The 886,050-nt window shown below is 48.7% G+C and overlaps 3 protein-coding genes and 1 long non-coding RNA gene across 17 annotated transcripts in view; 2 read left to right on the top strand and 2 right to left on the bottom strand.

Moving 5' to 3' along the window:
• Positions 1-2,079, bottom strand: part of LOC119977574 (zinc finger protein DZIP1-like) — a 374,976-nt gene extending 372,897 nt beyond the window's left edge. For 2 of the 10 annotated variants that reach the window (XM_038818669.1, XM_038818674.1), the window contains exon 1: positions 1,845-2,077. The gene's annotated coding sequence lies outside the window, so the exon portion shown is untranslated. Of the gene's footprint in view, positions 1-252; positions 319-1,356; positions 1,456-1,844 lie in introns of those variants that run through there. The other 8 variants (XM_038818665.1, XM_038818672.1, XR_005463223.1 and 5 more) reach the window with 7 other exon arrangements.
• An 81,586-nt stretch (positions 2,080-83,665) lies between these two features.
• On the top strand, positions 83,666-209,746 carry dnajc3a (DnaJ (Hsp40) homolog, subfamily C, member 3a). The gene is made up of 12 exons (XM_038817693.1): positions 83,666-83,992; positions 112,178-112,288; positions 122,568-122,692; positions 122,816-122,890; positions 130,857-131,009; positions 134,328-134,509; positions 155,942-156,061; positions 163,613-163,718; positions 168,180-168,300; positions 171,515-171,647; positions 182,526-182,674; positions 208,796-209,746. Exons 1-12 carry the CDS (start codon positions 83,911-83,913, stop codon positions 208,951-208,953), a joined length of 1,515 nt encoding a protein of 504 aa, XP_038673621.1. The 5' UTR covers positions 83,666-83,910; the 3' UTR covers positions 208,954-209,746.
• A 23,458-nt stretch (positions 209,747-233,204) lies between these two features.
• uggt2 (UDP-glucose glycoprotein glucosyltransferase 2) lies at positions 233,205-858,467 on the bottom strand. 5 transcript variants are annotated; one of them, XM_038817830.1, is made up of 41 exons: positions 858,322-858,467; positions 847,994-848,199; positions 829,854-829,984; positions 759,913-759,992; positions 740,186-740,316; positions 717,771-717,883; positions 682,178-682,352; positions 665,172-665,268; positions 652,231-652,303; positions 620,056-620,156; positions 607,887-607,986; positions 574,750-574,810; positions 574,265-574,356; positions 560,674-560,824; positions 544,147-544,266; positions 503,868-503,953; positions 493,550-493,685; positions 477,420-477,551; positions 447,930-448,094; positions 444,626-444,749; positions 444,436-444,534; positions 411,970-412,064; positions 398,252-398,458; positions 382,207-382,338; positions 375,912-376,042; positions 373,783-373,878; positions 373,585-373,684; positions 363,734-363,813; positions 356,996-357,185; positions 324,716-324,874; positions 315,119-315,204; positions 302,741-302,825; positions 300,731-300,816; positions 285,840-285,941; positions 278,800-278,884; positions 263,255-263,437; positions 255,035-255,195; positions 252,374-252,488; positions 245,337-245,453; positions 242,086-242,239; positions 233,205-233,912 (listed from the first exon to the last, which is right to left on the bottom strand). In XM_038817830.1, exons 3-41 carry the CDS (start codon positions 829,973-829,975, stop codon positions 233,890-233,892), a joined length of 4,545 nt encoding a protein of 1,514 aa, XP_038673758.1. In that variant the 5' UTR covers positions 829,976-829,984; positions 847,994-848,199; positions 858,322-858,467; the 3' UTR covers positions 233,205-233,889. The 5 variants fall into 5 exon arrangements, with proteins under 5 accessions (XP_038673758.1, XP_038673760.1, XP_038673757.1 ...); XM_038817832.1 differs by lacking the exon at positions 759,913-759,992; XM_038817829.1 differs by lacking the exon at positions 847,994-848,199 and having other exon boundaries at positions 858,322-858,447.
• A 7-nt stretch (positions 858,468-858,474) lies between these two features.
• Positions 858,475-868,308, top strand: LOC119977170. Its single transcript, XR_005463130.1, has 3 exons — positions 858,475-858,588; positions 859,245-859,828; positions 867,269-868,308. It is a non-coding gene; the product is annotated as an uncharacterized LOC119977170 (long non-coding RNA).
• The last annotated feature ends 17,742 nt before the right edge of the window (positions 868,309-886,050 follow it).

Genomic DNA, 886,050 nt, shown 5'->3' with positions numbered 1-886,050 from the left:
ATCACTAAAATTATAATTTTTAAATGAATCCTGGAAGCAACTACCACAATGCAATAAAAGCAGAAAAATGTTGGAAATACTCAGCAGCTCTGACAGCATCTGACGAAAGAGAAACAGAATAATATTTCTAGTTGTGACCTTACATCAATCCTGCTGGACAGTCCCAGCATTTTCAGTTTTAATTTCAGATGTTCACTCCTTCAATATTTAATGCATTCAGCAGTCTGTAAACACAGCTATAGCGGAACTTACTGTATGGGAAAATGGTTCCACAATTTCACATTGTGGCTGATTACATCTGTTAATATCCAGATTCTTCTCCCACTCTAACCAGTTGAAAATGAAATGAATGAATGAAATGAAAATCGCTTATTGTCATAAGTAAGCTTCAAAAGAAGTTCCTGTGAAAAGCCCCTAGATGCCACATTCCAGCGTCTTTTTGGGGAGGCTGGTAGGGGAATTGAACCCGCGCTGCTGACCTTGTTCTGCTTTACAAGCCAACTGTTTAGCCCACTGTGCTAAACCAGCCCCTCAATTAAACCTTTCTCACCCTCCTCACTCTAACTGGGTGACTCCATCAAAATGGTTACTCTCCTTCTCCCTCCTCTAGCCAGTTAACTTGGTCAAATTGGTTAATCTCTCACTCCCTCCTCTGCTTTAACTGGTTAACCAGCTCAAATTTGTTAAACTGTCTCCCCCTTCCCCACTCTAATTGGTTAACCTGATTGGTCAATCTCCAACCCCCACTTTAACAAGGTAACTCGGCAAAATTGGTCAATCCCTCCCAATCCTTCACCCACTCTAACGAGTTTAACTCAGTTAAACTGGTTAATTACACTCTCCTTCCCCCCATTCTAACTGCCTAACCCTTAATCATGTTTTCACTCCACACTCTAACCAGTTAACTTTATCAAACTGGTTAACTCTCGACCTCGCCCACTCAGTTTAACGGGGTCAAACAGGTTACTCTCTCCCTCCTTTGCCCACTCTTTATCAGTTGAATCGGCAAAACTGGTTCTCTCCTGCCCCCTACTCAAACATGTAAACCCATTCAAACTAGTTAATCTCTCCCCCTCCACATTCAACCTGTTAACCTAGTCAAACTGGTTATCTCTCTCCCCCCACCTCATTCTAACCTGTTAACCCAGTCAAACTGGTTAATCTCTCGCCCCCACCTCATTCTAACCTGTTAATTCGGTCAAACTGGTTGATCTTCCCCACCCAATAACCTGTTAACCCGGTCAAACTGGTTGATCTTCCCCACCCAATAACCTGTTAACCCGGTCAAACTGGTTGATCTTCCCCACCCAATAACCTGTTAACCCGGTCAAACTGGTTAATCTCCCCCACTCTAACCTGTTAACTCGTTTTGTTCACCAACCGCCTGTGGCGCACGTGGGGCCACCTCCGCAATTATTCCGTTGCTTAGCAACCGAGCTGATTGTCCGGTTATGGCGGCCCCGCTGTCACCGATTACAATTTAATTTACTTTAGTCTGTCTTTTTCAACAACAAAGTCCAGCTGATTAAAAACAAAAGGGGAACAAAGGACCCGACTCAATCGGAGTCGGTCAGTCGGAACACCGGGTTCGGGAGGAAGGAGCGGAGCGCGGGCGGCCATTAGCCTGGGCCGCTGGGCTGAGGAGGTACAAACACCTCAACCACAGGCCCTCCTATCTCGGTCTCTCCATTCCCAAACCTCTTTGGTTTGCCACAACATTTCGCAAATTGTGACAGGAAATTAGAATTAGATATTCCGCCCATGTTTGCACTGATATTTTTACCTATCCAACTTCACGACCATAATCACACTTGTCATTGAAATTATTCGATTTTGATTTTTACCTTCGCAATTGGACAAAATAAACGATGTGGTTCCGTCTTTCCTAGAAGCGTCCTGCTTGCTATCCTGAGTTAGAAATCTTCTGCACCAAGCAAGAGATCAGGATTTCCAGTCAGAGTGGGAGGTGTGGCAAATTGGAAACAGGTTTGTCAGAGGACACAAATAAGAACTTGGCAGCTATGTGGGAAATTGAAAGAAATTAGAAAATAATGTTTTAGTAACAAAGAGTGCACATCAGAAGTAGTTGCATTTGTTGTGCTGATACACAGCAATAAAGGTAGCAAATAATGCTATTAAAAAGGAAAGCAGAATCCTTCATCTTTTGGACTGAATGTTAGAATCCGAAGGAGAGGAGGTAATGTTGAATGTGCACAAAACTTTAGTTAGGCTTCTGACTATTGTCAGAATTATTATCTGACAATAATAGTTGTTAACCCGGTCAGACTGGTTAATTTCCTCTCCCCCCCCCCCCCCCCCCCCCCCCCCAAAATCTATTAACCCGGTCAAACGGGTTAATCTCTCTCTTCCCCCCCACCCCACTCTAACCTGTTAACTCATTTTGTTCACTAACCTGTGCTGTGCTGTACTGTTCTAAAAAAAAACCAAATGAACAATTGTTGAACTATTATCTTCAATTTTGGGTACCCTGATATCGGAACAATGTAATACAATGAAAAATAATTTCATGTTAATCCACTGGAATGTTATTAGGTTTACAGTTATGAGGAAAGACTTTCCCCCTGGAGCGGAGACAGTTGAAGACAAGATTAGACATACTGTTCTATGTCTATGTCTATTAGTAGCGATTGGTAGTTTCCTCTGGTCAGGGAGGTGATAATAAGATATAATATAATAAGAATGAAGGCAGAGGTGGGAATAAAATTATTTACAGAGTTTGTCCAGTTTTCTGTCTCTTCCTATTTATATGATTCTATGATTCTGTTTATATGGTCTTACCTCTGATGTCCCCCATGGATTTAGATCCTTGCCTTTGTGATTCCTAAACTGCCTTACACCAGTACTCTCCTGGCTGGTCTCCCACCTTTCATCTTCTACCCAGGATAAACTTAAGGTCATCCATATCCTAAGACACAGCGAGTATCCTTCCCCCATCACCCCTTTGTTTGCTGATGAACCTTATGTTCATATAATCCATAGAATCCCGATAGTGCAGAAGGATGCCATTTGGCCCATTGAGTCTGCACCAACCCTCCAAAAAAGCACACTACCTACGCGCCCTCCCCTGCCCTATTCCCGTAGCCCAGGGCACTGATTATAGAACATCTTTGAACTGTGGAGAAAACACTGGAGCACTGGAGGAAATCCACGCAGTCACACGGAAAATGCGCAAACACGACATGCTCGAATCAAATCTGGGTTCCTAGCGCTGTAAGGCAGCAGTGCTAACAACTGTGCCACCATACGTGTCCTCGTTAAACAATGCCTTAATTTTAAAATTATCATCTTGGTTTCCAGGTTACCCATGGCCTCAGCCTTCCCTATTTCCAGAATCGCCTCCAGCCCTAAAATTCTCTGAGTGATCTACTATGACTCCATGGGCTGGATTCTCCGATTTGCAGATTAAGTGCTGATGCCGGAGTGGGAACAGTAGCGCTTTATGACACAAAAGACGGCGCAAAAGCTGTACCGATCCTCCGTTTCGGTGGGGCGGGGGGGGGGGGACAAGCAGCCACGCAGCGTAAAGCCCCCGGCTTTATCTGCGGATACAGCCGGAGAATGGTGGGTCCGTGGCAGTGCATGTGCACAGCGATGGCCTGCAGTGGGCCACGCCGTACAACATGGCGCCGGTCTTGCATGACCCGGCCTGCCAGATACTGTCCCCCAGTAAACCCCCTCGCATCCCAGAGCACCCCCCCCACCAGCGCCCAGCCCCCGCCAAAGACTTCCTACCCGTGGCGTGGCTCCCACCCAACTGTGTTGGTGCTGGACTCAATCCGCAGCCACCACGCTGGGTTCACGAAAAAAAATAGTATGAGTGACCAATGCCGAAGGGAACTCGGTGCATCGGGGAGGGCCTCAGGTGGCGTCCTCAGGAGGCTGTCCATACGGCATGTGCCGTACTCCTCGAGTACGCCGTTTTTGAGGGGGCAGAGCATCGCAAACACAGTGCCACGCGCAATTTTGCCGCAAACGAGGATTCTCCGGCCGATTGCCGAACGCAAATCGTCTAACCTTGAAAATTCCAGCATTTTGGTTTTCTATCGAAAAATCTGTATGGATCTCAGAGTCAAATTTGTTTTATAACACTTTTGTGAAACACCTTCGAAGTTTTATTATTGTTTAAATAATATTTTATTCAGGCATTTTCATAAAAAACAAACCAAGGGCAGAAGCACAATTATACAACATGATAAATAACCAACACCTGTTTCCCCCGTGCTCCCCACTCACCCTCTCCTTCAATCCAGCCTTCCCCATTTTAACTCCCTTAGCCCCTCCCCTCCCTCTGCTGACTCCTCAATCCTGCTTAAACAAGTCAACGAACAGATTCCACCTCCAAGCGAACCCATCAACCGACACCTCGGTCCATACGTCCGCAAACCCCTGTAAGAACCCCTTCAGGTTCGGACATGTCCAAAACATGTGGATGTGATTCACGGGCCCTCAGTGCACCGCCCACACCTCTCCTCTGCCCCCCCCCTCCCCCCCAAAACCTACTCATCCGCTCTACCATCATGTGTGCCCTGTGATGTACTTTAAACTGGATGAGGATTAGCCTCATGCATTCACCCTCCGCAGGGCCTCAGCCCACATCTCAGCCTCCTTCTCTCCACCCACCTCCTCCTCAACTTCTTCTTTATATCCACCAGACCCCCCATCAGCTCCTTGAGGACCTCAGCCACCTTCCCCTCTCCTATCTCCTCCTTTGACAGCACTTTGTCCTGCAACCCCAAGGGTGGTAGCCCAGGGAAGGACAGTATTTCTCTCTTCATAAAATCCTGAATCTGCAGATACCTGAAGCCGTTCCCCCAGGGCAGCTCATACTCTTCCTCCAGATCCTCCAATTTTGCAAAACAACTGCAGAGGTGCTGTTGGCAATGCCCTTAAGCTACAAGAAGCTGCCTCCATGCCAACCCCTCCCCCACTACTCATTTTCCAACCATGGTGATGTTTTCCGCCCAGTAGTAGTTCATTATATTCGGCAAGGCCAGCTCCCCACCTTTTCGTCCCCACTCCATAAAAGCCCTTTTGACCCACGAGGTCTTCCCCGTCCATACAAACCCAGGGATCAGCGCGTTGACCTTTTCAAAGAACAACTTCGGGACAAAGATCAGGAGGTTCTGAAATATGAACTGAAACCCTGGCAGCACCGTCATCTTTACAGTCTGCACCCGACCCGCCAATGACAGTGGCAACACATCCCACCTCTTGAAGTCCCCCTACATTCCTGCTCCATAGCGAGTTCAAATTTAACTTGTGCAACTGCACCCAACCACCCTTCCCATACCTTGAACGGCAACTCCCATAACCTCCTCTCTTGCCCTCTCGCCTCAATCGGGAAATACCTCGGTCTTTCCCAAGTTCAAATTATACCAGAGAACTGGCCAAAGTCCTCCAAATTCCTTCCTCATAATGTCCCCAATGCACCACCACACCGGCGTCCGAAATATATAACATCAGGTCAATCCGCATACAGCGAAACCCCTGTTTGCTCAACGCCCCCTCACCCCCCCCCCCCCCCCCCCCCCCCCCCCCCCCCCCCCCCCCCCCCCCCCCCCCCCCCCACCCCCCCCCCCCCCCCCCCCCCCCCCACCTCCTGCCCCATCCCTTTCCACAATCTCTTGACACTCTGAGCGCCTTTGTCAGTGGTTCAATAGCCAAGGCAAAAAGCAACGGGGAGAGCGGCACCCCTGCCTTGTCCCACGATGCAGCCCGAAATATCCCGCACTCACCCAGTTCGTCTGCACGCTTGCAGCCGGTACCTTGTACAGCAGCCAGACTCAGTCCACAAACCCCTGCCTGAACCCAAACTGTCCCAGCACATTCCATAAATATTCCCACTCCACCCAGTCGAAAACTGTCTCCGCATCCATCGCCACCACCTACACCACCAGAGGCATCATAATCACGTTGAGCAGCCTCCTCACATTTGCCGTCAACTGTCTCCCTTTCACAAACCCCATTTGGTCCTTGCCTATCACCCCCGGGAAACAGTCCTCAATTCGCGAAGTCAATACCTTTGCCAGTAACTTGTCGTCTACATTCATAGCGATATCAGATGGTACGTTCCACACTACTCTGGACCTTGTCCTTTTTCAATAGCAAAGAGATGGATGCCTGCAACAGTGTAGGGGGAGTTCCCCTTTCTCCTTAGCCTCATTGTATGCCCTCACCAGCAGTGCCCCAGATGCCCCCCCCCCCCCAAACCTTCTACAAAACTCCACTGGGAACCCACCCAGACTCAATCCTTGCACCAATTCCTCATCCACCCTGGAAAACTCCAAGCCATCCAGGAACTGTCCCCCCCTCCCCCCCCCCCCCCCCCCCCCCCCCCCCCCAGGCGTATGGGGGGGCCGACTCATACAATCCCCTGTAAAAAGACTCGGAACACCCCATTCACCCCCACCGGGTCCAACATCACCCTTTGATGCACGATCAATTGCACAAAGACGAGAGTTGAATACAACAGAGGGCTTTATTGCTCTAAGATGTATGGCCTCCCACAGCAGCTGGCGAAATGGCTGCAGCATCGAGGACACACCCATTTATACTCTGCCTACTGGGCGGAGCCAGCAGGCAGGGACTACCGACGTACCTGTAGTACAGGTCCTACCATACATCACCTAATATAGGTGCAACAATGGTTTACCACACCCTTCCCATCCCGTACTTCACTCTGCCAATCTCCCTTGCTTCCTCAGCTGGTGGACTAGCATCCTACTCGCCTTCTCACCATACTGCTATACTGCCCCTCTGGCCCTCCGTACCTGTCGCACTGCCTTCCCCATGGACACTAATCCGAACTCCATCTAGAGCCTCAGCCTCTCCTTCAGCAGCCCTACCTCCAGGGCTCCGAATACCTCCTGTCCACCCTCAGAATTTCTTCCACCAGCCTTGCCATCTCTGCCTCTTCCACCTTCTCCCTGTGTGTCTGAATTGAAATAAACTCCCCCCAAATCACGCCTTGAGTGCCTCGCACAGCATGGCAGCCATGACCTCCCCTGTGTGATTGAGCTCCACATACCCCTGGATGGCTGCCCTTACCCGCTCACAGACTTCCTCATCCGAATTATCCAAATGATGATACTAAATTTTGCAGTCCAGAGGTAATCAGCAGCCGTACACCAGATAACTTCAAAGAGCCGTTTCTATTCACCGCGGGGCTGCAACACAGCTGTAACTCAAGTGAAAAAGCAAACTTCTCTTACAAAACCCATCAAGCTTTCAATCATTAGTGATACAATTAGCTCATTACGCCCCTCCTTTAAGTAATTATTTTCTTCCCAGGATTAGTAATACAGTTAGTTTCATAGCATGGCAATTCTTATCAAAAAGTCCTGAGGAGTGAATCTTCCCCTGGCTGTGTCTCGTTCCCACCACAGATTCTCACAGACGGTCAAGGTCAAGGGGCTGGTTTAGCTCACAAGGCTAAATCGCTGGCTTATAAAGCAGACCAAGCAGGCCAGCAGCACGGTTCGATTCCCGTACCAGCCTCCCCGGACAGGCGCCGGAATGTGGCGACTAGGGGCTTTTCACAGTAACTTCATTGAAGCCTACTCGTGACAATAAGCGATTTTCATTTCATTTCATGATAATGCCTTCTCACAAGAACAATTCATTTAACAAGGCACTTTCACATGGCTGTTTAACTTGACATTCCATTTCCCGTCAAGCTCTGATTTAACTTCACCAAACTCTCATTCCATTTCCATCATGCTCTGATTCTAACTTGAGCCAAACTCTCATTCCCCCCTTTTATCATTTCGTGATAACATCTAATCCATAGCCACTTGCCTCAGTCTTTCCCATTCTAACTGCACTTCTATCATTTTCCTCCTTCCCTCTGCATCTTCTTTCTCATCTATTAGGCTCATTTCATGTTGCCGTATTAACTGTTGGGGAATTACTCCTTCACTGACACTTTTACACAAGCATTTCATTAGGAAGCTAAGCATGGTTATTACCAGTATTACCACTCCCAGGATCACTAATCCATGCACCAGGTAAGACCCCCATGATCCGCCCAGATACGTGTTTACATGTAATTCCCTTTTCTGCCTTTCGTTTACGTTATGCCTTGTCCTTTGAAGGGTTAATGTTTGATCCCTTTCACTTTCCTGCCTATAAGGGTTGTTCTTCACTAACACATCTCTCCCTTTATACTTTGTCCTGGCGGTACTATGCCTGTTTTTGCAACTATAGTCCCAACTACATCCAATCCGATGGCAGGGCAAACTTCCTTTAGTTCTTCCATCAAGGAGCAGGGTTTGGTGTGGTCGTCACACGTAGGCCGAACATCCGTCCACCGGGGTCATATTCCAGGATCCTCCTTCCTCAGGGTCATTGTTGATGCAGCGTAAAGTGTCGTCCCGACACAGGTGATGGACTCGTTTTCCGCTGCCTCCACAGGTTCTTTGCTTGGCCTCCCCATTTGTCTCCAAGAGTCCATCAGGATCATGTTGATAAGTAGGTACTTCATCCTACAGGCTGGGTGGAACTGTAATCTAGGGCTTGGAAACAAAAAGGTTACTTTTCATTTTACTTTAAGGCCTTACAATAATGGATGTGGGTTCAGGCATTCCCCAGTCCTTTCCTAATCCAATTACGAATCAGGACATACTCTCCCGGATTAATAGTGACAGAAGGGAGGTATTTCTTCATAAGCGGCTCGCACCCGTGAATGGAGGCCTTTCAACACCTTAGTTAAGGTTATCACATAGTTGGCCATTTCAGTAGTCATTGTTTTCTTGATCCCAGGGGGTGCGAAAGGGTCTGCCGTATAGAATTCCGGCGGGACTCAGTCGTGTCTTTCCGGACGGGTTTGCACGCATCTGGAAGAGGGCAATAGGCAATAATTTGAGCCAAGTGGCTCCAGTCTCTAGTCTCTGCCTGTAGTTTTGCCAGTTTCGTTTTTAATGTTTTAAAGGCAGCACGGTAGCATGGTGGTTAGCATAAATGCTTCACAGCTCCAGGGTCCCAGGTTCGATTCCCGGCTGGGTCACTGTCTGTGCGGAGTCTGCACATCCTCCCCGTGTGTGCGTGGGTTTCCTCGGGTGCTCCGGTTTCCTCCCACAGTCCAAAGATGTGCGGGTTAGGTGGATTGGCCAGGCTAAATTGCCCTTAGTGTCCTAAAAAATAAGGTTAATGGGGGTTGTTGGGTTACTGGATAGGTATACGTGGGCTCTGAGTAGGGTGATCATTGCTCGGCACAACATCGAGGGCCGAAGGGCCTGTTCTGTGCTGTACTATTCTAATTCTAAAAAATGTCTGATTAGTTCTTTCTACCATTCTCGCTGTCTGGGGTTGGTACGCATAATGTAATTATTGTTTTATTCCCAGCTGAGTACAAAATCCTTATTGATCTGTCCCACAAAATGAGGTCCATTATCAGAGCTTAATCGATGTGGAATCCCAAATCTAGGAACAATTTCTGCATCAAAACTTTTACCACGTGGAAGCTTTGTATCCACAGTGGGTAAGCTTCTATCCACTTACTAAATACATCAACAATAACCAATACATGTTATAACATTGGCATCTTTCCAACTCAATGTAATCCATCTGGAGTGTCTCAAAGGGACCCTCTGGCAATGGGGTTTTACCCATTTCACAGGGTATTGCTTTCCTAGGGTTATATCGCTGACATACCAGTCAGCGATGCTATATGTTTTGTGCTATTTCCTGCAGTCTTGGATGCCACCAAGTCTTCAGTAATATATCACCCATAGCTCGTGCACCACAATGAGTTGCAAAGTGAACACATTCTGTGACCCAGGCTGCCAAGGCGTCGGTCATACAAGTTTGTCCTGCCGGGGTGACCCACAACTTAGTTATGTGATCATAATGACACCCCAAATCTTCCCACAACTCTTTCATACTTTTAGGAGCGTCCTGCAACTTAAACGAGTAATAGTTGGCCTTGGCTTTTCCGAGGGAGACGGCTTGGTGAGCTTTTAGTCTGACTCATAATTCTTGGCACCACAATCTCCTTCCACTGGGAGGCTTCTTTGGTTTGGTGGTCTGCCTGTGTCTTTCCTAGATCTGTTGGGGGTTTTACCCGATGTATGGGCAATGCCTTTTTATAACCGCCATTTGTTTGGGCAGCATCAGGGCAAGTGAGAAACTAATGCCTTGTGTGAAATTTGTTTGCCGGCGGATGGTCAAAATTTCTCTATTTTTCCATAATTAGCCAACGTCATGCGTGACTCCAAAGGCATATCTAGAGTCTGTCTAAATATTCACCCTTAAATCCCTTCCGAGGACACAGGTGCGAATTAGGGCAAATAACTCGGCTTGTTGGGCTGAGAACGGGGTTTCAAAGGCTGCTGCCTCCAAGGTTTGCCCGTCCGATTTACTGTCGCATATCCTGATAAACCGCTCACCCCTTTCACAGACGGAAGCACTTCCATCTCTTGAACATGGTCAGGTCCGGGTCGTTAAGAGGGGCAGGTCCTCCCTGACAGGTGAATCTTCCTTTATAAGTGACATGCAATCGTGTCCAGGGTTGTTCCTTGCTCAAGGGTGGATTGGCGAGAAACTTTTGCAGGATAATAGTGGTGCAATGGTGGAATGGAGCTTGGATGTTCAAGAGATAAAATCTCATACTTGTTCTGTCAAGCCATGGTGAGATGCTGAGTTGGGAGCTGGCCTAGTAAGGCGGTGACTGAATGAGAGCCCAGGCTGGGAATAGCTTGTTTTAGCGGACTACTGCCTCGTACATACCCATGCTTGGGTCTCATAAGACAGTTTACAGGAAATGTGGCTTGTTCAGCTATTTTGTGGTCATTAATATCTAAGTTATTCTATCTTCGCATTAACCCTTTGCATGTCTAGTGAATTTACCATAGAAGTTTTCCTGTCTAAATCAAGTCACGCATTATTGATTATACCCTCTTCTAACCCTGTGTCCGTCGTCATGCCCCTCAAAATCTAATGGCACCCATGTCATGGCAGCCTGCTTCATAAGTGGATTGTGGATAGCACAATCGCTTCACAGCTCCAGGGTCCCAGGTTCGATTCGGCTTGGGCACTGTCTGTGCGGAGTCTGCACATCCTCCCTGTGTGTGCGTGGGTTTCCTCGGGTGCTCCGGTTTCACTTCCACAGTCCAAAGATGTGCAGGTTAGGTGGATTGGCCATGATAAATTACCTCAGTGTCCAAAATTGCCCTTAGTGTTGGGTGGGGTTACTGGGTTATGGGGATAGTATGGAGTGTTGACCTTGGGTAGGGTGCTCTTCCAGGAGCCGGCTGCAGACTCGATGGGCTGAAGGCTCCTTCTGCACTGTAAATTCTACTGAAATAACAACCTTACTTAAAACACTGTACATATTTAATTCATATTATGAACAATACCGAAACGCACAAGAAGCAGACACAAGTTGTATACGCATCCGATGTCTTTCCCCGAATGTAGCTGTAGTCAAGCATTAAAATAAGCTATGTCCTTGGTCCAGTCCCTGACTGCTGGGATGTATATCTCATCAATAAAATTATCTAAAGCGCCAGAGTTCATAGGCAACACTGCATCCTGTGTACATGAAGTCAATAAGTCCATGCTGTTCAAGCGCCTTGAAGTGCTTGTAGTGTTCTGAGATCTCAAGAGTCATCACACGTCTCCACAGGTGCTGCTGTCATGCCAGCCTTTCCTGAATGTTTAACCTAACAAATTGAAAGGAAAAGTGTCCTGGTCGTCACCAGGTGTAAATGTTGCCCGTATGAAACTTTTCCTGTATGGGCTCCGAACACTTGTGTTATGCAGGGGTAGTTGTCCCTTTATATATATATATATGCCACAACCTTTCATATCCATTTTATAATAACTCCAAATGTCTCAAATTCCTGAAGCTTCTGCAAATATTCGTGGCACCTATAGTTACTTGTAATTATCTGCACTAAACGTCCTATGTTCTAACACCAAAGGTCCATTCTGCATGGGACAGAGTGGCTTAATTAATCTGAAAAATCTGAAAATTCAAAATTTAAGATTGTAAATTCCAATTAAAATGCATCTCAGCTGTGTGGACTTTTCAAACTTTATCAGAATTAAAAAGGCCAGAGCTCACAGGCAAACCCAGCATGGGAGTGTCAAGACATCTTCTGGATTATAAACAAAAGCTTGTTGAAACGGTAATTTCTTGCAGAGACAAAAGGGGCGTATAGTGGGTGGCTAAATTGGAATGATGCCATTCGCATCTCTAAATGTTTTTTTTTTTATATTTTTCACTCAAATGGATGGGAGTAAAAGTTGGATTGCTGCCAAATTCCCGTTATCCAAATCTCCTAGAACGATATGTTCTGTTCTCTCTCTGGAGGTGCTTTAATCAGAGTTACTTTTCTGAAGTTTTCATTTCCAAGCTAATTTTGAACAACTATTTTAAAATATCAAACACAATATGTTATTGAATCTCTGACTGAACCAATTTTGCGCAAGTATCGTGGTTCTTTCCAGACGAACAGGTCATGGACATATTTTATTTACACATCTGCTTATTTTATACTTAATTCTGCAATCTCATAATCAAAACATCTGCGTTGTGAGACAGGTTAGTTTTACCCTACTGATGATTATTTGTGTCAGGGAAGTTTTAACCCTGAACAATGAAACACCGGCTTAATCATATGTCATATGAATTGCACTTGTCATCTGTATTTCAATTATCCTAACTTCCACTGAACACCATAAAACTATATTTTTTTATCTACATACGTGATTTTGCACCCTGATTAAATTCGCTTGTGTAAAGTCAAAGTCGAAAATGAAATATGAATTCTTTCCCTCTCGTTAAATTAAACACTAGGAAAATTAAATATGAATTCTTATTCCCTCTCTCTTCTGTCTATCTCTCTCCCTCTCTATGTAACTCTGTCTGTCTTTATGTTTTTCTAAATTCACCTATAGTTTTTCGAATTCCCTTTATACCAAAGAACCTTAAGGGCCAATATTCTAAAACGGCGAACAGGGAACTCCCTCCCTGACTCCAGTCAGGCCTCTGTGAGTGCTAATCGGTGTCAAACTCTCCTTTCAAGTTATCCCCCGGTATAACTCATACCTTCACTGAAGAATTTTACTACTTACCCCTTAATGGCATTGATGTCCCGGGTCCTGCGTTCTTACAAGGAAGTGAAGTAAGCTAATAACCACTTTTTCAGGTTAAATTATTTATTATTAAATACTCTTTTTTATCTCATTAAATTAAAAAACATTATTTACTTTTTGATGTTGTCTGGTTGGTTGGTGAGGCCTTAAGACCTCTCTCTCTCTTCTTTCACTTTCAAGCCTCCTGGGTCAATCTCTCCTGGTGCAGTTTTCTCTTTTTCTCCTCTTCTGTCTTCAGTGGTGCTGCTCCTGCTGCTGGGCCGTCTTCCTTCTGGTCTGGTCATGGTCTGCCGTTGGGCCGCTCTCTCCTGGGCCTTACCCTCTCCTGGGCCTCTGCTCCTGCTGTCCTTCTTCCTTCTTCGGGTGCCGCTGGTGGTTCTGCTGCTGGTGTCTTTGTTCCTCTCTTCTTGCCTCGTGGGGAGAGAGGAGGAGTCTGAAGCACCGCGCTGGTTTCTTTGTTTCAGCTGTTTCTGATCGGGACCTCTGATAAGGATCGGACTTCGGGTCCTTAAAGGGGCAGTCCATCGCAATTTTCCAACAACACAAAGAGATTTTTTTAAAACTTTTTCTTCTGCCTTTCTCCTGCTGCAGGTCGTAATAACCATTTTTGATAGACTGAAATTGCTGCCCACAGTTTCTGTGCCCTTCAGCTGCCCCCAACCCTCTTGTGGGATCTTTCCCTGCACTCTCCCCGATCAGATGTTGGCAGACCCTATGTTTCAATGAACATTCTGTATTTTCCAGAACAAACTCTTGTCGCTCTTTATCTTTAATCTGCCTACCTCTCTGTCTCTGTCTCTCCCTGACTCGCTCTCTTTCGCTCTCCTCAACAAACTCCGCGTGTGGCTGCGTGCCTGCCAGCTCCGCCCCCCTCTGTGACACGTCATCTGTCTCGTGTTGTCCATGGAGGCAAGCCATCTTCAACTCTCACACAACACGTGTGACTCACGGGGGCCGCCATCTTGGCTGCCGTGCCCCACGCGGCCACCACGTGTGACTCATGGGGGCCGCCATCTTGAATGCCATCTTCCTCACCGCCCGACATGTGCGACTGACAGGGGCCGCCATCTGACCGGCATCTGCAACGCCACCCGACCATATGCGACCGACGGATGGCAGCCACTGTTGCGGACCACCCCCATCACCTTCGCATCACGCCAGCTAACCGGCAACTCGGCGCGGTCATCCTCGACCAGTCCACAGCCAAAACACCTCCAGAAGTCCATGATGACCGTCCGGGTCAATGGACACGAAAACGCCTTGCCCGTTTGACTCCGGGAGCATGGAGAAGCTTTATTCACCCAGACACGGTAAGGCGCTGTTTGATCCAAATCTTTCTCGCACTTCAAACAATCTCCCTCGCTTCCAGATCGCACTCAGTGCAGATCTGGGGGTAGACTGTCGGAAACATCGCGATACAGGGCGCCGGGTACGCCGATTTTAAACGTATGTACTCCCCAATCTCTGCGCGTCCTCTCCTGTTGGATTGGACTTCCAGTGTAACCTCAGGAGCCTAACGCTGAAGTTCGGCGGGCCCCTACCCCCCACTCACCGTATGTAGAGATGTCTGACCGGGGGTTTCACTGTCCAGTTATAATTTGATATTCTAATTTGTTTCTAACCCGTAAAGTTTCCTCCGGGTTCTGTCATTTAATTCCCTCAAATTTGTAGCCAATTATATCATTAGTTTCCCCCCAATCCTGTCGAACAGATTCTTCTCTGGAGTGTAGTTCTCTTCCTTCTTGCGAACTGGTTGTTATTAATTTTTCCACCTGAAAAAGCAAATGAACAGATCAAGGGGTGGAGAGGGCCCTATTCTTAATTCGGATTATCCCAGAAGTGCCCTCTCCAGGACTTCCGGATTCCTTTTGCCATCATTTCTTTTTGAACTGGTTTATATTCCATATCCTTGATGTAGTCAAGCCTCCTTCTGTCATTGCACCCCTGAGTGAGATTCGAAGAATCTCAAACTCCTCTGATGTTCACTGGGTCGTGTGTTTCAAGCGTGACACAATTTCTTTTGCTCCAGACACCATGCTTCTCTAATTCAATTGTATGTGTACCCAGAATCTGAACAATCTTGTCTTTACATTTTACCGTCCCTCGCGAATGATTTTCCCCCGCAGTCTTAGTTGGTAACTTCACCCAAACTTCGTCTCCTACTTGATAATTCCCAGATTCACTTGGGTCTCCTTGTCCCTGGGGGACAGAGGTTCCAAGGTTGCTATTAAGATCAAATACTGACTTCCGGTTGCGGCTATGACTAGCTAAGCCGCACATTGGAAGCTCCTGCAACAAAGGTGTTTTTGGGCCCAATTGGAGGGCCCCAACGGCGCTGAAAAACGAATCCCGGTGGGGGAAGGTCCCCTGAGGAGAACTAGACCGATTTTATGGTCGGTACCCGGAGTGGAGCGGCAAGAAAAACGGCAGCAGCTCCCCAAAAAAAGCGGGGGACGAAAATCAAAATGGCGGCCGGCGGTGCACCGGAGGAGTGGAAGAAATGGGCGGAGGAGCAGCAGGCCGCTCTCCTCCGTTTTTTCACGGAGATGAAAGTGGAACTCTTAGAGTCCATGAACGCGACGGGCCACCAGGTTGGTGGGAGCCCAGGCGATCCAAGAGGCGTCGATTAAAGATCTGCAGCAGGAGATGGCCGCGAGGGAGGAGGAGGCACCAGTCATCGGGGCAAAGGTGGAGGCGCACGAGGCACTCCACATGAAGTGGCAGAGCCGCTTCGAGGAGCTGGACACTCGGATGAGGAGGAAAAATTTGAGGATCCTGGGCCTGGAAGAAGGCCTGGAGGGGTCGGATCTCCCGGGATATGTGGCGGAGATGTTGAGCTCCCTGATGGGGGAAGGGGCCGGTCCGGCGCCCTGGAATTGGAAGAGGCATACCGGGTCATGGCCAGGAGGCCTAGGGCAAACGAGCCCCCGAGGGTGGTGCTGGTGCGGTTCAGCGGCTAAGTGATCGAGAGAAAGTCCTGAGGTGGGCTAAAAGGGAGAAAGCAGCAAGTGGCAGAACTCGACGGTAAGGGTGTACCAGGACGGAGTGCGGGAGGTGGCAAAGCGGCGGGCCCGGTACAACGGACAAAGGCGGTGCTGCACGCGAAAAAGATCAAATTTGGAATGTTGCAACCGGCGCGCTTGTGGGTCACCTACAAGGACCAACATCATTATTCGAGTCCCCAGAGGAGGCCTGGACCTTTGTACAAGAGGAAAAGTTGGACACGAACTAAAACCTGGGAGCACCGGCGGTCGTAGCCGCCGGGGGACTCTTGATTGTGCAAGTGGCCCTTTTCTTTTTCAGGCCAGGTCGGAACTGGGTAACAGTTTCGTGGAGTGTTTGGGGTGTTTTTCCTCGAACGGTTGACTTTTCTGAATATTTTGAAGGTTTCGAGTTGTTGGGTGTTTCTGTATATTTGTACTGTTGAAATCTCTATTGTGGGTCGTTGGCTTCTTATGGGGTGTTTTTTTCCCGTTTCCAATTTCCCTTAGTTATTTACCTCTCTTACCCTTTTTCTTTGGGTGCTGGGGGGTTTTTGGTTCCTTTTTTTCTTTTCGGGTTATGGTTATCTGCGGTTATGTATACTGTTTGATGGAGGGTGATGGTTGGGCACGCGGTTAGTTGATAGTTAGTTAATTATTTGTTATTTAAGTATGTAGTTAAGTATTTATGTATTTAGTTGCCATTGGGTATTTGTATTTATATCGTTAAGTTGGGGAGACGGGACGGGGGGGAGCGGGTTGATATGCGGGTCTTTCTCGGGGGTTTTAAGGGGATCTTTCACGGGCGCAGATGGGGTGAACCGGAGGAGTCGGAATGTGGCAGGAGCAGCCGGGTCAGCGGAGACCAGCTGACTCTCGGGAGTACGATGTGGGGTACATCGCGGCTAGGAGGGGTCCTAGCCAGGGGGGGGGGGGGGGGGGGGGGAAGGGGGGGGGGACTGGGGGGGGGACACCGGTTGCTGCTAGAAAGACCAGGGACGAGAAGGGGAGAGCCGGGGGGGGGGGTGGGGGGGGGGGGCCATCGCTATGGGAAGCGGGTCAGAAAAGAAGGGATGACCCGGGGCGAGCAAGGGACAAGACATGGCTAATCGACAGGGAGTAGGGACGGGTCGCTCTGCGACCCGATTGATCACGTGGAACCGTAAGGGGGCTGAATGGGCCGGTCAAAGATCAAGGGTCTTCTCACACCTGAAGGGACTGAAGGCTGATTGTAGCAATGCTGCAGGAGACTCATTTGAGGGTAGCAGATCAGGTCCGCCTGAGAAGGGGTGGGGTGGGACAGGTGTTCCACTCAGGCTTGGATATCCAGAACCGGGGGGGTGGCGATTTTGGTGGGAAAGAGAGTGTCGTTTGTGGCGGCCAGAGGTGGTGGCAGACAAGGAGGGCAGGTACGTGATGGTGAGGGGTAGGCTGCAGGGAGAGAGTGTGGTACTGGTAAATGTGTATGCCCCGAACTGGGACGACGCGGGTTTTATGAGGCGCCTGCTGGGCCTCATCCCGGGACTGAGGCAGGGGGCCTGATCATGGGAGGGGACTTTAATACGGTGTTAAGACCCTGGGCTGGATAGATCGAGTTCCAGGACGAATAGGAGGCCGGCAGCGGCAGAGGTGTAAGGGGGTTCATGGAGCAGATGGGAGGGGTAGACCCATGGAGATTTGGTAGGCCTAGGGCGAGGGAGGTATTCTTTTTTCTCCCACGTCCACAGAGTGTACTCTAGGATCGATTTTTTCGTATTGAACAGGGGGCTGATACCGAGAGTGCAGGACACGGAGTACTCGGCCATTGCGATATCGGACCATGCACCCATGGGTGGACGTGGACATGGGGGAGGCGCGGGGACCAACGCCCGTTGTGGCGCCTGGATGTAGGGCTGTTGGCGGACGAAGAGGTGTGCAGAAGGGTGGAGAACGGGCATTGAGAAACTATCTGGGTACGAATGACACAGGTGAGGTGCAGGTGGGGACGGTCTGGGAGGCCTTGAAAGCAGTGATTAGAGGAGAGCTGATCTCCATAAGGGCGCACAGAGAGAGGAAGGAGAGGCAGGAAAGGGAGAGGCTGGTGGGGGAGCTCCTAGAAGTAGATAGGAAATATGCGGCGGCGCCAGAGGAGGGGCTATTAAGGGAGCGGCGTAGCTTGCAGGCCAGGTCGACCTACTGACCACTAGGAAGGCGGAAATGCAGTGGAGAAGGGCGCAGGGTGGCGACGTATGAGTACGGGGGAAAAGGCGAGCAGGATGCTGGCACACCAGCTTCGTAAGCGAGATGCAGCCAGAGAGATTGGGGGAGTGAGAGAGAGGGGTGGGGATGTAGTGCAGAAGGGGCAAGAGGTGAATAGGGTCTTTAGGGACTTCTATAGGGAATTGTATAGGTCTGAACCGCCGAAGAGGAGAGGGGGGAATGAAGAACTTTCTCGACAAATTGGGGTTCCCAAAGGTACAGGAGGAGCTGGTGGAAGGGTTGGGGGCGCCGATAGAGCTGCAGGAGCTAATTAAAGGGATAGGCCAGATGCAGGCGGGGAAGGCGCCGGGGCCGGAGGTTCCCGGTGGAGTTTTACAGGAAATTTGTGGACTTGGTGGGTCCAGTGCTGGTGCGAGCCTTCAATGAGGCGCGCGAGGGGGGGGCTCTGCCTCCACAATGTCGCAGGCCCTGATCTCCTTGATTTGAAGCGGGACAAGGACCCGGTCCAGTGCGGGTCCTACAGGCCTATCTCCCTCTTAAATGTAGATGCCAAGCTGTTAGCAAAGGTCCTGGCAACCAGGATAGAGGACTGTGGGCCAGGGGTAGTCCATGAAGACCAGACGGGGTTCGTGAAGGGACGCCACTTAACACAAATGTTCGGAGATTGTTAAATGTGATTATGATGCCAGCAGTGGAAGGGGAGGCGGAGATAGTGGTAGCGCTGGACGCGGAGAAGGCATTTGACAGGGTGGAGTGGGAATACTTGTGGGGACGTTGGAAAGGTTTGGGTTTGGGGAGGGATTTATCAAGTGGGTAAAACTGCTCTATTCAGCTCCGATGGCAAGTGTGGTAACAAACGGGAGGAGGTCAGAATATTTTGGGCTGCATCGAGGTACTAGGCAGGGATGTCCCCTATCTCCCTTACTCTTTGCATTAGCGATTGAGCCATTGGCGATGGCACTGAGGGTTCAGGGGGGTGGAGAGGACTGACAAGGGGAGGGGAGGAACATCGGGTCTCGCTATATGCGGATGATTTGTTGTTGTATGTGGCAGACCCGGAGGGGGGAATGCCGGAGGTAATGGGGATACTAGCGGAGTTCGGGGACTTTCGGGATATAATTAAATCTGGGGAAAAGTGAGGTCTTTGTAATACACCCGGGAGACCAAGGGGAGGGAATTGGGAGGCTCCCCCTTCAAAAGAGCAGTTAAAGTTTTAGGTAATTTGGGGGTGCAGGTGGCAAAGAACCTGGGGGACCCTACACCAGTTGAACTTTTCCAGACTGGTGGAGCAGATGGAGGAGGAGTTTAAGAGGTGGGACATGGTGCCGCTGTCGCTAGCAGGGAGGGTGCAGTCAGTTAAAATGACGGTCCTCCCGAGGTTCTTGTTTTTGTTCCAGTGTCTGCCCATCTTCCTCCCCAGGGCCTTTTTCAAGAAGGTAACGAGTAGTATCATGGGGTATGTGTGGGCACATGGCACCCCGAGAGTTAGAAGGGTCTTTTTGGAGCGGAGTAGGGGATAGTGGAGGGCTGGCGTTACCCAACCTTTCCGGATCTTACTGGCGGCAAATGCATCGATGGTACGAAAGTGGATGATGGAAGGGGAAGGGGGGCAGCCTGGAAGCGCATGGATGAGGGCGTCCTGCGGCAACATAAGCTTAGGGGCCACTGGTAACGGCACCATGGCCGCTCCCTCCCACGAGGTATACCACGAGCCGGTGGTGGCGGCCACCCTCAAGATCTGGGGCAGTGGAGGCGACCACAGGGGGGAAGTGGGAGGTCTGATAGGGGCACCACTAAGAGGGAACCACAGATTTGCGCCGGGAAACACAGGAGGGGATTCCAGAGCTGGCAGAGGGCGGGTATTAGACAACTGAGGGACTTGTTTATAGAGGGGAGGTTTGCGAGCCTGGGAGAGCTGGAGGAGAAATTTGGGCTCCCCCCGGGGAACACGTCAGGTACTCCAAGTGAAGGCATTTGCCAGACGACAGGTAGCGGGGTTCCCCGCGCTCCCCGACAGGGGGGGTGAGTGATAGGGTGCTATCAGGGTCTGGGTCGGGGAGGGGAAGATCTCGGACATCTATAAGATTATGCAGGAGGTGGAGGATGGTACCAGTAGAGGAGCTGAAGATAAGTGGGAGTTAGAGCTGGGGGAACAGATAGAGGACGGGACATGGGCAGACGCCCTAGAGAGGGTCAACTCGTCGTCGTCATGTGCGAGACTGAGTCTCATTCAATTTAAGGTACTGCATAGAGCCCACATGACGGGGACAAGGATGACGTCGGTTTTTTCGGGTGGTTGAAGACAGGTGTATTAGATGTTCGGGAAGCCCTGCGAATCATGCACATATGTTTTGGGCATGTCCGGCACTGGAGGAGTTCTGGAAGGGGGTGGCAGGGACGGTGTCGAGAGTGGTGGGGTCCAGGGTCAAGCCAGGATGGGGACTTGCGATCTTCGGGGTTGGGGTGGAAACCGGGGGTACAGGAGGCGAGGGAGGCTGGAATATAGCCTTTGCGTCCTTGGTGGCTCGGAGGAGGATCCTGATTCAGTGGAGGGACGAAAGGCCTTCCGAGTGTTAACACCTGGTTAAACGACATGGCAAACTTCATCCAATTGGAAAGGATCAAGTTCGCCCTGAGAGGGTCGGGTGCAGGGTTTTCCAGGCGATGGCAACCCTTCCTAGACCTCTGGATCAGAGATAGAAACTGAGGGCCATGACAGCAGCAACCCGGGAGGGGAGGGGAAGGGCGGGAGGGAGGGAGGGGGGGGGGGGGAGGGGGAAACACGACGAAGGAAGTACCGGGTAGCGGCGGTGGCACGGGCAAGGCCTGCCCGAGGACGCTGCTAGAAACGATAAGTTGGTCTGACTGTCGGTTCGCCGGCGGGGGGGGGGGGGGGAGCGACATGCCCGGCGGTAGGGGGGGGGGGGGGATTCTTTTTCTTCTTCTTGTTAAGTAGGGGGGTTTGACTTTGTTTTGTTATAATTTAAATGTAAATGTAGGGGGGGTTAAAATGTTTGTATTTTGAAAAATTCAATAAAATTATTTAAAAAAAAAAAAAGATCAAATACTATTCTTTCAATGGTCTTTATCCCAGCCTTTATTATTCTGATTCTTTATGATCCAACCTTTACTTTCTTACGACCTCTCAGCCATTCCATTACTCTCAGGTGCATATTTCACGGCCCAATTGATTGTTATTCTCGCAAGCACAAAAGTTAATAACAGTATTGTTTCTAAAGTGTGGCGCGTTGTCCATTCGGATCGATTCTGGTCTACCCTGGAGGTCATCATTTCTGCCAATACCCTTTTGGTTGTGGCTCCATTTGCTTTGCTGGTTGCTCTAAGGTCAATTTCTCCCGTGCAGCTATCAGCATTGACTAAAAAATACAATTACCTTGCTGCTTCTGGGAAAAAGTGGTCCTGCATAATCTAATGACCATTCCTGCATTGGTTTTCTCGTTTTTATGCTCCCATATGTTTATTTCCTCTCTGTCCTCCACAGGCCATACATCTCTCACATTTTCTCCTTACTGCAGTTAAATGTTGTCTCCAATAGGCTATTTTAAGTCCCAACTTCTTCAACTCCCTTGCGACTACAACAGACCCCCATGTCCTGTGGCTTCATGTACTTGCTTAATTATCACTTGATGGCGGCTGCTGAGTTCCCACGAGTCCCCAAGATTATTGTCCTAAGTCTGGCTAATTCATCCACTTCCTGATTCCCCTTACACAGTTCCCCAATTCCTTTTTTGGTGTGCTTTTTGATGAATGTCTGGATCTCCATATCGGCTAAAATTTTAGCTATCTCTTCCCACTGTTCTTTCTGTTCCAGTAGTTTATTTCTACCGTTGTCCAACCGTTTAGTTTCCAAAACTCCAAATCTTTCTCCAATCCTTGCTGCACGAAAAAGCTATCGGTTACAACGGTAACTTCCTGCAGCTTTCGCTGGTGACACTCCTTTAACCCTTGCAATACTCCTCTACCTCAGCTGTCTGGCTGATCCAATGATTATTCCCTGTTCCTCCACTACTATGTTTCCTGAATTTTTAAAATGAATGCCCATCTGGCTTGTTCTTCGTCCTTCTTGACTGTTACTACCATCAGTATATAATACCCAAGCATTCACCAACTCCGTTTTACTAACTGGCTCATCAAGTTTCTGTCCCCTTTTGAATGTTATGAACAACATTAAGTCAGGGTTTAGAAGAATGGTTTTCCCATCTTTCCCATCGAGCTGTATTCGCGCCTTGCTGGCAAATCTGTCTCTTGGTTAGCTCCTTTAACTCCAAAAAACTCAGTTGTGACATAAATTTTCTTACCACCCCGACAAGTTTCTATCTCTGCTATTCTCTTTGTTATAGCTGCTAGACATTTCTCGATGTTTGAAAACTTTTGTTCAGCTCTCGACCGTTTCCTGTCAGATGTTGATAGGTGTCTGATTGCTAAGATTAGCAAGTACCATACCATATCCATTTTTATATATGTCTAATTTAATGCTTAAGTCATCCTCTTCTTGTCTCCCAACTATGACCCCGATATCGCAATTGCTGCCTTTAACTGATCTACCCTCTCTGGGCCCTCGCTGGTCCAAATAAAATCCCCCTTCAAGGTTTGATAAATGGCTTTAGCATAGAGGACTGAAGTCCTTCACTACTGGCCTTAGATATCCCAACATTCCCATTATTTTTTGAAAACCCCTCTTTTTTCGAAACCGGGCAAGTAATTTCAAGCTATCTTCTTCCTCATTTCAATACTTGGCCCTCTCCTCTACCCTCCTTCGATACTGAATAACCCAAATAGTTGACTTCGGCTATCTCCCAATTTGACATTTCTTTAGCCCTATTTAAAGCCTGCTCACCAAGTGTCTTAATGATCCCTGGCCACTCTTTCCACATGTTGTCCTGATCGTCATCTCCAATTAATATATCATCGATATATACTAAGGCCAAATCATCTTGAATCAGCTCCCTGATTATGCCTGAAAGTGATTTGGAGAATTAACATATCCCTGTGGAAGTCTACAATATACATAATGCTTAGTTCCAAAGGTGAATGCTGTTTTCTCCCTGCTGTCTGGGTCTAATGGAACACCTCCAGAATCCATTCGCCAAATCTATACTAGTTAAGTAAGTTTTTCCCGCGACTTGCTCTAAGGTAGCTTGTGGATTTATTAAATATCTCTTGTCCTTCTTTGTGACTTTATTTAAAGCTTTGTAATTGTTACCATTCTAAATGTACCATCTGGTTTTCTTACTACCTGAAGTGGACTATTTGTTGAGGCATATGTGACCCCTTGAATAATCCCCTGCTGCTCCAATTCCTTGATTATTATCTCCAGCTCGCTCTTAGCTCCTCTAGGCAAAGGATACTGTTTTTGAGGTCCTGTGTTGTCACCCGTGAATTGTGTGTTGAAATTGCTGGCTAAGCAACTCTGTGTCATTCTTACCTATCGCTAGGTTGCTCCCATCAGTACTTCTTCCATCTTCTTCCAAGCTTCGTCATTTAAAATACTTTCTTCTTTTCTGTTTCCTTATTTCCTCCATGTTATCAATTGGTTTTAATATCCTTATTTTCCAGTATCTATTTTTATTAAATCTTTCCCTGCCATCAGATTATCAGTTCCTGATATTGCCAGTTAATTCTCCCAATCTAACTTCTGGCCTAATATCCTTATTCCCTAATGCTCCTTCTACTATGTATTTCTTTCCTGTCGGATTTCCAGCTTCTTCTCCTATCATTGATATCTCAGCCCCTGTGCCCACTATAAATCTTACCCCCTTGTACACTACTACTAATTCTCCTTTGTCTGTTTCTGTGGTAGATTTTGTATAGCCTGTTTAAGGGGAGAAGCCGAATCCTGTCAATATATACCGGCTGGGCCTCCTCTGCCTCTTCCTCGGGATCCCCCTTGCGAGCGTCCCGGATACCCTTCTGGTGGTTGATATCTACCTTGCTCAATCCTCCCCTGACCAGCTGCTCTTCTTCTCCTATCCTCAATGAATCTGTCTCTTTCCTCCTGGCTGAGGGCTAGGAATTGTTCCCTTGGTAAATATCTAGATTTTGTGGTGGAGGTGGCCCTTGTGACCGCAAATTATACCCATGTGTGGCATTGCTGGTTGTGCTGGATTTTGTTCCGATTTGTCAGGTATCTGCCGGTTTGGTGGTCTAATCTGAGCATTTTGTGTGAAACATTATTTTGGGGCAGCTGCTCTTTTTTGTTCCCCTTTTGTGTGCTTATCCTTAAATGCTTTGCTGCCAAATCAAATTTAACCAGTTCTCTTCCTATTTCTCTTCCAGAGGTCGTTAACAGATTATTGAGAGGCTTTTTCTCCTGGAATCTTGGTCTAATTCCCCTCAGGAATCTGACTACAATCGACCCCTCTTCCTTATTAACCTCATATATTCGGTCGATATATTGGTGTGAGGTGTTCCCCTGCATATGCTGCCTCTGTCATCTCTTTCATTAATTAGCTCTCTCATTTCCCAAATCTAACTCACTTATTAAATTGATGAGACTTCGCCTGTAACTATTTCTCCCACTGTATGTAAATCATCAATTTGGTGGATTCTCCTGATGCCCCCATTTTCTTCGCTAACTGTTTTAACCTCTGTGAATACTCAATTTACTCTCACCATGTTTCTTTGGGCCTGCTGTCTCATTACGGCTGCTACTATTTATAACGGTACCATGCCTCCATGTCCTTCCTCTGGACCTGGTGTAAATGACTGAACTATTTTCTCACTTCTGGGGCATGGTGTTCTCAAAGGGGCACCTCTATCTGGGTCCCTATATTCGGAGAAATGTATCCGTCGTCGTACCGGTTCTTCCTCAAAATAGGGGGTACTATGTTGTGCAAACTCTTCCACCGATTCTATATATTCTTCAAACCTTGCACTTGGTACCTGGCTATCTCGTGGAGCATAACTTGCCCTATCCATTGGAGTAGGAGCAGTTTTTTTGGGGTCTTGGACGATTCTGTATCCTTTCCTGTGGTCTTAGTGCTGCTATTATCTGGCCTTGTGTTTCTGTGCTGTTCCTTACCCTACTCATGGCTCTTCCGAAACTGTCATACCCTTTGCTCATTTGCCAAATTTTAGCTTTGGGGGTAACGTTTGGTAATTCCAGTAATTTCGTAGAATCATTTGTTGACTTTCCGCCTAATATTTCTCCTATTTTAAGTCCCCTAGCTGTAACCTCTCTTTCCCATCCTTCCTGATCTCATGGTGTACCATTTCTGCTTCTGGATTATAAATATAATACGGTACATCCTTATTTACTGGTTGATAAGTGGAAGGTTGTTGGTGTTTCCAGTGATCGCTATAATCCCCTATTTCCTAATGGTTTAGAATTTTTCTATTCCCTATTCCTCTTCTTTGGTTTGACTATTTCCTCATTCTCGGATGAGGATGATAATTCCTTCCTGTCCCATCACAGGAGGCGCCTAATCCCAACTATGCCTTGTTCCTCTTCACTTTCTTGTGGTTCACGAAATGATCGATAAACGCTTCTTTCTTATGTGTGGCAGATTGCTGAGGCCAATTTTCTTCCTGAAACAGACTTGGCTCTGGGTATGGAAAATTGTATCCGTTGGGAAATTTTCACAGGAGTCCGAATTCTCTCGGCTATCTGATTCTAGGCCTGATTCCTCGTCACTTTCCATTTCTAATGGTTCATTTTTCTGCAGTTGTTTTTATATATTTGCTACCACTTCAGAGTTTAATTTTGTGTTACTATGGATCTGTATTATTTCTGTCCTGTTTACTCCGTCAATGATTTTAATCAGTTTGGAACACACTTTGCCCACTTGAGCAGCTGCATGCTTCTGTCTGTGTCCAAACACGATTAGTGATTCAGCTCGCTTTTCAAATGCAAAATGACAAAGTGCTTTAAGGACCCTGACTGAATCTGTATATTGCAGGGCTTTTGGCACTCTAACAAAGAGGGAGATATCTCCGTCTGGATACATATCGCTTGTCCAGGATTTCTTTTGCTCTTTTAATTTCTTCCATTCCCTTTTCATTTCTACATTTCTCTTGACCGTATCCCAGGGCCTGAGAATACCCTAATTGCCATTTTCGGATTTTTAGTTCTGTTCCTGGTTGTCCCTTTCAGGTGCACTCTGAAATTAAGGATGAGTACCCTTTCTGGGCCCTATCCAAGGCTGACCAAGGCACTATTCTTCCTGCTCTAGTTAAGGGTCGATTTGATTATTGGTTTCTGAATATAAGCGTCCCTATTTTCCAGAAAATGTCGCACAATCCGCCTTACTCTGAGGATGATTTATCTTTAGCCCCTTTTACCAGTGATGGATGCAAGATTTTAGTGCTATCACCAAAATGTCTTGCAGACTTTTTCTCAGGGTCAGTATCTTCTAGTCTAATGATTTTCACACCCAACCTGAGCTTCAGTCCCTCGATCCACAGAATATCCTTACAAAAGCCAATCACACCTGACTTTCCAAACTAAACTCGGCAGGTAAAGTTTGACTCACACATAGACTAGAAACTTCTAATATTCTAGCCTTTTTTGGCCGGTTAGAAACTTCTAATATTCCACCCGTTTTCTTGGGAACTAGAAACTTCAAATATTCTAGCCCTACTCTGCTAACTAGAAACTTTACTATTCTAGCCTCGCTTTACCTAGAAACTTCTAATATTCTAGGCTTTTCTTGGGAACTAGAAACTTCTACTATTCTAGCCCCTACTCTGCTTAAACTAGAAACTTCTAATATTCTAGCCTCGCCTTTACCTAGAAACTTCTAATATTCTAGGCCTTTCTTGGGAACTAGAAACTTCTAATATTCTAGCCCCTACTCTGCTTAACTAGAAACTTCTAATATCTAGCCTCGCTTTACCTAGAAACTTCTAATATTCTAGGGCCTCCACGCTGGGCGCCATGTTTTTCTAAATTCACCTATATGTTTTAGAATTCCCTTTATACCAAAGAACCTTAAGGGCCAATATTCTAAAAACGGCGAACAGGGAACTCCCTCCCTGACTCCCAGTACAGGCCTCTGTGAGTGCTAATCGGGTCAAACTCTCCTTTCAAGTTATCCCCCGGTATAACTCATACCTTCACTGAAGAATTTTACTTACTTACCCCTTAATGGCATTGATGTCCCGGGTCCTGCGTTCTTAAGGAAGTGAAGTAAGCTAATAACCACTTTTTCAGGTTAAATTATTTTATTATTAACATACTCGTTTTTATCTCATTAAATTAAAAACATTATTTACTTTTTGATGTTGTCTGGTTGGTTGTGAGGCCTTCAGACTCTCTCTCTCTCTCTTTCACTTTCAAGCCTCCTGGTCATCTCTCCTGGTGCAGTTTTCTCTTTTTCTCCTCTTCTGTCTTCAGTGGCTGCTGCTCCTGCTGCTGGGCCGTCTTCCTTCTGGTCTGGTCTGGTCTGCCGTTGGGCCGCTTCTCTCCTGGGCCTTCCCTCTCCTGGGCCTCTGCTCCTGCTGTCCTTCTTCCTTCTTCGTGGTGCCGCTGGTGTTCTGCTGCTGGTGTCTTTGTTCCTCTCTTCTTGCCTCGTGGGGAGAGAGGAGGAGTCTGAAGCCCCGCGGGTTTCTTTGTTTCAGCTGTTCTGATCGGGACCTCTGATAAGGATCGGACTTCGGGTCTTAAAGGGGCAGTCCATCGCAATTTTTCCAACAACACAAAGAGATTTTTAAAAACTTTTTTCTTCTGCCTTTCTCCTGCTGCAGGTCGTAATAACCATTTTGATTGACTGAAATTGCTGCCCCAGTTTCTGTGCCCTTCAGCTGCCACCAACCTCTTGTGGGATCTTTCCCTGCACTCTCCCCCGATCAGATGTTGGCAGACCTCTATGTTTCAAATGACACATCTGTATTTTCCAGAACAAAACTCTTGTCGCTCTTTATCTTTATCTGCCTACCTCTCTGTCTCTGTCCTCTCCCTGACTCGCTCTCTTTCGCTCTCTCAACAAACTCCGCAGTGTGGCTGCGTGCCTGCCAGCTCCGCCCCCCCTCTGGACACGTCATCTGTCTCGTGTTGTCCATGGATGGCAGCCATCTTCAACTCTCCACAACACGTGTGACTCACGGGGGCCGCCATCTTGGCTGCCGTGCCCCACGCGGCCCACCACGTGTGACTCATGGGGGCCGCCATCTTGAATGCCATCTTCCTCACCGCCCGACATGTGCGACTGACAGGGGCCGCCATCTTGACCGGCATCTGCAACCACGACATATGCGACCGACGGAGGCAGCCATCGTGGGACCACCCCATCACCTCCGATCACGCCAGCTACCGGCAACTCGGGCGGTCATCCTCGACCAGTCACAGCCAAAACACCTCCAGAAGTCCATGATGACCGTCCGGGTCAATGGACACGAAACGCCTTGCCCGTTTGACTCCGGGAGCATGGAGAGCTTTATTCACCCAGACACGGTAAGGCGCTGTTTGATCCAAATCTTTCTCGCACTTCAAACAATCTCCCTCGCTTCCAGATCGCACTCAGTGCAGATCTGGGGGTAGACTGTCGGAAACATCGCGATACAGGGCGCCGGGTACGCCGATTTTAAACGGTATGTACTCCCCAATCTCTGCGCTCCTCTCCTGTTGGGATTGGACTTCCAGTGTAACCTCAGGAGCCTAACGCTGAAGTTCGGCGGGCCCCTACCCCACTCACCGTATGTAGAGATGTCTGACCGGGGGTTTCACTGTCCAGTTATAATTTGATATTCTAATTTGTTTCTAACCCGTAAAGTTTTCCTCCGGGTTCTGTCATTTAATTCCCTCAAATTTGTAGCCAATTATATCATTAGTTTCCCCCAATCCTGTCGAACAGATTCTTCTCTGGAGTGTAGTTCTCTTCCTTCTTGCGAACTGGTTTGTTATTAATTTTTTCCACCTGAAAAAGCAATGAACAGATCAAGGGTGGAGAGGGCCCTATTCTTTAATTCGGATTATCCCAGAAGTGCCCCTCCAGGACTTCCGGATTCCTTTTGCCATCATTTCTTTTTGAACTGGTTTATATTCCATATCCTTGATGTAGTCAAGCCTCCTTCTGTCATTGCACCCCTGAGTGAGATTCGAAAGAATCTCAAACTCTGATGTTCACTGGGTCGTGTGTTTCAAGCGTGACACAATTTCTTTTGCTCCAGACACCATGCTTCTCTAATTCAATTGTATGTGTACCAGAATCTGAACAATCTTGTCTTACATTTTACAGTCTCGCGAATGATTTTCCCGCAGTCTTAGTTGGTAACTTCACCCAAACTTCGTCTCCTACTTGATAATTCCCAGATTCACTTGGGTCTCCTTGTCCCTGGGGGACAGAGGTTCCAAGGTTGCTATTAAGATCAAATACTATTCTTTCAATGTCTTTATCCCAGCCTTTATTATTCTGATTCTTTATGATCCAATCCTTTACTTTCTTACAGACCTCTCAGCCATTCCATTACTCTCAGGTGCATATTTCACGGCCCAATTGATTGTTATTCCTCTGTCAGCACAAAAGTTAATAACAGTATTGTTTCTAAAGTGTGGCGCGTTGTCCATTCGGATCGATTTGGTCTACCTCTGGAGGTCATCATTTCTGCCAATACCTTTTGGTTGTGGCTCCATTTGCTTTGCTGGTTGCTCTAAGGTCAATTTTCCCGTGCAGCTATCAGCATTGACTAAAAAATACAAATTACCTTTGCTGCTTCGGGAAAAAGGGTCCTGCATAATTAATGACCATTCCTGCATTGGTTTCTCAGTTGTATGCTCCCATATGTTATTTCCTCTCTGTCCTCACAGGCATACATCTCTCACATTTTCTCCTACTGCAGTTAAATGTTGTCTCCAATAGGCTATTTTAAGTCCCAACTTCTTCAACTCCCTTGCGACTACAACATGACCCCCATGTCCTGTGGCTTCATGTACTTGCTTAATTATCACTTGATGGTCGGCTGCTGAGTTCCCAAGAGTCCCCAAGATTATTGTCCTAAGTCTGGCTAATTCATCCACTTCCTGATTCCCTTACACAGTTCCCAATTCCTTTTGTGTGTGCTTTTTGATGAATTGTCTGGATCTCCATATCGGCTAAAATTTATCTATCTCTTCCCACTGTTCTTTCTGTTCCAGTAGTTTATTCTACGTTCGTCCAACGTTTAGTTTCCAAAACTCCAAATCTTTCTCCAATCCTTGCTGCACGAAAAAGCTATCGGTTACAACGGTAACTTCCTGCAGCTTTCGCTGGTGACACTCCTTTAACCCTTGCAATACTCCCTCTACCTCAGCTGTCTGAGCTGATCCAATGATTATTCCCTGTTCCTCCACTACTATGTTTCCTGAATTTTTTAAAATGAATGCCCATCTGGCTTGTTCTTCGTCCTTCTTGACTTTACTACCATCAGTATATAATACCCAAGCATTCACCAACTCCGTTTTACTAACTGGCTCATCAAGTTTCTGTCCCTTTTGAATGTTATGAACAAACATTAAGTCAGGGTTTAGAAGAATGGTTTCCCATCTTTCCCATCGAGCTGTATTCGCGCCTTGCTGGCAAATCTGTCTCTTGGTTAGCTCCTTTAACTCCAAAAACTCAGTTGTGACATAAATTTTCTTACCACCCGACAAGTTTTCTATCTCTGCTATTCTCTTTGTTATAGCTGCTAGACATTTCTCGATGTTTGAAAACTTTTGTTCAGCTCTCGACCAGTTTCCTGTCAGATGTTTGATAGGTGTCTGATTGCTAAGATTAGCAAGTACCATACCATATCCATTTTATATATGTCTAATTTAATGCTTAATCATCCTCTTCTTGTCTCCCAACTAATGACCCCGATATCGCAATTGCTGCCTTTAACTGATCTAACCCTCTCTGGGCCTCGCTGGTCCAAATAAAATCCCCTTCAAGGTTTGATAAATGGCTTTAGCATAGAGACTGAAGTCCTTCACTACTGGCCTTAGATATCCCAACATTCCCATTATTTTTTGAACCCCTTTTTTCGAAACCGGCGCAGTAATTTCAGCTATCTTCTTCCTCATTTCAATACTGGCCTCTCTACCTTCCTTCGATACTGAATAACCCAAATAGTTGACTTCGCTTCTCCCAATTTGACATTTCTTTAGCCCTATTTTAAAGCCTGCTTCACCAAGTGTCTTAATGATCCTGGCCACTCTTTCCACATGTTTGTCCTGATCGTCATCTCCAATTAATATCATCGATATATAAAGGCCAAATCATCTTGAATCAGCTCCCTGATTATTGCCTGAAAGTGATTTGGAGAATTAACATATCCCTGTGGAAGTCTACAATATACATAATGCTTAGTTCCAAAGGTGAATGCTGTTTTCTCCCTGCTGTCTGGGTCTAATGGAACACTCCAGAATCCATTCGCCAAATCTATACTAGTTAAGTAAGTTTTTCCCGCGACTTGCTCTAAGGTAGCTTGTGGATTTATTAAATATCTCTTGTCCTTCTTTGTGACTTTATTTAAAGCTTTGTAATTTGTTACCATTCTAAATGTACCATCTGGTTTTCTTACTACCTGAAGTGGACTATTTGTTGAGGCATATGTGACCCCTTGAATAATCCCCTGCTGCTCCAATTCCTTGATTATTATCTCCAGCTCGCTCTTAGCTCCTCTAGGCAAAGGATACTGTTTTTGAGGTCTGTGTTGTCCCCCGTGAATTGTGTGTTGAAATTGCTGGCTAAGCAAACCTGTGTCATTCTTACCTATCGCTAGGTTTGCTCCCATCAGTACTTCTTCCATCTTCTTCCAAGCTTCGTCATTTAAAATACTTTTCTCTTTCTGTTTCCTTATTTCCTCCATGTTATCAATTGGTTTTAATATCCTTATTTTTCCAGTATCTATTTTATTAAATCTTTCCCTGCCATCAGATTATCAGTTCCTGATATTGCCAGTAATTCTCCCAATCTAACTTCTGGCCTAATATCCTTATTCCCTAATGCTCCTTCTACTATGTATTTCTTTCCTGTCGGATTTCCAGCTTCTTCCCTTATCATTGATATCTCAGCCCCTGTGTCCACTAAATCTTACCCCCTTGTACTACTACTAATTCTCCTTTGTCTGTTTCTGTGGTTAGATTTTGTATAGCCTGTTTAAGGGGAGAAGCCGAATCCTGTCATATATACCGGGGCCTCCTCTGCCTCTTCCTCGGATCCCCCTCGAGCGTCCCGGATACCCTTCTGGTGGTTGATATCTACCTTGCTCAATCCTCCCCTGACCAGCTGCTCTTCTTCTCCTATCCTCAATGAATCTGTCTCTTTCCTCCTGGCTGAGGGCTAGGAATTGTTCCCTTGGTAAATAATCTAGATTTTGTGGTGGAGGTGGCCCTTGTGACCGCAAATTATACCCATGTTGTGGCATTGCTGGTTGTGCTGGATTTTGTTCCGATTTGTCAGGTATCTGCCGGTTTGGTGGTCTAATCTGAGCATTTTGTGTTGAAACATTATTTTGGGCAGCTGCTCTTTTTGTTCCCCTTTTGTGTGCTTATCCTTAAATGCTTTGCCTGCCAAATCAAATTTAACCAGTTCTCTTCCTATTTCTCTTCAGAGGTCGTTAACAGTATTATTGAGAGGCTTTTTCCTCCTGGAATCTTGGGTCCTAATTCCCTCAGGAATCTGACTACATCGACCCCCTCTTCCTTATTAACCTCATATATTCGGTCGATATATGGTGTGAGGTGTTCCCCTGCATATGCTGCCTCTGTCATCTCTTTCATTAAATTAGCTCTCTCATTTCCCAAATCTAACTCACTTATTAAATCTGAGACTTCGCCTGTAACTATTTCTCCCACTGTATGTAAATCAATCAATTTGGTGGATTCTCCTGATGCCCCCATTTTCTTCGCTAACTGTTTTAACCTCTGTGAATACTCAATTTTACTCTCCCCATGTTTCTTTGGGCCTGCTGTCTTCATTACGGCTGCTACTATTTTATACGGTACCATGCCTCCCTGTCCTTCCTCTGGACCTGGTGTAAATGACTGAACTATTTTCTCACTTCTGGGGCATGGTGTTCTCAAAGGGGCACCTCTATCTGGGTCCCTATATTCGGAGAAATGTATCCGTCGTCGTACCGGTTCTTCCTCAAAATAGGGGGTACTATGTTGTGCAAACTCTTCCACCGATTCTATATATTCTTCAAACCTTGCACTTGGTACCTGGCTATCTCGTGGAGCATAACTTGCCCTATCCATTGGAGTAGGAGCAGTTTTTTGGGGTCTTGGACGATTCTGTATCCTTTCCTGTGGTCTTAGTGCTGCTATTATCTGGCCTTGTGTTTCTGTGCTGTTCCTTACCCTACTCATGGCTCTTCCGAAACTGTCATACCCTTTGCTCATTTGCCAAATTTTAGCTTTGGGGGTAACGTTTGGTAATTCCAGTAATTTCGTAGAATCAATTTGTTGACTTCCGCCTAATATTTCTCCTATTTTAAGTCCCCTAGCTGTAACCTCTCTTTCCCATCCTTCCTGATCTCTATGGTGTACCATTTCTGCTTCTGGATTATAAATATAATACGGTACATCCTTATTTACTGGTTGATAAGTGGAAGGTTGTTGGTGTTTCCAGTGATCGCTATAATCCCCTATTTCTAATGGTTTAGAATTTTTTTCTATTCCCTATTCCTCTCTTTGGTTTGACTATTTCCTCATTCTCGGATGAGGATGATAATTCTTCCTGTCCCATCACAGGAGGCGCCATAATCCCAACTATGCCTTGTTCCTCTTCACTTTCTTGTGGTTCAACGAAATGATCGATAAACGCTTCTTTCTTATGTGTGGCAGATTGCTGAGGCCAATTTTCTTCCTGAAACAGACTTGGATCTGGGTATGGAAAATTGTATCCCGTTGGGAAATTTTCACAGGAGTCCGAATTCTCTCGGCTATCTGATTCTAGGCCTGATTCCTCGTCACTTTCCATTTCTAATGGTTCATTTTTCTGCAGTTGTTTTATATATTTGCCTACCACTTCAGAGTTAATTTTGTGTTTACTATGGATCTGTATTATTTCTGTCCTGTTTACTCCGTCAATGATTTTAATCAGTTTGGAACACACTTTGCCCACTTGAGCAGCTGCATGCTTCTGTCTGTGTCCAAACACGATTAGTGATTCAGCTCGCTTTTCAAATGCAAATGACAAAGTGCTTTAAGGACCCTGACTGAATCTGTATATTGCAGGGCTTTTGGCACTCTAACAAAGAGGGAGATATCTCCGTCTGGATACATATCGCTTGTCCAGGATTTCTTTTGCTCTTTTAATTTCTTCCATTCCCTTTTCATTTCTACATTTCTCTTGACCGTATCCCAGGGCATGAGAATTACCCTAATTGCCATTTTCGGATTTTTAGTTCTGTTCCTGGTTGTCCCTTTCAGGTGCACTCTGAAATTAAGGATAAGTACCCTTTCTGGGCCCTATCCAAGGCTGACCAAGGCACTATCTTCCTGCTCTAGTTAAGGGTCGATTGATTATTGGTTTCTGAATATAAGCGTCCCTATTTTCCAGAAAATGTCCGCACAATCCGCCTTACTCTGAGGATGATTTATTCTTTAGCCCCTTTTACCAGTGATGGATGCAAGATTTTAGTGCTATCACCAAAATGTCTTGCAGACTTTTTCTCAGGGTCAGTATCTTCTAGTCTACTGATTTTCACACCCAACCTGAGCTTCAGTCCCCTCGATCCACAGAATATCCTTACAAAAGCCAATCACACCTGACTTTCCAAACTAAACTCGGCAGGTAAAGTTTGACTCACACATAGACTAGAAACTTCTAATATTCTAGCCTTTTTGCCGGTTAGAAACTTCTAATATTCCACCCGTTTCTTGGGAACTAGAAACTTCTAATATTCTAGCCCCTACTCTGCTTAACTAGAAACTTCTAATATTCTAGCCTCGCTTTACCTAGAAACTTCTAATATTCTAGGCTTTTCTTGGGAACTAGAAACTTCTAATATTCTAGCCCCTACTCTGCTTAACTAGAAACTTCTAATATTCTAGCCTCGCTTTACCTAGAAACTTCTAATATTCTAGGCCTTTCTTGGGAACTAGAAACTTCTAATATTCTAGCCCCTACTCTGCTTAACTAGAAACTTCTAATATTCTAGCCTCGCTTTACCTAGAAACTTCTAATATTCTAGGCCTCCACGCTGGGCGCCATGTTTTTCTAAATTCACCTATATGTTTTAGAATTCCCTTTATACCAAAGAACCTTAAGGGCCAATATTCTAAAAACGGCGAACAGGGAACTCCCTCCCTGACTCCAGTACAGGCCTCTGTGAGTGCTAATCGGGTCAAACTCTCCTTTCAAGTTATCCCCCGGTATAACTCTACCTTCACTGAAGAATTTTACTTACTTACCCCTTAATGGCATTGATGTCCCGGGTCCTGCGTTCTTAAGGAAGTGAAGTAAGCTAATAACCACTTTTTCAGGTTAAATTATTTTATTATTAACATACTCTTTTTATCTCATTAAATTAAAAACATTATTTACTTTTTGATGTTGTCGTTGGTTGGTGAGGCCTTCAGACTCTCTCCTCTCTCTTTCACTTTCAAGCCTCCTGGTCATCTCTCCTGGTGCAGTTTTCTCTTTTTCTCCTCTTCTGTCTTCAGTGGCTGCTGCTCCTGCTGCTGGCCGTCTTCCTTCTGGTCTGGTCTGGTCTGCCGTTGGGCCGCTTCTTCCTGGGCCTTCCCTCTCCTGGGCCTCTGTCCTGCTGTCCTTCTTCCTTCTTCGGGTGCCGCTGGTGTTCTGCTGCTGGTGTCTTTGTTCTTCTTCTTGCCTCGTGGGGGGAGAGAGGAGGAGTCTGAAGCCCGCGCTGGTTTCTTTGTTTCAGCTGTTCTGATCGGGACCTCTGATAAGGATCGGACTTCGGGTCTTAAAGGGGCAGTCCATCGCAATTTTCCAACAACACAAAGAGATTTTTAAAACTTTTTTCTTCTGCCTTTCTCCTGCTGCAGGTCGTAATAACCATTTTGATAGACTGAAATTGCTGCCCACAGTTTCTGTGCCCTTCAGCTGCCACCAACCTCTTGTGGGATCTTTCCCTGCACTCTCCCCGATCAGATGTTGGCAGACCTCTATGTTTCAAATGACACATTCTGTATTTTCCAGAACAAACTCTTGTCGCTCTTTATCTTTATCTGCCTACCTCTCTGTCTCTGTCTCTCCCTGACTCGCTCTCTTTCGCTCTCTCAACAAACTCCGCAGTGTGGCTGCGTGCCTGCCAGCTCCGCCCCCCTCTGGACACGTCATCTGTCTCGTGTTGTCCATGGAGGCAGCCATCTTCAACTCTCCACAACACGTGTGACTCACGGGGGCCGCCATCTTGGCTGCCGTGCCCCACGCGGCCCACCACGTGTGACTCATGGGGGCCGCCATCTTGAATGCCATCTTCCTCACCGCCCGACATGTGCGACTGACAGGGGCCGCCATCTTGACCGGCATCTGCAACGCCACCCGACATATGCGACCGACGGAGGCAGCCATCGTGGGACCACCCCATCACCTCCGATCACGCCAGCTACCGGCAACTCGGCGCGGTCATCCTCGACCAGTCACAGCCAAAACACCTCCAGAAGTCCATGATGACCGTCCGGGTCAATGGACACGAAACGCCTTGCCCGTTTGACTCCGGGAGCATGGAGAGCTTTATTCACCCAGACACGGTAAGGCGCTGTTTGATCCAAATCTTTCTCGCACTTCAAACAATCTCCCTCGCTTCCAGATCGCACTCAGTGCAGATCTGGGGGTAGACTGTCGGAAACATCGCGATACAGGGCGCCGGGTACGCCGATTTTAAACGGTATGTACTCCCCATCTCTGCGCTCCTCTCCTGTTGGGATTGGACTTCCAGTGTAACCTCAGGAGCCTAACGCTGAAGTTCGGCGGGCCCCTACCCCCACTCACCGTATGTAGCCTCGCGACCCTGAAGGTTGACCCTCCACGCTCTTCGCAAATCTCACCGCCGACTGTAAGCCAGTCGCCGCCGCAGCAGCGGTACAGTATCCAGGACAGGACTTTTATCAGGTCTGAGGTCCAGCGACACTTGCGGGAGGAGATCATCAAAGCCAGTAATAGCCCCTCAGGTGGTGGTCGTCAGGACCGGGGTAAAGAACCGGATGGTTGTAGACTACAGCCAAACCATAAACCGGTACATGCACCTCGATGCGTACCCCCTCCCCGGATAGCGGACATGGTTAATCAGATCGCACACTACCGAGTCTTCTCCACGGTGGATCTGAAGTCCGCATACCACCAGCTCCCAATCCGCCCGGGGGACCACCACTACACGGCCTTTGAGGCAGACGGACGCCTCTTCCACTTCCTCAGGGTTGCCTTCGGTGTCACAAACCTGGTCTCGGTCTTTCAAAGAACTATGGACCGATTGGTGGACCAATACGGGCTGCTGGCCACATTCCCATACTTGGACAACGTCACCATCTGTGGCCACAACCAGCAGGACCACGCCGCCAACTTCCAGAAATTTCTCCAAACCGCCCAAGCCTTCAACCTCACTTATAACAAGGAGAAATGCATTTTCTGCACAACCAGACTAGCCATCCTCGGCTACATCGTGGAAAACGGAGTTCTAGGTCCCGACCCCGACCGTTTGCGCCCGCTCCTGCAACTCCCTCTTCCCCACTGCCCCAAGGCCCTGAAAAGGTGCCTCGGTTTTTTTCCTATTACGCCCAGTGGGTCCCCAACTATGCGGACGAAGCTACCATCTTCCCTCTGGCGCTGAGGCCCGCCAGGCCTTCAGCCGCATCAAGGCAGATATTGCCAAAGCCGCGATGCGCGCGGTGGATGAGTCTGTCCCCTTCCAGGTGGAGAGCGACGCATCAGAGGTCGCCCTCGCCGCCATCTTCAATCAGGCGGGCAGGCCAGTAGTATTTTTCTCCCGTACCCTCAACGCTTCCAAAATTCGACACTCCTCAGTCAAAAAAGAAGCCCAAGCCATCATGGAAGCTGTACGACATTGGAGGCACTACATCGCTGGTAGGAGGTTCACCCTCGTCACCGACCAACGGTCGGTAGCCTTCATGTTCGATAATACACAGCGGGGCGAGATCAAGAACGACAAGATCTTGAGGTGGAGAATCGAACTCTCACACCTATAATTACGATATAGTGTATAGTCCTGAGAAGCTCAACAATTGTCCTGCTGAATGTGAATGCACTCAACTGGGACAACACGGATTTCATTAAGAAGACCATTGCGGAAATCCCCGACATTGACACACACTGACTGATCATGGGGGGACTTTAACTGCTTAAAGGACCCATTGATCCACCTATCAAACCCCAGAATGGAATAAAAGTCAGGCACGGCTAGGGAACTGGGAACGTTCATGGAGCACATGGGGGCAGTGTACCCATGGTGGTTCCTGCATCCAGACGAGAAGGAATTCTCATTCTTCTCACCCATATACCCATAGCGACTTCTTTGCAGTGGGAAAATCGGTGCCTCCAGAAATAGTAAGAGCGGAATACTCTGTGAGTGACATCTCCAACCACTTTCCACATTATATAAAAGCAAATTACTGCGGATGCTAGAATCTGAAACCAAAGAGAAGAGCTTTGACAAAGGGTCATCTGGACTCGAAACGTTAGCTCTTTTCTCTCCCTACAGATGCTGCCAAACCTGCTGAAATTTTCCAGCATTTTCTCTTTGGTTTCACTTTCCACATTACATAGGTGTGAGGTTTGAGACGGGCCATTCCCAATGCTCCTCATGGAGGTTGGTCATGGAGCTTGGCCGACAAGGTCTTCTGCCAGAAAACATCACAGACGACTTCCGGTGGTTACCATGGTGTGAGTGGACACACACAGGGAGCTCCTGTTTGAAGCACAAAAAAGAGCTCTTTTTATCCGATACTGGGCGGGATTTTAATGAAAAGGCATCAATGAATGTTGGAGGAGTAGTTTCCCCGGCAGTGGTATGTCTGTTGGTTATCAAACCCGGCAGAAAACAGTGAGAGATTTGGTTGAAAAGTTGGACCAGGCCTGTGCTGCTCAGCAGCCACTGTTAACATGCAGGCAGGGGAAGGGTTGATACAAGCTGGAAGCAGTGGCTGACTGGGTCTAAAAATATTGGTTGCCAGGAGACAAAGGGGGCCCACCCACAACTACAAGCTATCATTTAATTTTCATAACGAATAAATGAAATTTTCAAAAAATACATATGGAAAAAAGGGTACAATTAAAATTTTTGTGGAAATAATGTGTATTTCTTAGTAATTACAGTGTACATGTACTGTACATATTACTGGCAGTAGATATCAAATGTAATTACAGAATGTTATAATTGAATTTTTATTTATTTTTAAAAATATTAGTAATTGGTTGATTTTTAAATAGTTTACTGCACAATTTACACATTAACAGATAGTTCAAAAGCACAATAGAGCATTGCATGCAGTCCACTATATTAAGAGCAATCGTTGTGTTCGCTAGTTGATTGTGCGAATCTGCCAATAATTGCTTCTGCATCCAATTCATCTAACAATTCCTTTTCAATGGATAGCAACATGTATAATTCCAAATTCTCCTCAGACAGCAAATTTCTTAACCTTGTCTTTATGATCTTTAGCTTTGAAAATGCCCTCTCACATTGGACTTGAGTAACTGATAGCGTGCCGATGACTTTAAAAGTTCATAAAGGTTATCATATACCTTGTCATGAAGTCTGTTGGATGCCAGAATTTTTAGTACACACGATGGGCAAGTGCTGCAAATTTTACAATTGTTGCAACTGGAATCCATATTCTCACCATCATTAAGCAATAGCTTTAATACATCAAAGTTTGAAGCAAAAGAAAACAATTCCAATATTATCCAGCAGAGGGCAGCAGAGCAGAGCTTCTGATTGGCTGTTCCGGGGAGATTTGCATACGTGCAGTGCGGTCAGCGTAAGTTGAAGGTGCACCTGCATCAGTGACCCGAGAAGTTCGACGGAAGGTGAGCATCCAGCAGAGGGCAGCAGAGCAGAGCTTCTGATTGGCTGTTCCGGGGAGATTTGCATACGTGCAGTGCGGTCAGCGTAAGTTGAAGGTGGTTTGTGAAGGGGCTGTTCTCGAGTGACAGCTTTACCCGAAACACTACTTACGTAGTGTCTCCCACCCATCCTCCTCCTCTAACCAAAAAAAAAGCTCTGTCCGTTGGATTGCTAAACTAACAAGCTTTTTATTTTTTTATTTTTCAGTTGCTGGGAAGTTAGTCCAGTGGGAATGGAGGCTAGGGCAGTTGAATGTTCCTCCTGCAGAATGTGGGAGGAAAAGGTCACCTCTAGTATCCCTTCTGACTACATCTGCGGGAAGTGCACCCAACTCCAGCTCCTCGAGAGCCGCATTAGGGACCTGGAGCTGGAGCTGGATGAACTTTGGATCATTCGGGAGGCGGAGGAGGTTATTGAGAGGAGTTATAGGGAGGTAGTCACACCTCAGGTAAAAGAAGAAAGTAGATGGGTTACCGTCAGGGGAGGGAAAGGGAACCGGCAGGCAGTGCAGGGATCCCCTGTGGTCGTTCCCCTCTATAACAAGTATACCGTTTTGGATACTGTTGCGGGGGACGACTTACCAGGGGTAAGCAATAGGGCGCAGGTCTCTGGCACAGAGTCTGTCCCTGTTGCTCAGACGGGAAGGGAGAAGAGGAACAGAGCACTTGTCATTGGGGACTCCATAGTTAGAGGAACAGACAGGAGGTTCTGTGGGAACGAAAGAGACTCACGGTTGGTATGTTGCCTCCCAGGTGCCAGGGTTCGTGATGTCTCTGATCGTGTTTTTGGGATCCTTAAGGGGGAGGGGGAGCAGCCCCAAGTCGTGGTCCACATAGGTACCAACGACATAGGTAGGAAGAGAGATGGGGATTTGAGACAGAAATTCAGGGAGCTAGGGTGGAAGCTGAGAGCTAGAACAAACAGAGTTGTTATCTCTGGGTTGTTACCCGTGCCACGTGCTAGCGAAGTGACAAATAAGGAGAGAGAGGAGTTGATGAACACGTGGCTACAGGGATGGTGCAGGAGGGAGGGTTTTGGTTTCCTGGATAATTGGGGCTCATTCTGGGGTAGGTGGGACCTCTACAAACAGGATGGTCTTCACCTGAACCAGAGGGGTACAAATATCCTGGGGGGAGATTTGCTAGTGCTCTTCGGGGGGTTTAAACTAATTCAGGGGGATGGGAACCTAAATTGTAGTCCCAGTGTACAGGATGTTGAGAGTAGTGAGGTCAGGGATAGGGTTAAAAGTTCGAAAGAGGGCACCGGCAAGCAGGACGCTGGTTTGAAGTGTGTCTACTTCAACGCCAGGAGCATCCGGAATAAGGTGGGTGAGCTTGCAGCATGGGTTGGTACCTGGGATCTCGATGTTGTGGCGATTTTGGAGAACATGGGTAGAGCAGGGACAGGAATGGTTGTTGCAGGTTCCAGGATTTAGATGTTTCTGTAAGAACAGAGAAGATGGTAAAAGAGGGGGGGGGTGGGGCATTGTTAATGAAGGAAAGTATTACGGCGGTAGAAAGGACGCTTGAGGACTCGTCTACTGAGGCAGTATGGGCGGGGGTTAGGAACAGTAGAGGAGGGGTCACCCTGTTGGGGGTTGTCTATAGACCTCCGAATAGTCCCAGAGATGTCGAGGAAAGGATTGCAAGATGATTCTTGACAGGAGCGAGAGTAACAGGGTAGTTGTTATGGGGGACTTTAACTTTCCAAATATTGACTGGAAATACTATAGTTCGAGTACTATAGATGGGTCAGTTTTTCTGCAGTGTGTGCAGGAGGGTTTTCTGACACAGTATGTAGACAGACCAACAAGGGGCGAGGCCACATTGGATTTGGTACTGGGTAATGAACCCGGCCAGGTGTTAGATTTAGATGTAGGTGAGCACTTTGGTGATAGTGATCACAACTCGGTTATGTTTACTTTAGCAATGGGCAGGGATAGGTATATACCGCAAGGCAAGAATTATAGCTGGGGGAAAGGCAATTATGATGCTATTCGGCAAGATTTAGGAGGTATAGGATGGGGAAGGAAACTGCAGGGGATGGGTACAATCGAAATGTGGAGCTTTTTCAAGGAACAGCTACTGCGTGTCCTTGATAAGTATGTACCTGTCAGGCAGGGAGGAAGTTGTCGAGCAAGGGAGCCGTGGTTTACTAAGGAAGTTGAAGCACTTGTCAAGAGGAAGAAGAAGGCTTATGTTCGGATGAGACATGAAGGCTCAGTTAGGGCACTTGAGAGTTACAAGTTAGCCAGGAAGGACCTAAAGGGAGAGTTAAGAAGAGCGAGGAGAGGACACGAAACGTCGTTGGCGGATAGGATCAAGGAAAACCCTAAGGCTTTCTATAGGTATATCAGGAACAAAAGAATGACTCGAGTAAGATTAGGGCCAATCAAGGATAGTAGTGGAAAGTTGTGTGTGGAATCAGAGGAGATAGGGGAAGCATTAAATGGATATTTTTCGTCGGTGTTTACACTGGAGAAAGACAATGTTGTCGAGGAGAACACTCAGGTTCAGTCGACCAGGCTAGATGGAATTGAGGTTCAAAAGGAGGAGGTGTTAGCAATTTTTAGAAAATGTCAAAATAGATAAGTCCCCTGGCCAGATGGGATTTATCCTAGGATTCTCTGGGAAGCCAGGGAGGAGATTGCAGAGCCTTTGTCCTTGATATTTATGTCGTCTTTGTCGACAGGAATAGTGCCGGAAGACTGGAGGATAGCAATGTTGTCCCCTTGTTCAGAAGGGGAGTAGAGACAACCCTGGTAATTATAGACCTGTGAGCCTTACTTCGGTTGTGGGTAAAATTTTGGAAAAGGTTATAAGAGATAGGGTTTATAATCATCTTGAAAAGAACAAGTTGATTAGCGATACTCAACACGGTTTTGTGAAGGGTAGGTCATGTCTCACAAACTTATTGAGTTTTTTGAGAAGGTGACCAACAGTTGGATGAGGGTAAAGCGGTTGATGTGGTGTATATGGATTTCAGTAAGGCGTTTGATAAGGTTCCCCACGGTAGGCTATTGCAGAAAATAAGGAAGTATGGAATTGAAGGTGATTAGCGGTTTGGATCAGTAATTGGCTAGCTGAAAGAAGACAGAGGGTGGTGGTTGATGGCAAATGTTCATCCTGGAGTTCAGTTACTAGTGGTGTACCGCAAGGATCTGTTTTGGGGCCACTGCTGTTTGTCATTTTTATAAATGACCTGGAAGAGGGTGTAGAAGGATGGGTTAGTAAATTTGCAGATGACACGAAGGTTGGTGGAGTTGTGGATAGTGCTGAAGGATGTTATAGGATACAGAGGGACATAGATAAGCTGCAGAGCTGGGCTGAGAGGTGGCAGATGGAGTTTAATGCGGAAAAGTGTGAGGTGGTTCACTTTGGAAGGAGTAACAGGAATGCAGAGTACTGGGCTAATGGCAAGATTCTTGGTAGTGTAGATGAACAGAGAGATCTCGGCATCCAGGTACATAAATCCCTGAAAGTTGCCACCCAGGTTAATAGGGCTGTTAAGAAGGCATATGGTGTGCTAGCCTTTATAAGCAGGGGGATTGAGTTTCGGAACCACAGGGTCATGCTGCAGCTGTACATAACTCTGGTGCGGCCACACCTGGAGTACTGCGTGCAGTTCTGGTCACCACATTATAGGAGGATGTGGAAGCTTTGGAAAGGGTTCAGAGGAGATTTACTAGGATGTTGCCTGGTATGGAGGGAAGGTCTTACGAGGAAAGGCTCAGGGAATTGAGGTTGTTTTCGTTAGAGAGGAGAAGGCTGAGAGGTGACTTAATAGAGACATATAAGATAGTCAGAGGGTTAGATAGGGTGGACAGTGAGAGTCTTTTTCCTCGGATGGTGATGACCAACACGAGGGGACATAGCTTTAAATTGAGGGGTGAGAGATATAGGACAGATGTCAGAGGCAGTTTCTTTACTCAGAGAGTAGTAGGGGTGTGGAACGCCATTGCCTGCAACAGTAGTAGACTCGCCAACTTTAAGGGCATTTAAGTGGTCACTGGATAGACATATGGATGAAAATGGAATAGTGTAGGTCAGATAGGCTTCAGATGGTTTCACAGGTCGGCGCAACATCGAGGGCCGAAGGGCCCGTACTGCGCTGTAGTGTTCTATGTTCTATGTTCTATTACTTGATCTTTGCTGATTTGTGGAAACAGCTTAATAATACCTTCCAATGCTTCATCTTCAAGGCCCTTCTCTGCAATAGTTTTAAACTTTGCTGGGTCCAAGCAGGATAAATCTTTATACAACTGTTTGTGTTGTACAAAGCGTGATTCTAGTGACTGGACAATGCGATCCATTATTAGGTTAAACACATTTACTCGAAAATCAGCTAGAGAATCTGAGGAATTTCTTTCATCATCAATAAGCTCATCTGCCATTCTTTTCTTCTTCCTCTGCCTCTTAACTGGCAATGCTGTTTCCAACGCATCAATTTCCAATGTTTGATTTTCATCCATATTCATCTGTGAAATCCTGTCATTACATTTATTACAAATTCCAAAGCCTTGCTGTGAACGTTATCAAATGTTCTTGTCTGTTCCTTCAACTTTGTTGTAGCTGAATCTACCAAACTCCATGCAGTAAACATATCTAAACCACTTGTCTGTAGATAACTTGATAACGGGGTTGTAGTTTCAAATATATACAAGTAAGTAAATGCTGTCAATATGGTTTCAAACTTTAGAAGACTTTGAAGTAAACATTTGCGTCATGTTTTGTTTTTGCATCAAACTTTTCTGAATCTTGTATCATTGATAAGCATGTCAATAGATTTATGAAAGTACTGGCAGCGGCATCATCAAAACGTCCAAATATAGTTGTTGCTGCATTGGATTTTCCTGACCATCTGGTCTCACCAATTAGCTTTAATCGTTTCATTTTTTCTTGTCCTAGATGTTTCCAACAACTTCTATCCATACAGCCATTCTCTTGTATGATGCTTTCACAAAAGTTGCTATATTCTGGAGCAAATTGAAAAAAGAAACTGCAGGCACACAACATTTTGTTGTTTCAGTTATCACCAAATTCAAGACATGGGCATAGCACCATATATGAACATGTTGATCAGCCACATCAGCAATTTTACTTTGTAAACTAGTATACTGGCCATGGTAGCTTACAGCGCCATCTGTGCTATCAGATAAACATTTTTGGGGGTCAATTTTAAGATGCTGTAATGTTTCAATCATAGATCAAAAAGTCCCTGTCCTATACCATCATTACTTGGCACAACCTGAAAGTAGTCGCTCACACCTTTAAGCACATACCGAATAATAATGCTAAACTGATCGATGGATGAATTTCTTGTGTTGAATCAACCTGAATAGAATAATATTTGCTGAGAAACTTCATGACTAATTCTTTCTTGTATCAATATTCTTCATAATTTTGATTAACATGTTTATAGTTGTTTTACTCAGGTATGTAATAAGTCCACCCACGGCCTTTACTTTGAGCCTTTTCCTTGTTGCTCTAATCGTTTGATTCTTTGTTTAGACTTGTTTTGCACTGCAGAAACATGAGCTGCCATAATGGGGTCATATTTTGTCATCAACTGCACTGTAGCTAAAAAATTGCCATGATTCAGAACCTCATTATCTGGAGTGTAGGCCAATTCATTTCTGTGGACCTCGAAAAGGAAGTGCTTGTTTGCCTAACATCTTTATGATGTCTATAATCCTCATGACAATACTTCTCTGCTTCAATACTTCTTCTTTCCTTTTAATTAGTGATGCTGCAAAAACATTATCTAAGGTGACATCATTAACCACACTGATATATTGCTGAGCATTTCTGACATGTGTTGTTGTTGATTCATGTAAAGTCAAGCTCTGGCTAATACACCTGTAGTCACTAAAGCCACGTACAAGGTGATGGATTAAAAGTGTTGGGAAACTCAAAGGCTAAGCAGTATGAACAATATAAGCATCTATTTTCTTTGTTATATGTTAGCCATTTTCTTGGGACTGAGTCATTCATAATTTTCCTCTCATACAAACGAGCATCAAATGGCAGATCATCAAGTGGCTGAAGTGGATGTTCTGCAAAAAACTGTTTTAGCTTTGCTCGTGATGGATATTGGAAGATTCCAGTAATTGATCTTTCATTTCTTGCGTAGGTTGATTTACAGGAAGTGCTTCAGAAACCATGCTTGAAGGAATATCTGATTCCCTGTCACTAGTTGAAGCTATGTGTTCAGATGTTGCAACTACAGGCAGTACAGATACCGGAACAAGGAAGCCAGAAGAAATATTGGGCCTGGGTTGATTAGTAATGGATGCACTTGTATTTGTCTCTACATTCAAAATAGCTCTTCTCTGTTCTTGTAACTCGCTGTCATTGCATCATCACCATGAGCATTGTTTCTTGCTTCTTGATTATTTGTTGCAGAACTGGATATTGATGTGGATTGGCTTGTGGTATTATAAACTCTGTAACAGGCTTGCATCGCTTGGCTGATTCCTTCCTTTCTGCTTCTTTTTGTTCTTTGCATTTTAGTGACCCAGATTTATGCTTTTTCTTTTCCATGCTGGTAGGGGTAATATTCCTGAAATAAAAACTTAATTAAAAATAGCCCACATTGGTAAAAATGAATGATTTTCATTGCATCAAATGCATTGATGATTGCAAGAATAACTTGAAGGAATGCCAGATAAACTCCTACTTGATAGAAAATATAAAATAACTTACTTACACTTCAATAGGCTATGTTCATTAGTTGAATAAGTGTAGGTTAGATGGCCTTTAGTTTTTGACTTCCCATGTCGGTGCAACATCGTAGGCCGAAGGGCCTGTACTGCGCTGTATCGTTCTATGTACTACTGTGGCCTTTGCAGCTTCAGAAGAGGAGACAATCCACTGTCCAGTGTTCACACCAGCAAGCAACTGAGACAACTGTTGAAACTTAGAAGTTTGGTCCGACTATAGTAAGACATTAAGAATGGTCCCACAACCAAAGTTACATGTCCAGTTTGATACCAGTGTAGTGTTACAAGTCGCAACCCTTTGAGTTTACTGATCATGGCTTATCACTTCAATATCTTTGACCTCATGATTCACGGTCAAAGGTACCGCTTCTCCTTTTCGGTGACCTCACGACCCTATGTACTGCTTGATATCCTTTCAAGTTGCCGACCATCTCAAATCACGAACTGTAACTTTATCTTTAAATTCACACACTCTTGCTGAAAACGTGGATTTCCAACTATGTCCGACCCAGGTGAACCAGCCTCCCCCCCTCCCCCTCACTCCTTTTCACATCCGTTTAACACTGCTTCGTTCCTTCATACACTAAGTGATTATTTGTTTGTTTCTTTATTGCATTTTATTTGGTATTGTTCTTTTTAAAAATATTTTATTAAGTTAGAATACAAATCTCAGGAAAGAAGTTGGAGATTTATTTATCTAATTAATTATAATTTTTAAGGGCCCTTCAGAGATTCACGGGCCCCTTCTTGGCTCTCCGGCCCCGGACCGATGTACCGGGCTGAACCAAGACTACTGCTTGATATCCTTTGAAATTGCCCACCATCTCAAATCATGAATTGTAACTTTATCTTTAAATTCACACTTCTTGTAAATTTCTTGCTGAAAACATGGAATTTCCTTAATTATGCCCGACCCGGGCCCCCCTATTCCACATCCTTCCACTACCTCCCCTGCTTCGTTCCTTTTCATGCACTGCTTATTTGTGTCCTGTTCTCTTTTTTTTCTTATTCCTTTTTATTACTTAAACAGTTGTCTGTGTTTGTTTCTTTATAGCATTTTTATTTGATATAGGGGGCCCACTTCATCAGGGGCCCACTTTCCATTGGGCAAGCTGACACCCTGGCCAGTCCGCCACTGGCTGGAAGGCTCTAGCTGTAATTGATGGCTTTTTTGAAGGCGGAATTCCAGCAATGGAGGAAAGAAATGCGGGCGGATCGCTCAAAGGAGAGGAGGAGAATACTTCAGAAGGCAGAACCTGCGAATAGTGGGCCTGCCTGAAGGAGTGGAAGGTGTGAGTGCCACGAGGTATGTCTCAAAGATGCTGGCATGGCTGGTAGCTTAAATAAGGCGCCTGAAGTGGACCCAGTGCATAGGTCCCTGAGGCAGAAGCCTAGAGCTGAGGAGCCGCCGTGGGCTGTGATCGTGAGACTCCACAAATTTGTGGAGGCAGAGAAGATTTTGCGATGGGCCAGGGAGAAGTGTACCTGCAACTGAGAGGGAAATAAGGTCCGAAGTTATCAAGATATCGGAGCCTAGTTGGCGAAGCGACGGGCAAGCTTCGACAAGACCAAGGCGGTGCAGTACCGGCGACAGATCAGGTTTGGGGCGCTCTACCCGGCGAAGTTATGAGTGACGTTCGGAGGCCGGAGTATTATTGTGAGACCCCAGAAGCGGCCGAAGACCTTCATTAAGGAGCATAAACTGGGGGAGAACTGAGTGGACTATGCTTGTGAACCGGGGTGCTGGCACTTTGTAATGGTTGGGAGCATGTTTGAAGTGGGGATAGGGATTAGGAGATTCTTTTGTCTTTTTTTGGAGTGGGGTTTGCTGTTCACTGTTAGGATTGTAAGGGGTTCTGGTGTGAAAGGTTTAGGTGGGGATGGATGTTCCCGTTTCTCCCTCTCCTGTTTTATGGGACTGTTTGTGTTTAACAGTTGTCCGTTTTGGAGAAGGCGGTCTGGAGTTCAGAAGAAGTCTTTGTTTGGGTGGGGGAGGGTAAGGTCAGCAGGGAGCTTTCCTCCTTGAGCTGAGGAGTGGGGGGCGGGGAGAGAGAAGGGGAAGTCATTGGGATGTGCCTTTGGGCAGGTGCTGCGTGCTAGCAGGTGATGCTGGTGAACAAAAGTGAGGTGGTGGAAGAGAAGGCCGAGCGGAATGGATGGGGGAGTGAGGGGGGGGGGTGCGGTTGGAGGTTTTTGTGATAAGGTGTGGGCGGCGATTAAGGAGTGTGAAGTTGAATCAGAACAGGGAGATGTCGGCAGCCATTTTTGGAGAAGGACCGAAGGCAGTGGTCCGGGGGAAATTATTTTGTTTATGGCTCGTGCAGATGAGGAAAGGAGGAGAAAGGTTGGAACATGACCATCTGGTGAGCGAGATCATGAAGGTGGATAGCGAATATTCGAGGAGGCCCACCATGGAGGGATTGGCGAGGAGGAAAACTTTGCCGGGGAAGTTTGACAGGCTGACAATGGGGAGGGCGGTCGGACAACTGCGTAGGGCAAGAGGGGTACGAGTATGGGGAGAAGGCGAGCTGCATGCTGGCGCACCAGAGGGAGGTATTGCAGGTACGGACTGGGGCTAGGAATATGGTGTCGGAGCAAGGAATACGTTTAGGGAGTACGACCAGGGACTTTACGAGGCGGACTCGGTGGGGGGTAGGGGGAGAGGAGGGGGTCATGGGGCGGTTTCTGGATGAGCTGGAATTTCCCCGGGTGGAGGAGGAGCGCCAGGACTGAGGGAGGTGCTGGCTATTATAGGGGTATGAAGTCAGGGAAGGCCCCTGTGCCAGATGGGTACCGGCGGAATTTTATAAGGAATTTCTGATGGACCTGGACCTGATGGATCTGTTGGGGGCGTTTAATGAAGCACTGGAGAAGGGGGAGTTTTCGGAGAGGATGACGCAGGCAGTAATTGTTATATTACCTTACGTAATATATATATTACTCTTTGAAACAGCCGAGTTGATGAAATGAACAATAGCCTTCCTGTAAAGATGAACTAATTCATTGAGTAATATAAGTAATACTTGTGAGTCCTTTGTATTTAATACTCAACTCGTAAAATAAATAAAATACAACAAAGATAATTAACTAACTACACAATGTAATAATGAAGTAGCTTATAACTTCTCTCTCTCCAGCTATTCTATGTCTTATAGACTCATAGAACAGTACAGCACAGAACAGGCCCTTCGGCCCTCAATGTTGTGCCGAGCCATGATCACCCTACTCAAACCCACGTATCCACCCTATACCCGTAACCCAACAGCCCCCCCCCCTTAACCTTACATTTATTAGGACACTACGGGCAATTTAGCATGGCCAATCTACCTAACCCGCACATCTTTGGACTGTGGGAGGAAACCGGAGCACCCGGAGGAAACCCACGCACACAGGGGGAGGATGTGCAGACTCCACACAGACAGTGACCCAGCCGGGAATCAAACCTGGGACCCTGGAGCTGTGAAGCATTTATGCTAACCACCATGCTACCCTGCTGTTCACTCTCCTGAAGCACACTCTCAGAAAGAGCGGGAAAGTCTTTCTTACCCATCTGATAGTGAGACATCTCCTGTTGAATTGACTGTACTAGTTTTAGAAACATTGATCATGTATGTTGATATACAGAGATCACTACATCCCCCTTTTTTAACATTTTCTTGCAAATATTTAAAAAAAAATTTACATATAAAATTCAGCATATACAATGTACAGCAATCACTAGAATCATGGAAAAGTTCGCAGTGTGGGGTGTCGGCCTCTTTGTTATCCCGTTCGCATCACGCATGCGTGGGGCCCCGGGAAAAGCGCACAAAATGGCCGCTTTCATCAATGCTGAGGTGGTGCATCCGGGAGATGGCCTGCACACTCTCTGCCTCGTGGGATGCAAGTTTCACATTTTCAGCCAATTTGTACTTGGCATAGCTATTTTTGCCGTGCTCATGCACTGTGCATGTTCCAATCGCTACTGGCAGGGTCATATGCTTGATTTTAAGTAGCTGCTCTCTCAGAGGATCAGAGTGAGCTCCAAAAATGATTTGGTCTCTGATCATGGAGTCAGCAATATCACCAAAGTTGCAGAATAGCGTAGCAGGCGGAGGTTAATTAAGGAGTTGTAAGATTCATCTTTACCTTGTAGACGCTGTTTGAATATGTATCGCTCGAAGATTTCATTGGTGTCTACATCACAGTAACTGTCAAACCTATCCAAGATGGTCTGAAAGTTTGTCTTGTCCTGGCCTTCGGTGAAGTGGAAAGAGTTGAAGAGTTCGATGGCTTGATCACCCGCTTTTGAGAGGAGAAGCGCGATCTTCCTTACACCAGATGCATCCATGTGCTTCGATGTACAGCAGAATCTTTTGCTTGAATGTCCGCCAATTGGCACTGAGATTGCTGGAGGTCCTCAGCTGGTAAGGAGCCTGAACTCACCCTGACTCACTCTGTAGATGTTCATCAGTGAAAGAGGCGAAGTGTGAGTGCCTCGTGCCTTTTATAGTGAGATGCCACCCCTGAGTGTCCTGCCTGCTCATTGGTCATGACCTGTTCTCTGTGTTCATCAGCTGCCTGTCTCTGCCTGTCTGTATATCATTATCTGCATGTCTGCATATCATGACAAGGGGTAACCCCAGTTAAAGAGGTGTGAATTGTCTCAAGCCAAGACAGTTGTAGGATTTCGCAAGCCCAGGCCAGATGGTGGGGATGAATGTAATGTGACATGAATCCAAGGTCCCTGTTGAGGCCGTACTTATGTGTGCAGAACTTGGCGATAGGTTTCTGCTCGGCGAGTTTGCGTTGTCGCGCGTCCTGAAGACCGCCTTGGAGAACGCTTACCCGGAGATTAGAGGCTGAATGCCCTTGAATGGAAGGGAACATCCCTGCCTGGCAATTGGTCGCGCGATGTCCGTTCATCCGTTGTCGCAGTGTCTGCATGGTCTCACCAATATACCACGTTTCGGGACATCCTTTCCTGCAGCGTATGAGGTAGACAAGGTTGGCCGAGTCGTACGAGTATGTACCGCGTACCTGGTGGGTGGTGTTCTCACGTGTAATGGTGGTACCCATGCCGATGATCTGGCATGGACAGATCTGACACAATCTGAAATTGTGTTCGCAGTCTTATCATAGATCATAGAATTTACAGTGCAGAAGGAGGCCATTCAGCCCATCGAGTCTGCATCGGCTCTTGGAAAGAGCACCCTACCCAAGGTCAACAAATCCATCCCATAACCCAGTAACCCCACCCAACACTAAGGTCAATTGTGGACACTAAGGGCAATTTATCATGGCCAATCCACCTAACCTGCACATCTTTGGACTGTGGGAGGAAACCGGAGCACCCGGAGGAAACCCACGCACACACGGGGAGAATGTGCAGACTCCGCACAGACAGTGACCCAAGCCGGAATCGAACCTGGGACCCTGGAGCTGTGAAGCAATTGTGCTATCCACAATGCTACCGTGCTGCCCACGGTATGATGGAGTTCATTTTTAAAAGTGAATTTTGACATGGGCTTTTGTATTTACATTAAAATGGCAAAATCAATTACCCTTTTACCTATCTGAAATAGCTGGTTCCCTTCAGTCCTCCCTTTTGATAAATCAAAAGATTAAGTGAGATGTATCACAATAAAAAGGAGAAATGCGATAGGATAGGTAAAAGTGCAAAGAGGAACTCATTCACATTGTCTTGATGGTTTCCTTCTTTGAAAACAATCTTCAACAATAGAGCGGGCAAGCTTTGCATTTCAAGCGTTACAGCAAAAATTCTTAAATTCTTAAAGAATTATTATTATACAATAACAATGAATCAATTAATTGAATTTCATTCTACTGATTCAGTATTAATCTTTTAGCAATACATTAGTGATACAGTCAAATAATTGATAGGTTAGTAACGGTTCAATAATAGTATTTTAGTTCAATTTCATTGTATAGTGGTGCAGTGGGATTCGTATGAATCATTCTGATTGGTGGGCCCCTGCCTTTATGAATAGTTGGCTAACGCATTTGATCACCAGGAATGTCATGTAGATGATGAATCCTGCTACACGAAAGAAAAAGATTGTCTGTATTTTGGTCCCAATCACCGCAAAGTTTCTCCCAGATAGAGATATCTGAGGGTGTGTCAAGCTTTCTGACTTCTTTTTGAATATGTGCTGCCAGATCTTTAATTTCTTTTGAATATCTGGAATAAAAGTGCAACACTCTGCACCAATCAGGGTGCAGGTGCCACCTTTTTCGACTCGCACATAATCGAGTGCTATTAGATTTTGTAATGCCACAGTTCGAATTGCTCGCATTTCGTCAGAGATTTTATTTAGGGCATCGGCAGTATAGTCAGCTACATTTTGTACGATGGTTGTTATTTTATTTTATTTGTTGGCTTCCCTTGTTCCCAATAAAAAGGAATAATTTTAGCATAGATTGCATCTTGTAATGCGATAGCACGTTTATTTCTTCGAGTGATTGGTTCTGATAGATAAGGGAGATGAGGAAGATGACGGATAGCAGGTACTACATATCCTAAAAAGCAAGATCCTGACCAAAACTTTGGAAGCCAGGAGTATGCTATGTCATTACAGATAAAATATGTTCCATTATAAGCCGAATATTGTTAAATATCTTTTAAGTACCAATGGTCTACTTATTACTTCTGATATTGTGTATACCTTTTATTGTTGAGGATCGATCAGCTCTGTATGATAAATTATTGGTACATTTATAAGCTGTGTTAACATTAAAATAATTAGTACAAATACTATGGCCCATCTTCATCCCTCTGGGGTCATTAAGACCATAAGACCATAAGACATAGGAGTGGAAGTAAGGCCATTTGGCCCATCGAGTCCACTCCGCCATTCAATCATGGCTGATGGGCATTTCAACTCCACCTACCAGCATTCTCCCCGTAGCCCTTAATTCCTCGCGACATCAAGAATTTATCTATCTCTGCCTTGAAGCCATTTAGCGTCCCGGCCTCCACTGCACTCCGCGGCAATGAATTCCACAGGCCCACCACTCTCTGGCTGAAGAAATGTCTCCGCATTTCTGTTCTGAATTTACCCCCTCTAATTCTAAGGCTGTGCCCACAGGTCCTCGTCTCCTCGCCTAACGGAAACAGTTTCTTTGCGTCCACCCTTTCTAAGCCATGTATTATCTTGTAAGTTTCTATTAGATCTCCCCTTAACCTTCTAAACTTTGAGAGGTTGGTCATGAGACACATAAACTCCATGCTTGCAGAATGAGTTGGAGTGCTGCATTCACAGCAAGAGGATGTTATGATCTCTCTGCAATCTAAAGAATGTCGCCAAATCACTTGATGATTTACAAAGTAATACCTGTTTCTGTCGAGAATTTAAACCTGCTGTCTTTATTTTAAAAGAGTTTAACTTATGGATGTTCTTTGTGAAGTTATTAAGGGTTATCTACAGAGTACTGTATCTTTTGGTGGGTGACCAACCCGGCAGTTGAAAAACTGTTCACTGTGTGTTTATAAAATGTTAACTGGATTCAGAGTAAAGATTGCTTTTGTTTAAAAATACTTTAAGTTCTCTGTTGCATCACACCTGTAAAGTGGGCACTTTTGCTCCCCATAACCAAAATCTATTAAAAGTTGTGGGTCAGGTGAACTCCATGATATACTTTGGGGTTCTTTAAACAAAATTGGCCCGTAATATGTGGACCAATTGTGGTGGTCTGTGAATTGCAGTAGATCAAGGCACACACTGCAGCTGCCAGCTCAAATCGAAAGTAGAAACCAGACAGACAGCCTAGCTCCACCCACACACTACATTCACTGCAGCTATTTGATAAACACTCATTTCTTAAAGGTACATCCACCTGACAGAGCTTTCTCCCTGGCCCTACATTCATCCCTGGAGCATCTTGACAACAAGAACTCCTATTCATTGACCACAGCTCTGCCTTCAACACCATAATCCCAGCCAAGCTCATATCCAAACTCCAAAATCCAGGACTTGGCTCTTCCCTCTGTAACTGAATCCTCTACGTCCTGACCCATAGACCACAATCAGTAAGGATAAACAACCCTTCCATGAAATCCTCAATCGCTTGATGATTTCAAAGTAATACCTGTTTCTGTCGAGAATTTAAACCTGCTGTCTTTATTTCAAAAGAGTTTAACTTATGGATGTTATTTGGGAAGTTATTAAGGGTTATCTACAGAGTACTGTATCTTTTGGTGGGTAAAGATACCTGGGTCCAGCAAGGTTGCGTACTTAGCCTCCTACTATACCCCATATACACGTACGACTGTGTGGCAAAACCCAGCTCCAACTCCATCTACAAGTTGGCTGATGACTTGACCGTACTGGGTCGGATCTCAAACAAGGATGAGTCAGAATGCAAGAGGAAGATAGAGAACTCAGTGACATGGTGCAAGAATAACAATCTCTCCCTCAATGTCAGGAAAACTAAGGAGCTGGTCATCAACATCAACTTCAGGAAGCAAAGTTTTGTACACACCCTTGTCTGTATCAATGGTGCCGAGGTAGAGATGGTTGGCAGCTTCAAATTCCTGGGTCTGCACATCACCAACAATCTGTCCAGGCCCACCCCTGTCGACGCTACAACCAGGAAAGCACAACAGCGCCTATACTTCCTCAGGAAACTAAGGTGGCTGGATTCTCCATTCCTAAGATGAAGCGTTGATGCTGGGGCAAAACTAGCGCTGCACCTGGACCAATTCAGTGACTGTTAAGGGGCTCGAACCAGCGCCACGTGGAACATAATCAATTCCAATGAGAACTATGCAATATTCACCAGGTTTGTGATTGACACTCAGGAGACTGACAAGCTGCAGTCACATGTAGCCACTCTCACCTCGTGATAGTGAGACGAGGAATAGGGAGAGAGAGCAATTAAACACGTGGCTACAGGGATGGTGCAGGCGGGAGGGATTCAGATTTCTGGATAACTGGGGCTCTTTCTGGGGAAGGTGGGACCTCTATAGACAGGATGGTCTACATCTGAACCTAAGGGGCACCAATATCCTGGGGGGGAGATTTGTTAGTACTCTTTGGGAGGGTTTAAACTAATTCAGCAGGGGCATGGGAACCTGGATTGTAGTTTTGGGGTGCGAGAGATTGAGAGTAGAGAGGTCAGGAGCACAGATTTGACTTCGCAGGAGGGTGCCAGTGTTCAGGTAGGTGGTTTGAAGTGTGTCTATTTCAATGCCAGGAGTATACGAAATAAGGTAGGGGAACTGGTAGCATGGGTTGGTACCTGGGACTTCGATGTTGTGGCCATTTCAGAGACATGGATAGAGCAGGGACAGGAATGGTTGTTGCAGGTTCCGGGGTTTAGGTGCTTTAGTAAAGTCAGAGAAGGGGGCAAAAGAGGGGGAGGTGTGGCGCTGCTAGTCAAGGACAGTATTACGGTGGCAGAAAGGGTGCAAGATGGGGACTTTTCTTCCGAGGTAGTATGGGCTGAGGTTAGAAACAGGAAAGGAGAGGTCACTCTGCTGGGAGTTTTCTATAGGCCACCTAATAGTTCTAGAGATGTAGAGGAAAGGATGGCGAAGATGATTCTGGAAAAGAGCGAAAGTAACAGGGTAGTTGTTATGGGAGACTTTAACTTTCCAAATATTGACTGGAAAAGATATAGTTCGAGTACATTGGATGGGTCGTTCTTTGTACAATGTGTGCAGGAGGGTTTTCTGACACAATATGTTGACAGGCCAACAAGAGGTGAGGCCACTTTGGATTTGGTTTTGGGTAATGAACCAGGCCAGGTGTTAGATCTGGAGGTAAGTGAACACTTTGGAGACAGTGACCACAATTCGGTGACCTTTACATTAGTGATGGAACGGGATAAGTATACCCCGCAGGGCAAGAGTTATAGCTGGTGGTGCCAGGCATCCTTCACGTGACCTGAGATACCCACCAGTTGGTAGTAGGACGTAGGAGAGGATAGTGGCAGTTAGAGTAGTTCATACAGTGGTGCTTGTCTGTACATTAACCTGATAGTTATCTCTCCATGTGTGTTTTTAATAAATCACCTTTTAGTTATTTATAGGTGGCATCCGCGGTGGGGGCATTGGGGACGAGGGTTTTACCTTTGGATCAGCATGTCGAATGCCTGGGGTATTCTGTGCAGGCACTGGCTGAGGCTCAGGGCAGGGTTGCCCTGTCACAGGCAGCTATGTGCCAGAGCCACCTGGACATTGTAGCGGCGCTTCTGAGTGTGACCCAGTCACAGCGGGCCATGGTTGAGAACTTCAGCGGCATTGTCCAGATGCTGTCTGATGTGGCGCAAACACAGAAGCAGATGGCCCAGTCCCAGAGGCAGATGGCACAGTCTCCGGATGATGTGTCACACACTCATAAGAACAAAAGAACTAGGAGCAGGAGTAAGCCATCTGGCCCCTCGAGCCTGCTCCGCCATTCAATTAGATCATGGCTGATCTTTTGTGGACTCAGCTCCACTTTCCGGCCCGAACACCATAACCCTTAATCCCTTTATTCTTCAAAAAACTATCTATCTTTACCTTAAAAACATGTAATGAAGGAGCCTCAACTGCTTCACTGGGCAAGGAATTCCATAGATTCACAACCCTTTGGGTGGCCACAGTCAACAGGTGATGTTGCGCCATCCCAGACAGAGATGGTCCACCCCCTGTGCTCTATAGCCACGAGCATGCAGACCCTGGTCGAGACCAGTGCGGGCCTCCAGGACTGGCAGTGCCAGGTGGCCGGGGTGCCTCAGGGGATAGTTCCACTCGTAACCCCTTCCCATGGAGTAGCCATCAGGCACCCAGAGGGAGAAGGAGCTGATGGGGCCTTTGCTGGTAACTTCCCCATGGGAGGTGCTGGAACACCGCAGCACCTCCCCCCCCACCCCCCACAACTCCTGTCCCTGGCATGGTGAGCAGCGGGCAGAACAAGGCTGCACCATGCCCCCTGGGACACCCGGGCAGCAGCTGGGCCCATCCAGAAGATGGCCGCCAATGGAGACCCAGGTCACAGGGCTGGAATCATAGTGAGCTGTCTCCACTCCTGCTGTACCATCTGGGGTACCACCTAGACGTAGCATTGGGGCCCGTAAGGACAGGAAGTTAGACACCAGTTAAGATGGTGCAGGTGCAGGGCACAGTTTAGTTATCGGAGCTATATTTGTGCACATTAAATACCGGTTCACACAGTTGCAACCTGCCTCGCTGCTCTGTCAGATGGGTTTCAGGGGTGGGCTGGTTTGAGCGGGGGCGTGGTGGGGGGAGTTGGGGGGAATGTGTGAACATCACGGGTGGGCTGGGCTCCTCCCCCTACCGACTGTTCCCACCACCGCCACTCCAGGATCCGATAGCACGCTGTGATGAAATGGCCAGCTGACATGCAGGGATCATCCAGGTGGATGATGAAAAGTGCTACCATGGGCAGCAGTCAGACATTGTCAAACAATGTGGAGCACCAGAGCTCTTTGCTGAATGGGTTATCATTATTCTGCATCCCTGGACCAGACCTGCTGTGACTGCCAATCCAGGGCCCACACTCCCATCATGCGGAAGGTGTGTATCATGGAGGGGGTTGTGCAGAAGGGATGGGGGTGGGCTGGGGAGTTGGATGCAGTGTTCGTGCCCTGGGCTAGTCAGTCTCTCCAGCCATTGCTTGTACGGGAGGAGCGAACATTTACAGTGATATGTGGTGTTCTGGTTTCCTCCCACAGTCATTTTTTTAGAACAGTACAGCACAGAACAGGCCCTTCGGCCCTCGATGTTGTGCCGAACAATGATCACCCTATTTAAACCCACGTAACCCGTATCCCAACAATCCCCTCATTAACCTTACACTACGGGCAATTTAGCATGGCCAATCCACCTAACCCGCACATCTTTGGACTGTGGGAGGAAACCGGAGCACCCGGAGGAAACCCACGCACGCACGGGGAGGTCGTGCAGACTCCACACAGACAGTGACCCAGCCGGGAATGGAACCTGGGACCCTGGACCCTACCCCAGATGAGTCCAAAGACGTTAGGTGGATTGGCCATGCTAAAATTGCCCCTTAGTGTCGAAAAGGTTAGGATTACTGCGTTACGGGAATAGGGTGGTGCCATAATATGCAAACGTGTAGCTAATGGACACGACCAATGAGCAGTCAGGACACTCAGCGGTGGTATCTCATTCTAAAAGGGATGAGGCACTCACACCCCTCCTCTTTCCACAGACCAACATCTACAGAGTGAGACAGGGTGTATCCTCAGCATCACACCCCAGCATGTGGCTTAGAGCAAGGCTGGTTCAGTTATACTGAGTTACTACATTTAGATTAGCAGAGTCAAACTCATTGAGAACTGTGCTAATAGTTCAATAATTGAACTCACTTCAAAGTCTGGAGCATCTTTTACTCAGACATGCTTAAAGTGGCAGCTTTTGTTATTCCAAATTACATAACACAACAGGTGGAGGCATGGGAGTAAGCAGGGTGCTCTTTCCAAGGGCCGGTGCAGACTCAAGGGCAGAATAGCCTCCTTCTGATTAGGATTAAGTAGATTAGGATTGTTTTCGTTGGAAAGACGGAGGTTGAGGGGGGACCTGATTGAGGTCTACAAAATTATGAGAGGTATGGACAGGGTGAATAGCAACAAGCTTTTTCCAAGAGTGGGGGTGTCAATTACAAGGGGTCACGATTTCAAGGTGAGAGGGGGAAAGTTTAAGGGAGATGTGCGTGGGAAGTTTTTTACGCAGAGGGTGGTGGGTGCCTGGAACGCTTTGCCAGTGGAGGTGGTAGAGGCGGGCACGATAGCATCATTTAAGATGCATCTGGACAGATATATGAATGGGCGGGGAACAGAGGGAAGTAGATCCTTGGAAAATAGACAACAGGTTTAGATAAAGGATCTGGATCGGCTCAGGCTGGGAGGGCCGAAGGGCCTGTTCCTGTGCTGTAATTTTCTTTGTTCTTCTTTGTTCTGCACTGTAGGGATTCTATGATCTGCAAGCCTTTCATAGAACATAGAACAGTACAGCACAGAACAGGCCCTTCGGCCTTCGATGTTGTGCCAAGCTTTGTCCGAACCAAGATCAAGCTATCCCACTCCCTGTCATTCTGGTGTGCTCCATGTGCTTATCCAGTAACCGCTTGAAAGTTCCTAAAGTGTCCGACTCCACTATCACAGCAGGCAGTCCATTCCACACCCTAACCACTCTCTGAGTAAAGAACCTACCTCGGGCATCCCTCCTGTATCTTCCACTCTGAACCTTATAGTTATGCCCCCTTGTAACAGCTTCATCCACCCGAGGAAATAGTCTCTGAACGTCCACTCTATCCCCCTCATCATCTTATAAACCTCTATTAAGTCGCCTCTCATCCTACTCTGTGAAATTGCTTTCACTAGCATGTGATTGACAGCTTCCACACACACAGAGTTGTCTGCATTGTTTCATTTAACTCCCTTCAGGCTTGAGTGGCTTTTAACTACCCAGCTGTGAAACGTACACAATGCTTATAAACATCTAGCTGTGGTTGACACATTAAAGACAGTTAAGTGTTTTCTGCAGAGAAAAAGAGGAAGTGAGAGCACTTAAACCACTGGACTGGTTAGTTTTACATTTTTTCCTCACGTTTTCATATCTAATTTAGTAACTGTTAAATTTGCTCCTTTTAGAACATAAAATAGATTTGGGTTGGGGAAAGGAACCCTCAAAGCAAGGGATCCTTTTTTCGAATAACTTTGTTTTGACCAACGGAGGGAATTCAATAAAGAATTTTTACGGTAGAATGCTGGGGTGTAGATTAATTTGTTCTTAATCTAGGACAAATGTTCGGCACAACATTGTGGGCCGAAGGGCCTGTTCTGTGCTGTTTTTTCTATGATCTATGTTCTAAAGAAGGTGAGCTAGTTCATCCACTCTCGCCCGAGAACATAATTTGGAGTATCTCATTCAAAAGCACAACAAATTAGGGAACCTTGCTCAGTGAACGATTGTAACATGATATACTTATCAAATGTATAATGTGCAGGATTTTATGAATGGCTTATGGGCTGTTAAATAAGTTAAGAGCCCATGGTGTTAAGGGTAAGATCCTGGCATGGATGGAGGATTGGCTGACTGGCAGAAGGCAGAGAATCGGGATAAATGGGGTCTTTTTCAGGATGACAGCCGGTGACTAGTGGTGTGCCTCAGGGGTCACTACTGGAACCACAGCTTTTCACAATATACATTAATGATCTGGAAGAAGGAACTGAACGCACTGTTGCTAAGTTTGCAGAATATACAAGTATCTGTAGAGAGGTAGTATTGAGGAATCAGGGGGGCTGCAGAAGGAAGGCTAGGAGAATGGGCAAATAAGTGGCAGATGGAATACAATGTGGACAAGTGTGAGGTTACTCATTTTGGAAGGAGGAATGGAGGCACGGACTATTTTCTAAATGGGGAAATGCTTAGGAAATCAGAAGCACAAAGGGACTTGGGGAGTCTTTGTTCACAATTCTCTTAAGCTTAACGTGCAGGTTCAGTCGGCAGTTAGAAAGGCAAATGCAAAGTTAGCATTCATGTCGAGAGGGCTAGAATGCAAGACCAGGGATGTGCTCCTGAGACTGTATAAGGCTCTGGTCAGAGCCCATTTGGATTATTGTGAGCAGTTTTGGGCCCCGTATCTAAGGAAAGATGTTCTTGATGTATTGGGCAGGCTGGGTCGATGTGGACTGCACTTGATGCAGTGTCGCGAGAGACAGACGTCTAACAGTTGATGAGATGCAACACGATTTTATTTAACATCTAAACTATTATACATGTTCAACTGTGGGTTGACACTATGCTGACTTGAACGGAGACCTGATGCTAGCCTGACCAGACTTACTAGCTACCACATGGTGTTTGCGCTGGCTATGCTCATGAGCTCTGACTGTCTCAGGGGCTGGGTCCCAAGAGAGCGGGAAAACTGGTGCCCTCTGGCTTTATAGTGGTCGTGTCCTGTCTGATGATTGGCTGCTCTGTTCTGTGTGCTTACTGGTCATCCTGTGTGTCAATCACTGCCTGTCTGCACTCCATTGTATACATAGATGTATATTATGACATCTTTCCCCCCCTTTTTTTACATTGTTTGTGTTCGGATAATAAATAGTAAGGTGCATGTGCGTGTGGACGTGTATATGTGCGTGACTATATACAGAATGTGCTGAAATGAGCTTATATACATAGAAAAGTGTCGCTTGTGCAGATATAGGTCAGGCAGATGAAACGGTAAAAACAATATTTAAAGAGGTCAAAACGATAAGGCAACAAAATTGTGCAAAAAGTTCAGTCTATAAGTTTAGTCTTTGTGGCGAGCGACGAATTCTGGTTGACCGCCTCAAGGGTGGATCAGGGGCCGACTGTACTTGGATAGGCGGGACTGCCACCAATGTGGTGGTTGCAGAGGTCGGCACAATTTGTGGTAGATCGGTGGCCTTCTGGTAGGGCACGTCCAGAGGAAGCATTGAGGGAGGCGGGACATCACGGTTGGGTAGTGGGAGTGGAACTCTGCGCAGCGCCCGTCTGTTGCGTCGTAGGAAGGATCCAGCAGCCATGCGGACGAGGAACGATCTCGGAGCCACTTGCTTGAACACCACAGCTGTAGCGGACCAGCCACTATCAGGCAACTGCACACAAACACGATCAGTTGGGACCAGCTCGGGGAGATCCGTGGCATGAGCATCATATGCTAATTTCTGTTGGGCCCGAGACTGCTGCATCTTTTGTATGACCGTGAGGTGGTCATGGTCTTGAACCGTGGTTCGCAGAGTGCGATTCATGAGCATCTGTGTTGGAGACAACCCAGTGGACAGCGGGGTTGCTCTGTATGCCAGCAGCGCCAGGTTGAAGTCGGAGCCTGAGTCTGCAGCCTTGCATCTTGACGATATGGACCCCTTTCTCGGCCTTCTCCTTTGACTGCGGGTAGTGGGGCTGGAGGTGACGTGACAAAAGATGTATAGCCGGGCAAACTCAGACCACTCCTGGCTGTAAAAACAGGGACCGTTGTCACTCACCACCGTGAGCGGTATCCCATGCCTGGCATGCTTTAATCACCGCCTTCGACATGAGGTCGGACACTTTCACCACTTCGGGGTAATTGGAGAAGTAGTCACGCCCCTTGGCGTGGAAAAGGTCGACACCGACTTTGGACCATGGGGAGGTCACTGTCTCATGTTGCTGCAGTTTCTTTGGGTTGAGCTGGCTGAAATTTCTGACATGTAGGGCAGTTGAGGACTGTGTTTTTTTTTATAAATAATTTTTATTGAAATTTTTACAAAATACAAAATATAAACATCTCAACTCTATTAACGTACAACCGCGGTAACACCCCATAAACAATGCCCCCCAGCTTCAAGAGCAACTTCAAACAAAAGGAAGAAACAAAAACAAAGAAAAAGAGAAAAGAAAAAAAAACAAAGGAGAGAGATAGCACCCTCCACAAACCCTTGTGCACAGTTCTCCCTCCCCCCAATCCTTACCCCCCCCCCCCTCCCCCCCCCCCCCCTCCCCCCCCCCCCCCCCCGGGTTGCTGCTGCTGTCGGCCTGTTTCCCTACCTTTCCGCCAGGAAGTCCAGAAAGGGCTGCCACCGCCTGAAAAACCCTTGTACTGACCCCCTCAGGGCAAATTTCACCCTCTCCAATTTAATGAACGCCGCCATATCCGAGATCCAGGCCTCCACGCTTGGGGGCCTCGCATCCTTCCCTTGGAGCAAGATCCTCCGCCGGGCTACTAGGGACGCAAAGGCCAGGACCCCGGCCTCTATCGCCTCCTGCACTCCCGGCTCCACTGCAACCCCAAAAATTGCGAGTCCCCAGCCTGGCTCGACCCTGGATCCCACCACCCTCGACACCGTCTTTGCTACCCCCTTCCAAAACTCCCCCAACGCTGGGCACGCCCAAAACATATGGGCGTGGTTCGCTGGGCTCCCCGAGCACCTAGCACACCTGTCCTCGCCCCCGAAAAACCTACTCATCCTTGTCCCAGTCATGTGGGCCCTATGCAGCACCTTGAACTGTATGAGGCTAAGCCTCGCACAGGAAGAGGAGGAATTCACTCTCTCCAGGGCATCCGCCCACGTCCCCTCCTCAATCTCCTCCCCCAGCTCCTCTTCCCACTTCCCCTTCAGTTCCTCCACCGAGGCCTCGTCTACCTCCTGCATTACCCGGTATATGTCCGAGATCCTCCCTCCTCCGACCCACACCCCCGAGAGCACCCTATCCCGCACTCCTCATGGGGGCAGCAAGGGGAACCCCTCCACCTGCTGCCTGGCAAACGCCCTCACCTGGATGTACCTAAACATGTTCCCCGGGTGGAGCCCAAACATCCCCTCTAACTCCCCCAAGCTCGCGAACCTCCCCTCCGCAAACAGGTCCCTCAACCTCCTAACCCCTGCCCTGTGCCAGCCCAGAAATCCGCTATCATTGCTCCCTGGGGCGAACCGATGGTTCCCCCGTACCGGGGCCTCCACCGAGCCACCCATTTCTCCCCTGTGCCGTCTCTATTGCCCCCAAATTTTGAGGGTAGCCGCCACCACCGGGCTCGTGGTATACCTTGTTGGAGGGAGCGGCAACGGCGCCGTTACTAGCGCTTCCAGGCTCGTGCCCACACAAGATGTCGCCTCCATCCTCTTCCACGCTGCCCCCTCCTCGTCCATTACCCACTTCCGCACCATTGCTGCGTTGGCCGCCCAGTAGTACCCACAGAGGTTGGGCAACGCCAGCCCCCCCCTATCCCTGCCTCGTTCCAGGAACACTCTTCGAACCCTTGGAGTCCCATGCGCCCACACAAAACCCGTGAGGATCAGGATCAAGGAAATCAGCGCCCGCGACATAGTTGGGGGCAAAGTCCCCCCCTTCCATGCCTCGTTAAAGGTCCAAACCAACAGGGGGCCCAACAGGTCCAAATACTTTTTATACAATTCCGCCGGAAACCCGTCCGGCCCTGGCGCCTTCCCCGACTGCATGCTCCCTATCCCTTTGACAACCTCCTCCAACTCGATCGGTGCCCCTAGTCCCTCCACCCGCTCCTATTCCACCCTCGGGAAATGCAACCTGTCCAGGAAGCGCCCCATTCCACTCTCCTCCACCGGGGGCTCCGACCGGTACAGTTTCCCATAAAAGTCCCTGAAGACCCCATTGACCTCTACCCCCCTCCGCACCACCTTCCCAGCGCTATCCCTCACTCCCCCAATCTCCCTGGCCGCGTCTCGCTTCCGGAGCTGCTGCGCCAGCATCTTGCTCGCCTTCTCCCCGTGTTCATACACCGCCCCCTGTGCTTTCCTCCACTGGGCTTCCGCCTTTCTGGTCGTCAGTAGGTCAAATCTGGCCTGTAGGCTACGCCTCTCCCCCAGCAATCCCTCCTCTGCATATCTCCTATCCACCTGCACCATCTCCCCTATCAGTCTTTCCCTTTCCCTCTGCTCCCCCCTCTCCCTATGGGCTCGGATGGAGATCAATTCCCCCCTCATCACCGCCTTCAATGCCTCCCAGACCGTCCCCACCCTAACCTCCCCGTTATCATTGGCCTCGAGGTATCTCTCAATACACCCCCGGACCCTCCCGGCCACCTCCTCCTCTGCCAGCAGCCCCACCTCCATGCGCCAGAGCGGACGTTGGTCCCTCTCTTCCCCCAGCCCGAGGTCCATCCAGTGCGGGGCATGGTCCGAAATGGCAATGGCGGAGTATTCCACTTCCTCCACCCTCAGCACCAGCCCCCTGCTCAGGACAAAAAAGTCAATCCTCGAGTAGGCCTTATGTACATGAGAGAAAAACGAGTATTCCCTGGCCCTTGGCCTCTCAAACCTCCAAGGGTCCACCCCCCCCATCTGGTCCATAAATCCCCTCAGCACCTTAGCCGCCGCCGACCTCCTACCCGTCCGGGACTTGGATCGATCCAATGGGGGATCCAGCACAGTGTTAAAGTCTCCCCCCATGATCAGGCCCCCCACCTCCAGGTCCGGAATGCGGCCCAGCATACGCCGCATGAACCCCGCATCGTCCCAATTTGGGGCATAAACATTCACCAACACTACCCGCTCCCCCTGCAGCTTGCCACTCACCATCACGTACCTCCCGCCACTGTCAGCCACCACCTTCAACGCCTCAAATGACACCTTCTTCCCCACCAGGATCGCCACCCCTTTACTCTTCTCGTCCAGCCCTGAGTGGAATACCTGGCCCACCCACCCCTTTCTCAGTCGGACCTGGTCCACCACTCTCAGGTGTGTCTCCTGGAGCATGGCCACATCCGCCTTCAGTCCCTTCAGGTGCGCAACTACTCGGGCTCTTTTGACCGGCCCATTCAGCCCCCTCACATTCCAGGTTATCAGCCGGATCCGAGGGCTCCTGCCCCCTTCCCCTGCCGATTAGCCATACCCCATCCCTTGCCCACCCCCGGCCAGCGTCCCACGCTCTACCAGTTTCCCACGACGGCACCTCCCCCCCTCCAGCACTCCCTGCGTCCTCCACCTCCTTCCTGACCGTTTCAGCAGCAACCCGGTAACCCCCCCCCCCCCCCCCCCCCCCAGGCTAGGACCCCTCTGTGATGATCAGAATACCTTGCCCCTTTAAGAGGCTTGTGATGATCGGAATACATTGCCCCTTTAAGAGGCTTGGAACCCTGGGGGACTCCGCCTCTGGCTACGTCCCCTGGGAAACAGTACTTAAGATGAGACTCCATTTTGCGAGCACACTTCTCATGGTGGCTGCCATTGTTCACTGCTTATTAAAGCCTTTGATTACTGACCTAACTTTCGTGTCGTAATTGAGAGTGCCTCACCCTCCTAGCCGCACACCCCCCCTCTACAGCACTCCCGTGAGCCAGCTATCTTCTGCTGACCCCGGCGGCTCCCGCCCTACTTTCGGCTCCTCCCAACGTGGGACTGCCCCTCCCCCATAGTGCCCATCAACCAGTCCACCCTCCCCCGCTCCTGCGCGGGAAAAGAAAACCCCGCCCCCTCCCTCTCCCAGCGCTGGGACCCCGCAGAAAGCCCGCGCTTTCGCCCTGCCGGGCCCCGCCTCCTCCAGGGCCACTCCCATTGTCAGTCCTCCCCCACCAGCTCCCCAAACACCCCGTTTACCCCTCAGTCCAAACCCGTCCACCCAACTCCTGCTAGAAAACCCATAAAGAAAACACCCGTACGGCATCACCCAACCCACCCTACGGCTACCCCACATCATACCCTAAACCCCGCAGATACACATACAGTATAAATAAATACAGCATTCCACAGCATCCCCCATCCGGGGGACCCTCAGTTTGTGTCCAGTTTCTCGGCTTGCACGAAGGCCCACGCCTCCTCCGGGGACTCAAAATAGTGGTGCCGATCCTGGTAGGTGACCCACAGACGCGCCGGCTGCAGCATTCCAAACTTCACCTTCCGACTGTGGAGCACCGCCTTCGTCCGGTTAAACCCGGCCCTCCGCCTCGCCACCTCCACACTCCAGTCCTGGACGATCCGCACCTCCGTGTTCTCCCATTTGCTGCTCCGCTCCTTCTTGGCCCACCGGAGCACACACTCACGATCCACAAACCGGTGGAACCTTACCAACACCGCCCGTGGCGGCTCGTTCGGCTTGGGCCTCCTAGCCAGAATTCTGTGGGCCTCCTCCAACTCCAGGGGCCCCTGGAAGGACCCAGTCCCCATCAGCGTGTTCAGCATCATCACCACATAGGCCGCTAGGTCCGACCCCTCCAGCCCCTCCGTGAGGCCCAGGATCCGTAAATTCTTCCTCCTCGACCGGTTGTCCAACTCCTCGAACCGCTCCTGCCATCTTTTATGGAGCGCCTCGTGCACCTCCACCTTCCCCACCACGGCCATGACCTCGTCCTCCCTCTCGGCGGCTTGCTGCTGCAGCTCCGGGATCGCAGCCCCCTGGGCTGTCTGGGTCTCCATCAATTCCCTGTTGGTTACCTTGATGGACTCCAGCAGCTCCACTTACATATCCTGGAAGAGGCTCAGCAGAGTCGTCGGGACCCACTTCTTCAGTTCTTCAAAACTTTCGCCGGCCGCCATTTTGTCCTGCGGGTCCCGATTTTTTTCAAAAGTTTTTCCTCCCAATTCTCTCCCTGCTCCGCTCCTGGTCTGCACCATGGGACCTCTGGGGAAACTCCTGGCCTCTTCCCCCGTCGGGATTTGCCTCTTAAGCTCCGTTGGGGGCCTTTAAAAAAGCCCCGAAGTCCGTTTTTTTTGGGAGCCTCCGAACGTGCGGTTCAGCTGATCATTGCCGCTACCGGAAGTCCAGTTGGGGACCGTGTTGGCAACATCCTGGCTGATGCCCGGCCAGTAGACTGCCTCCCGAGCTCTGCGTTGACATTTCTCGACCCCCAGGTGACCTTCATGGATTTGGCCGAGCACCATAGCTCGCATGCTCTGCGGAATCACGATTCTATCAAGCTTCATGAGGATGCTGTCCACCACCATCAGGTCGTCCTTGACGTTGTAAAACTGGGGACACTGTCCCTTCTGCCAGCCATTCGTGAGGTGCTGCATCACACGCTGTAGCAGAGGATCCTTGGCCATTTCCTCACGAATTTGAATGACCCTCTCATCAGAGGTTGGAAGGTTGGAGGCACACAATTGCACCGGTTCCCGACGTGGGAAGGTGTCTGCAGCGGATCCCCAGTGGTCTATGGTCTTGACCAGGAGCGGGGCCAGCAGAATAGCGGTGGCAGCGCCTAAGAAAAAGCGGGGGAAGAGAATCAAGATGGCGGCCGGCGGAGGCCTGGAGGAATGGAGGCAGTGGGCGCAGGTGCAGCAGGAGACTCTCCAGTGGTGTTTCCAGGAGCTCAAAGTGGAGCTGCTGGACTCGCTGAAGGCGAATACGGACAAGCTGATGGCGATGCAGACAGCCCAGGGGGTGGAGATCCGAGAGCTCCGACAACAAGCCTCCGAAAGAGAGGATGAGGCCGCGGCCATCGTGGTAAAGGTGGAGATGCACGAGGCGCTCCACAAGAAGTGGCAGGAGCGGTTCGAGGAGATGGAGAACCGGTCGAGGCGGAAAAATTTGCGGATCCTGGGCGTCACGGAGGGGCTGGAAGGGTCAGACCTGGGGGCCTACGTGGTCGTTTTGTTGAACTCGCTGATGGGAGCTGGGTCCTTCCAGGGGCCCCTGGAGCTGGAGGGGGCCCACAGAATACTGGCCAGGAGGCCCAAACCGAATGAGCCGCCACGGGCGGTGCTGGTGCGGTTCCACCGATTCGTTGACCGAGAGTGCGTGCTTAGGTGGGCCAAGAAGGAGCGGAGCAGCAAGTGGGAGAACACGGTAGTGCGGATCTACCAGGACTGGAGTGCGGAGGTGGCCAAGCGGAGGGCCGGGTACAACCGGACGAAGGCGGTGCAACACAGAAAGAGTGTGAAGTTTGGCATGTTACAGCCGGCACGTTTGTGGGTCACCTACAAGGATCTGCACTTTTATTTTGAGTCCCCGGAGGAGGCATGGGCCTTTGTGCAGGCCGAGAAGTTGGACTCTGACTGAGGGTCGGGGGTTTGTAAAGAACTGTGTTAACTTTTGGTGGGAAGGGTCTCTGTTTTATGCTGTTTCATGCTGTTTTAAGCTGGTTGTGTGTTGTTTCTAGGGTGAGTGGGGTGCAGTCTTTTTTTCCGGGGGCGGGGTCGGGCAGAGGGAAAGCGTGGGCTTTTCTTCTGTTTCCCGCGCTGAGGGTGGATGGGGGCGGGGTCGGAGCTGAGAAGCACGGGCTTTTTTCCCACGCAAGAGCGGGAGGGGGAGGAGGAGGGTCTGCTGATGGGTCTGCGGGGTACCGGGTTGCTGCTGAAATGGCCGGGAAGGAGCTGGAGTCTGCAGGAGGGGCCAGGGTGGGGGTTTGCCGCCGTGGAGAAGGGGCCGAGCGAGGGGCGCTGGCCTGGGGTGGGCAGGGGACGGGTTATGGCTAGTCGGCAGGGGAGGGGGGCAGGGAGCCCTCAGATCCGGCTGATAATTTGGAATGTGAAGGGGCTGAATGGGCCGGTCAAACGGGCCCGGGTGTTTCCGCACCTGAAGGGGCTGAAGGCGGACGTGGCTATGCTCCAGGAGACGCACCTGAAGGTGGCGGACTGGGTTAGACTGAGGAAGGGCTGGGTAGGCCAGGTGTTTCATTCGGGGCTGGATGCAAAAAATCGGGGGGTGGCGATTCTGTTGGGAAAAAGGGTGTCGTTTGAGGCATCAAAGGTGGTGGATGACAGTGGAGGGAGGTATGTGATGGTGAGCGGCAAGTTGCAAGGGGAGCGGGTGGTGTTGGTGAATGTCTATGCCCCAAATTGGGACGATGCGGGTTTTATGCGGCGTATGCTGGGCCGCATTCCGGATCTAGAGATGGGGGGGCTTGATACCGGGGGGGACTTTAACACGGTGCTGGATCCCCCATTGGATCGATCCATGTCCAGGACGGGCAGGAGGCCCGCGGCGGCTAAGGTGTTGAGGGGGTTTATGGACCAGATGGGAGGGGTGGATCCGTGGAGGTTCGCGAGGCCGAGGGCCAGGGAGTATTCATTTTTTTCCCACATGCATAAAGCCTATTCCCAGATCGATTTTTTTGTCCTGAGCAGGGGGCTGATTTTGAGGGTGGAGGATGCCGAGTATTCGGCCATAGTCATTTCGGACCACGCCCCAAACTGGGTAGACCTTGGGCTGGGGGAGGAGAGGGACCAGCGCCCACTCTGGCACCTGGAGGTGGGACTGCTGGTGGATGAGAAGGTGGGCGGGCGGGTTCGGGGGTGTATCAAGAGGTACTTAGAGGCCAGTGATAATGGGGAGGTCCGGGTGGGGACGGTTTGGGAAGCATTGAAGGCGGTGGTTAGAGGGGAGTTGATTTCCATCCGAGTCCGTAGAGAGAGGGGAGAGCAAAGAGAGAGGGAGAGGTTGGTGGGGGAGATGGTCAGGGTGGACAGGAGATACGCGGAGGCTCCGGAGGAGGGACTGTTGAGGGAGCGACGTAACCTTCAGGCCAGGTTTGACTTGCTGACCACCGGAAAGCCGGAAGCTCAGTGGAGGAAGGCACAGGGAGCGGTGTACGAAAATGGGGAGAAGGCGAGTAGGATGCTGGCGCATCAGCTTCATAAGCGTAGGTCAGGGAGATTGGTGGAGTGACGGATAGGGGAGACAATGTGTTGCGAAGGGGGGGTGGACATTAATGGGGTCTTCAGGGACTTTTTTGGGGAATTGTACCGGTCCGAGCCCCCGGTGGAGGCGGGGGGAATGGGGCGCTTTTTGGACAGGCTGAGATTTCCGAAGGTGGAGGAGGGACAGGTGGAGGGGCTGGGGGCGGCGATTGAGCTGGAGGAACTGATCAAAGGGATAGGTAGCATGCAGTCGGGGAAGGCGCCGGGGTCGGATGGGTTTCCGGTCGAATTTTACAAAATGTATGCAGACCTGCTGGCCCCCTGTTGGTTAGGACCTTTAACGAGGCAAGGGAGGGGGGAGGGGTGGGGGCTTTGCCCCCGACTATGTCACGGGCGCTGATTTCCTTGATCCTTAAACGGGACAAGGACCCCCTGCAGTGTGGATCATATAGGCCGATCTCATTATTAAATGTGGATGCCAAGCTGTTGGCGAAGATCTTGGCCACAAGGATAGAGGACTGTGTGCCGGGGGTCATTCATGAGGACCAGACGGGGTTTGTCAAGGGAAGGCAGCTGAATACCAATATACGTAGGCTTCTGAATGTTATCATGATGCCGGCGGTAGAAGGGGAGGCGGAGATAGTGGTAGCATTAGATGCGAAGAAGGCCTTTGAGGGGGTACTTGTGGGAGGTGCTGGAAAGGTTTGGGTTCGGGGAGGGGTTTGTCAGTTGGGTGAGGCTGTTATATGAGGCCCCGATGACGAGCGTAGCCACGAATAGGAGGAGATCGGAATACTTTCGGTTGTACCGGGGGACGAGACAGGGGTATCCCCTGTCCCCCTTGCTCTTTGCATTGCCAATTGAGCCCCTGGCCATGGCGTTGAGGGAGTTGAGGAATTGGAGGGATCTGGTGCTGGGTGGGGAGGAGCACCGAGTGTCATTATACGCAGATGACTTGTTGCTTTATGTGGCGGACCCAGTGGGGGGAATGCCGGAGGTGATGACGATCCTTAGGGGATTTGGGGGCTTTTCTGGGTACCAGCTCAACCTGGGTAAGAGTGAGCTGTTCGTCGTGCACCCAGGGGATCAAGAGGAGGGGATTGGTAGGCTCCCACTCAAAAGGGCAGGGAGGAGCTTTCGCTACCTGGGAGTCCAGGTGGCTAGGAGCTGGGGGCCCTTCACATACTTAACCTCACTAGGCTGGTGGAGCAAATGGAGGAGGAGTTTAAAAGATGGGACATGTTGCCACTGTCGCTGGCGGTCAGGGTGCAGTCCGTCAAGATAACGGTGCTCCCGAGGTTTTTGTTCCTGTTCCAGTGCCTCCCCATCCTTATCCCGAAGGCCTTTTTTAGGAGGGTCAATAGGAGTATTACGGGATTTGTATGGGCGCATGGGACTCCGAGGGTGAGAAGGGTGTTTTTGGAACAGGGCAGGGATAGGGGGGGGGGCTGGTGTTGCCCAACCTCTGTGGGTACTACTGGGCTGCCAATGCAGCGATGGTGCATAAATGGGTAATGGACGGGGCAGGGGCAGCATGGAAGAGGATGGAGATGGCGTCCTGCGTGGACACGAGTCTGGAGGCGCTGGTAACGGCGCCGTTGCCGCTCCCTCCAACGAGGTATACCACGAGCCCAGTGGTGGGAGGGAGAAAAGTGTATATGTGTTTATTGAACATGCCGGGTTCTTATCTATTTCTTCTTTTTGTAGTTACTTGTGGGAGGGGGTTTGGTTTTGGGGGTTATTGTGTTATTTCTTTTTGTTGTTGTTAATACGGTTTTCTTGCTGTTATTTTATGTTTTTGATATGTTTTTGAAAACCTTAATAAAAATTATTTTTTTTTAAATAAAAAAATTGCCATTTCTGCCGCCCTGATGTGGGAGTACCGATTGTTAGCATGTTCGTGGAGAACGCACGTTTCGATGGTGACGGTGATAGTGAGCTGCTTGACTTTCAGGAGCTGCTGGCGAAGAGAATCGGAGTGGACCCCGAAAACGACCTGATCCCAGATCATGGAATCAGTTGTCGAGTCATAGTTACACGAGCAAGGGAACCGTGGTTTACTAAGGAAGTTGAAGCACTTGTCAAGAGGAAGAAGAAGGCTTATGTTAGGATGAGACATGAAGGCTCAGTTAGGGCACTTGAGAGTTACAAGTTAGCCAGGAAGGACCTAAAGGGAGAGTTAAGAAGAGCGAGGAGAGGACACGAAAAGTCGTTGGCGGATAGGATCAAGGAAAACCCTAAGGCTTTCTATTGGTATATCAGGAACAAAAGAATGACTAGAGTAAGATTAGGGCCAATCAAGGATAGTAGTGGAAAGTTGTGTGTGGAATCAGAGGAGATAGGGGAAGCGTTAAATGGATATTTTTCATCAGTGTTTACACTGGAGAAAGACAATGTTGTCGAGGAGAATACTCAGGTTCAGTCGACCAGGCTAGATGGAATTGAGGTTCAAAAGGAGGAGGTGTTATCAATTTTGGAAAATGTCAAAATAGATAAGTCCCCTGGGCCAAATGGGATTTATCCTAGGATTCTCTGGGAAGCCAGGGAGGAGATTGCAGAGCCTTTGTCCTTGATCTTTATGTCGTCTTTGTCGACAGGAATAGTGCCGGAAGACTGGGGGATAGCAAATGTTGTCCCCTTGTTCAAGAAGGGGAGTAGAGACAACCCTGGTAATTATAGACCTGTGAGCCTTACTTCGGTTGTGGGTAAAATGTTGGAAAAGGTTATAAGAGATAGGGTTTATAATCATCTTGAAAAGAACAAGTTGATTAGCGATACTCAACACGGTTTTGTGAAGGGTAGGTCATGCCTCACAAACCTTATTGAGTTTTTTGAGAAGGTGACCAAACAGGTGGATGAGGGTAAAGCGGTTGATGTGGTGTATATGGATTTCAGTAAGGCGTTTGATAAGGTTCCCCACGGTAGGCTATTGCAGAAAATAAGGAAGTATGGGATTGAAGGTGATTTAGCGGTTTGGATCAGTAATTGGCTAGCTGAAAGAAGACAGAGGGTGGTGGCTGATGGCAAATGTTCATCCTGGAGTTCAGTTACTAGTGGTGTACCGCAAGGATCTGTTTTGGGGCCACTGCTATTTGTCATTTTTATAAATGACCTGGAAGAGGGTGTAGAAGGATGGGTTAGTAAATTTGCAGATGACACGAAGGTCGGTGGAGTTGTGGATAGTGCTGAAGGATGTTATAGGATACAGAGGGACATAGATAAGCTGCAGAGCTGGGCTGAGAGGTGGCAGATGGAGTTTAATGTGGAAAAGTGTGAGGTGGTTCACTTTGGAAGGAGTAACAGGAATGCAGAGTACTGGGCTAATGGCAAGATTCTTGGGAGTGTAGATGAACAGAGAGATCTCGGCATCCAGGTACATAAATCCCTGAAAGTTGCCACCCAGGTTAATAGGGCTGTTAAGAAGGCATATGGTGTGCTAGCCTTTATCAGTAGGGGGATTGAGTTTCGGAGCCACAAGGTCATGCTGCAGCTGTACATAACTCTGGTGCGGCCGCTCCTGGAGTACTGCGTGCAGTTCTGGTCACCACATTATAGGAAGGATGTGGAAGCTTTGTAAAGGGTTCAGAGTAGATTTGCTAGGATGTTGCCTGGTATGGAGGGAAGGTCTTACGAGGAAAGGCTCAGGGACTTGAGGTTGTTTTCATTAGAGAGGAGAAGGCTGAGAGGTGACTTAATAGAGACATATAAGATAGTCAGAGGGTTAGATAGGGTGGACAGTGAGAGTCTTTTTCCTCGGATTGTGATGACCAACAGAAGGGGACATAGCTTTAAATTGAGGGGTGGTAGATATAGGACAGATGTCAGAGGCAGTTTCTTTACTCAGAGAGTAGTAGGGGTGTGGAACACCCTGCCTGCAACAGTCGTAGACTCGCTAACTTTAAGGGCATTTAAGTGGTCACTGGATAGACATATGGATGAAAATGGAATACTGTAGGTCAGATAGGCTTCAGATGGTTTCACAGGTCGGCGCAACATCGAGGGCCGAAGGGCCCGTACTGCGCTGTAATGTTCTATGTTCTATGTTCTATGACTGCGCGAGGATGCGGAGATGGGTCAAAAAGGATTGAAAAGGTTCATCCTTACCCTGAAGCCTCTGCTGGAAAACGTACCGTTCAAAGCTCTCATTCACCTCAATGTCGCAGTGGCTGTCGAACTTCAGCAGGACTGTTTTAAATTTCATCTTGTCTTCGCCTTCAGCGAATTTAAGGGAGTTGTAGATGTGGATGGCGTGGTCCCCGGCTGTGGAGAGGAATAGTGCGATCTTCCTGGTGTCCGATGCAGCCTCGAGATCGGTGGCTTTGAGATAGAGTTGGAACTTTTGTTTGAAGATCTTCCAATTTGCAGCGAAGTTGCCGGCGATGCGGAGCTGCGGAGGAGGGCGGACGTTTTCCATGTCACCGGATGGCTGTTTGCTGGTCAACACTGATTCACTCAAGGGAGGTCCGTCAATTTTCAGCATCACTACCTGGTACCATGATGTGTTGGGCAGCCTGGGTCGATGTGGACTGCACTGGATGGAGTGTGGTGAGAGACAAACTTCCAACATTTGATGAGATGCAACATGATTTTATTTAACCTCTAAACTTATTATACATGTTCAACTGTGGGTTGACACTATGCTGACTTGAACGGAGACCTGATGCTATCCTGACCAGACTTACTAGCTATCACATGGTGTTTGCACTGGCTAGCTCACGAACTCTGACTGTCTCAGAGGCTGGGTCCCGAGAGAGCGGGAAAACTGGTGGCCTCTGGCTTATAGTGGTCATGTCCTGTCTGGTGATTGGCTGCTCTGTTCTGTGTGCTTACTGGTCATCCTGTGTGTCAATTGCTGCCTTTCTGCACTCCATTATATACATCGATGAATATTATGACAGTTCTGGCCTTGGAAAGGGCCCAGGGGAGGTTCACAAGAATGATCCCTGGAATGAACAGTGTGTCATATGTGGAATGGTTGAGGATTCTGGGCCTGTACTCGTTGGAGTTCAGAAGGCTGAGGGGGGGATCTTATTGAAACTTACAGGATTCTGCGAGACCTGGATAGAGTGGATATGGAGAGGATGTTTCCACTTGTCAGAAAAACTAGAGCCAGAGGACACAATCTCAGATGAAAGGGACAATCCTTTAAAACTTGGGGATTCTGGGAGTTAGGAGATAAGACTTAGGAGTTAGAAGAGTGTCAGGCACAGGAACATTGTACTTGAGAAAGTATGTAGTTAGAAATAGCACAGTTTAACATACTAATCACAAGAATGATCCCTGGAATGAACAGCATGTCATATGTGGAATGGTTGAGGACTCTGGGTCTGTACTCGTTGGAGTTCAGAAGGCTGAGGGGGGCTTCTTATTGAAACTGACAGGATTCTGCGAGGCCTGGATAGAGTGGACATGGAGAGGATGTTTCCACTTGTCGGAAAAACTAGAGCCAGAGGACACAATCTCAGACAAAAGGGACAATCCTTTAAAACAGAGATGAGGAAGAATTTCTTCAGCCAGAGGGTGGTGAATCTGTGGAACTCTGCCGCAGAAGGCTGTGGAGGCCAAATCACTGGGTGTCTTTGAGACAGAGATGTGGTGAATGTAATATATGTGTATAGATGATAATTCACACTGTTTTTGTAAAGCGCTGTGGCGCTATCCTACCACTAGGGGGAGTAGCTCTGGGAGTACTCAGGAACTTGTACTGGGCTCCACCCTTGGCTCCGCCCATGACTCCTCCCCCTAGTGCCGCTGTATAAATACCCTTGTCCAGAGTCAGCCTGAGTTCACTACGAGTTCATCAACGGGTAACAGGCTGGCTCTGAAATAAGTCGATTAAAGCCTAGATTCATATCGGAAACACGTGTCTGGTGAATTGATGGTTCATAGAACATAGAACAGTACAGCACAGAACAGGCCCTTCGGCCCTCGATGTTGTGCCGAGCAATGATCACCCTACTTAAACCCACGTAACCCATATACCCGTAACCCAACAATCCCCCCATTAACCTTACACTACGGGCAATTTAGCATGGCCAATCCACCTAACCCGCACATCTTTGTACTGTGGGAGGAAACCGGAGCACCCAGAGGAAACCCATGCACACACGGGGAGGACGTGCAGACTCCACACAGACAGTGACCCAGCCAGGAATCGAACCTGGGACCCTGGAGCTGTGAAGCATTGATGCTAACCACCATGCTACCATGAGGCCCCGTCAATTCCATCAATTTAATCGACTTAAGAACAGTAAAGTTCGATTATGGAATCGGCCCTCAAGCCTGGACGCCTGGAACTCGACCCGCAGGAAGCAGAGGCTAAAGAAATCTTCTCCCACTGGATCCGGTGCTTCAAGGCCTACCTGGCTGAAGCGAGCACAGCCGAAACGACAGAGGATCAGAAGCTAAGTCTACTGCACGTGAGGGTGAGCCACAGAATCTCTACGCAACTAAACTCGGCCAGTTCATATACAGCGGCTCTAGCAGTTCTCGATAAAATTTATGTAAGGCCTATTAATGAAGTTTACGCTCGCCATGTGTTCACGACTCGCCGCCAGCAGCCTACAGAATCACTCGCCGAATTTCTAAGGGAACTCAATAATTTGTCCAATGACTGTAATTACCAAGCGGTTACCGTGGCTGAACACAGGGAATTCGCGGTACGCGATGTTTTTGTAGCGGACCTCAGGTCTAACTATGTGCGCCAACGTCTGCTGGAAAAGGGGGCCCAGGACTTAGAAACGACTGTGGAAGCTGCTACCACGATGGAGGTCTCCTTCCGCAGCCTTAAGTCGTTCCCCGCGGATCCCGCGACCCAATCATGGGCCCCCGACCAGCGACTCCCCCAGGTCTGTGCTACGCGGCCGCCCAGCCGCCATGCTGCCCCAGCCAGCCACTATGCTGCTCCAGCCAGCCACTATGCCGCTCCAGCCTGCCATTTCTGCGGCCAGAACCAGCACCCGCGGCAGCACTGCCCGGCCCGCAACGCGACCTGCAGCAGCTGTGGGTGAAAAGGCCATTACGCAAGAGTGTGCCTCGCTAAAAGGGCCCCAGCTTCCAACTCCCCAGCGACTCAAAGTAATCGCTCCCCTCACTCGCAGGCCCGCGGGGCCCAAAACGCTGCGGCCTATGCCCCGACTCCGCCCCGTCCAGCCACGTGCGATCCATGGGGGCTGCCATCTTGGAAAACCTCCACCACATGGCCAGCCACGTGCGACTCATGGGGGCCGCCATCTTGGTCGCCATCTTCCTCGTCGCCCGCCACGTGCGATCCACGGGCCCGATCAGCATCTCCGCGCTCGGACAACTCTGCGAAAGAATTTGAATTCGACTATGAACTCAGAGGGCAGTCATCACGGGACCACTTGCTGTGTACTTGAGAAGGTATGTAGTTAGAAATAGCACAGTTTAACATACTAATCTTCTATTTTAGGAATGTGATCAAATTTTAGTGAGTAGTGTAATAAATTTATAATTTGTTTTGTTAACAAAGCTTTGCATTCTTTATTCAACACTACGCATTCAAGCCATCCAGGTGAAGCAAAATAGAGAACACAACAGGGGCAAGGGGGCGGAGGTTGCCGAATTTGATAAATCACTATTGGGCTGCAAATCCTGCGATGGTGAGGAAATGGGCTGTGGAAGAGAGATCAGTTTGGGGATGGGTGAAGGCAGCATCTTGTAGGGGGACGTGCTTGAGGCTTTGCTGTTGGTGCCTCTGCCATTCTCGCTGGCCAGGTGTTCCATTAGTCAAATGGTAGTGTTGGTTCTGAAGGTGTGGGGGCAACGCTTGGGGTTTGAGGGCATGTCATTGTGAGTGTCTATTTGCGAAAACCATAGGTTTGTGCCGGCGGACTTGATGCGAGGTTCCAGGGATGGCGGCAGTCGGGGATTGAGTACTTCAGGGATCTGTTTATAGGGGGCAAATCTGCTGGGCTGGATGAGGTGGTGGACGGGAAAGAAGAGGGGAAGGTTTTGGATATTTACAAGAAACTGATGGAGCAGGAGGGTGCCCGGGTGGCGGGTGTTATGTCCAAGTGGGTGGAGAAATTAATTGGAAGTAGATCTGGGGGCTGGGCCATCTGCTGAGGCTTTGTGGTGGGTGAATGTGTCCTCGTTGTGTGCAAGATTAAGCCTCATCCAATTTACAATGGTGCATAGGGCCCATATGAAGATGGCGACGATGAGCAGGTCTTTTGAGGTGGTGGAGGATAGGTGTGGGCGGTACACGGAGGGGCCCCGCGAATCACATCCACATGTTTTGGGCGTGTCCAAAACTGTGGAGTTCTGGCAGGGGTTCTCAGATGTTATGTCCGAGGTCCTGGAGGTGAGGGTGGCCCCGAGACCAGAGGTGGCGATATTTGGGGTGTCGGAAGACCTGGGAGTACAGGGGGAGGGGAGAGATGCCTTTGCCTCCTTGATAGCTCAGAGATGGATTTTGTTATGTTGGAGGAACTCGGAGCCACCGAAGGAAGGAGTGTGGGTGAGTGACCTGGCAGTATTTCTGCGGTTAGAGAAGATCAAGTGCCCTCTGAGGGGGTTGGTAGAAGGGTTCGCCTGGAGGTGGAAACTTCTCATCGATTTGTTCAAGAAGGATTGAGGGGGGGTGGCCTTTTAGGGAGGTTAAAAAAGGGGACGTGGTAGAGGGTCTCTGTCAGAAGGGCTGGAGGGTTGGGGTTGTTGTTTGCGTTGTTGTGATGGTCTTTTGTTGCTTTTTGGTTATTCTTTTTATATTTTGTATATTTATATTTTGTTGAAAAACCTTGAATAATAATTTTTTTTTTAAAAGCCCGCAGACGTTCTGATTATTTTGTTGCCTGTTATTTACAGAGAAATTCTGAATTGTAATAATTGTTTTTTGGAATGTGCTGTGTTATGTACTCTGGGATAACACAAGCTGCAACTAGATGCAGCTTTGACCAAAAGATACTCCCGACTTTGAAGTAAGTTCAATGTCATTTATTGAACCATTAGCACAGTTCTGTATGAGTTTGACTCTCCTGCTAATCTTGTTATAGTAACTCAGTCTAACTAACCAGTCTGCTCTAAGCCACGTGGTGGGTGCGATGCTTCTGATCTGCCCCTGTCCTACTCTCTAAGTGTCGCCTGTGGAAAGAGACAGAGCATGTGTGCCTTGTCCTTATATATGGGTTGTGTAATGCCCCCTTGTGGTAGTGTCACCTCTGGGTGTCTTGACTGTGCATTGGTCGTGTCCTATTCTATGTATTCATTAGCTGTATGTCTGCATGTCATAACGTCTCTGGTGCTCCCTCTAGTGTTTACTTAGTCTTAGTGTATTTACATCAACCCCTTGTGTATTTACAGTGATGCATATCACCACATCCCCCTTTTTTTGAGTTACATATTTTCTGTACAGTGTTAAAGAAAAATTGAACAAAAACAGTTAAATAAGTGATTTTTAAAATTTTTTAAAAAATAAATTTAGATTACCCAATTATTTTTTCCAATTAAGGGACAATTTAGTGTGGCCAATCCACCTACCCTGCACATTTTTTTGGGTTGTGGGGGCTAAACCCACGCAGACACGGGGAGAATGTGCAAACTCCACACGGACAGTGACCCAGAGCCGGGATCGAACCTGGGACCTCAGCGCCGTGAGGCGGTTGTGCTAACCACTAGGCCACCGTGCTGCCCGTTAAATAAGTGATGACGTACAAGTTTTGATGACTGTGATTATGATACAAGATCAAAGAATAGTTATGATGACATTGAGGATTATACAATACCAAATAATAGTTATATGGGTCCAACGTTCATGAATTTACACGATCGAGTGGCTTTCTTGTGCTGGAAGTGTCGATGTTGATGTTGTCATTCCCTTTTTTTTTTAAATACTTTTTATTGAAGAAATTTTTCAGAGTACAAACATTTTAACACCCCCTACATTTGAATTATATCAAAACAAAGTCAAACCCCCCTACTTAACAAGAATCCCCCCCACCCCCTACCCGCGCGCCCCCCCCCCGCCTCCCCCCCCCCCGCCGACGAACCGGCCGCCAGACCATCTTGTCGTTTCTGGCAGTGTCCTCGGGCAGGCCTTGCCCGTGACACCACCGATACCGTGTTTCCTTCGTTGTTATCCCCCCTCCACCCCCCCCCTCCCCTCCCCCACACCCTCCCCCCCCCCCCTCCCCTCCCGCCCTCCCCTCCCCTCCCGGGTTGCTGCTGTCACAACCTCAGTTTCTATCTCTGATCTAAGAGGTCCAGGAAGGGTTGCCATCGCCTGAAAAACCCCTGCACCGACCCTCTCAGGGCGAATTTGATTCTTTCCAATTGGATGAAGTTTGCCATGTCGTTTAACCAGGTGTTAACACTTGGAGGCCTTGCGTCCCTCCACTGAAGCAAGATCCTCCTCCGAGCCACCAAGGACGCAAAGGCTAATATTCCAGCCTCCCTCGCCTCCTGTACCCCCGGCTCCCCCCCAACCCCGAAGATCGCAAGTCCCCATCCTGGCTTGACCCTGGACCCCACCACTCTCGACACCGTCCCTGCCACCCCCTTCCAGAACTCCTCCAGTGCCGGACATGCCCAAAACATGTGTGCATGATTCGCAGGGCTTCCCGAACATCTGACACACCTGTCTTCACCCCCGAAAAACCGACTCATCCTTGTCCCCGTCATGTGGGCTCTATGCAGTACCTTAAATTGAATGAGACTCAGTCTCGCACATGACGACGACGAGTTGACCCTCTCTAGGGCGTCTGCCCATGTCCCATCCTCTATCTGTTCCCCCAGCTCTACCTCCCACTTGTCTTTCAACTCCACTACTGGTACCTCCTCCACCTCCTGCATAATCTTATAAATGTCCGAGATCTTCCCCTCCCCGACCCAGACCCCCGATAGCACCCTATCACTCGCCCCCCTGTCGGGAAGCACGGGAAACCCCTCTACCTGTCGTCTGGCAAATGCCTTCACTTGGAGGTACCTGAACGTGTTCCCCGGGGGGAGCCCGAATTTCTCCTCCAGCTCTCCCAAGCTCGCAAACCTCCCCTCTATAACAAGTCCTTCAGTTGCCTAATGCCCACCCTCTGCCAGCTCAGAAATCCCCCTCCTGTATTTCCCGGTGCAAATCTGTGGTTCCCTCTTAGCGGTGCCCTTATCAAACCCCCCACTTCCCCCCTGTGTCGCCTCCACTGCCCCCAGATCTTGAGGGTGGCCGCCACCACCGGGCTCGTGGTATACCTCGTGGGAGGGAGCGGCCATGGTGCCGTTACCAGTGCCCCTAAGCTTATGTTGCCACAGGACGCCCTCTCCATACGCTTCCAAGCTGCCCCCTCCCCTTCCATCATCCACTTTCGTACCATCGATGCATTTGCCGCCCAGTAATATCCTGAAAGATTGGGTAACGCCAGCCCTCCACTATCCCTACTCCGCTCCAAAAAGACCCTTCTAACTCTAGGGGTGCCATGTGCCCACACGTACCCCATGATACTACTCGTTACCTTCTTGAAAAAGGCCCTAGGGAGGAAGATGGGCAGACACTGGAACAAAAACAAGAACCTCGGGAGGACCGTCATTTTAACTGACTGCACCCTCCCTGCCAGCGACAGCGGCACCATGTCCCACCTCTTAAACTCCTCCTCCATCTGTTCCACCAGCCTAGAAAAGTTCAGCTTGTGGAGGGTCCCCCAGTTCTTTGCCACCTGCACCCCCAAGTACCTGAAACTTTTTACTGCTCTTTTGAAGGGGAGCCTCCCAATTCCCTCCCCCTGGTCTCCCGAGTGTATTACAAAGACCTCACTTTTCCCCAGATTTAATTTATATCCCGAAAAGTCCCCGAACTCCGCTAGTATTTCCATAACCTCCGGCATTCCCCCCTCCGGGTCTGCCACATACAGCAACAGGTCATCCGCATAGAGCGAGACCCGATGTTCCTCCCCTCCCCTTGTCAGTCCCCTCCACCCCCCTGAACCCCTCAGTGCCATCGCTAACGGTTCAATCGCTAATGCAAAGAGTAAGGGGGATAGGGGAAATCCCTGCCTAGTACCTCGATGGAGCCCAAAATATTCTGACCTCCTCCCGTTTGTTACCACACTCGCCATCGGGGCCGAATAGAGCAGCTTTACCCACTTGATAAATCCCTCCCCAAACCCAAACCTTTCCAACGTCTCCCACAAGTATTCCCACTCCACCCTATCGAATGCCTTCTCCGCGTCTAGCGCTACCACTATCTCCGCCTCCAACTGTAACAACCCACCTGGTTCAGTAATTCCCATTAGGGGAGGAAGGCCACCAACGTGACTCTGCATGAGACTGCAGACCAGAACAATATGGGTTGACTGTTCATTGCCCTCTGAAATGGCCTAGCAAACCCCCAGTTCAGAGGAAATAGTGATGAGCAGCAAATGTTGGTTTTGCCAGTGACACCATTATTTCCTAAAGGATTAAAGTGATATTTTAAAAAATGATTCATTATGCAACCTGAGAGATATTTGTGTCATTCTGGAAAATACATTCCTGTTGATAGTATCAGTTGCAAAGAGAGTTGTGAGGCAGCTTCTGTAGCTGTGCCTTTAAGAGAGTGAGGAGTCCGGCAGCAGCCTGAGCTCCACGTAGTGAGGCCGCCACCCAATCAGAGTGGTGGTAGGTGGGTGTGACCTCGTCCCCAGCTGCCCAATCAGAACAGACCACGATTGATCGGTGCTGGTTGAGTGCGGCCTGGAGCAGCTGCTGCGTGTTTGTGGGCGAGCAGCAGCGGGAGCGCGGGGACTGCAGCCCGTTCCCACAGCCGACAGCTTGGAGCACGGCCGTTGAGCGCGTGCACAGCTCCAGGAGGCGGAGGCCGAGCGGCGGTGGCGGCGGCAGGGGGGAGTCTCGTGTTCTGTCGCACGCTCCGGCATTTTGAACGGGCTCCGGTCCGTTACCGGGTCCGGGATGGTGGCGCCACGAGCCTGTTTGGCTAAAGTGTTGTCATATTTCCCCTTCCTGCTTGTCCTCATTGATCTTCAGTGTGAAGGTAGGAGGGAGCGTCGGGGGAGAGGTGGTCTCGTATTAATGATCGGGTTAATTCGTTTCAATTGCTCAAACTTATAATTCCATTCACAACTTAACCTTCCCCCTCCATCCGGGGGTGAATCCGCCATGTGTGTATTCATCAGTACTGGGCCAGGGGAATGTCATCAGTAATGGGCCATGGGAATGTCATCCGTAATGGGCCAGGGGAATGTCATCAGTAATGGGCCAGGGGAATGTCATCAGTAATGGGCCATGGGAATGTCATCAGTAATGGGCCAGGGGAATCTCATCAGTGGCACTGTAATGGGAGGGGTGGGTGGGTGGGGTGGGGTGGGGGGGGGGGGAGAGAGAGAATTGGCACTGTGATGGGGGCAGTGGCACTGTGATGGGGCATTGGCACTGGGGGCAGTGGCACTGTGATGGGGCAGTGGCACTGATGGGGGCAGTGGCACTGATGGGGGCAGTGGCACTGTGATGGGGGCAGTGGCACTGTGATGGGGCAGTGGCACTGTGATGGGGCAGTGGCACTGTGATGGGGCAGTGGCACTGTGATGGGGCAGTGGCACTGATGGGGCAGTGGCACTGTGATGGGGCAGTGGCACTGATGGGGCAGTGGCACTGATGGGGCAGTGGCACTGATGGGGCAGTGGCACTGATGGGGCAGTGGCACTGATGGGGCAGTGGCACTGTGATGGGGCAGTGGCACTGTGATGGGGCAGTGGCACTGATGGGGCAGTGGCACTGATGGGGCAGTGGCACTGTGATGGGGCAGTGGCACTGTGATGGGGCAGTGGCACTGTGATGGGGCAGTGGCACTGTGATGGGGCAGTGGCACTGTGGGGCAGTGGCACTGATGGGGCAGTGGCACTGTGATGGGGGCAGTGGCACTGTGATGGGGGCAGTGGCACTGTGATGGGGCAGTGGCACTGTGATGGGGGCAGTGGCACTGTGATGGGGGCAGTGGCACTGTGATGGGGGCAGTGGCACTGTGACGGGGGCAGTGGCACTGTGACGGGGGCAGTGGCACTGTGACGGGGGCAGTGGCACTGTGACGGGGGCAGTGGCACTGACGGGGGCAGTGGCACTGTGACGGGGGCGGGGGCACTGTGACGGGGGCGGGGGCAGTGGCGCTGTGTCGGGGGCGGGGGCAGTGGCGCTGTGACGGGGGCGGGGGCCAGTGGCGCTGTGACGGGGGCGGGGGCCAGTGGCGCTGTGACGGGGGCGGGGGCCAGTGGCGCTGTGACGGGGGCGGGGGCCAGTGGCGCTGGGACGGGGGCGGGGGCCAGTGGCGCTGTGACGGGGGCGGGGGCCAGTGGCGCTGTGACGGGGGCGGGGGCCAGTGGCGCTGTGACTGGGGCGGGGGCCAGTGGCGCTGTGACTGGGGCGGGGGCCAGTGGCGCTGGGACGGGGCGGGGGCCAGTGGCGCTGGGACGGGGCGGGGGCCAGTGGCGCTGGGGCGGGGCGGGGGCCAGTGGCGCTGGGGCGGGGCGGGGGCCAGTGGCGCTGGGGCGGGGCGGGGGCCAGTGGCGCTGGGGCGGGGCGGGGGCCAGTGGCGCTGGGGCGGGGCGGGGGCCAGTGGCGCTGGGGCGGGGCGGGGGCCAGTGGCGCTGGGGCGGGGCGGGGGCCAGTGGCGCTGGGGCGGGGCGGGGGCCAGTGGCGCTGGGGCGGGGCGGGGGCCAGTGGCGCTGGGACGGGGCGGGGGCCAGTGGCGCTGGGACGGGGCGGGGGCCAGTGGCGCTGGGACGGGGCGGGGGCCAGTGGCGCTGGGACGGGGCGGGGGCCAGTGGCGCTGGGACGGGGCGGGGGCCAGTGGCGCTGGGACGGGGCGGGGGCCAGTGGCGCTGGGACGGGGCGGGGGCCAGTGGCGCTGGGACGGGGCGGGGGCCAGTGGCGCCAGGGACGCTGTGACACAGTGACACTGTAAGACAATGTTGTCGAGGAGAATACTTGGGTACAGTCGACCAGGCTAGATGGGATTGAAGTTCACAAGGAGGAGGTGTTAGCAGTTTTGTAAAGTGTAAAAATAGATAAGTCCCCAGGGCCAGATGGGATTTATCCTAGGATTCTCTGGGAAGCCAGGGAGGAGATTGCAGAGCCTTTGTCCTTGATCTTTATGTCGTCTTTGTCGACAGGAATAGTGCCGGAAGACTGGAGGATAGCAAATGTTGTCCCCTTGTTCAAGAAGCGGAGTAGAGACAACCCTGGTAATTATAGACCTGTGAGCCTTACTTCGGTTGTGGGTAAAATGTTGGAAAAGGTTATAAGAGATAGGGTTTATAATCATCTTGAAAAGAACAAGTTGATTAGCGATACTCAACACGGTTTTGTGAAGGGTAGGTCATGTCTCACAAACCTTATTGAGTTTTTTGAGAAGGTGACCAAACAGGTGGATGAGGGTAAAGCGGTTGATGTGGTGTATATGGATTTCAGTAAGGCGTTGATAAGGTTGCCCACGGTAGGCTATTGCAGAAAATAAGGAAGTATGGGATTGAAGGTGATTTAGCGGTTTGGATCAGTAATTGGCTAGCTGAAAGAAGACAGAGGGTGGTGGTTGATGGCAAATGTTCATCCTGGAGTTCAGTTACTAGTGGTGTAGCGCAAGGATCTGTTTTGGGGCCACTGCTGTTTGTCATTTTTATAAATGACCTGGAAGAGGGTGTAGAAGGATGGGTTAGTAAATTTGCAGATGACACGAAGGTCGCTGGAGTTGTGGATAGTGCTGAAGGATGTTGTAGGATACAGAGGGACATAGATAAGCTGCAGAGCTGGGCTGAGAGGTGGCAGATGGAGTTTAATGCGGAAAAGTGTGAGGTGGTTCACTTTGGAAGGAGTAACAGGAATGCAGAGTACTGGGCTAATGGCAAGATTCTTGGTAGTGTAGATGAACAGAGAGATCTCGGCATCCAGGTACATAAATCCCTGAAAGTTGCCACCCAGGTTAATAGGGCTGTTAAGAAGGCTTATGGTGTGCTAGCCTTTATCAGTAGGGGGATTGAGTTTCGGAGCCACAAGGTCATGCTGCAGCTGTACATAACTCTGGTGTGGCCTCTCCTGGAGTATTGCTTGCAGTTGTGGTCACCACATTATAGAAAGGATGTGGAAGCTTTGGAAAGGGTTCAGAGGAGATTTACTAGGATGTTGCCAGGTATGGAGGGAAGGTCTTGCGAGGGAAGGCCCAGGGACTTGAGGTTGTTTTTTCGTGAGAGAGGAGAAGGCTGAGAGGTGACTTAATAGAGACATATAAGATAGTCAGAGGGTTAGATAGGGTGGACAGTGAGTGTCTTTTTCCTCGGATTGTGATGACCAACAGAAGGGGACATAGCTTTAAATTGAGGGGTGGTAGATATAGGACAGATGTCAGAGGCAGTTTCTTTACTCAGAAAGTAGCAGGGGTGTGGAACGCCCTGCCTGCAACAGCAGTAGACTCGCCAACTTTAAGGGCATTTAAGTGGTCACTGGATAGACATATGGATGAAAATGGAATTGTGTAGGTCAAATAGGCTTCAGATGGTTTCACAGGACAGGTCGGCGCAACATCGAGGGCCGAAGGGCCCGTACTGCGCTGTTATGTTCTATGTAATTTGGGGGGGGGGGGAGATGCCCCCTCCCTGGCCAGTGGCGCTGTGATGGGGGGGCCCTCTGTAGTTGTGAAGTGCTGAGACATCCCCCAACTCTGAAGGACGCTTTAGATCGATCCACCAATTAGTTGTGTTTGGTTGTTGAAATCCAGCCTTTGTCATCTGTGTAACTAAGGTTAATTAGTTGTGGGTGGAACTGAAATAAGACACTGGAGGTAAAATGCTGGTATTCCATGACACTATTATTTGCAATAAGTGAATGACTCACCAAGTTAACAAAATCGTTATCTCCCCAAGTGGGGTACTGTAAGAATACTAAGAGGGGCAGCATGGTTAGCATTGCTGCCCCACAGTACCAGGGACCTGGGTTGAATTCCGGCCTTGGGTGACTGTGTGAATATCCCCCAGGTGAGAGAAAGAGAAATACAGCACAGAACAGGCCCTTCGGCCCACGATGTTGTGCCGAACTTTTATCCTAGGTTAATCATAGAATTGTGGACACTAAGGGCAATTTATCATGGCCAATCCACCCAACCTGCACATCTTTGGACTGTGGGAGGAAACCGGAGCACCCGGAGGAAACCCACGCGCACACACAGGGAGGATGTGCAGACTCCGCACAGACAGTGACCCAAGTCGAAATCGAATTTGGGACCCTGGAGCTGTGAAGCAATTGTGCTATCCACAATGCTACCATGCGGCCCTTAAGAAGAAACTAATCTACACTCCATTTTTCTACCCTAATCCATGTACCTATCCAATAGCCGCTTGAAGGTCCCTAACTTTTCCGACTCAACTACTTCCACAGGCAGTGCATTCCATGCCCCCACTACTCTCTGGGTAAAGAACCTACCTCTGACATCCCCTCTATATCTTCCACCATTTATCTTAAATTGATGTCCCCTTGTAATGGTGTGTTCCACCCGGGGAAAAAGGTCTCTGACTGTCTACTCTATCTATTCCCCTGATCATCTTTTAAACCTCTATCAAGTCGCCCCTCATCCTTCTCCGTTCTAATGAGAAAAGGCCTAGCACCCTCAACCTTTCCTCGTAGGACCTACTCTCCATTCCAGGCAACATCCTGGTAAATCTCCTTTGCACCCTTTCCAAAGCTTCCACATCCTTCCTAAAATGAGGTGACCAGAACTGCACACAGTACTCCAAATGTGGCCTGATCATGGTTTTGTACAGCTGCATCATCACCTCACGACTCTTAAATTCAATCCCTCTGCTGACGAACGCTAGCACACCATAGGCCTTCACAGCTCTATCCACTTGAGTGGCAACTTTCAAAGATCTATGAACATAGACCCCAAGATCTCTCTGCTCCTCCACATTGCCAAGAACCCTACCGTTGACCCTGTATTCCGCATTCATATTTGTCCTTCCAAAATGGACAACCTCACACTTGTCAGGGTTAAACTCCATCTGCCACTTCTCAGCCCAGCTCTGCATCCTATCTATGTCTCTGAAGCCGACAACAGCCCTCCTCACTATCCACAACTCAACCAATCTTCGTGTCATCTGCAAATTTACTGACCCACCCTTCAACTCCCTCGTCCAAGTCGTTAATGAAAATCACAAACAGCAGAGGACCCAGAACTGATCCCTGTGGTATGCCACTGGTAACTGGGCTCCAGGCTGAATATTTGCCATCCACCACCACTCTCTGACTTCTATCGGTTAGCCAGTTCGTTATCCAACTGGCCAAATTTCCCACTATCCCATGCCTCCTTACTTTCTGCATAAGCCTACCATGGGGAGCCTTATCAAATGCCTTACTAAAATCCATGTACACCACATCCACTGCTTTACCTTCATCCACATGCTTGGTCACCTCCTCAAAGAAGTCAATAAGACTTGTAAAGCAAGACCTACCCCTCACAAATCCGTGCTGACTATCCCTAATCAAGCAGTGTCTTTCCAGATGCTCAGAAATACTATCCTTCAGTACCCTTTCCATTACTTTGCCTACCACCGAAGTAAGACTAACTGGCCTGTAATTCCCAGGGTTATCCCGATTCCCTTTTTTGAACAGGGGCACGACATTCGCCACTCTCCAATCCTCTGGTACCACCCCTGTTGACAGCGAGGATGAAAAGATCATTGCCAACGGCTCTGCAATTTCATTTCTTGCCTCCCATAGAATCCTTGGATATATCCCGTCAGACCCAGGGGACTTGTCTATCCTCAAGTTTTTCAAAATGCCCAACGCACCTTCCTTCCTAACAAGTATCTCCTTGAGCTTACCAGTCTGTTTCACACTGTCCTCTCCAACAATATGGCCCCTCTCGTTTGTAAATACTGAAGAAAAATACTTGTTCAAGACCTCTCCTATCTCTTCAGACTCAATACACAACCTCCCGCTACTGTCCTTGATCGGACCTACCCTCGCTCTAGTCATTCTCATATTTTTCACATATGTGTAAAAGGCCTTGGGGTTTTCCTTGATCCTACCTGCCAAAGATTTTTCATGCCTTCTCTTAGCTCTCCTAATCCCTTTTTTCAGTTCCCTCCTGGCTATCTTGTAACCCTCCAGCGCCCTGTCTGAACCTTGTTTCCTCAGCCTTACATAACATAGCTCCCCGTGTGTGCGTGGGTTTCCTCCGGGTGCTCCGGTTTCCTCCCACAGTCCAAAGATGTGCGGGTTAGGTGGATTGGCCATGCTAAATTGCCCGTAGTGTAAGGTTAATGGGGGGGATTGTTGGGTTACGGGTATACGGGTTACGTGGGTTTAAGTAGGGTGATCATTGCTCGGCACAACATCGAGGGCCGAAGGGCCTGTTCTGTGCTGTACTGTTCTGTGTTCTATGTTCTATAGAACAGAACAGGCCCTTCAGCCCTCGATGTTGTGCCGAACAATGATCACCCCACCCTACCCAAACCCACACCTATACCCATACCCAACAACTCCCCCCCCCCCTTAACCTTACTATTAGGACACTACGGGCAATTTAGCATTTTCCAATCCACCTAACCTTCTTCCTAAAGTCTCCTTCTTCCTCTTAACAAGACATTCAACCTCTCTTGTCAACCATGGTTCCCTCACTCGACCATCTCTTCCCTGCCTGACAGGGACATACATATCAAAGACACGCAGTACCTGTTCCTTGAGCAAGTTCCACATTTCACTTGTGTCCTTCCCTGACAGCCTATGTTCCCAACTTATGCACTTCAGTTCTTGTCTGACAGCATTGTATTTACCCTTCCCCCAATTGTAAACCTTGCCCTGTTGCACACCTATCCCTCTCCATTACTCAAGTGAAAGTCACAGAATTGTGGTCACTACCTCCAAAATGCTCCCCCACTAACAAATCTATCACCTGCCCTGGTTCATTACCAAGTACCAAATCCAATATGGCCTCCCCTCTGGTCGGACAATCTACATACAGTACTGTGTTAGAAAAGCTTCCTGGACACACTGCACAAACACTACCCCATCCAAACTATTTGATCTAAAGAGTTTCCACTCCATGTTTGGGAAGTTGAAGTCACCCATGACTACTACCCTGTGACTTCTGCACCTTTCCAAAATCTGTTTCCCAATCTGTTCCTCCACATCTCTGCTGCTATTGGGGGCCTATAGAAAACTCCCAATAAGGTGACTGCTAGAGAGAAACAAGGTGACTGCTAGGGTGCTCTGGTTTCCTCCTATGGTCCAGAGATGTGTAGGTTAGGTGGATTGGCCTTGCTGAATTGCCTCCGTGTCTACCAATTTGGTGAGGTTACGGCTCTAGGGTGGGGGTGAGGGCTGAGATGGACTAGGTAGAGTGCTCTTTCGGCAGATTGGTGCAGACCTGATGGGCTGAATGGCCTCCTACACTGTAGGGATTCTAAATTTAGATATATAGACATTGATCAAAAGGTCGGATTTATTGACTATTGCTGGAGGAGCAAAGAGGAGTTTGAGGTGGAAATTCCAGTGCTTGGGCCTTGATGGATGGCATAAGCACTAGTGATGGGTTTCAGCAGATGAGCTGAGACGAGGATGGATTTGGATGATGTTATGGAAGTGGAAATAAGTGATGTATGGTTGGAAGCTCATCCTTGGGTCAAACAATACCATGATTACAGGGGTTTGGTTCAGACTCTGGACAGAGAACATAGAACAGTACAGCACAGAACAGGCCCTTTGGCTCTCGATGTTGTGCCGAGCCTTGTTCAAAACCAAGATCAAGCTGCCTCACTCCCTGTCAAAACCAAACTATCTGTGGTTTTAATTCTTCTAACTTTTCCTGGATAACTATTCTGAGAAGTAAGTCAAAACCATCCAATATTCCAACTTTAAAATTAGAGTTTCCATAAATTCTTGATGCAGGATCATTGCCCATTGGATTAGTGGAAATTATAAATAATGATGCACATTCCGGGGAAAGGTAAGATTCGTGAACAGACTCAGCTACAAACACAATGGGTTTTTAAAAAAACTCGTGTGAAGGTTTTGTTCATTTACGGGGTGTGGGTTTCGCTGGTTCGGGCCAGCATTTACTTAGTCCTTAGTTGCCTTTCAGAAGGTGGCAGCGAGCTGCCGCTGCAACAATGGGTTTAAATTATTTTAATCTGTTCACACACGCATCAACATCAGCCCAGCCATTACAGTTGCTAGGGCGAGGGGTGGAATCATTGGCTTGGGAGCTGAGTGTTGGGGAGACTAGATAATTGGTTTAGTCGCCTTTAATGGTTGGAGGAAATATTTGCCCATCAGTACTGGATGTTGGACAAGTAGTAGGATAATTTAAATTTGGTGGAGCAATTGAGAAGTGATTGAGGTGATCTGGGGTGGCACAATGATTAGTTACCTCACAGTGCCAGGGAGTTGGTTGGGTTCAATTTTGGTCTTGGATTAGGTGTTTGCTCGTTCTCCCAGTGTCTGCGTGGATTTCCTTTGGGTGCTCCAGTTTCCTCCCACAGTCCAAAGATGTGCAGCTTGGCCATGATCAGCGGATAGGATGGGGAGTGTGCCTAGGTAGAGTTGCTCTTTCAGAGGGTTTGTGCAGATTCATTGGACTGAATGGCTACCTCCTGCACTGTCGGTATCCTATGAATAGAGCAGGGTCTCATTCCCATTGTGTTATCCAGTGGCAGCCTGTTGATGAAAGATTTAGGGGCACAGAGGTGTGGTATGAAAAGCACATTGATTCTACAGTTATGATCGGATAGGTGAGGCTATAAGAGGGATATATCATCCAGCAGGTTGATGATGTAATGTGGGTGGCATGGTAGCACAGTGGTTAGCACTGTTGCTTCACAGCGCCAGGTTTGATTCCCGGCTTGGGTCACTGTGCGCAATCTGCACATTCGCCCCATGTCTGCATGGGTTTCCTCCGAGTGCTCCGGTTTCCTCCCACAGTCCAAAGATGTGCAGGTTCGATGGATTGGCCATGCTAAATTGCCTTTAGGTTAGGTGGGGTTACTGGTTTACGGGGATAGGGTGGAGGTGTGGGTTTAAGTGGGGTGCTCTTTCCAAGAGCTGGTGCAGACTCTGTGGGCCGAATGGTCTCCTCCTGCACTGTAAATTCTATGATTGTGCAAGCAGCCATCTCAAAGAGCAAGGAAGCATTGTCTTTGTCTCTGCCTTGTTAATTCTTGAGTGACATTTTTTTACTGGCAGATACAAGAACATGATTGGAGGGATTCGAACATGGTGTTCCAGGAAAGATTGGCACAGATAGGGCGTCACAGTGTGTTCCAAGAGAGGGAGGGAGGTTGCAGCATGTTCCAAGCAAGAGAGGGAGTGGTGGATTCTAAGGACAGAGGTCAAAAGTTGTTGATGGTAGACTTGATGGAGACCAGTAAAGTACCTGAGGGAATGAACTGTTAATAAAATGAGCAAACATGGGAAGTAGGAAGTGCTATCAGCAGTTTAATGGAAATCGAGTTGAGGGCGGGAGAGGTGAATTTCATGGACAAGGTGATCTCGGCTGGGGTTTGACGCAATTTGGGAAGGTAAGAGCACTTTGGAGATAGTGACCGCAATTCGGTGTCTTTCACTATTGCAACGGAGAGGGATAGGGCCATACGGCAGGGCAAGGTTTATAATTGGGGGAGGGTAATTATGATGTGATTAGGCAATAATTAGGGAGCATAAGATGGGAACAGAAACTGTCAGGGAAAGGCACAAATGAAAAGTGGAGCTTGTCAAGGAACAAATACTGCGTGTCCTTGATAGGTATGTCCCTGTCAGGCAGAGAGGAAATGGCCGTGTGAGGGAACCATGGTTTACAAAAGAGGTTGACTGTCTTGTCAAGAGGAAAAAGGAAGCGTATGTAAAGTTGAGAAAAAGGTTCAGTTGGGTCACTTGAGGGTTACAAGGTAGCAAGGAATGAGCTGAAAAAAAAGCGCTTTGGAGAGCGAGGAGGGGGCATGAGAAGTCCTTGGAGGGTCGGATCAAGGAAAATCCTAAGGCTTTTTACTCTTTTATGTGAGAAATAAAAGAATGACCAGGGTGAGGTTAGGGCCGGTCAAGAACAGTAGTGGGAACTTGTGCATGGAGTCAGAAGAAATAGGAGAGGCATTGAATGAATACTTTTCTTCAGCTTTCACCAAGGAGAGGGGCCATGTTTTTGAGGATGAGAGTGTGATACAGACAGCTAGACTGGAGTCATAGAATTTACAGTACAGAAGGAGGCCATTCGGCCCATTGAGTCTGCACCGGCTCCTGGAAAGAGCACTCTACCCAAGGTTAACACCTCCACCCTATCCCCATAACCCAGTAACCCCACCCAATACTAAGGGCAATTTTGGACACTAAGGGCAATTTTGGACACTAAGGGCAATTTTGGACACTAAGGGCAATTTATCATGACCAATCCACCTAACCTGCACATCTTTGGACTGTGGGAGGAAACCGGAGGAAACCCACGCACACACGGGGAGGATGTGCAGACTCCGCACAGACAGTGACCCAAGCCGGAATCGAACCTGGGACCCATGAGCTGTGAAGCAATTGGGCTATCCACAATGCTACCGTGCTGCCCTGTTCTGAGGAAGGATGTATTAGAAATTTTGAAAAACCGGAGGGTCGACAAGTCCCCTGGGAAGGATTCTTTGGGAGGCAAGGGATGAGATTGCAGGGCCTTTGCCTTTGATCTTTGGGTCCTCACTGTCCACGGGGATAGTGCCAGAGAACTGAAAGTGGCAAATGTTGTTCTTGGATGGATTGGATTGGATTTGTTTATTGTCAAGTGTACCGAGGTACAGTGAAAAGTATTTTTCTGCGAGCAGCTCAACAGATCATTAAGTACATGGGAAGAAAAGGGTATAATAGAAAATAAATAATAGGTCAACACAAGATATACAATGTAACTACATAAGCACTGGCATGGGATGAAGCATACAGGGTGTAGTGTTAATGAGGTCAGTCCATAAGACGGTCATTTAGGAATCTGGTGAGAGTGGGGAAGAAGCTGTTTTTGAGTCTGTTCGTACGTGTTCTCAGACTTCTGTATCCTCTGCCTGATGGAAGTAGTTTGAAGAGTGAGTAAGCCGGGTGGGAGGGATCTTTGATTATGCTGCCTGCTTTCTCCAGGCAGCGGGAGGTGTAGATGAAGTCAATGGATGGGAGGCAAGTTTGTGTGATGGTCTGGTCGGTATTTACGACTCTCTGAAGTTTCTTGCGGTCCTGGGCCGAGCAGTTACCATACCAGGCTGTGATGCAGCCCGATAGGATGCTTTCTATGGTGCATCTGTAAAAGTTAGTAAAGGTTAATGTGGACATGCCGAGTTTCCTTAGTTTCCTGAGGAAGTATAGGCGCGGTTTTTGGAGATGTGCACCCCTAGGAATTTGAAACTGCTAAACATCTCCACCTCGGCCCTGTTGATGCTGACAGGGGTGTGTACAGTACTTTGCTTCCTGAAGTTAATGACCAGCTCTTTAGTTTTGCTGGCATTGAGGGAGAGATTGTTAGAACATAGAACAGTACAGCACAGAACAGGCCCTTCGGCCCTCAATGTTGTGCCGAGCCATGATCACCCTACTCAAACCCACGTATCCACCCTATACCCGTAACCCAACAACCCCCCCCATTAACCTTACTTTTTTTAGGACACTACGGGCAATTTAGCATGGCCAATCCACCTAACCCGCACATCTTTGGACTGTGGGAGGAAACCGGAGCACCCGGAGGAAACCCACGCACGCGGGGAGGACGTGCAGACTCCACACAGACAGTGACCCAGCCGGGAATCGAACCTGGGACCCTGGAGCTGTGAAGCATTTATGCTAACCACCATGCTACCCTGCTGCCCCACATGAGAGGGTTGTCGCTACACCATTCCACTAGGTTCTCTATCTCCTTCCTGTATTCTGACTCTTTGTTATTTGAGATCCGGCCCACTATTGTCGTATCGTCAGCAAACTTGTAGATGGATTGGAACCAAGTTTTGCCACGCAGTCGTGTGCGTACAGGGAGTAGAGTACGCAGCCTTGCAGGGCCCCGGTATTGAGGACTATTGTGGAGGAGGTGGTGTTGTTCATTCTTACCGATTGTGGTCTGTTGGTCAGAAAATCGAGGATCCAGTTGCAGAGTGGAGAGCCAAGTCCTAGGTTTTGGAGCTTTGATATGAGCTTGGCTGGGATTATGGTGTTGAAGGCGGAACTGTAGTCAAGAAATAGGAGTCTGATGTAGGAGTCCTTGTTTTCGAGATGCTCTAGGGATGAGTGTAGGGCCAAGGAAATGGCGTCAGATGTGGACCGGTTGCAACGGTATGCGAATTGCAGTGGATCAAGGCGTTCAGGGAGTATGGAGGTGATGCGCTTCATGATCAACCTCTCGAAGCACTTCATTACGACCTCTGTTCAAGAAAGAGAATAGGAATGACCCTGGTAATTATAGGCCGGTTAGTCTTACTTCGGTGGTCGGTAAGTTAATGGAAAAGGTGCTGAAGGATAGGATTTATGACCATTTGGAAAGATGCAGCTTAATCCGGGATAGTCAACACGGATTTGTAAAGGGTAAGTCTTGCATCACAAATTTGATTGAATTCTTTGAGGAGGTAACTAAGTGTGTAGATGAAGGTAGAGCAGTTGATGTTGTATACATGGATTTTAGTAAGGCGTTTGATAAGGTTCCCCATGGTCAGCTTATGAAGAAAGTAAGGAGGTGTGGGATAGAAATTTGGCCAATTGGATAAGTAACTGGCTATCATATAGAAGACAGGGTGGTGGTGGATGGAAAATTTTCAGACTGGAGACCAGTTACCAGCGGTGTACCACAGGAATCAGTGCTGGGTACCACAGGAATCAGTGCTGGGTCCTCTCCTATTTGTGATTTTTATCAATTACTTGGAGGAGGGGGCTGAAGGGTGGGTCAGTAAAGATTGGTGGAGTAGTGGATGAGGTGGAGGGCTGTTATAGGCTGCAAAGAAACATTGATCGGATGCAGAGCTGAGCCGAAAAATGGCAGATGGAGTTTAACCCTGATAAGTGCGAGGTGATTCATTTTGGTAGAAAAAATTTGAATGCGGATTACAAGGTCAATGGCGTGGTTCTGAGGAATGTGGAGGAACAGAGAGATCTTGGGGTTCATGTTCACAGATCTCTGAAGGTTGCCACTCAAGTGGATAGAGCCGTGAAGAAGGCCTATAGTGTGTTGGCGTTTATTAACAGGGGGCTTGAGTTTAAGAGCCGTGGGGTTATGCTGCAACTGTACATGACCCTGGTGAGACCACATTTGGAGTATTGTGTGCAGTTCTGGTCACCTCACTATAGGAAGGATGTGGAAGCATTGGAAAGGGTGCAAAGGAGATTTACCAGGATGCTGCCTGGTTTGCAGGATAGGTCTTATGAGGAAAGGTTGAGGGAACTAGGGCTTTTCTCTTTGGAGTGGAGGAGGATAAAAGGCGTCTTAATAGAGGTTTATAAGATGATGAGGGGATAGATAGAGTGGACATTCGGAGACTATTTCCTCGGATGGATGTAGCTGTTACAAGGGGGCACAACTATAAGATTCAGGGTGGGAGATGTAGGAGGGATGTCCGAGGTAGGTTCTTTACTCAGAGAGTGGCTAGGGTGTGGAATGGACTGCCTGCTGTGATAATGGAGTCGGACACTTTCGGAACTTTGAAGCGGTTATTGTGCACATGGAGCACACCAGAATGACAGGGAGTGGGATAGCTTGATCTTGGTTTCGGGCAATGGTCGGCACAACATCGAGGGCTGAAGGGCCTGTTCTGTGCTGTACTGTTCTATTTTCTATGTAATTAGAGAAAGATGAGTCCAGAGCAAGTGAAGATATTGGAAATTTCTTTAATTTGACTGAGAGAAGGGAGGGAAAAGGCAGATGTTTAGGTAGTCTCAATTTTGGTGACCAAGGAATCTGAGCTCCTCCTGTTTGTTGAAGTGAAGGTCAGACCACATTTAGGATTGTTAGTAGTAGGAAAACAATCTTTACATTGAAGGATGACCCTGAAATAGGAACACTTGGCAATAGCAGGAGCCAATGATGCTTTGTACTCTGACTTGATCCGGCAGTGAATGGAGAAGCCACCTGTCTGCCACAGATGATTGAGTTGGGAACCAAGTGTGTGTCAAAGTGTGCAGAGGCACAATGTCTGCAGAGGGATACAGAGAGTTTAAGTGAGTGGGCAAGGGTCTGGCAGATGGGAGTACAATGTTGCTAAATGTGAGGTCATCCATTTTGACAGGAACAACAGCAAAATGGACTATAAATGGTAAAAATGCAGCATGCTGCTGGTCTCCTTGTGCATGCATAGTAAAATGTTGGTTTGCTGGTGCAGCAGGTAATTAAGACGGCAAATGGAATTCTGTCCTTAATTACTAGAGGGATGGTGTTTAATGGAAGTTATGTTGCAGCTGTATAAGGTGCTGGTGAGGCAACACCTGGACTACTGTGTAGAGTTTTGGTTTCCTGACTTGAGAAAAGGTGTCTTCCGGTTGCGGCTATGCCTAGGTAGGTCGCACGGTCGGCAGCTCCAGCCGATAACGGACTTTTGGGCCCTTTTATGGAGCTCCAGCGGTACTTTGACGACGATTCCCGGGAAGGAAACAGTGAGGGTTCCCCAGCGCTGTATGGAGTGGACCAGGAGAAGAGAGGAGAATGGGCGCGAAAAAACAAGGTGGCGGCGGGCGGAGATCAAGCAGAGTGGGCCCAATGGTCACAGGAGCAGCAGGAGTTTTTAAGAACCTGCTTTGCGGATTTAAAGGCGGAGATGATGGCCCCTATGAAGGCGTCGATTAAAAGGCTGGTTGAGACCCAGAAGATGCAGGGGACGGCGATCAAGGAGATGCAGCAGAAGGTTTCTGACAACGAGGACGAGATCCTGGGCCTGGCGGCTAGAGTGGAGGCGCACGAGGCTCTGCACAAAAAATGGCAGGAGAAGCTACAGGACCTTGACAATAGGTCAAGGAGGCAGAACCTGTGGATTCTGGGTCTCTCTGATGCGTGGAGGGGTCAGATGCTGGGGCGAATGTGACCACGATGCTGAGCATGCTGATGGGTGCGGGGGCTTTCCCGCACCCCCTGGAGCTGGATGGAGCGCACAGAGTCCTGGCAAGGAGGCGGAGGGCGAATGAGCCGCCGAGAGCTATGGTGGTAAGGTTCCACCGCTTCACCGACAAGGAGCGTGTCCTGTGATGGGCGAAGCAGGAGCGGAGCAGCAGGTGGGAGAACACCGAGATCCGTATTTATCAGGACTGGAGTGCAGAGCTGGCCAAGAAGCGTGCTGGATTCAACCGGGCCAAGGTGGTCCTCCACGAAAAGGGGGTGAAAAGGGACTGTTACAACCGGCGAGGCTGTGGGTTACATATCGGGACCGGCACCACTATTTCGACACGCCGGATGAGGCGTGGACTTTCATTAAGAATGAGAAGCTGGACTTGAGTTAAAGGACTGCAGTATGTTATGGGGGTTGCTTGGGGGGGGGGGGGGGGGGGGGGGAGGGAGCGATGTTACGTTGGGGTTTTCCCCGTGTTTTCTTGTGCTTTTGTGGCCCCTTTGCCCTAGACCCTCGAGGCTCTGGGCAAGGTCGCAGTTGGGAAGAGCTGCGTCACAGGAGGTGGGGTCGACCCAGATAGGGAGCGTGGTTTACCCACAAAATGGTGGGGGTGGCACCTGGAGCTGGGGGTTTTGAGTGTCCGGTACTTTTTGTTTTTCTCTCTCTGTTCACACTGGGTGTAAGGGAGGGGGGGCTTTCTCTACCCCACTGGGGTGGGGAGGGATGGAGACTTGTAAGGGGAATCAACAGGGGGATTGGAGGTGGAGGCCGGAGCATGAGTCAGCTAACCTACGGGAGTGCAATGGGGGATTAAGGGGGATTAAGCGGATGCTTGTTTTGGGGAGGGGGGGTTAAGAGTAGGGGCTGGGATGCTGCTGTGCTGACTGAGGGGGAACTGATGTTAAAGGGGAGAGTCGGGGTGGGGAGCCTCCGCCTGGGGGGCTGGAAGGTGAGGGAGGTGCGGGCACGTGGCTGGCCTAAAAAAGGAGATGGCTAGTCAGCGGGATGGGGGGGGGATGGGTAGCCCCCCGACCAGGCTGATCACATGGAATGTGAGAGGCCTGAATGGGCCGGTCAAGAGGGCCCGTGTGTCCTCGCACTTAAAGGGGCTAAAGGCAGACGTACCATGCTACAAGAAACACACCTGAAGATCGCGGATCAAACCAGGCTGAGGAAAGGATGGGTGGGGCAGGTTTTCCACTCTGGGCTGGATGCGAGGAATGGGGGTCGCAATTTTGGTGAGCAAGCGGGTGGCATTTGAGGCGGTGAGTCTTGTGGCGGATAAAGGGGGTCGATATGTTATCGTGAGTGGCAGGTTGCAGGGGGTCCAGGTGGTGCTAGTGAATGTGTATACTCCGAACTGGGACGATGCAGGGTTCATGAAGCAGATGTTGAGTAGGATTTCAGATCTGGAGTCATGCAGTTTGGTAATGGGGGGGGGGGGGACTTTAATCCGGCACTGGATCGGTCTAAGTCGAGATCGGCTAAGAGGCCAGCAGCGGCCAAGGTCCTAAGGGGGTTCATGGACCAGATGGGTGGAGTGGATCCGTGGAGATTTGCCAGGCCAAGGGCGAAGGAGTTTTCCTTCTCCCACGTGCACAAGGCGTACTCGTGGATTGACTTTTTCGTGGTAAGAAGGGCGCTCATTCCGAGTGTGGAGGGGGTGGAGTATTTGGCCGTTGCCATCTCGGACGATGCCCCGCATTGGGTGGAGTTGGGGCTGAGGGAGGAGAGAGGCCAACGCCCTCTGTGGAGAAGGGACGTGGGACTACTGGCGGACGAGGCCGTCTATGGGGGGGTCCGGAGGTGTATCCAAAGCTATGTGGAGACCAATGATAATGGGGAGGTTCCGGTGAGTGTGGTCTGGGAGGCAGTTGTCAGAGGGAAGCTAATCTCGGTCAGGGCCCACAGAGATAAAAGGGATAGGATGGAGAGGGAGAGATTGGTGGGGGAGATACTCAGGGTGGGCAGGAGGTGTGCGGAGTCCCCTGAGGAGGGGTTGCTGAAGGAGCGCTGGAGCCTGCAGGCGGAGTTTGACTTGCTTACCACAGGGAAGGCTGAGGCTCAGTTGAGGAAGGTACAGGGAGCAGTGTACGAGTATGGGGAGAAGGCAAGTAGGATGCTGGCGCACCAGCTGCGGAAGAGAGAGGCGGCCAAGGAGATTGGGGAATTAGAGACGGGGGGGGGGGGGGGGGGGGGAGAGAAACGGTGCTGAGCTCGGCAAGGTTTAACAAAGTCTTCAAGGACTTTTATGGCAAACTGTACGAGTCAGAGCCCCTGGGGGGATGAGGCAGTTCCTGGACCAACTGAGGTTTCCACAGGTGGAGGAGGGACGAGTAGAGGGATTGGGGGCCCCGATCGAGATGGAGGAACTGGTTAAGGTGCTAGAGGGCATGCAGGCGGGTAAGGACCTGGGTCCGGATGGGTATCCCGTAGAGCTTTTTATAGGAAATTCTCAAGAGCTGCTGGGTCCGCTGTTGTTGAGGACTTTCAATGAGGCTAGGGGAAAGGGAACCCTTCCCCCGACGATATCGCAGGCTCTGATCTTGCTTATCCTCAAGCGAGATAAGGACCGTTGCAACATGGCTCCTGTAGGCCGATTTTTCTCCTTAATGTGGATGCCAAGATTTTGGCCACTAGGATTGAGGACGGGAGTGATTAATGAGGTTCAGACAGGGTTTGTGAAGGGCAGGCAGTTGAATACGAATGTGCGGAGGCTCCTGAATGTGATCATGATGCCCTCTGAGGGGGGGGGAGATGCAGAAGTGGTAGCGGCAATGGACGTGGAGAAAGCCTTCAATCGGGTGGGGTCGGAATACCTGTGGGAAGTGTTAGGCAGATTTGGGTTTGGAGAGGAATTTATAGAATGGGTCAAATTGTTGTATCGGGCCCCGGTAGCGAGCGTGTCGACGAACCGGCTGCGGTCGGGGTACTTCAGATTACATCGAGGGACGAGGCAGGGGTCCCCCCTGTCCCCCCTGCTGTTTGCCCTGGCAATTGAGCCACTGGCCATGGCGTTGAAGGAGTCCAGAAACTGGAAGGGGCTGGTTTGGGGGGGGGGGGGGGGGGGGGGGTGGAGGAGCATCGTGTTTCACTGTATGCGGATGACCTGCTCCTGTTTATTGCGGATCCGGTGGAGGGGCTGGGGGAGGTCATGCAGATTTTTAGGGATTTTGGAGACTTTTCGGGGTATAAGGTGAATGTTGGAAAAAGCGAGCTCTTTGTGATACAGGCGAGGGGCCAGGAAAAGAGACTGGAAGAGTTACCGCTTAAGATGGTGGAGAGTAGCATTCTCTACTTGGGCATTCAGGTGGCTAAGAGTTGGGGTGCCCTGCACAAGCTCAATTTAGCGCGGCTGGTGGGTCAGATGGAGGGGGACTTTAAGAAGTGGGACATGCTACCGCTTTCCCTGGCGGGCAGGGTGCAGTCCGTAAAGATGACGGTCCTCCCCAAGTTCTTGTTTGTCTTTCAGTGCCTTCCCATCCTCATCTCCAAGTCCTTTTTCAAGCGGGTAAATAGGATTATTGCGGGATTTGTGTGAGCAAATAAGACCCCACGTGTTAAGAGACTGTTCTTGGAGCGGAGTCGGGGGGGGAGGGTGAGTTGGCGCTGCCGAACCTTTGCAGCTATTACTGGGCAGCGAATATCCCGGGAGTGCAGGAGTCGAAAGAGGCTGGAGTTCTGGCCTTTGCCTCCTTGGTAGCCTTGTTAATGTGGAGGGACGCGAAACTCCCAAGTGTTAGAGGCTTGGGTCAGTGATATGGCGGGATTTCTCCGGTTAGAGAGGATAACGTTTGCCTTGGGAGGGTCCTTGCAGTGGTTCTCCAGGCGGTGGCAACCGTTCCTTGACTTTCTCGCAGAATGTTAGGTGGAGATCAGCAGCAGCAGCTAACTGGGGGTGGGGGGAGGGGGGTGGGTGGCTTGGGCGGTGGATAGAATTCATTTGTCAGGGGCAAATACCCCACATTTAAAAAAAATTGTTGAACTGTTAAACGGTTAAGTTGTTTTCTGTTTTACTGTTATGTTTTCTTATTGTAGTGGCTTGTAAAAATTATTGAAAAATTTTGAATAAAAACAAATTTTAAAAAAAGAAAAGAAAAGCTGTATTAGCACTGGAGGGAGTTCAGAGGAGATTCACTCGCTGGGTTGATTGTGGAATTGAGGATTAACTTATGAGGGGAGACTGAGTGGACTGGGACTATATGCATGGAATTTAGAAGATTATGGGGAGGTCTTTATAGAAACATATAAAATTTATGAAGCGAATAGATATGATAGAATCAGGGTGAAAATAGAACCAGGAAGCATAGCCTGAGATAAGGGGAGCAGATTTAGGACTGAGTTGAGGAGGCACTTCTTCCCAAAGGGTTGTGATCTCTGGAATTCCCTGCCAAGTGAAACATTTTGATGTTTTTAAGGCAAAGATAGATACTTTTGAAAAATGTTTTGAACAGTAAAACATCAGGGTAATGGTGAGCCAGTGGATAAGTGGAGTAGAGTCCACCAGATCAGCTATGATCTTTTTGAGTGCCGGAGCAGACTCATGGGGCCAGATGGCCTACTCCTGCTCTTAGTTCTTAAAATTCTTCTGTTTATTCAGGTCTGTGTCCCTTGAATATAAGGGGCCATGAGGAAATGATCACAGTGAGAAGGAGACAGTGGTTTTAAGTGGAGATTTGTGCATCATTGGTGAAAGTAGGTTCAGTAGATTGGTGGTTCAAGACTGTCATGGTGTGTGGGAATAAAAGGCCAGACAATTAGAAATATAAGTGAACCAAGGGGGATGGGACAATTGGGCGCGGCCGTTTTGGCGCAGCCGTTTGGGCGCCATGGGACAATTGGGCGCAGCCAATTTGGCGCGGCCGTTTGGGCGCAGACGACAGAAAACCTTAAATTAGTTCATTTAGTTTAGTTCATTTGGTGATTATGAGCAAGGCTCCTCAAGTACTCAAATTTTCAAATTTAAGAACACTTTCATGTATTCTTTTATCTTTATTGTAAATTAAAAACCTTAAATTAGTTCATTTAGTTAAAAACCTTAAATTAGTTAATTTAGTTAACCTTAAATTAGTTCATTTAGTTAAAAACTAAAGTTAAAAAACCTTTAGTTTAGTTCATTTGGTAATTATGAGCAAGGCTCCTCAAGTACTCGATAGCATCCATGTTTTCAAATTTAAGAACAGTTTCATGTATTCGTTTATCTGCATCTCTATACTTTTTAAGTTTTTGTGGCGGTTCATGGCCGGCTAGTAACCTTTCATAATATGCATCTCTACCTTTCTGTACTTTACGCAGGCCATCAATTAGTTTCCATATGGTGGGATGATGCATGCCAAGTTCATATTTCAATCGACGGTGGGCTGCCTCCGCATTATTGTTTGTGCGGTCTTCCCCGTTTAATGTTCTCTGATAAAGGTTCCAAATCTCAGGGCGAAATAAAGGTGTTCGTCTACCATTTCCTCGTCTGTTCAGACGACCAACATATGTATCTTCAAACCAGTTCAGTAAATCTTGAAGTTCTTGCGGCAGTTGGGTCGCTAAAGCATCCAGATATTCATCGATTTTGTTCAAAGGGACAAAGGCAATGGCAATAATCATTTTAGCTTTTAACGCGAAATCTGGATCAGTGTTATACAAACTACGGAACCCCATACTAGCTAGATGTTTTTGCATATTTTGAGCTAAATGAAAAAAACATCCTTTTATTTGAACATCAGAGAATATGTCTTTCATAGCACTGTGCGCAGCTTGTTCATAATCACAGACGATTGAACTGGGTTTCAAGTTGGGTTCGATTTCTTTCAATAATGCGAACATTCTCGTATATGTGGTGCGTTGCTTGTTGGGCAAAAGAGCATAAACCGTAGGAGTAACTCCTCTGTGTTTTTTTACCATAATTACATATATCTGAGAAAAGAGGCTGGGAGCAATACTGAATGTGCCATCTGCAAACCACATATCAGATGTCAATAAGTGCTGTAGCCAGCTCTGTCTTCCGAAGATTAATATCCGGTCGTGACCTGGTCCGCTATCACAAAGTAAAAATTTTTCTTCCATTCCTGGTTGAGGGACATATATCCTGTAGCATTCTGGCACAATCAATTGTTGTAAATCATTTGGATTGGTGGGGGCGTTCAATACATAATTACGCTTTCTGCTTATCATTCTCCTCAAAGCAGATATATTAGGAATGGCTGGTAGACTAGCTTGGGATATGTCTGTCAAACATTCATTAACAACTACAGTCGGTGCCTCAAGGGTTTCCTGTGCTCTCTTTTTTATTTTAGTTTTCACGAGTGCAACCTCTACTTGTGCAGCAGAAGCATCATGCGAATGGCTGTTCAGCTGCCTCACCACGTTTGCAGCTTTAGTATGGAGACGTGCTTTGCACCGGTTTTTTTGCTCACAACGCCAAAATTTCACTTCGCTGTCACCTTTGCTTGTTTTGTCAAAGACGTAAAGGAATCCGTTATGAACAAATTTTTCTTTACCACGTTTCGTTGATACTGCCTCAGCCATCATATGGGTATGCGAATTGGTTTAGTTACAAAATATATAAAAAGATGGTGATAGAACGCACCAGCACCCAACTCAACGCACCCGCACCAGCAGCCAACTCAACTGAGGCTAATTCACAAATAAAGAAATGTTATTTTGGTGCCAAAACGTCAATAATGCCAATATATAACGCCAATATATAAACAGATGGTGATAGAACGCACCAGCACCCAACTCAATGCACCCGCACCAGCCAACTCACCTGAGGCTAATAATAAAGAAATGTTATTTTGGCGCCAAAACGGCCGGCGCCAAAACGGTTGGCGCCAAAACGGCCGCGCCCAAATGGCTGCGCCAAAAAGTACCTAACCCTGAACCAAGGGCTTTTCAGGGCCTGGAATAGCAATGTGATGCAAGGTGAAGAATATGGATTGGAAGTTTGAGAAGGTGACCGGTGGAGGCTGCATAGAAAATAGAAGTCGGAGGAGGACTTCAGTCTTTCAAGCTGCTGAGTTTCCCCCTCCCCTGCCCCATATTCATTGATCCCTTTAGCACCAAGAGCTATATCTAATTCCTTCTTCAAATTACACTGTCTTGGCCTCAACTACTTTCTGTGGCAGTGAATTCCACAGATTCACCACTCTGGATAAATTTCTCCTCACCTTGGCCTTATCCTCAACCAATGACCCCTAGTTCTGGACTCCCCCACCATCGGGAACTTCTTTCTGAATCTACTAGGTCTCTGAGATCCCTTCTCGCTCTTCTAAACGCTGATGAATATAATCTTCACCAACTTCCTGACATCCCAGCAATCAGCCTGGTACACCTTCTCTGCTCTCCTTCCATCGGAAGAACCTGTCCTCCGATAACGACACCAGAACTGCACACGCTACTCCAGGTGTGTCCTCGCCCTACATCCTGCACAATTGCAGTAAAACATCCCTATTCCTTTCCTCTAATCTTCTTGCTACCGTTTGTCTTATTTACTGCCTGCTTTCAGAAACTGGTGCATGAGAACACTCAAGGTCTCAATGAAACCTCTGACTCAATTTGCACTCATTAAAATAATCTGCCTTCCTATTTCTGCTACCCTCACATTTATCCACATTATACTGATTCTGCCATACATATACTGTTATGGGCCAGGGTTTAGAGAACCCCAAAGTGTATTATGGAGTTCACCTGACCCACACCTTTTAATAGATTGTGGTATGGGGAGCACATGGTCCATTCTACAAGGTGTGGTACAGCAGAAATGGAGAAACATTTTTGAAAACAAAACAACATTTATTCTATGATCTCATTAACCTTTTTCAAGCATACAGTGAACATCTTAGCAACCATTAATTCAAATACAACCCCCAAAGAATACAACACTAAGTAATCCTTTTAAGTTTTTCATTTAACATCCAGAAGACTTTTTTTAAAAAAAAAGAAAAAAATCTTTTAAACAGAAGCACATCAGGTTAAAGTGACTACTGGGAGCAGTTATTAGTTTTAAATCACCAAAAGATCGATTTACAGTTTTTAGATTAGAGAGAGACTCGTACACCTTCTGGCTGTGACTGCAGCTATCCACTCTAAAAACGAAACTAAAACACACCCTGCAGAAAACAGCCTAAAACTAAGTAAAAAGCTGACAGCCCAGCTCCACTCACTGACATCACTGCAGTAATACACACCCATTTCTTAAAGGTACACTCATTACACCCCCCCCCCCCAAAGAAAAAATAAACATCAACTTCAAGATGGTTTAATTTTTCACCTTTTCACTATCCTTTAAGAAATGCACACAGTAAATATACTTTTTCGTTTTAAAACAACTATACGTGCAAACAGGTATGATCATGTAGTCCTTTTTTTTCCTCTGGAAGGTAACTCAACAATTTACAACAAAAATGAGGGAACATAATTTTAAGGTGATTGGAGGAAGGTACAGGGGAGATGTCAGAGGTAGGTTCTTTACACAGAGTGGTGGGTGTGTGGAATGCACTGCCAGCAGAGGTGGTGGAGTCGGAGTAATTAGGGACATTTAAGCGACTCTTAGACAGGCACATGGACAGCAGTAAATTGAAGGGGTGTAGGTTAGGTTGATCTTAGATTAGGATAAATGGTCGGCACAACATCATGGGCTGAAGGGCCTGGACTGCTGTACTGTTCGATGTTCTATGTTTTGAAGTAGAAATCCCTCTAGTTGTCACACAACTTTGCTGGGTACACACCAAACCTCGTGCCATTGCTGTACAGTGCTGTCTTCACCGTCTGAAGGCCACCTGCCTCCTCGCCATTTCACTGTCAAATCTTGTATATTTAAATACCAATGCCTTCCCACAAGAGTAGGTCCATGATCTGTACATTTTTCTGCCTCGACCGGTCCTCCACCTTGGCTCTGAGCCCTTTGTTAGCTTCTGCAGCACTTCACCCATCGAGGTGAACTGGTCACTGTGCTGTGACAAGAGCCTCCTCTACCCCCTTCAACTTCTCTCCTTGTTCCCATATCTTGACCAATGTCTTCAGCACTGCCGTTTTCACTGGGGCAATCGCCTCCTCCGCCCACTCCTTCATCGCAGCCACTATCTCCGTCCGCAGTACCTCCACATGCTTGGCGAACTGCCTCAAACTCTCCGCCATCACCTTAGTCAGAGTTTCCACTAAGGGGAGTGGCCCCACCCAGCAATACAGCCTTCTCCATCTTTATTCCTGCTGGAGTCGCCTGCTCACTCGACCGCGGACCTTCGTTACCCCTTTCTTTCCAGTGCCCTTCTGGGTCCTCGACATCTCCTCACTTTCCTGTATCAGCTCATTCAAAAACTGTCCCTGTAACCTGGCGTGAAAGTCCAAAAACCAGAGCCTTGAGCAGGAACCACCCAACATGCGAGCTCCACCTACATACTGCCACCAAGTCCCATTTCCTCCTTGTTTAAAAGATGGCAGTGACTGCCGTTCTCAAAATATCTTACACCAGGTTAAAGTCCAACAGGTTTGTTTCAATTCACTAGCTTTCGGAGCACTGATCCTTCCTCAGGTGAATGAAGAGGTGGGTTCGAGAAAGATATATAAACAGACAAAGTCAAAGATGCAAGTCGATACTTTAAATGGGAGTCTTTGCAGGTAAGAGGTCCAGACAGAGCAACTGGAGAGAGGATAATCACAGGTTAAAGAGGTGTGAATTGTCTCAACCCAGGACAATTGGTAGGATTTTGCAAGCCTAGGCCAGATGGTGGGGGGGTGAATGTAATGCAACATGAATCCAAGGTCCTGGTTGAGGCCGTACTCATGTGTGCGGAACCCGGCTATAAGATTCTGCTCGGCGATTCTGTGTTGTCGATCCCAAAGGCCGCCTTGGAGAACGCTTACCCGACAGATACAGTTTTGCACACTTGAGTACAGTCTCAACCGGGACTGTGGAAACGCCAACATCTCCACATCATTCTCAAAAATGCCAGTAGTGGCTGTTGGGCACTTTTCCCGCATTTGGGGGTGACTGATCGCTCCCTGGTTCACAACCCACACTTTGAAAAACTAAAAGAGTTACAGTCTCTGGGTATGGGGTAAGCCATTTGGGACGGATCTGATGAGAACGTAGGGCATACAAAGTACAATGCAGAAGGAGGGCATTCGGCCCATCGAGTCTGCACTGACCCACTCAAGCCCTCACTTCCACCCTGTCCCAGTAACTCAATAACCCCTCCTAGCCTTTTTGGAGGGCAGTTTATCATGACCAATCCACCTAACCTGCATACGAGAGGAAAGATTTCTTCACAAATGTAAATTCTATGAAAACAAGGCAATGAAGCTGTGGAATTCTGTACTAAAGGCTTTGGAAGCCGAGTCACTGAATATATTTAGAAGGAAATAGAGAGATTTCTAAACTCAGTAGGAGATCATGGATTAGCCGTGATAATGATGTATGATGGGAGGGGCCAAATTACCTCCTGTTTTGAATCCAATAGCAGTCCCACTACATTTGACTGGATGCAGTCAAGCTGATAGAACTCCATACAGTTTATTCTTTTTAAAATGTATTTTATAACAAATATGTATCAAAACAGGTTACAGCGAAGAAATACCCCGGGAAGTGTAACTTCCAGAAGCACCCTGGGAAACGTAACTTCCCAATAATCAGCTATACAGTCTGTACATATTTTCCCCATTTTTTTTTTCACCCCTGTCCTTCCCCCACAAAGAGCATCCCCTCAAACCATGCTGAAGAGCCACTTAACTCATACTTTATCTTCTCTAATCGCAGGAAGTCATACTGGTCACCCAACCAAGCCGCCACCCGGTGCTCCATATAGTTTATTCACAGCACTTATTGTTTTCCCTTTGCCCCAAGTTCATTTAGCTCTATGGTACTCCATGACAAAGAGCTGGTGACAATGTTTAACATTATTGTCAGAGAGCAATGACATCCTCCAATTTGATTCTCTTCTTGTTTGAAACTCCCTACCACTATAGCTCCCACCCCAACCTGAACTCTGTTGTAAAATTTCCTTTTTGTTATGCCACTGGGGCTACCTATGCTCTGCTAAAACTCTGCTGATTTCGAAAAAGAACAATACAGCCCAGGAACAGGCCCATCAGCCCTCCAAGCCTGTATGGTCATGATGCCACCCTTGGCCAAAACCCTCAGCGCTTTCTAGTGCCGTAACCCTACACCCATCTTATCCAGATTTTGCCCAGATGCCTTTTGGACGGCGTTAATGTAGCTGATTCCACAACTGCCCCTGGTAATGCGTTGTAAATCTTGCACATCTCCTCTAAACTTTGCACCACGGATCTCAAACCTAAGCTGCCTAGTGACTGACCCCTCCACCCTCCACACTGGGGAAAGTGTGCCTACCCATCCTCTCTATCCATGCCCCTTATAATCTTGCAGACCTCTAATCAGGTCAACCCTCAACCTCCATCGTTCTAATGAAAACAGTGCGAGTCTATTCAGTCTGTCCACATAGCTAACACCCTCCAGACCAGGTAACATCCTAGTAAACCTCCTCTGCACCGGCTCTAAAGCCTCCACATCAGTCACCAGAGGGTGTTGAATCTGTGGAACTCTTTGCTGCAGAAGGCTGTGGAGGCCAAATCACTAGGTGTCTTCAAGACAGAGATAGGGTCTTGCTCCGAGGTTTATGGGGAGACTCGATGGACCGAGTAGCCGAATTCTGCTCCTATGCCTTGTGGTAGTGTGGCGACCAGAATTGGGTGCAATATTCCAAGTGCGGCCATACTAAGGTTCTATACAATGTAGCATGACTTGCCAGTTTTTATACTCTATACGCTGTCCAATGTAGGCAAGCATTCCACTTGTGTTGCCACTTTCAAAGATCTGTAGACCTATGTGCCCAGATCTATCTGACTTTCTATATTTCTGAATTTGCCATTTACAGTATATCCCCTCTGTTAGACCTACCGAAAATGCATTACCGTACATTTGTCTGGATTAAACTCCATTTGCCATTTCTCTGCCCAAGTATCCAACCTATCTATGTCCTGCTGTATCCTCTGACAATCCTCAACACTATCTGTCACTCCACGAATCTTGGTTTCGTCCGCGAACTTACTAATCAAGATGGGGGGGGGGGGGGGGGGGGTGTGTGGGGAAAGCCAGGGATACATCTCTGGAAAAGCCAGGAATACATTTTTGGACTGTGGGAGGATACCGGAGTCCGGCGCCTAGAGGAAACCCACACAAACACTGGGAGAATTTGTAAACTCCACCCAGGCAGTTATCCATGGTTGGAATTGAACCCGTCTCCCTGGAGTTGAGGCAGTAGTACTTTTAAATATATATATTTTTATTGACGTTTTCCAGTTTTGCAGAATAACAACTTAACTTGTAGTGCATCTCATATTTACATGTTGTGACGTTTCTTATTTGACGTTTCTTATTTGTATATTTTTACTTGCATTCTCTCCATCTGCCCACCCCTTGTTGGTAGTCTGGCTCTTCCCTGGTACCAACTTTTGCCCTGGAGTGTGCTGTGCTCCTCTCTTCTGCATCTTTTGTTATTGTCCTTGTGGATTTGGGGTGTGAGTGGTGGGATAACTTTCTACCGCTCCTCTCCCTTTTTCCCCCCATGGTTCTCTCTACAACTTCCTTGCGTTCGCTCCACACTTTTTCTCCCCTTCCGCCTCTGCACCTCTCCATTTTCTGTGTTCTTATCTGCGCTCCTCCTTACCCCTGCCCACTATTGGGTTTGAACAGACTGAATAGCCCCCACGCTTTGTGGAAGCTCTCGTCCGACCCTTGGATGGTGTACTTCATCTTCTCAAGATGGAACAATTCTGACCAATCTGCCAGCTAGTCTGCAGCTGGGTGGTGCTGCTGATCGCCAGCCAAGCATGATTCTCCAGCATGTGATTGAGGGAAGCAAAAGCCAGGGCGTCAGCTCCTTCCCCATATGTAGTACTGGCTGGTGTGAAAACTGCCACTCAAGCACGGCTCCACCCTCACAACCTTTTGACATCACCTCAAAGAAGGTTGTCCAGAACCCGACCAGACTGGGGCAGCCCAGAATGTGTGTGGGGTTGGCCGGGCCTTCCTGGCACTGTTCACAATTATCCACCACCTCCAGGAAGAGATCCAAATCAATGTACTTTTTATTGATCTCATTTTATTCTCCAATTTTTAAATATTTGTTGTTTTCTTTTTACAGGAATAGAAGGTGGTATAAATGCGGAAGTTGATAAGCATCTTGAAATGGGGAAGAAACTGCTGGCTGCAGGACAGTTAGCAGATGCATTGTCTCATTTTCATGCTGCTGTAGGTACGTACTGGGTTAGAAATGTGCCATTTTTGTGACTTCTCTATAACAGAATTTGGTATGGGTACTACTTAGTGCAGGGTTTTTCAAACTGCGGGTCACAACCCGCGGGTGGATGTCAAAAGGGTGGCACATCAACCTAGAATGCAGTTTCTGAATGGCAGCATTCCAAAGTTTTTTTTCCGTTCGGGACATTGCTGTCGCAGGCTGCGCCAGCATTTATTGCCCGTCCCTAATTGCCCTTGAGGGTCAGTTGAGTGTGTGAGACGTATTCGATGCTGTGGTATGAAGAGGCAAAAGTTCTGCTCCTTTTTCATCAAACCACTTTTATTTGTTCCAACTGACTCTGCACAGAACTCTGCACATCACCTGCTCCAGAGGCCACCTGAAGCCCCTTTACATATCAGTGTCAATCATTGAACACTTAACATAAATGAGACAATCATTGAACACTTAACATAAATGAGACAACTAATTGCAATGTCTCTTAACCCATTACTTAACAGAGTGAACCATATTGCTGTGGGTCTGGAGTCATATATAGGCCAGGCCAGATAAGGATAGCAGATTTCCTTCCCAAAAGGACGTTAGTGAACCAGATGGGTTTTTACAACAGTTGACAATGGTTTCATGGTCATCACTAGACTTTTAATTCCAGATTTTTATTGAATTTAAATTTCACCATCTGCAGAGGTGGGATTTGAACCTGGGACGCCAGAATACTCTGGGTCTCTGGATTACTAGTCCAGTGACCAATACCACTACGCCATCGTCTCTTGCCTCCGGGTAAATCCTGCATTAAATGTTGATGTCCTTTTGCAGTGGTTCCCAATCATGGGAAGCTTGAAAATGTCCCCAGTCTGCTGCTGGAATGTTTTGGTGAGTGCAGGACTGGCAGCAGAGGGCGGGAAAGTGGGAACTTGTGGGAAGTGTCCAAAATTGCCCTTAGTGTTGTGTTGGGTGGGGTTACTGGGTTATGGGGATAGGGTGGAGGTGTTGACCTTGGGTAGGGTGCTCTTTCCAAGAGCCAGTGCAGACCCGATGGGCCGAATGGCCTCCTTCTGCACTATAAATTCTATGATGAGAACATCTGCCAGACACACTCATTTGTGTATTTCAGGGATTTTTTAAAAAATGAGCAGCATTTATGTGGTAACCTTCAATCTTGCTAACATCATTGAAACTAATAAAGAAATTACTGATGCAAGTAAGTCAAATTGACTTTGGTTGAAAGTTTTTATTTGGAACTTGCTCAGCCAGTTTGGTTGTTCTGTGGATCACAACAGATTTAAAGTTTGTGCTAACATTGTATTTACAGCTTTGAAGGGTGAACCAAGCTATTTGAACACTGCATTATTAATAGAATAGCTGAAGAGATTTTCTCATGCTAACGTGTTGTGGTCTCTGTACTTGGCAGCATTAGGCCATGAGTCACACTGTTGTGGAGATGGTGCCATTTGCAGTTGAATGAAATGCAAATTCTCCTTTGTTTGGAGTAGTAGATGATTAGGGCAGTTTAGGAGGATCCCTACAACAGCTGAGATTTTCATCAATGTTTAGTGCAGAATTGTTTGAGAAATAGGATGAACCTCAACAAATAGCCATGATGTGGAGATGCCGGTGTTGGACTGGGTTGAGCACAGTAAGAAGTCTTACAACACCAGGTTAAAGTCCAACAGGTTTGTTTCAAACACGAGCTTTCGGAGCACTGCTCCTTCCTCAGGGAATCAGGGAAGGAGCAGTGTCACCTGAGGAAAGAGCAGTGCTCCGAAAGCTCGTGTTTGAAACAAACCTGTTGGACTTTAACCTGGCGTTGTAAGACTTCTTACTGTGCTCAACAAATAGGAGGACATACCCGAACATGCGCCGGAGTGTGGCGACTAGGGGATTTTCACAGTAACTTCTTTGCATTTTTAATGTAAGCCTACCTGTGACACTAAAAAAGATTATATGAAAGAAGATATGGGAGCTATGGGAACTTTAATGATGACCAGAACAAGTCGGTGTAGGTCTTTGTTTAATGCCATCCAAAGGATAGCCCCAGTGAACAGTTTCATTGTCTTGGTGTCAAACTTGATTTGTGTTCCGATTCATCAGTTTTGGGTGAATACTCCATAGTAATGCAACGCGCATTCCAGAGGAGTTGTCCTTTTGAAATGTGAAACCAAGATCCTGTCGGCTTTTCTTTGTTGTATGAACATTTAAAGATCTCCATAAGACATCGGAGCAGAATTAGGCCACTTGGCCCATCGTGCCTGCTCTGACATTCAATCATGGCTGATCTTTTTCTCATCCCCATTCTCCTGTCTTCTCCCCATAACCCCTGATGCTCTTATTAATCAAGAACCTATCCTGTCTTAAAGACATTCAGTGATTTTGGCTTCCACAGCCTTTTACGTCAGAGTTCCACAGATTCACCACCCTCTGGCTAAAGAAATTCCTCCTCATCTCTGTTTGTCCCTTTAGTCTGAGGCTGTGCCTTCTGTTCTAGTTTTTCCTATGAGTGGAAACATCCTTTCCACATCCACTCAATCAACGTTGTATCCCGTAAATTTCAATAGGATTCCCCCCTCCTTCCGAACTCCCAACAAGTACAGGCCCAGAGTTCTCAACCATTCCTCATATGACCAGCTCTTCATTCGAGGGATCATTCTTGTGAACCTCCTCTGGACCCTTTCCATGGGCGACAATCCTTGGATACAGGGCCCAAAACTGATCACAATGCTCTACCATGCTTGAGCAGCATGGTAGCACAGGTGGCTAGCACTGTGGCTTCACAGCGCCAGGGTCCCAGGTTCGATTCCCCACTGCACGTTCTCCCTGTGTCTGCATGGGTTTCCTCCGGGTGCTCCGGTTTCCTCCCACAGTCCAAAGACGTGCAGGATAGATGGATTGGCCATGCTAAAATTGCCCTTAGTGTCCAAAAGATTGAGGGGTTATTGGGTTACGGGGATAGGGTGGCGGTGAGGGCTTAAGTGGGTCGGTGCAGACTCGATGGGCCGAATGGCCTCCTGTTTCTTCCCCGTTAACTTTGATTTACTAATTCTTCATAGAACAGAACCCTTCTTTCTCCCCCCCCCCCCCGGACATGGTAGCACAGTGGTTAGCACTATTGTTTCACAGCGCCAGGGTCTCAGGTTTGATTCCCGCCGGCCACTGTCTGTGTGGAGTCTGCACGTTTGACCTGTGTCTGCGTGGGTTTCCTCTGGGTGCCCCAGTTTCTTCCCATAAATCGTGCTGTTGGTAATTTGGACATTCTGATTCTCCCTCCGTGTACCCGAACCGGTGCTGGAATGTGGCAACTAGGAGCTTTTCACAATAACTTCATTGCAGTTATTAGATACATAGGGGATGGGAGCAAAAGGAGGCCTTTGGCCCTTCGAGCCTGCTCTGCCTTATCACGATCATGGGTGACCATCCAATTCAATAGCCTAATCCTGCTTTCTCCCGTAACCTTTGATCCCATTCGTCCGAGTCCTATATCTAACTGCCTCTTACATTCAATTTTTTAGCATCAACTACCTCGTGTAGTAATGAATTCCACATGCTCACCTGTTTGGGTGAAGTAATGTCTCGTCGTCTCTGTCCGATGGTTTATCCTAAATCCTCAAGACGGTGATCCCAGGTTCTGGACACACCCACCATCGGGAAAATCTACCCTGTCTAGTCCTGTTAGAATTGTATAAGTCTCTGAGATTCCCTCCCCCTCATTCTTCTGAACTCCAGTGAGAACAATCCTAACCTAGTCAATCTCTCCTCATGTGACAGTCCCACCGTCCCTGGAATCAGTCTGGTAAACATTCGCTGCATTCCCTCGAGAGCTAGAACATCCTTCCTCCGAAAAGGAGACCAAAACTCTGCACAATATTCAAGATGTGGCCTCACCAAAGCCCCGTACAATTGCAAAAGCACAATCCTGCTTCTGTACTTGCAATGATGGCCAACCTACTATTAACCTCTACCGCCTGCTGCACCTGCATGCTTATTCAGTGACTGGTGCACAAGGACACTCGGGTCCCGCTGCACACTCCCCTCTCCCAATTTACAATCATTCAGGTAGTAATCTGCTTCCTGTTTTTGCTACCAAGTGAATAACCTCGCTGATCCAAATTATGCTGCATCTGCCATTGATTTGCCCACTCGCCCAACCTATCCAGATCATGCTGTAGGATCTCTGCATCCTCGTCACAGTTTTTGAGTACCCAATTAATTTTTTCCAATCTACTTACCCTGCACATCTTTGGGTTGTGGGGGTGAAACTCGTGCAAACATGGGGTGAATGTGCAAACTGCACATGGTCAGTGACCTAGGACCCCTAACCTGGGACCTTGACGCTGTGTCACCATGCTGTCCAATCCTTGTCACAGTTAACCCTCCCATCCAACTTAGTCTCATTTGCAAATGTTGAGATGTCAGCCTACTTGTGACGAGAACGATTATTATATTATTATACTTTAAAGCCCCATCTGCAGACCTAGTTAATAGATTTGCAGGACTCTGGTCCCAGCATGAATCTGATGAAGACCGTCCCATCTTCCCTGTACTGGTGCCAAATGAATTCAAACCCATTCCTCCCACACCAATCTTTGAGCCATGCATTTACCTCAATCTTATTGACGCTATGCCAATTAGCTCGAGCCTCGGGTAGTAATCCAAACATTATTTCCTTTTTGGTTCTGCTTTTTTATTTAGCTCCTAGCTGTTCATACTTGCTTATCAGAATGATTGTACCTATGGGCAGCACGGTAGCATTGTGGATAGCACAATTGCTTCACAGCTCTAGGGTCCCAGGTTCGATTCCGGCTTTGGTCACTGTCTGTGCGGAGTCTGCACATCCTCCCCGTGTGTGCGAGGGTTTCCTCCGGGTGCTCTGGTTTCCTCCCATAGTCCAAAGATGTGCAGGTTAGGTGGATTGGCCATGATAAATAGCCCTTCGTGTCCAAAATTACCCTTAGTGTTGGGTGGGGTTACTGGGTTATGGGGATAGGGTGGAGGTGTTGACCTTGAAATGAAATGAAAATCGCTCATTGTCACAAGTAGGCTTCAAATGAAGTTATTGTGAAAAGCCCCTAGTCGCCACATTCCGGCGTCTGTTCAGGGAGGCTGTTACGGGAATCGAACCGTGCTGCTGGCCTGCCTTGGCCTGCTTTCAAAGCCAGCGATTTAGCCCTGTGCTAAACAGCCCCAACCTTGGGTCGGGTGCTCTTTTCAAGAGCCGGTGCAGACTCGATGGGACGAATGGCCGCCTCCTGCACTGTAAATTCTATGATAATGTATGATGTTGTTGGTACCTACATGGACCACGGCAACTGGATCTTTACCCTCCCACTCCCAAGTTCCCCTGCAGCCCAGATGAGATATCCTGAACCCAAGCACCAGGCAGGCAACAGAACCTTTTGGGATTCTGGATCCTAGTCGTAGAACAGTGTCAATGTCCCTAATTATACTATCCCCAATTATGACTACATTGCTTTTGTCTCTTCTCTCCCCCCCCCCCCCAACTTGAACAACTCCCTGTACCATGGTGCTGTGGTCAGCTTGTTCAACCTCCCCAGCAGTTCCAGTCCACACGGAGTAATAATAATCTTTATTGTCACAAGTAGGCTTACATTAAGACTGCAATGAAGTTGCTGTTAAAAGCCTCTAGTTACATTTCGGCACCTGTTTGGGTGCACTGAGGACTCATTCAGAATGTCCAAATTACCTAACAGCACATCTTTTGGGACTTGTGGGAGGCAACCGGAGGAAACCCGTGCAGACACGGGGAGAATGTGCACATTCCCCACAGCCAGTGACCGAAGCCGGAAACCAAACCTGGGATCCTGGCGCTGTGAAGCTACAGTGCTAACCACTGTGCTACCATGCCAGCTATAATCTCAAACCTGCTGGACAAGCTCAAGGGCTGAGGCTCCTATAACCCTATCGACTGAAAACCTCTACCTGCCTCACTTGCAGCCATACCCTCCTTTCCCTGATCACTGGCCGAATTCAAGGTATTTAATCTCTGGTGTGACTGCCTCCTTAAACACAAGTGTCCAGGTACCTCTCCCTGATGTGTTGCAGTGTCTGAAGCTCAGAATCTAGCTCTGAGCCGGAGTTCCTCAAGTAACCAACACTTTCGACAGTTGTGGCCACTGGGAACCACAATGGGGTCCACTAGCTCCCACATCATGCAGGAACAATACATCACCTCAGTGTGAAAGCAGTTTATCACAAGTAATTTAATAGGTTTTCAAATTTAACACAGTGTTAGCCAGTCAAGTCATAGCTTTAATGCAATGGTATTTTTCAGTAGCAAGTGTGTTTTTTTTGTTTTGATTGTGAAGACACTGACGCAGTTATATGCTGGAGGCCTGAGATAGTCGTGGTGCACCTTCAAAGGCTGTTCCTGTGTAAGTAATTGCTGGATGTACGGCGTAGTCATAGTCAGGACTGCTCTTAGAGCTGTGAATAGCACTGTACAAGATATATAGGGTTAGAGCACCAAAACAGGTAAAAGGTGCCGATCAGTCACAATGTAATGTTGAGTTTATCTAATATTCTCTTTATTTTAGATTCCAGTATCCGCAGTATTTCTTGCACAGCTTATCTGGTTTCCACATCTATTTTAATGGTACTTTTTACTAGGTGTTAGATTTGGTTGTGGAAGAGCACTTTGGAGATAGTGACCACAATTCGGTGACTTTCACTATAGCAATGGAGAGGGATAGGAACATACGGCAGGGCAAGTTTTATAACTGGGGGAATGCTAATTACGATGCGATTAAGCAAGAATTGGGGAGCATAAGATGGAAACAGGAAATGTCAGGGATAGGCACAATTGATGTGGAGCTTTGATATTTATGTCCCTATCAGGCAGAGAGGAAATGGTCGAGTGAGGGAACCATGGTTTACAAAAGAGGTTGAGTCTTGTCAAGAGGAAGAAGGGGGCTTATGTAAGGATGAGAAAACAAGGTTCAGTTAGGGCACTTGAGGGATACAAGATAGCTAGGAAGGAGCTCAAAGGGGTTAGGAGGGGGCATGAGAAGTCCTTGGCGGGTAGGATCAAGGAAAACACCAAGGCTTTTTCCACTTATGTGAGGAATAAAAGAATGACCAATGTGAAGTTAGGGCCAGTCAGGGACAGTAGTGGGAACTTGTGCATGGAGTCTGAAGATATAGGAGAGGCCCTAAATGAATACTTTTCTTCAGTGTTCACAAAGGAGAGGGGCCATATTGTTGAGGAGGATAGTGCAATAGAGGCTGGTAGGCTGGAGGAGGTAGATATTCGGAAGGAAGATGTCAGAAATTTTGAGAAGCCTGAGGATAGATAAGTCCCCTGGGCCTGATGGGATATATCCTAAGAATCTTTGGGAGGCGTGTGATGGGATTGCAGAGCCTTTGGCTTTGATCTTTATGTCCTCACTGTAAAGGAAGACTGGAGAGAGGCGAATGTTGTCCACTTGTTCAAGAAAGGGAATAGGTATAACCCTGGGACTAGGTAGGCCGGTTAGTCTCTTCGGTCATAGGTAAATTATTGGAAAGGGTCCTGAGGGATCCAGGCAGCATCCTGGTAGATCTCCTTTGCACCCTTTCCAATGCTTCCACATCCTTCCTATAATGAGGTGACCAGAACTGCACACAATACTCCAAATGTGGTGGGTCTTGAATGCACTGCCTGGGAGGGTGGTAAACTGGTTGCCTCACATCCTTTTTAAAAAGTACATGGATGAGTACTAGGCACGTCATAACATTCAAGTCTCTGGGCCAAGTGCTGGGAAATGGGATTAGGTACACAGATCATGCGTTTTCTTTGTTGCCGCAGACTCACTGGGCCGAAGGTCCTCTTGTGTCCTGTCTTCTGTCATTCTGATTCTTAGTGAGGTGTCATTTCAGTGATGGATTTTGGAATAGTTTTTATGCAGGAAGCTAATAAAAGGATTGATCAGTTTTTCAGGCAACCATTTAAAAAGGTGGAACCATGATTAATCTTTACTTTTCTTGATGCTGTTTTCCTAACACGCCAATATTTACTTACCAAAAACCTGTTTTAGGTCAAAAGCAACATACTGCTGATGCTGTGCATCTGACTTGTTTTTAGAAAACTCATGTCAGACAGCATCTATGCAGTGAGAAACGTTTGTTTCTGGTTTGGGATCTTTTGTTTATATTTATTTTAATTGGTCATCCTGCTGTGTTTAAAATGAGTGCAGCTTTTAGGGCAGCACGGTGGCGCAGTGGTTAGCATTGCTGCCTACGGCGCTGAGGACCCGGGTTCGAATCCCGGCCCTGGGTCACTGTCCGTGTGGAGTTTGCACATTCTCCCCGTGTCTGCGTGGGTTTCACCCCCACAACCCAAAAGATGTGCAGGATAGGTAGATTGGCCACTCTAAATTGCCCCTTAATTGGAAAACATAATTGGGTACTCTAAATTTTTTTTTTTTTTAAATGAGTGCAGCTTTGCCTACACAATTCTCTACTCGATTGTGAACATATTGGCTAAATCTTGTGTGTCAGAAGAAGACCAACACTAGCTACTCCAGTCTCATCTGGGCAGGGTGGTGCCCTGGGTGTGTTTTTTTTTTGTGAGCCTCTGAGATCGGGACACCATTTAAAAATGGCGCCCAATCTCTCACTACGATGGGGAGTTCCGGCAAGCAGAGCTCCCCGTTGTAAAAAAAAAATGGGGTTGTAAAAAACGGAACCTGCCGCGTGTTCCCCGTTTAGGCCCCTTATTCAACACGGGTAGCATTGAATAACCACGTGTTTCTCGGCACTGTTCCCTTTTGGGGACTTTGTTCCCTTTTGGAAAGATCGCACCCACGTCTCTTTCCATCCTTCCCAAATGTATCACTTTGCATTAAATTTAATCTTTCCACATCTTCCTGATCATCATGTGTTATTAAGTTTATCATCTGCCACTTTATTTGGGTGCATTAAGCATTATTTTACAGATTATTAATGTATATCAAACATTCAGGGCAAGATCGAGTGGAAAGGTTTCCAAGTAGGCGGCATGGGTTTTAAGGGGAACTACAAAAGGGACCAGAGGGGCAATTTTTTCACACAGGGTGGTGAGTATCTGCAAAGAGCTGCCAGAGGCAGCAGTAGAGGCAGGTACAATTTTGTCTTTTACAAAAGCATTTAGACAGTTATATGGGCCAAATGCAGGCAATTAGGACTAGCTCAGTGGTTTAAAAACTGGGCGGCGAGGCCAAATTGGGCCGAATGGCCCGTTTCCATGCTGTAAACCTCTATACTTACAAGTACGATAGCGAGCGGGAGTTGCCAGGTGCTTCCCGATGGCCGACCAGGTGAGATCTCCACCGGTATCTAATGCCAATTAGGACCGGTAATGATGCCCATGGACTTCACATTGGAAATGACTGTCCATCTAGCTGATTCACCTGGACTGTGGCCAGCGGCTGCCCGCTAACTAGGGGAAGCAGCAGCAAACCGCAGACAGCATCCAGCCATGCCACCGTGCAGGCCTGCTCCATGATTCGGAGATGCCGACCTAGTAAGACTATTGAACACAGTGGAGCCCAGATGGGATATCCGAGGGGGTCAGAGCATCAGCCACAGGGCAGCATCCATTGTGCTCGCTCACGTTTTTAAAAAGTGTGCTGAAGAGCACCCGCATGACCACTTGCTGGGGACCCAATTGGATCACGGGAGGTCATTCGTTAGGGAGTCCTTCCCAATAATGAGATGGTAATTGGTCACATTGGATTCTTGCCAAATCATGGCGAGATCCAGATCTCGCCGGTTGGATCTGAAACCAATTAGCGCCCAGTGCAGTTTCCGATTTCGGCCGGCTGATCTAGCCGGCTGGCCAGATTCCTACCTGGTGTGACGTGGCCATTAGATTGCGCCCACTGTCTGAAGAACTGTTCCCAGTACTCTCTGCTTTCTGTCCTTTAGGCAATTTTGTATCCCATGGTGCTTCTATTCTTTTATCCCATGAGCTTTCCCAGTCTATTATGTGAAACATAACAATATTTTTGATAGCTTCTGTACACCAGTATTAACTGCACTACGCTCATTATTTCAGTTTGTTTCATTTCATAGCATGTAGTGCATTCAACTGTTTCAGCCGCACATGTAAAGTTTTTTTTATACTGACCCAAATTATTTGCTTTCTATTCAAAGTTTATTTGTTTTCAGTGGCAACGCTTTGTATGCAGTGGCAATGCTCAAACCATTTCAACAGACACGGCTTTTCTTTTTACTAAGAGCTTCAGAGTCTAGCTGTTTAAAACAAGACTATCATTAATTCCATTATGCTAACTTGTGTTTTCAGATGGGGACCCAGATAACTATATTGCATATTATAGACGAGCCACCGTCTATCTGGCTATGGGTAAATCGAAGTCTGCTCTCCCAGACCTAAGTAAGGTCATTGAGTTGAAACCAGACTTCACATCTGTAAGTAATGCCCTCTACTGTTTTTAGTTGAAAAAGAAGAAATTTTGCTGATTGTTATATTGCATGAAAAAAATGCAGGGCCATATTTGTTTTTGGTATAACTAATGGACCTTTATTATTTAGGCTAGGTTACAGAGAGGAAACCTGCTGCTAAAACAAGGGAAGTTAGATGAAGCAGAGGACGACTTTAAGAAAGTGGTAAGTTTATACATGTGCAGAGCAGTGGAATTCTGATGTTTCACCAACTATATGTCTATTGACGAATCATAGTACTGGTATCGGGGCTACCAGGAATTACTGACGGCGAGGGTCACTTGTGATTGGTTTTAAAGTATCAGGAAACGGACACAGGTTTTAAAATATCAGGAAATGGACACAGTGGGAGGGAGCGGGCAGAGGTAGGTCATATTCCTCGAGCTGCGACTGTGGGTTGCCATTCCTGCTGCTGGCCTGGCTGAATTGGGGGATTGGAAAGTTCAGTGGAGCAGAAATTCTCACTTGGCCTCTACCCATGTTTTTTTCAGGTTATCCAAGTATCTTCGGGTGTTACCTTAGCATTTGACCATTAATAGAACTGCATGTTTTTAACTTGCCAGGGTGTGGCTATTTCATTTATGGTATAAATTCTAGGGGTAACTTGCCAGGGTGTCATTATTTTATCTATGGTATGTGTTGGCACAGATAGAAGATTGACTGGCCAACAGGAAGCAGAAGGCATAAATGGATCTTTAGGTTGGCAAAGTGTGCCATGGGGATCAGTGCTGAAACCTCAACTGTCTACAATTCATATACATTACTTGAATGATGGGATGGTTGGAAAGTAAGTTGTGAAGTGGACATAAAGATATAGATATAGTATGCTGCCAAACCATACATACTGCCTCAAGCACACCTCTGTGCTGCTTGAGCAAAAGCCTCTTGGACGACATGGACACTTGCCACCTACAAATATTTACATGTCTGCTTACTGCATAAAATTATCTCAGCCTTAAATTCATTGATCATAACTTGAATTCCAAAAAGTCATAGCATTCTGAATTGAAGAACTCCTTTAGCCTAAATGGCTGGTTTTGCTCAGTGGGCGCGACATCTGGTTTGTAATGCAAAACAAGGCCAGTAGTGCAGGTTCAATTCCCGTACCAGCTGAGTGTGTACCTGAGCAGGTGCTGGAATGTGATGACTAGGGGTTTTCACAGTAACTTCATTGCAGTGTTAATGTAAGCCCACTTGTGACAATGAAAGATTATTGATTTAAATTGTCAACCTTTTTATCCCAATATCCCCCATATTGTAAATCCCATAGCTGGGGGAAATAACAGCTTTGACTAAGTCGTCCAGACTTAAAACATTAGCATCCTTCTCTCTTTAGAGCTGTCAGACCTGCTGAGATGAAATGAAATGAAAATCGCTTATTGTCACGAGTAGGCTTCAATGAAATTACTGTGAAAAGCCCCTAGTCGCCACATTCCGGCGCCTGTCCGGGGAGGCTGGTGCGGGAATCGAACCGTGCTGCTGGCCTGCTTGGTCTGCTTTAAAAGCCAGCGATTTTAGCTCAGTGAGGCTACACAATGTAACTATGTAAACACCGGCATCGGGTGAAGCATACAGGGGTGGAAGTGTTAACCATGTCAGTCCATAAGAGGGTCGTTTAGGAGTCTGGTAACAGCGGGGAAGAAGCTGTTTTTGAGTCTGTTCGTGCGTGTTCTCAGACTTTTGTATCTCCTGCCCAATGGAAGATGTTGGAAGAGTGAGCAAGCCGGGTGGGAGGGGTCTTTGATTATGCTGCGTGCTTTCCCCAGGCAGTGGGAAGTGTGAATGGATGGGAGGCAGGTTTGTGTGATGGACTGGGCTGTGTTCACAATTCTCTGAAGTTTCTTGCCATCTTGGGCCAAGCAGTTGCCATACCAGGCTGTGATGCAGCCATCTTCCTGTGCTCCCCTCAGTCCAAAACCGGCATCTCCACATCATGGCTACCATCGACACCGCCAACTGCCGGCTCAAAGTGGAGAGGATCTCCAAGAAGATCACGCATATAGACACTGACATTAAGTTTCTACAAAGATGGAAGGAAGCAGACGAGATCCTGAAAGGGCTACAGATCACAAACCCATCAAGTCGACCTATAAACACAGACTACGCTGAGAGACTCTGCCGTCGCACCTTCTCTCACTCCTAAACCACCTCGCACACCAGCTCTACAGCAGACGACGCAACCTGGAAACCAGCCAGAGGCCATTTTCTCAACTTGCACTCAGGACGCAGCAGACCAGCTGCGGAACACCGCCAAACAGATGAGAAAACGATACTACACCTATATGCACACCAAGAACAGGAAGCTTGAGAAACTCTGCATCACTACCAGCAGCAACCAAGCCTCCCCCGGTACCACAGTAGAAAACAATACAGGGAAATCTATTGTCAACTTGTCAGACGAAATCGAAGTCCTCAGCAGAGGGCTCAATTTCTTCACCACCACCAAAATAGACCCCATCAGTCTCACGGCAGACACGGAGGAATTCATCAGGCGAATGAGGCTCCGGGAGTTCTTCCACAAACCACAAGAGGGCGACAACAAACCCAATGAGTCAACCAATGAACCAGAACAGCAGACCGAGAGATCTGTGGTGCGGCAACCGAAGAGGAAAGTGTTGAATGGCACAGCTCCGGAAGGCCGCTGCCCAAGACTCTCCATGTATGCTCAAGCCGTCGGGAGTCGCGTTAATGACAGATTAATCTGTCGCATTCACAAGACAGCCCCGAACGTCGCCCAAGCACAACGCAACGCCATCCACGCTCTCGAGACCAACCGCAACATCGTCATCGAGCCAGCAGACAAAGGAGGGGCCACCATGATACTGAACAGAACGGACTACTGCAAAGAGGTGTACCGACAACTCAACAACCAGGAACACTACAGATAGTTACCTGCAGATCCAACCAAGGAACACACCCGCCAACTCAACAGACTCGCCAAGACCTTGGATCCAGACCTTCAGAACACCCTATGTGCTCTCATCCCACGTACTCTGGTGTTGGAGACCTCTACTGCCTTCCGAAAAAACACACGGCCAACGCACCAGGCCGTCCTATCGTATCAGGCAATGGGACTCTGTAGCCAGAGAGGTTCTCACACATCGAGGGCATCTTGAAACCAATCGGACAAGGAACGCCCAGCTTCTGTCACGACACGACAGACTTTCAACTCACCCATGGACCAGTTGAACCTGGAACATTCCTCGTCACAATGGACGTCTCGGCGCAATGGACGTCTCGGCACTCTACACCAGCATGCTCCATGACGACGGCATTGCTGCAACAGACTCCGTACCCCACACAACCGCCAATCTCCAGATGCAACTTTGCAACTCATCCACTTTGTCCTGGATTACAAAGTCTTCACCTTTGACAACAAGTTCTTCATCCAGACGCACTGAACAGCCATGAAGACCAATTTTGCACCTCAATATGCCAACATCTTCATGCACAAGTTTGAACAAGACCTCACCACACAGGACCTTCAACCGACGTGATACATCAATGACATTTTTTTCCTTTTGGACCCACGACGACGAATCATTTGTCAGACTCCCATGGACTACTCTTCAAAATCGGTTGCATTCTTGGACATGCTCATCTCCATCAAGGACGGTCACCTCATTACTTTCTTTACCGCAAGCCCACGGATAACCTCACGATGCTCCACTTCTCTAGCTTCCACCCTAAACAACATTAAAGAAGTCATCCCCTATGGACAAGCCGTCCGTATACACAGGATCTGCTCAGACGAGGAGGAGCGTAAACAACATCTACAGACGCTGAAAGATGCCCTCGTACGAACGGGATATGGTACTCGACATATGGATCGACAGTTCCAATGCACCACAGCAAAAAACCGCATCGACCTCCTCCGGAAGACAAACACGGGACACAACCGACAGAGTACCCTTCGTCGTCCAGTACTTCCCCGGAGCGGAGAAACTACGACATCATCTTCGCAGTCTTCAACACGTCATCGATGAAGATGAACATCTTGTCAAGGTCATCCCCACACCCCCACTACTTGCCTTCAAATAACCGTGCAACCTCAAACAAACCATTGTTTGCAAAAAACTACCCAGCCTTCAGAACAGCAACCACGACACCTTCAGAAAAGCAACCCTGCCATGGCAATCTCTGCAAGACGTGCCAGATCATCGACATGGGTACCACCATTACACGTGAGAACACCACCCACCAGGTACGCGGTACATACTCGTGCAACTCGGCCAACGTTGTCTACCTTGTACGCTGCAGGAAAGGATGTCCCGAAGCATGGTACACTGGCGGGACCATGCAGACGCTGCAACAACAGATGAACGGTCATCTCACGACAATCGCCAGGAAGGAATGTTCCCTTCCAGTCGGGGAACACTTCAGCAGTCAAGGGCATTCAGCCTCTGATCCCCGGGTAAGCGTTCTCCAAGGCGGCCTTCAGGACGCACAACAATGCAAAATTGCCGAGCAGAAACGTATAGCCAAATTCCGCACACATGCGTACGACCTAGAACATAGAACATAGAACACTACAGCGCAGTACGGGCCCTTCGGCCCTCGATGTTGCGCCGACCTGTGAAACCATCTGAAGCCTATCTGACCTACAATATTCCATTTTCATCCATTTGTCTATCCAGTGACCACTTAAATGCCCTTAAAGTTGGCGAGTCTACTACAATTGCAGGCAGGGCGTTCCACACTCCTACTACTCTCTGAGTAAAGAAACTGCCTCTGACATCTGTCCTATATCTATCACCCCTCAATTTAAAGCTATGTCCCCTCGTGTTGGTCATCACCATCCGAGGAAAAAGACTCTCACTGTCCACCCTATCTAACCCTCTGACTATCTTATATGTCTCTATTAAGTCACCTCTCAGCCTTCTCCTCTCTAACGAAAACAACCTCAATTCCCTGAGCCTTTCCTCGTAAGACCTTCCCTCCATACCAGGCAACATCCTAGTAAATCTCCTCTGAACCCTTTCCAAAGCTTCCACATCCTTCCTATAATGTGGTGACCAGAACTGCACGCAGTACTCCAGGTGCGGCCGCACCAGAGTTATGTACAGCTGCAGCATGATCTTGTGGTTCCGAAACTCAATCCCCCTGCTTATAAAGGCTAGCACACCATATGCCTTCTTAACAGCCCTATTAACCTGGGTGGCAACTTTCAGGGATTTATGTACCTGGATGCCGAGATCTCTCTGTTCATCTACACTACCAAGAATCTTGCCATTAGCCCAGTACTCTGCATTCCTGTTACTCCTTCCAAAGTGAACCACCTCACACTTTTCCGCATTAAACTCCATCTGCCACCTCTCAGCCCAGCTCTGCAGCTTATCTATGTCCCTCTGTATCCTATAACATCCTTCAGCACTATCCACAACTCCACCGACCTTCGTGTCATCTGCAAATTTACTAACCCATCCTTCTACACCCTCTTCCAGGTCATTTATAAAAATGACAAACAGCAGTGGCCCCAAAACAGATCCTTGCGGTACACCACTAGTAACTGAACTCCAGGATGAACATTTGCCATCAACCATCACCCTCTGTCTTCTTTCAGCTAGCCAATTACTGATCCAAACCGCTAAATCACCTTCAATTCCATACTTCCTTATTTTCTGCAATAGCCTACCGTGGGGAACCTTATCAAACGCCTTACTGAAATCCATATACACCACATCAACAGCTTTACCCTGATCCACCTGTTTGGTCACCTTCTCAAAAAACTCAATAAGGTTTGTGAGACATGACCTACCCTTCACAAAACCGTGTTGAGTATCGCTAATCAACTTGTTCTTTTCAAGATGATTATAAACCCTATCTCTTATAACCTTTTCCAACATTTTACCCACAACCGAAGTAAGGCTCACAGGTCTATAATTACCAGGGTTGTCTCTACTCCCCTTCTTGAACAAGGGGACAACATTTGCTATCCTCCAGTCTTCCGGCACTATTCCTGTCGACAAAGACAACATAAAGATCAAGGACAACGGCTCTGCAATCTCCTCCCTGGCTTCCCAGAGAATCCTAGGATAAATCCCATCTGGCCCAGGGGACTTATCTATTTTGACATTTTCTAAAATTGCTAACACCTCCTCCTTTTGAACCTCAATTCCATCTAGCCTGGTCGACTGAACCTGAGTGTTCTCCTTGACAACATTGTCTTTCTCCAGTGTAAACACTGACGAAAAATATCCATTTAATGCTTCCCCTATCTCCTCTGATTCCACACACAACTTTCCACTACTATCCTTGATTGGCCCTAATCTTATTCTAGTCATTCTTTTGTTCCTGATATACCTATAGAAAGCCTTAGGGTTTTCCTTGATCCTATCCGCCAACGACTTTTCGTGTCCTCTCCTCGCTCTTCTTAACTCTCCCTTTAGGTCCTTCCTGGCTAACTTGTAACTCTCAAGTGCCCTAACTGAGCCTTCATGTCTCATTCTAACATAAGCCTTCTTCTTCCTCTTGACAAGTGCTTCAACTTCCTTAGTAAACCACGGTTCCCTTGCTCGACAACTTCCTCCCTGCTTGACAGGTACATACTTATCAAGGACACGCAGTAGCTGTTCCTTGAAAAAGCTCCACACGGAAAAAAACCTCAACTGGGACCTTGGATTTATGCTGCATGACATTCATTCCCCCACCATCTGGCCTGGGCTTGCGAAATCCTACCAACTGTCCTGGGTTGAGACAATTCACACCCCTTCTTTATTTTTTTAACCTGGGGTTACCCCTATCTCTGGATCTGTAAAGACTTAATTACCTGCAAATTTTCGCATTCAAAGCATTGTCTTGCACCTTTGACTTTATGTATATATTATATGTATGTATGTTTCTGGAACATACCTCTTCATTCACCTGAGGAAGGAGCAGTGCTCCGAAAGCTAGGGATTTGAAACAAACCTTGTGTTGTAAGACTTCTTACTGTGCTTACCCAGTGCAACGCCGGCATCTCCATGTTAAGAAAAACCCATTATCCTTGAGAGATGGAACGAAGGAAGAGGACTTTGCAGTTTATTGTTTAAGGAAGAATGACCTGAAGGCAGCAGAATTTGTGCCAATGTTCTTTTTCTCTGGACGCAATTGCTGGTGTCTTGAAGTGAAGCTTGAACTGTATGGTGGTTTATATTGCAGAAAAATTTGGAATTGGTTCTGCCCTCTAGTCTTGATAAATTTTGCCACCGGTGGAGGAAATTGCAGTGGGTAACCCTTGAATGGAATGTACGTTGATATATATTATCTGTCATTTAAATTGTGTTGGGCACAATGGGTGAGCACATTCTTAATTGTCCGTAAAGGTCTTGTCTGCAGCTCTCATCACATGTTGATCTTGGGGGGAATAGGTGGTCGGAGTCGGAAGGTGGGAATTTGCTGTAAAGATTTAAAACATGTAGCAAATAAAATAGGGAAAGTGGTGATATGGAATTAGAACATTACAGCGCAGCACAGGCCCCTCGGCCCTCGATGTTGCGCCGACCTGTGAAACCACTCTAAAGCCCATCTACACTATTCCCTTATTATCCATATGTCTATCCAATGACCATTTGAATGCCCTTAGTGTTGGTGGGCCCACTGTTGCAGGCAGGGCATTCCACACCCTTACTACTCTCTGTAACAAACCTACCTCTGACATCTGTCCTATATCTATCTATCTCCCCTCAATTTAAAGCTATGTCCCCTCCTGCTATGGTCAGAGTCTGGTAATTTTATTAAGATCTGTGATCTTGGGTGTTTGAGAGAAGAATCATGTCTATTGATAGGGAAATTTATGTAGGTTAAGAGATTGAGGAACTTGGACGATTGTTATAATAATAATCACTTATTTTCACAAGTAGGCTTCAAATGAAGTTAACTGTGAAAAGTCCCTAGTCGCCACATACTGGCACCTCTTCGAGGAGACCGGTACGTGAATTGAACCTGCGCTGCTGCTTTGTTCTGCATTACAAGCAGCTGTTAGTCCACTGTGCTAAACCAGCCCCTGTATCAACCCAAATATATGGTTTGGCTGTATATATGGAGGTTGGCAGTTGCAGTGTTCTTTTTTAAAACTTGGTTTAAATGTAGCGACAGATGAAGTCAACAGAAGTATGTGCATTTAACTTTGAATCTGTCCTTTTTTTTTCAGCTAAAATCTAACCCCAATGAGAAAGAAGAAAATGAAGCAAAGTCTCAATTAAGTAAAGCAGATGAATTACAACGAATCGTTATACAGGCACGAACTGCATTCGAACATCAGGATTACACAGCAGCAATTGAATTACTTGACACACTTATTGAGGCAAGCTTTAGCTTGTTACAAGAATGATATACCATAAGCCTTTTTAAAAATTGGAATGGGAGACTTGTGTTCTTGGATTTTATTTTTACCCTTGTCACCCTGTATAACTGCAGTCTACCTATTTGCATAGAGCTTTCTCCCCTTTAACCCTTCCAGCCCAGACTTTTAAAAATCATGTTCTATAATCCATTTACAACACCAGCTGTTCACATATGATTTGGATGTGGGGACCAAATGTAATTTTCAAAGTTTGCAAGTGATGCAAAGCTAGGTGTGAATGTCTTTTGTGAGGAAGATGCAAAGTAGCTTTGGATAGACTTAGTGAATGGGCACGAACATGATTGATGGAATGTAATGTGGAGAAATGAGAGGTTATCCACTTCGGTAGGAGGAAAGAAAGAATGTGCAAAGTATTTCTTAAATGATAAGGTATTAGAAAGTGTTCATTTACAAGTCACTGAAAACTATTGTATATAGCAATTGTTGCTTCAATTGTATTAAACTTTGGTTGAACCCCACCTGGAGCACTGTGCGCAATTTTGGACCCCGTAGGAAGGATAGTATTGCCACAGAGGGAGTACAATAAAGGTTCACCAGACTTGTTCTCAGGATGACACTGCTACCCTTGAAGATAGATTGGAGAAACCGGGCCTGTAATTACATGTTTCAAAGAATAAGAGGTGATCTACAAAATACACCTGAGGAAGGAGCAGTGCTCCGAAAACGAGTGTTTGAAACAAACATGTTTGACTTTAACCTGGTGTTGTAAGACTTCTTACTGTGCTCGTCCCAGTCCAATGCCAGCATCTCCACATCAATCCTATTGAATGTCAGAGCTCGCTTGATGAGCTGAATGGCCAACTCCTGTGTCTTATTTCCTTTCGGTTGACGTATTTCATGGTTGTAATTCTATTTAATGTTGGAAGTCACATTCTTTTACTTTCAAAGGATCCTCATTTTACACAATATATTAAAGCACCTTGCGAATATTGCATTATATTTCTTTCATCAGTGCACCTGCCCTTTATTTTCATTTCTGGGCATCAAATGTTTGACTCCTGTGTTTGTTTGCAAGTTCAAGTATGTTTTTAATGTAGGTGTGGGTGCCACAAATCTGAAAACTACACTTGCTAATTTTATTGAGACTAAAGGAATCCTCAAGATCCCCATGAACGAGCCTTGTGGATAGCACAATCACTTCACAGCTCCAGGGTTCTAGGTTCGATTCCGGCTTGGGTCACTGTCTGTGCGGAGTCTGCACATCCTCCCCGTGTGTGCGTGGGTTTCCTCCGGGTGCTCCGGTTTCCTCCCACAGTCCAAAGATGTGCGGGTTAGGTGGATTGGCCATGATAAATTACCCTTAGTGTCCAAAATTGCCCTTAGTGTTGGGTGGGGTTACTGGGTAATGGGGATAGGGTGGAGGTGTTGCCCTTGGGTAAGGTGCTCTTTCCAAGAGCCGGTGCAGACTCGATGGGCCGAATGGCCTCCTTCTGCATTGTAAATTCTATGCAAATTCTATGTAATCATATGGCCCATATTAGATGGCGAGATGGAAACATCGGTAGAAATTGCTTCTTGTTGACTTATCAGCTCAATTTACAGATTATCCACAAAGACAAATGTACACTTGTCCAGGCAACCTAACCACTGTTAAATGCGAATTTGAGCAGCATTTCTGGGTTGGTATGGTCAGGGGAAATGTTCTAAATTTTATGGAACCAGTATACCTTTTATTGCTGTGACTTGCCTCAAAATGGGTCTTAACCTCTTGCTAATTTTGATGCAGCTGGTGCCAGTGGGTATTTTGCCGGTTATGGATGGTTAACTCACTTCATTTTGCATATCCCAGGATCCTGATTGCCATTTTAAGTTAAACATGATTGGCCATGGATGATGGAGGAGAAAAATCCCAGCCAACTAAAATTGATATTAATTTTTGAAGCCTGGAGGAACTGAATCCTGAGACCCTACAAAAATAATTTGGCCTCCTGCCTTGACTGCTCCTTGTCCGTTCCCTGATCCTTGTCTGTCTATACTACTGTGAACTAGAAAGGCTCAATATTGTTTTGGCCTCGAAGCAAGCCTGCATAGTGGCATCTGGTGGAGGTACTTCATAGTTTGCCGGTCTGATAAATCAACAGAAATAATTGCCATCTATGTAGAGCCTTTAATGGAGTAAAGGACTCGTAGGGTTTTTTTAACCTGAGTATTGTCAAACAAATTTTGACACTGTGTCACATGTATTGGACAAGAAAGCGGTCAGTATCGAGGAAAGTCTTTAGGGCTAGAGACAGGGCTAGAGAGATGAACATAATACCACAAGAAGTAGTAGCACGTGTAGACCATATGACCCATTGAGCCTGCTGCATTCTTCGTGTCCACTCCTCATATCTATAAATTCCCTGGGACCCCTAAGTGGAGAGGCTTTGGGAATAAATTGCCTAACTAAGTGCCTGTGCTTGGATATGACTGTCATTGGTTGAGCAGTTATAGCCTGGGTGGTGCAAGAGGCAAGAATCGGAGGAGCATTGATATTTAAGGGTTGTAAAGCTACAGAGGTTTAAGAGCAATGCTGAGCAGTCTGCAGCCCAGGGGCCACATATGGCTATCGGGGTTCTGAGTGCAGTCCCATGAGACTTTTTGTTGGCCATTGTCCATGCGCAGGGTTGCCAGATTCTACTGGTTTCCGCCCATGTCTCTTCCTTTCTGCCCTATAGGACCTGAAGTGATGTATGCAAAGCTAAGTGACGTGTGTGCTGATTGCACACAATACTGACAGAGCCATGTGCTCCCTCTGCGTCCAATCAAAACATTGTGGTTTTTATTTACTGTTCCTGTTTTGTATTGTGTTTTGTTCTTTACCATTCTGAGCTTGATAGTTCTATGAATATCATAACCCCACAAATATTGAATACATGTTATGATTCTCCCCTGCCACCATAACCCCCCCTCCACCCACAACATACTAGACGCATAATGGTCCGCCCCACCTCAATCTTTCGCTCAATTTTTCACTTCACAAATCGATGTTTTACACTCTCACTTCACAAATAGATGTTTTACTTACACCCAATAAAGGATCAAGCAGATGATACATCTTGTATGTGGATGTTCAAGATACATCCACACTGAACAGACTTCATATGGTGACCACCCAAACCACCAGTTCACTTTTTATACTTTACATATAGGTAGGTCTACTCCTGTATTTGGAAGAATATTTGAGTCTTCAAAGGTAGACTTAAATGGCAACATCTATGATAAATTTAAGTTATTGTATTAAGTTTTGAGATTTGTCTGTCCTTTGCTTTACATCAGACCTGTGTTTGGGATTCTGAGTTGAGAGAACTCCGGGCAGAATGCTACATACAGATTGATGAAAGTGGAAAAGCAATAAGTGACTTGAAAGCGGCATCGAAACTTAAACATGACAACACTGAAGCATTCTACAAAGTCAGTATAATCTATTACCAGCTTGGAGACCATGAAATGTCTCTTAGGCAAGTATCTTCATTTCTTTGAGTAATCTTCTGCGATTGTTGAACTACAAATTAATATCCTTTGCAGGTTGTTCACTTGAGTCTTTTTGGTCAACTGCTTTTTGTTAGCCATTCCATCAACAGTGGTTGGATGTGTTTGATGTAAAATATTTTGTAGGATGAATTTTTAATGTCAGAGAAATCTAGAATTTAAGTTGCTATTGTAGCGAGCAAATAATTGTAGCAGTATTTGGCACATACGTTTGCTCAAATTTGTACACATGGGCTCATAAATCTGAGATGGTGCTGTATCAGTGTGGCTCCAGTTCTCTGCATCTGCTTTGCACTGAAAACTTGCAAACATAGAACATAGAATTTACAATACAAAAGGAGGCCATTCCGCCCATCGTGTCTGCACCGACCCTTGGAAAGACCACCCCACCTAAGCCCACACCATCCTGGTAACTCAGTAACCACTCCAACCTTTTTTTGGATACTTAAGGGCAATTTAACATGGCCAATCCATCTAACCTGCACATCTCTGGACTGTGGGAGGAAACTGGAGCACCCGGAGGAAACCCACACACACACATGGGGAGAACGTGCAGACAGTGGCCCAAGCCGGTAATCGAACCTGGGACCCTGGAGCTGTGAAGCCAGTGTTAACAACTGTGCTACCGTGCCGCCCAACTATGCTACCATGAGCTTTCTCATGGTAAGGTTAAGGTTAAAAGTAAGGTTAAGAGGGGGGGTTGTTGGGTTACGGGTATAGGGTGGATACGTGGGTTTGAGTAGGGTGATCATGGCTCGGCACAACATTGAGGGCCGAAGGGCCTGTTCTGTGCTGTACTGTTCTATGTTCTATGTTCTCTGCCATTCTGCACCATTAAGTATGACCATGGTTAATCATGGACTTTCCAACTTCGCTCCCTGGCTGATCCCCATCTCCCTGGAGAGATCGAATATATTTAAGACAGATTTTTGATGATCCATGACCTCTGGAGTATAGAATTCCAAAGATTCACAACCCTTTAAATGAAGAAATTGAACCAAGAACAAAAAGTACAGCACAGGAACAAGCCCTTCAGCTCTTCAAGCCTGTCCAAATCATGGTGCCCTAACTTTAAAAAAAACATTCTGCCCTTACCCGGTCCGTATACCTCTCTTTCCTTCCTATTTGTGTATCCACCCAGATGCCTCTTAAATGTTGCTAATGTGCTTGCTTCCACCACATCCTCTGGCAGTGCGTTCCAGGCACCCACCATTCTCTGCATGAAAAAATTACCCAGCACATCTCCCTTAAACTTTCCCCTCTCGTATTGAACCTGTGCCCCATTGTAATCGACACTTCCACTCTTGGAAAAAGCCTCTGACTATCCACCCTGTCTGTGCCTTTCATAATTTTGTAGACCTCTATCCGGTCTCCCCTCAGCCTCTGTCTTTCTAGTGAAAACAATCCTAGTTTATTCAACCTCTCCACATAGCCAACATCCTGGTGAACCTTCTTTGCACTCTCTCCAAAGCTTTCACTTCCTTCTGATAATGTGGTGACCAGAACTGCACGCAATACTCCAAATGTGGCTTAACCAAGGTTTTTTACAGCTGCAACATAATTTTGATTCCTGGCTTGGATCACTGTGCGGAGTCTGCACATTCTCCCCATGTCTGTGTGGGTTTCCTCCGGGTACTACGGTTTCCTCCCACAGTCCAAATATGTGCAGGTTGGCTGAATTATTATGCTAAATTGCCCCTAAGTGTCCAAAAGATTAGGTTTGGTACTGGGTGATGGCGGTAGTGTGGGGGCCCAGGTAGGGTGTTCTTTCAAAGGGTTGGTGCAGACTCGATGGGCTGAATGCACTATAGGGATTCTATGATTCTAGATTTCATCTTCCCAAATGCATCATCTTTCATTTGTCCGGATTAAACTCCATCTGCCATTTCTGTGCCCGAGACTCCAATCTATCTATATCCTGTTGTATCTGATAATCCTTGGCACTATCAGCAACTCCGCCAATCTTTGTGTCGCCTGCAAACTCACTAATCATAACACCCATGTTTTCATCCAAATCATTTGTATATACTACAAGCAACAGAGGTCCCAGCACTGATCCCTGCAGAACACTCTAGCTACAGATCTCCTTTCTGAAAAACACCCTCTGTGTTCTGCAACCAAGCCAGTTCTGTATCCATCTAGCCAGCCCAATCTGAGCCCCATGTGATTTTAGTTTTTGTACCAGTGTGCCATGTGGGACCTTGTCAAACGTTTTACCAAAATAACGGTGTTCAAAAGGCATCTTGACAAACACATGGATAGGGTGGGTATAGAGGGATACGGCACAAGGAAGTGCTGAGGATTTTGGCCAAAGGTTGGTATTATGACTGGTACAGGAGGGAGGGCCAAAGGGCCTGTTCCTGTGCTGTTTTGTTCTTCGTTCTACATCCACAGCCCTTCCCTCATCAATTTTCTTGTCACCTCTTTCAAAAAAAACTCAATCAAGTTGGTGAGAGGTGACTTTCCCCATACAAAACCATGCTACCTGTCACGAACTAGTCCATTTTCTTCCAAATATGCACATATCATGTCTCTCAGTAATTTTTCCAAAAGCTTCCCGACAACTGATGTCAGGCTCACTGGCCTATAATTTGCTGAATTATTCCTCTTCGTTCCTTAAACAAGGGAACAAAAATTACTATTCTCCAGTCCTTGAGTCTGGAAAAGGGTGTGTAAATAGCCTAGGTCACATTGAGATCCAAAAAGACGAGGTGTTGGGCATCTTGAAAAATATTAAGGTAGATAAGTCCCCAGGGCCTGATGGGATCTACCCCAGAATACTGAAGGAGGCTAGAGAGGAAATTGCTGAGGCCTTGACAGGAATCCCCCACTGTCTTCAGGTGATGTCCCGGAGGACAGGAGAATAGCCAATGTTGTTCCTTTGTTTAAGAAGGGTAGCAAGGATAATCCAGGGAACTACAGGCCTTACGTCGGTGGTAGGGAAATTACTGGAGAGAATTCTTCAAGACAGGATTTACTCCCACTTGGAAGCAAATGGATGTAATACCGAGAGGCAGCACGGTATTGTGAAGGGGAGGTCATGTCTCGCTAAATTGATAGAGTTTTTCGAGGAGGTCACAAAGATGATTGATACAGGTAGGGCAGTGGATGTTATCCATATGGACTTCAGTAAGGCCTTTGACAAGGTCCCTCATGGCAGACTGGTACAAAAGGTGAAGTCACACGGGATCACGGATGAGTTGGCAATATGGATACAGAACTGGCTAGGTCATAGAGGCAGAGAGTAGCAATGGAAGGGTGCTTTTCTGATTGGAGGGCTGTGACTAGTGGTGTTCCGCAGGGATCAGTGCTGCGACCATTGCTGTTCGTAGAATATATAAATGATTTGGAGGAAAATGTAACTGGTCTGATTAGTATGTTTGCAGACGACACAAAGGTTCATGGAATTACGGATAGTGATGAGGACTGTCAGAGGATACAGCAGGATTTAGATCATTTGGAGACTTGGGTGGAGAGATGGCAGATGAGTTCAATCCGGACAAAAGTGAGGTAATGCATTTTGGAAGGTCTAATGAAGGTAGGGAATATACAGTGAATGATAGAACCCTCAAGAGTATTGAAAGTCAGAGAGATCGAGGTGTACAGGTCCACAGGTCGCTGAAAGGGGCAACACAAGTGGAGAAGGTAGTCAAGAAGGCATATGGCATGCTTGCCTTCATTGGCCGGGGCACTGAGTATAAGAATTGGCAAGTCATGTTGCAGCTGTATAGAACCTTAGTTAGACCACACTTGGAGTATAGTTTTCAATTCTGGTCGCCACATTACCAGAAGGATGTGGAGGCTTTAGAGAGGGTGCAGAAAAGATTTACCAGGATGTTGCCTGGTATGGAGGGCATTAGCTATGAGGAGCGGTTGAATAAACTTGGTTTGTTCTCACTGGGGCGACGGAGGTTGAGGGGTGACCTGATGGAGGTCTACAAAATTATGAGGGGTATAGTCAGAGGCTTTTTCCCAGGGTAAAGGGGTCAATTACTAGGGGTATAGGTTAAAGGTGCGAGGGGCAAAGTTTAGAGGAGTTTTTTTTTACCCAGAGGGTAGTGGGTGCCTGGAACTTGCTGCTGGAGGAGGTGGTGGAAGCAGGGACGATAGTGATGTTTAAGGGGCAAATTGACAAATACATGAATAGAATGGGAATAGAGGGATATGGATCCTGGAAGTGCAGAAGATTTTAGTTTCGACAGGCAGCATGGTCAGCACAGGCTTGGAGGGCCGAAGGGCCTGTTCCTGCGCTGTACTTTTCTTTGTTCTTTGTTCCTTGTTCTCTGGAACCTTACCTGTGGTCAAAGAGGATGTGAATATATCTGTTAAGGCCCCAGCTATTTCTTAACGCAGTTTAAGATACTCTACACTTCCTCCTTTGACATATTGATGTTCTCGAGGTTCACACACATATCCCTGACCTCCACATCGTCATGTCCTGGTGAATACCGATGCATAGTACTCATGAAGGATTTCACCCACTTCCTGTTCCACCCATAACTCCATTGTCCTTGAGTGGGCGTACTCTTTCTCTTGCTCCTAATATATGCATAAAAAGCCTTGGGATTCTCCTTCACCATGTTTGCAAAAGACATTTCATGACCCCTTTTAGCCCTCCTAATTCCACGCTAGATTTCCTTCTTACTTCACTGTACTCAAGAGCGTCATCAGTTTTTAGATGCTTAGAGCTATTGTGTGCTTCGTTTTTCTTTTGATTCCCGAATCCTGCCATTTCTATCCTTTATTTTTGCAGGGACGTGTGTGCCCTGCACTTCAATCAACTGGCCTTTGAAAAGCCTCCCACATGTCAGACGTGGATTTGCCCTCAAATAGCCGCTCCCAATCCACATTACCCAGTTCCTGTTTAATTTGGATTGCTCCTTATCCTAAACTGTGCTCCCTCCTTCTAGATTCCCTGCTCCCTCCTTCTAGATTCCCCAGTCAGGGGAAACAAGATCTCAGTATCTGTCCTGTCTAACCCTTCAAGCCGATCATGATGTGGAAAATGAGATTTCCTGTCATTCTTTACTCTGAGAATTTGGACCAAATGCACTCAGCCTCTCCAACCTTTATCCAAGGGACCAACCAAGTGAGCCCTCACTATCTCTACAGAGGGGATAGACAATCCATTGCTGGAATGGTGATGGAAACAGTAGTAACTTCAAAAATGGGATTAAAACACTGCTGTCCTGGTCAGGTGACCTTTCCCACAAACTACTGTTTCTGTGGCATTTCTCTGTGAGTTGTAAGATCTGTTGCCCTACAGCAATAGAATTGTTAACAACAATTTGCATTTACAATAGTGGGTCCTCAAGTTGTAACAAAAACTGGGCAATCTCAAAGTTTGACAGTATCCTGGAAAGTGAAACAATTGAGCAAATCAGATTTTCTCACTAACCAATGTAAAAGCTGTAGTTAGGCTCTGTAGTTCCTTCGTTATCCAATAAAAATCCAGATATTAAAATACTTGCATGCTAAATTGTTAAATAATTTATTAAAAAATTACATATTAAAGAAATAGGCTAACTTTTCCCTGTTGCCCCTCCTCGCACAATCCTGCTCATTGACTCTCTGGGTTGCATTGGGCCCTTCCTCCTATTGATCATGTGACCTGGCCCATTGAGTTGCTCCTGACTCACTGATTCACGGACTCTTGCTGATTCCTTGACCTGATTGCTCTTCTCTCGCCAAACCTCATGCTCACTGCTTCCCACTCCTAAATGTTCGCTGTGAGCGATTCACACTGAGGGGCAGAAAGAGCAGCTTAAACTTGCAGGAGGCAAGCTGCGAGATAGAGACGCAGTGAGGGGGAAGGGTCAGGGAGTTGCAGCAGTTTCAAGCTGGAGGGTTGGCAGTGAGGAGGGGCAGGAAATATAGGCTGCTCCAAATTGGCCCTAATCTACATCAGAACTAGCGTAAAACAACTTTGAAACTAAACCTGCAATGCTAAACGCACATGTGGCTCAAATGGACCAACTGGGACTTGCATCCAGCACTTTTTTGTTTGACATTTTTCACCAACAGTACCCCCCACCCCCTCCCCGAACAGCAACCTGGTCTCCAAAATGTAAAATGAGCAACATCCATCTCTGGTGAACCCCTCATCTGCCCTTGTCAGAGCAAACTCAGTGGGTCCCCCAGCCACACCGAGGCACTGGGGTGAGAAGCTGTCTTGTACCCCAAAAAGACCCACCTGTGAGCAATCAATGAGACAAAGGCTAACCTGTCTCCCCTTCCCCCCCCCCCCCCCCCCCCCCCCCGTTCCCGTCTATATCTAGTAGCTCTGACACCCCAAATATGGCCTCTAGGGGACCCGATTCCAATTCCATATGCAGAACCTCAGACATGGTGCTGAAAAATGACCCCCAAATATTTCTCCAACTTTGGGCAGGACCAGAACATATGAACATTGTTGGCTGGGCCCCTCCCACACTGCTCGCAGCTCTCCTCTGCCCCCTCAAATAGCCAGCTCATTCTTGCCTTTGTTAAATGTGCCCCATTCACCCCAGCCCAGCCTCGCAGGTCGAGGCATTGACATTTCGCACCATAATCCTCCTTCCATCCGAGCACTTCATCCCACTTGACCATAAACCCTTCCATAGACTCCTTATATTCCTCCATAATCCTACTCTAGATTGCTGAAATGCCCCCCCCCCCCCCCCCCCCCCCCCCCCCCCCAATATCCACAGCACCAACAACAAGGAGGCCTTCCCAACAATGAGGAGGACAGTGCCACCGGAAAGCTCGGGAAAGTCTTTCTTGTGAATTCCGTACCTGCTTATACCTGAAGCCCTCTTCGCGCTACAGTCCACACTTCACCCCCAACTCCTCCAAACTTGCGAATATCCCCTCCTTAAACAGATCCTTTATTTATTTTACCCCTTTCTCCTCCCATCCTTGGAACCTCTCATCCATCCTCTCTGGCTCAAACCCATGATTCCCTCTTATCGGCATCGCCCTCGGTACTGCCCTCGACTTGGGGAAGTGCAGTTGGAATTGCCCCAAAATCTTCAGTGTGGCTACCACTACCGGATTTCTGGACTACTTCCCTGGGTGAGTGGCAGCAGCGCCACCCACAGCCAGACCCCTTGCAAGATCCCACCTCCGTCAGCACCTGCAAAGCCTTTACCTCTTTACTCGTGTTTCTTACTGCTCTTTCATGTTCTCCTCAATTTCCACCCAGCTGGACTGCAGCAAATTTGGAAGAGCCAAGTCCCCCCGACTGCTGCCACCTTTGGAGCACCGCCTCCTTCTCCTCGCAACCTTTCCTGCCCCCAAACGACCAGACCAGCCGATCCAAGCCTGGGAAAAATGCTTTTGGCAAAAAGACCAGTAGACATGAGAACAAAAGCAGACGCCGCGACAAATATTAATTTTGACTGCCTGCACCCAGCCAGCCAACGACAAAGGGAGACTGAGATGGAATTGGAACCGGGTCCCCTGGAGGCCATATTCGGGGTGTCAGACCTACCAGATATAGATGGGAGCAGGGGCAGACAGGGTTAGCCTTTGTCTCATAGCTTCTCACCCCAGTGCCACCTTCCCAAATCCTCCTTCACCCTCCACACCAGGCCTGTGAAATTTAGCTTACGGAATTGAGCATCGAGCCTAGTCCCGTGCCACCTGCAAAGTGAAATTGTTGCTACCCGGAATGACAACCCTTCCACTCCTGGCCCTGCACCTGAAGAAGACACAACAAAATACTCTTCCCTAATTTCAATTTGCACCCCAAAAACATCCAAATTTCCCCAACAACCCCATGTGTCCCTCAGCGATGGGTCCGGAAATGTACAACATCCAATCATCTGCGTGCAAAGACACGCTGTGCTCTCTTGCGCGCTCTCTTTCTCTCGCTTCCCCCCCCCCCCCAACCCATCAGCGCAATTGCCGAAGTGAACAATTGTAGGAAGTACTCCAATTACATCTCATTCATCTACACACGAGCTGTCGGATCCTTGTATAGCAATATTACCCAAGCCACAAACTTGGACCCCAATCCCAAACTTCTCCAGTACTCCAAACAAATAACTCCACTCTGTCAAATGCTTTCTCCACATCTAATGCCACCACCACTTCTAACTCCCTCCTCCGGAGATAGCTCCACATTCAGCAGCTGCCCCATGTTCGACGACAGCTTTCTGCCCTTAACGGCCCCTGTCTAATCCTCCCTCCCCCACCACCTTCGGGAGACACTCCTCCAGCTTCATTGCCAGCACCTTCACCAATATCTTGGCATCCACACTCAATAGAGAAATGGGCCGATAGGACTCGCACTCCACTGAATCCTTCGACTTTTTCAGTAATGTACTCGAGTGGTACTCGATGGGCCGAATGGCCTTACTTCCGCTCCTATGTCTTATAATGAAATAGATGCCTGCTTTATTGTCTCTGGCAGCCTTCCCTATTGCCATCACATCCTTAAACATTTCTGCCATCAGTGGTGCCAACTTGTCCTTCAACCTTTCTTAGATTGCTACTGGGAATCCATCTGGCCCTGATGCCTTACCCGAGTACATTTTTCCTAACGTTGCCTTCACTTCCTCCAACCCTACTGGCTCCTGTAACCTGGCCATTCCATTCACTCCAGAAACTCCCCTCATCTCCGATTCATCCTCCGGCGGCTCGGACTTGTATAAACCCTTAACGTCCTCAAATACCTTATTCACCTGCTCCGGAGCCACCGCCACCCCTCCTGTTCCACCCTGATTTGCGCAATCTCCCTGTCCGCTGCCTGCTGACTGATCTAGCGCACCAGCAATCGATGAGCTAGCCCACCAGCAATCGACTGGCCTTCTCGCCATTCTCATCCACAACCACTCTGCGCTCACCTCAACTGCTGAACCCTCCTGCCCGTAGACAGGAGGTCAAACCAAAGCTCTGGTTCCTCTGCATATCTTCCACCCACCCATCCATCTCCCAGGTCTCCCCTTGAGATATTGCCACTCCTCCCGCACCTCCCTCTCTACCTTTACCTTGAACACCCCTCACTACCCCTTTAATGCCTCCTAAAACACTGACTGCATTTCAGTTGAACTCCACATATGCCTCCACCCGCCCATCTTAATGCAAAAACTTGGATCTGCCAACAAGCCTCCACGTCAGCCTCTGGAGCAGACCACTCTCCGTCTGCAAGACCACATCCATCCAGTGTGGCTTGCCCAAAGGGACCAGCAAGCATGGCCGATCAACTGAGTATCCCGGTCCAGTATGGCTGCTAAAACCTTCCTCCCACACCCAACATCATCCCAGTTTGGATGTACATGCAGACCAACAGCACTAACCTCTCCTCCAACACACCCATCACTGTCACATAGCTGCCCCCCTGGTCCGCTACCACCTTCTGGAACCTCACCCGTTTACCCACCCCGATGCCCTATCATCGAAGCCAGAACTTGTCTCACCCAGCTCTTCCTCAACCTGATCTGGTCCTCAGATGGGTCTCCACCACGTCCGCTTTCAGGCCTGTTTAAATGCAAGAACACCCGCATGCTTTTCACCGCCCCACCCCAAACCCTCATATATGTTCCACGTCACCACTCTGACCAGGGGTCTCTTCCCCCCCGCCCCCCCGCATTGCCCTTCCTAACTGCCATAGCCATCACCCCACGCATCGCAGAGGCAGGACCCACCCCTGATGCGCCCCCCCCCCCCCCACCACAACACCTTCCTAGCAACCCCTCTATCACTTCCTTCCTTCCCAGTATCGTCGGCATTGTCTCTTCTCTCCCCCGTCCCCCCCTCCTCCCCCAGCACCTTTCACACCTCCCAGGCCCATCAAAGCCTGCCCATACAGGTTCCAATGCCCCTTGCTCCCGTTCTCTAGCCAATGATATGTTTGCTAGCATGGCGGCCTCCTGCCAGAGCCTCATCCCCACATCGAAAACGGAACCACACCATCCCCAACGCTACCCGTACCTACATCCCGGCCCAACCCCCATTACGAGTTATCCATAACACTCATGCACGAAACCAACAAAAGAAACAAAGAAAAATTCAGTCAATAGTCTAAATTCCGTCCAATCCCAGGCCTTCTGTCTTCACAATTTCCTCTGCTGCCATGTCAAAGTAATAGTCTCTGCTGTTGTGCATAATCGGCAGCTTCACTGGGTAGACCACACCAAATAGTCTGCTGTTGTGCCGATACAGTGCCGCCTTGGCCCATCCAACGGCTGCCCGCCTCCTTGACAGCTGTCGCCAAGTCCTGGTATATGCGTATAGCCTTGCCCAGAAATTATGGAAACAGATGATTACCGCCCTCAGTGGCTACCCTTTGTTTCGGTCAAAGCGACTGGTGGGCCCCTAACCAACTTGTATTTGGGGTGGGGAGGGGTCCCATCCCTCCCTCCCTCATCAACTTCGCTAGCATACAGGCGAAGTAGCATTCTATAGGCCTCTGGCCCTCCACCCCTTCAGGCACACTCATGACCTCACGACCTGTTCAAGTCTTCTACCGTGACTCTCAGCACTCTGTTAATCTCGGCCACCCTCCGCAGCTTCTCATCCATCGAGGTGAACTGGCCACTGTCACGACAAGGCCTCCTTCATCCATTTCATTTTCTCTCCCTGCTCCCACACCATCGTCGAAGTTCTTACCAACTCCTTTCTCGCCAGGGCAAGGGTCTCACCCACCCTGCCTTAAACGAGGCCATCATCATCATCTAATGCATTTTGAAATTCTTTGAAAACGCCTGTTCATCTCTCCAGCCATCATCTCCTTCATCTTCTCCATAGTGATGGGTGTGGCCCCACCCAACTGGGGGGGGTTCCTACTGCCACCTTTCCTTCTGCCACACCCCTCTCCACGCTCGGCCGTGCACTTTTGCTCACTGCCTTCTCCCTTGGCTTCTTCCTGCCAGTTTTTGACATTCTATAAATGCCCAGTAACTTCCCACGACTCCTCACTGACAAATTTCTTCATCAAAAACTGTGCTAGAGGGACCAAAAAAGACTTTTCTGGCAGGAGCCACCAAACATGCGACCTCCCCATTTAACAAAGAACAATACAGCACAGGAACAGGCCCTCCAAGCCTGTGGTGATCATGTATCCTATCTGGACCAACCGCCTGTAACCTATAACCCGTATGTTCATTTGCCTATCCAGATGAGTCTTAAAGGTCGCTATCGTATCTGCCTCAACCACCTCACTTGGCAGTGCATTCCAGGGCACCGCCACCCTCTGTGGCACATCTCCACTGAACCTTTCCCCCCTCACCTTGAACTTGTGCCCCCTTGCATTTCCACCCTGGGAAAAAGCCTCCAACTGTTCACCCTATCTATACCCCATATAATTTAATAAAGTTCTATCAGGTCAGCCCTCAGCCTCTGTCTCTCTCTCGGGAGAGCAATCCCAGTTTATTCAATCTCTCCTTGTAACTAATACCCTCCATACCAGGCAACATCCTGGTAAACCTTTTCTGTATTCTCCTTCTGGTATTGCGGTGACCAGAATTGGACACAGTATTCCAAATGTGGCCGAACCAACATTCTAACATAATTTCCGAACTTATATACTTGATAGCCTGTCCTGTGAAGGCAAGCATGCCATATGCTTTCTTCACCACCATTTCCACCTGTGCTGCCACTTTTAAGGATTTGTGGATCTGCACGCCCAGATCTCTCTGTCTCTATGCTCCTGATGCTTCTGCCATTTATTTTATAGCTCCCACCTGAATTGGATCTACCAAAATGCATCACCTCTCATTTGTCCGGATTAAATTCCATCTGCCATTTCTCTGCCCAAGCCTATCTATATCCTGTGGTATTCTCTGACAATCTTCATCACTATCTGCAACTCCTGCAAGCACGGTAGCATAAGGGCAGGACGGTAGCATGGTGGTTAGCATAAATGCTTCACAGCTCCAGGGTCCCAGGTTCGGTTCCCGGCTGGGTCACTGTCTGTGCGGAGTCTGCACATCCTCCCCGTGTGTGCGTGGGTTTCCTCCGGGTGCGTTTCCTCCCACAGTCCAAAGATGTGCGGGTTAGGTGGATTGGCCATGCTAAATTGCCCGTAGTGTCCTAAAAAGTAAGGTTAAGGGGGAGTTGTTTGGGTTACGGGTATAGGGTGGATACGTGGGTTTGAGTAGGGTGATCATTGCTCGGCACAACATCGAGGGCCGAAGGGCCTGTTCTGTGCTGTACTGTTCTATTATCATAATAATCGCTTATTGTCACAAGTAGGCTTCAATGAAGTTACTGTGAAAAGCCCCTAGTCGCCACATTCTGGCGCCTTTCGGAGAGGCCGTACCGGGAATTGAAACCGCACTGTTGGTCTTGTTCTGTCTTCTATGACCAAACCAATTCTGGATCCATCCAGCTAGTTCACTCATGACCCCATGTGATCTAACCTTTTGCATCAGCCTCCCATTATCTTTTTTTAACAAACAATTTTATTGAGGTAGTTTTTTGGCATTGTAAACAGTTACAAACATCAACAGAAAGAAAGCAAAAAAGGCAAAAATGTGCAAACATCCACGTACATTCAATACTTCAGTCGTAACATACTGCACAAGCCCGCTCCTCTCCCACCGGTACTACCCGCCAATTTATCCCTCCTACTCTAGCCCCCCCCCCACCTCCCTGCTGACGCTCACTCTCCCGCAAAGAAGTCAATGAATGGTTGCCACCTTCGCGCGAACCCCTGTACAGATCCCCTTAAGGCGAACTTAATTTTTTCCATACCCAGGAAACTTGACATGTCCGTAAACCACAACTTAGTCTTCGGGGGCTTTGAGTCTCTCCATGCCAATAATATTCGTCGCCGGGCTATGAGGGAAGCAAAGGCCAAAACATCGGCCTCTTTCTCACCCTGGACTCCCGGGTCTTCCGAAACCCCAAAATTTGCCACCCCTGGACCCATCGCCACCCTTGTTTTTAGTACCCAGGACATGATCCCCGCAAATCCCTCCCAGTATCCCCTAAGCATCGGACATGCCCAAAGCATGTGTACGTGGTTCGCTGGTCCTCCTGCGCACCTAGCGCATTTGTCCTCTACCCCAAAGAATTTGCTCATCCGAGCCACCGTCATGTGGGCCCGGTGAATGACCTTAAATTAAATCAGGCCGAGCTTGGCACATGTTGTGGTCGAATTTATCCTACTCAGGGCTTCTTCCCACAGCCCGTCCTCCATTTCCCCGCCTAGCTCCTCCTCCCATTTGAGTTTCAATTCCTCCGTCAGGGACCCTTCCTCCTTCATGAGCACCTTATAAATATCAGAGACTCTGCCCTCCCCTCCTTCCCCCACTAGAGACTATTCTGTCCTGGATCCCCAATGGCGGGAGGAGTGGGAAGGATGGGACCTGTCTATGGACAAAGTCCCGCAACTGTAGGTACCTAAAATCATTTCCCCTTACCAGACCAAATTTCTCCTCCAAGCTCCTCAAACTCGCAAAACTCGCTTCCAGGAACATGTCGCCCACCCTTCCCACCCCCGCCCGCCGCCATGCCCGAAACCCCCCATCCATACTCCCGGGGGCAAACCGATGGTTGTCGCAGATTGGCGCCCAGACAGACGCCCCCATCTCCCCTACATGCCTCCTCCACTGGCTCCATATCTGCAGGGTCGCCACCACTACCGGGCTGGTGGAGTACCTGGCCGGCGGCAGTGGTAGAGGAGCCGTGACCAGGGCTGCCAAGCTGGAGCCACTGCACGAAGCCGCCTCCACCCGCTCCCAGATAGACCCCGTACCCACCATCCACTTCCTTATCATAGCGATGTTGGCCGCCCAGTAATAATTAATCAGACTCTGCAAAGCCAGCCCTCCCTATGCGGTTCCTCTCAAGCATCGCCTTCTTCACCCGCGGGGATTTTCCCGCCCAGACAAAGCTCATGATCATCTTGTTAACCCTTTTGAAGAAGGACTGTGGGACAAAGATCGGGAGGCACTGAAAAACAAACAGAAATCTAGGGAGGATTGTCATCTTTACAGTCTGCACACTCCCTGCCAGCGACAGCGGGAGTCCATCCCATCTCCGAAACTCTTCCTTCATTTGCTCCACCACCCTGGCCAAATGTAACTTGTGCAGCCTGCCCCAGTCTCGCGCTACCTGGATCCCCAAGTACCGGAAATTTTCCTCAACCAGCCAAAATGGTAGCCCTCTCAATCTGTTCCCCTGGCCTCTTGCCTGTACCACAAACATTTGACTTTTGGCCATATTTAATTTGTATCCTGAGAACTGGCCGAACTTCCTCAACATTTCCAGTATACATCCCATCCCGGCCACTGGGTCCGACACGTACAGGAGCAGGTCGTACACATAAAGAGAGACCCTATGTTCTACCCCGCCCCTCACCATCCCCTTCCATCCCTTCGCAGCTCTCAGCGCAATCGCCAGCGACTCTATGGCCAGTGCAAACAGCAGCGGGGAGAGCGGGCAGCCCTGTCTGGTCCCACGGTACAGCCTAAAGTGCTCTGACACTTCTCTGTTTGTCCTGACGCTGGCCTTTGGGGCCTGATATAATAACGATCCAATTCAACAGTCCCTCCCCGAACCCAAACCGTCCGAGCACCTCCCATAGATAGCCCCACTCCACCCGGTCAAAGGCCTTCTCGGCGTCCATCGCCACCACTACCTCCACCTCCCTGCCCGCCGGGGGCATCATTATCACATTAAGTAATCTTCTCAAGTTGGCCAACAGCTGCCTACCTTTTACGAACCCAGTTTGGTCCTCCCCAATCACCTCCAGTACGCAGTCCTCAATTCTAATCACCAGTACCTTTGCCAGGAGCTTGGCATCTACATTAATCAGGGAGATTGGCCTGTAGGACTCGCACGCCTCCGGGTCTTTACCCCGCTTCACTATCAGTGATATAGTGGCTTGTGACATCGTCGGCGGCAGTGTCCCTCTGTCCCTAGCCTCATTAACAACCCTCGCCAAGACCGGGCCCACCAACTCCGAGAACTTCCAATAAAACTCTACCGGGTATCCATCCGGCCCTGGGGTTTTCCCCGACTGCATGGCTTTTAGGCCCCCCAATACCTCCTCCACTCTAATCGGGGCCCCCAGCTCATCCACTCGCCCCCCACCTACTGTTGGGAATGTTAACCCGTCCAGAAACCTTTTCATCTCCTCCGGTTCTTCCGGAGGCTCCGAAGTATACAGCTTCCGATAGAAGTCCCGGAATACCTTATTCATTCCTGCCGGGTCCTCCACTCTGCACCTCTCCCCATCCATCACTTTACTTATTTCCCTGGCTGCCTCCCTCTTCCTGAGTTGCTGCGCAATCTGCTAGCCTTTTCCCCATGCTCGTACACCACGCCCCTCGCCCTCCTAAGCTGTTCCACGGCCCTGCTTGTGGATAGCGCCCCCAGTTCCACCTGTAGTCTCTGCCTCTCCCTGAGTAAAACCTCCTCCGCGTGTTCCTCATCTATCCGACCCATTTCCCTAACCAATCTGTCCATCTCTGCCCTGTCTGCCTTGGCTCTGTGGGCCCCAATTGAGATCAACTCTCCCCGCACTACTGCCTTTAGCGCCTCCCACAGGGTCACTGCTGAGATCTCCCCCGTATCATTCACCTGCAAGTAATTTTGCATACACCTCCGAAGCCTCTCACAGATCCCCTCCTCCGACAGCAGTCCCACGTCTAGCCTCCACTTCAGGCGTTGATAGTTCGCCCCCCCCGACCTGCAGGTCTACCCAGTGCGGGGCATGGTCCGAGATAATGATTGCCGAATATTCCGTGTTCTTTACCTCCCCTATACAATCCCTGCTTAGAACAAAGAAGTCTATCCTGGAATATACTTTTTGGACGTGCGAGTAAAACGAGTAGCCCCTTCCTGTCGGCTGTCTGGCTCTCCAGGGGTTGACCGATCCAGAACCGGAACCAGGACCATATTAAAGTGTCCCCCCCCCCCATTATTAGCCTACGAGAGTCCAGGTCCGGGATCTTCCCCAGCACTCTTTTAATGAAGTCCACGTCATCCCAGTTCAGGGCATATATATTCACCAGCACCACTCTTCTCCCTTCCAGTCTGCCCCTTACCATCAGGTATCTGTCTCCCCTTGTCTGCGGCTATGCCCTCTGCCTCAAATTGCACCCGCTTGTTGATCATGATTGCCACCCCTCTGGACTTCGAGTCCAAGTCCGAGTGGAAGACCTGGCTAATCCATCCCTTCCTTAGCCTAGTCTGGTCAGACACGTTCAGATGTGTCTCCTGCAACATAATTACGTCCGCCCTCAGAGCCCGCAAGTGCGCGAACACCCGCGCCCTCTTAACGGGCCCATTCAGTCCCCTGACATTCCAGGTGATCAGCCTGGTTGGGGGGCACAACCCCAGCCCCCCTCCCCCACGTCGGTCAGCCATAGCCTTTCTCGGGCCGGCCCCCGGCCCGTGCGTCGCGCCATTCTTGGCCCGCCTCTTGGCTGCCTCCACCCTCAACCTCCCTTCCAGTGCCTATTTCAGATCCCTCCCAAGTCAGCAGAACAACCCCCCACCCCCACCCTAGCAACATCCCCCGATAACCCCACTTCTGCCATCCACTGGCTGTATTCTCTCCCCCCCCATCCCCCCACCTGACTCCCTTGACTAGCCAATCTGCTAGCCCGGTGACTCATCACTCCGGCGCCCCCCCTGTCTCAGTCCCATTGTTTCCCCGTCCTCATACCCACTCCCCGGCGCCCCATCCCCCTCTCCAACCCACTGGAGCAAAACTCACCGGCACAGGAAGGCATGAACATCAGTAAATCAAAAACCCCCCAACCCACGTCCTTCACCCCCCTTGCTGACCGGCCACCCTTAGTTACCGTACCGGCTCCAGTGCCCTCCACGAGTCCCACAAAAAGCAAAAATCCGCACGAAAAGGAAAAAACAGAAAAAAGAGGAAGAAAACAAACACAAAAGAAAAAAAAACCCAGTAACCAAAAACAGGAAAGAGTCCCAAATGTCCCGCTTGGCGCCTTTAACCCAGCAAACCATTGAACAACGGTCCAGGCACATTCGGCTTCCCTTCATACGGTAGTTCTCGGGCCCTAATTTGCGCCTGTGGGACCTCTTTTCGGGACCAGCCCCATATCCCTCGCAAAGTCCATCGCTTCTTCAGGCTCGGAGAAGTAATGGTGTTGGCCCTGATGCGTGACCCACAGACGGGCCGGGAACAGCAGACCAAACTTCACGTGCTTCTTGAACAGCACCTCCTTGACTTGTTTAAAGGCCGCTCACCGCCGAGCCACCTCCTGGCTTAGGTCCTGGTAAATACGGAGAACACTGTTGTTCCATGTGCTGCTCCTGGCGCTCTTTCCACCGCAGCACCTGTTCCTTGTCCACGAGCCTGTGGAACCTGATCACCATCGGGCGGGGGGGGTCCGCCTGGCCGCCCCTGCCTCGCCTGCACTCTGTATGCCCCCTCCAGCTCCGGCGGTCGCGGAAAGGCTTCAGCCCCCATCAACTGCATTATCAGGTCTGCTACAACCGCTGCAGCATCAGCTCCCTCAGCCCCCTCCGGGAGGCCGACCATCCTCAGATTGTTCCTACGGGCTCTATTCTCCAACTCCCCCACTCTGCCCAGCAGTCGTCTTCGCCGCTCCTTCAGCCCATCAACTTCCAGCGCCGTGACCGTCTGCGCATCCGCCTGCTCCTCCGCCGCCTCTCCCAGCTCCTTAATTTTAACATCTTGAGCATCCAGCCTCTGATTCAGCTGATCCACCGCTTTCTGGAGTGGGTCCAAGCTGTCCCGCTTCAGCGCCTCAAAACTGGTTTTCATTACCTGGAGCATATTCTCCAGCGCCTGCTGGATTGCTGAGTCCGAGGTCCGTGTGTCCGCCATCTTAGGTCCCGGGTCAGCTTCCTCAGCTCCTTGCCTTTGTCCCTTTCTCTCTCTCTTCCTCTGCTTCCTGGACTCCCGCGAATCCATGTACCGCAGCCAGCTCTTCACTTTCACGGCCGCCTTCCTACTGCTCCGTGCTCCTGCTATCGCGGGGACTCAGCCCCTAAAGTCCTGCCGGAGTGAGAGCCCGCAGAATGTGCGGCTCACTCGAACATTGCCGCCACCGGAAGTCTCCAGCCTCCCATTATCAAATGCTTTATTAAAGTCCATGTAGACAACACCCACAGCCCTTCTCTAGTCAATCTTTTTTGTCACCTCCTCAAAATTCTCCCTCGTATAAAACATGATCTCCCTCTTATAAAACCGTGCTGCCTGTGGCTACTCTGAAAATGTTTTCCAACAATTTCACTATTACTGACGTCAAGCTCACTGGCCTATAATTACCTGGAGTATCCTTGCAACCCTTCTTAAACAATGGAACAACATTGGCTATCCTCCAATCCTCTAGGATCTCACCTGTGGCCTATGAGGACACAAAGATTTCAGTCTGAGGCCCAGCGATTTCATCTCTTGCCTCCCTCAGTAATCTGGGATAGATGCCATCTGGCCCTGGGATTTGTCTACCTTAATGCTTTTTAAACACACCTCACACTCCCTCCCGCGTAATCATGACCTGTTCTAAAGTGTTTACACATCCCTCTGATATACCACCACTCAACATGTCCCTCTCCTTTGTGAATACCGATGCAAAATACTCATTAAGGACCTCACCTACTGCCACTGGTTCCATACATAATTTCCCTCCTTTGTCCTTGGAGTGGGCCAACTCTTTCTCCAGCTACCCTCTTGTTTCCAATATACATACAAAATGTCTTGGGATTCTCCGTAATCCTGTCCTGTCTGCCAAGGACATTTTGTGACCCTTTTTGCCCTCCTAACTCCCTGCTTGAGCTCTTTTCTACTTTACTTGTATTCCTCAAGTGCTTTATCTCTTTTTAGTTGCCTGTACCTCTCATACGCATCTTTTTTCTTTTTGACAATATTCTTCTCAATTTCCCTGGTCATCCATGGTTCCTGAATCGTGCCTTTCCTGTCCATCCTTTTTACCGGCTCATGCCTGTCCTGCACTCCCATCAACTGCTCCTTGAAAGACTCCCACATGCCAAATGTGGATTTACTGTCAAACAGCCTCTCCCAAACACCAGCCTCCAAATGCTGCCTCATCTGGTTGTAGTTGGCCTTCCCCCAATTTAACACCTTAATCCTAGGACAACACTCATCCTTTTCCATGAGTATCCGAAAGCGTTTGATATTGTGGTCACTGTTCGCCACATGTTCTCCCACTACAACGTTGATGACCTGGCTGGGCTCGTTCCCTAGTCCTAGATCCAATATAGTCCCCTCTCTCGTCAGACTATCCACATATTGTTCCAAGAAACCTTCTTCGACACACTGAACAAATTCCTCACAATCCAGATCCCTAGCCCTAAGGGATTTCCAGTCAATATGAGGAAAATTAACATCTCCCACTACAACAGCCCTATTATTTCTATCCAGAATCTGCTTGCATATCTGTTCTTCAACTTCCCGTGGACTGTTGGGAGGCCTGTAGTACACCCCCATTATAGTGACTGCCCCCTTCCTGGTTCTGATCTCTACCCACAGTGCCTCGTTACTTGATTTTTCCATGGTGTCCTCCCTCTGTACAGCTGTAATACGTTCCCAACCAGTATTGCAACTCCCCCACCTCTTACCTTCCTCCCTGTCACACCTAAAACACCTATATCCTGAAATATTTAGCTGCCAGTCCTGTCCATTTTTTTAACTGTCTGCTTTACAGCAACCACATCCAAGTTCTGCTCATACATCAAGGCTTTAAGTTCATCTGTTTTACCTGTTATACTCCGTGCATTGAAGCAGATACACTCCAGACCTCCAATCCCACTGAGCTCGACCTCCCCCAGCCTACCCTTCCTCTGACTAGCCTAACCCTGGTACCATGCTCATCCCCAGTCTCTGATTCCCATCCCCCTGCCAAATTAGTTCAAACCTCCCAGCCAGGATATTGGTGCAGCTCCAGTTCAGGTGTAACCTGTCCTCCTTGTACAGGCCCCACCTTCCCTGGAAGACATCCCAATTATTTGAAAAACTGAAGCCCTCCCTCCTGCACCAGTAGCCATGTGTTCAACTGCACTGTATCCCTGTTGCTAGCACGCGGCACGGAAAGTAATCCTGAGAATACTAGCCTAGAGGTCCTGCTTTTTCAAATCTTCTACCTTGCTCCCGTTGCAGGACTTCACTACTCTTTCTACCAATGTGGACAATGACCTCTGTCTGATATCCCTCCCATTTTAGGGTGCTTTGTACCCGTTCAAAGATATCCAGGACCCTGGCACCAGGGAGGCAAACTATCATCCTGGAGTCCTTTTTGCGGCCACAGAAGTGCCTATCTGTGCTCCTGACTATTGAATTCCCTACCACTATTGCTTTTCTATGCTTTATACCCCCACATATGTGCAGCAGGGCTAGTCGTGATGCCTTTGTTCTGGCGGCTGCTGCTGCTGTCCACTGATGGACCTTCCCCCTCATCAGTATCCAAAACGGCATTCTTGTTAGATAGGGGGACAGCAAGAGGGGACCCCTGCACTGTCTGCCTACCCTGTCCGGCGGTCACCTATCCTGTACCTTGGGTGTGACCATATCTCTGAAGCTATTATCTATCACAATTTCAGCTAATTGTGTGCTCCTCAGTGCTTCCAGCTGCTACTCTAACCGATCCATGCGTTTGGTGAGCTTTTCCAACTGAATATACTTTTTCCACAGATGTAGTCCTCAGGGACACTTGGAAGTGTCCATGATGCACCACATCGTGCAGGAGTAGCACACAACCCCGCCAATTGTCATCTCTCCCTCTTTTGTTTGTTTGAATTTAGGGGAAAAAAACAAGTACTAAAGCTCTTGATAAAAAATTACTACTGCTGCTTTCATGAAAGGCCCCCCCAAAATTTAATGTGTTCTGGTTACTATAGGTTGTTATTCAATATTAAATCTAGCTTGCTACCCTCCAGTAACTGTGAGAAGAAGAAAAAAAGAGAAAAACTCTTACTTTATAAAATGTAGCTGTGAATCTACTCCGGTGAGCCCAGGAGTGAAAGGGTTAAGGATATAGCTCTCTTAACAAAGTAAAACACCGCAAGGCAATTGAAGTGTTGAGAAAAAAAATTGACGCTGAGAAACTATAACCAAATGTATGACACTTCCAGGCAGTGCATAATAGATGACATCCATCTGCGGATCTTCACTTTTAACAAAGTCCTCACTCAGTAACATTATTTACAGTTAATTACAAGGGGATTACACTGCACTGTGTAGACAAAATAGCTTGGTTTGATCTGAGCCAACCCAATATTGTTTTTGTTCAATGCTTTTATTTTTGTTTGGGTGGGGCAGAGAGAAGGAGGTTGGGATAAAACAGCAATAAACATTTTTTTGGATCTGTGCCCTATTCTACCATCTTTCCCACTTGTCCCTATTTTTGTTTTTGTTTTTGACTATCTCATTATTTTCTGGAATTGGTGTTTGGTTGAATGAGCTTTTGCTAACACTGCATTAACTGATTATGTTTATGATTTATTTCTAGTGAAATTCGGGAATGCCTGAAATTGGACCCAGATCACAAACTCTGTTTTGCCCACTATAAACAAGTAAAAAAACTCAATAAGCAATTAGCAACTGGAGAAGATTTCATAAAACAAGAAAAGTAAGAATGTTTTAAAATGTCTACAGTTTTCATCATTCAACTTGGAATGCATTCTGTGCACACTCGAATTTATGGGCATTAATTGGCACAGATTTATAGTGACAGATTTATAGTGACAATGTATAGTCACAGTAAACAATATTATTAGAAACAAAATGCACAATATTGCTTCTAGTTCTTAGAAACATAGAAAATAAGAGCAGGAAGAGGCCATTCATCTTTTCGAGCCTGCTCCGCTATTCGTTATGATCATGGCTGATCATTCAACTCAATAACCTCACACCCCCCCCCCCCCCCCCCACCTTTGCTAGCTTTCGCACTAAGTGCTATTCCACAGGTCGACCATGCTACGTGAAGAAATTTCTCCTCTCTTTCCTGAATGGTCTACCCTGCATCCTCAGACTGTGACCCCGGTTCTGGATGCACTCACCATCGGGAACATCTTTCCTGCAGCCTGTCCAGTCCTGTTAGATTTTTATAAGTTTCTGTGAGATCCCTCCCCCCTCATTCTTACGAACTCCAGCGAATACTATTATAACCAATTCCATCTCTCCACATAAGTCAGTCCCGCCAACTCAGGTAAACCTTCGCTGCACTCCCTCCAGAACAAGAACCTCCTTCCTCTGATAAGGAGACTAAAACTGCACACAATGTTCCAGGTGTGGCCTCACCAAGGCCCTGTATAATTCTACACTTGAATCCTCTCTCAATGAAGGCCAGCATGCCATTTGCCTTCTTTACTGCCTGCCGTACCTGTATGTTTACCTTCAGTGACTGGTGCACAAGGACATCCAAATCTTCTTGCACATTTTCCCTCACCCCTGTCCCCATCCTAATTTATGGCCATTCGGATAATAATCTGTCGTCTCGGTTTTGCTACCGAATTGGACCACTTCGTATTTCTTGAAATTATACTGCGTCTGCCATTCATTTGCCCACTCCGTCAACTTGCCCAAATCGCACTGAAGGATTTCTGTATCCTCCTCACAGCTCACCTCCCATCCAACTTGGTGTCATTGGCAGATTTGGAAATATTATATTTAATTCCCTCATCTAAATCATTAATATATATGGTGAATACCTGGGGTCCTCGCAGCGATCCCTGTGGTACTCCACTAGTCACTTCCTGCCATTTTGAAAAAGACCTGGAGGATTTGGAGAGGGTGCAGAGGAGATTTACCAGGATGTTGCCTGGTCTGGAGAGTGTTAGCTATGTGGAGAGGCTGAATAGACTCTGAACTGTTTCATTAGAAAGACTGAGGTTGAGGGGTGACCTGATACAGGTCATAAAGCCTCCACATCCTTCTGGTAGTGTTGTGACCGGAATTGTGGGCAATATTCCAAGTGCAGACTTACCTCGGTTCTGTACAACTGTAGCATGACTTGCTAGTTTTTATACTCTATGCCCCGTTCAATGAAGGCAAGCATTCCATATGCTTTCTTGACTACCTTGTCTACTTGTGTTGCCATATTCAAAGATCTGTGAACCTGCATTATGAGGGGCTTGGATAGAGTGGATGGGCAGGCACACTTTTCCAGTGTGGAATGGTCAGTCACCAGGAGGCATAGGTTGAAGGTCCGTGGGGCACAGTTTAGAGGAGATGTGCAAGGCAGGTTTTTTTATGCAGAGGGTGGTGAGTGCCTGGAATGCATTGTCAGGAAAGGTTGTGGAAGCAGATGCATTAACGACGTTCAAAAGGCATCTTGGCAAACACATGGATGGGTATAGAGGGATACGGCACAAGGAAGTGTGTCTGAGGGTTTTGGCCAAGGTTAGTGTCATGACCGATACAGTAAGAAGTCTTACAACACCAGGTTAAAGTCCAACAGGTTTGTTTCAAACACGAGCTTTCGGAGCACGGCTCCTTCAGGTGAATGGAAAGGCTTGTTCCAGAAATGTTTATATAGACACAGTCAGAGATGCCCCGGAATGCGAGCACCTGCAGGCAATCAAATCATCAAAGATGCAGAGAGAGAGGTAACTCCAGGTTAAAGAGGTGTGAATTGTCCCAAGCCAGTTCAGTCGGTAGGCCTCTGCAAGTCCAGGCTTGTTGGTGGGGGCCGAATGTAATGCGACATGAATCCCAGATCCCGGTTGAGTCCGCATTCATGCGTGCGGAACTTAGCTATAAGTTTTTGCTCAGCAATTTTGCGTTGTCGCGTCTCCTGAAGGCCTCCTTGTAGAATGCTGACCCGGAGATCAGAGGCTGAATGTCCTTGACTGCTGAAGTGTTCCCCAACTGGAAGGGAACAGTCCTGCCTGTTGATAGTCGCACGATGCCCGTTTATTCGTTGTCGCAGTGTCTGCATGGTCTCGCCAATGTACCACGCTTCGGGACATCCTTTCCTGCAGCGTATGAGGTAGACTACATTGGTCGAGTCGCACGAGTATGCGCCGCGTACCTGGTGGGTGGTGTTTCCACGTGTAATGGTGGTGTCCATGTCGATGATCTGGCATGTCTTGCAGAGATTATCCGTTTCATTCTAGACCACAACGTCTTCACCTTCGACAACAAATTCTTCATCCAGACGCACGGAACAGCCATGGGGACCAAATTTGCACCTCAATATGCCAACATCTTCATGCACAAGTTTGAACAGGACTTCCTCACCACACAGGACTTTCAACCGATGCTATACACCAGATACATCGATGACATTTTTTTCCTTTGGACCCACGGCGAGACATCACTGAAACGACTACACGATGACATCAATAAGTTCCATCCCACCATCAAACTCACCATGGACTATTCTCCAAATTCAGTTCCATTCTTGGACACACTCGTCTCCATCAAGGACGGTCACCTCAGCACCTCGCTTTACCGCAAGCCCACAGATAATCTCACGATGCTCCACTTCTCCAGCTTTCACCCGAAACACATTAAAGAAGCCATCCCCTATGGACAAGCCCTCCGTATACACAGGATCTGCTCAGACAAGGAGGAGCGCAACAGACACCTACAGATGCTGAAAGATGCCCTCGTACGAACGGGATATGGCGCTCGACTCATTGATCGACAGTTCCACCGCGCCACAGCAAAAAACCGCACCGACCTCCTCAGAAGACAAACACGGGACACCACTGACAGAGTACCCTTCGTCGTCCAGTACTTTCCTGGGGCGGAGAAACTACGACATCTTCTTCGCAGCCTCCAACACATCATCAGCGAGGATGGACATCTTGCCAAGGTCATCCCCACACCCCCACTACTGGCCTTCAAACAACCGCGCAACCTCAAACAAACCATTGTTTGCAGCAAATTACCCAGCCTTCAGAACAGCAACCACAACACCACAAAACCCTGCCAGGGTAATCTCTGCAAGACATGCCAGATCATCGACATGGACACCACCATTACACGTGGAAACACCACCCACCAGGTACGCGGCGCATACTCGTGCGACTCGACCAATGTAGTCTACCTCATACGCTGCAGGAAAGGATGTCCCGAAGCGTGGTACATTGGCGAGACCATGCAGACACTGCGACAACGAATAAACGGGCATCGTGCGACTATCAACAGGCAGGACTGTTCCCTTCCAGTTGGGGAACACTTCAGCAGTCAAGGACATTCAGCCTCTGATCTCCGGGTCAGCATTCTACAAGGAGGCCTTCAGGAGACGCGACAACGCAAAATTGCTGAGCAAAAACTTATAGCTAAGTTCCGCACGCATGAATGCGGACTCAACCGGGATCTGGGATTCATGTCGCATTACATTCGGCCCCCACCAACAAGCCTGGACTTGCAGAGGCCTACCGACTGAACTGGCTTGGGATAATTCATACCTCTTTAACCTGGAGTTACCTCTCTCTCTGCATCTTTGATGATTTGATTGCCTGCAGGTGCTCGCATTCCGGGGCATCTCTGACTGTGTCTATATAAACATTTCTGGAACAAGCCTTTCCATTCACCTGAAGAAGGAGCCGTGCTCCGAAAGCTTGTGTTTGAAACAAACCTGTTGGACTTTAACCTGGTGTTGTAAGACTTCTTACTGTGCTCACCCCAGTCCAACGCCGGCATCTCCACATCATGACCGATACAGGCTTGGGGGGGCCCATGGGCCTGTTCCTGTGCTGTATTGTTTTTTGTTTGTATTTCTGGTATCTGATTTGTCCTCATTTGTGAAGACTTTAGTTGCTCAGCCATTTCTTTGTCCCCTATTATACATTTCCCTATTTCTGACTGTAAGGGACTGACATTTGTCTTCACCAAACTTTTTGTCCTCCCATACCTATAAAAACTTTAAAAGTCAGTTTTTATGTTTCCTGCACACTTGCACTCAACTACTCGCAATCCAGACATGTTGTTCTTGGTTAATTTGTATGTTTCTTCCTTAGAACATAGAACAGTACAGCATAGAACAGGCCCTTCGGCCCTCGATGTTGTGCCGAGCATTGTCTGAAGCCCACTCCCTGTCATTCTGGTGTGCTCCATGTGCCTATCCGATAACCGCTTGAAAGTTCCTCAAGTGTCCGACTCCACTATCACAGCAGGCAGTCCATTGGATCGGCGTTCCCTGCAAGCTTACTCTTGTAGACCCCTCTCCCCTTGCGTTTCAAAATGTTTCTATGTTTACTATTTTTGAGGTGCTGCTTAGCTTTCATCCTAACTTTATGTTTTTAAAGCCTGATCCTTTTTTTTTAACCTATGTCATTGGTAACGACCACTGGCTGTTTTATCTTCTCAGCCCCCTCCCCCCCCTTCCTCCTCCAGAATGTCCTGCAAACCCTCCGAGACATCCTTGACCCGAGCACCAAAGAGGCAATTATAGACCTGTGAGCCTTACTTCGGTTGTGGGTAAAATGTTGGAAAAGGTTATAAGAGATAGGGTTTATAATCATCTTGAAAAGAACAAGTTGATTAGCGATAGTCAACACGGTTTTGTGAAGGGTAGGTCATGCCTCACAAACCTTATTGAGTTTTTTGAGAAGGTGACCAAACAGGTGGATCAGGGTAAAGCGGTTGATGTGTATATGGATTTCAGTAAGGCGTTTGATAAGGTTCCCCACGGTAGGCTATTGCAGAAAATAAGGAAGTATGGGATTGAAGGTGATTTAGCGGTTTGGATCAGTAATTGGCTAGCTGAAAGAAGGCAGAGGGTGGTGGTTGATGGCAAATGTTCATCCTGGAGTTCAGTTACTAGTGGTGTAGCGCAAGGATCTGTTTTGGGGCCACTGCTGTTTGTCATTTTTATAAATGACCTGGAAGAGGGTGTAGAAGGATGGGTTAGTAAATTTGCAGATGACACGAAGGTCGGTGGAGTTGTGGATAGTGCTGAAGGATGTTATAGGATACAGAGGGACATAGATAAGCTGCAGAGCTGGGCTGAGAGTGGCAGATGGAGTTTAATGCGGAAAAGTGTGAGGTGGTTCACTTTGGAAGGAGTAACAGGAATGCAGAGTACTGGGCTAATGGCAAGATTTTTGGTAGTGTAGATGAACAGAGAGATCTCGGCATCCAGGTACATAAATCCCTGAAAGTTGCCACCCAGGTTAATAGGGCTGTTAAGAAGGCATATGGTGTGCTAGCCTTTATCAGTAGGGGGATTGAGTTTCGGAGCCACAAGGTCATGCTGCAGCTGTACATAACACTGGTGCGGCCGCTCCTGGAGTACTGCGTGCAGTTCTGGTCACCACATTATAGGAAGGATGTGGAAGCTTTGGAAAGGGTTCAGAGGAGATTTACTAGGATGTTGCCTGGTATGGAGGGAAGGTCTTACGAGGAAAGGCTCAGGGACTTGAGGTTGTTTTCGTGAGAGAGGAGAAGGCTGAGGTGTGACTTAATAGAGACATATAAGATAGTCAGAGGGTTAGATAGGGTGGACAGTGAGAGTCTCTTTCCTCGGATGGTGATGACCAACACGAGGGGACATAGCTTTAAATTGAGGGGTGGTAGATATAGGACAGATGTCAGAGGCAGTTTCTTTACTCGGAGAGTAGTAGGGGTGTGGAACGCCCTGCCTGCAACAGTAGTAGACTCGCCAACTTTAAGAGCATTTAAGTGGTCACTGGATAGACTTATGGATGAAAATGGAATAGTGTAGGTCAGATAGGCTTCAGATGGTTTCACGGGTCGGCGCGACATCGAGGGCCGAAGGGCGCTACTATGTTCTATGTTCTAATATACAATAGGCCACAGAAATGCCTATCTATTCTCCTTGCGCCTGTAACTATTGCTTTCCCACACTTTCTACTCCTCCCCTGTGCATCAGGGCCAAAATTAACATGTATATTTACAGGTAAGCATCTTCATAATAACAACTGTGGCCGCCCCCTTTAGCCGGCATACATCTTTTACATTCTCCAATATGGCCGAGGCACATGTTTATAGGCATTTATTTACAGTTTGGTTTTGGGCCTTAGCTAGCCATCAAACCCCCATAACGAACCCGTAGCCCCCCCCCCTCCGCTACCTTCCCCCGATTCCCATCCATTTTCCCCTGATTCTTGGCCACCCAACTATTCTTCCTCTACGTTGGCCACAAACCGGTCCCGGAACAATTGCATGAATGGCTCCCACGTTCTGTGGAAGCCGTCGTCTGACCCTCGGATGGCGAATTTGATTTTCTCCATTTGGAGAGGTTCCGAGAGGTCGGACAGCCAGTCTGCAGCTCTGGGCGGTGCTGCTGACTGCCAGCCAATCAGGATTCTACGGCGGGCGATCAGGGAGGCAAAGGCAAGGGCGTCCGCCCTCCTCCCCAGGAATAGATCTGGCTGGTCTGAAACACCGAAGACCGCCACTATCGGGCATGGCTCCACCCTCACCCCCACCACTTTGGATATAGCCTCGAAGAAGGCTGTCCAGTACTCCCCAAGTCTGGGGCAAGACCAGAACATGTGGGCGTGGTTGGCCGGGCCTCTTTGGCACCGTTATGTCTTGCCCTTTTAAACCTTTGGAAGATGCTTGATATTAGATTAAATAAAATTCTCTATTGCCCTTCTTTCCTTGTCCTTGTTACTACTAACTATAGCCCTTACAGATTATAAACCACAAAGTATTTTCAACAAATAAGTGATAAAAGCTGTAAAGACTTGCCAACCTTACCCATTACTTACCAATCAGATCTCTCCCTTGTACTCTCAGCTGCAGCTGAAGATTTAAAAGTTCCAAAGTAAGGGCAAAAAGCAAAGAGCACATCTTCCTACTCTGCACCGAATTACCAAGTTCAAAACTCTCTGCCAGTGCCTCACTCTGGATGTGGTCTCTCCCGCTGCTTGTGTGCAAAGCTCATTGTTATAATGCATTGTAAAAATTTTCTTGAATCAAAAATGAAAATACTGTATAAACTCAGCAGGTCTGGCAGCATCTGTGGAGAGAGAAACAAGAGTTAACGTTTCAAGTTCATATGGCTCTTCAGAGCTGAAGAGAGGGAGAAATGTGATGGATTTCTACTCCTCTGGCTCTGAAGACGAGCCATACAGACACTATATTAACTCTGTTTCTCGACACAGTGCTGCCAGACCTGCAGCGTTTTCCAGCCCTTCTGTGTTTATTTTTGATTTCAGCATCCTCAGTACTTTTGTAAATATTTTCTTTCTTAACGTAGATACTCTGATGCAGTCAGTAAATATGAGTCTGCTATGAAAACTGAACCAGATGTTCTTCAGTATACTGTGTATGCAAAGGAAAGAATTTGTCACTGTTTATCAAAGGTAAGAAGTTTTGTAATTGGGCTATTTTGAGGCTTTGGTTTTGAATATGGTGGCAGCATGTGCGAAGGGATTTGACTATAGTTTCAAGCATTCTTCTTGGTCGTGCTTGCAGGGTGATTTTGATGCTCAGTTGTGTGTGGTGTTACACACTTTATTTTTTTAGTCCTTAATTGATGGTGCAGTGTTGAGTTAGAAGATTATGGGTTCAAGATTACCGCTAGATTTCTGAAATTGATGCTGCGTTACAGCACTGAAGGAGGGCCACATTTTTGTAGTGTCAGCCCAATGCCTTATCTGTCTGCTGCAGTGAATTTAAGGGTTACTAAAGGTACCATGACATTATTCAAAACACTAGAAGTTTTGGTTAGTGCATCAGTTAAAGTCCAAACTCTGCCAAGAGGCAAATAATCAGTTAATGGTGGTGTTGGCAGAGTGTGTTAGCCACATTTCTTTGTTTAACGATATTCATAATGCATTACTAGTATTTGTGTGTTTAAGTACACTTAGAGCTGGAGCAAACACTGCTTTCTACTGAGTTGCTAATTCTTGTGTACGATATGGCCTGACCTGTAGCTAGGGGGAATAGAATTATTTTTTGCACAATTTCTACACATACTTGTGATTCCAATTGAGACTAGTTGAGGTCCTGAGCTCATTAAATTATGGCAGCAGAAATGATATATTCAAGGCCTGGAGAGAGAGAGATACTGGGAGAAAATGGGGTCTGTAATTTTAAGCGAGGTTTTCCTTGACAGGTGGATAAAAATAATTTTACAGTCCCCAGCTGGGGGTCTGTAAAATGCCCCAAGTGGTCTTCTCCAAGCCTGCCTAGCTACCCCCAATTTATGTGGGATAGGTAAGGTTTAGGGTAACCCATCCATAGAATTCCTACAGTGCAGAAGGAGGCCATTTGGCCCATCGAGTATGCACCAACCCTCTAAAAGGGGACCCTACCTAGATCCTGTTACCCCACCTATCCCCATAACCCCACCTAACCTTTAGGCACTAAGGGGCAATTTAGCATGGGCAATCCACCTAACCTGCACATCGTTGGACTTTGGGAGGAAATTGGAACACCCAGAGGAAACCCATACAGACACCAGGAAAATATACAAACTCCACACAGTCCCCCAAGGCCGGAATTGAACCCAGGTCCCTGGTGTTGTGAGGCAGCAGTGCTAACCTGCCATTTTTGACTCAGTTGAAGTCCTTGAATGATTGTACATCTTTAAGTTATGGGTGTGCGACCCAGGCAGACACAGAGAATTTGCGAACTTCACACCAACAGTGACCTGGGGCTGGGATTGAACCCGGGTCCTTGGTGCCTTGAGGCAGCAGTGCTAGCCACTGTGCAGCCCCATATCGACGTTTTGAGTTGCTACATAATTTTAATTAGTGATCAGCATTGTGACTATCTCAGTCATTAAGTCTAAACCTCATTAGTAGCCTTCTTACAGCCTTAGACCAATCATGGATATGGGTGACAACAAGGAGCTCCAGCAAAGCTGGAGTCATTGTGAATCAGTGGAAAAATCCTCCACTAGTTGGAATCATTCCAAGGAAAATATTGTGATTGCTGGAGTTCAATTATCTCTGTCCCAGGGCACTTACAGAAACTTCTCAGGGTGCAGTTCTAGCCCTGCCAATGTCAGCTGCTTCATCTGATCTACCTGCCATCATAAGGTCAGAAGTGGGGATTTTTGCTGATTTCCCAATCTTCACTCTTTGCAATTCCTCAAACTAAAATAATCTGAATCCATTTTGCAGCAAGTCAAGCTTGGACTGGTAAGTGATGGTGACATTTCTGCCACCCAAGTGCATCTCCAAATGACAAAACAGGAAAGGATGGCAGCAGAGTTGAATGATCTCCCCACAGCATCCCCCACTATTAACATTCTGGGGGTTCCTATTGGCCAGAAACTCAACTGAATCATACCATATAAATACTGTGGCAAAAAGAGCAGGTCAAAGGCTGGGAGTTCTGCAGCAAGCGGTATGGGACAATTTGGCGCGGCCGTTTGGACGCAGCCGTTTGGGCGCCATGGGACAATTGGGCGCAGCCAATTTGGCGCGGCCGTTTGGGCGCAGACGACAGAAATTTATTTAGTTTTTGTGGCTAGTAAATTGTTGCAAGTAAATTGTTGCAAGATCAGTATCATTCAAAGGAAGGACTTAAAAGCAAGCTTAAAACAGTAAATTAAAAGATGAGCTTTAAAATGTTTTTAAACTAACTTTATTGTAAATTAAAAACCTTAAATTAGTTCATTTAGTTAAAAACCTTAAATTAGTTCATTTAGTTTAGTTCATTAGGTAATTATGAGCAAGGCTCCTCAAGTACTCGATAGCATCCATGTTTTCAAATTTAAGAACATTTTAATGTATTCTTTTATCTGCATATATCGTAATATGCATCTCTACCTTTCTGTATTTTACGCAGGCCATCAATTAGTTTCCATATGGTGGGATGATGCATGCCAAGTTCGTATTTCAATCGACGGTGGGCTGCCTCCGCATTATTGTTTGTGCGGTCTTCCCCGTTTAATGTTCTCTGATAAAGGTTCCAAATCTCAGGCCGCGCCCAAATGGCTGCGCCAAAACGTACCTAACCCTGCAGCAAGTACCTCCCCAACTGATTTGCCAAAGCCTGTTCACATCTACAAATCAGGAGTGTGATGAATACACCCTACTTGTCTCTTAAGTGCAACTTCAACAATTCAAGAAACTTTACTCTATCCAGGACAAAGCAACCTGTTTTATTGGCACCCCATCCACCACCTTGAACATTCAATCCCTCTACCACTGAAGCACAGTGTGCACCATCTACAAAATGCACTGCAGCAACTTGACCAGGCTCGTTCTGTAGCACCTTCAAACCATAGCATTTACAGTGCAGAAGGAGGCCATTCAGCCCATCGAGTCTACACCGGCCCTTGAAAGAGCACCATACTTAAGCCCACATTTTCAACCTGTCTACGTAACCCCACCTAACCTTTGGACATTATGGGGCAATTTAGCATGGCCAATCCACGTAACCTGCACATGTCCTTCAAGCTAAAAGAGGTGCACGTTAAAAATAGCAGATTAATGGGAACACCATCACTTACAAATTTTCATTGATGCCACGCCAACTTGACTCTTAAAAGGGGGATATGGGCTTCACTGGCTTGACCAGCACTTCCATCCCAGAATGGCCTTGAGAAGGTAGTGGTGAGCTGCGGCCTTGAATTTCTGCAGTCCATGTGGTATAGTTACACCCAAGTGTTGTTGGGGAGTAAGTTCTAGGTCGATGTAGGGTGGTCCATTTCTTTTTATTCCTTTGGCTTTGTTGGCTTGTTACAATGGCTTACTGGGCCATTTCAGAGGACATGAAGAGCCAACCACATTGCTGTGAGTCTGTATGGGTCACACGTAGGCCAGATGATGAATGGCAGATTTCCTACCCTAAATGAGTGGGTTTTTACGACTATCCACTATTTCATGGCCCAGTGACAATACCACATGCCACTGCCTCCTCACTGTTCCTTCACTGCCGCTTCTTAACAGAACTAGGTGCACCAGCACTACATTGACAACAGCAGTCCAAGAAGGTGGCTCAATACCGCTTTCTCAAGTGCAATTAGAGATGTATTATGGGCCAGCGTTTAGAGAACACCAAAGTATGTCATTGAGTTCACCTGACCCACAACTTTGAATAGATTTTGGTAATGCGGAGCACAAGGCCCACTTTACAGTTGTGGTGCAACAGAGATCTAAAGTATTTTTAAACAAAAACAATGTTTATTCTATGAATCCAGTTAACATTTTATAAACACACAGTAAACATCTTATTAACTACCAACACCGATAACCTCCCAAAGATACAGTACTCTTATAGGTAACTCATAGTAACTTTCCTAACAGCACCCATAAGTAAAAAAACCCTTTTTTAACAAAGACAGTAGGTTTCCATTCCTTACGGAAATAGGTATTACTTTGAAATCGTCAAGTGATCTGGAAACATTCTTTAGCAGGCAGAGAGAGAAAGAGAGAGAGACCAAAATACACCTCCTTGGCTTGAATGCAGCTCTCCAACTGAAAATGAAACTAAAACTCAGAGGCAAAACAGCTTCCAGCTCAAAACGAAAGTAAAAAGCAGAGCCAGACCCCAGCTCCACCACACAATGACATCACTGCAGCCACTTGAGAAGACAAACGTTTCTTAAAGTGACATTCCCATGACAGATGGGCAAGAAATGTAGTGTAGCCAGTGACACCCACATCCTGTGAAAGAGTAACTGTAATTCAGTCTTCGCAATTCTTTTTTGATTAATTGCAAATCAGTTTGTTGAGTAAATCTTGTGAGAATTATTGTTCACTTTAGCCCCCCCATTTGCAGGTAAAATCTGGCTAAAATCAACTTTTTCTTCCAAGGAAGATCAAGTAATTCATGAAGGTAATACTCTATTGTGATTTCTAATTTAGAACCAGCAAGCAAAAGAAGCCATCACAACCTGTACAGAAGTATTGGAGCAGGATGCCAGCAACATAAATGCGTTGAAAGACCGAGCAGAAGCTTATATTTTAGAGGAACGATATGAAGAAGGTACCAGTTTACTGTTTTCTTTAAATGCTTAATGTCTCTACCTACTGCACGTTGAAATCCAAAATCTCATTAATTCCTTTGGAACTGTTATAAGCTTCAATTAAAGGAAATGTTTATACTCAGTTATGCATATTGTATCTGTACCTGTGATTTGTCATTTACTTATGTTTGGATAGATTATTTTAGACTCTGCAGCTAAATATCTGAAGCTCGGGGCTCACTGAAGGTTGACAGCCCAGCATGAAGTAGAAATCATTGCGACATGGATGTATTTATGCAATCAGAAAAAAAATTTAAATTAAAAAAAAAAATTAAAATTTTAGCCCTGTAGAAACATTGATCAGAACCTTATTGTTTCCCTCTCTGCAGGCTAGACCTGAGTGTTCCCAGCATTTTTAGTTTCTAACAATTCCAGCATTTGCAGTATTTTGTTTTTGTGCCGTACCCTTCAATACTTGACCATTCTTCATGTGTGAACCTTGACAGCAAGTGTGAACAAGGTCAGCTGTGCTGGATTGGATAATTGAAGCATTGTCCAAAAGAACGTAACAGGAACTAGGAGCAGGAGTAGGCCATCTAGCCCCTCGAGCCTGCTCTGCCATTCAATGAGATCATGGCTGATCTTTTCTGGACTATGCTCCACTTTCCCACCCGAACACCATAACTCTTTATTCCAGTCTTGCCTTTATTCCATGATCGTGCGTGCTTGGGAGCAGCAACTGCCAATTTTTAATACCTTCCTTTGTTCTGATGCTGGTCTGTGAGGTCTGTTGTTGGTACCTTAGTTTGTGGTTGTGAAAAAATTCCACTATCAAAGAAAGCTCATCAACTTTCATCTCCAGTTCTGGGCATCTCCTGGAAGGACAAATTTACAAAGGCAAATCTCCATGATGGCAAGTGTGGACAAGGTCAGCTTTGCATGTTATGCCGAGGTGACTTTGCTCGCTTGGGCACATCACAGGATGGACGGTGGTTCCATACCGAAGGGTTTTCTGCAGTGCAGGAGCCAGACAACCAATAAGATGCCCAAAGCTCCACTTCAAGGATGCTTGCAAACATGACATGAATGCTTACATATTTCATAGAATTTACAGTGCAGAAGGAGGCCATTCGGCACCTCTAGTCTTCACAGGCCCTCACAAAGAGCACCCCACTGAAGCCCACCCTATCCCCGTAACCCCCACTTCACATTGTTTGGACACTAAGGGCAATTTAGCATGGCCAATCCACGTAACCTGCATATCTTTGGACTGTGGGAGGAAACTGGAGCACCTGGAGGAAATCCACACATACACTGGGAGAACGTGCAGACTCCGCACAGACAGTGCCAGCCAAGAATCTAGCCTGGGACCCTGGAGCTGTGAAGCAACTGTGCTAACCACTATGCCGGACCTGTTGTTCATGGATTGGTCTCTTCAGCCATCAGCAAAGCTGCATCATATCAAATTACCCCAACACCTTTTAATTTACTGCATGTCCATCAACTTGAGCAGATAGAAGGTACCAGTGGTGTAGTGGTATTGTCGCTGGACTAGTAATTCAGATACCCAGAGTCGTGCTCTGGGGATCTGGGTTCTAATCCTACCATGGCAGGTAGTGAAATTTGAATTCAATAATAAAATCTGGAATTAAAAATCTAAAAGGTGACCATGTACCATTGTCGATTGTTGCAAAAACCCATCTGGCTCATTAATATCCTTTTAGGGAAAGAGATCTTTCGTCCTTGCCTGGTCTTCAAATCCACAACAATGTGTTTGACTCTTAAATGCTTTCAGGAATGGGCAATAAATGCTGGCCCAGCCAGTGACATCTACATTGCATTGACAAATAAAATAAAAAACTATGGACATGTAGGATCTTCGAATGGTTACGGTATCTATGAATGGCTTCATCACAGAAGGAAGCTGTTTGGCCTGTCATGCCCATGCTGGTGCTCTGAGGGCCAATTTACTTGGTTCCGCTCTGCTGCTTTTAAGACCATAAGACATAGGAGCAGAATTAGGCCACTCGGCCCATTGGGTCTGCTCCGCCATTCAATCATGGCTGATATTTTTCTCATCCCCATTCTCCTGCCTTCTCCCCATAACCCTTGATCCCCTTATAATCAAGAACTTGGATAGAACTGTTACCCCACGGCGCCGAGATCCAAGATTCGGTCTCGGCTCTGGGTCACTGTTCTTGTGCAGTTTGCACATTCTCCCCGTGTTTTCGTGGGTGTCACCTCCACAACTCAAAAGATATGCGTGGTAGGTGAATTGGCCACGCTAAATTGCCCCTTAATTGGAAAAATGAATTGGGTAAGAACCTATCTACCTCTACCACAGAAGGCTGTGGAGGCCAAATCACCCAGTGTCTTTAAGACAAAGAGTTCCAAAGGTCCTCTGGCTGAAGAAATTCCTCCTCACCTCTGTTTCAAAGGATCCTCCCTTTAGTCTGAGATTGTGTCCTCTGCTTCTAATTTTTCCCACAAGGGGAAACATCCTCTCTACATCCACTCTCTTCAGGTCTTGGCAGTATCCTGTTAGTTTCAATAAGATTGAAACCGTCTGAACTCCAACGAGTACAGACCCAGAGTCCTCAGCCGTTCCTCATATGACAAACTCTTCATTCCAGGGATCATTCTTGTGAATCTCCTCTGGACCCTTTCCAAGGCCAGCACATCCTTCCTTGGATACGAGACCCAAAATTGCTCACAATACTCCAAATGGGGTCTGACTAGAGCCTTATACAGCCCCAGAAGTACATCCATAGCCCTCCTTTCAGATACTCCAATTCCCTTTTGAAGCCTCAATTGAACCTGTCTCCTCCTCAATCTCGGGCAGTGCATTCCAGCATTCCAGATCCTAGTGTGTAAAACAAAAAAAATCTTTATGCTGCTGATTTTTGCCAATTGACTTCGATCTTTGCTCTCTGGTTATCCATTTTTCCACGAAAGGGCACAGTTTCTCCCTATCTACTATGACAGATCCCTCATGATTTTGACAGACCCCATAGATTTTGAATACTAATTCTAATCTAATTCTGGCCTTTTCTATTTCTGAGGTACAGAGGATAATGATGAGATGTTAAGTTAGCTTATTTTTGCCCGATAGGCACCTACCTACCTACTATAAAACAATGGTTCATTTGAAGTTGCATGTTTGTATTTGAATGAGTGAGAAACTTAATATGCAGAGTTCGAAGAGTAAACTCAAACTTATCTTGTGTTGTACAGCGATTAAAGACTATGAAGTTGCGAGAGACCACAGTGACAATGATCAAGGAATAAAGGAAGGATTTGAAAGAGCACAGAAGCTTCTAAAACAGTCACAGAAGAAAGATTACTACAAAATATTAGGAGTCAAAAGGTATTTACTGAATCACTGCCAAATGTTACTAGAATCATAGAATTATCAAATTAAAAGTGCAGAAGGAGGCCATTCGGCCCATCGAGTCTGCCCCAGCCCTTGGAAAGAACACCCTACTTAAGCCTACACCTCCACCTTATCCCTGTAACCCAGTAACCCCACCTAACCTTTTTTTGTTTTGGACACAAAAGGCTATTTAGCACGGTCAATCCACCTAACCTGCACATCTTTTGACACGGGGAGAACGTGCAGACTCTGCACAGACAGTGACCCAAACCGGGAATTGAACCTGTAAGCCTGGAGCTGTGAAGCAACAGTGCTAACGACTGCTACTGATACTAGTGTCTAAAGATCCTGGGTCTGGGCTGAGACAATCGGGGAAAAAAAACTTCTTTTATTGACAAGTTTAGAGTACGGTAGGTTATTTATACCCTATAACATGTATAACACTTTATACATGGCGATACATTTTTAAGTTGGGTGATGCAGTAAGAGAAATGTCCTTGTGGGGGCGTTTGCTAGTTCTGTTGGGTATTTAAACTAGTGTGGCAGGGGGTTGGGATCCCAGGTATAGGATCATAGTTCAAATTCAGATCACGAAAATGGAAGTAGAACATTAGCCTGTTATGTAGAAGATGTAGTGATAGACTTGGAAGTATAGGAGAAGCAAAGTTTATGGGGTTAAACGGTTTATACTCCTTGCATTTAAGTATACAAACAAGGTAGATGAGTTAAGGGTACAGGTAGGCACATGGCAGCAGGATGTCATTGCTATAATGGAACCTTCACAGCTCCAGGGTCCCAGGTTCGATTCCCGGCTGGGTCACTGTCTGTGTGGAGTCTGCACGTCCTCCCCCTGTGTGCGTGGGTTTCCTCCGGGTGCTCAGGTTTCCTCCCACAGTCCAAAGATGTGCGGGTTAGGTGGATTGGCCATGCTAAATTGCCCGTAGTGTGCTAATAAAAGTAAGGTTAAGGGGGGGGTTGTTGGGTTACGGGTATAGGGTGGATATGTGGGTTTGAGTAGGGTGATCATGGCTTGGCACAACATTGAGGGCCGAAGGGCCTGTTCTGTGCTGTACTGTTCTATGTTCTGACTAAAGGAGAGGCAAAACTGGCAGCTCGATATCTCTGATTATAATCTTCAGACATGATAGAGTGGGAGATAAAAAAGGAGGGGGAGTAGCCCTAATGGTTAAAGAATCAATTCCTGTTGTGAGATGGTCAACAAATGAGGCTTTGAGTTGAGCTTATAAATAAAAAAGGGGCAGTCATACTTCAGACTCTCAAATAGTGAAAGGGAGATAGATCAAATATATAGGCAAATGTCTGCCTGTAATAATAGTAGGAGACTTTAATTATCCCAATATCAACTGGGATTCAAACAATATAAGGGGAACAGAGGGAGAACAATTCATGCAGTGTGTCCAGAAAATATTTTCAACCAATTGGTGACAACCCCAATGAGAAGAGATGCAATTCTGGACCTAGTCTTGGGAACGAAAAACGACAAGTGAGTGAAGTGACAGTTGGCGACTATATCGAAGAAGGTGATTGCAATTCAGTTAGATTCAGTATTACCATGGAAAACGGCAAAGATAGAGCAGGTGTAAAAACTTTGGATGGGGAACAGAAATTTTGCAGAACTGAAAAGGGACTTACTTGATTGAGGTGGACTGACTCGCACTGCTAGAGAATAAGCACTAAAAAGTGAGATCCTAAATGTACAAAGTAAACATGTTCCCTTCATAAGAGTGGTACTGCCAAACCTAGACCACGCCTGGTTGTCTAGAGGAACACGGGGAAGATCAAACAAAGAAATAAAGCATACGATAGACACCAAGAACTAGCCTAGTTGAGTATAGGAAGTGCAGGGACGAAGTACAAAAGGAAATAAGGAAATCAAAAAGGCCATGAAAAAAGATGGCAAATATAGTGAAAGAAAATCCAACAATGTTTTACGAATATATTGAGGCTAGTTGAAAAAGTAGGACCTATCCGAGATGAAGAAGGGAACTTGTGTGTAGATGTGGGAAGGGTTTTAAATTATTATTTTGTCTCCGTGATTACAAAGGAAATGAGTGATGCAGATGTAGTAGTCCAGGAGGAACATGAGATATTTGGATGGGATAATCGTAGAGAGAGGAAGTACTCGAACGGTTGGAATCCTTGGAAAGTTGATAAGTCACCAGGGCCAGATGGACTTTTTGAGGCTGCTAAAGGATTAGCTAAAGGGAGGAGACTGCGGATGCTCTGAGGATGATTTTCCAATCTTGCCTAGATACAGGGGAAGTACCAGAGGATTATAGAAACGCAAATGTTGTTCCATTGTTTAAAAAGGGATCAAAGCACTTCCAGTGGCGGCGATGTTCGAGTGAGCCGCACATTCGGCGGGCTCTCACTCCGGCGGGGCTTAGCAGCTGATTCTCCGCGATAGCGGGACCACGGGGGCGGCAAAAAGGCTGCCGTGAAAGAAGAGGAGAGCGGGCTGCAGCGGATGGAATCGTGGGAGGCCAGCAGGTAGAAGAAGAAAGAGAGAGAGAGAGACGGAGGCAAGGAGGAAACTGACCTGAAGGGTCAGTTTGAAGTCCTGGAGGACCTTCCTCCAGGACAAGGAAAAAAAGTTTGGAGTTGCTGAGGAGGGACAGCTTGGACCCACTTCAGATGCCCAGGAGGTAAAATTTAAGGAGCTGGGCGAAGGAAGGCGGCAGCGAAGGTGCTGAGGAGCGGGCTGCGGCACATGGAACAGCGGGATTCCAGAAGGCAGAAGAAGAAGGAGAAAAAGGGACAGAGACAAGGACCTGAAGAAAATTACCTGGGACCTAAGATGGCGGACACACGGACCCCGGACTCGGCAATCCAGCAGGCGCTGGATAACATGCTCCAGGTAATGAAGTCCAGTTTTGAAGCGCTGAAGCGGGACAGCTTGGACCCAATCCAGAAAGCGGTGGATCAGCTGAACCAGAGGCTGGACGCCCAGGATGTTAAAGTTAAGGAGCTGGGAGAGGCGGTGGAGGAGCAGGCGGATGCGCAAACGGTTGCAGTGCTAGAAGTTGACGGCCTGAAAGAGCGGCAGAGAAGACTGCTGGACAGAGTGGAGGAGCTGGAGAATAGAGTCCGCAGGAACAATCTGAGGATGGTCGGCCTCCCGGAGGGGGCTGAGGGAGCTGATGCTGCAGCGTTTGTAGCAGACCTGCTGAAGCAGCTGATGGGGGCCGAAGCCTTTCCGCGACCGCTGGAGCTGGAGGGGGCACACAGAGTGCAGGCAAGGCAGGGGCGGCCGGGCGGACCCCCCCCCCCCCCCCCCCCGCCCGATGGTGATTAGGTTCCACAGGTTCGTGGACAAGGAGCGGGTGCTGCAGTGGGCAAAGAGCGCCAGGAGCAGCACGTGGAACAACAGTGTTCTCCGCATTTATCAGGACCTAAGCCAGGAGGTGGCTCGGCGGCGAGCAGCCTTTAAGAATGACATTCAAGAAACACGTGAAGTTTGGTCTGCTGTTCCCAGCTCGGCTATGGGTCACGCACCAGGGTCAACACCACTACTTCTCCGAGCCCGAAGAAGCGATGGATTTTGTGAGGGACCTGGGGCTGGTCCCGAAAGGAGGCCCCAAGGACGCGAGTTAGGGCCCGAGGATTTCTGTGGGAAGGAACGCCGAATGTGCCTGGACTGCTGCTCAACGGTTTGCTGGGCCAAAGGGGCCAAGCGGAACATTTGAGACTCTTTCCTTTGTTCATGGACATTTATGTGCTTTTTCTCTTTTTTCTGTGTTTTTTTTTTCCTGTTTGGGCTGGTTTGTGCTTTTTGTGCAGCTCGCGGAAGACACTGGAGCCGGCTTGCCCCAGTGGGTGGGGAGGAGGAAGGGGGAACAATGGGAATGAGACGGGAAGGCGCCGGAGTGTTGAGTCACCGGGCTAGCAGATTGGCTAGTCAAGGGAGTCAGATGGGGGGGAAAGTTACAGCCAGTAGATGGCAGGGGTGGGGTATCGGGGGATGGGGTTAGGGGGATGGGGTTAGGGGAGGGGGGGGGGTTGTTCTGCTGACGGGAGAGGGACTTGAAATAGGCACTGGAAAGGAGGTCGAGGGTGGAGGCAGCCAAAGGACGGGCCAGGTATGGCGCGACGCACGGGCCAGGGGCCGGCCCGAGAGAGGCTATGGCTGACCGGCGGGGTGGGGGGGGGGGGGGGGGATGTGCCCCCCGACCAGGCTGATCACCTGGAATGTCAAGGGACTGAATGGGCCGGTTAAGAGGGCGCGGGTCCTGAGGGCGGACGTAATTATGTTGCAGGAGACACATCTGAAAGTGTCGGACCAGACCAGACCAGGCTAAGGAAGGGCTGGATTAGCCATGTCTTCCACTCGGACTTGGACTCTAAGTCCAGAGGGGTGGCAATCATGATCAACAAGCGCGTGCAATTTGAGGCAGAGGGCATATCCGCAGACGGGGGGGGCAGATACCTGATGGTACAGGGCAGACTGGAGGGGAGAAGAGTGGTGCTGGTGAATATATATGCCCCGAACTGGGATGACGTTGACTTCATTAAAAGAATGCTGGGGAAGATCCCGGACTTGGATTCTCGCAGGCTAATAATGGGAGGGGACTTTAACATGGTCCTTGACCCGACTTTGGATCGGTCGTGTCCCAGAACGGGTAGACTCTCAGCAATGGCAAGGGAGCTGAAAGGGTTTATGGAGCAAATGGGGGCAGTGGACCCCTGGAGAGATAGACAGCCAACAGGAAGGGGCTACTCGTTTTACTCGCACGTTCATAAAGTATATTCCAGGATAGATTTCTTTGTACTAAGCAGGGACTGTATGGGGGAGGTAAAGAACACGGAATACTCAGCAATTACCATTTCAGACCATGCCCCGCATTGGGTGGACCTGGAGTTCGGGGGAGCGAGCTATCAACGCCCGCAATGGAGGCTAGATGTGGGACTGCTGTCGGAGGAGGGGATCTGCGAGAGGCTTCGGAAATGTATAAAAAATTACCTGCAGGTGAATGACACGGGGGAGGTCTCAGCGGCGACCTTGTGGGAGGTGCTAAAGGCAGTAGTGCGGGGGGAGCTGATTTCAATTGGGGCCCACAGAGCCAAGGCAGACCGGGCAGAGATGGATAGATTGGTCAGGGAAATGGGTCGGATAGATGAAGAGCACGCGGAGTCCCCGGGGGAGGTTTTACTCAGGGAGAGGCAGAGACTACAGGCGGAACTGGGGGCACTATCCACGAGCAGGGCCGTGGAACAGCTTAGGAAGGTGAGGGGAGTGGTGTACGAGCATGGGGAAAAGGCTAGCAGACTGTTAGCGCAGCAACTCAGGAGGAGGGAGGCGGCCAGGGAAATAGGTAGAGTGAGGGGCGAGGGGGGGGCGCAAAGTGGAGGACCCGGCAGAATTGAATAGGGTATTCCGGGACTTCTATCGTAAGCTGTATACTTCGGAGCCGCCGGAAGAACCGGAGGGGATGAAAAGGTTTCTGGACGGGTTAACATTCCCAACAGTTGGTGGGGGGCAAGTGGAAGAGCTGGGGGCCCCGATTAGAGTAGAGGAGGTATTGGGGGGCCTTAAGGCTATGCAGTCGGGGAAGTCCCTGGGGCCGGATGGATACCCAGTAGAGTTTTATAGGAAGTTCTCTGAGCTGGTGGGCCCGGTCTTGGCGAGGGTTTTCAATGAGGCAAGGGACAGAGGGACCCTGCCGCCGACAATGTCACAAGCCACCATATCTCTGATATTGAAGCGGGGTAAAGACCCGGAGGCGTGCGGGTCCTACAGGCCAATCTCCCTGATTAATGTAGACGCCAAGCTCCTGGCACAGGTACTGGTGGGTAGAATGGAGGACTGTGTACCGGAGGTGATTGGGGAGGATCAAACGGGGTTCGTGAAAGGTAGGCAGCTGGCGGCCAATCTGAGGAGATTGCTCAATGTGATAATGATGCCCCCGGCGGGAAGAGAGGTGGAGGTAGTGGTGGCAATGGACGCCGAGAAGGCCTTTGACCGGGTGGAGTGGGACTAACTATGGGAGGTGCTCGGACGGTTTGGGTTCGGGGAGGGATTGGTGGATTGGATCAAATTATTATATCAGGCCCCGAGGGCCAGCGTCAGGACCAACAGAGAAGTGTCGGAGTACTTTAGGTTGTACCGAGGGACCAGACAGGGCTGCCCGCTCTCCCTGCTGCTGTTTGCGCTGGCCATAGAGCCGCTGGCGATTGCGCTGAGAGCCGCAGAGGGTTGGAAGGGGATGGTGAGGGGCGGAGTTGAACACAGGGTTTCTCTTTATGCAGACGACCTGCTCCTGTACGTGTCGGACCCAGTGGCCGGGATGAGAACTATACTGGGAATGCTGAGGAAGTTCGGCCAGTTCTCAGGATACAAATTGAATACGGTCAAGAGTGAAATGTTTGTGGTCCAGGCAAGGGGCCAGGAGAACAGATTGAGAGGGCTACCGTTTAGGCAAATTTCCGGTATTTGGGAATTCAGGTGGCACGAGACTCGGGCAGGCTGCATAAGTTAAATTTGGCCAGGGTGGTGGAGCAAATGAAGGGAGAGTTTTGGAGATGGGATGCACTCCCGCTGTCGCTGGCAGGGAGGGTGCAGACTAAAGATGACAATCCTCCCTCGATTTTTGTTTATTTTTCAGTGCCTCCCGATCTTTATCCCACAGTCCTTCTTCAAAAGAGTTAACGGGCTGATCATGAGCTTTGTCTGGGCGGGAAAATCCCCGCGGGTAAAGAAGGCGATGTTGGAGAGGAACCGCAGCGAGGGAGGGCTGGCTTTGCCGAGTCTGGTCAATTATTACTGGGTGGCCAACATTGCTATGATAAGGAAGTGGATGGTGGGTACGGGGTCTATTTGGGAGCGGGTGGAGGCGGCTTCGTGCAGGGGCTCCAGCTTGGAAGCCCTGGTCACGGCTCCTCTACCGCTGCCGCCGGCCAAGTACACCACCGGTAGTGGTGGCGACCCTGCGGATATGGGGCCAGTGGAGGAGGCATGTGGGGGAGATGGGGGCGTCTGTCTGGGCGCCAATCTGCGACAACCATCGGTTTGCCCCCGGCAGTATGGATGGGGGGGGTTCCGAGTATGGCGGCGAGCAGGGGTGGGAAGGGTGGGTGATATGTTTGCGGAATACAGGGTTAATGGTAGGGTTCTTGGCAATGTGGAGGAGCAGAGAGATCTTGGGGTCTATGTTCATAGTTCTTTGAAAGTTGCCACTCAAGTGGATAGAGCTGTGAAGAAGGCCTATGGTGTGCTAGCGTTCATTAGCAGAGGGATTGAATTTAAGAGCCGTGAGGTGATGATGCAGCTGTACAAAACCTTGGTCAGGCCACATTTGGAGTACTGTGTGCAGTTCTGGTCACCTCATTTTAGGAAGGATGTGGAAGCTTTGGAAAAGGTGCAAAGGAGATTTACCAGGATGTTGCCTGGAATGGAGAGTAGGTCATACGAGGAAAGGTTGAGGGTGCTAGGCCTTTTCTCATTAGAACGGAGAAGGATGAGGGGCGACTTGATAGAGGTTTATAAGATGATTAGGGGAATAGATAGAGTAGACAGTCAGAGACTTTTTCCCCGGGTGGAACACACCATTACAAGGGGACATAAATTTAAGATAAATGGTGGAAGATATAGAGGGGATGTCAGAGGTAGGTTCTTTACCCAGAGAGTAGTGGGGGCATGGAATGCACTGCCTGTGGAAGTAGTTGAGTCGGAAAAGTTAGGGACCTTCAAGCGGCTATTGGATAGGTACATGGATTAGGGTAGAATAATGGAGTTTAGGTTAACTTCTTAAGGGCAGCACGGTAGCATTGTGAATCGCACAATTGCTTCACAGCTCCAGGGTCCCCTGTTCGATTTCGACTTGGGTCGCTGTCTGTGTGGAGTCTGCACATCCTCCCCGTGACTGCGTGGGTTTCCTCCGGGTACTCCGGTTTCCTCCCACAGTCCAAAGATGTGCAGGTTGGGTGGATTGGCCATGAAAAATTGTCCAAAATTCTATGATTAACCTAGGACAAAGGTTCGGCGCAACATCGTGGGCCGAAGGGCCGGTTTCTGCTGTATTTCTCTATCTAACAGTTTACCTGCCACTGAAGTCAAGTTCACAGGTGTATAATTCCCTGGATTATCCCTGCTACCCTTCTTAAATACAGGGACAGCATTAGCAATTCTCCAGTCCTCCAGGACCTCACCCGCTGCAAAGATATTTGTTAAGGCCCCAGCTATTTCGACACAGGATTAACCCAGGATTAACCCAGGACAAAAGTTCGGCGCAACATCGTGGGCCGAAGGGCCTGTTCTGTGCTGTATTTCTCTATCTCTAAGGGAGCTTCGCGAGTTTGAGGAGCTTGGAGGAGAAATTTGGGTTGGTAAGGGGAAAGGATTTTAGATACCTACAGTTGCGGGACTTTGTTCGTAGACAGGTCCCATCTTTCCCCCGCCTCCCGCCAATGGGGATCCTCGACAGAATAGTCTCTAGGAGGGAAGAAGGGGAGGGCAGAGTCTCTGGTATATATAAGGTGCTCATGAGGGAGGAAGGGTCCCAGACAGAGGAACTGAAACTTAAATGGGAGGAGGAGCTAGGCGGGGAAATGGAGGATGGGCTGTGGGCAGAGGCCCTGAGAAGGGTAAATTCGACCGCGACATGTGCTAGGCTCGGGCTGATCCAATTTAAGGTCGTTCACCGGGCCCATATGACGGTGGCTCGGATGAGCAAATTTTTCAGGATAGAGGACAAATGCGCTAGGTGCGCGGGAGGACCAGCGAACCATGTTCACATGTTTTGGGCATGCCCTAAGCTGAGGGGGTACTGGGAGGGATTTGCAGGGGTCATGTCCCAGGTGCTAAAAACAAGGGTGGTGATGAGTCCAGGGGTGGCAATTTTTGGGGTTTCGGAAGACCCGGGCGTCCAGGGGGAGAAAGAGGCCGATGTGTTGGCCTTTGTTGGCCCTGATAGCCCGGCGACGAATATTATTGGCGTGGAGGGACTCAAAGCCCCCGAAGACTGAGTGGTGGCTTGCGGACATGTCGAGTTTCCTGGGGATGGAAAAAATTAAGTTCGCCTTGAGGGGATCTGTGCAGGGGTTCACCCGGAGGTGGCAACCATTTATTGACGACTTTGCGGGAGAGTGAGCGTCAGCAGGGTTGTGGGGGGGGAGGGGGGGGTAGAGTAGAGTAGGAGGGAAAATATGGCGGATAGTACCGATGGGAGGGGAGCGGGCTTGTGCAAAATGTTACGATGGAAGTATTGAAAGTACGTGGATGTTTGCACATTTTTGCCTTTTTTGCTTTCTTTCTGATGATGTCTGTAACTGTTTATAAAGCCAAAAACTACCTCAATAAAATTGTTTATTTAAAAAAAAGGGATCAAAGGAAATGTCAAAGAATTATAGGCCAGATAGTTTTGCGTCAGTGGTGGGCAAATTAGTAGAATCAATCCTGAGAGATGAGATTAACTGTCACATCAGCATGGATTTGTTAAAGGAAGGTCTTGCCTCACAAATTTCATTGAATTCTTTGAGGAAGTGACAAGAGGATTGATGATGGTAGTGCAGTGAATGCTGTGTACATGGATTATAGCAATGTATATGACCAGGTCCCACATGGCAGAATGGTCAAAAAAGTAAAAGCAGGATACAGGGCATTGTGGCAAACTGGATAAAATGTTGGCTTAGTAACAGGAAATGGTCTATGGCTGCCCTTGCAAATGGAAAGTTGTTTCAAGTGGTGTTCCACTGGGCTTAGTGTTGGGATCCTTACTGTTTGTGTCAGATATTAATGATTTGGACATAAATGTGGGGGGCATGATTGGGAAATTTGCAGACGACTCAAAGATTGGCCGAGTGGTGGACAGTGTAGAGAATAACTATAATCTCCAAAATGAAAGATAGGTTGGTGGAGTGGGCGATAAAGTGGTAGATGGATTTTAACACAAAAGTTTGAGATCATGCATTTAGGGACGTCAAACAGTTATAGGGAGTACATATTAATGGGAATATACTGAGAGGGGTAGATGAAGTAAGAGATCTTGGCGTACAAGTACACAGGCCCTTAAAAGGCAACAGTTCCAAGTAGACAAGGTTGTAAAGAAAGCATTTGTAGTGCTCTCCTTCATTGGCAGAGGTGTAGAATATAAAAGTAAGGGTATAATGTTGGAATTGTAAAAAAACAGACCACAACTGGAGTTCTGGTTACCACATTACACAAAGTACATAATTGCTCTGGAGAGAGTGCAGAGGAGGTTTACAGGAATGTTGCCAAGGCTAGAAAAGTATAGCTATGAGGATAGATTGGGGTTATTTTCCTTGGAACAAAGAAGGCTGAGGGGTGACATATTGAGGTGTACAATGAGGGAAGAGATTGAGTGGACAGGATAAAATTATTTCCCTTGGTCGAGAATTCTAGAACTGGGGGACATGATTCAAGATAAGTGGCAGAAGGTGTAGATGGGACATGGAAGAAAGTTTTTGCGCAGAGGGTAGTGGGAGTCTGGAATTCACTGCCCGAGTGAGACCCTAAACTAAAGTACCTGACTCTACACCTTAATTGCTGTACAGGGCGATGGACTAGGCGCAAGAAGATGGGATTAGAAAGGGCAGCTGGGTTGTCCTCTGGCTGGCATAAGCAAGACAGGCCGAGTGGCCTCCTGTGCTTTAATTTTTCTGTGGTTCTTGTGTAAGCAAAGCGCATTCTGAAATTTAATTATTCTAGTTTTTACTTTTCAATTAGGCTAGTTTTTATTTTTAAATTAGGCTCTATTGCTCCCCAATTTAGCCTCTAATGTTTTCCAAGATGCGAAACTTATTCAATATATGTGTATTGACCTTGTAGCAGTTTAATCTATTAGAATCTCAAAAGGTTGATGGAGACATGAAGTGGATTTCTTTTGACATTTTCAGAAGTGCCAAAAAAAAGGAGATTATAAAAGCCTACAGAAAACTAGCAATGCAGTGGCATCCTGATAACTTTCAGGAAGAAAATGAAAAGAAGCAAGCAGAAAAAAAATTCATAGACATAGCAGCTGCGAAAGAAGTACTCACTGATCCAGGTATGGAGTGGCCTCTTTTTCGCCTCTGCCTAGCTAATTGCTGAATAATTAATTGCCATCCTATTTCAATATGCATTAACAAATTTGCTTTTGTCTGACTGGTAAAATCCATGTTAACATTGGGAATATTTATCTGTGGCATCTGATGAACTTGGAAGTCATTTTTGGGCCATTTTTGTGGGGGTTGGCTAGATGGCTACAATATGGAGCTGCTCTCTCTCGCTCTTTTATTTCTTGTCCCCATCCCTGCCAGAGTCTTCATTGTGCTGGTCTGATTATTTTTACTCTGGTTGAACTGAATGTTTAGTTAGTTTCTCCTCGAAGGAAATTGGGGAGCCTTGGTCATGCTGCCCAGTTGCAATGGGAGTGGGACATATTCTGCAGACCTGCTTTTCCACCTGTCCTTTTTCATATGCCCATTCTTGACTCTCTCGTATAAAGTCACAGGTAGTCATGAAGTCTGCAATTTAAAGCAGTGCAAAATAATGGCGTGATTTAACTAAATAGGAAAGTCCCATGGTGAGCTTGTTTAGTTGCGCGTTTTTCTAGCGCTTAGCGAGAAGCATAAGGTTATAAAACACGACTTGTGTTTGATAAGGGGCCTCAACGGGGAATGTGCGACAGACCCATTTTGTATGCTGAGGAACTCCACTCACCAGATCTCCTCAATGTAGTGAGAGATCAATCTCTGCCCTGCCCCAAGTGACTAGAGCGATCACACCCATGCAAAAAATGCCAGCTGGCAGGGCACTTTGGCTGTCCCAGGGTGCCAAGTTGAAAGTGCCAAGGTGTTACCCTGCCCAAAGGGCATGCACCTGGGGCCTCCGGTTCCCTGGGAGGCCCCCACGAGTGTTGTTCCACCTGGTCCCCGTTTATGGAGACTTGTACTGAATGGCACTTGTCTGAGGTCTCCAAGGCGAAGGAGATTGATCCCATGTCTTGGGTAACTCTGGAATCTGCACATTATAAAATGCGACTCGATGTCTCGCTTTAATTATGCAGATTTGCTAAAAGGTGATCCTGCCGACAATGGCAATGTTGCGAGCCGGGTAAATCACCGGAGCGAGGTTTTCCAGCTTTTATCGGCCACGTAGCGCTGCAGCGAGCTGATTTTTGGATGCAGCGTGGCCATTCGATCACGCCAAATATCTCTTCCAACTGAGGACTGAAGATTAAGGGTTTCTGCAATGATGGGGTAATAGTGGAGCCGTCTGATTCACAGTCTGATCACAGTGAGTTCTGGCACTGAGACTCTAGTTTATTTTTCACTTTGCTCATATATTTTACACTTTGCTGCAGATAAAATAGGAGCAGGAGTCGGCCATCAGATCCTTCGAGCCTCCTCTGCCCTTCTATATTCATGGCTGATGTCTGTGGCCAATTCTCTGGCCACGTTACACCCAGCACAAATCCCACTCCGTTGGCCACGTTGCACCCTGGGCGGCTTGCACGTGCCAGACTGCGGCCTGCTCCTCTACAGCAGGCTCCGCCACCTCCCTGTCACGCCCTTGCTCCAGCTCCCCCGGGGCCTCATGCAGGTCAGCGGCCCCTGCCATGGCGGTGTTGCTCATTCTGGGTGAGTGTGCTTTACACTCAATTTGGCTCTGTTTTATTCCTTAGCTCTAGAGTCGCCAGGTATCGTTAAGATACCGCCACAAGATTCAAGTTCAAGTTCAGACCAATAACTCAATACACCAGTTAGTAAGTTCAAACAAGACACGTTTATTATAATAGTTATCTACTACTTAGGCATATAAAACTAAAAGACTAGGCTATTCCTACCACTAACAGGCCAATACTTATCTGGAATAAGGGAACTGCCGGATCAGGGAACAATGGCCTCTTGCTTTGTCCTGGATCCGCAGGCTTCCAGTTGGTGTGGACTAAAGGGGTCAGGAGTGTCTACTCTCGTAGCGTGTGTTGTATGACACTTACTTGATGGCGGCTGCTGACCAGGCCTCTCCTCAAGGTTCTTCTACTGCAAAGGTGTTCTGCTGGGAGGGCCGGCTGGTCAAGAAGAGCGCTGGGAGGCTGGTCAAGGAGAGCGAATCAGTCCTGGAACCTGACTTTTATAGGTCCCAGAGGCTTCGCGCCCTTCTGGGCAGACCCTCTATAAACTTGCAATCGATTGGGTCTCTTCCCAATCAATTGATTTGAATTTCCCCAATAACGGGGCCGTTCCTCGATCACCGAGCTGTTCCTTACACCTTATTGGTGTCCTTTGAGACTCCACTGGCGCCGGAATGTCTGACCTTCCATAGAATGTTTCAATTGCAGTTAACTGTTCTGTCCATTGTGCCTGGGAATCACCGTGAATCGCTCACTTAATATGCGCAGCTCGTTAGTTACAATTATGTCTGGTTTCTGTGGCAGCGAGAATACAGGGGATTCTGCAGACTGCTTGTTTCTTTGCCAATATCCATTTTTCCCTGTAATCTTTGTGTTCTTCCATTTTGTGTGAGGAAGTGGCCAACCCAGGTGGCTACAGCGGCCAACAATGCTGGAAGATAGCTAAACATTGTACGATCTGTAGGGGGTAGGAAGAGAGGGTTTCATCATTAGCATACCCCCCCCCCCCCCTCCACAACCAGGTTCCATGGGCTACATGGCCGGACCCGGTTGCCAGCATGTGCTCCACCCCTGCCCCCTCGATGCCCTGAGACCTGCCGGCTGTCCCCCCTGCCAGGGCTACCGTCTGGTGACACTGCCCTCACTGGATGCTGTCATGTGGGAGTCGCCCTGGACCTACCTGCTAGTGGGTGCCGCCAGATGGGGGGGGGAGCATGAGGGTTCTGACACAAGTGAGGACAGCCGATAAGCCTGAGCCACAACAGCGAATGGGTTGGGTGGACATCCGCGTGACTGGCGTCATGGCGTCTGGGCCATAGGATCCGCACTGCCATGGCCGCCCGCAGCCTTCGTCTCCCCCAACGTTCCTTCGCCAACCACCCCCCCCCCCCCCCCCCCCCCAAATGCAGCATATGTGCACGCGCGCGCGCACACGCACACACCTCTGCCAGCTGGTCCGTGCAGGCTCTGAGTGCACTACCAGGGCTCCCGCCGCCGCCCGAGGGGCCAATGCCAGGAAGGCCGGTTTGACTGCGGAAGCTGCGATGGGCGGCTATGGGTGCGTTACCGGCTGCTGGGGCACCCGACAGCAGATCGGTGGTTACCTGCGTGAACGAAGCATAGAATTCATTGAGTTCATCGGGGAGGGCTGCGGCCAGAGATACTGTTCGGCTTCACTTTGTAGCCCGTTATGTCATTTAGTCCTTGCCACAACCGCCGAGAGTCTGTCTGTGACTCTAGCTTGGTTTGATATTCTCTCTTGGCATCTCGGGTGGCTTTGCAGAGGTCCGACCTGGATTTCTTGTGTTGGTCAGGGTCGTCTGACTTGAACACCTCAGATCTGTCCTTCAGTAGGGAGTCACTCTCGCGATTGAGCCATGGTTTTCGGTTGGGGAGCATACGTACTGCTTTCTTTGGCACGCAATCGTACACACATGGTTAAAGGTTGGTCATGACTAGGAGTTAAATATCCGAGGGTATGAAACTATTTGGAAGGACAGAGTGGATGGTAAGGGAGGTGGTGTCGCTCTGTTATTTAAGGATGACAATAGTAAGGGATGACATCGGTGCTATGGACGATAAGGTTGAATCAATTTGGGTGGAAATCAGGAATAGTAAGGCGAAAAAGTCACTGATTGGAGTAGTCTATAGGCCACCAAATAGTAACGTTATGTTAGGGCAGGCAATAAACAAAGAAATAACTGATGCATGTAGAAATGGCACAGCAGTTATCATGGGGGATTTTAATCGACATGTCGATTGGTTTAACCAGGTCGGTCAAGGCAGCCTTGAGGAGGGGTTTATAGAATGTATCCACGATAGTTTCCTAGAACAGTATGTAATGGAACCTACGAGGGAACAAGCAGTCCTAGATCTTGTCCTGTGTAATGAGACAGGATTGATTCATGATCTCGTAGTTAGGGAACCTCTCGGAAGGAGCAATCACAATATGGTGGAATTTAAAATATAGATGGAGGGTGAGAAGGTAAAATCAAATACTAGTGTTTTGTGCTTAAACAAAGTAGATTACAATAGGATGAGAGAAGAACTAGCTAAGGTAGACTGGGAGCAAAGACTTTATGGTGGAACAGTGGAGAACCTTCCAAGCGATTTTTCACAGTGCTCAGCAAAGGTTTATACCAACAAAAAGGAAGGACGACGGCTTAGCCTCATCCAATTCAAGGTGCTGCATAGGGCCCACATGACTGGGACGAGGATGAATAGGTTCTTTGGGGGTGAAGATAGGTGTGCCAGGTGCTCGGGGAGTCCAGCGAACCATGCCCATATGTTCTGGGCATGCCCGGCATTGGAGGAGTTCTGGAAGGGGGTGGCGAGGACGGTGTCAAGGGTGGTGGGATCCAGGGTCAAGCCAGGATGGGGACTCGCGATCTTTGGGGTTGGGGTAGAGCCGGGAGTGCAGGAGGCGAAAGAGGCCGGTGTGCTGGCCTTTGCGTCCCTAGTAGCCCGGCGAAGGATTTTGCTACAGTGGAAGGACGCGAGGCCCCCAAGCGTGGAGACCTGGATCAATGACATGGCGGGCTTTATTAAGCTTGAGACGGTTAAATTCGCCCTGAGAGGATCGGTGCAAGGGTTCTTTAAACGGTGGCAACCTTTCCTCGACTTTCTGGCTCAACGATAGGGTACTGGGACAGTAGCAGCAGCAACCCGTGGGGGGGGGGTGGGTGGGTGGGTGGGGGGGTGGGGGGGGGGGGTGGGTGGGGGGGGTGGGTGGGGGGGTGGGTGGGTGTGTGGGGGGGGGGGGGGCGTTGATTATGTTAGCTCATTTTATTTAAATTTGATTTATCTAATTTTAATTTATGGTTAAGTTCTCTTGTTTGGGGGGGGGGTGGGGGAATGTGATACATGTGATGTTACGGTATGGGGGGAATTGTGGGTGTTATGGGGCTGTTAGTTGCATATTACTGCTTTTTGCTATACTTTTTGTTATATTTTCTGCAAAAAATTCCAATAAAAAAATTTAAAAAAAAAAAAAAAAAAAAGGAAGGACGGTAGAAAGAGGGAAAATCAACCGTGGATATCGAAGGGGATGAGGGAGGGTATCAAATTGAAGGAAAAAGCATACAAAGTGGCAAAGGTTGGTGGGAGACTAGAGGACTGGGAAATCTTTAGGGGGCAACAGAAAGCTACTAGAAAAGCTATAAAGAAGAGTAAAATAGATTATGAGAGTAAACTTGCTCAGAATATAAAAACAGACAGTAAAAGTTTCTACAAATATATAAAACAAAAAAGAGTGACTAAGGTAAATATTGGTCCTTTAGAGGATTAGAAGGGAGTTTTAATAATGGGAGATGAGGAAATGGCTGAGGAACTGAACAGGTTTTTTGGGTCGGTCTTCACAGTGGAAGACACAAATAACATGCCAGTGACTGATAGAAATGAGGCTATGACAGGTGAGGACCTTGAGAGGATTGTTATCACTAAGGACGTAGTGATGGGCAAGCTAAAGGTAGACAAGTCTCCTGGCCCTGATGGAATGCATCCCAGAGTCCTAAAAGAGATGGCTCGGGAAATTGCAAATGCACTAGTGATAATTTACCAAAATTAGCAAACGTGACACCACTGTTTAAAAAAGGAGGTAGGCAGAGAGCGGGTAATTATAGACCAGTGAGCTTAACTTCATTCATAGGGAAGATGCTGGAATTTATCATCCAAGGAAGAAATAGCGAGGCATCTGGATAGAAATTGTCCCATTGGGCAGACGCAGCATGGGTTCATAAAGGGCAGGTCGTGCCCAACTAATTTAGTGGAATTATTTGAGGACATTACCAGTGCAGTAGATAACGGGGAGCCAATGGATGTGGTATATCTGGATTTCCAGAAAGCCTTTGACAAGGTGCCACACAAAAGGTTGCTGCATAAGATAAAGATGCATGGCATTAAGGGTAAAGTAGTAGCATGGATAAAGGATTGGTTAATTAATAGAAAGCAAAGAGTGGGGATTAATGGATGTTTCACTGGTTGGCAATCAGTAGCTAGTGGTGTCCCTCAGGGATCAGTGTTGGGCCCACAATTGTTCACAATTTACATTGATGATTTGGAGTTGGGGACCAAGGGCAATGTGTCCAAGTTTGCAGATGACACTAAGATGAGTGGTAAAGCGAAAAGTGCAGAGGATACTGGAAGTCTGCAGAGGGATTTGGATACGGTTAGGGTCTGGCAGATGGAATACAATGTTCACAAATGTGAGGTTATCCATTTTGGTAGGAATAACAGCAAACGGGATTATTATTTAAACGATAAAATATTAAAACATGCTGCTGTGCAGAGAGACCTGGGTGTGCCCGTGCATGTGTCACAAAAAGTTGGTTTACAGGTGCAACAGGTGATTAAGAAGGCAAATGGAATTTTGTCCTTCATTGCTAGAGGGATGGAGTTTAAGACTAGGGAGGTTATGCTGCAATTGTATACGGTATTAGTGAGGCCACACCTGGAGTACTGTGTTCAGTTTTGGTCTCCTTACTTGAGAAAGGACGTGCTGGGTGTGCAGAGGAGAATCACTAGGTTAATCCCAGATCTGAAGGGGTTGGATTATGAGGCGAGGTTGAGTAGACTGGGACTGTACTCGGAATTTAGAAGGATGAGGGGTGATCTTATAGAAACATATAAAATTATGAAGTGAATAGATAGGATAGATGCGGGCAGGTTGTTTCCACTGGCGGGTGAAAGCAGAACTAGGGGGCATAGCCTCAAAATAAGGGGAAGAAGAATTAGGACTGAGTTTAGGAGGAACTTCTTCACCCAAAGGGTTGTGAATCTATGGAATTCCTTGCCCAGTGAAGCAGTAGAGGCCCCTTCATTAAATGTTTATAAGATAAAGATAGATAGTTTTTTGAAGAATAAAGGGATTAAGGGTTATGATGTTTGGGCCGGAAAGTGGAGCTGAGTGTACAAAAGATCAGCCATGATCTCATTGAATGGTGGAGCAGGCTCGAGGTGCCAGATGGCCTACTCCTGCTCCTAGTTCTTATGTTCACACATTTGCTGATGTCTGTGACGGTAGTGGTGTACTCATTTAAGTTGGTCGCTGAGTTCTTAAATATGGTCCAGTCCACTGTCTTTCAGCAGTCACGTAAGAGCTCTTCTGTTTCCTCGGACCAGCACTGCACTGGATTCTCCCGCTTGAGTTTTTGCTTGTACGCCGGGAGAAGGAGCACCGTCTTGAGGTCTGATTTCCCAAAGTGCGGTCGGGGGAATGGAATGATTTTAGAGTAGCAGTGGTCAAGTGTGTTGTCGGCCCTGGTGGGACAGGAGATGTGTTGGTGGAATTTTGGCAGTACACTCTTGAGGTTGGCCTTGTTGAAGTCTCCGGCCACGATGAACAAGGCCTCCGGGTGTTCTGTTTCGTAGTTGTTTATAACTGTGTACACTTCGTCAAGCACCTTCATCACTTCTGCCTGGGGTAGGTTGTAGACCGCTGTGATAATGGCTTAAGTGAACTCACGTGGAAGATAGTATGGGCGGCACTTCACGGTCAGGTATTCCAGGTCAGGGGAGCAGTAGGCGGGGGCGAGCCATGTCTCTGTGAAACAGAGCATACAGCAGTCTCTTACTTCCCTCTGAGAGGCAAGTCTAGCGTTAAGTTCATCAAGCTTGTTTTCGATCGCTTGGACGTTTGCCAGGAATCTCTGGGCAGAGGGGTCTTGAAACTGCGTTGCTTCAGTCTAACCTGCAGACCGCCACATTTCCCTCGCTTCCTTAGTCGGCGGCTGCGGCTGGATGATCCTGGGATCCGATGGGAGAAGTCTGACCTTCTGGACGGTAGGTGGTTGTGTCTGGCCGGGTCCTGGGCGCTGGCGGGGACCAGGGTGCTGGTTATGTTTCTGGGGTAGCGTCTCGCAGGGTCCCAGGCGCTGCTTGAGGTAGAGGGGTTGCCAGGGGGGCATATTTGCAATCAGGATGGGTCCCGGCGTTTGAGGGCACGTGAATATCTTGCAGCGCGTTCGGGTCCTCGCGTAGGGTCTCCGCCATTTTGGGGATCCTGGGTCGTGGGCAGGGGCTTCCTGAGGCAGGTTGGGCTGAGTCCCGTGGTCTGTTCCCTCCCTGGCCGCTTCTGCGGTCGGCTGGGCCGCACGTCACACACACCGGAGCTCATCATTCCATCGCAGCACCCCGCATCCACACTGGCACCCAGTCCCCGCCCCACCCCCAGACGCATCGTACAGAGTACAGAGTACACTGTACAGAGGTGTGAAAGGTGTTTAATAACAGACTCACTGCACCCGTGCCAACTTCATCAGTGTCTACCTTTCTGACCTTTACGGGGCCAATTACTACGTCTAGGTGTTCCCCCAGACGGTACAGCAGAACTGGAGGCGGACTCCTGTGACCCCTGCCCTGTGACTAGGGTCCCCTTTCGCGGCCGTTTCCTGGGGTGGCCCAGCCTGGATGGGCTGGGCTACACCTATTAGGATGGCATGGTGCCACCCTGCTCTGCCCACTGCAGTAGGTGGTCCGAGGTTTCGCCGAGTTCCAGGACCTCCATGCAGGGGCACCTGGAACGGGTCACATCACCTCCTCCTCCATCGGGGTCCCGGTGACCCCCGGGGCTCTCCATGGGACGGGGGTGCGAGCGGATCCAGCACCCGCAGCACCCCGGTCACCTGGTGCTGCCAGTCCTGGAGGCCTGCCCTGGTATCGACAAGGGTCTGAACGTTTGCAGCCATAGAGCTCAGGGAGTTGGCCATCCCTGTCTGGCTCTGTACAACGCTGGCCAGCTGATGCTCTCAGCGATGGCCTGCTGAGACCGGGCTAGGTTATTGAGCGCCTCTGCAATGTTCAGCTGGCTCTGGCTCATGGCTGCCTGTGAGAGGGCTGCGGGCAAACCTAGACCCATGCGAGACAGCGTCGCCACCATTGCCTCCATTGCGGAAGCCAACCGTGTGGTGTTGGCCTGTGTGGCACTCGTGACCGGCATAATTTCCTGCTCCTGGACTCCTGCACTCCTGCAGGTGCTGGAAATCGGCCGTCACCCCCTTCGATCGTCCCTGAGTGCATTGGATCTGTGGATGGATGAGGGAATTCCAGGAACCTGGGACCAGTCTGGGCGGCAGCTGTTCACTGGGGCCAGGCTGTCCTCCGACCGTCCGGCCCCTCAGCTGCTCCTACCTCCACCTGCTGTACCGGAGCGGCTGTGTGGTGCACACCAGTTAGTGTCCCAGAAGCCTCATGACTAAACTGGCCAACCAAGGTGAGAGTCTCTGCGGTGGCGAAGGGTGTGGGAAACAGCTGTGACGCAACCACTGTCTTCATTGGACCTGTGGTCGGAGGTCCCCTGGGGTGCAGTGTCCTGTCTGTCCGTCCCCTCCGTATTGGTGTTGTATTGTGTTCTTTCATGTCTGCCTGTCTGTCCCCTGTGTACTGGTGTCCTGTGTCGTGTTGGTCTGTCCCCTGTGTGCTAGTGTCCTGTGTCGTCGTGTTGTCGCTGGACTGGGCAGGAGGGCTGTTGTTGGAGCTGCCCTCCCCGTCGCTGCTAGAGTCCTTGTGGGCTGCCCGTCCAAGTGCTGGGCGGAGGCGGTGTAAGCCTGATGGGCCCGGTCGACCTGTGTCGGCTGGGTGGCCAGGCGCTGGGCGCGGGCGGGGTCTGCCACGTGGGCCTGGTTGATCTGCCTTGGCTGTACGGCCAGGTGCTGCGCATAGGCGTGGTCTGTCAGGAGGGCCCGTTCGGTCGCTGTGTGGCCCTGCAAGACACACCATCATGGTTGGGCAGGTGGACAGGGGTGTGGATCGCGGTGAGGGGAAGGGGCTGAGGAGGAGTGTGCAGAAGGAGGTGGGAGGGGAGGGGAGGAGGGAGCAGAGAGCAGAAGGGGGGGGAGGAAGAACAAAGGACAAAGAAAATTACAGCACAGGAACAGGCCCTTCGGCCCTCCCAGCCTTCGCCGTTCCAGATCCTTTATCTAAACCTGTCTCCTATTTTCCAAGGTCTACTTCCCTCTGTTCCCCGCCCGTTCATATATCTCTAGATGCATCTTAAATGATGCTATCGTGCCTGCCTCTACCACCTTCGCTGGCAAAGTGTTCCAGGCACCCACCACCCTCGGCGTAAAAAACTTTCAATGCACATCTCCCTTACACTTTCCCCCTCTCACCTTGAAATCGTGACCCCTTGTAACTGACACCCCCACTCTTGGAAAAAGCTTGTTGCTATCCACCCCGTCCATACCTCTCAATTTTGTAGACCTCATTCAGGTCCCCCCTCAAATTCCGTCTTTCCAACGAAAACAATCCTAATCTACTCAACCTTTCTTCAGAGCTAGCACCCTCCATACCAGGCAACATCCTGGTGAACCTCCTCTGCACCCTCTCTAAAGCATCCACATCCTTTTAGTAATCTGGCGACCTGAACTGCACCCAGTATTCCAAATGTGGCCTAACCAAAGTCCTACACAACTGTAACATGACCTGCCGACTCTTGTACTCAATACCCCGTCCGATGAAGGCAAGCATGCTGTATGCCTTCTTGACCACTCTATCGACCTGTGTTGCCACCTTCAGGGTACAATGGACCTGAACTCCCAGATCTCTCTGTACATCAATTTTCCCCGAGACCCTTCCATTGACCATATAGTCCGCTCTTGAATTTGATCTTCCAAAATGCATCACCTCGCATTTGCCTGGATTGAACTCCACCTGCCATTTCTCTGCCCAACTCTCCAATCTATCTATATTTTGCTGTATTCTCTGACAGTCCTCCTCGCTATCTGCAACTCCACCAATCTTAGTATCATCTGCAAACTTGCTAATCAGACCACCTATACCTTCCTCCAGGTCATTTATGTATATCACAAACAACAGTGGTCCGAGCACGGATCCCTGTGGAACACCACTAGTCACCCTTCTCCATTTTGAGACACTCCCTTCCACCACTACTCTCTGTCACCTGTTGCCCAGCCAGTTCTTTATCCATCTAGCTAGTACACCCTGAACCCCATACGACTTCACTTTTTCCATCAACCTGCCATGGGAAACTTTATCAAACGCCTGTATATGACATCTACAGCCCTTCCCTCATCAATTAACTTTGTCACTTCCTCAAAGAATTCTATTAGGTTTGTAAGACATGACCTTCCCTGCACAAAACCATGCTGCCTTTCACTGATAAGTCTATTTTTTTCCAGATGTGAATAGATCCTATCCCTCAGTATCTTCTCCAACAGCAGACTGGAGTGCTGAGCTTGTGGCATTTGAATGCTACAGTGAGAGTTTGGTGACTGAGGGAGTTAGGTGAGGAGGGAGTAAGGTGCTCCTTACATTTCATTTCCTATATTTATCAAAGAGCGTGAAGGGAGCCAGGAGTTTAGAGTACAGCTGACTGGAAGTAGAGTCGGAGGGCGGAGGTCCAGTTGGTCCAAGGGGCAGCTAATTCTGTAAAGTAAGAGGGGATGGAGGCTAGGGCAGTTGCATGCTCCTCCTGTAGGATGTGGGTGGTGAGGGAAACCACTGCTGTCCCCGCTGAATATACCTGCGGGAAGTTTACCCAACTCCAGCTCCTCAGAGACCGTGTTAAGGTACTGGAGCTGGATGAACTTCGGATCATCCGGGAGGCAGAGGGGGTTATAGAGAAGAGTGACAGGGAGGTAGCCACACCAAAGGTACTGGACAAGAGTAGCTGGGTTACAGTCAGGGGAAAGAAAACTAACAGGCAGACAGTGCAGGGATCCCTCGTGGCCGTTCCCCTTCAAAACAAGTATACCGTTTTGGATGCTGTTCAGGGGGGATGACCTACCGGGGGAAGGCCCCAGCGGCCAGGTCTCTGGCACTGAGTCTGGCTCTGGGGCTCAGAAGGGAAGGGAAGAGCATAGAAAAGCAATAGTAATAGGAGATTCAATGGTTAGGGGAATAGATAGGAGATTCTGTGGTCGCGAGCGAGACTCCCAAAAGGTATGTTGCCTCCCGGGTGCCAGGTCCAGGGATGTCTCGGATCGTGTCTTCAGGATCCTGAAGGGGGAGGGGGAGCAGCCAGAAGTCGTGGTGCACATTGGTACCAACGATGTAGGTAGGAAAAAGGGTATGGAGGTAATAAACAAGTTTAGGGAGTTAGGCTGGAAGTTAAAGGCCAGGACAGACAGAGTTGTCATCTCTGGTTTGTTGCCGGTGCCACGTGATAGCGAGGCTAGGAATAGGGAGAGAGTGCAGTTGAACACGTGGCTGCAGGAATGGTGTAGGAGGGAGGGCTTCAGGTATTTGAATAATTGGAGCGCATTCTGGGGATGGTGGGACCTGGACAAGCAGGATGGGTTGCATCTGAACCAGAGGGGCACCAATATCCTGGAGGGGAGGTTTTCTAGTACTCTTCGGGAGGGTTTAAACTAATTTGGCAGGGGAATGGGATCTGTGGTCCAGCAACTAAGGAAGATGATAGTCAGGACGCCAAAGCACGTAGTGATGCAGTGGGGAAGGTAACAATGACAAAGGAGAGTACTTGCAGGCAAGGAGATGGGTTGAAGTGTGTATACTTTAATGCAAGAAGCATCAGGAATAAGGTGGGTGAACTTAAGGCATGGATCGGTACTTGGGACTACGATGTGGTGGCCATCACGGAAACTTGGATAGAAGAGGGGTAGAAATGGTTGTTGGAGGTCCCTGGCTATAGATGTTTCAACAAGATTAGGGAGGATGGTGAAAGAGGTGGGGGGGGGGGGGGGGGGGGGGGAGGTGGTTAATTAGAGATAGTATAACAGCTGCAGAAAGGCAGTTCGAGGGGGATCTGCCTACTGAGGTAATATGGGTTGAAGTCAGAAATAGGAAAGGAGCAGTCACCTTGTTGGGAGTTTTCTATAGGTCCCTCAATAGCAGCAGAGATATGGAGGAACAGATTGGGAAACAGATTTTGGAAAGGTGCAGAAGTCATGGGTGACTTCAACTTCCCAAACATTGAGTGGAAACTCTTCAGATCAAATAGTTTGGATGGGGTAGTGTTTGTGCAGTGTGTCCAGGAAGCTTTTCTAACACAGTATGTAGATTGTCCGACCAGAGGGGAGGCCATATTGGATTTAGTACTTGGTAATGAACCAGGGCAGGTGATAGATTTGTTAGTGGGGGAGCATTTTGGAGGTAGTGACCACAATTCTGTGACTTTCACTTTAGTTATGGAGAGGGATAGATGCGTGCAACAGGGCAAGGTTTACAATTGGGGGAAGGGTAAATACAATGCTGTCAGACAAGAATTGAAGTGCAGAAGTTGGGAACATAGGCTGTCAGGGAAGGACACAAGTGAAATGTGGAACTTGTTCAAGGAACAGGTACTGCGTGTCTTTGATATGTATGTCCCTGTCAGGCAGGGAAGAGATGGTCGAGTGAGGGAACCATGGTTGACAAGAGAGGTTGAATGTCTTGTTAAGAGGAAGAAGGAGACTTATGTAAGGCTGAGGAAACAAGGTTCAGACAGGGCGCTGGAGGGATACAAGATAGCCAGGAGGGAGCTGAAGATAGGGATTAGGAGAGCTAAGAGAGGGCATGAAAAATCTTTGGCGGGTAGGATCAAGGAAAACCCCAAGGCCTTTTACACATATGTGAGAAATATGAGAATGACTAGAGCGAGGGTAGGTCCGATTAAGGACAGTAGCAGGAGATTGTGTATTGAGTCTGAAGAGATAGGAGAGGTCTTGAATAAGTATTTTTCTTCAGTATTTACAAACGAGAGGGGCCATATTGTTGGAGAGGATAGCGTGAAGCAGACTGATAAGCTTGAGGAGATACTTGTCAGGAAGGAAGATGTGTTGCGCGTTTTGAAAAACTTGAGAATGGACAAGTCCCCTGGGCCTGACGGGATATATCCAAGGATTCCACAAAAGTCCACAAAACCTGAGTCCACAAAAGATCAGCCATGATCTCATTGAATGGCGGAGCAGGCTCGAGGGGCCAGATGGCCTACTCCTGCTCCTAGTTCTTATGTTCTTATGTTCTTATTCTATGGGAAGCAATAAATGAAATTGCAGAGCCGTTGGCAATGATCTTTTCGTCCTCGCTGTCAACAGGGGTGGTACCAGAGGATTGGAGAGTGGCGAATGTCGTGCCCCTGTTCAAAAAAGGGAATAGGGGTAACCCTGGGAATTACAGGCCAGTTAGTCTTACTTCGGTGGTAGGCAAAGTAATGGAAAGGGTACTGAGGGATAGGATTTCTGAGCATCTGGAAAGGCATTGCTTGATTAGGGATGGTCAGCACGGATTTGTGAGGGGTAGGTCTTGCCTTACAAGTCTTATTGACTTCTTTGAGGAGGTGACCAAGCATGTGGATGAAGGTAAAGCAGTGGATGTAGTGTACATGGATTTTAGTAAGGCATTTGGTAAGGTTCCCCATGGTTGGCTTATGCAGGAGGAGGCATGGGATAGTGGGAAATTTGGCCAGTTGGATAACAAACTGGCTAACCGATAGAAGACAGAGAGTGGTGGTGGATGGCAAATATTCAGCCTGGAGCCCAGTTATCAGTGGCGTACCGCAGGGATCAGTTCTGGGTCCTCTGCTGTTTGTGATTTTCATTAACGACTTGGATGAGGGAGTTGAAGGGTGGGTCAGTAAATTTGCAGATGATACGAAGATTGGTGGAGTTGTGGATAGTGAGGAGGGCTGTTGTCGGCTTCAAAAAGACATAGATAGAATGCAGAGCTGGGTTGAGAAGTGGCAGATGGAGTTTAACCCTGACAAGTGTGAGGTTGTCCATTTTGGAAGGGCAAATATGAATGCGGAATACAGGGTTAATGGTAGGGTTCTTGGCAATGTGGAGGAGCAGAGAGACCTTGGGGTCTATGTTCATAGATCTTTGAAAGTTGCCACTCAAGTGGATAGAGCTGTGAAGAAGGCCTATGGTGTGCTAGCGTTCATTAGCAGAGGGATTGAATTTAAGAGCCGTGAGGTGATGATGCAGCTGTACAAAACCTTGGTCAGGCCACATTTGGAGTACTGTGTGCAGTTCTGGTCACCTCATTTTAGGAAGGATGTGGAAGCTTTGGAAAAGGTGCAAAGGAGATTTACCAGGATGTTGCCTGGAATGGAGAGTAGGTCATACGAGGAAAGGTTGAGGGTGCTAGGCCTTTTCTCATTAGAACGGAGAAGGATGAGGGGCGACTTGATAGAGGTTTATAAGATGATTAGGGGAATAGATAGAGTAGACAGTCAGAGACTTTTTCCCCGGGTGGAACACACCATTACAAGGGGACATAAATTTAAGATAAATGGTGGAAGATATAGAGGGGATGTCAGAGGTAGGTTCTTTACCCAGAGAGTAGTGGGGGCATGGAATGCACTGCCTGTGGAAGTAGTTGAGTCGGAAAAGTTAGGGACCTTCAAGCGGCTATTGGATAGGTACATGGATTAGGGTAGAATAATGGAGTTTAGGTTAACTTCTTAAGGGCAGCACGGTAGCATTGTGAATCGCACAATTGCTTCACAGCTCCAGGGTCCCCTGTTCGATTTCGACTTGGGTCGCTGTCTGTGTGGAGTCTGCACATCCTCCCCGTGACTGCGTGGGTTTCCTCCGGGTACTCCGGTTTCCTCCCACAGTCCAAAGATGTGCAGGTTGGGTGGATTGGCCATGAAAAATTGTCCAAAATTCTATGATTAACCTAGGACAAAGGTTCGGCGCAACATCGTGGGCCGAAGGGCCGGTTTCTGCTGTATTTCTCTATCTAACAGTTTACCTGCCACTGAAGTCAAGTTCACAGGTGTATAATTCCCTGGATTATCCCTGCTACCCTTCTTAAATACAGGGACAGCATTAGCAATTCTCCAGTCCTCCAGGACCTCACCCGCTGCAAAGATATTTGTTAAGGCCCCAGCTATTTCGACCCTCACTTCCCTCAGAAACCTGGGATAGATCCCATCCGGTACTGGGGACTTGTCCACCTTAATGTATTTTAGAATACCCAAAACATCCCCCTTCCGTATGACAACTTGGCCTAGAGTATTTAAACATCCATCCCTAGCCTCAACATCTGTCCTGTCTCTCTCCTTCGTGAATACCGATACAAAGTACTCATTAAGAATCTCACCCATTTCCTCTGACTCCACGCATAAATTCCCTCTTTTGTCTTTGAGTGGGCCAATCCTTTCTCTAGTTACCCACTTGCTCCTTATATACGAATAAAAGGCTTTGGGATTTTCTTTAAACCTGTTAGCCAAAGATATTTCATGACCCCTTTTAAGTCCTCTTTATTGCGCTTTTGAGATTCGTCCTCCTTTTCCTATATTCCTCCAAAGCTTCATCAGTTTTGAGTTGCCTCAATCTTATGTATGCTTCCTTTCTCATCTTAGCTAGTCTCACAATTCCACCTGTTATCCATGGTTCCCTAACCTTGCCATTTCTATCCCTCATTTTCCCAGGGACATGTCTGTCCTGCACTCTAATCAACCTTTCCTTAAAAGACTCCCACATTTCAAATGTGGATTTACCCTTAAACAGCTGCTCCCAATCCACATTTCCTAGCTCCTGCCGAATTTTGTTATACTCTGCCTTTCCCCAATTTAGCACTCTTCCTTTAGGACCACTCTCGTCCTTGTCCATGAGTATTCTAAAACTTACGGAATTGTGATCGCTATTCCCAAAGTAGTCACCGACTGAAACTTCAATCACCTGGCCGGGATCATTCCCCAATACCAGGTCCAGTATGGTCCCTTCCCGAGTTGGACTATTTACATACTGCTCTAAAAAAACTCTCCTGGATGCTCCTTACAAACTGTGCTCCATCTACGCCTCCAACACTACACGAATCCCATTCAATGTTGGGGAAGTTAAAATCTCCCATCACAGTAGCACGGTAGCATTGTGGATAGCACAATCGCTTAACAGCTCCAGGGTCCCAGGTTCGATTCCGGCCTGGGTCACTGTCTGTGCGGAGTCTGCACATCCTCCCCGTGTGTGCGTGGGTTTCCTCCGGGTGCTCCGGTTTCCTCCCACAGTCCAAAGATGTGCAGGTTAGGTGGATTGGCCATAATAAATTGCCCTTAGTGTCCAAAATTGCCGTAGTATCCAAAATTGCCCTTAGTATTGGATGGGGTTACTCGGTTATGGGGATAGGGTGGAGGTGTTAACCTTGGGTAGAGTGCTCTTTCCAGGAGCCGGTGCAGACTCGATGGGCCGAATGGCCTCCTTCTGCACTGTAAATTCTATGGTATATTGCTCCTACATTTTTCTATTATCTGTCTGCATATTTGTATCTCTACTTCATGCTCGCTTTTGGGAGGCCTGTAATAAAGTCCCAACAATGTTACTGCACCCTTCCTATTTCTTAGCTCCACCCATATTGCCTCAGTGCTCGAATCCTCCAGAGTGTCCTCCTTAATCACAGCTGTGATATCATCTCTGACCAGTAATGCAACTCCTCCACCCCTTTTACCTCCCTCTCTATGCCTCCTGAAGCATCTATACCCTGGGATATTCAGTTGCCAGTCCTGCCCTTCCCTCAACCAAGTCTCAGTAATACCAATAGTATCATATTCCCAGGTACTAATCCAAGCCCTAAATTCATCTGCCTTACCTGCTACACTTCTGGCATTAAAACAAATGCACCTCAGACCACTTGTCCCTTTGCGTTCATCATCTCTTCCCTGTCTACCCTTAGTCACATTGAGTTTATTATCTAGTACCTTTCTGGCTTTAGTTGCTGCCTCTTTACTGACCTCTAACTTCCTAATCTGGTTCCCATCCCCCTGCCACATTAATTTAAAACCTCCCCAACAGTCCGATGCATACAACCTGGCAGGTGGGTCTATGTTGGCATGGGTGCACAGGTCACACAGACAACACGGCTTGCATGGGTGGCTGCAGCCATGTGGGTCATGGCTGTGGTTGTACCATCCCCGGAGGAGGGGGTGGGTGTCACGTGTGGGGGGCAGAGGGTTTGGTGCCATGAGTACATTGCTGGGTACTCTCCCTGGCTGACTGGAGTAGGTCGTTCACCTTTGTGCGACACTGCTCACCAGTCCTTGGTGTCACTGTGATGGCACTGACGGCCCACCGCGATGGCACTGACGGCCACACCCACCTCCCTCCACAGAAGCCGGGCCAAGTTGGTTAGTCCCTTGAGGGTGTCCTGGACCGTCTCCTGGTCGTGGTCCATAAACCGGGGCGCTGCCCGGCGTGGCGCCATCTTGCTCTGTCGGCAGTCTGTGCGCTCGCGTCGCCTTGTGTGCGCCGCCTCTGACGCTCCTCTACGGCCGTGCTTCCCGCCACTCCCCTGCGCTTCCCGCCACGCCCCTGCGCTTCCCGCCACGCCCCTGCGCTTCCCGCCACGCCCCCACTAGCTCCCGGGTGGACCGGAGAATGGGGCCCCGAAACGACCTTTGACGCTGACATCAATTCTTAGCCGATATGTGGGAGAATCCCACCCCTTAAATATTTTTAAACAAAACAATGTTTATTTTATGAACCCAGTTAACATTTTATAAACATACAGTAAACAGTATGACAACAACCAACACAAATAATCCCCACAGATGCAATACTCTGTAGGTAACCCTTAATACCTTTCCTAACAACATCCATAAGTCAAAATACCCTTTTTAACAAAGACAGCAGGTTTGAATTCTCTACAGAAAGCACTTATCACTTTTAAATTATCAAGTGATCTGAAGACATTCTTTAACATGCAGAGAGAGATCAAAATACACCTTGTTTGAATGCAGCTCCCAACTGAAAACTAAACTAAAAACTCAGCTACAAAACAGCTTCCAGCTCAAAACGAAAGTAAAAGCTCAGAAACACAGCTCCACTCCACCCACATAATGACATTACTGCAGCTATTTGATAAACACCCATTTCTTTAAGGGACCCTCGCATGGCACCTCCTCTTCCCACCCCCCCCCCCCGAAAAAAACCCCATCAATTTCAAGATGGTTTCATTTTTCACTTTTTCACTTTCCTTTAAGAAATATGGACAGTAAATATACTTTTTTTGTTTAGCAAAACAAAACATGCAAACATTTATAATAATATAGTCCATTTTAGTTCTTCTTCCTCCACTGAACCTGCTTCTGTTCATCACATTCGTGACAAAGCATCAGCCATCCCGTTTTCCCGTCCTGCCACATGTATGATTTTTAAATGAAATGGCTGTAACCATAAACTCCATCGACAGTCTGGCATTGTTATTCCGGAATCGCTCCAAAAAACGTCAATGGATTGTGATCAGTATATATAATTGTTTCAGACGAATTGCTGGTAATATAAATCTGAAAATGTTGCAAAGCCAGCACCAAGCTCAAAGTCTCCTTCTCAATCGTTAAATACTTCTGGTGCTTATTTAGTTTCTTCAAAAGATAACCAATAGGCTGCTCTAGTCCATCGTCTTGTAAGAGCACCGCACCTACGCCCACATCACTCGCATCAACAGCCACTTTGAATGGTTTTGTGTAATTTGGGATGCCTAACACAGGAGCAGTGGTTAACACAGCCTTCAGGCCGTCAAATGCCTGGTGACACTCTGCTGTCCACTGGAATTTGTCACGGTTCTTTAGCAAGTCTGTCAGTGGAGCGACCACACTGCTAAAATTCAGCACAAATTTCCAGTAAAATCCACTCATGCCAAGAAATCGCATTATTTCCCTTTGTCGAGGGTATCGGAAACTCCCCAATAACTTTTATTTTCACATCCCGTGGGACCATTCGACCCTGTCCAATTGCATGGCCAAGGAAGGTGACTTGGGCTTTTCCAAATTCACTTTTGGCTAGGTTTGCCACCAAACCCATTTCCTGAAGTCGATTGAATAATTCCATCAGATGCTTCAAACGTTCTGTCCATGTCTGGCTGAAAATTACCATATTGTTGATGTATACCGCACAATTGGGTAATCCGGTGGGGCAGCTGCAGAGGGCATGGGGAGGGTGCATATGAGTATTGGGAGAAGGGAATCTTGTGTCGGCCAACCAGTTGTGGCATCAGGCAGTGTCGAGGGATATTTTGCAGGTAAGAGGGAGATGATGCCGGAACAGGACCTTCTCCTTCATGCTGTACCTACGGAAATAAACAGTCACTACTCTTGGCAGCCTTGGTATAGGCCTCCACGACCTATGAGTCCGATCCACTCGTATTGAGAGGGATCGTTCTCCGGCATCTGTTTGGGTACACTGAGGGAGAGCGGAGGGTGGGGCTGAGTGTTTGCTAGTGGTACGTGATAGTGAGTGGGGTGCTGGATGTCGGTGGTGTTAAATGTGTATGCGCTGAATTGGGATAAGGCTGGGTTTGGAAAGAGGTTACTGGGGGAAATTTTGAACTTAGATTCTCACCAACTGATTATGGGAGGGGATTTTAATGTGTTATGGAGCCGAAGTTGGACAGGTCAAGCCCCAAGTCGATGGGAAGTCGAGCAAAGCGAAAGAGCTGGGAGAGTTTATGGGAAGGATGGGGATGGTGGATCCATGGAGGTTCAGGAACACAGGAGCAAGGGAATATTGCTTCTCGCATGTGTATCGGGTCTACGTGTGGTAAGTCGGGCAGTGCTGATGGGGATGGTAGGAGTGGAATATGCGGGAATTGTGATCTCGGCTCATGCGCCGCATGTGAGGTTAGTTTGTGACAGGTGCAAAGGCTGGGGTGGAGGTTGGATTTGGGACTTCTGGCAGATGAGACGTCTTGTGAGAGGCGAGCGTGGCGATTAAGAACTATATGGAGCTTAATCACAATGATGAGGTGTTCTCGTTTTGGGAGGCTTTGAAGGTGGTGGTCGAAGGTAAGATTATTTTGTTTAAGGCTCATAGGGATAGGAGGAGGGAGGAGCACAGGCGGCTAGTAGAAGAGATAGTTAAGGTAAATAGAGGCTACTCAGCAGTCCCGATGAAGCAGTTGGCGGTAAGGAAGATGTTGCAGGGGTAGTTTGATTGGTTGAAGACAGACAATCCGAGGGGGCATGGGGAGGGTGCATATGAATATTGGGAGAAGGGAATCTTGTGTTGACCAACCAGTTGCGGCATCAGGCATATTTTGAAGGTAAGAGGGAGATGATGTTGGAGCTGGAAAAGGTAAATAAGGTGTTCAAGGCGTTCTATGACAAGACTGAGCTGATTGGAGAGGCAGGGGATATGGAATGGTTCCTGGACGGGTTGCAGGAGGGAAGAGGCATCCACTGGAGGCCAGAATGAGCTTGATTCAGTTCAAAGTGGTGCACAGGGTACACATGACTCTGGCTAGGATGAGTAGGTTCTTCCATGGGTGTGAGAAGTGCGGGCAGCCAACGAATCATGCTCCCATGTTTTGTGGCTGTGACAAGTTGGAGAATTTTTGGGAGGCAGTTTTCAGGACATTCAGGATAGTGGGGACGGAGGTTAAGCTGTAAGGGAGGCTGCTGGAGGCAAGGAAGGAGGCCAATGTCGTGGCTTTGATCGCCTGGTGAAGAATCCTTTGAACTGAAGGTCAGATGTGCCACCAGGGATGTATGACTTTCTCCAGCCTAAGACGATTACGTTTGTTCTGCGGGGGCCCCCACACAGCAATGTACCCCAAACAAACCACACCAGTGAACCTCATTCTCCCACTAACGATGATCAATTCTTAAGTGCAAAATGAAAGGCCACCACCTTGGGTGGGACCTTCGATTGATCCCCCACTGTAATTTTTACCTTCCCGAGGTGCAGCAACCCCAAGTCACTTAGACACGCTGCGCCACAAGGTGATGTCGCCTGTCTGCAGCTCAGTAGAATTTGCCTCTGAGCAATCAACGAGACAAATGGCAGAGCACCTGCCCCTGTACCAGTCCTCAACTCTGGCCGATCTAGTCTAGTGATCGGGTTCTAAATCAATATTTAGGATTGACTATATGGTGCCCAAAACACCCAAAAACCCACCAATTTGGGACCAGAACATGTGCATGTGATTTGCAGGTCCTCTCGAACACCGCTCACACCTACCCTCAACCCCGTCAGAAAATAGACTCATTCTGGCCTTGGTGAGGTGAGCCCGGAACGCCACCTTGAGCTGAATCAAACTCAACCTTGTGCCGGATGATGTAGCTTCACTCTGCGGAGGACTCGCTCCACACCTCTAAGGATCCCTGCTCCTCCTCCCATCTGACCTTCACATCTTTTATCGGGGCCTGCTCCTCCCCCAAGATCCATCCATATATCCTGAAATGTGCTGCCCTCCTCTGACCCTGTGCAGGAAAGAATCCTCTCAAATAAACTAGACGGTAGTGTTATCGGGAATGTCCTACAAACAAAATTCCATACCTGGAAGTATCTAAATAGATCTTCCACCACCACCTCTGCTTTCTCCTTCAGCTTCACCAAGATGGTGAACTGCCCCTCCAGAAAGAAATCCTCTCCTTTCCCCTCCTTTTCCATCCCCCAAATGCAGCATCTAATCTTGCCGGCTCAAACAAATTATTTTTGCACATAGGGGCCAATCTTGACACTGTCCAAAGCTTAAAATGCTGTCTGAGTGTGTCTTCAAAACTGAGACAACTACCAGGTTTGATGAATATTTCACTGCCACTAACGGAAGACATGCCTTCACCAGTGCCTCCAAGCTGGATCCACTGCACGACCACGACTACCACCGACTAGGACTCCTCCAGCTTCCATGACCACCCTCCCGGCAGTGGTGAGCGCGGGCTGATCTGGGGTCCCTGCAGCCAGGCCATCCTTCATACCATTCTGATAGATCTCTGAGGCAGGTTGAAACATTGTGAACAGGTGTTTATTGTGAAACGATGAACATTTATGCCCTTGCCCCTAACGCTTTGTGCTGCACCCATGCCAACTTAGCTGGCGTCTATCTTTCTGGCTTCTGGGCTTGCGTCTAGGTGGATCCCCAGGCAATACATCAGACGTGGAGGCAGCCTGTTAAGGTTCCCGCCCTGTGACCTATACCCCCTTTGCCGACCATTTTCTGGAGCAACTGGGCCTGGCTGCTGCTTGAGTGATGCAGGTGGCATGGTGCTGCCTGCAGCCCATCAAGTGTGCCCGGAACAGGAGGGCAGAGTCAGAGGTGCTGTGGTGTTCCAGCACCACCCCTGCGAGAGTCACCGCACGAGCCTCATCACCACCTCCTTCTCCCTCGGTGCCCGATTGCCCCTGGGCAACTCCTTGGGACGGGGGTGCAAACGGAGCTAACCCCTGAAGCTTCCCTGCCACCTGGCACTGCCTGTCCTGAGAGCCCCTCTCGTCTTGACCAGGTTCTCAGTACTCACTGCCATGGAGCACAGGGAGTGGACCATCTCCCTCTGGGTCTGTGCTACCTCCCTCTGGGTCTTGTGCTACCTCCCTCTGGGTCTTGTGCTACCTCCCTCTGGGTCTTGTGCTACCTCCCTCTGGGTCTTGTGCTACTTCCCTCTGGGTCTGTGCCACCTCCCTCTGGAGCATGGTTCATGGTTGGTTGGCACTGCCTCCTGCCCCTGCAGGCGGTTGGACTCCTCCAACTGCACCTGCAGGTGCTGGATGGTTGCTGACAACCCCCCATCATGAAGTCCCTCGCTCTGTGACCGCATCTCCACTATAAACCTTTTCCAGAAGCCTGTCTGGATAGTAGCTAGTCCCTTGGCGAGGGCCATCCTCCAACCGGCTGCCCCCTTGCGGGTTCCTACCTCCACTTGCTGTACCGCAGCATGAGTGGTTGCATCAGATAGTGCCTCAGGAGCCTCTGCTAAAGTGTGCCACTGAAGTGAGTGTCTCTGGGATGGTGGAGGGTGTTGAAGTTGTGACAGGAAGTCTGCCTCGCTGCTGTCCGCTTGGTTGGGATCGGGGTCATCAGTAGGGCCCACTTCGTCACCAGGTGATTCTGCAAGATATGACGCGTGACTGGATCATGCTTTGGGGAATGGGTGATTCATCGACTCTCTACAGTCCAGGAGGAGGCCATTCAGCCTATCAGGCCTGCAATGGCCCTCCAAAGGAGCGCCAACCTCCCTCCCCAAGACCCACGCCTCAGCCCTAACCCCACCTAACCTTTTATTTTGCGGACACAAAGTGGCAGTTTAGCATGGCCAATCCACCTAACCTTACACATCTTTGGACTGTGGGTGGAAACTGGAGCACCCAAAAGAAACACACGCAGACACTGAAAGAACTGAGAGAATGTGCAAACTCCACACAGTCACCCAAGGCCGGAATTGAACCTGGGTTCCTGGCATGGTGAGGCAGCAGTGCGTGCCACTGTGGTGTGAAGTGTGGAGTGCTGACACATGTACCATGGGGAACTGCAACTCAGCGGGGTCTCACTTGCTCACCATTGCCGACTTCTGCCTCAGCGACCTGCCCTCTTTCTGAGCCCACCAACCAGGTCCAGTGCCTGCTGCTCCACCACAGTGAGGTGCTGAAGATCTGGTGGTCCTCTTCCGGCATCTCTCCCAGCGGGACGGCGGAGGCAGATAGACAAAGTGCACAGTGTTAGGCAGTCGGATACATGTAGTGTACGAGTGGGTAGCTGGTGGCCTTTGTGGCTGGGGCATCTGGCCATGGTGGCCGGTATGGGTCGTGGCATGTGGTGCGGAGTGCGCACACTGCCAGCGGGTAGGCATCCGGTCACCCTCTGGGTGGTGGGGTGGGTTATGGGTGTGTGGTACGGTGGGGTTGATGTCAGGGACACAGTTCTGCCTATTCACCCTGGCGGTGCGGACCAGCAAGGTCTCCAGCTCCATGTCCGCAAACCGGGATGCCGCTTTCCATGCTGCCATCTTGTTTGGGGATTGGAGTGCTATTATGCGGCTGCAGCTTGTCAGCCTCTCGAGTGTCAATCCCGACCACGGAGTATCAGACACACTTTTCATTGGAATCGCTCGTGTTCCATGTGCCGTTGGTGCTAGCCCATTAAAGGTTGATGTGTTGCTCCGGGACCGGTGCCATTTCTGCTGTCGTAAAAGTTCACTGGTTCTGTCCCGGCATCAGAAGTTTGTCTCTGAAACGGAGAATCCCGCCCCATGTTTCACAGAGGACAGACTGCTTTTGGATTTCAATATTGGAATAGAGTATAATTTCAAAATTTGATACCAAACTTGAAATAGCGGGAAATGAGTGTCAAATCAACTACAAAAAGACATGGCTGTTAGACAAGTCTTAATCATACAACTCTAAAGAATGTGAAGAGAAAGAGGGACCTTGTAGTGCATGCGTTAGATCTTTGAAGAAAGGGCATTTGAGTAATTAGCAGAGGATATGAGATCTAAATAGAGGTATTGAGAGCAAAAGCAAGGAAGTTATATTCGATCAGGGCAGCACGGTAGCATTGTGGATAGCACAAATGCTTCACAGCTCCAGGGCCCCAGGTTCGATTCCGGCTTGGGTCACTGTCTGTGCGGAGTCTGTACATCCTCCCCGTGTGTGCGTGGGTTTCCTCCGGGTGCTCCGGTTTCCTCCCACAGTCAAAAGATGTGCAGGTTAGGTGGATTGGCCATGCTAAATTGCCCTCAGTATCCAAAATTGCCCTTAGTGTTCGGTGGGGTTACTGGGTTATGGGGATAGGGTGGAGCTGTTGACCTTGGGTGGGTGCTGTTTCCAAGAGCCGGTGCAGACTCGATGGGCCGAATGGCCTCCTTCTGCACTGTAAAATCTATGATATCTTCATAAAGCTCTGGATAGGTTACAATCAGAGTATTGCATCCAGTTTTGGTCTTGCACCTCCATGAATCAAGTTAAAATCCGAAAGGATGCAGAAGAGATTTACCAGAATGTTCCCAGGTATGAGGCAATTCAGCTACAAGATTAGACTGGAGAAAGCAAAGATGATTGATGGAAGATTTGGGTAAAGATGTGCACAATTATGGTGGGTTTAGACAAGGTAGAAAAAGAACAGTCCTGTCAATTTATTGCACAAGGATTAGGGAACATGGATTGGGAGAATGTGAGGAAAGCCCTTTGTACCCAGCAAATACCTGGAACTTGCTGCTAATGAGGATGCTGGGAGCAGAGAATATCTATGAATTCAGAAGGAAATTGGATAGGGGAGGGGGGGGGGGGGCGACGGGGTTAATGGGATAGAGTGGAGTTCTGGAACTAATTGTCGATCAAATTGACTGACCTGGCATGGACGTTTAATGGGCTGAATAGCCATTTTCTGTGTCAAAAAGATACCATGACCCTAGAGCTAATATTTTTGTGTTTTTTTTCATTATAGAAATGAGGAAGAAATTTGATTCAGGCGAGGATCCCCTGGATCCAGAAAATCAACAGGGCGGAGGTGGTCATCACTTTCACAGATCCTGGAACCAATGGCAAGGGTTCAATCCTTTCAGCTCAGGAGGACCTTTTAATTTTAAGTTCCACTTTAACTAAGTTTGAGTATTGGCCTACTCATTTCTATAAAGACTTCATAGAACAGAAATGTTGAATGTGATGCCAGAAACCACGTCAAAGTTTTAAACAGCGTAACGCTCTTTTTCAGCCAAAAATGTTCAGAAGTAGTATTTTTCACACACAAAGGACAGTTTTGAAATATTTTCCGTAAAAATATAATGCAATGTACACTTATAATAAAAGAAAATTGCCTTTATAAAATGTGATCCCATTGAAAATAATTTATTTCCCCCAAATATTGTCTTAATTTATACAGGTGATTTGAAAGCCCTTGGCTTTGAAGATAAAAGAGGAAATATGATGCAGTTAAATGGCAATTTTGTAATTGGTCCAAGCGCTCTTTGAATAATGTTAGAATGAGAGCAATTTAGCGGCATGCAATGGCACTTGTTCTACTCCATGTTATATTGTGGAATTGTTTCAAATTCACGGAAGTCAACTTGTAGTACTTCAAAATATTCTAGTATTCATCCCTACATGGAATGTCTTTTAGGTACATTGAAGTCCCATTCACTATTTGATCTAATTTAATCCTCCTTGTAATTTGTTAACGTGTAAGGAGACGAGAATGGTTTAATACTTGTATACAAGAGAATAGGATTATTTCTTTATAACATATCATCTGGATATACTCTCCAGTGGAACCTTTTTTTATAATTTTGGGAGAAAGTTGGGCAATTTTAATATTTGAAATGGTGTTTATGCTGTAATTCTATATAGTGTTCAATCTTTACTTGCATATTATATTTGTTACCGGTAAATGCCATCATCAGAGTTCTCAGAATTGTGCCTATTTCTTTGAGTGTTGCTAAAAAGTCTAAACTTTTTGTCTTGCACACATTAGAACCCTTCGTATGAAAACCAATATCAGGGGAAAAATAACTGAGTGCTAATTGGTTGGCAAGTGTTGCCATGGAAATTGCATCAGTTGATGGTGACTGACCTTTGACTGTGAAGTGTTGTTTGAAATTTAAACCAGGCATTGTCTAGGGGGGTGGATCAATTAATTTTATGTGGCTGAAATGGGCTTAAATTGTTGTTTCCTCCTTTTTATATTCATATTATTGTGGTCCTGCTGAGTACTAAAAACTTTGACATATCTAATTTCTGAACAACACTTAAAAGTTCTGTACTACCAAACGAAAAATGAATTTATCTGAACTTTACCACTAAATGTTAGAACCCTGGCTGGCTGCTATAGAATCATCAGTTATGACATTCATTCTTTATATAAACTGGACATTTGTCTCCATTATGAAAGAAGGTACCCAACTCATTCTTATAGATGTGGCTTGTTTACTGCAAGAGCTCTAATTGCATAAACCAACCCTTCCAATTTTCAATGTGCACCAGCCATTTAATTTTAATATAAAGTTTCCCTAGTTAATCGTAGAAAGAAAACTGCACAACACCCTTCAGAGAAATTATTTTCCTGTCATAATATTGGACAAGGACATTTGAATTTGCAGATGCGTATCTTTTTGTGCACCTGACAAGATTGTTGAATATGTGACAACAGTACGTTGTTTTGGATACTAATTTCTGAACAGGAAGGCTTCTCTTTTACATTCCCTTCAGGACAGAAAGCTTATGCTGGTTGAAGCTTGTATCCATTGAATCTAAAGTATTGGATAAGAAACCTTCGAACACTAATTAATATCATCCTAGGCCATAAGGCAGAGGAGCAGAATTAGGCCACTCGGCCCATCGATTCTGCTCCGCCATTCAATCATAGCTGATTTTTTTTTCATCCCCATTAATCCTGCCTTCTCCCCATAAACCCCATAATAGGGGCTCTTCATAGTAACTTCATTGAAGCCTACATGTGACAATAAGCGATTATTATTAGCCCTTGATCCTTTTATTAATCAAGAACCTATCACCTCTGTCTTAAAGACATTCACTGATTTGGCCTCCACAGCCTTCTGTGGCAAAGAGTTCCACAGATTCACCACCCTCTGGCTGAAGAAATTCCTCCTCATCTCTGTTTTAAAGGATCGTCCCTTTAGTCTGAGATTGTGTCCTCTGGTTCGAATATATCCTGCATTTCTTCCTCCTGAAATAATTTGCCCTTTTTCGATGCGCTGAAGTTCGAATGGGGCATTTTTGTCTTGTTTCATAACCACATAAAAACTTATAATGCTCTTGTGTTCAGGTGAACACCAGATTAGCATTTTGAGATTTGACATTAGACTTAACTGCTCATCATGAAAGATGTGTTTAAAATTAATTCCAAGACCTTAGTGAGTTGTCAGTGCAAATTATTTGATGTCCAGCATCACATTCATTCCATTCATATCACTGACAAGAAGCATGTACTTTGTTTGCAGAACAAGGGTGCTTCCCCAAGCACATAACTGACATTTGTGAATAAAAATAGTACATTTCTGACACTTACACTGGGTGTTCTAACATATCCATCTGAGATGTTTGAATTAACAAAATTTAGATGGGAAGGTTAAGTATGGGTTTAAGGTTGAATCCTTTTGAGACCTTGCTACTATTTTATTTTATAGATCATTGGGGGATCAGATATCATTTATTTATTTTAAACAAATTGATCAATTTTGGGGTGGGGGAAATGTAAAAGCTTTGTTCCATGAGGTAAAATTGTGCCAACCCAAAATTACATTGTCTAGTTATTACAAGAATGGGGAATTTTGTTCTGTTTAAACCAGTTTTCAGTAGCTAAAATTGCAGAGTAAATGGACAGATTTGCAGTGTTGTATACAACAATTTTGAAACAGCATTTCCTATAAACAATAGTGGTATGTAGAGGAATATGAAGTAGACTTGCAGTACAAACATGCCTCATGATTTTGCACTCAAATGTAATTTTACTATTTGTACTTGCACGTTCTGAAGTTGGGTCTATTTTTATATTTCCATGAAGTATCAAAATTGTAAATAAAGTATATCAGTTATGAAGAATTTGTTCAGAGATTGTAACGTTTTATATAGATAGTTTTCACCTGACTCTGAGTGAGTAGTCAGTGGATTTGATTTTTCAGTGCAAATTCACATTATGCATTGCTGTCAGACAAAACTTGATTGACACCCCCCCCCCCCCCCAAAAAAAACAATTAACCTCTTTAAATAACCACCGCTTAATCATACTGAAACCAAACTTATTTTGAAATATTTACACAAACAATTTAAGTGACTGTTTGCAGAGTAAAACTTCCCAGTAACATCTTAACACTCGTAAGAACTGGACTATGCCGGAGTTAAGACTCTGAAATGAGTGAATTAATAACCTGTTATATGTGTTATCTCAAGGTTTTGCATTGGTTTGCTTTCTTTCTGTGCAACACGTCAGTTCATAGAATTGATCCATTTCAGAGTCTGGGTCAGGAAAGTTTCCATGTGATAACTTAATCTTGTTTCCCAATTAAATTACAAACATTTAGCAAAAAGGAACAATGTGCTGGGAACAAATTAATTGAGGATAGTTCACTTGATTTTGAAGTCGCTCCTTAAAACATACCTCCAACCAAGATAAAGGTTGTCCGTGATTGTGAAAGTTACTTCTGTCCTGATCTAAATACCACAGATGCTGGGAATCAGCCTACATTTCTTACATATTTGATATTCTTCACCACGACCAAAACACTTATTTACAGACATCTGTGTACAGTTTGGTTCGGGCATTAGCTCGCCTATGAGCTGGCCTTCTGCCACTTTTGTCAATGGGTTCCATTTGTGTGTGTTTACCCACCTCCATCACAACCCCCATCATTCTTTTCCCTGTTCTGTGGCTGGTCCTGTATCTCTTCTCCCCCCCCCCCCCCCACTTTATTGGTTGTTGGTTACAAACAGATCTTGAAACAAGTTGGTAAACAGCTGCCACACCTTCTTCCAATCCACAGATGGAAAATTTTATTTTCTACAGCCTGAGATATTCTGCCAGGTCAGACAGCCTTGGAGACTTGGATGTTGCTGCCAATCTCCAACCAAGTGGGGTTCTCTGGCAGGCAATCAGGGAGGCTAAGGCATTAGCAGCTCCCCTTCCCCATGAAGCACTCTGGCTGATCTGATACCCCAAAGACTGTCACTTTTCCGCACGACTCCACCCTCGTTCTCAACCCTGGGCGTGGCCTCAAAGGAGGATGTCCAGTACCCAACAAGTCTGGGACAGGCGCAGGACCAGAACATGGGTTGGCCAGCACTGTTAATATTGTCCTCCACCTCCGGGGAGAACCTGCGCATTCGAGTTCTGATTAGGTGCGCTCTGTGCACTTTAGTGCACAGTTCCCTTTAGTTCCCTTTAGCTGCGTTAGGCTCAGCTCTGCGCACATGAAGGTGAAGTTTGCCCTCTTCAGCCCTTTGATCCATTTGATCCTATCTCAATGCATAGTTTCTCCTATTTTTTCCTTGCTTGTGCATGAGTGAATGTACCTCCTCCAACAAGCTCCAAGTCCGCAAGGCTTCTCTTCTCTTTTTTCCCATGCCCCACCACCGTCCAGGTCCCCCACCTCCCATGTGCAGCAGTCTTTCTACTAGCGAGTGTCCTGTATCTAGGGGTACATCATTGTTTCTTTGCAGAGGAAGTTCTTGACCCAACTATATCTCTGGTTCTTTCCTCTCGGGAGCTGGAACCTCTGTGAGATCCCCCCAGGATCGCTACTCTACCGTTTGTGCACATGTCCCTTAACATCTAACTCCTCTCTGATACACGAAGACCAGACAGGATTTGTCAAGGGACGGCAGCTCAACACGAATGTGCGGAGACTGCTAAATGTTATCATGATGCCGGCAGTGGAGGGGGAGGCGGAGATAGTGGTGGCGCTGGATGCAGAGAAAGCGTTTGATAGAGTTGAGTGGGGGTACCTGTGGGAGGTGCTGGAGCGGTTCGGATTTGGGGAGGGATTCATCAAATGGGTGAGGCTGCTCTACGCGGCTCCGATGGCAAGTGTAGTTACCAATGGAAGATCGGAGTACTTTAGGCTCTACCGTGGGACCAGGCAGGGGTGCCCCCTGTCCCCCTTGCTCTTTGCACTGGCGATTGAACCTTTGGCTATGGCGTTGAGGGAGTCAGGGAGATGGAGGGGTCTGGTGCGGGGTGGGGAGGAACATCGGGTATCGCTGTATGCGGACGACCTGCTGTTGTATGTGGCGGACCCAGAAGGGTGAATGCCGGGGGTGATGGAGCTGTTAGCGGAATTTGGGGACTTCTCGGGCTATAAGTTAAATTTAGGCAAGAGCGAGGTATTTGTAGTACACCCGGGTGATCAGGAGGTGGGAATTTGGAGACTCCCGTTTAAGAGGGCAGTGAAGAGTTTCAGATACCTGGGGGTGCAGGTGGCCAGGAGTTGGGGGACTCTCCATAAGCTTAATTTTACCAGGCTGGTGGAGCAGATGGAGGAGGAATTTAAAAGGTGGGACATGGTGCCGCTATCGTTGGCGGGTAGAGTGCAGTCCGTCAAAATGGCGGTTCTCCCGATGTTCTTGTTCCTCTTCCAGTGTTTGCCCATCTTTATCCCTAGGGTCTTTTTTAGAAGGGTGACCAGCAGCATCATGAGCTTTGTTTGGGTGCATGGGACCCAGAGGGTGAAGAGGGTCTTCTTGGAGCGGGGTAGAGATGGGGGGGGGGCTGCCGTTACCCAAACTCTCAGGGTATTATGGGCGACCAATGTGTCGATGATGCGCAAGTGGGTGATGGAGGGGGAGGGGGCAGCATGGAAACGGATGGAGAGGGCGTCCTGTGGAGATACAAGCCTGGGGGCCCTGGTAACGGCGCCGTGGCCGCTCCCTCCTACGAGGTATACCACGAGTCCGGTGGTGGCGGCTACCCTCAAAGATTTGGGGGCAGTGGAGGCGACATAGGGGAGAAGTGGGGGGCTCGATGGAGGCTCCGTTAAGGGGGAACCATAGGTTCGTCCCGGGGAACATTGATGGGGGATTTCAGGGTTGGCACAGAGCGGGCATCAGACAGCTGAGGGACCTGTTTATTGATGGGAGGTTTGCGAGCCTGGGGGAGTTGGAGGAGAAATTTGGGCTCCCCCCGGGAAACATGTTCAGGTATCTGTAGGTAAAGGCATTTGCTAGACGGCAGGTGGAGGTATTCCCTTCGCTTCCCGCGAGGGGGGTGAGTGACCGGGTGCTTTCGGGTGTCTGGGTCGGAGAGGGGAAGATATCTGATACCTACAAGGTTATGCAGGAGGTGGAGGAGGCGTCAGTAGAGGAGCTGAAAGCTAAGTGGGAGGGGGAACTGGGGGAACAGATCGAAGACAGGACATGGGCTGATGCCCTGGAGAGGGTTAATTCTTCCTCCTCGTGTGCGCGGCTTAGCCTCATCCAATTCAAGGTGCTGCACCGGGCCCACATGACTGGGACGAGGATGAGTAGGTTCTTTGGGGGTGAAGACATGTCGGGTGCTCGGGGAGTCCAACGAACCATGCCCATATGTTCTGGGCATGCCCAGCACTGGAGGAGTTCTGGAAGGGGGTGGTGAGGACGGTGTCGAGGGTGGTGGGATCCAGGGTCAAGCCAGGATGCGGACTCGCGATTTTTGGGGTGGGGGTGGAGCCGGGAGTGCAGGAGGCGAAAGAGGCCGGTGTGCTGGCCTTTGCGTCCCTAGTAGCCCGGAGAAGGATCTTGCTACAATGGAAGGATACGAGGCCCCCAAGCGTGGAGACCTGGATCAATGACATGGCGGGTTTTGTTAAGCTAGAGAAGGTCAAATTCACCTCTGCAGGTCCTTTCTGATACCTCCACCAGACCCGGCAGGTTCTATCTGTGGAACCGTGTCCAGTCATGGACTATTTGAATCCCCAGGTACTGGAATTGAGTCTGGGCCATTTGAATGGCAGTGTTTTCTCCACCCCCCCCCCCCCCTCACTCAAATCTTTGTGTCTCTTCCTCCCCACGGTCCCTTCGAGTCCACAGGGAATATCACCTGATGATGCTCTGAAAGCTATTGATTTGAAACAAACCTGTTGGTATTTAACTTGGTATTGTAAGACTTCTTACTGTGCCCACCCCAGTCCAACGCTGGCATCTCCACATCAGGGAATATCTGTTCATGTTGAGCTTTTAACCTGAGAAGAATCCAAAACCCTCATGGAGTTTCATTATCCCTACCATGCTGGCCAAGAGGTTCGAGATGTAGAGGAGCAGGCCATCTGCAAAGAGTGAGACTCTATGCTCTCTGTCTCCTCTTTAGATACCTCTCCTTTGTCTTTGTGCCTTTGCCGCTTTTGACATCAGTGAGGGAATGTTTAATACAAAGCGAGGTATTGGGGTGTGTTTTTAGAGAAGGAATGTTCAGTACATAGAACATAGAACAGTACAGCATAGAACAGGCCCTTCGGCCCTCAATGTTGTGCCGAGCCATGATCACCCTACTCAAACCCACGTATCCACCCTATACCCGTAACCCAACAACCCCCCCCCCTTAACCTTACTTTTATTAGGACACTACGGGCAATTTAGCATGGCCAATCCACCTAAAGTACTGATCGGCAGTTGCTCGATTGCCAGGGCAAGCAGCAGCGGGGGATAAAGGGCATCCCTGCCTCGTCCTTCTGTGCAGCCGGAAGTATCTAGAGCCATGGAAACACTGTACAGTAGTTTCACAGCCAGAGTGAGGCATTCCCAGTTTGGGAATTTGAAGCTAGGTGGGAATTCGAAGCTGGGTGGGGAGGAGGTGCTTTTTAACCCTGGTAAGTGACTGGTAAGTAGTTTTTCTTTTATTTTCATTGTCTAATTTTTTTTTTTTTCGTTTTTTGAAATTGTAGTTGCATAAGTTTACTTCAGGTTTAAGACATGGCAGGAATCCCAGACCCGTGTCATGCTCCTCGTGTGCGATGTGGGAGCTCAGGGACACGTCCACTGTCCCTGGCTCCTTCACATGCAAGAAGTGTGTTCAGTTGCAGCTCCTATTAGACCGCTTGACGGCTCTGGAGCTGCGGATGGACTCACTTTGGAGCATCCGCGATGCTGAGGACGTCGTGGATAGCACGTTTAGCGAGTTGGTCACACCGCAGGTGAAAGTTACTGAGGGAGATAGAAAATGGGTGACCAAAAGACAAAGCAAGAGTAGGAAGGCAGTGCAGATGTCCCCTGCGGTAATCTCCCTGCAAAACAGATATACCGCTTTGGATACCGTTGAGGGAGATGGCTCACCAGGGGAAGGCAGCAGCAGCAAGGTTCAGGGCACCGTGGCTGGCTCTGCTGCGCAGCAGGGCTGGAAGAAGAATGGCAGGGCCATAGTGATAGGGGACTCGATCGTAAGTGGAATAAACAGACGGTTCTGCGGACGCAATCGAGACTCCAGGATGGTGCGTTGCCTCCCTGGTGCGAGGGTCAAGGATGTCTCGCAGTGGCTGTAGGACATTCTGAGGGGGGGGGGGCGGGGGGTGAACAGCCAGCTGTCATGGTGCACATAGGCACCTACGATATAGGTTTAAAAAAACGGGACGAGGTCCTACAAGCTGAATTCAGGGAGTTAGGAGTTAAACTAAAAAGTAGGACCTCAGAAGGTAGTAATCTCAGGATTGCTACCAGTGCCACGAGCTGGTAAGAGTAGGAATGTCAGGATAGATAGGATGAATGCGTGGCTCGAGAGATGGTGCAAGAGGGGGGGATTCAAATTCCTGGGGCATTGGAACCGGTTCTGGGGGAGGTGGGACCAGTACAAACCAGACGGTCTGCACCTGGGTAGAACTGGAACCGATGTCCTTGGGGGAGGGGGGGTGTTTGCTAGAGCTGTAGGGGAGGGTTAAAACTAATGTGGCAGGGGATTGGGAACCGATGCAGGAAGTTGGAAGGTAGTAAAACAGGGACAGAAGCAAAAGGAAGTAAGGGGGAAAGTGTAAGGCCAGAGAAGCCATAGTCAAAAATCAAAAAGGGTGACAGTACAAGGTACAGTGACTGAGGGGAGCTCAGTGAATAGGCCCAGTTAAACTAAAAGGAATAAAACTGGCAGTAAAATCATTAATGGTAAGCGACGCGGCAGGTTGTTACATGAAGATATGGGTTCAACGACAAGGAAAATTAGGAGAAAGGTTAAGAGGAAAAATAATTTAGAGAGGTTACTGATCGAGGTGTTAAGATTCAAAACAAAGGTAAAAAAGCCAACAGAAGTGTACTTTACCTGCTCATAGTATTCGGAATAAAGTAAATGAGTTGATGGCGCAAATCATCGTGAATGACTATGATTTAGTGGCCATTACTGAAACATTGTTAAAGGATGGTCACGACTGGGAGTTAAATATCCGAGAGAATGAAACTATTCGGAAGGACAGAGTGGATGGTAAGGGAGGTAGGTGGTGTAGCTCTGTTATTTAAGGATGACGTCCGGGCAATAGTAAGGGATGACATCGGTGCTATGGAGGAGAAGGTTGAATCCATTTGGGTGGAAATCAGGAATGGTAAAGCGAAAAAGTCACTGATCGGAGCGTCTGGGCCATTGGATCCGCACTGCCATGGCCGCCCGCAGCCTTCGTCTCCCCCAACGTTCCTTCGCCAACCACATCCCCCCCCCCCCCCCCATGCAGCATATGTGTGGAAACACACACACACACCTCCCCCCCCCCCCCCCCCCCCCGGGGTATGTCCCACCCACCCACACCCCCCGACGAACCAACTCTTAGAAACCAATACTGATTTGTGCATAGGTGGCCTCCCCCTGGTGGGGGAGGGACTACAAGGCTGCTACATTCAACTTGAATCTCACTAATGTGATTAAAATGAATGTTTGGAGGTTTGCGCTTCATGATCAACCTCTCGAAGCACTTCATTACGACTGAAGTCAGGGTCGACAGACGGTAGTCATTGAGGCACGTTGCCTGGTTCTTCTTTGGTGGTCTTCTTGAAGCAGGTGGGGACCTCGGAGTGGAGTTGGGACAGGGTGTCCGCGAACACCTCTGCCAGCTGGTCCGTGCAGGCTCTGAGTGCACTACCAGGGATCCCGTCGCCTTCCGAGGGTTCAATTTCAGGAAGGCCGATTTGACTTTGGAAGCTGTGATGGGTGGTTATGGGAGAGTTATCGGCTGCTGGGGCACTCAACAGCAGATTGTTGGTTACCTGCTTGAACCGAGCATAGAATTCATTGAGTTCATCGGGGAGGGCTGCGGCCAGAGATACTGCTCGGCTTCACTTTGTAGCCCGTTATGTCATTTAGTCCTTGCCACAACCGCCGAGAGTCTGTCTGTGACTCTAGCTTGGTTTGATATTCTCTCTTGGCATCTCGGGTGGCTTTGCAGAGGTCCGACCTGGATTTCTTGTGTTGGTCAGGGTCGTCTGACTTGAACACCTCAGATCTGTCCTTCAGTAGGGAGTCACTCTCGCGATTGAGCCATGGTTTCCGGTTGGGGAACATACGTACTGCTTTCTTTGGCACGCAATCGTCCACACATGGCTAAAGGCTGGTCATGACTAGGATTAAATATCCGAGGGTATGAAACTATTCGGAAGGACAGAGTGGATGGTGAGGGAGGTGGTGTCGCTCTGTTATTTAAGGATGATGTCCGGGCAATAGTAAGGGATGACATCGGTGCTATGGATGATAAGGTTGAATCCATTTGGGTAGAAATCAGGAATAGTAAGGCGAAAAAGTCACTGATTGGAGTAGTCTATAGGCCACCAAATAGTAACGTTCTGTTAGGGCAGGCAATAAACAAAGAAATAACTGATGCATGTAGAAATGGTACAGCAGTTATCATGGGGGATTTTAATCGACATGTCGATTGGTTTAACCAGGTCGGTCAAGGCAGCCTTGAGGAGGGGTTTATAGAATGTATCCACGATAGTTTCCTAGAACAGTATGTAATGGAACCTACGAGGGAACAAGCGGTCCTAGATCTTGTCCTGTGTAATGAGACAGGATTGATTCATGATCTCATAGTTAGGGATCCTCTCGGAAGAAGCGATCACAATATGGTGGAAATTAAAATGCCGATGGAGGGTGAGAAGGTAAAATCAAATACTAGTGTTTTGTGCTTAAACAAAGGAGATGACAATGGGATGAGAGAAGAACTAGCTAAGGTAGACTGGGAGCAAAGACTTTATGGTGGAACAGTTGAGGAACAGTGGAGAACTTACCAAGCGATTTTTCACAGTACTCAGCAAAGGTTTATACCAACAAAAAGGAAGGACGGTAGGAAGAGGGAAAATCGACCGTGGATATCTAAGGAAATAAGGGAGGGCATCAAATTGAAGGAAAAAGCATACAAAGTGAGACTAGAGGATTGGGAAATCTTTAGGGTGCAACAGAAAGCTACTAAAAAAGCTATAAAGAAGAGTAAGATAGATTATGAGAGTAAACTTGCTCACAATATAAAAAGATAGTAAAAGTTTCTGCAAATATATAAAACAAAAAAGAGTGGCTAAGGTAAATATTGGTCCTTTAGAGGATGAGAAGGGAGATTTAATAATGGGAGATGAGGAAATGGCTGAGGAACTGAACCGGTTTTTTGGGTCGGTCTTCACAGTGGAAGACACAAATAACATGCCAGTGACTGATAGAAATGAGACTATGACAGGTGAGGCCTTTGAGAGGATTGTTATCACGAAGGGGGTAGTGATGGGCAAGCTAATGGGGCTAAAGGTAGACAAGTCTGACCCTGATGGAATGCATCCCAGAGTGCTAAAAGAGATGGCTAGGTAAATTGCAAATACACTAGTGATAATGTACCAAAATTCACTAGGATCTGTGGTGGTCCTGGTGGATTGGCAATTAGCAAACGTGACACCACTGTTTAAAAAAGGAGGTAGGCAGTGAGCGGGTAATTATAGGCCAGTGAGCTTAACTTCGGTAGTAAGGAAGATGTTGGAATCTATCATCAAGGAAGAAATAGCGAGGCATCTGGATAGAAATTGTCCCATTGGGCAGACGCAGCATGGGTTCATAAAGGGCAGGTCGTGCCTAACTAATATCGTGGAATTTTTTGAGGACATTACCAGTGCAGTAGATAACGGGGAGCCAATGAATGTGGTGTATCTGGATTTCCAGAAAGCCTTTAACAAGGTGGCACACAAAAGGTTGCTGCATAAGATAAAGATGCATGGCCTTAAGGGTAAAGTAGTAGCATGGATAAAGGATTGGTTAATTAATAGAAAGCAAAGAGTGGGGATTAATGGGTGTTTCACTGGTTGGCAATCAGTAGCTAGTGGTGTCCCTCAGGGATCAGTGTTGGGCCCGCAATTGTTCACAATTTACATAGATGATTTGGAGTTGGGGACCAAGGGCAATGTGTCCAAGTTTGCAGATGACACTAAGATGAGTGGTAAAGCGAAAAGTGCAGAGGATACTGGAAGTCTGCAGAGGGATTTGGATACGTTACGTGAATCGGTTAGGGTCTGGCAGATGGAATACAATGTTCACAAATGTGAGGTTATCCATTTTGGTAGGAATAACAGCAAACGGGATTATTATTTAAACGATAAAATATTAAAGCATGCCGCTGTGCAGAGAGACCTGGATGTGCTAGTGCATGAGTCACAAAAAGTTGGTTTACAGGTGCTACAGGTGATTAAGAAGGCAAATGGAATTTTGTCCTTCATTGCTAGAGGGATGGAGTTTAAGACTAGGGAGGTTGTGCTGCAATTGTATAAGGTGTTAGTGAGGCCACACCTGGAGTATTGTGTTCAGTTTTGGTCTCCTTACTTGAGACAGGACGTACTGGCGCTGGAGGGTGTGCAGGGGAGATTCACTAGGTTAATCCCAGAGCTGAAGGGGTTGGATTATGAGGAGAGGTTGAATAGACTGGGACTGTACTCGTTGGAATTTAGAAGGATGAGGGGTGATCTTATAGAAACATATAAAATTATGAAGGGAATAGATAGGATAGATGCGGGCAGGTTGTTTCTACTGGCGGGTGAAAGCAGAACTAGGGGACATAGCCTCAAAATAAGGGGAAGTAGATTTAGGACTGAGTTTAGGAGGAAGTTCTTCACCCAAAAGGTTGTGAATCTATGGAATTCCTTGCCCAGTGAAGCAGTAGAGGCTCCTTCATTGAATGTTTTTAAGATAAAGATAGTTTTTTTAAGAATAAAGGGATTAAGGGTTATGGTGTTGGGGCCAGAAAGTGGAGGTGAGTCCACAAAAGATCAGCCATGATCTCATTGAATGGCAGATCAGGCTCGAGGGGCCAGATGGCCTACTCCTGCTCCTAGTTCTTATGTTCACCCAGGAGGTGAACCCTGGCGTGAGCCCAAACTGTTTAAAGACCCTCTCGGAAGTACTTCCAGTCAACTCTGTCGAAGGCCTTTTCTGCGTTGAGGGAGATGATCACTTCTGGTGTTCTCTCCCTGGATGGGGTCATTATCGCGTTCAGTGAGCACCTGATGTTAGCTGTCAGCTGCTGACCCTGCTTCAAGCCGGTCTGGTCTTCCGCGACTACCTTTGGCAAGCAGCTTTCTAGCTCCCTCGCCAGAGCCATCACCAGGACATTTTGTCAAAGTTTCGGAGTGAGATGGTTCTGTATGACCCACATTCTGTTGGATGTTGGGTCTTTGTCTTTTTTTTTGGGGGGGGGGGGGCAACATTGATGGCAGGGTACCCCTTCCTAGTGAATCTGGAAACATCTCCCACAAGTGCATTTTTTGTAGATGTCCGCGACAAAATCATCCCGCCCTGGCGCCTTCCCCGCCCGCATGGAGTTGATGCTCTCCATGACTTCCCTCGGTTCTAATGGCGCTTCATAGAACATACAGTGCAGAAGGAGGCCATTCAGCCCATCGAGTCTGCACTGACCCACTTATACCCTCAATTCCACTCTATCCCCGTAACCCAATAACCCTCCTAACCTTTTTGGACACTAAGGGCAATTTAGCATGGCCAATCTACCTAACCTGCACGTCTTTGGACTGTGGGAAGAAACCGGAACACCCGGAGGAAACTCACGCAGACACAGGGAGAATGTGCAGACTCCTCACAGAAAGTGACCCAGCGGGGAATCGAACCTGGGACCCTGGTTCTGTGAGTCACAGTGCCAGCCACTTGTGCTACTGTGTTGCCCAGGGCTTCCAGGCCCTGCCTCCTATCTTCCTCCACTAGCATGTCCAGTCCATCGAGGAACTGCTTCGTCATCAAGTCCCCTGAGCTGTATAGCCTTCGGTACAAGTTTACAACGGCTTTGTTGATCTGTTCTGGCGCAGCGACTAGATTGGTGCACAATGGCAGCTCCTCTCTGACCGCGTGGCTCGGTTGGAGCAGCAGTTGGATGCACTTAGAAGCATGCAGGTGGCGGAAAGAGTCATAGATAGGAGACTTGGTCACACCCAAGTTGCAGGCGGACAGGTGGGTGACCGCTGGAAAGGGCAGGCAGTCAGTGCAGCAATCCCCAGTGGCTGTGGCCCTCAGGTATACTGTTTGGATACTGTTTGGGGGGGGATTGCCGATCAGGGGAAAGAACAGCAGCCAGATCAGGGGAAAGAACAGCAGCGAGAACAGTGGCACCAACAACTGGCTCGGTTTCTTAGCAGGGGAGAGCAAAGTGCAGGAGAACGATAGTTATAAGGGACTCTATAGTGAGAAAATAGGTGCTTCCGTAGACATGAAAGAGACTCCAGGATGGTGTGTTGCCTCCCTGGTGCCAGGATCAAGGATGTCTCTGAACGAACACAGGACATCCTGAAGGGGGAGGGTGAACAGCCAGAGGTCGTAGTACACATAGGTACTGACAACATAAGCAGGGTGAGTGATGAGGTCCTGCAGAAGGAGTTCAGGGAATTAGGCAGTAAGGTAAAAAGCAGGACCTCTAGGGTTGTAATCTCAGGATTGCTCCCTGTGCCACGCGTCAGTGAGGCTAGAAATAGGAGGGTAGTGCAGTGAAACACGTGGCTAAACTGGTGGTGTCGAAGGGAGGGTTTCAGATTTCTGGACCATTGGGATCTCTTCTGGGGCAGATGTGACCTCTACAAGTAGGACAGGTTGCATCTAAACTCGAGGGGCACCAATATCCTGGCTGGGAGGTTTGCTAGAGTCACTCAGGAGGGTTTAAACTAGTATGGCAGGGGGGTGGGAACCAGAGCATTAGCTTCGAAGGTGTAATAACTGAAGGGAAAATAGAGAACCAAAATAAGAGAACATCACCCTCAAGCAGAGCAAATAAGGTGCCCAAGTGTGAGAAGGGAGGTGGTTAATGCAGGACTGAGTACCTAAATGCGCGCAGTATACGGAACAAGGTAAATGAGCTTGTTGAGCACATTGAAATTGGCCGGTACGATGTTGTCAGCATCACTGAGATGTGGCTGCAAGGGGATCAGGGCTGGCATGTAAATATACAAGGATATACAAGGTCCTATCGGCAGGACAGGCAGATGGGCAAATGGGGTGGTTTGCATTGTCAGTATGGAATGAAGTTAAATAGATTGCAAGGAGCGATATGGATCAGATGGCATAGAATCTCTGTGGGTAGAGTTGTGGAATCACAAAGGTAAAAAGACCCTGATGGGAGTAATGTACAGGCCCCCGAGCAGTAGTCAGGATGTGGAGCAGAAAAAATATCAGGATATAGAAAAGGCATGTAAAAAGGCAATATCACAATAATCATGGGGGACTTCAATATGCACGTGGACTTGGAAAATCAAATTGGTAGTGGACCCCAAGAAATGGAATTTGTGGAATGTCTAAGAGATGGATTTTTGGAGCAGCTTAATAGCAGAGCCCACGAGGGAACGGGCAATTCTGGATTTGGTGATGTGTAATGAGGCAGACTTCATTAGGGAACTGGAAGGTGAAGGAACCCTTAGGGAGCAGTGACCACAATATGTTAGAATTTACCCTGCAGTTTGAGAAGGAGAAGCTGGAATCAGATGTAACGGTATTATAATTAATTAAGGGTAACGACAAAGACATGAGGGAGGAGCTGGCCAGAGTTGATTGGATAAGGAGCCTAGCACGGAAGACAGTGGAACAGCAATGAACAAAGAACAAAGAAAATACAGCACAGGAACAGGCCATTTGGCCCTCCCAGCCTGTGCCGATCCAGATCCTTTATCTAAACCTGTCTCCTATATTCCAAGGTCTACTTCCCTCTGTTGCCGCCCGTTCATATACCTGTCTAGATGCCTCTTAAATGATGCTATCGTGCCCGCCTCTACCACCTCCGCTGGTAAAGCGTTCCAGGCACCCACCACCCTCTGCGTAAAAAAACTTTCCACGCACATCTCCCTTAAACTTTCCCCCTCTCACCTTGAAATCGTGACCCCTTGTAACTGACACCCCCACTCTTGGAAAAAGCTTGTTGCTATCCACCCTGTCCATACCTCTCATAATTTTGTATACCTCAATCAGGTCCCCCCTCAACCTCCGTCTTTCCAACGAAAACAATCCTAATCTACTCGACCTTTCTTCATAGCTAGCACCCTCCATACCAGGCAACATCCTGGTGAACCTCCTCTGCACCCTCTCCAAAGCATCCACATCCTTCTGGTAATGTGGCAACCAGAACTGCACGCAGTATTCCAAATGTGGCCAATGGCAGGGGTTTTGGGGGTTATATGGGAGGCACAACAGAAATTCATCCCAAGGAGGAGGAAATATGCTAAGGTGAGGGCATGGCAGCCATGGTTGATGAGGGAAGTCGAGGACAGCATAAAAGGAAAAGCATACAAAATGGAGAGGATTAGTGGGAAGCCTTTAAAAGCAAGCAGAGGACAACTAAAAAAAAAAAGCAATAAGGGGGAGAAGATGAAATATGAGTGCAAGATAGCTAGTAGTATAAAAGAAGAGTTTTTTTCAACATATCAATGGTAAGAGAGAGACAAAAATAGACATTGGACCACTGGAAAATGCAACTGGAGAAGTAATAATAGGAAACATAGAAATGGCAGACGAACTGAATTGTTACTTTGCATCAGTCTTCATGGTGGAAGACACCAGTGGGATGCCAGTGCTTCAGGCGAATCAGGGGGCAGAGGTGAGTGCAATGGTAAGGAGAAGGTTCTGGGGAAACTGAAAGGTCTGAAGGTGGATAAATAAACTGGACCAGATGGACTACACCCCATGGATCTAGAAGAGATCACTGAGGAGATTGTGGAGGTATTAGTGATGATCTTTCAGGAATCACCGGAGGCAGGAAAGGTCCCAGAGGACTGGAAAGTGGCTAATGTAACACTGCATAAGGATGTAATTGAATTCTACTGTACATGTCATACATGTTAGGTAATAGGGAAAACACGAGCGATAATCAAACCATCAGCCTTAATACACATTCCAGCATTTGAGGAACCTTTTACTATGTAAGGAACCTGTTAAATCCTATTTTGTGATTGTCTTTTATTAAATTCTTGTTCAGCAACATTGAAGATTTTGTTTTAAACTGCAGACTTTGGTCAAACTGAAAACATCCCTGGTCCATTGTACTGGCCCAGCACTCCCCTTAATGCTCCGTGGTATAGCCTGTGATGTCATTTTGATGAACTTGGCAAGCAGCCAATCAATGCATCTGAAATGTGGGAAATTGTCTGTTCTCATTTGGGATTGGTTGAGCTTGTCAGAGAATCTGGAAGATTCTGAAACAGCCCAGCAAGATCCATTTGTCTCTCAGTTATGTGCAGACTTGGAAAGCAGCACACAACAAGACTCTATCTATCAACATTCACTGTGGTGATTTGAATGCTTCCTGCCAGCCAGGGGAAGTGACTGCCTTAAATGTCTGCAGACAGGTCGGTCAAAGTGTAAAACTCTGGTTGAAAAGCCTGGCGATTTATTGCTTCAAGCTAGCCTGTGAACGTGACATATGAGGGGAGATGTGGGCAAATCAACATTTCTATTCTGATTAAGAAATGTGAAGCCAGTGCTCCAACTTCTCTCTCACCTGTTGGGCTCTTCCTGTGAGTTCTCTGCAGTCTGTTTAACCTGTGGAAGTAATCTTGATTTGCACAAACGTCAGACAAGCAGTCGCTGACCATCACTGCAAGGCTCAGACCTATGAGAGATTTGTCTTTAAAAAGAGGGTTCAGAAAGATGGAGAATCCATAGTCTGTTAGCCATCTTGGAGAGCTATACAAGGAACATCTCACCACCCGTCAATATAGTCTGTAGCCCTGTAGGTAACAGCACCCACGGTCACAATCTGGTGTTCTTTATTAATGGGGATTTCTTGATTAATAAGGAGATCAGGGTTCTGGGGAATTGGCAGGAGAATGGGGATGAGGAACATATCAGCCTTGATCAAATGGCGGAACAGACGAGATGGCCCAAATGGCAAATGCTATGAATTTAGCATAGCTCAAATGTGTAATGGACTTTTGATGTTTGAAGTCCTCCCCACCCAGTTTAGAAATCCCGGTCCAGTAAATACCAGGGCCAGTGATTCAGCTGAGGGATAGGTTAGCAAAATGGGCTGAATAGCCTGCCTCTTCCTCCTGTGCTACAATGACTCTAATGAGATTCCCAACTTCTTTCATTCCGTTCATTGCAGTCACAACCATGACCTTTTGTCCATCGCTGAACTAAATAGCCACTTCAGGTAGCAGTTAAAATAATTCATGCAGTGCTTGGAACATAGGAACAGATGTAGATCCTTTAGCCACTCAAATTTTCTCCATCATTCAATTAGACCATGGATGATATCTATCTTAATTCCACATCTCCTTGCTTCACAAAAATCTACCAATCTCAGTTTTGAATTTTAAGACTTTTTTTCCAAGAGATTAAGATATCATGGCCTTTACATGGTTACTTTTACTGACATTAACTTTTATTTCCCAATTTTTAAAAAAGTGAATATAAGTTTTTAAACTACCTCCAGTTTTAAATTTGCATTCTCTGGATTAGTAATATACTCCAGTGCAGTAATATGATCACAACGCTTATCATTCCATCACCCTAAGTGAGATATTACTAATACTTGGTCACATCTCTTAAATAGATTATACCTATTGAGGAATTGTGGCCTACAGTTTCTAATAAAGGTAGGTAATCTGAAAACATAAGTGTCGACATTCACAAGATGCGGCCAGAATTTACATCCCATGGATTTTTATTAAAATAAGTTAATTTAAACATTATCATATATCATGGCATTGATGACAAAATATTTCAATTTGTTTTATTGCTGTTCTCCATTATATGTCATTCTCCACGGAATATGAATGTCCTGCTTATGATGTCAAACTACAAAAAACACGATGCGTGCCAAATGGAAATACATGGTTAGTTACAACTCTTCTGTTCTTATCGACAATAGCTAGCCATCTTGGAAAGAATGAACGGAATGTAGTGGAAAGCATTCACAAGTGAATTAATGCAATCAGAAATAAACAAATATCATAGTGAACTGAAAATAATTTGTTCAGTTTGTATGTTCGTTTTCATGAAGCTGCAGCAGAAAGCTTTCATGTGAGACCAATAACACAGAGTCAACACCCTCATCAGGTTTTTCCAAGTGCTGCAAATAATTAATTGATATTTTATTTTCTAAGAACAAAACAATTCTTATTGTTCCTTTTGATTTGACCTGCGATTACATGCTGCATTTTATTGTGAGGATGGACAGTCACAGTGATTTTCAGGGCAAACAACAATGTTGTTATATAAATTTAGATACCCAATTCATTTGTTTCCAATTAAGGGACAATTTAGCATAGCCAATTCACCTACTCTGCACAACTTTGGGTTATGGCGGTGAAACCCAAGTAAACACGGGGAGAATGCGCAAACTCCACATGGACAGTGCCCCGGGGCTGGGAGAGAACCCGGAACCTCAGCGCCGTGAGGCAGCAGTGCTAACCACTACGCCACCATGCCACCAGACACTAATGGTTTTTAATTGACTGTGAACAACTGAAGAATCAAGTGATGCCCTAAGCTTACTGCCATGGGTTAATTATTCTTCGAAGTATATATTTGTTTTGAACCACTCATGAAAGGAGTTTTTTTTTAAGTACATGAAGACAAACTTCCTCGGGCTTTCCCTGCTCCAACACTAACTTTGGTGAAGCCTTGTTTATGAGGATAATAAAATTTTATGGTGATGAGCTAGAAATGCCCCTAGAAATGCCCCAGGGGGATAGATAGGAGATTCTGTGGGAACGAGAGAGACTTGCGGTTGGTGTGTTGCCTCCCGGGTGCCAGGGTCAGCGATGTCTCGGATCGTGTTTTTGGGATCCTTAAGGGGGAGGGGGAGCAGCCCCAAGTCGTAGACCACATAGGTACCAATGACATAGGTAGGAAAAGGAATAGGGATGTAAGGCAGGAATTCAGGGACCTAGGATGGAAACTTAGATCCAGGACAAACAGAGTTATTATCTCTGGGTTGTTACCCGTGCCACGTGCGAGCGAGACGAGGAATAGGGAGAGAGAGTAGTTCAACACGTGGCTGCAGGAATGGTGCAGGAGGGAGGGTTTCAGATTCCTGGACAATTGGGGCTCATTCTGGGGTAGGTGGGATCTCTACAAACGGGACCAGAGGGGTACTAATATCTTGGGGGGGGGGGGGGGGGGGGGGGGAGAGAGGTTTGCTAATGCTCTTCGGGAGGGTTTAAACTAATTCAGCAGGGGATTGGGAACCTGAATTGTAGCTCCAGTACACAAGAAGCTGAGAGTAGTGAGGTCATGAGTAAGGTTTCAAGGTTGCAGGAGTGTACCGGCAGGAAGGCAGGTGGTTTAAAGTGGGTCTACTTCAATGCCAGGAGCATCCGGAATAAGGTGGGTGAGCTTGCGGCATGGGTTAGTACCTGGGACTTCGATGTTGTGGCCATTTCGGAGACATGGATAGAGCAGGGCGAGGAATGGTTGTTGCAGGTGCCGGGGTTTAGATATTTCAGTAAGCTCAGGGAAGGTGGTAAGAGAGGGGGAGGGGTGGCATTGTTAGTCAAGGACAGTATTATGGTGGCTGAGAGGACATTTGATGAAGACTCGAATACTGAGGTAGTATGGGCTGAGTTAAGAAACAGGATGGGAGAGGTAACCCTGTTAGGGCTTTTCTATAGGCCTCCGAAAAGTTCCAGAGATGTAGAGGAAAGGATTGCAAAGATGGTTCTGGATAGGAGCGAAAGTAACAGGGTAGTTGTTATGGGGGACTTTAACTTTCCAAATATTGGAAATACTGGAAACACTATAGTTCGAGTACTTTAGATGGGTCCGTTTTTGTCCAATGTGTTCTGGAGGGTTTCCTGATACAGTATGTAGATAGGCCAACGAGAGGCAAGGCCGTATTGGATTTGGTACTGGGTAATGAACCAGGACAGGTGTTAGATTTGGAGGTAGGTGAGCACTTTGGTGATAGTGACCACAATTCGATTACGTTTACTTTAGTGATGGAAAGGGATAGGTATACATCGCAGGGCAAGAGTTATAGCTGGGGGAAAGGCAATTATGATGCGCTGAGGCAGGACTTAGGATGCAACGGCTGGAGAGGAAAACTGCAGTGGATGGGCACAATGGAAATGTGGAGCATGTTCAAGGAACAGCTACTGCGTGTCCTTGATAAGTATGTGCCTGTTAGGCAGGGAGGAAGTGGTCGAGCGAGGGAACCATGAGTTACAAAAGCAGTTGAAACATTGTCAAGAGGAAGAAGGAGGCTTATGTAAAGATGACACGTGATGGTTCAGTTAGGGCGCTTGAGAGTTACAAGTTAGCTAGGAAGGCTCAAAAGAGAGAGCTAAGAAGAGCCAGGCGAGGACATGAGAAGTCTTTGGCAGGTAGGATCAAGGATAACCCTAAAGCTTTCTATAGCTATGTCAGGAATAAAAGAATGGCTAAGGTAAGAGAAGGGCCAGTCAAGGACAGTAGTGGGAAGTTGTGCGAGGAGTCCGAGGAGATAGGAGAGGTGCTAAATGAGTATTTTTCGTCTGTATTCACACAGGAAAAAGACAAAGTTGTCGAGGAGAATACTGAGATACAGGCTACTAGACTAGAAGGGCTTGAGGTTCATAAGGAGGAGGTGTTAGCGATTCTGGAAAGTGTGAAAATAGTTAATCCCCTGGGCCGGATGGGATTTATCCTAGGATTCTCTGGGAAGCTAGGGAGGAGATTGCTGAGCCTTTGGCTTTGATCTTTAAGTCATCTTTGTCAACAGGAATAGTGCCAGAGGACTGGAGGATAGTAAATGTTGTCCCCTTGTTCAAGAAGGAGGGTAGAGATAACCCCGGTAACTGTAGACCAGTGAGCATTACTTCTGTTGTGGGAAAAGTCTTGGAAAGGTTTATAAGAGATATGATGCATAATCATCTGGAAAGGAATAATATGATTAGGGATAGTCAACATGGTTTTGTGAAGGGTAGGTCGTGCCTCACAAACCTCATTGAGTTCTTCGAGAAGGTGACCAAACAGGTGGATGAGGGTAAAGCAGTTGATGTGGTGTTTATGGATTTCAGTAAAGCGTTCGATAAGGTTCCCCACGGTAGGCTATTGCAGAAAATACAGAGGCATGGGATTCAGGGTGATTTAGCAGTTTGGATCAGAAATTGGCTAGCCGATAGAAGACAAATGGTGGTGGTTGATGGGAAATGTTCTGACTGGTGTCCAGTTACTAGTGGTGTACCACAAGGATCTGTTTTGTAGCCACTGCTGTTTGTCATTTTTAAAATGACCTGGAGGAGGGCGTAGAAGGATGGGTGAGTAAATTTGCAGATGACGCTGACGTCGGTGGAGTTGTGGACAGTGCAGAAGGATGTTACAAGTTACAGAGGGACATAGATAAGCTGCAGAGCTGGGCTAACAGGTGGCAAATTGAGTTTAATGCAGAAAAGTGTGAGGTGATTCATTTTGGAAGGAGTAACAGGAAGACAGAGTACTGGACTAATGGTAAAAATCTTGGTAGTGTGGACGAGCAGAGAGATCTCGGTGTCCATGTCCATAGATCCCTGAAAGTTGCCACCCAGGTTGAGAGGGTTGTTAAGAAGGCGTATGGTGTGTTAGCTTTTATTGGTAGAGGAATTGAGTTTTGGAGCCATGAGGTCATGTTGCAGTTGTACAAAACTCTGGTGCGGCCGCATTTGGAGTATTGCGTGCAGTTCTGGTCGCCACATTATAGGAATGAGGTGGAAGCATTGGAAAGGGTACAGAGGAGATTTACGAGGATGTTGCCTGGTATGGAGGGAAGATCTTATGAGGAATGGCTGAAGGACTTGAGGCTGTTTTCGTTAGAGAGAAGAAGGTTAAGAGGTGACTTAATTGAGGCATACAAGATGATCAGAGGATTAGATAGGGTGGACATTGAGAGCCTTTTTCCTTGGATGGTGATGTCCAGCACGAGGGGACATAGCTTTAAATTGAGGGGAGACAGATATAGAACAGATGTCAGAGGTAGATTCTTTACTCAGAGAGTAGTAAGGGCGTGGAATGCCCTGCCTGCAACAGTAGTGGACTCGCCAACACTAAACGCATTCAAATGGTCATTGGATAGACATATGGACGATAAGGGAATAGTGTAGAGGGACTTTAGCGGGGTTTCACAGGACGGCGCAACATCGAGGGCCGAAAGGCCTGTACTGCGCTGTAATGTTCTATGTTCTAAGGACATTCCTGGTGTATACTATCATTAGGCAATCAAAAAACACATTTCCACAATTACCTGGGACAAATAAACTTGTTAATATTTAGTATGGGCATAAATCTTTATTTTGTCTACTGCTATTATACTAATGTTAGTGTGAGGTCAATCCATTAACTGTGAACTTACTAAAATGTAACACAAACACAGTGAGCCCAGGGCTGGCAAAAAAACAATGGAAACAGGGAACTTTGCTAGTAATGACATTTCAAGTTTACTAATGAGCTAATAATGAGCATTATTTTTGTGTACCAATTCTAAATCATAGAATTTACAGTGCAAAAGGAGGCCATTCAGCCTTTTGAGTTGCACCGGCCCTTGGAAAGAGCACCCGTCTTAAGCCCATGCCTCCACCCCATCCCCATAACCCTACCTAACCTTTTGGACACGAAGGAGCAATTTAGTATGGCCAATCCACCTAACCTGCACATCTTTTGATTGTGGGAGGAAACCGGAGCACCCGGAGGAAATCCACAGACATGGGGAGAAAGTCCAAATTCCACACAGACAGTCACCTGAGGCCAAACCAAACCCAGAACCCTAGAATTGTGAGACAGCAGTGCCGACCTGTTCCAACATATATAAGGTTGGTGCGTACTGGAGATCAATATACATGGATTTACGTTGGATTAATAATTTCATTCTTCTATCTAGTAGTACACTATTGTATGGTCACTCAATAACATAAAATAGTAAACTTTACTACTGTTGTATGTGATTCCTCATTACTCAGAAAGAAAGGCTCATTATACAAGCATAACATAAACCAACAAATATTTGTGAGGTTGGAAGTCAAAATTTTAAACTTTAGATGAACAGGAGTAGGTTTCAGGAAGTAAAGTCAAAGTTGAAAGCAAAGCATATTTTTTGATATTATAACCCTCTTTTGTAAACAATGAAAAATATTTTCTTATCATAGAATTGCCATCGTGAATTAGGTATATTTCTGAAGCAATGGTACTAAATACCTAACAATAAGATCAGTTTCAGTTCAAGTATGTGAGTTAACAAATATAGAAATCATAGAATTTTACAGCACAGATGGAGGCCATTCGGCCCATCGCGTCTGCACCGGCTCCTGAAAGAGCTACCTAGCTAGTTCCATTCCCCAGCCCCATCTCCAATGTCCTCTAAATTCATCACTTTCAAATACATATCTGATAATTATTTTCTGGAAACAGACTTATCTGCTTTCAACTTTGACCACAATCACACACAAATGTGAATTTCACAGCAAAATGTTTCCAATATATTGGAAGCAAATCTTTCTGATGTTTATCCCAATGTTCACACATATCCATCATCTTCCAAACATAATTACTGTAACAAATCCATGTAAAATTGTACATTCTTGCATACAAAGTTCTCAAGTTTGATACATCATAAGGTACAATGTACATCTTTTTACTATAATTCTAGTTGTTATCTATTCAGTGTGTAATGTAGGATATTTGTTTCGTAGATGCTAGAGTTCATCTCGCTTAGGAGCTGGAAAGAAAGAAATTCTAGGTTAAATGCTACTTTCAGTAGATGCTTCACTGTGGCCTCAAGATGAGGCTTATTCAAATATTTTTTGACTGTTGCAAATCATGCACTATGTATAGCATTATCAAACTATTGTTTTCAAAATGTTCCCTTAGAAATTATAGGATATGGGGACTTCTGGTGACGGCGGGCAGGAGGCAGCCGCACATCAGAGGGCTCCTGTTCGGGAACAGCATTTTCGGGGTTTAACGCCCGGTCCCAGGGGCAACAGAAGTGGCAAAAGCAGGGAGAAGGCGCAGTGAAGGGAAATGTTGAAAATAAGTTTAAAACATGCCGTGCAAAAAGTGGTTGAAAGTCCGTCGGGGAGTGGAAAGGTCACCACGGGGACGGCAAGAAAAGTGGAGGCTGGGGCACCAGGGGAGGCCGCATTGCCCATGTCTGAAGAAATTACTAAGGTGATGGCCGCGGAACTCGAAAGGCAGTTCACAAAACACATGGAGGTGATGAGAAAGGAGATGGGGGCGGTATTGAAAGTGCTGGTGCAGGAGGCGATTGCCCTGGTGAGGGTGGTGGTACTGAGCGCAGTGGCGGAGGTGCAGGAGCAAGGTGAGGTGCTGGAGGAAGTAGAAGAGACATTATTGCAGCACAGTGATCAACTTACCTCGATGGAGGAGATGCGGAAGGTGATCGAGATCAACAAGGGTCTGCAAGCCAAAATGGATGACTTGCAAAACCGATCCAGGCGACAGAATGTGAGGATTGTGGGTCTGCCCGAAGTAGTCGAAGGCCCGAGGTCGACTGAGTATTTTGCCACCATGTTGGCGAAACTATTGGGGGAGGGGGATGATCCCTCCCGATATGAACTGGATTGGGCTCATCGGTCGTGGAGGCCTGTGCCAAAGGAGACTGAGCCACCAAGAGTAGTGACTCTGTGTTTTCGTAGGTACAGTGTGAAGGAGAAGGTCCTGTGCTGGGCAAAGCAGAAGCGGGTGGTGCAGTGGGCTGGAGCTGGTATACGCATATGTCAGGACTTTACGGTGGAGCTGGCGAGGAGGCGGGCTGCCTTCAGCCGGGTGAAGAAGACAGTGTACATCAGTAAGGTGCAGTGCGGCATAGTATACCCAGCTAAGTTGAGGGTGACCTGCAAATCCAATGACTTTTATTTCAGGACGGCGGAAGCAGTGGAGGACTTTGCGAAGGCAGAAGGACTGTGGCTGAATTGAGAAATGGCCGTGTCCTGATGTAGCCTTATGTAACTTTATTTTTTCTCTGCATGCTGGTTTATGTGCTAAATGAGCCAATGTTGTATATATTTGGACAAGGGAAGAGATGGGACTTTCACTTGCAATGATGGTTCTTTGGGGCTTGGGTGCTGAAGGGGATTTCTTGGTTTTCCTGGGACCGGGCAAGGGGAAAGAGACCCGGGCGGGGGCCTCTACGCTGGCCTGTTTAAGCCAGCTTGAACGGAAGTGAGGTGGGGGGAGGGGCTGCGGTCGTCGAGCCTGGCACAACAGGTTCCGATGAGTCAAGCCAGGGTGGAAAGTTGTGGGGAAGGAACGGAGGTTGGGGGGAGGAGTTTTGTAAGAGGAAGTGGAGGGGAGGAGTCGGGGAGGGGGGATGTTTACAATTCATGGGTGTCATTTAAGGTACTCTTTCGGGGATTGGATGGCATTGAATGTTAGGGGGAGGGGGTGGTCTCTATAGGTCAATGGTGACCATAGGCGATTCCTGATTCCTTTTTCTTTTTTTATCCTTTGTTTTTCCCACCATTGGAGAGTTTGTTTTATTTGATGCTTATATTGTCAGATGGGCTGTTGTTTGGGGCGGTGGAAGGATGGGATTGTTGTTGTTGATCAGGGGATTGACTTTGTATTTGTTACCATTTACTGCCTGTTGGTGGGGTGTAAATTCTGAAGAAAATGTGAAAATGTAGCATAAAAATATTTTACAAAAAAAAGAAATGATAGGATATCATATAATGATCAAATTGACTAATGATCATGTTTTTAAAAAAAATTATTTTTATTCTCCTTTTCCACATTTTCATCCAAATCTATATCCACCAACAAATAATCAACGATAACAAATACAATGTCAATGCCCTGGCCAACAATTCCTTCCAGCCACCAGCCCTCAACATTTTAAATACAAACATCATTAAAAAGATTTAGGTATCCACCATCCACCCTATACATAGTCACCAACAACATACAAAGACCGACTCCCCCGTGCCCCCAACCCAAACCCCCTCCTCCCTAATGTTTGATGTCATCCAATTCTTAAAAGTGCATAATAAACAAAGCCCATGCATTGTAGAACTCTTCCATCCTTCCCCTCAACTCAAACTTCACCATCTCGAGTGTTGAAAATTTCAACAGATCCCCCCAGCCACGCCAGGGCACAGGGTGGAGAGACTGACCTCCACGCCAACAGGATCCGCCTTTGGGTGACCAGCAAGGTGAAACCTAAACTGCCTCCAGCCCCGGCCGATCCAATACCCCGAATATGTCCTCCAGGGGACCCGGCTCAAGCCTCACATGTACCACCTTCAAAATTACCCTGAACACCTCCCTCCAAAACCCCTCCAGCTTTGGACAGGACCAAAACACATGAACATGGTTTGCACCCACAGCCCCCTGCAGACGTTCACAAAGATCCTCCATCCCCTCAAAGAGCCGACTCATCCGGCCCTGCTACCTTCCCTAACTGCATCCTCCCAATTGCATCTTTTATCTCCCGCTCTGCTTTCGTCCCTTCCAATACGGCCCTGTCCCCCTCCCCCAACCTCGGGTATTCCAACCCATCTAGAAATTCCTGCATCTCCCGATCCTCCCCAGGTGGCTCTAACCGATACAGTCTCTCGTAAAACTCCTCAAACACCCTATTAATCTGATCTGGAGGCACCACCAACTTCCCTGCCCTATCCCGCACCTGAACAATTTCCCTCACCGCTGCCTTCCTCCAAAGTTGACCTGCCAGCATGCGTCCCGCCTTTTCTCTATTCTATAGAGACCGCTCCCCTCTCCTGACTCAATTGGCGCACCGCCTTCCTTTTGGACAGCCGGTCAAAACTCGCCTGGAGCTCCTTTGTTGTTTCCAAGTGTTGGATCCATATCCTCTGCATACCTCCTATCCACTTCCAACATCTCATCTATTAACCTTTGCCATTCCACCCTCTCCTCCTTATTCACCTTTGCCTTAAATTATATCAGTTCGCCCCTCACCATTGCCTTCAAAACTTCTCACATCACTGCCTGCGATACCTCACCCGTACAATTAAACCGCACATACTCCTTTTCACTTTTCCAATCTTATCACAAAACCCTTGGTCTCCCAACAGCCCCACATCCGATCTGCACCCCCGCCTTTGCACTATTCCCTTCTCCAACACCATATCAACCCAGTGTGGCGCATAGTCCGATTTCGCAATTGCCGAATATTCCGACCCCTTAATCCCGGCCGATAACAACTTGCCCACCACAAAAAAATCTATCCATGAATAGGCTTATGGACTGAAGAGTAGAAACAGTACTCCCGCTCCCCCGGGTGCAAGAACTTCCAAGGGTCCACTCCTCCTATTAGTTCAGCCAACTCCTTCGCTCCTCCTGACTGGGTAAGCGATCGGAGATGTGACCTGTCCAATTTTGGCTCCTGCACCATATTCCAGTCTCCACCCACTATAAATTCAAGTCGGGGATGGCCTCACACACCTTTACAAACCCTGCATCATCCCAGTTGGGACCATACAAGCTTACCAACGCCATCAACCTCACTTCCAATGCCTGTGTCACTATTACGTACCTACTTCCCTGATCTGCCACAACTTTCTCCACTTGGAACCTCACTCTTTTATTCACCAGAACCGCAACCCTCCACGCCCTAGAATCAAAACCCGAGTGAAACACCTGGCTAACCCAGTCCTTTCTAAGCCTCCCCTGATCCTTCACCCTCCAGTGAGTCCACCTCCTTGCTTATCCACCATTACTATAATTTAGGGCCCTACTCACTGAGCCTGACCCGTCCATATCCGTTGTTGACATTTCCTCCCCTCCCGCCCAGTCCCAGGAAAAAAATAAAACAATCAAATATATACTTTTCGTAAAAACATTGTCGCTACAAAGAACAGCAACAAAAAACGTTTAACCTCTATAACAGCATGAAGGAGGAACATTATTCAAAGTTACATATATACATTCCCCCACTCTTTACTTCCTCCCAAGCCTTCTGTCTTCATAAATGCCTCTGCCGCCTCCACTGTCTCCAATTAAAAGTCTGAGTTGTAGGTCACCCTTAGCTTTGCTGGAAACACCACTCCAAACAACGCCGCCTTACTCGGTCGAAAACCGCCGTCGCTTTGCCAGTTCCCCGTCAAGTCCTGATAGATACGAATCTTGGCACCAGCCCATTGCACCTCCCGCTCCTTCTTTGCCTTGTTCAATACCTTCTTCATGTGAAAACAGATAATCACTGCCCTTGGCGGCTCGTTGAACTTCGGCTTAGGCCTCAGTGTGGTGATCCACCACTGCAATTATGTGTGTGCCTGTATTAGGGGATGTACAGCAGTACCTGTATTACAGGTTTGTCGGTGGCCCCTGCTGGCTAGCTCCGCTCACAGGGAGCAGTATAAATAGGTATGAGTTCTCCTGAGCTGCCATTCTACCAGCTGCAGTCGAAGGATAAACATCTCACGGTGATAAAGCCTCTCTTGTACCGATTCGAGTCTTTATGTGCAATTGATAGCGTATCAATCAGCGACCGATGTGCTCAGTCCAATTCATACCGAGAGGGTTCTTCTCCCTCCCCCATCAGTTCATCCAATATCGGTGATCCTGCCCTCCGCCTCCTCAGGCAGGCTCACAATCCTTAAATTTTGTCGTCTTGAGCAGTTCTCCATATCCTCCAGCTTCGCTCACAGCCTCTTATTGGCCTCAACCACCCTCTGCAGCTCATTTCCCATTGAGGTGAGCTGATCGCTGTGCCACGTCATGGCCTCCTCCACTCCCTTCATCTTCTCAACCTGATCCCTCACCTCAGCCTATGCCTATGCAACAGCTACCTTCAGTGGGGCAATTGCCTCCTCTACCAACACCTTCAGCACCACCGCCATCTCCTTTCTCATCACCTCCATATGCTTTGCAAACAGCTCTTCGAGCTCTAGAGACATCACCTCAGCCATCTTCTCTGCTGTTAGCAGCGCGGCTCCACTCAGCGGCCCGACCTCCGTCCTCTTGTCAGCCCCCAAGCTGGTCCTCCCACTCGATGGCGAGCTCTCATTCTCTCCCTTCCTCGCTGCTGTCTTCCTCTAATTTTTGGACATCTTTCGCCTCTTTGCTGGTTCTTAGTCCTTCATGAATTGCCCCTAGGTCCGGGCATTAAAAATTCCCGAAAAGAAAAAAAAAACATATGTATCTCAAGCAGGAGCCACCTAACGTCTGACCCCTCTACATGCTGCTTTCGTCTACCTCATGTTCTGGGCCCTGCCCCACTGTTCCGGTTGCTTCAAGCACTGAACTCAGGCTCACTGCTCCTGCTGCCCCACACTCTGCTCACAGTCCTGCTGTTCAACACTTTGTCTTCAGTCCTGCTGCTCCACACTTTGTCTTCAGTCCTGCTGCTCCACACTTTGTCTTCAGTCCTGCTGCTCCACACTTTGCCTTCAGTCCTGCTGCTCCACACTTTGTCTTCAGTCCTGCTGCTCCACACTTTGTCTTCAGTCCTGCTGCTCCACACTTTGTCTTCAGTCCTGCTGCTCCACACTTTGTCTTCAGTCCTGCTGCTCCACACTTTGTCTTCAGTCCTGCTGCTCCACACTTTGTCTTCAGTCCTGCTGCTCCACACTTTGCCTTCAGTCCTGCTGCTCCACACTTTGTCTTCAGTCCTGCTGCTCCACACTTTGCCTTCAGTCCTGCTGCTCCACACTTTGCCTTCAGTCCTGCTGCTCCACACTTTGCCTTCAGTCCTGCTGCTCCCACTGCCTCACCCTCTGCCACTGTTTCGGCTGCCTCGCTCCTGGATCCGGGCCTGCCGCCTTGACTGCCTCGCATTGGACTCTGCCCCCGCCGCTCCAACTGCCGTGCACTCCGGGCTCAACACCTCCGCTCCGGCATCCCGACACTACTGTGGGATTTTCCACCGGTTTTAAACCGGTTTGGTTTGACGCCCATCCCTTGGGCTTTAAGGCCGAAAAAGATCTTGAAAAATAACGGGAAAAAAAGCCCCCGAAAACACCCAAAAAAGTATCCTCTGGTGGGAGCCTCTTCTTCATGTGGCCGCTCCGCTCACGAGTGCCACTGGAGGTCTCGACCAATGTTGTTAACCAAATGAACAACATAACAAATTTTGCAGGTATAAAGCAGTTCTGATAGATCCTTTAAACATCAAACTAAGTATACGCTCACTCTCTTTTAAATCAGTTACTTTGATATCAGTTGATTTCATTATGTTGTATGGTAGGATTTTGGAGGACGGTTAGGTGTCCATGGCGGGTGTTGAGGCTAAATGGGAGGATGAGCTGGAGGAAGGTTTGTGTGTATGAGGTTCTCTGGAGGGTGAATGCCTTGGCTTGTGTGCAATTCTGGGGCTGATACAGGTGAAGGTGATGTACAGGGTGCACCTAACAAAAGATGAGCTGCTGTTTGAGGGGGTAGATGATTTCTGTGAGCGATGTGGAAGGGGCTCTGCAAACCATGTACATTGGCTTTGATCCTGCCCGAAACTGGAAAGGTTTTGGAGGAGTGTTTTCAGCACCATCTCGGGGGTTTTGCATGTTGATGTGGATACCGGTCCCCTGGAAGCCAGGGGTGTCGGACTGGCTGGTGCTGCAGATGGATGCAAAGGCACTGTCTTGGCCTTTGTCTCACTGATTGCTCACAGGCGGGTCTTGTTGGGGTGAAGGCCAGCTTCTCCACCCTTTTGACCCTGGAGAAGGTGAAATTTGCTCTGAGGGGAGCGAGTGATGGATTCTACAATAGTTGGGATTGCATTTTGGAAAGTTTGTTCCCATTGTCTGTTGAGGGAGGCGCGGAGGAGAATTTGGTTTTTGCTACTGTTGTAAATTGTAAAAATGTTGAATATTTTGATTAAAAATACTTTTAAAAGAATTAGGAGAGGGGAATGTGCAACGAGACCTGGGTGTCCCCGTACTCCAGTCACTGAAGGCAAGCATGCAAGTGCAGCAGGCGGTAAAGAAAGGTATGTGTTTGACCTTCCTACGGGGACAGAACTTGTACAGCAGCTGATTCCCTTCCTACACCTCAGAGTATTAGTTACCCAGGTAACTAGGGGGCAGAGATTCCTCCCAATTGGAGGAACTCGCCACAGGATATAATTCCCGACTCGGGGCCAGGACGAGGAGGGTGACCCTGTGGGGATTGGAAAGATGCGATTGTTGCATTTAGTGTGAGAATAAAGAGAGTTGCATCCTGTCAGCATGTCCTCTCGTCCTTGCCTACATCTATAACAGTATGATGGCCTTCATAGCGAGGGGACTTGTGTAGGGATGCCTTGCTGCAATTATACAGGGCCTTGGTGAGGCCACACCTGGAATATTGTGTGCAGTTTTGATCTCCTTTTCTGAGGAAGGATGCTCCAGAGGGAGTGCAGTGATGGTTTATCAGACTGATTCCAGGGATGGCGGTACTGACATACGAGGAGAGATTGCATTGGTTAGGATTATATTCACTGGATTTCAGAAGAATAAAGGGGGATTTCATAGAAACCTATAACATTCGCATAAGTCTAGACAGGGTATCTGCAGGAAGGATGTACCCGATGGTTGGTGTGTCCAGAACTAGGGGTCACAGCCTGAGGATATGTGGTAGACTATTTAGTTTCTTCTCCCAGAGAATGGTTGACCTGTTTAATTTGTTACCACGGAAAGTATTTGAGGCCAGAACATTGTCTGGTTTCAAGAAGCAGTTAGATATAATGAAGGGCATCAAATGTTATGGGGGGGAAAGTGGGATTAGACTACTGAGTTAGATGATCAGACATCATCATAATGAATGGTGGAGCAGGCTTGAAGGGCCGAATGGCCTCCTCCTACTTTCTATGTTTCTAAATGTTAATAATACATTATATTATGCTGTAAAATATTTCAATTTTTGATAGCTTATTTGTAACAAATTAAACATTTACTGATCCATTTAAACAAAAATCCTGAGGGTCAACATCTTACCTGAAGACTGTAAATTTGCTTTTGTGTGGCTATCCTTTTTCTGTTCCTCCATTCTCTTGGACAACTCCTTTATTTCATTATCATAATCATTCCACTCTGGTACAATCCGCATAGCAGCTTTTAACTTGGGTTCTTTGGTCTTGGGGTTGTTGCACTAAAATTTAAAGATAAGTTTTTTAAAGACATTAAAGACATGGTGCTGTTGGTATGCTATGCGAAAACTACAACAGGCTGTTTAATAGAAAATAAAAGCAATTTAAGACAACACAACTTGTTTCTTATAATTTGAATGGCACCCCATTCATTCCCACCAATAATGCACAGTAGCAGTAGCATGTATTATCTACAAGATGCAGTGCAGCAACTTTCCAAACCCACGACACTGCCATCCCCAACAATAGTTCCCAAACTTTAACATCCTGCAAACCCCTTTCATGAAAATGCCACCCTCTCCTAAAAACAATTTTTTTTCAGAGATTTTCTTCCTTATCTGAGTATAAATGATAAAAGTGGTTTAAAAAAAGTTATGATACTTTATTACACACTATTAATTACATTTATTACATTATTAATTTTATTTCATGATGTAATCAGCAACACTCTTCCAAGATTCTACTTCAATAACTTGTATCGCTTTGATTAAGCCTAAACTCATAGTTAAGTGCACTGATGAGAACTTAGCCGTATTGTATCTTTTGAGTCTGTGCCCACAATTGCTGACTACTGCTCTGTCACAGAAAGTGTGAAAGGGAGAGACCTGTTTGCCAGCTGTCCAGGTTGTTGACCACATCCAAAAACCCTTGGGTTTTAATATTCAAACAGCTTGCAAGTGTGTGCAATGTACATCTTGGGATCCTTTCAACCTTTGAGCAAAGCAGCATGATTATTTCTCCAGCAAAATGTAATAAGTGAATGCTAGCTCCCTAATACAAACTAGATGGGAAAAAAAAACAAACCTATTTACATATAAGGAATTGCTAGATTCCATGTGTGAATGATGAGGGAATAGTCCAATCATTTCCATTCACCAGTTGCCATCAAATGGAGGTTTTAATTTTGGGCGAGACTGTTGATACAATAAAGCCATCTTTGATTTTCTAACCAGCAGGAAAATCCATTCAACAATGCATGAGGGATTGGTGAAAATTCAGAGAAGAGTAGGGTGCAGACTTGATGGGATGAATGGTCTCTTTCTGCACTGTACGGATTCAATGATTCTATTCAAAGTCCTAGGGAAGAGGTACGGGTCCTGGGCCACAGATCATCGAAGGACTGGATTTGGGGACAATGTCAAGCTCGGGATGGGAAGGGTCCTGGGCCACAGAAAACAGCAAGGTTACAGTTAGGGTCATGGAATGACCTTTTTTGGTGTGGAAGGGCAAGGATGGGGACAGGGGACATAGTGTGGCCTGCCAGGGAGTTATATTAAAATGCAGGTACTTGTCTAAAGTTCCAACAGCACAACTCCAAAGTCCAAGTGCAAGACACACTATATTTCATCACAGGTCACACTCCAACTTCCATGAGGTGAAATACAAGGCCCAATGATAGCGGTCATTCAGAATAACAGCAATCATTGGATAAGTAGTCAATACCTGACTCATTTCTTTGGTATCGGCTGAGTAGAGTGTCATTCTGGATGGTCAATTGGTGGGCACCAAACTTACATCAATTTTCTCATAGTTTCAGCGTGAAAACTCAGCTCCTTCCCCCATGTTGAGATTTTTCCCATAAAAACATTTTGCAAACTCCGAAGGGGTTTGCAAACCACAGTTTGGGAACTCCTGGTCTAGAAGGACAAGGGCAGCAGATACCTAGGAACTCCATTACCTGGAGGTTCCCCACCAAGACAGTCAGCAGCCTGACTTACAAATGTATCAACTTTCCTTCACTGTTGCTGGGTCAAAATCCGAGAGCTGCCTCCCTAATAGCTTCCTAGATAGTGAAAGAGCAGTGCCCATAGCTGTTTTTCTAGGTAGCACTTGCGATCAAACTTTTAAACTTGGCATTCTGACAGACCTTTTAATGGGTCTAGGGGTACATAATGGGTTCACTTTCACTTTATAATGGGAAAGCTTTATTTTTTTACTGAGTGACTGTTTATATAGTTTAGGGATACAGGTATCCCCACTTTCACTTAATGATGGAAAATTAGTGCCTGATGATTAATTGGTCTTATGGCAGATGGAAGAGCAGCCAGAGAGCCCCATCCCAAAGAAAACCTGGGCCCGAGCCCTCCAGCCCAGCACAAACCCCTCTGACCCCCACCTTCCACAAAGGGGTTGTTGGGATTTACCACCTTGCCACCCTCAGACTGCAAGCCACCAGGCTCACGTTCCTCAATACTTGCACCAATTCACGCCAGCAGGGCTCTCGCCTGCGCGAGGTGGGGGGAGCATCCCACTGCGGCGGGTTGGAGAAACCCGCCCTTAGCCTCCCAAATGGAAAATCTAGTTCCCCAAAGGAAAAGTCCTGCCCAATGTTTCTGTGGGGGGAATGGAAAGAGAGACAGAGAATGTTAAAAAGATGAGGATTCCTTGACCATCCAATGCCACCAGGTTACATGATCACCCTGAGTTGTACTGCTGCACCACCCTCATCGTGGATTTACAAGGTGCCGCCAGTACGGGCGTATAGTTCGCCGAGGGCAGCAGCGGGGCTGGCGCCCAGTGCCGATCCCATTTTTCAACAGATCGGGAATCCTGATACCAGTGTTGAGTAATGGATAATCCACTCCAGGGTGTTTTTCCCCCACAGTCCTTTATGTAGCTGCTTCTAGAGGGTCGGTTAGGAACAGGGTAAATGTGAAACATACTTGCTGAATTAAGTTTCACGCATGGGACTGAGGAAAGCAGAACATCCAGAGGGAACCCAGGTAGACATGGGAGAAAGTGCAAACTCCACACAGACAATCACCTGAGGTTGGAATCGAACAGTGTTCTGCTGCCTAATCTAGTGTTGTCACCAAACCTGAATGAAATGAAAATGAAAATTGCTTATTGTCACGAGTAGGGTTCAATGAAGTTACTGTGAAAAGCCCCTAGTCGCCTGTTCGGGGAGGCTGGTACGGCAATGATGGCACTCTGTAGCTTCATTCAACTCATTTAGAACTAGTGAAAAATTAAGATTGAGTTGTGACGAGTGTCGCTCTCCCTTATGAAACAGAATAGTTATTTGTGATGTGCATTTAAATGATATTAAGGGACTATAATACAGAAGATGTAATTTATGATGTTCGGATCTTTTCCCACCAGGTCTATAGTTTTAGCCATCTCTTTGGTCTCATCACTGCACCAGGTTTCACACCAGAGCCATTCCTGTGGTAGGGATTTGATAGCCACCTGATGGATCATGTTATTGGGCAGATCCTGGAAGCAACAAAAAAAATGATGGTATTAATCTTTTATAAAAAATATTTTTCTTCTCCTTTTTCACATTTTCATCAAATTTACAACAACAAATAAAATGGCAATTCCCCAGCCAACAATCCCCTCATCCCACCCACCCTCAAACAACCCAATATTTTGAATACAACACTAATGAAAAAGAATTATCATTAATTTATACATTCCAAACCTCCACCCCCTCTAATGTTTGATGGCATCCAATAAACCGTGTTGACTATCCCTAATCAAATTAATCCTTCAGAGATGATTATAAATTCTATCTCTTCTAAACCTTTCCAAGACTTTGCCCACAACAGAAGTAAGGCTCACTGGTCTATAGCTACCGGGGTTGTGTCTACTCCCCTTCTTGAACAAGGGGACAACATTTGCTATCCTCCAGTCTTCTGGCACTATTCTTGGAGATAATAACAACATAAAGATCAAAGCCAAAGTCTCAGCAATCTCCTCCCCAGTTCCCAGAGAATCCTAGGATAAATCCCGTCTGGCCCAGGGGACTTATCTATTTTCACACTTTCCAGGATTGCTAACACCACCTCCTTATGAACCTCAAGCCCTTCTAGTCTAGTAGCCTGTATCTCGGTATTCTCCTCGACAACTTTGTCTTTTTCCTGTGTGAATACTGACAAAAAATATTCATTCAGCACCTCTCCTATCTCTTCGGACTCCATGCATAACTTCCCACTACTGTCCTTGACTGGCCCTACTCTTACCTTAGTCATTCTTTTATTCCTGACATACCTATAGAAAGCTTTAGGGTTATCCTTGATCCTACCTGCCAAAGACTTCTCATGTCCTCGCCTGGCTCTTCTTCGCTCTCTCTTTAGGTCCTTCCTAGCTAACTTGTAACTCTCGAGTGCCCTAGCTGAACCTTCACGTCTCATCTTGACATAAAGCTCCTCCTTCCTCTTGACAAGTGATTCAACTACTTTAGTAATCACGGTTCCCTCGCTCGACCACTTCCTCCCTGTCTAACAGGCACATACTTATCAAGGACACGCAGTAGCTGTTCCTTGAACAAGCTCCACATTTCCATTGTGCCCATCCCCTGCAGTTCCCTTTCCCCCAGCTATAACTTTTGCCCTACAGTATATACCTATCCCATTCCATCGCTAAAGTAAACGTAACTGAATTGGATTGGATTGGATTGGATTTGTTTATTGTCACGTGTACCGAGGTACAGTGAAAAGTATTTTTCTGCAAGCAGCTCAACAGATCATTCAGTACATGGAAGAAAAGGGAATTAAACAAAATTCAAGAAAATACATGAGAATACATAATAGGGCAACACAAGATATACAATGTAACAACATAAGCATTGGCATCGGTTGAAGCATACAGGGTGTAGTGTTAATGATGTCAGTCAATAAGAGGGTCATTTAGGAGTCTGGTGACAGTGGGGAAGAAGCTGTTTCGAGTCTGTTCGTGCGTGTTCTCAGACTTCTGAATCTCCTGCCCGATGGAAGAAGTTGGAAAAGTGTGGTCACTATCACCAAAGTGCTCAACTACCTCCAAATCTAACACCTGTTCTGCTTCATTACCCAGTACCAAATCCAATGTGCCCTGCCTCTTGTTGGCCTATCTACATACTGTGTCTGGAAACCCTCCTGCGCACATTGGACAAAAACGGACCCATCTAAAGTACTCAACTATATCGTTTCCAGTCAATATTTGGAAAGTTAAAGTCCCCCATAACAACTACCCTGTTACTTTCGCTCCCATCCAGAATCATCTTTGCAATCCTTTCCTCTACATCTCTGGAACTTTTTGGAGGCCTATAGAAAACTCCCAACAGGGTGACCTCTCCTTTCCTGTTTCTAACCCCAGGACATACTACCTCAGCAGACGAGTCCTCATCAAACGTCCTTTCTGCCACCGTAATACTGTCCTTGACTAACAATGCCACCCCTCCGCCTCTTTTACCACGTTCCCTGAGCTTACTGAAATATCTAAACCCTGCAACAACCTAATACCTGCAACAACCATTCCTGTTCCTGCTCTATCCATGTCTCCAAAATGGCCACAACATCGACGTGCCAGGTACCAACCCATGCTGCACATTCGCCCACCTTATTCCGGATGCTCCTTACTTTAAATCACCTTCCTGCCTGCCGGTACACTCCTGCAACCTTGAAACCTTACTCATGACCTCACTACTCTCAACCTCCTGTATACTGGAGCTACAATTCAAGTTCCCAACCCCCTGCTGAATTAGTTTAAACCCTCCCGAAGAGCATTAGCAAATTTCCTCCCCAGGATATTGGTACGCCTCTGGTCCAGGTGTAGACCATCCCGTTTGTAGAGGTCCCACCTACCCCAGAATGAGCCCCAATTATCCAGGTATCTGAAACCTTCCCTCCTGCACCATCCCTGTAGCCACGTGTTCAACTGCTCTCTCTTCCTATTCCTCGTCTCGCTACCATGTGGCACGGGTAACAACCCAGAAATAATAACTGTTTGTTCTAGCTCTAAGTTTCCACCCTAGCTCCCTGAATTTCTGCCTTGCATCCCTATCCCTTTTCCTACCTATGTCGTTAGTGCCTATGTGGACCACGACTTGGGGCTGCTCCCCCTCCCCCTTAAGGATCCCGAAAACACGATCCGAGTCATCACGGACCCTGGCACCTGGGAGGCAACACATCAACCACGAGTCTCTCTCGTTCCCACAGAATCTCCCATTTATCCCCCTAACTATGGAGTCTCCAATGACTAATGCTCTACTCCTCTCCCCCTTCCCTTCTGAGCAACAGGGACAGACTCTGTGCCCCATGGCTTACCCCTGGTAAGTCCCTCCCCCCACCAGTATTCGGAGTAACTACATCCCTGAAGCTTCTATCTATTTAGGGGCCTCACGGTAGCATGGTGGTTAGCATCAATGCTTCACAGCTCCAGTGGTCCCAGGTTCGATTCCCGGCTCGGTCTGTGTGGAGTCTGCACGTCCTCCCCGTGTGTGCGTGGGTTTCCTCCGGGTGCTCCGGTTTCCTCCCACAGTCCAAAGATGTGCGGGTTAGGTGGATTGGCCATGCTAAATTGCCCGTAGTGTAAGGTTAATGGGGGGATTGTTGGGTTACGGGTATACGGGTTACGTGGGTTTAAGTAGGGTGATCATTGCTCGGCACAACATCGAGGGCCGAAGGGCCTGTTCTGTGCTGTACTGTTCCATGTTCTATGACCACCTCTGCCTCCCGAATGATCCGATGTTCATCCAATTCCAGCTCCAGTTCCTAACGCGGTTCCTGAGGAGCTGGAGATGGGTGAACTTCCCACAGGTGATATCAGCAGGGACACTGAGGGCGTCCCTCACCTCAAACATTCAGCCTTCCTATTTTTGCTACCGAACTGGATAACCTCACATTTATCCACATTATACTGCATCTGCCATGCATGTGCCCAAATCACGCTGAAGCATCTCTGCATCCTCCTCACAGCTCAGCCCCCCTCCTAATTTTGTATCATCTGCAAATTTGGAGATAATACATTTAGTTCCCTGATCCATGTCTCAATATATCATCACACTATATAATGTGATCAGTTGGGGTCCTAGCACAGATCCCTGTGGCATCCCACTAGTCACTGCCTGTTAATCGGAAAAGACCCATTTATTCCAATTTTTTGCTTCCTGTCTGCTAACCAGCTTTCTAACCATTTCAAAACACTACCGGCAATCCCATGCACTTTAACTTTACATAGTAATCTTCTATGTGAGCCCTTGTCGAAAGCCTTCTGAAAGTCTAAATAACCAGATCCAATGGTTCTCCCTGGTCAACTCTACTTGTTACATCTTCAAAAAATTCTAGTAGATTTGCCAAGCATGGATTTTCCTTTCGCTGACTTTGTTTGATTACATCACTGCTCTCCATATGCTGTGCTATGAAATCCTTGATAATGGACTCCAGCAACTTCCCTACTACCAACGATAGGCTCACTGGTCTATAGTACCCTGTTTTCTTTCTATCTCCCTTTTTGAATAGCGGGGTTATATTAGCCAACCATCTGTAGGAACCATTCCAGAGTCGAAAGAATTTTGGAAAATTACTACTGGTCAGCTGGAGATGCTAATTGGGTATATAGATGCCGCTTGCTTGTTAGACCCTTTGTAATATTGGACACCTTAGATCTTGGAATACCAAGGTGTTACTGGTCTGAAAATCAATCCCCTAATTTAGATTTTTTTGCACAAAGCCATGTTCTTGAAGGACTGTTAATGAGGCAGCTGAAAACCTTGAAAAATTGGATGGAGCAATTACATATTAATGCAGTTTTGCATCAGGCTCCTGTAATCAGTATTGGGACTCCAATTAGCACAGTCAATGTGTCTAATCCATTTCAGGTAGGTACCTGGAACATATAGATGGCAATGACCTGAAATTCAGCCCCGAACCTGATTTTTACACAAAAATGGGCACATTGCTGTTTGACCTCTACCTCAGTGAGCCTCCATCGCGGATATAGAATCACCCAAAAGCTAGCTTCTCATTTGAAATGAAAGGCAAAAAGATGCAACATGTATATGGGGTAACTTCAATTTAAGCGGAGGCAGAAATTGGCAATGATCTTTTCGTCCTCGCTGTCAACAGGGGTGGTACCAGAGGATTGGAGAGTGGCGAATGTCGTGCCCCTGTTCAAAAAAGGGAATAGGGATAACCCTGGGAATTATAGGCCAGTTAGTCTTACTTCGGTGGTAGGCAAAGTAATGGAAAGGGTACTGAGGGATAGGATTTCTGAGCATCTGGAAAGGCACTGCTTGATTAGGGATAGTCAGCACGGATTTGTGAGGGGCAGGTCTTGCCTTACAAGTCTTATTGAATTCTTTGAGGAGGTGACCAAGCATGTGGATGAAGGTAAAGCAGTGGATGTAGTGTACATGGATTTTAGTAAGGCATTTGATAAGGTTCCCCATGGTAGGCTTATGCAGAAAGTAAGGAGGCATGGGATAGTGGGAAATTTGGCCAGTTGGATAACAAACTGGCTAACCGATAGAAGACAGAGAGTTGTGGTGGATGGCAAATATTCAGCCTGGAGCCCAGTTATCAGTGGCGTACCGCAGGGATCAGTTCTGGGTCCTCTGCTGTTTGTGATTTTCATTAACGACTTGGATGAGGGAGTTGAAGGGTGGGTCAGTAAATTTGCAGATGATACGAAGATTGGTGGAGTTGTGGATAGTGAGGAGGGCTGTTGTCGGCTTCAAAGAGACATAGATAGAATGCAGAGCTGGGCTGAGAAGTGGCAGATGGAGTTTAAACCCTGACAAGTGTGAGGTTGTCCATTTTGGAAGGACAAATCTGAATGCGGAATACAGGGTTAATGGTAGGGTTCTTGGCAATGTGGAGGAGCAGAGAGATCTTGGGGTCTATGTTCATTGTTCTTTGAAAGTTGCCACTCAAGTGGATAGAGCTGTGAAGAAGGCCTATGGTGTGCTAGCGTTCATTAGCAGAGGGATTGAATTTAAGAGCCGTGAGGTGATGATGCAGCTGTACAAAACCTTGGTCAGGCCACATTTGGAGTACTGTGTGCAGTTCTGGTCACCTCATTTTAGGAAGGATGTGGAAGCTTTGGAAAAGGTGCAGAGGAGATTTACCAGGATGTTGCCTGGAATGGAGAGTAGGTCATACGAGGAAAGATTGAGGGTGCTGGGCCTTTTCTCATTGGAACGGAGAAGGATGAGGGGCGACTTGATAGAGGTTTATAAGATGATCAGGGGAATAGATAGAGTAGACAGTCAGAGACTTTTTCCCCGGGTGGAACACACCATTACAAGGGGACATAAATTTAAGATAAATGGTGGAAGATATAGGGGGGATGTCAGAGGTAGGTTCTTTACCCAGAGAGTAGTGGGGGCATGGAATGCACTGCCTGTGGTAGTAGTTGAGTCGGAAAATTTATGGACCTTCAAACGGCTATTGGATAGGTACTTGGATTAGGGTAGAATAAGGGAGTGTAGGTTAACTTCTTAAGGGCAGCACGGTAGCATTGTGGATAGCACAATTGCTTCACAGCTCCAGGGTCCCAAGTTCGATTTCGACTTGGGTCACTGTCTGTGTGGAGTCTGCACATCCTCCCCGTGACTGCGTGGGTTTCCTCCGGGTACTCCGGTTTCCTCCCACAGTCCAAAGATGTGCAGGTTGGGTGGATTGGCCATGACAAATTGTCCAAAATTCTATGATTAACCTAGGACAAAAGTTCGGCGCAACATCGTGGGCCGAAGGGCCTGTTCTGTGCTGTATTTCTCTATCTATCTCTATCTATCTAAATCTGGGGCAGAAAACGGGGCAGCAGGGTAGCATGGTGGTTAGCATAAATGCTTCACAGCTCCAGGGTCCCAGGTTCGATTCCCGGCTGGGTCACTGTCTGTGTGGAGTCTGCACGTCCTCCCCCTGTGTGCGTGAGTTTCCTCCGGGTGCTCCGGTTTCCTCCCACAGTCCAAAGATGTGTGGGTTAGGTGGATTGGCCATGCTAAATTGCCCGTAGTGTCCTAATAAAAGTAAGGTTAAGGGGGGGGGTTGTTGGGTTACGGGTATAGGGTGGATATGTGGGTTTGAGTAGGGTGATCATGGCTCGGCACAACATGAAGGGCCTGTTCTGTGCTGTACTGTTCTATGTAATCTATGCTGCAGTGGATCGGCTTCTTGTTATGCCCGAGGACATCCAGGTGCACTTTCTAATCCCACCTTCCAGCAGCCGGCGCAAATGTTGGAAATCACCCTCATGTTGTTGCAATATAGTCAAGCAGAACAGTACAAAATCATCAACATAAATACTTCAATTCAAATGAGCCTTAAAATTAAGAATTCAGATCAATCAGAATTCATGTTTTTTTTTCCAAAAGCAAGCTGGTCCATCTACAACATATATGGGAACCATCAGTAATTTAAGTAAAAACTGACCTGATCCAGGTTAGATAGACTGTTGGGATCCTGACTGAGTGCTTGATACTGACCTCGAAGGCGATCACCTGCTGCTAATTTCCTAAATCTCTTTAAATCCACAACGTACAAAGCACTAGAAAAAAGATAATTGCAGATTTTCTTCATTTTAACCATAGTATGTGAGACACTTGAAATATCCAGCACTATAATAATTTCAAATCAAAATATCTGACTTTTGTCCAATGAATTTAATAAATCGCATTAACAAATCCTCGGTCACTAAACAAAATCACAATGAGGAAAATAATATTTCTCTACTAAAGACCACCATGAAGCTTGAATTATTGAAAAAAAGCACTTGGTTTTAGTGAATGACATTCTTACCCAGTTTGGTTTATATGTGACTGCAATCACTTAACAATGTGTCAACTGCTCAGCAAGTGGTCCAATCATACCATACTGTTGCAAGGCAATGATTCACAAAGGTGGCCCGCCACCTTCTCAAAGGCAACTGGGTAGAGGTCGTTCTCTGGAGGCGTCCTCCCCCTAAAACCTGAGAACCTGGGGTGGAAGGTGATGCACGCAGCAGTATTGTGCAATCACCGGCTGCACCGGTCCACGGACACCGAAGAATTTTTCTTTTTTGCGGTCCTGTGAAGTCCGCGAGCCATATCTATGTTCAGTGTCCTAGGCTGCACTCCCTTTTCAGTTTTTTAACAACGTTGCTGTTAAAGTTCTGTTTGCACTTCAGCCTCACGCTCCTGATCTATGGACACCCAGTGCATAGAAGGGTGGGGAAGGGAAGGATCTCCTTGTGAACCTGTTCCTGGGCCTGACAAAACCAACCATTAACAGGTCCAGGCAGCAGGCAACCGAGGGGGACATCTGACTGGACTGTCTGCCCCTCTTCAGCAGCTTCATTAGCGGCCGGGTGTCCCTGGAAAGTGAGCATAGATACATAGAACAGTACAGCACAGAACAGGCCCTTCGGCCCTCGATGTTGTGCCGAGGAATGATCACCCCACTCAAGTCAACGTATCCACCCTATACCCGTAACCCAACAAACCACCCCCCCCCCCCCCCCCCCCCCCCCCACCCACTAGGAGTGGCCCCTTTTAATTTGTCCCTTGGTTAATTTCTGTTAATCTATTCAGTTGTAATGCCCAATAACATAAAAGGCAACTAGGCATGGGTAATAAATACTAATCTCACCAAAGATTGAAAAAAAAAGCAAATACTTCTGTTTTCGGTGTAATATTCACCAGGTAATAAAATGTAGCAAACGACAGATATTAAGATGATTTTTAATCAGTTTTCGGAGGCAGACAAAGTCTGTTACAGGTAGAGTACTTCAAATCTGGAAACTATGGCACCAAGTCTGTGCTGGATTTTGGAATGTCGTGGAGTTGTAACTGAAAAGCATTTGTTTTTTATTTATGCAAGATTGCACAGTGCTCCTTAATAACTCCCTTTGAACTGACATTGGCCAGCTGAAAGAACACAACCAGTGCACATGGAACGTAAAAGCTTTTGGGAGTCAATTGCAATGCTTGTATTTAAGCCCATAAGAGTAGCACAGTGGTTACCACTGTGGCTTAACAGCGCCAGGGTCCCAGGTTCGATTCCCGGCTGGGTCGCTGTCTGTGCGGAGTCTGCATGTTCTCCCCGTGTCTGTGTGGGTTTCCTCCGGGTGCTCCGGTTTCCTCCCACTAGTCCTGAAAGACGTGCTGTTAGGTAATTTGGACATTCTGAATTCTCCCTCTGTGTACCCGAACAGGTGGCGTCTGGGGGCTTTTCACAGTAACTTCATTGCAATGTAAGCCTACTTGTGACAATAAAGATTATTATTATTGTTATTTGGGAGGCCTTAATGTCATCAAAACTCAACACTGTAGCAAGATGTTCTGATCCCAAGTACAGTGCTAAATATTTTACCTGCCTGGATCTTCCAATGCCAGAATTTTACACTCCAGCACCCTGACAGGTTCTGAGGTGGGGTGGAGGAGTGTAAAATTGCAGGAACACCACCTTTGCCCCAGTTAAGGCTCTTTTAAGTGCCTTTTCCGCAGCTTAAATTTTTAGGCCGACGGGCAGATGATAGATCGGTGGGGAAAATCTAAAACTAAGTTTGATCTCGGTTGGAAGGGCAGGTCCAGTTCTTCCTTAGCTGGGGGTGCCCTCCAGACCTAACTCACCGCCCAATTCATCCTGATTGTCACAGTGGGGCCCCCACCAAGCCTTCCCTAACAACCCCCCTCTCCCCCCACCCCGGCCTCTGCCTGTTCTCCATAGACAGCACAGGCCCTTCGCCCCACGATCTTGTGCCGACCATTTATCCTAATGTAAGATCAACCTAACCCACAGCCCTTCAATTTACTGCTGTCCATGTGCCTGTCCAAGAGTCGCTAAAATGTCCCGAATGACTCTGACTCCTCCACCTCTGCTGGCAGTGCTGGCGAGTTCAACCCTCTCTGCCACATCTACACTGGGTCAGGTGAGTCAAGGTTCACTGGAGCATGGGAAACATCAGGCGCATGAAGCCAATCTGTACTCGGTAACTCCCCAAACTTTTCAGAGCTAAGGCATGTGGGGTGAAGGTTGGTGCGTGGGAATAAATGTCTGGTTTTGGATCTGCAGATTGCCAGAATTGAGAAACTACCTTTATTGTTATGATTATACCTTATGTGATACTTTCTGCCTCCCAAATGTGAGGCCCAGTATCCTGAGTTCCAGAAACGGTAACCATCCATTTCTTTACGACTGTCACAGAACGGCGTGTATCCATAGGGTGCACCATCTAAATCCAAATCAAGGAGTTCTTTTAAATCAGTTCTCACAATCTAAAGGAAAGAATACAAGTAATATTTAATACTATTAACCACTTCATTAAATAAACAATTTTAACGACTTTTTTTGAGAAGATTTTTTTTGGAAATGTTTTTTATTGAGTTTTTATATTTTATATCCAACAAATTATAAATTATACATAATCAGGAAAACAGCGCAAAAACCAACATGTACATTTACAAGCGGGCATCTTCATAACAACTGTGGCCGTGACCCCCACATTTAACCGGCGTAGGCAGCAGGGTAGCATGGTGGTTAGCATAAATGCTTCACAGCTCCAGGGTCCCAGGTTCGATTCCCGGCTGGGTCACTGTCTGTGTGGAGTCTGCACGTCCTCCCCCTGTGTGCGTGGGTTTCCTCCGGGTGCTCCGGTTTCCTCCCACAGTCCAAAGATGTGCGGGTTAGGTGGATTGGCCATGCTAAATTGCCCGTAGTGTCCTAATAAAAGTAGGGTTAAGGGAGAGGTTGTTGGGTTACGGGTATAGGGTGGATACGTGGGTTTGAGTATGGGCTCCTCGAGTATTTGGTCGGTGAAGGATGGGATTGCGGATGTGACTAGAGCTCAGACGGGTGTCGCTGCGTCGCTCATCTATCCTCACCCACTCTGCTCCCGGTTCCTTGACCTATCCCCGTACCCTTTTTGACTGCCGCCCAGTGGTAGAACTGCAGGTTCGGAAGGGACAGGCTTCCCACACTCCTCCTTTGCAGGGTTTTATTTTGGATTCTCGGTCACTCTCCCCCCCCCCCCCCCCCCCTACACCATCCTAATACACACACACACAAACACCATAACTTGTCAACTGTGTTGAAAAATGCCTTGGGGATGTAGATTGGGAGGGATCTGAATAGGAAGAGGAACCTGGGCAGAACGTTTATTTTGATTGTATCCTCCCCGAGAGGGAGAGTGGGAGTGAGCCTCACCTCAGCAGGTCCTTTTTGGCTTCCTCCAACAGACTTATCAGATTCCATTTATGGATCCGTGTCTAGTCGTGGGCTATTTGGATCCCCAGGTAGCAGAATTGGTCAGGGCCAGTTTAAACAACAGTCCCTCCAGCCTTGCCCCTTCCCCCACAGGGAAGACCTCACTCTTACTCAGGTTAAGCTTGCAGCCTGAGAATGCTCCGAGCTCCTTCAGGAGTTTTATTATCCTTTCCATGCTGGTCTGTGGGTTTGAGATGTAGAGGAGCAAGTCATCCGCATAGAGTGAGATTCTAAGCTCCCTGTCTCCCTTGGATACCTCTCCACACTTTTGCTGCTCTAAGGGCGATCGCCAGTGGCTCGATTGCCAGAGCATACACTAGCGGGTACAGCGGGTATCCTTGCCTCATGCCTCTGTGCAGCCTGATGTGGTGTTGGTCTGTGCGCTCACCATGGGAGCACTGTACAGCAGTTTCACCCAGGAGGTGAATTCTGGCCCAAGCCGTTTCAATACCTCTATGAGGTACATTCATTCAAAGAGCTTTTCTGCATCCAGGGAGATGGTGTTGGTTTAGCTCACAAGGTTAAATTGCTGGCTTTTAAAGCAGACCAAGCAGGCTAGCAGCACGGTTCGATTCCCGTACCAGCCTCCCCGGACAGGCGCCGGAATGTGGCGACTATGGGCTTTTCACAGTAACTTCATTGAAGCCTACTCGTGACAATAAGCGATTTTCATTCATTTTTCATTTAATTTCTCTCCCCTATGAAGTCATTAACACGTCCAGCAGGCACCTGATTTTCGATGTTAGCTGTCTGCCCTTGACAAAGCCCCTTTTTGCTGCTCTACGACTACTGTTGGCACGTAGCTATCCGGCCGCCTCGCCAGGGCCTTCTCCAGGATCTTTGCGTTCTCTTTAAGGAGTGAGATGGGCATGTAGGACCTTTGTCCTTTTTGTGTATTATACAGAATACGACAGTGCAGAAGAGGCCTTTCGGCCCATCGAGTCTGCACCGACGCATGAAAGACCCTGACCTTCTCACCTAATCTCACTTTCCAGCACTGGGCCAATAGTCTTGAATGTTATGGTGTGCCAAGTACTCATCCAGATACTTTTTAAAGGATGTCAGGCATCCCGCCTCTACCACCCTCCCAGGCAGTGCATTCCAGACCGTCACCACTCTGGGTAAAAATTTGTTTCCTCAAATCCCCCCTAAACCTCCCATCCCTTCTTAACTGACTTTTCAAATAACGGGAACAGCTGCTCCCTATCCACGCTGTCCATGCCTTCATAATCATGCACACCGCAATCAGGTCACCCCTCCGTCTTCTCTGCTCCAGAGAGAACAACCCAAGCCTATCCAACTTCTCTTTATAACTTAAATGTTCAATCCCAGGCAACATTCTGGTGAATCTTCTCTGCACCCCGTCCAGTGCAATTACATTCTTCCTCTAATGTGATGACCAGAATTGCACACAGCTGCGGCCTCACCAACGTTCTCTTCAGCTCCATCATTACCTCCCCGCTTTTGTAATCTATGCCCTGATTGATGAAACCGAGTGTTCCGTATGCCATTTTCACCACCCTATTAACCTGCCCTTCTGCCTTCAGAGATCTATGGACAAACACACCAAGGTCCCTTTGTTCTTCGGAACTTCCCAGTATCAGACCTTTCATAGTATACTTCCTTGTTAAATTACTCCGTCCAAAGTGTGTCACCTCACACTTTTCAGGATTAAATTCCATCTGCTATTTATCAGCCCAGTTGACCATCCCGTCCATATCTTCCTGTAACTCAAGACACTCCACCTCACTGTTAACCACCCAGCCAATCTTTGCATCATCAGCAAACTTACTAATCCTACTCCCTACATGGCCATCTATGTCATTTATATAAATGACAAACAATAGGGGGCCTAGTACGGATCCCTGTAGTACGCCAGTGGTCACTGGCTTCTGGACTCTGAAGCAGCCATCTAACATGTTATCTAAACTCTGTTTCCTACCGCGAAGCAAGTTATTAATTCACTTTATCAAATCATCCTGTATCCCATGTGCAATGACTTCTTCATAAGTCTCCCATGTGGGAACTTGTCAAAGGCTTTGCTTTTAAATCCATGTAAACTACATCAACTGAATGACCCTCACCTATTGGTTTCATGCTCAAAAAATTCAATCAAATTTGTTAGGCCTGATCTCCCTCTGACAAAGCCATGCTGATTATATCTGATCAAACCTTGCCTCTCCAAATGGAGATCGATTCTCTCCTTCAGAATCTTCTCCAAAAGTTTCCCAACCACTGACATGAAACTCACTGATCTGTCGTTCCCTGGCTTGTCTCTACAACTTTTCTGAAATAGTGGGACCACATTAACTGATCTCTAGTCCTCTGGCACCTCCCCTGTCACCAGAGAGGAATTAAACATTTGGTTCCGAGCTCCGGCAATCTCCTCCCTCACCTCCCACAGCAGTTTGGGATGCAATTGAAATGAAATGAAATGAAAATCGCTTATTGTCACAAGTAGGCTTCAAATGAAGTTACTGTGAAAAGCCCCTAGTTGCCACATTCTGGCGCCTGTTCGGTGGGGCTGGTACAGGAATTCATCCCGACCAGGAGATTTGTCCACTTTTAAGCCCACCAATATCTCCAATACCTTGTCACTCCCAATGACAATTTGCTCAAGAACCTAAAAATCTCTCTCCCAGAGTTCTGCCACTACCTGCTCAGTCTCCTGGCTGATGAAAGATGTGAAATGCATTCAACAACCTACCAATGTCCTTTGGCTTCACCCACAGATTTCTCGCTTGGCCCTGAATGGGCCCTACTCTTTCCCTACTTATCCTCTTCCCATTGATATACTTATAGAATATCTTGGGATTTACCAGCCAGAGCTTTCTCGTATCCCCTCTTTGCTCTCCTAATTGATTTCTTAAGCTGTGTCCTGCACTTTCTGTACTCCACTAATGGCTCTGCAGACTTGCTTTCCCTATATTTGTTGAAGGCCTCCTTCTCATTGTATCCTGAATGCCTCTTGTCATCCATGGTTCTCTGGGTTTGTTACTCCTTCCTGTTACCATAGAGGGAACATACCGTCCCACTTGTATAGGTATCAGTGATATTGAGGCTTGGGCTAGTGTTGGTGGCAGGGTACCCCTTATTTAGCGAGTCTGTGAACATCAACCAAGTTAGAAGAAATAGTCAACATTATATATCATGGAAGAAGTTTAAAAAATCTAAACTCTGTAAACACATCAGGTCAGATGTTCAAAGTTTTTCTAAGTGCCATGTCACAACATCTTTAATAATAGCTTCCAATGTTTCCACTGCCGCAGATGTTCAGCTAACTGGCCGAGGGCTTTCGGTTTTCCTCTCTTTTTGAATAAAGGGGTCACATTTGCTATTTTCCAATCTGATGGCACCTTCTCAAATCCAGGGAATTTTAGAAAATTAAAAGCAATGCATCAATTCTTTTATGTGTCACTTCTTTTTCAGACCCTAGGATCAAGTCCATTAATTTTGTAGGTCCCATTTCCCTGATGATTGCAATTTTCAACCCTCCCCCGAGGTCAGATCCCCCCGCCCCCTCCCAGGACCGGCCCCGCACACTTACCTGCCAGGTCCCTCCGTGCATGAGGTGAGTAATTCACGCCGGTGGGACTGGCTAAAACTTTACGGCCATCGGCCCACTGGGGCCTGGCGAATCGCCGGGGGCGCTGTCAATGGCCCCCGACCAGCGTGGCGGGAATTCCGCTGGCCCCTGGGAAACGGCACCGGAGAAGAGGGCAACCGGCATCGGGGGGCGGGGGGATTTGCGCGCCCCGCCCCGGGGATTCTCCGACCCAGCGCAGGATCAGAGAATCCCGGCCCGGATGTTTCCCTGGGACGGGTTGGCACAGGACTTGTGTCTACTTGAGGTTGGTCTGAGATTGATTCTTTGGTATGCTTTGACGAAGACCTGAAGCATTGCTTGGAGATTCTCTTCTGAAAGTGCTGCGATGGCATTGTTGGCCACATACGGAAGATCCATTAGCGATGTCAATGTCATTTTCTTCTTGGATTTCACTTGGTTGAGATCGAAATGTTTTCCGTCCATCCTGTTGATGACGTCCACTCCACTGGGAAGCTTGTTTTTTTTTTCTTTTTTGTTATAAATTTAGAATTCCCAATTATTATTTTTTCCAATTAAGGGGCAATTTAGCGTGGCCAATCCACCTAATCTGCACATCTTTGGGTTGTGGGGGTGAAACTCACGCAGACACGGGGAGAATGTGCAAACTCCACACGGACAGTGACCCAGGGCCGGGATTCAAATCCAGTTCCTCAATTCCTCAGTCCCAGTGCTATCCATTGCACCACATGCCGCCCTGGGAAGCTTGTTCTGGACAAGGTGAAGGATGGTGGTGATGAAGATGGAGGAAATGTTGGGGTGATGACATATCACTGCTTGACTTCAGTCTTGCCTTTGAAGGTTGCTCCTGTCTTATTTCCGCCAGTGAAGACTGTCGCCGACATCTTGTTGACATCTGAGGAAGTTGATGAATTTCTCTGGACAGTCGGCATTTGACAAGGTCTTCAGAATCAGAATCACAGAATAATGTAGTGCAGAAGAGGCCCTTCGGCCCATCGAGTCTGCACCAACGCATGAAAAACCCCTGACCTCCCTACCCAATCACATTTGCCAGCATAGTATCATAGAATTTACAATGCAGGAGGCCGCCATTTGTCCCACTGAGTCTGCACCAGCCCTTGGAAAGAGCACCCTACCTAAGCCCACAATTCCACCCTATCCCAACCCAATAGTTTTGGACACTAAGGAGCAATTTAGCGTGCCCAATCCACCTAACCTGCACATCTTTGGACTGTGAGAGGAAACCGAAGCACCCGGAGGAAACCCGTGCAGACACGGGTAGAATGTGCAGACTCCGCACAGACAGCGATCCAAGCCGTGAATCGTACCTGGGACCCTGGAGCTGTGAAGCAACTGTGCTAACCACTGTGCTACCAAGTCGCACTTGACCTTTAATGTTATGACGTGCTAACTGCTCATCCAGGTAAAAAGATTTCCTCAAATCCCCCTACGCTCAATTGACTGAGCCAAAAACCTTGGTCAGATCAATGAAGGTCATGTAGATGTTGCTCCTGGCTTCTTTTGAAGTTATCGAGCAGTAAAAATCAAGTACATTGTTCCACAATTTGATTGGACGCCACAATGGCTTTCTAGAAGGATTTTTTCAGAGACTGGGAGAAGGCAGCTTGTGAGGATTCGAGCGATGATCTTCCTAGCAATGGAGAGTCGGGAGATTCCTCGGTAGTTCCCCCAGTATGCTTTGTCTCCTTTCCTGAAGATGGTGGCAATGATGGCATTCCTGAGATCGGCAGGGATTTATTCTCTTCTCCCAGATTCTTAGGAACAGGCAATGGAAATGACCAGTGATCCCTTCTCCTCCAAGTTTGAAAATCTTTGCTGGAATCCCGTCCATTCCTGCAGCTTTTCCATTCTTCATATATTTTACGGAGGCTTCGACTTGGTTGGAGTTCAAGATCCTCTTTGATGAGGAGGTGGAGGATTTTCTCGAAACACATCCTCATCTACGATTGTATCAGAGTGTGCAGTTCTTTGAAGTATTCTCCCCATTGAAGATTGAGGTTTTCTCTGTCTCTCAAAAGCGTACTGTGCTCTGCTCCGGTCTGAAGCCTAGGGTGTTGGGTCCATATATTGCCTTGGTAGCACTGAAGTCTGTGTCCTCTATAGTGAAGATTGCTGCTAAAATACCTATTTAATTCATCTGCCATTTCTTTATTTTCCATTACTAATTGTTTATGAGGAAAGGTTGAGGGAGCTAGGGCTTTTCTCTTTGGAGCGGAGGAGGATGAGAGACGACTTAATAGAGGTTTATAAGATGATGAGGGGGATAGATAGAGTGGATGTTCAGAGACTATTTCCTCGGGTGGATGTAGCTGTTACAAGGGGGCATAACTATAAGGTTCAGGGTGGGAGATGTAGGAGGGATATCAGAAAGTGGTTAGGGTGTGGAATGGACTGCTTGCTGTGATAGTGGAGTCGGACACTTTAGGAACTTTCAAGCAGTTATTGGATAGGCACATGGAGCACACCAGAATGACAGAGAGTGGGATAGCTTGATCTTGGTTTCGGACAATGCTCGGCACAGCATCGAGGGCCGAAGGGCCTGTTCCGTGCTGTATTGTTCTATGTTCTACACTCACTTTCTATAAGGTCAACAGTCATGTTGTTAACTCCTTTTGTTTTTAAGTATCTATAGAAACTCTAAAAATGTCCAGAAATGTGCAGGTTAGGTGGGTTAGCCATGATTAATGTGCAGGGTTACGGGGATAGGGTGGAGGAGTGGGCTGAGGTGGGGTGCAGAGGGTCGATGCAGATTCAATGGCCAAATGGCCTCCCTCTGCACTGTAGGGATTCTATGATTCTAAATGGGGCTGGTTTAGCACACTGGGCTAAATCACTGGCTTTTAAAGCAGACCAAGGCAGGCCAGCAGCACGATTCAATTCCCGTACCAGCCTCCCCGAACAGGCGCCGGAATGTGGCGACTAGGGGCTTTTCACAGTAACTTCATTGAAGCCTACTCGTGACAATAAGCGATAATTTAATTTAATTTAATTTAAATATCCGTCTTTATATTTCTTGCTAGTTTTGTCTTGAACTCTAAATTGTTCCTCCTTGGTAATTCCTACCACAAGGGCTGTGGATACTTAGTCACTGAGTTTATTCAAGCTTGAAAAGGGATGTTTAAATTTAGCTTTAAGATCAGGATGGTCTTTTTGCCAGGGTGTTTAGACCCTGCCCCTCCAGCTGGCTGCATGATACACACCAGCAGTTTGAAATTGCAGACTGTTACATCAGGCGAGAAAAGGAATCTGTGAAGCCAGTGAGTTTCACACAGCTTTTCTTATCTGATCCAACACTCTGCAATTTTGTACCCAATGTTATTTAATGGAGCAGGCTTCTACACCTGCAACTATTGCCATGTTCAAATATATTCCAGTCAAAACTCCCATCTTCTGATATTCTTGTTACGCAGGCAGATTATGTTCACTGGACAATCAAGAAATATTTTGGCTGGAAGCCATACCACTATTCAAAAAAACACACTTACCTGGTCAGCATCAACAAAGATGATTTTGTTAACTGCTAATGGGAAGAGGACGTCTAGAAAAAGGATCTTGTAGCCCCAAATAATCCTCTGTTTCTCTGTTTGCTGATGGAGCCACCGAGGCCACTTGTACTGTACTAACTCATACTGGAATCCATATTCATTTGCCATTTCTGGAATGAACTCCTAGGTGAGGGAATCAAAGTTGTCAAGCAAGTCTTTCCTTCTATAAAACAGTATCCAGAACACAAAAAAGGATGTAACATAAGAATAACAAGAAACAACTTTAGTTTGTGAGTAGCTACTCCAATCAGTGTAATTTTTACCTACTAGCGTAAGGTTTTCATACAAAATGTGGTTAACTAAACCAAACATAATGAAATACTGTTACCATAGATGCCAGTATTGGAAGCCTCCAAATATCATTCCAAAATTGGGAGGCTGATTGAGACACCGAGTACAAAATGTGAAAATATGAGAAAAAACATGACACTGGCACTTCATACTAAATTAATATTGATTAAATTACTTGTACAAAATGCTTTTTTTAAAAAGAGTTTTTATTGGAATTTGTGCACTTAATCTCAAAGCTTCTACCCCCCTTCCTATCTGCTCCCCATTAGTTAGTTGCTGCTTGCAAACAAGTCTGCAAAGAGGTTTAAGAACTTCTTCCATCTGTCGTGGAATCTCTCCTCAGACCCCCTTATCGAGATTTTTATTTTTTCTAGTTTCAGGAACTCGGCCAAGTCTGAGAGCCACTCCAAGTCCTGGTTAGCACTGCCGACTTCCAGTCTAGTAATCTCCGGCTGGCGACAAGGGAGGCAAAGGCCAGGGCGTCCCCTCCCCTCCCTGCTCAGACCTCTGGATGTTCGGACACGCTGAAGACCTCTACAGATGGGCACAGCTCCATCTTGACCCCCACAACCCTGGACAGGGCCTCGAAAAAGGCAATCCAGAACTGCCCGAGTCTGGGGCATGACCAGAACATGTGGGTGTGGTTGGCCCTGACACTGCTTGCACTTATCCTCCACCTCTGGGAAGAACCCACTCATGCGTGTCTAAGTGAGCTGCGCTCTGGGAACCTCTGAGGAGGTGGAGTTGATCCTGTGCAGCGCCTTGATCCAGAGTCCTCCCCCTATCTCCATGCCCAGCTCCTCCTCCAACTTCAGTCTGGTCTCGTCCAGTGGAGTCATAAGAACATAAGAATTGGGAGCAGGAGTAGGCCATATGGCCCCTCAAGCCTGCTGCGACATTCAATTAGATTATGGCTCATCTTTTGTGGACTCAGCTCCACTTTCCGGCCTGACCTTTTGCATGATTGCCTGTAGATGTCGCCACATTTGTCGTTCCTTAACCAGTCCAGCCCTACTATTGTTTCTAGAAATGTGTGTCTGGGTTTCGGGGAATATTTTTGTCTGCTTGAAGAGGAAGTCACGCATCTGCTGGTCCTGAGCTCCTTAGTGTGGCCACTATCACCCTGCTTCTGGAGTGTGTGCGCGCATGTGTGGTTTGGGGGGGGGGAGGGGGGGGGGGGGAGTGGTGCGGTGGCCAGCGCTCAGAGAGATGTCCCCATGCACGAGGCCTCTTCCATTCGGACCCAATCCACCTCCAGCTCCCTTTGCCATCCCCTCATCCTCTCCATGTTTGCCGCCCAGTTTCAGAAAAGGAGTTTCGGTAGGGCCAGGCCTCCCACATGTGGCCCTCGCTGTAAGATGGTCTTGTGTATCCTAAGGACATTTCCCCCCACACCAACACAAAGGTCGTGATTAACTTGTCGAACCTGATGAAGAACGATTTGGGGATGAAGAACGGGAGTGATCTGAATACGAAGTGGAGCCTAGGCAGCACGTTCATTATGACATCTGTACCCTTCCGGCGAGTGAAAGAGGGAGTGAGTCCCATCTTTGCAGGTCCCTCTTCCCCTCCTCCACGAGGCAGGAGAAATTCCATATGTGGAGCCTCATCCAGGCGTGGGTCACTTGGGACACTCGGTACCTGAACCTGCTACTTTAAACGGCAGTTCTTCCAGCTCTGCTCCTCCCTCTCGCGGGTTTATTGGGAAGATTTCACTCTTTTCCAGGTTGAGCTAATGACCTGAGAAGGAACCAAACTCCCTAAGGAGTCCTATTATCTTTCCCATGTTGGTCAAGGGGCTGGACACGTAGAGGAGCAGATGATCCGCGGAGAGCGAGACCCTATGCTCTCTGTCCCCTCTCCGAATGCCCGTCTACCACTTTGTTGATCTAAGGGCAATGGCAAGTGGTTCGATTGCCACTACAAACAGGAGTGAGGATAGCTCACACCCGGCTTCGTTCCCCAGTGCAGCTGGAATTATTCGGAGATGGTGGTGTTCGTCCATACGCTCGCCGTACAGGAGCTTCACCCACGCTGTGAATCCCAAACCCAAGCACCTCCATGCGGTACCTCCATTCTAACCAATCAAAGGCTTTCTCAGCGTCCAGGATGACGATCACCTCTGGTGTCCTCTCCCGATGCGGTCATTATTACATTCAGCGGGCGGTGTTGTTCATTGTTAGTTGTCTCCCCTTGACAAACCCGGTCTGATATTCCGCCATCGCCTCTGGCAGGCAGCTCTCCAGGCGAGAGAGATGGGTCTGCATCATCCACATTCTGTCTTTGTCCTTTTTGGGGATCAATGAGATAGAGGCCTGGGCAGCGTGGGCAGCAGGCCTCCCTTCGACAGTGAATCATTGCAAATCTCCTGCAAGTGTGGGGCCTGTGCTGCTGAAAATGTTTTGTAAAAGTTTACCAGGAACCAATCCATTTCCGGAGCTTTCCCTGAATACATGGAATTAATGCATTTCATGATTTTAAGACCATAAGACATAGGAGCAGAATTAGGACATTCGACCCATCGAGTCTGCTCCGCCATTCAATCATGGCTGATATTTTTCTCATCCCCATTCTCCTGCCTTCTTCCCACAACCTCTGACATGCCCAGATCCCCACTCTAGCGGTGCTTCCAGCCCTTGTTTCCTGTCTCCCCCATCAAAGGTATATCCAGTCTGTCGAGGAACCGAGTCCTCTCCTGGAGATTCGAAGGGTATAGCCTCCGGTAAAAGTTTGGAAAGGCTTTGTTAATCTCGCTTGGGTCTGGTACCATCCTGCCATTTCAGTCACTGACTTGCACTGTCGCTTTTGCAATAGCTTTCTATCTTAGCTGGTGTGCCAGTATGCGGCTGGCCTTGTCTCCATGTTTGTTGGAAGGCCCCGCAGTGCCTGACGGAGCTGGTGGACTGCCTTCCTTGTGGAGAGGAGATCAAATTTCCTGTCCGCCAGCAGTTCCATGGAGTTGATCAGCCGCTGCTTGGCTGCCCTTTCGTTCCTGTCCCTCAGGCTATGGGCAGGATCTTCCGTTGCACCGATGGCACATCCACACCCGGGGATTTCCTGGCAGCGTGGGACTGCCCGCAATGGGAAACCCCATTGGCCAGCTGGCAGGACGGAGAATCCTGCTGCCTGTGGGGGCCGCACCAGAAAACGGGTGTGGCAGGACGGAGAATCCTGCCCACAGATTTTGCCCCGATTGCAGATTTGGGAGAGAGAGGCCCACTGTGGTTCCCACTCTGTGCAATCCTCTTTATGGGATCCTTGTATTCTTCCCTCCACACAAACGCAATGATCAGTTTCTCTAGTGAGTTGAAAAAGATCCTCGAGATGGAGATCAGGATACAAAGATCAAAGAAAAATTACAGCACAGGAACACGCCCTTCGGCCCTCCAAGCCTGTGCCAATACAGCTCCTCTATTTAAAACTGTCGCCTATTTTCTAAAGATCTGTATCCCTCTGCTCCCTGCCCATTCATGTATCTGTCTAGATACGTCTTAAATGATGCTCTCGTGCCCGCCTCTACCACCTTTGCCGGCAATGCATTACAGGCACCCACCACCCTCTGCGTAAAGAACTTTCCACGTATATCTCCCTTAAACTTTCCCCCTCTCACCTTGAACTCGTGACCCTTAGTAATTGAGTCCCCCACTCTGGGAAAAGCTTCTTGCTATCCACCCTGTCTATACCTCTCATGATTTTGTAGACCTCAATCTCCGTCTTTCTAATGAAAATAATCCTAATCTACTCAAACTCTCTTCATAGCTAGCGCCCTCCATACCAGGCAACATCCTGGTGAACCTCCTCTGCACCTTCTCCATAGCATGCACATCCTTTTGGTAATGTGGCGACCAGAACTGTACACAGTATTCCAAATGTGGCCGAACCAAAGTATTATACAAATGCAACATGACCTGCCAACTCTTGTACTCAATACCCCTTCCGATGAAGGAAAGCATGCCGTATGCCTTCCTGACCACTCTATCGACCTCCGCAGCCACCTTCAGGGTACAATTTCCTGAACACCCAGATCGCTCTGTACATCAATTTTTCCCCAGGGCTTTTTCATTTACCATATAGTTCGCTCTTGAATTGGATCTTCCAAAATGCATCACCTCTCATCTGCCTGGATTGAACTCCATCTGCCATTCCTCTGCCCAACTCTCCAATCTATCTATATTCTGCTGCATTCCCTTTCACTATCTGCTACTCCACCAATCTTGGTGTCATCTGCAAACTTGCTAATCAGACCCACCGATACCTTCGTCCAGAATATTTACGAGGGTAGAGCAGTTGATATGGTGTATATGGATTTCAGTAAAGCGTTTGATAAGGTTCCCCACAGTCGGCTATTGCAGAAAATACGGAGGCTGGGGATTGAGGGTGATTTAGAGATGTGGATCAGAAATTGGCTAGTTGAAAGAAGACAGAGGGTGGTAGTTGATGGCAAATGTTCAGAATGGAGTTCAGTTACGAGTGGCGTACCACAAGGATCTGTTCTGGGGCCGTTGCTGTTTGTCATTTTTATAAATGACCTAGAGGAGGGCACAGAAGGTTGGGTGAGTAAATTTGCAGACGACACTAAAGTCGGTGGAGTTGTAGACAGTGTGGAAGGATGTTGCAGGTTACAGAGGGACATAGATAAGCTGCAGAGCTGGGCTGAGAGGTGGCAAATGGAGTTTAATGTAGAGAAGTGTGAGGTGATTCACTTTGGAAAGAAAAACAGGAATGCGGAATATTTGGCTAATGGTAAAATTCTTGGCAGTGTGGATGAGCAGAGGGATCTCGGTGTCCATGTACATAGATCCCTGAAAGTTGCCACCCAGGTTGATAGGGTTGTGAAGAAGGCCTATGGTGTGTTGGCCTTTATTGGTAGCGGGATTGAGTTCCGGAGCCATGAGGTCATGTTGCAGCTGTACAAAACTCTGGTACGGCCGCATTTGGAGTATTGCGTACAGTTCTGGTCGCCTCATTATAGGAAGGACGTGGAAGCTTTGGAACGGGTGCAGAGGAGATTTACCAGGATGTTGCCTGGTATGGAGGGAAAATCTTATGAGGAAAGGCTGATGGACTTGAGGTTGTTCTCGTTAGAGAGAAGAAGGTTAAGAGGTGACTTAATAGAGGCACACAAAATGATCAGAGGGTTAGATAGGGTGGACAGTGAGAGCCTTCTCCCGCGGATGGAGGTGGCTAGCATGAGGGGACATAGCCTTAAATTGAGGGGTAATAGATATAGGACAGACGTCAGAGGTAGGTTTTTTACGCAAAGAATGGTAAGGCCGTGGAATGCCCTACCTGTAACAGTAGTGAACTCGCCAACATTGAGGGCATTTAAAAGTTTATTGGATAAGCATATGGATGATAATGGCATAGTGTAGGTTAGATGGCCTTTAGTTTTTGACTTCCCATGTCGGTGCAACATCGTGGGCCGAAGGGCCTGTACTGCGCTGTATCGTTCTATATCACAAACAACAGTGGTCCCAGCACGGATCCCTGTGTAACACTACTGGTCACATTTCTCCATTTTGAGAAACTCGCTTCCACTACCACTCTCTGTCTCCTGTTGCCCAGCCAATTCTTTATCCATCTAGCTAGTACACCCTGGACCCCATGAGACTTCACTTTCTCCATCAGCCTACCATGGGGAACCTTATCAAATGCCTTACTGAAGTCCATGTATATGACATCTACAGCCCTTCCCTTATCAATCAACTTTGTCACTTCCTCAAAGAATTTTATTAAGTTGGTAAGACATGACCTTCCCTGCACAAAACCACGTTGCCTATCACTGATAAGCCCATTTTCTTCCAAATGGGAATAGATCCTATCCCTCAGTATCTTCTCCAGCAGCTTCCCTCATACTGACGTCAGACTCACCGGTCAATAATTACCTGGATTATCCCTGCTACCCTTCTTAAACAAGGGGACAACATTAGCAATTCTCCAGTCCTCCGGTACCTCACCCGTGTTCAAGGATGCTGCAAAGATATCTGTTAAGGGCCCAGCCATTTCCTCTCTCACTTCCCTCAGTAACCTGGGATAGATCCCATCTGGACCTGGGGACTTGTCCACCTTATTGCCTTTTAGAAAACCCAACACTCCTCCCTCCCTCCTTTTGCCGACTTGACCTAGAGTAATCAAACATTTATCCCTAACCTCAACATCCGTCATGTCCCTCTCCTCGGTGAACCCTGATGCAAAGTACTCGTTAAGGATTTCACCATTTTCTCTGACTCCACGCATAACTTTACTCCTTTGTCCATTGTTCCCTAATCTTGCCATTTCTATCCCTCATTTTCACAGGGACATGTCTGTCCTGCACTCTAATCAACCTCTCTTTAAAAGCCTCTCACATATCAAATGTGGATTTACCTTCAAACAGCTGCTCCAAATCCACTAGTTTCTGCCGAATTTTGGTGTAGTTTAGCACTATTTCTTTAGGACCACTCTCGTCTTTGTCCATGAGTATTCTAAAACTTACGGAATTGTGATCACTATTCCCAAAGTAATCCCCGACTGAAACTTCAACCACCTGGTCGGGCTCATTGCCCAACACTAGGTCCAGTATGGCCCCTTCCCGAGTTGGACTATTTACATACTGCTCTAGAAAACCCTCCTGGATGCTCCAAACAAATTCTGCTCCATCTAGACCTCTGACACTAAGTGTATCCCAGTCAATGTTGGGAAACTTAAAATCTCCTATCACCACCACCCTGTTGCTCCTACATCTTTCCATAATCTGTTTACATATTTGTACCTCTATCTCAATCTCTCTGTTGGAAGGTCTGTAGTACAGCCCAAACATTGTTACCGCAACCTTCCTATTTCTGAGCTCTGCCCACATCACCTCATCCATGATTGGAAGTAAACATTGGTTTCAATAGACTTACAACTGCGCCTGCCTGCGACCAGAAGAACTGAGGGCAGGCTCACACGGCTGCAGCACTTTATACTTCCGGTAGTGGGAGGGGCAATGGGCGGAGCAGAGGGTGGAGCCCTGTACAAGCTCATCTCCCCCTGTGGGAAGAGCTGCGCAACGGCTCACAGACAGAGCCCACAAGTCACAATACAGTGTGAATTACATTCACCACATTCACCCCCTGTAAAAAAATCAAGTCCGGCGGCGGTGACGGATCTACAACTTGAGCCGGTCCGGTGGCCGAGTCGTCCTTTGGGATCGACGGAGCACCGGGGTTGCAGCCTCTTCGGGTGGCTGGGTGGTGACGGTCGGTGTGGATATGGGGGTGGACTCCGGGGGTGTTTCGGTCCGAGCTCCGTTCTTGTGACGGTCGCAGGGGGGTGCAGGAAACCTGCGTGGGTGCACAAGGCGTGGGGGGTTGGGTGGGGTGTAGTGTGAGGGGTACTTCGGCGGTGGTGGTGGATCCTGGAGGCGCCAGGTCCCGGAGGGAAACGGTGTCCTGACGGCCGTCGGGGTATTCAATAAAGGCATAGTGTGGGTTTGAGTGAAGCAGCAGTAGAGACTAGTGGGTCCGTTTTGTGTGCCCGGACGTGCTTCCGGAGGAGAACCGGGCCCGGTGTCCTCAACCAAGATGGGAGCAAAGCCCCCATGGTAGCGCCCCCTAGGGGAAACAAATAGTCGTTCGTGAGGGATCTGGTTAGTGGCAGTGCACAGGAGGGACCTAATTGCATGGAGTGCGTCGGGGAGGACCTCCTTCCAGTGGGAGGTCAGGAGATTCCTGGACCGGAGGGTCAGTAGGACAGTCTTCCAGACCGTCGCGTTCTCCCTCTCCACCTGCCCGTTACCCCTGGGGTTATAGCTGGTAGTACTGCTCGAGGCGATGCCCTTGTTGACCAGGCACTGACGCAGCTCGTCGCTCATGAAGGACGAACCCCTGTCGCTGTGTACGTAGCTGGGGAAACCGAACAGGGTGAAGACACTGTGCAGGGCTCTGGTGACTGCGTGGGAGGTCATATTGGGGCACGGGATGGCAAAGGGGAAGCGGGAGAATTCGTCTATGACGTTGAGGAAGTACACATTTCGATTGGTCGAGGGGAGTGGCCCTTTGAAATCGATGCTCAGGCGTTCAAAGGGCCGGGAAGCCTTTACCAGGTGGGCCTTGTCTGGTCTATAGAAGTGCGGTTTGCACGCCGCGCAGATCGGGTAATCCCTGGTGATGACTTTTACCTCCTCAGTGGAGAAAGGCAGATTTCGGGCTTTGATGTAGTGGGCGAGCCGGGTGACCCCCGGGTGGCAGAGGTCGTTATGGATAGTCTTTAGGCGGTCGTCTTGCGCGCTGGCGCATGTGCCGCGGGACAGGGCATCTGGGGGCTCGTTGAGCTTCCCTGGTCGATATATGATGTCATAATTATAGGTGGAGAGTTCGATCCTCCACCTCAAGATTTTATCATTTTTTATTTTGCCCCTTTGCGAGTTGTCGAACATGAAGGCAACCGATCTTTGGTCGGTGATGAGGGTAAACCTCCTACCTGCGAGGTAGTGCCTCCAGTGCCGTACGGCTTCCACAATGACTTGAGCTTTTTCGACTGAGGGCAGCACGGTAGCATGGTGGTTAGCATAAATGCTTCACAGCTCCAGGGTCCCAGGTTCGATTCCCGGCTGGGTCACTGTCTGTGCGGAGTCTGCACGTCCTCCCCGTGTGTGCGTGGGTTTCCTCCGGGTGCTCCGGTTTCCTCCCACAGTCCAAAGATGTGCGGGTTAGGTGGATTGGCCATGCTAAATTGCCCGTAGTGTCCTAAACAAAAGTAAGGTTAAGGGGGGGGGGGTTGTTGGGTTACGGGTATAGGGTGGATACGTGGGTTTGAGTAGGGTGATCATTGCTCGGCACAACATCGAGGGCCGAAGAGCCTGTTCTGTGCTGTACTGTTCTATGTTCTATGAGTGTTGAAGTTCCGAAGCGGAGCGGGTTCGGGAAAAGAAGGCGACTGGTCTCCCTGCCTGATTCAGAGTGGCGGCGAGAGCGACCTCTGAGGTGTCGCCCTCCACCTGAAAGGGGACGGATTCATCCACCGCCCGCATGGCAGCTTTGGCGATGTTCTCTTTGGTGCAGTTGAAGGCCTGGCGGGCCTCTGCTGACTGTGGGAAGAGTATGGTCTTAAATAGTGGGCGGGCTTTGTCTGCACACTGGGGGACCCACTGGGCGTAATAAGAGAAGAATCCCAGGCACCTCTTGAGGGCCCTGGGACAATGAGGGAGAGGGAGTTGTAAGACCATCAATTCACTCGGAACACGATTGGAAGTAAACAGTGGTTTTAATAGACTTACAACTGAGCCTCCCTGCGACCAGAAGAACTGAGGGTAGGCTCACACGGCTGCAGCACTTTATACTTCCGGTACTGGGAGGGACCATGGGCGGAGCCGAGGGTGGAGCCCTGTACAAGCTCATCTCCCGCTGTGGGTAGAGCTGCGCAACGGCTCACAGACAGAGCCCACAGGGACACAATACACTAGTGTGAATACAGAGCCCACAAGGACACAATACAATACAGTGTGAATTACATTCACCACACCCCGCTTTGTTGCAACTTTTTCCAGTTCTTTGATTGTATTCTCTTGTGCTTCCAGTCACCTCTCTGCCTTGTCTTGGGCCACTTACATGGTCGCCAGAGCTTCCGCAACCACACCCCTGACCGCAGCTTGGATATCTGATTTTGTCTCTTCCCGATGTTCTCTCAATTCTCTTGTGAGAAACATCCTTCAGCAATCCTCTGGTGGGGGCGGGGGGGCAGCCCTGCCGTGGCGGGCTGATATTCCGCTCTAGTGAGGCCCAAGCTTTGCTGCCTCGTGCGTTGGTCAGCTCGCCCGTTTGTTTCTCTAAGCTATTTCCACTCCGAGTTTCCACAGGGCTTCTGGAGGAGCTGCTATTTGCCATTTTCCTCTCGTAGTGTTGCTGGTAGAGGTGTGGGGATGTTTTACCATGGTGTTAGCGGGTGAAAAGAGCCTATTTTTCAGTTTGTGGGAGGAGAGCCACCTGATGTGCGACTTCTCAGCGAATCCCTGTTACCGGAAGTCCCGTATAAAATACTTTTAACCGCAATAAAATAATTTAAAAATCCGTCAGAAATTAATTTTCTTCAGTATACGTGAAAATGTACTCTGAGTCACGATGGCATCATTGTAAGGATCTCTCTCTGGGTCGGTTTCAGATTCCTTCCCCCATCACAAATCATCTTCCTTGCTGTCCATTGAATTGGATACTCTGCATTTTTTGAATCAGCTCATGACAATTTGCGCACTACTTACATTGCATGATTTGACAATGAAACCGCTCAAAACATCAAGTGCTCATATTTCCAGTCATTGTGAAGATTCTTTCTCCATCAGCCATCCACCTGTTCCATTCAACTTGATCATAATCCTCGAATGGCTTATTCAGGCAGACAGTTAAAGGCCGAGTGATGGACAAAAAACCCCGAGTATCTGCAATGTTATTTCTTCGTAGGTGCCTCTTGATTTCTTCATGTGGGATTTGAACATGTCCCAGACTAAAAAGCTGAGTTCTTTATTTAGGTGTTCACAAGTTCAGGCCAGTGGCTAATTTCTGTTCTCATCTGGTCTTGGGCATCTTCTTCACGATGGATTTATGCTTCTTCCATTTTTGCATCAGTTTTTAACTGACGCTAATTTGCGCAGCACAGTTGTTTTAATTTTTTTTTTAATTTATGGGATATGGGCGTCGCTGGCGAGGCCAGAATTTATTGCCCATCCCTAATTTACCTTAAGGTGAAGGTGAGCTGACTTCTTAAATCACTGCAGTCCATGTGGCAAAGGTAGACCACGGTGCTGTAAGGGAGGGAGTTCCATAATTTTGGCTCAGTGAAGTCATGGCGATACATTTCAAAATCAATATGGTGAGTGACTTAAAAACAAATTTCCAGGTGTTCCCATGAGTGTGCTGCCCCTTGCCCTTCTAGATGTTAACAGATGTGGGTTTGGAAGGTGCTGCGTGCGGAGTCCTGGTGAGTTGCTGCAGTGCACCTTGTAGATGATACCCAGTAGCAACCGTGTGTGTCGGTGGTGGAGGGAGTGAATGCATGTGGAAGGGGGAGCAATCAAGCAGGCTGCTTTGGCCTGGATGCTGTCAAACGTCTTGAATGTTGTTGGAGCTACACTCACCCAGGTAGGTGGAGCATAGTCCATCACACTCCTGACTTGTACAGTAAGAAGTCTGACAACACCAGGTTAAAGTTCAACAGGTTTGTTTCGAATCATCAGCTTTCGGAGCACTGCTCCTTCCTCAGGTGAATGAAGAGGTGGATTCCAGAAACATATATATAGACAAAGTCAAAGATGCAATACGATACTTTGAATGCGAGTCTTTGCAGGTAATTAAGTCTACCGGTCCAGACGGAATAACTGGAGAGAGGGATTATCACAGGTTAAAGATATGTGAATTGTCTCAAGCCAGGATAGTTGGTAGGATTTTGCAAGCCCAGACCAGATGGTGGGTGGTGAATGTAATGCTTTATGAATCCAAGGTCCAAGATCCAAGGCTGAATTCCCTTGACTGCTGAAGTGTTCCCCGACTGGAAGGGAACATTCCTACCTGGTGATTGTCGCACGATGCCCGTTCATCCGTTGTCGCAGCGTCTGCATGGTCTCGCTAATGTGCCATGCTTCGGGACATCCTTTCCTGCAGCCCACGGATAACCTCGTGACTTCTCCAGCTTCCACCCTAAACACATTAAAGAAGCTATCCCCTATGGACAAGCGCTCTGTATACACAGGATCTGCTCAGACGAGGAGAAGTGTAACAGACAGCTACAGACGTTAAAAGATGCCCTCGTACGAATGGGATATGGCGCTCAACTCATCGATCGACAGTTCCAATGCGCCACAGCAAAAAACCGCAGCAACCTCCTCAGAAGACAAACACGGGACCCTTTGTCGTTCAGTACTGTCCCGGAGCGGAGAAACTACGACATCGTCTTCGCAGCCTTCAACACATCATCGATGAAGATGAACATCTTGCCAAGGTCATCCCCGCACCCCCACTACTTGCCTTCAAACAACCGCGCAACCTCAAACAAGTCATTGTTTGCAGCAAGCTACCCAGCCTTCAGAACGGCGACCACGACACCACACAACACTATGGCAATCTTTGCAAGACGTGCCAGATCATCGACATGGGTACCACCATTACACTTGAGAACACCACTCACCAGGTACGTGGTACATACTTGTGTGACTCGACTAACGTAGTCCACCTCATACGCTGCAGGAAAGGATGTCCCAAAGCGTGGTACATTGGCGAGACCATACAGACGCTGCGACAATGGATGAATGGACATTGTGCTACAATTGCCAGGCAGGAATGTTCCCTTCCAGTCGGGGAACACTTCAGCAGTCAAGGGCATTCAGCCTCTGAAGTTTGTAAATGTTCTCCAAGGCGGCCTTCAGGACGCACGACAACACAGAATCGGCGAACAGAAATTTATAGCCAAGTTCTGCACACAAGTATGGCCTCAACCGGGAACTTGGATTCATGTCGCATTACATTCACCCCCCCACCATCAGGCCTGGGCTTGCGAAATCCTACCAACTGTCCTGGCTAGAGACAATTCACATCTCTTTAACCTGTGATAATCCCTCTCTCCAGTTATTCCGTCTGGACCGGTAGACTTAATTACCTGCAAAGACTCGCATTCAAAGTATCGTATTGCATCTTTGACTTTGTTTCTGGAATCCACCTCTTCATTCACCTGAGGAAGGAGCAGTGCTTCGAAAGCTGGTGATTTGAAACAAACCTGTTGGACTTTAACCTGGTGTTGTCAGACTTTTACTGTGCTCACCCCAGCCCAACACCAGCATCTCCACATCCTGATTTGTGATAGGCTTTGGGAAGACAGGAGGTGAGTTACTCAATGCAGGATTCCTAACTCTGACCTGGTTCTTGTTGCCACAGTATTTATATGGCTAGTCCAGTTCAGCTTCTGGTTAAAGGTAACCCCCCAGGGGCAATTCAACAATGGTAATGCTATTGAATGTCAAAGGACGATGGTTAGATTCCCTCTTGTTGAAGATGGTCATTACCTGGCACAAATGTAACTTGCCATTTGTCAGTCCAAGCCTGGATATTGTCCACGTCTTGCTGCATTTGGACATGGACTGCTTTAGTATCTGAGGAGTCGTGAATGGTGCTGAACATTGTGCAATCTTGAGCAAACATTCCCATTTCTGACCTAATGATGGAAAGAAGCTCATTGATGAAGCACTGAAGATGGTTGAGTTTAGGATTCTACCCCGAGGAACTGTAGCAGTGAATTCCTGGAGCTGAGATGATGGTCACCCAACCACCTTTGTGCCAGGTGTGACTCTAGCTAGCAGAACCCCCCACGTCCCATTCCCATTGACTCCAGTTTTGCTCGGGCTCCTTAATCCCACATTTGGTCAAATGCGGCATTGATGTCAAGGGCAGTCACTTTCCCCTCACCTCTGGCATTCAGCTCTTGTGTCCATGTTTGAACCAAGGCTGTAATGAGGTCAGGAACTGAGTGATCCTGGTGGAACCTAAACTGAGCGTCAATGAGCAGGTTATTGCTGAATAAGTGCTGCTTGATAGCATTGTCGACGACCACTTCTATCACTTTACTGATGATGGAGAGCAGACTAATAGGGTGGTAATTGGCTGGGTTAGATTTGATCTACTTTTTCTGTTCATGACACATAATTTTTCAAATTGCTGTGCTGGAACAGCTTGGCGAGGCAAATTCTGGAGGACAAATTCTCAATACTATTGCCGGAATATTGTCAGCACCCATAGCCTTTGCAGTACCCAGTGCCTTCAACCATTTCTTGATATCGAAGTGAATCGAATTGGCTGAAGACTGACATCTGTGATGCTGGGCACCTCTGGAGGGGGCCCAGATGGATCATCCACTCGGCACCTCTGGCTGAAGATTGTAGTCTTATCTTTTGCACTGATATGCTAGGCTCCTTCATCATTGAGGATGGGGATATTTGCGGTGCCTCCTCCTCCAGTGAGTTGTTTAATTGTCCACAACTGGATGTCGTAGGACTGCACAGCTTAGATCTGATCCATTAGGTGTGCAATCACTTAGCTCTGTCGGTTACTTGCTGCTGATACTGTTTGGCATGTAAGTAGTCCTCTGTTGTGGCTTCACCTCATTTTTCACTATGCCTGGTGTTGCTCCTGGCATCCCTCCTGAACTCTTCATTGTTCGGAATCCTGGTCATTCAACCAGGATTGATCCTCTGGCTTGATGGTAATGGTAGAGTGACAGATATATCAGGTCATGAGGTTACAGATTGTGATCATGTACAATTCTGTTGCTGCTGGTGGCCCATATTAGTGCCCAGTCTTCAGTTGCTAGATCTGTTAGAAATCTATCCCATTTAGCATGGTGGTAGTGCCACACACCATGATAGAGCAGGAGCCAGAGAATGGGAGTTGGACCATCGCTTTGGCGAACGTCTCGACCACTATCGGCCGTGACCAGATACCGGGGAGGTGATTGCTGGGAAGTTGCACATCAAGCCATTACACATTAACCTTCTATCGGTTCTCAAGTGGAGACCAGCTTCTGCCCCTGGAGAAAGATAAATGGCATTGGTTGAATCTAGGAGACTCTTGTAACAACAGGCTTTTTTCTGCACATGGACTGTACAGTGGTCACTCGTGACGGTGCTGCCATTAAATCTTTGGCAGGCATGTTGGCGAGGATGGGGTCAGGTTTGTTTTCCCTCTTGTTGGTTCTTTCACCACCTGACAGAGTCCCAGTCTAGCAGCTATATCCATCCAGCTCGCCCTTTGATGGTGCCACCAAGTCACTCTTGGTGATGGACATTGAAGTCCCCACCCAGAGTATACTCTGTACCCTTGCTACCCTCAGTGCTTCCTCCAAATATTATTCAACATGGAGGAGCGCTGCTTCTTCAGCTGAGGCGGGGTGAAAGACTGCAGATGATAATCAGGAGGAGCTTTCCTTGTCTTATGTTTGACCTGATGCCTTGAGATTTTGTTAGGTCCAGAGTCAATGTTGAGGACTGTCAATACAGCCCCCTCCTGACTGTAAACCGCTGTGCTGCATATACTCGATTTTTGGTAAAAATCTTATATGTCAGTTCTGACGAAGAATCTACACACCCAAAATGTTAATTGGTCTGTTCTTTTTACAGATGCTGCCTAACCTGTTAAATTGTTCCAATAATTTATGTCACTGCATTTTGTCCAATATATTGAATATCAAAGTTCCCTTACTTTGAAAGTAGGAGATAGGTAATTCTTCAAAAACCAGAACTTGACAGTCGATTTGGTGTGCTTTAACACAGAAAGCATCATAATTCTGAAAATATAAATGTAAAAAATAAATAATGTATCATTTTAACATCTACATGTTGCCAATGCAATTTAAATACAGAAAACAATGAATCATTCAGAACGAAAGTTGTATCACATACTCAATTTTACATCTGTCAAAATATCTTTTCTATTGAAGAAAATTAAGTTAAGCTGGAACATAAATTGATTTGTAAAAAAAACTAACAGAACACAAACGGATCAGAAGCTTATTTCGTAGAATTTAGTGCAGTGCAGAAGGAGGCCATTCGGCCCATCAAGTCTGCACCGGCTCTTGGAAAGAGCACCCTATCCAAGCCCACACCATCACTCTATCCCCGTAACCCAGTAACCCCACCCAACCTTTTTTGGACACTAAGGGAAATTTAGCATGGCCAATCCACCTCCCCTGCACATCTTTGGACTGTGGGAGGAAACCGGAGCACCCGGAGGAAACCCACGCAGACACTGGGAGAACGTGCAGACTCCGCACAGACAGTTACCCAAGCGGGAATCAAACCTGGGACCCTGGCGCTGTGAAGCCATAGTGCTAACCACTATGCTATTGTGCTGCACTAAAAAGTTAGTGAAGGAACTTACTCATGTTTATGTGATGGTTGAAGAATTTGTTTATGTAAATTGTATTAAAAGAATTCAGATTAAGGTATCAAGATTATCTGTCTGCTAAATCTGATTAAGGGTTAACAGCTCGGCAGGCTGTGATGTCACTCATTTGAGAGGCTGGGACTGTATTTAGTTTTGTTTTTCAGCCCTACCCTGTAACATGACCTGCCGACTCTTCTACTCAAAACATGACCTGCCGACTCTTGTACTCAATTGGAAGTTGCACCGGTAGTGTTGGTAAATGGGTATGCTCCAAATTGGGCTGATGTGGGTTTTATGAGAGGGTTGCTGGCAGCGATCCCGCATTTGGCCATGCGCCAGTTTATCATGGGAGGAGATTTTAACTGTGTCCTAGAGCCGAGGGTGGATAGGTCGAGCCCGAGATCGATGGGTAGGTTACGAATGGTGAGGGAGCTGGGGGGGTTTATGGAGAGGATGGGTATGGTGGACCCATGGCGCTTTTCACACATCCATCAGGTGTATTCGAGGATTGATTACTTTGTAGTGAGTCGGGAGATTTGGTTGGGTGGAGGGGGCAGAGTATGCGGGGATAGTTATCTCGGACCATGCACCCCACTGGCTGGAATGGGTTTAGAACGGGACGACAGCAGAGGCCAGGGTGGAGGTTTGATTCAAGGTTGTTGGCAGATGGAGGTTTTTTTTGATAAGGGCCGGGCAGCGATTAGGGATTATGTGGAGTTGAATCAGAATGGGGAGGTGTTGGTGGGCATTTTCTGGGAAGCACTGAAGGCAGTGGTCCAGGGAGAAATTATTTTGTTTACGGCTCGTGCGGATAAGGAAAGGAGAGCGGAACATGACCGTCTAGTGAGTGGGATAGTGGAGGTGGACAAGGAATATTCGGGATTGCCCACTGTGCAGGGATTGGCGGGGAGGAAAAAGTTGCTGGGGCAGTTTGACAGGCTAGCAACGAGGAGGGGTCTAGTTTGAGGGCTATGGCGAAGACAGCATTGCCAATGGCTCAGAGTAGGTATTCAGGGAGCCTGGTGGTGCAGTCCACAGTGAATATACGGAATCAGCTGAGGAGGCATTTTAGGATCGAAGGGATGTCGGTGCTAACGCCGCTGTGCGAGAATCATGGGTGGAATTCTCCGCTCCCGGGAAAAATTCGGGAGGGCCGTCGTGAACTCGGCCCATCCGGGTCGGAGAATCGCCGGTCGCCGTGAAAAACGGCAAGCGGTGATTCTTCCGAGCTGGGGGTGGGAGAATCGCGGGGGGCGCCAGGGGGTCGTGAAATTAGTCGGGAGGCCCTCCTGCGATTCTCCCACCCAGCGTGGGGAGCGGAGAATCGCACCCCATAGATTTGAGCCGGGGGAGGTGGATAGTGTATACAGGAGGTGGAGGGAAGTGGGGCTGGTCAAGGTGAGGGATTTGTATTTGGAGGAAGGGTTCGCCAGTCTGGAGGAGCTAAGGGAGAGGGTAGAGCTGCCGAGGGGTAGTGAGTTCAGATATCTGCAGGTTAGGGACTTTGTGCGAAAGGTCTGCAGGGGGTTCCCTAGTTTGCCGTGGTACACCCTGCTGGTGCGACTGATGCTTTCGATGTGGAAGGGAAGGGAAAAATTGGGGATAAGTGGCTGGGGGAGCAGCGGGGCGAGCAGGTGGTGAAGATCAAGGAGAAATTGGAAGCGGGTTGGGAATGGAGATCAATTGGGGAGTATGGAGTGAGGCACTGCGAAGGGTAAACGGGAGCTCCTCTTGTGCAAGGATGAGCCTGATACAGTTTAAGGTGGTGCAGAGAATGACTCGGGCGAGAATGAGTGGGTTCTTTGAGGGGGTAGCAGATGAGTGTGAGAGGTGTGGGCGGGGCCAGCGAATCATGCCCACAAGTTTTGGGGTTGCGAAAAATTGGGAAGATTCTGGGCAGGATTGTTCACGGTCATGGCCAGGATAATGGAGGAGGAGGTGGACCCGGACCCGTTGGTGGCGATATTTTGGGTTTCAGAAAAGCCGGAGCTCCTGGAGAGGAGGAAGGCCGATGTCTTGACCTTCGCCTCTCTTATTGCATGGCGGCAAATTTTGGTGGGGTGGTGGTCGGCATCGCCATCTGGGGTAATGGCTTGGTTGGGTGACCTGTACGACTTCCTGCGGTTAGAGAAGATAAAGTATGAATTAAGGGGCTCAGCAAGTGGGTTTGAGGATAGGTGAGGGATGTTTGTGACTGTGTTTGAGGAGCTATTCGTCACAGGGGGGTGGGGGGAGGGTGGCAGGGAGATGGGTGGGGGGTGAAAAAGGGGAAAAATCTGAACAGACTGAATAGTTGATTGTTGGGACGTATGTTTCCCGGGGTGTTTATTTGCTGTAACCTGTTTTGATACATGTTTGTGATAAAATACGTTTAAAAATAAAATGAGTATGGAGAGAAGGCGAGCCGCATGCTGGTGCACCAGCTGTGGAAGCAGGCTGCATCCAGGGAAATATTGAAGATACGGACTGTGGCTGGGGATGTGGTGTCAGAGCCGGGGAAGATAAATGAGGCATTTAGGGAGTATTACCAGAAACTTTATGAAGCGTACCCGGGAGGAGAAGAGGGTGACAGGGGGCGGTTTCTGGACAAGCTGGAATTTCCCCAGGTGTAGGAAGCAAAGAGGCAGACGTTGGAGGAGCCCCTGGGCTGAGGGAGGGAGGCGATTGTATCAAGGGTATGAAGTCGGGGAAGCCCCCTGGGCCGATAGGTACCTGGCAGAATTTTATAAGGAATTTGCGACGGACATGGCACCACATCTGTTGGGGGCATTTAATGAAGCACTCGGAGAAGGGGGAGTTGCCGGAGACGATGACACAGGCAGTAATCACACTAATCCCCAAAAAGGTAAGGATCCGGTGGAATGTGGGTTTTGTAGACCCATCTCACTCTTGAACACTGGTGTGAAAGTATTGGCTAAGTCGTTAGCGGGGAGGATGGAGGACTGTGTCCTGGGGGTGATTGCAGAAGATCAAACAGGCTTTGTGAAGGGCAGGTAGATCGCGAGTAATATAAGACAGCTATTGAATGTGGTGATGAATCCATTGGGGGCTCTGGTAGCGGAGGTGGTGGTGTCCATGGATGCGGAGATGGCATTTGATCGGGTGGAGTTGTTCGAAGTTTTGGGAAGGTTTGGGTTTGGGGGCGAGGTTTGTTGCATGGTTGCTGTTGCTGTATGTGGCACCAAGGATGAGGGTGAGAACGAATGATATGAGCTCACAAAGCTTTGACTTACACAGGGGTACAACAGCACTGTTGCCGCTGCTGTTTGCGCTGGCCACTGAGCCGTTGACGATGGCTCTCAGGGGGTCAGCGGAGCGGCGGGGGATTATGAAGGGGCAGAGGGAGCATTGGGTGTCGCTCTCTGCCAATGAACTCTTGCTGTATGTTTTGGATCCGTTGGAGAGTATGGGAAGGATTATGGGCCTTTTGGGGAGGTTTGGAGGGTTCTCAGGGTATAAACTGGATGTAGGGAAAAGCGAGGTATTCCTGGTGAATGAGCTGGGACAGCGGGCTAATTTAGGGATTATTATTATTATTTACGGTAGGGAGGGATTTAGATATTTGGGGATTCAGGTAGCGAGGAAATGGATGGGGCTCCATAAGAGGAATTCAACGGAGCTGGTGGAGGAGACCAGTGAGGATTTTAGGAGGTGGGATACGCTGCACATAATGTTGGCGGGGAGGGTCCAAGTGGTGAAAATGAATATTCTGCCGAGGTTCTTGTTTATCTTTCAGGCTCTCCCGATCTTTATACCAAAGCCCTTTTTTTTGGAAAGTGGACACGCTCATCTCGGACTCTGTATGGTGGGAAGGTGCTGAGGGTGGGGAAGACCCTGCTACAGAGGCAGCAGGGGGGGTTGGCATTGCCGAACCTGCTTCATTATTATTGGGCGGCGAATGTGGACAAGGTGTGGCGGTGGGGTGGTGGGAAGCAGAAGGGATAAAGTGGGTTACGATGGAGGAGGAATCTTGTAAGGGGTCTAGTTTGAGGGCTGTGGTGACGGCAGCGTTGCCAATGGCTCCGAGTAGGTATTCAAGGAGCCCAGTGGTGCTGTCCATGGTGAAGATATGGAATCAGCTGAGGAAGCATTTTCGGATGGAAGGGATGTCGGTGCTAATGCCGCTGTGAGAGAACGATGGGTTTGAGCCGGGGCGATGGATAGTGTATACAGGAGGTGAAGGGAAGTGGGGCTGGTCAAGGTGAGGGATTTGTTTTGGAGGAAGTTTTCGCCAGTCTGGAGGAGCTAAGGGAGAGGTTAGACCTGCCGAGGGGGGAGTGAGTTCGGGTATCTGCAGGTTAGGGACTTTGCGCAAAAGGTCTGGAGAGGGTTCTCTAGGTTGCTGGGATACACCCTGCTGGAGTGACTGCTGCTCCTGGATGTGGAAGGGGAGGGAAGAATTGGGGATATATACAAGTGGCTGGGGGAGCTGGGGGGGCGAGTGGGTGGTGAAGATCAAGGAGAAATGGGAAGTGGGTTGGGAGGGGAGATCAATTGGGGAGTATGGAGTAAGACACTGCGAAGGGTAAATGGGACCTCCTCTTGTGCAAGGATGAGCCGGATACAGTTAAGGTGGTGCACATGGTGCATATGACTCGGATGAGAATGAGTGGGTTCTTTGAGGGGGTAGCAGATGAGTGTGAGAGGTGTGGGCGGGGCCAGCGAATCACACGCACATGTTTTGGGGCTGTGAAAAATTGGGAAGATTCTTGGTGGGAGTGTTTGTGGTCTTAGCCAGGGTAGTGGAGGAGCAGGTCGACCCTTTGGTAGCAATATTTGGGGTTTCAGAGAAGCCGGAGCTCATGGAGATGAGGAAGGCCGATGTCGCAGCATTCGCCTCTCTGATTGCACGGCGGCAAATTTTGCTGGGGTGGCGGTCAGCCTTTCCTCCGGGGGTAACGGCTTGGTTGGGTGACCTGTACGACTTCCTGCGGTTGGAGAAGGTAAAGTATGAGTTTAGGGGGTTTGAGAAAAGGTGGGGGATGTTTGTGACCGTGTTTGAGGAGCTGTTCGTCGCAGGAGGGTGGGGGGGGGGGGGGGGAGGGTGAAAAAGGGGGAAGATCTGTACAGACTGTAAAGTTGATTGTTGAGAAGTATATTTCCCAGGGTGTTTATTTGCTGTAACGTGCTTTGATGCATGTTTGTAATAAAATATATGTATTTTTAAAACTGAGATGATGATAGTGTGTTTTCTGCTTCCTAGATGACGTTATTTACTCTTTTTATGTTTGCCCCTCCACCCCCGTTCACTTCACATTATTATTTTTATTTATTTGTTCTTGGGATGTGAGCACCCAAGGTCAACATTTGTTGCCCATCCCTCATTGTCCTTGAGAAGGTTGTGGTGAGCCGCATTCTTGAATCGCTGCTGTCCATGTGGCGTAGATACACCTCCAGTGCTGTTAGGGGAGGAAGCTCTCGGAACTTGACTAAGCGACAGTGAAGGAACGGCGATATAGCTCAAAAGACAGAATGGTGTGTGACTTTGAGTGGAACTCGCAGTTGGTGATGTTCCCGTGTGTCTGCCACCCTTATACTTTTAGCTGGTAGAGGTCATGGGCTTGGAAGGTGCTGTCAAAGAGGCCTTGGGTGATGTATCTTGTACATGACACATACGGCAACTACTGTACGCCAATGGCGGAGGGAGTGAATATTTAAACTGGTGGATAGGCTGTCCATCAAGTGGGCTGCTGGATGGTATAGGTACTGCGTAGCAGTTCTTCCTCCCTTTTTGGATTTGTCTAAATATTTCTCCCACCAATTCTTTTCCACTATTTGGTAGTTTATCCCTTATTATCTTTGATCTGAATGCATATAGATTGTTTCTAATCTCTGTGTTAATTAGGTCCTCTCTTACTATTGTCATTATGTTACTTCTAATCACAATCTCTCAATTTTAGTGGACAGAAATTATAGGTAATTGCAAAAGAACCAGAGGTGAGAGGTAGAGAATTTTTTATACAAGTTGCTACCAGCCACCGAAAACTAATCTCGACAGCCAGGAGCAGCAGGACAGCTTCCATCGACTGCTCATGGAACTTTTTAGGCCAATTAATTTAGGCCTCCGGACACCTACCGTAACTCATTTAAACCCTCTCAATTGTCAACTTCCCATACCTCCTGATCTCCACCCTTCCCCATGCTGCAGACTATTTCCAAGGATCCCTGGCTGGCTGCCCATTGACTGGACTGACCATTTGACTGGACTGACCATTTGACCAGTATAATAAGCTAACAAAGTCACGTTGGTCAGATCTGTATGGCACCATGTTCCTGACCACACCAGATTTTTCAGTCTCTCTTGTGCCCTCCCTTGTCCCCAGTTAATATCAGAATCATTTGGTCATTCAACTGACCTCAGAAATCGCTCATAGAGATGTCCTGATGCAACAGAGAAAATGTGCAGGACGTCATCTTTCTTATTTTCGGTCTGTTCAGATCTGAAACCTTCTGCAAAGCTGAAGCACAGGGAAAGAATCATTGAATAGTTGAATGAAAATTCAAACAATTCTACAGAACTTTATAATAAGATGCACAATTTGAGCTCTCGGTTTCAATTCTGAACATGGCATAAATTTGTTTTTTCGAACATATGATTAAAACTGTCGAAAACAATTTTATGTTGATATATTAAGTTGCGATTATTCTTGCCGTTCAATGGGTAGTTGAACAGAGTGTAATATTTGCAATCCTCCAGTTCTCTTGGATCAGCATCTGAGGTTTGGAAGATAGTGGCCTGAGTTTCCTTTATGTTCACCAGTACTTTCCTCAGCAGCCTGGGATGCATCTCACAGGACTGGTTTGAGATAACTTTAAGCAATGCTAACCTTTAAAATATCCTCTTTATTTTAATCCTGTCTAATTTCTCTGTTGCGCCTCCTTTATTGGCATTATCATCTACTTTAGTGAAGACAGATATAGAATGGGATTGTCCGGCCACGTTTGCCCGGCGACCGGAGAATCTGGCCCGAGATCAATAGCTTTTTCCATTCTACGCTGCTCGCCTGTTGAATTACTGCAGGAGAATCCAGTCCATAAAGTATTCATTTTGTACCTTGGCCATACCTGCATCCACAAACTTTTATTTTTAGTTCGTACTCTTTACATGTTGCTGAAAGCTTTTGGTGTTGCCTTTCCTTACGAAATGAAATGAAAATGAAAATGAAAATCGTTTATTGTCACGAGTAGACTTCAATGAAGTTACTGTGAAAAGCCCTTAGGCGCCACATTCCGGCGCCTGTTCGGGGAGGCTGTTACGGGAATCGAACCATGCTACTGGCCTGCTTTCAAAGCCAGCTATTTAGCCCAGTGTGCTAAACAGCCCCTGCTAATCCTTTGTCATACAATATTTGCCCCTTTTATTTCCTTTCCCACTTCTCCTTTGTACATTGTACTGTATTCTGCTGCAGGGTTTCCCAAACTTTTCTGGCCATGGAACCCATTGGGCAAATGAATGGCAGATGCTGTCTCATATGGATAAATGTGAGGTTATCCACTTTGGTAGCAATAACAGGAAGGCAGATTATTATCTGAATGGCTCTAAATTGAGAGAGGGAAATGTGCAATGAGACCTGGGTCTCCCCAGTCACTGAAGATAAGCATGCAGGTTCAGCAGGCTGTAAAGAAGGCAAATTGTACCAAGCCTTCATAGCGAGGGGATTTGAGTACAGGAGCTGGGGTGATTTGCTACAATTATACAGGGCCTTGGTGAGGCCACATCTGGAACATTGTATGCAGTTCTGGTCTCCATATCTGAGAAAGGATGTTGTTGCTCTCGAGGGAGTGCAGAGACGGTTTACCAGACTGATTCCTGGGACAGTGGGACTGATGTCTGAGGAGAGATTGAGTCAGTTAGGATTGTATTCGCTGGAGTACAGAAGAATGAAAGGTGTATCTCACAGAAACCTAGAAAATTCTAACAGGACTAGATAGGATAGATGTAGGAAGGACATTCTCGAGGGTGGTCCTCCAGAACCAGGGGTCACAGTCTGAGGATATGGGGGTAGACCATTTCGGGCTAAGATGAGGATAGATTTCTTCACCCAGAGAATGGTGAGCCTGTGGAATCCATTACCACAGGAATAGTTGAAGCCAGAACATTGTATGTTTTCACAAAGGAGTTAGATATAGCTCTTGGGGCTAAAGGGGTCAAAGGTATGGGGGAAAGAAGAAACATTCTTATTGAAGAGTTAAACCACAAAAAATATATTGTTTTAGGCAATAGGTACAAACATATAAAACTAATATATAAAAGTATTTTCTATTTCTTATATATATATATAAGTTTATTATAATTAAGTTCTTTTATTAAAAATCTCTCTCACATATACCTCTTTCTCTCACACTTACACACATACACCTTGCTCTCTTACACACATATTCCTCTTACACACACACACAACGCTCTCTCTTATGTACCTCTCTCATGCTCACACACACACCTCTTTGTCACATACGGCCCACTTACGCACTAATGCCTCTCTTAAATACACCTCTCCTGTACACACCTCTCTCACACACATACACTTTACACACATTTACACATTAAACCTCTCTTGTCTTATATATACACACCTCTTACACACTCACACAACTCAGTTATACACAAACACATGTCTCTTAGACACTCTTACACACAGAAACACTCCCCTATCTCTTCCACACCTCTCTTAAAAACACACCCCTCTCTCCTACACTCACAGCATTCTCACACACACACACACCTCTCTCAAAAACACAAACCTGTCATACACACATCTTTCTCTCATATATACACACATCTCTTCTCTGATGTGCACGCACACAGAGGGGGAGAGGGAAGAAGCGAAGCATGAGTATGGAGTGAATGGAGAGGAAGGTGTGAGGTGGGAAAAAGGGGAGGGGAGAACAGGAGAGAGGGTGAGGGAAAGGAAGAAGTATGTGATACCACTTTGGTATGTGATGGTGGAAAAATACCTCAATTCAGAATTTGTAAGTGTATTTCCGCGGTGGATGGACAGGGATGCAGAGGCCTCCTCTCTACCTCATCAGCGAGGTGTGTACAGTGGGTTGGAGAGTTGGAATAGTGGCTCAATGGGGTTCTGGTTGGAACAGTGGCTCAATGGGGGGCTGACTTAAAATGTGGCTCAATGAGGTTCTGATAGGCTGCATGACTAAGTTGGGTGGAAGGGAAGGTTGTAAATATGTGACACTGGAAAGGGTATAGTAGTGACTGTTTTTTTTGGACTCTTTAACAGCCCTGGGTCAAACGTCGCCCACGGCCATGTTGAGGATTCAATTGCTTTGACCCTGGTCTCGCTGTAATCTTCTGGATTCTGATGGTTTTCGAGCTTTAGGGGCTTGGATGGGGCAGAGTTTGTAAGAAGCATCCAGGAGAGTTTCTTTTTTTTTATATAAATGTTTTTTATTGAGTTTTCATATTTTATATATGACAAATTACAAATTATTAGAGAGAAAAAAAAAGAGAAAACACAAAAATTTAGCATGAATATTTACAGGTAAGCATCTTCATAACAACAATTGTGGCCGCCCCCTTTAGCCAGCATACATATTTTACATTCCCCAATATGGCCGAGGCACATGTTTATAGGCATTTTCTGGGGCAGCAGGGTAGCATGGTGATTAGCATAAATGCTTCACAGCTCCAGGGTCCCAGGTTCGATTCCCGGCTGGGTCACTGTCTGTGTGGAGTCTGCACGTCCTCCCCCTGTGTGCGTGGGTTTCCTCCGGGTGCTCCGGTTTCCTCCCACAGTCCAAAGATGTGCGGGTTAGGTGGATTGGCCATGCTAAATTGCCCGTAGTGTCCTAATAAAAGTAAGGTTAAGGGGGGGGTTGTTGGGTTACGGGTTTAGGGTGGATACGTGGGTTTGAGTAGGGTGATCATGGCTCGGCACAACATTGAGGGCTGAAGGGCCTGTTCTGTGCTGTACTGTTCTATGTTCTATGTATAGTTTGGTTTTGGGCCTTGGCTTGCCAGCAAGCCCCCATAACGAGCCCGTAACCCCCCCGGCTATCCTCCCCCGATTCCCGTCCATTTTCCCCTGATTCTTGGCCACCCGACTATTCTTCCTCTTGTACGTTGGCCACAAACAGGTCCCGGAACAGTTGCATGAATGGCTCCCACGTTCTGTGGAAGCCGTCGTCCGACCCTCGGATGGTGAATTTGATTTTCTCCATTTGGAGAGATTCCGAGAGGTCGGACAGCCAGTCTGCAGCTCTGGGCGGTGCTGCTGACCGCCAGCCAAACAGGATTCTACGGCGGGCGATCAGGGAGGCAAAGGCAAGGGCGTCCGCCCTCCTCCCCAGGAATAGATCTGGCTGGTCTGAAACCCCGAAGACCGCCACTATCGGGCATGGCTCCACCCTCACCCCCACCACTTTGGACATAGCCTCGAAGAAAGCTGTCCAGTACTCCACAAGTCTGGGGCAAGACCAGAACATGTGGGCGTGGTTGGCCGGGCCTCTTTGGCACCGCTCGCATCTGTCCTCCACCTCCGGGAAGAACCTACTCATACGGTTTCTCGTTAAGTGGGCTCTATGTACCACTTTTAGTTGCGTCAGGCTGAGCCTTGCGCACGTGGAGGTGGAGTTGACCCTATGCAGTGCTTCGCTCCAGAGTCCCCGCCCTATCTCCATCCCCAGGTCGTCCTCCCATTTCCTTCTTGTTGCGTCCAGTACGGTGTCGTCCCTATCTACCAGTCGGCCATACATGTCACTACAGTTCCCTTTCTCTAGGATACTTGCGTCCAGTAGGTCTTCCAGTAGTGTCTGTCGTGGCGGTTGTGGGTACGTCCTTGTCTCCTTTCGTAGGAAGTTTTTGAGCTGCAGGTACCGTAGCTCGTTCCCCCCAGCTAGCTGAAATTTCTCTGTCAGTTCAGGAGAGTTTCTTGAAACAATATGCAAATAGTCCAACTAGGGAAGGGGCTGTATTGGAGTAGGAGAGCATTTCAGGAACAGTGACTATAATTCAGTAAGTTTTAAGGTACTATTGGATAAAGATAAGAGTCGTCCTCGGATGAAGGTGCTAAATTGGGGGAGGGCTAACAAAGAATCTAGATTGGGGGTGGATGTCTTTTTGGATAAATTTAGAGGATCCAATTCTTTTTTACCAATTAAGGGGCAAATTTGTGTAGTCAATTCACCTACCTTCACATCTTTTTGAGTTGTGGGGGTGAGACCCACACAGATACGAGGAGAATGTGCAAACACCACACGGACAGTGACCCGGGGCCGGAATCGAACCCGGGTCCTCAGGGCCATGAGGTTGAGGGGTGACCTGATAGAGGTCTACAAGTTTATGAGGGGCATGGATAGAGTGAATAGGGAGGCACTCTTTCCCAGGGTGGAGGGGTCAATCACCAGGGGGCATCGGTTTAAGGTCCATGGGACAAAGTTCAGGGGAGATATGCAAGACAGTTTTTTTACACAGGTGGTGAGTGACTGGAACACGTTGCCAGGGGAGGATGTGGAGGCAGATACATTAATGACATTCAAAGACATCGTGACAAATACATGGATAGGATGAGTATAGCGGGATACTGCACAAAGAAGTGCTGAGGGTTTGGGCCATGGTCATGACCGGTACAGGCCTGGAGGGCAAAAGGCCTGTTCCTGTGCTGCTTTGTTTTGCTTTGTTTTGTTAACCACTGAGTTACCTGCCTTGGGGCTGATGTTTAAGGGTAAATCAACATCTGGCATGTGTGTGGCTTCAAAGATCAATTATAGGAATTCAGGACTGGCATGTTCCTGTGAGAATAAGTATGGCAATTTACGGGAACCTTGTTATTGAGGGATATTGTGAGCCTAGTCAAAAAGAAAAAGGAAGCATTTGCAAGGGCTGGAGGTCTGGGAACAGACGAAGCCTGTGATGAAAATAAGGAAAGTAGGAAGGAATTTAAACAAGAAGTCAGGAGGGCTAAAAGGGGTCACGAAAAGTCACTGGAAAACAGGTTTACGGAAAATCCCAAGATTTTTACACACACGTGAAGAGCCAGGAAAAGGGTTGGCCATTCAAGGACAGGGGAGGGAATATATGCGTGGATCCAGAGGAAATGGGCGGGGTACATTGCATCAGTATTCACTAAAGAGAAGGACTTGGTGGATGATGAGTCTGGGGAAGGGTGTGTCACATAATCTGGGTCACATTGAGATCAAAAAGGGGGAGATCTTGGGCATCTTGAAAACTTTAAGGCAGATAAGTCCCCAGGGCGTGATGGGATCTACCCCAGAATACTGGGGGAGGCAAGGGAGGAAATTGCTGGGGCCTTGACAGAAATCTTTGTATCTGACTGATAGGTGAGGTCCCAGAGGACTGGAGAATGGCCAATATTGTTCATTTGTTTAAGAATGGTAGCAAGGATAATCCAGGAAATTACAGACCGATGAGCCTTATGTCAGTGGTAGGGAAGTTATTGGAGAGGATTCTTAGAGACAGGATTTACTCCCATTTGGTAGCAACTGGACGTATTAGCGAGAGAAAGGATGGTTTTGTGAATCGGAGGTCGTGTCTCACTAACTTGATCAAGTTTTTCGAGTAAGAGATGAAGATGATTGATGAAGGTAGGGCAGTGGATGTTGCCTCCATGGACCTCAGTAAGGCCTTTGACAAGGTCTCTCGTGGCAGACTGGTACAGAAGGTGCAGTCACATGGGATCACAAGTGTTGCCTTTTTTACCTGCTATAAATATGTCAATCAATAAAGTTGCCCTTCTTTCTTTGGATATTGATATTATATTGCTCAGAGTCGCCAGGTATCAAATGGTACCACCACAAGGTTCAAGTGGATATCGATCAAAGAGCCAAACACCAGTTAGTTAGTTCAAGATCAAGGGTACTTTATGTACACACACAATTGATCATGCACGGTAGCATTCTGGATAGCACAATCGCTTCACAGCTCCAGCGTCCCAGGTTCGAATCCGGCTTGGGTCACTGTCTGTGCGGAGTCTGCACATCCTCCCCGTGTGTGCGTGGGTTTCCTCCGGGTACTCCGGTTTCCTCCCACAGTCCAAAGATGTGCAGGTTGGGTGGATTGGCCATGAGAAATTTCCCTTAGTGTCCAAAATTGCCCTCAGTGTTGGGTGGGGTTACTGGGTTATGGGGATAGGGTGGAGGTGTTAATCTTGGGTAGGGTGCTCTTTCCAGGAGCCGGTGCAGACTCGATGGGCCAAATGGCCTCCTTCTGCACTGTAAATTCTATGAAATTCTATGTAACATAGACACTACAAGTCAAACTACACCTATCAAATATGACCCTGTACTTAACTTCAGGCACCCGGCTTAGGTCAGAGGAACAGTGGCCGTTGTTCGAATCTGGGTTTATCGGGTCTGGAGAAGTAACCGCTGCTCAGCTGGGCTCATTCCCCTGGTCGCAGGCGTTGAACTTGAACTTGCTTCTGGTGATGCTGCAATTCAAAGTAGATGTTGCCGGAGCACCAGGTCCAAGAGAGGCTGAACACGTGGTGGTCTCTCTCTTTATCCTTGGGGGTTTTCGCGCTCTTTTGGCCGATTCTTCAGTTTGGACCCCATTAATTGGGTAATTCTTGATCACTGTGTTCGATTTGAACCAATAAAGGGGCGGGTGCCTTTGATGGCTGGGCGTGTCCTAAGCGGCCATTTACGATGTTATTTACGTTTCCTGAATACAGGGAGTGACGCCGAAATGTCTGGGATCGTATCGGTTGCTCAAGTATCAGTCCTTTGTCTGACATTCCTGCTGTCTGAATTCTACGTGCATAAATATACATTCAGGCTCTGAGCTTGCCTGAACCTTACATTGTCCATTATTCCCATTATGCTTTGCGACCGTCCATGTTTCTTATTGTAAGTGGCCATCCCAGATGGCTACTAAGGTGAGCTGGCAAGATGGATACAGAAGACAGAGAGTAGCAGTTGAAGTAGCATTTCTGAATGGAGGGCTGTGACAAATGGTATCAGTGCTGGGACCTTTGCTGTTGATTTGGAGGAAAATGTAACTGGTCTGATTAGTAAGTTTGCGGATGACACAAAGGTCGGTGGAGATGAGGGCTGTCAGAGGATACAGCAGAATACAGACTAGTTGGAGACTTGGGCAGAGAGATGGCAGATCCAGTTTAATCCAGACAAATGTGAGGTAATGCACTTGGAACGTTTAATACAGGTGGGAAACATACAGCAGAACCCTTAAGAATATTGGCAAGCAGAAGGATCTCTGTGTACAGGTGCACAGGTCACGCAGGTGGAGAAGGTAGTCAAGAAGTGCCTTCATCAGGTGGAGCATTGAGCATAAAAATTGGTAAGTCATGCTGCAGCTGTATCTAACGTTAGTGAGACCATATTTGGAATATAGTGTTCAATTCTGGTCGCCACACTTTGGCAAGGGTATGAAGAGGTTTACCAGGATGTTGCCTGGTATGGAGGACATTAGCTATGAATAACTCGGTTTCCCACACTGGAAGAGGTTGAGGGTCGACCTGATAGAAGTCTACAAAATTATGAGGGGCATAGACAGAGTGGATAATCAGAAGCTTTTTCCCAGGGTCGAAGAGCCAATCACTTGGGGACAAAGGTTTAAGGTGTAAAGGGCAAAGTTTAGAGGAGATGTGCGAGGGACGTTTTTTTACAGAGGATAGTGGGGGGTAGGAACTTGCTTCCGGAGGACGTGGTGGAAGCAGGTGCGATAGTGACATTTAAGGGACATCCTGACAAATACTTGAATAGGTTGGGAATAGAGGGATACGGACCCCAGAATTGTAAAACGTTTTAGGTTAAAGGGGCAGCATAGTCGGCACGGGCTTGTATGCCTCACTCGATCTATTTTTCACAGAAAATTGTGGAGGCAAATCGCTGATATGCCCCTGGCAGGTGAAACTGTGGGTGAGTGCGGCACGCCGTCGGGATTCTCCATTTTGCCGGCTGGTCAATGAGGTTTTCCGTGTAGGGCAGCCCCACGCCACTGGGAAACCCCTGGGCTGCCGGTAAAACGCAGAATCATAGAATTTACAGTGCAGAAGGGGGCCATTCAAAAAACAAAGAAAAGTACAGAACAGGAACAGGACCTTCGGCCCTCCAAGCCTGCGCCGACCATTCCGCTCGTCGAAACTAAAATCTTCTACACTTCCTGGGTCCATATCCCTCTATTCCCATCCTATTCCCGTATTTGTCAAGATGCCCAGAATGTTGCTATCGTCCCTGTTCCACCACCTCCTCCGGCAGCGAGTTCCAGGCACCCACTACCCTCTGTGTAAAAAACTTGCTTCAAACATCTCCTCTATGGGCAGCATGGGAGCACAAGTGACTAGCAGTGTGGCTTCACAGCGCCAGAGTCCCGGGTTCGATTCCCCGCTGAGTTACTGTCTGTGCGGAGTCTGCATGTTCTCCTAGAGTCTGTGTGGGTTTCCTCAGGGTGCTCCGGTTTCCTCCCACAGTCCAAAGACGTGCAGGTTAGGTGGATTGGCCATGCGCAATTGCCCTTAGTGTGCAAAATGTTAGAAGGGGAAGGAGGGGTTTTTGGGTTAGGGGATAGGGTTGAAGTGAGAGCTTAAGTGGGTCGGTGCAGACTTATGCGCCGAATGGCCTCCTTCTGCACTGTATGTTCCATGTAAATCTTGCCCCTCGCACCTTAAACCTGTGCCCCCTAGTAATTGACCCCTCTACCCTGGGGAAAAGCCTCTGAGTGTCCACTCTGTCTGTGCCCCTCATAAATTTGTTGACCTCTATCAGGTCGCCCCTCAACCTCCTTCATTCCAGTGAGAACAAACCACGTTTATTCAACCTCGCCTCATAGCTAATGTCCTCCATACCAGGCAACATCCTGATAAATCTGTTCTGCACCCTCTCCAAAGCCTCCACATCCTTCTGGTAGTGTGGCGACCAGAATTGAACACTATAATCCAAGTGTTGCCTCACTGAGGTTCTATACAGCTGCAACATGACTTGCCAATTTTATGCTCAATGCCCTAGCCAATGAAGGCAAGCATGCCATATGCCTTCTTAACTACCTTCTCCACAAGTGTTGCCCCTTTCAGTGACCTGCGGACCTGTACACCAAGATTTCTCTGACTGTCAATACTCTTGAGGGTTCTACCATTCACTGTATATTCCCTACCTGTATTAGACCTTCCAAAATGCATTACCTCACCTTTGTCCGGATTAAACTCCATCTGCCGTCTCGCCACCCAAATCTCCAAACGATCTAAATCCTGCTGTATCCTCCGACAGTCGTCATCACTATCCGCAATTCCACCAACCTATGTGTCGTCCGCAAACTTACTAATCAGACCAGTTACATTTTCCTCCAAATCATTGATATATACTACGAGCAGCAAAGGTCCCAGCACTGATCCCTGCGGAACACCACTAGTCACAGTCCTCCAATCAGAAAAGCACCCTTCCATTGCTATTAGGTTCTTTACCCAGAGAGTAGTGGAGGCATGGAATGCACTGCCTGTGGAAGTAGTTGAGTCGGAAACATTAGGGACCTTCAAACGGCTATTGGATGGATACATAGATTATGGTAGAATGTTGGGGTGTAGATCAATTTGTTCTTAATCTGGGACAAAAGTTCAGCACAACATGGGCAGAAGGGTCTGTTCTGTGATGTATTTTCAATGTTCTATTACTCTCTGCCTTCTATGACCTGGCCAGTTCTGTATCCATCTTGCCAGCTCACTTCTGATCCCGTACCAGTACCTTCTGTACCAGTCTGCCATGAGGGACCTTGTCAAAGGCCTTACTGAAGTCCATATAGACAACATCCACTGCCCTACCTGCACCAGTCATCTTTGTGACCTCCTTGAAAAACTCTTATCAAGTCATTTTCGGCGCAGGCTTGGAGGGCCAAAGGGCCTGTTCCTGTGCTGTAATTTTTCTTTGTTGTAGTGAGACACAAACTCCCCTTCACAAAACCGTGCTGCCTCTCGCTAATATGACCACTTGCTTCCAAATGGGAGTAGATCCTGTCTCGAAGAATTCTCTCCAGTAATTTCCCTGGCGTACCACTGGCGTAAGGCTCACCGTCCTGTAGTTCCCTGGATTATCCTTGCTACCCTTCTTAAACAAAGGAACAACATTGTCTAATCTCCAGTCCTCCGGGACATCACCTGAAGACAGTGAGGATCCAAAGATTTCTGTCAAGGCCTCAGCAATTTCCTCTCTAGCCTCCTTTCGTATTCTGGGGTAAATTCCATCAGGGCCTGGGGACTTATCCACCTTAATATTTTTCAAGACGCCCAGCACCTCGTCTTTTTGGACCTCAATGTGACCCAGGCTATCTACACACCCTTCTCCAGAATCAATATCCACCACTTACTTCGCTTTGGTGAATACTCATGCAAAGTATTCATTTAGTACCTCGCCCATTTCCTCTGGCTCCACACATAGATTCCCTCCCCGGTCCTCCAGTGGGCCAACCCTTTCCCTGGCTACCCTCTTGCTTTTTATGTATGTGTAAAAACATAGAACATAGAACGATACAGCGCAGTACAGGCCCTTCGGCCCTCGATGCTGCACCGACATGGAAAAAAGCTAAAGGCCATCTAACCTACACTATGCCCTAATCATCCATATGCTTATCCAATAAACTTTTAAATGCCCTCAATATTGGCGAGTTCACTACTGTTGCAGGTAAGGCATTCCACGGCCTCACCACTCTTTGCGTAAAAAACCCACCTCTGACCTCTGTCCTATATCTATTACCCCTCAGTTTAAGGCTATGTCCCCTCGTGCTAGCCACCTCCATCCGCGGGAGAAGGCTCTCGCTGTCCACCCTATCTAACCCTCTGATCATTTTGTATGCCTCTATTAAGTCACCTCTTAACCTTCTTCTCTCTAACGAAAACAACCTCAAGTCCATCAGCCTTTCCTCATAAGATTTTCCCTCCATACCAGGCAACATCCTGGTAAATCTCCTCTGCCCCCGTTCCAAAGCTTCCACGTCCTTCCTATAATGAGGCGACCAGAACTGTACGCAATACTCCAAATGCGGCCGTACTAGAGTTTTGTACAACTGCAACATGACCTCATGGCTCCGGAACTCAATCCCTCTACCAATAAAGGCCAACACACCATAAGCCTTCTTCACAACCCTATCAACCTGGGTGGCAACTTTCAGGGATCTATGTACATGGACACCGAGATCCCTCTGCTCATCCACACTACCAAGAATTTTACCATTAGCCAAATATTCCGCATTCCTGTTATTCTTTCCAAAGTGAATCACCTCACACTTCTCCACATTAAACTCCATTTGCCACCTCTCAGCCCAGCTCTGCAGCTTATCTATGTCCCTCTGTCACCTGCAACATCCTTCCGCACTGTCTACAACTCCACCGACTTTAGTGTCGTCTGCAAATTTACTCACCCATCCTTCTGCGCCCTCCTCTAGGTTATTTATAAAAATGACAAACAGCAACGGCCCCAGAACAGATCCTTGTGGTACGCCACTCGTAACTGAACTCCATTCTGAACATTTCCCATCAACTACCACTCTCTGTCAACTAGCCAATTTCTGATCCACATCTCTAAATCACCCTCAATCCCCAGCCTCCGTATTTTCTGCAATAGCCGACCATGGGGAACCTTATCAAACGCTTTACTGAAATCCATATACACCACATCAACTGCTCTACCCTCGTCTACCTGTTCAGTCACCTTCTCAAAGAACTCGATAAGGTTTGTGAGGCATGACCTATCCTTCACAAAACCATGCTGACTATCCCTAATCATATTATTCCTATCTAGATGATTATAAATCGTATCTTTTATAATCCTCTTCAAGACTTTACCCACCACAGACGTTAGGCTCACCGGCCTATAGTTACCGGGGTTATCTCTACTCCCCTTTTTGAACAAAGGGACCACATTTGCTATCCTCCAGTCCTCTGGCACTATTCCTGTAGACAATGATGACCTAAAAATCAAAGCCAAAGGCTCAGCAATCTCTTCCCTGGCTTCCCAGAGAATCCTTGGATAAATCCCATCAGGGCCCGGGGACTTATCTATTTTCACCTTGTCCAGAATTGCCAACACTTCTTCCCTACGCACCTCAATGCCATCTATTCTAATAGCCTGGGTCTCAGCATTCTCCTCCACAATATTATATTTTTCCTGAGTGAATACTGACGAAAAGTATTCATTTAGTATCTCGCTTATCTCCTCAGCCTCCACACACAACTTCCCACCACTGTCCTTGACTGGCCCTACTCTTACCCTAGTCATTCTTTTATTCCTGACATACCTATAGAAAGCTTTTGGGTTTTCCTTGATCCTACCTGCCAAAGACTTCTCATGTCCCCTCCTTGCTCGTCTTAGCTCTCTCTTTAGATCCTTCCTCGCTTCCTTGTAACTATCAAGCGCCCCAACTGAAACTTCACGCCTCATCTTCACATAGGCCTCCTTCTTCCTCTTAACAAGAGATTCCACTTCTTTGGTAAACCACGGTTCCCTCGCTCGACCCCTTCCTCCCTGCCTGACTGGTACGTACTTATCAAGAACATGCAATAGCTGTTCCTTGAACAAGCTCCACATATCCAGTGTGCCCAACCCTTGCAGCCTACTTCTCCAGCCTACACATCCTAAGTCATGTCTAATAGCATCATAATTGCCCTTCCCCCAGCTATAACTCTTGCCCTGCGGGGTATACTTATCCCTTTCCATCACTAACGTAAAGGTCACCGAATTGTGGTCACTGTTTCCAAAGTGCTCACCTACCTCCAGATCTAACACCTGGCCTGGTTCATTTCCCAAAACCAAATCCAATGTGGCCTCGCCTCTTGTTGGCCTGTCAACATATTGTGTCAGGAAACCCTCCTGCACACATTGTACAAAGAACGACCCATCTAATGTACTCGAACTATATCTTTTCCAATCAATATTTGGAAAGTTAAAGTCTCCCATAACAACTACCCTGTTACTTTCGCTCTTTTCCAGAATCATCTTCGCCATCCTTTCCTCTACATCCCTAGAACTATTAGGTGGCCTATAGAAAACTCCCAACAGGGTGACCTCTCCTTTCTTGTTTCTAACCTCAGCCCACACTACCTCGGAAGAAGAGTCCCCATCTAGCATCCTTTCCGCCACCGTAATACTGTCCTTGACTAGCAGCGCCACACCTCCCCCTCTTTTGCCCCCTTCTCTGAGCTTACTAAAACACCTAAACCCCGGAACCTGCAACAACCATTCCTGTCCCTGCTCTATCCGTGGGATTTTCCTTAACCCTTTTTGCCAATTATTTTTCATGACCCCTTTTAGCACACTTGGCTAATTCGCTGGTTTTTAAAGCAGACCAGCAGCACGGTTCAATTCCCGTACCAGCCTCCCTGAACAGGCGCCGGAATGTGGCGACTAGGGGCTTTTCACAGTAATTTAATTGAAGCCTACTCGTGACAATAAGCGATTTTCATTTCATCTACATATTGTTTTCAGAAGCCCTCCTGGATGCTCCTTACAAACTCTGCCCCATACAAGCTCCTAGCACTAAGTCAGTCACAGTCAATATTGGGGAAGTTAAACAACAACCCTGTTGCTTTTGTTCCTTTCCAAAATCTGTCTACCTATCTGCTCCTTTATCTCCCGCTGGCTGTTGGGAGGCCTGTCGTAAACCCCCAACATTGTGACGGCACCCTTCTTATTCCTGATCTCTACCCATATAGCCTCACTGCCATCGGAGGTGTCCTCCCGCAGTACAGCTGTAATATTCTCCCCAACCAGTAGCGCAACTCTACTACCCCTTTTACTTCCACTTCTATCCCGCCTGAAACATCTAAATCCTGGAACGTTTAGCTGCCAATCCTGTCCTTCCCTCAACCAGGTTTCTGCAATGGCAACAACATTCGGCCCATCCAGTCTGCACCGGTCCTTGAAAAGAGCACCCTACCTCAGGCCACACCTATCCCCGTAACCCAGTAACCCCACCCAACCTTTTTGGACACTGCAATTTAGCATGGCCAATCAATCTAACCTGCACATCTTTGGACAGTGGGTGGAAACCGGAGCACCCGGAGGAAACCCGGGAGAATGTGCAGACTCCGCACAGACAGTGACCAAAGCCGGGAACCGAATCTGGGACCCTGGAGCTGTGAAGCCACTGTGCTAACCACTATGCTACAGTGTCGCGCCAATCCCGACGGCGGAAAATTTAGCCCTTTGTCTCTTGAGGATAGACTCAAACTTATTCTGACTATAATCATATTGTAACTGACGATTATTTATGATTATATTTTAACAATAAAGCAAAAGAGGAAATATTCAAATAAGCCAGATAATTTTCTACCTTGTGATCGATTTCCAGATGCCCTTGTCTTCTGAACCTTCATCACGGAGATGATCTTCATTTATTTTACCAGGCCGTTTCTGCACCTGTAGGTCAATAAAACTAAACTAGAATTGATATTACCGACTGAAGCATAGGGAACACATATCCATGTACAAGAAATCCAAATCTACAATATTGCTAAGAATGGAGAATCAGAATTTTCTGACAACATTATTAAATCCAAATTTGGAAAACGCAATTGTGTCTTCTTTCTTTAAACTTACAAAATTGTTGTTATTTTCAAAATCTGTCCAGAAAGGGGGAAGCAGTGGCGTTCTTACCAGGCAAGTTATCCAGAGATCTGGATTCGAATTCCACCACAGCAGATGGTGAAATTTAAATTCAATAAAAATCTGGAATTCAGTCTTACGATGACCATGAAACCATCATTGATTGTCTCATGGAGAGGGACAGGAACAGACAGGATGGGAAGGTATTTAATTGGGGGACAGTAAATTATACTGCTATTAGACAGGAGCTCAGGAGCATAAATTGGGAACAGTTGTTGTCAGGGAAATGCACAACAGTAATGTGGGGGTTGTTTAAGGAGCTCTTGCTGCGAGTGCTGGACAGTTTTGTCCCATTGAGACAAGGAAGGAATGGAAAGGTAAAGGAGCCTTGGATGACAAGAGAAGTGGAGCCCTGGCGGGAAGGATTAGGGAAAATCCCAAGGTGTTCCAGACTTATCTGAGAAATAAGAGTGAGAGTAGGGCCGATCAGGGATAGTGGAGGGAACTTGTGCCTAGAGTCTGAGAAGATAGGGGAGGCCCTAAATGAATACTTTACTTCAATATTCATGAGAAAGAGGAACCTTGTTGCTCGTGAGAACAGTGTGAACCAGGTTAATAGGTTCAAACAGGTTGATATTAAGAAAGAGGATGTGCTGGAAATTTTGAAAAGCATCAGGATAGATAAGTCCCCTGGGCCTGACGGGATATACCCAAGGTTACTACGGGAGGCGAGGGAGGAGATTGCTGCGCCGCTGATCATCTTTGAGTCCTCACTCTCCACTGGAGTAGGGAATAGGGAAATCCCTGGGAATTACAGACCATTCAGTCTTATGTCTGTGATGAGCAAAATATTGGAAAGAATTCTGATTTATGATTATTTAGAAAAACATAATTTGATTAAAGATAGCATGGCTTTGTGAGGGGCAGGTCATGCATCACAAGCCTCATTGAATTCCTTGAGGATGCGACGAGACACATTGATGAAGGTCGGGTAGTGGATGTGGTGTATATGGATTTCAGTAAGGCATTTGATAAGGTTCCCCATGGTAGGCTCATTCAGAAAGTTAGGGGGCATGGGATACAGGGAAATTTGGCTGTCTGGATACAGAATTGGCTGGCCGTAAGAAGACAGCGAGTGATAGTGGATGGAAAGTATTCCGCCTGGAGGTCGGTAACCAGTGTTGTCCCGCAGGGATCTGTCTGGGACCTCTGCTCTTTGTGGTTTTTATAAATGACTTGGATGAGGAAGTGGAAGGATGGGTTGCCGATGACACAAAGGTTGGTGGAGTTGTAAATAGTGTCGAGGGCTGTTGCAGGTTACAACAGGTCATTGACAGGATGCTGAGCTGGGCTGAGAAGTGGTAGATGGAGTTCAACCTAGATAAATGTGAAGCGATTCATTTTGGAAGGTCGAATTTGAATGCTGAATACAGAGTTAAAGGCAGGATTCTTGGAAGTGTGGAGGAACAGAGGGATCTTGGGGTCCTCATACATAGATCCCTCAAAGTTGCCATCGGAGTTGATAGGGTTGTTAAGAAGGTGTCTCGTGTGTTGGCTTTCATTAACAAATTCTGGTAATAAATAAATTCTGGTTCAGCTTGCAACACCCATGAAGGCATAAAAAAAGGAGTCAAGTTGCCGACTATTCCATCACAAATATATCTCCAGTCCTCCATTGGTAAATCAACAATGGTGAATTACTTATTTAAAAAACAGATTAACAATTGCATTCACGTACCTGAACTTTGAGGATTTTGCTTTTGAAACTGTTCATTACTACAACAACATCATCTGCATCATCAGAAGAATCTGTGCCTTCGTGTCTGCAGAGGAAAGATGAAGGATTTGATAAATAATGAGGTGTTAAAGAAACTGTAACAAAAGTTGAAATAAAAGCAAAATGCTGCAGAAACTGGAAATCTGAATTAAAAACAAAGTGCTGAAAATCGTCAGCATGTCTGGCAGCATCAGTGGAGAGTGAAACAGTATTAATGTTTGACTTCCTCACAACTGAAGAAAGGTAAAAATGTGATGGGTTAAATGCTGTTGAAACGTGGGGTGAGGGGGTTGGGGGGGAACACAAGGGAAAGGCTGAGGTAAGATCTGAAGCAAAGCATTGTCCAGGGTGAGTGTAAATACCGGAACAATTAACAATTCTGTCGGAAAGCAAAACATGAGAAACAAGGTTCAAACTGGCGCAAGGAGAGAAAAACAGAATCAATATAGGGGACAGAGTTTATGGTATGCAATTGTTGAACTCAATGTAGAACCCAGAAGGCTGTAAAATGCCTCATTAGAAAATGAGATGCTGTCCCTGGAAGTTTCAGTGCAGCAGGCAAAGGACAGAAATGTGAATGTGAGGACAAGGTGGTGTTAAAATGCTGAGCAGCCAAAAATTTGGGAATAAACTGAACAGTTCATTCTGCACCTCCCCAATGTGGAGACCACATTGTGAGCAGCAAACACAATTATTAAATTGAAATTAATACATTTTTATGCCATATGCTGGTTTGAATCTTGCTTTTCATGTTTGCGCTTTTGGATAGAGCTATTTATTATTCTGCCATTCACACTCACTCTGGACAAATGCTTTGTTTCTTTCCTACAACCTTTACCACTCCCTTTTGTTGCATGATATCTTTGTCATTTAATCTCTCCTGTTCTCTACGAAGCACAGATCTTCCCTTTTGTTCTTCTTCCCCACCTTCCCCATTTGATAACATTTAACCCCACACATTTCCATCTTCCTTCAGGTCCGAACTAGAGTCATATTCTCCCAAAATGAGACTATGTCCCCACGCCGGCGTAGAAACGGTGGAGGTTTACTCCCAAAATTCCTAGAAAAAAGTTGAATGAATTCAATGTCCTGCAGCGGGCTAGCTGGAATCCGGTGTGAATCTCGCAGCTTTAGCTACGGATACGGTGCCCCGCACCTCCGTTTGGGAGTCCGCGCATGCGCACGACGGCGGCTTCCAGCGCCCGTGCCGTGCTCCATGGCAGACTCGGACCAGTGAACTAGACCGAAGAAAGAGACCGGCCAATTGGCCATGTGCCCGAGGCTCAAACAGTTAATCACCGGCCACCTTTATAGGCCCACTCCAGTCTCTGATTCACCCGCACCCGACCAGGGCAGACATGGACCGAGTTCGCAGCCGCCACGCCAGCATCCTGACTGGCAAAAGATGGTTAGTTCCATGTTGTCCGGAACTCGGGTGGTGGGGTGCAGAGGATTGCTGGGAGGGCCTCTGGCAATGGCCCCAGGGCGGCGCGGCGTACTCTGTGGTCACGCCGATTTTTGAGGCCTGGAGAATCGCCGAACCGTCGCCGGCCCGATTACGGTGTAAAAGTGGATTCCCCGCTCCGTGTGGGCCACGATTATGCCGCGGGGCTGCGGAGAATCCAGCCCATGATGTTAACTGTTTCCCTCTCCACAGATGCTGCCAGGCCTGCTGAGCATTTCTCGCACTCTCTGTTTTATTCCACAAACTGTTTATTGTTTTACAGATACATTCTCTCAAACCTGCAACCTCAAAAACTCTTTATTTTTTTTCAATAATTATTTTATGGCACATTTCTGAATGCTACTGAACTACATGGCCACTGAGTGGGCAGAGTCCTCATTATTAGCTACAGACAGAGGTAGACTTAAAATGAAACGCGTCTTGCTTAGGCGCAGGGCTGCAACCGAAGGGGGGGGGAACTCCATGCTGGCCGGTGGCTTTGGGGGAACCAATCAGAGCCTGATAGCTTTAATTTATTGATAGGCTCATCAGGCAATGCAGAGCAACATTGGGCTCTAATTGGTCAAGACCCCATAGAGCAGAAAATCACTGTCCAAGATTGTTGAGAGGTGGAGGTGACTTGGAGAGAGAGAGAAGAGGAATGAGGACCTCTGAAAAATATTTAAAAAACAGCTGTCAGGTCTCTGACCATAGACTGAGGAGGCCACATAGCCAGGCAGGCAACTTGAGCAAAGAGCAAAGTCGTTGAGCCTGCTTTTGAGGCGCTGGCTGGCAGTCATCAAGTGGAGCAGCAAGGACTGTCGACTCTCAGGCCAGGGCTGAGAAGGGTGGGCAACTTAACAATATCAAAAAGGTGTGGAAAATTCTAACTCACGGCAGGGGTCTGGGGTGATCGGATAGCCAGGCAGCCAGTGAGCCAGCACAACTCCCTAAGTCATTGTTGAACAGAGCTCAAGGTGAGGTATGAGGGCCAAGCAGGTGCCGGTGGTTGTCAAAGAGAGCAGCAAGATGACTTGACCCCCAGGTGAGGGGATGAAGTGGGCTGCGCAACCGGGGTCGAGGCAAGATCAGATTGCTAAGCAGGCAGCCTGAGCCAGCAGTGAGGTGAGCCAACATCATCACGGTTGAGGGCAGCAGCACAAGGGGCGACGACCCCAGGCCAGGGTTGAGGAAGGCTGGGCAACCGAAAGTGATGCCATTCCGCAGCCAGGCAGCCTGAGCTAGCATTAGGCGAGGTTGTCAAGGTGAGCAGGAGTTATTTGAAACCCAGGGCTGAGGAGGGAAAAAGCCTTGCTTTTTCAAAGAATTCATTTGTTAAAATCAAGATAGATCAGTCATTATGAAGCGACACCATTATCTGGCAGTCAAAAGCTGAGAAAATTGAAGGCCAGGCAAAAGGACAAAGCGAGGCAAAAAGATGGTTTGTCATTTTACTTTAGAAAGTTCTAAGTTTTGAGCAGTCCACAAACTTCACATTCATCCTCATCCACCAAAAGTATGGGTGAATTATCTAATGACTGACGTGGCGATTTCCAGAGATACCACATCACCTGAAAAAGTTGAATGGTGGAATCGGCTGGAAAGGGCGGCACGGTGGCACAGTGGTTAGCATTGCTGCCTCATAGCGCCCGGTACATGGTTTCAATTCCGACATTGGGTGACTGTGTGGAGTTTGCATGTTCTCCCCGTGCCTTTATGGGTTTCCTTCGGGTTCTCGGTTTCCTCCGACAGTCCAAAGATGTGCATGTTAGGTAGGGATATGGGGATAGGATGGAGAAGTGGGCCTAAGTAGGGTATTCTTTCAGATGGATAAAAGCAAATTTTTGCGGATGCTGGAATCTGAAACCAAAGAGAAAATGCTGGAAAATCTCAGCAGGTCTGGCAGCATCTCTAGGGAGAGAAAAGAGCCAACGTCCAGATGGCTCTTTGTAAAGCTCAGCTACAGGTGCTGCCAGACATGCTGAGATTTTCCAGCATTTTCTCTTTCGTGTTCTTTCAGATGAGTGGTGCAGACTCAATGGGCCAAATGGCCTCCTTCGGCACTGTCGGGATTCTATGGATTTGAAGACGTGGACTCCAAAATGGGAATGGAACTACACAAGACTTCTGATCCTTCTGTTGAAGTGAGGGAAGAAACCGGAAGACATTGCCTTATGGCCAAAATCTGTTCCACTGAATATGCTGGAATATTGCACACTAAATAAACCAGAAAATATAGGTAACATTGAAAATTTGAGGTAAGAGTTTGAGGTTTGAAGCCAAAAGCAGGTTAGAAGTCTTCATAAGTCACATTTTCTGATGGTGAAGAGAAATGGGATGACTGAAACTAGAAATTGGTTAATTTTTTTGGAAAGTCTACTGTTATGTTAGTAAATTATTCCCAGACCCTAGTAAAAGGAAACAACCATTCATCAATGGGTAATGTAACTGGAGAAATATTGGAAGAGGTCTTGCTGATCATGAAAATTCCAACGCTCATATTAAAGTTTGGTGTCCATTCGCTCAAGAGATATGAATTATCTGGAGGAATTGGTTTTGCATTATCAGCTCAGTTTGAAAAGGTGTTCTTATTGGAGAAATGTGCTGAGGTGTTTTTTTACTGCAGTCAAACCGTTGTCCTCCTTGGGACTAGCTCTAAGAGGACATGATGAGTCACTGTTGTCACCTTGAGAGGTAATGTTTTTTAGCCTGCCTTGAAGATCTCAGTGAATTTGATGGGCTTCTCAAAAACCATTTGAAAATTAATCAATATTATGGTTCAGGGAAGACTTTTTAACACACAGACCTCACAATGAGTTAATCACTATAATGGCTGAGCAGCTCAGAAACCAATTCATAGAATCATAACATTTACAGTGCAGAAGGAGGCCATTCGTCCTATCGTGTCTGCACCGGCCTTGGAAAGAGCATTCTACTTAAACCCACACCTGTACTCTGTCCCTTTAACCCCACCTGACCTTTCTGGACACTAAGGAAAATTTAGCATGGCCAATCCACCTAACCTGCACATCTTTGGACTGTGGGAGGAAACCGGAGCACGCAGAGGAAACCCACGCAGACATGGGGAGAATGTGCAGATTCCGCGTAAATAGTGACCCAAGCTGGGAATCGAACCTGGGACCCTGGAGCTGTGAAACATCAACTGTGCTACCATGCCGCCTTCACTAATGAAGTCAAAGATGCCAAATACTCTTTCATAATAGTTGATTCAACACCAGATGTGTATCACGTGGACTAATTGACATTGGTTTTAAGATACGTGAACAGCGATGGCGAAGTTGTAAAGTGATTTCTCTGTTTTGTCCGTCTACAATTTCACATTTCTGAATGTCTGGAGATAATGGTTTTGGAAATCACTGCAAATTTTGTTTTGGACATCAGAAATTGTCATGGGCCGATCTTCGATAATGCCCCAAATATGGCAGCAAAATAGCTAGGTCTACAAGCAAGACTGAAAATGCAAGTCCCTGTGCATTATTCATCCCATGTTCCAGTCACTCCTTGAATTTAATCTGCAATGCAGTGCAATATGAGTCAGCCATACATTTTTTGACTTTGTTCAAAACTTGTATGCCTTTTTTTCTATTTCCACGCATCAGTAGAATATGTTGCAATCACGCGAGGAGCACAAGTAAACCTTTTTATGGTCAATAGACTTTGTGACACCAGGTGATCCGCTTGTGCAGACACTGTTTTGGCTTGAAACTGAACTTTGATATAAAGGAAGACATAGCTGCATCAAATTCAGAAAAACCACGGGAAAGCTGAAGCAAAATCCTTAGCAGAGAAGTTTGATAAGTGCAGAATTGCTGTTTTTAACTCTTTGATGGAACCATTTACTTCACTGCAAAATGATACTTGAGAAGCATACAAGACAGAGGAAATTTTTTTGATTTTTCGATGAAACTAGAGATCATGGAATAAATTTAAAAGGGAAAGAGAAGATTATCGTTGAAACTGTCAATGTTATTATGACACAATAATGCTGCAAGTGCAGATTAAAAGTCAATTTCTGAAGAAAACTGTTGATTTATTTTGCATGCTTTTTGACAAAAGTTTGGGTGAGAATGCTAAAACAGTAAGCAGTAAGAAATTAAGTGAATTCTACCAGGAGGACATAGACATAAATCATATTGCAGATGAAGACAAACAATTCATTAATTTCATTGATAACGATGAGCTTTGAGATCACCAGCTGATTTGTGCAGACTTGTACGTCCGCCTCTGGCTGTACAGTACATATCAGGATAAAATTCCTATGGTTGGTGCATGTTTGCATATTTTCAGCAATGAGCCAGCATGTAGGGATTTAAAAATAAATAAATATAGAGTACCCAATTCCTTTTTCCCCAATTAAGAGGCAATTTAGCGTGGCCAATCCACCTAACCTGCACATTCTTTGGGTTGTGCGGGTGAGACCCACGCAGACACGGGGAGAATGAGAAGACTCCACATGAACAGTGATCCGGAGTCGGAATTGAACCCGCTTTCTTGGCGCCGTGAGGCAACTGTGCTAACCACTGTGCCATCCTTTGCATGCAGGGAAAATTAACTGTTAAAAATGCTGAACAGTAAAGGTTCAAATTGAAATTTCAAACCTTAATTTCCCATTCTTAATTGCCCTTGAGAAGCTTCGGATGACACAGGCTGCTGCTTGATGCAGTCTTAACTAAAGGATGCTCCAGACTCTGAAATTAGTTCAACTTGTTTATTGAACTATTAACACAGTTCTCAAATGAGTTCGACTCTCTGCTAATCTAACTGTAGTAACTCAGTCTAACTGTATCAGCTTGCTCTAAGCCACATGCTGGGGTGTGATGCTGCTGATCAACCCTGTTTAACTCTCTAGATGTCTGTCTGTGGAAAGAGGCAGGGTGTGAGTGCCTCATCCCTTTTATAGTGTTTATGCCATGCCCCCTTGTGGTGATGCCACCACTGAGTGTCCTGACTGCCCATTGGTTGTGACCTATTCTGAGTGTTCATTGGTTGCATGTTTGCCTATCATGACAAAGATGATGGTGAACTTCCTTCTTGAACAGAGGCAGTGCTGTGGTATAGGTGCATCCCGCAGGGGTCTGAATTTTTTGCGTGTTAGTAGCACGCACTCAGCGATCCCGAAAGCAGGCACGAAAATGTGCTCCTAGCTGCAGTTGACCCGGAACACAAATTCATGCTGGATAGCCAATTAACGGCCAGCCAGCATGAAATGCACGCTGTGAAAAGCTGAGTTCTGATGAGGGTTGGTTTAGCTCAGTTGGCTGGACAGCTAGCTTGCGATGCAGAGCAAGGCCAACAGCATGGGCCCAATTCTTGTACTGGCTGAGGTGCTCAACCATGCCCCTCGCCTGAGGTGTTGTGCTCCTCAGGTTAAATCACCACCAGGCAGCTCTCTCCCCTCCAAGTACTCTAAAGCTCTAATGGCTCACCTGCTTCATCCTCCAACTTCCATAAACTTCAACTCTGCTGCCCATAACTTATTCTACATCAAGCTTCATTCACACATTCTCCCTCTGTAGCCATCTGGGATGGTCACTTTCAGAATACAAAATGGACGCTCACAGAGAATACAGGGAAATGTGGACAATACTAAACAACAAGCAGGCACAGAGCCTGAATGTATATTTGGGAAGCAGTTACCAGATGGAATCAAAACTCTGGGTCGATTAGCATATTAATGGCCCATATCCGAGGAACAAAGGACTAACACTTTTGTTGATATGGTCGCAGACAGTACCCAACCGAAAGACACAAACAAAGCAAGGCCAACGGCCACCTAAGACATGCCCAGCCATCAAGGCACCCACCCCTTTATTGGTTTAGATTGATGACAATGATCAAGAAGCTGCCCAATTAATTAGGACCAAGTTTAAGGCCCGCCTAAAGCGTGCGAAGCTCCTCCAAGTATAAGAGGGAACCCCCACGAGAGATTTGCTCTCTTGGATTTGCCTCTCAAGCGGAGAGACCCATCCACCAGCATCACCAGCAAGTAAGTTCAAGGTCAACGCTCGCTACCAGACGGACGACTTTAGCTGTTCTCCTGTATCTCTTCGAACTCAACAGCCTCAGATCCGAACAACGGCAATTGTTCCTGACTAAGTGGGCACCCAAAGTTAAGTATAGGCGTTAGCGTTAGACATAGTTTAGCTTGTAGTACTGTTGTGCATGAGTAGATCTTACTGTCTGTGTAAATAAATAGTATTGACTTTGAACTAACTAACTGGTATATTGGCTTTTTGATCGGTATTCGGTTTGAACCTTGTGGCGGTATCGTGAGATACCTGGCGACTCTGAAAGTTCACATAATTAGGATTAAGAAAGGCGACCATATTGACCGCCATATTTATAGCAAGTAAACAGAGCAACACCTGGCCTTGCGGGCCCACATTGGCTTCTGGCTCTCCAATGTCTTTGTATCTGAGACTATTCGCTTCTCTATACTCTTATTTCTTACCCACATTTGGTCATGCCTTTGGCTACATAGGCCAGGATCTAGAATGTTTCTCTGAGCCCCGTTTTACTTCTCCATTTTGAAAATCTTTTAAAAAAATTGCATCTTTTACCACAGATTTGATCACAGCTCCTAATATTACACTTTTTAAAAATCCCTGCTTGTTGGCAAGGCCATCATTTATTACCCATTCAACATTGCCCTTGCAAGGTGGTGGTGAACTGCCTTCTTCAACTACTGCAGTCCATTAGTGTTGCAACACTAATAATACTGTTAAGAAAGTTCCAGGATTCTGATCCTGAAGTAGTGAATGATTGACGCTATAGTCCTGAGTCAGGATCATGTGCTGATTAGACTGGAACTCGCAGGTGATGGTCTTCCCATGCATCTGCTGCCCCTGTCCTGGTGTTAGAGGGTGGGTTTGGAAGGTGTTGTCAAAGGGGCAATGCATCTGGTGCCGTAATAATCAAGTAGGCTGTCTTGGATTGTGTTCTTGAATGTTGTTAAAATTGCACTCATCCAGACAACTTCCATCACACTCGTGAATTGTGTGTTAGTCAATAACAATAAAATGAAAATAACAATAGAACTCCAGTAATTGGGAATGTGTTTTGGTGGTTGTATACTTGAAGAAAAGCAAGCAATTTTAAAATGGAACTTGGTTGGTTGGTTTGGTGGAACTACTGATTTTTTTAAAAATAATTTTTATTGAAATTTTTTACAGAAAATATAACAACAAACAATAATCAGCAACAATAAAACAACATAATAAGCATAACATCCCCAAGACCGTAGCAACGCATATATCGCACCCCCCCCACCCTCCCAAACCCAGTAAACAACAAGAGAACTTAAAAAAATTAAAATTAAATAAACATAGTCGACCCTCCCCCGCCTTTTTCCTCCCCTCCCTCCCGGGTTGCTGCTGCTGCTGACCCAGTTCCCTATCGCTGAGCCAGAAAGTCGAGGAAAGGTTGCCACCGCCTAAAGAACCCTTGTACCGATCCTCTCAGGGCGAATTTGACCTTCTCCAGCTTAATAAAACCCGCCATGTCATTGATCCAGGTCTCCACGCTTGGGGGTCTCGCATCCTTCCACTGTAGCAAGATCCTCCGCCGGGCTACTAGGGACGCAAAGGCCAAAACACCGGCCTCTCTCGCCTCCTGCACTCCCGGCTCCACCCCAACCCCAAAAATCGCGAGTCCCCAGCCTGGCTTGACCCTGGATCCTATCACCCTTGACACCGTCCTAGCTACCCCCTTCCAGAACTCCTCCAGTGCCGGGCATGCCCAGAACATATGGGCATGGTTCGCTGGACTCCCCGAAAACCTGACACACCTGTCTTCGCCCCCAAAGAACCTACTCATCCTCGACCCGGACATGTGGGCCCGGTGCAGCACCTTGAATTGGATGAGGCTAAGCCGCGCACATGAGGAGGAAGAGTTAACTCTCTCCAGGGCACCCGCCGATGTCCCATCCTCGATCTGTTCCCCCGGTTCCCCCTTCCACTTAGCCTTTAGCTCCTCTACTGACGCCTCCTCCACCTCCTGCATTACCTTGTAGATATCAGATATCTTCCCATCCCCGACCCAGAACCCCGAAAGCACGCTGTCACTCACCCCCCTCGCGGCAAGCAAAGGGAATCCCTCCACCTGCCGCCTAGCAAACACTTTTACCTGCAGGTACCTGAATCTGTTCCGAGGGGAGCTCAAATTTCTCCTCCAACTCTCCCAGGCTCGCAAACCTCCCATTAATGAACAGGTCCCTCAGCTGTCTGATGCCCGCTCTGTGCCAACCCTGGAACCCCCCATCAATGTTCCCCGGGACGAACCGATGGTTCCCCCTTAGCGGAGACCCCCACTACCCCCCTATGTTGCCTCCACTGCCCCCAAATCTTGAGGGCAGCCGCCACCACCGGATTCGTGGTATACCTCGTAGGAAGGAGCGGCAATGGCACCGTTACCAGGGCCCCCAGGCTTGTGCCTCCACAGGACGCCATCTCCAACCTTTTCCATGCTCCCCCTCCCCCTCCATCACCCACTTGCGTACCATCGACACATTGGCCGCCCAATAATACCCCGAGAGATTGGGTAGCGCCAGCCTCCCACCATCTCTACCCCACTCCAAGAAGACCCTCTTCACCCTCGGGGTCCCATGCGCCCAAACAAAGCTCATGATGCTGCTAGTCACCCTCCTAAAAAAGGCCCCAGGGATAAAGATGGGCAAACACTGAAAAAGGAACAAGAACCTAAAGACCCCGTTCACCTCTGCCCCCTTCTGCACCACATTCCCACCCTTATCCATCACTCCACCAATTTCCCTAGCCGCATCTCGCCTGCGGAGTTGATGCGCCAGCAGGAACTACTGATTTGATATGTTGATTGGTCTTGCAGATGAATCCACCCAAAAAACCCAAGTTCTCAAAATCTCTCTGTCCACGTTCTCTTAAAAAGCCACTCACCTCCTCTGATGTGTTGAAGTTGAAGTCCTTTCCCCCATGAGTGACCCACAAACCAGCCAGGTTAAATCATCCCAAACTGCACCTTGCCCCTGATGAGAGCAGCCTTGGCCTTGTTAAAATTGGCCCTTCTCTTGGCCAGCTCTGTGTCCAAGTCCGGGTAGGTGCAGACCCTTCCCTGGTACATTTCTGAGTGCCCTTTGCCCACCTCAGGATCCTTTCCTTGTCCAAGTACCAATGGAGCCGTACGATGGTTACTTGTGGCAACTCCTCAGCTCTCGGCCACCTCCTCAATGATTGAGGGGCTCGATTGAGCTCTGGAGAGCGGTCAAAGACCCCTACCCCACCAGCTTTTTGAACATTCTTGCCACATATTCACGGCATTAGTGCCCTCAATACCTTCCGGCAGCACCACATTCTTCATGGTTTGCCACCTGAATGATTTTCCACGTCATCGACCTTCTTCAATTTCTTCTGCCCTTCCGTCATCATTAGCATTTCTGCCTCGAAGGAGGCAATCTGATCGTCATGACGAGCCACCTTCTGGAGCATCGCATTCTGTGCCTCCAATCACTGTTCCACTCTCTTCAGGGCAGCCCAAATCGGCTCTGCCACTCTTGCCAAATCCTCTGACTCATCAACTTCTGCTTCTCGAATTTGGCAGAGAGAAATGAAGGGCCTGTTTCTGTGCTGTATTATTCTTTGTTCTTATGACGAGAAGCCCGTGAGACCTCGTTAAGTGGACCAATTAACATTAAATAGCGTTGCCGGCCTTGCTGGGCCGAGTGCCGGGAAGCTCGTGGCAATTCCCGCTCTCTACAGCACTCAGATATCTTTCTAGAGAATCACGCCGCCTGTGTTTATTTAGTTGAAAAAGGGCACAAATGTGGACCTTTCTTCTGTCTGTAAAAGAACAAAGCCCTGTGTGTGAATATATGTGGCATGCATTTGTGAGTCGCACTGCAAGCCGAACTGAAAATCTTAAATTGGTTTTCAGTGTAATTCTTAGCTCAATTAGGATTATTTAGCAGGTGTTATTTAGCAGCTGGAATACTGTGGCCAATTCTGAACACCATGCTCTAAGAGGGATGTCTGGGCTTCGGATAGATTTACTAGAATGACTCCACTTCAGATATGTGGAGAAAAGCCAAGAATGTATTCTTGGCAGAGAAAGTGTAGTGGAGATATAAAGAGGTGTTCAAAATGTACTCCCAGCAGAGAAATTAAAGTGGAGATATACAGCAGTGTTCAAAATCATGAAGAGTTTTGTGGGAGGAATTGTGACAGAACGGCAGATAACTAGAATACAGACTAATTGTCTCACACTAATGAAGCAAGATACTCATACATTTTGTGGACAATAGATAACTACTTCCTTAGGACACCCTCAGATCCATTCCACAAATTCATCAACCATTCAACAAATTCAACATTTAACAAATTCATCAACATTCACCAACACAAAAATATAAAAAACAGCCCAACATATATTATATCTGTTAACATAAAACATAATTTGTGTGCAAGTACAAATAAAACTTCACCAACTTGAAGTAAATCAGATAATATGCATTTGCCTTTGACAAAGATCATCTGGAAACGAAAGGGGCTGGTTTAGCACACTGGGCTAAATCGCTGGCTTTTAAAGCAGACCAAGGCAGGCCAGCAGCACGGTTCAATTCCCGTACCAGCCTCCCCGAACAGGTGCCGGAAAGTGGCGACTAGGGGCTTTTCACAGTAACTTTATTGAATCCTACTCGTGACAATAAGCGATTTTCATTTCATTTCATTAGCTCTTTTCTCTCCCTACAGATGCTGCCAGACCTGCTGAGATTTTCCAGCATTTTCTCTTTGGTTTCAGAATCCAGCATCCACATCAATGCTGGGACTTCTGCAGTTTTTAATATAAAAATGACTTGGAAGAAAACATAGCATTATCCAATATGCATTCTCTATGGGTCTACTTACGTCAATATATGGTAGCTATCGCTAGATCTTCCTTTACGCAATCGAAGCAACCAAGCTCCTGGATTTGCTTTTAGCTGGAAGTAACCCTTAAAAAGTAAAAATCAATGTTTGTTTTTCGAAATATTTTTACTATAATTTTTAACAATTTTTATACTCCAGGATAGATTTCTTTGTATTGGATAAAACACTGTTAGCGGGGGTGGAGGACACTGAGTACTCAGCAATTGTGGTGTCAGACCACCCGCCACATTGGGTAGACCTACAGGCAAGCACGAGAAATTCTCAGCGTCCACAGTGGAGATTAGATGCAGGGCTGCTAGCGGACGATTATATATGTGAGCGAGTGGGGGAGGCTATCCGGGGGTACATAAAAAACAATGCGGGAGAGACTGCGGCGGGACTGGTTTGGGAGGCATTGAAGGCGGTTGTCAGAGGGGAATTAATTTTGATTCAAGCCCATAGGTAGAAAACTGAGCGGGCGGAGCTGGACAGATTGGTAGGAGAAACCTGAAAGCTCCTGAGGGAGCGTCAGAGACTCCAAATGGATTTAGGCTCCTTTCTACAGGTAAGGCGGAGGGACAGCTGAGGAGGGCAAAAGGAGCAATATATGAATATGTGGAGAAAGCTAGCAGGATGCTGGCACATCAGCTGAGGAAGCAGGAGGCGGAGAGAGAAACAGGGAAAATAAAGGATATGAGAGGGAAGGTTAATGACGTATTCCTTGAATTTTATAGTAAGAAGTCTTACAACACCAGGTTAAAGTCCAACAGGTTTGTTTCAAACACGAGCTTTCGGAGCACGGCTCCTTCTTCAGGTGAATGGAAAGGCTTGTTCCAGAAATGTTTATATAGACACAGTCAGAGATGCCCCGGAATGCGAGCACCTGCAGGCAATCAAATCATCAAAGATGCAGAGAGAGAGGTAACTCCAGGTTAAAGAGGTGTGAATTGTCCCAAGCCAGTTCAGTCGGTAGGCCTCTGCAAGTCCAGGCTTGTTGGTGGGGGCCGAATGTAATGCGACATGAATCCCAGATCCCAGTTGAGTCCGCATTCATGCGTGCGGAACTTAGCTATAAGTTTTTGCTCAGCAATTTTGCGTTGTCGCGTCTCCTGAAGGCCTCCTTGTAGAATGCTGACCCGGAGATCCGAGGCTGAATGTCCTTGACTGCTGAAGTGTTCCCCAACTGGAAGGGAACAGTCCTGCCTGTTGATAGTCGCACGATGCCCGTTTATTCGTTGACGCCGTCGTCGTCGGGCATCGTGCGACTATCAACAGGCAGGACTGTTCCCTTCCAGTTGGGGAACACTTCAGCAGTCAAGGACATTCAGCCTCTGATCTCCGGGTCAGCATTCTACAAGGAGGCCTTCAGGAGACGCGACAACGCAAAATTGCTGAGCAAAAACTTATAGCTAAGTTCCGCACGCATGAATGCGGACTCAACCGGGATCTGGGATTCATGTCGCATTACATTCGGCCCCCACCAACAAGCCTGGACTTGCAGAGGCCTACCGACTGAACTGGCTTGGGACAATTCACACCTCTTTAACCTGGAGTTACCTCTCTCTCTGCATCTTTGATGATTTGATTGCCTGCAGGTGCTCGCATTCCGGGGCATCTCTGACTGTGTCTATATAAACATTTCTGGAACAAGCCTTTCCATTCACCTGAAGAAGGAGCCATGCTCCGAAAGCTCGTGTTTGAAACAAACCTGTTGGACTTTAACCTGGTGTTGTAAGACTTCTTACTGTGCTCACCCCAGTCCAATGCCGGCATCTCCACATCTTGAATTTTATAGTTGGTTATATGAGTCGGAACCCCCAGCTGGGGAGGAGGGTATGAATCAATTCTAGAGGCTGGAGTCCCCGAAGGTAGATGAGGAACTGGTGGAAGACTTGGGGGGGGCCCAATTTGTCTCGGAGAGGTGATAGATGGGTTGGGGGCGATGCAATCGAGTAAGGCCCCGGGACCTGATGGATTCCCAGTGGAATTACCCAGTGGGTTACTGGGGCGGCTCCTGGTTAAGGCTTTTAACGAGTCTCGGGAGCTGGGAGTACTCCCCCCAACGCATCAATGTCTCTCATCCTGAAGCGAGATAAGGACCCGGAGAACTGTGGATCGTACAGGTCAACTTCCTGCTGAACGCTGATGCTAAATGGTTGGCAAATATCTTGGCCACTCGAATAGAGGATTGCTTCCCGGAGGTAATAGGTGAGGATCAGACTGGATTTGTGAAGGGCAGGCACCTGACGTCCAATATTAGACGGCTTTTTAATGTTATAATGATGCCAGCGGATGGACTCAATGTTGATGTGGCAGTAGCCATGGATGCGGACAAGGCTTTCAACCGGGTGGAGCGGAAGTACCTATGGGATATTTTAGGCAGGTTTGGGCAGGAATTTGTGAATTGGGTCCAGCGTTTATATCAGGTCCCGGTGGCAAATGTAAGAACCAACCGAACCCAGTCAGCGTATTTTAGTCTCTGCAGGGGGACAAGACAGGATGTCCGCTCTCCCCATTATTGTTTGCCCTGGCCATAAAGCCCTTGGCAATGGCCCTTAGATCATAAAATGCTTGGCAGGGGGGATATTGGGGGGGGGGGGGGGGGGGGGGGGGGTGGGGGGGGTGTCACAGACCCGGTTGGGGGATGGCCGAAATCATGGAGATATTGGAGAATTTGGACAATTTTCAGGTTGCAAGTTAAATATGGGAAAGAGTGAGATGTTTGTGATCCAGGCACGGGGGCAGGAAAGGAGTCTGAGGGAGTTGCCGTTCAGAGGAGTTTTAGATATCTGGGGATTCATATGGCTAAGGTTTGGGGGCAGATTTATAAGTTAAAACTAGGCAAAGCGGTGGATCAAGTGAAAAGGGATTTTCGCAGATGGGACATGCTCCCGCTGACGCTGGCGGGGAGGATCCAGACGGTGAAGGTGATGGTCCTTCCGAGACTGTGCTTTTTTCAATGTCTTTCGATTTTTATCCCAAAGGCTTTTTTCAGGAAAATGAACGCGGCGATATCGGGTTTTGTGTGGGCGGGTAAAATTCCGAGAGTAAAGAAGGTACTCCTGGAACGGGGTCACGGAGTGGGGGGCTTGGCCCTCCAGAGCTTTATTAATTATTACTGGGCGACCAACATATCGATGGTCAGGGAGTGGATAGTGGGGGAGGGGTTGGTGTGGGAGCGAGTGGAAACGGCACCCTGTAAGGGGATGAGTTTGGAGGCCTTACTGATGGCGCCCCTGCCGTTTTCGCCTGCTCGGTACTGTACAAGCCCCTTGGTGGTGGCAGCTCTTAGGGTTTGGGGGCAATGGAGGCAACACATGAGATTAGAGAGGGCATCTGTGTGGTCACCAATTTATAACAATCACCGGTTTGCCCCGGGGGACTGGATGGGGGTTATAGGGGATGGCGGCGGGCAGGGATTGAGAGATTTGGGGACCTATTCATTCAGGAGAGTTTCCCTACCTTGGAGGCATTAGAGAAGGAGTTTCAGTTGCTGAGCTGGAATGGGTTTTGGTACCTCCAGGTACAGGATTTTTACAAGGTAAGGTGATGTCAAAAACAGAGGTTGGAGAGGGGAGGGTCTCAGAGATGTAAAAGGAGTTGATGGACTGGGAAGGGACCCCTATCAGGGAGGTGAAGAGGAAGTGGGAAGGGGAGCTGGGTGGGGAGATAGAATTCGAGCTGTGGGAAAAAGCCCTTAAGAGTCAATTAATCTTCATTGTGTGCCAGAGTTAGCTTGATCCAGTTCAAGGTGGTCCACAGGCTCCACATGACGGCAGCCCGGATGAGCAGGTTCTTTGAGGAGGTGGAGGACAGCTGTGGGCGGTGTGGCGATAGCCCGGCAAACCATGTACATATGTTTTGGGCATGTCCGAAATTGAGGGGATTCTGGCCGGGATTTGCGAACGTTATGTCAGAGGTCCTGGAAGGTAGGGTACTCCGAGTCCAGAATTGGCAATATTTGGGGTATCGGAGGATCCAGGGGCCAAGGGGGGGAGGGGGGGGAAGGGAGGCCGATGTTCTGGTCTTCTCTTCCCTGGTGGCCCGGAGGATTTTGCTGGGATGGAGGGTCTCGGAGCCCCCAAAGTCAAGAGTGTGGGTCAGCGATGTTGCAGGGTTTCTCAGTCTGGAGAAAATTAAATTCACTTTGAGATGATCAATTCAAGGGTTCGCTGTGAGATGGCAGCCGTTCATAGACAGATTCAAGGAGAACTGAATGTCAGCAGTAAGGGGGGGGGGGGGGGGGAAGGAACACAGGAGGCATGGCAACGTTACAACGGGACAGAGAATATAGTTTATAGGTAGCTAGGGAATAGAGCAGGGGGAGTAGGGGGTGTTGTGTAGGTTGCTTTCTTTTTCTTATTTTACGTGTGTCGGCCCGTGTAGTTGTTTAAGAGATGTGAATGTCTTAAACTGTGAAAATTACAAATGCTTCAATAAAATATTTTCTAAAAAAACCACTATCTGCCTCTGCCTCGCACAAGACGAGATTGCAATCACCCCCCTCAGTGTCTCGCTCCAAACGTCCTCTTCCAGGATTGGCCCCAGCTCCTCTGCCCACCTTGCCTTCACATCCTCAACCAAGCATGTCTCCCCTACCACTATTCGCTGGTATATGCCTGACGTACTGGCCACCTCCGACCCTGAGTAGGATAAAATCCGCTTGTGCAAGGTAAAAGGTTGCTTCACTGGGAATGCTGTGCTCACTCAACTATGCACCTGGAGATACCTGAACCCATCAGCATCCATAAGCCCATATTTCTCCTTCAGTTCCCCCAGGCTAGTGAACTGACCCTCTAAAAATAAATCTCCCACCTTCTCCAACCCCTTTTCCTTCCACTCCCTAAATTTCACATCTGACATAGGCTCGAATAATTGGTTTTCACAGATGGGAGCTCGCCTCGAGGCAGCCTTCAAATTGAAGTGTTGACGGAGTTGCCTCCAAATTTTTAACCTTGCTACTACCACCGGGTTAGTTGAGTGTTTCTTCGTGTTATGGGAGAGGCGTTTTCAGAACCCCGAAATGTATCATGGAGTTCAACCAACCTCCCCCTTTAATGTATTGTTGCTTTTGAAGCACACAGCTTGTTCTCCAGGTGTGGTATTACAATTATGGACACGTAGGTTTTTAAACACAAACAATGTTTATTCCATGAACTCAACTTAACTTTTTAAATAAACATTGGATCACTTAACACCCCTTACTTCAAAGATAACCAGTTTGAGTAGGGTGATCATTGCTCGGCACAACATCGAGGGCCGAAGGGCCTGTTCTGTGCTGTACTGTTCTAAATAACCCCGAAAATAATACAACACTAAATAATCCTTCAATTGTTCCTTTAAATATCCAGGAGACTAAACACCTTTAAACAGGAACACATCAGGTTAAAGATATTACTATTATGAGTTTAAATCACCCAAATGATTCAGAGATAGTCTTTCATGGCAGAGATCACAGCAGATCCAGCTCACTGCAAACAGTCATACCCAAGCTCTTTTCCTCAAAACTGAAACCAAAAGCACTGCAAAATGGCTGAGCTAAAAACCCAGCTCCACCCACACTCTGACATCACTGCACTTCTTAAAGGTACATTGCTGAAACATCCATTTCTTAAAGGCACTCTCACATGACACCTCGGCACCACTAGGAGCGGATCGTTAATGACGTCCTCAGGCTCGCCCCCTTCACAGACTCTGCTTCCACCCAGACCTACAGCTCCTCCAATTCCCGCACGACTCTAGCGCTTTTTCAGCATTGGCCACCGAACAGTAATATTGAAAGTCTAGCAAGACAAAGCACCCTGCTGTCTCTCCCTGTGGAGCACCTCCTGATCTTCGGGCCCTTTCCCGTCCAAATAAACCCGGTCACAAGCCGGTCGATCTCTCTGAAAAATACCATGGGCAGGAACACCGGTAACACTCAAATAAAAATGTCAGCAAGATATTCTTAACCAATTTCACTCAGTCCCCTCGGGATAGTGGGGGACTGCCCCATCTTAGCAGATGTGCTTTAACCTTCGCCACCGACTTAGAGCTGCCGATTGGCTGCTGCGGGGAAAATTTGCATCATTGCATTCTGGTCACTGGATACAGAATGTGTACCTGAGCAAGACACCCTCCGTTTTCAAGAGAAGACAAACATCCAGCAGAGAGCAGTACTATTGATTAGCTGTTGTGTGGAAAATTTCTGCTGATTGGTTGTTGCGGGGAAAATTTGCATGAGTGCACTGCGGTCACTGCATCCAGAATGTGTCCCTGAGAAAGATACTCTCCGTGTTCAAGAAATAGAACATAGAACAGTACAGCACAGAACAGGCCCTTCGGCCCTCAATGTTGTGCCGAGCCATGATCACCCTACTCAAACCCACGTATCCACCCTATACCCGTAACCCAACAACCCCCCCCTTAACCTTACTTTAATTAGGACACTACGGGCAATTTAGCATGGCCAATCCACCTAACCCGCACATCTTTGGACTGTGGGAGGAAACCGGAGCACCCGGAGGAAACCCACGCACACAGGGGGAGGATGTGCAGACTCCACACAGACAGTGACCCAGCCGGGAATCGAACCTGGGACCCTGGAGCTGTGAAGCATTTATGCTAACCACCATGCTACCCTGCTGCCCCTAAATGAATTAAAATAGCTTATTGTCATGAGTAGGCTTCAAATGAAGTTACTGTGAAAAGCCCCTAGTTGCCACATTCCAGTGCCTGTTTTGGGAGGCTGGTATGGGAATTGAACCATGCTGCTTGCCTGCCTTGGTCTGCTTTAAAAGCTAGCAATTTAGCCCAGTGTGCTAAACCAGCCCCAGAGAAGGCAAACATCCAGCAGAGGGCAGTAGAATGGAGCTGCTGAATGGCTGTTGCGGGGAGAATTTGCATTAGTGCAATGCTGTCACTGCATCCAGAACGTGTCCCTGAGCAAGACACCCTCTGTGTTCAAGTGAAGGCAAGCATCCAGCAGAGGGCAGTAGAGCAGACCTGCTGCTTGGCACTTGGGAAAGGTTTACCCAATCCATCCGGATCTCTTTTAGCCAGTTTTGTTCAAATAAGCTCAGTCCCTCACCTTCCACGGCCAGGAAAGGCAGCCTGACCAGTTGCTCTCCATAAGCCACATAAGCCCTACATACTCAGTGATTTCCTTGTGTATGTCCTCAGTTTTGCCAAGGTCCGGGTTAGGGATAAGGGTTGGAGTCCAGTGCAAATTATATTAAATATTGTTTCCCTTATCACTGATATGACTTCCATTAATGTGGGACGTCCAATCAGCCTAATGGTTAATTTAATGGGTTTTTATTTAACCATCGTTACACAATTTAGTTATTCCTCGTCGGCGGTAGGTGGGACTTCTAGGGTGTGCATTCCCCTGTACCCCGGCCTACATGTCCTTCTCCAAAATGTTGGTTCAGGGCTTCTATTTCTCCTCTCTGGCAACAACTGCAATATCTTACCGGGCGAAAGGCTGCAGGGGCTGCCGACTGTCTGGTCCTAATTTTCCCTCGCTTGGGAGCGGTTCTGCAAATAGGCCTGGGTTCCTTAGTATCCAAGTCCTTCCTGAGGGTGGCTATGCAGTTGCCTATCCCCAGCGGTAATCTCTTAACTCAGTTTCACTGGTGTGCACATCTCCCTCCATCGGAGTACCCTGTAACTCATGTGCTCTGCTTTTTCTAAGGCCAAAGCCTGCTGCAATACTTGTTTGCAATCCAATTAGTCCTCTGCTAACAGACGTTTTGTATTGTTAAATTATTTATTCCGCACACCAACTGCATCCATAATGGCAAAAGCTGCTGGCCCACGTGCAGTCAGCAGAATGACCCGTTGCTTTTCATCCAGAACTATATCATTTGCTCTAAAAAAGTACTTCATCCGCTCTACATATTGGGCCCAGCCTTCCACTGCAGGGTCAAAAGAGTCCAACGTCCCAAATAAAGGCATTTTGCCTGTCAGCGGCTTACCCTCAATATGTGGCGGCTGCTAATGAGCAGGTTCCTTCTGAGCATTCCATTTTCCTCGTCGCCACTGTAATAAGTCCACGGAGGCAGAGGTCCCTTCACCAGAATGCCTTTTATTTACAAAACCAACAGCCGACCAACCAGGTGCATTCAGCTTGCTGTCTATACTGGGAGTGCAGAGACTCTGACACTCTCTGTTATATGCAGAGAAATGGGTTCCCTGATTGGGCCACTAATCAGGGACCTCGTATTCTAATTGGCCAATCTCAAAGGCTTGGTCTAAGTCATTACAATGGGCCAAGTGCTGGAAAATGGGATAAGGATACTTAGGTCGCTGTTTTTGACTGGCGCAGACACAATGTGCTGCAGACCTCTATGACTCAATGGAAGCGACGATTGAACCTGCCTCCACCACACTCTCAGGCAGTGCATTCTAGATCCTTACCACTTACTTTCATAGAACATAGAACAGTACAGCACAGAACAGGCCCTTCGGCCCTCGATGTTGTGCCGAGCAATGATCACCCTACTCAAACCCACGTATCCACCCTATACCCGTAACCCAACAACCCCCCCTTAACCTTACTTTTTAGGACACTACGGGCAATTTAGTATGGCCAATCCACCTAACCTGCACATCTTTGGACTGTGGGAGGAAACCGGAGCACCCGGAGGAAACCCACGCACACACGGGGAGGACGTGCAGACTCCACACAGACAGTGACCCAGCCGGGAATCGAACCTGGGACCCTGGAGCTGTGAAGTATTTATGCTAACCACCATGCTACCATGCTGCCTGTCACCATTGCTTCATTTGCCAATTATCTTTAATCTGTGCTCTCTTGTTCTTGATCCTTTCACCAATGGGGACAGATTTCTCCCGATACCCCTCATGATTTTGAACAGCTCTATCAAATCTCCTCTCAACTTTCTCTGCTCCAATGAAAACCGTTCCAACTTCTCCAGTCTTCAAACATGTAATTGTAGTTCCTCACGGCTGGAACCATTTTCATAATTTTTTTTTCAATAGCCTTTCTAATGCCTTTGTATTCTTCCTGAAGTGTGATGGACCGAAAAGGCCGCAATTCTTCAGTAGAGGCCGAACTCGTGTTTTATACAAGTTCAAAGTAACTTGCTTCCTTTTCTGCTTTCTGACCCGATTTACAAAGCTTGGGATAGTGTATGCTTTGTTAACCACACTCTCAACCTGTCCTGCCAGCTTCAATGAATTATGCACGTATCTACCCCTTTTAGAATTGTACCTTTTGTCTCTCCATGTTCTTCTGACCAAAATGAATAACTTCATACTCTACTCTCCCTCTACCAGAGACAGAGAACTTTGTGCAGCTGCTGTAAAAGTATTTGATGAATTCAGATTATATAGCACAGCACCTGGAACCTCGCTCATCATAAGTGATTCAAGTCCAAAGCTCATCCACTGTGTTCGATATCTAGCTCTGTCATGACAAAACTGCTTCTAACAGTGTCTCGAGTTTTCTCAAGCGGGTGTTCTCCAGAAAATACAATAAAATGTAGTAATCCGAGGGTCAGTGCAGACTTGATGGCTGAATGGCCTCCTTCTGCACTGCAGGAATTCTATGATTCTGTTACTACAGAAAAAACTGAAAATTCCCCCACTTACCAGGTTGGCCATCACAATAGTGTCCATCATAACAGGATGATGCTTCATGCCCAGGGTGAACTGTAATTCTTTGGGTGGTTGGCCGACAGTTACATCTAGGCAGTGTCCTTCAAGTAGTAGGTACTCCAGCTCATATTCTGCTGAAACAATTCCTTCAACCTAGTAGGGAAGTCAAAACAAATACAATTAAATATAGAGGGTAGAAATTCAGCTTGGGCGATGAGCAAAATGGATTGTGTGCCCTTTATATGGAGCTCCTGATAGTCAGTTCCATTATAATGAATGGAATATCAGGCACTGCAAATAAAAGGCAGCCCATCTAACAGCTCCGATTTTACATAGAAACATGTATAGCCATCTGGGATGGCCACTTCCAGCATATAAAATGGACACTCGCAGAGCATACAGGGAAAAATGGACAATGCAAAGTAACAAGCAGGCACAGAGCCTGAATGTGGTATTTAGAAGACAGACTGCAGACAGAACCGAAACTCTTGACCGATTTACACATTGATGGCCCATCTCCGATGAACAAAGGGTAGCCGATACCATCCCAGACATTCTGGAGCCACTACCTCAGCAAGAAGATACAAACAAAGCAAAGCTAACGAACACTTAGGACACGCCCTGCCATCAAGGCACCCGCCCCTTTATTGGCTTAGATTGATGGCGGTGATTGAGAAGCTGCCTAATTAATTGGGACCATGTGTTCCCGCCATGTGTTCTCTCTCTTGGAATCGGCTCTCAACTGGAGAGACCCCTCAACCTGCACCACCTGCAAGTAAGTTCAAGTTCAACGCTCGCTACCAGACGGACGACCTTAGCTGTACTCCTGTTACCTCTTCGAACCCAACAGCCTCAGATCCGAACAACGGTCACTGTTCCTCTGACTTAAGTGGGCACCCGAAGTTAAGTATAGGTGTTAGTGATAGACGTAGTTTAGCCTGTAGTGTTATTGTGCATAAGTAAATCATACTGTGTGTAAATAAAGTATCATTGACTTTGAACTAACTAACTGGTGCATTGGCTCTTTGATCGCTATTCGGTTGAACCTTGTGGCAGCACCAAGAGATACCTGGCGACTCTGAAAGCATATTCATAATTAAGATTGAGAAAGGCGACCTTTTTAATCGCCATATTTATAGCAATTAAAAGAGAGCAACATTACTGGGGACACCGCCGGGACTCGACCTAGAAGTGTCTTTGTCACTCCAAGGGAACCCAACTTTGAATTAGAAACCCAATTGGAAAAAGTAAAAACCACAAGCGTACGACCAGTATCGATGTCACCTCCAAGATTCGGAAGTGTGTAATTTGCATGTGTACTAACAAGGGATATAAGGTAACCTCGATAGATTTTGTTGCGTAAACTGTCGGGAGTTTTGTAGACCGGAAAATAGCTTAAGTCGTACCCGTGTTTGCATCACCGCTTTATTCCCCCCCGTTCCAAATTTACAGTAGAAACCCAAAGATTACAGTAGGGATGGCAATGAAGGCAATGCACCCCCAGGAATTCAAGGTCGCAGCAACCAATAGAGCAGAACAGTGTCCCATATGGGAAGAGGAGATTCGGAAGTATCTAAAAGGGAAAGGATGGCCCCTTTGGAACGGGTTTTGCGCAAATGAGGAAACAGGTCCCGGAAGTATAGGACAGACTTGGTGGGATAACCTGACCGAGATTCATAAGAAGAGTTTAGGAAAAGTTCGTAAGCCGATGCTTGGCACAATTGCGAGGCACAGAGGAGGTCGTGAAGACGCTCCGCAGACAGCTTGAAGAGAAAGAGAAGAGTAGTGAGAGAGACGTCAGCGAGTGCGAGAAAGTTAATGAGCAACTCAGAGAGCAGCTAGCAGCGAAGGACAAGGAGATGGCTGATGACAAATGGGCACACCAATCTTGTCTCGCTCACATAAGCAGCTTTCAGTCCCAGTACGATAAGGCCTACCAAGACATGCAATGTGTTGGTAAGAGAAGAAACAGAACTTCAAGTTGAACAATTAAAGAAGCAATGTCAGGATTTAAAAGCAGCCCTATGAGCACTGCACAGTTCCACCATGGAACAAAGGCAGAGTTTGGTAGACCACGCCAAATGCCGAAAGCACATTGCAGATGTGCAATCCCTGCTCTCAGTACAAAATGGTTTTCAAGATACATTTGGACACCAACTAGATCAGGAAAATGGCCCCGATTGGCAGGAGTTAAATGAAACTGCCCATCGCAATGTGCATGGAGTAAGTACTCAAGATAACCCAGAAAAGGAAAGCACCCCCACCACCGACTGCACAGGTAGTGCACAATCCCATGAACCCTGTCATCACACAGCGCAAAGCCACAACAAACGGAGACCCCGATTTTCTGTACACCACCTCATTATCCGTCACCCAATTAAGGGACACGTGTGACAAAATCGAACCATTCCAACCCACATTGGACCCGCACCACTATTTTGCGAAAGTTAAGCAAGAGGCGACAGGCCTGGACGAAAAAGAGCAAGTTAAGCTCACAGTTTTGAGCCTCGAACCCTCAATAATGGCAGCCCTTCCCGACCCACAAACTGTAGGAGGAGGTACCCTCCAAGAAATGCATGCAGCGATCCGAGATGCGATTGGCTACAATAAGAGAGATTCTGTAGAAGGACTCAATAAATGCAGACAGAAAAAGACCGAGCACCCAACAGCGTTTGCTGGACGCCTTTGGACTCACTTTACCGCAGTATTTGAGAGTTAGTCCGCGCCCATTTGACACCAGAAAATATGGCCAAATGGACTTGTATCCTAGTCTCCCACACGACCGAAGCAGGAGAGCGCACTTGCGCCAATTATGACCCCTCAGACGACACATATAATGAGAAATGGGTATTACAGTGACTATCCCGAGCTTGGGAACAGTCCCTTCAGGGAAGGTCAGAACAAGGAAGAGTAGAACATAGAACATAGAACAGTACAGCACAGAACAGGCCCTTCGGCCCTCAATGTTGTGCCGAGCCATGATCACCCTACTCAAACCCACGTATCCACCCTATACCCGTAACCCAACAACCCCCACTTAACCTTACTTTTATTAGGACACTACGGGCAATTTAGCATGGCCAATCCACCTAACCCGCACATCTTTGGACTGTGGGAGGAAACCGGAGCACCCGGAGGAAACCCACGCACACAGGGGGAGGACGTGCAGACTCCACACAGACAGTGACCCAGCCGGGAATCAAACCTGGGACCCTGGAGCTGTGAAGCATTTATGCTAACCACCATGCTACCCTGCTGCCCAGGCAGATGCTAACATGCATCCAGTCAGGACACATCAAAACCCCTCATGGGTAAACAAGGGAAGAAACAGCCCACCGCAGCCTAAATCACAAGAATGCTACAATTGTGGACAGTTAGGACATTACGCCCGAGAGTGCAATGCCCCCCCAGAAACAGCAGCGCAACCAGCAGGCAAATGCCCTAAATAACAAATTTACACAATTTACACAAATAACATGCCAGTGACTGATAGAAATGAGGCTATGACAGGTGAGGACCTTGAGACGATTGTTATCACTAAGGAGGGAGTGATGGGCAAGCTAATGGGGCTAAAGGTAGACAAGTCTCCTGGCCCTGATGGAATGCATCCCAGAGTGCTAAAAGAGATGGCTAGGGAAATTGCAGATGCACTAGTGATAATTTACCGAAATTCACTAGACTCTGGGGTGGTCCCGGTGGATTGGAAATTAGCAAACGTGACGCCACTGTTTAAAAAAGGAGGTAGGCAGAAAGCAGGAAATTATAGGCCAGTGAGTTTAACTTCGGTAATAGGGAAGATGCTGGAATCTATCATCAAGGAAGAAATTGCGAGGCATCTGGATAGAAATTGTCCCATTGGGCAGACGCAGCATGGGTTCGTAAAAGGCAGGTCGTGCCTAACTAATTTAGTGGAATTTTTTGAGGACATTACCAGTGCAGTAGATAACGGGGAGCCGATGGATGTGGTATATCTGGATTTCCAGAAAGCCTTTGACAAGGTGCCACACAAAAGGTTGCTGCATAAGATAAAGATGCATGGCATTAAGGGTAAAGTAGTAGCATGGATAGAGGATTGGTTAATTAATAGAAAGCAAAGAGTTGGGATAAATGGGTGTTTCTCTGGTTGGCAATCAGTAGCTAGTGGTGTCCCTCAGGGATCCGTGTTGGGCCCACAATTGTTCACAATTTACATTGATGATTTGGAGTTGGGGACCAAGGGCAATGTGTCCAAGTTTGCAGATGACACTAAGATGAGTGGTAAAGCGAAAAGTGCAGAGGATACTGGAAGTCTGCAGAGGGATTTGGATAGGTTAAGTGAATGGGCTTGGGTCTGGCAGATGGAATACAATGTTGACAAATGTGAGGTTATCCATTTTGGTAGGAATAACAGCAAACGGGATTATTATTTAAACGATAAAATATTAAAGCATGCCGCTGTTCAGAGAGACTTGGGTGTGCTAGTGCATGAGTCACAGAAGGTTGGTTTACAAGTGCAACAGGTGATTAAGAAGGCAAATGGAATTTTGTCCTTCATTGCTAGAGGGATGGAGTTTAAGACTAGGGAGGTTATGTTGCAATTGTATAAGGTGTTAGTGCGGCCACACCTGGAGTATTGTGTTCAGTTTTGGTCTCCTTACTTGAGAAAGGACGTACTGGCGCTGGAGGGTGTGCAGAGGAGATTCACTAGGTTAATCCCAGAGCTGAAGGGGTTGGATTATGAGGAGAGGTTGAGTAGACTGGGTCTGTACTCGTTGGAATTTAGAAGGATGAGGGGGGATCTTATAGAAACATTTAAAATTATGAAGGGAATAGATAGGATAGATGCGGGCAGGTTGTTTCCACTGGCGGGTGACAGCAGAACTAGGGGGCATAGCCTCAAAATAAGGGGAAGTAGATTTAGAACTGAGTTTAGGAGGAACTTCTTCACCCAAAGGGTTGTGAATCTATGGAATTCTTTGCCCAGTGAAGCAGTTGAGGCTCCTTCATTACATGTTTTTAAGGTAAAGATAGATAGTTTTTTGAAGAATAAAGGGATTAAGGGTTATGGTGTTCGGGCCGGAAAGTGGAGCTGAGTCCACAAAAGATCAGCCATGATCTCATTGAATGGCGGAGCAGGCTCGAGGGGCCAGATGGCCTACTCCTGCTCCTAGTTCTTATGTTCTTATGTTCTTATAAGAACACAGCCAAGCCCATTCACAGTGTTAGCGCCCGTTCCAAGAACGCAGACATGAACCGCACCAATTGACCCTCACCCCCACCACTTTGGACACAGCCTCGAAGAAGGCTGTCCAGTACTCCACAAGTCTGGGGCAAGACCAGAACATGTGGGCGTGGTTGGCCGGGCCTCTTTGGCACCGTTCACATCTGTCCTCCACCTCCGGGAAGAACCTACTCATACGGTTTCTTGTTAAGTGGGCTCTATGTACCACTTTTAGTTGCGTCAGGCTGAGCCTTGCGCACGTGGAGGTGGAGTTGACCCTCTGCAGTGCTTCGCTCCAGAGTCCCCACCCTATCTCCATTCCCAGGTCATCCTCCCATTTCATTCTTGTTGCGTCCAGTACGGTGTCGACCCCTTCAACCAGTCGGTCATACATGTCGCTACAGTTCCCTTTCTCTAGGATACTTGCGTCCAGTAGGTCTTCTAGTAGTGTCTGTCATGGCAGTTGTGGGTACGTCCTTGTCTCCTTTCGTAAGAAGTTTTTGAGCTGCAGGTACCGAAGCATGTTCCCCCCGGCTAGCCGAAATTTCTCTGTCAGTTTGTCCAGTGTTGCGATCCTGTCATCCGTGTATAGGTTCCTGACTGTCAGTGTCCCCCCGTCCTGCCTCCATCTTTTGAAGGTGGCGTCAGTCAGTGCTGGTGTGAACCTACGGTTGTTGCAGATGGGAGCCTTGTCCGACATTTTGGTCAGGCCAAATTGCTGCCGCAGTTGGTTCCAGGATTGGAGGGTGGCTGTCACCACTGGGCTGCTGGAGTGTTTTTTGGGTGGGGATGGGAGTGCTGCCGTGGCGAGGGCCCGGAGGGAGGTCCCCATGCAGGAGGCCTCCTCCGCACACACCCACTCGGCTTCTGGCTCCTGGATCCATCCCCTTACTCGCTCGGCTGTTGCCGCCCAGTGGTAGAATTGTAGATTCCGGAGGGCTAGCCCTCCCCTTGATTTTGTTTTTTGTAGGACCTTCTTTGGGATCCTAGCATTTTTACCCCCCCATACGAACGCCATGATAAGTTTGTCCAGCGCTTTGAAAAAGGCCTTGGGGATGTAGATCGGAATGGATCTAAACAGGAAGAGGAACCTGGGCAGTACGTTCATTTTGATCGTCTGGACTCTCCCCACGAGGGAGAGTGGGAGTGTGTTCCATCTTTGCAGGTCCTTTTTTACTTCCTCCGTCAGACTGGTGAGGTTCCATTTGTGGATCCCTTTCCAGTCATGGGCTATTTGGATCCCCAGGTAGCGGAATTTGTGTCGGGCTTGTTTGAACGGCAGCCCCTTTAGTGCTGCCCCCCCGCCCCCCCCCCCCCCCCTCCTTCCCTCTGCGGGTGTACTGGGAAGATCTCACTTTTGCTCATGTTGAGTTTGTAGCCCGAGAAGGCTCCAAACTCTTTCAGGAGCGCAATGATCCCGTCCAAGCTGCTCTGTGGGTCCGAGATGTAGAGGAGCAGATCATCTGCATAGAGTGAGGCTCTGTGCTCTCTGCCTCCCCTTCGAATCCCCCTACAATTTTTTGCTGCCCTGAGCGCGATTGCTAGCGGTTCGATTGCTAGTGCGAACAGCAGCGGGGACAGTGGGCATCCTTGTCTGATGCCTCTGTGCAGCTGGAAGTATTGTTAGTTGGTATTGTTGGTCCGTACACTCGCCATGGGAGCGTTGTATAGGAGCTTTACCCAAGAGGTGAACCCTGTTCCAAGCCCGAAGCGCTCCAGTACCTCTATGAGGTATTTCCATTCGACTCTGTTGAAGGCCTTTTCTGCGTCCAGGGAGACGATCACCTCTTGTGTTCTCTCCCCGGAAGGGGTCATTATCACGTTCAGCAGGCGCCTGATGTTCGAGGTAAGCTGTCTACCTTTGACGAAGCCCGTCTGGTCCTCTGTGACCACCTCAGGTACACAGTCTTCTAGCCTTTTGGCTAGGATTTTGGCCAGCATTTTGGCGTCTGCGTTCAGCAGAGATATGGGTCTGTATGGCCCACATTCCGTTGGGTCTTTGTCTTTCTTAGGTATCAGCGAGATTGAGGCCTGTGCTAATGTGGGTGGCAGTGTGCCCCTAGCTAGCGAGTCTGTGAACATCTCCCGCAGGTGCGGGGCCAGCGCTGTCACAAATTTTTTGTAGAAGTCCGCTGGGAATCCGTCCGGTCCCGCCGCCTTCCCCGTCTGCATGGAGCTCTCCATGATCTCTCCCAGTGCTAGTGGTGCTTCCAGGTCCTGTTTCCTGCCCTCTCCCACGACTGGTATGTCCAGTCCATCAAGGAACCGGTTCATCCCAGCCTTCCTCGTTGGGGGCTCTGAGGTGTACAGCTCTTGGTAGAAGGCCTTGAAGGTTTTGTTAATCCTCTCTGGTTCTGTTTCCAACGTGCCTCTGGTACCACTGATTTGGGCAATTTCTCTGGTGGCTGCCTGCTTTCTCAGCTGGTGTGCCAACAGGCGGCTGGCTTTGTCTCCGTGTTCGTACAGGGTCCCGCGCACCTGGCGGAGTTGGTGCACTGCTTTCCTGGTGGAGAGCAGGTCAAAGTTCCTTTGTAGTTCTTTTCTCTCCGCCAGGAGCTCTACGGTCGGGGCCTCGGAGTATTTACGGTCTACCTCCAGTATGGAGTCGACCAGCTTCTGCCTAGCCACCCTTTCCTCCCTATCTCTTTGCGCTTTGAAGGCAATGATTTCCCCTCTTAGTACGGCCTTAAGCGCTTCCCAGAACGTGGAGGGTGAGACCTCCCCGTTTTGGTTGTTCTCCGTGTACTCTGCTATGGCCCGCGCTATCCTTTCGCTGAAGGCCTTGTCAGCTAGTAAGGCACCGTCCAACCTCCATGTGGGGTGCTGGGCCCTTCCCGTCTCCAGCCGCACGTCCATGTAGTGTGGAGCGTGGTCTGATATCACAATTGCGGAGTTTTCCACTTTGTCTATCCCTGGAAGCACCGTTTTCCCCACCACAAATAAGTCAATTCTGGTGTACACGTTGTGTACTGGGGAGAAGGAGGAGAATTCTTTCTCCCCCGGGTGGGCGAACCTCCAGGGGTCCACTGCTCCCATCTGCTCCATAAAGTGACTGAGTTCCCTTGCCATGCTTGAGGTTTTCCCCGTTTTGGGGTTTGATCTGTCCGTCTTTGGATCCTGTACACAGTTGAAGTCCCCCCCCATGATTAGTCGATGCGTCGCTATGTCCGGGATTTCTGCCATGGTCTTTTTGATGAAACTCGTGTTGTCCCAGTTGGGTGCGTACACATTGACTAGAACTACCGGCGCCCCATCCAGGGCCCCGCTGACCATGACATACCGCCCCGCTGGGTCTGTAACCGTCTTTGTCGCCCTAAACATTGTCCTCTTGCCGATCAGGATCGCCACCCCCTGGCCCTTGTCCCATAGCAGGAATGGTAGGTTTGTCCCACCTAGCCCTTTCTTACCCGCAGTTGGCCCTGCTCCCTCAGGTGCGTCTCTTGGAGGAAGACTATGTCGGCCCTCATATTTCTGAGGTGGGTGAAGACTCTGGATCTCTTCACTGGGCTGTTAAGTCCCCTTATGTTCCAGGTGATTATCCTGGTGGGGGGCTTCTGTTCCCTCATTCCTGTGGGATTAACCATATTTATCTGGTGGACGCGCCCCTGCCCTCCGGGGTTTCCCTTTGTTAAGGGGCCGTCCAGGATGGCCACTATCACTGCTCTCCCCATGCGGTCGGGTCTCTGCGCTCCGGGGTTTCCCCTTGTCCCGGGGGCACCCGCCATGGCCGTCCACTGTGTGTCCGCCACGCAGGTAGTCCCCTGCACTCTGGGGGACCCCTTCGCCCACAGACCGTACTGGGTGGGTTCCTTGTTTCGAGCCCTTGGTTGTGGTACTTTGTAGCCCTGTTCCTTTTCTGGCCTCTTTTGGCCCTTTGTCCCTGCATTTCCGCTCCCCGGTCTCTCGCTCCCTGTGTGCCGCCCCCCCCCCCCCCCCTGTCTCTCCCTTTTCCCTCCTCCCCTGTATACCCCTCCTTTGCCCCTCTATCCCCTATTCCTGTCCCCGTTTGCTTTCCCGACTTAGATGGATTATCCCCCCCCTCCCCTGCCTGGCACCTTCCCCCCTGTTGGGGGTGCGCTGCGGCCCTGCTTTGTTGCGTGCCCCCGGCGCTAGCTTTCCTGCTAGCACGGTGGCTCCCCTCTCGGGGGTTGTTGTCTCGCTTCTCCTCTGCCTGGCCTCTACGGTTTAGTGCCCGCTTTTCCCCCATCCTACCCTGCACCCCTCTCGCCTGCTCTCCCTTCTCCAATACTCTCGTTCCCTCGTGCTGGGACCTGGCCTCCCACCTGGAGCGGTCCCTTGGGCAGTGGGTTGTTTTTGTTCTGGGTGTCCTGCCGGTGGGGGGGGGGGGGGGGGGGCTGGCTTTGCCTCGCCCCACCCCCCCCCCCCCGTCGGCGTGTCGTTGCCCCTTGCCAGGGGCCCCTCGTCCCTACCCCCCCTGGTATTTTTCCAGCCCGTGCTCCTCGACGAACCTATTCATCTCAGCAGGGGCTGTAAAGAAATATTCCTTGTTTCGGTATGTGACCCAGAGTTTCGCTGGGTACAGCATACCAAAACGCACTCTGCTCCTGTAGAGAGCTGCTTTCGCTCTGTTGAACTCAGCCCGTCTCTTAGTTATGTCTGCTCCAAGATCCTCGTAGACTCGGATGGCGTGCCCTTCCCATTTGCAGGCTCTATTTTCCTTGGCCCAGCGCAGGATTGTCTCCCTATCCAGTACCGGTGCAGTTTAGCTATGACTGCTCTCGGTTGTTCCCCTGCCTTGGGCTTCGGGCGCAGCGACCGATGTGCTCTGTCCATTTCCGGTGGGGTAGGGAATGTGTTCCTCCCCACTAAGTTGCCCAGCATCGCAGCCACGTATGCTGTGGGGTTTCTACCCTCGGTCCCCTCTGGCAGGCCCACTATCCTAACATTTTGCCTTCTCAAGCTGTTTTCCTGGTCATCTACCCTGCCCTTCAGGCTCCCGTGTGTTGCGCCCAGTTTCGCCACTTCCCTCTCCAGGGCCGTGACCCGGTCGCTCATGTCGGTCGCTGCTTTCTCCAGCTCTTTAATGGTTGCCTCATGGGCTTCCAGTTTCTCCCCTTGGGTATCCACTTTCTCCTCCAATCTGGTCAGAGCCTGCTGCACCCCTGACATGGCCCTGGCCACTGCTGCCTGAGCTGCGGCCTCTGCGTTTGCTTTCACCGCTGCCTTGATTGCCTGCAGCTGCTTCCTCAGCACCTCAGTAAAGGCTTCCTTCCAATTCCAGCCCCCCTCTAGCCCCAGGGGAGAGGGCACCTGTCTGTCCAGCTCTTTTTGATGCGGCGATACATCCGTCCCGCCGCTTCGTGCGCTGATTCGCTCGCCTGAGCTGGCTTGCCCTTTGTCCCGTATGCTTCTGGTGCCCCCTCCCCCTTGGCTCCCTTCTGGCGTTTTTTTCTCCCCCTTCCCTTTCATCTTTTCTTCTCCCCTTGTTTATCTTTTCCCCCCTTTTCTGCACCCTATTTTTATTTTATTTATTTATTTTTTAATACTTTTTACTTTTCCCCCCCCCCTCTCTTCCCTTCTTTCCTTTACCACTTTATTTCATTTATTTATTTATTTATTAATTATTCCCCCCCCCCCCCCCCTCTTTTATGCAACTCCTCTCAGGTGGGATTACTTTTGATGGAAGTGAGTGTAAAAAGTGAGAAAATAGTACATATACCCCTCCCCCTCTCTCTTTAACAGTTTTCTTTTGTTTTTTTTAAAAATAAAAGTCCTTTTTTTTTCTCCCCCTTTCCTTTCTCCTCACTCACCCAGGAGAGAGAGAGAGAGAGAGGCTTTTGCCCAGTCCCTTTGTCCTTGCCTCGTGGTGGTCACTGCCGGTTTGGGGGGGGGGAGGGGGGGGGGTTGGGCCGGTCCCCGCTGCTCGGACCCTGCTGCTCGGACCCTGCTGCTCAGACCCTGCTGCTCGGACCCTGCTGCTCGGACCCCGCTGCTCGGACCCTGCTGCTCGGACCCCGCTGCTCGGACCCCGCTGCTCGGACCCTGCTGCTCGGACCCTGCTGCTCGGACCCTGCTGCTCGGACCCCGCTGCTCGGACCCCGCTGCTCGATCCCTGCTGCTCGGACCCCGCTGCTCGGTCCCTGCTGCTCGGACCCCGCTGCTCGGTCCCTGCTGCTCGGACCCCGCTGCTCGATCCCTGCTGCTCGGTCCCTGCTGCTCGGTCCCTGCTGCTCGATCCCTGCTGCTCGGACCCCGCTGCTCGGACCCCGCTGCTCGGTCCCTGCTGCTCGGACCCCGCTGCTCGGTCCCTGCTGCTCGGACCCCGCTGCTCGATCCCTGCTGCTCGGACCCCGCTGCTCGGTCCCCGCTGCTCGGTCCCTGCTGCTCGGTCCCTGCTGCTCGATCCCTGCTGCTCGGACCCCGCTGCTCGGTCCCTGCTGCTCGGTCCCTGCTGCTCGGTCCCTGCTGCTCGATCCCTGCTGCTCGGACCCCGCTGCTCGGACCCCGCTGCTCGGACCCCGCTGCTCGGACCCCGCTGCTCGGACCCCGCTGCTCGGACCCCGCTGCTCGGACCCCGCTGCTCGGACCCCGCTGCTCGGACCCCGCTGCTCGGACCCCGCTGCTCGGACCCTGCTGCTCGGACCCCGCTGCTCGGTCCCTGCTGCTCGGACCCCGCTGCTCGGACCCCGCTGCTCGGTCCCTGCTGCTCGGACCCCGCTGCTCGGTCCCTGCTGCTCGGACCCCGCTGCTCGGTCCCTGCTGCTCGGACCCCGCTGCTCGGTCCCTGCTGCCGCACTTCGCACCCCACGTCCTCCCGGTGGGGATGGTTAGGTTGCTGGTCGCTACCACCGGCTGGGCCCCCCTTCGGCTCGGTCCTGGCCGCTGCCGCACCGCTCCTGCTGCCGCCGCCGAACCGCTCCTGCTGCCGCCGAACCGCTCCTGCTGCCGCCGAACCGCTCCTGCTGCCGCCGCCAAACCGCTCCTGCTGCCGCCGCCGAACCGCTCCTGCCGCCGCCAAACCGCTCCTGCTGCCGCCGCCGAACCGCTCCTGCCGCCGCCGAACCGCTCCTGCTACCGCAGCCGCCGCCGAACCGCTCCTGCTGCCGCCGAACCGCTCCTGCTGCCGCCGCCAAACCGCTCCTGCTGCCGCCGCCGAACCGCTCCTGCCGCCGCCAAACCGCTCCTGCTGCCGCCGCCGAACCGCTCCTGCCGCCGCCGAACCGCTCCTGCTACCGCAGACGCCGCCGAACCGCTCCTGCTACCGCAGCCGCCGCCGAACCGCTCCTGCTGCCGCCGCCGAACCGCTCCTGCTGCCGCCGCCGAACCGCTCCTGCTACCGCAGACGCCGCCGAACCGCTCCTGCTACCGCAGCCGCCGCCGAACCGCTCCTGCTACCGCAGACGCCGCCGAACCGCTCCTGCTACCGCAGCCGCCGCCGAACCGCTCCTGCTGCCGCCGCCGAACCGCTCCTGCTGCCGCAGCCGCCGCTGAACCGCTCCTGCTGCCGCCGCCGAACCGCTCCTGCCGCCGCCGAACCGCTCCTGCTGCCGCCAAACCGCTCCTGCTGCCGCCGCCGAACCGCTCCTGCCGCCGCCGAACCGCTCCTGCCGCCGCCGAACCGCTCCTGCTGCCGCCGAACCGCTCCTGCTGCCGCCGCCGAACCGCTCCTGCTGCCGCCAAACCGCTCCTGCTGCCACCGAACCGCTCCTGCTGCCGCCGAACCGCTCCTGCTGCCGCCGAACCGCTCCTGCTGCCGCCGAACCGCTCCTGCTGCCGCCGAACCGCTCCTGCTGCCGCCGAACCGCTCCTGCCGCCGCCGAACCGCTCCTGCCGCCGCCAAACCGCTCCTGCTGCCGCCGAACCGCTCCTGCTGCCGCCGAACCGCTCCTGCTGCCGCCGCCGAACCGCTCCTGCTGCCGCCGAACCGCTCCTGCCGCCGCTGAACCGCTCCTGCTGCCGCCGCCGAACCGCTCCTGCTGCCTCCGCCGAACCGCTCCTGCTGCCGCCGAACCGCTCCTGCCGCCGCTGAACCGCTCCTGCTGCCGCCGCCGAACCGCTCCTGCTGCCTCCGCCGAACCGCTCCTGCTGCCGCCAAACCGCTCCTGCTGCCGCCGCCGAACCGCTCCTGCTGCCGCCGCCGAACCGCTCCTGCTGCCGCCGCCGATCCACTCCTGCTGCCGCCGCCGAACCGCTCCTGCTGCCGCCGAACCGTTCCTGCTGCCGCAACCGAACCGCTCCTGCTGCCGCCGCCGAACCGCTCCTGCTGCCGCCGAACCGCTCCTGCTGCCGCCGAACCGCTCCTGCCGCCGCCGATCCACTCCTGCCGCCGCCGAACCGCTCCTGCCGCCGCCGATCCACTCCTGCCGCCGCCGAACCGCTCCTGCTGCCGCCGAACCGATCCTGCTGCCGCCGAACCGCTCCTGCTGCCGCCGAACCGCTCCTGTGCCGCCGAACCGCTCCTGCTGCCGCCAAAACCACTCCTGCTGCCGCCAAACCGCTCCTGCTGCCGCCGAACCGCTCCTGCTGCCGCCGAACCGCTCCTGCTGCCGCAGAACCGCTCCTGCTGCCACCGCCGAACCGCTCCTGCTGCTGCAGCCGAACCGCTCCTGCTGCCGCCGAACCGCTCCTGCTGCCGCCGAACCGCTCCTGCTGCCGCAGAACCGCTCCTGCTGCCACCGCCAAACCGCTCCTGATGCCGCCGAACCGCTCCTGCTGCCGCAGAACCGCTCCTGCTGCCGCTGCCGAACCGCTCCTGCTGCCGCCGCCGAACCGCTCCTGCCGCCGCCGATCCGCTCCTGCTGCCGCAGAACCGCTCCTGCTGCCACCGCTGAACCGCTCCTGCCGCCGCCGATCCGCTCCTGCTGCCACCGCCGAACCGCTCCTGCTGCTGCCGAACCGCTCCTGCTGCCGCAGCCGAACCGCTCCTGCCGCCGCCGATCCGCTCCTGCTGCCGCAGAACCGCTCCTGCTGCCACCGCCGAACCGCTCCTGCCGCCGCCGATCCGCTCCTGCTGCCACCGCCGAACCGCTCCTGCCGCCGCCGAACCGCTCCTGCTGCCGCCGAACCTCTCCTGCTGCCGCCGAACCGCTCCTGCTGCCGCCGAACCGCTCCTGCTGCCGCCAAACCGCTCCTGCTGTCGCCGAACCGCTCCTGCTGCCGCCGAACCGCTCCTGCTACCGCCGAACCGCTCCTGCTGCCGCCGAACCGCTCCTGCTGCTGCCGCCGAACCGCTCCTGCTGCCGCCAAACCGCTCCTGCTGCCGCAGAACCGCTCCTGCTGCCGCCGCCGAACCGCTCCTGCTGCTGCAGCCGAACCGCTCCTGCTGCCGCCGCTGCCGCCGAGCCGCTCCTGCTGCTGCCGCCGAGCCGCTCCTGCTGCTGCCGCCGAACCGCTCCTGCTGCCGCCGAACCGCTCCTGCTGCCGCCGAGCCGCTCCTGCTGCTGCCGCCGAACCGCTCCTGCTGCCGCCGCTGCCGCCAAGCCGCTCCTGCTGCCGCCGCCGAGGATTCCTCCGCTGACAGGTTTGTTTGGGGGGGGGCGTCCCTTTCCTTCCCTTCCCTTCCCTGCTCTTTGCCGCTACGGAGAGAAAGGCCCGACTTGGTTACCTTGCGGGAGCCCCTCTCCGTGCGACCGCTCCGCTTGCCGACTCGAAGTCTTCTCCACTTGATACAGTCATAACTACTCTTCTGATTCAACGCCAATCATCAGAGGCAGTTTATCCACAATTAACACAAATTCTTTCCGTTCTTGTCCGGTCACCCAGGCAGTGGAGTAACAGCACTGGTCCTCGCCCTGCCTGAGGACCCCTATCTGGTCAGCTAAGCTCGGGTAGTGCACCTACAGCACTGGTCACTGCCCTACCCGGGGATTCCACCCATTCTTGCCCCGCCGCGGCTCACACGCACCCCATTCGGCGCTTTTATTTCAAAACTTTTTTACTGTTTCTTACGATGTGGTTTAAAGAATGCTCTTTGCCACAAGTTTTTTGCCTTCCGGCGACCCTGAGGTTGCTATCCTCACATGCTATTACATCCTCAACCCCTTGGCTGAAACAATTGGCTGCTGGACGGAGACATTGTCCGCCCATTCAGCACATCGACCACACAGGCTGCGAGACTGCTCGCACTGTGACACAATTTTCTTTTTCGGATGTCTTGTCCCCAAAAATATTTGGTTTAAAAAAAAGTGAGGGAGTCACATATGGTGACAATTCTAATGGGCAATTAATGATAAAAGGACAGACAGACAGACATGCGAGATATTAAACAAGGTAATAACAGATATTATGCTCGTGCCTACAGGAAATCCAAAACACCAAGACGAAGACCAAGCGAAAAATGAAGATGGACATAATGACCTACATTTGGATCATCGTGGGATCACGACAGTTGCGCGCAGAAGCGACCCCCCTGACCCCCACCACACAGGCTGTGAATATTTCTCATCACTGCCATACACCACACCCAGAGACACCCACTGATACACCAACCTGGTGCAACAATCTCATAAAATGGTATTCCCTTTCATACATCATGGAAGCCCTATTAGTGATAGCAATACTCAGCAGTGTCATCCAGATACTGAGACTTCGGAAATGGTGAAGGAAAGCCTCCTGCACTCCAGTATACACACTTGGAAACCCTATTTTCGGACTCCAGCAAACCCCTCTCTCTCAAAATAAATAAAGTGCATCGATTATTTTTTTGTTTTGTTCTAATAAATAAAGGATGTGAATTTTCTGTACTTGACTGTCAAGGTACAGAGAAATGTAACGCTGCTATTGTATAGTTTTATACTCTTGTAAATTATTTTATTGACTCGACAGCCTGAAGATAGTTTAGAGAAAGATAGTTAGAGGTTCCCGTGTTTAAAAAGAAAGAAATGTAATGCATGCTTGAATGTTACAGTGCCCCTTGTTAAGTAATAGGTTAAGAGACATTGCAATTAGTTGTCTCATTTATGTTAAGTGTTCAATGATTGTCTCATTTATGTTAAGTGTTCAATGATTGACACTGATATGTAAAGGGGCTTCAGGTGGACTCTGGAGCTTGTGATGATCTGTAGAGTTCTGTGCAGAGTGAGTTTGAACCATTAAAGGTGTGTTGATGGAAAAGGAGCTGAACTTTTGCCTCTTCATACCACAGCATCTAATACATTTTACGCCTCTTAGGATTTTATAATGATATGATGTAAATAAAAGCAATTTAGGTAAAGGTTTGAATCCATAGGACAGAGTAGGATAGAACCTGTCCTTGATTGCATGTGCTCGACTTAGGCAGAGGACAAAGAAGATTCAGTAATATGATCCTTCACGCTTCGGAGGGAGTGTAGCCATCTGGGATGGCCACTTCCAGCATATAAAATGGACACTCGCAGAGCATACAGAGGAAAATGGACAATGCAAAGAAACAAGAAGGCACAGAGCCTGAATGTGGTATTTAGAAGACTGCAGACGGAACCAAAACTCTTGTCGATTTGCACATTGATGGCCCATCTCCGATGAACAAAGACTAGTGCTCAGGTAGCCGATACCATCCCAGACATTCTAGCGCCACTACCTCAGCAAGAAGATACAAACAAAGCAAAGCTAACGAACACTTAGGACTCGCCCAGCCATCAAGGGACCCACCCCTTTATTGGCTCAGATCGATGGCGGTGATCGAGAAGCTGCCCAATTAATTGGGACCAAGTTTAAGACCCGCCTAAAAGCTTGCGAAGCCCCCCAAGTATAAGAAGGAACCCCCGCCATGTGTTCTCTCTCTTGGAATCAGCTCTCAACTGGAGATACCCCTCCATCTGCACCACCAGAAGCAAGTAAGCTCAAGTTCAAAGCTCGCTACCAGACAGACGACCATAGCTATACTCCTGCTACTTCTTCGAAACCAACAGCCTCAGATCCGAACAAAGGCCACTGTTCTTCTGACTTAAGTGGGCACCCGAAGTTAAGTAAAGGTGTTAGTGATAGATGTAGTTTAGCCTGTAGTGTTATTGTGCATGAGTAAATCATACTGTGTGTAAATAAAGTATCATTGACTTTGAACTAACTAACTGGTGCATTGGCTCTTTGATCGGTATTCGGTTAAAACCTTATGGCGGTATCGAGAGATACCTGGTGACTCTGAAAGCATATTCATAATTAAGATTAAGAAAGGCGACCTTATTAATCACCATATTTATAGCCATTAAAAGAGAGCAACACATGCATAGAAAATAGATGCAGGAGGAGGCCATTCGGCCCTTCGAGCCTGCTCAACCATTCATTATGATCATGGCTGATCATCAAGTTCAATACCCTGATCCAGCTTTTCCCCCATATCCCTTGAACCCTTTATCCCCAAGAGCTATAGCTAATTCATTCTGGAAATTGCACAATGTTTTGGCCTCAACTACTTTCTGTGGTCGTGAATTCCACAGATTCATCACTCTCTGGGTAAAGTAATTTCTCCTCACCTCAGTCGTAAAAGGTTTACCGCTTATCCTCATCTGCGACTCCTTGTTCTGGTCACCCGTACAATTGGAACATTCTTTCTGAATTTAAACTCTCTAAGCCTGTTAGAGTTTTGTTAAGTTTCTATGAGATCCCCTCTCAGTTTCTGAACTCCAATGAATATAATGCAAACATAATAATCTTTATTATTGTCACAAGTAGGCTTCAATTAACACCGCAATGAAGTTATTGTGAAAATTCCCAAGTTGCCACACTCCGGCGTCTGTTCGGGAGAATTCAGAATGTCCAATTCACCACACAAGTACGTCTTTCCGGACTTGTGGGAGGATACCAGAGCACCCGGAGGAAACCCACGCAGACACAGGGAGAACGTGCAAACTCCGCATAGACAGTGACCCAAGCCGGTACTTTGGCACTGTGAAGCAACAGTGCTAACCACTGGGCTACCGTGCGCTCTCCTCATAAGAATGTCCCGCCATCCCAGAATTTCAGCATGATAAACCTTTGTTGCGCTCCTTCCCCAGCAAGAACATCCTTCCTCAGATAAGGACACCAAATCTGCACACAATACTCCAGAAGTGACCTCACCAATGCCCTATGCAATAGCAGTAAAATATCCCTATCCCTATACAATGTGCGGTGGCTTCCTTGGAGCTCGAGCCCTTTCCCACCTCCAACAGCCGCCGCACACCCCCAGTCAGCTTAGCCCAGCCTTCACACCCTTTTGACACAGCACCAAGGCAGGTTTGAACGTTTGTCAACTAGTGTTTATAACGAACAGGTGAACAGGGAAATCCTCTCGCTATGAAGGCGAACATACCATTTACTTTCTTTACTGCCTGCTGTACCTGCATGCTTACTTTCAGCGACTGATGTATGAGGACGCCAAGGTCTCACTGAGTATCCACCTCTCTCAATTTACACCCATTCAAATAATAATCTGCCTTCCTATTTTTGCTACCAAAGCAGATAACCTCATATTTATCCACATTATGCTGCACCTGCCATGTATATGCCCACTTACTCAGGCTGCCCAAATCCCACTGAAGCATCTCTGCATCCTCCTCACAGCTCACCCTCCCATTCAACCTTGTCTCATCTGCAAATTTGCAGAAAATACATTTAGTTCCCTTGTCCAAATAATTAATACAGAATGTGAACAGTTTGGATCCTAGCTCAGATCCCTGTGGTACCCCACTAGACACTACCTGCCAATCGGAAAAGACACATTTAATCCAACATTTTGCTTCCCGTCTGCTTACCAGCTTTCTAACCATTTCAAAACACACGCGGCAATCGCATGCACTTGAACTTCACATAGTAGTCTGTGCGAGCCCTTGTCAAAAGCCTTCTGAAAGTCTAAATAAACTACATCCACCAGTTCTCCCTGGTCAACTCTACTAGTTACATCTTCAAAGATTTCTAATAGATTTGTCAAGCATCATCTCCCTTTCATAAATACGTGCTGACTTTGTCTAATTATACCACTGCTTTCCAAGCATTGAAATATGAAATCCTTGATGATGGACTCTAGCAACCTCCCTACTATGACGTGACGCTCACTGGTCTATAATTCCCTGTTTTCTCTCTACCTCCCTTATTGGATAGCGAAGTTATATTAGCTATCCTCCAATCTGTAGGAACGATTCCAGGGTCTAAAGAATTTTGGAAAATGACCATCAATTAATCTACTATTTCTACGGCCACATCTTTAAGTACTCTCATAGAATTTACAGTGCAGAAGGAGGCTACTCGGCCCATTGAGTCTACACCGGCCCTTGGAACAAGCACCCAAGCGCACACCTCCACCCTACCCGTAACCCAGTAAACCCCACCTAGCCTTTTTGGATATTAAGGGGCAATTTATCATGGCCAATCCACCTAATCTGCACCTAATCTGGGAGGTAACTGGAGTAACCGCAGGAAATCCACGCAGACACGGGGAAAAAGTGCAAACTACACACAGTCACTCGAAGACGGAATTGAACCCGGAGCTATGAGGCAGCAGTGCTAACTGTGCCTCTGGGATGAAGATTATCAGGCCTGGTGATTTATCTGCCATCAATCTCATTAATTTCCCTCAAACCATGGGCGCGATTCTCCGCTCCCCACGCCGGGTGGGAGAATCGCAGGAGGGCCTCCCCGACTAATTTCACGACCCCCTGGTGCCCCCCGCGATTCTCCCACCACGGTGACCGGCGATTCTCCGACCCGGATGGGCCGAGCGGCCTGCTGTTCGTGACCGTTTCACGACGGCGGCAACCACACCTGGCCGCTGCCGTCGTGAAATCGCCGTGAGATGCCCGTTTTGGGGCTTGTAGGGGGCTTGGTGGGGAATGAGCACCACGACTGTGCTCGGGAGAGGACAGGTCCATGATCGGTGCCCACCGATCGTCGGGCCGGCGTCTCAATCGGACGCGCTATTTCCCCTCCGCCGCCCCGCACGATCAAGCCGCCATGTCTTAACGGGGCGGCTGAGGGGAAATACGGCCACCGCGCATGCGCGGGTTCGAGCCGTCAGCCATCGTGACGTCAGCCGCGCATGCGCGGGTTGGAGCCGGCTAACCTTCGCATGCGCGGCTGACGTCACATAGGCGCCGCTGTCGTGTCACTTTCGGCGCGCCGCTCCTAGCCCCGCCGGGAGTGGAAAATAGGGGGCGAGGAGCGGCCTCCGAGGCCGTCGTGAAACTCGGCCGAGTTCACAACGGCCTTCCCGATTTTTCCCGGGAGCGGAGAATTCCGCACCATTTATTTATTGATACTAATTTTCTTCAGCTCCTCACTGAAACTTGTGGTTCTCAGAACGTCTGGCACATTATTCATGTCTTCCCTTGTGAAGACAGAAGCAAAGTGCGAATTTAATTCCTCGGCCATTTCTTTGTTCCCTGATATGGTTTGCCGCTGTCGCCGGGAAGCCCCAGGTCCAGGGGGTGATCAACGGGATGCATGTCCCCCTACGGTTCTGGCCTTCACAAACCAAAAGGGATGCCATGAATGTGCATCCATCATCCTCCCGCATCCATCATCCTCCCGCACCCACCCTCCCTGCACCAGCCAGCCTCCCCCACCTGCAACCCATTCTCTGATTCCTTGATTACTATCTACTGCACTACGGGATGTGGCCCCTGGGTTGGCAGTATTAGTGGGTCTGGTCCATGGGATGGAGGATGACGATGACCTGCTCTGCGATGAGCTCTGGTGTCTTGCATCATTTGCCAACGTCTGACTGCTGCCCATGGCAGCACTTTCCACCGTCTGCATGGCTGATCCCTACATGTGAGCTGGCCATTCCATCACATGGTGTCATCAAACCCTTGGGGTGGCGGAGGTGGGGTTGGGTCCGGGGTGGGGTGCAGATGGCATTAGGGCCAGGTACCAGGGCGATGTGCGGTGGCTGACCTTGGAACCCGAGTCCTTTCCCACCTCCAACAGCTGCCCATCCACCCGCTGCGCACCCACAGTTAGCTCAGCCCAGCCCTCACACCCTTTTGACACAGCACCAAGGCAGGTTGGAATGTTTGTCAACAGGTGCTTATTATGAACAGGTGAACATATATCTACAGGTTTGTGCCCTAGCCCCTAACACTGTCCTTTGTGCTGCACAAGTGCCAACTAAACTGGTATCTAACTTTCAGACCTTATGGGCCCTAACGCACCATCTTGGTGGTTCCCCAGATGGTACATCAGAGGTGGAGAGGTACTGTGATTGGGTTTCCTTTGGTGGCCGTCTTCTGGAGCGGCAAGTCCCGGCAGTCTCTTGGGTGTCCCAGGTGGCAATGTGCCACCCTGTTTTGCCCACTGCTCATTGGATGCACCAGGATAGGAGAGGAGAGTGACGTCCGAGGCAGTGTGATGATCTGGCACCTCACTGCAGTGGTCACTGGTACGGGCCCATCAACTCCTCCTTCCTCAGAGTGCCTGATGGACTCCGGGGTACGTCTTGGAATGATGGTGCTGCAGGAGCGAGCTCCCAGGGGCTCCCCCACCACATGGTGCTTCCGGTTCTGGAGGCCCACTCCTGTCTCGACCAGGGTCTCAATGGTTATGGCCATGGAGAACAGGGAACGTCCCATGGCCCTCTGTGACTGGTTCAGGTAAGCCAGCGCCCGGGCAATGCCGCGACGCCCGCAGCCATGATCAGTTGTGACTGGGCCAAGCTCTGGAGTGCCGCTGCAATGTCCAGGTAGCCCTGGTACATAGCTGCCTGTCACAGGGCCGTCCTGTGTGCATCAGACACCAGCCGCACTCCTATCCTGGTGCATCCAATGAGCAGTGCGCAAAACAGGGTGGCACATTGCCACCTGGGACACCCAAGAGACTGCTGGGACTGGTCGCTCCAGAAGACGGCCACCAAAGGAAACCCAATCACAGTAGGCCAACTCCACCTCTGATGTACCACCTGGGGAACCATCAAGATGGTGCGTTAGGGCCCGTAAGGTCTGAAAGTTAGGTGTCCCAGGCCTTGGACATCTTGGCCCATGGCAATAGCTTTGCCCGCAAGGCCTCCACCATGGACATCACCCGTTCAATGTTGGCCTGGGTGGCAAGCATGGTCACATCATCTCCTGCTCCTGTAGGCGGTTGGACTCCTCCAACTGCACCTTCAGACACTGGATGGTCCCTGGCTCTTTGTCTGCATCTCTTTGCCGCAGAAGGCTGTGGAGACCAAACCACTGAGTGTCTTTAAGACAGAGATGGATAGGTTCTTGATTAATAAGGGGATCAGGGGTTATGGGGAGAAGGGGGATGAGAAAAATATCAGCCATGTTTGAATAGCAGAGCAGACTCGATGGGCCGAGTTGCCTAATTCTGCTCCTGTGTCTTATGGTCTTATCTCCAACATCGATGGTACTCCGTGGGGCTGGGCTGGCCTCCAACCGCCCATGCCCCCGGGGGTTCCTACTTCCACCCGATGTACTGTTGCAGGTGTGTGATGTGCACCAGATAGTGCCCCAGAAGCCTCTTCAATATCTGAGGTGAGCGTCTCTGGGATGATGGAGAGTTGGTGTAGTCCCTGGACTGATGCTCATGGGTATCACGGGCTGGCATTTGGGGGCTTGAGTCACTGTCTGTTCCCACCTTGTCGCTCAGGGGTCTGGCCAGGGGTGGGAGCACCAGAAGAGCCTGCCTCGTGACGCAGTGGAACCTGTGGCGCTCACAGCCTCTGCCATCTGCGCCCAGGCCTGGTATATGGCAGCAGGTGGCAGCCTCCTTCACACCCTGGGGAACAGGATGCCCCACTCTCCTCCACGGCATCCAGCAAAGCCTCGAGCTCTGTATCGGTGAATTGGGGGCCATTCTGGAGTGCTTATCCGCCGCTGCAGATTGTCAGCCTCTCAAGTGCCAATCCTGAATCCTGAATCGGAGACCGCTTTGCATTAGAATTGCTCTGGTTCCACGTGGCGCCGGTGCTAGCCCATTAACGGGTCCTAAATTGCTCAGGCTGGGCGTCGCTTTCGGGGTTGTGGAACATCACCGATTCAGTACCGGCATCAGCAATTAAGGCCCGATTCTCTCAAAAAATGTTAATTTGTGGCGGGTTTTTCAGGTAGTTTCCTGCAGTTTGCATTTTGGTAGGAGGTAATGAATTTTGGTAGGTCTAACATCGAGGGGAAATATACCGTAAATTGAAAAACTTTTAGAAATTTAGAAAGTAAGAGAGATCTGAGCGTGCAGGTCCACAGATCTTTGAAGGTGCCAACACAAGTGGACAAGGTAGTCAAGAAAGCATATGGAATGCTTGCCTTCATTGGACGGGGCGCTGAGTATAAAAACTGGCAAGTCATGTTGCAGAGAACCTTGGTCAGGCCGCATTTGGAATATTGCGCACAACTCTGGTTGCCACACTACCAGAAGAATGTGGAGGCTTTGAAGAAGGTGCAGAGGAAGTTTATCAGGATGTTGCCGAATCTGGAAGCTGTTAGCTATGTGGAGAGGCGGAATAGACTCGGCCATATTTTCATTAGAAAGATGGAAGTTGAAGGATGACCTGACAGAGGTCTCCAAGCTTATGAGGGGCATGGATAGAGTGGATGGGCAGCACTTTTTCCCAGGGTGGAGGGGTCAGTCACCAGGGGGCATAGGTTTAAGGTCCATGGGGCAAAGTTTAGAGGCGACGTGTGTGGCAGGTTTTTTATGCAGAGGGTGGTGAGTGCCTGGAATGCGTTGCCGGGGAGGTTGTGGAAGTAGATACATCAACAGCGTTCAAAAGGCGTTGTGACAAACACATGGATAGGATAGGTATAGAGGGATACGGCACAAGGAAGTGCTGAGGGTTTTGGCAAAGGTTGGTATCATGACCGGTACAGGCGTGGAGGGCTGAAGGGCCTTTTCCTGTGCTGTACTGTTCTTTGTTCGCCACTGCTATTCGATGACACTTAGTCACTTTTTTGGGTCCTGGGGAGTTTTTCACCGGTTTAGCCACACTTTGAATTTTTTTAGCGCTGGGGAGCTGAACCCGGAGATCGGACCACCATTTTGAAGGGATGCCCCGATTTCTAAGTGAGCTTGTGGATCCCCCCACACACACCACCCATGGGTAATATCATCCCCCACATACATGGACACTACCCCACACACCTCAAATGAGGATACCCCATGATGGGGTGCCTGGGGGACTCCCTCTTCAGGCCCCCTAAGTCCCTTATAGCACCCCCTTTCTTCTAGGAACTCCACCCATCACCCACCCAATCTCCCAGAGACCCCAATTTACCTGCCCTGCATTCCCCCACCTTTCAAACTCCCTCTGCCCTCTCATTTCATGGACATGGCCCCCCTTGCCCTCTGGCTCTTGGCAATGCCACCCTGGCACTCGGGGGGCAGTGTCCCTACTGTCTTGGCAGTGTCATCAGAGTACCTTGGCAGTGCCAGCGTGGCAGTACCAAGGTGCCATCTGGGCAGTGCCAAGGTGCCCACATTCCAGGGGGAGGGCCAGCAAGCCTCCCTGCATTTATCCTGACCATCCTAGGGTGTCCGATGGCCCGGGAGATCCCCCGGCTGCCGTTCCGCATGGCCCACCTTTGTGCAGTCAAACACTGATCGGCACCCGTCTGCCGCTTTTCTGGAGAGGCTGAAGAATCGAAGGAGGCCGCTGGATCCAACGCCGGTAGGGCGTAAGTAGGTTTACGACCTACTTTCGTGAGCGTCATTCGGTCCTGATCATTTGGGCCGGGATTTCGACTCCGACGTCTTGCAGGGCTTTGGAGAATCCTGGGATGGACGGAGGCTGTCAGGAGGTTTGCTGCAACCCTCTTCCAACATTCTCCGTTCTCCGGCCACGTTGCGCTCAAGTAAGAGCCCAACACAGCTGGAGATTTGCGCCCTTAGTCTCTGAAATTGAGAATTCGGCCCAATATTTGTGATATTTTGAAATATTGCAATGTCTAAACGTCTGACACAAAGCCTCATAATAATGCTTCCAAAAATTGATATCTTTCACAGGACATAAGGGGCTGGTTTATCCCTTTCTGAGGCTAAGTGTCGGTGCCAACGGAGAATCTGTCGGGTTCCACGATGGGAAAATCGGCGCAAATCCCTCACCGAATCCGGTACCCGCTAGGGGCCAGCATCGGCGCCACATGGAACACACACGGATCGCACGAAGAATGGGTGGAGAATCGCCGGGTCCCAGGTCGCGCATGCGCAGGGCTGACAAGCTGCAGCTGCGCACGCGTACACCCCCACCGGTTGTGCCGGGAAACATGGCGCCAGCTGTGCTGGACCACCCCAACCCCACAGTACATGCCCTGGCCACCTCCCACCACTCGCGCCAGCCCTTCGCAGAAGCCCCTGGCAGCGGCACAGATCTTGGCCGAATGTGACAGCACTGGACACTGTCCGCTGCCGGCACACCAGCCTCACAACTGCTGGCACCACACGTGCTGTCGGGAACTCAGCCCATTGGAGGCGGAGCATCGCGGGTGCCAACAGCGTTGTGACTACGTGTGCCGCGACTCCCGATGATGCCAATTTGGAGCGGGCGGAGCATTGTGAACCGGAGTCAAAGCAGCGCCTGCCCTGATTCCAGCATCAGTAGCCATTCTCCGCCCGATCGCCGTTCCCGTTTCTGGCATCGGGCTACAGAGAATTCTGCCCAAGAACTTTAAAGGTTTTGGGAGGGGATGCATGTACGATCTTGATTCATGAAAAAATGGCTTCAATCTTCCCAATATTTAGCCGAGGAGATTGGACTCATGAAAGCTAAATCTCAGGCATGCAGTTTAGTTGCATAGTTAGAGAAGTTAAGACAGACTGACCTTAGCTTGCTGTCCTCAGATCTCTTTTGAAAGTGCCAATCTATGCGAAAGATGGTGCCAAAGGACGCAAGTAGGTGACAAGAGTTTTGGTCTTTCTAATATTCCAGTGGAGGAGATTTCTCCTGATACAGTATTGGGTACTGATCAAACAGCCTGGTAATTGAGAGACACAGGAAGGGTCGATAGAGGTAGTAGTGAGGTAGAACTGGATGTCACAAGCATGATTGTGAAACTGAGACTGTGTTTTCGAATCATTTTCAGATATGAAACCACGGACAGATACTTGGGGAGGACACCAGAGGCAATGGTGTGAGAGTGAAAGAGGAGCCTTTTACAGGTGATTCTTTAGCTATGTTTAGTCATGATGTGGAGAAGCCGGCGTTGGACTGGTGTAGGCACAGTAAGAAGTCTTACAACACCAGGTTAAAATCCAACAGGTTTGTTTGGAGTCATTAGCTTTCGGAGCACTGCTCCTTCATCAGGTGAAATGAAGAGGTGGGTTCCACAAACTTATATATACACAAAGTCAAAGGTGCAAGATGATACTTTCAATGCGAGTCTTTGCAGGTAAATAAGTCTTTACAGGTCCAGACGGTGCTACTGGAAAGAGAGATAACCACAGGTTAAACAGGTGTGAATTGTCTCAAGCCAGGACTGTTGGTAGGATTTAGCAAGCCCAGGCCAGATCGTGAAGGTTGAATGTAATGAGACGTGAATCCAAGGTCCCGGTTGAGGCCGTACTTGGTACTTGGCAATCAGTTTTGCAGGTGATTCTCCAGCTAAATTAGAATCGCCGAGCAAAAGCTGATAGCCAAGTTCCTGCCCATCCGGCAAGGCCCGCCTCATCTTTGGTTACCATCAAACCCCTTCCCCCCCAGAATCTCCCCATCCATTTACTCTTGCAAGTATCACCCAGTACCATTTCTCTCCCCCCGCCATTCACACCTCCCAGGTCCATTGAAACCTGATCAACCAGGCTCCAACAACGGCGGCCCCTTCCCCCACCACACTCCCATTCATTAGCCAACTTATGTTGGCTAGTGTAATGAGCCCTGCCAGAGCCCCTTCCTCCCCTCCCCCTCCTCGGTAACCTGGTCCCACGTGCCCAAAACCAACCTCCCTTAAACCAAGAAACAATACAGAACTGCACCCAGAAGGCAAAAAGTAAATCAAAACCCAGAACACATGCAAACGAATCATTCAAGAGCCAGAAAACAAAACCCCAATCAAATAGAAAACCCTCCAGAAGAGAACACAATTCCCATCCCCACCACCAAAGTCCAAATCCCAACTCTCAACTCAGTCCCAGTCCTTCAGCCTTAACGAACACCTCCGCCGCCTCGACCATCTCAAAATAAGAGTCCTCGAATTGAGTCACTCTCACTTTCGCTGGGTAGGCCACTCCGAATGCCGCTTTCACCTGTCCATAGCTGAAGGCCAGCTCCACCATCAGATCTTGATGTTTTTGTACACCACTTCCCGCTTCACACCTCATCTCTGCTTCGCCCAACTCAAAACCTTCTCCTTCATGTGGTACCGGTAGAAGCAGACTATGACTGTTCCTTGGTGGCTCATTAGCTTTAGGCTTTGGCCGAAGTAATTGATGTGCCCTATCCAACTCGCAGCGAAAGGCATCTTCCCCCTCCCCCATCAACATTTTTGTGAAGTACTTGGCCAACCTCGGACCCTCCACCCCCTCAGGCAAGCCCATGATTTTAAAATTTTGCCTCTTTGACCTGTTCTCCAGGTCCTCCACCTTAGCTCTGAGCCCACTGTTGACCTCCATCACGCTCCGCAGCTCCTCACCCACCGAAGTGAACTGGTCGCTATGTTGTGACAGTGCCTCCTCCATCCCCTTCTCTGCTTGCTCCCGTATTGCAACCGACATCTTCATCACTGCCACTTTTACCGGAGCAATCGCCACCTCCATCCACTCTTTCATCAAAGCCATCATCTCCCTCCGAAGCATCTGCATATGTTTGGAAAACTGCCTCTCAAACTCCACCAATATCGCCTAGGTCAGAGTTTCCACTGTGAGAAGAGCGACCCCACCCGACGACCCAGTCCCCGCCATCTTTATTCCTGCAGGACTCACTGTCTCGCTTGCCGGAAGCCCCTTCTTTCCATCACCTTTCTTGGGACTTCGACATTCCTCGTCTTCCATATGACTTCCCACACCAACTCATCCAGAAACTGCCTCTGAAACCAGGCATAAAAGTCTAAAAACCAGAGACTCTAGCAGGAACCACCTAAATGCTACCGACATGCCGCCCCCGAAAGTCCCATTTGTAGACTTCTGTCAGGTTGCCCCTCAACCTCTGTCCTTCCAGTGAGAACAAACCGAGTTTATCCAACCTCTCCTCATCGTCAGGGAGCACAGTAGCACAGTGGTTAGCACGGTTGCTTCACAACTCCAGGGGTCCCAGGTTCGATTCCCGGCTGGGTCACTGCTGTGCGGAGTCTGCACGTCCTCCCCGTGTGTGCGTGGGTTTCCTCCACGTGCTCCGGTTTCTTCCCACAGTCCAAAGATGTGCAGGTTAGGTGGATTAGCCATGCTAAATTGCCCTTTGTGTCCAAAAAAGGTTAGGTGGGGTTACGGGGAGAGGGTGGAGGTGTGGAGCTTAGGTGGGGTGTTCTTTACAAGGGCCGGTGCAGCATCGATGGGCCGAATGGTCTCCTTCTTTCTATGTTCTATGTTCATACCTGGCAACATCCTAGTAAACCTCCTCTGTATTCCCTCCAGAGTCTCCACATTCTTTTGGTAGTATGGCGACCAGAATTAGTGGCCTAACTAAGGTTCTATAAAGCTGCAACGTGACTTGCCAATTTATACGCTCAATGCCTCGGCCTAATGAAGGCAAGCATGCCTTCTTGACTACCTTCTCCACCTGCGTTGTCACTTTCAGTGACCCGTGGACCTGTACACCCAGATCCCTCTGCCTGTCAATACTCTTAAGGGTTCTGCCATTTACTGTACATTTCCCACCGGCATTAGACCTTTTAAAATGTATTACTTCACATTTGGCCGATTAAACTCTATCTGCCATCTCTGCAGACATCCAGGGTTTCCTGAACTTCTGGCTTCTATTGGGAACATGTTGGATCTGTACTCTCCCATTTTTGTTTTGAATGCCCTCCACTGCTCTGCTTTAGATTTTCCCCAAGAAGCTGTACCCAGTCAACTTTGGCCAGGTCCTGCCTTATTTTAGCCAAATCTGCCTTGCCCCAAATCAAAACTGTCTTTTCCAGGTCCTCTTTTTCGTTGTCCACAACAAACTTGAACCGTACTATGTTGTGGTCACGATCACTAAATTGCTCCCCCAGTGCCACATTGAACACTTGTCCGGCTTTATTCCCCAGAACCAGATCCAGCACTGCTCCATCTCTTGTTGGGCCTTCTACATATTGATACAAAATCTCCCCTGAATACATTTCAAGAAATCCGCCCCCTCTAAACCCTTTACACTATGACTATCACAATGAATGCTAGGAAAGTTGAAATCGTCTGATATATTTACCCAATTATTATTCTTACACATATTAGTGAATTGTCCACATATCTCCACCACAATTTCCCATTGCCTCGTTGGGGGCCTATAATACACTCCCAGTACTGTTGCTGGCACCCTTTGACTTCTTAAATTCCACCCATAAAGCCTCATTTGAAGATACCGGGCGCGATTCTCTGGCATTACGCTCGAGCAAGCGCACAACGGGCTGGAGAATCCTGGGAGAGCCCACCAGGGGGCCTCCCGACAGCTTCCACGCCTAGTGGGATTCGCCTAAGTCCTGCGGGACTTCGGAGTCGGTGCTCTGCCTAAAAGGGGCGTGACCAAACGCGCTCCTGGATGTAGGTCTTAAACCTTCTTAAGACCTACTTGCCCAATATTCACCAGCCTCCCTCGATTCTCTGGCCTCCCCATAGAGTTGCTGCCTAGTGCTATGCAGCACTGGTCCACACAAACGTGGACCAGGTGGAACGGCACCCAGGGGTCTCCTAGGCCATCAGAGACCCCTGGTGGTCAGTGTAAGTGCAGGGTGGCCCCCTGACCCTCCCCCTGGAACGTGGACACCTTGGCATTGCCAAGCTGGCAAGCAAGTCTCCGTGTCAGTCTGTGGCCTCGGGATAGGCACAATCAGCCTTGACCAAAGTGGATAACCCGACACCCTGGAGCCAACCCCTCAGCCGATGGAGGGGGGGCCTTGAAGAGGTCATGAACCGTTGAGTGAGCCAGAATGAAGGTGTCATTCATACTGCCTCGGTATCGACGGCAGACGTGCATGATGCGCATCTCATGGTCACACACCAGCTGCACGTTCATCAAGTGGTACCTCGTGCTGGTGTGGGGACATGCATTCCATCGATCAGTCCTTGAGCTCTGACATCTCGGTGGTGGTGGTGAATCCTAGCATCCTTGTGTGCGAGGTCCACATTGAATTTGTTATATTGTGGCGATCGGGCAAATAGGGCCACCATGACCGTGATTACACCTGTGCAATGAGATTCTGGACAGGTCCTATGAGATTCCGGACAGGTCCCCACTCGGCGCCTGGAAGGACCTCTTTGCGTAAAGTTCAGGGCGACTGTCTCCCTGATAGCAACCAGGACTGGGTGTCCACCCCATTCCCCCACCGTGCAAGGTGCACCATGACTGGCAGAGATGTCGCACTGTCCCCTGCGCAGCCGCAGCCTTTGACGGTATGTCCGGCCCGGTTGGTCCTCGAATGATAGGCACTCCCGGCCTATTGGGTGGCTGGCTCCTCAACCTCACCGGCTGCCTCCTATTCCTCTGGGACAACCTACGCTGCTGCAGCATCCTCCTCTAGCAGCTCCAGCTCGAATAGCCTCAGTGTGTCGGGTCATTTGTGGGAGGGGGGGTGGTGGGGGCTGTGGTGGTAGCACCCATACGGCCTCTTTCACTCTACATGACCAGCGGCCACGATGGGCGGACAGTGGTGTGGGCAGCAAGATGGCTGCTTTGCAGGCTTGAGCAATGGGAGTCTGTGCCTGGACACCCCGGTCCCTGGGGGGGTAACTCTAACCCCCTGCCCATCCCCTGGTCGCCTCCCGCTGTCCTCCCTGGGCCTGGTGAAGGCACCATGGCCTGCCCCCCCCACCAGCAGCCCTGGCAGCGGCAGGACTGCCAGCGACTGCATGTCTTATCTCCTCTACCCCCTCATCAGCCAGGGTACCTTTCCCCCAATTTTCGAAACCACAAGAAAACTCACCGTTGGTAATTTCCCCCGACAGAGCATTGAGGAGTCCCAGGAGAATGTCTGTTCGGGCCCACTAATGATATGCAAACAGGGTTTACTGTACGTATGGAATAGAACGCATTGACGCCGATGCCCAGGCACAAGAGAATTTCAATATGGCGTGTGCCCGGCACGTCACGGTTTTGGCTTCATTCTCCGCCCAATTGCCTTTCCTGATTTAGGAGTCGGCACACACATGATCCAGGTTTCTTGCCATTTTTCCTCGGTTAATATTTTCTCATTAATTCAACAAAGCTTTCTGTTTCCTTTCCAACAATTTAAATTATTCTGTTCTCCCTCTCCAGTCACAAATTTGGACTTCCTCCATCCCGCATCATTCTAGTTGAAATTCTTCCTCATGGCTTTATGTACCTTTTTTTACAATGACTCTGCTTCAATTCAGAAAAAAAGAATTCTTGGTCGGCAACATGTTTCTGGAAAATGAACCTATTCCTCCTGCATCAGTCTCACTGATCCTCGTTTGACCATCCAAATCTTCCTCTCTTGAACCTTTACAAGTTCTTTACACTGGAAGCCATCTGGAAATTAGTACTTTGGAAGTACTTGGATGTTGGTTATAAAATGTAATGTCTTACTCCTTAAACGCTGTCTAGACTTCAAACATAATTCATTCACAGATCATGAGTTTTGGCTTTTCTTTTTCCTTTTCCCAGAAGTTTATTCACTTATTTCTTGGCATCATTCAACACACCAAGTCATTCAAAAACAGATATCCATACCAAGCTATGGAATTTATCATTCCTCCCACTTCCACTTTATGTCACTTCCAACCCTAAATAATTTCTTGATCTATGTACCACAATTCAGAAATTCAAATCTTTTTAAAACACCACCTGGTTAAAATTATCAGGGCGCTTTTATTTTAAAGCTTAATAAAGGAAGTGTAATTCCTGCAAGACCCTGATGAGACACGGACAATTTCAATTTCACCAATTTATAAGAGCGACACAATCCAACATAGTTATTTGGTTATTCACAGGCATTTTTAAAGTAATCGATTAGTCAATAAAACAAATTCTCACTCAGCAGTAATTACAATTGGCAAATTATTTGTTAAAGCGAATTGTCCGATTCTGCAAAAGACATTGCAGCACAATTTAAGAATTTTATATCTGTCCTTGAAAAGATACTTACTTCTTCGAAGTGAATATTATCCAAGTCAATTGGGCTGTGTAGAGATTCTACCAACCAACTTTCAGGTGTAATTATGTTCAGGGTAAACAAAGGTATTTCTGGCATTTCGAGAAATTTGGCCATAGGTCCTGCTGTTAGTTTGTTGTCGGCTGTGAACACCAGTTCAGGCTCCAACACAAAACGGTAAAAGCTGTGGAAAAATAAAATAGACTGAGTTTCTGTGCACTGCACAATGGTCAAAAACTATCCATACAGTTTATGAAACAAACTTAAAATGCAACTGATATGAAATGATATGGGCAGCACGGTAAATGCTACAAATGCTTCACAGCTCCAGGGTCCCAGATTCAAATCCCGGCCTGGGTCACTGTCTGTGTGGAGTCTGCACGTTCTCCCCGTGTGTGCGTGGGTTTCCTCCGGGTGCTCCGGTTTCCTCCCACAGTCCAAAGATGTGCGGGTTAGGTGGATTGGCCATGCTAAATTGCCCGTAGTGTCCTAATTAAAAGTAAGGTTAAGGGGGGGGGGGTTGTTGGGTTGTTGGAGGAGTTCTGGAAGGGGGTGGCGAGGACGGTGTCAAGGGTAGTGGGATCCAGGGTCAAGCCAGGATGGGGACTCGCGATCTTTGGGGTTGGGGTAGAGCCGGGAGTGCAGGAGGCAAAAGAGGCCGGTGTGCTGGCCTTTGCGTCCGTAGTAGCCCGGCAAAGGATTTTGCTACAGTGGAAGGACGCGAGGCCCCCAAGCGTGGGGACCTGGATCAATGACATGGCGGGCTTCATTGATTATGTTTGCTTATTTTATGTTTGCTTATTTTATTTAAATTTGATTTATTTAATTTTAATTTATGGTTAAATTCTCTTGTTGGGGGGGTGGGTGGGGGGAGTGTGATGTATGTGATGTTACGGTATGGGGGGAATTGTGGGTGTTATGGGGCTGTTAGTTGCATATTACTGCTTGTTGCTTTACTTGTTGTTATATTTTTATATTTTCAGTAAAAAATTCCAATAAAAATTATTTTTAAAAAAACAATGCCACACCCCCCTCTTTTACCATCTTTGGAAACAAATGGAGGCATTAACGATAGACAGCATGGTTTTGTAAAGTGAGGTCGTGCCTCATTATCTTGATCGAGTTTCTTGAGGATCATCAAAGATGATTGATGAGGGGAGGGTGGTGGATGTTGTTTACATGGACTTCAGTAAAGCCTTTGCAGACTGGTCCAAAAGGTGAAGTCACACGGGATCAGAGGTGAGGTGGTAAGGTGGACAGGGGGGCCATTCCAGTGAAATTAGGGTGGAGAGGTTGTTTGAAGGGTGAGGGGGTGCAGAGAAAGTTAGTAGGGGCTTCTGGGAGGTGATGGGTGGGGGCCTTAGAAGAGAGTGGGTGCTGTAAGGGGGCTTGGTGCGGCCTGAAGAGTGGGGATCCCCAGGGACCCCAGAGCAGGGTGTCCTCACTTGGGGGTGTGGGGTAGTATCCATGTGTGTGTGGGGGTGTGGCAATGCCCATGGATGGGGGTGTGCGGGACCCACAATGTCATTGAACAGTGGCGGGGAACCTGCTGGTAGAGCCGACGGGAAACTCCTTGAAAAACCACCACAAATTAACTTTGTTAATAAAGAGAATTGGGCCCTTTGATTCTAAGCAGAAATATAACATTGCATGACAAAGCAAATGAGATCGTGAGGACCAAACAGGCTCACCTGTCGCATTAAAGGTAAGCAATAACGGTAAGCAAAAGGTAAGCAAGGTCGGCCGGCATAGGTTGCAAAGGTCAGCCGCCGTGGGTCGCGAAGGTCAGCCAGAATGGGTCACGAAGATCGGCCGGCGTGGGTCGCGAAGGTCAGCCGGCGTGGGTCATGAAGGTCAGCCGGCGTGGGTCACGAAGGTCGGATAGTATGGGTCGCCAAGGTCGGCCGGCGTGGGTCGTGAAAGTCAGCCAGGGTGGGCCCCGAAGGTCAGCCAGCTTGGGTCACGAAGGTCAGCCAGTGTGGGTCGCCACAGTTGGCTGGCGTGGCCCGAGAAGGTCAGACGGCGTGGGTCATGAAGGTCGGCCGGTGTGGGTCGTTAAGGTCAGCTAGCATTGTTTGCGAAGGTCGGCATGGGCCGCGAAGGTTTGTAAAAGTGGGTCCTGCGAATAAAAGTGCAATGAAGTACAAGGGATTCATTGCAGGACCCCGTGGAACAACATTTGAAATTGATGTCCAATGACAAAATCACCAGTCGACCATTACGCTTTATTTCCTGCAACTCGGTGAATTTTAGATTCAACTTATTACTTTTCTGACCAATCAACCATTTGTGGCCTTCTTCATGTAATCCATGTAGACCAGTGTTTTTTCCAGGGACCCATTTTTACCCACTGGCCAACCATCGGCTGACCTTCGGGACACGTGCCGGTCGACCCATGGGACCCACGCCGGCTGACCTTCGTGACCCACGCTGGCCGACCTTTGTGACCCGCCGCGGTCAACCTTCACGACCCACTCCGCCCGACCTTTGTGACCCGCCGCGGTCAACCTTCACGACCCACTCCGCCCGACTTTTGCGAACCACGCCGGCTGACCTTTGCGACCCATGGCGGTCGACATTCGCGACCCACCATTTTATCTTACCTTTAATGCGAGAGGTGAGCCTGTTTACTCCTCACAATTGCACTCCAATCAGGTTCACAGGAGGAGAGGACTGTGCACAGATCGGGTGCAGGATTCAGCCGGTTCCTTTGTGCCGTCTTCATCTTTGTAAGGACGGAAAATCCAACCTCCCACATGTAAGTCGTTGTGAAGGACAAAAGCAACTTGTTTTACTCAGCTCTGGATACTCCTCGGAGATGCTACTCCAGAATACTGACCGTGTCACTGACTTGTGCCATGTTTTTAATATGTGTCACAGCTGCCGCGCAGAAGTCCAGTCACTTTCATTTGGAGTCAGGTTTGCCAGTCCATTTACAGTTTCCTTACTAATGCTGTTTTCTTTGATGTGTCGTAGCAGTGTGGAGAACATGTAGTAATTTTGGCTTTGCACTCTCAATTGCCAAACTTTCAATGAGTTTAGGAAAGCTACGATTTCTTCACAGTGCCGAAAGCAATCATGATTCTTCCCTTGCAATTTGAGGTTCAGTTCATTTAGAATTGAAAACATTTCTGGAAAGTAAGACATAGCACCCAAGTTTCAGCAGCAAACGATTCAGCCAGGGAGGACAATTTCTCGAGGAGGAAAGCGCGGACTTCATACCTCAGTTGGTAAACTCTGAGTAGCTCCCCTGTTGACTGATCATTACAGTAACTCTTCGTGATTGACTGGTCACTGTTTCGATTCAATGCTTTAATGTGGACTAAAAGTGAGCAAAAAACTTATAGCCGCCCTTCAGTACACAGAGGGCGATGATGTGATGATTTCTCAAGGCTTTCATTTTATCCCTTGCCAAACGTTCAATTCTGTCCATGATTAAACGATGAGGAACATATACTCTCATCTGAGTAATGTTTTGGGATGCAAAACAGATCAAAGTCATAGCCTTTGTTCATCATCACAGTCAGCAGCCGGCATGCCGCAATCGCCCTTTGACCCTGGGTTCAGGTCACAACACTCCCGGGTCGCATGCTCACTGATGATCGGGCATGCATGCGCAGTGTGGCCGCATTTTTTTAGCTGGTAGCGGCCGCCATTTTTAAAGCCGTTCGCAGCCGCATTGTTAAAAGCCGGCTGCTGCGGCTATTGTGCTTGAATTTCCGTGATTGGGAACTCTGTGACACTCCCAACACCTGTTCACGACCCATCTGTGGGTCGCGACCCCCACTTTGGAAATGCCTGATGTAGACCACAGACTACTGTAACTGAAACGCACGATGTTGGACAATCCAATGCATGCAGCCCAGGGGGTGGGTAGCTGGTAGCTTCAGTGGGCAGCGTACATGGTCATGGTGGCCGGTGTGGATGCAGGGTGGGGGTTCGGCCGCCCTCCAGGTGTAGGGGGTGTGGGGTTACAGGTGTGTGGGACAGCCGTTGGTGCAGAGGCACAGCGCTGCCTACTCATCCTGGCCACCCTGCAGAGGTTGTGTAGTTTCTTCCTGCACTGCTGGCCAGTCCGGACGGTGTTGCCCATGGCACTGACCATCTCTGTCAGCTGTGTCCAGGCACGGCGAGCGGCGGCGGCTGGCAGCCTCCTTCCTGGGACAGTTACAGGGCTGTCCGCCTCTCCTCCACAGCGTCTAGCTGGGTCTCGAGCTCGCTGTCCACAAAATGGGGTGCTGGTCTCCTCGCTGCCACCTTGTTGGCTGGGATAGTGTGTGGGGAGTGAAGTGTGTATATTCGGCTGCAGCTTGTCAGCCTCCTAAGTGTCAATCGCGAACTCGGCAAATCACCCATCGTTTCTCATTGGAATCGATTGTGTTCCACGTAGCACCAGTGCTGGCCCCTTAATGGTAGTTGAATCGGTCTAGGCGCAGCATCAGCTTTTCTGTCATAGAAGTCCAGAAATCCTGCCCCGGCGTCAACACTTAGTCTCTGGAACGGAGAATCTATCCGCTGGTCTGTCTTCAGCCAACTCATCAGGTTTGCATTTTCAGCTCTGTCTTTAACTTCAATGAACAATATCTTTTTCATATTCCTTCTCTCCCTTCAACTTCAATCTTCTGGCAGCTTCCCTTTTCACTCTCTGATTTCTATCACTACTTCTTCTTTAGTTTCTGGGACTTGCTTTCTTCTCATTACTCCATTGTATTGCTTCTGCTTCTCTCTCACTCCCTAGCATCCAACTGCCCTGGGTTCAGTTAAAACTAATCTCGAATGGTCTTTCTAATGTAACAGTGGTCCCTGGTTACTAAGCAACAGCTCAGTCTTTCTTTCTGCTCTTGTTTGCTTTTCATTTAGTAAACTCTCTACACAATGCAGACACAGTTTACATGTATGGGAGTTTTGGTTTTATTTCAAACACTTTTTTAACATGACTCTAATTAAAATTTTAATGCTTTCTTGCACGGAAACACAAAATTAAACTCACTGAAATATATATACCATTTCGAATATTCAACATCACAAACATAAATCACTTCATCTGCTACCTTTCATGGAAAATATCCCCAATGTGAAGACAGGTTTTATCTGCGCCAGGACTGTGAGGTCGTCACTCCTACTAATAGTGTCATGGACAGATGCATGTGTGACAGGAATATTGGTGAGGATTAGGTCAAGTAGCTTTTTGGTTCCTTCACCTACCACAGACCCAGTCTAACAGTAATGTCCTTTTGGCCAGCTCAGACAATGCTGCTACCGAGTCACTCATGGTCTTGGACATTGAAATCCGTACCCAGAGTGCATTCTGCATCATAGCTACCCTCAATGCTTCCTCCAATCAGCTCAGGAGAGGTGGGTAGGTGGTAATTAGTAGGTCACCTTGCCTATGTTTGACCTGAAGCCATGAGACCTTGTAGGGTCCAGAGTCAAATGCAGTTGATGTTTTTGTTTTTTAAGAAAGTGTTTGATAAAGTACTACGTAAAAAGCTGTATCGGGGGTTGGTGGGATGCAGATTTGAGGTTGCTTTCAGAACAACCATAATCTTATTAAATGGCAGAGCAGGCTCGAAGGGCTGAATGGCCTACTTGTTTATATGTGGTGTAAAACTGAGTCTCATGGAATAGGAGGGTCAGCGTCCAATTGGATATAAAATTGGCTTGAAGACAGAAAACAGCATGTCATGGTAAATAGTTATTTTTCAGACTGGAGGATAGTAGACAAGGGTCAACTTTTGGAACCACTACTTTATTTGCTATATATAAACATAATATTCAAAGGAGTCTTGAGAAAGATTGAAACTTAGGAATTTATTAAGTTAAATAAATTAAAGTCCACAAAGCAGTACATCCAGTCCAAGCCGGGAGCATCTGAAGATGCCAGTTCTTATCCTGTGGGCCCCGTGGGAATTATTACAAAAAATAAAGAGTAACATTTCAAAATTTGCTGATCGTACCCAACTTGCTAGTGCAGCAGACAGTGCGGCTGATACACATCACCGGTAACATGATATAGATTGACTCGTAGAATGGGTAGATAAATGGAAGATTAAATTCAATACAGAGAAGTGAGAGGTGATGCATTTTGGGATAAGCAATAAAGAGGGGCAATATAAACCTACAGAAGGTCTCTCAAAAGAGTGCAGAAGAGATTTACTAGAATTGATCCAGGAATAGGGATTTTAAATATAAGATTAGAAAATGCTCGGTTGGGTCTCCTTGGAATAAAGACGATTGAGCGGAGATTTGACAAAGCTGTACAATCTTGGCCAGTTTGGACAAGGTAGGCAAAGGAAAACAGTGCTAATTTGCATAGTACAAGGAATCGGGAGGCACGGATTGGAGATTTTATGCAGGAGATGCAGGGGGTATGTGATGAGGAACTATTTTTAAATAGTAATGCCAGGAAGTTGCTGCCCATGAAAGTGCTGAAACGGGAAATAAACTGGAAAGGACAATGGATGGGAATTTGCAGGAAATAAACATTACAGGGTTAGAGAAGGGGAGTGGATTTGGACTAGTTTGCTCAGTGGAGGGGTGGCATGATCTCAATAATCCATTCTGTGTTCTAAATGACTATTCTGGGCGAAATAAATTTACTCAATGGTATTTTATCTGCAGTTTTCTGTTCTCAACAAGCAATTTAAGAGTAGATCATGATGAATTAACGAATCAACACGGGTATAATGGCACTCCACATACTGACAGGAGTGATTTGCAAGCATTTCTCACCTTTTCAAAGGCATTTCAGAAAGTTTTGATCTGCAGTTCATGAACACTTTCAGCTTCATATTGATCACCTGATGCAATACCTGAACAAAAACAAATATTTTCATGTTTTATGATGTTCATTTTAAAGCAGGCAAAAGTGATCAACAAATTAGAGTCATATGCTGGGATTTCTCTCCCCTCGCCGTGAGTTTCCCCATGACAGGGGCGGCATGTTGTTGGCCACCGGTTCTGCCCTGGGGCAGCAGGGTAGCATGGTGGTTAGCATAAATGCTTCACAGCTCCAGGGTCCCAGGTTCGATTCCCGGCTGGGTCACTGTCTGTGTGGAGTCTGCACGTCCTCCCCCTGTGTGCGTGGGTTTCCTCCGGGTGCTCCGGTTTCCTCCCACAGTCCAAAGATGTGCGGGTTAGGTGGATTGGCCATGCTAAATTGCCCGTAGTGTCCTAATAAAAAGTAAGGTTAAGGGGGAGGTTGTTGGGTTACGGGTATAGGGTGGATACGTGGGTTTGAGTAGGGTGATCATGGCTCGGCACAACATTGAGGGCCGAAGGGCCTGTTCTGTGCTGTACTGTTCTATGTTCTAAAGTCGAAAGGCAATGGCTCACTTACTCTATTGCCGGGGAACCCGTCACGGGGTCGTGGGTGTGGGGTCGCCTTTGGTGGGACCGGAAGAACATAAGAACTAGGAGCAGGAGTAGGCAATTCAACCTCTCGAGCCTGCTCCGCTATTCAATGTGATCATCACTCATCTCCTCGGGGCCTCAACTCTACTTTCCTGCCCATTCTCCATAGACCTTCAAATGATTACTAATTAAAAATCTGTCTGCTCCTGAAATTTACCCAATGACCCGGCATCCACCACACTCTGAGGTAGTGAATTCCATAGATTCTCCAACTTTTAAGAGAAGTACTTTCTCCTCAACTCTGTTTTAAATTTGCTAATCCTTATCCTAAAACTATGACCTCTTGTTCTCAATCGCCCCACAAGAGGGAACATCCGCTCTACGTATACTTTGTCAATACCTATTGTCATCTTATGTACCTCAATTAGATCTCCTCTCATACTTTGAGCATAAAACATAAAACATAGAACATGGAACATTACAGCACAGTACAGGCCCTTCGGCCCACAATGTTGTGCTGACCATTTATCTCAATCTAAGATTAACTTAACCTACACCTCTTCAATTTACTGCTGTCCATGTGCCTGTCCAAGAGTCGCTTAAATGTCCCTAATGACTCTGACTCCACCACCTCTGCTGGCAGTGCATTCCACGCATCCACCACTCTCTGTGTAAAGAACCGACCTCTAACATCTTCATATACCTTCCTCCAATCACCTTAAAATTATGTCCCCTCGTGACAGCCATTTCCGCCCTGAAGAAAAGTCTCTGGTTATCCACTCTACCCATGCCTCTCATCACCTTGTACACCTCTATCAAGTCACATCACTTCCTTCTTCGCTCCAGTGAGAAAAGCCCTAGCTCCCTCAACCTTTCTTCATAGGACATGCCCTCCAGTCCAGGCAGAATCCTGGTAAATCTCCTCTGCACCCTCTCCAAAGCATCCACATCCTTCCTATAATGAGGTGAGCAGAACTGGACACAATATTCCAAGTGTGGACTAACCATGGTTTTATAAAGCTGCAACAAAACCTTGCGGTTCTTAAACTCAATCCCCCTCTTAATGAAAGCCAACACGCCATACGTCTTCTTAACAACCCTAGCAACCTGACTGGTAACTTTGAGGGATTCATGTACGTGGACCCCAAGATCCCTCTGTTTCACCACACTTCCAAAAATCCTGCCTTTAACCCTGTATTCAGTATTCAAACTCAACTTTCCAAAATGAATCACTTCACATTTATCTAGGTTGAACTCCATCTGCCACTTCTCAGCCCAGCTCTGCATCCTGTCAGTATCCTGCTGTAACCTGCAACAAATCTCAACACTATCTCCAACTCCACCAATCTTCGTGTCATCGGCAAACTTACTAACCCACCCTTCCACTTCCTTATCTAAGTCATTTAGAAAAACCACAAAGAGCAGAGATCCCAGAACAGATCCTTGCAGGACACCACTGGCCATCGACCTCCAGGCGGAATACTTTCCATCCTATACTTTCATTATATAGAGTATACTCGGCGAGTATAGGACTACACTGCTCAATCTCTCTTCATAAGACAAATCCCTTGGACTGGATTCTCCGTCGGCGATAATCCTTTGCTTCACTGCCTTGAATGCAACTGTATAATTCCTCATATAAGCGGATCAAAACTGCACACAGTACTCCAGGTGTTGTCTTGTGCAGTTGTACCAACAATTCCCTACTTTTATACTCCATTCCTTTAGCTATAAAGGCTAAAATTCCATTTGCCTTCCTTATTACCTGCATGCTAGTTTTCTACCATTTATGCACAGAAACACCCACGTCCCTCCGCACTGAAGCACTCTGAAGTTTCTCTCCATTTCATCAAGAAGTTGTCTTTCCATTTTTCCGACAAAAATGGGTAACATTTGGTCCATTCACCTAACCTATCTGTATCCATTTGTAAATTTCTTATTTCCTTATTGCAACTTAATATTCCACCTATTTTAGTGTCATCTGCAAATTTGGCGAGATTATCTTCTATTCCTACATCCAGGTCATTAATACATATTGTAAATAGTTGGGACTTGAGGACTGAACCCTTTAGGCATTCCACTAGTTACAGCTTGCCAACCAGAGAAAGATCAATTTATCCCAACTCTATTCCTTCTGTCGATTCGCCCGTCTTCTATCAAAGCTAATACCCCTAATACCATGTGATCTTACCTTGTGCGCAGCACCTTATCAAATGCTTTCCGGACATCCAGATATACTACATCGACAGGATTCCCATTATCCAAGAGCAGAAAACAAAGAAAAGTACAGCACAGGAGCAGGCCCTTCGGCCCTCCAGGCCTGTGCCAATCATGATGCCCGAACTATAAAAAAACCTTCTGCCGTTACTTGGTCTGTATCCCTCTGTTTCCTCCCTATTCATGTATCCATCCAGATGCCTCTTAAATATTGCTAATGTGCCTGCTTCCACCACATCCTCGTTCCAGGCGCCCACCACTCTCTGTGTGAAAAACGTACCCCGCAAATCTCCCTTAAACTTTCCCCCTCTCACCTTGAAGGTTCCTTGTAATTGGCACATTCACCATTGGGAAAAGTCTCTAACAATCCACCCTGTCTATACCTCTCATACGTTTGCAGAGCTCTATCAGGCCTCCCCTCAGCCTCTGTCTTTCCAGTGAAAATCAATCTTAGTTTATTCAACTTCTCCTCAAAGCCAACACCGTAGAGACCAGGCAACAACCTGGTGAATGTTCTTTGCACTCTGTCCAAAACTTCCACATCCTTCTAATAATGTGGTGACCAGAATTGCACGCAATACTCCAAATACGGCCTAACCAAGGTTTTATATAGCTACAACATGATTTCCCAACACTTGTACTTGATGCCCCGGCTCAAGGCAAGCATGCCACATGCCTTCTCAATCACCTTGGCCACCTTTGTTGCCACTTTTAGGGAACTGTGGACCTGCACACCCAGATCCCTCTGTATGTTAATGTCCTAAGGGTCCTACCATTTACAGTATAATTCATAGTTAGATTTGATCCTCCAAAATGCATCACCTCACATTTGTCCGCATAAAACTCCATCTGCTATTTCTGTGCCCAAGTCTCCAATCTATCTATATCCTGTTGCATCCTCTGACAATCTCGGCACTATCAGCAACTCCGCCAACCTTTGTGTCATCCGCAAACTTACTAATCAGACCACCCACATTTTCCTTCAGATCATTTATATATATTACAAACAACAGAGGTCCCAGCGCTGATCCCTGCGGAACACTACTAGCTACAGATTTCCATTCTGAAAAACACCCTTCCACATCTACTCTCTGTCTTCTCTAATCAAGCCAGTTCTGTATCCATCTAGCCAGCCCACTCCGAATCCTATGTGATTTTAGTTTTTGTACCAGTCTGCCATGTGGGACCTTGTCAAACGTGTTACTAAAGTCCATATAAGCCACAGTGACATCCCATCATTAATTGTCTTTGTCATCTCTTCAAAAAACTCAATCAAGTTGGTGAGACATGACCTTCCCCGTATAAAACCATGCTGCCTGTCACTAACAAGTCCAAATGTGCATATATCCTCTCCCTCAGTATCTTTTCCAAAAGCTTCCCCACCACTGATATCAAGTTCACCGGCCTATATTTTACTAGATTATCCCTGCTTTAGTTTTAAGCTAGCTATGGAGAATGATAGTTGTGGCCCAAAAGTTAAAATTCTAAATTGGGGCAAGGACAATTTTGAGGGTATCAGGTGGGTATTTTCAAAACTTGATTGGGGGAGCCTGTTTACAGGCAAGAGGACAGCTGGTAAATGGGAGTCTTTCAAAAGGGTGTTGACTAGGGTTCAGGGTGAGCATATTCCTCTTAAAGGTGCTGGTAGAAGTAGGAAACCCTGGATGACTCGGGATATTAAGGCCATTGAAAAGAAAATTGAGAAAAGGAAGAACGAGGCATATGATAGACATAGGTAGCTGGGATCAAGTGAATCCTTGAAGAGTATAGGGCTTGTCGGAGTAGAGTTAAGAGAGAAATCAGGAGGGCAAAAAGGGGACATGAGATTGTCTTGGCAGATAAGGCAAAGGAAAATACAAAGAGCTTTTACAGATACATAAAGGGTAAAAGGGTGACTAGGGAGAGGGTAGGGCCTCTTAAGGATAAACAAGGTCATCTATGGCCACTGAAGGAAACAAGCTATTTCTGATAAGTAAAAGGATTATTGATTGAGCCATTTTGATGTACATACTAAAGCCCATATCAAAATTCATTTTTAAAATGAATTCCATCATAAGACTGCAAACACAACCTCAGATTACAAAGCGTACAACTTGCAATAATAAAAGCATGGATTTGAAACATTTGAAATGTTTGCAGCCTAACTAGAAGCAAATTAAATAATTCAATAAAGGTCAAAAAGTGCACCATAAGTTAACATGAATCTACCATTGTTCAAAATGTGAATAAGTATAGCAGTCAGCAGAAACCAGATCTGATAAAAAGTGTAAGTCATATTCCAACACACAATAAACATCCAAAGATGCAACATATTCACATCTATGTTGCACGTTGATGATTGACAACTAACCATCCAATCAAATGCATCCAAGCCAATCAATAGGGGTAGGAAATGATGGAGTCAGACTTATAAGACTTTCCTTAAAGATAGAGGTCCGGGCATCCATTTTCATTCCGGGATCACTCTATACTATTTATCGAACTACTCGCTGTCCTTATTTCATATTTAATATTTCTATTCTAACTCTAAAGTCTGCGCAAGCTGTTTTGGTTTGAGCAAGAAACCATTACTGTATTTTTGAAAGTTCAATTTGTTTGTAAGCCACTAGGTTAACTATATCTCTTAAAGCTTTCTGCAGGGCTTTCTTGAGAATATTTGATTTGTAACCACAAGAATACGTCAAACTCTCAATCATCATCAAAAGGAGAGAATGAGGGCTCTGTAGGGGGAAGACGTGCACGGGGCAGCACCCGCTACAGAACTAGGTTCTTTCTTGTTTTTTGCTTGTTTTGCCCGGGGGGTGGGGGGTTCCCTCTTCTTAATCCTTGTGGGTTTTATTTTCGTGCACACAAAAAAAACGAAGAGGAAAAATAAAAAAGAAAGGACCCATGCAGCGCTCACCTGGAGGTATGAGCAGGGGAAAAAGAGAAGAGACCGCAAGGGACTGGACCGGTAAGCTGTGGCCCATGGGAGGAAAGGAGGGAAAGATGTGCGAGAGGAGCTGGAGCCGGAGCCTGGAAGCGGCCGGGGAGAGTCGCGCCCCCCCTAGCTAGCGCCTTGGAGCGCGGGCCTGCAAGCCAGCCCAACCGAGCCCCCCCCCCCCCCCACCCCCGTACAGCAGAACGTGGGCAGCCGAGGAGAAGCGGCACCGAGCAAGTAGGAACGACCTGCGAACACTAACCCCCTCACGGTAGCAGGGCGCGGAGCAACAGAAGACGGGCAGGACGAGCGGCGGCCTGAGCCAAAGGGGGGACCGAGCCAGCAGCAACGACCACGAGGCAGGCAGTGGAACAAAGAGGGACTCCTGGCCCGACCAGAAGCCTCTCCCTCTCTCTCGACCGTGGGTGAGTGAGGAGGAGAAAAAGAAAAGAAGAACTTCCCCTTTTTCCAAAAAAAACTTCAAAAAGAAAACTATTAAAGGGAGAGAAAATTTCTTCTTTTTTTTCCACTTTTAAAAAAAAACTTATCTGAAAAGAGTCTTTTTAAAAGGGGGAAGAAGAAAAAGTGTTAAAGGAGAGAAGGGAGGGGGAAAGAAAAAGGAGGGAAGAAAAAAAAGGAGGGGGAAAAACAAAAAGGGGAAAAAAGAATGCCAGAAGGGAGTCAAAGCAGAGGGAGAAAGGGCACCAAACACAGACGGGGCAATCAGATGAGCACGAAGCGGGGGAACGGAAAGTTCGCCGCAACAAAAAGAACTCGACAGACAGGAGCATTTTCCCCCTGGGTCGGGGGGAACTGGAACTGGAAGGCAGCCTTTGCCGAGGCGCTGAGGGAACAGCAGCAGGGAAGCAAGGCAGAGGCCAGAGCGGACATAGCGGCCGCAATGCAGGAGGTGCAGCTCGCCCTGAGCAGAGCAGAGAAGAAACTGGAAGTACAAGAGGAGAGACTGGAAACCCAAGAAGCGACCATTAAGCAGCTGGAAAAAGCTGCGTCTGACATGAGCGACCGGATCACAGCCCTGGAGAGGGAGGTGGCGAGACTGGGCACAACACAGGGGAGGCTGAAGGGCAGGGTGGACGATCAGGAAAACGCTCAAGAAGACAAAATGTCAGGATAGTGGGCCACCCAGAGCGGATCGAGGGTAGAAACCCCACGGCCTACGTGGCCGAGATGCTGGGTAACTTAGTCGGGAGGAAAACGTTCCCCAACCCACCAGAAATGGACAGAGCACACCGGTCGCTGCGCCTGCAGCCCAGGGCAGGGGACCACCCAAGAGAAGTCATAGCTAAACTGCACTGGTACCGGGACAGGGAAACAATCCTGCGCTGGGCCAGGCAAAACACAACTTGCAAATGGGAAGGAGACTTCATTAGAGTTTACGAGGACATTGGGGCAAAGGAGGTATATACGGGAGAGGGGGAGAAAAGGGAAGGACCGGGGGGGGGGGGGGGGGACAGACACAGGGATGGAGGGACAAACAAGGCTAGAAAAGGATTAGTAATAGGGCTACCAAGTGCCACAACCAAGGGCTCTGAACAAGGAATCGCTGCAAGCACCCACCCAGTATGGTATCTGGGTGAAGGGAGACACCAGAATGCAGGGGGTTACCCGCGTGGCTTTGACTCCCTTCTGGCATTCTTTTTTCCCCGTTTTGTTTTTCCCCCTCCTTTTTTTCTTCCCCCCTTTTTCTTTTCCCCTACCTTCTCTCCTTTAACACTTTTTCTTCTTCCCCCTTTTAAAAAGACTCTTTTCAGATAAGTTTGGGTTTTTTTAAAAGTGGAAAAAAACGAAGGGAAACCCCGGAGCGCAGGGACCTGATCGCATGGAGAGAGCAGCGACAGCGGCCATCCTAGACGCCCCCCTAACAAAGGGAAACCCCGGAGCGCAGGGACCCGATCGCATGGAGAGAGCAGCGACAGCGGCCATCCTAGACGCCCCCCTAACAAAGGGAAACCCCGGCGGGCAGGGGCCCGATCGCATGGAGAGAGCAGCGACAGCGGCCATCCTAGACGCCCCCCTAACAAAGGGAAACCCCGAAGGGCAGGGACGCGTCCACCAGGTAAGTATGGTTAATCCCACAGGAGCGAGGGGACAGAAGCCCCCCAGGATAGTCACCTGGAACGTATGGGGACTCAACGGCCCAGTGAAAAGATCCAGAATCCTCACCCACCTAAGAAATGTGAAGGCCGACATAATCTTCATCAAGAGATGCACCTGAGAGAGCAGGACCGACTGCGGGTAAGAAAGGGCTGGATGGGACAGACCTACCATTCCTGCTATGGGACGAGGGTAGGAGGGGTGGCAATACTGATCAGCAAATGGACGATGTTTAGGGCGACAAAGATGGTTGCGGACCCAGGGGGGCGGTACTTCATGGTCAGCGGGGTCCTGGATGGGGCACCAGTAGTACTAGTTAACATGTGCGCGCCCAACTGGGACGACACGAGCTTCATCAAGAAGACCATGGCAGAAATCCCTGACGCACCGGCTAATCATGGTGGGGGGAACTTCAACTGTGTACAGGATCTAACGACTGACAGATTAAACCCCAAAATGGGGAAAACCTCAAGCATGGCAAGGGAACTCGGTCACTTTATGGAAGAGATGGGAGCGGTGGACCCCTGGAGGTTCACCCACCCAGGGAGAAGGAGTTTTCCTTCTTCTCCCCAGTACACAACGTGTACACCAGAATTGACTTATTTGTGATGGGGAAAACGGTGCTTCCAGGGATAGACAAAGTGGAATACTCCGCAATTGTGATATCAGACCGCGCTCCACATTACATGGACGTGCGGCTAGAGACGGGCAGGGCCCAACGCCCCACATGGAGGTTGGACGGTGCCTTACTAGCTGACAAGGCCTTCAACAAAAACATATCGCGGGCCATAGCAGAGTACACGGAGAACAACCTAAACGGGGAGGTCTCACCCTCCACGATCTGGGAAGCGCTAAATGCCGTACTAAGACGGGAAATCATCGCTTTCAAAGCGCAAATAGATAGGGAGGAAAGGGCGGCTAGGCAGCAGCTGGTCGACTCCATACTGGAGGTAGACTGTAAATACTCCGAGGCCCCGACCGTAGAGCTCCTGGCGGAGAGGAAAAAGCTACAAGGGAACTTTGATCTGCTCTCCACCAGGAAAGCAGTGCACCAACTCCGCCAGGCACGTGGTACCCTATACGAACACGGAGACAAAGCCAGCCGCCTGTTGGCACACCAGCTGAGAAAGCAGGCAGCCACCAGAGAAATTGCAGAAATCAGGGATACTAGAGGCACATTAGAAACAGAACCAGAAAAGATCAACAAAGCCTTCAGGGCCTTTTACCAAGGGCTGTACACTGCAGAGCCCCCAATGGGGGAGTCCGGGATGAAACGGTTCCTTGATGGACTGGACATTCCAGTCGTGGGAGAGGGCAGAAAATGGGGCTTGGAAGCACTGGGAGAGATCATGGACAGCATGAGCTCCATGCAGGCGGGAAGGCGCCGGGACCAGATGGGTTCCCAGCGGATTTCTACAAAAAATTTGCGACAGCACTGGCCCCGCACCTGTGGGAGATGTTCACAGACTCGCTGGCTAAGGGCACACTGCTACCCACGCTAGCACAGGCCTCAATCTCACTGATACCTAAGAAAGATAAAGACCCAACGGAATGTGGGTCATACAGACCCATCAAATGTCAGAATCTGACATGGTGGGATTCAAACCCATTGTGTTACCCTGGGTCTCTGGATTACTACTCCAATGACAATACCACTACGCCACCGCCTTCCTTAAGGAGTAAGAAGAAGATTAGTTTTAGAAATAAAAGCAAAATACTGCAGATAAAAACAGATAATGCTGGTAAAACGCAGCAGCTCAGCTATATCTGTGGAGAGAGAAATAAAGTTAATGTTTCATTGAATGAAAACGTTTTGAAGAAGATACATATTAGACTTACAACAATGAATCCTTCCCATTACTCAGAATCCATGCCAATTATTCATCTGTAATAATTTACAATGCAGGTCTATCACAGACAATTATTCAAAATTAAATGGTTGACAATGTGACAATTGAATGAAGCTTCACATTCTCACCATTAGTAATGGGACTATCCTTTGTGCCTCCCTGCTTATTGGATCAAGAATGGCCACCACTTCATAGAAAACTCCATCCTGAGGTTGTATCTTGATTACACTGCAGAACAAAAATTAAATATTTTAACAATTTAGACAATATACCATCAGGAATGCAACTTAGTTCAGGAAAGGTTCAGTTATTGAATCTGTTATTACCTTAGCTGATCATGAAGAAACTTGACATCCCTTCGAGATTCCACTTTAGACATTGATGATAAAAGAGCATCTACCTTCATGGTTAGATCACTGCCACTTCAGAACAGAAGGAAGAAAATGTAAGTTGTTGCCCAACCTTATTTCTGTTCAAAGGGTAATCAATGGGGGGGGGGATTTTGCACTCCTGTTTTTGGGGGTGGGATCAGGAAATTCCATGTGAGTCCCAAGCATGGCTTCCGTCTGCAGGATTTCCCGTTCCAATTGTCCCTGCTGCCAACCAGTGATGTAGCAGGAATCACAATATTGAACGTTGGGGTCCCCAAAGGGGAGTGGGGAATAGGGTAATTCCCAAGCAATAACTTGGCACTTCCCATGCGTCCCCTGGAGGGAAGAGATTCGCTGGGGGATGGGGTGTTTTGTGGGGTGATCAGGGATGGGGAAGTTCTACTTTTTAAATTTTGTATCGGGGTATTCTTTAAAATGCAAGCTGTTGATGCCGTTCTACCTCCAGCATGATGTCGTGGGATCCATGCCTTGGAATTTTTCTTTTATAAGTTCCTAACAATACAACAGGGAACGCCGCCTTTGGGGCTGGCACCTTTATTGTTTTTCCCACCGAATACATCAATCTGCCTTTTTTTGAGAATATTTAGCCCAATATGCTTGGAATTAATAGCCATTTCGTGGTGTCTTTATACAATTCCACATACAAGACCATCTGCTTCCTCCAAGCATACATGTTGCCATACATAAAGATGGGATTAATGTTGGAATTTCTGGGGAGGACAGAATCCAACCAACCAAAGATATTATCAGGACAAAATAAATGTCCACCCCCTCCTTGACTGAACAATACTTTAGGTCTGAGTAAGGAATGGAACAATTCCCTGCTCATAATTCCAATCAATCAGAGTATCGTATCTGGGTTCCGGTACATATGTGGATGGAGACAACAACAGTGAGGGTTTCCTGATACATGAGGGATTGAAGCAACAGCTATACAATCCCTTGATTTTACACATATCCTCTCCTCTGCTGTGAAGGACACTAAAGTAACTATTTAGCGCGACTGCCAGTTCCTTATTTCCAATTACAATATAAGGGGTAATGGATACTCACCCCACTTCCCACCTTTTGTCTAAAACATACCACAAAATTGGCAGTTACAATTATAACTCCCAGCTCTATGTTGACACTCTAGGGACGCGATTCTCCCAAAACGGGAGAAATCGTAAGCGCGCCCCTTCCCGACCGGGAACCGATTCTAGTCCCCGGTCGGGGCTAGCAGCCCGACGCCGCAAGCTCCGGCATCACGGGCTTAACGAATTTCGTTAAGCCCGCTTGCCGGAGTTAGCGCCGGCTGACGCGTCATATGACGTCAGCCGCGCATGCGCGGATTGGAAGACGTCATTGCGTATTTGCGAGAAACCCGCGCATGCGCGGGCCGGGATGCCCCTCAGCCGCCCCGCGAATGGATACTGCGGGGCGGCGGAAGGACAAATAGTGCGCGGGCATCGGGCCCGCTGCCCGCGTTCGGTGCCCACCGATCGCGGGCCCATGGCACCCTTGGCACGGCCGTGGTACTGCCGTGCCAATCGGTGCCATGGTTATAAAAAGCTAGTTGTTCCTGCCGTTTTTACGAACGGCCAGACCAGGTCTGTTTGCCGTTCGTAAAAACAGCGTAAAGGGCTGGGACTTCGGCCCATCGAACAGCTGTGAATCGCTGCCGGCCGTAAAAAAACGGCGGCAGCGATTCGTGTCGGGAGTTGGGCGGGGGGGGGGGGGGGGGGGGGGGGGAGAATAGCGGGAGGGCGGGAAAAATGTCGGGAAAGCCCTCCCGCTATTCTCCGACCCGTCGTGGGGGTCGGAGAATTTCGCCCTAGGTATTTCTCCTTGGGATGTGGGACTTTGTTGTACTTTCAGTATAATTTTATCCTTTGTGCAAAAGCATAATTTCATAATCAATGATTGTTTTTTCTTAGCGCATAAACACAAATCTTTTTGGTATTTTCAGTGACAATCAACATCGGTTTTGAGAAGTGCAACAGTTTCACCAGGTTGTACTTTATTGCTGCATCACCAACAAAATGAACTAATTTTAGGAGTCAGAAGAAAAAGGCAAAGCACACCTTTTCGAATCCACTCCCATCTGTTTGATATGAGCTTTAATCTTCTCTGCTGAAGTACTGAGGCTGATCCTCTCCAGCAGGTTGAAATCTTCAGGATGGAACTCAACACCTTCCATGAAAGCATCCAGGACCTAAGTGGAAAAATAACATCCAAAAGACTTAACAAACCTCCAAACAGGAGCACATCAGGGTTTACATTCAAGACTGAAAACATTTTAAAAAAAAAGGGCAGCACGGTGGCCTAGTGGTTAGCACAACCGCCTCATGGCGCTGAGGTCCCAGGTTCGATCCTGGCTCTGTGCCACTGTCCGTGTGGAGTTTGCACATTCTCCCCGTGTCTGCGTGGGTTTCGCCCCCACAACCCAAAAAATGTGCAGAGTAGGTGGATTGGCCACGCTAAAATTGCCCCTTAATTGGAAAAAATAATTGGGTAGTCTAAATTTATTAAAAAAAAGACTGAAAACATTTCTACTTCTTCTGCATTCACCAAATGATCCATGGATAGTTTTTGGATGGCAGAACTCAACAGCAGTGCAGCTGACAGACACACACAAGCTTTTCTCAAACTGAAACCAAAAAAGCAGAAGTAGAGCTCAGCTCCACCCACACTCTGATATCACTCCAGTAACTTGAGCAGCTCCATTTCTTAAATGTACATTACTTAAGCACCCATTTCTTAAAGGGTACTCTCATGTGACACGGGTGAAAATGTATGGATCAGAAATCATGTGAATGGCCCCACATGGGAAGCAGGAACAGTCCAGGCCAGGACAGGACCTGTGTCGTATGAGATACGGGTGGGGAAACATTAGATAAAGAAACACCTGGACTAGATGCGGGCCTCAGATTCGTTTCCTCCTCCGAGGCTGACTCAGACTAGCATACCGATGACCGTGGCATGTCCTCCCCGACAAACTATTCACGCCTGTCTGACACCACTGGTGAGGATATCGGACTCGGATATGGACACCGTGGATGATGCTGCAGATGTACCCCTGCCGCCAGAGGAAAGGGGCGAAGCACCCCTCAGATGCTCACATCAGAAAAGAATGGCGCCTAGCCGTTATACCCCCCCCCCCCCCCCCCACACGTCGGAGGCTGAAGTGGAGGAGCCGGACCAGGCGCATAAACGAAGCAGGAGACCCATGAGTCACAAGGACCATGGGGGCTCCTCGGACTTTGGGATGAGGGGGTAATGACTTACGCCAAGCCTTTGAGATTGGTCAATTAGTGGCCTAATCAGGGAACCCCTTTCTGTGCATATAATAGGGAGTGCCAGACCCTCTGCACTCCCGGTGTAGACAGCAGACTGAATGGTTGTTCAGTTGTTGGGTTTGTAAATAAAAGGAATTCTGGCGACAGGACTGCTGCCTCCGTGGACCTATTACAAATGGGCATATGAGAGGCTGGCCTCCGGAGGAGACTGGGATGGATCTCATCCACACAACACTTCTGGCTGAAGATTGCAGCAAGTGCTAGGATTCCCCATCATTGAGGATTGGGATATTTGTGGAGCCTCCTCCTCTACTGAGTTGTTTAATTTTCCATCACCATTTATGGCTGGATGCTGGAGGGAGTCCAGAGTTTTAAAGTGCTGGTGGACAAGGATAAGAGTGGTTCTGGGGTAAATGTGCTAAATTGGGGGAAGGCTAATTATAACAATATTAGGCGGGAACTGAAGAACCTGGATTGGGGGCGGATGTTTGAGGGTAAATCAACATCTGACATGTAGGAGGCTTTCAAATGTCAGTTGAAAGGAATTCAGGACCGGCATGTTCCTGTCCGGAAGATGGATAAATATGGCAAATTTTGGGAACCTTGGACAACGAGAGATATTGTCGGCCTCTTCAAAAAGAAAAAGGAGGCATTTGTCAGGGCGAGAAGGCTGAGAACAGACGAATCCTGTGTGGAATATAAGGGAAGTAGGAAGGAACGTAAGCAAGGAGTCATGAGGGTAAAAAGGGGTCACGAAATGTCATTGGCAAATAGGGTTAATGAAAATCCCAAGGCTTTTTACACGTACATAAAAAGCAAGAGGGTAGCCAGGGAAAGGGTTGGCCCACTGAAGGACAGGCAAGGGAATCTATGTGTGGAGCCAGAGGAAATGGGCGAGGTACTAAATGAACACTTTGCATCAGTATTCACCAAAGAAACCTTGGGTTTCCTCCGGGTGCTCCGGTTTCCTCCCACAGTCCAAAGATGTGCGGGTTAGGTGGATTGGCCATGCTAAATTGCCCGTAGTGTCCTAAAAAAGGTAAGGTTAAAGGGGGGTTGGGTTATGGGTGTAGGGTGGATATGTGGGTTTGAGTAGGGTGATCATTGCTCGGCACAACATCGAGGGCCGAAGGGCCTGTTCTGTGCTGTACTGTTATATGTTCTAGAAGGAATTGGTGGATGTTGAGTCTGGAGAAGGGTGTGTAGATAGCCTGGGTCACATTGGGATACAAAAAAATTGGGCGTCTTGAAAAATATTAAGGTAGACAAGTCCCCAGGGCCTGATGGGATCTACCTCAGAATACTGAAGAATTGCTGAGGCTTTGACAGAAATCTTTGGATCCTCGCTGTCCTCAGGTGATGTCCAGGAGGACTGGGAAATAGCCAATGATGTTCCTTTGTTTAAGAAGGGTAGCAAGGATAATCCAGGGAACTACAGGCTGGTGAGCCTGAAGTCAGTGGTAGGGAAATTACTGGAGAGATCTACTCCCATTTGGAAGCAATTGGACGTATTAGCGAGAGGCAGCACGGTTTTGTGAAGGGGACGTTGTGTCTCATTAACTTGATAGAGTTTTTCGAAGAGGTCACAAAGGTGATTGATGCAGGTAGGGCAGTGGATGTTGTCTATATGGACTTCAATAAGGCCTTTGACAAGGTCCCTCATGGCAGACTGGTACAAAAGGTGAAGTCACACGGGATCGGGGTGAGCTGGCAAGCTGGATACAAAACTGACTAGGTCAAAGAAGGCAGAGAGTAGCAATGGGTGCTTTTCTGATCGGAGGGCCGTGACGAGTGGTGTTCCGCAGGGATCAGTGCTGGGACCTTTGCTGTTCGTAGTATATATAAATGATTTGGAGGAAAATGTAACTGGTATGATTAGTAAGTTTACAGACGACACAAAGGTTGGTGGAATTGCGGATCGCGCTGAGGACTGTCAGAGGATACAGCAGGATTTAGATAGTTTGGAGACTTGGGCGGAGAGCTGGCAGATGGAGTTTAATCTGGACAAATATGAGGTAATGCATTTTGGAAGGCCTCATGCAGGTCGGGAATATACAGTGAATGGTGGAACCCTCAAGAGTATTGAAAGTCAGAGAGATCTGGGTGTGAAAGGGGCAACACAGATGGAGAAGGTAGTCAAGAAGGCATAGAACATACAGTGCAGAAGGAGGCCATTCAGCCCATCGAGTTTGCACCTACCCACTTAAGCCCTCACTGCCACCCTAGCCCCGTAACCCAATAACCCCTCCTAACCCCTCACTAAGAACAATTTATCATGGCCAAACCACCTAACCTGCAGATCTTTGGACTGTGGGAGGAAACCGGAGCACCCGGAGGAAACCCACGCAGACACGGGGAGAACGTGCAGACTCCGCACAGTGACACAGCGCTGTGAAGCCACAGTGCTATCCACTTGTGCTACTGTGCTGCCCATTGGCCGGGGCATTGAGTAGAAGAATTGGCAAGTCATGTTGCAGCTCTATAGTTAGGCCACACTTGGAGTGTGGTGTTTAATTCTGGTCGCCACACTACCAGAAGGATGTGGAGGCTTTAGAGAGGGTGCAGAAGAGATTTACCAGGATGTTGCCTGGTATGGCGGGCATTAGCTATGAGGAGCGGTTGAATCAACTCAGTTTGTTCCCACTGGAACAACGGAGGTTGAGGGGGCAACCTGATAGAGGTCTGCGAAATTATGAGCAGCATAGACAGAGTGGTTAGTCAGAGGTTTTTTCTCAGAGTAGAGGGGTCAATTACTAGGGGGCATGGGTTTAAGGTGCCAGGGGCAAGGTTTCGAGGAGGTGTACGAGGCAAGTTTTTTAAACAGAGGGTAGTGGGTGCCTGGAACTCGCTGCCGGAGGTGGTGGAAGCAGGGACAATAGTGACATTGAAGGGTCAACTTGACAAATACATGAATAGGATGGGAATAGAGGGATACGGACCCAGGAAGTGTAGAAGATTTTAGTTTGGACGGGCAGCATGGTCGGCACAGGCTTGGAGGGCCGAAGGGCCTGTTCCTGTGCTGTACTTTTATTTGTTCTTTGTTCCTCTGGCATGCCCGGCGGCCTATGCAAGCCCACATCCTCGCCCACTTCACATAGGACGAGGCATCATTCCGCCACCCTGTTCCAGCCTTCCAGGGTCTGTGGAACATCATTCCAGGTTTGTTTCGAATCACTAGCTTTCTGAGCACTGCTCCTTCCTCAGGTGAATGAAGATGTAGGTTCCAGAAACATATATATAGACAAAGTCAAAGATGCAATGCGATACTTTGCTATTTTCTTGCATCTTTGTAGAAACTTAATGTCAGTGTCTATATGTGTGATCGTCTTGGCGATCCTCTCCACTTTGAGCCGGCAGTTTGCGGTGTTGATGGCAGCCATGATGTTGGACTGGGGTGAGCACAGTAAGAAGTCTTACAACAAGTCTTGCATCTTTGTAGAAACTTAATGTTTCTATATGTGCAATCTTCTTGGGAGATCCTCTCAACTTTGAGCCGGCAATTTGTGGTGTCGATGGTAGCCATGGGGCGGAATTCTCTGCTCCCGCGATTTGGGGCCTCACGGTAGCATGGTGGTTAGCATCAATGCTTCACAGCTCCAGGGTCCCAGGTTCGATTCCCGGCTGGGTCACTGTCTGTGTGGAGTCTGCACGTCCTCCCCGCGTGTGCGTGGGTTTCCTCCGGGTGCTCCGGTTTCCTCCCACAGTCCAAAGATGTGCGGGTTAGGTGGATTGGCCATGCTAAATTGCCCGTAGTGTAGGGTTAATGGGGGGATTGTTGGGTTGCGGGTGTACGGGTTACGTGGGTTTAAGTAGGGTGATCATTGCTCGGCACAACATCGAGGGCCGAAGGGCCTGTTCTGTGCTGTACTGTTCTATTCTATATAACACTAAGTTAAAGCCCAACAGGTTTGTTTCGAATCACAAGCTTTTGGAGCACTGCTCCTTCCTCAGGTGAATGAAGAGGTAGGTTCCAGAAACATATATTTGGACAAAGTCAAAGATGCAAAGAAGCTAGTGATTCATAACAAATGTGTTGGACTTTAACTTGGTGTTGTAAGACTTCTTACTGTGCTCACCGCAGTCCACCGCCGGCATATCCACATCATGGGCGCGATTCTCCGCTCCCCACGCTGGGTGGGAGAATTGCGGGAGGGCCGGGCGACTCACGACACGCTGCCCTGGCGCCCCCCGCAATTTGCCCACCCCACCGCTCGCCAAATCGCCGGTCGCCGGCCCAGATGTGCCGAGTGGCCTGCCGTTCCTGACCGGTTCATGATGGCGGCAACCACACCTGGTCACCAGATGCTCATTTGTGGCTTGTGGGGGGTGGAGAGGGGAGTGAGCACCACGGCCATGCTTGGGAGGGGACTGGCCCGCGATCGGTGCCTACCGATCGTCGGGCCGGCGTCTCAAAGGGACGCACTCTTTCCCCTCCGCCGCCCCGCAAGATCAAGCCGCCACGTCTTGCGGGGCAGCGGAGGGGAAATCGGCAACCGCGCATGCGTGGGTTGGAGCCATCAGCCGTCGTGACATCAGCCGCGCATGCGTGGGTTGGAGCCGGCCAACCTGCGCATGCGCGGCTGACGTCACTTAGGCGCCGCGGTCGCGTCATTCTCGGCGGCAAGCGTCAAGGCCCGGCGGCCGAGAATAACGGAGCGCCGCTCCTCGCCCCCCGGGTGGGGGTGAATAAGGTGCGAGGAGCGGCCTCCGAGGCCGTCTGGAAACTCGGCCGAGTTCACGACGGCCTTCCCGATTCATCGCGGGAGCAGAGAATTCCGCCCCATGGCTACCATCGACACCACAAATTGCCGGCTCAAAGTTGAGAGGATCTCCCAAGAAGATTGCACATATAGAAACATTAAGTTTCTACAAAGATGCAAGAAAGAAGCAAAGTATCAAATTGCATTTTTGGTGTGAATCTCCCTCTAAATGAGAACTTTTGATTGAGCATATGCTCAACCCAAAAATAGTTACATTTTCAGGTGGGGTTATCACTCTGTCCCCTTTGGTCAGCCACTGCATTGAAACACGTACAAACGTAAGCAAGACAAATAACTAGTGCATACACACAAATACCTACCCGACCATTGCTAACAACAGCCACCTGACCAGGTAACAGCTTCAGAACATCTTGACAGAACAACCTGTGGGTGCGAAGGAAGTCAACTCCTATGGTGTTGTATTTCTTCTCAAAGGCATCATTATCCATTCCCTGGAGCAACAGTAATTAATGATTAAATGAGTGACTATGTTCTGGAAATAAATTATTTCTGGCTGTTTCTACACATAGTTGGGACCATTTCTGAACATGGAGTCTTTGACCAATCTACTTAATTAAAGATGAAAGGCGGTACATGGACCAAAAACTATTTCTATGATCTGAGCACTGCTGTAAAAATCTGTTAACTATTCAATCAGTCAAGGAATATTGACAGACGGTACAAATACAAACCAGCACAACTTCAATGCAGAATGTATCTGTCATAATTGGAAAATTGTTCACATTCCAGTATTGTAGAAGTATTCAAATAAATCAAGAAAAGTTGTAATATTAAAACACTGAATGTTTAGGAAAAGACAATGGGCGGGATTCTCCGTCCCGTTGCACCCGTTTTCTGGTGTGGCATGCCGCCGCTGGCAGCGGGATTACCCACCCCTGCAGCCGGCCAATGGGGTTTCCCATTCCCCACGCCATCGGGAAATCCGCGGGCGCTGTCGGCGAAATGGAGGATTTGCCGCCAGAGGATCCAGCCCACTGCTTGTGAAAGCCTTTGCCCTGATGTTATTTAATTTGCAGGTTGATAGTGTGGTTCATTGGATTTATTGTCAGTGTTTACAAAAAGTCTGATTAATGATGAAAAAAAGCATAAAGCATATTGTTAAATAAGTAGTACACAGAGCAAAAAGAATGCTATAGCTCAAGTAGACAATATAGGATAATAATTTCCAGAAAGCCACTTTGTAATACAGCCTCCATATAAATATATCATTTGCAATTTTGCTGCTTTGTCAGGAAACCACACCTCAGCCTCACTGACAACTTGACATGGTTATAATGTACAAATACAACTCTGTGCTGGCAGAAGAGACTAAAAGACAATTAATCATTTTGATGTCAGCATATTTCTGTGATGAAATAATGTTGAAACATCTTTGAATTTGCTGTGATATGTCAGAGCTTTTATGCTGCTTATGGGTGAGGTGCTGTAGAATTAATCTGTAGGATGCGGCACAGTGACACAGTGGTTAGCACTGCTGCTTCACAGCGCCAGGGACCCGGGTTTGATTTTAACCTTGGGTGGCTGTGGAGTCTACGTGGTTTTCCTCCGGGTGCTCCGGATTCCTCCCACAGTCCAAAGATGTGCAGGTTAGGTGGATTGCCCAGGCTAAATTGCCCTTTGTGTGCAGAGGTTAGGTGATATTACGGGGATAGTGCAGGGGATTGGGCCGAGGTAGGGTGCTCTTTTGGAGGATCAGTACAGACTCGATGGGCCAAATGGCCTCCTTCTCAACCGTAGAATTCTATGCTGAGAGAAGTTTACCTTCCAAATCAGTATTCCTTTAACAGAATATCCATATGATCTCTTGTCTACCCCCTTACAAATTATTTCCTCCCATGTGAGTATCTATATGTGGAGGTTAAGATATTGCAATAAACATTAAAAATTACACATGAAGAATAAAAGAACAAAGAAAAGTACAGCACAGGAACAGGCCCTTCAGCCCCCCAAGCCAGCACTGACCATCCTGCCCGTCTAACCTAAAACCTTTTATACTTCCGAGGTCCGTATCCCTCTATTCCCATCCTATTCATGTATTTGTCAAGGCACCCCTTAAACATCACTATCGTACCTGCTTCCACCACCACCTCCGACAGCGAGTTCCAGGTAAACACTACTCTCTGTATAACAACATTTCTCTCGTACATCTCCTCTGAACTTTACCCCTCACACTTTCAACCTATGCCCCCTAGTAATTGACTCTTCCACCCTGGGAAAAAGCTTCTGACTCTGTCCATGCCCCTCATCATTTTGTAGACTTCTATCAGGTCCCCTCAACCTCTGTCATTTCAGTGTGAACAAACCGAGTTTATCTAACCTCTCTTCATAACTAATGCCCTCCATACCAGGCAACATGCTGGAAAAACTTTTCTGTACCCTCTCCAAACCTGGCACTATCGTTTCTAGATCTCAGTAAGCAATCTTACAACACCAGGTTAAAGTGCAACAGGTTTGTTTCGAATCACTAGCTTTCGGAGCACTGCTCCTTCCTCAGGAGAAATGGCCTGAGGAAGGAGCAGTGCTCTGAAAGCTAGTGATTCGAAACAAACCTGTTGGACTTTAACCTGGTGTCGTAAGACTTCTTACTGTGCTCACCCCAGTCCAACGCCGACATCTCCACATCGTTTCTAGATCTGACCACACATCTGTGGCAAAAGGCCTTCCTTGTACCAAATTCAGCTGGGGCACAATTCTTCCTTGTCCAGGCAACTGAACAGAAAATCATCTTCCACCTCAGCATTATAACATTGATCAGAAATGGGAGAAAGATATGCCAAAACCTCTTCCACTAGGGGAACAATAAATCACCAAAAGTTGGAAAATGAGTTCCACTGAATTTTGGAGTACAGTTCCTTTTTCAAGCCTGAGAATCATTCATTCAAAGGGAATTTTAACCTTGGCACTGCCCCCTAAAAGGGGTGGATTGCAGTTAGTTGGGACGTTAAAATGAAAAAAATATAGAAGCTTGAACACTGCCCCTACATTTCGTCAACTTTCACTTTTAATGGAGGCAGGATGGGAAGGTAAGCAACCTGCCCTGGGAGCAGGTTGGTCATTTATATAATTTAATCAGGTTGCCTGCTCAACAATTCATCTATGTTTCAGCCTTAGCGCTGGTTGGCTGAGTATCCCGGATTTCAGGAACCGAACAGCTAAAGGGAGGCGTGAAATGCAACAAACTCCCCAGCGATCAGTAACCACCCCCATGACCCTCACCAATCTCTATCAAAATCCCCACAACTATTGAGGAGGGGGGCAGTTTCTCACCCCTAATTCCTTCCTCTGATCTCTTGATGACTGCCTCCATCGCTTCCTCCGGCCCACCACCCCACCAGCTCCAATTTTGGTCGAACTCCCTCAGATAACATTCCCAAACCTGTGAGGGCAATGGCACAGTACTATTTTCAGTAGGGCAGAAACTCAGAGTAATGTTCTGCAGACTGGGTTCAAATCTCACCATGGCAGGTGGTGGAATTTGAATTCAATAAAATCACTGGACTTAAAAGTCCAATGGTCATGAAATCATTGTTGACTGCCACGGTCCCAGCGTCAGAGTTGCCAGTCCGATTGGCCAATCAGCCAATCCGATTCATTCCATGTAATATCAACAGCAGGTTAAAGTCCAACAGGTTTTTTTTTAGAATTAGAACAGTACAGCACAGAACAGGCCCTTCGGCCCTCGATGTTGTGCCGAGCAATGATCACCCTACTCAAGCCCACGTATCCACCCTATACCCGTAACCCAACAACCCCCATTAACCTTATTTTTTAGGACACTAAGGGCAATTTAGCCTGGCCAATCCACCTAACCCGCACATCTTTGGACTGCGGGAGGAAACCGGAGCACCCGGAGGAAACCCACGCACACACGGGGAGGATGTGCAGACTCCGCACAGACAGTGACCCAGCCGGGAATCGAACCAGGTTTGTTTTGAATAACTGCTCCTTCCTCAGGTGAAGACTGTGCTCACCCCAGTCCAACGCCGGCATCTCCACGTCATGTCACATCAAGTAAAGGCTGAAGGCACTGGATACTACAAAGGCTATGGGCCCTGACAATAGTACTTATGCTCCAGATCTTGCCGCGCGGTTTGGTTTATACCACCTGACCTCATTACAGCCTTGGTTCAAACATGGACAAAAGATCTGGGGGGGATACTCCGACCCGCCGCTGGGTCAGAGAATCGCAGGGGGCCGGCGTGAATCCCACCCCCGCCGTCTCCCGAAGTCTCTGACCGGTAAAAAGTCGGTGAGGCGTCAATCCCGCTGCCCGCCGCGGAGAATGGCGGGGGCCGGCAGGAAGCTCTGGACCCCGGTGCTGCCCGTATTCTCCCGGCCGGATGGGCCGAAGTCCCACTGACGTAACCAAGGGTCACGCCGGCGTAAATCAAAACACCTATTTAACGGCGTCAACCAGTGCTGATGGTTGACGCCGTTCAGCGTGGACATAGGTCACGGGGAGGAGAGGAACAGTGCCGGTGAGGGGGGACAGTGCCGGGGAGGGGGGTGGACAGTGCCGGTGAGGGGGGACAGTGCCGGGGAGGGGGGTGGACAGTGCCGGGGAGGGGGGGGGGAACAGTGCCGGGGAGGGGGGGGACAGTGCCGGGGAGGAGAGGGACAGTGCCGGGGGGGGGGGGGGGGGGGGGACAGTGCCGGGGAGGAGAGGGACAGTGCCGGGGAGGGGGGTGGACAATGCCGGGGAGGGGGGGGGGCAGTGCCGGGGAGGAGAGGAACAGTGCCGGGGAGGGGGGACAGTGCCAGGGAGGGGGGTGGACAGTGCCGGGGAGGGGGGACAGTGCCAGGGAGGGGGGACAGTGCCGGGGAGGGGGGACAGTGCGGGAGGGGGGGACAGTGCCGGGAGGAGAGGGACAGTGCCGGGGAGGAGAGGGACAGTGCCGGGGAGGGGGGTGGACAGTGCCGGGGAGGGGGGGACAGTGCCGGGGAGGGGGGGGACAGTGCCGGGGAGGAGAGGAACAGTGTCGGGGAGGGGGGACAGTGCCAGGGAGGGGGGTGGACAGTGCCGGGGAGGGGGGACAGTGCCAGGGAGGGGGGTAGACAGTGCCGGGGAGGGGGGGGACAGTGCCGGGGAGGGGGTGGACAGTGCCGGGGAGGGGGGGGGACAGTGCCGGGGAGGGGGGGACACAGTGCCGGGGAGGGGGGTGGGACAGTGCCGGGGAGGAGAGGAACAGTGCCGGGGAGGGGGTGGACAGTGCCGGGGAGGGGGGGGACAGTGCCGGCGAGGAGAGGGACAGTGTCGGGGAGGAGAGGGACAGTGCCGGGTAGGAGAGGGACAGTGCCGGGGAGGGGGGGACAGTGCCGGGGAGGAGAGGGACAGTGCCGTGGGGGGGGGGGGGGAAGAGTGCTGGGGAGGGGGAAGGGGAGCGAGTGAGTGCTGGGGAGGGGAGGGGAGAGTGCCAGGGAGGGGGGGGGAGCGAGCGAGTGCTGGGGAGGGGGGGGGGGGGGGGGAGAGTGCCAGGGAGGGGGGGGGGGGGGAGCGAGCGAGTGCTGGGGAGGGGGGGGGGGTGGAAGAGTGCCAGGGAGGGGGGATGGAGAGACAGCGAATGCCGGGGAGGGGGGTACAGTGCCGGGGAGGGGGGACAGTGTCGGGGAGGGGGTAGGGACAGTGTCGGGGAGGGGGTAGGGACAGTGTCGGGGAGGGGTTAGGGACAGTGCCGGGGAGGGGGGGACAGTGCCGGGGAGGGGGGGACAGTGCCATGGGGGGGGGGGAAGAGTGCCGGGGAGGGAGGGGGGGGAGAGAGTGTGTGCCGGAGGGGGGGGGGGGGAGAGAGCTAGAGAGGGGGGGGAGAGAGCTAGAGAGGGGGGGAGAGAGCGAGTGCCGGGGAGGGGGGGGGGGGACAGTGCCGGGGAGGGGGGGGGGGGTGCCGGGGGGGAGAGAGCGAGTCCCGGGAGGGGGGGGGGGGGGGGAGAAGAGAGCCGGGGGGGTGGGGGGGAGTGCCGGAGAGTGGGGGATGTGAGCGAGTGCCAGCGAGGGGGGGGGGGGTGGGAGAGAGCTGGAGGGGGGGGGAGAGTGCCGGAGAGGGGGGGGGGAGAGTGCCGGGGGGGGGGGGGGGGTGGAAGAGTGCCGGAGAGGGGGGCAGAGTGCCAGAGAGATGGGGGAGAGACAGCCGGAGAGGGGGGCAGAGTGCCGAAGGGGGTGGAGAGTGCAGTGCGGGGAGGGGGGGGGAGGGAGCCGGAGGGGGGGGGGGGGGAGAGTGCCGGAGAGGGGGGGGGGAAGAGTGCCGGAGAGAAGAGTGCCGGAGAGGGGGGGAGAGTGCCGGAGAGGGGAGAGTGCCGGAGAGGGAGGGAGAGAGCGAGTGCTGGAGAGAGCGAGTGCCGGAGGGCGGCGGGGGGGGGGGGGGAAGAGTGCTGGGGCGGGAGGGGGGGGCAAGGGAGGTCATCCGCCTGGCCAGGTGCCATCCTCCCACAGTTGCGTCCATGCAGCCCATGGCACCTGGCTGCCCGGAGGGGAGGGTGGGGTGTACGGGCAATGATGACATGTTGTCGTCCCCCCCCCCACCCCGCAGGACGTCATTTTTTCTGATCAGCCAGCGATGTTGGCCGTCATGGCGGCACCCGCTATTCTACAAGTTGCCCTGGAGGAGGAGGAGCGTGGCAGGCAGCCGCAGAGGGGCAGGCGGCACGCGCCCACGCTGGAAGGCCATCCGCCCGACAGGAGGAGGAGGAGGAGGGGAGCACAAAGAAGAGGAGGAGCACGAGGACAGGGTGTAGGACGTCGTGGCACCACGGTGACGGAGACGCCCGAGGAGGCCCCGTGTGTACCGGCCCCGTTCGTCGTACCAGGACCTCATGGACCTGGAATGCAGGAGGAAACTCCGATGAGCCTGGAAACCGTGGCACACATCTGCCACCTGCTGGCACACCTGGCACCGCGTGGCACTGGGGGAGGACCCCCTCTCCCCGTGTCCGTGAAGGTTATGCCACGGGGTCATTCCAGGCCATGGAGGATGATGACGACCCGCTCTGCGATGAGCTTCTGGCACCATATCATTGGACAATGTCTGACGCATGGCCACAGTACCACCATCCACCCGGACCATCCCTGCATGTGTAGAAGTGGATTTCATTTCGAATTTCGCTGATAGGGTTAATATAACAGTTCTGAAAAGCTCTGTGAAAGAGATGTCAACAGGTCAAGGGATGAAATAAAGGGAGTGTGTCTGACCGGCATCTGTGAAAGCAAAGATGTCAGAAGGTTATGGGATGGAATATAGGGAGTGTAGCTTGGCTCCATTTAATGGCCTGACCCGCATCTGTGAAAGCAGAGAGGTCAAAAAGGCAAAGAATGGAATGAATGGGAACCGTTACTTTATTGCAGAGATAACGTAATTAAGCTCGTTTGACCAGTTGGAACAAATAAACATTGAAATGTAAAAGGAAGGGCCTTGGAATGAGATAAGCCAGATGGCCATGGGATACAAAAACCTTTGTATTAATATTGATAGTGACTTGTGCTAATGATTATGTCAAAATAACCTCCCGACCTCGAAGAATAATTCCATATATGTACATGTTCTGGATCCTTGCCAAATCATAGGTGTATCTAGGAATTTAAGGGGACCACCCCTAAGCTGTAAGATGTATAAAGATACCGTCCTTATTCTGGGATTTTGGCACTTCTCGAAGGTGGTTACCCGACTGCTTAGAGATTTGTCCCGGCCGTAAATAAACGAATATTCGTTACTGACGTGTTCGAGTGTTTTACTTCTGGACTGACGATCAGATACGTGAAAGCGCAATTCACACATGCGGCCGTGACACTGCAGCGGGGACCTGTCCGACATCTCACAGACATCGGTGCACCGGTGCACCCGGGCAGTGACAGACTTATGTCACTTATGGGCTTATGCCATTGCGGACGGCTACATCCGATTCCCTGTGGACCGGGCGAGCCAGGATGCCCGGGCCGTGGGCTTCTCTGCCGTGGCCGGTTTTCCCATGATCCAGGGCGCGATCGTTGGGATGCACGTCGCCGTGCGCCCACCTGCAGATAACAGGCCGTGTTCACCAATAAGAAGGGAATCTATTCCATGAACATCCAGGTGGTCTGCGACCACTGCATGATTATCCTGCACATCTGCGCTCGGTACCCGGGAAGTGTTCATGACTCATACGTGTTGTCGCGGTCTTACAGCCCCGGCATGTTCGAGGGACGCACCGCCCCCCCCCCTCCCCCCGGCTGAGGGGTTGGTTGCTGGGCGACGGGGTTACCCGTTGTGGTCGTGGCTGATGACGCCTATATGGAGGCCACAGACTGACGTGGAGAACAGCTACAACGATGCCCATGCAGCGACAAGGGGTGTGATGGAGAGGGGCTTTGGGCTGCTGAAGATGCATTTCAGGTGCCTGGACCTCTCTGGGGGGCCCTCCAGTACCCGCCAGATAGGGTCGGCCACATCGTTGTGGTCTGCTGTGTCCTGCACAAAATAGCCCAGCAGAGGGGCGATGTGCCGCAGGCAGAGGAGGGGGGAGTGGAGGAGCAGCAGGAAGAGGCGCAAGATCTCCCCAGATGTGGGAGATGAGGGCAATGGTCAGGGCAGACGGGCTGGACATGGGCGGGTGGCAGCCCACCGTTACCGGCTGGGCCAGCGGGCACGGGATAGGCTGATAGCTGCCCGGTTCACTGACTAAGGGGTGTGCGAATCGGCGAGTATGGCCACATACTGCACACCATGGCAACATCCGACCAGCCTCACCCACCCAGCACCAAAACTCTAACCAAAACGCATGCACACCGCCCCTCCATTGCACATCCACCTGCGGCACAACGGGCTGGGCTCACACGGTCGCTGGTGGAAGTGTTTGTATTGCAGGCCATGGAGGATGATGACGACACGCTCTGCGATGAGCTCCTGGCTCCACATCGTTGGACAATGTCTGACCCATGGCCACAGTTCCACCCGGACCATCCCTGCATGCGGCCGTGACAAAGCAGCGCACGGTCCCGTCCTCTGCCCAGGTGTAGGGGGGGGGGTACACTCACCTGGGGCCAACGCAAGACAACCCCTCACACACACACACTGGCGCTCAACATACATGACACCCCCGCACGCTTCTGACAGAACACAAAGGCAGCTTCTGTAGGTGTGAAACTGATTTTAATAACAAACTGTCCAGACACGTGCCCGACCCCCTATAATTCATCTCTGCCCTGCACCCGTACCAACTTACTCAGTGTGTAATTGTTTGGCCTTACGGGCCATTTGACTACGTCTAGGTGGTTCCCCAGACGGTACAGCAGGACTGGAGGTGGACTCCTGTTATTCCTGCCCTGTGACTCGTTTGGCGGCCCAGCCTAGATGGGCCAGGCTGCGGCTCGGGCAACTGGGATGGCGAGCTGCTAGCCTGTCCTGCCTGCTGCCCACCAGATGCACCTGGGACGGAAGGGGGCGGCGGGGGGAGTCCAAGGTGCTGCGGTGTTCCGGGACCTCCCCTACAGGGGGACCCGGGACGGGCCCCAGCACCTCCTCCTCCCTCGGGGTGCCCGATGACCCCCGGGCCTCTACATGGGTGGGGGGTGCGAACGGACCGGCCATCCGACGCCCCCCCCCGACACCTGGCGCTGCCAGTCCTGGAGGCCCGTGCTGGTATCGACGAGGGTCTGTACGTTTGCAGCCATGGAGCTCAGGGAGTCGGCCATCCCTGCCTGTGTCTGGGCGACGCCGGCCAGCACATGGGCAATGGCGCCAATGCCCTCATCCATGGCCTGCAGAGACTGGGCCATTGCCTGTTGGGACTGGGCCATTGCCTGCTGGGACTGCGCCATTGCCTGCTGGGACTGAGCCATTGCCTGCTGAGACTGGGCCAGGCCTGCTGAGACTGGGCCATGGCCTTCTGGGACTGCACCATGGCCTGCTGAGATTGGGCCATGGCCTGCTGGGACTGGGCCATGGCCTGCTGAGACTGGGCCATGGCCTGCTGGGACTGCACCATGGCCTGCTGAGACTGGGCCATGGCCTGTTGAGACTGAGCCATGGCCTGCTGAGATTGGGCCATTGCCTGCTGGGACTGCATCATGGCCTGCTGGGACTGCGCCATGGCCTGCAGAGACTGGGCCACTGCCTGCTGGGACTCGGCCATGGCCTGCAGATACTGGGCCATTGCCTGCTGGGACTGGGCCATTGCCTGCTGGGACTGCACCATGGCCTGCTGGGACTGCGCCATTGCCTACTGGGACTGCGCCATGGCCTGCTGAGACTGGGCCATGGCCTGCAGAGACTGGGATATGGGGAGGGGGGATATGGGGAGGGGGATATGGGGGATGGGGATACGGGGGATATGGGGGAGGGAGGATATGGGGACGGGGATATGGGGAGGGGGAATACTGGGGATATGGGGAGGGGGGATATGGGGGAGGGGGAATATGGGGGAGGGGGGACATGGGGGAGGGGGATCCTGGGGATATGGGGGAGGGAGGATATGGGGTGGGAGTGATATGGCGAGGGGGGATATGGGGGAGGGGGATATGGGGGAGGAAGGGATATGGTGGAGGGGGATACGGGGGATATGGGGGAGGGAGGATATGGGGAGGGGGATATGGGGAGGGGGAATACTGGGGATATGGGGAGGGAGGATATGGGGTGGGAGGGATATGGCGAGGGGGGTTATGGGGGAGGGGGGATATGGGGGAGGGGGATATGGGGAAGGAAGGGATATGGTGGAGGGGGATATGGGGGAGGAGGGATATGGGGGAGGGGGTTATTGCGATTGGGGGATATGGGGGAGGGGATATGGGGGAGGGGATATGGGGGAGGAGGGATATGGGGGAGGAGGGATATGGGGGAGGGGGGACATGGGGAGGGGGGATATGGGGGAGGGGGGATATGGGGGAGGAGGGATATGGGGAGAGGGGATATGGGGGTGGGGATATGGGGGAGGAGGGATATGGCAGAGGCGGGATATGGGGGAGGGGGGATATGGGGGATATTTGGGGAGGGGGAAGGGCTGTGGGTGGGTCACTTGCTGGCGGGCCCCCGACCTCTGCATCGGCAAACTCCCGGTCCTCAGGTCCGCCTGCCAGTTCCAGGGCCCTATCCTCATGAAAGGTGAGTGGTCTCTCATCAGCTGGGCTCCCTCCAGTCCTCTCACGCTCCCTGTTGTTGTGTTCACACTTCTCCTGTGGGGGGCGGGTGGGTGGGTGGTAGGGGTAAAGGGCAACAGTGTTAGACAGGTATATGACTGCACGACAGCGGTTGAGCATATATTGGCAGAGGTGCGCAGCGCATTAGGGTTAGGGTTGGGTTAGCGTTAGGGTTGGTTGCACCTGGGGGTGTGCTGCACATCGGCGGGGGGACCCACCCTGGCTGCCCTGGCGAGGTTGTTCACCTTCTTGTGGCACTGGGTGCCTGTCCTCGGTGTCACAGCCACAGCGCTGACGGCCTCTGCCACCTCCCTCTGCTGAGGTGTGGGGCGACCCTGCGGCCACGTCCGGGACACAGGGCTTCCCTCCTCACCTGTACTGCGTCCATGAACGCTTTGATGTCACGCTCCTGGAACCTCGCGGCTGCGCGGCGCCGACCATCTTTGCGGATCTTCTGGGGGGGACGGGACCGTCTTTTGTGCTGTGATGCCGCGCGTCCACAGCGGGTGATGCCGTCACGCATGGAGTCACGCCGCTGCTAGCCCATTCGCCCCCGGAGACTTCCTGACCTTTGAGGGGGCCCGACGCCGGAGTGATCTGCGCCGTTTTTGGCGCCGGTTCCAGGCCATCGGGCCGATTTTGGGAGAATCCTGCCCCGGAACTCCAGAGGTAAGGTGAGAGAGACTGCTCTTGATGTTGCTTTTGGCCAAGTTTGGCATCAAGGAGCCCTGGCAAAACTGGAGCCAATGGGAATTAGGGGGGAAAAGCACTGCTGGTTGGAGTCGTAACTGGCACAAAAGAAGATGGTTGTCGTTGTTGGAAGTCACTCATCTCATCTCCAGGACATCAATGCAGGAGTTCCTCAGGGGAGTTATCTAGGCCCAACCATCTTTAATTGCATCATCAATGACCTTTCATCCAACATTAAGGTCAGAAGTGGGAATGTTCACTGATGATTTCACAATGTTCAGTCCACAGCCAAATGCAATAAGACCTGGACAATATTCAGGCTTGGACTGACAAATCACATACGTGCCACACAATGACCATCTCCGACAAGAAAGAACATAACCATTTCCCCTTGATATTCAATGACATTACCATCACTAAAACCCCCACGATAAACATTCTGGAGATTACTATTGACCTGAAAGTGAACTGGACTGGCCATATATATACTATGGATAGGACAGCAGGCCAGTGACAAGTACTCACCCCCTGACTCCCCAAAGATTGTCCATAATATACAAGGCACAAGTCAGAGGTGTGATGGAATACTCTCCACTTGACTGGATAAGCTCAGCTCCAACAACACTCAAGAAACTCAACACCATTCAGGACAAAGCAGCCCGCTTGATTTGCATCTCTTCCACAAACAGTTATTCCCTCCAGCACTGGTCTCCAATTGCAGCAGTGTGTGCCATCTCCAAGATGTACTGCTGGATTTCACTGAGGTCCCTTAGGAAGCACCTCCAAACTCACAACCATTACAATCTAGAAGGATAACAGCAGCAGATTCATGGAACACCAGTCACCCGGAGGTTCTCCTCCAAGCCACTCACCATTATTGGAAGTACATCGCTGTTCCTTCATTGTCGCTGGGTCAAAATCTTGGAACTCCCTCACTAACAGCACTGCGGGTGTACCTACAGCACATGGAGTGGGGCGGTTCAAGAAGGCACCACCACCTCCTTCTGAAGGGCAATTCGGGATGGAAAATGAATGCTGGCCTAGCCAGCAAAGATTACATGTCTTGAATGATTTCAAGAAAACCCTTCATACCTGCAACACTTCTCCCCACCTTGCAAGTTGTACCGAGCAGTTGGAGGTCTGGGCTGGTAAAGGTTATTGAGCTTGGGAGGGGAGAGGTGAAAACAAAGATGTGGGGCGGGATTCTCTGACCCCCCCCCCCCACCCCACACAACCGGGTCGGAGAATCGCCGGGTGACGGCGTGAACCCCGCCCCTGCCGGCTGGCAAATTCTCCGGTGCCGGAGATTTGGTGGGGGCGGGAATCGCCGCGCCAGTCTGCGGACTCCCCCCCGGCAATTCTCCGACCCGCGATGGGCCAAAGTCCCGCTCGTTCTATGCAGGTCCCGCCGGCGTAAATTGGACTAGGTCCCTTGCCGGCGGGACCTGGTGGCGCGGGTGGGCTCCGGGGTCCTGGGGGGGGGGGGGGGCGGGGCCGATCTGGCCTCGGACGGTGCCCCCACGGTGGCGTGGCCCGCGATCGGGACCCACCGATCCGTGTGGGCCTTCGCGATGGCTGGCGCGCAGGTGAACCCCCACTGCGCACGCGCGGGGATGACGTCAGCAGCCGCTCACGCTCCCGCGCATGCACAGACCCGTGCCGGCGGCGGAAGTCCCGGCCTTCCACACCGGGCGGCGGGGCGCAAACCAATCTGGCGATGGCCTAGCCCCTAAAGGAGCAGAGGATTCCGCACCTTTGGGGCGGCCCGACTCCGGAGTGGTTCATGCCACTCCGTCCCACTGGGACCCCCCACCCACCGGGTACGGGAGAATTTTGCCCCCGATTTTTAAAATTGAATTGTTGCTACATTGGGAACCATTGTAGGTCAGGCAGCACAGGGTGATATGACTTGATTTGAGTTAGGATGTCATAGTGAAGTTATGGATGAGCTTAAATTATGAACGGTTGAAGGTAGGAGTGCATTGACATCATGAAATTTATAGGTAACAAGCATGAGGATTTCAGCAGCAATTGAGCTGAAGCAGACAATGTTATGGAAGCAGGTAGCCACAGTTACAGCATGGATCGATAGCTCACTCTTGAGGTCAAATATAATACCAGGGTTACGACATTCGTTTGCTTCACGTTGATTACTCTTTAAAAAAAAGTCCACATTGACTCTTACCAACTTTTACAGGTCCACAGGTCTATCTGCATCACGGCCTGGTATGGCAACTGCTTGGCCCAAGACTGCAAGAAACTTCAGAGAGTCGTGAACACACCACACAAACCCGCCTCCCATCCATTGACCCTATCTACACCTCCCGCTTCCTGGGGAAAGTGGGCAGCATAATCAAAGACCCCTCCTACCCGGCTTCCTCACTCTTTCACCTTCTTCCATTGGGCAGGAGATACAAAAGTCTGAGAACCCGCACAAACAGCTTCTTCCCCGCTGTTACCAGACTCCTAAACGACCCTCTTATGGACTGATCTAATTAATTTTTCTTTTGTAAATTTAGAGCACCCAATTCATTTTTTCCAATTAAGGGGCAATTTAGCATGGCTAATCCATCTACCCTGCACATCTTTGGGTTGTGGGGCGAAACCCATGCAAACTCGGGGAGAATGTGCAAACTCCGCAAGGCCAGTGACCCAGAGCCGGGATCGAACTTGGGACCTTGGCGCCGTTTGGCAGAACTGATCTGATTAATACTACACTCCTGTATGCTTCACCCGATGTCTGTGTCTATGTATTTACATTGTGTACCTTGTGTTGTCCTCTTAAAGTATTTTCTTTTCATGTACTAAATGATCTGTTTGAGCTGCACGCAGAAAAATATTTATCATTGTACCTCGGTACACGTGACAATAAACAAATCAAATCCGATCCAAAAACATAGAAGTGATTTCAGCACACAACTGACGGTGCTGATTGTGGGCAATTGGAGAATTCTTTTTTACATAAGTCTTCAAGTTTATTTCTGTTCAGTCCATCTAATTTAATAAGTAGAAACATGGAACACAGTCCCACTAATTGCACATCTATGCCATGCCTCGAGAACAGTAAGAAGTCTTACAACACCAGGTTAAAATCCAACAGGTTTGTTTCAACCATGAGCTTTCGGAGCACTGCTCCTTCCTCAGGTGAGTGCTCCGAAGGAGCAGTGCTCCGAAAGCTGATGTTTGAAACAAACCTGTTGGACTTTAACCTGGTGTTGTAAGACTTCTTACTGTGCTCACCCCAGTCCAACGCCGGCATCTCCACGTCATGCCTCTAGAAAGTTTTGCATGTCCTGGATAACCATTTGTGCAGATGTGTCGTCAATTGGAGAAAGGGGACGTGGGACTAACTGAGTTGTCCTTTGATCTTCTGTGAGCCTTCTTGCAGTGACAGACGTTATGTCATGTGATTGCCCTTGCCTGCTATCATAACAACTTGAATTTTTAGAGCGCCTAATAAAGCACCCCAAGATGCTTTAATCAAGCATTATGAGACACAATGTTACACCGAGCTACATAAAAAATTAGGTCAGATAAATAAAAAGTTGGTCAAAGAGATGGGTCTCAAAGGAGGGAAGTGTGATGGGGAGGTGGAGAACTGTAAACAGGATATTCCAGAGTTGGGGCCTAGGCAACTGATGACACTATCACCAATGGTAGAGAGAAAACAATCAGGGATGCACAAGAGGGTCAAATTAGATGGACACAGATATCACAGAGGGATTTGGGGCTGGAAGAGATAACAGAGATAGGGAGACCAAGCCATGGAAGGATTTGAAAAAAAGGATGGGAATTTTAGAATCAAACCAAAGTCAACAAGAACATGGACAGATGGGAGTTGGTGCAAAGTAAAACACGTGGTTGAAAGCTTATCCCAGGGTCATATAGAACACAAGGATTGTGAACAGACAGATTTAGTCTCAGACTGGGGGTGGCGGATGTGGAATATGCAGTCTGATAATTTAGCAACAGTGGCAGAGTAGAGGGATGTGGTGATGAGGTAGAAGTGTGCAAAATTAACACAGACAAACCTTCCCTTTTATTCTTCACACCTGCCTTTCCCTCACCTCTGAACTTGCATAAAACCTGTTACACCTCTAATATTTCCATTTCTGATAAAAAGTCATCAACTGATAAAATTAACTCCATTTCTCTTTCCATAGATACAATCCAACCTGCTGTGTATTATCAGCATTATCTATGTTGTACTATTCTATAATAGAATTACAGCAACAAACTGGTGATGAGGCTAACAAGAATATTCAGACACTGAGCATTCCTCCCTGTCAAATTGCATGAAGATTGCAAATGAAGTAATTTACTAGATATGTTAGTAAAAGAAAGGTTTACATTTTTTAATGGTGGCATTTATCTTTTAGTAGAGTATGGATCTGCCTTTTAGGCTATAGAATTAGATATTACAATAAACAATAAAATAGCAAATTTTCTTGGATGGATGTAATCATAGAAACAGTTTAAAATGTGCACTGACTTCAATATCTATATATACATAGTCAATATGTTTATAAATGTTATAAAAAATGAAAATTACTAACTTTAACAACAAATTCCAGAATCTTTGCTCCTGATGCAAGTGCTTTCACAGTTCCTTCATTGATAAGTTTGGTAATGAAGTTTCTTGCAATATTTCCATTCTGTGTCAGAAGCGCAGCCCAAATAGCTCTTGCAATAGTAGTATTATCTTCTGTTGCTTCAGCCTTATAATTATTTATGATTCCTATTCGAATATTGCTGCTTACTTTCTGAAAGAAAAAGTGCAATTTCTGTAGAAACTTTCAGAAACATCCTCAGATGGATTTTATTACTTTGAAAATAACACATAGCATAAGATAACTACATGACAAAAAATAGTACTTGCACTTCTTATTTAGACCAACATCTTTCAAAACAATAACTAACAGATCACTATATGCTTTTATTAAATTAGAAGTGTGATTTAAAAAGTTATTTAACTTCAAAATTGTCCAACTAATTTATATTTTTAGGAATTGCTCATGTTCTAAACTGGTTCTTGTAAAAAGGCAATTACTTATTTGCAAGAAGTTCATTGTGTTAATGCTTCTTTAATTTATTTTTGTTTTCAATTTGAATATTTAGAAAAATAATTAATTTAACTCAATAAACTTGATATTAGATAATCTTACGAGACATAAATGTTAGTGAACTCATTACTATCCATAAAATTTAGTTATATTCACTTCACAAAGTATCATAGAAATAATATAGTGCCATTTGGGTGGCACGGCAGCACTAATGATTCATAGCTGCAGGGACCCGGGTTCGATTCCAGGCTTGGGTCACTGTCTATGCTGAGTCTGCACATTGTCCCCGTGTCTGCGTGGGTTTCCTCCGGGTGCTCCGGATTCCTCCCACAAGTCCGGAAAGATATGCTGTTAGGTGAATTGGACATTCTGAATTCTCCCTCAATGTATCCGAACAGACACTGGAGTGTGGCGAAAAGGGGATTTTCACAGTACTTCATTGCAGTGTTAATGTAAGCCTACTTTTGACATGAATAAAAATTATTATTATTAAAGATGATGAATCCACAAGTTTACTTCAGACTAATTCAGATTTAAGGTGATAATCTTGGCTCAGTGGTAAGGTTCTCGGCAGCTCTCAGTCAGAATTAATGAGTTTGAGGAAAGAGAAAACACTTTTGGGACATAAGAAGCAGGGGACAGCAAACTGGGGTGGAAGAAGAGAGAGAGAATTGTCATGTGAGAGTACCTTTAAGAAATGAGTGTTTAAGAAATGTACCTTTAAGAAATGGGTGTTTATCAGTGATGTCAGAGTGTGGGTGGAGCTGGGCTGTCTGTCAGCTTTTTACTTTCCTTTCAGGCTGTTTGCTGCAGGGTGTGTTTTAGTTTCGTTTTCAGAGCTGGATAGCTGCAGTCACAGCCAGAAGGGGTACTAGTCTCTCTCTCTGTAATCTAAAGACTTCAAATCGATCCTTTGGTGAGTTAAAACTAATAACTGCTCTCAGTAGTGACTTTAACCTGATGTGCTTCTGTTTAAAGGTTTTTTAAAAAGTCTTATGGATGTTAAAAGGACAGCTTCAGAATTACTTAGTGTTGTGTTCTTTGGGGGTTGTATTTGATTTAATGATTGCCAAGATATTCACTGTATGTTTTAAAAAGGTTCACTTGAGTTCACAGAATAAACATTGTTTTGCTTGAAATAAATCCTTTCCATTTCTGCTGTACCACCACTGTCGAGTGGACCGTGTGCTCCCCATACCTCAATCTATTAAAAGTTGTGGGTCAGGTGAACTCCATGATACACTTTGGGGTTCTCTCAACCCTGGCCCATAACAAATTGGAGGCTCATCTGGGATAAAGTCTATCTATTGGATTGGCTTAGTGAACTTAAAGACCGTGAGGGGTGAGCGTATTGTGGTTGCTTTTCAGGTGTGGTATTTTAGTTTAAGTAGGGAGTGTGTTGTGGACAATGGCTCTTTCAGAGGCTCTGAAGTTTTTGGGGGTGGAGACGGCCACACGCAGTACCTTACGGACAGAGACTAAAGGCAGACTGTTAGATTTGGCAGAAACATTTCAGTTAACATTACCTCACAAAATGCAAAAAGGTGAGGTAATTATGGCAGCGGCTAAGCATTTGAAATTACCTGAGATACAGTTTGACTCAATGGAAATGGCAAACATTCAGTTACAAATTAAACAAATGGAACAGGAGAAAGAATTAAAGCAGCTTGAATACGAAAGAGAGGAAAAAGAAAGAGAGAGAGCGGAAAAAGAAAAAGAGCGGAAAAAGAAAAAGAAAGAGAGAGAGCGGAAAAAGAAAGAGACCGAGAGAGGAAAAAGAAAAGGAGAGAGAAGGAGAAAAGAAAGAATAGCCCTAGCAGGACAAAAAGAAAGAGAAAGGGAGATACAGATCAGGGAAAAAGATAAAGAGAGAGAGTTTGAACTTCAGAAAATGGCCATGAAACATGCCAGTTAGTTAAAATTGGCAGGCGTAAAGGGAAACGTACAGTTGGATGATAGTGTTGAGGATAGTGAGGAAGACCGTCATAGTCGAAGGCTTGGTGGGGATCTATTTAAATATGTCCAAGCATGACCAAGGTTTGCTGAGAAGGAGGTAGAAGCCTTTTTCATTTCATTTGAGAAGGTAGCTAAACAAATGAAATGGCCACAGGACATGTGGGTATTATTGATTCAAACAAAGCTGGTAGGTAGGGCTAGTGAAGTGTTTGCATCACTATCAGAGGAGGTATCCGAGTCATATGAGGAGGTGAAAAAATCCATCTTAGGTGCATGTGAACTAGTGCCTGAAACCTGCAGACAAAGGTTTAGAAATTTAGGAAAAGAATTTGGGCAGACATACATGGAGTTTGAAAAGCTCACACAGAGTAATTTTGATAGGTTGATAAACGTAAAAGTAATCTGATGGGAGATAATGAGAGAGTACCTCAGATGAAAAAACAATCCAGGAGGGTGGAAAAGAAATGAAAAGTTTCAAATGTTTTCACTAATAAACTAAGCCATGTAAAGTCACAGTCTTGGTGGTTGAAGAAAAGCACTGGGAAGGCTGATGTGGTAAAACTGGGGAAGACAGTGGGGTTTGTTAAAGTGGTAAAGGAAAGCCCAAGTGAAGTGAAGGAGGTGCAAAAGATTGTACAGCCTGTTTAAGAGGTGATTGGTAAGAAGGTGCCAGATATCTTTAAAGAATTTACTTATGTGGGCAAAGTTTACTCATGTGCATCAGGAGGAGCAGGCAAAGAAGTCACAATTTTTAAGAGATACGGGAGCTAGTCAATTTTTAATGGTAAGAGATGAGGAGTTATGTAGTTTGGGAAGAATGTTGCCAGAAAAGGTGATAATATGTGGAATTCAGGGTGAGAGGAGTAGTGTTCCATTATATAAGGTAAGGTAGGAAAGTCCAGTGAAGAGTGGTGAAGTGGTATTCGGAGTAATAGAGAAACTATCTTATCCAGGAATACAGTTATAGCTGGATCGCAGGTGGGAGTGATATCTCCTGTGGAAAATCAGACAACTGAAGTGTTGAAGGACGAATAGTAACAAGGTCGCAAAGTCACAGGTTAAGACAAGAGGAGAAATCAAAGAGTGAAGATGAAGTTGAAGTGCAATTATCAGAAATAATTTTTGATCAGATGATTGAAATAGAACAAGAACAGGTGGAGGATGAGGTGGATATTTTTAATTCAGGTCAATTGGTGGAGTTACAGCAGAAAGATGTTGAAATAAAACGGATGTATCAGAAAGCACACACGGAAGAGGAATCTGCGTGTATATGGGAGTTTTATTATAGTAAAAGTAATGTCTTGATGAGAAAATGGAGACCTTTACATATGCAGGCGGATGAAAAGGGGGCAGAAGTTCATCAAGTAGTATTGCCGGTAGGGTATAGAAAGGAGGTATTGCGAGTTGCACATGAGGTACTAGTGGGAGGTCATTGGGAAATAAGGAAAATTCAAGTTAAAATACAAAAACATTTTTATTGGCCTGGACTACATAAAGATGGAGTTAAATTTTGTCAATCAAGTCACACATGTCAAGTGATAGGCAAACCTCAAGCAGTGATAAAACCAGTGTCCTTAATACCCATTCCAGCATTTGAGGAACCTTTTACAAGGGTCCTAATTGATTGCATAGGACCGCTTCCTAAAACGAAAACTGGGAATCAATATCTTTTGACGATAATGGATGTGTCTACTAGGTTTCCAGAGGCCATTCCAGTACGTAATATTACAGCTAAAAAGATTGGTGAGGAGTTACTTAAATTTGTTATTGGATATAGACTACCCACAGAAATACAATCGGATCAAGGATCAAATTTTATCTCTAGGTTATTCAAGGAAGTTATGGATAGCTGAGGAATAAAACAATTTAAATCAACTGCGTAACATCCAGAATCGCAGGGAGCGTTAGAAAGATGGCATCAGACATTAAAGACAATGTTGAGGGCTTATTGTCAAGATTATCCAGAGGGTTGGGACAAAGGAAATCCATTTGTACTGTTTGCAATTTGGGATGTACCTCATGAGTCAACCAAATTTAGTCCTTTTGAACTAATTTTTGGTCATGAGGTTAGAGGACCACTTAAATTGATTAAGAAAAAATTGATGAGTGAGAAATCGGAAATTTTAGGGAACGATTAAATAGAGCAGGTGAATTGGCTGGACAAGATTGAAAAGTTGCACAAAATGTTATGAAACGGGTAGCCGACAAGAAATCCAAAGTTTGTAGTTTTGTCTGTGGAGATAAAGTTTTAGTATTGTTACCAGTGGTAGGTGAACCTTTAAAAGCAAGGTTTTGTGGGCCTTATCGAATTGAAAGGAAATTAAGTGAGGTGAACTATGTGGTAAAAACGCCAGATAGAAGGAAAAGGTACTTTGAAAGGGAAGGTGAGAAAAAAGAGATTTAAATGATTTTAACTCAAAGTGATGAACCAAATCCAGATGACTGTGAATTTAACGTACCGCAAATTAAATTGGAAAATGAGGATGGTCTTAAAAATTGGGATACGTTGTTGAGTTACCTTTAGAGGAAAAACGGACTGACTTGAAAGAGCTACTGATATCACGTGGGCAACTTTGCAGAGATAAATTGGGAAGTACTAAAATGGCTATACATGATGTAGATATGGGAAATGCTGTTCCAAGCAAACAACATCCATACAGACTTAACCCTTTAAAATTCCCAAGGTTATCAAAGAGATTGAGAGTATGCTTAAAAATGTCATAATTGAAGTGGGTTCACCCATAGTGATGGTAATAAATCAGACGGTACCCAACGGTTGTGCTATAGAAAGGTTAATGCAGTTACAAGAACGGCGTCTTTTCCTATCCCACGTTTGGAGGATTGCATTGAGAAAGTGGGACAATCAGCTTTTATTTCCAAACTGGATTTACATAAAGGTTACTGGCAGGTACCTTTATCTGAAAGGGAAAGGAGATTTCAGCTTTTCTGACTCCAGGTGGTATATACCAATTCAAAGGTATGCCATTTGGCAAGAGAAACGCCCCAGCCACATTTAAAACATGATGGTGTTACTCGATCGACTTCTGGAGGCGGGTTTGGTGGTAAACCTAGCCAAAAGTGAATTTGGAAAAGCCCAAGTCACTTTCCTTGGCAATATAATCGGACAAGGTCGAATGGTCACACGGGATGTGAAATGCGCCGGAAGCCCAGCAAATCATGTCCACTTGAAGCTTAAAGGGTGTTGGCAGAGTTTGCTAAGGCACTGTCCACGGTGCTAAAAACACGGGTGGGGCCGAGACCGGAGGTAGCGACCTTTGGAGTGTCAGAAGAGTCGGGAGTTCAGGGGGCGAAAGAGGCTGACGTCTTGGTCTTTGCCTCCCTGTTGGCCCGGAGATGGATCTTGTTAATGTGAAGGGACTCAAGGTCCCGGAGTGTAGAAACCTGGCTTAGAGACATGGCTGGGTTTCTCAGTCTCGAGAAGATAAAGTTCGCCTAAAGAGGGTCAATGGTCGGGTTCACCCGGAGGTGGCAGCCGTTCGTTGACTTTCAGCAGGTGCAGTATTCCAAGGGGGGGGGGGGGGAGCGGATTGTTGTTTTATGGTTGGGGTGTACGAAGAGTGGGATGGGGTGGGGGAAATGTTAATTATACCATGTTGATGTCATTGTTGATGTTATTTTTATAAAATTTTCAAATACTTTAATAAAAATATGTTCTAAAATAAATAAATAATTCTTAAATCGCATTGGTTAACCCTACTTGTGGTGATATGTACACAGAGATATATAAAGGATTAATGACTACATCATAGCGTAAGACAACCACTAGATGGCAGCACTAGATTCATGTATAAATATGTGAACTCAAAGATCTTGGGGCTCTTTAAACCAGCAGTGACTACACAGCATAGTGTTAGAGAGATAGATCACAGCATAGTTAGCACGTGTAGTTGAGAATAGTTCATACTTTATTCTGGATTACTTAATCACTGGTTATAGTTCTGTAAGAGTGAACAAAATCACCATTAATCAATTTGTTATTCATTAAATCTATTTTGCTTTGAGTTGAAGATTGATGGAGCGCGATTCTCCCAACGGGAGACTGAGTGCCGACGCCGGAGTGAAACCCAGAGTGTTTCACTCCGGCGTCGGAGGCCGCTCCTTGCACCCTATTCTCCCCCCCCCCCCCCCCCTCCCCACCAGGGGGCTGGGAGCGGCGGTCCGTGAATCCCGAACGCCCTCCCTTGAGGCTTGTGTCAAAGTGGCGCGCCGGGAATGACGCGGTCGGCGCCGCCGAAGTGATGTCAGCCGTGCATGCGCGGTTGCCGTCTTCCCCTCTGCTGCCCCCGCAAGACATGGCGGCTTGATCCTGCGGGGCGGCGGAGGGAAAAGAGTGCATCGTTTACAGATGCCGGCCCGACGATCGGTGGGCACCGATCACGGGCCAGACATCTGCTGAGCACGCCCGTGGTTCTCATTCCTCCCTCCGCCCCACACAGGCCCCACACTCACCTGTCGCGCTCTGTTCACGCCGGCAGCAACCAGGTGTGGTTGCGCCGGCGTGAACCGGTCGAGTTCGGCAGGCCGCTCGGCCCATCCGGGCCGGAGAATTGCCGGTCGCCGTGAGAAACGGCGAGCGGCGATTCTCCGAGCTGCGTGTCGTAAAACGCGACACGCCATTTTTGGGGGCGGTGGGAGAATCGCGGGGGGTGCCAGGGCAGCGTGGCATGATTCGCCCGGCCCTCCCGCGATTCTCCCACCCGCCGTGGGGAGCAGAGAATCGCACCCATGGTGTCTTGGGAATCACACAATCAGACCATTCTGGAAATATAAAGCAAGGAGTAACGACAAGTTACCAACATGTAATATAACACTACGAATCAGGTTCTAGATCTTATGTATATCAAAATATCTAATCACAGTGCATTCCAGTGCAAACTCCAACAGAAAGTCTGTGAGCAAGTGTAATTAATGTGTAACACCACTGTTGACCGCAAAATCTGGCCTATTTTATTTGTAAGAAAGAATCCCAAACTTTGACAGGGAAACAAACCACTGACTTGATTTGGAGTTTCAAAGAACAAAGAAAAGTACAGCACAGGAACAAGCCCTTCAGCCCTCCAAGCCCCCTGACCATGCTGCCTGTCCAACCAAAAACCTTCTACACTTCCAGAGTCAGTATCCCTCTATTCCCATCTTATTTTTGTGGTTGTCAAAAAGCCCCTTAAATGTCACTTCCGGTGGCGGTGATGCGGAGCTAAGCCGCACGTTCGGCAGCTCCTGCTTTTTTTGGACTTTCGGGCTCTTTTAAGAGCCCGCAACGGCGCTTTTTAAAACTTTTCCCCAGGGGGAAACACAGCCAGTGTGCCCAGCGACTGGTGGATGGACTGGACTCGCAGTGGAGCGGTCCAAAAGTCGGCTCTACAGCAGAGGAAGGCGAGAGGCAGAAAAGGCAAGATGGCGGCAGGCGGGGAAGCAGCAGCAGCGTGGCAGCAGTGGGCGCGGGAGCAGCAGGAGCTGCTTCAGCGCTCCTTCAAGGAGCTTAAAGCTGAAATCTTGGAGCGGTTTAAGGCCTCGCTGGACAAGCTGGTAGCGACTCAGACGGCCCAGGCCGTGGAGGTTTGGGAGCTGCAGCAAAAGGCTTCGGACAACGAGGATGCGCTTTTGGACCTGGCAGTGAAAGTGGAGTCGCACGAGGCGCTGCACAAGAAATGGCTGGCGAGGATGGATGCGATGGAGAACTGCTCCTGCCGGAAGAATCTGCGGATTTTGGGCCTCTCAGAGGGGCTGGAAGGATCAGATTTGGAGGCCTATGTGATCCTAATGTTGAACTCGCTGATGGGTGCGGGGTCGTTTCGTGGTCCCCTGGAGCTGGAGGGCGCCCATTGAGTGCTGCAGTGGAAGCCGAGGCCGAACGAGCTGCCCAGGGCGGTACTGGTCTGTTTTCACCGCTTGGTCGACTGGGAGTGCGTGTTGAGATGGGTGAAGAAGGAGAGGAGCAGCAGGTGGGAGAACACGGACGTTAGGATTTATCAGGACTGGAGCGCGGAGGTGGCGAAGAGAAGGGCTGGCTTCAATCGAGCGAAGGGGGTGCTTCATAGGAAGGGGGTGAAGTTTGGCCTTCTACAGCCGGCTCGCCTCTGGGTCACTTACAAGGACCGCCAGCTCTATTTTGACTCTCCGGAGGAGGCCTGGGCTTTTGTCCAGGCAGAGAGCTTGGACTCGAACTGAGGACTGGGGAAAAATGTACTTTGTTTGGAGGCTTTGCCCTCCTGGGTATCCTGTTGTTTATATTGGCTGTGTTTGCTGATTGATGTTGCCTGTTCGTTTTCACTATTTTGGTTTTTTCGGGGTTGTTTTCTGGGCTGTTGTTTATTTACTGTGGTGTTTTTGTTTTGTTTTGTCCACTGGTCGGTTGGGGAGTAGTTTGGGGTCCCGATGGGTCATGTGTCCGTCTTTTTCCCGTGTGTTGGGTTGAGGGGCGGAGCTCGGGTTGGAAGCGCAGGCTTTCTTCCCGCGCCAGAGGAATTGGGGGCGGGGCCGGCGCTGGTAGGGAGGGATTGGTGGCTGTGTTGTTGCGTCGGGGGGGGGGGGGGGGGGGGGGGGGGGGGGGGGTGTCGTGGTTATGGCGGGAGTAGCAGGGGTCAGCAGAAGTCAGCTGACTCACGGAAGCACAATGTTAGGGGTAACGCAGCCGGGGGGGGGGCCTAGCTTGGGGGGGGGGGTTTGGGGGGAGGAAGAAGGGTGGGGGTATCGGGTTGTTGATGCAGGGACTGTGAGGGAATGGAGGGTGAAGGGGAGGGTTGGGAGGGGGTCTGCCACCGTGGGGAGCGGGCTTGGGGGGTTCCCTGGGCGCGTGCGGGTTGAGGAAGAGCTATGGCTGATCGGCGTAGGGGGAGGGGGATGGCCCCTCCGGGTTCGGCTGGTCACATGGAACGTGAGGGGGCTGAATGGTCCAGTGAAGCGATCCCGGGTCTTGGCTCACTTGAGGGGGTTGGGAGCGGATGTGGCTATGCTCCAGGAGACGCACCTCAGGGTTACGGATCAGGTGAGGCTAAGAAAAAGTTGGGTGGGACAGGTGTCTCACTCGGGGCTTGATGCGAAGAACCGTGGTGTGGCAATTTTGGTGGGTAAGAGCCTATTGTTCGTTGCGTCCAAAGTGGTGGCGGATAGTGCAGGCGGATATGTGATGGTGAGTGGGAGACTTCAGGGGGAGCGGGTGGTCTTGGTTAATGTTTATGCTCCCAACTGGGATGATGCGGGCTTCATGCGGCGTATGCTGGGTCTGATCCCGGACCTGGAGACAGGGGGATTGATCCTGGATGGGGACTTTAACACGGTGCTGGATCCGGCTCTGGATCGCTCGAAGTCTAGGACGGGCAGGGGGCCGGCAGCGGCCCTCGGTGCTGAGGGGGTTCATGGATCAGATGGGGGGGGGGGGGGGGGGGGGGTGGACCCTTGGAGGTTTTTGGAGCCGGGGGGTAGGGAGTTCTCCTTTTTCTCCCACGTTCATAAGGCGTACTCCCGGATTGATTTTTTTGTGATTAGCAGGGCGCTAATCCCGAGAGTAGTGGGGGCGGAGTATTCAGCGACAGCCATTTCTGATCATGGAGTGGATCTGGATCTGTGGAGGCTGGATGTGGGGCTTTTGGCAGAGGAGGAAGTGTGCGGGCGGATCTGTAGGGGCATAGAGGGGTATCTAGAAACCAATGATAATGGGGAGGTGCAAGCTGGGGTGGTTTGGGAAGCGCTAAAGGCAGTAGTCAGAGGGGAGCTGATATCCATTCGGGCGCACAGGGAGAGGGGGGAGAGGGCCGAGAGGGAGAGGCTGGTGGAGGAAATGGTACGGGTGGATAGGAGGTATGCAGACACCCCGGAGGAGGGGCTTTTGAGGATGCGGCGCAATCTCCAAGCGGAGTTTGAGATACTGACCACCCGGAAGGCGGAGGCGCAGTGGAGGAGGGCGCAGGGGACGGTATATGAGTACAGGCTCACCAGCTCCGGAAGCGGGAGGCAGCTAGAGAAATTGGGGGAGCCACGGATGCAGGAGGGAATTTGGTGCGGGGTGGAAAGGACATCAATGGGGTGTTCAGATCCTTTTACGAGGGGCTGTACCGGGCGGTGCCCCCCCCAGGGAAGCAGGTGGGATGGACCGCTTTTTGGATAGGCTGGAGTTCCCAAGAGTAGGGGACGAGCAGGTGGAGGGTTTGGGGGCCCCAATCGAGTTGGGAGGAGCTGGTGGAGGCGTTGGGAAGTATGCAGACAGGGAAAGCGCCGGGGCCTGACGGGTTCCCGGTGGAATTTTACAAGAAATTTTCAGATTTGCTGGGCCCTCTGCTTGTGAGGACCCTGAATGAGGCTAGGGAGGGGGGAGCTCTGCCCCCAACGATGTCCAGGGCAATTATCTCTTTGCTCCTAAAGCGGGGCAAGGACCTCCTTCAGTGTGGGTCTTACAGGCCGATCTCGCTCCTTAATGTAGATGTCAAGTTGTTGGCAAAGGTGCTGTCCAGGAGGGTGGAGGATGTGGTCCCGACGGTGATTCATGAGGATCAAACGGGGTTTGTAAAGGGGAGACAACTGAATACCAACGTGCAGAGGCTCCTTAACGTCATGATGATGGCGCCGGCAGCTGGGGAGTCAGAAATAGTGGCGTCGTTGGAAGCGGAGAAAGCTTTTGATAGGGTGGAGTGGAGTTACCTGTGGGAGGTGTTGCGGAGGTTTGGGTTTGGTGAGGGGTTCATCAGCTGGGTGAGGTTGCTGTACAGCTCCCCGGTGGCGAGTGTGGTGACGAATGGGAGGAGGTCAGTGGACTTTCGGCTTTCCAGGGGGACGAGGCAGGGGTGCCCTTTGTCTCCCCTGCTCTTCGCGTTAGCGATTGAGCCCCTGGCCATGGCGCTGAGGGACTCGAAGAGTTGGAGGGGGATTGTGCGGGGGGGGGGGGAGGGAGGAGCACCGGTTGTCGCTGTACGCAGATGATCTGCTGTTGTATGTCACGGCTCCGGCTGAGGGGATGCCAGAAGTGCTGAAGATACTTGAGGAGTTTGGGGACTTCTCGGGCTACAAGCTCAATGTGGGGAAAAGTGAGCTGTTTGTCCTGCACCCGGGGGATCAGGAGAGGGAGATAGATGAACTCCCGTTGAAGAGGGCTGAGAGGAGCTTTAGGTATCTTGGGGTCCAAGTGGCTAGGACCTGGGGGGCCATGGGGGGCTTAACTTTTCGAGGCTGGTGGGGCAGATGAAGGAGGAGTCTAGGAGGTGGGATGCGCTGCCGCTTTCGTTGGCGGGCAGGGTCCAGTCGATTAAGATGACGGTGCTCCCGAGGTTTTTGTTTCTTTTCTAGTGCCTCCCCATATTGATCCCAAAGGCTTTTTTCAGAAAGGTGAATAAGTCGATTCTGGGGTTCGTGTGGGCGCTGAAGGCCCCGAGAGTAAGGAGGGTATTTTTGGAGCGAAGAAGGGAGGTAGGGGCCTGGCGCTGCCCAACCTGTGTGGATATTATTGGGCGGCGAACGTGGCGATGATTCGCAGGTGGGTGACGGAAGGGGAGGGTGACGCATGGAAGAGGCTGGAGGTGGCATCCTGTGCGGGTACGAGTCTGGAGGCCTTGGTGACGGCCCCACTTCCACTCCCCCCAGCAAAGTACTCCACGAGTCCGGTGGTGGTTGCATCCCTCACAATCTGGGGACAGTGGAGGCGGCATAGGGGGGAAGTGAAGGCCTCAGTTTGGGCCCCGGTACGGGGCAATCACCGTTTTGCGCCAGGGAGAACGGGTGGGGGATTTGGGAGTTGGCAAGGGCAGGCATCATACAATTTGGGGACCTCTTCTTGGATGGGAAGTTCGCAATTCTGGAGGAGCTGGTGGAGAAGTGGAACCTCCCCCCTGGGAACGGGGTGGGAATTCCTCCTCCTCTTGCGCACGGCTCAGCCTAATTCAGCTGAAGGTGCTGCATAGGGCTCACATGACAGGGGCAAGGATGAGCCGGTTCTTCGGAGGGGAAGACAGGTGCGGGAGGTGTTCGGGAGGCCCAGCGAACCACACCACAAGCTCTGGGCTTGTCCGGCCTTGGAGAGGTTTTGGAAGAGGGTGGCGGGGACTTTGTCGGAAGTCGTCGGGTCTAGGGTCAAGCCGCGCTGGGGGCTCGCGATCGGAGCCGGGAGTGCAGGAGGCGAGAGAGGCCGGCATTCTGGCCTTTGTGTCTCTAGTAGCCCGGCGCAGGATTCTGTTACAGTGGAGGGCCCCGAGTTCGGAGGCCTGGATCAACGACATGGCTGGGTTCATCAAGTTGGAGAGAATGAAGTTTGCCCTGAGGGGGTTGGTACAGGGTTCTTTCGGCGGGTGGCAGCCCTTTCTCGACTTCCTGGCTAAGGGTAGAGAGTGGTCGGTCTCAGCAGCAACTGGGGGGGGGGGGGGTGGGTTGGGGATGGTTAGGGGGTTTGTTTTGCGGCGGTGGGTTTGCTATTTTTTTATTTTCTTCTTTCCTGTATTTCTGTTGGTTTTTTGTTATTATTTATTGGGGGGGGGTGAGTTCTTTTCTTGAGTTGGTGTGGAAACACGCCTTGTTTGTTTTAAATTGTGGGGAGAAAATTTGTTATTGAAAAACTTGAATAAAAATTATTTAAAAAAAAAATCATATCTGCTGCCACTATCTCCTCTGGCAGCGAGTTCTAGGCACTGACTGCCCTCTGTGTAAAAAACGTCCCTTGCATATCTCCTCTAAACTTTGCTCCTCACACCTTAAACCTATGTCCCCGAGTAATTGACTCTTCCACCCTGGGAAAAAGCTTCTGACTATCTACTGTGTCCACGCTCCTCATAATTTTCTATCAGGTCGCCCCTGAACCTCTGTGAGAACAAACTGAGTTTATCCAACCTCAACTCACAGCTAATGCTAACTTTCGAGATGCTCAAACATCAAATGAAAAGTACAAAATGACCTGCACCTTTCCAACAAATGGATAACTATAGACAGTCAATACCAGGGGGAGAACGAGCAGAAAACTAACATTGCTATGAGTAGTGCCGCACACGTTTAAAAAAATAAATTTAGAGTACCCAATTCTTTTTTTTTCCAATTAAGTGGCAATTTAGCATGGCCCAATCCACCTACCTGCACATCTTTGGGTTGTGGGGGTCAGACCCACACAGACGCAGGGAAAATGTGCAAAATCCACACAGACAGTGACCTGGGGTTGGGATCAAACCTGGTCCTCGACTGTGCCACCCCGAGTAGTATTTAACACACATGACATATCTTGAAGGCCAATGTCACAAAACATTAATAATAATTAAATCACTTACCATTTGTTTCATGGCATTGAACAATAACCTTCTCCCAGATAACTTCTCAAAATCAGCAACAATCCAGATGGTCACTGCATAAATTACGTCTTCATCTGGTGAGTAAGAAATACTATAATGACTGCTGGAATGCTGAGTAATAATATTTTGTGGACATATAATTATATATATAATTAGCCTAGAAAACCCGAAGTTAAGAGATTATCCAAGCCAAGTTACTGGTAGCCTATTATTGTCTTAGCTTCTAGATATATAAAAGAATGGCTCAAATCTGTTTAGAAACATTGAAACATGCATGAGAAAAGCTGCGGGCAGGATCCAATTCTCAGATTCCATCCCTTATTTCCATTGTGTGGCATTTTTAAAGGTGTGGGATCAGGGTGGGGATTACAAGGCGACACACAGAAATTCTATTATCAGTGGTTCCAGTGCAGGAGAAAGTGATTTCAAACCTCCAGCTTCAAATTTCCATATCTTCTGAAGAAGGCGTAATTCACACCAGCTCAGAAATGTTGTGAACCATGGGAGATGTCTGTTCTGTCGTTGGGAATCCTTTGATGGGTAAATTTAAAATGTATTGCGAACTTCACATATCATAATGCAATGCTGTATGATAAGTTGCATTATGTTTATAAATAAGAAGCCTTACAACACCAGGTTAGAGTCCAACAGGTTTATTTGGAATCAAGAGCTTTCGGATTGTAGCTCCTTCACCAGGTGAGTGAAGAGGTAGGTTAAGTGATTAAGGAGTTCGGGAAAGTGAAAACTCTTTTGCTTTTGCCTTTTCTAACTTTTTCAGCCTGTAGGGATTGTTTTTTGCTCAACTACAGCGGTAGAAGCTAACTGGTGAGTATCTGGTAGGTAAATGGTTAAGGTCTATTACGTTCTGAATGTTTAAAAATAAGTCAAACTGGTGGTATGGTTAATAAAATATATCTTAAAAAGTAAATTAGGTGAACAATATAATTAAGTAATAATTGAAACACATTAAGGATGGCAGAGCAGGTGATGGGTCAGGGCCACAGCAGTTGGGAGACACTGAGGGCAGCACGGTGGTGCAGTGCTGCCTCACAGCGCCGAGGTCTCAGGTTCGATCTCAGCTCTGGGTCACTGTCCGTGTGGAGTTTGCACATTGTCCCCGTGTTTGCGTGGGTTTCACCCCTACAACCCAAAAGATGTGCAGGGTAGGTGGATTAGCCACGCTAAATTGCCCCTTAATACTTCTGGTGGCGACATTTCATAGTTCCCGCCTGTGATGGACTTTTGGACCTTTTCCTCCGGATTTTATTGGATGAATCGGTGGAGAGTGAGACGGTGAAGAGAAGTCCCTGCTCCAGTGCATAGAGGGACCGGAAGTGGCTGTGTGAGAAGACAAAGTTTTACAAGAAAGACGCGTGCAGAGCTGGCAATGCGGGAAGATATAGCGAAGCAGCAGGGCCACGGGGAGATGGCACAGTGGTCGACGGAGCAGCTGATGAAGTTTTTTGAAGATTGCTTCGCCAAGCTTAAGAAGGACACGCTGGACCCGATCAAGGCTTCGATTGATCAGGTGGTGCAGAATCAAGAAACCCACGGACGTGCGATTCAGGAGGTGGAGAAAAAGGTGTCTGAGCACGAGGGATACATAACCGTGCTGGAGACCAAGGTGGAGATGATGAATGACCATCAGAAAGGAATGCAGGAGAAGCTGGAGGATTTGGAGAACAGGACAGAGAACAGAATAGGGCAGCACGGTAGCACAAGTTGGTAATACTGTGGCTTCACAGCGTCAGGGTCCCAGGTTCAATTCCCCGCTGGGTCACTGTCTGTGCGGAGTCTGCACGTTCTCCCCATGTCTGCATGGGTTTCCTCCGGGTGCACCGGTTTCCTCCCACAGTCCAAAGATGTGCAGGTTAGGTAGATGGCCATGATAAATTGTGCTTAAGTGACCAAAAGAGGTTGGGAGGGGTTATTGGGTTACGGGGATAGGGTAGAAGTGAGGGCTTAAGTGGGTCGGTGCAGACTCGATGGGCCGAATGGCCTCCTTCTGCACTGTATGTTCTATGTTCCAGGAGGCAGAACCTGAGAATCGTCGGCCTCCCGGAGGGCAGTGAGGGATCGGATTAGAGGGCCTATGTGACGAACATGTTGGTGAAGTTGATGGGGCTGAGGCATTCCCACGGCACCTGAAAGTGGATAGAGCGCATAGAGCCCTCGCAAAGAAGCCCAGAGCAAACGAGCCGCCGAGGGCGTTGGGGGTACGTGTGCACCGGTTCCTGGACACGGAACACATTCTGTGGTGGGCCAAGAAAGAGCGGAGCAGCAGGTGGGAGAATTGTGAGCTGCACATTTATCAAGACCTTGGTGCGGAGTTGGCCAAGAGGCGAGCCGGATTTAATCGGGCAAAATCCGCCGTCTTTAAGAAGGGGGTGAAATTCAAGATGGTGTACCCAGCGTGTCTGTGGGTCACTTATGAGGACCGGGAATTCTACTTTGGAACACCGAACGATGCATTGACTTTCATCAAGTAAAAAAGACTGGATGTGAACTAAAGACACTGAGCTTTGGGGAGAGTATTGCAATGGCGATTTGTTTTTTCTTGATAAACATTTTATTGAGGTATTTCTGGTTTTACAGCGACAAATTAAACAATATACGCAAGTATATAAACATAGTGCAAAAAGCCTGCTTCCTCCCTTACAGGTCTCGCCTTTGTTAACCCCCTACTCTAAACTAAACTAACCCCCCCCCCCCCCCCCCCATCTGTTGACGATTAATTTTCTGCGAAGAAGTCGACGAACGGTTGCCACCTCCAGGCGAACCCGAACAGTGACCCTCTCAAGGCAAACTTGATTTTCTCCAAACGGAGAAAGTTATGTCAGTTAGCCAGGTCTCCGACTTTGGGGGCTTTGAGTCCCTCCAAGCTAATAATATCCATCTACGGGCTATCAGGGAGGCAAAGGCCAGAACGTCTGCCTTTTATTCGATTCCCCTCGCCAATCCAAATTTCTCCTCCAGCTCCCTCAAGCTAGGAAAGCTCCCATCTATGAACATAACCCCCATCCTCTCAATTCCTGCCTTCTGCCATCTCCGAAACCCCCCGTCCATCCTTCCCGTGGCAAACCGGTGGTTTGCAGATTGGGAATCAGACCGATGCTCCCTCCACTCCCACATGCTTCCTCCATTGCCCCCAGACTCTCAGGGCTGCCACCACCACGGGGCTGGTGGCGTACCGTGCCGGCGGGAACGGCAGAAGCGTCGTTATCAACGGCCCCAAGCTGGTGCCCTTACATGAAGCCACCTCCATACGCTTCCATGCCGACCCCCCCCTTCACCCACTTCCTGATCATGGCTATATTCGCCGCCCAATAATAACTGAAGTTTGGCAGCGCCAGCCCGCCCTCTCCCCGACTCCGCTCAATCGCGGGATCTTGCCCGCCCAATCAAAGCCTGTGATAATTTTGTTAACCCATTTAAAAAAGGTTTGTGGAATAAAGATGGGGAGACATTGGAACACAAACAGGAATCTCGGAAGGACCGTCATCTTCACCGTCTGGACCCTCCCAGTTAGCGACAACGGGAGGGCGTCCCACCTCCGAAAATCGTCCTTCATTTGGTCCACCAACCGGGCCAGATTAAGTTTGTGTAACCGTTCCCATTCCCGCGCCACTTGGATGCCTAGATACCCAAAACTTCCCACTGCCACTCTAAACAGTCGCCTCTCCTGTCCCCTTGCCTGGATCGCGAACATCTTGCCTTTCCCCATATTTAGTTTGTACCCTGAAAACCGGCCAAATTCCCCCAGAATCCTCATGATTTCTTCCATCCCCTCTGCTGGGTCCGATACATAAAGGAGCAGGTCGTCTGCTTAAAGTAAGACTCCGTGTTCCATTCCTCCCCGGACCTGCCCCTTGAGGCTCTCAACGCAATTGTCAGCGGCTCTATAGCTAGCGCAAACAATAGTGGGGAGAGGGGGCACCCCTGTCTCATCCCCCGATGTAGCCTAAAATAGTCTGATATTGTCCTATTTGTCCGTACACTCGCCACAGGAGCCTGATACAGCAACCTGACCTAGTCGATAAAGCCCCGCCCAAATCCTAACCATCCCAGTGCCTCCCACAGATATTCCCATTCTACTCGATCAAAGGCCTTCTCTGCGTCCATTGTGACCAGTACTCCACCTCCCTACCTTCTAGGGGCATCATGATCGCATTTAGTAACCTTCTTACATTGGACACCAACTGCCTTCCCTTAACGAACCCCGTTTGGTCCTCCCCAATCATGTCTGGAACACAGTCTTCAATCCTAGAGGGCAAAATTTTGGCCAGCAGTTTGGCCTCCACATTCAATAGGGATATCAGCCTGCAGGACCCACACAGCTCCGGATCCTTATCCCGCTTCAAAATCAGCGAGATCGTGACCTGTGACAATGTCGGGGGAAGTACCCCACACTCCCTTGCCTCATTGAATGTCCTCATCAACAGCGGCCCCAATATCCCAGCAAACATTTTATAGAAATCCACTGGGTACCCGTCCGGCCCTGGGGCTTTACCCAACTGCATGGCATTCAGACCCTCCGCCATCTCTTCCATCCCAATTGGGGCCCCAGCCCTTCTATCAGCTCCCCGTCCACCTTCGGGAAAGTCAGCCCCCTTAGGAAGTGCCTCATCCCCTCTGGCCCAGGTGGGGGTTCCGACCCGTACAGCCGACTATAAAACTCCTTAAACGCCTTATTCACCCCGCTGAGTCTCCCACCAGGTTCCCGTCTCCATCCTTTACTTTCCCAATCTCTGGCTGCCTCCCTCTTTCTAAGCTGCTGTGCAAGCATTCTGCTGGCCTTCTCCCCTGCTCATGAATCGCCCCTTCGCCTTTCTCAGTTGCTCTACCACCTCCCTGTGGTTAACATGCCAAACTCTGCCTGTAGCCTCCGCGTTCCCTTAAAAGCCCTGCCTCTGGGGTCCCCGCATACCTCCTGTCGACCTGTAATATCACCTTTACCAGTCGGTCCATCTCTGTCCTGTCTACCTTCTCCATGTGGGCCCATATCGAGATCAGCTGCCCTCTGACCACTGCCTTCAATGCCTCCCAGACTACTGCTGCCGAAATTTCCCCCGTGTCATTGACCTCCAGGTAATTCTGAATACATTTCCTCAACCGCCCGCACACCTCGTCCGCTAAAAGCACCACGTCCAGCCTCCAGTGCGGGGCATGGTCTGAGATTGTGATCGCCGAGTGCCCCGGGTCCACCACACCCGTCAGTAGAGCCCTGCTCAGAATAAAGAAATCAATCCGGGAGTACACTTTATGCACGTGTGAGTAGGAGAACTCCTTTACGCTTGGCTGCCCAAATCTCTATGGGTCCAGCCCCGCCACCTGCTCCATGAACCCTCTTAACTCCTTAGTCATTGCTGGTACCCTGCCCGTTTTTGAGCTTGACCGGTCTAAACTAGGGTCAATAACTGTATTGAAGTCCCCTCCCATGACCAGCTTATGTGAATCCAGGTCCGGTATTCTCACCAGCATCCTCTTTACAAACTCCACATCGTCCCAGTTTGGCGCGTCAACATTTACTAGTACCAACTGCACCCCTCCAATTTCTCAATGACCATAATGTACCGACCTCCCCCATGTCAAACTATTCTTCCCGCCTCAAATCACCACTCACTTGTTCATCAAGATCGCGACCCCTCTGGTCTTTGAGTCCAGTCCCGAATGAAAAACCTGTCCGACCCAACCTTTCCTCAGCCTAAGCTGGTCAGCAACTCTAAGGTGTGTCTCCTGCAGCATTACCACATAGAACATAGAACATAGAACAGTACAGCACAGAACAGGCCCTTCGGCCCTCGATGTTGTGCCGAGCAATGATCACCCTACTTAAACCCACGTAACCCGTATACCCGTAACCCAACAATCCCCCCATTAACCTTACACTATGGGCAATTTAGCATGGCCAATCCACCTAACCCGCACATCTTTGGACTGTGGGAGGAAACCGAAGCACCCGGAGGAAACCCACGCACACACGGGGAGGACGTGCAGAATCCACACAGACAGTGACCCAGCCGGGAATCGAACCTGGGACCCTGGAGCTGTGAAGCATTGTTGCTAACCACCATGCTACCGTGAGGCCCCAAAATCCGCCTTCAGTCCTCTCAAAGCGTGTCCTCTTGTCTGACGCATTGAGCCCTCTTACATTCCAGGTGATCAGTCTAGTCGGGGGGGGGGGGGGGGGGGTCATCGTCGCCCCCCCCCCCATCCCCGCCGATCAGCCATCCCCTCTCTTGGGCCAGTCACCAGCCCGCGCCCCATGCCTCCACCGGCCCGCCCACAGGCAGCCTCCGCCCTCGACCCCCTCTCTGTCCGTCAGCAGGAGTCCCTCCCTCATCAGCAGAACATTCCCCCCCTCCCCGCCCAGTAACAACACAAATTAAATCAACCCCTTTGATAAGCCAGACCTCTGTTCACGCCCCACTGCGCTTCTGTAAGCTAGCCCGCCCAGCTAGCTTGGTGGCCCTCGCCCTGGCGCCAGACAATTTCCCACCTATTGTTCCCTCCCCGCCGCTCATACATACATATTAAAATGAAAAACAATCCCAACACAATTGTCTGACAGAGATCCGAAAAAACCCAATTTGAACTCCAACGAAACAAAAGACAAGCAGGAGCTGTTTAGCACAGAGCTGAATCGCTGGCTTTGAAAGCAGACCAAGGCAGGCCAGCAGCATGGTTCACACTGGGCTAAATCGCTGGCTTTTAAAAGCAGACCAAGGTAGGCCAGCAGCACGGTTCAATTCCCGTACCAGCCTCCCCAAACAGGCGCCGGAATGTGGCGACTAGGGGCTTTTCACAGTAACTTCATTTGAAGCGATTTTCATTTCATTTCATTTCAAGATCCAGCATCTGTACAAACACACCTCCATCCCCCAACAGTGCCAATGCAAACTTTACCTCACTCAGCTCTGCAGCTGACCCCAGATCCGTACAGCTGCCTGCTGTAATAAAGTCCAAAAAACGGAGAAACAAGAAACTTTTTTTTTTGAAAAACATAAACGCTACAGCAAAATTTAAAGTTCGAAGTTCTCAGTCCAACACCAGTCCTTTCCTTTTCGCGAAGTCCAGCGCTTCCTCAGGCGACTCAAAATAGAAATGGTGCTCCTTGTATGTGACCCAGAGGCAGGCCAGATCCAACAGTCCGAACTTCACCTTTTCTTGAATAGGGTCGACGATCTGGTTAAACCCCGCTCTTCTCCTGGCCACCTCCGCAATCCGGTCTTGATAGATCCGCAGGATACTGTTGTCCTATTTGCAGCTCCGTATAAAATGCGCTCCTTATCCAGATATCTGTGGAATCTCACCACCATTGCCCTCGGGGGGGGAGGCGGGGTCTCCCATTTGCGGCTTCCTCGCAAGCGCTCTGTGAGCCCTGTCCACCACCAAGGGTCGGGGGAATGCCCCATCCCCCAGCAGCTTCTCGAACATGGCCGTTATATATGCCCCAGCGTCTGCTCCTTTGGATCCCTCCGGGAGCCCAACGATCCTCAAGGTCTGCCGACGGGACCTATTCTCTTAGTCCTCCACCTTCTGCTGGTCTCTTAGCATCCCGCCTACAACTCCACTGCTGTTTGATGTTCCTCCTGGTCAGCCAGTGCCTTCTCTACTTTCTGGATCGCCCGATCTTGGGCATCCAGCCTAAGTTCCAGTCACGATATTGCCTCTTTAATCGGGTCCAAGCAGTCCTGCTTCTGCTTGGCGAAGCCTTCCTGAATAACTTGCATCAACTGCTCCGTTGACCGCTGGGTCGACAAGCCAGAGGTCCGGTCCTCCGCCATGCTTCCTCCCGGTGCTGCTTCAGCCCAAGTCTTCTCTGTCCTTCTGTTTCTGCCTTTGCGAGCACTTCTAGTCCTCCTCTCCCTGCACCGATGTGAGAATTCAGTTCACAATTGCCTCTGTCACTATTTTTCAAATTAAGTCTGGTAAAAAATCGGGGGAAAAGGTCCAAAAGTCCGACCCGAGTGGGAGCCACAAAATGTGCGACTTACTCCTTCATGGCCGCCAATGGGAGTCCGCAATGGCGATTTGTTGATAATCACTTTTGTGCTGGTTTGAATAAATATGTGCAATATGGGGCTGTTTCGGGTCTAAAGTTAACTTTGTTTTACTGGGTACTGGATGGAGGGGGTGGTTTCTGTGGTTGTTTTTCCATTGTTTTTTCTACTGTTTGTTGACTGGGGAATGTGATGCTTTGAATATGTATGTCCAAGCGGGCGGGGAGGGAAGAGAACAATGGGCAGACAGCCAGTTTGGTGCAATGGGTGGTAGCTATCAGGTCAGCTAGTTCAGCTGGCTCATGGAAACACAATGGGGGGCGAGCAGTTGATGAGATGGAGCTTGATATGGGGGGGGGGGGGGGGGGGGGGTTGGGTTTCTGGTGCTGTGACCAGGGGGGAGGGAGGGGGGAGCTGCTTTGCTGACAGGGGAAGAACTGTCACTGGGGGACAAATGGGAGGTCGAGAACGGCAGATGTCCGAGGGTGGGCTCGAGGAGGCCGGGAACGCGAGATGGAGGCTGGCCTAAAAAGGGAGATGGCTAGTCGGCAGGCGGGCATGGCGTTGAGTCCCCCCCGACCAGGCTGATTACATGCAACGTTAGAGGCTGAATGGGCCGGTCAAGAGGGCTCACGTGTTCGCGCATCTGAGGGGGCTGAAGGCGGAAGAGGAGGCATTGTTACAAGAGGCGCACCTAAAGAGGTTAGAGACCAGACTAGATTGAGGAAGGGGTGGGTTGGCCAAGTAGTCCACTCAGGGCTGGACTCAAAGATCAGGGGGGTAGCGATTCTGATTAATAAACGGGTGGTATTCGGGGCAGGGAGAATCGTGTCAGACACGGGTGTGGCAGGTGCATAATGGTGAGTGGGAAGTTGGAGGGTGTGCGTATATGCTCTGAACTGGGACGATGTGGAATTTATGAGGCGGGTATTAGGTAAGATCCAGACTAGAGTCACATAATTTGATAATGGGAGAAGATTTTAACACAGTCATTGGTCCGGAATTGGACCGGTCAAAATCCAGGACAGGGAGGAGGCCGGCTGCGGCAAAGGAATTGAAGGGGTTTATGGAACAGATGAGGGGGGAGTAGACCCATGGAGGTTTGGGCTGCCAAGAGCGAAGAAGTTTTCTTTTTTCTCCCATGTCCACAAGGTATACTCTCGCATCTACTTTTTTTGTTTTGAGCAGGGCTCTAATACCGGGGGTGGTAAATACTGAGTACTCGGCAATCACAGTGTCGGATCATGCCCCACATTGGGTGGATCTACAGGTTAGTTTGGAGAGAGGACAATGCCCGCAATGGAAGCTGGATGTGGGGTTGTTAGCAGACGAAGCGGTCTGTGGGCGGGTGAACAAGTCCATCCAGAACTACCTGGAAACAAATGATACAGCAACGGTCTGGGAAGCTTTGAAGGCAGAGATCAGAGGGGAATTAATCTCGATACAGGCCCACAGGGAAAAGGTGGAATGAGCTGAGAGGGATACGCTGGTGAGGGAGATACTCCAGGTGGACAGGAGATACTCGGAAGCGCCGGACGCAGGGCTACTGAGGGAGTGGCAGAGGTTACAGGTGGAATTTGGGTTGTTGTCTACAGGGAAAGTGATGAAACAGCTGAGGAAGGCAAGATGGGCGATCTGTGAGTATGGGGAAAAGACACGCAGAACGTTAGCACACCAGCTCAGAAAAAGGGAGGCGACCAGGGAGATAGGGAGAGTAAAGAGTAGAGGTGGGATCACGGTCCTGGACCCAGCGAGGGTGAATGAGGTGTTTAAGGACTTTTACAGTAAATTATATGAGTCGGAACCCCCGGCTGGGGTGGAGGGGATGAGACAGTTCTTGGGTCAGTTGAGGTTCCCGAGGGTGGATGAGGACTTGGTGGAAGAGCTGGGAGCCCCAATTGAGATTGAGGAAATAATCGAGGGGTTGGAGGGCATGCAATCTGCCAAGGACCCGGGGCCAGGCGGTTACCCAGTGGAATTCTATTAAGAAGTTTTCAGAGAAATTGAGCCCACTGCTGGTGAGGACATTTAATGAAGCAAGAGAGAAGGGAGTCCTCCCCCAACAAAGTCGCAGGCGTCGATTTCATTGATCCTGAAACGGGAGAAGGATCCGGAGCAATGCGGGTCATACAGGCCAATTTCTCTACTGAATGTGGACGCCAAACTGCCGGGTAAGATACTGGCCACAAGGATAGAGGACTGTGTCCCGGGGGGTGATGGGGAAGATCAGACGGGATTTGTAAAGGGCAGGCAACTTATGGGCAATGTTCGAAGGCTCCTAAATGTTATTTTGATGACCTCAGAAGGAGGGGAGATGGAGGTGGTGGTCGCGATGAATGCGGAGAAGGCTTTTGATCGGGTGGAGTGGGATTACCTGTGGGAGGCGCTGGGAAGGTTTGTGTTTGGTGGCTTAATTGACTGAGTGCGGATGCTCTATCAGGCACCTGCAGCTAGTGTGCATACAAACCGGTTAAGGTCGGGTTATTTTAAACTACACCGAGGGACGAGGCAAGGGTGTCCTCTCTCCCCGCTACTGTTTGCTCTGGTCACAGAGCCAATGGCCATGGCTTTAAGAGCCTCTAGGAACTGGAAAGGGCTGGTTCGGGGGGGGGGGGGGGGGGGGGGGGGGGGGAGCGTGATCTCACTTTATGCAGATGATCTGCTCTTGTATATTTCAGACCCGTTGGAGGGGATGGGAGATGTTATGCGGATCTTCGGGGAATTTGGTAATTTTTCGGGGTATAAATTGAACATGGGGAAAAGCAAGATGTTCGTGATCCAGGTGAGAGGGCAGGAGAAGAGACTGGGAGAGCTGCCGTTTAAAATGGCAGGAAGGAACTTTCAGTATTTGGGAATCCAGGTGGCCCGGGAATGGGAGGCACTGCACAAGTTAAACCTATCCCGGCTTGTGGAACAAATGAAGGAGGACTTTAAGAGATGGGACATGCTCCCGCTATCACTAGCGAGGAGGGTACAGACTGAAAATGATGGTGCTCCCCAGATTTCTGGTTCTTTCAGTGCCTCATGATCTTCATCCCGAGGGCCTTTTTAAAACAGGTGAATAAGGGTATCTCAGGCTTTATGTGGGCGGGTAAAACCCCGCGAGTGAGTGTTGCTGGAGCACTGCCGAACTTTTGTAATTACTACTGGGCGGCTAATCTAGCCATGATTAGGAAGTGGGTAGTGGGGGAGGGGTCGGCGTGGGAGCGAACGGAGGCGGCGTCATGTGAAGACACAAGTTTGGGAGCACTGATAACGGCACCTCTTCCATCCTCGCCGGCCCGATTCTCCACAAGTCTGGTGGTGGTGGCGGCTCTGAGAATCTGGGGGCAATGGAGGAGATATAAGAGAGTGGAGGGAGCATCAGTTTGGATCCCGATTTATAACCATCGGTTTGTACAGGGTAGGCTGCATGGTGAGTTCCGGAGATGGCAGAAGGCAGGAATTAGGAGGATGGGACATCTATTTACAGATGGGAGCTTTCCCAGCTTGAAAGCTTTGGAGGATCAATTTAAATTGTCAGCAGGAATGGGTTTAGGTATCTGCAGATGCCAGACTTTTTGAGGAGGCAGGTTCCGGCCTTCCCGCTGCTGCCGCCACGGGGGATACAGGACAGAGTGCCTGGGTGGGAGAGGGGAAGGTATCAGACATCTACCAAAAACTTATGGAAACAGAGGAAACTCTGGTGGAGGAGCTAAAGGGCAAGTGGGAAGACACGCTGGGGGGAGAGATGGAGGTGGGTCTGTGGGCGGTTGCCCTAAGAAGGATCAACACATCCTCATCAGGCTTAGCCTGTTACAATTCAAGGTAGTCCACCGGGCACACCTGATGGTGGCCTGGATGAGCAAGTTATTCGGGGTAGAGGACATGTGTGCGAAATGCGCAGGAAGTCCAGCAAATCATGTCCACATGTTTTGGGCATGCCCGGAGCTCAGAGGGTTTTGGCAGGGTTTCGCTAAGGCGATGTCCACGGTACTCAATAAGAAGTCTTACAACACCAGTTTAAAGTCCAACATGTTTGTTTCAAATATTAGCTTTCGGAGCACTGCTCCTTCCTCAGGTGAAGGAGCAGTGCTCCGAAAGCTAGTGTTTGAAACAAACCTGTTGGACTTTAACCTGGGGTTGTAAGACTTCTTACTGTGCTCACCCCAGTCCAATACCGGCATCCCAACATCACGGTACTCAAAACACGGGTGGTGCCGAGTGATTTGTTGGGCACTTTGGATCCGTGAAGCAGACATAGGCAACCAACACTGAAGATGGTTCAACACTATTTTATTAACTCTTATAAAATGCTAGACATATTGTGGGTTTACACGATGCTAGATTAACTAGAGACCTGTGCCTGTCCGAACCAGTTGAATCACTCAGCACGTGGTGAGTGTCTGTACTGTAACTGATAAGCTCTTGTGTTCCTGAGAGGCTGCATCCAGAATCAGCGGGAAAAGTGATGACCTCTGTCTTTATAGTGCGTGTGTTCTAACTGGTGATTGGCTGTGGTGTTTGTGTATGTTGACTGGTCCTAGTGTATGTCCATCAGTGTGTGTGTGTCTGCACACTGGTGTATATTATGACAGAGGAGAAGGCGCCGCTGGAAGAGATCAAGGCAAAGTGGGATGAAGAGTTGGGAGAGTGTATGGAGGAGGTGTTCTGGTGTAAGGTGCTCCGGAGGGTGAATGCCTCCATCTCATGTGCGAGGTTGGGGCTGATACAGCTGAAGGTGGTATCTAGCGCGCACCTTACAAAGGCGAGGATGAGCCGGCTCTTTGAGGGGGTAGACGATGTGTGATAACGTTGCGGGGAGGCCCCCGTAAACCACGTTCATATGTTTTGGTCCTGTCCAAAGCTGGAGGATTACTGAAATGAAATGAAAATCGCTTATTGTCACGAGTAGGCTTCAATGAAGTTACTGTGAAAAGCCCCTAGTCGCCACATTCCGGCGCCTGTCCGGGGAGGCTGGTACGGGAATTGAACCATGCTGCTGGCCTGCTTGGTCTGCTTTAAAAGCCAGCGATTTAGCCTTGTGAGCTAAACCAGCCCCTGGAAGGAGGTGTTTAGGGTAATCTCTAAAGTGGTGCACGCTGCTGGAATTCTCGACACTTGAAAAAGTCAAATTTGACCTGAAGGGATGGATGGAGGGATTTGGATTCTACAATTCATGGATTTTATTCATTATGGACTTTCGAGAATTGGATCACATCGAACATTAGTGGGGTGCTGGGAGGATTGGGGGCAGAGGGACTGTTTGTGCTAATGGTGACTATGGGTGATTCCTGATTCCTTGCCATTTGTTTATGTTAACATGCGGGCTAATGTCTGGGGTTTTGTGGGAGGATGGTATCGTTGTTATTGATATGGGGATTGACATTACATTCGTTACTGATTATTGTTGATTGTTGGATTTAAATTTGGGAGTAAACGTGAAAAAGGAGAATAAAAAATATATTTTTAAAAAATCCTCCCGAGTGACTCTAGCAAACCTCCCAGCCAGGATATTGGTGCAGCTCGAGCTTAGATGCAACCCATCCTTCTTGTACAGGTCCCACCTGCCCCGGAAGAGGTCGCAATGGTCCAGAAATCTGAAACCCTCCCTCCCACACCATCGGTTTTACCACGTGTTCAGTTGCACTATCCTCCTATTTCTAGCCTCACTGGCACGTGGCACAGGGAGTAATCTTGAGGTTACAACCCTCGAAGTCCTGCTTTTTAGCTTACTGCCTAACTTCCTGAACTCCTTCTGCAGGACCTCATCACTCTTCCTGCCTATATCATTAGTACCTATGTGTACTACGACCTCTGGCTGTTAACCCTCCCCCTTCAGGATGTCCTGTGTTCGTTCATCCTCTAAACTTTACCCAGGGAGCTTAAACCTATGCCCCCTGGTGACTGACCGCTCCATCCTGGGAAAGAGTGCCTACCCATCCACTTAATCCATAATCTTGTAGACCTCTATCCGGTCACGCCTCAAACTCAGTCGTTCTAATAAAAACAGTCCGAGTCTATTCAGCCTTTTCACATAGCTAACACCCTCCAGACCAGGCACCATCCTGGAAAACCTACTCTGCATCCACATAGTAGTGTGGTGACCAGAATTGTGTGCAATATTCCAAGTGTGGCCGTACCAAGATTCTATACAACTGTAGCATGACTTATTTCATAGAATTTCATAAAATGTACAGTGCAGAAGGTGCCAGCTTTTATACTCGTTGCCCCGTCGAAAATGAAGACAAGCATTCCATATGCTTCCTTGACTACTGTGTCCACTTGTGTTGCCACTTTCAAAGATCTGAGGACCTCTCTGACTTTCTATATTGGAGACTTTTGCCATTTACGGTATATTTCCCCTCTATGTTAGACCTACCAAAATGCATTACCTCGCATTTGTCTGGATTAAACTCCATTTGCCATTTCTCTGCCCAAATCTCCAACCTATCCATGTCCTGCTGTGTCTTCTGACAATCCTCAACACTATCTGCCACTCCACCAACCTTGGTGTCATCTGCAAACTTACAAATCAGACCAGTTACAATTTCCTCCAAATAGTTTATGTATACTACAAACAAAGAGGCCCCAGCACAGATCCCTGAAGAACACCACTGGTCACAAACGTCCATTCAGAAAAACACCCATCTGCTGCTACCCTTTGCCTTCTGTGACCGAGCCAGTTCTGCATCCACCTTACCACCTCACCTCTGATCCCGTGTGACTTCACCTTTTGGACCAGTCTGCCATGAGGCACCTTGTCAAAGCCTTTACTGAAGTCCATGTAAACAACATCCACCACCCTCCCCTCATCAATCATCTTTGTCACCTCCTCAAGAAACTCGATCAAGATAATGAGGCATGACCTCACTTTACAAAACCATGCTGTCTATCGTTAATGAGTCCATTTGTTTCCAAAGATGGTAAAAGAGGGGGGTGTGTGGCATTGTTAATCAAGGAAAGTATTACGGCGGCAGAAAGGACGTTTGAGGACTCGTCTACTGAGGTAGTATGGGCCGAGGTTAGGAACAGGAGAGGAGAGGTCACCCTGTTGGGAGTTGTCTATAGACCTCCGAATAGTTCCAGAGATGTAGAGGAAAGGATAGCAAAGATGATTCTCGACAGGAGCGAGAGTAACAGGGTAGTTGTTATGGGGGACTTTAACTTTCCAAATATTGACTGGAAATATTATAGTTCGAGTACTATAGATGGGTCAGTTTTTGTGCAGTGTGTGCAGGAGGGTTTTCTGACAGGCCAACAAGGGGCGATGCCACATTGGATTTGGTACTGGGTAATGAACCCGGCCAGGTGTTAGATTTAGATGTAGGTGAGCACTTTGGTGATAGTGATCACAATTCGGTTATGTTTACTTTAGCAATGGGCAGGGATAGGTATATACCGCAAGGCAAGAATTATAGCTGGGGGAAAGGCAATTATGATGCTATTCGGCAAGATTTAGGATGTATAGGATGGGGAAGGAAACTGCAGGGGATGGGTACAATCGAAATGTGGAGCTTTTTCAAGGAACAGATACTGCGTGTCCTTGATAAGTATGTACCTGTCAGGCAGGGAGGAAGTTGTCGAGCAAGGGAAACGTGGTTTACTAAGGAAGTTGAAGCACTTGTCAAGAGGAAGAAGAAGGCTTATGGTAGGATGAGACATGAAGGCTCAGTTAGGGCACTTGAGAGTTACAAGTTAGCCAGGAAGGACCTAAATGGAGAGTTAAGAAGAGCGAGGAGAGGACAGGAAAAGTCGTTGGCGGATAGGATCAAGGAAAACCCTAAGGCTTTCTATAGGTATATCAGGAACAAAAGGATGACTAGAGTAAGATTAGGGCCAATCAAGGATAGTAGTGGAAAGTTGTGTGTGGCATCAGAGGAGATAGGGGAAGCGTTAAATGGATATTTTTCGTCAGTGTTTACACTGGAGAAAGACAATGTTGTCGAGGAGAATACTCAGGTTCAGTCGACCAGGCTAGATGGAATTGAGGTTCAAAAGGAGGAGGTGTTATCAATTTTGGAAAATGCCAAAATAGATAAGTCCCCTGGGCCAGATGGGATTTATCCTACGATTCTCTGGGAAGCCAGGGAGGAGATTGCAGAGCCTTTGTCCTTGATCTTTATGTCGTCTTTGTCGACAGGAATAGTGCCGGAAGACTGGAGGATAGCAAATATTGTCCCCTTGTTCAAGAAGGGGAGTAGAGACAACCCTGGTAATTATAGACCTGTGAGCTTTGTTTCAGTTGTGGGTAAAATGTTGGAAAAGGTTATAAGAGACAAGGTTTATAATCATCTTGAAAAGAACAAGTTGATTAGCGATAACTCAACACGGTTTTGTGAAGGGTAGGTCATGCCTCACAAACCTTATTGAGTTTTTTGAGAAGGTGACCAAACAGGTGGATGAGGGTAAAGCGGTTGATGTGGTGTATATGGATTTCAGTAAGGCGTTTGATAAGGTTCCCCACGGTAGGCTATTGCAGAAAATACGGAAGTATGGGATTGAAGGTGATTTAGCGGTTTGGATCAGTAATTGGCTAGCTGAAAGAAGGCAGACGTTGGTGGTTGATGGCAAATGTTCATCCTGGAGTTCAGCTACTAGTAGTGTACTGCAAGGATCTGTTTTGGGGCCACTGCTGTTTGTCATTTTTATAAGGATGGGTTAGTAAAGGCCCATTCAGGCCTTGCCGCCCCAGAAGGCGGCTGCCATAGGGGACCCAGGTCACAGGGCAGGAATCACAACAGGCCGTCTCCACTCCTGATGTACCTGCTGCGGATCCACCTAGATGTAGCGTAAGGGCCCATAAGGCCAGAAAGGTAGTCGCCAGTTTAGTTGCCACGGGTGCAGCACATAAGATAGAAACAGAGGCTAGGGCACAAACCTGTTCACAATAAATACATGTTCACTACGTTACAACTTGCCTCGGTGCTCTGTCAGAAGGGTGTGAGGGATGTGCTGGTTACTGTGGGCGGCGCTGGGTGCTGGGCAGAGGATCGGTGGTGGGGGGGGGGGGGGGGGGGTTGGTGGCTTGGGCCACGGACCCCAGTACAGCCAATGCTCACTGCTTCCATGTTCACTCCCTTCAGCACCAACCCTCCCCCCATCGCCCCACCTTTACCACTGCCACCTCACGCGTTCGGTGGGACCGTGTGAAGGAATGGCCAGCTCGCAAGCAGGCTCACCCAGGTGGACGGTGGAAAGTGCTACCGTGGGCGGGAGTCTGACGTCAAGCAGTGCGGAGCACCAGGGCTCATCGCAGGACGGGTCGTCATCTTGCTCTGTCCTAAGGACCAGACCCGCTATTACTGCCAACCCAGGGCCCGCACCCCATAGTGAGGCAGGTAGAAACCACAGAGGGGTGTTCATGGGATGGGGTGGTTTGCCGCGAGGGTGGGATGGGATGTCCGTGCCACTGGCCCCCTAGTTTGTGTCCCGTGCGCACTGGCCAAGGCGCACATGTCGTGCGGCCTACAATGCTTGCCTGGGCCCCATGTCCTGCCCATTCACGTTCTCCTCCGCATCCTCCTTGTCTTGACGAGGCCTGCCGTTCATCTTCCTCTTCCAGCACGTCGCCCCTCAACTGTGTGATGCTGTGGAGGACACAACAGATCGCCATGATGCGCCGGCCCTCCTAGCATTATACTGGAGGGTCTCTCCAGAGTGGTCCAGGCACATGAAACACATCTTCAAATTGCTGAAACAACACTCAGTCACACCCCTGGTTGCTGCATGGGTGCTGTTGTCGTGGGTCTCTAGCGTTGGTCTGTGGCCTCCAGATAGGTGGCATCAGCCACGACTGCAGTGGATAACCCATCGCCCAGGAGTCAACCCCCAAGCCGGGGGTGTGCCTTGAAGAGATCAGGTCGAGTGCGCCAGACTAAATGAGTCGTACACACTGAGCGAGTATCGGGCGCAAACGTGTATCTTATGGTCACACACCAGCTGCACGTTCATCGAGTGGAACCCCTTTCGGTTTGTGAAGACTCGCCTGTCATCTGCAGGTGCTTGTAGGGTGACATGAATCCCGTCAATCACCCCCTGGACCCGGGGCATCTGGCTGATGATAGAAAACCCTGCTGCTCGGGCAACCTGATGGGCCCGGTCCAGATTTAAATTGATGTGTTGTGCCGACTGGGCATCTCGGTTCTCCGTGACGGCGCGGATGCACCTGTGCACCGAGCTTTGTGAGGTCCCAGATAGGTCCCCACTCGGCACCCGGGAGGATCCCGTGGCGTAAAGGTTAAGGGAAACCGTCACCTTGACGGCCACTGGGAGAGGGTGTGCTCCCCCATTCTCCTGCGGGGCCAGGTGTGCCATGATCTGGCAGATATGTCAGGTACTTTGCCCCTGCTCAGCCAGAGTCTTTGTCAGCATGCGTGGTCTGGCAGGTCCTCGAACGACAGATGCTGCCGGAACACGAGGCCTCATGCGATGTCTCCTTTACTCTCCTCCTCGTCCTATTGGGTGGCCGGCTCTCCATTGTCACTGGCTTCCTCCTGTTCCTCCTCAAGCAGCTCCAGCTCATACAGCCTCAGTGCACCCCCAGGGCTGCAGTGACTAGGAGGAAGGCCACCTTCCTGATTGAATTCCAATATCCACTGTCTACAGGGGGTGAAAGGTTGACTTGTTAGAATGGTGCGTACCCCCGTGCCCAACCAGGTCCAATGGGCTAAATGGTGGTGCTGGTTTCCACTTTGCACCCTCCGTCCCCATCTCCGCACCATGCCCTGTTGGTGCTTGGCACCATGGGGGCCTCTAACCTTGCTGCCTGTCCCTACTGCCAGGGGAACCTGGTAGCATGGTGGTTAGCATCAATGCTTCACAGCTCCAGGGTCCCAGGTTCGATTCCCGGCTGGGTCACTGTCTGTGTGGAGTCTGCACGTCCTCCCTGTGTGTGCGTGGGTTTCCTCCGGGTGCTCCGGTTTCCTCCCACAGTCCAAAGATGTGCGGGTTAGGTGGCTTGGCCATGCTAAATTGCCCGTAGTGTAAGGTTAATGGGGGGATTGTTGGGTTACGGGTATACGGGTTACGTGGGTTTAAGTAGGGTGATCATTGCTCGGCACAACATCGAGGGCCGAAGGGCCTGTTCTGTGCTGTACTGTTCTATGCTCTATGTTCTATCTGACGCTGCCCTTGCCAGCTGTGCGCTCTGCAGCCCCTGTCCGGCGCCCCCCTGTAGAGGATACTGTGGGCATTGCCTGTGAAGCCCTGCGAGCGGGTGGCTGCCTTTGGGGTGCGTATGGCGGAGTGTGGGGTGCAGAGGTGGAGGGTGAGGTGCAGGGGGTGGGGCACCCAATACAGCCAGTATCACTCTTCAGAACTTCAACCACAGTGGGTGGTCAGCGAGGTGCACAGCAAGGTGGTTGCCTTGCAGGCCGCGGCAATGGCGGTCCATGCCTTGGCACCCCAGACCTGTGGGGGTCACCCCAGTCCCACGGACCATCCCTTTTCATCCACCACAACCCCCCTCCCCCTCACGCGTTCGGTCAAGAAACTAAAAAGGAGTGCAGCCTAAAACCTTGAATGTAGACATGATACACGGACTCCACAAGACCGCAAAACTGGCAGGGTTCGTGGGAGTCCGTGAAACAGTGCAACTGGTGATTGCATGGCACTGCTGCGTTCATCACCCTCCACTGCAGGTCCCCAAGATTGAGGAGAGGACAACACCGCAGGGGGACTTCCAGTGGGGTCCTCTGTTACCAGACGACAACAAGCCACGCCAAGGTGTGTCCGGACAGGTGAGAGCTAGGAGGTGAAGGGTATGCAGCAGCAGCCAGTACAGGAATCCCTTCCATGCAGTGCGAAAAGGAACGGAGGGCATTTCTCGAGGTGACGAGGATAATGGGGCACAAGATCCTAAAGGAGGGTTCCAAAGTGGAATTCCGTCCGAGCACTGATCCGCTCAGACGTGGGATCACCGCACACCAGCGCCGTGAGTACTACTGGGTCCAAACATGACCATTTTGAGGCTTCGGATGGCATCGGCTGTGAGTCGGAGGGCCACCACCGCGTGCTGAACCAACTTAATTGCATAGGTTAATCTATGGTTTAAGACATAGCAGGAGATTCCAAACCCATGTCATGCTTCTTTATGCGATGTGGGAGTTCAGGGACACGTCCACTGTCCCTGGCTCCTTCACTGCAAGAAGTGTGTCCAGCTGCAGCTCCTGTTAGACCGCTTGATGTCTCTGGAGCTGCGGATGGACTCACTTTGGAGCATCCACGATGCTGAGGAAGTCGTGGATTGCACGTTTAGCGAGTTGGTCACACCGCAGGTAAAGAACATAGAACATAGAACATTACAACGCAGTACAGGCCCTTCGGCCCACGATGTTGCAACGTCCTGAGAAACCCCTCTAAGCCCATCTACACTATTCCCTTATCGTCCATATGCCTATCCAATGACCATTTGAATGCGTTTAGTGTTGGCGAGTCCACGACTGTTGCAGGCAGGGCATTCCACGCCCTTACTACTCTCTGAGTAAAGAACCTACCTCGGACATCTGTCCTAAATCTATCTCCCCTCAACTTAAAGCTATGTCCCCTCGTGCTGGACATCACCATCCGAGGAAAAAGGCTCTCACTGTCCACCCTATCTAATCCTCTGATCATCTTGTATGCCTCAATTAAGTCCCCTCTTAACCTTCTTCTCTCTAACGAAAACAGCCTCAAGTCCTTCAGCCTTTCCTCATATGATCTTCCCTCCATACCAGGCAACATTCTTGTAAATCTCCTCTGTACCCTTTCTAATGCTTCCACATCCTTCCTATAATGTGGCGACCAGAACTGCACACAATACTCCAAACGCGGCCGCACCAGAGTTTTGTACAACTGCAACATGACCTCATGGCTCCGAAACTCAATTCCTCTACCAATAAAAGCTAACACACCGTACGCCTTCTTAACAACCCTCTCAACCTGGGTGGCAACTTTCAGGGATCTATGGACATGGACACCGAGATCTCTCTGCTCGTCCACACTACCAAGAATCTTACCATTAGCCCAGTACTCTGCCTTTCTGTTATTCCTTCCAAAATGAATCACCTCACACTTTTCTGCATTAAACTCCATTTGCCACGTGTCAGCCCAGCTCTGCAGCTTATCTATGTCCCTCTGTAACTTGTAACATCCTTCTGCACTGTCCACAACTCTACCGACTTTAGTGTCATCTGCAAATTTACTCACCCATCCTTCTACGCCCTCCTCCAGGTCATTTATAAAAATGACAAACAGCAACGGCCCCAAAACAGATCCTTGTGGCACACCACGAGTAACTGGACACCAGTCAGAGCATTTCTCATCAACCACCACTCTTTGTCTTCTATCAGCTAGTCAATTTCTGATCCAAACTGCTAAATCACCCTGAATCCCATGCCTCTGTATTTTCTGCAATAGCCTACCATGGGGAACCTTATCAAACGCTTTACTGAAATCCATATACACCACATCAACTGCTTTACCCTCATCCACTGAAGGAGATAGGAAATGGGTGACCATCAGACAGAGGAAGAGTAGGAAGGCAGCCGCCTGCGGTCATCTCCCTCCAAAACAGGTATGCCTCTTTGGATACTGTTGAGGGAGATGGTTCACCGGGGAAGGCAGCAGTAGCCAGTTTCATGGCACTGTGGTTGGCCTGCTGAGCAGGAGGGCAGGAAAAAGAGTGGAAGAGCGATAGTGATAGAGGATTCGACTGTAAGGAGAGTAGACTTGTGGACACAAATGAGACTCCAGGAAGGTATCATGCCTCTCGGGTACAAAGGTCCTGGATGTCTCAGAGTGGCTGCATGACATTCTAAAGGGGGAGGGTGAACAGCCAGCTGTCGTGCTGCATATGTAGCATTGTGAATAGCACAATTGCTTCACAGCTCCAGGGTCCCAAGTTGGATTTCCCGCTGGGTCACTGTCTGTGTGTAGTCTGCATGTCCTCCCCGCGTCTGCGTGGGTTTCCTCCGGGTTCACCAATTTCCTCCCACAGTCCAAAGACGTGCCGGTTAAGTGGATTGGCCATGCTAAATTGCCCTTAACGTCCAAAAACATTAGGAGGGGTTATTGTGTTACGGGGATAGGGTGGAAGTGAGGGCTTAAATGGGTCGGTGCAGACTCGCTGGGCCGAATGGCCTCCTTCTGCACTGTATGTTCTATGTTCTATGATAGACAGGATGAATGGGTGCTTTGAGGGATGTTGAAGGAGGGAGGGATTCAGAGCCAATGAAGAACCAATGTCTTGGTAGCGGTTGTTTGCTAGCGCTGTTCGGGAGGTTTTAAACTAACGTGGCAGGGGGATGGGAATCAATGCAGGAAGTCGAAAGGTAGGAAAGAGGGGATAGAAACAAAAGTCAGTAAGGACAAAAGTGGAAGGCAGAGGAACAGATTGAACTGCATTTATTTCAGTGCAAGGCAGCTGAACTCAGGGCATGGATAGGTACATGGGACTGGGATATTGCAGCTATTAATGAATGAAGGCTAAAGATGGGGCAGGACTGGCAGCTCAATGTTCCGGGGTAAAGATGCTACAGGAAAGATAGACCAGGAAATAGGAGAGGGGGAGTTGCGTTTTTGATTCGGGACAGTATCACGGCAGTACTGAGAGAGGACATATTTGAGGGTTCACCCACTGAATCTATATGGGTAGAACTGAAAAATAAGAAGTGTTAGATCACTTTGATAGACTGTACTATAGGCCACCAAATAGTCAGCGGGATATTGAGGGGCAAATACGTAAAGAGATTACAGATAGCTGCTGGAAAAATAGGGTGGTAATAGTTGGGGACTTTAACTTTCCCAACATTAACTGGGACAGCCATAGTATTAGGAGTTTAGATGGAGAGAAATTTGTCGAGTGTATTCAGGAAGAATTCCTCATTCAATATGTGGATGGCCCGACTAGAGAGGTGGCAAAACTTGGATTGGATTGGATTTGTTTATTGTCACGTGTACCGAGGTACAGTGAAAAGTATTTTTCTGCGAGCAGCTCAACAGATCATTGAGTACATGAAAAGAAAAGGAAATAAATGAAAATACATAATAGGACAAGGTATACAATGTAACTACATAACACTGGCATCGGGTGAAGCATGCAGGGGTGTAGTGTTAATGAGGTCAGTCCATAAGAAGGTCGTCTAGGAGTCTGGTAACAGCGGGGAAGAAGCTGTCTTTGAGTCTGTCTGTGCATGTTCTCAGACTTTTGTATCTCCTGCCCCATGGAAGAAGTTGGAAGAGTGAGTAAGCAAGGTGGGAGGGGTCTTTAATTATGCTGCCCGCTTTCCACAGGCAGCGGGAGGTGTAGATGGAGTCAATGGATGGAAGGCAGGTTCATGTGATGGACTGGGCTGTGTTCACGACTCTCTGAAGTTTCTTGCGGTCCTGGGCCGAGCAGTTGCCATACCAGGCTGTGATGCAGCCAGATTATTATCATAGAATTTACAGAGCAGAAGGAGGCCATTCGGCCCATCGAGTCTGCACCGGCTCCTGGAAAGAGCACCCTACCCAAGGTCAACACCTCCACCCTATCCCCATAACCCAGTAACCCTAACCAACACTAAGGGCAATTTTACATAGAATTTTTACAGTGCAGAAGGAGGCCATTCGGCCCATCGAGTCTGCACCGGCTCCTGGAAAGAGCACCCTACCCAAGGTTAACACCTCCACCCTATCCCCATAACCCAGTAACCCCACCCAACACTAAGGGCAATTTTGGAAACTACGGGCAATTTATCATGGCCAATCCACCTAACCTGGACATCTTTGGACTGTGGGAGGAAACCGGAGCACCCGGAGGAAACCCACGCACACACGGGGAGGATGTGCAGACTCCGCACAGACAGTGACCCAAGCCGGAATCGAATCTGGGACCCTGGAGCTGTGAAGCAATTCTGCTATCCACAATGCTACCGTGCTGCCCTCCACAATGTTACCGTGCTGCCCTCCACAATGCAACCGTGCTGCCCTCCACAATGTTACCGTGCTGCCCTCCACAATGTTACCGTGCTGCCCTCCACAATGCTACCGTGCTGCCCTCCACAATGTTACCGTGCTGCCCTCCACAATGTTACCGTGCTGCCCTCCACAATGTTACCGTGCTGCCCTCCACAATGTTACCGTGCTGCCCTCCACAATGTTACCGTGCTGCCCTCCACAATGCTACCATGCTGCCCGATGGTGCATCTGTAAAAGTTGGTAAGAGTTAATGTGGACATGCCGAATTTCCTTAGTTTCCTGAGGCCGTTTAGGCGCTGCTGTGCTTTCTTAGTGGTAGCGTCAACGTGGATGGACGAGGGCAGATTTTTGGTGATATGTACCCCTAGGTATAAATCAACTTGACCTCCTCTTGGGGAATAAGAAAGGTGCCAGAAGTGGTCACTGGTCCCAAAATAAGCAATCACTTTGGGACCAGTGACCATAATTCCCTTAGTTTTAAGGCAGCTTTGGAGAATGATAGTTCAGGCCCAAAAGTTTAAATTTTAAATTGGTCAAGGCCAATTTCGACGGTATTGGGCTGGAACTTTCAAAAATTGATTGGGGGTGCCTATTTGGAGGCTAGGGGACAGTTGGTAAGTGGGAGTCTTTCAAAAAGGTGTTAACTAGGGTTCAGGGTGAGCACATTCCTCTTCGATGCATAAAGGGTAAAAGGGTGACGAGGGAGAGGGTAGGGCCTCTTAAGGATAAACAAGGTCTATGTGCAGGTCCACAAGGTCCTAAATGAATATTTCTCAGCAGTATTTACTGTTGAGAAAGGCATGAATGTTAAGGAAATTGGGGAAATAAAAACTGATGTCCGAAGGAGTGTACACATTACAGAGAAGGAGGTGCTGAAGGTATCAACAGCCACAGGAGAGGTGCCTGAAGATTGGAGGGTAGCAAATGTTGTGCTCTTGTTTAAGAAGGGCTGCAGGAATAAGCCTGGGAACTACAAACCGGTTAGTTTTACTTCTGTAGTGGGTAAATTGTTAGAAGGTATTCAGAGGGACAGGATCTCCAGGCATTTGGACAGGCAAGGGCTAATTAGGTAAAGTCAACAGGGAAAAGTCATGTCTCACAAATTTGATTTGAAGGGGTAACCAAGAAGGTAGATGAGGGCAGTGCAGTCGAAGTTGTCGACATGGATTTTAGCTCAGCCTTTGACAAGGTAGGTTGTTGCAAAAGGTTAAATCTCACAGAATCCAGGTTGAGGTAGCCAATTGGATGCAAAATTAGCTTGGCGACAGAAGTCAAAGGGTGGTTGTGGAGGGTTGTTTTTTAAACTGGAGGCCTGTGACCAGCAGTGTGTCTCAGGGATCGGTGCTGGGTCCACTGTTATTTTGTTATATATATTAATGATTTGGATGAGAATGTAGGAGGCACGGTTAGTAAGTTTGCAGATGACACTAAGAGTGGTAACATTGTGGGGAATAAGAAGGTTATATAAGATTGCAACAGGATCTTGACCAATTGGGCCAATTTGCTGATGAATGGCAGATGGAGTTTAATTTGGATAAATGTGAGGTGGTGCATTTTGGTAGATCAAATCAGGGCAGGACCTACTCAGTTAATGGTAGGGAAATGAAAATCGCTTATTGTCACGAGTAGGCTTCAAAGAAGTTACTGTGAAAAGCCCCTAGTCGCCACATTCCGGCACCTGTCCGGGGAGGCTGGTACAGGAATCAAACCGTGCTGCTGGCCTGCTTGGTCTCCTTTAAAAGCCAGCGATTTAGCCCAGTGAACTAAACCAGCCCCTGTTGGGGAGTGTTACAGAACAAAAGATCTAGGGGTACAGGTTCATAGCTCCTTGAAGGTGGAGTTGCAGGTGGACAGAGTGGTGAAGAAGGCATTCAGCATGCTAGGTTTTATTGGTCAGAATATTGAATACAGGAGTTGAAGTAAGACCGCACATGGAATACTGTGTTCGGTTCTGGTCACCCTATTATAGGAAGGACATTGTTCAACTAGAAAGAGTGCAGAAGGGATTTACGAGGATGCTACCAGGGCTTGATGGTCTGAGCTATAAGGAGAGGCTGGATAGGCTGGAACTTTTTCCCCTAGATCGTAGAGGCTCAGGGGTGATCTTAGAGGTACATAAAATAATGAGGAGCATAGATAAGGTAAATAGTCAACATCTTTTCCCAAAGGTAGAGTAGTCTACAACGAGGAAGGGCATAGGTTTAAGGTGAGAGGGGAGAGATACAAAAAGAGACCAGAAGGGAATTTGTTCGCACAGAGGGTGGTGAGTATCTGGAATGAGCTGCCAGGAATTTTCTTCCTTCAAAAAACAGTTAAGACAGTTACACAGGCAGGGTGGGTATATAGAACATATGGGATATGGGCCAAATACGGGCAAGTGGGACTAGCTTAGAGATAGAAACTGGGGGGCATGGACAAGCTAGACTGAAGGACCTGTTTCCATGCTGTAAACACCTTTGACTCGTGGGGTGTCATCCAGCCCACCCCTCTGCCACGCAGCATATCCCTGCTTTGTCACAAGCTGCTCACATTCCACAAATTCCTTTTCTTGGGATCCACTACCAACCTTATTTTCCCAGTCCACCTACTTATTGAAGTCCCCCATGATTATTGTAATATTGCCTTTCTTATATGCCTTTTCTATCGCCTGATTTATTTTTTATCCCACATCTTGAATATAAATAATACATTTACGCTCCGCTTGAGGGAGAGAAGAGAGGATCCAAGATTAGTATTTTAAACTTAAACAAGGGCAATTATGTGTGAATGAAAATTGAGCTGACAAAAGTGAACTGGGAAATGAGGTTAAGGGATACATCAATAGAGATGCTGTGGCACACAAAGGGATATTTCAGGACAGATTCATTCCAACGAGAAAGAAAAATTCCATTGGGAAGAACCACCATCTAAAAAAGTTAAAGACAGTATCAAACTTAAAGAAAAACCATGTAATTGCACAAAGACAAGTGGCAAGTTAGAAGACTGAACAAAATACAAAAAAAGCACAGAATGCCAAAAAAATTAATAAAGGTGAAAAAATTAAAGTGTGCGAGAAAGCTAGCTCGAAATATAAAGATAGATAGTAAGAGTTTCTATAGATATTCAAATAAGAAAAGAGTTAACAAAGTGAGCAGTGGTCATATACGAATTGCATCTGGATAACTGATAATGCAAAGTAAGGAGATGGCAGACGAACATAGAACATAGAAAAATACAGCACAGAACAGGCCCTTCGGCCACGATGTTGTGCCAAACTTTTATCCTAGATTAATAACAAATTAATCTACACGCCATCATTCTACCGTAACCGATGTACCAATCCAATAGCCGCTTGAAGGTCCCTAACAAGGTGACTGCTCCTTTCCTATTTCTGACTTCAACCCATACTACCTCAGTATGCAGATCTTCCTCGAACTGCCTTTCTGCAGCTATTATACTGCAGGAAATATACTGAAGGTTATACTGAAGGAAAACCCAAAAGCTTTCTATAGGTATGTCAGGAATAAAAGAATGACTAGGGTAAGAGTAGGGCCAGTCAAGGACAGTGGTGGGAAGTTGTGTGTGGAGGCTGAGGAGATAAGCGAGATACTAAATGAATACTTTTCGTCAGTATTCACTCAGGAAAAAGATAATGTTGTGGAGGAGAATGCTGAGACCCAGGCTATTAGAATAGATGGCATTGAGGTGCGTGGGGAAGAAGTGTTGGCAATTCTGGACAAGGTGAAAATAGATAAGTCCCCGGGGCCTGATGGGATTTATCCTAGGATTCTCTGGGAAGCCAGGGAAGAGATTGCTGAGCCTTTGGCTTTGATTTTTATGTCATCATTGGCTACAGGAATAGTGCCAGAGGACTGGAGGATAGCAAATGTGGTCCCTTTGTTCAAGAAGGGGAGTAGAGATAACCCCGGTAACTATAGGCCGGTGAGCCTCACGTCTGTTGTGGGTAAAGTCTTGGAGAGGATTATAAGAGATACGATTTATAATCATCTAGATAGGAATAATATGATTAGGGATAGTCAGCATGGTTTTGTGAAGGGTAGGTCATGCCTCACAAACCTTATCGAGTTCTTTGAGAAGGTGACTGAACAGGTAGACGAGGGTAGAGCAGTTGATGTGGTGTATATGGATTTCAGTAAAGCGTTTGATAAGGTTCCCTACGGTCGTCTATTGCAGAAAATACGGAGGCTGGGGATTGAGGGTGATTTAGAGATGTGGATCAGAAATTGGCTAGTTGAAAGAAGACAGAGGGTGGTGGTTGATGGCAAATGTTCAGAATAGAGTTCAGTTACGAGTGGCGTACCACAAGGATCTGTTCTGGGGCCGTTGCTGTTTGTCATTTTTATAAATGACCTAGAGGAGGGCACAGAAGGTTGGGTGAGTAAATTTGCAGACGACACTAAAGTCGGTGGAGTTGTAGACAGTGTGGAAGGATGTTGCAGGTTACAGAGGGACATAGATAAGCTGCAGAGCTGGGCTGAGAGGTGGCAAATGGAGTTTAATGTAGAGAAGTGTGAGGTGATTCACTTTGGAAAGAATAACAGGAATGCGGAATATTTGGCTAATGGTAAAATTCTTAACAGTGTGGATGAGCAAAGGGATCTCGGTGTCCATGTACATAGATCCCTGAAAGTTGCCACCCAGGTTGATAGGGTTGTGAAGAAGGCCTATGGCGTGTTGGCCTTTATTGGTAGAGGGATTGAGTTCCGGAGCCAGGAGGTCATGTTGCAGCTGTACAAAACTCTGGTACGGCCGCATTTGGAGTATTGCGTACAGTTCTGGTCGCCTCATTATAGGAAGGACGTGGAAGCTTTGGAACGGGTGCAGAGGAGATTTACCAGGATGTTGCCTGGTATGGAGAGAAAATCTTATGAGGAAAGGCTGATGGACTTGAGGTTGTTTTTGTTAGAGAGAAGAAGGTTAAGAGGTGACTTAATAGAGGCATACAAAATGATCAGAGGGTTAGATAGGGTGGACAGTGAGAGTCTTCTCCCACGGATGGAGGTGGCTAGCACGAGGGGACATAGCCTTAAATTGAGAGGTAATAGATATAGGACAGACGTCAGAGGTAGGTTTTTTACGCAAAGAGTGGTGAGGCCGTGGAATGCCCTACCTGCAACAGTAGTGAACTCGCCAACATTGAGGGCATTTAAAAGTTTATTGGATAAGCATATGGATGATAATGGCTTAGTGTAGGTTAGATGGCCTTTAGTTTTTGACTTCCCATGTCGGTGCAACATCGTGGGCCGAAGGGCCTGTACTGCGCTGTATCGTTCTATGTTCTATTAACAATGCAACCCACCACCCCCCCCCCCCCCACCTCTTTTACCACCCTCCCTAATCTTATTGAAACATCTATAACCAGGAACATCCAACAACTGTTTCTGCCCCTCTTTTATCCATGTTTCCGTGATGGCCACCACATCGTAGTCCCAAGTACCGATCCATGCCTTAAGTTCACCCACCTTATTCCTGATGCTTCTTGCGTTGAAGTATACACACAAGTACTCTCCTTTGTCAGTGTTACCTTCCCCACTGCCTCACTACATGCTTTGACGTCCTAAACATCGGCTACCTTAGTTGCTGGACTACAAATCCGGTTCCTATTCACCTGCCAAATTAGTATAAACCCTCCGAAGGGTACTAGAAAACCTCCCTCCTAGGATATTGGTGCCCCTCTGGTTCGGATGCAACCCATCCTGCTTGTACAGGCGCCACCTTCTCCAGAATGCGCTCCAATTATCGAAATACCTGAAGCCCTCCCTCCCACACCATTCCTGCAGCCACGTGTTCAACTGCACTCTCTTCCTATTCCTAGCCTCGCTATCACGTGGCACCGCCAACAAACCAAAGATGACAACTCTGTCTGTCCTGGCTTTTAACTTCCAGCCCAACTCCCTAAACTAGTTTATTACATCCACACCCCTTTTCTACCTACGTCGCTGGTACCAATGTGCACCATGACTTCTGGCTGCTCACCCTCTCCCTTAAGGATCCCTGGCACCCGGGAGGCAACATACCTTCCGGGAGTCTCTCTCGCGACCACAGAATCTCCTATCTATTCCGCTAACCATTGAGTCCCCTATCACTATTGCTTTTCTCTTCTCCCCTTCTGATCCCCAGAGCCAGACTCAGTGCCAGAGAGCTGGCCGCTAGAGCCTTCCCCCGGTAGGTCAAGCCCCCAACAGCATCCAAAAAGGTATACTTATTTTGAAGGGGAGCGGTCACGAGGGATCCCTGCACTGTCTGCCCGTTCATTTTCTTTTCCCTGACTGTAACCCAGCTACTCTTGTCCTGTACCTTGGGTGTGGTTACCTCCCTGTAACTCTTGTCTATTACCCCCTCTGCCTCCTGGATGATCCGAAGTTCATCCAGCTCCAGTTCCCTAACACGGTCTCTGAGGAGCTGGAGTTGGGTGCACTTCCCGCAGGTATAGTCAGCGGGGACACCAGTGATGTTCCTCACCACCCACATCCTACAGGAGGAGCATGCAACTGCCCTAGCCTCCATCCCCTCTTACCTTACAGAATATAGCTGCACTGTGGACCAACTGGAACTCCGCCCTCCAACTCTGCTCCCAGTCAGCTGCACTCTCTGCAAACGTCTGGCTCTATCATGCTCTTTGAGGAAATGTAGGAAATGAAATGAAAGGAGCACCTTACTCCCTCCTCACCTAACTCCCTCAGTCAGCAGACACTCACTATAGCACTCAAATGCACCCAAATTCAGCACTAAATAAAAGAAAGACTAGGCTTAGATAAAAATGAACCCTTATTATCCCTCAGTCACTAAACTCTCACTATTGCACTCAAATGCACCCAAATTCATCACTCAGTGCAAACCAAATGGATTGAGAAGTATTTTGCATCAGTAAACTATAGGCCAATTAACCTAACATCTGTCATAGGGTAAATGTTAGATGTCATTATTAAAGATCAGTATGAAGTCTTACAACACCAGGTTAAAGTCCAACAGGTTTGTTTCGAATCACTAGCTTTCAGAGCACTGCTGCTTCCTCAGGTGAATGAAGAGGTAGGGTCCAGAAACATATATATGGACAGAGCCTATATGCAAGACGATACTTTGAATGTGAGTCTTTGCAGGTAATTAAGTCTTTACAGGTCCAAACTCCAATCGAAGCAACTGGAGAGAGGGATAATCACAGGTTAAAGAGGTGTGAATTGTCTCAAGCCAGGACAGTTGGTAGGGTTTCGCAAGCCCAGGCCAGGTGGCGGGGGGATGAATGTAATGCAACATGAATCCAAGGTCCCAGTTGAGGCCGTACCCATGTGTGCGGAACTTGGGTATAAGTTTCTGCTCGGCGATTCTGTGTTGTCGCGCGTCCTGAAGGCCATCTTGGAGAATGCTTACCCGGAGATCAGTGCTAAATAAAACATGCATTTGTTCCTTTTGCCCTTCACAATGACCTACATGTGAGAGGTTGGATTTTCCGTTCTCACAAAGATGAAGGCGGCAAAAGGAAGTGTCTGAAGTCTGCACCTGGTATGAGCACTGCCCTCTCCGCCTGTGAACCTGATTGGAGTGAGAACATAAGCACCAAGTAAGCTCCCCTATTGCATTAAGGATAAGCAAACATGGCGTGAGCCATGAAGGCCGGCTGGCCTGGGTCCCAAAGGTCAGTCGGTTGACAAAGGGGGTTGCCCGGAAAACATGTTTGAAAAACACTGAAATTGAAGACCTCTGATGTGCTGAGGGATCTGGGTGTCTTAAATCAAGAATCTCAAAAGGCAAATAATTAGGAAAGCTAATAGAATGTTATTTTTTATTGTGAGGGGAATTGAATACAAAAGTACAGAGGTTATGCTTCAGTTATAGAGAGCACGAGTGAGACCACATCTGGAGTACTGCTTACAGTATTGGTCACCTTATTTCAGAAAGGATGCAGTGCATTAGAAACAGTTCAGAGAAGGGTTACTAAACTAGTACCAGGAATGGACAGGTTATCTTATGAGGAAAGGTTGGACAGGCAAGGCTTTTCTGTTGGAGTTTAGAACAGTAACAGGCAACTTGATTGAAACAGTTCTAAGGTGTGACAGGGTGAATGTGGAGACGATGTTTCCTCTTGTCAGTGAATCTAGAACTAGGGGTCACTGTTTAAAAATAAGGTGTCGCCCATTTAAATCAGAGATGAGATTATTTTTTTTGTCTCTCAGAGGGTTGTGAGTCTTTGGAATTCCCACCGTCAAAAGGCAGTGGAAGCTGAGTATTTGAATGTTTTTAAGGCAGTGGTAGATAGATTCTTGACAAAGGGGTGAAGGATTACAGGGATAAATTAGTCAGATCAGCAATGATCTTAATGAATGGCAGAACAGGCTCAAAGGGCCAAGTGGCCTATTCCTGATCCTCTTTCGTTTGACTTTTTAAAAATTTATATGTTGCGCCTAAAAACAAGGGTTTTCATTCTGTGCAGTTACCTTTTAAGTGAAACCTCATCAAATGTCTTTTGTAATCTATAAACCAGGAACTGATATAAGTACTTTCACACAGAAAGTATAACTACCGGTACCTTTTCTTGTGAGGTATTTCATCTGATCTGCAATTACTGCGCTTTTGTCCCGAGAATCCAGAAAGGAATATGTTGTAAAGTCATTCCAGTCACTCAAAGCTAAAACAAAAGATAGGTGTTTAATAAAATCCAATTTTGGATTTAATCCACAGTAAAACTTCTAAAATAGGAAAATAACTAATTACATTACCTGTCTTAGATGTAAGATCAAGGTACTTCCTTTCAATGTTCAGAATTACAGGATTGATGCGGAGAACAACATTTGGCTGATCCATCAGGTAATCTACCACATCCATATATTCACTTAATTGACCCTGCAATCAGATTTTTACATAGGCTGGTGTGATTCAGATCTCTCAATGGACATGAGACAGGTATAATTCAGTAATTATTAAAACAGTGGAATCCAACTGGGAAAAACAGTGGTGTTAACGGATTTAGTTTAGTTAACATGTGTTTCTGCAGTAGCTGATGTCAATATTGTTGTGTCATGATGTACATGTACTTTTAACAATGGGTATCTTAAACAGCTGTCAATCACGATCAGCACCACAGGATATGATGCACTAGTCCCATTACTTGAACTTAACCTACAGCAATAGTGGATGAAGCATCTCAGTTAATGCTGTCCTTGTTGTAAGATTGATGCATTTATGTTGAAAAACACATAACTTGGTGGCAGCATGGTTTTTGGAGATTTGACTGACATTTATATCAGCCTCAACCCTTTCATATCCAACAGGAGAACTGGCATGGAAGTGAGACAACAAAGTATTAGTTCACTGCATGTAAGTGGTTTTGCAGCACTGCATGGATCCGACAAACTGTACCTTTGTTTTGGGACATACCACACCTCTATCCAGGAAGCAAACACTGTTCAGATTGTAAGTCTACCAGCTGTGAGATGTGTGCAGGAACATAACTGACTTTAAGACAGACAACCACGAAGCAAAACTCCACAGATAGAAGATTCCATTCCTGCTGCTTGCTCTCCTTACAGGAGGACAGGGGGAGATTAAAACTCTGAAGACTAGGATAGGAAAGAAAAGTCTATCCAGTAACAACTCCCAACAACTAAAATCAGTCTGCAAAAAAAGCTTTCTTCACTGTTCAATGTACTTTTGAAACCCTGTGTTCCTTTTCATGTCAAAAATCTATTTTATGGACGGATATTCAGTGAGTCCGGGAAAAGTAGAAACAGCGAAACAACACCAACAACTGCAATCAAGGAACAACCTAACAACCTGATATAGAACATAGAACAGTACAGCACAGAACAGGCCCTTCGGCCCTCGATGTTGTGCCGAGCAATGATCACCCTACTCAAACCCACATATCCACCCTATACCCGTAACCCAACAACCCCCCCCCCCCCCCCGCCTTAAAGTTTAGGACACTACGGGCAATTTAGCATGGCCAATCCACCTAGCCTGCACATCTTTGGACTGTGGGAGGACACCGGAGCACCCGGAGGAAACCCATGCACACACGGGGAGGACGTGCAGACTCCGCACAGACAGTGACCCAGCCGGGAATCGAACCTGGGACCCTGGAGCTGTGAAGCATTTATGCTAACCACCATGCTACCGTGCTGCCCGATATAACAACTTAATGTCCTAATATTTAGGGGCAGCACGGTGGCACAGTGGTTAGCACTGCTGCCTCGTAGCCCCAGGGACTCTGGTTCAATTCCGGCCTCGGGTTACTGTCTGTGTGGAGTTTGCACTTCCCCCCCGTGTCTGAGTGGGTTTCCTCCGGGTGTTCTGGGTTCCTCCCACAGTTCAAAGATGTTCAGGTTAGGTGGACTGGTCATGTTAAATTGCCCCTTAGTGTCCAAAAGACTAGATGGAGTTACTGGGATAGGATGGAGGTGTGGACTTTCCAAAGAGGGTGCTCTTTCCAAGGGCCGATGTAGACTCGATGGGCAGAATGGCCTCCTTCTGCACTGTTGATTCTATGATTCTATGCGCAGTAAATGGGTTGTGAAAGGAGGAGGAGGAAATTAGGAACGAGAAAGGGGATTCACATATGGAGACAGGTTGTTGGCTGAGGCATGAAAAGCATACTTTGCATATGTCTTGATCAAGGAAGACGATGCTGTCAAAGTCACAATGAAAAGGAGGTAGTTGAGACCTGTATGGGTAACAATTAATAAAGAGAAGATATTAAAAAGACTGGCTGTACTTAAGGTTGACAGGAAACAGAATTATGATGAGTGGTTGTTTCTTTGGAGGAGGATGGAGTTCCCCAGGGATCTGTAGAAGGACGACTATTTTTATTGACCTATAGGGTGCGATCTACTTGCCATGTTGCCCAGAAGGCAGAGCAGCATAGTGCGACGTGACCAGTAATTAATGGGAGATCCCTCAAATTGAAATGTGAATCCACCCATTGTCTGCAGATCATTTTTTGGTCAATCTGCATATTAGAGTGAGTCAACTAGTCTCACTGTAATATGCATTCCCACAATCTACTCAAGTCGATGGACTCAAACTCTGTTGCTTTGGAGATCTTAGGCAAGTGCCTTTCAATGCTGGTCTCCACAAATGGGGAGTAGATTGAATGGCACTTGTGGAGATCTCCCAGGGGTTATGAGGCCCCCAGGTTCTTACCCTCTGGGCAGGTTGGCACCCTGCCAGTGCCACCTGGGTACTGCCAGCAGGGTACCCTGGCAGTGCCACCTGGCATGCCAAGGTACCCAGGTGGCACTGCCAGTTGGCAGGGGCCTATCCACCCTGCCCATACCCCTCATAATCTTGTACACCTTGATCAGGTCGCACCTCAGTCTTCACTGCACTTAGAGTTCCAGAAGGAATCTTATAAGGTGCCACATCAAAGGTTATTGCAGATAATAAAAGCTTGTGTTATGGGGGCAGTATCTAGGCATCAACAGAAAATAGGCTAACTAACAGGAAACAGCGAAAACAACCCAAGCCTATCCAACCTCTCTTCAAAGAACAAACAGTAAAGAAAAATACAGCACAGGAACAGGCCCCTCGTCCCTCCAAGCCTGCGCTGACCATACTGCCCATCTAACCTAAAACCGTCTATACTTCTGGGGTCCGTATCCCGATATTCATCTATTTCATCAAGACGTCCCTTAAACGTCACTATCATACCTGCTTCCACTACCTCCTCCGCAGAGAGCTTTTTTTCCTTCGTAACTTAAACGTTCCATCCCTGACAACATCCTATTGCGTTACCCAATACATTCACATCATGCCTCATGATTAAGTAAAAATTGAAGAACAGATCAATTGTTGATCTTGTCATCTTAATATCTATCCCTTATCAGTTTCAAAGAGGTTTAGTGATAATTGGATTTAAGGTTTGTAAATGGACATTTCATCCTTGGCCCTTTTACAAAACAGGAATTACAGTCACCTACAATACAGCCCTTTCCAATGAGGTCTGAAAATTAGAACTAGTTTCAGAATGAATAATCAGGCTTGGACGTACTACATCTTAGGACACTTAAAATATATAAAACTTACCATGAAAACTGCCTTCTGAAAAAATCCTGCTGCATCCATTATCTTCTGAAGGATAATAGTTTCCAACTCGTCAGAGCCCAACCCATCTATGTTAAACGGAATGCCATTAAAGAGACCTTGTGGCAGTGCACCCAAACCAGTGGTTTCATAAAAGCTTGCTCCTGCCTATTCAAATCAGAAGTGAGACAGATATTAATATAGGATTTAAGTTTTACAACAAAAGAAATCTTAAACTTACTATTACAGCTGACTGGAAGTCAGCTTCATGTTATGTACTGAGTGCAGTACAAAAACACTGGTTCATGTTCTGTTTCAGCGCCATTTTTTAAACTTTACAAACATTGTAAAGAGGATCAAATAGATAGAAATCAGAACAAAAGAACCTGAAGGATAAAAATAAAATACTGCCTGGAAATTAAGTTACACAAATGACAGTAAGAATGAACATGTAACATTAGAAAATGTTCTATACACTGTGCAATCAGCTAACAACTTGGACAGGTATGCCAATGCATATAGCATTAGATGAATGGAACGGATTGCATCTGAAGTGTTTGATTCCTTGACAACATTATCATCTAACACAATTTCTTTTGACCATTCCATAATGGTGGAAGTTTAGATTTGATGGGATTCATGGTTTCAACCCTTGCATTTTTTTGAGACGAACATTGGGTGGACCGTTTCCGAAACATTACTGTCATTTCGGGCAAGAAGACTGACGCAATTCACATTGGCACCGGTAGCACAATACGATATTGCAATCTTCAGCCACTTAGTCAAATTTTTGTTCCCCCACTTGACACATGCCATGCCTGAGTTGCCAAGCATCTGATTTGCACACCCATGGGGGGTTAGTTGAGCACTGCAATCACTGCATTTGAACGGATCCTCAACAATCACTTTTAGTCAAATCAGGGCGATGGCAGCAAGAAGACCTGCACCTAGGTTCTTGGAGGGGGCCTTCTCCAGGCTTCTCGATGATGTGGGGGGGAGGCGAGCCATGATATACCATGTCCAGCCACCTTGCAGCTTCCCAACATCTGACCTCTCAGCAATATCCTCAAACTCATCCTCATCCCTCAACTGCTAGAGACGCAAATAGAACATAGAACATAGAACATAGAACACTACAGCGCAGTACGGGCCCTTCGGCCCTCGATGTTGCGCCGACCTGTGAAACCATCTGAAGCCTATCTGACCTACACTATTCCATTTTCATCCATATGTCTATCCAGTGACCACTTAAATGCCCTTAAAGTTGGCGAGTCTACTACTATTGCAGGCAGGGCGTTCCACACCCCTACTACTCTCTGAGTAAAGAAACTGCCTCTGACATCTGTCCTATATCTCTCACCCCTCAATTTAAAGCTATGTCCCCTCGTGTTGGTCATCACCATCCGAGGAAAAAGACTCTCACTGTCCACCCTATCTAACCCTCTGACTATCTTATATGTCTCTATTAAGTCACCTCTCAGCCTTCTCCTCTCTAACGAAAACAACCTCAATTCCCTGAGCCTTTCCTCGTAAGACCTTCCCTCCATACCAGGCAACATCCTAGTAAATCTCCTCTGAACCCTTTCCAAAGCTTCCACATCCTTCCTATAATGTGGTGACCAGAACTGCACGCAGTACTCCAGGTGTGGCCGCACCAGAGTTATGTACAGCTGCAGCATGACCTTGTGGTTCCGAAACTCAATCCCCCTGCTTATAAAGGCTAGCACACCATATGCCTTCTTAACAGCCCTATTAACCTGGGTGGCAACTTTCAGGGATTTATGTACCTGGATGCCGAGATCTCTCTGTTCATCTACACTACCAAGAATCTTGCCATTAGCCCAGTACTCTGCATTCCTGTTACTCCTTCCAAAGTGAACCACCTCACACTTTTCCGCATTAAACTCCATCTGCCACCTCTCAGCCCAGCTCTGCAGCTTATCTATGTCCCTCTGTATCCTATAACATCCTTCAGCACTATCCACAACTCCACCGACCTTCGTGTCATCTGCAAATTTACTAACCCATCCTTCTACACCCTCTTCCAGGTCATTTATAAAAATGACAAACAGCAGTGGCCCCAAAACAGATCCTTGCGGTACACCACTAGTAACTGAACTCCAGGATGAACATTTGCCATCAACCACCACCCTCTGTCTTCTTTCAGCTAGCCAATTACTGATCCAAACCGCTAAATCACCTTCAATTCCATACTTCCTTATTTTCTGCAATAGCCTACCGTGGGGAACCTTATCAAACGCCTTACTGAAATCCATATACACCACATCAACAGCTTTACCCTGATCCACCTGTTTGGTCACCTTCTCAAAAAACTCAATAAGGTTTGTGAGACATGACCTACCCTTCACAAAACCGTGTTGAGTATCGCTAATCAACTTGTTCTTTTCAAGATGATTATAAACCCTATCTCTTATAACCTTTTCCAACATTTTACCCACAACCGAAGTAAGGCTCACAGGTCTATAATTACCAGGGTTGTCTCTACTCCCCTTCTTGAACAAGGGGACAACATTTGCTATCCTCCAGTCTTCCGGCACTATTCCTGTCGACAAAGACGACATAAAGATCAAGGACAAAGGCTCTGCAATCTCCTCCCTGGCTTCCCAGAGAATCCTAGGATAAATCCCATCTGGCCCAGGGGACTTATCTATTTTGACATTTTCTAAAATTGCTAACACCTCCTCCTTTTGAACCTCAATTCCATCTAGCCTGGTCGACTGAACCTGAGTGTTCTCCTCGACAACATTGTCTTTCTCCAGTGTAAACACTGACGAAAAATATCCATTTAATGCTTCCCCTATCTCCTCTAATTCCACACACAACTTTCCACTACTATCCTTGATTGGCCCTAATCTTACTCGAGTCATTCTTTTGTTCCTGATATACCTATAGAAAGCCTTAGGGTTTTCCTTGATCCTATCCGCCAACGACTTTTCGTGTCCTCTCCTCGCTCTTCTTAACTCTCCCTTTAGGTCCTTCCTGGCTAACTTGTAACTCTCAAGTGCCCTAACTGAGCCTTCATGTCTCATCCTAACATAAGCCTTCTTCTTCCTCTTGACAAGTGCTTCAACTTCCTTAGTAAACCACGGCTCCCTTGCTCGACAACTTCCTCCCTGCCTGACAGGTACATACTTATCAAGGACACGCAGTAGCTGTTCCTTGAAAAAGCTCCACATTTCGATTGTACCCATCCCCTGCAGTTTCCTTCCCCATCCTATACCTCCTAAATCTGGCCGAATAGCATCATAATTGCCTTTCCCCCAGCTATAATTCTTGCCTTGCGGTATATACCTATCCCTGCCCATTGCTAAAGTAAACATAACCGAGTTGTGATCACTATCACCAAAGTGCTCACCTACATCTAAATCTAACACCTGGCCGGGTTCATTACCCAGTACCAAATCCAATGTGGCCTCGCCCCTTGTTGGCCTGTCTACATACTGTGTCAGAAAACCCTCCTGCACACACTGCACAAAAACTGACCCATCTATAGTACTCGAACTATAGTATTTCCAGTCAATATTTGGAAAGTTAAAGTCCCCCATAACAACTACCCTGTTACTCTCGCTCCTGTCAAGAATCATCTTTCCAATCCTTTCCTCTACATCTCTGGGACTATTCGGAGGTCTATAGACAACTCCCAACAGGGTGACCTCTCCTCTACTGTTCCTAACCTCGGCCCATACTGCCTCAGTAGACGAGTCCTCAAGCGTCCTTTCTACCGCCGTAATACTTTCCTTGATTAACAATGCCACACCCCCCCCCTCTTTTACCATCTTCTCTGTTCTTACAGAAACATCTAAATCCTGGAACCTGCAACAACCATTCCTGTCCCTGCTCTACCCATGTCTCCGAAATCGCCACAACATCGAGATCCCAGGTACCAACCCATGCTGCAAGCTCACCCACCTTATTCCGGATGCTCCTGGCGTTGAAGTAGACACACTTCAAACCAGCGTCCTGCTTGCCGGTGCCCTCTTTCGAACTTTTAACCCTATCCCTGACCTCACTACTCTCAACATCCTGTACACTGGGACTACAATTTAGGTTCCCATCCCCCTGCTGAATTAGTTTAAACCCCCCCGAAGAGCACTAACAAATCTCCCCCCAGGATATTGGTACCCCTCTGGTTCAGGTGAAGACCATCCTGTTTGTAGAGGTCCCACCTACCCCAGAATGAGCCCCAATTATCCAGGAAACCAAAACCCTCCCTCCTGCACCATCCCTGTAGCCACGTGTTCAACTCCTCTCTCTCCTTATTTCTCACTTCACTAGCACGTGGCACGGGTAACAACCCAGAGATAACAACTCTGTTTGTTCTAGCTCTCAGCTTCCACCCTAGCTCCCTGAATTTCTGTCTCAAATCCCCATCTCTCTTCCTACCTATGTCGTTGGTACCTATGTGGACCACGACTTGGGGCTGCTCCCCCTCCCCCTTAAGGATCCCAAAAACACGATCAGAGACATCACGAACCCTGGCACCTGGGAGGCAACACACCAACCGTGAGTCTCTTTCGTTCCCACAGAACCTCCTGTCTGTTCCTCTAACTATGGAGTCCCCAATGACAAGTGCTCTGTTCCTCTTCTCCCTTCCCTTCTGAGCAACAGGGACAGACTCTGTGCCAGAGACCTGCGCCCTATTGCTTACCCCTGGTAAGTCGTCCCCCGCAACAGTATCCAAAACGGTATACTTGTTATAGAGGGGAACGACCACAGGGGATCCCTGCACTGCCTGCCGGTTCCCTCTCCCTCACCTGACGGTAACCCATCTACTTTCTTCTTTTACCTGAGGTGTGACTACCTCCCTATAACTCCTCTCAATAACCTCCTCCGCCTCCCGAATGATCCGAAGTTCATCCAGCTCCAGCTCCAGGTCCCTAATGCGGCTCTCGAGGAGCTGGAGTTGGGTGCACTTCCCGCAGATGTAGTCAGAAGGGACACTAGAGGTGACCCTTTCCTCCCACATTCTGCAGGAGGAACATTCAACTGCCCTAGCCTCCATTCCCACTGAACTAACTTCCCAACTACTGAAAAATAAAAAAATAAAAAACTTGTTAGTTTAGCAATCCAATGGACAGAGCTTTTTTTTTTGGTTAGAGGAGGAGGATGGGTGGGAGACACTACGTAAGTAGTGTTTCGGGTAAAGCTGTCACTCGAGAACAGCCCCTTCACAAACCACCTTCAACTTACGCTGACCGCACTGCACGTATGCAAATCTCCCCGGAACAGCCAATCAGAAGCTCTGCTCTGCTGCCCTCTGCTGGATGCTCACCTTCCGTCAAACTCCTCGGGTCACTGATGCAGGTGCACCTTCAACTTACGCTGACCGCACTGCACGTATGCAAATCTCCCCGGAACAGCCAATCAGAAGCTCTGCTCTGCTGCCCTCTGCTGGATGCTCACCTTCCGTCAAACTCCTCGGGTCACTGATGCAGGTGCACCTTCAACTTACGCTGACCGCACTGCACGTATGCAAATCTCCCCGGAACAGCCAATCAGAAGCTCTGCTCTGCTGCCCTCTGCTGGATGCTCACCTTCCGTCAAACTCCTCGGGTCACTGATGCAGGTGCACCTTCAACTTACGCTGACCGCACTGCACGTATGCAAATCTCCCCGGAACAGCCAATCAGAAGCTCTGCTCTGCTGCCCTCTGCTGGATGCTCACCTTCCGTCAAACTCCTCGGGTCACTGATGCAGGTGCACCTTCAACTTACGCTGACCGCACTGCACGTATGCAAATCTCCCCGGAACAGCCAATCAGAAGCTCTGCTCTGCTGCCCTCTGCTGGATGCTCACCTTCCGTCAAACTCCTCGGGTCACTGATGCAGGTGAACCTTCAACTTACGCTGACCGCACTGCACGTATGCAAATCTCCCCGGAACAGCCAATCAGAAGCTCTGCTCTGCTGCCCTCTGCTGGATGCTCACCTTCCGTCGAACTCCTCGGGTCACTGATGCAGGTGCACCTTCAACTTACGCTGACCGCACTGCACGTATGCAAATCTCCCCGGACAGCCAATCAGAAGCTCTGCTCTGCTGCCCTCTGCTGGATCCTTGGGTCACTGATGCAGGTGCACCTTCAACTTACGCTGACCGCACTGCACGTATGCAAATCTCCCCGGAACAGCCAATCAGAAGCTCTGCTCTGCTGCCCTCTGCTGGATGCTCACCTTCCGTCAAACTCCTCGGGTCACTGATGCAGGTGCACCTTCAACTTACGCTGACCGCACTGCACGTATGCAAATCTCCCCGGAACAGCCAATCAGAAGCTCTGCTCTGCTGCCCTCTGCTGGATGGCAGAGCTGGGAAATTTAGGAGGGGTTGTCAGCTACATTCCTTGGATTGGATTGGAATTGTTTGTCACGTGTACCGATGTACAGTGAAAAATATTGTTCTGCGTACAGTTCAGACAGATCATTCCGTACATTAAAAAAAAATACATAGGGCAAACATAAAATATCCAATGTAAATACAGTAGTCCCCCTTTATAACGCGGGTGTTGGGGTCCAAGACCCCAACCCGCGTTGTATCCGAGCCGCGGATATCCATGATGGGGGTTTTAAATTTATTTTAAAATCTATGCTAGCGCTTCCCATTGTGAGTCTACGGGGGGCGGGGGGAGAGGTCAGACCCCCGTAGACTCACAATGGGAAGCGCTAGCATAGATTTTTAAATAAATTTAAAACCCCCATCGTGGATCCAATTAAAATTTCAGCGGCCGGCTCACTTTGATCCGGAGAGGGAAGCTGCTCTCACTGAAATCAGCCGGCCGCTGAAATTGACACTGCCGGCTGCTCTCTCCCTCCAATCCAACTGTAGTAGCATGGATGGAGGATTGGTTAATTAATAGAAAGCAAAGAGTTGGGATAAATGGGTGTTTCTCTGGTTGGCAATCAGTAGCTAGTGGTGTCCCTCAGGGATCCGTGTTGGGCCCACAATTGTTCACAATTTACATTGATGATTTGGAGTTGGGGACCAAGGGCAATGTGTCCAAGTTTGCAGATGACACTAAGATGAGTGGTAAAGCGAAAAGTGCAGAGGATACTGGAAGTCTGCAGAGGGATTTGGATAGGTTAAGTGAATGGGCTCGGGTCTGGCAGATGGAATACAATGTTGACAAATGTGAGGTTATCCATTTTGGTAGGAATAACAGCAAACGGGATTATTATTTAAACGATAAAATATTAAAGCATGCCGCTGTTCAGAGAGACTTGGGTGTGCTAGTGCATGAGTCACAGAAGGTTGGTTTACAAGTGCAACAGGTGATTAAGAAGGCAAATGGAATTTTGTCCTTCATTGCTAGAGGGATGGAGTTTAAGACCAGGGAGGTTATGTTGCAATTGTATAAGGTGTTAGTGCGGCCACACCTGGAGTATTGTGTTCAGTTTTGGTCTCCTTACTTGAGAAAGGACGTACTGGCGCTGGAGGGTGTGCAGAGGAGATTCACTAGGTTAATCCCAGAGCTGAAGGGGTTGGATTATGAGGAGAGGTTGAGTAGACTGGGACTGTACTCGTTGGAATTTAGAAGGATGAGGGGGGATCTTATAGAAACATTTAAAATTATGAAGGGAATAGATAGGATAGATGCGGGCAGGTTGTTTCCACTGGCGGGTGACAGCAGAACTAGGGGGCATAGCCTCAAAATAAGGGGGAGTAGATTTAGGACTGAGTTTAGGAGGAACTTCTTCACCCAAAGGGTTGTGAATCTATGGAATTCCTTGCCCAGTGAAGCAGTTGAGGCTCCTTCATCACATGTTTTTAAGGTAAAGATAGATAGTTTTATGAAGAATAAAGGGATTAAGGGTTATGGTGTTCGGGCCGGAAAGTGGAGCTGAGTCCACAAAAGATCAGCCATGATCTAATTGAATGGCGGAGCAGGCTCGAGGGGCCAGATGGCCTACTCCTGCTCCTAGTTCTTATGTTCTTATGTTCTTATGTTAAGTTTTAATGTTTCTGATTGGAGGGAGAGAGCAGCCGGCAGTGTCAATTTCTTTTTTTTTTCCTCCGGCTCGCCCCCTCTCCCCCCACATCCTCCAACTAGACCCCTCTCCCCCCACACCCTCCGGCTCGCCCCCTCTCCCCCCCCAACACCCTCCGGCTCGCCCCCTCTCCCCCCACACCCTCCGGTTCGCCCCCTCTCCCCCCACATCCTCCAACTAGACCCCTCTCCCCCCCACACCCTCCGGCTCGCCCCCTCTCCCCCAACACCCACTGGGCTCTGTCTCCTCCTCTCCCCAACACCCACTGGGCTCTGTCTCCCTCCTCTCCCCCCCCCCCCCCCCCCACCCCACCCACCTCACACCCTCCAACTAGCCCCCTCTCCCCCCACACCCTCCTGCTCGCCCCCTCACCCCCCCCCCATACCCTCCGGCTCGCCCCCTCTCCCCCGCACCCTCCTGCTCTCCCCACAGCGTCCAGCTCGCCCCCTCTCCCCCCACACCCTCCGGCGCGCCCCCTCCCCACACCCTCCGGCTCGCCCGCTCCCCCCCTCTCCTCCCCCGTCCCCCCCTCTCCTCCCCCGTCCCCCAACACCCGCAGGGCCCTCCTCTCTCCCCCAACACCCGCAGGGCCCTCCTCTCTCCCCCAACACCCGCAGGGCCCTCCTCTCTCCCCCAACACCCACAGGGCCCTCCTCTCTCCCCCAACACCCGCAGGGGGATCTCCCCCCAACACCCGCAGGGGGGTCTCCCCCACACCCGCAGGGGGGTCTCCCCCACACCCGCAGGGGGGTCCCCCCCACACCCGCCCCCCCTCCTCTCCCCCCCACACCCGCCCCCCCTCCTCTCCCCCCCACACCCGCCCCCCCTCCACTCCCCCCCACACCCGCCCCCCCTCCACTCCCCCCACACCACGCCCCCCCTCCTCTCCCCCCACACACCGCCCCCCCTCCTATCCCCCCCACACCCGCCCCCCCACCTCTCCCCAAACACCCGCCCCCCCTCTTCTCCCCACCAACACCCCGCCCCCCCTCTTCTCCCCCCCAACACCCGCCCCCCCTCTTCTCTCCCCCCCAACACCCGCCCCCCCTCTTCTCTCCCCCCAACACCCCGCCCCCCCTCTTCTCTCCCCCAACACCCGCCCCCCCCTCTTCTCCCCCCCAACACCCTCCCCCCTCTTCTCCCCCCCAACACCCGCCCCCCTCTTCTCCCCCCCCAGACACCCGCCCCCCTCTTCTCCCCCCAACAACCCCCCCCCCCTCTTCTCCCCCCTCTTCTCCCCCCCAACACCCGCCCCCCTTCTTCTCCCCCCCAACACCCGCCCCCCCTCTTCTCCCCCCCCAACACCCCGCCCCCCCTCTTCTCCCCCCCAACACCAGCCCCCCCCTCTTCTCCCCCCCAACACCCGCCCCCTCTTCTCCCCCCCAACACCCGCCCCCCCTCTTCTCCCCCCCCAACACCCGCCCCCCTCTTCTCTTCCCCCCCCAACACCCGCCCCCCCTCTTCTCCCCCCCAAACACCCGCCCCCCCCTCTTCTCCCCCACACACCGCGCTCCCTCTTCTCCCCCCCAACACCCGCCCCCCCTCCCAACACCCGCCCCCCCTCCCAACACCCACCCCCCTCTTCTCCCCCCAACACCCCCCCCCTCTCTCCCCCGCCAACACCCGCCCCCCCTCTTCTCCCCCCCCCAACACCCGCCCCCCCTCTTCTCCCCCCCCCAACACCCGCCCCCCCTCTTCTCCCCCCCCCAACACCCGCCCCCCACTCTTCTCCCCCCCCCAACACCCGCCCCCCCTCTTCTCCCCCCCCTCAACACCCGCCCCCCCTCTCTCCCCCCCCCAACCCCCGCCCCCCTCTTCTTCTCTCCCCCCCCCCCAACACCCCGCCCCCCTCGGCAGTGTCAATTTCAGCGGCCAGCTGATTGTTTCAGTGAGAGAGCAGCTTCCCTCTCCGGCTCACTTTGATCCGGAGAGGGAAGCTGCTCTCTCACTGAAACAATCAGCTGGCCGCTGAAATTGACACTGCCGGCTGCTCTCTCCTACCAATCAGAAACATTAAAACTTAAAAGTTGGATTGGAGGGAGAGAGCAGCCGGCAGTGTCAATTTCAGCGGCCGGTTGATTATTTCAGTGAGAGCAGCTTCCTTCTCCGGATCAAAGTGAGCCGGCCGCTGAAATTGACACAACTGACAGTTGGGGTCCATAAACCCCCCGCGGTATATCGCGAACCGCGGTATTGCGGAGCGCGGTATATCGGGGGACTACTGTACAGGCATAAACACAGGCATCCGGTGAAGCATACAGGAGTGCTCAGTAGAAAAGAGATGTGAAGAGGTCAGTTCAGTCCATAAGATGGCCATTCAGGAGTCTGGTAACAGCAGGGAAGAAGGTGTTTTTGAGTCTGTTCGTGCGTATTCTCAGACTTTTGTATCTCCTGCCCGGTGGAAGAAGTTGGAAGAGTGAATAGCTGGGTGGGTGGGGTCTTTGATTATGCTGCCTGATTTCCTTTTTTTAAATAAATTTAGAGTATCCAATTCATTTTTCCAAGGGGCAATTTAGCATTGCCATCCACCTAGCCTGCACATCTTTGGACTGTGGGGGTGAAACCCATGCAAACACGGAGAGAAATGTGCAAATTCCACACAGACAGTGACCCAGAGCCGGGATCGAACCTGGGACCTCGGCACTGTGAGGCTAACCCACTGTGCCACCGTGCTGCCCTTGCTGCGTGCTTTCCTAAGGCAGCGAGAGGTGTAGATAGAGCCAATAGATGGAGGCGGGGTTGTGTGATAGACTGGGTGATGTTCACGATTCTCTGAAGTTTCTTGCGGTCCTGAGCCGAGCAGTTGCCATACCAAGCTGTGATGCAGCCAGATAGGATGCTTTATATGGTGCATCTGTAAAGGTTGGTGAGATTCAATGTGAATATGCAAATTTCATAGAACATAGGAAAATACAGCACAGAACAGGCCCTTTGGCCCACAATGTTGTGCCGAATCTTTGTCCTAGATTAATCATAGATATCATGGAATTTACAGTGCAGAAGGAGGCCATTCGGAGTCCATTGAATCTGCACCTACTCTTGGAAAGAGCACCCTATCCAGGTCAACACATCCACCCTATCCCCATAACCCAGTACCCCACCCAACACTAAGGGCAATTTTGGACACTAAGGGCAATTTATCATGGCCAATCCACCTAACTGCACATCTTTGGACTGTGGGATGAAACCGGAGCACCTGGAGGAAACCCACACACACACGGGGAGGATGTGCAGACTCCACACAGACAGTGACCCAAGCCAAAATCGAACCGTGGGACCCTGGAGCTGTGAAGCAATTGGGCTAACCACAATGCTGCCCTTAAGAACAAATTAATCTACACCTCCATTATTCTAACTACGTAAACCATGTACCTATCCAATAGCCGCTTGAAGTAGGTCCCTAATGTTTCCGACTCAACTACTTCCACAGGCAGTGCATTCCATGCCCCCACTACCCTCGGGTAAAGAACCTACGTCAGACATCACCCCTATATCTTCCACCATTCACCTTAAGTTTGTGTGTCCCCTTGTAATGGGTTGTTCCACCCGGGGAAAAAGTCGCTGACTGTCTACTCTATCTATTCTCCTGATCATCTTATAAACATCTATCAAGTCGCCCTCATCCTTCTCCGTTCTAATGAGAAAAGGCCTAGCACCCTCAACCTTTCCTCGTAAGACCTATTCTCCATTCCAGGCAACATCGTGGTAAAACTCCTTTGCACCTTTTCCAAAGCTTCCACATCCTTCCTAAAATGACCAGAACTGCAACACAGTACTCCAAATGTGGCCTTACCAAGGTTTTGTACAGCTGCATCATCACCTCAAACGGCTCTTAAATTCTATCCCACAGCAGGGTAGCATGGTGGTTAGCATAAATGCTTCACAGCTCCAGGGGTCCCAGGTTCGATTCCCGGCTGGGTCACTGTCTGTGTGGAGTCTGCAACGTCCTCCCCCTGTGTGCGTGGGTTTCCTCCGGTGCTCCGGTTTCCTCCCACAGTCCAAAGATGTGCGGGTTAGGTGGATTGGCCATGCTAAATTGCCCGTAGTGTCCTAATTAAGTAAGGTTAAGGGGGGGTTGTTGGGTTACGGGTACAGGGTGGATACGTGGGTTTAAGTAGGGTGATCATGGCTCGGCACAACATTGAGGGCCGAAGGGCCTGTTCTGTGCTGTACTGTTCTATGTTCTAATGAACGCTAGCACACCATAGGCCTTCTTCACAGCTCTATCCACTGAAGTGGCAACTTTCAAAATCTATGAACATAGACCCCATGATCTCTCTGCTCCTCCACATTGCCAGAACCCTACCATTAACCCTGTATTCCGCATTCATATTTGTCCTTCCAAAATGGACAACCTCACACATTTCATGGTTAAACTCCATCTGCCACTTCTCAGCCTAGCTCTGCATCCTATCTATGTCTCTTTGCAGCCGACAACAACCCTCCTCACTATCCACAACTCCACCACTCTTTGTATCGTCTGCAAATTTACTGACCCACCTTTTAACTCCCTCATCCAAGTCATTAATGAAAATCACAAACAGCAGAGGACCCAGAACTGATCCCTGCGTTATGCCCACTGGTAACTGGGGCTCCAGACTGATATTTCCATCCACCACCACTCTCTGACTTCTATCGGTTAGCCAGTTCGTTATCCAACTGGCCAAATTTCCCTCTATCCCATGCCTCCTTACTTTCTGCATAAACCTACCATGGGGAACCTTATCAAATGCCTTACTAAAATCCATGTACACTACATCCACTGCTTTACCTTCATCCACATGCTTGGCCACCTCCTCAAAGAATTCAATAAGACTTGTAAGGCAAGATCTACCCCTCACAAATCCGTGCTGACTATCCCTAATCAAGCAGTGTCTTTCCAGATGCTCAGAAATCCTATCCCTCAGTACCCTTTCCATTACTTTGCCTACCACCGATGTAAGACTAACTTTCCTGTAATTCCCAGGGTTATCCCTATTCCCTTTTTTGAACAGGGGCACGACATTCGCCACTCTACAATCCCCTGGTACCACCCCTGTTGACAGTGGGGACGAAATTTCATCTCTTTCTTCCCATAGAATTCCTGGATATACCCTGTCAGGCCCGGGGGACTTGTCTCTCCTCAAGTTTTTCAAAATGCCCAACACATCGTCCTTCCAACAAGTATCTCCACGAGCTTACCAGTCTGTTTCACACTGTCATCTCCAACAATATGGCCCCTCTCATTTGCAAATACTGAAGAAAAGTACTCGTTCAAGACCTCTCCTCTCTCTTCAGACTCAATACACAGACTCCCGCTACTGTCCTTGATCGGACCTACCCTCACTCTAGTCATTCTCATATTTCTCACATATGTGTAAAAGGGCTTGGGGTTTTCCTTGATCCTACCCGCCACAGATTTTTCATGCCCTCTCTTAGCTCTCCTAATCCCTTTCCTAAGTTCCCTCCTGGCTATCTTGTATCCCTCCAGCGCCCTATCTGAACCTTGTTTCCTCAGCTTTACATAAAGAACAAAGAACAAAGAAAATTACAGCACAGGAACAGGCCCTTCGGCCCTCCAAGCCTGCGCCGATCCAGATCCTTTATCTAAACCTGTCTCCTATTTTCCAAGGTCTCTTCCCTCTGTTCCTGCCCATTCATATACTGTCCAGATGCATCTTAATGATGCTATCGTGCCCACCTCTACCACCTCCGCTGGTAAAGCGTTCCAGGCACCCACCACCCTCTGCGTAAAAACTTTCCACGCACATCTCCCTTAAACTTTCCCCCTCTCACCTTGAAATCGTGACCCCCTTGTAACTGACACCCCACTCTTGGAAAGCTTGTTGCTATCCACCCTGTCCATACCTCTCATAATTGTGTAGAACTCAATCAGGTCCCCCCTCAACCTCCGTCTTTCCAACAAAACAATCCTAATCTACTCAACCTTCTTCATACTAGCACCCTCCATACCAGGCAGCATCCTGGTGAACCTCCTCTGCACCCTCTCCAAAGCATCCACATCCTTCTGGTAATGTGGCGACCAGAATTGCACGCAGTATTCCAAATGTGGCCGAACCAAAGTCCTATACAACTGTAACATGACCTGCCAACTCTTGTACTCAATACCCCTTCCGATGAAGGCAAGCTGGAAGTTCTTGACCACGTCTATCCACCTGCGTTGCCACCTTCAAGGTACAATGGACCTGAACTCCCAGCTCTCTCTGTACCTCTACTTTCCCAAGACCCTTTCCCATTGACCATATAGTCCGCTCTTGATTTGATCTTCCAAAATGCATCACCTCGCATTTGTCTGGATTGAACTCCATCTGCCATTTCTCTGCCCAACTCTCCAATCTATCTATATTTTGTTGTTTTCTCTGACAGTCCTTCCTCGCTATCTGCACTCCACCAATCTTAGTATCATCTGCAAACTTGCTAATCAGACCACCTATACTTTCCTCCAGGTCATTTATGTAGATCACAACAACAGTGGTCCCAGCACTTATCCCTGTGGAACACCACAAGTCACCCTTCTCCATTTTGAGACACTCCCTTCCACCACTACTCATCTGTCTCCTGTTCCCCAGCCAGTTCTTTATCCATCTAGCTAGTACACCCTGAACCCCATACGACTTCACTTTTTCCATCAACCTGCATGGAAACATAGAACATAGAACAGTACAGCACAGAACAGGCCCTTCGGCCCTCATGTTGTGCCGAGCCATGATCACCCTACTCAAACCCACGTAGCCACCCTATACCCGTAACCCAACAAACCCCCTTAACTTACTTTTTTATTAGGACACTACGGCATTTAACATGGCCAATCCACCTAACCCGCACATCTTTGGACTGTGGGAGGAAACCGGAGCACCCGGAGGAAATCCACGCACTACAGGGGGAGGACGTGCAGACTCCACACAGACAGTGACCCAGCCGGGAATCGAACCTGGGACCCTGGAGCTGTGAAGCATTTATGCTAACCACCATGCTACCCTGCTGCCCCTTATCAAACGCCTCAATAAGTCCATGTATATGACACCGTCAGCCCTCCCTCATCAATTAACTTTGTCACTTCCTCAAAGAATTCTATTAGGTTTGTAAACATGACCTTCCCTGCACAAAACCATGTTGCCTATCACTGATAAGTCTATTTTCTTCCAGATGTGAATAGATCCAATCCCTCAGTATCTTCTCCAACAGTATGCCTACCACTGACGTCAAGCTCACAGGTCTAATATTCCCTGGATTATCCTGCTACCCTTCTAAACAAGGGACAACATTATCATTCTCCAGTCCTCCGGGACCCTCACCCGTGTTCAAGGATGCTGCAAAGATATCTGTTAAAGCCCCAGCTATTTCGACCCACGCTTCCCTCAGTAACCTGGGGTAGATCCCATCCGGTCCTGGGGACTTGTCCACCTTAATGTCTTTTAAAATACCCAAAACTTCCCCCTTCCATATGACAACTTGACCTAGGAGTATTTAAACATCCATCCGAGCCTCAACATCCGTCTTGTCCCTCTACTTTGTGAATACCGATGCAAAGTACTCATTAAGAATCTCACCCATTTCCTCTGAGTCCACGCATAAATTCCCTCTTTTGTCTTTGAGTGTGCCAATCCTTTCTCTAGTTACCCTCTTTGCTCCTCACATACGAATAAAGGCTTTGGGATTTCTTAACCCTGTTAGCCAAAGATATTTAATGACCCCATTTTAGCCGTCTTTATTGCACGTTTGAGATTCGTCCTACTTTCCCGATATTTCCTCTCAAGCTTCATCAGTTTGGAGTTGACTCGATCCTATGTATGATTCCTTGTTCATCTTAGCTAGTCTCACAATTTCACCCGTCATCCATGGTTCCCTAATCTTGCCATTTCTATCTTTCATTTTCACAGAACATGTCTGTCCTGCACTCTAATCAACCTTTCCTTAAAAGACTCCCACATTTCAAATGTGGATGTACCCTTAAACAGCTGCTCCCAATCCACATTCCCTAGCTCCTGCCGAATTTTGTTATAACTCTGTTGCCTTTCCCCAATTTAGTACTCTTCCTTTCGGACCACTCTTGTCCTTGTCCATGAGTATTCTAAAACGGAATTGTGATCGCTATTCCCAAAGTAATCACCGACTGAAACATCAACCACTTGGCCGGGATCATTCCCCAATATCAGGTCCAGTATGGCCCCTTCCCGAATTGGACTATTTACATACTGCTCTAAAAAACTCTCCTGGGTGCTCCTTACAAACTCTGCTCCATCTACGCCTCCAACACTACACAAATTCCATTCTAAGTTAAATCTCCCATCACAAACCGCCCTATTGCTCCTACATTGTTCTATAATCTGTCTGCATATTGCACCTCTACTTCGTGCTCGCATTTGGGAGGCCTGGAGTAAAGTCCCAACAATGTTACTGTAACCCTTCCTATTTCTCAGCTCCACTATATTGCCTCAGTGCTCGAATCATCCATCGTGCCCTCCTTAATCACAGCTGTGATATTATCTCTGACGAGCATGCACCTCCTCCACCCCTTCTAACCTCCCTCTCTATCCCTCCTGAAGCATCTATACCCTGGGATATTCAGTTGCCAGTCCTGCCCTTCCCTCAACCAAGTCTCAGTAATACCATAACATCATATTCCGCAGGTACTGATCCAAGCCCTACGTTCATCTGCCTTACCGGCTACACTTCTCGCATTAAAAACAAATGCACCTCAGACCACCTATCCCTTTCCGTTCATCACCTCTTCCCTGTCTACTCTTTCCCCTGAGTCACAATGATTTATTATCTAGTACCTACTGGCTTTACTTGCTGCCTCTTTACTGACCTCTAACTTCCGACTCTGGTTCCCATCCCCCTGCCACATTAGTTTAAAACCTCCCCAACAGTGTTAGCAAAAGCACCCCCTAGGACATTGGTTCTAGTCCTGCCCAGGTGTAGCCCATCCGGTTTGTAATGGTCCCACCGCCCCCAGAACCGGTTCCAATGTCCCAAAATCTGAACCCCTCGCTCCTGCACCATCCTCTCAAGCCACGTATTCATTCTGACTATCTTGAATTTCTACTCTGACGTGTCCGTGGCACTGGTAGCAATCCTGAGATTACTACCTTTGAGGTCCTACTTTTTAACTTATCTCCTAACTCCCTAAATTCTGATTGTAGGACCTCATCCCTGTTTTTACTATATCGTTGTGCCTATATGCACCACGACAACTGTCTGTTCACCCTCCTTCTTCTTCCTCTTAACAAGACACTTTCAACCTCCTCTTGTCAACCATGGTTCCCCTCACACGACCATCTCTTCCCTGCCTACCAGGGACATACATATCAAGGACACGGAGTCCTTTTCTGAACAAGTTCCACAATTCACTTGTGTCCTTCCCTGAAGCCTATGTTCCCAACGTATGCCTTCAATTCTTGTCTGACAGCAATCGTATTTACCCTGCCCCAATTGTAAACCTTGCCCTGTTGCACGCACCTATCCCTCTCCATTACTAAAGTGAAAGTCACAGATTGCGGTCACTATCTCCCAAATGCTCCCCCACTAACACATCTATCACTGCCCTGGTTCATTACCAAGTACCAAATCCAATATGGCCTCCCCTCTGGGCGGACAACTACATACTGTGTTAGAACGCTTCCTGGACACACTGCACAAACACCCCCCATCCAAACTATTTGATCTAAAGAGTTTCCACTCAATGTTTGGGAAGTTGAAGTCACCCATGACTACTACCCTGTGACTTCTGCACCTTTCCAAAATCTGTTTCCCAATCTGTTCCTCCACATCTCTGCTGCTATTGGGGGGCCTATAGAAAACTCCCAACAGGTGACTGCTCCTTTCCTATTCTGACTTCAACCCATACTACCTCAGTAGGCAGATCCTCCTCGAACTGCCTTTCTGCAGCTGTTATACTATCTCTGATTAACAATGCAACCCCTCCACCTTTTTTACCATCCTCCCTAATTTTATTGAAACATCTATAACCAGGGACCTCCAACAACCATTTCTGCCCCTCTTCTATCCAAGTTTTCTGTGATGGCCACCACATCATAGTCCCAAGTACTGATCCATGCCTTAAGTTCACCCACCTTATTCCTGATGCTTCTTGTGTTGAAGTACACACACTTCAACCCATGTCCGTGCTTGCAAGTACTCTCCTTTGTCAGTGTTTACCTTCCCCACTGCCTCACTACACGCTTTGGCGTCTTGAACATTGGCTACCTTAGTTGCTGGACTACAAACCCGGTTCCCATTCCCCTGCCAAATTAGTTTAAACCCTCCCGAAGAGTACTGGAAAACCTCCCTCCCAGGATATTGGTGTCCCTCTGGTTCGGATGCAACCCGTCCTGCTTGTACAGGTGCCACCTTCCCCAGAATGCGCTCCAATTATCCAAATACCTGAAGCCCTCCCTCCTACACCATTCCTGCAGCCACGTGTTCAACTGCACTCTCTCCCTATTCCTAGCCTCGCTATCACGTGGCACCAGCAATAAACCAGAGAAGACAACTCTGTCTGTCCTGGCTTTTAACTTCCAGCCTAACTCCCTAAACTTGTTTATTACTTCCACACCCTTTTTCCTACCTATGTCGTTGGTACCAATGTGCACCACGACTTCTGGCTGCTCACCCTCTCCCTTCAGAATCCTGAAGATACTATCCGAGACATCCCTGGCCCTGGCACCCGGGAGGCAACATGCCTTCCGGGAGTCTCGCTCGCGACCACAAAATCTCCTATCTATTCCCCTAACCATTGAATCTCCTATTACTATTGCTTTTCTATTCACCCCCCTTCCCTTCTGAGCCCCAAAGCCAGACTCAGTGCCAGAGACCTGGCCGCTGGGGCCTTCCCCCGGTAGGTCATCCCCCCCCAACAGCATCCAAAACGGTATACTTGTTTTGAAGGGGAACGGCCACGAGGGATCCCTGCACTGTCTGCCTGGTCGTTTTCTTTCCCCTGATTGTACCCCAGCTACTCTTGTCCTGTACCTTGGGTGTGGTTACCTCCCTATAGCTCTTCTCTATAACCCCCTCTGCCTCCCAGATGATCCAAAGTTCATCCAGGTCCAGCTCCAGTTCCCTAACACGGTCTCTGAGGAGCTGGAGTTGGGTGCATTTCCCGCAGGTATAGTCAGCGGGGACACTGGTGGTATCCCTCACCACCCACATCCTATAGGAGGAGCATGCAACTGCCCTAGCCTCCATCCCCTCTTACCTTACAGAATATAGCTGCCCTGTGGACCAACTGGACCTCCGCCCTCCGACTCTGCTCCTAGTCAGCTGCCTTCTCTTTAAACTCCCGGCTCCCTTCTCGCTCTTTGCGGAAATGAAATGAAAGCAGCACCTTGCTCCCTCCTCACCTAACTCGCTCAGTCACCAAACTCTCAGTATAACACTCAAATGCACCAAATTCAGCCCTCCCTCAGTCACCAAACTCTCACTATAGCACTCAAATGCACCAAATTCAGCCTTCCCTCAGTCACCAAACTCTCACTATAGCACTCAAATGCACCAAATTCAGCACTCAGTGCAAACCTAAAGTTTCCTTAGTTTCCTGGGAAAGGCGCTGTTGTGCTTTTTTGGTCAGGGAGTCGACGTGGGTGGACCAGGACAGAATGTTGGTGATGTGCATACCTAGTAATTTGAAGCTGTCAACCATCTCCACCTCACCACTGTTGATGCAGACAGGAGTGTGTAGAATACTTTGCTTCCTGAAGTCAATGACCAACTCTTTAATTTTGCTGACATTGAGAGACTGTTGTCGTACCCACTAGGTTCTCTATCTCCCTCCTGTATTCTGACTCATTGTTGTTTGAGATGCGACCCACTATGGTCATGTAGTCAGCAAACTTGTAGATAGAGCCAAAGTTTGCCACGCAGTCATAGTAGGGGCTAAGTACGCAGCTTGCAGGGCCCCGAAAGTTGAGGAATATCGCAGAGGAGGTGTTGTTTATCCTTACTGTTTGTGGTCTATAGGTAAGAAAGTTGAGGATCCAGTTATCGGGTGAGGAGCTAAGTCCTAGGTTTTGGAGCTTTGATATCAGATCAGCTGTGATTACGGTGTTGAAGGCGGAGCTGTAGTCAATAAATAGGAGTCTGATGTAGAAGTCCTTGTTGTTGAGATGCTCCAGTGATGAGTGTAGGGCCAGGGAGATGGCATCTGCTGTGGACCGGTTTCAGCGGTAGGCGAATTGCAGTGATCGAGACATTCTGGGAGTATGGAGTTGAGGGCCGAGATTCTCTGATGTCACGGCCAAGTTCTGGCGCCGGCATCAAAACTGGTGCGAGTGACGCCGGCGTCAACCCGATCAAAAGTGCGCATATTCTGCGTTCCCCATGCGGAAGGGGCCAGCATGGGCGCCATGGGAAGCGCGACGGCATGGTCCGAAACAGCATCACAGACGCGTGCGGCATAATTACCGCCGGGTCGCTCTGCAAACACACAGGCCAACGCGGGAAGATGTCCGCCCGCCGCGGAGTGCCGAGGTTCCAGGACCATGACATGGAGATGCTCCTGGACCCTGTGGAGCAAAGGAGGAAAGCTCTTCACCCCGGACACGGACGCAGCTAACACCGCCCGGCGCCTGTGGAGGGAGGTGGGAGAAGCTGTCAGCGCCGTGAGCATAACACTCAGGAGAGGCAGCCAGTGTCATAAGATGGTCAATGTCCTAGTCAGGGCAGCTGGGCTGAGTACCCCCCACTGTGTCCTTGGCACCAACCCCCCACACATGTGCCCCCCCCCCCCCCCCCCCGCATTGGGGGGGGGGGGTACAACCCCAACTGAGACCCACATGGCTGCACCCACCCATACAAGCTGCATTGGCAGGATGGCCTGTGAACCTATGCCAACATACACCCAACTGCTGGGCTGCAAGTATATGTCCGCCCAACACAGTTGATCTTTTTATTGCCCCCACCCCGCCCCCAGGAAAAGCGCGCCCATAACAACCAGGAGCATGCCAGGACCGGAAGGGGCCCACCTGAATTGCGTGCCCTCGAGGCCCTGGACCTCGCAGGCGGACCCGAAGATCGGGAGGTTGTGGATGCCGATATCAGAGATGCACCACCAAGTGAGACCACCCCTGCCTGCCCCCCTCTCCCATCCCATCCCCCCTTCTCCCCCATCCCCCCCTCCTCCCATCCCCTCTTGCCCTCCCCATCCCCCATACTCCCCCTCCTCCCCCCCTCCCATCCCCACTTTTCCCCCCATTCCCTCCCTCCAGTGCCAGGGCGGCCACGCCCCAGGGACTCATCCAGCGATGGGGAGGACAGCCACACCAACAGCCCCCCCGTCCCAGTCAACTCACAAAGCCACAACACAAGGGACGGATGGACAGGACACAGCATCCCAGGGGACGGTCGGACAGGACACACCACCCCAGGGAACCCCGGACGATGATTCTGATGAGGCCCTCCACATAACGCCACTGCTATCTCCTGCACCCTCCACCATCGCAGAGACACTCACCTCGGTTGGTCACCTTAGCGATGAGACTTCTGGGACACTCACTGGTGCGCACCACACAGCCGTACCGGTACAGCAGGTGGAGATATGAGCAGCCAAGGGGCCGGACGGGCATTCTGAACATAATAATGAGCCCTGCCAGGGAACGAACACCAGAGGTGATCATCTCCCCGAATGTAAAAAAGGCCTTCGACAAAGTTGAATGGAAGTACCTCAGAGGTACTGGAGTGGTTTGGGCTTTGAGCAGGAATCACCGCCTGGGTGAAACTCCTCAACACATTGTGAGCTTGCGGATGAACACCACCAGCTCTAAGTACTTCCAGCTGCTCAGAGGCATAAGGCAGATATGCCCACTGTCCCCACTGTTGTTTGTCTTAGCAATCGAACCACTAGCGATTGCACTCATAGGGGCAAAGAATTGGAAGGGGATCCCTATCCCCGTAACCCCATCTAACCTTTTGGACACTAAGGGGCAATTTAACATGCCAACCCACCTAACCTGCACTTTTCTGGATTGTGGGAGAAAACCGGAGCATCCAGAGCAACCCACAGAGACAAAGGGAGAAAGTGCAGACTCCACACAGTCACCCAAGGGCGGAATTGAATCTAGGTCCCTGGAGCTTTGAGGTGGCAGTGTTAACCACTGTGCCACCATGCGTCCAAAGGAGGGAGGGAGGGAGAGAACAAAGAGGCACATAGCCCAACCGTACCCCACATGAATAACCTAACACAAAGCAGCATGCATAGCACTACGCTACCCCAGTACGTCTAGGTTTGATGAATCACTAAACAAAGATGACATGCCAGATAGCAAGAAGGGAATAGGGATAGGGAGGAAAGGAGGAGTTGGGATTAGGAGGCCAAGTCTATGCTCCTCAGGAGGATTTAAACTAGTATGGCAGGTGAGTGGGAACCAGAGCGCTAGCTGAGAAGGTGTAATAACTGAAGGGGAAATAGAGAACAAAAATAAGAGAACAACATCATCCTGGGTGCTCAAACGCAGTGTTTTGAAGTATGTTTGTTTCAACGCCAGAAGTATAGCGTGTAAGGCAGATGAATTTAGAGCACCTATTAGAACTTGCAATTATGATGTTGTGGCTATCACAGAAATGTGGTTAAAGGAAGGGCAGGATTGGCAGCTGAACGTTGGAGGATATAGATGTTTTTGGAGAGATAGAGGAGGTTGTAACAGGTGTGGGGGAGTAGCATTACTGATTAAGGAGAATATTACAGCCGTACTGCGAGAGGACACATTGGAGGGCTCATCAATGAGGCAATCTGGATAGAGCTCAGGAACAGGAAGGGGGCAATTACAATGTTGGGGGTTTATTATCAAGCCCCCAACTGCCAATGAGAGATGGAGAAGCAGACAGGGAAAGAGATTTTGGATAGGTGCAAAAGTAATAGGGTTGTTGTGGTCGGGAATTTTAATTTCCCCTATATTGACTGGGACTCACTTAGTGTTAGGACCTTGGATGGGGCAGAGTTTGTAAAGTGTATCCAGGAAAGCTTCTTGATGCAGCATGTAGATAGTCCAACTGGGGAAGGGACAGTACTGGACCTGGAATGAGCCTGGACAGGAGGTTAAAATTTCAGTAGGGGAACATTTTTGTAGTAATGACCATAATTCCAGGAACGGCAAATTACGATAGCATTAGACAGGAATTGAAGAATTTAGATTGGGTGCAGCTGTTGGATAGAAAATCAACATCCGACATGTGGGAGTCTTTCAAGAGACAGTTGCTTAGGTTTCAGGAAAGTCACGTTCTTGAGAGAACGAAGGATAAGTATGGAAAGTTTTGGGAGCCTTGGATTACGAGGGATATTGTGAACATCATCAAAAAGGAAAAAAGAGGCCTTTATACGGTCCAGAAGGGTGGGGACAGTCAAAGTCTTTGAGGAGTATAAAGTAAGTAGGAAGGTACTGAAGCGGGAAATAAGGAGGGCAAGGAGGGGTCATGAAAAGTCTTGGCAAGTAAGATTAAAGTGAATCCCAAAGGTTTTTATTCATTTGTAAAAAGCAAGAGCGTGGCCAGGGAAAGGATTGGACCACTTATGGGCAGTGAGGGGAATCAATGTGTTAAGCCAGAGGTACTAAGCCAGAGGGCGAAGTACTAAATGAGTACTTTGCATCAGTGTTCACCAAAGAAAGGTACTTTGTGGAAGATGATTCTTTAGGAAGGTGTGTGGACAGTCTGGATAACATCGAAAACGAGGGTGTATTGGATATTTTAAAAAATAAATTTAGAGTACCCAATTATATATTTTTTCCAATTAAGGGGCAATTTAGCATGGCCAATCCACTTAACCTGCACATCTTTGGGTTGTGGGGGTGAAACCCACGCAGACATGGGGAGAATGTGCAAACTCCACGCGGACAGTGACCCAGGGCCGGGATTCGAATCTGGGTCCTCAGCACCTCAGTCCCAGTGCTATCCACTGTGCCATATGCCGCCCTGGATCTTTTCAAAGATATTCGTCTCCTGGGCCGGATGGAATTTATCCCAGAATACTGAGGGAAGCAAGGGAGGAAATTGCTGGGACCTTGACTGACATCTTTGTATCCTCATTGGCTACAGATAAGATCCCAGAGGACTGGAGAATAGCTAATATGCTGTTTAGGAAAGGTAGCAGGCATAATCCTGGAAACAATAGGCTGGTGAGCCTCACGTCGGTAGTGGGTAAATTATTGGAGAGAATTCTCAGGGACAGGAGGTATACCCATTTGGAAACAAATGGACTCATAAGCGATAGACAGAATGGTTTTGTAAAGGGGATGTCATGCCTCACTAACTTGATCGCGTTTTTTGAGGAGGTGACAAGGATGATTAATGAGGGGAGGGCGGTGGATCTTGTTACATGGACTTCAGTAAAGCCTTTGACAAGGTGCCTCATGGCAGTCCGATACAAAAGGTGAAATCACACTGGATCGGAGGTGAGGTGGTAAGATGGATACAGAACTGGCTCGTTCACAGAAGGCAAATTGTAACAGTAGAATGGAAGGTTGGGACTAGAGGTGTTCCACAGGGATCTGTGCTGGGGCCTCTGTTGTTTGTAGTGTACATAAACGATTTGGAGGAAAATGTAGCTGGTCTGATTACAGTAGTCCCCCTTTATAACGCGGATGTTGGGGTCCAAGACCCCCACCCGCGTTGTAACCGAGCCGCGGATATCCACGATGGGGGTTTTAAATTTATTTAAAAATCTATGCTAGCGCTTCCCATTGTGATCTACGGGGGGCGGGGGGAGAGGTCAGACCCCCGTAGACTCACAATGGGAAGCGCTAGCATAGATTTTTAAATAAATTTAAAACCCCCATCGTGGATCCAATTAAAATTTCAGCGACCGGCTCACTTTGATCCGGAGAGAAGCTGCTCTCAGTGAAATAATCAGCCGGCCGCTGAAATTGACACTGCCCGCTGCTCTCTCCCTCCAATCCAACTTTTAAGTTTTAATGTTTCTGATTGGAGGGAGAGAGCAGCCGGCAGTGTCAATTTCTTTTTTTTCCCTCCGGCTTGCCCCCTCTCCCCCCACATCCTCCAACTAGACCCCTCTCCCCCCACACCCTCCGGCTCGCCCCCTCTACCCCCCCAACACCCTCTGGCTCGGCCCCCCTCTCCCCCCCCAACACCCTCCGGCTCGCCCCCCTCTCCCCCCCACACCCTCCGGTTCGCCCCCACATCATCCAACTAGACCCCTCTCCCCCCCACACCCTCCGGCTCGCCCCCTCTCCCCCAACACCCACTGTGCTCTGTCTCCTCCTCTCCCCCAACACCCACTGGGCTCTGTCTCCTCCTCTCCCCTCCCCCCCCACCCCACCCCACCCACCTCACACCCTCCGGCTCGCCCCCCCCCCCCCCCTCTCCTCCCCCGTCCCCCAACACCCGCAGGGCCCTCCTCTCTCCCCCAACACCCGCAGGGGGGTCTCCCCCACACCCGCAGGGGGGTCTCCCCCACACCCGCAGGGGGGTCTCCCCCATACCGCAGGTGGGGTCCCCCCACACCCCGCCCCCCCCTCCTCTCCCCCCCAACACCCGCCCCCTCCTCTCCCCCCCCCAACACCCGCCCCCCCTCCTCTCCCCCCCAACACCCGCCCCCCTCCTCTCCCCCCCCAACACCCGTCCCCCTCCTCTCCCCCCCAACACCCCCCCCCTCCTCTCCCCCCCAACACCCGCCCCCCCTCCTCTCCCCCCCAACACCCGCCCCCCCTCCTCTCCCCCCCCAACACACCCGCCCCCCCTCCAACACCCGCCCCCCCTCCTCTCCCCCCCAACACCCCCCCCCCCTCCTCTCCCCCCCAACACCCGCCCCCCCTCCTCTCCCCCCCAACACCCGCCCCCCCTCCTCTCCCCCCCAACACCCGCCCCCCCTCCTCTGTCCCCCCAACACCCGCCCCCCCTCCTCTCCCCCCCCAACACCCGCCCCCCCTCCTCTCCCCCCAACACCCGCCCCCCCTCCTCTCCCCCCCCAACACCCGCCCCCCCTCTTCTCCCCCCCCAACACCCGCCCCCCCTCTTCTCCCCCCCAACACCCGCCCCCCCTCGGCAGTGTCAATTTCAGCGGCCAGCTGATTGTTTCAGTGAGAGCAGCTTCCCTCTCTGGATCAAAGTGAGCCGGCCGCTGAAATTGACACTGCCCGCTGCTCTCTCCCTCCAATCCAACTTTTAAGTTTTAATGTTTCTGATTGGAGGGAGAGAGCAGCCGGCAGTGTCAATTTCAGCGGACGGCTCACTTTGATCCGGAGAGGGAAGCTGCTCTCTCACTGAAACAATCAGCTGGCCGCTGAAATTGACACTGCCGGCTGCTCTCTCCCTCCAATCAGAAACATTAAAACTTAAAAGTTGGATTGGAGGGAGAGAGCAGCCGGCAGTGTCAATTTCAGCGGCCGGCTGATTATTTCAGTGAGAGCAGCTTTCCTCTCCGGAGCCGGCCGCTGAAATTGACATAACTGACAGTTGGGGTCCATCAGCCCCCCCGCGGTATATCGCGAACCGCGGTATTGCGGAGCGCGGTATAACGGGGGACTACTGTAGTAAGTTCACGGATGACAGCAAGGTTGGTGAAGTGGCAGATAGTGTTGAGGATTGTCAGAGGATACAGCAGTACGTATTGCACATGATTCTGGTCACCACATTACCAGAAGGATGTGGAGGCTTTGGAGAGGGTGCAGAGGAGGTTTACCAGGATGTTCCCTGGTCTGGAGGGTGTTAGCTATGTGGAGAGGCTGAATAGACTCGGACTGTTTTCATCAGAATGACAGAGATTGAAGGGGCAACCTCATGGAGGTCTACAAGATTATGAGGGGCCAGGGCCCAGGTTCAATTCCACGCTGGGACACTGTCATGTGGAGTTTTCACATTCTCCCCGTGTCTGCGTGGGTTTCAGGTGCTCCGGTTTCCTCCCACAGCCCAAAGATGTGCAGGTTAAGTGGATTGGCCATGCTAAATTGCCCTCAGTGTCCAGAAATGTTAGGAGGGGGTTACTGGGTTATGGGGATAGGGTGGAAGTAAGGGCTTAAGTGAGTCGGTTCATACTCGATGGGCCGAATGGCCTCCTTCTGCACTATATGTTCTATGTATCTCAGATACTTCCTCCTACCTCCCCCTTGACCATGACCAGACTGCTGAACATCAAGCTATTATCTCCAACACCGTTAGCGACCTCATTTCCTCTGGATGCCTTCCTCCTACGGCTTCCAACCTCATAGTCTCCCAACCCCGGACAGCCTGCTTTTACCTACTCCATCCTCACTCTCCAGTCCATTCCCTCCCCACCCACATCTGGGATTCCTCCGATGCCCTGCATCACATTGACAGCTTCCATTTCGCGGGCCCTAACCACATCATATTTACCTTGGATGTGCAATCTCTTTACACCTCCATCCCACACCAGGATGGCCTGAGAGCTCTTTGCTTATTTCTCGTAAAGAGACCCGGACAATTCCCATCCACCAATACTCTCCTCCCCCTAGTTGAACTTGTTCTATCTCCCAACAACTTCTCCATTAACTCATCACACTTTTTCCAAATCAAAGATGTAGCAATGGGTAACCGCATGGGCCCTCGCTACGCTTGCCTTTTTATGGGGTATGTGGAACATTCCTTGTTCCAGGCCTACCCGAGTCCCCTCCCACAACTCATGTACTGGTATATTAATGACTATTTTGGTGCCGATTCATGCTCTCGTCCTAACCTGTAAAAATTCATCAACTTCGCTTCCCATTTCCACCCCTCCATCACTTTCACCTGGTCCAACTCAGACACTCCTTCCCTTCCTTGATCTTTCTGTGTCCATTTCTGACAATAGACTACCTACTAATATCCACTACAAGCCCACAGACTCCCACAGCTATCTGGACTACAGCTCTTCGCATCCTACACCCTGTAAGGACCCCATCATTTCCTCTCAGCTCCTTTGCCTCTGCGCATTTGTTCCGATGATGGCACTTTCCAAAATGGTGCTTCGAAAATGTGTTCCTTCTTCCTCAACCATGATTTCAACAGTGTGTGGTCCACCTCCCGCGCCACAACCATCGCCCCTTCCCCTCCCTCCCAGAACAAGGATAAAGACCCCTTCGTTCTCACATTTCACCCCACCAGACCACCCTACCCAAGCCCATACTTCCATCCTATCGTGGTAACCCAGTAACCCCACCCAACATTCTTTGGACACTAAGGGCAATTTAGCATGGCCAATCCACCTAATCTGCACATCTTTGGACTGTAGGAGGAAACCGGAGCACCTGGAGGAAACCCACGCATCCACGGGGAGAACGTACAGACTCCGCACGACAGAGACCCAAGCTGGGAATCGCACCTGGGACCCTGGAGCTGTGAAACAACTGTGTTAACCACTGTACCACTGTGCTGAGATAATCTTGTCCATTCCTCCACTATACCCTACTCCTCTCCCATCACCCATGGTACCTTTCCATGCAATCGCAGAAAGTATAACATCTGCCCCTTTACCTCTTCCATGCTTAACATCCCAGGCCCAAAACACTCATTCCAGGTTAAGCAGCATTTCACTTGCACCTCTTTCCCTGGATTTCTGTGGCTATGACTCATCTTTCATTCTCACTGCACAGTATAAATATTTCCCACTTTCTCTGTATTATAGTTTTGACAAAGGGTCACCTGGACTCGAAACGTTAGCTCTTTTCTCTCCCTACAGATGCTGCCAGACCTGCTGAGATTTTCCAGCATTTTCTCTTTGAATACAAAGAGCGCTTTGAGCTAGTGGTGCAGTACAGATAGATTGAAGAAGATGGAGGGCTGTGAAGATTTCTGCAGCTGTTTTGTGACTTGAAGGTGACATTGATGGATCAACACCATTTGTTATCAGAGTTAAGGAGGTTCTCCAGACGTGTGGTTGTGGTTATCTTGATGCTGATGCATTTTGGGTTGGTCAGGTGCTGCTTTTGGCCAAGGATTAAGAACCGAGATGCAGAGAAACATCTTCACCCAGAGGGCGGTGAACCTGTGAAATTCTCCACCACAGAAGGCTGGAGGCCAAGTCACTGAATATATTTAAGATCGAAATAGACAATCGAGACTCCAAATCGTCAAGGATATGGGGAGAGCACATGAGCATGATGTTGTGACAGAGAGTGGAGCAGACTCAAAGGGCCAAATGTTCCTATTTTCTATTCTTCTGTTTAATGTGCTCGGCACAACATTGAGGGCCGAAGGGCCTGTTCTGTGCTGTACTGTTCTATGTTCTAATGTGCAATTTATAATTTATGTTGAATCCAACGTGTTTGTCAATTCACGTTTAATTTACATTTATTTTGATTTCATTGTTAAAGTAATAGTTATAAAAAGTAAAATCTTTTCCATTGGCTTTGTTGTGGGAGGATTCATTCAGTAAATGTGGTTCTTTGGTTTATTGGTCTCCATGGGTATCATAACATGGGACATGAAATTATAACTTGTGAGGAACTTGCAAAGCATATTAAAAACTGTATATTTGGGCTTTCCTTTAAACCCAGCCCAATGTAATAGAGACATCAGTATTACTTAAAACCAGCACTTGTACTACTCACCATCCTTTGATCATCAAATTCAGAATCAACACCCAAGATGTTTTCAACATCAACTCGTGGGTACTTCTTTTTCATAAAACTGATTACATTGTCCGCAGTAAGTGATTCCCCAACCTGTACTTGATTGTATATCTGCAAGAATAGAGAATGGTGTGAACAATCGAGAACACATAAAGGGCAATTTTAATTTTAATTTTTTTTGTTAATTATTTCACACACAAAAGTTGGCAAAATCCATGACTCCAGAATGTAACTTAACTCCATTTAACAATTTCCTGATTTGGCAAGCATTCATCAATATTCAGGTAGTATTCATCTCATGAAAGGTGCATAAGAGCACTACCGTTTAACTAAAGGATAAAGAAAATCACCCAGATTCTCCGCTATCTGTAATCCCCAGTATCTACATTTACTGACATGCAAATCTTGAATAAAAACAGAAACAATTATAATCCTCATTGTTACGATAAATAGTGGTGAGGCTGAAGGCATAACACGACTTTCCTGCTGAATCTTTCTACCCTACCACCGCAATTGAGATTGCAGCAAGCTTCGATTGCCCCCTTCAACAAAATGTTTTGCACAGGTGAAGCTTGTTCCTTATCACCTTTCCCTCTGATGGGTACTATTTGGAACCACAGATAACACTTGGCAGTAGTCCCTGGGATAGTGAGGGGCATTTTTCTGATGGAGAAATCATCGTCTCTCATCCAGTTTCAACTCAAACACTTTTATATCCTCTTGGTTGGTTGAGGCTTCTAATAGAGGATTTGTTACATTATGTGCCTCTGCCCCTTTAAGTGCCGACCCATCTCTTCTCTTGTCATGCCATGACAGTCATCTCACAGAAACATTACTCAGGGTCATGCAAAGGTTTCCCGTCATAAATGCATCGTGGCTTCCACCTAGAAATTGTACTGATGTCGTGATAAAGTCAGAAGTGGTGTCCCCCACTCCCTCCAAACATGCAAGTGTAAACATTCCCACAAGCATCTGGACCTTTCAAAGAGAAAAGGTAAGAAAATAGGATAAAAATATTCTGCAACCGATGACACAGAACAGAAATGAAGACATAACTAACATCGCTTAATTATTTTCTTTAAAATATTTCTATTAAACTCCTATCATTTATATAGAAAGTCCAAAAATTACAAACACCAGCAAACTAAATGATAAAAACAATAGCCAAGTAAACCCCCTCACTCTTTCCCCCACCCACTTCTAACAGCCAACAGTGACTAATTCCTTAAAGTACAATATGAACAGTTGCCATCTATGGTAGAATCCTTCAATTGACCCCCTCACAGTATGTTTGACCTTCTCAAGGTGCAAAAACTACATTAAGTCACCTGGTGATGCTGAGGCGCTAGGTAGCATCACCAGTGTCCAACTCAGGAGGATGCACCTCTGAGCAACTAGCGAAACGAATGCCAAGGCATCTGCGCACAACTCGGGCATGGTCGACACCCCAAATATAGCCACTAAAGGACAGATCTCCAGTTCAATATGCAGAATTGCCAATATGGTGTTGAAAAAAGAGACCCAGAAACCCTTAAGCTTGGGACAGGACCAGAACATGTGCGTGTAGATTGCAGGCTCTCTTGAACAGCGCTCACACCTATTCTCAATCCTCTCAATGGAACAACTCATTCTGGCCTTGATGAGGAGCATCCTAAACACTACCTGAAGCTGGATCAGATTCAACCTCGCACATGATGACGTAGCTTTCACCCTGTGGAAGGACTCACTCCACACCTCCTCGTCCAGCATGAGTCCCGACTCCTCCTACCATTTCGACTTCACCTCCTCCACTGAGACTGACTCTACCCAAAACCCTTCCATAGATGCCAGGCGTACTCCCCTCTTCCAACCCTGAACAAGAAAGAATCCTATCCACCAAGGTTGAAGTTGGCACCACCAGAAATGTCAGAAACGTCCAAACAAAATTCCAAACCTGGAGGTACCTTAGCTCATCCGACCGCAAGAGCCTGACTTTCTCTTTCAGCTCCTGCAAGCTGGCAAACAGCCCCTCCAAAAATAAATCTTTCCACCCCCAAATCTGGCATCCAACTTCGCAGGTTCGAATAAGTGGTTCATACAAATAGAGGCCCACCAAGATGTTGATGCCACCTTCAAATGATGCTGGAGTTGCCTCCATATTTTTAAAGTGGAGACAACCACCGGGTTTGAAGAGTACTCTCCTGGAGCAAAAGGCCCCCAAACTGGGTCCTCTGCAGCCAGACATGTCAATTTATTTATAACAAGAAAAACCCAAAAGTACAAGGAAAACCCAAAAGCTTTCTATAGGTATGTCAGGAATAAAAGAATGACTAGGGTAAGAGTAGGGCCAGTCAAGGACAGTGGTGGGAAGTTGTGTGTGGAGGCTGAGGAGATAAGCGAGATAATAAATGAATACCTTTCGTCAGTATTCACTCAGGAAAAAGATAATGTTGTGGAGGAGAATGCTGAGACCCAGGCTATTAGAATAGATGGCATTGAGGTGCGTAGGGAAGAAGTGTTGGCAATTCTGGACAAGGTGAAAATAGATAAGTCCCCGGGGCCTGATGGGATTTATCCTAGGATTCTGAGATTGCTGAGCCTTTGGCTTTGATTTTTATGTCATCATTTGCTACAGGAATAGTGCCAGAGGACTGGAGGATAGCAAATGTGGTCCCTTTGTTCAAGAAGGGAAGTAGAGATAACCCCGGTAACTATAGGCCGCTGAGCCTCACGTCTGTTGTGGGTAAAGTCTTGGAGAGGATTATAAGAGATACGATTTATAATCATCTAGATAGGAATAATATGATTAGGGAAAGTCAGCATGGTTTTGTGAAGGGTAGGTCATGCCTCACAAACCTTATCGAGTTCTTTGAGAAGGTGACTGAACAGGTAGACGAGGGTAGAGCAGTTGATGTGGTGTATATGGATTTCAGTAAAGCGTTTGACAAGGTTCCCCACGGTCGGCTATTGCAGAAAATACGGAGGCTGGGAATTGAGGGTGATTTAGAGATGTGGATCAGAAATTGGCTAGTTGAAAGAAGACAGAGGGTGATGGTTGATGGCAAATGTTCAGAATGGAGTTCAGTTACGAGTGGCGTACCACAAGGATCTGTTCTGGGGCCGTTGCTGTTTGTCATTTTTATAAATGACCTAGAGGAGGGCACAGAAGGTTGGGTGAGTAAATTTGCAGACGACACTAAAGTCGGTGGAGTTGTAGACAGTGTGGAAGGATGTTGCAGGTTACAGAGGGACATAGATAAGCTGCAGAGCTGGGCTGAGAGGTGGCAAATGGAGTTTAATGTAGAGAAGTGTGAGGTGATTCAATTTGGAAAGAATAACAGGAATGCGGAATATTTGGCTAATGGTAAAATTCTTAGCAGTGTGGATAAGCAGAGGGGTCTCGGTGTCCATGTACATAGATCCCTGAAAGTTGCCACCCAGGTTGATAGGGTTGTGAAGAAGGCCTATGGTGTGTTGGCCTTTATTGGTAGAGGGATTGAGTTCCGGAGCCATGAGGTCATGTTGCAGCTGTACAAAACTCTGGTACGGCCGCATTTGGAGTATTGCATACAGTTCTGGTCGCCTCATTATAGGAAGGACGTGGAAGCTTTGGAACGGGTGCAGAGGAGATTTACCAGGATGTTGCCTGGTATGGAGGGAAAATCTTATGAGGAAAGGCTGATGGACTTGAGGTTGTTTTCGTTAGAGAGAAGGTTAAGAGGTGACTTAATAGAGGCATACAAAATGATCAGAGGGTTAGATAGGGTGGACAGTGAGAGCCTTCTCCCGCGGATGGAGGTGGCTAGCACGAGGGGACATAGCCTTAAATTGAGGGGTAATAGATATAGGACAGAGGTCAGAGGTAGGTTTTTACGCAAAGAGTGGTGAGGCCATGGAATGCCCTACCTCCAACAGTAGCGAACTCACCAACATTGAGGGCATTTAAAAGTTTATTGGATAAGCATATGGATGATAATGGTGTAGTGTAGGTTAGATGGCCTTTAATTTTTGACTTCCCATGTCGGTGCAACATTGTGGGCCGAAGGGCCTGTACTGCGCTGTATCGTTCTATGTTCTATGTTCTATTGCACAAAACATTTTTTTAAAATTTAGAGTACCCAATTCATTTTTTCCAATTAAGGGGCAATTTAGCGTGTTCAATCCACCTACCTTGCACATCTTTGGGTTGTGGGGCCGAAACCCACGCAAACACGGGGAGAATGTGCAAACTCCACACGTCCAGTGACCCAGAGCTGGGATCGAACCTGGGACCTAGGCGCCGTGAAACTGCAGTGCTACCACTGCGCCACCGTGCTGCCCTAACAAAACATGATGTGGAGATGCCGGCGTTGGACTGGGGTGAGCACAGTAAGAAGTCTTACAACACCAGGTTAAAGTCCAACAGGTTTGTTTCAAACACGAGCTTTCGGAGCACTGCTCCTTCCTCAGGTGAATGAAGAGATATGTTCCAGAAACATATATATAGACAAAGTCAGAGATGCTAGACAATGCTTGGAATGCGAGCATTTGCGGGTAATCAAATCTTTACAGATCCATAGATAGGCGTAATCCCAGGTTAAAGAGGTGTGAATTGTCTCAAACCAGGACAGTTGGTAGGATTTTGCAAGTCCAGGCCAGATGGTGGGGGGTGAATGTAATGCGACATGAATCCAAGATCCCGGTTGAGGCCGCACTCATGCGTGCGGAACTTGGCTATAAGTTTCGGCAATTTGCCACCGTGCAATTCTGCAATTCTGTGTTGTCGCGTGTCCTGAAGGCCGCCTTGGAGAACGCTTATCCGGAGATCTGAGGCTGAATGCCCTTGACTGCTGAAGTGTTCTCCGACTGGAAGGAAACATTCCTGCCTGGTGATTGTCGCGCGATGCCCGTTCATTCGTTGTCGTAGCGTCTGCATGGTCTCGCCAACGTCCCACGCTTTGGGACATCCTTTCCTGCAGCGTATGAGATAGACAACATTGGCCGAGTCGCACGAGTATGTACTGTAGCAGAGAAACTATGACATCTTCTTCGCAGCCTTCAACACATCATCGATGAAGATGAACATCTTGCCAAGGTCATCTCCACATCCCCACGCCTTCAAAGGTGTCAAAGGTTTTTACACCTATATTTTAGAATGCTCCACACTCCTCAGCACACACCCAGCTGTTTGCGCTGGCCATAGAGCCGTTGACGATGGCTCGCAGGGGGTCGGCGGAGTGGTGGAGGATTATGAGGGGACAGAGGGAGCATTGGGTGTCACTCTATGCCGATGATCTCTTGCTGTATGTTTCAGATCTGTTGGAGAGTATGGGAAGGATTATGGGCCTGCAGGGGAGGTTTGGATGGTTCTCGGGGTACAAAGTGGGGAAAAGTGAGGTATTCCCGGTGAATGAGCTTGGACAGCGGGCTAATTTAGGGGGATTGCCATTTACGGTAGCGAGGGATAGGTTTAGGTACTTGGGGGTTCAGGTAGCGAGGGAATGGATGGGCCTCCATGAGTAGAACTTAACAAAGCTAGTGGAGGAGGCCAAAGAGGATCTTAGGAGATGGGGTACACTGCACTTAACGTTGGTGGGGAGGGTCCAAATGATGAAAATGAATATTCTGCTGGGGTTCTTGTTTATCTTTCAGGCTCTCCCAATCTTTATACCAAAGGACTTTTTTCGGAAAGTGGACACGATCATCTCAGACTTTGTATGGGTGGGGGAGGTGCCGAGGGTGGGGAGGACCATGCTACAGAGACAGAGGCAGCAGGGGGGTTAGCATTGCTTCATTATTATTGGGCGGCGAATTTAGACAAGGTGCGGCAGTGGTGGGAAGGAGAAGGTGTAGAGTGGGTTAGGATGGAGGAGGAATATTGTAAGGGCTCTAGTTTGAGGGCTATGGTGACGGCAGCATTGCCAATGGCTCTGAGTAGGTATTCATGGCGAAGATATGGAATCAGCTGAGAAGGCATTTTAGGGTGGAAGGGATATTGGTGCTAACGCTGCTGTGCGACAATCATTGGTTTGAGCCAGGGGGATGGATAGTACATGCAGGAGGTGGAGGTAAGTGAGGCTAGTCAAGGTGAGGGATTTGTATTTGGAGGAAGATTTGGCCAGTCTGGAGGAGCTAAGGGAGAGGGTACAGTTGCCGAGGGGGGAGTGAGTTCAGGTATCTGCAGGCTAGGGACTTTGCGCGAAAGGTCTGAAGGGTTGCCGGGATACACTCTGCTTGAGCGACTATTGTTTCCGGATGTGGAAGGGGAGGGAGGAATGGGGGATATATACAAGTGGCTGGGGGAGCAGGGAGGTGAGCGCCTGGTGATGAGGAAATGAACAGAAAGGCATAATGGGTAGTTAGGCTAAGTTAGGAGTAACATTTTACTGCAGTAGAATAAGGAGTTAGATTAGTGGACTTTTAAACATCAACTGGGATTCAAGGCAGAGGGGGATGGGTAGCCACTAAGACCATTTCTTTGTTGTAAGGGATACTGGGAAAAGGGGCCTCAGGCCAGGTTAAGGAATGTGGAGAAAGCCTATGGGAGCTTTGCATTTGCACCGTTGCCTTATTTGGTCGTATGTATGTGAACCTTGATGCTACTTGAATGTATATGAAGGAAGTGCATTGTCCCTTTGTCTCTCTCACTGTTGAAGATTCAGGAGACTGTGGTTGTGTCCTGCTCTCCCAATAGAGTGAGTCACCCAACTAGCTGGTTGAAATAAACAGTAATTGATACCTGCAAATCCGTCTCAAATTTTACTGAGACCAGACTGACAGCAAAAGAATCAGGATTGTCAGTGAAGCTCAAGGAGAAATGGGAAGCAGAGTTGGGAGGGGAGATCAACTGGGAAGTATGGAGTGAGGCACTGCGAAGGGTAAATGGGAGCTCCTCTTGTGCAAGGATGAGCCTGATACAATTTAAGGTGGTGCACAGGGTGCATATGACTCGGGCGAGAATGAGTGGGTTCTTTCAGGGGGTAGCAGATGAGTGTGAGACGTGTAGGCGGGGGCCAGCAAATCTTGCACAAATGTTTTGTGGTTGCAAAAAATTGGGAAGATTCTGGGCGAGAGTGTTCGCGGTCTTAGCCAGGGTAGTGAAGGAAGAGTTGGACCCGGACCCTTTGGTGGTGATATTTGGGGTTTCAGAGAAGTTGGAGCTCATGGAGAGAAGGTAGGTCGATGTCGTGGCCTTCGCCCTCTGATTGCACGGTGGCAAATTTTGCTGGAGTGGTGGTCGACATCGCCACCGGGGGTAGCAGCCTGGTTGGGTGACCTGATGGGCTTCTTGCGGTTAGAGAAGATAAAGTAGGAGTTAAGCGGTTTAGCATGGGGTTTGAGAAAAGATGGGGGATGTTTGTGACTGTGCTTGAGGGGTTTTTTGTCGCAGGTGGGTGGGGGAAAAAGGGGAAAAATTTGTACAGACTGTATAGTTGATTGTTGGGAAGAATGTTTCCCGGGATGTTTATTTGCTGGAACTGTTTTGATACATGTTTGTAATAAAATACATTTAAAAGAAAAACAAAGATTCACTGCAGGTTTAGCGTAACGTCTCTACTTATCAATTCTAGCACTCTAGAAATAAAATTTGTGACAGTCCTTCTCACTATAAACCAATTTTCTGCCATCCGCAAATCAAGAAAAGACCATTGCAAATAAACTTACTTCTATACTTCCAAATTACTGCAAGCTGTATTAAAGAATTATGTAAATAAGAATACAATTTATAAATTGAAATTGGTACTGAATTACATTCGCACAACCGGGTCCAATGTTCCCTATTAACTAAAAACTGCCAGGATAATTTTCTTATTCACCGTTTAGCTTGTAAACTGGGGTGAATTGTCCACTCATTATAGAAGCAATCAAATTCTTATGTCTGTTGAACTCAATGCAAATTACTGTTTCCATAGGCAATGTGCCTGCTGGTATACTGCTGAAATAGTGAAGGCAAAACTATCCCCATAATGGTCTTAGAAATAGAATCACTACAGTGCAGAAGGAGGCCATTTAGCCCATCGAGTTTGCATCGACCCTCTGAAAGAGCACCCCACCAAGGCTCACGCTTCCACCCTATCTTTGTAAGCTTATAACCCCACCATTCTTTTTAGGACACTAAGGGGTAATTAAACATGGCCAATCCACCTAACCTGCACATCTTTGGACTGTGCGAGGAAACCGGAGCACCTGGAGGAAACCCACACAGACAAGGGGGGAATGTGCAAACTCCACACAGAGAGGTCAGAATCTAACCCGGGTTCTAACAGGAAACTGACTAGTAGAACGTAGAACATAGAACAGTACAGCACAGAACAGGCCCTTCAGCCCTCGATGTTGTGCCGAGCATTGTCCGAAACCAAGATCAAGCTATCCCACTCCCTGTCATTCTGGTCTGCTCCATGTGCCTGTCCAATAATCGCTTGAAATTTCCTAAAGTGTCTGACTCCACTATCACAGCAGGCAGTCCATTCCACACTCACTGAGTAAAGAACCGACCTCGGACATCCCTCCTATATCACCCACCCCGAATCTTGTAGTTATGCCCCCTTGTAACAGCTACATCCACCCGAGGAAATAGTCTCTGAACGTCCACTCTATCTACCTCCCTCACATCTTCTAAACCTCTATTAAGTGGCCTCTCATCCTCCTTCACTCGAATGTGAAAAGCCTTAGATCCCTCAACCTTTCCTCATAAGACCTACCCTCCAATCCAGGTAGTATCCTGGTAAATCTCCTTTGCACCCTTTCCATCATTCACATCATTCCTATAATGAGGTGACCAGAACTGCACACAATACTCCAAATGTGGTCTCACCAGGGTCATGTACAGTTGCAGCATAACCCCACGGCTCTTAAACCCAAGCCCCATGTTAATAAACGCTAACACACTACAGGCGTTCTTCACGGCTCTATCCACCTGAGTGGCAACCTTCAGAGATCTGTGAACATGAACCCCAAGATCTCTCTGTTCCTCCATATTCCTCAGAACCCTGCCGTTGACCCTGTAATCGCATTCAAATTTTTTCTACCAAAATGAATCACCCCGCACTTATCAGGGTTAAACACCAACTGCCATTTTTCAGCCCAGCTCTGCATCCTATAAATGTCTCTTTGCAGCCTACAACAGCCCTCCAATCTTGGTGTCATCAGCAAATTTACTGACCCACCCTTCAGCCTCCTCCTCCAAGTCATTGATAAAAATCACAAATAGCAGAGGACCCAGCACTGATCCCTGTGGTACACCGCTGGTAACTGGTCTCCACCCTCTGTCTTCTATGTGACAGCCAGTTACTTATCCAATTGGCCAAATTTCCCTCTATCCCACACCTCCTTACTTTCTTCATGAGCCGACCATGGGGAACCTTATCAAACACCTTACTGAAATTGATGTATACGACATCAACTGCTTTACCTTCATCTACACACTTAGTTACCTCCTCAAAAAATTCAATCAAATTTGTGAGGCAAGACGAATCTGTGTTGACTATCCCGGATTAAGCTGCATCTTTCCAAATGGTCATTAATCCTATCCTTCAGGACCCTTTCATTAACATACCGACTACCGAAGTAAGACTAACCGGCCTATAATTACCAGGGTCATTTCTATTCCCTTTCTTGAACAGAGGAACACCATTCGCCACTCTCCAGTCCTCTGGCACTATCCCCATAGACAGTGAGGACCCAAAGATCAAAGCCAAAGGCTCTGCAATCTCATTCCTTGCCTCCCAAAGAATCCTTGGATATATCCCATCTGGCCCAGGGGACTTGTCAACCCTCAGGTTTTTCAAAATTGCTAATACATCTTCCCTCAGAACATCTACCTCCTCCAGCCTACCCGCCTGTATCGCACTGTCATCCTCAAAAACATAGCCCCTCTCCTTGGTGAACACTGAAGAAAAGTATCTCTGCTGACTCCATGCACAAGTTCCCACTACTGTCCTTGAACGACCCTAACCTCACCCTGTTCATTCTTTTTCTTCTCACATAAGATTAAAAAGCCTTGGGGTTTTCCTTGATCCGACCCGCCAAGGACTTCTCATGCCCCCTCCTAACTCTCCTAAGCCCTTTTTTCCAGCTCATTCCTTGCTACCTTGTAACCCCCAAGTGACCCAACTGAACCTTGTTTTCTCATCCTTACATACGCTTCCTTTTTCCTCTTGACAAAAATTCAACCTCTTTTGTGAACCATGGTTCCCTCACACGGCCATTTCCTCCCTGCCTGACAGGGACATACCTATCAAGGAAATGCAGTATTTGTTCCTTGAACAAGCTCCACTTTTCATTTGTGCCTTTCCCTGACAGTTTCTGTTCCCATCTTATGCTCCCTAATTCTTACCTAATCGCATCATAATTACCCCTCCCCCAATTATGAACCTTGTTCTGCCGTATGGCCCCATCCCTCTCCATTGCAATAGTGAAAGACACCAAATTGTGGTCACTACCTCCAAAGTGCTCTCCCACAAACAAATCTAACACTTGGCCCGGTTCATTACCCAGTACCAAATCCAATGTAGCCCCACCTCTTGTCGGCCTATCCACATATTGTGTCAGGAAACCCTCCTGCACACATTGTACAAAATTGCCCCATCCCAACTGTTCGACCTATAGAGGTTCCAATCAATATTTGGTAAATTAAAGTCACCCATGACAACTACCCTGAGACCTCCACACCTATCCATAATCTGCTTTGCAATTTCTTCCTCCACATCTCTATGACTATTTGGGGGCCAATGGAAAACTCCTAACAATGTGACCGCTCCTTTCCTATTTCTAACTTCAGCCCATATTACCTCAGTGGGCAGATCCCTCTCGAACTGCTTTCTGCAGCCGCTAAACTATCCTTGATTAACAATGCTACTCCTCCACCTCTTTTACCACCTTCCCTACTCTGACTGAAATATCTATACCCCGGAACATCCAACAACCATTCCTGTCCCTGTTCTAACCATGTCTCTGTAATGGCCACAACACCGTAGTCCCAAGTACCAATCCATGCTCCAAGCTCACCTGCCTTATTCCGGATGTTCCTTGCATTGAAGTAGACACACTTCAACCCACCTTTCTGTCTGCCGGTACACTCCGGCGACCTTGATACCCGCCTCAGTACCTCACTACTCTCAACACTGGCTTCTGGACTACAGTTTGTTTTCCCAGCCCCCTGACAAATTAGTTTAACACCCCCCCCCCCCCCCTCCCCCGAATAGCCGTAGCAAATTTCTCTCCCAGGATATTGGTGCCCCTCTGGTTCAGGTGCAAACCGTCCAGTCTGTACAGGTCCCACCTTCCCCAGAATATGCTCCAACTATCCACGTAACTGAAACCCTCCCTCCTACACCATTCCTGCAGCCACGTGTTTATCTGCACTCTCTTCCTGTTCCTCAACTCGCTAGCACGTGGCACAGGCAACAAACCAGAGATGACAACATGGTTTGTCCTGGCTCTCAGCTTCCATCCCAGCTCCCTAAATTCCTGTTTTAAATCCCTGTACCTACTCTTACCTATGTCGTTAGTACCGATGTGTACCACGACTTGTGGCTGTTCCCCCTCCCCCTTAAGGATTCTGAAAACATGGTCTGAGACGTCACGGACCCTGGCACCCGGGAGGCAACATACCATCTGTCAGTCTCTTTTGTTGCCACAGAACCGTCTATCCGTCCTTCTAACTATCGAGTCCCCAATAATTATTGCTCTCCTGCTCTCCCGCATTCCCTTCTGAGCCACAGGGACGGACTCAGTGCTGGAGATCCAGTCACCATGGCTTACCCCTGGTAAGTCGTCCCACCAACAGTGTCCAAAGCGGTATACTTGTTACTAAGGGGAACGACCACAGAGGATCCCTGTACTGACTGCTTCCTCCCAGCCCCTCTCACCGTCAACCATCTATCTTCATTCATCGGAGTAACTACATCCCTGAAGCTACTATCTACGACCACCTCTGCCCCCCCCGAATGATCCGAAGTTCATCCAGCTCGAGCTCCAGTTCCCTAACGCGATTTCTGAGGAGCTGGAGATGGCTGCACTTCCCAAAGGTGAAATCAGCAGGGACGCTGACGGCGTCCCTCACCTCGACATATATATCATAGCTTATCATTTTAAAGCAGGCTCAGAAGAAATGAAAATAGCACTGCTCCTCGCAGGACGTGAAGCTAGAGAAATATATAACGGCTTTAAATACTTGAAAGGTGAAGACAACACCAAGTTAGAAGTAATACTGAAAAAATTTGAAGAGTACTGTAACACCAGTAACAATGCTGCCTTAAGACATTCAATGCTCGGAGACCAAATTGCACAGGGAATGAGCGATGCGAAACTCAAACAATCATTACCAGAACAGAAAACAGATTGACAAGTGCAGATCGCAAGAAAAAAGTAACTTTAAGTGCTTACCGAGAAAAAACGACGATAAAGTTCTTTTCCACGGGTCTAAAGAAGTTAAAATGGCATCTGAGCACATTTTAAACTGCCCGGGGAATAAAAGAGGCAAATCTGGGTCTGTGCATGCGCAGAAAACCACAGCCGCTCATGCGCAGTTGAAATCAGCCGTTTTGCGCGAAGACCGTTCTGCGCATGCGCAGTTAAAAAAAGAAGTTTTGGCTGCAGATCGATCTGCGCATGCACAAGCCGCACATGTGCAGTCAGCAGAACATCGAACACCGTTCGCCGATCAATCTCTGCATGCGCATGTTGAAAGAAAAGACCGCACAGTGCAGAGATGGATCTGTGCATGCGCACGCTACGTCACGAGCATCATGACATCATCAGATGCAGACCAGGCCCACTTAAAGGGGAAATGGGCAGCACGGTAGCATTGTGGATAGCACAATTGCTTCACAGCTCCAGGGTCCCAGGTTCGATTCCGGCTTGCGTCACTGTCTGTGCGGAGTCTGCACATCCTCCCCGTGTGTGCGTGGGTTTCCTCCGGGTGCCTCCGGTTTCCTCCCACAGTCCAAAGATGTGCAGATTAGGTGGATTAGCCATGATAAATTGCCCTTCGTGTCCAAAATTGCCCTTAGTGTTGGGTGGGGTTGCTGGGTTATGGGGATAGGGTGGAGGTGTGGGCTTGGTTAGGGTGCTCTTTCCAAGAGCCGGTGCAGACTCGATGGGCTGAATGGCCTCCTTCTGCACTGTAAATTCTATGAAAATTCTATGAAAAATCGCAAACAAGACTTTTAAAGGCACAAAAGCACCAAATTCAACCTCAAAAGGTACAACATTGCCTGAACTTTTACCAGCAGTTGAAAATAACTTTCGCAGCATCCTGGAACAAGCACCACCCAAAGTGATGAGCGCAATAACAAATCCAAAACCAAAGAAGATGATTTGTTCATTGAACATGAAGAGAACAATAACAAATCCGAAACAAAAAAAAGATGATTTGTTTACTGAACAATATTACTCAGGCATGGCTGAGTTATTCGGATATGCTAATCATAGCATCAGCAACATGGTTGCAAAGCTCAACACGACTCTACTCATGGTGGATGAAGCTAATACCATGATGCAATGTCAGATCGTTGATAAATTGGATGATTGCAACCTGTCAAATACCAAGAAGAAAACGACGCCACAGAGAGTACTGACCGACTCAGTTGAGAGAGCACAGATCAACTCCACAGAGAGAACACTGAACGACTCCACAGAGAGAGCGATGCAAGCCTCCGCAGACAGCTCGTTGACAGACTCCAAAATGGAAGCAATTAAAGACTCCATAGCGAACGCCATGCATGAACAAGACCATGACGGTCTACCCACCATATCAGAGCAACCAGATGCAGACTATGAAAGTCTACCAAGCTCACATAATCAACAAGAAGACAATGCAAGTCTACCCACTGTATGTGAAAACGGTGACAATGGGATCACAATCGACATACAGGATGTGCAGGATCACAGCGAGACTGACAGATCTCAGCTCGTTTGTACAGAAGTACTCAACAATCAGAGTAGGGCTACTCATGAGTCCAGAGAGACCATGTCAATTGAAACCTCATCCACTCTAAACTACCCACAAGAAAATGAAATCTTGAAGATTTTGACTCCAGAAGAGGGGCACCAAGAAACCAAAGATGATTCAAATGTACCGGAAATGACTCCAGAAGAGGAACAGCAAGGAAGCAAAGAAGAGGAATAAAATCCACCAAAGATGTCCCCAAGATCAATGCAACATCAGATCATTCTCACAATCCTCAAGAAGAAACACTCAGTGAAACAGCAGATGCCACAGAGGACACTGACACCAATAACTTGGAGAATGACTCAAATTATCCACACGGAGCAGTCATTGAGTGCAACAAGAACAATAAAAACCACAAGAAGCACAACAGAAACAAGAACAACAACAAAAATAACAAGAAGCGCAACAAGAACAACAATAACTACAAGCACAACTACAAGAATAACAAAAACAACAACAAGAAGCATAACAAAGACAACAACAGCAACGACAATAACAAGCATGACAAAAACAACAAGAATGTCAGTGAAAACAACAAAGACAGAAATGACAGAAACAACAACAATGAAACAGCGACCTGCACAATGTGGTACAACTCTGCACATGAAGAACAATGCAATAGAACAGTACAGCACAGAACAGGCCCTTCGGCCCTCGATGTTGTGCCGAGCAATGATCACCTTACTCAAACCCACGTATCCACCCTATACCCGTAACCCAACAACCCCCCCCTTAACCTTACTTTTTAGGACACTACGGGCAATTTAGCATGGCCAATCCACCTAACCCGCACATCTTTGGACTGTGGGAGGAAACCGGAGCACCCGGAGGAAACCCACGCACACACGGGGAGGACGTGCAGACTCTGCACAGACAGTGACCCAGCCAGGAATCGAACCTGGGACCCTGGAGCTGTGAAGCATTGATGCTAATATTACACTCAGAAACAATGACAAGAGTACAAACATACCATGGCATGACAACGAATTTCACAAATTTATATTTGCTCCAGAACAAAGGAGCACACCAGCTTTCAAGGCAGATGACACACTAAATCGATACCACAAGCACAGAAAAAAGTCCACATCAGTTAACATCAGTGGTTCGACCATTTGAACATCTCGTGATGACTTGATGTTACTTAAAACACAAGAACACTGACGACATTCACAAAGAAGTTACAATATCAATATCACCACCTCAACAACAGAAAAAAAAAACTCAACCGAACAAATTCAAAAATTTGGACTCATAAATGTTTCTATTAAGATTGGACTCAAAATCTTAATTGGCTTTGTATAATAACCAATATCATCATCACTTGTACAGATACACATACCATAAGTAATCTAACTGTTTTGTACAATTTTCTTTAACACTGTACAGAAAATATGTAAAAGAAAAAAGGGGGGATGTAGTGATCTGCATATCTGTGTATATATACAAGGGGTCAATGTAAATGTAATATAACTAAGCAATCACTAGAGGGAGCACGGGAGATGTATAAATACAGACAAAACAGGACGTCAGGGACTCTTCACAGGAAAGGCAGATGGTGAGCAGGACACAGACAGGCAGCTCAGATGTAACATAGTATAAACGCTGGAGAGAGAACAAACTCAAAATAAAGCATCTCCTTCAACTTAAGACTACGAGCTTTATTCAGACACAAGGAATAACACAGAGAGCATTCTACAACCTGCAGGTTCTGATTGAAGACCACCATTAAAAGATCATTGGCTACGAAGGCCGCTCCCTCGGCAGCAAAGAACCATCTCAAGCCTTTCAATCCCTGTTATTTTCAATCCTTTCCCTACCCCTACCTATGTTTGTCTTGAGTGTGTCTGGGTGAAGGGTGGTACAGGTTTTGGGGAAGAGTTAGATTAACAGGCCTTTGTTCCATTCTTACCATTATATGTTCATCTTTTTCCATGTTATAAATAAACAGTTTTTTAATGTTTTATTTATAAATCAGGTGCTTGTAACTTATCGGAGGAGTCATGGGTTAAAGATCTCAGGAAAATACACAAATGATTGCTTAATTCACATGTGTTGATATTCCGGGGCTGGAATTTGACAGCACACTTGCCCAGGGTGTGATAACAATAGCCGAGGTAACTTGAAAGTAAAGTGTTCAACAGAACCCAAATATAATGTAACATTACGATTTATTCATATTAATCCTCTCCATACTCACTGCAACGATTGAAGAAAATGCATGGGAAAGTTCAGAATCTTCTCCAATGAAGTTAAAGGCTCTCAGAAGAGCAACTCCTGCAACCTGATTGCCATCAGCTTTCTCATCAGCATTTACAACAAAGACAAAACCAATTCTAATACAGTAAAAAAAGGAAAACATTAGTATTCTCATGTTACAGTAAATTCTATATTTTACAAAGATGACTCATATTTTGTCTGAAATTTCAGCAGTTTATGCAGATTTCACATTTTTTGGAGTTAATTGGCTAATTTTAACACAGAGGGAAACAGAATAAATGTAATTGTGAAAAACTGACAAAATGCAGTAGGCTCCATCAACCAAAGTACCATGGAAAAGAAATCTGCAGGTCTAAGCTAATTGCGCAGACCACCGGTCTCCATGAGAGCTGTTGTTCCCAAATTATGGGTTGCGGCCCTGAGGTTCTTGACCACCATTCGTTCACTGCCTCTATTAATGGCTGGCATGCACACATTTGGGTCTTTTTTCTTGGTGTATCTGCACATCAATGCATAGCGCCTCAGCTTAGTGGAAGGGGAAGGAGAAGTAGGGGAGACTCGTTCCATATGACCACCAGTGCGACAATGACCAGTGGGAAAGACGGAAACCACAAATGGAAATCAGTAAATTGCAGGGGTTGTTGTAGGATAGGTGGTGGTGTTTGGAGGGCTGGGGGTGCGAGAACTGTAGAAAGATCCACATCTCCTGATTCACCACATACTTCTCTAATCTGCAACTCAGTAGGCATTGTCCCGAGGGGGCTTCTGCCAGAGCCGGGGGGAGTAGGGGGGGTGGCCAGGAGGTGGGCTGTTGGGTTGGGGTGGACAGAGACACAACACCATTACCACAGCCGGCAAGACAGCCATGCGGCTGCGCATACCACTGACAGCCGCTTTAAACCTGGCGCCCTGGGTCGTATAGGTGACCCCACTGTGGCAACCTTCTGGGTGCCCTATGGCCCCAGACAACCCATCAACTGTATGGGCGCCCAAGCACAATCTATCCCATCTTTTTGGCTTTCATTTGTGTGTATGTGGGGCGTGAGCAGCTGCAGCCGGTCAGCCTCCCGAGTGTCAACCACTGCCAATCCCGCACCGCTTTTCGTAGGAATAAACTGTGTTCCACGCGGCGCCGGCAACGGCAACAGTCCAGGTGTGGTGCCGATTTTTCTGTCGTAAAAGATTCTCCGTTGGCGTCAACACTTCGGACTGGATTCTTCGATTTTGAGATTAAGTGCTGATGTCGGCGTGGAAATAATGGTGTTTTATGACAGGAAAAAGGGCACAACAGCTGCACCGATTCACTGAATGGCCTAGGCACCATCGACACGTGGAACGCAACCAGTTCCGTGCAAAATGGCGCCGGATTTGCCAGTTCCATGATTGGCGCACATGAGGTTCACACTCCGCAACCACATTTAAACGATCCATCCCATTCCCCCACACACACCGTCCCAGTCAACAGGATGGCTGGAAGGACAGCAGCTCCATGGTTCAGAGCCGCTGAGCTGGACAGCCTCCTGGATGTCGGGGAGGAGAGGCGGGTAACCCTGTACCCTGGCCCAGGAGGAAAGGCTCCACCGTTCTCCGTGCCTGGGCGCCATGGGCAACATTGTTCAGAATGCCATCCAGTGCATGAAGAGACTGCACGACCTCCTCAGGGCTGCCAGGGTGAGTAGGCAGCGCTGTGCCCATGGCACTAACCCCACCCACCCACAACCCAGCCCCTCCCCCATGGGGGACCGCCGAATACCCACCCTGCCCCAGATGCCAGCCACAATGGCCGGGTGCCTTGGCCACTGATGCCATCATCCACCCAACCCCTGGGCTGCATGCGTTAGAACGTCTAACAACCATTGTTTGTGTTTGCCCCCCCTACAGGAGAAGTGGAGGTGGAGTACCAGACCTGCAGCCCCTCACTGTGCCCGAGGATAGGGCACCGGAGATGGACGGCGGCCCGGAGGAAAGGGAGGTCACCGAGCTGGAGGTCACCGAGCTGGAGGACACCCCCCCCCCCCCCCCCCCACCACCTGCACTCGGACACCCGAGCAGCGGACTGGCTCATCCAGGCCGGGTCGCCCCTGGAGATGTGCGCCAGAGGCTGCCTCCACTCCTGCTGTACCATTTGGGGAACCTCTTAGGCTTCGTGTTAGGGCCCAGAAGGCCAGAAAGTTAGACACCAGTTAGGTATGCATGGGTGCAGGGCACAGTTCAGTCATTGGGGTTCGGGCACAGACTGTATATATTTCACCACAATAAACACCTGTTAACACCGTTGTAATCTGCCTCGTTGCTCTGTCTGATGGTGTGGGGGTGGGCTGGTAGTGACGGTTGGAGGGGAGTGGGGGGTGGGGAACCAGTGCAGGCCCGGTGGGTGGACCGTCCTCTTCCCCCTCCCCCCTGCTCCAACCATCTTGAGCACCCAACCCCAGGGATTCAACGTGGCCGTGTGATGGACTGGCCAGCACGCATGCAGTGATCACCCAGGTGGAAGGTGCTACTGTGGGCATGTGTCAGACGATGTCATACCATATGGAGCACCAGAGCTCATTGTAAAATGGGTTGTCATCATCCTCCATCCCATGGACCAGATTGCCACCAGCTTGTCGCGGCGCAAGTATGTGTCACGGAGGGGTTGTGCATGTGGGTGTTTTGGTGGTGTGGGAGGTGAAGGGGTGTGGGTCTGGGATGATGGTGTCAATGGCCAGCAACCCCCCTCCCCCCCTAATTGGTGAACCGTGTCACGTTGAGGGTGCACGTTGGCCCTGCACGGCAGGCACGGGAGGCATTGCCCGGGCCCCATATCCTGCTTATTGTCTCCCTCCCTCCTCCTCATCCTCCAACTCCAGCACTTCCCCCCTTTGCTGTGCTATCTTGTGAAGGATGCAGCAGGCCACCACAATGCGGGCGACCCTCTCAGCCTCGTACTGGAGGGCCCCTCCAGAGTAGTCCAGGCACCTGAAGCGCATCTTGAGGAGGCCAAAGGACCGCTTGACCATACCACTGGTCACTGTAAGGGCATTGTTGCAGCGGGTCTCTGCGTCTGTCAGTGACGTCCGGATAGCTATCATCAGCTATGACCTCAACGGGTAACCTCTATCTCCCAGCAGCCAATCCCCCAGCCAGGCTGGTGGCCCTCGAACATGTTGGGGATCCTCGAGTGTGCCAAGATGAAGGAGTCGTGTACACTACCTGGGTATCGGGTGCAGACGGGCATCTGTTGATCACAGACCAGTTGTATGTTTATAGAATGGAACCCCTTTCTGGTGGTGTACAGCAGCTTGTTATCCGCCGGTGCCCACAGGGCGACATGCATCCCGTTGATGACCCCTGGACCGGGGCATCCCAGCAACGGCAGCGAATCCCGCTGCCCGGGTATCTTGGTGGGCAGGGACCACATGGAACTGTATGTACTGGTCCGCATGTGCATATAGGGCCTCCGTGATGGCGCAAATGCATCTGTGCACCAATGTCTGCAAAATCCCGGACAGGACCCCACTCGGTGACTGAGAGGACCGCCCTCCCCCTCTCCTCCCCTGGCCCTGGCAGGGTACCACCCCCTCGCCGCAGCCAGCATGGCTGGTGTCCGGGCCAGCAGCCAGCACTCACTCCATGCCATTTCCTACCTCCTCTCTCTTGCTTAGCAGCCAGGATGCCAGGTTCACGAGTTTTAAAACCACAAGTGAACGACACAATCACTCCATCGGAGGCGGTGAATCGCGGACGTCACGGAGCATCGGATATCAGGCCTGCTAATGATATGCCTACTGTACTTTAACCTCGCGCAGCGAGCGACACGTCTACACCATTTTCGGGGTGCGGGAGCATCCCGATTTGCTGTGAAAACAGCACCTTCCCCGATTTCGGCATCCGAAGCTATTCTCCGCCCAATCGCGTTTCACGATTTCAGCGTCTGCAAGCGGCGAATCCAGACCAGAGTCTCAGAAACTGAGAATTCCGCCCACTGTCTCCCAAATGGAGAATCCAGGGGCGGGATTCGCTAATAATGAAGCTATGTCCCCATGCCGGCGTGAAAACCGCGCCAACGACTCCGGCGTCAACGGCCCCCGAAACTGAGGAATTCTCACATTCTTCGAGGGCTAGGTGGCGCCGGAGTGGTCCCCGCAGCTCCAGCCGGCGAAGATCGGCCGGTGTATTTCCACGCATGTGCGGAACGGCCGGAGAACTCCGGCCCCAGTCCAAGTTGTTTTTTCCCTAATATCTTAGGCTGGATTCTCCGTTCCTGAGACTAGGTTGACGCCGTTGTGAAAACGGTGCAGTTTCACGACGGCGTGATCGGATCCCCAGGTGGAGTGATTCAGTCGCTCCCAAGGGGTGAGCATGGTCGGATCGTGAAACACCCGACTCTGTTAAAGGACTGGTAGCTGATTCGCCAGTTCCATGATTGATGCAACACCACGGCTTCACTTAATCATTGTCCCCCTCATACACACAGCGTCGCAGGCAAGATGGCTGCAAGGAGGGCAGCGCTGCGATTCCGAGTTGCCAAACTGGAGGCCATGGACGAGAGGGGCCTGGTGTTGTACCACGGGCTGGGACAGAGGTCAGCAGGTGCCATCGTTTGCTGTGCCTGGGCAGCGGTGGCAGGCACTGTCAGCGCCGTCAGGGTGGTGGGCCGGACTGCACACCAGTGCAGGGGAAAACTGCATGGCCTTCTCAGGGGAACCAAGGCGAGTACCCAGCACTGTGCCCCTGGCAGCAACCACACTACCCTCCACACGCATGTGATCCCCCAACCCCCCCCCCCCGCACCCCCCAGGGGGATGGTCGGACCCCCCCCCCCCCCCCGATCCACATGGCTGCACCCACCCATGCCAGCTGTAATGGCCGTGTGCCCTGGGCACCAATGCCATTGGAGACCAACCCCTGTGCTGCATGAGCCAGGCCGTCTAAAACTGTTGCTGATTGTGTTTGCCGCCCTCCGCCCCTCCCCCCCCCCTCCAGGACAAGTCCGCGCATAACTGCTGGGAGCGGGAGAAGACCTGAGGGTGACCACAAGTCCTGCATCCCCTCACCGTGCCCGAGTAGAGAGCACTAGACATTTTTGGCGGTCCGGAGGAGAGGGAGGTCGTCGATGCGGAGGTCGGCGGCGCGCCAGGAATTGCGACTCCGTACCTGCCTTGCGGGTCCTCACGCCATATGTGAGGCCACCCCTTACCCCACACCCCAACCCCCCTCACCCGGTGACTCCTGCAGGGGAAGTTGAGGAACACCGCAGCACCTTGGACTCCCACCCCCCCCCCCCCCCCCCCCTTCCTCCTGTCCCTGGTGCATCTGGTGGGCAGCGGGCAGATCAGGGTGGCACCATGCCAGCCGGGATGCTCGAGCACTCGGTCCCATCCAGCCGGGCGCCACAGGAGACGTGCGGCAACGGGGACCCTAGTCGCAGCGCACTGCTTCCACTCCTGCTGTACCGTCTGGGGAACCACAAAGACGGTGGGGCCCGTAAGGCCAGAAAGTTAGACATCAGTTAAGTTGGCACGGGTGCAGGGCACAGTTTAGCTATAGGGGCTGGGGCACAGGCCATATATACCTCTTCACATTAAACACCTGTTAACACCATTGAAACCTGCTCTGTCTGATGGGTGTATGGATGGGGCGGGGAGTGATGGCCACTGGGAGTAAGGGATGGTGGAGGAGTGAGGCCCAGAGGGTAGACCGTGCAGCCACCCACCCCACACCTCCCCCAACCATCCCCAGCTATTCGACAGGACCGTGTTATGGACTGGCCATCCCGCATTCAGGGATCACCCAAGTGGAAGGTGCTACTGTGGGCATGAGTCAGCCATTGTCTAACGTCGTAGAGCATGGAGCTCATTGGAGAGCGGGCTGTCATCATCCTCTATCCAATGGACCAGACCCCTGTCACTGCCAACCCAGTGCCCCCCGGCTCTTGGTGCGGCAGGTATATATAATGAAGGGGGGTGTGCATAGAACAGTACAGCACAGTCCCTTCGGCCCACGATGTTGTGCCGACCATTTATCCTAATCGAAGGTCAATGTAACCTACACCCCTTCAATTTACTGCTGTCCACGTGCCTGTCTAAGAGTCGCTTAAATGTCCCTAATGATTCTCACTCCACCATCTCTGCTGGCAGTGCATTCCACACACCCACCACTCTCTGTGTAAAGAATCTACCTCTGATATCTCCACTATACCTTCCGCCAATCACCTTAAAACCAAGTCCCATCGTGACAGACAGTTCCGCCCTGAGGAAAAGTCTCTGGCTGTCCACTCTGCATGCGGGTGGTTCGATGGTGTGGAAGGTGGGTGTGGAAGATGGTGTGGGAGGGAGTGTGTTCGGTGGTGTGGGAGGTGAGTGTGTTTGGTGATGTGGGAGGGAGTGTGTTCGGTGGTGTGGGAGGTGAGTGTGTTCGGTGGTGTGGGAGGTGAGTGTGTTCGGTGGTGTGTGAGGTGAGGGTGGTCGGTGGTGTGGGAGGTGAGTGTGTTCGGTGGTGTGGGAGGTGAGGGTGGTCGGTGGTGGGGGAGGTGATGGTTGTTCGGTGGTCTGGGAGGTGAGTGTGTTCGGTGGTGTGGGAGGTGAGGGTGGTTCGGTGGTGTGGGAGGTGAGGGTGGTCGGTGGTGTGGGAGGTGAGGGTGGTCGGTGGTGGGGGAGGTGATGGTTGTTCGGTGGTGTGGGAGGTGAGTGTGTTCGGTGGTGTGGGAGGTGAGTGTGTTTGGTCGTGTGGGAGGTGAGTGTGTTCAGTGATGTGGGAGGGAGTGTGTTCGGTGTGTGAGGTGAGTGTGTTCGATGGTGTGGGAGGTGAGTGTGTTCGGTGGTGTGGGAGGGAGTGTGTTCGGTGGTGTGGGAGGTGAGTGTGTTCGGTGGTGTGGGAGGTGAGGGTGTTCGGTGGTGTGGGAGGTGAGGGTGTTCGGTGGTGGGGGAGGTGAGTGTGTTCGGTGGTGTGGGAGGTGAGGGTGGTTCGGTGGTGTGGGAGGTGAGTGTGTTCGGTGGTGTGGGAGGTGAGGGTGGTCGGTGGTGTGGGAGGTGAGGGTGTTCGGTGGTGTGGGAGGTGATGGTTGTTCGGTGGTGTGGGAGGTGAGGGTGTTCGGTGGTGTGGGAGGTGAGGGTGTTCGGTGGTGTGGGAGGTGAGGGTGGGAGGTGGTGTGGGAGGTGAGTGTGGGAGGTGGTGTGGGAGGTGATGGTTGTTCGGTGGTGTGGGAGGTGAGTGTGGGAGGTGGTGTGGGAGGTGATGGTGGTTCGGTGGTGTGGGAGGTGAGGGTGTTCGGTGGTGTGGGAGGTGAGGGTGGTTCGGTGGTGTGGGAGGTGAGGGTGGTCGGTGGTGTTGGAGGTGAGGATGGTCAGTGGTGTGGGAGGTGAGTGTGTTCGGTGGTGTGGGAGGTGAGGGTGGTTCGGTGGTGTGGGAGGTGAGGGTGGTCGGTGGTGTGGGAGGTGAGGGTGGTCGGTGGTGGGGGAGGTGATGGTTGTTCGGTGGTGTGGGAGGTGAGTGTGTTCGGTGGTGTGGGAGGTGAGTGTGTTCGGTGGTGTGTGAGGTGAGTGTGTTCGGTGGTGTGGGAGGTGAGGGTGGTTCGGTGGTGTGGGAGGTGAGGGTGTTCGGTGGTGGGGGAGGTGAGTGTGTTCGGTGGTGTGGGAGGTGAGGGTGGTTCGGTGGTGTGGGAGGTGAGTGTGTTCGGTGGTGTGGGAGGTGAGGGTGGTCGGTGGTGTGGGAGGTGAGGGTGTTCGGTGGTGTGGGAGGTGATGGTTGTTCGGTGGTGTGGGAGGTGAGGGTGTTCGGTGGTGTGGGAGGTGAGGGTGTTCGGTGGTGTGGGAGGTGAGGGTGGGAGGTGGTGTGGGAGGTGAGTGTGGGAGGTGGTGTGGGAGGTGATGGTTGTTCGGTGGTGTGGGAGGTGAGTGTGGGAGGTGGTGTGGGAGGTGAGGGTGGTTCGGTGGTGTGGGAGGTGAGTGTGTTCGGTGGTGTGGGAGGTGAGGGTGTTCGGTGGTGTGGGAGGTGATGGTTGTTCGGTGGTGTGGGAGGTGAGTGTGTTTGGTGGTGTGGGAGGTGAGGGTGTTCGGTGGTGTGGGAGGTGATGGTGGTTCGGTGGTGGGGGAGGTGAGGGTGGTTGGTGGTGTGGGAGGTGAGCGTGTTCGGTGGTGTGGGAGGTGGGTGTGTTCGGTGGTGTGGGAGGTGAGTGTGTTCGGTGGTGTGGGAAGTGATGGTTGTTCGGTGGTGTGGGAGGTGATGGTGGTTCGGTGGTGTGGGAGGTGAGGGTGGTCGGTGGTGTGGGAGGTGAGTGTGTTCGGTGGTGGGGGAGGTGATTGTGTTCGGTGGTGTGGGAGGTGAGTGTGTTCGGTGGTGTGGGAGGTGAGGGTGGTCGGTGGTGTGGGAGGTGAGGGTGGTCGGTGGTGTGGGAGGTGATGGTGGTTCGGTGGTGTGGGAGGTGAGGGTGGTTGGTGGTGTGGGAGGTGAGGGTGGTTCGGTGGTGTGGGAGGTGAGGGTGGTCGGTGGTGGGGGAGGTGATGGTGGTTTGGTGGTGTGGGAGGCGAGGGTGGTTCGGTGGTGTGGGAGGTGATGGTGTTCGGTGGTGTGGGAGGTGAGTGTGTTCGGTGGTGGGGGAGGTGAGTGTGTTCGGTGGTGTGGGAGGTGAGGGTGGTTCGGTGGTGTGGGAGGTGAGGGTGGTCGGTGGTGTGGGAGGTGAGTGTGTTCGGTGGTGGGGGAAGTGATGGTTGTTCGGTGGTGTGGGAGGTGAGTGTGTTCGGTGGTGTGGGAGGTGAGGGTGGTTCTGTGGTGTGGGAGGTGAGTGTGTTCGGTTGTGTGGGAGGTGATGGTGGTTCGGTGGTGGGGGAGGTGATGGTGGTTCGGTGGTGGGGGAGGTGATGGTGGTTCGGTGGTGTGGGAGGTGAGTGTGTTCGGTGGTGTGGGAGGTGATGGTGGTTCGGTGGTGTGGGAGGTGAGTGTGTTCGGTGGTGTGGGAGGTGAGTGTGTTTGGTCGTGTGGGAGGTGAGTGTGTTCGGTGGTGTGGGAGGTGAGTGTTTTCGGCAGTGAAGGGGTGTGGTACTGTGGTGTCCGTGCCCCTGCTGAGCAACCCCCCTCCCCGCTAGGTGGTGAAATGTGTGTCGACTAATGTATCCCGTGCACGCTGGTCCTGGCGCTACCATTGGGCAGCCTCCTGTGCCTTGCCAACCCCATATCCTGCCCATTGCCCCAGGCCCCTCATTCTCCTTATAGAATTTACAGTGCAGAAGGAGGCCATTTGGCCCATCGAGTCTGCACCGGCTCTTGGAAAGAGCACCCTTCCCAAGGTCAACACCGCCACCCTATCCCCATAACCCAGTAACCCCACCCAATACTAGGGCAATTTTGGACACTATGGGCAATTTATCATGGCCAATCCACCTAACCTGCACATCTTTGGACTGTGGGAGGAAACCGGAGCACCCGGAGGAAACCCACGCACACAGGGGGAGGATGTGCCGACTCCGCACAGACAGTGACCCAAGCCGGAATCGAACATGGGACCCTGGAGCTGTGAAGCAATTGTGCTATCCACAATGCTACCGTGCTTGTCTGACGAGGCCTGCCCTTGCTCCTCATCCTCCTAGAGCACATCGCCCCTCTGCTGGGCGATATTGTGGAGGGTGCAGCAGACCACAACGTGCGGCGGAGCCTCCTTGCTTCGGACTGGAGGGCCCATCTGAAGCACAGCTTCAGGACCCCGAAGCGCCTCTCGACAACACCACTGGTTGCACAATGGGCAGCATTGTAGTGGTTCTCTGCGTCGGTCTGTGGCCTCCGTACAGGCTTTATCAGCCACGACGGCAACAGGTAACCCCTGTCGTCCAGCAACCAGCCCCGCAGCTGGGGGGGGGGGAGGGAGTGGGAGGGTGGGGGGGTCCCTCGAACATGCCGGGAACACGATTTTTAAAAGGTCAGAACCATGCTGGCGAAAAATCGGCCCATCCAGGCCGCAGAATCGCTGGGGCCCACCAAGAATCAGTCATCAGAGCAGATAATGAGATGCATACTGAACTTCCAGGCTCCTTGTTTTGTGCATTCACTATTATAAAATCTATGTCATGTTTCTTCTCTATTTCTGCCTTCATCTTATAAACAGAAATACAGAAAATCTATTCAGCTAGTTCTTTATTGCTGCCAGTAAGAAATTGAATATTTTCAAATATAAATGCATGAACACTGAGTTTCTTCATTAATTTCAATAGGTTATTTCTACATGAACCTTTTACTGAACCTTTAAATGCTTCTCAATCTGCTCACTAACATTCAATAACATGAATGGATCATCATAAAAGAAGAAAATACCATTACTCAACCAGTACCTAAGAGGAATATTGTGGTGATAGAACAGCTCAGCCAATTTTACCAGCTCAACTGCAACTTCATGAGCAGGGTCAATAAATAGGACCTGTGGTCAGAAAAAGGAAGAATAAAATTAGTAGAGGTCTTTAAACAATAAAGGATGAATGTTTTTGAGTTTACGTAGTAGCTAAAACTGCTTTTGTTGTCCAAACCAATAACAACATTAAAATATTGCACAACTATTTTTTTTTTCTTTTTCTTTTTTTAAAATAAATTTAGTGTACCCAATCATTTTTCCAATTAAGGGGCAATTTAGCATGGCCAATCCACCTAGCTTGCACGTTTTTGGGTTGTGGGGGCGAAACCCATGCAGACACGGGGAGAATGTGCAAACTCCACACGGACAGTGACCCAGAGCCGGGATCGAACCTGGGACCTCAGCGCCGTGAGGCAGTTGTGCTAACCACTAGGCCACCGTGCTGCCCAATATTGCACAACAATGAATGCATGCACACAAATCAGATAATTTCACAAAGAACAAGGAGCCAATGGCTTAATTTTTCTTTCTTGCAAAAAAATCATAAGAATATCACATAAAATGGTCTTCTCTTTATCTGCCAATGCATTGGTTATCTTCGTAAACTCTACAACAATAATTCAATTCTCACAACAATCATTATGCTGTTTGGCAATCGAGTCCAGTTAAATTTTTCACTGCATTCACTTCAGGTTAAACAAGTTCATATGAAGATCCCATGGCACTACTTCAATGAAGTGCAGGAGAGTTACGCCTAATGTGGCAATCCTAAAAAAAGGCGAATGATTGCTGTTCTCCAACTAGATTGTCATAAGATCCTGTGAGCCGGGAGTGTTGCTGCAGGCCTGAGAAGACGTACAAAAGCAAAGATCAAAAAGCATTACAGCACAGGAACAGGCCCTTCAGCCTACCAAGCTTGCGCACATCCAGATTCCTTATTTAGACCTACTACTTATTGCCCAAATGATCGTTATCCCTCCATTCCTCGCCTGTTTATTTGTCTATCATGATATCTTTTCAACATTGCTATTGCGTCTGCTTCCACCACCACCCCTGGCAACGTGCTCCAGGCACCCACTACACTGTGTGAAAATCTTTTCCTGCACATCTCCCCTAAACTTTCCCTCTCTCACCATGAACCTGTGCCCCCTTGCAATTGAAATAAAATGAAAATGATCGCTTATTGTCACGAGTAGGCTTCAATTAAGTTACTGTGAAAAGCCCCTAGTCGCCACATTCCGGCGCCTGTCCGGGGAGGCTGGTACGGGAATCGAACCGTGCTGCTGGACTGCTTGATCTGCTTTAAAAGCCAGCGATTTAGCTCAGTGAGCTAAACCAGCCCCTAAATGAAAATCGCTTATTGTCACAAGTAGGCTTCAATTAAGTTACTGTCAAAAGCCAGCGATTTAGCCCAGTATGCTAAACAGCCCCGGTCTTAGTGTCGTCTGCACTTTCCATCCTGTGTATAGCTCTCGTAACGTTGCGGACGTCAATCAGATCTCCCCTCTGTCTTTCCAACGAAAACAATCTGAGTTTATCCAACCTCTCCTCAGAAGTAACACCCATCAGACCAGGCAACATCCTGGTAAACCCTCTTTGCACTCTCTCCAAAGCATCCATGTCCTCCTGGTAATGTGGCGGCCAGAACTGCACGCAATATTCCAAATGTGGCCCAACTAAAGTTTTAGACAACTTCCAACTCTTGTCCTCAATGCCCCAGCTGTTGAAGGCAAGCATGCCGTATGCAGTCTTGACCATCCTACCCACCTGCATTGCCACTTTCATGGAATTATGGACCTGAACACCCAGATCCTTCCGTATGTCAATGCTCCTGAGGGTTCTGACATTTACTGAATAATTCACACCTGAATGTGATCTTCCAAAATGCATCACCTTGCATTTGTCCAGATTGAACTCCATCTGCCATTTCTCTGCCCATTTCTCCAATCTATCTATATTCTGCTGCATTCTCTGACAGTCCTCTTTACTATCTGCGCCTCCTCCTATCTTAATGTCGTCTGCAAACTTGTTAATCAGACCATCTACAATTTGCTCCAGATCATTTACTGATATTACAAACAACGTGGCTGCACTCCAGTTTGCTTTCTGATATTTAGGTAAACGACCCAGCCAGGGATGAACATACTGTTATGGGAGCGGCGTTTCCAGAACCCCAAAATGGGTCATGGAGTTCAACCAACCTCCCCCTTTAATGTATTGTTGCTTTTGAAGCACACGGCTTGTTCCCCAGGTGTGGTAGTACAATTGTGGACACGTGAGTTTTTAAACACAAAACAATGTTTATTCCATGAATTCAACTTAACCTTTTTAAATAAACATTGGATCATTTACCACCCCTTACTTCAAAGATAACCCCGAAAATAATACAACACTAAATAATCCCTCAAAATGTTCCTTCAAACCTCCAAACGACTTAACACCTTTAAACAGAAACACATCAGGTTAAAGACATTACTATTCTGAGTTTAAAGCACCCAAATGATTCAGAGATAGTCATTCCTGGCAGATATCACAGCAGATCCAGCTCACTGCAAACACAGACACACCCAAGCTCTTTTCCTCAAAACTGGCTTTTCCTTTCAAACAGCTCACAGCAAACCAGCCAGGCACTTTTCAGCTGCTCTCTCTCAACACTGCAAAATGGCTGAGCTAAAAACCCAGCTCCACCCACACTCTGACATCACTTCAGTAATATGAGCTGCTTCGTTTCTTAAAGGTACATTGCTTAAACATCCATTTCTTAAAGGTACTCTCACATAACAATAGATTAGGAACCCACAAAATCAAGCAGATGCGCAGCAGAAAATCATGTACGGCCATTTGCTAACAGACAAGCTGTAATTATTGATCTTTCTTAATTCTCATTGTGAGATCTCTTACAAGGTAAAAACGTGAGGGGGGCGGGATTCTCCCGCAATTGGTGGTGCGGCCCATACTGGCGCAATGAGCAGTGCAAACCACTCCGGTGTCGGGTCGCCTGGAAGTTGCGGAATCCTCCGCACTTCCGTGAGCTAGGCCGGCGCTGGAGGGGTTGGCACCACGCCAACCGGCGGCAAAGGGCCGCTGCCGGCCGGTACGAGTTGCCGCATGCACAGAACTGCCGGCATGTTTCCTGTGCATTTGCAGGGGGTTTCTTCTCTGCGCCGGCCATGGCAGAGCCCTACAGAGGCCGGTACGGAGGGAAAGAGTGCCCCCACGGCAGAGGCCTGCCGCAGAACAGTGGGCCCCGATCCTGGGCCAGGCCACCGTCCCGAGGCCGGATACCCCTGCGCCCCCCGAGGACCCCGCTAGATGGCTGATAAGCCAGGTCCCTCCGGGATGGACCATGCCGCTGCCAATGGGCCCCCGACCGGCGTGATGCGATCCCCGCCCAAAAACTGGCGCCGGAGAATTCGGCTGCCAGCGTCAGAGCGGGATTCAAGCCGCCCCTGGCGAGGGGTCGGAGAATCCCGCCCGAGATTTTCTAACTTTTGTCCACAACAATGAGATGTTTTTCTTCTTTTCTCTGATGGCTGCGTATTAGTTCGTAGTGTTATTTTTAAATTTAATACGGAAAGTATAATACTGAAAACATAACCTGACAGCATTTTATGACATCAGCAGAATTAGAACAGCACTGCATTATTCTGTGATATATTAATTTGGCATCTTTATTTGTTTTGGCACATTATCTAGACATTGGCAGTGATGAATCTACCAAATCATTTTTGAAATATTCCTGTGAAAATGCTATTCCATTCAACCCATTCAATCCACAATGCTTTGCATTTGTCAGGATTAAATTTTTTTTTTTTTAAACAAACATTTTATTAAAAGATTTATGACTTTATAACAACAAAAGATACAAATACAAATGTAAACATAATTCAGTGCGTTACACCCCCTAACCAACAGCCACAGCTCACCAACATAGCTTATACACACAATTCCCAAGTCCCTCCATCACCTCTCGCTGATCCCGCCTCAACTAAACAAACTCCCCCTACCCCCCTCATTCCGTAACCCTCCCCCCTTTTATTGTATCTGCTAACAGTTTAGTTTTCCCCGAAGACTAAACAGCTGCCATCTGCAGGGCAAACTTAATTTTCTCAAGGCTGAGTGAGGTCAGCATGTGTGCAGGAAATGTCTCCAGTTACAGCTCCTGGAAGCTCGGGTTTCAGAGATGAAGCGGCGGCTGGAGACAATGTGGAGCATCCGCGAGTTGGAGAGTATCGTGGATAGCACGTATAGAAAGGTGGTCACACGGCAGGCTCAGACTCCGCAGGCAGGAAGGGAATGGGTGACCACCAGAGAGAGCAAGAGAGCGAGGCAGGTAGTGCAGGAATCTCCTGTGGCCATTCCCCTGCAGAACAGATATACAGCTTTGGATACTGTTGAGGGGAATGGCCTCTCAGGGGAAAACTACAACAGCCAAACTCGTGGCACCACGGTTGGTTCTGCTGCAGAGGAGAGGAGTAATAACTGTGACAGTGTAATAGTTATAGGGGATTCAATTGTAAGGGGAATAGACAGGCATTTTTGTGGCCGCAATGAGACTCCAGGATGGTATGTTGCCTCCCCGGTGTGAGGGTCAAGAATGTCTTGGAGCGGGTACAAGACATTCTGGAGGGGGAGGGTGACCAGCCAATGGTCGTGGTACACATCGGTACAAACGACATAGTTAAAAAAAGGGATGAGGTCCTAAAAGCAGAATACAGGGAGCTAGGAAGGAAGTTAAGAAATCGGACCTCAAAGGTAGTGATCTCAGGATTACTACCGGTGCCACGTGCTAGTCAGAGTAGAAATGACAGCATATATAGGATGAATACGTGGCTGAAGGGATGGTGTCAGGGGAGGGTGACCGGTTCTGGGGGAGGTGGGACCTGTACAAAATGAACAGGTTACAGCTAGGCAGGACTGGAACTGATGTCTGAGGGGGCTATTTGCTAGAGCGGTTGGGGAGGGTTTAAACTAATGTGCCAGGGGGATGGGAACCTGCGCAAGGAGTCAGAGAAAGAGGGAGCAAGGACAAAAGCAAAAGGTAGAAAAGTGAATAAGAAAAGTGATAGGTGGAGAAACCAAGGAAAAATTCAAACAGGGCAGGAGAGAAAAATATTGGGAGCAAGACAAGCGTTGTGAAAAAGACAAACTTAAAAGGTTCTGTGTCTTAATGCATGGAGCATTTACAATAAAGTGGATGAACTAATCGCGCAGATAGATCTAAATGGGTAAAATATAATTGGAGGCATGGCTGCAGGGTGAACTGGGATGGGAACTGAATGTCCCAGGGTTCTCAGTATTCAGGAAGGACAGCCATAAAAGAAAAGGTGGTGGCGTGGCACTGCTGGTTAAAGAGGAAATTAACACAGTAGTGAGAAAGGATATTAGCTCTGACAATCCGGAATCTGTATGGGTAGAGTTGAGAAATATCAAGGGACAAAAAACATGAGTGGGTGTCATATATAGATACTCAAACTGCACTGGTGAGGTCGGGAATGGCATTAAACAAGAAATTAGTGATGCATGTAATAAGGGAATATCGGTCATCATGGGTGATTTTAATCTTCACATCGACTGGGCAAATCAAATTAGCCACAATGCCGTAGAGGAGGAATTCCTGGAGTGTATACAGGATGGTTTCCTTGACCAATATATAGAGGAACCAACTAGACTGCAGGCCATCTTAGACTGGGTACTGTGTAATGAGAAGGAATCATTGCCAATCTGGCTGTACGAAACCCCTTGGGGATGAGCAACCGTAACATGATAGAACTTATCAAGATGGAGAGTGAAGTAGTTGATTCGGAGACTAGGGTGCTGAATCTTCATAAAGGGAACTATGAGGATATAAGGCATGAGTTGGCCTTGGTAGATTGGGGAGAGTTACTTAAAGGGGTGACAGTGGATAGAAATGGCGAACATTCAAAGAATTCAAGGAACAAAGAAAATTACAGCAAAGGAACAGGCCCTTCGGCACTCCCAGCCTGCACCAATCCAGATCCTTTATCTAAACCTGTTGCCTATTTTCCATGGATCTACTTCCATCTGTTCCCCGCCCATTCGTATATCTGTCCAGATGCATCTTAAATTATGCTATCACCGCCTCTACCACCTCCGCTGGCAAAGCGTTCCAGGCACCCACCACCCTCTGCGTAAAAGACTTTCCACGCACATCTCCCTTAAACTTTCCCCCTCTCACCTTGAAATCGTGACCCCTTGTAATTGACATCCCCACTTTTGGAAAAGCTTGTTGCTATCCACCCTATCCATACCTCTCAGAATTTTGTAGACCTCAGTCAGGTCCCCCCTCAACCTCCGTCTTTCCAACGAAAGCAATCCTAATCTACTCAACCTTTCTTCATAGCTAGCACCCTCCATACGAGGCAACATCCTGGTGAACCTCCTCTGCATCCTCTCTAAAGCATCCACATCCTTCTGGTAATGCGGTGACCAGAACTGCACGCAATATTCCAAATGTGGCCTAACCAAAGTCCGATACAACTGTAACATGACTCTTGTACTCAATACCCCGTCCGATGAAGGCAAGCATGCTGTATGCTTTCTTGAACACTCTATCGACCTGTGTTGCCACCTTTAGGGTACAATGGACCTGAACTCCCAGATCTCTCTATACATCAATTTTCCCCAGGACTCTTCCATTGACCATATAGTCCGCTCTTGAATTAGATCTTCCAAAATGCATCACCTCGCATTTGCCTGGATTGAACTCCATCTGCCATTTCTCTGCCCAACTCTCCAATCTATCTATATTTTGCTGTATTCTCTGACAGTCCTCCTCGCTATCTGCAACTCCACCAATCTTAGTACATAGAATAGAACGATACAGCGCAGTACAGGCCCATCGGCCCTCGATGTTGCACCGACATGGAAAAAAACTAAAGGCCATCTAACCTACCCTTATCATCCATATGCTTATCCAATAAATTTTTAAATGCCCTCAATGTTGGCGAGTTCACTACTGTTGCAGGTAGGGCATTCCACGGCCTCACCACTCTTTGCGTAAAAAACCCACCTCTGACCTCTGTCCTATATCTATTACCCCTCAATTTAAGGCTATGTCCCCTCGTGCTAGCCACCTCCATCCGCGGGAGAAGGCTCTCGCTGTCCACCCTATCTAACCCTCTGATCATTTTGTATGCCTCTATTAAGTCACCTCTTAACCTTCTTCTCTCTAACGAAAACAACCTCAAGTCCATCAGCCTTTCCTCATAAGATTTTCCCTCCATACCAGGCAACATCCTGGTAAATCTCCTCTGCACCCGTTCCAAAGCTTCCACGTCCTTCCTATAATGAGGCGACCAGAACTGTACGCAATACTCCAAATGCGGCCGTACTAGAGTTTTGTACAACTGCAACATGACCTCATGGCTCCGGAACTCAATCCCTCTACCAATAAAGGCCAACACACCATAGGCCTTCTTCACAACCCTATCAACCTGGGTGGCAACTTTCAGGGATCTATGTACATGGACACCGAGATCCCTCTGCTCATCCACACTACCAAGAATTTTACCATTAGCCAAATATTCCGCATTCCTGTTATTCTTTCCAAAGTGAATCACCTCACACTTCTCCACATTAAACTCCATTTTCCACCTCTCAGTCCAGCTCTGCAGCTTATCTATGTCCCTCTGTAACCTGCAACATCCTTCCGCACAGTCTACAACTCCACCGACTTTAGTGTCGTCTGCAAATTTACTCACCCATCCTTCTGCACCCTCCTCTAGGTCATTTATAAAAATGACAAACAGCAACGGCCCCAGAACAGATCCTTGTGGTACGCCACTCGTAACTGAACTCCATTCTGAACATTTCCCATCAACTACCACTCTCTGTCTTCTTTCAACTAGCCAATTTCTGATCCACATCTCTAAATCACCCTCAATCCCCAGCCTCCGTATTTTCTGCAATAGCCGACCGTAGGGAACCTTATCAAACGCTTTACTGAAATCCATATACACCACATCAACTGCTCTACCCTCGTCTACCTGTTCAGTCACCTTCTCAAAGAACTCGATAAGGTTTGTGAGGCATGACCTACCCTTCACAAAACCATGCTGACTATCCCTAATCATATTATTCCTATCTAGATGATTATAAATCGTATCTTTTATAATCCTCTCCAAGACCTTACCCACCACAGACGTTAGGCTCACCGGCCTATAGTTACCGGGGTTATCTCTACTCCCCTTCTTGAACAAAGGGACCACATTTGCTATCCTCCAGTCCTCTGGCACTATTCCTGTAGCCAATGATGACCTAAAAATCAAAGCCAAAGGCTCAGCAATCTCTTCCCTGGCTTCCCAGAGAATCCTAGGATAAATCCCATCCGGCCCCGGGGACTTATCTATTTTCACCTTGTCCAGAATTGCCAACACTTCTTCCCTACGCACCTCAATGCCATCTATTCTAATAGCCTGGGTCTCAGCATTCTCCTCCACAATATTATCTTTTTCTTGAGTGAATACTGACGAAAAGTATTCATTTAGTATCTCGCTTATCTCCTCAGCCTCCACACACAACTTCCCACCACTGTCCTTGACTGGCCCTACTCTTACCCTAGTCATTCTTTTATTCCTGACATACCTATAGAAAGCTTTTGGGTTTTCCTTGATCCTACCTGCCAAAGACTTCTCATGTCCCCTCCTTGCTCGTCTCAGCTCTCTCTTTAGATCCTTCCTCACTTCCTTGTAACTATCAAGCGCCCCAACTGAAACTTCATGCCTCATCTTCACAGAGGCCGCCTTCTTCCTCATAACAAGAGATTCCACTTCTTTGGTAAACCACGGTTCCCTCGCTCGACCCCTTCCTCCCTGCCTGACTGGTACATACTTATCAAGAACATGCAATAGCTGTTCCTTGAACAAGCTCCACATATCCAGTGTGCCCAACCCTTGCAGCCTACTTCTCCAACCAACACATCCTAAGTCATGTCTAATGGCATCATAATTGCCCTTCCCCCAGCTATAGCTCTTGCCCTGCGGGGTATACTTATCCCTTTCCATCACTAACGTAAAGGTCACTGAATTGTGGTCACAGTTTCCAAAGTGCTCACCTACCTCCAGATCTAACACCTGGCCTGGTTCATTACCCAAAACCAAATCCAATGTGGCCTCGCCTCTTGTTGGCCAGTCAACATTTTGTGTCAGGAAACCCTCCTGCACACATTGTACAAAGAACGACCCATCTAATGTACTCGAACTATATCTTTTCCAGTCAATATTTGGAAAGTTAAAGTCTCCCATAACAACTACCCTGTTACTTTCGCTCTTTTCCAGAATCATCTTCGCCATCCTTTCCTCTACATCCCTAGAACTATTAGGTGGCCTATAGAAAAGACCTCTCCTTTCCTGTTTCTAACCTCAGCCCATACTACCTCAGAAGAAGAGTCCCCATCTAGCATCCCCATTTAGAATCCGCGATAGTATCATCTGCAAACTTGCTCATCAGACCACCTGTACCTTTGTCCAGATCATTTATGTATATCACAAACAACAGTGGTCCGAGCACGGATCTCTGTGGAACACCACTAGTCACCTTTCTCCATTTTGAGACACCCCCTTCCACCACTACTCTCTGTCTCCTGTTGCCCAGTCAGTTCTTTATCCATCTAGCTAGCACACCCTGAACCCCATACGACGCCACTTTTTCCATCAACCTGCCATGGGAAACTTTATCAAACGCCTTACTAAAGTCAATGAAGTCATGGAGGAAAAACAGCCACTGTTCATTCCTGTCTGGCACAAAAGCAAAGGGGGTAACAGGGCCAATCCATGGCTTGCAAAGGATTGGCCAAGAAAAATAATAGGTCTGAGGATTGGGAGCAGTTTAGAATTCAGCAAAGAAGGACAAAGGGATTGATTAAGTTTGTGCAAGTCAAGGAGACACAGCCGGAGTGACGCTCATCCAGAGTGGGAATTGCAACTTGGTAATTTGGTGCAGTGAGGTAATTCGGTACAGAGTGAGAGAAGGTGCTTTTTCGGAGGTGCTTTTTAACCCTGGTAAGTAGTTTTTCTTTTCATTGTCTAATTTATTTATTTTTATTTTGAAATTGTAGTTGTATAAGTTTACCTAAGATTTAAGACATGGCAGGAGACCCCAGACCCGTGTCCTGCTCCTCGTGTACGATGTGGGAGCTCAGGGACACGTCCACTGTCCCTGGCTCTTTCACGTGCAAGAAGTAGCACGGTAGTATGGTGGTTAGCATAAATGCTTCACAGCTCCAGGGTCCCAGGTTCGATTCCCGGCTGGGTCACTGTCTGTGCGGAGTCTGCACGCCCTCCCCGTGTGTGCGTGGGTTTCCTCCAGGTGCTCTGGTTTCCTCCCACAGTCCAAAGATGTGCGGGTTAGGTGGATTGGCTATGCTAAATTGCCCTTAGTGTCCTAAAAAATGAGGTTAATGGGGGGGGGGGGTGTTAGTTACTGGTATAGGGTGGATACGTTGACTTGAGTAGGGTGATCATTGCTCGGCACAACATCGAGGGCTGAAGGGCCTGTTCTGTGCTGCACTGTTCTATCTATCTGTGTGTTCAGTTGCAGCTCCTGTTAGACCGCTTGAAGGCTTTGGAGCTGCGGATGGACTCACTTTGGAGAATCCGCGATGCTGAGGAGGTCGTGGATAGCACGTTTAGCGAGTTGGTCACACCGCAGGTGAACGTTACTGAGGGAGATAGCAAATGGGTGACCAAAAGATAGAGCAAGAGTAGGAAAGCAGTGCAGGTATCCCCTGCGGTCATCTCCCTGCAAAACAAATATACCGCTTTGGATACTGTTGGGGGAGATGGCTCCCCAGGGGAAGGCAGCAGCAGCAAAGTTCATGGCACCGTGGCTGGGTCTGCTGCGCAGCAGGGCAGGAAGAAAAATGGCAGGGCTATAGTGATAGGGGACTCGATCGTAAGGGGAATAGACAAGTGGTTCTGTGGACGCAATCGAGACTCCAGGATGGTATGTTGCCTCCCTGGTGCAAGGGTCAAGGATGTCTCGGAGCGGCTGCAGGACATTCTGGGGGGGGGGGGGGGCTGAACAGCCAGCTGTTGTGGTGCACATAGGCACCAACGATATAGGTAAAAAACGGGATAAGGTCCTACAAGCGGTATTCAGGGAGGTAGGAGTTATACTAAAAAGTAGGACCTCAGAAGGTAGTAATCTCAGGATTGCTACTAGTGCCACGAGCTAGTGAGAGTAGGAATGTCAGGATAGATAGGATGAATGCGTGGCTCGAGAGATGGTGCAAGAGGGAGGGATTCAAATTCCTAGGGCATTGGGACCTGTTCTGGGGGAGGTGGGACCAGTACAAACCGGACGGTCTGCACCTGGGCAGGACTGGAACCGATGTCCTGGGGGGTGTTTGCTAGAGCTGTTGGGGAGGGTTTAACCCAATGTGGCAGGGGGATGGGAACCGATGCAGGAAATTGGAAGGTAGTAAAACAGGGACAGAAGCAAAAGGAAGTAAGGGGAAAAGTGCAAGGCAGAGAAGACATAGTCAAAAATCTAAAAGGGCGACAGTACAAGGCACAGTGACTGAGGGGAGCTCAGTGAATAGGCCAGTAATACTAAAAGGAATAAAACTGGAGATGTTAAGATTCAAAACAGAGGTAAAAAAACCAACATAAGTGTACTTTACCTGAATGCTCGTAGTATTCGGAATAAAGTAAATGAGTTGATGGCGCAAATCATCGTGAAGGACTATGATTTAGTGGCCATTGCTGAAACATGGTCACGACTGGGAGTTAAATATCCGAGAGTATCAAACTATTCGGAAGGACAGAGTGGATGGTAAGGGAGGTGGTGTTTCTCTGTTATTTAAGGATGACTTCCAGGCAATAGTAAGGGATGACATTGGTGCTATGGAGGATAAGGTTGAATCCATTTGGGTGGAAATCAGGAATAGTAAGGCGAAAAAGTCACTGATAGGAGTCGTCTATCGGCCACCAAATAGTAACGTTATGGTGGGGCAGGCAATAAACAAAGAAATAACTGATGCATGTAGAAATGGTACAGCAGTTATCATGGGGGATTTTAATCGACATGTCGATTGGTTCAACCAGGTGGGTCAAGGGAACCTTGAGGAGGAGTTTATAGAATGTATCCGCTATAGTTTCCTAGAACAGTATATAATGGAACCTTCGAGGGAACAAGTGGTCCTAGATCTTGTCCTGTGTAATGAGACAGGATTGATTCATGATCTCATAGTTAGGGGTCCTCTCGGAAGGAGCGATCACAAAATGGTGGAATTTAAAATACAGATGGAGGGTGAGAAAGTAAAATCAAATACTAGTGTTTTGTGTTTAAACAAAGATTACAATGGGATGAGAGAAGAACTAGCTAAGGTAGCCTGGGAGCAAAGACTTTATGGTGGAATAGTTGAGGAACAGTGGAGAACCTTCCAAGCGATTTTTCACAGTGCTCAGCAAAGGTTTATACCAACAAAAAGGAAGGACAGTAGAAAGAGGGAAAATCGACCGTGGATATCTAAGGAAATAAGGGAGAGTATCAAATTGAAGGAAAAAGCATATAAAGTGGCAAAGATTGCTGGGAGACTGGAGGACTGGGAAATCTTTAGGGGGCAACAGAAGCTATAAAGAAGAGTAAGATAGAGTATGAGAGTAAACTTGCTCAGAACATAAAAACAGACAGTAAAAGTTTTTACAAATATATAAAACAGAAAAGAGTGGCTAAGGTAAATATTGGTCCTTTAGAGGATGAGAAGGAAGTTTTAATAATGGGAGATGAGGAAATGGCTGAGGAACTGAACAGGTTTTTTGGGTTGGTCTTCACAGTGGAAGACACAAATAACGTGCCAGCGACTGATAGAAATGAGGCTATGACAGGTGAGGACCTTGAGAGGATTGTTATCACTAAGGAGGTAGTGATGGGCAAGCTAATGGGGCTAAAGGTAGACAAGTCCCCTGGCCCTGATGGAATGCATCCCAGAGTGCTAAAAGAGATGGCGAGGGAAATTGCAGATGCACTAATGATTATTTACTAAAATTCACTAGACTCTGGGGTGGTCCCGGTGGATTGGAAATTAGCAATCGTGACACCACTGTTTAAAAAAGGAGGTAGGCAAAGAGCAGGAAATTATAGGCCAGTGAGCTTAACTTCGGTAATAGGGAAGATGCTGGAATCTATCATCAAGGAAGAAATAGCGAGGCATCTGGATAGAAATTGTCCCATTGGGCAGACGCAGCATGGGTTCATAAAGGGCAGGTCGTGCCTAACTAATATCGTGGAATTTTTTGAGAACATTACCAGTGCAGTAGATAACGGGGAGCCAATGGATGTGGTATATCTGGATTTCCAGAAAGCCTTTGACAAGGTGCCACACAAAAGGTTGCTGCATAAGATAAAGATGCATGGCATTAAGGGTAAAGTAGTAGCATGGATAGAGGATTGGTTAATTAATAGAAAGCAAAGAGTGGGGATTAATGGGTGTTTCCCTGGTTGGCAATCAGTAGCTAGTGGTGTCCCTCAGGGATCCGTGTTGGGCCCACAATTGTTCACAATTTACATAGATGATTTGGAGTTGGGGACCAAGGGCAATGTGTCCACGTTTGCAGATGACACTAAAGATGAGTGGTAAAGCGAAAAGTGCAGAGAATATTGGAAGTCTGCAGAGGGATTTGGATAGGTTAAGTGAATGGGCTAGGGTCTGGCAGATGGAATACAATGTTCACAAATGTGAGGTTATCCATTTTGGTAGGAATAACAGCAAACGGGATTATTATTTAAACGATAAAATATTAAAGCATGCCGCTGTTCAGAGAGACTTGGGTGTGCTAGTGCATGAGTCACAGAAAGTTGGTTTACAAGTGCAACAGGTGATTAAGAAGGCAAATGGAATTTTGTCCTTCATTGCTAGAGGGATGGAGTTTAAGACTAGGGAGGTTATGTTGCAATTGTATAAGGTGTTAGTGAGGCCACACCTGGAGTATTGTGTTCAGTTTTGGTCTCCTTACTTGAGAAAGGACATACTGGCACTGGAGGGTGTGCAGAGGAGATTCACTGGGTTAACCCCAGAGCTGAAGGGGTTGGATTATGAGGAGAGGTTGAGTAGACTGGGACTGTACTCGTTGGAATTTAGAAGGATGAGGGGGGATCTTATAGAAACATTTAAAATTATGAAGGGAATAGATAGGATAGATGCGGGCAGGTTGTTTCCACTGGCGGGTGAAACCAGAACTAGGGGACATAGCCTCAAAATAAGGGGAAGTAGATTTAGGACTGAGTTCAGGAGGAACTTCTTCACCCAAAGGGTTGTGAATCTATGGAATTCATTGCCCAGTGAAGCAGTTAAGGCTCCTTCATTAAATGTTTTTAAGGTAAAGATAGATAGTTTTTTGAAGAATAAAGGGATTAAGGGTTATGGTGTTCGGGCCGGAAAGTGGAGCTGAGTCCACAAAAGATCAGCCATGATCTAATTGAATGGCGGAGCAGGCTCGAGGGGCCAGATGGCCTACTCCTGCTCCTAGTTCTTATGTTCTTAAGAAGGGGATAGTACAGTACGAAAAGAAGCTTGCAGGGGCCTCACGGTAGCATGGTGGTTAGCATCAATGCTTCACAGCTCCAGGGTCCCAGGTTCGATTCCCGGCTGGGTCACTGTCTGTGTGGAGTCTGCACGTCCTCCCCGTGTGTGCGTGGGTTTCCTCCGGGTGCTCCGGTTTCCTCCCACAGTCCAAAGATGTGCGGGTTAGGTGGATTGGCCATGCTAAATTGCCCGTAGTGTAAGGTTAATGGGGGGATTGTTGGGTTATGGGTATACGGGTTACGTGGGTTTAAGTAGGGTGATCATTGTTCGGCACAACATCGAGGGCCGAAGGGCCTGTTCTGTGCTGTACTGTTCTATGTTCTATGGAACATAAAGACATATGTGAAGAGAAAGATATGTGAGGAGAAAGAGATTGGTAAAGAGAAATGTAGGCCCTCTACAGACAGAAACAGGGGAATGCATAATAAGGGACAAAGAAATGGCTATGCAATTGAATACATACTTGGGTTGTGTATTCACAAATGAGGACACAAATCAGATCCCAGAATTATTGGAGAATGAAAGGTTTAGTGAGAGGGAAGAACTGAGGGAGATCAACATTAGTAGAGAAAGGGTGCTGGGAAAACTGATGGGATTGAAGGCGGATAAATCCCCAGGGCCTGAGAATCTGCATCCCAGAGTGCTAAAGGAGGTGGCTCTGGAAATAGTGGACGCATTGGTTGTCATCTTCCGGGATTCTATAGACTCTGGAACTGTCGCTGCAGATTGGAGGGTAACTCACGTCACTCCGATATTCAAAAAGGGAGGTAGAGAGAAAGCAGAGAATTATAGACCAGCAAGCCTAACATTTAGAGCGCAGTGGCAGGATCAGTCAGAGTCAGCATGGATTTATGAAAGAAAAATCATGCTTGACAAATCTGTTGGAATTCTTTGAAGAGATAACCAGTATAGTCGACAAAGGGTAGCCAGTTGATGTGGTATATTTGGACTTTCAGAAGGCGTTTGACAAAGTTGCGCATAAGGTTATTAAATTAAATCGTATGGGATTGGGGGAAATGTATTGAGGTGGATAAAAAAACTGGTTGGCAGAGAGGAAACAAAGAGTAGGGATTAATGGGTCCTTTTCAAGTTGTCAAGCAGTAACCAGTGGGTTACCACAGGGATCGGTGCTGGGACCCCAGCTATTCACAATATATATTAATGATTTGGATGAGGGAACAAAATGTAACATCTCAAAGTTTGCAGATGATACCAGATTAGGTGGGAGGGTGAATTGTGACGAGGATGCAGGGATCCTACAGCAAGATCTGGACAGGTTGGGCGAGTGGCCAAACCAATGGCAGATGCAGTATAATTTGGATAAGTGTGAGGTTATTTATTGTGGAAGCAAAAACAGGAAGGCAGATTACTACCTGAATGGTTGTAAATTGGGAGAGGGGAATGTGCAGCGGGAGCTGGGTGTCCTTGTGCACCATTTGGCAGCATGTGGCAGCGTGGTACCGTGGCAGCACGGTAGTATTGTGGATAGCACAATCGCTTCACAGCTCCAGGGTCCCAGGTTCGATTCCGGCTTGGGTCACTGTCTGTGCGGAGTCTGCACATCCTTCCCGTGTGTGCGTGGGTTTCCTCCGGGTGCTCCGGTTTCCTCCCACAGTCCAAAGATGTGCAGGTTAGGTGGATTGGCCATGATTAATTGCCCTTAGTGTCCAAAATTTCCCTTAGTGTTGGGTGGGGTTACTGGGTTATGGGGATAGGGTGGAGGTGTTGACCTTGGGTAGGGTACTCTTTCCAGGAGCCGGTGCAGACTCGATGGGTTGAATGGCCTCCTTCTGCACTGTAAATTCTATGTATCTATTTGCTGAAGGAAAGCATGCAGGCGTAGCAGGAGGTAAAGAAGGCTAAAGGAATGTTGGCCTTCATTGCAAGAGGTTTCGAGTAAAGAAGCAGGGATGTGTTGCTGTAATTGTACAGGGCCTTGGTGAGGCTACACTTGGGTGTATTGTGTGCAGTTTTGGTCTCCTCTAAGGAAGGATGTTCTTGCTCTTGAGGGAGTCCAGCGAAGGTTTACCAGACCCATTCCAGGGATGGCGGGACTGTCATAGGAGGAGAGACTGATTAGGTTGGGATTGTTCTCGCTGGAGTTCATAAGAATGAGGGGGGATCTCATAGAGACTTATACAATTCTAACAGGACTAGGCAGGGTAGATGCAGGAAAGATGTTGCCAATGATGGGTGTGTCCAGAACCAGGGGTCACAGTCTGAGAATTCAATGTAAACCATTTCGGACAGAGATAAGGAGAGATATCTTCACACAAAGAGTGGTGAGCCTGTGGAATTCATTACCACTTGAAGTAGTTGATGCTAAAACTTTGTATATATATTCAAGAGGCGGCGAGATATAGTACTTGGGGAGAATGGGATAAAAGGCTATGGTGAGAAAGCAGGTTTAGGCTATTGAGTTGGATGATCAGTCACGATCGTGATGAATGGCGGAGCAGGCTCGAAGGGTCAAAAGGCCTCCTCCTGCTCCTATCTTCCATATATCTATGTAAACTCAGCCATGTCGCTAACCCATATACCCCTGATTTTGGGGGTTCCGAGTCCCTGCACGATAATAAGATCCGTCTCCGGGCTACCAAGGAGGCAAAGGCCAAAACGTCAGCCTCTCTCGCCCCCTGGACTTCCGGGTCTTCCGACACTTCAAAAATCGCCACCTCTGGACTCGGTGCCACCCTCGTTTTTAGCACCGTAGACATGACATCGACAAATCCCTGCCAGAATCCCCAAAGCTTTGGATATGCCCAAAACATGTGGACATCATTTGCGGGCCCTCCCACACACCTCACACACCTGTCCTCCACCCCAAAAAACCTGCTCATCCGGGCCACCGTCATGTGTGCCCGGTGAACTGCCTTGAATCGTATCAAGCTGAGTTAGCACATCTTCCCACTTGCACTTTACCTCCCCTATCTCAGTTCCCTCCCACTCCATGAGTTCTTTATAAATTTCCGAGACCTTCCCCTCCCCCACCCCTAGTTTTAGAAACTACCCTATCCTGTATCCCCTGAGGCGGTAGAAGCGGAATAGTCGAAACCTGCCTTCGTACAAAGTGTCTCACCTGCAGATAGCAAAACCAATTTCCACCCGAAAATTCAAACTCCTCCAAACAAGGAAAGCTCCCATCGATAAACAGATCCACCAGCCTCTCAATCCCTGCTCTGAGCCACCTCCGAAATCCCCCATCCAACCTCCACGGGAGAAACCGGTGATTGCCACAAATTGGAGCCCGGACCGATGCTCCCACCACTCCCATATGCTTCCGCCACTGCCCCCAAACTCTCAGAGCCGCCATCACCAGCGGGCTTGTGGAGTACCGGGCCGGCGAGAACAGCAGAAGTACCGTTACCAGTGCCCCTAAGCCTGTGCCCCTCCAAGACACCGCCTCCACCCGCTCCCACAGCAACCCCTCCCCCACTACCCACTTCCTGATCATGCCGATATTTGCTGCCCAGCAGTAATTCCTAAAGTTCAGCAGGGCCAACCCCCCACCTCCCCCCATCTCCGCTCCAACAGCACTGTCCTCACTCACGGTGTGTTACCCGCCCACACAAACCCAGAGATCACAGCATTAACCCGCTTAAAAAAGGCCTTTATCAGTATTAAATTTCATTTGGCTTCTGACTTCAAATTTGCCAAAAATTATACAAACTATTGATCAAATCATTAGCTGCATCACCATTTTTGTTTCTTTCTGCTGTCTGTCAAGTCGACAATCTTAGTTTTGGGGTGATTCTTAACCAGCAAGGGTGGGTGGTTGTCAGACACCAAAAAGTATCAGTATGTCAGAAACTCAACATGACCTCGCTCATTTTCACATTTAACCGATGAATTTCAGGACGTACACAGGAACCAATCCCGTGGATTTTGCAGGGTGGCAATTCAATACACAAAGTGCAAACTGAATGAACATTTGATCCTGCCAGTGCACAGGTCCTCTGAGCAGTCTGAAACTCCCCAGGCTCGGAAGGTGATAACAAGGCACTGATTGACCAGAATGTGAAACCAGCAGACTGAATAAACTGAATTAGGACAGCTGTCTTCTTACGGAAGCAAAATACCTTTACCCAAGACTTTTGCTGCTTTAGAGCTGATTTCCAACACTTTGGAGGTCATTTCTGCGATTTTCAAATCTGTTGACTTTGACCTGCACTCTCCTGCTGACAACTTTCTCAGCAGCCTGAGCTCAAATAGCTAAATAAGGATTTCTGCTGAAGGAGCAACACCAGCAACAACAATACACCATGAACACAGGACCAACACCTGCAGTGGCTGGCCTTCACCTAATACATCAGCTACTCCATATGGTGAACTCAGCTCAACTTGAAGGACATGATATACCCAACACAAGCAGATATTTCTGGAAATGACGAAACAACAGTGCCTCAGGAAACACTGGCTTTCTGGCAGGTTATCACTGATTTCCAGCTTCCTGGAACAAGGCCTTCCTCTAAGTGGACAGACGTTAGCAGTGGCCATCAAGGTCCCATCGCCTTAAATGTATTTTCCTCCTGTTCCTGTGTTGTTGATTTCAGCAGGATGTCAGAATCACCTGCAAGTGCATCCTGGAGATGACTAATGACTGGATTGGATTGGATTGGTTTATTGTCCTGTGTACCGAGGTACTGTGAAAAGTATTTTTTTGCGAGCATCTCAAACAGATCATTTAGTACATGGAAAAAGGGAATTAAAGAAAATACATAATAGGGTAACACAAGGTATACACCAGCATCGGATGATGCACACAGATGTGTAGGATTAATGAGGTCAGTCCATAAGAGGGTCATTTAGGAAACAGTGGGGAAGAAGCTGTTTTTGAGTCTGTTCGTGCATGTTCTCAGACTTTTGTCTCGCCTGCCTGATGGAAGAAGTTGGAAGTGTCATGTGAGAGTACCTTTAAGAAATGGAAGTTTAAGCAATGTACCTTTAAGAAATGGAGCAGCTCATATTACTGAAGTGATGTCAGAGGGTGGGGGTAGCTGAGTTGAACTCACTTCTGCTTTCAGTTTCAGTTTGAGAGAGAGCAGATGAAAAGTGCCTGGCTGGTTTGCTGTGAGCTGTTTGAAAGGAGAAAGCCGGTTTGAGGAGAAAGCTGGGTTTTGTTTGTGTGTTTTGCAAAAGCTGCAAGAAGAAAACACAGAACTAGTCTGTTGATGTCTGAAAATCCAAAGACTATAAGTATATTGAATGTAACCTCATGTCTGTTGTTAAAGGTGAAGTCTTTTGGAGGTTTGAAGGGACATTTTGAGGGATTATTTAGTGTTGTATTATTTTCAGGGTTTTCTTTGAAGTAAGTGATCCAATGTTTATTTGAAAAGCTTAAGATGAATTCATGGAATATACATTGTTTTGTGTTTAAAAACCCACGTGTCCATAATTGTAATACCACATCTGGAGACCAAGCCCTGTGCTTCAAATGCAACAATACATTAAAGGGGGAGGTTGGTTGAACTCCATGATATATTTTGGGGTTCTGAAAACGTCGCTCCCATAACAGAAGAGTGAGTAAGCCGAGTGGGAGGGATCCTTGATTATGCTGCCCGCTTTTCCCAGGCAGCGGAAGGTGTAGATGGAGTCAATGGATGGGAGGCAGATTCATGTGATGGATTAGGCTGTGTTCACGACTCTTTGAAGTTTCTCGTGGGCCTGGGCCGAGCAGTGGCAATACCAGGCTGTGATGCAGCCCGATAGGATGCTTGCTATGGTGCATCTGTAAAAGTTGGTAAGAGTTATGTAGACATGCCGAATTTCCTTAGTTTCCTGAGGAAGTGTAGGCGCTGTTGTGCTTTCTTCGTGGTAGTATCGACGTGGATGGACCAGGACAGATTTTTGGAGATGTGCACCCCTAAGAATTTGAAACTGTTAACCATCTCCACCTCGGCCCCGTTGATGCTGACAGGAGTGTGTACAGTACTTTGCTTCCTGAAGTCAATGACCAGCTCTTTAGTTTTGCTGGCATTGAGGGAGAGATTGTTGTCGTTACACCACTCCACCAGGTTCTCTATCTCCCTCCTGTATTCTGACTCGTCGTTATTCGAGATCCGGCCCACTATGGTTGTATCGTCAGTGAACTTGTAGATGGAGTTGGCACCAAATTTTGCCATGCAGTCGTGTGTGTACAGGGAGTAGAGTAGGGGGCTAAGTACGCAGCCTTGCGGGGCACCGGTATTGAGGACTATTGTGGAGGAGGTGTTGGTGTTCATTCTTACTGATTGTGGTCTGTAGGTCAGAAACTCGAGGATCCAGTTGCAGAGTGGAGAGCCAAGTCCTAGGTTTTGGAACTTTGATATGAGCTTGGCGGGGATTACGGTGTTGAAGGCAGAGCTGTAGTCAAGAAATAGGAGTCTGATGTAGGAGACCTTGTTTTCAAGATGCTCTAGGGATGAGTGTAGGGCCAGGGAAATGGCGTCTGATGTGGACCGGTTGCGACGGTATGTGAATTGAAGTGGGTCAAGGCGTTCCGGGAGTATGGAGGTGATACGCTTCATGATCAGCCTCTCGAAGCACTTCATTACAACTGACGTCAGGGCCACCGGGCGGTAGTCATTGAGGCACGTTGCCTGGTTCTTCTTTGGTACCTGTATGATGGTGGTCTTCTTGAAGCAGGTAGTGACCTCGGAGTGGAGTAGGGACAGGTTAAAGATGTCTGTGAATACCTCTGCCAGCTGGTCTGCGCAGGCTTTGAGACTCATGGATGGTGAGCGGGTGCAGTACGGGTGGACACCCTCTGGTTCTCTCCTGCTCCCTGTGGTTGTGGGCAGTCTTCTCCTGGGGGGGGGGGGAACAAACATCAGTGTTTGGCGGTCCGACGCAGGCAGCGCAGATGTTGGGTATATGATGGCATGGCTGCACGGGGCATTCGGCCAAAGCGCCTGGCATGGGTGGGTGCAGCACATGCGCGTCACGTAGAGGGTTGCGCCATCCCCCTGGGGGCCTTTCACATGTGTGGGTGGTGCCATCCTCATGTGTACTCATCCTGCCTGCCCTCGTGAGGTTGTGAATCTTCTTCCGGCACTGGTCGCCGGTACGTGGGGTGTGCCCCACGGCACTGATGGCATTGCCCACCTCCATGCACATACACCGGACGGTGCTGTCCACGGTGGTGGTGTCCACGTCTGGGGCACAGGATCGCCCTCCTCTCCTCCACCGCGTCCAGCAGCGTGTCCGGGTTGTGGTCCCTGAACCTCGGGCGGCACGACGGCCATCTTGCGGGTCTCGGGACTCCGCGTCGCTCACGCACCTTTAACGACGCGTTCCGGCGTTATTGACGTGTCGCACCTATCCAGCGGCGGTCTGGGGCCGCTCCCACACCACTTCTCGCCGTGCCCGTGCTGAGCAGCCCGTTCACTCTGTCGTAAAACTCTCTGGGTTTTACGACTTCGACAACACTGAGCCGCTGAATCGGAGAATCTCGCCCCTATGTCTGTGAAGTCAAATAGTATACCACTGCTGCAGCAATGGAGATGACAGAACAATGGAGGCTTGTGACAAAGTTTATTGTGCTTTAACAAATTACTATAATATTAGAACAGTGACATACTTGTGCACACAAATGATTCTGTTCGTGGAACTAAAATCTTTCTCTTCCTTTTGCCATTCCTTCTACTGCTATCCCTCTTATGTCACTCGAGCAAGAGGATGGCAGCTCATTCTCTGTCCTGACAGATGGTATGTTTGTGGTGGACATCGCCAGGGTTTTTGGGGCACATGAGGGCCATGCAAGCCACACCTGCACCTGTGTATGGGAAACTTCAATGCCTATTTTCAAGAATGGATTGCAGCACCATCACTGACCTAGCTGACCAAAATGTCCTGAAGGATCTAGCTGCTCGGCTGGTCGTACAAGAGTTGGTAAAAGCACCAACAGAAGTGAAAATTCTACTTGTTCCGTATGCATCTGTCTACAAAACGGTAGGTATCCATGAAGCACCATAAGTAACGTTAGAATTGAACTTTGATCTATAACCTCATGGCTCAGTATTTCACTCAGCCATTTTAACCGAGGTGGGGACCAAGCTTCAGATTACGGAGCATGTCAGGAGCAACACCAGGACTAGTGTAGTGTGGTGTGTTTGTGTGTGTGTTGTGTATATGGTGTGTGAGTGTGGTGTACATGGTGTGTGAGTGTTGTGTGTGTGATGTGCGTGTGTTCTGTTGTACAGAACATAGAACATTACAGCACAGAACAGGCCCTTCGGACCTCGATGTTGTACCGAGCATTGTCCGAAACCAAGATCAAGCTATCTCACTCCCTGTCATTCTGGTGTGCTCCATGTGCCCATCCAATAACCGCTTGAAAGTTCCTAAAGTGTCCCGTATGCATCACAGTGTCCATTATCACAGCAGGCAGTCCATTCCACACCCTAACCACTCTCTGAGTAAAGAACCTATCTCGGACATCCCTCCTACATCTCCCACCCTGAATCATATGGTTATGCCCCCTTGGAACAGCTACATCCACCTGAGGAAATAGTCTCTGAATGTCCACTCGATCTATCCCCCTCATCATCTTAGAAACCTCTGGGCAGCACGGTGGCACAGTGGCTAGCATTGGTGCCTACGGCGCTGAGGACCCGGGTTTGAATCCCGGCCCTGGGTCTCTGTCCGTGAGGAGTTTGCACATTCTCCCCGTGTCTACGTGGGTTTCACCCCCACAACCCAAAAGATGTGCAGGATAGGTGGATTGGCCACACTAAATTGCCCCTTAATTGGAAAAAATTATTGGGTACTCTAAATTATTATTTTTTTTTTAATCTTAAAAACCTCTATTAAGTCACCTTCCTCTCATCCTCCTCCACTCCAAAGAGAAAAGCCCTAGCTCCCTCAACCTTTCCTCATACGACCCATCCTGCAAACCAGGCAGCATCCTGGTAAATCTCCTTTGCACCCTTTCCAATGCTTCCACATCCTTCCTATAGTGAGGTGACCAGAACTGCACACAATACTCCAAATGTGGTCTCACCAGGGTCATGTATAGTTGCAGCAGAACGCCGCGACTCTTAAACTCAAGCCACATTTAATAAATGCTAACACACTATAAGCCTTCTTCACGGCTCTATCCACTTGAGTGGCAACCTTCAGAGATCTGTGAACATGAACCCCAAGATCTCTCTGGTCCTCCACATTCCTCAGAACCCTGCCGTTGACCCTGTAATCCGCATTCAAATTTATTTCTACCAAAATGAATCACCTCTCACTTATCAGGGTTAAACTCCATCTGCCATTTTTCGGCCCAGCTCTGCATCCTATCAATGTCTCTTTTCAGCCCACAACAGCCCTCCACCTCATCCACTACTCCACCAATCTTGGTGTCATCAGCATATTTACTGACCCACCCTTCACCCCCCTCCTCCAAGTCATTGATAAAAACCACAAATAGCAGAGGACCCAGCACTGATCCCATTGGTACACCACTGGTAACTGGTCTCCAGTCTGAAAATTTTCCATCAACCACCACCCTCTGTCTTCAATGTGATAGCCAGTTACTTATCCAATTGGCCAAATTTCCCTCTATCCCACACCTCCTTACTTTCTTCATGAGCCGACCATGGGGAACCTTATCAAACGCCTTACAAACGTATACAACATCAACTGCTCTACCTTCGTCTATACACTTAGTTACCTCCTCAAAGAATTCAATCAAATTTGTGAGGCAAGACTTACCCATCACGAATCCATGTTGATTATCCCGGATTAAGCTGCATCTTTCCAAATGGTCATAAATCCTATCCGTCAGGACCCTTTCCATTAACTTACCGACCACCGAAGTAAGACTAACTGGCTTATAAATACCAGGGTCATTCCTATTCCCTTTCTTGAACAGAGGAACACCATTCACCACTCTCCAGTCCTCTGGCACTATAGCCGTGGATGGTGAGGACCCAAAGATCAAAGCCAAAGGCTCTGCAATCTCATTCCTTGCCTCCCAAAGAATCCTTGGATATATCCCATCTGGCCCAGGGGACTTGTCGACACTCAGGCTTTTCAAAATTGCTAATACAGCCATCCTCAGAACATAGAATTTACAGTGCAGAAGGAGGCCATTCGGCCCATCGAGTCTGCACCGGTTCTTGGAAAGAGCACCCTACCCAAGGTCAACACCTCCACCCTATCCCCATAACCCAGTAACCCCACCCAACACTAAGGACAATTTTGGACACTAAGGGCAATTTATCATGGCCAATCCACCTAACCCGCACATCATTGGACTGTGGGAGGAAACCAGAGCACCCGGAGGAAACCCACGCAGACACGGGGAGGATGTGCAAACTCCGCAGACAGTGACCCAAGCCAGAATCGAACCTGGGACCCTGGAACACCTACCTCCTCCAGCCTACCCGCCTGTATCACACTCTCATCCTCAAAAAACATGGCCCCTCTCCTTGGTGAACACTGAAGAAAAGTATTTATTCAAGGCCTCTCCTATTTCTTCTGACTCCATGCACAAGTTGCCACTACTGTCCTTGACTACCCTCACCCTGGTCATTCTTTTATTTCTCACATAAGAGTATAAAGCCTTGGGGTTTTCCTTGATCCGACCCACCAAGGACTTCTCATGCCCCCTCCTAGCTCTCCTAAGCCCTTTGTTTTAGCTCATTCCTTGCTACCTTGTAACCCTCAAGCGACCCAACTGAACCTTGTTTTCTCATCCTTACATACTCTTCCTTTTTCCTCTTGACAAGACATATGTGTGTGGTGTTGCGTGTGTGTGTATTGTGTGCGTGTTCTGTGTGTGTCTGTGTTGTGTCATGGGAATGTCACTTTAAGAAATGTTTGTCTGCTCAAGTGGCTGCAGTATTATCTGAATGTGGGTGGAGCTGAGCTCTGGCTCTACTTTCTAGTTTCGCTTTGAGGATAAGCTCGGGTGTGCCTGTATTTTCTGGTTTTGTTTTAGTGTTGGAGCTACAGCCAGCCAAAGAAGGTGTAATTTTGTTCTCTCCAGCATCCAAAGGCTATCTCTTGCTCATTTGGTGAATTCAGAGTGATAACTGTTCTCAGTAGAGGATTTAAACCTGATGTGCTGCTGTAAAAAGGATTTTTGTCTTAGATAGAGAAATACAGCACAGAACAGGCCCTTCGGCCCACGATGTTGTGCCGAACTTTTGTCCTAGGTTAATCATAGAATTTTGGACACTAAGGGCAATTTATCATGGCCAATCCACCCAACCTGCACATCTTTGGACTGTGGGGGGAAACCGGAGTACCCGGAGAAAACCCACGCACACACGGGGAGGATGTGCAGACGTCACACAGACAGTGACCCAAGCCAAAACTGAACCTGGGACCCTGGAGCTGTGAAGCAATTGTGCTATCCACAATGCTACCGTGCTGCCTGATGGATATTAAAAGGAAAGTTTAAGGATGACTTTGAGTATTATATTCTTTGGCGGGGTGTATTTAAATTGATGGATGCTAAGATGTTCACTGTATGTTTTCAAAAGGTGAACTTGAGTTCATAGAAGAAATATTGTTTTGTTTTTTAAAAAATTCAAAAATTTCCATAGCATCTTACCTGTAGAGTGGGCCGTGTTTCCCATACCACAATCTAGTAAAAGTCGTGGGTCAGGTGAACTCCATAATACACTTTGGGGTTCTCTAAACCCTGGCCCATAACAAATTGGGGGCTCAAGGGGGATAAAAGTCCATCTATTGGATTGGCTTTGTGAACCAAAGACAGTGAGGGGTAAGCATATTGTGGTTGCTTTTCAGGTGTGGTATTTCAGGAGCAGCACGGTGGCGCAGAGGTTAGCACAAGCTGCCTCACGGTGCCGAGGTCCCAGGTTCGATCCCGGCTCTGGGTCACTGTCCGTGTGGAGTTTTCACATTCTCCCCGTGTTTGTGTGGGTTTTGCCCCCACAACCCAAAGACATGCAGGTTAGGTGGATTGGCCATACTAAAATGCCCCTTAATTGGAAAAAATGAATTGGGTACTCTAAATTTATTTTTAAAAAGGTGTGGTATTTCAGTGTAAGTAGGGAGTGTGTTGTGGACAATGGCTCGTTCAGAGGCTCTGAAGTTTTTGAGGGTGGAGACGGTCACATGCGGTACCGTATGGACAGAGACTAAAAACAGGCTTTTAGAGTTGGCAAAAACATTGCAGTTAACATTACCTGACAAGATGTAAAAGGTGAGTTAATTATGGAGGCGGCTAAGCATTTAAAATTGCCTGAGATACAGTTTGACTCATTGGAAATAGCAAAAATTCAGTTGCAAATTAAACAAACGGAACATGAGAAAGAATTAAAGCAGCTTGAATACAAAAGAGAGAGGACGAAGAAAGAGTTGGGAGGAAAAAGAAAAAGAGAGAGAAGAAAATGGCCATGAAACATGACAGTCAGTTAAAATTGGCGGACATAAAGGGAAACGTACAGTTGCAGGATAGTGATGAGGATAGTGAGAAAGACCGTCATAGTCGAAGGCTTGGTGAGGATCTATTTAAATATGTCCAAGCATTGCCAAGGTTTGATGAGAAGGAGGTAGGAGGTAGAATGTGGGTATTACTGATTCAAACAAAGCTGGTAAGTAGGGCTAGTGAAGTGTTGGCATCACTATCGGAGGAGGTATCTGGGACGTATGAGGAGGTGAAAAAATCTATCTTAGGTGCATACAAACTAGTGCCTAAAGCCTACAGACAAAGGTTTAGAAATTTAAGGAAAGAATTTGGTCAAACATACATGGAGTTTTAAAGGCTCAAACAGACTAATTTTGATGGGTAGATGAGGGTTTTGAAAATAGACCAAACATATGAAGCTCTCAAAGAAATTATACTTTTGGAGGAGTCTACAAATTCAATTCCTGATGTAGTGAGAACCCGTGTGTAAGAGCAGAGGGTGAAAACTGCGATATTAGCAGCTGAAATGGCAGATGATTATGAATTAGTTCATAAATCAAAGCTTGATTTCAGACATCAGTTTCAGCCTGTGAGGAATAGAAACTGGGGAAATGAGAAATACTCAAGTGGTAGAGGTAAAGGAGATCTGATGAGAGATAATGAGAGTGTACCTCAGATTAAAAAGGGAATCCAGGAGGGTGGAAGAGACATGAAAAGTTTCAAATATTTTCACTGTAATAAACTAGGCCATGTAAATTCACAGTGTTGGTCGTGGGACAAAAGCACTGGGAAGGCTTGTATGGTAAAACAGGATAAAGGAAAGCCCAAGTGAAGCAAAGGAGGTGCAAAAGATTGTACGGCCAGATCAACAGGTGATTGATAAGAAGGTGCCAGATCTCTTTAAAGAATTTACTTGTGCGGGTAGAGTTTACTTATGTGTATCAGGAGGAACGGGTAAAGAAGTCACAATTTTAAGAGATACGGGAGCTAATCAATCGTTAATGGTAAGTGATGAGAAGTGATATAGTTTGGGAGGAATATTACCAGAGAATTTGGTAATATGTGGAATTCAGGGTGTGAAGAGGAGTGTTCCATTATGTACGGTAAGGTTGAAAAGTCCAGTAAGGAGTGGTGAAATGGTAGTAGGACTAATAGAGAAATTATCTTGTCCAGGAATACTTTTTATCAAAGGTAATGATATAGCTGGATCGCAGGTGGGAGTGATGCCCACTGTGGTTGATAAGCCAGTGGAAAATCAGACAACTGAAGTGTTGAAGGACAAGTATCCTGAGATTTTTCCGGATTGTGTAGTAACAAGGTCGCAAAGTCATAGGTTAAGACAAGAGGAGAAATCAAAGAGTGAAGATAAAGTTGAAGCGCAATTATCAGAAACGATTTTTGATCAGATGGTTGAAAAAGAACAGAAACAGGTGGAGGATGAGGCGTATATTTTTAGTTTAGGAAAATTGGCGGAGTTACAACAGAAAGATGTAGAAATAAACCGGATGTATCAGAAAGCATACACGGAGGAGGAATCTGAGTGTATACCAGAGTGTTATTGCCGTAAAAGTGGTGTCTTGATGAGAAAATGGAGACCATTACATATGCAGACAGAAGAAAAGAGGGCAGAAGTTCATAAGAACATAAGAACTAGGAGCAGGAGTAGGCCATCTGGCCTGCTCCGCCATTCAATGAGATCATGGCTGATCTCTTACTCATCAAGTAGTATTTGCCGGTAGGGTATAGAAAGGAGGTGTTGCGAGTTGCTCATGAGGTACCAGTGGGAGGTCATTTGGAAATAAGGAAAACTCAAGCTAAAATCCAGAAACATTTTCATTGGCCTGGACTACTTAAAGATGTAGTTAAATTGTGATTGATAAGAAGGTGCCAGATCTCTTTAAAGAATTTACTTGTGCGCGTAAAGTTTACTCATGTGTATCAGGAGGAGCAGGTAAAACAGTCACAATTTTAAGAGATCGGTGTAAAATTTTAGGGGACGATTAAATAGAGCAGGGGAACTGGCTAGACAACATTTAAAAGTTGCACAGCATGTGATGAAACGGGTAGTGGACAAGAAATCCAAAGTTTGTCGTTTTGCCTGTTGAGATAAAGTTTTAGTATTGTTACCAGTGGTAGGTGAACCTTTAAAAGCTAGGTTTTGTGGACCTTATCAGATTGAAAGGAAATTAAGTGAGGTGAATTATGTGTTAAGAACGCCAGATAGAAGGAAAACTCACCGAGTGTGTCATGTGAATATGCTTAAAAGGCATTTTGAAAGGGAAGGAGAGAAAAAGGAGGAGGTTTTAATGATTCTAACTCAAAAGTGACGAACCAGATCCAGATGACTGTGAATTTGACATAACTCAAATTAAATTGGAAAACGAGGATGTTCTTAAATATTGGGATACATTGTTGAGTTAACTTCCAGAGGAAAATCGGACTGACTTGAAAGAGTTATTGATATCACATGGGCAAGTTTGTGGAGATAAATTGGGAAATACTAAAATGTCTATACATGATGTAGATGTGGGAAATGCTGTTCCAATCAAACAACATCCATACAGACTTAACCCTTTAAACTTGGCAGAGATTAACAAAGAGATTGAAAGTATGCTTAAAAATAGCATAATTAAAGTGGGTTGCAGCCAATGGAGCTCACCCATAGTGATGGTACCAAAACCAAATGGTACGCAACGGTTGTGTGTGGACTATAGAAAGGTTAATGCAGTTACAAGAACGGCCTCTTATCCTATCTCACGTTTGGAGGACTGCATTGAGAAAGTGGGACAATCAGTTTTTATTTCCAAATTGGATTTACTTAAAGGTTCCTGGCAGGTACCTTTATTCGAAAGGGCGAAGGAGATTTCAGCTTTTGTGACTCCAGATGGTATATACCAATTCAAAGTTATGCCATTTGGCATGAAAAACACCCCAGGCACATTTCAGCAGTTAACTAACAAAGTCGTTTCAGGATTACCCAATTATGTGGTATACATCGACGATCTGGTCATTTTTAGCCAGACATGGACAGAACATTTGAAGCATTTGATGGAGTTATTCGATCGACTTCAGGAGGCTGGTTTGGTGACAAACCTAGCCAAAAGTGAATTTGGAAAAGCCCAAGTCACTTTCTTTTTTTTTTTTTTTTTTTTTTTTTTTTTTTTAATTTTTTTATTGGAATTTTTTGCAGAAAATATAACAAAAAGTATAGCAAAAAGCAGTAATATGCAACTAACAGCCCCATAACACCCACAATTCCCCCCATACCGTAACATCACATGTATCACATTCCCCCACCCCCCCCCCCCCAAACAAGAGAACTTAACCATAAATTAAAATTAGATAAATCAAATTTAAATAAAATAAGCTAACATAATCAACGCCCCCCCCCCCCCCCCACCCACCACCCCCCCCCCCCCCCCCCCCCCCGGGTTGCTGCTGCTACTGTCCCAGTACCCTATCGTTGAGCCAGAAAGTCGAGGAAAGGTTGCCACCGTTTAAAGAACCCTTGCACCGATCCTCTCAGGGCGAATTTAACCTTCTCAAGCTTAATAAAGCCCGCCATGTCATTGATCCAGGTCTCCACGCTTGGGGGCCTCGCGTCCTTCCACTGTAGCAAAATCCTTCGCCGGGCTACTAGGGACGCAAAGGCCAGCACACCGGCCTCTTTCGCCTCCTGCACTCCCGGCTCTACCCCAACCCCAAAGATCGCGAGTCCCCATCCTGGCTTGACCCTGGATCCCACCACCCTTGACACCGTCCTCGCCACCCCCTTCCAGAACTCCTCCAATGCCGGGCATGCCCAGAACATATGGGCATGGTTCGCTGGACTCCCCGAGCACCTGGCACACCTATCTTCACCCCCAAAGAACCTATTCATCCTCGTCCCAGTCATGTGGGCCCTATGCAGCACCTTGAATTGGATGAGGCTAAGCCGCGCACACGAGGAGGAAGAATTTACCCTCTCCAGGGCATCAGCCCATGTACCGTCTTCGATCTGTTCCCCCAGTTCCCCCTCCCACTTCGTTTTCAGCTCCTCTACTGACGCCTCTTCCTTCTCCTGCATAAGCTTGTAGATATCGGATATCTTCCCCTCCCCGACCCAGACCCCCGAGAGCACCCTGTCACTCACCCCCTTCGCGGGGAGCGCAGGGAATCCCTCCACCTGCCGTCTAGCAAATGCCTTTACCTGCAGATATCTAAACATGTTTCCCGGCGGGAGCCCAAATTTCTCTTCCAACTCCCCCAGGCTCGCAAACCTTCCGTCGATAAACAGGTCCTTCAGCTGTCTAATGCCCGCTCTATACCATCCCCGAAATCCCCCATCCATGTTCCCCGGGACGAACCTATGGTTCCCCCTTAACGGAGCCTCCATCGAGCCCCCCACTTCTCCCCTATGTCGCCTCCACTGCCCCCAAATCTTGAGGGTAGCCGCCACCACCGGACTCGTGGTATACCTCGTGGGAGGGAGCGGCCACGGCGCCGTTACCAGGGCCCCCAGGCTTGTATCCCCACAGGACGCTCTCTCCATCCGTTTCCATGCTGCCCCCTCCCCCTCCATCACCCACTTACGCACCATCGACACGTTGGCCGCCCAGTAATACCCCGAGAGGTTGGGCAACGCCAGCCCCCCCCCATCCCTACTCCGCTCCAAGAAGACCCTCTTCACCCTTGGGGTGCCATGCGCCCAAACAAATCCCATGATGCTGCTGGTCACTCTTTTAAAAAAGGCCCTAGGGATAAAGATGGGCAAGCACTGGAAGAGGAACAAGAACCTCGGGAGAACCGTCATTTTGACGGATTGCACTCTGCCCGCCAGCGATAGCGGCACCATGTCCCACCTTTTAAATTCCTCCTCCATCTGTTCCACTAGTCTGGTGAAGTTAAGCTTATGAAGAGCCCCCCAACTCCTGGCCACCTGCACCCCCAGGTACCTGAAACTCTTCACTGCCCTCCTGAAGGGGAGCCTCCCAATTCCCTCCTCCTGATCTCCCGGGTGCACTACAAATACCTCGCTCTTTCCTAAGTTCAGCTTATAGCCCGAGAAGCCCCCAAATTCCGCTAACAGTTCCATCACCCCCGGCATTCCCCCCTCTGGGTCCGCCACATATAACAGCAGGTCGTCTGCATACAGCGATACCCGGTGCTCCTCCCCCCCCCGCACCAGACCCCTCCACTTCCCTGACTCCCTCAACGCCATGGCCAGCGGTTCAATCGCCAGTGCAAAGAGCAGGGGGGACAGGGGACACCCCTGCCTGGTCCCACGATAAAGCCTAAAATACTCCGATCTCCTTCCATTTGTGACTACACTCGCCATCGGCGCCGCGTAGAGCAGCCTCACCCATTTGATGAATCCCTCCCCAAAGCCAAACCTCTCCAGCACCTCCCATAGGTACCCCCATTCAACTCTATCAAACGCCTTCTCTGCATCCAGCGCCACCACTATCTCCGCCTCCCCCTCCACTGCCGGCATCATGATAACATTGAGCAGTCTCCGCACATTCGTGTTGAGCTGCCGCCCCTTGACAAACCCTGTCTGATCTTCATGAATTACCTCTGGCACACAATCCTCTATCCTGGTAGCCAGGATCTTCGCCAGCAACTTACCGTCTACGTTAAGGAGTGAAATAGGCCTATATGATCCGCACTGCAAGGGGTCCTTATCCCGTTTTAGGATCAAAGAGATCAGTGCCCGCGACATCGTCGGGGGCAAAGCCCCCCCCTCCCACGCCTCATTGAAAGTTCGCACCAGCAGGGGACCCACCAGGTCCGCATATTTTTTGTAAAATTCTGCCGGGAACCCGTCCGGCCCCGGGGCCTTACCTGACTGCATTTGCCCGATCCCCCTGACTAGCTCCTCCAACTCTATCGGCGCCCCCAGCCCCTCAACCAGCCTCTCTTGAACCCTTGGGAAACATAGCCTGTTCATGAAGCTCTCCATCCCCTCTCTCCCCCTCGGAGGTTCCGACCGGTACAATCCCTCGTAAAAGTCCCTAAAGACCCCGTTTACTTCTGTCCCCTTCTGCACTACATTTCCACCCCCATCCTTCACTCCCCCAATTTCCCTAGCCGCATCTCGCCTACGGAGCTGATGCGCCAACATCCTGCTCGCCTTCTCTCCATACTCATATACCGCACCCTGCGCCCTCCTCCACTGTGTCTCCGCCTTTCTGGTGGTCAGCAAGTCAAAATTGGCCTGCAACCTGCGCCGTTCTCCCAGCAACCCTTCCTCCGGTGCCTCCGCATATCTCCTGTCCACCTCCAGAAGCTCTCCCACCAGTCTCTCCCTCTCCTTCCTCTCCTTCCTTTCCCTGTGGGCCCGGATGGAGATCAGCTCCCCCCGGATCACTGCTTTCAGAGCCTCCCAGACCATCCCCACCTGGACCTCCCCCGTATCATTGGTAACCAGATACCCCTCAATGCTTCTCCGAACCCTCTTACACACCTCCTCCTCCGCCAGCATCCCCACATCCAGGCGCCAGAGCGGGCGCTGGTCCCGCGCCTCCCCCATCTCCAGATCAATCCAGTGCGGGGCATGGTCCGAAATCGCTATGGCCGAATACTCGGCATCCTGCACCCTCGGGATCAACCCCCTGCTCAGGACAAAAAAGTCTATCCGGGAATAAACCCTATGGACGTGAGAGAAAAAGGAATACTCCCGCGCTCTCGGTCTCCCAAACCTCCAGGGATCCACCCCTCCCATCTGGTCCATGTATCCCCTCAGCACTTTGGCCGCCGCCGGTCTCCTACCCGTCCTTGAACTGGACCGGTCCAGTGTGGGATCCAGCACTGTGTTAAAATCTCCCCCCATGATCAGGCCCCCTGCCTCCAGGTCCGGGACGCGGCCCAACAAGCGCCTCATGAAGCCAGCATCATCCCAATTCGGGGCATATACGTTCACCAACACCACCTTCTCTCCCTGCAGCCTACCCCTCACCATGATATATCTGCCCTCCTTGTCCGACACCACCTCAGCCGCCTCAAACGCCACCCTCTTCCCCACTAGAATCGCCACCCCCCGGTTCTTTGCGTCCAATCCTGAATGATAAACCTGCCCCACCCACCCCTTCCTCAGACGGACCTGGTCCGCCACCTTCAGGTGGGTCTCCTGGAGCATAGCCACGTCCGCCTTCAACCCCCTTAGATGGGAGACCACCCTGGTTCTCTTAACCGGCCCGTTCAGCCCCCTCACGTTCCAGGTAATCAGCCGGATCAGAGGGCAACCCGCCCCCCTCCCCTGCCGACTAGCCATAGCTTGGCAGATGTTCGCCCCAGGCCAGCATACCCCGCTCGACCCGTTCCCCATGGCGATAGCGCCTCTCCTCTTCCCCCCCGGCCCTCATCGGCTCCTTCCTAGTCGTTCCAGCAGCAACCCGGTATCCCCCCCCACCCCCCTCCCCCCCCCAGGCTAGGACCCCTCCTAGCCGCGACGCACCCTCCATGGTACTTCCGTGAGTCAGCTGACTTCTGCTGACCCCGGCAGCTCCCGCCAAAACCTATCCCCTCCCGGCTTGGGGTCATCCCCCTCTTGCCACACCTCCTTGGCATTATTGCAGCGCGGGAAAAAAGACCCGTAGAGGCCCTTCCCCCATCGCAAGCTCCACCCCCCTGCCCCGCAGCGCGGGAAACCAGAGGAAAGCCCGCGCTTTCACAATGCCACACCCCATCCTTCTGACGCAGTTCCCCAAAATCCAGTTTCCCCTCAATCCCCAGCCCCGTACAGAAGAGAACATATAGAACACAAACCCCCAACACTCCCCACCTACCCCACAACCATACCCAACAGACAAACCCACCCGTAAACAGAGCAAAAAGAAAACCAGCATACATAACACACATTTCGAAGTTGAAAAAGTTGAAACAGTTGGAACAAAACAGCCACAGCGGAAACAACGCCGGCCAAAGTATGTTCCCAGGCCCTAGTTCAAGTCCAGCTTCTCCGCCTGTACAAAGGCCCACGCCTCCTCCGGGAACTCGAAGTAATGGTGCCGGTCCTTGTATGTCACCCACAGGCGCGCAGGCTGCAGCATTCCAAACCTGACCTGCTTAGCATGAAGCACCGCCTTCGTCCGGTTGAACCTGGCCCGCCGCTTAGCCACTTCCGCACTCCAGTCCTGGTAGATCCTCACTACCGAATTCTCCCATTTACTGCTCCTCTCTTTCTTGGCCCAGCGCAGCACACACTCCCGGTCACTGAATCGGTGGAACCGCACCAGCACCGCCCTCGGGGGCTCATCTGCCTTGGGCCTCCTGGCCATCACTCTGTGCGCTTCCTCGAGCTCCAGGGGCAAATGGAAGGACCCTGCTCCCATCAACGAGCTCAACAACGTGGTCACATACGCTGGGAGATCCGACCCCTCCAGCCCCTCCGCCAGGCCCAGGATCCTCAGATTCTTTCGCCTCGTGCGAACGTCCAGCTCCTCCAAGCGGTCCTGCCACTTTTTATGAAGTGCCTCGTGCAACTCCACTTTCCCAACGAGGACCACGGCCTCCTCCTCTCTTTCAACGGCCTGCCGCTGCAACTCCCGAATAGACTCCTCCTGTGCCGCCTGGGTCCCAAGCAGCTTGGTCGCAGTTGCATTCATGGAGTCCAGCAGCTCAGCCTTCAGCTCAGCAAAACAACGTAGGAGCGAGGCCTGTTGCTCCTGCGCCCACTTCCACCAGTCCTCGGGTGTTGCGCCGGCCGCCATTTTGTTTTTCTTCCCACGTTTTTTTTGGGGCGTTTCTGCAGCCTTTTTCACCATATAGTGTGGGGCAAGTTCTTCCAGGCACCTTCCCCCACCGGGATATGTAGCAACAGCACTGTTTGGGGCCCTCAAAACGGCCCAAAAGCCCTTAAATAGCGGGAGCGCCGGCCGCCATTTTGTTTTTTTTCACCCGTTTTTTGGGGGGCGTTACTGCAGCCTTTTTCACCAGATAATGTGGGGCAAGTTCTTCCAGGCACCTTCCCCCACTAGGATGTGTAGAAACAGCGCCGTTTGGGGCCCTCAAAACGGCCCAAAAGTCCCTAAATAGCAGGAGTGCCGGCCGCCATTTTGTTTTTCTTCCCCCGTTTTTTTGGGGGAGTTACTGCAGCCTTTTTCTTCTTCCCACTCCAGGTGAGCACCATATAGTGTGGGGCAAGTTCTTCCAGGCACCTTCCCCCACCGGGATGCGTAGAAACAGCTCCGTTTGGGGCCCTCGAAACGGCCCAAAAGTCCCTAAATAGCAGGAGCTGCCGAATGTGTGGCTTAGCTCCGCATAGCCGCAACTGGAAGTCCCAGCCCAAGTCACTTTCAATGGCCATACAATCGAACAGGGTTGAATGGTCACACAGGATGTGAAAACAAAAGTTATTGGGGAGTTTACGATACCCTCGACACAACGGGAAATTATGCGATTTCTGGGTCTGAGTGGATTTTACCGAAATTTGTACCGAAGTTTAGCAGTGTGGTCGTTCCACTGACTGACTTATTGAAGAAGCGTAACAAATTCCAATGGACACCGGAGTGTCAGTAGGCATTTGACGGTCTGAAGGCTGTGTTGACCACTGCTCCTGTTTAGCCATCCCAAATTATACCAAACCATTCAAAGTGGCTGTTGATGCGAGTGATGTGGGCGTAGGTGTGGTGCTTCGACAAGACGACGACGAAGGGCGAGAGTGGCATCTTGGTTTTGTTTTTTTAAATGTAATTCTTACCAGAAGACGTATTCCACGATTAAAGGAGACTTTGAGCTTGGTGCTGGCTTTGCAACATTTTCAAATTTATGTGACCAGCAATCCGTCTGACACAATTATCTATACTGATCACAATCCACTGACGTTTTTGGCCCGATTCCGGAAAAACAATACCAGACTGTTTCGATGGAATTTATTGTTACAGTCATTTCATTTAAAAATAATACATACGGGAGGACGAGACAACGTGATAGCCAATGCTTTGTCAAGAATGTGATGACGAGTTACAGGAAGAACTGAAATGGACTATGTTATTATGCATGTTTGCGTGTGTTGTTCTTTTAAACAAAAAAGTATATTTTCTGTCTGTATTTCTTAAAGGAAAGTGAAAAGGTGAAAAATGAAATCATCTTGAAGTTGGTGATTTATATATTTTTCTTGAGGGGGGGTGTCATGGGAATGTCACTTTGAGAAATGTTTGTCTGCTCAAGTGGCTGCAGTGATGTCTGAGTTTGGGTGGAGCTGAGATCTGGCTCTACTTTGTAGTTTCGCTTTGAGGAAAAGCTTGGGTGTGTCTCTGTTTTTTGGCTTCGTTTTAGTGTTGGAGCTACAGCCAGCCAAAGAAGGTGTAATTTTGTTCTCTCTGGCATATAAAGACTATCTCTTGATCATTTGGTGAATTCAGGGTGATAACTGTTCTCAGTAGAGAATTTAAACCTGATGTTCTTCTGTAAAAATTATTTTTGTCTTATGGATGTTAAAAGGAAAGTTTAAGGATTAATTAGAATGCTGTATTCTTTGGGGGATGTATTTGAATGATGGGTGCTAAGATGTTCACTGTATGTTTTATAAAGGTTAACTGAGTTCATAGAATAAACATTGTTTTGCTTTAAAAAAACTTTTAAATTTATGCTGCACCACACCTGTGGAGTGGGCCGTATGCTCCCCATACCACAATCTAGTAAACCGCGTGGGTCAGGTGAACTCCATGATACACTTCGGGGTTCTCTAAACCCTGGCCCATAACAGCTGTGTGTGTGGTGTGCTGTGTGTGCGTGGTGTGTGTGCTGTGTGTGCGTGGTGTGTGTGCTGTGTGTGCGTGGTGTATGTGTTGTTTGTGTGTAGTGTGTGTGCCTATTATTAGAACCCATAGTAAACTGCAGCCTCTGGATTGATTATTACTTTATTACTTTATGGCATTTAAAATCTTCAGTAGAAAATGTAAAGTTCATTGACTCATCTCATATCAAAATTATGATTATGATATTCATATGATAATGATAATATGATAATCATATTATGATTAATTATGATAAAATGGCCACTAGAGAACCTGAGTGTGATACTGGGCATGATTCTATTTTTGGGAGACTATGGGTGCGATTGTCCGACCACATTGCACTCAAACGAGAGCATAACGCGGCTGAAGTATCCTGGGAGAGGCTTCCAGCAGACAGGCTCAGTGTCTCAGGAGATTCACGGAAGTCCTGCGAGATGTCAGAGTCGGAACGCAGCCCAAAAGGGGGGACTGAATGACGCTCGTGGACGTAGTTCAAAAATCTTGCATCCTACCTGTGCGGGATGCATTGGCCTCCCTCGATTCTCCGGCCTCTCCAGGGAGGCTGCAGCCGGGCGCCAATCAGTGCTGGTCCACACAAATGTGGACCAGGCGGAGTGGTGCCCGGGGGTCTCCCAGGCCACCGGAGATCCCTGGGTGCACAAAGTAAGTGCAGGGTGGCTCCCTGGCCCTCCCCCTGGATCATGGGTACTGCCCAGGTGCCCGGATGGCACTGCAAGCTGGCAGGAGCACTGTCAAGGTGCCAGTGCTAAAAAAAATTCTAAGTGTGGGCAAAACCGATGAGAAACTCCCCAGGGCCCACAAAAGTAACTAAGTGTCATTGAATAGCGGTGGGGAACCTGCTGGTAGAGCCAGCAGGAAACTCCCTGAAAAACCCACCACAAATGGAGGAGAATTGCTACCGATTTTGTATCCTTCGAAATGTAAATTTCCGCATGGGCTGCCATTTTGAGCGCCCGGCCAAATAGCAAAGTCCAGCAGCAAACCCCCCCGACCCCACCCCCGACCAGGTGCACAGATGAGGGAAATGCAGTTGACATAGTCTACTTGGACTACGGCAAGGCTTTTGATGGGAAACTGATAGCGGAAGTAAGAGCCCAGGGATCCAAGGAAATTTGGAAAATTGGATCCACAATTGGCTGAGTGGCAAGAAGCAGAAAGTAATGGTCGAGGAGCGTTTTTCCGACTGGAAACCTGTGTCCAGTGATGTCCCACAGTGATCACTGTTGGGGCACTTGCTACTTGTGCTTTATGATGATTAAATATGAATGTAGACGAGTTCATCAGATGATACGAAAATTGGTAGGGTGGAAAATAGTAAAGGGGATTATAGGAGGATATAGATGGGCTGGTCAGATGGGTTGATCAGTAGCAAATGGAACTCAATCTGAACTGATGCACTTGGACAGGACAAACAAGGCAGGAAAATACATGATGAACTGCAGGACCCTGAGAAGCACTGAGGATCAGAGGGACCCTAGAATACACTGGCTCCTTATTGTAGCAGAGCAGCTGGATACAGTGGGTAAGAAGATATATGCCTTTAATAGCTGAGGCGTAGATTTTAAGATCAGGGAGGTTATGATGGAACTGTATCAAATGTTGGTTAGGTCACAGCTAGAGTATTGTGTGCAGTAACGAAAGAGAAAATGCTGGAAAATCTCAGCAGGTCTGGCAGCATCTGTCGGGAGAGAAAAGAGCTAACGTTTCGAGTCCCATCTCATTTCAACTGTCTTTTACTATTTTTTTCTTTCTTGTCTTTCTTAATATATATTAACCACCCCCCCCCCCACCATCTTATCCACCTTTGCTTGCCCCTTCTCTCCTTTGCTTCCCCTTTCCCTTCCCCCACATCTCCATCTGTCACAGTTTAGCCTCTGATGTTTGTTTCTCTGCTGTTTGGCCTCTCACATCTTTTGTTCTCTCTCAGTGCCATTAGCACTCTTTTCCCCTGGTTTCTGTGGCTATGAACACCCTGTTTCCCTGAGTTTCTGTGGCTATGACTCATCTTTCATTCTCACTCCACAGTAGAACTATTTCCCACTTTCTCTGTCTGAGAGCTTTGACAAAGAGTCATCGGACTCGAAACGTTAGCTCTTTTCTCTCCCTACAGATGCTGCCAGACCTGTTGAGCATGTTCCAGCATTTTCTCTTTCGCTTCAGATTCCAGCATCCGCAGTAATTTTCTTTTATTATTGTGTGCAGTACTTGAATTCATATTACAGAGTGCGGAGGAGATTTACCAAGATGTTGCCTGGACTGGTATGTTAGTTATGAAGAGAGATTGGATAGACTGGGGTTGTTTGCCTTGGAGCAGAGGAGACTGAGGGGTGACATGATTGAGGGGCATAGAAAGTGTGGACAGGGAAAGGAGGTTTGGAGGGAATGCGAGTTTTACCCAGAGGGTGGTGGGCGTCTGGAACTCTGTCTGAAAGGGTGGTGATGGCAGACATCCTCATTACATTTAAGAAGTATTTAGATGTTCACTTGCAATGCCAAGGAATACAAGGTGATGGGACAAGTGCTGGAAAATGGGATTAGAATACTCAGGTGGTTGTTTTTGACTGGTGAAGACATGATGAGCTGAAGAGTCTCTTCTGTGCTTTAGACCTCTGTGACTATGACTTACCAAATTGAAAATGTTCCGCCTAATTTGCCGTATTACACCTGGGAAGGTTGGTCGCAATAACTCTTGATAACTTGATGGCCAAGAACGGTATTTTTGATCCCTTTCCAGGTCATTCATCCACTAAAACAACAAGAAAGAAGACATCAATATGTTCAAGATTCACAAATACAGTGATTACAGTGAAATTCTCGCTCTTGGACAGGGGTTTACAGGAAGGGTATCAGTGGGAACAGGAATCTCAAGTTGTTTTGATGCACCTCTTGGAAACCTATCCTAGCAAAAGTTTGGTTGAAACCTTGCTGAAGTGATCTGTTTGGTGAAGGATGCAAAATGTGAAAGGGGTACCAAAACAGAAGATTGGTTGAAATGTTAGGTGATTAAGAAGGCAAATGGAATTTTGTCCTTCATTGCTAGAGGGATGCAGTTTCAGACTAGGGAGGTTATGTTGCAATTGTATAAGGTGTTAGTGCGGCCACACCTGGAGTATTGTGTTCAGTTTTGGTCTCCGTACATAGAACATAGAACGATACAGCGCAGTACAGGCCCTTCGGCCCTCGATGTTGCACCGACATGGAAAAAATCTAAAGGCCATCTAACCTACACTATGCCCTTATCATCCATATGCTTATCCAATAAATTTTTAAATGCCCTCAATGTTGGCATGTTCACTACTGTTGCAGGTAGGGCATTCCACGGCCTCACCACTCTTTGCGTAAAAAACCCACCTCTGACCTCTGTCCTATATCTATTACCCCTCAATTTAAGGCTATGTCCCCTCGTGCTAGCCACCTCCATCCGCGGGAGAAGGCTCTCGCTGTCCACCCTATCTAACCCTCTGATCATTTTGTATGCCTCTATTAAGTCACCTCTTAACCTTCTTCTCTCTAACGAAAACAACCTCAAGTCCATCAGCCTTTCCTCATAAGATTTTCCCTCCATACCAGGCAACATCCTGGTAAATCTCCTCTGCACCCGTTCCAAAGCTTCCACGTCCTTCCTATAATGAGGCGACCAGAACTGTACGCAATACTCCAAATGCGGCCGTACTAGAGTTTTGTACAACTGCAACATGACCTCATGGCTCCGGAACTCAATCCCTCTACCAATAAAGGCCAACACACCATAGGCCTTCTTCACAACCCTATCAACCTGGGTGGCAACTTTCAGGGATCTATGTACATGGACACCGAGATCCCTCTGCTCATCCACACTACCAAGAATTTTACCATTAGCCAAATATTCCGCATTTCTGTTATTCTTTCCAAAGTGAATCACCTCACACTTCTCCACATTAAACTCCGTACTTGAGAAAGGACGTACTGGCGCTGGAGGGTGTGCAGAGGAGATTCACTAGGTTAATCCCAGAGCTGAAGGGGCTGGATTATGAGGAGAGGTTGAGTCGACTGGGACTGTACTCGTTGGAATTTAGAAGGATGAGGGGGGATCTTATAGAAACATTTAAAATTATGAAGGGAATAGATAGGATAGATGCGGGCAAGTTGTTTCCACTGGCGGGTGACAGCAGAACTAGGGGACAGAGCCTCAAAATAAGGGGAAGTAGATTTAGGACTGAGTTTAGGAGGAACTTCTTCACCCAAAGGGTTGTGAATCTATGGAATTCCTTGCCCAGTGAAGCAGTTGAGGCTCCTTCATTACATGTTTTTAAGGTAAAGATAGATAGTTTTTTGAAGAATAAAGGGATTAAGGGTTATGATGTTCGGGCCGGAAAGTGGAGCTGAGTCCACAAAAGATCAGCCATGATCTAATTGAATGGCGGAGCAGGCTCGAGGGGCCAGATGGCCCACTCCTGCTCCTAGTTCTTATGTTCTTATGTTATAGCCCAATTTCAGACTTTAAAGAAGCCAATGAATACCTTTCAATCGATAAGCGGTTCTATAATTTTTTTGTGCAATTAACAATCTCTCAACATGCAGCAGTACAAAGGACAGAAGGAGTTGGGAGCGTACTTAAAATTGGGGGAAAAAAAACTCATGAGACACTTGGAACGCACAAGCCCATCCAATAACTCATCTCCAAGCAAAAACACTAGAAAAACAAAAGCAAAACTAAAACCTGGAAAGAAAAATGAGATGAAATGAGGGCACATATTGGATCTGAAATAATTGAACTCAATGTTGAGCCCAGAAGATTTGAGGGCAAAGTTGAGGAGAAAGAGAATTAAACTGTAAGGCAATTTATTTGTAGTTTTACTCATTTTTTCGTTTTGCTTTTGGATGGTAGCTGTTCTCATCATTCCACCATTCGCTCTCGTCCCTTCACTCTTGCATCATCAACCTTTTTGTCATTTAATCTCTCATGTCTTCCACACGATCACAGACCTTCCCTTTTGTTCTCTATCCCTTGCCCCTCACCCCAGCCACATCTTTCACTTGCTGAAACACCTGCGCGGGATTCTCCTTCCGCCAATGCCAAAATCGGGAATGGCTATTGGGCGGAGAATCGGTTTTCACGCTGAAATTGTGGCGGGCATCAGTTTCACGCCAAAATGCAATTCTCCGGCACCTTGACAGCGGCGAACTGCATTCCGCTCCGCACACACAGTAAATTCCATTTGCATATCATTAGTATCCACTGGGGGGGAATTCGCAATGGGGAACACAAGAACATAATAAGGACAGGAGGACATAAGAACTAGGAGCAGGAGTAGGTCATCTGGCCCCTCGAGCCTGCTCCGCCATTCAATGAGATCATGGCTGATCTTTTGTGGACTCAACTCCACTTTCCGGCCCGAACACCATAACCCTTAACCTAGTGAATCTCCTCTGCACACCCTCCAGTGCCAGTATGTCCTTTCTCAAGTAAGGAGACCAAAACTGAACACAATACTCCAGGTGTGGTCTCACTAACACCTTATACAATTGCAGCATAACCACCCTAGTCTTAAACTGCATCTCTCTAGTAATGATGGACAAAATTCCATTTGCCTTCTTAATCACCTGTTGCACCTGTAAACCAACTTTTTGCGACTCATGCACTAGCACACCCAGGTCTCTCTGCACAGCAGCATGTTTTAATATTTTATCAACTAAATAATAATCCCATTTGCTGTTATTCCTACCAGAATGGATAACCTCACATTTGTCAACATTGTATTCCATCTGCCAGACCCTAGCACATTCACTTAACCTATCCAAATCCCTCTGAAGACTTCCTGTATCCTCTGCACTTTTCGCTTCACCACTCATCTTGAAAATGAAATGAAATGAAAGTCGCTTATTGTCACGAGTAGGCTTCAATGAAGTTACTGTGAAAAGACCCTAGTCGCCACATTCCGGTGCCTGTCCGGCGAGGCTGGTACGGGAATCGAACTGTGCTGCTGGCCTGCTTGGTCTGCTTTAAAAGCCAGTGGTTTAGCGCTAAACCAGTCCCTAAATAAAAATCGCTTATTGTGACAAGTAGGCTTCAATTAAGTTACTGTGAAAAGCGCCTAGTCGCCACATTCCGGCGCCTGTTCGGCGAGGCTGGTGCGGGAATTGAACCGTGCTGCTGGCCTGCCTTGGTCTGCTTTCAAAGCCAGCGATTTAGCCCAGTGTGCTAAACAGCCCCGGTCTTAGTGTCGTCTGCAAACTTGGACACATTGCCCTTGGTCCCCAACTCCAAATCATCTATGTAAATTGTGAACAATTGTGGGCCCAACACGGATCCCTGAGGGACACCACTAGCTACTGATTGCCAACCAAGAAACACCCATTAATCCCCACTCTTTGCTTTCTATTCATTAACCAATCCTCTATCCATGTTACTACTTTACCCTTAATGCCATGCATCTTTACCTTATGCAGCAACCTTTTGTGTGGCACCTTGTCAAAGGCTTTCTGGAGATCCAGATATACCATATCCATTGGATCCCTGTTATCTACCGCACTGGTAATGTCCTCAAAAAATTCCACTAACTTAGTTCGGCACAACCTGCCCTTTATGATCCCATGCTTCGTCTGCCCAATGGGACAATTTCTGTCCAGATGCCTCGCTATTTCATAGAATTTACAGTGCAGAAGGAGGCCATTCGGCCCATCGAGTCTGCACGGGCTCTTGGAGAGAGCACCCTACCCAAGCCCACGCCACCCTATCCCCATAACCCAGTCACCCCACTCAACCAACACTAAGGCCAATTTTGGACACTAAGGGTAATTTAGCATGGCCAATCCACCTAACCTGCACATCTTTGGACTGTGGGAGGAAACGAGAGCACCCGGAGGAAACCCACACACACACGGGGAAAACATGCAGACTCCGCACAGACAGTGACCCAGCCGGGAATCGAACCTGGGATCCTGGAGCTGTGAAGCAATTGTGCTAACCACTATACTACCGCGCAGCCCTTAATGATTTCTTCCTTGCCATATCTTTTAGCAGTCTGGGATGCATTCCATCAGGGCCAGGAGACTTGTCTACCTTTAGCCCCATTAGCTTGCCCATCACTACCTCCTTAGTGATAACAATCCTCTCAAGGTCCTCACCTGTCATAGCCTCATTTCCATCAGTCACTGGCATGTTATTTGTGTCTTCCACTGTGAAGACCGAGTCAAAAAACCTGTTCAGTTCCTCAGCCATTTCCTCATCTCCCATTATTAAAACTCCTTTCTCATCCTCTAAAGGACCAACATTTACCTCAAGCCACTATTTTTTGTTTTATATATTTGTAGAAACTTTTACTATCTGTTTTTATATTCTGAGCAAGTTTACTCTCATAATCTATCTTACTCTTCTTCATTGCTTTTTTATTAGCTTTCTGTTGCCCCCTAAAGATTTCCCAGTCCTCTAGTCTCCCACTAATCTTTTGCAATTGTATTCTTTTTCCTTCAATTTGATACTCTCCCTTATTTCCTTAGATACCCACGGTCGACTTTCCCTCTTTCTACCATCCTTCCCTTTTGTTAGTATAATTAAAGTGTAAAAATGGCAGGAGATCCCAGACCCGTGTTATGCTCCTCGTACTCAATGTAGGAGTTCAGGGACGCGGCCGATGCCCCTGACTCCTTCGTGTGCGGGACGTGTGTCCAGCTGCACTCCTGTTAGACCGCATGACGGCTCTGGAGCTGCGGATGGACTCACTTTGGAGCATCTGCGATGCTGAGGAGGTCGTGGATAGCACGTTCAGTGAGTTGGTCACACCTCAGATTAGGATTGGTGAGGGAGACAGGGAATGGGTGTCCAAAAGGCAGAGAAAGAGCAGGAAGGCAGTGCAGGTGTCCCCTCCGGTCATCTCCCTCCAATACAGGTATACCGCTTTGGATACTGTTGGGGGAGATGACTCACTAGGAGAAGGCAGTAGTAGCCAGGCTCATGGCACCGTGGCTGGCTCTGCTGCACAGAAGGGCAGGGGAAAAAGACTGGCAGGGCTATAGTCATAGGGGATTCAATCGTAAGGGGAGTAGACAGTCGTTTCTGTGGTCAAAAACGACACTCCCGAATGGCATGTTGCCTCCCGGGTGCACGGGTCAGGGATGTCTCAGTTCGGCTGCAGGACATACTGAAGGGGGAGGGTGAACAGCCAGCTGTCGTGGTGCATATAGGCACCAACGATATAGGTAAAAAAACGGGATGAGGTCCTACAATCAGAATTTAGGGAGTTAGGAGATAAGTTAAAAAGTAGGACCTCAAAGGTAGTAATCTCAGGATTGCTACCAGTGCCACGATACAGTCAGAGTAGAAATTCAAGAATAGACAGAATTAATACGTGGCTTGAGAGATGGCACAGGAGGGAAGGGTTCAGATTTGTGGGACATTGGAACCGGTTTTGGGGCGGTAGGACCATTACAAATTGGATGGTCTACACCTGGGCAGGACTGGGACCAATGTCCTCGGGGGTGTTTTTGCTAACACTGTTGGGGAGGTTTTAAACTCATGTGGCAGGGGGATGGGAACCAGATTAGGAAGTTAGAGGTCAGTAAAGAAGCAGCAACGAAAGCCAGTAAGGTACTAGATAATAAACTCAATGTGACTAAGGGGAAGAGTAGACAGGGAAGAGATGATGGACGCAAAGGGACAAGTGGTCTGAGGTGCATTTGTTTTAATGCAAGAAGTGTAGCAGGTAAGGCAGATGAATTTAGGGCTTGGATTAGTACCTGGGAATATGATGTTATTGGTATTACTGAGACTTAGTTGAGGGAAGGGCAAGACTGGCAACTAAATATCCCAGGGTATAGATGCTTCAGGAGGGATAGAGAGGGAGGTAAAAGGGGTGGAGGAGTTGCATTACTTGTCAGAGATGGTATCACAGCTGTGATTAAGGAGGGCACGATGGAGGATTCTAGCACTGAGGCAATATGGATAGAGCTAAGAAATAGGAAGGGTGCAGTGACATTGTTGGGACTTTACTACAGGCCTCCCAAAAGTGATCGTGAAGTAGAGGTGCAAATATGCAGACAGATTATAGAACAATGGTAGCATGGTGGTTAGCATCAATGCTTCACAGCTCCAGGGTCCCAGGTTCGATTCCCGGCTGGGTCACTGTCTGTGTGGAGTCTGCACGTCCTCCCCGTGTGTGCGTGGGTTTCCTCCGGGTGCTCCGGTTTCCTCCCACAGTCCAAAGATGTGCGGGTTAGGTGGATTGGCCATGCTAAATTGCCCGTAGTGTAAGGTTAATGGGGGGATTGTTGGGTTACGGGTTACGTGGGTTTAAGTAGGGTGATCATTGCTCGGCACAACATCGAGGGCCGAAGGGCCTGTTCTGTGCTGTACTGTTCTATGTCTATGTCTAATGTAGGAGCAATAGGGTGGTTGTGATGGGAGATTTTAACTTAGAACATAGAACATAGAACAGTACAGCACAGAACAGGCCCTTCGGCCCTCGATGTTGTGCCGAACAATGATCACCCCACTTAAACCCACGTAACCCGTATACCCGTAACCCAACAATCCCCCCATTAAACTTCCCCAACATTGAATGGGACTCATGTAGTGTTGGAGGTATAGATGGAGCAGAATTTGTAAGGAGCATCCAGGAGGGTTTTTAGAGCAGTATGTAAATAGTCCAACTCGGGAAGGGGCCATACTGGACCTGATATTGGGGAATGATCCCGGCCAAGTGGTTGATGTTTCAGTCGGTGATTACTTTGGGAATAGCGATCACAATTCCGTAAGTTTTAGAATACTCATGGACAAGGACAAGAGTGGTCCGAAAGGAAGAGTACTAAATTGGGGAAAGGCAGAGTATAACAAAATTCGGCAGGAGCTAGGGAATGTGGATTGGGAGCAGCTGTTTAAGGGTACATCCACATTTGAAATGTGGGAGTCTTTTAAGGAAAGGTTTATTAGAGTGCAGGACAGACATGTCCCTGTGAAAATGAGAGATAAAAATGGCAAGATTAGGGAACCATGGATTACAGGTGGAATTGTGAGACTAGCTAAAATGAAAAAGGAAGCATACATAAGATCGAGGCGACTGAAAACTGATGAAGCTTTGGAGGAATATCGGGAAAGTAGGACAAATCTCAAATACGCAATAAGGAAAATCCCAAAGCCTTTTATTCGTATATAAGGAGCAAGAGGGTAACTAGAGAAAGCATTGGCCCACTCAAAGACAAAAGAGGGAATTTATGGGTGGAGTCAGAGGAAATGAGTGAGATTTTTAATGAGTACTTTGCATCGGTACTCACCAAGGAGAGGGACATGATGGATGTTGAGGCGAGGGATGGATGTTTAAATACTCTAGGTCATGTCGGCATAAGGAAGGGGGAGGTTTTGGGTATTCTAAAAGTCATTAAGGTGGACAAGTCCCCAGGAACGGATGGGATCTATCCCAGGTTACTGAGGGAAGCGAGGGACGAAATAGCTGGGGCCTGAACAGATATCTTTGCAGCATCCTTGAGCACGGGTGAGGTCCCAGAGGACTGGAGAATTGCTAATGTTGTCCCTTTGTTCAAGAAGGGTAGCAGGGATAATCCAGGGAATTATCGACCTGTGAGCTTGATGTCAGTGGTGGGCAAGCTGTTAGAGAAGATACTGAGGGATAGGATCTATTCCCATTTGGAAGAAAATGGGCTTATCAGTGATAGGCAACATGGTTTTGTGCAGGGAAGGTCAGGCCTTACCAACCTAATAGAATTCTTTGAGGAAGTGACAAAGATGATTGATGAGGGAAGGGCTGTAGATGTCATATACATGGACTTCAGTAAGGCATTTGATGAGGTTCCCCATGGTAGGCTGATGGAGAAAGTGAAGTCTCATGGGATCCAGGGTGTACCAGCTAGATGGATAAAGAACTAGCTGGACTACAGGAGACAGAGAGTAGTAGTGGAAGGGAGTTTCTCAAAATGGAGAACTGTGACCAGTGGTATACCACAGCGATCCGTGCTGGGACCACTGTTGTTTGTGATATACATAAATGATCTGGAGGAAGGTATATGTGGTCAGATTAGCAAGTTTGCAGATGACACTAAGATTGGTGGAGTAGCAGATAGTGAAAGGGACTGTCAAAAAATACAGCAGAATATAGACAGATTGGACAGTTGGGCGGAGAAATGGCAGATGGAGTTCAATCCGGGCAAATGTGAGGTGATGCATTTTGGAAGATCCAATTCAAGAGCGAACTATACGGTAAATGAAAAAGACCTGGGGAAAATTGATGTACACAGAGATCTGGGTGTTCAGATCCATTGTACCCTGAAGGTGGCTGCGCAGAGTTGGTCAAGAAGGCATACGGCATACTTGCCTTCATCGGAAGAATTTTGAGTCCAAGAGTTGGCAGGTCATGTTACAGTTGTATAAGACTTTGGTTCGGCCACATTTGGAATACTGCGTACAGTTCTGGTTGCCACATTACCAAAACGATGTGGATGCTTTGGAGAAGGTGCAGAAGAGGTTCACCAGGATGTTGCCTGGTATGGAGGGCGCTAGCTATGAAGAGAGGTTGAGTAGATAAGGATTATTTTCATTAGAAAGACGGAGGTTGAGGGGGGGACCTCATTGAGGTCTACAATATCATGAGAGGTATAGACAGGGTGGATAGCAAGAAGCTTTTTCCCAGAGTGGGGAACCCAATTACTAGGGGTCACAAGTTCAAGGTGAGAGGGGAAAAGTTTCAGGGAGATATGCGTGGAAAGTTCTTTACGCAGAGGGTGGTGGGTGCCTGGAACGCATTGCCGGCGGAGGTGGTAGAGGTGGGCACGATGTATCTAGACAGATACATGAATGGGCAGGGAGCAGAGGGATACAGATCCTGAGAAATAGGCGACAGTTTTAGATAGAGGACCTGGATCGGCGCAGGCTTTGAGAGCCTAAGGGCCTGTTCCTGTGCTGTAATTTTCTTTGTTCTTTGTTCTTTGTTACTTGCTGCTTATGCTGCTGTTTGGCACACAAGTAGTCCTCTGTTGTAGCTTCACTAGGTTGACACCTCATTTTTCGGTATGCCTGATGTTGCTCTTGGCATGCTCTCCTGCACCCTTCATTGAACCAGGGGTGATCTCCTGGCTTGGTGGTAATAGTAGAGTGGGGGATATACGGGTCTTGAGGTTGCAGATTGTTGTTTAATACAATATGGGTGCATTCCCAGATTAATTGTTGTTGTTAGACTTATGAATGTAAATGTACCAATTTAAAAAAACGTTATGATTATAACCCCTTAATGTTGTGCTTTGTAGTTTTGGTGAAACATTCAGTTCAGTACAGAAAAGTCACCTGGTCCAGGTAGGATATGTTATTGAGGGAAACAAGAATAGACACGGTGGACGTTCAAAACAATGGGTGGGATGGTGGGACGCAAAATTCTCGCCCAAAGTCTTTGGTTGCTCTTCAAGTTTTCAGTTTTTGCAGTGATTGTGGGCAGCACGGTAGCAAAGTGGTTAGCACAGTTGCTTCATAGGTCCAGGGTCCCAGGTTCGATTCCCGGCTTGGGTTACTCTCTGTGCGGAGTCTGCACGTTCTCCCGGTGTCTGCGTGGATTTCCTCCGGGTGCTCTGGTTTCCTCCCACAGTCCAAAGATGCGCAGGTTAGGTGGATTGGCCAGGCTAAATTGCCCTTTGAGTCCAAAAAGGTTAAGTGGGGTTACTGGGTTACGGGGATATGGTGGAGGCGTGTGCTTCAGCGGGGTTCTCTATCGAAGGGCCGGCGCAGACTCGATGGGCCGAATGGCCTCCTTCAGCACTGTAAATTCTATGATTCTATAATTATTCACTTTGTGGGCAGGTCCCAAAAATCCTCCTTTGTTACAAAGTGGTACAAGTGGACTGAATAATTGGAAATATTATGCACCTGTTTAAAAAGGGGTGAGGGATATTTCCAGTAACTTACAGTCAGTCAGCCTAATGTCATGGTGGGCAAATATGATAATCAGGGGAAAAATTAACTGTCACTTAGAAAAATAAACATTGATTGGTACAAAAGGTGAAGTCACACGGGATCAAGGGTGAGCTGGCAAGACGGATACAGAACTGGCTAGGTCATCGAAGGCAGAGAGTAGCAATGGAAGGGTGCTTTTCTAATTGGAGGGCTGTGACTAGTGGTGTTCCGCAGGGATCAGTGCTGGGACCTTTGCTGTTCATAGTATATATAAATGATTTGGAGGAAAATGTAACTGGTCTGATTCGTAAGTTTGCAGACGAGACAAAGGTTGGTGGAATTGCGGATAGTGATGAGGACTGTCAGAGGATACAGCAGGATTTAGATCGTTTGGAGACTTGGGCGGAGAGATGGCAGATGGAGTTTAATCCAGACAAATGTGAGGTAATGCATTTTGGAAGGTCCAATGCAGGTAGGGAATATACAGTGAATGGTAGAACCCTCAAGAGTATTGAAAGTCAGAGAGATCCACTGGTACAGGTCCACAGGTCACTGAAAGGGGCAACACAGGTGGAGAAGGTAGTCAAGAGGCATACGGCATGCTTGCCATCATTGGCCGGGGCATTGAGTAGAAGAATTGGCAAGTCATGTTGCAGCTGTATAGAATCTTAGTTAGGCCACACTTGGGAGAATAGTGTTCAATTCTGGTTGCCACACTGCCAGAAGGATGTGGAGGCTTCAGAGAGGGTGCAGAAGAGATTCACCAGGATGTTGCCTGGTATGGAGGGCATTAGCTATGAGGAGCGGTTAAATAAACTCGGTTTGTTCTCACTGGAACGATGGAGGTTAAGGGGCGACCTGATAGAGGTCTACAAAATTATGAGGGGCATAGACAGAGTGGATAGTCAGAGACTTTTCCCCAGGGTAGAGGGATCAATTACTAGGGGGCATAGGTTTAAGGTGTGAGGGGCAAGGTTGAGAGTAGATGTACGAGGCAAGTTTTTTTACACACAGCGTAGTGGGTTCCTGGAACTCGCTGCCGGAAGAGGTGGTGGAAGCAGGGACGATAGTGACATTTAAGGGGCATCTTGACAAATACATGAATAGGGTGGGAATAGAGGGATACGGACCCAGGAAGTGTACTAGATTGTAGTTTACTCAGGCAGCATGGTCGGCACAGGCTTGGAGGGCCGAAGGGCCTGTTCCTGTGCTGTACTCTTCTTTGTTTTTTGATCAAAGACAACCAGTGTGGAATTGTGAAAGGCAAATTGGGTCTGAAATACTTGATTGTGTTCTTTGATGAAGGAACATAAAAGATTTTATGAGTTTCTGTTCCATAGCTGTACCACAAAGTTTTCACACAGTATCATAGAATCCCTACAGTGCCGCAGGAGGCCATATGGCCCATTGAGTCTGTACCAGTCCTCCAAAAGAGCACCCTAAAAAGGCCCACGCCTATCCCCGTAACCCTATCTATCCTTTTGGACACAAAATACAATTTTAGATGGCCAATCCACCTACCCTACACATCTTTGGACTGTGGGAAGAAACTGGAGCACTTGGAGGATACTTATGCAAACACAGGGAGAACCTCCACCCAGACAGTCACCCAAGGGCAGATTCAAACCCGAATCCCTGGTGCTGTGAGATAGCAGTGCTAACCACTATGCCACCAGGCCACCCAATGCTTGAAAATCTAATAAGCAGAAGAATATAATCATTAGAACATCATGATAAAATGGGCAGATTAAATTTAATGCAGAGGATTGTAAAGTGATGCATTGGAAAGAAAAATTGAGGAGGTGGAATATCAATTAGGAATATTAATTTTAAAGTGGGTGCAGGGATAGAGCCTGTGGGTTCACATTTATGAAATGGCAGGACAAGTCGGTAAGGCAATTAAAAAGCATACAGGTTATTTGGTTGAATAAAATGAGGCAGGGAGGACAAAAGCAGAAAGATATGGAAAGTTTCAGGAACCTTGGATAACGAGGGATATTGTGAACCTCGTCAAAAAGGAAAAGGAGACTTTTGTACAGTCCAGAAGGTTGGGGATAGTCGAAACCCTTGAGGACTACAAAGAAAGTAGGAAGAAGCGGGAAATTAGGAGGGCTAGGAGGGGTTATGAAAAGTCTTTGGCAAGTAGGATAAAGGTGAATTCCAAAGCTTTTTATTCACATGTAAAAAACAAGAGGGTGGCCAGGGAAAGGATTGGACCACTTAAGGACAGTGGGGAGAAGCTATGTGTTGAGCCAGAGGAAATGGGAGAGGTACTAAATGAGTACCTTCGATCAGTGTTGACCAAAGAAAGAGACTTTGTGGAAGATAAATCTTGGGTAGGGTGTGTGGACAGTCTGGATCATATTAACATCGAAAGGGAGGAGGTATTGGGTCTTTTAAAAGATATTAAGGTAGATAAGTCTCCTGGGCTGGACGGAGTTTACCCCAGAATACTGAGGGAAGCAAGGGAGAAAATTGCTGGGGTCTTGACTGACATCTTTTATCCTCATTGGCTACAGGTAAGATCTCAGAGGACTGGAGAATAGCTAATGTGGTACCACTGTTTAAGAAAGGTAGCAGGGATAATCCTGGAAACTATAGGCCGGTGAGCCTCATGTCCGTAGTAGGTAAATCATTGGAGAGAATTCTCAGGGACAGGATTTATACCCATTTGGAAACAAATGGACTCATTAGCGATTAGCAGCATGGTTTTGTGAAGGGGAAGTCGTGCCTCACTAACTTGATCGAGTTTTTTGAAGAGGTGACAAAGATGATTAATGAGGGGAGGGCGGTTGATGTTGTTTACATGGACTTCAGTAAAGCCTTTGACAAGGTGCCTCATGACAGACTGGTACAAAAGGTGAAGTCACGCGGGATCAGAGGTGAGGTGGTAAGATGGATACAGAACTGGCTCGGTCACAGAAGGCAAAGGGTAACAGTAGAAGGGTGTTTTTCTGAATGAAGGTTGGGACTAGAGGTGTTCCACAGGGATCTGTGCTGGAGCCTTTGTTGTTTGTAGTATACATAAACGATTTGGAGGAAAATGTAGATGGTCTGATTAGTAAGTTGGCAGATGACACCAAGGTTGGTGGAGTGGCAGATAGTGTTGAGGCTGGTCAGAGGACACAGCAGGACATGGATAAGTTGGAGACATGGGCAGAGAAATGTAAAATGGAGTTTAATCTGGACAAATGAGAGGTAATGGGCGGGATTTTCTGATCCTGATGCGAAGTGTTGATATGTCCTCAGGAGCAGCAATTCTGACTCCTACGGGGGGCCAGCACAACACTGGAGCGACCCATGCCGCTCCAGCTGCTGATGCCAGCGCCAAATGGGCGCTGTGGGTCTGCACATGCGCACCGCGATCGGCACCAATGCGGCCATGCACAGTGGCTCCCTTCTCCTCACCGATCCCCATGCACAGTGGCTCCCTTCTCCTCACCGATCCCCATGCACAGTGGCTCCCTTCTCCTCACCGATCCCCATGCACAGTGGCTCCCTTCTCCTCACCGATCCCCATGCACAGTGGCTCCCTTCTCCTCACCGATCCCCATGCACAGTGGCTCCCTTCTCCTCACCGATCCCCATGCACAGTGGCTCCCTTCTCCTCACCGATCCCCATGCACAGTGGCTCCCTTCTCCTCACCGATCCCCATGCACAGTGGCTCCCTTCTCCTCACCGATCCCCATGCACAGTGGCTCCCTTCTCCTCACCGATCCCCATGCACAGTGGCTCCCTTCTCCTCACCGATCCCCATGCACAGTGGCTCCCTTCTCCTCACCGATCCCCATGCACAGTGGCTCCCTTCTCCTCACCGATCCCCATGCACAGTGGCTCCCTTCTCCTCACCGATCCCCATGCACAGTGGCTCCCTTCTCCTCACCGATCCCCATGCACAGTGGCTCCCTTCTCCTCACCGATCCCCATGCACAGTGGCTCCCTTCTCCTCACCGATCCCCATGCACAGTGGCTCCCTTCTCCTCACCGATCCCCATGCACAGTGGCTCCCTTCTCCTCACCGATCCCCATGCAACAAGGCGTAGGGCTACAGGGCCCGGCGCGGAGCAAAAGAGATCCCCAGCATGAGAGGCCGGCCTGCCGATCAGTAGGCCCGATCGCGGGCAGGCCACAACGGTGTCAGACCCCCCTTCTCCCCCCATCAAGCCGCTCCCGGATGCATGCACGCCGAGATCCAGCCGGGTAAGACCACATGTGGACAGCGCCGGCAGGACTCGGATTTCTTTTTACGGCTGCTTGGCCTATCCCGAGCGGAGAATTCTCCGCTCTCCGGAGATTCGGCGGATCAGTATCGGGCCGGCGTCGCGCGATTCGTGCCCTGCTCGCCAATTCACATGCCCAGCGTGGGCTGAGAGAATCCCGCCCAATGTATTCTGGTAGGTCTAACATGGAGGGGAAATATACCATAAATGGGAAAACTCTTAGGAATATAGAATGTCAGAGAGATCTGGGCGTGTAGGTCCACAGATCTTTGACAGTGGCAACACAAGTGGACAAGGTAGTCAAGAAAGCATACGGAATGCATTGGAAGGGGCATTGAGTATAAAAACTGGCAAGTCATGCTACAGTTGTACATAACCTTTGTAAGGCCGCACTTGGAATATCGTGCACAATTCTAGTCGCCACACTACAAGAAGGCTTTGGAGAGGGTGCAGCGGAGGTTTACCAGGATGTTACCTGGTCTGGAGGGTGTTAGCTATGTGGAGGGGCTGAGTAGACTCGGACTGTTTTCATTGGAAAGACGGAGGTTGAGGGGTGACCTGATAGATGTCGGCAACTTTATGAGGGGCATGGGTAGAGTGAATGGGAAGGCACTCTTTTCCAGGGTGGAGGGGTCAGTCACCAGAGGGCATAGGTTTAAGGTCCATGTGGCAAAGTTGAGAGATGTGCGAGGCAGATTTTTAACGCAAAGGTTGGTGAGTCCCTCGAACATGTTGCCAGGGAAGGTTGTGGAAACAGATACATTAATGGCGTTTAAAAGGCATCTTGACAAACACATGGATGGACTGGATATAGAGGGATACGGCACAAGGAAGTGCTGAGGGTTTTGGCAAAGGTTGGTATCATGACTGATATAGGCTTGAAGGGCCGGAGGGCCTGTTCCTGTGTTGTTTTGTTCTTTGTTATGTTAAACTTTGGTAAATCACTGTTCAGCCTCATCTACAATATTGTATTCAGCTCTAAGCATTATACTTTAAGGCGGCAAGAGTTTGCAGTCGCGATAGAGAAAATTTACTGAATGGAACCAGGAGTGAGAAAAGAAATTCGGATTTCTCATCTAAGAACACAGCAGGAACATAAGAGCAGCAGTCAGCTATCCTGCCCCTTGAGCTTGTTCCAACTTTTGATTCGATGACAACTGATCTATACCTTAACTCCATCTATCCGAAATGGTTCAGTTACCCTCAAACTGTAGTTGCCAAACAAAAATCTATCAATTACAGATTTGACGTTTTCAACCGATTTAACTTCAATTGGCAGAGAGAGAATTCTAGATTTCTGCGAGTTAAGGTGAGATAAAATCAGAAGCTTTATAGACAGATAAGAAAAAATTGGTTCAATTTGCAAGAGGATTGATTACCAGAAGACAGATATTTACTCGAAATGGCCAAAATCCAGCAGGGATTCTTTTTCATGAAGCAAATTGCTACAATCTGGGATGTACTACCTGATAGGGTGGTTGATGCAGATTGAATTAAGAGTGGAATTAGATATAGCAAAGAATCATAGAATATGTACAGTGCAGAAGAATGGCAACTGGCCAATCATATCTGTGCTGGTTCCCCTAAAGAGCAGCTCATGTACTGCCATTCCCTCAAAAGGAGAAATTTGAAGAGCTTTGGGATAAGAACAGCTCTGAAATGAGCCACTACAGGAGCAGTGATCTGATTCAATTTCTGTGCTGTATGACTGATATTGGCGGGATTACCCGGTCCCCTTGATGGTGCATCATTCGCTGGTGGCGGAGTTCTCTTTTATCGCTGCTTGTCAATGGCATTTCCCATTGAAGACATCCCACACCACCAGGAAACCCATGGATGGGGGTATGCTGGCAGCGGGAAACGAGAATCCCAAAGAACAGAGAATTCCAGCCATTGTTTACTCCAGAGACTAATGTTCTCCTGAAGCTATGACAAAGTTATATACAATCCATAGACAAATATAAAGCCAACACATTTTTGTCAATAATCATGTACCAGGAAGAGCTCCAGAGGTCAGAACCTGAGCACACATACACAACACAGAATAATGCAAAATATACTAACAATTATGGCTGAATGTCGGATATCAAGTGCTGGATTTTCTTCTATCGGATAAACATTCAGATTCAGAAGTTTGCTTAGATCTTTATTTTTGATGCCAAGGTTATAAAGGCCATCCATAATTCTTCCTTCCCGTTTAAGGATATCCAGGATACTGGGGGGAAATAAACATAGATTAATGAGATTTACATGCAGAGAACGTAACAAGCACAGAGGACTGGATTCTCTGCAGTCCCGCGCCAAAAACACGTTCAGCGTGGGGGCGGAGAATTCAACTTCACGGCAAAATCGGGCCCACCGCCAGTCCGGCAATACCCGGGGACCCAGGAATCGGCGTGTTCATGGAGTACTGCGCACAGCTGGGGGGTCATTGCCAGAGGCCCGCCCAGCGATCCTCCGCTCCTGACTGCCTGAGTTCCCAACAGCTTGGTTCTAACCACCTATCGCCAGTCGGGATGCTCACATGACGGCTTCAGGCTCAGTCCACGGCCGCTCTGGTGGGGGGGCAAGGGGATTGGACATCGGGGGGGGCCTTATAGGCAGCCGGGGGACAGATAGGATCTTCGGGCACGCGGCCGATCGGGGATGTGTACATTTTTAATCTCCCTCCGTGGTCCGAGCCAGCCATAGCACTCGGCACGGCCACTGGAAGCCGCCACTGTGTGCATGCGTGGACTCAAAACCGGATGTGCGGGGCCCGTATCCGCAGCTGGGTCCCTTTCCCCCCCCCCACCTGAAAGTCAGTGAATTGGCTTCACTTTTTCCCAGAAATCTTCAGAGTGAAACGCCAGCATTTTTACGCCGACGTGGGGTCATAGTCCCATTTTGGGAATCCAGCCCATGAATTTTAGAAAATGCAGGTGAGATCTGGAGTTAAAATTTGTAACAGTCAGTTCAGTGTTGGCACTCTTACCTTATTCTGAAGATTCTGAGTTGGAAACAACATTCCCTCAAAGTATTTTAAGATTCATAGAATTTCATAGAATGTTACAGTGCAATTCATGGGCAATTGATTGAAATGTCTGGCCCCTTTAACTTTTTTCATGCATCTGTGCATGTGGTGTCATTAAAGGGGTCACCTGCACATGGCCTTAGTAGAAACGTTTAGTTTCTATGCTGCTGTGTGAGTTGAAAATAATATTCTTCAAAACACACTCTTGAATATACAATCTAAGCAGACACTACAATGCAACATTGAAGGAGTGTTAGGTTTTGGAAGTGATGTTAAACCAAGGCTGTCTTCTCAGATTCCACAGCACCATTTGAAATAGAATGGGCATTTATCCTTTTATCCTGGCTAATATTTATCCCTCAATCGACAGTTTTGTTTTATTCATTCATAGGTCATGGGTGTTTACTGCCCATCCCTAATTGAGGGAACACAGTTAAGAGTCAACAACTTTGCTATGAGTCCGGAGTCACATGTAGGTCAGACCAGGTAAGAATGGCAGATTAAAAGCAAATTACTGCGAATGCTAGAATCTGAAACCAAAAGAAAAAATACTGTAAAATCTCAACAGGTCTGGCCGGACCTGCAAGGAGAGAAATGAGCTGACGTTTTGAGTCCAGATGACTCTTTACTCGAAACATTAGCTCTTTTCTCTCCTTATAGATGCTGCCAGACCTGCTGAGATTTTCCAGCATTCTATCTCTAAGAATGGCAGATTTCCTTCCTTCAAGGATATTAGTGAACCAGATGGGTTTCGACAATGGTTTCCAGATTTTTATTGAATTCAAGTTTCACCATCTGCAGTAATAATGGGATTTGAATCTGGGTCCCCAGAGCATTACTCTGGGTCTCTGGTTTACTAGTCCAGTGACAATAACCACTATGCCAATGCCTCCTTTCTTAAATGTTTCAGCTCTACTCTTGTTTTTTTTTCTCTGCAATTTCATTACTGTGTTAATTTTTGATGCTCTGGACCTGATATTATCAGGCGTTCCAACTCCATTTCCAAAGAAAATAAAGACTTGAATTCATATAGTAACTTTTACAATCACAGAATGTTTGAAATATACGTGCAGTGATATCATTGTTGAAATGTTGGAAATATGATCATCAATTTGTGCTCAAGCTACCACAAATAACAATGTGATAATAATCATAGAATTTTTCTGTGTTGGCTGATTAACGATAGGTATTGGCCAGGCACCACACAACTCCACTGCTCTTCTTTGAAGGTGTTGGGGGCGCAACTGGGGTGAGCAATCGCTCAAGGCAGCATTATGCTAACCCTTGAATCCCAGTCCCATGCCAGGGGCAAACCCTGTCCCTGCCCGCCTGCCCAACAGATCACCCAGAGCCCACATAGACTGCTGAGGCCTCTGGTTGCACAGCTGAAGGCTATCGCTAATAGGGAACTGGCTATTGTGGTTAAGTGAGCACTTGACACATGCCAAGTGGTTTCCCGTGGGTAGGTGGCCATGTTGCCTGTGGGAGTCATTGCCTAGCATTCCAATCAAACCTTGATGCCTGGACATTGTGTGGGGGTCAGCACAACGCACGCGGCAGCCAACATCTGAACACACAGGGGGTGGGGCACAGCTCCCAGGACACGACCACGGCTGGAGGGTGGGTCGGTGCCATGGGGAGGAGGGGTTGCCTGGAGAGACAGGCAAAGGGTCCGGGGGTCAGTCCACATTGCGGAAGAAAGTTGCAGAGGCATCATAATGTTAGCGCAAATTGTTGTTTAATGTTCTGTTCAACACATTCCTGATGGTGCCCCCCCCCCCCCCCAAGCCCCCCAGAGCCCAGCCGCACCCTCTCCCCACTCCCTACCCACCCCCTCCCCCTATCCCGTCACTCTCAGGTGACTGTCAACGTGCTTAGCCTTCCTACATCTACCACTACATCTTGTTTTTTCCCCAGGATGCACATCTGAGGTGGGGGCAGCCAGCTGCTTACCTCAACCCGTGGCCTTGGATGTCGTGGTGGGCGTCCTCTGGGGCTGGCTCACTTGTCGGCGGGACATACTCAGCCATGCTGTCCTGTCCCGTCTGCTGACCCCAAGACATGGCCTCATCAGAGGGGTGGAACTCAGGAATGCTGGTAGCCACCCTCGCCGCCCCATGGGCTGGGCCCGGGTTGGCACTCAGCGCTCCCTCCTCCCGGTCAGTTCTCATAGGGGTTCACGTTGGGATGGAGGGGCAGCTAATTCGAGCCCGATTCAGGGTAGTGGGTGCCTGGAACTCGCTGCCGGAGGAGGCAGTGGAACAGGGACGATAGTGACATTTAAGGGGCAATCTTGACAAATACGTGAATACGATGGGAATAGAGGGATACGGACCCCGGAAGTGTAGAAGATTTTAGGTTAGACGGCATGGTCGGCGCAGACTTGGAGGGCCGAAGGGCCTGTTCCTGTGCTGTACTTTTCTTTGTTCTTTGATTGCCCCTGCATCACCTGGCTCTGCCAGCCCTGGCGGTTCCCCATATGCCGAACCATTGTGTCAACGCCCTCAGCAATGCTCCTCAGTGACCGTCCATGCTCTTCAGTGCCTCAGCCATGCCACCTGCGGCTGGGACAAGCTCTGCAGCACCTCAGCCATTCCCATCTGACAGCGGGACATGTCCCGCAGAACCCCATCAAGTTCGGCCTGGTACTGGGTGACATTCCCAGGTGCAGCAGACAAACTGCCGCGACCCTCAGCCATGGCCGTCACTGACTGAATGATGCCTTGGTCACCTTCACTCATGGTGCCGACATCGTACACCAGGCTCTCCACTGCGGTCACCACCCTGGCACTCTTGGCCTCGGTGCCACTCATTGCCAGTGCCATCTCCTGCCCTCGTAGCCTCTGGAACTCCTCCTGTTGGCTAACCACTAACATCTCCCACCGAGGTGTGTGTATCTGCACTGGTGGAGGGTGGGGATGACAGCTGTGACGCGACTATGACAATTGCATGCACGGAGCTCTCCTCCGAGGTGTTCTCCTCAGAGTCAGGGGAGGGGGCCGTCCAGGATGGGCCGGCGCCGTTGGTTGGAGGACCTGCAGGAGGATGGACATGTGGTCAGTGGGAGGGATGGGTCAGTCAGTAAGGCAATCATTACTCAAGTTTGACAGGTCCACCGGTGAGGCCCAGTGGTTCCTCACCTCTGCGGCATCTGCCAGCATCTGCGTGGGTGACCGCCCTGTCCTCGGCCACAGAGGACACCTCCAGGGCCTGCTCCTCAAAGGAGGTGAGGATTCTGAAGTCTGGCACCCCATCACCAGTCTGGCCCTCTCCCGCCAATTATGGGAGAGCGTTTCCTGAGGGGACACATAGAGGGTGTCGGCAGCCACATGCATGGTCCACAGTTGTGGGAAGGGGGGTGACAAGAAGGGTTTGGGTGGGGGAGGGTTGGAGAGGTGGGTGGAGTGCTGAAGGGGGATTGAGGGAAGGTTGGGGGTCACCTGGAGGGATGCTCCCTTGGGGGTTTGGGCGTGGTACTTGGTGTCTACTCACCTTGGCTGCCCTGGTAGGTCGTTAACCTTCTTCTGAAACTGGAGGCCAGCCCTCCTGGTCACACTGCATGAGCTGGATGCTGCCGCCACCTCGTCCCAGCAGCACTGGCTGCCTTGTGGCTCACCCTCCGGGACCCTCGGGGGAACAAGACATCCCTCCTGGCCTCCACCGCAACCAGGAGCCTCCGCAGGTCAGCGTCCCCGAATCTTGGGGCCAGTCTCCTCGCCGCCATTGTTGCGAGCTGGCTAGGGTTGGCTAAGGAAGTGGAACCTCAATGCTGCTCAACATTGTTAGCGGGGAGTTGGCGTGCGTGGTCCTGGCGAAACAGCAGGCAAGCCAGCATTTGGGATGGGAAGCCAGTGAGGCCTCCTTCAGTGGACCAATTAATGTTGAATAGTGTTGCCAGCCTCGCCGTGCAGAGCGCCAGGAAACACGGGGAAATTTCCACTCGCTGCGGCATTTGGAAATTTCTCCTTTTGTATCTCCTCTTGACAACTTACTTTCCGACCAACCTTAGTATCATCAGCAAATTTAGCTGTAATTAATTTGTTCCCTCCATCCAAATCATTGATGTAGGTTGTAGCTTGTGCAGGTCAAGAAGACACAGCCTGAGTGAGTGACGCACATCCAGAGTGGGAATTGCAACTTGGTAATTTGGTGCAGTAAGGTAATTCGGTGCAGAGTGAGAGAAGGTGCTTTTTCTATCCTGTTTTGTTCTCTCTCTTTCTTCTGGCCTGTAACTTTTAATCTGCAGGAAGAGAACCAGAGAGCATCTGAAACCCTGGGTGAGTTCTCCCAGTGAGCCAAAGAAGACACAGCCAGAGGGAGTTTGGGAATTCGAAGCTGGGTGGGGAGGAGGTGCTTTTTAACCCTGGTAAGTGACTGGTAAGTAGTTTTTCATTTCATTGTCTAATTTTTTTTTTTTTTGAAATTGTAGTTGTATAAGTTTACCTAAGGTTTAAAACATGGCAGGAGATCCCAGACACGTGTCATGCTCCTCGTGTGCGATGTACAGGGACACGTCCAATGTCCCTGGCGCTTTCACATGCAGGAAGTGTGTTCAGTTGCAGCTCCTGTTAGACCGCTTGATGGCTCTGGAGCTGCGGATGGACTCACTTTGGAGCATCCGCGATGCTGAGGAGGTCGTGGATAGCATGTTTAGCGAGTTGGTCACACCGCAGGTGAAAGTTACTGAGGGAGATGGGTGACCAAAAGACAGAGCAAGAGTAGGAAGGCAGTGCAGGTCTCCCCTGTGGTCATCTCCCTGCAAAACAGATATACCGCTTTCGATACAGTTGGGGGAGATGGCTCACCAGGGGAAGGCAGCAGCAGCCAGGTTCATGGCACCGTGGCTGGCTCTGCTGCGCAGCAGGGCAGGAAGAAAAATGGCAGGGCTATAGTGATAGGGGACTCGATCGTAAGGGGAATAGACAAGCGGTTCTGTGGACGCAATCGAGACTCCAGGATGGTATGTTGCCTCCCTGGTGCAAGGGTCAAGGATGTCTCGGAGCGGCTGCAGGACATTCTGGGGGGGGGGGGGGGGGGGGGGGGGGAGATGAACAGCTAGCTGACGTGGTGCACATAGGCACCAACGATATAGGTTAAAAAACGGGATGAGGTCCAACAAGCTGAATTCAGGGAGTTAGGAGTTAAACTAAAAAGTAGGACCTCAAATGTAGTAATCTCAGGATTGCTACCAGTGCCACGAGCTAGTCAGAGTAGGAATGTCAGGATAGATACGATGAATGCGTTGCTCAAGAGATGGTGCAAGAGGGAGGGATTCAAATTCCTGGGGCATTGGCACCAGTTCTGGGAAGGTGGGACCAGTACAAACCGGACGGTCTGCACCTGGAGAAGACTGGAACCGATGTCCCAGGTGGGGTGTTTGCTAGAGCTGTTGGGGAGGGTTTAAACTAATGTGGCAGGGGGATGGGAACCAATGCAGGAAGTCGGAAGGTAGTAAAACAAGGGCAGAAGCAAAAGGAAGTAAGGGGGAAAGTGCAAGGCAGAGAAGACATAGTCACAAATCAAAAAGGGTGACAGTACAAGGTACAGTGACTGAGGGAAGCTCACTGAATAGGCCCAGTAATACTAAAATGAATAAAACTGGAGATGTTAAGATTCAAAACAGAGGTAAAAAAACCAACGTAAGTGTACTTTACCTGAATGCTCGTAGTATTCGGAATAAAGTAAATGAGTTGATGGCGCAAATCATCGTGAATGACTATGATTTAGTGGCCATTACTGAAACATGGTTAAAGGATGCTCACGACTGGGAGTTAAATATCCGAGGGTATCAAACTATTCGGAAGGACAGAGTGGATGGTAAGGGAGGTGGTGTAGCTCTGTTATTTAAGGATGACATCCGGGCAATAGTAAGGGATGACATTGGTGCTCTGGAGGATAAGGTTGAATCCATTTGGGTGGAAATCAGGAATAGTAAAGCGAAAAAGTCACTGATAGGAGTAGTCTACAGGCCACCAAATAGTAACGTTATGGTGGGGCAGGCAATAAACAAAGAAATAACTGATGCATGTAGAAATGGTACAGCAGTTATCATGGGGGATTTTAATCTACATGTCGATTGGTTTAACCAGGTCGGTCAAGGCAACCTCGAGGACGAGTTTATAGAATGTCGGGAGTGCAGGAGGCGAAAGAGGCCGGTGTGCTGGCCTTTGCGTCCCTAGTAGCCCGGCGAAGGATCTTGCTACAATGGAAGGATGCGAGGCCCCCAAGCGTGGAGACCTGGATCAATGACATGGCGGGTTTCATTAAGCTAGAGAAGGTCAAATTCGCCCTGAGAGGGTCGGTACAAGGGTTCTTTAGGCGGTGGCAGCCTTTTCTCGACTTTCTGGCTCAACGATAGGGCACGGGGACAGCAGCAGCAGCAACCCGGGGAGGGAAAAGGGGAGGGAAAAGGGGAGGGAAAAGGGGGGGGGCCGACAATGACTATGTTTGTTTATTTAATTTTAATATTTTTAAAGTTCTTTTGTTGTTCATTAGGGATGGGGGGGTGGGGGGATGTGATACATGCGCCGATACGGTCTGTGGGTGTCACAGTTATTATGGGTTATTTTGTTGCATTTCATTGTTTGTCATTATGTTTTATATTTTCTGTAAAAAATTCCAATAAAAATTATATAAAAAAAAAAGAATGTATATGCGATAGTTTCCTCGAACAGTATGTAATGGAACCTACGAGGGAACAATCGGTCCTAGATCTTGTCCTGCGTAATGAGACAGGATTGATTCATGATCTCATAGTTATGGGTCCTCTCGGAAGGAGCGATCACAATATGGTGGAATTTAAAATACAGATGGAGGGTGAGAAAGTAAAATCAAATACTAGTGTTTTGTGTTTAAACAAAGGAGATTACAATGGGATGAGAGAATAACTAGCTAATGTAGACTGGGAGCAAAGACTTTATGATGGAACAGTTGAGGAACAGTGGAGAACCTTCCAAGCGATTTTTCACAGTGCTCTGCAAAGGTTTATACCAACAAAAAAGGACAGTAGAAAGAGGGAAAATCGACCGTGGATATCTAAGGAAATAAGGGAGAGTATCAAATTGAAGGAAAAAGCATACAAAGTGGCAAAGATTGGTGGGAGACTAGAGGACTGGGAAATCTTTAGGGGGCAACAGAAAGCTAATAAAAAAGCTATAAAGAAGAGTAAGATAGAGTATGAGAGTAAACTTGCTCAGAACATAAAAATAGACAGTAAAAGTTTCTACAAATATATAAAACAAAAAAGAGCGGCTAAGGTAAATATTGGTCCTTTAGAGGATGAGAAGGGAGTTTTAATAATGGGAGATGAGGAAATGGCTGAGGAACTGAACAGGTTTTTTGGGTCGGTCTTCACAGTGGAAGACACAAATAACATGCCAGTGACTGATAGAAATGAGGCTATGACAGGTGAGGACCTTGAGAGGATTGCTATCACTAAGGAGGTAGTGACGGGCAAGCTAATGGGGCTAAAGGTAGACAAGTCTCCTGGCCCTGATGGAATGCATCCCAGAGTACTAAAAGAGATGGCTAGGGAAATTGCAGATGCACTAGTGATGATTTATCAAAATTCACTAGACTCTGGGGTGGTCCCGGTGGATTGGAAATTAGCAAACGTGACACCACAGTTTAAAAAAGAGGTTGGCAGAAAGCAGGAAATTATAGGCTAGTGAGCTTAACTTCGGTAATAGGGAAGATGCTGGAATCTATCATCAAGGAAGAAATAACGAGGCATCTGGATAGAAATTGTCCCATTGGGCAGACGCAGCATGGGTTCATAAAGGGCAGGTCGTGCCTAACTAATTTAGTGGAATTTTTTGAGGACATTACCAGTGCAGTAGATAACGGGGAGCCAATGGATGTGGTATACCTGGATTTCCAGAAAGCCTTTGACAAGGTGCCACACAAAAGGTTGTTGCATAAGATAAAGATGCATGGCATTAAGGGTAAAGTAGTAGCACGGATAGAGGATTGGTTAATTAATAGAAAGCAAAGAATGGGGATTAATGGGTATTTCTCTGGTTGGCAATCAGTACCTAGTGGTGTCCCTCAGGGATCCATGTTGGGCCCACAATTGTTCACAATTTACATAGATGATTTGGAGTTGGGGACCAAGGGCAATGTGTCCAAGTTTGCAGATGACACTAAGATGAGTGGTAAAGCGAAAAGTGCAGAGGATACTGGAAGTCTGCAGAGGGATTTGGATAGGTTCAGTGAATGGGCTAGGGTCTGGCAGATGGAATACAATGTTGACAAATGTGAGGTTATCCATTTTGGTAGGAATAACAGCAAACGGGATTATTATTTAAACGATAAAATATTATATAAAATATAAAAGGGGCTGGTTTAGCTCACTCAGCTAAATCGCTGGCTTTTAAAGCAGACCAAGCAGGCCAGCAGCATGGTTCGATTCCCGCACCAGCCTCCCCGGACAGGCGCCGGAATGTGGCAACTAGGGGCTTTTCACAGTAACTTCATTGAAGTCTACTCGTGACAATAAGCGATTTTCATTTTCATTCCATTTCATTAAAGCATGCTGCTGTGCAGAGAGACCTGGGTGTGCTAGTGCATGAGTCACAGAAAGTTGATTTCCAGGTGCAACAGGTGATTAAGGAAAATGGAATTTTGTCCTTCATTGCTAGAGGGATGGAGTTTAAGACTAGGGAGGTTATGCTGCAATTGTATAAGGTGTTAGTGAGGCCACACCTGGAGTATTGTGTTCAGTTTTGGTCTCCTTACTTGAGAAAGGACGTACTGGCACTGGGGGGTGTGCATAGGAGATTCACCAGGTTAATCCCAGAGCTGAAGGGGTTGGATTACGAGGAGAGGTTGAGTAGACTGGGACTGTACTCGTTGGAATTTAGAAGGATGAGGGGGGATCTTATAGAAACTTTTAAAAGGTTGTTTCCACTGGCGGGTGAAAGCAGAACTAGGGGACACAGCCTCAAAATAAGGGGAAGTAGATTTAGGACTGAGTTTAGGAGGAACTTCTTCACCCAAAGGGTTGTGAATCTATGGAATTCCTTGCCCAGTGAAGCAGTTGAGGCTCCTTCATTAAATGTTTTTAAGGTAAAGATAGATAGTTTTTTGAAGAATAAAGGTATTAAGGGTTATGGTGTTCGGGCCGGAAAGTGGAGCGGAGTCCACAAAAGATCAGCCATGATCTCATTGAATGGCGGAGCAGGCTCGATGGGCCAGATGGCCTACTCCTAGTTCTTATGTTTTTATGTTCTTATGTAAAGACTGTAAGCTTCGGCCCAAATTCCTGTCCCCGTGGTACTCTATTATTTACATCTGTGTGGTCTCAGATTAATGTCTTGTCTGAAGGATAAGACCTTCAAGCATTCCCTCAGTGCTGCACTGGAGTGTCAGCCTGGATTTTTGTGTTCAAATGCTGGAGTGGGTCTGGAACCCAAAGCACTTCTGAGTCAGAAGCAGCTGCTTAGATAGTAGATTTATTGGTTTTAACTTTCCAAAATAGTTGCTTTTACTCCTTTCCAAAATCTGTCTACCTATCTGCTCCTCTATCTCCCGCTGGCTGTTGGGAGGCCTGTAGTAAACCCCCAACATTGTGACTGCACCCTTCTTATTCCTGATCTCTACCAATATAGCCTCGCTGCCCTCTGAGGTGTCCTCCCGTAGTACAACTGTGAGATTCTCCCAAATCAGTAGCGCAACTCTGCTACCCCTTTTACATCCCCCTCTATCCCGCCTGAAACATCTAAATCCTGGAACATTTAGCTGCCAATCCTGTCCTTCCCTCAAACAGGTCTCTGTAATGGCAACAACATCATAGTTCCAAGTATTAATCCAAGCTCTAAGTTCATCTGCCTTACCTGTTATACTTCTTGCATTAAAACATGCATTTCAAGCCACCAGTCCCGCTGTTTTCTTTTTTTTTCTTTTTTTAAAATAAATTAACAGTGCCCAATTAATTTTTCCAATTAAAGGGCAATTTAGCGTGGCCAATCCGCCTAGCCTGCGCTTCTTTGGGTCATGGGGCGAAACCCATGCAAACACGGGGAGAATGTGCAAACTCCACACGGACAGTGATCCAGAGCCGGGATCGAACATGGGACCTCGGCACCGTGAGGTAGCAGTGCTACTTACTGCGCCACAGTGCTGCCCCAGTCCCGCTGTTCTCAGCAACATCTCCCTGTCTGCTCATCCTCAGAGCCAGAGTGGCCCTATTCCCTAGTTCTCCCTCAATTTTTTTCACCTTCTGACCTATTGTTCCAGTACCCACCCCCCTGGCATATTAGTTTAAACGCTCCCTATGATCTATTTTAATGGCTTCGACGACCGGATCAAATGCATTGGTGTTAAATTTACTGTCACACATGGATAAGTAGGAAAGTAAGTGAAGAAGACATAAGGGGCTGGATTCTCCGTTTGTGCAGACTCCACACAGTCACCTGAGGCCGGAATTGAACCTGGGACTTTGCAGCTGTGATGCAGCAGTGCTAACCAGTGCCACCATAAATGCAGAGATAATGTAGAATGCCGAGAGATCCTCATAGAACATCGAACATACAGTGCAGAAGGGGGCCATTCGGTCCATCGAGTCTGCACCGACCCACTTCAGCCCTCATTTCCACCCTAACCCCATAACCCAATAACCCCTCCTAACCTTTTTGGTCACTAAGGGCAATTTATCATGGTCAATCCACCTAACTTGCACGTCTTTGGGCCGTGGGAGGAAACCGGAGCACCCGGAGAAAACCCACGCATCGTACATGAATCACAAAAATGTAGTAAGCAGGTACAGCGAGTGATTGAATTTGTCGGACTGTGAGGAAGGATACTTCTCTCCAGGAGTGATTCTATGCATAAATAGGGTCATGGTATATTAAAACAAACTTTATTACCAACACAGGATGAAAACAGCTTTGATATCATACAAGAAAATACCTTACAATTACCCGTTAACCAATGCTTAACAATAAAATGAAATACTAAATTCTAACTATTATCTTTTATCTCCACTCAAGTAATCTCAGGTCAAAATCCACTTTTAAATACAGTTAGCAGATGCAGGAATACTTGCTTCATTGAGATGTCTTGGATAAACTGCTTTGAGAAAGAGAGTCACATTCTATGACTCTATGATCTTGAGACTGGAAGGCTGAGCATGCCTAACCATATGATGAGGGCCGGGATTCTCTAAAAATACGGCTAAGTGTTGATGCCGGCCAACGGGCCTCTTGGCCCAGCGATTCTGTGCCCACAGGGGGCTAGCACGGGGCCAGAGTACTCCGCTCACCCTCAGATCGCGCACGTTCGCCAATTAGTGGCCTCCGATCGCGGGCCTGGCAGTCGTGGAGGCTCTCCCCAGAGACTGATCCCTCCCCCCCCCCCCAAAGCAGGATGGCCACCGCAGCCACGACGCTGAGCTCCCACTGGGTGGAACCATACGTGAACCACGCCGCGGGAACTCGGCTGGTTGACCGCGGAGAATTGCCGCGGGGGCCTCTTTCAACAACCCCAACCAACGCCACGTCGACCGCATGCCCGTTTAGTGCCGATTCTCCAGTCGCCAGAGAATCGCGTCTTGGCGTCGGACTCGATCGCGAGTCTGAGGCCCCATTCTCCTCCCCCGTGCCGACCGCCATTTTGGTGCGGAGGCTCGAAGGATCCCAGCCGAGGTGCTGTTCCTCCAGTTTGTGTTGAGCTTCAATGGAACATTGTAGCAGGCCAAGGACAGACTTGTGGGCATAGGAGCAGGGTCTGGTGTTAAACTGCCAAGCAATGGGAAGGTCAAGGTCCTGAATGCGCAAAGACCAAAGGTGCTCAGCAAAGCGATCACCCAGTCTGCGTTTGGTCTCTCCGATTTAGAGGAAACAACATTGGGAGCAGCAAATGCAACAGACCTAATTGAAAGAGATGCAAGTGAAACACTGCTTAACCTGGAATGAACGTTTTGGGTCTGGGATGTTCAGCATGGAAGAGGTAAAGGAGCAGGTGTTACACCTTCTGTGATTGCATTGCACCAATGGGTGATGGGAGAGGTGTTGGATATGGTGGAGGAATGGACTAGTTTTTCCTGGAGGGAATCGGTCTCTGTGAAATGCTGGCTATGAATAGATCAATAAATCAATACTCTATCAACTTGTCTGTCTGACCCAGCTCAGGATTCTTTCCCAGTCCTGGTATCGGCTTTGCGATTATGACCCTTGGTTGTTCCTAAACCTTGGCCTTTCGCCGGAGTGACCTTTGGGCTCTGTTTATTTATGACGGCTTGGGGAAGCTGTCTCTCCCCACTAGGTAACCCAGTATTTGAGCCATATATTCCGTGGGGTTCCTGCCCTCAGTTCCCTCCGGTCCACCATGCGTTGGTTCTGGTGCCGCGATCAGTTCTCCTGATCCTTGACCTTTCTCCTTAGCGCTCCTTAGTGTCCAAAGATCTTCAGGTTAGATGTGGCTGAGGGGATAGGGTGGGGGAGTGGGCTTGGTAGGATGCTCTTTCGGAGGGTCGAATTGCCTCCTTCAGCACTGTAGGGATTCTACGGAGTTGGCCATTTTAAATACACACATTAAAGGATAAGTAACTGAATATCATGCTGTAACGGTAAAGAGAAAAGATTACAATGTCTGGTACACATGGATAATATAAATATAACAGTATTGAAGGCCATTTGTACCCACCTGAATGGATTCTGAAGGTCCAGATCAATATGTAGCCCATTTATAAACAAAGCTGAATCTCCAGGTTGAAGTCCCAAAGTTTCTGCAAAGTACTAAATAAACCATATGGACTTTTAGAGAAATGATCACATTCGGTTAATATCGTAAATTAAAATTATCACATTCAGCTAGTTGTGCTATGACTTTTCCAATTCTCAAAATATCTAATGAAACTCAATGCAACCTGACATCACTGACTGTTTAGTGAGCAGACACCTCAATAATTAGTTGGCACAACGTGCAATTTCCAATTGTATAAAAATCAAAACCAAACATACTGATTCAAAACTAAACTGAAAGTATACAGTTTACAACTTTTGGAAAATATACATCATTCTGCATCATCATTTTGACTTAAAGTTAGTTTTAAATCAAACTTTAAAATATTTGAACAGTTCTTTAGATTCATGGAGATGCTACAATTTCTTTGGCACCAACATTCCTACCTTTTGATTTGCCTCTATTTCATTTCGCATTTCCTGGTTTACAGTTACTCTTGTCAGTGATCTGTGGTAAAATTCAAATTTAAAAAATTAGAATCAGAAATTATTTGGCATTCATTTTTTCCAATGTGAAAATTTCCGAAATGGAATGTAGCCATGTCTTATATGCACTCTTTTTTGTAGAAATATTTTTATTTCACCTTTTTTGATAAATACACAATAAACAGAAAAGCAAAAAGGAACAACAATCCCTCCCTACAAATGCAACCCCCCCCCCCCCCCCCCCCGCCCCACCAACAACAACTGACAGTTTATGGTACAAAATGGACGGCTGCCACCTTTTGTAGAACCCCTCAATTACACCCCTCATGGTGAATTTAACTTTCTCAAGGTGTAAAAACTCTATATGGTCCCTCAGCCACACCAAGGCACAGGGCAGATAAGCTGACAACCACCCCAACAGAACCCACCTGCGAGCAATCAGCAAGGCGAAGGATAAAACATCTGCCTCCACTTCTGCCTGTAGATCCAGGATGTCCGACAACTCGAATATGGCCCTTAAGAGACTGGGCTCCACATCAATTTGTAGAATCACCGACATGGTGCTGAAGAATGATATTCAAACCTCAGGACATGACCAGAACATATGCATGAACATGATTGGCCAGGCCCCTCCCAAACCGCTAACATTTGTCCTCCACTCCCATAAACAGCCGATCCATCCTAGATGCGCCTTGTGCACCACATTTAACTGTATATGCCCAAGTCTTGCGCAGGACAATATGGCAGTCACCTTTCACAGCGCTTCACACCACACCTCAACCTCCACTCCACACCCAACTCTTCCCCCCACTTACCTTTAATCCCCTCCAGAGATGCAGTATCCTCCTCCAGGATCCTCTCATAAATTCCTGAAGTACACCCCTCCTCCATCCCTGCAAGTCTCCAGCAACGAAGGACGTGACCAGAACATATGTATGTATGTACATGACTGGCAGCGCTACTGGAAACGTTGGAAAAATTTTCCACGCAAAGTCACGAACATGCACAAACCTAAAAGATTCTGATTGCAGGAGCCCAAACATCTCCGACGACTCCTCCCAGCTCACAAACCTCCCTTCCAAAAACAAATTCCTTATTCATTCCACCCCCTTGTCCTTCCAACACTAAACTTAGTATCTAATCTTACCGGTTCAAACATATGGGACAGGATTCTCCATTTCTGAGACTAAGTGTTGATGCTGAATGCATGGACTTTCACAACAGCAAAACTGGCCCCGAACCTGTACCGAGCTGTAGCCGCATATGCACATCACAATCACCACACACACTAATTCCAGCCAACAAGATGGTACTGGTTGTGCTGGAACACGCTCACACAGCTGATAGGTCGGCTTGGGCAAGAGGTTGGCCTTCTGGCCCGAGGGGATACCCATTCGATCTGTGGCCTTAAGTTCACAGTGGGCTGTCAGCAGCGTGCGCAGCTGCATGTCTGCCTTTCTGGCTGTGGCAATGGTGCTCCAAGCCCATCCACCCCAACCCCACAGCCCACACCCTGGCCACCGCCCGCTACTTTCCCCAACGTTGGCAGAAGCCCCCAGCCAACAGCACACCAGTCAGCAAACTATGGCGATTTTGGACACTTTCCGCTCTCTCTCTCTCCCTCAGCAGCCACGATGCCGGTTTCATGATGTTTAAAATCACAAGTGAACCGCGCTGTCGAGAACTCGAGAATACCGAGTCATACCGTTAATGACAGTGTTTACTGTATGTGTGTTCTGGACCAGCATTGACACCACTCTCAAGGTTTTTGAGAATTGCAACTTGGGGTCAAATCAACACTTGCCGCGATTTTGCCGTCGGAACCTATTCCCCACCGAATCGCAATTTGCTATTTCGGCATCAACCAATGGAGAATCCCGCCTATGGGAGAGGATTCTCCGTTTAAGAGACAAAGTGCTGACTCTGGGACAGAATTGATGCTGTTCTATGACAGGAAACTTGCCGTCATTCCCAGAGCAATCCCACAACCGTTAATGGACTAGCACCAGCGACGCAAGGAACATGCCTGGAATTCATCTGCCTTACCATGGTATGGGATAGTGGGAAATTTGGCCAGTTGGATAATGAATTGGCTAACCAATAGAAGTCAGGGAGTGGTGGTGATGGCAAATATTCAGCCTGGAGCCCAGTTATCAGTGGCGTACCGCAGGGATCAGTTCTGGGTCCTCTGCTGTTTGTGATTTTCATTAATGACTTGGATGAGGGAGTTGAAGGGTGGGTCAGTAAATTTGCAGATGATACGAAGATTGGTGGAGTTGTGGATAGTGAGGAGGGCTGTTGTCGGCTGCAAAGAGACATAGATAGGATGCAGAGCTGGGCTGAGAAGAGGCAGATGGAGTTTAACCCTGAAAAGTGTGAGGTTGTCCATTTTGGAAGGACAAATATGAATGCTGAATACAGGGTTAACGGTAGGGTTCTTGGCAATGTGGAGGAGCAGAGAGATCTTGGGGTTTTTGTTCATAGATCTTTGAAAGTTGCCATTCAAGTGGATAAAGCTGTGAAGAAGGCCTATGGTGTGCTAGCATTCATTAGCAGAGGGATTGAATTTAAGAGCTGTGAGGTGATGATGCAGCTGTACAAAACCTTGGTAAGGCCACATTTGGGGTACTGTGTGCAGTTCTGGACACCTCATTTTAAGAAGGATGTGGAAGCTTTGGAAAAGGTGCAAAGGAGATTTACCAGGATGTTGCCTGGAATGGAGAGTAGGTCTTACGAGGAAAGGTTGAGGGTGCTAGGCCTTTTCTCATTAGAACAGAGAAGGACAAGAGGAGACTTTATAGAGGTTTATAAGATGATCAGAGGAATAGATAGACAGTCAGAGACTTTTTCCCCAGGTAGAACAAACCATTACAAGGGCACATAAATTTAAGGTGAATGGTGGAAGATATAGGGGGGGATGTCAGAGGTAGGTTATTTACCCAGAGAGTAGTGGGGCATGGAATGCACTGCCTATAGAAGTAGTTGAGTCGGAAACATTAGGGACCTTCAAGCGGCTATTGGATAGGTACATGGATTACGGTAGAATGATAGGGTGTAGATCAATTTGTTCTTAATCTAGGACAAACGTTCGCCACAACATCGTGGGCCGAAGGGCCTGTTCTGTGCTGTATTTTCTATGTTCCATGCTCTATCCTGCTATACTTCTGGCGTTGAAATAAATACACTTCAGATGGACTTCCGGTGGTGGTCATGGAGTGAGTGGTTGCATATTTGGTAGCTCCCACTCGTGATGGATCTTTTGGACCCTTTTCTATGATTTACGGTGGATTTGATTGACAAACAGGAGACTGGTGAGGTAGAGGAGAAGGATTCCCCACTAGTGCATGGATTTGTGGACCAGAAATGGACCGAAAAGGAAAGAATGTTGGTCGAAGACGCGAGTGGAGTCTGCGGCATGGGGGGGATATGGCAGAGGGTCAGGGACCGAAATTGCCGGCCCAGTGGTCAACGGAGCAGCTGGTGATCTTTCTCCAGGAGAAATTTGCTCAGCAAAGCATGGAATACCTGGATCTGATTAAGACGGGGATTGATTGTCTGAAGCAGAGACTGGAAACCAATGCCAAGCTATCCAGAAAGTGGAAGAGGCGATGGAGATGGCCAGCCAGCCGCGATGGCTGTAGAGACGCAGCTGATGAAGAACCACCAGAAGACACTGCAAGAAAAAATGGAGGATCTGGAGAAAGATCACGCAGGCAGAACCTGAGGATCATTGGCCTGCCGGAGGGCAGCGAAGGATCAGACGCAGGGGCATGGGAACCTGGATTGTAGTTTTGGGATGCGAGAGATTGAGAGTAGAGAGGTCAGGAGCACAGATTTGACTTCGCAGGAGGGCGGCAGTGTTCAGGTAGGTGGTTTGAAGTGTGTCTATTTCAATGCCAGGAGTATACGAAATAAGGTAGGGGAACTGGCAGCATGGGTTAGTACCTGGGACTTCGATGTAGTGGCCATTTCAGAGACATGGATAGAGCAGGGACAGGAATGGTTGTTGCAGGTTCCGGGGTTTAGGTGCTTTAGTAAAGTCAGAGAAGGGGGCAAAAGAGGGGGAGGTGTGGCGCTGCTAGTCAAGGACAGTATTACGGTGGCAGAAAGGATGCTAGATGGGGACTCTTCTTCCGAGGTAGTATGGGCTGAGGTTAGAAACAGGAAAGGAGAGGTCACCCTGCTGGGAGTTTTCTATAGGCCACCTAATAGTTCTAGAGATGTAGAGGAAAGGATGGCGAAGATGATTCTGGAAAAGAGCGAAAGTAACAGGGTAGTTGTTATGGGAGACTTTAACTTTCCTAATATTGACTGGAAAAGATATAGTTCGAGTACATTGGATGGGTCGTTCTTTGTACAATGTGTGCAGGAGGGTTTTCTGACACAATATGTTGACAGGCCAACAAGAGGTGAGGCCACTTTGGATTTGGTTTTGGGTAATGAACCAGGCCAGGTGTTAGATCTGGAGGTAAGTGAACACTTTGGAGACAGTGACCACAATTCGGTGACCTTTACATTAGTGATGGAAAGGGATAAGTATACCCCGCAGGGCAAGAGTTATAGCTGGGGGAAGGGCAATTATGATGCCATTAGACATGACTTAGGATGTGTTGGTTGGAGAAGTAGGCTGCAAGGGTTGGGCACACTGGATATGTGGAGCTTGTTCAAGGAACAGCTATTGCGTGTTCTTGATCAGTACGTACCAGTCAGACAGGGAGGAAAGGGTAGAGCGAGGGAACCGTGGTTTACCAAAGAAGTGGAATCTCTTGTTAAGAGGAAAAAGGAGGCCGATGTGAAGATGAGGCGTGAAGTTTCAGTTGGGGCGCTTGATAGTTACAGGGAAGCGAGGAAGGATCTAAAGAGAGAGCTAAGACGAGCAAGGAGGGGACATGAGAAGTCTTTGGCAGGTAGGATCAAGGAAAACCCAAAAGCTTTCTAGAGGTATGTCAGGAATAAAAGAATGACTAGGGTAAGAGTAGGGCCAGTCAAGGACAGTGGTGGGAAGTTGTGTGTGGAGGCTGAGGAGATAAGCGAGATACTAAATGAATACTTTTTGTCAGTATTCACTCAGGAAAAAGATAATATTTTGGAGGAGAATGCTGAGACCCAGGCTATTAGAATAGATGGCATTGAGGTGAGTAGGGAAGAAGTGTTGGCAATTCTGGACAAGGTGAAAATAGATAAGTCCCCGGGGCCTGATGGGATTTATCCTAGGATTCTCTGGGAAGCCAGGGAAGAGATTGCTGAGCCTTTGGCTTTGATTTTTAGGTCATCATTGGCTACAGGAATAGTGCCAGAGGACTGGAGGATAGCAAATGTGGTCCCTTTGTTCAAGAAGGGGAGTAGAGATAACCCCGGTAACTATAGGCCGGTGAGCCTAACATCTGTGGTGGGTAAAGTCTTGGAGAGGATTATAAAAGATACGATTTATAATCATCTAGATAGGAATAATATGATTAGGGATAGTCAGCATGGTTTTGTGAAGGGTAGGTCATGCCTCACAAACCTTATCGAGTTCTTTGAGAAGGTGACTGAACAGGTGGACGAGGGTAAAGCAGTTGATGTGGTGTATATGGATTTCAGTAAAGCGTTTGATAAGGTTCCCCACGGTCGGCTATTGCAGAAAATACGGAGGCTGGGGATTGAGGGTGATTTAGAGATGTGGATCAGAAACTGGCTAGTTGAAAGAAGACAGAGTGTGGTGGTTGATGGGAAATGTTCAGAATGGAGTTCAGTTACGAGTGGCGTACCACAAGGATCTGTTCTGGGGCCGTTGCTGTTTGTCATTTTTATAAATGACCTAGAGGAGGGAGCAGAAGGATGGGTAAGTAAATTTGCAGACGACACTAAAGTCGGTGGAGTTGTAGACAGTGCGGAAGGATGTTGCAGGTTACAGAGGGACATAGATAAGCTGCAGTGCTGGGCTGAGAGGTGGCAAATGGAGTTTAATGTGGAGAAGTGTGAGGTGATTCACTTTGGAAAGAATAACAGGAATGCGGAATATTTGGCTAATGGTAAAATTCTTGGTAGTGTGGATGAGCAGAGGGATCTCGGTGTCCATGTACATAGATCCCTGAAAGTTGCCACCCAGGTTGATAGGGTTGTGAAGAAGGCCTATGGTGTGATGGCCTTTATTGGTAGAGGGATTGAGTTCCGGAGCCATGAGGTCATGTTGCAGTTGTACAAAACTCTAGTACGGCCGCATTTGGAGTATTGCGTACAGTTCTGGTCGCCTCATTATAGGAAGGACGTGGAAGCTTTGGAACGGGTGCAGAGGAGATTTACCAGGATGTTGCCTGGTATGGAGGGAAAATCTTATGAGGAAAGGCTGATGGACTTGAGGTTGTTTTCGTTAGAGAGAAGAAGGTTAAGAGGTGACCTAATAGAGGCATACAAAATGATCAGAGGGTTAGATAGGGTGGACAGCGAGAGCCTTCTCCCGCGGATGGAGGTGGCTATCACGAGGGGACATAGCCTTAAGTTGAGGGGTAATAGATATAGGACAGAGGTCAGAGGTGGGTTTTTTACGCAAAGAGTGGTGAGGCCGTGGAATGCCCTACCTGCAACAGTAGTGAACTCGCCAACATTGAGGGCATTTAAAAGTTTATTGGATAAGCATATGGATGATAAGGGCATAGTGTAGGTTAGATGGCCTTTAGTTTTTTTCCATGTCGGTGCAACATTGAGGGCCGAAGGGCCTGTACTGCGCTGTATCGTTCTATGTTCTATATGTGGTGCGTATGTTCGAGAAGCTGCTGGTGAAAGTACGTTTGCTCGACCCTTGGGGGTGGTCAGGGCGCTAATGAGGAAGCCGCTGAGGAATAAGCCACCAAGGGCGATGATGGTGGTACGAATGCACCGGTTCCTGGACAAGGAACAGATCTTGAGGTGGGCCAGGCAGACGGGGAGCTGTTCATGGGAAGGCAACGAGCTGCGTATCTACCAGAACTTGGATGTGGAATTGACCAAAAGAGGGGCGAGTTTCAACAAGGCCCTCTTTAAAAAGGGGGTGAAGTTCGGCATGCTGCACCCAGCGCATTTGTGGGTCACTTATGAGGGCCAGGAACATAACAAAGAACAAAGAAAAATTACAGCACAGGAACAGGCCCTTCGGCCCTCCAGGCCTGCACCGATCTAGATGCTCTATCCAGAACTGTCGCTTATTTTCTAAAGATCTGTATGCCTCTGCTCCCTGCCCATTCATGTATCTGTCTAGATACATCTTAAAGTTTTCTCAAATATTTCATAGAATTTACAGTGCAGAAGGAGGCCATTTGGCCCATCGAGTCTGCACCGGCTCCTGGAAAGAGCACCCTACCCAAGATTAACACCTCCACCCTATCCCCATAACCCAGTAACCCCACCCAACACTAAAGGCAATTTTGGACACTAAGGGCAATTTATCATGGCCAATCCACCTAACCTGCACATCTTTGGACTGTGGGAGGAAACCGGAGCACCCGGAGGAAACCCACGCACACACGGGGAGGATGTGCAGACTACACACAGACAGTGACCCAAGCCGGAATCGAACCTGGGACCCTGGAGCTGTGAAGCAATTGTGCTATCCACAATGCTACCGTGCTGCTTCACCGGATATCGATCAAAGACCCAACAACCAGTTAGTCAGTTCAAGTTCAAAGATAGTTTATTTACACACAAGGATTACTTCAACATGCAACATAAAACACTACAAGTTAAACTACACCTAACAACTACAATAACCTATACTTAACTTCAGGGCAACCGGCTCTTTGCAGATGAACAAGGCCTTTGTTCGGATCTTGCGTGGCTGGGTAGAAGTGGCTTTGTTTCTGCTGATCCGTCTGGCGGTGATCGTTGGTCTTGAACTTGTCTTCTGGTTGTAATGATACACTTGGTTTTAGGCGTAGGCCGGGGCTAAGACGGACCAAACACATGGCTGTGTCTCTTTTTATCCATGATGTGGAGATGCCGGCGTTGGACTGGGGTGAGCACAGTAAGAAGTCTGACAACACCAGGTTAAAGTCCAACAGGTTTGTTTCAAACACGAGCTTTCGGAGCACTGCTCCTTCCTCAGGTGAATGAGGAAGGAGCAGTGCTCCGAAAGATCGTGTTTGAAACAAACCTGTTGGACTTTAACCTGGTGTTGTAAGACTTCTCTTTTTATCCCGCTGGGATTTCGCGCTCTTTGGGGTGTCCTTAGCTTCGGACCCAATAATTCGACAGGCTTCGATCACTGCCTTTGATTTTGGCCAATAAAAGGGCGGGTGCCTTGATGCCTGGACGTGTCCTGAGCGGTCATTGACCTTGGCTCTTTGGGCTTTCTTAGCAAAGGGAGTGGCACCGGTTAGTCTGCATCTGTATCAGTTACCTGAGTACAGTCCTTTTGTTCTGGGGAAATGGGCCATTAGAATGCAAATGAGTTGGGGGTTTCGATGGCGTGTAGCTATCTGGGTTGCAAATACACACACAGGCTGAGTGTGTCTGAGTCCTGGATTGGCCATAATTCCCATGGTCCTTTGCAGGTGGCCATCTGAGATGGCTACAGTGGGAGGCGAAGGAAGCTCGGGACCTGCCTCCGGACAAAATCCGACACTTGCAAGTACCGGAACCCTTTACCCCCTGGCAACTCAAACTCCTCCTCCCGCTCCTCCAGGCTCGGGAAACCCTCCACAATGAAGATATCCCAAAATCTCTCAATACCTGCAACATCCTGAAGCTCCCAACCAGTCCCCCCGGAGCAAACCGGTGCTTGTCACAGATCGGCAATCACACCGATCTCCAGTCTCCAGCCCCCTCCAGTCTCTTGTGCTGCATCCATTGCCCCCACAGTCTCAGGGCTGCCACTACCACTGGACTTGTGGAGTACCGAGCCAGTGAGAACGGAAGAGGAGCTGTTACAAAGCCTTCAGACTCGTGCCCTTGCAAGATGTCGCCTCCACTCACTCCCACTCACCCTGATTCTCAACTTCCTGGCCCATAGGGGCTGGTTTAGCACAGTGGACTAAACAGCTGGCTTGTAATACAGAACAAGGCCAGCAGCGTGGGATCAATTCCCATACTGCCCTCCTCGAACAGTGGGCCGGAATGTTGCGACTAGGGGCTTTTCACAGTAACTTCATTGAAGCCTACTTGTGACAATAAGCGATTATTATTATTATTATAGCCCACAATCAGTAGATTTCGATTTATTGCCATGTGTACCGAGGTACAGTGAAAACTATTGTTCTGCGTGCAGTCCAGGCAGAGAGTTCCATACATGAAAAAAATATAGGCATGTAGATATATCGACATAGACATAAGGTGAAGCATAGGGTGAAGTATACGGAGTCTAGTATGATGCGTACAGACAGCAGTTCAGTCCATAAGAGGGTAATTCAGGACACACCCACCATTGGCAACATCTTCCCTGCATCTACTCCGTCTAGTCCTGTTAAAATTGTATCAGTCTCTATGAGATCCCCCCTCATTCTTCTGAACTCCAGCGGGAACAATCCCAACCTAGTCAATCTCTCCTCACATGACAGTCTCCCCATCCCTGGAATCAGTCTGGTAAACCTTTGCTGCACTCCCTCGAGAGCAAGAACATTCTTCCTCAGAGAAAGAGACCAAAACTGCACACAGTACTCCAAGTGTGGCCTCACCAAGGCCCTGTACAATTGCAGCAACACATCCCTGCTTCTATACTCAAAACTTCTCACAATGAAGGCCAACATACCATTAGCCTTCTTTACCGCCTGTTGCACCTGCATGCTTACCTTCAGCGAATGATGCATAAGGACAACCAGGTCACACTGCACATTCCCCTCTCCGAACCCCCATTTCCCATACCAGCCTCCCCGAACAGGCGCCGGAATGTGGCGACTAGGGGCTTTTCACAGTAACTTAATTGAAGCCTACTCGTGACAATAAGCGATTTTCATTTCATTTCAATTTGCAACCATTCAGGTAGTAATCTGCCTTCCTGTTTTTGCTTCCGAAGTGAATAACCTCATACTTGTCCAAATTATACTGCATCTGCCATTGATTTGCCCACTCGCCCAAGCTGTCCAGATCTTGCTGTAGGATCCCTGCATCCTCATCACAATTCACCCTCCCGCCTAACTTGGTATCATCTGCAAACTTTGAGATTTAGTTCCCTCATCCAAATCATTAATATATATTGCAAATAGCTGGGTTCCCAGCACCAATCCCTGTGGTACCCCACTAGTTTACTGCCTGACAATTTGAAAAGGACCCATTAATCCCTACTCTGCCAACCAGTTTTCAATCTACCTCAATATATTTCCCCCCATCCCAAGTGCTCTAATTTTGTACAATAATATCTTATGCGGGACTTTGTCTTCTGAAAGTTCAAATATACCACATTGACTGGCTCCCCCTTGTCAACTGTACTGGTTACATCTTCAAAGAATTCCAACAGATTTGCCAATCATGATTTTCCCTTCAAAACTCCATGCTGACTCTGACTGATCCTGCCACTGCTTTCTAAATGTTCCGTTATAAAGTCCTTGATAATGGATTCAAGCATTTTCCCCACTGCCGATATTAGGCTTACTGGTCTATAATTCCCTGCTTTCTCTCTACCTCCGTTTTTGAATATCGGAGTGACGTGAACTACCCTCCAATCTGCAGGGACAGTTCCAGAGTCTACAGAATCCCGGAAGATGACAACCAATGCATCCACTATTTCCAGAGCTACCAACTTATGGGATGCAGATTCTCAGGCCCTGGGGATTTATCCACCTTCAATCCCATCAATTTTACTAGCACCATTTCTCAACTAATGCTAATCTCCCTCAATTCTACACTCTCACTAAACCTTTCATTCTCCAGCATTTCTGGGATCTGATTTGTGTCTTCTTTGTGACGACAGAACCAAAGTATGTATTCAATTGCTCAGCCATTTCTTTGACCCTTATTATGCATGCCGCTGTTTCTCTCTGTAGGGGGCCACATTTGTCTTTACCGATCTCTTTCTCTTAACATATCAATCAAAACTCTGTCAGTTTTGTGTTCTCTGCAAGCTTCCTTTCGTACTGTACTTTCCCCTTCCTAATCAATCCCTTCGTCCTTCTTTGCTGAATTCTAAACTGTTCCCAATCCTCAGACCTATTAATTTTTCTTGGCCAATCTGTACGCTTCTTCCTTGTATAGGATACTATTTCTAATTTCCTTTGAAAGCCATGGATTGGCGCTCTTACCCCCTTTGCTCTTGTGCCAGACAGGAATGAGCAGTTGCTATAGTTCCCCCATACGTTCCTTGAATGTTTGCCATTGTCTATCCATTATCAGGGGACTTAATGGCCCGGCGAAAAGATCTTGTGACTTTGCCCATCTGAAAAGTCTGAGAGCCGACATATTCTTCCTCCAGGAGATCTACTTGAGGGAGAAGGACCGACTGCGGGTAAGAAAGAGCTGGGTGGGCCAGACTTACCAATCGTGCTATGGCCACACTGCTCAAAAAGAGGACAGCATTTCCAGAAATGAGCATGGTTACAGACCAAGGGGGACGCTACGTCATGGTATGGTCCTGGAAGGGGCACCAGTGGTCCTTGTGAACGTATACACTCCCAACTGGAACGTCGCAGAATTCATGAAGAAAACCATGGCAGAAATCCCCGAAATAGACACACACCAACTCATCATGGGGTGGGGTGGGGGGCACTTTAAAAGTGTGCAGGACCGACAGACAGCAGATCCAACTCCAAGTCGGGGAAAAGATCAAACATGGCAAAGGAATTGAACGCCTTCATGAAACAGATGGGGGCAGTGGAGGTTTACACACCCAGGGGAGGAGTTCTCCTTCTTCTCCCAGGTACACAAGGTATGAACCAAGATCGACTTCTTCATAGTTGGGAAAGTGGTGTTTCCAGGGTCAGTGAGAGCGGAGTACTTCATAATCGTAATCTCCAACCACGATGCACACTACATTGGCTGTGAGGTTGGATATGGGCCAGGCACAATGCTCCCTCATGGAGCCGAGACACAGCCCTTCTGACCAGTAAAGCATTCTGTGTACGGATATCAAAGAACAAAGAACAATACAGCACAGGAACAGGCCCTTCGGCCCTCCAAGCCTGTACCAGTCATGGTACCAACCTTTGCCAAAACCCTCAGCACTTCCTTGTGCTGTATCCCTCGATACCCATCCTATCCATGTGTTTGTCAAGATGCCTTTTGAACGCCGTTAATGTATATGCTTCCACAACCTCCCTTGGCAATGCATTCCAGGCACTCACCACCCTCACAGGCCATTGATCAGTACGTTACTAACAGCCAAAATGAGGAGGTCTCACCCTCCACGTTCTGGGGGGCACTGAAGGCTGTGAATAAGGGGGAAATTATTGTACACAAGATGCACAAAGATACAAAGGAGAGGGCGGCTCGGCAACAGCTGGTCGACTCCATACTGGAGGTGGGTCGGCAGTACTCCTCGGCCCTGATCGTGGAACTACTGGTGGAGAGGAAAAAGCTACAGACGGATTTTGACCCGCTCTCCACCGGGAAAGCAGTGCACCAGCTCCGCCAGACACGGGGGACCTTTTACGAATATGGAAACAAAGCCAGACGCCTGCTGGCTCACCAGTTGAAAAAGCAGGAAGCCCCGAGGGAAATAGCTCAGGTTAAAGACAAAAGAGGCAGGATAGTCACTGCACCAGAAAAGATCAATGAGGCCTTCTCAACCTTCTACCGACCACTGTACACCTCCGAGCACCTGGAGGGGGACCCAAAGATGAAGCAGTTCCTTGATGGACAAGACATGCTGGTCTTATGGGCAGCATGGTAGCACAGAGGGTAGCACTGCTGCTTCACAGCGCCAGGGTCCCAGGTCTGATTCCCAGCTTGGACCACCGACTGTGCGGAGTCTGCACGTTCTACCCATGTCTGCGTGGGTTTCTTCTGACAATTCCTGACAGACGTGATGTTAGGTGAATTGGGCATTCTGAATTCTGCCACTGTATACCCGAACAGGCGCCAGAGTGTGGCTTTTTGCAGTAACTTCATTGCAGTGTTAATGTAAGCCTACTTGTGACAATAAAGATTATTATTAGTACTGTAAGAGGTGAGGCCTGAAAGCACCATTAGAACTGGGGGAAGTCATGATGGAGGCTATTACCTACATACAGGCGGGCAAGACAATGGGGCCAAGTGGATTCCCAGCAGACTTCTACGAAAGATTTGCGTCTGCATTGACCCCGCACTTGTGGGAGATGTTCGCAGACTCGCTAGTTGGGAGCTCTGCCACCAACACCGGCACAAACCTCAACATCTCTGATACAGGCCCATCCCACTTCACATAGCACGGGGCAGCAGGGTAGCATGGTGGTTAGCATAAATGCTTCACAGCTCCAGGGTCCCAGGTTCGATTCCCGGCTGGGTCACTGTCTGTGTGGAGTCTGCACGTCCTCCCCCTGTGTGCGTGGGTTTCCTCCGGGTGCTCCGGTTTCCTCCCACAGTCCAAAGATGTGCGGGTTAGGTGGATTGGCCATGCTAAATTGCCCGTAGTGTCCTAATAAAAGCAGGGTTAAGGGGGAGGTTGTTGGGTTATGGGTATAGGGTGGATACGTGGGTTTGAGTAGGGTGATCATGGCTCGGCACAACATCGAGGGCTGAAGGGCCTGTTCTGTGCTGTACTGTTCTATGTTCTATAGGTGCAAAGATCCTGGCAAGGGCCCAGGCGAGGCAGTTGGAGAGCTATGTGCCAGAGGTAGTCGCAGAAGACCAAAGGGCTTTGTCAAGGGCAGGCAGCGAACATTGAACATTAGACACCTGCTGAACATGATAATTACCCCAACCAGGGAGAGAATATCAGGAGTGATTATCTCCTGGACACAGCAAGGGCCTTCAACAGAGTCGAATGGAGGTATTCATAGAGGTACTGGAACGGTTTGGGCCAGGTTTCACCTCCTGGGTGAATACAGTGCTCCCGTGGCAAGCAGATGGACAACCATATAGATATGCTCTAGATACTTCCAGCAATACAGAAGTACGAAGCAGGAATGTCCGCTTTCCCCACTGCTGTTTACTCTGGCAATAGAGCCACTGGCGATCGCCCTCATAATGGCAAAGGGGTGGAGAGGTATCCAAAGTGGGGACAGAGAGCATAGAGTTTCATTCCACATGGATTCTACATCTCAAATCCCCGGACCAGCATGGAAGAGATAATAAAATTCCAAAGGGAGTTTGGAGCCTTCACAGATTTGAAAATCAACTTGGACAAGAGTGAGATCTTCCTTGTAAACCTGCAGGGGAGGAGGGTCAGAACTGGGGGGTGGGCCCGGGGGTGGCAAGCAAGACCAAATTCCGCTACCTGGGGATCCAAATCGTCCACGACTGGACACAGATCCACAAATTAAACCTGATGAGTCTGGTGAAGGAAGTGAAAAAAACCTGCAGAGGTGGGGCATGGACAGAGTGGATAGTCAGAAGCTTTTTCCCAGGGTGGAAGAGCCAATTCCTAGGATACATAGGTTTAAGGGGCGAGGGGCAAAGTTTAGAGGAGATGTGCGAGGGAAGTTTTTTTTTTTGCAGAGGGTAGTGGGTGCCTGGAACTCGCTGTTGGAGGAGGTGGTGGATGCCGGTACGATAGTGACGTTTAAGGGAAGTCTTGACAAGTACAAGAATAGGGAGGGAATAGAGGGATAAGGACCCCGGAAGGACAGAAGGGTTTAGGGTAGACGGGCAACATGGAGGCAGCAGGCTTGGAGGGCCGAAGAGCCTGTTCCTGTGCTGTACTTTCCTTTGTTCTTTGTTCTAACACCTTATTCATCTGCTCCAGTGCCACCAACAACTCCCCTGTCCTGTCCCAGACCCGAACAATCTCTATAATCTTGTCCTGACAGTGGAACTGGCCCGCCAAAAAGTATTTCCTCTTCTCCCTATACTGTCATGGGAATGTCACTTTAAGAAATGTTTGTCTGCTCAAGTGGCTGCAGTGATGTCAGAGTGTGGGTGGAGCAGAGCTCTGGCTCTGCTTTTCAGTTTCGCTTTCAGGAAAAGCTTGGGTGTGTCTGTGTTTTTTAGTTTTGTTTTAGTGTTAGAGCTGCAGCCAGCCAAAGAAAATGTAATTTTGATCTCTCTGCCATCTAAAAACTATCTCGAGATCATTTGGTGAATTCAGAGTGATAACTGCTCTCAGTAGAGAATTTAAACCTGATGTGCTTCTGAAAAGAGGGTTCTTTTGTCTTATGGATGTTGCAAGGAAAAGAGAGAGTACTGTTTTCTTTGGGGGATTAATTGGTGTTCATAGATGGTTTACTGTGGGTTTAACTGGTTTCATAAATAAACATTGTTTTAATTTAAAAGTATTGTAGGTTTCTGTTGCATCTCACCTGCAGAGTAAACCCGTGTGTTCCCATAACCACAATCTATTCAAAGTTGTGGATCAGGTGAACTCCATGATACACGTTGGGGTTCTCTATACCCTGGCCCATAATAAATTGGGGGCTCAAGGGGGATAAAAGTCTATCTACTGGGTTGGCTTTGTGAACTTAAAGACAGCGAGGAGTGAGCATATTGTGGTTGCTTTTCAGGTGTGGTATTTCAGTTTAAGTAGGGAGTGTGTTGTGCACAATGGCTCTTTCAGAGGCTCTGAAGTTTTTGGGGGTGGAGACGGCCACACGCAGTACCTTACGGACAGACACTAAAACAGGCTTTTAGAGTTGGCAAAAACACTGCCGTTAACATTACCTGACAAAATGCGAAAAGATGAGATAATTATGGCGGTGGCTAAGCATTTAAAATTGCCTGAGATACAGTCTGACTGATTGGAAATGGTAAAAATTCAGTTACTAATTAAATAAATGGAACATGAGAAAGAATTAAAGCAGCTTGAATACGAAAGAGAGTGAGAGGGAAAAGAGAGAGAAGAAAGGAAAATAGAAATAATAGCCCTAGCAGAACAAAAATAAAGAGAAAGGGAGATACAGATCAGGGTAAAAGTCAAGAGAGAGAGTTTGAACTTCAGAGAAGGCCAAGAAACCTGACAGTCAGTTAAAATTGGCTGGGGTAAAGGGAAAAGTACAGTTGGATGATAGTAATGAGGATAGTGAGAAAGAGCGTCATAATCGAAGGCTATGTGGGGATCAATTTAAATCTGTCCAAGCATTGCCAAGGTTTGATGAGAAGGAGGTAGAAGCCTTTTTCATTTCATTTGAGAAGGCAGCTAAACAAATGAAATGGCCACAGGACATGTGGTTATTACTGATTCAAAAAAAGTTGGCAGGTAGGACTAGTGAAGTGTCTGCATCACTATCGGAGGAGGTATCTGGGACGTATGAGGAGGTGAAATTAGGTGGATATGAACTAGTGCCTTTAAACCTTTAAAAAGGTTTAGAAATTTAAGGAAAGAATTTGGTCAAACATACATGGAGTTTGAAGGGATCAAACAGAGTAATTTTGATGGATGGATAAGGGCTTTGAAAATAGACCAAACATATGAAGCTATCAGAGAAATCATACATTTGGAGGAGTTTAAAAATTCAATTCCTGATGTAGTAAGAACACATATGGAAGAGCAGAGGGTTAAAACTGCGAGATTAGCAGCAGGAATGGCAGATGATTATGAATTGTTCATAAATCAAAGTTTCAGTTCCGACATCAGTTTCAACCTGTAAGGGAAAGAAACTGGGGACATGAGAAATGCTCAAGTGGTAAAGGTAAAGGTGATCTGATGACAGATAATAAGGAGCATGTACCTCAGACTAAAAAGGAAATTCAGGAAGAGACATGAAAAGTTTCAAATGTTTTCACTGTAATAAACTAAGTCATGTAAAGTCACAGTTTTTGTGGTTGAAGAAAAGCACCAGCAAGGCTGATAGGTTACAACAGGACAAGACAGTGGGGTTTGTTAAAGTGGTAAAGGAAAGCCCAAGTGAAGCGAAGGAGGTGCAAAAGATTGTACAACCTGATCAAGAGGTGATTGATAAGAACGTGCCAGATGTTTTTAAAGAATTTACTTGTGTGAGTACAGTTTACTCATGTGTATCAGGAGGAGCAGGTAAAGAAGTCACAATTATAAGAGATGTGGGAGCTAGTCAATCTTTAATGGTAAGAGATGAGGAGTTATATCGTTTGGGAAGAATGTTGCCAGAAAAGGTGGTAATATGTAGATTTCTGGTGCATCACACCGGCAGAGTAGGCCCGTGTGTTTCCCCATAACCACATCTATACAAAGTTGTGGGTCAGGTGAACTCGTGATACATTTTGGGCCTCTCTAAACCCTAGCCGTAGAGTTCCATTTTATAAGGTACGGTTGAAAAGTCAGTGAAGAGTGGTGAAGTGGTAGTAGGAGTAATAGAGAAACTATCTTGTCCAGGAATACAGTTTATCTTGGGTAATTATATAGCTGGACCGCAGGTGGGAGTGTTGCCTACAGTGGTTGATAAGCCAGTGGAAATCAGACAACTGAAGTGTTGAAGGACAAATATCCTGGTATTTTTCCGGATTGTATAGTAACAAGGTTGCAAAGTCACAGGTTAAGACAAGAGGAGAAATCAGAGAGTGAAGATAAAGGTGAAGTGCCATTAGCAGAAACAATTTTTCATCAGATGATTATCAGGAGCAGCAGGGTAGCATGGTGGTTAGCATAAATGCTTCACAGCTCCAGGGTCCCAGGTTCGATTCCCGGCTGGGTCACTGTCTGTGTGGAGTCTGCACGTCCTCCCCGTGTGCGTGGGTTTCCTCCGGGTGCTCCGGTTTCCTCCCGCAGTCCAAAGATGTGCGGGTTAGGTGGATTGGCCATGCTAAATTGCCCGTAGTGTCCTAATAAAAGTAGGGTTAAGGGGGGGGGGGGGTTGTTGGGTTACGGGTATAGGGTGGATACGTGGGTTTGAGTAGGGTGATCATGGCTCGGCGCAACATTGAGGGCCGAAGGGCCTGTTCTGTGCTGTACTGTTCTACGTTCTATGTTCTATGATTATGTCATGTGAGAGTACCTTTAAGAAATGGGTGTTTATTACTGCAGTGATGTCAGAGAGTGCGTGGAGCTGGGCTGTCTGTCAGCTTTTTACTTTTGTTTCAGGCTGTTTGCTGCAGGGTGAATTTTAGTTTTATTTTCAGAGCTGGATAGTTGCAGTCACAGCCAGAAGGCGTATTAGAGTCTCTCTCTGTAATGTAAAGAATGTAAATCGATCCTTTGGTGATTTAAAACTAATAACTGCTCTTAGTAGTGACTTTAACCTGATGTGCTTCTGCTGAAAGATTTTTTTAAAGTCTACTGGATGTTAAAAGGACAGGTTAAGAAATACTTAGTGTTGTTTTCTTCGGGGGTTGTATTTAAATTAATAGTTGCTAAGATGTTCACTGTATGTTTTAAAAAGGATAACTTGAGTTCATAGAATAAACATTGTTTGGCTTTAAAAAATACTTTTCCATTCCTGCTGTACCACACCTGTAGAGTGGTCCGTGTGCTCCCCATACCACAATCTATTAAAAGTTGTGGGTCAGGTGAACTCCATAATACACTTTGGGGTTCTCTAAACTCTGGCCCATAACAAGGAGGAGAAGATAGGAGAGGACCAGACGGGTGCAAACCCCACAGTGGCCAGACAACAAACTCCCACAAAAAAAACCCAGATTGGTTCGGATGGTTCAGTTAAGGCGCCACCGAATGGCGAAGTAGGACGGGCCGGCAGGTACTCCACCAAGCATTACGTCCGGCCCGACACCCTGACTAGTCACACAGGGGACAAAGATGCCAACAGCCAAACCCAGTGACGGCGGGCGCCACGGCATCGGACCCATCAACCCAAGGCCCAATCTCTAAACCCTGGCACATAACAGTTGGAAAAGAACAGGTGGAGGATCAGGCGGATATTTTTAGTTCAGGAAAATTGGCGGAGTTACAACAGAAAGATGTAGAAATAAACTGGATGTATCAGAAAGCATACATGGAAGAGGAATCTGAGTGTATACCGGAGTGTTATTACCGTAAAAATGATGTCTTGATGAGGAAGTGGAGACCTTTACATATGCAGGCAGATGAAAAGTGGCAGAAGTTCATCAAGTAGTATTGCCGGTCGGGTATTGAAAGGAGGCGTTGCGAGTTGCACATGAGGTACCAGTGGGAGGTCATTTGGAAATAAGGAAAACTCAAGCTAAAATACAAAAACATTTTTATTGGCCTGGACTACATAACGATGCATTTAAATGTTTTCGGGACCCTTGAGAGGGAGGGGGAGCAGTCCCAAGTCATGGTCCACATAGGCACCAACAACATAGGTAGGAAAAGGGTAAGAATATGGCAGGAATTCAGGGAGCTAGGGTGGAAACTTAGAGCTAGAACAAACAGAATTATTATCTCTGGGTTGTTACCCGTGCCATGTGCTGGCGAGACGAGGAACAGGCAGAGAGAGCAGTTGAACACGTGGCTACAGGGATGGTGCTGGAGGGAGGGTTTCAGATACCAGGATAATTGGGACTTATTCTGGGGTAGGTGAGACCTCTACAAACGGGATGGTCTACACCTGGACCAGAGGGGTGCCAATATCCTGGGGGGGAAATTTGCTAATGCTCTTCGGGAGGGTTTAAACTAATTCAGCAGGGGGTTGGGAACCCGAATTGTAGCTCCAGTATACAGGATGTTGAGAGTAGTGAGGTCATGAGTAAGGTTTCAAGGTTGCAGGTGTGTACCGGTAGGCAGGAAGGTGGTTTGAAGTGTGTCTACTTCAACGCCAGGAGCATCTGGAATAAGGTGGGTGAACTTGCAGCATGGGTTGGTACCTGGAACTTCGATGTTGTGGCCATTTCGGAGACATGGCTAGAGCAGGGATAGGAATGGTTGTTGCAGAAAGGAAGTTTGATGAGGACTCGCCTACTGAGGTAGTATGGGCTGAGGTTAGAAACAGGAGGGGAGAGGTCACCCTGTTGGGAGTTTTCTATAGGCCTCCAAAAAGTTCCAGGGATGTAGAGGAAAGGATTGCAAAGATGATTCTGGATCGGAGCGAAAGTAACAGGGTAGTTGTTATGGGGGACTTTAACATTCCAAATATTGACAGGAAACGCGATAGATCGAGTACTTTAGATAGGTCTGTTTTTGTCCAATGTGTGCAGGAGGGTTTCCTGACACAGTATGAAGATAGGCCAACAAGAGGCGAGGCCACATTGGATTTAGTCCTGGGTAATGAACCAGGACAGGTGCTAGATCTGGAAGTAGGTGAGCACTTTGGTGATAGTGACCACAATTCAGTTACGTTTACTTTAGCGATGGAAAGGGATAGGTATATACCAGAGGGCAAGAGTTATAGCTGGGGGAAAGGCATTAATGATGCAATGAGGCAAGACTTAGGATGCATAGGATGGGGAAGGAAACTGCAGGGGTTGGCACAATTGAAATGTGGAGCTCGTTCAAGGAACAGCTACTGTGTGTCCTTGATAAGTATGTGCCTGTCAGGTCGAGCGAGGGAACCGTGGTTTACTAAAGTAGTTGAATCACTTGTCAAGAGGAAGAAATGAAATAAAATCGTTTATTGTCACGAGTAGGCTTCAATGAAGTTACTGTGAAAAGCCCCTAGTCGCTACATTCCGGCGCCTGTTCGGGAATGCTGTTACGGGAATTGAACCGTGCTGCTGGCCTACCTTGGTCTGCTTCCAAAGCCAGCGATTTAGCCCAGTGTGCTAAACAGCCCCTGAGGCTTATGTAAAGATCAGACCTGAAGGTTCAGTTCGGGTGCTCGAGAGTTACAAGTTAGCTAGGAAGGACCTAAAGAGAGAGCTAAGAAGAGCCAGTTGGGGACATGAGAAGTCTTTGGCAGGTAGGAGCAAGGATAACCATAAAACTTTCTATAGGTATGTCAGGGATAAAAGAATGACTCGGGTAAGAGTAGGGCCAGTCAAGGACAGTGGTGGGAAGTTGTGCGTGGAGTCCAAGGAGATAGGAGAGGTGCTAAATGAATATTTTTCATCAATATTCACACAGGAAAAAGACAATGTTGTCGAGGAGAATACTGAGATACAGGCTACTAGACTAGATGGGCTTGAGGTTCACAAAGAGGAGGTGTTAGCAATTCTGGACAGTGTGAAAATAGATAAGTCCCTTGGGCCGGATGGGATTTATCCGAGGATTATCTGGGAAGCTAGGGAGGAGATTGCTGAGCCATTGGCTTTGATCTTTATGTCGTCACTGTCTACAGGAATAGTGCCAGAAGATTGGAGGACAGCAAATGTTGTCCCCTTGTTCAAGAAGGGGAGTAGAGAGAACCCCGGTAGCTATAGACCAGTGAGCCTTACTTCTGTTGTGAGCAAAGTCTTTGAAAGGTTTATAAGACATAGGATTTATAATCATCCAGAAAGGAATAATTTGATTAGAGATAGTCAACACTGTTTCGTGAAGAGTAGGTCGTGCCTCACAAACCTTATTGAGTTCTTTGAAAAGGTGACCAAACAGGTCGATAAGGGTAAAGCAGTTGACGTGAAGTATATGGATTTCAGTAAAGCGTTTGATAAGGTTCCCCACGGTAGGCTATTTCAGGAAATACGGAGGCATGGGATTCAGGGTGATTTAGCGGTTTGGATCAGAAATTGGCTTGCTATAAGAAGACAGAGGGTGGGGGTTAATGGGAAATGTTCAGCCTGGAGTTCAGTTACTAGTGGTGTACCACAAGGATCTGTTTTGGGGTCACTGCTGTTTGTCATTTTTATAAATGACCTGGAGGAGGGCGTAGAACAGGAGTTCTCAACCTTTTTTAACCCATGAACCCCTTTTCCTCTTAATTTTTTTTTGTGGACCCCCGTAGCCATTCCACAGAAAAAAAATCTTCTTATATGCGTGGTAAACTAATCCTAAAGTCCATCTACCTTACCATGAGGGTTGGAAACGGATTAGCGGTATTTTCGTACGTTGCCAAACTTATTCTAATATGAAAAGTAATGAAAAAAACTTTTTACTGACTAAATTGAATTAAATTACTCTAAAAATAACCAATTCATATCAAATATACACAGTTTCTAGTGATTACTGTGTTAAATCATTCATTAAACTTGTCAAGGAGAAACGTGGCATAAGCGTCAGGTCAACCATGGGTATTTAATAAGCTGCTTCTGTCATTAAAGGTCCTTCGGGCTGTTCCTAGGGGACAATAGCCCGGGCAATCTTCAACAACAACTGTCATTAAAGCACAATAAACCTATTTGTCATCAACCGGTATGGATTTTTTTTTCTCAGAATACAGTACCACAAAAATAAACACAGCAAGGATGGGTAAGTAAATTTGCAGATGACACTAAAGTCGGTGGAGTTGTGGACAGTGTGGATGTTGCAGGTTACAGAGGGACATAGGTAAGCTGCAGAGCTGGGCTGAGAGGTGGCAAATGGAGTTTAATGCAGAAAAGTGTGAGGTGATTCATTTTTGAAGGAGTAACAGGAAGACAGAGTACTGGGCTAATGGTAAGATTCTTGGTGGTGTGGATGAGCAGAGAGATCTTGGTGTCCATGTACATAGATCCTTGAAGGTTGCCACCCAGGTTGATAGGGTTGTTAAGAAGGCGTATGGTATGTTAGCTTTTATTGGTAGATGGATTGAGTTTCGGAGTCATGAGGTCATGTTGCAGTTGTACAAAACTCTGGTGCGGCCGCATTTGGAGTATAGCGTGCAGTTCTGGTCGCCGCATTATAGGAAGGATGTGGAAGCATTGGAAAGGGTGCAGAGGAGATTTACCAGGATGTTGCCTAGTATGGAGGGAAGGCTGAGGGACTTAAGGCTGTTATGAGGAAAGACTGAGTGACTTAAGGCTGTTTTCGTTAGAGAGAAGAAGGTTAAGAGGTGAATTAATTGAGGCATACAAGATGATCAGAGGATTAGATAGGGTGGGCAGTGAGAGCCTTTGTCCTCGGATGGTGATGGCTCGCACGAGGGGACACAGCTTTAAATTGAGGGGAGATAGATATAGGACAGATGTCAGAGGTAAGTTCTTTACTCAGAGAGTAGTAAGGGTGTAGAATGCCCTGCATGCAACAGTAGAGGACATTTAAATGGTCATTGGATAAACATATGGATGATAAGGGAATAGTGTAGATGGGCTTCAGAGGTCGGCGCAACATCGAGGGCCGAAGGGCCTGTACTGCGCTGTAAAGTTCTATGTTCTAAATTTTATCGCACATGTCAAGTGGTAGAGAAACCTCAAGCAGTGATAAAACCAGCACCCTTAATACCCATTCCAGCATTCTAGAATAGATGTGTCTACTCGGTGTCCAGAGGACATTCCAGTATGTAATATTACAGCTAAAAAGATTGTGGAGGAGTTACTTATCTTTACTAGATATGGACTACCCACAGAAATAATCGGATCAAGGATCAAATTTTACCTTAAGGTTATTCAAAGAAGTTATGGATAGCGTTGGAATAAAACAATTTAAATCAACTGCGTACCATCCAGAATCGCAAGGAGCATTAGAAAGGTGGCATCAGACATTAAAGACAATGTTGAGGGCTTATTGTCAAGATTATCCAGAGGATTGGGACAAAGGAATTCTATTTGTACTGTTTGAAATTAGGGATGCATCTAATGAGTCAACTAAATTCAGTCTTTCTGAATTAATTTTTAGTCATGAGGGCCATTTAAATTGATTAAGGATAAGGATTGATTTGGTAAGAAATCGGAACTTACATAATTGGATTATGTGTCAAATTTTAGGGAACGATTAAATAAGAGCAGGTGAATTGGCTAGACAGCATTTGAAAGTAACACAAAATGTGATGAAATGGGTAGCGGACAAGAAATCCAAAGTTTGTAGCTTTGCCAGTGAAGATAAAGTTTTACTATCGTCACCAGTGGTAGGTGAACCTTTAAAAGCTAGGTTTTGTGGAACTTATCAGATTGAAAGGAAATTAAGTGAGGTGAATTATGTGATAAGAACGCCGGATAGAAGGAAAACTCACCGTGTTTGTCAAGTGAATATGCTTAAAAGGTACTTTGAAAGGGAAGGAGAGCAAAAAGAGGAGGTTTTAATGATTCTAACTCAAAGTGATGAACCAAATTAAAATTGGCACAGGTTAGCAAAGAAATTGAGAGTATGCTTAAAAATGGCATAATTGAAGTGGGTTGCAGCCAATGGAGCTCACCCATAGTGATGGGACAAAATCCAGGCGGTACCCAACGGTTGTGTATGGACTATAGAAAGGTTAATGCAGTTACAAGAACGGACTCTTATCCTATCCCACGTTTGCGGGATTACATTGAGAATGTGGGACAATCAGCTTTTATTTCCAAACTGGATTTACTTAAAGGTTACTGTAGGGTACCTTTATCCGAAAGGGCAAAGGAGATTTCAGCTTTTGTGACTCCAGATGGTATATACCAATTCAAAGTTATGCCATTTGGCATGAAAAACGCCCCAGCCACATTTCAACGGTTAACTAACAAAGTTGTTTCAGGATCACTCAATTGTGCGGTGTACATCAACGATCTGGTAAGTTTTAGCGAGACATGGATAGAACATTTGAAGCATCTGATGGAGTTATTCGATCAACTTCAAGAAGCGGGTTTGGTGGTAAACCTAGCCAAAAGTGAATTTGGAGCAGCCCAAGTCACTTTCCTTGGCCATACAATTGGACAGGGTTGAATGGTCCCACGAGACGTGAAAAGAAAAGTTATTGGGGCGTTTCCAATACCTCGACACGACAGGAAATAATGCGATTTCTTGGTATGAGTGGATTTTACTGGAAATTTGTCCTGAATTTTAGCAGTGTGGCCGCTCCACTGACAGACTTGCTCAAGAAACGTAACAGATTCCAGTGGACAGCGGAGTGTCAACAGGCATTTGACGGCCTGAAGGCTGTGTTAACCACTGCTCCTGTGTTAGTCATCCCAAATTATACAAAACCATTCAACGTGGCTGTTGATGCCAGTGATGTGGGCGTAGGTGCGGTGCTCTTACAAGACGACGACGAATGGTGAGAGCGGCCTATTGGTTATTTTTCGAAAAAATTGAATTCTCACCAGAAGAATTATTCTACGATTGAAAAGGAGACTTTGGACTTCCGGTTGCGGCTATGACTAGCTGAGCCGCACATTTGGAAGCTCCTGCGACAAAGGTGTTTTCGGGCCATTTGGAGGGCCCCAACGGTGCTGAAAAGACGAATCCCGGTGGGGGAAGGTCCCCTGAGGAGAACTAGACCGATTTTATGGTCGGTACTCGGAGTGGAGCGGCAAGAAAAGTGGCAGCAGCTCCCCAAAAAAAGCGGGGGAAGAAAATCAAAATGGCGGCCGGCGGCGCACCGGAGGAATGGAGGAAATGGGCGGAGGAGCAGCAGGCCGCTCTCCTCCGTTTTTTCACGGAGCTGAAAGTGGAGCTCTTAGAGTCCATGAACGCGACGACCACCAGGTTGGTGGGAGCCCAGGCGACCCAAGAGGCGTCGATCAGAGAGCTGCAGCAGGAGATGACCGCGAGGGAGGAGGAGGCCACGGTCCTCGGGGCAAAGGTGGAGGTGCACGAGGCACTCCACCTGAAGTGGCAGAGCCGTTTCGAGGAGCTGGACACTCGGATGAGGAGGAAAAATTTGAGGATCCTGGGCCTAGAAGAAGGCGTGGAGGGGTCGGATCTCCCGAGATATGTTGCGGAGATGCTGAGCTCCCTGATGGGGGAAGGGGCCGGTCCTGCGCCCCTGGAGCTGGAAGAGGCATACCGGGTCATGGCCAGGAGGCCTAGGGCAAACGAGCCCCCGAGGGCGGTGCTGGTGCGGTTCCAGCGGCTATGTGATCGGGAGAAAGTCCTGAGGTGGGCAAAAAGGGAGAAAAGCAGTAAGTGGCAGAACTCGACGGTAAGGGTGTACCAGGACTGGAGTGCGGAGGTGGCAAAGCGGCGGGCCCGGTTCAACCGGACGAAGGCGGTGCTACACGCGAAGAGGATCAAATTTGGAATGCTGCAGCCGGCGCGCTTGTGGGTCACCTACAAGGACCAACATCATTATTTTGAGTCCCCAGAGGAGGCCTGGACCTTTGTACAAGAAGAAAAGCTGGACATGAACTAAAACCTGGGAGCACCGGCGGTCGTAGCCACCTGGGTACTCTTGATTGAGCAAGTGGCCCTTATCTTTTCAGGCCAGGTCGGAGCTGGGTAACAGTTTCTTGGATTGTTTGGCTTTTCTTGAACGTTTGACTTTTTGAATATCTTGAAGGTTTCGAGTTGTTTGGTGTTTCTGTATATTTGAACTGTTGAAATTTCTATTGCGGGTCGTTTTCTTCTTATGGTGTGTTTCTTCCCGTTTCCAACTTCCCTTAGTCATTTACCCTTTTTACCCCTTTTTCTTCGGGTGTTTGGTCCTTTTTTTTTTGTTTTTTCTTCCTTCTCTGGTTATGGTTATCTGTGGTTATTTATACTGTTTGATGGAGGGTGATGGTTAAGCACATTGTTAGTTGATAGCTATTTAATTATTTTGTTATTTAAGTATGTAGTTAAGTATTTATGTATTTAGTTGCTATGGGGTATTTATATTGTTAAGTTGGGAAGACGGGACGGGGGGGAGTGGGTTGATCATGCGGGTTTATCTCTGGGGTTTTAAGGGGATCCTTCACGGGCGTGGATGGGGATGGGGGGGAGTGGAAGATGGCGGGGCGGGGTGTGGCCGGGCGAAAGCGCGGGCTTTCCTCTGTTTTTCCCGCGCGCGGGATGGAGGAGAGAGGAGGGGAGAAGAGTGGGGAGTGGCCAGTAATGGCGGCCTTTCCCGCGCTGGAGCGGGGTCAGAGTGGAATGGTGGGGGGGGGGGGAGGCCCCTCCCCCCCCCTCGAACCGCGAGGAGTCGGAGTGTGGCAGGAGCAGCCGGGTCAGCGGAGATCAGCTGACTCTCGGGAGTACGCTGTTGGGCACATCGCGGCTAGGAGGGGTCCTAGCCGGGGGGGGGGGGGAGGGGGGGGGGGGGGGGGGGGGGAAGGTTAGGGGGAGATACCGGGTTGCTGCTGGAAAGACCAGGGACGAGAAGGGGAGAGCTGGGGGGGGGGGGGGGGGCATCGCTATGGGAAACGGGTCAGAAAGGGAGGGATGACCCGGGGCGAGCAAGGGACAGAACATGGCTAATCGACAGGGAGCAGGGACGGGTCGCCCAGCGATCCGATTGATTACGTGGAATGTAAGGGGGCTGAATGGGCCGGTTAAAAGATCAAGGGTCTTCTCGCACCTGAAGGGACTGAAGGCTGATGTAGCGATGTTGCAGGAGACTCACTTGAGGGTAGCAGATCAGGTCCGCCTGAGAAGGGGGTGGGTGGGACAGGTGTTCCACTCAGGCTTGGATGTCAAGAACCGGGGGGGTGGCGATTCTGGTGGGAAAGAGGGTGTCGTTCGTGGCGGCAGAAGTGGTGGCAGACAAGGAGGGCAGGTATGTGATGGTGAGGGGTAGGTTGCAGGGAGAGAATGTGGTGCTGGTGAATGTGTATGCCCCGAATTGGGACGACGCGGGCTTTATGAGGCGCCTGCTGGGCCTCATTCCGGGACTGGAGGCAGGGGGCCTGATCATGGGAGGGGACTTTAATACGGTGTTGGACCCTGGGCTGGATAGATCGAGTTCCAGGACGAATAGGAGGCCGGCAGCGGCAGAGGTGTTAAGGGGGTTTATGGAGCAGATGGGAGGGGTAGACCCATGGAGATTTGGTAGGCCTAGGGCGAGGGAGTATTCTTTTTTCTCCCACGTCCACAGAGTGTACTCCAGGATAGACTTTTTCGTATTGAACAGGGGGCTGATACCGAGAGCGCAGGACACGGAGTACTCGGCCATTGCGATATCGGACCATGCACCACATTGGGTGGACGTGGAATTGGGGGAGGCGCGGGATCAGCGCCCGTTGTGGCGCCTGGATGTGGGGCTGTTGGCGGACGAAGATGTGTGCAGAAGGGTTAGAACGGGCATTGAGAACTATCTGGGTACGAACGACACGGGTGAGGTGCAGGTGGGGACGGTCTGGGAGGCCCTGAAAGCAGTGATTAGAGGAGAGCTGATCTCCATAAGGGCACACAGAGAGAGGAAGGAGAGGCAGGAAAGGGAGAGGCTGGTGGGGGAGCTCCTAGAAGTAGATAGGAAATATGCGGCGGCACCAGAGGAGGGGCTATTGAGGGAGCGGCGCAGTTTACAGGCTAGGTTCGACCTACTGACCACTAGGAAGGCGGAGACGCAGTGGAGAAGGGCGCAGGGTGCGGCGTATGAGTACGGGGAAAAGGCGAGCAGGATGCTGGCACACCAGCTTCGTAAGCGAGATGCAGCCAGAGAGATTGGGGGAGTGAGAGAGAGGGGTGGGGACGTAGTGCAGAAGGGGCAAGAGGTGAATAGGGTCTTCAGGGACTTCTACAGGGAATTGTATAGGTCTGAACCGCCGAAGAGGAGAGGGGGAATGGAGAACTTTCTCGACAAATTGAGGTTCCCAAAGGTACAGGAGGAGCTGGTAGAAGGGTTGGGGGCGCCGATAGAGCTGCAGGAGCTAATTAAAGGGATAGGCCAGATGCAGGCGGGGAAGGCGCCGGGGCCGGATGGGTTCCCGGTGGAGTTTTACAGGAAATTTGTGGACTTGGTGGGCCCAGTGCTGGTGAGAGCCTTTAATGAGGCGCGCGAGGGGGGGGTTTTGCCCCCAACAATGTCGCAGGCCCTGATCTCCTTGATTTTGAAGCGGGACAAGGACCCGGTCCAGTGCGGGTCCTACAGGCCTATCTCCCTCTTAAATGTAGATGCCAAGCTGTTAGCAAAGGTCCTGGCAACCAGGATAGAGGATTGTGTGCCAGGGGTAATCCATGAAGACCAGACGGGGTTCGTGAAGGGACGCCAACTTAACACAAATGTCCGGAGATTGTTAAACGTGATCATGATGCCGGCAGTGGAGGGGGAGGCGGAGATAGTGGTAGCGCTAGACGCGGAGAAGGCATTCGATAGGGTGGAGTGGGAATACTTGTGGGAGACGTTGGAAAGGTTTGGGTTTGGGGAGGGATTTATCAAGTGGGTAAAGCTGCTCTATTCGGACCCGATGGCGAGTGTGGTAACAAACGGGAGGAGGTCAGAATATTTTGGGCTCCATCGAGGTACTAGGCAGGGATGTCCCCTATCCCCCTTACTCTTTGCATTAGCGATTGAACCGTTAGCAATGGCACTGAGGGGTTCAGGGGGGTGGAGGGGACTGACAAGGGGAGGGGAGGAGCATCGGGTCTCGCTCTATGCGGATGACCTGTTGCTGTATGTGGCAGACCCGGAGGGGGGAATGCCGGAGGTTATGGAAATACTAGCGGAGTTCGGGGACTTTTCGGGATATAAATTAAATCTGGGGAAAAGTGAGGTCTTTGTAATACACTCGGGAGACCAGGGGGAGGGAATTGGGAGGCTCCCCTTCAAAAGAGCAGTAAAAAGTTTCAGGTACTTGGGGGTGCAGGTGGCAAAGAACTGGGGGACCCTCCACAAGCTGAACTTTTCTAGGCTGGTGGAACAGATGGAGGAGGAGTTTAAGAGGTGGGACATGGTGCCGCTGTCGCTGGCAGGGAGGGTGCAGTCAGTTAAAATGACGGTCCTCCCGAGGTTCTTGTTTTTGTTCCAGTGTCTGCCCATCTTCCTCCCTAGGGCCTTTTTCAAGAAGGTAACGAGTAGTATCATGGGGTACGTGTGGGCACATGGCACCCCTAGAGTTAGAAGGGTCTTTTTGGAGCGGAGTAGGGATAGTGGAGGGCTGGCGTTACCCAATCTTTCAGGATATTACTGGGCGGCAAATGCATCGATGGTACGAAAGTGGATGATGGAAGGGGAGGGGGCAGCTTGGAAGCGTATGGAAAGGGCGTCCTGTGGCAACATAAGCTTAGGGGCACTGGTAACGGCACCATGGCCGCTCCCTCCCGCGAGGTATACCACGAGCCCGGTGGTGGCGGCCACCCTCAAGATCTGGGGGCAGTGGAGGCGACACAGGGGGGAAGTGGGGGGTTTGATAAGGGCACCACTAAGAGGGAACCACAGATTTGCACCGGGAAATACAGGAGGGGGATTTCTGAGCTGGCAGAGGGTGGGCATTAGGCAACTGAAGGACTTGTTTATAGAGGGGAGGTTTGCGAGCTTGGGAGAGCTGGAGGAGAAATTCGGGCTCCCCCCGGGGAACACGTTCAGGTACCTCCAAGTGAAGGCATTTGCCAGACGACAGGTAGAGGGGTTTCCCGTGCTTCCCGACAGGGGGGCAAGTGATAGGGTGCTATCAGGGGTCTGGGTCGGGGAGGGGAAGATCTCGGACATTTATAAGATTATGCAGGAGGTGGAGGAGGTACCAGTAGTGGAGTTGAAAGACAAGTGGGAGGTAGAGCTGGGGGAACAGATAGAGGATGGGACATGGGCAGACGCCCTAGAGAGGGTCAACTCGTCGTCGTCATGTGCGAGACTGAGTCTTATTCAATTTAAGGTACTGCATAGAGCCCACATGACGGGGACAAGGATGAGTCGGTTTTTCGGGGGTGAAGACAGGTGTGTCAGATTTTCGGGAAGCCCTGCGAATCATGCACACATGTTTTGGGCATGTCCGGCACTGGAGGAGTTCTGGAAGGGGGTGGCAGGGACGGTGTCGAGAGTGGTGGGGTCCAGGGTCAAGCCAGGATGGGGACTTGCGATCTTCGGGGTTGGGGTGGAGCCGGGGGTACAGGAGGCGAGGGAGGCTGGAATATTAGCCTTTGCGTCCTTGGTGGCTCGGAGGAGGATCTTGATTCAGTGGAGGGACGCAAGGCCTCCAAGTGTTAACACCTGGTTAAACAACATGGCAAACTTCATCCAATTGGAAAGAATCAAATTCGCCCTGAGAGGGTCGGTGCAGGGGTTTTTCAGGCGACGGCAACCCTTCCTGGACCTCTTAGATCAGAGATAGAAACTGGGGTCGTGACAGCAGCAACCCGGGAGGGGAGGGGAGGGCGGGAGGGAGGGGGGGGGGGGGGAGGGTGGGGGGGGGGGGGGGGAGGGGGGATGACAACGAAGGAAACACGGTATCGGTGGTGTCACGGGCAAGGCCTGCCCGAGGACACTGCCAGAAACGACAAGATGGTCTGGCGGCCGGTTCGTCGGGGGGGGGGGGGGGGGGGGGGGGGGGGGGGGGAGGCGGGGGGGGGGCGCGCGGGTAGGGGGGGATTCTTGTTAAGTAGGGGGGTTTGACTTTGTTTTGATATAATTCAAATGTAGGGGGGGTTTAAAATGTTTGTACTCTGAAAAATTTCTTCAATAAAAAGTATTTTAAAATAAAAGAAAAGGAGACTTTGAACTTGGTGCTGGCTTTGCAACATTTTCAAATTTATGTGGCCAGCAATCCATCTGACACAATTATCTATACTGTTCACAATCCACTGACATTTTTGGAGCACTTCCGGATTAACAATGCCAGACTGTTTTGATGGAGTTTATTGTTACAGCCATTTCATTTTAAAATAATACATGTGGCAGGACGAGAAAACATGAGAGTCAATGCTTTGTCTCGAATGTGATGAAGAGAAGCCGGTTCGGTGGAGGAAGAAGAACTAAAATGGACTATGTTATTATACCTGTTTGCGTGTGTTGTTTTTTGAAACAAAAAAGTATATTTTACTGTCTGCATTTTCTTAAAGAATAGTGAAAAGGTGAAAAATGAAATAATCTTGAAGTTGATTTTTTTTTCTTGGGGGGTGTGTCATGGGAATATCACTTTAAGAAATGTTTGTCTGCTCAAGTGGCTGCAGTGATGTCAGAGTGTGGGTGGAGCTGAGCTCTGGCTCTGCTTTTTCATTTCGCTTTGAGGAAAAGCTTGGGTGTGTCTGTGTTTTAGTTTTGTTTTAGTGTTGGAGTTACAGCCAGCCAGAGAAGGTGTAATTTTGATCTCTCTGCCATCTAAAGACTATCTCTAGATCATTTGGTGAATTCAGAATGATAACTGCTCTCAGTAGATAATTTAAACTTGATGTGTTTCTGTAAAGTGGGTTCTTTTTGTCTTATGGATGTTGCAAGGAAAGATTAAGAGTTACTTAGAGAATACTGTCTTTTTTGGGGGATTTATCGGTGTTGATAGTTGTTAAGATGTTAACTGTGGGTTTATAAAGTGTTAACTGGTTTCATAAATAAACATTGTATTAATTTAAAAGTACTGTAGATTTCTGTTTGCATCACACATGCAGAGTAAGCTAGTGTGTTCCCCATAACCACAATCTATTCAAAGTTGTGGGTCAGGTGAACTCCATGATACACTTTAGGGCTCTCCAAACCCTGGGACGACCATTTGTCCAGCTTTGACAAAGGGTCATCTGGACTCGAAACGTTAGCTCTTTTCTCTCCCTACAGATGCTGCCAGACCTGCTCAGATTTTCCAGCGTTTTCTCTTTGGTTTCAGATTCCAGCATCTGCAGTAATTTGCTTTTATCCAAGATCACTGACCCCTCACTACTGCTTTCAACGCTTCCTACGCCACTGACCATGACACCTTTCCATTCCTATTAAACCCTATTAATCACCCTTCCCATTTTGCAAATATTTGGGTCCATCAACAATCCCACGTCCAACCTCCAGGCAGGCCTTTGCGCCAGCCTCTTCGTCAGGACCACATCCACCTAATGTGGAGCTTATTATTGAAACCATATTCCATTAGCTCCATTAGGCCAGACTTCTCAAAGGCAGTACAGGCTGAAATGGGTGCACCCCACCTGTTGCAACAACACAACCAAAATTCACAAACTGACTGATCTTGGCTTCTTGTTCACAAATGTCTGTTTATTAACATAAATGCATTAGAATAGGTAAACCTACATAAATAATTGAACACTAAACTATCTGTCCCTCAAATAATGTATAAAATTGTATTAATCTATCAGCTTCGCTACAGCATCAATGCTCAATGACTGCCAGAATATTTACAACATTCTCTAAAATTAGAAGTATTTCAACTGTGCTTTTCTTGACAATTCTTCTGTGATCCTTCAAATCATTAATTATTTCCCCAGGAGTGCTGAGATGCAGCTAACTGACCATGTCTAGCTAATATTTGTGTCATACTGTGTGCTGGAAACAAGATACTAATATTAAAAGTTTCTATTCGAGAAATGTCATTATTGATTGGTTATGTAGAATTGTCGACGAGTATATATTCCACAAGGTTTTTCCCCTCTTAAAAGCATTAACACATCATATTTTTAGGGTGGTCTGTGCAAATAATACTCATTTCCTTACCTGGCTTTCGTTGGGAAATTCTGACTCAGCTCTCGCATTGACTTCAAAGCATCATGAACAGGAGTGGAGACAATGCGAGTCGCTGCTTGAAAACTTAGATCTGAAAGAAAAAACTGGGTATGAAGACTGTGGGAGGTTTACATCTGTACAATTTCCACTTATTGAAACGATTCTGCAGATTAAACTCATCTGATAGCATTATTCAAGAATATATTACTGTAAAAAGAACAATCCTGTTTGCATTCAAACTGCGTAGAGGTGGAAACATTAAATTGCGCAACATAGAAATTAACATTTTTGTTTGGAGACATTGGGATTAATTTTCAGCAGCGTATTCCTGTTTTAAGTTTCTCTGAGGTAACCAAGAAGATATTTTGAGTTGAAACACTGGTTTTGTGCAAGATGCCAAATGGTTGTTAGCAACCAGTAAAAATGTTGCATGGAATTTTGGTACCTAGCGTTCGACCTAACACCCCCTCTGAACAGCTGTCTGCTGTTCAGAAGTAAATAGTGTGATATGGATAGTGTGCTGTCTTTTTTACATGCTTTCTCTATCTCCTGATTTATTTTCTACCCCACTTCCTGACTACTGCTAGGGGGCCGCCTGTATATAACTCCCATCAATGTATTTTTACCTTAGCAATTCCTCAACTCTATCCACAGAGATTCTATGCCTTCTGATCCTACATCGCTCCTTGCTATCGATTTAACTTCATTCCTTACTAACAATGCAACCCTGCCCCCTTTGCCCAGCTGCCTGTCCTTTCAACAGAACACATATCCTTTGATATTTAGATCCCAGCCCTGATCCCCTTGCAGCCACGTCTCTGTGATGCCCACAACATTGTACGGGCCAATTTCAATGTGCGTAACAAGCTCCTTACACCTTGTTCCGTACACTGCACGCATTTAGGTACAACACCCTCACTCCTGCATTGATCACCCCCCTTCTCACACTTGCCACCTTTTTTGTTCTGCCTGAGGGTGATGTTGTTCTCTTATTTTGGTTCTCTATTTCCCACTTACACAAGCCTACTTGTGACAATCAACATTATTATTATGATTACACCTTCGAAGCTAACGCTCTGGTTCACACCCCCCTGCCAAACTAGCTTAAATCCTCCCGAGTGACTCTTGCAAACCTCCCATCTAGGATATCGGTGCCCCTCCAGTTTAGATGCAACCCAAGCAACATCAAGGAGCGCGGCGCACGCCGTTCGGATGGCCTCAGGGCATTATCTGAAGGCACTTTTCTGATGCTCCGCACACAATGGGCCGACTTCCAAACCGCGCAGGGGATGTGAGCTCTCAGCGGTCGGGGACCCAGCGTGGCGGCTGTGGACTGTGTCCATCGCCGCCAACAGTCGGGTGGGGGCCGTGCTGCTGGCCGGGGAGCTCCGGTGAGGGGAGTGGTGGGGGTGGCGAGGCGTTGTCCCGGGGTGCACCATCTGACAGGGTTGGATGAAGGCCTCCGCTTTCTCCGGCATGTCAAAAAAGTGATCCTTCGAATCCATTGTAACCTGTAAACACACCGGTGACACCACGCGAAATGTCACGCCCTTATTTTAAAACACCGCCTTCGCCCTATTGAAGGCTGCATGCCTCTTTGCCAATTCAGTCCCAATATCTTGAAGTATTTGGATATATTTCCATCCCAGTCAATATTCCAAATCCTTTTCGCCCACTCAGAACCCTCTCCTTTCTGTGAAAATTGTGGAAGCGGATTAACACGGCCCGGCAGTGGCTCATTCGGTCTTGGCTTTTGTCAGGGCGTCAAATGGGTTCTATCAAAATCTAGAGCGGCGAACACTTCATCCCCTCCCACCAGCTGAGAAAACATTTTGCAGAAATACTATGGATTGGATTTGTTTATTGTCACGTGTACAGAGGTACAATGAAAAGTATTGTTCTGCGTACAGTTTAGACACATCATTCCATACATGGCGTTCTCGACTCTCTGTAGTTTATTATGGTCTTGGGCCAAGCAGTTGCCATAACAGGCTGTGATTCAGCCAGATAGGATGGTTTCTATGGTGCATCTGTAAAAATTGGTGGGAGTCAATGTGGACATGTTGAATTTCCTATGTTTCCTGAGAAAGTACAGTACAGGAGTCTGTACAGTACTTTGCTTCCTGAAGTTAATGACCAGTTCTTTAGTTTTGCTGGCATTAAGGGAGAGATTGTTGTCGTTACACCATGCCACTATGTTCTCTACCTCCCTCCTGTATTCTGACACATCGTTGTTCGAGATCCGACCCACTGCGGTTGTGTCGTCAGCAAACTTGTAAATGATGTTGGAGCCAAATTTTGCCATGCAGTCGTGTGTGTATAGGGAGTATAGTAGGGGCTAAGTACACAGCCTTGCGGGGCTCCAGTATTGAGGAGTATCGTTGAGGAGGTATTGTTGTTTATCCTTACTGATTGTGGTCTGTGGGTCAGAAAGTTGAGGATCCAGTTGCAGAGTGGAGAGCCAAGTCCTAGGTTTTGGAGCTTTTGATATGAGCTTGGCGGGGATTATGGTGTGGAAGGCGGAGCTGTAGTCAATAAATAGGAGTCTGCTGTAGGAGTCCTTGTTGTTGAGGTGCTCCAGCTTTGAGTGTAGGGCCAGGTAGATGGTGTCTGCTGTGGACCGGTTGCGGCAGTATGCGAATTGCAGTGGACGAAGGCATCCTGGGAGTATGGAGTTGATGTGTTTCATGGCCAACCTCTCGAAGCACTTCACTACGATTGATGTCAGGGCCACCGGACTGTAGTCATTGAAACACGTTACCTGGTTCTTCTATGATGCTGGTCTTCTCGAAGTAGGTGGGAACCTCGGAGCGGAGTAGGGAGCAGTGTTTAGATGTTCACGAACGCATCTGCCTGCTAATCCGCGCGGGATCGGAGTACACAACCAGGGACCCGTCCAGACCTATCGCCTTCCGAGGGTTCACTTTCAAGAAGGCCTTTGACTTTGGAACCTGTGACGGTGGGTATGGATGTGTCCGGGGCTGCTGGGCTGTTGACAGCGGTTTGAAGGTTCCCTGCTCGAAACCAGCATGGACTGCATGGAGTTCATCGGGGAGGTGTGCGCTGCTATTCGACTTGGCTTTGCTTTGTAGACTTTGGGCCCTCCACTCCCTCTGGCAGCCCCACCAACTAGAGATTAAACCGCCGTGACCTATTCTCAAGGGCACCACTTAAATTCCTTAATTTCCCGGCCCTGCCGCTCGAACTATCTGACCAATTGTTTGCCGAACTTTTCCAGCTCCTGCATCATTACCACCGTGTCCAATGTAATGGGCACGGGAGCACAAGTGGCGAGCACTGTGGTTTCACAACGCCAGGGTCCCAGGTTCGATTCCCCGCTGGGTCACTGTCTGTGCGGATTCTGCACGTTCTCCCCGTTGTTATGGGCCAGGGTTTAGAGACCCCCAAAGTGTATCAAGGAGTTCACCTGACCCACAGTGTTTAATAGATTGTGGTATAAGGAGCACATGGCCCACTCCACAGCTGTGGACATCTTAGCAACCATTAATTCAAATACAACCCCCAAAGAATACAACACTAAGTAATCCTTAAGCTGTCCTTTTTACATCCATAAGATTTTTTTAAAAAACGTTTAAACAGAAGCACATCAGGTTAAAGTCACTACTGAGAGCAGTTATTAGTTTTAAATCACCAAAGGATCGATTTACAGTTTCAGTTTACAGAGAGAGAGACTAACACACCTTCTGGCTGTGACTGCATGTCTGAAAAGGAAACGAAAAGACACCCTGCAGCAAACAGCCTAAAACAAAAGTAAAAGGCTGACAGACAGCCCAGCTCCACCCACACTCTGACATCACTGATAAACACCCATTTCTTAAAGGTACATTTCTTAAACACCCATTTCTTAAAGGTAGTCTCACATGACAACGTGTCTGTGTGGGTTTCTTCCGGGTGCTTCGGTTTTCTCCCACAGTCCAAAGACGTGCAAGTTAGGTGGATTGGCCATGCTAAAATTGCCCTTAGTGTCCAAAAGGTACGAGGGGTTACTGGGTTATGGGGGCGTGGTGGAAGTGAGGGCAGTGGGTCAGTGCAGACTCGATGGGCCGAATGGCCTCCTTCTGCACTGTATGTTCTATGTTCACCTTCTATAGACGGGCTTCCTTCCTGAGCCTTTTAAATACTGATCTTCTTTGTGGAAGTTTTGACATACCCTGGTCTGGAGAGAGTTCACCTACTCAACTCATTGGCTTTGGGTACGAAACAGGTAAAAGGGATCAAACACCAAGATGTTGCTGGGAGCACTTTTTCCGCACCTTGGGCAGGATTCTCCGTTGGGTAACGCCAAAATCGTGAAAAGAGGTTGGGCGAAAAATCGTTTCTGACGCCAAAATAATGGCAGGCGCCGGTTTGACGCTAAATCACAATTCTCTATCACCTCGACAGCGGCATCAATGCGTCCCAGAACACACGTACAGAAAACACCGTTTGCATATCATTAGGGCCCGACCTGGTATTCTCCGCGATTCTACTCCTCCAATGAGCCGAGTTCCCGATGGTGTGGTTCACTCCTGCTTTTAAAAATTGTGAAACTGGTGTCATGGCTGATGAGTAAGAGAGAGGCGGTCGGACACAGAGAGGAGCGGCTGTGGGCTGCCGAGCATTACACTGGGGAGGAGGGCCAGGGGGAGGGGGGTTGACAGTGGAACAGGCCAAGTAGCCCGGGTGGCCCGGGTGGCCCGGGAGCCCCCCCCCCCCCCTCCCCCGCCCCCCGCCCCCCATGGGACTGGGTTGTTGCCTAGACACTGAACGCCATTGTCGCGATCATCTTGCTCCTCACACCACTGACGGCCCACCTTGGCCCCTGGTTCTCCAGTGACACTGGCCATAGGGTGCTCTGCCCCACTCCTCCAAACCCCCATCCCTGCCACACCATCCCTACCCTCCTTGCTGCCACCTGCCGGTGGCCCACCCAGGAAACACCCACAGTAGCCCCTACAGGTGCCACAATGTATAACCCTCCCGAGGGCAGCACCAGGTGACGGTATCGCTGACATCAGTGATTGGCTCCAGGAACAGAATCCCCCATAGTACCAGACAAGGGGCAAAGATCCCTGACTGACGGAGGGAGGCATGCGGGGGCAGAATCCGCAGTGCCAACTGGGGCCTCCATGTAGCCTGTTGGACTGATTGGACACCATGAATGTCTTTAAGAACAAAGAACTATACAGCACAAGAACAGGCCCTTCGGAATGTACCAGTCATGATACCAATCTTTGCCAAACCCCTCAGCACTTCCTTCTGCTGTATCCTTCTATATCCATCCTATCCATGTGCATGTCAAGATGCCGTTTGAACACCATTAATGTATCTACTTCCACAACCTCTCCTGGCAACGCGTTCCAGGTACTCACCAACCTCTGCATAAAAAATCTGCCTCGCATGTCTCCTCTAAACTTTTCCCCATGAACCGTAAACCTATGACCCCTGGTGACTGACCCCTCTAACCTGGGAAAGAGTGCCTGCCCATCCACACTGCATGCCCCTCATAATCTTGGAGACCTCTATCAGGTCACCCCTCAACCTCCATCTTTCTAATGAAAACAGTCCGAGTCTATTCAGCCTCTCCACCAGGCAACATCCTGGTAAACCTCCTCTGCATCCTCTCCAAGGTCTCCATGTCCTTGTGGTAGAGTGGCGACCAGAATTGTGCGCAATATTCCAAGTGCGGCCTCACCAAGGTTCCATACAACGGTAGCATGACTTGGCAGTTTTTATAGTCGATGCCCCGTCCAATGAAGGGAAGCATTCCGTAGTCTTTTTTGACTACCTTGTCCACTGTGTTACCACCTTCAAAGATCCCTTATTAATCAAGAACCTATCTATCTCTGTCTTAAACATTTTGGGAGTAGTGACCACAATTCCGTACGTTTCCAGGTACTTTTGGACAGGGATGAGGGTAGCTTTTGTATTAAGGTGCTGAACTGCGGAAAGGCAAATTACGATAACATTGTACTGGAACTAGAGAATTTGGATTGGGTGCGGCTGTTAGAGGGTAAATCAACAGCGGACATGTGGGAGTCTTTCAAGCGACAGTTGATTAGGATTCAGAAAAGTCACGTTCCCGAGAACAAAGGAACAGTGTGGGAAGTTTAGGGAGCCTTGGATAACAAAGGCAACACACTATAGGCTTTCTTCACGGCTCTATCCACTTGGGTGAGAACTTTCAGAGATCTATGGACATGAACTCCAAGATCTCTCTGCTCCTCCACATTCTTCAAATCCCTGCCATTAACCCTGTAATCCGCATTCACATTTGCCCCACCAAAATGAATCACATCCCACTTATCAGGGTTAAACTCCATCGGCCACTTTTCAGCCCAGCCCTGCATCCCATCAATGTCTCTTTGCAGCCTACAATAGCCCTCCACATTATCCACCAATCTTGGTGTCATCAGAAAATTTACTAACCCACCCTTCAACTCCATCATCCAAGTCATTGATAAAAATTACAAATAGCAGAGGACCCAGCACTGATCCCTGTGGCACACCGCTGGTGACTGGGCTCCAGGTTCGATTCCCGGCTGGGTCACTGTCTGTGCGGAGTCTGCATGTTCTCCCCGTGTGTGCGTGGGTTTCCTCCAGGTGCTACGGTTTCCTCCCACAGTCCAATGATGTGCAGGTTAGGTGGATTGGCCATGCTAAATTACCCTTAGTGTCCAAAATTGCCCTTAGTGTTGGTTGAGTGGGGTGACTGGGTTATGGGGATAGGGTGGCGTGGGCTTGGGTAGGGTGCTCTTTCCAAGAGCTGGTGCAGACTCGATGGGCCGAATGGCCTCCTTCTGCACTGTAAATTCCATGAAATAGCGAGGCATCTGGACAGGAATTGTCGCATTGGGCAGACGCAGCATGGGATCATAAAGGGCAGGTTGTGCCGAACTAAGTTAGTGGAATTTTTTGAGGACATTACCAGTGCTGTAGATAGCAGGGAGCCAATGGATGTGGTATATCTGGATCTCCAGAAAGCCTTTGACAAGGTGCCACACAAAAGGATGCTGCATAAGATAAAGATGCATGGCATTAAGGGTAAAGTAGTAGCATGGATAGAGGATTGGTTAATTAATAGAAAGCAAAGAGTGGGGATTAATGGGTGTTTCTTGGTTGGCAATCAGTAGCTAGTGGTGTCCCTCAGGGATCAGTGTTGGGCCCACAATTGTTCACAATTTACATAGATGATTTGGAGTTGGGGACCAAGGGCAATGTGTCCAAGTTTGCAGACGACACTAAGACCGGGGCTGTTTAGCACAGGTCTAAATCGCCGGCTTTGAATGCAGACCAAGCAGGCCAGCAGCACGGTCCAATTCCCTCACCAACCTCCCCGGACAGGCGCCGGAATGTGGCGACTAGGGGCTTTTCACAGTAACTTCATTTGAAGCCTACTCGTGACAATAAGCGATTTTCATTTCATTTTTTCATATTGTGAACCACGTCAAAAAGAAAAAGGAGACTTTTTTACAGTCTAGAAGGATGGGGACAGTCAAAACCCTTGAGGAGTATCAAGAAAGTAGGAAGGTATTGAACATAGAACTGTACAGCACAGGACAGGTCCTTCGGCCCACGATGTTGTGCCGAACTAGTCTGAAACTAAGATCAAATCAACCTATTCCAAATCATTCTAGTGCATTCCATATGCCTATCCAATAACCGCTTGAAGTTCCTAAAGTGTCCGACTCCACTACCATAGCTGGGAGTGCGTTCCATGCCCCAACCACTCTCTGAGTAAAGAACCTACCTCTGACGACCCTCCTATATTTTCTACCATGAACCTTATAGTTATGCCCCCTTGTAACAGCTACATCCACCCGAGGAAAAAGTCGCTGAACAGCCACTCTATCTATCCCTCTCATCATCTTATACACCTCAATTAAGCCACCTCTCATTCTCATTTGCTCCAATGAGAAAAGCCCTCGCTCCCTCAAACTTTCCTCATAACACCTACCCTCCAATCCAGGCAGCATCCTGGTAAATCCCCTTTGCACCCTTTCCAATGCTTCCATATCCTTCCTATAATGGGGTGACCAGAACTGCACACACTTCTCCAAATGTGGTCCAAGGTCTTGCACAGTTGCAGATAACCTCACAGCTCTCAAACTCAATCCCCCTGTTAATAAATGCTCACACACGATAGGCTTTTTTCACGGCTCTATCCACTTGGGTGGGAACTTTCAGAGATCTATGGACATGAACTCCTAGATCTATCTGCTCCTCCACATTCGTCAGAACCCTGCCGTTAACTCTGTAATCCGCATTCAAATCTGTCCTATCAAAATTAATCACCTCAAACTTATCAGGGTTAAACTCCATCTGCCACTTTTCAGTCCAGCTCTGCATCCCATCGATGTCTCTTTGCAGCCTACAACAGCCCTCCACATTATCCACCAAGCTTGGTGTCATCAGCAAATTTACTAACCCACCCTTCAACTCCATCATCCAAGTCATTGATAAAAATTACAAATAGCAGAGGACCCAGCACTGATCCCTGTCGCACACCGCTGGTGACTGGGCTCCAGGATGGAATTTTACCATCTACCACCACCCTCTCTATGTGATAGCCAGTTACTGATCCAATCGGCCAAATTTCCCTCTGTGCCATGCCTCCTTACTTTCTGTGAGAGCCGACCATGGGGCACCTTATCAAACGCCTTACTAAAATCCATGTATATGACATCAACTGCTCTACCTTCATCTATGCACTTAGTTACCTCCTCAAAGAATGCAATCAAACTTGTGAGGCAAGACTTACCCTTCACAAATCCATGCTGACTATCCTGGAATTAGCTCTATCTTTCCAAATGATCATAAATCCTACCCTCAGGACCCTTTCCAATACTTTACCTGTGACCGAAGTGAGACTAACCGGCCTATAATTCCCAGGGTTAGACCTATTCCCTTTCTTGAACAAGGGGACAACATTCTCCTCTCTCCAGTCTTCTGGCACTATTCCTGGAGACAGTGAGGACATAAAGATCAAAACCAAAGGCTCTGCAATCTCATCCCTTGCCTCCCAAAGAATCCTAGGATATATCCCATCAGGCTTATCTATCCTCAGGCTTCTCAAAATTTCTAACACATCTTCCTTCCAAATATCTACCTCCTCCAGCCTACCAGCCTGTATCATACTATCCTCCTCAACAACATGGCCCCTCTCCTTTGTGAAAACTGAAGAAAAGTATTCATTTAGGGCCTCTCCTTTATCTTCAGACTCCATGCACACGTTCCCATTCTTTTATTCATTCTTTTATTCCTCATTGGTCATTTTTTCATTCCTCACGTAAGTGTAAAAAGCTTTGGGGTTTTCCTTGATCCTACCCGCCAAGAACTTCTCATGCCCCCTCCTAGCTCTCTTAAGCCCTTTCTTGAGCTCCTTCCTAGCTATCTTGCATCCCTCAAGTGCCCTAACTGAACCGTGTTTTCTCATCCTTACATAAGCCCACTTTTTCCTCTTGACAAGACATTCAACCTCTTTTGTAAACCATGAGTTCCCTCACTCGACCATTTCCTCCCTGTCTGACAGGGACATACATATCAAGGACACACAGTATTTGCTCCTTGAACAAGCTCCACATCTCAATTGTGCCTATCCATGACAGTTCCTGTTCCCATCTTATGCTCTCCAATTCTTGCCTAATCGCATCGTAATTACCCTTCCCCCAGTTATAAACCTTGCCCTGCCGTATGTTCCTATCCCTCTCCATTGCTATAGTGAAAGTCACCGAATTGTGGTCACTATCTCCAAAGTGCTCTCCCACAACCAAATCTAACACTTGGCCTGGTTCATTACCCAGTACCAAATCTTCTTGTTGGTCTATCCACATATTGTGTGAGGAAACCCTCCTGCACACACTGGATAAAAACAGCCCCATCCAAACTATTTGAATTATAGTGGTTCCAATCAATATTTGGAAAGTTTATGTCACCCATGACAACTACCCTGTGACTACCACATCTATCCAAAATCTGTATTGCAATCTTTTCCTCCACATCTCTGTTATTATTTGGGGGCCTCTAGAAAACTCCTAACGAAGTGACTGCTCCTTTCCTATTTCTATCTTCTTGCTAACTGGCAGCCACAAAACAGGGAAAGCTTTCTTCAGTAATTTCGTCCCTAAAGTTTGTGACGTCAGTGTATTGGATTAGTGATCTGCTCTCATCTGCCGCTTCTGGCGGGAAGACTAACCGATTCAAACAAAATTCTGCTCCTGGAACAGCGCGCTGATGTACCGAGGAGGCAGTCTAGTGCTTTTTAGTGTGCTCATGTATTGTGCATGTTTCAATCGCGACTGGCAGGGTCATATGCTTGATTTTCACTGGGCTCCGGGCCTGTGCATTGCTACATCCAGCATGTGCCGGCCAGCATTGTTGAAAGCCATTGGGCACTTCTTCCCGTGAGCAGGAACACCGTAACAGATCGCTTGCAACCCCCCGACACCCGGCAGCAATTCACCCGTGGGTCATGACCGAGTTTGAAAATGATGACTCAGTAAAGAAGCGTTGTTGCTGCCGACTTACCACAAGACCCCAGCATCAATGCCCGGGCCTCTCATTGTAGCCAGTTTTCTCCAGTAATGAGACTGCCATGGGCTGACAAAGTATAGAGAAGCTGACCCATCCTGGAGATTAGTTTGAGGAACGCAGCAGAATGCCTGACCTCGTCATTGTGGCTGTTGCAGATGACAGCTCACCCTGAGTCTCTATACTGCATGATAAGCTCCTTCATTGGTGGGACACGTTCAGCTCTCTGTCAGGCACGGGTCAGGTTTATCTCTGAGGAAGAGAGGAGGATCCTTCTTTCCTTGATGGAAGTCATCATCATTCTCTCATAGAATCCGGCCAGTCACTGGAATCACATTTTGAGCAGTCCTGTTGCCTGCTCGACCAGCTTGCGCATCGATGCCCGAGAATCATTTTAGTGAGTCTCCACAGGTTTTTGTGATTCCACACTGGCATCATCAGCCACCTCCTTAATGGGTACCCCTTGCGCCCGAAGAGCCATCCCTGCAGACGCTGCTCTCCTTCAAAAACATTTGGAATCTGAGAGAGCCCCAAGATGTAACTATCATGCTGCTCCCTGAGAAACAGCCACACACCTGCATGATTCACATCATGTGTTCACAGAGGGAGTGGAATACCTTGCAATTCATAAATCGCACCGCATGATGCTACGAAGATTGCAGGCACATGTGGGTGCAGTCTCTCACATCTTGCACCTGGGAATGCCAGCTAAGTGGGTGAAGTCCATGGCTCTTGCATCTTGGCTCTCCTTGTACTGATCTATCTGAAAGTTGATATACATTAAGGGCACTGTACTATGATCTATAAAAAGGGCATCTGTAACCTCCCTAGTGTGCAGCTGACTAGCTGATGCCACACAGATCACCAGTGCTGCCCTGAAATGCGCCACTCGTACAGAGGTTCAGAGCTGCCATCACTTCAACGGCCACGGGCAGTGGGTATCCTCCCATTCCATTTGCTACCAGTTTCTGCAGGATATAACAAATGTGGTCCAATGTCTTCTCCAGCACTGCGGCACCGACATCTACAGATACATTAGAATACACTTTGCCGGTACTGTTTCCAAACGGGGCTGTTCCCTCTGTGGTGCTCTTCAAGTACAGCTCTGGGTCCAGCCTCCTCCCCAGTAGGCAAGTCTCTGTCTCTGCTGCTGCTCTATTGAAAGTAGTAGAAATGCCAACTCGACAGGTTCCACGATTCTCCGGAATCATGCATTGAAAGGAGACAAACACCAAAGTGAGCGGTGAGGATTCCTGAGAAGCCCCCCCCCCCCCCCCCCCCCCAGCTCTACACTCATCTGGGACCTCCATCCATCCGTTTCTCCCTTAGTGAGTGCCTCACCAATAACTTCACATACTCCCTTCTCGCACTGGCATTTCCTCACACCTGCCCCTCTCAACTCCACTTCTTGCTCCACTATCACTATCCAGGCATAATTTGAAATTTTGAGGTTGATACTTCCTTACAGCAAACCAAAATAGCTTCCATGTCAGTCAAGATAGGTTTTCTTCTTGTTGCTTACAGGAAAGTGGGGCAAAGAATAGCAGAAATAGCAAGTGAAAAAATGTCAGCAGCTTTTCAGCATAAAATATCCAACTGGGGAAAAACAAACAAAAATTGTGAAGAGTACCTTGAAGTTCCCACACTTTTAATGGTGCCATGTCGTTAGTGCTTTCAATAAGATGTTTCCTTAATTCCTTCAGCTGGTCATTTAAATCAGGAAATAGGTGCCTGTTTGAAGAACAATATCGAAGTCACAGAGAGGAATTGGCAGAGAGGGGAGTGAAAAGTGTGCGAAAGAAGCTGGCAGGAAGCATGTTGGGGGTTAAGATGAATGAGGTCTGTTCGTCAAACTCCTTCCTTCCATGCTTCCTAATGATTTGCTGAGTAAACACAAGGGGCGAGTTTCTCCATTCCGCCGCACCAAATTTCTGGTTTAGCACGCCATCGGGATTCTCCGTTTCGCTGGCTGGTCAATGGGTTTCCCATTGTGGGGCAGCCCCATGCCGTCGGGAAACCCCGGGCTGCCGGCAAAATGGAGAATCCTAACGGCGGAGAATTCAGGCCAAGGTGTAAGAGGGTGGATTTTATTGTACAGCATGGGTGGTCAATGGAAATAGAGAGATGCTTTCAGCTTCTCTAACTTTGAGTCCACCAATGATTCTTGAATGCCATGTTCATTTGTGCACCTTAGTCTACCGACATCAAATGTATCTGTATCTGTTCCCAAATTCTTTGAAAATGGGCATGGTCGGAGAGACGGAAAGGAAATGAGAAGGTGGGAAGGAGAAAGGACTGGCAGGAGGTGAAACTGGATGCCAAGATTGAAAGGGCAGCATGGTAGCACAGTGGGTAGCACTGTTGCTTCACAGCGCCAGAATCCCAGGTTCGATTCCCGGCTTGGGTCACTGTCTGTGCGGATCTGCAAGTTACCCCGTGTCTGCGTGGGTTCCCTTCGGGTGCTCTGGTTTCCTCCCACAAGCCCCAAAAGACGTGCTGTTGGGTAATTTGGACTTTCTGAATTCTCCCTCAGTGTACCTGAATAGATGCTGGAGTGTGGCGACGAGGGGATTTTCAAAGTAATTTCATTGCAGTGTTCATGTAATTGTGATAATAATAAAGATTCTTATTCTTATTATTAAGCAATCTGGTTCAGTCTCAGAATACTACCAGGGAGGGAGTGGAGTCAGTGGTTAGGAAAAAGGGAATTGCGGTGCAAATGAAAGACATTAGGCACGATATAGGATCACAAGGCAAAGAATCTCTGTGGGTAGAGTTGAGGAATCGAAGAGAAAAAAAGACTCTGATGGAAGTTATGTACAGGGCCCCTAGCAGTAGTCAGGGTGTGGAGCGGAAAATAAATGAGGAGATAGAAAAGGCATTTAAAAAGGCAGCACGATAGCACTGTGGGTAGCACAGTTGCTTCACAGCTCCAGGGTCCCAGGTTCGATTCCCGCCTAGGGTCACTGTCTGTGTGGAGTCTGCACGTTCTCCCTGTGTCTGCGTGGGTTTCCTCCAGGTACTTCGATTACCTCCCACAGTTCAACGATGTGCAGGTTAGATGGATTGGCCATGCTAAATTACCTTAGTGTCCAGAAAGGCTAGGTGGCGATACTGGGTCATGGGGTAGGGGAGGTGTGGGCTTATGTAGGGTGCTTTTTCCAAGGGCTGGTGCAGACTCGATGGGCTGAATGTAAATTCTATGATTCTGTGAACACAATAATCATGAGAGACTACAATATGCAAGTGGATTGGGAAAATCAGGTTTGTAGTGGATGCCAAGAAAAGGAATTTGTGGAATGTCTAAGAGATGGTATTTTGGAGCAGCTTGTGACAGAGCCTACGAGGGAACAGGCAATTCTGGATTTGGTGATGTGTAATGAGGCAGACTTGATTAGCGATGTTAAGGTGAAGGAACCCTTAGGGAGCAGTGACAACAATATGATAGCATTTACCCTGCAGTTTGAGAGGGAGAAGCTGGAATTAGATGTAACGGTATTATAATTAAATAACGGTAACAAAAAAGACATGAGGGAGGAGCTGGCCAGAGTTGATTGGAAAAGGAGAAGGAGCCCAGCACGGAAGACAGTGGAACAGCAATGGCAGGAGTTTTGGGGGTTATTCGGGAGGCACAACAGAAATTCATCCCAAGGAGGAGGAAACATGCTAAGGAGAGGGCACGGCATCCATGGCTGATGAGGGAAGTCAAGGACAGCATAAATGCAAGAGAAAAAGCATACAAAATGGGTGAGGATTCATGTGAAGTCAGAGGATTTATTGTCCAACAGGTTAGGTGGAGTTATTGGGTTACGGGTGTAGGGTGGAGGCATGGGCTTAAGCAGGGTGCAATTTCCAAGGGCTTTGTTGCAGACTCACTAGGCTGAATGGCCTCCTTCTGCACTGCAGGGACACTATGTATATGGTCTTTCAAAAGACATTTGGTATTTTTTGTTATATTGTTGCCTGTATGATTAAAACTACAGTGATAGTGGTTGAGAGATAGAAAGCTGAAAATAATAGTGTTTCAGACTGGAGTTAAGTGTTCAGTAGTGTTCACAGCTCTTTTTGATATATACTTGGACTTGGATTTGAGGGCAGAATTACAAGTGACGCAAAAAGCTGAGCTGTTTATCAACCTGAAACATTAAATCAGCTTCTCTCCCACAAATGTCATCAGACCTGCTTGTGTGTTTCTAAAATTTACTGTTTCTATTTCAGATTTCCACCTCTGCAGTATTTCCAGACATGTCGTGAATAGTGAAAATGATAATGGTACTTCATAAGGGCATGGAAACACTGGTGAAATGGACAATCACAGAGCATTTTGGAAGTAAGAGTAAGGAGAACCAATCAAAACCAACATAACAATTTAAAAACAGGAGTAAAGGAACAGATATCTGGAATTCATATAAACAAATTGTTTGATGGTGGCAGAACATGTTGATCTAAATGTTTGAAAAACATACTCGGTCTTTGACTTTATAGGTAGAGGTAGAGAGTACAAAAGCAAGAAAGTTATGACAAATACTTACAAATTATTGGCATTAATAATTCTTTATTATTGCAGGCTTACATTAACATGACAATGAAGTTACTGTGAAAATCCCCCAGTTGCCAAATTCCGGCGCCTATTCAGATAAACAGATGGAGAATTCAGAATGACCAATTCACCCAACAGGCACATCTTTCGGGACTTGTGGGAGGAAACAGGACAACCAGAGGAACCCATGCAGTCACGGGGAGAACGTGCAAACTCCGCTCAGACAGTGACTCAGACAGGAATCAAACCTGCGACTTTGGCACTGTGAAGCAACAGTGCTAACCACTGTGCTACAGTACCGCCCGGTTAGGTTTCAGTTACACTACCCTGTGTCCAATTTTGGGCACTGTACTTTCGGATGATGAGGTAGAGGTTTACTGGAATGCTACCAGGTACAGATACATAGAAGATAGCAGCAGGAGAAAGCCTTTTGGCCCTTCGAGCCTACTGCTCCACCATTTATCACGATCATGGGTGATCATTCAACTCAATAGCCTAATCCTGCTTTCTCCCATAACCTTTGATCCCTTTCGCCCCAACGCTATATACAATGTTTTAGAGTCAACTACTTCCTGTAGTAATGAATTCCACAGGCTCATCACTTCATGGGTGAAGCAATGTCTCCTCATCTCTGTCCGAAATGGTTTACCATGAATCCTCAGACTGTGACCCTTGGTTCTGGACAAACCGATCATCGGAAACATCTTCCCTGCATCTGCCCTGTCAAGTCATGCTAGAATTTTGTAAGTTTTTGTGAGATCCCCCTCATTCTTCTGAACTCCAGCGAGAAAAATCACAATCTAGTCAATGACAGTCCCGCCATCCCTAGAATCTGTCTGGTAAACCTTCGCTGCACTCCCTCAAGAGCAAGAACATCCTTTCTCAGAAAAGGAGACCAAAACTGCGCACAATATTCTAAGTGTGGCCTCGCCAAAGTCCTGTATAATTGCAACAACATATCCCTGCTCCTGTGCTCGAAACAAGGCTGGTGCAGGAGGGAAGGCTTCACATGTGTGGATCATTGGGATATCTTCTGGGGAAGGTGGGATCTATACATGAAGGACGGATTGCACCTGAACTGGAGGGGCACCAATATCCTGGGTGGGAGGTTTGCTAGAGCTCTTCAGGAGGGTTTAAACTAGTTTGGGAGGGGGATGGGAACCAGAGCTATGGATCTGTTGAACAGGCAGAAATAGTATGCAGCAAGTCTGTGAGGAAGGATAGACAGTTGAGAGGGCAACGTTGCACTCAGTGGAATGGGGTAAAGTGTATCTGTTTCAATGCAAGGAGTGTCAGGAATGAGGGAGATGAACTTCAAGCATGGATCAGTACTTGGAACTACGATGTTGTGGCCATTACGGAGACATAGATTTCACAGGGGCAGGAATGGTTGTTAGATGTTCCGGGGTTTAGAGGTTTTAAAAATAAGGAGGGAGGTAAAAGAGGAGGGGGAGTGGCACTGTCAATTATGGAGTGCATCACAGTTACAGAAAAGGAGGTAGTTGAGGATGGTTTGTTTACTGAGTCAGTCTTGGTGGAAGTCAGAAACAAGAAAGAAGCAATCACTTTATTGGGAGTTTTCTATAGACCCCCCAATAGCAGCAGAGAGATTAAGGAACAGATTGGGCGGCAGATCTTGGAAAAGTGCAGCTGTAACAGAGTTGTTGTCATGGGAAACTTCAACTTCCCCAATATTGACTGGAACCTCCTCAGTGCAAATGGTTTGGATGGAGCAGATTTGTCAGGTGTGTACAAGAAGGATTCCTGACTCAATATGTAAATAGGCCGACTAGGAGGGAGACCATATTGGACTTGGTACTCAGCAACGAACCAGGCCAGGTGTTAGATGTCTCAGTGGGAGAACATTTTGGTGACAGTGACCACAACTCCTTGACCTTACCATAGTTATGGAGAGGGATAGGAAAAGACAGTATGGGAAGGTATTTAAATTGGGGGAGGGGAAATTATACTGCTATTAAACGAAATGAAATGAAAAATGAAATGAAAATCGTTTATTGTCACGAGTAGGCTTCAATGAAGTTACTGTGAAAAGCCCCTAGTCGCCACATTCGCTGGCTTTTAAAGCAGACCAAGCAGGCCAGCAGCACGGTTCAATTCCCGTACCAGCCTCCCCGGACAGGCGCCAGCGATTTAGCTGAGTGAGCTAAACCAGCCCCAGCTAAACAGGAGCTGAGGAGCATAAAGTAGGAACAATTGTTCTTGGGGAAATGCACACAGTAACGTGGGGATTGTTTAAGGAGCACTTGCTGCGAGTGCTGAATTGTTTTATTCCACTGAGACGAGGAAGGAATGGTGAGGTGAAGGAGCCTTGGACGACAAGAGAAGTGGAGCTTTTAGTCAAAAAGAAAGCTTACTTAAGTTTGAGGAAGCAAATATCTGACCCGGCTCGAGAGGGTTACAAGGTAGCCAGGAAGGAACTCAAAAATGGACTGAGGAGAGCTAGAAAGTGCACGAAAAATCCCTGGCGGGAGTGATTTGGGAAAACCCCAAGGCGTTCCACACTTATGTGAGAAATAAGAGGATGATCAGAGTGAGAGTAGGGCCAATCAGGGTTAATGGAGGGAACTTGTGCCTCGATTCTGAAGAGATGGGGGAGGCACTAAATGAATACTTTGCTTCACTATTCACGAGAGAGGGACTTTGTTGCCCATGGAACAGTGTGAACCAGGTGAATATCCCATTAATTCCTATTCTTTATTTCCTCTATGCCAACCAGTTTTCTATGCACATCAATACACTTCCGCCAATTCCATGCGCTTTAATTTTGCACAATAAACTCTTATGCGGGACTTTGTCAAGCGCCTTCTGAAAGTCCAAACATACCACATCAACTGACTTCCCCCTTGTCAACTGTACTAGTTACATTTTCAAAGAATTCCAACAGATTTGTCAAGCATGATTTTCCCTTCATAAATCCATGCTAACTCTGACTGATCCTGCCACTGTTTTCTAAATGTTCCGTTATAAAGTCCTTGATAATGGATTCAAGCATTTTCCCCACTACCGATGTTAGGCTTACTGGTCTATAATTCCTTGTTTTCTTTCTACCTCCCTTTTTGAACATTGGAGTGACGTGAGCTACCCTCCAATCTGCAGGGACAGTTCCAGAGTCTATAGAATCCTGGAAGATGACCACCAATGCATCCAATATTTCCAGAGCCACCTCCATAAGCACTCTGGGATGCAGATTATCAGGTCCTGGGGATTTATCCGTCTTCAATCCCATCAATTTTTCTAGCACCATTTCTCTACTAATGTTGATATCCCTTAGTTCTTCCCTCTCACAAAACATTTCATTGTCCAACATTTCTGGTATCTGATTTGTGTCCTCTTTTGTGAATGCAGAATCAAAGTATGCATTTCGTTGCTCAGCCATTTCTTTGTCGCTTAGTATAAATTCCCCTGTTCCTGTCTGGAGGGGGCCTATATTTGTCTTTACCAAACTCTGTCTCTTCACATATCTATAAAAATTATTTGTGTCATCTTTATGTGCCCTGCAAGTTTACTTTCGTACAGTATTTTCTCCTTCTTATCAATCCCTGGTCCTTCTGTGCTGAATTCTCTACTGCTCCCAATCCTCAGACCTATTATTTTTCTTGACCAATCTGTATGTTTCTTACTTGGATCCGATACTATTTCTAATTCCTTTGTAAGCCAAGGATTGGCCCTCTTACTCATTTGCTTTTGTGCCACACAGGAATGAGCTGCAGTTCCCCCATGCATTCCTTGAATGTTTGCCATTGCCTATCCACTCCATGAGTAACTCTCCCCAATCTATCAAGGGCAACTCATAGTTTCCTTTATTAAGATTCAGCAGCCTAGTCTCCGAATCATCTACTTCACTCTCCATCAATTAGAACAAAGAACAATACTGCACAGGAACAGGCACTTTGGTGCTCCATGTTAGCAGTTTAGCTGCTGTTGTATAAAGAGTCAAAAGTTCTGCTCCTTCTCACAAACACCTTTATTTTCCTCTCACACAACTCTGTACAAAACTCAATCATCACCTCACGTGCCCCAAAGGCCACCTGAACATTCTTTACATATAGGCTTCAGATGGTTTCATGGGTTGGCGCAACATCGAGGGCCGAAGGGCCCGTACTGCGCTGTAATGTTCTATGTTCTATCAGTGTCAATTATTGGATACTTAACATAAATGAGACATTTAATTGAAATCTCTCTTAACCCATTCTTTAATAGTCTCCCCTTCCTTGGAGAAAAAAAAATAATTTGGTGAAAACAAAACTGCAAGAAACTCAAAAAACACACACAATCCCCCCCCCCCCCCCACAGAAACATTAACAATGTTTCATTAACAATATCCACAAATTTTGGTGAACTAGCCCCTCTTTTCGTAAAACAGTCGGACAACTGATAGCTACTGTCAATGCATTTAATTTTTGCTATCGCCCCTCTGTCCAATATCTGCTTCAAACTTGCGATGCCTATCCTTAACCTTTTCTCATTGACATTTTTTGTAGAGTGCACATTTTCCCACAGGGAATTATTGTCAATGTGACACTCAATGTGTATGTTACGCAAATCACTGAATCCCACAATTTCTGGCAATATCTCAGATATATAAAAGGCCATATCCACCGCCTCTACAAGGCTTAATGTCTCAGTAACCAAAGTGCTTTTGACAACTCTCCTTATTTCCTTTATTTCTCACACAAGAAGGCAACATTTACCATTGTTCCCCAAAAGGAAAATTATAATACCTCCTGCACTTGAAACCCCATCACATAAATTTGCATAGGACGCATCACTACAAAATATGACTTTCATTTGCCTACGGTCACCGAATACCGGGAACCTCAAAACACACCTGCATTTTTTGTTTGACCAACACTTTATTTGCTCTTATTATGTCTTCCACTTTGGGATCCTTCATTTTTGTACTCAACTCTAAGACATCAAAACTACCATCCGGTCTAGTCTGTCTACCTCACCAATTCAGTTACCCAATTAATCTTCGCAATTGCCCTTTTCCACTTTTTTTTAAACAAACAATTTTATTGAGGTATTTTTCGGCATTGTAAACAGTTACAGACAACAACAAAAAAAGCAAAAATGTGCAAACATCAACGTAAAATCAATAGTTCAATCAAACCATACTACACAAGCCCGCTCCTCTCCCATAGACACTACCCGTCGATTTATCCCTCCTACTCTACTCTAATCTCTCTCCCCCCCCCCCCCCCCCCCCCCGCGCTGCTGACGTTCACTCTCCCGCGAAGAAGTCGATGAATGGTTGCCACCTTCGGGTGAACCCCAGTACAGATCCCCTCAAGGCGAACTTAATTTTTTCCATACCCAGAAAACTTGACATGTCCGAAAGCCATAGTTCAGTCTTTGGGGGTTTTGAGTCCCTCCATGCCAGCAGTATTCGCCGCCGGGCTATTCAGGAAGCAAAGGCCAGAACAGCGGCCTCTTTCTCCCCCTGGACTCCCGGGTCTTCCGAAACCCCGAAAATTGCCACCCCTGGACTCATCACCACCCTTGTTTTTAGCACCCGAGACATGATCCCCGCAAACCCCTCCCAGTATCCCCTAAGCATCGGGCATGCCCAAAACATGTGAACATAGCTCGCTGGTCCTCCCGCGGAACTAGCGCACTTGCCCTCTACCCCAAAGAATTTGCTCATCCGAGCCACCGTCATGTGGGCCCGGTGAACGACCTTAAATTGAATCAGCCTGGCACATGTTGCGGTTGAGTTTACCCTACTCGGGGCTTCTGGCCACAGCCCGTCCTCCATCTCCCCGCCAAGCTCCTCCTCCCATTTGAGTTTCAGTTCCTCTGTCTGGGACTCTTCCCCCTTCATGAGCACCTTGTAAATATCCGAGATTCTACCCTCTCCTCCTTCACCTCTAGAGACTATTCTGTCTTGGATCCCTATTGGCGGGAGGCGTGGAAAGGATGGGACCTGTCTGCGGACAAAGTCCCGCAACTGTAAGTACCTAAAGTCATTTCCCCTTACCAGCCCAAATTTCTCCTCCAAGCTCCTCAAACTCGCAAAGCTCCCCTCCAGGAACATATCGCCCACCCTCCTCACCCCCGCCCGCCACCATGTTCAAAACCTTCCATCCATGTTCCCGGGGGCAAATCAATGGTTATCACATATTGAAGCCCAGATAGACACACCCACCTCCCCTACATGCCTCCTCCACTGGCCCCATATCTGCAATCTGCAGGGCCGCCCCACTACCGGGCTGGTGGAGTAGCTGGCCGGCGACAGCGGTAGGGGCGCCGTGACCAGGGCTGCCAAACTGGTGCCCCTGCACGAAGCCGCCTCCACCGCTTCCAGGTAGACCTTGTACCCACCATCCACTTCCTTATCATGACTATGTTAGCCGGCCAGTAGTAGTTGATCAGACTCGGCAATGCCAGCCCTCCCTCGCTGCGGCTCCTTTCAAGCATCCCGCAGGAATTGTCCCACCCAGACAAAGCTCATGATGATTTTGCCAGTCCTTTTGAAGCAGGACCATGGGATAAAGATCGGGAGGCACTGGAAGATGAACGGGAACCTAGGGAGGATTGTCATCTTTACAGTCTTCACCCTCCCCGCTAGAGACAGCTGGAATGCATCCCATCTCCGAAACTCCCTCTTTAATTGTTCCACCACTCTGGTCAAATTTAACTTGTGCAACCTGCCCCAGTCTCGTGCCACCAGTATCCCCAAGTACCGGAAACTTTCCTCAACCAGCCTAAATGGCAGCTCCTTCAGTCTATTCTCCTGGCCCCTTGCCTGCACCACAAATACCTCACTCTTGGCCATATTTAATTTGTACCCTGAAAACCGGCCGAACTTCCTCAATGTTTCCTGTATATTTTCCATCCCGGCCAGTGGGTCCGACACGTACAGGAGCAGGTCGCCCGCATAGAGAGAGACCCTATGTTCCACCACCCCCCCCCCCCCCTCCCCCGCCCCGTGTCATTCCCTTCCACCCCTCAACGCAATCGCCAACGGCTTTATGGCCAGCGCGAACAGCAACGGGGACAGTGGGCATCCATGTCCGGTCCCGCGATGTAATCTGTAATAATCTGACATTACCCTGTTCGTGATGCTAGCCTTGGGGGCCTGGTACAATAGTCTGACCCAATTAACCAGTCCCTCCCCGAACCCAAACAGTCCAAGCACCTCCCACAAATAGCCCCACTACACCCGGTCAAAGGCCTTCTCAGTGTCCATTGCCACCACTACCTCCACCTCCTTGCCCGTCGGGGCACATTAAGCAATCTTCTCAAGTTAGCTGTCAGCTGCCTGCCTTTCACAAACCCTGTCTGATCGTCCCCAATCACCTCCGGTACGCAGTCCTCAATTCTAATCGCCAGGACCTTGGCCAGGAGCTTGGCATCCACATTGATCAGGGAGATTGGCCTGTATGACCCGCAGGATTCCGGGTCCTTGTCCCGCTTCAATATCAGCAAGATGGTGGCTTACGACATCGGAGGCGGCAGGGTCCCTCTGTCCCTTGCCTCATTAAAAACCCTAGTCAAGACCGGTCCCACTATCTCCGAGAACTTCTTGTAAAACTCTACTGGGTATCCATCCGACCATGGGGCTTTCCCCGGCTGCATGGCCTTTAGGCCCCCCAATATCTCCTCTGCTCTAATCGGGACCCCCAGCCCGTCCACTAGTCCCCCGTCTACCTTTGGGAATGTTAGCCCGTCCAGGAACCTTTTCATCTCCTCAGGCTCTTCCGGGGGTTCTGAAGTATACAGCTTACTACAGAAGTCCCGGAATAACTTATTCAGTCCTGCCGGGTCCTCCACTTTGCTCCCCTCCCCATCAATCACTCTACTTATTTCCCTGGCCGCCTCCCTCTTCCTGAGTTGCTGTGCTAGCAATCTGCTGACCTTCTCCCCTTGCTCATACACCTCTCCCCTCGCCTTCCTAAGTTGTTCCACGGCCCTACTCGTGGATAGCACCCCCAGTTCCGCTTGTAATCTCCGTCACTGAGTAGGTCCTCCCCCGGGGACCCCGCATGCTCCTCGTCTATCTGATAAATTTCCCGAACTAATCTGTCCATTTCTGCTCTGTCCGCCCTGACCCTGTGAGCCCGAATTGAGATCAGCTCCCCCCTCACTACTGCCTTCAACGCCTCCCACAAGGTCGCTGCTGAAACCTCCCCCGTATCGTTCACCTGCAAGTAGTTTTGCATACACTTCCGAAGTCTCTCACATACACCCTCCTCTGACAACAATCCTACGTCTAACCTCCATTGCGGGCGTTGGTAATTCCCCCCCACCCGACCTGCAGGTCCACCCAGTGCGGGGCATGGTCCGAGATAGTGTTTGCCGAATATTCCGTATTCTTTACCTCCCCTACACAGTCCCTGCTCAAGATAAAGAAATAAATCCTAGAATATACTTTATGAACATGTGAGTAAAACAAGTAGCCCCTTCCCGTTGTCTGTCTGGCTCTCCATGGGTCCACTGCCCTCATTTGTTCCATGAACCCTTTCAGCTCCCTTGCCATTGCTGGGAGTCTACCCGTTCTGGGACACGACCAATCCAGCCCTGGGTCAAGGACCGTATTAAAGTCCCCACCCATTATCAACCCACGAGAGTCTAGGTCCGGGATCTTCCCCAGCACTCTTTTGATAAAGTCCACGTCGTCCCAGTTCGGAGCATATATGTTCACCAGCACCACTCTTCTCCCCTCCAGCTTACCCCTTACCATAAGGAATCTGCCCCCCCCCCCCCTGTCTGCGACTACGCCTTCCGCCTCAAATTGATCCCGCTTATTGATCATAATTGCTACACCCCTGGACTTAGAATCCAAGTCCGAGTGGAAGAACTGGCTAATCCAGCCCTTCCTCAGCCTAGTCTGGTCAGACACTTTCAGATGCTTCTCCTGCAACATAATTACGTCCACCTTCAGAGCCCGCAGATGCGCGAACACACAGTGGGAGGGGGACAAGTGGGCGCCGGATTGATGAGTTTTAACTTTCAACTGGCCCATTTAGTCCCCTGACATGACAGATGATCCCACTTGTCCCACTCCCATTGTTTCCCCGACCTCATCTCCCCACTCCAACCCACTGGAGCAATCTCACTAAAATGAGAAAGATCAAACAAGATGTAAACATCAAACAGCCTCGCGAGGCTGCTCCAGGTACAATACAGTTCCCGCCGTGTACACAGAAAAGTGTTAACCCCCGTCCCTTTCTGAGCATAAATAAAATAACACCGCAATAACCCAATACCCGTAAATAACCCAACCGAAACAAACATAAAAACCAGAAACATAAATGAAACGAAAGCCCCCAACCAACGTCTTTAATCCCCATTGCTGACTGGCCACCCCTTTGTTGCAATACCTGCTCCAGTGCACTCAGAGAGCCCAACAAAAGGTACCCACCACAGCAGAGAGGAGAAAAAAAAAGCAACAAAAACAGGGAAAAGATCGTATGAAGGGTATTTCCCCCCCCCCCCCCCCCCGGCAAAAACTGCCCACAGAAAATACACCGCATGGCACCTTTAAAACATTAAACAGTCGCTCAGCAGTCCAGACACAGTAGGCGTCCCTTCAAATGGTAATTCTCGGACCCTAGCTTGCGTCCGTGGCTCCTTGTTTCGGGACCAGCCCCTGATACCTCGCAAAGTCCATCGCTTCTTCGGCTCGGAGAAGTAGTGGTGTTGGCCCTGATGCGTGACCCAAAGACGGGCCGGGAAGAGCAGACCAAACTTCACGTGCTTTTTGAATAACACCTCCTTAACTTGTTTAAAGGCTGCTCGCCGCCTAGCCACCTACTGGTAGGTAGGTCCTGGTAGATGCGAAGAACACTGTTATTCCACGTGCTGCTCTTGGCGCTCTTTGCCACTGCAGCACCCGCTCCTTTTCCACAAACCTGTGGAACCTAATCACCATCGGACAGGGGTGACCCCCGGACGCACCTGTCTCGCCTGTACTCTGTGTGCCCCCTCCAGCTCCTGTCGCGGAAAGGCTTCAGCCCCCATCAGCTGCTTCAACAGGTCCACAAGAAACGCTGTGGCATCAGCTCCCTCAGCCCCCTCCGGGAGGCTGATGATCATCAGATTTTGTCTACGGGCGCTATTTTCCAGCTCCTCTACTCTGTCGAGCAGTCTTCTCTGTCTCTCCTTCAACCCGTCGACGACTAGCGCTGCAATCGTCTGCGCATCCGCCTGCTCCTCCACTGCCTCTCCCAGCTCCTTACCTTTTTCGTCCTGGGCATCCAGCCTCTGGTTCAGCTGATGCACTGTCTTCTGAAGTGGGTCCAAGTTATCCCGCTTCAACGACTCAAAACTGTTTTTAAGAACCTTGCCGGATCGCCGGGTCCGAGGTCTGTAGTTCGCCATCTTGGCTCCCGGGTCAGCTTCCCCTGCGCCTTGCCTTTGTCCCTTCCTCTCCTGTTTTCGCTGCTTTCTGCCCTCCCGCAGTTCCATGCAGCTCTGCTCACTCCTGCGCACCTCCGTGGCCGTCCTTTCACCGCTCCACAGTCCCGCAAAACCGGGGAACCAGGTCCTCAAATTCCGCCGGAGTGAGAGCCCCCGAATGTGCGGCTCACTCACTCATTGCCGCAACCGGAGGTCCCCTTTTCTATTTTTGAAACCGCTGCGTCTTTTTGTGACAGCCGACCACGACTAATTGCTGTTGGGCAGATGCTCTCCAAATAAGATTGCTGACGTAAAGTTGCCCCTAACTTAGTCCGATTTCCAATCCAATCCAATCTATTTAAACGCACCGGAAGCGTAACTTCCAACCCTGAATTCTTTCCTCAAACCAGAGATTAGAACAGCTTCGAAATCACAAGTTCCACTCCACAAAAGATTATCGACATGCATCGTAAAGATGCAAGAAAGATTTCCGTTATAGTGCCAGTAATTTATTGGTGTTGATAGTTGTTAAGATGTTTACTGTGGTTTATAAAGTGTTAACTAGTGTCATAAATAAACAGTGTTTTAATTTAAAAGTACTGTAGATTTCTGTTGCATCGCACCTGTAGAGTAGGGGGCCATGTGTTCCCCATAACCACAATCTAATAAAAGTTGTGGGTCAGGTGAACTCCACGATACACTTTGGGGTTCTCTAAACTCTGGCCCATAACACCATATACACATTTGTTCAACTTCAAGAGTACCCCTTCTGTGTTAGCTGCCACTTTAGGAGGACTGAGAAAAATGTCTCTATGAAGCTGATGCCCCTGCAAAAAGGCAGCTTTTATATATTTGCATTCCCATGCCTTTGTGGCTAAAAGAGCCAAGAAGATCTTCAAAATAACCTTTCCTGCCATAGGTGAATCTATCCTTAAATCCTGATCTTCTAAGGCTTCTTCAATTCCCCTTGCCAAAAGCCTGGCCTTTGCCTTATAAATTCCATCCGGAAGAACCTTTTCCATGCAAATTCATCTGTGGGATAGAGCTCTTTGTCCCCTATGCGGTATTTCCGTTTATACCCCAAATTCACTCCAACTATGCAGTTCTTGCTGTTTGGCATTTTTGATCTAATTTATTGTGCAGCCATGTAAAATGGCCACCTGCAAAGGACCATGGGAAGTTTGGTCAATTTGGGACACAGACAGGTAGTTTAGTACGGAGCCGCGTGTATTACTGCATAGAGATACAAGTCTTGTGTTATTAATAAACTGTGTTTTTGAGCTAATATACGGTTGTGTGGTCATTTGGTCAATATAAGAAACAGCTTGTGGTTCACGTAAAGGATAAAAATGCTACATTTGTTGGCAACTCTGACAGGACCTCGATTATGAGTGACTCTGTTACTCCGAGGGATCCCCCAACTTTGAATTAAATTGGGGAAAGAGAACGAACCAAAAGAGTAAGTTTCAAATCGATCAAATAACCGAATTTCGGAAGTGTGCACTAACTGCATGTGTAACTAACAGGGAAGGGTAAGCAAAACCCGTCAGACTTGCATGCAAATCTAGAGGGATTGTGAACCGAAATATAGCCGTAAGCCGTATCCATTGTTCAATCGACTCCTTATTCCCCCTGTTCCAAATTCTAAGTAGAGAAGCGATGGCAGTACAGATGATAGAGAAGATGATGAATCCACAGCAGCAACCCAAGGTCGCAGTAGTCGGCAAATCAGAGCAGTGCCCAGTATGGGAGAATGTGTTGAGAAGGTATTTAAAGGGGAAAGGATGGCCCTTTTGGTCGAATTTTTGTGCAAACACCAAGATAGGTCCAGGAAAGATAGGACAGACTTGCTGGGAGAATCTTTGTGAGATATATGAGAAGAATGCAGTTAAGGCTTAGAAAGCCAAAGGCAATGGTGCGCTGCTTGGCACAGTTGTGAGGCACCGAGGAGGTCGTCGAGACGCTCCGCAGACAGTTAGTAGAGAAGGAGGAAGAGAATGAGGGAAACAGTAAAGAAAGTGAGAACATTATTGAGGAACTCCGAGAGAGGTAAGCCGCCAAAGAGAGGGAAATCGCTGATGTTAAACGCGCCCACCAGTCTTGCATAGTACATCTTAGCAGCTTACAGACCCAGTACGACAAGGCCTATCAAGATACACAGCGCAGTCTTGATAAGAGAGGAGACTGAACACAAGGTCACCCAATTAACAAAGAAATACGACAATTTACAGGCAGCTTTAAATGCGCTCCACAGTCCACTAAAGAACAAAGGTTTTCAAGAACACCGTTGACCACGTTAAATGCCAACAGAATATAGATAAGCTCCAGTCGTTACTTTCAGTTCAGAATGGTTTTATGTGTGCCTTCGGGACAGACGAGACGGATGAGTGAGAGATGGCAGATTGGGAAGAGTTAACTGAAAGCGCGCAAATGTACGTTAAAGGAACGGAAAGTCAAAAGCAGCCGCCACACATCCCAAAAAGGCACCAGCTGCACAGGTCGCACCAACCCCCACAGCTGCCCCAACACCCATGAATCCGATAACCACAGAGAGAAGGATTAGAGACCAAGCAGGTGCAGATATCACCCACCCGCACCCCACGTTTCTCATCATGCTCTCTGGAATGGTTTACTACACCCTTTGCTTCTTCAACTATTCTTTCAGACCCCTTCAAGTCACTTCCAAATGCTATTTACCCTTAAAACACAATGGTTCCCGATGGTAGGCTGATGGAGAAAGTGAAATCTCGTGGTTCCATGATGTACTAGCTAGATGGATAAAGAACTGGCTGGGCAACAGGAGACAGAGAGTAGTGGTGGAAGGCAATTTCTCAAAATGGAGAACTGTGACCAGTGGTGTTCCACAGGGATCCGTGCTGGGACCACTATTGTTTGTGATATACAAAAATGATCTGGAGGAAGGTACAGGTGGTCTGATTAGCAAGTTTGCAGATTACACTAAGATTGGTGGAGTATCAGATAGTGAAGGGGACTGTCAGAGAATACAGCTGAATACAGATAGATTGCAGAGTTGGGCGGAGAAATGGCAGATGGAGTTCAATCCGGGAAAATGCAAGGTGATGCATTTTGGAAGATCCAATTCAAGAGTTCGACAGCGAACTATATGGTAAATGAAAAAGTCCTGGGGAAAACTAATGTACAGAGACATCTGGGTGTTCAGGTCCATTGTGCCCGGAAGGTGGCTGCGCAGGTGGATAGAGTGGTCAAGAAGGCATATGGCATGCTTTCCTTCATCGGACGGGGTATTGAGTACAAGAGTTGACTGGTCATGTTACAGTTGTACAAGACTTTGGTTCGGCCACATTTGGAATACTGCGTACAGTTCTGGACGCCACATTACCAAAAGGATGTGGATGCTTTGGAGAAGGTGCAGAGGAGGTTCACCAGGATGTTGCCTGGTATGGTATGGTATGCTATAGGGCGCTAGCTATGAAGAAAGGTTGAGCAGATTAGGATTATTTTCATTAGAAATATGGAGGTTGAGGGGGGACCTCATTGAGGTCTACAAAATCATGAGAGGTACAGGCAGGGTGGATAGCAAGAAGCTTTTTCCCAGAGTGGGGGACTGAATTACATGGGGTCACGAGTTCAAGGTGAGAAGGGAAACGTTTAAGGGAGATATGCGTGGAAAGTTCTTTATGCAGAGGGTGGTGGGTGCCTGGAACGCATTGCCAGCGAGGTGGTAGAGGTGGGCACGATAGCGTCACTTAAGATGTATCTAGACAGACACATGAATGGGGCAGGGAGCAGAGGGATACATATCCTTAGAAAATAGGCGACAGTTTTAGATAGAGGATCTGGATCAGCGCAAGCTTGGAGGGCCGAAGGTCCTGTTCCTGTGCTGTAATTTTTCTTTGTTCTCTTTGTTCTTTGTCAGAGATAGAGACCGAAACCCCCATCTGGTGGGAAGGCATTGCAAAATGGAACCTACTCTCATACACAATAGAGACCCTCCTCCTGAGTGTAGTGATCTATAGTGTAGTCCTCAAATTCAAACTCCATAAATGAAAGGCAAAAGCCTCCCGGCCCCCTATATACACTGGTCGAGCTGCCCTCTTTGCAATCCAATCTACTAAGAATGTACAACTTACAAAAAATCTGAGATAACCGCTGCTAAATGGACCCTTTGTGTCTCCGTACTGATGAAATGTAATAAGAAGGAAGAATGTGGTGCTGCTGTTTAAGTTTTGTAGATTTTGTGTTGTAGATAGGTTCTTTATGTCAAAACAGCAGCATGAGTGTAGCATAGAAAGTTTAGTTAGCAACCAACCGTTTAGTATGAATTTAAGTTTAATTTTTATGAATTTAATTTGGATATAAAATAGCCAGTTCTAGTGAATTGTTTTAATGAATGTATGTGATTAGGTATTAGGTAAAATTGTACAATGAAGTCTAGGACAGAGTAGAGTCAGACCTGAACTGACTGACCAGTGGCCGGCTTCATTAGATAGACTACGGGATCAAGACTGTGATCCACCACGCTTTGCATTCAGGATAAAGAGGACGGAATGTAGCCATGTAAAATGGCCACCTGCAAAGGACCGGGGGAATTGTGGTCAATTTGGGACACAGACAGGTACACAGCCTCTGTGTAGTCTGCAAAGAAACCTGACTTGGCTGAAACTTGCATCCATTGAGAATCAATTACCATTTTCCCTCAGACAATATCATTCGCAATAAGGACCATCAACGATAGCAGACTAACCACTGCCACTCTCCCCCCCCCCCCCTTATTTGGAAAAGCCTACGTGCCTGCGACAATGATAGCTAGGACCCGCCCAGCCATCAAGGTATCCGCCCCCTAATTGGCAAAACCCTATCTATCCATTGGACCTGGAGTAAGGACCGCACAAAAGGGATGAAGGATAAAAAGATCTGCGCACTAGAGATCGGTCTCTTTTGCGACTGGCCTGTGTGCGACCAACTGCAGCAGAACAACCAAGTTCAAGGACCTGCAACCATCCTGAAGGACGAGTCCAGCTGAGATGAACCCAACAACTTCCAACCAACCACATGGACCCGAATAAAGGACTTATCTTGCACAATGCCAGTCACTTGAAGTTAAGTAAAGGTCATCTTAGTTGCTAGGTGTAGTTTAGTATGGAGCCATGTGTATTAGTGCAGAGATATACAAGTCTTGTGTTATTAATAAATGTATTTTTGAGCTAACATACTGGTTGTGTCGTCATTTGGTCACTATAAGAAACAGCTTCTGATTCACATAAAGGGTAAAAATGCAACAATTGGAAGCCACCAAAATCTCAAACGCATGTGGGCTTCTAATCCTCGTAGTATTTATAGTCTTACCATGTTCCAAGAACTTGATTTTTTTTTAAAATAATTTTTATTGAAATTTTTACAAAATATAAACATCTCAACTCTTTTAACAAAACCGCGGTAACACCTCAAGAACAATACCCACCCAACTTCAAAAGCAACTACAAACAAAAGAAAAAAAACAAAAGAACACCCAAACAACAAAAGGGAAAGAGATAGCACCCGCCACATCCCACAGACCCATGTACACAGTTCTCCCTCCCACCGATCCAAACACCCCTCCCTCCCTCCCTCTCCCCCTCCCTCTCCCCCCTCCCCCCTCCCTCCCTCTCCCCCCTCCCCCCTCCTCCCTCTCCCCCCTCTCCCCCTCCCTCCCTCTCCCCCCTCTCCCCCTCTCCCTCCCTCTCCCCACTCTCTCTCCCCCTCCCTCCCTCTCCCCCTCCCTCCCTCTCCCCCTCCCTCTCCCCCTCCCTCCCTCCCTCTCCCCCCTCCCTCCCTCTCCCCCCTCCCTCCCTCTCCCCCCTCCCTCCCCCTTCCCCCTCCCTCCCTCTCTCTCCCCCTCCCTCCCTCTCTCTCCTCTCCCTCCCTCTCCCCCTCGCTCCCTCTCCCCCTCGCTCCCTCTCCCCCCTCCCTCCCCCCTCTCACCCCCTCCCTCCCTCTCACCCCCTCCCTCCCTCTCACCCCCTCCCTCCCTCCCTCTCCACCTCCCTCCCTCCCTCCCTCCATCTCCCCCTCCCTCTCTTCCCCCCTCCCTCCCTCTCTTCCCCCCTCCCTCCCTTCCCCCTCCCTCCCTCCCTCCCTCTCTTCCCCCCTCCCTCCCTTCCCCCTCCCTCCCTCCCTCTCTTCCCCCCTCCCTCCCTCCCTCTCTTCCCCTCCCTCCCTCTCTTCCCCCCTCCCTCCCTCCCTCTCTTCCCCCCTCCCTCCCTCCCTCCCTCCTCTCTTCCCCCCTCCCTCCCTCCTCTCTTCCCCCTCCCTCTCTTCCCCCTCCCTCCCTCCCTCCCTTCCTCCCTCTCCCTCCCTCCCTCTCTTCCCCCCTCCCACCCTCCCTCCCTCTCTCCCCCCCTCCCTCCCTCTCTTCCCCCCTCCCTCCCTCCCTCTCTTCCCGCTCCCTCCCTCTCTTTCCCCCTCCCTCCCTCTCTTCCCCCTCCCTCCCTCTCTTCCCCCTCCCTCCCTCCCTCTCTTTCCCCCTCCCTCTCTTCCCCCTCCCTCCCTCCCTCCCTCTCTTCCCCCCCTCCCTCCCTCCCTCTCTTCCCCCCTCCCTCCCTCCTCCTCTTCCCCCTCCCTCTCTTCCCCCTCCCTCCCTCCCTCCCTATCCCCCTCTCTCCCTCTCTTGCCCCCTCCCACCCTCCCTCTCTTCCCCCCTCCCACCCTCCCTCCCTCTCTACCCCCCTCCCTCCCTCTCTTCCCCCCTCCCTCCCTCCCTCTCTTCTTCCCGCTCCCTCCCTCTCTTCCCCCTCCCTCCCTCTCTTCCCCCTCCCTCCCTCTCTTCCCCCCTCCCTCCCTCCCTCTCTTCCCCCTCCCTCTCTTCCCCCCTCCCTCCCTCCCTCCCTCTCTTCCCCCCCTCCCTCCCTCCCTCTCTTCCCCCTCCCTCCCTCCCTCTCTTCCCTCCCTCCCTCCCTCCCTTCCCCCCCCACCCTCCCTCCCTCCCTCCCTCTCTTCCCCCCCTCCCTCCCTCCCTCCTTCTCTTCCCCCCTCTCCCTCCCTCCCTCTCTTCCCCCCTCCCATCCTCCCTCCCTCTCTTCCCCCTCCCTCCCTCTCTTCCCCCCCTCCCTCCCTCCCTCTCTTCCCCCTCCCTCCCTCTCTTCCCCCTCCCTCCCTCTCTTCCCCCCTCCCTCCCTCTCTTCCCCTCCCTCTCTTCCCCCCTTCCCTCCCTCCCTCTCTTCCCCCTTCCCTCCCTCCCTCTCTTCCCCCCTCCCTCCCTTCCCCCCTCCCTCCCTCTCTTCCCCCCTCCCTCCCTCTCTTCCCCCCTCCCTCCCTCCCTCTCTTCCCCCCTCCCACCCTCTCTTCCCCCCCTCCCTCCCTCCCTCCCTCTCTTCCCCCCCCTCCCTCCCTCCCTCCCTCCCTCCCTCTCTTCCCCCCCTCCCTCCCTCCCTCCTTCTCTTCCCCCCCCTCCCTCCCTCCCTCTCTTCCCCCCCTCCCTCCCTCCTTCTCTTCCCCCCCTCCCTCCCTCCCTCCTTCCCTCTCTTCCCCCTCCCTCCCTCCTCCTCTTCCCCCTCCCTCCCTCCCTCCTTCTCTTCCCCCCACTCCCTCCCTCCCTCTCTTCCCCCCTCCCACCCTCCCTCCCTCTCTTCCCCCCTCCCACCCTCTCTTCCCCCCTCCCTCCCTCCCTCCCTTCCCCCCTCCCTCCCTCTCTTCCCCCCTCCCTCCCTCCCTCTCTTCCCCCCCTCCCTCCCTCCCTCCCTCCCTTCCCCCCTCCCTCCCTCCCTCCCTCCCTTCCCCCCCTCCCTCCCTCCCTCCTCTCTTCCCCCCTCCCTCCCTCCTCTCTTCCCCCCTCCCTCCCTCCCTCCCTCCTCTCTTCCCCCTCCCTCCCTCCCTCCCACCCTCCCTCTCTTCCCCCCCTCCCTCCCTCCCTCCTTCTCTTCCCCCCCCCTCCCTCCCTCCCTCCTTCTCTTCCCCCCCTCCCTCCCTCCCTCCTTCTCTTCCTCCCTCCCTCCTTCTCTTCCCCCCTCCCTCCCTCCCTCCCTCCTTCTCTTCCCCCCTCCCTCCTTCTCTTCCCCCCTCTCCCTCCCTCTCCCTCCCTCTCCCTCCCTCCCTCTCTTCCCCCCCCCCCCCCGGGTTGCTGCTGCTGCCGGCCTATTTCCCTACCGTTCCGCCAGGAAAGGTAGCCACCGCCTAAAGAACCCTTGTACTGATCCCCTCAGGGCAGATTTCACCTTCTCCAATTTAATGAACCCCGCCATATCATTGATCCAGGCCTCCACGCTTGGGGGCCTCGCATCCTTCCATTGGAGCAAGATCCTCCGCCGGGCTACTAGGGACGCAAAGGCCAGAACACCGGCCTCCTTCGCCTCCTGCACTCCCGGCTCCACTGCAACCCCAAAAATTGCGAGTCCCCAGCCTGGCTTGACCCTGGATCCCACCACCCTCGACACCGTCCTTGCTACCCCCTTCCAAAACTCCCCCAGAGCTGGGCACGCCCAAAACATATGGGCGTGGTTCGCTGGGCTCCCCGAGGACCTAGCACACCTGTCCTCGCCCCCGAAAAACATACTCATCCTCGTCCCAGTCATGTGGGCCCTATGCAGCACCTTGAACTGTATGAGGCTGAGCCTCGCACAGGAAGAGGAGGATTTCACTCTCTACAGGGCATCCGCCACGTCCTCTCCTCAATCTCCTCACCCAGCTCCTCTTCCCATTTACCCTTCAGTTCCTCCACCGAGGCCTCGTCTACCTCCTGCATTACCCGGTATATGTCCGAAATCCTCCCTCCTCCAACCCACACCCCCGAGAGCAACCGATCCCGCACCCCTTGTGGGGGCAGCAAGGGGAACCCCTCCACCTGCTGCCTGGCAAACGCCCTCACCTGGATGTACCTAAACATGTTCCCCGGGGGGGATCCCAACCTTCCCCTCTAACTCCCCGAAGCTCGCGAACCTCCCCTCCACAAACAGGTCCCTCAACCTCCCCTACCCTGTGCCAGCCCAGAAATCCGCCATCAATGCTCCCTGGGACAAACCGATGGTTCCCCCGTATCGAGGCCTCCATCGAGCTCCCCACTTCTCCCCTATGCCGTCTCCATTGCCCCCAAATTTTGAGGGTATCCGCCACCACCGGGCTTGTGGTATACCTCGTTGGAGGGAGCGGCAACGGCGCCGTTACCAGCGCCACCAGGCTCGTGCCCACACATGACGGCGCCTCCATCCTCTTCCATGCTGCCCCTTCCTCGTCCATTACCCACTTACGCACCATCGCTGCGTTGGCAGCCCAATAGTACCCACAGAGGTTGGGCAACGCCAGCCCCACCCTATCCCTGCCCCGTTCCAGGAACACTCTTCCCACCCTCGGAGTCCCATGCGCCCACACAAATCCCGTGATACTCCTGTTGACCCTCCTAAAAAAGGCCTTCGGGATAAGGATGGGGAGGCACTGGAACAGGAACAAAAACCTCGGGAGCACCGTCATCTTAACGGACTGCACCCTCCCCGCCAGTGACAGCGGTAACATATCCCACCTCTTAAACTCCTCCTCCATCTGCTCCACCAACCTTGTGAGATTGAGCTTGAGCAGGGCCCCCCAGCTCCCAGCCACCTGGACCCCTAGGTACCTGAAGCTCTTCCCTGCCTGCTTCAGTGGGAGCCTACCAATCCCCTCCTCTTGATCCCCCGGATGCACCACAAACAACTCACTCTTGCCCAGGTTCAACTTATACACAGAGAAACCCCCGAATTCAATAAGAATCCTCATCACCTCCGGCATCCCCCCCATACAGCAACAGGTCGTCCGCATACAGCGACACTCGATGCTCCTCCCCACCCCGCACCAGGCCCCTCCAGTTCCCTGACTCCCTCAATGCCATGGCCAGGGGCTCATTCGCCAACGCGAAGAGCAAGGGGGACAGGGGGCACCCCTGTCTCGTCCCCCGGTACAGCCGAAAGTACTCCGACCTCCTCCTATTCGTGGCTACACTCGCCATCGGGGCTTCGTAGAGCAGCCTCACCCACCAGATAAACCCCTCCCCAAACCCAAACCTCTCCAACACCTCCCACAAATACTGCCACACAACCCTATCAAAGGCCTTCTCCGCATCCAATGCCACCACTATCTCCGCCTCCCCTTCCATGGCCAGCATCATAATGACATTGAGGAGCCTTCGCATGTTCGTATTCAACTGCCTTCCCTTCACAAACCCCGTCTGGTCCTCATGAATGACCTCGGGCACGCAATCCTCTATTCTAGTGGCCAGGATCTTTGCCAGCAGCTTAGCGTCGGCGTTTAGCTGCGAAATCGGCCTATATGACCCGCACTGCAGAGGGTCCTTGTCCCGCTTCAGGATCAAGGAAATCAGCGCCCGTGACATAGTTAAAGCCCCTTGCCTCGTTAAAGGTCCGGACCAACAGGGGGCCCAACAGGTCCAAATACCTTTTATAAAATTCCGCCGGAAACCCGTCCGGCCCCGGCGCCTTCCCTGACTGCATGCTCCCTATCCCTTTGACCACCTCCTCCAGCTCGATCGGCGCCCCCAGTCCCTCCACCTGCTCCTCCTCTACCCTCGGGAATCACAGCTTGTCCAAGAAGCGCCCCATTCCACCCCCCTCCACCGGGGGCTCCGACCGGTACAGTTCCCCATAGAAGTCTCTGAAGACCCCATTAACATCTACTCCCCTCCGCATCACCTTCCCAGCCTTATCCGTCACTCCCCCAATCTCCCTGGCCGCGTCCCGCTTTCGGAGCTGGTGTGCCAGCATCCTGCTCACCTTCTCCCCAGATTCATACACCGCCCCCTGTGCTTTCCTCCACTGAGCTTCCGCCTTTCTGGTAGTCAATAGGTCGAATCTGGCCTGAAGGCTACGCCTCTCCCACAGCAATCCCTCCTCTGGAGCCTCCACATATCTCCTATCCACCCGCACCATCACCCCTATCAGTCTCTCCCTCTGCTCCCCCCTCTCCCTATGGGTTCGGATGGAGATCAGTTCCCCCCTCATCACCGCCTTCAATGCCTCCCAGACCATTCCCACTCGGACCTCCCCGTTGTCATTGGCCTCAAGGTACCTCTCGATACACCCCCGAACCCTCTCGGCCACCTCCTCATCTGCCAGCAGCCCCACCTCCAAGCGCCAGAGCGGATGTCGGTCCCTCTCTTCCCCCAGCCCGAGGTCCACCCAGTGCGGGGCATGATCTGAAATGGCAATGGCGGAGTATTCCACATCCTCCACCCTCGAAACCAAACCCCTGCTCAGGACAAAAAAATCAATCCTCGAGTAGGCCTTATGTACGTGGGAGAAAAACGAGTATTCCCTGGCCCTTGGCCTCGCAAACCTCCAGGGATCCACCCCCCCCATCTGGTCCATAAATCCCCTCAACACCTTGGCCGCCGCCGGCCTCCTACCCGTCCGGGACTTAGATCGATCCAATGGGGGATCCAGTACCGCGTTGAAGTCCCCCCCATGATCAGGCCCCCCACCTCCAGGTCCGGAATGCGGCCCAACATACGCCGCATAAACCCCGCATCGTCCCAGTTTGGGGCGTAAACATTCGCCAACACCACCCGCTCCCCCTGCAGCTTACCACTCACCATAACATATCTCCCGCCACTGTCAGCCACCACATTTAACGCCTCAAACGACACCTTCTTCCCCACCAGGATCGCCACCCCCTTACTCTTCTCATCCAGCCTGAGTGAAATACTTGGCCCACCCATCCCTACCTCAGCCGAACCTGGTCCACCACTCTCAGGTGTGTCTCCTGGAGCATGGCTACATCCGCCTTCAGCCCCTTCAGGTGCGCAAATACCCGGGTCCATTTGACCGGCCCAGTCAGCCCCCTCACATTCCAGGTTATCAGCCGGATCAGAGGGCTCCCTGCCCCCCTCCCCTGCCGATTAGCCATACCCCATCCCTTGCCCACCACCGGCCAGCGTCCCCCGCTCTGCTAGTTTCCCACGGCGGCAACTCCCCCCTTCCAGCACTCCCTGCGTCCTCCAGCTCCTTCCTGACCGTTTCAGCAGCAACCCGGTAACCCCCCCCCAGGCTAGGACAACTCCTAGCCGCGCCCCTCCCTCCATAGCACTCCCGTGAGCCAGCTAACTTCTGCTGACCCCGGCGACTCCCGCCCTACCTCCAACTCCTCCCCACGTGGGACTACCCCTTCTCCATCGTGCCCATCAATGGATCCTCCCCCCCCCCCGCTTTTGCGCGGGAAAAGAAAACAGCCAGCAACGACCCGCGCTTCTCAGCCCCGCCCCCACCATCTCCCAGCACGGGAAACCCGCAGAAAGCCCGCGCTTTCGCCCTGCCCGGCCCCGCCTCCTCCAGGGCTACTCCCATTGTCAGTCCCCCCCCACCAGCTCCCCGAACTCCCCGTTTACCCCCCTGCCCGAACCCGTCCACCAGACCCCTACAGAAAAACCCATATAGAAAACACAAATCGACATCACCCCACCCACCCTAAGGCCAACCCACATCTTACAATAAACCAAGCAAATACAAATACAGTATTATACAGCATCCCCCATCTTAGACCCTCAGTTTGAGTCCAATTTCTCGGCCTGTACAAAGGCCCACGCCTCCTCCGGGGACTCAAAATAATGGTGCCGATCCTTATAGGTGACCCACAGACGCGCCGGCTGCAACATGCCGAACTTCACACTCCGTCTATGGAGCACCGCCTTCGTCCGATTAAACCCGGCCCTCCGCCTCGCCACCTCCGCACTCCAGTCCTGGAAGATCCGCACCTCCATGTTCTCCCACTTGCTGCTCCGCTCCTTCTTGGCCCGCCGGAGCACACACTCACGATCCACGAACCGATGAAACCGCACCAACACTGCCCGCGGCGGCTCATTTGGCTTGGGCCTCCTAGCCAGAATTCTGTGGGCCCCCTCTAACTCCAGGGGCCCCTGAAAGGACCCAGCCCCCATCAGCGAGTTTAACATAATCACCACATAGGCCGCTAGGTCCGACCTCTCCAGCCCCTCTGTGAGGCCCAGGATCCGCAAATTCTTCCTCCTCGACCGGTTGTCCAGCTCCTCGAACCGCTCCTGCCATCTTTTATGGAGCGCCTCGTGCATCTCCACCTTCCCCGCCACGACCTCATCCTCCCTTTCGGAGGCCTGCTGCTGCAGCTCCCGGATCGCAGCCTCCTGGACTGTCTCACGGGCCTCACGATAGCATGGTGGTTAGCATCAATGCTTCACAGCTCCAGGGTCCCAGGTTCGATTCCCGGCTGGGTCACTGTCTGTGTGGAGTCTGCACGTCCTCCCTGTGTGTGCGTGAGTTTCCTCCGGGTGCTCCGGTTTCCTCCCACAGTCCAAAGATGTGCTGGTTAGGTGGATTGGCCATGCTAAATTGCCCGTAGTGAAAGGTTAATGGGGGGGATTGTTGGGTTACGGGTATACGGGTTACGTGGGTTTAAGTAGGGTGATCATTGCTCGAACATCGAGGGCCGAAGGGCCTGTTCTGTGCTGTACTGTTCTAAGTCTAAGTCTGGGTCTCCATCAGCTCCCTGTTGGTTACCTTCAGCGACTCCAGCAGCTCCAACTTAAGCTCCTGGAAGCAGCGCAGCAGAGTCGCCTGCTGCTCCTGAGCCCACTGCCTCAGCTCCTCAAGGCCTCCTCCGGCCGCCATTTTGTCTTCCTTCCCCTGCTTTTTCAGGGGTGCTTTCTCCGGTTTTCTCCTTACCCCACTCCTGGTCCAGACCATAGGACCGTTGGGGTCGACTCCTGTCCTCTTCCCACATCGGGATTTGCCGACACAGCTCCGTTGGGAACCCTGAAAAGAGCCCCAAAGTCCGTTTTCAGCGGGAGCTGCCGAATGTGCGGCTTAGCTCCTCATTGCCGCCACCGGAAGAGTTCCAAGACCTTGATAAAGTACGTTGCCTATCCCACCTGGTATCTCGTTCTGTACTGCTACTGCTTGATCTTTCCCCTCTGCTGTGGGATGTCCTTTCAATAGTTCTCGACCTTTTCCTGCAAACCTGTTAACTATCCGATGTACTATCTGAACTGGCACGGTGTTTCTGTGTCCTCCATTTTTGAACGTCATGTTCCCAATCCATTGTCTTGACACTCTCCCCTGAATGCTGTACATTCAACCAATGTTTATACGTTCCAGTGGCCTTCCCTGCTCTACTAATAACAGTTGCATCCTTCCATTGACTAGACTCTTCAGGCAAGTATGCTCACTGGGCTAAATCGCTGGCTTTTAAAGCAGACCAAGCAGGCCAGCAGCACGGTTCGATTCCCGTATCAGCCTCCCCAGACAGGCGCCGGAATGTGGCGACTAGGGGTTTTTCACAGTAACTCCATTGAAGCCTACTCGTGACAATAAGCGATTTTCATTTCATTTTTTCATTTCATCATTTTTTGTCCTTTCGGAAAAATGGCCTGTTCTAATTCATCAGACGTATTGTGTTCCTCTACAGAAACGCAGTCTGTATCAGTTAACTGGTCCTCATAGTTCTGTAACACATGCGTACCAGATGACCCTAGTTCCTCGTCATGTCTGTCTGCTCTGTCTAAACTTGAAAATTTGTAATCTATATTCATTATCCTTGATGAATGTACCCTAACAGTTTGATTGCCATGTTGTAAAATAATTGTTTTGCCATTTATGCCTATGATCTTCCCTGGACCTTTCCATTCATTCAAATTGTCTCCATTATAGTATACTATGTCTCCTTGCTGATCAACGGTATTTGATGGCCGTACATTGTGCCTTAAAGCTCTGCAAATTCTTTCAGAGACTTCTGCTTCCAAAAAAGCTTTTTTACTGCTATGTAAAGCATTTAAATGCTCAGCAAAGGCAGAGATAACTGTAGTCCCTTCCCAAGCTGGAGACTGGTCATCCAAAATGGTCAGAATTTTAGGATTTCGACCAAACACTAATTGATAGGGACTATAGCCGCAAACCTCTGCAATGAATTATTTGCATGTACCGCCCATGCCAAAGCTGAATTTAGCTTGCAGTTTGGTCTATCTGCCAAAATGTTCCAGAGCATGTCATCTATTATAGCATGGTTTCTTTACGCACACCATTACGAAATGGGCTTTCCGCAGCCGTATTCACAACTGTGATATTCACGTTTTCAAACATATCTCTAAACTCATCATGAGCAAATTCTCCCCCATTGTCCATAAGGAATTTTGCCAGTGGGCCCATTCCTGTCCCTATTTTTCCACAATTTGATCCAGAATTGCTCTCTTTTCTTTACTTCGTACAATAGTTGATTGACTAAATCTGGTTGCTAAATCTACAAAATCCAAAATAAATATATTGTTCGCTTTATCCCAGATCTTAAGGTTCATGGCCACAATGTTGTTAAAATCCTTAGCCAAAGGTAGGGTTACTATCGGTCGTGATGGTGTCCTGTACTTCCTAAAAACTTCACAGCGATCACTAACCTGTTCTATCAGCTTAGTAGTCTTCATCCCTTACCCCTTCACCCTTTAATAAATTTTTCAGCCTCCAAGGGGACAGATGAGCACATTGCCTTTGCAGTTTTAATCCAACAAACTTTTTAGCAGCTAAAGTCCCATTTTCAACTGCCATTAACACATCCTTAACAACTGTACTTGAAATATTATTTGTCCATAATGGAATACAATAGTGTCCCGACTGTGTAAATTGTGAGACCATCATCTTTCCAAAAACTGCTGCCTTATCCGGTTCCATATCCAGTTTCATGTCTGCTCGGAAGCAAAGGTATCTCACTTGATACAACATCTGTGCTAATGAAATGATTCACTCCGGCAATATTGCAAGGGATCACCACTCTTTTCAGCGACTTTAGAGTATTATCATCCCCAAACCTGAAACTTGTGGAACTTTCAAATTCCTTTACCTTGTTACGATTTTCAGCATTCAAGGAGTCCAGGTAACATTTTAACAAGTCAATTCCACACACTGGTAGATGTGCAGCCACTGTCCAACACAGCACAATTGAATGATTCTGCAACCAACACCCTCATTACTGGCGTAAAACAGCTTGTTAATAGGACAATGCCTTCTTTCTGGATACTATCTTGTTCCTCTTCTGACTCTTCCGTGTCATGTGTCGCTTCAAACACTCTATCATACCGTGTTGGACAGTTGAAAGCGTAATGGTATGGAGAGTCACATCGGAAACATCGATTTATCATACCCCGGGCATTTCTGGGGTTCAACTTCCCATTGTAGGTTCTAACTGGGTTTCTGTCTTCATAATTTCCGGGTCCCGATCTCCATCTATAGTCTTGGAACCTGTTTGTAGCCCTACGATTTCGCCATCCTGTTAGTATTATATCTTCCATATTCTGCTTTATTGCAGGCTGACCTATTTGGGTCATCGGAGCCATCGGAATCGAATGTTTCCCCAGAAATTTTTTTAAAGCTTCTGTCATCTGATCGAATAAGGTATCCTTGTCTGCAAACTGAACTCCTGTCAAAACCAGGAGCCTATCCATGTTGCTCACTCTAGCACTGTCATGTAATTTAAAGGCCAACGCAGACTGTGGAAATTCCAAGTTGCGTTTCTGCAGCCTCTTATATAGTCTGCCAAATTCCATTATATAGTCTTCAACGGAGAAATCCTCTATCAAAATCCGACCATGCTTCATACACACTTAACAAGTCATCCTTTTTATAAATCTTATCCATATAACATAATAGAGTCTCCAGCCTTCTTCTGAGTCTTAACACTTCCAATTCCAGTTCAGAAAACACTTTGCTTCAGATTTTACTGTCATAAGGTACAGAAAGAGGCAATGCCATACCTTGTTTTCTCTTTCCCAAAGCAGTTACCTTAGTCCACTTAACTACTGCCCTTCTCCATTGGTCGTACAATCCCCTTTCAGAAAATAAGGGGGGGGGGGGGGGTAGTCATATCCGGCCATCTTTATCCTAGGTTCAGCCATATATCTTTTTTTTTCTTCTCATTCACTCCTTGGTTTGGTCTGGGAAAGTTGTATCTGTCAACCCTTCACATTTGCACAGCAACCTTCTTCTGCTACCATTTGTTAGGCCTTTAGCTGCAGTTGTATAGAGTCGAAGGTTCTGCTCATTTCACAAACACCTTTATTTCACTTGAACAGACTCTGCACAAAACTCTATCATCACATCAACTGACACAAAGGCCACCTGAAGCCTCTTTACATACCAGTGTCAATTATTGGATACTTAACATAAACGAGACAACAAATTGCAGTGTCTCTTAACCCATTACTTAACAGGGAATGTCCACAGGGGATTCCTGCACTGCCTGCGTAGTCCTCTTGCTCTGCCTTGTAGTCACCCATTCCCTTCCTGCCTATAGAGTCTGAGCCTGCAGCGTAACCGCCTCTCTAAAAGTGCTATCTATGATTGTCTCCATCTCGTGCTCCACAGTGGCCCCAGCCATCATCTCAACTCTGAAACCCGGGCTTCCAGGAGCTGCAAAATGTATAATAATAATCTTTATTATTGTCACAAGTAGGCTTACATTAACACAGCAATGAAGTTACTGTGAAAATCCCCTGGTCGCCACAGTCCAGTGCCTGTTTGAGTACACAGCGGGAGAATTCTGAATGTCCAATTCACCTAATAAGCACGTCTTTTGGGATTTGTGGGAGGAAACCGGAGCACCCAGAGGAAACCTACGCAGACTCAGGGAGAACGTGCAGACACCATCATAGATAGTGACCCAAGCGGGAATTGAACTGGGACCCACATGCTATGAAGCAACAATGCTAACCACTGTTCTACCGTGCCGTCTTGCTGGAGATACTTCCTGCACACATGCTGACTCCTGACACTGAAAATGTTCCCACTTCTCACAGAAATCAGGTGGAGCCCACCATGGCTTTAAGTTCTCGTGCCATTACTTACCCCTTTAAATTAAACTTTTTAGAGGATAACTAAAATCAAGTAATATGCTTCCACAGATTTTACATTAATGGGTGCAATTTACTGGCCTCGTTGCACCCGACTTGGTAACACAAGGCCATTGAATCTCGTGAGAAGCCTCTCGTGAGATTCGTGACACTCGAAACGTCTCGCGAGATTTAACTGAAACTCATGAGATGTCACAATCTGGAGTTTGCCCTCACTGAGCGAGGTCCAGATATGCTTATTTAAATGAGCAATTAGGTCATGAATGAGCCAAGGTCCAGTTTAGTACTGGTCCACACAAACTTGGGGTGGGCACCTGGGGTGGTCTCCCAGGCCATTGGAGACCCCCGCGCGGTCCTTTGCTGCATAAGGGGCCGATTCAACTAATTTGGAACAAAGTCCCATAGCGCGCATTAAGCCGTGTGTTTCCCAACTCACGTTGAATAAGGGGCCTCACTGAGGAACATGCGGCCATGGCTGCACATAGCCCTGGAAGCTCTGCTTGCCGGAAATCCCCAGTGTAGCGAGAAATTGGGACGCCATTTAAAAATGGCGTCCCGATCGCCGAGCCCCCGAAGCGACGCCCGACCCCCAGCCCAAGTGCACTATGGGTGGGTCCCTATGCCCCCCAGACATCCCTCAACACCCACGCAAGGCACCCCTCGCCCAATCGGCGGTGCGCAAAAATGCCAGCTTGGTGCCTTGGCAATGCCATGTTGACAGTGCCAGACTGGCATGCAGGTGGCACTGTCAAGGTGCTAGGCAGTGCAAGAGCACCATCCTGCCCAAAGGCCATGCAATTGGGGCCTCTGATGCCTGGGAGACACCCACAAGTGCTGTTCCGTCCGGTCCCCATTTGTGGAGGCCAGTGCTGAACGGTTCTCACTCAAGGTCTCCGAGGTGAAGGTGATGAAACTCAAAGCCCTTGGATTTGCTTGGACTTGGATTGCACCCTAATTCTATGATCAGAGGCACCATTTGAAAATTAAATGAAAATCGCTTATTGTCACGAGTAGGCTTCAATGAAGTTACTGTGAAAAGCCCCTTTGTGACTATTAGTTGGAGAAATAAAGATACAGGCATGACCAAAATAAAAATAACTTACTTTAATTGTTTAAAATGAAATCCCTGAACTTCATCGCTGTCATCATCTTCTTCCAACACAGTAGTATTTGTACCTAGATTAAAATCAGATAGTGTTCATCAGATAATTACACAGTGATGTAAAATGTATAATTGCAGTGTCCAACAGAGGGTCAAAGGAGTCAGTACGGGAGTTATCCAGGAATTGGAAAATTGTTTTAATCCTTACAACTATTGGAAGTTACAGGCAGTTACTTCCTGTTTGACCTCTAAACAGAACAGGACTCCAGGCTGCGCTCTCTAACATTTTACCATCAAGCAGGTGGCAGCAAAAAGAACTCTGGCCCACATCAAGACTGTAAATTACTGGAACATTGGAACTTGTGTTTTCAAGACCAACTCAACACTGTAAACCTCGCCTTGTGGAAGACACGGTTCTGGAAACCCTGCAACCATCAACCTCCCCTCTGAAGAAACATACCATCGGACTTTTCATTCTGGACTGTGCTAACCACTGCGCTACCGTGCCACCCATAATGCCGCCCTGCCATTCCAGGAATCAGTCTGGTAAACCTTCTCTGCAGTCCCTCAATAGCAACAACATCCTTCCTCAAATAAGATAACTGCACACAATATTCCAGGTGTGGCCTCACCAAGATCCTGTTTAATTGCAGCCAGACATCCTGGGCGGGATTCTCCCCTACCCGGCGGGGCGGGGGGTCCCGGCGTAGCGTAGTGGCGACAACCACTCCGGTGTCGGGCCTCCACAAAGGTGCGGAATTCTCTGCACCTTTAGGGGCCAAGCCCTCACATTGAGGGGCTAGGCCCGCGCCAGAGCGGTTGGCGCCACGCCGACTGCCACCAAAACCGGCACAACGGCCTTTGATGCCCGCCGCTCGGTGCTGGGGCTGGCCGAAAGGCCTTAGCCGGTTCGCGCATGCGCCGGTGCGTCAGCTGCCGCTAACGTCGGAAGAGAAAGAGTGCCCCCACGGTACTGGCCCACCCGCCGATCGGTGGGCCCCGATCGCGGGGTTGGCTACCGGGGGGCACCCCCCGGGGTCCGTTCGCCCCATGCCCCCCCAGGACCCCGGGGGCCCGCTCGCGCCGCCAATCCCGCCGCCACCAGAGGTGTTCAAACCACGGCGGCAGGAGAGGCCTCCCAGCAGCGGGACTTCGGCCCATCGCTGGCCGGAGAATCGCCGCAGGGGGCTTGCTGCCCGACGCCGCGCGATTCCCGCTCCCGCTAATTCCGGGGTGGTGGAGAATTTCTGCCACGGCGGGGGCGGGACTTGATTCTCCGACCCTGCCGGGGGGGGGGGGGGGGGGGTCGGAAAATTTCGCCCCCTGTTCCTATATTCGACTCCTCTCAATCTGAAGGCCAACACACCATTTGCCATCTTTATCATCTGCTGCAACAATGCTAACAACTTTGTTGTTAGTTACAGTCACTCTCTCTCTGTCTCTCTCCCGCCCCTTCTGGCAGCTCCAGCAGCAGACTCTCCAGGCAGCACGGTAGCATGGTGGTTAGCATAAATGCTTCACAGCTCCAGGGTCCCAGGTTCAATTCCCAGCTGGGTCACTGTCTGTGTGGAGTCTGCACGTCCTCCCCGTGTGTGCGTGGGTTTCCTCCGGGTGCTCCAGTTTCCTCCCACAGTCCAAAGATGTGCGGGTTAGGTGGATTGGCCATGCTAAATTGCCCGTAGTGTCCTAAAAAGTAAGGTTAAGGGGGGTTGTTGGGTTACGGGTATAGGGTGGATACGTGGGTTTGAGTAGGGTGATCATTGCTCGGCACAACATCGAGGGCCGAAGGGCCTGTTCTGTGCTGTACTGTTCTATGTTCTATGTTCTAACTGTGATACCATGCAGCATTTAGGAAGGCTCAGGAATGTTACGAGGCAAGTGGATTCCATACTCGCTGGACACAGCAGCGGACTGGGATGTTTTAACCACCCATATAATCCCATTTTGGTTTAATATTTTAAGTTTCATTTGCTTTCATGTTCAGGCATTGTATTTTAGGGTTAATCAACATAATAGAAGAACAGAAATCAACTCAGGGACAAATTAAAATGGGCTGCTGCTGGTAAGAGCACAGCCCCAAAATAACAAAGAGAAACATCAAATCAAAATGTGGGATGAGCATGAAAGGCCACGAGTGTGCCAGTGGCACCGCATGCTTCCTCTCCAGAAACACCCCGCCACAAATGAAGCCGCGGAAGAGGGTTCGACAGTCTGGTCAGACATCCCCTAGCTCACCCGCTGCCTGGACCTGTTAATGGCAAGTTTCGGCAGGCCCAGGAGCAGGTTCACAAAGAGGTCTTCCGTCTTTCCCACCCCTCTCCGCACCAGGTGCCCGTAGATCAGGAGCTAGTTCAGTCAGTGTCCCTTTGCGAGGCTAACCCTTCAGTTTGTCCCTCAATTTGTTTTATTTATTTTAATTGGCTATTTATTTGCCACAAAATAGAGTATAAGTCACTGAACTGGTAATCCACAAAGCTATGGAGCTGGAGCTTCTGCTGCTGTTCTATATCCGCATTGAGACTGGAGAAAGCATCAGAGATCTACACTGACTAGAGGAGGGGAAGGAGGGAGAAGGATGTGCTTCACATTGTTTTGTGAGGGCACAAAGAGTCCAGCATGAGTTTATAGAGTTTAACAGAAAGTAACATTTATTTACAACAATATTAAACAGCACCAGTTCACTACTGGTTCTCTCTCCAGTCGGTATTATACTGACCAGCTATATTTATACATCTGAAAGGTTAATGATTGCTCCGTGCCCTTATCGAGGGCGCTTACGTTCCCCATTCTCCGGGTGGTTGCGGGTTGTGTGTTCTGCGCTGTCCTGCATTTGGCGGCGGGCTGCTTTCAGGCTTGGTTACTGTTTTCAGCCCCTTCTGCTTCTTTGACCTAAGGTAAGGTTGGGCAATGGGGAGGTATTGGCTAACCTGCTACTGGACTAGAGGGGGGAGAGTGATGCTTTCTCAGAGCCAGAGGAAGATGGAGAGAAGACTTGGATGGTGCTGTGGTTGACTGGAGGCTGTGGGTCTGCCTACTGTTTCCCCTTCTGCTTCTTTGGCCTGGAGTGAGACAAGAGGAGACTTTTGCTGGCTGCTGCCCACTGGTGACCGGGAAGGGGTGTTCTACTGCCTTCTGCTATACTCTGTGTTTATGTGGCTTCCATTAATGATTGTTTTTTGCCTGGAGAGTCTGCTGCTGGAGCTGCCAGAAGGGGCGGGAGAGAGACAGAGAGAGAGTTACTGCAACTAATTGAGAGCGTGTATCTGCTCACTGCTGCCCCTTCTGCTACTATGACCCAGAGTGATACACAGGGAAGGCCGGCCGACTATCGGACTGAAAACAGGTGATACTTTTGTTGTAATATTGACTGTTTTTTTTTGACTGTATTATGTTTGGAAGTGAGTTGCTTGCTACTGCCTCCTTTATTCCTGTGGCCCAAACCTTGGACTGGGTGGTGTCAGGTGATCAGATTCTTGTACTGCAGGAGGAGGGATGGCGGCTCAATTCCACTGAACAACTTGAATGTTGTGTTGATATATCTGGTGACTAATGGAGACTATAATGTGCTGGTGACTATTTACTGCTCCCAGTTTGGAAGCTGTCTAAAATGCTGATGTTTTTTGTATTGTTGTCTGGTTATAGTTCATATTTGGAAACTGTATGCTTGTTATTGTAATGTTGTTGTTTACTGCCTGGAGTAGGCTTGCCTGCTGCAGTCCCGCTTCCTTCTGATGGCCTGGAATTTCTGGAATCACTGCCAGTGCTGGAGAGGGGGAGGGGGAGCTACTCTCTCCCTTTTCCACCATACTCTGTGTCGGTGTAACTTTTTTGGGGAATTGACTTTTGTACTCACGATATCTGGAGGTCATGTGTTTGTCAGCTGCTGACATTTTTGTCTGTGGCTTGGCTCCCAGAATGGGGTGCTCCCTCTCTCTTCCACTGTGCTCTGCAACCGAATGCTGTGGAAGGGGAAGGGAGTGGTGGGTTTATTTTGGTGTTGGTATCCTTATTGTATTTTAATTGTCCACTGTTGCTATTTGGAGGCCATGTGCTTATCAACTGCAGCCCCTTATCCTGTACCCTTGGAGAAGGGTGCTCCCTCACTCTTCTGCTATATTCCATGCCAGTGTGACTTTCTGGTGCATCGTCACATCATCAACAGCGGCTTTCCACTGACGCCTGTCTGCTTTTAGGAGCTGCGAGGGAGGGAGGGAGCAGCAGGTTGATTTGGATGCCGGTACCTTCATTGTACGGTTGCCTGCTTTTTTGGTTTATGTTCTGTGATTTCATTTGTCTCCTTTGTCAAGGTGGAATGAAATGAAATGAAAATCGCTTATTGTCACGAGTAGGCTTCAATGAAGTTACTGTGAAAAGCCCCTAGTCGCCACATTCCGGTGCCTGTTCGGGGAGGCTGGTACGGGTGACTTTATTGTATTATTGCCTGTTTATTGTTTTATGTAATTGATTTGTAATCACTTTTGTTTTTTTTCCAACAAGGGAACTGTCAATAAACTAAATAAATCCAAGCGGCTGCAGGTTATGTCTTCTGCGTACTCCTGCTTTCAGCAGCAAATTGCTTGCAGGTTTAATTTCAGTTTTAAGTTTGCTGTCCCTTCTGCTTCTTGGACATGTAGTGATGCCAGGCAATGGGGAGGTATTGACTGACCTGCTACCGGACTGAAGAGCAGACAGGGGTGCTTTCTCAGTGCTAGAGGAAGTGGGAGAGCACTTGAACAATGCTGCAGTTATCTGGAGGCTGTGGGTCTGCTTTCGGTTGCCCCTTCTGCTTCTTTGACCTGGAATGAGGCAAGGTGAGGTTTTGGAGGTTACCAGACTGAAGACAGGTAAGGGATGCTTTCTTGCCCCTTCTGCTATACTGTCTTTGTGTAGCTTCCGATAATGATTGTTTCTGTCTTGAGAGTCTGCTTCTGGAGCTGCAGAGAAGCATATTACTGCAACTACATGGGAACATCTGTCTGCTTATTGCTGCTTCTTCTGCTTCTTTGACCTGGAGTGAGGCAAGGGGAAGGCCGACCGACTACCAGGCTGAAGACAAGGGAGCGTCTGCTCTTACAGATTGCTGGTACGTTTGTTGCAATATTGACTGTTTATTGACTTTTTTCACTGTTTATTGACTTTTGACTGTTCATGTTTGGAAATAAGTTGCTTGCTGCTGCCTTCTTTATTCCCCCCCTCCCCCCCCCCCCCCCCCCGGGAACTCTGGGACCTTTTATACAATAACAGGGGTCGCAGAAATGTCATCCAGTTGGTTCTTGATTGATGGTCTGACCTGGCGCAACTTCTCCGCTCTGCCTGTGCCTACCACTCTGGGGTGTGGGAGTTGGAGCAGAATGAGAAGTGCAAGCTGAATAGATTCCTTGTTGGCCTCCTGAGGGAGTGGAAGGGCACATGTGCCTTCTCTCCCTCTGAGCACTGGGGGTATTATGGTGAAGGTGGCACAATGCTTTTGGCATGAAGATAACCATAGCCAGACTCAACATCAAGCACAGCAGAGGAGCACAATGCAGCTTCTAGAACTTCTCAGTTCTCCGGGATGGGATGTATGTGGTGTGCTTCCTGCAAGAAACCAACACCGTTCTGGGAGTAGAAGCATTGTGGCTTTTGGAGAGACAAAGTGGGTTGGGGGGGGGGGGTCTACTGAATCACCTGGCCTTGAATTCTGCTGGGCTGGCTATGCTGTTGCTATGTTCAGCTGAAGCTAGGAGATCAAGGAGCCTACACCAGGCTGATTGCTGCACTAATTGTCCACAAGGGGGTTGTGGTGCTTCACTTTATGAATGTCTATGCTCCCAGACGACCACATCGGTACCCCACAGCGCACGTAGGGCAGTTGAAGGAGCTGGTCAGGTCCCTCGACTGTGGATGTCTGGCAACATCTCCATCCTGACTCCAGCGTGTTCACTTGCGTGTCGCCTTGGTTTGGTGCGCCCAGAATCAACTGTTTTACATTTCTAAAGCACACATGTCCTGTGCTCCATTGGCTCCCACTGTCAGGTGTGGGAGGAATTTGTTCCATCCTGCCCTGGGATCCGCAGGCTGGCACTTCAACAAGACGCGTGGTTCCTGAACTCATGTGGCGAACTGGCTAAAAAGTTGGTTTAGGAACAGGAAAAAAAGGGTAATGGTCGATGTCTGCCCTTGCAATTGAACAAAGAAGGTTGAGGGGTGACTTAATGAAGTGTATAAAATTATGAGGGGAAGAGACAGGGTGGACAGGATAAAACTGTTTCCCTTGGTGGAGAATTCTAAAACCTGAGGACATGGAGTCAAGATAAGTGGCAGAAGGTGTAGAGGGGAAATGAGGAAGAATCTTTTTCACACAGAGGGTAGTCCGAGTTGGTGGTGGAGGCAGAGACCCTAAACTCTTTTAAAAGGTACCTGGATCTGCACCCAAAGTGCTCTAAGCTACAGGGTGCAGGAAGGTTGGAGTAGGAAGGGCACCTGGCATGGACAAGATGGGCCGAATGGCCTCCTTCTGCGCTGTAACATTTCTCTGATGCTATGATTCATTTCATTGTTTCTGGGCCAGCTGGGGAAGAAAGCAGGGATGCTTCCCCTCCTTGAGGCTATGTTGGAACTTGGGCAAGATTTCCATTGTAAGGATTAGAGTGAACATGAGGAAAATCATTTTCTCCCAGACGGTTATGGGCACCTGGAATTCATTATCCTCATTGATGATTAAGACTGAAACGCTCCACTCATTTAAAGGTCACTTGGATCTGCATCTGAAGTGCTGTAACTTTCAAAGGCTGTGCATCAGCTGCTGAAAAATGGGAGTAAAATGAGCGGCTAGTTTATTTATTTTTTTCTTTTTAATCAGACAGCAAAGAGGCCCTTCAGCCCATCAAGCCTGCACAGACAAAAAGCTACTCTAAATCTATACTAATCCCACATCCCAGCACTTGGCTCATAGCCATGAATATTATGACATTTCAAGTGCTTATCCAAGTACAAAAAGTGAGGTTTCCTGTCTGAACTACTCTCCCAGGCAGTACATTCCAGATTACCACCACCCTTTGGGTGAAATAGTATTTCCTTAAATCCCCTCTAAACCTCCTGCCTTTCACCTTAATATTATGTCCCCTTGTTATTGACCCTTCAACTAAGGGAAACAGCCGCTTTCTATTCACACAATTCCCCCCTTCACTACGAGAAAAGAAAACAACCTGAGCTTATCCAGCCTCTCTTCATAGCTAAAATGCTCCATCCCAGACAACATCCAGGTGAATCTACTCCCCTCTGCACCCTCTCTAGTGCAATAATATCCTTCCTATAGTGCAGTAGCCAGAACTGAAGACAGTACTCCAGCTGTGGTCTAACAAAAGTCCTGTACATCTCCAACATAACCTCCTTGCTCTATTTGTGACTTACTAGAGAGGGTGAGAGAAACGTCTAAAATGAGAGGATTTCCTCCTATTTATTCAAGAAAATTAACCTCACGAAACCGTGGAAGTAGCGCTGACTGGAGCTGACCAGACAGCAGAAACTGCAGCTGAGCGGGCAGAGAGCAAGAACCCACATGAAAGCAAAGAGAAATAGTCTGGTTAGTGTGCCTATCCCAGCAGCTGGCAAAATTAGATGAAAAAATTAACAAACTGAAGAGCCAGCTTAGGGAATCCGAAGGGGATGCAGAAGCCAGGGCTAGGAATGAAGAGAAGCTCTATGAGGAGTTATCTGAAGCCAGGCACTTTCTTCGGCAGGTAACTGAGTCAAATAGGAATACTCAGGAGTATCGCCAATGCCAGGGAACTGAGGCAAAGGAAAGGGAGACGAATTTCCAGGAGTTCCACTCACAGTGTACCCAAAGGTACAGGGAGCTGGAGGGGAACTTCAAAGACATGCAAGCTGCTTACAGAGTAGCATGGATTGAGCTGGGTGGTAGCGACCACAGACCTTGCCAGCTGAGAATCAAAAATCTGGAAGAGGCTCTGTCCCAGACAAAGGGACGGATCTGCCTGATCGGGCATGGAGGGTCCCCAGGAGATGAAGGGCTTCAGACAGCAGATGATACCCTAGTGGCATGGGGGGTTAGACCAACACCTGAGGCGCTGGTAAAGTCTCCAGGTCAGCAGGTGGTGTTCGAAGTGTCCAGGGAAGGGCAGATCCAAGGAGGGTCAGGAATGCACCCTCAATTGTTGGCGTCTCCGCCATGTGTAGCCCACCCGGAGGTGGAGTTACCGATCATGGTAGGGGAGCTGGTGTTCGGGGAACAAGGGGGGAAACAGCCCTACATGGGACAGATGTGCCTGGTGAAGCAGCGCAAGTCTGGTGCCCCAGTGTGACAGGCAGATAGGGGACCACTGGAGAACGATATCGTAATTTCCCATGGGACGCAAGCCCTACCGGAAATGGTGTCCCACATCCCAAAGTTAAACAGAACAGGGGACCCCTCTATACACTTTATGGAGGTGCAACAGGCAACTGACATAAATGATTGTGATGAAACTGAAAAGGTGAGGCTATTGCTGATGAGCCTTTTAACTTTTGGGCCAGACCTATCATTCTCCATAGCTATCTTAAAACTAATGGAATTATGATGTGGAGATGCCGGCGTTGGACTGGGGTGAGCACAGTAAGAAGACTTACAAAACCAGTTTAAAGTCCAACAGGTTTGTTTCAAATCAATAGCTTTCGGAGCACTGCTCCTTCCTCAGGTGAATGAAGAGGTAGGTTCCAGAAACATATCTATAGACAAAGTCAAAGATGCCAGACGATACTTTAACCTGGTGTTGTAAGACTTCTCACAATGAAATTATGATCACTGGTCCCAAAGTGATCCCTCACTAACACGTGTCACCTGCCCTTCCTTATTTCCCAAGAGACGGTCAAGTTTTGCCCCGTCTCTAGGCGGGCCATCTACATACTGAATGAGGAATTCCTCCTGAATACACTTGACAAATTTCTCTCCATCCAAGCCCCTTATCCTATGGCTAATCCAGTCAATATCAAGAAAGCAAAGTCCCCAACTATTACCACACTATTTTCATTGCATATTTGCTCCTCAATTTCCCGCTGACTATTTGGGGGCCTGTCGTACAATCCTATAAAAGTGATCTCTCCCTTCTTATTTTTCGGTTCTAACCACATAGACTCAGTGGGCAAACCCTCGGATATGCCCCTCTCAGTATGTCACAATATTTGGATATTGTAAAGCACAAAGGGTTAATGTAATGTTACTACTCTAGTCACTAGATGGTGCTATAGAGCAACCATACAAATATCACATGCCTCCTTGACTTCTGGAAGATGGGGATTAATGGAGCTAGATAGAGCAAGACAGAGTAGTTGTGAGATAGTTGAAGTAATAGTATAGTTAATAGTGTAGAGTGTAGTGTGTTCTTTACTTAACTAATTTCTTAGTATTATGTTTGAATCTAATTCAGTGTAATGTAATAAATTAGCTTTGTTTATTAAACAGAGCTTGTTGTTCTTTCTTAGCACTACACCCTTCACTATCATTTTTTAAAATAAATTTAGTGTACTAATAAAATTAGTGTACCCAATTAATTTTTTTCCAATTAAGGGGCAATTTACTATGTTCAATCCACCTACCTTGCACATCTTTGGGCTGGGGGGACGAAATCCACGCAAACACGGGGAGAATGTGCAAACTCCACACGGACAGTGACCCAGAGCCGAGATCGAACCTGGGACCTCGGCACCGTGAGGCAACAGGGCTAACCCACTGTGCCACCGTGGTGCCCCACCCTTCACTATCCTGAAAGAACTAAAACAAAGAACACAAGTAAAGCCATGATATTCTCCCTGCTCAAAATGCAACTCCCCCTCATCTCCTTCTGTTCAATCTTTTCTATAACATCTGTACCCTGGAACATTGAACTGCCAGCCTTTAGTAATAGAACATAGAACATAGAACGATACAGCGCAGTACAGGCCCTTCGGCCCTCGATGTTGCACCGACATGGAAAAAAAAACTAAAGGCCATCTAACCTACACTATGCCCTTATCATCCATATGCTTATCCAATAAATTTTTAAATGCCCTCAATGTTGGCGAGTTCACTACTGTTGCAGGTAGGGCATTCCACGGCCTCACCACTCTTTGCGTAAAAAACCCACCTCTGACCTCTGTCCTATATCTATTACCCCTCAATTTAAGGCTATGTCCCCTCGTGCTAGCTACCTCCATCCGCGGGAGAAGGCTCTCGCTGTCCACCCTATCTAACCCTCTGATCATTTTGTATGCCTCTATTAAGTCACCTCTTAACCTTCTTCTCTCTAACGAAAACAACCTCAAGTCCATCAGCCTTTCCTCATAAGATTTTCCCTCCATACCAGGCAACATCCTGGTAAATCTCCTCTGCACCCGTTCCAAAGCTTCCACGTCCTTCCTATAATGAGGCGACCAGAACTGTACGCAATACTCCAAATGCGGCCGTACCAGAGTTTGGTACAGCTGCATCATGACCTCCTGGCTCCGGAACTCAATCCCTCTACCAATAAAGGCCAACACACCATAGGCCTTCTTCACAACCCTATCAACCTGGGTGGCAACTTTCAGGGATCTATGTACATGGACACCGAGATCCCTCTGCTCATCCACACTACCAAGAATTTTACCATTAGCCAAATATTCCGCATTCCTGTTATTCTTTCCAAAGTGAATCACCTCACACTTCTCCACATTAAACTCCATTTGCCACCTCTCAGCCCAGCTCTGCAGCTTATCTATGTCCCTCTGTAACCTGCAACATCCTTCCGCACTGTCTACAACTCCACCGACTTTAGTGTCGTCTGCAAATTTACTCACCCATCCTTCTGCGCCCTCCTCTAGGTCATTTATAAAAATGACAAACAGCAACGGCCCCAGAACAGATCCTTGTGGTACGCCACTCGTAACTGAACTCCATTCTGAACATTTCCCATCAACTACCACTCTCTGTCTTCTTTCAACTAGCCAATTTCTGATCCACATCTCTAAATCACCCTCAATCCCCAGCCTCCGTATTTTCTGCAATAGCCGACCGTGGGGAACCTTATCAAACGCTTTACTGAAATCCATATACACCACATCAACTGCTCTACCCTCGTCTACCTGTTCAGTCACCTTCTCAAAGAACTCGATAAGGTTTGTGAGGCATGACCTACCCTTCACAAAACCATGCTGACTATCCCTAATCATATTATTCCTATCTAGATGATTATTAATCGTATCTTTTATAATCCTCTCCAAGACTTTACCCACCACAGACGTTAGGCTCACCGGCCTATAGTTACCGGGGTTATCTCTACTCCCCTTCTTGAACAAAGGGACCACATTTGCTATCCTCCAGTCCTCTGGCACTATTCCTGTAGCCAATGATGACCTAAAAATCAAAGCCAAAGGCTCAGCAATCTCTTCCCTGGCTTCCCAGAGAATCCTAGGATAAATCCCATCCGGCCCCGGGGACTTATCTATTTTCACCTTGTCCAGAATTGCCAACACTTCTTCCCTACGCACCTCAATGCCATCTATTCTAATAGCCTGGGTCTCAGCATTCTCCTCCACGATATTATCTTTTTCTTGAGTGAATACTGACGAAAAGTATTCATTTAGTATCTCGCTTATCTCCTCAGCCTCCACACACAACTTCCCACCACTGTCCTTGACTGGCCCTAATCTTACCCTAGTCATTCTTTTATTCCTGACATACCTATAGAAAGCTTTTGGGTTTTCCTTGATCCTACCTGCCAAAGACTTCTCATGTCCCCTCCTTGCTCGTCTCAGCTCTCTCTTTAGATCCTTCCTCGCTTCCTTGTAACTATCAAGCGCCCCAACTGAAACTTCACGCCTCATCTTCACATAGGCCTCCTTCTTCCTCTTAACAAGAGATTCCACTTCTTTGGTAAACCACGGTTCCCTCGCTCGACCCCTTCCTCCCTGCCTGACTGGTACGTACTTATCAAGAACATGCAATAGCTGTTCCTTGAACAAGCTCCACATATCCAGTGTGCCCAACCCTTGCAGCCTACTTCTCCAACCAACACATCCTAAGTCATGTCTAATGGCATCATAATTGCCCTTCCCCCAGCTATAACTCTTGCTCTGCGGGGTATACTTATCCCTTTCCATCACTAACGTAAAGGTCACCGAATTGTGGTCACTGTCTCCAAAGTGTTCACCTACCTCCAGATCTAACACCTGGCCTGGTTCATTACCCAAAACCAAATCCAAAGTGGCCTCACCTCTTGTTGGCCTGTCAACATATTGTGTCAGAAAACCCTCCTGCACACATTGTACAAAGAACGACCCATCCAATGTACTCGAACTATATCTTTTCCAGTCAATATTAGGAAAGTTAAAGTCTCCCATAACAACTACCCTGTTACTTTCGCTCTTTTCCAGAATCATCTTCGCCATCCTTTCCTCTACATCTCTAGAACTATTAGGTGGCCTATAGAAAACTCCCAACAGGGTGACCTCTCCTTTCCTGTTTCTAACCTAATGTTTAAGTAATATCTATAATATCCCACTCCCATGTACCCATCTCTGCCCTGAGTTCATCAGCCTTGCCCTCTTGCATTGAAATAAATGCAGTTTAATCCAGACTTCCCATAATCGCTGCCCTCTCAGACCATCTGTCCAGTCATATTTTTGTGCATCTTTGTGTTTTATTTCTCTTAGCCTTACTGGACCCATTCACTGAGTTCTCCACAGTCTCTGTACTCTGTACAGAGTTTTTGATTTTTGACTTTGATTTCCCTGCCTTTCACTTTTCCCCTTACTGCCTTTTATTTCTGTCCCCACTTAGACGGAGGAAACCCACGCAGACATGGGGGAAAGTGCAAACTCCGCACAGATAGTGACCCAAGCCGGGAAGTGAACCTGTGACCCTGGGGCTGTGAAGCAACTGTGCTAACCACTGTGCTACTGTGCCCCCCCCCCCCAAACTGTATGTAGAAGAAAGAATAAAACACAGACCTTCAAACCGAGTGTCATCCAGCACTTTGTATTCTGTACTTTTTACAGCAAGTTCAACACCATATCCTGAAAGGCGTACTTTCTTGGAGCTGGCTTTCTGGGAAGGACACAGTTTTCATCAGTGTCAGCTGGGCAAAGTATTTTAATGGTCAAAATATGCAAAAACATGAATACTCAGATACGTTCATTTTTTCTGTTCACAACAGAAATAACATGCTGTAAAGATAAATAATTGTGATCTTAAAGTGCGGAGTACAAAATATGTACAAGTGGCAGTTGGGACAAGTTGTTTGTTCTGGTGTTGTAATTCACTGTAATGTATGAACTACCCTGTGGCAAATCACCCTTTCTCTAAAATGTTTATAGATGTCAAACCACAAACTCATACGAAGAACCCAACAGATATTTGATGCCAATTAAATAGCTAGAGCAGCACGCTAGCACAGTGGTTAGCATAGTTGCTTCACAGCTCCAGCGTCCCAGTCACTGTTGGTTTCAGTCACTGTTGTGTCGACTCTGCACGTTCTCCCTGTGTCTGTGTGGGTTTCCTCCGGGTGCTCCGGTTTCCTCCCACAGTCTAAAGATGTGCAGGTTAGGTGGATTGGCCATTCTAAATTGCCCTTAGTGTCCAAAAAGTTTGGGTGGGGATATGCTGCAGAGCTGGGCTGACAGGTGGCAAATGGAGTTTAATGCAGAAAAGTGTGAGGTGATTCATTTTGGAAGGAATAACAGGAAGGCAGAGTACTGGGCTAATGGTAAGATTCTTGATAGTGTGGACGAGCAGAGAGATCTCGGTGTCCATGTCCATAGATCCCTGAAAGTTGCCACCCAGGTTGAGAGGGTTGTTAAGAAGGTGTACAGTGTGTTAGCTTTTACTGGTAAGGAATTGAGTTTCGGAGCCATGAGGTCATGTTGCAGTTGTACAAAACTCTGGTGCGGCCGCATTTGGAGTATTGCGTGCAGTTCTGGTCGCCACATTATAGGAAGGATGTGGAAGCATTGGAAAGGGTACAGAGGAGATTTCCAAGGATGTTGCCTGGTAATGGAGGGAAGATCTTATGAGGAAAGGCTGAAGGACTTGAGGCTGTTTTCGTTAGAGAGAAGAAGGTTAAGAGGTGACTTAATTGAGGGATACAAGATGATCAGAGGATTAGATAGGGTGGACATTGAGAGTCTTTTTCCTCGGATGGTGATGTCCAGCACAAGGGGACATAGCTTTAAATTGAGGGGAGATAAATATAGGACAGATGTCAGAGAGTAGTAAGGGCGTGGAATGCCCTGCCTGCAACAGTAGTGGACTCGCCAACACTAAACGCATTCAAATGGTCATTGGATAGGCATGTGGACGATAAGGGAATAGTGTAGAGGGACTTTAGAGGGGTTTCACAGGACAGCGCAACATTGAGGGCTGAAGGGCCTGTACTGCGCTGTAATGTTCTATGTTCTATGTACAGGGATAGGGTGCAGGTGTGGGCAAGGGCCGGTGCAGAATCGATGGGCCAAATGGCCTCCTTCTGCACTGTAAATTCTATGATTCTAAACAGTAAAAAAACCTCATACTTACATGTGAAATTCACTGCCTGGCAAGGAACTGAGGAAACAGACAATTAAGAAACTAGAACTAATTCTTAATCTGTGCCAAATTCAATTGGGTGGAATCATGGAAAGGTAACCGGGATCTTGGGTGCCAGCTCGAGAGTCCTTCTCTCAACTCTTTTTGGGAAGTCTGTATGTGGTGTTACATAGAACATACAGTGCAGAAGGAGGCCATTCGGCCCATCGAGTCTGCACCGACCCACATTAAGCCCTCACTTCCACCCTATCCCCACAACCCAATAACCCCTCCCAACATTTTTTGGTCACTAAGGGCAATTTATCATGGCCAATCCACCTAACCTGCACGTCTTTGGACTGTGGGAGGAAACCTGAGCACCCGGAGGAAACCCACGCTGACACGGTGTTCCACTCAGGCACTTGACAGGTCAACAAGGGGCCTTACTCAGGGATCTCGGCCCTGGGGGTGCAAATCACCCTGTTCTACACTCCCACATGAAAGGGGAAAAATGGCATCAGTTTTAACATCTCATACAAATAAGCTCAAGACAAAAAGCCCTGACTTTATTGAGCACGACAACAGGCACTTGTTACAGGAGAAAAAATTAGTCAGCTATCCAGCTAAAGTAAAGTATACATAGCCAAGGTCAGGTTCAGTCTTGTCCGAATCGCTTGGCAACATTCACTTTCAAGCCTCATGTGTGAATAATATAGAACATGCATAGAAAATAGAAGGAGGAGGCAATTTAGCCCTTCAAACATTATGATCATGGCTGATCATCAAGTTCGATACCCTGATCCCACCCCCCCACCCCCCACATACCACTTGATTCGTTTCGCCCCTCGAGCTATATCTAATTCATCCTTAAAATTTCAGAGTTTTGGCCTCTTCTACTTTATGTGATAGTAAATTGCACAGATTCACCACTTTCAGGGTGAAGAGATTTCTCCTCACTCTTCAGTCCTAAAAGGTTTCCCCCTCATCCTCAAACAATGATCCCTAGTTCTGGACTTCCCACCACCAGGAACATTCTTTCTGAATATATCCTTCTAATCCTGTTAAAATGTTGTAAGCTTCTGTGAGGTCTGCTCTCACTCTTCTAAACTCCAATGAACATAATCCTTTTAAAAATATTTTTATCCACAGAAACATAGGATTTACAGTGCAGAAGGAGGCCATTTGGCCCATCAGGTCTGCACCGGCCCTTGGAAAGAGCAACCCAGTTAATCCCAAGCCTCCACCCCATCCCAGTAACCCCACCTAACCATTTTTGGACACGAAGGACAATTTCGCTGTAATAAATCCACAGATGCAGAAGTCCCGTCACCAGAATTCCTTTTGCTTACAAACCCAACAGCTGAACAACCATGACCATTCAATTTGCTGTCTACACCGGGAGTGTAGAGGATCAGACTCCCTGTTCTATACACAGAAAGGAGTTCCCTGATTGGGCCACTAATCAGGGAACTTGTCCTTTAATTGGCCAATCTCAAAGGCCTGGCCTAAGTCATTCCACCCCTCTCCCCAAAGTCCGAGGAGCCCCCATGGTCCTCGTGACTCACGGGTTCCTGCTTCGTTTTTTTGCACTGGGTCCAGCTCCTCCACTTCGGCCTCCGACATAGGGTGGGTATAAAGGCTAGGCACCCATCTATTCCGATGTGAGCGCCTGAGGGGCGGTTCGCCCCTTTCCTCCGGCGGCAGGGGGACGGCTGCAGCATCATCCACGGTGTCCATATCCGAGTCCGATGTCCTCACCAGTGGTTTCGAAGCGGCGTTAATTGTTTATCGGGGAGGACTATTACCCCCAACAGTATCCAAAACTGTACACCTGTTCGAGAGGGGGACAACCAGAGGGGATTCCTGCACTGACTGCCTGCCCTTCTGATGGTCACCCTTCTCTCTCTGCCTGCACCTTGGGTGTGACCACGTCTCTATAACTGCTATCTATGACGTTTTCTGCCACTTGCATGCTCCTAAGTGCATCCAATTGCTGCTCCAACTTAAAAATCACTTACCTTCCCAGGATGCTCTCTGGTTCTCTCCCTGCAGATTAACAGTTACAGGCCAGAAGAACAAAACGTTGGGGAAAAAGCACCATCTCCCACTCTGCACCGAATTACCTCACTGCACCAATTAACAAGTTACAATTCTCACTCTGGTGTGTCTCCTTCACTTATGCAAAGCTCTGGCATCAAGTAACAGACAGAGCTAAGTGATCCCACAATCAACGCCCCGGACTGCCTCCAGCATCCAGCCATGAATGGTGATGGAAACTTAAACAACTCAGTAGAGGAGGAGGCTCCACAAATATCCCAATCCTCAATGATGGGGAAGCCCAGCACTTACTACAATCTTCAGCTAGAAGTGTTGTGTGGATGAGATCCATCCCAGTCTCCTCCGGAGGCCAGCCTCTCAGATGCCCAACTGTAATAAGTCCACGGAGGCAGAAGTCCTGTCACCAGAATTCCTTTTATTTACAAACCCAACAACTGAACAACCATTCAGTCTGCTGTCTACACCGGGAGTGCAGAGGGTCTGGCACTTCCTATTATATGCACAGAAAGGGGTTCCCTGATTGGGCCACTAATCAGGGAACTCGTATTCTAATTGGCCAATCTCAAAGGCCTGGCCTAAGTCATTACACCCCTCAACCCAAAGTCCGACGAGCCCCCATGGTCCTTGTGACTCATGGGTCTCCTGCTTCGTTTATGCGCCTGGTCCGGCTCCTCCACTTCGGCCTCCGACGTGTTGGGGGGGGGGGGGGGGGGGGGGGGGGGGTATAACGGCTAGGCGCCATTCTTTTCTGATGTGAGCGTCTATGGGGCGCTTCGCCCCCTATCCTCCGGCGGCAGGGATACATCTGCAGCATCATCCACGGTGTCCATATCCGAGTCCGATGTCCTCACCAGTGGTGTCAGACGGGCGTGAATAGTTTGTCGGGGAGGACATGCTAGTCTGAGTCAGCCCCGGAGGAGGAAACGAATCTGAGGCCCGCACCTGGTCCAGGTGTTTCTTTATTACATGTTTTCTCACACGTATCTCATACGACACAGGCCTTGATTGTTCCTGTTTCCCATATGGGGGCATTTGCATAATTTCTGACCCATACATTTTCACCCATTTTGAACTGCCTTGCTCGGCAAGTGTTGTCGCGGCCCCTGCATTGGGCCTCTTGGTGTCGCTCTATTCTTCCACCTAAATTCGGGAATAGTGGTCTCAGCTGGGTTCGGAGTCGTCTGCCCATGTGTAGCTCCACCGGTGCTAGTCCCGTTGTGGCGTGTTGGGGTGTTCTGTAGTCAAATAGCAAGCAGACAGTGTCCAATGATGCTGTTGACTGCTTCTTCAACCCGACTTAAGGTCTGGATGGTATCATGTGAGAGTACCTTTAAGAAATGAGTGTTTATAAAAAATATCTGCAGTGGATGTACCTTTAAGAAATGAGTGTTTATCAGTGATGTCAGAGTGTGGGTGGAGCTGGGCTGTCTGCTTTTACTTTTGCTTTAGGCTGTTTGCTACAGGGTGGGGTTGGTTTCGTTTTAGATTTGGAAAAGCTGCAATTACAGTAAGATGTGTGTGAATCTCTGCAAGTTTATCAATGTTCATTTGATGATTTCAAAGTGGTGACTGTTCTCAGCAGAAAGTTAAACCTGATGTCTTTCTGTAAAGAGGGTCCTTTTTGTCTCATGGATGTTGCAAGGAAAGATTAAGAGTTACTCCGAGAATACTATATTCTTTGGGGAGGTTTATAGTTATTAAGCTGTTTACTGTGGGTTTATAAATTGTTAACTGGTTTCATAAATAAACAGTGTTTTCAATTAAAAGTACATCTGTTGCATGACACCTGTAGAGAGGAAAACGTTAGAGAATAAAGGAAAACAGAAAGAATAGACCCAGCAGAACAAAATGAAAGAGAAAGGGAGATACAGATCAGGGACAAAGATATAGAGAGAGAGTTTGAACTTCAGAAAATGGCCAGGAAACATGACAGTCAGTTAAAATTGGCAGACGTAAAATGTACAGTTGGATGATAGTGATAAGGATAGTGAGAAAGTGCATCATAGTCGAAGGTTTGGTGGAGAGATATTTAAATATGTGCGAGCATTGCCAAGGTTTGGCGAGAAGGAGCTGGAAGTCTTTTTCATTTCATTTGAGAAGGTAGCTAAACAAATGAAATGGCCACAGGACATGTGGGTATTACTGATTCAAACAAAGCTGATAGGTAGGGCTAGTGAAGTGTTTGCATCACTACCAGAGAAGATATCTGGGTCGTACGAGGAGGTGAAAAAATCCATCTTGAGTTCTTTCTGCCTCTTTCGCCCCCTGAACTCCCGGCTCTTCTGACACTCCAAAGATCGCTACCTCCGGACTCGGCACCACCCGTGTTTTGAGTACCGTGGACATTGCCTTAGCGAAACCCTGCCAAAACCCTCTAATCTTCGGGCATGCCCAAAACATGTGGACATGATTTGCTGGGCTTCCTGCGCACCTCGCACACCTGTCCTCTACCCCGAATAACTTGCTCATCCTAGCCACTGTAATGTGTGCCTGGTGGACTACCTTGAATTGTATCAGGCTAAATCTGGCACATGATGAGGAGGTATTAACCATGCTTAGGGCATCCACACACAGACCCGCCTCTATCTCTCCTCTGAGCTTGTCTTCCTACTTGCCCTTAAGCTCCTCCACCGGAGTTTCCTCCGCATCCAAAAGTTCCTAGTAAATATCTGATACCTTCCCCTCTCCCACCCAGGTACTGGAGACTACTCAATCCTGTATCCCCCATGGCGGCAGCAGTGGGAAGTCCGGAACCTGCCTTGTCAAGAAGTCTCGCACCTGCAAATACCAAAACCCATTCCCTGCTGGCAATTCAAATTTATCCTACGAGGCTTTCAAGCTTGGAAAGCTCCTATATAGAACAGTGCAGCACAGAACAGGCCCTTCGGCCCTCAATGTTGTGCCGAGCCATGATCACCCTACTCAAACCCAAGTATCCACCCTATACCCGTAACCCAACAACCCCCCCCCCCTTAACCTTACTTTTTAGGACACTACGGGCAATTTAGCATGGCCAATCCACCTAACCCGCACATCTTTGGACTGTGGGAGGAAACCGGAGCACCCGGAGGAAACCCACGCAGACAGGAGGAGGACGTGCAGACTCCACACAGACAGTGACCCAGCCAGGAATCGAACCTGGGACCCTGGAGCTGTGAAGCATTGATGCTAACCACCATGCTACCCTGCTGCCCCCTGCTACCCTGCTGCCCCCATCTATAAATCTATAAATTTATCTATAAATAGATCCTCCATCCTTCTAATTCCTGCCTTCTGCCATCTCCGGAACCCACCATCCAGCCTTCCGGTACAAACTGATGGTTATTATAAATCGGGGTCCAAACCAATGCTCCCTCCACTCTCTTATATCTCCTCCATTGCCCCCAGATTCTCTAAGCCGCCACCACTACCGGACTTGTGGAGTATCGAGCCGGCGAGAACGGCAGAGGTGCAGTCATACCCACTTACGAGTGTGTGAGGGGGTACAGGATATGTGTGAGGGGGTACAGGATGTTTGTGAGGGAGTACAGGGTATGTGTGAGGGGGTACAGGGCGTGTGTGAGGAGGTACAGGCTGTCTGTGAGGGGGTACAGGCTGTCTGTGAGGGGGTACAGACTGTCTGTGAGGGGGTACAGGTTGTCTGTGAGGGGGTACAGGCTGTCTGTGAGGGGGTACAGGATGTGTGTGAGGCGGTACAGGATGTATGTGAGCGTGTACAGGCTGTCTGTGAGGGGATACAGGCTGTCTGTGAGGGGTTACAGGCTGTCAGTGAGGGGGTACAGGATGTGTGCGTGAGGGGTTACAGGATGTGTGTGAGGGAGTACAGGATATGTGTGTGAGGGGATACAGGGTGTGTGTGAGGGGGTACAGGCTGTCAGTGAGGGGGTACAGGAACTGAACAGGTTTTTTGGGTCGGTCTTCACAGTGGAAGACATAAATCATGATGTGGAGATGCCGGCGTTGGACTGGGGTGAGCACAGTAAGAAGTCTTACAACACCAGGTTAAAGTCCAACAGGTTTGTTTCAAACACGAGCTTTCGGAGCACGGCTCCTTCTTCAGGTGAATGTGTGACATAAATAACATGCCAGCGACTGATAGAAATGAGGCTATGACAGGTGAGGACCTTGAGAGGATTGTTATCACTAAGGAAGGAGTGATGGGCAAGCTAATGGGGCTAAAGGTAGACAAGTCTCCTGGCCCTGATGGAATGCATCCCAGAGTGCTAAAAGAGATGGCTAGGGAAATTGCAGATGCACTAGTGATAATTTACCGAAATTCACTAGACTCTGGGGTGGTCCCGGTGGATTGGAAATTAGCAAACGTGACGCCACTGTTTAAAAAAGGAGGTAGGCAGAAAACAGGAAATTATAGGCCAGTGAGTTTAACTTCGGTAATAGGGAAGATGCTGGAATCTATCATCAAGGAAGAAATTGCGAGGCATCTGGATAGAAATTGTCCCATTGGGCAGACGCAGCATGGGTTCGTAAAAGGCAGGTCATGCCTAACTAATTTAGTGGAATTTTTTGAGGACATTACCAGTGCAGTAGATAACGGGGAGCCGATGGATGTGGTATATCTGGATTTCCAGAAAGCCTTTGACAAGGTGCCACACAAAAGGTTCCTGCATAAGATAAAGATGCATGGCATTAAGGGTAAAGTAGTAGCATGGATAGAGGATTGGTTAATTAATAGAAAGCAAAGAGTTGGGATAAATGGGTGTTTCTCTGGTTGGCAATCAGTAGCTAGTGGTGTCCCTCAGGGATCCGTGTTGGGCCCACAATTGTTCACAATTTACATTGATGATTTGGAGTTGGGGACCAAGGGCAATGTGTCCAAGTTTGCAGATGACACTAAGATGAGTGGTAAAGCGAAAAGTGCAGAGGATACTGGAAGTCTGCAGAGGGATTTGGATAGGTTAAGTGAATGGGCTTGGGTCTGGCAGATGGAATACAATGTTGACAAATGTGAGGTTATCCATTTTGGTAGGAATAACAGCAAACGGGATTATTATTTAAACGATAAAATATTAAAGCATGCCGCTGTTCAGAGAGACTTGGGTGTGCTAGTGCATGAGTCACAGAAGGTTGGTTTACAAGTGCAACAGGTGATTAAGAAGGCAAATGGAATTTTGTCCTTCATTGCTAGAGGGATGGAGTTTAAGACTAGGGAGGTTATGTTGCAATTGTATAAGGTGTTAGTGCGGCCACACCTGGAGTATTGTGTTCAGTTTTGGTCTCCTTACTTGAGAAAGGACGTACTGGCGCTGGAAGGTGTGCAGAGGAGATTCAATAGGTTAATCCCAGAGCTGAAGGGGTTGGAATATGAGGAGAGGTTGAGTAGACTGGGACTGTACTCGTTGGAATTTAGAAGGATGAGGGGGGATCTTATAGAAACATTTAAAATTATGAAGGGAATAGATAGGATAGATGCGGGCAGGTTGTTTCCACTGGCGGGTGACAGCAGAACTAGGGGGCATAGCCTCAAAATAAGGGGAAGTAGATTTAGGACTGAGTTTAGGAGGAACTTCTTCACCCAAAGGGTTGTGAATCTATGGAATTCCTTGCCCAGTGAAGCAGTTGAGGCTCCTTCATTACATGTTTTTAAGGTAAAGATCGATAGTTTTTTGAAGAATAAAGGGATTAAGGGTTATGGTGTTCGGGCCGGAAAGTGGAGCTGAGTCCACAAAAGATCAGCCATGATCTAATTGAATGGCGGAGCAGGCTCGAGGGGCCAGATGGCCTACTCCTACTCCTAGTTCTTATGTTCTTATGTATGCGAGGGGGAACAGGATGTGTGTGAGAGGGATACAGGGTGTGTGTTGGGGGGTACGGGATGTGTGTAAGGGGGTACAGGCTGTCTGTGAGGGGGTACAGTCTGTCTGTTCAGGGAGTACAGGCTGTCAGTGAGGGGGTACAGGATGTGTGTGAGGGGGTACAGGCTGTCAGTGAGGAGGTAGAGGATGTGTGCGTGAGAGGGTACAGGATGTATGTGTGAGGGGGTACAGGATGTGTGTGACGGGGTACAGGCGGTCAGTGAGGGGGTACACGATGTGTGTGAGGGGGTACAGGCTGTCAGTGAGGGGGTACAGGATGTGTGTGAGGGGGTACAGGATGTGTATGAGGGGGTACAGGCTGTCTGTGAGGGGGTACAGGCTGTCAGTGAGGGGGTACTGGGTGTGTATGACAGGGTACAGGATGTGTGTGAGGGGGTACAGGCTGTCTGTGAGGGGGTACAGGATGTGTGTGAAAGGGTACAGGCTGTCTGAGGGGGTACAGGATGTCTGTGAGGGGGGTACAGGATATGTGTGAGGGGATACAGGCTGTGTGTGAGGGGGTACAGTCTGTGTGTGAGGGGGTACAGGCTGTGTGTGAGGGGGTACAGGCTGTCTGTGAGGGGGTACAGGATGTGTGTGAGGGGGTACAGGCTGTTTGTGAGGGGGCACAGGATGTGGTTGAGGGGTACAGGCTGTTTGAGAGGGGGTACAGGATGTGTGTGAGGGGTTACAGGGTGTGTGTGAGGGGGTACAGGATGTCTGTGAGGGGGTACAGGATGTGTGTGAGGGGGTACAGGCTACAGGCTGTGTGTGAGGGGGTACAGGCTGTCAGTGAGGGGATACAGGATGTGTGTGTGAGGGGGTACAGAATGTGTGTGAGGGGGTACAGGATGTGTGTGAGGGGGTACAGGCTGTTAGTGAGGGGGTACCGGACGTCAGTGAAGGGGTACAGGGTTTATGTGAGTGGGTACAGGATGTGTGTGAGGGGGTACAGGTGGTGTGTGAGGGGGTACAGGATGTGTGTGAGAGGGTACGGGACGTCAGTGAGGGGGTAGAGGCTGTCTGGGAGGGGGTACAGGATGTCAATGAGGGGGTACAGGATATTTGTCAGGGGGTACAGGATGTGTGTGAGGGGGTACAGGCTGTGTGTGAAGGGACAGGATGTGTGTGAGGGGGTACAGGATGTGTGTGAGGGGGTACAGGATGTGTGTGAGGGGGTACAGGATGTGTGTGAGGGGGTACAGGATGTGTGTGAGAGGGTACAGGATGTGTGTGATGGGGTACAGGCTGTCTGTGAGGGGGTACAGTGTGTCTATGAGGGGGTACAGGATGTGTGTGAGGGGGGTACAGGATGTGTGTGAGCGGGTACAGGCTGTCTGTGAGGGGGTACAGGATGTGTGTGTTGGGGTACAGGATGTCTGTGAGGGGGTACAGGGTGTCCATGAGGGGGTACAGGATGTGTGTGAGGGGGGTACAGGATGTGTGTGACGGGGTACAGGATGTATGTGAGGGGGTACAGGATGTGTGTGTGAGGGGGGACAGGATGTGTGTGAGGGGGTACAGGCTGTCAGTGAGGGGGTACAGGATGGGTGTGAGGGGGTACAGGCTGTCAGTGAGGGGGTACAGGATGTGTGTGAGGGGGTACAGGATGTGTATGAGGGGGGTACAGGCTGTCTGAGGGGGAACATGTTGTCAGTGAGGGGGTACAGGGTGTGTATGAGGGGGTACAGGATGTGTATGAGGGGGTACAGGCTGTCTGTGAGGGGGTACAGGATGTGTGTGAGGGGGTACAGGCTGTGTGTGAGGGGGTACAGGATGTGTGTGACGGGCTACAGGATGTGTGTGAAGGGGTACAGGCAGTCTGTGAGGGGGTACAGTATGTGTGTGAGGGGGTATAGGCTGTTTGTGAGGGGGCACAGGATGTGGTTGAGGGGGTACTGGCTGTTTGAGAGCGGGTACAGGATGTGTGTGAGGGCTTACAGGGTGTGTGTGAGGGGGTACAGGATGTCTGTGAGGGGGGTACAGGATGTGTGTGAGGGGGTACAGACTGCAGGCTGTGTGTGAGGGGGTACAGGATGTGTGTGAGGGGGTACAGGATGTGTGTGAGGGGGTTCAGCTGTCAGTGAGGGTGTACAGGATGTGTCTGAGGGGGGTACAGGATGTTTGTGAGCGGGTACAGGATGTGTGTGAGGTGGGTACAGGATGTCTGTGAGGGGGTTCAGGCTGTCTGAGGGGGTAAAGGATGTGTGTGAGGGGGTACAGGATGTGTGTGAGGGGGTACAGGATGTCTGTGAGGGGGTACAGGGCGTGTGTGAAGGGGTACAGGGTGTGTGTGAGGGGGGACAGGGTGTGTGTGAGGGGGTACAGGCTGTCTGTGAGGGGGTACAGGATGTGTGTGGGGGGTTACAGGATGTGTGTGAGGGGGTCCAGGATATATGTGAGCGTGTACAGGCTGTCAGTGAGGGGGTACAGGATGTGTGCGTGAGGGGGTACAGTATGTGTCTGAGGGGGTACAGGATGTGTGTGTGAGGGGGTACAGGCTACAGGCTGTGTGTGAGGGGGTACAGCCTGTCAGTGAGGGGATACAGGATGTGTGTGTGAGGGGGTACAGAATGTGTGTGAGGGGGTACAGGATGTGTGTGAGGGGGTAAAGGCTGTCAGTGAGGGGGTACAGGATGTGTGTGAGGGGGTACAGGCTGTCTGTGAGGGGAGTACAGTATGTGTGTGAGAGGGTACAGGATATGTGTGAGGGGGTACAGGCTGTTAGTGAGGGGGTACCGGACGTCAGTGAAGGGGTACAGGGATTATGTGAGGGGGTACAGGATGTGTGTGAGGGGGTACAGGTGGTGTGTGAGGGGTACAGGATGTGTGTGAGGGTACGGGGCGTCAGTGAGGGGGTACAGGCTGTCTGTGAGGGGGTACAGGATGTTTGTCAGGGGGTACAGGATGTGTGTCAGGGGGTACAGGATGTGTGTGAGGCGGTACAGGCTGTGTGTGAAGTGGCACAGGATGTGTGTGAGGGGGTACAGGATGTGTGTGAGGGGGTACTGGATGTGTGTGAGGGGTACAGGATGTGTGTGAGGGGGTACAGGATGTGTGTGATGGGGTACAGGCTGTCTGTGACGGGGTACAGTCTGTCTATGAGGGGGTACAGGATGTGTGTGAGGGGGGTACAGGATGTGTGTGAGCGGGTACAGGCTGTCAGTGAGGGGGTACAGGATGTATGCGAGGGGGTGCAGGATGTGTGTGAGGGGGATACAGGGTGTGTGTTAGGGGGGTACAGGATGTGTGTAAGGGGGTACAGGCTGTCTGTGAGGAGGTACAGTCTGTCTGTTCAGGGGGTACAGGCTGTCAGTGAGGGGGTACAGGATGAGTGTGAGGGGGTACAGGCTGTCAGTGAGGAGGCAGAGGATGTATGCTTGAGGGGGTACAGGATGTGTGTGAGGGGGTACAGGATGTGTGTGAGGGGGTACAGGATGTGTGTGAGGGGGTACAGGATGTGTGTGAGGGGGTACAGGATGTGTGTGAGGGGGTACAGGATGTGTGTGAGGGGGTACAGGATGTGTGTGAGGGGGTACGCGATGTGTGTGAGGGGGTACAGGCTGTCAGTGGGGGGGTACAGGATGTGTGTGAGGGGGTACAGGATGTGTATGAGGGGGGTACAGGCTGTCTGTGAGGGGGTACAGGCTGTCAGTGAGGGGGTACATGGTGTGTATGATGGGGTATAGGATGTGTGTGAGGAGGTACAGGCTGTCTGTGAGGGGGTACAGGATGTGTGTGAGAGGGTACAGGCTGTCTGAGGGGGTACAGGACGTCTGTGAGGGGGGTACAGGATATGTGTGAGGGGGTACAGGCTGTGTGTGAGGGGGTACAGGCTGTGTGCGAGGGGGTACAGGCTGTCTGTGAGGGGGTACAGGATGTGTGTGAGGGGGTACAAGCTGTTTGTGAGGGGGCACAGGATGTGGTTGAGGGGTACAGGCTGTTTGAGAGGGGGGTACAGGATGTGTGTGAGGGGCTACAGGCTACAGGCTGTGTGTGAGGGGGTACAGGCTGTGTGTGTGAGGGGGTACAGAATGTGTGTGAGGGGTACAGGATGTGTGTGGAGGGGTACAGGATGTGTGTGAGGGGGTCCAGGATGTCAGTGAGGGGGTACAGGATGTGTGTGAGGGGGTACAGGCTGTCTGTGAGGGGAGTACAGTATGTGTGTGAGAGTGTACAGGATATGTGTGAGGGGGTACAGGCTGTTAGTGAGGGGGTACCGGATGTCAGTGAAGGCGTACAGGGTTTATGTGAGGGGGTACAGGATGTGTGTGAGGGGGTACAGGTGAGTGTGAGGGGGTACAGGATGTGTGTGAGGGGGTACAGGATGTCAATGAGGGGGTACAGGATGTTTGTCAGGGGGTACAGTGTGTGTGTGAGGGGGTACAGGCTGCGTGTGAAGGGGCACAGGATGTGTGTGAGGGGGTAAAGGATGTGTGTGAGGGGGTACAGGATGTGTGTGAGGGGGTACTGGATGTGTGTGAGGGGTACAGGATGTGTGTGAGGGGGTACAGGATGTGTGTGAGGGGCGACAGGATGTGTGTGAGGGGCGACAGGATGTGTGTGAGGGGCGACAGGATGTGTGTGAGGGGCGACAGGATGTGTGTGAGGGGGTACAGGATGTGTGTGAGGGGGGTACAGGATGTGTGTGAGGGGCGACAGGATGTGTGTGAGGGGGGTACAGGATGTGTGTGAGGGGGGTACAGGATGTGTGTGAGGGGGTACAGAATGTGTGAGAGGGGTACAGGATGTGTGTGAGGGGCGACAGGATGTGTGTGAGGGGGGTAAAGGATGTGTGTGAGGGGCGACAGGATGTGTGTGAGGGGTGACAGGATGTGTGTGAGGGGGTACAGGATGTGTGTGAGGGGGTACAGGATGTGAGTGAGGGGCGACAGGATGTGTGTGAGGGGCGACAGGATGTGTGTGAGGGGCGACAGGATGTGTGTGAGGGGCGACAGGATGTGTGTGAGGGGCGACAGGATGTGTGTGAGGGGGTACAGGATGTGTGTGAGGGGGTACAGGATGTGTGTGAGGGGGTACAGGATGTGTGTGAGGGGGGTACAGGATGTGTGTGAGGGGGGTACAGGATGTGTGTGAGGGGCGACAGGATGTGTGTGAGGGGGTACAGGATGTGTGTGAGGGGGTACAGGATGTGTGTGAGGGGCGACAGGATGTGTGTGAGGGGGTACAGGGTGTGTGTGAGGGGGGTACAGGATGTGTGTGAGGGGCGACAGGATGTGTGTGAGGGGGTACAGGATGTGTGTGAGGGGGTACAGGGTGTGTGTGAGGGGGGTACAGGATGTGTGTGAGGGGCGACAGGATGTGTGTGAGGGGGTACAGGGTGTGTGTGAGGGGGTACAGGATGTGTGTGAGGGGCGACAGGATGTGTGTGAGGGGGTACAGGGTGTGTGTGAGGGGGTACAGGATGTGTGTGAGGGGCGACAGGATGTGTGTGAGTAATGTGGGAGGCAACCCTTCAGATATTTTGTCCTGCCCAAAGCTGGGAAGATGTTTTGAAGAGGGTGTTTAGTACAATCTCGGGGATCTGACCTGTGGGCACGGAGCCTGGCCCCCTGGAAGCCACATTCTGGATTTTGGACTGCCCTGAGCTGCAGGTGGGAGCGGGGCCAGGTGGGAGCGGGGCCTGGTGGGAGCGGAGCCAGGTGGGAGCGGAGCCAGGTGGGAGCGGAGCCAGGTGGGAGCGGGGCCTGGTGGGAGCAGAGCCAGGTGAGAGCGGGGCCAGGTGGGAGCGGGGCCTGGTGGGAGCAGAGCCAGGTGAGAGCGGGGCCAGGTGGGAGCGGGGCCTGGTGGGAGCAGAGCCAGGTGGGAGCGGGGCCAGGTGGGAGCGGGGCCAGGTGGGAGCGGGGCCAGGTGGGAGCGGAGCCAGGTGGGAGCGGGGCCTGGTGGGAGCGGGGCCAGGTGGGAGCGGGGCCTGGTGGGAGCGGAGCCAGGTGGGAGCGGGGCCAGGTGAGAGCGGGGTCAGGTGGGAGCGGGGCCAGGTGGGAGCGGGGCCTGGTGGGAGCGGAGCCAGGTGGGAGCGGGGCCAGGTGAGAGCGGGGCCAGGTGGGAGCGGAGCCAGGTGGGAGCGGGGCCAGGTGAGAGCGGGGCCAGGTGGGAGCGGGGCCAGGTGGGAGCGGGGCCAGGTGGGAGCGGGGCCTGGTGGGAGCGGAGCCAGGTGGGAGCGGGGCCAGGTGAGAGCGGGGCCAGGTGGGAGCGGGGCCAGGTGGGAGCGGGGCCTGGTGGGAGCGGAGCCAGGTGGGAGCGGGGCCAGGTGGGAGCGGGGCCAGGTGGGAGCGGGGCCAGATGTCTTCGCCTTCACCTTGGTTATTGGATGTTGGCTGCTGTGTCTGTGGTGTTGCCACCCACAGTGTTCAGGCACAGTGTCCAGGCATCACAGTTTGACTGGGATGCTAGACAATAAGTCCCAGATACTACATGGCACGCCTACCCACGGTGATCCATTCAGGAAAGGTGAAGAGCTTAAGTAACTACAATTGCCAATTCCGTATTCGCAATAGCCCTCAGCCGCGCAGCCAGACTCTGCGGTCAGTGGGAGTTATCGGTTGTCATAGGGGCAGACAGGCAGGGTCAAGGGTTTCCCCTGGAACATGTACAAACGATATAGGGGTTAGCACGGAGGACTTGTGCACCGTTGACCCCCTCTCCCCCACGCCTCCCCAGCTCTGATCCCCCACCCCCGCCGCTCCCAATACCCCAAACCTCCATAATGGACTACTCCATCTGGGCTGCATCTAACCCCCCCCCAACCGCTCGGTAGCCCCTCCACCCCCCTCCAAGCACTGGGCAGCTCATTGCCTGTGAATGGTGATGGCTACTCACCTCCTAGGGACCCCACATCAGCTCTTCGGTCAGGTTCACATTTTTGAAAAGCAGTTTAATCGACGCCAGCGCAACCACTTGCTGGAGAGGCCGCTGGATCACGGGAGACTGGTGGAAATTGGGTGGCTCCAGTTAGTTACATGGAAATAGGGCCTTAAGTGGTGATTATTGGTTTCTCGCCACTCTCCAGCGGGATCCCGATTTCGCCTACAGGAACGAGCTGGTTGCATCATTAACGATTTGGCGCCCGGCACGATTCTCATTTTTGACTTCTCCCATTGTTCACCGGATTCGTCGTGCTGTCTCTCGAGTGCAACAAGGCTACTGAATCGCGCCCAAAAACTCCATAGTCCTCAGAAAGTGGGCTGGTTCTGTGATGTAAACCTATGTTCTTGTGGTAAACCTATTTCACAACGAAAAATAGTCTTGTTCTCATCTGACACACACACACACACAAGTTTCCAACAGCATCATTGGAATGAGTGTGAATCTGACCAAGATCAGTTAAATTTAAATACCATAGGCTATTAACAGGGTCATAATTACTGTTTGTAAATGCAACGCCAGATAAGAGTGAGCTACCAAGACACCTGCAGCAGCATGTTTATACTGGTGTAGTCTTAAGGAGCATAAAACATAAAGTAAATGCCATCTTTGATACCATAACAGAATCTGCAATGATGTTCAAGACAAAATTATTTAATATTTATGAAAATCATGCAAACCAAACCTTTAGCACATACCTGCACATAATGACGTAGAACATACATAACTTCTCCTTTGCCAGCCTTCTCAGACAGAATCTTGTGGAATTTAGAAAATTCTTTTGTGCCGATTTCAGCGTACAAAATGGCAACTGGAGCTTCAGGATTGTTTGTTGGAAACGTATGGTCCCCTTTAAACAAGTATGGCTTGGGTCTGTCAACGGAAATTAGTTTGAGATTCTAAGATCTAGCCTACATTTGAAAAGAAATCACAATTCTATTTCTTCAACAATTCTCTCCGGTGCAGAATAACAAATGAAGTTGAATGGACTTAATTTTACATGCTTCCATATACAAATATATAGTTATGACAATCTCTACTGGAAAATCAATATGGCACGCTTTAAAATATCAATAGTATAAAATGGGGGCTTTAAAATATCAATAGTTTGGACGGCTAGAAAATTACAATCAAAAGGTTTGCATGCAAAGTTGTCAAGATAAAGAACCATCAAGGTGATGAAATTAATGGTTTAGTGGAAGGCAGAAGTTATTTGCTGACTATGTGAACTTCCTCCCTCCTTGCCAAAGTAGATTTCTGACATAAAAACATAATGCTGGAAATACTTTGTTGATCAGGAAATATCTGTGGAACACTCAACGAAGCGTGGGAAGGGGGGACTTTGCCCCCGACGATGTCACGGGCGCTGATCTCGTTAATTTTAAAGAAGGACAAGGACCCCCAGCAGTGTGGTTCATACAGGCCCATATCTCTCCTCAACGTGGATGCTAAGGTGCTGGCAAAAATCCTGGCCACCAGGATAGAGGACTGTGTGCCAGGGGTTGTGCATGAGGACCAGACAGGTTTTGTGAAGGGAAGGCAGCTGAACACGAATGTGCGGAGATTGCTGAATGTCATTATGATGCCGGCGATTGAGGAGGAGGCAGAGATAGTGGTGGCGCTGGATGCGGAGAATGCCTTCGATAGAGTGGAGTGGGGGTACCTATGGGAGGTGTTGGGGAGGTTTGGATTTGGTGAAGGGTTCATTAGATGGGTAAGGCTGCTATATGAGGCCCCGATGGCGTGTGTGGCCACGATTAGGAGGAGGTCAGAGTACTTCCGGCTTTACCGAGGGACCAGGCAGGGTTGCCCCTTGTCCCCCTTGCTGTTTGCACTGGCAATCGAGCCGCTGGCGATGGCATTGAGAGATTCAGAGAGGTAGAGAGGCTTGGTGCGAGGTGGAGAGGAACATAGGGTGTCGTTGTATGCCGACGACCTGTTACTGTATGTGGCGCACCCTGGAGACCAGGAGGAAGGAATTGGTAGGCTCCCGCTTAGGCGGGCAAGGGAGAGCTTTAGGTACCTGGGGGTGCAAGTGGCCAGGGACTGGGGGCTCTCCACAAGCATAACTTTACCAGACTGGTAGATCAGATGGAGGAGGAGTTCAGGAGGTGGGACATGCTGCCATTGTTGTTGGCGGGGAGGGTGCAGTCCGTCAAAATGACAGTGCTTCCGAGGTTCTTGTTCCTTTTTCAGTGCCTGCCCATATTTATCCCCAGGGCCTTCTTTAGGAGAGTGACCGGCAGTATTCTGAGCTTTGTGTGGGCACATGGGACTCCGAGAGTGAGGAGGGTGTTCCTGGAGCGAGGAAGGGATAGAGGCGGGCTGGCGCTGCCCAACCTTCTGGGGTACTATTGGGCAGCCAATGTGTCAATGGTGCATAAATGGGTGATGGAGGGGGGAGGGGCGGCGTGGAATAGAATGGAGATGGCGTCATGTAGAGGTACGAGCCTGGGTGCCATGGTAACGGCACCGTTGCCGCTCTCCCCTAAGAGGTTTACCACGAGCCCGGTGGTGGCGGCGACCCTAAGAATCTGGGGACAGTGGAGACGGCATCGGGGGGAAACAGGGGGCTCGATGGAGGCTCCACTGGGTGGCAACCATCGGTTCATCCCGGGGAACACGGATGGGGGATTCAGGGGGTGGCAAAGGGCGGGCATCAGCAAATTGAGGGACCTGTTTATTGGCGGGAGGTTTGCGGGCCTGGGGGAACTGGAAGATAAATTTGGCCTTCCCCAGGGGAACATGTTCAGATACCTGCAGGTAAAGGCGTTTACTAGGCGACAGGTAGAGGGATTCCCTTTGCTGCCCTCGCAGGGGACGATGGACAGAGTGCTTTCGGGGGTGTGGGTAGGAGAGGGGAAGGTGTCTGACATCTATAAGGTAATGCAGGAGGTGGAGGAGTCGTCAGTGGAGGAGCTGAAGGCTAAATAGGAGGAGGAACTCGGGGAGCAGATAGAGGACGGGACTTGGGCGGAGGCCTTGGAGAGAGTCAACTCTTCCTCCTCATGTGCGAGGCTTAGTCTCATCCAATTTAAGGTGCTGCACCGGGCCCACATGTCCGGGACTAGGATGAGTAGGTTCTTCGGGGGTGAGGACAGGTGCACCAGATGTTCGGGGAGTCCTGCGAACCACGCCCATATGTTCTGGGCATGCCCAGCACTGGAAGAATTCTGGAAGGGGGTGGCGGGGACGGTGTCGAGGGTGGTTGGATCCAGGGTCAAACCAGGGTGGGGACTCGCGATTTTTGGAGTTGCGGTAGAGCCGGGAGTGCAGGAGGCGAAAGAGGCCGGTGTCCTGGCCTTTGCGTCCCTAGTAGCCCGTCGAAGGATTCTGTTACAATGGAAGAATGCAAGGCCCCCAAGCGTGGAGACCTGGATCAGTGACATGGCGGGATTTATAAAATTGGAAAAGGTCAAATTTGCCCTGAGAGGATCAATACAAGGGTTCTATAAACGATGGCAGTCTTTATAGTGTGTTAATTTCGTTGTTGTTAAAATGCTGGGTTGTTCATGGGGATGGGGCGAATGCATATGATTGTTAATATTATTGTTATTTTCGGTATTTTACTAAGGTGCGTCAATGTTGTATAAAATCAAAATTCCTCAATAAAAATTATTTTTTAAAAAAAGGAAATATCTGTGGAGAGAAACACAGTTAGTAGGCGCAATCTGACGAGAAAAGAAACAAGTCCATTCTGGGTGGGATTAGAGGGATTGTTCCCGCCACTTGGAATGTCGAGAACAACCTATCTAGCGGCACTCTGTTTCTTTTCCAGGCCTCGGGAAGTAACGCAACGCCGAGGCAGCAGTCGCACTTCTCACACTGAGGAGCTCCACTTGTCAGTGCAGGAAGAGATCAATGGTGCCTCAATCTCACAACCCCTGACGTGATCCACAGACCCCCTCAATACCCCAAATCACCTGTTGGGGAGTCCTCAAGCTCCCAGCACCCGACCTCATAGGGGCAGGGCACCACCTGGGCCCGATTCCCAACATGGGCCAAATGTCACCAGAGCATCTTAGCACTGCCGACCTGGCATCATGGCTGTACCACCTGGGCAACTGGAACGGCTACAGAAGTTGAATTCCACGAGTTTAGTGAATAGAGTAAAGGCAGACCTACAGAGGAGGAATAGTCTCCCATTATCTCTGGCAGGCCAGGTCCAATAGGGTAAGATTTGCCGAGATTTTTATTGTTATTCCATTGCCTCCAGGTGTTCCTGCCCAAGTCTGCCTTCCAAAGGGCCAAGTGGCCTATCTCCAAGCTTTATTTGGTTGGGCAAGATTCCAGGTATTCGGAGAGCTGTCCTTCACATGGACAGTCAGGGAGTCTGGAGCTGCCAAACGTGTGGGTGGCCAACGCAGAAAAGGTGTTGAGGTGGTGAGGGGATCTGGGTTCAGGTGGACGCTGAGTCATGCAGGGGAAATGTTCGGGGGCATTGGTAACAGAGTCATTGCCATTGGCGCTGGCAAGGTACTCCGTGAACCCAGTGCTGGTATCCACATTAACGATATGGAGGCAACTCTACCACCATTTCAAACTGGGACCAGCCTCAAGGTTGGCTCCCATTTGTGCCAACCACATGTTTGAGCTGGCAAAGCTGGATGCCATATTTGGTGCACAGAAAATGAAAGAGTTGGAGAGAATGAGCCATAGAATCATCCTACACAGAAAAAGGCCCTTAGACCAATCGCATTGGCGCCAGTCAAAAACAAACCACCTAACTATATAGATAGATAGATACAATCTACAGTGCAGAAAGAGACCATTCAGCCCATCGAGTCTGCACTGGCCCTTGGAAAAAGCACCTCACCGAAGCCCACACCTCCACCCTATCCCCACCTAACCTTTTAGACACGAACGGCAATTTAGCATGGCCAATCCACCTAACCTGCACATCTTTGGACTGTGGGAGGAAAACAGAGCATCCAGAGGAAACCCGCAGGCACGGGGAGAACGTACGGACTCAGCACAGACTGTGACTCAAACCGGGAATCCAACGTGGGACTATGGAGCTGTGAAGCAACTGTACTAACCACTGTGCTGCCCTCTGTTCTACCATGCTGTCCTTTTTCCCATTTTCCAGCATTTGGTCACAGCCTTGCATTCGTGAGATTGCAAGGACACATCTAAATGCTTCTCAAATGTTTTGAGGATCTCTTCCTCCACCACCCTTTCAGACAGTGAATTCCAAACTCCCACTACCTTCTAAGTGAAACAATTTTCTTTCTTCACATTTCCTCTAAACCCCTTATATTAAATCTATTGAACCCTGGTCATTGATCCAAATACTAAGGGAAAAAGTGTTTGCCTGTCGACTCTATCTATGCATCTCAAAATTTTATATCTCAACCATGCCCCCCCCCCCCCACCGTCTCCTCTGCTCCAAGGAAAGCAATCCCAGTCTATCTGGATACAGAACTGGCTCGATCAAAGAGGAGGGTAGCAGTGGAAGGGTGCATTTCTGAATGGAGGCCTGTGACAAGTGGTGTTCCGCAGGGATCAGTGCTGGGACCTTTGCTGTTTGCATTCTGTATCAATGATTTGGAGGAAAATGTAACTGGTCTGATTAGTAAGTTAGTAGACGACACAAAGGTTGGTGGAATTGCGGATAGCGAAGTCAGAGGATACAGCAGGATATAGATTGGGCTGAGAGATGGCAGCTGGAATTTAATTCGAACAAATATGAGGAAATGCTTTTTCAAAGGTCTAATACAGATGAGGAATATAACAGTATATGGCAGAACCCTTGACAGTATTGACAGGCAGAGGTACCTGGGTGTACAGGTCCACATGTCACTGAAAGTGACAACGCAGGTGGAGAAGGTAAGTCAAGAGAAAGCAAGTCATGCTGCAGTTGTGTGGAACGTTCGTTGGGTCATACTTGGAATATAGTTTTCAATTCTGGTTACCAGATGTGAAGGCTTTGGAGAGGGGACAGAAGAGGTTGACCAGGATATTGCCAGGTATGGAGGAATTAGTTCAGAGGAAAGGTTGGATAAAATCGGTTTGTTCTCACTGGAATGACGGAGGTTGAGGGGTAACCTGGTAGAAGTCTACAAAAGTATGAGAGGCATGGACAAAGTGAAGTCATAAGCTTTATCCCAGGGTGGAAGAGTCAATTACTAGGGGACAGGTTGAGATGCGAGGGGCAACATCTGGAGGAAATGTGCAATGGAAGTTGTTTTAAACAGAAGGTTTATATTCGAGGCATATGGTTTAAGAGCAGGGACATTATGCTGGAACTGTGCCGGAGGGTGCCAGAGGAGGTGGTGGAAGCAGATATAATAGCGACGTTTGAGGGGCGTCTTGACAAATACACAAATGGAATGGGAATAGAGCAATACGGACCACGGAAGAGCAGAAAGTTTTAGGTCAGACTGGTAGCATGGTCGGTGCAGGCTTGGAGGGTCTGTTCCTGTGCTGCACTTTTCTTTGTCCTTTGTTCGGTAAAATCTCTCTTCACAACTAATTCTCCAGCACCAGCAACATCCTGGAAAATCTCTTCTGCACCCTTTCCAGTGCTATCACATCCCTCCTGTGATGTAGATTCCAGAACTGCACACAATATTCTAATTGAGGCCAAATCAACATTTTATACAGTTCCAGCACAACGTCCCTGCTCTTAGAACATAGAACATAGAACAGTACAGCACAGAACAGGCCCTTCGGCCCTCAATGTTGTGCCGAGCCATGATCACCCTACTCAAACCCACGTATCCACCCTATACCCGTAACCCAACAACCCCCCCCATTAACCTTACGGGGCAGCAGGGTAGCATGGTGGTTAGCATAAATGCTTCACAGCTCCAGGGTCCCAGGTTCGATTCCCGGCTGGGTCACTGTCTGTGTGGAGTCTGCACGTCCTCCCCCTGTGTGCGTGGGTTTCCTCCGGGTGCTCCGGTTTCCTCCCACAGTCCAAAGATGTGCGGGTTAGGTGGATTGGCCATGCTAAATTGCCCGTAGTGTCCTAATAAAAGTAGGGTTAAGGGGGAGGTTGTTGGGTTACGGGTATAGGGTGGATACGTGGGTTTGAGTAGGGTGATCATGGCTCGGCACAACATTGAGGGCCGAAGAGCCTGTTCTGTGCTGTACTGTTCTATGTTCTATGTTCTATTAGGACACTACGGGCAATTTAGCATGGCCAATCCACCTAACCCGCACATCTTTGGACTGTGGGAGGAAACCGGACCACCCGGAGGAAACCCACGCACACAGGGAGAGGACGTGCAGACTCCACACAGACAGTGACCCAGCCGGGAATCGAACCTGGGACCCTGGAGCTGTGAATCATTTATGCTAACCACCATGCTACCCTGCTGCCCTTAAACCTGCTCTTAAACTATATGCCTCCAGATATAAGGGCAAGTATACCATATGCCGTTTTAATCACTGTATCCACCACTCTGCTACCTTAAGGGACCAGTGTATGTACACACCAGGGTTCCTCTGATCCTTGGGTGGTTCTCTTGCCTTTGTCCTGCGCAAGTGCATGACCTCACAATTATCTGGATTGAATTTCATTTGCCACTGAGCAGCTCATCTATATCCTCTTGTAATCTAAGGTTAACCTCCTCGCTATTTACCACCCCACCAATTTTCGTATCATCTGCAAACTTACTGATCGATCCTCGCACATTCATATCTAAATCACTTATAGAAACCACAAATAGCAAGGTTCCCAACACTGACCCCTGCGGGACCCCACTGGACATTGGATCCAGAATTGGCTGAGAGGCAGGTGATGGTCAAGGGGTGATTTTTTGACTGGAAGTGGGGTCCCGCAGGGGTCAGTGTTGGGAACCTTGCTATTTGTGGTTTCTATAAGTGATTTAGATATGAATGTGGGAGGATCGATCAGTAAGTTTGCAGATGATCCGAAAATTGGTGGATCCGAAATTTGTGAAATTTCCTTGGATCCCATGGGCTCCTCCCATAGCCATCAGTCTCTCATGTTGTGTTAAGGAATGGGTTCAGAAGCATACTAATTAGATATCTCATTGATCCAATAATTGGCACTGATATGTAAAGAGCCTACAGGTGGCCATGGAGGCATGTGATGTGATGATAGAGTTTGGTGCTCAGTGTGTTCAAACAGTGTTTGGGAAAAGGGGCCGATCTCTTGACTCTTTACTCAACAGCAGCTGGAGGCTAACATGTGGGGCTTTATCAAAAGCCTTCCTGAAGTCCAAGTAGACTACGTCAAATGCATTGCCCTCATCTGCACACCTCTTCAAAAAATTCAATCAAGTTGATCAGATATGGCTAAATGCGTTAACAAAGTCATCATGACTGTTCTTGATTAATCCCTGCTTCTCCAAATGCAGTTTATTCTGTCAATCAGAATTGCTTCCAGTAGTTTCCCCACCACTGAGGTTAGACTGACTGACCTGTAGTTTCCTGGTTTATCACTTCATTCCCTTATTGAAGAAAGGTGCCACATTGGTTATTGTCCAATCCCCAGCACCTCTCATGTGGCCAGAGAGGAATTGAAATCCCTGCTATTTCTCCCACACCTCACCCAACCACACCTGGGATAGATTTCATCTGGCCCTGGAGATTTATCGACTTTTAAGCCTGCCAGACCACACAGAACTGTCTATGTTAATCTCTTTAATTTTATTGCAGTCCTTCTCTCTGATTTCCATACTCACACTGTCCCTCTGACGAGTGAACACTGGCACAAAGTATTCATTTGGAACCTACCTATATCCTCCAGCTCCACTCACAAATTAGCACCGTGGTCCTTAATGGACCTACTCTTTCCCTAGTTATTTTTTTACCCATCTGTACTTGTAAAACAATCTAAGATTTTCCTTTATTTTACATGCCATTATCCTTTCATGACCCCTTTTTGCTCTCCTAATTTCCTTTTTTAAGTTCCGGCTTCTGCTGTTTCAAACCCTTGATATCTGCCATAAGCCTTTCTTTTCCTTCTGATCTAATGCTGTATATCATCCGATATAGTGTTCAACCCAATATCCAACCAATTAGTTGGACCCAGCCTTGTTCTTGATTGGAATATTTTGTCTCTGTATTCTCCCTATTTACTTCTTGAATGCATCCCACTGTTCTGTCACTGATTTACCTAAATTGTGTGTTCCCAGTCCATTCTGGTCAAATCATATCTGATCTTATTAAAATCGGCATCACCCCCCTCCCCCGCCCCCCCCCCCCCCCCCCCCCAGTTTAGAATATTATTCCTGGAAGGGTGATGTCAGAACCTGGGGTCAAGCAGGTCATGGGACACTAACGAAACCTTAACTAAGTCATGGGACACTTATGAGACTGAGGATTATACAAAGGGAATACCCAATGAGGAGTGGAGCCCCTTCCACATTCTATATAAAACTGGAAGACCCCATGAACTGCGAGTGGTTCCTATAAGTAGAGTAACTGCTCTGTACTCTTTTGTTTCAACCTAATCAGCTTTGTGTGGACTCCTTGACCTTCTAATACTGGCGACGAGGAGTAAACCCTGGTCTCTGGACGGCGCTGAAGCCTTCAGCCGCTGAAGCCCCAAGTTGGGTTCTTCAGCACCCAAGGATACTGTTGTGTGGTCGGATGGATCCCTTTGATGTGATGAGGGCGAGTTGGTTCCGCTACGCTGAGTGTGTTCGCTTCTTCTTTCGAGCTAATGTCATTACTGAGGATGAGCAGCAAGTGATGATGTTACTTACTGTGGTGGGGATGTATACTTGTTTTTTCTTGCCACCCCCGACTCTTGCACTTTGAACAGTTGATTGAAGTGGTCAGTGGCCATTTTAGCCTGCCGCTGTGGTAATAATTCAGCGGTATAGACTTAATAACGCCATCCATAACCAAGGGAGTCGGTGACCATGTTCGTGGCCTGTTTGCGGCGAATGGACAAATTCTGTTCGTATGGCGAGTCCATATCGGAGGCCATAAGGGATCAGTTGGTCTCGGGTATTAGTGACGCAGACACAGCGGCGGCTGCTGGCTGAACCTTCTCTGACTTTGTCACATGCCGTCCAAATAGCCCAGGCAAAGGCAGAAAGGGGGGGGGGGGGGGAGAGTGGGTTTGAGCGGGGTGCTCTTTTCGGGGGCCAGTGCAGACTCGATGGGCAGAATGGCCTCCTTCTGCACTGTAAATTTTATGATCTATGAAATGGGTCCGTCCGCATGTGTGGGGATTATAAATTAACTGTGAATAATACTTCCTGCACGGACACATATCCGCTTCTGGGAATAGAAAATCTTCACGCCAAATTGGCCGGCGGCATCACATTCACAAAATTAGACATGAGCAACACATATCTGCGACTGCTGTTGCACGAGGCCTCCGGCGCTTTGTCAGCATCAACACCCAACGGGGCCAATTTGAATATATATATTTGCCTTTTGGGGTGTCTTCCGCGTTAGCCAATTTTTAGCGCACCATGGAAAGTGTACGGTCTGTTTATCTGGATAATGTTTTGGTCACTGGCATCTCGGAAGTGGAACACCTGAAATATCTAGAGGCAGTGCTCCGCAGGTTCTGGGACAGCATTCAACTGTCGTTGAACATACGTTTTTCATGTGCTCAAAGTGGTCTACCTGGGGTACAGCGTAGATAGCGCTGGCCTACACAACGTGGTGGAAAAGGTGAAGGCTATCCAAATGGCTCCGGCTCCAACCAACGCCACGATACTTTTTCAAAAATGTTTCCAATTAAGGGGCAATTTAATGTGGCCAATCCACCTACCCTGCACATCTTCGGGTTGAGGGTGAGACCCATGCAGACAAGGGACGAATGTGCAAACGCCACACAGACAGCGACCCGGGGCCGGGATCAAACTTCGGTCCTCGGCGCCGTGAGGCAGCAGTAACCACTGCGCCATCGTGCGCCCCCCCCCCCCCCCCCCCCCATGATGCCACAACTCTGAGGTCATGTCATTCGTAGCACAGTGGTTAGCATTATTGCTCCACAGTGCCTGGGACCCAAATTTTATTCCGGCTTGGGTCACTGTCTGCATGTTCTCCCCATGTCTGCATGGGTTTCCTCTGGGCGCTCCGGTTTCTTCCCACAAATACTGCTGTTAGATTAATTGAACATTCTAAATTCTCCCTCAGTGTACCCGAGCAGCGCCGGAACGTGGCGACTTGGGGATTTTCACAGTAACTTTATTGCAGTATTAATGTAAGCCTACTTCTGACACTAATAAAGGTTATTATTATTAATTATTATGCCAAATTCATTCCACACGTGGCCCCTCTACATTCTCTTGAGGAAAAACTTCAAATGGCATTGGGGCCCTGACCAGGAAGCCGCCTTTCGGTGAATGAAGAGGGCTGTGACCACCTTGTGCTTCCTGACCCACTATGACCCTTGAAAACCTTTGATCATCACCTGTGATGCCTCCTCCTACGGGAACGGAGTGGTTTTGGCACGTCGAATAGCTCGGGTTGACCTTTGCTTCATGGACCCTGTCAGTAGCCAAGGGCATTATGCTCACATCATGAAAGAAGGCTTGGTGGTGATCTTCGCCGTCAAGAAATTCCATCAATTTGTGTTCAGATGGCATTTTTTATTGATCATCGGCCGCAAACTCCTGCTGGGCCGTTTTAAAGAAGATGAGGCCATTCCGCCCTAGCCTAGGCACAGCTACTGGTGGCTTATGAATGCACAATCATCTACCGCCCTGGGACCCAGATTTCCCAAGCCGACACACAGAGTCGCCTGCCGTTTCCCTCTGAGGCAATGCCTCCCCACCGTGTCAACGGATTGTCGGCCGCATTAAATTTTATGGATACTGTTCCTGTTACGGCCTCACGTATCTGCAAATGGACGCAAAAGGATCCTGTCATGGCAAAGCTGTGAACTGTAATCTTCATTGGCAGCATTGCAGATCTGTTACCCGGGGAACTGAAGGCCTATGCCACCAAGTTAAATGTGGAAGATGGGGGAGCCCGGTGGTGATCCCAGAGAAGGGTCGGTCACTAGTTTTAAGTGACCTCCATAGTGGCCATCGTGGGCCCTCATGGATGAAGATGTTAGCTCGAAGCCACGATTGGTGGCCTGGTAAAGGCACAAACATCGAGATGGTCGTCCGCCAGTGTGACATTTGTCAGGAACACCAGTGGTTCCCTGCCATTGCACCCCTGCGCAGTGGGAATGGACTGACCATCCATGGGTTTGCGTCCATGATTTTGCTGGTCCCTTTCTGGGCTCAGTGTTTCTTCTACTAATCAACGAGCACTCTAGGTGCATGGGGGTCCAGTGAATGTCATCTACCATCGCGGCAATGATGACTCTGAAACACCAACTCTCCTTCTCAGCGCATGGGATTCCAGAGGTCCTTGTGTCCGATAAAGAGCCCTCATCATGAGCCAAGATTTCTCGGCCTTCTTGCGCTCCAATGGGGTCCACCATGTCAGGACAGCCCCCTATCATCCGACATCGAACGGGTTGGCGGAGGGGGACGTACAGACCCCTAAGAGGAAACAGGGCACTGGCTTGTTGGCTACCAGGTTGGCTCAATTTTGGTTTACTTACCGGACAACCTACCCCCCCTATGCCGTTACTGGGATTGGCCCTGCAGAGTGTCCGAAATTCGACGGTGGTTTGGATGGAAAAGGCGCACCCCGCTCCGCTACTCATCGGCGCTACCTTCTTCGTCTGTCGGCATTGAGAGCCAACCGTTTCTAAAAAGACGTCGGCGTCCGCCCTCGCCTCCTGCCTCCCGATCGCATGTCCGACAGTGTGCCACGGACCTCATTGGGGGGGGGGGATAAATGTCATAACCTGGGGTTGAGCAGGACTTGGGACACTTTTGAAACGGGAGGACTGATATATGGAGAACACACACTCCCCCCTTCTACATCCTGTATAAAACCGGAGGGCCATGAACACTATCTCCTGTGTTGTAGTAACTGCTCTGTACTCTTGTTCTGTTACATTAAACCTTTTTCCTTTTTGATTCAACCTGTTCGACTCAGTGTGGACTCCTTTCCAGACCTTATAATAGGCGGTTTACCTGGAAGAATTGAAGGACGAGTTTGGGGTTGGCAGGCTCGGACTTGTTTCGGTACCTCCAGGTATGGAGCTTTGTGAATAGGATGCTCGGGGACTTTCCAGTGGTAGCACCAACATCCTTATTAGAGAAGATTCTCTCCTGTTCCGGATCGGAGAAGGAAAGCATGTCCGGCATGTACAATGGATTGCAAGGGAAGAGTTAAGCTCAGTGGAAGGAGTAAAGGCTAAATGGGTGGCGGAATTGGAGGAAATACTGGAGGAGAAGGTATGGAGTGAGGCGCTGTGGAGGGTAAATGCGACATCATTGTGTACAAAATTGAGCCTGATAACATTCAAGGTAGTGTTGCGGGCGCACCTCACAAATGGGTTTGAGTAGGGTGATCATGGCTCGGCACAACATTGAGGGCCGAAGGGCCTGTTCTGTGCTGTACTGTTCTATGTTCTATGTTCTAAAGGCGAGGATGAGTCAGTTTTTGAAAGAGTGGAAGATAGGTGTGAGCATTGTTTAAGAGGGCCCATGCACATGTTCAGGTCCTGTTCCAAATTGGTGTTTTTTGGTGTTTTGTGTTTTAACACTATGTCGGCGAACTTAAGTATTGAGGTGGAGCCCTGCACTTTGACAGCCACTTTTGGAGTTTCAAATGTGCCAGAGCTACGGACTGGGGCCTTTGCCTCGTTGATGGCTCGGAGGTGGATCCTGTTGGGGTGGAGGTTGACAACGTCGGCGAATGCTTACGCATGGTTAGGTGACTTGGTAGAATTTTTACACCGAAAAGGTCAAGTACACTGAGTGAGTCGACTGAAGGGTTCTACCAGAGACGATGACTGTCTATACTGTACTTCTGTACTTCAGAGAGTTACATAGACACATAGAAGATATGAGCAGGAGAAGGCCTTTTGGCCATTCGAGCCTGCTCCGCCATTTATCACAATCATGGTTGATCATCCAACTCAATTGCCTAATCCTGCTTTCTCCCCAGAGCCTTTGATCCCATTCGCCCCAAATGCTACATCTAGCCGTCTCTTGAACATAGATTCAATGTTTTACCATCAACTACTTCATGTGGTAATGAATTCCACAGGCTCACCACTCTTTGGGTGAAGAAATATGTCTTCATCTCTGTCCGAAATGATTTACCCTGAATTCTCAGACTGTGACCCCTGGTTCTAGACACACCCACTATCAGGAAAAACTTCCCTGCATCTACCCTGTCTCGAATTTTATAACTCTCTGAGATCCCCCTGTTATGGGCCAGGGTTTAGAGAACCCCAAAGTGTATCATGGCGTTCACCTGACCAACAACATTTAATAGATTGGAGTGGGAAGTGGCACAGTGGTCAGCATTGCTGCATACGGCGCCGAGGACGCGGGTGCGAATCCGGGCTCTGGGTCACTGTCCATGTGGAGTTTGCACATTCTTCCAGTGTCTCCGTGGGTTTCACCCCCACAACCCAAAGATGTGCAGGTTAGGTGGATTGGCTACACTAAATGGCCCCTTAATTGGATAAAAATAATTGGGTACTCTGAAATTTTAAAAAAACTTTAAATAGATTGTGGTATGGGGAGCACATGGCCCACTCCACAGGTGTGGTACAGCAGAAATGGAAAAGTATTTGTTAAAGCAGAACAATGTTTATTCTATGAACTCAAAGTTAACCTTTTTTTAAACACAGTAAGAAGTCTTACAACACCAGGTTAAAGTCCAACAGGTTTGTTTCAAACACGAGCTTTCGGAGCACGGCTCCTTCTTCAGGATTCACCTGAAGAAGGAGCCGTGCTCCGAAAGCTCGTGTTTGAAACAAACCTGTTGGACTTTAACCTGGTGTTGTAAGACTTCTTACTGTGCTCACCCCAGTCCAACGCCGGCATCTCCACATCATGGCTTTTTTTAAACATACAGTGAACATCTCAGCAACCATTAATTTGAATACAACCCCCAAAGAATACAACACTGAGTAATCCTTAGCTGTCCTTTTTATATCCATAAGACTTAAAAGAAAACTTTTAACAGAAGCACATCAGGTTAAAGTCACGACCAAGAGCAGTTATTAGTTTTTAATCACCAAAGGATTGATTTACAGTTTTTAGATTAGAGAGAGAGACTAATACCCCTTCTGGCTGTGACTGCAGCTATCCAGCTCTGAAAACGAAACAAAAACACACCCTGCAGCAAACAGCCTAAAACTAAAGTAAAAAGCTGACCGACAGCTCAGCTCCATCCACACTCTGACATCACTAATAAACACCATTTCTCAAAGGAACATTTCTTCAACACCCATTTCTTAAAGGTACTCTCACATGATACCCCTCATTCTTCTGAACTTCAACGAGAACAATCCTAACCTAGTCAATCTCTCCTCATATGACAGTCCCGCCATCCTTGGAAACAGTCTGGGAACCTTTGCTGCACTCCCTCGAGAGCAAGAACATCCTTCCTCAGAAAAGGAGACTAAAACTGCACACAATATTCTATGTGTGGACTCACCAAACCACTGTAGAACTGCAAGACCATATCCCTACTCCTGTACTCGAAACCTCTCGCAATGAAGACCAACATACCATTAGCCTCCTTTACCGCATCCTCACCTTCAGTGAATGATGCAAAAGGACATCCAGGTCCCCTCTCCCAATTTACAACCATTCAGGTAGTAATCTGCCTTCCTGGTTTTGCTTCCAAAGTGAATAAATTCACACTTATCCAAATTATACTGCATCTGCCATTGATTTGCCCACTCACCCAACCTGTCCAGATCAGGCTGCAGGATCTCTGCATCATCGTCACAGTTCACTCTCCCACCCAACTTGGCACCATGGATAGAGCAGGGCGAGGAATGGTTGTTGCAGGTGCCGGGGTTTAGATATTTCAGTAAGTTCAGGGAAGGTGGTAAGAAAGGGAGAGGGGTGGCATTGTTAGTCAAGGACAGTATTACGGTGGCTGAGAGGACATTTGATGAGGACTCGAATACTGAGGTAGTATGGGCTGAGTTAAGAAACAGGAAAGGAGAGGTCACCCTGTTAGGGCTTTTCTATAGGCCTCTGAAAAGTTCCAGAGATGTAGAGGAAAGGATTGCAAATATGATTCTGGATAGGAGCGAAAATAACAGGGTAGTTGTTATGGGGGACTTTAACTTTCAAAATATTGACTGGAAACACTATAGTTCGAGTACTTTAGATGGATCCGTTTTTGTCAAATGTGTGAAGGAGGGTTTCCTGATGCAGTATGTAGATAGGCCAACAAGAGGCGAGGCCATATTGGATTTGGTACTGGGTAATGACCCAGGACAGGTGTTAGATTTGGAGGTAGGTGAGCATTTTGGTGATAGTGACCACAATTCGATTACGTTTACTTTAGCGATGGAAAGGGATAGGTATAAACCGCAGGGCAAGTGTTATTGCTGGGGGAAAGGCAATTATGATGCGATGAGGCAAGACTTAGGATGCATCGCCTGGAGAGGAAAACTGCAGGGGATGGACACAATGGAAATGTGGAGCATGTTCAAGGAACAGCTACTGCGTGTCCTTGATAAGTATGTACCTATTAGGCAGGGAGAAAGTGGTCGAGTGAGGGAACCATGGGTTACTAAAGCAGTTGAATCACTTGTCAAGAGGAAGAAGGAGGCTTATGTGAAGATGAGACGTGATGGTTCAGTTGGGTCGCTTGAGAGTTACAAGTTAGCTAGGAAGGCTCTAAAGAGAGAGCTAAGAAGAGCCAAGCGAGGACATGAGAAGTCTTTGGCAGGTAGGATCAAGGATAACCCTAAAGCTTTCTATAGGTATGTCAGGAATAAAAGAATGACTAAGGTAAGAGTAGGGCCAGTCAAGGACAGTAGTGGAAAATTGTGCGTAGAGTCCGAGGAGATAGGAGAGGTGCTAAATGAGTATTTTTCGTCAGTATTCACACAGGAAAAAGACAAAGTTGTCGAGGACAACACTGAAATACAGGCTACCAGACTAGAAGGGCTTGAGGTTCATAAGGAGGCGGTGTTATTGCTCGGCACAACATCGAGGGCCGAAGGGCCTGTTCTGTGCTGTACTGTTCTTTGTTCTATGTTAGCGCTTCTGGAAAGTGTGAAAATAGATAAGTCCCCAGGGCCGGATGGGATTTATCCTAGGATTCTCTGGGAAGCTAGGGAGGAGATTGCTGAGTCTTTGGCTTTGATCTTTAAGTCATCTTTGTCTACAGGAATAGTGCCAAAGGACTGGAGGATAGCAAATGTTGTCCCCTTGTACAAGAAGGGGAGTAGAGATAACCCCAGTAACTATAGGCCAGTGAGCCTTACTTCTGTTGTGGGAAAAGTCTTGGAAAGGTTTATAAGAGATCGGATGTATAATCATCTGCAAAGGAATAATTTGATTAGAGATAGTCAACATGGTTTTGTGAAGGGTAGGTCGTGCCTCACAAACCTCATTGAGTTCTTCGAGAAGGTGACCAAACAGGTGGATAAGGGTAAAGCAGTTGATGTGGTGTATATGGATTTCAGTAAAGCGTTTGATAAGGTTCCCCACGGTAGGCTATTGCAAAAAAATACAGAGGCATGGGATTCAGGGTGATTTAGCAGTTTGGATCAGAAATTGGCTAGCTGATCGAAGACAAAGAGTGGTGGTTGATGGGAAATGCTCTGACTGGTGTCCAGTGGTGTGCCACAAGAATCTGTTTTGGGGCCGTTGCTGTTTGTCATTTTTATAAGTGACCTGGAGGAGGGTGTAGAAGGATGGGTGAGTAAATTTGCAGATGACACTAAAGTCGGTGGAGTTGTGGACAGTGCAGAAGAATGTTACAAGTTACAGAGGGACATAGATAAGCTGCAGAGCTGGGCTGACAGGTGGCAAATGGAGTTTAATGCAGAAAAGTGTGAGGTGATTCATTTTGGAAGGAATAACAGAAAGGCAGAGTACTGGGCTAATGGTAAGATTCTTGGTAGTGTGGACGAGCAGAGAGATCTCGGTGTCCATGTCCATAGATCCCTGAAAGTTGCCACCCAGGTTGAGAGGGTTGTTAAGAAGGCGTACGGCGTGTTAGCTTTTATTGGTAGAGGAATTGAGTTTCGGAGCCATGAAGTCATGTTGCAGTTGTACAAAACTCTGGTACGGCTGCATTTGGAGTATTGTGTGCAGTTCTGGTCGCCACATTATAGGAAGGATGTGGAAGCATTAGAAAGGGTACAGAGGAGATTTACAAGAATGTTGCCTGGTATGGAGGGAAGATCATATGAGGAAAGGCTGAAGGACTTGAGGCTGTTTTCGTTAGAGAGAAGAAGGTTAAGAGGTGACTTAATTGAGGCATACAAGATGATCAGAGGATTAGATAGGGTGGACAGTGAGAGTCTTTTTCCTCGGATGGTGATGACCAACACGAGGGGACATAGCTTTAAATTGAGGGGAGATAGATATAGGACAGATGTCAGAGGTAGGTTCTTTACTCAGAGAGTAGTAAGGGCGTGAAATGCCCTGCCTACAACAGTAGTGGACTCGCCAACACTAAACGCATTCAAATGGTCATTGGATAGGCATATGGACGATAAGGGAATAGTGTAGAGGGACTTTAGAGGGGTTTCACAGGACGGCGCAACATCGTGGGCCGAAGGGCCTGTACTGCGCTGTAATGTTCTATGTTCTATGTTCTATCTGTAAACTTTGAGATGTTACATTTTGTTCCCTGATCCAAATCATGAGTATATATTGTCAGCAGCTATGAATATATTATGAACCAGCACCGATACCTGTGGCACCCCACTAGTTACTGCCTGCCAATTTGAAAAGGACCCATTAATCCCTACTCTTGTTTCCTCTCTGCCAACCATAGCTTTAAATTGAGGGGTGGTAGATATAGGACAGATATCAGAAGCAGTTTCTTTACTCAGAGAGTAGTAGGGGTGTGGAACGCCCTTCCTGCAACAGTAGTAGACTCGCCAAAATTAAGGGCATTTAAGTGGTCACTGGATAGACATATGGATGAAAATGGAATAGTGTAGGTCAGATAGGCTTCAGATGGTTTCACGAGTCGGCGCAACATCGAGGGCCAAAGAGCCCGTACTGCGTTGTAATGTTCTATGTTCTAACCAGTTTTCTATCCACGTCAATACACTTCCCCAATCCCATGCGTTTTAATCTTGTACGGATTATCTCTTATGCAGGACTTTGTCAAACGCCTTCGGAAAGCCCAAATATACCGCATCAACTGGCTCCCCCTTGTCAACTGTACTCGTTACATTTTTAAAGAATTCCAACAGATTTGTCAAGCATGATTTCCCCTTCATAAATCCATGTTGACTCTGACTGATCCTGCCACAGTTTTCTAAATGTTCCGCTATAATTTTCCCCACTCCTATTTTCACCTTACTGGTCCATAATTCACTCGACCTCCCTTTTTGAATATTGGAGTGATATCAGCTGCCCTCCAATCTGCAGGGACTGTTCCACAGTCTATAGAATCCCAGAATATGACCACCAATGCATCCACTATTTCCAAAGCACTCTGGGATGCAGATTCTCAGGCCCTGGGGATTTATCTGCCTTCAATCCCATCAATTTTCCCAGTACCTTTTCTCTACTAATGTTGATCTCCCTCAGTTCTTCCCTCTCACTAAACCTTTCATTCTCCAACATTTCTGGTGTCTGATTTGTGTCCTCTTTTTTGAAGACAGAACCAAAGTATGTATTCAATTGCTCAGCCATTTCTTTGTCCCTTATTATGCATTCCCCTGTTTATGTCTGTAGAGGGCCTACATTTGTCTTTACCAATCTCTTTCTCTTCACATATCTATAGAAACTCTTAGTGTCAATCTTTATGCTCCCTGCAACCTCACTTTCATACTGTACTTTGCCCTTCTTAATCAATCCCTTCGTCCTTCTTTGCTGAATTCTAAACTGTTCCCAATCCTCAGACCCATTAGTCTTCTTGGCCAATCTGTATGCTTCTTCCTTGGATCGGATACTATTTCTACTTTCTTTTGTCAGCCATGGATTTGCCCTCTTACCCATTTTGCTTTTGTGTCACTGGTAGCTGTTAGAAGGGTTTAAGGGGGGTTAAAAGAGGTCGGGGGGGGGGGAGAGAAACGATTTGGCACCGGCAGAGTTGTGCGTTTTTAAGCTAATTTAATTCTCCAAGCCAGGGTCAGGCCCGTTGTGGGTGGGATCAAGATCGTGAGTTCTTGCAAGGTCCCATTAGATCTCATGAGGCGTAACAGCCGTCAGGAATCCCTCGTGGGATGTATAAGCTGCACCCATCCGTATTCCGGTGGTACATGGCTGCTGCTACCTGGTGTTTCAGGTTGATGACAAATATGAAAGGTCATCAACCTGAACCTGCTGAGTAAGTCCATCATTTTCTGAGTATGTCAAGCATTTTCTGCTTTTGTTTCAGATTGCCAGCATCTGCAGTATTTTGCTTTCATATTTTTGAGATTCTGCTTCACTGCAATCTGTTGTGGACAACTCAAACAAATTGAAAGAAACATAGGAAAAGTAGAAGGTAAGGTCATGCCACCAGTCAATTAGATTATAGCTGATCCAGCTTCATTAGCCTTGATACATGGAAAAAAATCACCTCAATAATATAGAATCATAGAATTTACAGTGCAGAAGGAGGCCATTCGTACCACTGAGTCTGCACCGGCCCTTGGAAAGAGCATCCTACTTAAGTCCACGCCTCCACCCTATCCCCGTAACCCATCTAACCTTTTGTTACACTAATGGGCAATTTAGCATGACCAATCCTGTACACACAATGCCATACAGTTGGAGGCCTGTGCTGGATCTGGCATCTATCCATAAGGCCAACTCAGGCCATTAGTGCAAAATAAATGTTTATGTTATTGTGAACGAACAATGTCACGATGATAGATCAAAACACTGAATTACATATGGACATAGTGGGGCAGCACGGTGGTGCAGTGGATCGCACTGCTGCCTGATGGCGCCGATGACCTGGATTCGATCCCTGTGAAGTTTGCACATTCTCCCCATGTCTGCTTGGTCTCACCCTCCCAACCCAAAAAAGATGTGCAGGGTCGGTGAAATGGCTATACTAATTTGCCACTTAATTTGAAAAAATAGAATTGGATACTCTAAATTTATTTTTAAAAATACATATGGAGATAGTGAACTTTTAAATAATACATGCTTTAAAAAAGAAAATAGACGTATAAGCTAAAGATGGTTGAGTGGCCAATTAAGGCATGGAAAATGCACTCTTTGGCTGGAAGCAGGTTTTACATTGGCTTCCGCTCCACCAACTTGGCACACATGCCAAAGGTAAAACTCAAGCCAAGAGTCATAGAGGGCGACACCACGAAAAGGCCCTTTGGACCACTGCATCTGCGCCGGTCAAAAACAACCACTCAACTATTCTAATCCCATCTTCCAGCACTTTGCCCTTACCTTTTGTATGCCTTGGCATCGCAAGTGCACATCTAAATATTTCTTCAATATTATTATGGTTGACTTCCAGTGACAAGATGTGCTGAGCGGACGCACATTAGTCGGCTCTCCTCCTCACCAGAACCAAATAGGTGCTTTTAGGCGAATTTTGCCTGAAAATTTGAAGGTTAAATTTAAAAATTTAACCTCCAAATTTTCAGGCAAAATTCGCCTTTAAAAATTTAACCTCAACAGAGAAAAGTAAACACCACAAAAATATACCAGCAAACGGGAGCTCGAAGGGGTCGAAGTAACAGCAGAAGTGGTGGGAAGGACCATGAGCCAAGGAGGACCCATGAGGTGAGGGAGCTCCGGCCCCCCAGGAGGGAGACCAACGACCCGAGCATCAGCCTCGCCCACGCCACCCCCCAACCACCTGGAGACGGACGGAAGAGCTTCCTCATGAAGGAGCTGACAGCCATGAAAGAGGCAATCAGGATTGAAATTCAGGTGGTGGTGACGGAGACGATGGTCACCATGCAAAAGACAATCAACGGGTTGGGGAAGAAAGTGGAGGTGCAGGAGAGGATTATCCATGACCTTGAGAGAGCCTCGACAGACCAGAGCAACAGGATAGTCGCTTCTGGAAGCAGAAGTTAACAAGTTGGTGGCGACCCAAGGAATCTTTGAAGGAGAAAATCGAGGACTAGGAGAACAGTTCCCGATGACAGAATATTGAGATTGTGGGCCTGCCAGAAGGCATCGAGGAAAGAGACCAGACGTGCTACGACACCCAAATGCTGGGCAACCAAATCGGGAGAGACAGCTTCCCTAACCTCCCAGAACTTGACAGGTCGATCAGACCAAAGGCAAAGGCAGGGGAGCTGCCAAGAGCGATCATCGCGAAGCTGCACAGATATCAGGACTGGGGGAGGATCCTGCGGAGGGCGAGACAGACTTGAGTGAGAACATGGGAAGGGCATAAAATCCATGTTAACCAAGACATTGGAGCAGATCTGGTAAAACGCAGGGCTGAGTTTAACCAGGCTAAGTCAGCCCGATACAAAAACTGGGTGTGATTTGGTATGCTGTTCCCAGCCAGGCTTTGGGTCACATCGGAGAACAAAGAGCACTACTGAGTACCCCAGTGGAGGCAGACAAATTCGTGCAGACCAACGTCCTGGACCAGGGACAGGTGAGGCAGAAATGAAGGATGATGAGAGAGGAGAATCGCCAAAGAAATAGAGACTCATTGGACAGTTATCATGTTTGCGCGGTGACAGGGGGCGGCATTCTCCCCTACCCGGCTTGACGGAGGGTCCCGGAGTAGGGGAGTGGCGCCAACCACTCAGGGGTCGCGCCTCCCCAAAGGTGGGGAATTCTCCCCACTTTTGGGGGCCAGCCCCGCGCCGGAGCGGTTGCCACCAGAAGACCGGCGCAAAAAAACGGCGCCCCCGACAGCGGGGCTGGCCGAAAGGCTTTCGCCGGTCTGCGCATGCGCCGGCAGTGACGTCAGCAGCAGCTGGCCGCTGACGTCACTGCTGGCGCATGTGCGATGTGGGGTTCTCTTCCGCTTCCGCCATGTCGGAGGCCGTGGTGGCCGCGGAAGAAAATAGAGCAGCCAGGGCACTGGCCCGGACTCTGAGGGGGGGGGCCCCGTTCGCGGGCCAGGCCACCGTGGGGGCACCCCCCGGGGTTTGATCGCCCCCCCGCCCCCCCCAGGACCCCGGGGGCCTGCTCGCGCCGCTGAGCCCGCCGTTCCAGATGTGGTTTAAACCTCGGCGGCGGGAGAGGCCTCCCAGCGGCAGGACTTCGGCCCATTCGGGCCGGAGAATCGCTGCAGGGGCCTCTCCAATCGGAGTGGCGAGATTCCTGCCCCCGTCACTTCCCGGGTGGCGGAGAATCTCTGCCACGGCGGGGGCGGGATTTTAGGCGCCCCCAGGCGATTCTCCGACCCTGCTGGGGGTCGGAGAATTTCGCCCAGGGAGTGGGAAAGCATGGGGGAGGAGGGGGGCAACACAGGAGGGGGAAAGCATGGGGGGGGGGGCAAAAGGAACACATGTGGAACAGGAAGGGGGAAGGTTCCCAGATTGAATTCAGCAGGCAGGGAGTAGGCCGAGGAAGCAGCCACTTTGGAGGGTCCCTCGGCAAAGGGAAGCCTCTGAGTGCATGGGCGCATCCACCAGATAAATAAGGTTTATCCCACAGGAACAGGGGACAGAAACCCCCCCATCAGGATTATCACCTGGAATGTCAGGGGACTAAACAGTACAGTGAATAGATACAGATTTTTTGCCCACTAAGAAGCCTGAAAGCCGATATAATCTTCCTGCAGGAGCCACACCGAAGGAAGAAGGACCGACTGCGGGTAAGAAAGGGCTGGGTGGGACAGACGTACCATTCACACTACGGGACAAGGGCTAGGGGAGGAGCCATACTGATTAGTAAGAGGACAAGGTTTACAGTGACAAAGACTGTTACAGACCAAGAGGGATGGTCAGCGATGTCCTGGAAGGGGCACCAGTAGTTCTGGGAAATATGTATGTGCCCAACTGGGACAACAAACTTTATAAAGAAGACCATAGCAGAAATTTCCGACATTGACACACACCAAATGATCATGGGGGGCAACTTCAAATGTGAACAGGACATTCTGATGGGCCAATCAAACTCCAGAATGGGGAAAAAGACAGGCACAGCTAGGGAATTGGGAGTATTCATGGAGCAGATGGGCGATGGACCTGCAGCAGTTTCTACACCCCAGTGGGAAGGAATTCTTGTTCTTTTCGCCAGCGCACAAAGCATATGCAAGTATAAACTTCTTTGCAGTGGGAAAATCGGTGTTTCCAGGAATAGTAAGGGTGGAATATTCCACGATAGTCATCTCCGACCATGCTCCACGTTACATGGATGTGAGGTTGGAGACGGGCCGTGCGCAACGCCCCGCATGGAGGCTGGACACGGACCTCTTGGCCGACAAGATCTTCGGCTAGAAAACATCACAGGCCATAGGTGAGTATGTTACTAATAACCAGAACAGGGTTTCACATTCACATTCACATTCTGGGAGATACTGAAAGCTGTGATTAGGGGAGAAATTATAGCCTACAAGGCACGGAGCAACAAGAAACAAAGGGAGGTCAGGCAACAACGGATCAACTCCATTCTGGAGGTCGATGGAAAATACTCCAAGGCCCCGACCGTAGAGCTTCTGGCGGAGAGGAAGAAGCTAAAATGGACTTTAACCTGCCATCCACCAGGAAAGCAGTGCACCAACTCTGCCAGACAGGGGGGCCCTTCTATGAGCTCGGAGAAAAGGCTGGCCACCAACTGGCTGACCAGCTGAGAAAGCAGGCAGGCACGAGAGAGATAACCCAGTTGAAGAATATCAGAGGCAGACTGGTAACCGAGCAGAAAGAGCAAAAATATGTGGAGGAACCAATTAGAGAGCAGGCTATCTCCGGGGTACTGCATAATGAGAATTGGAAATAGTATCCGATCCAAGGAAGAAGCATACAGATTGGCCAAGAAGACTAATGGGTCTGAGGATTGGGAACAGTTTAGAATTCAGCAAAGAAGGACGAAGGGATTGATTAAGAAGGGCAAAGTACAGTATGAAAGTGAGGTTGCAGGGAGCATAAAGATTGACACTAAGAGTTTCTATAGATATGTGAAGAGAAAGAGATTGGTAAAGACAAATGTAGACCCTCTACAGACATAAACAGGGGAATGCATAATAAGGGACAAAGAAATGGCTGAGCAATTGAATACATACTTTGGTTCTGTCTTCACAAAAGAGGATACAAATCAGACACCAGAAATGTTGGAGAATGAAAGGTTTAGTGAGAGGGAAGAACTGAGGGAGATCAACATTAGTAGAGAAAAGGTACTGGAAAAATTGATGGGATTGAAGGCAGATAAATCCCCAGGGCCTGAGAATCTGCATCCCAGAGTGCTTTGGAAATAGTGGATGCATTGGTGGTGATTTTCTGGGATTCTATAGACTCTGGTACAGTCCCTGCAGATTAGAGGGGAGCTCACGTCACTCCAATATTCAAAACAGGAGGTAGAGAGAAAGCAGGCAATTATAGACCAGTAAGCCTAACATCGGTAGTGGGGAAAATTCTTGAATCCATTATCAAGCACTTTGTAGCGGAACATTTGGAAAGCAGTAGTAGTCAGAGTCAGCATGGATTTATGAAGTGAAAATCATGCTTGACAAATCTATTGGAATTCTTTGAAGATGTAACCAGTCCAGTTGACAAGGGGGAGTCAGTTGATGTGGTATATTTGGATTTTCAGAAGGCGTTTGACAAAGTCCCGCATAAGCTTTTACTGTGCAAAATTAAAGCGCATGGGATTGGGGGAAATATATTGAGGTGGATGGAATACCGGTTCTCAGAGGGGAATCAAAGAGTAGGAATTAATAGGTCCTTTTCAAATTGACAGGCAGTAACTGGTGGGGTGCCACAGGGATCGGTGCTGGGACCCCAGCTATTCACAATACATATTAATGATTTGGATGAAGGAACAAAATGTAACATCTCAAAGTTTGCAGATGATACCAAGTTGGGTGGGAGGGTGAACTGTGGCGGGGTGCAGGGATCCTACAGCAAGATCTGGACAGGTTGGGCGAGTGGGAAAATCAATGGCAGATGCTGTATAATTTGGATAAGTGTGAGGTTATTCACTCTGCAAGCAAAAACAGGAAGGCAGATTACCACCTGAATGGTCGCAAATTGGGAGAGAGGAGTGTGCAACGGGACCTGGGTGTCCTTGTGCACCAGCCACTGAAGATAAGCATGCAGGTGGTAAAGAAGGGTAATGGTATTTTAGCCTTCATTGCGAGAGGTTTTGAGTATAGAAACCGATGTGTTGCTGCAATTATACAGGACCTTGGTGAGGCCACACCTGGAGTATTGTGTGCAAGTTTGGTCTCCTTCTCTGAGGAAGGATGTTCTTGCTCTCGAGGAAGTGCAGCGAAGGTTTACCAGATTGATTCCAGGGATGGTGGGACTGTCATATGAGGAGAGATTGACTAGGTTGGGATTGTTCTTGCTGGAGTTCAGAAGAATGAAGAGGGGATCTCATAGAGACTTATAAAATTCTAATAGGACTAGGAAAATGTTATCAATGATGGGTGTGTCCAGAACTAGGAGTCACAGTCTGAAGATTCAGGGTAAACCATTTCGGACAGAGATGAGAAGACATTTCTTCAGCCAAAACGCAGTGAGCCTGTGGAATTCATTACCACAGGAAGTAGTTGATGCTAAATCATTGAATATATTCAAGTGCCGGCTAGATATAGCACTTGGGAGAATGGGATCAAAGGCTATGGGGAGAAAGCAGGATTAGGTTATTGAGTTGGATGATCAGCCATGATCGTGATGAATGGCAGAACAGGCTCGAAGGGCCAAAAGGCCTCCTCCTGGTGCTATCTTCTATTTATCTACGTATGTGGGGAGAGAACACCAGAGGTGGTCTTCTCCCTGGACGTAGAAAAGGTCTTCGACAGAGTAGAATGGAAGTACCTGCCTGAGTTACTGGAACAGTTTGGGTGAGGAACGGGGTTCACCTCATGGGTGAATCTTCTGTACAATGCCCCCCAAGGTGAGTGTTTGGACCAATACCACCAGCTTGGAATACTTCCAGCTGCACAAATGCTTGAGGCAGGGATGCCTGCTGTCCCTGCACCTGTTCGCTCTGGCAATTTAACCTCTGGTGATCACTCTGCTTAGGAGCAAAAAGCTGGAAGGGCATTCAAAGAGGAGGCAGAGATCAGAGTTTCACTCTACGCGGATGACCTTGTCCTCTCGGGCTACAAACTCAACCTGGGCAAAAGCGAGGCATTCCCGATGAATCCGAATTGGGGAGGGACTGAGCTGGAGGAGCTACCATTCAAACTAGCCCGAAACAAATTCCACTATCTGGGGATCCAGATAGCCCTTGCCTGGATACGGATCCACAAATGGAATCTGACCAGTCTGGCGGAGGAAGTTAAAAAGGTGCAACGCACTCCCTCTTTCCCTGAACCAGCAGACAATCAAGATGAACGTGCTGCCGAAGTTCCTCTTCCTGTTTAGATCTATACCGATCTTCATCCCCAAGGCCTTTTTCCATAAGATAGACAAAAAGATCATGCCGTTTGTGTGGAGGGGTAAGAACCCAAGGATCCCTAAATCGACACTGCAAAGGAGGAAAAATATGGTCAGTCTGGCCCTGCCGAATCTATAGTACTACCACTGGGAAGCTACTGCAGAGAGGGTGAGGGGATGGATCCATGGAATGGGTGAGGCTGGAGGAGTCCTCCTGCAAGGGAATGACCTTCCGGTCCCTTGTCGCGACAGCACTCCCATCCCCTCCCGACAAAATGCACATCCTGCCCACTGGTGGTAGCCACACTAAAGGCATGGAACCAAATTAGGCTGTATTTCAGTCTAACTGAGATGTATCTGATGGTCCCCTCTGCGGAAACCACAAATTCCCACCAGCCATGCTCAACACCACCTTTAAAACATGGAGACAGGACGGGGTGGGGGGCGCAGTAGCAGTCAAGGTCTTTTGGGGCCTCACGGTAGCATGGTGGTTAGCATCAATGCTTCACAGCTCCAGGGTCCCAGGTTCGATTCCCGGCTGGGTCACTGTCTGTGTGGAGTCTGCACATCCTCCCCGTGTGTGCGTGGGTTTCCTCCGGGTGCTCCGGTTTCCTCCCACAGTCCAAAGATGTGCGGGTTAGGTGGATTGGCCATGCTAAATTGCCCGTAGTGTAAGGTTAATGGGGGGGATTGTTGGGTTACGGGGTTACGTGGGTTTAAGTGGGGTGATCATGGCTCGGCACAACATTGAGGGCCGAAGGGCCTGTTCTGTGCTGTACTGTTCTATGTTCTATGTTTTACATAGGGGACATACTAGCGACCTTGGGCTAACTGACGGAAGACCTGGAACTACTTCTAGGACGGGACCTCAGCCACCTCCAAATTAAACACTTTGTCCACAAGGAGACTGCAAGATACCCCAGGGCCCCGAGAGACACACTACCAGCGGAACAAACAAACATAGACAGTAAGGAGGGGGGGTGTAACAGTATATGTATTGTGAGGAATACAAAGGGTTAACAATAAAATGTTATGAGGAGCAGTCGTATAAATATCATGTGACTCTTGGGATTCTGGGAGAAGGTGCTTAGGCGTGAATTAGATTAGTTGCATAGCATAATGGACAGGGCTGTGTTCACACCTTTCTGTAGTTTCTTGAAGTCTTCAGCCGAGCAGTTGCCATACCAGGCTGTGATGCAGCCAGATAGGATGCTTTCTATGGTGCACCTGTAAAAGTTGCTAAGTGTCAATATGGACATGCCGAACTTCCTTAGTTTCCTGAGAAAGGATAGGCGCTGTTGTGCTTTCTTGATTGTAATGTCAACGTGGGTGGACCAGGACAGATTGTTGGTGATGTGCACACTTAGGAATTGATGCAGACTGGTGTGTACGATACTTTGCTTCCTGAAGTCAATGACCAGCCCTTTAGTTTTGCTGGCATTAAGTGAGAGACTGTTGTATTCTGTATTATGCCTGTATTCTAGCACATCACTTTTCGAAATCCGACCCACTGCAGCCGTGTCATCAGCAAACCTGTAGATGGAGTTGGAGCCAAATTTTGCCACAGTCGTGTGGGTATAGGGAGTATAGTAGGGAGCTAAAGGGACAATGCTGGAAAATCTCAGCAGGTCTGGCAGCATCTGTAGGGAGAGAAAAGAGCTAACGTTTCGAGTCCGATGACTCTTTGTCAAGCAAGTCCAAGGTCAACGCTCGCTACCAGACGGATGAGCACAGCTGAAGCGCAGTTACTTCTCCAGGCCAGCAGACCCAGATTCGAACAAAGGCCACTGATCCTCTGACCTAAGCCTGGTGCCTGAAGTTAAGTCAAAGTTGTCACAGTGTTAGGTATAATTTAGCTCGTAGTGTTTATGTTGCATTTATAAGTTAATCTTGTGTGTAAATAAATAAAGTATTATTGAACTTGAACGAACTAACTGGTTGTTGGGCCTTTGATCGATATCTGGTTGAACCTTGTGGTGGTATCATTTGATACCTGGCGACTCATAAAGCAATATAATATAAATATCTAGACAAAAGAAGGGCAACCTTATTGACTGCCATATTTAAAGCGAGTAAATACAGCAACGTTATTGGCGACCTCTGACGGGACTCGACCCAGAAGTGATTTTCCACTCCGAGAACCCTCTCTTTCTTCTGGCCTGTAACTTATAATCTGCAGGGAGAGAACATAGAACATAGAACATAGAACAGTACAGCACAGAACAGGCCCTTCGGCCCTCAATGTTGTGCCGAGCCATGATCACCCTACTCAAACCCACGTATCCACCCTATACCCGTAACCCAACAACCCCCCCCCTTAACCTTACTTTTATTAGGACACTACGGGCAATTTTGCATGGCCAATCCACCTAACCCGCACATCTTTGGACTGTGGGAGGAAACCGGAGCACCCGGAGGAAACCCACGCACACAGGGGGAGGACGTGCAGACTCCACACAGACAGTGACCCAGCCGGGAATCGAACCTGGGACCCTGGAGCTGTGAAGCATTTATGCTAACCACCATGCTACCCTGCTGCCCAGGGAACATCTGAGACCCTGGGTGAGTTCTCCCAGTGAGCCAGAGAAGACACAGTCAGAGTGAGGCACAACCAAGAGTGAGTTTGGGAATTCGATGCTCGGTGGGAATTCGAAGCTGGGTGGGGAGGAGGTGCTTTTTAACCCTGGTAAGTGACTGGTAAGTAGTTTTTCTTTTCATTGTCTAATTTATTTATTTTTCTTTCGTTTTTTTGAAATTGTAGTTGTATAAGTTTACCTAAGGTTCAAGACATGGCAGGAGAACCCAGACCCGTGTCATGCTCCTCGTGTGCAATGTGGGAGCTCAGGGACATGTCCACTGTCCCTGGCTCCCTTCACGTGCAAGAGGTGTATTCAGTTGCAGCTCCTGTTAGACCGCTTGACGGCTCTGGAACTGCGGATGGACTCATTTTGGAGCATCCGCGATGCTAAGGACGTCGTGGACAGCATGTTTAATGAGTTGGTCACACCACAGGTGGAAGTTACTGAGGGAGATAGAAAATGGCTGACCAAAAGACAGAGCAAGAGTAGGAAGGCAGTGCAGGTGTCCCCTGCAGTCATTTCCCTGCAAAACAGATATACGGCTTTGGATACTGTTGAGGGAGATGGCTCACCAGAGGAAGGCAGCAGCAGCAAGGTTCATGGCACCGTGGCTGGCTCTGCTGCGCAGCAGGGCAGAAGAATGGCAGGGCTATAGTGATAGGGGACGTAAGGGGAATAGACAGGTGGGGGGGTGAACAGCCAGCTGTCGTGTTGCACATAGGCACCAACTATATAGGTAAAAAACAGGATGAGGTCCCACAAGCGGAATTCAGGGAGTTAGGCTAAAAGGTAGGACCTCAAAGGTAGTAGAACAAAAGAACAAAGAAAATTACAGCACAGGAGCACGGTAGCATGGTGGTTAGCATAAATGCTTCACAGCTCCAGGGTCCCAGGTTCGATTCCCGGCTGGGTCACTGTCTGTGTGGAGTCTGCACATCCTCCCCGTGTGTGCGTGGGTTTCCTCCGGGTGCTCCGGTTTCCTCCCACAGTCCAAAGATGTGCGGGTTAGGTGGATTGGCCATGCTAAATTGCCCGTAGTGTCCTAAAAAGTAAGGTTAAGGGGGGGTTGTTGGGTTACGGGTATAGAGTGGATACGTGGGTTTGAGTAGGGTGGTCATGGCTCGGCACAACATCGAGGGCCGAAGGGCCTGTTCTGTGCTGTACTGTTCTATGTATGGGGGCCTCACGGTAGCATGGTGGTTAGCATCAATGCTTCACAGCTCCAGGGTCCCAGGTTCGATTCCCGGCTGGGTCACTGTCTGTGTGGAGTCTGCACGTCCTCCCCGTGTGTGCGTGGGTTTCCTCCGGGTGCTCCGTAGTGTAAGGTTAATGGGGGGATTGTTGGGTTACGGGTATACGGGTTACGTGGGTTTAAGTAGGGTGATCATTGCTCGGCACAACATCGAGGGCCGAAGGGCCTGTTCTGTGCTGTACTGTTCTATGTTCTATGTTAGGAACAGGCCCTTCGGCCCTCCCAGCCTGCACCGATCCAGATCCTTTATCTAAGCCTGTCTCCTATTTTCCAAGGTCTACATCCCTCTGTTCCCCGCCCGTTCATATATCTGTCTAGATGCATCTTAAATGATGCTATCGTGCCCACCCCTACCACCTCCGCTAGCAAAGCGTTCCAGGCACCCACCACCCTCTGCGTAAAAAACTTTCCACGCACATCTCCCTTAAACTTTCCCCCTCTCACCTTGAAATCGTGACCCCTTGTAATTGACACCCCCGATCTTGGAAAAAGCTTGTTGCTATCCACCCTGTCCATACCTCTCAGAATTTTGTAGACCTCAATCAGGTCCCCCTTCAACCTCCATCTTTCAAACGAAAACAATCCTAATCTACTCAACCTTTCTTCATAGCCAGCACCCTCCATACCAGGCAACATCCTGGTGAACCTCCTCTGCACCCTCTCCAAAGCATCCACATCCTTCTGGTAATGTGGCGACTAGAACTGCACGCAGTATTCCAAATGTGGCCTAACCAAAGTCCTATACAACTGTAACATGACCTGCCGACTCTTGTACTCAATACCGCATCCAATGAAGGCAAGCATGCTGTATGCCTTCTTGACCACTCTATCCACCTGCGTTGCCACCTTCAGGGTACAATGGACCTGAACTTCCAGATCTCTCTGTACATCAATTTTCCCCAGGACTCTTCCATTGACCATATAATCCGCTCTTGAATTTGATCTTCCAAAATGCATCACCTCGCATTTGCCTGGATTGAACTGCCATTTCTCTGCCCAAGTCTCCAAAATATCTATATTTTGCTGTATTCTCCGACAGTCCTCCTCGCTATCTGCAACTCCACCAATCTTAGTATCATCTGCAAACTTGCTAATCAGACCACCTATACCTTCCTCCAGGTCATTTATGTATATCACAAACAACAGTGGTCCGAGCACGGATCCCTGTTAAACACCACTAGTCACCCTTCTCCATTTTGAGACACTCCCTTCCACCACTACTCTCTGTCTCCTGTTGCCCAGCCAGTTCTTTATCCATCCAGCAAGTACACCCTGAACCCCATATGACTTCACTTTTTTCATCAACCTGCCATGGGGAACTTTATCAAACGCCTTACTAAAGTCCATGTATATGACAGCTACACCCTTCCCTCATCAATTAACTTTGTCACTTCCGCAAAGAATTCTATTAAGTTTGTAAGACATGACCTTCCCTGCACAAAACCATGCTGCCTATCACTGATAAGTCTATTTTCTTCCTGATGTGAATAGATCCTATCCCTCAGTATCTTCTCCAACAGTTTGCCTACCACCGACGTCAAGCTCACAGGTCTATAATTCCCTGGATTATCCCTGCTACCCTTCTTAAACAAAGGGACGACATTAGCAATTCTCCAGTCCTCCGGGACCTCACCCGTGCTCAAGGATGATGCAAAGATAGCTGTTAAGGCCCCAGCTGTTTCGACCCTCGCTTCCCTCAGTAACCTGGGGTAGATCCCATCCGGTCCTGGGGACTTGTCCACCTTAATGACTTTTAGAATACCCAAAATGTCCCCCTTCCATATGACAACTTGACCTAGAGTATTTAAACATTCATCCCTCGCCTCAATATCCGTCCTGTCCCTCTCCTTGGTGAATACCGATGCAAAGTACTCATTAAGAATCTCACCGATTTCATCTGACTCCACGCATAAATTCCCTTTTTTGTCTTTGAGTGGGCCAATCCTTTCTCTAGTTACCCTCTTGCTCCTTATCACACATAAATTCCCTTTTTTGTCTTTGAGTGGGCCAATCCTTTCTCTAGTTACCCTCTTGCTCCTTATCACGCATAAATTCCCTTTTTTGTCTTTGAGTGGGCCAATCCTTTCTCTAGTTACCCACTTGCTCCTCATATACGAATAAAAGGCTTTGGGATTTTCCTGAACCCTTTTAGCCCTCTTTATTGCGCGTTTGAGATTCGTCCTACTTTCCCAATATTCCTCCAAAGCTTCATCAGTTTTGAGTTGCCTCGATCTTGCTTTTTCATTTTAGCTCGTCTCACAATTCCACCCGTCATTCATGGTTCCCTAATCTTGCCATTTCTATCCCACATTTTCACAGGGGCACGTCTGCCCTGCACTCTAATCAGCCTTTCCTTAAAAGACTCCCACATTTCAAATGTGGATTTACCCTTAAACAGCTGCTCCCAATCCACATTCCGTAGCTCCTGCCGAATTTTATTATACTCTGCCTTTCCCCAATTTAGCACTCTTCCTTTGGGACCACTCTCGTCCTTGTCCATGAGTATTCTAAAACTTACGGAATTGTGATCGCTATTCCCAAAGTAATCACCAACTGAAACTTCAACCACCTGGCCGGGATCATTCCCCAATACCAGGTCCAATATGGCCCCTTCCTGAGTTGGACTATTTACATACTGCTCTAAAAAATTCTCCTGCATGCTCCTTACAAGCTCTGCTCCATCTACGCCTCCAACACTACACGAATCCCATTCAATGTTGGGGAAGTTAAAATCTCCCAGCACAACCACCCTATTGCTCCTCCATTTTTCTATAATCTGTCTGCATATTTGTACCTCTACTTCATGCTCGCTTTTGGGAGGCCTGTAGTGAAGTCCCAACAATGTTACTGCACCCTTCCTATTTCTTAGCTCCACCCATATTGCCTCAGTGCTCGAATCCTCCATAGTGTCCTCCTTAATCACAGCTGTGATATCATCTCTGACTAGTAATGCAACTCCTCCACCCCTTCTACCTCCCTCCCTATCCCTCCTGAAGCATCTATACCCTGGGATATTCAGTTGCCAGTCCTGCCCTTCCCTTAACCTCAGTAATACCAATAACATCATATTCCCCGGTACTAAACCAAGCCCTAAGTTCATCTGCCTTACCTGCTACACTGCTCGCATTAAAACAAATGCACCTCAGACCACCTGTCCCTTTGCGTTCATCATCTCTTCCCTGTCTACTCTTCCCCTTAGTCACATCGAGTTTATTATCTGGTACCTTACTGGCTTTGGTTGCTGCCTCTTTACTGACCTCTAACTTCCTAATCTGGTTCCCATCCCCATGCCACATTAGTTTTAAACCTCCCCAACAGTGGTAGCAAAGCACCCCCTAGGACATTGGTTCCAGTCCTGCCCAGGTGTAGACCATCCGGTTTGTAATGGTCCCACCGCCCCCAGAACCAGTCCCAATGTCCCAAAAATCTGAACCCCTCCCTCCTGCACCATCTCTCAAGCCACGTATTCATTCTGACTATTCTTGAATTTCTACTCTGACTGTCCCGTGGCACTGGTAGCAATCCTGAGATTACTACCTTTGAGGTCCTACTTTTTAAACTTATCTTCTAACTCCCTAAATTCTGATTGTGGGACCTCATCCCATTTTTTACCTATATCGTTGGTGCCTATATGCACCACGACAACTGGCTGTTCACCCTCCCCCATTCGGGAGTCTCGTTTTCGACCACAGAAACGCCTGTCTACTCCCCTTACGATTGAATCCCCTATGACTATAGCCCTGCCAGTCTTTTTAGAACATAGAACATAGAACACTACAGCGCAGTACGGGCCCTTCGGCCCTCGATGTTGCGCCGACCTGTGAAACCATCTGAAGCCTATCTGACCTACACTATTCCATTTTCATCCATATGTCTATCCAGTGACCACTTAAAGTTGGCGAGTCTACTACTGTTGCAGGCAGGGCGTTCCACACCCCTACTACTCTCTGAGTAAAGAAACTGCCTCTGACATCTGTCCTATATCTATCACCCCTCAATTTAAAGCTATGTCCCCTCGTGTTGGTCATCACCATCCGAGGAAAAAGACTCTCACTGTCCACCCTATCTAACCCTCTGACTATCTTATATGTCTCTATTAAGTCACCTCTCAGCCTTCTCCTCTCTAACGAAAACAACCTCAAGTCCCTGAGCCTTTCCTCGTAAGACCTGCCCTCCATACCAGGCAACATCCTAGTAAATCTCCTCTGAACTCTTTCCAAAGCTTCCACATCCTTCCTATAATGTGGTGACCAGAACTGCACGCAGTACTCCAGGTGCGGCCGCACCAGAGTTATGTACAGCTGCAGCATGACCTTGTGGCTCCGAAACTCAATCCCCCTGCTGATAAAGGCTAGCACACCATATGCCTTCTTAACAGCCCTATTAACCTGGGTGGCAACTTTCAGGGATTTATGTACCTGGATGCCGAGATCTCTCTGTTCATCTACACTACCAAGAATCTTGCCATTAGCCCAGTACTCTGCATTCCTGTTACTCCTTCCAAAGTGAACCACCTCACACTTTTCCGCATTAAACTCCATCTGCCACCTCCCAGCCCAGCTCTGCAGCTTATCTATGTCCCTCTGTATCCTATAACATCCTTCAGCACTATCCACAACTCCACCGACCTTCGTGTCATCTGCAAATTTACTAACCCATCCTTCTACACCCACCCATTTTCCCGCCCTTCTGTGCAGTGGAGCCAGCCACGGTGCCATGAGCCTGGCTACTACTGCCTTCCCCAATCTCAGGATTGCTGCCAGTTCCATGAGCTGGTCCGAATAGGAATGTCAGGAGAGATAGAATGAATGCGTGGCTCGAGAGATGGTGCAAGAGGGAGGGTCATGCTGCTGTTAGACTTGCCAACCAATGAAACATGTACAAAATGGTTATTGAGAGCATCAATGAGATAATTTTATATTTAAATGCGTTCCTTGATATATATTTTACCAAATATTAAATTGAAATTTATTGAAAAGCTTTGGAAGATAAACATTCATGCAGAGACAAGAGCATATGTTGCATACCTAGTCGCTGCTCTTTTGAGAAACTTCTTGATTTGACCAGCACTGCAGGTGTGTTCCCCATTGACAGCTACAAAACTGCTGCATCCTTTTGGTACTGGTTCATCAGCTGCAATCTAAGCCAAATGTTACAAGTAAATACACACATTGTACAAGTATAGAATATACTTCCAGGATAAAACTTCAACTTCTTTTGGATCATCTAAGATAGCTGACAAGACTCCAGGAAATCAATTTAGCATTACAATGTGCAGCAGCCAACTCAGTTCCATTTCTTAGATGGTTCAAACAGCACAGATAACAATGTTCCTCAGTGTATCTGACCATCTGTGTAGATTTGCTTTAAAAACATTGGGCTGGATTCATCAATTTTGAGACTAAGTGCTGATGCAGGCATGGGAACAGTGGTGCTTGATGACTAGAAAACAGCGCAACAGCTGCATTGATTCAGCAACTCTGAATGGGCTAGCACGTGGAACGCAACTGGTTCCATGCAAACCTGCATCGGATCTGTGATTGGTGCACATGAGGCTCACACACCTAATCCCCCCGACACACACCATCCTAGTCAACAAATGGCTGGAAGGAGAGCAGTGCCACAGTTCAGGGACGCTGAACTGGACACCCTTCAGGGTGCTGTGGAGGAGAGAAGGATGACCCTGTACCCCAGCCCGCGAGGAAGGTTGCTCGGCGCTGCAGTGCCTGGGCGCAGGTGGCAGAGGCAGTCAGTGCATGGGCATAGTTGCCCGGAGTGTTAGGGCAGCACGGTAGCATTGTGGATAGCACAATCGCTTCACAGCTCCAGGGTCCCAAGTTCGATTCCGGCTTGGGTCACTGTCTGTGCGGAGTCTGCACATCCTCCCCGTGTGTGCGTGGGTTTCCACCGGGTGCTCCGGTTTCCTCCCACAGTCACAAAGATGTGCAGGTTAGGTGGATTGGCCATGATAAATTGCCCCTAGTGACCAAAATTGCCCTTAGTGTTGGGTGGTGTTACTGGGTTATGGGGATAGGGTTGAGGTGTTGACCTTGGGTAGGGTGCAGACTCGATGGGCTGAATGGCCTCCTTCTGCACTGTAAATTCTATGACTGTCATGCAGTGCTGAAAGAAACTGCTCAACCTTCTCAGGGCAACCAGGGTGAGTTGGCTGCTCTGTGCCACTGCCACGAACCCCGCCCCCCCACACACATGTAATCCAGATCCTCCCCCCCCAGGATACGGCGAAACCCCCACCTGCCCCACATTTCAGCACCCTTGCCAGCCGCAATGGCTGGGTGCCCTGGCCACTGATGCCATCATCTACTGGACTGCATGGACTGCATGTGTCCAATCCCTGGACTGCATGTGTCGGAACATCTAACACTGTCGTTGCTTGTGTTTGCCCCCCCCCCCCACACCACCCCACACCAGGAGTAGGCTGCACACAACCGCCAGGAGCGGGAGAAGAAGACCGGAAGGGGAACACCAGACCTGCGGCACCTCGCCATGCCTGAGCAGAGGGCACTGTACGTTGCCGGCTGCCAGGAGGAGGGGGGGGGCGGTCACCGAGGTGGAGGCTGGCGGCAGGCGAGTAAGTGAGACCCCGCTTAGTAACGGATTCACATGACACGTGTGCGGTCACTCTCCCCCCCCCCCCACCCACCTCACCCCTCACCCCCTCGCCCAGACCCCCCTCAACCCACACCGCTCTCACCCCCTTCATCCATACCCTCCTCACCTCCCATGCATCCATTCTCGAACCAGACACGTCGTCTTGTGTCTCACAGGAACTGCCGGAGGTGGGGCCGGTCCACCCCCGCCTCCCAGCCAGTGCCAGAGCCGGTGCGCCCCAGATGGCTGAGGGGGACAGCAGCCTGAACACCAGCCCTCTGCCCAAGACTCTGGACACCCCGGAGCTCGGGTCGGAGGAGGAAACCGACTTTCCGTCACTACTGTCTCCAACACCCTCTGGCATCCCAGAGACTATCAACTCAGTTGGGCACATTAGTGAAGAGGGTCCTGGTACACTATCTGGTGCACACCACACATCGCATCTGGCACAGCAGATGGAGGAAGGAACAGCCGAGAGACCGGACAGTCAGAGGGCAGGCCAGCCCCAGGATCCAGCTGCCACCCAGACGGGTTCCTGGGCTCCTGGAACATCCAGTCCCAGCCAGAGACCCAGGTACTACATGAGGGAATGATGGCGGGCATCTAGGTGGAGGAGTCCATCCACGTGCAGGAGCAGGGGCTGGTGCCGGTTATGCTTGCCAGCCAGGCCGAGACCACGGGGTGGTGTCTGTGGTGGAGGCAAAGGGGGTGACGGTGTTGGCTGTGGGTCAGAGTGTCCGTGGCCTGGAGGATTCTGTGCAGGCGGGGGCAGAGGCCCAGTACAGGGATGATCTCTCACAGGCAACCATGTGCCAGGGCCACCTGGATGTTGCAGTGGCGCTCCTCAGGATGGTCCAGTCACAGCAGACCATGGCTGAGAACGTCGGCAGCATTGCCCAAGGCGTTGCACAGACACAAAAGGGAGGTGTCCCAGTCCCAGAGGGAGGGGTCCCAGCCACTGGCACTGACCCTCACGGTGGTGTTGGCAGCGTGATATGGCGCAGTCCCAGATGGAGGTGACCCACTCTCTGTGCTCCATGGCCGCGAACATGCAGACCCTGGTCGAGACCACAGCGGGCCTCCAGGACTGGCAGCGCCAGGTGATGGGGGGCCTCAGGACATAGCTCCGCTTGCACCCCCATCCCATGGAGTAGCCAAGGGCCATCGGGCAGCCGTGGGAGGATGAGGTGACGGGGCCCATCCCGGTGACTCCGTGATCATGATCAGCAGGACCACGATGCTAACCTCCATCGATTTCTCCAGACTGCCCAGAAACTTAACCTCACGTCTAACACGGAGAAATGCGTTTTCCGCACGACCAGGCTAGCCATCCTCGGCTATGTCGTGGAAAATGGAGTCTTGGGCTTCAACCCGGACTCTTACATCTCCCTCTCCCTCATTGTCCCAGGGCCCTCAAAAGGTGCCTGGGAGTTTTCTCGTCTTATGCCCAGTGGGTCCCTCAGTATGCGGACAAAGCCCGCCCACTATTTAAGGCCACACTCTTTCCTCTGTCAAATGAGGCTCGCCAGGCCTTCACCTGCATCAAGGAGGACATCGCCAAAGCCGCCATGCGGGCGGTGGATGAATCCGTCCCGTTTCAGGTGGAGAGCGATGCCTCAGAGATCGCTCTCGCAGCCCCACTAAATCAGGCAAGGAGACCAGTCGCCTTTTTCTCCCGAACCCTCTCCGCTTCGGAACTTCAACACTCCTTAGTCGAAAAGGAAGCACAAGTGGAAGCTATACGACACTGGAGGCACTACCTCGCAGGTAGGAGGTTCACCCTCATCACCGACCAAAGATCGGTTGCCTTCATGTTTGACAACTCGCAAATTAAAAATGATAAAATCCAACGGTGGAGGATCGAACTCTCCACCTACAAGTACGATATTATGTATCGACCAGGGAAGCTCAACGAGCCCCCAGATGCCAGCGCGAAAAGACCACCGCCTGAAAGCTATCCACAATGACCTCTGCCATCCGGGGGTCACCCGGCTCGCCCACTACATCAAAGCCCGAAATCTGCCTTTCTCCACTGAGGAGGTAAAAGCCATCACCAGGGATTGTCCGATCTGTGTGGTGTGCGGAGTGCAAACCGCACTTCTGTAGACCAGACAGGGCCCACCTGGTAAAGGCCTCCCGGCCCTTTGAACGCCTAAGCATCGTTTTCAAAGGGCCACTCCCCTCGACCAATCAGAATGTGTACTTCCTGAACGTCATTGACGAGTTCTCCCACTTCCCCTTTGTTATCGTCCTTTATGAGCGACGAGCTGCGTCAGTACCTGCTCGACAAGGGCATCGCCTTGAGCAGGACTACCAGCTACAAACCCAGGGGGAACTGGCAGGTGGAGAGGGAGAACGCGACGGTCTGGAAGACCGTCCTACTGACCCTCCAGTCCAGGAACCTCCCGACCTCCCATTGGCAGGAGGTCCTCCCCGACGTGCTCCAGGCTATTAGGTCCCTCCTATGTACAGCCACTAACCAGACCCCTCACGAATGGCTATTTGTTTTTTCTAGGGGCACTACCATGGGGGTTTCGCCCCCAGCATGGTTGAAGACACTGGGCCCGGTTCTCCTCCGGAAGCACGTCTGGGCACACAAAACTGACCCACTCGTAGAGAGTGCTCCTACTCCACTCGTACACCCGATATGCCTTCATCGAATACCCTGACGGCCGTCAGGACACTGCTGCCCTCCGGGACCTGGCGCCTGCAGGATCCAATCCCACCACTACTACCGCAAAGGTACCCATCACACTACACCCCACACAACCCTCCGCGCCCTGCGCCCCCACACCTACAGGTTCACTGCCCGTGCTCCGTGCCCCCGTGCCTATGGGTTTCCAGCGCTCCCTGTCACCAGTTGAACCAGTCGGATACGAAGCTCAGACCGAATCACTCCCGGAGTCCACCATCGTACCCTCACCGACCGCCGCCACCCAGCCACCAGAAGAGGCTGCAATCCTGGTGCTTTGCCGATCCCAAAGGACGACTCAGCTGCCGGACCGGCTCAATTTGTAGACCCATCACCCCCGCCGGACTTGATTTTTTACAGGGGGTGAATGTTGTGAATTATAAACCTAGTAATTCACACTGTGTTGTATCATATGTATTGTGTCCTTGTGGGCTCTGTATATGAGCCGTTGCGCGGCTCTGCCCATAGGGGGAGATGAGGAGTTTGTACTGGGCTCCACCCTTGGCTCCGTCCATGGCTCTGCCCATGGCTCCTCCCAATAACCGGAAGTATAAAGATCTGCAGTCGTGAGCCTGCTGCCAGTTCATCTCGTCGCAGGCAGGCTCAGTTGTAAGACTATTAAAACCACTGTTCACTTCCAATCACGTGTCTTGTGAATTGATGGTCTCATCAGCGTGCAAGTGGGCGATTTGGTGATGTGGGAGGTGAGGGGGTGTGGGTTTGGAATGTGGTGTCCATGCCCCTGGCCAGCAAACCCCCCCTCTCCTAGTCGGTTAACCGTGTCACGATCAGAGCGTCTCGTGCACGCTGGCCCTGGCGATAGCGTCGTGCGGCCTCCCGTGCTTGACTGGGCCCCATGTCCTGCTCATCGTCCCCCTCACCCCGCATCATCGTCGTCGGACGAGGCCTGCCCATTCTCCTCATCCTCCTCCTCCAGCACATTGCCCCTCTGCTGTGCTATATTGTAGACGATGCAACAGGCCACCACAATGCGTGCAGCCCTCTCAGCCATGTGCTGGCAGACCCCTCCAGAGTGGTCCGGACCCCTGAAGTGCGTCTTGAGGATGCCGAAGCATCGCTCGACCTGGTCGCTGTAAGGGCGTCATTGTATCGGGTGTCTGCATCGGTCTGTGACCTCTGGATAGGCATCATCAGCCACGACCACAGCAGGTAACCCCTGTCGCTCAGCAGCCAAGCCCACAGCCAGGGGGAGTACTTCTCGAACATGTCGGGGATCAACGTGTTTGCCAGGATGAATGAGTCATATAAACTGCCTGGGTATCGGGCGCAGGCGTGCATGATGCACATCTGTTGATCGCAGACCAGTTGTATGTTCATGGAGTGAAACCACTTTCAGTTAGTGAAGAGTGGCCTGCTATCCGCTGGTGCCCGTAGGGTGACAGACAATCTGTCGATCACCCCCTGGACACGGCCCATCCCGGCGATGGCAGTGGGCATCCTGGTGGGCTCGGTCCACATGGAACTGGAATTACTGGTCCGCCTGGGTGTATAAGGCGTCCGTGATGGAGCAGGTGCACCGAGGCTTGCGAGATCCCGGACAGGACCCCACGCAGTGACTGGAAGGACCGTGTCGCATAAAGGTTGAGAGCGACCGTCACCTTGACGGTTACAGGGAGTGGGTATCTTCCCCCATATCCCTGCGGTGCCAGATGTGCCATCATCTGACTGATGTGTCACACAGTCCCTCTGCTCATCCGCAGTCTCCATGGCATGCCCAGTCCAGCAGGTCCTCGAATGACATGTGCCGCAGGTACACCCGGGGCTTCATGCGACACCTCCTCCTACTCTTCAGTCTGTTGGGTGGCCGCCCCTCCAGCCTGTGCAGCTGTCACACTGCAGCCGGCTGCTCTGCTGCCCGTTCCTCTGCTGCAGCTTCCTCTGCTGCAGCTTCCCCCTCCTCCCTGAGCGGCCCCCACTCATGCGGCTGAGGGTATCTTGGAGGGCTGCGGCCATCACCGCAGTGGCCAACATCGCGGGTTGATGTCGGAATGCCATTGTCTGCACGTGGCGCACTTGTACAGCCGGTGCCACTTTGTAGAACCTGTGCAGGGTTAGGGTGCGAGCAGACTGATGGCGGGTGGGGTTCGGGCAGCCTCCGGGAGTGGTTATGGATGCATTGGACTGGGGATTTGATGCCACCCTGAGGAGGTCATGTAGCTTCTTGCGACAATGCTGGCCGGTCCTGGGGGGGGGGGGGGGGGGGTGTTATGGCAATCATGCCCTCTGCCACCTGGGTCCAGGCCCGGGCATGATCTCCCTTTGACAAAACATGCTGACTATCCTTGATTAATTGTTACCTCACCAAATGGAGAGTAATTCTGTGCCACTGAATTTTTCCAGTTGTTTCCCTACCACTGAAGTTTGACTCACATGCATGTAATTTCCTGGTTCGTTCTTACTTCCCTTCTTGAATAATGGCACCACATTAGCTGACCTCCAGTCATCTGGCACCTCCCCTGTGGCCAGAGAAGATTTGTATTATTTTTGTCCAAGCCACTGCACTCTCCTCCCTTGCTTCCGACAGCAACCTGGGATATATCGCATCTGCTCCCGAGGATTTATTCACATTTAGGACCGTTAATACCTCCTCCCTCTCAATGTTAAGTCGTTTGAGTAAATCACAATCCTGATCTCGAGACCTACATCAACCACCTCCATACTGAACACAAATGCAAAGTACTCATTTAAAACCTCATCTATATTTCTGGTTCCACACACAAATTGCCACATTGGTCCCTCAATAGGCCCTACTCTTCCCCTGGTCAACCTCCTGTCCTTAATATATTTATAAAACACCTTCAGGAGTTGTCGGAGGGAGTTCTGGTGACAGGGATGTGCTGAGCATTCGCACTTCAGGTGACTCTCCTCCTTCAGACAGCAAAATAAGCACTGTTAGCTTAATTTAGCCCAAAAAATCTGACTCAATCATCCTCTCATCCACAAAGACAACAAAGACGAAAATGCCAGGAAGCAGCAGCTGGAGTGGCCACAGGAAAAGCAGGAATTGTGGCAAAGGACAGGAACGGCGAGCAAGCAGGCCAGTGGACCCATGAGGCAAGAGGTCCCTGGCCACCCCCGAAAGAGAGAGACCGGCTACCCGGTCAGCAGGCTCCTCACCACCACCAGGCGATGGAAGACATTCCTAATCAAGGAAGTAACCACGTTGAAGGACATGATAAAAGACGAGATTAAAACTGCAGTCAAGGTGGAAGTGGTGGAGGAGCTAGCCACCATGCATGGGAAAGACGCTGGAAGCCCAGGGGTACACGATACGCGTGTTGGAAAAGGCATCGACCGACCAGAGTGACCAAATCATTACCCTGGAGGCTGAAACGGGAGGTCGAGGACAAGAAGAATTGATCAGGTGGCAAAATATCCGAATAATGGGCCTGCCAGAGGGAATGAAGGGCAAGGACCCAACTGGTTACGTGGCCCAGGTGCTGGGCAACCAAGTTGGAAGGGACAGCTTCCCCAAACTGCCCGAGATCGACAGGGCTCACAAGTCATTCCACCAAAGCCCAGGGCCGGGGAGCAGCCAAGGGTGATAACAGCCAAGCAGAATAGATATCAGGATCGGGAGAGGATCCTGCCCTTGGCTCGACAGATGAAGGCATGCAGCTGGGAGGGTCACAGAATAAGTGTATACCTTGACATTGGGGCGGCCCTGGAGAAACGCAGGGCTGAATTCAACCACGCAAAGTTGGCCGCGTGGAAAAGTGTTAAGAACATAAGAACTAGGAGCAGGAGTGGGCCATCTGGCCCCTCGAGCCTGCTCCGCCATTCAATTAGATCATGGCTGATCTTTTGTGGACTCAGCTCCACTTTCCGGCCCGAACACCGAACACCGAACATGTTTTGCCCAGCCAGTCTCTGGGTATCATGCCAGAACAAAGAACACTTTTTTTACTGCCCCGGACAACTTTGCATGAGACTGCATTGCCTGGCTATGAGAAAGTAAACCAGCTCATAGGAAGGAGGGGTGAGGGCAGCAGAGCGCAGGAAAGGATGAGGAGGAGCCAGAAGGGACGATCATCTTGCCAAGGTCATCCCCATACCCCCACTACTTGCCTTCAAACAACCGCGCAACCTCAAACAGACCATTGTTTGCAGCAAATTACCCAGCCTTCAGAAAAACAGCAACCGCGACACCACACAACCCTGCCATGGCAACCTCTGCAAGTTGTGCCAAATCATCGACATGGAGACATGCTACAGATAGTACTCTGTGGACCTGACCCTAGAGCTTCTGGCGGAGAAGAAAAAGCTACAAATGGACTTTAATAAGCTGCCCACCAGGAAAGCAGTGTACGAACTCTGCCAGACATAGGGGACCTTCTATGAACATGTAGACATTACATGTGAGAACACCACCCACCAGGTACACGGTACATACTCGTGCGACTCAGCCAACAGTCCCTACCTCATACACTGCAGGAAAGGATGCCCCAAGACATGGTACATTGGCGAGACCATGCAGACATTGCGACAACAGATCAATGAACATCGCACGAAAATCACAAGGCAGTTCTCTTACAGTCGAGGAACACTTCAGCAGTCAAGGGCATTCAGCCTCTGATCTCTGACTCAGCGTTCTCCAAGGCAGCCTTCAGGACGCACGACAACACAGAATTGCCGAGCAGAAAGTTATACCCAAGTTCCGCACACATGATTATGGTCTCAACCAGGACCTTGGATTCATGTCTCACTACATTTAACCCACCACCATCTGGTCCGGGCTTGCAAAATCCTACTAACTGTCCTGGCTTGAGACAATTCACACCTCTTTAACCTGTGATTATACGTCTCTCCAGTCGCATCGTCTGACCTGTAAAGACTTAATTACCTGCAAGACTTGCATTCAAAGTATCATCTTGCATCATTGACTTTGTCAATTTATGTGTTTGTGTAACCTACCTCTTCACTCATCTGATGAAGGAGCTACGATCCAAAAGCTAGTTATTCCAATTAAACCTGTTTGACTTTAACCTGGTGTTGTAAGACTTCTTATTGTGCCCAACCCAGTCCAACTCCCCGTCAGGATAGTCACCTGGAATGTCAGGGGACTTAATGGTTAACGGCCTAGTGAAAACGGCCACAGTATTCGCCCACCTGAAAGGTATTAAAGCAGACACAGTCTTCCTCCAAGAGGCACACCTGAAGGAGAAGGACCGACAGCGGGTAAGAAAGGTCTGGATGGAACAGACCTACCATTCCTGCTATGGGACCAGACCCCGCATTGGGGGGGTAAGCCATATTGAAAGTAAGAAGACAGTGTTTACGCCAAAAAAGACAGATACGGACCAAGGGGGACAATACACCATGGTCAGCGGTGTCCTAGAAGGGGCACCAGTAGGCCTGGTGAATGTGCACGTGCGCAAATAGGATGACATGGAATTTATAAAGAAGAAAATCTCCGACATAGACACCCGCAGACTAAAGATGGGGACAAGGGACGAATTTTAACTATAATCAGGACCCGCTGACGGACAGATCAAACCCCATACTGGGAAAAACAGCAGACATGGTAAGGGAATTGGGGACATTTATGGAGCAGGTGGGTTGCACTGGACCCATGGCGGTTCATGCATGCAGATGAGAAGGAATTCTCATTCTTCCCACCAGTATATAAGGCCTACACTCGCATCAACTTCTTTCTTTTGGGGAAATCGGTGTTTCCAGAAATAGTAACAGCGGAATACTCTGCGACTGTAATCTCCGACCACGCTCCACACTACTTGGATATGAGGTTGTAGACAGATCCTACCCAATGCCCCTGTTGACGTTGGACATGACCCTCTTGGCCAACAAGGTTTTATGCCAGAAAACATCACAGGCCAAGTCTGTACCGAACATTTCACGTTCTGGGAGGCACTGATTGCTATGATTAAGGGAAAACTAATTGCCAGCAAGGCTCAAAGAGACAGGGTAGAAAGGGCGGCTAGACAACAATTGATTAATTCAATTTTGGAGGTAGACAGATAGTACTCCATGGCCCCGACCCTCCAGCTTCTGGCGGAGAAGAAAAAGCTACAAATGGACTTTAACAAGCTGTCCACCAGGAAAGCAGTGTACGAACTCTGCCAGACACGGGGGGCCTTCTATGAACATGCAGACAAGGCGAACTGTTTGCTGACTCATCAGCTGAGAAAGCAGACAGTGACGAGGAAAATAGCCCAAGTAAGGAGCCGCAGAGGCAGACTGGTAGCTGAACCAACAAAGGTCAACAAAGCATTTGAAGCCTTCATCCGGGGTCTGTACCCCTCCAAGTCGCCAGACAGGGGCTTGGCGACGAAATGGTTCCTCGATGGACTGGACATGCCAGTCATGGGGGATGATAGACTGAGGGAGCTGGAAGCACCACTAGGACTGGAAGACGTCATGAAGACTCCATGCAGGCAGGGAAGGCACCGGGTTCCATAGGGTTCCCAATGGACTTTGACAAAAAAATATGCCACGGCACTGGCCCCGCACCAGCGGGAGCTGTTTGCAGATTTACTAGGAAGGGCACCCTGCCTCCAAAGCTAATACAGGCCACCACATCGCTGATACCCAAAAAGGACAAAGACCCAGCAGAATGTGAATCATATAGACCCATTTCGCTGCTCAATGTGGACGTGAAAATATTCGCAAAAGTTCTGGCCAAGAGCCTGGAGAACTGCGTACCAAAGGTGGTCGCAGAAGACCCGACTGGCTTTGTCAAGGGTAGACAGCCAGCTGCGAACATCAGATGGCTGCTGAATGTGTTCATAACCCCATCAGGGGAGAGAACATCCGAGGTGATCATCTCCCAGAACGCAGAAACGGCCTTCAAAAGAGTCGAGTGGCAATACTTAATTGAGGTACGAGATCAGTTTGGGCTGGGGACAGGGATCACCTCATGGGTGAAACCCATGTACAATGCCCCCAAGGGGACCATATGGGCCAACACCATCAGTTCACCATGGCCCCCAACTGTGATAATCTCCCCCATTTAAGAACCATAATTTCTTGTCTATCTTTGTCCCTTTCCATAACTACCTTCAATTTTACTGAGTTATGGCCATCAGCAAGAGTGGTTCAGTAGCACCGTTACTGACTAAGCTGGCCGAGTCCTGAGCACATAACTGCTAGACTGCTAGGTGGTAAGGGAACCAACAAGAGGGAGAAACCTTCCTGACCATATCATCACCAACATGTCTGCCACGAGATGCTCATAACAGATGTTCATGACAGGATTGGACCACTGCAAAATGCTTGTGGAGATACATAGGAAATTGACGCAGGAGGAGGCCATTCAGTCCTTCGATCCTACTCTGCCATTCATTATGATCATGGCTGGTCAGCAAGTTCAATATCCTGAACCCGCCTTCCTCTCATATCACTTGATGCCTTTAGCCCTAAGAGCTATATCAAATTCCTTCTTGAAATCACGTGTTTTAGCATCAACTATTTTCTCTGGAGGGAATTGTACAGATGTACCACTCTCTGGGTGAAAACATTTCTCCTCACCTCAGTCCTAAAAGGTATACCCCTTATCCTCAAACTATGAGCTCTAGTTCTAGATCCCCCCCCCCCCCCCCACCATCAGATATATTCTTTCTGAATCTACCCTGTCTAATCCTGTTAGAATTTAGTAAGTTTCTATGAGATCCCCTCTCACACTTCTAAACTCCAGTTAATATAATCCTAACCGACTTAGTCTCTCCTCATATGACAGTCCCACCATCCCAACAATCAGCTTGGAATCTTTGCTGCACTTCCTCCATAGCAAGAACATCCTTCCTCAGATAAGGACACCAAATCTGCACACAATTCTCCAGGTGTGGCTCCACCAATACCCTGTACAATTGCAGTAAAACATCCCTATTCCTATACTCAAATTCTCTTGCTGTGAAAGCCAACATACCATTTGGCCTATGGAGTCTGCACCAAACCACTGAAAGAGCACCCTATCAAAGCCCACTTCCCCCACATAACCCTGTAACCCCATCTACCTTGGACACAAGGGGAAATTTAGCATGGCCAATCCACCTATCCTGTGGGTGGAAACCAGAGCACCCAGAGGAAACCAGTAAAAGTAGGATGTAGATTATCAGTCCCTAGGGATTTATCAGTCTTTAATCCCATCAATTTCCCCCAAACCATTTCCCTACCAATACTGATCTCTTTCAGTTCCTTCTTTTCACTAAATCCTGCGGTCCCAACATTTCTGGTAAGTTATTTGTGTCACTTCCGATGGCGACTGTGCTGTGAACAGTCGCACATTTAGCAGCTCCCGCTCTTGGTGGTTTTTTTTACAGCGTTTAAGCTGGATTTGCGCGGAAATTTTTTCGAACAAAAGTGGATAAAAGTAAGAGGAGGAGAAGGCGACTCCTATCCTATGGAACTACGCTCAAAAAGTAATCGCAAAAGAATTAATCAAAAGTTGGTTGGAAGTGAGGATCCGAGCTTGGTGGCTGCAATGGCAGAGTAGCGAGGTCCGGCCCCGTCAGCTCAATGGTCGATAGATCAGTTGGTTACATACCTGGATGAGAAGTTCGCCCCTAACTGCAAGGAGTGTGTGGAGGACCTCACCAAGGTAGTAGCCTTGATTAAGGAGGCTGTCAACCGGATGGAGGTGACACTGATGGCCTAGGGACAGTCGATCCAAAAGCCACAGGAGCAGGCGATGGAACAAGAGGAGCTGTCCACTGGGATGACACTGCAAATTAGCATTCTACATGATCGACAAAAGCGGCTGCTGGAAAAGGTGGAAGACCTGGAGAATCATTCCCACGGGCAGAACGTTTGGATCGTTGGTGCATATGGTGTGAAGCTGTCGAGAAAATGATGGGGGCAGAGGCGTTCGACATGCCGTTGGAGGTGGGCCGGACGCACAGGGCACAGTCCACAAAAGATCAGCCATGATCTAATTGAATGGCGGGGCAGGCTCGAGGGGCCAGATGGCCTACTCCTGCTCCTAGTTCTTATGTTCTTATGCGCAAGCCCCAGGGTCGTGAGCCACCAAGGGCGTTGGTGGTGAGGCTGCATCGATTCCTGGACAAAGAACGCATCATGAGATGGGCCAGGTAGACAAAATGGTTCGTATGGGAAGAAGCTGAGATCCGGGTCTACCAAGACTTGGGAGCAGAACTTTCTAAGGCGAGTTTTAATAAAATTAAAGCGGCGCTGTATGCGAAGGGAATAAAATTTGGACTGCTCTACCTGGCCCGTCTTTGGGTAACCTACGAGGAACGGAACTATATTTTGGCTCGCCAGAAAAAGTGGCGGGCTTCATGAAAGACAGCAACCTGGGGGCACATAAGGACTTATAAAAAAAGAGAAAACTGGTCGGTCGCAATTTAACTCAAAAGGTTCTGTGGTGCACTGTAACTTGGGTTGCAATTACCGGGAAGAGAAGGATTTCTCTGAGTTATTTAACTTTGACCTTTCAGTGTATGCACTAAGGTACAGTTTCTTACTTTTTTTGTGTGTGTTTGTAAAAAAAGAAAAAAGGGAGAAAAAAAACGGAGGGGGGTGAGGAAAATGTTCTGGGAAGGAAAGAGTTTTTGCATAATTTTTTCTAACTCTCCATTTTTCCTATTTATTTACACTTCCATTGTTTGGGGCTCTGTTTGAAGGTGATGGGATTTATAAAATGTTGTAAAGGAGGAGACGTGGGCCGTTGAGCTTAGACCTTAAGTGGATGGTGTGTTTACTTTCTGTGCCTGCTGCTATTGTTTTGAAAACTTATGTTAAGAGTTGGGAGGTAAAGATCCAGCTAGACTTTTAGGCATCAGGGGTGCGATCTGCTGGGCTAGCTGGTGAGGCTGGCTCACGGAAGCAAAGTGGTGGGTGAGCTGAAAAGTGACGGGGTGGAGGAGTGGGGGGGAGGGGGGGGGAACTGCTGACGATTAGGGGACTTCCAGGAGGCTGGAGATGGAGACTAGATGGCAGTTGCTGCCGAGGGGTAGACCTGGTGAGGTGCGGGCCATAGGCTGGCCTCGGAATGGTCATGGCTGATCGACAGGGGAGGGGCCACGAGCCCCCCCTGACCAGGTGAGGATCAGACGGGATTTGTGAAGGGCAGGCACCTGGCGTCCAATATTAGACAGCTTCTTAATGTTATAATGATGCTAGCTGAGGGGCGTGAGGCTAAGGTGGTAGTAGCCATGGACGCGGAGAAGGCTTTCGACCGGGTGGAGTGGACATACCTATGGGATATTTTAGGCCGGTTTGGGTTTGGACAGGGATTTGTGGCAAATGTGAGAACCAAACGAACCCGGTCAGAATATTTTAATCTCGGGAGAGGGACAAGGCCAGTGTCCCTGTTACTGTTACTGTTTGTCCTGAGAACATTGAGTGCGTGGTGGGGAATAGTGAGGGTTGGGGGGGGAAAAGAGGTTTGTCTCTATGCGATGACTTGCTGCTTTATGTTACAGACCCAGTGGAGGGGGAATGACCAAAATCATGGAGGTACTGGGAGAATTTGGGCGATTTGCAGGCTACAGGTTGAATATGGGAAAGAGCAAGATTTCTGATTGTGATCCAGGCATGGGGGCAGGAAAGGAGACAGAGGGAGTTATCTTTTAAACTGGTGGCGGGGAGTTTTAGATATTTAGGGATTCAAGTTGGTGAAGAGTGGGGGCAGCTCCGCAATTTAAATCTGGGCAAAGCTGTCGACCAATTGAAAGGGGACTTCCACAGATGGGACATGCTCCTGCTGACGCTAGCGGGAAGGGTCCAGAGGGTGAAGATGACAGTCCTTCCAAGGCGGCTTTTCTTTTTTCAATGCCTTCCGATTTTTGTCCTAAAAGCTTTATTAGAAAAATAAACGTGGCGATTGCAGGTTTTACCCCTCTTAAAGCCCTCCTGAGCTTGAATGATTACTGGGCGGCCAACATAGAACATAGAACATAGAACAGTACAGCACAGAACAGGCCCTTCGGCCCTCGATGTTGTGCCGAGCCATGATCACCCTACTCAAACCCACGTATCCACCCTATACCCGTAACGCAACAACTCCCCCCCTTAACCTTACTATTAGGACACTACGGGCAATTTATCATGGCCAATCCACCTAACCCGCACATCTTTGGACTGTGGGAGGAAACCGGAGCACCCGGAGGAAACCCACGCACACACGGGGAGGACGTGCAGACTCCACACAGACAGTGACCCAGCCGGGAATCGAACCTGGGACCCTGGAGCTGTGAAGCATTTATGCTAACCACCATGCTACCATGCTGACATATCGATAGTCAGGAAGTGGTGGGGGAGGGGTTGACCTGGGAGCGAGTGGAAGCAGCATCCTGCAAGGATACGGGTTTGGAGGCTTTACTAATGGCCCCTGCCGTTCTCACTGGCTCAGTACTCTACAAGCCCTGTGGTAGTGGCAGCCCTAAGGGTGTGGGGGAAATGGAGGCAGCACATGGGATTGGAGTGTGGTCAGTGTGGTCTCCGATTTGTAACAATCACCGGAAGGCTAGATGGGGCTTCAGGAGGTGGCAGCAGGCAGGGATCGAGAGATTTGGGGATTTATTTATCTAGGAGGGCTTTCCGACCTTGAAGGCACGAGAGGAGGAGTTTGAGCTACCGGGCTGGAATGGGTTTCGATATCTTCAGGTCCGTGACTTTGACCGGAGACAAGTTTCAAGCTACCCTGAGGGGACTACAAGATAAGGTGATGTCAAAAACTAGAGTTGGAGAGGGGTGGATTTCAGAGATAAACAAAGAGAAGGAGGGGGCACCAATCAGAGAGGTGAAGCGGAAGTTGGAAGAGGAGTTAGGAAGAGGGCTGGAAATGGAAAAGTGGGGAAAAGCCTTGAAGAGAGTTAATTCATCTTCGTCCTGTGCCAGACAGCCTGATCCAGTTCAAAGTGGACCAAAGGGGATGGTTTAGCACAGGGCTAAATTGCTGGCTTTGAAAGGAGACCAAGGCAGGCCAGCAGCACGTTTCAATACCTGTACCAGCCTCCCTGAACAGGCGCCGGAATGTGGCGACAAGGGGCTTTTACAGTAACTTCATTTGAAGCCTACTTGTGACAATAAGCAATTTTAATTTTTTTCCACAGTGCCCGGATGGGCAGGTTTTTTTGAGGAGATGGAGGATAGATGTGGGCGGTGTGGGGTAGCCCGGCTAACCATATGTTCTGGGCATGTCAGAAGTTGAGGGGATTCTGGCAGAGTTTTGCGGACGTTATGTCAGAAGTCCTGGAAGGGAGGGTAACCCCGAGTCCAGAACTGGCAATATTTGGAGTATCGGATGGGGCCAAGGGGGGAAGGGAGGCCTGTCCTGGCCTTCTCCTCCCTGGTGGTCCGAAGACAGATTTTGCTGGTATGGAGGGCCACTGAGACCCCAAAGTCAGGTGTGTGGTTCAGCGATATGGTAGGGTTTCTCAGCCGAGAAAAAAATCAAGTTCGACTTCTTCAAAGAAAACTGAATGTCAGTAGTGGGGAGGGGGGGGGGGGGGGGGGGGGGGGGGGGGGGAGGAACATAGAACATTACAGCGCAGTACAGGCCCTTCAGCCCTCGATGTTGCGCCGTCCTGTGAAACCCTTCTAAAGTCCCTCTACACTATTCCCTTATTGTCCATATGCCTATCCAATGACCATTTGAATGCGTTTAGTGTTGGCGAGTCCACTACTGTTGCAGGCAGGGCATTCCACGCCCTTACTACTCTCTGACATCTGTCCTATATTTATCTCCCCTCCATTCAAAGCTATGTTCCTTCGTCCTTCCTCCTTCCGAGGAAAAGGGCACTCGATGTCCACCCTATCTAATCCTCTGATCATCTTGTATGCCTCAACTAAGTCACCTCTCAACCTTCTTCTCTTTAACGAAAACAGCCTCAAGTCCTTCAGCCTTTCCTCATATGATCTTCCCTCCATACCAGGCAACATTCTTGTACATCTCCTCTGTACCCTTTCCAATGCTTCCACATCCTTCCTATAACGTGGCGACCAGAACTGCACACAATACTCCAAATGCGGCCGCACCAGAGTTTTGTACAACTGCAACATGACCTCATGGCTCCGAAACTCAATTCCTCTACCAATAAAAGCTAACACACCGTACGCCTTCTTACCAACCCTCTCAACCTGGGTGGCAACTTTCAGGGATCTATGGACATGGACACCGAGATCTCTCTGCTCGTCCACACTACCAAGAATCTTACCATTAGCCCAGTACTCTGTTATTCCTTCCAAAATGAATCACTTTTCAGCATTAAACTACATTTGCCACCTGTCAGCCCAGCTCTGCAGCTTATCCATGTCCCTCTGTAACTTGTAACATTTATACCACTAGTTGTTCACCCTGCCCCTCCAGAATATCCTCTAGCCGCTCTGAGACATCTTTGACCCTAACACCAGGGATGCAACGTACCATCCTGCAGTCTCGTTTGCAGTCACAGAAATGCCAATCTATTCTCCTTACAATTGAATCACATGTAACAATTACATTCCCACACTTTTCACTCCTCCCCTCTGCAACAGAGGCAACCGTGGTGCAACACATTTGTTGCTGCTTTTCCCCACGAGGTCATTCCCCTAAACAGTATCCAAAGTGGTATATCTGTTTTGTCGGGGACTAGCCAGAGAATATTGCTGCACTACCTGTATAGTCCTCTTGCTCTGTCTTCCTGCCTGCAATGTGACCACTATGCCATCTCTAATTGTGGATGCTCCACAGTGTTCCTAGCTGCTTCTCCAGCTCTGAAACCCCAAGTTGCCAACAATAACAGTGAATGGACAAAACGGAAGTAATCTGAGCAATGTAGATGACTCCATAAATACAGCAAACAGAAAAAAATGTACAAGGATTCTAGACATCATTGTAACCTTTAGTAAAACATATGGATTGTCTTTTCATTGCAGCAACAAAATATTGCATAGTAATATCAAAGAAAACAATTACACCTGGATGCAAAATACCAGTGCAATCAAAAGAGGAGCCGAATAACATTTGAAGGGAAAAATGATCAAGACATTGGTAAGTGCAAACACTTGCAAACCAAACCTTCACAAAACCATCAAATCTCTTTAAATGCATGAACATTTCTATGAAAATTATGACAATGCTGCACCTATTAACAATACTCTATCATTGTGAAAGTTGGTTATGAGCAAGATATGGGAAGGTAAACTAACAGCAACAAAGACATACTGCCGAATTCTCTGCTGACGGGATTCTCCGGTCTGCCGGCAGCGCACCCGCTCCTGCGAGTTTACGACAATGGGAAACCTCATTGGCCGGCTGTGGGAACGGTAAATCCCGCTGCCAGCGGGGGCGGCCGCACAGGAAAAAACGGCTGATGGACCAGAGAATCCCACCCATGATTTCTGAGACATATGGCAAAGATTAGCTGGACAACACATGTTGAGGAAGTATTGAGGAAAGGAAGCAAATGTGCACCAAAATATAACCACAATTCCTTTGGAATGTACTTAGGCGAGAAAACATTTGGTAGTAACTGTAAAATTAGAAGAAATACATCACGATCTTTAGAGGGAGAACAGGTACAAGATTTGAGAACACTTAAGATATTGGCCGTCATCAAGGATGATGAAGATAGAGTCATGATCAGCAACATTATAAAACATGGAACTCAAAGAAGAATGAACAAAATCTGGCAAGAGGATAAATGGGCAATGTGGTTCATGTGTCCATTGAAATGCACTGTATGAGTTGTCTACATGACATTGCTCATATTGAGAAACATGCACCAAAAATGAATTGAAATTCTTTATGGTGCAAACTTTAACTTCCTCAACATGACATTCATTGTAGTATATTTTACTGGGGATTCCAGCTGTAAAGCTGCAGTGATATCAAGTATCCAAAAACTCTAAAATGGAAATACAGTTCTATAGAATTTTCTGGTCCCGCCTTTGGTGGAAATCAGTGCAGGCACAATAGAAAATTTACCAGCCCAAGTTCCAGTGACTTCGGGCCAGAACATACATCATAGAAACATAGAAACATAGAACATAACAGCGCAGTACGGGTCCTTCGGCCCTCGATGTTGCGCCGACCTGTGAAACCATCTGAAGCCTATCTGACCTACACTATTCCATTTTCATCCATATGTCTATCCAGTGACCACTTAAATGCCCTTAAAGTTGGCGAGTCTACTACTGTTGCAGGCAGGGCGTTCCACACCCCTACTACTCTCTGAGTAAAGAAACTGCCTCTGACATCTGTCCTATATCTACCACCCCTCAATTTAAAGCTATGTCTCCTCGTGTTGGTCATCACCATCCGAGGAAAAAGACTCTCACTGTCCACCCTATCTAACCCTCTGACTATCTTATATGTCTCTATTAAGTCACCTCTCAGCCTTCTCCTCTCCAACGAAAACAACCTCAAGTGCCTGAGCCTTTCCTCGTAAGACCTTCCCTCCATACCAAGCAACATCCTAGTAAATCTCCTCTGAACCCTTTCCAAAGCTTCCACATTCTTCCTATAATGCGGTGACCAGAACTGCACGCAGTACTCCAGGAGCGGCCACACCAGAGTTATGTACAGCTGCAGCATGACCTCATGGCTCCGAAACTCAATCCCCCTACTGATAAAGGCTAGCACACCATATGCCTTCTTAACAGCCCTATTAACCTGGGTGGCAACTTTCAGGGATTTATGTACCTGGATGTCGAGATCTCTCTGTTCATCTACACTACCAAGAATCTTGCCATTAGCCCAGTACTCTGCATTCCTGTTACTCCTTCCAAAGTGAACCACCTCACACTTTTCCACATTAAACTCCATCTGCCACCTCTCAGGCCAGCTCGGCAACTTATCTAGAACATAGAACAGTACAGCACAGAACAGGCCCTTCGGCCCTCAATGTTGTGCCGAGCAATGATCACCCTACTCAAACCCACGTATCCACCCTATACCCGTAACCCAACAACCCCTCCCCCTAACCTTACTTTTTAGGACACTACGGGCCATTTAGCATGGCCAATCCACCTAACCCGCACATCTTTGGACTGCGGGAGGAAACCGGAGCACCCGGAGGAAACCCACGCACACACGGGGAGGACGTGCAGACTCCACACAGACAGTGAAGGACAGATCTATGTCCTTCTGTATCCTATAACATCCTTCAGCACTATCCACAACTCCACCGACCTTCGTGTCATCTGCAAATTTACTAACCCATCCTTCTACACCCTCTTCCAGGTCATTTATAAAAATGACAAACAGCAGTGGCCCCAAAACAGATCCTTGCGGTACACCACTAGTAACTGAACTCCAGGATGAACATTTGCCATCAACCACCACCCTCTGTCTTCTTTCAGCTAGCCAATTACTGATCCAAACCGCTAAATCACCTTCAATCCCATACTTCCTTATTTTCTGCAATAGCCTACCGTGGTGAACCTTATAAAACGCCTTACTGAAATCCATATACACCACATCAACCGCTTTTCCCTCATCCACCTGTTTGGTCACCTTCTCCAAAAACTCAATAAGGTTTGTGAGGCAAGACTTACCCTTCACAAAACCGTGTTGACTATCGCTAATCAACTTGTTCTTTTCAAGATGATTATAAACCCTATCTCTTATAAGCTTTTCCAACATTTTACCGACAACCGAAGTAAGGCTCACAGGTCTATAATTACCAGGGTTGTCTCTACTCCCCTTCTTGAACAAGGGGACAACATTTGCTATCCTCCAGTCTTCCGGCTCTATTCCTGTCAACAAAGACGACATAAAGATCAAGGACAAAGGCTCTGCAATCTCCTCCCTGGCTTCCCAGAGAATCCTAGGATAAATCCCATCTGGCCCAGGGGACTTATCTATTTTTACACTTTCCAAAATTGCTAACACCTCCTCCTTTTGAACCTCAATCCCATCTAGCCTGGTCGACTGTACCTGAGTATTCTCCTCGACAACATTGTCTTTCTCCAGTGTAAACACTGACAAAAAATATCCATTTAACGCTTCCCCTATCTCCTCTGATTCCACACACAACTTTCCGCTACTATCCTTGATTGGCTCTAATCTTACTCTAGTCATCCTTTTGTTCCTGATATACCTATAGAAAGCCTTAGGGTTTTCCTTGATCCTATCCGCCAACGACTTTTCGTGTCCTCTCTTCGCTCTTCTTAACTCTCCCTTTAGGTCCTTCCTGGCTAACTTGTAACTCTCAAGTGCCCTAACTGAGCCTTCATGTCTCATCCTAGCATAAGCCTTCTTCTTCCTCTTGACAAGTGCTTCAACTTCCTTAGTAAACCACGGTTCCCTTGCTCGACAACTTCCTCCCTGCCTGACAGGTACATACTTATCAAGGACACGCAGTAGCTGTTCCTTGAAAAAGCTCCACATTTCGATTGTACCCATCCCGTGCAGTTTCCTTCCCCATCCTGTACATCCTAAATCTTGCCGAATAGCATCATAATTGCCTTTTCCCCAGCTATAATTCTTGCCTTGCGGTATATACCTATCCCTGCCCATCGCTAAAGTAAACATAACCAAATTGTGATCACTATCACCAAAGTGCTCACCTACATCTAAATCTAACACCTGGCCGGGTTCATTACTCAGTACCAAATCCAATGTGGCATTGCCCCTTGTTGGCCTGTTTACATACTGTGTCAGAAAACCCTCCTGCACACACTGCACAAAAACTGACCCATCTATAGTACTCGAACTATAGTATTTGCAGTCAATATTTGGAAAGTTAAAGTCCCCCATAACAACTACCCTGTTACTCTCGCTCCTGTCGAGAATCATCTTTGCAATCCTTTCCTCTACATCTCTGGAACTATTCGGAGGTCTATAGACAACTCCCAACAGGGTGACCTCTCCTCTCCTGTTCCTAACCTCGGCCCATACTACCTCAGTAGACGAGTCCTCAAACGTCCTTTCTTTCATTTATTTCATTTGGAAGTATGCTTGGGTGACATGGGATTTACCCCCACTGTAGAAATAGATTAAAAATATAAATATTGACCAAGATTAAAATTACCGTTTCCATTTAAATATCCGAGTCAATGAAGTATTAAACCAAACTGAGGAGAGAATGCAGTGTCAAGGTGCTTCAATACTCTTTTTTTCATTTTAAAATGAAGGAAGTGTTTGACCTGTGCCATCGTCCCTTTCACCCAACAAAGCTAACTTAAACAGGGGATGCAGATTACTAAACACACCTGTTGAAACATCTGAACAGTTGGGGAATATGCTCTGAGAGAGAGAGCAAACTTCAGAAGATTGAGTTTCAGCTGTGACAAAAACTGACCAGCTTTCTTCAGAATCAGGTCACAGTAGGTACGTTCAGAATCTGTTAAATAAAATGATCATATTAGTAGTAGAACTTTAAAAACAAAGTCAACTGCAGTAATTATCCTTGTCGCATGCGATAAATAGTACATTTTACCAATAACAGCTTTTTCATTGCAGTGCTCCTGAAAATCTATCATCCATAGTTGTAATGTCTGGAATTTTGCTGTCAGTGGCAAAGCAAGGGTGCTTACCATTGACCTGAAGGAAGCTGCACTGAGAGACCTCACATTATTTGTGTGAGAACTTTAACTTACTCGACATGAAATTAATTGTAGCATCGTTTCCTGGGGGGTCTAGCTGTCAAGTTACAGTGATATCAAGCTGGCCGAGCAGCCAATCACATTGGAGAATTTTCAGAGAGCAAACAAGAAATAAAAATACGAATAATCAAAATAATTGTGAAAAAATTTAGAGACAGTGAAATAATGATTGGGACATATAGAACAGATAGGTTGAGGTTGAAGCTAAAATACCATGAACAAACCTGACATTTAAATTATTTTTAAAAAGCTAGTTTAAAATACCTAGTAATTGATTATATAGCAACATTTGACAACAGTCTACAAATATTAAATTGTATTTTGAGGGCGAGGTCAATTGTACAGTGGTTACTATTACTCAAAGGCACGTTAAACACTCATTGAACACGGGATTCAAACAGGGGTTTGATAAAATTCTCATCCAATCAAATGATTTCACCGAATGCCGGTTTGGCATTGGGGGGGGCAGGAACCACAGCAGTTTGTAGCAAAGAAGCGAACGACAGGTTGAATGTTCTTTCGGAGGATCGGGGCAGACTCGATAGGCCGAATGGCCTCCTTCTGGATTCTATGACAGATTGCATCTTGAGCATTTCAATATTAATTTGGTCAGATCTGAAGGGGACAGTGAATTCACAGGGGCATCATAGAATTTACAGTGCAGAAGGAGGCCCATCGAGTCTGCACCGGCTATTGGAAAGAGCACCCTACCCAAGTCCACACCCAGTAACCCCACCCAACACTAAGGGCAATTTTGGATACTAAGGGAAATTTAGCACGGCCAATCCACCTAACCTGCACATCTTTGGACTGTGGGAGGAAACCGGAGCACCCGGAGGAAACGCACGCAAACACGGGGAGAATATGCAGACTCCGCACAATGACGCAAGTCGGTAATTGAACCTGGGACCCTGGAGCTGTGAAGCAATTGTGCTGACCACTATGCTACAGTACTGCCCCGTAAATGCTGATGGTTTCCAATCAAAATTATGGGTCAATATTTCACCAGTTTGCTGTGATGTCAAAACAAAGTGCTTCCTGTTACAAGTAGATATCAAAAAACAAGGGTGAACCTGCCCATTCATGAGATTCCCTTGTTAGTCTAGGACAGTATTACGGTGGCTGAGAGGACATTTGATGAGGACTCGAATACTGAGGTAGTATGGGCTGAGTTAAGAAACAGGAAAGGAGAGGTCACCCTGTTCGAGCTCTCGTTCAGGGTCCTCACAAGCAGCGGGCCCAGCAGAACCGAAAACGTCTTGCAAAATTCCAGCGGGAACCCGTCAGGTCCCGGCGCTTTCCCTGTCTGCATACTTCCCATCACCTCCATCAGCTCCTCCAACTCGATTGGGACCCCCAGACCCTCCCCCGCTCATCCTCTACTCTTGGGAACCCCAGCCTATCCAGAAAGCGGTCCATCCCGCCTGCCTCTCTAGGGGGCACCGCCCTGTACAGCCACTCATAAAAGGATCTGAACACCCCATTGATGCCCTTGCCACCCCGCACCAAGTTTCCTCCTGCATCCGTAACTCCCCCTATCTCACTCGCTGCCTCCCGTCTCCGGAGCTGGTGGGCCAGCATCCGACTTGCCTTCTCCCATACTCATACAATGCCCCCTGCGCCCTCCTCCACTGCGCCTCCGCCTTCCGGGTGGTCAGTATCTCAAACTCCGCTTGGAGATTGCGCCGCTTCCTCAAAAGCCCCTCCTGTGGGACATCCGCATACCTCCTATCCACCCTTACCATTTCCTCCACCAGCCTCTCCCTCTCGACCCTCTCCGCCCTCTCCCTGTGTGCCCGAATGGATATAAGCTCCCCTCTGACTACTGCCTTCAGCGCTTCCCAAACCACCCCGACTTGCAGCTCCCCGTTGTCGTTGGCTTCCAGATATCCCTCTATGCCCCTGCGGACCCGCCCACACACTTCCTCCTCTGCCAAAAGCCCCACATCTGACCTCCATAGCGGGCGCTGATCCTTCCCCTCCCCCAGCTCCAGATCCACCAAATGCGGAGCATGGTCAGATATGGCTATCGCCGAATACTCCGCCCCAAATATTCTCGGGATTAGCGCCCTACTGAGAACAAAAAAGTCAATCCGGGAATAAGCCTTGCGAACATGGGAGAAAAAGGAAAACTCCCTACTCACCGGCTTCAAGAACCTCCAAGGGTCCACCCCTCCCATCTGATCCATGAACCCCTCAGCACCGAGGCCGCCGCCGGCCTCTTGTCCATCCTAGACTTCGAGCGATCCAGAGCTGGATCCAGCACCGTATTAAAGTCCCCACCCAGGATCAAACTCAAGGTCCGGGATCTGGCTCAACATTCACCGGATGAAGCCCGCATCGTCCCAGTTGGGGGTGTACACATTGACCAGGACCACCCGCTCCCCTTGAAGTCTACCACTCACCATTACATATCTACCTGCACTGACCGCCACCACATTGGACGCAACAAACGACAAGCTCTTACCGACTAGGATTGCCACCCCTCGATTCTTTGCATCGAGCCCCGAATGAAACACCTGTCCCACCCAGCCTTTTCTTAGCCTCACCTGATCCGTAACCTTGAGGTGCGTCTCCTGGAGCATAGCCACATCTGCTCCCAGCCCCTCAAGTGTGCCAAGACCCGGGACCGCTTCACCGGACCATTCAACCCCCTCATGTTCCATGTGACCAGCGAATCTGGGGGGTCTTCCCACTTCCTCTGCGCCGATCAGCCATAGCTCTCCCTCAGCTCACCACGTGCCCAGGGAAACTCCCAAGCCCGTTCCCCACGGTGGCAGACCCCCCTCCCAACCCCCCCCCCCTTCACCAGCTGTTTCCTTACGGCCCCTGTAGCAGCAGCAACCCGGTACCCACCCCTTCTTCCCCCCCCAAAGCTAGGGCCCCCCCCCCTAGCTGCGTTACCCCTAACATTATACGTCCGTAAGTCAGCCGACTCCTGCTGACCCAGGCTACTCCCGCCATACCAACGACCCCCCCACCCCCCAATGCAACACAACCACTAATTCCCCCTCCCAGCGCCAGCCCCGCCCCCAACTCTTCCTGCGCGGGAAGAAAGCCCGCGCTTCCATCCCTAACCCTGCTCCCCAACCCAAAACGCGGGAAAAAGACGGGCACATGACCCAGCGGGACCTCAAACTGCTCCTCAACCCCCCACCAGTGTGAAAAACTAAAAAGCACCACGGTAAATAAATAACAGCCTCAAAGGACGAAAAATCAGAACAACGAAAAGGCAACATCAAACACAGCCAATGTAAGCGAAAGGATAGCAAGGAGGACAGAGCCTCCAAACAATGTACATCTTTCCCCAGCCCCCCCAGTCCTCAGTTCGAGTCCAATTTCTCTGCCTGGACAAAAGACCAGGCCTCATCCGGAGAGTCAAAGTAGAGCTGGCGGTCCTTGTCAGTGACCCAGAGGACCGTATTTCAGCAGTGTGCTCGCTCCACTGATGGACCTGCTGAAGAAATGTCGCAAATTTCAGTGGACAGCGGAGTGTCAAGAGGCATTTGGCTGCCTGAAAGCTGTGATAACCAATGCTCCTGTGTTGGAAAATTACAAGCGACTCTGTGATCAGATTGAACTAAAGTATCTGACTTTAAAGAGAAATGCTGAGGCATAGAGAACTGGATGGATTGTGCAGAGACCTTCTTGTTCAAAGAGACTGTCAATTAAGAGGGATTCCAGTTGGAGGAAGAAAAAATAGACTATATTATTCTGTGTGCATGTTTTTTTGAAACAAAAATGTATATTACTGTGTGCATTTCTTAAAGGATAGTGAAAAGGTGAAAAAGGAAACCATCTTGAAGTTGATGATTTTTTTTTTTCTTGGTGGGAGGTGTCATGTGAAAGTACCTTTCAGAAATTGGTGTTTTTATAGAATAACTGTTGTGAATGTGCCTTTAAGAAATGGGTGTTTATTATGCAGTGATGTCAGAGAGAGGGTGGAGCTGGGCTGTCAGTCAGTTTTAGTTTCACTTTGAGAAAAGCTTGGGTGTGTCTGTTCTTTTCTTTTGTTTCAGTGTTGGAGCTGAAGCCAGACAAAGCAGGTGTACTGTTGTTCTCTGCCATGAAAAGACTATCTCTTGATCATTTGGTGAATTCAGAATCATAAATGGTCTCAGTAGTGAATTTAAACCTGATGTGCTTCTGTTAAAAGGTGTTTTTTTAAGTCTTATGGATGTTAAAACGAAAGTAAGGATTACTTAGTATTGTATTCTTTGGGGGTTGTATTTGAAGTAATGGTTGCTAAGATATTCACTGTATGCTTTCAAAAAGTGAACTTGAGTTCATAGAATAAACTTTGTTTTGCTTTAAAAAGACCTTTTCCATTTCCGCTGTACCACATCTGTGGAGTGGGCAGTGTGCTCCCCATACCACAATCTATTAAAGGTTGTGGGTCAGATGAACTCCCTGATACACTTTGTGGTTCTTTAAAGCCTGGCCCATAACACCTTTGTCTGGGGGAAAGAATCCCACGGTTTGGAAAGCCATCCTGCAGAGAGGGCATGTCATGGGAATGTCACTTTAAGAAATGTTTGTCTGCTGAAGTGGCTGTAGTAATGTCAGAGTGAGGCTGGAGCTGAGCTCTGGCTCTGTTTTTTAGTTTTGCTTTGAGGAAAAGCTTTGGTGTGTCTGTGCTTTTTCGTTTCGTTTTAGTGTTGGAGCTGAAGCCAGACAAAGAAGGTGTAATTTTGAACTCTCTGTAATCTAAAGACTCTCTCTAGATCATTTGGTGAATTCAGAGTGATAACTGCTTTCAGTAGAGAATTTAAACCTGATGTGCTTCTGTAAAAAGGATTTTTGTCTTATGGATGTTAAAAGGAAAGTTTAAGCATTACTTAGAATGTTGTATTCTTTGAGGGTTGTATTTGAATTGATGGTAGCTAAGATGTTCACTGTATGTTTGAGAAAGGTTAACCGAATTCATAGAATAAACATTGCTTTGCTTTAAAAATTACTTTTAAATTTCCTCTGCACCACACCTATAGAGTGGGCCGTGTGCTCCCCATACCACAATCAAGTAACAGTCGTGGGTCAGGTGAACTCCATGATAAACTTTGGGGTTCTCTCAACCCTGGCCCATAACAAATTGGGGGCTCGAGGGGGTTAAAAGTCTATGTATTGGATTGGCTTAGTGAACTTAAAGACAGTGAGGGGTGAGCATAGTGTGGTTCATTTTCAGGTGTGGTATTTCAGTTTAGCTAGGGAGTCTGTTGTGGACAATGTCTCTTTCAGAGGCTCTGACGTTTTTGGGGGGTGGAAACGGTCACACACAGTACCTTACGGACAGAAACATAAAACAGGCTTTTAAATTTGGCAAAAACATTGCAGTTAACATGACCTGAAGATGAGGTAATTATGGTGGTGGCTAAGCATTTAAAATTGCCTGAGATACAGTTTGAATTATTTGAAATGGCAAAACGTCAGTTACAAATTAAACAAATTGAACATGAGAAAGAATTAAAGCAGCTTGAATATGAAAGAGAGAGAAAAGAAAAAGAAAAAGAGAGAAGAAATGAAAACAGAAATGGCCCAAACAGAACGAAAAGGAAGAGAAACGGGGAGACAGATCAGGGAAAAAGGTAAAGAGTTTGAACTTCAGAAAATGGCCTTGAAAGATGAGTCAGTTAAAATTGGCGGACGTAAAGGGAAATGTACAGTTGGAGGATAGTGATGAGGATAGTGAGAAAGAGCGTCGTAGGCGAAGGGTTGCTTGGGATCTATTTAAATACGTCCACGCAGTGCCAAGGTTTGACGAGGAGGTAGAAGCCTTTTTCATTTCATTTGAGAAAGTAGCTAAACAAATGAAACGACCACAGAACATGTGGGTATTACTGATTCAAACAAAGTTGGTAGGTTCAGCTCGTGAAGTGTTTGTATCACTATCAGAGGAGGTATCTGGGACATATGAGGAGGTGAATAAAATCCATCAGAGGTGCATATGAACCAGTGCCTGAAGCCTACAGACAAAGTTTTAGACATTTAAGGAAAGAATTTGGTCGAACATACATAGAGTTTGAAAGGATTAAACAGAGTAATTTTGATAGGAGGATAAGGACTTTGAAAATAGACCAAACGTATGAAGCTCTCAGAGAAATTATATTTTTGGAGGAGTTTAAAAATTCAATTCCTGGTCAGCACGGTGGCGCAGTGGGTTAGTCCTGGAGCCTCACGGCGCCGAGGTCCCAGGTTTGATCCCGGCTCTGGGTCAATGTTCATGTGGAGTTTGCACATTCTCCCCGCGTTTGTGTGGGTTTCGCCTCTACAACCCAAAGATGTGCAGGGTAGGTGAATTGGCCATGCTAAATTGTCCCTTAAATTTATAAAAACAAAAAGAAAATCAATTCCTGATGTAGCGAGAATTCATGTGGAAGAGCAGAGGGTTAAAACTGCGAAGTTGGCAACATAAATGAATTAGTTCATAAGTCAAAGCTTGGTTTCCGACATCAGTTTCAGCTTGTGAGGGATATAAACTGGGGATATGAGAAATACTCAAGTGGTAAAGGTAAAGGTGATCTGATGGGAGATAGTAAGGAGAATGCACCTCAGATGAAAAAGGAATCCAGGAGGGTGGAAGAGATGTGAAAAGTTTCAAATATTTTCACTGTAATAAACTAGGCCATATCAAGTCATAGTGTTGGTGGTGGAAGAAAAGCACTGGGAAGGCTGATATGGCAAAACAGGAGACGACAGTGGGGTTTGTTAAAGTGATAAAGGAAAGCCCAAGTGAAGCAAAGGAGGTGCAAAAGATTGTACAGCCTGATCAAGAGGTGATCGATAAGAAGGTGCCAGATGTTGTTAAAGAATTTACTTGTGTGGGTAAAGTTTACTCATGTGTATCAGGAGGAGTAGGTAAAGTAGTCACAATTTGAAGAGATACGGGAGCTAGTCGATCTTAATGGTAAGCGATGAGGAGTTATGTAGTTTGGGAGGAATTTGCCAGAAAAGATGGTAATATGTGGAATTCAGGGTGAGAAGAGTAGTGTTCCATTATATAAGGTAAGGTTGGAAAGTCCAGTGAAGAGTGGTGAAGTGGTAGTAGGAGTAATAGAGAAACTATCTTGACCAGGAATACAATTTATCTTGGGTAATGATACAGTTGGATCACAGGTGGGAGTGATGCCTGCTGTGGTTGTTAAGCCAGTGGAAAATCAGACAACTCAAGTGTTGAAGGACAAATATCCTGGGATTTTTCCGGATTGTGTAGTAACAAGGTCGCAAAGTCACAGGTTAAGACAAGAGGAGAAATCAAAGAGTGAAGATAAAGTTGATGTACAATTCTCAGAAATGATTTTTGATCAGATGCTGTATACCAATTCAAAGTTATGCCATTTAGCATGAAAAACGCCCCAACCACATTTCAACGGTTAATGAATAAAGTTGTTTCAGGATTACCCAATTGTGCGGTATACATCGACGATCTGGTAATTGTTAGCCAGACAGGGACAGTGTCTGAATTAAGCTCGCAGTCTTACAGTTGAAGTAGATGCTTTATTTCAATGAGTTTGTTCTCTCTCCAGCGCTTAATCTATGTTACATCTGAGCTGCCTGTCTGTTTTCTGCTCACCAGCTGTCATTCCTGTGAAGAGATAGAGACTACTTCCTGTTTGTCTATGTATATATACACATCTCTGTTGCTCCCTCTAGTGGTTACTTAGTTGTAGTGTATTTACCTTAACCCCTTGTGTATATATACAATGATGCATATCACTGCATACCCTTTTTTCTTGTTACATATTTTCTGCAATTTATTAAAGAAAATTGTACAAAACAGGTATGCAAATGATGATCTGTACAAGTTGTGATGATATTGATGATTATACAAAGCCAGTTAATATTGAAAATGAAAATGAAAATCACTTATTGTCATGAGTAGGCTTCAATGACGTTACTGTAAAAAGCCCCTAGTCGCCACATTCCGGCACCTGTCCGGGGAGGTTGGTACGGGAATTGAACCGTGCTGCTGGCCTGCTTTAAAAGCCAGCGATTTAGCCCAGTGAGCTAAACCAGCTCCCAATATTTGTGAGTCCAATCTTACTATTTTAAAAATTATGAGTCCAAACTTTATGAATTTGTTCAGATGAGTTGCTTTCTTCGTCTGTTGTTGAAGTAGTGATGTTGATGTTGTCATTTCTTTGTGAACGTCATCAGTGTTCTTGGGTTTAAGAAGTCATCATGAGGTGTTCGAATGGTCGAATCACTTTGTTGTCTGATTTAGACGTTTTTCTTTCTATGCTTGTGGTAGCGATTCTGTATGGCATCTTTGTTGTCTGACCTGGACTTTTTTCTGTGCTTGCGGTATTGATTCTGTATGTCATCCTTGTGGTCTGACTTGGACATTTTTCTGTGTTTATGGTGTTGTTTCTGAACGTCATCTGCCTTGCAAGCTGGTTTGCTTATTTGTAGTGGAGCAAATGTGAATTTGTGAGATCCATTGTCATGCCATGGTATGTTTGTACTCTTGTCATTGGTTTGTGTTTTGTGGCTTTAAAACTCTTTTTTTTCAATTTTCAGACATTTCCCTTTTAAGTGGACGTGTCCGGGGCCTCTGACATCATGATGCTCGTGACGCCTTGCGCATGCGCAGAACGATCTGAATCGAAAACGTCTTTTTTCAATTACGCATGCACGGCTGCCATTTCCTGTGCATGTGCAGACCCAGATTTGCTTATTTGTTCCGTGAACATAGAACATTACAGCACAGTACAGGCCCTTCGGCCCTCGATGTTGCGCCGTCCTGTGAAACCCCTCTAAAGTCCCTCTACACTATTCCTTTATCGTCCATATGCCTATCCAATGACCATTTGAATGCGTTTAGTGTTGGCGAGTCCACTACTGTTGCAGGCAGGGCATTCTACGCCCTTACTACTCTCTGAGTAAAGAACCTACCTCTGACATCTGTCCTATATCTATCTCCCCTCAATTTAAAGCTATGTCCCCGTGTGCTGGACATCACCATCCGAGGGAAAAAGGCTCTCAATGTCCACCCTATCTAATCCTCTGATCATCTTGTATGCCTCAACTAAGTCACCTCTTAACCTTCTTCTCTCTAACGAAAACAGCCTCAAGTCCTTCAGCCTTTCCTCATATGATCTTCCCTCCATACCAGGCAACGTCCTTGTAAATCTCCTCTGTACCCTTTCCAATGCTTCCATATCCTTCCTATAATGTGGCGACCAGAACTGCACGCAATACTCCAAATGCAGCCGCACCAGAGTTTTGTAAAGCTGCAACATGACCTCATGGCTCCGAAACTCAATTCCTCTACCAATAAAAGCTAACGCACCGTACGCCTTCTTAACAACCCTCTCAACCTGGGTGGCAACTTTCAGGGATCTCTGGACATGGACACCGAGATCTCTCTGCTCGTCCACACTACCCAGAATCTTACCATTAGCCCAGTATTGTCTTCCTGTTATTCCTTCCAAAATGAATCACCTCACACTTTTCTGCATTAAACTCCATTTGCCACCTGTCAGCCCAGCTCTGCAGCTTATCTATGTCCCTCTGTAACTTGTAACATCCTTCTGCACTGTCCACAACTCCACCGACTTTAGTGTCATCTGCAAATATATTCACCCATCCTTCTACGCCCTCCTCCAGGTCATTTATAAAAATGACAAACAGCAGCGGCCTCAAAACAGATCTTTGTTGTACACCCCTAGTAACTGGACACCAGTCAGAGCATTTCCCATCAACCACCACCTTTTGTCTTTTATCAGCTAGCCAATTTCTGATCCAAATTGCTAAATCACCCTGAATCCCATGCCTCTGTATTTTCTGCAAAAGCCTACCGTGGGGAACATTATCAAACACTTTACTGAAATCCATATACACCACATCAACTGCTTTACCCTTATCCACCTGTTTGGTCACCTTCTCGAAGAACTCAATGAGGTTTGTGAGGCACAACCTACCCTTCACAAAACCATGTTGACTCTAATCAAACTCTAATCTTATCTCTGATCAAATAATTCAATAATTCAAATAATTTAGAGTACCCAATTCACTTTTCCAATTAATGGGCAATTTAGCATGGCCAATCCACCTAGCTTGCACATTTTTGGGTTGTGGGGGCGAAACCCATGCAAACACGGGGAGAATGTGCAAACTTCAGACTGACAGTGACCCAGAGCTGGGATCGAACCTGGGACCTCAGCGCCGTGAGGCCACAGTGCTAACCCACTGCACCACCGTGCTGCCGCCTCCCTCTTTCTAAGCTGCTGTGCAAGCATTCTGCTGGCCTTCTCCCCATGCCCATAGATCGCCGCCTTGCCTTTTTCAGCTGCTCTACCGCCTTCCCTGTGGTTAACAAGCCCAACTCTGCCTGTAGCCTCTGCATTCCCTTAAATGCCCTGCCTCTGGGGTCTTTGAAGACCTCCTATTGATCTGTAGTATCTCCTTTACCAGTCGTTCCGTCTCTGCCCTGTCTACCTTCTCCTTGTGGGCCCGTATCAAGATCAGCTCCCCACTGCCTTCAGTGCTTCCCAGACCACCACTGCCAAAATTTACCCCGTGTCATTGACTTCCAGATAGTTCTGAATACATTTCCTCAGCTGCCCGCACACCTCCTTATCAGCTAAAAGACCCACGTCTAAACTCCAGTGCGGGCGCTAGTTACTGTGCGGGTGCTGGTTTATCAGGAATAAGAAGGGTCCCCCAACTGCCAGCGGGCGATAGATGAGCATGCAGGTAGACAGATTTTAGAAAGGAGCAAAAGCAACAGGGTTGTTGTGATGGGAGACTTTAACTTCCCCAATATTGACTGGACTCACTTAGTGCTAGGGGCTTGGACAGGGCAGAGTTTGTAAGGAGCATCCAGGAGGGCTTCTTAAAGCAATATGTGGATAGTCCAACTAGGGAAGGGGCTGTACTTGTCCTGGTATTGGGGAATGAGCCCAGCCAGGTGGTAGAAGTTTCAGTAGGGGAGCATTTTGGGAACAGTAATCACAATTCAGTAAGTTTTAAAGTGCTGGTGGACAAGGATAAGAGTGGTCCTGGAGTGAATGTGCTAAATTGGAGGAAGGCTAATCATAACAATATTAGGCGGGAAATGAAGAACATAGATTGGGGCGGATGTTTGAGGGTAAACCAACATCTGACATGGCAGCATGGTAGCATAGGGCAGCACGGTAGCATGGTGGTTAGCATAAATGCTTCACAGCTCCAGGGTCCCAGGTTCGATTCCCGGCTGGGTCACTGTCTGTGCGGAGTCTGCACGTCCTCCCCGTGTGTGCGTAGGTTTCCTCCGGGTGCTCCGGTTTCCTCCCACAGTCCAAAGATGTGCGGGTTAGGTGGATTGGCCATGCTAAATTGCCCATAGTGTCCTAAAAAGTAAGGTTAAGGGGGGGGGTTGTTGGGTTACGGGTATAGGGTGTATACGTGGGTTTGAGTAGGGTGATCATTGCTCGGCACAACATCGAGGGCCGAAGGGCCTGTTCTGTGCTGTACTGTTCTTATTCTTTTCTTATCTTATCTTATGTGGGAGGCTTTCAAATGTCAGTTGAGAGGAATTCAGGACCGGCATGTTCCTGTGCGGAGGAAGGATAAATACAGCAAATTTCTAGAACCTTGGATAACGAGAGATATTGTAGGCCTCGTCAAAAAGAAAAAGGAGGCATTTGTCAGGGCTAGCAGGCTGGGAACAGACAAAGCCGGTGTGGAATATAAGGAAAGTAGGAAGGAACTTAAGCAAGGAGTCAGGAGGGCTAAAAAGGGTCATGAAAAGACATTGGCAAATAGGGTTCAGGAAAATCCCAAGGCTTTTTACACGTACGTGAAAAGCAAGGGGTAGCCAGGGAAAGGGTTGGCCCACTGAAGGACAGGCAGGGGAATCTATGTATGGAGCCAGAAGAAATGGGCGAGTTACTAAATGAATACTTTGCATCAGTATTCACCGAAGAGAAGGAATTGGTGGATGTTGAGTCTGGAGAAGGGTGTGTAGACAGCCTGGATCACATTGAGATCCAAAATGTTGGGCGTCTTGAAAAATATTACGGTAGATAAGTCTCCAGGGCCTGATGGATCTCCCCAGAATACTGAAGGAGGCAAGAGAAGAAATTGCTGAGGCCTTGACAGAAATCTTTGGATCCTCACTGTCTTCAGATGATGTCCCGGAGGACTGGAGAATAGCCAATGTTGTTCCTTTGTTTAAGAACAACTTTGTTTAAGAATACCCTTCTTAAACAAAGGAACAACATTGGCTATTCTCCAGCAAGGATAATCTAGGGAACTACAGGCTGGTGAGCCTTATGTCAGTGGTAGGGAAATTACTGGACAGAATTCTTCGAGACAGGATCTACTCCCATTTGGAAGCAAATGGACGTATTAGCGAAAGGCAGCACGGTTTTGTGAAGGGACGTTGTGTCGCACTAACTTGATAAGAGTTTTTTGAAGAAGTCAAAAGGGGGCAGCAGGGTAGCATTGTGGTTAGCATAAATGCTTCACAGCTCCAGGGTCCCAGGTTCGATTCCCGGCTGGGTCACTGTCTGTGTGGAGTCTGCACGTCCTCCCCCTGTGTGCATGGGTTTCCTCCGGGTGCTCCGGTTTCCTCCCACAGTCCAAAGATGTGCGGGTTAGGTGGATTGGCCATGCTAAATTGCCCGTAGTGTCCTAATAAAAGTAAGGTTAAGGGGGGGTTGTTGGGTTATGGGTATAGGGTGGATACGTGGGTTTGAGTAGGGTGATCATGGCTCGGCACAACATTGAGGGCCGAAGGGCCTGTTCTGTGCTGTACTGTTCTATGTTCTAAGTCACAAAGATGATTGATGCAGGTAGGGCAGTGGATGTTGTCTATATGGACTTCAGTAAAGCCTTTGACAAGGTCCCTCATGGCAGACTAGTACAAAAGGTGAAGTCACACGGGGCTAGGGGTGAGCTGGCAGGGTGGATACAGAACTGGCTCGGTCATAGAAGGCAGAGAGTAGCAATGGAAGGGTGCTTTTCTGATTGGAGGGCTGTGACTAGTGGTGTTCCGCAGGGATCAGTGCTGGGACCTTTGCTGTTCGTAGTATATATAAATGATTTGGAGGAAAATGTAACTGGACTGATTAGTAAGTTTGCAGACGACACAAAGGTTGGTGGAATTGCGGATAGTGTTGAGGATTGTCAGAGGATACGGCAGGATTTAGATTGTTTGGAGACTTGGGTGAAGAGATGGCAGACGGAGTTTAATCCGGACAAATGTGAGGTAATGCATTTTGGAAGATCTAATGCAGGTAGAGAATATACAGTAAATGGTAGAAGCCGTAAGAGTATTGACAATCAGAGAGATCTAGGTGTGCAGGTTCACAGGTCAACACAGGTGGAGAAGGTAGTCAAGAAGGCATACGGAAGGCTTGCCTTCATTGGCCGGGGCATTGAGAATAAGAATTGGCAAGTCCTGGTGCAGCTGTATACAACTTTAGGCCACACTTGGAGTATAGTGTTTGATTCTGGTCACCATACTACCAGAAAGATGTGGAGGCTTCAGAGAGGGTGCAGAAGAGATTTACCAGGATGTTGCCTGGTATGGAGGGCATTAGCTATGAGAAGCGGTTGAATAAACTCGGTTTGTTCTCACTGGAACGACGGAGGTTGAGGGGCGACCTGATACAGGTCTACAAAATTATGAGGGGCAGGGACAGAATGGATAGTCAGAGGCTTTTTCCCAGGGTAGAGCGGTCAATTACTAGGGGGCATAGGTTTAAGGTGCGAGGGGAAAGGTAAAGACGAGATGTACGGGGCAAGTTTTTTTATACCCACGAGCCCGGTGGTGGCAGCTACCCTCAAGATTTGGGGGCAATGGAGACGGCACAGGGGGGAGGTGGGGGCCTCGATGGGGTCCCCGATACGTGGGAACCACCGGTTTGTTCCGGGGAGAATTGATGGCGGGTTCCTGAGTTGGCACAGGGCAGGTGTCAGGAGGCTGGGGGACCTGTTCATAGACGGGAAGTTTGCGAGCCTGGGTGAGCTGGAGGGGAAGTTTGGGATCCAACCCGGGAACACCTTTAGGTACATGCAAGTGAGGGCGTTTGTCAGGCGGCAGGTGGCGGGGTTCCGTCTGCTGCCGCCGCGTGTGGTTCAGGACAGGGTGCTCTCGGGTTAATGGGTTGGAGAGGGGAGGATCTCGGAAGCGTACCAGGTGATGCAGGAGGTAGACGAGGCCTCGGTGGAGGAGCTGAAAGATAAATGGGAGGAGGAGCTGGGTGAGGAGATTGAGGAGGGGACGTGGGCGGATGCCCTAGAAAGGGTGAACTCCTCCTCTTGGTGTGCGAGGCTTAGCCTCATACAGTTTAAGGTACTGCATAGGGCTCATATGACTGCGACAAGGATGAGCCAGTTTTTTGGGAGCGAGGACAGGTGTATTAGGTGCTCAGGGAGCCCAGCAAACCATGTCCAGATGTTCTGGGCATGCCCAGCGCTGGGGGAATTTTGGAAGGGTGTAGCAAGGACGGTATCGAGGGTGGTAGGATCCAGGGTCAATCCAGGCTGGGGTTCGCAATATTTGGGGTTGTAGTGGAGCCGGGAATGCAGGAGGCGAAAGAGGCTGGTGTTCTGGCCTTTGCGTCCCTAGCAGCCCGGCAGAGGATTCTTCTTCAGTGGAAGGATGCGAGGCCCTCAAGCGTGGAGGCCTGGGTCAACGATATGGCGGGGGTGAAATTTGCCCTAAGGGGGTTTTTCAGGAGATGGCAACCATTCCTAGATCTCCTGGCAGAACGGTAAAAACAAAAGGGCAGCAGCAGCAACCCGGGTTTGGGGGGGGGGGGTTGTCTCTTTATTTTTGTTTTGGGTTGAATATCTGTTTTTTGCCAACGACGGGGGTTAATTTATTGTTTCTCTTTTGTATATATGGGGGGGGGGGGGGGGGGGTTCTGTTCTTTTTGTTGTTAGAATTTTCTGTTATTGTTTTCTTTTTTCTGAAAATGTGGAAATTTGAGTTAAAATTATTTTTTTTTAAAGTTTTTTTATACAGAGGGTAGTGGGTACCTGGAACTGACTGCCGGAGGAGGTGGTGGAAGCAGGGACGATAGTGATATTTAAGGGGCATTTTCACAAATACATGAATTGGATGGGAATAGAGGGATATGGACCCAGGAAGTGTAGAAGATTTTAGTTTAGACAGGCAGCATGATTGGCACAGGCTTGGAGGGCTGAAGGGCCTGTTCGTGTGCTGTACTTTTCTTTGTTCTTTGTTGTCTTTACTAACCTATAGGTCAACCCAGTGAGGAGCATGGTCTGAGATTGTGATCACCGAGTACCCCGTGTCCACCACCCCCGACAGTAAAGCTGTACTCAGAATAAAGAAATCGATCTGGGAGAACACTTTATGCACATGTGAGTAGAAGGAGAACTCCTTCACTCTCGGATGCCCAAATCCCCATGGTTCCACCACACCTCCCATACCCCCATCTGCTCCATCAACCCTTTTAGTTCCTTTGCCATTGCTGGCACCCTGCCCATTTTTGAGCCTGACCGCTCTAAACCAAGGTCAATAACTGTGTTGAAGTCCCCTCCCATGACCAGCTTATGCAAGTCCAGATCCGGTATTTTCCCCAGCATTCTCTTTATGAACTCCACATCATCCCAATATGGCACATACGCATTTACTAAGACTACCTGCACCCCCTCCAATTTCCCACTGACCATAATGTACTGACCTCCCACATCCGAAACCATTCTACCCGCCTCAAACAGCATCCGCTTGTTGATCAGGATCGCGACCCCTCTAGTCTTCGAATCTAGTCCCGAGTGAAAGACCTGACCGACCCAACCTTTCTTCAATCTAATCTGATGAGCTACTCTGAGATGCGTCTCCTGCAGCATTACCACGTCCACCTTCAGTCCTCTCAAATGCGCGAACACGCATGCCCACTTGACAGGCCCATTTAGCTCTCGTACATTATAGGTGGTCAGCTGAGTTGGGGAGCTCATTGCCCATCCTCTTCGCTGATCAGCCATCCCCTTTCTTGGGCCAGTCTGAAGCCTGCACTCCACACCTCCACCGCACGGCCCCCAACCTCCTCTCTGTCCCTCAGCGAGTCCCTCCCTCGCCAGAACATTTCCCCCCTCCTCCCTAAATAACACTGTATAAATCGACCCCTTTGATCACCCTCCCACTACGCTTCTGTGAGCTAGCCCGCCCAGCTAGCTTGGTAGCCCCCACTCCTGGCACCAGAAAGTCTCCCACCTATTGTTCCCCCCCGCTCATGCATACATATTCCAATGACAATTGCACGACAGAAAACAAAACGATCAAGCAAGACATCCAGCAAGAAATCCAACATCTAAACAAACACACCTCCATCCCCAACAGTGCAAATGTAAACTTTAACTCCCTCAGCTCTGCAACTGGTCCCAAATCAATACAAATAGCGTCCACAAAACGAAAAACTGTAAACTTTTTAAAACATGAACATTGCAACAAAGTTCAAAAGATCTCAGTCCAGCACCAGTCCTTTCCTTTTCGCGAAGTCCATCGCTTCCTCAGGCGACTCGAAATAAAAGTGCTGCTCCTCGTACGTGACCCAGAGACGGGCCGGATACAGCAGTCCGAACTTCACCTTTTTCTTAAAACGGGTCAACCTAATCTGGTTAAAGTCCGCTCTTTTTTCTGGCCACCTCCGCACTCAGGTCCTGATGGATCCACAGGATACTGTTGTCCCATTTACAGCTCCGTGTCTGCTTGGCCCACTGTAAAATGCGCTCCTTATCCAAGTACCTGTGGAATCTCACCACCATTGCCCTCGGGGGGTCTCCCATTCGCGGCTTCCTCGCGAGTGCTCGGTGAGCCCTGTCCACCTCCAAGGGTCGGCAGAATGCTCCATCTCCCAGCAGCTTCTCAAACATGCCCACTGTGTATGCCCCAGCGTCCTCTCCTTCGGACCCCTCTGGAAGCCCGAAGATTCTAACATTCTGCCGGCGGGACCTACTCTCTAGGTCCTCCACCTTCTCCAGGAGTCTTTTCTGCTGGTCTCTCAGCATCCCCACCTCCAACTCCACCGCAGTTTGATGTTCCTCCTGGTCAGCCAGTGCCTTCTCTACCTTCTGGATCGCCCAATCTTGGGCATCCAATCTCAGCTCTAGCCTGTCTGAATCGGGTCCAAGCAGTCCCGTTTCTGCTTGGTGAAACCCACCTGGATAACGTGCTCCGTTGACCATGGATCGAGAAGCCAGAGGTCCGGTCCTCCGCCATCCTTCCACCCATCACAGCTTCAGCCCAAGGCTTCTCCGTTCATCTGTTTCTGCTTTTGCGAGCACTTCTAGTCCTCCTCTCCCTGCACCGATGTGGGAATTCAGTACACACTTGCCTCTGTCATGAATTTTTCAATTCAAGTCAGATAGAAAATCGGGGGGAAAAGGTCCAAACGTCCGACCCGAGCGGGAGCCACCAAATGTGCGACTTACTCCTTCATAGTCGCCACCAGACGTATCATGGGAATCTACTTTAAGGAATGTTTGTCTGCTCAAGTGGCTGCAGTGTGGCAGGAGCTGAGCTCTGGCTCTGCTTTTTAGTTTTGCTTTGACGAAAAGCTTTGGTGTGTCTGTGTTTTTTGGTTTTGTTTTAGTGTTGGAGCTGAAGCCAGCCAAAGAAGGTATAACTTTGAACTCTCTGTAATCTAAAGACTCTCTCTAGATCATTTGGTGAATTCACAGTGATAACTGCTTTCAGTAGAGAATTTAAACCGGATGTGCTTCTGTAAAAAGAATTTTTGTCTTATGGATGTTAAAAGGAAAGTTTAAGTATTACTTAGAATGTTGTATTCTTTAGGGGTTGTATTTGAATTGATGGTTGCTAGGATGTTCACTGTATGTTTGAAAAAGGTTAACCGAGTTCATAGAATAAACATTGTTTTGCTTTAAAAATTACTTTTAAATTTCCGCTGTACCACTCCTGTAGAGTGGGCCGTGTGCTCCCCATACCACAATCTAGTAAAAGTCGTGGGTCAGATGAACTCCATGATACACTTTGGTGTTCTCTAAACCCTAGCCAAACCTCCTATTCTACCATTGGATAGCAAACGCACAGAGGTTGAGTGGGTGGCTGGGAGAACCGGAGGCAGAATGGGTCCAAATGTAGGAGGCCTCTTGGACTGGGATATCGCCATCGCTTTGCTCCCAGCCAACCCCCACACACATACTCCAGGAGCCTGGTGGCAGTAGTCATATTAAAGACCTGGAACCTGTTCACATACCACTTTAAGCTCAGTGGTAATTCTTTGGAGGCCCCCATCTGCAAGAAGCATGGGCAGGATTCTCCAGTTGGACAGTTGCGTTTTCCGAGGCGGCCACCCTCACCAGCAGCAAGATTCTCCGTTCCTGCCACCTGCCAATGGTATTTCTCATTGTGATCACCCCACGCCGCCCGAAAACGTTGCTGGTGCAACGGAGAATCCCGCCGGTGGAGAATATCGCCCATAAGCTTGGATAGACGCCATGTTCAAGACATGAAAAGAGGACAGTAGAGTACTGACAGTAAAGAATATGGACCTGGAAGGTAGGCAGCAGAGTAGCGACACTGGGCAAACTGTGGGAGATGTTCCAACTCCCAAGAAGCAACACAATCTCCGCTCATCGACCAAGACGTTTCCTCAGCTACCCGGACATACCCTACTGAACAGGATGCTAGCAGGGGACTTGCTGGGGGGTGGGGGGGGGGGGGGGGGGGGGGATGTGGCGGACAACTTTTGGAAGAGATCAAGACCCCACTGGACGTAGCACCACAGAAATGGGGGGAGGAACTAGGCATGGAGATAGGGGGAGAACTTTAGATCAAGGCATTGTACAGAATCAAGTTCACCTCCTCTTGTGCAGCTCTTTCATGACCTGTAATGCAACTCAAGGTGGTGCACAGATCACACCTGACCAAGACACAGATGAGCGGATTCTTCCCTGAGGTGGAGGACAAGCGCAAGCGATGTCAGGAGGGCCCAGCCAACCACACCTACATGTTCAGGTCCTGCCCCAGACTCAATGGTCTGTGGACAGCCTTCTTTGAGGCCATGTCCAGAACCCCCCCACGCCCCCCCCCCCCCCTCACTCCCCAAGCCCCACATAAATGATCAGGGAAACAGAGGAAGGCCCAGGAAACACTAAGATGCAAAGAGAACTCAGAGAATAAAGCCATCTGCCCAGTCCGGGGATCTGAGATAGACAGTCCAGAGAAATGTCTTAATCTATGTACAAATACAAAAATTAATGTATTTTACCCTTTGGAGTTCAATGTCTAAATTCTCTTTGTTACAATCATATCAGACTCCCATCATGACATTTGCAACATTGCAGTTTCATTCCTGCCAAAATTTCAGAATTTGTCAGCATGGCTCTTCACCGTGAGATATACAAAATAATCTCACCTCCACGAAGATATGTTATTTCCTTGACAGTGTCAACAAACTGCCAGAATTTTTCATTATCTTCTTCTGCTACAAACTCACTGCAAAAGAAATGCCAGGTAATATTTTATATTTTAATAAAAAGTAAATTAATATATTCATACAGAATGATTTAAAGCAATCGAAAAAAGTAAAACTTGCTTTCAGAGAAAACCCTTGGGAAGATTACGTGTTTCAGGTTTCTGGTAATCTGAGAATGTTAAAATGTAAACATTATAGAAAAGGGGAAGATTTTGTAACATGTGTTAAGACCACAAAATCAGCACAAGAAAGGGATATCAGCACTTACAATGAGTTCAAGTTACTTTCTTCCCAACCTACGTGGCTACGATGCTGAACTGGCTAGTGGGGGCCGGGTCCTTCCATCTGCCCTTGGAGCTGGAGGGAGCACACAGAGTACTGGCCAGGAGGCCTAAGGAGAATGAACCCCCGCGTGCGGTGCTGGTGAGGTTCCACCGGTTCAGTGATAGGGAGTGTGTGCTGCGATGGGCCAAGAAGGTGAAGAGCAGCAATTGGGAGAATGGGGTAGTACGGATCTACCAGGATTGGAGTGCGGAGGTGGCTAAGCAGCGGTCCAATTTAATCGGACGAAAGAGGTGCTTTACAGGAAAAAGATAAAGTTCGGAATGTTGCAGCCCACGCGCCTGTGGGTAACTTATTCGGACCAACATTATTATTTCGATTCCCCGGAGGACCTTCGTGCGGACGGAGAAACTGGACTTGAACTAGGGGTTGGGGGTTGCGGGTTCGGTTGTAATGCTTTATTGCTGGTTTCTGCTGTTGCTGTGTTCTCCTTTTTTTTTTCTTTTCTTTGTTTGTACTTTTGCGATTTTGATATGGTGATTTATGGGGGTGTTGTTCTGTTATGTTTTTTTTTTGCTGTGGGGCATTGTGTCTTGCGGGGAGGGTTGGGGGGGTTTGTTGTATTCTATGTCGGGTTGGGGGTATGGAGTGGGGCTGGTACTTGGGAGCTGCGTCAGAAGGGTGTGGTGGGGCAGTGCGAAAGCGCGGCCTTTCCTCTGGTTTCCCGCGCTGCGGGGCTGGGGGGTGGAGACGATGACGGGGGGAGGCGGGGCCTTAACTGGTTCTTCCCGCGCTGGAGCGGTGCCTGGAGGAGGGATAGATTAGGGGATGATCCCACTTTGGGAGGGGTCGGGATATTGGCGGGAGTTTCCGGGGTCAGCAGAAGTTAGCTGACCCACGGAAGTACAATGAAGGACGGTTCGCGGCTAGGAGGGTTCCTAGCCTGGGGGGGGGGAAGGGAGGGGGGGAAAAGGGGAATACCGGGTTGCTGCTGGTAGGGTCAGGAAGGAGCTGGTGGGGGCTGGGGGGACAGAGGTGAGGTGTTGTCGCTGTGGGGACTGGGTCGGGCAGGGGGTGCTGGCCTGGGGCGGGCAGTCGACGGGCTATGGCTAGTCGGGGGAGGGGGGGCGGGACGCCCTCTGATTCGGTTGGTCACCTGGAATGCGAGAGGATTGAATGGGCCGGTGAAGCGGTCGAGGGTACTTGCTCATTTGAAGGGGCTAAAGGCAAATGTGGCAATGCTTCAGGAGACCCACCTGAAGGTGGCGGACCAGGTCCGTCTGAGGAAGGGATGGGTGGGGCAGGTTTTCCACTCTGGGTTGGATGTGAAGAACCGGGGAGTGGCGATTCTGGTGGGGAAAAATGTGTTGTTTGAGGCATCGGAGGTGGTGGCGGATAAGGGGGGTAGGTATGTTATGGTTAGGGGCAGGCTACAAGGAGAGAAGGTGGTACTTGCTAGTGTGTACGCCCCAAATTGGGACGATGCGGGCTTTATGAGGCGTATGTTGGGACCCGTCCCGGATCTGGAGGTGGGGGGTCTGATCATGGGGGGGGGGGGGGGACTTTAATACGGTGCTGGATCCTTCACTGGATCGGTCCAGCTCTAGGACGGGTAGGAGGCCGGCGGCGGCCAAGGTACTGAGAGGGTTTATGGACCAGATGGGTGGGGTGGATCCATGGAGGTTTGTGAGGCCGAGGGCACGCGAGTACTCTTTCTTCTCCCACGTACATAGGGTCTACTCTCGGATTGACTTCTTCGTGGTGAGTAGGGGACTGATTCCGAGAGTGGAGGAGGCCGAATATTCGGCCATTGCAATCTCCGACCACGCTCCGCATTGGATAGAGTTGGAGATGGGGGAGGTGCGGGACCAGCGCCCGTTGTGGCGGTTGGATGTGGGGTTGTTGGCGGAGGAGGAGGTGTGTAGGAGGGTCCGGGCAAGTATTGAGGGGTACCTCGAGGTGAATGAGGTTCAGGTGGGGGTGGTCTGGGAAGCCCTGAAGGCAGTGATTCGTGGGGAGCTGATATCCATCCGGGCACACAGGGAGAGGAGCGAGAGGAGTGAGGGGGATAGACTGGTGGGAAAGATGCTGGAGGTAGACAGGAGGTATGCAGAGGAACCAGAGGAGGGTCTGTTGGGGGAGAGGCGCAGCCTGCAGGCTAAATTTGATTTGCTGACCACTAGAAAGGCGGCGGCACAGTGGAGGAAGGCACAAGGGGCAGTGTACGAACATGGTGAAAAGGCGAGTAGGATGCTAGCTCATCAGCTCCGCAAGCGGGATGCGGCTAAGGAAATTGCTGGAGTGATAGACAAGAGTGGGAATGTGGTGCGGAAGGGGGTAGAGATGAATGAGGTCTTCAAGGACTTTTACGGGGAACTGTACCGGTCGGAGCCAACGGGGGAGAGGAGGGGAATGGAGAGGTTCCTCGACGGGCTTTCTTTCCCGAAGGTATAGGAGGAGCAGGTGGAGGGGTTGGGTGCACCGATTGAGCTGGAGGAGCTAGTTAAGGGGATCGGGCAGATGCAGTCAGGGAAGGCACCGGGGCCGGATGGGTTCCCGGTGGAATTTTATAAAAAGTTTGTGGACCTAGTGGCCCCCTTGCTGGTGCGGACACTTAATGAAGCGTGGGACTTTGCCCCCGACGATGTCGCGGGCGCTTCTCTCGTTAATTTTAAAGAGGGACAAGGACCCCCAGCAGTGTGGTTCATACAGGCCCATATCTCTCCTCAACATAGATGCCAAGGTGCTGGCAAAAATCCTGGCCACCAGGATAGAGGACTGTGTGCCAGGGGTTGTGCACGAGGACCAGACAGGTTTTGTGAAGGGAAGGCAGCTGAACACGAATGTGCGGAGATTGTTGAATATCATCATGATGGCGATTGAGGGGGAGGCAGAGATAGTGGTGGCGCTGGATGCGGAGAAGGCCTTCGATAGAGTGGGGTACCTATGGGAGGTGTTGGGGAGGTTTGGATTTGGTGAAGGGTTCATTAGATGGGTACGGCTGCTATATGAGGCCCAATGGCGTGCGTGGCCACGAATGGGAGGAGGTCGGAGTACTTCCGGCTTTACCGAGGGACCAGGCAGGGTTGCCCCCTGTCCCCCTTGTTGTTTGCACTGGCAATCGAGCCGTTGGCGATGGCGTTGAGGGATTCAGAGAGGTGGAGAGGTTTGGTGCGAGGTGGGGAGGAACATAGGGTGTCGTTGTATGCCGATGACCTGTTACTTTGTGTGGCGGACCCGGTGGGAGGGATGCCGGGGGTGATGGAGCTGCTAGCTGAGTTTGGGACCTTTTCAGGTTATAAATTAAATTTAGGCAAGAGTGAGGTGTTTGTGGTGCACCCTGGAGACCAGGAGGAAGGAATTGGTAGGCTCTCGCTTAGGCGGGAGCTTTAGGTACCTGGGGGTGCAGGTGACCAGGGACTGGGGGACTCTCCACAAACATAATTTCACCAGGCTTGTAGATCAGATGGAGGAGGAGTTCAAGAGGTGGGACATGTTGCCATTGTCGTTGGCGGGGAGGGTGCAGTCCGTCAAAATGACGGTGCTTCCGAGGTTCTTGTTCCTCTTTCAGTGCCTGCCCATCTTTATCCCCAGGGCCTTCTTTAGGAGAGTGACTAGCAGTATTTTGAGCTTTGTGTGGGCAGATGGGACTCCGAGAGTGAAGAGGGTGTTCCTGGAGCGAGGGAGGGATAGAGGCGTGCTGGCTCGGCCCAACCTTCTGGGGTACTATTGGGCGGCCAATGTGTCAATGGTGCGTAAATGGGTGATGGAGGGGGGAGGGGCGGCGTGGAAAAGAATGGAGATGGCGTCATGTAGAGGTATGAGCCTGGGTGCCATGGTAATGGCGCCGTTGCCGCTCTCCCCTAAGAGGTTTACCACGAGCCCGGTGGTGGCGGTGACCCTAAGAATCTGGGGACAGTGGAGATGGCATCGGGGGGAAACAGGGGGCTCGATGGAGGCTCCACTGGGTGGCAATCATCGGTTCATTCCAGGGAACAGGGATGGGGGATTCTGGGGGTGGCAGGTGGCATCAGTAAATTGAGGGACCTGTTTATTGGTGGGAGGTTTGCGGGCCAGGGGGAACTGGAAGATAAATTTGGGCTTCCCCAAGGGAACATGCTTAGATACTTGCAGGTAAAGGCGTTTGCTAGGCGACAGGTAGAGGGATTCCCTTTGCTGCCCTCGCGGGGGACGATGGACAGAGTTCTTTCGGGGGTGTGGGTCGGAGAGGGGAAGGTGTCTGACATCTATAAGGTAATGCAGGAGGTGGAGGAGTCATCAGTGGAGGAGCTGAAGGCTAAATGGGAGGAGGAGCTCGGGGAGCAGATAGAAGACGTAACTTGGGCGGATGCCTTGGAGAGAGTCAACTCTTCCTCCTCATGTGCGAGGCTCAGTCTCATCCAATTTAAGGTGCTGCACATGTCCTGCAATTTAAGGTGCTGCACAACCCACCACATGTCCGGGACTAGGATGAGTAGGTTCTTTGGGGGTGAGGACAGGTGCACCAGATGTTCGGGGAGTCCAGCGAACCACGACCATATGTTCTGGGCATGCCCAGCACTGGAAGAATTCTGGAAGGGGGTGGCGGGGACGGTGTCGAGGGTGGTTGGATCCAGGGTCAAACCAGGGTGGGGACTCGCGATCTTTGGGGTTGCAGTAGAGCCGGGAGGGCAGGAGGCGAAAGAGGCCAGTGTCCTGGCCTTTGCATCCCCAGTAGCCCGACAAAGGATCTTGCTACAGTGGAAGGATGCGAGGCCCCCAAGTGTGGAGACCTGGATCAGTGACATGGCGGGATTTATAAAATTGGAACGGGTCAAATGTGCCCTGAGAGGATCAATACAAGGGTTCTATAAACGATGGCAGCCTTTTCTGGACTTCCTGGCTCAAGGATAGGTATCTTGGTCAATAGCAGCAGCAACCCGGGGGGGGCTGAGGCCATGCCCAAAATGAATAGTCGTGTTTGAAAAATTCAGATTAAAGGTACCTTTTACAATCAAAGTGAAAAAAGTTACTTTACAATAAAGTCATAAAAACTGAATAACTGTTAGAAAAATATATCAGCCCGAAGAAAGGGGAGAGCCAGCAGAGCCAGCTCTCACAGCTCGGTACATGGGAAAAATAGAACATAGCAACCAAGCTCACTAGCGAATACATCTAAAGAAGATCTGATTTTAAAAAGAAGATTGATTGTCAAGTTGGGCCTGAAGGTCCCTTTAACCAACCAGAAGGATCCAGAAGCAAGATCTTTTTACTTTTCTGTAAAGACAGTGATTGCATCTTTTAAAAGAAAAAATATATAATAAAATAACTTAAAAGTTTTAACCTGAAACAGTGGTTATTAGTCTACTTTATTTACTTAGCAACGCAGGACCCCGGATATCAATGCTATTAAGGGGTAAGTAGGTGAAATTCTTCGGGCAGGTATGGGTTATACCGGGGGATAACTTTGAAAATATAGTTTGACCTGAATAGCACCCACCAAAGCCTGCATCGGAGTCAGGGAGTGAGAATCCCTGTTCACCATTTAGAATATCGACCCTTTTTGGTATCGGGGGAATTCTAAGAATAGTGGTGAGTTTTTAACTTCACCTCATGACAGCCATTTCTGCCCTGGGGAAAAGTCTCTGGCTATCCACTCTATCCATGCCTCTCATCATCTTGCATACCTAAATCAAGTCACCTCTCTTCCTTCTTCGCTCCAATAAGAAAAGCCCTAGTTCCCTCAAACATTCTTCATAAGACATGCTCTCCAGTCGAGCCAGCATCCTGGTAAATCTCCTCTGCACTGAAGCATCCACATCCTCCTGTAATGAGGCAGCCAGAACTGGACACAATATTCCAAGTGTGGTCCAACCAGAGTTTTATGAAGCTGCCGCAAAACCTTGTGGCTCTTAAACTCAATCCCCCTGTTAATGAAAGCCAACACACCATACGTCTTCTTAACAACCCTATCAACCTGGATGGCAACTTTGTGGAATCTATGTACGTGGACCCCAAGATCCCTATGTTATGGTGCAGGAGGAGGCCATTTGGTGCATCGTGTCTGCACCAGCTCTCCAAACATGCATTAAGGTTCACAAAGAAAAGAGGAGCAGAAGAGGCCATTTGGTCATTTGAGCTTGCTCCACCATTCATTACGTTTATGGCTGATCATCCAACTCAATAGCATAATCCTGCTTTCCCCCCATATCCTTTGAACCCCTTTGTCTCAAGTGCTATACTTGAAACTGGTACTTGAAACCATACAGAGTGAAATTCTCCGTCGGCGGGATTCTCTGGTCCGCCGGTAGAACACACCCGCCCGCAGGTTTCCCGACGGCGTGGGGTGGTCACACTAGGGAATTCTATTGGCCAGCTACGGGAAGGGAGAATCCTGCTGCCGGCGAGGATGTGCCACCCAGGAAAGCGCAGCTGACGGACAGGAGAATACCACCCTCAACTGCTTCTTGTGGTAACAAATTCCACAGGCTCACAACTCTCTGCTGAAGAAATTTCTCCTAATTTCTATCCCAAATGGTCCATCCCGTATCCTCAGACAGTGGCCCCTGGTTCTGGACACACCCACCATCGGGAACATCCTTCATGCATCTACCCTGTTTCGTCCTGCTAGAATTTTATAAGTTCCAATGAGATCCCCATGAGATGGTCTAAGTACCATCCCCTGCCTTTTCACCCTGCACATTGTTTCTATTCAACTAATCATCGAATACCTTCTTGAATGCTTCGATTAAACTTGCCTCCACCACACTTCCAGCCAATGAATCACAGACCTAAACTACTCATTGTGCGCAATTTTCCAATATTTTGGCTAAGTGTCAGTTTTTGCAGGAAAACCAGTGATGGCTGCTGGCTTCATCAGCAAGAAACCTCACCGTATCTTCAGGTACTTTAAAAAAAAATCACCAGTTGCACACTGTGCCTGTGGTGGTGTGACTCTGATTCACCTGCCCCAGCATCACTTTAAAACATTAAGAGTATTAGAATATTACAGCACAGTACAGGCCCTTCGGCCCACGATGTTGCGCCGACCTGTGAAACCAATCGAAAGCCCATCTACACTATTCCATTATCATCGAACATGTTAATCCAATGATCATTTAAATGCCCTTAATGTTGGCGAGTCCACTACTGTTGCAGGCAGGGCATTCCATGCCCTTTCTACTCTCTGAGTAAAGAACCTATCTCTGACATCTGTCCTGTATCTATTTCCCCTCAATTTAAAGCAATGTCCCCTCATGCTAGCCATTACCATCCGAGGAAAAAGGCTCTCAATGTCCACCCTATCTAATCTTCTGATCATCTTGTATGCCTCTATTAAGTCACCTCTTAACCTTCTTCTCTCTAACAAAAACAGCCTCAAGTCCTTCAGCCTTTCCTCGTAAGATCTTCCCTCCATACCAGGCAACATCCTGGTAAATCTCCTCTGCACCCTTTCCAATGCCTCCACATCCTTCCTATAAGGTGGCGACCAGAACTGCACGCAATACTCCAAATGCGGCCACACCAGAGCTCTGTACAGCTGCAACATGACCTCATAGCTGCGAAACTCAATCCCTCTACCAATAAAAGCTAACACACCGTACGCCTTCTTAACAACCCTATCAACCTGGGTGGCAACTTTCAAGGATCTATACACATTGACACCGAAATCTCTCTGTTCATCCACACTACCAAGAATCTCACCATTAGCCCAGTACTCTGTATTCTTGCTACTCCTTCCAAAATGAAGCACCTCACACTTTTCCACATTAAACTCCATTTGCCACTTCTCAGCCCAGCTCTGCAGCTTATTTATGTCCCTCTGTAACCTGCAGCATCCTTCCGCACTGTCCACAACTCCACCGACTTTAGTGTCATCCGCAAATTTACTCACCCAAATTTACTACGTCCTCCTCCAGGTCATTTATAAAAATAACAAACAGCAGTGGCCCCAAAACAGATCCTTGTGGTACACCACTAGTAACTGAACTCCAGGCTGAACATTTCCCATCAACCACCATCCTCTGTCTTCTCACAACTAGCCAATTACAGATCCAAACCGCTAAATCACTTTCAATCCCATGCCACCGTATTTTCTGCAGTAGCCTACCATGGGGAACCTTATCAAACGCTTTTCTGAAATCCATATACATCACATCAACTGCTTTACCCTCATCCACCTGTTTGGTTACCTTCTCAAAGAACTCAATAAGGTTTGTGAGGCATGCCCTACCCTTCACAAAACGTCACTTATCCCTAATCAAATTATTCCTTTCAGGATGATTATAAATCCTATCTCTTTTTATCCTGTCCAAGACTTTGCCCACAACAGAAGTAAGGCTCACTGGTCTATAGTTACCGGGATTGTCTCTACTCCCCTTCTTTAACAAGGGGACAACATTTGCTATCCTCCAGTCTTCTGGCACTACTCCGGTAATGATGACATAAAGATCAAAGCTAAAGGATCTGCAATCTCCTCCCTAACTTCCCAGAGAATCCTAGAATAAATCCCATTCAGCCCAGGGGATTTAGCTATTTTCACACTTTCCAGAATTGCTAACACCTCCTCCTTATGAATTCAGTCCCGTCTGTATCTCAGTATTCTCATCGACAACATTGTCTTTTTCCTGTGTGAATACTGACGAAAAATACTAATTTTTAAAAATATTTTGGTTCTCCTTCTTTTTCACATTTTCTCCTGAATTTACACTCACCAACAATAAACAATAATCAGCAACAAACATGGCAAACCCATAACAATAACAACGATCCCATCCTCTCACCAACCCCCAAGTTTACATAAACAAATGACAAAAAGGAATCAGGGATTATCCACAGTCACCCTTAATACACACAGCTCCCATCCCCACAATCCTCCCACCCATCCCCACTAATGTTTGATGTTATCCAGTTCTTGAAAGTGCACAATGAATAATGCCCATGACTTGTAGAACCCCTCTGTCCTTCCCCTCAGTTCAAACTTGACCTTATCAAGGGTCAAGTATTCCAAAAGGTCCTCCTGCCGCAGCAGGGCACAAGTTGGAGAGGCTGCTCTCCATCCCAGCAGGATCCGCCTTCGGGCGATCAACGAGGCGAAGGCTACAATATCTGCCTCCCCACCCGTTTCCAACCCTGGCTGGTCAGACACCCCGAATATGGCCTCCCGGGGACCCGGGTCCAGTTTCACGTGCACCACCTTGGAAATTACCCGAAAAACCTCCCTCCAGTATTCCTCTAGCTTTGGACAGGACCAAAACATATAAACGTGATTAGTGCACCCCTCCCCCCCCCCCCCCCCCCAATCCCGCAACGCTCACACACATCGTCTACTCCTTCAAAGGATCGGCTCATCCTCGCCCTTGTGAGGTGCGCTCTGTATACCACCGTCAGGTGTACCAACCCCAACCTCGCACATGAGGTGGATGCATTCACTCTCCGGAGCACCTCACACCAGACCCACCCCTCTATAATCTCTCCCGACTCTTCCCCCCACTTTGCTTTGATCCCTTCCAGTGGTGTCTTATCCTCTTCCAAAATAGCTCTGTACACCGCTGACACTACCCCCTTCTCCAATCCCCTTGTCGGCAGCACCTCCTCCAGCAATGTGGAGGCCGGTTCCTCCGGGAAGCTCTGTATCTCCTTCCTGGCAAAATCTTGAACCTGCATGTATCGAAGCATTTCTCCCTGCTCCAGCCCATACTTTGCTTCCAGCTCCTTCAATCCTGCAAACCGACCTCTAAGAAATAAATCTTTTAGCGTCTTAATCCCCTTCTCTTCCCATTTCCGAAAACTTCCATCCCACCTCCCTGGCTCAAATCTGTGGTTCCACCGAATCGGCATTTCCCTTGACCCTGCCCCCAACCCGAAGTGTTGGCGAAACTGCCTCCAGATAATCAACAAAGCTATCATTACCGGACTCCCTGAGTATTTCCCGCAGCTATCGGGAGCGGCGCTGCTGATAGTGCTTTCAATCACGGCAGTCTGCACAAACTCTCCTCCATTCTGACCCACTGGGAATCAACCCCTCTGACCCAGCCCCGTACCTTCCCCACATTCGCCGGCCAGTAGTAGTACATCAGGTTTGGGAGACCCAAACCCCCTGCTTGCCTTCCCCTCTGTAGCAGCATCTTTCTAACACTGGCCATCTTCCCTCCCCATGTGAACGATGTAATCCTTCTCTCAATCTCCCATAAAAAAGCTTTTGGCAGGAAAATCGGGAGGCATTGAAAAATAAACAGAAATTGCGGCAACACATTCATTTTCCCCACCTGTACCCAACCCGCCAGTGAAAGAGGGAGACCATCCCACCTTGCCAGATCAGCTTTCACTCTCTCCACCAAACTAGTGATATTGTACCTGTGAAGCCTCCTCCACTCACGGGCAACCTGCACTCCCAAATACCGAAAGTGAGTCCTTGTCCTACAGAATGGCTGAGACACTACAAAATACTCACTCTTGTCCACGTTCAGCTTGTACCCCGGGAAAGACCCAAATACTCGCAGAAGCTCCAATATTCCTCCTATCGACACACGGTTCCAACACATACAGCAAGTCTTCGGCATATAAGGACACCCTTTCAGCTTTGGTGAGAAGCAGCGGCAAGGGAAATTCTTCAGGTGAGGGATAGGGCAGGGAAGTTGGTGGTGGTGGTGGTTGGAGCTGATTAACAAGGTTTTTGAGGAGTTTTATGAGAGGTTGAAGAGCCCAGCCACCCGGGGGAGACCGTGTGATGCAGGAATTTCTAGATGGGTTGGAGTACCTGAGGCTAGGGGAGGGGGACAGGCTACATTAGAAGAAGCATTAGTGGAGCAGGAGAAATGGATGCGATTTTTTCCATGCTCCCGAACTTCTTAATGCGATGATCAACGGCTCAATTGCAAGTGCAAACAGCAGGGGGGCACATAGGACATCCCTGGCTCGTCCCACTATGGAGAGAAAAGTATCTCGAGCTGATGTTGTTTGTGCGGACACTCGCCTTCGGCTCCTTATAGAATAGCTTTAACCAGTTCACAAATCTTGGTCCAATCCCAAACCGCTCCAGAACTGCCATCAAGTATCCCCATTCTACACGGTCAAACGCCTTCTTGGTGTCCAATGCCACAACCACCTCTGTTTCCTTCCCTTCCGCCCGTGCCATAACGACGTTCAAAACCCTCCTAATGTTTGAAAAAAGCTGCCTCCCTTTCACGAACCCTGTCTGATCCTCACCTATCGCCTTCGGGGGGGGCTGGTTTAGCTCACTCGGCTAAATCGCTGGCTTTTAAAGCAGACCAAGCAGGCCAGCAGCACGGTTCGATTCCCGTACCAACCTCCCCGGACAGGCGCCGGAATGTGGCGATTAGGGGCTTTTCACAGTAACTTCTTTGAAGCCTACTCGTGACAATAAGCGATTTACATTTACATTACATTACACTTCTCCGCCGTACCTTCGCCAATACTTTTGCGTCCACATTCAGAAGTGATATGGACCTATACGACCCACACTCCATCGGATCCTTATTTTTTTTAGCAACAGTGAAATTGATACCTGCCCCAAGGTTTGTGGCAACACCAACCAGGGGTGCCAGCTTATCCTTGAATTTTTTATAACATTCCACCGGAAACCCATCCAGCCCTGCCACCTTCCCCGACTGCATCCTCCCAATCGCATCCATTTCTCCTGCTCCACTAATGCTTCTTCTAATGTAGCCTGTCCCCCTCCCCTAGCCTCAGGTACTCCAACCCATCTAGAAATTCCTGCATCACACGGTCTCCCCCGGGTGGCTGGGCTCTTCAACCTCTCATAAAACTCCTCAAAAACCTTGTTAATCAGCTCCAACCACCACCACCACCAACTTCCCTGCCCTATCCCTCACCTGAAGAATTTCCCTTGCCGCTGCTTCTCACTAAAGCTGACCTGCTGACATACTCCATGTTCATAAACTGCACCCCTTGCTCGTATCAGTTGGCGCACCACCTTCCTGGTGGACAGTCGGTCGAAGCTGGCCTGTAGTTCCTTCCTCTTTTCCGGCTTCGCTGGGTCCCCATCTTCTGCATAACTCCTATCTACCTCCAACATCTCATCTATTACCCTCTGCTGCTCCAACCACCCCTCTTTGTCCACCCTGGCCTTAAACGAGATCACCTCCCCCATCACCACCGCCTTTAGTGCCTCCCAGACAACTGCCTTTGAAACCTCACCCGTACAGTTGAAACCTACATATTCCTTAATTACCTTTTCAATTTTCTCACAGAACAATTAGTTCCCCAAAAGCCCCACATCCAGTTTGCACACCAGCCTCTGCGCTACTGCCTTCTCCTATATCCACCCAATGCGGAGCATGATCTGACACTGCAATTGCCGAATATTTCAACCCCTTAACCCCAGCCAACAAAGCCTTCCCCACCACAAAGAAGTCAATCCGCGAGTCTACCTTATGGACTTCTGAGAAAAAAAAGTGTACTCCGTTCCCTTGGGTGCAGAAACCACCAAGGGTCCACCCCTCCCATTCTCAGGCTCGTTCACTTTGGGCTTCGGTCTAATGACCAATGAGCTCAGTCTGGCTCGTACCGGGAGGGGTTCTCACCCTCCCCCATCAGCTCCGCCAACCTCTGAGCGATGTATTCTGTTGGCCTCGGGCGCTCTGTCCCTTCGGGCAAGCCCACAATTCTCAGATTGTGCCATCTCGAGCGGTTCTCCAAGTCCTCAGTTTTGCTCGGAGTCCTCTGTTGACCTCCACCACCATCCACAGCTCGTCCCTCATTGAGGTGAGCTGGTCGTTGTGCTGTGTCACGGCCTCCTCCACTTCCTTTATCTTCTTGCCCTGCTCTCTCACCTCGGCCAATGTCTTTGCCACAGCTACCCTCACCGGGGCGATTGCCTCCTCCACCATTGGTTTCAATGCGGCCGCCATCTCCTTCCTCAAGGCCTCCAAAGTGCCTCGCAAACTGTTTTTCCAGCTCGACCGCCATCACCTCGGTCAACTTCTCCACCGTAAGTAGTGCGGCCCCACCATGCGGTTCGGCATCTGCCATCCTGTCAGCATTTTGCTCGTCTTCTCATTCAGCGGTGAGCCCACGTTTCCTCCTTTCTTCGACGGCTTTTTAGCGGCGCGTTGTTTTTCCTTTCTTTTTCTTTTCTTTCCTCTTTTCCCCCCTTCACCCTCCTGTCCTTCTTCAATCCGTTTTTTTCTTTGAAAAACAAACAATTTGTCAAAGGAGGGGGAGAAAAAAAAACGTTCACCAAATTATTTAAAACTTCTTCTTTCTCTTCTTTTTTGCCACCCTCCAGATTTTCCCTGGGACTGGACTTCAACCTTCTTAGCACGCTCTAGGTGGGAGCCATCTGACATGGGACATCTCTTTTACATCCCACCTTGGCTTCAGGCCTGCCCATCGGCCCCCGCTTGGCTCCACCCCGGCTGGTCTGCCCTTCGAGCACGTGCTGGGCCCGAGGCCTCAGCACCCGCCACCCGATACCCGCACGAGGTTCCTCGCTGGTTTTCAAACCGGCCCCGCCAGCTGCCCGTGATGGTCCCAAAGGCCGTCAATAGTTGCGGGGGGGGCGATCGAAAAGTCGGGGAAACCCCCGAAAGCGCCACAAATCGTGGCCACCGGCGGGAACTCTTCCTGATGCGGCCGCCCCGCTCTCAAGCGCCACCTCCAAAAAATATTCATTTAACGCCTCTCCTATCTCCTTGGACTCGACACATAACTTCCCACTACTGTCCTCAACTGGCCCTGCTCATACCCTAGTCATTCTTTTATTTCTGACATATCGATAGAAAGCTTGAAAAATGAAAATGAAAATCGCTTATTGGCATGAGTAGGCTTCAATGAAGTTACTGTGAAAAGCCCCTAGTCGCCACATTCCGGCGCCTGTCCAGGGAGGCTGGTACGGGAATCGAACCGTGCTGCTAGCCTGCTTGGTCTGCTTTAAAAGCCAACAATTTAGCCCAGTGAGCTAAAGCAGCACCTAAACCAGCTTCAGGTTTTCCTTGATCCTACCTGCCAAGAACATCTCATGTCCCTTCCCGGCTCTTCTTAGCTCTCTCTTTAGGTCCTTCCTGGCTAACTTGTATCTCTCAAGCGCCCTAACTGAACCTTCACGTCTCATCTTTACATTAGCCTCCTTCTTCCTCTTGACAAGTGATTCAACTACTTTAGTAAACCATGGTTCCCTCGCTCGACCACTTCCTCCCTGCCTGACAGGAACATACTTATCAAGGACACGCAGTAGCTGTTCCTTGAACAAGCTCCACATTTCAATTGTGCCCATCCCCTGCAGTTTCCTTCCCCATCCTATGCATCCTAAGTCTTGCCTAATCGCATTATAATTGCCTTTCCACCAGCCATAACTCTTGCCCTACGGTATACACCTATCCCTTTCCATCGCTAAAGTAAACGTAACCGAATTGTGGTCACTATCACCAAAGTGCCCACCTACCTCCAAATCTAACACCTGACCTTGTTCATTACTCAGTACCAAATCCAATGTGGCCTCATCTCTTGTTGGCCTATCTACATACCTTGTCAGGAAACCCTCCTGCACACATTGGACAAAAACTGATCCATCTAAAAGTGCTCGAACTATAGAGTTTCCAGTCAATATTTGGAAAGTTAAAGTCCCCCACAACAACTACCCTGTTACTTTCGCTCCTATCCAGAATCATCTTTGCAATCCTTTCCTCTCCATCTCTGGAACATTTCGGAGGCCTATAGAAAACTCTATAGGGTGACCTCTCCTTTCTTGTTTCTAACCTCAGCCCATATTACCTCAGTAGACGAGTCCTCTTCAAACGTCCTTTCTGCCACCATAATACTTTCCTTGACTAACAATGCCACACCTCCCCCTCTTTTACTGCCTTCCCTGAGCTTACTGAAATATCTAAACCCCGGAACCTGCAACAACCATTCCTGTACCTGCTCTATCCATGTCTCCGAAATGGCCACAACATCAAAGTCCCAGGTACGAACCCATGCTGCAAGTTCACCCACCTTATTCCGGATGCTCCTGGCATTGAAGTAGACACACCTTCCTGCCTCCCGGTACACTCCTGCGACCATGAAACCTTACTCATGACTACTCTCAACTTCCTGTACACTGGAGCTACAATTCAGATTCCCATTCCCACTGCTGAGTTAGTTTAAACCCTCCCGAGAGCATCAGCAAATTCCCCCCCAGGATATTGGTACCTCTCTGGTTCAGGTGCAGACCATGCAGTTAGTAGAGGTCCCACCTCCCCAAGAATGAGCCCCAATTAACCAGGTATCTCAATCCCTCTCTCCTGCACCATTCATGTAGCCACGTGTTCAACTGTTCTCTCTGCCTATTCCTCGTCTCGTGGCACAGTTAACAGCCCAGAGATAATAACTGTTTGTTCCAGCTCTAAGATTCCACCCTAGCTCCCTCAATACCTGCCTTACATCCCCATCCCTTTTCCTACCTATCTGGTGTCTATCTGGACCACGACTTGGGGCTGCTCCCCCTCCCCCTTAAGGGTCCCGAAAACATGATCCGAGACATCACGGACCCTGGCACCTGGGAGGCAACACACCAACAGTCTCTCTCGTTCCCTCAGAATCTCCTATCTGTCCCCCTAACTATGGAGTCCCCAATGACTAATGCTCTACTCCTCTCCCCCCTTCCCTTCTGAGCAACAGAGACAGACTCTGTGCCAGAGACCTGTACCCCATGGCTTACCCCTGGTAACACCCCCCCTCCCCCACCAGTACCCAAAGTGGTATACTTGTTACTAAGGGGAATGACCACAGGGGATCACTGTACTGACTGCTTCCTCCCAGTCCCTCTCACCGTCACCCATCTATCTTCATTCTTCGGAGTAACCACATCCCTGAAGCTTCTATCTATGACCACCTCTGCCTCCCGAATGATCCGAAGTTCATCCAGCTCCAGCTCCCTAACGCAGTTTTTGAGGAACTGGAGATTGGTGCACTTCCCACAGGTGGAATCAGCAGGGACACTGATTGTGTCCCTCACCTCAAGCATTCTGCAGGAGGAACATTGCATTGCCTTCCCTGCCATCCCCTCTGATGTGTTGGGTAAGCTGGGTTTACGAGGACTGCGTTTACTGCAGTGGTGAGAGAGACAGGCTTCCAACACTTGAATAAATGCAACTCGATTTTATTGAACACATAACTATAATACATGCGTTAACTGTGGGTTAACACTATGCTGACTTGACTGGAGACCTGAGGCTAACGTGACCAGACTATCTTACTACTACATGGTGTTTGTTCTAGTTGCTGCTCACGAGCTCTGACTGTCTCAGTGGCTGGATTCCAAGAGAGCGGGAAAACTAGTGCCCTCTGACTTTATGGTGGTCGTGTCCTGTCTGGTGATTGGCTGCTGTGTTCTGTGTGTTCACTGGTCATCATGTGTGTCAATCACTGCCTGTCTGCACACCATCATATACCTGGATGTATATTATGACATATCCCCACTTTAAAAAAAAACGTGTTTGGGTCAATAAATAGTGAGGACGTGTAGAGGAGCCAGACTATAAACAGAATATGCTAACTTATTTACATGGGAAGGTGTCTAGTGCAGATAGAGGGCAAATAACACATGAGAAAAAAAAAATGATTATGTACACATGTGTAAACGATGAGATAATAAGGTAATGCAACATTCAGTCTATAAATTCAGTCTCTGTGGCGGGCGACAAATTCTGGTTGACCGCCTCAAGGGTGGGTCAGGGGCCGCCTGCACTTAAATGGGCGGAACTGCCTTCAACGCAGAGGTCTGTAGAATAACTGGCAGATTGGTGGCCTCGTGGAAGAGCATGTCCCGAGGAACCATGTGCGAGACGGGACATCGCGGTTAGGTGGCGGGCGCGGAAGTCTACGCAGTGCCCGCCTATTACGCCGAAAAAAGGAGCCATCAGGCATGAAAACAAGGAACGATCTCGGGGCCACTTGCTTGACCACCACAGCTGTGGCGGACCAGCCACCGTCAGGTAGCTGAACACAAACTCAGTCAGCAGGGACCAGGTCGGGGAGATCTGTGGCATGGGCCTTGTACGCCGACTTGCATTGGGCCCGAGACTGCTGCATCCTCTGTAGGACCGGGAAGTTGTCAAGTGTAGCCACCTGGGGTGGCCACTGCCCAACACAAAATAGAAGATTGCAAGGAATGCAGGGAAAATGGACATGTTGGAAAGCAAACAGCTTGCAAAGCGATTGTATATTGGGACGACTGCAGAAACTGGTTTTGACTGTTGCAGAGACCAGACAGTACTGTGAAAGAAAACCAGTTAACATACTAATGAGGCAATACCAGGCGAGTCCCAGATCCAAGGACACAAGTTAAGCACAAATCGATACATTCTATGGAAGGCCAGACCCTGTGGTGCCAGAGAAGCCCAAAACAATAGGTCCCAAGAACCGCCCCAGCAACCGAGGAACTGCCCTATGATTGGGGGGGTTCAAACATATCGATTGGGAAGATACCCAATCGATTCCAAGCAGGTAAGGGAGTCCGCCCAAAGGGGCGCAGACCCCCTGGGACCTATAAAAGAAAGGTCCCACACATGGTTCAGTCTCCTGGCTCCTGTCTTCTCCTCCAGCCGTCGAGCAGCAGCCACCAACAAGTAAGTGCCTAACGACGACCGCTACCAGAAATAGGCACTCCTGACACCCTTTGCAATTGATAACAATCCGACCAGAGCAGAGCAAGAGGCCTTGTTCCCTGACGCAGCAGTTCCTTCGAGATAAGTATTAGTTGTTTAGCAGTAGGAGTAAGTTTAATCCTTTAGCGTGTGCATGGGTAGTTATTATAATTGTATTATAATAAACTCTAGTTGTTTGGACTTACTAATTGGTGTACGGTTTTATTGCTTTGAACTTCACCTTGAAGCTTGTGGCGGTGTCTTAACGGCACCTGGCGACTCCAGAGCTTAGAACAAGAAACAGAGCCAAGGTGAGTGTTAAGCACACTCACCCTGAACGAGCAACATTTAGTGGCAGACTCCGGACGGGACTCGATTAGAAGTGGCCCTCCCACTCCGAGAGAACCCAGAAATTTGAATTGGAAATCCAATTGGGAAAAAGGAAAAACCACAAATGTTCAAGGAGTTCAAATCAATAACGATAATTCGGAAGTGTGTTTTTGCATGCGTAACTAACAGGGTTGTAAGGTTAAACTGAGAGATTTTTGTTGCGTCAAACTGTTGGGAGTTTTATAATCGGAACATAGCGAAAGCCGTACCCGTATTTAAAAGCATTACCTGATCATCCCCTGTTCCAAATTAAAGAGAGAAAGAAGAAATGGCCATGCAGGCAATGGAACGCCTCATGAACCCAGAGCAGTTCGTGGTCGCAGCGACCAACAGCAGCAGAGTAGGTCAGTGTCCCGTGTGGGAGCTGGTACTCAGGAAGTGCCTCAAAGGGAAAGGATGGCCCCTTTGTAGTGAGTTTTGTGTGAATGAGGAGACAGGTCCCGGGAGTATAGTACATACTTGGTGGGAGAACCTATCTGAAATTCACAAGAAGAGTCTAAGTAAAGTATGCAAGCTGATGGCAATTGTGTCCTGCTTGGCATAATTGCGAGGCACAGAGGAGGTCGTTCGGACGCTCCGAGCAGAATTAGAGGAAAGGAATAGGATGAGCAAAGTGGATGTCAGGGACATCGAAAAGGAAAACCTAGAGTTAAGAAGGAAGCTGGCAGAGAAGGATAGAGAGGTGGATGATGCCAAGAGGGCACATCAGTCCTGTCTAGCCCATCTGAGCAGTTCCCAAACCCAATACGAAAAAGCCTATCAAGATGTGCAGCATGCAGTCCTGATAAGAGAAGTCAGAAAAGCAAGTAGAGGCACTGCAAAGGCAATGCTCTGACCTAAAGGCAGCTTTAAGAGCACTCCATGCTGCCACCACTGAGCAAAGGCAAAGCACAGTGGATCACGCGAAGTGTAGGAAGCAGAGTGCGGAGCTGCAATCTCTGCTTTCCGTACAGAATGGGTTCCAAAGCACCTTTGGAACACAGTTAGATGAGGAAAATGCCCCAGATTGGCAAGAATTGAGCGAGACAGCGCAGCGCTATGTTCAGGGAAGGAAAACAACAGAAAAGGAAAGCGCCCCAACCCCCCACAGATCAGATAGCACCCGCACGTATGAACCCAGTCACCACCCAAAGAAAAGCAACCATAGAAGGCGCACACGACATCATCTACACCACCCCCTTAACTGTAACACAACTCAGGGACGCATGTGAGAAAATCACCCCGTTCCTCCCCACCGCAGACCCCCACCAATTTTTCGCGAAAGTGTACGGCCTGGATGAGCGAGAGCAAGTGAAGCTCACAGTTTTGAATTTAGACTCATCAGTAGTTGCAGCCCTCCCCGACCCACAGAACGTTGGAGGAGGCACACTAAAGGAAATGCATACATCTATTTTAGATGCGATAGGGTACAATAGAGGAGACCCAGTCGAAGGCCTAAATAAGTGTAGGCAGAAGAGGACAGAGCATCCCACAGCATTCGCAGGAAGGCTGTGGATTCATTTCACTGCCGTTTTTGGTGATTTAGACCGAGCGCATTTAACCCGCGATAATATGGTTAAATGGACGCGCACCATAATCTCCCACGCCACAGATGCATGACAGAATGTCTGCAGTAGTTATGACCCCTCAGAAGAGGCCCATAATGAAAAATGGGTTTTGAAAAGATTGTCCCGCGCTTGGGAGCAATCTGTCCAGGGCACAGTTAAAGTGAAGACCCCAGAAGAAGCTCAGGCTGCAGCAGATAGGCAGTAAGACCGCACCAAAACCCCGCATGGGTAAATGAAGGAAAGAACAGCCCCCCACAGAAATCACAGGAATGTTACAACTGCGGACATTTAGGACATTTTGCAAGGGAATGCAACGGCCCACAGAGATCTCAGAGAGGCCTACAGACAGGCACTCTGAACAGGAACAAAGCAAAGCCAATCCATAGTACAGAGGCGCATTCAGGACAGACCAATGTGGACGGAACGGACTGACCGTGTTCGGGCTCCCCCACTTGGGTCTGTGACACCCTCTGGGACCGATCCGGAAGGCCAGTGGTCACAGCAAAGATTAGAGGGAAGCCCATAGAATTACTTTGGGACACAGGAGGGTCCCACACAACAATTAATTCCACCACTACAGCACAGGCAGGCACGTGGCCGACCACATCCACAATTACACTCAGCGGATTTACAGGTCACTCGCAGCAGGGACACATTACAGCCCCTGTATCAATTCAGCTAGGGAACATCTCCACCAGACACCCCGTTGTTTTAGTTAGTCTGCCCCGCACAGCAGAACACATACTGGGTATTTATTTTATGAATGCCCACAGCCTGTCGTTCGATCCAGTCAATCAGTGTGTCTGGAGAATGGCAAAATCGGACAGAGCAGCCGCAACTCTCACAGTAGGAGAGTATGCAAATAGGATTAGCGCAGTGGGCGACTATTGTTTCGACTTGACCACGCTTAGCACAGACAAACAGGTTAGGGCAGTTTTGAACCGACACAGGACAGCATTTGCCAGTCACCGGCACGACTGCGGCAGAATGACTGGACAAGTTCAAGTTACTGGACCTGACCCGAGACCAGGGGGTGGTGTAGGTGACGTTGTGTACCGATTTCCCCTGGAAGCAGAGGGAGAAATTGGAAAGGTTATAGAGAGCTTATTAGAGCAGGGTGTACTTAGGACAGTAGCCTCGACTAATAATGCCCCTATTTGGCCAGTGAGGAAGCCCGACGGATCATGGCGTCTGACCATTGATTATCGGGAACTCAACAAATTAACCCCAGCAGTAGCCCCCACGGTAGCAACAAGTCCCGAGACCATGCTCAAGCAGGGACTCCACTCCAAATATTTCACGGTATTGGACATTAGCAATGGCTTCTGGTCAATCCCATTGGCAAAGGCGTGCCAGTACAATTTTGCCTTCACAGTTAAAGGACAGCAGTATACGTGGACATGCCTCCCACAAGGATTCCACAATTCCCCCTCCATTTTCCACCGACAGCTGGCAAATGGATTAGCCACATTTTCCCGACCCGAATGTCTGGTACAGTATGTGGACGACCTATTACTGCAGACAGACACCAAGGCAGAGCACATCATGCTTCTGGCCGAGCTCCTGGAAATTTTACAAGAGATTGGATGTAAAGTTAACCCCAGAAAGGCCCAAATATTAGAGAATCAAGTGATGTATTTGGGTACAGTCATCACGCACGGCAAACGCGAGATCGAGTTCAAAAGAATTGAATCGATTGTTAAATTGCCCCTTCCCCAGAATGTTTCAGCCGTCCGATCGTTTTTAGGACTGGTTGGGTACTGTCGGAACCATATCGATGGTTTTGCGACAAAGGCAGCCCCACTCTCAGACCTCCTTAAGAAAGGAGCCCCTTGGGAATGGCTTCCGCAGCATACAGAGGCTGTGGAAGAGTTAAAGAAGGCCCTTAACGCAGCACCCGCGCTACAAGTTCCAGACCAACTCTCTCCCTATGCAATAGAGGTAGCTAGCACCGATCTGACCCTCTCGGCCGTGCTCCTTCAGGAACGGCACGAGCAGCTACGACCCGTGGCTTATGCCTCAAGACTTTTAGACCCCGTAGAACAAGGATTTTCAGCCTGCGAGAGGCACCTACTAGCAGTTTTTTGGGCAGTTCAGTACTTCTCGTACATTACCGGACTTAATCCCATCACCATTTTGACCGAGCACACCCCCACACAGTTACTTTTAGATGGTCGACTGAAGGACGGTTCAGTGAGCCATATAAGAGCAGCTAGGTGGACACTACTTTTACAAGGATGGGACATAACAGTTAAACGGACCAAACCACACACATTTTTAGCGGGCAACCTCCAATATTCAGGACAACTCCATGAATGTGAGATTGTAGCACCCCTACACAACACAGGACCCTTCATTGCAAAGACGCCCCCCAGGAAGATAGGGAATTCAAGCCAGAGCCCCCAGCACACAGACACGTGTGCCCCATTGAAGATATATGTGGACGGTTCATCCACAGTTTTAGATGGAGAACGCATCACTGGATGCGGGATCTATGTTGAAGATGTGCAGGGTCGCGCACTTTAAGGAATCGCATTAAAATTACCAGGTCACTTAGGCGCGCAGGCAGCAGAGCTCGCGGCCATTGGTTATATAGTGGACCACCCAGAATCGTTCCCCAGGCCAGCAGACATATATTCGGACAGCTTATATGTCTGTAACAGCCTGACCGATTTTCTACCCCTGTGGAGGACAAGAGGTTTTGTCTCCGCAGACGGGAAGCCCCTTCCATCAGCCCCATTACTCCGCCATATCCTAGAGAAGGCAAAGGATAGGAGGTATGGCATAGTTAAAGTTAAGAGTCACCGTAGGTCATCCCCCCCTGGAAATGTAAAAGCTGATGCACTGGCAAAAGCAGGTTCCAGGCGAGGTCACTTTTGGACACCCCCAGCTAGCGCACCAGCTGGCGCCCCTGTGAGTGCAGTTCAGGTCTCACAGACAGAAATCAAAGATTTAGTACAGGCACAGAAGCAGGACGAAAATCTCCGGGAGATTTTTAAAGGAAACTTTGTGGCCCAGTACGATAGATTCAAACACGTTTTGACCACACATGAGGGTTTGATCATTAAAGATAAATTGTATGAATCCGACTTCCGGTCAGCAAGCGGAGCGGTCGCAAGGAGAGGGGCTCCCATAGCAGCGGAGAACAGGGAAGGGAAGGAAAAGGACGCGCACCCAACCCCCCCCCCCCCCACCCCCCCACCCCCCACCCCAACAAACCGGTCATCGGAGGATCCTCGGCAGCGGCGGCAGCAGGAGAGGTGCAGAGGCAGGAGCGGCCCAGCGGTGAAGGCAGGAGAGGCCCAGCGGCGGCAGGTCCACACCCCCCCACCAGGCCCGGAGCGGAGCGGCGTCTACAGCCCCCCCCCAGGCTCGGAGCGGAGCGGAGTCTACACCCCCCCCCCCAGGCCCGGAGCGGAGTCTACACACCCCCCCAAGGCCCGGAGCGGAGCGGAGTCTACCCCCCCTCCCCCCAGGCTTGGAGCGGAGCGGCGTCTACACAGCCCCCCCCCAGGCCCGGAGCGGCGTCTACACCCCCCCCCCACCAAGGCCCGGAGCGGAGTGGCGTCTACACCCCCCCCCCCCAGGCCCGGAGCGGAGAGGCATCTCCACACCACCCCCCCCCCCAGCACGGTGCTGGAGCGGAGCCTCCACCCCCCCTCCCCCCCGGAGCTGAGTCTCCACATCCCCCCCCCCCCCAAAGCGCGGTCCCGGAGCGGCAGCCCCCCCCTCCAAGGTCCGGAGCGGAGTCTCCCCCCCCCAGCACGGTCCCGGAGCGGCATCTCCACACCCCCCCCCCCCCCCCCCCCCCCAAACCGGCAGCGACCTCCACGTGGCAAGGACAAAGGACTGGACAAAATCCTCTCTCTCTCTCTCTCTCTCTCCTGCGTGAGAGAGGAAGGGGGAAAGTGGGGGGAAAAAAGAAGAGGACTTTTATTTTAAAAAGAAAACTGTTAAAGAGAAAGGGGGAGGGATATATATATTATTTTCTCTCTTTTTACACCCACTCCCATCAAAGTAAGCCCACCTGAGAGGAGTTTCATAAAAGCGGGGGGGGGGGGCGGAGAAAATAATTAATAAACAAATAAATAAAATAAAAGAGGGGGAAAAGAAAAACAAGGGGAGAAGAAAAGAAGAAAGGGAAGGGGGAGAAAAAAACGCCAGAAGGGAGCCAAGGGAGAGGGGGCACCATAAGCAGACGGGACAAAGGGCAAGCCAGCTCAGGCGAGCGGATTAGCACACGAAGCGGCGGGACGGATGTATCGCCGCAAAAAAAAGAGCCGGACAGACAGGTGCCCTCACCCCCGGGGCTAGAGGGGGGCTGGAATTGGAAGGAAGCCTTTACTGAGGTGGTGAGGGAGCAGCTGCAGGCAATCAAGGCAGAGGGGAAAGCTGACGCAGAAGCCGCAGTACAGGCAGCAGTGGCCAGGGCCATGTCAGGAGTGCAGCAGGTTCTGACCAGATTGGAGGAGAAAGTGGATGCCCAAGGGAAGAAACTGGAAGCTCAAGGGGAGAAACTGGAAGCCCATGAGGCAACCATTAAAGAGCTGGAGAAAGCAGCGACAGACATGAGCGACCGGGTCACGACCCTAGAGAGGGAAGTGGCGAGACTGGGCGCAACACACGGGAGCCTGAAGGGCAGGGTAGAAGACCAGGAAAACAGCTCGAGAAGGCAAAATGTTAAGATAGTGGGCCTGCCAGAGGGGACCGAGGGTAGAAACCCCACAGCATACGTGGCTGCAATGCTGGGCAACTTAGTGGGGAGGAACACTTTCCCCACCCCACCGGATTTGGACAGAGCACATCGGTCGCTGCGCCCGAAAGGCAAGGCAGGGGAACAACCAAGAGCAGTCACAGCCAAACTGCACCGGTACTGGGATAGGGAGACAATCCTGCGCTGGGCCAAGGAAAATAGAGCCTGCAAATGGGAAGGGCACACCATCCGAATTTATGAAGATCTTGGAGTGGATATATCTAAGAAACGGGCTGAGTTTAACAGAGCGAAAGCAGCTCTCTACAGGAGCAAAGTGCGTTTTGGTATGCTGTACCCAGCGAAACTCTGGGTCACATACCAAAACAAGGAATATTTCTTTACAGCCTCTGCTGAGACGAATAGGTTCGTCGAGGAGCACGGGCTGGAAGAACACCAGGGGGGGTAGGGACGAGGGGCCCCTGGCAAGGAGCAACGACACGCCAACGGGTAGGATGGGGGAAGAGCGGGCAGAAAACCGTAGAGGCCAGGTAGAGGAGAAGCGAGACAACAACCTCCGAGAGGGGAGCCACCGTACTGGCAGGAAAGCTAGCGCTGGGGGCACACAACAAAGCAGGGCCGCAGCGCACCCCCAACAGGGGGGAAGGCGCCAGGCAGGGGAGGGGGGGATCACCCGTCAAAGTCAGGAGAGCAAACGGGGACAGGAATAGGGGATAGAGGGGCAAAGGAGGGGTATACAGGGGAGGAGGGTAGAGGGAGAGACCGGGGGAGGGGGGGGGGGGGGGGGGGCACACAGGGAGCGAGAGACCAGGGAGGGGAAAGGTAGGGACAAAGGGACAAAAGAGGCCAGGAAAGGAACAGGGCTACAAAGTACCACAACCAAGGGCTCGAAACAAGGAACCCACCCAGTACGGTCTGTGGGCAAAGGAGCCCCCCAGAGTGCAGGGGACTACCCGCGTGGCAGACACACAGTGGACGGCCATGGAGGGTGCCCCCAGGACAAGGGGAAACCCCGGAGCGCAGAGACCCGACCGCATGGGGAGAGCAGTGGTAGCGGCCATCCTGGACGGCCCCCTAACAAAGGGAAACCCCGGAGGGCAGGGGCTCGTCCACCAGACAAACATGGTTAATCCCACAGGAACGAGGGGGCAGAAGCCCCCCACCAGGATAATCACCTGGAACGTAAGGGGACTTAACGGCCCAGTGAAGAGATCTAGAGTCCTCACCCACCTCAGAAACATGAGGGCCGACATAGTCTTCCTCCAAGAGACGCATCTGAGGGAGCAGGACCAACTGCGGGTAAGAAAGGGATGGGTGGGACAAACCTACCATTCCTGCTATGGGACAAGGGCCAGGGGGGTGGCGATCCTGATCGGCAAGAGGACAATGTTTAGGGCGACAAAGACGGTTACAGACCCAGGGGGGCGGTATGTCATGGTCAGCGGGGCCCTGGATGGGGCGCCGGTAGTCCTAGTCAACGTGTACGCGCCCAACTGGGACGACACAAGCTTCATCAAAAAGACCATGGCAGAAATCCCGGACATAGCGACGCATCGACTAATCATGGGGGGGGGGGACTTCAACTGTGTACAGGATCCAAAGACGGACAGATCAAACACCAAAACGGGGAAAACCTCAAACATGGCAAGGGAACTCGTCACTTTATGGAGCAGATGGGAGCTGTGGACCCCTGGAGGTTTGCCCACCCGGGGGAGAAAGAATTTTCCTTCTTCTCCCCAGTACACAACGTGTACACCAGAATTGACTTATTTGTGGTGGGGAAAACGGTGCTTCCAAGGATAGACAAAGTGGAATACTCCGCAATTGTGATATCAGACCACGCCCCACACTACATGGACGTGCGGCTGGAGACGGGAAGGGCCCAGCGTCCCACATGGAGGTTGGACGGTGCCTTACTAGCTGACAAGGCCTTCTGTGAAAGGATAGCGCGGGCCATAGCGGAGTACACGGAGAACAACCAAAACGGGGAGGTATCATCCCCCATGTTCTGGGAAGCGCTTAAGGCCGTACTAAGAGGGGAAATCATTGCCTTCAAAGCGCAAAGAGATAGGGAGGAAAGGGTGGCTGGACAGAAGCTGGTCGACTTCATACTGGAGGTAGACCGTAAATACTCTGAGGCCCCGACCGTAGAGCTCCTGGCGGAGAGAAAAGAACTACAAAGGAACTTTGACCTGCTCTCCATCAGGAAAGCAGTGCACCAACTCCGCCAGGCGCGCGGGACCCTGTACGAACACGGAGACAAAGCCAGCCGCCTGTTGGCACACCAGCTGAGAAAGCAGGCAGCCACCAGAGAAATTGCACAAATCAGGGGTACCAGAGGCATGTTGGAAACAGAACCAGAGAGGATTAACAAAACCTTCAAGGCCTTCTACCAAGAGCTGTACACCTCAGAGCCCCCAACGGGGATGGCTGGGATGAACCGGTTCCTTGATGGACTGGACATACCAGTCGTGGGAGAGGGCAGGAAACGGGACCTGGAAGCACCACTAGCACTGGGAGAGATCATGGACAGCATTAGCTCCATGCAGACGGGGAAGGCGCCGGGACCGGACGGATTCCCGGCGGACTTCTACAAAAAATTTGCGACGGCGCTGGCCCCGCACCTGCGGGAGATGTTCACAGACTCGCTAGCTCGGGGCACGTTGCCACCCACGTTAGCACAGGCCTCAATCTCGCTGATACCTAAGAAAGACAAAGACCCAACGGAATGTGGGTCATACAGACCCATATCTCTGCTGAACGCAGACGCCAAAATACTGGCCAAAATCCTAGCCAAAAGGCTAGAAGACTGTGTACCTGAGGTGGTCACAGAGGACCAGACGGGCTTCGTCAAAGGTAGACAGCTCACCTCGAACATCAGGTGCCTGCTGAACATGATAACGACTCCCTCCGGGGAGAGAACACAAGAGGTGATCGTCTCCCTGGGCGCAGAAAAGGCCTTCGACAGAGTCGAATGGAAATACCTCATAGAGGTACTGGAGCGGTTCGGGCTTGGAACAGGGTTCACCGCTTGGGTAAAGCTCCGATACAACGCTACCATGGCGAGCGTATGGACCAACAATACCAACTCCCAATACTTCCAGCTGCACAGAGGCATCAGACAAGGATGCCCACTGTCCCCGCTGCTGTTCGCACTAGCAATCGAACCGCTAGCAATCGCGCTCAGGGCAGCAAAAAATTGGAGGGGGATCCGAAGGGGAGGCAGAGAGCACAGAGTCTCACTCTATGCAGATGATCTGCTCCTCTACATCTCGGACCCACAAAGCAGCATGGACGGAATCATCGCGCTCCTGAAAGAGTTTGGAGCCTTCTCGGGCTACAAACTCAACATGAGCAAAAGCGAGATCTTCCCAGTACACCAGCACTAAAGGGGCTGCCGTTCAAACAAGCCCGACATAAATTCTGCTACCTGGGGATCCAAATTACCCATGACTGGAAAGGGATCCACAAATGGAACCTCACCAGTCTGACGGAGGAAGTAAAAAAGGACCTGCAAAGATGGAACACACTCCCACTCTCCCTCGCGGGGAGAGTCCAGACGATCAAAATGAACGTATTGCCCAGGTTCCTCTTCCTGTTTAGATCCATTCCGATCTACATCCCCAAGGCCTTCTTCAAAGTGCTGGACAAACTTATCATGGCGTTCGTATGGGGGGGGGTAAAAATGCTAGGATCCCAAAGAAGGTCCTACAAAAAACAAAATCCAGGGGGGGGCTAGCTCTCCCGAATCTACAATTCTACCACTGGGCGGCAACAGCCGAGCGAGTAAGGTGATGGATCCAGGAGCCAGAAGCCGAGTGGGTGTGTGCGGAGGAGGCCTCCTGCATGGGGACCTCCCTCCGGGCCCTCGCCATGGCAGCACTCCCATCCCCACCCAAAAAACACTCCTGCAGCCCAGTGGTGACAGCCACCCTCCAATCCTGGAACCAACTGCGGCAGCAATTTGGCCTGACCAATGCTCCCATCTGCAACAACCATAGGTTCACACCAGCACTGACTGACGCCATCTTCAAAAGGTGGAGACAGGACGGGGGGACACTGACAATCAGGGACCTATACACGGACGACAGGATCGCAACACTGGACGAACTGACAGAGAAATTTCGGCTAGCTGGGGAAACGAGCTGCGGTACCTCCAGCTCAAAAACTTCCTACGAAAGGAGACAAGGACGTACCCACAACCGCCACGACAGACACTACTGGAAGACCTACTGGACGCAAGTATCCTAGAGAAAGGGAACTGTAGCGACTTGTATGACCGACTGGTAGAAAGGGACGACACCGTACTGGACGCAACAAGAAGGAAATGGGAGGACGACCTGGGGATGGAGATAGGGTGGGGACTCTGGAGCGAAGCACTAAATAGGGTCAACTCCACCTCCACGTGCGCAAGGCTCAGCCTGACGCAACTAAAAGTGGTACATGGAGCCCACTTAACAAGAAACCGTATGAGCAGGTTCTTCCCGGAGGTGGAGGACAGATGCGAACGGTGCCAAAGAGGCCCGGCCAACCACGCCCACATGTTCTGGTCTTGCCCCAGACTTGTGGAGTACTGGACAGCCTTCTTCGAGGCTATGTCCAAGGTGGTGGGGGTGAGGGTGGAGCCATGCCCGATAGTGGCGGTCTTCAGGGTTTCAGACCAGCCAGATCTATTCCTGGGGAGGGGGGCGGACGCCCTTGCCTTTGCCTCCCTGATCGCCCGCCGTAGAATCCTGTTTGGCTGGCGGTCAGCAGCACCGGCCAGAGCTGCAGACTGGTTGTCCGACCTCTCAGAATCTCTCCAAATGGAGAAAATCAAATTCGCCATCCGAGGGTCGGACGACGGCTTCCACAGAATGTGGGAGCCGTTCATGCAATTGTTCCGGGACCCGTTTGTGGCCAACGAACAAGAGAAAGAATAGTCGGGTGGCCAAGAATCAGGGGAAAATGGATGGGAATCGGGGGAAGGTTGCGGGGGGGGGGGGAGGGGGGGGGGGGGGGCGGGGGGGGGGGGGGCTACGGGTTCGTTATGGGGGTTTGACGGCTAGCTAAGGCCCAAAACCAAACTGTAAATAAATGGCAATAAACATGTGCCTCGGCCATATTGGGGAATGTAAAATATGTATGCCGGCTAAAGGGGGGGAAGCCACAGTTATTATTACGAAGATGCTTACCTGTAAATATATATGTTAATTTTTGCGTGTTCTTTTTTTTCTCTCTCTCTCTAAAAATTTGTAATTTGTTCAATATAAAACATGAAAACTGAATAAAAAACATTTTTCTTTAAAAAGATAAACTGTGATTGCCTTATTCCATGACAGTCATGGACACCAAGGGATCGACCCAACCACAAGACACCTTAGACAACTCTGTTGGTGGCCCAATTTACGACAAGATGTAACCCACTACATAGAGAATTGTTTAATTTGTGCGCAGAATAATCCGGAGAGATATTCAAAGAAGGCACAACTCAGCCACACTCGCCCAGTTAATGGCCCCTGGACAAACCTCCAGATCGATTTTATAGGACCATTGCCCTCTTGCAGGAATGGCTATAAATATGTTCTGGTGGTCTTAGATACCTTTACCAAATGGGTAGAGGCATTCCCTTCACGCACCAACACAGCAAAGACAGCTGCAAAGATCCTGACCCACCACATCTTTACGAGATGGGGTCTCCCCAGAAGTATAGAGTCAGATCAGGGATCTCACTTTACAGGACGGGTCATGAAGAACGTCCTGACCATATTCGGAATAAAACAGAATTTCCACATTGCATATCACCCCCAGTCAAGCGGGATAGTAGAACGCATGAATCGGACCCTAAAATCGACCCTTAGGAAGATGGTACAGGAGAACAATTCGACTTGGGATTCAGTGCTCCCATTCGCACTAATGTTCATCCGAAATACAGTTTCATCATCTACAGGTTTCACCCCAGACACACTCATGACCGGACGCCCTATGAAAGGATCAGAATTCCTTTTGGGACTGGACATGACCAGCCCAGAAGTGACGGCCCTCACACATGAGAAAGCAGTCAAAGAATTAGTTGAAACTGTGAGGTCTGCACAGTTAGCAGCCGTAGTAACATTGGGAAAATGACGAAAACAGAGCACGGCCTGTTTTAACAAGAATGTACACCCCACAGAATTTCAGGTTGGGCAACAGGTTATGCTATCTGTTTATAACCCCAGCACGTTTTTGGCTCCTAAATTTTCCGGCCAGCACTCAATTTCAGACAATATCAGCCCCTCAGTTTATAGGATAAAGTACCCCAACGGTAAGACTGCGTGGTTTCATATTAACCAGCTGAAGGCTTATGGAACACAATCAAACCACTCGCACCATGTCCTGCTCGATGCTGCAGAGCACCTCGCCCCACCCACAAGAGACACATTTCCACCCTCCCCCTCACAGACCAGTTCCTCATCGGACTCGACCTCGACTCCGCCCACTGACGCCAGACCACGCCCCGGAACGCCCACAAGCTGCCACAGCAGAGACAGTGACAGTGACTGTGAAACTGAGGACAGCCACAGAACTCCACCCTACAGCCCCCACTTCAGCGACTATGACCCCGACTACAGTTACCCCATGGAGATCACCTACATTAAATATCCAGACCCACACCCAAACCCACCTCCCAACACTGATGACCCCGACAATGCTTCTTCAATTTTAGACCCCATGATTTGGCACAGGGACAATTCTTGGCGACTTGTCCGCAATGACGAGAGTGACCCCCGGTCACACAATGCAGAGATTGCATGCCTGATCCATACAAGGGTATGGGATCCGGGAGGAGGACTTGATGTCTGACTCCCGATACGGCAACCCCTTTGCGACCCTGTTCGCAGAGAATGAGGAGAAGTGAGGTGTCCAGATGATGTAAAAGAGGAACCGCTTGAGAGAAGCGATGTCCTTTCTGATGGAACCTGCACGTATGTATGTTTGTTTGTATGTTAAATGTTTGATTGGAGATCGGCCACTCACTTTTCAGCTGAAAAGCTTGTGACCACCTCACATGCACGTTAGTTTGTCCGCCGATATTTCGGAGAACTTCACTCAATTGAAATGTCCTCTGCAGAACCGACAATGTTCACGACTTGTCTTCTGTTAACAGATGTTGGAGCATCTTGGCTCCTCCTTTTTTTTAGGTGCCCCTCTATTCTGGGAATAGAGGCTGTAATTCCATATGACTACATTCTTCCCCGTTCATTTCAGGTTGCTCAGGCAGTGGAGAAACGGCATTGAGGACCCCCCATTGGTCGGCTAAGCTCGGGTACAGCACAGCATGCCCTACCCGGGGATCCCATACAACTCTTTCCTGTCACGGCCCATACGCAACTCATTCGACCTTTCCGTTCTAAACTTTGGTTTCATTTTTGTTTAAGGTAGCCCTTCGGCAGCCATCCCATATGCTATTTACATCCAGGAACATTCGGATGGTAAATCGCAAAACCTGCGAGACGGCTCGCAGTGGCAAAGTTGCTAGGTGTATGTCTGGTCCTAAATTCGCTTTTGAAAAAAAAATATGAGGGGAGTCACAGGGTGTGACTCGGCCATTCATTTAAGGGACAATTGGAATGAGAGGACAGATACACTAACATTACAGGTATTAAACGAATTATTGACAGATACTGTGCTTGATCCCATAGCTTTCGAACGTTCAAAGGAAGGATCAGAGCAAGATCAGCAATACAAAAGGACAGAAGGAAAAGAAGGAAGAAGACCACGATGAAGAACTACATGCTTTTAGTTACTGTTTTTGTATTTTTGCGCGCGGACGCAAACCATCTTTCCCCTATGACCCCCGCCATTAATGTTTCCCACACACCGACTTCTCAAAGCCCAGTAATGAACAGCAAGGACCAGACCTGGTGCACAAAATTCATGACCTGGTACTCACTTTCGTATGTCATTGAATCACTTTTGGTGATTGCAGTTCTCTGCATCATAGTGCAGACCCTCAGGATGAGGAAATGGAGAAGGAGAGCCTCCCGCTCTTGCGCCTCAACCATTTACAGAGTACAATCACCTATTTTCGGATTCCACCAATTCCCCAACCCCTTGATGTATAATAAAAGATTTAATTTAATACGATCTGTAAATAAAGATTATTGCGGATGTATTATAATGTTCTGTGCTCGACTGCCGAGTCAGAAAATGAAATGTAAAGATACTGTGGTATGAATAAGGGTTTAGAATGTCATAGGATGTTTAAACGTGAGATGAGAATAGTTTATTGCGATAGTTAGAGGTTCCCGATTCGAATTGGTAATGCATGTCCCCTTTGACATAGCGCCAATCAGAAAATGTTAGTTAAAAGTTTTTTGCCATAGTTGAGGAAAGAATAGACGCCATGGAACTCGCTGAGGTCAGGGAACACAAAGACACCGTACTTAGGTGATCCTTCATGATTTCTCATGAGGATCACAAGGAGGGAGTGTAGCCACCTGGGGTGGCCACTGTCCAACACAAAATGGAAGATTGCAAGGAATGCAGGGAAAATGGACATGTTGGAAAGCAAACAGCTTGCAAAGGGATTGTATATTGGGACGACTGCAGAAACCGGTTTTGACTGTTGCAGAGACCAGACAGCACTGTGAAAGAAAACCAGTTAACATACTAATGAGGCAATACCGGGCGAGTCCCAGATACAATGGACACAAGTTAAGCACAAATCGATACATTCTATGGAAGGCCAGACCCTGTGGCGCCAGAGAAGCCCAAAACAATAGGTCCCAAGAACCGCCCCAGCAACCGAGGAACTGCCCTATGATTGGGGGGTTCAAACATATCGATTGGGAAGAGACCCAATCGATTCCAAGCAGCTAAGGGAGTCCGCCCAAAGGGGCACGGACCCCCTGGGACCTATAAAAGAAAGGTCCCACACATGGTTCAGTCTCCTGGCTCCTGTCTTCTCCTCCAGCCGTCGAGCAGCAGCCACCAACAAGTAAGTGCCTAACGATGACCGCTACCAGAAATAGGCACTCCTGACACCCTTTGCAATTGATAACAATCCGACCAGAGCAGAGCAAGAGGCCTTTATCCCTGACCCAGCAGTTCCTTCGAGATAAGTATTAGTTGTTTAGCGGTAGGAGTAAGTTTAATCCTTTAGCGTGTGCATGGGTAGTTATTATAATTGTATTATAATAAACTCTAGTTGTTTGGACTTACTAATTGGTGTACGGTTTTATTGCTTTGAACTTCACCTTGAAGCTTGTGGCGGTGTCTTAACGGCACCTGGCGACTCCAGAGCTTAGAACAAGAAACAGAGCCAAGGTGAGTGTTAAGCACACTCACCCAGAACGAGCAACACAAGGTCTGGAATGTGGATAGCCGGCACCATCGTTCACAGTGTACAGTTCATTAGGAGCTGCGCTGGGGATAGCCCAGTGGACAAAGGAGTCGCCCTAGGCCAACAGCGCCAGCTTGAAATCAGAACCCGAGTCAGCAGCTTTGCACATCAGTCTTTTAATGATGTGGACTTCTTTTTCAGCCTTCCCATTCGACTGGGGGTAGAGGGGGCTGGATGTGACGTGCCAAAAGTTGCACAGCCGGGCAAAATCTGCCCCTCCTGGCTGAAGAAGCAGGGGCTGTTGTCACTCATCACCGTGAGTGGGATCCCATGCCGGGCAAAAGTCTCCTTGCATGCCTTGATTACCGTTGCTGATGTGAGGTCAGTCAGTTTGACCACCTCGAGGTAGTTGGAAAAGTAGTCCACTAGGAGGACATAGTCTCGGCCCTTGGCATGGAACAGGTCAACACCAACTTTGGACCATGGGAAGGTCACCATTTCATGCGGCTGTAGAGTCTCTTTAGACTGAGCAGGTTGGAACCTTTGACACGTTGGGCACGTTGGCGATATCTTGGCTGATGCCTGGCCAATATACTGCCTCCTGGGTTCGACGGCGACACTTTTCGACCCCAGGTGACCCTCGTGGATTTGGCCGAGGACCAACTCTCACATGCTCTGTTGGATCACAATTCTTTCAAGCTTCATTAGGATGTCGTCTACCACCGTGAGATCAACCTTGACATTATTAAACTGGGGGCACTGCCCCTTTTGCCAACCATCCATGAGATGTTGCATGAACTGCTGGAGTAGAGGATCCCTGGCCGTCTCCTGACGAATTTGCACAACCCTCTCATCAGTGGCCGGAAAGTTGGAAGCACAGAATTGCACCTGCGTGTCTATTTGACAGGAAAAGTCAGTCTGCTTACACGGTGTGGTGATAGATCTGGAGAGTGCATCGGCCACAATGAGCTCATTGCCCGGCGTGTACACCAGGTCGAAAAAGTAGCGGCGGAGTTTGAGGTGGAAACATTGTAGTCGTGGCGTCATGTCATTGAGGTATTTTTGGATGATGTGAACCGTCTCGACCGTGAATTTGGGGAGGCCATACATATAATCATGGAATTTATTAATCCCTGTGAGGAGGCCCAGGCATTATTTTTCAATCTGAGCGTATTGTTGCTCAGTGGGCGCCATGGCTCTAGAGGCATATGCGACTGGGGTCCAGGAGGAGGAGTCGTCCCGCTGGAAGAGCACTGCCCCAATGCCAGCCTGGGTCGCGTTGATTGATATTTTTGTTTCCTTGGCAAGGTCGAAAAACGCCAACGGGTGAGTTTCGCCCTAAGCTCACGCCACTCTTGCTCATGAGCGGGTAACCACTGGAAGTCCGTAGTTTTTTTAACGAGATGGCGGAGAGCTGTGGTGTGTGATACCAGGTTGTGGATAAACTTCCCAAGGAAGTTGACCATCCCTAGGAAGCGGAGGACCGCCTTCTTGTCCTCCGGGGTCTTCATGGCGTTGATCGCCGAAACCTTGTCTGCATCTGGCTGCACGCCGAACTGCGAAATGTGGTTGCCGAGGAACTTAATTTCTGATTGACCGAACGAGCATTTGGCTCTGTTGAGTCGAAGGCCATGCTTGTGGGTTCTGTGGAACACCCATTTGAGGTGATCGATGTGATTCTGAGGAGTTGTGGACCAGATAATGATATCATCGACATGCACTCGCACCCCCTCGATGCCCTCCATCATTTGTTCCACTATTCGGTGGAACACCTCCGAGGCGGAGATGATGCCAAAGGGCATCTGGTTGTAACAGTAACGACCAAACGGGGTGTTGAATTTGCACAGCTTCCGACTGGACGTGTCCAGCTGCATTTGCCAAAACCCCTTGGAGGCATCCAGCTTCGTGAAGAATTTGGCATGACCCATCTCGCTGGTTAGCTCTTCTAGTTTAGGAATCGGACAGTATTCCCTCATGATGTTATGGTTCAAATCTTTGGGGTCGATAAAGATTCGAAGTTCCCCAGACGGCTTTTTGACACAAATCATGGAGCTAACCCAGTCCGTGGGTTCCGTGACCTTAGAAATGACGCCCTGGTCCTGGAGGTCTTGTAGCTGCTGCTTGAGGCGGTCCTTAAGGGGGGCCGGCACCCAACGCAGTGCGTGAACCACAGGGCTGGCATTCCACTTCAGCAGTATCTTGTATCGGTAAGGGAGTGCACCCATACCTTCGAACACGCTATGGTATTGCGCTATGATGTCATCGAGTTGGGCCTGGAAGTTAACATCTGGCGAGGCTGTTGCCTCTGCAGACGACATGGTGTGAACAAGCCGCACAAAGTTCAGGAGTTTGCAGGCCCGAGCAGGGAAGCTCTGTTGGTTCCTAAAATTTCAAAACGCAGAGTTGCTTTTGAAGAACGATGGGACACTGCAAGCTGGCATGAGCCACTGGCAGCAGTGACTTCAGTCAAGGAGCTGGCAGGCCGGTGGAAGAATGCTTGGCTTGATGGTGTCAAGGTCAGACTTTGAAATGAGGTTTGCTGAAGCGCCGGTGTCCAGCCTGAAGCGTATGCGAGCCTTGTTGACCGTAAGGGTGGCACACCACTCATCGTCCGGATCAATGCTCATAATTGGGAGTTGCTTCACCATCATTCAGAAAGGCAGCACAGGCTTGGTGATGATGCCCACCCGGAATGGGGATTTGAGGCCCACAGGATCTGTTAGACTGTCGGGGTCAGAGTCTATGACGGGTTGCTGTGCTGTGGCTGGGATCGCTGTGTACTGGGCAGTGGAGCAGATCTGCAAAGGGCTGCGTAGTGGCCAAGCTTGCCACACTGGAGATAGCGTCGAGATTTTGCGGGACATTGCCGCTTTAAATGGGTGGAGCCACAATTGGAACACGTCATCGCGTGTCGTCACGTCAGGAACGTTCCATGCGCCATCGCACATGCGCAGTGCAGTCGAACGACGTGCGCACTTGTGCGGTCTGGTCGTCGGTCTCGCCATCCCCTCGGTCGTGGTGCGCATGTGCTGGAGCCCGGGAAAAGCACGCAAAATGGCCACCCTCATCCAGATTCAGGCCCTGCATTTGTTTGATGGCCTGCACCCGTTCTGCATCGTGGGGGTTTTGCCGTGCCATTTCTGCCGCCTTGATATGGGAGTACCAGTTGATAGCGTGCTCGTTTTGGACACAGGTCTGGATTGCGATGGTAAGGGTGAACTGCTTAACTTTTAGGAGCTGCTGGCGTAGATGATCGGAGTGGACTCCGAAAACGATCTGATCCTGGATCATCGAATCAGTTGTCGAGCCATAGTTGCATGACTGCGCCAGGATGCGGAGATGGGTTAAAAAGGACTGAAAAGAATCATCCTTACCCTGAAGCCTCTGCTGGAAAACGTACCGTTCAAAGCTCTATTGACCTCGATGTCACAGTGGCTGTCAAACTTCAGCAGGACTGTTTTAAACTTCGTCTTGTCTTCGCCTTCAGCAAAGGTGAGGGAGTTCAAGATGTGGATCGCGTGGTCCCCGGCTGTAGAAAGGAAGAGTGCGATCTTCCTGGCATCCAATGCGGCCTCGAGGTCGGTGGCTTCAAAATATAGCTGGAACTTCTGCTTGAAAATCTTCCAGTTAGCACCGAGGTTGCCGGCGATGCGGAGGAGGGCGGACGCTGTCCTTGTTACCAGATGGTTGATCGCTGGTCAAAGGCAGATTATCTCAAGGTAGGTCCATCAAACTCAAGCATAACTCACTGGTACCATGATGTGTTGGGTAAGCTGGGTCTACGAGGACTGCGTTTACTGCAGTGGTGAGAGAGACAGGCTTCCAACACTTGAATAAATGCAACTCGATTTTATTGAACACATAACTATAATACATGCTTTAACTATGGGTTGACACGATGCTGACTTGACTGGAGACCTGAGGCTAACGTGACCAGACTATCTTACTACCACATGGTGTTTGTTCTGGTTGCTGCTCACGAGCTGATTGTCTCAGAGGCTGGATCCCAAGAGTGGGAAAACTAGTGCCCTCTGGCTTTATTGTGGTCGTGTTGTAGCCACCTGGGGTGACCACTGCCCAACACAAAATGGAAGATTGCAAGGAATGCAGGGAAATTGAACATGTTGTAAAGCAAGCAGCTTGCAAAGCACTTGTATATTCAGACTACTGCAGAAAACAGTTTTGACTGCTGCAGAAACAAGACAGCACTATGAAAAGAAAACAGTTAGCATACTAATGAGGTGATACCAGGCGATCCCCAGATACAATGGAAACAAGTTAAACACAGATCGATACATTCAATGGAAGGCCAGACTTTTCGGCGCCAAAGAAATCCAAAACAATAAGTCCTAAGAACCGCCCCAGTGATCCCGGAATTGCCCCGCTATTGGGAATTCAAATCAATCGATTGGGAAGAGACCCAATCGATTGCGAGAGTAGAGGGTCCGCCCAGGTGGGCGCAAGACCCTGAGAGGAGTATAAGACAGAGACCGCGACCCCAGCTCTCTCTCTCTGCCAGCCTCTCCTTGACCAGCCAGCCCTCCCAGCAGAACACCGTTGCAGCAGAAGAACCTTGTGGAGGAGGAGGTCTGGACAGCAGCCGCCAACAAGTAAGTCACAATGCACGCTACAAGAGTAGACACTCCTGACCCCCCTGAAGTCCATAACTACTGGAAGCCTGTGGACCCAGGACAAAGCTAGAAGCTGTTGTTCCCTGATCCAGAAGTCCCCTTATCCAGATAAGTATTTGGCCTATTAGCGGTAGGATTAGCCTAGTCTTATAGTTTTATACACATGATTAGTAGATTACTGTAATATAAGTTGTTTGAACTTACTAATTGGTGTATGGATTTATTGCTTTGAACTTGACCTTGAAACTTATGGCGGTATCTTAACGATACCTGGCGACTCCAAAGCTAAGTAACGAAACAGAGCCAAATTGAGTGTTAAGCACACTCACCCAGAACGAGCAACAGTGATTGGCTGCTGTGGCCAGCGAGTCTGGTGATTGGCTGCTGTGTTGTGTGTGTTCATTGGTCATCCTGTGTGTCAGTCACTGCCTGTCTGCACACCATCATATACCTGGATGTCTATTATGACACCCTCCAGATAACTTGCAGATAAAACAAGAAAAAGGAAGAAAAAAATAAAGAGCTTACCTGATATTCACTCAACCCCTTAAGTCAGAGGACGTAGCTCCTCTCCCGCACTATTAAACTTCCGGCTGCTCTCCCGCTTTTAAATCTCCGGCCCCTCTCCCGCGCTTTTAAATCTCCGGCTCCTCTTCCGCTTTTAAATCTCCGGCCCCTCTCCCGCTCTTTTAAATCTCCGTCTCCTCTCACCCGCTTTTTAGAGCTCATCAATTGGGGGGAATCACTAGCATTTGTCCCAAGTTCAGTCAGCGGGATGGCAGCCGGGAAAACAGCCACAGGGTTTTCAGGGGGAATAGAACAAAGAACAAAGAAAATTACAGCACAGGAACAGGCCCTTCGGCCCTCCCAGCCTGCGCCGATCCAGATCCTTTATCTAAACCTGTCTCCTATTTTCTAAGGTCTACTTCCCTCTGTTCCCGCCCATTCATATACCTGTCTAGATGCTTCTTAAATGATGCTATCGTGCCCGCCTCTACCACCTCCGCTGGGAAAGCGTTCCAGGCACCGACCACCCTCTGCGTAAAAAACTTTCCACGCACATCTCCCTTAAACTTTCCCCCTCTCACCTTGAAATCATGACCTCTTGTAACTGACACCCCCACTCTTGGGAAAAGCTTGTTGCTGTCCACCCTGTCCATACCTCTCATAATTTTGTAGACCTCAATCAGGTCCCCCCTCAACCTCCGTCTTTCCAATGAAAACAATCCTAATCTACTCAATCTTTCTTCATAGCTAGCACCCTCCAGACCAGGCAACATCCTGGTGAACCTCCTCTGCACCCTCTCCAAGGCATCCACATCCTTCTGGTAATGTGGCAACCAGAACTGCACGCAGTATTCCAAATGTGGCCGAACCAAAGTCCTATACAACTGTAACATGACCTGCCAACTCTTGTACTCAATACCCCGTTCGATGAAGGCAAGCATGCTGTATGCCTTCTTGACCACTCTATCAACCTGCGTTGCCACCTTCAGGGTACAATGGACCTGATCTCCCAGATCGCTCTGCACATCAATTTTCCCCAAGACCCTTCCATTGACCATATAGTCCGCTCTTGAATTTGGTCTTCCAAAATGCATCACCTCGCATTTGCCTGGATTGAACTCCATCTGCCATTTCTCTGCCGAACTCTCCAATCTATATATATTTTGTTGTATTCTCTGACAGTCCTCCTCGCTATCTGCAACTCCACCAATCTTAGTATTATCTGCAAACTTCTAATCAGACCAACTATACCTTCCTCCAGGTCATTTATGTAGATCACAAACAACAGTGGTCCGAGCATGGATCCCTGTGGAACACCATTAGTCACTCTTCTCCATTTTGAGACACTCCCTTCCACCACTACTCTCTGTCTCCTGTTGCCCAGCCAGTTCTTTATCCATCTAGCTAGTACACCCTGAACCCCATACGACTTCACTTTTTCCATCAACCTGCCATGGGAAACCTTATCAAACGCCTTACTAAAGTCCATGTATACGACATCTACAGCCCTTCCCTCATCAATTAACCTTGTCACTTCCTCAAAGAATTCTATTAAGTTTGTAAGACATGACCTTCCCTGCACAAAACCATGCTGCCTATCACTGATAAGTCTATTTTCTTCCAGATGTGAATAGATCCTATCTCTCAGTATCTTCTCCAACAGTTTGCCTACCACTGACGTCAAGCTCACAGGTCTATAATTCCCTGGATTATCCCTGCTACCCTTCTTAAACAAAGGGACAACATTAGCAATTCTCCAGTCCTCTGGGACCTCACCGTGCTCAAGGATGCTGCAAAGATATCTGTTAAGGCCCCAGCTATTTCGACCCTTGCTTCCCTCAGTAACCTGGGATAGATCCCATCCTGTCCTGGGGACTTGTCCACCTTAATGTCTTTTAGAATACCCAAAACTTCCCCCTTCCGTATGACAACTTGACCGAGAGTATTTAAACATCCATCCCGAGCCTCAACATCCGTCTTGTCCCTCTCCTTTGTGAATATCGATGCAAAGTACTCATTAAGAATCTCACCTATTTCCTCTCAGTCCACGCATAAATTTCCTCTTTTGTCTTTAAGTGGGCCAATCCTTTCTCTAGTTACCCTCTTGCTCCTTACATACGAATAAAATGCTTTGGGATTTTCCTTAACCCTGTTAGCCAAAGATATTTCATGACCCCTTTTAGCCCTCTTTATTGTGCGTTTGAGATTCGTCCTACTATCCCGATATTCCTCCAAAGCTTCATCAGTTTTGAGTTGCCTCGATCTTATGAATGCTTCCTTTTTCATCTTAGCAGGTCTCACAATTTCACCCGTCATCCATGGTTCCCTAATCTTGCCATTTCTATCTCTCATTTTCACAGGGGCACGTCTGCCCTGCACTCTAATCAGCCTTTCCTTAAAAGACTTCCACATTTCAAATGTGGATTTACCCTTAAACAGCTGCTCCCAATCCACATTTCCTAGCTCCTGCCGAATTTTGTTATACTCTGCCTTTCCCCAATTTAGTACTCTTCCTTTCGGACCCCTCTTGTCCTTGTCCATGTTACATGTTTAGAACATGTAAGTTCTAAAACTTACGGAATTGTGATCGCTATTCCCAAAGTAATCACCGACTGAAACATCAACCACCTGGCCGGGATCATTCCCCAATACCAGGTCCAGTATGGCCCCTTCCCGAGTTGAACTATTTACATACTGCTCTAAAAAACTCTCCTGGATGCTCCTTACAAACTCAGCTCCATCTACGCCTCCAACACTACACGAATCCCATTCAATGTTGGGGAAGTTAAAATCTCCCATCACAACCACCCTATTGCTCCTACATTTTTCTATAATCTGTCTGCATATTTGTACCTCTACTTCATGCTCACTTTTGGGAGGCCTGTAGAAAAGTCCCAACAATGTTACTGCACCCTTCCTATTTCTTAGCTCCACCCATATTGCCTCAGTGCTCGAATCCTCCATCGTGCCCTCCTTAACCACAGCTGTGATATCATCTCTGACGAGTAATGCAACTCCTCCACCCCTTCTACCTCCCTCTCTATCCATCCTGAAGCTGGGGTTACGGGGATATTGAAGTGTGGGAAAAGAGTGGAGGTGTGGGCTTAGGTAGGGGGCTCTTTCCAAGGGCCAGTGCAGACTCGATAGGCCGAATGACCTGTCAAGTCCATGGATCCCGGAAGATGGCAGCACAGGTAGATTGGGTGGTGAAGAAGGCATACATTCTTCATTAGCCACGGCATAGAATTTAGGAGTAGGGAGGTCCTGATACAACTTTATAGCACATTGGTCGGGCCACAGATGGAATGTGTGCAGTTCTGATTGCTATACCACGGAAGGACGTGATTGCACTGGAGGGGGTGGCAGAGGAGGTTCACCAGGATGTTGCCTGGGATGGTAAATTTCAACTGTGTGGAGAGGCTGGATAGGTTTGGTTTGTTTTCCCTGCAGCAGAGGAGGCTGAGGGTGATCTGATAGAGGTATACAGAATTACGAGAGGCAAAGAAAGAGTAGATCACAAGAATATTTTCCACATGGTAGAGGTTTCTAATACCAGAGGGTTAAGATGAGGAGTAAGTGGTTTGGAGGGGACCTAAGGAAACATTTTTCCTCCCAGAGGATGGTGGAAACATGAAGCGCACTGCCTAAGAGGGTGGTGGAGGCAGGAACTCCCGCAACATTTAAAAAGTATCTGTACAAGCACTTGAATCGTCACTGCATATTAGGCTATGGACCAAGTGCTGGTAAATGGGATTAGTATATTTGACGGTCACCACAGACATGGTGGGCAGAAGGGCCTGTTTTAGTGCTGTATGATGCTGTAAGACTGTCTGACCCTCTACCACGGCTACATTTGCGGCATGGTGTCCCAAGAAGCGGGAGCATGCAGTGTCTACCAGCATCTTGGAGGCCTTAGGTACCCAGTAAACCTCACACAAGGCTGGGATGTCTCATTGACCCACTTAATCACATTTTGGTTTAATGTTTTAAATTTCATTTGAGATTTTCTTTTGGGTTCAGGCAGAATCCCTTTGAGGGGCTGCCCCTTTCATTTGTCCCCTAGTTTATTTGCACTTAATTGGTGAACTGATTTGCCACAGAATCGGGTAATCCAAAAACCTAGGACATTGCCCTGTGGTTCCAGGCTCAGATTCCACCACGGTAAATGATTTCAATTAAAAAGAAAATCATCCACTGGCAGGCATTGGTGAGCTGACAATTGGGGAAGGCGGTCAGATGCTGGTGTGACTTCACACAAAGCACGGGAACCTTCTGCCTTCAGACACTGTGGCAATACCTTTATGTCGCCCCCCCCCTGCCTGGATGGCGTGCCCTGGCAAAGTTATTCTTCTGCCAGGTGCATGGCCTGAACCACGACATACAGCTCCTGTTCATATTCCTGAGGGGTCTTCTTAACTCCTTGCAGGCATTGCCTGTCTTTTACCAGGAGCCGCTCCGAGTCTGGAACATGGTCGCCTCACGCCGCAGCTCTCCCCCATCTGGAATAGTGTCCGCTGTCAGGGAGTTGCTGCTCAGAAATCCACAATTCCACCAATACCATTTTGGGTAGTTGGTGAGAGGGATGGGCTGTGGCCACTGGGATGATCAGGTCCAAGCAGCACAAAATTTTAAACTCAACTGTCTGCCCTTCTCCCACATTTGCAGGATGGCAAGGTGGTTAGCGCCGCTGCCTCAAAGCGTCAGGGACCCAGGTTAACTCTGGCCTTGAGTGACTGCATGAGTTTCCTCCAGCTGCACTCATTTCTTCCCACAGTCCAAAGATGTGCAGGTTAGATGGATTGGCCGTGATAAATTGCTCCTTACTGTCCAAAGGTGTGTAGTTTGGTTCAGGGGTTATTGGGACAGGGCAAGGGTTGGATGGAGTGCTCTTTCAGAGGACTGACCATGCTAGATTGCCCCTTTGTGTCCAGGGATATGCAAGTTAGGTTATGGGTTATGTCCAGGGCGGAGTGGATTGGGGCAGACTGGAAATTGCACAGTGGTGGAGAATTTTGGGAGCCATAAGTCCAAAGTCACGTGGTGTCAGGTGTAAAATTACTTGTAACGTATCCCAAAATTATTTTCTGACCTTGGAATGAGTGCAATGTAGAATCACCAGAATGATACCTAGGCTCCAACAGTTAAATTATGGAGAGAGCTTGCACAAACTAGTGTGCATTCCCTGGAATTTAGGTAGTTAAAGGAGGGAGCAGATTACATAGATGCTAAGGTTGGGATTCTGGAACTGAGAGATAGGATGTGTTCTCACCAGTACTTTGTACAGTTTCAGTTTCTCTTATACTCCAACCCCCTTGAAATAAGGGTCAACATTCCATTATCCTTCCTGATTACCATCTGCACCTGCGTGCTAGCTTTCTGTATTATTGCACAAGTACCTCCAAGACCCTTTGTGTTGCAGCTTTCTGCAGTTTTTCTTCATTTCAATAATACTCTGTTGTTTTGTTCTCCTTTCATTCCCTTCAAATAAGCTTCCCTTCAAATAAGCTATCAGCTGAATCACAATCGATATTTTGATTAGATTTTATTTATGATGGAGGACTTCCAGTGGCGGCCATGGAGCGAGTGGTCACACATTTGCCAAATACCGCTCGAGACGGTTATTTCGGTCCTTGCTGGGCGGATGTGTTGGTGGAAAAAGGTGTTGAGGTGTTTGAGGAAAGATTTTTTTTAAAATATTTTTATTCTCCTCCCTTTTGACATTTTCTCCCAAATTTACACCCAACAATAAACAATAATCAGCAATAAATATGTCAATCCCCATAATAATGATCCCATCCTCCCACCAACCCCCAAACATTAGCCCGCATGTTTACATAAACGACTGACAAAAAGGAATAAATAACGCCCATGACTTGTCGAACCCCTCCGTCCTTCCCCTCAGTTCAAACTTAACCTTCTCAAGAGTGAAGAATTCCAACAGATGCCCCCGCCACGCCAGGTCACAGGGTGGAGAGGCTGCTCTCCATCCCAACAGGATCCGCCTTCGGGCCTCCACACCCGTTTCCAACCCTGGCTGGTCAGACACCCCGAATATGGCCTCCTGGGGACCCGGGTCCACTTTCACATGCACCACCTTGGAAATTACCCTAAAAACCTCCCTCCAGTACTCCTCTAGCTTTGGACAGGACCAGAACATATGAATGTAATTAGTGCACCCCCCCACCTCCACCCCGGCCACCCCGCAACGCTCACACACATCTTCTACTCCTTCAAAAAATCGGCTCATCCTCGCCCTCGTGAGCTGTGCTCTGTATACCACCTTCAGCTGTATCAGCCCCAGCCTCGCACATGAGGAGGAGGCATTTACTCTCCGGAGCACCTCACACCTGACCCCCTCCTCAATAACCTCTTCCAACTCTTCTTTCCACTTTGCTTTGATCCCTTCCAGTGGTGCCTTATCCTCTTCCAAAATAGCTCTGTATACTGCTGACACTACCCCCTTCTCCAGTCCCCTTGTCGCCTGCACCTCCTCCAACAACGTGGAGGCCGGTTGCTGCAGAGAGCTCTGTATCTCCTTTCTGGCAAAATTCCAAACCTGCGTTTATCTAAACACTTCCCCCTGCTCCAGCCAATACTTTGCTTCCAGCTCCTTCAATCCTGCAAACCAACCCCGAAGAAACTAATCTTTTAGCGTCTTGATACCCTTCTCTTCCAATTTCCGGAAATTTCCATCCTACCTCCCTGGCTCAAATCTGTGGTTCCCCCGAATCGGCATTTCCCTTGACCTTGCCCCCAACCCGAAGAGTTGGCGAAACTGCCTCCAGATTTTCAACGAAGCTATCATTACCGGACTCCCTGAGTATTTCCCCGGAGCTATCGGAGCGACGCTGCTGCTAGTGCTTTCAATCCCGACTCCCTGCACAGACTCTCCTCCATTCTGACTCAGTGGGAATCAACACCTCTGACCCAGCTCCGCACCTTCTCCACATTCGCCACCCAGTAGTAGTACATCAGGTTTGGGTGACACAAACCCCCTGCCCGTCTTCCCCTCTGTAGCAGCACCTTCCTCACTCTGGCCATCTTCCCTCTCCATATGAACGAGGTAATCCTTCCCTCAATCTCTCTGAAAAAAAGCCTTTGGCAGGAGAATCGTTAGGCATTGAAAAGTAAACAGAAATTGCGGCAACACATTTTAACCGCCTGTACCCGACACGCCAGTAGCAGAGGGAGACCGTCACACCTTGCCAGGTTGGCTTTCATTCCCCTTATCAAACTAGAGATGTTGTACCTGCGAAGCCTCCCCCATTCCTTGGCAAACTGCACTTCCAGATACTTAAAGTGAGAACATGCCCTACAGAATGGCAGCTCCCCCACCCCTGCCCCCACCCCCCAACTGAGACACCACAAAATACTCACTCTTGTCCAGATTCAGTTGTACCCCGAGAAAGACCCAAATACTCGCAGTAGCTCTAAAATTCCCCCTATCAACACACTTGGTTCCGACACATATAACAGCAAGTCGTCAGCATATAAGGATACCCTATGCTCTATCCCCCCCACCCCCCGCACTATTCCTTTCCATGCTCATGAACTTCTTAGTTTGATGGCCAACGACTCAATCGCAAGTACAAACAGCAGGGGGGGACAGAGGACATCCCTGCCTCGTCCCACGGTGAAGAGAAAAGTATCTAGAGCTGATGTTCTTTGTGCCGACACTCGCCTTCAGCACTTGAGAGTTACAAGTTAGCCAGGAAGGACCTAAAGGGAGAGTTAAGAAGAGCGAGGAGAGGACACGAAAAGTCGTTGGCGGATAGGATCAAGGAAAACCCTAAGGCTTTCTCTAGGTATATCAGGAACAAAAGAATGACTAGAGTAAGATTAGGGCCAATCAAGGATAGTAGTGGAAAGGTGTGTGTGGAATCAGAGGAGATAGGGGAAGTGTTAAATGGATATTTTTTGTCAGTGTTTACACTGGAGAAAGACAATGTTGTCGAGGAGAATACTCAGGTACAGCTGACCAGGCTAGATGGGATTGAGGTTCACAAGGAGGAGGTGTTAGCAATTTTGGAAAGTGTAAAAATAGGTAAGTCCCCTGGGCCAGATGGGATTTATCCTAGGATTCTCTGGGAAGCCAGGGAGGAGATTGCAGAGCCTTTGTCCTTGATCCTTATGTCGTCTTTGTCGACAGGAATAGTGCCGGAAGACTGGAGGATAGCAAATGTTGTCCCCTTGTTCAAGAAGGGGAGTAGAAGCAACCCTGGTAATTATAGACCTGTGAGCCTTACTTCGGTTGTGGGTAAAATGTTGGAAAAGGTTATAAGAGATAGGGTTTATAATCATCTTGAAAAGAACAAGTTGATTAGCGATACTCAACACGGTTTTGTGAAGGGTAGGTCATGCCTCACAAACCTTATTGAGTTCTTTGAGAAGGTGACCAAACAGGTGGATGAGGGTAAAGCGGTTGATGTGGTGTATATGAATTTCAGTAAGGCGTTTGATAAGGTTCCCCACAGTAGGCTATTGCAGAAAATACGCAAGTATGGGATTGAAGGTGATTCAGCGGTTTGGATCAGTAATTGGCTAGCTGAAAGAAGACAGAGGGTGGTGGTTTATGGCAAATGCTCATCCTGGAGTTCAGTTACTAGTGGTGTACCGCAAGGATCTGTTTTGGGGCAACTGCTATTTGTCATTTTTATAAATGACCTGGAAGAGAGTGCAGAAGGATGGGTTAGTGGGCGGCACGGTGGCACAGTGGTTAGCATTGCTGCCTACTGCGCTGAGGACCCGGGTTCGAATCCCGGCCCTGGGTCACTATCTGTGAGGAGTTTGCACATTCTCCCCGTGTCTGCGTGGATTTCACCCCCACAACCCAAAGATGTGCAGGTTAGGTGGATTGGCCACGTTAAATTGCCCCTTAATTGGAAAAAATGAATTGGATATTCTAAATTTTTTTAAAAAAGGATGGGTTAGTAAATTTGCAGATGACACGAAGGTCGGTGGAGTTGTGGATAGTGCTGAAGGATGTTATAGGTTACAGAGGGACATAGATAAGCTGCAGAGCTGGGCTGAAAGGTGGAAGATGGAGTTTAATGCGGAAAAGTGTGAGGTGGTTCACTTTGGAAGGAGTAACAGGAATGCAGAGTACTAGGCTAATGGCAAGATTCTTGGTAGTGTAGATGAACAGAGAGATCTCGGCATCCAGGTACATAAATCCCTGAAAGTTGTCACCCAGGTTAATAGGGCTGTTAAGAAGGCATATGGTGTGCTAGCCTTTATCAGTAGAGCGATTGAGTTTCAGAGCCACGAGGTCATGCTGCAGCTGTATAAAACTCTGGTGCGGCTGCACCTGGAGTACTGCATGCAGTTCTGGTCACCACATCATAGGAAGGATGTGGAAGCTTTGGAAAGGGTTCAGAGGAGATTTACTAGGATGTTGCCTGGTAGGTCAGATAGGCTTCAGATGGTTTCACGGGTTGGCGCAACATCGAGGGCCGAAGGGCCCGTACTGCGCTGTAATGTTCTATATGTAGTAGCTTTACGGAGTTCATAAATCTTGGTCCTATCCCAAACCGCTCCAGAACTGCCATCAGGAACCTCCATTCTACTCGGTCAAATGCCTTCTCGGCGTCTAATGCCACAACCACCTCTGCTTCTTTCCCTTCCACTGGTGCCATAACAACGTTCAAAACTCTCCTAATTTTGAAAAATGCTGCCTCCCTCTCACGAACCCCGTCTGATCTTCACCTATCACCTTCGGGAGGCACTCCTCCCGCCTACCTGCCAATACTTTTGCCAACACTTTTACGTCCACATTCAGAAGTGATATGGGCCTATATGACCCACACTCCGTTGGATCCTTATTTTTTTTTAAGCAACAGTGAAATCAATGCCTGCCCCAAGGTTTGTGGCAACATCCCCTTCCCTATCGCCTCTTCAAACATCCCCACCATCAGAGGTGCCAGCTTATCCTTATATTTTTTATAATATTCTACTGAAAACCCATCCTGCCCTGCCACCTTCCCCGACTGCATCCTCCCAATCGCATCCTTTATCTCCTGCTCCACTATTGCTCCTTCCAATGTAGCCCTGTCCCCCTTCCCCAGTCTCGGGTACTCCAACTCATCTAGAAATTCCTGCATCTCACAGTCTCCCCTGGGTGGCTCTGATCTATACAACCTCTCATAGAACTCCTCAAAACCCTTTGTTAATCAGCTCCGGAGCCAACACCAACTTCCCTGCCCTATCCCTCACCTGAAGAATTTCCCTTGCCGCTGCTTCCCTCTGGAGCTGACCTGCTAACATACCTGCCTTATCTCCATGTTCATAAACTGCACCCCTTGCTCGTCTCAGTTGGCGCACCACCTTCCTGGTAGACAGTCGGTCGAAGCTGGCCTGTAGTTCCTTCCTCTTTTCCGGCTTCGCTGGGTCCCCATCTTCTGCATAACTCCTATCTACCTCCAACATCTCATCTATTACCCTCTGCCACTCCAACCTCTCCTCTTTGTCCACCCTGGCCTTAAACAAAATTAGCTCACCCCTCACCACCGCCTTTAGAGCCTCCCAGACAACTGAGTTCGGCACCTCACCCGTACTGTTGAAACCTACATATTCCTTAATTACATTTTCAATTTTCTCACAGAGCACTTGGTTCCCCAAAATCCCCACATCCAGTTTCCACCTCGGCCTCTGCACTGCCCCCTTCTCCAGTACCATATCCACCCAATGCGGAGCATGATCTGACACTGCAATTGCCGAGTATTCCGACCCCTTAACCCCAGCCAGCAAAGCCGTCCCCACCACAAAGAAGCTGATCCGCGAGTATACCTTATGGACTGCTGAGAAAAACAAGTACTCCGGTTCACTTGGGTGCAGGAACCTCCAAGGGTCCACCTCTCCCATTTCCACCATTAGCCCAGCCAGCAGCTCCCCCCACCCCCCCCCCTCCCCCACCGGGACCAGCGAGCGCGGCCTGATCTGTCCAACCTTGGTTCCTGCACCAAGTTCCAGTCCCCCCCCCCCCCACAATCAGTTTGTGTGTGTCCAAGTCAGGGATGGCCCCAAACACCTTCTTCGCGAATCCCACATTGTCTCAATTGGGACCGTATACATTTAACAGCGCCACTAATCTCCCCGCCAGTGCCCCTCTCACAATCACATATCTGCCCCCCTGATCTGCTACCACCTTTCCATCTGGAAGCGTACCCTTTTGCTGACCAGCACCGCTACCCCTCGAGCCCTTCCGTCAAATCCAGCGTGAAAGATTTGACTAACCCAACCCTTTTTAAGTCTCACCTGGTCCTTCACCCTCAAGTGAGTCTCCTGCAGCATTACCACATCGGCTTTCAGACTCTAAAGATGCGCAAGCACCCTTGACCTCTTGACCGGACCTCTTAGCCCTCTCACGTTCCACGTGATTATCCTAACTGGGGGTCTCTCACCGCCCCCCCCCCCCCACCCTTCTTATCCACCATCATCATACCACCGGGCCCTGCCCCATAAGCCTGACCCGCCCCAGTCCATTGTTAACATCGAATCCCTTCCCTCTCAAGAACCCCCTTTACATTTCCCCTTTAAAAGAATCTTGTAACATCAATCCCCCCCCCCCCCCCACCTCGCTCACCTCGTAGGCCCATTGAAGCCTGCTATCCAGGCTCCAACGTCCGCAGCCCTCCTCACACCTCACCTCCATTCACTTACCGACTTTAAGTTATATGGCGCGGGTGTGTTCGAGGAAAGTTAAACTCCACTGGTGGAGTTGGTGGATGGATCCACAAATTACAAATGGGTCAAGACGGAAGGAGCTGTATGAGAAAGAAATTCTTTGCGCACCACAGGTAAAGGTGGTGGAGGGTAAAGAGTTGGCCCGACCAGCCCAATGGTCAACAGAGCAGCTGGTGGACTTCTTAAATGAGAAATTCAGCCAGCAGAGGAGGGAAGCCCAGAAGGACCTGGTCAAGATGGTGGAACCGCTAAAAGCGGGAATCGATCAGTTGGGGCAGAGGCTGGAGTCCCAGGGCCAGGTATTCGGAAAGTGGAGGAGGTAGTGCGGGAGCGTGAGGAGCAGCTTACCTCGTTGGTGGCTGAGGCCATGATGATATGGGAGACCCAGACGCGACAAAAGGAGAAGGTGGAGGATCTGGAGAACCGCTCCCGGAGACAAAACTTGAGAATTGTGGAGATGCCAGAGGGCATCGATGGAGTGGACGCTGGCCCATGTGTAGCCAGGATGCTGGAACAGTTCATGGGGGTTGGGCCTTTGATTGGCCCCTGGAGGTCGCCAGGACGCATCAGGCGCTGATGAGGAAGCCGTAGGCGACCGAGCCGCCTAGGACGATGCTGGTGCGGCTCCTCCAGTTCCTTGTTGAGGAAAATGCCAGGCAGACGAGGGGGGCACCAGGAATGGTAGTGAGCTCCAGGTGTACCAGGGCTGAGCGCGGAGCTGGGGAAGAGGCGAGCTGGGTTTAATCGAGGGAAGGCTGCTCTCTTCAAGAAGGGGGTGAAGTTTGGAATGTTGTACCTGGCCTGCTCCTGGGTGATTTACAACAGCCGAGAATATTATTTTGGGACACCAGAGTAGGCAATGGAGTTCTTAAGAGGCAATGGACTGGCAGGAGGCGGAGGACACTGAACTGTGGAGAAGGTGTTGAGTCTCTCTGCCGTTTTGTTTTATTGCTGAAGGGGTTCACGGAGCATATTGGGGGGGGGGGGGGGGGGTGGTCCATGGAGGTTTCCGAAGCCGAGGGTGAAGGAATTTTGTACTTGTCCCATGCGAACAGTATGTACTTGCGGATCGATAATTTTGTTGTGGACGAGAAGCTTCTGGCAGGGGTGGTCGACTTGGTGATTGTGGTCTCCGACCATGCGCGCACTTGGGGGGGTGGGCCGTGGAGGGGCAGCGCCCGCAATGGAGATTGTATGTGGGGTTGCTTGCGGATGAAGAGGTGTGTGAACGGGTGAGGGCCGCCATCCGGGCATACGTGGAACTGAACGATACGATGAGGTCTCGGCCAACACGCTATGGAAAGCGAGGAAGTTTATATTGATCCAAGCGCATTGGGACATGGTGGATCGAGCAGAGAAGGCAGATCAAATCAACCTACTGCCAATCATTCTAGTGCACTCCATATGCCTATCCAATAACCGCTTGAAAGTTCTTAAAGTGTCCGACTCCACTACCATAGCTGGGAGTACGTTCCACGTCCCAACCACTCTCCGAGTATAGAATTTACAGTGCAGAAGGAGGCCATTCTGCCCATCGAGTCTGCACCAGCTGAGGACTTCCGGTGTGTACCATGGAGTGGTCACACACACGGCAGCTCCTGCCTAAGATCACAGAAAAGAGCTCTTTTTTAAGCAATATGGAGTGGAGTTTTTACGAAAATGTATAGGTGAATGTTGGAGGAGTACTTTCCCCCAGGAATGGTATGTTTCTTGGTTTCCAGTCCCGCAGAAACAGTGAAAGATTTGGCTGGGGCTACAGCAGAGAGACAAAAGCCTATTCAGCATGCAGGCGGGGGAAGAACGATGTTAAAGGCTTCAAGCTGACCGGAGGGCATTTATGAAAGCTGGATTCTAGCAGCAGAAGGAAAAACTGGAAAAGATCTCACCAAGGGCTCTTTTAAAGGCCCGCAACGGCGCTGATTTGATTTTTCCCCGGGTGGGAACGCAGCCTCTGTGCTTGGCGGCCGGTGAATGGTCTGGACTAGAAGTGGAGCGACCAGAAAATCAACTTTGCAGCAGACGGTGCGAGGCAAAAAGGACAAGGTGGCGGCGGGCGGGGAAACGGCAGCGTGGCAGCAGTGGGCGAGGGCGCAGCAGGAGCTGCTGCTGTGCTCCTTCCAGGAACTAAAAGCTGAGATCCTGGAGCCGTTGAGGGCATCGCTGGACAGGCTCGGGGCGACTCAGACGGCGGAGATTCGGGAGCTGCAGCAAAAGGCTTCGGAGAACGAGGACAAACTCCTCGGCCTGGCGGTGAAGGTGGAGGCGCACGAGGCGCTTCACAAGAAATGAATGGCAAGGATGGAGGAGATGGAGAACCGCTCCCGCCGGGAGAATCTGCGGATTTTGGGCCCCCCGGAGGGGCTGGAAGGTTCGGATTTGGGGGCCTACGTGGTCCTGATGCTGAACTCGCTGATGGGCGCGGGGTCGTTCTGGGGACCCCTGGAGCTGGAGTGCCCATCGGGTGTGGCTGCGGAAGCCCGGGCCGAATGAGCCACCCAGGGCGGTGCTGGTCCGATTGCAACGCTTGGTCGACCGTGAGTGTGTGCTTCGTTGGGCGAAGAGGGAGAGGAGTAGTAAATGGGAGAATACGGAGATCAGGATCTACCAGGACTGGAGCACGGAGGTGGCAAAGAGAAGGGCTGGGTTTAACCGGGTGAAGGCAGTGCTCCACAAGAAGGGTTCAAGTTTGGCCTGTTACAGCCGGCACGCCTGTGGGTCACTTATAAAGACCGCCAACTTTATTTTGACTCCCCGGAGGAGGCCTGGACTTTTGTCCAGGCAGAGAAGCTGGACTTGAACTGAGGACTGGGGGCTGGGGAATGTTGTACACAGCCCAGAGGCTTTGTCGTCCTCGATATCCTATCGCTCTTTTTGGTTCTATTGGACGATGTTTTTTTTTGCTGTCTTGCCTTTTCTTTTCTGCTTTTCGGGACTGTTATCTGTTTACGTGGGTGTTTTATCATATCATGTTGGGATTTTTATTATTTCACCGGTTGCGGGTTTGGGTGGGGTTCGCGGCCCTGTCGGGTCATGTGCCTGTCTTCCCGCGTTTTGGGTCGGGGGGGGCGGGGCTTCGGATGGGGGGCGCGCAGGCCTCTCTCCCGCGCTGGAGAAGCAGGGGGCGGGGTCAGCATTGGCGGAATGGTTGGGGGACACTGGGGAGGGTAATTGGGGTGGCAGGAGCAGCCGGGGTCAGCAGGAGTCGGCTGACTTACGGAAGTACAATGACCGGAGTTACGCAGCTAGGGATGGGGGGGGTTGGGGGGGTGTACACCGGGTTGCTGCTGGAATGGCCAAGAAGGAGCTGGAGCGTGCAGAGGGGGTCGGGATGGGGGTCTGTCCCTGCGGATTACAGAAGGGTGATGGCTAGTCGACGGGGGAGGGGGGCAGGTGGCCCTCCGATCCGGCTGATCACCTGGAATGTGAGGGGACTGAATGGGCCGGTCAAACGGTCCCGCGTGTTCGCGCACCTGAGGGGGCTGAGGGCGGACATGGCTATGCTTCAGGAGACGCGCCTGAAGGTGGCGGATCAGGTTAGGTTGAGGAAGGGGTGGGTGGGCCAAGTGTTTCATTCGGGGCTGGATGCAAAAAACCGGGGGGTGGCGATCCTGGTGGGGAAGAGGGTGTTGTTTGAGGTGTCGAGTGTGGTGGCAGACAGCAGCGGGAGGTATATGATGGTGAGCGGCAAGCTGCAAGGGGAGCGGGTGGTGCTGGTCAATGTATATGCCCCGAATTGGGATGATGCGGGTTTCATGCGGCGCATGTTGGGACGGATTCCAGATTTGGAGGTGGGGGGCCTGATGATGGGAGGGGATTTCAACATGGTGCTGGATCCGCCACTGGATCGATCCAGTTCCAGGGCGGGTAGAAGGCCTGCTGAGGGGGTTTATGGACCAGATGGGAGGGGTGGATCCTTGGAGGTTCGCGAGGCCAAGGGCCAGGGTATTTTCATACTTCTCCCATGTGCATAAGGCCTACTCCCGGATCGATTTCTTTGTTTTGAGTAGGGCGCTGATTGCGGGGGAAGTAGACGCTGAGTACTCGGCGATAGCCATTTCTGACCATGCCCCGCACTGAGTGGACCTCGAGCTGGGGGAGGAGGGAGACTAGCGCCCGTTATGGCGCTTGGAGATGGGGCTGCAGGCGGACGACGATGTGAGGGGGCGGTTCGAGAATGCATCGAGAGGTACCTGGAGGCCAACGATAATGGGGAGGTCCGAGTGGGGACGGTCTGGGAGGCACTGAAGGCGGTGGTTCGGGGGGAGGTGATCTCCATTCGGGTCCACAGGGAGAGAGGGGAGCAGAGAGAAAGGGAGAGATTGGTGGGGGAGATGGTGAGGGTGGACAGGAGGTACACGGAGGCCCCGGAGGAGGGATTGCTGAGGGAGCGGCGCAGCCTTCGTGCTGAGTTCGACTTGTTGACCACCAGAAAGGTGGAGGCTCAATGGAGAAAGGCTCAGGGCGCGGTTTACGAGTATGGGGAGAAGGCGAGTAGGATGCTGGCACACCAGCTCTGTTAGCGGGATGCGGCTAGGGAGATTGGTGGAGTTAATGACCGGGGAGGAAATGTGATGCGGAGGGGGGTAGACATTAATGGGGTCTTCAGGAACTTTTATGAGAGATTATATCGGTCCGAAGGGGGGGATGGGGCACTTTTTGGACCGGCTGAGATTCCCAAGGGTGGAGGAGGGACGGGTGGAGGGTCTGGGGGCGCCAGTTGAGCTTGAGGAGCTGGTTAAAGGGATAGGGAACATGCAGTCGGGGAAGGCGCCGGGGTCGGATGGGTTCCTGGTTGAATTTTACAAGGCGTATGCAGACCTGCTGGGCCCCCTGTTGGTTAGGACCTTCAACGAGGTGAGGGAGGGGGGGGGCTTTGCCCCTGACGATATCTCGGGCGCTGATCTCCTTGATCCTTAAGCGAGACAAGGATCCCCTGCAGTGTGGGTCATACAGGCCGATCTCACTCCTGAATGTGGACGCCAAGTTGTTGGCAAAGATCTTAGCCACGAGGATAGAAAATTGTGTGCCACAGGTTATCCACGAGGATCAAATGGGGTTTGTGAAGGGGAGGCAGCTGAACACTAATATATGGAGGCTCTTGAACGTTATAATGATGCCAATGGTGGAAAGGGAGGCAGAGATAGTGGTGGCGCTAGATGCGGAGAAGGCCTTTGATAGGGTCGAGTGGGGGTACTTGTGGGAGGTGATGGAAAGGTTCGGGTCTGGGGAGGGGTTTGTCAGTTGGGTGAGGCTGTTGTATGAGGCCCCGATGGCGAGTGTGGCCACGAATAAGACGAGGTCGGAGTATTTTCGACTATACCGAGGGATGAGGCAGGGGTGTCCCCTGTCCCCCCTACTTTTTGCGCTGGCAATTGAACCCCTGGCTATGGCGCTGAGGGAGTCGGAGGATTGGAGGGAGCTGGTCTAGGGTGGGGAGGAGCACCGAGTGTCGCTCTATGCGGACGACCTATTGTTGTATGTGGCAGACCCGATGGGGGGAATGCCGGTGGTGATGGGGATTCTCTGGGAATTTGGGGATTTCTCAGGGTATAAGCTTAACTTTGGGAAAAGCGAGCTGTTTGTGGTACACCCAGGGGACCAGGAGGGGAGGATTGGGAGGCTCCCACTGAAAAGGGCGGAGAGGAGCTTCAGGTACTTGGGGGTTCAGGTGGCCAGGAGCTGGGGGCCTTGCAAAAACTAAACCTCACAAGGCTGGTGGAGCAAATGGAGGAGGAGTTTAAGAGGTGGGGCATGCTGCAGCTGTCTTTGGCGGGTAGGGTGCAGTCAGTCAAGATGACGGTGCTCCCGAGGTTTCTGTTCCAGTGCCTTCCCATCCTTATCCCGAAGGCCTTTTTCAGGCAGGTTAACAGGAGCATTACGGGGCACACGGGACTCCAAGGGTGAGACGGGTGTTCTTGGAGCGGGGCAGGGATGGGGGGGGCTGACGTTGCCCAATCTCTGTGGGTATTATTGGGCTGCCAACGCAGCGATGGTGCGTAAGTGGGTAATGGAAAGGGAGGTGGCAGCATGGAAGAGGATGGAGATGGCATCCTGTGTGGGTACGAGACTGGAAGCGCTGGCAACGGCACCGCTGCCGCTCCCTCCGACAAGGTATACCACAAGCCCGTTGGTGGCAGCTACCCTCAAGATTTGGGGGAAATGGAGGTGGCACAGGGGGGACGTGGGGGGCTCGATGGGGTCCCCGATACGGGGGAACCACCAGTTTGTTCCGGGGAGAATTGATGGTGGGTTCCTGAGTTGGCACAGGGCAGGTGTCAGGAGGCTGGGGGACCTGTTCATAGACGGGAAGTTTGCGAGCCTGGGTGAGCTGGAGGGGAAGTTTGGGCTTCCCCCGGGGAACACCTTTAGGTACATGCAGGTAAGGGCGTTTGTCAGGCGGCAGATGGCGGGGTTCCCTCTGCTGCCGCCGCGTGAGATCCAGGACAGGGTGCTCTCAGGGGTGTGGGTTGGAGAGGGGAGGATCTCGGAAGTGTGCCAAGTGATGCAGGACGTAGACGAGGCCTCGGTGGAGGAGCTGAAAGATAAATGGGAGGAGGAGCTGGGTGAGGAGATTGAGGAGGGGACGTGGGCGGAGGCCCTAGAAAGGGTGAACTCCTCTTCGTGTGCGAGGCTTAGCCTCATACAGTTTAAGGTACTGCATAGGGCTCATATGACCGGGGCAAGGATGAGCCGGTTTTTTGGGACCGAGGACAGGTGTATTAGGTGCTCAGGGAGCCCAGCAAACCATGTCCACATGTTCTGGGCATGCCCAGCGCTGGGGGAATTTTGGAAGGCTGTAGCAAGGACGGTATTGAGGGTGGTAGGATCCAGGGTCGATCCAGGCTGGGCACTCGCAATATTTGGGATTGCAGTGGAGCCGGGAGTGCAGAAGGCGAAAGAGGCCGGTGTTCTGGCCTTTGCCTCCCTAGTAGCCTGGTGGAGGATTCTTCTTCAGTGGAAGGATGCGAGGCCCCCAAGCGTGGAGGCCTGGGTCAACGATATGGCAGGGTTTATTAAATTGGAGAGGGTGAAATTAGCCCTAAGGGGGTCAGTGCAGCGGTTTTTCAGGAGATGGCAACCGCTTCTAGATCTCCTGGCAGAACGGTAAAAACAAAAGTCCAGCAGCAGCAGAAAAGAGTCTGCACCGGCTCTTGGAAAGAGCACCCCTCCCAAGCCCACACTTCCACCCTATCCCCATAACCCAGTAACCTCACCCAACACTAAAGGCAATTTTGCGCACTAAGGGCAATTTATCATGGCCAATCCACCTAACCTGCACATCTTTGGACTGTGGGGGGAAACCGGAGCACCCGGAGGAAACCCACACACAAATGGGGAGTACGTGCAGACTCCGCACAGACAGCGACCCAAGCCGGGAATCGAACCTGGGACCCTAGAGCTGTTAAGCAATTGTGCTAACCACTTTGCTACCTCTGACATCCCTCCTATATCTTGCACCATGAACATTATAGTTATGCCCCCTTGCAACAGCTACATCCACCCAAGGAAAAAGTCTCTAAACGTCCACTCCATCTATCCCTCTCATCATCTTATACACCTCAATTAAGTCACCTCTCATCCTCCTTCGCTCCAGTGAGAAAAGCCCTAGCTCCCTCAACCTTTCCTCATAAGACCTACCCTCCAATCCAGGCAGCATCCTGGTAATCTCCTTTGCACCCTTTCCAATGCTTCCACATCCTTCCTATAATGAGGTGACCAGAACTGCACACAATATTCCAAATGTGATCTCACCAAGGTCTTGTACAGATATAATTGAGCAGCATAATCGCACAGCTCTTAAACTCAATCCCCCTGTTAATAAATGCAACACACTATAGGCTTTCTTCACGGCTCTATCCACTTGGGTGGGACCTTTCAGAGATTTATGGACATGAACTCCAAGATCTCTCTGCTCCTCCACATTCTTCAAATCCCTACCATTAACCCTATAATCCACATTCAAATTTGTCCCACTTATCAGGGTTAAACTCCATCTGCCACTTTTCAGCCCAGCTCTGCATCCTATCAGGGGGCAGCAGGGTAGCATGGTGGTTAGCATAAATGCTTCACAGCTCCAGGGTCCCAGGTTCGATTCCCGGCTGGGTCACTGTCTGTGTGGAGTCTGCACGTCCTCCCCCTGTGTGCGTGGGTTTCCTCCGGGTGCTCCGGTTTCCTCCCACAGTCCAAAGATGTGCGGGTTAGGTGGATTGGCCATGCTAAATTGCCCGTAGTGTCCTAATAAAAAAAGTAAGGTTAAGGGGGGGTTGTTGGGTTACGGGTATAGGGTGGATACGTGGGTTTGAGTAGGGTGATCATGGCTCGGCACAACATTGAGGGCCGAAGGGCCTGTTCTGTGCTGTACTGTTCTATGTTCTATGTTCTATGTCTCTTTGCAGCCTACAACAGCCCTCCACATTATCCACTACTCCACCAATCTTGGTGTCATCAGCAAATTTACTAACCCAACCTTCAACTCCATCATCCAAGTCATTGATAAAAATCACAAATAGCAGAGGACCCAGCAGTAATCCATGTGTTACACCACTGGTGACTGGGCTCCAGGATACCATCTACCACCACCCGTTGTCTTCAACGTGATAGCCAGTTACTGATCCAATCGGCCAAATTTCCCTCTGTGCCATGCCTCCTTACTTTCTGCATGAGCCGACCATGGGGCACCTTATCAAACTCCTTACTAAAATCCATGTATACGAACGGCATCAACTATGTACTTAGTTACCTCCTCAAAGAATACAATCAAACTTTTGAGGCAAGACTTACCCCTCACAAATCCGTGCTGACTATCCTGGATTAAGCTGTATCTTTCCAAATGATCATAAATCCTATCCCTCAGGACCCTTTCCAATAATTTACCTATGACCGAAGTGAGATTAACCAGCCTATAATTCCCAGGGTTATACCTATTCCCTTTCTTGAACAAGGGGACAGCATTCGACTCTCTCCAGTCTTCTGGCACTATTCCTGTAGACAGTGAGAGCATAAAGATCAAAGCCAAAGGCTCTGCAATCTCGCCTTCCAAAGAATCCTAGGATATATCCCATCAGGCCCAAGCGACTTATCTATCCTCGGGCTTCTCAAAATTTCGAACACATCTTCCTTCCGAATATCTACCTCCTCCAGCCTACCAGCCAGTATTGCCCTATCCTCCTCAACAACACCCCACTCCTTTGTGGACACTGAAGAAAAGTATTCATTTAGGGCCTCTCCTATATCTTCATACTCCATGCACACGTTCCCACTACTGTCCTTGACTGGCCTTAACTTCACATTGGTCATTTTTTTTATTCCTCACATAAAAGTGGAAAAAGCCTTGGGGTTTCCTTGATCCAACCCGCCAAGGACTTCTCGTGCCCCTTCCTAGCTCTCCTAAGCCCTTTCTTGAGCTCCTTCCTAGCTATCTTGTATCCCTCAAGTGCCCGAACTGAACCTTGTTTTCTCATCCTTACAAAAGCCCCCTTCTTCCTCTTGACAAGAAATTCAACCTCTTTTGTAAACCATGGTTCCCTCACTCGACCATTTCCTCCCTGTCCGACAGGGACATACATATCAAGGACATGCAGGATTTGCTCCTTAAACAAGCTCCACATCTCAATTGTGCCTATCGCTGACAGTTCCTGTTTCCATCTTATGCTCCCCAATTCTTGCCTAATCACATCGTAATTACCCTTCTCCCAGTTATAAACCTTGCCCTGCCGTATGTTCCTATCCCTCTCCACTGCTATCGTGAAAGTCACCGAGTTGCGGCCACACATCTCCAAAGTGCTCTCCCACAACTAAATCTAACACTTGGCCCGGTTCATCACCCAGCACCAAATCCAATGTGCCTTTTGTCGTTCTATCCACAAATTGTGTGAGGAAACCCTCCTGCACACACTGGATAAAAACAGCCCCATCCAAACTATTCAAATTATAGTGGTTCCAATCAATATTTGGAACGTTCTTTTTTTAATTATTTTTTATTCAAAATGTTTGTCAAAAACATAATTTTTGCATAACAGTGCGCAACCATTAACATAACAAAATGAAATAAAAGTTAACCATATATACAAATAAAAGAACAATACAACATATCGATTCCAACCCCCCCCCCCCCCCCCCCCCCGGGATGCTGCTGCTGCTGAACATTACTGCTCTCCTAGAAAGTCGAGGAACGGCTGCCACCTCAGAGAGAACCCCGCCATGGACCCTCTCAAGGCAAACTTTATTTTCTCGAGACTGAGAAACCCAGCCATGTCACTAACCCAGGTCTCTACACTCGGGGGGCTTCGAGTCCCTCCACATTAAGAGGATCTGTCTCCAGGGTAGCAGGGAGGCAAAGGCCAGGACGTCGGCCTCTTTCACTCCCTGCACTCCCGGATCGTCTGACCAAAGATCGCGATCTCTGGAATTGGCACCACCCATGTGTCTAAGATCTTGGACATTGCCTTAACAAAACCCTGCCAGAATCCCTCAAGAGCCGGGCATGCCCAGAACATATGGACATGGTCTGCAGGGCTTCCAGCACACCTCGCACATTTATCCTCAACCCCAAAGAGCTTGCTGTTCCTGGTTGCCATCATGTGTGCCCGGTGGACCACATTAAAAACTGGATTAAGCTAAACCTGGTACATGATGAGGAGGAATTGACCCTGTTTAGGGCATCTGCACACAGGCCCACATCTGGCTCCCCGCCTAGCTCCTCCTCCCATTTGCCCTGAAGTTCCTGGTAGATGTCCAACACCTTCCCCTCCCCTACCCAGGTGCCGGAGACCACCCTATTCTATATCCTGCGTGGGGGTGGCAGTGAAAATTACACCACCTGTTTTCTGAGGAAGGCGCGTACCTGAAGGTATCTAAAAGTATTTCCAGCGGGCAAACTGAATGTCTCCTCCAGCTCTTTCAGGCTGGGAAAGGCCCCATCTATAAACAGGTCCTCCATTCTTTTAATGCCTGCCATATGCCAGCTTTGAAACCCTCCATCTATCTTGCCTGGGCCAAATCTGTGATTGTTGCGTATCGGGGTCCAGACTGAGCCTCCCTCACCCCCCTCTGCCTTCTCCACTGACCCCAGATCTTTAATGCCACCACCACTACCAGACTGGAGGAGTACCGGGCCGGCGATAACGGCAGAGGTGCCGTTACAAGTGCCCCTGGGCTGGTACCTTTGCATGAGGCCGCCTCTAACCGGTCCCCCGTCGACCCCTCCCCCAATTCCCATTTCCTAATCATGGCTATGTTGGCCGCCCCCAGAATGTATCTGCAAACATTCGGCAGGAAATACTACCACCCCCACACCCCCACCCCCGACTGCGCTCTAGATACAGTCTCTTTACTCATGAGGTCTTGTTTGCCCATAACGAATCCAGAGATGATCTTGTTCACGCCGCTTAAAGAAGGACTTAGGGATGAAGATGGGGAGGCACTGGAAGACAAACAGGAATCTGTGGAGAACCGTCATCTTAACGGTCTGCACCCTCCCGCTAAAGTTAGCGGGAGCATGTCCCACCTTTTGAAGTCCCTCTCCATCTGCTCTACCAGCCGAGATAGATTAAGCTTGTGGAGGGCATCCCACTTTCGAGCCACCTGTATCCCTAGGTACCGGAAGCTCGTCTTGACCATCTTCAGCAGAAGCTCTCCCAGTCCCTTTTCCTGCCCCTTAGCTTGGATCACAAACATCTCGCTTTTCTTCTCATTTAGTTTGTAGAGAAATTGCCAAAGTCCCTCAGAATCTGCATGACCTCCACAAGCCCCTCTCGTGGTTCCGAGATGTACAGGAGCAGGTCATCCACGTAAAGCGAGACCCGATACTCCTCCCCCTCCCCGAACTAGCCACCGCCATTTCCTTGACGTCCGCAGCGCTATGGCCAGCGGCTCCATCACTAGGGCGAATAATAACGGGTAGAGGGGGCACCACTGCTTCGTCCCCCGGTGTAGCCTAAAGTCTTCCGACTTCACCTTCTTCGTGCACACATTTGCCACAGGGGCCTGGTAGAGTAGCTGGACCCAATCTATGGATGCCTCACCAAACCCGAACCATCTTAGTGCCTCCCACAAGTACTCCCATTCCACCCGGTCAAAGGCTTTCTCTGCGTCCATCGCCGTCACACCTTCTGCCTCCCCTCCCTCTGAGAGCATCATGCTGATGTTTAGGAGCTTACGTGGAGTTCAATTGTCTGCCCTTGACGAAGCCTGTCTGATCCTCCCCTATCACCCAGGGACACAGTCCTCAATTCTAGCAGCCAGAATCTTGGCCAGCAGTTTGGCATCTACGTTCAGGAGTGATATCGGTCTATAAGATCCACACTGTAGCGGATCTTTCTCTCGTTTGAGGATGAGTGAAATCGGAGCCTGTGACATTGTTGGGGGGAGGGTCCCTCTCTCTTTGGCCTCATTAAAGGTCCTTAGTAGGACTGGGCACAGTAGTTCCGAAAATTTCTTGTAGAATTCTTCAGGGTAGCCGTCCGGCCCCAGGGCCCTGCCCGACTGCATGTTACCTAGCACCTTTACCATCTCCTCCAGGTATATCGGGGGCCCCAGTCCCTCCACCAGATCCTCTCCCACCTTTGGAAACCTCAATTGGTCCATGAACTGCTTCATCCCTCCCCTCCCGGCAGGGGCTCTGACTCATACAATTTACCGTAGAGCACCCTAAAAAATATGACTGTGTTGCCCTCCATATCCCGCATTTCCCCAATTTCCTTGGCCGCCTTCCTCTTGCGAAGGTACTGCGCCAGCATTCTACTCGCTTTCTCCCCGCATTCGTAGACAGCCCCTTTGGCCTTCCTCAGCTGTCCTACCACCTTCCTTTGGTCAGCAGGTCGAATTCCGCCTCCAGCCTCCGGCGCTCTTTCAGTAGCCCAGTCACGTAGTTCTCCGCCTAACTCCTGTCTACTCGGAGTATCTCCTCAACCAGCCTTTCTCTCTCCGCTCTTTCTTCTCTCGATGGGATCTGATAGAGATTAACTCCCCTCTAATAACTGCCTTCAGGACCTCCCACACCGTGGACGCTGCTACCTCCCCCGTATCGTTAGTTTCCAGGTAATTTTTGATGTTCCTCCTTATCCGCCCACAAACCTCGTCGTCTGCCAGCAGCCCTCTAGCCTCCATAGTGGGGGCTGACCTCTCTCCACCCAGTGTGGAACATGATCGGAGACTGCAATGGCCGAATATTCTGTCCCCTCCACCCTGGGGATCAACGCCCTGCTCATCACAAAGAAATCTCTGCGGGAGTAGACTTTGTGGACATGGGAAAAAAAAGAACTCCTTCGCCCTCGGTCGGGCGAAACTCCACGGGTCAACGCCCCCCTACCTGTTCCATGAATCCCCTCAGTTCTTTAGCCGCCGCTGGTCGCTTCCCCGACCTGGGGTTTGACCGGTTCAGTACAGGGTCTATGACTGTGTTAAAATCACCCCCCATAATCAGATTGTGTGAGTCTAAGTCCGGAATTTTACCCAGCATGCATTTCATAAATTCCATCCCAGTTTGGGGCGTAAACGCTCACTAGCACCACCCGAGTCTCCTGCAGCTTCCCGCTAACCATTATGTATCTGCCCTCCTTGTCAGCCACAATATTCCCTGCCTCAAAAACCACCCGTTTGCTGACCAGGATTGCTACTCCTCTGGTCTTCGAATCCAGCCCCGAATGGAACACCTGGCCCACCCACCCTTTTCTCAATCTTGTTTGGTCCGCAAGTTTTAGGTGCGTCTCCTGAAGCATGGCTACGTCTGCCTTTAACTGCTTTAAGTGCGAGAACACGCAAGCCCTCTTGACCACACGGTAGCATTGTGGATAGCACAATCGCTTCACAGCTCCAGGGTCCCAGGTTCGATTCCGGGTTGGGTCACTGTCTGTGCGGAGTCTGCACATCCTCCCTGTGTGTGCGTGGGTTTCCTCCGGGTGCTCCGGTTTCCTCCCACAGTCCAAAGATGTGCAAGTTAGGTGGATTGGACATGATAAATTGCCCTTAGTGTCCAAAATTGCCCTTAGTGTTGGGTGCAGACTCGATGGGCCGAATAGCCTCCTTCTGCACTGTAAATTCTATGATATCTATGATAAATTCTATGACCGGCCCATTCAGGCCCCGCACATTCCACGAGATCAGCCTGGATCCCCCTAACTCCCACCCTCTCACCTGCCGATTAGCCATCTCCCTTTTTCGGTCAGCCACGAGCCTGCGTCTCCCGCTTACTCGAACCCTCCCATTGGGCCCCCACGACTCTCCCTCTGTTCCCCCATGTTGGCTCCTTTTCTTTCAGCAAAGCAGCATCCCCCCCCCGCCCCCCAAGTCAAGCACCTGCTTGACACTGGCTCTCCCCCCATTACGCTTCCGTGAATCAGCTGACCCATGCTGACCCCGGCCGCTCCTGCCTCTGTCTCCGATTATTCAGATGCCTCGTTTTTTTCGGGCCCCTCACTCCCTGTGGAAAGCCCAGCTTATCTGCTTCAACGGCCCCCAAAGAACATTTCCTGCCCCCCTCTCCCCAGGAAACAAACAACAAACCCCGGGCACAAACCGACCCTGCAAAAAAGAAACGGCTCCTGCCACCAGGAGAGCAGTCCTTCGTGTAGGGCCCCTCTCCTCCCTGTGCGGCCGAGCTCAGCAAAAGCCGAAAAACATGGCCGAAGACACATGGAAGAAACAAAAATAAGAGGGCACAATATAATGTCGCTCCCTCCGGCTACTCAGCAATTACCATCCCCACAGAGTAACGTTCCAAATTTACTGACCCACCCTCTAGCCCCCTCCTTCAAGTAATTGATAAAAATCACCGCTGGTAACTCACAAATTTGACTGAATTCTTTGAGGAGGTAACTAGTGTGTAGATGAAAGTAGAGCAGTTGATGTTGTTTACATGGATTTTAGTAAAGCGTTTGATAAGGTTCCCCATGGTCGGTTTATGAAGAAAGTAAGGAGGCATGGGATAGTGGAAAATTTGGCCAATTGGCTAAGTAACTGGCTATCACATAGAAGACAGAGAGGGTGGTGGTGGATGGAAAGTTTTCAGACTGGAGATCAGTTACCAGCGGTGTACGACAAGGATCAGTGCTGGGTCCTCTGCTATTTGTGATTTTTATCAATGACTTGGAGGAGAGGGCTGAAGGGTGGGTCAGTAAATTTGCTGATGACACCAAGATTGGTAAAGTAGTGGATAATGTGGAGGGCTGTTGTAGGCTGCAAAGAGACATTGATAGGATGCAGAGCTGGGCTGAAAAATGGCAGATGAAGTTTAACCCTGATAAGTGGGAGGTGATTCATTTTGGTACAAAATATTTGAATGCGGATTACAGGGTCAACGGCAGGGTTCTGAGGAATGTGGAGGAACAGAGAGATCTTGGGGTTAATGTTCACAGATCTCTGAAGGTTGCCACTCAAGTGGATAGAGCTATGAAGAAGGCCTATAGTGTGTTGGCGTTTATTAACAGGGGGCTTGAGTTTAAGAGCCGTGGGGTTATGCTGCAACTGTACATGACCCTGGTGAGACCACATTTGGAGTATTGTGTGCAGTTCTGGTCACCTCACTATAGGAAGAATGTGGAAGCATTGGAAAGGGTGCAAAGGAGATTTACCATGATGCTGCCTGGTTTGCAGGGTAGGTCTTATGAGGAAAGGTTGAGGGAGCTAGGGCTTTTCTCTTTGGAGCGGAGGAGGATGAGAGGTGATTTAATAGAGGTTTATAAGATGTTGAGGGGGATAGATAGTGTGGATGTTCAGAGACTATTTCCGCGGGTGGATGTAGCTGTTACAAGGTAGCATAACTATAAGATTCAGGGTGGGAGATATAGGAGATGTCAGAGGTAGGTTCTTTACTCAGAGAGTGGTTAGGGTGTGGAATGGACTGCCTGCTGTGATAGTGGAGTCGGACACTTTAGGGACTTTCATGCGGTTATTGGATACGAGCACACCAGAATGACAGGGTGTGGGATCGCTGGATCTTGGTTTCGGACAATGCTCAGCACAATACCGAGGGCTGAAGGGCCTGTTCTGTGCTGTACTGTTTCCTGTTCTGTGCTGTACTGTTCTGTGTTCTATGTCCCAGTGTGGCTGTCCTTTAGGTTGAGTCCAACTTTTCTTGCTTGATAAAGTTCCACGCCTCGTCCAGTGTATCAAAGTAATGGTGGTGATACCTTGATACGTGACCCACAGCCTCGCCGGATGCAACTTCACCTTTTTACTGTGGAGGGCCGCCTTAGCCTGGCTGAATCCAGCGCGCCTCTTGGCCAGTTCTGCTCCAAGGTCCTGGCACATGCGGATTACACCTTTTACCCACCTGCTGCTCCGCTCCTTTTTAGCCCATCGCAGGACTCGTTCCTTATCCGAGAAGCGGTGGAACCGTACCACCATGGCCCTCGGCGGTTCATTCGTTTTGCGCCTCCTTGCAAGGACTCTGTGTGCCCCATCCAGTTCCAGAGGCCGAGGGAATGCTCCTGACCCCATCAGGGTCACCAGTGACGTGGTCGCGAATGCGCTCGCATCTAACCCCTCCGCACCTCAGGTAGGCCCAGAATGCGCAGGTTTTGCCTCTTGGACCTGTTTTCAAGGTCTTCCAGCCTCTCCTGGCCCCTTTTATGTGGGGCGCCGTGCGCCTCCACCCTGACAGCCAGGCCCAGTATCTCGTTCTCATTATCTGAGACCTTTTTCTCAATTTCCTTGATCACCTTCTCCTGCAGTTTCTGGGTCTCAACCATTTTCTCCATTGAGGCCTTCATTGGGGCCAGCATCGCCATTTTCAGGTCAGCAAAGCAACTTCTAAGGAACTCCTGCTGTTCCCGCGACTACTGGGCCTGATCCGAGCCGGCCATTTTCTGTTACCGCGCCCGTTCTTGCCGCTTCTCGTTGCTCATTTGTTTGGCCGTCCTGCTCCTGGTCCCCTCCATAAACGCCTGTGGGGAGCCTTCTAGCGCCGTTTGTCTGCCGATTTGTGCCGTAAAGGGGCCGTCAAAGCTCTTTGAAAGGGCCCGTTGGTCCGTTAGCGGCGGAAGCTGCCGAAAACGCGACCTACCCACACATGCAAGTCAATATTTGGAAAGTTAAAGTCATCCATGACAACTACCCTGTGACTACCACACCTATCCAAAATCTGCATTGCAATCTTTTCCTCCACATCTCAGTTACTGTTTGGGGGCCTATAGAAAACTCCTAACAAAGTGACCACTACTTTCCAATTCTAACTTCAGCCCACACGACCTCAGTAGACAGATCCTACTCAAACTGCCTTTCTGCAGCCATTATACTCTCCTTGATTAACAATGCAACTCCTCCACCTCTTTTATTACTTTCCCTAATCTTACTGAAACATCTAAACCCCGGACATCATAGTCCCAGGTACTAATCCATGCTTCAAGTTCACCAACCTTATTCCTGAAACTCCTCACATTGAAGGAGACACACTTCAGACCACGTTCATGTCTGCAGGTCCACTCTTGTGACCTTGGTACCTTCCTCAGTACTGCACTACCCTCAACTTCCTGAACTCCAGCAAAGTTATCTTTTGGGCTACAAATCAGTCTCCCATCCCCCTGCCAAATTAGTTTAGACCAACCGAAGAGCTGTAGCAAATTTCCCTCCCACGATATTGGTGCCCCTCTGGTTCAGGTGTAACCCGTCCTGTTTGTCCCACCATCCCCAGAATGTGCTCCAATTATCCAAGTAACTGAAACCCTCCCTCCAACACCATCCCTGTAGCCACGTGTTTAACTGCACTCTCTCCCTATTCCTCACCTCGCTAGAACGTAGCTAGCACGTGGGTTTAGAGGAATTGGAGGGGGACTATGAGCTGCCCAGTGGGAATGGGTTCCGATATTTAAATGTACAGGATTCTGTGCGGGAGCAAGTGCCGTCCTTTCCCGATCTGTTGCCCCCGGGAATACAGGATAAATCGGTATCGAAAGCAATAGTGGGTGAGAGTAAGGTAGCCAAGATTTACAAGAAGCTAATGCATTGGGAGGGAGCCCCGGTAGGGGAAGTCAAACGGACGTTGGGGGGTGGGGGGGGGGGGGGGGGGGGGGGGGGGAGGCTTGGTCGTGTGAAAGGTTTAGCCTTATCTAGTTTAAGGTAGTGCATAGGGCGCATATGACGGTGGCACGGAGGAGTAGGTTCTTTGAGGGGGTGAAGGTCCGGTGTGGGCGGTGCGCGGGGAGGCCCATGAACTATGTTCACAAGTTTTAGGCATGTTCGAAGCTCAAGGGGTTCTGGCAGGGGTTCACAGATGTCCAAGGTACTGAAGGTGAAGGTGGCCCCGAGTCCAGAAATGTCAATATTTGATGAGTCAGAAGATCCAGGAGTCCAGGGGGCGAGAGGGGCTGATGTTTTGGCATTTGCTTTGCTGGTAGTCCGGAGATGGATTTTGCTGAGAGGAGGGACCTGGAGCCTCCAAAGAGCAGCAGGGTAGCAAGGGCAGCAGGGTAGCATAGTGGTTAGCATCAATGCTTCACAGCTCCAGGGTCCCAGGTTCGATTCCCGGCTGGGTCACTGTCTGTGTGGAGTCTGCACGTCCTCCCCCTGTGTGCGTGGGTTTCCTCCGGGTGCTCCGGTTTCCTCCCACAGTCCAAAGATGTGCGGGTTAGGTGGATTGGCCATGCTAAATTGCCCGTAGTGTCCTAAAAAGTAAGGTTAAGGGGGAGTTGTTGGGTTACGGGTATAGGGTGGATACGTGAGTTTGAGTGGGGTGATCATTGCTCGGCACAACATCGAGGGCCGAAGGGCCTGTTCTGTGCTGTACTGTTCTAATTCTAATTCTAAGACGGCGGTGTCTGGGTGAGTGACCTGGCAGAGATCCTGAGGTTAGAGAAAGTTAAGTTCACCTTCAAAGGGTCAGTTGATGAGTTTACCTGAAGATGAAAGCCATTCATTGACCTTTTTCAAGGAAAATTGATGTGTCAAAAGTGTTGGGGGGGTGGGGGGATAAAGGGGTTAGAATGGGAAGGCAGGAGAAGAGGTGGGGAACGCTGGGGAGGTTGGGTTATTTGGATAGTTATTTATTTGTTATGAGGTTTCTGTTCTTACTCTTGTGTTGGTTTCTGCTTAAAGCATATACAAATGCCTTAATAAAAATATTTTTTAAAAGATTTTATTTCTGGAAAAATGTATTCCCTGGGTAAATGTCTGTGTAGACACGATGGGTTAAATTGTCGCCACCTTTGCCTAAACAATTCTGTGAAATCTTGCTCATTTAATTTTAAAGAAGAAGCTTCAGAAAATGTGAAATTTATTGCATACAAAGTCTAAAATTAATCTCACCTTGTCTCCAGCAATAAAGGCATTGATGACCACTTTGCATCTAAACTAGCAGTCACACCTTTTCCAGCTGCACTGGTGTTGCAAAACCTCAAAATAAGGACAATGAATGGCAGTTTCATCATTTTTGGAAGCTGAAAAGAAGAAAAACTGAGTTAACAAGTACAATAATCCTTTATTTTACAGCTGAAATTCAAGGAACACAAAAAAGGATAGAATGTCAATATAAAATAATTAACAGACAAGCAGCGGTTCAATATGTACCATTTCATCAGCTGTCACTAAGATTGTATGAAAGCAATTATGATAATAACATAACCTTCCTGAAGTAATTGTAAACATCACCACGATAATCCTCATCGCGAAGGAGAGATTACACCCAGAAAAAAATCTGGAACTTTAAGTTTCTAAAAAATATAATTCTTCTTAAGAGTAATAAAAGCGTAAATATTTTTCCAATAATACCAGTCTCATTTTTCTCCAAATGAGTTTTCAATCTTTTACGCTAATTATTTATGCGGGAAAAGGGTAAGAAACAATTGGGCTGGATTTTAGCATAATAATATGAGGCATGCCCTTATTAACAATAAGAAAGTTCAGGGCATGAAAGAGATGCACTGTAAGTCGCAAATCTGGAGAACTGGTCATTTATAGAACATAGAACACGATGTTGCGCCGACCTGTGAAACCATCTGAAGCCTATCTGACCTACACTATTCCATTTTCATCCATAGGGACTCACGGTAGCATGGTGGTTAGCATCAATGCTTCACAGCTCCAGGGTCCCAGGTTCGATTCCCGGCTGGGTCACTGTCTGTGTGGAGTCTGCACGTCCTCCCTGTGTGTGCGTGGGTTTCCTCCGGGTGCTCCGGTTTCCTCCCACAGTCCAAAGATGTGCGGGTTAGGTGGATTGGCCATGCTAAATTGCCCGTAGTGTAAGGTTAATGGGGGGGATTGTTGGGATACGGGTTACGTGGGTTTAAGTAGGGTGATCATTGCTCGGCACAACATCGAGGGCCGAAGGGCCTGTTCTGTGCTGTGCTGTTCTATTCTATTCTATGTCTATCCAGTGACCACTTAAATGCCCTTAAATTTGGCGAGTCTACTACTGTTGCAGGCAGGGCGTTCCACACCCCTACTACTCTCTGAGTAAAGAAACTGCCTGTGACATCTGTCCTGTATCTATTGTGTTGTTCCTTGTGTCTTAATAAAGCTCGTAGTCTCAAATGTGGAGAAGATGCTTTATTGTGAATTTGTTCTCTCTTCAGAGCTTTACCTACGGCTACCTCAAGTGCTACTAGCTGGTGTGTCTGTGTCCTGCTACGAGTTCTGCCCTCTGTGAAGTGTGTCCTCACTTCCTGTCCCGGTCTATTTATATGGCTCTCCCGTGCTCCCTCTAGTGTTTGCTCAGTTGTATTGCATCTAGTTAACTTGTGATCACCACATCCCCCTTTTTCTCTTTACATATTTTCTGTACATCGTTAAAGAAAATTATACAAAACAGTTACTTATGATATGCGTATCTATACAAGTGATGGTGCTATTGCACATTTTTTTTACAAAGCCAATGTTTTTATGAGTCCAATCTTAATAAAACATTTATGAGTCCAAACTTGATGAATTTGTTCAGTTTTTTTTTTCTTTTTGTTGTTGATGACGTGTGATATTGATATTGCAACTCCGTTGTGAATGTTGTTGGTGTTCCTTGTTATTTTAAGTACCCAATGCGTCATCCCGAGGTGTTTGCATGGTCACATCACTGATGTTGACTGGCATGGACTTTTTTCTGTGCTTGTGGTATTGATTTATTATCTCATCCGCCTTGGATGCTGGTGTGCTTGCTCGTTCTGGAGCAGATGTGAGTTTGTGCGATTCGTTGTCATCCCATGACATGTTTGTAGTCTTGTCATCGTTTTGCAGTGTGCTGTGGCATTGTCCTTCATGTGCCGAGTAGTACCATTGTGTACAAGTCGTTGTTTCATTGCTGTTGTTTCTGTCGTTCCTGTCTTTGTTGTTTTCGTTGCCGTACTTGTTGCTGTTTTTGTCGTTTCTGTCTTTGGTGTTGTCGCCGTCGTTGTTCCTGACTTTGTTGTTTTCGTTGCCGTTCTTGTTGCTGTTCTTGTCGTTTCTGTCTTTGGTGTTGTCGCTATCTTTGTTCCTGACTTTGTTGTTTTCGTTGCCGTTCTTGTTGTTTCTGTCTCTGTCGTTGTCGCTATCTTTGTGCCTGACTTTGTTGTTTGTCTTGTCGCGCTTCATGTTGCTTTTGTTCTTGCTGTTGTTGTTCTCGTTTCTGCTGTGCTTCTTTTGACTTTTGTTTTTCTTGTTATACTCTATGAGTGTCCCGTGTGGATAATTTGAGTCATTGAGCATTTCGTCTCGAGAGTAGTGCGAATGATCTGATGTTGCATCGGTGCTGGTGACATCAATCATTTGTGGAGGATTTGATTCCTCATCTTTGCTTTCTTAGTGCTCCTCTTCTGGAGTCAAATTCTTCTCGATTTCATTTGACGCGGTGTCTCTGGATTCTTGGTGCTCCGCTTCTGGAGTTAAAATCTTCATGATTTCTGTTGATGTTGTCTCACTGGACTCCAGGTGCTCCTCTTCTGGAGTCAAAATCTGCATGGTTTCTTTTGGCATGGTCTCTCTGGACTCCAGGTGCTCCTCTTCTGGAGTCAACATCTGCATGTTTTCTTTCGGCGCTGTCTCTCTGGACTGTTGGGTGGCCCAACTCTGTGCTTCTGTACAGACAAGCTGAGACCTGTCAGTCTCGCTGTGATCCTGTACGTCGAGTGTGATCACCTTGTCACTGTTTTCGCATGCTGTGGGTAGAGGTACATTGTCTTCTTCTTGTTCATGTGAGCTTGTTAGACTTTCATAGTCTGCTTGTGGTTGCTCAGATACGGCGGGTTGACCTTCATGGTCTTGTTCATGCATGGTGTCAGTGGTTAGATGTACGTTGTCTTCTTCTTGTTCATGTGAGCTTGGTAGACTTTCATAGTCTGCTTGCGGTTGCTCAGATACAGTGGGTTTACCTTCATGGTCTTGTTCATGCATGGTGTTCGCCAGGGAGTGTTTGCTTGCATCCCTTTTGGAGTCTTTCATCACTCGCACTGTGGAGCCTGTCATCGCTCGCTCTGTGGAGTCTTTCTGTGCTCTCTGTGTGGCGTCGTCTTCGTCTTGGGTATTGCTGTCATCCAATGTATCGACGAGCTGCCATGGCATCATGGTGTTGGATTCATCTACCACGAGTAGATTCGTGTTGAGCTTTGCGACCGTGTCGCTGATGCTGTGATAAGCATATCCGACTGACTCAGCTATGTCTGAGTAGTATTCTTCGAAAACCAAATCATCTTTTGTTGTTTCGGAATTCTTTTTGTTCTCTTCACTTTGGGTGGTGCAGACTGCTTTTTCCAGGGTGTTGTGCGAGTTATTTTTAACTGCTGGTTTAAGTTCAGGCGTTTTTCTGTGTTCTTAGGCAAGAAAATTTGCTTTTACCACTTTAAGTGTCTTGTTTTCAATTTTCGGGCATTTCCCTTTTAAGTAGGCGTGGTCGGGATGCTCAGACGTCATGACGCCACGCGTAGGAATGAATTGCGCACGCGCAAATCGGCCTTCCTCCTTCACTGTGCGGTTTTGTGTCCATTGCGCATGCGCAGCTTGCGCATGCGCATAACGATCCGCGACCAAAACTTTTTTAGACTGCGCATGCGCGGCTTGCGCATGCACATACCGATCGGCAACGCGTCCTTTTTTTTAAACTGCGCATGCGCGGCTTCCGGTTCCGGCGCATGCGCAGACGCAATTTGTAGTTTTTTGCTTGCCCGAGACTGCAAAATGTGCTCCGACGCCATTTTATCATGGATTTCAGCGTTTGTTCTTTCTAAAAGTTGTAAGTTACCTTTTCTTTCCGATCTGGACTGGATTTGGCTTTGTGAAAAATTCATGTTATTTCTTCTTTTTGATCTGTACTTTTCATTCGCGATTTCTTGTTCTTTTCGTGATTTTTTAAGTTTTGCATCACTCAGTCTCTGTGCAGTTTGGCCTCTGAGCATGCCTTGCTGTTCAAATTCCTTACAGTACTCTTCAAATTTGTTTAGTATTGTTTGTAAGCTGTTTCTGTCTTCACCTTTTGAGTATTTAAATCCATTATAAACTTTCCTAGCTTCATGTCCTTCGATGAGTATTGCTATTTTAATTTCGTCTGAGGCTGCTGCTGCATCATATGCTATGATACCGAAATCGAACCATTGTTTAAACATTTTCCAGACACTTCTTACATTTCCAGTCGTGTCCAGCTGAAGTGTGAATCCAAGGCACATCCTCCCATCAGCGATGTCTTCCCAAGTCGAATGTCCAGTAGGAGATTTCCATGCCATTTTGTTCTTTCTGTGTCTGCCACTAAGTTGTCCTGTAGTAAGCGTCTGAAGCCACTCCTGGGTACCATGTGTTGTTCCTTGTGTCTTAATAAAGCTCGTAGTCTCAAATGTGGAGAAGATGCTTTATTGTGAATTTGTTCTCTCTTCAGAACTTTACCTACGGCTACCTCAAGTGCTACTAGCTGGTGTGTCTGTGTCCTGCTACGAGTTCTGCCCTCTGTGAAGTGTGTCCTCACTTCCTGTCCCGGTCTATTTATATGGCTCTCCCGTGCTCCCTCTAGTGTTTGCTCAGTTGTATTGCATCTAGGTCATCATTGGCTACAGGAATAGTGCCAGAGGACTGGAGGATAGCAAATGTGGTCCCTTTGTTCAAAAAGGGGAGTAGAGATAACCCCGGTAACTATAGGCCGGTGAGCCTAACGTCTGTGGTGGGTAAGATCTTGGAGAGGATTATAAAAGATATGATTTATAATCATCTAGATAGGAATAATATGATTAGGGATAGTCAGCATGGTTTTGTGAAGGGTAGGTCATGCCTCACAAACCTTATCGAGTTCTTTGAGAAGGTGACTGAACAGGTAGACGAGGGTAGAGCAGTTGATGTGGTGTATATGGATTTTAGTAAAGTGTTTGATAAGGTTCCCCACGGTCGGCTGTTGCAGAAAATACGGAGGCTGGGGATTGAGGGTGAATTAGAGATGTGGATCAGAAATTGGCTAGTTGAAAGAAGACAGAGAGTGGTAGTTGATGGGAAATGTTCAGAATGGAGTTCAGTTACGAGTGGCGTACCACAAGGATCTGTTCTGGGGCCGTTGCTGTTTGTCATTTTTATAAATGACCTAGAGGAGGGCGCAGAAGGATGGGTGAGCAAATTTGCAGACGACACTAAAGTCGGTGGAGTTGTAGACAGTGCGGAAGGATGTTGCAGGTTACAGAGGAACATAGATAAGCTGCAGAGCTGGGCTGAGAGGTGGCAAATGGAGTTTAATGTGGAGAAGTGTGAGGTGATTCACTTTGGAAAGAATAACAGGAATGCGGAATATTTGGCTAATGGTAAAATTCTTGGTAGTGTGGATGAGCAGAGGGATCTCGGTGTCCATGTACATAGATCCCTGAAAGTTGCCACCCAGGTTGATAGGGTTGTGAAGAAGGCCTATGGTGTGTTGGCCTTTATTGGTAGAGGGATTGAGTTCCGGAGCCATGAGGTCATGTTGCAGTTGTACAAAACTCTAGTACGGCCGCATTTGGAGTATTGCGTACAGTTCTGGTCGCCTCATTATAGGAAGGACGTGGAAGCTTTGGAACGGGTGCAGAGGAGATTTACCAGGATGTTGCCTGGTATGGAGGGAAAATCTTATGAGGAAAGGCTGATGGACTTGAGGTTGTTTTCGTTAGAGAGAAGAAGGTTAAGAGGTGACTTAATAGAGGCATACAAAATGATCAGAGGGTTAGATAGGGTGGACAGCGAGAGCCTTCTCCCGCGGATGGGGGTGGCTAGCACGAGGGGACATAGCCTTAAATTGAGGGGTAATAGATATAGGACAGAGGTCAGAGGTGGGTTTTTTACGCAAAGAGTGGTGAGGCCGTGGAGTGCCCTACCTGCAGCAGTAGTGAACTCGCCAACATTGAGGGCATTTAAAAGTTTATTGGATAAGCATATGGATGATAAGGGCATAGTGTAGGTTAGATGGCCTTTAGTTTTTTTCCATGTCGGTGCAACATCGAGGGCCGAAGGGCCTGTACTGCGCTGTATCGTTCTATGTTCTATGTTCTAGTTAACTTGTGATCACCACATCTATCTCCCCTCAATTTAAAGCAATGTCCCCTCATGCTAGCCATCACCATCCGAGGAAAAAGACTCTCACTGTCCACCCTATCTAACCCTCTGACTATCTTATATGTCTCTATTAAGTCACCTCTCAGCCTTCTCCTCTCTAACGAAAACAATCTCAAGTCCCTGAGCCTTTCCTCGTAAGACCTTCCCTCCATACCAGGCAATATCCTAATAAATCTCCTCTGAACCCTTTCCAAAGCTTCCACATCCTTCCTATAATGTGGTGACCAGAACTGCACGCAGTACTCCAGGTGCGGCCGCACCAGAGTTATGTACAGCTGCAGCATGACCTTGTGGCTCCGAAACTCAATCCCCCTGCTGATAAAGGCTAGCACACCATATGCCTTCTTAACAGCCCTATTAACCTGGGTGGCAACTTTCAGGGATTTATGTATCTGGATGCCGAGATCTCTCTGTTCATCTACACTACCAAGAACCTTGCCATTAGCCCAGTACTCTGCAGCCAGTGAGGCATAACCAGATGAGAAACCCGGTTGGGATCTGTTCATCCAGATTTGGAAAGGTTATACCTGGAAGAGGCAGCTTTCTACCCATTAACAGCTGGGCTGGCGATAAAGCTGATACCAGAGGCGTGGTTCGGCAACTCAACAATGCCAAAGAGAAATCTTGCTGGTCATCATATGCCTTTTGGAATAGCTTTTTGATGATTCCAACACCTTTCTCTGCTTTTCCCTTTGACTGTGGGAACAATGGACTTGACGTGATGTGTTGGAAGTTGTAGCGTTTGCCAAACGAAGACCAGTCCCAACAACTAAAACATTGACCATTATCTGTCATTACCGTCAGGGGTATTCCATGTCTTTTTTTTTTGTAACTAATTTTTATTGGAATTTTTGAAAAATAAATATCAACAGGACAAAAAGAGCAATAACAATAATAAACACCCCCCTGGCATCCGTAACAACGCATATAACAAACCCCCCCCCCCCCCAAGCCCAATAGACAACAAAATAAATTAACAATAAGCAAATTAACTTAAACACTATACCCCTACACCCCCCCTTGCCCCCCCCTCCCCTTGCCCCCCCTCCCCCCCTCCCCTTGCCCCCCTTCCCCTTGCCCCCCCTCCCCTTGCCCCCCTCCCCTTGCCCCCCTCACCTTGCCCCCCCCTCACCTTGCCCCCCCCTCCCCTCCCCTTGCCCCCCCTCCCCTCCCCTTGCCCCCCTCCCCTCCCCTCCCCTTGCTCCCCCCTCCACTTGCCCCCCCGTCCCCTTGCCCCCCCCTCCCCTTGTTCCCCCCTCCCCTTGCTCCCCCCCTCCCCTTGCCCCCCCGTCCCCTTGCCCCCCCTCCCCTTGCCCCCCCCTCCCCTTGCCCCCCCCCCCCTCCCCTTACGTACCATCGAGACATTAGCCGTCCAATAGTACCCAGAGAGGTTGGGCAGCGCCAGCCCCCCTCTATCCCTGACCCGCTCCAAAAAGACACTCCTTACCCTCGGAGTCCCGTGCGCCCAAATAAATCCAAGAATGCTGCTGTTCACCCTCCTAAAAAAGGCCCTCGGAATGAAAATGGAGAGGCACTGAAACAAAAACAAGAACCTCGGGAGCACCGTCATTTTAACGGACTGTACTCTACCCGCCAACGACAACGGCAGCATGTCCCACCGTTTAAATTCCTCCTCCATCTGCTCCACCAACCTAGTAAAATTGAGCTTGTGCAGAGTCCCCCAGGTCCTAGCCACCTGAACCCCCAGGTACCTAAAACTCCTCACTGCCCTCTTTAGCGGGAGCCCAGCAATCCCCTCCTCCTGATCTCCCGGGTGCACAACAAACAGCTCACTCTTGCCCAGGTTCAATTTATAGCCCGAGAAACTCCCAAACTCAGCAAGAATCTCCATCACCTGCGGCATTCCCCCACCGGGTCTGCTATATACAGCAGCAGGACGTCCGCATACAGCGACACTCGGTGCTCCTCCCCACCTCGCACCAAACCCCTCCACCGCCCCGACTCCCTGAGAGCCATGGCAAGAGGCTCAATTGCCAACGCAAAAAGCAAGGGGGACAGGGGGCACCCCTGCCTCGTCCCACGGTGGAGCCTGAAGTACTCGGACCTCCTCCCATTTGTCGCTACACTCGCCATCGGGGCCTCGTACAGCAACCTCACCCGTTTAATAAACCCCACCCCAAACCCGAACCTCTCCAACACCTCCCACAAGTACCCCCACTCAACCCTGTCAAAGGCCTTCTCCGCATCCAATGCCACCACAATCTCCGCCTCTCCTTCTGCTGCCGGCATCATTATCACATTTAGCAGCCTTCGCACGTTAGTGTTCAGCTGCCTCCCCTTCACAAAACCCGTCTGATCTTCATGTACCACTCCCGGCACCCAGTCCTCTATTCTAGTGGCTAAGATCTTCGCCAGCAACTTGGCGTCTACATTCAGCAGTGAAATTGACCTGTATGATCCGCACTGCAAGGGATCCTTATCACGCTTCAGGATCAGGGAAATCAGCGCCCGAGACATCGTCGGGGGCAAAACACGCCCCTCCCATGCCTCGTTGAAGGTCCTAACCAACAGGGGGCCCAGCAGGTCCGCGTATTTCTTATAAAATTCAAACGGGAACCCATCCAGTCCCGGCCCTTTCCCCGACTGCATGTGGCCAATCCCACTGACCAGCGTCTCCAACTCGATCGGCGCCCCCAGTCCCTCCACCTGCTCCTCCTGCACACTTGGAAATCGCAGCCTGGCCAAAAAACTCTCCATTCCCCCTCCCACCGCCGGCGGCTCCGACCAGTACAGTTCCCTGTAAAAGTCCCTAAAGAGCTCATTGACCTCTGCCCCCTGCTGCACCACATTCCCACCCCATCCTTCACTCCACCAATCTCCCTAGCCACGTCCCGCTTACGAGGCTGATGCGCTAGCATCCTGCTCGCCTTCTCTCCATACTCATAGACCGCTCCCTGCGCCTTCCTCCACTGTGTCTCCGCCTTTCTGGTGGTCAATAAATCAAACTTGGCCTGCAAGCTACGCCGCTCCCCCAGCAATCCCTTCTCCGGGGCCTCCGCGTACCTCCTATCCACACTCAACAGCTCCCCCCACCAGTCTCTCCCTCTCCCTCCTCTCCCTATGGGCTCGGATGGAGATCAGCTCCCCCCTAATCACTGCCTTCAGAGCCTCCCACACCATCCACACCTGGACCTCCCCAGTATCATTAACCTCGAGGTACCTCTCGATACATCCCCAAACCCTCCGACACACCTCCTCATCAGCCAACAACCCCACGTCCAGACGCCAACGTGGGTGCTGGTCCCGCACCTCCCCCATCTCCAGATCCACCCAATGTGGAGCATGGTCCGAAATCACAATAGCCGAATACTCGGCCTCCTCCACCCTCGGGACCAGTCCCCTACTCAAAACAAAGAAATCAATGCGGGAATAAACCCTGTGCACATGGGAGGAAAAAAAGAGTACTCCCGAGCCCTCGGCCTCCCAAACCTCCAGGGATCCACTCCTCCCATCTGGTCCATAAACCCCCTCAACACCTTGGCCGCCGCCGGCCTCCTGCCTGTCCTTGAACTAGAACGGTCCAGTAGGGGATCCAGCACCGTATTGAAGTCCTCCCCCACCATGATCAAGCCCCCCACCTCCAGGCCAGGAATGCGGCCCAACATACGCCTCATGAAACCAGCATCATCCCAATTTCGGGCGTACACATTTACCAACACCACCCTCTCCCCCTGCAGCTAACCGTTCACCATCACATATCTGTCGCCACTATCAGCCACAACCTCAGACGCCTCAAACGCCACCCTCTTCCCCACCAGGATCGCCACCCCCCCTGGTTCTTCGAGTCGAGCCAGAATGGCCACTCCGACCCGACAGGTTCCCGCCGGAGCCGTCCACACCTGGGTCGCTTCCGGCAGGAACTGTGCAGGAACACTGGGGGGGGGGGGGGGACAGCCTGTTGAGGGGGGGGGGGGGGGGGGGTGGCCTCCGATGGGGTCTGGCCCGTGATCGGGGCCCACCAGTCGGCAGGCCAACCTCTCTAAACGAGGACCTCCTTTCCTCCGCCACCCCACAAGATCCATCCGCCAGGGGGCTAGGAACGGCGTCGCGTATTTAACGCATGCTGGGCCTTGGAGCTGTGTAAAAAGTGGCGCTGCGTAAATGATGCAGCCGGCATCGCGTAAATGAAGTCACCCATGCATGCGCGGTTGTCGTCCTCCCTGAGGCCGCCCCGCAAGAAGATGGCGGATGGATCTTGCGGGGTGGCGGAGGAAAGGAGGTCCTTGTTTAGAGAGGTCGGTCTGCCGACCGGTGGGCCCCGATCGCGGGCCAGACCCCATCGGAGGCCCCCCCCCCCCAACAGGCTGTCCCCCCCCCCCCCCCAGTGTTCCTCCAAGCGCCATCTTCTTGCGGGGCGGCCTCAGGGAGGACAGCAACCGCGCATGCACGGGTGACTTCATTTACGCGATGCCGGCCGCATCATTTACGCAGCGCCACTTTTTACACAGCTCCAAGGCCCAGCACGCGTAAAATACGCGACGCCACTCCTAGCCCCCTGGGAGCGGGAGAATAGGGGGCTGGGAGCAGGCTCCAACACCAGAGTGAAACACTCCGGTTTTCACTCCAGCGTCAGGACTTTGTCTCCATTTTGGAAAATCGTGCCCCCCCCCCCCCCCCCCCCCCATATTTAGATCCTTTCTAATTATAGAACATAGAACATAGAACATTACAGCACAGAACAGATCCTTCGGCCCTCGATGTTGCGCCGACCTGTGAAACCACTCTAAAGCCCATCTACACTGTTCCCTTATCACCATATGTTCATCCAATGACCATTTGAATGCCCTTAGTGTTGGCGAGTCCACTCCTGTTGCAGGCAGGGCATTCCACGCCCTTACTACTCTCTGAGTAAAGAACCTATCTCTGACATCTGTCCTGTATATCTCTCCCCTCAATTTAAAGCTATGTCCCCTCGTGCTAGCCATCACCATCCGAGGAAAAAGGCTCTCACTGTCCACCCTATCTAATCCTCTTGATCATCTTGTATGCCTCAATTAAATGACCTCTTAACCTTCTCTCCAACGAAAACAGCCTCAAGTCCCTCAGCCTTCCCTCATAAGATCTTCCCTCCATACCAGGCAACATCCTGGTAAATCTCCTGAAGGACAATGATCCATTTCAACTGTGAAATGAGGCAGTCCAAGCATCGAGTGGTGGAATTTGGGTATACCAGTAAATAAACCTACACATTCTTTTTCTATTTGTGCATATCTCTGTTCCGTTGGAGCAATAGGTTTCCAGAGATCGTCCTCGGGTTTCTGAAGTAGTACAGCTCCAATTCCATTCTGACAGGCATCAGTGGAGTTCTTAGTTTATTTGATCGAATCAAAGTGTAGAAGGGAAGTTAATGAGTTACCAATTTAGAAGCATGTTGGGAATATTGACTATATTTTAACACTGCTTTTGAGCCAAAATAAGCAGGTCAAGTAATGTAAACCAAATACTGCTTGGTATCTTGTACTCGGCCTTATTATGATAATAAGTTGTTCTTCGGAAGGACAACAAAATGCGTACTCAAATAGTGTTTAAACCAAGGGCAAAACATTCATATTTCCTCTTACGTATGTTCCCAAGTTTTATCTCTTCAAAGTTATTTATTTCACACTATAAATATAATAGTTTTCATCTCATAACTCAGAGAGTAGTGAATTAGCTTTTTGCAGCTGGAACGCTCTCTCTCCACAAATATATTTGTGTCAATAAATTTCCTTAAATCGAACCTCGAGGGATTTGTCTTTGTTATGATTTCTCAGAAAAATTGGTGTAGTCGTTGCAGTTTCCCTAAGTTAACAGGAAGTGAACCCCGAAACGAATCTCTAAACAGGACTCTCTCAGCTGAAACGGAGTGAGCCATAGCGCGACCCCAGCTGAAAGGGGGGTCTGCGGCTCGGCAGCCTTAATTACTGGCCAGTGACTCATGCTCGGAGAGTTATCTTAATTAATAAATTAATGATAGCTGCATGGGAAGAAAAAGGTGCCTTAGAGACTAAATTTGTTTTTAAAAAGACTTTGAGGTTCGTGAAAGGATAAACACCGTGCGCTCCCTGTAGTATTTGTAAATGATTTCCACGGTCATTGTTATTGTTATGTATATGTTCTAAAGTAGAAGGAACAATGAGCAATAAACTTGTCACCCCCTCACAGGTTGTCCCGAAGCCTCGGTAAAGATATCCAGAGTGAGAAAGAAGGTGAACTCCTTAAAGAAAACAGATAAGGGAGTCAAAATGAGTAAGAAAATGAAAAGAAACAATCGTAAAGCAATGGAATGAGGTAGGAAAACTATATGTCCCGCATAGGAATCTAATGAAGCTGAACCCCTCTAAACAAAAACAGGGGAGTAAAAGTAAATAAAAGATTAAGGTAAAAGCATAACAGATGAGTTCCTTTAGGGAAAGGGAATTCAGATTTTCTGTAGCCGTGAGATAAGGCTAACGGTTAACTGTGATATTTGTGAGCTGTGAGAATCTGTGTTTTGTTTAATCAATTAATTTTAAGCAAAGCATGAAGTGGGTTGTATTTTTTATCGTCTGTCTTTGTGAGTCAAGAGTCAGACATTAGAACTTAAGTGATTATTGTTGAGATTTCTCTAATGAACGAAAACATTGGAAATTCCGATGAGTTTAAAAGAAAGTGTCTTTACGAATTAAAGTCATTGAATATGAATAGATTTTTAGATTACGTGAAAAGACGTAAATGGCATCATGCTAAGTTCTCCGCCCCTTAGATTCTGCAGGAAACATTAACCATTTCAGCAGACAGTTGATCTTTTCTGAATTGACAAAGAAAAAATATACATCTCTAATAGCCAATGCCTATAAAATCAATCATTGGAAATTGACTTAAATGTGTGCTAGTCATAGCCCCCTTCCAGGGGATGTTTTGCTTCTTCTAAAATACTCTTCTGGTGCATCTTGGCTTTGAAGGATGGGATCCACCCGGCAGAAGTGGGGGCTGGGTTCCCAATAATAATAATCATTTGAATGAAGGAAATTAGTTCCTCGAACACTGGTTAGCAAATAGAGGGAAAGAGGTTATCATGCAAGGGGCCAAGGAGCATTTAGCCCCCAGGAAGGATGTACCGCAACTAGCGGTACATCCTATTAGGCAGACAGACACTCTACAAATTAGGAGTGGTAATACATTGCATTGATAATGGAATGTTTATAGAACTGTCTCAAATACAAGCTCATCAGCTGCAAAATGTAATAACTTCTGAGCCTGCACCCAATCGCTCTCTGTCTGTGTTCTATGCTGGCAGTTGAACGTTAACCCTTACAGTACTACTGTTAAAAAAAAATCTAAAAACTGCAGGAAGTCTTACAAAAGATTAATGACCCTTGGGCACAGCTATTAAAACACCTGAAAGAGTCCAGACGAGAGAATATAGTGACCCATTGCATGGCTTGGTATGCTCGTGAGGATGAGCACTCATACAATTTACAAACGCAAAGTCACTTAGGACAGCAGCCATCATTGCATATTACTCATTTTTATTTTTCAGTGTTGAAGGATTAGGGATGTTAGTACAGTTGACCCATAGTCAGAGGGACCTTTTTAGGATGGGTTTAACTTCAGATCCTCATTTAACATTGGCCGTAAGACATCCCGCTAAGGCAAAGCAAATAGGAGAAGTGATCAAAGAGACCAAAGGAAAAAAGATGCTAACACTGGGGCTGTTGTCAGTAACAACTTCATGTCCTTCCATTTAGTTTCATGCCGAGACGTCCACAAAAAGGAAACCTTTTCCTACGGCTGTTGTTCTGGTCGATAAATTGGGAATTAATTTACCCAAGAAATTCATGACACCAAACATCCTGAGAATGGCTTTTTTATCTTTTCGAATTGGCATTTGACCAATACTTTATCTTGAAATGGTTGCACACCATCTTTCAAAATTACATCTCCCAGAAACTTTACTTTCTCTATGCTTTATTTTTTAATTTCAGGCCATGTGAATCAATTCTCATCATTACTTGCATGAGTCTTGAACAATGTTCTTCTGGCGTAGTTGACCATATTATAACGTCATTGACGTAGATTCCAGGTACACCTTTGGTTATCGTTTCCGTCACCCTGTAGAATATTTAAGTGAAGATAATCCCAAAAGGTACCCTGTTAAAACAGTACCTTCCAAACAATGCATTGAAAGTGCACAACTTTCCACATTTATTATCCAACTGAAGCTGCCAAAATCCTCGTGAGTCATCCAGTTTCGTAAAGTATTTGGCATGAGCCATCTGTGCAGTGATTTCTTCTTGTGTCGGGATCAGGTAGTGCTCCCGTTTGATATTGTCATTGAGATCTTTTGGATCAATGCATATGTGTAAGCCACCATTTGGTTTGCAGACACACACCATTGAGCTCACCCAGTCAGTTGGCTCAGTGACTTGGGAGATGATTTTGCACTCCAACAACCTGTCGGTCTCTTAAAGGTGCTGGCACTCTGCGAGGTGGATGTATGATCGGCTTAGCATCGCTCTTTAGCTGAACGCTATAAGTGAACGGTAACATGCCCATTCCACGGAATACATAGAATAGAATAGAACAGTATAGCACAGAACAGGCCCTTCGGCCCTCAATGTTGTGCCGAGCAATGATCACCCTACTTAAACCCACGTAACCCGTATGCCCGTAACCCAACAATCCCCCCATTAACCTTACACTACGGGCAATTTAGCATTGCCAATCCACCTAACCCGCACATCTTTGGACTGTGGGAGGAAACCGGAGCACCCGGGAGGAAACCCACGCACACATGGGGTTGACGTGCAGACTCCACACAGACAGTGACCCAGCCGAGAATCGAACCTCGGACCCTGGAGCTGTGAAGCATTGATGCTAACCACCATGCTACCGTGAGGCATGGGAAATTGCATGGGATCTCATCTATCTCATCACTTAGAGAACCAATAGATTGGCTAACAATATGGATTCTCTGCACTAAATTTAGCTGTATCCCTGCATCCACACCTATCAATGACAATTTAGTCAAGTCAACTATCTCAAACTCTAAGGGAATGCATATCTCATGGTTCTTGACTGTAAGGCAGCATAGACCATAAGACCATTAGACACAGGAGCAGAATTAGGCCACTCGTCCCATCGAGTCTGCTCCGCCATTCAATCATGGCTGATATTTTTCATATCCCCATTCTCCTGCCTTCTCCCCATAACCCCAATCCCTTTATTAATCGAGAACCCATCTATCTCTGTCTTAAAAGACATTCGGTGATTTGGACACCACAGCCTTCTGCGGCAAAGAGTTCCACAGATTCACCACACTCTGGCTGAAGAAATTCCTCCTCACCTCTGTTTTAAAAAGGATCGTCCCTTTAGTCTGAGATTGTGTCCTCTGGTTCTAGTTTTTCCTACAAGTGGAAACATCCTCTCCACATCCACTCTATCCAGGCCTCACAGTATCCTGTAAGTTTCAATAAGATCCCCACTCATCCTTCTAAACTCCAATGAGTACAGACCCAGAGTCCTCAGCTGTTCCTCATGCAACAAGCACTTCATTCCAGGGATCATTCTTGGAAAACCCCTTTGGACCCTTTCCAAGGCCAGCACATCCTTCCTCAGATACGGGGCCCAAAACTGCTCACAATACTCCAAACGAGGTCTGACCAGAGCCTTATATAGCCTCAGAAGTACATCCCTGGTCTTGTATTCTAGCCCTCTCGACATGAATGCTAACATTGCATTTGCCTTCCAAACTGCCGACTGAACCTGCACGTTAACCTTAAGAGATTCGTGAACAAGGACTCCCAAGTCCCTTTGCGCTTCTGATTTCCTCAGCATTTCCCCATTCAGAAAATAGTCTAAGCCTCCATGTCACCTTCGAAAGTGTATAACCTCACACTTTTCCACATTGTATTCCATCTGCCACTTCTGTGCCCACTCTCCTAGCCTGTCCATGTCCTTCTGCAGTCTGCCTGCTTCCTCAATACCACCTGTCCCTCTACAGATCTTTGCATCATCTGCAAACTTAGCAACATTGCCCTCAGTTTCTTCTTCCAGATCATTAATGTACATTGTGAAAAGTTGCGGTCCCAGCACCAACCCCTGAGGCACACCACTAGTCACCGGTTGCCATCCTGAAAAAGACCCCTTTATCCAAAGATGTGCGGATTAGGTGGATTGGCCGTGCTAAATTGCCCGTAGTGTAAGGTTAATGGGGGGGATTGTTGGGTTACGGGTATACGGGTTACATGGGTTTAAGTAGGGTGATCATTGCTCGGCACAACATCGAGGGCCGGAGGGCCTGTTCTGTGCTGTACTGTTCTATTCTATTCTATCCCCACTCTCTGACTTCTGCCAGTCAGCCAATCCTCTATCCATGCCAGGATCTTACCTTTAACACCATGGGCCCTTAACTTATTTAACAATCTCCTATGCGGCACCTTGTCAAAGGCCTTCTGGAAATCTAAATATATCATGTCCACTGGTCTAACTTCTTTGTTATTTTTTCAAAGAACTCTAACAGATTTGTCAGACGTGACCTCCCCTTGACGAAGCCGTGCTGAACCTCTTGTTGCAATTTTGTTTCCATTGTAGTCAGTCAGACGACATTTGGACAATTGTATCTTTGAGGACTTTTTGATTAGTGTCAGATCAGTATCCGTAATTAGATTAGCATGAACACCTGCGTTAAGCTAAAATAAAACATCTGAATCATTCACGTTCAGTGGAACAGTCCAGTCCTCCTTCTGATCAGAAGTTTGTAATTTTTTATTTTTATCAGTGGCCAATTGATTGACCCTTGTAACCGCATCAAATATGAAAGTGTCTTATCGGGTTTCTGAATTTTAATGAGAATTTTTTTCTTCTGCACACTACTTTCTTATTGTATTTAAACAATTTTTTTTTTAAAGAGTCTTGGTTTCGCTGAGGTTGAATGACATTGGGAGGCAAAATGATTTGATTTACCACATTGTAAGCATTTTTTTCCAAGTGCAGAACAATCTTTTCTAAAGTGAGCCTGTCCACAATGGGTACACGTCATCATGTCAGGTTCAAAATGGCCACCTGCAGTGGTGCGCTGGTTTCTCAACTGCGTCACTCAGTTAATGGCGTCGGCCTCGTTCTCCAATTTTGCACCCTTTTCCCAAGCCTTAAACTCTGTATATTGGTTTCATCGAATGTACAGTGCAGAAGGAGGCCATTCGGCAGTTCGAGTCTGCACCAGCTCTTGGAAAGAGCACCCCACTTAAGTCCATATATACCCGCAACCCAGTAACTTCACCTAACCCAAGGACAATTTAGCATGGCCAATCCACCTAACCTGCACATTATTGGACTGTGGGAGGAAACCAGAGCATTCGGAGGAAGCTCACGCATACACAGGGAAAACGTGCAGACTCCACACAGACAGTCATCCAAGCCGGGAATCGAACCTGGGACCCTGGAGCTGTGAAGCAACAATGCTAACCACTGTGCTACCGTGCTGCCCCAGCTTGCTCGCTAGCCTTAGAGATTAATCGCTTCATCTGAAGACAGCATTGGATGCTGAAGTAAATGTTCACGCAAACTCTCAGCAATAAGGGGAAAATGGAATTGATCACGGCTGAGTGAATTCATTACTGACAAAAAATTGCAAGCCTGAGCTCGCAGTCTGACACTAGTAACAAATGAATCAATCGATTCGACTTGTTGCTGCATCCTTTTTTAAACATGTAGCGCTCATAAGTTTCATTAACCTGAACTTTGCATTGGATGTCGAATTTTTTCATTCTCAAATTTGTTTTTATCATTAACATCTTCAAATTGGAAAGAACTGTATAACTCTTGCGGTCCACCTACAGTTAGGAGAAGCTCAATTTTACGCTGATCAGCGGCAGACTCTAGCGTGGAGGCAGAAAAATACAATTCAATCTGTTGTTTGAAAGTTTTGTAATTGAGATCAAGTTTACCAGTTGTCTTGAAGTGCCTGGGCTTCTGCAGACCTTCCATCTTACAGGCTGGAACTTGGTGCTGTCAACAAGATCTGGTCAGTAGTGCGATGGTTCTTATTCTTTTCTTTTTACCAATCTCTCTAGCTAACTGCTTGCTATTCTTTCAGGAATCATTCCGAGGTACCATGTGGTGTTCTTTGTGTTGCTAATACTCAGGATGAATCCTGGAAGCAATGTACACAAAGACCACAAAGCTAGGTTAAATTAACAATGCTATATTTTATTACACTACTTATTATACAGTTCGAACACTATTCCTAAAGCTAGCAATATTATAAACTATAATTAAAATCTCCACTGTACCAACACCTATTTCACACATACTGGCCGGGTTTCTCCGACCACACCCCCCCCCCCCCCCCCCCCCCCCCCCCGGCCAGGTTGGAGAACCCTGGGAGGAGGCGCGAATCCTGCCCTACCGCCGGCTGCTCTATTCTCCGGCGGTGCTTTTCGGGCGGCAGTGGGATTTCCGCCACGCCGGTCGGCATCTGTTGACAGCGGCCCTCCCGGTGATTCTCCGGGCCCCGATGGGCTGAGCGCCCGTCCATTCTTGGCCAGTCCCGCCGGTGTGAATTACTCACCTCACGCATGGCGGGACCTGGCAGGTGAGTGTGCGGGAGCATCCTCGGAGGAGGGTGAGGGGAGGATCCGACACCGGGAGGGACCCCCACAGTGGCCTGCCCGCGAGCGGCACCCACCGATATGTGGGCGGGCTTGTTCTGTGGGGGGACTTCTTTCTTCCGCGCCGGGTCCCTGTAGGGACCTGTCATATTGTCCAGGGGCTGGCGCAGAGAAGAGAATCCCCCACGAATGCGCGAAAATACATCGGCCGATCTACGCATGCGCGGAATCATGGCAGCCGTTCCGCGCACATGCAAGATCACGCCAGCCTTTCCACGCATGCACGAACTTGCCCCGACCCTTCGCCACCGGTTGGAGCGACGCCAACCCCTCCGGCATCCAACCAGTCCCCGAAAATGCAGAGAATTCCGCACTTTCGGGAGCTGTTGATACCCGAGTGGTTGATCCTACTCCTGCCTCTAACTGTTTATCCAGTGATAGTTTTCAACAAAAAAAATCTCAGACTTGGTAGAAACAGGAGTTGGACTTACAAAGTCCAACAAGGACCAACAAAGAGGGGCTGGTTTAGCTCACTCAGCTAAATCGCTGGCTTTTAAAGCAGACCAAGCAGGCCAGCAGCACGGTTCGATTCCCGTACCAGCCTCCCCGGACAGGCGCCGGAATGTGGCGACTAGGGGCTTTTCACAGTAACTTCATTGAAGCCTACTCGTGACAATAAGCGATTTTCATTTTTTCAAAGAGCACAGTCCTCTGGTGAAGGATTCTACTCCTGTTATTTGAGCCTCTGCTTAGTCCCAAGAAGGGAGAATCCCGCCCACTATCTCTACTTGTTCTCTGATTCATAGATTCATAGAATTTACAGTGCAGGAGGCCATTCAGCCCATCGAGTCTGCACCGGCTCTTCGAAAGAGAACCCTACCCAAGGTCCACACCTCCACCCTATCCCCATAACCTAGTAACCCCACCCAACACTAAGGGCAATTTTGGACACTAAGGGCAATTTATCATGGCCATCCACCTAACCTGCACATCTTTGTGACTGTGGGAGGAAACCAGAGCACCCGGAGGAAACCCACGTACACACGGGGAGGATGTGCAGACTCCGCACAGACAGTGACCCAAGCTGGAATCGAACCTGGGACCCTGGAGCTGTGAAGCGATTGTGCTATCCACAATGCTACCGTGCTGCCCTGATCTCCTTCTACTCTCTCCAACCCGCCTTCTTTTGAGAGGCATTCCTTTTCATAGGTCTGCTTCCAGCTCCATCTGGTGGTAGGATAAAATATGACATTAACCCTGAATCTGCTCGACATTATACATAATGTCACAGAAAACAACAGTGAGACCCCAGAACTTCAGGAGAATTCGAGGGCAGAAGTGTTTGCAGTGGGCATCACCAAGGAATAGGTTCTGGGAAAACTGAAGGGACTGGAAGTTGATAAATCACCTGGACTGCACCCCAGAGTTCCAAAGGACAGAGCTGAGGAGATTGTGGAGGCATAGGTGGTGATCTTTCAGGAATCACCAGAGGCAGGTAGGGTCCCAGCAGACTGGAAAATGGCTAATGTAGCACCCCTGTTTAAGAAGGGAGGGAAGCCGAAGACGGAAAATTGTAGGCCTGTTAGCCTGACATCGGTCATTGATAAGATTTTAGAGTCCATTATTAAAGTTGAGGTTGCAGAGTACTTGGAAGTGCATGGTAAAATAGGACTGATTCAGCACGGCTTCATTAAGCGGTGGCCATGTCTGACAAATCTGATAGAATTCTTTGAGGAGGTAACAAGGAAGTTAGACAAAGGAGAACCATGGGTGTGATTTATTTAGATTTTCGGAAGGCCTTTGACAAGGTGCCGTATAGGAGACTGTTAAATAAGTTAGAGTCCACGATGTCAATCCCAGAGGATTGTCTGACTGGCAGAAGGCAGAGAGTGGGGATAAAGGATTCTTTTTAGGATTGCAGCCAGTGACGGGTGGTGTGCCTCAGGAGACAGTGTTGGGATACACCTTTTCACAATATACATTAACGATCTGGAAGAAGGAACTTAAGGCACTGTTGCCAAGTTTACAAATTATACAAATATATGCAGAGGGACAGGAGTATTGAGGAAGCAGGAGGGGGCTGCAGGAGGTCTTGGACAGGCCAGGAGAGTGGGCAAAGAAGTGGCAGATGGAATACAATGTGGAAAAGTGTGAGGTTATGCACTTTGGTAAGAAGAATGGAGGCTATACTATTTTCTAAATCAGGAAACCAGAAGCACAAAGGGACTTGGGAGTCCTGGTTCAAGATTTTCTTAAGGTTAACGCACAGGTTAAGTTAGCAATTTGGAAGGCAAATGCAATGTTCACATTCATGTTGAGAGAGCTAAAATAAAAGAGCAGGGATAAACTTGTGAGCCTGTAAAAGGCTCTGGTCAGACCCCATTGGAGTACTGTGAGCAGTTTTGGCCCCGTATCGAAAGAAGGATGTGCTGGCCTTGGAAAAGGTCCAGAGGAGGTTCACAACAATGATCCCTGCATCTCACTATCCACTCTGTCCATGCCACTCATAATTTGTAGACCTCTATCAGGTTGCCTCTCAACCTCCGTTGTTCAAGTGAGAACAGACCAAATTCATCTCACCTCTCCTCATAGCTAATGCCCTCCATACCAGGCAACATCCTAGTAAACCGAGTTAGGTTTCTGACTATTTCTTTACTCTCTGTCCTGTTACTTTGTTTTGGAACTGTGTTGAGTTCCCCTGAGGCCTTCACTTCTGCCCCACATGTGCTAGTTTGAAGTTCTTGTAACCACTCTATTTATTCTTTCCGTCAGACCACTGGTCCCAGAGCGGTTCAGGTGGAGACAGTCTCTCCTGTACAGATCTCTCCTGTCCAATATTGATGTCAGTGCACCATGAAACGGAACCCCTCTTATCCTTCACCACTGCTTGAGCCACCTTTTTGATTCCCAAATTTTCTCATCCCTATGCCAATTTGCACATGCCTCGGATAATAATGGAGAGATTATAAGCCTTGACAACCTGTTCTTTAATTTTGGTCCTAGTTCCTGGCATTCCCCAAACAGGTCCTCTTTCCTAGTCAAGACAAATGTAGGTCACTTTCAGTGTGAAACAGGAGAACTGATAATAGAAACCAAAGGAACGGCAAGAGCAATTAAACAAATACTTTTGTTCAAAATAAAAGCAAATTACTGCCGATGCTGGAATCTGAAACGAAAGGGAAAATGCTGGAAAATCTCAGCAAGTCTGGCAGCATCTGTAGTGAGAGAAAAGAGCTAACGTTTCGAGTCCGATGACTCTTTGTCAAAACTTTTGTTCTGTCTTCATGGCAGAAGACACAAATAACTTCCCAGAAATGCGAGGGAACAAGGGTTGAGTGAGAAGGAGAAACTGAAGGAAATTAGTAGTACTCAAAATATAGTGCTGGAGAAAATAAAGGGACTGAAAGTGATACCCAGGGCCTGACAATCTACATCACAGAGTACTAGCGAAGTTGGTCACGGAAATAGTGGATGTGGTGGTTGTCATCTTCCAATATTCTATTGATTCCAGAACAGTCCAGCAGATTTGGGTGGGGTAATCATATTATTTATAAAAGGAGAGAGTAAACAGGAAATTACAAACTGGTTAATCTAACATCAGTAGAAGGGAAAATGACAAAAGAGGACACAAATCAGACAGCAGAAATGCTGAAAAATGAAAGGTTTAGTGAGAGGGAAAAACTGAGGGGGATCAACATTAATAGAGAAACGGTGCTGGGAAAATTGATGGGAATGAAGGCAGATCCCCAGAGCCTGAGAATCTGCATCCCAGACTGCTTATGGAGGTGGCTCTGGAAATAGTGGACGCATTGGTGGTCATCTTCCGGGATTCTATAGATTCTGGTACTGTCCCTGCAGATTGGAGGGTAGCTCACGTCACTCCGATATTCAAAAAGGGAGGTAGAGAGAAAGCAGGGAATTATCGACCAGTAAGCCTAACATCGGTAGTGGGGAAAATGCGTGAATCCATTATCAAGGGCTTTATAGCGGAACATTTTGAAAGCAGTGGCAGGGTCAGTCAGAGTCAGCATGGATTTATGAAGGGAACATCATGCTTGACAAATCTGTTGGAATTCTTTGAAGATGTAACCAGTCCAGTTGACAAGGGGGAGCCAGTCAATGTGGTCGATATTTGGACTTTCAGAAGGCGTTTAACAAAGTCCAGCATAAGAGATTATTGTGTAAAATTAAATCGCATAGGATGGGGGAAATGGAGGTGGAAAGAAAACTGAGAGGAAACAAAGAGTGGGGATTAATGGGACCTTTTCAAATTGGCAGGCAGTAACTAGTTGGGTGCCACAGGGATCGGTGCTGGGACCCCAGCTATTCACAATACATATTAATGATTTGGATGAGGGAACAAAATGGAATATCTCAAAGTTTGCAGATGATACCAAGTTAGGTGGGAGGGTGAACTGTGACGAGGATGCAGGAATCCTATTGCATGATCTGGACAGATTGGGCAAGTGGGAAAATCAATGGCAGATGCAGTATAATTTGGATAAGTGTGAGGTTATTCACTTTGAAAGCAAAACCAGGAAGGTGGATTACTATCTGAATGTGTGTGCAGCAGGACCTGGGTGTCCTTGTGCACCAGACGTTGAATGTAAGCATGCAGATGCAGCAGGCGATAAAGAAGGCATGCTTACATTCAACGTCTGGTGCTCCTTCAACCCCTCCACAACCCTTTCTTCTCACAATCCTTCCACAGCTGAGAACCACTCGTGCGGCTAGCCATCTGTCTCTACAGGACAAGTTCTTGCACAATCGTCGGGAGAGGACCTAGACTGGCCGGAGGCGTGCCAGACTTAAAAATCCTCACTACCTTCAAGGAACTGGCCCTGGATGTGACAGGGGTGGCCGAGGACAGAGTGTTGGTCGTTCTGAGTTAGTGTGTTTAACACTCCTCCAATAGAGGCAGTGTGCTAAACACTCGTTTGGCTCTGTTTCTTATTTCTATGCTCTGGAGTCGCCAGGTGCCGTAAGAGACACCGTCACAAGTGCTAAGGTCAAGTTCAAGTCAATAAAGTCATACACCGATTAGTAAGTCCAAAACAATTAGAGTGTATTATAACAATTATAATAAATACTCATGCACACGCTAAAAAACTAACTTACTTCTACTATTAAACGACTAATACTTATCTAAGTAGGAACAAGCAAGGTCAGGGAACAAGGCCTTTGTTCCTTTCTGGTCTGCAACTTCTGTTCGCTAATAGTCGGCAAGAGTATAAGCAATGCCTGGGTCACGTAGCGATCGTCGTTTTGGCACTTACTTATCGATGGCTGCTGCTCAACGGCTGGTGTAAAAGACAGGATCTGGAGGCTGGAGTCGGAGGCCGGAGACAGGAGGCAACAGGAGACAGCAGGAGCCGGAGACAAAACAGGCCGAACCATGTGCGGGACCTTCTTTTTATAGGTCCCCAGAGGTCAGTGCCCCTTGAGGCGGGCTCTCTCACCTGCTGGGGATCGATTGGGTCTTTCCCAATCGATATGATTCGAACCCCCCTATCCTAGGGTCGTTCCTTGATGGCTGGGGCAGTTGTTAGGACTCATTGTCCTAGTTTCGTTGGCGCCATCCTGTCTGCTTAGCTATTGAAAAGTATCAATCGATACTTAAGTGTATCTATTGTGTCCAGGGTTGTCCCGGTATCACCTCATTAGTATGTAGATGGCTTTCCCATTAACATCGCTGCCTGGACTCTGCAGCTGTGGGGAAACCGGTTTTTGCAAATGTCTGAATGCTGCAAGCTTCTGCAAGCTGTATGCTCTTTACTGTCCGTTTTTCCCTGCAGTCTTTGCAGTTCTCCATTTTGTGTTACTGGTGTCCATTTTAGATGGCTACAAGAGCTGTCACAGAAGTGACGATCCACTGGGCTCCATTCGGAGGACCTCCCAAACGGGAGTTGTTATTCCCTTACTGACTGGCCCATCCCTCCACTGACCACATGTCCATTCTCCCGCAGGTCCTCCAGCTGACAGGGCTGACCCATCCCAGGTAACCCATCTCTCCAGCCTCCCAGAAGAAGACCTTGGAAGAAAGTTCCGAGATAGACATGATTGAGGCATCGCAGCTGTTATCCCCACCCTCCACCAACACAGATACACGCACCTTGGTGGGAAATGTTTGTCAGGCTTCTGGGGCACGATCTAGTGAGCACCACACAACTGCTGATGCACATCAAATGGAACCCCTAGGCGAAACAGTAGTTGGAGGTCTGCTAGATCCCTGGATCCAGCTGGGTGCTCTGGTACAGGGCCTCTGGTACAGGGCTACCCATAGCTGACGGAGACAATAGCGTGCAGCTGGGACATTCAGAGCGAGATGTCAGTGACACTTCAACAGGTCCAAAGCTGACTGGAGGAGTCCGAGAGGCTACAGGCCTCCCTGTAACTGTTCAAAACAGCATTCCATCTCTCTCTCTCTCAGCTCCACCCAGCTCCTCAAACAAAGGTTCTCTGGGGTTTCCAGACTTGAACTTATCATTTTATCTTTGCTGATTGCCCACTCCTGTTTTTACAAAAGAACAGAGACATCCTATTGATAAGCATTGATGGGCAAAGAAACTATCAGACTCTATAATGGGCTAATAGCTGGTCAGCAGGATGGTCCCAAAGAACAATGGATCTGAGACACATCTTTTTATTAAAACAGTAAATAATATATAAAACAGTAAATAACAGCTTTGACAAAGAGTCATCGTACTCGAAACGTTAGCTCTTTTCTCTCCCTACAAGATGCTGCCAGACTTGCTGAGATTTTCCAGCATTTTCCCTTTCGTTTCAGATTCCAGCATCCGCAGTAATTTGCTTTCCTCCAGTAAATAATGTATACAAGGCCAAATGGTACAAACTAATTTTGTGTTGGAGAAACAGGATATTCCCCCCCCCCCCCCCCCCCCCCCCGCCTCAGTACCAATGTACGGGGGGAGGGGGGGGTGGATACTCTGATTATTAAAACAGTTCACAACACATTTCTACAAAAAACAAATGGTACAAGCTCTACACTTTGCGCTGGAGAGACCAGATACCGTTGCCTCTGTATCAACAGAAGGGAAAGGAAGGGGGTGGTGGGGAGAGAGGGGAAAGGAGGGTGGTGGGAAGGGAGGGAGTCGGGGTGTTGTGGAGGGGGGGGGAGCAATAGGGTACTGCCTGAACTATCTACGGAGTCAGAAAAATAAAAGAACCTTCAATTATGATGCACCAGATTCCGAGAGTCACCGGGTGAGGGGCAACAGTGTCAGGCATGAATGAGCCCCCCACCCTGCTACAGAGCACCTCGTGCACCCTGTGCTCCCGACACTGGGTGGCTGACAGCCTTCGGACAGTCGCCCTCCGGGCCCGAATCCTCCACCACACTGAATGCGGCGGGCAACACAGGTCTACCAACCAACCCAGGGCTGCCTTGATCCCGCCACCGGGATCATCGACAGGCGGGATCTCCACAGGCTCTTTCCGGGGCCCCGTGCCAGCGGGAGGCAGTGGTGCAGATGCCTGCTCCGCCCCTGTCATCTGGTCACTGGAGGCCCCGAAAATAACTCCGAAAACAGGTCCGGGATGATGGCAGAGGTGCCTGAAGATAGCAGATGGGGCAGAGGATCATCCAAACTATAACCTGCGAAGAACCCAGGAAGCAGGGGGTTATCGCTGACCCCCTCCCCTGAGAAATTGAACAAGTCCAGGGTGCTAAATTGTACTGGGTGCTCCTGTGTATGCCCACTAACGAGTTTAAGTCTGACTGGGACAATGTAACTCAGCCAGGTGTGGGTGTAGATCTCTGACTCTACGAGCAGCTTTTTTTCCCTCAGTCTGTTTAACTCCTAAATTGCCTGCTACATTGGGGTCTCATTTCTGGACCCAATTTCCCTCGCGTGGCAAGTACAGAAGCATGGATGTCTTACTGCAGAATCATACCACAGAAGGCTTTGAAGGCCTAGTCACTGAATACATTTAAGGAAATTGATAATTTCAAGACTCTAAAACAGAGGTGGGCAAACTACGGCCCGACAAAGGTTTTTATGCGGCCCGCCAATGAGGTGCCCGGAATCATAACCGGCATTTTTGGAAAGCTGCCGGGGAAAAGCCGCTGAAGTAAATGCGGCTTTTCAAAAATGCCGGTTATGATTCCGGGCACCTCATTGGCGGGCCGCATAAAAACGCGCGTAGTGGGGTGGATGAGTGGGGCTGCCTTATTGGTCGGTTTAGTTGGGTGTGCGACCAATAGGAGTCTAGGTTACAAACAATAAGCCTTATTATTGTTTGTAACCTGGACTCCTATTGGTTGCACACCCAACTAAACCGACCAATAAGGCAGCCCCACTCATCCACCCCACTACGCGCGTTTTTATCGTTGACTCGGCTAGGCTGTGCTTCTGTCAGTGTTAAGGATCAGCACAAGCAACTTGACACCAGATTTCAACAAACTGGTAAATGACTGCAGTCAGATGCATCATTCTCATTGACATTGTTCTGTTACTTACTGAGTTACTTTGTTTTTCAAATAAATGTGCTTTTTTTTTCTTTAAAGACCTTTTATTTTGGCTATTTAAAATATTAATTATTTTACTTAATATACTATGCGGCCCTTTAAAATTGTGAATTTCTGAATGTGGCCCTTGAACGGAAAAGTTTGCCCACCCCGCTCTAAAAGATGTCAAGAGGTATGGAGAGAATGAAGGAATATGTTACTGAGAGAGGATTAGCCATGATCATATTGAATGGTGGAACAAGCACGAAGGGCCAAATGACCTGCTCCATTTCCTATGTTTTGACGTAATTCTGTACATAGACATTGGGCGGGATTCACCGTCCCCGCTGCGCACCATGCCGGCAGCTCCATTCCCACAGCCAGCCAATGGGGTTTTCGATTGTGACCACCCCCAGGCCCTTCGGAAATCCACAGGCATGGCTGCGGTGACAGCAAAGCACAGGGTCCCCCGACGGAGAATCCCGCAGATGGTCTTACAAATAACCCATTAATGCACAAAAACGAGAGGATTGGGGCAGTCAATGCAGAAAATCCATAAATAAACAAATTCTGTAAATATTCCACAGCTGTTAAGAGTGTATTTCTACCACTAAAGCTTTTTGGAAGTATTTACCATAACTAGCTCGAAACACTCAAATAGATCGAATGAAGTTTACATTTTTTTTATGGTAACAATTTGAAAGGGCAGTGACTTTGATGTTGTTTCCAGTACAAACTGATATGTACATACCAAATTCTGTTTTTTGATTATGATCAGAATAGTTCGACAAGAACATTTTCGAACACCGCTCTGCTCAATAACAATAGTCTCGGGTCTGGAGTGCTTTGTACATGGAAATAAGAGACCTTGAGCTTGTGGCACCCAAACCTAACAAAGGGCGCGCCAGTGAACTGAATCCTGAGAATATGCCACGTACTCTCCACGACCACGCGAGACAACGTTTAACTCCCCAACCAGAATCCGTTTCCTATTCATTAACGGGTGGAATTAATTATTTCAAAATGAATGTTTGTGTCCTTTTTGTAAAACCAGCTAAGACTTAAAACGTTGCAAATCAATAATGTGTTCTCGATGTGGAGAAGGCGGTCCACATTAAATGAAAGGACTGGCGCATCGAGACCCCGATTATTACCATTCTCTGAGTTATGGGTTAATAATGAAGATTAATTTACTCACCAAGCTTGACCTGGTCCCAGCCATCTCTGGGGTCCTTCGTAACGAGAGATACGTGGTCATCCTGTGCAAATGTGTCCCGTTGCATTTGCCAGTAGATTGTGCTAACTGCCAAAAAATTAAGTGTGTGAACGCCACGTTTTTTTTTTAAACTGCGCTGCACGTAACGTATTTAATCTAACATTGCAATAATATTCTGGCTATTTACTTAGCCACCTAAACCCTCAGGTATTCTGCGCCAACTCACAGTTGAAGCGTATCAAAGACTTGGTGAGTCTTTAAATTTGTCTATCGCACCAAGGCACTGTAATTGTGTCTAAACTATTGTATTATTGAGATTAAAAGTGCCGGCCATACTGCAATTAGTTCGAGGGAAATGGAGTCAGACATTAGTTTTGGCGCATAACATCTGATACTGTGTTGAGGCCGGGATGTACAAAATCGGCACCAGTTCGGGTCACATGGAATGGAGAGCAATATCGATACATGTAAATCAATTTACAGATTGTTAATAACAATAGCGGAAACATGTTAGCAGTTCCGTGGGTCTTCGTATTTATAGTCTTAGGTCGTTCAACAGTAAGTATGAACGAATAGAAACTCGGTATGGTGACGGTCAAGGCAGTCGCCAAGCTTCTGCAGACTGCTGTGTCCAACACTGCATTGACTCTTCATGGGTTCTCTCACATCACTGTGTGGTGGGACAGTTCCACCTATTTTTTTTCATTCAGGAGACAACCTGGCTGGGCCAGGATTTATAGCCCATCCCTAATTACCCTTGAACTGAGTTGTTTGCTAGGTCATTCCCAGACCAGCCTCCCTGAACAGGCGCTGGAATGTGGCGACTAGGGGCTTTTCACAGTAACTTAATTTAAGCCTACTTGTGACAATAAGCGATTTTCATTTCATTTTTTATTTCATTTCAGAGGGCATTTGAGAGTCAACCACATTTCTATGGATCTGGAATCACATGGAATTCAATAAAAGCCATACCCCGAGCCAAACTGTTCCAATACAGAGACAACACTGACATTTACCAAGAAAAACATGCTCAAGTATGAATCATCCTCAAAGCAAGACAAATGCAACCCAAACAATTACTGCCCCATCAGTCTACTCTCAATCATCAAGATGTGGAGATACCGGCGTTGGACTGAAGTGATAACAGTAAGAAGTCTTACAACACCAGGTTAACAAACCTGTTGGACTTCAACCTGATGTTGTAAGACTTCTTACTGTGCTCAATCATCAGCAAAGTGATGCAAGTTGTCAACAAAGTGCTACCCGGTGGCACTTACTCAGCAGTAACCTGCTCACTGACACTCTGGCGCAATTCTACCAAAGCTTTCTCAATTCATTTGTGGCGGGTTTTTCAGGGAGTTTCCCACCGACTCTGCTGGCGAGTTTCCCACAACAATTAGAACAAAGAAAGGTACAGCACAGGAACAGGCCCTTCAAGCGTGCACCGACCATGCTGCCCATCTAAACTAAAATGTTCTACACTTCTGGGGTTTGTATCCTTCTATTCCCATCCTCTTCATGTATTTGTCGATAAATTCAATGATATTGAGTCACTTTTTTGAACCCTGGGGAGTTTCTCACTGGTTTAGCCCACCCTTGGAATTTTGTTAGCACTGGGGAGCTGAACTCAGGACCCGATTCTCCAGAAAGATTTTTGAGTGTGGTAATGAGTTAGAACTGCCACGAGCTTCCCGTCCCGCAGCTCAGCGAGTCTGGCAACGCTATTCAATATTAAGTGATCCATTTAGTGAAGCACGACCGGCTTCACACTACAAATTAAGGTTTGCCAACCTATTCACTGGCACTGCGCTCACCAGCCCTCCGGTAACAACATCGAGCAGCACTTAAGCTGCATTTACTCAGCCAACCCGCAACAATGGCACCCCACAGACCAGCCCCAAGATTTGGGGATGCAAATCTGAGGAGGCTCCTAGACGCAGCGGAGGCCAGGAGAGATGTCCTATTCCCCCGAGGATCCCAGAGGCTCAGCCACAGGGCAGCCAGTGCAGCCTGAGACAAGGTGCGGAGCTTGTCCGAGTCACTGGTGGGCTTTGCCTAGGCTCTGCAGAGCATGTTCCAGTCACTGAGGAACATCGCCATGGGCATAGGCATGATGGTGCAGACCATGGGGAGCTGCCAGGCTAGCACAGCCAGATGCTGCAGGGGCAACCGGGAATTGAACCTCCGTTCCTATCTGCATAGAGTGAAACCATACTGCTCCCCCTCTGTATTTCTCTCCAGCCTTTCGCTGTTCTGATGGCTCAAGCAAGTAGTTTCACACAGGAGGTGAACCCTGGCCCAAGCCCATAGCGTTCCAGTACCTCTGAGGTATTCTCACATGACTCTGTCGAAGGTCTTTACTACGTCCAGAGAGATGATCACTTCTGGTGTTCTCTCCCTGGATGGGGTCATTATCACATTCAGCAGGCACCTGATGTTTGATGTCAGCTGTCTGCCCTTGACAAAACCTGTATGGTCCTCCACGACTACCATCGGCACGCAGCCCTCCAGCTGCCTGGCCAGGGGTTTTGCCAGGATCTTTGCACCTACGTTGAGCAACACAATTTTTTGGGCATGGGCGAATTGGAGGCTTGTGCCAGTGTTGGTGGTCAGGGAGCCCCGAACCAGCGAGTCTGCAAACATCTCCCGCAGGCACGGAGCAAGTGCTGTCAGAAACGTTTTGTAGAAGTCCACTGGCAATCCAACTGGCCCAATCACCTTCCCCGCTTGTATGGAGTTGATACTCTCCATGACCTCTCGCAGTTCTAATGGTGCTCCCAGGCCCCGTTTTCTATCATCCCCCATGACCAACATATCCAGTCCATCGAGGAATTGTTTTATCCCTGAGTCCTTCCCGGGGGGGCTCGGATGTGTGAATGTGTACAGCCCTTGGTAGAAGTCCTCCAAGGCTCCGTTGATTTTTTCGGGCTCGTTTACTAGTCTGCCGTTGTTGTCCCTAAACTGTGCTATTTCCCCAGTGGCTGTCTGCTTCCTCAGCTGGTGAGCCACTAGGCATCTGGCTTTGTCCCCATGTTTGTGGGTCTGAGATGCACAGCAGCCCCGCCTTCACTTGTACTTGCTCGAGCTAGCTTACTCGCTGGTGTGGTAGCTCCCCTCCTGGGGCCGATCTATACCTGCTCCCTGACTGCTGTGTTTCTTTAATTGCCCCCTACCTCCTCTCCACCACCTCCCTGCATTCTACTGTCTCACCCTCCATGCACCCCCCCCCCCCCCCCCCCCCCCCCCCCACCCACTCCTCATCTCTGAGTCTCAGTTCTACCATTCAAATCGGGGCGGTACAGTCCCATGCAAAACAGTTTCACATTGTCCCAGACGGTGGGGCATCTGGCTCAGTGATGGTTTTGTTGCTGTCTTCCCAGCCCGTGTTTGTGGACAATTTGTCCACATCTGCCGGTGCAGTGAAATAGGATTCCCTTCCCTGGAAAGTCATCGAGAGCTTGGCTGAGTACAGTATTCCAAATGTTACACTGTTCTTAAGGCCTACCTTGGCCCTGTTGAACTCTGCCTGGCACTTGGTCGAGTCTGCCCCAATGTCTTGGTACACCCGGATTGGATATCCCTCCCAGTTGCAGGATTTTGTCTGCGTGGCCCAGTTCAAGATTCTTTCTCGGTCCTGGTGGCAGTGCAGCTTTGCAATGATGGCCCTCGGCTGTTCCCCGGCTTTGGGCTTTGGCCGGAGTGACCTGTGGGCTCTGTCAAAACGTCAGGGTTTTGGGAAGCCGTCTCATTGCACCAGTTTACCAAGCATTTGGGCCATGTAATCCATGGGGATCCTGCTCTTGGTCCCCTCCATTAGCCCACTATGTGGAGGTTCTGGGATCAGGACCAACTTTCCTGATCCTCAATCTTCAGCTTTAGTGTGCGCCACCACCAACCTTTCTACTTCTGTTTCTAATGCAGTGATCTGGTCGCTCTAAACAGTCGAGGCTTTCTCCAACTCCTTGATTGTAGAATCCTGTGTCTCCAGCCATCTCATTGCCTCAGGATTCAGTGCTTCCGTCACAGCCACCTTCACCATTGCCCTCATGTCCACCATTATGGCCTCCTTGACTTCTTGGAGCTCCTGTGTGAGGACTTCCCTCCATCTGCTGGTTGGAGTGGGGGTAGGGGAGATCTGCATTTGACCTGGTGACCTGCCTTCCTCAGATGTGGCCGGGGCATCACTGCCCCTCATGCTCACTGTCTCGTCATCTTTCCTATCCCAGCTTTTGTTGTTGCCTCTGTTGCCTTTTCCACCTCTGGAATTGCTGTCGCTTGGCATGACTCGTCTTGTTGGTGTTCGAGGACGGTGTGAAAGGGGGTGTTTTCTCCTGTTTTAGTGGGTTATTTTCAATTTAAACTGCCTGACTCCAAGTTTTCATCCCATCCCATCGGAAGTACACAATACACATTTGTGTACTCCCAAGAGGAATGATCATTTAAAAAAATATTTTTATTAAGGTTTCTGTAGCATACAGAGTAAGAACAATCACGGACATACATTTGAAGACTAAAGAAAAAATAAGGAGAACTATTTACACATCGGTCTCCTTCTGTTATTTATATCAGGCGTCTTACATTATAATGGTTACAGTTTCCAGTTTGACATTTTCCATTTGGCTTTTGATTCTGGCTGGGTCCCTTGCTCCCCTCTTTCCCTTCTCTTCCCGCCCCCACCCCGGCCGTTTGGCGTGCCTCCTTCCCTCGCCTGCTCTTGTGTCCTGCTCCAGTTTCATTGGTGAGATACCGTATATATTGCTATTTGTTAGACATGTTTGGGTTCCATGTCTCTTCCCTCCTCGCCACTCTCCTACCACCCCCTTGCTGCACCGTGCCACCCTCTCCTTTTCATTGGCTTATTGGCTGCTGGCTACAAACAGGTCTTGGAACAACCGAGTGAATGGCATTTTGTGGAAGCCCTATTCCGATCCCCAGGTGGCGAATTTGATTTTCTCCATTTGGATAAATAGTGATAGATTGAACAGCCAATCTGCAGTTTTGGGTGGTACTGCTGACCGCCAGCCGAGCAGGATTCCCTAGCGGGTGATTAGGGAGGCAGAGGCAAGGGTGTCGGCACCTCCTTCCCATGAATGGCTGTTCTGAGACCCCGAAGATTGCCACACTCGGGCATGGTTCCACCCTCATCCCACCACCTTGGTCATTGCCTCAAAGAAAACTGTCCAAAACCCGGCAAGTCTGGGGCAGGCCTCCTTGGCACCATTCTCATTTGTCCTCCAGCTCTGTGAAGAACCTACACATTCAGGTTCTGATTAAGTGGGCTCTATATACCACTTTTAGCTGCGTTAGGATTAGCCTTCCACATGTGGAGGTGTAGTTGACCCTCTGCAATGCTTTGCTCCTGAGTCACCACCCTATTTTTCAAACCCCAAGTTTTCCTCCCACTTTTCTCGCGTCTCGCCCACTTGGGTGTTAGCCCTCTTAAGCTGTCGCCCATACATGTCACCACAGTTCCCTTTCCATCGGATGTCCACATCTAGTCGGTCCTCTAGCAGTGATTGTTATGGTGGTTGTGGGGGCGTCCTTGTTTTTGACCTTTATGTATCTTAGTTTGTTCCCCCTGTCAGCTGGAACTTCTCTGACGGTTCCTCGAACCTTGTCAGTCTGTTGTCAGTGTAGAAGTCATGAACTATGAGTGTCCCCCCCATCCTGTCTTTACCTTTTGAAGGTGGCATCCATTGTCACCGCGTGAACCTGTGGTTGTTGCAGATTGCCTTGTTGCCTTGTCAAACATTTGGCCCAAAGTGCTGTCGGAGTTGGTTCCACGACCACAGAACAGCGACCACCACTGGGCGCGTTGAGCATTTATTCAGTGGGGATGGAAGTGCCGCCGTGGCCAGGGTGAGTGAGAGTGTGTTCCACCTTTTTTACTTATTAATCAGGCTGGTCACGTTCCACTTGTGGATCCCTGTCCAGTCATGAGCGATTTGGATCCCCAGGTAGCAGAATTTGTGTTGGGCCTGTTTAAATGGCATTCCCTCCAACTTCACCAGGAAGATTTTGATTTTGCTCAGGTTAAGTTTGGAGCTCGAGAAGGCTCCAAACTCTTCCTTCCATGCTTTGCGGGTCTGAGATGTAGAGGAGCAGGTCATCCACATGAAGGAAGACTCTGTACTCTCTGTCTCCTCTCCGCATCCCCCTCCAGTTCTTTGCTGTTTTGAGCATGATTGCCAGTGGTACGATTGCCAGAATGAACAACAGCGGGGACAATGGGCATCCCTGCCTTGTGGCTCTGTGCAGCTGGAAGTACTTAGAGCTGGTGGTATTTGTCCATTCTCTCGCTGTGGGAGCGTTGTCCAGGAGTTTCAACCAGGCCCGAACCACTTTGGGTTTTTAATCTTTTCTTGCAGGTTTGAACATCATCCGAGGTACGTGGAGACCTTTTGACCCGACCTGACCTGACTTCCACGACCTGGAAGCGGATGAGGCACAAACTGGAAGCCCGAACCACTCCAGTACCTCGATGAGGTACTTCCATTCGACTCTGTCGAAGGCCTTTTCTGCATCTGGGAAGAAGATCACCTCTGCTGTTCTCTCCCCGGGTGGGGTCATGATTATGTTTAGCCTGATGTTCGACATTAGCTGTCTACCCTCGACAAAGCCCGTTTGGTCTTCTGCTACCACCTTTGGTACGCAATCCTTTTCGCTAGGATCTTGGTGTAGTAGGGAAAATGGAGAATCTGAGGTACACATGGGATAGCAGGGAAAGGAATGCCTGGAAAGGTGTAGGATTTGACTGTGTCAGTTGGTGAGGGATTTTGAAAAACCATTCAATTCAAGCTGCACTTGCGATTACTGGAACTCAGTGGAAATTCAAGTAAAAACTTGTCAGGTGCAAATAAGAATTGTTTTATTTGTCTTCTATTGATTACAACTTGAAAGTCATTTAAAAGGCAATTTGTAGACAATTTGAAGCTTTTAAACAATCACAGGAATTATCATCTCAGGCAAACAGCTCGAAACATAACTTTTAAAAGTCAAAGTCTGAAGTCAAAGTCTGAAAATGAAGTATGAATACAGAGAGACAGTGAATAGTTCAGATCAAAGTATAGATGCTTGTAACCTACCAACAAAACCTACCAAATAATAACTGAAGCTACCTACCCCACTATCCCAAAAAACTATCCTCAAAAACTAAAAACGAATTCCCCCAAAAACTATACAAAAACTAACCTAAAACTAAACCTAAAATGGCAGAACAAAAACTCTCTGTTATACGGTTTGATATCTGTCTTAAGTCATCTGACCGCACCCTAATATAATCCTAATTGGTTTGGGTAGACTCAAACACATTTGATTTGATGGCAAGCCGTCCATCTTCAATATGTAACATTACTTCTAATTGTTGCCTATCTGCGTACTTGTGCATGTTAAAGAATGCGATATTGTGCTTTATCAAAGCCAGCAAAAACTGGTTTTATGCTGACCTGACTACTGCAACAATGGAGACCTCATGCAATCTCATCATGCCATGCTGTACATGGCTCGAAAAATATAATTCAAACTTTCTATTTCAATCTAGTAAAGTGAATTATGCTGCTTTATAAAATTGTTGTTTTGAGAATGTTGGAATCAAGTATATTTGATTCGATGTTCTAACTGTCCATTTATTAAAAACAAGGCAAAATAGTCTAAAATGTTTCAGCTTGTATAAGTTATGGAATGTGATTCACCCTAATCACGAGTGGCATGGGAACAGCAGAACCTTCACTCCTGTCACCTCGCGCCATGGATTCAGCCCTTGTCCTTGGAGAAATGTAATTAAAAGTGTTTGTCTTATCAGACTTTACTTGTTACTTTAAAACTGTGTCAATGAATTTGCAGAATATGTGTTTTTTAATCCTTAATTTTAAAACTGGGGCTTAATATTTACGCTTAAACAGCTATCTTTTACCTATATTAGGTGTATTAGAAATACCTGGCTTCTACAAAAGGGTTAACCTGACAATCTCTAAAACAAATGCAAATTAGAATGCTGCACACATTTAATTGCCTCCAAATCGAAAACGTTCAGCCTGGCTCCAGCATGTCTGAAAGCGGTATTGTGCACCCACCCCTATCCAGGTATCATAGAAATAGGGCACTCACCACCTCATTACTGGCTGATTGTCTAAAGCAGTGACTCTCAAACTATCTGATGTGGCGGACCGGCAGTTTTTTTTTTCTATGTGCCAATATCACTACTGTCTCTTTCTTTTCTGGGAACACTCCACGTACCGGCAGACGATGGCTCGCGTACCGGTGCCGGTACGCGTACCACACCTTGAGTAGCACTGGTCTAAAGGACATTTCTTTGCATTGCAAAGCAGATGGACAAGAGGTGTCCACTGAATAATTAGAACTGGAGTATGTCAGACCACTTTGAATCACTTTGTATTTCTTTGAATCAGTCTCTACGATCCAAACAGTATAAGATGTGTAAGACAACTTTGTGGGGGCAGAGTCATTTGGACCAAGTTACAGTTACAGATGGCCAAGTTCAGTTCTCCCATATGCATGTGGCATTAAAAGGCGTTTTGTTAAAGTTTCATACGGTCTGAAGAACTCGACTCATTTAACTGCACTAACAATTTGGTGAGCCTGACATGATACTGCACTGGACGGCCGGTGACTATGTGGCTTCAATTTGGGTGAGCACCTTTAAATTACCACCCATAGCTAGGGGAGAGATTCCACACTAGTCGTTGGCCTACCGTAAATTGCAGTACAAAAGAACTAGACAACGGAAGGGTTTGACCATGTGAGCTTTAATAAAATTGTAAAAGCAATCTGGCACCGGAGCGTGGTGACTCTCTGTGAGCTCTCCAGAACAGATCCTCTTTTCACTTATCTTACAATCGTTCTAATCTTTTAAAATTTAATTCTAAGACTAACATTATTACTGAGCTTTCTTTATTATCTTTTCTTGAAGGTTTGAACATCATCCGAGGCACGTGACGTGGAGACCTTTTGACCCGACCTGACTTCCACGACCTGGAAGCGGATGAGGCACAAACCGGAGGTGAGGCCCCAATCTCGATTTGGACCCGACCCAGACCTCGGAGAGCACGACCCGGCCTAAGAACCGATGCCAGCCTCTGGACTGCCCGGCCCAGTCCCCGGAGCTCCCAACCCAGCCCACAATCATGAGACCCGGCACAACCGGACCCGGAGAGGCCCGCCCAGCGACCCGTCCTGGAGAGGCCCGCGCAGTAACCCAACCTACCTGGAGATGGAGAAAAGAAAGATCCACGTGGAGGCCCGACCGGGCCTACTCCAAGACCCGACCCCAGGAGCACCCAAGGAGGGAACTGAATACGGGACCCAGCCCAACCTGCCTCAGGAAGCCTCTGCCTGCGACCCAGGATCCCCGAAACACCGGAGACCCCGCATGAGGACCTGAACGCACCACAAGGTATTCCCGTGCTCGCAGAATGCCGGGACCCGTCTGGATTTCAAACATGCAATCCAAAACCACAACCACAACTGGGGCCAGACACAACCCCAGAAATGTAGCCAGCGCTCTGGTGCCTGCCAGCGCCCTGGCCCTGGCCAAACGCAACCACTTACCATCCACAAGGGCTGACTTCTACCATTCAGATCCCAGGACCAGCCAGCCGCAACTGCCGACTGAGGAGGTGAGGGAAACAGGGCGGTCTGCATGTGAGGCTGAAGTAACGCGGTTTCAAGACGCCTCTCCCCAGAGTACTCCTGGCAAAAATGCGGTCGAAAACAAGCCGGATGAACTTAACGCCAAACTTACCTCTCAGAGGGAACTAAGAGACTGCTGTGTGCTCTGTTTCACAGCGACATGGCTCAGCCCCACCTCACCAGACTGTGCCATGCAATTCATCGGGCGGACCGCACCGCGTCATCAGGCAAAGCGAAGGGTGGCGGGGTTTGCCTCCTCATCAACTCTTCCTGGTGCTTGGATCTGGGGACCCTGGTGACCTACTGCTCCCCGGACCTGGATTATCTGACCGTGAAGTGCCGCCCATACTATCTTCCACGTGAGTTCACTCTCAGCTGTCTACATCCTACCCCAGGCAGAAGTGAAGAAGGCGCTGGACGAAGTATACACAGTTATAAACAACTACGAAACAGAACACCTGGAGGCCTTGTTCATCGTTGCCAGGGAGTTCAACAAGGCCAACATCAAGAGTGTACTGACAAAGTTCCACCAGCACATGTGCTGTCCCACCAGGGGCGACAACACTCTTGACCACTGCTACTCAAAAATCAAGTGCACCTACCGTTCCATCCCCCGACCGCACTTTGAAAAATCAGACCATAAGACAGCGCTCCCTCTCCCGGCATGCAAACAGAAACTCAAGTGGGATAATCCAACTAAGAAGGTCATGCAGTGCTGGTCCGAGGTGACAGAAGAGCTCCAATGGACTGCCTAGAGACTGGTCCATATTTAAGAACTCAGCGACCGACCTAAATGGGTATTCCACTACCATCACAGACTTCATCAGCAAATGTGTGGACGATTGCGTGCCAAAGAAAGCAATATGTATGTTCCCCAACCGGAAACCATGACTCAATCGCGAGATTGACTTCCTACTGAAGGACAGGTCTGAGGTATTCAAGTCAGGCGACCCTGGCCTATACAAGAAATCCAGGTACGACCTCCGCAAAGCCATCCAAGATGCCAAGGGAGAATATGAGACCAAGCTCGAGTCACAGACTAGCGTTACAGACTCTCGGCAGTTGTGGCAAGGCGTAAACAACATAACGGGCTATAAAGCAAAGACGAACAGTAGCTCCAGAAGCAGCGCATCCTGATGAATTCAATGCATTCTATGCTTGGTTCGAGCAGGAAACCAACGATCTGCTGTCGAGTGCCCCAACAGCCCACAACACACGCAGACCCACCATCACAGCTTCCGAAATCAGATCGACCTTCCTGAAAGTGAACCCTCGGAAGTCGACGGGTCCGGACGGGATCCCTAGCCGGGCACTCAGGTACTGCATGGACCAGCTGGTAGATGTGTTTGCAGATATCCTTAACCTGTCCCTACTCTGCTCCGAGTCCCCACCTGCTTCAAGAAGACCACCATCATACTGGTGCCAAAGAAGAACCAGGCAACGTGCCTCAATGACCAGCGTCTGGTGGCCCTGACTTCAGTCGTAAGAAGACCGTAAGAATAGAAGCCATAGGAGCAGAATTAGGCCACTCGGCCAATCGGCTCTGCCATTCAATCATGACTAATATTTTTCTCATCCCCATTCTCCTGCCTTCTCCCCATAACCCCAAATCCCCTTATTAATCAAAAACCTATCTATATCTGTTACAAAGACACTAAGTGATTTGGCCTCCACAGCCTTCTGTGACAAAGAGTTCCACAGATTCACCACCCTTTGGCTGAAGACATTCCTCCTCATCTCTGTTTTAAAGGATCGTCCCTTGAGTCTGAGATTGTGTCCTCTGCTTCTAGTTTTTCTAACAATTGGAAACATTCTCTCCACATCCACTCTATCTAGGCCACGCAGTATACTGTAAGTTTCAATAAGATCCCTCTTCATCCTTCTAAACTCCAATGAGTACAGACCCAGAGTCCTCAACCGCTCCTCATACGACAAGCTCTTCATTCCAGGGATCATTCTTGTGAACCTCCTCTGGACCCTTTCCAAGGCCAACACATTCTTCCTTAGATACGGGGCCCAAAACTGCTCACAATATTCCAAATGGGGTCTGACCAGAGCCTTATACAACCTCAGAAGTACATCCCTGGTCTTGTATTCTAGCCCTCTCAACATGAATGCTAACATTGCATTTGCCTTCCTAACTGCCGACTGAACCTCACGTTAACCTTAAGAGAGTCATGAACAATGACTCCCAAGTCCCTTGTGCTTCTGATTTGCTAAGCATCTTTCGATTTAGAAAGTTGTGTATGCCTCCATTTCTCGTTCCAAAGTTCATAATCTCACACCTTTGCACATTGTATTCCATCTGACACTTCTTTGCCCACTCTCCGAGTCTGCCAAAGTCCTTCTGAAGCCCGCCTGCATCAACAATATTACCTGCCCCTCTACAGATCTTTGCATCATCTGCAAATCTAGCAACCGTGCCTTCAGTTCCTTCCGACATGCATTAATGTATATTGTGAAAATTTGTGGTTCCAGCACCGACCCCTGAGGGATACCACTGGTCACCGACTACCAATCCTGAAAAGACCCCTTTAACCCCACTCTCTGTCAATCAGCCAATCCTCTATACATGCCATGATCTTACCCTAAACACCATGGGTTCTTTACTTATTTAACAGTCTCTGATGCGGCACCGTGTCAAAGGCCTTCTGGAAATCTAAAAAAATCATGTCCACTGGTTCCCCTTTGTTTAACTTCCTTGTGCAACAGGTGATTAAGAAGGCAAATGGAATTTTGTCCTTCATTGCTAGAGGGATGGAGTTTAAGACTAGGGAGGTTATGTTGCAATTGTATAAGGTGTTAGTGCGGCCACACCTGGAGTATTGTGTTCAGTTTTGGTCTCCTTACTTGAGAAAGGACGTACTGGCGCTGGAGGGTGTGCAGAGGAGATTCACTAGGTTAATCCCAGACCTGAAGGGGTTGGATTATGAGGAGAGGTTGAGTAGACTGGGACTGTACTCGTTGGAATTCTGAAGGATGAGGGGGGATCTTATAGAAACATTTAAAATTATGAAGGGAATAGATAGGATAGATGCGGGCAGGTTGTTTCCACTGGCGGGTGACAGCAGAACTAGGGGACATAGCCTCAAAATAAGGGGAAGTAGATTTAGGACTGAGTTTAGGAGGAACTTCTTCACCCAAAGGGTTGTGAATCTATGGAATTCCTTGCCCAGTGAAGCAGTTGAGGCTCCTTCATTACATGTTTTTAAGGTAAAGATAGATAGTTTTTTGAAGAATAAAGGGATTAAGGGTTATGGTGTTCGGGCCGGAAAGTGGAGCTGAGTCCACAAAAGATCAGCCATGATCTAATTGAATGGCGGAGCAGGCTCGAGGGGCCAGATGGCCTACTCCTGCTCCTAGTTCTTATGTTCTTATGTTCTTATGTTACTTCCTCAAAGAACTCTAACAGATTTGTCAGACATGCCCTACCCTTGAAGATGCCGTGCTGATTCAGTCCTATTTTATCATGGACTTCCAAGCACTCTGCAATCGCATCCTTAATAATGGACTCTAAAATCTGACCAAAGACCAAAGTCAGGCTACCCGACCTCTAATTCCCATCTTCTGCCTCCCTCCCTTCTTAAAAAGTGGTGTTACATTAACCACTTTCCAGTCCTGTGGGATCCTTTGTCATGAGAATGTCGCTTTAAGAAATGTTTGGCTGCTCATATTACTGCAGTGATGTCAGAGTGTGGGTGGAGCTGGGCTGTCTGTCAACTTTTTACTTTCGTTTTAGGCTGTTTGCTGCTGGGTGTGTTTTACTTTCGTTTTCAGTTTTGGAGCTGAAGCCAGACAGACCAGGTGCACTGTTGATCTCTCTGCCATGAAAAGACTATCTCTTTATCATTTGGTGAATTCAGAATTATAAATGATCTCAGGAGTGAATGTAAACCTAATGTGCTTCTGTTAAAAGGTGTTTCTTTTGTCTTCTGGATATTGTTTGAGAAGTTATTAAGGATTACTTAATGTTGTATTCTTTGGGGGTTGTATTTGAATTGATGGTTGCTAAGATGTTCACTGTATGTTTCAAAAAGATTAACTTGAGTTCATGGAATAAACATTGTTTTGCTTTAAAAAATACTTTTCCACTTCTGCTGTACCACACCTGTAGAGTGGGCCGTGTGCTCCCCATACCACAATCTATTAAAAGTTGTGGGTCAGGTGAACTTCATGATACACTTTGGGGTTCTCTAAACCCTGGCCCATAACACCATCCTGCCTCCAGTAATTCCTGAACGATCACCACCAATAGCTCCACAATCTCCTCAGCTATCTCTTTTAGAACCCTGGGCTGTCATCCATCCGGTCCAGGTGAGTTATCTACCTTCAGACCTTTCAGTTCCCCAAAACCATCTCCTTAGTAATGGTCACTGCACTCACCTCTGCCTCCTGATTCTCCTGGAGCTCTGGCATCCCACTGGTGTCTTCCACCGTGAAGACTGATGGATAGTAACTATTCAGTTCATCTGCCATTTCTTTGTTCCCTATTATTGCTTCTCCAGCGACCTTTTCCAGTGGTCCAATGTCTATTTTTGCCTCTCTCTTACCTTTTATATATTGAAAAAATATTTTCCTATCTTCTTTATGTTACTAGCTAGCTTGCACTCATACTTCATCTTCTACCTCTTATTGCTTTTTTAGTTGTCCTCTGCTCGCATTCAAAGACTTCCCAATCCTCTGGCTTCTCACTAATGCTCGCCACTTTGTATGCTTTTTCTTTAGCTTTTATGCTGTCCTTAACTTCCCTTGTCAGCTATGGATGCCTTGGCCTCCCTTTAGTATGTTTCTTCCTCCTTGGGATGAGTTTCTGTTGTGCCTCCCGAATAACCCTATGGGCAGCACATTAGCTCAGTTGTTAACACACTTGCTACACAGCTTCAGGGTCCCAGGTTCGATTTCCGGCTTGGGTCTGTGCGGAATCTGCACATTCTCCCCGTGTGCACGTGGGTTTCCTCCGGGTGCTCTGGTTTCCTCCCACAGTCCAAAGATGTGCAGGGTCGGTGGATTGGTCATGCTAAATTGCCCTTAGTGTCCAAAATTGCCCTTAGTGTTGGGTGGGGTTACTGGGTTATGGGAAAGGGTGGAGATGTGGGCCTGGGTAGGGTGCTCTTTCCAAGAGCCGGTGCAGACTCGATGGGCCGAATGGCCTCCTTCTGTACTGTAAATTCTATGATTCTATGATTCAAACCGAAAAAACCCCACCATTGCTGTTCCATGGTCTTCCCTGCTGGGCTCCTTTTCCAATCAACTCTGGCCATCTCCTCCCTCATGTCTTTGTAGTTACCCTTATTTAATTGTAATACCGTTACATCTGATTTCAGCTTCTCCCTCTCGAACTGCAGGGTAAATTCTATCATATTGTGGTCACTGCTCCCTCAGGGTTCCTTCATTTTAAGTACTTTAATCAAGCTTGCTTCATTACACATCACTAAATCCAGAATTGCCTAATCCCTCGTAGGCTCTGTCACAAGCTGCTCCAAAAAAATCTCTTCGACATTCCTCAACTCTACTCACAGTGATTCTATGCTTTCTGATCCTATATCAATCCTTCCTATTGATTTAACTTCATTTCTTACAAACAATGCAACCCCGTCCCCTTTGCCCATCTGACGTAATATAGAATATAGAACAGTACAGCACAGAACAGGCCCTTCAGCCCTCAATGTTGTGCCGAACAATGATCACCCTACTCAAACCCACGTATCCACCCTATACCCGTAACCCAACAACCCCCCCCCCCCCCCAACCTTTAATTTTTAGGACACTACGGGCAATTTAGCATGGCCAATCCACCTAACCCGCACATCTTTGGACTGTGGGAGGAAACCGGAGCACCCGGAGGAAACCCACGCACACACGGGGAGGACGTGCAGACTCCGCACAGACAGTGACCCAGCCGGGAATCGAACCTGGGACCCTGGAGCTGTGAAGCATTTATGCTAACCACCATGCTACCGTGTTGCCCCTAATGAAGTGCTTTGAGAGGTTGGTCATGAATTGCATCACCTCCATACTCCCAGAGTGCCTTGATCCACTGCAATTCGCATACCGCCGCAACCGGTCCACAGCGGACACCATCTCCCTGGCTCTGCACTCATCAACAAGGACTCCTATTTATTGACTGCAGCTCCGCCTTCAACACCATAATCCCAGAACAACTCATATCAAAGCTCCAAAACCTGGGACTTGGCTCCTCATTCTTTAACTGGGTCTTTGACTTTCTGGCCCACAGACCACAATCAGTAAGAATAAACAACAACACATCCTCCACAATAGTCTTCAATACCGGGGCCCCACAACGCTGCATACTTAGCCCCCTCCGAGGAGATAGGAGAGGTGCTAAATGAATATTTTTCGTCTGTATTCATACAGGAAAAAGACAAAGTTGTAGAGGAGAATACTGAGATACAGGCTACTAGACTAGAAGGGCTTGAGGTTCATAAGGAGGAGGTGTTAGCGATTCTGGAAAGTGTGAAAATAGATAGGTCCCCTGGGCCAGATGGGATTTATCCTAGGATTCTCTGGGAAGCTAGGGAGGAGATTGCTGAGCCTTTGGCTTTGATCTTTAAGTCATCTTTGTCTACAGGAATAGTGCCAGAGGATTGGAGGATAGCAAATGTTGTCCCCTTGTACAAGAAAGGGAGTAGAGATAACCCCGGTAGCTATAGACTAGTGAGCCTTACTTCTGTTGTGGGAAAAGTCTTAGAAAGGTTTATAAGAGATAGGATGTATAATCATCTGGAAAGGAATAATTTGATTAGAGATAGTCACCATGGTTTTGTGAAGGGTAGGTCGTGCCTCACAAACCTCATTGAGTTCTTCGAGAAGGTGACCAAACAGGTGGATGAGGGTAAAGCAGTTGATGTGGTGTATATGGATTTCAGTAAAGCATTTCCCCACGGTAGGCTATTGCAGAAAATACAGAGGCATGGGATTCAGGGTGATTTAGCAGTTTGGATCAGAAATTGGCTAGCTGATAGAAGACAAAGAGTGGTGGTTGATGGGAAATGCTCTGACTGGTGTCCAGTTACTAGTGGTGTGCCACAAGGATCTGTTTTGGGGCCGCTGCTGTTTGTCATTTTTATAAATGACCTGGAAGAGGGCGTAGAAGGATGGGTGAGTAAATTTGCAGATGACACTAAAGTCAGTGGAGTTGTGGACAGTGCAGAAGGATGTTACAAGTTACAGAGGGACATAGGTAAGCTGCAGAGCTGGGCTGACAGGTAGCAAATGGAGTTTAATGCAGAAAAGTGTGAGGTGATTTATTTTGGAAGGAATAACAGGAAGACAGAGTACTGGGCTAATGGTAAGATTCTTGGTAGCGTGGACGAGCAGAGAGATCTTGGTGTCCATGTCCATAGATCCCTGAAAGTTGCCACACAGGTTGAGAGGGTTGTTAAGAAGGCGTACGGATCCACAAATGGAACCTCACCAGCCTGACGGAGGAAGTTAAAAAGGAACTGCAAAGATGGAACACACTCCCGCTCTCCCTCGCGGGGAGAGTCCAGACGATCAAAATGAACGTACTGCCCAGGTTCCTCTTCCTGTTTAGATCCATTCCGATCTACATCTCCAAGGCCTTTTTCAAAGCGCTGGACAAACTTATCATGGCGTTCGTATGGGGGGGGGGGGGGGGGGGTGGGGGTGGGGGGTAAAAATGCTAGGATCCCAAAGAAGGTCCTACAAAAAACAAAATACAGGGGGGGGGCTAGCCCTCCCGAATCTACAATTCTACCACTGGGCGGCAACAGCCGAGCGAGTAAGGGGATGTATCCAGGAGCCAGAAGCCGAGTGGGTGCGTGCGGAGGAGGCCTCCTGCATGGGAACCTCCCTCTGGGCCCTCGCCACGGCAGCACTCCCATCCCCTCCCAAAAAACACTCCAGCAGCCCAGTGGTGACAGCCACCCTCCAATCCTGGAACCAACTGCGGCAGCAATTTGGCCTGTACAAAATGTCGGACAAGGCTCCCATCTGCAACAACCATAGGTTCAAACCAGCACTGACTGACGCCACCTTCAAAAGGTGGAGGCAGGACAGGGGGACACTGACAGTCAGGAACCTATACACGGACGACAGGATCGCAACACTGGACGAATTGACAGAGGAATTTCAGCTAGCTGGGGAGAACGAGCTACGGTACCTGCAGCTCAAAAATTTCCTACGAAAGGAGACAAGGACGTACCCACAACCGCCACGACAGACACTACTGGAAGACGTACTGGACGCAAGTATCCTAGAGAAAGGGAACTGTAGTGACATGTATGACCGACTGGTAGATAGGGACGACACCGTACTGGACGCAACAAGAAGGAAATGGGAGGATGACCTGGGGATGGAGATAGGGTGGGGACTCTGGAGCGAAGCACTGCATAGGGTCAACTCCACCTCCACGTGCGCAAGGCTCAGCCTGACGCAACTAAAAGTGGTACATAGAGCCCACTTAATGAGAAACCGTATGAGTAGGTTCTTCCCGGAGGTGGAGGACAGATGTGAGCGGTGCCAAAGAGGCCCGGCCAACCACGCCCACATGTTCTGGTCTTGCCCCAGACTTGTGGAGTACTGGAGAGCCTTCTTCGAGGCTATGTCCAAAGTGGTGGGGGTGAGGGTGGAGCCATGCCCGATAGTGGCGGTCTTCGGGGTTTCAGACCAGCCAGATCTATTCCTGGGGAGGAGGGCGGACACCCTTGCCTTTGCCTCCCTGATCGCCCGCCGTAGAATCCTGTTTGGCTGGCGGTCAGCAGCACCGCCCAGAGCTGCAGACTGGCTGTCCGACCTCTCGGAATCTCTCCAAATGGAGAAAATCAAATTCGCCATCTGAGGGTCAGACGACGGCTTCCACAGAACGTGGGAGCCATTCATGCAATTGTTCCGGGACCTGTTGTGGAACGTACAAGAGAAAGAATAGTCGGGTGGCCAAGAATCAGGGGAAAATGGACGGGAATCGGGGGAAGGTAGCCGGGGGGGGGGGGGGGGGGAGGGGGGTTACGGGCTCGTTATGGGGTTTGATGGCAAGCCAAGGCCCAAAACCAAACTATAAATAAATGCCTATAAACATGTGCCTCTGCCATATTGGGGAATGTAAAATATGTATGCTGGCGAAAGGGGGCGGCCACAATTGTTGTTATGAAGATGCTTACCTGTAAATATTCATGTTAAATTTTTTGTGTTTTCTTTTTTTTCTCTCTAATAATTTGTAATTTGTCATATATAAAATATGAAAACTCAATAAAAAACATTTATATAAAAAAAAAGAAGGCGTACGGTGTGTTAGCTTTTATTGGTAGAGGAATTGAGTTTCGGAGCCATGAGGTCATGTTGCAGTTGTACAAGTTGAGCTTGTGTAGTGTTGCTCGTTCTGGGTGAGTGTGCTTAACACTCAATTTGGCTCCGTTTTGTTACTTAGCTTTGGAGTCGCCAGCTATCGTTAAGATACCGCCACAAGTTTCAAGGTCAAGTTCAAAGCAATAAAACCATACATAAGTTCAAACTAGACACGTTTATTATATTACAATAATCTACTAATCATGCATATAAACTATAAGACTAGGCTAATCCTACCGCTAATAGGCCAAATACTTATCTGGATAATGGGACTGCCGGATCAGGGAACAACGGATTCTAGCTTTGTCCTGGGTCCGCAGGCTTCCAGTAGTTATGGACTAAAGGGGGTCAGGAGTGTCTATCTCATAGCGTGCGTTGTGACTTACTTGCTGGCGGCTTCTGTCCAGACCTCTCATCCTCAAGGTTCTTCTGCTGCAACGGTGTTCTGCTGGGAGAGCTAGCTGGTCAAGGAGAGGCTGACTGAGAGCTAGTCGAGGTGAGGCTGGCAGAGAGAGAGAGCTGGGGTTGCGGTCTCTGTCTTATACTCCTCTCAGGGTCTTGCACCCTCCTGGGCGGACCCTCTATACTCTCGCGATCGATTGGGTCTCTTCCCAATCGATTGATTTGAATTCCCCAATAACGGGGCAGTATCTCGATCACTGGGGCGGTTCTTGGGACTTATTGTTTGGGCTTCTTTGGCGCCGAAAAGTCTGGCCTTCCATTGAATGTATTGATTAGTGTTAACTTGTTTCTTTTGTGCCTGGATCGCCCGGTATCACCTCATTAATATGTTAACTTGTTTCTTTTCATAGTGTTGTTTGGTTTTGGCAACAGCCAGAACTGGGTTCTGCAGTAGTCTGAATATACAAGCGCTTTGCAAGCTGCTTGCTTTTACAACATGTCCAATTTCCATGCATTCCTTGCAATCTTCCATTTTGTGTTGGGCAGTGGTCACCCCAGGTGGCTACACTCCTTCCTTGTGATCCTCATGAGAAATCATGAAGGATCACCCAAGTTCGGTGTCTTTGTGTTCCCTGATCTCAGCGAGTCCCATGGCCTCTATACTTTCCTCAATTATGGCAAAAAAAATTTATCTAACAGTCTCTGGTTGGCGCTATGTCAAAGGGGACATGCATTACTAGGGAGCCTCTAACTATCCTTTGTAAACTACACTCCCTAACACATTTAAACATTCTAACTTCCTATCCTTAACATTATCATTACACTTTATTTCTGGCTCGGCAGTCGAGCTCAGAACATTACAAAACATGGGAAAAGGTCATTATTTTACAACATCACATCAAATTAAATCCTTTATTACACATCAAGGGGTTGGGGGGATTGGTGGAAGCCGAAAATAGGGGATTGTACTCTGTAAATGGTTGAGGCGCAAGAGCGGGAGGCTCTCCTTCTCCATTTTCTTAACCTGAGTGTCTGCACTATGATGCAGAGAACTGCTATCACCAAAAGTGATTCAATGACATACGAAAGTGAGTACCAGTTCATGAATTTTGTGCACCAGGTCATGTCATTGCTGTTCATTACTGGGCTTTGAGAAGTCGGTGTGTGGGAAACATTAACGGCGGGGGTCATGGGGGAAAAGGGGTTTGCGTCCGTGTGCAAAAATACACAAACAGTAACTAAAAACATTTAGTTCGTCATCACGGTCTTCTTTCTTCTCTTCCTTCTGTCCTTTGTATTGCTGATCTTGCTCTGATCCCTCCTTCAAACGTTCGAAAGCTATGGGACTAAGCATAGTATCTGTCAATGCTTCGTTTAATACCTGTGATGTTAGTGTATCTGTCCTTTCATTCCAATTGTCCCTTAAATGAATGGCCAAGTCACACCCTGTGACTCCCCTCATTTTTTTTCAAAAGCGAATTTAGGACCAGTCATACAGTTAACAACCTTGCCGCTGCGAGCCGTCTCGCAGGTTTTGTGACTTACCATCCGAATGTTCCTGGATGTAAATAGCATAAGGAATGGTAATCGAATGGCTACCTCAAACAAAAAGTGAAACCAAACTTTAGAAATGAGATAAACGAATGAGTTGCGTGTGGGCCGCGACGGGTAAGATTTGAATGGGATCCCTGGGTAGGGCGTGCTGAGCTGTACCTGAGCTTAGCTGACCAGAGGGGGGTCCTCGGACAGGGCAGGTCCTCAATGCCATTTCTCCACTGCCTGAGCGACCTGGAACAAACGGACATGAATGTATTCATTGTGAATTTGCAGCCTCTATTCCCAGAATAGAGGGGCACCTAAAAAAAAGGGGGAGCCAAGATGCTCCTAGTGGGGTGAAGGGTGAAGCCTTAAGTTGGGCTTCAGACATTGCAGCTGAGTCGAGCTCTCAGAGTTATCTGCGGACATACTTAACGTGCATGTGAGGTGGTCACAAGTTTTTCGGCTGAAAAGCGAGTGGCCAATCTCCAAATCAAACACTTAACATACAAACAAACATCATAACCAACATGCGTGCAGTTTCCATCAGAAAGGACACCGTTTATCTCTCAAGCGGTTCCTTTTTTTACATCATCTGGACACCTCACTTCTCTTCATTCTCTGCGAACAGGGTCGGGAGTCAGACATCAAGTCATCCTCTCCTGGATCCCATACCCTTGTATGGATCAGGCATGCAATTTTAGCATTGTGTGACCGGGGGTCACTCTCATCATTGCGGACAAGTCTCCATGAATTGTCCATGTGCCAAATCGTGGGGTCTAAATTTGAATGAACGTTTTCGGGATCGTCATAGTTGGGTGGTGTCAGTTGAATCAGGGCAGTAGAGAGGCGTGCTGTGGCTGTCGTCCAAGTCACAGTCGCTGTCTCTGCTGTGGCAGCTTGTGGGCGTTTCGGGGCGTGGTCTGAAGTCAATGGACGGAGTCGACGTCGAGTCCGATGAGGAACTGGTCTGTGAGGGGGAGGGTGGAAATGTGTCTCTTGTGGGCGGGGCGAAGTGTTCTGCTGCATCTAGCAGGACATGGTGAGAGTGGTTTGACTGTATTCCATAAGCCTTTAACTGGTTAATGTGGAACCACGCAGTCCTCCCGTTTGGGTACTTGATCCGATATACTGATGCGCTGATTTTGTCCGAAATTGAGTATGGGCCAGAAAATTTTGGGGCCAAAAACGTGCTGGGATTATACACAGATAACATTACCTGTTGCCCAACCTGAAATTCTGTGGTGTGGACATTTTTGTTGAAACAAGCCTTGCTCTGTTTCCACCTTTTACTCAATTTTACTGCGGCTGCTAGCTGAGCCGACCTTACAGTCTCAACTAATTGTTTTACTGCTGTCTCGTGTGTGAGGGCCATCACTTCTGGGCTGGTCATGTCGAGTCCTAAAAGGAATTGTGAACCTTTCATAGGGCGTGAGTGTGTGTGGGGTGAAACCTGTTGATGATGAAACAGTATTTCTTATAAACATTAGTGCGAATGGAGCACTGAATCCCAAGTTGAATTGTTCTCCTGTACCATCTTTCTAAGGGTCGATTTTAGAGTCCGATTCATGCGTTCCACTATTCCACTTGACTGGGGGTGGTACGCAATGTGGAAATTTTGTTTGATGCCGAATATGGTCAGGACGTTCTTCATGATCCATCCTGTAAAATGAGATCCCTGATCTGATTCAATACTTCTGGGGAGTCCCCATCTAGTGAAAATGTGGTGGGTCAGGATCTTTGCGGCTGTCTTTGCTGTGTTTGTACGAGATGGGAATGCTTCTACCCATTTCGTAAACGTGTCTATGACCACCAGAACATATTTATAGCCATTCCTGCAAGGGGGCAATGGACCTATAAAATCGATCTGGAGGTTAGTCCAGGGGCCATTAACGGGGCGAGTGTGTCTGAGTTGTGCCTTCCTTGAATACCTCACTGGGTTATTCTGCGCACAAATCAAACAGTTCTCGATGTAGTGCGTTACATCGTCTCTTAAATTGGGCCACCAACAGAGCTGTCGAAGGTGGGCTGTGGTAGGGTCAATCCCTTGGTGTCCATGACCATCATGGAATAAGGCAATCATTTTATTCCTGACTTTCTCAGGAACCACATACAATTTGTCGTTGATAATCACACCCTCATGTGTGGTCAAAGCATGTTTGAATTTGTCGTACTGGGCCACAAAGTTTCCTTTTAAAATTTCCTGGAGATTTTCATCCTGCTTCTGTGCCTGTACTAAATCTTCTATGTCTATCTGTGAGACCTGAACTGAACTCACAGAGGCGCTAGCTGGTGCGCTAGCTGGGGGTGTCCAAAAATGACCTCGCCTGGAACCTGCTTTAGCCAGTGCGTCGGCTTTCACATTTCCAGGGGGGGATGATCGAAGGTGGCTTCGCGGTATCTTAATAATGCCATACGTCCTATTATTTGCCTTCTCTAGGATATGGCGGAGTAATGGGGCTGATGGAAGGGGCTTCCCGTCTGCGGAGACAAAACCTCTTGTCCTCCACAGGGGTAGAAAATCTGTTAAACTGTTATAGACATATAGACTGTCTGAATATATGTCTGCTGGGCTGGGGAACGAATCTGGGTGGTCCACTATGTATGCAATGGCCGCGAGCTCTGCTTCCTGTGCGCGTAAGTGCACAGGTAACTTTAATGATATCTCCTCTAGTGCGCGTCCCTGCACATCTTCTACATAAATACCGCATCCTGTAATGCGTTCGCCATCTAAAACTGTGGATGAACCATCCACATAGATTTTCAAGGGGGCACACGTGTCTGTGTGCTGGGGGCTCTGGCTTGAATTCCCTATCTTCCTGGGGGGCGTCTTAGCAATGAAGGGTCCTATGTAGTTTAGGGGTGCTACTATTTCGCATTCATGGGGTTGTCCTGGACTTTGTAGGTTGTCCGCTAAAAATGTGTGTGTCCTGGTCCATTTAACTGTTATGTCCCGTCCCTATAACAGAAGTGTCCATCTAGCTGCTCTTATCTGGCTCACTGAACCGTCCTTCAGTCGTCCGTCTCAAAGTAACTGTGTGGGGGTGTGTTCGGTCAAAATGGTGATGGGGTTGAGTCCGGTAATGTAAGAAAAGTATTGTACTGCCCAGAATACTGCGAGCAGGTGCCTTTCGCAGGCTGAGAAACCTTGTTCTACTGGGTCTAACAGTCGTGAGGCATAAGCCACTGGTCGTAGCTGCTCGTGCCATTCCTGAAGGAGCATGGCCGAGAGGGTCAGCCCTGTGCTAGCTACCTCAATTGCATAGGGGGAGAGTGGGTCTGGAACTTGTAGCGCGGGTGCTGCGCTAAGGGCTTTCTTTAACTCTTCCACAGCCTCTGCATGCTGCGGAAGCCATTCCCAAGGGGCTCCTTTCTTAAGGAGGTCTGAAAGTGGGGCTGCCTAGGTCGCAAAACCATCAATATGGTTCCGACAATACCCAACCAGTCCTAAAAACGACCGGAGGGCTGAAACATTTTGGGGAAGGGGCAATTTGACGATCAAGTCAATTCTTTTGAACTCGATCTCGCGTTTGCTGTGTGTGGTGACTGGTCCCAAATACATCACTTTATTTTCCAATAGTTGGGCCTTTCTGGGGTTAAATTTACATCCGATTGAGTTCAGAAGTTCCAGGAGTTCGGACAGAAGCGTGATGTGCTCTGCCTTAGTGTCTGTCTGCAGTAATAGGTCGTCCACATACTGTACCAGACATGCGGGTCGGGAAAATTTTGCTAGTCCGTTTGCCAGCTGTCGGTGGAAAATGGAGGGGGAATTGTGGAAACCTTGTGAGAGGAATGTCCACGTGTACTGCTGTCCTTTAAACGTGAAGGCAAATTTGTACTGGAACGCCTTTGCCAATGGGATTGACCAAAAGCCTTTGCTAATGTCCAATATCGTGAAATATTTGGAGTGGAGTCCCTGCTTGAGCATGGTCTCGGGACAAAGAACAAAGAAAAGAACAAAGAAAATTACAGCACAGGAACAGGCCCTTTGGCCCTCCCAGCCTGCGCCGATCCAGATCCTTTATCTAAACCTGTCTCCTATTTTCCAAGGTCTACTTCCCTCTGTTCCCACCCATTCATATACCTGTCTAGATGCCTCTTAAATGATGCTATTGTGCCTGCCTCTACCACCTCCGCTGGTAAAGCGTTCCAGGCACTCACCACCCTCTGCGTAAAAAAACTTTCCACGCACATCTCCCTTAAACTTTCCCCCTCTCACTTTGAAATCGTGACCCCTTGTAACTGACACCCCCACTCTTGGGAAAAGCTTGTTGCTATCCACCCTGTCCATACCTCTCATAATTTTGTAGACCTCAGTGAGGTCCCCCCTCAACCTCCGTCTTTCCAACGAAAACAATCCTAATCTACTCAACCTTTCTTCATAGCTAGCACCCTCCATACCAGGCAACATCCTGGTGAACCTCCTCTGCACCCTCTCCAAAGCATCCACATCCTTCTGGTAATGTGGCGACCAGAACTGCACGCAGTATTCCAAATGTGGCCCAACCAAAGTCCTATACAACTGTAACATGACCTGCCAACTCTTGTACTCAATACCCCGTCCGATGAAGGCAAGCATGCTGTATGCCTTCTTGACCACTCTATCAACCTGCGTTGCCACCTTCAGGGTACAACAAGTACAGGGACTTGTTGCTACCGTGAGGGCTACTGCTGGGGTAACTTTGTTGAGTTCCCGATAATCAATGGTCAGACGCCATGATCCGTCGGGCTTCCTCACTGGCCAAATAGGGGCATTATTAGTCGAGGCGACTGTCCTAAGTACACCCTGCTCTAATAAGCTCTCTATAACTTTTCCAATTTCTCCCTCTGCTTCGAGGGGAAATCTGTACTGTCTCTGTGGTCTCGGGTCAGGTCCTGTAATTTGAACTTGTCCAGTCATTCTGCCGCAGTCATGCCGGTGACTGGCAAATGCTGTCCTGTGTTTGTTCAGCACTGCCCTAACCTGTTTGTCCGTGCTAAGTGTGGTAGGGTCAAACAATAGTCGCCTACTGTGCTAATCCTGTCCGCATACTCACCTACTGTGAGCATTGCGGGTGCTCTGTCAGATTTTGCCATTCGCCAGACACACTGATTTACTGGATCGAACGACAGGCTGTGGGCATTCATAAAGTCAATGCCCAGTATGTGTTCTGCTGTGTGGGGCAGATTAACTAAAACAATGGGGTGCCTGGTGGAGATATTCCCTCATTGGATGGGTACAGGGGCTGTAATGTGTCCCTGCTGCGAGTGGCCTGTAAAGCCGCTGAGTGTTATTGTGGCTGTAGTGGGCCACGTGTCTGCCTGTGGTGTACTGGAGGAATTAATGGTCGTGCGGGACCCTCCTGTGTCGCAGAGTAATTCTATGGGCTTGCCCCGAGTTTTCGCCGTGACCACCGGTCTTCCGGATTGGTCCCAGAGAGTGTCACAGACCCAAGTGGGGGAGCCCGGACACCGCCAGTCCGTTCCGGCCACATTGGTCTGTCCTGACTGCGTTCCTATACTGTGGATAGGCTTAGCTTTGTTTCTGTTCAGAGTGCCTGTCTGCTGGCCTCTCTGAGGTTTCTGTGGGCCATTGCATTCCCTCGCAAAATACCCTAACTATCCGCAGTTATAACATTCTTGTGACTTCTGGGGGGGGGGGCTGTTCTTTCCCTCATTTACCCATGCGGGGTTTTGGTGTGCTCTCACTGCCTGAATATCTGCTGCAGCCTGAGCTTCTTCGGGGTTCTTTACTGTTACCTTGCCGTGGACAGATTGCTCCCAAGCGCAGGACAATCTTTTCAATACCCATTTTTCATTATGAGCCTCTTCTGAGGGGTCATAATTGCTGCAGACATTCTGTCCTGCATCTGTGGCGTGGGAGATGATTGTGCGGGTCCATTTAACCATATTATCTCGGGTTAAATGTGCACAGTCTAAATCACCGAAAACTGAAGTGAAGTGAATCCACAGCCTTCCTGCGAATGCTGTGGGGTGCTCGGTCCTTTTCTGCCTACACTTATTTAGGTCTTCGACTGGGTCTCCTCTATTGTACCCTATCACGTCTAAAATAGCTGTGTGCATCTCTTCGAGGGTCCCTCCTCCAATGTTCTATCGGTCGGGGAGGGCTGCTACTACCGATGAGTCTAAACTCAAAACTGTGAGCTTAACCTGCTCTCACTCATCCAGGCCGTACATGGTCGCCTGCTGCTTCACTCTTGCGAAAAATTGGTGGGGGTCCGCAGTGGGGAGGAACGGGGTGATTTTCTCTCACGCGTCCATTAGTTGTGTCACGGTTAGGGGGGTGGTGTACGTGACCTCGGGTGCGCCTTCTGCGGTTGCTTTTCTTTGGGTGGTGACTGGGTTCATTGGTACGGGTGCTATCTCATCTGTGGGGGGTTGGGGCGCTTTCCTTTTCTGTTGTGCTGCTAGCGCACATGTTCCCTGAACATAGCGCTGCGCTGTTTCACTAAATTCCTGCCAATCTGGGGCATTTTCTTCTTCTAGCTGTGTTCCAAATGTCTCTTGGAAGCCATTCTGCACAGAAAGCAGAGATTGCAGCTGTGCAATCTGCTTCCTACATTTCGAGTGGTCCACTGTGCTTTACCTTTGCTCAGTCGTGGCAGCATGGAGTGCCCTTAAAGCTGCTTTTAGGTCGCTACACTGCTTTTTCAGTGTCTCTACCTGCTTTTCTGACTCTTCTCTTATCAAAACTGCACGCTGCACATCTTGATAGGCTTTTTCATACTGAACTTGAGAGCTGCTCAGATGGGCTAGACAAGACTGATGTGCCCTCTTGGCATCATCCACCTCTCTATCCTT

This window comes from Scyliorhinus canicula, chromosome 14 (assembly GCF_902713615.1).
Source record: "Scyliorhinus canicula chromosome 14, sScyCan1.1, whole genome shotgun sequence".
NCBI lineage: Eukaryota > Metazoa > Chordata > Chondrichthyes > Carcharhiniformes > Scyliorhinidae > Scyliorhinus > Scyliorhinus canicula.
Note: the sequence above shows the minus strand (reverse complement) of the source record. Positions and strands in the feature narration are given on the sequence as shown.

Excerpts from the sequence above, each read along its gene's own strand:
- dnajc3a (XM_038817693.1), top strand. The coding sequence starts at position 83,911 with ATGGTGGCGCCACGAGCCTGTTTGGCTAAAGTGTTGTCATATTTCCCC. Across the intron at positions 83,993-112,177 it reads CATTGATCTTCAGTGTGAAG|GAATAGAAGGTGGTATAAAT; the intron begins GTAGGAGGGAGC and ends TTCTTTTTACAG. Across the intron at positions 163,719-168,179 it reads TTTGTCACTGTTTATCAAAG|AACCAGCAAGCAAAAGAAGC; the intron begins GTAAGAAGTTTT and ends TTTCTAATTTAG.
- uggt2 (XM_038817829.1), bottom strand. The coding sequence starts at position 858,381 with ATGACCACGTATCTCTCGTTACGAAGGACCCCAGAGATGGCTGGGACC. Across the intron at positions 620,157-652,230 it reads TTTCATTTTAAACAATTAAA|GCACCTATTTCCTGATTTAA; the intron begins GTAAGTTATTTT and ends TTCTTCAAACAG. Across the intron at positions 376,043-382,206 it reads CTGTTGTTAGCAATGGTCGG|GTCCTGGATGCTTTCATGGA; the intron begins GTAGGTATTTGT and ends TTTTCCACTTAG.